The sequence below is a fragment of the Pristis pectinata genome, chromosome 16, assembly GCF_009764475.1.
Source record: "Pristis pectinata isolate sPriPec2 chromosome 16, sPriPec2.1.pri, whole genome shotgun sequence".
Classification (NCBI taxonomy): domain Eukaryota; kingdom Metazoa; phylum Chordata; class Chondrichthyes; order Rhinopristiformes; family Pristidae; genus Pristis; species Pristis pectinata.
This window is the reverse complement of record NC_067420.1, coordinates 8,900,002-10,053,434: the sequence shown is the minus strand read 5'-3', so window position 1 is coordinate 10,053,434 and position 1,153,433 is coordinate 8,900,002. Positions and strand designations below refer to the sequence as shown.

The window sequence follows — 1,153,433 nt, the reverse complement described above, 5'->3', positions numbered from 1 at the left end:
TAAATGTCTCTATTGTATTTGCCTCCACCACCAGCCCTGGCAGAGCATTCCAGGCACCCACCACTCTCTGTGTGAAAAACGGTCCTGCACATCTCCTTTGAACTTACCCCCTCTCACCTTAAATGGATGCCCTCGAGTATAAGACATTTCAACCCTAATATTTCTAAAATCTCTGCAATAGTCTTTTCATTTGGAAAGGACATTTAAAATCCCTTAACATTTATGTTAATGGCTATTTGGCTTCTTGCTATTAAAGGGAATACTTTGCCATTTGTTGTAATGGCTGTCTGTACAATGAAACAGTAACTTCACTTTTGAAATGACTTTGTACATTTCTCTCTAACTGGTGTTGAGCTTTTCCCGCAACTTTGTGATGAGATTTTCCCTTTTTTTTGCCAGTGCTGGGATTGTTGAAAGAAGCCTGTGAGAGGGGTAAGAGTGCTACAGGAGTCTGGTTCAAAATTATTGAACTATGAAGAAGTGTCATGCCCTGGAGACATAGAATTCAAGAGGGGTAATCCTATCCTTGTCTATGTTGGCCATGAGATGTAATTAGTCATAGAATCGCAGAGCAGAGAAAGAGGCTGTTTGGCCCACTGTACCCATGCTGCCCATTGTACCTGTCTATACTAATCCCATTTACTTGCACTCTCTGTGTTAAAAATGCACCCTCACATCTCCGTAAACCTTTTCCCTCCCACCTTAAACCTGTACCCTCCTGCTTTATCATCCCCACCATGGGAAAAATAATTTTTACTATCCACCCTATCCATCTCCCTCATAATTTTATATACCTCTCTCAGGTCACCACTCAGCCTTCTCTGTTCCAAGGGAAGCAAACCCAGCCTATGCAGTCTCTCTTTAAAAGGTCTGTGAGTCGTGGTGTTCCGCAGGGATCTGTGCTGGGACCTCTGCTATTTGTGATGTACATAAATGACCTGGATGATTATGTTGATAGGTGGGTTAGTAAGTTTGCAGACAATACCAAGATTGGTAGAGCTGTGAATAGTGTAGAAGATTGGCGACAGATACAGCGTGATACAGATCAGTTGCAGATGTGGGCAGAGAAATGGCGGATGGAGCTTAACCCGGATAAATGTGAGGTGTTGCACGTTGGTGGGACTAATGTCCAGAGGCAGTACACTCTAAAGGGCAAGACCCTTAACAGCGTTAAAGAGTAGAGAGACCTTGGGGTGCAAGTCCATGGCTCATTGAAAAAGTTTAAGAAGGCTTATGGAATGCTTGCTTTCATTAATCGAGTTATTGAGTGTAGGAGTCAAGAAGTTATGATGCATCTCTATAAAACTCTGGTTAGGTCGCATTTGGAGTATCGTGTGCAATTCTGGTCACCTCACTATAGGAGGGATGTCGAGGCTTTAGAGAGGGTGCAGAGGAGGTTTCCAAGGATGCTGCCTGGATTAGAGGGCATATTCTATCAGGAGGGGCTGGACAAACTTGGGCTCTTTTCTCTGGAGCTGTGGAGGCTGAGGGCTGATCTGTTGGAAGTGTATAAAATTATGAGGGGCATAGATAGGGTGGACAAGCAATATCTTTTTCCCATTATTAAGCTATCCAATACCAGAGGGCATGTATTTAAGGTGAGAGGGTGTAGGTTCAGAACAGACGTGAGGGGTAAGTTTTTTACTGAGAGAGTGGGAGATGTCTGGAATGTGTTTCCTGATAGGGTGGTGGAGACAAATTCATTGGGGGCTTTTAAGAGGGGCTTGGATGGGCACATGAATGAGAGGAAAATGGAGGGATATGAGCATTGAAAAAGGTTAAGAAGGCTTATGGAATGCTTGCTTTCATTAATCGAGGTATTGAGTATAGGAGTCAAGAAGTTATGATGCATCTCTATAAAACTCTGGTTAGGTCACATATGGAGTATTGCGTGCAATTCTGGTCACCTCACTATAGGAGGGATTAGCTATGTCTGTGCAACATTGTGGGTCGAAAAGCCTGTTCTGTGCTGTACTGTTTTATGCTCTATGTTCAAAAATTGGAGGGGCTTCACATCAAAATACAATGTCTCAGCAAAAATGCAGTTAGCTGACTGTAGTATAGTAAAGGAGGTCCGCCAGGTCCTCTCTGCGGTCCACAATGCCTTGTCTGTAGGCAATAGAATGACTGTGGCATTCAGATCTTAGGCTTGTTTGACATTTCAGTCAGGGATTGGTGTTGTCTTGACCATCATTGCCCAAGGTATTGGCTGCATTCACCAGGTGACCAAGACTCTGCTGCAAACGGCATTGGACTTTATGTGTCTCCAGTTTCACAACAGGGAAGATCCATTGTATTGCACAGGATGCTGCCTTCCACAAAGTGCCCGGGGTTTTTGCTGGAGTCCTGCATTTCTTCATCCAAAAAAAACACTTTCTCATTCCCTCCAACTTATTCAGTAGTATGTTTGGACTTTCTGACTCCATCTCACTATCCATGTTTAGCTGTTCCTTCTTTTACCTTCTGAAAGCACGATATGATAGTGAAAAGAGAATTATTGAACATTCCAGAGGTTTTGCTTCAGATTAGCTACAACTCCAAAGTTCCAAGCCTCTCCCTACAGACAACATTCAGATTGCTTCCTCTGCCTAGCTGGTAGTCATAGCTGGCAGGCACGGTAGTGTAGCGGTTAGCGTAATGCTTTACAGCGCCAGCAACCCTGGTTCAATTGCGCCCACTGTCTGTAAGGAGTTTGTATGTTATCTCCGTGTCTGCGTGGGCTTCCTCCCACTTTCCAAAAGGTGTACAGGTTAGGAAGTTGGGGGCATGCTATGTTGGTGCCGGAAACGTGGCAACACTTGCAGGCTGCCCCCAGAATGCACTACGCAAAAGCATACCTTTCACTGTGTCTTTCGATGTACATGTGACTAATAAAGATATCTTATCTTATCCTATCTTATCTTATAACAGTACAGCACAGGAACAGGTCCTTCGGCCTACAATTTTGTGTCAAATCAATGTCAACAAAACAAAAGAGCTGGTCATTGACTTCAGGAAAGGGGGCGGTGTACATGTACTTGTCTACATCAATGATGCTGAGGTCGAGAGGGTTGAGAGCTTCAAGTTCCTGAGAATGAACATTACCAACAGCCTGTCCTGGTCAAATCACGTAGATGCCATGGCCAAGAAAGCTCACCAGTGCCTCTACTTCCTCAGGAGGCTAAAGAAATTTGGTTTGTCCCCTTTGACTCTCACCAACTTTTACCAATGCACCATAGAAAGCATCCTATCTGGATGGTTCACGACTTGGTATGGCAACTGCTCTGCCCAGGACTTCAAGCTTCAGAGAGTTGTGGACACAGCCCAGCGCGTCACAGACACCAGCCTCCACTCCTTGGACTCTGTCTTTACCTCTCATTGTCTTGGTGTAGCAGCCAGCATAATCAAAGATCCCACCCACCCAGGACATTCTTTCTTCTCACCTCTTCCATCAGGTAGAAGATACAGGAGCCTGAGGGCACGTACCACAAGGACAGCTTCTACTCCACTGTGATAAGACTATTGAACAGTTCCCTTATACAATGAGATGGTCTATGACCTCACGATCTACCTTGTTGTGACCTTGCACCTTATTGCACTGCACTTTCTCTGTAGCTGTGACACTTTACTCTGTACTGTTATTGTTTTTACCTGTACTACATCAATGCACTTTGTACTAACTCAATGTAACTGCACTGTGTAATGAATTGACCTGTACAATCGGTTTGTAAGACAAGCTTTTCACTGTACCTCGGTACAAGTGACAATGATAAACCTATTCCAATACCAATAACTAAACTAATTCCTTCTGCTTATACAAGTCCATATCCTTCTATTCTCTGCACATTCATGTGCCTATCTAAGAGCCTTTTAAATGCCTCTACCATATTTGCCCCCAACACCACCCCTGCCAGCACATTCCAGACACCCACCACTCTCTGTGTAAAAAACCTGCCCTGCATATCTCCTTTGAACCTACTCCCTCTCACGTTATATGCAAGCCCTCTGGTACTAGACATTTTGATCTTGGATAAAAGATACCAGCTGTCTACTCTCTCTATGCCTTTCATAATCTTACAAACTTATATCAGGTCTCCCCTCAACCTCCACCACTCCAGAGAAAACAACCCAAGTTTGTCCAACCTCTCCACATAGCACGTGCCCTCTAATCCAGGCAACATCATGGTAAATGTCTTCTGCACCACTGCATCACATCTTCTGCTGTTTTGTTTTATTTTACACCATTTTCCCTTCTTTGCAGCAGAGGTTTATTGACAGCTTGATTTGTGTTTTAATTTTATTTACTCGTCTTTGGTCCAGAAATTAAATTGTGTCATTTTGGCATTACTCTGGAAATTTAGCCAGGCAGTTCCCATACTGAGGACATCCCAGTCAGACTTTGGAGAGTTGGCTGGGAAATTAGCCCATGAGCTGTTCATTGATTCCCTTGGGACAGTCACGTTTCAGTGCTCTGTGCCGGACTGGGACCCACGAAGGTACGACCCAGTCATCCTTTAATCCTTCAGACCCTTCACACCTTGAAACCAATTCCTCCATGCACTGCTCTGCCAGCTGAGCCCTGGTCAGGCTTCTATGTTCCAATGCCTTGACAGGCCAAGGAACCAACCCTGTTTCCAACCCTCCAACACCATGATCTTGAACCTCTGACCCTTGAAATCCCTGATGGAGACTGTAAACCAGTGACTGACCAGAAGCTTTCAGCTGTTATACAGTCGGCTAGTAAGGAGGTAAACAGCGGTGGAACTCAGCAGTGTTAGCAGGCTGCACAAGGGGGAAGAGAGTGTGGCTATATCAAGGCAGTATAGATCAGGACAGTTAGGAGGGGAGTCACAGAGTCTCAGAGTAATACAGCACAGGAACAGACCCTTCGGCCCAACTCGTCCATACTGACCAAGATGCCCATCTTAGCCAGTCCCATTAGACTACATTTGCCCCATATTCTGCTAACCTTTCCTATATATGTATTTATTGAAATTAGGGGCAGGTACAATAACAACATTTAGGAGACATTTCAAAGTCTTTTAAATGTTGTTATTGTACCTGCCTGCACTTTCCACCTCCCCTTCCCCCTCCACCTCCAGTCTCCACCCTGCCCGCCCCCAGTCCGAATCTGCTGGCCCAGTCCAAATCCCTTTCAATCCCATCCCACTCCCTCCTGGCCCTTTACCTGACTGCTACATTGACCCACCAAACAAGCCTCCGCCAACTCCTCACAACAGTCCCTTATCTGACCTCATTCCTGACCTACCCACCTACCACCCAACCCTGGTCAGCTCTCCCACCAGTGGCCCTGCTCTCCCCTATGAAGTCTGCAGGGTCAGGCCCACAACTGAGATGGTTGTTGGTAACCACGCAGTGCACCTACACATGCACATGATACCTTCATGTCTTTTTAATGCCACAGGTAAAGTTCCAGAATACGGAAAGGTGGCTAATGTTGTACCGTTATTTAAGAAGGGCAGCAAAGACAAGCCAGGGAACTACAGGCCAGTGAGCCTGACATAAGTGGTGGGTAGGTCACGGGAGGGGATTCTGAGGGACATGACCTGCCAGCATTTGGATAGAGAAGGACTGATTAGCGATCATCAGCACGGCATTGTGTATAGGAAATAGTGTCTGACAAATCTGTTAGAATTTTTCAAAGAGGTAACCAAGAGGACTGATGAGGGTAGGGTAGTGGATGTTGTCTACATGGACTTTAACGAGGCCTTTGACAAGGTCCCATGTGGCAGGCTGGTCTACAAAGGTTCAATCATATGGGATCCCAATAGCGCTCGCTAACTGGATTCATAATTGGCTCAGTGGTAGGAAGCAGAGGGTTATGGTGGGAGATGGTTTCTCAGATTGGAAGCCTGTGACAAGTGGTGTGCCACAGCGGTAGGTGCTGGGACCTTTGTTGTTTGTTATTTATATAAACAATTTGGTTGAAAATGTACAAGGCATGGTTAGTAAGTTTGCAGGTGATACTAAAATAGGTGATATCGTAGAAATTATCAAAAATTACAAGGGGATCTTAATCAGCTCAGTAGTGGGCCAAAGGCCTTCAGTTCAGGTAAGTCTGAAGTATTCCATTCTGGGAAGTCAAACTAGGACCAGACTTGCACCTTATTGTACTGCTCTTTCTCTGTAGCTGTGACACTTTACTCTGTATTAGAACATAGAACATAGAAAAACTACAGCACAATTCAGGCCCTTCGGCCCACAAAGCTGTGCTGAACATGTCCCTACCCTAGAAGTTACTAGGCTTACCCTCAGCCCTCTATTTTACTCAGCTCCATGTACCTATCTAACAGTCTCTTGAAAGACCCTATCATATCTGCCTCCACCACCATTTCCGGCAGCCCATTCCACGCACTCACCACTCTCTGAGTAAAAAACTTACCCCTGACATCTCCTCTATATCTACTCCCCAGCACCTTAAACCTATGTCCTCTTGTGGCCACCAATTCAACCCTGGAGAAAAGCCTCTGACTATCTACCCTATCAACACCTCTCATCATCTTATACACCTCTATCAGGTCCCCCCTCATCCTCCGTCTCTCCAAGGAGAAGAGGCCGAGTTCCCTCAACCTACTTTCATAAGGCATGCTCCGCATCCCAGGCAGCATCCTTGTAAATCTCCTCTGCACCCTCTCTATGGCTTCCACATCTTTCCTGTACTGAGGCAACCAGAACTGAGCACAATACTCCAAGTGGGGTCTGACCAGGGACCTATATAGCTGCAACAACACCTCACGGCTCCTAAATTCAATTCCATGATTGATGAAGGACAATACACCATATGCCTTCTTAACCACAGAGTCAACCTGCACAGCCGCTTTGAGCGTCCTATGGACTCAGACCCCAAGATCCCTCTGATCCTCCACACTGCCAAGAGTCCTACCATTAATACTATATTCCGCCAACATATTTGACCTACCAAAGTGAACCACTTCATACTTATCTGTGTTGAACTGCACCTGCCACTTTTCAGCCCAACTCTGCATCCTATCTATGTCCCTCTGTAACATCTGACAGCCCTCCAAACTATCCACAACACCCCCAACCTTCGTGTCATCAGCAAACTTACTAACCCACCCCTCCTCTTCCTCATCCAGGTTGTTTATAAAAATCACAAAGAGTAAGGGTCCCAGTACAGATCCCTGAGGTACACCGCTGGTCACCGACCTCCACTCAGAATACGACCCATCAACAATTGTTATTGTTTTTACCTGCACTACCTCAATGCATTCTGTACTAACTTAATGTAACTGCACTGTGTAATGAATTGACCTGTATGATCGGTTTGCAAGAAAGGTTTTTCACTGTACCTCTATACAAGTGACAATAATAAACCAATACCAATACTTACACAGTAAATGGTGGAGTCCCAGGGAGTGTTGTTTAACAGAGGGGCCAAGGGTTACAAGTGCATAGTTCACTGAAAGTGGCGTCACAGGTAGAGACGGTGGTGAAGAAGGCATTTGGCACGCTGGCCTTCATCAGTCAGGGCAGTGAGTACAGGAGTTGGGACATTATGTTGCATTTATACAAGACATTGGTAAGACCGCACTTGGAGTATTGTGCACAGTTTTGGCCACTCTGTGATAGGAAACAAGTCATTAAGCTAGAAAGAGTGCAAAGGAGAGTCATGAGAATGTTGCCTGGACTTGAGAGCTTTAGTTACAGGGAGAAGTTGGGAAGGCTAGGACTGTATTCCTGGGAATGTAGAAGAATGAGGGGTGACCTTATAGAGGCGTATAACGGGGCATAGATAGGGTGCATGTGCTCAGTCTTTTCCCCAAGGAAAGGGAACCAAAATCTCAAGGGCTTAGATTTGTGAGAGGGGAAATATTTAACAGGGACTTGTGGGGCAACTTTTTCATGCAGACGGAGGTGGTGGGTATATGGAACGACCTGCTGGGGAAAGTGGAGGCAGGTACAATAACAACATTTAAAAGACATTTCAATTTGTATAACAGCTGAAAGCTTCTGGTCAGTCACCGGTTTATAGTTTCCATTAACTTGTTGGTCTCTTTTAAACTGTCTTCAGATGGCACAACTTAACTTTCATTGAACTGGAAGTAAAGATTAATCTTTAGGACCCAATCCACAGTTACCACAGGATCAAAGATTAGATTGTCAAGGCTATACTTCAATCATCCCCCAAAAATAATAAAGATCATGTCTGCCTTAATAAATCCCAAAATGTTGCTTTGTCAAGGATTGTACCTTTATATATCCATTGAAGATCTTACAGTTTGTTTTGATATTACGTGCAAGTTTTTGCTCCGAATCAATTTTCTCCCTTTTTAAGAACTTTTTAGTCTTTATATGCTCCAAATTGTTTAAAAGGTAGAATTGCTCAACCAGCTGAGAAAAAAAAAATTGATATACCAACCACTCCATGGTAAAGCAGCACATCCTCACATGTTGGAAAGGGTCAGAAATTCTCCGGTTATTGATTTCTGCCAATGGAAACAGCAAGCAGCTCAGCCTAATTTTCTAATAAGCACTTGCTACAGTTGATCCCAGCCAGTGGAAAGGAGTCTAGTTAAACTAATTCCACAGTATGTGGATGGTGGATATCTGTTCACCTGCTCTCTTTCTGTTTAACGCCTGCACTGACTGATTTAAATCTGGTGAGGGGACCGTGATAACAGTTATACAATGTGCATATGCGTTGTTTCACACACTATAATTCCAAAAGGTTAATATTTCAGGTTGATCACCTTTGATCAGAAGATCTGATGAAAGATCATTGACCCAGAACCAGAGGAGATGAAACACTTGCCCTTTTACTGTATATCTTCCCTTTTTACTTTTCAGGGAACCAAACACTTCTCCAAGGTGAAGCAGTGATTCATTTGCACTTTCAGTGCTCACAAGATGGTTCACACTACACTGAGGGAACTAAACACAGAAGTTGAGGGATTGCTTTGTAGTTCACCTCTGTGCAGTCTTTAACAATGACCCTGAGCTTCCAGTTACCTGTCACTTTAATTCTCCATCCCACTGCACCCTGATCTCTCTTTGGCCTCCTACACTGTTCCAACAACACCCTATGAAATCCAGTGGAACAGCATCTCATCTTTTGACAGACCTTCTGTACTGAGCATTGAATTCAATAATGTCAGGTGAGCAGTAATTCCAGACTTTGTATCTCAGTTTTCCAACATTTATAGTTATTTCTGTGCTCTTCACTTTTTCTGATGTATACTTCCTCCAGACCTATCTCTTCTTATCTACTAATGGCTATCATACACTCTTTTACACAGCTTTGTCATTCAATCATTCCTGACCTCACCCTTTCACAGTTGTGTCCCCTTTCCCTGTCCCCTTTCTTTGCTCTTCAATTCTGTTTTACCTCTAACTTCTCTCAGTTCTGATGAAAGGTCATTGACTTGAAACCTGAACTGGGTTTCTCTCTCCACTGATGCTGCCTGACCTGCTGAGTATCTCCAGCATTTTCCGTTTTTATTAGAGAGATTGTGGAACTTGCTGTCAGATAAAATGCATAGCCTATACATCTAGTGGGAAGTTTAACACATATGAGTTAGGAAAGGAATGGGAGGGTATTTGGGAGGATATGAGGAGGTAATTAGACTGAGAAAAGGCACGTATGAAGTATAACCTTTGACAAGGATCATTTAAGAGAACAGAGACACAAGAAATTCTGCAGATGCTGAAATCTGGAGCAATACACAAAAAGTGCTGGAGGAACTCAGCAGGTCAGGCAGCATTCATTGAGAGAAGTAAACAGTTGACTTTTCGGGCTGAGACCCTTCATCAGGACAGGAAAGGAAGAGGGTAGAAGCCAGAATAAGAAGGTGGAGAGAGGAAGAGGAGCACACGCAGGCAGGGGACAGGTGAGTTCAGGTGATAGGCGAGTCCAGGTGAGAGGGGGAAGGTAGGTGGGTGGGGGAGGGGGAGAAGATGTAATAAGCTGAGAGGTGACAGGTAGAAGAGGCCAAGGGCTGAAGAAGAAGGAATCCAATAGGAGAGGGCAGTGGACCACGGAATAAAGGATGGAGGAGGGAAGGAGAGGAGATGGGCAGGTGATCAAGGTGGGGGAAGGGAGCCACAGGAATAAGGGAAGACAAAGGAGTAGTGGGGGGGGGTGGTGGTTACCAGAAGTTGGAGAAGTTAGAGATATTTAAGAGAACGCTGTTTCTGTTCTGTAGATTTGGTATAACTCTGTATTCACAAAACAGAATTATTATACAGAATATGTATATTTCTATCTATCTTACAGTCCTAAATTCTGATATGGAGGTATTTATTGAGATTTCTTTCTCCTATAAGTCAATCAGACCAGTATTTCCCTCCACAGATGCTGCCTGGCCCATTGAGTTCCAACAGCAGTTTTTTATTAAACCAATATTAACTTCTTTGACGTAGAGTCCTGCATTTTTCTTCTCTTTGGGAGGAGTCTGTTTTTATCAAGAGGTATCCTCATTCAGTAGAGGTAATTAAGTTTATGCTTGTCCATCTAGTGTAGGAATTGCAGCTGCAGCCAAATAACCTCATTATCATCAGGCTTGAGCTTGTGACTCATCTCAAAGAAGAAAAAACAATTCACATGCATTATACTTTTCCAGTGAAGACATGGTTAATTCTATGTATAACCATTTATAAGTTTAGTGACGAAGGTCTGAGAGCTACCTCGACTGGTCATTTTTTGAACTACCTCAAATACAATTGAGTGTTAATAGAGTCGTAGAGTTATACAGCACGGAAACAGGCCCTTCGACCCAACTGGTCCATGATGTCCATCCAGGCTAGTCCCATTTGACAGCATTTGGCCCATAACCTTCCAAACCTTTCCATTCCATGTACCTGTCCAACTGTCTTTTAAAAGATGTTATTGTACCTGCCTCACCTATTTCCTCTAGCAGCTCATTCCACACAGATACCACCCTTTGTGTAAAAATGTTGCCCCTCAAGTTCCTATTGAATGTATTCTGTACGTGTCCTTATGAATGAATATTATAGGATAAAAATAATTTGCTTCAGCTTCTAATCAAGTGCTCTTGGGATCTTTCCTGGTACTGGATTAACCTTGCTGAGAACAGGTTTACGTTGATTGATTACATTCAGTACATGGTCAATAGTCACACTTCTCACCTCTACTAGTAGGGGTCCATCATTCAACATGCTGAACACATACAACCAATGCTGATTAGATACCACTTTCCACCATGGGTAACTTGGGAGATCAGCGGACACCATATTCACACAGACCATTGACTTTTCCTGGAATATGATGAGGAAGAACCTATTATTATCTCAGCGGAGGTATGCATTATTGCTCTGCTGCTGGAAAGACTTCTCAAGTATACACAAGAGTTCATGAATGACTCTCAGTGGAAGAAGGTTTCAATGAAGGTGCGAAATTAGGAAATTACACCTTTCATGAATTCAAAATAGAGTGCAAGTTTAGAGGACAACAATGGCACAGTCTCGGGCAGAGAAATGAGGAGACATGAAATACCTGTCGTGTGAATTGAAATTGAAAATCAAATTGAATTCAAAGCTTCAAGTTATTTACACAAAATCATTTTGAGACCACTGCAAGGGATTGATATTGTGCAGTTTGCACCACATTGGACTGGGCTCAATTTGGGGCTAACATGAATAGTAGCCCTGATATTTTCATGGGATAGTGCTGGGGCGTGTGTGTGTGTGTGTGTGTGTGTGTGTGTGTGTGTGTGTGTGTGTGTGTGTGTGTGTGTGTGTGTGTGTGTGAGTGTGTGTGTGTGTGTGTGTGTGTGTGTGTGTGTGTGTGTGTGTGTGTGTGTGTGTGTGTGGGAGAAGGATGTCTAACATTCCCCAGATAACTTAGAAACGGCACCTTTGTGAGTTGATTTTTTGTTTCAGCCAGTGCATTAGCATTCCACTTCCAGACTCCCCCCACTCCAACCTCCACCCCACCCCCCCCTCCCAAAGCAGGCGTGAAGTAATCACGCCTCCAGAGATTGAAGGACTATTTCAGAGGGGTGGGATCATAATGGGCTCAAAACAGCCAAAGATTAGACTGAGGTTCATTGACTTACTGGTGCACTGGTGGACTCTGTGAGGAATCGTAGAGAGATACGTATCCCAGGGAATGCACAATATTTTAAATTTGCTGTCTTTTGGAGGGCTATGTCTCTGTGTCCTTAATGCTATGGGGTGAAATTTTGCATGCATGACCATAGGTACACATTATCAAAAAATTATAATTGAAAATCTGTGGGTGCTGGAAAGCTGAAGGGAAAACAGAACATTCTGGAAGCACCCAGCAGGTATGCAATTCACTTGCACTGCGGGTCATGGAGTCATCACTTCCGTCTTGGACAAACTGGAGAACTTCATTTTCCCTCTTGGAACTTTGCAGCCTTCCGCAAGAACATTGAATTCTCCCACTTTAAGTAATCCCCACCCCCACTTCCCCACAAAACACCCCCCCACCATGCTTCCTTTCCTTTCCTAGCCTCTTTTTGTCTACCTTTTTTCCTCTCTCTCCTTACCTTTGACCCATCCCCCAGTGGATCTGCTCTCCCCTCCTCCCCCGCACCTGCCTATCACCATCTCTTACCTGCATCTACCTATCACCACGCCTCCCCTCTTTTGTCCACCTATCACTGCTCTGCTTTTCCCTCCTTCATATTGGGCTTTCCCTTTTCCTACCTTCAGTCCTGAAGAAGGGCCCTGACCCGAAACATTGACCACCTGCTTTTCTCCACGGACGCTGCCTGGCCTGCTGAGTTTCTCCAGCATCATCATGTTTTTCACATATACCATGGGAATTAGGTCATTCAGCCCACCACAGTCTCGTCTACTGCACTCGGTGCTCCCAACGTGGCCTCCTCTGCACAGGAGGAACCAATTGCAGGTCGACTGATTGCTTTGTGGATTAGCTACATTCAGTCCACAGAGGCAACTCAGAGCTCCCTGCTGTCTGCAGTATAAATCTCATCTCACTCCCACCGTGATCTCTCAGTCTGCGTACAGTGACAACGATCTGAGAATAAGCTTGAGGAACAGCACCTCTTGTTCTATCTGGGAAAATTGTCATTTTTTAGACTAAATATAGGTTACTACAACCTGAGGAAACCCACTTTTTTGGTCTTTGACAGAATGGGCCTTCTCTGCTGTCACAAGAGGACTGCAGATGCTGGAACTCTGGAGCAAACACAGGCAAAATGCCAGAGGAACTCAACAGGTCAGACAGCATCTGTGGAGGGAAATGAACAGTCGGCTTTTTGGGCCAAGACCCTTCATCGGGACTGAGTCGACTGTTTCATCTCTACTGCCAGTCATCTAGAATCAGATTTATCATCACTGACTTACATGACAAGAAATTTGTTGCTTTGTGGCAGCAGTACAATGCAAGACATAAAAGTTACTATAAGCTGCAAAACTAAATAAATAGTGCAAAAAACGAATAACAAGGTAGTGTTCATGGATCGTTCAGAAATCTGATGATGGAGGGATAGAAGCTGTTCCTAAATCGTTGAGTGTGGGTCTTCAGGCTCCTGTACCTTCTGGCCGTTTGTTTCCCTCTATCAGCACACCTTGTTGTGCTGAGATGTCCCACTACCCAACACTTTTCCCCTTTTCCCATTTCTTGGTCTGCACTCTCCAGCTGCCCCCACTAACCATTGATCTGATGACCCTGACAATTTATCCTTATGGCAGCCCTGCCCTCACCCTAACAGAGATATTTTCTCTGTCCTATCCATCTACCCCCACCCACCTTCTCTGAGTTATTTTCTCTCTTTCCCAGTTCTTTAGGTACTGCATCACCTGCTGAATGTTTCCAGCATTTTCCTTTTTTAACCCATGTTACCTATATCTTTATGATGAACATTAGCAGTGGTTTCTCCTGCTCTCTGCTCTCTCCCCTCTCCCTCGTACATGCTTTTGACTTTCTCAACCATGAGATCAGGAAACGCCCTGCAGAAACTGAAGAAGCATGTCCAGGGTTGTCCCAGGAGCCAGTGGATGAGTGCGGTGCTATACTCCTTGATTTAGTGTATCAGCGAAGAGGTGAGTGCACTTGTAAGTTTCTCTCCTTTCCCCTTCTGCTTTATTGAGGCTACTCCATCCTGTTAGTCACTCAGTCTGCACAACACTACATGCACAATCTTCTTTGTATCTATCCATCCACAGCTGGGGTGTTGTGTGCAGTTCTGGTCACCACACTACAGGAAGGATGTGATTGCACTAGAACCATAGAACCATAGAACCATAGAACAATACAGCACAATAAAGGCCCTTCGGCCCACTATGTTGTGCCACCCTTCAAACCACACCTATGATTATCTAACCCCTTCCTCCCACATATCCTTCTATCTTAAATTCCTCCATATGCTTATCTAACAATCTCTTGAACTTGTCCAATGTATCAGCCTCCACCACCATCCCAGGCAGCGCATTCCATGCACCAACCACTCTCTGGGTGAAAAACCTCCCTCTGACATCACCTTTGAACTTCCCACCCAATACCTTAAAGACATGTCCTCTTGTTTTGAGCATTGGTGCCCTGGGAAAGGGGCGCTGGCTGTCCACTCTATCTATTCCTCTCAATATCTTGTATACCTCTATCATGTCTCCTCTCGTCCTCCTTCTCTCCAATGAGAACAGCCCTAGCTCCTTTAATCTCTCCCCATAATCCACACCCTCCAATCCAGGCAGCATCCTGGTAAATCTCCTCTGCACCCTTTCTAACGCCTCCACATCCTTCCTATAATGAGGCGACCAGAACTGGGCACAGTACTCCAAGTGTAGCCTAACCAGAGTTTTGTAAAACTGCATCATCACTTTGCGGCTCTTAAACTCGATCCCCCGACTTATGACAGTTAACATCCCATAAACTTTCTTAACTATCCTATCCACCTGCGAGGCAACTTTCAGTGATCTGTGGATATGAACCCCCAGATCCCTCTGCTCCTCTACACTGCCCAGAATTCTGCCATTTACCTTGTACTCCTCCTTGGAGTTTGTCCTTCCAAAGTGTACCACCTCAAACTTCTCTGGATTGAACTCCATCTGTCACTTCTCAGCCCAGCTCTGCATCCTATCAATATCCCTCTGCAAGCTTCTACAGCCCTCCACACTGTCCACAACACGACTGATCTTTGTGTCATCTGCAAACCCTTCCACCCCCTCATCTAAATCGTTAATAAATATCACAAAAAGCAGAGGTCCCAGAGCCGATCCCTGCGGGACACCACGAGTCACAGCCCTCCAATCTGAATGCACTCCCTCCACCACAACCCTCTGCTTTCTACAGGCTAGTCAATTTTGAATCCACACGGCCAAGCTTCCCCGGATCCCTTGGCCTCTGACCTTCTGAAGAAGCCTACCACGCGGAACCTTGTCAAACGCCTTACTAAAATCCATGTAGACCACATCCACTGCACTACCCTCATCAATTTCCCTGGTCACATCCTCAAAGAACCCTATCAGGCTTGTGAGGCAAGATCTTCCCTTCACAAAACCATGCTGGCTGTCCCTAATCAGTCCATGTTTCTCCAAGTGCTTATAGATCCTATCTCTTAGAATTCTTTCCAACAGCCTACCCATCACAGACGTAAGGCTCACCAGTCTATAATTCCCTGGACTATCCCTACTACCTTTTTTGAATAAGGGGACAACATTCGCCACACTCCAATCCTCCGGTACCATCCCCATTGACAACGAGGACTCAAAGATCCTAGCCAACTGTTCAGCAATCTCCTCCCTCACATCACGAAGCAGCCTGGGGAATATTCCGTCAGGCCCCTGGGACTTATCTGTCCTAATATTTTCTAATAACTCCATCACATCCTCTCTCTTAATATCTACATACTCCAGAACATTACCCTCACCTACAAGGTTCTCAGCATCATCAAGACCCCTCTCCTTGGTGAATACTGAAGAGAAGTATTCATTGAGAATCTCACCCACTTCCACAGCTTCCAGGCACATCTTCCCACCTTTGTCTTTAATTGGACCTACCTTTACCCGAGCCATCCTTCTGCTCTTTACGTACAAGAAAAAAGCATTGGGATCCTCCTTCACCCTGCTTGCCAAAGACTTTTCATGTTCCCTTCTCGCTCTCCTCAGCCCTTTCTTAAGCTCCTTCCTTACTACTCTATATTCCTCATGAGCCCTGTCAGATCCTTGCTGCTTACACCTTATGTATGCTGCCCTCTTCTCCCTAACTAGTTGTTCCACCTCTCTCATCACCCACGGTTCCTTCACCCTACCATTCCTTCTCTGCCTCACCAGGACAAATTTATCCCTAACATCCTGCAAGAGATCCCTAAACATCGACCACATCTCCAGAGTACATTTCCTTTCAAAAATGTCATCCCAATTTACCCTCCCAAGTTCTCGCCTTATAGCCTCATAATTTGCCTTCCCCCAATTAAATATCCTCTCTGCTCCTATCCCTGTCCATGACAATTCTAAATGTTATGGAGCAATAGTCACTGCCTCCCAAATGCTCACTCACCAATAGATCTGTCACCTGACCTGGTTCATTACCTAAAACTAGATCTAATATGGCATTCCCCCTAGTTGGCCTGTCAACATACTGCATCAGGAATCCATCCTGGACACACTTAAACTACGCCCTGTCTAAACCCTTGGCACTAAGTAGGTGCCAATCAATATTTGGATAGTTGAAGTCTCCCATTATAATAACCCTGTTATTTTTGCATCTCTCCAAAAACTGCCTCCCAATCTGCTCCTCAGTATCCCTACTGCTACCGGGGGGCCTATAGAATACTCCCAGAAGGGTAAACTGCCCCTTTCTTATTCCTAACTTCCACCCATATTGACTCTAGAGAGGATCCTTCTACATTTTCTACCCTTTCTGCAGCTGCAACTGTGTCCCGGACCAGTATCGCCACCGCTCCTCCTCTTCCCCTCCCTCCCTATCCCTTTTAAAACACTGAAAACCAGGAATATTCAATATTCATTCCTGCCCCGATGTCAGCCATGTCTCTGTGATAGCCACAATATCATAGTCCCATGTACTTATCCAAGCTCTCAGTTCATCTCCCTTATTCCTGATGCTTCTCACATTCATGTACATGCACTTCAGCCCATCCAACTTATTACTTTTATAGCCTGTACCCCGCCACTCCATCCTCAAAGCCTCTCTACCTGTCAGATCTGACTTTTCCCATCCCCTTCTTCCTCTGACCTACTCCTTTGGTTCTTTTCCCCCTCACAATCTAGTTTAAACCCTCCTGAACCACCCTAGCAAACCTGGCCGCAAGGATATTGGCCCCCCTCAAGTTCGGGTGTAACCTGTCCTCTCTGTAGAGTGAGAGGAGAATAGAAAGAGTGCAGAGGAACATGGATGGATACACGATAGCTAGCACTGACATGATGGGCTGAAGGGCTTGTATCTGTCCTGCATGATACAACCTTATCCTGATGTGATTACGTGGTTCTGTCTTAATCATCAGATGATGATTAATGGGATGCAGGCGTTCTCAACAATGGGACGCTTACATTCTCCCATCGATCGGCTATTAACAAAAGAGAAATGTGAAACCGAAACTGAGCTGGCTGCATAGAGAGGAAGTACAAGAGATGGGAGAAAGGAAAGTCTCAGTCTCTTCTGTCCTTGATTGATAAATGTCCTGTTGTGTTCATATTGTCTGATGATGAATGAGAAGATGTGAATTGATGGAGGCCAATGGAAAGTGTGAACAAGGTGGGTGATCATTTGCAAACTACTTGAAGTTACATTGAGGTGCAGAGAGGGAGGTGTGGCTGTTGATTTTGCTTCTGATATCAAGCCATAGTGCAACAAGCAGGGCACAAGCAACACCTTCAGAATTTCCAAGTCTAGTGAACGATGGGGAAGATGGTACAGGACCCCAAGAATCCTACCGGGCCTGATGGAATGGTTGGATGACTGATAACTGGGGAGCAGTGCCAAAAAAGGGGATCCATTTTGGCTGGAAGCTAAATTGTACAATTTTGAAAGGAATAAAGTGCCCAGGAGGATGTTGTGCACAAACCTTTGATGGAGGCACGACAGGTTCACAAAGCAGATGGAACAAGACATGTCTCCACATGTGCCAGAGCCATGGGTCAGCACCAGAGCCAGCCTTGTGCAGAATGGAGTGATTTTGCAGTGCACATATTGTGCAATGTGTCACATGCATCTGAATGCAGAGTCCAGTGCTCAGAATCTGGACATCAGATACAAGAAATAGATGGTGCTCTTGGGGCTGCTTTGGGGAAATTGCCTTCCAATGAGGCACTGTGAGTCTCCAGCTCTTGATGGGACATTAGAGATGGGTGCCCCATTGTACTTGTTCCACCCAACCACAAAGTAGGAAGGAGGGCTGACTGGTGGTATGAAAGTTTCAAAGTCATCCATGGTGACACAAGGCCTTGCTTCAAGCAGTGGTGGACTCACTGCAGAGGCTCAGATGGGGAAAGGCCCTTTAACTGATGTTGGAACAGGTTCTAACCCTTCATGAAAGTTCAAGGCCCACATCATTTAAGGATGCATTTGCTGATTACCTTCTCTGCCTAGAGACTTCTGTACAGCAGCACATACCACCCATCAAGGACTGCCATATAACATATGTGTGTACTTTGCCATTAACATTTTCATGGAATGCATAAAAATAATAGAATTTTGATTACATGGGATTTATAATTGCATGACATATATAGTCAGAAAGTTATTTTGCACTTATATAAAACATGTTCAGTCCCAATGTAATATTGTACCCATTCCTAAGCACCACATTTTAGGAAGGACATGATATTTTTGCAGGAGACAGTTAGTGAAATGATTCTCGGTAAGACAATCACAATGCAATAGAGAGACTTGGGAAGGCTGATAAGATATGATCATGTCGTCATTACATTTGCAATGAAAATTTTGAACTTAAAGAGTAACTGAAAGAGCAATGTGCCCTGTGAGACGATCTGAGAGGGAGAATTAGGTGTTTGTGTCATATGGATCTTCAGCACTGCTTTGAGAAGCTGGTTACCGCGAGTGCTTTAATAATTGACCTCTTTCAATATGGAAATTAGATCTTAGAAATATTCATCATGAAAATAATGGACTAGGATATCGACACTCTAGACAAAACTGCATTTGTCACTCCCTCAGGGCCAGGCAGTGATGGACACTGAACCAGCTGGCAATGGGAACTGAGGCAATTCAGTTAAGAATTTAATGTTCTGAAGTGTCTTAGCAGACGTGTTCATCTATAAAAAGAAAGGGGAAAAAGAAACAGTGTGTACTTACAAATTAGAAGTGCCACTCTTTGCCAGCAGAACATCAGCTTGCATCTCTTGTCCAGGATTCCCACTGGTAAACATGTGGAAGAAATCCTTTGGTCTCATTGCCTGAAGAGAGATGGTAGTGGTGTAAAGACCCCCTGACATTTTATTATCCAGAGCAAGGGAGTGTGTCATGGTGTCCTGGCTGATAATTATCCCCAATCAACATCACTCAAACAAAGGCAACTGCTCGAAATCTGAAAACAGAGAATGCTGGAAATATTCAGGCAATCAAGCAGTGGAATGGTCCATGTTCAAAGACTCAGCTGCCAGCCTCTGTATGCCACCACCATCACAGACTTTATCAGCAAGTGTGTGGAGGACTGTGTACCAAAGAAGACAATACGGGTGTTCCCAAACAGGAAACCATGGATGAACCGGGAGATCCACTCCCTACTGAAAGCGAGGACTGCTGCACACAAATCTGGGGATCCTGATCTGTATAAGAAATCGAGGTATGACCTTCGGAATGCTATCAGGGATGCCAAGAGGCAATACCGACTCAAAATAGAGTCCCAGACCAGTCGTCAGTAATGGCAGGGCTTACATGCCATAACAGGCTACAAGACGAAGATGGGCTGCATAGTTAACAACAGCGCATCCCTTCCCGATGAACTTAACGCATTCTATGAGTGTTTTGAACAGAAGGGAAGTGGATTGTCACCATCCACCCTGACAGCCTCCAATGCAGCTGAACCTGTGATCACCGTTGAGGACGTAAGATCAGCCTTCTGGAGAGTGAATATGAGGAAGGCACCTGGCCCAGATGGTATCCCTGGCTGTGTGCTCAGATCTTGTGCTGATCAGCTGGCAGAAGTGTTTGCGGACATATTTAACCTCTTCCTGCTTCAATATCAGGGTCCCACCTGTTTTAAGAAGACCACTGTCAGCTGGTCATGCCACACATGAACTCCAGCCTCTGTAGACAATCTTGACCCACTGCAGTTCGCCTATCGCCGAAACAGGTCTACAGTGGATGCCATATCTCTGGACCTACACTCAGCTCTGGAATATCTGGACAGTAAAGACACCTAAGTTAGACTATTGTTTATTGACTACAGCTCTGCCTTCTATACCATAACCCCAAGCAAGCTTGTCACCAAACTCCGAGACCTAAGACTCAACACCTCCTTCTGTAACTGGATCCTTGACTTTCTAACAAACAGACTGCGATCAGTGAGGATAGGCAGCAATACCTCCGGCACGATTATTCTCAACACTGGTGCCCCACAAGGCTGCATCCTCAGCCCTCTATTCCCTATACGTTCATGACTGTGTGGCCAGATTCTGCTCTAACTCCATCTACAAGTTTGCAGATGATACCACTGTTATAGGCCGTATCTCAAACAGCAGAGTCGGAGTACAAGAAGGAGATAAGAGAGCTTAGTGGAATGGTGTCATGACAACAACCTTTCCATCAATGTCAACAAAACAAAAGAGCTGGTCATTGACTTCAGGAAAGGGTGTGGTGTACATGCACCTGTCTACATCAATGGTGCTGAGGTCGAGAGGGTTGAGAGCTTCAAGTTCTTTGGAGTGAACATCACCAACAGCCTGGCCTGGTCAAATCACGTAGATGCCACAGCCAAGAAAGCTCACCAGTGCCTCTACTTCCTCAGGAAGCTAAAGAAATTTGGTTTGTCCCCTTTGACTCTCACCAACTTTTACTGAAGCACCCTAGAAAGCATTCTATCTGGATATATAATGGCTTGGTACGGAAACTGCTCTGCCCAGGACCTCAAGAAGCTGCAGCGAGTTGTGGACACAGCCCAGCGCATTATGGACACCAGCCTCCCCTCCTTGGACTCTGTCTTTACCTCTCGCTGTCCTGGTGTAGCAGCCAGCATAATCAAAGACCCCATCCACCCCTGACATTCTCTCTTCTCTCCTCCTCCTCTCCTCTGCGCTGTGTAATGAATTGACCTGTACGATCGGTATGCAAGACAAGTTTTTCACTGTACCTTGGTACAAATGACAATAATAAACCAATACCAATACCAATACCAGCATCAATGGGGAGGGAATTGGCTGAAGTTAAACTGTTAAATTTCTAGCCCAACGTGCAGCTGGGGAGAGAGAGAAGAATGTGTGTGATGGAAAACAAAGAAATGAAGGTGCAGTGTGGTAATCTAACAAGTAAGGTTTCCAAAAAAGGATTTGGAGGAGGGGAAATTGGAATAACCATATAATTAGTTCGTTAGTTAAGTTCATTGTCAGATACACCAGGGTGCAATGAAATTCCTTGCTCGTGGGAAGCTCACAGGGTAAACAGTATACACGGTAATAATAAATACAACAATAAATACCATGACAAAACAAAACAACAGAATGGTGCAAAGTATTGTCATGCAAACTAAAGTAGTGTAAAAAGAAATGCTGAAGTGACGAGAACAGAGGAGGTAGAATTAAGTGTTCAAGAACAGGGCAGAACCACCGGGAAGGGGATGTGAAATAGGTGATTGGTTTGGAAGTCTGACAGCAATGGGGAAGAAGCTGATTACCTGAAACTTAAGTGTTTAGTGGAGAAGACACAGCATGTTGTTCCTCAAGCTTCATTCAAACAGATGTGTGGACATGCAGGTCCAAGTGTGAGGGGGCTGGAGGGTTGAGGATCAGTGGTTGGAAGCTGAAGGCTAGTCTTGCCACCTGATCGAATTCAGCTATTCAACTAACTTGCATTTGATTTCTCAGTTGTCATGGGAACTGCATGCTGAGCAGTCAATGCAATATAGTCAACTGTAAAATGTATTGGTATTAGTATTGGTTTATTACTGTCCCTCGTACCAAGGTACAGTGAAAAACTTGTCTTGCATACACAGTGCAGTTACATTGAGTTAGTACAGAGTGCATTGAGATAGTACAGGTAAAAACAATAACAGTACAGAGTAAGTTTTTCACAGCTACAGAGAAATTGCAGTGCAATAGGTGCAAGGTCACAACAAGGTAGACTGTGAGGTCAGAGTCCATCTCATCGTATGCTGCTTTTCTCAGCTGGATAGCGTATATGTGGCCCTGAAGGGTGGAAGGAGAGAAGTTACAAAAAGCTTGTGTTGCATCTCCTGCATTGGCGTGGGAAGATGCCCAAGGAAGGAAAAGGTTTCGGTTATGGACCAGGGGATGGGAATGGGATAATTCCTGCAAAAGTCTGAAAGGGAAGGGGAGGGAAAGACGAGTTTGCTGATGGTGGTAATATCTGGAAATAGCAGGGAAGAAATTGATTGAATGTGAAGGTGAGGACAAGAGAACTCCTAGTCTAGGCACAGGTTAAGGTACACCAGGTGGCTGAAGGCCCTAGCAGCCATGTGGAGATGGATCTTTGGTGAATGAAAAGGGAGTCGGAGTACACAAAGGTCCTTAGTGACATAGTGTCATGACAACAACCTTTCCCTCAATGTCAGCAAAACAAAAGAGCTGGTCACTGACTTCAGGAAAGGAGGCGGTGCACATGCACCTGTCTACATCAATGGTGCTGAGGTCGAGAGGGTTGAGAGCTTCAAGTTCCTGGGAATGAACATCACCAAGAGCCTGTCCTGGTCCAATCTCGTAGATGCCATGGCCAAGAAAACTCTCCAGCGCCTCTACTTCCTCAGGAGGCTAAAGAGCTTCCATATGTCCCCCTTGACACTCACCAACTTTGATCGATGCACCATAGTAAGCATGCTATCTGGATGCATCATAGCTTGGTACAGCAACTGCTCTGACCAGGACCACAAGAAATTGCAGAGAGTTGTAGACACAGCCCAGTGCATCACAGAAACCAGCCTCCCCTCCTTGGACTCTGTCTTTACTTCTCACTGCCTTGGCGAAGCAGCCAGCATAATCAAAGACCCCACCCACCCAGGTCATTCTCTCTTCTCTCCTCTACCTTCAGGCAGAAGATACAGGAACCTGAGGGCACGTACCACCAGGCTTAAGGACAGCTTCTATCCCACTGTGATAGGACTATTTGAACAGTTCTCTTATATGATGAGACGGACTCTGACCTCACGATCTACCTTGTTGTGACCTTGCACCTTATTGCACTGCACTTTCTCCTATAGCTGTGACACTTTACTCTGTACTGTTATTGTTTTTACCTGTACTACCTCAATGCACTCTGTACTAACTCAATGTAACTATACTGTGTAATGAATTGACCTGTACGATCGGTATGCAAGACAAATTTTTCACTGTACCTCGGTACCAGTGACAATAATAAACCAATACCAATACCAATATTTATCTCACTGATTCTATGGACTTCTCCTGTTCTTAATATTTTAAAAAGAAATAAATGATTATTTATGAATCTTATTTCAGTGAGGGTGATCTAAAAGGTAGAAAACCACCTTTTCTACCTGTGGTTTTGAGGTGAGGGAAAGGCTGTGATCAATTTCAGCTTCAGCAGAGAATCTGGGCGAATATTGCACATGTGAATTCCAGAGTATTTGCAGAAATCTGTGCCTAATCTTTGGCTAAATAGTTCTCCTTCCCTGGGAACTGCACCTTGCTGCAAAACAAAATAATTCCTGCAGGAACCACAGTTATTTTGATATTAGAGACACAAGAGACTGCAGATGTTACAGAGAAGGTGCAGGCAGACAATAAGGTGCAAGGCCATGATGAGGTAGATTGTGAGGTCAAAAGTCCAACTTATCATACAAAAGGTCTGTTCAATAGTCTTATAACAGTGGGATAAAAGCTGTCCTTGAGCCTGGTGATACATGCTTTCAGACTTTTGTATCTTCTGCCCGATGGGTGGGGGGAGAAGAGAGAATGTCCTGGGCAAGTGGGGTCTTTGATTATGTTGGTTGCTTTACTGAGGCAGTATGAAGTGTAGACAGAGTCCATGGAGGGGAGGCTGGTTTTCATGATAGACTGAGCTGTGTCCACAACTCTCTGCAGTTTCTCGTGGTCTCGGACAGAGCAGTGGCCATATCAAACTGTGGTGGATCAGCATAGGATAAGATGTCATATGTACATCGAAACACACCATGAAATGCATGCTTTCGATGGTGCATTTATAAAAACTGGTGAGGTTCAACGGAGACATGCCGAATTTCTTTAGTGAGTACATCATAGGATGTCTGCATTTACTGATGTGGTCACACCACAGGTCCAGGCAGCAGATAGTTGGGTGACCACCAGGAAAGGTAGATGGGGTAGACAGGGAGTACAGGGCTCCCCCGTGGTCAGGCCCCTCAGTAACAAGTATATTTTTGGCAGGGTGGCCTTTCAGGGGAGATCAGCAGCAGCATCTAGGTCTATATTACAACAACTGGCAGGACAGGGTGGAGGTAAGGAGAGCTGTAGTGATAGGAAACATGACATTTAGGGAGGCAGACAGGAGATTCTGCGGCTGAAAGAGAAGCCAGGATGGTGTGTTACCTCCCGGGTGCCAGTGTCGAGGATGTCTTAGAGCAGTTGCAGAAGATCCTCAAGGGGGAGGGTGAGCAACCAAAGGTAATTTTACACACTAGCACAAATGACATAGCTAGAAAAAGGGATGTAGAGTAAATATAGGGGGTTAGGCAAAGGTTAAAAAGCAGGACTTCAATGGTGGTAACGTTTGGATTACTCCCTATGCCATGTGCTACTGAGGGTTGATATATGAGGACAGGACAGATGAATACTTGGCTGAGGAGCTGGTACTGAGGGTAGGGATTTAGGTTCTTCAACCATTGGGATTTCTTCTGGGGCAGAAGTAACCTGCACAAGAGGGATGGGTTGCACCTGAACTGGAGGAGGACCAATATCGCATGAACTTGTTTGAGTTTTTTGAACAGGTGAACAAGAGGATTAAGGAAGGCAGAGTGGGAGACGTTGTCTATGTAGCTTTTGACAAGGCCCTGCATGGTAGGCTGGTCCAGACGGTTAGAACACATGGGATTGAGGGTGACATCACCAATTGGATACAAAATTGGCTTGGTGGTAGGAGGCAGAGGGAGTTAGTGGAAAGTTGTTATTCACATTGGAGGCTTGTGACCAGTGGTGAGCTGCAGGGATTGGTGCTGGGTCCACTGTTGCTCGTCATCCATATTAATGATTTGATAAGATAAGATATCTTTATTAGTCACATGTACTGTACATCGAAACACAGTGAAATGTATCTTTTGCGTAGAGTGTTCTAGGGGCAGCCTGCAAGTGTCGCCGCACTTCCGGCGCCAACATAGCATGCCCGCAACTTCTTAACCCGTATGTCTTTGGAATGTGGGAGAAAACCGGAGCACCCGGAGGAAACCCATGCAGACACGAGGAGAACGTACAAACTCCTTACAGACAGCGGCTGGAATTGAACCGAGGTGGCTGGCGCTGTAATAGCATTACGCTAACCGCTACATTACCGTGCCTGCCCTGGATTTGGATCTGGACCTACATTTGGATGAGAATGTTGGTGGGATTATTAGTAAGTTTACAAATGATACCAAAACTGGTGGTGTGGTGGACAGTGGGTTGTCTAAGGTTATACCTGATCTAGATCAACTGGGAAAGTGGGCAAAGGAATGGCAAATGGAATTTAACTCAAACAAGTGTGGTGAAGAATTTTGCACGGTAGTGTAGCAGTTAGCGTAACGCTTTTACAGCGCCAGGGTTCAATTCCGGCCACTGCCTGTAAGGAGTTTGTACGTTCTCCCCATGACTGCATGGGTTTCATCCAGGTGCTCCGGTTTCCTCCCACATTCCAAAACCATACGGGTTAGGAAGTTGTGGACATGTTATGTTGGCACCGGAAGTGTAGCGACACTTGCAGGCTCCCTGCAGAACACTCTACACAAAAATGAGTTTCACTGTGTGTTTCAATATGACTAATAAAGAAATCTTATCTTATAAATGAGGCAGAACACACACAGTGAATGACAGAGCCCTAGGGATTATTATGGGACAGAGAGACCTCAGGGTGCAGGTACATAGTTTCCTGAAAATGGTGACACAGGCAGACAAGGTGGTGAAGAAGATATATGGCATGCTTGCCTTCATCAGATGGGACATTGAGAACAAGAGCTAGGATGTCATCTTACAGCTGTACCAGGCATTGATGAGCCTCCATCACGACCATTGTGTGCATTCCTGGTTGCCTCACTATCAGAAGGATGTGATTAAGCTAAAGAGAGTGCAGAAAAGATTCATGAGGATGTTACTGGGACTGGAGGCCTTGAGTTATAAGGAGAGGCTGGATTGCTGGGACTGTTTTCCCTGGAGTAAAGAAAGCTGAAGGGCGACTATAAGGTTTATAAATTCATGAGGGGCATAGATAAGGTGAATGGTCACAGACTTTACCCCAGGGTCACAACAGTTAAGAAGCATCTGGATAAGAATTGGACTGGAATTACCAAGGCCTAGAAGGATACGGACCAAGTGCTGGTACATAGAATGAGTATAGATGTGCAGTTAATGGTCAGCATGGAAATGGTGGGCCGAAGGGCCTGTTTCTGTGCTGTATGATTATAGTTCTATTATTATTCATGTGACTACTGAGTGGCAAAATTCTTCACTTTGGTTTGAGTTATCAGGAGAGACAGGATAGGCTGGGTCTGTTTTCCATGAAGCGAAAGATGCTGAGAGGTGACATGATAGAGGTATATAAAATTATCAGAGGCACAAGATAGGGTGGATAGCCAGTGTCTGTTTCCCATGGGAAGGGTGTCAAAAACTAGGGGACATAGGTTAGAGATGAGAGGGGAAAGATTTGAAGGGGATCTGAGGGGCAAGTTTTTCACACAGAGGGTGGTGGGTATGTGGAACAAGCTGCCAGGGGAAGTGGTAGAGGTGGGTACAAATGTTTAAAAGATATTTGGACAGGTACATGGATAGGAAAGGTTTGGAGGGATATGGGCCAAATGCAAGCAAATGGGACTAGCTCAGGAAGGCACCTTGGTCAGCATAGACGAGTTGGGCTGAAGGGCCTGCTTAGCTGATGGATGACACAAAATAGTTTCTAAAGAGGCTCTGCGCAAGACTCCAACAACTAAGAACTGGCTCACAAGTAGAAAGGACGTAAGGACTCCTTAGCCTTTCGGTTCCAGTCTCTCACAGTAATATGGCACAAGCAGCATTTGTCCACTGTCACGTTTCCACCGAAAATATTTAGAAGAGTTGATCTTAAATGCTAGATGTTAAGATATTGACATTTCTACAAAAGGCTTCTGGAAGACAAAGTACCCAGGCAAATAGTAATTATGAAATTGTTTTCAGGGTGGCACGGTAGCGTAGAGGTTAGTGCAACGCTATTACAGCACCAGCGACTGGTGTTTGATTCCCGTCGCTGTCTGTAAGGAGTTTGTATGTTCTCCTGTGTCTGTGTGGGTTTCCTCCGGGTGCTCCAGTTTCCTCCCACATTCTAAAGAGGTATGGGTAGGTTAATTTGGGTTGAAAATGGGCGGCGCGGACTCATTGGGCCGGAAGGGCCCGTCACCACGCTGTAAATAAAATTTTAACAAAAAAGAAAAAGTGATTCATTAACCCACTTGCTAATCAATAAACACCTCACATATATTGTCCCATGAAGTCTCAAAATCCTTTACCTGAGAACAGGAATATGCCATTAATGTTCATGTAAATAACAAGCTGCAAACAAAGACAAGATCACTGAAAGGTTTATGAAGTTCATATAGGATATATAAGCAGCTTAGAATGCAGGAGAGTACATATAAATCAAGGACGATGAGCTAATGGTGCAGAGAAGCATAAACACTGGGCAATATTTTGATTTATTTTGTGGTAGAGAGGTTCCACTGATTGAACAAGTGGATCTGATCACAACTGCTGCTCTGTATGTTCACTTACAATCAGTGTGTATTTGGTCCCACATATCATTATGGCCCATATTAAAAGAGAAAGTGAACAGTGCAGATATTAAATTCAAATACGCACACTGGGCTTCTTCATTTGTAATTAGATAATGGCTTTCTCCTAAATGCATGGCTCTCAAACTGCCCACAAGAGTGTCCAATACTTGAGATAATAGCTAAGCAAGAACCAAAACTTTTAACCTCTCTCATCTCTCTCTTCAGTCACCTGTGTCTGATGGGATGTCAGTGATCCACAGTAGATGTGATCAGTCCTGTGTATGCACAAATTGAGCACAGTTTGTCACTTGATGTTGGAAGCCAGTGTCAGTGCATCCATATCAACTGTGGTGAGCCTGGAGTTAGTTTCAGTCCCACAACAGACCTTTGATGACGGTGTGCAGTGTTGTGGTGTTACTGGACAGGGTGCTCACTGAGGCAGAGTGTCCAAAGAAGGTACTTTAGGGTTGGACCTGCTGATGAACTTCACTGTGCTCATGGACAGAATGCACAAAGACACTGTGGTATGAGGTATAATTCTGCTGCTGTGTTCCTGGTATCTGAAATGTGTCCATCAAGGTGTGCACACACGTGCTCAGATGTACTCTGTATAAATCCAAGTGTTATTCCTGCTTTGGAGTCACAAGTGAAAAGTTTGTGTTTTTAAATTGGTAAATTGGTATTTTTTAATTATTATTGTCAGATATACTGAGGTACAGTGAAACATTCTGTTTTGCATGCCCCAACATAGAGATCATTGCAATTTCATTGAGGCAGTACAAGGGAAAAGCAATAACAGATTGCAGAATATAGTGTTACAGTTATAGAAGAAATGCAGTGCAGGCAGACAATAAGGCGTAAGGTCATGACGAGGTAGATTGTGAGGTCAAGAGTCCTTCTGGGCACAAGATTTAGATGCAACTCATTGTCCCTGTTGGGTACGCCTTGAGGGTGAATCAGTGCAAGGATTTTCATTAGTTTCTATTTTAGGAGCTTCATTCCTTTCTGCACTTACTAAATTGAGTAAACAAGTGACTAATCCAATAGTTAAACATACAATACGGATATGGTTTCAATTTTGTAAATTCTGTGGATTGAATGAATTTAATTTATCAAGTCCTATTCAATCTAATTTTTTCTTTCAACCATCTAGAATTGACTCAGCTTTTCCTTATGGAAAATGAAGGGTATAACATGTTTATGAGATTTATTCATTGATAACTGTTTTCTAACTTTTGAACAGCTATCTAATAAACACAATTTGCTTAGATCACATTTTTTTCGATATTTACAGATTAGAAATTTTTTAAAAGTTACTTTACCTTCTTTTCCGACACCATATAAAATTGAAATTATGGGAAAAATTTTAGGATTTAATCCTTATCAGAAGGGCCTGATAGCAATAATTTATGATTGGATTATGAAAATATATTCAGAGGAACTTGATAAAATTAAGAATGAATGGGAAAGAGAACTCCAGATACTTTTACCTACAGAGACATGGAAGAAGATTCTTCAATTAGTTAATACATCTTCTATGTGTGCCAGACACTCTTTGATACAGTTTAAGGTGGTTCACAGGACCCATATGTCCAAGGACAAGTTAGCCTGTTTTTATCATCATATAGATCCTATATGTGATGGATGTAATTCAAAGGTGGCTTCCCTGACACATATGTTTTGGTCCTGTTCCCTTATGGAAAAATATTTTTAACATGATTTCATCTGTATTGAATATTGATTTACAACCTCATCCTATTACTGCAATTTTTGGGTTGCCAATGATGGAATCTCGCCATTTGTCTGCTTCTGCTTGTCGTATGATCGCCTTTGTCACATCAATGGCCAAGCGATCCATTTTGTTCAAATGGAAGGATCCAATACCTCCCATCACTTTTCAGTGGTTCTTTCAAACTATAACATGTTTAAACTTAGAAAAAATTAGGAGTGGTACTATTGATGCTTCGCTTAAATTTGAGGAAGTTTAGAGTCCATTTATTCAATATTTCCATATGATATAAGTTGACCTTTTTCAGATCCCTTTCAATAACCCTTGAATGCAGAGGAGCGGAGTTGACAACATAGTAATGTTTCTTTTTCTTTTTAATAGAAGAAATATCAGTCCAGATTTTTTTTGAAGTTCTTAGTTTTTTTTGGTTTATTATCAATTTTTTTTTATTTGGGGTTTCTTCTTTCATATAATTAAATTTCATTTCTTTTCAATCTTTCCTTTTGTGGCGACTCACCGTTTAGTCAGGCGAACTGGCTCAGCAGTCTGGTCGCGCAGTGTCGGAGCGACGAGGCCCAAGATGGCAGCGGGCCTTGTCTTTCCCGAGAGACGGGGAGAACCCGCGGGCGGGAAAGTCTTGATGACGTAGTACTTACGTCATTGCCAGTTGCTTTGGGCGGGAACAGTCTCCCTTAAAGGGCCCGCGCAAGGCGGGAAAATAAACCACTTCTTGTTCAACAATCCTCCGACTAGTGTCTTGTTTTATTTCGCGGTAGCAACCGCTACACTTTTACATTTATTCACTTAATAAGAGAGCTGGAGGTCTAGATCACTTTTTTTTTACTCCTTGTGATTATATATATTAACTGTTATGACTGCTATCCTGATCTCTTAGCACCATATGTATAATTACTAATGTTATATATATTATTTTGTACTAATTTGAAAATTAATAAAAAGATTGAAAAAGAAGAGTCCTTCTTATCGTACAAGAGGCCCATTCAATAGTCAGGATAGAAGCTGTCCTTGAGCCTGGTGGTACGTGTTTTCAGGTCAATGGGAGGGGTGAGAAGAGAGAATCTCCAGGGTGGGAGAGCTTTTTGATTATGTTGGCTGCTTTACTGAGGCAACGAGAAGTGTAGACAGAGTCCAAGGAGGGGAGGTTGGTTTCCATGATGTGCCGAGCTGTGTCCACAACTCTCTGCAGTTTCTTGTGGTGCAATTCTTCACGATGCAGTGAAGACCAAAGATTGTTCATAATTTCATCTTTTCTCAGAAAAGTTCACTCATGATTACCAGAGAACATAAGCCCATCTAACTCATTAACAGCAACCCTCCATACCAGTAAACATTGACACTTGGACCACTAAATCACCAGAGACACAACACATTGTGAATCAGCTTAATCCCAGCTTTTCAAGTTTGTCCATATAACTGGAAACATTCTGGTAAATATCTTCTGTACTCTTTCTGAATCCCAAAACTGGACATAATACTGGGCAGGCACGGTAATGTAGTGGTTAGAGTAATGCTATTACAGTGCCAGCAACCCGTGTTCAATTGCGGCCGCTGTCTGTAAGGACTTTGTACGTTCTCCACGTGTCTGTGTAGATTTCCTCTGGGTGCTCCAGTTCCCTCCCACATTCCAAAGACATAAGGGTTAGGAAGTTGTGGGCATGTTACGTTGACGCCAGAAGCATGATGACACTTGCGGGCTGCCCCCAGAACACTCTGTGCAAAAAGATGCATTTCACTGTGTGTTTCGATGTACAAGTGACTGATAAAGATATCTTATCTGATCTTATAGTAGTCCAGCTGGAGCCAAACCAACATTTCACATAAGGTTAGGATAGCTACTTACTTTTGCATTCAGTGCCTGTATTTATAAAACGTAGCATTTCAAACTTACTTTTAAACCTTTTGTCAACTTGTTTTTCAATCTTCTATATAGAAACAGACCTTCTACCAATTAGCATGTCTAGAGGCTCTTCATTCTTCCATCATTCTGACACTGAATTTGTGCATTGACCTTTCTAATCTTCCTGAACGCTACTGTATCTGAGTAGACTGTATCCAACATTTCTGCACTTTTTATATCAACCTCTTTCAGCAAAACCTGACATGCATCCCACCCAACTGAGTGACCTCCACATTAATCCCAGACTTTGAAGTGCCCCACAGATGCATCACAATGCATGAAACCTTGATATGTCAACTGCTCTGCCCATGACTGCAAGAAACTGCAGAGAGTTGTGGACACAGCTCAGCACATCACGGAAACCAGTCTCCCCTCCATGGACTCTGTCTGCACTTCTCGCTGCCTCAGAAAAGCAGCCAACATAATCAAAAGCCCCTTCCATGTCAGGCATCTCTTCTCCCCCCTCCCATTGGGCAGAAGATACAAAAGCCTGTACCACCAGACTCATGGACAGCTTCTATCTCGCTGTTATGAGACTGCTGAACAGTCTTTCTGAACAATAAAATGAACTCTTGACCTCACAATCCACCTTGACATGGCCTTGCACCTTATTCTCTGCCTGTACTGCACTTTCTCTGTAACCATAACACTATATTCTGCATTCTGTTATTGCTTTTCCCTTGTACTACCTCAATGCACTGATGTGGTGAAATGATCTGTATGGATGGCATGCAAAACAAAGTTTTTCACTGTACCTCAGTACATGTGACAATGATAAACCAATCATCATTTCTCTGCAAAAACCTGGAAGACCATCCCTTTTCCCCGACCTTGGTTTATTATTGTTCTACAATATTAACACTGAGACACAGACTGGAATTAAATAATGTACTTTTAACAGTGAAGTTGAGATTTTAGCCAGGCAAACACTGGGTGTAGGTTGAGCCTAAAAATGTTAATGAGTTTGGAGAAACATGCTAAAATAGTGCTGCATAGAAAACCCGAGCCAATTTCAGAAGTCAGAAGCCAGTGATTTTCTCACATGTGCAAAGCCAAGAGTTACATGTGGAACTTTCATGCTCTCCAGGACTCTGCTGCACTTTCAACCTGGTAACAGCGCCCGGTTACAAGTGTAACCGCAAGCTGTGGCAAGAAGTGCCAAAGAAACAGGTGTAAATGAGGCGACACACAAGGCACTGGAGGAACCCAACGTGTCAGGCAGCATCTATGGAGGGAAATGGACAGACAACGTTTTGGATTGATAACCTTTATCTGAACTGAAAGATAGAGGGGAGATAGCAAGTATAAAGAAGGGGTGGGGAAGGAGCTGGCAGGTGATAGGTGGATCCAGGTGAGGTGGGAAATAGCAGATGAGGGAGGGGGGAGAGCGGGAATGAAGTCAGAAACTGGGAGGTGACAGGTGGAAGTGACAAAGGGCTGAAGGTGATGGAAACTGATAGGAGAGGAAGGTGGAGCATGGAATGAAGGGACGGAGGTGGGGGGGAGGGAACCAGCGGGAAGACTGTGTGAGTGACGGGCAGATGGAGATGCTGGAGCAGGTGAAAGCGGCAGAGTGATGGGGGCCAAGTAGATCAGAAGGGGAGAGGAAAGGGAATGAGGGGGAGCCGTGTACCGGAAGTTGGAGAATTCGATGTTCACACTGTTGGGTCAGAGACTGCCCAAGCAGAATATGAGGTGCATTTAGCCTCAACTTGGCAGTAGAGGAGGCCGAGCACAGACATGTCAGTGTGGGAATGGGATGGAGAATTAAAATGGCTGGCAACCGGGAGATCCAGATGGCTACAGTGGACAGAGTGAAGGTGCTCGATGAAGCAGTCACCTAGTTTGTGCCTGGTCTCATCGACGTAGAGGAGGCCGCACTGGGAGCATTGGATGCAATAAATAACTCCGATGGATTCACAGGTGAAAGACTGCCTTACTGGGAAGGACTGTTTAGGGCCCTAAATGCTGTAAATGGGAATGGGACATGGTGGATCAGACCCAGGAATGACTACTCCCCAACCTGCTGGTGGTGGACAACTGGGGAAAATCATTGGAATTTAGACTCAATTGGCAACATTCTTTCTTTTTCAATCTTTTTATTAGTTTCCAAATTAATACAGATTAATATATAACATGTGTTTGTACATGTAATACAAAGAGATCAGGAGAACAATCATAACACAGATAATCATAAAGAACAATAAAATATTTTTAAAAATCTGTAGATCCCTCGATCTCTTAGTAAATGAATATAATATAAAAAAAGGAAAGAAAAAAGATTTCTTATATATATAAAAGAAAAGAAAGAGAAAAAAAAATACCCAAATCAATAAGAAAAATTATAAACAATATATCAAACCAAACTAAACAGAAAAATTTCAAAAAGAACAAAAAAAAAGAAGAAAAAAGACTGGACTAAAATTTATCAGTAGAAACAGAGCAATATTATGTTGTCAACTCTGTTCCTCTAAATTAGCAACATTGAAGTCACCTGAAGCAAAAGCAGACAGAGATGGGGATACCTAGCAGTCAGGCAGTGTCTGTGGAGAAAGAAACCAAATCAATGTTTTGGGCCAATGACCTTTCAGCAGATCTTAACTCACTCCTCAGATGCTGCAGGACCTGTTGAGTGTTTCCAGTATTTTCTGATTTTATTTCAGATTTCCAGCATCTGCTGTTTATTTGTTTTCAATTGGAGACTCCTGGTTCCTGGGGAAAAAAAAATTCCATGGTTGTTCTGATCATAGACTCCCAACAATGGATCTTGTAACAACTGGTCATCATAAAATTATAATGGAAATCCCAAACTTCATAGTTGGCCACAAGGGACCAAAATGTCAATGTGTGGGGAACCAGAGGGTGTAGGTGAGGTCTTCAATGAATATTTCTCATCTGTAGTCAGTAAGGAGAAGGGCATTGTAGTTGGAGAATTCAAGTGAGGGGGGAGAAGTAGTGAAATTTGAGAATATGTTCTTAAAATGGAAGAAGTATAAGATGTTTATTAAGGATGAAAGGTAGATGAATCCCCAGGGCCTGATGTGATGTAAGGCAGGATGCTTTGGGAGATTATTGGGGCCCTGACAGGTGAGGTGCCAGGTGACTGGAGGACAACAAATGTAGTACATTTGTTCAAGGGTAGCAGAAATAAGTCAGGTAATTACAGGCCAGGGAGCTTAATGTCAGTCTTGGGGGCGGGGGGGGGGCCATGTGGGGTGGTGGGTGGGTTATTGAAATAAACTCTGAAACGCAGGATTAATCTACAGTTGGAAAGGCAGAGTTGATCAGGGAGAGTTAATATGGCTTTGTTGGTGGGAGATCCTGTCTGACTGATTTGACTGGAATTTTCAAACAAAATGTCAAAGTCAAAGTCGAGTTTATTGCCATATGCACAAGTACATGTATGCACAGGTGCAATGAAAAACTTGCAGCAGCATCACAGGCACATAGCATTAGAGACACAATATTCCCAAGAAAGACATAAATTAAACATAAATTATACAAAATAATACAAGAAGGAACACAATCAAAAGAATAAAAAACAAAGTCCATTGTAATGAAAAGTGGTCAAAGTGGTCATAGTGTTGCCCTACTGAGGTAGTGATTAGGGTTGTGCAAATTGGTTCAAGAACCAAATGGTTGAAGGGAAGTAGCTGTTCTTGAACCTGGTGGTGTGGGATTTCAGGCTTCTGTACCTCCTGCCCGATGATAGCTGCGAGAAGATGGTATGGCCCGGAATGTGGGGATCTTTGATGATGGATGTTGCCTTCTTGAGGCAGCTCCTCATGTAAGTACTTTCAATGGTGGGGAGAGATGTGCCATTGATGTACTGGCCTGAGTCCATTATTCTCTGCAGCCTTTTTTCTCCAAACATACCTTTGCTCATTGCAGCTCATCAGTCCACAGGACTTGTTTCCAAAATGCATCAGGCTTGTTTAGATGTTCCTTTGCAAACTTCTGACACTGAATTTTGTGGTGAGGATGCAGGAAAGTTTGGAGAAAAAAGGGTGCAGAATGTCATGAAAAGAACTCCTCTCCCACTGTTAAGCACGGGAGTGGATCGATTATGCTTTGTGCTTGTGTTGCAGCCAGTGGCACGGGGACATTTCACTGGTAGAGGGAAGAATGAATTCAATTAAATACCAGCAAATTCTGGAAGCAAACATCACACTGTCTGTAAAAAAGCTGAAGATGAAAAGAGGATGGCTTCTACAATAGGATAACGATCCTAAACACACCTCAAAATCCACAATGGACTACCTCAAAAGGCACAAGCTGAAGGTTTTGCCATAACCCTCACAGTCCCCCGACATAAACATCATCGAAAATCTGTGGATAGACCTCAAGAGAGCAGTGCATACAAGACGATCCAACAATCTCACAGAACTAGAAGCCTTTTTCAAGGAAGAATGGGCAAAAATCCCCCAAACAAGAACTGAAATACTCTTAGCTGGCTACAGAAAGTGTTTACAAGCTGTGATACTTGCCAAAGGGGGTGTTACTAAGTACTGACCATGCAGGGTGCCCAAACTTTTGCTTCGGGCCCTTTTCCTTTTTTGTTATTTTGAAATTGTAAAAGATGGAAATAAAAAAGTAATCTTGCTTAAAATATTAAAGAAATGTGTCATCTTTAACTTTGTGCCTTTTGGAAATCAGGTCATCTTTTACTCGCTTCGCTCTTCACAGTAACAGAAATTTTGACTAGGGGTGCCCAAACTTTTGCATGCCACTGTATATTTTAACAATTTCATTAAGAAAATAGAAGATATGATTAGTAAGTTTGCAGATGATGCCAAAATCAGTGGTATTGTGGACAGTGAGGAGGATAGTTTGATTCTACAGAATGAGATCGATCAGTTGATAAGATGGACAGAGCATAGGCAGGTGGAATTTAATCCTGATATGTGTGAGGTGATGCATTTTGAGAGGACTAATTGGGGTTGGACATACACAATGAATGGTAAGGGTCTATTGATTGAGCACTGAGGAACAAGTTCAAGAATCCCTAAAGCACTAAGGTAGATGGCAATTTAGGTAGATAAGGTGGAAGAGAAGGCATATGGGATGCTGGCCTTCATTAGCTGTGGTACTGAATTCAAGGGCAAGTTGGTGATTGTATAACATTAAAAAAAATAATTTAGACTATTGCTAGTGGACTGTGTACAGTTCTGGTCACCACACCCTAGGAAGGATGTGATTGCACTGGAGAGGGTGCAGAGAAGATTCACCAGGATGTTGCCTGGGATGGAATGGTTCCGTTATGAGGAGAGATTGGATCGACTGTGTTTGCTTTACTTAGAGTGGAGGAGGCTGAGGGGGGACCTGATGGAGATGTACAAAATTCTGAGGATGATTAGCAGGAAATTTTTCCCCATAGCAGAGGAATCTAAATCTACAGGGCATAAGTTTAGGGTAAGAGGTAAGAGGTTTGGAGGTGATAGAATATGGTACATATAACATAGAACATTGTGTTCTTAGATATACCAGGTCAGGCCCCTGAAATTCATCGACCTTCATACCTTCGAAGACATCCAACACCTCCTCTGCTGTAATGCAGATTACTCCCAAGACCTCCTCATTAACTATTTCAAGTTTCAAAGTCTTCGTATCTTTCTCCACCTTGCCCATCACCTGTTGCTCTAATGTAGATACCCACTTTGGTCTTGAGGGGCCCTATTCACTCCCTAGTTATTCTTCTTCCCTTGAGATACTTATAAAACCTCTTTGGATTCTCCTCAATCTTCTCTGCCAAAGGTATCTCATGCCCCCTTTTTGCTTTTCTGATTTCCTTCTTAAGTATACTCCTGCAGACCCTGTACTCTTCATAAATTAAAGACCATCTTGAGGATTATTTACCAGTTTTGAACATGATATCAAAACATGATTGGATGATGTGACCAGTCTTGGGTGGTATGTATTGGCCAAACGCAGGCAAATGGGATTAGCTCAGGAAGGCATTTTGGTCGACATAGATGAGTTGGGCCAAAGGGCTTGTTTCCGTGCTGTAAGATGCTGGGCTATTTCTCACACTAGTCCACAATACAGTCATTGCTCACGTACTGCTGTTTTTATTTCAAATAGAAACTGTATTCATTAAAAATATATACAAGAAATACAAAACAGTGCATGACTTTCTTTGCATTCATGGTGTCATCCAGTCTATACACTTGTGGTGTCACTAAGTTAACACATTTTCTGTATGCAAAGCACCAACACCACCCACCTGGCCTCTTTGGACAATACACCCTTTAAGTGTTTGAGGGTCTGTTACACTGGAGCCAGCTCCTCAGTGCCCAGTGGTAGAAGGATCTTGAATTGTGGTCCATCCCCATAAAGCCTTTGCCTCTGAACTGGAATGAGCATCTGGGGAAAAGTATGTTTGCAAGGATATTTTTGTAGTCTTGATGTTGATATGAAGCCATGTCACTTCACACCGCAGTTGGACCTGTTGTGTGACTATCACCTGAACCCACAGTCACAAACTTCAAACTGGGAGAAACATTGCAACACAGCCTAGAGGACAGGGCTTCACTCTGCTCTGCTTTGCAATGTGCCAGCTTTGATATGTATTTACACTCCAGAGAATTGACTCCAGAGCTATGCCATCTTTTCGCAGCTACCATCAGGCAAGAGGTCCAGAAGCCTGAAGTCCCACATCACCAGGTTCAGGAACAGCTACTTCCCTTCAATCATTTGTTCTTGAACCAACCCGCACAACCCTAATCACTGCCCCAATATAGCAACACCACAACTGCTTTGATCACTTTGCATTATAATGGACTTTGTATTCTTTTGTTATAATTGTGTTCATTCATGGAAAAATTGTGCCTAATTTATGTTTAATGTGTTTGATTTTGTTTAATTTATGTTTTTCTTGTGAATGCCTGTGTGTATATGTACTTGTGCACATGACAATAAACTCAACTTTGACTTTGACTTTGATACAGTGAAAAGCTTTTATTTTGCGTGCCATCCATACAGATCATACCATACATTAGTACACTGAGGTATTAAAAAGAAAACAGAATGCAGAATATAGTGTTGCAGTTACAGAGAAAGTGCAATGCAGGCAGACAAAGAAAGTTGCAAGGGGGATGGTGAGGTAGATTGGAAGATCAGGAATTCAAGATTTCACCTTTTTACGTATGAGAGGTCCATTCAAGAGTCTGATAACAATGGGATAGAAGCTGTCCTTGAGCCTGGTGGTATGTACACTCAAGCTTTTGTATCTTCTGCCTGATGGGAGGGTGGAGAATAGAGAATAATACAGTGGGAGGGTCCTTGATTATGCTGGCTGCTTTACCGAGGCAGTGGGAAGTGTAGACAGAGTCAATGGAGGGGAGGTTGGTTTGTGTAATGGACTGGGCTGCGTTCACAGTTCTCTGCAATATTTGACTATTGAATAAATTGATTAAAAATATTAATAACTCTGTATAAAATAAATTCACTGAAGTATCCACATAAGTTCAGGATGGAGAGAAAATCAGAAATCATTGACTTCAAGAGCCTTCAAGTTCCTGGTTCCAAGTTCAACATCTTGGAGGATCTATCCTGGGCCCAGTACAGAGATGCAACCATGAAGAAGTGTGCCAGTGTCTCTACTTTCTTAGAAGCAGAAGGAGATTCGGCATGTCATCGAAGACTCTGACAAACTTCTACAGGTGTAGAGCGGAAGGTAATCTGACTGGTTGCATTATGGCCTGGTATGGGAACTCCAATGCACAATGCACAAGAGGCTACAGAGAGTGGTGGAGTCAGCCAGTTCCATCACGAATACAGCTCTCCCGACCATCGAGGACATGTACAAGAGGCGATGTCTCAGGCAGGCGACATCTATCATTAAGGACCTGCACCATCTGGGCCATGCCCTCTTCTTGATGCTGCCATCAAGCAGGAGGTGCAGGAGCCTGAAGACCCACACCTCAAGGTTCAACGCCAGCTTCTTCCCCATTGCTGACGGGTTCTTGAACCAACCTGAAAAACTTGGTCTGTATTTCCCTCAACTTGCACTAATGTCATTATTTTATTTTTGTTTATTTTGTCATGTAAGTTATATATAATTTACATTAATTTAAGTTTATGTAACTTATGCTTGTCACGTTTGTAATGTACAGTGCTGCTGCTGCAGGAAGGTAATTTTCATGGCATTTAAACCCTGGGTGTGTGTGCTCGTGGCATAAACTTGAACTTGAACTTTTCCTTTTGTGCTGTCAGTGGCAGCCCAGAAACAACTAAGCGGGGAGTCCAGGATGGGCAACAGGTAGAGGGAGGGCCATGGCTGAAGGCAGTGCCAATCACTTCAAAGGGGGAGGTGGGGTCTGCTAGAGAGGAGAGAATCATCTGATGCTGACCTTCGTCTTACAGGGCAGTACCAGTCACAGTTCAACAGGAGTGTAGATTCAAACAGTACACCAGAGTAGAAACCATCCTCTTCAGGGATGGACTTAAAAGGAACAAATCCTAAAAGTAGATCTAAATGTATTTCCCCAACTAACTAAAATATAAGTAGATAAGCAAAGAAAAAGATCTGACGTCAGAGAACAGGAAGTTATCTGGAACAAAACACAATGAATACCGTAGACCATTGAATCACTCAATAAGGTTATGAATATAATCTGCATCTTAACTCCCACTTACCTTGGTTTCACCTTCGTAAGAACTTTAAATAAGTGAGTCTATGACCCACATTGAGAGTGGAGCCTTCAACTTCAGGAAATAAAACAAGCCAGAAATTTGCCTTCCTCAAAGGATGATAGGAACAAATCTTTGGATATTTTTAAGGCAAAGGTTATGGAAGAGAGGGTGGGGGAGGAGGGCGCGGGGGGTTCGTGCAGGGAGACGAAATGTTCAGCATGGGTATAACTGGAGCCGACATGCTGATGTAGGATGTTGCAGCAGGGCTCGAGGGCCGAGGAACCTCCTCATGTCGAGGTTCCTACCGAGGAGTTTGCTGTGTGAGAGTTATGCCACCTGTTGGTGAGAGTCCATCACCACACAATGATAGATTTACATTGGCAAAACCCGTCCTAATGGGGACACAAGAGATTCTGCAGATGCTGGAATCTGGAGCAACATGCACAAAATACTGGAGGAACTCAGCAGGTCAGGCAGCAGCTATGAAGGGAAGAAGTATTAATCCAGTGCTAATGGGAAAGTGTTGGCACAATGGTGCATGGCAAAAGGATGACAACATGAAGAGCAGGCAGAAGATGCTGCTGGTGGAGGGTTTTTAATCAAATGGTGACAGAGAGGCCTCTACTTGCTCAAGAGGCTAAGGAAATCTGCCGTGTCCCTGTTGATTCTCACCAAGTTTTATAGATACACCAACTTTTCTACTTCCTCAGAAGGCCAAGGAAATTTGGCATGTCCCCACTGACCCTCACCAATTGTTATAGATGCACCATTGAAAGCACCCTACCCAGATGCACCATGGCTTGGTACGGCAACTGCTCTGCCCGAGACTACAAGAAACTGCAGAGAGTTGTGGACACAGCTCAGCACATCAAGGAAACCAGCCTCCCCTCCATGGACTCTGTCTACATTTCTTGTTGCCTCAGTAAAGCAGCCAACATAAGCAAAGACCCCACCCACCCAGGACATTCTCTCTTCTCCTGCCTCCCATTGGGCAAAAGATACAAAAGCCTGAAAGCACGTACCACTGGATTAGCTTCTATCCCACTGTTATAAGACAATTGAATGGACCTCTTATATGATAAGATGGACTCTTGGCCTTACAACCTACCTCGCCATGGCCTTGTCCGCCTGCACTGCACTTTCTCTGTAACTGTAACACTATATTCTTCATTCTATTACTGCTTTTCCCTTGAACTACCTCAATGCACTGATGTGATGAAATGATCTCTATGGATGGCAAACAAAACAAAGTTTTTCACTGTGTCTCAGTGCATGTGACAATCATAAAGCAATTGCAAATTACCAATTACCAATTATCACAGTTACCATCTTTGCAGTTCTTAAACTTCTTACCTCGTGTGACTCAGATAGTCTTGCTGCCTCTGACTCAGTAGCTTCTCATTCCATTGAACTGCTGCTTCAATCGTCCACTGTTTTTTCTTGTGTGTGTTGTGGTCCCCATTTCTACAGTCTCTCCTCCCCGTGACAACTCCTCCTCCTGATCCCTACCCTGCAAAATGTGCCTGGGTGTCTTCTGGTCGACTGCCCTCCGATTATCGACCTAATCTGACCCATTGTTGTTTCCCCAGTTCCCTTTCACCTTCCTTGATCCACTACTTCCCTCCATTTAGGCCCTTACTCTCCCCAGCAGCATCAGAGAAGGATCTTGTATTACATATTTATTTAAGCATAATTTATATTCTGTGTGTTGTCTGTACCTATGTGCCTGTGGTGCTGCTGCAAGCAAGTTTTTCAGTATAGCTGTACCTCACCATACATACTTATGCATGTGACAATAAATTCGACTTGACTTGAAGTTTCTATTCCACTGTATTTTGCCTCTCACTTTGAGAAACACACATGGTTAAGTGTTATAAAGATGGACTTGCAACAACAACTTGTATCTACATAGCACCTTTAGCACAGTAGACATCTCAAGGTTCTGCCTAGGAGAGGTACCAAACGACAAAAGAAGTCAACAGGGCAGGTGACTAAAAGAAGTTGGCTTTGATTAGGAAAGGTTGTGAAGGAAGATGAGACATCATTGTTAAGATATAAGATAAGATATTTATTTATTAGTCACATGTAAATCGAAACACACAGTGAAATGCATCTTTTGCGTAGAGTGTTCTGGGGGCAGCCTGCAAATGTCGCCATGTTTCCGGCGCCAGCATAGCATGCCCACAACTTCCTAACCTGTACATCTTTGGAATGTGGGAGGAAACTGTAGCACCTGGAAGAAACCCACGCAGGCACAGGGAGAATGTACAAACTCCTTACAGACAGTGGCCGGAATTGAACCTAGGTCGCTGGTGCTGTAATAGCGTTACACTAACCGCTACACTACCGTGCCCCCCCCCCCCGCCAATTTGTTGGATGAATCACTGATAGTGATGAGTCAGTGTGCAGGAATGAGAAAAGACCCCTATTTGAGTGGTGCCGTGACAACAACCTCTTGCTCCACATCAGTAAAAACTAAAGAGATGATTGTTGACTTCAAGAAGGGGAAGGAGGGTGAACATGCGCCAGTCTACGTTGGGAGATCGGTGGTGGAGAGAGTCAGCAGCTTTAAGTTAACATATCGGAAGACCGGTCCTGGGCCGAGCACATAGATGCAATCACAAGGAAGGCATGTCAGCATATTTAGTTGCTTAGAAGGTTAAGGAGGTTTGGCTTGTCACCAAACAGTCTAACTAACTCCCACAGATGTACTGTTGAAAGTATCCTGACTGGTTGCATCATGGTCTGGTATGGCAATTCAAATGTGCAGGAATGTAAGAAGCTTCAGAGAGTAGTGGACTCAGCCCAATACATCGTGGGCACATCCCTCCTCACCATCAGTAGTATCTACAGGAGGTGCTGCCTCAAGAAGGCAACATCCATCATCAAAGATCCCCACCATCTGCGTCATACTATCTTCTCTCAGCGACCATCAGGCAGGAGGTACAGAAGCCTGAAGTCCCACACCACCAGGTTCAAGAACAGCTACTTCCCTTCAAACTTTGGTTCTTGAACCAGCCAGTACAACCCTGATCACTGGAGTTTAGCAACACTTTGATCACTTTGATCGTTTCGCACAACAATGGACTTTGTTTTTTTTGTTCTAATTGTGTTCTTTCTTGTAAAAATTGTTTAATTTATGTTTTTCTTGTGAATGATGAATTTATGTGCCTATGATGCTGCTGCAAGTAAGTTTTTCATTGCACCTGTGCATACATGTACTTGTGCATGTGACAATAAACTCAACTTTGACTTTGAGAGGCTTAGTGAGAGGATTCCAGAGTTTAGAGTCTTTGCAGCTCAAGGCTGGTGGAGGGATGAGATATGGTAGGAACAGACGGCAGAGTGAGACAAGTGCAGTGGTCTTGTTCAATTACAGAGGAGTGGTAGATTGCAAGGGTTGGGAGGGGCATGAGGTTGGAGCCAGTTGGTCAGCAAGTTCGGCTTTGCAGTGATGCCAAACACATCACTTAATTTTCATAAATCACATCACACTATTGGCAGCGTCCTTGCCACCCCAGAAACATCAGCAATTTGGCTACTGAAGGGGACCTTATATATGTATTGTGCAGCCACTGAGTATCAGACCAAAGAAGTCTGCAAAGGGTAAGTGTCAAATTGTTTCTGTGGGCACCAGTGGAACTATTGGCCATTGCAGCCTGATCCCAAGGTCTCAGTCTGTGCGGATGTGTTGAGAAACTCCTTGGGACACCTGCCAAATTTAAGTAAGGCTGAGACCAAGAAGCAAAGTCAACATCAAAGCTTGGTTTATTGTCATATGCACAGGTACCTGTGTGCACAGGTGCAATGAAAACCTTACTTGCAGCAGCATCACAGGTACATAGCATCATATAAGCAGCATTCACAAGAAAAACATAAATTAAACATAACTTAAATGTAATTTTCACAAGAAAGAACACAATTAGAATTTTAAAAAGTCCATTTAATTACAAAGTGATCAAAGTGGTTACAGTGTCATTAAACTCCAGTGATTGTGCCGGTTGGTTCAAGAACCAAATGGTTGAAGGGAAGTAGCTGTACTTGAACCTGGTGGTGTGGGACTTCAGGTAGCTGCGAGAAGATGGCATGGACCGGACGGTGGGGACCTTGGATGACGGATGTTGCCTTCTTGGGGCAGCGCCTCCTGGAGGTACTACTGATGGGGAGGAGGGATTTGCCTGTGAGGTATTGGGCAGAGTCCAATACATCAGCAATAATAACCAATACCAATATTGAAGGTTGCCAAATTTTAATTCAGGACTAGTAAAGTCCCATTAAATATCTACCCCAGCACTCCATTCACGTTGCTCCTCCCATTTTGTGCATTCCCAGCATCCTCTGCATCCTCTTCCCCCCAGTCTCTAACCCAACTCCAGCTCATTCTCCCTCCCCTTCCCCTTCCTGACAATGTTTTCATTGTCTCAAACTCCACCTTGTCTGCTCCCCATTCTCCCTTCCCCTTTCCCATCCATTCCACTCTGTTTGCCTTTGCTTTCCCTCACCTTCTAACCAGGACCCCTTCACCTCAACACTTGGTTTGTGGGAAAATCAATATTTACATAAATTCTTACGTTTGTGATTGATTAATCAATCGACTCTAAATACTGCAACTAATTCTCATTAATTCCTGTGGGTGGGAAGAAAAATAAATCATTGTTAAAAAGGAGTTGATGAGAATTGCAGGAAAGATAGATGTTATAAAAGGGAAATAGCTGTTTAGTGGACTTTGGGTTCACAGTTTTAAATAATGCAGTATTTCAGGAAATATAGTAATTTTCAAAGTGCATCCAAAGTTGCTGCTGATGATAGAATCATCAATTGATGAATTAACTTCAAACCAAAAGCAGACATGGGAACATTTAAGATGGAAAATCTATTGCAGTCCAATCAACTGAGCTGGTCTTAAAGGTCAAATACAGTATACACAGCTGCCCACCCATAAATCTTTCAACTCTCTTGTCTCCTGCCTGTGCATCTCCCTCTCAAAATTGCTGAAGGTTTCAGCCCTCTCTGGACAACACACTGGAAATACTTACCACTGTATGTAAGGTTCCATTAGCTTGTCCATTTATCCTCACACCAACCCCAGCTCCCCTTGCTGCCATTCTCAAGACCATGTGGATTAATTTTACAATATGCTTGGGGAGCCCAAATACCTTCATAAGATTGTTTCTGACTCTTCCCCTTTTCACTATAATCAAGCTGTTTCTGTAACTCCCTTGTGGTCTTTTTTATACAATATGTTGTGTTGACTCTACATAAAGAAGATCAGAAATGTGCACAGACTTTCAAACAGTGATCTGTAAGTGTAAGGAGTTAAAGGGTGTCCTAAAGGCTTTTTGAAGTCATCTGATTTTTTTTGTCTGTCTGGAGCTTGTGCTGTCTGTGCAGAGTCTTGAGAATTCATTTGATGATTTACAGCTGACTTTGCTTGCTGTTCACCAGGATAAAAAATGCTCGCTAAAGTGAGAGTATTGCTCCAGGAAGCAGAGATTGTTTATCCATTGTTAGGATGTGAGTTGCTGTGTGTACATCAATATTATTAGTAAGCTTGAATCTTTAAAGATTAGGGTTATAGAGTCATACAGCACAGAAAAAGTCCTACAGCACACCATGTCCATGCAGTGGTCAATGCTAAACTCATTTACTTGGTCCATTGCTTTCCGATGGTAAATGGAATTGTATGGATAGCTTCATGATGTCCTTTCTTGCATTGCCTTCTTATTGTAGAGAAGCTCTGCTTTGCACACATATGTAGTATGAAGGCCAGGGGTCAGGTGACAGTGACAACACTACTGACCCCCCATGGTCGGATGATAGCATTGTCAATCAAGGTTTGGCTCCACCCCATTAGGTAAACACCTTTGTCTTGCTGGACCACTCGGATTGGTCTGTGCGAGCACCTTTGTCCTGGGCACACTGACCATTGGCTTGTTTAAAACACCTTTGTCCTTGCTGACCACCCAGCCCCCCAGCAGCATAAAGTGCTGCATGTTTGGTTTTCTATCTCTTTCTGTCTCTGAAGATTGTTGAGGTAAGCTGTGTACTACTTCAGGGCAGTTAGTTAAGGACTCCCGAGACCAAAGAGCCAATGTTTGTCCAGAATCAGGGTGTCCAAACACATTGTACTGTTTATTCCTTGATCATTTGTACCCAGTTATTGTGTGTGTGTGTGTGTGTGTGTGTGTGTGGTGTGTGTGTGTGTGTGTGTGTGTGTGTGGTGTGTGTGTGTGTGTGTGTGTGGTGTGTGTGTGTGTGTTGCACCTCACTCTCTGTCGTGATTTCCCTCCACCATTCGTGATCTCCTGCTTGAGAGTGTGTGAGTGTGCATCTGTTCCCATTCATTCTGTCCCCACATTTGTCTTTGTTAATAAACCATTTTTAAATTGCAAAGACTGACTGTGTGTCCAGACCTATATCTTTAAGATACCAAAAGAACCTTTCTCACAACAACATATTGCTCTAGCATGTGTTGGGAACAATCCAAATTAGTGTCAGTGGAAGCTCCCTCTGCCCTAAGGAAAGTTACACAATTGGTTAGGAACCGATTAAACTTCTTCAACAGTATCTTGTCAAACATTCTTGCAGAGAACTACAGCACACAGCAAATACACAGTCAGGCTCCACCAACTGTGTGTCATCAAGCACACTCAGAGCAGAAATGCTTCTCTCTAATTTAATTTCAGATCTCTGTCACCTGAAATATGTTTCTTTTAGGTATTGCATAGGTTAGATACCAAATAATGCTTTCCCTTCCAAGTCCCATCAAAAACTCCCATTTTTGCTGTGTGTGTGTACAAAATAAAGCTCCCTCCACACTGCCCCTTCAAATACATCAAAGATTGATGCAAAATTGGTTAGATTGGTGGAACTCCTCAGTATTGTCCTATGTATTGGTATTGATATTGGTTTATTATTGTCGCTAGTACCTATGTACAGTGAAAAACTTGTTTTGCATACCAATTGTACAAGTCAATTCATTATGTCCAGGCCAAGGACAACCTGAACAAGGTAAAGAGTAAGGCTGACATCCCACAGTCTTAGGTGAGATGGAGCATATAGATGCAAATAAAACACCCTCTCTGTTCCATGAGAGCTTTTTCCATCAAGATCTCGTGGAACAGGTGATCCATTAATCACTTCCAGGCCAAGTCCTTTGTGGTAATACCAAGCTGCCTGTGAGAGGTATGTGCAACAATGAACCTTTTCTAAAGATCACAGCAGTTCACCCCAGAAGAAAGACCAGTATAAAGATTGCTTGGTACCACACTGCCTTTTGGCAGTACAGGATTAGGTTAAGGGAAAAGTGAACACTTTGATAAGCCTTTGACTTATTGCTTCTATTAACTCAAAATTCTGGTCCTGAAACATGGAACTGCTCTGCACCAATGAACCATGTAATAAAATGCAATGACATATTTTGAAAATATGGTGATGCTGTAAAGTGTTATTGCCAGACCTTGGATATCCCTGTAGGATGGCAGTGCTGGGCATTACTGAATGGTAACAGCAGTCCTCGCATATAATGTTGGGTCAGGGAGTTTAGGATTTAATACAGTAACAACTAAGCTTATGTCTGGTATCAACTGTACATGGATGGATACTAGTGTCAGGTTCAGCAGATTGCTGAACCGTTGGTTAGGATCATTGAGTCCTCGTTGTCCACGGGGATGGTACCGGAGGATTGGAGGGTGGCAAATGTTGTCCCCTTATTCGAAAAAGGTAGTAGGGATAGTCCAGGGAATTACAGACCAGTGAGCCTTATGTCTGTGGTGGGGAAGCTGTTAGAAAGGATTCTAAGAGATAGGATCTATGAGCATTTAGAGAATCATGGACTGATTAGGGACAGCCAGCATGGCTTTGTGAAGGGAAGATCTTGCCTCACAAGCCTGATAGGGTTCTTTGAGGAGGTGATCAGGAAGATTGATGAGGGTAATATAGTGGATGTGGTCTACATGGATTTTAGTAAGGCATTTGATAAGGCATGGTAGGCTTCTTCAAAAGGTAAGAGGCGAAGGGATCCAGGGAGGCTTGGCAGTGTGGATTCAGAATTGGCTTGCCTGTATAAAGCAGAGGGTTGTGGTGGAGGGAGTGCATTCAGATTGGAGGGCTGTCCCACAGGAATCGGTTCAGGGACCTCTACTTTTTGTGATATGTATTAATGACTTAGATGAGGGGTGGAAGGGTGGGTTAGCTAGTTTGCAGATGACACAAAGATCGGTGGTGTTGTGGATAGTGTGGAGGGCTGCCGAAGCTTACAGAGGGATATTGATAGGATGCAGAGCTGGGCTGAGAAGTGGCAGATGGAGTTCAATCCAGAGAAGTGTGAGGTAGTACACTTTGGAAGGACAAACTCCAAGGCGGAGTACAAGGTAAATGGCAGGATTCTGGGCAGTGTAGAGGAGCAGAGGGATCTAGGGGTTCATATCCACAGATCACTGAAAGTCGTCTCACAGGTAGATAGGGTAGATAAGAAAGCTTACGGGATGTTACGGGATCGAGTTTAAGAGCCATGAAGTGATGATGCAGCTTTACAAAACTCTGGTTAGGCCACACTTCGAGTACTATGTCCAGTTCTGGTCGCCTCATTATAGGAAGGATGTGGAGGTATTGGAAAGGGTACAGAGGAAACTTACCAGGATGCTGCCTGGATGAGAGAGTATGGATTATGAGGAGAGACTAAAGGAGCTGGGGCTTTACTCATTGGATAGAAGGAAGATGAGAGGAGACATGATAGAGGTATACAAGATATTAAGAGGAATAGATAGAGTGGACAGCCAGCACCTTTTTCCCGGGGCGCCAATGCTCAAAACAAGAGGACATGGCTTTAAGGTAATGAGTGGGAAGTACAAGGGATATGCCAGAGGGAGGTTTTTCACCCAGAGAGTGGTTGGTGCATAGAATGCGCTGCCTGGGGTGGTGGTGGAGGGTGATACGCTGGTCAAGTTCGAAAGATTGTTAGATAAGCATATGGAGGAATTTAAGATAGAGGGATATGTGGGAGGAAGGGATTAGATAGTCTTAGGTGTGGATTGAAGGGTGGCACAACATGGTGGGCCGAAGGGCCTTTATTGTGCTGTATTGTTCTATGGTTCTATGGTTCTAACAGAACCGAGAATCAAGTGTCCTGTTTTATTCTAGTTATCATCAAGCTGATTTTCACTTCTTGAGAGTTAGGGTCACCTTACTAATGTGGGAGTGATAAATATTCCATCCAACTCCTCACCTGAGCATCGATTTGACCTACTTCATGTGACTTGATTAATCTTATGTTACCTCCACTCATGGCATTCAAACATGTGATACCAGTACGTAATGGCACTTCACAACTATTGGCAGATCTGATTGTGCTTACCTTAGTTTAAATGTTTTTGATATCTCAAAATATTGAATAATATATAGCCTTTTATTTTATACTGAAATGAATTAAAAATGTATATGAAAGGCACAAAGCAATTGAGAGATTTAACAGAGGTAATGTTTAAATAGAAACTAATTTTGTGTTTCTACAACATTAACCACACTGAGGAGACACAAACACAACAGGTTCAATATCAATATGTGACTTCCAACTGTAGTTTTCTTTTTCCATGACTTTTTACACATACATGTTGTACAGTAACAAATGTCACTTTAACTCAGCTTTGTCCAGTTCATTCATTCCCACCCATCAATGTCTCCAGGGCTCCACTTCCTGGAAGTGAAGATCAGAGGGAAGAACCAAAGACTCATGAAACAAAGCATATCGTCCGACAGAGCATCTGCCAGGGCAACATTAAGTCTTTCCTCTTCCAGTAAATACTTCCCTGCATCAACCATTTATGTTTCCATCATCTTATCTCTCCTTTTCCTTTCCCTGTTTGTGTTTTTCTCTCCCTAATTTGTGACTGTCCTCTCTCTCCCTCTGCTGCTCTATATCCCTCTCTCACTACCCAGTTGGTTTTTCCTCTTTATCTTTATCCTTTAATATCTCTATTAGTCACATGTACATCGAAAACACACAGTGAAATACATCTTTTTGCGTAGAGTGTTTCTGGGGGCAGCCCGCAACTGTCACCACACTTCTGGCACCAACATAGCATGCCTACAACTTTCTAACCTGTATGTCTTTGGAATGTGGGAGGAAACCGGAGCACCCAGAGGAAACCCACGCAGACACAGGGAGAACGTACAAACCCCTTACAGACAGTGGCCGGATTTGAACCTGGGTCACTGGCACTGTAAAGCTTTATGCTAACTGCTACACTACTGTGCCTGTCCTCTCACTGTCTCTTTGCCCAGTCAGTTTCACTCCCTGTCTTGTTTTTACTTATCTCCCTCACTCTCTCTGGGCTCACTTTGTGTAACTCTCTTTGTCCCTGTTCAGTTGGTTTCTCTCTCTTTCATTTTCTCTAATCCAATCTATGATTGCCTCTCATTTCCCCCCGCCAGTTTGTTTCTCATTTGTCCACCACACTTTGTGTTTATTTCCCTCATTATTAGAAATTACTAATTCTACCTGAATAGTCATGTTTGTCATAACAGAATCAATTTTCCCTGTTTGTTTAATCTATTGATAACTTTGTAAGTTAGTGCATTCATCCATGTATGTGCCTACTTTGACATTATCAGTAAACCTGGATATGTGTCTTTCAGTCTCATTACCTGAGTCATATAAATGCAGGAAATAGTCATCACCCCAAAACAGATTATTTGTAATCTCTCCAATTGCAAATCCTGTCCATTATCCCTCCTCACTCCTTCCCTCTTTCCAATCAGCCAGTTTTCCAATCAGATCACTTAACTGTCCTCAATTCTGTGAACTTCAGTTAACAAGTCTCTGATGAAACATTTTATCAGGTGCTTCTGGAAGTTGATACAACATAGATCCACACTATCACAGTCACCTTCTCAAAAATATTAATTAGACTTGGCAAACATGACCTACCCTTTGCAATACCTACACTGCATTCATCGAAAAACTAAAGCATTCACTTATTCTATACTTAATTTTAGACTTTAGAAATTTCCTGATTATAGATGTTCAGTTAATTTCCTAGTTGTTGTTTGAATGAATGGTCTGAAAGAATACTGGAAGTTGTTTCATAGTCACTTTTATAGGAACTTGATTGGAAACTTTTGCAGGGATTTGTAAAAGAGTGAGAGGGTAAGTCGAGTTGGATCACTCCTTTAAAATATTGGCACAGGCACAATAAGTGAATGGCTTCTGTCTGTGTTGTGAGATTCTATGGGGCGGAAACTTTCTTTGCTTGTGTACAATAGGTGCACAATGTAGCAGCATCTGTGGATTGAACACAGTATGCAAACCCTCTACTTCATTGAAGTCATTAAATGCTGTTATATCTTATGTTTAGCAAGTGACCGGTTTCTACCCCTGTGACACAGGAATGAGAAAGGATAGTGTGATATGGTAATGAAATATGCAACCAGAACTGAAATCAGTTGAGAATGATACTCATTCCTTCCTAATAATTCTTGCAGTCGAGAAGTTGATGCTCTTTGGCAGTGTATAAATGATTATCCTTTACATTATGTAATGTGTTCGATTTGAAGGCAGGTGACAAGTTGAAATAATACTGCATTTCTGGAATCAAAAATGTAACTGGTGGTAAATCAACATCATACAGGAGAGTAATTTCCATTGACACACTGTTGCTCTCCTGGTAGAACTGCTGGAAGTATATAAGATAAGATGTCTTTATTAGTCACATGTATATCAAAACACACAGTGAAATGCATTTTTTGCGTTGGGTGTTCTGGGGACAGCCCACAAATGTCGCCACACTTCCGGCGCCAACATGGCATGCTCACAACGTCCTAACCCATACGTCTTTGGAATGTGGGAGGAAACCCACGCTGACACAGGGAGAACGTACAAACATCTTACAGACAGCAGCAGGAATTGCACCTCCATTCACATTACACCTCCGTTCACATTACACCTCCCATTCACATTACACCTCCATTCACATTACACCTCCCATTTATATTACACCTCCAGCAACATTGCAGCAGCAAAGCAGAGATAGTTACAAGGGGGCCATAAAGATTTTACATTTCTCCCGCAACTTAATATGGAAGGTTTTATTAAGATCTCATGTCTCTTTTGTTAAATTGTGAATGTTCAGGAATCTAGCCAATCTAATTGTATTTCAGGCCAGTGAGAAATGGTTGCAATGCAAAAAATAGAGTTAATTAAATTTTATTTTCCAGGAAAGAAAATTAATGGGAATTCAACCTGCCACGTGGTAATACCTCACAGCTGGAGCTGATGAACGGGACATCAGTTTTTCTGTGAGCAATTAACCAAAGTGACTGTTTTAGGAGCAGAAAGAGAAATTCCAAAGGTGATTAATATGCATGTTTAAGATAGAAGAGGACTATTGATGGTTTAAATTATTCTTAACCTGTGAAAATTGGTGATGAAGAATAGTGCTAGGTAACGCCACCTTCTTATAGTTTCTGTTGTTATTCATGATTTAAAAACCTTTTGACAAAATTATTTGTTTCGCATTTTTTTTTAAAGTTTTTCCATTGAGTTGTCACTTTAAAAAGGTATTCAAAATCACCAGACTGCCACCAAACCAAAAATCTTCTTCAAGAAGGCGGCATCGATCATTAAGGACCCTCACCATCCAGGACATCTCCTCTTCCCATTACTACCATCAAGGAGGAGGTACAGGAGCCTGAAGACCCACACTCAATGATTCAGGAACAGCTTCTTCCCCTCTGCCATCAGATTTCTGAACGGTCCATGAACCCATGAACACTGCCTCGTTATTCTTTTTTTGCACATTTTATTTATTATGTTAATTTATAGATTTTATGTCTTTGCACAATACTGCTGTCGCAAAACAACAAATTTCACATCATATTGTCAGTGATAATAAATCTGATTCTGATTCACCTGAGATGAAACAGCATTTGTTCCATTGTGCATTGTCCAATTAGAGTCTAAAAGAACAAGAAACACAAAAAATACTGGAGGGACTCAGCAGGTCAGGCAACATCTATAGAAGGAAATGAACAGTCAACATTTCAGGCCGAGACCCTTCATCAGGACTGATGAAGTGATGAATGATTTTATGTTTGTTACTCCAGATTTCCAACATCTGCAGTTTCTCTTTCGTCTTCAGAATCTAGAAGAATGCTAGCTCAGACCATTTTAAACACATGTGCGAGTTAAATTCTATTAACTAAGTGGACTAATAACTTTAAGAGATAGAACCATAGAACAATACAGGCCCTTCCGCCCACCATGTTGTGCTGACCTTTAAACCATGCCTAAGACTATCTAACCCCTTCCTCCCACATATCCCTCTATTTTAAGTTCCTCCATATGCTTATCTAACAACCTCTTGAACTTGACCAATGCGTCTGCCTCCACCACTACCCCAGGCAGCGCATTCCAAGCACCAACCACTCTCTGGGTGAAAAACCTTCCTCTGATATCTCCCTTGAACTTCCCACCCAATACTTTAAAGCCATGCCTTCTTGTATTGAGGATTGGTGCCCTGGGAAAGAGGTGCTGGCTGTCTACTCTATCTATTCCTCTTAATATTTTGTATATCTCTATCAAGTCTCCTCTCATCCTCCTTCTCTCCAAAGAGTAAAGCTCTAGCTCCCTTAGTCTCTCCTCATCATCCATACGCTCCAATCCAGGCAGCATCCTGGTAAATCTCCTCTGCACCCTTTCCAATGCTTCCACATCCTTCCTATAATGAGGTGACCAGAATTTGACACAGTAGTCCAAGTGTGGTCTAACCAGAGATTAAGAGTTAACCAGAGTTAAACCTCGCGGCTCTTAAACTTGATCCCACAACTTATGAAAGCCAACATCCCATAGGCTTTCTTAACTACCCTATCCACCTGTGAGGCAACTTTCAGTGATCTGTGGATATGAACTCCCAGACCCCTCTGCTCCTCCACACTCCCCAGAATCCTGCCATTTACTTTGTACTCCGCCTTGGAGTTTGTCCTTCCAAAGTGTATCATCTCACATTTCTCTGGATTGAACTCCATCTGCCACTTCTCAGCCCAGCTCTGCATCCTATCAATATCCCTCTGCAATCTTCAACAGTCCTCCATACTATCCACAACACCACTGACCTTTGTGTCGTCTGCAAACTTGCCAACCCACCCTTCTACCCCCTCATCCAAATCATTAATAAAAATCACGAAAAGTAGAGGTCCCAGAATCGATCCAGAACCACTAGTCACAGCCCTCCAATCTGAATGCACTCCCTCCACCATAACCCTCTGCTTTCTACAGGCAAGCCAATTCTGAATCCACATGGCCAAGCCTCCCTGGATCCCATGCCTTCTGACCTTCTGAAGAAGCCTTCCATGTGGAACCTTGTCAAATGCCTTACTAAAATCCATGTAGACCACATCTACTGCACTACCCTCATCAATCTTCCTGGTCACCTCCTCAAAGAACCCTATCAAGCTTGTGAGACATGATCTTCCCTTCACAAAGCCATGCTAGCTGTCCCTAATCAGTCCATGATTCTCTAAATGCTCATAGATCCTATCTCTTAGAATCCTTTCCAACAGCTTGCCCACCACAGACGTAAGGCTCACTGGTCTGTAATTCCCTGGACTATCCCTACTACCTTTTTTTGAATAAGGGGACAACATTCGCCACCTTCCAATCCTCTGGTACCATTCCCGTGGACAACGAGGACGCAAAAATCCTAGCCAACTGTTCAGCAATCTCCTCCCTCACCTCATGGATCAGCCTGGAGAATGTTCCACCCGGCCTCGGGGACTTATCTGTCCTAATATTTTCTAACAGCTCCAACACATCCTCTCTCTTGATATCTACATGCTCCAGAACATTAACCTTATGGAGATTTGAAAACTACCTGCAATTTCAATGGCTTACAATTGGATCAAACTTCTACTGTTGCAGATTAATGCTTAAACTGCCAGGAAGCCTATTTTCCATTTCCAGTTCTCATTGTCAGATTTTCTGACAGGCTCCATTGCTATAATACCAAACCTCACACTGCAAAAATAGGAACCTCAGACATTTGAAAATACTTTCCTTCTGTTTAGCTTTGTCTTCTCCCGTGTTCTTCGTCCTATTCTTTTTTATGTATTTAGAGTCATAGAGTCATACAGCCCTTCGGCCCAACTGGTCCATGCTGACCAAGATTCCTATCTAAGCTAGTCCCATCTGCCCATGTTTGGTCTGCATCCCTCTGAATCTTTCCTATCCATGTACCTGTCTGAGTGCCTCAACCACTTCCTCTGGCAGCTCATTCTGTCTACTGACCACCCTCTGGGTGTTAAGTTTCCCTTCAAGTTCCTATTACATCTCTCCCCTCTCACCTTAAACCTATGCCCTCTAGTTCTTGTATTTGTTTTATTCTCATTTCACTCATGCACAATGTGGTAATGATCTTGCCTCTGAGATGGAAAATTGCAGGTGGCATTCCAGAGGCTGACATCTTGTGGAAGCGCTACACATTTACAGCAGACATCTTTCAGGTGAGATGTTAAACTGAGGCCCTGTCTTCTTCACTTGGGTGGGAGTAAATCACCTGGGTGATATTTTCTTGACTTTGGGTTCTGGTCCTGGTGGCATAACCAATAGTTATCAGCAATATTAAAACAGCATAACTCCTCATTATCACTTGCTGCATGTAAGAGCTCTCTGCATGCAATTTGGCCGAGTGTTTCCAACGTAACAACAGCAAATATATGTCAAAGTAACAGGGTCAACAGGGCTGAATGCTGGAGACAAGTACAATGAGCAGTTGGTAATTTCAGACTGGTTTATGAATTTCTCCCCCTTAGTCTTTTTGGTGAGTGTGAAAAATTCACTTTCATTATCAGAACAAAAAAATATTGTGCTAGTCAATATTCCTCCCTCAGCCAACACCACAGAGAAAGGCTAACCACTATGCAACTTGTTCGCAATGACTGTTGAGTGCAAACTCACAATCTCTACCACCAAGGGGGACAATGGTAGCAGAAAGCCTCCTTCCACAGGTTCCCTTTCACATCAAACATGGAAATGCAATGTGACTGAGAATAATATTGGGAACCAAATCCAATTTGCTGCAGTTCCCAGGCATTTTTCTATCCAAGTGCCTGTTGTGACTGACTGACTGACTGAGTCACTGGGGAAACACTAAGGCTGGTGATGTAAAAGTATTTATTCAAAACAGCAGATCTTCTGGAGAGAACCTTGTTCTCCTCTCCCAACACAATGTTTTATATTTTTTGAACACAAAGACAACAATAAATGAGTAACTGCAATTAGTTTCAATGGCTATAATCACCTACTTTTGCATTCTTTCCTAACTCAATACCATTGGCTTTAGTAAACCAGAAAAAATCTGCAGTCTCCGAGATTGGACAATAGAAAAACAAACCTTAGCTTCACATAAACCTGAACTGAGAAATAGGATGTTATAAAAAAAAAGGGCATGTCAAAACAGGGAAATTGCAATTATCTAAGAAATAATTTGTCCTGTAGACCATAGCTGGAAGTGATATTAATTTCTTGTAATGTTATTTCAAATGATCTGAGGAACTTTAGAATGATAACACTTTGAAGGATATTTATCAGGACTGCAGCAACCTATTGTCTAGAATTTTAAATGTTACATAAGGTAATATTTGCAGGTGATCATATCTTGATTCTGTGTGCAACTTTAACCCTGTCATGTTGAACGAGTGAAACTAAACAGAGTTGTAATGAGGATTATAATGGGATCATCAAAGATCCCCACCATCCAGTCCATGCCATCTTCTTACAGCTACCATTAGGTAGAGGTACAGAAGCCTGAAGTCCCACATCAACAGGTTCAAACTACTTCCCTTGAGTCCAGATGAAGGGTCTTGTCCCGAAATGTCGACTGTCCATTTCCCTCCATAGATGCTGCCTGACCCGCTGAGTTTCTCCAGCATTTTGTGTGTTACTTCCCTTCAACCATGCAGTTCGTGAACTGGTCCCTGTATCAACCATAATCATTACCTCAGTATAGCAACACTATGGCCACTTTGATCACTTTGCACGACAATGGACTTGGTCTTTTTTTGTTCTAATCGTGTTCTTTCTTGTATAATTTCATATAATTCATGTTTAATTTATGTTTTTCTTGTGAATGTTGTGTCCTCTAATGCTATGTACCTGTGATGCTGCAGCAAGGAAGTTTTTCATTGCACTTGTGCATACATGTACTTGTGTATCTGACAATAAACTCAACTTTGACTTGAGTGCGGAATTGTAGCGGTTAGCGTAATGCTTTACAGCGCCAGCGACACGGGTTCAATTCCTGCCGCTGTCTGTAAGGAGTTTGTACATTCTCCCCGTGTCTGCTTGGGTTTCCTCCAGGTGCTCCGGTTTCCTCCCACGTTCCAAAGACATACGGGTTAGGAAGTTGTGGGCATGCTATGTTGGCATCGGAAGCACGGCGACACTTGTGGGCTGCCCCCCAGAACATGCAAAAAATGCATTTCACTGTGTGTTTCGATGTACATGTGACTAATAAAGATCTTATCTTATCATCAATTAGACAGAGCTAAGATTTATGTAGCCTCTTGGATGGCTTTCACCTGTCCCAGAGTGCTCCATTCTCAATGAAGTCCCAAACAATCTGCTGGAGGAACTCAGAGGGTCAAGGAGCATCCGTGGGAGGAACACAATCCTCGATGTTTTGGGTTGAAACCCTGCATCAGGACCTAATGCAGAGTTTTGATATGAAAAATCAACAGTTCCTTTCCTCCCATAGATGCTGCTTGACCCACTGAGTTCCTCCAGCCCTTTGTGTGCAGCTCCAGATTCCAGCTTCTGCATTCTCTTGTGTCTCCATTGAAAAAGTACTGCTTGATAACCATTGCTGCTATGTAGGATGTGTAACCGGCAGGTTGGGGACTCCAAGACCCCACACACAATGAACTGAAGACCAGAGAGTGATGATCGTTGAAAGGTTAGGCAGCCACGTTAAACTCACCTTCTACTTTGAAGCGTGCCCTGGGGGTTCTTATACATCCACTTGAGTGAGAAATTGGGACTTTAACATTTCAGAAGAAAGGCCAAGGTCTTGGGGAGTGATGTGAAAGCACAGGCCTCTAATTTGAGTGATACAACTGAGCCAAGGTCGACCTCAAAAGTAGAATAAATTCAAAGGGAGACACAAGAGATTGCAGATGCTGGAATCTGGAGTAACAAACAATCTGCTGGAGGAACTCAATGGGTCAGGCAGCATCGGTGGGAGGCAATGGACAAAAGGTCTTGATGCAGGGTCTCGACCTGAAATTTCAGCTGTCCACTCCCCTCTTCAGATGCTGCTGGGAAGGCCCAGTGTTTCTGCCTGCCCCTGCCCTGCCCGACTGAACCCATCTCCTCATATCTTGACTATCGTCCCCCCCTTGGTCCAGTCCCTTCCCACCTCAAGTCATGGAGTACTACAGCAGAGAAACAGGCCCTTCATCCCTTCTAGTCTATCCCGGCCTGGTTGTCTGCCTAGTCCCATCTCCCTTCACCCAGACCATAGTCCTCCATACCACTCTCATTCGTGAACCTATCCAAACTTCTCCTACATCCATGACACTTCGTATGCTCTCCACCACCTCAACAACTTTCAGTTCCTTGACCTTGACTGCCTCGTTTTCACTATGGATGTCCAGTACCTGTACACTGCTATCCCACATCATGAAGGCCTCAAGGCTCTCTGCTTCTTTCTGGAAAACAGACCCAACCAGTTCCCCTCCAGCATCACCCTCCTCCACCTGGCAGAACCGGTACTCACCCTCAACAACTTCTCTTTCAGATCTTCTCTTTTTCTCCAAACTAAATGGGCACTTGCATGGGCCCTAGTTATGCCTATCTTTTAGTTGGCTACGTGGAACAGTCCATGTTCCAAGCCTACACCAGTGACATTCCCCAACTCTTTCTCCGCTACATTAATGACTGCCTTGGGGCTGCTTCCTGCACCCACGCTGAGCTCATCAACTTCATCAACTTTGCTTCCACCTCACCCTCAGATTCACTTGGTCCATCTCCAATGCTTCTCTCCCCTTTCTTGATCTCTGTCTTTATGTCAGGAGACAGATTATCCACTGACGTCTACTACAAACCCACTGACTCCCACAGTTACCTTGACTACACCTGCTCCGACCCTGTTGTTTGAAAGGACCCTATTCCATCTTCTCAGTTCCTCCATCTCTACCACATTTGTTCTTGAGATGAGACTTTCCACTCCAGGACTTCTGAGATGTCTTCCTTTTTCAGAAAATGGGTTTATCCCCCCCACTGCTATTGATGGTGCCCTCACCCCATCCACGCCAACACCCCAGGCAGAACAGTGATAGAGTTCCCTTTGTCCTCACCTACCACCCCACCGGCCTATGCATCCAACAGCAACACACAAAGGAGATGGAGGAACTCAGCAGGTCAGGCAGCTTCTATGGAGGGAAATGAACAGTCAATGTTTTGGGTTGAAACCCTTCATCTGGACTGGAAAGAGAGGAGATAGCTGGTATAAAAAAGTGGGGGGAAGGGGTGGAGCAAGAGCTGGCCGGTGATAGGTGGATCCAGGGGAGGGGTGTGATAGGCAGAGGAGGGAAGGGGGAGAGTGGAAATGATATCAGAAGCTGGGAGGTGATAGGTGGAAGTGACAAAGGGCTGAAGAAGATGGAATCTGACAGGTGAGTGGAGCGTGGAATGAAGGGAGGGAGGTGGGGAGGGGAACCAGTGGGAGGAGCGTGTGGGTGACGGGCAGATGGAGAGGGTGGGGAGGGGAAACAGATAGGCTGATGGGGGGACAGGTAGATCAGAAAAAAAAGGAAGGGACAGAGGGGAGTGCTCACTGGAAGTTAGAGAATTCGATGTTCATGCCGTCAGGTTGGAGACTACCAAAGCAAAATATGAGGTGCTGTTCCTCTAATCTGCATCTTTCCTCGACTCAGCAGTAGAGGAGGCTGAGGGCAGACAGTTGGGTGTGGGATTGGGGAGTGGAATTAAAATGGCTGGCCACCAGGAGATCCCACCTGGTACAGCGGACAGAGCGAAGGTGCTCGCTGAAGCGATCCTCCAGCCTGTATCGGGTCTCACACCCGGGATCGCCACCAGTCGGGATCTCCTGGTGGCCAGCCGTTTCAATTCCACTTCACATTCCCACACCAACAATGTCTGTCCACGGCCTCCTCCACTGCCAAGTCATGGCCAAACACAAATTAGAGGAACAGCTCCTCATATTCCCCCTGGGTAGTCTCCAACCTGCCGGCATGAACATCGAGTTCTCAAACTTCTCAAACGATGCCCTCATTTCCCTATTTTTCCTCCTTTTCCTTTTCCAATCACTCTTTCTCCTCCCCCACCTTTTCCATCTTCCCGTCCCCCACCAACTCCTCTGACTGGCTCCTCTCCCTCCCTTTATTCCACGCTTCACCTTCCTCTCCTATCAGATTCCATCTTCTTCAGCCCTTTGTCACTTCTGCCTATCACCTCCCATCATTCTGGCATCATTCCCACCCTCATCTGCCTACCACCCCCCCCCCCAACCTGGGTCCACATCACCTGCTCTTACTTCACCCCTTCCCCCCACTTTCTACCTCCCATTTTCTCTCCAGTCCAGATGAAGGGTTTTGACTGTCCATTTCCTTCCATGGATGCTGATTGACCTGCTGAGCACTTCTTTTGTGTTACTCCTGATTCCAGCTTCTGTTCTGTAGTCTTTGTGTCTCCACCAGCAGTTTTTGCCCTAAATTAAAAGGGTGGCATTGGTTGTCAATTTAGATTTATGTTTGTGTTTCATTTTTCTAATATTCTTCTGCCATTACTATGACCATTCACTGGCTAAACCAACAGGAAACGACAATCAGATTTGATCATCAAGTTGAAAATGGATATCTCCATTATCACCACCTTGCTTCAGCATAAAGCAAGGTCAGAGACAGTGCATGTTCCAATCAATGCACCAACACTGTCATTTGGACTTCATCTCTGAAGGACATTTATCGCACCCTTTTACACACAATATATGACCTCAAGATTACTGAAGTAGAACCGGTTGAGAAGTGGTGAACAGATGCTTCAAACAATCTGCAGGAGGGACTCAGTGGGTCGAGCAGCAATTGATGGCAGTGAACTGGAAACTGGGTTCAAATCAAGACTTATTCATTACAAGGATACTTTCCACAGTTCTGTACTAGTTGGCTGGAAATGTCATTGCCAGTACAGTATCCATTGTAATTCTGTACACACAACTCGAGCTGTCTGAGATGCACAAGTCCATGGCAGTGGGAGTGTCCACCAACCAGGCTCTGTGTGCTATAACAACCCACTTTTACACTGAGGACAAGTTCTGTTCAGAACACATCTAGCCATTTATAAACGAGTTAGTGAGCAGCTCCACCAGCTCGCAATTTTAATCCATTACAGTCTGCAATGTCAGAATCCAACATAATCCTCAATCAACATCAAGCCCTTGCAGCGATGCTAACTTTAAGATCAGAGGTGAGAGATTCAAAAGGGACATCAGGGGCAGCTTCTTCACACAAAGGGTGGTGTGTATTTGGAATGAGCTGCCAGCAATAGTGGTTGAGGAGGGCACATTAGCAACATTTAAAAGCCATCTAGATGAGTACATGGATAGGAGGGGTTTAGAGGGTTGTGGGCCAAACATGGGCAGATGGGACCAGCTCACTGGGCAACACAGTCAGCATGGATGAGTTGGGCCGAAGGGCCTGTTTCCGTGTTGTATGACTCTACGACAAATATGGAAGGCACTTGCCAGGAACAGCTCTAGTCATACCGAAAAATGTGGTGCCAATTGGGAGATTATGCAATGCAGGACTAAATGAATTTTAAACAGGAGGCGGCATGCAGAAGTAGGCAATCCAACAAACTAACAAAACAAATCATCTCACAGCTTTGTTGGCCTGCTAGATCCAGTCACCAGACAATCAAACAGACTAATGGTTTAGGAAGCTTGATGAACATCCACAACCTCAACAATGGAGCTCAACATGGAGATGCAGCCACTTACATGAACATTTGTTAACCACTTTGAATGAGGTGGTCCATTGTGAGATACACCTGAGGTCCCAGTGTCACTGAAGCTGGAGGAACTCAGCGGGTCAGGCAGAATCTATGGAGGGAAATGGGCAGTCAATATTTCTGGACGAGACCCTTCATCTGGACTGAAAGACAGAGAGGAGATAGCCAGTATAAAAAGGTGAAAGGGATGGAGCAAGAGCTGGCAGGAGAAAGGTGGATCCAGGTGAGGGGCGATAGGCAGATGGAGGAGGGAAGAGTGGGAATAATGACAGAGGCCGGGAGGTGATAGGTGGAGGCAACAAGGGGCTGCAGGTGATGGAGTCTGACAGGAGAGAAAGGTGGACCCTGGAACCAAATAAGGGAGGTGGGGAGGGCAGATCGGAACAGTGGGGGGGGAGGGGAACCAGAGGGACAAGTGTGTAAAACACTTGCCCACGCGTCTCTTTTGACCTTACCTCTCTCACCTTAAGTGCATACCCTCTAGTATTAGACATTTTGACTGTGGGAAAAAGATACCGGCTGTCTACTCTATCTATGCCTCTCATAATTTTATAAACTTCTATCAAGTCTCCCCTCCGCCTCTGACACTCCAGAGAAAACAACTCAAGTTTGTCCAACCTCTCCTTATAGCACATGCTCTCTAATCCAGGCAGCATCCTGGTGAACCTTTTCTGTCTTAATCTCCCTTCCATTAACTCTGTCTACACTTCCCACCACCTCGGGAAAGCAGCCAACAAAATCAAGGAGCCCTCCTATCCCAGTCATTCTCTCTTCTCCCCCATCCCATCAGACAGAAGATACAAAAGCTTGAAAGCATGAACCACCAGACTCAAGAACAGCTTGTATCCCACTGTTATCAGACTCTTAAATGGACCTCGCAAATGCTGAAAGATGAACTCAAATTCTTAAACTACCAATCTACCTAATCGTGGCCCCTGAACTTAGTCTATCTGCACTGTACTCTCTGTAACTGCAAAACCATGTGTACATTCTGTTTTCTTTTTACTACCTCAAAGATATGATATAAGGTATGGTATCATATAAGGTATGATATGGATGGCACGCAAAGCAAAAGCTTTTCACTGTATCTCAGTACATGTGATAATAATAAACCAATTACCACTATCGAAAGTTGCCAAATTTTAATTCAGGATTAGTGAAGTCTGATTAAATACTGTATCTACCCCAGCACTCCTTTCACATTGCTCCTCCATTTCCTGCGTTCTCAGCATCCTCTGCATCCTCTCCCCCAGTCTCAAACCCAACTCCAGCTCATGCTCCCTCCCCTTCCCCTTCCTGACTATGTTTTAGAACACAGAACATAGAACATAGAACAGTACAGCACAGGAACAGGCCCTTCAGCCCACGATGTTGTGCCAAACTAATTAAACTAGTAATTAAATGCCTGTCCAAACTAATCCCTCCTGCCTACACAATGACCATATCCCTCCATTCTCTGCACATTCATGTGCCTATCTAAGAACATCTTAAACACCACTGTTGTACCTGTCTCCATTACCACCCCTGGCAGTGCACAGCAAGCACCCACCACTCTATGTGTAAAAAACCTGCCCCGCACATCTCCTTTGAACTTATTTCCTTTCAACTTAAATACATGCCCTCTAGTATTAGACTTTTCAACCCTGGGAAATAGATACCGGCTGTGTACTCTATCTATACCTCTCATAATCTTCTAAACTTCTATCAGGTCTCCCCTCTGCTGCTCCAGAGAAAACATCCCTAGGATGCCCAATCTCTCATGCCACGTACCCTCTAATCCAGGCAGCATCCTGGTAAATCTCTTCTGCACCCTTTCCAAAGCCTCCATATTCTTCCTGTAATGGCGCAACCAGAATTGAATGCAATACTCCAGTTGTGGCCTAACCAGAGTTTTGTATGTGAGAAAAATATTTAGCTTTGAATATATCATGATCTGGTATCCTTCGGAAAAACAATGAAACTAAAAGTAGATGGAAGATAGAAGTAAGGAAAGGATACAATTTGATCCTATGATGACCTAACACAAACCCTGGGAAGGGTCCTAACTCCAAATAGGGAACCAAACAAAACTTTTGAACATCATTCCACGTTCAAGCAGTTACTTTACCCCAAATTCATCTTTCTTTCCATTGCTCTGGAACATTGACTTGCTTTAATTCTTTTAATCCTTTCCTAAGTGGTTTCTCCTGCAAATTTCCTTCTAAAGCTGAATGACACAGCTTTATCTACTTTAGCTGTTGAGTTTATTTTGCTTATCTACAGAGCACTAGTTCTACTGGAAGGTGATGAATTCTTCACCCAGGCTTTAGTTGTATATTAATATATATGGAAATAAAAATGCCACATTATATTACTGTCATCTCCAGGAGTTCAGGTTGTCTCTGGAGGAATAACAAATTAACTGTTCAGAATACATTTTCCTGATTCTTTCTTGTTATCAATGCCATAGCCTGATGCCTGCCACTCCCAAAACCTTCACCATGATTGTTTACTCAGTAAAGTGGGCAGTGTGGTGCAGGGTTTGGTCATTTAGTCCAACCTGGTGCCAGGTTTGAAGATGCTCAGTACTAACTCTACTGCTCTCTCCTGACCTGCTGCTCAGCTCCAGATTTTGCTGTTTTCAATTCAAATTTCCAGCATCTGTGGTTCATCTGCTTTTGGAGCTGAGTATATCGTGTGTATGTTGTGTAGGGAGTTGAAACAGGGGTGTGTACTGGGATCTAGAAGACAGGCATGTACTGGGATCTGGAACAGGACCATGGACTGGGAACTGGAACATGGGTGTGTACTGTGATCTGGAACAGGGGTGTGGACTGGGTACAGGAACAGGAGTTTGTACTGAGATCTGGAATATAGCTATGTACCAGGATCTGGACAACAGGTGTGGACTAAGATCTGGAACAGGGTGTGTGCACTGGGATCTAGAACATGGTCATGTACTGGGATCTAGAACATAGATATATAATAGGATCTGGAACAGGGTGTGTGCACTGCGATCTAGAACATGGGTGTGTGCTGGTATCTTGAACACAGGCATGTACTGGGATCTGGAACAGGGGCATGTTCTGGGATGTAAAACGCAGATGTGTACTGAGATCTGGAGCAGGGGGTGTGTACAGGGATATGGAACAGGGGTGTATATTGGGATATGAACAGGGGTGTGTACTGGGATGTGGATCACAGACATGTGTACTGGGATCTGGGACACAGATGTGTTCTGAGAAGACTTGCCCTGCTAAGGTTCAACAGCATAGGAGTAGGAGGACAAACAGCATACTTTTCTTTCTCTCCTGAATTCCAAATGTGAAGGAAGGTCATCGCATCTGTGCCAGGAGCTGGCTGGAGCCGCAGTGTGCTCTGAAGGCATAAGTCTAAGAACATGTATCATGCAGCTCAGGTGGACAGCAGACATAGTTCATTGTATTGGCTCTACCTGCCTGTCCATTAGAACATAGAACAATTACAGCACAATTCAGGCCCCTCGACCCACAAAGCTGTGCCGAACATGTCTCTACCCTAGAAATTACTAGGCTTACCCATAGCCCGCTATTTTTCTCAGCTCCATGTACCTATCCAACAGTCTCTCAAAAGACCCTATCGTATCAGCCTCCACCACCGTTGCCGGCAGCCCATTCCACGCATTCACCACTCTCTGAGTAAAAAACTTACCCCGACATCTCCTCTACACCTACTCCCCAGCACCTTAAACCTATGTCCTCTTGTGGCCACCATTTCAGCCCCGGGGAAAAGTCTCTGACTACCTACCCGATCAATACCTCTCATCATCTTATATACCTCTATCAGGTCCCCCCTCATCCTCCGTCGTTCCAAGGAGAAAAGGCCGAGTTCCCTCAACCTACTTTCATAAGGCATGCTCTGCATTCCAGGCAGCATCCTAGTAAATCCCCTCTGCACCCTTTCTATGGCTTCCACATCCTTCCTGTAGTGAGGTGACCAGACTGAGCACAATACTCCAAGTGGGGTCTGACCAGGGACATATATAGCTACAACAATACCTCTCGGCTCCTAAATTCAATTCCACGATTGATGAAGGACAATACACCATATGCCTTCTTAACCACAGAGTCAACCTGCACAGCCGCTTTGAGCGTCCTATGGACTTGGACCCCAAGATCCCTCTGATCCTCCACACTGTCAAGAGTCCTACCATTAAGACTATGTTCTGCCATCATATTTGACCTACCAAAGTGAACCACTTCACACTTATCTGTGTTGAACTGCATCTGCCACTTCTCAGCCCAACTTTGCATCCTATCTATGTCCCTCTGTAACCTCTGACAGCCCTCCAAACTATCCACAACACCCCCAACCTTTGTGTCATCCACAAACTTACTAACCCGCCCCTCCACTTCCTCATCTAGGACGTTTATAAAAATCACAAAGAGTAAGGATCCCAGTACAGATCCCTGAGGTACACCACTGGTCACCAACCTCCACGCAAAATGCGACCCTTCAACAACCAGTCTTTGCCTTTTGTGGGCCAACGAGTTCTGGATCCACACTGCAATGCCCCCTTGGATCCTATGCCACCTTACTTTCTCAATAAGCCTTGCATGGGGTACCTTATCAAACGCTTTGCTGAAATCCATATACACTACATGCTCTCCCTTCATCAAAGTGTTTAGTCACATCCTCAAAAAATTCAATCAGGCTCGAAAGGCAGGACCTGCCCTTGACAAAGCCATGCTGACTATTCCTAATCATATTATACCTCTCCAAATGTTCATAAATCCTGCCTCTCAGGATCTTCTCCATTAGCTTACCAACCACTGAGGTGAGACTCACTGGTCTATAATTTCCTGGGCTATCCCTACTCCCTTTCTTGAATAAGGGAAAAACATTTCAACCCTCCAATCTTCTGGAACCTCTCCTGTCTCCATCGATGATGCAAAGTTAATCGTCAGAGGCTCCACAATCTCTTCCCTCGCCTCCCACAGCAGCCTGGGCTACATCTCATCCACAAGTGGTATTCATTATTCACAAGTGGTATTACCAATGTCTCGATGACTCAGACACCAAATGTATCTGAAAGACTAGCTTATGTAAATTATACAAATCATTTAATATAATGTACCATTAGGATATATTTATGGTTTAGGATTATTACTGCTGATATTGTTGTTAATAATGATCCAAAACAGTCCCATTCCCCACATCCTTAAATTCACAGGATAATTATTCATGAAAGAGTCTGTTCTGCCCCATTTATCTCATCTATATGGAACAAAATCTACATTCACACCATTGCACGCTCTTGAATTATTCCAGAACTTTTGTCTTCTCTCTTCATCCTCATGTCATTTGCTTGAATTTAATAAAGTGTGTTAACAGCAACCTGACACTCATTCTAAATTGTCTTTGCCAGTTTAAACTCTGCGACTTCTTGTCCTGATTGTTAACAATTCAGCATTTTGAATTTAACACTTAACACATATCATTTAACACTTCAAGTACACTCTCTGCTTAACTCTTTGGAAGATCGAGGAGTGGTCTATTGAGGGTTTTGGAGAAAGGAATTTTCAAGGATTGAATAAGAAATGGAGGCACATACAGCTGTGCAGCCCTTTGAACCTGCCCCACTATTCAATGTGATTGTCATTGATCTTTACTTGATCCACATTCTCACTCAATCTCATTATTTCTCAGTTCCTTAATGTCTAAGAAATTAGGAACATGGGTGTAATTGAACGGTGCAGGCTCATTGGGCTGGAAGGGCCTGCTACCGTGCTGTATAAATAAAGTTTAAAATACAGTTTAAATAAAACATCACTAAGCATTCATATCCCACTGGGTTTTCTGAAGATTTACAACCCTCGGTCAGGAACTTTATCTCGTTATCTCAGTGTTAAGAAGCCAACTCCTTATTCTGAGACTATGCCCCACAGTTCCAGACATGGTAGCTTGAAAAAACAGCTCCTTGTTTGCAGAAAATGCTGAACATACTCAACATTTCAGGTATCTTCTGCAGAACCCTCTTTTGAAGCATCATTACCTCTGTTTCACTTTCTACCAATGCTGCCTGACTCATTATGAATCTCCAGTGTTTTCTGCCTTTATTTCAGATTTACAGCATTTGCAGTTTCTTTTGTTGTACAACCCTCTATCTATCCAGTCGATTCCTCTCAGAATTTTATTCTTCCATGAGATTACCTCAAGCATTTGTAGACTCCAGGGAGCTTCAGAACAACTTTCTCAATCCCTCCTCATGGATCAGCCTCCTTATTCAGGAATCAATTGAGTGCAGAGTCTTCACAGCGTAGAGTCTTCACGCCTTGAAAGCATCCCCTTGCATCGGCACTAACCAAATCTGGACATTGTACACTCAAACCTATCTGAGCAGAACACTAACAAAACATCCATTGCTTTGTACTTTATTGATTTAGCTGTACAACTTATGCATGTGTCGACTCCAATTAACTGGGATAGACACTGCTACAAAGCATTAGCCTATCAAAATCAAAGTACCCTCGAAGGATTTCCCTTCTTCTGACAGCTTGCCTTGCAGGGTCAGAACCACTTTCAGTTCATTGTCTACTCCATTTAAACAGATACTGCTGAGGTATGAAACATTTGAAAGGCTACATGTCAAGTTCCACATTCTAAAGCATTGAAGTTCTTCATCTCAATGGCCACAGAATTTAAAAAAAACATTTAAATAAAATATACATCATATAAGACCAATGATTCAAATCAAATGGACTTTGTCCTAGGATTGCAATTAGAAGCTATAATATGATGTAGGCATGAACTGTTAACATTCCTGCATATGGGATGATGGTCCATTTTATCTGTGTACTTGCATCTGTATAATTTAGTGCAGAACAAGAGGTGACAGTAGCTTTAGAAGCAGCATCACGTTTACAGATTTAGGAGCTCCTCACACTCAGCCAGTCTGAAGCTTTGAACACTGAACCCACCCCTTTCCTCTAATGCTGTAATTCCTGATTCGACCTTCTCTCTTCCAGTTAGGGTAAAACTGATCAAGTCTCACAAGTTGTACAACCTGATGGATCTCTAGGATTCGTTGTTCTACAAATACCAGAGAAATATTAGTGCGGTATCCCTTTTACCCACTAACTTTTCACATCATTCACATCCACAGTTCTCTTTCATAGTCTTGAATTGCAAACACCTCTCAGCTCACTCAAAGTGTTCTGCTTCGATATGAATGGGTAATCAAATCTGTCCAAAGTTTCCTTGTAACATGTCCCAGCAGCAGCCTTGTTATCACCCAGGGATCATGCCCATGACAACAGATTTGTGCAACACCCTTTGTTATTGCATCATCTCAATCCTGTCTGTCTGTTGACAATGGATAGATTTGTGTTCATTTCATGAGTTACTCCATTGTCATCTCAAGGGAGAAAAGTTCCAGGTTTGTTGGCATTTTGAAAGGTTGGTGACTGGGTTCTGCTCCAGTGATGACTCTGGTGTTACATTTCCAAAGGCTGTAAGGCTGACACCAGATTCAGTGGCACCATAGTTGTTGGTTCCAAGCTCCACCTTCCTTTCCTATCAGATTCCATCCTCTGCAGCCCTTTGTTGACACTACCGTACCTACCACCTCCCAGCCTCTGTTGCTACCTCTACCCTTCCCTCCCCACCTGACTCCATCTGCCAATCAACCCTTCCTCACCAGGATCCACCTATCACCAGTCAGCTCCTGCCTCACCGCTCCCCCTCACCTCTTTATACTGGCTATCCACCGCATTCCCCGTCAGATATCCAGATGAAGGGTCTCAACCTAAAACGTCGACTATCCATTACCCACCACAGATGCTGCCTCATTCACTGAGTTCCTCCAGCAGCTTGTTTTTTGAACCATGGTCATTACCGGTCATGTTACTATGGAAATATTGTCAACAGTTTGACAGCAAGACTTTGATGAGTGAGAATGTGAATGAGTCACAGGATTATCTATCTGCTCGGATTTGAACAAATTCACATTTTTTTGTGGCCAATTACTTTAGCCCCTTCCTTGGTTACTGTATTTATAAGATCAGTCAATTGTGTCTGTGTCTCTGCATGAAAACTTCTCCTGACTTTCATCTCACAGCTTGTTTTAAAAGTTCATTAGAACCCTCACAGCCGGCTGAAATGTGAAGCTTGATCAATTGTTATGTGTGATTTCACAAAACTGCCTTTATAGTACAACCACCTGAGCCCTTTAATGTCCGTTCACTTGAGTTAAACCCTTCCTTGCTGCTAACCTGGCCACAGTACCTTGTGTCTGATCAATACAATTATTACAGAAGGCTACAGAAAGCCACTTAGTTCATCAAGCCTATTTCCAAGAACTGTCAAATTAGTTTCAGTCTGTTGTACATTTCCTATGGACTTAAGCAACTTCATCCTTCCAAATTTTAGCTAGGTCCCTAAGGTACGAAAAGGATTCCCACCACAAACTTAGAGCCATAGTCATAGAGCCATACAGCACAGAAACGGCCCCTTCCACCCATCACATTCATGCTGATCTTTATGTCCAACTACCCCCATTTGCCTGCATTAGGTCTGTAACGTTTTCAGATAACATAATCCAGAACTTAGCAGCTTGTTGTGTCAGTAAAATGTTCTCATTTCGTCTTGGGATATTTTGTCAATTATCTTAAATCTGTTTCCTTTTTTTCCTGATTCTTTTGCCAATGAAATCAGTTCTCCAGTTACCCTAACTAAGCCTTTCATCTCCTCCTAACCTTCTCTAGTCTAAGGAAAACAACTGTGCCTTCTCGAATCTCACCATACAAATGAAGCCCTTCAGATCTGGAACCATTTCAGTGATACTCCTGTGTGCTTTTCTCAGAATCTCACATGATATTGAAACATAGGCCTGTCTGGGGATTGATGAACATTCAGTGTGATTCCCACTCTGTGCAGAGAGGGTAATGTTGTACTGAGTGTACATTGTAGTCTTTTGCTGGTTTCATTTCATTGAAGTCAGTGTGATCAAATTTTGGAATCAAAAGTACATTGAAAAGATGGTGCTCAATCTCACCTGAAAATGTAATCAGTTTTTCTGAAACGGCACTTATTTACAATAGAGTCATAGAGTCATTGAGTTATACAGCATGGAAATAAGCCCTTCAGCCCAGCTTGTTCATGCTAATCTAATTGCCTAACTGACTTTGTCCCATATGACCACGTTTGTCCCATATCCCTCGAAATCTTTCCTATCCATCTACCTCTCCAAATGTCTTTTAAATGTTGTAATTGTACCCGCTTCTACCACTTCATATGGCAAATCATTCCAAATACCCACTGTGTGAAAAAGTTATCCCTCAGGTACCCTTTAAATCTTCCCCCCCCCCCCCACTTAAACCTACGTAAGCCCTCTAGTTTTACACTCCCCTTCCCTGGGAAAAGAACTGGGACCATTCACCTTATCTATGCCCCTCATGATTTTATAAACCTCTATAAGGTCACCCCTCAGCCTTCGACCCTCCAGGGAAAACTGTCCCAGCTTATCTAACCTCTCCTTCTAACTCAAGCCTTCCATTCCCAGTAATGTCCTTGTGAATCTTTTCTGCACCCTTTTCAGCTTAATAGCATCCTTCCTATAGCTGGGCAACAGATTTCAATACAAAATTTAGTTGAAGTTAGTGACAGAGGTGCAATGTTTTGTAGGAGGCTAATAAAAAGGGATTGATGTTTGCTGCACTGTAACCTTTCATCTTTTGATCACAAGGAAATTTAGCAAAGCTAAAGAGCAAGATAAAGAACAAGGGACAAGATTGGTCCTCTTGAAGATCTGCGTGGTCATCAATGCATGGCACCAAAAGAAATGGGGGTGATCGTAAATGAATTTTTTGTATTTGTATTTACTGTGGAGACAGCCACAGTGACTATAGAACTGAGACAAAAGAGTAGTGAGGTCATGGACTGTATCCAGGTTACAGAAGAGGAGGTGCTGGTTGTCTTGAGGCGAATGAAGGTGGATGAATCCCCAGGGTTGGACAAGGTGTCCCCTCAGACCTTGTGGGAGGCTAGTGCAGAAATTGCAGGGGTCTTGGCAGAGATATTTAAAACATCGTTAGCCACGGGTGAGGTGCCGGAGGACTGAAGGATGGCTAATGTTGTTCTGTTGTTCAAGAAAGGCTAAGAATACGTCGAGAAATTATAGGCTGGTGAGCCTGACATCAGTCGTGGGTAAATTACTGGAAGGTATTCTAAAGGACAGGATATGTAAGTATTTGGATAGACAAGGTCTGATTATGGATAGTCAACATGGCTTTGTGCATGGTAGGTCACATCTAACCAATCTTATAGAGTTCTTTGAGGAGGTTACCAAGAAGGTTGATGAGGGAAAGGCCGTGAATGTTGTCTACATGGACCTTAGCAAGGCCTTTGACAAAGTCCTGGATGGGAGGCTGCTCCAGAAGGTTAAGTCGCTTGGCATTCAGGATGAGGCAGCCAATTGGATTCAACATTGGCTCAGCAAGAGAAGCCAGAGAGTGGTAGTAGATGGTTGTCTTTCTGACTGGAGGCCTGTGACTAGTGGTGTGCCGTAGGGATCGGTGCTGGGTTCGTTGTTGTTTATCATTCATAATTAATGATTTAGATGATAAATTGGTAAACTGGAACAGCAAATTTGTGCATGATACCAAGATTGGGGGCATAGTGGACAGTGAGGAAGGTTATCAAAGCTTGCAGCATGATTTTGACCAGGTAGGAAAATGGGCTGAAAAATGGCAGATGGAATTTAATGCAGACAAGTGTGAGGTGTTGCACTTTGGACGACAAACCAAGGTAAGATTTATACAGTGAATGGTAGGGCTTTGAGGTGTGCAGTAGAACAAAGGGACCTGGGAATACAGATCCACAGTTCCTTGAAAGTGGCTTCACAGGCAGACAGGGTTGCAAGGAGAGTTTTTGACATTTTGGCCTTCATAAATCAGGGCACTGAGTATAGGAGTTGGGATGTTATGTCGAAGTTGTATAAGACGTTGGTGAGGTCGAATTTAGAGTATAGTGTGCAGTTCTGGTCACCTACCTACAGGAAAGATATCAATAAGCTTGAGACGTACAAGACAAAAATTTACAAGGATACTGCCAGGACTTGAAGGCCAGAGTTATACGGAAAAGTTGAATAGACAATAGACAATAGGAGCAGAAGTAGACCATTTGGCCCTTCGAGTCTGCACCGCCATTTTGAGATCATGGCTGATCCTCAACAATCAATATCCTGTTCCTGCCTTGTCCTCATATCCCTTGATTCCCCTATCTATAAGAAACCTATCTAGCTCCTTCTTGAAAGTGCCCAGAGAATTGGCCTCCACTGCCCTCTGAGGCAGTGCATTCCACAAATTCACAACCCTCTGGGAGAAGAAGTTTTTCCTCACCTCTGTCCTAAATGGCCTAGCCCTTATTCTTAAATCATGCCCCCTGGTCCTGGACTTCTCCAACATCTGTAACATATTTCCTGTCTCTATCTTGTCCAATCCCTTAATAATCCTGTATGTTTCAATCAGATCCCCTCTCAATCTTCTCAATTCCAGCGTGTACAATCCCAGTCTCTCCAACCTCTCAGCATAAGACAGTCCCGACATCCCCGGAATTAACCTCGTAAACCTACGCTGCACGCCCTCTATAGCCAGGATATCCTTCCTTAACCCTGGAGACCAAAACTGTACACAATACTCCGGGAGTGGTCTCACCAGGGCCCTGTACAAATGCAAAAGAATCTCTTTGCTTTTGTACTCAATTCCCCTTGTAATACAGGCCAACATTCCATTAGCCTTCATCACTGCCTGCTGCACTTGCTCATTCACTTTCAGTGACTGATGAACAAGGACTCCTAGATCCCTTTGTATTTCCCCCTTACCCAACTCCACACCATTCAGATAATAATCCGCCTTCCTGTTCCTGCTCCCAAAGTGGATAACCTCACACTTATCCACATTAAACTTCATCTGCCAAGTATCTGCCCACTTACCCAACCTATCCAAATCACCTTGAATTCTCCTAACTTCCTCTACACATGTCACACTGCCACCCAACTTTGTATCATCAGCAAACTTGCTAATGTTATTCACAATGCCTTCATCTAAATCATCAACATAGATCGTAAACAGCTGCAGTCCCAGCACCGAGCCCTGTGGCACCCCACTAGTCACGGCCTGCCATTCTGAGAAACATCCACTCACCCCTACCCTTTGTTTCCTAACAACCAACCAGTTTTCTATCCATGTTAATACCCGCCCCCCAATTCCATGAGCCCTAATTTTACCCACCAATCTCCTGTGCGGCACTTTATCAAATGCCTTCTGAAAGTCGAGGTATACAACATCCACTGAATCTCCCTCATCTGTTTTCCTGGTTACATCCTCAAAAAACTCCTGTAGATTAGTCAAGCATGATTTGCCCTTGGTAAATCCATGTTGACTCGACCCAATCCTATCATTGCTATCCAAATATGCCGCTATTTCATCCTTAATAATGGACTCCAGCATCTTCCCCACCACAGATGTTAGGCTAACTGGACGATAGTTCCCCGTTTTCTCCCTCCCTCCTTTCTTAAAAAGTGGGATAACATTAGCCATTCTCCAATCCTCAGGAACTGACCCCGAATCTAAGGAACATCGGAAAATGATCACCAATGCATCCACAATTTCTAGAGCCACCTCCTTTAGTATCCTGGGATACAGACCATCTGGACCTGGGGATTTGTCAGTCTTCAGCCCCATAAGTCTACCCATCACCATTTCTTTCCTAATGTCAATCCACTTCAGTTCCTCTGTCACCCTCTGCCTTTTGTCCATCCTTACCTCTGGGAGATTTCTTATGTCTTCCCCCGTGAAGACAGATCCAAAGTACTTAATAAATTCGACTGCCATCTCCCTGTTTCCCGTAATAATTTCACCCGATTCGTTCTTCAAGGGCCCAACATTGTTCCTAACTAACTTCTTTCCCTTCACATACCTAAAAAAGCTTTTGCTATCCTCCTTAATATTCCTGGCTAGTTTGCCTTCGTACCTCATTTTTTCTTCCCGGATTACCTTTTTAGTTAAATTCTGCTGCACCTTAAAAATTTCCCAATCTTCTATCTTCCCACTCAGCTTAGCTCTGCCATACTTCTTCCTTTTTAACACGATGCTATCTCTGACTTCCTTTGTCAGCCACGGTGGCCCCTTTCCCCTCTTTGAGTCTTTCCTTCTCTGGGGAATAAACTGATCCTGCACCTTGTGCATTATTCCCAAGAATACCTGCCATTTCTGTTCCACTGACAATTCTGCTAGGATGCCCGCCCAGTCAACTTTAGCCAGCTCCTCCCTCATGGCTCCATAGTCTCCATTGTTCAACTGCAAAATTGACCCTTCTGATTTGCCCTTTTCCCTCTCCAATTGCAGATAAAAACTTATCATGTTATGGTCACTACCTCCCAATGGCTCCTTTACTTCGAGTTCTCTTATCAAATTCTGCTCATTACACAGCACTAAATCCAGAATAGCCCTCTCCCTGGTCGGCTCTCATACCAGCTGCTCCAAGAATGCATACCGGAGGCACTTTATAAACTCCCTTTCCTGGGGTCCAGTACCAGCCTGATTTTCCCAGTCCACTTGCATATTGAAATCCCCCATAACTACCGTGACATTACCCTTGCCACATGCCAACATTAACTCACTATTCAGCTTGCACCTAATATCCATGCCACCGTTCGGAGGCCTGTAGATAACACCCATTAGGGTCTTTTTGTCCTTACAGTTCCTCAGTTCTATCCACACTGACTCTACTTCTCCTGATTCAATGTCCCCCCTTGCAAGGGACTGAATCTCATTCCTCACCAACAGGGCCACCCCACCCCCTCTGCCCACCTTCCTGTCCTTACAATAGCATAGGTTAGAACTTTATTCCCTGGAGCACAGGAGAATGAAGGGAGATCTTATGGAGATATACAAAATTATGAGGGGATAGATAGGGTGAATGCCAATCCCCGGAGGATGTGTGAGACTAGAACTCAAGGACATAGGTTTAGGGTGAAAGGTGGGAGAACTTCTGAGGGGGAGCTTCTTCACTCAGAGGGTGGTGCTAGTGTGGAACGAGCTGCCAGCGGAAGTGGTAGATGTGGATTCAATTGTAACATTTAAGAGAGATTTGGATAGGAACATGGATGGGAGGAGTTCGGAGGGATATATTCCAGGTGCAAGTAGATGGGACTAGGCAGAAGCTCAGGTTGGCATGGACTAGATGGGCTGAAGGGCCTGTTTCTGTGCTGTAGTACACTATGACTATGACCCTGTCATGGGAAGAGATTACTAGGCGGACAGATTCAGGGATGTGCTCAAAGTCTCCTGGAAGAAGTGGAAGATCTCGTGGGAATCACTGGCCCATGATCACTCAGAGTGGAGAAGGAGCATCTGCTTTGGTACTGAGAACCTCGAGTCCATGCATAGGGAGCACACAGAATCCCCACGTAAGCAGCAGAAGGAGCACACCACCTCACAAAACCATCCACATCCCATCAGGAACCTCCTGCCCCATCTGTGGCAGAGTCTGCACACCTCGCACTGGTCTCATCAGTCACCTCAGAACCCGAGTCATCCTCAATCCCAAGGGATTGCCTCAGGAGAAGAAGACATGGAGAGGAAACAAATGTCTACTGGAGTTGAACAGAATGTGTTTTCAGCAACTGACAAATATCACTAGCACGCAAACACTTCTATAACTTGTTCCTCAGGACGAATTACTTCCTCTCCAATTCTGTATATTTTGAGACACAAGAGATAAGATAAGATAAGATAAGATAAGATATCTTTATTAGTCACATGTACATTGAAACACACAGTGAAATACATCTTTTGCGTTGTGTGTTCTGGGGTCAGCCCACAAGTGTGGCCACGTTTCCGGTGCCAACATAGCATGCCCACAACTTCCTAACCCGTACATCTTAGGAATGTGAGAGGAAACCGGAGGACCCAGAGGAAACCCATGCAGACATGGAGAGAACGTACAAACTCCTTACAGACAGCAGCCGGAATTGAAGCTGGGTTGCTAGCACTGTAATAGCGTTACGCTAACTGCCACGCTATCGTACCTGCCGTTTCTCTCCATAGATGCTGCCTGACCTGCTGAGTTCCTCCAGCACTTATTGTGTGTGTTTCTGAAGATTTTGAGATGGTTCATGAGACCAATAATTGAGGGCATTGAAGGTGTGAACCCAATCAAAATGGCAGGTTCTAGTGTGGGTGACAATCTCGGATAATAATAATAATAATGAACACAAGAGGGACAACTGCCCTTCTATCCACAAACCTAGCAATTAACAGTTACACACACCTGCAACCTTCATTCAAGAATTTGCAAAGACCAAGAGTAAATGATGATTTGTCACAAATCGCCATAATAACTCTACTCTGGAGAAACGAAACACAGGTTAGTTGCAGTTTGCAAGACACCTCCACAAGTCTACAAGGATGACTCTAAGTTTAATTTTCCATCCCACTCCTATTCTGCCCTCTCTGCCTTTTGCCCCCTGCATTGTTCCAATGTAGGCTATTGCAAGCTCAAGAGATAGCCTGAAGATACCTTACAGCCCTCAGGACTCCACAATGGCATCTGAAATTGTTGAAATCAGCCTCTAGTTGTATCAGACCAATCCAGTTCTGATGGAAGATTATTAACCTGCAACATTAACTCAGTTGAGACACAAGAGACTGCCGATGCTGGAATCTGGAGCAACAAACAATCTGCTGGAGGAACTCAGCGGGTCGAGCAGCATCTGTGGGAGGAAAGGAATTGATGTTTTTGGTTGAAACCCTACATCAAGACTCATTGCTGCTTGACCTGCTGAGTTCTTCCAGCTGATTGTTTGTTATATTAACTCAGTTTCTCTCTTTGCAATGCTGCTTGACCAGCAGGGTATTTTGGCATTTGCCTTTATTGGAGATGTCCCACAGTCAGAGTGTTGTGTATCACACCGTTCCAGCATTGCTTGGTTTCTCCTTCCTCTGTCCCCATTCTTCTCCATCTACTTACACTCTTCCACACGAGGATCAACAAGCCTTCACCACCTCTGTCAGCAGACACCAAACACTGCTAGTGTCAGCAATTGGTCTCCACCCAATCACACACATTCCCTCCATTAATTCCACTTCTTAACTGAAAGCACCTTTGACTTTTACCTTTCCTCATTCTAATGGAAGGTTACCACACTGAAACATTGGGTCTGGTTCTTTCCCCTCAGATACTGTCAGAGGCACTGAATATATCCAGCACTTTCTGCTTCTGGATTACTCTACAATTGATCCTTTTGAGCTTTCTGCAATCCATGAGCTAAATGATCCACAAGATAAATCATAAGAGGTTTCAGACCAAGAGGCTGTTAAGTTCAAGAAAAAGAAGGGGAGGAGTCAGTACAATGGACTTTGGATTTTTGTATCTATTTATTTCAGTTTTATTTCCACTCTCTGGCTACTTTGCTGTCCATGGTCATTTTTCTGCAACATTATCTCTTGCCCTTAAGGGTATAAGCGGGTTCTGGATCACAGTACATTTTTACTTTGAACATCTTTGTGGTTTTATTCCTCTGGCTGTTTTGCATTTCTTCCTTCCAAACGTTACATTGACTCTGGACATCCCTATTAGACAAATGCTCATAAACTGTCGGGCTGTTTCCTAACATGGTAAATAGAGTCATAGGGCACAGTAAAGAGGTCTTCCTCCCACCGAGTTCACCCCAAACACCAAGTGCCCATTGTAACACTAATCTTCCCCAAAACTATTTTATTTTCCCCACATCCCTGTCAACTCTGTCCTTGATTCCACCACCACTCATCCACACACTAGAGGCAATTTACAGTGGCCAATTAAACTACCAACCTGCACATCTTTGGGATGTGTGGGTCATGCCCCCATGGTCACAGGGAGAACCATAGAACCATACAGCACAAAACAGGCCCTTCGGCCCACCGTATCGTGCCATCCATCAAACCACCCTCACACTATCTAACCCTTTCCTCCCGCATATCCCTCTATCTCATTCCTCCATATGCCTATCCAACAAACTCTTGAACCTGTCCAATGTGTCAACCTCCACCACCACCTCAGGCAGTGCATTCCATGCACCAACCATTCTCTGGGTGAAAAACCTCCCCCTGACATCTCCCCTGAACCTCCCACCCATAACTTTAAAGCCATGCCCTCTTGTCTTGAGCATTGGTGCCCTGGGAAGGAGGCGCTGACTGTCTATTCTATCTATTCCTCTCAATATTTTATATACCTCTATCATGTCTCCTCTCATCCTCCTCCTTTCCAGTGAATAAAGCCCTAGCACCTTAAGCCTCTCCTCATATTCAATATGCTCTAATCCAGGCAGCATCCTGGTAAATCTCCTCTGCACCCTCTCCAACGCCACCACATCCTTCCTATAATGTGGTGACCAGAACTGAACACAGTACTCTAAGTGTGGTCTAACCAGAGTTTTGTAAAGCTGCATCATCACTTCACGGCTCTTAATCTCAATCCCACAATTTATGAAAGCTAACATCCCATAGGCCTTCTCAACTGCTCTATCCACCTGTGAGGCAACTTTCAGTTAACTGTGAATATGAACCCCCAGATCCCTCTGCTCCTCTACACTGCCAAGTACCTTGCCATTTACCTTGTACTCTGCCCTGGAGTTTGTCCTTACAAAGTGTACCACCTCACACTTCTCCGGATTGAACTCCATCTGCCACTTGTCAGCCCCGCTCTGCATCCTATCAATATCCCTCTGTAAGCTCTGACAGCCCTCCACATTACCCACAACACCGCCGATCTTTGTGTCATCCGCAAACTTACTAACCCAGCCTTCCACCTCCTCATCTAAGTCATCTATAAATATCACAAAAGGTAGAGGTCCCAGAACCGATCCCTGTGGGACACCACTAGTCACTGCCCTCCAATCCGAGGGCACTCCCTCCACCACAACCCTCTGTTTTCTACATGCAAGCCAATTCCTAATCCACACAGCCAAGCTTCCCTGGATCCTTTGGCCTCTGACCTTCTGAAGAAGCCTACCATGAGGAACCTTATCAAACGCCTTACTAAAATCCATATAGACCACATCCACTGCACTACCCTCATCAATCTTCCTCGTCACCTCCTCAAAGAACTCTATCAGGCTTGTGAAGCAAGATCTTCCCTTCACAAAGCCATGCTGTCTATCCCTAATCAGTCCATGATTCTCTAGGTGTTCATAGATCCTATCCCTTAGAATCCTTTCTAACAGCTTACCCACCACAGGCATGAGACTCACTGGTCTGTAATTCCCTGGACTATCCCTACCACCTTTTTTGAACAAGGGCACAACATTTGCCACCCTCCAATCCTCCAGCACCATCCCCGTGGACAACAAGGACTCAAAGATCCTTACCAGCGGTTCAACAATCTCCTCCCTCACCTCTCGAAGCAGCCTGGGGAAAATCCCGTCAGGGCTCGGATGTGCAAACTCCACACAGACAGCACCAGAGGTCAGGATGAACCTCTGGAGATGTGATGCAACATCTTTATTGTCTGTGCTATTTTGTTAGCCTTATGAGGCTTTCATTTTTTCAATATAGGATTATTCGTTTAGAAATTCATCTGTGGAATACATCTTTTATTAGTGCTGTGTGTTTCCCAGAGTGCACAGTTGGGGCTGTTCCTGTCACAAATCACATATAATGGATCAGTCTTTCTCTGTGATGAAGCGCGTGTAACAATATCATTGTCCACACAGGTCTCACCTCGAGCTTTGCTGGGAGACATTGGGTCCTGTTGTTCTGAAGTGAGCCCATCATTGGACATTCACAACCTGACCAGGTTTTTATAGAACTGCTCCCTCGGAAGTTCCCACCTGGCCCCTCAAACCTGCCCTGCCTTTTAATGGGACAACAGCTGATCTGATCTGGTCGTAATCTTGTCTGCATTCCCACCTTCCCCAAATACCTTTCATTTTCCTGATTATCTCTGCCTCACAATTATTCAAAGATTTTACTTCCACCACCCTCTTCAGGAAGAGAGTTCCAAAATAGCCTAACATAAAATAAATCCTCATCTCTGTCTTAAGTGAGTGACACCTCAGCTCAAACAGTGACCTCTGGTTTTTAATTCTCCCACAAGATCCTGTCCACATCCACTCTGTCAAAACTCCTCAGGATCTTGTGCTTCAACCTAATCTCCTCTCGTTCGAATAAACTCCAGTAGATACAAGTCCAGCCTGACCAATCTTTCCTCATAAGACAACATGCCCATTCCAGGCATTAGTTCAGTAAACCTCTTCTGAATTGTTTCCACCACTTTAACATTATTTCTTAAGAAAGAAACACCATACATTGTCGACACAAGAGTCTGCAGATGCTGGAATCTGGAGCAACACTCAAAGTGCTGGAGGAACCCATGGGATCAGGCAGCATCTATGGAGGGGAATGGACAGCTGATGTTTCATGTCGAGTCCCTTTATCTTGACCTGAAATGTCCACTGTCCATTTCCCTCCATAGATGCCGCCTGACCTGCTGAGTTCCTCCAGCACTTTGTGTGTTCATCAGTTGACAGATTGAAAGAAGTGCAATGAATCATTGCTTCATCTGGAATGAGTGTTTAGGTCCCTGGATGGTGGGAAGGGAAGGGGTGAAGGAGAGGTGTTGTACTGGAAAATGTCCTCGGGGGGGGGGAGTGGTAGATGGAGCAGACCAGAGAATTACAAAGAGAATGGTCCCTTTGGAATGCTGAAAGAGGAGGGGGAAGTGTGAGAAGATGTGTCTGGCACTGAAACTTGCTGAATATGGTAGACATTATGAAGGATGATTCTTTGAGTGCAAAGGCTGGTGCGGTAGTAGGTGAAGATCTTTATCCAGGAGGGGCAGTCCTGAGAACAGAAATGAAGGAAATAGCTGAGATGTGGATAAGGAGCCATGTCAACTATACAGTCACTGTTCAGGAAGAATACTTGGAGTATTGTGTTCATTTCTGGTTGCCTTATTATGGGAAGGATGTGGAAGCTTTAGAGAGGGTGCAGAGGAGATTTACCAGGATGCTTCATGGATTGGAGAGGATAGAGTCCTATGAGGATAGGTTGTGTGACCTAGGGCTTTTCTCTTTGGAGAGAAGGAGGATGAGAGGTGACTTGATAGAGGTGCACAAGATGATAAGAGGCATAGATCGAGTGGACAGTCAAACACTTTTTCCCAGGGCGACAATGGCTAACACGAGGGGGCATAATTTTAAGATGATTGGAGGAAGATATAAGGGGGATGTCAGGGGTAAGGTTTTTATATAGAGTGGTGGAATGCACTGCCGGCAGAGGTTTGTGGGGGAAGATACATCAGGGACGTTTAAGAAACTCTTAGATAGCCACATGAATGACAGAGAAATAGAGGCTATGTGGGAGGGAAGTGTTAGATCAATCTTAGAGCAGGATAAAATGTCAGCACAACATTGTGGGCTGAAGGGTCTGTACTGTGCTGTAATGTTCTATTTTCTATAAGAAGGAAATCATCTCAAAGGCACCTGTGTGAAAAAACTTGTCTTTGGGGAAGATGTGACAGAGATGGAGAGGTGGGTGAATGGAATGGAGCCTTAAAGAAGGCAGGGTGGGATGAAGTGTTGTTAGGGTATTGAGGGAGTCCACAGGCTTGTAATGGATGTTTGTTATTAGCCTATTCCCTGAGGTGAGGACAGAAAGATCCAGAAAGGAAAGCAAAGAGTCAGAGATGGACCATGTAAAATAAGATCGTATTCTATTAGTTTTCCTAATAAGTTGCATTCAAGCACTTTTATGAATCAAGCACTTGGATACCAAGAACTCTGAATCTCAGAGCTCTTTGAACTCTCACCATTTAACCCTAGAACCATAGAACCATAGAACCATAGAACAATACAGCACAATACAGGCCCTTCGGCCCACTATGTTGTGCTGACCTTCAAACCACTCCTAAGACTATCTAACCCCTTCCTCCTACATATCCCTCTATCTTAAATTCCTTCATATGCTTATTTCACAATCTCTTGAACTTGATATGCTTCTCTTTTATTTTTTCTACCAAAATGAACAATTTCCCCCATTTGTTGCCAGATCTTTGCCTACTCACTTAACCTATTTATGTCCACTTGTAGCCTCACGGCCTCTTCACAACGACTTTCCTACCTTTCACTGTGTCATCAACAAATTTAACCACCGCTCCTCCAGTGCCTTCATTCAAGTCATTTATATAAATTCTAAAGAGTTGAGATCCTTGCATTGATCCCTGCAGTACACCACTTGTGACATCTTACCAACCAGGAAAACATCTCTTTGTGTCCACCCTGCCTGCTGTGAGTTGGCCAGTCTTTGTCCTATAATGGTATGTTTCCCCACTGGACCAAGAGCTTTTACTTTTGACAATTACCTTTTGGATGCCACCTTGTCGAATTCTTCTGGAGGTCGAATACTACATCCACCTGCTCTACTTTGTCCATTATACATGCTTCTTCTTCAAAACTCCAATAAATTGGGCAAACAAGATTTCCCTTTCACAAAACCATGTTAACTTTGCCAAAGTACTTTGATTTTTTCCAAAATATCCTTACTATAATGCCTTTAATTTGAGCTTGAAACATTTTCCCTATGACAGACGTTAAGCTAACTGACCTGTTGTTTCCTGTTTTCTGCCTCCTTTCCATTTTTGGATGAAGGAGTTATATTTGCTGTTTTGCAGTCCAATAGAACCTTCCCTGAATCTAGGGAATTTTGGCAAACTAAAACCGCTGCATCAATGACATCACTGGGCACTTTTGGTGTGTGAGAAAAAGTGGGCCTTAGCTGAGCAGGGCCAAAGTCAGAGTTGGGACAGCCACAGACATGAGCAGATGGACAGTTTGATCACGTGTCCTTTCTGTAAATGCTTGGCTTATAAGGAAGAAACTTAATGAATTGCAGATAGAAGTTCAGCACAGAGGGTACAGCACTGATGTCATTTTTGGAATATGACAATCAGGTTGAGAAATAAATAGAACATAGAACAGTACAGCACAGGAACAGGCCCTTCGGCCCACAATGTTGTGCCGAACTAATTAAACCAGTAATTAAATGCCGAAGTAACCTAATCCCTTCTGTCCATATCCCCCCATTCTCTGCACGTTTATGCACATATCTAAGAGCCCCTTGAACACCTCCATTGTATCTGCCTCCACCACCACCCCTGGCAGCGCATTCCAGGCACCCACCACTCCCTGTGTAAAAAACTTGCCCCACACACTTCCTTTGAATGTACCCTCTCTCACCTTAAATACATGCCCTCTAATATTAGGCAATTCGACCCTGACTGGCTCTCTATCTATGCCTCTCATATTTTTATAAACTTCTATCAGTTCTCCTCTCAGCCTCCACCACTCCAGAGAAAACAACCCAAGTTTGTCCAAGCTCTCCTTATAGCACATGCCCTCTAATCCAGGCAGCATTCCAGTAAACCTCTTCCGCATCTTCTCCACATGGAAAGGAAGGTATTAGTCACAGATGGTCAGTATGGTTTTGTAAGGGGCAGATCCCCTCTAACCAATTTTTTTGAAGAGATGACAAACTATAGTGATGAGGCCAGTGCAGTGGACATAGTTTACATGAAATTTAGTAAGGGCTTTGACAAGGACCCACATCCCCCCTCCCTTTAGAATACATAGAACATAGAACACTACAGCACAGTACAGGCCCTTCGGCCCACAATGTTGTGCCGACATTTTGTCCTGCTCTGAGTTCTATCTAACCCTTCCCTCCCACATAGCCCCCTATTTTTCTACCATTCATGTATCTCTCTAAGAGTCTCTTAAATGTCCGTGACATCCTTGACACTGGCAGCAGGGAGGCAACACATCACCCTGGATTCATCATGGCTAAGGAAGTGCCTGTCTGTTTTCCTCACTGTCGAGTATTGTCCCTGGGATTCATGCTCCTCCCTCCCGGTACAGCTGTGCCACCCACATTGTGTGAACTTGGATCTGCCTGAACTCCCCAGAGGAACTTTCACCCCTTCCACTGCCCCATTTGCCAACATGGAAAAACAGTTCTGGAGTGTGATGCCCTTTGAGGTTTTCATGACTACCTGCCTGCCTCCCTTCTTCTGCTTTGTGGTCACCCATCCTTTCTCTGACCACTTTTACTTCAGCTGCAGGATGACCACATACTATCCACATCAGTCCCAGCCTCACAGATGGACTGTAGCACCTCAGCTGGCCCTCAGACTCCAGAACTTGGTACTCAAGCTGACCAAACTGAAGGCACCTCCCAATGATGTGGTCACTCACACCTCAAGGACAGTCTCAGAGTTCCAAGTCTGGAGGTGCACAATACATGGGGACTGACATCCCCTGCCAGGTATTTAATTTAGAAGCGGCTCCTTAAAATGTGATCCAATCTCTCTTCCCCACATAGTTCTCGAACAGTGGAGGTGAAAATCCTCACCAAGCACTGACCTGATTTCAACTGGCAAGGTTTCACTTACAATTAGTAAGGAGGTGTTCCCTCTCAAGCTATCCTGTTTACCTCCTCACCTGAAACTACACATCTCAGCCTCAAAACGTGAAGCCTACAAGGATTCTTGCTTTGATGATGAAGCTTAAGATAAGCTTAAAAAGAAATAATTTGCACATTCCTCTCACCCACCGCAGTTCTGCTTCTGAGGATTACTGTTAAGAAAGCACTTTCTTTTGCTGCCACCTCGATTAATGTTTCCTTATAATGTTTTCAACAGAACTATTACTTCAAAGGTAAATTACAGTTGCCTTCAGAGAATTAATTATGATCATACTTCAAAGAAATAGATTATAAATTACAATCATTGTATGCGACTCCACCTCATTTATCTTTTCCAAATTGACTGATCATGTGATGCTGCTAATTTCTGCAGCATTCATTATGCACAACTGGGACATCCTTCACTACAGTGCTCCCCAACCTACTGACATTTACCATGCCCCGATATTGAAAAAAAACTTCTCTCCATTTGTCCCATTTGTTTCGTTTTTCTGGGATTACATTGACCAGCTTTCTCCTGCAGGTTAACCATTTATACTGGTAATTGGTTTAATTATTGTCACATGTACCAAGGTACAGTGAAAAACTTTGTTTTGTATGTCATCCATACAGATCATTTCATCTTATCTGCATTAAGGTAGTACAAGGGAAAAACAATAACAGAATACAGAATAAAGTGTTACAGTTACAGAGAAAGTGCAGTGCAGGCAGACAATAAGGTGCAAGGCCATGATGAGGTAGATTTTAAGGCCAAGAGTCTATCTTATCAAGAGTTCAATAGTCTTATAACAGGGGGATAGAAGCTGTCCTTGAGTCTGGTGGTACGTGCTTTCAAACTTTTGTATCTTCTGCCCAATGGGAAAGTTATTGGAATCTATCCTCAAGGATGGGGTTACGGAACACCTAGAGGCGCAAGGCAAGATAAGTCCTAGCCAACATGGTTTTGTGAAGGGAAGATCCTGCCTGACCAACCTATTGGAGTTTTTTGAAGAAATCACAGGTAGGGTGGATAAGGGAGAGGCAGTAGATGTTGTGTATTTAGACTTTCAAAAGGCCTTTGATAAGGTGCCTCACAAGAGACTGATTAGTAAGATGAGAGGTCATGGAATTATGAGTAGGATAACAAAATGGGTGGAGCATTGGCTGGTTGACAGGAAGCAAAGAGTGGAAATAAAAGGATCTGGTTCTTGTTGGTTACCGGTTACTAGTGGTGTGCCGCAGGGGTCGGTGTTGGGACTGCTCCTTTTTACCTTGTACATTAACGATTTGGATGATGGAATAAATGGTTTCGAGGCTAAGTTTGCGGATGACACCAAGATAGGGGGAGGAGTAGGGAGTATTGAAGAGATAGGAGGTTGCAGAGGGACCTAGACAGTTTAGGAGAATGGGCAAGGAAATGGCAGATGAGATTCAATGTTGAGAAATGTGCAGTTGTACACTTTGGAAGCAGAAATAAGCGGGCAGATTATTATCTAGGAGGAGAGAAAATCCAAAGCACGTAAGTACAAAGGGACTTGGGGGTACTCGTGCAGGATACCTTAAAGGTTAACCACCAGGTCGGATTGGTGGTAAAGAAAGCGAATGCTATGTTGGCATTCATTTCGAGAGGTATAGTGTATAAAAGTAAGCAAGTGTTGATGAGGCTCTACGGGGCACTAGTGAGGCCTCATTTGGAATATTGTGTGCAGTTTTGGGCCCCACATCTTAGGAAGGATGTGTTGACGTTGGAGAGGGTTCAGAGGAGATTTACGAGGATGATTCCAGGAATGAAAGGGCTTACGTATGAGGAGCATTTGTCGGCCCTTGGACTGTACTCACTGGAGTACAGAAGAATGAGAGGGGACCTCATAGAGACATTTAAAATATTGATAGGAAAGGACAGAGTAAATGTGGCTAGGCTGTTTTCCTTGGTGGGTGAGTCCAGGACCAGAGGGCATAATCTTAGAATTAGAGGGTACAGTTTCAAAACAGAGATGAGGAAAAATTTCTTTAGCCAGAGGGTGGTGAATTTGTGGAACTCCTTGCCACGTACAGCAGTGGAAGCCAGATCAGTGGGGGCGTTCAAGGAGGAAATAGATAGATATCTAAGTAGTCAGAATATCAAGGGATATGGGGATAAGGCTGGAAATTGGGATTAGAATAGTTTTTTTTTCTTCTTCTTCCCCCATTCCCCATTTCTCATTTCTATTTCCCTTTCCTTGGAGCAGACTCGATGGGCCGAATGGCCTGCTTCTGCTCCCTTGTCTTGTGATCTTGTGATCTTGAGAATATCCAGGGTGGGACGGATCCTTGGTTATGTTGGCTCCTTTCCTAGGGCAGCAAGAAGTGTAGACAAGAGTCCATGGAGGAGAGGCTGGTTTTCGTGATTTGTTGAGCTGTGTCCATTAGGTTTCAAACAGGTAGACATTGGATAAAGTTGATACACTTTTAAATGAAAGGACAGCCCCCTTGATCCTTCATCACTATCTCTGATAGTTGGAACTGTGTTTCACTAATTCTATTTGAAGGAAGATCCATTCCAATGGGAGCACAGATACAGGCGATTGTGTATGCAACAGTCTCGGTTAGTGTTTATGCACCACCTCAGCCTCTTCCCACTCAATTAACATATCTGACAGTTCCTTTCTACCCTGTCCATCTCCCCCGCTCCCCTTCAACAGCACCCATTTCACAAGCTGTACTGGTTGGTTTTATCGGCATGGCTTTCCCCCAGGCCGATCTCGGCTGTTCTGCATCCATTGTCCATGTGCTGCATCTTCCTCGGGTATGTGCCGGCAGCAATTTAGACCCCTACTTGTCACAGTCTATCTGTGTTAATGTTCACCTGGATCTGTCCGTAACTGTCTTTATTAATGTTGTTTACCTTCACTCGTTTCTTTTGTGTTTTTACCCATCTGATACTTTGCATGCTTTTGCTGAACAGGTGATTTGTATTGACAAATATAGACTGGAACCTGCTTAGTGCCAAAGATTTAGATGGGACGGAATTTGTTAAATGTGTCCAGGAGGGATTCCTGATGCAGTATGTTGACAGGCCGACTAGAGGGAATGCCATGTTAGATCTAGTTTTAGGAAATGAACCGAGACAGGTGAAGGATCTATTGGTGGGTGAGCATTTGGGGGACAGTGACCATTGCTCCATAACCTTTAAAATTGTCATGGACAGGGACAGGTGCAAAGAGGACAAGAGGATTTTCTCTTGGCGAAGGGCGAACTACGAGGCTAAAAGGAGAGAACTTGGGAATGTAAATTGGGATGTCCTTTTCGAAGGAAAATGTACCATGGGGATGTGGTCGATGTTCAGGGATCTTATGTAGGATGTTAGGGATAAATATGTCCCGGTGAGGCAGAGAAGGAATGGCAGGGTGAAGGAACCGTGGGTGACGAGAGAGGTGGAACGACTTGTTAGGGAGAAGAAGGTAGCATACGTGAGGTATAAGCAGCAAGGTTCAGACAGGGCCCGTGATGAATATAGGGAAGCGAGGAAGGAACTTAAGAAAGGGCTGAGGAGAGCTAGAAGGGGACATGAAAAGGCGTTGGCTAGTAGGGTTAAGGAAAATCCCGAGGCCTTTTTCAAGTACGTGAAGCGTAGGAGGATGGCTGAGGTAAAGGTAGGTCCGATTAAGGACAAAGGTGGGAGAATTTGCCTGGAGGCGGCAGAAGTGGGAGAAGTTCTGAATGAGTACTTCTCTTCGGTATTCACCAGGGAGAGGGGTCTTGATGATGCAGAAGAGAGTGCTGGTAAGGGTAATGTTCTCGAGGTTGTAGATATCAAGAGAGAGGATGTGTTGAAGTTGTTAAATAATATTAAGACAGATAAATCTCCGGGGCCTGATGGGATTTTCCCCAGACTGCTTCGAGAGGCTAGGGAGGAGATTGTTGAACCGCTGGTAAGGATCTTTGAGTCCTCGTTGTCCACAGGGATGGTGCCGGTGGATTGGAGGGTTGCGAATGTTGTCTCCTTGTTCAAAAAAGGTAATAGGGATAGGCCAGGGAATTATAGACCGGTGAGTCTCACATCTGTGGTGGGTAAGCTGTTAGAAAGGATTCTAAGGGATAGGATTTATGAACACCTTGAGAATCATGGACTGATTAGGGACAGCCAGCATGGCTTTGTGAAGGGAAGATCTTGCCTCACAAGCCTGATAGAGTTCTTTGAGGAGGTGACCAGGAAGATTGATGAGGGCAGTGTGGTGGATGTGGTTTACATGGATTTTAGTAAGGCGTTTGATAAGGTTCCTCATAGTAGGCTTCTTCAGAAGGTCAGAGGCCAAGGGATCCAAGGAAGCTTGGCTGTGTGGATTAGGAATTGGCTTGCATATAGAAAGCAGAGGGTTGTGGTGGAAGGAGTGCCCTCGGATTGGAAGGCAGTGACGAGTGGTGTCCCGCAGGGATCGGTTCTGGGACCTCTACTTTTTGTGATATTTATAGATGACTTAGATGAGGGGGTGGAGGGCTGGGTTAGTAAGTTTGCAGACAACACTAAGATAGGTGGTGTTGTGGATAGTGTGGAGGGCTGTCGGAGCTTACAGAGGGATATTGATAGGATGCAGAGCTGGGCTGACAATTGGCAGATGGAGTTCAATCCGGAGAAGTGTGAGGTGGTACACTTTGGAAGGACAAACTCCAGGGCAGAGTACTGGGTGAATGGCAAGGTACTTGGCAGTGTGGAGGAGCAGAGGGATCTGGGGGTTCATATTCACAGTTCATTGAAAGTTGCCTCACAGGTGGAAAGAGCAGTTAAGAAGGCCAATGGGATGTTAGCTTTCATAAGTCGCGGGATTGAGTTTAAGAGCTGCGAGGTGATGATGCAGCTTTACAAAACTCTGGTTAGACCACACTTATAGTACTGTGTTCAGTTCTGGTCACCTCATTATAGGAAGGATGTGGAGGCGTTGGAGAGGGTGCAGAGGAGATTTACCAGGATGCTGCCTGGATTGGAGAGTATTGAATATGAGGAGAGGCTTAAGATGCTAGGGCTTTATTCACTGGAAAGGAGGAGGATGAGAGGAGACATGATAGAGGTATATAAAATATTGAGAGGAATAGATAGAGTAGACAGTCAGCGCCTCCTTCCCAGGGCACCATTGCTCAAGACGAGAGGTCATGGCTTTAAGGTTATGGGTGGGAGGTTCACGGGAGATGTCAGAGGGAGGTTTTTCACCCAAAGAGTGGTTGGTGCATGGAATGCACTGCCTGGGGTGGTGGTGGAGGCAGATACATTGGACAGGTTCAAGAGCTTGTTGGATAGGCATATGGAGGAGTGTGGGATGGGGGGATATGCAGGAGGAAGGAGTTAGGTAGTGTGAGGGTGGTTTGATGGACAGCACAACATGGTGGGCCGAAGGGCCTGTTTTGTGCTGTATGGTTCCATGGTTCTATGGTTTTTATTTTTCAGAGGTTATTTACCAGTCACAAGCAAAGGTAGAGATAACACTTGTGCTATCCGTGCACTCGAGAAGGCAAAAAGAATGGAGCCAGGCAGTGAGAACATCAACATGTCGATGAAAAAAGCAGAAGGTTTGGAAACAGCACTGTTAAAAATGAGGGGGAGAAGCTGGTGAAAATGTATTTAGCATAGCAGGGAAATAAAATCAAGGTAAATCCCACAGCTTCCCTGACAAAGTGGAATTCTAATCCAGGGAAAATTACTGGAGGTTTTCAGGGATGCAACATCTACACTTTTATATTTTTGTTATTTTTAGGACAATGGTCCAGATTTTCTGGTCAGCAGTAAGGGCCTTAACCTCAAAGAGATCTGTCCACAGCGGGCACTGTGCCATGGATTTCTGCTTTTGCTACATGATCTAAGATCGGGATCCTTGGTGAGGGATCAGTGACGTTTACCAATCAGATTGGTAGACGTCACTGATCACTCACCAAGAATTTCCAAAACTGACAAACCAAGAAGTTGAAAGCAAAAGACCAGTGTAACCAACTCCATAAAAAGTTTAAAAACAGATCAAGTGGGATTAAGGTAAAAACTGAAATAGCACAAACTTTGGAAGTTTTTTTATATGTTGCAAAAATGTGAATTTTAAAATATTGACCTGAGGGAAACAATAATGGATATAGACAGAAATATTCTCCAGGGAAGTTGTCAGCAGTAATTATTTCTTACACTTCATTCAACAAGCTATTATATTCTCAGTGCTTTCTCGGGCAGAAGAATACGTTGCAAAAATGTTGTTCATCTCAAATCACTCATTCTGTGTTAACTGCTGCTGTTAAGAGGAGACCCTGTGGAGGAGTTTGGAATCACTGACAACAAGGTTTAGAATTTTTCACACTCACCGGGTGTCACTGCCAGTTTAACAAAGCACTGGTGATGAATCGCAACAGGGTTTCAGAAATGTATTCAGATTTTAATTCATCTTATTTATCTGATTTCTAAGATAGTGAAGTGATTGTCATCTTTCATTCTACTGAATATGGGATCTGAGTGAATGTAACCAACCTGTGTGGCCAACATCTATGCACATTTTTGTTTTATTTCAAAAATAAATTTTCTGCAAAAACTTATGTATAAGTACAAAAAAACACAGTGAAATGCTCTGTTTACGTTAATAGTGTGGTTCAGTCTATACGTTTGCAGTGTTATTGGTTCTATACATTAGTACATAGAACATCGAACATAGAACACTACAGCAAAGTACAGGCACTTCGGCCCACAATGTTGTGCCAACATTTTATCCTGCTCTAAGATCTATCTAACCCTTCCCTCTCACATAGCTCCCCATTTCTCATTCATTCATGTGCCTATCTAAGAGTCTCTTAAATGTACCTAACGTATCTGCCCCCACAACCTCTGCCGGCAGTGCGTTCCACACACCCACCACTCTCTGTGTAAAAAACTTACCCCTGACATCCCCCTTATACCTTCCTCCAATCACCTTAAAATTGTGTTAGCCATTGTTGCCCTGGGAGAAAGTCTCTGACTGTTCACTCGATCTATGCCTCTTATCATCTTGTACACCTCTATCAAGTCATTTCTCATCCTCCTTCGCTCCAAAGAGAAAAACCCCAGCTCACTCAACCTATCCTCATATCCTCATAAGACATGCTCTCCAATCCAGGCAGTATCCTGGTAAATCTCCTCTGCATCCTCTCTAAAGCTTCCACATCCTTCCTATAATGAGGCGACCAGAACTGAACACAGTAGTGTTCACATATTCTGTGCACAGAGCACCATTGACACTCATGTGGCTTCCTGGGATGATACAAACTTCAAGTGTTTGCGGGGTTTCTACACAGGGTTAAGCCCCTCAGTATCCAGCAGTGGAAGGAACTGAGACTGCAGTCCTCCCCCACAGAGCCTTTGCAATGGCTGCATTGAGCTTGAGTGCATCCCTCAGCACATACTCCTGCAGCCTGGAACGTGCCAGTCAGTAGCATTCCATTACGGACATCTCCTTACACTTGAAGACCAACAAGTTTCGGGCAGACCAAAGAGCATCTTTCACCAGGTTAATAACCTTCAAGTAGCACTTGATGTCTGTCTCAGTGTGAAACGCTGGGAACAGCCCGTGGATCACAGAGTCCTCTGTTACACAGCTGATTAGATTTTAAATTTCTTTTAGATTTCTTTATAAATCACATGTACATCGGAACACACAGTGAAATACATCTTTGCATAGAATGCTCTGAGGGCAGCCGCCAAGTGTCGTCACACTTCCTAACCCGTAGCATAGCATGTTCACAACTTCCGAACCCGTATGTCTTTGGAACGTGAGAAGAAAGTAGTAAGGTGGAAGGGCTAAAGTGCATTTACTTAAATGCAGGAAGCATCAGGAATATGGGAGATGAACTGAGAGCTTGGATAAGTACATGGGACTATGATATTGTGGCTATTACAGAGACATGGCTGACACCAAGGCAGGAATGGATATTGAATATTCCTGGTTTTCAGTGTTTCAAAAGGGGTAGGGAGGGGGGAGAAGAGGAGGAGGGTTGGCGATACTGGTCAGGGACACTATTACAGCTGCAGAAAGGGTGGATTATGTAGAAGGATCCTCTCTAGAGTCAATATGGGTGGAAGTTAGGAACAAGAAAGGAGCAGTTACTCTACTGGGAGTATTCTATAGGGCCCCCAGTAGCAGTCAGGATACTGGGGAGAAGACTGGGAGGCAGATTTTGGAAAGATGCAAAAATAATGGGGTTATTATCGTGGGAGATTTCAACTTCCCAAATATTGATTGGCACCTGCTTAGTGCCAAGGGTTTAGACGGGGAAGAGTTTGTTAAGTTTGCCCAGGATGGATTCCTGTCACAGTATGTTGACAGGCCGACTAGAGGGAATGCCATATTAGATCTAGTTTTAGGTAATGAACCAGGTCAGGTGACAGATCTATCGGTGGGTGAGCATTTGGGGGACAGTGACCACTGCTCCATAACCTTTAGCATTGTCATGGACAGGGATAGGAGCAAAGAGGACGGGAAGATTTTTAATTGCGGAAAGGTGAATTATGAGGCGATAAGGCGAGAACTTGAGAGTGTAAATTGGGATGACATTTTTGAAGGGAAATGTACTATGGAGATGTGGTCGATGTTCAGGGATCTTTTGCAGGATGTTAGGGCTAAATTTGTCCCGGTGAGGCAGAGAAAGAATGGCAGCGTGAAGGATCCATGGGTGACAAGAGAGGTTGAACAACTAGTTAGGAAGAAGAAGGCAGCATACATAAGATGTAAGCAGCAAGGATCAGATAAGTCTCGTGAGGAATATAGAGTAACAAGGAAGGAACTTAAGAAGGGGCTGAGGAGAGCGAGGAGTGGTCATGAAAAAGCTTTGGCGAGTAGGGTTAAGGAGAATCCCAAGGCTTTTTTCTTGTATGTGAAGAGCAGAAGGACGGCTAGAGTAAAGGTAGGTCCCATTAAAGACAAAGGTGGGAGGATGTGCCTGGAGGCTGTGGAAGTGGGTGAGGTTCTCAATGAATACTTCTCTTCAGTATTCACCAAGGAGAGGGGTCTTGATGAAGCTGAGGACAGTGTTGGTAAGGGTAATTTTCTAGAGTATGTAGATATCAAGAGAGAGGATGTGTTGGAGCTGTTAGAAAATATTAGGACAGATAAGACCCCGGGGCCTGAAGGAATATTCCCCAGGCTGCTTTATGAGGCGAGGGAGGAGATTGTTGAAACGCTGGCGAGGATCTTTGAGTCCTTGGGGATGGTGCCAGAGGATTGGAGGGTGGCAAATGTTGTCCCCTTATTCAAAAAAGGTAGTCAGGGACAATCCAGGGAATTGCAGACCAGTGAGCCTTATGTCTGCGGTGGGCAAGCTGTTGGAAAGGATTCTTAGAGATAGGATCTATGAGCATTTAGAGAATCATGGACTGATTAGGGGACAGCCAACATGGCTTTGTGAAGGGAAGATCTTGCCTCACAAGCCTGATGGGGTTCTTTGAGGAGGTGACCAGGAAGATTGATGAGTGTAGTGCAGTGGATGTGGTCTACATGGATTTTAGTAAGGCGTTTGACAAGGTTCCACATGGTAGGTTTCTTCAGAAGGTCAGAGGCCAAGGGATCCAAGGAGGCTTGGCCGTATGGATTCAGAATTGGCTTGCCTGTAGAAAGCAGAGGGTTGTGGTGGAGGGAGTGCATTCGGATTGGAGGGCTGTGACTACTGGTGTCCCACAGGGATCAGTTCTGGGACCTCTACTGTTTGTGATATTTATTAATGACTTAGATGAAGGGGTGGAAGGCTGGGTTAGCAAATTTGCAGATGACGCAAAGATTGGTGGTGTTTTTTTTAAAATTTTATTTACAGCATGGTAACAGGCCCTTCCGGCCCAACAAGTCCACGCTGCCCATTTTTAAAACCCAAATTAACCTACCCATAAGCCTTTGCAATGTGGGAGGAAACCACAGCACCCAGAGGAAACCCACGCAGACACGGGAGAAACAGCAACGGGAATCGAACTCAGATTGCTGGCGCTGTAATAGCATTGCGCTAACTGCTACGCTACCGTGCCACCCCCTTGTTGTGTTGTGGATAGTGTGGAGGGCTGTCGAAGCTTGCAGAGGGATATTGATAGGATGCAGAGCTGGGCTGAGAAGTGGCAGATGGAGTTCAATCCGGAGAAGTGTGAGGTGGTACACTTTGGAAGGACAAACTCCAAGACGGAGTACAGGTAAATGGCAGGATTCTGGACAGTGCGGAGGAGCAGAGGGATCTGGGGCTTCATATCCACAGATCACTGAAAGTTGCCACACAGGTGGATAGGGTAGTTAAGAAAGCTTATGGGATGTTAGCTTTCATAAATCATGGGATTGAGTTTAAGAGCCACAAGGTAATGATGCAGCTTTACAAAACTCTGGTTAGACCACACTTAGAATACTGTGTCCAGTTCTGGTCACCTCATTATAGGAAGGATGTGGAGGCATTGGAAAGGGTACAGAGGAGTTTTACCTGGATGCTGCCTGGATTAGAGAGTATGGATTATGAGGAGAGACTGAAGGAGCTAGGGCTTTACTCTTTGGAGAGAAGGAGGATGAGGGGAGACATGATAGAGGTATACAAGATATTAAGAGGAATAGATAGAGAGGACAGCCAGCACCTCTTTCCCAGGGCACCAATGCTCAATGCAAGAGGGCATGGCTTTTAGGTAATGGGTGGGAAGTTCAAGGGAGATGTCAGGGGGAGGTTTTTCACCCAGAGAGTGGTTGGTGCATGGAATGCGCTGCCTGGGGTGGTGGTGGAGGCTGATACATTGGTCAAGTTCAAGAGATTGTTAGATAAGCATATGGAGCAATTTAAGATAGAGGGATATGTGGGAGGAAGGGGTTAGATAGTCTTAGGAGTGGTTTGGAGGTCAGCAAAACAACGAAGGCCCTGTATTGTACTGTATTGTTCTATGGTTCTATGGTTCTAAACCGGAGCACCTGGAGGAAACCCTCGCAGTTACGGGGAGAACATACAAACTCCTTACAGACAGCGGACGGAATTAAACCCAGGTCGCTGGTGCTGTAATAGTGTTACGTTAACTGCTGCACTACGGTACCTGCCCTCTACACTACTATGCCTGCCCAACATTTGTTTGGGATGAATCAAGACAAAAAAATTTACTGGAGCAAAATAAGAGAAACATTCCTTGAAATTTAAACCCCTAATCACAATTGACTGATTACTGATAAACTGGATAGAATACCTTTCAACACAAGGGAGACTTCAATGGTTGGACTGGTGGTTGCCATTTAACTGCACAAGCAAAAAATAAATATGGGGTTTATGAAGTCTTTTTAGTGAGAAAAAGCCTGTTAATTTCAATTCTACTATTCTCCAATTTTCTTCCATAAGAGTCTACCCAAGCTGCACAAACTGATTCCAAGCAACAGAAGCCCAACAGGTAGAATGGTGACAGATGCACAGAGCAAGTCAAGCTCATCTTTATCAATCAATGGCACTTTCAGAGATAAATCCAAGGGGAGCATTGTAATGCTGACCAGGAGATTAAAATGAAATCCTATCTGCTCTTTCATCGACATTAGACAGAGTCATACAGCGCAGAAACAGACCATTCAGCCCACCATGCCCATGCCAACCATCAAGCCCTATCAATACAAATCCCATTCACCAGCACTTGGTCCACAGCCATTTATGCTTTGATCATTCGAGCACTTATCTAGATGCTTCTTAAATGTGAGAGTCCCTGACTCTCCAGCACCCTCTCAGCCAGTTTCAGACTGCAGACACCCTCTGGGTAAAAATATTCCTTCACAGGCTCACTCTGAGGACAGTGAGGAACAGATTTGCAGGTATATTAAGGAAAGGTACAAAAACAACAGGGTTGTTGTCTTGGGTGACTTCAACCTTCCCTAATATATGGTGGGACCTCCTCAGTGCAAGAGGGGTAGATGGGGTAGAATTTGTTTGGTGCATCCAGGAGGGTTTCTTAAATCAGTGTGTAGATGGTCCAATGAGAGGAGGGGCCATTCTGGAGCTGGTGTTGGGTAATGAGCCTGGTCAGGTGACTACCCTTTCAGTGGGAGAACACTTAGGGAACACTGACACAACTCTAAATTTTAAGATGGCTTTCGATAAGGATAAGCATGGACCTTGTGGGAGTGTATTAAATTGGAGCAGGGCAAGCTATGAGAGTATTAGGGAGAAACTAGAGAAAGTTAATTGGGAACAGCTGTTTTTGGGCAAGTCCACATCTGACTTGTGGAGGATGTTGAAAGACAAACTGCACAGAGAACATGACAGGTATGTTCCAGTAAGAAGGAAGGATGAAAATGTCAGGAGACCTTGGATGTTAAGAGAGGTGATGAATTTAGTCAAGTGGGAAAATGAAGTGTATGTAAGGTTTAGGATTATAAAAAAGCTAGAAAGGAACTCAAGAAGAGAAATAGGAGAGTCAGGAGGGGTCATGAAAAGTCCTTGGCAAGTAGAATTAAAGAGAATTACAAGGCATTTTACACATACATCAAGAGCAAGAGGATAACAAGGTAGAGGGTAGGACTACTCAAGGATAAAGGAGGGAACATGTGCTTGGAGGCGGAAGATGTGGGCGAGGTCCTAAATGAGTACTTACCGAGGAGAAGGATGCGGTGGATAGTGAGGTCAGCATGGAGTGTATTAATATGCTGGGGTATTTTGAGTTAAAGAAAGGCAAAGAAAGACGTAGTGTTGGATCTCTTAAAGAACAGTGAGATGGAAAAGTCCCCAGAGCCTGATGGGATACACGCCCAGGTTATTGAGAGAGGCAAGAGATGAGATTGCTGGGGCCTTGACCAAGATCTTTGAGTCCTCTCTCGCCACACATGAGGTCCCAGAGGACTGGCAAGTTGCTAATGTTGTTCTGTTGTTCAGAAGGGAAATAATCCTGGAAACTATAGATTGGTGAGTCCCATGTCAGCTTTTGGAGAGAATTCTTAGGGACAGTCAGCATGGCTTTGTGTGGAGCAAATCGTGGTTGACTAAGTTGACTGAGTTTTTCCAGGAGGTGACGAAAGTGATCGATAATATGGATGGGTGTGTTATTAAGTTTTCAGCCGATACAAAGATTGATGGCATTGTGCATCGTGCAGAAGATTGCCGAAGAATACAGCGGGATATAGCTCAGTTGCAGATATGGGTGGAGAAATGACAGATGGAGTTTAACTTGGGCAAGTGTGAGGTGTTGCACTTTGGGAGATCAAATGTAAAGGGACAGCACAGTTAATGGCAAGACCATAAACAGTGTCAACGTGCAGAGAGACCTTGGAGTCCAAGTCCACGGCTACCTGAAAGTATCTGCCCAGTTTGATAGGGTGGGAAAGAAGGCGTATGGCATGCTTGCTTTTATTCATCGAGGCATTGAGTTCAAGAGTCAGGAAGTTATGTTGCAGCTTTATAAAACTCTAGTTAGGCTGCATCTGGAGTATTGTATTCAATTCTGGTTGCCCCATGATAGGAAGGTTGTGGAGGCTTTGGAGACGGTGCAGAAGAGGTTTACCAGGATGCTGCCTGGATTCGAGGACAGCAACCTGGAAAACCAGGATACCAGTGCATAATTGAGTCTCAGACCAGCCATTAGTTGTGGCAGGGCTTACATTCTACAATGAGGTACGAAACAAAGTTGGGCAGTATTGCCAAAAACAGCGCATCCCCTCCCAATGAGCTTAATGCATTCTATGCATGTTTTGGACAGAAGGGGATTGGTATGTCACCACCCACCCCAACAACCTCTAATGCACCTGAACCCACAGTCACTGTTGAGTATGTAAGATTCTGGAGAGTGAACTTGCGGAAAGTATGTGGCTCGGATGGTGTCCCTCACCATGTCCTTGGATCCTGTGTTGTTCAGCTGGCAGGGGTATTTGCAGGCATTTTTGATGTCTCCCTGCTTCAATTTCAAGTTCCCACTTGCTTTAAGAAGACCACTATCATCCCGGTACCTAAAAAAAACAAGGTAACATGTCTTAATGACTACTTCCCAGTGCTCTGACATCAACCATCATGAAGTGCTTCAAGAGGCTGGTCATAGCCTCCCAGCCTCCCAGCCTCCCAGAAAACCTTGACCCACTGCAATTAGCCTACCACCAAAACAGGTCTCCAGCGGATGCCATCTCCCTGGCCCTACACTCATCTCTGGAGCATCTGGACAGTTAAAGACACCTACGTTAGACAATCTCCCAGTTTGTAGTTGACACCACCGTAGTAAGCCAAATCTCAAATAATGATGAGTCAGAGTACAGGAAGGAGATAGAGAGCTTAGTGACATGGTGTCATGACAACAACCTTTCCCTCAATGTCAGCAAAACAAAAGAACTGGTCATTGACTTCAGGAAGGGGGGTTGTGTAACCAACATCCACAGTGTGAGGTTGAAAGGGTTGAGAGCTTCAAGTTCCGAGGAGTGAACATCACCAATAACCTGTCCTGGTCTAAACATGGAGATGCAACAGCCAAGAAAGCTCACCAGTGCCTTTACTTCCTCAGGAGGTTAAAGAAATTTGGCATGTTCCCTTTGACACTTACCAATTTTTATTGGTGCACCATAGAACGCATCCTATCTGGATGCACCATGGCTTGGTATCGTAACTGCTCTGCCTGGGACTGCAAGAAACTGCAGAGAGTTGTGGACACAGCTGAGCATATCACAGAAACCTGTCTCCCCTCCACAGACTCTGTCTATACTTTTTGCTGCCTCGATAAAGCAGCCAGCATAATCAAAGACCCCACCCACCTGGGTCATTCTCTCTTCTCCCCTCTCCTATCAGGCAGAAGATACAAAATCCCGAAAGTATGTACCACCAGGCTGAAGGACAGCTTCTATCCCACTGTGATAAGACTAGAGAATGGTTGCCTAGTACGATAAATTGGATTCTTGACCACACAATCTACCTCGTTATGACCTTGCACCTTATTGTCTGCCTGCACTTCGCTTTCTTTGTAGCTGTGACTCTTTACTCTGCATTCTGTATTGTTTTACCTTGTACTACCTCAATGCACTGTGTAATGAATTGATTTGTATGAACGGTATGCAAGACACGTTTTTCACTGTAACTCAGTACAAATATCAATAATAAACCAATTTCAATTCCAATGTGTTGTGAGGAGAGGTTAGACAAACTTAGGTTGTTTTCTCTGAAGCAGCAGAGGCTGATAGAAGTTTATAAGATTATGAGAGGCATAGATATATAGATAGCATGTTTCTTTCTCCCGGGGTCGAAATGTCAAATGTTAGGTGAGAGGGGGTAAGTTCAAAGGAGATGTGCAGGGCAGGTTTTTAATACGGAGAGTCGTAGGTGCTTGGAATGTGCTGTCAGGGGTGGTAGTGGAGATAAATACTATAGAGGTGTTTAAGAGACTCTCAGATAGGCACATGAATGTGCAGAGAATGGAGGGGTATGGATATTGTGTAGGCAGAAGGGATTAGTTTTGTTAGGCATTTAATTGCTGGTTTAATTAGCTCAGCACAACATCGTGGGCTGAAGGGCCTGTTCCTGTGATGTACTGTTCTGTGTTCTATGTTCACTCTAAATCTCTTACCCCCTTACCATAAACCTGTGCTCTCTGGTTTTAGACACCTCTGTTATAGGGCTAGGTTTCCTTCTATCTATCCCATCTATACCCCTCATAATATTATGCACTTCCGTCAGGTCCCTTCTCAGCCTCCTCCACTCCAAGAAAAACAAATCCAGCCTCTCTGCGTTCCTGAAAGCTTTCATCTCTCGGCAACATCCTGGTGAATGTCCTCTGCACCCTCTCCAGTGCAATCACATCCTTCCTATCATGTGGTGACCAGAACCATACTCAGTACTTCAGCTGTAGACCAACCAATCTGTTATCAGGTTCCCATGGTGACAGACCAAGTGCTGGTCAATGATGGACAGCTTGGATGGAGAGCGAAGACATATTAAAATCTCAGAATCCAACCCAGTCTCATTCCTGGCTATTTAAACATTTTTCCAAGTGGGAGATAGTTGGAAGTTACGCAGAGTTGTGGAGGCTGTTATTCAATGACATAGCTGAGAGAAGGGCAGGACTGGCAGCTCAGCGTTCCTGGATACAGATGCTACAGGCATGACAGAATTACAGGTAAGAGAGGAGGAGGAGCGGACATAACAACAATGCTTAGAGGGGATATCACTGGGGGAATCATCCAGTAAGCCATATGGGTAGAATAGGAAGGCGAGGTCACATTGATGGGACTGTATTTTAGGTCCCCCAATAGTCAATGGGAATTAGAAAAGCAGATGTGCAGAGAGATTGCAGATAGTTGTAAGAATAATAGGGTTGTATTAGTGGGAGATTTTAACTTCCCAAATATTGACTGGGTCACCCATAGTGCAGAGGGCTTAGATGGGGTGGAATTTGTTAAATGCGTCCAAGAAAGATTCTTTAGTCAATACATGGAGGTCTCTTCCAGAAAGGGCACGACGCTGGACCTCCTCTTTGGGAATGAGGTAGGGCAAGTGACTGAAGTGTCATTTGGGGAGCACTTTAGGTCCAGTGACCATAATTCTATTATTTTTAAAATAGTTATGGAGAAAGATAGAACACGTCCATCGGTTAAGGTCCTGAAGTGGGGCAGGGCCAATTTTGGAGGCATTAGGCAGGATCTTGCAGAGGTCAATTGGGTGAGACTGTTTGCTGGTGGAGGGATGACTGGCAATTGGGAGACTTTTAAAAGTGTGATATCAAAAGTCCAGGGGCAGCATGTTCCTGTTAGGGTAAAGGGCAATCCTGGCAAGTTCAGGGAACCCTGGCTGATGGGAGCTATTGTGACTCTGGTCAGGAAAAAGAAGGAGACATTAGGAAAAAGAAGGAGACATTGGGAAAAAGCAAATCCCTGGATGACTATAAGAAGTGTAGTTCACTTAAGAGGGAAATCAGGAAGGCAAAAAGAGAGTATGAGTTGGATCTGGCAGGCAGGGTGAAGTTCAAGAGGTATATTAAGAGTAAAAGTGTGCTAGGTTCCCTTGAAGATTAGCATAGCTGTCTATGTGGGGAGCCACAGGAGATGGACAAAAATTTTAATGAATATTTCTCATCAGTTTGTGGAGAAAATGATGGAAGCTAAAAGAAATAGGGGAAATGTCTTGGACCACATACAAACAAGCAGGGAGGAGGTAGTGGCAGCCTTAAAGTGCATTAAGGTGGATAAATCCCCAGGGCCTGATCGAGTGCATCCTTGAACCTTGTGGGAAGCTGGAGAAGAAATTGTGGAGGCCCTTGCAGAGATATTTGCTTCATCTTTAGTCACAGGTGAAGTTCTACAAGACTGGAGGGTGACTAATGTTGTACTGTTATTTAAGAAGGACAGCAAAGACGAGCCAGGGAACTACAGACTGGTGAGTCTGACATCAGTGGTGGGTAAGTTACTAGAGGGATTCTGATGGACAGAATCTATCAACATTTAGATAGACAAAGTCTAATTAGGGATAGTCAGCATGGCTGATAGTGTAAGAAATCTTGTCTGACAAAGTTTTTCGAAGTGGTAACCAAGAGGATAGATGGGGGCAGGGCAGTGGATTTTGTCTATATGGACTTTAGCAAGGCTTTGACTAAGTCCCACATGGCAGGTTAGTCTGGAAGGATAGATCTCATATGATCCAGGCAGAGAAAACTAAATGGATTTATAATTGGCTCACTTAGAGAGTGATAGTCAATTAGACAGTCTGCCGATTAGAGAGGAAGCAGAGAGTGACAGTCGATGGTTGTTTCTCAAACTGGAGGCCTATGACTAGTGATGTGATACAGGGGCCTTTGTTGCTCATTATTTATATAAATGATTTGGATGAGAATGTACAAGGTATGATGATTAAGTTTGTGGATGATATTAACATAGGTGGAAGAAAGTTATTAAAAACTACAGGGGGATCTTGATCAGCCAGGTAAGTGGGCCGAGGACTGGCAGATGGCTTTTGATTCAAATAAGTTCGAGGTGTTGCGTTTGGGAAGTTGAACCAGGGTAGGACTTATGCAGTGAATGGTTGGGCCCTGGAGATGCTGTGAAACAGAGGGACCTTGGAATGTGAATGCATAGTTCGCTGAAAGCGGCATAACAGGTAGTCTGTGTGATGAAGAAGACATTTGGCACACTGGGCTTCATCAGGCAGAGCACTGAGTGAGAAAGTTGGGACATTAAGTTGCAGTTGTACAGGATGTTGATGACACTGCATGGAGTACTGTGTACAATTTTGATCACCCTGTTATAGGAAAGACATCATTAAACTAGAAAGAGTGCAGAGAAGCTTTACAAGGATGTTGCCAGGACTTGAGGGCCTGAGTTGTAGGGAAAGGTTGGGCAGGCTAGGATTTTATTCCTTGGAATGCAGGAGATTGGGGGGTGATATTGTAGATGTGCATAATATCATGGGGAGTATAAATAGGGTGACTGCACATGGTCTTTTTTTCCCAGGGAAGGGGAATTAAAAACCAGAGGGCATAGATTTAAGGTGAAAGGTGAAAAATTTAAAAGGGACCCGGGGCGCAGCTTCTTCATGCAGAGGGTGAATGATCTGCCAGAGAAAGTGATTGAGGCAGGTACAATAACAACATTTAAAAGAAACTGAGTTAAGTACATGGATAGGAAAGGTTTAGAAGGATCTGGGCCAAACACTGGCAAATGGGACTAGCTTAGATGGGCATCATGGTCAGCATGGATGAGTTGGGCCAAAAGTCCTGTTTCCGTGCTGTGTTACTCTATGCCATCGAGGGTTATTGGCAACAGGCTGGATAGTGGATCTGAAGCGAAGATCAGATCAGCCATCTACCTACTAAAGAGCAGAACTGGCTCAAGGGGCAAGGTGGTCTGCCCTACTTATGTTGCTCATGTCCTTACGAGGTCTAAGTTACGTTGAAAAATCTGACAGCAACATTTGTGTTTTGGGAGTTAAATGTATCTGTAAGTCCTGGGGAGGCCCATGGGGTGGGGTTCCTCCAGCATACCCACAGTGGGAGATGGTGCTCAATTCCTTCTCAAGGGAACAAGAGTGCTTGGATCAAACCTCATCAGAAAGTTTCAAGAGTCATAGAATCAGACAGTTATAGAGTCCCACAGCACAGAAACAGGCCCTTCAGCCCACCGCATCCATCCTGACCATCAAGTACTGCTCTATACAGATCTGATTTACCAAGTTGGTCCATAGTCTTCTCTGCCTTGGCAATTCAAGTGCTTATCTAGATACTTCTGAAATGTTGTGAGGGTCTCTGCCACCACCACCCAGTTAGGCAGTGTGTTCCAGATTCCAGCCACCCTCAGGGTGAAATGAAACCTTCCTTAGATCCCTTGTGTGTGTTGCTCTAGATCCTTTCTAAACCTCTTACCCCTCACAATCAACCTATGTTGTCTAGTTTTAGATACTTCTGAGGAAATATTTCCTCCTATCTGCCTGATGTGTGTCTCCATAATGTTGCACTCCTCTGTCAGGTGCAACCTGAGTCTCCACTACTCCAAGGAAAACAAACCCAGCCTATCCAATCTCTCCTCATAACGGAAATATCCATCCTCAGGAAGCACCCTAGTGAATCTCCCCTGCACCCTCTTCAGTGCAGTCATGTCCTTTTCCTTCCCTCCATTCACCACTTGAAGCTTTTGCCTTTTCCTTGTTCCCCTTGTCAGATCCAGTTATTTCCGAATCTGCAGGTTCTTTCAGGAATCCAGAAACGAGTTGAAAACAACTTGGTGCTTCACAAATTTTTATTGGAAAATGTAAAAAACAAAGAAACAGTTGCAGAGCACATGGCACTAGCTTTACTACTAGGAGCTGAGCTGAGACAAAAGGAACTAAAAATGAGTTCGGGTCAGGGGGAGGGGAGAAGAGAGCAAAAGAGTGATTGACAAAAAAAAACACCTTTTATACCTGAGGTAAGAGGTACTCCTTAGCTAACAATAGTCCAATCAGGATACCTATTAGATACATGTGGCAAAACCAACCAATGAGAAAACATATATTCACCTGATGGATGAACCAATAAGCTCAGAAGCGGCCATTCCTTGTTCAGCCTGTTGAGGTGTATTAAACACTATACATGCTAAAAAACTAATTAAAACAGTCGAATCCAACACCCTGTTATGACCTTCCCCCCATTTACTGATTGCCAAGAATGCACCCACAATTCCTCAGTTGTGAGACTTCTTGCTGCAACTGGCCAAGAAAATGATCCAATGGGCTGTTGGTCAAGAGTCAGCCTGAGGTTACTGATATGAGACACACCCTAGAAGATCAGCAGATCACCATGTTTCCAGCTGTGCCAGGCCTTCACACTCACCCATCTTCTTAATAATATTGGGGCCCATGACATCCGTGCAACAAGAATGGGAAACTGTCCCACCTGCCTGGGCTAGCCTATCCTTCAACCAACACACCAGTATCAGATTCAGTCACCATTTATCTCACTCTGTTTGCGGGTCTTTAATGCGTCCAAATTAACTGCTCGGTTTGCTTACAGAAACAGCCACAATTCATCAGTTTTTGCTGTCAATAAGACACAGCGGGATGCCCCAGTAATGAAGAAGGTGATATGTAAGTACAGGTTTGCTGTGTACTGACATGGAGAACTCACCCATAATCAATAAATATTCTGGCTGCTAGACTGTGTTCAGAAAATAACACGCTGGGTTTTGATTTACAATCAGCGCCAGTGACCCGGGTTCAATTCTGGCCACCGTCTGCAAGGAGCCTCTACGTTCTCCCTGTGACTGCGTGAGTTTCCTCCGGGTGCTCCGGTTTCCTCCCACATTCCAAAGACGTATGGGTTAGGAAGTTGTGGGCACGTTATGTTGGCACCGGAAGCGTGGCGACACTTGCGGGCTGCCTCCAGAACACTGTACACAAAAGATGTATTTCACTGTGTGTTTCGATGTACATGTGACTAATAAAGATATCTTATCTTATCTAAATCTTCAGATCACAAACTGTAGTATTTGCTGGGGGTCTTTGAATACATGATAACACTGATAGGACAAATCCACTGTGTACACTCTTGAACTCTTCAGTTGTATTGTCATTGAGTTAAAGAGTCATACAGCATGGAATCAGGCCATTCCACACACCATGTCCTCTCCAACCAGTTAGGCACCCATTCCCATTAATCCCATCTTCCAGCACCTGGTCCACAGCTTTCTATGTCTAGTGCTCATCTCGACGTTTCTTAAATGCTGAGCCACTTCTTAAATTCTCGGCATTAATTGTTCCCTTCAATCTTTTATCTCCTCTCCCTCAGATGACCCACGTTGTTGGTGAGGTGAGAAGAAGGCAGGAAATGTTGAGAAGCTACAAAGACATTTGTCAGAGAAAGAGTGAATATTTAAGATGGGACTCTGTCACACTTTCACATAGTAACCCGCCCTACGAATTACAACTTGCATGAGAAGATGATGCAGAAGTGCAAAAGAAAACCAAACTGCATCTATTATCACAGTCGAAATTACATTGCTTTGTGTTCAAGGTCATGTTTCTTGTTTGTTCTCTATTGAGAAGCAAATTGCCAATTTCATCTCATGATCCGCCTGATGTCTCACACCTATTCCATTGGCCAGTGTTACTTCCACTTCCCCTCACCCTTCCAGCTATTCCTTTTCTTGTCGCTTTTGAACCTGGGGGGAAGGTCACAACAGGGGAACAAGGAATATGACTAAAAAAAAATTAAGGATACACTTAAGAGGGAAGTCGGGAGGACAAAGATAGGGTATGAGATGGACCTGGCATGCAAATCCCAAGAGGTTCTATGGATATATTAAGAGTAAGAGGGTGGCTAAGGAGAGAGTAGGTCCCCGAAGAGATCAACAAGGCTGCCTATGTCTTGAGCCACAGGAGATGGGTGGGATTTTTAACAAATATATCTCCTCAGTGTTTACTGAGGAGAAATATTGGAGATGTTTTGGAGAACATTCACATTACCAGGGAGGATGTATTTGCAGCCTTACAGCGTGGTCAGGTGGATAAATCCCCAGGGTCTGACCAAGTGCATCCTCAGACTTTGTGGGAAGCTAGAGAAGAAATTGTGGAGGCCCTTGAGGAGATATTTGCTTCATCGTTAGTGAAGTTCCCGAAGACAGGAAGGCAGCTAATGTCATTCCATTGTTTAAGAAGGATAGCAAGGACAAGCCAGGGAACTACAGGCCGGTCAGCCATCAGTAATGGGGAAGTTACTGGAAGGGATTCTGAGGGACAGGATCTACCAGCACTTGGATAGACAGAGTAGATATGCTAATTAGGAGGAGACAGCATGGGTTTGTGCATGGAAAGTCGTGTTTGATGAATCTTTTGAAGAGGTAACCAAAAGGGTAGATGAATGTAGGGCAGTGGAGGTTGTCTATCTGGATGTTAGCAAGGCCTTCGACAGGGTCCCACATGGTAGGCTGGCCTGGAAGGTTAGGTCCCATGAAATCCAGGGAAAAGTAGTTAAGTGGATTCAAAATTGGCTCAGAGGTAGGAAGCAGAGTGTGGTGGTTGAAGGTTGTTTCTTGGAATGGAGGCAGGTGACTAGTGGTGTGCCGCAGGGGTTGGTGTTGGGATCCTTGTTATTCGTTATTTATATAAATGATTTGAATGCAAATGCACAAGGCTTGATCAGGATGACACAAAATTAGGAAGTGTTGTTGATAGTGAAGAAGGTTATTATAGATTACAGGGGGATCTTGATCAGTTAGGGAAGTGGGCTGAGGAGTGGCAAATGGATTTCAATACAGATGAGTGTAAGGTGATGCATTTTGAAAAGCTAAACCAGCGTAGGACTTGTACTATGAATGGTAGGGTACTGGGTAGTGTAATGGAACAGAAGGACCTTAGAGTACAAGTTATTGAAAGCGTTCGTTGAAATGACATCACAGGTAGGCTGGGTGGTAAGAAAAGTGTTTAGCATGTTGGGCTACATCAGTCAGGGCATTGAGTACAAGAGTTAGGACATTATGTTCCCGTTGTATAAGTCGTTGGTGAGGCCACACTTGGAGAACTGTGTATAGTTTTGGTCACCCTGTTATAGGAAAGACATGATTAGAGGGAAAGAGTGCAGAAAAGATTTGTGAGGATGTTGCCAGGACAAGAGGGCCTGAGTTATAGGGAGAGGTTGGCCAGGCTGGGTCTTTATTCCTTGGAATGTAGGAGAATGAGGGGCGACCTTATAGAAATGTTTAAAGTTATGAAAGGCATTGGTAAGGTGGCAGCAGTGTTAGGGGAATCCAAAACTAGGGGACATAGATTTAGGTTGACTATTAACCTAATTAACTATTAATTAGGTTTAAATTTAAACGGGACTTGAGTGTCAAATTTTTTTCATGCAGAGGGTGGTGAGTATATGGAACGAGTTGCCAGAGGAAGTTTTTGAGGCAGGTACAATAGTATCATTTAAGAAGCACTTGGATAGGTACATGGAGGAGCAGGGCTTAGAGGGATATGAGCCGAACGCAGGAAATTGGGACTAGGTGGGTTGGCACTGTGGTCAGCATGGACTGGTTGGGCCGAAGGGCCGAAGTCTATGCTGTATTGCTTTATGACTCTATAACTGTGCTGGCCGGCATGGACCTGGTGGGCTGAAGGACCTGTTTCTGTGCTGTATGACTCTATGACTGAATGACTCTGTGACTCTGAGAGTCAGGCTGTGGGTCTCGGTGGAGGATTGAGCAGAGCACTCTTGTCTACTCCTTGTCAAGCCTTTCGGGGGAAGTTACTGAACACATACACGGTGCAGAAATTTCAGTTCCTCTTCTACAAAAGGGAATAGATGCTGCATCAATTGTTCACTTTAAATCTGAAGTTGATAGATTTTTGTTAAGCAAACATTTCAAAAGAAAAGGAGTAAGGTCACTGATCAGCCATGGTCTCTGAATGAATGGTAGAAAAGACATAAGGGCATAATGACCTCCTCCTGGCCCCTGTCAGTACAACTCACTGTTTAAAATCTTCCCTTTGTTTTTTTTAGCCAGTCGTCTTCAGCCTGTTGACAAAATGCTGCTACCTACAATGGTGGGGTGCATTCAAAACAGCAAAAGATTATTTCCAACACAACTACTTCCCAATCCACTTTAATTATGCTTGCAACCAAAGGACCAAAAAAGTTTTGGTGAACTTCTGGTGGACAATCAGATTACTGAACAAATCATTCAAGGTATAGGAAATAAAGTTAAGTTAAATCCTGAAAAGTGAACAATTATTGCATCTGTAGGTCTTTTATTAACTGTGGGTTAAAATAACTAGTTCACAAATCAATAATCCATTGATTGTTGCTCATTTGGCAATTTATTTAAGAGCAGCAGAAACCCAAGCAGAGGCACGTTTTACCTGTAGGAGGGCAGACACCTGAATCATGCTCTGACTGGGAGATGTAAATGACAACATTCAGTCTGCTAAGCATTTTAGCTTGGAGACCATGGGACTAAATGGCATGCTTGCCTTTATGAGTCGAGTTCATGAGTCAGGAAGCTATGATGCAACTTTATAAAACTCTGGTCAGGAGTATTGCATTCATTTCTGGTTGCCCCATTATAAGAAGGATATGGAGGCTTTGGAGAAGGTGCAGAAGGGGTTTACCAGGATGCTGCCTGGGTTAGAGGATATGTGCTATGAGGAGAGGTTGGACAAACTTGGGTTGTTTTATCTGGAGCACTGGAGGCTGTGGGGAGACCTGAAAGAATCTTAAAAGATTATGAGAGGTATAGATAGAGTAGACAGCTGGTACCTTTCTCCCAGGATCAAAATGTCTAATACTAAAGGGGTTAAGTTCAAAGGAAATGTGCAAGGCAAGCTCTTTTCACAGGGAGTGGTGGGTGCCTGGGATGTGCTGCCAGGGATGATGGTGGAGGCAGATACAATAGAGGTATTCTAGAGGTTCTTAGGTAGGAACAAGAATGCACAGAGAATGGAGGCATATGGACCTTGTGCAGGCAGAAGGAATTAGATTCATTAGGTGTCGTTAGCTTAACTAGTTCGGCACAACATCGTGGGCTGAAGGGCCTGTTCCTGTGCTGCACTGTTCTTTGTTCCATAAATCAGGAATAATATACAATAGGTATAAATTATAGGGTAGAAATCTGGCAAAAGAGATTGGGCCCACAAGTGCATCAATGCTAACGTGGGTGGAAAATTGTCAAGGGTAGTAACATTAAAATCACAGAATGATATCTAGACAATATGTCACATACCCTGAGATGGAATTGGGTATTTGCACTTGGAACACATGTTTTAAACTGTTAATCAGAGCAAGATAAATTCCTGCATTTTACAAAACACACAGAGAAATGGACTTTGACTGAGTGATGTGTTAGACCTGTGCAGAATGAGGACGAGTGAAGATGTGTACTGCCAGCTGGAGCAACAGATCAGCTGTGATTTCAATAATCTTTTTCACCTGACAGATTTGCAGGGGACAGTGGTGAAATTATCTGAGGTACTATCTCACAGGATGTGCCACTAGAAATTCCTTGGTGATGAAGAGAAAGCACCATTTGATAGAAGTTAGCAATCTCACAAAATAAAACCTCAGGTATGTTGCATGGATGCAATGGGATAATTCTAATACAGCAGGATATACTCAGCAGTGAGATTTAGAAGCATTTTTATTCTATATTCCTTTAAGAGTCAACAGCACAGAAATGTACCCTTTGGCCCAACTGATCCGTGCTGACCAAGATAATCCCATTTGCCCATGTTTGGCCCATATCCCTCTAAACCTTTCCTAATCATGTATCTGTCAAAGTGTTTTTTAAGTGTTGTTAGTGTACCTGCCTCAACAATTTCCTCTGGCAGTTCATTCCATACACTGAATACTCTCTGGGTGAAAAGTACAGTAGTGTCGTGGTTAGTGTAACATTATTACAGCACCAGCAACCCGGGTTCAATTCCCGCCGCTGTCTGTAAGGAGTTTGGACGTTCTCCCCATGTCTGTGTGTGTTTCCGCCGGGTGCTCTGGTTTCCTCCCACATTCCAAAGACGTACAGGTTAAGAAGTTTTGGGCATGCTGTGTTGGCACTGGAAGCATGGTGACACTTGCGGGCTGCCCCCAGAACACTCTATGCAAAAGATGCATTCACTGTGTGTTTTCGATGTACATGTGACTATCTTATCTAAAATTTGCCCCTCATGTTCCTGTTAAATCTCTCTCACCTCACCTTAGACCTATGCCATCTAGTTCTTGATTCCCCAACCCTGGGAAAAAGACTGTGTTCATTCACCCTATCTATGTCCCTCATAATGTTGTACGTCTCTGTGACATCAGCCCACATTCTCCTACGCTCCAATGAAAACAGTCCCAACTTGCTCAACCTCTCTCCATCAGTCCCTTGACCCCGGCAACATCCTTGTAAATCTCCTCTGCACTCTTTGCAGCGTAAGGCATCTTTCCAATGACATGTGGCCAAAATTGAACACAATATTCCAAATATTCCAATATTCTTATTCTACATTTGTGGTTTACATGGATTTTAGCAAGGCTTTTGACAAAGTCCCACATGGGAAGCTGATCCAGAAGAATCGTACACAAGGGATCTAAGGTGTGTTGGCAAGCTGGATCCAAAATTGTCTGGGTGTTAGGAAGCAGAGGGTAGTGGTCAAAGGGTGTTTTTCTGACTGGGAAAGTCTACAACCAGTGGTGAACATTGAAAAATCAGTGCTGGAACTGTTGTTGTTTGAATTTAATCCAGACAAGTATGAATTAATAAAATTTTGATATCAAATACTAACAGGACATATACAGTAAATGGCAGAGACTTAGGAGCATTGAGATGCAACTTCATAACTCCTTGAAAACGGTGGCACAGGTGGAGAGGGAAGTGAAGATTGCTTAAGCATGAAAAAACACTCTGACGCTGGAGGAACTCAGCAGGCCAGGCAGCACCGGTGGAGAAAAACAGGCGGTCAACGTTTCGTGTCAGGACCTTTCTTCAGGACTGAAGATAGGAAAAGGGGAAGCCCAATATATAGGAGGGGAAAGCAGAGCAGTGATAGGTGGACAAAAGAGGGGAAGCGGGATGGGCACAGGGTGGTGATAGGTAGATGCGGGTAAGAGATAGTGATGGGCAGGTGCAGGGGAGGAGGGGAGGGCAGATCCACCAGGGGATGGGTCAAAGGTATGGAGAGAGAGGAAGTAAAGAGGCTAGGAAAGGGAAGAAGAGAAGAAACATGGTGGGGGGGGGGGTGGTTTGTGGGGAAGGGGGATGGGAATTACCTATTATGCCATTAGGCAGCAAGGTTCCAAGATGGAATATGAGGTGCTGTTCCTCCAGTTTGCGCTTGGAATTCTAATGCCATTAGGCTGAAAGGTTCCAAGACGTAATGAACCCCCGACCTCACTTCTTCTCTTCTTCCCTTTCCTGTTGTTTTTTTCTCTCTCTCCTTACCTTTGACCCATCCCCCGGTGGATCTGCTCTCCCCTCCTCCCCCACACCTGCCTATTACCATCTCTTACCTGCGTCTACCTATCACCACCTTGTGCCCACCCCGCCTCCCCTCTTTTGTCCACCTATCACTGCTCTGCTTTTCCCTCCTATATATTGGGCTTCCCCTTTTCCTATCTTCAGTCCTGAAGAAAGGTCCTGACCCGAAACATCAACTGCCTGCTTTTCTCCACGGATGCTGCCTGACCTGCTGAGTTCCTCCAGCATCATCATGTTTTTCATCTAGATTCCAGCATCTGCAGTCCTTTGTTTCTCCTGACAATAAACTCAACTTTGACTTTGTCTTAATCCTGAAGCAGCATTTTGGATTGATGTTGTGCTTTTTATGTAGTTAAAGGACCTAAAGGATATTATCTAAGTTATCTAAAGCCATATACAGTATGGTGAGAACAGAACATGTGTTAAACAATGTCTGAGGATTGAACTGCACCTGCAGTTCCTTGTTTCTCAATGCATTAAGCATGCATGGCTTTGTAGGCAAAGGCATTGAGTGTAATAGTTGGAACGTCACGTTACAACTGTACAAAGCATTGGTTAGGCTGCACTGGGAGTATTGTGTTCAGTTCTGTTCACCACACTACAGGAAGGATGTGGTAGCAATAGAGAGAGTGCAGAAGAGATTCACCAGGATGTCACCTCGAATGGAGAGTTGTAGTCATAAGGAGGGGTTGGACAGGCTGGGTTTGTTCTCACTGGAATTTAGGAGGCTGAGGGGTGACCTTATGGAGGTTTATAAAATTATGAGGGTAGATAGTCCTTGGGGAGTCTAAAACTGGAGTACACAGGTTTAAGGTGAGAGGGGAAAAATTTAAAAGGGGATCTGAGGAACAAGTTGTCCACACAGAGGGTGGTGGTCATATGGAATGCGCTACCAGAAGAGGTGGTGGAGTCAGGTACAATTGCAGCGTTTTAAAGACATTTGGACAGGTACTTGGGCAGGTATTTGCGGAAAAATTTGAAGGAGATTTGTGAGGCAAGTTTCTTATCCAGAGAGTGGTAGGTTCCTGGAGCATGCTGCCAAGGGGAGTGGCGGAAGCAGACATGATAACAAAATTGAAGAGGCAGACACAAGAGACCGCAGATTCCAGAATCTGGAGCAACAAGCAATCTGCTGGAGGACCTCAGCAGGTCGAGCAGCATCTGTGGGAGGAAAGGAATGGTCGATGTTTTGGGTTGAAACCCTGCATCAGGACTGAGAGCAGTAGAAACCACAGAGAGGGAGCAATGAGAGGGGGTCTCATAGCACTCCTGTCAAAGAGAAGAAAACTTCTTCAAAGGTGGCATGCCTTGAAGAGACTTGGTAGTGGAGTCAATACCTGGCATCAGGAAGTTTCAAAGACATTTAGACAGACACATGAACAAGCAGGGAATGGAGGGATACAGACCATACGCGGGCAGATGGGACTAGTTTAAATCGGCATCACGGTTGGTGTAAGCAACATGGGCCAAATGGCCTGTTCCTGTGCCGTACTGTTCGATGTTCGATGTTCGATGTTCTAATACACAGGCCTGAAAATTCATGTGCATTGCACGTTTTTAATGCTCTTTGTGATTGAATTGAAACATATATTGAACGCAAACCGTGACCTTAGTGATCAGAACACATAATGTGACTTCAGACCCACACTTTTGTTTGTTTAACTATGCACAAAGAACATGGGTGATCAATCCAAATGCAACAGTTAACTGACTTATTCCCTGCAAGATTGATTCACAGTGTGTAACCATCACTCTGAAGACTGTACATGGCAATGTGGGGCTGAATAATGGGGAAGGGATACCTCTGTGTTGTTCAAACAAATCATCCATTACTTTAGATTTATTGGAGAGTCAGCTGGAGCAGATGTCAGTGTATTGGAAAGTAGCAATCGTGTTTGAACCCTAGGACTGTGTTTCGAGAGATGGGTGGTCAAAGCTACTGTAGGTGTGGGAACCTGAGTCACATTAGCACCAGGCCTAGGGCATGACAAGGAGCAGCAGCGGGATATATACCAAATTTTACCAAAGAAGATTCTGGTTTGGAGAATTTTCCACCAAGAGGTTTTCCATGTTCAAACATCCGACTGTGCAAAGAGTAATATATCCAGTGGCTGAGGCTTTTGGAGTGAGTGATGACTGGGATCATCTCCTTGTGAGGGCAGAGCTCCAACCATGTTACAGTACCTAGACCTCTCCACCTGCATTGGTGAAGGTTGTCTCTCTGTCTCTGGGCATCAGTGGATGCTCCATGGCCATGTTCCAGCTTTCACTGCTGCATTTGGAATGTCACAGGTGCCCTGTGGTCAAGGAAAGGTGAGCTTAGTCCTTCCTCCTTGAAGCAACACACATTGTGGACACATGGATTTGCTCATACTCCCAGGTACCCAAGGGCTTCTCGGTACAGTTATTGACTGAGCAACCTTATGCTTTCCCTTAGTACCAGTCTTCCATGAGCCTTTGCCTCTACCCTACACAATGCACCCCAATTGCAGTAGCTAAACAATTGGCATTGCAGATGGCACTATGATCGGCATGGTAGACACCATGGTCGGCATGGACGAGTTGGGCTGAAAGGCCTGTTTCCATGCTGTTTTACTTTATGACTCTGTAACTCTATGGCCATGAAGGGTAATTTCAAAACATTTCCAGTCTTGGGCTGCCCCAGTTGGAACTCTGCTGTCTTACCACGAACAGCAACAGACCAGGACTGCTGACTTATATCAACAACAGCAGTAGGAGCATGAATATTGTCATCCTGAGAAAGAAAAGCAGTTTGTGCTCCATGGACCCACAAACCTCCCTCAGCACTATGTAGTGAAGAAACCTGCTGGAGGACAGTTGACTGGGGTGCTGAGACTTTTGGAAGCCCCTGCCATTGATTGAATGTCAAGCCATGGTGGCGTTGGTCAGAACTCCTGTGGACCACTCATTCACTGAGTGCGTTCTGTCTCTTCACCAATGATCTCTGGTATTGCGGGCTGCACTGTTGTTAGCTCCGTGAGTTTTAACCTCCACCTGGCCACCACCCTCATGGTGGAAGATCGCTTCCAGCCTCCCTGCAGACAAACAGTAGAACGAGAGATCGTCTCTCATACCTGCAGAAACATTAAGGAGAATTTTGCCATGTGAAGATCCTGTTTTTAATTGTTTCTCTTCTGTCCACAGACTGCCAGGACCTGAACTGGTGGATGCAAGGGGCTGATGCAGTGGTACACTGTCTGTGGATGCAATGGACCAATGCAGTGGCGCATTGTCCGTGGATGCTAGGAACTGACATAGTGGTGCTTTATTCATTGATGCAAGGGACTGATGCAGTGGTGCATTATTCACGGATGCAAGGGACTGATGCAGTGGTGCATTGTCCATGGATGCAAGGGACTGATACAGTGATGCATTATTGCTGGATGCAAGGGACTGAAGCAGTGGTGCATTATCCACAGATGCAAGGGACCGATGCAGCAGCGCATTGTCTGTGGATGCAATGGACTGATGCAGTGGTGCATTCTCCGTGGATGCAAGGGACCAATGCAGTGATGCACTGTCTTCTTCCTCCTCTGAGGCTTTGTTGCTGGGGCAAAGTGATGTGGGTATCTGAGAAAAATCACAGCACAGGGATAGGGAGCTGGCAGAATGGCAGGTAGGAAAAGGATGTTAGAAGGCAGAAAATATAAAGGAATGAGAGTGAAGTCCTCCACAGAGTGTATCAACATATACATGAGACAGAAGTGCTCAAGTTAAGTGTGCAATGTTTATGTAAGGGCTCCTCATGGAGTATTTCTCTGGAATAATCTGTCAACATTATTGCTGCCAAGACAGCAGTGGGTCACGTGACACAATCCTAAATAGATGTGCCTTAAAGTTACAGTCATGTGAGCACTGTCACCCTCAATCATCTCAAAACCACTGCTGCCGATGGATGCTGTGGTGACAGAAGCTGCTACTGTCAGCGTTCCTTCTGAAAATTCCCAAGTCCATGGGCATTGTCATGTCTTATTCTACTCCTGTACAGTCTGTGATTCCAGGCAACCTTCTCCTTCAGCAGTGTGTGCATTGTCTGCTTGTGCATAATGTTTAGGTTGTGTGACGCATGTGTACTGAATTGGTTGTAAGTGTGTCAGTTATAACGGGGCAAATGTTGGCAGGTAAGATTTCATTGGCCTTGACCATATGTAGGAGGACCACATCTGCAGTAAGTGCATGAGGCTGGAGGAACTTTGGCTCAGAGTTGACAAGCTGAAGTAGCAGCTTCAAACGCTGCAAAGCAACAGGGAGGGATGCTGTGCATCGGGAGGCAGTCACCCCCCTTTAGAGCAGGTACTTCTAGGGTCCAGGAGGCAGATAGAAGGGTGACTGTCAGGGGAGAGAAAAAGAAATGGAACAGGCAGACAGTGCAGAGGACCCTGCAGGCTGTTCCCCTCAATAACAGGTTTTCCGCTTTGAATGCTGTTGAGGGGGATCATCTATGGGGATCAAGCAGCAGTAGCTAGGTCTCTGGCACTGGTACTGGTCCTGCTGCTCGAGAAGGGAAGGGAAGAGAAGAGGAGGGCAATAGTGATAGGGGACTCGATAGTCAGGGAAACAGACAGGAGGTTCTGTGGACGTGAACGAGAATCTCGGATGGTATGTTGCCTCCCAGGTGCCAGGGTTCAGGATGTCTCTGATCGGGTCCACAGCATTCTTCAGCAGGAAGGAACACAGCCAGAAGTCATGGTACATGTTGGTACCAACGACATAGGTAGGAAGGGGGATGAGGTCCTGAAATGGGAGTTTAGGGAGCTAGGCAGAAGGCTGAAGAACAGGACCTCAAGGGTAGCAATCTCAGGATTGCTGCCAGTGCCACCTGATAGTGAAGGTAAGAATAGGAGGAGATGACAGTTGAATGCGTGGCTGAGGAGTTGGTGCAGGGGGGAAAGATTTAGATTTTTGGACCATTAGGATCTCATCTGGGGAAGGTGGGACCTGTATGGAGTGAATGGGTTACACCTGAACTTGACGGGGACCAATATCCGTGCAGGCAGGTTTGCTAGGGTGGTTCGGGAGGGTTTAAACTGGTTTGCGAAGGGGATGGGAACTAGCGGGATAGGTCAGTGGAAGAAGTGCAAAAGCAGAGTATAGGGTATAAAAGTCGAAAGGTGGATGGACTAAGGTGCATTTACTTAAATGCAAGAAGCATCAGGAATAAGGGTGATGAACTGAGAGCTTGGATAAATAGGTGGAACTATGATATTGTGGCTCTTGCAGAGACCTGCTGTCACCAGGGCAGGAATGGATACTGAATATTCCAGGATTTCAGTGTTTTAAAAGGGATGGGGGGGGTGGGAGGCAGAAGAGGAAGAGGGGTGGCATTACTGGTCAGGGATACTATTACAGCTGCAGAAAGGGTGGATAATGTGGAAGGATCCTCTCTAGAGTCAGTATGGGTGGAAGTTAGGAACAAGAAAGGAGCAGTTACTCTACTGGGAGTTTTCTATAGGCCCCCAGGTAGCAGCAAGGATACTGAGGAGCAGATTGGGAGGTAGATTTTGGAAAGGTTCAAGAATAACAGGGTTGTTATCACGGGAGACTTCAACCTCCCAAATATTGATTGGCACCAGCTTAGTACCAAAGGTTTAGAAGGGGCAGAGTTTGTTAAGTGTGTCCAGGACAGATTCCTGTCACAGTATGTTGACAGGCCGACTAGAGGGAATGCCATATTAGATCTAGTATTAGGTTATGAACCGGGTCAGGTGACAGATCTATCGGTGGGTGAGCATTTGGGGGACAGTGACCACTGCTCCATAACCTTTAGCATTGTCATGGACAAAGATAGGAGCAAAGAGGACAGGAAGATATTTAATTAGGAAAGGGCAAATTATGAGGCTATAAGACTAAACTTGCAAGTGTAAATTGGGATGACATTTTGGAAGGCAAATGTACTATGGAGATCTGGCTGTTGTCCAGGGATCTCTTGAAGGACATTAGGGATAAATTTGTCCTGGTGAGGCAGAGAAGGAATGGTAGGGTGAAGGAACCATGGGTGACAAGAGAGGTGGAACATCTAGTTAGGAAGAAGAAGGCAGCATACATAAGGTGTAGGAAGCAAGGATCAGATAGGGCTCATGAGGAATATAGGGTAGCAAGGCAGGAACTTAAGAAGGGGACATGAAAAGGTCTTGGCGAGTAGGGTTAAGGAAAATCCCAAGGCATTTTTCACTTATGTGAAGAGCAGAAGGATGACGAGTGTAAAGATAGGACCGATTAGAGACAAAGGTGGGAAGATGTGCCTGGAAGCTGTGGAAGTGGGTGAGGTCCTTAATGAATACTTCTCTTCAGTATTCACCAAGGAGAGGGGCCTTGATGATGCTGAGGACAGTGTTGGTAAGGTTAATGTTAGCCATCTATCCACTTCAGCTTATCGTATGATTGCATTTGTTACATTAATGGCCAAGAGATTCATTCTATTTAAATGGAAGGACCCCTATACCTCCTACCACATTTCAATGGTTTTCTCAAACTGTAACATGTTTAAACTTAGAAAAAATTAGGAGTGGTCCTTTTGATCCTTCACTTAAATTTGGGGAAGTTTGGAATCCATTTATTCAGTATTTCCATATGATGTAAGCAGACCTTTTTCGAATCCCTTTCAATAACCTTTAATTTGAATATAGAGGAGCGGAGCCAATGACAATAATATTTTCAACCTAAGAAATAACAGTCCAGCTTTTTTTTTGAAGTTTTTGGTTTGCTTTTGTTTATTTTTTTTAATTTTGGGGTTCTCTTTTCATATAATCAAATTTCTTTTCAAATTCTTTTGTATCATGTTCACTTAGTAAGAGATTGGGAGGTTCAGGTTATATATTTTACTACCTGTGTTTCTACATGTCAACTGTTATTATTGTTATCCCGATCTCTTCGCACCATATGTATAATCACCATTGTTATATGTATTAATTTGAAATTTAATAAAAATTTTGAAAAAAAAAGAAAGGTTAATGTTCTAGAGCATGTTGATATCAAGAGAGGGGATATTTTGGAGCTGTTAGAAAATATTAGGACAGATAAGTCCCCAGGGCCTGACGGAATATTCCCCAGGCTGCTCTGTGAGGTGAGGGAGGAGATTGCTGAACCGTTGGCTAGGATCTTTGATTCCTCGTTGTCCATGGGAATGGTATCGGAGGATTGGAAGGTGGCAAATGTTGTCCCCTTATTCAAAAAAGGTAGTAGGGATCGTCCAGGGAATTATAGACCAGTGAGCCTTACGTCTGTGGTGGGCAAGCTGTTGGAAAGGATTCTTAGAGATATGATCTATGGGCATCTAGAGAATCATGGTCTGATCAGGGACAGTCAGCATGGCTTTGTGACGGGCAGATCATGTCTCACAAGCCTGATAAGGTTATTTGAAGAGGTGACCAGACAGATTGATGAGGGTAGTGCAGTAGATGTGGTCTGTATGGATTTCAGTAAGGCATTTGACAAGGTTCCACATGGCAGGCTTCTTCAGAAGATCAGAGGACATGGGATCTAGGGAAGCTTGGCGTGTGGATTCAGAATTGGCTTGCCTGTAGGAAACAGAGGGTTGTTGTGGAGGGAGTGCATTCAGATAGGAGGGTTGTGACTAGCGGTGTCCCACAAGGATCGTTTCTGGGATCTCTGCTTTTTGTGATGTTTATTAATGACTTGGATGAGGGGGTAGAAGGGTGGGTTGGCAAGTTTGTAGATGACACAAAGGTTGGTGGTGTTGTGGATAGTGTGGAGGACTGTTGAAGATTGCAGAGGGATATTGATAGGATGCAGAACTGGGCTGAGAAGTGGCAGATGGAGTTCAATCAGGAGAAGTGTGAGGTGGTACACTTTGGAAGGACAAACTCCAAGACAGAGTACAAAGTCAATGGCAGGATTCTGGGGAGTGTGTAGGAGCTGTGGGATCTGGGGGTTCATATCCACAGACACTGAAAGTTGCCTCACAGGTGGATAGGGTAGTTAAGAAAGCTTATGAGATGTTTGCATTCATAAGTCGTGGGATTGAGTTTAGGAGCCGCGAGGTAATGATGCAGCTCTACAAAACTCTGGTTAGACCACACTTAGAGTACTGCATTCAGTTCTGGTCACCTCTTTATCAAAAGGATGTGGTAACTTTGAAAAGGGTGCAGAGGAGATTTACCAGGATGCTGCCTGGTTTGGAGAGTATACATTATGAGGAGAAACTAAGGGAGCTAGGGCTTTACTCTTTGGAGAGAAGGAGGATGAGGGGAGACATGATAGAGGTGTACAAAATGTTAAGCGGAATAGATAGAATAGACAGCCAGTGCCTCTTTCCCAGGGCACCAATGCTCAATACAAGAGGGCATGGCTTTAAAGTAATGGGTGGGAAGTTCAAGGGAGATAGCAGAGGAAGGTTTTTTACCCAGAGAGTGGCTGGGGCATGGAATGCGCTGCCTGGGGTGGTGGTGGAGGCTGATACATTGATCAAATTCAAGAGATTGTTAGATAAGCATATGGAGGAATTTAAAATAGAGGGATATGGGGGAGGTAGAAGTTAGATAGTCTTAGGTGAGGTTTAAAGGTTAACACAACATTGTGGGCTGAAGGGCCTGTATTGTGTTTTACTGTTCTATGATTCTATGATTCTATGACGGGGTCCTCGGACTAACGCTGTGAGCTCTGTACTAAGAACATAGACCATACAACAGTACAGCACAGGAACAGGCTCTTCAGCCCACCATATTGTGCCAAACTAATTAAACCAATAATTAAACACCTAACTAAACTAATCCCTTCTGCCTGCACAATGTCCATAGCCCTCCATTCTCTGCACATTCATGTTCCTATCAAAGAACCACTTTAAGGTCTCTATCAGATTTACTTCCACCACCACCCCTGGCAGCACATTCCAGGCACCCACCACTCACTGTGTAAAAAACTTGCCCCACACATCTCCTTTGAATTTAGCCCCTCTCACCTTAAATACATGCAATCTTGGATTAGACTTTTCAACAATGGGAAAAACATACTGGCTGTCTCTTCTATCTTTGCCTCTCCTAATCATATAGACCTCTAACAGGTCTCCCTTCAGCCTCCACTGCTCCAGAGAAACAACCCAAGTTTGCCCAACCTCTCCATGTAACACGTGCCCTCTAATCCAGGCAGTGTCCTGGTAAACCTCTCCTGCACCCTCTCCAAAACCTCAACATCTTTCCTCTAATGGGGTGACCAGAACTGAATGCAATACTTCAGATGTGGCCGAACCAGAGTTTTGTTAAGCTGCAACATAACCTCTTGACTTTTGAACTCAGTGCCTCTATTAATAAAGGCAAGCATGCCATACGCCTTCTTTACCACCCTATCAACCTATGCAGCCACTTTCAGGGAGCTATGGACTTGGACCCCAAGATCCCTCTGTAATCAATCCCTCTGTACTCCACCTGGTGCTCCCTTTCAGCTCTTTGTAGCTTTCCGCACTCACTGGCAGGACTTCTCTCCCTCTCTCCACCTCTTTCACCAGAAGATTAAGGACAATGTAAATGAATCCTTTAGGTTGTCCTCATATCTCTGCTGTTGTCCTCCTGCCAGTATTCTACAATGGCCTCTTGCAGGGGTTGGATTGTGAATTCCTCTCCACTTCAGCTAGTTTTAAAAGATGTATAGAACTCTTGAAGTAACTTGCCCTTAACAAGCACCACCACAGTGTATAACATAATGATTATGACTCCCAAGTGAATAAATCATTGCATGAGGTGTGCATGCAAAAAATTAGGCACTCTTGTCACTTTAGTCTGTCCTTTTATATGCTACTGAATTTCCAACCCACACTTGTCCACATTGATGTTCATCTGCGTTGATTCAAAATCTCTCAAGTTCCCTTCAGTAGATTCCTTTGTCTTCAGGTAATTTACTGCCTTTTCCACTATGCAATCCAACCCCATATACCTGAAGCAAAAACCGAGTGGTCAGCAGTTGCCTTGGGCACCCCATCTCGATATGTCCAGCAGTTCCAACCTCTTTCCAATGTTGATTACATCGAAGCAACAAAAGAAAGCTGCATCAAGTTTGCAAGTGAGGACTGGTTCTTTACTGAGGAGAATATAAATTAATTTGATGGTTCCTCTTAATTCTCAGTAACATTATAGTTTTACCATTCTGGTGCCAACCACTGATGGGATTAAGATTTATATTTTGACAGGAAACTGTTCCTCGAGGCCAGCATTTTTACAAATTGTTCCCAGGTAATTTTTCTCTCACAGAAGTGTCCATTACCCTTTGCTTGTTCCCTCAGGCAGGACGTGGCTGGTAAGCTGCTAAATCTTACCAATATGGAGACACATATCCTTTCCCGAATATTAAACCACACTTCCTCTTCGCCACTTGACTGATGCCAGATTCCACAGAATCTACACAGATGTAGAAATAGGAAAATCATCAGTTGGATTAACTCTACAATAATTTTGAAGGTATCTTTAAATAATCATGAACAGGAACATAACCCAGAAGTACTTCCTTTTATATAGTGATTTCACAACCCTAGACATTTCCAGTCCTTTATTCAATTGCATAATTTGGAATTATAGTTATGGTTTAATGAAACACGCCAGCTAATTACTACACAGAAAGATCCCTTTCCACTGTTAATTCAGATATCCGTTTGATGCAGGTGACTGAGGGATAAGTAATACCAGGAGAATGTCCCTGATTGTCTTGAAATCAAAGCAAGAGGAACTTCTACATCCCCCTGAGAGGAAAGGCTTGGTTTAAAATTAGATATGAAGAATAATACCGTAAGGCCAAGCTTATAAGGCAAAGTCTCCGGAATGGGGGTTGAATATTTATCTAATCATGATCTTAATTGGCACCTCTTGGGTAAAATGTTGCTCAGTTTTAAAATTCTAGTACATAGATTATATAATCCATTGCATTTCTTAACCAATGACCCTTAACCTCCTGATAATTAGCTATTGAAATGATGGAGACTTTTTTTACTTAATGGTCATAGAGTCTTGGAGAGATTTACATGGGAACCCATGTCAACCACCTATTCACACTGATCCCTCATTTGATCAGTTCCACAGCCCCAGATTCCACGGGTCTCGATCCGAAACATCGACTATGCATTTCCCTCCATATACTCCCTGACCTCTTAATTCCTCCAGCTTTTTGTGTGTTGCTGACAGTTTCATTGTTAGATTGAAGAAGTTCTGCACTTCAGTTAAAGTCACATCCCAAAGACAGTGCAGTATTCCCTGACAACTGCACTCCCTTAGTACGGACTTGAACTGCTGGTCATGTCCCACACCCCTGCTACTGGCAACATGTAACATTGATGCAGAATGTGCCTCTAACTGCAGATTTACCCACTTGGTCTCAGCCTATCAGAGATATTCCACTTGTTCCACCCACCACTCTCCCTTCTTCTCTACAACTCAAAACTAACTTGTTTGCTTCCTTTCCCAGTTCTGACGAAGGGTTTCCGAGATGATTCACTGCTTCTCTTTCTACAGCTGCTCACAGACCTGATGAATGTTTACAGCATTTTCCCTCTACACTGCACCAAGAATGCAGACCTAGAATTTTGGCTCCATCCTCCAGAGTGGGAATTGAACCTGAAACCTTCTGGCTTGGAGAGAAGATTGCTTCTCACTCAGACGTGGCTCAAAATTATGCAAAGTCATCGTGCCAACTACAGAGCTGAGATGTTGGTATGAGGTTATTGTTGGAAGGAGAAGAGGCAAAAGACAAATCTTGAATCACTACAACACCTTTCACATCCCTCTAAGGATGTCCCAAAGCACCTTGTGTCTATTAAAGTATAAGTGAATTGTCCACGGATTACCACTGCCCCAGATTACACCATTCACCTACACACCAGAGGCAATGTATGCTGGACAATTATTGGTATTGGTATTGGTTTATTATTATTGTCACCTGTACTGAGGTACAATGAAAAACTGTCTTGCATACCATTTGTACAGATCACAGTGCATTGAGGTAGTACAGGGTAAAAACAATAACAGAATACAGAGTAAAAAGTCACAGCTACAGGGGAGTGCATTGCAGGTAGACAATAAGATGCAAGGTCATAACAAGTTAGATTGTGAGGTCAAGAGTCCATCTCATCGCATAAGGGAATTGTTCAATAGTCTTATCACCATGGAATAGAAGCTGTCCTTGAGCCTGGTGGTATGTGCCCTCAGGCTCCTGTATCTTCTGCCTGATGGGAGAGGAGAGAAGAGAGAATGACCTGGGTGGGTGAGTCTTTGCTATGCTGGCTGCTTCACCAAGGCAGCGAGAGGTACAGACAGAGTCCATGGAGGGGAGGCTGGTTTCCGTGATGTCCTGAGCTGTGTCCACAACTTTCTGCAGTTTCTTGCAGTCTTGGGCAGAGCAGTTGCCATATCAAGCCATGATACATCCCGATAGGATGCTTTCATTGGTGCATCTATAAAAGTTGGTGAGTGTCAAAAGGAACATGCCAAATTTCTTTGGCCTCCTGAGGAAGTAGGGGCAGTGGTGAGCTTTCTTGGCTGTAGCATCTATGGGGTTAGACCACAGCAGGCTATTGGTGATTTTCACTCCTTGGAACTTTAAGCTCTCAATCCTCTCGACCTCAACACGATTAGTGTAGACAGGGACAATTTGCCGACCACCCCATACATCTTTGGAATGTGGGAGGAAACCAGAGTCACAGGGAGAGCATGCAAACTCAACACAGATAGTGCCAGAGGTCAGGATTGAGCGTGGGTCTCTGGTGTTGTGAGGCAGCAGCTCTAGTAGCTGAACTACAGTGCCCCAGTAGAGCTGCTGGAGTCTGTCGTCTGGAATCAAGTGTCTAATCACAGTGGTGGAAGCAGATTCAACAGTAACCCTGAAAACAAAGTTGGATAAATACTTGAAAAGGGGAATAAAACTGCAGGATTGTGAGATAAAGGCAGGGACTTGGGACTAATTGGATAGCTCGCTCAAAGAGAGAGCACAGGCAGATTGGGCTAGATAATCTCAACTATACTGCATGATTCAAAAATAGACTTATGTTGTCTTTGTTGGAAAACAAGATTGCACAGAACATAGCAAACAACAGTGATGCTTGAATGCCTGGGCTGTGCTGAAATAAAAAGTCCTGTAGGACTACCCAGTGAGTAGGGATCATTGCTTCCAGTGACAGTGTGTGTGTTTGTCATGCAAGAGTCAAAAGCCAAGCTCTCAGGCAGTAGCAGCTGTCTCCTACACACCAACCATTCTCAACAAAGCACACAATAAAAAGTCACCGTCCTTTCAGTGAAGGAGCTGTGACCACCTAGCAGATTGCCTGTAGATGGATCTAATAATATGCACATATGTTGTATGTTACACACACACACACACACACACACACACACACACACACACACACACACACACACACACACACACACACACACACACACACACTTGTCAGTCACAGTTCAGTTGTCACCCTAGTCTGTCTCATCCACCTCCTTCTTCATCAGATCCCAACCTAATAACAGAAACATGGTCATATATGGCACTGAGGCAAATAACTTTGGAGGAAACTCAGAAAACATTGGAGATAAAAGAGTTCAGTGTTTCATGAAATTGACAGCAGCAGATTCAGTAAATGTGTAAATGTTACCACACACTGCACAGACCAGAAGTTTCTTCCCTGGAGAAGCCAGCTGACTTCTGTCTGTGCTATTGAATCAGGAATGGCAATGCTTGGCTGTGGTCTCGGCTGAAAGGGAAGGTGTGACATAATCTTTAGATAAAGTGGGGGCAGAGGGCAGTTGATAATTAGAGCCAGGGCAAACAGATCTTAAAGCATCCCAAAACCATTCCACAAACTTCATACTGCAGTAAAACTCTGATAGTCGGGTATCCGACCATTTGGAAATCTCAATGATTTGGCACCTGGCTCACCAGGTAGTGTTACCACACTCCTGACTCACTAGGGCCCTGGCTCCCGCACTCTCTTTAAACTTACCGGGTTCACAGGAAAATTTATTACATTTATTCTGTAACATCCAAAAAAACTGACAGAACCAAAGTCTTAAGCATGTGGGATTATCAGCTGCAACACACAAAATGCTGGAGGAACTCAGCAGGTCAGGCAGCATCTACGGAAGGAAATGGACAGTTGATGTTTCGGGTTGAGATACTTCATCTAGACTGATATGTGGGATTTCATGTGGGATTGTCAGCTACTCTGTAATTCTATAACTTCCTATGTCCACATCTATACTGTGATGGAAAAATGATCAGTGTGTATAGATCATTTAAAATATTGTCCATAATCCTGTATGCCATCAGAAATTCCTTGATTATTGAGGAAGCTTATTTCTTTACATCAAGAGCAAAGAAATAGGCTTGAGTTTAGGAATGACCAAGTGTGTGAGCACTGCACTCCAACTCACCACCAATGCTTTCTGAATACATCACTTATTAGGTTATCTGCTTCTTTTTTTCCCTTTATGGTCAAGTCTGTATCAAGAAGAAATCCCCTGCACATTGTTGAAATAGTGCTTGTATTTTCAGGTGAGAGGACAGGTTGGGTTTCAAAGTTAAAGTCGAGTTTACTGTCATATGCACAGGCACATGTATGCACAGGTGCAATGAAAAACTTACTTGCAGTAGCATCACAGGCACATAGAATCAGAATTCACAAGAGAAACATAAATTAAACATCAATTATACAAAATCTTTACAAGAATGAACACAACTAGAACATTTATCTAGATTGAAAGCCATTTGCCAATCCTCAGCCCACAAATCCAGCTGATCAACATCCCTCCGTAATTTTTCATAAGCAGCCACGGTATCTACAAGCCCACCTATTTTAGCATCATCCACAAACTTACTAGCCATGCCTTGTACATTCACATTCAAAACATTTATATAAATTACAAACAACAAAGGTCCCAGCAGTGACCCCTGTGGCACACCACTAGACACAGGCCTCCAGTCTGAGAAACAATCCTTGACCATCACCCTCTGCTTCCTACCACTGAGCCAATTATGTGTCCAATCCGTGATGTCCCCCTGGATGCCATGTGATTTAACCTTCCAGACTAGCCTGCCATGTGGGACCTCGTCAAAGGCCTTGCTAAAGTCCATATAGACAACATCCACTACCCTACCCTCATCTACCCTTGAAGAACTCCAAGAGATTTGTCAGACGTGACTTCCCACGTACAAAGCAGTGCTGACTGTCCCGAATCAGATTCTATCTCTCCAAGTGTTGCTTGATTTTGTCCCTCAGAACCCCCTCCAGCAATTTACCCACCACTGATGTCAGACTCACTGACCTGTAGTTTCTTGACTTCTTTTTGCTACCCATTTTAAACAATGGTACTACATTAGCCACTCTCCAGTCCTCCGGAGCCTCACCTGTGGACACAGATGAAGCAAACATCTCTGCGAGGGCCTCCATAAGTTCTTCTCCAGTTTCCCACATAGTCCAAGAATGCACTAGGTCAGGCCCTGGGGATTTATCCACCTTAATGCTCTTTAAGGCCTCCAATACCTCATCCCTGCTCATTTGTTTGTGGTCCAGGACAACATCACTCATTTCCCCCATTTCCTTAGCTCCCATCATTTTCTCCACAGTAAAAACTGAAGAGAAATATTCATTAAAAATCTCACCCGTTTCCTTTAGCTCCACACACAGACGGTCATGTTGATCTTTAAGGGGACCTATTCTTTCCCTAGCCACTGTTTTACTCTTGATATACCCATTGAACCTCTTTAGATTTTGCCTCACCTTGCCTGTCAAATCCTCCTCATATCCCCTTTTTGTCCTCCTAATTTCTCTCTTAAATGCACTCCAACACTTCTGTAGTCATCAATAGATTCACTTGTTCTCAATTGCTTATGCGCAGTGTATGCTTCCCTCTTTGTCTTAACAAGAGCCTCAATACCTCTCGTCAATCAGGGTTCCCAAAACCTACCAGCCCTGCCCTTCACCCTAACAGGAACATGCAGGCCCTGAACTCTTGACATCGCACTTTATAAGCCTCCCACTTGGCAGACGCTCCTTTCCCTGCTAACAATCTCACCCAGTTAACCTTTGCAAGGTCCCGACTGATGGCTCCAAAATTTGCTCTGATCCAGTTCAGAACCGTGCGAACTGATCATCTCCTTCTCCATAACTATTTTGAAACTAATAGAATTATGGTCACTGGACCCAAAGTGCTTGCTCACCGACACTTCCTTCACTTGCCCTACCTCATTCCCCAGGAGAACTGCCAGTGTCACACACTCATGAGTAGGTCCCTCTACATATCGATAAAGGAAGCTTTCTTGGACACAGTTCATAAATTCCACTCTATCCAAGCCTTTTATGCTATGGTTGGCCCAGTCAATATTAGGGAAATTAAAATCCCCCACTAATACTACCCTATTATGTTTACAACTAGCTACAATCTCTCTGCATATCTGCTCCTCCAATTCCCGCTGAATATTGGGGGGGCTATAATACAATCCCCTCAGAGTGACCATGCCCTTTTTGTTTCTAGGTTCTACCCATATGGCCTCACTGAATGATCCCCCAAGAATATCCTCTCCAATGACCATTGTTATGTCCTCTTCCATCAAGAAGGCAACTCCCCCTCCTCTCTTACCTGTCAGACCTGTAGTATCTGTATCCTGGAACACTGAGCTGCCAGTCCTGCCCTTCCCTTAGACATGTTTCTGTCAAGGTGATGATATCCCAGTTCCCAGAGCTAATCCACGTGCTGAGTCCATCCACCTTATTTGTCAAGCCTCTTGCATTGAAATAAATGCAGTTTAAACCAATGGTCCTTCCTCTCCCTTTACTGTGCTCCTGTCTATCATGCTTAATATCCCAGCTCCAACAGTGTGGGGCTCCCTCCGCACTGTACTGAGGATTTGAACCCACAACCTTTTGATTAGAGGTGAGAGTGCCAGCCACTTATTCTCTGCAATGAAAAATGCACCAACCTGTCAGCCAGTCCCAAAGTCACCAGCCTGCACTGATTTGCTTTCTTGCATCCAAGTCTCCTCCACAATTTAAAATCTACCATGTGCAAAAGAGAAAGCTGGTGTACAAATATTTGAATGCAAATGCAACAATCAACTGAATATTATGCACCAGTCAGTTTTATATTAAAAATTATATCTGAAAGAAGAATCAAAGATTCATCAGGCACGGTGTAATATATAAAACAGCAGATGGCTGTCAGTGAATTGTAGGCACTAATCCAACTATGGGATTTGGCTCAACCACTTGATTGGATTACATGCTCTGAGACGCAGTCTCCTCTGTGCATGCACTTGGAGTCATTATTTCTCTAAAGCAGTTACTTAAACAGTAGAACTGTTAGAATACCTCCAAGTGCGTTTTTCATCCTTGCACTGATCCATCACTCATGGTCACACTGGCCACATTAGTGGGAGTTTAGTGCTTACATCCCTCCCCACCATCAGTAATATCTACAGGAGGCGCTGCCACAAGGAGGCAACATCCATTGTCAAAGATCCCCACCATCCGGGCCATGCCATCTTCTTGCAGCTACCACTGGGCAGGAAGTACAGAAGCCTGAAGTCCCACACCACCAGGTTCAAGAACAGCTATTTCCCTTCAGTCATTCGGTTGTTCAACCAACCAGCAGAACCCCAATCACTACCTCAGTACAGCAAAACAATGGCCACTTTGATCACTTTGCACTACAATGGACTTTGTATTTTTTGTTCTAGTTGTGTTCTTTCTAGTAGAAATTTTGCATAATTTATGTTTAACTTATGTTTTTCTTGTGAATGTTTCTTATCTGTTGTTATGTGTCTGTGATGCTGCTGCAAGTCAATTTTTCATTGCACCTGTGCACACTTATGCTTGTGCACATGACAGTAAACTCGACTTTGACTTTGTTCACAATTAGGCAGAGTTAAAGATTTTACAGCAGCTACCTAGAGGACGATATGACTATTGGGCTCATGACAAAGTGTCCACTCTGGGCTGGGTCCAATCAGTCTTGTTAACAAATTGTTAAACTGCTTTGGTTTATAACATTTTTTGTCTTCACTTAGACTCATGGTACATGTTCATCAACATGTGTTGCTCCATGATCGGAAGTACCTACATGAGGTGCTGCCTCAAGAAGGCAACATCTATCATCAAAGTTCTCCATCATCTTCTCACAGTTACCATCAGGCAGAAGGCCTGAAGTCCCACACCATATAGTTCAAGAACAGTTACTTCCCATCAACCATTCGGTTCTTGAACCAACCTGCACAACCCCAGTCACTATCTTAGAATAGCAACACCATGACCACTTCGCACTACAATGGACTTTGTATTTTTTGTTCTAATTCTTTTTTGAATAATTTTGTATAATTTATGTTTAATTTATGTTTTTCTTCTGAATGTTGTGTCTCTGATGCAATGTGCTTGTGATACTGCAGCAAGTAAGTTTTTCATTGCACCTGTGTGTACATGTACTTGTACATGGGACAATAAATTTGATTTTGACATTGACACAGTGGAGTTATCTACAGCCACAGAAGGTGCTCCTTGCAACTATGATACATTACTGGTCCTCTGCAGCTTTTGACACAGCAATGGGCAAGAGTGTTACCCACTGACCAATGTCCTCCAAGATTTCACATCCATTGTCCTGCCCTCAATTGGTTCCACTCTCACCTATTCAATCAGTGCTGACACCAATGCGGACCTCCCAACTCCCACACCAATGCTTCCAGAGTTCTTAACGAATCAATCCTTGACGTCCCACCTCCTGCCTCACAGTAACTCCATCCTGACTTTTCCCATTAATGCAACAGCATCCAGTGCTATTTCTCTGCCACCTCTACCGACCCTTTCCCTGTGTTATCAGACTGTCCATCTTCTCTAAACATGTTAAGACAAATAGCTGTTGTCTTTGACCCTTTTTACCCAGGCCATCAGTAGCATCCTTTCCTGGCCAATCATCAGACACGCGGTAGTGGTAGAGAGAGTGCAGAAGAGATTCACCATGATGTTCTGGAAGGAGGGCTATAGTCATAAGGAGAGGTAGGATGGGCTGAGTTTATTCTCACTAGAATGTAGGAGGCTGAGAGGTGACCTTATTAGAGGTTTTACAAAATTATGAGGTGCATAGATAGGATAGATAGTCAGAATCTTTTTTCCATGGTAGGGAAGTCTAGAACTAGAAGGCACAGGTTTTAGGTGGGAGCAGAGTAAATTAAAGGAGATCTAAGAAGTAAGTTTTTCACCAGAGGGTGGTGGTTATCTGGAATAAGCTGCTAGAGGAGGTGGCAGAAGCTGATAAGAATGAGCATTTAGAAACATTTGAACAGATATTTGGATAGGAAAGGTGTAGAGGGATATGATATGGCCCTAAAGCAGACAGATAGGATTATTGTAGACAGGCATTACAGTCAGCATGGATGAGGTGGAAGGAAAGGGCTAGTTTCTGTGCCATACAACTCTGTGATTCTCTGGTTAACTCAATTGTTCAGAACCTTGCTGTATAATTCGATGCCAAGCAGAATTCTTATTACATCTCCTCCCAGTCACAAAGAATTCCTATTTCTACCATTGTAATATCAACTACCTCTTCCTAACATCAGCTCAGGTTATTTTGTACTCAAGCCCAGAACAATGCCTAGCCACCCTCCCACCTTCTAACCTCCATAAGAACAAGCTCCTTCAAACCTGTGTGACTACCTGGGGACAATTAACACTGGTAATCAAAGAATGTACAGAGAAAGAAAGGTCAGACACTGAAAGACAAACCAAATATTGAGCCAAATATCATCAGTCTTGCAACATCAATAAACACCTGGTGGCACCAAGAAGAACCTTCAACTGGAAATCTTCCTGCCAACACTTCATTACCTGTCTCAGGCCCAGGACTTAACATCACAGCACCAAAAAGACAAGTGACCACAAGTAATATGTCCAAAGGGTCTACTGAGTGCGATAAGAAGAGGCCACATAACAGCAACAAGCCAAAGTGATCCAAGTTCCAGAGATTCAAGTTCCTAGGAGTAAACATCACCAATAGCCTGCCCTGGTCCAACCACGCTGACACCACGGCCAGTAAAGCTCACTAGCACCTCTAGTTCTTCAGGAGGCTAAAGAAATTTGGCATGTCTCCTTTGACACTCACCAATTTTTATTAATGCACCATAGAAAGCATCCTATCTGGATGCATCATGGCTTGATATGGCAACTGCTCTGCCCAAGACTGCAAGAAAATGCAGAGTTGTGGACACAGCCCAGCGCATCACGGAAACCAGTCTCCCATCCATGGAACCTGTCTTTACCTCTCGTTGCATTGGTGAAGCAGCCAACATAATCAAAGACCACACCCACCTGGATCATTCTCTCTTCTCCCCTCTCCCATCAGTTAGAAGACACAGGAGCCTGAGGGCACATACCACTAGGCTCAAGGACAGCTTCTATCCCACTGTGATAAGACTATTGAACGGTTCCCTTATACGATGAAATGAATTCTTCTTTTACAATATTTTGATTAAATCCACGAGAAAGAAATACAGAATACATGCATCAAAAAAGAGGGTAAAAATACTACTGAATACATTGTGTTAAATCATACTCAGGATCACAATACTCTAAATTAATGATCACATGTGATAGTTAGTTAACAAAGAAAAAATTGAATATTTTATTATTAAAAAAATCTACTCCCACTACGATAAACCAAAGCTGTTTAATAAAAAAAAGGAAAAACCCTTGAAATGTAACAGTGTCAGCCAAATCAAAGGTTTTGAAAATAATTCAAAAAAGGTCCACACAGGGTTTGAAAGTCTAAGTTAGATTCAAGAATTGAACAACGGATCTTCTCTAGATTTGGGTATGACATAACATCCCGTAACCATTGAGCATGAGTAGGCGGAGTAACTTCCTTCCATTTAAGCAACACAGCCCTCCTGGCTATACGAGAAATAAAAGCCAGAACGTGGAGATCAGAAACCTTCAAAGTTATATCTTTTTCTCCAACGATCCCAAATAATGCAGTCAAAGGATTAAGTTTAAAATTTATTTTAAAAAGTACAGAAAAAGTTTGAAACACCTCTGTCCAATATTTTTTAAGACTCTGACAAAGAAGCCTCTCTGTTATTGCATTTGTCACAGTAAGGAGATATTTTTTAAAGATTTTTTAAAATTTTATTTACAGACTGGTAACAGGCCCTTCTGGCCCAATGAGTCCATGTCGCCCATTTTAAACCCCCGAATTAACCTACCGTACATCTTTAGAACATGGGAGGAAACCGGTGCACCTGGAGGAAACCCACTCAGACATGGGAGAACGCACAAACTCCTTACAGACAGTGATGAGAATCGAACCCAGATTGCTAGAGCTGTAATAGCGTTGCGTTATAAAAACAGAATAGTTTATCTTTAGACATGTGAGCTCTATGGACCACTTTAAATTGAAGGAGAGAATGACGGGCGCATAATGATGAAGTATTAACTAATCTAAAAATTTTATTCTAAGTTTCCTCAGAAATTGACATCCGCAAATCTTGTTCCCAAGTGTTTTTAATTTTACCTAGTGGAACCTTACTCCTTTCTAATAACCTGTCATAAATATTAGATATTGAGCCATCATGAAAAGGCTTCAAATTCAAGATTACATCTAATAAATTTTTATCCGGACTCAGAGGAAAAGAATGTAATTGAGATCGAAGAAAGTCTCTAATTGGTAAATATCGGAAAAAATGAGTTTTTGGTAAATTATACTTGGTAGGCAATTGTTCAAACGAAGAAAGGTTTCCTCCAAACGAAGAAAGTCTCTAATTGGTAAATATCGGAAAAAATGAGTTTTTGGTAAATTATACTTGGTAGGCAATTGTTCAAACGAAGAAAGGTTTCCTCCAATAAACAGATCCAGAAAACAAGTAATACCTAATTTGTCCCACTCTTTAAAAACTACATCAGTCATAGAATGTTTAAAAAATAATTAAACTGGACAAAGAAAAACTCAATAAACTAAAATATTTTCTGAATTGTAACCAAATCCTCAAAGCATGTTTGACTACTAAATTGTCTGTGAGTTTATTTAATGATAAAGGAAGTGAAGAACCAAGCAGAGAAATAATAGAAATTTTTTTAACAGAGTTAGCTTCCAAAGAAACCCATACTGGACAAGCCTCTTAATTAATGTAATGTAACCAAAACGTAAGATTTCATATATTGACTGCCCAGTAATAAAACCTAAAATTAGGTAAAGCTAAGCCTCTATTCTTTTTAACCTTCTGGAGGTGAACTTTATTTCATCTAGGATGTTTATTATTCCATATGGAGGACGATATAATTGAATCAAGAGAGTCAAAGAAAGACTTAGGAATAAAAACAGGTAAAGCTTGAAATAGATATATGAACTTAGGTAAAATATACAGTTTAATAACATTAATTCAGCCAATCAATGATATAGAGAGGGGAGACCAACTTGATAAAGCCCTTTTCACATAATACAGTAAGGTGAAAAAATTTTCTTTAAATAAATGTTCATAGTTTTTAGTAATTGACACCTCCAGATAGGTAAAATGATTTCTTATAATTTTTAAAGGAATGTTAATATCAAATGGTACCAGGTTATTCAAAGGAAAAAGTTCACTCTTGTATAAGTTCAATTTGTATCCTGAAAAATGACTAAAACAAGAAAGTAAAGAAAGCATAGGAGGTAACAAGGCTTCAACATTAGATATAAAAAGTAATAAATCATCAGCATGTAACGAAACTTTATGGTTAATACCTCTTCTGGAAATACCAACGATATCACTAGATTCTCAGAGAGAAATAGCCAAAGGTTCTAAGGCCAAATCAAAGAGCAAAGGGCTCAAAGGACATCCCTGTCTGGTTCCACGTTAAAGTTTAAAAGATTTAGAATTTTGAAAATTAGTAAGAACTCGAGCAGAAGGAGATATATAAAGTAATTTAATCCATTGGATAAAATCGGGCACAAAGTTAAATTTCTCTAAAGTTTTAAATAAGTAATTCCATTCAATCCGATCAAAGGTCTTCTCAGCATCTAGAGATATCACACATTCCTATATTTCCTTAGAGGGAGAATAGATAATATTCAGTAAACGACGAGTACTAAAATGAGAATATCGATTTTTAATGAAACCAATCTGATCATCGGATATAATTGAAGGTAAAATGTTTTCCAATCTATGAGCCAGAACTTTAGATAACATTTTAACATCCACATTAAGTAATGAAATTGGTCTGTACGAAGCACATTCTGTTGGATTCTTATTTTTCTTAAGAATGAATGAAATAGAGGCTTCATAAAAAGATTGTGGTAATCTACCCAATCTAAAACAATCCGAAAAAACAGAACATAAATGAGGTATAAGCAAAGAGGAAAAAGCCTTATAAAATTCTCCAGGAAATCCATCAGGACCCAGAGTCTTTCCAGAGTGTAAAGATAGTACAACCTTGGCGATTTCCTCATATGTAATAGATTGATCCAACCGTTTTCAGTTATCAGTAGAAAGTATAGGAATGTTTAATTGGTCAAAGAAATTATTCATTACAGTATCATCTTTAGGAAAATTAGAACTATACAGTTTAAAATAGAATTCTCTGAAAGTATCATTCATTTCCAAAAGATCAGTTGTCCTTTCACCATTGGCTTTACAAATTTCTCTAATTTGCCATCTAGTTCTGGAGATTTTTAATTGGTTAGCCAGTAATTTACTTGTTTTATATCCATGAATATAAAATTGACTTTTATCTTTTAAAACTTGACTTTCAGTTGGATATGTTAAAAGAAGATCATATTTAGTTTTAATTTCAACTCGCCTTCCACATAAAGCCGGATCTGGATCCAAAGTGTATTTTTGATCTAATAATTTCAGTTGATTAACTAGATCGACTCTCTCTCTGTTAGCTTTTTCCCTAATGCTTGCCATATAAGAAATAACTTGACCTCTAATAAAGGCTTTAAAAGCGTCCCATATGATAAGACTAGAAATCTCTTCCGACATATTCTCTTTAAAGAAAAGAGTAATTTGTTTCTCCATAAATTTTAAAAAAATTTTATCAGATAGCAAAGTTAGGTTAAAACACCAAAATCTGTTTGAGGGAGCCCAAGGAGGTTTAAAGATAGAAACACGGGAGTGTGATCTGAAAGAGCAATCTCTTTATAGTCACAGGATTGAACTGATGGAATCATTTTTATTATCAATAAAAAAGTATTCAATCCTGGAATATGTATGGTGAACATGAAAGAAAAAGTAATATTCTTTATTTTCTGGATGTAAAAAGCGCCAGGCGTCAATGACACCAGTTTTCATTAAAAACTATTGAAGAAATAAAGCTGATTTATTAGGAGCAGCTAATTGAGTAGATGACCTATCTAGTTTTGGATCTAACCAGCAATTAAAATCTCCTCCTAATACCAAAGCGTAAAAATTCAAATCTGGTAGAAGTGAAAAAAATCGTTCAAAAAGTCCTGGGTCATCTGTATTTTGAGCATAAATATTAGCCTACACCATTGGTCTATTATTTATTTTCCCTGATACAATAACAAAACAACCATTAGTATCAGTTATTACCTTATGTTGATCAAATGAAACTGTCTTATCTATAAAATTGAAACCTCTCTGGATTTAGTTTGAAAAGAAGAATGAAATTGGAGCCCATTTCATCGATTAAAAAAATGTGAAATATCACAGTTACGAATATGAGTTTCTTGTAAAAAGATAATAGAGGCTTTGAGTTTTTTAATATAGGCAAAAATCTTATTTCACTTCACAGGATGATTTAAGCCTTTCACATTGAAACTAAATAAATTAATAGCTCGATCCATTATTATGTTGTTTAAATGTAGGTAAAAAGAGAGTGATGAACAAACCATACTGGAATGTACCATCAAAAAGTACTGCAGTGGAGTTCTAGATAAGGCAACTAAGCAACAGCTTTGGCTGACAGCCAAAAACAGCTTCCCAGGAAAAAAGACACCCCCTCCCGCCACCCAAAGACAACAAGCCATCTAAGAGGCAGCTGGCACCTACCTAAAGACAGATTAACCCAAAATATCTCTGCTCAATAACTTCAAGGTTAGTAAAATTCCAAACCAGTCATAACAATGAGATAAATAAAGACCACGGTTACAAATGGAAAAAACAAGTGTCCTTGGTTCACTACAGCTTTTACAAGTTCTTTTTTTCTTATTTCAAAATGTATTTGAAAAAACGATTTAAAAAAATCGAAAAAAATCAAAAAACATAAGCATCCAAAGTATTAGTAAGTGGTTACTAACAAAAAATAGAAAACAGAAAACGTTCCCAGGGAGGAGTATAAGATCATTCAGTGGGAGTTTCCAGAAAAATCTGGGCTTCTTCTGGTGATCGAAACCATTTCTGCGAACCATTTTTCAGTATAATTCTGAGTCTTGCAGGGTAACGAAGAGACGGTTTGTACCCTTTCTGGTACAGATCCGATATGACCTTTTTAAATTTAACCTGTTCCTTCATAACCTCAGGTGAGTAATCTTCAACGATTCTGATCTGACAATCTTAATAGTCAATCATTCCTCTTCGACGTGCTTCACGAATTAGAAGCTCCTTAGTTTGAAAGTCATGGAGAGAGATGATGATTGATCTGGGTTTGACCTGCATTGGGAGTTTAAGAAGAGGTGATCTGTGTGCTCGATCAACCTTAGGCAAAGATTCTAGAATACTAGGGAATAACTGAATCAAAAGCTTTGCAAAGAATTCCGTAGGTTGATTACATTCAACCTTTTGTGTTAATCCTAGAATTCGTAGATTGCATCTTCTGCTCCTGTTTTCTAAGTTAGTAATCTTCTGCTTTAATCTTTCATTATCTTTGGCTTGCTTTTTACAAAGGTTCTGTAAGTCATCAATTTTCCCATCCAAAACCGAAAGAGAGGCTTCATTCACTTTAATCCGTCCTTCACGATCTTCCAGGATTCTTTGAATTGAGTCAAACTTGGAATTAAGCTGTTGAAGCTGCTCAAAAATAGCTTCCAGAGTTGCAGGAGGAACATCTTCCTTAGTGGTTTTCATAGCCTTAGCATCCCTTGTATTCATAATAAGATAAAATTGCGTTTAAATTTGCTACTGAGGATGAAAGAGAAGGATTTCAAATTGGGTTGAAGAAGTTAAATATAGTGAGAGCAGCAGTAAATAGCTGTTAGTCCATGAACAGCCAGCAGAGACTCCATGAAATGGACTCTTGACCTCACATTCTACCTTGTTAGACCTTGCACCTTATTGTCTACCTGCACTGCACTTCCCTGTAGCTGTGACACTTTACTCTGTATTCTGTTATTGTTTTTACCCTGTACTACTTCAATGTACTCTGTACTACCTCAATGCACTGTGTAGTGAAATGATCTGTACGATCGGTATGCAAGACAAGTTTTTCACTGTACCTCAGTACAAGTGACAATAATAAATCAATACCAACCAATCTTACCTTAAAGTGGTTCGGGCTCCTGTTGAGGATGAGAGCAGAATGTGAGGGAAGTGCAAGTGGCCACTCACACAGAAGATGACAAGGGATGCACAAAAAGCCAACGATTGTATAGTCCTCCCCTTACAACACCAAACTTCCTCCAGCTACAGCTTCATTTGCATGTCTCACTTTGCTCCAAAATTGGTAGCCATACAGTAGAATTCCTTAGCAACACACAAAAAGCTAGAGGAACTCAACGGGTCAGGCAGCGTTTACGGAGGGAAATGGACAGTCGACATTTTGGGTCGAGACCCTTCATCTGGACTGCCACATCTGGAGAGATCCTTGTATCTCTGTGTGTCTCCAGTGGAATTCTTCCCTGACACTTTCTACCTCTCTACTCTCTCTCCTCCTTTAATTCACTCCCTAAAATCTGCCTCTTCTGCCAAGCTTTAGGAATCATTTCCAATAGTCCCCTTGATATCTAAGGCTGCTTGGATTGTTTTGACTATGATGTAAATGCAAAAGGTTCGTGTGAACTGGATTCACAGCTCCACTAGACAAATTTAATGTCATTCAAATGCTACAGAAAATGTTGAGAGAAAGAACGCTCACATGCAGAAACTAATTAATGCATCAGTTGCTGCCAAGCAGTGGCATGACCTTAACTCACCCTGAATTAGCTCACAACCTAGATCTGGAATCACAAGGAATGTAATAATTAGTTGGTTAATTAACAGCTCAGCTGGTTGATCATCTGGAAACTAATTACACCGTAATCTTTCCTTGAAAATTTCAGAATATCAAAGACAAGTCTTATTCCTACTTTGTTTTGACCTGCTCTTTCATTTCTAAACATAAAACTACCTTATTTACTACTTGTACTATTTAATTATTTGTTGTAGTTGTAACTCACTTGTGCATATTTGTTCCTAAAACATTATTATCCTTGAGTTATCCAGGCAGATATTTTAACCTCCAACACAATGGAGTTACTTGCTAACAGAATTAAACATCTCATAATTTGTTCAAATTTCTGTACAATTTGATTAGTCTGAATTTACCTTAGAACACACAATGTAAAAATGATGCACACAATCTGAATGCCAGAGAAATTTGTGTTTGTATGTACAGGTGTAATTAAAAAAAAATCAAACCATGAGGTGAATGTTAATTGCTGATGAAAGCACTGTATAGTTAGATAATTACTAAAAATTATTATTATTCTTTTATAACGTACAGTGCATTGTCCTTCTATTTTAAGCACTTGTATGACTAAACAATAGATAAAGAGCTTGGTCAGAATTTAGAAAAAGCACAGAGAACACGAAGAATGCTCAATAGATAAAGCAGCATCTGTAGAGATGGTTCATGTTGGTGGTACATATTTCTCTACATCAGCTGGAAATACAGGCAGAGAAATGGAAGATGAAGTTTAATCCGGTGTTACGGATTAGGTTACCTTTAAAACATTGCACAGTAGTGTGAGTGTGTGTGTGTGTGTGTGTGTGTGTGTGTGTGTGTGTGTGTGGCATGTTTGCGACAACAGGAGATAAGGGCGTGATGATGTTTTTGGAGCAGTTAGTCAGAGGAAAAGAGAGGAGAGAGAGAGAGAGAGAGAGACACCAGCCTGCTAGTCTCTATCGATGGATGAAAAACAATAACTGTGTCTGTCACTACAATCCACGTATGGATTTTTGGAATAATCCGGCGGAGTTCACTTTGTTGTTAATCTGTAGAAGGAAACAGGTATTTGTGTGGACGGCCACATCTTGAATGACTTTCGGGATGGCAGATACTTCGGAACAAAGGAATGGAGATCATCAGGGATTGAGGTGTCATATGGGTTCCATCATGGAACATTTGGATTTTGCAATTACTCTCTATTTTCTTTCTACATTTCCTCTTCAGTCAACGGTGGTTTTGCAGAAGCCTTTACTCACGTTTCACCTTACGGCTTGCTGAACTGAACTTTGAGAACTATTCCTGGACTTGGAGTTTGGGAATTTGCCACACACACATTTCAAGTTTAGTTTTGGGGTTAATGTTTAATATCTAACATTTTTACTTCTAACATTCTAACATTTTTACTTTTATTTTTTCTTATTATCGTAAGTAGTTATTAATAAAATAGTTTTTAACATTTATACATGACTCGGTGTGTTTCTTTTGTTGCTGGTACATGACACTGGACAAGTGTGAAGTGTTGCACTTTGGGAGGTCAACTACAAGAAGAAAATACACAGTAAATGGCAGGGTGCTTCAGAGTATTGATGTACAAAGGGATCTTGGGGTCCAAGTCCCTGAAAGTGGTCACATAAGTGGATAGGATGGTAAAGAAAGCACATAGGATCCTTGCCATCATCAGTCAGGGCACTGAGTATAAAAGTTGGCAAGTCATGTTGCAGCTGTATAAAACTTTGGTTAAGCCACATTTGGAGTACTGTGTGCAGTTTTGTTTGTCACATCACAGGAAGGATGTGGAGGATATTGGAGAGGGTGCAGAAGAGGTTCACCAGGGTGTTGCCTGGATTCGAGAGTATTAACTATAAGGAAAGGTTGGACAAACTTAGGATGTTTTTCCTGGAGCGTCGGAGGCTGAGGGGTGACGTGATAGACTATATAAAATTCTGAGAGGGAGAGACAGGATAGATGGTTAGAGTCTCTTTCCCAGGGTGGAAATGTCAGATACTAGAGGGCATAGCTTTAAAATGAGAGGGGGAAAGCTTAAAGGAGAGTTGCGAGACAAGATTTTTACACAGGAAGTGGTGGGTGCCTGGAATGCACTGCCAGGGGTGGCAGTAGAAACAGATACAAATGCATGGTTTAAGAGACATTCGGACACATGAATAGGCAGGGAACAGAGGATATTTACCGTGTGCAAGCAGATAGGATCGGTTTAAAGTGATATCATGTTCAGCACAGATGTCACGGGCTGAAGGGCCTGTTCCTTTGCTGTACTATGTTCTATGCTCTACGTTTCAGGTTGATAACTCTTCTCTTCAACTATTCTCAGCTGATAGAGAGAGGTTATAAGTTGCTGGAAAGGTCTGGTTAGGGGTGAGGATGTGGTTTGTGGAGAGGGCAGGGTGACAATAACCTTTCTCCACTCTATCCTAAACTTCCCATTTTCCCTTCCTACCCCACCCACCTGTAACCCCTTTCTCTGCATCATAAAATCTTCTGTCATCTCCAACTTTTCCCAGATCGGTTGAAATGTTTTTGAACTGAAAGGTTAACTCTGGAGGAGGGGGCACCCCCAGCCTTACCCTACCCATTACTCATTCAGCACATTAAGTGCCAGTGCACATGAACATCATTGTACAACGTGCATCTGTTTACAGTTTCCCTCCAAAAGCAGTCACCTTTAAAGTTCTGTGATTCCCTACTTCCCCATCTTCAGTTCCACTTCAGTAACAGTAAATGCACTGGGGTGAGAACAAGCAGTAGCTAATACTGTTACCTGTGCTGGCTGTCAGTAAATAGCCCCAAACAGTTAACTCTGTTCCTCCCTCTATAGAGGCTGCCTCAGAAAAGCAGCCAACATAGTCAAAGACCCCACCCACGCCGGACATTCTCACTTCTCCGCCTTCCCATCAGGCAGAAGATACAAAAGCCTGAAAGCACATACCACCACGCTCAAGAACAGCTTCCATCCCACTGTTTTAAGACTATTGAACGGACCTCTTGTACAACCAGATGGCCTTTTGACCTCACAATCTACCTCATCATGGCCTTGCACCTTATTGTCTGCCTGCACTGCACTTCCTCTGTAACTGTAACATGATATTCTGCATTCTGTTATTGCTTTTCCCCTTGTACTACCTCAACATCTGATGTTGTGGAATGATCTGTATACATGACATGCAAAACAAAGCTTTTCATTGTACCTTGGTGTGTGTGACAACAATAAACCAATTACCAATTGCCCGACCTGCTGAGCGTTTCCAGCATTGCTTTTATTTCAGATTTCCGGCATCAGTAGTATTTTGACTGTCAATTTCCCTCTTCATCTCTCCTTGATTAGAAGATGTTACTGGTAGCTTTCAGCTCAAACAGATCCCTTTCAATAAAGTTGTGAATAACTATGAGGCAGAAAAGTAGACATACATGATAGACAGAATAGTATTAAGTACTTTGAATATATTGGAGAGACAGGGAGTTAAGATAGCTAGATATTAGGTCTGACAGTTAGATGGCGGTGTGAGAGAAGGATGAGCAGTTCTTGTCATAATGTGACCACATCAATGTGTTAATTTTTTGGTTCTTCAAGATATTGGATTGACAAAATGTATTTCATTGTAACAAATGACAGTGAATCTACCATTTGTAAAAGGAACCTATCCAAGTCAGTCATGTCAGACTGGTGCCTTCCCCACCTACATAGCTTTACACCAGGCTGATTAATTGAATTACTGCTGAATATGGATAAGGAATTTACTAAATGACAACAGAACTGACGTCCTTACACTGATATATCTTTCCTTGAACTTTTTTTAGACTTTATTCATCAAATAAAATACATACAAAAGAAATAGTGCAAAACATTCATAGTCATTACATTCAGTAGTGTTAACTTATTTTTTTAAAACTATAGCACTATTAACACTTGTGAAATATACCTTTCCTTGAACTTGAGGGATTACAGTAATCTTAATGTAATAGCTGACAATACAATACCTTTTCTCCCTACCTTTCTATGCTATTAAAGGAAACCTGCAAACTCATGATGACCTCAGGAGTCAATCAGCTGATGATCCAATGAAGCACAACTTCTGGTAATTAACCAGATCACCCTTCCATGACTGCAGTGCCTTTATTGCAGAGGTCTAACTTTTAAGGAAACCCCATGGGCCATTAGCAACTGTAATTTTAGCTTCATTTCTGAACTAAGATTTTAAGTTTTCTTGGCATGAGCAAATGGGACTTTTGTGCAGACCACCTTTCTTTTGCTTTTTGGTATCAGTGTCAGCTCTTTAATACACTTTTAATGTGTTACAAATTCACGGTTCTGAACTGCACTCCAAGTGGTCAAATGTAATTTAAGTATTTTAATGGAGCTTCTCTACAAGTGAGAAACAAAAATCAATGCAATTATAGCCCAGTACGGAGGCTCCAATGCACAGGATTGCAAGAGGCTGCAGAGGGTTGTCGACTCAGCCAGCTCCATCACGGGCACAACCCTTCCCACCATCGAGGACATCTTCAAGAGGTGGTGCCTCAGGAAGGCAGCATCCATCACTAAGGACCCTCACCATCTGGGACATGTCCTCTTTACGTTACTACCATCAGGAAGGAGGTACAGGAGCCTGAAGACCCAAATGCAACAATTTTGGAAGAGCTTCTTCTCCTCCCCCATCAGATTTCTGAACGGTCCATGAACCCATGAACACGACCTCTTTATTCCTTTTTTTGCACTATTTACTTATTTTTGTAATTTTTTTGTAATTTCATGTCATCTAAGTCAGTGATAATCAATCTGATTCTGATTATGACCTTGATAATGGAGTTCCATTTCTGGTGTGGAAATACAAACCGTCAGATTTCCCAGCTTGTTTCCTTTGCCAAAATAAACTCATCACATGGGAACATGAAATAGATCAGACCTTCAGACATGACAGGGTTTCAATTGTGGTAGCATCTTGTATATTTAGATGTTATTTTAATGGTTTTTAACTCAACAGCCCCTCACTGTTTGCACTTCTAACATGTTGCTTTCAGAATGCAGACATTTGGAGCCATTTGGATTATTTATTGTAAATTTCACAGAATTCTGGATAGACAAAACCACAGAAGGTCAGAGAAGAAAAGGTGTGGCTACAATCAGCAAGTACATCTCTCCCTGCCTCTTCTGACAATTCTGTACATTTATAAAGCCTTTGGTTCCCTCCTGCCATGTGTAATCAATTTCCGGATATGTGGGCCACAGACTGCCTTCACTGTACAGCCAACTGGTCCCATTAATCTACATGCAGCTTAAAGGGTGACCGAGTTATACAATGGAGAAACAGGCCCTTCAGCCTGACTTGTCCATGCTGACCAAGGTCCCTACCTTAGCTAGTCCCACTTGTCTTCTGATGAGAAACATGATGATGCTGGAGGAACTCAGGCAGCATCTGAGGAGAAGAGCAGGCGGTCAACGTTTTGGGTCAGGACCCTTCTTCAGGACTGGAGATAGGAAAAGGGGAAGCCCAATATATCAGAGGGAAAAGCAGAGCAGTGATAGGTGGACAAAAGAGGGGAGGTGGGGTGGGCACAAGGTGGTGATGGGTAGATGCAGGTAAGAGATAGTGATAGGCAGGTGCGGGGGAGGAGGGGAGAGCAGATGCACTGAGGGATGGGTCAAAGGAGGAAAAAAAAGGGGCAGAGAAAAGAGACTAGGAAAGAGAAGAAAAAATGAAGCATGGTTGTGGGGGGGGGGGTGGGGATGAGGGGAGGGGCGGTGTGCAGATTACCTAAAGTGGGAGAATTCAATGTTCATGCCGTTAAGCTGCAAGGTTCCAAGACAAAAAATGAGGTGCTGTTCCATCAGTTTGCGCTTGGAAAAAGTTCAGATGGAGGACATGGTGGTGTGCTGCAGCTGCTTGATGTGGGAGCTCGTGGACCTTGCTGTGGTGCACGATGACCACGTCTGCAGTAAGTGCTTGAGGCTGGAGGAATTTCGGCTCAAAATTGATGAGCTGGAGTTGCAGCTTCAAACACTGAGGAGCATCAGGGAGGGAGAGAGTTATGTAGATACTGTACATCAGGAGACAGTCACCCCCCTTAAAGCAGGTACTTCTGGGGTCCAGGAAGTAGATAGAAGGGTGACTGTCAGGAGAGAGAAAAGGAAAAAGAAAATGAACAGGCAGAAAGTGCAGAGGACCCCGGAGGCTGCTCCCCTCAATAACAGGTTTTCCACTTTGGAGGCTGTTGAGGGGGATAACCTGCAGACTCAAGCAGCAGTAGCCAGGTCTGTGGCACTGGGACTGGTCCTGCTGCTCAGAAGGGAAGGGAGGAGAAGAGGAAGGCAGTAGTGATAGGGGACTCAATAGTCAGGGAAACAGATAGGAGGTTCTGTGGCAGTGAGCATGAATCCCGGATGGTATGTTGCCTCCCAGCTGCCAGGGTCCGGGATGCCTCCGATCGGGTCCACAGCATTCTTGAGCGATAAGGAGAACAGCCAGAAGTCGTGGTTCATGTTGGTACCAACGACATAGGTGGGAAGAGGGATGAGCTCCTGAAAAGTGAGTTTAGGGAGCTAGGCAGAAGGCTGAAGAACAGGACCACAAGGGTAACAATCTCGGGATTGCTGCCAGTGCCACGCGATAGTGAAGGTAGGAATAGGAGGAGATGGCAGATAAATGCGTGACTGAGAAGTTGGTGCAGGAGGGAAGATATTAGATTTTTGGATCATTGGGATCTCTACTGGGGAAGGTTGGACCTGTACAGAGAGGACGGGTTACACCCAAACATGAGGGGGGACAATATCCTTGTTTTCGGTGTTTTAAAAGGCATAGGGAGGGGAGAAGAAGAGGAGGAGGGGTGGCAATACTGGTCAGGGATACTATTACAGCTGCAGAAAGGGTGGATAATGTAGAAGGATCCTCTCTAGAGTCAATATGGGTGGAAGTTAGTAACAAGAAAGGAGCAGTTACTCTACTGGGAGTATTCTATAGGCCCCCTGGTAGCGGCAGGGATACCGAGGAGCAGATTGGGAGGCAGGTTTTGGAAAGATGCAAAAATAACAGGGTTATTACCGTGGGAGACTTCAACTTCCCAAAGATTGATTGGCACCTGCTTAGTGCCAAAGGTTTAGATGGGGCAAAGTTTGTTAAGGTGGAACAGCTGGTTAGGAAGAAGAAGGCAGCATACATAGGGTGTAAACAGCAAGGATCAGATAGGGCTCGTGAGGAATATAGAGTAGCAAGGAAGGAACTTAAGAAGGGGCCGAGGAGAGCAAGAAGGGGACATGAAAAGGCCTTAGCAAGTAGGGTTAAGGAGAATCCCAAGGCTTTTTTCTCATACGTGAAGAACAGAAGGATGGCTAGAGCAAAGGTAGGTCCGATTAGAGACAAAGGTGGGAAGAAGTGCCTGGAAGCTGTGTAAGTGGGTGAGGTTCTCAATGAATACTTCTCTTCAGTATTCACCAAGGAGAGGGGTTTTGATGATGCTGAGGACAGTGTTGGTAAGGGTGATTTTTTAGAGTATGTAGATATCAAGAGAGAAGATGTGTTGAAGCTGTTAGAAAATATTAGGACAGATAAGTCCCCGGGGCCTGACGGAATATTCCCCAGGCTGCTTCGTGAGGTGAGGGAAGAGATTGCTGAACCGTTGGTGAGGATCTTTGAGTCCTCGTTGTCCACGGGATTTGGTACCGGAGGATTGGAGGGTGGTGAATGTCGTCCCCTTATTCAAAAAGGTAGTAGGGATAGTCCAGTGAGCCTTATGTCTGTGGTGGGTAAGCTGTTAGAAAGGATTCTAAGAGATAAGATCTATGAGCATTTAAAGAATCATGGACTGATTAGGGACAGCCAGCATGGTTTGTGAAGGGAAGATCTTGCCTCACAAGCCTGATGGGGTTCTTTGAGGAGGTGACCAGGAAGATTGATGAAGGTAGTGCAGTGGATGTGGTCTACATGGATTTTAGTAAGGCGTTTGACAAGGTTCCACATGGTAGGCTTCTTCAGAAGGTCAGAGGGCAAGGGATGCAGGGAGGCTTGGCTGTGTGGATTCAGAATTGGTTGGCCTGTAGAAAGCAGAGGGTTGTGGTGGAGGGAGTGCATTCAGATTGGACTGCTGTGACTAGTGGTGTCCCACAGGGATCAGTTCGGGGACCTCTACTTTTTGTGATATTAATTTATGTCTTAGATGAGAGGGTGGAAGGGTGGGTTAGCAAGTTTGCAGATGACACAAAGATCGGTGGTGTTGTGGATAGTGTGGAGGGCTGTCAAAGCTTACAGAGGGATATTGATAGGATGCAGAGCTAGGCTGAGAAGTGGCAGATGGAGTTCAATCCAGAGAAGTGTGAGGTGGTACACTTTGGAAGGACAAACTCCAAGGTGGAGTACCAGGTTAATGGCAGGATTCTGGGCAGTGTGGAGGAGCAGAGGGATCTGGGGGTTCATATCCACTGAAAGTTGCCACACAGGTGGATAGGGTAGTTAAGAAAGCTTATGGGATGTTAGCTTTCATAAGTTGTGGGATCTAGTTTAAGAGCCGCAAAGTTATGATGCAGTTTTACAAAACTCTGGTTAGACCACACTTAGAGTACTGTGTCTAGTTCTGGTCACCGCATTGTAGGAAGGATATGGAGGTGTTGGAGAGGGTGCAGAGGAGATTTACCAGGATGCTGCCTGGATTGGAGAGTATGGATTATGAGGAGAGACTGAAGGAGCTAGGGCTTTACTCATTGGAGAGAAGGAGGATGAGGGGAGACATGATAGAGGTATACAAAATATTAAGAGGACTAGATAGAGTGGACAGCCAGTGCCTCTTCCCCAGGGCACCAATGTTCAATACAAGGGGGCATTGCTTTAAGGTAATGGGTGGGAAGTTCAAGGGAGATGTCAGAGGGAGGTTTTTCACCCAGAGAATGGTTGGTGCATGGAATGCGCTGCCTGGGGGTGGTGGTGGAGGCTGATACATTGTTCAAGTTCAAGAGATTGTTAGATAAACATATGGATGAATTTAAAATAGGGGGATATGTGGGAGGAAGGGGTTAGATAGTCTTTGGTATGGTTTGAAGGTCGGCACAACATGGTGGGCCGAAGGGCCTTTATTGTGCTGTATTGTTCTATGGTTCTATGGAATTCTCCTGGCAGTGGAGGAGGCCGAGGACATATCAGTGATAATGTGGGAGGGGGAGGTGAAGTGACTGGCAATGGGGAGATGCAGATCGCGGTTACAGACAGAGCACAAGTGTTCTGTGAAACGCTCACCTCGTCTGTGTTTGGTCTCACCAATGCAGAGGACGTCATTTCTCTTAACCTTTCCTATCCATGTACCTGTCTAAATGCTTTTTTTACCATTGTAACTCTACTCACTTCTCGCACTTCCTTCAACAGCTCAATCCATATACCCGCCACACTCAGTGTGAAAAACATGTCCCTCAGATCCCCTTTAAATCTTTTCCTTCTCACCTTAAACCTGTGCCCTCTAGTTTTAAACTCTCCTACACTGGGAAAAAGACTGAGACCAATTGCCTTATCTATGTCTCTCATGATTTTATAAACCTCCATCAGGTCACCCCTCAGCCTCCTACGGTTCAGGGAAAGCAGTCCCAGCCTATCCAGCCTCCCCTGATAACTCCCCTCCAGTCCCAACAATATACTTGTGAATCTTTTCTGCACCCTCTCTCATTGAATAACATCCTTCCTGTAGTATGGTGACCAGAACTGTGCACAATATTCCAGGCGCAGTCCTACCAATGTCCTATACAGCTGTAAGATGACATCCCAACCTTGTACTCAATAGAGTCATAAAGCAATACAGCAGGGATACAGGCCCTTCGGCCCAACCAGTCCTTGCCAGCCAAGTTATCCACCCAGCTAGTCCCAATTTTCTGCATTCAACCCATATCCCTCCAAGCCCCACCCCTCCATGTATCTGTCCAAGTACATTTTAAATGTTCTTAATGTAACTGCCTCAGTCACTTCCTCAGGCAGCTCATTCCATATACTCAGCATCCTCTGCATGAAAAAGTTACTCTTCATGTCCCTTTTAAATCTTGTCCCTCTCTCTCTCTAAACCTATGCCCCCTAGTTTTGGACTCCCTTACCCTGGGGAAAAGACTTTTTCAGTTCTCCATCTGATGAAGGCAAGCATGCCATATGCCTTCTTCACTACTTTGTCTTTCTGTGACACTACTTTCAGGGAACTATCTACTTATACCTCTCGGTCTCTCTGTTCTGCAACACTCCCCAGGGCCCTGGTTTAACTTCCCAAAATGCATCAGTTCACATTTGCCTGAGTTAAATTCCATCTGCTGCTCCCTTGCCCACTTTCCCAGTTGATCTAAGATCCTGTTGCAACCCTAGACAACCTTCTTCATTGTTCACCACATCACCAGTTTTGATGTAATCTGCAAACTTACTAAGCATACCACCTCCATTCTAATCCAAATCATTAATATGTATGAAAAAACAACAGTGGACCCAGCACCAATCCCTACAGCACACCACTGGTCAATGGCTTCCAATCACAAAAACAACCCTCCACTACCACACTCCTTCCACCAAATCAGTGTTGTATCCAATTGACTGGCTCACCTTGGATTCCATGTGATCTCACCCTCTGGACCAGTCTACCATGTGGGACTTTGTCAAAGGTGTTGCTAAAGTCCATGTAGATGACATCAACCACCCTGCCTTCATCAACCTTCTTCCTCAAAAAGTTTAATTAAATTACCTCTGGGAAGGAAATGGAAGGACTGAGGAAACAGCAGATACCCCAAGTGAGGGAAAGGAATGGGTTTAGTGCCTGTTGACCCCTTGATGTGAGGTGTCATATGGTCAGGGTACTGGTCAAGCAGCGGACACTGCTGAAGGGGGACCTCAGGGCATTCACATGCGTGGGCAAGTCTTCAAGGCAGAGGTGAGAATGAAGAAGGGACCCAGTAGGTCCCAGAAACTAGATTTATTCCTGAGGGAGGTGGGAAGGGGTTTAGGAAGGGCAGCTCAGTCCCTGGCAGAACAAGTTCTGGCAGAACACTGTGTCCCCATCACCATTCCCTATCACTGTGTTCCCCCATCACTGTGTCCCCATTACCATTCCCTATCAGTGTTCCCCCATCACTGTGTCCCCATCACCATTCCCTATCAGTGTTCCCCCATCACTGTGTCTCCATCACCATTCCCTATCAGTGTTCCCCCATCACTCTGTTCCCCATTGCCATGTTCCTCATCACTGTATTCCCCATCATTGTGTTCCCCATCACTGTGTCCCTGTCACTGTGTTCCCCATCGCCATGCTCCCTGTCACTCTGTTCCCTGTCACTGTGTTCCCCATCACCGTTCCCCCATCACTGCCTTTGTCATGTTCTCCCATCACCGCTCAGCTTCTGTCGCCATTTCATCCTCCCTCCTCCATCTGCCTATCACCCCTCCTCACCTGGATCCACCTATCACCTGCCAGCTCTGGCTCCACCCTTTCCTTCCACCTCTTTATACCAGCTATCTCCCCTCTATCGTTCAGTCCAGATGAAGGGTCTCAACCTGAAATGTTGACTGTCTATTTCTCTCCACAGATGCTGCCTGACCCATTGAGTTCCTCGAGCATCTTGTTTGTTGCTGCAGACTCCAGCTTCTGCCGTCTCTAATGTCTCAAGATTCAAACCTGTGTTTGGGGAAATCTCAGAATCAGAATCAGAAGCAGGTTTATTATCTCTGGCATATATCATGAGATTTGCTGTTTTGTGGCAGCAGTACAGTGCAAGACGTAAAGACATAAATATTACTAAAAGTTACAAAAATAAATAAATAGCGCAAAAGAGGAATAACAAGGTAGCGTTCATGGGTTGGAATTATTCAGAACAACAGGAGCCCACAGTCTCAGAGTAAAGTTCGACCCCAACTTGAGACAGGACAGGGACCGGTGATAATTCACGAACAACAAGAAAGGAGTGGGACAGGGCCAACATTTCTGTATGTGATTGATTGTAAACCCAACTACTCCCATCCATTTAACAATGTAATTCCCAAGGTATAAAGCACATGTAATCAGAATCAGAATCAGGTTTATTATCATTGACTCACACGACATGAAATTTGTTATTTTGCGGCAGTAATACAGTGCGAAGACATAAAATTACTATAAATTTTAAAATAAATAAATAGTGCAAAAAAATGCAACAACAAGGTAGTGTTTATGGGTTCATGGACCATTCAGAAATCTGATGGCCAAGAGGAAGAAGCTGTTCCTAAATCATTGAGTGTGGGTCTTCAGGCTCCTGTACCTCCTCCCCGATGGTAGTAATGAGAAAAGGACGTGTCCTGGATGGTGAGGGTCCTTGGTAATGGATGCTGCCTTCTTGAGGCACCATCTCTTGAAGATGTCCTCGGTAGTGGGGAGGGTGGTGCCTGTGATGGAGCTGGCTGAGTCTACAACCCTCTGCAGCCTCTTGTGAATCAAAGTAAAGCTGGAGGATCTATATGCAAAGGCGCTGGAGGAACTCAGCGGGTCAGGCAGCACCTATGGAGGGAAATGGACAGTCAGCATCATGGGTCCAGATGAAGGATCTCAACCTGAAACGTTGACTGTTCATTTTTGTCCGTAGGTGCTGCCTGACCCACTGAGTTCCTCCAGCAGATTGTGTGTTGCTCCAGATTCCAGCATCTGCAGTCTCTTGTGTCTCCACAAAGCTGGAAGATCTGTTGCAATGTCTGAGAGGAAACAGAGTAGATGATGTCGACCAGCACCAGAACATAACTGGGTCATTCATGGGAGACAAGGCAGTAAAGGCGTGGGCTTATTAATAATGTGGCATCAATATTTAACACCAGGTAACCCTGGTGAACAATTTCAGATTTGCCAGTATGGACAGTTTGGTAAAGACAGTCAGAACGTGCTGGCAGAAACACTGGGGGAAAAAAAGCTGGAGGTGTTGGAAGACTCCATCCTGACTGTTTACCCATGAGATGAAAGAGGAGTTGGGACATGTAGGAACAATTGGCTGGAGTGAGTAACGAAAGGAGACAGAAGTTGGAAATGTGGGAGCACTGCTCCCTCTCAGTAGCAGGCCAAACCTGGTCATGGTGTGCTAGGTGGTCTCAGAGTTGCAGTACAGGGTGTGAGTGCAACAGTCACCCAAACCACCTTCTGTTTCACCTGGAGATCCAAAATGGATCATGTCCATGGCGACGTGACATCCTACTCTCTGTAGAAAGGGGAGGGGGGGAAATGTACTCAACATTACCTTCATTCTGATGGCCGCCTTTGTGTGTGACTGCACCAAGGTGTGCACAAACCCAGGGTACACAAACACCAAGTGTCACTCTGTGCTGAGGTTCCACCTGTCCCTGGTGTTGCAAAGGATGGGCCTGGCCTTAAAACATTCTAATCATTGGACAGTGCTGCACGATCTGTCTCTTCCAGACAAGTTTCAGCAGGAAAACATTTCTGACCACAAATCAATAGGGCAGATAGTCAGCATGGAGGCCCTACATGAGGAGCCTGTGGATCCTGTGGATGGTTTCCCAAGCAGACTGCCTGGTGGTGAGACTGTAGATCCCGCCTCACCAGATGTACATCCCTCCTCAACAGATGTACAGCCGGAGTCTCTATCCCATGACACACTATCCTTGTGGTAGCTGGGGTGCAGATAACATAGAGTGACACAGCACAGAAACAGGCCCTTTGGCGCAGCTGGTCCATGCCAATCAAGATCCCCATCTAAACTAGTCCCATTTGCCCATGTTTGGCCCATATCCCTCTCAACCTTTTCTATCCATGTGCCTTTTAAATGATGTTGATGTACCTGCCTCAACCACTTCCTCTGGCAGCTCATTCCATATATTGACCATCATCTGGGTGAAAAAAATGTCCACTTAGCATCCTATTAAATACCTCCCCCTCACTCTAAACTTACACTGTAGTGTAGCGGTTAGCGTAACGCTATTACAGCGCCAGCAACCCAGGTTCAATTCCGGCCGCTGTCTGTAAGGAGTTTGTACATTCTCCCCGTGTCTGTGTGGGTTTCCTCCGGGTGCTCCAGTTTCCTCCCACATTCCAAAGATGTACGGGTTAGGAAGTTGTGGGCATGCTATGTTGGCACTGGAAGCGTGGCAACATTTGTGGGCTGCCCCCGGAACATTCTACGCAAAACATATACTTCACTGTGTGTTTCGATGTACATGTGACTAATAAAGATATCCTATCCAATCCTATTCCCTCTAGTTCTTGATTCCCCAACCCTGGGAAAAATACTGTGCGCATTCACCCTATCTATGCCTCTCATGATTTTATACACATCTATCAGATCACCCCCATTCTCCTATACGCCAATGAAAAAACCCCTAGCCTGTTTGCTCCATAACACAGTCCCATGGGTCCTGGCAACATCCTTGTAAATCTCCTCTGCATTCTTTTCAGCTTAATGGCATTTTTCCTATAACAGGGTGACCAAAACCAACAGGTCTGAAGTGGTCTTTGTCGAGGTTCCTCCCACATAGTGGTCACACAGGACGCTGTGCGGCTGTTCCTAAGTCTGCACTCCCTCCTCTGCCTGATGTCAGCTCATCGCACCATTCCACTGTCTGATAGCTATGTTGGCCATTTAATATAATCTTAATGTGTAACAAAGTCACAATTTTGGATTACATTCCTGGTGTTCAAACATAGTTTCAATAATTATAAGATAAGCTATCTTTATTAGTCACATGTACATTGAAACACACAGTGAAATGTATCTTTTGCATTGACTGTCCTGGGGGCAGCCCGCAAGTGTGGCCACGCTTCCGGCGCCAACATAGCATGCCCACAACTTCCTAACCCGTACGTCTTTGGAATGTGGAAGGAAACCAAAGCACCCGGAGGAAACCCACACAGACACAGGAAGAACGTATAAACTCCTTACAGATAGCAGCCGGAATTGAACCCAGGTCACTGGCGCTGTAATAACACTACGTTAACTGTTACACTCCACCATGCCTGCCCTAATTACAATGGGGTTTCACCTCAAGTGGGAAGATAGTTTCAGTGGAATTAAATATTTTCAAGGTGTAACATTTCAGGTGGGAAAATGTAAATTTCAATGGTTACCAGCATCCGTATTGCATTGTTGAAACAAGCTCACTGCATCTTGACATGAAATGTCACAGAACCATGGGAAATAGGCCTTCTGTCCCTACAGGTTTGCCCCAACATTCAGTACAATCAAGTCATAAATATTGTGGTCTATAAGATGAGACTGTAATCACTCGTTGCTAACCCTCCTCACATGATCGATTTATTGCTTGCCAGCACTTGCCCCAACCTTCCCCCTCACATACTGACTATCTCCCGGCTACCTCTCAGTCCAGATGGAAGGACTCTTTTGTCTCCATTTTACTGTTCCACTGCAAAGCCTCTTCAAGGAATGTCGACTTTGGAGTAATGCTCCTCTTTGATGTGTGTGGGAGATGGAGCATGTGTGGCAGGGATGGGGTGTGCGGGGGTTTGTGTGTTGGGGGGAGGGGGTGCGTGTATTGGATGGGGTGTGTGGGGGATGGGGTGTGTGGGGGTGGGGGGTGTGCATTGGATGGGGTGTGTGGGGGGTGGGGGGTGTGCATTGGATGGGGTGTGGGGGATGGATGTATGCATTCGATGGGGTGTGTGGGGGGTGGGGGGTGTGCATTGGATGGAGTGTGTGGGGGTGGGGGGTGTTCATTGGATAGGGTGTGGGGATGGGGTGTGTGCATTGGATGGGGTGTGTGGGGGGTGGGGGATGTGTGTTGGAGGGTGTGTGTATTGGATGGGGTGTGTAGGGGATTGGGTGTGTGGGGGTGGGGTGTGTGGGGGTGGGGTGTGTGGGGGATGGGGTGTGTGGGGGATGGGGTGTGTGGGGGTGGGGTGTGTGGGGGATGGGGTGTGTAGGGGACGTGGTGTGTGTGGGGATGGAGTGTGTATTGGATGGGTATCATGGGGGATGGGATGTGGGTGTGTATTGAATGGGATGTGTGGGGATGAGGTGTGTGGATTGGATGGGTGATGTTGAGGATAGGGTGTGGGTGTGGAGGGTGGGTGTGCATTGGATAGGATAGTGTGTGTATTAAATGGGTATGTATATGGGATGGTGTATCTGACGGGGATGGGGTGTGGGGGGATGGGATGTGTGGGAGTTATGGGGTGTGTGGGGGATGGGGTGTGTGGGGGATGGGGTGTGTGTGGGGATGGGTTATGTCGGGGGATGGGGTGTGTGGGGATGGGGTGTGTGGGGGATGGGTTACGTCAGGGGATGGGATGTGTGGGGGATTGGGTGTGTGGGGGATTGGGTGTGTGGGGGAATGGGTTATGTCAGGGGATGGGGTGTGAGGGGGATGCAGTGTGTGAGGGGGTGGGGTTTGTGGGGGATGGGGTGTGTTGGGGATGGGGTGTGTGGGGATGGGGTGTGTGTGGGGATGGGTTATGTCGGGGGATGGGGTGTGTGGGGATGGGGTGTGTGGGGATGGGGTGTGCATTGGGGTTTGTTGTGTGAGGATTGAGTGATGTGTGGGAAGTTGATGGTGTTGGGAGCAGCCGTTGTGTTTGCACAATGGTGTGTGTGTGTGGGGATGAGGGGTGTTGGAGGTGCAAATGCTGATCCCGGTGCCAACATTGTACAGCTAAACTGAAGCACCTACGAGAGGCCAGGGTCCGGAGAACACGTCTCCCTGGATCACAGAGCGGGGGGAGGCTGCAACAGTGGACATTCAGGGTGTGAGAGGGGTTTTGGAAGACGAGTGATAATTTTCAAATCATCTCATTCTTGGACTGCAGCTAGTGTTATCAGTGAGTAGTGGGATGATAGATGGTGAAGGCAAGGGGTGAATTCCTACTTGGACTTCAGGCTTTCAGATGAGCTCGGACTGGAAGCCGGTCAGGAATAGTTAATTCAGGGTTATGGGATGGCAAGGAAAGGCTGAGACAAGGGTGAGGTCAGCAGATGTCTCGAAGGTGGGATGAGGCACCCTTGTGGTCACAAACTCAGCTCAGTGACAAATATGCCAGCACACTGTACGTGGTCCCAGGACGGAAGGCATGTCAAGGAAGCAGCCTGTCACCAGAAAGCTCACTGTTGTTTCTGGGAACTTGTTTGCCCAAAATAGCTCCTGCACCTCCCTCTATAAACAAACTTTTATTCTGAAAAGTTGTGTAATTGTCTGTGAATTGATGACATGAAAGGCACCATCTAAATGCAGTACCTCTCCTCTTCTGCTCTGAAAGGACATATCCTGCTCTTGATGTTTATTTAAATTTAGTTTTTCTACTGTGAAACCAATGAAAAGCTAACGTGAAATATCAGTGACTTTTATGAATTTGGAATGGTGTAAGCTGATTTCTTATTTCAGCTTGTAAACAAGCAACATGTTATTTATTATAAACAACTATTTATTTTGTGATATGATGCAGATTGTGAAATACAAAAAGCTGAGAAGTGCATGAGTAGGCTTCACATCACACAACGGAGAGGAATTCGGAATTTTTCAAAATGATACTTGGGAGGTTTTGTTTATCTTGAGCAGGGTCAGATGGTTCTGTTTCTTTGTGAGATGGCAAAGGGGTTATTTCATCAGCAGTACCTTAATTCACAGATTCATTTGGCATTCTAACCAACTGAGTAGAGTTGGGGGGGGGGGGATATCTTACATTTGGCAAAGTTGTGAATATAAGTATGACTTATATACAAGGCTTGATTTTTGTTTCCATTAATTGGAACATTAGTATACTGGAGATGGAACTATAATAGACAGGTAGTCTTTGAATTCAATGGTCAACAGTAAAATTACCTCACAAAACACAGGAGAAACTCAACGTGTCAGGCAGCATCCCACAACATCTCCACAGATTGGTATTGGTATTGGTTTATTATTGTCACTTTTACTGAGGTACAGTGAAAAACTTGTCTTGCATACTGATCGTACAGGTCAATTCATTACACAGTGCAGTTACATTGAGTTAGTACAGCATGCATTGAGGTAGTACAGGTAAAAATAATAACAGTACAGAGTAAAGTGTCACAGCTACAGAGAAAATGCAGTGCAATAAGGTGAAAGGTCACAACAAGGTAGATCTTGAGGTTAGAGTCCATCTCATCTTATAAGGGAACCGTTCAATAGTCTTATTACAGTGGGATAGAAGCTGTCCTTGAGCCTGGTGGTATGTATCCTCAGGCTCCTGTATCTTCTACCTGATGGAAGAGGAGAGAAGAGAGAATGACCTGAGTGGGTGGGGCCTTTGATTATGCTGGCTGCTTCGCCAAAGTAGCGAGAGGTAAAGACAGAGTCCATGGAGGGGAGGCTGGTTTCTGTGACGCGCTGGGCTGTGTCCACAGCTCTCTGCAGTTTCTTGCAGTCCTGGGCAGAGCAGTTACCATACCAAGCCGTAATGCACCCAGGAAGAATGGTGCATTGATAAAAGTTGGTGAGTGTCAAAGGGGACATACTGAATTTCTTTAGCCTCCTGAGGAAGTAAAGGTGCTGGTGAGCTTTCTTGGCAGATGCTGCCTGACCCATTGAATTCCTCCAGAATTTTATGTGTTGCTCCAGATTTCTGCATTTGCAGTCTCCTGTGTCTTCAATATATTCCTCAAATAACTGCGAGGAGAAATGAGTGGTATGGGATGTTTCAGTCAGAAATACGGAAGAATAGATTGCCCAAATATTCTGTAGGCCCTCATTATTTTTATTTCCTGTCCATTCATATCTAGATAGAGCTCTGGTGGGCAGAGATGCTGTTCTACAAGGTCAAGTGGGAGCAGAGGTGACAGATCTTGTACATGGGGAGGATGGTCTACATTTTCAGGGGGATGGATTCCTGACCACAAAGGGGTGGTTTGTTCCCAGTTATATGTAAGGTCTTATTGTGGATGGAGGGAGCAGATGGTGGTCAGAAAGAAGGTCAGTGGTGTTCAGGAGTAAGTCTGATGCTCCTCAGTAGAAGGGCAACAGTTGGATAGAGAGAGGGTGAGGTGTTCAATTGATCCAAACAACACAATGTCCCAATTCATTGCGAGGTGGTCCAATGTGTGCAGGCTATGTTGGGAGCCATCTTTTTTTATTATTGTTATTCAGTGAGGTGGCACCATTTCAAATGCAAGAGAACATTAATTGTCGGTACAACAGTAAACCCAGGGTCCTAGTGCCCTAAAGTTAGTACAGGGGTGTCAGGTGTCTAAAGGTAATGAAGGAGAATTTAGTGGTGGGGTTTGAGCTGACGGAGTGCAGGAGGTGGTGTTTACTGGGTAGCTTGTTGGTCCAGGAGGAAGCACACATCCTCCTCCATACCCACGAAAGATATTTATACCACCAGGGAGTTCTCATCTCTCTGTACCTTGGGGATAGGTGTTCTCTAAACTGCAGTTTCTCATCCCACCTTTGTCACTGGTAGATGCAGATTAATGTCCTGCTTCAGATGTTTTGCATTCTATGTCTGACACGATCCATACCAATTTTGAGGAGCTAAGGTTCAGCCCAATAATGCAATGTGAAATACTTGCTGGCCACATATTGAAGAGCTCATCTCCCATTCCACTTCCTATTCCCACACTGACATGTCTGTCCTCAGCCTCTCCACTGCCAGGTCAAGGCTGAACACAAATTACAGGAACAGCACCTCCCGTTCCAGCTGGGCAGTCTCCAACCTGACGGCATGAACATCGAGTTCTCAAACTTCTGGTAACCACTCCCCCTCTGGCCCTTTTCTCTTTTCTCTCTCTTCCTGATCCACCAGCTCCCATCACCCTCTCTCTTTCTCCTCCCCCTCCCTCCCCATCTGCCCATCACCCACTGGTTCCCCTCCTCACCGCCATCCCTTCATTCCACGCTCCACTGACCTGTCAGATTTCATCATCTTCGGCCCTTTGTCACTTCCACCTATCACCTCCCAGCTTCTGACATCATTCCCACTCTTCCCCCTCCCTCATCCACCCATTATCCCCCTCACCTGTATCCACCTATCACCTTCCAGATCCTGCCTCACCCCTTCCCTTTACCTTTTTATACTGGCTATCTCCCCTCTTCATTTCCAGAAACGTCGACTGTCCGTGTCCCTCCATAGATGCTGCCTGACACGTCGAGTTCCCCCAGCATTTTGTGGGTTGCTATTAAAGAGCTCTGGTGTGTCTGTTAAGGACAATTGCTCAGCAGAAACAGAGACCCCACCTGGCTGTACCTCTGGGCAAAAGCATAAATCCAGATGGAATGGGAAGAACAGCCAGCTGAAGTGAAAATGATTCCCATCACCTTGTTCCTCTCCCCATAGAAATTGTTCAGTATTTCTGCTTCTATTGAAAGTGAAAACCTACTTTGCTTGAACCAGAACTCCTCTTACTTCCACAGACAGATCTGGCTAACCACACACTTGGACAGACCACATCTGTGAGAAGAGAAACTGTTCAGGTATCAGATCGAAGACCTTTCATTAGAACTGCTGGATGTTCTGACGAAGGGTCTCCAACCTGAAACGAATGACTCTGTTTCTCTTCCCACAGACACTGTCTGACCTACTGAGTGTTTTCATACAGCACCAGAGACCAGGGTTCAATTCCCGCCACTGTCTGTAAGGAGTTTGTACGTTCTCCCCGTGTCTGCGTGGGTTTCCTCTGGGTGCTCCAGTTTCCTCCCACATTCCAAAGACATACGGGTTAGGAAGTTGTGGGCATGCTATGTTGGTGCCGTGGCGACACTTGCGGGCTGCCCCCAGAACACTTCATGCAAAAGGTGTATTTCACTGTGTGTTTCAATGTACATGTGACTAATAAAGATATCTTATCTTAGAATCAGATTTATTGTCATTGACTTATATGGCATGAAATTTGTTGTTTTGCTACAGAAATATAATACAAATACAAAAAATTACTATAAATTACAAAAATAAATAAATAGTGCAAAATTAAAGGAATAACGAAGTAGTGTTCATGGGTTCATGGATAATTCAGAAATCTGATGGTGGAGGGGAAGAAGCTGTTCCTGAATCATTGAGTGTAGGTCTTCAGGCTCCTGTACCTCCTCCCTGATGGTAGAAATGAGAAGAGAGCATGTCCCCGACAGTGTGGGTCCCTTGTGATGGATGCTGCCTTCTTGAGGCACCCCCTCTTGAAGATGTCCTCAATGGTGGAGAAGGTTGCACATCCAGTATCTCCAAGTTTTTTTCTGACTTTCACCATGCACTAGGGCTTGGTGCTTTGCAGCAATAAGTCACATTTTAAAACCATTTATTAAATCCTAACAGAATAGTAAGAAATGGTGACTAATTTACGGATTGTTACGGACTCGGTGAATGTCCCTTTAAGATAGAGTAGTTGTGTGTGTGTGTGTGTGTGTGTGTGTGTGTGTGTGTGTGTGTGTGTGTGTGTGTGTGGCGTGCTTACGTCAACAGAAGATAAAGGACGTAATGACGTTGTTGAAGTGGTCAGTCGAAGTCAGTCAGAGAGAGAGAGAGAGAAAAGGGAGAGAGAAACCAGCCGGCTAGTTTCTCTGTCGATGGATGAGAAACAATAACTGTGTCTGTCACTGCAATCCATGTATGGAAATTGGAAGTAATCCGGTGGAGTTCACTTTGTCATTAACCTGTAGAGGGAAACAGGTATTTGTGTGGATGGCCACGAGTCGGATGCTTTTCGGGGTGAGGAAGTCACTACCGAGTAAACACTGAGGTGTCGTTTGGGTTCCATCATGGAACATTTGGATTTCATAATTACCCTCTCTATGTTCTCTACATCTACGTCTTATCTTCAGACAACGGTGCTTGTTGAAGAAGCCTTTGCTCATGTTTCACCTTATGGCTTGCTGAACTGAACTTCAAGAACCATGCCTGAACTTGGAGTTTGGGACTTTGCCACACACACATGAAGAGTTTAGTTTTGGGGTTAATGTTCAAGGTTTAACATTTTTACTTCTAACATACTAACATTTTTACTTTTATTTTTCTTATTATCATAAGTAGTGATTAATAAAATAGTTTTTAACACTGAATCATGACTCAGTGTGTTTCTTTTGTTGCTGGTTCGTAACAAGATAATGACATGCCTATAAATCTCCCAGCAGGTAACAAAAATTATTTCCTGCAATTTTATTTAAAATTTTATTTAAAATAGAGTAAGCTGAATTGCTGATTAACCACTTGGATCCATTAATTAGTCTGTTGCCAGGTCACCAAGGTGTCAGTATTGCCACTGTTTTATAGGCCTAGTGATTCAGGAAACCCACCACTACCAATGGTTTTAATGAGACAGAAACTATGATAATTTCTCACTGTCTCAGCACTGGAGTGAGCGAGAAGAAGGCCCAGAAGATTATGATATTGTCAATTACTGCATCGTGATTTATATTTCACATGGTAAGTTGTAGAGCCCAGAAGATTATCATATTGTCAATTACTGCATCGTGATTTATATTTCACATGGTAAGTTGTAGAAATGCCATGAAATGGCACAAGTTTTGGGGAAAAACTGGCCCAATATTAACACCACTGACAGGGGCATGTGGACAAGGGTCGCAGTATTGGGGCAGCAGGTTCCTTTGTGTGCCCACATTAGATTCTGCTTTAAGCTGATCCAACATGATTGAACATGCCAACCAGGCTGCAGGCATTTAGAAAAATGTGTATTTACATTGTGTTACTCATGACTTAAGGACTTCCCTGGAGTTCTGCAGCCAATGGTTTATTCTTGAAGGATAGTTACTGTTCAAATATGAAAGTGATGACCGTCAATTTGCACCTGGCAATCTCCCACAAAGAGCCACTCTTGATTACTGTGATTAAAGACTTAAGTGTCGTGGTTTGAGGAATGAACATTGACCAGAACACAAGGATATCTTCTCTGATGAAGTATCAATGGGATATTTTACATCCACTGGAGTTTTCAAAGAGGGTTTAGCATTTCATCTGAATGCTGGCATCTCAGAGAGACACTCCCTCAGTACACCACAAGGGCATCAGCCACAGTTGTGTACCTGTCTTTTTTACAGACTTAGTGTCATAGACATAGAGTCATATAACATGGAAACAGGCCCTTCAGCCCAGCTAGTCCATGCCAGCACTTGCACTAATCCTACACTACTCCCATTTCATTCTTCCCACATCCCAGCAATTCCCCCTGACCTACGACCACTTGACACTTACATTCACCTACACACCTGGGGAAATTTACAGTGGCCAATTCATCTGCCAACCTGCACGTCTTTGGGATGTGGGAGGAAACCAGAGCACCTGGAAGATTCCACACGGTCACAGGAAGAGCACGCAAACTCCACACAGGCAGCACCCGATTATGTTGCAGCTTTATAAAACTCCAGTCAAGCTGCATCTGGAGTATTGCATTCATTTCTGGTCAGCCTATTATAGGAAGGATGTGGAGGCTTTGGAGAGGGTGCAGAAGAGGTTTACCAGGATGCTGCCTCGATTAGAGGGCATGCGCTATAAGGAGAGATTGGACAAACTAGGGTTGTTTTCTCTGGAGCGGCGAAGTTGATAAAATCAGGAGAGGCATAGACAGAGTAGACAGCCGGTATCTTTTTCCCATGGTTGAAATGTCTAATACTAGAAGGCATGCATTTAAGGTGAGAGGGGTTAAGTTCAAAGGAGATGTGCGGGGCAAGTTTTTTTACACAGAGAGCGGTGGGTGCCTGAAATGTTTTGCCAGGGGTGGTGATGGAGGCAAATATGATAGAGACGTTTAAGAGACTCCTAGATAGGCACATGAATGTGTAGAGAATGAAGGGATATGGACATTTTGCAGGCAGAAAGAATTGTTTTACTTTAATTCGACACAACATTATGGGCTGTTCCTGTGTTGTATTTGTTCGATATTCTATGTCAGGGTCAAACCCAAGTGGCTGGAGCTGTGGGGCTGTGTCACTGGTCGCTGAAGTGATGTGACCACGTGATAGACACTGCAATTAACTTCTGTAGCTTTCACATCCTTAGGTAGCTGGGTGTACAGAAGCCATTCCTGACTGTGGTGCCAGAGGAGTTTCCTGGCTGATGAAGCTGCACTCTGGGTTTCAGCTTGATTCACCTTAATGCAGGGAGGTCACATCAGCCAAAGTGCATCAGCAATGTCACCAGCCACCATTCAATTGTCTGGGCATTTCATGCACTTGCTCATATATGCAAATCCTCGAACCTTAACAGAAACTGGAGTTCAAGCGATTCTTTTGAAATTTGCATACTGTAGCTCGCCTTTAGTAAAGGAGATTAACTGCAACCAATATATTCACTTTAGAATTTGTTACAGACTTAGATCTGGGGAAAACATCGGACAGAACCATATCTTTTGATCCTCCACTCCAACAAATTATTAGGAGGGAGGGAGACTCTTTACCCCTCAACTTGGGTCTCTTGATCCCTCATTTCATGCATCAACACTCTCTGAAAGTCAGCAATGCACTCACACTGAGCACATGTGTCTCCACACATAATACTCACACAATGAAAAGCAAGGACACTGGCACCTTCTCCACCTCCCCACGCCCACCACCACCAATCACTGCCAATCTTCAGGCTCCTCAGTGCAGACAATAACATTTTTTTACATTCTATTTCAGAGAATAACAAGTGACATAATTTTGAAGGGTATGAATGTAATACAGACCTGCCAAGAATTTTTCAGTAGCTGTGTCATTGGCACCTCGGTGAACTTTCTGCTAGTAATTCTGGTTGGTCCACACTTAACAAAGCAGCCAGGACAGGGGAAGATATCTTCTGACCAAATGTGGCACCTGTTGTTCCTCTTGCATTGAGAGGTGTAGAGAACGTTTATCAGTTCCCCGGGGAGGAACGTTTGGCAGTATCTTGTCTTTGATCAATGGTTTCTTCAAGTGTGGTGCCTCACTGTGCGGATGCCATCAGTGGATCTAATTGCTAATCAAACTTCCTCTGTAACCCCCTCATATGAAAGGAGTAGAATTAAATCCTTGACACACAATTCCATTTCCTGAGCTCCACATATCTCAGCAATCTGCAGCAGACTCACATGTACCTCTAATTTACTTTAGAACATAGAACATAGAACAGTACAGCACAATACAGGCCCTTCGGTCCACAATGTTGTGCCGATCTTTAAACCTCGCCTAAGACTATCTAACCCCTTCCTCCCACATATCCCTTTATTTTAAATTCTTCCATATGCTTATGTAGTAATCTCTTGAATTTGACCAATGTACCTGCCTCCACCACCACCCCAGGCAGCATGTTCCATGCCCCAACCACTCTCTAGGTAAAAAACCTTCTTCTGATATCTCCCTTCCCTCTTGTATTGAGCATTGGTGCCCTGGTAAAGAGGCATTGGCTGTCCTCTCTACCTATTCCTCTCAATATTTTGTACACCTCTATCATGTCTCCTCTCATCCTCCTTCTCTCCAAAGAGTAAATCCCTTAGTCTCTCCTCATAATGCATACTCTCTAAACCAGGCAGCATCCTGGTAAATCTCCTCTGCACCTTTTCCAACGCTTCCACATACTTCCTATAATGAGGCGACCAGAACTGGACGCAGTACTCTAAGTGCAGTCGTAGAGTCATAGAGCAATACAGCACGGATACAGGCCCTTTAGCCCAGCCAGTCCATACCGACCACGGTGCCCACCCAGCTAGTACCAATTTCCTGTGTTCGGCCCATATCCCTCTAAGCCCCGCACCTCCATGTACCTATCCAAGTGCTTCTTAAATGATACTGTTGAACCTGCTTCAACCATTTCCTCTAGCAGCTCGTTCCATATACTCACCACTGTCTGTGTGAAAAAGTTGACCCTCATGTCCCTTTTGTATGGTAAGATGTAACGGTATTACAGTTGAGTAAAGGTAACTACAGAAGCATGAGGGAGGAACTGGCCAGAGTGGATCGGAAGGGGACCCTTGCAGGGAAGATGGCGAAACAGCTATGATAAAATAAGATATGTTAACCGCTGCACTACGGTGCCTGCCAATCACTTTCTGAGAGTAATTTGGGAGGCAGAGCAGAATTTTATTGCAAGGAAGAAGAAACATACTAAGGGGAGAATGAGGCAACCATGGCAGACAGGAAAGTCAGGGACAACATAAAAGCAAAAGAGAAAGCAGACAATATGGTGAAGATTAATGGGAAGCCAGAGAATTAGAAAGCCTTTAAAAGCCAACAAAGGAGAACTAAAAAAGCTATAAGAGAGGAGAAGATGAAATATGAGGGTAAGCTAGCCAATAGTAGAGACGAGGTCCTGCAAATGATTTTAGGGAGCTCAGTAGAAAGTTAAAAAGCAGAACTTCCAGGGTCTAACCAGACTTTATGGAGCTGCATCATTACCTCGCGGCTCTTAAACTCAATCACTTGGCTTATGAAAGCTAACATCCCATAAGCTTTCTTAACTACCCTATCCACCTGTGAGGCAACTTCAGGGATCTGTGGATATGGACCCCCAGATCCCTCTGTTCCTCTACACGACCCAGAATCCTGCCATTAACTTTGTACTCTGCCTTGGAGTTTGTCCTTCCAAAGTGTACCACCTCACACTTCTCCGGATTGAACTCCATCTGTCACTTCTCAGCCCAGCTCTGCATCCTATCACTGTCCCTCTACAACCTTCAACAATCCTCTACACTATCCACAACACCACCAATCTTTGTGTCGTCTACAAACTTACCAACCCAACCTTCTACCCCCTCATCCAAGTCATTAATAAAAATTACGAAAAGCAGAGGTTCCATAACTGATCCCTGTGGGACACTGCTAGTCACAGTTCTCCAATCTGAATGCACTCCCTCCGCAACAACCCTCTGCTTTCTACAGGCAAGCCAATTCTAAATCCACACAGCAAAGCATCCCTGGATCTCATGCCCTCTGACCTTCTGAAGAAGCCTTCCATGTGGAACCTGATCAAATGCCTTACTAAAATCTATGAAGACCACATCTACTGCACTACCCTCATCAATCTGTCTGGTCACCTCTTCAAAGAACACTATCAGGCTTGTGAGACATGATTTACCCTTCACAAAGCCATGCTGGCTGTCCCTGATCAGACCATGATCCTCCAAATGCCCATATATCCTATCGCTAAGAATCCTTTCCAACAGCTTTCCCACCACAGACGTAAGGCTCACTGGTCTGTAATTCCCTGGACTATCTCTATTACCTTTATTGAATAAGGGGACAATATTTGCCACCCTCCAATCCTCCGCTACCATTCCCATGGACAACGAAGATTCAAAGATCCTAGCCAACGGTTCAGCAATCTCCTTCCTCACCTCGCGGAGCAGCCTGGGGAATACTCCATCAGGACTTATCTGTCCTAATATTTTCTAACAGCTCCAATATATCGTCTCCCTTGATATCAACGTGCTCTAGAACATTACCCTTACCAACACTGTCCTCAGAGTCATCAAGGCCCCTCTCCTTGTTGAATACTGAAGAGAAATATTCTTTGAGGACCTCACCCACTTCCACAGCTTCCAGGCACATCTTCTCACCTTTATCCCTAATCAGTCCTACCTTCTGCTCTTCATATGAGTGAAAAATGCCTTGGGGTTTTCCTTAAACCTACTCGCCAAGGCCTTTTCATGTCCCCTTCTTGCTCTCCTCAGCCCCTTCTTAAGTTCCTTCCATGCTACCCTATATTCCTCAAGAGACCTATCTGATCCTTCCTGCCTAAACCTTATGTATGCTGCCTTCTTCCTCCTAACTAGGTGTTCCACCTCTCTTGTCACCCATGGTTCCTTCACCCTGCCATTCTTTCTCTGCCTCACCAGGACAAATTTATCCCTAATATCCTGCAAGAGATCACTGAACAATGACCACATCTTCATAGTACATTTCCCTTCAGAAATGTCATCCCAATTCACACTCACAAGTTCCAGCCTTATAGCTTCATAATTTGCCCTTCCCCAATTAAATATCTTCCCGTCCTCTCTGCTCTCATTCTTGTCCATGACAATGCTAAAGGTTAGAGAGCAGTGTTCACTGTCCCCCAAATGCTCACCCACCGAGAGATCTGTCACCTGACCTGGTTCATTACCTAAAACTAGATCTAATATGGCATTCCCTCTAGTTGGCCTGTCAACATACTATGACAGGAATCCATCCTGGACGCACTTAACAAACTCTGCCCCGTCTAAACCTTTGGTACTATGTAGGTGTCAATCAATATTTGGGAAGTTGAGGTCTCCCGTGATAACAACCCTGCTATTTTTGCACCTTTCCAATATCTGCCTCCTGATCTGTTCCTCAGTATCCTTGCTGCTACCAAGGGGCCTATAGAATACTCCCAGTAGAGTAACTGCTCCTTTCTTTTTCCTAACTTCCACCCATACTGGCTCTAGCGATGACCCTGCTACTTTATCCACCCTTTCTGCAGCTGTAACAGTATCCCTGACCAGTAACGTCAACCCTCCTCCTCTTCTCCCACCCCCCCCCCCCGCATCCCTTTTAAAACACTGAAATCCAGGAATATTCAATATCCATTCCTGCCCTGGTGTAGTATGAAAGGCCATGGCTGTCAGATGACAGTGACAACACTACTGACCCCCATGGTCAGATGATAGCATTGCCCATTGGGTCGGAAGTGACACCACTGTCAATCAAAGGTATGGCTCCTCCCCACCCATCAAGAGCACACCTAAGGATTGGCTTTGTAACACACCTTTGTTCTTGACCCTGAATCATTGGCCTGTTTGAATTACCTGAGTGGGCTCCACTCAGCTCTCCAGCCCTATAAAAGAATGTACACGTGGGTAGCTCTTCCCCTTTGCTGATTGCTGCCAGGGTTGACACCACACCGAGAGACCACTGGTAAGAGGGAAGAGGGTGCATTTCCACAGGGGTCTAGGAGCGTCTTAAGTAGATTCCCAATAGTGTAAAGCCATTGCTTGTCCAGATTCAGGGGGTTCAGGCAATGTATTGTTCATTCCTTGATCATCTGTACCAATTTGTTGTGTGTGTGTGTGTGTGTGTGTGTGTGTGTGTGTGTGTGTGTGTGTGTGTGTGCGCGCGAGCACTTCACCCCCATTGCGACTCCCCTCACGTTGCGCGATTAACTGAATGTGCGAGTGTGCATCCATTCCTTTTCATTCTGTTCCCGCATCTGTCTTTGTAAATAAATTCTCCTTTTTAAAAAACAAGACTGTGTCCAGATACCTCTACTTTTGAGACCTGAAAGAACCTTTCTCATAACACCTGGTGACAGCCAAGTCTCTACAAGAGCCACAATATCATAGTTCCATGTATTTATCCAAGCTCTCAGTTCATCACCCTTATTCCTGATGCTTCTTGCATTTAAGTAAATGCACTTTAGCCCATCCACCTTTCGACTTTTATACCCTATACTCTGCTTCTCCTTCCTCAAAGCCTCTCTATATGTTAGATCTGACTTTACTCCATGCACTGCTTCCACTGACCTATCCCTCTGGTTCCCATCCCCCTTGAAAACTAGTTTAAACCCTCCTGAACCACACTAGCAAGCCTGCCTGCAAGGATATTGGTCCCACTGGAGTTCAGGTGTAACCCATCCAATCTGTACAGGTCCCACCTTCCCCAGAAGAGATTCCAATAATCCAAAAATCTAAAACCTTGCCCCCTACACCAACTCCTCAGCCACACATTCATCTGCCATCTCCTCCTATTCTTAACTTCACTATCACGTGGCACTGGCAGCAATCCTGAGATTGCTACCCTTGAGGTCCTGTTCTTCAGCCTTCTGCTTAGCTCCCTAAACTCACTTTTCAGGACCTTATCCCTCTTTCTACTTATGTCGTTGGTACCAACATGTACCATCACTTCTGGCTGCTTTCTGTCCCGCTCAAGAATACTGTGGACCTGATCAGAGACATCCTGGACCCTGGCACCTGGGAGGCAACATACCATCCGGGATTCTCGCTCATGTCCACAGAACCTCCTGTCTGTTCCCCTGACTATCGAGTCCCTGATCACTATTGCCCTCTTCTTCTCCTCCCTTCCCTTCTGACCAGCAGGACCAGTCCCAGTGTCAGAGACCTGGCTACTGCTGCTTGATCCCTGTAGGTCATCTCCCTCAATAGCATCCAAAGCAGAAAACCTGTTACTGAGGGGAACAGCCCCCAGGCTTCTCTGCAGTGTCTGCCTGTTCGCTTTCTCTTTCTCTCCTCTGACAGTCACGCATCTATGTGCCTCCTGGACCCTAGAATTACCTTCTCTAAGGGGGCGGCGGCGTTGACTGCCTCCTGATGCACAGCATCTACATAACTCTCTCCCTCCCTGATGCCCCGCAGTGTTTGAAGCTGCAACTCCAGCTCATCAATTCTGAGCCGAAATTACTTCAGCCTCAAGCACTTACTGCAGACGTGGTCACCGTGCACCACAGCAGGGTCCACTAGCTCCCACATCATGCAGCTGTAGCACTTTGCCTTGCCCTCCATCTGAACTATTTTTTTCTTACCTAGCTGTATTCTACTTACAAGTTATAACAATAACAGTAAACCTTACCTTTACTTACCAGCTACTCACCAGTGTCGTTGCAGATGGCCTCCGCCTCTTGATGCCGAAGCCTGTTGTGCCAAAACCACTCACTCTGACTCTCTCCACTCTGATAATGGCCGCTCCAAAATGGCCACTCTGCTGGACACAACGTCCTTTTTATTGGCCCTTTCTAATTCTGCAAGAACAAAAACACCCGTGAAAACACACGAAACACACAAGCTTTTTAAATAGTTTTCCCGTACCTGTGAGGGATCCGCTGCTCCAACATCTCTCCGGGTTGATTCTGTAAGAGAAAGCCCTTCCATGACAAATCGGCCCAGAGAGACGTTGGAGTAGCAGGTCCCTCACAGGTATGAGAAAACTATTTAAAAAGCTCGTGTGTTTCGTGTGTTTTCGCGGGTTGCTCTTGATCATAGTCCTCATCTCACTCTCAGAATCATCCAGCACAGAAATGGACCCTTTCAACCCACTTCATCCATGCTGACCATGGTGCCTGTCTGCACTAATCCCATTAGCCTGCATTGGGCCTGTATCCCTCTGTGCCTTTCCTAGCCATATACCTTTTAAACATGGTAATTGTACCTGCCTTCACTATCTCAGTCCGCCCAACCTCAGCTCTCAATATTTGTTACAAGGTCACCTATCCCCACCCCTCTTGCTCTGCTCTCTCCACTGCGAGCACCCTGTTGTCAGAACATAGAACAGTATAGCACAAGAACAGGCCTTTCAGCCCACCATGTCTGTGCTGAACACGATACTGAATTAAAGTGAATTTCTTCTGCCTGCACATGATCCATCTCCCTCCATTCCCTACATATTCATACGTCTAACAGCCTCTTAAATAACACTATCATATCTGCCTCCACCACCACCCCTAGCAGCCTGTTCCAGGCACCCACCACTCTCTGTGTAAAAAAAACAAAAACTTGCCCCGCACATCTCCGTTAAACATTCCCCCTCACACCTTAAATGCATGCCCTCTAGTACTTGACATTTCTACCCTGGGGAAAAGATTCTGTCTACAGTATCTATGCCTCTTATAATTTATCAGGTCTCCTCTCAGCCTTCGATGCTCCAGAGAAAAGAACCCAAGTTTGTCCAAAATCTCCTTATAGCACATGCTCTCTAATCCAGGCAGCATCCTGGTGAACCTCTTCTGCACCTTCTCCAGAGTCTTCACAGCTTTCCTGCAATGGGGCAACCAGAACTGCACACAATTCTCCAAGTGTGGCCTAACCAAGGTTTTATACAGCATCAACATGACTTCCTTACTCTTATACTCAACGACCCGACCAATAAAGGCAAGCATGCCATACGCCTTCTTTATCACCCTATCCTTTTGCATGACCACTTTTCAGGGAGCTATGGACTTGGATCCCAAGATCCCTCTGTACCTCAATGCTGTTAAGGTTCCTGCCATTAACTGTGTACATTCCCATTCCTACTCCTCTTTTGATCAAACCTTGATGCAAATGTTGGCAGTAGTCACAGAGTCATACAGCACAGAAACAGGCCATTCGGCCCACCACATCCACACTGACCTATGGGAACCCATCTGTATTAATCCCAACTTCCATAACTCGGCCCATCCCTTCTGTGCCTTGGTGATTCAAATGCTCATCCAGACACTTAAGTGCTGTCAGTAACTGCTTCCACCACTCTCTCAAACAGTGGTTTGAGAACTCACCACTCTCTGGGTAAAAAAGATCTTCTTCACCTCCCCCTTAAATCTCTTACCATTTTCCCTAAATCTATATCCTCTCACTTCATCCACCTCAGTCCTTCTGGACTGACCTGGAGACAAATAATTCAAGGTCGTGCAAATCCTGAGTACAACATCCTGGGGCCCAGTCCTCTATCTTTTCCATTTCTCTTGGACAGGACATTGTCGTTCTGAGGGAATCATCAATCATTGGGAAAACATTGAGATACTGCTGCCCGACCAATGTAGCGAAAGTCACTCGTGACACCCTGGCATTAAATGACCACAAGGCAAAAGAAGCAACAGTACAAGTCACCAGGAGGGTGATAGAAGGACACTGCTTCCCCTGGAATGTGTATAAAACCCTCCTGTGATGCACCACAAAGTTTCTAGGTCGTGTCTTGTGAAGTGTTGAACTCAAAGAGAGCTGAGAAATTGCAGTACAGGTAACAGTGGGGAAACAGAAGATCTATCTGTGGAATTCCCATTGCAAACTTCTATTGCGCACAGGCACAGGAGAATTGCTGTGCATACTTTGTATGCCTAGAGGAGGTGACCTTATAGAGGTGTATAAAATCATGAGGGGCATAGATAGGGTGAATGCACGCTGTCTTTTTCCCAGGACTGGAGAATCAAGACCAAGACAGCACAGGTTTAAAGTGAGAGGGGAAGGATTTAATTGGAACCCTAGGGACAGCATTTTCACTCAGAGGGTGGTCAGTTAATGGAATGAGCTGCCAGAGGAAGTGATTGGTACTATAACAACATATAAGTTAGATCACATAACAACATTTATTATAGATTGTACATAAGTCAGGTACTGTAACAACATTTAAAAGACATGGACAGGTACATGGATAGGAAAGGTTTAGAGGGATCTAGGCCAAACACAGGCAAATGAGTCTAGCTTAGGTGTGGGTATCTTGGTTGGCATAGACGAGTTAGGCCAAAGGGCCTGTTTCCATGCTGTATGTGTCTATGACTCTATGACACTAAAGGACTTTTCTCTGCTGACAGGTCACAGGACACCACTGTTTTTGGCAGAATCTGAAATGAAGACGAGGAGGCATACAGGAGTGAGATAGATCGGCTGGTTGAGTTGTGTCACAATAACAACATCGCACTGAAATGTCAGCAAGACCAAGAAATTGATTGTGGACTTCAGAAAGGGGAAGTTGGGAGAACACACACCAATCTTCATTGAGGGGTCAGCAGTGGAAAGGATGAGCAGTTTCAAGTTCCTGGGTGTCAACATTTTAGAGGATCTATCTTGGGCCCAATACATTGATGCAATCACGAAGAAGGCATGCCAGTGGCTCTAATTCATTAGGAGTTTGAGGAGATTTAGTATGTCACCAAAGACTCTTGCAAATTTCTACAGATGTACGGTGGAGAGCATTCTGACTGGTTGCATCGCTGCCTGGTACGGAAGGCTCCAATGCACAGAATCAAGAGACTGCAGACGGTTGTAGACTTAGCCAGCTCCAGAATGGGCACAACCCTCCCTGCCATCGAGGACATCTTCAAGAAGGTGACATCCATCCTTACCACCTGGGAGATGCCTTCTTTGCGTTACTACCATCAGGGAGGAGGTACAGGAACCTGATGACCCACACTCAACACTTCAGGAACAGCTTCTTCCTCTCTGCCATCAGATTTCTGAATGGTCCATGAACCCTTGACACTACCTCGTTATTCCTCTTTTACGTTATTTATTTATTTTTGTAACTTATAGCACTTTTTATGTCTTTATATCTTGCACCGTACTGCTACCACAAAACAACAAATTTCAAGACATATCAGTGATAATAAATCTGATTCTGATTCTGATTTTGATTCTGATCATGGGACAGGGATGATGGTGAATTGTAGTCTATTAAAGAGGGAGAGACATACAGAGATGACAGGTCAGAGTGCCGTCTGAACATGTGTTGTAAATTGCCAGACTAGATAGTAATTGTGTAAGGTTTCAAAAACTCTTTCAAGGTGGATGTACATTTCTTCTAAGTAAAGCTGTACTTACAGGAGTGCTGCTCATCTTCACCTAGGAGACATGACAGATGTTTTTAAGAGTATGAGTTTTCGGAGGAGGAGGGAGAATCTGTTTCTATTCCATTGGCAACTAGAGGATTCTGATTTCAGATGAATGGTGCAAAAGAACCAAAGAGGCACTGAGCAGAAATTACTTTGCACAGTGAGTTATTATCATCCGGAGCGCTTTGCTCCAGAGGACAGTGGAAGCAAATTCAATATTAACTTTCAATGGAAATTGGAAACATACATAAAAGTAGAAAACATGCTTCCTATAAAGAAAGAAAAGCAGATTAGGATTAATTGATTTGCTTCTCAAATGCCAATACCCCGCGATAGCAGAAATGGTCTCCACCTGCTATTATCCATCTGATAATATGATTCAGTGCTTTGGGGACTGTGTGGGTCTTGAGGTGAATGGTGGAGTGAGCTCAAGGAGTCACATGGCTTACTCCTGCTCCTCTTATCATCTCGGCATCAGAATGCTTGTGTTTGCTTCAAACTTGAACACCCAATCACTCGGATATGTGGAGATGGCAACAGAGGTCATATTATTGAGATTTCATGTTAATGATGAGCTATCTTTCAGTCACATTATGGCACCAGCCAATGGATCGGCCTGGCCAACTACAGTGTGTGTAACGGTGCATTTTAGCTTCCATTCACTGGGCCTTGTTGTGCACAAGTACAGAATTAGACTGTAGGCCAGATGTGGTGGGCCCATTCCATAACTTACTGTACTGAGAGTCCACAGACACTTTGTATCTAGCCCGTCGTGTGGTTCTGGTGGCTGATGTCTATTACAAAGGTTAGTGAAGATAAATGTTCCAGTGCTGGTTTGTTTAATATTTTCAGTTTTTAACTAAATTTTAATCTTTTTTATGTTAAAAGTTTTACATTTTTAATTGTTCAAACTATGTTTTTTTTTCATCTGCTTCTGAGTGAGTCTTTTGACCTTGAAATTTGGAAACACTGCAGAGGCCTCCTGGCAGGACAAGTGTCAGGAAACTATCAGGACTGTCCAGGGGCTTGGTCTTGGTTCCACTGCCTGTGGTCCTGTCACTGCTCAAGGACAGGTCCCCTTCACAGGAAGCCCACTGTGAGACCAGCAGTTGCTAAGTTGCACATGGCCACAAGACATGAGTGTGGACTAATATATTCTGTGGTTTAACACTCCTGTCTCAAGGAGGAGCTGTCCAAGTTAGCTTCAAATATTCTGTTTCTCCGCAAGAAACACTTTAGGTAGTCTCTCATCATCTGGGACCTGTGCCTTGTACTGGATATTAAAACATAGAACATAGATCAGTGAAACACAGGAAAAGGCCTTTCGGCCCACAATGTTGTGCTGAACTAATTAAATGCCTAACTGGAATAATCCTTTCTGCTGGCACAATATCCACATCCCTCCATTCTCTGCATATTCATGTGCCTACCTAAGAGCGTTTATCGTATTTGCCTCCTCTACCAACACCAACAGCATATTCAAGGCCAACACCACTCTGTATAAAAAAAACTTATCCTGCACATCTTCTTTGAACTTACCCCCTCACCTTAAATGCATGCCTTCAAGTATTAGACATTTCAACCATGGAAAAAGATACAGGCTGTCTACTCTATCTATACCTCTCATTACCTTATAAACTTCTATCAAGGCCAAAGGGCCTGTATTGTGCTGTATTGTTCTGTGGTTCTGTGGTTCAGGTCTCCCCTCAGTCTCTGCTGCTCCAGAGAAAACAACTCAAGTTTGTCCAACCTCTCCTTGTAGCACATACCCTGTAATCCAGGCAGCATCCTGGTAAACCTCTTCTGCACCCTCTCCAAAGCCTCCATGTCCTTACTATTGTGATGATATTGAATGTACCCGTTCTCGAGTCCTTAACTTAAGCCAAGACCTGAAATCTTATTGGTGTCTATCAGTACCCTCCCTTTTGGGAGATTATACTGCATAAATTTATAATGCAAAGGTTAATTAATTTAACTATTCTCTTTTTCGTGAAGGTTTAGCTGTCAATAATCACTATTTCGAGCAGTGGTCCCCCCTCCCAATCAAGGAGGAGGTACTTGCAGCTCACAAAGCAGATTAAACACAGCTATTTTATTTTAAATGGAGCACACTTATTTTGAGGAGCAAATCTAACAGAGATTATAATTCTACAAAGGATTTCCAAACACAAGTACAATTCTCACAAACTAGAAAACCATACCACTGAGTTGCAGACGAACATGTCATCCATCACAAAAAGAAGGCTCTGGGAAGAGATCCTTCTCAGATTGAGGCTGAGGAGTGGACTTTATGTCTTCATCTCTGTAACTCTCCCCCACCTGACTGCCTTCTAATATTTAGATCTTTTTTTGCCAGTCATCTGGTGACGACCTCATCTGCATGTGATGTTTGCACAACTGCATTGATCAGGTCAGATGGCTGGAAACTTTGGTTAACATAGACGATGTTGTTTCTTCTGATTAGGTTGCAGTCTCATTTAAGTCAACAATAGCCTTTCTGAGCCTGGACAGTGTTGTTTCTCAAGAGGATGGGCGAAGAATACTAGTTAAAAATTAACAATAAACATCTTGAACCTTGAACAGTTTCTTCTGCTGTGCTAAAAAGCTGAGTTCAGCAAGAGGCCTCCTGACCTCAAATACTGAATATCCGTCACATTCTAATGGGGCAAACAGAATTGAATGCAATACCCTAGATGTAGCCTGTCTAGAGTTTTCGAGAGCTGTAACATAACTTCCCAACTCTTGAACACAATGCCTCGACTAATAAAGACAAGCATGCCATATGCCTTTTTAACTACACTTTCAACCTGTGCAGCTACTTTCAGGGAGCTATGGACTTGGATCCCAAGATCCCTCTGTACATCAACACTGTTAAGGGTCCTTCCACCTTCAGCTTGATCTTTCAAAGTGCAACACCTCACACTTGTCTGGATTAAATGCCATCTGCTGTTCCTCCGCCCATATCTGCATATCTATACCCCGCAGTATCCTTTAGCAATCTTCCACACTGTCCACAATGCCAACAATCTTTGTACCTCTGTGAACTTACTAAGCCACCCATCCATGTTACTATGAGATCTGAGGAACCTCCAATGAGGACTCATAGTTGAAAGTTCAGATGGAGGATTTGCTTAACAACTTCCATAAATAGATTCAGAACTTGCTGATAAGCTTCTTGTTGCAAGAAGTGGTTCTCATCCATCACAGTGCTAGTCCCTGCTCATGGACCCTCATTGATCGATGCTTTCTAACTTGAATCAGAGGAATTTAATCAAGAATCAGGGTTAGGGATAAATACAGAAAATTCTGGAATATGGGCAAAGAAACACAGTCAACATTTCATGCCTCTCTCCACATATGCCGCCTGACCCACTGACTGTTTCCAGCAGTTTCTTAGTTTATTTCAGATAACTAGCATTGGTAGTGTTATGGACTCGGTGAAAGTCCCTTTAAGTTAGTTGTTTGTGTGTGTGTGTGTGTGTGTGTGTGTGTGTGTGTGTGTGTGTGTGTGTGTGTGTGTGTGTGTGTGTGTGTGTGTGTGTGTGTGTGTGTGTGTGTGTGTGGCATGCTTATGTCAACAGAAGATAAAGGACATAATGACGTTGTTGAAGAAGGCAGTCGAAGTCGAAGAGAGAGAGAGAAGAGAGAGAGAGAGAGAAAAAGGAGAGAGACACCAGCCTGCTAAGTTTTCTCTATCGATGGATGAGAAACAATAACTGTGTCTGCCACTGAAATCCATGTATGGAAATTGGAAGTAATCCGGTGGAGTTCACTTTATTGCTGACCTGTAGAAGGAAACAGGTATTTGTGTGGACGACCATGATTCGGATGCTTTTCGGGATGAGGAAGTCACTACCGAGTAAACACTGAAGTGTCGTTTGGGTTCCATCGTGGAACATTTGGATTTCGTAATTACTGTCTCTATGTTCTCTACTTCCACGTCTTATCTTCAGACAACGGTGGTTGTTGAAGAAGCCTTTGCTCATGTTTCACCTTATGGCTTGCTGAACTGAACTTTAAGAACCATTCCTGAACTTGGAGTTTGGGACTTTGCCACACACACACTATGAGTTTAGTTTTTGGGGTTAATGTTCAAGGTTTAACATTTTTAATTCTAACATACTAACATTTCTACTTTTATTTTTCTTATTATCATAAGTAGTGATTAATAAAATAGTTTTTAACACTGAATCATGACTCAGTGTGTTTCTTTTGTTGCTGGTTCATGACAGTAGTTTATTGGTAAAAAGATTAAATGCACTGAAGAATCTGAGGAGTTGTAGTTCAGACAATGGTGGACATGAAGCTAGTGCTTCCAGAGCAGTAATAATGGAAGAAAGATTGCTGGTGTAATATGTCCCTTGGCTCAACGAGTTTGCTTTGTTCTATAAAGAAGAATGATAATGGTGGAATTTCTCATTCAACAGCTTTGTAATCGGTTGATTTTCTACACATAATCTGGATCTGGTTATGGATGAGGAGATTATGTGTGACAGTAGCATTTACAATTAAAACACTTTAAGTAGCCTGGAATAGTTTGATAGTTCTGTCTGTTTTAAAGAATGCAATAGAACTCATTCACGTAGCTAAGGTAAGTGGGTTAAGGTCAATGCCTATGCTTGAGTTCCAGGAATGCACTTTCTCTATGGACGTTGTGGATCTGCAAAGTTGTATGTGGCATTTGTGCTACTGCAACATAGCCATTGAGGCAATTCTAGAAGCATAAACATCTTCTCCTTCATCATCTCACCTGAGGCAGTCCCTCTGGATCTAGGGTGACTTGCCTCTATTCCGGGATTGTGGGTTCTGAGGTGGCTGATGAACCCAATGTGGGAAACACAGACCCTGACACAAATGCCTGGCTGTCGGGTTGGGTTGTTTGTGTGGTGGTGTGCTCCTCCTGTTACCTATGCAGAGCCTCTCTGTGCTTCTGATGCATGGATTGTGATTCTCAATACCATCCCGATCTCCTTCTCCACTTGGAGTGGTCATGGGCCAGAGATTCCCAGGATCAGTGGGGATGTTGTGTTTCCACAAGGAAGCTTTGAGCACATCCTTGAACCTTCTCTTCTGTTCACCTGGTAACCTCTTCTCATGACAAAACTTGGAACAGGACGTCTGTTTGAGAGTCTAGTGTTGGCTATGTGAACATGAGTGTAATGACGACCTCACTGAGAGAGTTCTTATCTCGGAACAGGACGCTGACCTTAGTTTGCTTATTCTTCCAGTGAATTTGGAGCATCTTGGTGACAAGCTTCAGCAGTATAAACTACCATAAGGGTAGGATTGATGAAGTAAAGATCTGATACCAGACGAGAAGGCTTTTGTGGAGCTGGGAGGGACATTCAAAGCTTCAAATTCCTAGGTGTAAACATCACCAATAGCTTATCCTTGTCCAACCACATGGACACCCTGGCCAAGAAAGTGCACCAACACCTCTTCTTCCTCAGAAGGCTAAGGAAATTCAGCGTGCTCCCATTGCCCCTCACCAATTCTTATAGATGCACCATAGAAGGCATCACATCTTGGTATGGCAACTGCTCTCCCTGAGACCACAAGAAACTGTAGAGAGTTGTGGACACAGCTCAGCATATCAGGAAACCAGCCTCCTCTCCATGGACTGTGTTTACACTTCTCACTGCCTCGGTAAAGCAGCCAACATAATCGATGACCCCACCCACCCTGTACATTCTCTCTTCTTCCCTATTCCCATCAGGCAGAAGATACAAAAGCCTGAAAGCATGTACCACCAGACTTAAGGACAGCTTCTAAACTTCTGTTATAAGACTCTTGAATGGACCTCTTGTATGTTAAAGATGAACTCTTGACCTCACAATCTACCTCATTATGACCTTGCACCTTATTGTCAGCCTCACTACATTTTCTCTGCAACTGTAACACTATATTCTGCAACTATTATTGCTTTTTCCTTGTACTACCTTGATGTACTTATGCTTTGAAATGATCTGTATGGATGGCATGCAACATTTTCATTGCTTTTTGCTGAATCTCAGTACATGTGGCAATAATAAACCAATTTCCATTTCAAATTGCAGTGGTCCCTTTATGATGGAGTGTCAGTGGCAAAAGACCCACCCACAAGTGCTTGAAAGTTGAGTTGAAGGATATCCTGATTCACACGGCTGAATGAGGTAAACGTTCTGGGTACCCTTCTCAAGAAGCTTGACTGAATAGTAGGATTAATATTGCAGAGTGTGGACAGAGCAGTGTGCTCAGAGCTGTTAGGTTCTGAGAGGCACACACAAAATTAAATCCAACTTCTCCAAAGTTTTACACTGAGGAAGTCTCAGCAGTGGGGATGGAGGCAAGTCCCTTAATGTTTATTTTACATTCACACTACAAAGGAGTCCCATGGTGTTCTTCACGGTAACAGAGCCAAGACTGAGGTGCCCAGTGGCAACACATGTTAGTGATGTCGGTTGATGCTATGCACAATTTTCCTGTCATTAATTTAAGTGACTGGAAAATAAGAGGGACATGTACTCCAAATCTCAGACTGTGCTCCCTGCTGGCAAGACTTACTCACTGAATACATTTGTAAAACAGCCCTTTATATTTCTGACTGAACAGTGGCAAAGTTCAATCGACCTTGTTCAAGACTCCAGTACAAATCAGTCTGTTCCTGATTGTACAATACCATTAAGCTGGAAAGAGCATAGAGGAGAAACAAAGGACTGCAGATGCTAGAATCTAGATGGAAAACACTATGATGCTGGGGGAACCCAGCAGGCCAGACATCATCCGTGGAGAAAAGCAGGCAGCCAGAGGAGATGGGCCCCAGATATGCCTGCCTTTTCGTTGGCTACATGGAACAATCCATGCTCCAAACCTACACCAGTAATGCTCTTCAACTCTATCTCTGCTACATTGACAACTGCATTGGGGCCACTTCCCGCACCCATGCAGAGCTCGTCAATTTTGTCAACTTTGTCACCAGCTTCCACCTCACCCTCAAACTCACTTGGTCCATCTCTGACACCTCTCTCCCCTTCCTTGATCTCTCTGTCTCCATCTCTAGAGACAGATTATCCATCGACATCTTTTACAAACCCATTGACTCCCACCCTGTCACTTGCAAGGATGCCATCCCCTTCTCCCAGTTCCCCCGCCTCCGCCGCATCTGTTCCCATGATGAGGCTTTCCATTCTGAGATGTCCTCTTTTTTCAGCAAATGAAGTTTCCCCTCCACTGCTATCAATGCAGCCCTCATCTGCATCTCCCCTATTTCCAGCATGTCTGCCCTCACCCCATCCCCCTCAACATAACAGGGACAGGGTTCCCCTTGTCCTCACCTACCACCCCATGAGCCTCCGCATCCAACATATCATTCTCCACAACTTCCGCCATCTCCAACGGGATCCCACTGCCAGGCACATCTTCCCCTCCTCTCCTCTCTCCGCTTTCCGCAGGGATCGCTCTCTCTATGACTCCCTTGTCCACTCGTCCTTCCCCACCAATCCCCCTCCAGGCACTTATCCCTGCAACTGTGCCCTGCCCCTACAGCTCCTCCCTCACCACCATTCAGGGCCCTAAACAGTCCTTCCAGGAGAGCCAGCATTTCCCACGTGAATCCATCGATGTCACTTATTGCATCCGGTGCTCCCGGCGCGGCCTCCTCTACATCGGTGAGACCCGACACAGATTGGGGGATCACTTTGTTGAGCACCTTCGCTCCATCCGCCAGAAAAGCCAGGATCTCCCGGTGGCCAGCCATTTTAGTTCCATTTCCCATTGCCACACTGACATGTCTGTCCACGGCCTCCTCCATTGCCAAGTTGAGGCTAAACACAGGTTAGAGGAACAACACCTCATATTCTGTCTTGGTGGTCTCCAACCTGACAGCATCAACATCGATTTCTCTGACTTCCAGTAGCCACCCCCCCCTGTCTCCCCCACCCTTTGGATTTCCTTATCCCACTGGCCCCTTTACCCCTTCTCTTTCCCCACCCTCACTACCTGTCCATCACCCACACCGTCCTCCCTCTGGTTCCCCACTTCCTTCCCTTTATTCCATGGTCCACTGACCTCTCCTATCAAATTCCACCTTCTTCAGCCCTTTGCCTCTTCCACCCATCACCCCCCAGCTTCTCACATCATTCCCACTTCCCTTCCCTCCCCCACCGACTTATCTTCTCTCCTCACCTGGATTCACCTATCACACACCAGCTCGTGCCCTTCCCCCTCCCCTCACCTTTTTATTCTGATTTCTGCCCTCTTTCTTTCCAGTCCTGATGAAGGGTCTCGGACAGAAACGTCGACCATCCATTTTTCTCCATTGATGCTGTCTGACCTGCCGTGTTCCTCCAGTGGTTTGTGTCTGTTGCTCCAGAAGAGATTACGAAGATTTTGCCTGGACTCGAGGGACTGAGTTATGGAGAGAGGTTGAGCAGGTTGGGACTTCTTTCAGTGGAACGTAAGAGAATAAGGGGTGATCTTATAGAGGTGTATAAAATCATGAGGGGCTTAGGTAGGGTGAATGTGCACAGTCTTTTTTTCCCAGGGTTGGGGAAATCAAGATCTAGTGGGCACAGGCTTAAGGTGAGAGGGGAGAGATTTAATGGGAGCCTGAGGGGCAACTTTTTCACCCAGAGAGTGGTCAGTAAATGGAATGAGCTGCCAGAGGAATGGTTGAGGCAGGTACATTGACATCATTTAATGTACAGTATATGGGTAGGAAAGGTTTAGAGGGTAATGGATCAAATGTGAGCAAATGGAACTAGCTTAGCTGGGAATCTTGGTCGGCATGGATCAGTTAGGCTGAAAAGCCTGTTTCCATGCTGTATGACTCTATGACTCTATAAATCTATTGGGCATCGCCTGCGATAACGTAAAGTGCCTTCAATGTTCAGGCCCTCTGGGTAGGGCTGTGGACTGGGAAATTGTTCATTTAAGGTGTGGCCGATACTGGGTCTTTGGCAATAAGTTATCATCATTTTAAGTGTCATAATTTTCTCAAAATAGTTCCCATTAGTTATTCTTTTTTCTGCCGGTGTTTATTTCACTGTGCTCTGTACCTCTGTGCGTGGAGCATCTGCGGAAAAAGCTGGCCTTCATCAGTTCCTGGAGCCCCAGGCAGGGGCCACAGTAGGAGGGTGGTGAGGGTTCAGGCAGTGAGCTGAGCAGGAAGTCAGACCCAGATGTACACTACAGGACAGGAGGTTGTCAGCTGATGCCTGAAACAGAGGGAATTGAAACAGAGGGAGAATAACCTCACAACAAAAGGTTGCCCATAAATCAAACCTGGCAAGAATGACCATCTGGCACCCAGCTGCACCTGAGGAATCAGTGGTCCTGCAGAGTGAACATGGAGCAGAAACACTGAAGCTGGCAGGGACACAGAGTGTAACCAGGTTGGGGGACTCCAATGTCCATCACCGAAAGTGGCTCAGCAGGACCACCACTGACTGAGTCCTGAAGGACAGAGCTGTCAAACTGGGTCTGCAGCAGGTAATAAGTGAACCAATAGACTGACATCATCTCACCCTCATAGGTCCACTTGCTACAGGTGCATCCATCTGTGCCACCATTTCATCCCTTACTCCCTGTGCACTCAGGAAATGCATGGCCAGATTCTGCTCTAACTCCATCTACAAGTTTGCAGAAAACACCACCATGGTGGGCCGTATCTCAAGTAATAATGAGTCGGAGTACAGGAAGGAGATAGAGAGCTTAGTGACATGGCATCATGGCAACAACCTTTCCCTCAATGTCAGTGAAACAAGAGAGCTGGTCATTGACTTCAGGAAGGTGGGGCAGTGCACATGTTCCTCTTTACTTCAATGGTGCTGAGGTCAAGAGGGTTGAGAGCTTCAAGTTTCTCTGAGTGAACGTCGCCAATAGCCTGTCCTGGTCCAACCACGTAGGCACCACGGCCAAGAAGGCTCACCAGCGCCTCTAATTCCTCAGGAGGCTAAAGAAATTTGGCATGTCTACATTGACACTCACCAACTTTTATTAATGCACCAGAGAAAGCATCTTATCCAGATGCATCATGGCCTGCCTGCACTGCACTTTCTCTGTAATTAGAACACTATGTTCTGCATTCTGTTATTGCTTTTCCATTGCACTACCTCAGTGCACTGGTGTGATGAAATGATCTGCATGGATGGCGTGCAAAACAAGGTTTTTCACTGTACCTCGGTACATGTGACAACAATAAACCAATTACCAATTCACACTGCTTAATCCTTGTGGAGACAAAGACCCATCATCACATCAAGGAACCCCCCCCCCCCAATCATTCTGTGACTTCACAAACATGCTCAATGGGATGGACTGACAACGGATCAGGCAGCTCCAATGTGACAACCATGAGGCACTGTGAGCCATCAGCAGCATCTAAAATGTTCACCCTTTTTACCCTTATGTCCCAGTCTGTGCCCCTCACTCCACATTACTGTCAAGCCAGAGGGTCTTCCTTTTAGAATATTTTTATTAAATCCACGAGAAAGAAATACAGAATACATGCATCAAAAAAGGGGGTAAAAATACTACTGAATACATTGTGTCAAATCATACTTAGGATCATAATACTCTAATAATTGCATGAGATAGTTAATAAAGAAAAAATTGGAATATTTTATTATAAAAAAATATCTACTCCCACTACCAAAAACTGAAGCTGTTTAATAAAAAAAACAAGAAAAAACCCTTGAAACGTAACAATGTCAGCCAATGTCTGTATTTTAGTCACCAAATCAAAGGTTTTGAAAATAATTCAAAAAAGGTCCACACAGGGTTTGAAAGTCTAAGTTAGATTCAAGAATTGAACAACGGATCTTCTCTAGATTCAGGTATGACATAACATCCCGTAACCATTGAGCATGAGTAGGCTGAGTAACTTCCTTCCATTTAAGCAACACAGCCCTCCTGGCTATAAGAGAAATAAAAGCCAGAATGTGGAGATCAGAAGCCTTCAAAGTTATATCTTTTTCTCCAACGATCCCAAATAATGCAGTCAAAGGATTAAGTTTAAAATTTATTTTAAAATGTATAGAAACAGTTTGAAACACCTCTGTCCAATATTTTTAAAGACTCTGACACGTCCAGAACTTGTGAATTAAAGAATATCTCCATTATTACATTTGTCACAGTAAGGAGATATATCGGAATAAAAATGGGATATTTTATCTTTAGACAAGTGAGCTCTATGGACCACTTTAAATTGAAGGAGAGGATGAGGGGCGCATAATGACAAAGAATTAACCAATTTAAAAATTTCATTCCAAGTTTCCTCAGAAATTGACGTCCACAAATCTTGTCCCCAAGTGTTTTTAATTTTATCTAGTGGAACCTTACTCATTCCTAATACCTGTCATAAATATTAGATATTGAGCCATCATGAAAAGGCTTCAAATTAAAGATTACATCTAATACATTTTTATCAGGACTCATAGGAAAAGAATGTAATTGAGATTGAAGAAAGTCTCTAATTTGTAAATATCGGAAAAAATGAGTTTTTGGTATATTATACTTGGTATGCAATTGTTCAAACAAAGAAAGATTTCCTCCAACAAACAGATCCTGAAAACAAGTAATACCTAATTTGTCCCACTCTTTAAAAACTACATCAGTCATAGAAGGTTTAAAAAAATAATTAGAGAAATTGGGACTGGACAAAGAAAAACTCATGTTATGGATTAGGTTACTATTGGTAAATGTCCCTTTAAGACGTGTGTGTGTGTGTGTGTGTGTGTGTGTGTTTGTGTGTGTGTGTGTGGTAAGGATGTGATGACATTTTGGTGCAGACAGTCGGTGTCAGTCAGAGAAGAGAGAGAGAGAGAGAGAGAGAGAGAGAGAGAGAGAGAGAGAGAGAGAGAGAGAGAGCAGCCTGCTGCTCTCTGTATCGATGGATGAAAAACAATAACTGTGTCTGTCACTACAATCCACGTATGGATTTTTGGAGTAATCCAGCGGAGTCCACTTTGTCGTTAACCTGTAGAAGGAAACAGGTATTTGTGTGGACGACCACGTCTTGAATGCCTTTCGGGGTGGCAGATTCTTTGGAACAAAGGAATGGAGATCATCAGTGTTTGAGGTGTTGTATGAGTTCCATTGTGGAAAATTTGGATTTCGTAATTACTCTCTATTTTATCTCTACATTTCCTCTTCAGTCAATGGTGGTTTTGCAGAAGCCTTTGCTCACATTTCACCTTACAGCTTGCTGAACTGAACTTTGAGAACTATTCCTGGACGTGGAGTTTGGGAATTTACCACACACACACTTCGAGTTTAGTTTTTGGGTTTAATTTTAAGATCTAACATTTTTACTTTTATTTTCCTTATTAATAAAAGTAGTTATTAATAAAACAGTTTTTAACACTTATACATGACTCGGTGTGTTTCTTTTGTTGCCAGTACGTGACACTCAATAAACCAAAATATTTTCTAAATTGTAACCAAATCCTCAAAGCGTGTTTAACCACTAAATTATCTGTTAGTTTATTTAATGATAAAGGAAGTGAAGAACCAAGCAGAGAAATAATAGAAGTTTTTTTAACAGAGTTAGTTTCCGAAGAAACTCATACTGGACAAGCCTCTTGATTAATGTAATGTAACCAAAACGTAAGATTTCATATATTGACTGCCCAGTAATAAAACCTAAAGTTAGGTAAGGCTAAACCTCTGTTTTTTTTAACCTTCTGAAGGTGAACTTTATTTCATCTAGGATGTTTATTATTCCATATGTAGGAAGATATAATTGAATCAAGAGAGTCAGAGAAAGACTTAGGAATAAAAACAGGTAAAGCCTGAAATAGATATATGAATTTAGGTAAAATATTCATTTTAATATTATTAATTTGGCCAATCAATGATATAGAGAGCGGTGACCAACTTGATAAAGCCCTTTTCACATAATACAGTAAGGTGAAAAAATTTTCTTTAAATAAATGTTCATAGTTTCTAGTAATTGACACCCCCAGATAGGTAAAATGGTTTCTTACAATATTAAAAGGAATGTTAATATCAAATGGTACCAGATTATTCAAAGGAAAAATTTCAGTCTTGTGTAAGTTCAATTTGTATCCTGAAGAATGACTAAAACAAGAAAGTAAAGAAAGCATAGGAAGGAACGAGGCAGCAATATTAGAAATAAAAAGTAATAAATCATCAGCATATAACGAAACTTTATGGTTAATACCTCTTCTGGAGATACCAAGGATATCTCTAGATTCTCGGAGAGAAATAGCCAAAGGTTCTAAGGCCAAATCAAAGAGCAAAGGGCTCAAAGGTCATCCCTGTCTGGTTCCACATTGAAGTTTAAAAGATTCAGAATTTTGAAAATTAGTAAGAACTCGAGCAGAAGGGGATAAATAAAGTAATTTAATCCATGGGATAAAATCGGACCCAAAGATAAATTTCTCTAAAGTTTTAAATAAGTAATTCTACTCAATCCAATCAAAGGCCTTCTCAGCATCTAGAGATATCACACATTCCTATATTTCCTTAGAGGGAGAATAGATAATATTCAGTAAATGACGAATATTAAAATGAGAATATCGATTTATAATAAAACCAATCTGATCATCGGATATAATTGAAGGTAAAATATTTTGCAATCTACGAGCCAGAACTTTAGATAACATTTTAACATCCACATTAAGTAACAAAATTGGTCTGTACGAAGCACATTCTGTTGGATTCTTATTTTTCTTAAGAATGAATGAAATAGAGGCTTCATAAAAAGATTGTGGTAATCTACCCAATCTAAAACAATCCGAAAAAACAGAACATAAGTGAGGTATAAGCAAAGAGGAAAAAGCCTTATAAAATTCTCCAGGAAATCCATCAGGACCCAGAGTCTTTCCAGAGTGTAAAGATAGTACAACCTCAGCGATTTCCTCATATGTAATAGATTGATCCAACCGTTTCCAGTTATCAGTAGAAAGTATAGGACTGTTTAATTGGTCAAAGAAATTATTCATTACAGTATCATCTTTAGGAAAATTAGAACTATACAGTTTAAAATAGAATTGTCTGAAAGTATCATTCATTTCTAAAAGATCAGTTGTCCTTTCACCATTGGCTTTACAAATTTCTTTAATTTTCCATCTAGCTCTGGAGATTTTTAATTGGTTAGCCAGTAATTTACCTGTTTTATCTCCATGAATATAAAATGGACTTTTATCTTTTAAAATTTGACTTTCAGTTGGATATGTTAAAAGAAGATCATATTTAGTTTTAATTTCAACTCGCCTTTTATATAAAACTGGATCTGGATCCAAAGCATATTTTTGATCTAGTAGTTTCAGTTGATTAACTAGATCAGCTCTCTCTCTGTTAGCTTTTTCCTAATGCTTGCTGTATAAGAAATAATTTGACTTCTAATAAAGGCTTTAAAAGCGTCCCATACGATAAGACTAGAAATCTCTTCTGACGTATTCTCTTTAAAGAAAAGAGTAATTTGTTTCTCCATAAATTTTAAAAAGTTTTTATCAGATAACAAAGTTAGGTTAAAACACCAAAATCTGTTTGTCTGAGGGAGCCCAGGGAGATTTAAAGATAGAAGCATGGGAGCATGATCTTAAAGAGCAATCTCTTTATAGCCACAGGATCGAACTGGTAGAATCATTTGATTATCAATAAAAAAGTAGTCAATCCTGGAATATGTATGGTGAACACAAAGACAGAGGGTCAACCCCAATTTACTGAGGCAGGTCGAAGGGCAAGGTAGGAACAAAAGCAGCCAATCCTAACTCTGAGGTGCCAGCTTGGTGAAGCTACAATTCGTGAGTGCTCAACAGCCAAAGCAGCAGACACAAGACTTGTCGAAGTTATGTTGTAACCAGTGGATCAGATTGAAGCTCTGCGGCCTGCCTCTATAGGTCAATGGCAGCAGATAAGTGAACAGTATACAGGAGAAGGGGACTCCCACCACATTGCCAACTTCAATGATGTGAGTGCTAAAATCAAGGCCGAAGCTTTCACAGCCATGTTCAGTCAGAAGTGTTGAGAGGATGAGTCATCTTGGTGTTCCCCTGAAATCGTTGTCATCACAGCAGCTGGTATTCAGCCAGCTCATTTCCCCCAGCATCATATCCCAAACTGGCTGAGACCATCCCTATAATGCTGTCGACCTGTACTCTAGAACTGGCTGAGACCATCCCTGTAATACTGTCAACCTGTACTCTAGAAATGGCTGAGACCATCCCTGTAATACTGTCGACCTGTACTCCAGAACTAGCTGTGTCGTTACCCAAGCTGTTCCAGAATAATTGCCATCTTTTCTTCTCAGGCAATCCTTGGGGATCAAGGATGACTTGATTCCACTCCAGTTCTGTTGGTCCCAAGGTGGCTGATGAGACCATTCTTGAATATGCAGACTCTCCCACAGATAGATGGAGTGGCCCAAAGGGTGTGTGAGTTGTTTGTTAGGTAGTCTAGTCCTCCACACCGGACTTCTGTGTGCTCCTGCAACATGGCCTCAAGGTTCTCAATACCGCCCCAAGTTGAGGCAAGTACATTAACAACAGTTAAAATGTACTTGACAGGAACATGGATTGGAAAGGTTTTGAGGGATATGGGCCAAGAACAGTCAAACAGGACTAGCTTAGCTGGGAATCTTGAGTGGCATGGACAAGTTGGGCCAAGGCCTTGTTTCCAAGCTGTGTGATGCTATGACCTACCTGACCTGGAAAGATATCACTTGCCCTTCATTGACTTGTCCTTTTCTCTTTGGAGAGAAGGAGGATGAGATGTGACTTGATAGAGGCGGACAAGATGATAAGAGGCATAGATCGAGTGGACAATCAGAGACTTTTTCCCAGGGGGACAATGGCTAACATGAGGAGGCATAATTTTAAGGTGATTGGAGGAAGATATAAGGAGGATGTCACAGGTAAGTTTTTTTACAGAGAGTGGTGGGTGCGTGGAATGCACTACCAGCAGAGGTTGTGGGGGCAGATACATTGGGGACATTTAAAAGACTCTTAGATAGCCACATAAATGATAGAGAAATGGAGGTCTATGTGCAGGGAAGGGTTAGATAGATCTTAGAGCAGGATAAAATGCCGGCACAGCATTGTGGGCTGAAGGGCCTGTACTGTGCTGTAAATGTTCTATGACATTGGATTCAAATCCTGGAACTCCCCACTGGCAGCACCATGGCAACACCTTCACCAGGAAGGTGGCTGATCATCACCTTCTCAAAGGCAGTACAGGATGGGGAATAAATACTGGCCTTTCCAGGAACATCCGATCCTAAAAAATGAATTAAAAAAAACAGAAAAGAATTAAACAGAGACTGCAGATGCTGGGATCTGAGGCAACAAAAAGAGTCCAGATGAAGGATCTCGACCTGAAACGTCGACTGTCCATTTCCCTCCACAGATGCTGCCTGACCCACTGAGTTCCTCCAGCATCTTGTTTTCGCAAAAGAATTAAACAAACTATCAGGGTTCAGATGGTGCGGAGAGCACTTGAAGACATTTGGCCTCTGTGTGTCTAAGGATGTGTTCCTGCAAGTTAACTAAAACCTACCTTTTGTGATTTTTGCACTTCTTCTCGATGGAATGAATATAAATACAATGATTCAAGAAGATAACGATTCCTCCAAGGAAAGTGAAGAGACTTGCTGACAAACTGAATCAGGACCTCCCCATCAATAATCATCACTTAGCTGTATAATTGAAGGAAGACAGGAGGGAGTCAAGCAAAGAGAATTGTCTGAGAGTTTTGAAGAATATTGCATTTGAAATCAAGACTATTCTGATGCTTAACTTGACACTTAATCCGTTGATAGTTTACAGCTGAAAATCTAGCTGTCAGCTATCCTCTTTTTTGAACAGATCATCATATGTTAATGTTTCAAAGCAAAGTGCCATATCTCCAGCCGTTAGCTAAATTTGTGCATACATGGCTGAACAGGAATTCAAGCCTGCAGATTACATGGTGGGTTTATGTGTTGTTCTGTGGGAAAGAACAATGGCTGTGTGGCTTTAGAAAAAATGCTTACTAAACAATGCACCTCCCTGCTCAGGATGCACTGTAGCACAACTGGTAGGGCTGCTACCTCACAGCTCCAGAGACCTGGGTTCAATCCTGACTTTCCAGTGCTGTCTGTGTGGAGTTTGCACAACTCCCACCCATGAACATGTGAGTTTCCTCTGGGTGGTCTGGTGTTCTCCCACACCCCAAAGGCGTGTGGGATGATAAGTTAGTTACCCACTGTATATTGTGCCCCTCCCCTCCCCACTGTTGTGCTGGGAACTGGTGTCGACCCCTGCCCTTCCCACTGTTGTGCTGGGAGCCTGGTGTTGACCACCGCCCTCCCCACTGGTGTGCTGGGAACTGGTGTTGACCCCTGCTCTTCCCACAGCTGTGCGGAGAACCTGGTGTCGCCTCTTGCCCTCCCCACTGGTGTGCTGGGAACCGGTGTTGACCCCTGCCCTCCCCACAGCTGTGCTGAGAATCTGACTGAGGGCTCAGCTCTCCACTTACATTCCCCACAGCACTGAAACAGTTAAAGTGACCTTCTGGCTGCACAGCTTAACGTGGGCTGATTCGTGAAGGCAAAGTGCAGAGAGACCGTGGGGGGCTGGTGTTGGGTGGAGTGTGACGCTGCTTGGTGCTGAGCTGTGGGCTCGGGGCTTCCCTCTGGCCCAGACGGTGACTGTGGGCATCGCTGGGGACCGACAACTCCTGTTCCGTGTGTTGAAGGATCGCGTGGCCCCACAACCCTCCAGTTTAATGTGCTGGAACCTCTGTCTACCCCTCTCCTGGTTCCACACTCAGTGGTGGTCACCACCTTGTGAGCTTGTAACCAGAGTTCAGCAACGGCTGCACTCTGCGAGTGGTGTCCCCTCCCGAGCCCCACACCTCAGCAGAGTGGCCACACTCCTTGCCCAGCCCCAGAGGCAGACTCTCACATAAGTGGTTTTCCCCACACAGGCCCCTGCAGCGCTGAGATCACCATTAGATTGCTGAGGGAGTGCGAGGGGAGGGCAGAGGTTCACACCCACTGCCACACACTGCAGTGCGCGGCCCCAGTGGACGTCTTTTCTAAAGCACAGGGGATATGTACCTGAGAGTGTTTCAATGCCAGAGCCAAGAGCACCAGAACAAAGCAGTGCTCTGTGAAGTCCCACTAACAAGCTATGTGCCAAGGTACTGATAAATGTGCTGCTGATTGACTGATGAAGTACAACTGGTCTTTCTGAAACTTCCACCTGTCAATCTCTATCTGTGGATGGATGCCACCAAAGCCTCTTCTGTCTGTATCTTGCTCCACCATGGCCTGCCTGCAGCAAAGTTGGGAACTTCACCAGAAGATGTCCACAATGCTTGAGGTATTTAAAATCTGTTAGAGTTGAGGTAACTTTAGACAGATTGGATTGGTGAATACAATTACAAAAGCTCAGGTACGAACTCTGGGGAAAGATAATCTTGATTTAAACACAGGTAAACAAAAGAGCTGGTCATTACCTTCAGGAAGCAAGGCGGAGCACACGCTTCTGTTCACATCAATGATGCTGAGGTTGAAATAGTTGAGAGCTTCAAGTTCCTGGGTGTAAACATCACCAATAGCCTGTCCTGGTCTAACCACATAGGCACCACGACCAAGAAAGTGCACCAACTCCTCTACTTCCTCAGAAGGCTAAGGAAACTTGGCATATCCCCATTGACCCTCACCAATTTTTATATATGCACCAATGAAAGCATCTTATCTGGATGGGTCACGGCTTGGTACGGCAACTGCTCTGCCCAAGACTGCAAGAAATTACAGAGTTGTGGACACAGCTCAGGCCATCACGGAAACCAGCCTCTCCTCCATGAACTCTGTTTACACTTCTCACTGACTTGGAAAAGCACCCAACATAATCAAAGACCCCACGCGCCCTGGACATTTGTCATGGTTCCAAGTGCTGGTTCTCTATTCTGCCCCTTATCCCCATTGATGGTGCCTTGTCGTGCAGCACATGGTTTCCATGCACTACTATTTGCCTAATGACACACACCTGAGTTCCATCAGGAGACGAGTATAAGAACCCTGGTTTCACAAACACTAGTTGCCAGATTATTGGTCTATCTCTGGGTATACTTTGTCTCCTGGCTGCTTTGAGCCATTAACTCTAGAGCAGTCCCAGTTCACAGTTTCTCCTAGAAAACCCTGTTTCCGTGTCAGAGTCCCGAGGCAAAATTCCTTCTGTTCGTCGTTTTGCATTTGGTACCGAGGAAGCATCCCGACTCCAGTCCCATTCTGGTGTCCCGCAATAGGGTTCTCTGCGACCTCGCTCTTCCTGTCACATTGTGACAACATTCTCTCTTCTCCCCCCTCCCCTCGGGCAGAAGATACAAAAGCCTGAAAGCACATACCACCAGGCTCAAGGAAAGCTTCTATCCCACTGTTATGAGATTATTGAAAGGACCTCTTGTACAATAAGATGGACTCTTGACCTCACAATCTATCTCAACGTGGCCTTGCACCTTATTGTCTGCCTGCACTGCACTTTCTCTGTAACTGTAACATTGTTATTGCTTTTCCCTTGTATTAACTCAATGTGCTGATATAGTGAAATAGTCTGTATGGACGGTATGCAAAACAAAGCCTTTTACTGTACCTCAGTAGATGTGACAATAATAAACTGACTTACCACTTTACCAATTTAACTGTAGGCAAAAAATGAAGAGAAAGTATGCATCAGAATTATCTGCAGGGCAACTAGAATTAGAACTGGATGCCTTACATAGAGCATTCTGGATTCTGATTCACAGATGACGAGGTAATGTGTAATTTGGAGATGATGGTATTCTCTGTGTCTGTTCTCTTTTGCCCACTTTGGTGGTTGTGTTGACAGGTTTAGGATGCATTGGCATTGAATCCAGGATGGTTTCCTGCTTCCAGGGTTGCACCAATGTCATCAGTGTTATTGTTTAAGGAAGCAACAGGTGTGTAAAGATGCAGATACACCATTCAGGTCAGTGGAGATTTCCATCATATTCCTTGCACATGTCCTGTTGATGGTGAAAAGAATTTGGGGGGGGCGGTGGGCGAGCATGGGGTACACACCATACAATATCCGGTCAGTAAAGGAGCTAATGAGCCAAGATTTTCTAGATGGATGGAAGTAGGTTCCTTGGCAATTACACCAATTGTCTTCTACAATCTACAGGAGATGCTGCCTCAAGAAGGCAAACATCCATCATCAAAGATCCCGACCATCTGGGCCATGCCATCTTCTTGCAGCTATCCTCGAGCAGGAGGTACAGAAGCCTGAAGTCCCACACCACCAGGTCCCTTCGACCATTCAGTTCTTAAACCAACCGGCACAACCCTAATCACTACTTCAGTGTAGTGACACTATGACCACTTTGATCACTCTGCACTACAATGGATTTTTTTTTGTTCTAATTGTTTTCTTTCTTGTAAAAATTGTGTATAAATTATGGTTAGTTTATGTTTTTTCTTATATGATGCTCTGTGCCTGTGATGCTGCTGCAAGTAAGTTTTTCATTGCTCCTGTGCGTACATGTACTTTGTGCATCTGACAATTAACCCGACTTTGACTTTGATTTTCTTACTTCCACTGCAAATTACAGCTCATCCAGCTTAACTGCCTCTAGTCAACTATCACCCTTGGTCCCCACTAACCTACATTTAGCTTCAATTCCCCAACAACCCAAATTGAAAACTGTTTCCACATTGCATGCACACTTGTAATACTTTTCCCCGACAACTTTCTGCACTCTCTTCTACTGCCCCATGAGCTGCTTTCTGTTTGCCCCACCTTTGTGCTCCAACCACTTGGTCTCAATGTTTGATATCCCCTCAAATGTGTGAGCCTTCTTCTTTCCTCTACTCTCCCCCCTAACACACACTCTGAACTTTAAGCCATGCTTCCTAATATCTCCTCCTGTACATTGGTGAGACCCGACGTAGACTGGGTGACCGCTTCGTCGAGCACCCTTCACTCCATCTGCCACAACCGCCAGGACCTCCCGGTGGCCACCCACTTCAATTCCACATCCCACTCCCATACTGACATGTCTATCCATGGCCTCCTCTACTACCACATTGAGACTAGATGCAGGTTGGAGGAACAACACCTCTTATTCTACCTTGGGAGTCTCCACCTGATGGTCCTCAACATTAATTTCTCTAACTTCTGGTAACCCCACCCCTTCTTTTTCTTTCTCTTCCCCCCCCACCACCCCCCAACTCCTTTGTCTTCCCTTATTCCTGTGGCTCCCTTCTCCGCCTTGATGACCTGCCCATCTCCTCTCCTCCCCTCCTCCAACCTTTATTCCATGGTCCACTGCCCTCTCCTACCAGATTCCTTCTTCAGCCCTTGGCCTCTTCAACCTATCACCTCTCAGCTTATACATCTTCTCCCCCTTCCCCACCTTCCCCACCTTCCCCCATCACCTGAACTTGCCTATCACCTGAACTCACCTATCCCCTACGTGCGTGTACTCCTCCCTCTCCATCCATCATCTTATTCTGGCCTCTGCCCTCTTCCTTACCAGTCCTGATGAAGGGTCTCAGCCCAAAACGTCAACTTTTTATTTCCCTCCATGGATTGCTGCCTGACCCGCTGAGTTCCTCCAGCACTTTTGTGTATTGTTCCAGATTCCAGCAATCTGCAGAATTTCTTGTCTTCCTTATAACTTGTTTTTGGCTCTACTTTGATTTTTCTTCGATGTCTTTATTTGGTATTGGTTTGTTATTGGTATTGGATTATTATTGTCACATGTACAGATATCTGGCAGGCACAGTAGTGTAGCGGTTAGCGTAACACTATTACAGTGCCAGCAACCCGGGTTCAATTCCGGCCACTGTCTGTAAGGAGTTTGTACGCTTTCCCTGTGACTGCGTGGGTTTCCTCTGGATGCTCCGGTTTCCTCCCACATTCCAACAATATACAGGTTAGGAGGTTGTTGGTATGCTATGTTGGTACCGGAAGCATTGTGCCACTTGTGGGCTGCCCCCAGTACACTCTACGCAAAAGATGCATTTCACTCTGTGTTTCAATGTACATGTGACTAATAAAGAAATCTTATACAGTGAGAAACTTTTATTTTGCATGCCATCCACACAGATCATGCCATACATACTTCCATTGAGGTAGTAAAAAGAAAACAACTCAGAATATCGTGTTGCAGCTGCAGAGAAGGAGCACTGCAAGTAGACAAATGGAGTGGAAGGGACCAGGACCAGGTAGTTCGGAAGCTCAAGGATTCAAGAGCTCGTCTTTTCGTGTATGAGGCGACCATTCAAGAGCCTGATAACAGTGGGATGGAGCTGTCTTTGAGCCTGGTGGTAACAGGCTCTCAAGCATTTGTATCTTAGGTTGTAACAGGGGCATTTAGTAAATCATAATGAGACTAAGCAGAGCAAAAAATGAATTTAGGAAAGGGAAATCATGTTTGACCAACCTGTTGGGAGTTTCTGAGGTTGTTATTGAATTGTGTTGTTTACCTGTCTTATTCCAGCTGTGTGAGCTTCCAGAGTACAGAAGTTGGTATGTTATGTTTGTTGTACAAGATATTGGTGAGGCTGCATTTGGAATATTGTGTTCAGTTTGGTCACCCTATGATAGGGAAGATGCCATTAAGCTGCAAAGAGCACAGAGGAGATTTGAGGATGTTGCTGGGACTCAAGGGACCAAGAGGGGTTAAGCAGGTTGGGACTTTTACATTGGAGTGTAGGAGAATGAGAGGTGATATATATTATAGAGGTGTATAAAATCATGAGGGGCATAGATAGGGTCGATGCACACAGTCTTTTTCCCAGGGTTGGGGAATCAAGAACTAGAGGTTTAGGGGTGAGAGGGGAGAGACTTAACCTGAGAGGCAACTTGTTTTACCAGTGTAGTGGAACTGAGCTGCCAGAGAAGTGGAGGAGGCAGGTACAATAACAACATTTAAAAAGTACTTGGACAGGTACATGGATAGGAAAGGTTTCGAGTGATATGGGCCAAACGCAGACAAATGAGACCTGCTTAGATGGGAATCTTAGTCAGCATGGACCAGTTGGGTCGAAGGGCCTGTTTCCGTGCTGTATGACTCTGTGTGTGACATGTAATATGACCCTAGTCTTATAACAGTGGGATACAAGAACATGAACATAGAACAATACAGCACAATACAGCCCTTCGGCCCACCATGTTGTGCTGACCTTCAAACCACACCTAAGACTATCAAACCCCTTCCTCTCACATATCCCTCTATCTTAAATTCATCCATATGCTTATCTAACAATCTCTTGAACTTGTCCAATGTATCAGCCTCCACCACCACCCCAGGCAACGCATTCCATGCACCAACCACTCTCTGGGTGAAAAACCTCCCTCTGACATCTCCCTTGAACTTCCCCCCCATTACCTTAAAGCCAAGCCTTCTTGTATTGAGCATTGGTGCCCTGGGAAAGAGGCGCTGGCTGTCCACTCTATCTATTCCTCTTAATATTTTGTACACCTCTGTCATGTCTCCCCTCATCCTCCTTCTCTCCAATGAGTAAAAGCCCCAGCTCCCTTAGTCTCTCCTCATAATCCATACTCTCTAATCAGGCAGCATCCTCGTAAATCTCCTCCGCACCCTCAAGAACAAGCTGTCCTTGAGTCTGGTGGTTTGTGTTCTCAAGCTGTTGTATCATCTGCCCAATGGGAGGGGAAGAAGAGAGAATGACCAGAATGGGAAGGGGTCCTTGATTATGTTGACTGCTTTCCCGAGGCAGCGGAAGTGTAGAGTTTGCAGAGGTAGCTGTTATTCTTTGTTAACAGAGCTATATAAACACGTCTTAATTGTGATCACTTTCACTTCCATCCTATCCCAACGCCCTAAAGCTTCACATCAAAGCAATTTATTCCAGTCCTTTTTTTTAAATTATAGAATCAGTAATCATAAAGAGGGCAAACTGATTTGGCCCTGCTTCCTTCCTATGAACACCCGTTCCATGTCAAAACAACCAACTCTGATCACATTCCATTCCACTGGCATTTCCACAACGATGGAGCCTATTTTGGATCAGAAGTGTTACCAGGCAAAATGGATGCTTTAATTTACTTTAATATATTACGATTATATTAATGAAACCTTGTTCAGATTAACCGATAGATACTATCAATAGCAGTGATCCACAAAACTTTGTCATTTTTCTGCAATTTGTCCCTGTAGACAGAGAGAGTTGAATCAATTTATTTCAACTAAAGGCCTGAAGCCAGTCACAAAAGCTCCACATTGTATCTGGCACTTCAGTTGTGGATCTGAGGTGCAATGGCTTTCAGTAAATTTACAATTTGCTACTCTGAGAGTGGTTTGGCCTTCTCTTGTAGTTATTTCCTGGTGATGATCAGATTCTCAATTATCTTTTCAGCAAATTCATATCCAGTAAGTATTAAGGTCAGAGGTAAATGGCAACAATGTGCAGCAGTTTTAATCTCTTTGTTTGTACTTCTTTTTCAGAACATTCTCAAAATAATCAATTAAGTGCTGTGTTTGCTCTAGTATTTCTGTCTGACAATCGATTAACTTTAACCATCAACACTTGCGGTTCTTATCAAGAGATATATGGCAACAGACTTCAGAAATCAGTTGAATCTTTCCTCACTTTATAGAATAGTGGTCATAATGAGCTCTTCCCTCTCTATGGTACATGAGGGCAAAGAGGCTACATATCTATTATTTATCTATCTGCTGTGCCCGAGAAGAAAAGTTTTACCTATTTTATCCAATTTGAAATTCTACATATAAAATAATCAATGAACACTTTCTAGATTGAGCTGACTTGCAGTTTTTTCTTCCTTTTCTTTACAGTGGCAATACATACTGTATCCTTCCAGGACTACTCACATTCCATATGTCTTCATTTCCAAATGAGCTCTCTGATCCTTGGTTTGAATCTTGCCAGTATGGGGCACTTCACAGTGTATGCATTTAGTTTGATTTTTTTTGTGGCTTGAAGATACTTTGCTTTGTAAATTGGAGAAAGTATCAGCTGAATACCACAAGGTGAGGGAATTCCAGACTTGGCAACTAATGAGATTAAGGAGACACAAGAGACTGCAGATGCTGCAGTCTGGAGCAACAAACCATCTGCTGGATGGATCTCAGCAGGTCAGGTAGCATCTAATGAGGGAAATAGACAGTCGATGTTTCAGGTCGAGAGTTCAGATGAAGGGTCTTGAACCGAAACGTGGACTGTCCATTTCCCTCCATAGTTGCTGCCTGACCGCTGAGTTCCTCCAGTGTTTTGTGTGTTGAATGAGATTTAAGAACTGATTTGGGGACTGATGGTACTGTGATTAATTCGAAACAGTTCAGGTACATACAGGGGAATGTCGAGTGAACATTAAGTACCTTCCAGAACTCACCTCTTGGAGACCCTCTGAGGCCACCTGCACTTCCAGCCAAGTTCAGCAAGATGAAAATGTCAGTCAGAACTTGGAAATAAACTTAAGCGGATTCAGGGAAAAGAAGAACAAAGGAAACAAAATATGTCAAAAAATAAATTCTTTAATTCTCGAAGAAGAGTTTGTGACATGCAGAAACAGACTTAGTAATTTGACTTTTGTTTCTGAACCATAGACCAACTTTACATTAGGAATTAAGGATAAAAATGCTGTTAAGTGCAAACCCCAAATTTGTGCAGTACTTTACTTGAGTTTAATATACAAATGAAGCATATCTTCAAATGTATCAAGGATACCGATGAAATACAGAGGTAAGTGTAAAGCAGTTCATGACATTATGTGGTTTTTTGCCTTTTGTTGCTTCACTGCTGGCTGTGTATTTCACTGCATGGTCCATATCTGAGCTTACATCCCAAAGCACCTCCAGCCTCTGTCTCCACCTTTGATAATCTCCTTAAAGCCTACATTTCTGATCAAGCTTTTGTCTTCAGTGTCAAGTCAAAGTCGAGTTTATTTTCACATGCACAAGTATATGTGTGCACAGGTGCAATGGAAATCTTACTTGCTGCAGCATCACTGGCACATAGCATCAGATAAGCAACATTCACAAGAAAAACAAAATTAAACACAATTTTCACAAGAAAGAACACAATTAGAACAAAGAAAAACAAAATCCATTGTAGGTAAAGTGATCAAAGTGGTCGTAGTGTTGCTAAACTGCAGTAATTAGGGTTGTGCTGGTTGGTTCAAGAGCAGAATGGTTTGAAGGGAAGTAGCTCTTCTTGAACTTGGTGGTGTGAGACTTCAGGCTTCTGTACCTCCTTCCTGATGGTAGCTGTGAGAAGATGGCATGGCCCAGATGGTGGGGATCTTTGATGATGGATGTTGCCTTCTTGAAGCAGGGCCTCATGTAGATACTGCCGATGATGAGAAGGGGACGCACCCGTGATGTATTAGGCAGAGTCCACTACTCTCTGCATCTTCTAACATTCCTATGCATTTGCATTGCTGTACCAGACCATGAACCAGCCAGGACACTTTCAACTGTACATCTGTGGAAGTTTGTTAGAGTGTTTGGTGACAAGCCAACCTCGTTAACCTCCTAAGAAAGTAAAGATGCTGGCGCGCCTTCCTTGTGATTGAATCTATGTGCTGGGACAGGTCATCCAATATGTTATCGCCCAGGAAATTAAAGCTGCTGACTCCCTCGATCGCCAGTCTCCCAAGGTACACTGGCCTGACCTATCTATCTCATGGGTGAAGCGCAGAGTTACATCTTCCTTGCTTAATTCCCCTCTGAAGTCCTTTGGGAAGCCTGCTGAATGGATATGCCAAGGGTTATACCACTCAGGCTGGTATGGAAAGGTAATTAGGTATAGACCAATCTTGATCAGGATGGCAGATATCCCTCAGTGAAACTGTTGTCTATTTACACTAATCCAATAATTTACAGCCAGTTTTATTTCAGTATAAAATCATCACCAGATGATTTTTAACACTGAATTCAGATTCTCAGTCTGTGTGATACATGCTCAAAATCTCCAGATTACTGGTCCAACCTATCTACAGCTTCGCTTGATTCCTTTCTTTTGACTGCCTTTTGGAAAAGTTAAATGTTAGTCGAGCATTTAATCATTTTCCTTCACATCCACTCAAACAAACAATCATCCTGAAAAAAGTGATTTTGCAGTTGTAATGCAATCTGGAGGATCAAATTATATTATTAAGGTGTTCAACTGTTTTATGTTCTCATGTTCCTGACTCTCTGAATGAGGCCACTGACCTGTAATCCATGCAGAGACATCCATTAGCCTTTGCAAGATTGCAACCATGCAAACATTTCAACATCAAGCTACTATTTTCTCAAAAATGATTTTACGATGCAGTGTCTGTACTCATTTTGCAACCAGAAGCACAGAGGCAGATTACACTTGTGAGCCCTCTGTGATTTCCAGTCTATTCGGAAAAAGCAAGCAATTATCTTAATTTAGTAGATTTAAGCGGTTGAGGCACTGACCAAAATCACAGCATGTGATTGATTTACTTACAATGATCATTGGGGATGGTGGATTGAGGAGCAGTATGAATCAGAAAGTGATAGTATACTGGGGTAGCTTTCTGTGTAAGCTCTAATGCAGGAAATTCAGCCACCCCAGTGTAAATGGGTAAATCACAGAGGCCACTTCCTGCCATCAATGTAGGCTGAGAGAATTCCCTGCCCACATCCACTCCCTGGCAACTAACGTGTCCACCAATGTAGTGATAGAATTTGGAAGGAGTTGATGGGACTGTGGAGAGAATAAATAGGATTAGTGTAGGATTGTTATAGATGGGGTGCTTGTTGGTTGGTGAGCTCAAGGGCCTGTTTCTGTGCTGTATGACTCATGATTTGATGACTCAGTCTCACATCTGAGCTTAAAGGTTATGGGTTTAAGTCCCACTGAAAAGTAATTGTAGAATGTAGGTGCATAGTCTCTGGAGATGAGGTCAGTGCAGAGGGCAGCGGTAACTGTGGCATGTGTCTCAACTTCACCACTGCACTATGTGTACAGCACACAGACCACATCTTACCAGGGTGTTGAAGGGCTCCTCCGAAATGGCAAGGCACCTAAAATTCATTTTCAGCATTTCTCAGGCTTGTTTGATGACATTTTCAGTGGACAGGGGCTCTGATTGCAGCACCTCTGTGCCTCATCCATTGGCACATCTGGGGTCATCAGTCAGGTCTTCAACATCTTGGCCTTTGTTCCCAAATGCTTAGTCCTAATTCTGGTTGGATGATTGACTCCATCTGGGGTGCTACAGAGATAGACTTAAGGCAGCCACCCAGGGACCTTGTTCACCTCTTCCAGACAGAAAGTGTTCTGGGACCCTATTGTTCCAACATCGGGAAGACTGGCCCCTCCGTCTGTATAACCTGTGTGTCACTGTGTGGCCCTTTGAAAATCTCTCTGTTGGATGATGGCAGGTAGATTAGAAGCATCCTGTGCTGATCATCAGGCATCTTTCACTGCCAATCTGTCCTCTTTTCTGTCTCCCTCGGTGTTTGCCACATGATCACACTTATTAGAGACCGACTAACTACAATAAGCAAGGAGGTATGTCCAAATGTGCAGAAACTTAACAGCAACTCAATCTAATTCCTTATCTACCAACATCTATTACAAACCCAGACTCCAACAGCTACCTCAGCTACATCCCCTTCCCATCCCGTCACCTGCAAGGATGCCATTCCCTTTCCTCAGTTCCTCCGTCTCCGCCACATCTGATCTCATGATGAGGGCTTCCACTCCAGGACATCTGAGGTGTCCTCCTTTTTCAAAGCTCTCCACTTCTTTCAAAACATTCTTTGAAGTTTTCTAAGACAATGACCAATATAACTGCCATGAAGCAAACCTGTCAGAAAGTCTCTGCAGGGACACAACCCTATAGTATTTACGGTGAGATTACATGGAGACATCACAGGGCTCGCCAGTGAGAATTTACGAGTCCAGAGAAACAGGGTTAAAATTTCCAAGCAGCATCTTAACAAGAAATTAGCGTACTTAAATGACCAACTCATCTCTCCTGTGGGAGTTTGCCAACTGTTGCAAACTCTAGATGCCATTTGGTTCATTTCAGAGTCCTGAATTTTTGGTGGCTTTACTGATCTCTTCTTGTTCTTCTTCCTAGGTCACACCAGGGATGGAGGATGAGTTGCATCCGCTCCTGTGGGTTCTAATGAGGTCAACGTGGGAACGTTGGGGTAGGGGGTGCCTCTTGGGATGGGTGTTGGGGAACTGGGTGAGGTGGTGTATTGCTTCTGTGGTTTCTTATGCACGGACTGGAGGTTCTTAAAACCATCCTGAATGCTCCTTCTCTACTTTGAGCAGTAATGGGCCAGGATTCAATGGCTGATGATTTTGTCAAGAAAACTTTGAGCACACCCTCAAATCTTTTCCTCTGTCCATCCAGTGATCTCCTCCCACTGCAAAGTCTGGTGTCAGACATCACCTGCCCAATGTAACTGACTGAGAGTCATAGGATCATACAGCATGGAAACAGACCCTTCGGCCCAACTGGTCCATGCCAACCAAGATTCCATCTAAGTTAGTCCCATCCTTGTCACATCTCCTACACTGCCTCAGCCCCCAACAGAGAGCTGGGAAGTATATCACTTGCAGAAATCTGGCAAGAGATATACAGAGCATCGCACTGTGGTGACGTTGTAGTGTCAAAGTTTCTGTCAGGTTCGATGTCAGATTGAGCACCAATGATTCAATTGGTTCCATTCTGCTAACTAGACTCCATTCTCTGAGAAGTTCTGCAATTTCTCCCAAGTCTTCTCCAGTTCCTGAATTGGGATTTACTGTGTGCCGGTGATATAAAGATCCTGACTCCAGGGATAAAATGAAATCAGTGGAACTAAATTTCAGAAACAGATTGTAACATCCAACATTCAGTGCCAGCGACTGAGAACAAATTTCAACCTCCACCACATGTAAATATTTGTTTAATTGTGTGAGTTATGAGTTTTATGTGCTACCATTCAATACTTTAGGCACTGCAAGTTATTTCTAGATTTAGTTACAATTCCAAACAGCCTTTTCCTGTCTTTTGTACTCTATGAACTGCATAGATATTCCAGTACTGTGGACTGAAATGTTCAATGTGCAATCACCTTTTATGGGGTGTTGTGACTTTGAATGAGCCACACAGAGACTGGAGCTGCAGATGTGGAAGGTCTTTATGCAGCACAAGCAGACATTCATGAAAGACACTCTCCTGGAAGAATCTCTCAGCACAATCTCCCGGAACTTGAGTACATTCAGGTTTTGTTATTTTTAAGCACAAAGATAACAGTAGGAGATTAAATAGAGTTTCAACTTTTTTTGATGTAGGCAAGTGGATCTGTAGAATTACACATTTACAATGGAGCACAGTTCAACTGACAATAGCTCCTCTGCATATTCAACCACCTTTGTTGGGAATCCAGACATTCAAAACAACCTTCTTTTACACTACATTGAGAGTTCTATCTCTTCAGATAATGGTGTTTATTTGTGCAGATCTCCTTTTCCAAAATGGGACTGCATTTTTTCCCTCTCTCTCAATTTTGCACTAGTGTTGAACGTTTATTCCACTGTTTACTTTGCACACATGTTATTTATATATATGTAATTTATGTTAAATTTATATGAACTAATGTTGTCCTTGTCTTGTGAGAAAAAGTTCTTTGAGGTCTTAAAGGTGGAGGACTCTGGACACAGTCTTTGGAATTTTAAAATATGATTTAATCACAAAGACAAACATGGGAACAGAATGAACGAGAATGGATGCACACTCACACACACGGGTGATCGCTAGATGTGGGGGAAATCGCAACAGGGTGATGTGCACACACACACACGGCCAACTGGTTACAAATGATCAGGAAAAAAAAAACAATACGATGCCTGAACACCCCAACTCTGTGCAAGCATCGGCTCTTTGATCCCAGGGGTCCTTAACTAATTACCCTTAAGTAGTGCACAGCTTACCTCCACATCCCCCGGAGAAACAAAGGGAGAGAATCAAGCATGCAGCACTTTTTATACTGCTGGAGGGCTGGGGGTGGTGATTCACAAGCCAATCGCTCAGGGCCAGGTGCAAAGGTGTTTTACAAAAGCCAGTGGTTAGGTGTACCCAGAGGGGCAGGGGTGGAGCCAAACCTTGATTGACAGTGATGTCGCTTTTGACCCAATGAGCAATGCTGTCATTCGACCAGAAGGGTCAGTGTTGTCACTGTCACATGACAGCCATGACCGGTCACACTACATTTTGTAATGTGCTGTTCTGCTGTTGTAATGAAGTGAATTGTCATGGCATTTATACCCTGTGAATGTATGTCTATGACAACAATAAACTTGAACTTGAACTTATATTAGCTAGCTGCTACCCCCATAACTCCTGAAAGGCATCATCCATCTGATCCCTCTTTAGCTCTGCCTGGTCATTCAGAAAATATCAGCATGAGTATATAGTGTTTCCCAGTTCTGTCTTCGCGCAAATGAAACTGAATAACACCAACGACTATTTTGCCCAATAAAGCTGGCATATCCCAGGTATTCCTGCCATAGATGCAAAATGGTCCTTTCCATATGCTCCAGGTGGAGAACCTTGATGTAAAGGGCAAGTAGCAATTGTCCAAAGTCTGAAAATGACAAGTTTCAGATTCAGGATGGTCCTTGGCTATGCTGAGCTGACTTTAAGCACTCTAATATCCTCATCAAGTCATGAGTTCAAGCCTCACTTGAAAAGGTGGAACACAAAGTTTATACTAACCCTGTAGGCTTGTTGGTACAAACAATGTAGGTAGAGAGAGGGATGAGGTTCTGTGCAATAAATATCGGGACTTAGGAAAGAAACTAAGGATCAGAACCTCAAGGGTAGAGATCTCTGGATTACTCTCAGTGCCAGGTGTTAGTAAGGGTAGGAACAGGAAGTTAAGGTAGATGAATGTGTGGCTGAGGAGCTGGTGCAGGGGGCGCAGGGTTTCAGGTTTTTGGATCATTGGGACCTCTTCTGGGGCAGCGATGACCTGTACATGAGGGACGGATTACACCTTAACTGGACGGGAACCAATATCCTGGTAGGGAGGTTCACTGCTGCTAGATTGGCAGGGGGATGGGAACCAGAGCACCGGGTCACAGAGTGGAGGGATTGAAGCAAAGTTAGATGTCGTGAACAGCTGTACTGTAAGGAAGGATGGGCAGGAGCCAGGGGATATAAATAGCATGACAGGGCGGATTGGAGATGGGTTTATTTTAATGCAAGAAGTATTCAGAGGAAGGGTGATGAAACTTCGAGCATGGATCAGTACATGGACTGTGATGTTGTGGCAAATTAACAGAGACCTGGTTGAGAGAGGGACAGGACCGGCTGCTTTCTGTTCCAGGGTTTTGATGTTTTAGAATAGATAGGGAGGGAGGTAAAAGAGGTGGAGGGGTTGCATTACTGGTCAGGGCCAATAATCACAGCTGCACTCAGAGGGGAAGAAATGGGTAGAACTCAAATGTAAGGAAGGTGCCATCGCTCTGATGGGTTTTACTATAGACCCTCAAATAGCCATAGGGACACTGAAGAGCAGATGTCCAGGCAGATTACGGAAATGAGCAAAAACAACAGGGTTATCATTGTGGGTGATTTCAACTTCCCCAACACTGACTGGGAACTCCTTCGTGCAAGTGGTTTGATGGGGCAGAATTTGATAGGTGTGTCCAAGAGGGTTTCTTGAAGTCGTATGAGGATAATCCAACTAGATGGGAGGCTATACCAGATCTTGTACTGGGGAATAATCCCAGCCAAGTGACTGACCTTTCAGTGAGTGAACACATGGGAAACAGTGATCTCAACTCCTTAAGCTTTAGGATAGCTATGGATAAGGATAAGAGTGGACCCTGCAGGAAACTATTAAATAGGAGGAGGGCTCATTAGACATGAACTAGGAAGAGTTAATTAGGAAGAGCTGTTCTGGGCAAATCCACACCGGACATGTGGAAGTTGTTAAAAGACCAGCTGCACAGCGTTCAGGACCAGTATGTTCCAGTAAGAGGGAAGGACAGGGATGGCAAGGTACAGGAACATTGGATGACAAAAGAGGTAGTTAATTTAGTCAAGAAGAAGGGAACATATGTAAGGCTTAGGAAGCTGCAATCAAACAGGGCGCTTGAGGACAATAAATGAGCCAGAAGGGGACTTAAGAGAGCAGGAAGGGGTCATGAAAAGTCCTTGGCAAGTAGGATGAAAGAGAATCCCAAGCCATTCTACACATACATCAAGTTCAAGTTCAAGTTGAGTTTAATGCCATGTGCACAAGTCCATGTGTGCACAGGTGCAATGGAAAATTTACTTGCAGCATCACTGGCACATCATATCATATTAGCAGCATTCACAAGAAAAAACATAAATTAAATATAAATTATACACAATTTTTACAAGAACCAACATAATTGGAACAAAAAAAGTCAATTTCAGTGCAAAGTGATCAAAGTGGTCATAGTGTTGCTAAACTGCAGTGATTAAGGTTGCAGGTTGGTTCAAGACCAAATGGTTGAAGGGAAGTAGCTGTGCTTCAACCTGGTGGTGTGGGAATTCAGGCTTCTGTACCTCCCGCCTGATGGTCGCTGTGAGAAGATGGCATGGCCCGGATGGTGGGGATCTTTGATAATAGATGGTGCCTTCTTGGGGCAGCTCCTCCTGTTGATTCTACCAATGGTGGAGAGCAATGTTCCCATGATGTATTGAGCAGAGTCCACTACACTCTGCAGCTTCTTACTTTCCCCGTGCACTTTCTTTATTATTGTATCTATGTGCTGGGCACAGGACAGGGCATTGATATGTCAATGCCCAGGAAAGCTGCTGACTCTCTCCATTGCTGATCCCTCAATACAGACTGGTGCATGTTCACCCTCCTCCCCCTTCCTGAAGTCAACAATCAGTTCTTTAGTTTTGCTGACATTGAGTGAGAGGTTGTTGGTGCAGCACCACTCAACCAGGTGATCACTAGTGATTCGTCCAACAACAGCAGTGTCGTCGGCAAATTTGAAGACGACATTGGAGCTGTGCTTAGCCACACTGTCGTGTGTGTATAGAAAGCAAGAGGTTAACTAGGAAGAGGGTAGAACCACTCAACGATAAAGGACGGAACTCGTGCTTAGAGGCTGAGGATGTGGGTGAGGTCCTAAATGAGTACTTTGTGTCAGTATTTACTGAGGAGATGGATGTAGAGGATAGTGAGGTCAGAGTGGAACATCCTAAGATGCTGGGGCATATCAAGGTTAAGAGGTAGTGTTCTGTCTCTTGAAAAACATTAAGGTGGATAAGTCCCTAGTCCCTGATGCAATATACCCAGGTTATTGAGAGAGGTGAGAGGTGAGCTTGCTGGGACCTTGACCAAGATCTTTGTATCGTTGCTAGCCACAGATACAGCGTCAGAGGACTGGTGGGTAGCTAATGTTGTTCCTTTGTTCAAGAAAGGAAATAGGGATAATCCTGGAAATTATAGACCTGTGGGTCTCACATCAGTGGTAGGGAAACTAATGGAGAAGATCCTTAGGGATAAGATTTATGAACATTTGCAGAAGCATGGTCTAATTAGGGATAGTCAGCATGGCTTTGTGCAGGGCAGGTCATGTCTGACTTATCTGATTGAGTTTCTAGGAGGTGATGACGGTGATTGATGAAGGTGGAGCAGTGGATATTGTGTACAATGATTTTAGTAAGGCATTTGACAAGGACCCTTAGGTAGGCTCAAGGCAATAAGGTAGGCTCATCCAGAAAATTAGGATGCATGGGATTCATGGTGACTTGGCTTTTTGGATCCAAATTTGGCTTGCTCATAGATGACGGAGGGTAAGTGGTGGATGGGTCTTATTCTGGATGGAGGTCTGTGACTAGTGGTGTTCTGCAGGGATTTGTACTGGGACCTCTGTTGTTTGTCATATTTATAAATGATTATGATGAAAGTATGGTAGCGTGGGCGGGTAAGTTTGCAAAGATTGGATTGTATAGAAGATAGCTAAATGATACAGCGGGATATAGATCAGTTGCAGATATGGACAGAGAAGTGGCAGATGGAGCTTAATCCATGCAAGTGTGAGGTGCTGCACTTTGGGGGATCCAACATAAAGGGAGACTACACAGTTAATGGCAGGATCCTTAACTGCATGGATGAACAAACGGATACTGGGGTCCAGGTACATGGTTCCCTAAAAGTGGCTGCACAGGTTGATAGGGTGGTAAAGAAAGCATGTGGCATGATTGCTTTCGTTAGTCGAGGCATTGAGCTCAAGAGTCAGGAAGTTATGATGCAGCTTAATAAAATCCAAGTTAGGCTGCATTTAAAATATTGCGTTCAATTTTGGCCGCGTCAATATAGGAAGAATGTGGGTGCAGAGGAGGTTTACCAGAATGCTGCCTGGTTTGGAGGACGCGTTCTATGAGGAGACTTTGGACAAGCTGGGGCTGTTTTCTCGAGAGTGGCGGAGGCTGAGGGAGATTTGATAGAAGTTTGTAAAATTATGTGAGGCATAGATACAGTAGACAGCCAGTAACTTTTACCCAGGGTTGAAATGTCTAGTACTAGAGGACATGTATTTAAGGTGAGAGGGGGAAAGTACAAAGGAGATGTGTGGGGCAAGTTTTTTACATGGAGAGAGAGGTGTGGGCTTGGAACGCACTGCCAGGGGTGGTGGTGGAGGCAGATTGCATAGAAGCATTTAGAGACTATTAGATAGAACCATAGAACCATACAGCACAAAACAGGCCCTTCGGCCCGCCATGTTGTGCAGTCCATCAAACCACCCTCACACTACCTAACCCCTTCCTCCCGCATATCCCTCCATCTCACATTCCTCCATATGCCTATCCAACAAGCTCTTGAACCTGTCCGATGTATCTGCCTCCACCACCACCCCAGGCAGTGCATTCCATGCACCAACCACTCTCTGGGTGAAAAACGTCCCCCTGACATCTCCCCTGAACCTCCCATCCATAACCTTAAAGCCATGCCCTCTCGTCTTGAGCATTGGTGCCCTGAGAAGGAGGCGCTGACTGTCTACTCTATCTATTCCTCTCAATATTTTATATACTTCTATCGTGTCTCCTCTCATCCTCCTCCTTTCCAGTGAGTAAAGCCCTAGCACCTTAAGCCTCTCCTCATATTCAATACTCTCTACTCCAGGCAGCATCCTGGTAAATCTCCTCTGTACCCTCTCCAACATCTCCACATCCTTCCTATAATGAGGCGACCAGAACTGAACACAGTACTCTAAGTGTAGCCTAACTAGAGTTTTGTAAAGCTGCATCATCACCTCGTGGCTCTTAAACTCAATCCTATGACTTATGAAAGCCAACATCCCATAGGCCTTCTTAACTGCTCTATCCACCTGTGAGGCTACTTACAGTGAACTGTGAATATGAACCCCCAGATCCCTCTGCTCCTCCACTCTGCCATTTACCCAGTACTCTGCCCTGGAGTTTGTCCTTCCAAAGTGTACCACCTCACACTTCTCCGGATTGAACTCGACAGGCACGTGAATATGCAGAGAAGGCAGGGATATGGTCAATGTGCGGGAAAGAGGGATCAGACTAATTAGGAGTCATTAGTTTAATTAGTTTGGCACACCATCGTGGGCCAAAGGGCCTGTCCTGTGCTGTACTGTTCTGTGTTCTATGTTCTAATGAGGGTGTCCTACACTGTCAATTATGCTGAATACAAATGAGACTGCAGGTGCTGGAATGTGAGACAACAAACAGAACACTGGAAGAACTCAATGGGTCAAGCAGCATCTGTGGGGGTAAAAGGTAAGTCAATCTTTTGGTTTGAGACCCCACATCAGACCGAAAGGGAGGTGGAAAGTGCAAGTTAAAGCAATAAGAAAGAGTGGTGGGACGGAAGTAGGTGATCGGTGGAACCAGGTAGGGGAAGGGAATGGGGGGAAGGGATGGGAATGGTGAAGTAAGGGAGAAGAAAACTCGGTGGACAGGTGAGTGTGTGTGAGAGGAGAACATGGGGAGACGGTTCCCTGAAATTGGAAAATTCAGTGTTCATACCCAAGAGGAATATGAGATGTTGTTCTTCCAATATGCATTTTGCCTTAGCGTAGCAGTGGAAGCAGTGTTGTGCTTCCAGTTGCATGTTATTTTAGCTCTCCTTCCAGATCTCTCACTGACTTCTTTATCCTCCATTGCTACAGAGCGGCCAAACACAACTTGGAAGGACAACATCTCACATTCCACTTGGATAACTAACAACCCAACGGATGTTGAGTTGATGCAGGGTCTCAACCCCAAAACTCAGCTTGTGCCTTTTGCCTCCACAGATGCTGCTCGATCTGCTGAGTTCTTCCAGTGTTCAATTTGTTGTTCTGTCAAATCTGCTGTGTTTCATGGTACATGAAGTTGCACCTGTCCTCTCAGTTGGTCGAGGAAAATTCTGTCGAGTCATAGAGCAATACAGCACGGATAAAGTCCCTTCAGCCCAAGCAGTCCATACCGATCATGGTGCCCACCCATCTAGTCCCAATTTCCTATGTTTGGCCCATATCCATTTCACCTCCGCCCCTCCACGTATATATCCAAGTGCTTCTTAAGTGATACTATTGTACCTGCCTCAATCACTTCTTCTGGCAACTTGTTCCAAATTCTCACCACCCTCTGTGTAAAAAAGTTGCCCCTCAGGTCCCTTTTAAATCTTTCCCCTCTCGCCCTAAACCTATGCCCTTAGTTTTAGCCTCCACTACCCTGGGGAAAAGCTCGTTACCATCCACCTCATCTGTGCCTCTCATAACTTTAAACATTTCTATAAGGTCGCCCCTCATTCTCCTACGTTCCAAGGAATAAGGACCTAGCCTGGCCAACCTCTCCCTATAACTCAGGCCCTCTAGTCCTGGCAACATCCTCGTAAATTTTCTCTGCACTCTTTCCAGTTTAACCATGTCTTTCCTATAACAGGGTGACCAAAACTGTACACAGTACTCCAAGTGCAGCCTCACCAATGACCTATACAACTTCAACATAATGTCCTAACTCCTATACTCAATGCCCTGACTGATAGCATTCATTTGAAGGAGAACAGGGAAGTTCTCCCTGGTCTCTGACCAACGTACATCCATCAGCCAATATCAACTAAAGAGATCTGGTTAGTGCAGAGTGTGTGAGCTTGCTGCCTTCAGGTTGGCTGATGACTTTTCTGTCTTACAACTGTGACAATACTTCAAATTTGCTTCAGTGACTGTAAAATGCTGCAGGATGCCCTGGGGTGTAAAAAGGATGATTGAAACACAAATTCTATCTTTTTATGATTATATGAGATCCAACTCATAAGACAGCAAGTCAAGTGTCCTGAGTACGATTGGTGCTGACACCCATTTTCTTATCCCAAGTGAGCAACAGCTTGTTGACCCCACGCATTTTGCACTTATGAGAAGTATAAAATGGATGGGGATTTAATAACCCTGTTCATTTTGAAACCTTCAATTCCTGTTCATCAGGTCACAATTCAGAATTATTTGCCAACAATTTAATAGAAGCGGCTGGAAGAAGTGATAACAAACAGATCTAAACAGTTCATGGGGTGGGAAGAATAGGGAATAGTTATTCTTATTGTAGAAATAGAATCAGTTAATTTATTAATACCTCAAAGCAAGATCAGTGTCTTATTAAATGAAGTCTTTCAAATTTGAGGGACCACTTTAACTCAGCATTTTAACCCATACAAGCAGCGCAGTGGTGCAGCTAGTAGAGCCGCTGGCCGCTGTCTCACATCGCCAGAGACCCGGGTTCAATCCTGACCTCAGGTGCTGCCTGTGTGGAGCTTGCACATTCTCCCTGTGATCGTGTGCTTTTCCTCTGGGGACATCTCAAAGACCTTTGAGCTGGTGGGTTAACTGTCTACAGACAATTGCCCCTAGTGTGCAGGTGAGTGGTAGAATCTGGGGGCAGTTAAAGGGAATATGGGGAGATTGAAAAAATGGGATTCGTGCAGAATTAGTGATTGATGGTTGGGGCAGACTCAATGAGCCGAAGGGGCCTGCTTCCATGCTGTATCTCTCTGTGAATCTATGACACGCTCAGAAATTTGGTGGCTGCCGTCAACTGCCTGAAGAACATTGTTGAGTTAAAGAATTTGTCACTGCATTGTACTTACTAAATGCTCCCTCTCCCTGGGGATCAAATTGCCTGTGGGGTTTACTGATAAATGCTTTAAGACTAGGCTTTTTCATACATAGGAGCTCACATTTCATAAACATGTGTGATTTTTATTCTATGGAAATGGCATTGAGGAACATGAAGGAGTTCTATTCAGTTCAGGATGCAGATTGTACGTATAGTCTGTGTGAATACCACTAGGTGTGGTATTGGTGGTGTGTTCTTTATGAGACCTGAGTTCTGTGTATATGAAGGGCAGGAATCACTGATATCATTGTTACGGAACAGTTCAGCTCATCTGCACGTCTTCAGTTGTAACATTTGTGAACCAGTGCGACTTGTAAAGGCTGGCAAAAGGAAATGAGTGCAGCTAGTGGTAGTTCACCAATATCCCAACGGCAATCACAATGGGGGTATTCTGCACAATGCAGAAGTGAATGAAGACTAAAAGAAATGTGATTTAACAGTACTTATGCTATATGTAGTAACAGACAAATAATAATAATAATTTCAAGATCACTGTCAGGTTAGCGCAACGTTATTACAGCGCCAGCGATCGGGGTTCGATTCCCGTTGCTGTCTGTGAGGAGTTTGCGCGTTCTCCCGTGTCTGCGTGGGTTTCCTCTGGGTGCTTCCATTTCCTCCCACATTTCAAAGACGTACGGGTAGATCAATTTGGGGGTTTAAAATGGGCGGCGTGGACTCGTTGGGCCGGAATTTTACCATGCTGTAAGGAAAATTTTAAAAATAAATTTAAATAACCAAAATCTGGAAATTGAGTGTGGTTAAATTATCAGGATTATTTCTAAAGGACTGTATGAACTTTCATTTAGAAAAGTGCAGGCCACATCTGGAGTATTGCATTCAGTTCTGGCTGCCCCACTATAGGAAGGATGTGGAGGCTTTGGAGAGAATGCAGAGGAGGTTTACCAGGATTAGAGGGCATGAGCTATGAGGGGAGGATGGACAAATTTGGGTTGTTTCTCTGGAGCGGTGGAGGCTGAGGGGAGACCTGATAGAAGTTCAAAAGATTATGAGAGGCATAGACAGCTTGTATCTTTTTCCCAGGATCAAAATGTCTAATACTAAAGGGAGTAAGTTCAAAGGAGATGTGCAGGGCAAGTTCCTTACACAGGGAGTGGTGGGTGCCCAGAATGCTTTGGAGTAGCAGAGGCTGTGGGGAAGCCTGATAGAAATTTATTAGCTGATGAGAGGCATAGATAGACAGCCAGTATCTTTTCCCTATGGTCAAAATGTCTAATACTAGAGGGCATGCTTTTAAAATGAGAGGGGGGAAGTTCAAAGGAGATGTGCAGGGCAAGTTTTTTTACACAGAGAGTGGTAGGTGCCTGGAATGTGCTGCCAGGACTGAATCTGCTCCAAAGTGGTCACCACTCTTCTCATCACCATCCTAGCCAATCTCTCCTCATTGGCCTTATCCCAGAGTCAAGCATTGCTATGGAGCCAGGAAGCACAGAAACAGCCCTTTGGCCCACAAAGTTTGCACTGACCACCTTAACCCTATGCTCATCCCAACTTCTTTCTCCCCACATTCTCAATAACCCTCCCCCTACCCCCAGATCCTACCACCCATCTGCACCAGAGGTAATTTACAGTAACCAGTTAACCAACCAACCCACATGTCATTGAGATGTGGGAGGAAACCAGAGCACTTGGGGGAAGCTCACACACAGTCACAGGGAGAACGCTTCTGTTAATCACTGGGCTTCACCATTCTCTCACACAGCAGCCTCACCCTATCACACTCCTTTCCTTCTGACCTTCCCCACCTTTAAGGCATCCATTTCTAACTTATTTCCAGTTCCGATGAAATCTCTTCAATCTGAAATTTTAACAGTTTCTCCCTCCCTGATGCTGCTTTACCTGCTGAATATTTCCAGCATTTTCTGTTTTGATTTCCGCATCTGCGGAAATTTACCTTCAGGCAAAATGGTGGATATTGTCAATCTTCTAACCTTTTAGCACTGTTTCAGAACCTAGAACACTTGTGTAAAGTCACCACAGAGGCAGAAACCTTCTCTTCTTTTGGAGACCTGGGCCACCAAGTCCTGTGAAACTTTTGGCCTTTCAAATTCCAGCACGTTCACTTAACCAATATTAATTAGATTCTCGTTAATTCCTTGGTTCCTCACTCTTCTGGCTGCATGTATTGCATGTATTGCATCTATCATCATCCCCAACCTTGTTGTCTAACATGGAATGATTCATTTTTCCAGTGGAATGTTATCTTAGTCTACCACGTTGTCCTACCACGTTACAACTGAATATTATCCAGTCCAGACGTAGGGTCTCGACCCGAAATGTCAGGTCTATTTCCCTCCACAGATGCTGCCTGACCTGCTGAGTTCCTCCAGTGCTTTGCTGCAGATTCCAGCTTCTGCCATCTCTCCTGTCTCCAGAAAATTATCTTATTCCAGTAGCTAACAGAGTACTCCTTACACGAACCTCCAGGTGGGGAAATGTCCAAAGGTACACAGGCAAGAATAAGCTTTTGATTAAAATGTAATTTATATTTATATTAAATGCAGGCTTCAGGGGAATATACAGGTCATGATTAGCACATGAACTGCTTGTGGAACATTCTACCTTGTCTGCATACCCTTCTTATTGCTCCTAGGGTCTGCAGTTTCTGTAGTTCCACTTCATCACCAATTTCAATAGCAATGTTTTGTCATATATAATATGCTCCATTCTTTCTGAGAAGCCATTCCAGATCATATTGATTGGAATAGTTAGTTTAAGAAAGCCAAATGACTGTTCTATTGATCAAACTCATGCTTCACCAATGTTCATTGTCAAAAACTCTTTCATCACGAGCCTGGGGGATTCACATTTCTATCTGCTAACCCATGTTTCCCAGAATCTAATATTAATTTATTCCCACCTGCAAGATGTGCCTGACTTTATTGACAAACATCTCCTTGTAACTACTCTGAATTACTCTGAAGCTTTTGATCTTTCGCCTTGTCCTTTGCAGGTAGCAAAAGAAGAGGAACAATATTCCGAAGAGACGGATGTGTTACCCTCAGGGATACATCAACAGTTCATGTTTGAGTGCCAGGATACATGATCTAAATCCTCAAAGTCATGTTGAGGTGGCAGACAGAGGGGTGAAGCAATGCGAGGCACAATGATTTCCAACCCCTGGAGCTTCACTGCATTTTTCTGGTCTGATTCAGCACCTCCTCACACTGACCCTCACCCTAAACAGCAAACTGCTGGGCCAGTGAGGCAGGTATCAGCACTGCAGGGGAGAGAACCGCAGAGAAAATAGGAGAGTTCGCCAGTGCGTCTGTCAATTAATTTGTGATGTGTATAATTACTTTGGCTCAAAGACAAATATTCTAGTTTAGTCATTTTTTTAATAATTAGCATTCATGATCCAACCTTCACGTTTCCTGGCAGTTCAGCTCCACATTCTTCCAGCTCTGACTGCATATACTGTATATATCTATATCAATATAGGATCTGTCCGAAAACATTTCAAAATAAATTCTTAAAATAGAGTACAACTAAACTACGGCTCCTTGGTTATCCTTCTCCCTAGTAGAACTCATAACATACTGTTTCAAAAAACCCTCTTGGATGTATTTTATGAATTCGAAGCTTCTTCCACGATGGAAATCCCTGTCAATATTGGTGAATTTAAAATCCTTCATTATTGCTTTTACTCTCTGCACAGAGACACGAGATATTGTTATCTGTGACAAAAAACAAACTGCTGGATCAGTATGGATCAGGCAGCATCTGTAGGGGCAAAGGGATCATCGATATTTTGTGTCAAAACCCTGTATCGGTCATGGGAATGTAGAGGGAAGACAGACAGTGGAAGTGAGAGGGAGGGACGAGGCAGGTGGAACCAGGAAGGGAAGAGGGGGTGGGGAGATGATGGACAGATGGAACCAGGTAGGGGAGGGGATGGGAAAGGTGAACCAAGGGAGACTGCAACCTGGGTGCACTGGTGGGATTGAGAAAAGAACACAGTTACATTGTTTACCTGAAACATGTAACATGGGTTACCTGAAATTGAAAAATTCAATGTTCATTGAGGGGTTCAATCCCAGGCAGGGAGAACAGCTTTAATGGTGGAGATGCATATCTTAAAACGTAGCCTGTTCTGCAGTATAAAAAATTTGGCAGATTGACCATAAATATTTATTTGAAACCTTTAATGTAGAAAAACACAGCAAGAGACTTCAGAGGGGAAAAAAATAACACCAGCGAACAAGGGTTTATTTGGGAAGATGGAACTGTCCAGATGAAGAGTCTCAACCTGAAACATTAACTGTCCATTTCCCTCCATTGATGCTGCCTGACCCGCTGAGCTCCTCCAGTGCTTTGTGTGTTGCTCCAAGTTCCAGCATCTGCAGTCTCTCTTGTCTCTTCATTTGGGCAGATGACAGAATTCATGATCAAAAAAGGATTAGAGAACTTTGATAAAAGAAAAGGAGTGAAGCAGAGAGGTGGAAAGGGTCACAGAGGGAAACCCATAGCTTGGGGACTTAGCTACTGAAGGCATGGCCACCAGTGGATCAGCAGTACACTTGGAGTTGTGTGGGGAACTGGAACTAGAGGCACATAAACACCACAGGGCTAATGTGTTAAGGAATTGTTAGACATAGGACATCTTTTAGGCGTAGCAGGCATTAATAAAACAAGAATCAGTCTTCAAAAACCCTGTTGAAATATAAATAAAAACAGTAATCAACTTTGAAATTAAAAGGTGTCTACAGAGCACAGGGTGCTGGCCTACAGCAGGGGGCCGGCTGCTCAAGAGATACGGTTTGTAAGCTGACATGACCATGAGATGTTCTCGTATGCATCAACCAAACATAAGACAATGGGCTATGTTAACTGGCCTACATCAAACCAGACACCAGCTAAGTTATTCCGTCACATGGCATATCAAACGTGGGCATGGGCATATTTGTTCTATCAGCAATTGGGATATTTGTGTACTCAGGGAATCAGTGCTCACAACACTAATTTTGGGTGTCTAGGTTCTCTGTGCTCAGAAGCTTTCAGACCATCCACGTGATTGCTTTGTCCCAGCAGGGGTGTTTGAACCTTCAAAGGTGTCTAGTCAGTTACAGTGTGCTCCCATTGTAGATTTGTAACAATGGAACCATTTGTCAGACACAAAATGTTGAAGTAAACGATGCCATTGCAGCTACTGAAATTGTATTGAATCACTTGCTGCTACCTTTGTTCTTAAGAGTATAAAAATTTGATGTACTTTGAGTTTGGGAGACTCTGCTGTGATGGTCTCCAAGAGATTGACTGCTTGCTGAGGTAGACATCAAATGCTGCTGGAAGGTCATCAACCTGGTGACAGATACCCTTTGGTCTGCCCAAAACCTGTTGGTCTTCCAGCACTGCGAGATGTCCGTAGGGGAATGCTACCGACTGGCACATTCCAGGCTGCAGGAGTCCGTGCCGAGGGACGCACTGAAGCTGGGTGCAGCCAACGCAAAGTCTCCTTGGGGAAGGACCACAGTCTGGATTCCTTCCGCTACCGCACACGGAGGGGCTGAGTCAGGTGGGGAGGCCCCTCAGGCATTGAAAGGGTGTATTACCCCAGGGGGCACATAAGTGGCAATGGTGTTAAGGTTTAAAAAACTAAATTAACACCACTGAATGTATTGACCACGCACATAAAAAGTTTTGCACTGTTTATTCTTTTGTATATATTTTTTTCTATGAATAAAGTTTATTATTGAAATAAAAAAGGTTGTCGTGATGAATAAAAATATTGATGCACCGTAGAAAGCATCCTATCTGGATGCATCACGGCTTGGTACGGCAACTGCTCTGCCCAGGACCGGAAAAAACTGCAGAGAGTTGTGGACACAGCCCAGCGCGACACAGAAACTAGCCTCCCCTCCTTGGACTCCATCTTTACCTCTCGCTGCCTTGGTAAAGCAGCCAGCATAATCAAAGACCCCACCCACCCGGGTCATTCTCTCTTCTCTCCTCTTCCATCAGGTAGAAGATACAGGAGCCTGAGGGCACGTACCACCAGACTTAAAGACAGCTTCTATCTCATTGTGATAAGACTATTGAACGGTTCCCTTATACAATGAGATGGACTCTGACCTCATAATCTACCTTGTTGTGACCTTGCACCTTATTGCACTGCACTTTCTCTGCAGCTGTGACACTTTACCCTGTACTGTTATTGTTTTTACCTGTACTACCTCAATGCACTCTGTACTAACTCAATGTAACTGCACTGTGTAACGAATTGACCTGTACGAACGGTATGCAAGACAAGTTTTTCACTGTACCTCAGTACAAGTGACAATAATAAACCAATACCAATATCCATCAGTTTCTCCAGTCACTTAGTCACAGTCACAACAGGCTGGATGAGGTTAGAGAGAGTGAGAGAGTGAAATCAGAGAGGACTTTATAAGCAGAAGTAATAATTCTACAATCAAGGCATTGGTATTGGTATTGGTTTATTATTGTCACTTGTACCGAGGTACAGTGAAAAACTTGTCTTGCATACCATTCATACAGATCAATTGATTACACAGTGCAGTTACATTGAGTTAGTACAGAGTGCACTGAGGTAGTACTGGTAAAAACAATAACAGAATACAGAGTAAAGTGTCACAGCTACAGGGAAGTGCAGTGCAGGTAGACAATAAGGCTTAATCAGGAGTATGTCCACGAGTACAGGAATGGTGGCTGGAACGTGGGCAGGGAAAATGGTATTCAGCCATCTTTTATGTGTAGTGGGAATTAGAGACAAAGATCACAGTAAGTGAGAGGAATCAACCACTGAAGCTTGGTGGAGGCAGTGGAGGAGAAGTGATTCAAACTCCAAGGACTGGTAGAGAGAGCTAAGGAGAGGGGAATCAATGGACACTCTGGAGCAAATAAACAAACTGCTGGAGGAATGCAGTGAGTCAGGCAGCATCTGTGAGGAGAAAGGAATTGTCGATGTTTTGGGTCGAGACCCTGCATCAGGATGGAGAGTGTTCAGGGGAGATAGCCGGTACATAAAAGTGAGAGGGAGGGGTGAGAGGTGATATGTGGAACCATGTGGGTGATAGGCAGGTGGGATGTGGTGGGGGAGGATAATGAATCGGGCAATGGGAAGGGGGGGGAAAGGAGGGATGGTAAATGTGAACAAAAGGAGGGAGATCCTTGGTGGACTGGTGGGAGTGAGAAAGGAACACAGAGAATGGGTTATCTGAAACTAGAGAATTCAATGTTCATGCCATTGGGTTGTAGGCTACTCAAGTGGAACATGAGGTGTCGTTCTTCTCATTTGCGTTTGGCCTCACCCTGGCAGTGGAGGAGGCAGAGGACAGACTAGAGGAACAAAGGACTGAAGTTGCTGGAATCTAGATAAAAAACACGATGATGCTGGAGGAACTCAGCAGGCCAGGCAGCATCAGTGGAGAAAAGCAGGCGGTCAACGTTTCGGGTCAGGACCCTTCTTCAGGACTGAAGATAGGAAAAGGGGAAGCCCAATATATCAGAGGGAAAAGCAGAGCAGTGATAGGTGGACAAAAGAGGGGAGGCGGGGTGGGCACAGGGAGGTAACAGGTAGGTGCAGGTAAGAGAGAGTGGTAGGCAAGTGCGGGGAAGGGGAGAGCAGATCCACCGGGGGATGGGTCAAAGGTAAGAAAGAGGGAAAAGAGGACTAGGAAAGGGAAGAAGAGAAGAAGCATGGTGGGGGGGGGGGGGGTGGGTTTGTGGGGAAGGGGGTGGGGATTACCTAAAGTGGGAGAATTCAATGTTCATGCCGTTAGGCTGCAAGGTTCCAAGACAGAAAATGAAGTGCTGTTCCTTCAGTTTGCGCTTGGAATTCTCCTGGCAATGGAGGAGGCCGAGGACTGTCATACCAGTGATAGTGTGGGAGGGGGAATTGAAGTGACTGGCAACGGGGAGATGCAGATCGCGGTTACAGACAGAGCGCAGGTGTTCTGCGAAACGGTCACCCAGTCTGCGTTTGGTCTCATCAATGTAGAGACCACACTTGGAGCACCAAATACAGTAGACGATATTAAGGGAGGTGCAGGTGAATCTCTGTCTCACCTGAAAGGACTGTTTGGGTCCCTGGATGGAGGTGATGGAGATGGTGTAGGGGCAGGTGTTGCACCTATGACAGGGGCAGTTTCCAGGAAACTTTTCCCTCCTATATATTGAGCTTCCCCTTTTCCTATCTTCAGTTCTGAAGAAGAGTCCTGACCCAAAATGTTGACCACCTGCTTTTCTCCATGGATGCTGCCTGGCCTGCTGAGTTCCTCCACAGTATCACAGAGGACAGACTGGTTGGTGTGGGAATGAGAAGGGAGATGAAATGGCTTGCAACTGGAAAATCCAGATGGCTGTTGCGGGCAGAGCTCAGGTGCACCCCAAACCCCTCAACTTGTCTAAACTTGGTCTCGCTGATGTAGAGGAGGCCACATTGAGAACATTGAATGCAAAAGACCAGGTTGGAGGAGGTACAGGTAAATGTGTGTCTCAGCTGGAAGGTTTATTCAGGTCCCTGGATGGAGGTGAGGGAGGAGGTTACACCTCCTGTGATCACAGGGGAGAGTGTCTGGAGAGGAGAAGGGATGGGTGGGGAGGGATGAGTAGACCAAGGAGCCACAGAGGGAGCAGTCCCTGCAGGAAGCAGAAAGAGGTGGGGAGGGGAAGATTTCACTGGTGGTGGGATCTCGTTGTAGCTGGTGGAAGTGACAAAGTTTGATATGCCGTATGCTGAGGAAAGTGGTATGAAAGGTGTGGAGCTCTATCTCTGTTCTCTCTGGAGAGAGGTAGGGTGAAAGCAGAAGTGCAGGAAATGGAGGAGATGCGTGTGAGGGGTCCATAAACCACAGCAGAGGGTTGTGTTATGTTCATGTTTCCTCAAGAAAGAAAACATTTCAGAAGTCCTGGAATAGAAAGCGTCATCCTCAAGATGCGACGGAGACAGGGAAACTGAGTGAGAGCGATGGTGTCCTTACGGGAGACAGGGTCGGAGGAGGTGTGGTCCAGGCAGCTGTGGGATTCAGTGGGTTTGTAGAAGAAGTCATTGGATAATTTGTCCCGAGATGGAGACAGACAGATCAAGAAAAGGGAGCAAGGTGTACGAAATGGTCCGAGTGAATTTGAGGGCAGGGTGGAAGTTAGAAGTAAAGGTGATAAAATTGATGAATTCCACATGGGTGCAGGAAGCAGCAGCAAAGTAGTCATCAATGTCATGGAGAAAGAGTTGGGAAGTGGTGTCAGAGTAGGTTTGGAACATGGACTATTCCATGAAGCCAATGAAAAGACAGACATAACTGGGCCCCATGTGAGTGCCCATGGCTACATCTTCAATTGAGCCAAAGTAGGAGAGATTGAAAGAGAACTTGTTCAGGGTAAGAACAAGCTCTGCTAGGCAGAGGAGGGTGTTGGTGAAGGGGAACTGGTTGGTTCTTTGCTCCAGAAAGAAACAGAGGGTCCTAAGACCTTCCTGATGGAGGATGGAGGTGTATATGGATAAACTCTGGACATCCATTGTGAAGATGAGGTGGTAGGGGCTGGGGAATTGGAAGTTGTGAAAATGGTGGAGAGCATGAGAGGTGTCCTGGATGTCGGTTGGAAGGGACTGGACAAGGATAGAACTGAGGTAGGAAGAAAAAGGTTTGGTGAGGCAAGAACAGGCAGAAACGATAGGCCTACTAGGATAGTTCTGCTTGTGGATCTGCCTTGTAGTTCTGGCTGACTATTTGTGGGTGTACAGTATGGCTCCGTGAAGGTGACTGCCCCTTTCTTATTTCTAAGTTCTAACCAAAGAGCTTCATTTGCCCATCCCTCGAAGATATGCTTCCTGAGTACTGCTGTAGTGCTTTCCTGGATCAACAGTGCAACACCTCCACCCCTTTTGTACCCCCCTCTGTCAGCTCTGAAACTTCTGTACCCCAAGGTGAGTTTGTTTTCACTGGAGTGGAGGAGGCCGAGGGGTAACCTGATGGAGGTATGTAAAATTATGAGGGGGATAGATAGAGCACACAGCAGGAATCTTTCGTCTCATGGTGGGGGTGTCTAAGACAAGAGGATATAGGTTTAAGAAGGGAGGGAGGAGGTTCAGAGGGATATGAGGAGGAATTCTTCACACAGAGAGTGGTTGGAGTCTGGGATGTGCTGCCTGAAGAGGTGGGGAAGGCAGATACTCTCACAACATTTAAGAAGCATCTAGACAAGTACCTGAATCACCAGGACATAGAAGGCGATGGGGCTAATGCAGGTAAATGGGATTAGGGTAGGTAATATAGTCAGCAGCATGGATGTGGTGGGCCAGAGGTCCTGTTTCTGTGCTGTATGTCTCCATGAAAGAGAGACAGACAGACAGACAGACAGACAGAGACACAGAGAGAGAGAGAGTAGTGGATAGCAGGGAAGAACAGTTGATCACCAATAATATGGAGCTCTGGAAAAGAACAATAGTTTGGTGACAGTGAAGGAGACATTAACCCAGCCAGGATCCTGCTCTGTACATGGTACGTCAGAGTACATCCACAAAGGAAGTCACAGTTGAACCTTTCAGCGCAAGGACAAGGCACTCTGGCTCCCGCTGTAGGTTTGCCAACTGATAGACTAATCTGCAGGCCATAGGATGAAAGAAACATTGATGCCATTATTACTGCTGAAGAACTACATAAGCTCTTCGGTCACTTGCACAATAATCACTGAACTTCAAGGGATTTGTGTTTAAGGATTTGTGTCAGCTTGAGACTTTTCAAGAGATGAAGCATTATATAAATGCACAAGTTGCATAGTATTAGCAAAAATGTAGAGTGCAAAGTGAAAAAAGACTGCTGGCTCAAAGAGACAAGTAGTGTTGGAGACAGGGTCCTGGGGTTTCAGGTCAGAGGGATGACAGGGTCCTGGGGTTTCGGGTCAGTGGGATGACAGGGTCCTGGGGGTTTCGGGTCAGTGGGATGACAGGGTCCTGGGGTTTCGGGTCAGAGGGATGACAGGGTCCTGGGGTTTCGGGTCAGAGGGATGACAGGGTCCTGGGGTTTAGCGTCAGTGGGATGACAGGGTCCTGGGGGTTTAGGGTCGGAGAGTGGTCCTGGGGTTTAGGGTCAGTGGGGGATGGGATCCTAGGGGTTTAGGGTCAGTGGGGGATGGAAATCCCTGGGGTTTAGGGTCAGTGGGGGTGAGGGGTCCTGGGAGTTTAGGGTCAGTGGGGGATGGGATCCTAGGGGTTTAGGGTCAGTGGGGGATGGAAATCCCTGGGGTTTAGGGTCAGTGGGGGTGAGGGGTCCTGGGAGTTTAGGGTCGGTGCATTTACTGAGGGAAGACAGGATCATGTGAGTGTCTCCCACTTCGGGACAGTGAATCCACCTCTCCAGGGCCCACCAGCCCTTTCCCATCCCACTGGGACACCATGAGCAGGTGCCCAAGGGCAGCAGCAGCCCGGGACCAGCTACTCCTGTGGAATTCTCCGTTCCTGGTGGGGGGTGTGGGTGAGGTCACACACCGTGGGGACTGGTGGCGGGTGAGTGGCAGCAGTCAAAGCAGAAACAAACCTGCATCAGTCGACAATTCTTTTCCCCCCACAGATGCTGCTCGACCCGTGAGGTTCCTCAAGCAGATCGTCCCTTGCCCCAGATTCTAGCATCTGCAGCCTCTTTTGTCTCCAGCAGTTGAAGGAGCCCACCCTGTGGGAGGGTGTGAGAGACCAAGGGACTGGTGAATGGAGCAGGGGGAGAGGTTGCAGAGTGGGGAGCGGAGTGAGCAGAGGGAGAAGTCCGTGACAGGGCAGGGGACTGTGAGGGACAGGCTCCGAGGTAGTGTGGAGATTCAGGAAGGCAGTGACAGCAGGGAGACAGCGGTAGGGAGACTGAAGGGGAGAGTCTGAAGTGAGGCAGGTTTCAGTGGAGTGAGGGTTAGAACATGCATGTGTGTTTGTGTCTGTGTGTTTTCGTGCCTGTGTTCCGTGTATGTGTTTGTGCATCTATGTGTGTGTGTCTGTGTGTGAGAGAGTGGGTGTGTGAGTGTGTGTGTGTAATTGTGTCTATGTGAGTGTGTGTGTGCATCTATGTGAGGGTGTAGGTGAGTGTGTGTGTAAGTGCATCTGTGTAAGTGTGTGTGTGAGTGTCTGTGTGAGCATGTGTGAATGGGCCAGAAAATGGCAGATGGAATTTAATGCAGACAAGTGTGAGGTGTTCCATTTTGGAAGGACAAATCAAGGTAGGACATACACAGTAAATGGTAGGGCACTGAGGAGTGCGGAGGAACAAAGGGATCTAGGAGTTCAGATACATAATTCCCTGAAAGTGGCGTTGCAGGTAGACAGGGTCGTAAAGAAGGCTTTTGGCATCCTGGCATTCATAAATCAAATATTGAGTATAGAAGTTGGGATGTTATGGTGAGGTTGTTTAAGACATTGGTGAGGCCAAATTTGGAGTATTGTGAGCAGTTCTGGTCACCTAACTATAGGAAGGATATCAGTAAGATTGAAAGAGTGCAGAGGAGATTTACTAGAATGTTGCCGGGTCTTCAGGAGTTGAGTTACAGGGAAAGACTGAACAGGTTAGGACTTTATTCCTTGGAGCGCAGAAGAATGAGGGGAGATTTGATAGAGGTTTACAAAATTACGAGGGGTATAGACAGAGTTAATGTGAATAGGCTCTTTCCACCTAGATTAGGAGAGGTAAGTACAAGAGGACATGGCTTTAGGGTGAAAGAGGAAAGGTTTAGGGGGAACATTAGAGGAAACTTCTTCACTCAAAGAGTGGTGGGAGTGTGGAACGGGTTGCCATCTGATGTAGTAAATGCAGGCTCACTCTTGAGTTTTAAGAATAAATTGGATAGATACATGGATGGGAGAGGTCTGGAGGGTTAGGGACTGGGTGCAGGTAAATGGGACTAGCCGAATAACGTTTCGGCACAGACTAGAAGGGCCGAATGGCCTGTTTTCTGTACTGTAGTGTTCTATGTTTCTATGGTATGTGAGGGTGTGGGTGTGAGTGTGTGTGAATGCATCTACATGAGTTTGTGTGAGTGTTTGTGTGTGTTTGTGTGTATGTGTCACTGTGTGTGTTAGTGTGTGTGTGACTGTGTTTGTGTGTGAGTATGTGTGACTGTGTGTGTGTGCATGAGTGAGTGTGTGTGTGTGTGTGTGTGTGGGTGTGTGTGTGTGAGAATGTGTGTGTGCCAGTATAAATAAATAAACCGCAGATGATGGAAATCTGAAATAAAAACAGAAAATTCTGGGAACGTTGGGCAGGTCAGGCAGCATCCATGGAAAGAGAAGCAGTTCAGGTTTTGGGTCAAAGATGTTTAATCAGAACGTAGAACAATGTTCTGATGAAAGGATTTCGATCTGAAGCATTACCAATTTCTGTTTTCACAGATGCTGCCTGACTTACCGAGTGTTTCTAGTTTTAAGTTCCCAGGTAGCTTCTCTCGGTAACCACATAGACATCACGGCCAAGAAAGCTCACCGGTACCTCTACTTCTTCAGAAGGCTAGGGAAATTCAGCATGTCCCCGTTGACCCTCACCAATTTTTATGGATGTACCATAGAAAACATCCTATCTAGAAGCATCATAGCTTGGTATGGCAACTGCTCTGACAGGATTGCAAGATCATAAAAACCAGCCTCCCCTCCATGGATTTTGTCGACACTTCCTGGTGCCTCGGTAAAACAACCAATATAATCGGCCCCCTCCCACCTCTGTCATTCTCTCTTCCCCCCCTATTCCAGGGCAGAAGATACAATAGCTTGAAAACATACACCACCAGAGTCAAGGACAGCGTCTGTCCTACTGTTATAAGACCTCTTGTACGATAAAGATGAACTCTTGATCTCTCATTCTACCTTGTCATGGCCCTTGAACCTTTTTGTCTGCCTTCACTGCACTTTCTCTGTAACTGTAACACTATATTCTGCATTTTTTTTTCCTTTTGTATGACCTTAACGAACTTATGTAGGGAATAATCTGGATGGCACGCAAACAAAGCTTTTCACTGTATCCCAGTATACAGTATGTGACAATAATAAACTCTTTACGAATTACTATTGAAATTTCTCTGTTTTTATTGCGTGTGTGTGTGTGTGTTTGTGCGTGTGGTGTGGGAAACCGTGTACCACAGCCACCCCACTCTAAAAGAAAGTGCACATTGCCAGCTTCCACTGAGGAGAAAACAAGTGATCTTCTGCTCAAGAGACAGACCCAGGTTTGGAATTGGAATGAAGTTGCTTGAAGCTGGTTGGAATCATACCCAGCACAAAGGAACATGGTTGTGGTGGTCAGAGGGCTATTATCTCAGCCACAGGACACCTCTGCAGGAGTTCCTTAGAGTAGTGTCCCAGGCCAAACCATCTCCCGGTGTTTCTTCAGGAACCTTCACTGATGTCACCAACTTCATCAAGACCTGTGTGGATAAGTGTCTGTCCTTGAGAACATACTGCGTTTTCCCAAACCAGAAGCCCTGGATGAACCAGGAGATTTGCAGTCTGCTGAGGGCTCAATCTGTGGCATTCAGGACCAGCAGTCCAGAACCCTACAAGAAGTCCAGGTGCAACCTAAGGAAGGCCATCAAGAGAGTGAAAAGGCAATTCCATGTGAAGTTAAGAGACACAACTGGATGCACGAGAGCTGTGGCAGGGTTTGCATGCTATTACTTCCTATGAGGCAAAACCGAACAACATAACTGGCAGCAATATTTCACTCTCTGAAACCTCTCACCACCTTCTGTACATGCTTTGAAAGGGAGAATAACACTACACCTGTGCGAATCCCCACAGCATCTGGCAACTCTGTGATCTCTGTCACAGAGGCCGACATCAGAACATCCTTCAAGAGGGTGATCCCTTGCAAGGCATCAGGCCCCAATGGTGTACCTGGCAGGGTACTGAATATCTGTGCCAACCAACTGGCTGGAGTGTTCAAGGACACCTTCAACCTCTCATTGTTGCAGCTGGAGGTTCCCACCTGCTTCAAAAGGGCAGCAATTATAAGCAGGGTGAGCTGCCTCAACGACTATCGCCCGGTAGCACTCACATCTACTGTGATGAAGTGCTTTGAGAGGTTGGTCATGGCTAGAATTAACTCCTGCCTGAGCAGGGACCTGGACCTGTTGCAATTTGCCTATGGTCATAATAGGTCTACAGCGATGCAATCTCACTGGCTCTCCACTCGGCTTTGGAGCACCTAGACGACAGCAAAACATACATCAGGGTGTTAATTATCGATTACAGCTCGGTGTTCAACACTGTTATCCCCTCAACACTAATCAACAAGCTTCAAAACCTGGGCCTCTGTACTTCCTCTGCAACTGGATCCTTGACTTCCTTCAAGGGGGAACACAGTCAGTGCGGATTGGTAGTAACATATTCTCCTTGCTAACAATCAACACAGGCGCACCTTAAGGATGTGTGCTTAGCCCACTGCTCCACTCTCCCTACACTCATGACTGTGTGGCTAGGCACAGCTCAAACGCCATCTATAAATTGGCCGATGACTCCACTGTTGTTGGCAGAATCTCAGATGGTGACGAGGAGGCGTACAAGAGTAAGATAGATTTGCTGATTGAGTGGAGTCACAAAAACAACCTCGCACTCAACGTCAGCAAGACCAAGGAATTGATTGTGGACTTCAGGAAGGGGAAATTGGGAGAACACACACCAGTCTTCTTTCAGGGGTCAGCAGTGGAAAGGGTGAGCAGCTTCAAGTTCCTGGGCATCAACATCTTGAAGGATCTATCCTGGGCCCAACACATTGATGCAATCATGAAGAAAGCATGCCAGTGGCTCTATTTCATTAGGAGTTTGAGGAGATTTCATATGTCACCAAAGACTCTTACAAATTTCTACAGATGTACAGTGGAGAACATTCTGACTGGTTGCATCACTGCCTGGTATGGAAGCTCCAATGCACAAGATCGCAAGAGGCTGCAGAGGGTTGTCGACTCAACCACCTCCATGACGGGCACAACCCTCCCCATCATTGAGGACATCTACAAGAGGTGGTGCCTCAAGAAGGCAGCACCCATCATTGAGGACCCTCACCACCTGGGACATGCCCTCTTCTTGTTACTACTATCAGGGAGGAGGTACAGGAGCCTGAAGACCCAGACTCAACTTTTTAGGAACAGCTTCTTCCCCTCCACCATCAGATTTCTGAATGGTCCATGAACCCATGAACACGACCTCGTTATTCCTCTTTTGCATTATTCTTTTATTTTTTGTAACTTAAAGTAATGTTTATGTCTTTATGTCTTGCACTGTACTGCTGCCACAAAACATCAAATTTCACAACATATGTCAGTGATAATAAACCTGATTCTGATTCTGATTCCTTGAATCGTAAGGTCAAAAGTAGGGATGTTTGCTGATGATTGCACAATGTTCAACTCCATTCACAGCTCCTCAGATAATGAAGCAGTCCACATCCAAATGAAGAAAGACCCTGACAATATCCAGCCCTGCACTGATGGGTAGCAAGTAATGTTCATGCAACACAAATGCCAGGCAATGACAATATCCAACAAAAGAAAATCCAGCCATCCCTCCCTGATATTCAGTTGCATCACCATCAGTGAATCCCCCACTACCAATATCCTGGGGGTTACCATTGAGCAGAAACTGAACTGGAGCAGCCACATACACAATGTGGCTACAAGAGCAGGTCAGAGGCTGGGAATCCTGCAGTGGGTATCTCACCTCCTAACTCCCCAAAGTCTGTTCACCATCTACGAGGGTCAAGTCAGGAGTGTGATGGAACACTCTCCACCTGCCTGGATGAGTGCAGCTTCAACAACACTCAAGCAGCTCGACACCTTACAGGACAGAGCAGCCCACTTGATAGACACCCCATCCACACCCATTGACTCACTTCACCGCCGACGCACAGTTTTTACCATCTACAGGATGCACTGCAGCAACTCATTAAGGCTTCATAGACAGCACCTTCCAAACCCATCACATCTACCAGCTAGAAAGACAAGGGTAGCAAAAACATGGGGAAGACCACCCACTGGAAGTTGCCCTTCAAACCACTCACCGTCCTGAGGTGGAAATACATGACTGTTCCTTCACTGGCGCTGGGTCAAAATCCTGGAACTCTCCCCAACAGCATTGTGGGTACACCCACACCTTAAGGACTGCAGCAGTTCAAGAAGGCAGCTCACCACCATCTTCTCACAGGCAACTAGGGACGGGCAATTGAATGCTGTCTCAGCCTGTGAACCCCATATTTCTTGAGTGAATAAAAAGTTATTTGGTGACATTTTGACATAAAAATTGTAATAAAGTGCATTTCATTTATTTTAATGTTTCAATCAGAAATATTCTTTGCTCCTGGAGAGTCTGATGTAAGGATAGCTTTACTGCTCAGCCTCCATTTTTCACATCGCCTTTCCCTTGGATAGCTTGTGCACTGATGGCTCCTCAGTTGTTGCTGTTATTGAACAGTTGAAATACAATTAACAGAAACATGGGAAAAAAGTCACACCTTGTTAATAGATTCTTTCTGCTTGTGAAAGCCTTGTTAAAATCAACTGGAGAGAAAACATATTAATTCTGCAGGTGCAGAAGTCACATTCAAATATACCCTGTAAAGAGATTGTGTGTTAACTCAGGAAGGACTTGCTTCCAAGCCTGTTCTGTGTGCTCTGAGGGGCCGAAGGTGCTGGTGTGGACTGAGAAAGTGTCGCTGGGATAGAATGGGGGACGCTCTGCTCCTTGTGCTGTCCTTACTGGGTTTCCGAGTGCCTTCTGAGATGTTCCTTCCCGATTTTGATTGGTCACGGGACAGGGTTTCCACCAGTAGGTAGGGATGCATTATTCTTTTCAGGAAGACTTACAGAACATCCTTGTAGTTCCCATTAAACCTCTCCCCTCTCAACTTAAACATATGCCCTCTAATTCTTGATTCCCAACCCTGAGAAAAAGACTGTGTGAATTGCCCCTACCTATGCCCCTCATGATTTTATACACCTCTGTAGGATCATTCCTTATTCTCCTACGTTCCAATGAAAAAAGTCCCAACCTGTTCAACCTCTCTCCATAACTCAGTCCCTCGAGTCCCGGCAACATCTTCGTAAATCTCCTCTGCACTCTTTCCAGCTTAAGGGCATCTTTCCTACAGCAGGGTGACCAAAACTGAACACAATATTCCAAATGCGGCCTCGCCAATGTGTTGTACATCTGCAACATAACATCCCGACTTCTGTACTCAGTGCCCTGACTGATGAAGGCCAGCGTGCCAAACACCTTCTTCCCCATCCTGTCTACCTGCAATGCCACTTTCAAAGGGTTAGTGCTGGACTCTGATAAGGAGGTGAGAATGTGAACCACTAGAGGAGGGAGAGTACAGGAACCAGAACCAGATGTGGGTATGGGGAAACCTCTGAGCGAACTGTGTTTGTAGAGGGTGGATGGAGACAGGATAGAGATGAGGTAGGAAGAAAAAGGTTTGGTGAGGCAAGAACAGGCAGAAACAATGGGCTTACCAGGATAGTCCTGCATGTGGATCCACCTTGTGGTTCTGTCTGACTATTTGGGGGTGTATAGTATGACTCTGTCAAGGTGACAGTTCTTTTCTTATTTCTAAGTTCTGACCATAGAGCCTCTTCAGCCAATCCCTCCAAGATATGCTTCCTGAGGAAGGCACCATTGAACAATCTTCTTAAAACTCAGATGTTTAAGTCATCACAATCAAAAAGAAACAATTATTGAATTATTATGTAGTGAATTGATGGCAAGTCCATGACCTTGCAACCATACCTGCAGGAGAGTACAGGACTTTAGGAAGGGAGGCATCAATATGGTGTGGGTCTATCGTTAGCCAGGAAAGTGTGACCCTGTACAGGATGCTATCCCCAGTGTTACATGCTCTGAAACATACTTGAGACACAGAGCACGGGTTTGCTGCAAACTTAGTACGTCCCACAGGATTGTGTTTCTAAACAGAAATCTTGGTCTCTTGTGAAATGAAGCAAAAGATACAACAGAAGAAGGGCACTTGTAAAAGTTAGACACTTCCTGACATGCCAAATAAATTGTATCATAAAATCTACACAGCTTGCAGACAATGAATTCTGTCTCCACCTCAGCTCATCGACTGCTGAAATCTTCATCTGTACCTTTGTTACCCCCAGACTCTGGTAGGTTACGTTACCAATATAGCAACAGAGCTCTGCACCATCAGTGCAGAGACATGAGCTTGAATCTCACCAAGATTGCTGGGAGAATGTAAATTATTCACTAAGTAGAAGCTGGAATGAAGAACAAAAATGCTCTTCTCAATAATGGTGACCATAAAATAACTTGATCACTGTAGGAGTCCTCCAGGGAAGGAAATCTGCCATCCTTCCATGGTGTGACATACTGTACATGTGACTCCAGACCCACCAAAGCCATTGATTCTTCACTGCCTCCTCAGTCTATGGGTAATTTAATGGATCCTTAATAAATGCTGGCAGTTCCAGCAACGCCCCCCTCCCAAGGTTCATGGGCAGCAGAATTTTGAATAGGCTTGAATGTTGGAAGAGCAGAAAACACGGCAGCAAAGAATGGGCCATTTGTCTATCCTTCCTCACTCACAGGAGGTGGGAGGTGGATGTGGTTGGAACTGCTTGTCCTGCAAGTGAAAGCAACAATCTATCAAATTAATTGGTTTACCATGTGAAGAACATTATAAATTTAAATTGGTAAATCGGTTTATTATTGTCACATGTACTGAGATACAGTGAAAAACTTTGTTTCTCATGCCGTCCATACAGGTCATTTCATCACATCAGTAGATCGAGGAAGTACAAGAGAAAAGCAATGCAAAATGTAGTGTTTACAGCTACAGAGAAAGTGAAGTGCAGGCAGACAATAAGGTGCAAAGTCATGATGAGGTAGGTGGTGAGGTCAAGATTCTATCTCATCGTTCAAGAGGTCCATTCAATAATCTTATAAGAGCAGGATAGAAGCTTCCTTGAGCCTGGTGGTATGTGCTTTCAGACTTTTGTATTGTCAGTCCAATGGTAAGTAAAGGTAAGGTTTACCTGTTATCTGTTAGGAATATTTAAGTAGGAAAAAACTAGGTAGGGGAAAAAAAAGAGATGGAGGACATGGTGGTGTGCTGCAGCTGCTTGATGTGGGAGCTCGTGGACCTTGCTGTGGTCCACGATGGCCACAACTGCAGTAAGTGCTTGAGGCTGGAGGAACTTTGGCTCAAAATTGATGAGCTAGAGTTGCAGCTTCAAACACTGCGGAGCATCAGAGAGGGAGAGAGTTATGTGGATACTGTACATCAGGAGACAGTCACCCCCCCCCCCCCCTTAGAGCAGGTACGTCTGGGGTTCAGGAAGTAGGTAGAAGGGTGACTGTCAGGGGAGAGAAAAGAAAAAAGAAAATGAAGAGGCAGACAATGCAGAAGACCCCGGAGGCTGTTCCCCTCAATAAAAGGTATTCCGCTTTGGAAGCTTTTGAGGGGAATGACCTGCAGGGATCAAACAGCAGTAGCCAGGTCTCTGGCACTGGGACCGGTCCTGCTGCTCAGAAGGGAAGGGAGGAGAAGAGGAAGGCAGTAGTGATAGGGGACTCGATAGTTAGGGAAACAGATAGGAGGTTCTGTGGCAGTGAGCATGAATCCCGGATGGTATGTTGCCTCCCAGGTGCTAGGGTCTGAGATGTCACTGATCGGGTCCACAGGATACTTGAGCGGGAGGGAGAACATCCAGAAGTCGTGGTTCATGTTGGTACAAACGACATAGGTAGGAAGAGGGATGAGGTCCTGAAAAGTGAGTTTAGGGAGCTAGGCAGAAGGCTGAAGAACAGGACCTCAAGGGTAGCAACCTCGGGATTGCTGCCAGTGCCACGCGATAGTGAAGGTAGGAATAGGAGGAAATGACAGATAAATGCATGGCTGAGAAGTTGGTGCAAGAGGGAAGGTTTTAGATTTTTGGATCATTGGGATCTCTTCTGGGGAAAGTGGGACCTGTACAGAGAGGACGGGTTACACCCGAACCTGAGGGGGCCCAATATCCTTGCAGCCAGGTTTGCTAGGGTGGTTCGGGAGGGTTTAAACTAGTTCGCAAGGGGGATGGGAACTAGTTTAAACCCTCCCGAACCACCCTAGCAGAGGAAGAAGGGGATGGGGAAAAGTCAGATCTAACAGGTAGAGAAACTTTGAGGAAGGAGAAGCAGAGTACAGGCAATAAAAGTAGTAAGGCGGCTGGGTTAAAGTGCAATTACTTAAACGCAAGAAGCATCAGGAATAAGGGAGATGAGCTGAGAGCTTGGATAAGTACATGGGACTACGATATTGTGGCTATCACAGAGACATGGCTGACATCAGGGCAGGAATGGACATTGAATATTCATGGTTTGCAGTGTTTTAAAAGGGATGAGGGGGAGAAAAGGAGGAGAGGTAGCGATACTGGTCAGGGACACTATTACAGCTACAGAAAGGGTGGATGATGTAGAAGGATCCTCCCTAGAGGCAATATGGGTGGAAGTTAGGAACACGAAAGGAGCAGTTACTCTATTAGGCCCCCCGATAGCAGTAGGAATACTGAGGAGCAGATTGGGAGGGAGATTTTGGAAAGATGCAAAAATAACAGGGTTATGATAGTGGGAGACTTCAACTTCCCAAATATTGATTGGCACCTGCTTAGTGCCAAAGGTTTAGATGGGACGGAGTTTGTTAAGTGTGTCCAGGATGGATTCCTGTCACAGTATGTTGAGAGGCCGACTAGAGGAAATGTCATATTAGATCTAGTTTTAGGTAATGAACCGGGTCAGGTGACAGATCTATCGGTGGGTGAGCATCTGCGGGACAGTGACCACTGCTCCATAACCTTTAGCATTGTCATGGACAGGGATAGGAGCAAAGAGGACGGGAAAATATTTAATTGGGGAAAGGCGAATTATGAGGCGATAAGGCGAGAATTGAGAGTGTAAATTGGGATGACATTTTTGAAAGGGAATGTACTATGGTGATGTGGTCGATGTTCAGGGATCTCTTGCAGGATGTTAGGGATAAATTTGTCCCAGTGAGGCAGAGAAGGAATGGCAGGGTGAAGGAACCGTGGGTGACAAGGGAGGTGGAACAGCTTGTTAAGAAGAAGAAGGCAGCATACATAAGGTGTAAGCAGCAAGGATCAGACAGGGCTCGGGAGGAATATTGAGTAGCAAGGAGGGAACTTAAGAAGGGGCTGAGGAGAGCAAGAAGGGGACATGAAAAGGCTTTGGCGAGTAGGGTTAAGGAGAATCCCAAGGCTTTTTACTCGTACATGAAGATCAGAAGGATGGCTAGAGTAAAGGTAGGTCCGATTAAAGACAAAGATGGGAAGATGTGCCTGGAAGCGGTGGAAGTGGGTGAGGTTCTCAATGAATACTTCTCTTCAGTATTCACCAAGGAGAGGGGTCTTGATGATGCTGAGGACAGTGTTGGTAAGGTTAATGTTCTAGAGTATGTAGATATCAAGAGAGAGGATGTGTTGGAGCTGTTAGAAAATATTAGGACAGAAAAGTCCCCGGGGCCTGACGGAATATTTCCCAGGCTGCTTCGTGAGGCGAGGGAGGAGTTTGCCGAATGGTTGGCTAGGATCTTTGAGTCCTCATTGTCCACAGGGATGGTACCAGAGGACTGGAGGGTGGCAAATGTTGTCCCCTGATTCACAAAAGGTAGTAGGGATAGTCTAGGGAATTACAGACCAGTGATCCTTACGTCTGTGGTGAGTGGTGACTGATCAGGGACAGCCTGCATGGCTTTGTGGAGGGACGATCTTGCCTCACTAGCCTGATAGGGTTCTTTGAGGAGGTGGCCAGGAAGATTGATGAGGGTAGTGCAGTGGATGTTGTCTACATGGATTTTAGTAAGGCGTTTGACAAGGTTCTGCATGGTAGGTTTCTTCAGAAGGTCAGAGGGCAAGGGATCCAAGGAGGCTTGGCCGTGTGGATTCAGAATTTGCTCGCCTGTAGAAAGCAGAGGGTTGTGGTGGAGGGAGTGCATTCGGATTGGAGGGCTGTGACTAGTGGTGTCCCACAAGGATCAGTTCTGGGACCTCCACTTTTTGTGATATTTATTAATGTCTTAGATGGGAGGGTGGAAGCGTGGGTTTGCAAGTTTGCAGATGACACAAAGATCGGTGGTGTTGTGGATAGTGTGGAGGGCTGTCGGAGCTTACAGAGGGATGTTGATAGGATGCAGAGCTAGGCTGAGAAGTGGCAGATGGAGTTCAATCCAGAGAAGTGTGAGGTGGTACACTTTGGAAGGACAAACTTCAAGGCAGAGTACAAGGTAAATGGCAAGGTACTTGGCAGCGTAGAGGAGCAGAGGGATCTGGGGGTTCATAGTCACAGTTCACTGAAAGTTGCCTCACAGGTGGATAGAGCAGTTAAGAAAGCTTATGGGATGTTGGCTTTCATAAGTCGTGGGATCGAATTTCAGAGCCGCGAGTAATGATGCAGCTTTACAAAATTCTGGTTGGACCACACTTAGAGTACTGTGTCCAGTTCTGGTCATCTCATTATAGGAAGGATGTGGAGGCATTGGAGAGGGTGCAGAGGAGATTTACCAGGATGCTGCCTGGATTAGAGAGTACGGATTATGAGGAGAGACTGAAGGAGCTAGGGCTTTACTCATTGGAGAGAAGAAGGATGAGGGGAGACATGATAGAGGTATACAAAATATTAAGAGGAATAGATAGAGTGGACAGCCAGTGCCTCTTTCCCAGGGCACCAATGCTCAATACAAGAGGCCATGGCTTTAAGGTAATGGGGGGGAAGTTCAAGGGAGATGTCAGAAGGAGGTTGTTCACCCAGAGAGTGGTTGGTGCGTGGAATGCGCTGCATGGGGTGGTGGTGGAGGCTGATACATTGGTCAAGTTCAAGAGATTGTTAGATAAGCATATGGATGAATTTAAGATAGAGGGATATGTGGGAGGAAGGGGTTAGATAGTCTTAGGTGTGGTTTGAAGGTCAGCACAACATGGTGGGCCGAAGGGACTGTATTTTGCTGTATTGTTCTATGGTTCTATGGTTCTATGGAGGGGGTAGAAAAGAGAATGTCTGGGGTGGGAGGGGCCTTTGAGTACATTGGTGCTTTATCAAGGCTGTGAGAAGTGTAGATGAGAGTCCATGGAGGGGAGGCTAGTTTTCGTGATGTGCTGAACTGTGTCCACAACTCACTGCAGTTTCTTGTGACCCTCTGCAGTTTCAATAAGTTGTCCATTGCATTATATCACAGCAGGAGTCACTAGACTGCAGCCAAGAGCTAAGCACAAGCTCCTTTTATCCATCCTGTACCTAAGGATGCTAAGCCCAACAACTGCTACTAAAATAAAAAAATGAATCAGAATCAGAATCAAAATCAGGTTTATTATCATTGACATATGTTGTGAAATTTGTTGTTTTGCAGCAGCAGTACAGTGCAAGACATAAAGATACAAAAATTAGTATAAGTTACAAAAATAAATAAATAGTACAAAGAGGAATAACGTGGTAATGTTCATGGGTTCATGGACCGTTCAGAAATCTGATGGCGGAGGGGAAGAAGCTGTTCCTGAAATGTTAAGTGTGGGTCTTCAGGCTCCTGTACTTCCTCCCTGATGGTAGTAATGTGAAGAGGGCATGTTCTGGCTGGTGAGGATCCTTTAGGATGGATGCCATCTTCTTGAGGCACCGCCTCTTGAAGATGTCCTTGATAGCAGGGACGGTTGTGCCTATGATGGAGCTGGCTGAGTCTACAAACCTCTGCAGCCTCTGTCGATCTTGCACATTGGAGGCTCCACACCAGGCAGTGATGCAACCAGTCAGAATGCTCTCCACTATACATCTGTAGGAATTTGCAAGAGTCCCTGGTGACATACCAAATCTCCCCAGACTCCTCACTGCAGATACTGTGAACCTCAGATGAAAGTAGATTGCTGGAAATACTCAACAGATCAGATCTCATCTCTGGAGAGAGGCACAGGGTTAATGTTTCAAGTTGACGAACTTGGAAAATTTGCAGCACAGATACGTTTTACATTGGAGAGAAGGGGAATGTGTAGGGAGAATAAAGGGAATGTCTGTGATAGGATGAATTCCCTGAGAAAATGAATGGCAGAGATTGACATCAGCAGAGGGTAAAGCAGGCTTGTCAATGGCAACTAATCTGCCTGGGGGAGGATAAGTGACACAAAAAAAGCCGGCTGGAGCTGAATGATACCAAACACTGCAGCTGCTGCAATTCTGAGGTGAAGAAGGATGCTGAGAAAGCTGCAGGTCAGGCAGCATCTATGCAGAGAGAAGACTGAGTTATATCGGCAAGGGTTTGACCAAAATAAAATGGAATATTGGTGTTGACTGAGAGAGGGTGATGAAGGGTTTTTAATGGCAGCTAGTCTGTCTGGTGGAGGTGAAAACATAAGGGAATGGAGCAGAGAGAAACCTGAACTGCTACCCCATCAGTACATCGAGGAACTTCATGGACGGCAGACCTCTGTGCCACATTGGAATGCTCCATTCTCTACAAGTCCACTGAACTGGATCACTTGGACTCTATGAAGCATACCAACATTGCAAAGGAGGCAGTGTTGGTGGTCTTGAAATGCATAAATGTGGATAAATCCCTGGGTCCTGACCAGGTGTATCCGAGCATACTGTGGGAAGAAAGGGAGGAGATTGCTGAAACCCTGGCAGAGAATTTTGTCTGTTCACTAGCCATGGGTGAGGTAGCAGAAGACTGGAGGGTGGCTAATTTTGTGCCTTTATATTAAAAGGGCTGCAAGGGCAAGCCCAGGGAACTACAGGCCAGTGAGCCATGCATCAGCAGTAGGTAAGTTATTGGAGGAGATTCTGAGAGACTGGATTTATCTGCATTTAGAAAGTCAAGGAATGATTAAGGATAGTCATCTTGGCTTTGTTTGTGGGAGATCATGCTTCACAAATTTGATCGAGTCTTATGAGGATTGAGGAGGGCACGGTGGGGGACATTATCAACATGAATGTGAGCAAGGCCTTTGTTGAGGTCATGCAGGTAAGCTGGTCTGGAAGGTTAGAACACATGGAATCCAGGGTGAGAAAGCAAATTGGATACAAACTTGGCTTGATAGTAGGAGGCAGACGTTGGTAGTTGAGGGCTCTTGTTTCAGATTGGAGGCCTGTGAGCGGTGGTGTGCCACAGGAATTGATGTTGGGTCCCCTTCTCTTTGTCATATATCGTAATGATTTGGATGAGAATGTAGATGGTATGATTAGTAAGTTTGCAGATGACAATAAAACTGGTGCTGTGGTGGCCAGGGAAGAAGGTTGTCTAGGGTTCCAACAGGACCTAGATCAACTTGGAAAGTGGGCAAGTGAATGACAGATGGAATTCAACTCAGACTAGTGCAAAGTGATACATTTTGGGAAGTTAAACCAGGCCAGGACATTCTACATAGTGAATGACAGGGCCCCAAAGAGTGCTATTGTACTGCAAGAGCTAGGGGTACAAGTACATAGTTCCCTGGAAGTTGCAACACAGGTAGACAGAGTGGCGAAGGCGGCTTGAAAAAGACAAGATGCTGGAGGAACTCAGCAGGTCAGGCAGCATCTGTGGAGAAAAGCAGACAGTCAACGTTTCGGGTCAGGACCCTTCTTCAGGACTGAAGATAGGAAAAGGGGAAGCTCAATATATCGGGAGGATGCAGTTCCTACTGAGTTCCTCCAGCATCTTCTTGTTTTTTTTCACCTAGATTCCAGCATCTGAAGTCCTTTGTTTCTCTCTTATGGGATGCTTGCCTTCATCAGCCAAGGCATTAAGCACATGGGTTGGGATGTTATATTACACTTGCACAAATTGTTTGTTTGACCACACTTGGAGTGCTGTGTGCAGATCTGGTTGCCACACTATAAGACCAATGTTATTAAGCTAGAAAGGGTGCAGAAAAGATTCACAAGGATGTTGCCAGGACAGGAGGGCTTGAGTTATAAGTGGAAACTGGATAGACAGGGACAGTTTTCCCTGGAGTGAAGGAGCTGATGGTTGACCACATAGAAGTTTCTATAATTATTAGGGGCAGAGATAGGGTAGATTGGTAGAATCTTTTGCCCAGGATTGGGAAGTCTAAAACTAGAGGACATATGTTTAAGGTGAGAGGGGAAAGGTTTAAGGGGGACCTAAGAGGTAATTTTTTCACGCAGAGGGTGGTGGGTATGAGGAACAAGCTGCCAGAGGAGGTGGTAACGGTGAGTAAAATTACAATGTTTAAAAGACATTTGGACAGTGACATGGAATGGAAAAGTTTATAGGGATCTGGGCCAAACACGGGCAAATGGGATTAACATAGAAAGGCATCTTGGTCAGCATGCATGAGTTGGGCAAAAGGGCCTGCTTCTGTGCCATATAACTCTCTGAATCTATGAATGATATACAGTTTCTCTGCTTTTATGTTTGCACTGATGTCATGAATCATTGGCCAAAGTTAATACCACATCAAATGAAACACAGATGCAATTTGAAACTTAGGGCCCATGAAGCTCAATCACAAGTGTGTTCATTATTTGCTGCTCTATCTCTGAATGCACAACCTTTGCACTTTACAACACACAAACACAGCAGGTACAAAGGTTCCAACCAGCTCCAGGTGACAGTGAATTGTAACCTTGGACATTCACACTTTCAGCTCACTTCTTCTGAAATATCAATGTCAAAGACAGACATCCAGGCCAGAATTTTCAGTGTAAAAATATGGAGATCCTGTTGACCATCTACACATTTACTACCATCTACACCTATACACTCATGACCACCATTACATTCCTTACTCATGGAATGTCCCTTACTCCCTATACACTCATGACTGCATGGTCAGATCCTGCTCTACCTCCATCATCAAGTTTGTAGATGGCACCACCGCAGTGGGTTGAATCTCAAATAGTGATGAGTCAGAGTACATGGTGTCATGACAACAACCTTTTCCTCAATGTCAGCAAAACAAAAGAGCTGGTCATTGACTTCAGGAAAGGGGGCTGATGCACACACTCCTGTTTACATCAATGGTGCTGAGATGGAGATAGTTGAGAGTTTCAAGTTCCTAGGTGTAAATATCACCAATAGCTTGTCCTGGTCCAACCACATAGATGCCATGGGCAAGAATTGCACCAATGCCTCTACTCAGTTCTTCAGGAGGCTAAGGAAATTTGGCAAGTCCCTGTTGACTCTCACCAATTTTTATAGATGCACCATATAAAGCATCCTATCCGGATGCATCACGGCTTGGTATGGCAACTGCTCTGCCCAAGACCACAAGAAAATGCAGAGAGTTGTGGACACAGCCCAGCACAACATGAAAACTGACCTCCTCTCCATGGACTCTGTCTACACTTCTCTTTGAAAAGCAGCCAACATAATCAAAGGCTCCTCCCACCCCAGACATTCCCTCTTCTCCCCCCTCCCACTGGGCAGGAGATACAAAAGCCTGAAAGCATGTATGATCGGGCTCTATTCATAACACTATTAAATGGCCATTTTTTACAATTAGATAGACCCTTGGCCTCACAAATTATCTCGTCATGGCCTTACATCTCATTGTCTACCTGCACTGCACTGTCTCTGTAACTGTAACACTTTATTCTGCATTTTGTTATTGCTATTCCCTTGTACTCTGTCAACGTATTGATGTGAGATGATCTGTATGGATGGCACGCAAAACAAAGTTCATCACTGCACCTCGGTACATGTGACAATAATAAACCAATTACCAATTACCAAACCAGGGTCCACTGGACATGCTTCAGTTGCAGCATGGAGATGCTCTGAACCTCTAGTATCCATCCTGAGCAGTTTGGAAATGGTTGATGATGGTCCACTACTTACCTGAAAGGATTGAACCTTCAGCTTGCATTGTGGGTTCTGGTGAAAGGAATGCATTTAGTTTTATTGGAGTGTGATGCTTCTTCAACACATTCTGACACTTCTTATCAAAGCTGAGGGGAGATTTTTGAAGGACTTTGGCGACAATCCAAAACATCTTTCTAGATTTCAGACAGCTCAGTGTAAGTTTTTTGCAGTGGTTGCCTTACCTAGATAGGCATATCCATGATGTAGCTGTGATGAGGCAATGCTTGCCAACACAGTCAACAAAGCAGAGGCCTCAGATGAAACCAGTCACAATTCCTCCATGACAGTTCAGCTGGGCATTATTGGATTTGACGTGTGGACAATGATCATCAAGGTCAAAGTTGAATTTATTGTCATATATACAAGTACATGTATGGACAGGTGCAATGAAAAACTTACTTGCAGCAGCATCACAGGCACACAGCATCAGATAAGCAGCATTCACAAGGAAAACATAAATTAAACATAAATTAAACAGTTTTTACAAGAAAACACAACTGGAACAAAAAAACATGGTCCATTTTAATGCAAAGTAATCAAACTGGTGGTAGTATTGCTAAACTGCAGTGATTCAGGTTTTGCTAGTTGGTTCGAGAATTGAATGGTTAGAAGGAAGTAATTGTTCCTGAACCTGATAGTGTGTGGGACTTCAAGCTTCCCACTTGTTTCGTCAGCATTCGCTATACCCAGACACATATCTATCCTACCTGCTCAAGCATGTGCCTCTCAAGGTGTTTTATTTTTGCTCAACTGAATGAAATACTCTGCAAATATATTTTAGGTCTTCCCATGCACCCTTGAAAGTCCCCTTCATAAAAACATTTGTTGGCCATTAGTCTTTGGTGAAGTTCAAATCACATCAAGCTTTTCCATTTTAAGATGGTTGTTCAGATTCCATTTCCTGTTTTCTGTTCAGGGTCACTGAGTTGGAGGGGAGGTGCATCTCATAGCTTCCCTGCCGGTGGAAGGATTGGAGCTGGAAATCTGTGCTTCCGCTGAGTGGATCCTGGAGAAAATGTCACACAGCTTAGGCCAAGATCCAGGAACATGGTTTACAAACAACCGCGGTAAGAGGCAGGACAACGGCAGTGTGGGATTCAGGTGTGCACCGGTCCAAGCTACACAGGATACTGAAGCTTTGTGTGCCATAGCTGCCTCTACCCCAGAACCCAGAGCTGATACGCTGTGCTCCAGACAGGGTTTGCTGGTTCTACACAAACCATGTGCCCACTTCTACCAGATACTTCCAAACTTAATCAAATATAGACTACAAGATATGGGAGCAGAATTAGACCATTCAGCCCATCGAGTTGGTTCTGCCATTCGATCATGGTTGATTTTGTTTTCAACCCCATTCTCCTGCCTTCTCCCCATAACCCTTACCAATAAAGAACTGATCAATTTCTGCCTTAAGTACATCCAATGACGCGGCCTCCACAGCCCTCAGTGGGTAACGAATTCCACAGATTCACCACTCTTTGGTTGAAGAAATTCCTCCTCATCTCAGTTTTAAAGGGACATCCCTTCATTCTGAGGCTGTGCCCTCGGATCCGAGACTCTCCTGCAAATGGAAACATTCTCTCCGTGTCCACTCTATCCAGGCCTTTCAATATCTGGTAGATTTCAATGAGATCCCCCCTCATCCTTCTGAACACCATCGTCCAGGCCCAGAGACATTAAATGGTCCTCATATGCTCCTCAAATATTATTTCTCCAAGTAGTTCCTCAAACTATGGATTATACCTATGCTAAAATTTGTACCTATCTTATTTCCACATTCCTTTATCTGAAGAAGGGTAAAAACAAAAGATGCAAATATAATATCGGTGTCCTGATGCAGGGTATTGACCTGAAACAGCAACAATTCCTTTCCTCCCACAGATGCTGCTCGACCTGCTGAGTTCCCCCAGTAGATTGTTTGTTGGCGCAAATACAATGCCTAGCTCCTAAAGAGATTATGTTGTTGTAGTCCTGAGTTTCATCATCATACAGGATGCTGTCCAGCAGCACTGATAAGGCATCTGTAGATGAACCAAGTTTGTAATGCATGTATCACACGTACCTCTCACCCCATCTCTCCTTGCCTTTGGTTGTTTTCTCATTTCTTCTTGTGTGTATTATTGTTCACATTTTGTGTCCAACAATGTCATTGTCAGCTTCTTTCTCTCACACAGTTCAAAGCAGCATTCTTTGCCTCGAGCACCATTTCCAATCCAGATAAAGCCTTTTGATTTCTCTCCCATTGCAGAGACAAGTGACACACTCCAGACTTAAGCTTGAATTAGTATCAGTTTTCCACTTGGGAGCCATAGAAATTACCACATGGAAACAAGCTGCTTATTCCAGTTACACAGAACATGCAGCAGAGAACAGTACAGCACAGAAACTGGCCCTTCAGCCCACAATGTCCGTTCCGCTCGTGATGCCAATTTCAACTGCACATCTGCCTGCACATGGTCTACATCCCATAATTCCCTGCCTGTTCATGTGTCTGTCTAAATGCCTCTTAATGCCTCTTAAATGGTTCTCAGTTGGTCTGTTTAAATGGGTAATTCCCCACAAACAATTAAATCTAACAACATTTGTTCCATATTAAATATTCAACCATGCTTTACTCTATCCTGCCGGTGAATCTGGAATGGTGCCAAGTTTCTGACTCAACCACTAGACTCTAGAACTGAATTTCACAGCTTCAGACTCTGCACGTGAAGAAGCTACCTCTGTCATCTGTCATAAAACTATTGCATTTGCTTTAGTATCTACTACCTGGTGCGACAAATTAATTCACAACACTCCCCAACAGCTACTGGATGGACCTGATTCCAAAAATGAAACTTCCCATGGAAAAGGAAGGTAGGTAGGATAAGGGCTTCAATACTAGCACACATTTGGATTCCGGAGTAAACACGCTTGCTATTGATGTTTCCAGTTTGCAAGTTTCAATCTTCTCCACAAATTCTACCGGCATGTGTGAGCTAGTTCACCTTTACTGAAATCCGGCACTGACTGCAACCTGAGGAATTGGCCTATATTTTCAGAGGCTGTTCTGTGTCATTCATTGTTCAGAACCTTGCTTGCGCATGTTAAAAAAAGATGTTAAATTTGAAAAAGAAAATGAGGACGGGTGTGAGCCCAGTTTTTCTCCAACTGCTGCTTATAATCCATTGACCTTTACCTTTGCCATTGGCCATGCATTTGCTTGTGATATTGCAAAAACATTGCCTGCTTTCATTCAGACTACATGGGATATATTCAGTCCCATTCGAAGCAATCTACTCCTCTGTACCTTGGATAACTCATCTTTTCAGAGACTCCCCATTGCTACACCCGTACTCTTCCTGATCTAGTTACAAATTTATTGCTTATCACAATGAAATTTTATTAAAAATCCATCCGTGATCAAAACTAAAGTTCACAGCATATTGACAGAGGAAGATAATGTTTTTTTCATTCTGAATCCTGCATGAATAGAATTCTCCATTGTACTTCTTGTGTTTTTTTTAAAATGTAAAACATCGACTGAGCAATTTATTGCAGTGTGAAGAGTTAATGTAATGAATGTGGAGAGGATGTTTCTCCTTGTGGGGGGTTCTAAAACTTGGGATCACTGTTTAAGAACAAGGCATCACCATTTAAGACAAGTGAGGTGAGATTTTTCTTTCTCTTGGAGTGTTTTTTAGTCTCTTCCTCAAAGGGCAATAAGGAGAATTGTTGAATATTTTTAAGGCAGTTACTTGATCAGAAAGGAATTGGGGATAGGCAGGGATGCACAGGTGAGATTCCAATCAGATCAGGCATGATCTTAACAAATGACAGAACAGGATTGAGGTGTCGTGTTGCTGATGTCTGTTCCTAATCTGTATTTTGCGTGATATATGGATGTTAAGATTTCTTTATTAGTCACATGTACATCGAAACACACAGTAAAATACATCTTTTGCGTAGAGTGTTCTGGGGGCAGCTCGCAAGTGTCATCACGCTTCCGGTGCCAACATAGCATGCCCACAACTTCCTAACCCATACGTCTTTGGAATGTGGGAGGAAACTGGAGCACCTGGAGGAAACCCACGCAGGCACAGGGAGAATGTACAAACTCCTTACAGACAGCGGCCGTAATTGAACCCGGGTCGCTGGCGCTGTAAGGCGTTACACTAACCACTACACTACTGTGCCTGAAATCCCATTTCAAATTCCGCTCCCTGTGCCAAAGCAATATCTGTCTATCTGCCTCTTTTGAGTAATTAATTGATTGAACCAATGTGTCAAGGATATGTCAACTTCCTGCTGTACTGGCATCCAATGGAATCCAATGAAGACTTCTCTCCTAAGAGCTTAAAATAACTGCACTGCATGTTATGAACTGACGGAAAAGGCTGCATCAGAACAAAGCTGCGCAGTAGACCATTCTGCCCTTCCTCCATCTCAGCTCCCATTTGTCCAACTTCTGTTTTTATACCACTGTATAAAAATATGTTCAGCTCCATCAAGAAAATGTCACTTGTATTCACATCTTCAGGGAGAAGACATTCCAGATTTCTGCTCACCTTTGCTTACTTCTCATAACACAGGAGGTCATTTGGCCAGTCACGCCCATACCAGCTTCCATTGCCCGATTCCCCCTCTCATCCTCCACAGGGAAATTATACCTTCTCCTTAGACCTCAGCCATTCAAACAATGGGGTTGCACAGTGGTACAGCAGGTAGTGTCACTGCCTCAGAGCTCCAGTGACCCGGTTTGATCCTGCCCTTGGTGCTGTCTATGTGGAGTCTGCATGTTCTCCCTGTGACCATGTGGGTTTCCCTGGTTTCCTCCCACATCCCAAACATGTGCAGGTTGCTTAAATGGTTCCTGTAAATTACTGGAGCCCAGGTAAACGGCAAAAGAATCAAATGGGAGTTGATGGGCATGTGAGAGGGTGACAGAGACATAAAAAAGGGAGGATTGGGACTGATGGGATTGGTTTGTTAGGAAGCTGGTGTGGACCTGATGGGCTGAACGGCCTCCTTCTGTGTCTTTGGTTGCTGTTCATCTTTCTGCTGATGACACTGAGGTACCACAGGGATCAGTGACAGGACAGCAACTGTTTGCAGTATGCTCGACTGACTCGGAGGAAAGAAGTGAGTAGACAGTAGCCAAATTTGCAGATGACACAAAAATAGGCAGGAAGATTCTGATTCAGATTAAGATTAGTTTATTGCCATCTACATCAGGGTGTAATGAAATTCCTTGCTGGCGTGAAGCTCACGGAGTAAACAGTGTACATGTTAATAGTAAAAAAACAATAAATAACGTGATGAGTGCAAAAGAACAGAATGGTGCGAAGTGTAGTAGTGCGATCTGAAGTAGTGCAAACTGAAATATGAAAGTGCCAATAACGGAAGAGGTTGAGAATATGGCAGCATTACTGGGAAGTGGATGTGAAAGAGGTGATTAGTTCAGAAGTCTGATAGCAGTGGGGAAGAGGCTGTTCTTGAGTCTGGTTGTCTGGGTTTTTCAAGCTCCTGTATCTTCTCCCAGAAGGTAGAAGAGAGAAAAGGGAATGGCCAGGGTGACGGGCATCCTTGTTGATACTGTCAGCCTTCCTGAAGCAACGCACCGTAAAGATGGACTGGATGGAAGGAAGTGACGAGCCTGTGACGGACTGAGCAGTGTTTACCACTCTCTGCTGGTTCTCCAGAGCAGAGCAGTTGCCGTACCAGACTGAGATGTAACCTGTCAGAGTACTTTCTATAGCACATCTGTAGAAGTTCGAGAGAATCCAAGTTGCAAGGAGAATACAAAGGGCTTATGGATAGAAACATAGAAAACCTAAAGCAGAATTCAGGCCCTTCGGCCCACAAAGCTGTGCCGAGCATGTCCCTACCTCAGAAATTACTCGGCTTACCTATAGCCCTCTATTTTTCTCAGCTCCATGTTCCTATCCAAAAGTTTCTTAAAAGACCCTCTGGTATCCACCTCCACCACCGTTGCTGGCAGCTCATTCCACGCACTCACCACTCTCTGAGTAAAAAACTTACCCCTGACATCTCCTCCATACCTATTCCCCTGCACTTTAAACCTATGTCATCTTGTGGCAACCATTTCAGCCCTGGGGAAAAGCCTCTGACTATCTACTCGATCAATGCCTCTCATCATCTTATAAACCTCTCTCAGGTCCCCCTTCATCCTCCGTCGCTCCAAGGAGAAAAGGCCGAGTTCCCTCAACCTGCTTTCATAAAGCATGCCCTGCAATCCAGGCAGCATCTTTGTAAATCTCCTCTGCACCCTCTCTATGGCCTCCACATCCTTCCCGTAGTGAGGCGACCAGAACTGAGCACAGTACTCCAAGTGGGGTATGACCAGGGTCCCATATAGCTGCAACATTACCTCTTGGCTCCTAAATTCAATTCCCTGATTGATGAAGGACAATACACCATATGCCTTCTTAACCACAGAGTCAACCTGCGCAGCCACCTTGAGCGTCCTATGGACTTGGACCCCAAGATCCCTCTGATCCTCCACACTGCCAAGAGTCCTACCATTAAGACTATATTCTGCCATCATATTTGACCTATCAAAATGAACCACTTCACACTTATCTGGGTTGAACTGCATCTGCCACCTCTCAGCCCAACTTTTCATCCTATCTATGTCCCGTTGTAACCTTTGACAGCCCTCTATACTATCCACTACACATCCAACCTTTGTGTCATCCGCAAACTTACTAACCCATCCCTCCACTTCTTCATCCAGGTCGTTTATAAAAATCACAAAGAGCAAGAGTCCCAGTACAGATCCCTGAGGTACACCACTGGTCACCGACCTCCACTCAGAATATGACATTTTGCCTTCTGTGGGCCAGTCAGTTCTGGATCCACATTGCAATGTCCCCTTGGATCCCATGGCTCCTTACCTTCTCAATAAGTCTTGCATGGGGTATCTTATCAAATGTCTTGCTGAAATCCATATACACTACATCTACTGCTCTCCCTTCATCAATGTGTTTAGTCACATTCTCAAAAAATTCAATCAGGCTCGTAAGGCAGGACCTGCCCTTGACAAGGCATCTCCAGTTCCCTAACACAGTCCCTCAGGAGCTGCAGTTCGACACACCTGGTGCAGATGTAGCCTTCCCAGAGGCAGGGAGACTCTGGGAACTCCCACATCTGACACCGAGTACAGGAAACCACACTCATACTCCTTCCTTAGCTGAAGTCACCTACCTTTCCATAGAACCATAGAACCATACAGCACAAAACAGGCCCTTCAACCCACCATGTTGTGCCATCCATCAAACCCCCTCACACTACCTAACCCTTTCCTCCCACATATCCTTCTATCTCACATTCCTCCATATGCCTATCCAACAAACTCTTGAACCTCTCCAACGTATCTGCCTCCACCACAACCCCAGGCAGTGCATTCCATGCACCAACCACTTTCTGGGTGAAAAACGTCCCCCTGACATCTCCCCTGAACCTCCCACCCATAACCTTAAAGCCATGCCCTCTTGTCTTGAGCATTGGTGCTCTGGCAACGAGGCGCTGACTGTCTACTCTATCTATTCCTCTCAATATTTTATATACCTCTATAGTCTCCCCTCATCCTCCTCCTTTCCAGTGAATAAAGCCCTAGCACCTTAAACCTCTCCTCATATTCCATACGCTCTAATCCAGGCAGCATCCTGGTAAATTTCCTCTGCACCCTCTCCAATGCCTCCACATCCTTCCTATAATGCGGTGACCAGAACTGAACACAGTACTCTCAGTGTGGTCTAACTAGAGTTTTGTAAAGTTGCATCATTACCTTGCGGCTCTTAAACTCAATCCCACAATTTATGAAAACTAACATCCCATAGGCCTTCTTAACTGCTCTTTCCACCTGTGAGGCAACTTTCAGTGAACTGTGACTATGAACCCCCAGATCCCTCTGCTCCTCTACGCTGCCAAGTACCTTGCCATTTACCTTGTACTCTGCCCTGGAGTTTGTCCTTCCAAAGTGTACCACCTCACACTTCTCTGGATTGAACTCCACCTGCCACTTGTCAGCCCAGCTCTGCATCCTATCAATATCCCTCTGTAAGCTCCGACAGCCCTCCACACTATCCACAACACCACCGATCTTAGTGTCATCCGCAAACTTACTAACCCAGCCTTCCACCCCCTCATCTAAGTCATCTATAAATATCACAAAAAGTAGAGGACCCAGAACCGATCCCTGCGGGACACCACTAGTCACTGCCCTCCAATCCGAGGGCACTCCCTCCACCACAACCCTCAGCTTTCTACAGGCAAGCCTATTCTTAATCCACACAGCCAAGCTTCCCTGGATCCCTTGGCCTCTGACCTTCTGAAGAAGCCTACCATGAGGAACCTTATCAAATGCCTTACTAAAATCCATATAGACCACACCCACTGCACTACCCTCATCAATCTTCCTCGTCACCTCCTCAAAGAACTCTATCAGGCTTGTGAGGCAAGATCCTCCCTTCACAAAGCCATGCTGGCTGTCCCTAATCAGTCCATGATTCTCAAGGTGTTCATAGATCTTATCCCTTAGAAACCTTTCTAACAGTTTACCCACCACAGACGTGAGACTCTCCGGTCTGTAATTCCCTGGACTATCCCTACTACCTTTATTGAACAAGGGGACAACATTCGCCACCCTCCAATCCTCCGGCACCATCCCCGTGGACAACGAGGACTCAAAGATCCTTACCAGTGGTTCAACAATCTCCTCCCTCGCCTCTCAAAGCAGCCTGGGGAATATCCCATCAGGCCCCGGAGATTTATCTGTCTTGATATTATTTAACAACTTCAACACATCCTCTCTCTTGATATCTACAACCTCGAGAACATTACCCCTACCAGCACTCCCTTTGGCGTCATCAACACCCCTCTTCTTGGTGAATACCGAAGAGAAGTATTCATTGAGAACTTCTCCCACGTCCGCCGCCTCCAGGCACAACCTCCCACCTTTGTCTTTAATTGGACCTACCTTTACCCTAGCCATCCTCCTACCCTTCACGTATGTGAAAAAGGCCTTGGGATTTTCCTTAACCCTACTAGCCAACACCTTTTCATGTCCCTTTCTAGCTCTCCTCAGCCCTTTCTTAAGTTCCTTCCTCGCTACTCTATAATCCTCATGGGCCCTGTCTGAACCTTGCTGCTTATACCTTACGTATGCTACCTTCTTCTCCCTAACTAGTCGTTCCACCTCTCTCGTCACCCACGGTTCCTTCACCCTGCCATTTCTTCTCTGCCTCACCGGGACATATTTATCCCTAACATCCTGCATAAGATCCCTGAACATCGACCACATCTCCATAGTACATTTCCCTTCAAAAAGGACATCCCAATTTACACTCCCAAGTTCTCTCCTTCTGGCCTCATAGTTTGCCCTTCCCCAGTCAAATATCTTCTTGTCCTCTCTGCACCTGTCCCTGTCCATGACAATTTTAAAGGTTATGGAGCAATGGTCACTGTCCCCCAAATGCTCACCCACCAATAGATCCTTCACCTGTCCCAGTTCGTTTCCTAAAACTAGATCTAGCATGGCATTCCCTCTAGTCGGCCTGTCGACATACTGTGTCAGGAATCCCTCCTGTAACATTTAACAAATTCCGTCCCATCTAAACCTTTGGCACCAAGCAGGTTCCAGTCTATATTTGGGAGTTGAAGTCTCCCATTATAACAACCCTGTTATTTTTGCTTCTCTCCAAACTCTGCCTGCCAGTCTATATCTCTACTACTACTGGCGGGCCTATAGAATACTCCTAGTAGAGTAACTGCTCCTTTCTTGTTCCTTACTTCCACTCATACAGACTCTAGAGATGATCCTTCTACAACATCCATCCTTTCCGCAGCCATAACAGTGTCCCTGACCAGTATCGCCACTCCTCCTCCTCTTCTCCCCCCTTCCCTATCCCTCTTGAAACACTGAAAACCAGGAATATTCAATATCCACTCCTGCCCTGACGCCAGCCACGTCTCAGTAATAGCCACAATACCATAGTCCCATGTACTTATCCAAGCCCTCAGTTCATCTCCCTTATTCCTGATGCTTTTTGCATTTAAGTAAACACACTTCAGTCCATCTACTTTACTACTTTTATAGGCTGTATTCTGCTTCTCCTTCCCCAAAGCCTCTCTACCTGTTTAATCTAACTTTTCCCCATTCCCTTCTTCCTCTGACCTACTCCTCCGGTTCCCTTCCCCCTCACAAACTAGTTTAAACCCTCCCGAACCACCCTAGCAAACCTAGCCGCAAGGATATTGGCCCCCTTCTGGTTCGGGTGTAACCCGTCATCTCTGTACAGGTCCCACCTTCCCGAGAAGAGATCCCAATGATCCAGAAACCTAAAACCCTCACTCCTGCACCAACTTCTCAGCCACGATTTACCTGCCACCTCCTCCTATTCCTGCCTTCACTATCGCGTGGAACCGGCAGCAATCCCGAGGTTGCTACCCTCGAGGTCCTGTTCCTCAGTCTTCTGCCTAGCTCCCTCAACTCGCCCTTCAGGACCTCATCCCCCTTCCTACCTATGTCGTTGGTGCCAACCTGGACAACAACTTCTGGCTGCTCTCCCTCCTGCTCAAGAATCCTGTGGACCCGATCAGTGACATCTCAGACCCTGGCATCTGGGAGGCAACATACCATCCAGGATTCATGCTCACTGCCACAGAACCTCCTATCTGTTTCCCTGACTATCGAGTCCCCTATCACTACCGCATGTTTCTTTCCCACCCTTCCCTTCTGAGCAGCAGTACCAGTCCCAGTGCCAGAGACCTGGTTACTGCAGCTAGGCCCCTGTAGGTCATCCCCCTCAACAGCCTCCAAGGCGGAAAATCTGTTTCTGAGGGGAACAGCCTCCAGGGTTCCCTGATCTGTCTGCCTGCCTGACTTCTTCTTCCTCTTCCCTCCCCTGACAGTCACCATTCTATCTGCATCTTGAACCTCAGATGTACCTGCTGTAAGGGGGCTGACTGTCTCCTGATGAACCGTGTCTACATAACTTTCTCCCTCCCTTATGCTGCACAATGTTTGTAGCTGCTACTCCAGCTCATCAACTCTGAGCCGAAGTTCGTCCAGCCTCAAGCACTTACTGCAGATGTGGCCATCTTGGACCGCAGCAAGGTCCACGAGTTCCCACATCAAACAGCTGCAGCACACCACCGTGTCCTCCATCTGACTACCTTTTTTTTCTTCCGCCCTAGTTAATCCCACCTACAAATCCATAAGAGACAACAGGTAAACCTTACCTTTACTTACTTACCAGCTACTTACCCTCCTTGCCCCTTCACACCGAAGCCCCTTGAACCAAAGCCCGACCACTCTGCTGCCTCTCACTCAGCTGCCCGCTCCGACGCTGCCCGTCCTACAGGCTGTTTGCTTTTTTAAGCTGCCCGCGCCGTGCCTGCGCAGTCCAGCCCCCACTCGACCAGTTAGAAAAAACTGTTAAAACACTTACAAAAGCAAGTTATAAAAATCCAACCCTTACACTTAAACCCTAATAAAAGTGATAAAAAGAAAAAACTTAGCTGCTCCGAAGTCCTCCGAACCAAAACCCTCGAGTACTCCGAAGTTCTTTTTCCCTCTCTCCTCTTTCCTCTTTCCTCGCCCCTTTACACTGATGCTCCTTGAGCCAAAGCCCAAATCACTCTGCTCCCTCTCACTCCACTGCCCGCTCCGACGCTGCCTGCTGGATATGGTGGTTTGCTTTTTAAACTGCCCGCGCCTTACCTGCTGACGTCACAAGCCTGCGCAGTCCAGTCCCCACTATTCCCAACGAAGACTTATATAAAAAACTTATAAAAAAGAACCTTATAAAACAAAACCTTATAATAAAAAACCTTATATAAAAAAAAGGAAAAACGTATCTGTTCTGAAGTCCCAACGCCTGCTGAAGCGAAACCCACGAAACCTCGTGATAGGTTAAGTGAATGGGCAAAAAGTTAACAAACATGGAAAAATGTGAAGGTTCCATTTTGGAAGAAGGGACAAGAGTACTTAAATGGCGACAAAATACAGAAAGCAGCAGAACAAAGGGAGTCCTAATGCATGAAGCACAGAAAGAAGGCACATGAGTGCAGAATGTAATAGGGAAGGTTCACAGAATTTTGGGCTTTGTTTCAAATGGGTTGGAATAATAAAGCAGGGAAGCCTTACTGCAACTGTACAAGGCAGTAATGAGACCACACCTGGAGTACCATAAAGAAATGTTGTCCTCATCTTTAAGGAAAGATATAATTTCATTGGGGGTAGTTCGGAGAAGGTTCATTTGGAAGATACCGAGTATGGGAGAGAAAGGTTAAACAAGTTGGGCCTCTGCTTACTTGAGTTTAGAAGAATGAGAGGTGATCTTATTGAAATATATCAGATTCTTTTGGGGCAAGACAGGGTAAATACTTACAGGATGTTTTGTAGGGTCACAGCGTCGTCCCAAAATCAATTTTCCCTTTCTGTCCGCTGTAAATAACACAGTGCCACAAGGTCGATTCGAACAAATACCTTTATTAGCAGTGCACCGCTAGGAGAATTCTCTTCAGCACTCACTAAGAGTCGCTTCCCGAGTCCTCCCCGCACAAAGGGCAGACAGACATTTATACAGGAATTGTCACGCACATCCCATGCAAACGGCGCCGCGAGTTTCGGTCAAGCTATAGAGATCCCGAGACAGCTATCACACCTTTTGTCTTAGTATAATTGAGTTATAATCAAGGCTTTCAAAGGCAGGTATCACCCTTCATTGTTCAGACCAAGTCTTCACCTCGATGTTAATTACACTCAGTATCACCACCGTCTGACATATCGGAATGGTTCGTTACCCAAAACAAAGGCAGTTAACATACTTAGCATTCCAACCTAACTAGTGGGTCAGCAGTTTGCTAGTCCTTGCTAAAGAAATATAAATGCATATATATATTTTGTTTGCCAGTTATAGGTATGGTTGCAATTCTTAACTCTTCACTTCCTCAACAGCATCATATAGAACATAGAACATAGAACAGTACACCACAGGAACAGGCCCTTCAACCCACGATGCTCTTCCAAACCAATCAAACTAGTAATTAAATGCCTAGCTGAACTAATCCCTGCTGGCTACACAATGTCCATATCCCTCCATTCTCTGATTATTCATGTACCTATCTAAGAGCTTCTGAAATGCATCTATAGTATTTGCCTACACTACCACCTCTGGCAGCGCATTCCAGGCACCCACCACTCTCTGTGTAAAAAACGTGCCCCACACACCTCCTTTGAACTTACCCCCTCTCATCTTAAATGCATTCCTTCTGGCATTGAACATTTTGACCCTGGGAAGAAAATACTGGCCATCTATTCTATCAATGCCTCTTTTCTCAGGTCTCCCTTCAACCTCCACTGCTCCATACAAAACAACTTCTTCTGAGAGGACGTGCTCTCTAATCCAGGCAGCACCCTGGTAAACCTCTTCTGCACCCTCTCCAAAGCCTCCACATCCTTCCTATAATGGGGTGACCAGAAATGAATGCAATACTCCAGATGTGGCCTAACTAGAGTTTTATAAAGCTGCAACATAACTTCATGACTCTTGAACTTAGTGCCTTGACTAATAAAGAGAAGCATGCCATACACTTTCTTTATTACCCGATCAACCTGTGCAGCCACTTTCAGGGAGCTATGGACTTGGACCCCAAGATCCCTCAATAAATCAACATTGTTATGGATCCTGCCATTAACAGTGTACTGCCCCTTTACATTTGATCTCCCAAAGTGCAACACCTCACATTTTTCCAGATTAAACTCCATCTGCCACTTCTCTGTCCATATCTGCAACATCTATATCCTGCCGTATCCTTCAACAATCTTCTACACCACCTACAATATCTCCAATCTTTGTATCATCTGTGAATTTACAAACCTACCCATCTACATTTTCACCCAGGACATACAGTATATACAGGTCCCAATACGGATCCCTGCAGAACATCACTAGTCATGGACCTCCAGCCAGAATAAGTTCCATCAACCACTACCCTCTGTCTTCTCGGACTAACCAATTCTGAATCCAAACGCAAAGTCACAATGAATCCCATGCATCTTGATCTTCTGGATGAGCCTACCACGAGGGACCTTGTCAAACACCTTATTAAAATCCATATAGACATCATCCACTGCTCTACCTTCATCAATCACCTTCGTCTCCTCCTCGAAAAACTCAATCAAGTTAGTAAGACACAACTTGCCCTGCACAAAGCCATGCTAACTGTCCCTAATTAGGCCGTGGTTTTCCAAATGTGATAAACCTTATCCTTAAGAATCTTCTCCAATAACTTACCTACCACTGACTTGAGACTCCAGGATTATCCCTATTTCCTTTCTTGAAAAAAGGAACAAGATTAGCTATGCATCAGTCCTCCGGGATCTCGTCTGTAGCTAGGGAGGACACAAAGATCTTGGTCAAGGCCCAAACAATCTCATCTCTTCTCTGTCTCAATATCCTGGGGTCCTGGGGTATATCCCATTCAGCCCTGAAGGCTTAACCACCTTCATGTTCATTAAGAGACCCAACATGACCTCTTTCTCTATCTCAAAATGCCTTAGCATATTAGTATGCTCCACAATGACCTCACTGCCTCCATGTCCTTCTCCTTGGTAAATCCTGATGCAAAATTCTCAATTTGGACCTCACCCACATCCTCCACCTCCAAGCACATGTTCCCTTCTTTTTGTTTGAGTGGTCCTATCCTCTCCCTCGGTGTCCTCTTGCTCTTGATGTATGTGTAGAATGCCTTAAGATTCTCTTTGATCCTATTTGCCAAGGACATTTCATGGCCCCTCCTGGCTGTCCTAATTCCCTTCTTGAGTTCTTTTCTAGCTTCCTTATAATCCTCAAGGGCTCCATTTGATTTTAGCTTCCTAAACATTATGCACACTTCCTTTTACTTCTTGACTAAATTCACCACCACTCTCGATATCCAGGGTTCCCTTCCTTTGCCATCCTTGTCTTTGTTTCTTACTGGAACATACCTGTCCTGTACTCTGTGTAGTTGGTCTTTATACACCCCCCACATGTCAGATATGGACTTGCCCAAAAACAGTGGTTCCCAATTAACTTTCTTTAGTTCTTGCCTAAGACTCTCATAATTTGCCCTGTTCCAATTTAACAATTCCCCACAAGGTCCATACTTATCCTTATCTATAGCTATCTTAAAACTTAAAGAGTTGTGGTCAGTGTTCCCTAACTGTTCTCCCACTGAAAAGTCAATCACCTGACCAGGCTCATTTCCCAACACCAGGTCCAGTACGGCCCCCTCCTCGTTGGACTATCAACAAATTGATTAACAAATGCTACCTAACAAATGCTGCCCCATCTAAACCTCTTGCACTAAGGAGGTCCCAGTCTATAATGGGGAAGTTGAAGTCACCCATGACAACAACCCTGTTGATTTTTCAACTTTCTCTAATCTGCCTGCTTATTTGTTCCTCAATGTCCTGGTGGCCTTTGGGTGGTCTGTAGTATAATCCCATCGGAGTGTTTGTACATTTCTTATTTTTGAGTTCTACCCATGTAGGCTCAGGGGATGAGAGTGGTGGCTGCCTAGAATGTGCTGCCAGGGGTGGTAGTGGAGGCAAATATGATAGAGGTGTTTAAGAGGCTTTTAGATAGGTCCATGAATGTGCAGAGAATGGAGGGATATAGACATTGTGGAGGCAGAAGGGATTAGTTTAGATGGACATTTAATTACTAGTTTAATTAGTACAGCACAGCATCGTGGGCCGAAGGGCCTGTTCTCGTGCTGTGCTGTTCTATGTTCTATGTTAATAAAATGTTTTAGGGTAGGGTTAGAGTAAATGGATGCTTGATGGGATGTCACAGACTCTGTGGGCTGAAGGGCCTGTTTTTATGGTGTATTGCTCTGTGGATATAATTGATTGTGTTAACAGGGTCCCAAAACAACCCTTCGGGAGGCTCCCCTGGTTTCATCTATTGATTGCAAAGAATTTTGGATTGAGTTATAGAAAAGGCAATTCTTTGTAAAATGACAACAGAGGGGGAAAATGCCTTGGTTCTGTTGCCAAGTTGCAGGCTGTAAGAGCTGATCGGTGGTGTGGAAGCTGACAGTAGGTAGTCACTGCTCTTCAGCTGATGTCAAAGGGACCAGTCCGTGAGAGTGAATCATCGCATTCAATTCACACCTTGAGTTTTGGAACCATCTCTGATCCAGGCCAGGATTGAATCTGAGCACGGATAGATGATCTTATACTACCTGGGATTTGGGCTCAAGCAAGATGCATGAAAGGGCTTTCCAAACTGAGGGATAAGATATACATTCATCTGGAAAGAAACGGGTTGATTAGGGGTCATCAGCATGGCTTTGTGCGTGGGAGATCATGTCTTATGAACTTGACTGAGATTTTTGATGATGTGACCAAGAAAATTGATGAGGGAAGAGTGGTAGACGTGGTTTATAAGGTCTTTGATAAGGTTCCACACGGTAGGCTGCTCTGGAAGGTTGGATCACATGGAATCCAGGGAGAACTGGCTAATTAGACACACAATTGGCTTGATGGTAGAAAGCAGAGGATGATGGTGGAACATTGTTTCTCTGACTGGAGGCCCGTGATTAGTGGTGTGGCTCAGAGGTCAGTGCTGGGCCCATTGTTGTTTGTCATCTATATCAATGATTTGGATAAGAATATAAAAGGTATGGATAGTAAGTTTGCAGATGACACAAAAGTATGTGGTATAGTGGACAATGAAGAAGGTTATCAAAAATTACAGGGGGATCCTGATCAGCTGAGTAAGGTGGCCAAGGAATGGCAAATGGAGTTTAATTCAGATAAGTGCGAAGCATTGTATTTTGGAAAGTCAAATCCAGGTAGGACTTTCACAGCGAACGGCAGCGCCCTGGGGTGTGTTGTAGAACAGAATGACTTTGGATGTCGAGTACATGGTTCACTGAAAGTGGAGTCACAGGTAGACGAAGTGGTTAAGAAGGCTTTTGGCACTCTGGCCTTCATAAGTCAGGGCACTGAGTATAAAAGTTGGTAGGTCATGGTGTGGTTGTACAGGTCGCTGGTGAGGCTGCACTTGGAGTATTGTGTTCAATTTTGGTCACCCTGTTGTGAGAAGGTTGTTACTGAAGTGAAAAGAATGCAGAAAAGATTTACAAGTTCTTGAGCCTGGTGGTACATGCTTTCAGGCTTTTGTATCTTCTGCTGATGGGAGGGGGGTGAGGAGAGAACAGTTGCCACACCAAGCTGTGATGCATCTGGATCAGATGTTTTCTATGGTGCATCTGTAAAAATTGGGGACATGCCGAATTTCTTTTGCCTCCTGAGGAATGCTTAATGAAAGCCTTCAAAGATAAAATTAAGCATGGAAAATGATACTGTGAAATAAGTGACAGGGAAAGTAATAAAGTGGTGTTGTGCATTTGATGTACTGAAACATGGGCAAAGTGTGGCAGTGGGCAAGGGTTGGAGTCAAGTGAGGGACTTTGAGAATTGTATCGTTAGCTTGGTCAGGGCTTAAATTAAAAGTTTGAGGGTAAAATTTATTAAAAGATAAATAAGGATAGATGCAATGAAATTGCTGTCTCCACGAAGGAGTATTAGCTGAAAACTGTCGACTTTAAAATTAGCGTTGGCCATTCACAAAGAGGCTGGAAGAAAGAGGTCTGAAGGAGATGGAGGGATGCTTTCTTGTGGAATAGTGTTGGGTGATGTCACCAAGTAAGCGTGACACAAAATCCTGAATGAGGCAGCAACTGAAAAGAGGACAGCTGCAGGAGAATGAAGATGAAGATAAAATCACTTCATTTCGAACCTTTCGCATTTATACTAAGTCCTTACTATCCAGGTTGTAATAAGGGCATGACTTCGCACAGATAACATAGAATGTGAATGCCTTTGTACCCAATACAGCCCCAAATAAACATAAACCTGTCCTATAATGTTCCAAAAGCTTCAGCACATATTAATAACCTTAAGATGTTTAATTAACTAAAAGGAAATGATATCAGCAAACAAACTTCAAATGAATGCTTTGAAGCTAACAAGCTCAGTTTCGAAATCACAAGGTACAGTGGGGTAACAAAGACCACTGTTAAGCAGTGCACAGCAGAGAGTCACTTGACACAAGTAGTTTAGAAACTGATCACCCTATTTACACAGACAATGGTTGCTTCCTCACTATATACATATACATAGGTGTACTTGCTGAAAAAACATTGAGATGGGACCAAGGGCTGCCTGAAGATCTACAGATACCGAATCAGTGGATGCTGAGGACTGAGTGTATTGTTTAGTTAGAGTTCAGACAACAGGACACCATAAATTGATGGCAATTTTGCACAGAGCCATACAGTTTACATCAAGCCTAAACTGAATTAAGTCTCTCTAATGTTCAAGTGCAGACTAACAAGAATAAAACCTATTTACTGTCCACACAGAGCATCAAATGGATGGTTATGCAATGTCTTACAAAGATATATGTTGATATCTATCATTCTAGCAGCACTTAGCATCCAGTCCAAGCCCACTCCAAATACAAAATTGCTTCATGTACATGGTTTAATCAATCTTATACATCCACTTACATTCTCCTCACAAAACACACACTCAGACCCTTCACTGACACACATAGCTATTATATCCTCACAGAGGCATCCACTTACATCTTCCTCGCATAGACAGGCAGCTTTCCTTAAGCATACAATCAGAATCTGCAGACAGACATATGTAGTTATAGTCCCATTATCTTGACAAATAGAGCCATACAAACCCAGTCTCATAAACATGTTGCTCACATATACCTACTGCACATGATTTTTGATAGAAGGTACATGTTAAAATCACAATCAAAAATAATTGAAGGACCTTGAAAGAGCATTCCTCAAGAACTTCAACAGATCAAGCACAAATGCACAGCTTTACACAATAAGGTTAATTTTGATTTGTGGCATTGTTGGAAACTGATTTAACAAGAGAGGTCACAGTTGATAATACAGATTGCAGTGTGCCTCTTCTCCAAGAGATTTCTCAGCCTCTTCATTTGTATGTGGATAGCCCTGATTATGAGCAGTGTCATCTAGGCTAGCCAGAGTACGTTACTCTGCCAAGATATCAATCCAGCAATGGGTATGAGGGAAACCAGGGAAATGGGGAGCGGGATGAGGGATGCTGGGTTTGAGATAGATAGATAGAGAGAGACAGACAGACAGACAGACAGAGAGAGACAGAGAGAGACAGAGACAGAGAGAGACGGAGATGAGAGAGAGAGGTGAAGAGGGGGGGAGGTAGGGAGAGGCAGAGAGAGAGAGAATGAGTTGTACCATTAATCCCCATCTGTCAGGTCATCAGTAACAATGAATCAACTCCACTTGTCACTTCTGAGCCAGGTTGTCCACATTAGGATTCCTCTCAGTGATATGAGAGAGAGAGAGAGAGAGAGAGAGAGAGAGGGGGGGGGTGGTTTGGGATTCAAACAAATAAGTAAGAGTGGCCATGGAGACCAACATCTCCTGTAGGTCTGCAACAGTGTTGACAACTGGTGAGTGGGAACATTAACCAAAGAAGTGACTAGATGAGTGAAAATTTGGAATTTTCTGTGATTAACTTGGGAAAGAATTCAGAGGTAGAGAGCAAGAGATTTCACAGAAAGAACCAAAGGAGAAGGAAAATGAATGATTCTAGAAGTGACTGTTCCTGGACCTAGGGATTGTTCACCACATGTAGATATTGAAGACCACGTTGAAAAGCAATAGCATGATTCCATAAGCAGAAAAGGCAAGCTGCAGTGACAATATTTGGAGAAATTATGTGACTAAATGTTGTGTGATCAGATATCAAGTTATCAGCCATGGCATGAGGTTAGAATGTCATATGTAACCTCCATGATAGCTGTGAGTGGTGAGGGTTCGTCAGTTGTCTCAACCAGGTCTGCTCATGTCAACCATTTCCACCAATGCTTAAAATCAGCACCACGTAAATGATTTGTCCTGTTGGGAAAATCTATCGTTGTTGCAGCAAACTGCGATCTCTGGACACCTCATTCATCAAATTGCTTCCAATCAATATGCACCAGTGTGCTTGACTGCAAAATGCAGGACACACCAGTCAAGGTAATACCTTTTATTAAACCAACAGCAGATTTTAATGAGGAAACATCCCAGGCAGGACAAAGACATGATGAATGTCTCCACATGCACAGCTGACTGGGCTGTCATGGGTGACAAAATCATCAGTGAGAGTGTGATCACTCTTGCAAATGGAGGTATTTGTCATACCACACCGTTGCTCTGGCACTTTTTAATGCGTGTGACATATTTTGTTCTTTGCACATCTCTGCCAATCCTGTTTCCTCCTGGTCCTTCCTGAATGGCATCGACATCTGACAGCTACAGTGGCCAAGGAAGGGTCTTTAGGGGCGAGCCTGGATCTGCATTGTTTGCAAGTATTTCATCATGGAGGATATTACATGCCAATCAGACTCTTTCCTCCCTGACATCAGCATCTATTGCATTCCAGCAATGATTGCTCAGACACTCTTTATTTCCACTGCTGTATCAGCTCAGCTGTTGCTGTAATCCTTGTCAACACTCCACCTGAACTCAGTCATTCCAGTGCTTCTGACTGCAACCTCTTAATCTGGGGTCATCAAAACTGCTGCCCGTAGTGTAACTCTCACTAAGTCATGGAACCATGGAGCCGGAATGGCTTCTGCCATCTTCCTTTCCAGTCCTGATAAAGGGTCTGGACCTGAAATGTCGACTGCTCATTTTTCTCCATAGATGCTGCCTGACCTACTGAGTTCCTCCAACACTTTATGTGTGTTGCTCAAGGCCTGTTGAGCTCCTCCAGCAGTTTGTTTTTAACCTCTTGTTGGATCTGCTCTGCAGCCTCTCCCACAGAATCACATCCTTTCTATAGTGTGGTGACCATAACCACACATAGTATTCCAGCTATGGCCTATCCAATGTTTTGTAAAGCTGGAACTTCCAAGCTCTTTTAGTCTATGCCCCCACCTAATGAAGTCAAATATCCCTTCAGGGATCCTTGGACTTGTACACCAAGGTTCCTCTATTAATCAACACTCCCCAAGGTGCTACCATGCCGTATTATTCCTCCCTTGTTCCTCTGTATACCCATGTGCTTTGACTCACATTTACTTTTGGCCTGACAATGCTTTAACATTATAATTCATAATATTTTCAAATCACTCCATGTCTTCAACTCTCTCCATGTCAGTAAATTCCTCCATCTGTGCAACTCTGGTAAATTTTAATGCCTGTCCAACTCTGACCACCTGCACCTGAATCATTCCCCACTGATTCAACCTCTCTATTTCACTTTTCCCTCCTCCCTTAAGTTGAACCTACTCTGCTGAACAATTTTTTCTGTCTTCTGTGCCAAGTTTTGATTGAGCATGTTTGATTTCAGAATGACCTCCCAAAGCTTTTAGATAAAATGAGAACATATTGGTTTCCATCTTTCTGCCTCCTTAACCTCTCCTCATATTGCTTCCCCTTCCCAGTTCCCATGTGGATTAAATCGGCTGACAGAGAGAGGAATATGTCCAAGTTCCAAATAACTTCCTAATGTCTCTGAAAAAAGACATGCCAACTTTGTAAAACTGTATTACAGGACTATATGTGATCAAAACCAACAAAACCAGCATGCAGTAGACAGTGCTGAATGATCTCACATCCAATGGAACAGATCTAAGCTCTGTGGTTCCTCCACACTTTTCCCTGAATGGTGTTGGACAATTAAACAATTAACTGGAGGAGAAAGCGCCAGCTCAACAATGGTTGGCCTCAGCAGGTAAATGTTAAAGATAAGGCTGGAGCATTTGCAACCAAGTTCAGCTAATAGGTCCTGAGTGGATGATCTATCTCATGTCCCTCCTGGGCTCTGTCACCCTCACAGAACTTCAGCCACTTTGATTCTCTCCGTGTGATATCAAGAAAAAGCTGAGAGTACTGGACACAGAAAAGGTTACGGGGCCAGGTAACATCCCATGTCTAGACCCAGCTGCATCTCAAGCCAAGCAGTTTCAGTAAAGTTACAACAGTAGCATCCATCCAACAATGTATAAAATTCCCAGCTTCTTCATGTTTGGAAAAAAAGCAGAACAAATCCAAATGATATTATGACTACCCAATCCGTCTCCAGGTTTCCAGTTTCAGCAGTGGGGAGGAGCCAGCATCTTCTCAAAAGTTGTTTTTTGTAGGTATAAAAGGGAAGCAGGCTCCAGCAGAGCGGCTGTGTTCAAGGTGTAAATGCCATGATTGAGTAAAAGTGTTTAGGCTTTGGTTCAGGGGGCTTCAGTGAGAGGAGGTGGAGCAGGTAAGAGCAGGTAAGTGCAGGTAAGGTTTCCCTTAGAATCTCTCTTCCTATTAGATTACTTGGGATGGCAGCTTCGATAGTGGCATGCTCCTCCTGCAGGATGTGAGCGATCAGGGAGATTGGCAGTGTCTCTGATGACTTCACCTGCCAGAAGTGCGCCCAACTGCAGCTCCTGACTAGCAGTGTGAAGGAACTGGAGCTGGAGTTGGACGTACTTCAGATCATCTGGGATGCTGAGAGCATTATTGACAAGAGTTTTAGTGAGGTGGACACACCTAAGGTGCAAGAAGGAGATAGTTGGGTGACCACCAGGAAAGACGAAGTGAGCAGACAGATAGTGTGGGATTCCCCTGTGGCCATTCCCCTCAACAACAAACAATATTCTGGCTGGGACATTTACTAGTGCTACTCAGGAGAGTTTTTAACTAGTTTAGCAAGGGGATGGGAACCAGAGCAGCAGGTCAGAAAGTGGAGGGATTGAGAGGAAGGTGGATGTCATGACCAGTAAGTCTATAAGGGCTCACAGGCAGGAGCAAGGTAATAGACATGATAATAGACACTTATTTTAATACTAGGACTATTGGGGTAAGGGTGATGAACTTAGAGCATGGATCAGTACATGGAACTATGATGCTATGGCAATTACAGAGACGGTGGAGAGAGGGATAGGTCTGGATGCTTAACGTTCCTGGGTTTCAATGTTTTAGATAAGACAGAGAGGGACGTAAAAGAGTTGGGGGAATTGCACTATTAGTCAGGGGCAATATCACAGCTGCACTAAGAGAGGACATAATGCAGGTCTCATCCACTGAGTCTGCATGAGTAGAACTCAAAAATAAGCAAGGTGCAATCACTCTGCTGGGATTATACCAGAGACCACCCCACCCCCCCCCCCCCCAATAGCCACCGGAATATTGAGGAGCAGACATGCAGGCAGATTAGAGTGATGAGAGTGACTGCCCTTTGATCAAATGTGGCATTAAGAAACCCTGTTGAAACTGGTCAGTGGGCATCAAGGGGAGCGCACTCCAATGGTTAGAGGTGTACCTTGCACAAAGTTAAATGGTCATGGTTGGTGGAGATCAATCATCCCTTCCCTATGACACCACTGCGGGCGTTCCTGAGGACAGTGTTCTAGGTCCTACCACCTTCAGCTGCTTCATTAGTAACCTTCCTTCGTCAGATGGCTGCACAATGTTCAATTCCATTCACAACTCCTCAGCAAATGAAACAGCCCATGCCTGCACACAGCAAGTCTGAGACCACATTCACCATGGGTTGATAAGTGGCAAGTAACATTTGTTCCACAAAAATGCTAAACAATAACCATCTCCAAGAAGATACGATCTAACCGCCTCCCCTTGACTCTCAATGACATTGCCATCACAAAGTCCAGCACCATCAACATCCTGAGGGTCACCACTGACCAGAAATTCAACTGGACCAGCCACATAAATACTGTGATGACAAGACCAAGTCACCTGTGGCAAGTGACTACCTCCTGACACCTCAAAGAATTTCCACCATCTACAAAGGCACATCAGGATGACAAAGGAATAGTTTGCACTTGCCAGGATCAGTGTAGCTTCAGAAGTTTAACACCATCTTGGACAAAACAAGCTGCTTGATCAGCATCCCATCAACCACCAAAATGTTCACTCCCTCCACCACCGGTACACAGTGACTGTAATGTGTACCATATACAAATTGCACTTCAGCTACTTGCCCTGACTACTCTGACAGCATTTCCCAAACCCATGACCTTGACGAGGGAAGCAGGCACAGACCATCCTAAGTTGGAAATATATCGATGGTCCTTCTTTGCTGTAGGGTCAAAGTCTTAGAGTTCAGTCCCCAACTGAACTGTGGCAGTGCCTTCAGTGGGAGGGTAGCAGAGGTCAAGAAGTTGGCTTAGAACTACCTTCTCAAGGGCGATTAGGTACAAGCAATAGAAGGTCTTGATGAAAAACACAATGATGCTGGAGGAACTCAGCAGGGCAGGCAGCATCTGTGGAGAGAAGTAGGCGGTCGATGTTTCAGGTCAGGACCCTTCATCAGGACTGGAAAGGAAGAGAGCAGAAGCCAGAATAAGAAGATCAGGGAGGGAGAGGAGCACATGAAGGCAGGTGATAGGCGAGTTCAGGTGATAGGTGAGTCCAGCTGAGAGGGGGGATGTAGGAGGGTGGGGGAGGGGGGAGATGTAAGAAGCTGAGAGGTGATAGGTAGAAGAGGCAAAGGACTGAAGGAGGAGGAATCCAGTAGGAGAGGGCAATGGACCATGGAATAAAGGGAAGGAGATGAGGAATAGATGGGCATATCATGAGGGTAGGGGAAGTGATGGGCAGGTTATGAGGGCAGGGGAAGGGGAAAGAGAAGGGGGAGGGGGCCACAGGAATGAGGGAAGACAAGGGGGGGAAGGGGGGAGAAGAGGGGAAGGGTAACCAGAAGTTGGAGAAATCAGTGTTGAGGTCTCAGGTTGGAGACTGCGGAATCTGAGGTGTTGTTCCTCCAACCTACTTCTGGCCTCAACGTGGCAGTAGAGGAGGCCGTGGATAGACATGTGGGTTTGGGAGTGGGATGTGGAATTGGAGATCCTTGCTTTTGCAACGGATGAAGCGAAGATGCTCATAAAAGGTCGTGCCTGTGTTGCCCAGAAGGGAATAGGAAGAACCTGCATGAAAGGATTGTACTGACCGCTGAAGAGAAAAAGGTTCCTCCAGAAGATGAACGAGAAACTGCTGCAGGATCAGCAAGCCGATTTGCCAGCATGAAAGATTTGCATTTCAGTCAGCCAGTCACAGCAATGAAAGCATAATGTTGTGATGCTGTTGTAATCTGTGGAAATGTAACAGAAAATTTAATTTACATGCTTCTACGTGCAATCTATATCCACTTCATTTTTTGAATTATTTACCTAATATATCCATTTTCAATCTTATATTGTGAATAATGTTGCATATCCATGGGAAGCCCAATGATTTAAAGCTTTGCCCAAGGGGTGTGTTTGAGGAAAGGAAGGAGAAAGATATAGGAACTTTGACAAGCTTAGGAAGAGAATTCTATGAAGCAGAGATATTGAAAGCACTCTAATCAAAGTGGAAGGAGGGAGAGTGTGCAGGGGAAGTGTGGGGGAATGAGAAGTGTCCTGCAGCATGAGAACTTTAATGGAATGAATTAGCAGATGGAGAACTAATTACGATTCGTGAAGAAGGGGGATGGTGGACAAGTGAAACTTTGTGTGTGACAGAGTTAAGGAGAAGTTGCAGCTTATGAAAAGTGAAGCTCAAGAGGGCCAAGCTTGTGACTCAAGAAAGGCACAAGGGCTTCACTGTCACAGAGTGAAGCCCATACTAATCTGCCACTGAAACCCTCACTCATGCCTTTGGTCTTCACTATTATCAGACTGCCCTCGTCTCGCTCCGTAAACTAAAGTTTATTAAAGAATCTGTATCCTAACAAACATCATGTCATTCTATGTCCTCACTGTCCCATATTGGTTCCTGCTCCAGTGACATTTCTATTAGACTTTTCATTACTTTATTGAAATACTTCAATGTCCTCTCCTTTTCTTATTTCTATAACTTAACGTGGCTTTACAAACCACCCAAGATCTCTCCGCACTACCAATTATGCTGCATTACTTTTGAACCATCACCAGCTTCATCACTGTATTGGCTGGTGTGCCTTCAATTGCCTTGTCCCTTGAATCCCTCTTTGTCTCTCTACTCCTCGGTTTTTCACTGAAACCTCTGCCATCATCCATGTTTCCTGTCACCTGTCCCATTGCCACTTTATTAGGTAAATGTCAAATTGATATGATAACCTTCCTAAAGTATACCTTGGAAGAAATTATATATTAAAATCACTACATAAAAGAAAGACATTGTTATTCTTGCTTAGCACTCAACACCATTATGGTGAAGGAACTGTGCCCAATTTCTCACTCAATTCCTATGCGTAATTTTTCCTTTATGTTTTCATTTACAGTAGTGGTGCACAGCTATGAGTCAGTGTACAGGAGCAAGATAGGTCATCTGGTTGGGTGGTGCCGCACCAACAACCTCTCGCTCAGCGTCAGCAAAACTAAAGAGCTGATTGTTGACTTCAGGAAGGGGAAGGAGGGTGAACAAGCCCCAGTCTACATTGGTGGATCAGCGATGCAAAGAGTCAGCAGCTTTAAATTCCTGGGCATTAAATATCAGATGACCTGTCCTGGGCGCAGCACAGTGATGCAATCACAAGGAAAGTGCTCCAGTGTTTTTAATCTCTTAAAATATTAAGGAGGTTCGGCTTGTCACCGAACACTCTAACAAACTTCTGCAGATATACTGTTGAAGGTATCCTGACTGGTTGTATCATGGTCTTCTACAGCAGTTCAAATGTGCAGGAACGTAAGAAGCTGCAGAGAGTAGTGGACTCAGCCCAATACATCACAGGCACATCCCTTCCCACCATCAGTAGTATCTACAGGAGGTGCTGCCTCAAGAATGCAACGTCTATCATCAAAGATCCCCACCATCTGGGCCATGCCATCTTCTCACAGCTACCATCAGGCAGGAGTTACAGAAGCCTGAATTCTCACACCACCAGGTCGTCTTCAACTATTCTCACACCACCGGGTTGCCTTGAAACAACCTGCACAACCCTAAATCACTACCTCAGTAAGTAGAGCAAGGGAGTTCTCCATGATCTTTTCTCTTACAGGATCGGCCTGTGAGACGTTGGAGGAGCGTGTGTTTTGTGTGTTTTCACGGGCTTTTTTTGTTCTTGCAGAATTTAGAGGGGCCAATAAAAAGGAGGTCGAGTCTAGCGGAGCAGCCATTTTGGAGCAGCCATTGTCGGAGTGGACAGTGTCAGAGTGAGTGGCTTTGGCACAACAGACTTCGGCATCAAGAGGTGGAGGCCATCTGCAACAACACTGTTGAGTAGCTGGTAAGTAAAGATAAGGTTTACAGTTATTGTTATAATCTTGAAGTGGACTACAAGTAGGTAAGAAAAAAGAAGTTCAGATGGAAGGTAAGCGATGTGCTGCAGCTGCACAATGTGGGAGCTAGTGGACCCTGCTGTGGTGCACGGTGACCATGTCTGCAGTAAGTGCATGAGGCTGGAGGAACTTAAGCTCAGAATTGATGAGCTGGAGTCACAGCTTCAAACACTGGGAAGCATCAGGGAAGGAGAGAGATATGTAGATGCTGTGCATCAGGAGGTAGTCATCCCCCCTTAGAGCAGGTACTTCTAGGGTCCAGGAGGCAGATAGATGGGTGACTGTCAGGGGAGGGAAAGAGAAAGGGAACAGGCAGACAGTGCAGAGGACCCCAGAGGCTGTTCCCCTCAGTAACAGGTTTTCCGCTTTGGATGTTGTTGAGGGGGATGACCTACAGGGATCAAGTGGCAGTAGCCAGGTCTCTGGCACTGGGACTGGTCCTGCTGCTCAGAAGGGAAGGGAGGAGAAGAGGAGGGCAATAGTGATAGTCAGGGGAACAGACAGAAGGTTCACTGGACATGAGCGAGAATCCCGGACCGTATGTTGCACCTATATAGGACCCTGGTCAGACCCCACTTGGAGTACTGTGCTTAGTTCTGGTTACCTCACTACAGGAAGGATGTGGAAGCCATAGAAAGGGTGTAGAAGAGATTTACAAGGATGTTGCCTGGATTGGGGAGCATGCCTTATGAAAACAGGTTGAGTGAACTTGGCCTTTTCTCTTTGGAGCGATGGAGGATGAGGGGGGACCTGATAGAGGTGTATAAGATGATGAGAGGCATTGATCGTGTGGATAGTCAGAGGCTTTTTCTCAGGGCTGAAATGGTTGCCACAAGAGGACACAGGTTTAAGGTGCTGGGGAGTAGGTACAAGATGACAGGGGTAAGCTTTTTACTCAGAGAGTGGTAAGTGTGTGGAATGGGCTGCCGACAACGGTGGTGGAGGCAGATATGATAGGGTCATTTAAGAGACTTTTGGATAGGTGCATGGAGCTTAAAAAGATAGAGGGCTACGGGTAAGCCTAGTAATTTCTAAGGGTAGGGATATGTTCGACACAACTTTGTGAGCTGAAGGGCCTGTATTGTGCTGTTTTCTATGTTTCTGTTTCCATCTCCTGTTCAGTATGTACCTTCACTAAAACATATCATCTGTGCCGTTTATTGAGAGTTTCTGTTATACTGTTGACTGCCATGTTTGTAAGCCATAACATGTAAGCTGGAAAAAATGCAGAAAAGTTTTATGAGGATATTGGCAGGACTTGAATAAGTGGATTGCAGGAAGAGGTTGGGCAGGCTAGAACTTTATTCTTTGGAGCGTGGGATACTGAGGGGTGAACTTATAGAGGTGTATAAAACCTGAGATGCACTGATAAAGTGAATGCACACAGTCTTTTTCACAGGGTTGGGAAAGATTTAATAGGAAACTCAGAGGCAAATTTTTCACACAGAGGGTGGTACAAAAATGGAATGAGCTGCCAGAGGAAGTGATTGAGGCAGCTACAATAACAACATTTAAAAGATATTTGGACAGGTACATGGATGGGAAAAATTTTGAGGGATATGGGTCAAATGCAGGAAAATGGGCCTAGCTTAGATTGGCATCTTGGTCGGCATGGATCAGTTGGGCTGAAGGACCTGTTTCTATGCTGTATGACTCTCTGACACTATGACTCTATAGCAACACTATGACCACTAAATGTACTTTTTTTTTGTTCTAATTGTGTTCCTTCTTGTATAATTTTGCATAATTTATCTTTAATTTATGTTTTCCTTGTGAATGTTGTGTCTCTAATGCTAGGTGCCTGTGATGCTGCTGCAAGTAAGTGTTTCATTGCACCTGTGCATTCAGGTACTTGTGCATGTGACAATAAACTCGACTTTGACTTTGACTTGGACTTTGTTCCATCCTGGGTCAATGTGCTGGACCTCTGCTTGAGAGCAAATGAAGTTAATTACTCTGACTCTGCTGCAGAAGTCAAGCAATTACTTGGGGATGAGGAAGAAGCTACAGGTGTTACATTCCTATTGGACCCATTCAGAGTACAATGTTCTTGAATGATCTTGTATTTCCAACACCACTGACAAAATAGAGGTTGCAAGCCATTAGTTGGTGAATTTGGGTTATTTTAAGATATGCAGTACATCGATGGTCAAAACTCGTAAAAGTACCCATGTTTTAGGCAGCCAGCTCAGAGTATTATGTTTGGTCTCTACAAGGTAGAGAGCTAAGCCACAGATAGGATCACCGACCATACCATTGGGTCCATGTGGAAGATTCTGAGGAAGCCCATACAAAAAAATCTGATGAAATATTTCTCTCCACAGATGCTGACTGACCTTAAGAGCTCCCAGCATTCTCTGTTTTTTTATTTGTAAGCCTTTGTTACTTCCATGTCATTATACAACTAAGTATTGCTATTTTAGACTTTAAATATACTTTACACATCCATCTGGAGCATAGACTTGATTTGCTCATTACCATCCAAGTTGAAAATCACCAATTAAGCAATGAAGAAGTGGATCAGCCAAAAATAAGACCGGCAGTGATTTTGCATCACGTCCTCAGATGGGTTTAATACCTCCTTTCAATACCTGATTACTTAAGTACCACATGCATATGCAAGGTGGATAATACTGACATTACACCATTTATAACTATTCACCAGAATTTACCATTACTCACCCACACATTTGGGATTTTGGATTTGCATGTAACATGCATTTTCTTTCTCAGAGTAATGACAATGATTGAACTACAGTACATCATATAATTAGAAGGATAGTCAAATGAGATTATTTGCCCAGAGATCTTGCATCCACAGAATACATTTGAAATTCTCAGATTATCCTGAAACACTTCACACTTGATGAATTATTTTTGGAAGTAAAGTGCGGTTACTGTTATATCTGCACAGCAGCTCCCATGAGATACATGAGCAGTTACTCCACTACAAAGTGTTACATGTTGCTTCTTCTGCCCTGGTGTCCTTTATAGGCATTAGACCAGCCAAACAGAAAACATTTCCTTCTCAAGTGAAAACACAGGCAAGTCTTGACTTGGTTTCAATTCCTGGGATTAAATGGTCTTGACCTGAAGCATCCACTGTCCATTTCCCTCCACAGATGCCGCCTCACCTGCGGAATTCCTCCAGTGCTTTGTGTGTTGCTCCAAATTTCAGTGTCTGCAGTCTCTTGTGTCTCCACCTTGATTTTGCTGGACCTAGCCCATCACCTGAAATCACTGCCTATACCCTCCACATACCCAAGTGTGGAGAACAAATCCTATTTGTGCATCTCCCTCGAGTTGAGAAGAGAAATCTGGACCACCAATGGGTGAGGTGAGGCATAGACCCCACCGTGGACACCCTGACAAACTTTGACAGAAAGCACAATGGACAGGTGTGGTCTGACTTCTCACAAAGCTGCCCTGTACTTTAGAAACGTTTAAATGCCTTTAATGTTCAAGAATATTTACAACCAATTAAAATTGGAGTAAATAACAAATAATTAAGTTAATTAAAATCTCATAAAGATAATCTGGGACATTAAGCAAAAGCAAAATAATTAGATAAAATACTTGCCTTCCTCTTGGCTGTCTAACCCACAGCCCTACCATCCCACAGTAACCAGCAGGGTTTTTGATACGACACAGGGTCTAATCTAGTTCAGGGTCCAAGTGTTGACTGCCAACTCTACAAGCTGTCTGACTGGAGTCAGCAGAGGTCACCATGATAAGTCCTACACCTGTGGTGGGGAGTCCCTATGTGTGGCGTTAGTGGAGTGTGCTGCAGAGGATCACGTTGACAGATTGCTGACAGAATGTGTCAGCAAGTCGCAAGATGTGCAAGCCCAGGATTAACTGCAGTGTGAATGACTAATGGTCCCAAAGCCCATTAGTTATAAAATTCTCATCCCACCCTCTGTAGTCTGCCTGAGCCATTCCATCCACAGAGAGCATTTCCCCAACACTTGTGCATCGTCTTTTTCCTTTGGCCCATGATTGACAGCCATACCTCAATGGTCACAGAGTCAAACAGCATAGAAATGGGCCCCTCGGCGCAGCTGGTCCATGCCAACCAAGATTCCCATCTAAGCTTGTCCCATGTGACTGCGTTTGGCCCATATCCCTCTAAGCCTTTCATATCCATATACCTGTCCAAATATCCTTTAAATGTTGTTAATGTACCTGCCTCAGTTACTTCCTCTGGCAGCTCATTCCACATACGAACCACCCTCTGGGTGAAAAAGTTACCCCCTTAGGTTCCTATTAAATGTCTCCCTTCTCACCCTAAACCTATGCCCTCTAGTGTTTGATTCCCCAACTCTGGGAAAAGAAGTCTGTGCGCTATCTATGCTCCCTCATGAGTTAATGCACCTCTGTTGTGTCATCATTAAGTCTCCATGGTCTAGTACTAAACTGTTAAAGTCCCAAACCAAAGCCTTTTAGCACCACTACCATGCCCTCCTTTCAGAGTAAGTGTAACTTAATACCACTGCTAATAACTCCTATCGCATAACTGGTATGTCCAAATGACTGACAAGGCAGGAACTGGCCTGGCTGGATTTGATTTGTTTTAATAGTCTGGGCATACCTTGAAAATTGTTCACACAGCCAGATAGAAGCTATTGTTCTAGCAAGTTTGTTTCTGGATCACAGGGCTTGTAATATTGTCAGGAATGATTGTGTTTGCTGCATTTCGCCCTTTCTTGGTCGCCATAGAGCACAGAGAGTCCACAAGAGAAGATTGGCATTTCTGTCTGAAGATGATTGAAAAATTGGTTTATTATTGTCACAAGTACTGAGGTACAGTGAAAAACTTTGTTTTGCATGCCCTCCATTCAGATCATTTCATCACACCAGCACACTGAGGTAGTACAAGGGAAAAACAATAACAGAATGCAGAACATAGTGTTACAGTTACAACACACAAAATGCTGGAGAAACTTAGCAAGTCAAGCAGCATCTATGGAGGGAAATAACCAGTCGCCGTTTTGGGTTGAGACCCTTCATCAGGACTCAAGTCCAGTGTGTTGCTCCAGATTCCAGCAAATGCAAAATCTCTTATGTCTCCAGTCATGTTACAGTTACAGAGAAAGTGCAGTGCAGACAGACAATAAGTATTCACCAAGGAGAGGGGTCTTGATGATGCTGAGGACAGTGTTGGTAAGGTTAATGTTCTAGAGCATGTTGATATCAAGAGAGAGGTTGTGTTGGAGCTGTTAGAAAATATTAGGACAGATAAGTCCCCGGGGCCTGACGGAATATTCCCCAGGCTGCTTCGCGAGGCGAGGGAGGAGATTGTTGAACCGTTGGCGAGGATATTTGAGTCCCCGTTGTCCACGGGGATGGTACCGGAGGATTAGAGGGTGGCGAATGTTGTCCCCTTATTCAAAAAAGGTAGTAGAGATAGTCCAGGGAATTACAGACCAGTGAACCTTATGTCTGTGATGGCCAAGCTGTTAGAAAGGATTCTAAGAGATAGGATCTAAGAGCATTTAGAGAATCATGGACTGATTAGGGACAGCCAGCATGGCTTTGTGAAGGGAAGTTCTTGCCTCACAAGCCTGATAGGGTTCTTTGAGGAGGTGACCAGGAAGATTGATGAGGGTAGTGCAGTAGCTGTGGTCAACATCGATTTTAGTAAGGCGTTTGACAAGGTTCCACGTGGTAGGTTTCTTCAGAAGGTCAGAGGGCAAGGGATCCAGGGAGGCTTGGCCGTGTAGATTCAGAATTGGCTTGCATGTAGAAAACAGAGGGTTGTGGTGGAGGGAGTGCATTCAGATTAGAGGGCTGTGACTAGTGGTGTCCCACAGGGATCAGTTCTGGGACCTTTACTTTTCGTGATATTTATTAATGACTTAGATGAGGGGGTGGAAGGGTGGGTTAGCCAGTTTACAGATGACACAAAGGTTGCTGGTGTTGTGGATAGTGTGGAGGTCTGTCGAAGCTTACAGAGGGATATTGATAGGATGCAGAGCTGGGATGAGAAGTGGCAGATGGAGTTCAATCCAGAGAAGTGTGAGGTGGTACACTTTGGAAGGACAAACTCCAAGGTGGAGTACAAGGTAAATGGCAGGATTCTGGTGAGTGTGGAGGAGCAGAGGGATCTGGGGGTTCATATCCACAGATCACTGAAAGTTGCCTCACAGGTGGATAGGGTTGTTAAGAAAGCTTATGAGATGTTAACTTTCATAAGTCATGGGATCGAGTTTAAGAGCCGCGAGGTAATGATGCAGCTTTACAAAACTCTGGTTAGACCACACTTGGAGTACTGTGTCCAGTTCTGGTCACCTCATTATAGGAAGGATGTGGAGGCGTTGGAAAGGGTGCAGAGGAGGTTTACCAGGATGCTTCCTGGATTAGAGAATATGGATTATGAGGAGAGACTAAAGGAGCTAGGGCTTTACTCATTGGAGAGAAGGAGGATGAGGGGAGACATGATAGAGGTATACAAGATATTAAGAGGAATAGATAGAGTGGACAGCCAGCACCTCTTTTCCAGGGCACCAATGCTCAATACAAGAGGGCTTGGCTTTAAGGTAATGGGTGGGAAGTTCAAGGGAGATGTCAGAGGGAGGTTTTTCACCCAGAGAGTGGTTGGTGCATGGAATGCGCTGCCTGGGGTGGTGGTGGAGGCTGATACATTGTTCAAGTTCAAGAGATTGTCAGATAAGCATATGGAGGAATTTAAAATAGAGGGATATGTGGGAGAAAAAGGTTAGATAGTCTTAGGTGTGGTTTGAAGGTCGGCACAACATGGTGGGCCGAAGGGCCTACATTGCGCTGTATTGTTCTATGGTTCTATAAGGTGCAAGGCTATGACAAGATAGATTGTGAGGTCAAGAGTCCAGATTATGTTAAGAGGCCTGTTCAATAGCAGGATAGAACCTGTCCTTGAAGCTGGTGGTGCATGCTTTCAGGCTTTTGTATCTTCTGCCCGATGGGAAGAAGGGAGAAAAGAGAATGTCCAGGGTGGGTGGGGTCTTTGATTATGTTGGCTGCTTTACTGAGGCAGCAAGAAGTGTAGACAGAGTCGATGGAGGGGAGGCTGGTTTCCATAAGCATGAACACTAGAACCTTGCCTTCTACAAGGTGGTAGCAGGCAGTTGCCTTGACCTGCTGTAGTTTAGCAGACAGTACAATGAGTGTGGTTTGAAGCTGTGCAGGGTCATGGGACTGAAGGACTTCAGGAACCTTAGTTATTAGTGGTTCTGATTTCCTAGGCCCTTGTTTGTCTGAATCTGGAATCATGCTGCACTTTTGAAGCAATCAGTGAGGATTTCTTCTCTTCAAAGTCATAGCATTTTGGTAACAACCTGCAAAAAACTTTGAGTCAGATTTCTGTCTATCACTGCTGGACTGTATCTTGGCCAAGTAGGTACTTTTTGGGAAGGGTACTTTGGTCTTTTGAAATAATAGTAATCCTTTTTCTTGTAAGCCACTTTTTGCAGTGTTCAGCTTTCTCTCTCTCCTCTTGAGGCAATTCAAATCTCATTCTTCTCCTTCAGTCAGTAATACCATTATCAGGATTAGCAATCAGTCTTGTGTACATTGCACATTTTTTAGGTGCCATGTTCAGAATAAACAAACCTACCAATTTTGTTTTGAATTCACTGAGGGTCTAACACTTGATGACCCAATTTACATCCTCATTAAGGATGTGTTCATATCTTCTGATGTCCTCTGCTGTTGCATCAAAGTGCATAAATAATCAAGCATGGTGCCTTCCAGTCTATGCAATGACCTGCCTTATAAAAAGAATAGTATCCACCATTTCATTTAATGACTTTGCACTTCATACCTGACACGTCTTGTTTCATATTTATGATTGACAGATGCAACCTTTGCAACAGTACTTCATCATGTCAGTAAGGTGTAGCTGGCAAGAATACAAAAGCTGTTCTCCCCTGATATAAGGCAGGCTGCTTCACAGATGTCTAAATAACAGAAGCCTTGCAGGCTAAGATCCATTTGTCTCTGGGGAGGAACTGCAATTCCCTCCTTTTACAGAGATAACATGGGTTATGTCGCACTTATAACATAGTGAAGGCATAACTATTCCACTGAATTCAGTGACATGAGAGGAAGATGTTGGGAAAGATGAGCAAAAGCCTGATTAAAGAATTAATCTTTAAGAGTGCCCTAAAGGTGGAGAGGATTTGGAGGGAACTCTGGAGTCAGGGGACAGTATGGTCATCTATGAGATAGGGATGGATATCAGGAATATGTGAGAGGGCAGAAGTGAAAGTGTAAGGGATCTCAAAGATTTGTGGAACTGGAAGAGGGAACAGAGGTAGGGAGGATCAAGGCTACAGAAGGATCTGAGCAAAAAGGAGAATTTTAAAACACAGTTAACTTACTACACCATATACAGTTAGGTGAGAAAAATAATATATTATCAGGAAACTAAAAAGGTACAAAGGTCCACACTGTAGATACATCCCTGCCCTGTTGGCATTGAGCAACACACACAAAATGCTGGAGGAACTCAGCAGGTCAGGCAGCATTTATGGAGGGAAATAGACAGTCGACATTTTGGGTAGAGACCCTTCATCAGGACTCACTAATGCCTTATAAAACTGTAACATAACTTCCCAACTCCTGTACTCAATGCCCCGACTGCTGAATGTCAGCACCATATCTACCTGTGACATCGCTTTCAGAGAACTATGCAGTTACACTCCTAGGTCCCTCTGTTCCATAACACTCCACAGGGCCCTACCAGTCACTGTGTAAGTCCTATCCTGGTTTGATCTCCTAAAATACAAGATCTCACATTTATCTGAATTGAAAGCCATTTGCCAATCCTCAGCCCACATACCCAGCTGATCAAGATCCCTCTGTAATTTTTCATAACCTTCTACCCTATCTACAACACCACCTATTTTAGCATCATCTGCAAAATGACTAACCATGCCTTGCACATTCTCATCCAAATCATTTATTTAAATTATAAACAATGTTTGTTGCATCCAGCTGAGTGCAATTGACAGCATGTTTCCTGGATCAGACTAATGATCGCAGTTCAAAAGTACTACAGCGGCACTTCATATATATTACTATGAATGCTATATAAGGGAAGTGTTTTCTTTCTTCAAACCTGTGTCCCTCTGGACTTTAATTTTTGGTGCATTTCTCTCCGTACATCCACAATTGGTGGCCATGCCTTCAAGCATCCAAAAGCCCACTCACATTCCAATCTCTCCATCTTCACTATTGTCTTTAAGGTCCTTTTAAAGACAACAAACAAATAGATGTTTCTCAATCTTGAGACTGTTTTTTTAATTTTTCTTTACAGTTTTTACCATGTTATATCTCCATAAAACATTTTTTACAGGTGCCAATTGCTGTACAGGTATACCTCTCAATTACTGAAGGTGCTACATTTTGAATAAACACTTTGGTAAGGGGAAGTTTGTAAGTAGGGAAAGCTTGTCCCATTAGTTTCAATGTAAGATAGATTGGCTGAACTCTTAACCTCAAGAATCTTGGTCAAATAAATCTTACACTTGAACACCAGCTTTCATTGTTTCTCCCTCCCTCACCACCCTCCTCTACCCCCAACTCTCTCCTACCCAGCTGAGTGCTGAGTCTAAATCTCCCTGAGTCCAGAGATATGAATTTGTCTGTTCTTTCACTGAGGATCCGAAGACATCTGAACTCTGTTGGAGGAATGCATGTGATTGAATTGATTAGAGATTGTGAGGTATCCACAGTTGAAGAACCTTGAAACACTCACTGCCACAGTTTACTTAATTAGTGGGTATTCTGATGCCTGTAACTCCAACTGTTTCTATCCCACTGTGATAAGATTATTGAATGGCATCGACCTTATACGATGAGATGGACTCTTGACCTCACAATCTACCTTGTTGTGACCTTGAACCTTATTGTCTACCTGCACTGCTCTTCCCTGTAGCTGTGACACTTTACTCTGTACTCTGTTATTACTTTTACCCTGTACTCCCTCAATGCACTGTGTAATGAATTGATCTGTATAAATGGTATGCAAGACAAGTTTTTCACTGTACCTCAGAACAAGTGACAATAATAAACCAATACCAATACGAATATAAGACATTGCAATATTGGGCATTGGTGAGACTACATCTGCAATACAATACACAGATGGAAATGTATTGGAAACAGTTCATAGCAGGTTGAGGGGAGGACCTAGCAGCTTTTTAAAAGTTGTTTTTCAGTTGAGAGCTTTTGTTTCCAGTTGCAGCAGCCAGAGCAGCAGAAAGGAGGATCCTACTGCTTTCGAAAAGTTGTTTTTCAGTATAAAAGGGAAGCAGGCTTTAGCGGAGTGGCCATATTGGATGGCCATATCTGGAACTGGCCATGGTTGGGCTGTGAGTGTCCTGGTTGAGTATAAGTGCTGAGGCTTTGGTTCAGGAGGCTTCAGTGAGAGGAGGCAGAGCAGGTAAGTGCAGGTAATGTTTTCCTAAGAATTACTCTCCCCGTCAGAGTAGCTGTGATGTCAGTTCAGGCAGTGACATGCCCCTCCTGCAGGATGTGGGAGATCAGGGAGAATGGCAGTGCCTCTGATGACTTCACTTGCTGGAAGTGCACCCAGCTGCAGCTCCTGACTGACAGCATGAAGGAACTGGAGCTGGAGATGGACGTACTTCAGATCATCTGGGATGCCGAGAGCATTATTGACAAGAGTTTTAGTGAGGTGGTCACACCTAAGGTGCAACAAAGAGATACTTGGGTGACAACTAGGATAGATAAAGCAAGCAGGCAGACAGAGCAAGGACCCTTGTGGCCATTCTTCTCAACAACGTATACCCCTTTGGATACTGGTGGGGAGATGACCTATTAGGGCACAGCAGCAGCAGTCAGGTCAGTGTCACTGTGACTGGCTCTGAGGGTCAACGGGGAAGGGTAAAGTCAGGCAGAGCAATAGTGATAGGAGACTTAGTGGTTAGGGGGACAGACAGTTGATTTGGTGGCTGCAAAAGAGACGTCAGGATGGTATGTTGCCTCCTGAGTGCCAGGGTTGAGGATGTCTCAGGGCGGCTGCAGAGCATTCTCAAGGGGGAGGGTGAGCAGCCAGAGGTCGTGGTGCACATTGGCACCAATGACATAGGTAGAAAGGGGGAAGAGGTCTTGCACAGTGAGTATAGGGAGTTAGGAAAGAGGCTAAAAAGAAGGACCTTGAAGATAGTAATCTCTGGATTACTTCTGGTGCAACGTGCTGGTCAGGGCAGTAATAGAAAGATAGAACAGATGAATGCGTGGCTGAGGAACTGGTGCAGGGGGCAGGGTTTCAGGTTCTTGGATCGTTGGAACCTCTTCTGGGGCAGGGATAACCTGCACAAGAGGGATGGATTACACCTTATCTAGAGGGGAACCAATATCCTGCCCGGGAGGTTTGCCTGTGCTACTTGGGAGGGTTTAAACTGGTTTGGCAGGGAGTTGGGAACCAGAGCACCAGGTCAGAAAGTGGAGGCATTGAGGGGAAGGCGGATGTCATGACCAGTAAGTCAGTAAGGAAGGACAGGCAGAAGCAAGGTAATAGACATGATGGGACTGAAGGGTTGAAGTATGGTTATTTTAATACTAGGAGTATTAAGGGTAAGGGTGATGAACTTAGAGCATGGATCAGTACATGGAACTATGACGTTGTGGCCATTACAGAGACTTGGTTGAGAGAGGGACAGGATTGGATGCTTAATGTTCCAGGGTTTCAATGTTTTAGAAAAGACATAGAGGGAGGTAAAAGGGTGGGGGGCATTGCACTATTAATCAGGGGCAATATCACAGCTGCACTCAGAGGGGACATAAGCAGGGGCTCATCCACTGAGTCTATATGAGTAGATCTCAAAAGTAAGAAAAGTGTGATCACTCTGATGGGAGGATTATGCTACAGAAACGCACCCCCCCCCACCCCACCCCACCCCACCCCCAAATAGCCATCGGGAAACTGAGGAACAGATATGCAGACAGATTAGGGAAAGATGTAAAAACAAGATTGTTGTCATGGGTGACTTCAACTTCCTGGATATAGACTGGGACCTCCTTAGTGCAAGAGGTTTAGATGGGGCAAAGTTTATTAGATGCATCCAGGAGGGTTTCTTAAATCAGTATGTAGATAGTTCAGTGAGAGGAGGGGCCATACTGGACCTGGTGTTGGGTAATGAGCCTGGCCAGGTGATTGACCTTTCTGTAGGAGAACAGTTAGGGAACACTGACCACAACTCTTTAAGTTTTAAAACAGCTGTAGATAACGATAAGTATTTACTTTGCGGGAGAGTATTAAATTGGAGCAGGGAAAATTATCAAAGTATTCGGCAGGAGCTAGGGAGAGTTAATTGGGAACAGTTGCTTTTGAACAAGTCCACATTTAACACGAGGAGGGTGTTTTTCAAGACCAACGGCACAGAATACAAGATAGGCACGTTGCAGTAAGAAGGAAGGACAACGATGGCAAGGTAAGGGAACTTTGGATGTCGACAGAGGTGGTGAATTTGGTCAAGGATAAAAAGGAAGTGGACGTAAGGTTTAGGAAACTAAAATCAAATAGAGCCCTTGAGGATCAAAAGAAAGTTAGAAAAGATCTCATGAAGGGAATTATGAGAGCCAGTAGGGGCCATGAAATGTCCTTGGCAAGTAGGATGAAACAGAATTCCAAGGCATTCTATACATACATTAAGAGCAAGAGGATAACGAGAGAGAGGGTAGGACCACTCAAGGATAAAGGAAGGAACATGTGCTTGGAGGTAGAGGATATGGGCAAGGTTCTTCTTATATTTTTAAAAAATTTTTATTTACAACATGGTAACAGGCCCTTCCAGCCCAACGAGTCCACGCCGCCCATTTTAAACCCATATTAACCTACCCGTACGTCTTTAGAATGTGGAAGGAACCCGGAGCACCCGGAGGAAACCCACGCAGACACAGGAGAATGTACAAACTCCTTACAGACAGCGATGGGAATTGAACCCCAATCGCTGGCGCCGTAATAGCGTCGCACTAACCGCTACACTATCATGCCGTTCTAAATGAGTACTTTGCATTGGTATTTACCAAGGAGAAGGATGTGGAAAGTAATGAGATCAGTGCTAATATGCAAGGGCATTTTGAGATAAAGAAGGAGGTAATGTTGGGTCTTTGAAAGAACATTAAGGTGGATAAGTCCCTGGGGCCTGACGGGATATACCCCCAGGTTATTGAGAGAGGCAAGGGATGAGATTGCTGGTGCCTTGACCATGATCTTCATGTTCTCTCCAGCCACAAGCGAGGTCCCAGAGGACTGGTGAGTAGCTAATATTTTTCCATTATTCAAGAAGGGAAATAAGGATAATCCTGGAAATTATAGACCTGTGTGTCTCACATCAGTAGTTGGGAAGCTACTGGAGAGGATTCTTAGGGATAGGATTTATGAGCATTTGGAAAACCACGGCCTAATTAGGGACAGTCAGCATGGCCTTGTGCGGGGCAAGTTGTGTCTACCTTCATCAATCACCTTCATCACCTCCTTGAAAAACGCAATCGAGCTGTGGATGTTGTCTACATGGATTTTAGTAAGGTGTTTGACAAGGTCCCTCATGGTAGGGTCATCCAAAAGATTAAGATGCATGGGATCCACTGTGACTTAGCCGTTTGGATTCAGAATTGCCTTGCCCATAGAAGACAGAGGGTAGTGGTCAATAGGACATATTCTGGCTGGAGGTCTGTGACTATTGGTGTTCTCCAGGGATCCGTGCTGGGACTTCTACTGTTTGTGATATATAGAAATGACCTGGATGAAAATGTAGATGGGTGGGTTAATAAATTTGCAGATGATACAAAGATTGTTGGTGTTGTGAATAGTATAGAAGATTGCCAAAGGATACAGCAGGATATAGATAAGTTGCAGCTATGGGCAGAGAAATGGCAGATAGAGTTTACTTTGGCCAAATGTGAGGTGTTGCACTTTGGGAGATCAAATGTAAAGAGAAAGTGCATGATTGATGGTAAAACCTTTAACGGTGTTGATGTACAGAGGGATCTTGGGGTCCAAGTCCATCACTTTCTGAAAATGTCTGCACAGGTTGATAGGGTAGTAAAGAAGGTGTATAGCATGCTTGCCTTTATTAGTTGAGGCATTGAGTTTAAAAATCAGGAGGTTATGTTGCAGCTTTATAAAACTTGGGTTAGGCCGTTTCTGGAGTATTGCATTCAATTCTGGTCGCCCCATTATAGGAAGGATGTGGAGGCTTGGAGAGGGTGCAGAAGAGGTTTACCAGGATGCTGCCTGGATTAGAGGGAATGTGCTATGAGGAGAGGTTGGACAAACTTGGGCTGTTTTCTATTGAGCAGTGGAAGCTGAGGGGAGACCTGATCGAGGTTTATAAGATTATGAGAGGCATAGATAGAGCAGGCGGCCAGTATCTTTTTTCCCAGCGTCGAAATGTCTAATACTACAGAGCATATGTTTCAGATGAGAGGGGGTAAGGAGATGCGCAGGGCAAATTTTTACACAGAGAGTGGTGGGTATCTGGAATGTGCTGGAATGCAGGTGGAGGCAGATATAATAGAGGTGTTTAAGAAACTCTTAGATAGGTACATAAATATGCAGAGAATGGAGGGATATGGTCATTGTGTAGGCAGAAGGGATTAGTTTGGTTAGGCATTTACTTATTAGTTTAATTAGTCCGGCACTACATCATGGGCCAAAGGGCCTGTTCCTGTGTTGTACTGTTCTGTGTTCTATGTTCTATGTAATGTGTGCTAGATGCCTGGAATAGACAGGTTGTCTTATGGGGAAAGTTGGGCAGGCTGGTCTTGCATCTGCAGGAACTTGGAAGAGTGAGAGAGGATCTGAAGCATATAAGATCCTGAGGGGCTTGGACAACGTGGATGTGGACAGTGTATTTCTTAAATATGAAGAGGATTAGGCTTATGTTTGTTAGAGTTCAGAAGAATGAGAGGGGATCTCATTAAAGCTTATAAAATCCTGACAGACTAGGTGCAGGCAAAATGTGTAACTTCACAGTCACCCTTGGTACTGCTCCAGGGACAAGAGTAAGGCCATCTTGAGCTGCTTCAAAGCCTGGAGCAGTTTCCTCATCCCTCGAGCTGAGCGTGTTTTCTGACAGCATCCTCTTTGGCAAGAGTCCGATCTCTTCCACAGTAAACTCGTGTGAAGGAGAGCAGTCACTTTCCCCCATCATCCCTTTCAGCTCCTCGAGAAAATTTTCTGTTGTCGTGGTACCTGTGCCTGGTGCCCCCCCCAACATGATGAATATTATCAGTGTGCACAATTCTCAAAACTTTCAGACCAGACACGACTGGTCTTGAATGTTTTGATGTTTTCAGCAGATCCATTACACCTTCAGGGTATTTCAAGTCTTGCCATAGCAATCTTGCTTTCTCCTGGATCATCATCAAGTATAGGGTCACGTAACATTGACCCTGACCTTCTAAGCACATATTTAACCCTTCCTCCATCTCCACCCTTCATAAGATATGTATTTCGAGTGTAACATTCTGTTACAATCAATAGAAATCCATTTCCAATAGCCATTTGTGTCAATAATCAAAAAGGTTGTGGTTTACTTAAATCAATGGTCTGTGTAAACAGCAGTGTACTTCCAAACAGCTGTCAGTCAACTGGATGGCAACCTTTGTCGACACAACAATGCCTGAGATTTCAATTACTGCTTGTTTCCAACATTAAGAATTGTTTGTGGCAGCAATCAAAACTTCATAAATCAAGATATGTATCCTGAAGATTCAATTGTTTTCTCGCAAATTCAAAGTCGAGTTTATTGGCACATGCACAAGTACATGTATGCACAAGTGCAATGAAAAACTTACTTGCAGCAGCATCATAGGCACATAGCATCAGATAAGCAGCATTCACAAGAAAGAAACATAAATTAAACATAAATTATTCACAATTTTTACAAGAAAGAACCCAATTAGAACAAAAAAAAGTCCATTGTAGTGCAAAGTGATCAAAGTGATCACGGTGATGCTAAACTGCAGTGATTAGGGTTGCACAGGTTGGTTCAAGAGGTGAATGGTTGAAGGGAAATAGATGTTCTTGAACCTGGTGGCGTGGGACTTCAGGCTTCTGTACCTCCTGCCCGATGGTAGCTGTGAGAAGATGGCATGTCCCGGATGGTGGGAATCTTTGATGATGGATGTTGTCTTCTTGAGGCAGTGCCTCATATAGACACTTTCAATGGTGGGGAGGGATGTGCCCATGATGTATTGGGCTGAGCCCTCTACTCTCTTCAGCTTTTTATGTTCCTGCACATTCAAATTCCCATACTAAATCATGACGAAGCCAATCAGGATACTTCCAACAGTACATCTGTAGAAGTTGGAGTGTTCGGTGACAAGCCAAACCTCCTTAACCTTCTGAGAAAGTAAAGACACCGTGAGTAAAACTCGTAACTTGAACCTTTGTAAATCAAGAGATACCTGCAATCCTTTTACATTTCAATACAATATTTTTTTGTAGATTTAGGGACAATTTTCATGCAGAGAAGAAGCTCTATTGTGCTTCCAAAGTTTGCATGGGAGAGCTATGTGAATAACGATGGATTTATTGCAGGAAAATGTTCTGAAGCAAAGTAGATTTGCTGGATTATCTGTGGTGTTACTTTTAATTGTAAGGGCAGGTTGCCATCACGTATTCATATACATGAGTAAGCTTGAAGAGCCTTAGGTCTTATTGGCTTTGTTTAGGCGTGTTAAAGGATCTTTTTCATTAGGAAATGTTTATTAAACTTTCTTTTGCTAATAAACACAAATTCAGTGACATAAATTAGAAAATGTATGCCTCTTGTAGATACCATTATGATAAAAATGAATCATTGTTTCCCTCCCTTCCCCAAACAAAAAATTTACTGGCTATGTATTCATGAAGGTTTTTTTTATATTCTCTAAGGGTAAGGGTGCCACTAGCAAGTTCACTATCTCATATTCACTGTTGTCCGAAGAAGCCATTTTGAACCAAAGAAGCAGCTTGATGTAACAGGTAGCTTTAGAGGGCAGTTAAATTAATCACAGCAGTGTGTGATGGAGTCCACATAATCCAGGCTAGATAAGGACTGATGAGTTCCTTCCCCGTAAGACAAAAATCAACGGCTTTTAATTTCCAGATATTCATTTAAAAACAAAATCAAGTTCTTTACAACTTGCCATGTCCCTCTGTCCTTCATTCCTTGTTTAAGCATCATATCATTCTCTCTACTCCTGAAGGGAAACACTGTTTTTACTATATATCCACCGTAGGTTTCCTACATTCCCTTCGTCAAACCCTCAATGTCCCCTGACATCCATGGTTCCCTGGACTGGCTACTCTTGCCTTTCACCCTGATGGGACCTGAGTCTCATCATTTCACTTTTAAATAACTCCCACTTGTCAGATGTGGACCTACCACCAAGTAGCTGCTCCAGGTCTGGTCAAATGATATTGAAATCGACCTTCCCTCGATTCAAGACCTGAACTTCTAGGCCGTCCTTATCCTTTTCCATAATTGTCTGGAAATTTACAGAGTTATTGTCACTATCTCCACCGTTCTGTCCCACTGATATCCAAATACTTGCCTGATTTATCCCAAGGATTAGGTCAAGTACTGCCCCATCCCTTGTAGGACTATTAATGCACTGGTAGAAGAAACTCTCTTGAGTGTTTGTTAACTGCTCCCCCAACATCAAGGTACAGATAAGGGTGGGGTGAGGCAAGGAGGAGGAGGCAGGGGGAAAGGATGTTTGTGCCTGAGCTCAGCTCTGTGTGTGTGTGTGTGTGGGGGGGGGGGGGGGGGGGGGGGAATGGGTGTAGCTGTGTGAGTATATGTGGGTGTGTGTGGGGGAATGTGTGTGTATGTTTGTGTGCATGTGTGGATGGGTGTGTGCATGTGTGTGTATGCATGGATATGTGAGTGTGTGTGCGGCTGTGTGCGCATGAGTGTGTGTCTGTACATACGTGTGTGTAGGTGTGTATATGGCTGCAGGTACATGCATGTATGTGCATGTGTGCGGGTGTGAATATGTGCATGTGTGTGTGGGTGGAGTGTGTGGATGTGTGAGTGTGTATATATGTGGGTGCAGGTGCATATGTGTATGGGTGGGTATGTGTGTGGGGATGTGCCTCCATGTGTGGGTTAGCGCGTGTGTGCATGTGTGTGAATGTGCTTGCAGGTTTGTCCGTAGATGTGGCTCTGGGGACTGGGATATTATAACATACCTTTATTAGTCACACGTACATCACCACAACAGAAACATGACTGAGAGAAGGGTAGGCTTGGCAGCTCAATGTCCCAGGACACAGATGCTACAGGTGCGACAGAGTTGCAGATAAGATAGGAGGAGGAGTTGCCTTTTTGATAACAATAGTGCTTAGAGAGTTTATTCTTTGTGGATCATCCAGTGAGGCCATGTGGGAAGAACTTAGAAGCAAGAAGGGGATGGTCACTTTGAAGGGACTGTATTATAGGCCCCCCAGTAGTCAGTGGGAATTAGAGGGGGAGATATGTGGGGAGATTGAAGATAGTTGTAAGAATAATAGGGTAGTATTAGTGAGAGAATTTAATTTCCCTAATATTGACTGGGCCACACATAGTGTAAAAGGCTTGCATAAGGGAGAATTTGTTAAATGTTTCCAAGAAAGTTTCCTTAATCAATACATAGAGGGCCCTATTAGAGAGGCATAACACTGGTCATTTTCTTAGGGAATGAGATAGGGCAAGAGACTGAAGTGCCAGTCAGGGAGCACTTTGAGTCCAGTGACCATAATTCTATTAATATTAAAGTGGTTATGGATAAAGGTAGGACAGGTCCATTGGTTAAGGTCTTGAAATGAGGCAGGGCCAATTCTGGAGGCATTAGGCAGGATCTTGCAGCAGTCAATTGGGTGAGACTGTTTGCGGGTGAAGGGATGACTGGCAAGTGGGAGGCTTTTAAAAGTGAGATATCAAGGGTCCAGGAGCAGCATGTTCTTGCTAGGGTGAAGGGCAAGGCTGACAAGTTCAGGGAACCTTGTTTGATGAGGGATATTGAGGCTCTGGTCAGGAAAAAGGAGGCATACATTGGGGTTAGGCAACTGGGAACAAATAAATCCCTCGATGACTCTAAAAAGTATAGGAGTACACAAGAGGGAAATCAGGAGGGCAAAAAGTGGGTATGAAATGAATCTGGTAGGTCGTGTGAAAGAAAATCCTAAGAGTAAAAAGGTGGTGAGGGAGAGAACATGTCCTCTTAAAGATCACTATGTGTGGAGCTATAGGAGATGGGTGAGATTTTTAATGAGTATTTTTCATCAGTTTTCACTGTGGAGAAAATGATGGGTGCTAAAGAAATGAAGGAAATGAATGATACCAGGGAGGAGGTATTGGTGGTCTTAAGGTGTATAAATCCCCAGGCCCTGACCTGGTACGTTCTTGGACCTCACAAGAAGCCAGGGAAGAAATTGTGGAGGCCCTTTCAGAGATACTTGCTTCATCTTTAGCCACAGGTGAAGTTCTGGAAGATGGGAGGGTGACTAATGTTGTACCATTATTTAAGAAGGGCAGCAAGGACAAGCCAGGGAACTACAAGCCAGTGAGTCTGACGTCAGTGGCAGGTAACTTACTGGAGGGGATTCTGAGGGACAGGCTCTATCAATATTTGGACAGACAAGGTCAAATTAGGGATAGTCAGTACAGCTTTGTGCTTGGGAAATTGTGTCTAAAAAATCTTGAAGAGGTAGCCAAGAGGATGGATGATGGTAGGGTGGTGGATGTTGTCTATATGGACTTTCGCAAAGCTTTTTGACAAGGTCCCACATGGAAGGCTGGTCTGGAAGGTTAGATTGCATGGTGCTGGATTCGACTGTTTTAATTAGTTTTTTAACATGCATAGTGTTTAATACACCTCAAGTGGCTGCACAAGGAATGGCCTCTTCCTAGCTTATTGGTTTGTCCATCAGGTGAATATGTGTTTTCATTGGTTGGTTTGGCCACAGGTATCTAATAGGTTTCCTGATTGGACTATTGTTAGCTAAGGAGTACCTCTTACCTCAGGTATAAAAGGTGTTGTTTTTTGTTAATCATTCTCTTGCTCTCTTTCCCCCACCTCCCTGGCCCTAGCTCATCTTTAGTTCCTTTGTCTCAGCTCATCTCCTAGTAATAAAGCTAGTGCCATGTGCTCTGTGACTGTTTCTTTGTTTTAAACATTTCCAGTAAAACTTTGTGAAGCACCAAGTTGTTTTCAACTCATTCTTGGACTCTAGAAAGAACCTGCGGATTTGAAAATAACCGGCTCCAACAATGGGATCCAAGGAGAGGTAGTTAGGTGGATTCAAAATTGGCTCGGAGGTAGGAAGCAGAGAGTGATGATAGAGGGTTGTTTCTCAGACTGGAGGCCTGTGCCTAGTGTTGTGCCACAGGGGTCAGTGCTGGGACCTTTGTTGTTTGTTATTTATATAAACAATTTGGATGTAAATGGACAAGTTGTGGCTCATAGGTTTGCAGTTGATACTAATATAGGTGGTATTGTAGAGAGTGAAAAAGGTTATGAAAAATTACAGGGGGATCTTGATCAGCTAGGTAAGTGGGCCGAAGACTGGTAAATGGCTTTCAATTCAGATAAGTGTGGTGTTGCATTTTGGGAAGTCAAACCAGGGCAGGACTTCTTCAGCGAATGGTAGGGCTCTGAGGAGTTTTATGGAACAGAGGGACCTAGGAGTACAGGTACATAGTTAGCTGAAAGTGGTGTCTCAGGTAGATAGGGTGATGAAGAAAGCATTTGACGCGCTGGCCTTCATCAGTCAGGGCACTGTGTATAGAAGTTGGGAAGTTGTGTTGCAATTATATAAGATGTTGATGAGACACTTGGGTATTGTGTACAGTTTGGGTCACCCTGTGGCTCACTCCAATCTGGAGCAAGTCATGAGCCTTCTGACGAATGAGCTTCAACTTGAAACATTAACTCTGGTTCTCTTTTCACAGTTGCTGACTGATCTTCTGAGCATTTCTCACATTTTCTGTCTTTATTATGAAACAGGCATCAGAGCAATAACTCACTGCGGGAGCTTGGGATGGCATTGTAGAGGTGTTCAACTCTGACCTTGAAAGTACGTTGGCCCACAAAGAGCTAACCTTCTGCAAAAACCTACAACCCACTAGAAATGTAAGAGAAGAAATATCTTCAGCACCGAAACCCTAATTCTCAGTTGGCTCCAAGAACATACACTCAAATGATGGTCTCTATTCTGAGCTGTAGCAGTGGAAGAATTTACCAGGTGAATAGAGGAAAAGATTCAAAGTCTCTATGAAGAAAGCAACATTCCTGCCGGCTCCTGAGTGGAGGAGGAGCATTCAGGATGGCATCGGCAGCTCTTCCATTTGACAGCTCATCCATTCGATGGGAGCACGGTGAAGACCTGTGTAAATGGCAGAAGGAGTGCACCACTTCCCAAACTACCACCTACCTGACCTTGCAAGTCCTGCTCCCACGTCTGCAGTCCCAGGTAAGCATCACAGAACAGCAACAGGTGTGTTAATGTTAATTCCAAAGGACTTCCCTAGAAGAAAGGGAATATCAAGATCCGCAAGAGATTCATGAAAGGATTCTCCATCCAATAATTGTGGGAAGCTAGGGAAGAAATTACAAATCATTTTAAAACATCAATATATTGAGGTTGTCTAAGGGAAAAGCAATAATAGAATGCAGAATATAGTGTTGCAGTTAGAGAGAAAGTGCAGTGCAGGGAGACAATAAGGTGCAAGGCCATGATGAGGTAGATTTTGAGGTCAAGAGTCCATCTTATTATACAACAGGTCTGTTCAATAGTCTTATAACAGTGGGATATAAGCTGTTTTCAGGCTTTTGTATCCTCTGCCTGGTGGGGAGGAGAGAAGAGGGAATGTCTGTGGTGGGACACGTCTTTAATTATGTTGGCTGCTTTACTGAGACAGCAAGAAATGTAGACAGATTCCATGGAGGGGAGGTTGGTTTTCATGGTGTGCTGAGCTGTGTCCACAACTGTCTGCAGTTCCTTGTGGTTTTGGGCAGAGCAGTTGGCATACCAAGCCATGATGCATCCAGATAGAATGTTTTCTATGGTACATCTATTAAAATTGGTGAGGGTCAACAGGGACATGCCGAATTTCTCTGGGCCCCTGAGAAAGTATATGTTTCTTGGTCATGGCATCTACATGGTTGGACCAGGACAAGCTACTGGTGATGTTTACACTTAGGAACTTGAAGATCTCTACCATCTCCACCTCAGCACCATTGATGTTGCATGTTCACCACCCCTTTCCTTTTGTTTTGTTGACATTGAGGAAAATATTGTTATCATGACACCATGTCACTGAGTTCTCTATCTGCTTCCTTTACTCTGACTAGTCTGTATCTGAGATTTGGCCCACTACAGTGGTGATGTCATCTACAAACTTATAGATGGAGTTAGAGCAGAATCTGGCCACACAGTCGTGAGTGTATAGGGAGTAAAGTAAGGGGCAGAGGATGCAGCCTTGTCAGGCATCAATTCAAAGATCCAGTTGCAAAGGGATTTGTTGAGTCTCAGGTTTAGGAGCTTGGAGATGAGTTTGTTTGGAGTTATACGGTTGAAGGCAGAGAAGCAGTCACTAAATAGTAATCACCACATTCCTCACTCCATACCTAGTCCCAAAGTTCAGCAACTTTTGGATAAAATGTGAACAAAGATTGAAGTGGGAGCTGCAACTTGTCACACACAACATGAGCAAGGAAATCACGTTTCCCAGAGGGTCACAGAAACTGACGTGCATGGTTGGTGTGAAAGCTAAAACATGGTTAACTTTGAAGCAACCCTAAATCACCCCAGTTCATAAACTGTTGAGACAGAACCAAGTTCACCTTGTTGGTGTGCTAAAAATTTGAAATTCCCTCACAACAAAGGCTGGCGTTAATTGGACTTGACTCTCGTGTGTCTGATGAAAGTGAAAATACCAAAATGTCAAGATATAGTTGGAAACCCATTAACATTCACACATTTTTCATCTCAGCTCATTTTTAATCCCATCCAAAACAAAAATTACCTTTACAATAAATAGCTTCCAGGTTCGTGCAAGCTGTCCTCAATGGAACTCAAACACGGTGCAATTAAATGGCAATGACATGCCAGCAACAACTCTGGCATTTAAACGATAATGCTGATTGACACACTGTAGCATTCATTTGTTGAGAAAGCAGGAAGTTTATCATTTACTGAGGATATCATTTATAAAGGATGCTGTCATTCTGTTGAGCATCAGCATTCCATTGGTCCCAATGACAAACTTCTTGAGGGAAGGCCAAATTGTAATGTTCAGAACACAATGGAGTGATTAGCTTGAATAAAAACAGAGAATGTTGGAAACACTCAGCAGGTCAGGCAGCATCTGTGGATAGAGAAACAGAGTTGACTTTTCAGTTCAGAGACCCTTTGCTCTGACAAAGTATCTTGGACCTGAAATATTAAATGCTTCTTTCTCCACAGAGGCTGCCTGACCCACATTTTCCTTTTTATTTCAGATCTCCCTCATCTGCAGGGTATCGATTTCCATTTATTGAGAGATTCACTTTCCTCCTCAGCATTTTACATTCTTAACAGGTTCTAGATTTTCATAGTTTTACACAACTTCCTGGAAAGTTGCTCCAGGTAAGAGATGGTGCTCAAAATAAAATGTCTGCGTTACTGGAGCAGTGAGTCGGTGGAGTGGTGTGAGGTTCTGAGGCTGCAACAACACAAGAGGCCCAAAGCCTTATGCTCTACAGAACAGGCCTTACCTTCTGGAGGCCTTTCTTTGTTCTTTCCTTTTACAAAGGAGGTTTATTCAGTGATTACAGCATCACATTATCAGATTACTACAATATTCCACTATTCACACAATTTACAGTCAACAGCTTCAAGTTACAACATCTTTATCCAGATTGCGCTCGACCCCCCTGTGGTGCCCACTGGTGCAGGAGGGCCCCCTATGTACTTGTGGATACCACATGCTCCTTTTTCAGGGACACACAAGCACAGAGGTAGCCCTGAAAGAGGGGCACGCATGGAGGCCTTTCTTTGCGGCCTCTGCCATTGCAGCATTCAAACAATAGTGATAAGTTCCAAGCCTGCTCTTGCGAGCTTTGGAGTGGGGGTGGGTATAGAGAAGAGGGGCGCAAGGGATGTAGGGAGAGGGTCAGGCCGGGCGGTCAGTAGGCAGTTTGACAGCTAGGGGCTAGCAAGGGGTGGGAATTGTAGGAGGAATTGGAGAGGTAGGGTGGGCAGACTTGGGATAGATAAGGAGATTGGGGTAAGGATTAGAGGGGAGGATTGGTTGCCAAAGGTCGATAAACATTTAGCTGCCAGGAATTGGTAGGGGTTTCAAACCAGGGATAAGTTGGGGTGTCAGGTGAGGGCAGTTGGTGATCACTTGGTGCCTGGGCTCAGAGGTTGGTGGGCCTGTATTGCTCTGGAGGATCTGGATAGGGTTTCCATGGTATTTGAGGGAGGGGTCAGATGGATATTGGGGTTCATGGGTAGAGATTGTGGTTGCCTGGGCTATGGCAAACTTAGTCCTTGTCAGAGGCAGGTTTGCAGTGAGAGACTCCACAGCCTGTGATCCCAAGAACACTTCTCCAAGTAACACTGAACCAGCTTCATGACTGTGTGAATGGCCTGTGCTATTCACAGGCCATGCATAATCCGGAATCCTGAAAGTGATAACAAGCCATGTGTTGGGAATCCAGGCTCTCCCTTGTGTTAGCACATTGGATGCACTCGTGACCTCAGTGAAACACACAGTAAATTCATGTCTTTTCTTTGCAATTGATTTTTCACTGAAATTGAATTGGGTCGTGCACAAAGACCAGTGTTACACAATCTATTCTCATGGCTTTGCTGGTATAAAAATATCACAATGCTAAGGAACAGAGCTGCAAATTGGACTAGGGGCTGGTGAGGAACTAGGGAGTGGCCTGAGGTGGTGGATGAGGTGACTGCAAATCCTGACCCTGGTTGAATTAGACCTCAGCTCCTCGACCTCCAAGTTCAAAAGATTGGCAAGAGTCAAAGCAATTGGGCAAACCTAGATAATCACAGCTGCAAAGCCTCGATCGGGATGGGGAGGGGGTGGGGAAGGGTCTTTCTTTCCTGCAACCTCAACTTCCTTCTCCAGCACCAACACAAGTGATATCCTCATTGGTTGTCACCTGATAAATTACACTTCTTCAGCCACCTCAAGCTATTTTGACATTGCTTATCAGAACACTCTTCCAGCTCAGTAGGTTATAGAAACATAGAAACATAGAAAACGTACAGCACAATTCAGGCCCTTCAGCCCACAAAGCTGTGCCGAACATGTCCCTACCCTAGAAATTACTAGGCTTACCCAGAGCCCTCTATTTTTCTCAGCTCCACGTACCTATCCAAAAGTCTCTTAAAAGACCCTATCGTATCCGCCTCCACCACCGTTGCCGGCAGCCCATTCCACACACTCACCACTCTCTGAGTAAAAAATTTACCCCTGACATCTCCTCTATACCTACTCCCCAGCACCTTAAACCTATGTCCTCTCGTGGCCACCATTTCAGCCCTGGGGAAAAGCCTCTGACTATCTACCTGATCAATGCCTCTCTTTCTTTCATCTTTCCCAGTCTGTATGTCTCCAGTAATAGTTTATCTTCCAAGTCCTTTTTACCCTGGAGTCCTCCATGGATTAATTGATGGACTCCTCCTCTTCCTCATTTACGCGTCACAACTTACAGCATCATCTTCAGCCGTGGGGTATCAGCCTCCATTTGAACACTGATGACGTTGAGCTCCGCCTCACTCAACACCTCCACCACGTGTGCAAGATCACTCGTGGAAAAGTTGCGGCAGTGCTCAGTTCAGCAGTGGGAGACATCATCTTTAGACCACATTGCAAACTGATTCGATGTGCCCCTCTATCTATTTGCCTCAGACTGAACCGTATTATTTTCATACTCAGTTGGGGACATGAGTGGTGTAGCTGGTAGAGCCGCTACCTCACAGCTTCAGTGACCTGAGTCCAATCCTTACCTCAAGTGCTGTCTGTGTGGAGTTCGCACATTCCCCCTGTGACCATGTGGGTTTCCTCCAAGTGTTCTGATCTCTTCCTATGTCCCAAAGATATTGGCCGCTGTAGGTTGCCCCTAGTATGAAGATGAGTGGTAGAATCTTGGGGAAGATAGTCACACAGCAAGGAAATGAGCCCTCCGGACCAACTGGTCCATGCCATTCGAGATCCCCATCTAAACTCATCCCATTTGCCCGTGTTTGGTCCATATCCCTCCATATCCTACCCACATACCTTATAAATGTTGTTAAGGTACCTGCCTCAACCACTTCCTCTGGCAGCTCAGTCCATAGACTGACCACTCGCCGGGTAAAAAAGTTGCCCCTCAGATTCCGATTAAATTTCTCCCCTTTTGTCTTAAACCTCTGCACTCTAGTTCTTGATTCCTCAGTCCTGGGAAAAAAAGACTGTGTGCATTCACCCTATCTATGCCCATCATAATTTTATACACCTCTATAAGATGTCCCCTCACTCTACGTTTCAATGAAACAAGTCCTAACCTGCTCAACCTGCTTCTTCCCTCTTCCTTTCCAGTCCTGGTGAAGGGTCTCAACCCGAAACATCGACTGTTTATTTCCCTCCATGGATGCTGCCTGACCTGCTGAGTTCCTGCAGCATTTTTTGTGTATTGCTCCAGATTCCAGCATCTGCAGAATTTTTTGTGTTTCTCCATATGACGATGGGAATATAGGGAGAATAAAATGGGTTAGGGTGGAATTTAGTGTAAGAGGGTAGTTGATGGTCGGTACACATTCACAGGGTCAAAGGACGTGTTTCCATGTTGTACTATGAGCTGTTCAGTAGTTGTGGCTGTGGCAAACTTAATGGTGGAGCATTTTCAAATTCAGTCAGTACCTTTGAATGAATGGGTTCAGAGTGATGGAGAAACTCAAATGAGGCATTTGATGATATGCAAGGAAGTGTGATATGCAAGGAATGGACATGTTTCTGAAGTGATTTATACCATTGACTCACCTCTTGTGACATTTGTCACTGAATAAGAAGCTAAGATTTTACAGTAATGGATTATTGTACATTTTAATATGTATGTTTATAACACTTAAATGGCATCTAATTAAAAATATTACCTGAAATAAAGCTGTGAATAGTCAAACATCAAGTTCTTTGGAAATATTCTGGAAAGAAAGAATAAAGGAAGGAAGTTAATGAATGTGTGGAAACTTGCTGTCATGTTGCCTATGCTACAACAGTGACAGAGATTTCAAGGAACTTTTCTGTCTGTAAAGTGCATCAGGATATCCTAGAGAGATATGAAAGGTTCTGTCTGAAGACAAACCTAACATGCTTTAAAACTGGAACCTTAGATCAACATTATAACAGAGTACATCCCTCTGTGACATTATCTGTAGATTGTCAAAATGTCATTACAGCCACTGTCAATTTCATAACATTTACAGTATATCTCAAGAACATTCCAAGGGATTTTCATCCAGGGAGACCATCCCTGAGAAAAATTGAGTAGGAATTTAAATTGGTAATTGGTTATTGGTTTATTATTGTCACATGTACTGAGGTACAGTGAAAAACTTTGTTTTGCATGCCATCCATTCAGACCATTTTATCATAACAGTGCACTGAGGTAGCACAAGGGAAGAGCACTAGCAGAGTGCAGAATATAGTGTTACAGTTACAGGGAAAGTGCAGTGCAGGCAGACAACAGGGTGCAAGGTAGATTGTGAGGTCAAGAGTCCATTTTATCATACAAGAGGTCCATTCAAGTCTTATAACAGCAGAATGGAAGCTGTTCTTGAGACTAGTGATATGTGCTTTCAGGTTTTTGCATCTTCTGCTCGATGGGAGGGGAGAGGAGAGGATATGTCAGGGATGTGAGCAGTTTTTGATTATGTTGGCTGCTTTTCCGACGTGGTGAGAAGTATTAGACAGAGTCCATGGAGGAGAGGTTGGTTTTCATGATGTGCTGAGCTGTGTCCACAATTCTCTGCAGTTTATTGCAGTCTTGGGCAGAGCAGTTGGCATGCCAAGCTGTGATGCATCCAGCTAGGATGCTTTGAGATAAGTAACAGGGATCATGCCACCACTTTATGGTGTAAAGGGACATTAACAGTGGTTTAATCAGCAAGGTTGGCATGTAGGGCTGCAGGTGTCTGCAGAGACAGAGATATAAGTTAATATGATTTACACTCAATTATTAGGTACAAACAAACCTTCACCCTGCTAAAATGTCACAGAGAGCTTCACAGGAATGGTATGGAACAAAATTTGAAACTGAATTGCAAGCTTAGACTGCCATTAGGCAGTGTCCTGATATATTTTACTGTCTTTAAAGTACTAACTAGACCAAGTCATTGTTTGTTCCCTTAGCTCTCAGTTCAGGCAGAAGCTGGTCATGCATGATTGAATCTGGCCCTAAAATCAATGTTTTCATGTTTCTTGGTTACATGTGAGCCCATAGGAAAGTCTGCAAAAGAATTAAGGGAACTTGGTCATTGTGGGATGGGTGACCAACACCAGATGGTGAATTAAGAGTTGTTAAATGAGCAAGTGTCAGGCATGGGAGGTAATGAACAAGGTAGAGTTAATGTAGACTGAAGCTTGTGTATCTGACAATAAAAATCATTGTGGAAACTGAACTCAGCGGTCTTCAGCTCAGAGTGCTTGAGGGAGGAACACTGAAAAGGTGATCTTGGCTGTGAGATCAGATCTAGGTTTGGATAAGAAACAAAACTTGTACATAATTGATAAGTGAGTTGACTTGGAGAAGGTGTGGAAAGGGGATGCTTGGAAAGGCATCAATTCCTCCTATTTCCCTACAAGCTATTCTTTCTGATATGCCCATCAACTCAACCCCGATTCTTCTGTGCCCTCTGGGGCAGTTTACAATGGCCAATTAACCTATCAACCTGTGCATCTTGAGGATGTTGTGAGGAGGCCAGAGCACCTGATGGAAACCTACGTGGGCACAGGAAGAACATGTAAACTCCACACAGACAGCACCCGAGGTCAGGATTAAACTCAGGTCTCTGGAGCTGTGAGGCGGCAGCACCAACTGTTCTGCCACTGTGCCAGTTTCAATAAGTCAACTGAAAAATGTGTGTGATAAATAATATTTTGAGTTAAAAATATTGCAGAAAAGTTGATCGTCAAACCACGCAGAGCAGCAATGTCAACAGATTATCCTTGCTCAAACTCCAACTGGGAAGAGATGAAAACAGATAAACATGTTTTTAAAACATAATTAGTTACAGAGTCATTGTGTCATATAGCATGGAAACAGGCCCAACTGTTCCATGCTGACCAGGATTCCCATCTAAGCTAGTCCCATTTGCAGAGTATCAGCAGAATATTTGCACTTCTTTGCGGTTAAGTAAGTATCAGCTTAAAAAGTAATTTTACCTCTTTGGATGTAAAGTCATCTCTTTTTGGAATGCCATACTGAAGAGATTCAGAGTTGGGTTTCAAACTCCTAGAGCAGAATTCAGTCAAAGTTTCTGGGTACCTTTGCTGGACACAATACATTCATCCAGTATCCCACTCACTACACTGAATCTCCTCTCATCTCTTGCCAGTCAGAATGTGAGCAAGGTTTTATAGTCTTCTCCCTTCCGCAGCTATGATGAAGGATAATTGAACAGAAACTTTAACTCTTCAGTTTGAGGATCCTTCATCATCAGGAAATTTATAAAGATTTAAAGAGGTCTTGATTTCGTTGGCATTTTGTTTTGTTGGGACTTTGTATTTTTAGGATGTTAAGATATTAACATGGACTCTGCTCCACAGTTGGGCATGGCACAGTGATACAACGAGTAGAGTGGCTGCCTCATGGAGCTAGAGACCCAGGTTCGATCCTGAAATCAGGTGCTGTTTGTGTGGAGTTTGCACGTTCTCCCTGTGACTGCATGGGTTTCCTCCAAGTACTTTAGTTTCCTCCCACTTCCCAGGTTGGTAGGTTGATTGGCCGCTGTAAATTGCCCCCCAGTGTGTAGGTGAGTGGTGGAATCTGGGAGGAGCTGATGGGAACGTGAAGAGAACAAACAATGGAATTAATGTAGGATTAGTGTAAATGTGTGGTTGATGGTCAGTACAAAAGCACTGTTTCTATGCTGGATCTCTCAATGACTCTATGACATTGCCCAGGTAGAATGATTGAGAATGTTTGAGGATGTTACTACGTTAAAGATGCTACACAAATCCAATTAATGTTATTCAATTAGAAGTCTCAATATTCAGTTGGCCTGCTCTACTGCCAGAGTGAGATTAGATGCCAATTACAGGAATAGCACCCCCTGGGTAGTCTACAACTCGATGGCATGAACATTGAATTCTCCAACTTCTGGTAAACTACACCCCTCTGTCCCTTTTCCCTCTCCTCCTGATCTACCCAGTTCCTCCTACACTCACTTAGCCCCCATCACCCTGTTTCTTTCCCCTCCTCCACCCTCCCCATTTGCCCATCAGCCACACACTCCTCCCACTAGGTCCTCTCCCTGTCCCCCACTGTTCCCATCTGCCTTCCCAACTCCATCCTTTGATTCCAGGCCCTACCCTCTGTCAGATTCCATCATCTTCAGCCCTTTGTTGCCTCCGTCTGTCACCTCCCAGCTTCTGTTGCTATTTCCACTCTTCCCTTCCCCACCTCCCTATCATCCTCTCCTCACCGAGATCCACCTATCACCTGCCATCCCTTGCACCCCCCCTTCCCTCCACCTTTATACTTGAATGAAGGGTCTCAATCCGAAATGTCAACTGTCCATTTCCCTCCACAGATGCTGCCTGAGCCGTTGAGTTCCTCCAGTTTTGTGTGCTGCTCTCGATCTTATCACTTGCTTCATCCAAAATTAAGTCTCCCTCAATGTCCCAATCAATTCTTATGTCCCAGAAGATGCATTTTTGAAAGAACAGGGAATTTGAGAGCCATGGAAAACTGGGACAGATCAGCCATGATCATAGTGAATAGTGGGGCAGGCTTGAAGGTCCAGGTGACTTCTACTCTTATTTTCTCATGTTCTTAAATGTTGTACCATTAATGAATTGCCTGATTTCATCCTAAATCATCTCCGCTTCAGGATGTGACTTTTCCAGCTGCATATTCCTAATAAAATGCTCCCTGAAGCAGCCTTCCTATATTCTGGATTCAGTAACATTCTGGCATTAGTCTGAGCAAAGATTTATTTTCTGGCTCATTATCATATTTATAAGCAAATCATTCCTGAAATATTAATAATTGATTTACTGAGCCTATTATGTAATGCAGTCATTTGGAGTTATTTGGTGGATTTTCACATTTGAACCCATCTTGGGACCTGTTTTTTACTAATCAGATGAAATTCTCACATCCATAGATCATGTCTGGCTGTAGTTTATTATATAATGGCTCAGTTGCACACATGGTTCACTGATTGCCACTAATAAATCCGACAGAAAATTGAGAAGAAACATCTTTACAGAAAGACTGTTTGGAATGTGAAGCATGAAATAACTGAGGTAAATAATGTAAATATATTCAGTGGAAAATAGATAAACATGAGGGAGAAAGAAACAGCAGGACATGTCAATAGGTTCAGATAAAGTAGTGTGGAAGGCTTTGACAAGTGGTGGGGCAGATGGTTTGTTTTTGCACCATGCATACTACTTGGAGACAATAATAATTCACTAAGTGCTGAGCAGCATTGTTAAGTGCCTGTCTAAAGATAAGATAAGATTTCTTTATTAGTCACATGTACATCAAAACACACATCTTTTGCGTAGAGTGTTCTGGGGGCAGCCCACAAGTGTCGCCACGCTTCTGGCGCCAACATAGCATGCCCACAACTTCCGAACCCGTAAGTCTTTGGAATATGGGAGGAAACCGGAGCACCTGGAGGAAACCCATGCAGTCACAGGGAGAACATACAAACTCCTCACAGATAGCGGCCGGAATTGAACGTGGGTCGCTGGTGCTGTAATTGCGTTACGCTAACCGCTACACCACCATGCCTGCCATTATCGAATTGACAAGATCACAAGACAAAGGAGCAAGAGTAAACTATTTGGCCCATCGAATCTGCACCACTACCTCACCATGACCTAAACTAGACCCAATTTCCTGCCTTTTCCCTATATCCCTTGATACCTTGACTAATTTGATACCTATCAATCTCCTCCTTAAACACCCCCAATGATCGGGCCTCCACAGCTGTATGTGGCAACGAATTCCATAAATTCACTACCCTCTGGCTAAAGAAATTTCTCCTCATTTCTGTTCTGAACAGGTATCCTCTAATTCTAAGACTGTGCCCTCTAGTCCTGGACTCACCCGCCAAGGAAAACAGCTTAACCACATCTACTCTGTCTAGTCCTTTCCGCATTCGAAATGTTTCTATGAGATCCCCTCTCATTCTTCTGTACTCCAGTGAGTACAGTCCAAGAGCCGAAAAACGCTTATCGTATGTAAGCCCTTTCATTCCGGGAATTATCCTCGTAAATCTCCTCTGAACCCTATCCAACATCAGCACGTCCTTCCTAAGATATGGGGCCCAAAACTGCACACAGTATTCTAAATGAGGTCTCACCAGTGCCCCATAGATCCTCATCCTCACCTCCTTACTTTTATACGTTATACCTCTTGAAATGAATGCCAACACAGAATTCACCTTTTTTTACCACCGATCCGACCTGGTGGTTCAACTTTAGGCTATCCAGCACGAGTACCCCCAAGTCCCTTTGCACTTCTATACTTTGAACTTTCTCCCCCTCTAGATAATAATCTGTCCGTTTATTTATTCTTCCAAAGTGTACAACCGCACATTTCTCAACATTGAATCTCTTCTGCCATTTCTTTGCCCACACTCCTAAACTATCTAAGTATCTCTGCAACCTTCCTGTTTCTTCAATACTCCCTACTCCTCCACCTATCTTGGTGTCGTCTGCAAACTTAGCCACAAAACCACTTACTCCATAATCTAAATCATTGATGTACAAGGTAAAAAGAAGCGGCCCCAACACCGACCCCTGTGGAACACCACTGGTAACCGGCAGCCAACCAGAAGAGGATCCCTTTATTCCCACCTTTTGCTTTCTGCCTAGCAGCCAATGCTCCACCCATTCTAATATCCTACCTGTAATTCCATGACCTCTCATCTTATTAATCAGCCTCTTGTGCAGCATCCTGTCGAAGGCCTTTTGAAAGACTAAATACACAACATCCACGGCCTCTCCCTTATCCACCCTACCTGAGATTTCCTCAAAAAACTCCAATAGTTTGGTCAGGCAGGATCTTCCCTTCATGAAACCATGCTGGCTTGGACCTATCTTGCCTTGTACCTCTAGGTATTCCATAACCTCATCCTTGAGGATCGATTCCAATAACTTTCCAACCACCGATGTCAGACTAATAGACCTGTAATTTCCTTTATGCTGCCTCCCACCTTTCTTAAACAGCAGAACTATATTTGTGACACTCCAGTCCTCTGGAACCATGCCAGAGTCTATTGATACCTAGAAAATTATCACCAATGCCTCCACAGTCTCTAAAGCCACCTCCTTCAGAACCCGAGGGTGCACTTCATCTGGTCCAGGAGACTAATCTGTCTTTAGTCCATTTAGCTTCCCGAGCACTTTCTCTCTAGTAATCTTGACTGAACTCATTTCTATTCCCCTGAGACATATTGCTGATGTCCTCCACAGTGAAGACCGATGCAAAATACTCATTTAGTTCTTCTATCATCTCTCTGTTATCCATTATAATCTCTCCTGCACCGTTTTCAATTGGTCCTATATCAACCTGTGTCTCTCTTTTGCTCTACATATATTTAAAAAAACTCTTAGCATCCTTTTGAATGTTATCTGCTGACTTCCTTTCATAATTCATATTTTCTTTCCTAATGACCTTCTTAGTTTCTTTCTGTAAGTTTTTAGAAGTTTCCCAGTCTTCTGTTTTCCCACTAATTTTTGCTTCCTTGTATGCCCTCCCTTTTGCTTTTATTTTAGCCAACCTCTCTCGTTCTCCACATTTGTGCCATTTTTCCATTTATAACTTTCTTTTTTCTTTAAATGTGTCTATCCTGCACTTTCCTTATTTCTTGTAGAAATTCCATCCATTTCTGCACTGCCATCCCTCCAACTAGCTTACTTTTCCAATCAATTTGGCCCTGTTCCTCTCTCATGCCACTGTAATTTGCTTTGTTCCACTGAAATATTGACACATGTGATATCAGCTTCTCCTTTTCACATTTGAAGCAGAACTCAACCATATTGTGATCGCTACTTCCTAATGGTTCCCTTACCTTTAGTTCCCTAATCACCTCCGGTTCATTCCACAGCACCCAATCCAAAACAGACCTGCATTTATAGGTGTGGGAAGATATCACCTTTATTATTTGAGTTTGCAACTTTTAACTCCATTTAAATCTTCTGTTAACAAGTTGCTCCAAAAAGCCATCCTGTAGTCATTCCACAAACTCTCTCCTGAGATCCACTACCTTCCTGGCTTTCCCAATCCACCTTCATGTTAAAATCCCCCATAATTATCTTGACATTGTCTCTTTGACACACTTTTTCTATTTCCAACTGTAACTCATAGTCCACATCCTGGCTGCTGTTAGGGGCCTATATATAACTGCTATTATTGTCCTTTTACCCTTGCCATTTCTTAACTCCACCCATAAGGATTCCACTTCTTCTGACTCTATGTCCCTTCTTTCTATTGATTTTATATCATTGCTAACCATCAGGGCCACACCACCCCTTCTGCCTACCCACCTATCTTTCCTATGCACTGTGTACCCTTGGACATTCAGTTCCCAATCACATCCATCCCCTGCACCAGTTACTCAGCCACGCATTCATCTGCCTAATCCTGCTATTCTTACCTTCATTAGCACGTGGCACGGGTAGTAATCCTGAGATTACTACCCTGGAGGTCCTGCTTCCCAACCTTCTTCCTAGCTCCTTGTAATCTTCCTTCAGGACCTCCTCTTTTTCTACCTATGTCATTGGTACCTACATGTACCAAGACTCGGTGATTGCCACAATGTCATATTTTTTAATCTGTAGCTGTACCACTAGGTCATCCACATTATTTCTAATGCTACGTGCATTTAAATACAGTACATTTAGACCAGTATCTGCTACCAATTTTGCTGTATTTCTATTGTTCAGCAAATTATCCTGTCTTTTCACCTGCCTGTCCCTCTTACTATCTTTGCTGCACACTGTCTTGGACTTGTTTCTATATACCTCTTCCTCTATCCTAACATCCCGGTTTCCATCCCGCTGCCAAATTAGTTTAAACCCTCCCTAACATTCTTTAGGATGTGATTGGGAACTGAATGTCCAAGGGTACACAGTGCATAGGAAAGATAGGTGGGTAGGCAGAGGGGATGGTCTGGCCCTGATGGTTAGCAATGATATCAAATCAATAGAAAGAAGGGTCAGAAGAAGTGGAATCCTTATGGATGGAGTTAAGAAATGGCAAGGGTAAAAGGACAATAATATTAAACATTCCTGCCAGGATATTGGTCCCCTTGGAGTTCAGGTGTAACTTATCCTTTTTGAATAGGTCATACCTCCCCCAAAAACGGTCTCAATGATCCAAGGATTTGAAGCCCTGCCCCCTGCACCAGTTACTCAGTCATGCATTCATCTGCCTGATCCTGCTATTCTTACCTTCATTAGTACGTGACACAGGTAGTAATCCCGAGATTACTACCCTGGAGGTCCTGCTTCTTAACCTTCTTCCTAGCTCCTTCAGGACCTCCTCTCTTTTTCTACCTATGTCATTGGTACCTACATGTACCAAGACTTCTGGCTGATCACCCTCTCCTCTCAGAATATTCTGGACCCGGTCCGAGATATCCCGTACCCTGACACCAGGGAGGCAACACACCATCCGGGTATCCTTGTCGGGTTTGCAGAATCTCCTGTCTGTTCCTCTCACTATAGAATCCCCAATAACCACTGCATTTCTCCTTGCCCGCTGGACCACTGCACCAGGCACGGTGCCAAAGTCCCATTCGCTGTTGTCTTCCTCTGTCAGGTCATCCACTCTAACAGTATCTAAAATGATATACTGATTTTTGAGGGGGACCGCCACAGAGGAACTCTCTGCAAATTCTTTATAGTTTCTGTCTATCTCCTCCTCACTCTCTCTAATCAACCGAAGGTCATCGAGCTGCAGCTCCAGATCCCTAACATGATCCCTGAGGAGCTGCGTCTCAATGCACTTTGCACAGATGTAGTCCTCCGGGAGGCTGGTAGTCTCCCAGAGTTCCCACGTCTGGCACTCCAAACATAAAACTAATCCCAGATGCATACTGCTTATGGTACTGTCTAACGTTACCAAAATAAACAAACTAGTAACTTACCCCCTCTCTATAAATCTCGCCTCTTACCTGTTTTCACCGAAGACTGTTGAGCCAAAGCCTTACCACTTTGATTCAGACCACTCCGACAATGACTGCTCCCCAACTACCGCTCTGCTAGACTCTGCCTCTCTTATGTAGGGCAGGTAGGTCTTTCCTCCAATCAGATCGCTCACTCACTCGTTGATGCTCCGTACACTGGGTACACTAAGTGTAACAGGCTTGAGGGACTGAATGACTTCTTCCTATTCACGCATTTATGCCTTCTTAACTGTTTGCCATACCTGCCAATTTGGTGATAAATTAGGAACAAATTCTTTGTAGGTAAGACACCTTTATTTGTCACATGTACACTGAAACACACAGTGAAATGCATCTTTTGTGTAGAGTGTTATAGGGGCAGCCCGCAAGTGTCGCCACGCTTCCGGTGCCAACATAGCATGCCCACAACTTCCTAACCCGTACGCCTTTGGAATGTGGGAGGAAACCAGAGCACCCAGAGGAAACCCATGTAGACACAGGGAGAACGTACAAACTCCTTACAGACAGTGGTTGGAATTGAACTCAGGTTGCTGATGCTGTAATAACATTACGCTAACCGCTACACTACTGTACCTGTTCATGAAAAGATTTCTCGTGTGATGAAACTCAACATCAGCACTCCTTGGGCACCCAAACCCTGTCGGTTCGCCAGGCAGTTTCTTCAATAGATGCTGGGTACAGACAGCGGTCTTCCAACTAAAGCCCCACTTTCCCCACTGGAAAATCTCAGTGACAAACACAACCAAGGTTGAAAACAGCAGCGGAAAATCACTAGGAGCAAGTGCTGGATAAGACAGACTGGGCTAATTGGAAGAACAGAGGCCGTGAAAGAATCTGGCACACATCTGAGACGTCGTAACTGCACATTTCATTTTGAAAATAGTGGTAATCCTTTTATTGTACATGATCCAGAATACAGTAACAATCTTAAGTACCATGCATTTGACAAACAGAATTTCCATTGTGTGAGTATTGAAATTCATTTCTTTAATAGTGTTGGAACCTTAGTTTGCACATTGTTACATTTATGCCAAACAAATATATTCAACTTTTAAACATACAGAGAGACAAATGTCCCAGTGGACTCCCTTGCAGCTCTTGATCAGCGTAACGCTGTTTGATCAGTTACAATTTTTTAATAGTTTTGGCTCTTGCAATACTCCCCAAGGCAAGTGATACATTCTGGCATGCTAGTGTCTTTTCAAAAGGCAGGAAACATTCCCTATAGGAGGCCGGCAGAGAGTGCAGGCAAGCACTGAGGACCAGAGCGAGCATATCCCTCCTGCAGCAAGACCAGCGATCTGTCGCTGATACTCGGACAGAACTCCAGTTGTGTTTCCACCCCTGCTGTGCCTCCTTTGCCCAGGTCTGATGGATGAGGATGCCAATTGCCCTCTGGAGGTTGACCACATTTCTCAGACCACAGCTTTGATGCCTGAGCTGGAGAAATGTTACACTCTGGTGATGTCCTAACTTCTGACATCAAAATTAAGATTCTATCTGGAGCAACACACAGAGGTGGTGGAGGAACTCAGCAGGTCAGGCAGCATCTATGGAGGGAAATGGACAGAAGACCCTTCATCTGGGCTCTCTGAGCACTGACATTCATCTCTGATGAAGTGCTCTCTGTGTGGAGTTTGCACATTTCCCCCTGTGACCGCATGGGTTTCCTCTGAGGATTTCAGTATCCTCCCACTTCCCAAAGATATGCGGGTTGGCAGCTCAATTGGCCACTGTACATTGCCCCTATTGTGCAGGTAAGTGGTAGAATCTGGGCAGAGTTCATGGGAATGTGGAGAGAATAAAAAATGGGATTAATGTAAATAGTTCAGATGAAGGGTCTTGACCCATAATGTCGACCATCCATTTCCCTCCATAAATTCTGCCTGACCCGCTGAGTTCCTCCAGCACTTTGTATGTTGCTCCAGATTTCCAGATCCTGCAGTCTTTTGTGTCTCTGAAGATTCTCTCTGTCCTGAAAGCAAAAAAAAGAACTGCAGATACTACAAATCTGAGATAAAAAACGAAAATGCTGGAAACACTCAGCAGGTCAGGCAGCGTCTGTGGAGAGAGAAACAGTTAATGTTTCAGGTCCAGGACTCTTCTCAAAACTAGGAAAGAGAGAAACAAATTAGTCGAGGTAGCAAAGAAGCTAGGGAAAGACAATGGGTGAACAAAGGCAATTTCTCTGACAGAAAACATGTTTCTCTTTCCACAGACCTGACCTGCTGCATTTTCCCAGCGTTTACAATTGCCATTATTCTATTTTCCTTCTTAGGTGACACCTGTTTGAAGAACAGGACGTTTCTTCCCCGAATGGTCAGGTCAATACTTCTCTGTCAACACCAGCATTAATGTCATCCAATCATTATCACACCACTCCTTGTGGGATGTTTCTGGGGACTGCAACGGAAACCAATTTTTTGGAAGCAGTGTACACAACAGAGAACCTGAGTTTGAGTTTCTAGTCCACTGTGTTTGTAGTTGCATGCAACAGTGTACAAGAGATCTTTTAATCTCTGCAGAAACTCAGGGACAACCCTTGGAAGGTCGGCGACATGGAGGTGCCAGGACCTCTGAACAAAGGCTTTCTCACCCTGGAACAGAAAGTATCTACACACAATTGACTCACAAGGACTTCAGTATGGCCCTTGATAAGGTTCATGTGATAGGCTGCTCTGGAAGGTTAAATCGCATTAGGAATCCAGGGAGAGCTGACTAACTGGATACACCATGGTTTGATGGTGGAAGATTGTTTCTCAGACTGGAGGCCCGTGAATAGTGGTGTGCCTCAGGAGTTGGTGCTGGGCCCATTGCTGTTTGTCATCTATATCAATGATTTGGATAGGAATGTACAGGGCATGGTTCGTAAGTTTTCAGATGACACTAAAATAGGTGGTATAGTGGACAATGAAGAAGGTTATCAAAAACTTACAGGGGGACGTTGATCAGCTGAGTAAATGGGCCAAGGAATGCCAAATGGAGTTTAATTCAGATATGTGCTAAGTGTTGCATTTGGAAAGTTAAATCCAGGTCAGACTTTCACAGTGAACGGCAGGGCCCTGGGAGAGTTGTAGAAGAGAGGGACCTTGGAATTCAAGGACATGGTCCACTGAAAGTGGAGTCACAGGTAGACAAGGTGCTGAAGAAGTTTTTGGCACGCTGGCCTTCATCAGTCAGGGCATTGAGTATAAAAGCTGGGAGGTCATTGTGCAGTTGTACAAGATACTGGTGAGGCCACACTTGGAGTATTGTGTTTGGTATTGGTCACCCTGCTATAAGAAAGATGTTATTAACTGAAAAGAGAAAGCACAAAAGATTTACAAGGATGTTACCAGGACTTGAGGGACTGAGTTACAAGGAGAGGTTTGACAGGCTAGGACTTTATTCTTTGGAGTGTAGGAGACTGAGACATCACCTGAGAGCTGTATAAAATCATGAGGGGCATAGATAGGGTGAATGTACTCTGGCTTGGGGAACCGAGAACTAGAGTGCATAGGTTCAAGGTGAGAGGGAAGAGTTTTAATAGGAACTTGAGGGGAAACTTCTTTTACACAAAGGATGGCATGTATGTGGAATGAGCTGCCAGAGAAAGTGGTTGAGGCAGGTATAATGACAACATTTAAAAGGTACTTAGACAGGTACATGGATAGGAAAGATTTAGAGGGGTATGGGCCAAACACTGACAAATAGGACTAGCTTGGATGGGGCATCTTGCACGCCATGAGCCAGTAGGGCCGAAGTTTCTATACTGTTTGACTCTAAGACTTTATGACTCTGTGAAGGGCTAGAATGTTGTCTTCTGCATGTATATGGAGTATATTTAGTGAGTTATTGCAGAGGTAAAATATATCAGTATTTTCATTTGCTCTATGAATGTAAACATTTGAAATTTGACCTTCCCAACGAGTGGTACTCTTGTGATTAAGGCTCACTTTCCCCAACTGTGTGGTGTGTGTATTTTTATTGTTGGTATTCCTGAGTAAGGAATTTGATGTAATTCATCTCATTATATTTTTCATCACAATGTTAGGATACCACCCTAAAGGAAAGATAAAATGATTTATAATCAAAATGTATTTAATGGTTATCCCTGTGCTTTTATACACAGATCTGAGTCTTGAAACACAAGCAAAACTGTTGAGGAAGTTACAAAGGGCAGAGATGAATGGTCTGAGATGAATATCAGGAATATCCAGAATAGATAGAATCAGGAGACACAAGAGAGACTGTAAATGCTGGAAACCTGGAATAACACACACAAAATGCTGAAGGAACTCAGCAGGTCAGGCAGCGTCTATGGAGGGAAATAAACAGTCAATGTTTCGGGCTGAGACCCTTCATCAGGACTGGAAAGAAAAAGGGCAGAAGCCAGAATAAAAGGGTGGGGACGAGGGGGAGATGCACAGGTTGGTGGGTGACAGGTGAATCCAGGTGAAGGGGGGAGGTAGGTGGGTGCGGGAGGGGGAAGTGGGAATGATGTGAGAAGCTCGGAGGTGATAGGTAGAAGAGGAAAAGGGCTGAACAAGATGGAATCTGATAGGAGAGGACAATAGACCATGGAATAAAGGGTAGGAGGTAGGGAACCAGAAGGATGAAGGTGTGGGTGATGGAGGGGAAGGGGAGGGGGTAAAGGGGCCAGAGGGATAAGGGAAACCAAAGGAGGGGGGAGGGAATCAAACGGGGAGTGGTTACTGGAAGTTAGAGAAATCGATGCTGATGCCTTCAGGTCGGAATATGAGGTGCTGTTCCTCTCGTCTGTGTTTAGCCTCAACTTGGCAGTTAGAGGAGGCTGTGGACAGACATTTCAGTGTGGGAATGGGAAATGGAATTAAAATGGCTGGCCACTGGGAGATTCTGGCTTTTCTGGCAGACGGAGTGAAGGTGCTCAATGAAACGATCCTCCAATCTGCGTTGGGTCTCACTGATGTAGAGGAGGCTGCACTGGTTGTAATAAATGACACCAATAGTTTCACAGGTGAAACACTGCTTCAGCTGGAACGACTGTTTAGGGCCCTAAATGACGGTGAGGGAGGAGGTGTAGGGGCAGTTGTAACACTTAACACGGTTGCAGGGATAAGTGCCTGCAGGGGGATCAGTGGGGAGAGATGAGCGGACAAAGGAGTCGCGGAGAGAGCGATCTCTGTGGAAAGGGAGGGGAAAATGTTTCTAGTGGTGGTATCCCGTTGGAGATGGCGGAAGTTGCGGAGAATGATGTGTTGGATACAGAGGCTGGTGGGGTGGTAGGTGAAGACAAGGGGAACTCCATCCCTGTTATGTTGGGGGAGATGTGCGGGAATTGGAGGAGATACTGTAGAATCAGGAATGCTTTTGGAACATGATCTCAGTGAACATACAATATCCATGGAGAAGATGCAGGAAATGTGCTGGTTCAAACATTTAAACAACAGGAGCACTTTGCATAACCCTACACACAGGGTACATTGCACAGGTAGTTGAAGAAGACCAAGAAGAGCAATGTGAACAACGTAAAGATCTGCTTGTCTACAAAAGTGATAGAAGAGACTGAGGCGTCAGCTGATTCAAAACTGCCAACAGTGCAGTGAGTGCATTGTTGCTGTAAAATTGATCGATACAAATTAAATACTAGTTGAATCTTATAATGAATAAAATATCTTTATGCTTCCCTCAAAACCACACCAAAGCTTTTCACATGCTTCTAAGTGCAATGACATCACATGGAGATCAAAGTTGTGCTTATTAAGCATGGAAATAACTTCAAAAATGCCAGTAAGAATTGCTCACTGAATGTGTGTTTCTTGTGATGTTGTATGAGGGAGGAATGTTGCCCTGGGCACTGTGACAATGCCCTGGTCCTCTTGGAATGGTGTGTACCAATGCAAGTGAGAAATCACAAAGGGTTTCTGAACCTCGGTCTGATTATTGTTCAAAAGGTCTGAACTGATCATACTCCCATCTCTGAAATAGTGCTAGATACTTCAATCTTCCTGCTTAGAGATGAGATCAATATGACTAACAATAATACTTCAATCTGTTCCAGCATGAGTAAATAAATCCCATTTAACAAACTCAGTCTTCTGATCAGTATTACTGGTATCCCAGATCAATGCTCAGTATCAGTATAAACTTTTCATTCTTGTGACAGAGAAGGATTCTTTGACTCTTTGTTCCACTTCTGATCTGGTGGAGTCATAAGCATGCATGAAGTTCAACAATGTCTTATAGTGCATCATGCATTGGAACATAGAACATAGAACAGTAACAGGCCCTTCGGCCCACAATGTTGTGCCAAACTAATTAAACTGGTAATTATAAGCCTACTAAACTAGTCCCTTCTACCTACACAAAGTCGCTATCCCTCCATCTCTGCATGTTCATGAGCCTATCTTCAGAGCCTCTTGAACGCCTCCATGGTATTTGCCTTCACTTCCACCACTGGCAATGCATTCCAGGCAACCACCACACTCTGTGTAAAAAAAAAATTACCCGAACCTATGTCAGATGGTATATAACTAGACTGCAGAAGAATCAAACTACCAACCACTGAATAAAGCTGGTAAACCTTGAGGTACTATCCATTGCTCTCCAGAACCACACACATCAATTCCAAATTAGACTGTGTTTTCACAGTAGAGGTGATATTTTGGAACCCATCGATCAGAAAGTATTGTTTCTACCCAGAAATAATTAAATAATAATCCAGCTAAAGCACAACATTCACTGTTAAAATAATCTTATCTATGCCAAAGGCCACAAGAGTAAAGTGTCCCTGGTCTCCTTCTGTAACAAGATTGGGCGTTTATTTGTAAAGTGCATACTTCCCAAATCATCACATACAGAGCCCCTTCTCTGCACTGTGATGACAGCATTTTGCACATTGCAACCAAAGTTCACTAGCCATCAACCAGAGCAATACAAGGATTAAAAACAAAAGTTTCCAAGATCATTTGATGTGTCTGGTTTAAAAATTGCCATCCTGCATTTATAGGACACAATCCACAATCTGCCAAGATGACAGGCAAAACTGGGAGTGGAAGTATCTTACTGACAGAATACATCAGCCAGTAATTACCAGGAAAGATATATTTAGATTGACATTCAGCAGATTTCTTGCAAAGCCAATAATACATGTCACAATGTAGATTCAATTTGGGTGGAGCAGATGTCAAGGAAAGGGCAGAAAACAATGGTGGGAGTCGTTGATGGATCCCCAAAGAGTGGTGACAAGGTCGGGTGTAATTTAATATCTGGAAATTAGAGGAAGATGTAACAAATGCAATGCAATAATCATAGTAAATGATAAAACACAAATAAAATGGGCAAGACATCTCCAGAGCCTGATGACTTCCATCCCAAAGCTTTGAAGGAGTGCCGACAGAGATAGAAGATCACTATTGGTATTGCTATTGGTTTCTTACCATAGAACCATAGAACCATACAGCACAAAACAGGCCCTTCGGCCCACCACGTTGTGCCATCCATCAAACCACCCTCACACTACCTAACCCCTTCCTCCCGCATATCCCTCCATCTCACATTCCTCCATATGCCTATCCAACAAGCTCTCGAACCTGTCCAATGTATCTGCCTCCACCACCACCCCAGGCAGTGCATTCCATGCACCAGCCACTCTCTGGGTTAAAAACCTCCCCCTGACATCTCCCCTGAACCTCCCACCCATAACCTTAAAGCCATGCCCTCTCGTCTTGAGCATTGGTGCCCTGAGAAGGAGGCGCTGACTGTCTACTCTATCTATTCCTCTCAATATTTTATATACCTCTATCATGTCTCCTCTCATCCTCCTCCTTTCCAGTGAATAAAGCCCTAGCACCTTAAGCCTCTCCTCATATTCAATACTCTCTAATCCAGGCAGCATCCTGGTAAATCTCCTCTGCACCCTCTCCAACGCCTCCACATCCTTCCTATAATGAGGCGACCAGAACTAAACACAGTACTCTAAGTGTGGCCAAACTAGAGTTTTGTAAAGCTGCATCATCACCTCGCGGCTCTTAAACTCAATCCCGCGATTTATGAAAGCCAACATCCCATTGGCCTTCTTAACTGCTCTTTCCACCTGTGAGGCAACTTTCAATGAACTGTGAATATGAACCCCCAGATCCCTCTGTTCCTCCACACTGCCAAGTACCTTGCCATTTACCCAGTACTCTGCCCTGGAGTTTGTCCTTCCAAAGTCTACCACCTCACACTTCTCCAGATGAACTCTATCTGCCACTTGTCAGCCCAGCTCTGCATCCTATCAATATCCCTCTGTAAGCTCTGACAGCCCTCCACACTATCCACAACACCGCTGATCTTAGTGTCATCTGCAAACTTACTAACCCAGCCCTCCACCCCCTCATCTAAGTCATCTATAAATATCACAAAAAGTAGAGATCCCAGAACCGATCCCTGCGGGACACCACTAGTCACTGCCCTCCAATCCGAGGGCACTCCTTCCACCACAACCCTCTGCTTTCTACATGCAAGCCAATTCCTAATCCACACAGCCAAGCTTCCCTGGATCCCTTGGCCTCTGACCTTCTGAAGAAGCCTACCATGAGGAACCTTATCAAATGCCTTACTAAAATCCATGTAAACCACATCCACCACACTGCCCTCATCAATCTTCCTGGTCACCTCCTCAAAGAACTCTATCAGGCTTGTGAGGCAAGATCTTCCCTTCACAAAGCCATGTTGGCTGTCCCTAATCAGTCCATGATTCTCTAGGTGTTCATAAATCCTATCCCTTAGAATCCTTTCTAACAGCTTACCCACCACAGACGTGAGACTCACCGGTCTATAATTCCCTGGACTATCCCTATTACCTTTTTTGAACAAGGGGACAACATTCGCCACCCTCCAATCCTCCGGCACCATCCCCGTGGACAACGAGGACTCAAAGATCCTTACCAGCGGTTCAACAATCTCCTCCCTAGCCTCTTGAAGCAGCCTGGGGAAAATCCCGTCAGGCCCCGGAGATTTATCTGTCTTAATATTATTTAACAACTTCAACACATCCTCTCTCTTGATATCTACAACCTCGAGAACATTACCCTTACCCACACTCCCTTCCGCATCATCAAGACCCCTCTCCTCGGTGAATACCGGAGAAGTACTCATTGAGAACTCCTCCCACTTCTGCCGCCTCCAGGCAAATTCTCCCACCTTTGTCCTTAATCGGACCTACCTTTACCCTAGCCATCCTCCTACCCTTCATGTACTTGAAAAAGGCCTTGGGATTTTCCTTAATCCTACTAGCCAATGCCTTTTCATGTCCCCTTCTAGCTCTCCTCAGCCTTTTCTTAAGTTCCTTCCTCGCTACCCTATATTCCTCATGGGCCCTGTCTGAACCTTGCTGCCTATACCTCACGTATGTTACCTTCTTCTCCCTAACAAGTCGTTCCACCTCTCTCATCACCCACGGTTCCTTCACCCTGCCATTCCTTCTCTGCCTCACCGGGACATATTTATCCCTAACATCCTGCATAAGATCCCTGAACATCGACCACATCTCCATAGTACATTTTCCTTCAAAAAGGACATCCCAATTTACACTCCCAAGTTCTCTCCTTATAGCCTCATAGTTCGCCCTTCCCCAATTAAAAATCCTCTTGTCCTCTCTGCATCTGTCCCTGTCCATGACAATTTTAAAGGTTATGGAGCAATGATCACTGTCCCCCAAATGCTCACCCACCAATAGATCCTTCACCTGTCCCAGTTCATTTCCTAAAACTAGATCTAACATGGCATTCCCTCTAGTCGGCCTGTCAACATACTGCGTCAGGAATCCCTCCTGGACACATTTAACAAATTCCGTCCCATCTAAACCTTTGGCACTAAGCTGGTTCCAGTCTATATTTGGGAAGTTGAAGTCTCCCATTATAACAACCCTGTTATTTTTGCTTCTCTCCAAACACTGCCTGCCAATCTGCTCCTCTATATCTCTACTGCTACCGGGGGGCCTATAGAATACTCCTAGTAGAGTAACTGCTCCTTTCTTGTTCCTTAATTCCACCCACCCGAGGTACAGTGAAAAGCTTGTCTTGCATACAGATCGTACAGGTCAATTCATTACACAGTGCAGTTACATTGAGTTAGTACAAAGTGCATTGAGATAGCACAGGTAAAAACAATAACACTACAGAGTAAAGTGTCACAGCTACAGAGAAAGTGCAGTGCAATAAGGTGCAAGGTCACAACAAGGTAGATCGTGAGGTCAGAGTCCATCTCATCATATAAGTTTTCAATGGTCTTATCACTGTGGGACAGAAGCTGTCCTTAAGCCTGGTGGTATGTGCTCCTGTATCTTCTGCCTGATGGAAGAGGAGAGAAGAGAAAATGACCCGGGTGGGTGGGGTTTTTCATTATACTGGCTGCTTCGTCAAGGCAGCGAGAGGTAAAGACAGAGTCCAAGGAGGGGAGGCTGACGTCCGTGACCTGCTGGGCTGTGTCCACAACTCTCTACAGTTTCTTGCGTCTTGGGCAGAACAGTTGCCATACCAAGCCGTGATGCATCCAGATAGGATGCTTTCTGTATCATTGATAAAAGTTGGTGAGTGTAAAAGGGGAAATAGTAGCTCTACAGAGAGCAGTTTGCAATGAGACGCCATACTCCTGCGCCACACTAGCTGTCATCCTCCAAACTTCCAAGATTCTAGAACAGTTCCCACATTTTGGAAGAGAGCAAATGTAATTCCACTACATAAGAAAGAAAGGAGAGAGAGAGAAAACAGAACCACAGACCTGTTAGCCTGACGTCAGTTGTAGAAGCTATCATTCAGAAAATAGTTACAGGGCATTTGGAATATAATAATAAGCAGAGTTAACATGGAATTATCAAAGGAAAATCATGTTTGACAAATCTGCTAGAGATTTTTGAGGTTATAATTAGCAAACCAGGGATGGGGAACCAGAGGTTGTGACATATTTAGACTCTCAGAAGTCCTCCAATAAGGTGCAAAAGTGTATGAAACAGAACGAGAGCACAATGAATTGGGAGCAATTTCCTAGTGTGGATTAAGGAATGGTTAACAGTATGAAAACAGAGGGTAGGAACGTGTGGGTCTTTTCAGTGTGGGGAGGCTGGCTTGTGGGTTGCCAATGGGGTGGGAAGTGTCAGCATTAGCATTCACTATCTCTGTGATTTGGATGAGATGACCAAGTGTAGTAGGTCTAAGTTTTCGCTAATGATACAAAGCTGGGTAGCAACACAGGTTATGGAGGGGATGCAAAGAGACCAGAGGGATGCAAAACAAAAACAGAAAATGCTGGAAGAACTCATCCAGTCAGGCTGCATCTGTGGAAAGTGAAACTAGTCAACGTTTTGGATCAAAAACCCTTCATCAGAACTGAGGATATATTAGCAGGGGGGAGGGGGTATAGAGAGGTGAAGTGGATCACAAGATCACAAGACAAGGGAGCAGAAGCAGGCCATTCGGCCCATCGAGTCTGCTCCAAGGAAGGGGAAATAGAAATGAGAAATGGGGAATGGGGGAAGAAGAAGAAAAAAAAACTATTCTAATCCCAATTACCAGCCTTATCCCCATATCCCTTGATATCCTGACTATTTAGATATCTATCTATCTCCTCCTTGAACGCCCCCACTGATCTGGCTTCCACTGCTGTACGTGGCAAGGAGTTCCACAAATTCACCACCCTCTGGCTAAAGAAATTTTTCCTCATCTCTGTTTTGAAACTGTACCCTCTAATTCTAAGATTGTGCCCTCTGGTCCTGGACTCACCTACCAAGGGAAACAGCCTAGCCACATTTACTCTGTCCTTTCCTATCAATATTTTAAATGTCGCTATGAGGTCCCCTCTCATTCTTCTGTACTCCAACGAGTACAGTCCAAGAGCCAACAAACGCTCCTCATACGTAAGCCCTTTCATTCCTGGAATCATCCTCGTAAATCTCCTCTGAACCCTCTCCAACATCAACACATCCTTCCTAAGATGTGGGGCCCAAAACGGTGCACAATATTCCAAATGAGGCCTCACTAGTGCCCCGTAGAGCCTCATCAACGCTTCCTTACTTTTATACACTATACCTCTCGAAATGAATGCCAACATAGCATTCGCTTTCTTTACCACCGATCCGACCTGGTGGTTAACCTTTAAGGTATCCTGCACGAGTACCCCCAAGTCCCTTTGTACTTACGTGCTTTGGATTTTCTCTCCTCCTAGATAATAATCTGCCCGCTTATTTCTGCTTCCAAAGTGTACAACTGCACATTTCCCTACATTGAATCTCATCTGCCATTTCCTTGCCCATTCTCCTAAACTGTCTAGGTCCCTCTGCAACCTTCCTATCTCTTCAATACTCCCTACTCCTCCCCCTATCTTGGTGTCATCCGCAAATTTAGCCACAAAACCATTTATTCCATCATCCAAATCGTTAATGTACAAGGTAAAAAGGAGCAGTCCCAACACCGACCCCTGCGGCACACCACTAGTAACCGGTAACCAACCAGAACGAGATCCTTTTATTTCCACTCTTTGCTTCCTGTCAACCAGCCAATGCTCCACCCATTCTGTTATCCTACCTGTAATTCCATGACCTTTCATCTTATTAATCAGTCTTTTGTGAGGCACCTTATCAAAGGCCTTTTGAAAATCTAAATACACAACATCTACCGCCTCTCCCTTATCCACCTTACCTGGGCAAGAAGATGACAGCTGGAATATAAGGTGGGAAAATGTGAGGTCATACATAGACAGGAAAGCAGAAACATAGAGTATTGCTGAAATAGTGAGAGGTTGGAAGGCGCTGGTGTTCAGAGGAACCTGGGTGTTCTTGGACATGAATCAATGCAGGCAAAACAAGCAATTAGAAAGGCAAATGGTACATTGGCTTTATTGCAAGAGGGTTTGAGTACAAAAGTACTGATATCTTACCACAATTATATCAGCCCCTGGTGAGACCACACCCAGAATACTGATCTGATCTCCTGCCCAAGGAAGGTTATACTGGTGAAAAAAGGAGTCTAAGCAAACTGGACCTACAGATCTAAAGTTTAGTAAAATGAAAGGTGCTCTCATTGAAACGCAAAAAAAAAGAGTAAATCATGGTTAAGGTTTCCCCTGACTGCGGTATCTAAGACATAAGAGATTGTCCATTCACAACAGAGATAAGAAGAAATTTCTTAATCCTGAGCACGGTGAATCTTTGCAATGTTCACAAGACAGAGATCAGTATATTCTTGGATGTTAAAGGAATCAAGAGATGCAGGGTTAATGTGGGAAAAGTTGCACTGAGATAGTGGATTATAAAATCAACCATGATATTGAATGGCAAGCAGAGAAGAAGGGCCAAATGGTCTTCTCCTGCTCTACTCCTCAAATTCCGATGCAATCATCTGTGTACTAGAATTAGAAATCTACAGAAGTTCCCCAGAAATTTGGTAATTAATCTCCAGGCATTGCTGAGACCAAACCAGATAAAAACTCAAAAATATCTGTTATAAATAAAAAAAACTTTATTTATTAACCAGATAGGAAAGATAGGAAAGAAAGCTGTTTAATTTGATGAGGGGATTGGAGGTAACAGATCCTATGAAGAAACTCCTGGGAATACTGCCATTACTGGAAGTGTTTAGTCTGAAAGAGGAAAAGGCCAGATGTAAAAAATCCTCAGATTGCTGCAATTACAACTGGAGTGTTGGTTCAGAACAGTTACTTTGAATATGGTTGGGCTGTGGGAGGGGAGCCACAAGCTGTCTGCAGGTGCTGGAAGTTAAAACCCACACTGAGCCTCAACTTATTCCTGCAATAGGGTTGCCAGACCATAGAACCATAGAACGCATAGAAGGCCATTTGGTCCTTCTAGTCTGTGCCAAAATTTTATTCTGCTAGTCCCATTGACCTGCAACCAGTCCATAGCCCTCCAGACCTCTCCCATCCATGTATCTATCCAATTTATTCTTAAAAATCAAGAGTGAGCCCACATTTACCACAGCAGACAGCAGCTCCTTCCACACTCCCACCACTCTCTGAGTGAAGAAGTTCCCCCTAATGTTCCCCCTAAACCTTTCCCCTTTCACCTTAACACCATGTCTTGTCGTACTCATCTCTCCTAATCTAGGTAGAAAGAGTCTACTGGCATTTACTCTGTCTATACCCCTCATAATTTTGAGGACCTCTATCAAATCTCCCCTCATTCTAGCCTCCAAGGAATAAAGTCCTAACCTGTTCACTCTTTCCCCGTAACTCAACTCCTGGAGACCCGGCAACATTCTAGTAAATCTCCTCTGCACTCTTTCAATCTTACTGATATCCTTCCTATAGTTAGGTGACCAGAACTGCACACAATATTCCAAATTTGGCCTCACCAATGTCTTCTACAACCTCACCATAACATCCCAACTCCTAGACTCAGTACTTTGATTTATAAATGCCAGGATGCCAAAAGCTTTCTTTACAACCCTGTCTACCTGTGACACCACTTTCAGGGAATTATGTATCTGAACTCCCAGATCCCTTTGTTCCTCCGCACTCCTCAGTCTCCTACCATTTTCTGTGTATGTCCTACCTTGATTTGTCCTTCCAAAATGCAACACCTCACACTTGTCTGCATCAAATTCCATCTGCCATTTTCTGGCCCATTTTTTCCAGATGGTCCAGATCCCTCTGCAAGCTTTGAAAGCCTTCCTCGCTGTCCACAACGCCTCCAATCTCAGTGTCATCAACAAACTTGCTGATCCAATTTACCACATTATCATCTAGATCATTGATATAGACAACAAACAACAATGGCCCCAGCACAGATCCCTGAGGCACACCACTAGTCACAGGCCTCCAGTCTGAGAAACAATCATCCACTACCACTCTCTGCCTTCTCCCACACAGCCAATTTCGAATCCAGTTTACAACCTTTCCATGGATACCTAGTGTCTGAACCTTCTGAACTAACCTCCAATGTGGGACCTTCTCAAAGGCTTTACTGAAGTCCATGTAGACAACATCCACAGCCTTTCCTTCATCTACTTTCTTGGTAACCTCCTTGAAAAACTCTACAAGATTCGTTAAACACGATCTACCACGCACAAAGCCATGCTGACTATCCTTAGTCAGCCCGTGGCTGTCCAAAATACTTGTATATCCGATCCCTCAGAATACCTTCCAATAGCTTACCTGCTACTGATGTCAGGCTCACTGGCCTGTAATTACCTGGTTTACTTCTAGAGCCCTTTTTAAACAATGAAACAACATGAGCTACCCTCCAGTCCTCCGGCACCACACTCGTGGCTAAGGACATTTTAAGTATCTGCCAGAGCCCCTGCAATTTCTACACTGGTCTCTCTCAAGGTCAGAGGAAATATCCTGTCAGGCCCGGGGGATTTATCTCCCTTTATTCACTGTAAGGCAGCAAGTACCTCCTCCTCTTTAATCTCTATATGTTCCATGACACTACTGCTTGTTTCCCTTCCTTCCATATCCACTATGCCAGTTTCCTGAGTAAATACTGATGCAAATAAACTGTTTAAGATCTCCCCATCTCCTGAGGCTCCACACATAGCCCACCACTCTGACCTTCTAGGGGACCGATTTTGTCCCTTACTATCCTTTTATTCTTCATATACTTGTAGAAACCCTTTGGGTTTACCTTCACATTATCTGCCGAAGCAACCTCATGTCTTCTTTTTGCCTTCCTAATTTCCTTCTCTAGTATTTTCTTACATTTTCTTTACTCTTCAAGTACCTTATTTGTTCCCAGTTGCCTATACCTGCTATACACCTCTCTCTTTTTCTTGACCAGATCGCCAATATCCCTTGTTAACTTTGTCTTTAATCCTGGCAGGAACATGCAAACTCTGCACTCTCAAAATTTTGCCTTTGAAGGCCTTCCACTTACGGAACACATCCTTGCCAGAAAACAACTTCTCAATCCACTCTTCCTAGATCCTTTCTCATTGCCACAAAGTTGGCCTTTCTCCAACTTAGAACCTCAACTCAAGGACCAGACCTGTCCTTATCCAGAATTAACTTGAAACTAATGACATTATGGTCGCTAGATCCAAAATGTTCACCTACACATACTTCTGCCACCTGACCTGTCTGGTTCCCTTATAGGAGATCAAGTATTGCATTCTCTCTCGTCAATACCTCTATATATTGATTTAGAAAACTTACCTGAACACATTTGACAAACTCCAAGCCATCCAGCCCTTTCACAATGTGGGAGTCCCAGTCAAAATGTGGAAAGTTAAAATCCCCTACAATTACAACTTTCTGTTTCTTACATCGGCTTGCTATCTCACTACAGATTTGCTCCTTCAATTCTCTCTGACTATTGTGTGTTCTATAATACAACCCTATTAGTGTGGTCACACTTTTCCCGTTCCTCAGCTCCACCCATCTGGCCTCTGTAGATGAGCCCTTTGGGCTATTCTGTCTACACACAGCTGTGATATTTTCCCTGACTAGTAATGCCACTCCTCCCCCTTTCATCTCTCCCCCTCTGAAACAACGGAACCCCGGAACATTAAGCTGCCAGTCCTGCCCCTCCCTGGAACAAAGCCCAATTGTCCAGAAACATGAAGTCCTCCCTCCTGCACCAATTCCTTAGCCACATATTTAGCTGCATGATCCTCCTATTTCTAGCCTCACTAGCATGTGGCACATGTAGCAATCCTGAGATTGCAACCTTGGAGGTCTTGTCCTTCAACTTTGCACCTAGTTCTCTAAACTCGCCTTGCAAGACCTCCTCCTCTCTTCTATCCATGTCAATGGACCCTACATGGACCACGACATCTGGCTGCTCACTCTCCCTCCTGAGAATATCAAGAACTCGATCCGAGATATCGCGGACCCTGGCACCAGGGAGGCAACAGACCATCCGGGATTCTTGATCTCTCCCACAGAACCTCCTGTCTGTCCCCCTAACTATTGAATCCCTTATCACTACTGCTCTCCTCTTTTCCCTCTTTCCTTTCTGAGCTGAGGGTCCTGTCTCGGTGCCAGAGACGCGACCACTACAACATGTCCCTGGTAGGTCCTCCCCATCAGCAGTATCCAAAACGGTATACTTATTGTTGATGGGTTGTTGAGGGGTGCTCTGCTCCTTCTGTCTATACCCCTTCCCTCTCCTTGAGGAAGTAAAGGGTTAAAAACTGTCACCATACCTATAGCTGATAGAAAAAATACCTTTGTAGTTCATCCCCCATGATATTATCTCCGGTACTACCACATTGCCTTAGACCGGTTCTTAAGAGGGGAAATCCCCCACGGAAAGGTCAGGAACCTGAAGTGGGTGAAGGAAAGAGACCGATCTTATAGATAATCACAGCGATTTGTACCGTACGATCGGGAAGAAAACAAAATAGGACAAACTGTCGATAAGTCTGGGTCCAATACCAAACTATCTAAGTTATGTAAAGACGATCCGAAGAATGAGAGTAACTTCCGTAAATTATTGGCATGCATCAATAAAAAATTGGGAAATGAAATATGGCCATTGGGGGGAACTTGGGATGTGGATAAGTGCCTAAAAGCAGAAAGGGCGATTTGGGAGCGCAATACAAGGGAAAAATGGAAAATATTAATGTCTACTTGGAGAAAAATGGCCAAAGACCTAACAAATAAATCTAAACAGAATAGTTGGGAACATAATGCGCGCAGAAGGGGAATTAGTGTGTGTGACTTAAAGGGAAATCCTAAGAGTTGGGAAGTCCTGAAGTCTCAGTGTGGAGACCATGACGTTGAGAGGAACAGAAGGGAGAGAGGAGGGGTAGATCAGGAGAGTAAGGAAAAACGTAGGAATAAAAATAAAAGAAATGAGGATAAAGTGGAGGTACCTCCCGACATGTCTGGCGTGCCCCTGTTGTTCCAAAGTAATGATACGGATGAAAATGAGGAGGATTGGATGGTCCGACCCACAGCCTCTATCTACCACCCCGTTTCACTGCCGCCCCCATATAATGCCACTAGTCCGCAAAGTGTTCCACTCTCACCACCAATGACTGCTAGCCAAGTCCCGCCCCAAGGACAATTCCATGGCCCTATTGTGTCCTGAACCAGGAATCAGCTTAGATGGAGAGAAAGCCCGCATATGAACGGCTCTAAGGCCACAGACAAACGACGGAACTTTTTGGTAGGGGAAAGACCTTTAGTAGATTCTCAGACAGACACCGATTATGACTCCGATACTACCCCTGATTATGATGACCCTAAAGATCCCAGCCCACCACCTATGTTGAATAAGGTAAAGAGAGCCAAGGTTAAAAAACAATTCCCCAACAGGAGTATTCCCAATCCCGATCCAACCCAAGCGAGCGCTAATCTTACGATCCAAATCTACACCTCTTGGAAGCCTCAGGAGATGTACCTAATCATGAGTCAGGTGTCCAACTGTAAAACCAACCCGGAAGGTTTCATAGATTATGTGAGTGGAACAATTCAGATGTACCAGGCCACCCCCCCCCCCCCTCCCCCAAGACCTTTTCAGTCTTTGTTGCACGGTCCTTACAACTAATGAGGCAGAAAGGTGGAAAGAACACCTGGGAAACTATGCGGACCGGACAGCCTTTCAGGTGGCTGTCCGGCCTCAGGACCAGGTAACCAGCATTAGAACTGCCCTTTGCAAAACCCTCCAACAGCCTATTGACATAACTAAGGTTTTAGAATGCCGACTGAAACAGGGTGAGGACGACCCAGACTTTTGGGACCGTTTCTGTTCACTTTATGATACCTATGCGGGGGACGATGCCTACAACAGAGGCAATGCCTCCTCGCAGCTTAACGCCCTCCTATTACAATGTATTCCTGAGGGAGTGGCATCAGCTATCCGCACTAATAACATGAACTGGCCTGACCATACACGACAAGCCATGAGGAGGGCCCTGGTCCACTTCTGGAGTAACGGGCGCGATTCAAAAGCCACAAGCGTAAAACAGGAACTGGTCCAGAGACCCCCTCGGCCCCGACCTCCCTACTCCGATAGTACGGGAAATCAAATGGAATGGCAGTTTTGCGTTCCAGGAGGGGTTGACCGACCTGGTAAAGGATATCCATTGTATGCCAACGATGCAAGAACCCCAGCATACAGGCCCCCTTGTGAGCCACCACCACCCCCTCGTAATTATCCAGGACCCAGGGGACCCCAACAACCTGCACCGGTGAGCGTCAGGTTGACAGGATGCTACCTATGTGGGGCACCTGACCATTGGCGGCGGGACTGCCCCCACTACCACCATCGATAGACTAGACCCCCCGGTAGACAACAACCTTTTTCAACTAACAACCTGTTTTCTGCCTGACTAGCTGTGGGGAGTAGCCATTCCATGTACCCTACCCTCACCGATAACCCGGTGAATGAACCCATCGTCAGTTTCTTAGTTGATAGACACGGGGGCAAATACCTTGACCCTCGAAGCTCCTTGTATCGCCCAGCGTGATTTTAAACTGTCCACTGCCTCAGTTCCATTGAGCGGGCTGGAGGGACAGGAAAGATCCCACCCCTTAACTGAACCTTTACAAGTGAAATTTGGAGATCGGGAATGTCTGATCCAATTCACAGTAACCCCAGACCTAGGGGTTAACTTGGCCGGGAGGGACCTGCTCTGCTCCCTCCAACTCAAAATACAATGCCTGGATGAAGGAATTTCCATTACTGGCCCTAAACCCCATAGGACCCCCTGGATTCACCAGCCTCCCCAGTGGTGGACGGTGGACTTTACAAACGGAGATTTTGACCCACCCTTGAAAACCCCTGACCCGCATGTGTCGCTAGCTTATGACCCCCACAGGGGTCTCAAGAGAGCTAAAAGGGTTGTATGCTCCCTTCCTGGGTAGCATGGTGACTGTCACTATTTTAGGGGAAGTAGTGGGTAAGTAGGGGGCAGCACTTTTAGTTCAAGTGCCTAATGAATTGTGGAATCAGTCAGGCTTGATGTCCCCTCACATTACCCTGTCAGTTAATGAGGGTCATAAACCAAAGGAGCTGGGATTCCTAGCCCACCGGCTTGAGGCACAGGCAGACACAGGCCTTTACGGGATTCCCCAGATACTGCCAGAAGGGACCCTGACTTATTACCTCACCCCTTTCTCGATGACAGGCTGTTTACGCCACCATCAGCCTCACCGACTCCCTTCGGACGAGCCAACCCCCAATTTATGGGCCGCGTCGAAAGCTGAGGTAGGATTCACTGCAGTGAGCCCAGTCCAAATCCGTGTAAGACCGGGAACACAACTGCCTTCCGTCCCACAGTACCCCCTTTGGAGAGAGGCAGTTGATGGAATAACCCATTTAATAGATTCATTCTGAAAACAAAACATTCTGATTCCTTGCCAGTCACCTTGCAACACCCCCATTTTACCCGTCCCCAAACCCGGACGGACGGAATGACACCTTGTACAAGACCTGCGCAAGGTCAATGAGATAGTGGAGCCACTACATTCCGTGGTCCCGAACCCAGCCACCATTCTCAGCAGCATCCCTGCCAACTCTTGTATTTTTACTATTGTGGACCTCCAGCATGCATTTTTTGCGATTCCTCTATCTCCCGACTTGCAGAACCTGTTTGCTTTCACCTTCCAAGGTCAGCAATACACCTGGACACGTCTCTCGCAAGGTTTTATACAGTCTCCAACTATTTTCTCCCAAGTTTTGCATAAACAACTCCGAGGGTTGCAACTTTCTGACAAATCCACCGTTGTCCAGTATGTCGATGACCTTTTATTGGCAAACCCCTCGGAGACCACCAACATCGCAGACACCAATAGACTACTTAACACACTCCACTCTTGGGGATATGTAATACCTCCACAGAAAGTAAAACAAACCCAGTGTCAGGTGAAATTTCTGGGCACCCTCTTAAGTGCTACTGAACGTATTGCACCCATCATTGCTACCCCACTGCCCGCTACCCCAAAGGGTATGCGCGCCTTCTTAGGTTTAGTAAATTTCTGTAGGCAATGGCTACCTAACGTGGGCCTCCTTACTAAGCACCTCACACCCCTGGCTTCAATCCAGTCTGTGGGACCTTTTGAACTTACAGAGGAACAAAAAGAGGCCTTTGATAAGCTCAAACAGGCTCTTGCCAGCGCCCCGGCCCTGGGACACCCTCTATGTGACCGCCCATTTCAGCTTTTTGTGAACGTTCTGGAGGACTGCGTTACAGTCGTCCTTACTCAAACCCATGGGGATAGGAAAAGACCGGTGGCATATTACTCTACTCGGTTGGACCCAGTTGCCAGGGGGCTCCAGCGATGCTCACAGATGCTTCCAGCCATCTATTCCCTAGTAACAGCAGCCTCCAATATAACCCTGCAACAGTCAGTAGTTGTTTATTCCTCCCATACTGGAATAGCAGTCCTAACCTCTCATCAGATGCAACACCTTACCCAGGCCCGCTTAAACAGATATGAGGTAGCGCTCCTGAATAACCCACTCCTCACTTTTGCCTACTGCACCACCAGTAACCCTGCCACCTTTCTAGAGGCTCCATCAGAGGATCTTGCAGATCCACCACATGACTGTTTAATGCATAACCACTTTTTGACTACACCCCATCCGTACCTTTCGGATAGACAGACTTAAACCTGTATGTCAGCAGACTTAAACCTGTACGTCGACGGGAGTTCCTCCGTTTCCGAACAGGGAAACCGCCTTCGCGGCTATGCCATAGTAAACGACTCCCATGTTGTGGAGTCTGCATCTTTGCAGCCCCCAGTCTCTGCCCAAAAAGCAGAACTCTTTTCCCTGACCAGAGCTTGTATTTTAGCCAAGGACAAAGTAGCTAACATCTTCACTGATTCCCGCTATGCTTCTGGAGTCACCAATGATCTTGGCCAACTCTGGGCGCACAGGGGATTTTTGACCTCTACAGGTAGCGTCATACAGAATGCGGCTTATGTAAAGAACCTCCTCCAGGCCATCCTCCTCCCTAACAAATTGGCCATCATTAAATGCTCGACTCACCTTTCAGATGCCTCCCTAGTAACACAGGGCAATAACAGGGCAGACGCAGAGGCTAAATTGGCAGCACACCAGGGGTCTAAAATCTTTTCGACTGCGGAAAAACAGGCAGTTGCTTGTAAGCCAAAGGTAACAACGCAGGGCACCCCAGGCGTGGTCACTGTGCAGCACTTACAGGGGGACGCCCCTGACTCAGAAAAACAAATGTGGAAGGTGCACGGGTGTATGCACTCTGTGCCACACGGCCTCTGGATTACTCCAGTCGGTCAAGTATGAATACCTGATTCTTTGTTACCAATGCTTATTGACTGCCTACATTCTGACACCCACCTTGGCAAGGAAGGAATGAGTAACATTTTACTACGTACCTGATGGCACTCCAGATTGGAGGAAGCAGCACAAGGCAAAATACGATCGTGTTTAATATGCCAACAAACCAATGCTGGGAAAGGGGTGAGTTGCACCCTAGGCAAAACCCCCTTGCCGGGTGGTCCTTTTGAATGTATACAACTTGACTTTATTGAATTACCACGTGTACATTGTTATAAGTACTGTCTCGTTATCGTTGATGTATTTAGTAGATGGATTGAAGCTTTTCCAACCACCAATATTAAATCCTCAACGGTGGAGAAGTTATTGCTTACAGAGGTTATACCGAGGTTTGGGGTACCCTGACAGATAAGTTCAGACAATGGTCCCCACTTCATAGGGAAAATAAATAAGGAGTTGTGTGAGGCACTGCATATCGAACAGCAGTTCCACTGCACCTACTACCCTCAGACAGCGGGTATAGTAGAATGAGTTAACGGCACCCTGAAGAATAAACTAACTAAATTAGTATCAGAGACAGGTCTAAATTGGCTGAAGATTCTCCCCTTAGCATTATACCACATGAGAATTACCCCCCACTTGGGCACCGGGGTGTCGGCTGCTAAAATAGTCTATGGACGTCCGGGAAGAACCCCATGGGATGCTGACACCCAGCCCCCCACCCAGGTTGACCTTAATATCATGGAGGATGAACTACAAAGGTATTTCAGACAACTTATGTCCTCTCTAAAGTTTCTTCATTCGCAGGTGGAGAGTGCCTTTAAACCACTGGAAGGACAGAATGCAGAACTGCCTGACCTGGTAATTGGAGATTCGGTACTGATACGAGATTGGGAGCGCCCTAAGCTTGGACCTCAGTGGAAGAGCCCCTTTCAGATACTACCCCAAACTCCTACAGCCATGAAAGTACAGGGCCAGGAACGCTGGATTCATCTGAGTGACTGTAAACGATGGCCGCCGGAAGAAAGATGATATTTCTTAGATTCGGACTCCTTACCATTACTAGTACTCTTGCATGGGCATTAGAGGATAATTTGTTTTACAAAGTACACATGCAGCTACATGGGAATCGCACCGTTTGCTACCCCTTGGCAGAATCAGTGGAAGGCCTTTTTGTAGCCACACCATGCTGGAGCCCCAGGGCCCTCTTAAAGTACGAACACCCAAAAACAAAGTGTATTGGGCAGACGAGAATTTACGGGAGGCTGCTGCCGGGTAAATGCTTGCTAAGAACAGTAACAGGTCCTAGTAGAACAACCAACCAGCAGTCCTTCTCCCGCTGCTTCACTGGTAAAGGAGGGGGTTGTGGGATAGCGATTGTACAGCATACGTTATCATGTTCCACCACTACTTGTACAGAGAGAAAATGTGGAATTAAGGGGGATGGTTTAGGTGTGAGTGGGCTGCCACTAGATGTGTTATGTTACTTACAGGGGAGCAATGGGTTTATGGGGAAGGGAACGGGACCCACGTGAAATTGTTCAATGTCTCTTTAGAATATCTAACCAGGGATAATTACCTAAGACAGCATGGGAGGAATGTTGTTGGAATCTCTTGGTATTCTCAGATGCCCAGTCCACAGCAATCGGGTAATGTAACCTGTTATCGGGCTAAGGAAGGGTATGTGTTCCTCTTTAATGGTACTTACACTACCACCACCCCCCACTCTGCCAGCCTGGTTTGCAATGGGAACGACCGGGCCGGTCACGGTCCCCTGCCCCCAGAAGGCTCATATCCGACGAAGACTTGTGGTGCGGTCAGTTAATGAGGAGTTCTGTGAGGACTGGAGGGATCCTATTACGTTGGGATCTCCCTTATCGTCGTTAGGCTATGGGTTTCTGAGTACCCTCTCTCTGGGGGGTTCGGCAGGAACTATAGCCACAAAAATATGGAACTACCTTACTTGTGGACTGGCCGTGCTGGGAACTGGCGGAGCTTCGACTTTATGCCCAGCAGACCCAGTATGCTGTGGACTACTAGTTGGCTCAGCAAGGAGGAGTATGTGCCATAGTAGGGGACAACTGTGTCACCAATGTGAGAAATGAGTCCTACAACATTTCCCATGCTATTCAAGACATTCAGAAGCAAGTAGATAGCTTTAGGCAGGGACTTACAGGAGGGATGGGTTGGTTGGGGTGGCTACTAAGAGGATCGTGGGCATCATACCTGCTGCATGGAGCAGTGGGGCTAATCGTTATTATAATATTATGCTGTGTGGTGCTGGCCTGTCTAAATACTTGTTGCAAGGTCCTTATTAATAAACTCTCGGCCCCGTTCTCAGTGCCACTCTAGGTTATCATGTAATGATAAAAAGGAGGGAATGAGGAAGTAAAGGGTTAAAAACTGTCACCATACCTACAGCTGATAGAAAAAACACCTCGCAAGCAAGAGCACGCAAGCTGCTGACTCAATGCATAAGGTGTTAATTACTTTGTCCGGAACCTTGGTTTCAGTCCCGTTGTGCTAGACAAAGGAGCACTGGGTGCAATAAACAACAAGTGGAAAGCTTGTCCTAAACAATGACGGGTGATACCTGTCTTTGAATTTTTTGATTATAACTCAGTAATGCTGGACAATAGGTGCGATGTCTGTCTCGGAATCTCTGTGGCTTGACCAAAACTCACGGCGTCGCGTTCATTAAGTGTGCGTGACAATATCTGTATAAATTTCTGTCTGCTCCTTTGTACGGAGAGACCTTGGGAAGTGACTCTTAACGAGTGCTGAAGAGACCTCTCCTTAGCGGTGCACTGCTAATAAATGCGTTTTATCAAATCGACCTTGCGGCACTATGTTACTTTACAGCAGACAGAAGTGAGAACTTAATTCTGAGATGACATCCTGACATTCACCCAGCTACCTGCCTCATGACTTTTGGTGTGACGATCTCCCTGAAACTCCCGTCTATTTCTGCCTCTGCCTCACGAATGCTCCGAAGTTCATCCAGCTCCAGCTCCAGTTCCCTAACTCAGTTTGTCAGGAGCTGCAGCTGGATGCACCTTTTACAGGTGTAGTCATCAGGGACAAGTGTACCGTCCCTGACTTCCCACATCCTGCATACGGAGCACTCGACTGCCCTAACTGTTGCCTTCATTTCCTACTCCTACATTAATTAAATAAATTAAAGGAACTTACCCAGCCTTATCTCTCTGGGAGCAAGCTCATCTTCAGCCTCTGCTCACCAAAGCCTCTCGAGTCAAATCCTCAAAGCTCCACTCCTACCCTGAGCCACTCCTCACTGGCCACTCCTCTTCAGTTACCCCTCCTTATATTTGTCCCTGCCAATTATCTCAAGTACTCACTCCCTCTAGTCGACCACTCAACACTCTGTTTAACCCTTCAGTTGCCCTCCACATTAAGCTTTTTAAATCCTCTCACAGTTCCTGAGAGGGACCTGCTGCTCCAATGGCTCCCAGGCAAATCCAGATATGCAGGATTGTCCTGAATCTCCTGCATGCTGTTGTGCACAACCCAGGGGAAATATCAATTAAGAAAAATATCGATGAGGGATTAAAAACAAAGGTTTATTGATCACCAAGGATGATCTAATTAGCTAACAAAGAGTCAGTTAACATTTCAGTTGGTGGTGTGTGACGAGGATGGATGTGTCAATAAATCAGTGGTGGAAGCCTGAAGCAGGTGTCCAGGTGACAAGACCAACTGAAGTACATCCACCTGGAACTTGGCAAAGCGATCCAGCAAACAGGTGTCATCCACAGGTAAACTGTAAGCTCACTCTAAACTACTGCCACAAAACCAGCAAAGGAACAGCAATTAATGACTGGCAGGCACTGGGTCAACTTATTATTATTAAGCAGTGCACTGAATGGAGAACTCTTGCTGGGTTGTTGTGGGAGGGGAGGGGGCTAGAATTTTACCAGCTCCTCATATTGTCATGAAACTGCCAGAATACAACCACAGGAAGAATAGAAACATCTAAATCAGCGTTGAGTAGTGTGCGGTACTGTCAAGGCCAAGGGTTGACAGTCTGCACACTGGTTGCTATCAACAGCCTGTCTAAGCAACAGCTTCAGTACAGACAGAGAACTATATCTTCAGATATAGCCAGCCTGAACAACAGCAAAAATTCAGCACATATGAATAGATACAAAGAATTGATTTCTGAACTTCCGAAGTAGGGTAGAGCCATTACACACACACACACACACGCACGCACGCACGCACACACGCACGCATGCACGCACACACACACATGTAAACCCATGCATGCACGCACACACACAGACTCGAACGCATGCACACACACACACGCATGCACACACACGCATGCACACACACACAAACACATGCACACACACACACACACATGCACACATGCATGCACGCACACACACACACACATTTATGTGCACACTGCCACAAAATACAATACACTTGTAGGCTTATTGTGCATATTATACATCGACGCATATAAAACTTTGGGAAAATATTCCTCAGTTCAGTACGATTGACATTTTCTCTTCACTTGACTTTATCCTCATAAAGATGAGCAAATTTCTACTTGTTAGTGCCAAGACTGAGTCATTTGGGATTGCAGTTTGCAGCCACATGAGAACTGAATAGAAGTGGCCTTACTTCACAGTTAAACCTGAGCAACACTCAGAAAACTGCACCACTATCTCAACTGGCTTGACACAAAGATCCACGAAGATTGGTGGCATTGTGGATAGTGTAGAAGATTGCCAAAGGATGCAGTAAGATAAAGGTTAGTTGCAGATATGGGTAGAGAAATGGTAGATGGAGTTTGATTTAGCCAAGTTTGAGGTGTTGCCCTTTTGGAGATCAAATGTAAAGGGACAGTATATGATTAATAGGAGGACCCTTAATAGCATTGACATATAGAGGGATCTTGGGTTCCAAGTTCTTGGGTTGTTAAGAAGGCATATGGAGTGTTGGCCTTCATTAGTCGGGGTATTGAGTTCAAGAGCCACAAGGTGATGTTGCAGCTCTATAGAACTCTGGTTAGACCACACTTGGAGTATTGTGCTCAGTTCTGGCCGCCTCGTTATAGGAAGGATGTGGAAGCTTCAGAGAGGGTGCAGAGGAGATTTACCAGGATGCTGCCTGGATTGGAGAGCATGTCTTATGAGGATAGGCTGAGTGAGCTAGGGCTTTTCTCTTTGGAGAGAAGGAGGATGAGAGGTGACTTGATAGAGGTGTACAAGATGATAAGAGGCATAGATCGAGTGGACAGTCAGAGACTTTTTCCCAGTGCAACAATGGCTAACATGAGGGGACATAATTTTAAGCTGATTGGTGGAAGATATAAGGGGGATGTCAGGGGTAGGTTTTTTACACAGAGAGTGGTGGGTGCATGGAACGCACTGCCTGCAGAGGCTGTGGGGGCAGGTACATTGGGGACATCTAAGAAACTCTTGGATAGGCACATGAATGATAGAAAAATAGGGGGCTATGTTGGAGGGAAGGGTTAGATAGATCTTAGAGCAGGATAAAGTGTCAGCTCAACATTATGGGCCGATGGGCCTGTACTGTTCTATGTTCATAGCTCCCTGAAAGTGGCTGCACAAGTTGATTAGGTAGTAAAAAAGGCGTATGGCATACTTGTCTAGGCATTGATTTCAAGAGACAAAAAGTTATGTTGCAGCTTTATAAAACTCCGGTTAGGCCACATCTGGAGTATTGCAGTCAATTCTGGTTGCCCCATTGTAGGAAGAATGTGGAGGCTTTGCAGAGGGTGCAGAAGAAGTTTACCAGGATGCTGCCTGGATTAGTGGGCATGTGCTATAACAAGAGGATGGACAAACTTGGGCTGTTTACTCCGGAGTTTCAGAGGCTGAAGGGAGGGAGACCTGATCGAAGTTGATAAAATTATGAGACATAGATAGAGTAGATATCTGGTGTTTTTTTCCCAGTGTCAAAATGTCTAATACTAGAGGTCATGCATTTAAGGTGAGAGGGGGTAAGTTCAAAGGAGATGTGCGGGGTAAGTTTTTTTACACAGAGAGTGGTGGGTGCCTGGGATGTGCTGCCAGGGATGGTCGTGGAGGCAAATACGATAGAGATGTTTAAGAGGCTCTTAATGTGCAGGAAACGGAGGGATATGGACATTGTATAAACACAAGGGATTAGTTTGGTTTGGGGTTTAATTACTAGTTTAACAAGTTTGGCACAACATTGTGGGCCGAAAGGCCTGTTCTTGCGCTGTACTATGAAAGGTCACAGCTTTGTTACAGATAGTGGCTTGGTGTTCATGGAATCACAACAGAGTATTGCAAGGTGTGGTGTGAACCCAACAGTGGATCTTGATGTCATGAGTTAGAGAAGCAAAACAGTCTCTGCAAATGTCATAGCAAAGTTGTGTGGGTGAAAAGACATACTGTTGAATTCTCGAAGGCTGAATACCAATCTAAATGTGTTGCATTGTCCAAACCCTTTGGTGAGTTAAATAATTGTGTTTTTCTGATCAAGACACTTTAAATATCTCATCTGTGAATAATTTATTAATGCACTACCAATAAATGAACATAATTTAGATTGTTTTAAGAAAATGTTCCATCAACCACAACATTCCCTTGTCAGAAGTTCATTCAGTTTTAGATTGCCTTCTGTTTTCAGAATAGCTTCCATTTGTAGGTAAAGTACATCAAATATAAATTATGTCACATGCTTCACTTCATCTTGCATGTATAATAAAAGTGAATAAAACAGACTATTATTTCTTTCAGAAAAATTGCCTCTTCTTAATTGCCACTTCTATCTCATTTTCTCGACTTTCTTTCCTCTTCACCCCACTTCCCATGAATTGGTGCCACAGATTTAATGAACATTCTGCATGCTCTCATATCCAGCACTAATTGTGAGCCTCAAAAAGGTGTCAGGAAACATCCCATAAGGTGCTCACACATGTCCACCTCCATAAGGGTCTACAGGATGTCAAGGGTGAGCTGGAAATGGTGTCATCCCCATTCCAGGTTACCTTATTGCCCTCTGGCTTCCATCAGCTACCATCCCAGGACAGGGACTGAAAAGGAAATCTTTCTGTTGCCTGCACAGCTCACCAGTTGAATGTTCCTAACAGGCAAGCCAGCTGACAGGAGGGTTCCAAGCAGTTTACCTCATCTTCTTGCTTTGCTTTGAGCTGTTCAGTTCATTAATCCTTTTACAATGCTAAAGTGTTTGTTCAGGGACATAAGAAACTGAAGCACCCCTCTCCCCATCCTGCCTGTTCTGCCATTCATTAAGATCACACTTTTATTTTAGCTCCACTTTCCTACACAAACCCTGAATTCCCCTGATTCCCTTGGTGTCCAAAAACATATTAATCTGTGTCTTGAATATACTCAGTGACTCAGCCTCCACAGCTGGTGGAGAGCTCCAAACATTCACCACCCTCTACAGCAAAGCGTTTCCCCTTTTATCAATCCTAAATGGCTGACTCCTCATTTTGAGACTGTGAGCCCTGGTTCTAGACACCTCATCCAGGAGAAACTTCATCCCTACATCTACCCTGTCAATGCCTAGAAGAATTAGGATTGGGGAATAAAGACAAAAAGGCATAATTTTAAGGTGAAAGGGGAAAGATTTAATAAGAACCTGAGGGTCAACTTTTCTCCCAGAGGGTGGTCAGTACATGGAGTAAGCTGCCAGAGGAAGTTTTTGAGGCAGGTATATAAACAACAGTTAAAAGGTACTTGAGCAGGTACATGGATAGGAAAGGTTTAGAGGCATGTGGGCCAAATGCAGACAAATGGGGCCAGCTTGGATGGACAGTTTGGTTGGCATGGACCAGTTGGGCCGAAGGACCTGTTTCCATGCTGTATGACTCTATGATGATAATTTTGTGCACTTAAGTGAGATCACTTCTCACTCTTTGACACAGTATCCCTCCTTGTGGAATTAAATGGCAGTTTGAAACAGTTCTATCTTCGCTCCAATCAGAGTCACCCAGAGGGCATATCAGGCCCTGTTTTCTCAACCCCTGCTGTTTTATGAATATGATAACTCAAAACCTCATATGAACACTGAAGTTTAATAGATACCAATTCCTCAGCACCAAGGCCTTGATGCACACAACTTGACCTTGTTTAATCTGGTAACCCCACTCCTTCTTTTTCTTCCTCCCTCCCCCCCCCCCCACCACTCCTTTGTCTTCCTTTATTCCTGTGGCTCCCTTCCCCTGCCTTGATGACCTGCCCATCTCCTCTCCTCCCCTCTTCCATCCTTTATTCCGTGGTCCATGGCCCTCTCCAACCAGATTCCTTCTTCTTCAGCCCTTTGCTTCTTCTACTTATCACCTCCCAGCTTATTACATCTTCTCCTCCTCCCCCACCCACCTACCTCCCCCTTCTCACCTGGACTTGCCTCTCACCTGAACTCACCTGTCCCCTGCTTGCATGTGCTCCTCCCCCTCCCCCCACCTTCTTATTCTGGCTTCTGCCCTCTTCCTTTCCAGTCCTGATGAAGGGTCTCGGCCCGAAACATCGACTGCTTATTTCCCTCCATGGGTACAGCCTGACCTGCTGCGTTCCTCCAGCACTTTTTGTGTACTGCTCCAGATTCCAGCATCTGCAGAATTATTTTTTGTGTCTCCTGTTGAATCCTGATGACCCAACACTAGTAAATTTCCATCAAGGGAACCTGCATGACTAGAAATGTAAAAACATGGCTCCATTGGCGTAACACAAAACAATTAAAACAAAAAAATTATGAAAATCAGGATCATGACTCCCTTTTCCATTCAACTAGTAGATTCACCAATTATTTTTCATGCCTCAAAATCTAATTTTCTGGACACCATTTCACCCTACAACAGGGTGTGTGCCAACTACCAATTGGAATAGATGAACTAACAGTTTTGTTCAGACTTGTGAGCTTGCATCCTTGTGACATTATACCCCACTGGCATGAAACCAAAGTCAAAGTGTTCAGCTTGACTCAATTAAGACCTCATTTGTTCTGCCCACCCTCTCATGCCACCCCAACCCGCCTCTTTTATGTGCTTTTACTTACCCTCACACTCACCATCTGGGACATGCCGTCTTCTCATTACTACTGTCAGGGAGGAGGTACACGAGCCTGGAGACCCAAACTCAATGATCCAGGAACAGCTTCTTCCCCTCCGCCATCAGATTTCTCAAACAATCCAGGTATCTGTGAACACTATTCCTTTTTTTTTACACTATTTATTTATTTTTGTAATTTATAGATTTTCATGGCTTTGTACTGTCCTGCTGCCACAAAACAACAAGTTCCATGTCATACATCAGTAATAATAAACCTGATTCTGATTCTTTTAATTGTTTCCATTTGGACTGATAAGAGCAACCTGTATTAGAACATAGAACGGAGAAAAACTACAGCATAATTCAGCTGTGCCAAACATGTCCCTACCCATTACCCATTGCTTCCACCGCAAATATTAATGTTCCTGAAATAAAGTAAAAAAAATGTCAATTGTGTTAAAACAGTCCACAGCATTCCATGTTTGATGGGATGTCCTGTGCTCCAGTTCTCAGTAAAACAAAGGAAGCCAGAATTCTGCAGTAAAGCAACTCTTTCACCCCTATAATTAAATACATCTCCAGTGAAGAATGGTGCAGCAAAGCAGTTCACCATAACTTCTGCTGTCTCAGACAACAAGAGCCTGACAAAGTTTAATTCATGAAAACTCCTCCTCTTCTAATTAGAGGAACAGCACCTCATATTCTACCTGGGCATGAACATTGAATTCTCAAACTTCCAGTAACTGCTCCCCCTATCTCCCCTTTCTCCCCTTGCTTCTCTTCTCTCTCCTCCTGATCTACCTACCCCTCCCATCAGCCTATCCCTTTCCCCTCCACCACCTTCCCCATCTGCCCATCACTCACACACTCCTCCCACTGGTTCCTCTTCCCACCCTCCCTCCCTTCATTCCACGCTCCACCTTCCTCTCCTATCAGATTCCATCATCTTCAGCCCTTTGCCACTTCCACCGATCACCTCCCAGCTTCTGACATCATTCCCGCTCTCCGCCCCCTCCCTCATCTGCCTATCACTGCCCCTCCTCTCATCTGGATCCACCTATTACCTGCCAGCTCTTGCTCTACCCAATCTCCTCAATGCTTAATACTGGCTATCTCACCTCTTTCTTTCAGTGCAGGTGAAGGCTTTTGATCTGAAACGTCGACCATCCATTTCCCTCCACAGATGCTGCATGACTCTGAGTTCCTCCAGCGCTTTGTGTATTGCTCCAGATTCCAACATCTGCAGTCTCTCCTGTTTCTCCTCCTCCTCTAACTCGACCTGACTGCTCTGGGGGAATTCCAAATCCGAACATTTTAGCGTGGGCAAGCCGATGTGAGCAGTTGCCCTGGATCCATCCCTGGTGTCAAGATAAGGTGGGCACTTGTTGTTGGTTGTAAGCTCACCGATGTAACAGGGAGTGAGTGGGGAGAGAAATGTACCTGGGAAGAAGAAACCAAGACTGTATTAGAAAAACATATTTTTTAAAAAAAGAACATGCATGTAACTTGAACTGTAGGTATGCAAGTGATATTTCATTTGCCTGTATAAGTTCGGATGTGCTCCTGCTACATATGGAAGATTAAGCAGTTATGGAAGATAAGATGGTGAGCGGCACGGTAACGTAGCGGCTAGCGCGACGCTATTACAGCGCCAGCGATCGGGGTTCGATTCCCGTCGCTGTCTGTAAGGAGTTTGTATGTTCTCCCATGTCTGCGTGGGTTTCCTCCGGGTGCTCCGGTTTCCTCCCACATTGCAAAGACATACGGGTAGGTTAATTTGGGTTTAAAATGGGTGGCCAGAAGGGCCTGTTACCATGCTGTAAATAAAATTTAAAAAAATTTAAAATAAACATAACAATGCATGTTGTCATTGTCATCCAAAGAGTACTGCATAGATCTGAGTGCTGGAACATGAGGACTGTCGTTGGGCAAATTTCAGAGAAGAGTTAGCTGACAGGGTTGATGCAAGTATCAGGAGGGAAAGAAGGAAAAATTATCTGATAATCTAATGTCCAACAGGAGCCACAGAGTGTCCACAGCTTCTGCATTGCCCTGATGTCCACCACAACTAGCATCTGAGAAGAGACTCTTGGCTCCTCGACCAGAAAGAACCAGGACTTGTTGGATGAGAATGACCAAGAGATCCAGGAGATAGATAATTAATTGCCAATAAAAGTTCCTGGATTGGAAACTGCACCAACAAAACAGCTCCAGGGACACCTGAAGACTGAGATCCAGCAGAAAACCCATGATCTAAGGAAATGATTTGGGGGGAGGGAGGGAGGAGGTGGCGGGGAGCGGGTGGGGGGGTGTTGGGAAGAGCACAGGAGGTCCAACAGCTCACTGACAGTCATAACACGGTGGCATTGTTGATAACGAGGAGTGTAGTCTTACCTACACAATAAATTAAAAGACATTGGATAAGTACATGGGTAGGAAAAGTTCAGAGGGATAAGGCCGAACACAGCAAATGGGTCTTTAGATGGGCATCTTTGGATCAGTTGGGCTGAAGGGCCTGTTTCCATTACTCTATGACTATATGAAATTGATCCTGAAATTTAATCCTGATAAGTATGAGGTGAGGCAGTTTGGGAGGACTTATAAAGCTGGGACATACACAATAAATAGTAGAGCCTTATGCAGTATTAAGGAGCAGAGGGACCTTGCTGAATGAGTCCAAGGATGACTGAGGTTGACAGTACTGACCGGTAAGGTGGTGAAGAAGGCATATGAGGTACTTGATTTCATTAGCCAATGCACAGAATATAAGAGCACGGAAGTTATGGTACAACTTTATAAAACATTGATTTGGCCACAGCTGGGATGCTGTGTACAATTCTGGTCTCCTCACTATAGGAAGGACATGATCGCATTGCAGAGGAGATACCCCAGGACATTGCCTGGGATGGAGCATTTTGGTTGTGAGGAGAGACTGGATAGGCTGGGTTTGTTTTCCCTGGAGCAGAGGAGGTTGAGGGGAGACCTGATAGAGGAATACAAAATTACAATGGATGGATAATAGGAAAATTTTGGAAATAGAATTGGTTTATTATAGTCACTTATACCAAGGTATCTAAAACTGGAGGTCATAGGTTTAAGGTAATGGGTAAGAGGTTTAGGGAGGACTTGAGGAGGAATTTTTTCACACATAGGGTCATTGGAATCTGGTATGCACTGCTTAAGTATAGGAGATAGAGATTCTCGCTACATTTTAGAATTACCTGGATGAGCACTTGAATCGACAAAACATAGAAGACTAATTGCTGGCAAATGGCATTAGCATAGATGGGTCCTTTATGGTCGGCATGGACATGGTGGGCCAAAGGGCCTGTTTCTGTGCTGTATGGCTCGATGACAAGTGTGGGTTCTTCAGCACTCTCAGAGCCTTCAATGGCCCCAACACCCAAGACCCCACCCCAGTGAGAGCCAAGTACAGAGACAAGTGTACCAAGGACAGAGAGGCAGTCAGTGCTGACTGAAAGATCCTGATCATTACTCTGTCCTTAATGTGAGAGCCCATGACAGCTCACAGCAAACATTCTGATCCAGTCCCACTGTCACATTGACCAACAAGGTGTTAGAAAGGCCAACTAAAAACAGTGAGGCCGAGGGAGCAGACAGTATCCGCTGAAAGTCTAAGACTCAGTGGGAGAATTTGCAGATAGGCAGAGTTGCTATGAAAATATTGAAAAACTTGTCACTGAAAAGAATCTTTATGTGGACAACTTGGTTAGGAACTGACAAGTGGAGTTGATTCATCATTGCTTATGACCTGACCGATGGGAATTTAGTCGTACAACTAATTTTCTCTCCCTCTTCCTCTCTCCCCTCTCTCCATCTTTCTCTCCCTCTGTCTCCACCCCTTTCTCTCCCTCCCCCTTTTCTTTCTCTTTCTCTGCCTCTCCCTCCATCTCCCATCTCTCTTTCCTTCTTTCTCCACCCCTCTCTCTCTGCCCCTCCCCTTCCTTTTCTCTCTCCCTCTCCCTATGCTCCATCTCTCTCCCTCTTCCTCAGCCATCTCCATCTCTCCCTCTCCTCTCGTCTCCTCTCTCCCCCTCCCCCATTTTTCTCTCCCTGCCCCCTCTCTCTTCCTGTCTCCCCGTCTCTCTCTCTCTCTCTCTCTCTCTCTCTAACCTACCTCTCATCAATTCCCCTAAAGCACAAGCTCCCCTTGCTGGTGGTGTTTGCATTTAACCGAGTTTATTAAAAACTTTATTGAATCCTGCACCAGAGCATATATTATCTAAAGATACTCTGCGAACAGTTGGCTTTATTCCCACATCAGACAATGGGCTAAAATAAATCTAACTGAGATTTATTCTGAATATGGAACATGATATTAAAATTATAAACGAAGATGTTTATTAATTTTAGAAAATCAAAGCCAGTTCTGATGATGGGTCTCAGAGCTGAAACATTAACTGTTTCTCTTTTCACAGATGCTGCCAAGTTTTTGCAGTAGTTTCTGTTCTGTTTTTGTTCATGTTTATTATTTCTCCCAGCTGCTCAAGCTCAATATCGGATAAGGAAGGAAGAAGACCCTGCGATTTCTCTGAGATTATAACTATTTGTAGGTTTAGAATAAGTAACACGTTATTCAATAACTTGATCACCAAAACTTTTTGCATTGTAATTTGTTGTATTCCCTTTGGAGGTTTGACATTATCTCCTAGTTTCTTCTGACATACATTTACTTACTGGCATTACGGTCTTGCTGCTCCCAGCATGGAAGCCAGGGAGAGCTCTAACTTTCCCTCATTATTTTGCTAACACCCGCCTCACCTTTAACTCTCATCTTTGGCTCAGAGCTCACTCCTGAGCTACAGGGTTGTCAGTTCAAGCCTTGCTCCGGAGAGGTGAGGCTAACAACAATCTGCAGACCCAAGAGCCCTGAGATAGGAGATCCTGTTGTCTGGTCATTCAGATGGAAGAACTTCTGACAAAACCAAACAAAGAAAAGGATTGGAAAAAGTAAAAAAAAAGTTTATTGTCACATACACAAGTACATGTACGCACGGGTGCAATGAAAAACTTACTTGCAGCAGCATCACAGGCACGTAGCATTAGGTACATTCACAAGAAAAACAAACTAAACATAAATTATATGCAATTTTTACAAGAAAAACCACAATTACAACAAACAAAAACAAAGTCCATTGTCGTGCAAGGTGATCAAACTGGTCATAGTGTTGCTATACTGAGGTAGTGATTAGGGTTGTGCTGGTTGGTTCAAGAACCAAATGGTTGAAGGGAAGTAGCTGTTCTTGAACCTGGTGGTGTGGGACTTCAGGCTTCTGCACCTCCTGCCCGATGGTAGCTGTGAGAAGATGGCATGGCCCGAATGGTAGGGATCTTTGACCACAGATGTTGCCTTCTTGAGGCAGCGCCTCATGTAGATACTTCCAATAGTGGGAAGGGGTGTGCCCATGACATATTAGGCTGAGTCCACTACTCTCTGCAGCTTCTTACGTTCTTGCACATTTGAATTGCCATACCAGACCATGATGCAACCAGTCAGGGTACTTTTAACAGTACATCTGTAGAAGTTTGTAGAAGATTGTTATCAAAATCAGAATCAGGTTTATGATTACTGACTTACATGTCATGAAATTTGTTGTTTATTGGAGCCTATTTTTCAACAAACAAAAACAGATTACTTAAGTATTTTTCACAGCACAGCTTACTGTTCAAGAAAAAACACCAATAACCCTCCAAAAATAATTGATTGACTGTCAAAAGCCTTGGTACTTCAGAGTTTCAATCTCACCTGCGTAGAATGAAATGATCTTGAATAGGTAATCCAAGCAGATTCAGAGCCCTGGGCTAGGACAGGGAGATTAGTCAGTGTTCCTGTTCCAATGTGCTATGTACTGACACCCACAGTGAAGTGGCCATGTCCTGACATAGGGTGATTTTAGTTTTGTGATTGTCTGTGTGTACCCACGGCTGAGTATCCTGCCATCAATCTTGAGGTTCACAGGGAGAACTGCTTTTCATTCTGCGAAAAAAAAGATGACCCTCAGGAAAGCAGCAATAAACGGAGGCTTGGACGTGATAGTTCAGGAGAGAGGAGTGGTCAAGGAGGTCAAGACCCACAGCATCTATGGAGGGAAATGGACAGTTGACATTTCGGGTCAAGCCCCTACATCTGGGATGAAGGGTCTCAACCCGAAACATCGACTGTCCATTTCCCTCCATAGATGCTGCCTGACCCGCTGAGCTCCTGCAGCGTTTTATGTGTTGCTCCAGATTTCAGCATCGGCAGTTTATTGTGTCTCCACCTCTCACTCTGCTCCTCTTCTCACTCTCGTTTCTCCTTCCTCTCTTGCCGCTCCTTTACTTTGTTTACTTTTTTCCTACCACTCCCACTGTTTTAATTCTTCCTCCTCCTTCACTTCCTCTGTCGTTCCTTCACCTTTGGCTCTCCATCTTCACCTCTCAACCTGCACGTCTCAGCCACTCTTTGGTTCTTGCTTAGTCCTTCTTCCATCCTCGTTCCTACTCTCCATCTCCTGCTGGCTTTCCTGTTTCACCTCACTTTCTTCCTTCTCCTTTCCTTTCTTTCCTTCTTGTGCTCCTGCTCTGCTCTTCTCCCTCCCACCCTTCAACAACACCGAACCAACACTCCCACTCATCACCACCAGTCCTGTGCACTCTCCCACTCTTCATTCTTGCTCTAGCATCCAATTCTCCCCTTCTTGGTCATTCTGCTCTATCATTCTTTAAAATACAGAAAATTTATGTCATTCAGGCCACGGTATCTGTACCCATTGTAAAACAGTTCCCCAGCCTAATCCCACCTTCCAGCACAGGGTCTATAGCCCTGCCACTCCCGGCTCAGGCCCTGTTTAAAAGCAAGGGCAGTTTCCGGCTCTTTCAGCCATTCCGTCAATCAGTTCCACACTCCCACCATGATCCCCTCCTCATTCCCATTCCCATTCCGCCCTGTAGTTACTTTGCATCTCTGCTTCCTGGTTTTGATCCCATTGGTAAGGAAATGGTCCTCTGTATTGGCTCCATCTGGGCCCTTCTAATTTTATGTACCTCAGCCCTAAACTTCCCTCAACCTCCTCTGTTGCAAAGAAATCAGCCCCAGCCAATCTAGTCTCCCTTTATAGCTGCGCTGCTCCAGTCCAGGCAGTTCCCCAGCTTCTGTCATCTCCTTCATTTTCGACTTCATCTCTCCTTTGTCCACTTGCTGCTTAATTTTCTTCCTGCGTTTTTACCCCACCTTCCACTCACTTGAGTTCTCATCCTGATTCACCATTCACTGCCCAATCCCCTCCTTCACCTTCCTCCCTGTTCTCGTTCACTCTCCCTTTCCCTTCTCCCTCCCTTCCCTCAGTTCTCACCACTCCTTCACCATTCACTTTCCCTCTTCACCTTGCACTGCTCTGGTACACCTACAGGCAGGACAAGGACACAGGGCCCCTCAAGCATGCTCTGCTATTGAATAAGATCACGGCTGACCCTGTAACTTGTTAACTTTCCTGCCTAATCTCCACTTACTTTTAATGTCTGAACATCAATCTATTTCAGCCTTCTCCCCCTTGAAAGTTCTTGGCAACCAAGCATCCAGAGCTCCAGGGTGTGGAGAATTCCAAAAATTCAAGCCTCTGCATTGGGATCCTCACCTCCTTGTTAACTGACTGATCACTTATCCTGAAAGCATTCTTCCCATTTCTAGAGTCTCCAACTGAAGGAAGCTCTACCAATGCCTACCTGAGATCTTAATGTTCATAGAACATAGCACATAGAACACTACAGCACAGTACAGGCCCTTCGGCCCACAATGTTGTGCCTACATTTTATCCTGCTCTAAGATCAATCTAACCCTTCCCTCCCACATCGCCCCCCATTTCTCTATCATTCATATGTCTACCTTAGAGTGTCTTAAATATCCCTAATGTATCTGCCCCCACAACCTCTGCAGGCAGTGCATTCCATGCACCCACCACTCTGTGTAAAAAAACTCACCCCTGACATCCCCCTTATACCTTCCTCCAATCACCTTGAAATTATGTCCCCTCGTGTTAGCCATTGTTGCCCTGGGAAAAAGTCTCTGACTGTCCACTCAATCTATGCCTCTTATCATCTTGTACATCTCTATCAAATCCCCTCTCATCCTCCTTCTCTCCAAAGAGAAAAGCCCTAGCTCACTCAACCTATCCTCATAAGACATGGTCTCCAATCCAGGCAACATCCTGGTAAATCCCCTCTGCACTCATTACACTCATTCCTTTTAAAACACAGTGAGTTACATTAATGCTACAGAAGTGCCAGGCGATGATGTTCTCCAACAAAATGTTGTCTTAACTCACTACCCATGGCCTTCAATGGCATGCCTGAATACACTACCATCGACAACTTGAAGGAAGGGAGATGACCATTGACTAGAACCTCAGTTAAACCAGCCACATAAATAATCAGGCTTCCCCATCAGGACAGAGGTTGGGTAAACTGTGGTAAATGACAACATCCTACCATCTACAATGTACAAGTCAGGAGGGTGACAAAATACTTACCACTTGTCTGGATGAGTGCAGTTCCAACAACCCTCAAGATGCTTAACAACATTCAGGACAAAGTATCCAGTCATGCACAGTGGCCGCAGTGTGCACCATCTACAGTTACTGTCCTACCTCCCTACGACAGAACCTCTCAAATCCCCATCATCCACCACCAAGGAGGGCAAGAGTAGCAGGAAATGGGAACACCACTACCTGCAGGTTCCTACCATAGTCACCCACCATCCTGATCTGGAAATGTATCACCTTTGTCGCTAGGTCTAAATTCTGAACACCCTCTCCAACAGCAGTGTAGGAGCACATCCACACGGAGAATGGCAGCAGTTCAAATAGATGATTCACCACCTATTTTTCAAGGGTAATTAGGGATGAGCAATAAATGCTGCCTTGCCAGTGAAGCCCAGATCACAATAAAAAACCTCCGGCATACGACTTGGGCGTAACAAGGTCCAACAAACGGCAATTCAGTAATGAACAATTAATTTGTAATTTTAGTAACGTTGATTGAGAGATAGCTATTACTCAGAGTACAGGAATAACTCTTCTATAAGGAATTACCAGTGGCTGTTTTACACTCATCCGGAGAGCAGACTGTGTCTTGATTTAATAAGGCATCTAAAAGGAAGCAGAACCCTCTGTATGAGCCTGAAGACTCACCCATTGATGGACTACACGGTCAACCTACATGATCCAGGAAGAGCTATCCCACAGCAATACTCACAGAATCAAACCTTACAGGCAAGTAGCAGCCTCCTACATCTCAACCCTGCAGATGTCCTGGTCCATCAGAAGACAGACCCACAAGGCAGGGTGGTACAGAGTTACCCAGGTGGGTTGGAGCAGTTCTGAGAGTGCTCAACATTGATTCCAGATCCAATGCTCCCTCCTGATCCCACCTACTGTCCTCCCTCAGCTGGTGAATCAGTGCTCCTCCATCTTGAGCAACACTTGGGAGAAGCAGCAAGGATACAGGATGTGCTCTAGGTTGGGACTTCAATGACAGTCAATGGCATGTCCCCCATCATCAATATCCTCAGGGTCGACCTTGACCAGAAACTCAACTGGACCAGCCACACAGATAACACGATTACAAAAGTAGGTCAGAAGCTAGAAATCTACTCTGGTGAATGATCATCCTCCTGATACTCCAAGGGCTTTCCACCACCTATAAAGCACAAGAGTGTGATCTCCACTTGCCTGCATGTGTGCTTCTCCAACATCTCATAGTCAGATGGACTCTGACCTCACAATCTACCTTGTGACCTTGCACTTTATTGTCTACCTGCACTGTACTTTCTCTGTAGCTGTGACACTTTACTCTGTACTGTTATCATTTTTACCTGTACTACCTCAATGCACTCTGTACTAACTCAACATAACTGCACTCTCTAATGAATTGATCTGTACGATCGGTATGCAAGACAAGTTTTTCACTGTACCTCAGTACAAGTGACAATAATAAACCAATACCAGCACTAGTACCAATATTCCCAACAACTGTGACATCATCCAGTATCTCAGTTGGACAACAGGCCACATTTTCTATCCATCCCACTGGCACAGTCAGATCCAGACACAGCAACCTGGGGCATTGCAGGTGCCACTTGTAGAGACAAGGAGGGAAGGCATGCTGGAGGGTGAATCAACCAGTATCACAGCTGGCACCTCCACGACCTTCCACACTGCAGCCACTGTGTACCATCTACAAAATGCACTGCACTTACTTACCCAGGCTACTCCAACACCACCTCCCAAACCCATGACTTCTACCAGCAAGAAGGACCAGAGCAGCAGGTGTGTGGCAACACCACCGCCCTGCAGGTTCCCCTCCAAGTCACACACCATCCTGACTTCAAAATAAATCACTGCTCCTTTATTGTGGTTGGGTCCAAATCCTGGAACTTCACCACCAACAGCACTGGGGGAGCACCTTCATCAGAAGGACGGCAGAGGTTCATAATGTGGTTCACCACCCCCCCCCCCCCAACTTTCTCAAGAGCAGTGAGGGACCGGGAGTGAGTGTTGACCTACACACCTGACAAAAAAAACAAGAATTTAAAAGGACACCAACTTGTGGTGGGAATGAGACACAGAATGGTCCCCACAGTGAGATCACAACAGGACACATTTGCTACCCAGCCCAATAGCACGGTGGGAACCAGGCACAGCAACCCGGGGCATTGCAGGGGCCACTTGTAGAGGCGGGGAGGGAGGGCACGCTGGAGGGAGAATATGTTCCCATTAGGGGGAGCCCATGGCGCCGTGCATCTGTTACATTCTCAGTGCAAGAACAGTTCCTTCTCACGGTGGCGTACTGTCGGCAAATCGGAACTGCTCTTGACCTGTTTAAGGTGGAGAGGCAAGTCCAGTCCACTGGAGGGAGGGAGGAGGAGAGGTGTTTGAACTGCCCGGTCAGAGTCCTGGAACCCTCCCTGGTCGCAGCAGCCACGTGAATAACCCAAACTCGTTCAATAAGCGGTCGGGGTTAGTGTCCACAACTGGGTCAGAATCCAATGACTGGCTTTTACTAAAGAGTAGGCTGCCATCTATAACGTTCGTAACTGAGCTTCTCTGTTCCAACCTCTGCTCCGAGTGCACACCAACACGCCAGCTCTCATTGTGGAACCAAACCTCCGATTTTATCTGCACTTTGCCTCAAAATCGCTGAGGGTGTTTTCTGCGAAGCCTTGTTGTCTTTCAACGGCGGTGATCCAGATCCGTGCCACAGAGGAGGAAACGCTCTCCCTTGCGGGTGTAAAGTTTCATTGCTCCCCGACTCCAATGAACTGCCCAATGTGACAACATGCTGCCGGAATCAGACCCCTGCTTGAAGCCACGGGTAAAATAAGCTTCAGTCCGCTTCCAAGTTAAGTCGTCGGCAGTGTCCTGATCTCCAAGGGGGAAGCGAAGCCGGGCGAGGAAGGGTTAACCGCAGACTGATGCTAACTGGCGCCCCGCCTGAACAGCGACTGGTTCATTCCCTGTATTCCTTAAACATTTCATTAAAAGGAGATTCCTACTTCTTTCATTCCTTGAATGGCCACCAGGGGATGGAATGAAAGGAGTGGAAGATCTCGGTAGAAAAGCAGCTGGTGCCAGACTTCGGGTGGACCCAGTTCTGACCAGCTGCACACAGGAATGCCGGGCTGCGGTCTGCGCGTTGTCCACAACCCCATCATCTGCTGCCTTGATTTACAGGGGGTCCTTTTAGCGGGATTATATCAGCAAGACCACCTGCCATTGGGGAAACAATAAGCGTGGACTGTCTCTCTCTCTCTCGGCTGGAACAGAGGGGTAAGTTACAAAGCTGCAAAACGGGTGTTATCCGGGAAAGGTTGAACAAGGGTTCTGCAGCTCTCGCTGCGCCTGACGTTAAACAACAAAGATTAAGTGTAAACCTTATACCTCCAGAAACAGTTTTAAACCAGTCCCCACCCTTCCCCCCGCAAAATCTGAATAACGTGGAGAAGGTCTGAGTGTTGTTGTGACGGAAACCTCGTAACTCACTGGTTCTGTAACTGAGGCTAATCATCTGATGTCTGACCGTGACACTAACATTAGGAACCATGTATCTGAGAACTCCAAATAGGCTGGTGTTCAGTAGAGACTGGGTTCTCGTTATTGACTTGTAGTTAAAGGGATGTTATTGCAGCAACAGACTTGACAAACTGTTGTTTTGCTGCCAGTGAAATATTTCTTGTACTTTGCGCCATTCGTTCTAGTTCCTTCAACAATCCCAACACTTTAACCGTGGTCATCCGACTCTGAACATAGGCAGGCAGGCAAGTCAATTTTGAATCTATTTTCTGAGGCTCAGCTGAAGGAAAGTTAGCGCGTAACTCCAGTCTTGACAGGACTTCAGGTTGGAAGGGTCCGATCAGAAGAGTGTCGCATGTAATTCCACTGGTTAGCTGTCCTGACAAATTCCGTTTAGTATGCATGCAAGTGTCAGGCAGAAAGATGTATAGCTTTTAAATTGAGGCTGTATGTGGCTGGGAAACGAGCTGTTAGTTATGTGATTGCAGTGTGCTATCCTGGACTGCAGCAAGAATTAGAATTGCCAATTCCTCGCCTATAATCAACAAATTGATGAGAAATGTTTAATTCCCCACATCGCATCTTGCAAATAAAATAAGAAAATGGCTTGAATACCGATGTAAGTTTCCAACTGATAACTGTCACAAAACTAACTGGAATTTTAATCCTCTACGTTTTAATTAGTTTTTGAGCTTTGAATTCTGTTTTGTTTTTACGTTAAATGCAGCGAGATTTTGCTGTGCATTCGCTGCGCGCTGTTTCCTACTGCCCGTTCGATGTACCCAAGCCACGCACACAAAACTTGGGTTACCTGATTTTTGTTTAATAACTGCGAGAGACACAGGAACTGCAGGAATGGTGTGTAGTCGAGTTAGACAAGGAGTATCCTTCCGAAACCGACCGGCGTGCATCGACAGAAAATCTGGCTCAAATGCTTTCTCATCAAGCACCATGAGACATGATTCCCTGTCGTAATGTCTTTTTCATAAGGAATTATAGCTGAGTAGTGCCGTTGTTTGTAAATTGGTTCCTTGGCATAACGTATGTCAAAATAAACTGTTTTAATAATAGTTGTTTTGAGAAAATATTGTTAACGGGGGTCTTTGTGCTTTTGTTTTAAACTCTGCTTCTGCCGTGTCATAGTATTCCACATTTAATTCGGTAATTGGGTGGTCTTTGGTGCTGTGCTAGCAGTGGAAGTCCTATCTCCTTACCGGAGAAGGCGCCTTCTAAGAATGAAAAGTTGCCGACTGCACAGAGAGGGTCCCTGGACTCCTGAGGGAATGGGATAGCTCAGCTCAATGGCCCGTGGGGAACTCGGCTCAGCGATCAGAGATATCTCAGCACTCCGAGGAAGAGGAGATACTTCGCCTCCCACGCGAAGAAAGGGTACCACGTTTGTCTGTGTCGTTTGCGCCGTTAGATTTAGCTCCCAACTGAGCGTCAAGGTTAAATCTTCACTGCGATCTCAGGGGAAGTGGGGCAGCTTTAGAAGGGGGTAGGCAGGAGTCTCAAGAGACTACAGATGCTGGAATCTGGGGCAACGAACAGAAGGAGTAACTCCAACTGCCTTGCATTTGTTTTGTGATGGGGGTTAAAACGGGGCTTGTGATGCTCTGTGCATCGCCGGATATGTCAGAGGAGTTGGAATTGTTGAGACACCCTTTGGATGTGTGGAAAAAGCGGGGGCTGATGCAGGGTCACGGACACTGGAGGAATATAGGATGAATGGGAAGGAAGATGCTGCCATTTCCCCTGTCGAAGACAATCGGACCTACTTCCCTGGAACAACTAAATGCCCTTGAGGCCAGAAATTGACTTTAAGAACGGTGCCAGCAATGTGTTAGCATGCAAGGGAAAATTAGGCTGAGCGCAAGCTAAAAAGCGGGAAATGTTTGCACTGTTATTGATTCTCACAAAAAGAAGCGGAGTGACATTTCCCTCCCGGGGTTACGCGTTTAACTTGGAAGTGAGTGCTCAGTTTTGCAAAAATAATGGCAATGGCAGTGCGTTGCCTGTTTCCAATAACCGGAATGCGAGATTTTACTTGTTGGTCTGCACACGTCAGGAAAAGTGATGGTCTCGTTAGGCCTATTGGCGTTTTAGTATGCACATGGTGACACTGAGGCAGCCTATAATACATATAATAATACTTCCACAAATGCCAGACGCAGCTTTAAGCCATCATATCCATCTATCACAGTGAACTAAAGGCACATATTTTTGTCTGAAAATAATACATTATGTCTACTTCAGTTCTACTTTCCCTGCATAAGGACCCCCCTCCTCATTCTCTCCCCTTCCCCACTCACTTTGTATTTCATTATTTTTACATCTCATTTTTAACAATCTAATTGACCATCAAAACTCCAACCCTGTAAGGCTGCCTTCGAAAAACGTGTTTGTTTCTCTGCTTTCCAAGTGCCCACAGGCGAATTTGGAGTTATACTTAGCTTTGTCCAAACTCACCAGCGTTGAACTCACCATTAACCACAGCAGTGGGTAGATGCTCCTTAACTTGAGACACAGCATTTCTTTAATTTATGAGATTAATTCCCTTTAAAAAAAAGCGTTCGAATTTTTACTATGAATGAGCATTGATCTCCTTGTTGCAGAAGTGCTGTTCACTTTATGCTTTGAGTTCATTTGGCTTCCAAGCACAAACTGGACTCAATCACACACGGTTTTAGAAGTGTTTATTCAGGTTAATTCTCAAATCATTTGTATGTCACTGCATGTAAAATCTGCAGCAAGCCAATACAATTAGTCAGTAATTTACAATGTCCAATGTGATATGTAAGAGTGGTAAGTTATCTCAGTTTGATTAACACAGCTGAAATTGGAATCCCAAAAAAAAGGACTAATTTTTTTCTTGGATTGCAAATTACCTGATTTCAAATAATTAAAAAATGACTTTTAATAATTGTGGAGACCATTTGTTTGTGACATCAATGGATAAGAACGATTTCTACGTAAACTAGAGTTGTTCAAAAGCCTTTAAAATGTGTTTACTGCCATCAGAACTCCAAAAGAAGTTATTGTAAAATTCATTTCTAGGAACTGGGTTTTGTTGGTATTTATTGCCCATCCCCAATTGCCCTCGAATAGCTGGTGCTGACCAATCTTCCTGAACCGCTGCAGTCCTTCGGGTGAAGGTGCTTCCGCTGTGCTCTCAGCAGGGAGTTCCAGGATTTAGACCCAGCAATGACAAACGATTGATATGTTTTTAAGACTTAGTGTATGCAGCTTGGAGGGGAACCTGCAAGTGGTGTGTTTCCATGTACACACTGCCCATGTCTTCATTGTGGTGGAAGTTGGGGGTGTTGTCAGAGTAGCCTGAGTGAGTAATTACAATGTATTTTGTAGATGATACACACTGCAGCCACTGTACCCTGGTGATGGAAGGAATGAATGTGTAGGGTGATGGATGGTTTACAAATCAAGTGAGCAGCCTTTCCTGGATGGCAGCAAGCCTCATGGGAGTTATTGGGGGTGGACGCATCCAGGCAAGTGAAGAGTATCCCGTCGCACTCCTGAGTTGTGCCTTGTAGATGGTGGAAAGGCTCTGAGATGGCAGGAGGTGAGTCATGTGCTGCAGGTTACCCAGCCTCTGACCTGCTTTTGTTGCCAGTATCCTTATGTTGGCTGGACCAGCTGAGTTCCTGGTCAGTGCTGTTGTGGTGATGGACTTCATGATGGTAATGGCTTTGAATGTCAAGGAAAGGTGTTCGGGCCTAAGGGACAACCCTGACGAACTCCTGCAGTGATGTCGTAGGGCTGGGCTGATTGACCTCCAATGAACAGACCCACCTTTTGTATGCAGTAAGACTCCAACCAATGGATTGTGTTCCTCTGCCTATGTATTTTACTGGGGCTTCTTGACATCGTGCTCAGTCAAGTGCTACCTTGAGGTCAAGATCAGTGGCTCTCACCTCACCTCTGGAATGTATGGTCCCTTTTGGGATTAAAGCTGTGAATGTGGAGGGGAGTGATGCTGGTGATGCGCAAACAGGCATTGGTGACCAGGTAAGACAGTTTGATCCACAAGGAGACACAGTTCACCGAAGCTCACCATCAGGGTTGTAGTGTTTAGTGGACTGGCTGGTGTCTAGAGCATAGTTTTTGTTGAAACCATTTCTAAAGATCACAGAAACATTTTACAAATCTATGTTGTTCACTTTCCTTCATATTTTTTGCTTCGATATATTGAACTGTATCAACACTCACAGTAAGTTGGTGCTTCACGGTGACTATTGAAGTGGCCCTTGTTTTAGAGATTCATTCTGTTACAGATCGTCACACTCCACTTCCAATTGTTTCTGTAAGTACTAAAGGTACAGTTTACCAGAGGTTTGAAATAAAAGACAGATTTCTCACAATAGTAAAGGTAATTTTGTCTTTTTGGTTAATAAAATGGCACATGATGTTGGCTTTGACATATGTCAGCTTATTGAGGGTTAATACAGGAGACTTTGCTAATCCTCATATTATGTGAAATTAGTCGTACATTGAAGTTAAAACCTGGGTTGTTTTTAAAGCTACAGATTGTCTTGATCTCTGTTGGTTTCCCGATTAAGTGTAAAGCTGGGTTCGTTAGTTCCCCACCTCCAGGCAAATATTCTTTCTGTATAGTGAGTTGATGTTTTCTACATCACCAGCATATAGTAAATTGGTAATTGGTTTATAATTGTCACATGTACAGTGAAAAACTTTGTTTTGCATGCATGAGATGCTGGAGGAACTCAGCAGGCCAGGCAGCATCTGTGGAGAAAAACAGGTGGTCAACGTTTCGGGTCAGGACCCTTCATCAGGACTGAAGATAGGAAAAGGGGAAGCCCAATGTATAGGAGGGAAAAGCAGAGCAGTGATAGGTGGACAAAAGAGGGGAGGCAGGGTGGGCACAGGGTGGTGATAGGTAGATGCAGTTAAGAGATAACGATAGGCAGGAGCAGTGGAGGAGGGGAGAGCAGATCCACTGGGGGATGAGTCAAAGGTAAGAAGAGTGAGGCAAGAAATGGCTAGGAAAGGGAAGAAGAGAAGAAGCATGGGGGGGGGGGGGGATTGTGGGGAAGGGGGGTGGGGATTACCTAAAGAGGGAGAATTCTATATTCATGCCGTTAGGCTGCAAGGTTCCAAGGTGGAAAATGAGGTGCTGTTCCTCCAGTTTGCGCTTGGAATTCTCCTGGTGTGGAGGAGGCCAAGAACTGTCATATCAGCTGAGTTCCTCCAACATTATAGTGTTTTTCATCTAGATTCCAGCATCTGCAGTCCTTTGTTTTTCTTTTGTTTTGCATGCCATCCACACGGATCATTTCACCACATCAGTACATTGAGATAGTGTTAGGGAAAAGCAATAACAGAATGCGGAATAAAGTATTGCAGTTACAGAGAAAGTGCAGTGCAGGCAGACAATAAGGTGCAAGGGCATGACGAGGTAGATTGTGAGGTCAAGAGTTCATTTTATCAAACAAGAGGTTTGTTCAATAGTCATAACAATGGGATAGAAGCTGTCCTTGAGCCTGGTGGTACGTGCTTTCAGGCTTTTGTATCTTCTGCCCGATGGGAGGGGGAGAAGAGGGAATATCTGGGGTGGCAGGGGTCTTTGATTATGTTGGCTGCTTTACCGAGGCAGCGAGAAGTATAGACAGAGTCAACGGAGGGGAGGTTGGTTTTTGTGATGTGCTGAGCTGTGTTCACAACTCTCTGCTCTTTGTTGTGGTCTCAGACGATGCAGTTGCCTCACCAAACCATGATGCATCCAGGTAGGATGCTTTCTATGGTGCATCTTTAAAAATAATTTCCAGTGCCAATTATTCTGGGTACCTGGACAACCTGACATTGGGATTGAGAGAAAGGCAAAGGCCTGATAGTCCATCAATATCCTCCTACATGCTTTTGGCCAGAACATGATGGTTAAATCCTCTAGGGATAGGAAGACAATGGGATGTATTTCAATAACTCCAGCATTAATGGATGTTCATCAGGAACAAGTTCCCAACTCTGTTTATATTTGTCTCTACTGAAAGGAGTATATAGAGTCATGTGGGACAGAAACAGGCCCTTTGGCCCAATTCATCCATGTCAACCAAGACGCTCATCCAAGCCTGTCCCATTTGCCTCTGTTTGGCCCATATGCGTCTAACCATTTCCTACCCATGTGCCTGTCCAAATGTGTTTAAAATGTTGTTATTGTACCCACCTCAACCACTTTCTTTGATAGCTCATTCCATATACATACCACCCCCTGTGTGAATACGTACCATCCTCTTTAAAATTAATACTGATATTTCTGGGCAACGAATGAATGTAGATGATGACTTTTAACCCAGGAGTTCTACATGAAGCAAACTGAGATGTTGTGGGTGTGAGAGGATATGTTAAAAGGAGAAGGGGTTGTATGTGATTACTGTCAGTGACACATTGTGTCTGACTCACAATGTATTAGAAAGTCATCAGTCTGCCCAAGGTATTGGTGACCAGAGTGAAATAAGATTGAGGCAGTTGTTTTAGATTTCCCCATGCCCCCTGAAGATTTCCTCCCTTCCTCATGACCTTTGTTCTGACCTTCACCAAGCGTACAGCTCATATGCAAGGCATTGAGCCAGGGTTTCTGCCAGGTGTGATCTTACAGTGAGGGGAAGCTGTTCAGTTGTGGAGAATGTACAGACAAGTCTGATCCCATCCTTGAGGATTACTCTTGGATGTAGAAAGCCAGCCAGTAACTAACACCAGGAACAAAAACCAAAACACCAACTTTACAAAGGGTCTCGGACCTAAAGGATTAACTGTTTCCCTTTCCACAGAGGCTGGCTGACCTGCTGAGTGTTTCCAGCATTTTCTGTTTTTTTTATGGCAGATTTCCAGCATCTGCAGTTTATTTTTCATCAGGTTAACACTAGGACGCTTGGATGCTTTGAATCTCTCACTTAAAACGTGTAATGATAGCATGATGGTTATGTGACTGGACCAGCAGCCTGGGTTTAGGACTATTGATCTTGCCACAGCTGGGATATTACATCCAGATAATTAAATAAGTAAAGTCTCTATATCGGTAACCATGAAACCAATGGATTGCTGGAAAAGTGTGTCTGGGTCATTAACGTTCTTCAGGAAGGAAAATCTGCCAGTCATATTATGTCTGGCCTTTCTGTGGTTCTGGACCCGTTGTGGTTCTCTGATGACTGCCACGGTTCAGGGACAATTTGGGATGGACAATAAGTGCTGGAAATGCTTGTGATGTCCACATCCCATCAAGGGATAATGTGGATCTTCAGCCCGCTAGTCTTTCTGGAACCAGTTAACTGGTTGCACACCTTCACCTTAAAACAATGTTAGAATTTGTTGGCAATCCAAATCTGGGGTCACAAATATGAGTAAAGCAATGAAGGATTCAGGAGAAACAGCTTTCCTTGCAATGGCACGTTGAGATGAATAGCATTGATGCATTGAAGAAGAAGTTAGAGTCATAGAAGCAAACAAACCATTTGACCCAACATGTCCTTGCCAACTGTGTTGCCCAACGAGCTAGTCCCATCTGCCCATGTTTGACCCAGAGCTCTCTAAACCCCTCCTATCCAGATGGCTTTTAAATGTTGCTAATGTGCCCTCCTCAACCACTATTTCTGGCAGCTCATTCCAAATACGCACCACCCTTTGCGTGAAGAAGCTGCCCCCGATGTCCCTTTTAAATCTCTCGTCTCTGATCTTCAACCTATGCCCTCTTGTTTTTTGCACCCCCTCCCTGGGAAAAAGACTATGTGCCTTCACACTGTCTATGCCCCTCATGATCTTATAGACCTTTATCAGGTCACCCCTCAATCTCCTACGTTCTAGGGAATAAAGTCTCAGTCTATGCAACATGTCCTTGTAACTCAGACTCTCAAGTCCAGACAACATTCTGGTAAATCTTTTCTGCACTCATTCCATTTTAATAACACCTTTCCCATAACAGGGGGACCAAAACGGTACACAATACACCAAGTGCGATCTCACTAGCACCTTATATAAAGACATCAGGGGAAAGGGATAGAGGATATTGCTCATGATGATGACCTGAAGGTGCAAGGAAGCTCATGTGGAGAATAAATATGGGTTTTTAGCATTTAGCTTGAAGGGACTATCTCCGTGCTGTCAAATTCAGTGCTGTTCTATGTAGTTTGTTAATGCTCTGGATACCATTTCCAAAATGCCCTGCTGACACAAACATAGCTCCTTGCACTAGTAGCATAAGAATTTGAGTTTTTGTTAAGTGGAGCCAGGCAAACAATCAACTGTGAAAATGAAAAAACCCAGAGCTCTTTGAACATCCAGTTTCTGATATGGCAATACACTGTGTTCCATTTATTTCTTGTTATTATATTCATCAGTAAAGTGCTGAATGTGGGAGGGTGCGAATAGGAAAATAGAATTTCCCATTTTTGCAGAGCGCGGTGTGCTCAGAGTGTTGATGCTGCTCTCTCACATTCATTTCTAAGGATAAAGCTGGCAGTACTGGGTGAGCAATGATTTCAAGGCTGTAACTGGGATGTGGGATTCACCAGTCATTGTAAATGTGACAGTGCAGCTCAGCACTCTTCACTCAAGTCAGCAGAAATCTTAATGCTTACATTTTAGACATTAAATCACTTCCCTTTATCTTATCACTTACAATGCACACTTATATTCCTGCTACTTCTAACAGTGACAGAGTTCAGCTTATCCTTTTCCTTTTTCAAAAGACTCTGGACTCTGGTTGCATTACCAAGATTGGGTCTACTTTAAGCCTGGACAAACGGCAAGTTCTTCAACTCGAGGGGTATCAGCCTCTTTTGTGTTGAAATAAAACAAAACTTTTCATCCCAAATTCTGACATTAGCTTTGTGTATTGTCTGAAACATTTTGGATTTATATCGTGTTTCTATTGTTACCAAGTAAATGTGAATGAGAAACAGGAGAGGTCCAAGAATCGATCCCTGGGGAGCATCATGATACAGGAGCAGGAAAGGAAGTCAAACCTGGACCTTCTCTGCCATGAAGGAGTAGATAAGAATGACCTTAGTCCTTGGGTGAAAGAAAGCTGCATTTCTTACTGATACAGTCATAGGGTGGTGAAGAAGGCATTTGGCATGCTGCCCTTGAGTGTAGGAATTAGGAAGTTACATTGCAGTTGTACAAGACATTGGTGAGGCCGCACCTCACCAATATCTTGTATTATGTACAGTTTAGGTCACCCTGATATAGGAAAGATGTTATTAAATCATAAAAAGTGCAGAAGAGATTTACCAGGATGTTGCCTGGACTTGGGGGCCTGAGTTACAAGGAGAGGTTGCGTAGCCTAGGATTTTATCCCCTGGAATGTGGGAGATTGAGCAGTGACCTGATAGAGGTATATAAGATCATGAGGGACATTGACAGGGTGAAAGTACAGTCTTTTTCCCTGGGTGAGAGTGTGAAAAACAAGAGAGCATAGGTCTAAGATCAGAGGTGAGAGAATTAAAAGGGACATTAGGGGCAGCTGCTTCACACAAAGGGTGGTGAGTATTTGGAATGAGCTGCCAGAAATAGTGGTTGAGGCGGGCACATTAGCAACATTTAAAAACCAACTTGATTAGTACATTGGATAAGAGAAGGTTATGGGCCAATCATGGTCAGGTGGGACCAGCTCGCTGGGGCAACACATTTGGCATGGAATAGTTGGGCCAAAGGGCCTCTATTGACTTTACATCACTAATATTGCTGATTTAATCCATTTGCACTGATTTTGTTGGCCACTTTCTCACCGGAACACAGTACTGGCCCTTACTGGCTTACACCTCTGGTTCTCCTGCCCAACTGGGCAATGGAAGAGGAGGATGGTCTGGTTGAACCTTTCTAAGGTTGAAAGCCAAGGTGGGGTAGTTAACCAAGGACAAAGGCAAATGATGTCAGTTATTTTAGGGACTTCTTCTGTGGTGTGCTAAGTATTCCTTTTGCAGTATGGTAGCGTAGCAACTTGTTCAAGAAATGGAGCCCAGTTACGGCAATAAGTTTCACTGTTTGACTTGTGCTGCTATAGTTGCAATATGACTTTGCTTGAGTTTCCATTGGTGTAAGAGCTGATCACATGATTTTCCTTATATCCAGTAAAGACTGTCCTGGATGAGGACAAGGTTAACAGAAGGCTGGTAGAGGAGCTTCAAAGAAGGATTGGCAGTTGAGATGGGCTTGAACTTGGGAGGTAACATTCGGTTCATGAAGGTTGGAGTATAAAGCAGATTAGAATATGGGGCAATGTCTTGTAAGACTGAAGGACTTGAGCGTATGTGGTTGGAGAATGGAGTGGGAGTGGGGAGGTGGAGGGTGATGGTGAACGATGATGGATTTGACAGGAAGGACATTCCCAGAGAAGAGGGAAATAGGCCAGAAAAGGAAGTTGAAAGATCAGCAGTTTAGAGCCAATAGAGTAGAGAATGGATATGGTTGATATGAGCAGATCTACATACCACACATACCTGAACTTTGTACCAGTGGTTTGCCGTGGAGTCATATGGCATGGAAACATGCCCTTCAGCCCATTGCTTCTGTGCTGGCCATTATTGTCATATTATAACAGTACAAAACATGGTTAGGCTACACCTGGAGCATTGTGTGCGGTTCTGGTCACCATGCTGCAGAAAGGATGTGCATTGGAAATTCATCAGGATGTTGCCTGGATTGAAGCATTTGAGTTACAAGGAGAGATTGGATGGGCAGGTTTGTTCTCACTGTAGTGGAGGAAGCTGAAGTGTGAGCTAATAGAGATGTACAAAATTATGAGAGGCATAGACATCCTTTTGTCCCAGGATGGGGGTGTCTAAAACAAGAAGGCATAGGTATAAGGCGACGGCAGGAGGTGTATAGAGGATCTGAGGGGGAAATTCTTTCACAGAGAGAGTAGAATCTGGAATGCACTGCATAAGAAGGTGGTGAAGGTAGATACCCTCACAACATTTAAGAAACATCTAGACAAGCACTTGAATTGCCAATGCATAGGGAGCTACAGATCAAATGCAGGTAAATGGCATTGTCATAGATGAAGGGCAATGGATGGTATGGACACGATGGGTCAAAGGGCATGTTTTTGTGTTGTTTGACTCTATGACATTAATTGCCTATGATTTTCTGGCATTTGGCCTGTAGCCTTCCAAGCCATGGTATTTCAAGTGCTCACCTAAATACTTCCTCAGTTTGACATTGTGATCAGGAGTAAGAGCTCCTGTGCAACAAAAGATTGTTAAGCCCAAACCAATCTCTCCCAATGGTCCAGCTAATTTGCCACAGACTAGGGATCAAATCAAGAACTTCAGTGTTATGTCCAGGAGTGCATCCACTAATCGAGTCACTGATTTTGTTCTGGCGTCTCCTGCTGATCTCCATTACTGAAGCAGTGGGGGTTGCCATTAGCTATCTGAGATCCAACTTTCACAACACACTGAGATAACGGTCACACTGCGCATCATCTGAAGAGAGAATGTGAAGATCTGCAGCATCATTACAGGAGGGCTGCACTACGATAATAACAGGGAAGTGGGCAGCTCTTCCAGTGTCTATCTGAACGTTGTGACAAGTCACACTGAGGGAGATGTATTGCATTACTCTTCAAGATTGATACACTCCTTCATACCTAAATTGGATAAATGGAAAAAAAAGCACCAAGCAATAGTCTCCACTGTACAGCATCATTTAAATTGAATAAGAGTCATCACAAGCTGAATAACCCCAAATAAAGCAGCGCCTAATTCCATGGGAGTTCTATGACAATGTATCTGTCATTCTTCCTTGAAATGGCTGCATTGTCATAGATATTAGTTAGTTCTTTTCTACCAAAATATAGATCTTTTGCTTCATTCCCCCACCACCCATCTCCCACAGGACCTTATCAATGTTCTTCGCCATTTCATTACATCAGTCAGCTGGATAAGAGCACAAAACGGAAGATAAAGAGCAGTCAAAGCAAAAATATAAAGACACAGTACATGGATGAAACAAAGTAGTAACAAATAGAAGACTTTGATCACCATTTAATTTTAGAGTGAACCCTGATAGGTTCATGTTTGTAAAAGATAGTTCATTCTGGGTACTAAATTTCAATTTATTCAGATGCATAATTGAACACTTTAAGAAATGAACAGTTCTAAAACCGTAAATCAGATCTGTTTGATCTCATCAACTAATCCTGACGTCTTCAAGAAAAGCTCCAGTTACTGCTGAAGGAGCACTAGATGGCGTAGCTGGTTAAAGCACCAGTCTTGGAGGCAGTGCTCTCAACCTCCAGGGGCTCTGGGCCAGGGCTCCAGTATCAGGTCACTGCATCATCCTCTTTAAGAGGCTCATAGACAGTCTTTCGTGGCTCTGTTCAGTCAAATGCTATTGAATTGTACAACAAATTCACCTGCAGAGGCTTAACTAGCATTTTTTTTAAAGTTCAAACTCATGACTACAAAGGAATTTCTAAACTGCCCAATGTGGATGTTCTAATTTTATTACCTTCAGGTATCATTAATCATCAAATATTATTTCTAATTTCTACCTTTTGTGTGTTACTCCTTGTTCTCAGATTTCTGAAGAGGAACACTGATTACTGAGGATTTATTTTCTAGCCTGCCTTCCCACTGATACTGATCTCTTTAACAGCCTAACAATATGCACATCTGAATTCTCACTATGTTACCATTATCTTCTGTGAGAAGGCACATAATAAAAACAAATTTGTTCTTCTTTCTACTGCTGTCTCTTCAGCAGTCTCTCACACTAATTACTGACTTCTTGCCTTTGTTTCATTCATTAGTTTTTGTTTTATTCTTGTTTCCATTTTCTCTACCTCAACTTGACTCCAATATGCTTAATTTCAACTCTGAATCTCGATCTGATGTTCTTTTCTGTTTCCACCTCCTTCTCCATTCTCTTTGGAGATCAGGCTCCAGATTGGAGCCTCCAGCATCCTGACAGCCATAAAATAGAGCACAGGGTGCCTGCTGACTCTTCAAACATAGGAGTGTTGAGGTGGGGAGAGATTGATTACTGCAGGGTGGAAGGGAGCAGAGGTGGTGGTGGGATGAGGAGGCTGGGAGCAGAATACCAAGGCTTGAGTGGGAACATCATATTCATAAAGTAACCTGAGCTCTCACATATCCAATGCTATGTAACGTCACCAATAAGAAAAGGATGCAGGGCTCTAACACTAGAGACACTGATGTAGAACATAAATGGAAGGTGGGACATTTCATTTTCCTTGCACATAAACTCTCAATTAGTGATGTGCCTAAAGTCAAATAAACAACATTACTCAGGCCCCAGAGAAAGACTATTTTGGGAGGCAGAGAGGGAAGCTGGCCATTTGGACAGAATTTTATTCCAACAGGTCAACGTAAAACATTTGCTGATGATACTATTGATATGACTCCCCATATTCTTCGTGGCATCCACTCTGCACAGTGTGGAGCTGGCTAGGAAGAGATGAGAGCAGGTTCAATGTTCCAAGGAGAGATGGTGAGTTAATGTAAAGGCTACCTGAGGTCTTTGGACCAGGAATGGGCAAATGATGGATTCGTGCTTAAACCAGCAGCAGCTCAGAGCCTTAAGGATCTGCTGGGAAGGATGCAAACTTTTGGTTTCGGCCAAGGTTGAAACCAGTGGCAGCTGGAAATCAATCTGAAAATTTAGTTGGGTCCAGAGCCTTATTGGGATGACCCAGGACTCAGGATGGGTGTTAGCTGAAGTCGAAAGTCAAGTTTATTTTCATGTGCACAAGTACATGTATGTACAAGTGCAATAAAAAACTTACTTGCAGCAGCATCACAGGCACATAACATTAGAGACACAGCATTCACAAGAAAAAAATAAATTAAACATAAATTATACACAGATTTTACAAGAAAGTACACAATTAGAACGATAAAAAAACAAAGTCCATTGTAGTGCAAAGTGGTCACCTTGCTGCTACTACTGAGGTAGTGATTAGGGTTGTTCAGGTTGGTTCAAGAACCGAATGGTTGAAGGGAAGTAGCTGTTCTTGAACCCAGTAGTGTGGGACTTCAGGCTTCTGTACCTCCTGCTCAATGCTAGTTGCGAGAAGATGACATGGCCCAGATGGTGGGGATCTTTGGTGGATGTTGCATTCTTGAGGTAACGTCTCTTGTAGATACTGTCAATGGTGGGATGGGATGTGCCTATCATGTATTGGACTAGGTCCACTGCTCTCTGCAGCTTCTTATGTTCCTGTGCATTCAAACTACTGTACCAGACTGTGATGCAACCAGTCAGGATACTTTCAACAGTACATCTGTAGAAGTTTGTTAGAATGTTCGGTGATAAGCCGAATCGCCTTAACCTTATAAGAGAATAAAGACGCTGGGGTGCCTTCCTTGGGATTTCATCTATGTGCTGGGCCCAGGACAGGTCATCTGATATGTTAACGTCCAGGAATTTAAAGCTGCTGACCCTTTCCACTGCCAATCCACTAATGAAGACTGACATATGTTTGTGCTCTTTCACCTTCCTGAAGTCAACAATCAGTTCTTTAGTTTTACTAATGTAAGTGAAAAGTTATTTCTCAACTTATTCTTATTGCTTGAGTGTTGTTGAACACTCAACCAGGTGTTCCATGCAGCACGGTAGTGTAGTGGTTAGCGTAACACTATGACAGTGCCAGCAACCCCAGTTCAATTCTGGCCACTGTCTGTAAGGGGTTTGTACGTTCTCCCTGTGTCTGCATGGGTTTCCTCCAGGTGCTCCAGTTTCCAAAGACGTACGGGTTAGGAAGTTGTGGGCACGCTATGCTGGCTCCAGAAGCGTGGTGACACTTGCGGGCTGTCCCCGGAACACTATTGCAAAAGATGCATTTCACTGTGTGTTTCGATGTACATGTGACTAATAAAGAAATCTTATATAATAATAGTCTCTTACTTGTTACATCATATATGGTATCTATCATACTTGTACTTTCGGTAAAGTCGAAATTGGCATTTAAAAAGTTATTTCAAGTCATTCGATCAGTTTGTTTATTGCTTGTTTCATCTTGACATTTCATTGCTAACTTTCATGCAGATTTTTTATTTAGGCATTTGGAAATTCTATCTGGTCGCTCTGCATTCACCTGTCTAGTATTTTAATTAGGCCTTCGGTATGACCATTGCGATGGAAATCATTACCAAATTTTGTTGATCAGTAACTAAAAATTTGTCATGAAATCTTACACCAGAAATCTTCTGCAGGAAATGAGAAGCAAACTCATTTTAATGTATGATACAAATAAAGAGCAAGAGTTTTCAAATAGGCTGTAATATTCCCGCAATACAATTTGATCAAAATCGGCCAAAATGTAAAAGATTGAAGAATTTTAAGTGCAAATTGAATTTCCATTATCTTTAATGCTAATTTAAAAACAATTATGCCAGGAGGTAGTCTTGCCCACAAAACTGGCCATGCCCTGAGATTAAATTAATCACCATCGGGAGTTCAGCTTCTGCGATTAGTGAGCCTTTAAGGAGGCTTTGAAAAATTAAGCTGATTTTTTTTCGGTATATGCTTAAAAGCTTTTATATATTATTTAAGAAACTGACTGCATTATACCAATGTAATTAACAAGTGTACTTTTAAAGTAGTTCTCAATTATTTAAAATTGGATTAGTCACTTGTGTTTTTGCATTTTGCAACAAAACCCATTTTAGCTGCCTTTTATAATCCTTAAATCGGCAGGAAATTTTAATGCAATTGTTTAAAAACATTACCTTCTATAATGCCATCTGATTGTTCTAGCTCATAGTATATGAGTAGGTTTAAGCAGAATTGGGAAAAATTAATTTGTTAGAAGTAGCTGTTATTGTTACAGTTGGACAGGACATTAGTGAGGCTGCATTTGGAATATTGTTTTCAGATTTGGTCACCCTGCTAAGGGAAAGATGCCATTAAGCTGGAAAGAGTGCAGAAAAGATTTATGAGGATGTTGCCAAGACTTGAGACACTGAGTTATGGAGAGAGGTTGAGCAAGCTAGGACTTTATTCATGTGAGCATAGGACAATAAGGAGTGACCTGATACAGGTGTATCATGAGGGGCATAGATAGGGTGAATGTGTACAGTCTTTTTCCCAGAGCTAGGGAATCAAGCATTAGAGGGCATAAGTTTAAGGTGAGAGGGGAGAGATTTAATACGAACCTGAAGGGCAGCTTTTTCATCCAGAGGGTGGTCCATATATGGAATGGGCTGCAGAGGAAGTGGTTGAGGCAGATACATTAACAACATTTAATTGACTCTTGGACAGGTACATGGTTAGGAAAGGTTTGGAGGGATATGGGCCAAATGCAGGCAAATGGGATGAGCTTAGATGGAGACAAAGAGATTTTGCAGATACTGGAACCTGGAGCAACACACAAAAAATGCTGGAGGAACTCAGCAGGTCAGGCAGCATCCATGGAGGGAAATAAACAGTCGACATTTGAGGTCGAGACCCTTCATCAGATGAAGGGTCTTGACTCGAAAAGAGCTTAGATGCTTCTGTGCTGTATGACTCTATAACTATTCTGGGTGCATTTGTTCTAGATTACCAATTACACTTGATCAAGTACTTTGTTAAAATATAGAACATAATCACGTTTACACTTTGATATGAATCATTGAATGATTCATAATCATTTTGGGAAGCTTTACATTGGGGGGAGGAAAGAGGTGCTAAGGTAGCAAAAGAAAGTAAAGAGTTAAATTCTCCTGCAGTTGCTAAGACAGTGGAAATGAAGCCAGGTTGCTCCAGTCTGGATTGCCCCTATTTTCAAATGTACAACAAAGCGTTTTGAGGAATATTCCGTCCATGTTTAAAGATCGGAGGCTAAAATAGTGTAGGGTTCCATTCGAAGGAATTCTACAGATTTCCTATCAGCATCACTTGACTGTTCACAAATGGATGGGATGTAAAAGCAGCTTTGTGGCTTTAATGGCACATCTCCCACGGCATTGCTAAAGATGAATCAGAGGGGTTGCTGTTGTTAGGGAGGTTGAGTGGTGCTGACATCAGGGAAGGTTCGCAACACGGGCAGAGATTTGTAAGCCATCTCCCAAAACTATGGTGCAATCAGCTAATATGTTTTGTTTCGATGTTCTTTGAGATAGATCAGTTAACAAATATGCAAGTTCCAAATGACGTTCAGTAACAGTATGCACGGCTTCATTTCAGAGATGTGGGTCCATGTACTAAACATTTGCTTTGGGTGAATTTTTTATATATATGAAAATATTACAGTGTATCTTTGTAATATTTACTCTGAAATTTGTCCTCTGTCAAGAAGTTGAGTTCTGATTGTCTCAGGACTTCACCGTTGCTGAGGCCCAGCTGCTAGCTGGTTTCTAACTCACGCCCAGTCCTCCTGACCCACACATTGACAATCCAGCTCTGCCACTGTGAAAGGGAAGGAGAAACATCAGCTCAGGCTAAAAGCGGGAGGTGAAGACTGATGGCAGCTGGAGAAGCTGCTTTGGATTGGTCACCCACTGGTGTACCACTGGTGTGAGAGGGTATCTTCACCACTGCAATCAGCAGGAGCACAGGAGACAGGCTGACTCTCACACCAGCTCTGCACCTTTATCCACTGGTTCCAGTCTCAGGTCTGTTAGGGGAAGGAGAAGGCTTTGTCGTGCACATGGAGCTGGAAGTGAGAATTGGCCCACTTGTACTGAAGCTGTAAGTTAATGTGGGCATTCCAGGAAGGGAGAAGTAAATGAGACGAGTCAACCTGGATACTTGGTACACTTGACACCTAATTTAATGCAGCCTTTAATAAAGGTAAACTGCAACATCTCATGGGAAAATTATTTTAGAATAGTCACACTTGTCAGACAAAAAACATTGCAATTGATGTAATTATTCAATCTAATTTTATTCAATTTAAACCTCCATATAACAATTATAATGAGGAGGCTGCAGTTTGTAAAACGTAAAGGGATAATTAGTGTTGTCAACACTTTAAGATCCATATCAGGTACACAGAAAATAAAACAGTGCACATCCAGGTGACAGGCCATTAATGCTTAAGGTCTGAAAGTATATTTTTGTTTTGATTGTTTCAGAAGTTCCAATGCCAAGTGGTTCTGAGGAAAACAATAAAAGTAAGAGAAATCGGCTGCTCAGGTAAAACAGAGCCAAAGTGCCATAGCATCATGTAGTAATCTGCCTCCGGTATTCATTCCATTGACTTCTGAAGCAAAATACAATGTGCTGATGCAACTGTAGAGTGCATTTGGCACTAATGAGAGGGTTGACTTACTAGACAACAGTTATTAGTTTCTCAGGGTCTCCAATATTTGTCTCTGAAACAACAATAGCAAAAATACAGGTTTTGAATCATTCATTCAGTTATGGAATTTTAACATTGTATGGAATATTTTGTACAATCTACAATGGGTACAATAGGGATAACTCTGTAGTGGACTTCCATCAATACATTCAGCACAATACGATGAAATATTTAGTATATTGCTATTTGTTTTGTAGCCCATGACATTGTGCATAGGCAGTGCTGCCAACATATATAATGCACAGTATTATGGTGGGCAAACAGATCCTCATACAGTTTATGTAGGTGCTTGGCTAACACTGAATGCCAGATGAAAAAGATGGAAGTGAAAGTAGTACTGAAACATATGGCTAAAGAAAGAATTAAAACTGACAGCTTAAAACACCCAAACATAATAGTGGGTCAAATCTACAACTGAACATTTTCATGTGTAAACAAGGCTGCTCAATGTTTGGCCATGAGTTTTAGGCAACAACTTCTCGTGAGCAGTTCCAGCCACACCATTGGATGATCTGGGATTCCCAAAAACTGCTCTCCTCCACAACCAGGGAGCTCACATGACCAGCACTGATGTAGGAGCGAGAGGCACACACCTCCCTCTCCCACAACAAAACCCCTTCTACCAGTCGAGGAGTGATCAGAAGATCTGATCATCTTCTTCAAGCTCATTATCTTCACTATAATATTCTTGAAGAGCAAGAGAAACATTTGCAACTCTTCATTTTACAGGTAATTTTCACAACTGATCAGAAAATAATGAAAGGTTAATTATTAAAAACAATGTGGTCACCACATCTCAGAGGCGGAGATGTTGGGTCCTGTTTGTGTTGAGTGGTCAGAGCATGTTAACACAGTGCCACGAGTCAGCAATGTTCCTGGAGAACCCCTGCATCAGCCAGACCATCACCGGGGGAGTTTAAAAAGAAAAATAACTTGCAGCACATGAACCAATTCATATCTAAATATCAAGCTGCATTGGTTATATTTTTTTTAAATTTTGTTTATATGAAGCTGTGCACAGGGACACTGGGAATGCTTGATTGACAGGTACAGCTTGGAGGGGCAGAGTGTGCTTTCCAGAGAACCTGTGATGGACTTGAACCCGTGATCCAGCAGGCTTCCCATTTAACAGGGATAAACTGGCAGTGGGCAGATGTTAATGCGAACTGGTAGCGAATGGAGAGGTGTCGTCGGTGTGGGCACTGTGCTTTGGGTGGGGAGGTGTCGGTGGTGTGGGCACTGTATGTTGGGTGGGGAGGTGTCGGTGGTGTGGGCACCTTGGTTTGAGTGGGGAGGTGTCGGTGGTGTGGGCACTGTGTGTTGGGTGGTGAGGTATCGGTGGTGTGGGCACTGTGTGTTGGGTGGGGAGGTGTAGGTGGTGTAGGCACTGTGTGTTGGGTGGGGAGGTGTAGGTGGTGTGGAGGAGGGAGCACACTTTTCAGGTTGCCAGGACTGTAGTGAGATGGTGGGGACATGATGGTGGAAGGTGGGAGGAAAACACGGAGACAAGGAACTGGCGAACATGACATTATCATGTCTCAGAGGCAAGAAATTAAAGATATTTACGGAACATGTGAATTGTGTGTGAGATAAGAATGCGGGAACCCGAGAGAGAAATGGGCTTACAGCAGTGTGTCCAAAGGCAACAGTAATCCAGTCCGGATCCCAAGTATCTCCATCACTCCAAATAAGCTGAGCAAATCATCCTGGAGGTCATTCCTTCAGCCAAGCTGGTGACTTCCCTGAACACAACCCACTGCTCAAACCACACACCAAACATGATGCCAAAGTAAACTCATCCCATCTGCCTGCACGTGAATCATATCCCTCCATTCCCTGCATATTCGTGTGTCTAAAAGGCTCTTCAATTGCACTATCTTATCTGCTTCCACCACTTACTCTGGCAGCACATTCCAGGCACCTACCACCCTCGCTGTACACCTGCTTTAAACTTTCCCCCTCTTACCTTAAAGTTCTTATGTCCTCAGCAACCTTGGGAAATGCCATGGGCCAGCTAACTACCTTCAGTCTTGGGGGGATGAGGGGGGGAAATAAAAGATAACTAGGAAAGCAAATGTTCCGCATCTAAAAACTCTAATCTGTCTTGTATCCACACACACCAGATGTCAGGAGATGACAAGAGCAACTGGGGAAAATAACTGGTGATCCTTAAACTATTCCCTGAAGCCCACAGTGGGTTTAAATGCCATCAGTGAGGACCAGCAATGTTTGATTTTCAAACAGTCATAGAGTCGTACAGCATGGAAACAGGCCCTTCAGCCCAACTGGTCCATGCTGACCAAGATTCCCATCTCAGCTAGTCACATTTGCCCGTGTTTGGCCTATATCCCTCTAAACCCTTCCTGTCCAAGTACCTTTTAAATGTTGTTAATATACCTGCCCCAACCACTTCCCCTGACAGCTCATTCCAGTTACTGACCACTCTCTGGGTGAAAAAGTTGCCCCTCAGGTTCCTCTTAAATATACAAGAACCCTTCAGTTTCCTAATATATTAGAATCAAAACATTATCTTCTTCAGGGCACTATGATTGGTTTTCAAAATGTGCCAACATGAGAAAGGATTTTTTAATCTCCAATGAAAAGTATATATGAACAGATAAAATTCCTCTCCATGTTCTTCCTGCTCTGGTTATCTGAGGCTTTAATGATTGAACCACCTTCTGTGGTTAACACTGAGTGTGGGCAGGAACCTGACTCAATGGGTTTCATTCTGGTCTTGGGCCAGAGAGATGAGGAAGCATTTTCCAGTCCTCCTATGGTTGAAAGGCTAGCAATAGTAATGTTTGTTGGTGTATACCAGAACAACTGCTTTTCACCAGCAGGGGTAACTGCTGGGGCCAAGAGCACCTTTGTTTTCAGTTGTGGAGATGGTAGTTAGAGCGCCCTTGTCTTTCTTTCCAGCAGAGAAGGTTTAAGGGGATTTGACAGACTTGTTCAAAATATTGAACTTCTTTAACAGAGTGGATTACAGAAAACTACTTCCACTGACAGGAGGGCCAGTAACCAAAGGATTTAAGATAACTGACACAACAAAAACAGTTTGGAGTGAATTGCACACTGGGAGAGGATGGTGGGGGTAGACTTAGTGAGAACTGGATGTATAGTTGATGACAAAGATTTTCATGACTCTGTGAAGGTGGAAGCAAGGGGGAACTAACAGCCCTTTCAAAGGAGTGCCAAGGTTTGATGGACTAGGAGGGCACATCCTGTGCTTGACCCTTTAATCAGCTCAGATCCCTGTTAGTGATGATCATGTATCTGCTGAAACTGAGAAATTATCAGGGAAATGCAGAATTTGAATAAAGAAGCCCTTGTATTGTGATCATGAAAATGGTATCTAGATCTCACAGCAGCTATACCCCAAACCAGCAGTGTCCATTGGATATCAAATCAGAAGCTGTCATCTACAAGGCTATCTGTTCTGTTATAGGGAACAATCTTACATTAACAATAACTGAAGAGATTTCTGATCAATCCTGGACTGACTAATAACAGACATGAAGTAATAAAATTAATGCAAGGGAAGGATGGGCAGGCACGGTAGTGTAGTGGTTAGCGTAATGCTAACCACTACACTACCGTGCCTGCCCATCCTTCCCTTGCATTAAGCACCAGCGACCCGGGTTCAATTCCCACCACTGTCTGTGAGGAGTTTGTACGTTCTTCCCGTGTCTGTGTGGGTTTCCTCCGGGTGCTCCTGTTTCCTCCCTCATTCCAAAGACGTACAGGTCAGGAAGTTGTGGACATGCTATGTTGGCGCCAGAAGTGTGGCGACGTTTGCAGGCTGCCCCCAGAACACTCTACGCAAAAGATGTATTTCACTGTGTGTTTTGATGTACATGTGATCTTATCTTATTCACATATCACAAAACTCGGGTGATTCAGTTTTTTAACACAGCAAACAGACATTTTCAAGCAATTGAAGGAAAATCAAAATTTAAGCTAACATTTTTGAAGTAATTGTCAAGATCTTTAATGCAGTGTACCAATTTCTTCCAGCCTTCCTCGTTAAAGCTGTCACCTTTCTCTTTGAATTACCAACTTGTCAATTTCTGGTCCATGTCCCATAATAATACTCAGATTGTAGAGCTGACAGTGCTCTGATTGAAATCAGCAGGATAATGAAATAAAAGTATTTTTACCTGTGGAATGAGATAAGTCTGAAGAGTTGAGTAATTTTACCCTCATTCAGCTTTTCACACTATTCCACACCCCTCCCTCCCAATTCCATCTCTACAGTCTAATACTTCTGAAAGTACTGCTTTATATTGTACATCTTGACCTGAAGATCTCCATTATATTGTCTATAAGGGCATTCTTCCTTATCATATTATGCTAGACGGGAGCCTTTAGAATTTATCTTTATCCCTCATGGAAAATCCACACACAAATATTTCCATTGGATAGCAGTCACATTGAACTCTGGCCAATTTACTGTGGGCTGTTTGGAGTGAACTCACAGTTAAGCTGCTTGACATCAACTTGTATAAGTAAAGAATCACTGAAACCTTCTGGGGATTTGTAGCTGAGGGAGTGCATGTGAGATTTAAATAAACATAGAGAGCAGCACAATCATGTTGTTGAATTATCTTATTATAAGACATCCTTAGATGCAGGGTGATGTTGTTTATGGAACAATGCACTATTTCGTGATGAGAACATTGCAGCATGTTCCTGAAAGACAGCGTTGTAACGTGGTGTGCATTGTGGTGTAACAACAGCAATTTATCACTGCGTGCACTTTTCTGCAATAACATTGCCATTGCACTTTTTGATTTGTTCTGAACCGATAATTGCTACATCCCCTGCTTTGTTCTCTGATGACAGTAATATTACACTCTTTACATTGTCCTGTAATAACAGCTGTTATACGGTTCTATAAAACTGGCAGTATTATATACTTCATGCATTGTTTTGTAATGACTACTCTCACATTTGTGCTTTCTCTGTAATGATAGTACTGCATAATATAGAATGTGTTGCTTGTTGTTGAATTATTTAAGACAGCCTGCCTCTTCAGGAACATGAAGTTTGATTATGGTAAGTAAATATAAGGAGAGATTAATTGGTGCTCAATAATAGCTTCAATTTAAATTTTTCTCTTAAGCTCTGGAATAACTTGAAATGGCTGCCTTTGCTCCCTTTGTTAAACAACTTTTTGAATTTTGGTGTGAAATTTCTCAAGTTGGGTGGTTAAACAGAAGGAGATTAATGGCTGTCAGAATGACAAACCCTTTGAGAAATATTCACAGCACATGCACAGCTGTGCTGTGTTCTCTACGTGAGAGAGTGCCTGTCCCTTACAAGTACTGGTGGCTTCCATACCCAATCTCACAGCATAAGAGGTCTATCAGCAGAGATGGTACACAGTCAGTAGCCGGGGAGGCTGCCATGAAGGAAACAAACATCTAATCAGTGTAGGGTACACATATCAGAATTCATGAGGCTCTGGTGAAAGGGTCGGAGTATAGAGAAATGTTAAAAGGCCAAATTTTAAGGCGCTATATGTAAATGGGGGCTATGTCTGTAAGAAGGTGGATGAATTAATGACACAAAATAGAGGTAAATGGGTCAGATCTAATCACCGTTTCAGAAGTATGGCTGCAGAGTGTCCACGGCTGGGCATTTGATGTGAGGGAAGGATGGGCAGAAAGGGAAAGAGGCTGTCAGTAAGGAATGGTATCAGTGAAGAAGTTAGCTTGGATCTTAGCTTCACTCAGATGGATTCTAACCTTATACCACAACCTGCAGAGTTAAGAAGTAGTAGTGGGCAAAAACCATTAGCGATTCTGTTTACAGGGCTCTGAAGACAGTGTGTCCTCACGTTACAGAGGCACTTCATTCCTAAAACCATCCATATCACAAGTTTCTGTAACATAAGCCCATTTCCCCCATTGAATCCCATATTACAAGTGGAGACACATTCCTACTGGAAGCTTTTCTGTCAACAGTAATGCACCCATGGGTATGCAGTCTATAGGCAAGGGAATTTGGATCATATTGTAGGCAGAGGAGTACCGGTTGTTGTTTTAATTAACTAGAAATGGGTGTTGAATTGTTTGATTATATACCATTGTACAAGTATCAATGGAAGAGATTGCCTCGTCAGTTTCCAAAGCAAATCTCTTAAGCGGCCTCCTGCTGTGAACTGGCTGCCTGCGATCATTGACCTTGGCAAACTAGTTCTGTTCTCTTTATACATTTTGTATTTGTTCATTTATATTCTTCACATAAATCCTTAAGAATGAGTTCTTAGTCCATATCTGAAAATTTTTGGTTATGGTTTGTGAATTCTGTAAGGGCGAATTTGTGTTACCTGAATGGCTGTAATGCGGGGGTACACTGCAGTAGTAATGATACAGGGCATGGTGTAACTCAGGAAATTAGAGTTGCATGTAACTGAGGCGATGCAGTAATCATGGAGGACTTGAACCACAATTGAGCTGGGGAAATCAAATTAATATCCAGGGGACATAGACAAGATAGATTTCTGGATCAGTTGTGTGGAGGAACTGACGGGTGAACAGTGTGGTCAGGGGCCAGGGATTCCCAGGAGTTTGTAGGGATATTGCCTTTCTGACCTGCGGCTTTGAGAACATCCTTGAATCACTTTCTCAGTTCACCTGCTAACCTCTTGCCATAATGAAACTCAACACAGAGTATCTGCTTCAGGAGTATGGTGTCGGGAATATGAAGAAGGTGTCCCATGTATTGTGGGCTTCAATGCTGGGGTGATGATCTGGGATGCTGAGTTGATTATCCTGCCCGTGGATTTGGAGGATTTTGTGGAGATGACATTGGCGGTTACACTTCAGCACCTGCTTCAGGTAGTCTAGGTTTTACAGGTGTGCAGGAGTGCAGGGATCACTGCTGCTTAGGTCATCCATGACAGTTGTGTCAGGTTTGGGGTCTTGATCCTCAAACTTTCTTTGTCCCAGATGGTCAAAGGCTGTGCTGGGGCACTGAAGGAAATGGTGTCTGCCTTTGTTGTGATGTGGCTCGTGGTGACACCTACAAGCCATGCAGTAAGATGAATTAATCACTAATGTAATTCTTTCCTTGTGAAAATGACATGCCTTGGGCAATAGATTAATATGCAACACTCATCTGGTGCCATTTCACTATAGGCTCCTTCAGTCCTGAATGTTTGCAGCACTAAGTGGTCAGGGGCAATTTCTCAGATTTCCACCTCCACACAAACTTTAATACGTGTCTTGCTTTTGTATCTTTCCTACAAATGGATCATCCACTCATGCAATGAAAAGTGTCTGAGTCATTTCGACACAGTTTGTATAGAGTGAGCTGGAGCACATTTCAGAAATATTGGAGGAAATGTACAACTGCAAATAGGGTGGTTTTAGGTCAGGGTAATGTTAAAATATATCAGATTTCAATCATGAATGCAACACACCTCAATCCAGAAAGGGGGAGAGGGAGAGACACATACAGAGGCACACAGCATGGAAACAGGCCCTTCAGCCCAACTCATCCATGCCTACTGAGATGCCTGTCTAATCTAGTCCCACTCTCCTAGTTTGGCCCATATCTCCCTAAATCCAAGTACCTGTCAAAATGTTGTTTAAACATTGTAGTTGTACCCACCACAACCACTTTGTATGGCAGCTTGTTTCCACACTCTGTGTGGAAGTACTTGCCCCTCAGGTCCCCTTTAAATCTTTTCCTTCCCACCTTAAACTTATGCTCCCTAGTTTTAGACACCCCTACCCTGGGATAAAGCTGGTGACTACCTCTGCTACTTGTGCCACCCATGATTTTATATAACTCCTGTAAAGTCATCCGCAGCCTCCTTCACTCCAGGGGAAAACAGTCTCAGCCTATCCCGTCTCTCCTTATCAGTTCCCTGCAGTCCCAGCAACATCCTTGTGAATCTTTTCTGCACCTTCCCTAGCTTAATCACATCATTCAGATAATATGGTGATCAGGACTGCACACAATATTCCAGGTGCATTCTGACCAGCATCACAGAAAGCAGCCTCCCCTCCTTGGACTCTGTCTTTACCTTTCGCTGCCTTGGTGAAGCAGCCAGCATAATCAAAGACCCCACCCACCCGGGTCATTCTCTCTTCTCTCCTCTCCTATCAGGTAGAAGATACAGGAGCCTGAGGGCATGTACCACCAGGCTCAAGGACAGCTTCTATCCCACTGTGATAAGACTATTGAATGGTTCCCTTATATGATGAGATGGACTCTTGGTCTCACAATCTACCTTGTCATGACATTGCACCTTATTGTCTACCTGAAATACACTTCCCTGTAGCTGTGACACTTTATTCTGTATTTTGATATTGTTTTTACTTGTACTACCTCAATGCACTCTGTACTAACTCAATGTAACTGCACTGTGTAATGAATTGACCTGTATGATCGGTATGCAAGACAAGTTTTTCACTGTACCTCAGTACAAGTGACAATAATAAACCAATACCAATACCAATGTTTGTAGCGTGACATCCCAATACCTATATCAATGCCATGACCAATGAAGGCAAGCATGCTGAATGCCGCCTATCCACTTGTGTCATCATTTTCAGGGAGCTATGAACTTGCACCCCAAGGTCCCTTTGTACATCAACAGTCCTGAGGTCATATGCCTTCTTCACCACCTCATTGCTGAGAGTGTTGCCACTCTCAGGGAACTATGTACTTGTACCCCAAGGTTTCTCTGCTTAATAACACTCCCCAGAGCCCTGCCTTTCACGGTGTGTGTCTGGGCCTGGTTTAACTTCCCAAAATGCATCACTTCACACTTGTCTGATTTAAATTCCACTGCCATTCCTTGGCCCACATTCCCAGCTGATTAGTACTGTGTTGTGCCCTTAGACAACCTTTTTCACTCTTCACTGTAACACCAACTCTGGTGTCATCCACAACCTTACTACTCAATGCCACCTGCATTCTCATTCAAATGATTAATATAGATGTCAAACAACAGTGGACCCAGCACCGATCCCTACTGCACACAACTGGTCACAGGCCTCCAATCTGAAAAGCAACCCTCCTCTACCACCCTCTGACTCCTATCACCAAGCCAATTTTGTCTCCAATTGGCCAGTGCACCCTGGATTCCATGTGGTGTAACCTTCCGGGCCAGCCTACCATGGGGGAGCATCCACCCACTACCGGGTCTAAAAGGATGGTCAAGCAGCCAACAGACTCGTAGGCACAGGACAATTAAGGTGCCTGAGATTTTCTCTCTCCAGTTTCACCATTAGCCAGCCGAGGTTCTGGAGTTGTGGGAAACTTGGCAGTTAAAGGGCTGTTAGGACTGCTCTGTGGAAGAGCTAAATGTTTTTCAGTACCTCTTGTTTCCTCTACCCATGATCAGTCCTCTCAACTGGATCACAACATTCCTCATCCCTACTCCCTCTTTCTCCAATACTATGCCCCAAATCTACATTGTCCCTGGGAAAACCCTTTGTATGTTTCCTCCCAAAAGGGACCAAAGCCTGTCAAGGAAAAAAATGCATTGAATCTAAAACGTTCCACAGCATTGATCAGAACCATTTTATATATAATTCTTCGTAATATCATTGCTGGCACAAGGAAGAAACTGAGATTGGGAAGTATAGTAAATCTCAGTAAAATACTTCTATGAAATGAATGTTCCTTTTATTTTCTCTACCACACAATGCTGCCCAAGATTATAGATAAAATAGCAACTTACTTCTACTGTAAGACTTAATTGTGAGCTACCTCTGGCATTTAGTACAATGATTCACCTGCAGGTCTGTTCAATTAGAGAAACATTCAAACACCACAATGTCTCTTTTATTTTGACCTGGAAGATTAAGACCAGGGATATTGTTCCTGTAACCATTGGAAAATAAGATCTTCAGCAAATTTTTATTCTTATCCCATGAAGACTCTGGGTCTCATTGTCTATCTGTGTGGAGCTTGCGGATTTTAGGGGACGCTGGTGACAGGAAAAACTGCAGATGTTATTAATGTGATGGCTTTGGGTAAGTTGAACTTCATCCATCCAGTGACCTCTCCAGAGAAGCATAGGGGCAAAAATCTGGCAACTGTCAATATTGGCTGACTGCTAAACAGCCCTGTCCAATTTTCCTTTTCTAACTTTGCAGGTGCCTGCTTGTGTTTCCATGGAGTAAATACAAGCACACTAATGATGGAATGATTAAACACAAGGATGTGTTTTACCATGTTACTGCAGGAACAGAAATATTTCAGAGGTCTGGCGGATATTATAGAGATGGAAGGAATAAGATAACAAAGGGCTTTAAAAATATTGGCACTGGTGAACTGCAGTTTCTTTTCTATCAATTTCAGGATCTAGGATTTTCTTGCTCGGATTTGAAAGCTAAGGAAGATGTACAAGAACAGTTACTAATACAGCATGTGCAAGTATTAAGCATACATTCCTTGACGGAATTGATGGAAGCACCAAATCTTTCTGACCTGTTTTAGAAACCAAGGGGGACTCCGTGAGTGAGAACAGGAGCTTTGATACAATTCCCCTCATCCATTTAAACCTATAAATAGTGGGCTATAAAGATCACTTGTCCTATCAATTCAATGCTCCCAACATTTTTACACTGAATGCTAAATGGCAGAAATCTGGTCCAATATAACACCATGGAGGAACAGCTGTGGAATCCAGAAGTGGGAAAATCCCATCAAGTGCCTAAGTAAACACCCTGGGAATTGTCTTGAGTGAAAACCCCACCTAATGCCTTCAGTGAAAATTCCAGCCAATCATTTATGCCTAAAACCCAGTCAATTACTTCACCAAGCACCCAACCAAATGTCTTCACGGAAAGTCCCACCCAATTACTCAATAAATACCCCAGCTATGTTCTGTGCTTTCAAAAAAAAAACAACCAATCCCATCAAGAGACTATGGGAAGAAACTCAGGAAAACATTTTATTTTAAGAATATGAAGAACCTATTTAAAAACATAAGTTTTCTGCTCACTTACATCCAAATATGCAGTCATAAGATAACTCAAATGTGCCAGAAAGTATTGAATTGAACAATTAAACAATAAAAACTATTGTTGTCACTTTGGTATTCAGATGGTTAATGAATGATGACCATAAAGCAAAAATAAGTTGAATAGGTTTTATAGAAAAAGAAACAAGCTCTTCATTTCAAAAAAATTCTCATTAATTCTGGGGCTGTGTGCAGTGAAGAAGTGACATTCTGTCTATCAGCACCAATTATATTTGTACATTCAGCCCTTGTGTACTTTGTCCCTTTCGTTCTGTCACGCTGATAGACAAGCAACAATGGAGAGAAGTGATCGGCTTGCCGATTAAACAGAGCAGCAGCCCAATTAATCAAGTTCAAGCCCACTAAGCCGTGATTAAATGACTGGAGGTGCCAATAATGGTGGCACATCCCCTGGGAATTTATTAACACTGAATGAGGTGCACCGGATTTTATTCATTAATGCTGGCTTACTTAGATTCTGTCTCTGACTTCCTTATGAGGTTTTGTTGAGGAAGGTGGTATCAAATTGAATGAAACAAATAAATGAATAATGACTTTTTAAAATTTTCTTTCATTTCATGAGGTAAGATGTTTTTGGAGTCAGGATATGAGCTGGGATTATGACTGGAAGAGGTCGGTTATAAAGTATCAGGTACAGCAGTTATTTAATATTACTTAAATATTTCTTTCTGAAGCCAAATGAGAAGTTCTTGGTACCTGAACAATCTGTTGGGTTAATTTTTAATTTCATTACCTGGTAAATAAAATGGGGGAGAAGATTGCACACCTGTGTAGCCTCCTGATGGACCTTACAAAACCGAGTGTAGTTTATAACAAGAGGAAGGTCCATGGTTTGCTCTGCTAGTTTGCTGCCCAGTTCCGGCGGAGTGGTAAGCTAAGTATGGTGGGGGTGGTGAGTAGCAAGTAAGACCCAATGGATCAGAAAGCAAAGGCATTTGATTTTGAGTCACTGCATTTTTCCCTGCAAATACTCAACTTCCAGAGGCAACTCCCAGCGGGAACTGAACTGAAACAAATGTGACACCTCACGTTCTGAACTCATTACACTGCAGAGGGAGAGAAAGGAGATTTTCAGGCCCAAGAATCTGGTTTGGTTTGCAAAAATGTTCTGGACATTTCTTCAGTCAAATTTCAATTGGCGTTTATAAAGGGGGAGTTGGTTTTATCATTTGTGGAAAGGTACATTCCCTTCACGTTGAAAAGAATACATTGGCCACGCTTCAGAGGCTGAATCTTATTTCCCTCACTATCACGGAAACCTAATGTTCATGGCTTCTACTGATTGCACAGTGTGGTATGAGTCAGAAGATGACTGTAATCTGGTTGGACGAGAGTCAGATGTTCTGTTCCATTTGTTTATTTTGAACTATACATTTCCTTCTGATGACATACTATATCCCTTTTATATGCCAAACCCTGGCATTTCACAGCTAAGGAAGATTGCCTTAAGCACTGGTGTGTGGAAATGAAGGTGAAGTAATAGCCAAACTGTTTTATTCACCCCAGCCAGTGTGAAAAAAGGCAATGTTCCTTATCCACAATATGCTTGGACTCAGCACTTAGATCAGAAACCGTGTCTGTGGAGAAAGAAGCTGCAGAAAAAAAAAATTGCATATTTACAGGAGAAGAAAAAGCCCATCTGCAAGTATCTTCACAGTCAGGGATTTGGAGCAGTCAAAATGTCCTTGCAAGAGAAAAAGCAAAGCAATTTAATTTGCATTTTTTTCTTTGTTATTTAAAAGCCTAAAGTGGCATCAGTAATTGGTCAGTGAAATCATTTACAATAAAACTCTGAAATAATTACTAATTGCTGAAGGATCATCTAAAATGCAGAAAATCATTGAACAAAAGGAACATGCAGCTGAGAAAAAGAGGCAATTCAGGAGTACGCTGAAGGAGGGGAGTCCTCTGCTGCCAAGGGGTGGGAGGAGGGGAGCCTCCAGCCCCCTCCCCTCCCCACCCCCACCACCATGGGAGAGAGACCCTTCCCCGGGGGTGGGGGAAGAGGGAAACTGATCACCTACACCTACCGAGGGAGGGGAAGAGTGGAAGCTCCCAGCTGAGGGAGAGGAGATCCTGCTAAACTGGAGAGTGGCATTAAGTGTCCTGACTTGAATGGCCTGCTTTGCACTGACTGCAGGAGAAGGACTCGATGGATATTGTGGGGTGGTTCCCTGAGCAGACTGTCCAGACCATCTGGCAGAATACCTCATCACCAGAACTCACCAACAAGCACCAAGACCTCGCTTGGCTGGCAGTGAGAGAGGCCCTCCCAGTCAGATCCTTCCTGCATGGTCGATACTTCAGTACCAGCGTGCGCTGCCTCCGGGACTACTGCGCTGGGGATGAGATGGTCGCCCACCTCTTTGCGGGCTGTGGGTTTGCAAGGAGGGTGTAGAGAAAGACGCAAGGGTCCTTGACATGGTTCATCCCCAGCAGCTGTGTAACAGAGGATTCTCTGATCTACAGGCTGTTCCCGGGGACACACACTGAGACAGACATAACTGCTGCTGGAAGGTCATCAATTCGGTGAAAGACGTCCTTTGATCTGCCCGAAACTTATTGGTCTCCCGGCCCTGCGAGATGTCCGTAGGGGAAAGCTGCCGACTGGCACATTCCAGGCTGCAGGAGAACGTACTGAGGGACGCACGAAGCTGGGTGCAGCCAACACAAGGACTCAGTGGGGAAGGACTACAGTTTAAGGTTCTTCTGCCACTGGAGAGGGAGGGACGGGGTCTGGCGAGGAAGCCCCTTAAGTATTGTAAATATGGGATTGGGTAGCGCCCCAGGGAGCCACACGTGTGGCATCGATGCTGTGTTTTTTTTATAAAAAGGTAACACTAATGATTGATCCGTACATGAATGTAAAGGTTTGCACTGTTTTATTGTTGTATATAGTTTGTTTTTTATGATGAATAAAGTTTATTTTGGAATATAAAAAAAGAATGGCCTACTTTGCACTGACATTCAGTATATCCTTTGATACCTTTTTTTGACACGAATCTTCCAGTCTTGGTCTTGAATTCTCCAGTTGTCCCAGCGTTGGCTTCCTTTTGAGAGAAAGTTAACTGACTTTTGACTGCTCCTTGTGAAACTAAGTCTTTAGCAGCAAGCCATATCTGCTTGGTCTATCACTGGAGAGTGACCTCGGTGCTCACTGCAATGTAAGTGAACTGAAACCAATGTACTGCTGATTCCTGACACTGCTTTTTGCAAATAAGCTCAGATGAATATGCAAAAGATCCTGGAGATATGGAGATGAATTGTTAAAAGCACCTGGTGGTTATGGAAACTTATTGGTCTCCCAGCACTGGCACATTCCAGGCTGCGGGAGTACATGCTGAGGGACGCACTGAAGCTGGGTACAGCCAACAGCTAACTTATCAGTTGGCTCTCCATACAAGCATTGGTAATGATCATATTTACCAGCTATATGTTCTTTATTCTTCATCCATTGATCAAAAGTTAATCTTAAGAGTTGATGCAATCCCTCCCACAACCACTTACACAAGAACACAGATCACACCTTCAGCAAAAGCCAGCAGTAACTCCATTTGCTAATCACATTGTCTCCATAATAATCGCAATGGTTATGGTCAGCCCTGAAGTCGAACATAGTTGACACCATAGTGAGGAAACTCTGGGCTTCTCTACCAAGAAGTAACAGCTCTAGTTTGATGAGAATGATCAAGAGACCAAGGAGCTAATCAACCACAGACATATGGTGTCCCCTGATCGAAAGCTCCACCCTTATTGGTTCAGCAGAAAACTCAGGGACTTAAAATTGGTAAATGGTAAATTGGTTTATTATTGTCACATGTACGGAGGTACAGTGAAAAACTTTGTTTTGCCTGCCATCCATAGAGATTATTTCAGCACATCAGTTCATCAATGTAGTACAAGGGAAAAGCAATATCAGAATGCAAAATGTGGTGTTACAGTTACAGAGGAAGTGCAGTGCAGGCAGACAATAAGGTGCAAGGCCATGATGAGGTAGATTGTGAGGTAAAGAGTCCATCCTATTGTACAAGAGGTCTGTTCAATAGTCTTATAGCAGCGGGATAGAAACTGTCCTTGAGGTTTGTGGTATGTGCTTTCAGGCTTTTTGTGTCTTCTGCCCGATGGGAGGGGGGGAGAAGAGAGATTGTCCAGGTGGGAGATGTCTTTGATTATGTCGGCTGCTTTACAGAGGCAGTGAGAAGTGTAGACAGAGTCCATGGAGGGGAGGCTGTTTTCCATGATGTGCTGGGCTGTGTCCACAACTCTCTGCTGTTTCTTGCGGTCTTGAGCAGAGCAGTTGCCATACCAAGCCATGATGCAGCTAGATAGGATTGGTATTGGTATTGGTTTATTATTGTCACTTGTACCGAGGTACAGTGAAAAACTTGTCTTGCATACCGTTCGTACAGATCAATTCATTACACAGTGCAGTTACATTGAGTTAGTACAGAGTGCATTGAGGTAGTACAGGTAAAAACAATAGAATGATTATAGTAAGGGTAATGAGTAGATCTGTGGAGAGCAGCTTGCAACAAGTCGCCACTCTCCAGCGCCATCTTGGTGCATCAGTAGACATAGTGTAGGAGACTCAGCAACTCACTGACAGCCATGACGTGCACAGGTTCTCCCGCACTTAAAAGACACGTATGGCCAAACACCTAAAGCCCCATCCCACTGATTGCCAAGAATGACAGTGAATTCATCAGGGATAGTGAGCCAGACAATGCTCATTGGAAGGAAGACTTTGAAGACCTCCTCAACTGCAACCCAGTCCTTGATGTCAGTGCCCTTAGCTCCATCCCATAGCAGCTTCTTCAGTCCAACCTCCCTCCTGACTGACAAGAAGTTGAAGAGCCATATCCCAGCTCATAAAATAACCTGGCCTCTGGAGCAGATGGCATCCCCAATGTAGTTTTAAAACTCAGCAGTGAAGTGTTTCAGCCCCAAGTCCATAATCTCACTGCCCATATCTGGGAAGAAGAGAATACAGAAGATCCCTGCATTCCAGCCGTTTGGGTAATGGAAGTTCACCCTTGTGCAATTCACAAATCACTGCACAAAAATCTGAGATATGGAAAAAAGTTCACACTTATGGAATCTGTGTCAATATTTATTTTATTTACAACCAGCATTTCTTGAGCATGTGCAGACACTGTGGCTTTGTGTTGTGGAAAATCATAATACGGATGGTTTTCTGGGAATGTGACCCCATAACATGGGTGTCGTCTGTATTCCAGAGGCCTAATTGATGCCATAATTATGACTATTGTCAGGAAAAGAGCCAAATTCACCTGTGGTCACTACAGAGGGTTCTCCTTGCTGTCTGCCTCAGGGCAAGTTATCATTAGAGTCCTGCTCAGCTGCCTGGTCCCAGTGGCTGAAGAGTTGGTACCGAAATCCATCCATCTCTGTAAACTGCTGGATGTTCTTCCCACAGGTACTACATAACCTGCTGGCTACGTCCAATATTTTCTTTGATTGTTATAAACAGGCCAGTTGATGAAACCAATATAGAATTTCACCACCAGGTGATTAATCAAATCATAGGCTGGGGTACAGCGCGGAAGGAGACAATTCACCCCATTGAATCTTTGTTTCTTCATTGCAGGAAAAATCCACCTGGTCCTGGTCCCATTCCCCGAGTTTTATTTTCCTTTCAGCTATTTATTTATTTCCCTTCTTAACTATTATTTTGATTGGTCAGTATTCAAATAAATTCAATGCAAAGCCATAAATTGAAGCATTTCCCTGCTCCCCGTGACTACGTGGGTTTCCTCCGGGTGCTCCGGTTTCGTCTCACTTTCCAAAAGACGTACGGGTTAGGAAGTTGTGGGCATGCTATGTTGGTGCCAGAAGCGTGGCGACACTTGCAGGCTGCCCCCAGAACACTCTACGCAAAAGATGCATTTCACTGTGTGTTTCGATGTACATGTGACTAATAAAGAGATCTTATTTAATTAAGAAACACAGTGGACGAGGCCTTCACTGTGTGACAACCCCAAGAAAATGCCATACATGGTCTTCTTGAACCTCACCAGAGCCTTTGCCTCCATCATTTGGGAGGGACTGTAGATTACCCTCCTCAACTTTGGCTGCCCATAAAAATTTGCTCACAATCTACATTTGCTTCATGATAGTATGCAAGCTGTGGTATTAACCAATGGGTCTCCAACAGTATCATTCTTACTGAAGACAGGTATCAACAGGGCTGCGTCATTGCCCCAAACACTTTGCTAAATCTTTCTAACCTTAATGTTTCAATTCACCTCCAACAAACTTCCCTGGAGGCGGTTAATCACTGGAACTAACTTGACCTACTGCAACTGCACTCATTACCAAGCATTGGTAGTTGAGCTTCATTAAGCAGAGGATACTCAGAGGACAAGCTCCAAGTCACCATTCACCAAAGCATTAGGGAGGAAAATCTGCACGGCCAAAGTCCTCTACCAACTAGCGCGTCCCACACCACTGTGGCCTCTGACAATAAGGGTTCACAGCGAGATCCTATTGGTATTGGTTTATTATTGTCACTGAGGTAGTGAAAAATTTGTCTTGCATACCAATCGTACAGGTCAATTTATTACACAGTGCAGTTACGTTGGCTTAGTATAGAGTGCATTGATGTAGTACAGGTAAAAACAATAACAATACAGAATAAATGTCACAGCTACGGAGTAAGTGCAGTGCAATAAGGTGCAAGGTCACAACAAGGTAGATCGTGAGGTCGTAGTCCTTCTCATTGTATAAGGGAACTGTTCAATTGCCTTATCACAGTGAGGTAGAAGCTGTCCTTAAGTCTGGTGGTACATGCCCTCATGCTTCTGTATCTTCTACCTGATGGAAGAGGAGAGAAGACAGAATGACTAGGAGACATGGACCACTTCCATATCTGGGGCAGCACCTGTCGGTAAAGACAGATATCAATTGTAACATTCGCTACAGCCTTTATCATTTTGGTGGATTGAGGAAAGGGGTATTTGAAGATCAAGAACTCAGACCTGGTGCAAAGCTCATGATCTGCCAGGCGATAGTGTTCCTTCCCCTCCTGTATGTTTCTGAGACCTGGACTACCTATAGCAGGCACTGGAAAGATGTCCTCAGTGCTGTCTCTGAAAAATCCTCCAAGTTCACTGGAAGGACAAGCAAATTAACATCAGTGTCTTCTCCCAGACCAATATTCCCAGCACTGAGGCCCCAGTTGTTTTCATTTGGTTCCGTTGGTCAGATCATGTCATTCACAGGCCTGACACCAGACTCCCGAAACAGTTGCTTCACTCTGAGCTCTGCCGTGGGACAGATAAAAAGGTTCAAGGAGGTGCTCAAAGCCTCCTTGAAGAAGAGCAACACCTGCACTGACTCCTGGGGACCTCTGGACCAAAACCACTCAAAGCAGAGAAGGATCATTCAGGATGGCAACGAGAACCCAGAGGCCCAACACCAGTAGCACACAGAAACCCTGCATAAGCAGCAAAAGGAGTGTACCACCCCACAACTACCCACTCATACTGTCAGGGACCTCCTGCCCCATCTGTGAAAGAGTCTGTGCTTCCACATTGGCCTCATCAGAACCTACAAGCCCAGAGCAGAAGCAAGTTACCCTCCATACCAACAGTGTGTCTAAGGAGATGATAATAACCTCTAAACATCATGCTATCAGTCCTGTGGTCTCAACCAGATTAAGTGACCCACAAATTACTAACAGAGTCATCTTCTTCATTACCTCAACCTACTAAAAGGTGGCATTAACAGTGATGTATTCCTCATTGAGAGATCAGTGGCGGAAAAGGTGAGCAGCTTCAAGTTCCTGGGCGTCAACATCTCGGAGGATCTATCCAGGGCCCAACACATTGATGCAATCGTGAGGAAGGCACGCCAGCGGCTCTACTTCATTTGGAGTTTGAGGAGATTCGATATGTTACCAAAGGCTCTTACATATTTCTATAGATGTACGGTGGCGAGCATTCTGACTGGTTGCATCACCGCCTGGTATGGAGGCTCCAATGCACAGGATCACAAGAGGCTGCAGAGGGTTGTAGACTCAGCCAGTTCCATCATGGGCACAACCCTCCCCACCATCAAGGACATCTTCAAGAGGCGGTGCCTCAAGAAGGCAGCATCCATCACTAAGGGCCCTCACCATCCAGAACAAGCCCTCTTCTTGTTACTACCATCAGGGAGGAGGTACAGGAGCCTGAAGACCCACACTCAATGATTCAGGAACATCTTCCCATCCACCATCACATTTCTGAACAGTCCATGAACCCATGAACATTACTTCATTATTCCTTTTTTTTGCACTATTTTTGTAATTTAGTGTAATTTTATGTCTTTGCTCTGTACTGTTGCCTCAAAACAACAAACTTCATGTAATCTAAGTCAGTGGTAATAGATCTGATTCTGATTCTGATAGATTGGAACATAAGGAACAAGATGCATAACACCATCAAATATCAAAATACTGTGCTTGCAGAAAGTATCTGCAGAGGTGTAGCTACTGCAGTAAGAAAACAAATACAGTGCAAAGTTTTGCATCAAAGGGAAGGAAGATAAATGACCTGTTAATAGACTTGTTAACTTGAGGGCTAATACCAGAACATAAACTTGATTATTTTAAACAGACCAAATACTTTTCAGAGAAGGTAACCTTAGACTGGACTACACATCTCCATTCCTGCACTATGTGGCTTATTCCGAATGCCTCCAGAGCAGCAAGGAATAGGTAACAGAAATGTCACCCAGATTCCGAGGGAAATGTTTCCTTCAGGGTGTTGATAGGATGAGTGTAGTCCAGGACACTGTGACAACTACCTTGTTCTTTACAAAACTACCGTGAGAACTTTTGCATTGCATCAGTGCATTTTCTCATGATTAATCTTTTCCTCATGATTAAAAAATGAAGAGAACATTCACAATTCAAATCAGTGGTGGATGAACAGGATAATTTCTTTCTGTGGATGTAAGCAAGGATTTGCCAAAGTTATCTGCATTTCTCAGAGTAACAAACCTGGACGGAATGCTCAAGATGAATCTGCAAATGTGGGACAACACACAAAGTGCTGGAGTAACTCAGCCTGTCAGGCAGCATCTACGGAGGGAAATGGACAGTCAACATTTCGGGTTGAGACCCTTCATCTGGACAGAAAGGAAGAGGGGAGATAGCCCATATAAAAAGGTGGAGGGAAGGGGTGGAGCAAGAGCTGGCAGGTGGTAGGTGGGTCCAGGTGAAGGGGGTGTTAGGCAGATGAGGGAGGGGGGAGAGTGGGAATGATGTCAGAAGCTGGGAGGTGATAGGTGGAAGTGACGAAGCTGTGCTGCAAATGTGGAAGTTAAAACCAGATTAATTTCACTGAGGTTGCTGGCCAAGAATGCTTGTACTTTTAAGAGGAGAGGACAATGAATGCGGGATCTGGCCTCACCAGCTATCACATCATTGACCATGGTCTGCAAAGTGTTTTGTTAGTTGTAAAGTGCTTTAGAAGAACCAGAGGATGTTATGCAAGTGCAAAACTTTCCACCTCTGTTCCAATAATTAAATACCCAGATTGGATTCTGGCTGCAATTCCAAGGAGTTGTCCACAGGCATGCAGAGGGGAAGAGTCTGGGCTGGAAGTCCACCGAGGGTAGAAAATGGACTGAGCACAGCAGAGCTGGCTTTCCTCCTTAGTATCGCACTGCAAATGTTTCCTGTCGGGTCAATTACCACAGGAATTGATCCCTGGGGTGCTTTTCGTTGCCATAAACATATGGAAGTGCACAGTAGGATTGTCCCTCTCCCGATCTCACAGTAACCTCAGTGCTGACCAAACTGGGGTGTATCAGGTGGAATCGTAGCCCAGAGGGTGTAGGAGGAGATTAACTAGAAAGGTATCAGGAAAGTGAGATGACTGTTATGTGGAGGGAGTGGAGAGCTGGGATAGTTCCCTCTGGGGCAGATGTAAAAGTTGTTTTAATCTACCTACATACCTGGCATGCAGATAGCTAGATGTGCCCATTGTGATTTACACGACTGTCTCAACTTCCACCTGACTCCATATAAGGATGTAGGATTAGGTGTAGGAGTCGGTCATTCGAACCTTCCAGTCTGCCCCATCATTCGTCAAGATCATGACTGATTTACCTCAATACCTTTCTCCCTCCCTATCTCCACATCCCTTCATTCTCTGAACATCCAACTTCTAGTTTCCTTAATATCCAGATATCCATCCATCTGCTTTGAATGAATTCAATGACTGATTCTCCAGACTGGAGAAGGAACTCCAAGGACTCACCAACCCGGGTGAAGAAATTCCTCCTTATTTAAATGACCAGCCTTTTATTCCGAGACAGTGACTCCTGTTCAAGACTCTTTGACTGGAGAAATATATAATACAGAACAATACATCGCAGGAAAGGGCCCTTTGACCCACAATGTCTACACTGATCATGTTGCCAGTCTAAGCTAATCCCATCTGCCTACACATGGTCTATATCCCTCAATTCCCAGCCTATTCATGTGCCGGTCTAAATGCCTCTTAAACGTTGCTATCATATCTGCTTCCACACTACCCTTGGCAGTGCATTCCAGGCACCCACCACTCTCTGTGTAAAAAATCTTGCCCCACATATCTCCTTTAAACCTTCCCCCTCTTACCTTAAAGCTATGCTCTCTTGTATTTGACATTTCAACTTTGGGAAAAATACTCCATCAAAACCATCATAATTTTATAAACCTCTATTAGGCCAGTCCTCAGCCTCTGATGTTCCAGAGAGAACAATCCAAGTTTGTCCAACCTCTCCTTATAGCTCATGCTCTCTAATCCAGGCAGGTAAACCTCCTCTGCACTCTCTCTAACGAAGCATTCTCCCAGCATCCACCCTGTGGAGCCCAGTAAGAATTCTGTTGGAATCTGACTCTCTCCCAATTTAGGGCTTAAGTCTCTGGTGTTTCCTGGAATTCAGAATAATTCTCCAGGCTACTGCTGCAAGTAAACTTGGAATAACTTACAGAGACAGTAAAAAAAAAGTAGCTAAAAAAAAACTAGTTATATAAAAAGAACTGAACCAGGATGGTGGTGGGACTTGTGAAAGGGCAGCTTGACTGATGGCCAACATTGAAGAACCTCCTCCTCGGTTCCCAACAGGAAGATGCCCACTGCTGAGATGGATGGACTGGGCAAGCAATGGTCAGAGTATTGGGGCAGGGTGGCTGGAGGGCAAAGAGCACGTGGTGTCACCTGTAGGAACACATCCAACATGCAGGGCATGATGACAGAAATTTCAATCAATATTTTCGCACCAGCAAAGATGAAATATAGAGTATGATATCCAAAACATTGCAGCTTGGTTCATTTGCTCAACACATTGTAAGGATTGGGTTTCTCTTCATGATCACTGTGTTTCTGACCTTTTTTTCTTTAAAAAAAAAGCCCTGCTCACATATCTGCATCACAAGTTGTACAATCCTGGCAAGGAGCTTGTTTCTGTTCAATTCAATCCAATTATTCAATCTACATCAGTAAATGATGCTCTGGGTCTATGAATCTCATCTCTGCATCTCTCTAGATTTTACCTCTCCAATGCATTTGTGATGCATTTCTCTCTGTGAAGGGTGCGATCTTCCTCATGCTTGTTGTGAAGCTGCAATTGTTACATATGCAGAGAACAGCATTATTATTCACTCCTGTGTCTATATCTGTCATATTTGACTTCTTCCAACCAGAATATCTATTTCTCATTCTAGTTCTGCCACTTTATTCTTAACCTTGAAGAGAAAGTCTTTCTTGAAAATAAAAAAAAACTACAGACACTGGGAGCCTGAAACAAAAACAGAAAAGTCTGAGAAAGCTCAGAAGTCAGGCAGCATCTGTGGAGAGAAAAACAGTCAACTTTTCAGATCAGCGACACTTCATCCGAAGTTTCTCGGCCTGTCCTGCTAAGTTTTTCAAACATTTTCTATTTTCAAGTTTCTCTTCTTATTCTTTGACAAAATTCAGTCCACACTCTGGTATCAGGTTACCTGTATTAGTTCGATGGCATTATTGATTGTCCACCTTGAACACAAGCCCGATGGAATTCTAATCGATCAGTGCACGCAAAAGAAAGGGTTGTATAAAAAGTTATATCGAGAAAACTTTTCTTTCCCAAGGTGATGCTAGGAGGGGTATCAGGAAGCTTTGGAATGGCCAATCTAATTTAAATAAAAGTTCCTGGAGTCCCACTCTGATCCACTACCTATTGACAACCAAATGTTATCGCTGGGGACGGCTGATATGCAGTCAGTGAAAGGAGTTTCTTCAGAACAAGTGAAAGGAGTTTCTTCAGAACAACTGAAAGTTGTTGACAGTCCTGTTGGGAATTTGGGGTATGAGTGGCCTCTCTATCCATTTCTGGTTGCCCCACTATAGGAAGGATGTGAAGGCTTTGGAGAGGGTGCAGAAGGGGTTTACCAGGATGCTGCCTGGATTAGAGGGCATGTGCTATATGGAGAGGTTGGGCATAGAACACAGAATTTTACAGCACAGTACAGGCCCCTCGGCCCAAAAATTGTGCTGACATTTTATCCTGCTCTAAGATCTATCTAACCCTTCCCTCCCACATGGCCCTCCATTTACTTATCATTCATGTGTCTATCTAAGAGACTCTTAAATGTCCCTAATGTATCTGCCCCCACAACCTCTGCCGGCAGTGCGTTCCACGCACCCACCACTCTCTGTGTGAAAAACTTACCTCTGACATCCCCCTTATATCTTCCTTCAATCACCTTAAAATTATGCCCCCTCATGTTAGCCATTTTTGCCCTGGGAAAAAAAATCTGACTGTTCACTCGATCAGACTGGGGTTGTTTTCTCTGGAGCAGTGGAGGCTGAAAGGAAAAATTATGAAGGGAAAAAAATAGAGTGGATGGCTGGTATCTTTTTCCCAGGTTTAAAATGTCTAATACAAGAGGGCATGCATTTAAGGTGAGGGGGGTAAGTTCAAAGGAGATGTGCGGGGCAAGTTTTTTTACACAGAGTGGTGGGTGCCTAGAATGCACTGCCAGGGGTGGTGGTGGAGGCAGATATGATGGAGGTGTTTAAGAGGCTTTTAGATAGGCATGTGAATATGCAGAGGATAGAGGGGTATCGGCCATGTACAAGCAGAAAGGGTTAGGTGTCATTAGCTTAATTAGTTTGGCACAACATTGTGGGCTGAAGGGCCTGTTCCTGGTTGCACTGTTCCTGGGTGTTTGTTCTACATTCAAAGAGTTTTGGAGTTCATTATCCGAGAAAGTTGTGGAAGCTGAATCCTTGAACATAGCTGAAGATTTTATTCAAGGGAATGAAGGATTAGGGGGAAATAGTTGGAAAGTGGACTTGAGAGAATCGGATTGCCCATGATCTTATTGAATGGAAGAGCAGGCTTTTGGGAGGGGGATGGAAATGGAAACTCCTGTTCCTGTTCCTTCTGGTCTTCAGTTAGGGGGAGAGGCTGAGAAGGCCAAAAAGAATCCTTGTAGGGCCTGGGAAGAGCCAACTGATAGCCCTATCCCACGAGAAGCTCCAAGAGAAGGAAGCTTTGACTTGCCCGATGGCATCTCCTTCAGTGGTCCTGCTGATGGACTGCTGACAGATCAGGATTCCATCCCAGTCACTGAGCTGTGGCTTCCAAGTGCTAAGCAAACATCTGTCTGCCTTCAGTGAAGTGTGAGCCTCATCAAAGGCATGATTCACGTCAAAAACCCATCTGGTTCATCGTCTGTGCTCGCGCCTCCAACGGCTGGTTGGAGACAAGGGCCCAGACGGTGAACCAGATGGGTTTTTATGGCTGTACAGCAGTTTATGGTCATCATGGTTACTAATTTTCTTTTAAGTACCAAATTATTCACTGAACTTAAATCTGCAGTGGGATTTGAATTTGGATCTCTGGATTGTTCACTCAGGCCAATGGCTTAGCTGGGATTTTCTCTGCTCTGCTGGGTAATGGCATTGCTGAGGAAATATGTTGATGGAGGGGATAGGTTTTTGCCTCTGCCCAATCTCCCCCCCACCCCTCCCCCCCCAACAAGCTCCACCAACCCTGAACCAGTGCCAGCCTGAATCCCAGGGACAGCTTGCTGTCAGGGAGCAGGCAGCTGTGTCTGGGTACATTTGCCAACTTCTGCAGGCTTTCTGGAGCATTTGCAGTCTGGAAATCACTGGTGGGTGCACATTGTTGTCTGCCTGGTACCCTAACACTTCAACAACAATGGAGAATGCAGCAGATACGCAGCAAGACAGGCAGCATCTGTGGAGAGAGAAACAGAGCTAATGTGTAGGTGGATAACCTGTCGTCAGAATTGGAAGAGTGAGAAAACCATTATGTTTTAAACTACTGAGAGAGAGAAAGAGAGAGAGAGAGAGAGAGAGAGAGAGAGAGAGAGAATGATGGGGAAAACAAGGTGAGTGCCCTGATAAGATGGACCCAAAGTTGTCCAGGTGAATGTAAATGGTGTTGGTTCAATCTAAGAGAGGGTGAAGAATGCTTGCTAATCACAGCTGATCTGTCTGCAGGAGGTGAGAATGGAGAGAGACAAATGAGGACAGTGGAGAGGGGGTCTGGTGCAGGGGGAGAGAGAGAGAATGAGAATAATGATGTAAGTGCAGAGCACAGCAGAAACTGTAAATCTGAAGTATTGGTATTGGTTTATTATTGTCACTTGTACCGAGGTACAGTGAAAAACTTGTCTTGCATACCGTTTGTCCAGATCATTTCATTACACAGTGCAGATACATTGAGTTAGTACAGAGTGCATTGAGATAGTACAGGTAAAAACAATAACAAAATACAGAATAAGGTAGACGATGAGGTGCAAGGTCATAACAAGGTAGATTGTGAGACCAAGAGTCCATCTCATCATATAAGGGAACCATTCAATAGTCTTATCACAGTGGGATAGAAGCTGTCTTTGAGCCTGGTGGTATGTGCCCTCAGGCTCCTGTATCTTCTGCCTGATGGGAGAGGAGAGAAGAGAGAATGACCTGGGTGGGTGGGGTCTTTGATTATGCTGGCTGCTTCACCAAGGCAGCGAGAGATAAAGACAGAGTCCAAGGAGGGGAGGCTGGTTTCCATGACGGGCTTGGTGTGTCCACAACTCTCTTCAGTTTCTTGCGGTCCTGGGCAGAGCAGTTGCCATACCAAGCCATGATACATCCGGATAGGATGCTTTCTATGGTGCATCGATAAAAGTTGGTGAGTGTCAAAGGGGACATGCCAAATTTCTTTAGCTTCGCTGGTGAGCTTTCTTGGCTATGGCGTCGACATGGTTTGATCAGGACAGGCTATTGGTGATGTTCACTCCAAGGAACTTGAAGCTCTCAACCCTTTTGACGTCAGCACCATTGATGTAGACAGGTGCATGTACACCGCCCCCTTTCCTGATGTCAATGACCAGCTCTTTTCAATTCAATTCCAGCCGCCGTCTGTAAGGAGTTTGTACTTTCTCCCCGTGTCTGCGTGTGTTTCCTCCGGGTGCTCTGGTTTCCTCCCACATTCCAAAGACATACGGGTTAGGAAGTTGTGGGCATGCGATGTTGGCACCAGAAGCGTGGCGACACTTGCGGGATGTCCCATAACACTCTATGCAAAAGATGCATTTCACTGTGTGTTTCGATGTACATGTGACTAATAAAGAAATCTTATCTTATCACAGGCACATAGCATCAGGTGAGCAACATTCACAAAAACATCAATTAAACATAAATCATACACAATTTTTACAAGAAAGAACACAATTGGAACAAAAGAAAAAGTCCATTTCAGTGCAACGTGATCAAAGTGTTGCTAAACTGTAGTGATTAGGGTTGTGCAGGTTGGTTCAAGAACAGAATAGTTGAAGGGAAGTAGCTGTTCTTGAACCTGGTGGTGTGGGACTTCAGGCTTCTGTACCTCCTGCCCGATGGTAGCTGTGAGAAGATGGCATGGCCCGGATGGTGGGGATCTTTGATGATAGATGTTGCCTTCTTGATGCAACTAGTCAGGGTACTTTCAACAGTACATCTGTAGAAGTTTGTTAGAGTGTTCAGTGACATCCCGAACCTCCATAACTTCCTAATGAAGTAGAAATGCTGGCAGGCCTTCCTTATGATTGTGCTGGGCCCAGGATAGGACATCTGATATATTAATGTCCAGGAATTTAAAGCTGCTGACTCTCTCCACCACCAGTCACCCAATGGAGACTGTTAACTTCCCTTTTAAGCCCAGTGTACATTGAGGAACAGCACCTCCCCTTCTGTTGGGACATGTTGCAGCCCTTGAGTTCAATTCAACCATTTCAGATAACCAGACTTTCCTCTCTTCAGGTCTAATATTCAGTCAGGAACTCAGCAGGCCAGGCAGCATCCGTGGAGGAAAGCAGACAGTCAACGGATTTTCTCCTCAGATGCTTGACTGCCTGCTTTTCTCCATGGATGCTGTCTGGCCTGCTGAGTTCCTCCAGCATCATCATGTTTTCCATCTAGATTCCAGCATACACAGTCTTTTGTTTCTCTAATGTTGAGTCATCTACCTGTATCATTACTTCACTCTTTCTCTGTTCACCCCTCCCCTTCTCTGAAATATAATATACTTTTTTTCTCTCACATTTCATGTTATGATAAAAGGCCGTGAACCTGAGACATTAACTCTGTTTCTCCTCCCACAGATGCTGCCTGACCTGCTGAGTATCTCCAGCATTTTTTATTTCAGATTTCCAGATAAGCTCTTCGTACATGAGCATGCAGTTGGCACTGCCAGGGTCAATTTTACAGTTGTTGGTATTCAGGCACTGTTCTCACCAGTTTACCCAAGGATTCTTCACTGATACACCAGTTCAAGTGGTATGGTGACAGCTCATCAAGCTCAACACTGGCCTCCTGACCAGACAAGTTTCTCAGAATCATCAAGAGAGCCGGCCTTCCATTGGCCATGCAGTGGACACAGGGGGAGACACTGCGGTGTTGGTTTGGAAACTCCACTCCTACGCAGACAAGCACAAAAGCTAGGAGACATTGGTAGTGAGCAAATTTTTATCCAGCGCTTCACTAACTTTCCTTTGCAACCAATATTTTGTTCCATGTACATTGTTCCTTTGTGCAGCTCACACTGAGTGAAGCAGATTCTGCTCATACTTTTCATCCCTCATTTCCTTAACACAGCAAGTCAACTGAAGGTATTGGAGACACAAGAGACTGCAGATGCTGGAATTTGGAGCAGCAAACAATCTGCTGGAGGAGCTCAGCGGGTTGAGCAGCATCTGTGGGGGGCAAGGAATTGTCGACATATAGCAGGTCAAAACCCTGCATCAGGACTGGGAGTGGAGAGGGGAGGTGGCTTGTTTAAAGAGGGGAAGGGCAGTGGTGAGACAAGTGTCCAAGTCGACTGAGGAGGGGTGTAAGATGACAGGCAGGTGGTGCCAAGTAGGGGTGGGGAGCAGGGATGGAGTTGGGATGAAGTGGCAGGTGGGTGATAGGTGGAGCCAGACAAAGAGAGACAGTGAAAACAATACATATGGAGAGATAGATGGAGCAAGGTAGGAGGAGGGGAGTGTGAACATTGACAACAGCTGCTGGAGGGAGATAAGCAGGAACTTCTTGTGAATGCTGCCTATCTGATGCTATGTGCCTGTGATGCTGCTGCAAGTAAGTTTATTATAGCACCTGTACGTACATGGACTTGTGCAGATGACAATAAACTCAAGTTTGTCTTTGCCTTTGACACAAAGGGCTATCAGTGCTGTACTCTGATAAGTAAAAGAGATGGGAATGGAAGCCATTCACATCTCTTTTACTTGGGTGTGAGAAACAAAGGACTGCAGATGCTGGAACCTAGATGAAAAACACAGTGATGCTGGAGGAGCTCAGCAGGCCAGGCAGCATCCGTGGAGAAAAGCAGGCAGTCAACCTTTCCGATCAGGACTCTTCCTCAGAACATGGGCGTTGGAGTGTTTATGTAGCTGTTGCTACGAAGTACAAGGTGATCTCTTTTGCCATGTGCAGTGAGACTTTAAGGGCCCTCAACATGATCATTCCAAAGAAGGGTGCCATGTCATGAGACCACATGAAGTTACCATGCCAATCTATGGAGTCTGACCTCAGAGACCAGTCAATGTCCATCTGCTCTTGTCACATTCCCCTATACCATGATACTTGAATGTTGGGAGTAGTGGTGGACTGAGGCAGATTGTTCAAAGGCTTAACGGTGACTTTCCACAGAGGCAGGCTCCCCCACAAACTGCATGGAAGTAAAGGGTGATGCTGTGTTCAGTGTGTTGCTATGGGTAGATGCAGTGACCAGTGAGTTGAGATGCATTTGGAAGTTTGAGGATTGTCTCAACTTAGAGGTTACACTGATGGATGCCAACATCAGCTCAAGCTGTTTCCTGTGTCTCTCTGTTTGAGAAATGTCTATCATTGATAAGAAAAGATCTCTTTATTAGTCACATGCACATCAAAACACATAGTGAAATACATCTTTTGCGTAGAGTGTTCTGGGGGCAGCTTGCAAGTGTTGCCACGCTTCCGGCGCCAACATAGCATGCCCACAACTTCCTAACCCGTGCATCTTTGGAATGTGGGAGGAAACCGGAGCACCCGGAGGAAGCCCACGCAGACACAGGGAGAACGTACAAACTCCTTACAGACAACAGCCGGAATTGAACCCGGATCACTGGTGCTGTAATAGTATTACGCTACCGTGCCTGCCACATCATTGTTGTAAGTAGAATCACAGAGGGGTGGTGTTTGAAGTACATTGTTACAGAGTCTTGTGTTTCTTTAGCCATCGTCATCGTCATGGCTATCCCTCGAGGTCAAGGGTGATGGTCTTTGGTCCGTTGATCTATTTATGGGCTACAGAGCGAAGATGCCTGTGCATGTATTTGTTTAATGTGTACTTGATGTTGCACTACAAAAAGCACACGGTACTTCACAAATCAACCAACTGATTCCAATGGCATGGAAACTACAACGATTGGAGCTGATGGATTTGTTGCAGCCTTCATCTGCCTTCACAACTGTTGAGTTCAAGTAACTTCATCCACCTGTTCTACCATTGAGGTCTTGGTTGGATTGTTCTTTGTCAGGGACCTCACCATCGACCTTACCGCCATAGGTGACCCTACCAGAAGCATAGCTCCAGACGGCATTGCTCTCGGGATCTCAGGGCCACACAAGCTTCTCCACCACGACAAGGTGACAATCCACCGAGAAGGTTTCTCTAGCAGAGTGGCTGTCAAACCATGAAAGCTTAGCTCTGTAATTGAAATGTTGATGTGGCCAAAAAGGCTGCAGTTTTGGAGATTTGGCTGTGAATTCAAATGAAACCAAGAGGCGCCTTGAGTGCATGTCTTGTTCAGGTGAAGTGGTGACCATTGCAGCTGCTGCCTGTGGACTGCACTGAAACAAGGGGACATTATTAGGTGTCTTTATTACCTCATTATCAGCCCAGTTGGAATTCGATGAGGGAACTCGTGGATGTCTTGTTTTTGGACTTGAGACAGGCAAGATTGAAAATTCTGCCATCTGTTCTGTAGACAATTTCGATTCCTGGGGGTAGATCGTCCTTGATGATGTGGATGACTGTCGCAGTGAAGATGGTGAACAAAGTTGGGACAATCATGCATCCCTGTTTTACTCCTGAGTTGACTTGAAAAGGCTCACAGTTACTGTTGCTGACCATGACTGTGGAACAAGACATCCACGAGTTCCCTCATAGAATTCCAATACGCAGACTACAACTGTGTTGCAGCTCTTTCAGGAAACCACCTACAACAGATTCTGACTGCTTTCAACCTTGCGTACACGAAACTTGGACTTATCATCAATTCCAAGAAGACTCAGATCATCTACCGACCATCACCAGCTGAGACAAATCGGACAGAACCATCAATTCAACTTGGCGAAACAACCCTGGAAAATGTGGACCGCTTTCCATATCTTGGAAATCACCTCTCCTCCAATGTCGACCTTAATGACAGGATCCAACATTGTCTTAAATGCGCTGGAACAGCTTTTGGACGTCTCCGAACAAGAGTCTTTCATGATCATGACATCTGAACAGACACTAAAATGTTAGTGTACAAAGCAGTGGTGATCCCAACACTCCTGTATGCATCAGAAACTTGGACAACATACAGATGACATCTGAAGGCACTTGAAAAGTTCCATCAATGCTGTCTTCAAAATATCTTAACTACCAGCTGGCAAGATAGAAGAACCAACGTCAGCGTGCTAAATGAAGCAAAAACAACAAGCATTGAAGCCTACGTTATCAAGAACCAACTAAGATGGAGCGGTCATGTTGTTCGGATGAAAGATAAACGTCTGCTGAAATAAATCTTCTACTCCCAGCTTAAAGTAGGCAAACGTAAAAGAGGTGGACAACAGAAGAGGTTCAAAGACGTCTTAAAAGCCAACATGAAGAAATGTAACATCGACATCAACAATTGGGAAACCAATGCCAAGGACAGGAACCTCTGGCAAACCGTCATCCATGAAGGAACAGCAACCTTCGAAGCCGACAGATGTGCAGAATTAGAGGAAAGGAGAAGAAAATGGAAAGAGAGGCAGCAACAACCAAAGCCCGATCTGCCATCTGGAACCACCTGTCCTGAATGCGGAAGAACCTTCTGAGCCAAGATTGGACTCATAAGCCACTTGAGAGCCCATAAGTAGATCAACGGAACAAAGACCATCATCCTCAACCTCGAGGGATAGCCACGACGAAGATCAGCCCAAATACTTTGCATTATTCTGATCCAGACAATTTTCCCCCTCCCCCCAAACTCCTTTGTCTTCTCTTATTCCTATGGCTCCCCTCCCCTGCCTTGATGACCTGCCCATCTCCTCTCCTCCCCTCCTTTATCCTTTATTCCATGGTCCACTGCCCTCTCCTACCGAATTCCTTCTTCTTCAGCCCTTGGCCTCTCAGCTTATTACCGCTTCTCCCCCTCTCCTACCCACCTACCATCCCCCACCCACCGAGCATCCCCCCTCACCTACCATCCCCCTCTCACCTGGACTCACCTCTCACCTGAACTCACCTATCCCCTGCCTGCGTATACTCCTCCCCCTCCCATACCCCCACCTTCATATTCTGGCTTCTGCCCTCTTCCTTTCCAGTCCTGATGAAGGGTCTCGGCCCGAAATGTCAACTGTTTATTTCCCTCCATGGATGCTTCCTGACTTGCTGAGTTCCTCCAGCACTTTTTGTGTATTACTCCAGATTCCAGCATCTGCAGAATTTCTTGTGTCTCCAATGCCAAATGTTCTTTAGTCCATCATTCGATGAACTCTTGTAGAGTGCATAAATGGAAGAACTTCTTGTCATTACACCTTGGATTTATTCAGGAAGGAGGAGCTGGATAGAAAATTTATGGCAGTGAGGAATCACATGTGCACTATTGCAAGGCGGGACAGTGAGGATACACAGACCGATTCAATGGCGTCTGTGGTTCTGTGTAAGTTTGTAATGTTTGGCTAAGACTGAGAAGCGAACTGCCAGCTTCAGTCCGCTGTGTATGGGAAGAGGAATTCACAGTCCACCCTAAAATGAGTTATTTAATGGGAATCATCTGCCCTTGCAGTGTGGCTGCAGGAAAAGGAGCCAGTGATTGATTGCATTACAATGAGTGAAGATGCTGTTGTGACTGAAATGTTCCTCCAACCGTGGATGTGATTTGGGAATGAGTGCAGGGTGGGGTGATGTACGGGGCTCTCCTGCATCAAACATTATTCCACAGCATGTTTTACGAGGATAGGTTGAGTGAGCTAGGGCTTTTCTCTTTGGAGAGAAGGAAGATGAGAGGTGACTTGATAGAGGTGTACAAGATAAGAGGCATAGATCGAGTGGACAGTCAGAGACCTTTTCCCAGGGTGGAAATGGCTGACATGAGGGGGCATAATTTTAAGGTGATTAGAGGAAAGCACAAGGGGGATATCAGAGATAAGTTCTTTACACAGTGGAACACACTGCCAGGGGTGCTAGTAAAGACAGATACATTAGGGACATTTAAGAGACTCTTAGCTAGGCATAGTGTGCCACTGCCCTGCTGAGGGTGTGCTGTATGGCAGTCTACCTATGAAAGCCTATCATTTGTGATTGACATTGTTTTTGATCACTGAGTGTTGGTGAAAGTTGGATCTTCTGAGTGAACAGTGACTTATTTTTCAGACTAAAGAGTTTCAAAATGACATATTTTGGAGCTGCATCACTGCTGACATCGTTTGGTAAGTCTGTCAGTGAGAAACAACAGTAGTGAGCATGCAAATTGTACCTAAAGTGAGCATATATTGCAGTGCCTGTCACCTAAGGCACCTAGCAATCAGCACAAGCTTGCTTCAATCTACATTAAAGTGATTTTCAGCCATACAGCACTGTTTTCTTTCAGTGTTGTGAGAAGAAACTTCTCGACTTATGTCAGTATCAGATATTAGAAGGGTAAAAATGGAGGCATTAAATATCACCCTGAACTGAACATGCAGGAGAGTGAATGGCAGTGATCGCCAAGCAGATCTGAAGGTAAGCAGAGATGCTGTGTAACAATGGAAGATGTATTTATCAGATAATGCCCGGAAAGATGTTTATGAATCATAATAACTACTGAAGGTGATTTATCTCTCTCGCTGTAATTAACATAGAACATAGAACAATTACAGCACAATTCAGGCCCTTCGGCCCACAAAGCTGTGCCGAACATGTCCCTACCCTAGAAATTACTAGGCTTACCTATAGCCCTCTATTTCACTCAGCTCCATGTACCTATCTAACAGTCTCTTGAAAGACCCTATGGTATCAGCCTCCACCACCGTTTCTGGCAGCCCATTCCATGCACAAATTAAGAACATCTAATACAAATAATGAAAGATTTCTTCTCATCTCAAGACAATGGAAAATAAATACACACACATACAAGAAGGCTCCTGTCGATTAACTTATTAGGACTTTCCCTGCCTCCCCGATTTGGACAGAGTTACAACAATGCCAACACCTCACTGGTAATTCTTCATTCATGAGAAAATTTAAAAAAAAGTGAACAGAACTTTTCCACATCTAGAGTCATAGTCAAAGAGTCATACAGCATGGAAACAGACCTTTCGGCCTAACTGGTCCATACCAAAACCAAGATTCCCATCTAAGCTAGTCCCATTTGCCTGTGTTTGATCCATATCCCTCTAAACCTTTCCAATCCATGTACCTGTCCAACTGTCTTTTAAAAGTTGTTATTGTACCTGCCTCAACCACTTCCTCTGGTAGCTCGTTCCATATACTGACCACCCTCTGTGTAGTTGCCCCTCAAGTTCCTCCCCTCTCACCTTAAACCTATGCCCTCTAGTTCTTGATTCCCCAACACTGGAAAAAAGACTGTGTGCATTCACCCTATCTCTGCCCCTCTTGATTTTATACACCTCTATAAGATCATCTCTCAGTCCCCTATGCTCCTGATGAACCTAATTCTGTTCTCACCAGATGTTCATGTGCAGGAGTTTGCAGCTTCCATGTGAATCCTTTGCCATTGAGCCCTGATCTATTTTTAGCTTTGTTGCCCATACAGATATGGATGGTGAGATGTAACCTTCAGCAGAGCACATTGGTGGACCACGCTGCTGTTCAGAGGCCCAGTGTGAGTTTATCCCCCAGTAGGTCACTGCTTCTGTTGGACTCGATGGAGCCCTCTTCAATGTTTGTGGCTTGTAGAGCAGTCGCTGGGTATCCATTTGCAGAAGTGTGAAATGTTGGTAGATTTGTGAGTCAGTAGAAAAGAATGAAGAAACACAGAAAGCAAGAAATTAGAACAGTAGAGAAATGGATATATCACAACTGAAAATCACCCATTGACAGAGCTAGTAGAACCGCTGCCTCACAGCTCCAGTGATCGGGGCTCATTCCTGACCTTGGGTGCTGTCCATGTGGAGTTTGCACATTCTCCTTCTGACCACGTGGTTTTCTCATGGGTGCAGTGGTTTCTTCCCACATCCCAAAGATATGCAGGTTGGTGGGTTAATTGGCGACTGTAAGTTGCCCCCAGTGTGTGGGTGAGTGGTAGAATCTGTGGGGAGCTGATGGGAATAAAGTGGGATTGGTTAACATGGGCTTGATGACCTACATGGACAGTGGGCTGAAGGGCCTGTTTCCATGCTGGATGGCTCGATGATTCTGTAGAATTAACATTGTGCGATGCCCAGCAGGAATCACTGGGCAGACTGCTGTAACAAGCTAGTTACTGCCTGGGATAAGTTTACCAGCTGAACAGAGACCAGGTTTCTGAACATGGGCTCTTGATGTTAACTGTAGCTCATCTTGTTTGGCTTTCTGCACTTCAACAATTGATTTCTTCTATAAGTGTGGACGATCAGAGCCATAAGTGTGAACCTACTGTGTGAAATGTCCACCATATCTGAAGGATTAGAACATAGAAGCAAGGATGTATTGGTGAGGCTTTATAAAGCATTGGTCGGATCGCATTTAGAATATTGTGAGCAACTTGGGCCTCGTATCTGAGGAAGGATGTGCTGGCCCTGGAGAGGATCCAGAGGAGGTTCACAACTATGATCCCAGGAATGAAATGCTTAATGCATGAGGGGAGTTTGATGTCTCTGGGCCTGTACTCGATGGAGTTCAGAAGGATGAGGGGGGATCTCATTGAAACCTACCAGATACTGAAAGGCCTGGATAGAGTGGACGTGGAGAGGATGTTTCCATTAGTAGAGGAGTCTAGGATCCGAGGGGACAGCCTCAGAATAAAGGGATGTCCCTTTAAAATTGAAATGAGGAGGAATTTCTTCAGCCAGGGGGTAGTGAATCTTTGGAATTCGTTGCCACAGAGGGCTGTGGAGGCCAACTCATTGGGAGTATTTAAGGCAGAGATTGATAGGTTCTTGATTGGTAATAGGGTTAAATGTTATGGGAAGAAGGTGGAAAAATAGGATTGAAAAATGAAATCAGCCATGATTGAATGGTGAAGCAGACTCGATGGGCCAAATGGCCTAATTCCGCTCCTATATCTAACCAGGACATTTATCGGTTAGACATTCCCACGTTTTGTCCTGTGAACCACATGTTACTGAACAAAAATACCCAATGTGATGTGTGGACAGGAACTGACTCCAAATTAATGGAAGTCTGCACTGTAGGTCTTTATAGTTCTGGTCTGATGGGTTTATACTGAATCTAAGGTTGGGAGTTAAGTACCACCTGCCCACAGAAATCAGAGTTTAAAAGGAAAATTTTGAAGAGAAATTGAGTTTCTTGAGGATAAATTGAACTGAATTGCCAACATGTTATAAATGGAGAAACGTATATATTTGCTGGCGTTTCTCAATTCTCACCCCTTTCTGAATTTTATAGAGATCCTTTGTTGTTAATATGACACCACAATAGATGATGTGGCTGCAAGAGCTTTGTTCACACATCTGTATCCAAACGCTCAGAAGGATGTGAAATTCAGAAGATTTCAAAGCACTGTAACTCTTGCACTGCTGGGAGAATATCCCAATTCTGTCTGAAGTTCATTTTGAGCCATTTCAATAGCAATGCTTCAGTGTGGCGAAGGTAGGAGTTCTGATTAGCTATGGGTCATTGTCAGTACGTAATAGATGGTAATTTCACGCTGTCTCTACGTCCTTCACCATTCTGGTGGGAAGCTAATGCCATGAACGTGGAGGGAAATTGGAGCAATACAAACCAATGTAAAAGCAGTAATGTAGAACACACTTGCATCTTGGTAAATACCTGATTATTTTGCCAAGGGGTTTTAAACTTGGAATAGGACTATCTCCACATCTCAATTCCAAAAGTAGGAGGGGGAATAAAGCCTGGTTTTAAAACAACATTATTTCAGCATTTAAATTGGCTCAGGTCCACAGAAATGATCCCATATTAAAAGGTGGTGAAGTTCCTGGAGGATCTTTCGGAACGGTGAAGGGTATAGATTATATTTATTGCCCAGAGCATATCACAAAAATGAATAAAAATAAAATATTCCACTCAGGTGCTGTGAATAATAACTAACTCTGAACTTTTAATTCAGTCTCGGGGTGTTGGCATTGCTGAAAAGGTTGACTTTAATTGCCTGTCCCGGCTGTCATGGTGATGCTGTGTTGGAGGTGGTGGCTTCTTGAAGCCACGTGGTGCAGTTAGTCACACAACCCTGGATCTCTGGATTGTGACCCCGCAATGTGGGAAGTGTGGTGATATAATCCCAAGTGAGGATGGTGTGTGACTGGGAGATATGTCAATCCAGTGCCCCTGTTGCCCTGTTCCTTTAGCTGGTAGAGGGCATGGGCTTGCGGGGCAAGTGTATTGAAAATAAACAACTGTCACCAGTCCAACCAGATTCCCATCGTTGCTTACTCACCTTGTATCTTGACAGCAGATCCAAGACATGGAATGAATTAACCTGGGTTTGTGTTACTTCTGGAAACAAAATGATGCTCTTTTTCTGATTTCAAAACTAAACTTTATTCAGAAAAAGTACATACAAGAAATACAAAAACAGTGCATGGCTTTATTTACATTCATAGTGTCGTCTGGTCTACACATTTGTAGTGCCATCAAGTTCATACATTTTATGTTCAAAGCAGCAACACCACTCATGTGGTCTCTTTGAACAATGAACTTCAAGTGTTTGTGGGGCTGTTACAACAGGACCCAAACTCTCAGCAATCCAAGGTCCTGGCAGAGCCTTTTATTATTCCCCACAGAGCCTTGGAGTAGCAGCTTTTTTTTTATTATTCCATAATAAACTTTATTCGTCATAAAAAAACAAACTATATATAACAATAAAACAATGCAAACCTTTACATTCGTGTATGGATCAATCATTAGTGTTACCTTTTTATATATATGTATATATATAGAGAGAGAGAGAGAGAGAGAGAGAGAGAGAGAGAGAGAGAGAGAGAGAGAGAGAGAGAGAGAGAGAGAGAGAGAGAGAGAGAGAGAGAGAAAAAAAACACAGCACCGATGCCACTCATGTGGCTCCCTGGGATGCAACCCCAATCTAATATTTACAATATTTAAGGGGCTTCCTTGCCTGACCCCGCCCCTCCCTCTCCAGTGACAGAAGAACCCTAAACTGTAGTCCTTCCCCACCAAGCCCTTTCATCGGCTGCACTCAGTAGCTGCTGCTTTGTCTTTTGAAACATGTTACATGAATGAAAACGAAAGGTTGTGGACTGCCGTGTCCTTGAGAGTGAGTGTAAACACCTTAAAGTAAGTATTTTGGCAAAGCTCCTCCGATCACTGCTTGGTTGTGCATTGAAGAGTGAGTCTGGATCAGTATCAGATTTATTATCACTGACGTATATGTCGTGAAATTTGTTGTTTTGTGGTAGCAGTGCAGTGCAAAGACATAAAATGATGATAAATTACAAAATAAATAAATAGTGCAAAAAAAAAGGAATAATGAAGTAGTGTTCATGGGTTCAGGTCCTTAGTGATGGATGCCGCCTGTTGAAGATGTCCTCGATGGTGGGGAGGGTTGTACCTGTGATGGAGCTGGTTGAGTCTACAACCCTCTGCAGCCTCTTGCGATCCTGTGCATTGGAGTCTCCCTACCAGGCGGTGATGCAACCAGTCAGAATGCTCTCCACCGTACATCTATAGAAACTTGCAACAGTCTTTGGTGACATACCAAATCTCCTCAAATCTCCTCAAACGAAGTAGAGCCGCTGGCATGCCTCCTTCATGATTCAAAGACCGAATTTCCATTACTCAGCTTTCCTGAAGGTTGTGCCATCTCATTCTCACAAAAAAAAGATAATGCTTATCCCATGAGAATCACATGGGATGAGGCATAACTCCCAAGGGAAGTTTACAGCGTTACTTCTTTGCACAATCAAAATAAATATCTTGGACATGCACCCACTCCACAGAAGAATATGTGGTAGATGTGCCAATGTAAAGTTCAAATTCTACCAGTCAAACACAATTCAGGAGAATGCAGCCTGCTTGATTGACACCTCACCCATCATGCTAAGCATTCACTCCTTGTGCCATCAGTGGACCACAGCTGCAGAATGCATCATCTACAGAGTGCGCTGCATCAACTTGCCAAGTCTCACTAATAACACCTCCCAGACTGAACCCTATATCTGGGACAAGCACACCACCATCTGTAGGTGCATCTCCAAATCATTGACCTGATAGAAGTTTATAAGATTATGAGAGGCACAGAGAGGGTAGAGAGCCGGTATATTTTTCCCAGAGTCAAAATGTCTAATTCATGCATTTAAGGCGAGAAGGGGTAAGTTCAAAAGGGATGTGTGGGACAAGTTTTTTTACACAGAGTGGTGGGTGCCTGTCAGGGGTGTCTAAAGAGCTCTTAGATAGGCATATGAATGTGCAGAAAATGGAGGGATATGGACATTGTGCAGGCAGAAGGGATTAGCTTAGTTAGGCGTTTAATTAGTTCAGCTCAACATCGTGGGCTGTAGGGCTTGTTCCTGTGCTGTACTGTTCTATGTTTTATACAGCATTCAGACTTGGAATCAAATAACTGTTTCTTCACCCACTTCCCAATAGGCTGTGAGTAGTGCAGCGGTTAGCGTAACGTTATTAAAGCACCAGCGACCCGGGTTCAATTCCGGCCGCTGTCTGTAAGGAATTTGTACGTTCTCCCCGTGTCTGCGTGGGTTTCCTCCGGGTGCTCCAGTTTCCTCCCACGTTCCAAAGACGTACGGGTTAGGAAGTTGTGGACATGCCGTGTTGGCGCCAGAAGTGTGGTGACACTTGCGGGCTGCCCCCAGAACACTCTATGCAAAAGGTGCATTTCACTGTGTGTTCCAATGTACATGTGACTAATAAAGAAATCTTATCTTGCATTCATCACATTATCTGTAGTGATTCAAGAAGATAATTTACAAGATCAGTTAAGGATGGGCAATAAATGCTGGCCTTCTCAGTCACACCCACACCAGTTTATAAGGCACATAAAACAATGGTAATATATTGTTCAGCTTCTTTCTAGTTGGGAAAGAATGAAGTGCATAAAGGAAACAAGTCTGGTGTTAATTTGTTGAGTGTGCCACAATCATTGATTGAGTCACAGGAGCTGGGGATTTAAGGGAGGAACTCCCCAGTTTAAGCAACCTTGCACGTGCAGTGGACTCAGTGCATTTTATGACAACTTTAGTAATATCCTGAGACAGAAGGTTAAATATCAAGACCTACTCCAGAGTGAATTGACACTTCAGTGAAATGCTGAGGGAGGGTGGATTATCCTAAGGCTCTCTCTCATATTTTGGATGAGATGCTGGATTGTGGCTGAGAACGCATGTTCAAGTGGGTATGAAATACAGCCTGGCCCCATTGCAAGAAGAACATAGCCCTTTGTTCCGGTTGATCAAAATTAGATTATATTCCCATTCATTACCATACAGAGGTGCATTCTTTCTGTGGAGGAATTAGTTTGCCGATGCTACAGATGTTCCACAAATCAGAATTAATTTGTTGACTGCACTGAATTCTGGAAAATCATGTCAAGTAAATGCAAGGTCTTTCTTTCCTCTCTAATGATTAGGTACCTGCATTTTCCTCTTCCTCCTGCATCTGATTATACTAAAATAGACAAATCACCAATCTATTAAACAGGGTTTGAATTCCTTTGCGGTGAGACAACAAAATTAATGAGCAAAGGAAAAGATGAGAAAGGGTACTTGCCACATAGATCAACAACACAAAGATCTTTGCATCCAATGAATATGGCAAACTGCCTAATCAGAAACATACAGAATGGAAGTTGCCTGGTAGCATTTCACTCTTAAGGCCACTGCATCGAAGTGCCTCACTGACTACTGCTCACTACCTACTGACATTTGACAGCATGATAATAAAAAACTCTGCAATACAGTGCAACAAAAATACAGTGGGATATGGCTGGGAAAAGATTTGCTGCAGAATTCAGGTAAAGCTCCAAACTAAAAAGTTTATGACCAGTTTTGTCAGCAGTTTTCCAGTATTCCCTGTGGGAGTCATTTGTTGATTCACAAGGCCATGGGTGGATGGGGAAAAATCTATTTTCTAGCAAGTACATAAATTCATTTTTTAAATGTGCATTTACATTCCTTTCATTAAATAGGAGGGGAAATCTTTAGACTTTATTGCAATTTAAGTTAATAAAACACTGAGTGAAATATTTAAGTGTCAAGTACTGTATATCCCAAGTATCAAAATAGCCCTTTAAGTTGCAATATATTTCAATTATCAAAGCTGCAAAATTTAGTCTCTTGTGATAATTTTCTTGTATTCATGAAAATAGGAACCATTTTGATTGTGAATGATATGTCCCAGACAACTGGAGACACAAGAGTCTGCAGATGCTGGAATGTGGAGCAAAAATCTGAAGCTTAACTTGTATCTGCCTTAAGAACATCCATTCAAATACTTTTTACACTCTCCACTAAATCACACCTTCCATAGGTCTCCCAGAAGATAGCGCACCGTCACCTTCTCAAGAGCAACAAGGAATAGATAAACAGTTAATCATGGTCCTGGAACTCAAGACTTAAAATCCAGTTCTGATGAAGGGTCCCAGATCTAAAAGATTAACTGTTTCACTTTTCACAGATGCTGCCTGATCTGCTGAGTGTTTCTTTTTTAAATTAGACTCCAATGTATCCTCATTGGTTTTGAAAACTGAATTTAACATGGGAAAGGTGGGATTTGTTGCCAAAACTAGTGGTCAGAGCTTCGGGCATGGAGCTAAATATTAGGTGATCAGTGTGTTCAAACAAGGGACAGAATGCGTCCATCAATATTCCACCTTCTCCTGCAGCTTTAGAAAACCACGTAAAATGGTCTGGGAGCCTGTTTCTGCACTGACACTCTGCTCCTTGGCAAGTGAGAGTCATGCAGAGGAATTGAAGTTTACCAGCTTTTGGAGAGGCATTGATTTGTTTCCTTGACATTATGGAGTGAATGTGTGCACATGTGTCCATCACCCCACATCAAACATATTGGCTCCAGGGTCCTGTACATTGTTGGATCCACTTTGCAAATAACTCCGTGGCTTCAACTCCTATAAATAGGTCAAAACCTTGATATTAATTAAAATAAAATATGAGGAAAGTAATCCAGCCACCTTCACTGCTGTTTCAGTAAGTGAAGCTCGATGATCCTATTCAAGTGAATGGTCTGCACAGGATGCACTAGTTCTCAGGATAAACTTCACCTGCCGTTCCTCACCCCATTTCACGAACACTCCAAGCCTAAGGTTAGCCTTCACACTATCCATGACTCCACCAATCTTCACTACCTGCCAACTTACTGATCAATCCTCCTACATCCACGTTCACATATATTACAAACGGCAAAGGTCTCAGCACTGATCCCTGACATCACTGGTCACAGGCATCCAATCTCAAAAACAACCATCTACCATCACTCCCTGCCTCCTGTTGCCAAGCCAGTTTTGGATCCATTTTGCCAATTTGGCCTGGATCCCACTGTCCCTAATTTTTTGGACTAGTCTCCCTGGTCGAAGGCTTTACTGGGGTCTCTCTAACACATCTACTGCACTGCCCTCATCAATGCCTTTTGTTGTTACCTCTTCAAAAAATTCAATCAGATTGGTCAGACAGGATCTGCCCTTGACACAGCCATGCCTAGCCACCTCTGATCAGTGCCTGCCTTTTCAAGTGATCATTAATTCTGTTGCTCAGAATTTTCTCCAATAACTGCGATTCAGGTTAGGCTCACAGGTCTGTAATGGCCAAGCTTTTCCCTGCTGCCCTTATTGAAAACAGGGACCACATTTGCTGTCCTCCAGTCAATAGGAACCTCACTTCTGGTCGGTGAGGAGTTTAAAATATCAGATAAGCCCCAGCAATCTCTTCCCTTGCCTTCCACAGCAGCCTGAAATAGATCCCCACTGGCCCTGGGGATTTATCCACCTTTAAGCCTGCTAAGGCATCTTCTTTATTTATGGAGATTTACGCTGGAGTTTAACCTTCCCCTTCACTGAATCCTCCATCTACAAAGTCTGATTCCCTCGTGAATACCGATGAAAATTTGACCTTAGCCAGACCCTATTTTATTCTTGGACACTTGGAAAGGTATGAGGATAGGAAAGATTTAGAGGGAAACAAAGGACTACAGATGCTGGAATCTAGATGAAAATCACGATGATGCTGGAGGAACTCAGCAGGCCAGGCAGCATCCGTGGAGAAAAGCAGGCAGTCAACGTTTCGGGTCAGGACCCTTCTTCAGGACTGAAGATAGGAAAAGTGGAAGCCCAATATATAGGAGGGAAAAGCAGAGCAGTGATAGGTGGACACAAGAGGGGAGGCGGGGTGGGCACAAGGCGGTGATAGGTAGGTGCAGGTAAGAGATAGCGATAGGCAGGTGCGAGGGAGGAGGGGAGAGCAGATCCACTGGGGGATGGGTCAAAGGTAAGGAGAGAAAAAAAGGGGATAGGAAAAAGAGAGACAGGTGAGGAAAGGGAAGGAGAGAAGAAGCATGGAGGGGGGAGGGGGGCGTTTGTGGGGAAGGGGGGTGGGGATTACTTAAAGTGGGAGAATTCAATGTTCATGCCATTAGGCTGCAAGGTTCCAAGACGGAAAATGAGGTGCTGTTCCTCCAGTTTGCACTTGGAATTCTCCTGGTAGTGGAGGAGGCCGAGGACTGACATATCAGTGATAGTGTGGGAGGGGGAGTTGAAGTGACTGGCAAAGGGGAGATGCAGATCGCTGATGAAAAACACTCTGATGCTGGACGAACTCAGCAGACCAGGCAGCAGAGATGAAATAAAAGGTTTAGAGGGATATAAGACAAACGCGGGCACATGGGACTAGCTTAGATGGGCACTTTGGTTGGCATGGAGCAGTTAAGCCAAAGAGCATGTTTCTGAGCTGTATGACTCTATGGCTCTATGACGCTATGGTAATGAAATTGGTTTTCCCCAATTTAAGACCTTTATGCCTGGTCCATCCCAATCTTTTTCCATAACTGCTTTGGAGAATACAGAGTTATGGTAACCATCTCCAAATTGGTCCGCCACTGACACTCACTCCATTTGACCACTTACATTCCCCAAGCTAAGGTCCAGTCGTGCTCCTTCCCTTGTTGCTCTATCAACACACTGCATCAGAAAGCTCTCTTGAACACATCTCAAAAATTCTGCTCCCAAGCCTTTTACATTTAGGCAATCCCAGTAAATATTCAGGAAATTAAAATCCGCCAGTATGATAATCCCATTTTTATTACATCTCTGCATTTGCCTACATATCCGTTCCTCTGCTCTTGTTGACTGTTGGAAGATCTGTAATACACTTTCAGCAAAGTGACAACATCCCCTTTGTTTCTAATCTCTGCACACATGCCCTCGTTTGAAGAGCGTTCTGGACTATCCTCCCTCAATAATGCAGACACTGACTAACCTAACAGTGCAATACCTCCTCCTTTACATCTCCCTCCGTCTCAAATGAATATTTTATACCCCGGGATATTGAGTACAAAGTCCCATCCATCCTTCAACCAAGTCTCAGTGACAGCAACAATCTCATACTTCCCTGTGTAAATTGCAGCTTTAGGTTCATCTACTTTAGTTAAACTCCTTGCATTAAAATAGATACAACATAGCTTTGAATTCCCCCAATGTTTACTTACCAACTTGTTCTGCTTACTGGACGTTCTAATTATTTCTACTCAAGGTGACTCTACCTCCCATCCACACATCTACTCTGAGACCCATTCCTCTGCCAACTCAGTTTAAACCTTCCCTAACAGCACCACTAAACTGCCCGTAAGGATGTTGGTCCTGTTTTGGTTCATGTGCAACCCGTCCCTCTTGTATAGGTCCCACTTTCCTCAGAAATGGTTCCAGTGATCCAGCAACCTAAAGCCCATCCCCCTGCACCATCCCTCCAGCCACATGTTCATCTGACCTATCCTTCTTTTCCTGTGCTCACTAGCTGATGGCATCAGAAGCAACCTACAGCCTTTGAAGTCCTGCTCTTTAAATCACTGCCTAGCTCCCTAAACCCTTGTTTCAGGACCTCATCCCTTACCTATGTTGTTTGTACCAATGTGCACCATAACTGTTGGCTGTTCACCCTCCCTCTTCAGAATGTCCTGCAGCCAATCCAAGACATTCCCAAGTACCAGGGAGGCAACATGTCAACCTGGAATCTCTTTTGCTGCCATAGAAACACCAGTCTGACCCCCTTTTGATGGAATCTCTTAACACTATCGCTCTCGCAGTTCTGCTCCCCCAACTTCTGTACAACAATGTCCACCAAGGTGCCACGAACTGGGCTTTTGCTGCTGTTTTCCCCTGGAAGCCCATTCCCTCAACCGTATCCAACACTGTGTACCTGTTTGCAAGGGGAATGACCGCAGAGGACCCTTGCACTACTTGGCTACACTTACTGCCCTGCCTGGGAGTCACCCATCTCCACTCCTTCTGTACCACTGGAGTGACCAATACACTAAACGTACCTTCGACCACATTTTCTACATCCTGGATACTCCACAGGGAGTCCAACTGCAGCTCCAACTGCTCGGTGTGCTCTGAGAAGAGCTGGGCACACTTTCTGCAGGTGTAGTCACCAGGGACATTGGAAATATCCCCGATCTCCCACTTCCTGCAGAAGGAGCATCCCACTGCCCTAACCTCATGTCTTTAATCCCAGTCCCTCCTACTAAGAACAAAAAGACAGAAATAGAAAATCCTCACCTGGTTACTAACCCGAATCACTAATGCCCGATGCTCACCAAGGCCTGCACTTTGACCTCACAGCCCTTCACCAAATGGGCGCTCCCATGTTGGCTGCTCCTGTTCTTGCTCGTGCTCCTTTTATATCTTGCTGCTCATGACCTCACAGGAGCTGCTGGTCCCACAAACAACTCCAGGCCTTACTTCTCAATGGTCCCGACACTCCAGCAAGTGCCTGTGGTGATTCTCAGGCCTTTCATTTGTGCAGCTTTATTCAGGGCTGAAGACCCAGTGCTGTGAGAACAGCACTCAATCCAGTGTAAACATAGAAGGAGGCTGTTCAGCCCATTGCACCTGTACCAGCCCTTTGTAAAAGCTATGTATCTAATTCCATTGCAGACCGAACAGCCCAGTAACCCCTCACTCGGGGCTGAATCGCTTCTTGGAATTATGTAATCTCATCAGGATATTTGAATGAAAGATTAATTGAATTTCTACAATGTACTGGCAGCAGTCCAGGAGTTACGATGTGAAAATGCTGTTCTGCAAACCCAAGGGAGAAAAGTAAACAAAGGATTCTGGGCAAGACAAAAAGGAGCCAGTTTACTAACCTGTTTCTTTTTTACATGTCTCAGGGAACAAACAGGACAAAGCATTTCAGGGCTATTAAATCTTGATCAAATATAGTCATTTAAAAATAGATTTCATTAGGTCATTATCACATCAATGTTTATGGGATCTTGCTGTGTACACACAGGCTGCTCTGTTTTCCAACATACAGAATTATCCCATGCTTCAGAAGTAATTCATTGGATATAAAATGTTTTCTGATGACCTGAAAGGGGAAAGTATAAATCCAAGTCTGATTCTCTTGTATTGCTTTTCATTCAGATGTGCAATTGTTTCCTGCTCTATTAATCTTTTGGAACCATAAAGATCCTTGCTTACCCTGAAGTACCATTTCTCACAAGAATGATATGACCTGCATGATTCAGAAAGCTGAAGGAAAAACATCTAAGTTTTTTCAGTTCCATTACTTTTCTTTCTCTGTAACTGTCTCCACCGTAATGACTTCCTGAATGCTAATGCAAAATAATGGCAAGATGAGCTTGCTGACTAATGCTAAATTATCTCTAATCAAAAGCACATAATGCAGAAAAAGCCCTAGCTGCTTCCTGATATGGATAATTTATTACCTAGTCCAACCAAAGTTAGTGATACTGTAGTCAGTCCTGTTAAATCAAAGCCTGATTGGGTCTGTTCCAACCCACAACATAACTCCAAGGTAGTTACAATTTGTATTCATGCCTCTGGTCATGAATCACAAAGAGACAGTTACACATTGCAGGCTGTGGAGAAAGAGCATTTTGTAAAATATAGCAAAGAGATCAGTGCACGTGATGCACCGTTACTTCACAGAGCTAATCCAAGTGACATCCATTAACTCTTTGTCAAGTGCCACTCATCTGAAAATAAAATGCGATTTACAGACATATGCTGGCCATCGGCATTGAATAATTCTAAAATACGGATCGGTTTACTTGTCAGGCGGTTGGATCGTTCCCCTGGCATTGTCACGCTGTTCTTAACCATAACTTCTCAACACATCCAACCTCCAGCATCAGGTAGGGTAGCAGGTCCTTTGGACCACTGCCTCCTTCGGCTTCCTCCATCCCAAGATGATCTACCTTATTGTGGGAGCACACAAGCCATTGGATTTTGTCAGTACCTAACCTTCTTCCTGATTCCTCAATCTAACAAGGTGAAGGTGGTAGCCACTATTTAGCTGCTGCTGACAGCAGAATTCCCATCTCTTCCCCCTAGTATTCCCACTTCCCCATCCTTATTCTTAGTTAACCGTACCTCTATATATTTGGTAGTCTTGGAGAGCCAAGGATCTGAGGGCACAGCCTCAGAATAAAGGGATGTCCCTTTGAAACTGAGCTGAGGAGGAATTTCTTCAGCCAGAGGGTGGGGAATCTGTGGAATTCATTGCCACAGAGGGCTGTGGAGGTCAAGTCATTGGATGTATTTAAGGCAGAGATTGGTAGGTTCTTGATTGGTAAGGGGGGGGGGGTAAGGGTTACGGGGAGAAGGTGGGAGAATGAAGTTGAAAACAAAATCAGCCATGATTGAATGGCGGAGCAGATCCAATGGGCTGAATGGCCTAACTCTGCTCCTGTATTTTATGGTAACATTGCTGAGCTTTATGTCCTTTCCTTTCTTGGTCATCAAGTTGCTATTTATCTATTCTTCTGTCCTGTGCAATGGAGAATGCAATAATAAACCTGTTCTTTAGAAATCCTTTTATGGGTTCATTATTTATAACAAAATAAGGGAAACCTTGCCCACACTGTTTGCTTCTCAGTTTATGCACCTCTGATACATTTTATTACAATGTTCATTTTTAACTTGTATTTAATTTCAGCAGTGATTGTGCCTCCCCCTGGTTCTTATTGCTTTCTCTCACCAGGCTGTGCTGTGGGCGCTTTGATGGATTGCCCCATTTGTACAAAAAGTAATGGAAATTTGTACTTCCCATCTCTTGCTGTGGCTGGGCCTCCATTTCATAATTTCCAGGTTGCTACGGTAATTCTTTCTGAAGTTTTCACCAGACTGACAACACAGGAATACCTCATAAATACCCAAGGTCTTCTAAATTTTAATCCTCAATTCTCAGTTCAGGCACAATGTTAGTTAATAAAATATTGGTTTTACTTTTAAACCAGTCTGACCCTCGTACACCAAACACAAACATTGTATGAGGCCATACAGTTCACATCTTGGCTTCAGTTGTGGGTTGAACCTCCACACCAGTCTTGAACAGTATCTCCAGTGAATTTCTGAGTGCAAGTTCCATTCTTCAGAGTGCTCTCTTTAAGATAAATCATAAAATGAAGACATCATGCCATTTTCTATGGAATTCAAATGAATGTTAAAGATTCCCCAGCACTATTCTTACAAAAACAGTGAGTTCTTCTGGCCATTGCTGGAAGCTTCACATCGAACCATCAGGATTATCACTTGTGAGTCCCAGCACATGATTCCTGAATATGTGCATTGAAATCTGGAAGTCACAAGCTCTTTTTTTTATATTCGATCAAGGGATGTGTACTTTGCAGACTGAGCCAGTGTTTAACTGCCCATCCCTAGTTGCCCTTAGAAGGTGGTGGTGAGCTGCCTTCTTGAACCACTGCAGTCTTTGTGGTGTAGGTATAACCACAATGCTATTTGGGAGGGAGTTCCGGGATTTTGACCCAGTGACGGTGAAGGAACGGCAATATATTTCCGAGTCAGGATGGGGTGTAGCTTGGAGGGCAAAACATAGGAGATGACATTCTCCATACTTTTGCTGCCTTTGTCCTTCTAGCTGGTAGATGTTGTGGGTTTTGGAAGGTGCTGTCTAAGGAATCCTGGTGAGTACATCCTGTAGATGGTACCAGCTGCTGCTACTGTGTGTCGGTGTTGGAATGAGTGAATGGTTGTGGATGGGATGCCTATCAAGCGGGCTGCTATGTCCCGTAAGGTGTTGAGCTTTTCCAGGCAAGTGGAGAGTGTTCCAGCACATTCCTGACAAGCCTTGTAGATGGTGGACAGGCTTTGGGGAATTAGGAGGTAAGTTACTCACCACAGGATCCCTAGCCCCTGACCACTCTCGTAGCCACATTATGTATGTGGCTACTCCAGTTCAGTTTCTGGTCAATGATAACCCCCAGGATATCGGTAGTGGGGAATTCATGGTGCGAATGCCACTAAATATCAGGGGGTGGTAGCTGGAGTTTCTCTTGTTGGATATCGTCAATGCCTGGCACTCGTGTGGCGTGAATGTTACCTGCCACAATCAGCCCAGGCCTGGATACTGTCCAGGTCTTGTTGCATTTGGATGTGGACTGGTTCGTTATCTGAGGAGTCATGAATGATGCTGAACATTGTGCAATCATCAGCAAACATCACTACTTATTGAAGGAAGGTTATTGATGAAGCAGCTGAAGATGGTTGGGCCTAGGACACTACCCTAAAGAACTCCTGCAGAGATGTCCTGTGGCTGAGATAATTGACCTCCAACCACCAACAACCATCTTCCCTTGTGCTAGGTATGATTCCGTCCTGCAGAAGGTTTTCCCCCTGATTAGCCAGGGCTCCTTGATGCCACACTCGATCAAATGCTGCCTTGATGTCAAGGGCAGTAACTGTCACTTCACCTCCAGAGTTAAGCTCTTCTGTCCATGTTTGGACTGAGGCTTAAATGAGGTCAGGAGCTGAGTGATTTTGGTGGAACCCAAACTGAGCTTCTGTGAGCAGGTTGTTGCTGAGCAAGTGCCGTTTGATAGCGCTATCAATTGCTCCCCCCCCCCATCACTCTGCTGATGATCGAGAGCGGATTAATGGGGCGGCAATTGGCTGGGTTGGATTTGTCCTGCCTCTTGTGGACAGGACAAACCTGGGCAATTTTCCACATTGTCTGGTAGATGCCAGTGTCGTAGCTGTACTAGAAGAGCTTGGCCAATGTCGTGGCAAGTTCTAGAGCACAAGCCCTCAGTACTATTGCCAGAATGTTGTCAAGGCCCCTAGCTTTCAACCATTTCTTGATATCGCATGCAGTTAGTTGAATTGGCTGAAGTTTGGCATTTGGGGACCACTGGAGGAGGCCAAGATGGATCATCCATTCCAACTTCCTTCTGAAGATTCTTGCCAATGTTTCCGTTTTCTCTTTTGCACTGATGTGCTGGGCTCCCCCATTGTTGAGAATGGGGATACTCATGAAACCTCCTTCTCCAGTGACTTGTCATCCCTTTCTCTGCTGAGTTTGATGTTGAATTCCCTGAGGAGTCAGTGGCAGGTCAGGAAATTAAGTCAATTCCTGAGCATTAATGCTGGGGAGATTACCCACTGTATCTGACACAGGGAGGATGATCTTTAACATAAAGAAAAAGTCGTTCAACCTGTTTGTTGTTTGTGTGGCCAGATTTTCCTACATAACAAAGGTGATGACATTTCGGAGATAATTCATGATATAAATAATTTTTGGACCTGTTGAAAATGTGAAGACGTGTTACAAATGAGGAAGTTGTTGGGGAGACAATTAATTGTTTCTGAAGTATTCTAGTGGAAAATGAGATCAAAAGCTGACCGAACCCACAGAGAAATGTTGCATTCCAGTAATTATTCTCTCCTACAATTCCTGCCACTGTCTGTAAGGAGTTTGTATGTTCTTCCCCGTGACTGTGTGGGCTTCCTCCGGGTGCTCCAGTTTCCTCCCACATTACAAAGATGTACAGGTTAGTAGGTTAACATGGGTGTAATTGGGCGGTGTGGGCTCGTTGAGCCGGAAGGGTCTGTTATTGTGCTGTAGAAATAAAGTTCTAAAGAAGTTTTTAAAAGTACACAATTTCCTTGGGCAACAGACTCATACCTGTTAGCTTATGCAACTTGCCAGGGGATTACAGACTCAGCTACCATTTCAACACCATCACAACACCATGAGTAACTGCCTTGGCCCAGTTCTATTTGCCCTGCCACATCAAGTGAGTGAAATTTGAGTAGCAGGGTCCTTGCTTGCTGGTGTGATATCTGCCCTCCTCTGCTGGAACACCCTCAGCTGTGGAAAGTCTTCCAGTACTATTCAAAGCTACAAGGTACCTCCCTTCAATAAACACTGGCTGGTTGGTGTTGGTATTGGTATCGGTTATTATTGTCACTTGTGCTGAGGTACAGTGAAAAACTTGTCTTGCATACAGTTTGTACGGGTCAATTCATTACACAGGGCAGATACATTGAGTTAGTACAGAGTGCATTGAGGTAGTACAGGTAAAAACAGTAACAGTACAGAGTAAAGTTTCACAGCTCCAGAGAAAGTGCAATGCAATAAGGTGAAACGTCACAACAAAGTAGATTCTGAGGTCAGAGTCCATCTCATTGTATCAGGGAACCGTTCAATAGTCTTATCACAGTGGGATAGAAGCTGACCTTAAGTCAGGTGGTATGTGCCCTCAGGCTCCTGTATCTTCTACCTGATGGAAGAGGAGAGAAGAGAGAATATGGGCCAAACACAAGCAAATGGGAATAGCTCAGTTAGGCAACTTGATCGATATGGATGATTTGGGCTGAAGGGCCTGTTTCCATGAAGTATAACTCTATGACTCTATGCACTCTATGGTAAGGAAGATACTGGAGTCCCTAGTGAAGGATGAAATAGTGGAATAATAGGATTGAGCAGAGCTAACAAGGATTTATGAAAAGAAAATCATATTTCATTAAACTCGTGGAGTTTTTTGAGGATGTAATGAATAGAATAGGTAAGGAGGAACCTGTGGGTGTGATCCATTGGATTTCCAGAAGTTTTTCAATCAGGTCCTACACAGGTGGTTGGTAAACAAGGTTAGAGCACATAGAAGAGGGAGTAATATACTGATAAGGATCGAGAATTGTTTAACAGACAGATGGTGATGAATAAACAGGTCTTTCTCTGGTTGCCAGGCTGTGACTAGTATTGTACCACAGGGATCAACACTTGGGCCTGAGCCATTCACGATCTACATCAATGGGTTGGCTGAGGGGAGCAAATGTCATATTTCTGTGCTTGCTGATGACACGAGAGGAGGTAGGATTGTGAGCAGGGAGAAGGATGTGGAGGTTGCAAAGGGGGATATGGAAAAGCGGAGTGAGTGGGCAACAACACGGCAGACGGAATCAAAAGCAGTGAAACGTGAGGTCATCCACATTGATGCATGAAGCAGAAAGGCTGAGCATTTGTTACCCGGTGAGACATTGGGTATTGTTGATGTTCAAGGGGGACTTAGGTCTTTGCTGAAGTTGCAGCAAGATATTCAAAGAGCAAACAGTAGGTTGGCTTTTATTACAAGAGGAGTAACAAAGTCATGTTACAATTGCACAGGTCTTTGGTGAGACAGTGCTGGGACTACTGTGTACAGTTTTAGCTTCCTTACTTACAAAAGAACATACTTGCCACAGAAAAAGATTTGCTGGGTTTATTCTGGGGATGGCAGGTTTCAAAAGAGATTTGTAGACCGGGAAAGTATTCTTCAGAATTTAGTGGAATGAGAGCAGATCTCATTGAAGTACAAGATTCTTAAAGGGCGTGACAGGCTAGATGCAAGGAGGCTAGAACCAGGGCCATCGATTGAGAATAAGGGGCAAGCTTCAAAGTCAAAGTCAAAGTTGAGTTTATTGTCAAATGAAAAGCTTACTTGCAGCAGCATCACAGGCAGATAGCATCATATAAGCAGCATTCTCAAGAAAAACAAATTAAACATAAATTTACACAATCTTTTCAAGAAAGAACACAACTGGAACAAAAAAAATCAAAGTTCATTTTAGTGCAAAGTGATCAAAGTGGTCATAGTGTTGCTAAACTGCAGTGATTAGGACTGTGCAGGTTGGTTCATGAAACAAACGGTTGAAGGGAAGCAACTGTTCTTGAACCTGGTGGTGTGGGACTTCAGGCTTCTGTACCTCCTGCCCAGTGGTAGCTGTGAGAAGATGGCATGGCCCGGATGGTGGGGATCTCTGATGATAGATGATGCCTTCTTGAGGCAATGCTTCATGTAGATACTATCAGTAGTGGGGAGGGATGTGATGTATCGGGCTGAGTCTACTACTCTCTGAAGCTTCTTAAGTTCCTGCACATTTGAATTGCTGTACCAGACCATGATGCAACCAGTCAGGATACTTTCAACAATACATCTGTAGAAGTTTGTTAGAGTGTTCAGTGACAAGTCGAACCTCCTTAACCTCCTAAGAAAGTAAAGACACAGGTGAACCTTCCTTGTGACTGCTTAGTTCTGAGATGTGGAGAAACATTTTTTTGGGTTTGAGATTAGTCATGTCACCAAAGACTCTTGCAAATTTCTATAGATGTACGGTGGAGAGCATTCTGACTGGTTACGTCACAGCCTGGTATGGAGGCTCCAGTGCACAGGATCACAAGAGGCTGCAGAGGGTTGTAGACTCAGCCAGCTCCATCAAGGGCACAACCCTCTCCGCCATCAAAGACAACTTCAAGAGGTGGTGCCTCAAGAAGGTGGCATCCATCACTACTGACCTTCACCATCTGGGACACGCCCTCTTCTCGTTACTACCATCAGGGAGGAGGTACAGGAGCCTGTAGACCCACACTCAATGATTTAGGAACAACTTCTTCCCCTCCGCCATCAGATTTCTGAATGGTTCATGAACCCATGAACTCTACATTATTCCTTTTGTTTTGCACTATTTACTTATTTTGTAATTTATTGTAATTTTATGTCTTTGCACTGTACTGCTACCACAAAACAACAAAATTCACAACATATAGGTCAGTGATAAGAAACCTGATTCTGATTCTGAATTTGTGCTAAAATTATATGTTGCTCCTGCATACAGCTGTTGGCAGTGCCCATATGAAAATCTCTATCATATACTGTGCCAACATTTAGATCGCTTGTGCATGTTATAACAAGCTGTTGTTGCACTGCCTTCTCTTGTCCTATCAAGACTATAAGATGTTGGAGGAACTCAGCAGGACAGGCAGCATCTATGGAGGGAAATGGATAATCGACATTTCGGGTCGAGACCCTTCATAAGGACATTTCCCTCCATAGATGCTGCCTGACCCATTGAGTTCCTCCCATGTTTTGTGTGTTGCTCCAAATTTACAGCTTCTGCAGTCTTTCTTGGGTCTCTATTATTTACAATAGTTGATTTGAATGTTCATCGCACAATAAACTACAATCAATCACTGAAGTTCCACGCAGATACGTCATTCTGTTTCAGTAACTAAAGCAATCATTGTCATGGATTGCTGGGAGGACTTGCTTGTGCTTGCAATCTTTGTGGATTTATCAGTGGAGAAATACCCATGACAATGAGGGCCCTTCCACAGTCCATGGGAATGTTCTGCAGCAAACACTTTAGCAGCTGGAATACCTTGGCAACTGGAATTACAAACTCTCCCTGCCATGGAGCCAAATGCTTCCAATGGAGATGTGAAGTAACCAATAAAAGATTCAGGAAGTCATGGTCTGGAACCATGGTAGCAACAGGTCTTTTATTCAGGAAGTCATGGTCTTCCTGAATCTTTTATTCAGGTAGAATCATGGTTGAACTACTCACCAGCACATTACACCTGACATCATGGTGACTGATCCATTGGCTACAGGAGAATGAGCATTAGCTACAGCAATGTCAAAGGTGAGAGGAAGATGAAAGGACAGTCCAAGGAAGGCTGACACTAAAGCCAAATGGAAAAGAAGATCAGTCCAGTCAATGTTATGTGAAATAGGTACGAGGATTGGGGTTAACCTGAAGAAATATCATGTCATTGCAAGGAAGAGTAGGGTTTAACACCAAAAGAGATTAACTGAGCTGTGACAGCTGATGGAAATGTGTGGAGAAATCAGGAACTGACTGTACGAGATGTGTCACTACGGCATGTATACAAGTAGATGGAAGCCTAGTTTGTGGAACTGCTCAGAAACGGACAAACGGTCGGAATTGAGAAGTGTCCCATCGCATTTGAACCATCCTTCTACACTCTCAGTCCTGATACAGGGTCTCAACTCAAAATGTTGAACATCCCTTTGCCTCCACAGATGCTGCCTGACGCACTGAGTTCTTCCAGCAGTTTATTTTTCGCTCCATGCTCGTGTGCTGCAGATGGCTTTCGTACATGGAACACTCGCGGCCTGGGAGGCATGTCAAGTCAGAATAGCCAAAGCTGGTATAACATCCCTCTGAAAGTTTAGAGTCAGAAAGAACTTCCTACAAATATTACAAGCATTTATATACATTGTGTTATAAGAGGGAAATTATATTGCTCAATAAAGAATTTAACTTTGATAACTTCAATTATAGAACATAGAACAGCATGGGAACAGCTCCTTCAGCCCACCATTTCTGTGCTGACCATGTTGCCAATCTAAACTAATCCAATCTTCCTGCACATAGTCTGTATCCCTCTATTCCCTGTCCATTCATAAATGTTTCCCTTTGGCTGCAGTGGGTCGGGCTGCTTGTTGGTTACAATCTTTTTACTCCCATGTTTTAGTCCACCACCTCAGGACATGCTGATCAGCAGTCAGTCACACCCAGAAGCTGTGAGCCATTTTGGTTAATATTGCAGACTGGCCACGGTAAATTAGCAATGGTCCGTGCATTATATGCTGAATTATATGCTTACACACTACCTGTGTTATTCATCAGTATATCGTTGCTTTATCCTCTTCCTCTTGACACAGGTGTTAGCGTGTTAACCCCCAATCTATTCGTTTAAAGTTCCTCCTAAAATTCAGGTTCAGAGTATTATCAGTGGATATTCAGATTTAAATATAAATCCCTGGGAATCTTCACAGCAAACCAATGGATTCAGATGCTTCTCTTTACACAGCACTTATCCCAGTGTTAGGTTGTTGTCTGTTTTTTATCACATCCCCTGTCAATGATCTGTCATGTTTTGGATGTAGTCTGTCAATGACTTTCCACTTGCTAGTCCGTCAGTCACCTCTGGGATGGAAGCTATCAGAGGCCTTCCGTTAGACCTGTGCATACGCTCATCTTCTCAGCCTTTTATCAAATGTCACCTTTGCATCAAGCGACAAATCAGATAATGAGAGAGCCCCTATTTCATGTTGGCAACCCAGAATTATGAAGAGTAGGATGTTGGTAACGTCAGATCTTGTAGAAGGCTCACTTGATGTCAATTACTTTTAGGTTTGGTTGCTTCCATCCTGCTAGTGTGTTAGGTCAAACGTGCTTGGAAAGCCAGAGGATTCACATCATGAAGCTTCTGTCACCCTGCACCATTTTCAGGAATACACAGTCACAGAGTCAGTAACATACCGGAAGAAACGGTTACAAGATGGGGATCGATTAGGATTTCAGCTGCTTGTCAAGAGGGGTAAATGTCAGGTGTAGTTAATAATAATAGTGCAGGAGGCCCCTTGGATACACACTGGGGGACAGATGTGGGGGGATTGATGACATGTACAGAAGGGTACTCGCAATGTGGCTAACTGCTGTAAGAGACAGGAGGAGAGAATATGTCGGGTGCTTCTTCGCGCTCATTACATTGCTGTTTGCTGCCTGCTCTGGCCCGAATGGGGGTCTGCAATGGGGTGGGTTGGGTGGAGTGGTGGGGGACGTCTTGGAGTCATCGAGTCACAGAGTTATACAGCAAGGCCCAACTTGTCTATGCTGATCAATTTGTCCACCTGAGCTCCTCCCATTTGGCCCATATCACTAAACCTTTCCTATCCATGTACCTGTCCGAATGGCTTTTAAACATGATAATTGTACTCGCCTCTATCACTTCCTCTGGAGGCTCATTCCATATACCCACTACCCTCTGTGTGGAAAAAGTTGCCCCTCAGGCCCCCTCTAAATCTTTCCCCTCTCATCTTAAGCCTATGCCTTCTAATTTTAGACTCCCCTGCTCTGGGAAAAGACTCTGATCATTCGCCCTATCTGTGCCCCTCATAAGTTTATATGCCTCTATAAGGCCATCCTTCAGTCTCCTTCACTCCAGAGAAAACAGTCCCAGCCTATCCAATCTCTCCTCATAATTAAAATTCAATCCAGGCAACATCCTGGTGAATCTCCTCTGTACTCTCTCCAGCACAGCCACATCCTTTCTATAGCTGGGTGACCAGAACTGCACTCAGTACTCCAAGTTCAGTCTCACCAACGAACTGTATAGTGAAAGAACGATAGAGTGATAAAGTGATATAGCATGGAAACAGGCCCTTCGGCCCAACATGTCCCTGCCGAATTTAACATGGTGTCCCAACTCCAGTACTCAATACCCTGACCAATGTAGGCAAATGCCTTCTTTACCACTCTGTCTACCTGTGTCTTCACTTTCAGGGAATTACGTACCTCCACCTCTAGGCCTCTCTGTTCTACAACACTCTCCAGGGCCCTACCATTTACTTTGCAAGTTATAGAAAAAAGTGTGGGGAGGTGAGTGAAAGGTGCAGGAGCTCATCATCTTGTAATTCAGGAGATACTGTATGTGTTTGAGGGGCAGTTAAGTGTGAGAAGAAAATTTAGAGCAAGGCACAATGTTCTGTGGCCTTAGTATGGCAGGTGACTGTGGATTCTGCAAAATCTCCTCCAGGGAATTGAGGCACTGCAGATGTTCCCAACCGCTGCCTTTCTGGCATTGTCCCCTTGTGCAAGAGAAGGATGTTTCTCTGATGTAGTTTCTGTGAATTTGTGTCAGTTCTGAGAAGTGGAGAGGGGCTAGGGGTAAAGGAAGCTTTGTTTTGTGGCGTGTGTGGAAACTTCACCAGATCAAATACGAATAAACTGACCGAGCCATAGGATTCTTGTACCCTCCAGAATGATCCATTCACCTCCCCACACTTTTTTCTGTAACTTGCACAGTAAATGGTAAGGCCCTGGAGAGTGTCGTAGAACAGAGAGGCCTAAGGGGAGGACGTAGTTCCCTGAAAGTGAAGACACAGGTAGACAGAGTGTCTCCATCACCTGATATTGGAAACAGTCTCCTCTGTGTTGCCTCTGAAGGTTGAATGTCTCTGCTATGTGTTGGTGGTCAAAACTGAACCCAATACACATGGTGGAGTTGAATGGCTGGGGTTGGGGAAGAAAGGGGATCATATTTTTCTGTCATTGTTAACTCATTAAAGGTTGGAAAGGAGAGAATTGCGGTGAGCACTTGTGTTGTGATTGGAGGGAAGTGCTTAGTATGTGTATCATTGCCCTTTCTTCAGTATTTTAATGAATTACTGCTGTGGGTGCAATTTCAGAATTATTGATGGTCCAAAGCTTGAAAGTAGTCAATGATGACAGTAATGCAGCTCAGAAAAAGTGGGCACACATTTAGTAGAAGAACTTTGATGCAGTAAAGTCTGAAGCTCGGTAAGACGAGTGTAGAGAAGCAATATTAACCACATAGTACAATGTTAATGATGGCGCAGGAGCCATAGGGTTTGTACAGGAGGCTTTGATTGTGGCAGGACAAGTTCAGAATGCTGTAAAACCATACGTATGATCTGTGGGTTTGTACAGAGATTGATTACAAAGGTAGTCATACAAAACTGGAAAAATCACACTGGTTAGGCTCCAGTTGCTGTTTTTTTGTCTAAGCTCAGCATCTAACTTTGGAGAGGTTGTTCTGGCCTTGGAGAAGAAGCAAAGGAAATTGACTGGAATAGTACAAGGAATAAAAGACCTTTGCCAGTACAAAGATGAGAGGAATTAGGGTTCTTTACTAGAACAGTGAACAATGGGGGTTTAATAAAGGTATTCCAGATTGTGAACAGTTCTGAAGATGTACTTGAGGATTTGCCGCATCATTCTACAGTTCTGTAACATTGTGCAAAGTGAACACAAATAAAGTCAAAGTCACAGTTGAGTTTATTGTCAGATGCACAAGTACATGTATGCACAGGTGCAACGTAAAACTTACTTGCAGCAGCATCACAGGCACATAGCATCAGATAAGCAGCATTCACAAGAAAAACATAAATTAAGCATAAATTATGCAAAGTTTTTACAAGAAAGAGCACAATTAGATGCAAAGTGGTCAAAGTTGTTGCTATACTGAGATGGTGATCAGGGTTGTGCCAGTTGTTTCAAGAACCGCATGGTTGAAGGGAAGTGGCTGTTCTTAAACCTGATGGTGTGGGTAGATGTTCTTGAACCTTTTGTATCTCCTGCCCGGTGGTAGCTGCAAGAAGATGGCACAGCCCAGACGGTGGGGATCTTTGCTGATAGATGTTGCCTTTGATGGTGGAGAGGGATGTGCCCGTGATGTATCGGCCTGAGTCCAGTACTCCCTGCAGCTTCTTACATTCCTGCACATTCGAATTGCCGTACCAGACCATGATGCAACCAGTCAGGATACTTTCAACCGTACATCGGTAGAAGTTTGTAAGTGTTCGGTGTCATGCCAAATCACTTTAACCTTCTAAGGCAATAAAATGCTGGTGCGCCTTCCCTGTGATTGCATCTATGTGAAAATAAAATAAAAGTGTGATTACTGATAATCTGAAATAAAACCAGAATATGCTCAAAATACACAGCAAACTAGCCAGCATCTGTCTCATTGTTGATGACCCTTTGCTAGGTCTTCGACCTGAAATGTTCGCCCTTACTCTTTCCACAGTAGCTCACTGACCTGTTGAGTGTTTCCAGCATTTTACTTTTTAAAAAAATTTTAGAATGGTTTTCACAATGATCCTTATGCAGGTTCACTGTTGTTGTCAGAAATTAGAAGCTAGTTGAGAATCACTGAACTGTGCAGTGTTTCAGTTATTAAATTGGAATCCAGAGACATGAATTCAAGTCCAACCAAGGTAGCTGTGGAATTTTATTTCAAGTACTTAAATAAGTCTGGAATTGAATACTTGTCTCAGTAGTGGCGACAATGAACTAAAAGCCGTATGGGTTACTATTACCATAGTGTCATAGAGTCATACAGCACAGATACAGACCCTTCAGCCCAACTTGTCCATGCCAACCAGGATGCCCATCTAAACTAGTACCATTTGTCCGCATTTGGCCCATATCCCTCCAAACCTTTCCTATCCATGTACCTGTCCAAATGTCTTTTAAATGTTATTGTACCCATCTCAACCACTTCCTCTGGCAGTTCATTCCACATACTGCGACCCTTTGAGTGAAGAAGTTGTCCCTCAGGTCCCTTTTAAATCTTTCTCCTCTCACCTTAATTAACCTACAGGTAGGAAATCTGCTGACCTTACCTGGCTAGGCCTACTTATGGCTCCAGACCCATCCTTAGGTTTGACTCTTAACTGATCTCTGAAATGACCATTCAGGTGAGGGGCCAGTTTGAAGCATTGCTAGTTTTACTGTTATATGCAAGTCTTGAACAGATTAAAACAATAGCTATTTGTTAACCATTCAATAAATGTTCCACAAACATGATGTTCCATGTAGTAATTGAATTCAGAAATGAAGCCTCATGGATAAACATATTTTCTTGATTAATATAATTGAAACAAGCAAAGTTGCATTTATGTCAAATATTTCATAATGTCAGGGTCTCTCAAAAGGCTTCACAGCCAGTGAGGTAATTCTGCAGTGCAGGAATGTAGAAAGCATCTTCATGATGTAAACGTAACAACTGTTTTGCATGCAGCAAGTTCGCACAAGCAGCAATGGGATAATGAGAGACAGAGTGCTTTTGGGGATAAGTTGAGAGACAGATGTTGACCAGAGAGAAGTGTCACATTGAAGCATTACCTTGGGATCTTTGAGGTCCACCAGAAATGGCAGAGGTGGTCTGTTGGTATCTGTGAAGGAGCAATACCACCTCAGCTGAGTGTCAGCCTGGAATTTGAGTGTACTGCCATTGAATCACCTTGATTGTACCTCTGGCTGCGTGACATTCCTCATTATTTAGTAAGCATCAAATCCTGATCTCACCCTCAGGTCTACTTTGTACTCTAGGCTAACCTACTAGGTTAAAAATGTGGTTTCTGCAATAAGGTATGCAATGCCACGAACTGTGTAGACTTTCACATGCCAAGAAGAATGGTTTTAACATTGCAATAGAGCCCTTGATGTTTGAATGGCCAGAATGCTTTCATTAACAGTGTGAACAACTACTCTGAATACATGACTGCGTGTGCTTAGAAATTGCTGTGGCAACGCTGTTATATCACCATTCTACCATCAATAATACCAGTAAGATGATTTATTTTTTTAATAAACAAAATGTCTCATGAAAGAAATAAGCAGATTTAAAATAAGCCTCTGCACACTGTCATACCATTATAGCAACCAGCCTTCCACTTGTACATCTTACAGGATGCCCTTTATCTAAGAATTCCACTGTACTAGCTGATATCCCTTGAGAAGGTGTCACAGCTCACCAGTGAGCCCTTAGTGGTCAGTTAACTCCCTCAGTGATGACTCAGTTTTCAAACCTTTTTCCTGAATATTGTGTTTTATGCATACACACACTGAGAAATTCCTTAGAGCCAGCCTTCAGATTGGCAATGAAGTTGTCTTTTGATTGAACAGTTAATTTTCAATGTTAATACAACATTGTCCTCTGGATATCATCTACAGCTGGGTAGCATTCTCACCCAGACGTGGTCATTCCAGTGAATGAAGGTATTGAACTGCACCGGAGGCAGATACAGGTTGAATTGGTAAACTTAAATTGGGGGAAAATGGTTTATTGTTATCACATTGTACCGAGGTACAGTGAAAAGCTTTGTTTTTGCATGCCATCCATTACAAGTAGTACAAGGGAAAAGCAATAACAGAATGCAGAATATAGCGTTACAGATACAGAGAAAGTTGCAGTGCAGCAGACAATAAGGTGCAAGGCCATGATGAGGTAGATGTGGGGTTCAAGAGTCCATCTTATCGTACAAGAGGTCCTTTCAATAGTCTTATAACAGCGGGATAGAAGCTGTCCCTTGAGCCTGGGTTGGTATGTGCTTCCAAGCTTTTGTATCTTCTGCCTGATGGGAGGGGGGGAAGAAGAGAGAATGTTCTGGGGTGGGAGGGGTCTTTGATTATGTTGGCTGCTATACCGAGGCAGCGAGAAGTGTAGATGGAGTCCATGGAGGGAAAGCTGGTTTTCATGATGTGCTGAGCTGTGCCCACAACTCTCTGCAGTTTCTTGTAGGCCGCGGGCCGAGCATCTGGTAGGAGGCTTTCTATTGTGCGTCTATAAAAATTGGTGAAGGTCAACAGGGACATGCCAAATTTCTTTCGCCTCCTGAGGAAGTAGAGGCACCGGTGCGCTTTCTTGACCAAGACATCTACGTGGTTGGAACAAGGACAGGTGACTGGTGATGTTTACTGAGACAAGTAACACAACGATCTCTAGAAGACTGAAGACAACATCTGTGGCAAACCAGATGGTAACAGTAGGAGTGGGACAAAGGCATTCAGCCCCTTGAATTGCATGGTAATACAATTCAGTAGTAGGGCCATGGTCCGGTTCTCTCCTTCACACCAGCATGTTAGCCACTACTACTCGATATCATCCCCTATCAATTCTACAGTCACTCACTTCAAATACTTCTGTTAAATCTGAATGGAAAATATTGGATGCATTTAAATGGATGTACAGTTCTGGAGTCCAGCAGTGGATTATAAAATTGCCACATAAATTTCTGCAGAAGATCCCCGTGTGCCTCAGTCTTTGCTTCCCCACAAAGAAATAGGCAAAAGGCAATATAAGCTTATGTCATAGTAAGTCCAGATTCTCTAGACACGATAAACCTAAATAGAGTGCAATAAAACATCAAATGGGTAAACATTACATAAATCTTCTGGGGAATCGTTCGTGGGAGTGATTGTTTATTGGTTACCTTATCCTTTGTCCGAGAGCTGAACATGAACTGTCGAGTTCCTGACGATGCCAAACAAAAACTTGTCTGGAGCAGCTGAGGCTAAGGGGAGATCTGCTGGAAGTTTATAAGAGGCATAGATAGAGTAGGCAGCCGATATCTTTTCCCCAGGGTCGAAATATCTTATACTAAAGGCATGCATTTAAATGTGAAAGGGGGAAAGTTCAGAGGGGATGTGTGGGGCAAGTTTTTAACACAGAGAGGGGTGGGTGCCTGGAATGTGCTGCAAGGGGAGGTGATGGAGGCAGATACGATACAGGTGTTTAAGAGGTTCTTAGATCAGCACATGAATGTACAGAGAATGGTGGGATATGGACATTATGTAGGTGGAAGGGATTAGTTTGGTTAGGCATTTAATTACTAGTTTGGTTAGTTATGGGCCGAAGGGCCTGTTCTGTTCTGTTCTATGTTCTAAAACAGGAAATTTTGGAAAACTAAGCTGGTCTAGCAACTTCTAATTCTTTTTTGAGACCTTGTTCTATTGTTTGTCCCTGCCAACCACATTCTTTTTAACAGCTCTTCAATAGGCAATCGTGAGATATGCAACTCCTGCCATTTTACCTCCTCCTTTCCCACCAGCCAGGGACTCAAACACTCCTTCCAAGGGGAGCAGTGACTCACTTACACTTCTTCCAATTTAATATATTGCATTCATTGCTCTCAGTGTGGTCCTCACTTCATCATGGAAACCAAGTCCAGGTTGGGTAACCACTATGCAAACACTTCCCTTTCAGTATGCAAATAGTGGCAATGATAAGATAAGATTAGTCACATGTACATCGAAACACACAGTGAAATGCACCTTTTGTGTTGAGGGTTTCTGGGGGCAGCCCGCAAGTGTCGCCACGCTTCCGGCGCCCAACATAGCATGCCCACAACTTCCTAACCCGTACGTTCTTTGGAATGTGGGAGGAAAACCGGAGCACCCGGAGGGAAACCCACGCAGACACTGGGAGGAGAACGTACAAACTCCTTACGGACAGCGGCCTGAAATTGAACCCGGGTCCACTGGCGTTGTAAAAGCGTTACACTAACTGCTACACTACCGTGTCTGCCCAATGAACTTCCAATCACTTGCACTTATTCTCCATCTCACTCCCAGAGCTCTGCCTTTGATCTTCTACACAGTTCCAATGATGCCCACTGTAAACTCAAGGAACAGCATCTGATTCATCTCATTCAGATAAGATAAGATAAGATAATTTTTATAGTCACATGTACATTGAAACACACAGTGAAATGCATCTTTGCGTAGTGTCCCGGGGGCAGCCCGCAAGTGTCGCCATGCTTCCAGTGCCAACAGAGCATGCCCACAACTTCCTAGCCTGTACGCCTTTTGGAATGTAGAGGAGGAACCGGAAGCACCTGAGGAAAACCCATGCAGACACGGAGAGAATGTACAGACTCCTTTAAAGACAGTAGCTGGAATTTGAACCCAGGTCACTGGCACTGTAATAGTGTTATGCTGACTGCTACACTACCATGCCTGTCCTACAGGTATAGCAATTCGAATGCACAGGAACATAAGAAGCTGCAGAAAACTAGTAGACTCAGCCCAATACATCACAGGCACATTCCTCCCCACTATCAGTAGTATCGACACGAGGTGCTGCCGTCAAGAAAGCAGCATCTATCATCAAAGATCCCCACCATCTGGGCTATGCCATCTTCTTGCAATTGGGCAATAGGTACAGAAGCCTGAAGTCCCACACCACTTGGTTCAAGAACAGCTACTTCATTTCAACATTCGGTTCTTGAACCAACCATGCACAACCCTAATCACTACCTCAGTATGGCAACATTATGACCACTTTGATCATTTTGCATGACAATGACTTTGTTTTTTTCATAATTGTGTTTCTTTCTTGTTAAAATTTTGCACAATTATGTTTAATTCATGTTTGTTCTTGGAATGCTGCTTATCTGTTGCTATGTGCCTGTGAAGCTTGCTGCAAGTAAGCTTGTGCATATGACAATAAGCTCAACTTTGACTTTGATGTTTGACACCTGGGTACTCTGCAGCCCTGAGACTCTACACTGAATTTAACAATTTCAAATAACCAGTCATTTTTTTCTCTCTCGTGTCGTGTCAGATCCAGCTCTATTTTTTTCTGTTTCAATGTGTTTCTTTTTCTGTCTGCAACTGCCAATTTTTAAAATAACGGTTACCTTGACAACTTTGGTCTGCACTCCAGCACAGACATTTCCTCTGTTCTCTTCACTCCTCCTTCACCTACCTTTTAAAACACACCTGTCTTCTCACTTTCCAGTTCTGACAAAGGGCCCTAGTCCTGAGACACTGACTTTATTTCTGTCCCCACAGATGCTGGCTGACCTGCTGAGTGGTTTCCAGCACTTGCAGTCTTTTTGATTTTTTGTTTCCAGCATATACTGTCTTTGCTTCCAATTTCTGCTTCATGTAACTGTGTTGTTCGCTCCTTCCATGGAGCAACGGACGATCTGTTCTGTAGCGATTCCATCCAATTAATTTCAACTCTGAGGAAAGTTGCTGCAAAGCTTCTTGCTTTCCCTGGAGCAAAATCTAGATTGCTTATATAAGCTGCTTATTCTACACTTTTGATCAGTTCCTTTCCTGGGTACAGACACTCACAAGCCAGTGCCAACAGGTTGACTAGCATCCTGTTCCGTGCAACGTTTGATGCACTGTGCATGTCCTTTATTGTCCCTGCACTCTGTGTCTCTCCTGAAGCTGGTGTTGATTTGCAACGCTGCATCCTGCCTTGATGATAGAGATCAAAACTGGAAGAAAATCAGTCCTTTACATTTGCCTTCAGGAGATGAGGGGTTTTGGAGACAGGACAGTTCATACGAGCCACTAACTAGATGCAGTGTGAATAATGCATGGCCAAGTTTCTTGTGTTATCTGTCTAATGTATTTCACCTCAGGGTATCTTTGTAGCTGCTACAAATGTGTTAATTCACTATTAAACCCATTTGTGGTTCAAATTGTAAGGTTGTCATTTAGTGGCCCGTAAATTGCCAGAGTTCTTGAGGTATGCACACCATCATCAATGGTGGTACTTATTGCGTTCTTGCCATGAACACACTTCCAAACAACCACCTGGTGCAGGAGTGGAGCTACAAGCAGGCTTATTCAGATCAGACTGCTGCCTGGGACCAGCAAGTTTCCAAGAATCTTCTGGCCATATTTCCATTGCCATTGTCGGTAGTTGTCTCGTACATGTCTCCACTGGAGTCAGCCTGACCCTGTCTGGGTGGGGAACTCCTAGTCAAGGGTCACAGAGCAGTACAACACAGAAGTCTTTAAAGAGTTTATTAAAACAGAGAAAATGACACAAATAATAGAAGTACAAACACTAGTTTATTATTGTCGGTGAAAAACTCGCCTCCAAATCACCCGTCTCCACTCTCAGTCCTGATGCAGGGTTTCAACTGGAAATATCAACAATTCCTTCCTTCTCACAGATGCTACCCGACCCGCTCGGTTCCTCCAGCAGATTGTTTACTGCTATCCATACAGGTCACTTCATCACATCAGTACATCAAGGTAGTAAAAGGGAAAAGCAATAACAGAATGTAGAATATAGTGTTACAGTTACAGAGAAAGTACAGTGCAGGCAGACAATAGGTGCAAGGCCATAATGAGGTAGATTGTGAGGTCAAGAGTCCATCTTGTCGTACAAGAGGTCCATTCAGTAGTCTTATATAAGGGGATTGAAAGCAGTTCTTGAGCTGGTGGTATGTACTTTCAGGCTCCTGTATCTTCTTCCTGATGGGAGAGAAGAGAAGAGAGAATGACCCGGGTGGGTTGGGTTTTTGATTATGCTTCACCAAGGCAGCGTGAAGTGTAGACAGAGTCCATGGAGGGGAGGCTGGTTTTAGTTATGTGCTGAGCTGTGTCCACAACTCTCCGCAGTTTCTTGTGGTCTTGGGCAGAGCAGTCGTCATACCAAGCCATGACACATCCGAACAGGATACTTTCTATGGTGCATCGATAAAAATTGGTGAGGGTTAATGGTGCATGCCAAATTTCCTTAGCCTCCTGGGGAAATAGAGGCACTGGTGAGCTTTCTTGGCCATGATGTTACATGGTTGGATCAGGACAACCTGTGGGTGATGTTTACATCTTGGAATGACAGAGATATTAAATGAAATTACCAATGACATCGTATAAATATTATGAAGTATTGTATATCTGTACCTTACAATAACTTTAACTCTGATGTGGAGCTTATGACATCTGCACATGCATACTTCCCTTTGCCTGTTTGAAAATCCAATGCTGTCTCCTTGGGTTACGTCTGCCATGCTGGGATGGAGTTTTAAACATAAAACATAGAATGTAGAACAGTACAGCACATGAACAGGCCCTTCAGCCCACAATGTTGTGCCGAAACTAATTAAACTAGTGACTAATTAAACACCTAACTAAACTAATCCCTTCTGCCACACAATGTCCATATTCCCTCCATTCTCTGCATCTTTTGGACAGTTCTTGGTCATCATGAGTTTAACTTCTCTTGCTGGAAGTTCCACCATCCACAAATGATGCAATTCAAGACCTTCCATTTCACACCCTGCCTCAAAGGAGCTCAGGGGTACAGGTCCAGTACTGAAGCCATTAGATTACAGTACCATCTGCTCGTGCAAGCAACAAAGTTCATGGAATTAAACTCATAATGAGCACTGGAGAACTAGCTTATCTTGCACTAGTTGAAACAGACTGTACAACCCTCCTGATAAAGAATCCTGGAGAGATTGCCAGGGACCACAGTGCAGGCTGATATTATATTTGCAAGAGAATACAAGATAAAATGCTAGGCTTTCAAAAGCCTGCAGATGGAGAAGCAATAGAAGCCTGAATGGAACAACAGTGTTCCACAATTTTGATGACTGAACAAAGCTTAAGAGGAATTCAGCTAATGTTGTTAACATGATGCTAATTCAGACTCTGACGCAGGTCAGAGTGTGAAGAATAAAGGAGAAAATATTCTATGAACTTTTTTTAAAGATGTGCTTTGTCAGATTACTGCCCATGAAGTGATGTTGAACTTGATTCCCATGCTGTTTGGGGTTATTTCTGGACAGGACCCTCCAATGTTTGAAGGATATGTGTGGACAATAATCCTGGGAGTTGAATTCAACACCATCTTCCATTACAAAGAAAACTTAGGTTTAATGCCCATTTCAAACACTTTTGTACCTCAGTTCATTTTTGAGTTAGATATAATCGAACTTTCCTTTCTTCACCAAACCTGAGGGCAACACATCAGCACAGCTGTAGAACACCTGCGCTCTGTCCGTAACTGCGATCTGCATCTCCCCGTTGCCAGTCACTTCATCTCCCCCTCCCCACACTATCACTGATATGTCAGTCCTCGGCCCTCCTCCACTGCCAGGAGAATTCCAAGCGCAAACTGGAGGAACAGCACCTCATTTTCTGTCTTGGAACCTTGCAGCCAAACGGCACAAATATTGAATTCTCCCACTTTAGGTAATCTCTACCCCTCTTCCCCACAAACCCACCCCCCTCCCACCATGCTTCTTCTCTTCCTCCTCTTCTAGCCCTTTTTTTCCTTCTTTTTTTCTCTCTCATCTTACCTTTGACCCATCCCCCGGTGGATCTGCTCTCCCCTCGTCCCCCTCACTTGCCTGTCACTATCTCTTACCTGCATCTACCTATCACCTCCCTGTGCCCACCCCACCTCCCCTATTTTGTCCACCTATCACTGCTCTGCTTTCCCTCCTACATTATATATTGGGCTTCCCCCCTTTTCCCATCTTCAGTCCTGAGGAAGGGTCCTGATCTGGAACGTTGACTGCCTGCTTTTCTCCATGGATGCTGCCTGGCCTGCTGAGTTCATCCAGCATCATGGTGTTTTTCATCTGGATTCCAGCATCTGCAGTCCTTTGTTTCTGCAATTTCTCTGGTAAAACCACTGCCTCACAGTTCCAGTGATCTGGGTTCAATCCTGACCTCTGCTGCTGTCTGTGTGAAGTTTGCATGTTCTCCCTGTGACTTCGTGTGCTCCACTGAGTGCTTGATAATGGTTTGGATTGATGGGCTGAAGGGCCTTGTTTCCATGCTGTATGAGACTCTGAAACATATCTTGGAACGTGAACAATATAGAACATAGAACACTACAGTACAGTACAGGCCCTTCGGCCCACAATGTTGTGCCGACATTTTATCCTGCTCTAAATTCTATCTAACCCTTCCATTCCACATAGACCCCTATTATTGAGTCTCGAGATTGGCTCAATTTCAGTTTTAGATTTAGAAAGTATGTCATCTTATTCATCATTTATCTCAGCAAAGGTTAAAACAAGACTCCCTCTCTTTTCTGACTGAATACTTCATTCTGAGAATGGTAGCGGTTTCATCTGCAATCGTAATCAAGTGAAGAAGCAACTTGGCAACAGCAACAACCTCTGGCATGAACTGCCCTGTTCTCTTCATTACTGGCCTTCTCTCGGTCTTGCAAAGAAGCAATTTGGGTTAATGAGATAACAGGGCTATCACCAGTTAGAAAAAGATGAAAGCAATGAAACATGTGAAATTCGTACACATGTTGCAGTTTCTCTACTTGCTGCTGACATACACTGGGATTCTATTCTCTCATAGTGTCACTGAGTCTTTCAGAACAGAAACAGACCCTTTGGTCCATGCCAACCAAGACTCCCATTGAAATTAGTCCCATTTGTCCTTGTTCGGCTCATATCCCTCTAAATCTCTCCTATCCATGTACATGTCCAAGTACCTTCTAAACATTGTTTATTGTACCTGCATCAAGCTCTTCTTCTGGCGGTCTCATTCCATATACTGTGCACTCTCTGGATGAAAAAGTTGCCCCTCAGGTTCCTATTAAATCTTTGCCCTCTCACCTTAAATCTATGCCCTTTAGTTCTTGATTCCCCAACAGACTAAATGCACCTCACCTTATCTATACCCCTCATGATTCAATACACCTCTGTAGGATCACTCTCATTCTCCCATGCTCCAATGGAAAAGTCCCAACCTGCTCAACCTTTCTCCATAACTCAGTCCCTCAAGTTCTGGCAACATCCTCGTAAACCTCCTCTGTACTCTTTCCAGCTCTGCAGAGTTCATGTTGTTTGGCAGTCATGGTCATTTGTATTGGCTAGCAGCTTCACTGCACTCTGCTGTGATGGGAAATCCACTTTCAGCCAAAAGGTCCCAAGTCCTGGGCAGGTGCATTCCTTTACCTGCATGCCTCAAGAACCCATCCGAAGCTCCGTCTGTCACTCTGCCATGCAGCTGGCAAATGACCGTCACTCCGGTGAACAGGAAGCTCTCGGTCAAAACATAGAAACATAGAAAACCTACAGCACAATTCAGGCCCTTCGGCCCACAAAACTGTGCCCAACATGTCCCTACCTTAGAAATTACCAGGCTTACCCATAGCCCTCTATTTTACTCAGCTCCATGTACCTATCCAAAAGTCTCTTAAAAGACCCTATCGTATCTGCCTCTACCACCATTTCCGGCAGCCCATTCCACACACTCACCACTCTCTGAGTGAAAAACTTACCCCTGACATCCCCTCTATACCTACTCCCCAGCACCTTAAACCTATGTCCCTCTTGTGGCCCCATTTCAGCCCTGGGGAAAAGCCTCTGACCTATCTACCGATCAATGCCTCTCATCATCTTATATACCTCTATCAGGTTCCCCCCTCATCCTCTGTCACTCCAAGGAGAAAAGGCCGAATTCCCTCAACCTGCTTTCATAATGCATGCTCCGCATTCCAGGCAGCATCCTCGTAAATCTCCTCTGCACCCCTGTCTATGGCTTCCACATCCTTCTGTAGTGAGGTGACCAGAACTGAGCACAGTACTTCCAAGTGGGGTCTGACCAGGGTCCTATATAGGTCAGGTCAGATTTTGAGGCAATTTGACACAATTGTTGCAGTTCACTCCCATGAGTTGGTCTACGTAGAATTACATAGAAAACCCAGTTCATGAACAGAACACGGCTCACCCAATCATACCTTCTATTTACACACCTTCCGTCCTCTCCACCTTTCACCCTCAAATTATTTCAGGCCACCATCTATTTCCTTATGTTTATACCTTTCTGATACTTATTTCTTAAATAAACAACTAGATACAGTTTGGTCATTGTCACATTTATTCAATGTCAGCAAAACAAAATAGCTGGTCATTGACTTCAGGAAGTGAGGCAGAGCACACACTTCTGTTTACATCAATGGTACTGAGGTGGAGGTGGTTGAGAGATTCAAGTTCCTAGGTGTAAACATTACCAATGGCCTGTCCTGGTCCAACCACATGGACGTTATGGCCAAAGGAAAACTCACCAGTACCTCTACTTCCTCAGGAGGCTAAGAAAATTTGACATCGACCCTCACCAATTTTATTGATGCACCACAGAAAGCATCCTATCCAGATGCAATCACCACTTGGTATTGGCAACTGCTCTACCTGAGACAGCAAGAAACTACTAGAGAGTTGTGGACACAAACTCAGCACTTCACCAACATGACTCTCCCCTCCATGAACTCTGTCTACACTTCTCGCTGCCTCGGTAAAGTAGCCAGCATCATCAAAGACCCCACCCACCCCAGACATTCTCTCTTCTTCCCCCTCCCATCGGGCAGAAGGTACAAAAGCCTGAAAGCACCACCGGGCTCGAGGACAGCTTCTCATCCTGCTGTTATTAGACAATTGAACAGATAGATGCCTTGTACAATAAATGGACTCCTTGACCTCAAAATCCACCTCATCATAGCCTTGCACCTTATTGTCTGCCTGCACTGCACTTTCTCTGCAACTGTAACACTATATTCTGCGCCCTGTTATTGCTTTTCCCCTGTACTACCTCGATGTACTGATGTGACGAAAAGATCCGTATGGGTGGCGGTGCAAAACAAAGTTTTTCCACTGTGCCTTGGTACATGTGACAATAATAGACCAATTACCAATTACGTGGTTACTCGCCGTGCTTTGTTGTGAAGCTTTCTCTGCACATTTTCTGTCCTGGCAATCGTCACAGTTCAGGAAGAAATTTGGGAGATTGTGAAAGGGACAATGGATGTCAGCGAGGGAACTGGATTAATACCAGCCAAAAATAGAGGCAGCAACACAGAGCGCAATGCTTGGAAGTATTAGATAATGTAAAGTAGCGAATTATCATGAGCGGGAGATGAAGTCATTACCAGTTACATCAGCTGCTGCTGTTCATGTCGGCTTTATATCAGCCTGGTTACAACTGGAATTCTCAGCCCTCAGGGCTACAGATCCTAAATATTGGTGCCCTGGGGAAGAGGAGCGGCGGAGGGCATTGCTCTGATTGCTGCAGTTTCAAAGGAATCTGTTTACAATGTCAATCTATACTAAAGTTTCCCTCATGTGTTTGTCATTTGTCACTGAAACATAACATTCAATTAATCAAGGGAGCTACTCTGCCACAATATACTGGGAGCATTTATAGATGTCCCATCAGATCAGAATAGTTATCGATGAAAATAAATCAGCCTAATGTCAACATAATAAGCCAGCAAAGTCCTTTCTAAACCCCCACCTTCTGCCAAACATCCTCGCACTTAAACTAAACCTACTCAGATAATGTATGGTGACTTATATGACAGATATCAGTTGAGATCAAAGGAATCAATCAGTCTGCTGTGGTACATAAGGGGCTGTGATTTACTTGCCACCAAAAAAACTCCCATCAACGGCCATGATAATTAGTAATTGTTTAATTGCTAATTGGTTTATTACTGTCACATGTACCTATGGTTACAGTGAAAATTTTGTTTTGCATGCCATCCATACAGGTCATTTCACCACATCAGTACATCAAGGTAGTACAAGGTAAAAGCAATAACAGAATACCATATATAGTGTTACAGTTACAGAGAAAGTGCAGTGCAGGCAGACAATAAAGTGCACAAGGTAGATTGTGACATGAAGAGTCCATCTTGTGATAAAAGATGTCCGTTCAATCGTCTTATAACAGCTTCAGTCCTTGAACTTGTTGGTACTTACCAAAAGATTGACCAGTCGATAGCATATTTTTTTCTGTCAGTGGTTAATTTAGAGAAGATCCCTTATCTGTGGGAATTTATTACATGTGCAATGTTGATGTCAAGCGGCCAGAGATCAAACTGGAGGCATGAAGCCATCCGCACCCAACGATGAAAGTCAAATACTGCCATGGCATTCCCTGCTCTGAGCTCCTGATGAAGACCAGCAACATTCAACATGATCCTGCCCAAGCAGCTGTCCCAGTTTGTGGAGAACAATATGGCTTGGGTGAGAGTGAACAGACCAGAATGTTGGCTGATGTCCCAGCAAGGAGAGATCCAGAGGCAAAGGACAATCTTCATGAGAAAGCAAACATCATCTGGGAGATGTTGCTACTCCCCTTCTTTGATGCCTCCAGTGGAAATGGAAATAGTGATTGAACCACTTTCTACCCAGATTATAGGCCTCTTTCCAAATTAGGATTGAATATCAGCTTTGAGTGAGCCTTGTACAAGTTGGGTTTAGTTTTGTCACTACTGTCTCATTTGTACTAACATTCATATGCCAGCAGAACACAGATGTTCAGGGTGGTAGTGCAGGTACTTTGAATTTGGGTGCTAGCTTTTGAAACAAGTAGGACCTCCTGTATTCCTTAAAATAAGAGTCTAAACAACAATCATAGCAGGCATGGCAGTGTAGCGGTTAGCATAATGCTATTACAGTGCCAGCGACCTGGGTTCAATTCCGGCCACTGTCTATAAGGATTTTGTACGTTCTCCCCATGTTTGCGTGGGTTTCCTCCGGGTGCTCCAGTTCCCTCCCACATTCCAAAGATGTACGGGTTAGGAAGTTGTGGGCATGCTATGCTGGCGCCGGAAGTGTGGTGATACTTGCGGGCTGCCCCCAGAACACTCTATACAAAAGATGTATTTCACTGTATGTTTTGGTGTACATGTGACCAATAAAGATACCTTATCTTATCTTATTTAGACCCCAATGTTCCAGCATCCAAGTTGATAGCTGGTTCTCTGCCAACTGCCAATTAGACAATGAGGGACTATTCCAAAGAGCATTCTGGTCCCACACAGTTCCTCCAAAACAGATAGGTTACGGTGTGCGGGTGCGAAGTACCTTGAAAGTGTAAGAAGTTATCATTTGTCTCACAATGTAGATCAGTGTGCCTAACTCTACAACCAACTGCAGGATTTGCTTCCCCAACCTTCATTCCATGAGTAGTTCCTCAATATCTTGATCAAAGTACAAGGTTTTGCCCACGAGAGGCTGAAAATGAAGTTTGTGGAGGAAAAGCTGAATTGAATAGAAGTTACTTCTTTTCATTCATTCTTGAAAAGGTTTGAAATAAGAACATTACACTGTGTGGGAACCTTTGTGATGATTCAATTCGAGAAAGAGTTGGCAAAGCTGTCATTAAGTACAACACACAACAGGATACCGAGTCATCTCTGTTCCCATAATCACTGCGATTATCACCAAACAGATCTGTGATGCTGAGAGCATTTTACAGGGTGCAGGAAACTTACAGTCCTTAAACCTGGAATAATACTGACAAGGAGATAGTGCTTTACAAAAAATTGCCACTACTTTGAAACTGATGTCTCTTTGTTAATATATTGTACCTCGATAACTGAAGAAATCATTCATTCCTCACATTTCTTTTATTTGAACCTTTGGAAATATTCACATTTTCTGTGAGATGACTTCTTAATTTAGTTCTAACATTGAAGCAGCTGCGTTAGGTCAAGTGTCAGCTTGGCTGAGTGTTAGAACCCTGGCCTCTGAGTCAGAGGGTTATGGGCACAAGCCCATACACTGAGATCTTTGTGGTAGCTGTGTGCTCGTTGGTTGTTGGAGGTGTCATCTTTTGCATATCAAACAGAAGACATCTCTTCCAGCTCAGGTAATTGATAATTGGTTTATTATTGATGCAACTTTTATCAATACACCATAGAGAGCATCCTATCTGGATGCATCACGGCTTGGTATGGCAACTGCTCTGCCAAAGACTGCAAGAAACTGCAGAGAGTTGTGGACACAGCCCAGTGCGTCACAGAAACCAGCCTCCCCTCCATGGACTCTGTCTTTACCTCTCGCTACCTTAGTGCAGTAGCCAGCATAATCAAAGACCCCACCCACCTGGGTCATTCTCACTTCTCTCCTCTCCTGTCAGGCAGAAGATGCAGGAGCCTGAGGGCACATACCACCAGGCTCAAGGACACCTCTATCCCACTGTGAAAAGACCATTGAATGGCTCCCTTATATGATGAGATGGATTCTTCACCTCACAATCTAACTTGTTGTGACCTTGCACCTTATTGCACTGCACTTCCTCTATAGCTGTGACACTTTACTCTGTACTGTTATTATTTTTACCTGTACTACCTCAATGCACTCTGTACTAACTCAATGTAACTGCACTCTGTAATGAATTGACCTGTACGATCGGTATGCAAGACAAGTTTTTCACTGTACCTCAGTACAAGTGACAATAATAAACCAATACCAATACCAATATCAATATTGTCACATGTACCAAGGTACAATGAAAAACTTTATTTTGTATGGCATGCATACAGATCATTTCACCAAATCATTTCATCGAGGTAGTACATTGGAAAAACAGTAACAGAATGCAGAATATAATGCTACAGTTTCAGAGAAAGTGCAGTTCAGGCAGACACTAAGTCACAAGGGCCATGACGAGGTAGATTGTGAGGTCAATAGTCCATCTTATAGTACAAGAGGTCCATTCAATAGTCTTATAACAGAGGGATAGAAGCTGTCCTTGAGCCTGGTGGTACGTGCTTTCAGGCTTTTATATTTTCTGTCTGATGAAAAAGGGGAGAAGAGAGAATGTCCGGGGTTGGAGGGGTCTTTTATTATGTTGGCTGCTTTACTGAGGCAGCGAGAAGTGTAGGCAGGGTGCATGGTGGGAAGGCTGGTTTTTGTGATGTGCTGAGCTTTGTTCACGTCTCTTTGCAGTTTCTTGCGGTCTTGGGCAGAGCAGTTGCCATACCAAGCCATGGTGCACCTGGATAGAATGCTTTCTATGGTGCACCTATAAAAATTAGTGAGGGTCAACAGGGACATGGAAATTTCGTTAGCCTCCTGAGGAAGTAGAAGTGCTAGTGCACTTTCTTGGCCATGGGTTCTATGTGGATGGACCAGGACAGGCTATTGGTGACGTTTACACCTAGGAACTAGAAGCTCTGAACCATCTCCACCTCAGCAGCATTGATGTAAACAGAAGTGTGTGCACCACCCCGCTTCCTGAAGTCAACGACTAGCTCTTTTGTTTTGCTGACATTGAGGGAAAGGTTATTGTCATGACAACATGCCTTTAGCCTCTCTACTTCCCTCCTGTACTCTGACTTGTCATCATCTCAGATCTGGCTCACTATGGTGGTATCATCTGCAAACATATAGGTGGAGTTAGAGCAGAACCTGGCCACACAGTCATGGGTCTATAAGGAGTAGACTAGTATTCAACCTTGTGGGGTACCAGTGATGAGAATGATCATGGCAGAGGTGTTGCTGCCTATCCTTACTGATCACAGTCTGTTGGCCAGGAAGTCAAGGATCCAGTTGCAAAGGAAGGTGCTGAGTTCCAGGTCTAGGGATTTGCTTGGACTTATGGTATTGAAGGTGGAGCTGTGGTCAATACAGTAAATATTGGTCAATTTAACAGATACTGCAACAGTGCATGAAGAGCTGATAGCTTCCTTCCGTTTGAGTCAAAATTTTTCCTAGAGCCAACATTTACCAGAATTGGTGGTAGTTTATTTGTACGCTCATTTTATTTGCTGCGTTTGGTATCATGTGTCCCTTCAGCCCATCGAGTCCATGCCAACTGTCAAACACAAGTCCTACTCTGATCCCATTTTATTCTCCCCATAATCCCATTAACACTCCTCAGATTCTACCTCTTACCCAGAACTATGTGCAATTTACAGCAGCCAATTAACTGATGAATCCGCAAATATTTGGGATTTGGGTACAAACCACATCACCCGAAGGAAACCCAAAGATTCACAGGAAGATCATGGAAACTTATATGGAGAATTCCTTGGTTCTTCTTCTCAAATGGTGCAGGCAAATGGGATTGGTGTAGATAGGGAAGAAGGTCAGCATGGATGTGGTGAGCCGAAGGGCCTGTTTCTGTGTTGGCTAGTCAATGACTCTACGAATCTACATCAGGCTGAAGAACGCTCACTGAGCCATGCAGTGTTTAAAGCAAGAAGATTTAATATGATATACAATTGATTAAATAAACTTGGGAAAAAGATGGGACTAGAAGAGAAAGAGATTAAGAAAAATTTTTGGTATTGGTATTGTTTTACTATTGTCACTTGTAATGAGCTACAGTGAAAAACTTGTCTTGCATACCGATCGTACAGGTCAATTCATTATACAGTGCAGTTAAATTGAGTTAGTACAGAGTGCATTGATGTAGTACAGGTAAAAACACTAACAGTACAGAGTAAAGTGTCACAGCTACAGAGAAAGTGCAGTGCAGGTAGACAATAAGGTGCAAGGTCACAACAAAGTAGATCGTGAGGTCAAGAGTCCATCTTATCATATAACGGAACCATTCAATAGTCTTATCACAGTGGGATAGAAGCTGTCCTTATGTCTGATGGTCTGTGCCCTCAGGCTCGTGTATCTTCTACCTGATGGAAGAGGAGAGAAGAGAGAATGACCTGGGTGGGAGGGGTCTTTGATTATGCTGGTTCCTTCACCAAGACGGCAAGAGGTAAAGACAGAGACCAAGGAAATATTTCAATTTTTATTTTAAATCTTCAATTGTAATTAATTTCTAAAGGAATCAACCTCACTTTTCAGCAATAGAGAGACCATTTACCAGTAATGATCATTCCATTAAGGTTGATTTAATTCAGGACATTCTCCTCTTTCTCCTGATGTGCTCAGCAGCAGTTGATGCATAAATGACACAACTTCGTGTTATCAATCGGCCCAGCATTTCCTGGCAGTGGTTAGCTGGCTGCATTCACTGGTAAATCCGTACTTAGCTTCAGTGGATTCCCCAGTGGGGGCGGTCTTGCAGAAGTCAGCGCTGTCCTCATTGATGAAGTCATGTGTAGCCCAGGAGCTTCTGTGTCAATCACATTGCACAGTGGGGCCAGAACAAGCTCCACCCACACCAACAGACAGCAGCTAACAAGGCCACACCAACAGACAGTTTGACAGTCAAGAAAAAAATAAAACTGAACGATTAAAAATAATTAGTTTTTTAAATTATGTTAAAAACATGTAAAAACAACTAAAACAATTAAAAACAATTAAAGCAATTAAAGCAAACACAATTAACTTGGAAGAAATTGTGAATTAGCTAAAACTTGGGTCACTTCCTCTCCAATGCATTGAGTGGAATTGTCATTCCTGAGCCAGCTAACCTGGTGCGGATACAGTGGTGTCAGTGTGGGGGTGTTACAGGACCTTGCACCTTGTTGTTGGACACCATGAGGACTTCAGTAATGGAACAGACAGCAAACTCTCAGTGATCACCACAAGAAAGTTGGGGACTTCCCTAATTGTGTGGGAATAATGAACTCAGTGGCACTAAACCAGGAGAAACTCCAACAGATCCACAGGGAAACACTGGCAGTTCTCGGGAGCAGGGGCCATTGTTGCAATGCTGGGGCAGCTGGTGAAGACTGTTGCTTTTTGGCCTTGTGAGCAGGGATCCCATAGGAACTTCTGAATATCTGCATTAAGTCGAATTCAAACAGTGGCTAAAAGTGTTATCAACCTTACCATAATGCTTAACATTAAAAAGGACCATTATTTCTTCACCTGCTTTATAGAGTCAATTGTCTTTTTTTGTTCTTGTTGTATTATTTGATCCAGATTTTTAAAGCAGCCCTGAAAGTGTTCAGCCAAAACAGAATAAGGAAACAGTTCCCTACTGCCTGGACTCCACAGAATTACTTAGCTTTAGAACACAGAACATAGAACATTACAGCACAGTACAGGCCCATCGGCCCACAATGTTGTGCCAACATTTTATCCTGCTCTAAGAGCTATCTAACCCTTCCTTACCACATAGCCCCCTATTTCTCTTTCATGGATTTTTCGGATTAAAGCACCGGTGTTCCCAAAGGATTGAACCTTCCAGATAAGGGCACACTTCAGTGTCCTAATGGTGTTCATAGAGTGCAGTTAGAGCTTTGCCAGGGTTTCACAAAATTTGCCTTACTGTGTGAGGGACAGAATTGGATTTTCTACTTTGATTTGCATCTCAAAAATGCCACCAGTTGGAAAGGCAAATGCATGGATAGCATCCCAGCAGATGATTACTAAGTCTGCTAAGAACTAATGATTAATGTGAATATGCTCCATATGTTTCTGTTGCTGTGTGAAAAGAACAAAATGTATTGGAGGGACAAGAGAGTGAAAATGCTTCATCACATGGTCCTGACCCGAAACATCAACAATTCCTTTCCCCCCCAACAGTCGGTGCTCAACCCACTGAGCTCTGCCAGCAGTTTGTGTTTTGCTCCTGAAAAAAAATGTATCACTATTGTCAGATTGAGATTGTATATAAAATGGATGTACACTCAGCTAGAGAACATTGGAGACTAGATTTCCATCATTAGATGACTAAATGATGGTCAATTTATCATCTGAAGGAACTGCCATTTGGATCATTGTTAGTAACTCAGTTCCTCAAATGGGTTTTTATTGCCATTACAAATTGCAAAGCTGGGCCATGTTTGCTAAAGCTCTTCATGTCATATCTTACTCCCTCCTCACGGACTGGCTTGTTAACTCCAATCAAGATTAATTAGTTGCACATATCAATGGTAGCCTCAAAACCAATAATGTGTCTGCTGTATCAGGCACAGCGATCAAACAGAAAGCAGAAAATGCAGCTAGGTCCTGAGACAATTAATCAATGCCGCAGCCATTGTCACACACAAATACAAACAGAAAATAGAACAGAGGTGGGGAATCAGCCTTCATCGCTTTTGCTGTTCATGGAAACCTGTTTAAAGCTGCCTGTCCCAAGAAGGGAAAAAAAAGATTATGTGATGAGGAACAGTGTGATTAGACCTATGGTGTGTGATCACTGACTAGCCAAACGATCTGTCTCTGTATTGTAAGCTCTGTTTGCTGAGCTTTAGTATTTTGAATATAATACAAGATACTCCCCATCCCAGCACTGCTGGGAATCTCTCCATTATATTACCATTTGATGGTAAGATTTATTTTCTTCAGTCATATTGGATTCTCTCAGGTATTCAAGATCAAGTTTTAAGCCGTTATTTCGCACGTTGGACCATAACTAAGTATTAGGAGCCCATCATGAGTATAATGCATCTTCCGACAAGCCTTTTCTAACCTGCCAGTGAGAGGGGATTTCTCTCCAGTCTCTGATTTATAGCAAGTGGATTTAAGTACAGCATCCTAGACTCTTTCCATTTGTTGCTCTGTGATCAGCTGTCGTGGATGTTGGATTTGATATCAGAGCCATTGGTGATGACCAGATACCTTGTAATAACAGCACATCATGCTCTGAGAAGGCCACCAAAATAAAGCAATGGCTGCTTTAACCAGTTGCTTCTATTTGCTGCCATCATGTATTGATTCCTCTTTCAAATCTTGAGTATTTTTACAAATGGAACAGAGGGACCTTGGAGTACAAATGGCTAGTTCGTTGAAAGCAGTGTCACAGGTAGACAGGGTGGTGAAAAAGGCCTTCATCGGTCAGGGCACTGAGTATAGGAGTTGGGACATTATGTTGCAGTTGTATAAGTCATTGGTGAGGCCACACTTAGAGTACTGTGTACAGTTTTGGTCACCCTGTTATAGGAAAGATGTTATTGAACTAGAAAGAGTGCAGAAAAGATTTACGAGGATGTTGCCAGGACTACAGGGCCTGTTATAGGGAGAGGTTGGCCAGGCTAGGTCTTTACTCCAAGTAGGAGAATGAGGGGTGACTTCATAGAAATGTTTAAAATTATGAGAGGCATAGATAAGGTCGACGGTAACAGTCTTTTTCCCAGGGTAGGAAAGTCCAAAACTAGGGGGCATAGATTTAGGGTGAGAGGGGAAAGATTTAAAAGAGACCTGAGGGACAACCTTTTCATGCAGAGGTGGTGAGTATATGGAACGAGCTGCCAGAGGAAGTGTTTGAGGCAGGTATAATAGTATCACTTAAGAAGCACTTGGATAGGTACATGGAGGGGCAGGTCTTAGAGGGATATGGGCTGGACGTAGGAAATTGAGACTTACTGGGTAGGCACTGTGGTCGGCATGGACTGGTTGGGCCAAAGGGCCTGTATCCGTGCTGTATTGCTCTATGACTTGAAAGGGACACTAACTTTAATTTAATATAAAATTAGCATCAAGAGTCAAGTATGTTCAGACTTATTTTCAACCTCACTACGCAAACCGCACCTTAGAGCGCTCTGGAATTCAGCAAAACATCTGATGTCACTGACCTGTCCAACGGTGGTCATGTCTCATTACTTCCGTCCCTTCCTGGTTCAGTCCTTGCTTTCCTTAAGCTAACCTAGGATGCCTTTCACGGTAAAGGTGCCATATAAACATTCCAGGTGATGTTCCAGACAATGCGGATCCCAATATTCCTCCCCAAGCACCTCTATCCATCTCTATCAGAACCATCAGAGGGTTCTTCTTCAGCCCTTGGCCTCTTCTACCTATCACCTCTCAGCTTCTTACAACTCCCCCCTCCCCCGCCCACCTACCTTCCCACCTGGACTTGCCTATCACCTGAACTCACCTATCCCTGCCTGCGTGTGCTCCTCCCTGTCCCCCCACCTTCTCGTTCTGGCTTCTGCCTTCCTTTCCAGTCCTGATGAAGGATCTCGGCCCAAAACGTCGAATGTTTATTTCCCTCCATAGTTGCTGCCTGACCTGCTTAGTTCCTCCAGCACTTTGTGTGTGTTTGTAGCCTCATCTTTACCCTTGGTACGCAATGAAAGTGTGTGTGCTGCATTGATGGTCAGTTTACATTTGGAAAGTATCAAAGCCTTGATTTGGACTAATAGGCTTACTTGACTAATACTTTAATGCATTTTATGAAAAATAATTGAACAGGCCAGGCTTTTATCTACTGCTTCTATCAGTCCTGATGCATCCCTCTGCCTCCACAGATGCTGCCTGACCCATCGAGTTCCTCTCGCAGTTTGTTTCTTGCTCCTTATTCCAGCATCTCTTGTGTCTCTAGGCTTGTATCTTTTGACACCAGAAGGGTAAAAGGTTTCAGCAACAGATGATGGAATTCGAAAGGAGAGGAAGGTGGACCATGGAACCAAATAAGGGAGGTGGGAAGGGCAGGTGGGAGCAGTGGGGGGAGGGGACCCAGTGGGAGGAGTGTGTGGGTGATGGACAGATAGCGTAGGTGAAGTAACTGGTGATCAGGGGCTGGTAGGGGAGATGGGTGAGTGTAGGAGAACTGAGTAAATCAGGAGGAGAGAGAAAAGGGACAGAAAGGGAACAGGTTACCTAAAATTGGTGAATTCCGTGTTCATGTTGTTGGGTTGTAGACGAACTAGGCGGAATAAGAGGTGCTGTTCCCCTAGTTTGCATTTGGCAGTGGAGGAGGCAGAGGGCAGACAGGTCAATGTGGGAATGGGGAGGGGCTTGCAACTGGGAGCTGTGGATGGCCATGACGACTGAAACGCAGAAGATCCTGAGGGATAGTGACAGAATGGATGTGGGGAGAATGTTTCCTCCTGAGGGAGAATTTAGAACTATGGATCACTGTTTAAAAAAAAGGGGCCACTCGTTTGAGACAGAGATGAGTTGAAATCTTCTGTCTCGATGATTGCAACTCTTTGTTATCCCTGCTCCTGGTTCATGTGTTGACTCCCACCAAAATTAATTGCAAAACATTTTTTTTGCTCCATTACTGGAAAGTTTTGATGGCCACAAACAAGGGCCGAGCAATTATCTAGATATAAAATACTCCAGATGGTGAGGTTCTAAAATGAAACAAGGAAATGCTATAAACACTCATCTGTCCCGACAGCATCTGGAGATACAAGCAGTCAACGTTTCTGGTCATTGACCTTCCATCAGAACTTTATCTCAGACCACTGACCTGAAACATAAACACTGCTTCTCTCAACATATCTCCTCTACCTTCTACTTCTACCTATCACCTCTCAGCTTTTTACATCTCCCCCATCCCCCACCCACATACCTTCCCCCTCTCACCTGGACTCACCTATCGCCTGTCAGCCTGTGCTCCTCCCCCTCCCCCAACCTTCTTATTCTGGCTTCTGCCCTCTTCCTTTCCGATCCCGATGAAAGGGTTAGGAATGTTTATTTCCCTCCATAGATGCTGCCTGACCTGTTAAGTTCCTCCAGCACTTTGTGTGTGTGTGTTTCTCCCAACAGATGCTACCTTCAGGACAAAATATTATTCTGCACCATCAAACAAGGAGTAAACACTCCATTGTTCAAATGGGATTGGACATGCGGCCTGCTGCCTCTTCCCCGTGGCCTCTCATGAGAACTGGGATCTGAGTACTTCAGTAAAGCTCAGCTCCATTTGTGAAGGATTGTCCACAAACCTGGGATATGACCTTTAGTCAAGAGTGCGGCCATTCTAGATGACTCTTCCTGAAAGTCCAGAAGAATGGCACAGATTTTTTTGGGGGGGGTTGTGGTCAATTTTTCTTGACATAGTGATGTGCCCATAACTGACCACCAGATTGTTTCTGTGGTCAGTGTTGTCCACTCAGAACCAATGTTGTCATCACTTTGTTGGGATATTGTGGGCACCACCTGCAACTTACAGGGTTGTGTGTACAATCTAGACACATGTTGAATGATGTGGGTCAGGCGACACAATTGTGAAGAAGAGTTGGCCAGCACTTAACTGACCAATACTGAGATTACTTTTAGGTTGCAGAACAACTAGTAAGCTGATCAGTTGGTAAATTGAGCAGAGTAATGCTAGATAGAACTCAATCCTGATAAGTGTGAGGTCATACATTTTGGGAGGTCTAACAAGGGTGGGACATACACCATAAATGGTTGGGGAGTGTTAAGAAACAAAAGAATCTTGGTGGACAAGTCCATAAATCCCTAAAGGTGGTGGAGAAGGCATACAGAATGCTGCAGTTCATTAGCTGGGGTGCAGAGTATACTGTAAGTGTATGGAGGTGATGGTACAAATTTATAAAAGTTTGGTTAGCTCTCTAAGCAGTTCTGGTTGCCACACCACAAGAAGGACACAATGCACTGACAAATATTTCCCCATAATGGAGATATCTAAAACCAGAGGACATGGGTTTAAGATGAGGAGTAAGAGGGTGACAGGAGATCTGAGGAAGAATTCTTTCATCCAGAGGGTGGTTGCAATCTGGAACATCCATCCTGAGAAGGTGGTGGGGGCAGGGAACCTCACAACATTTAAACAGTATTTGGATGAGCACTTGAAGCACCAAGGCAAAGAAGGCTATGGACCAGGTGCTAGTAAATGGGATTAAAATAGATTGTTACTTGATGGTTGGCATGGACACGGTGGGCTGAAGGGCCTGTGTATGACTCTATTAACCCAACCAACATCACTTACACCACCCTGTTTCCAAATGAGAAATCTCACTGGATGCAAATTGGTTTGGAGGTTCTTGCATAAAGAGAATAATTGAACTTTGGAATTACTTAATTGGATGTAAAACACTTTGAGATATCCCAAGGTCATGAAAGTCATTGTGCAAATGTAAGTTATTGTTGAATAGTAATCAGTTCCTGATTCCTTCTTCCTCCAAAGAACTCTCTCATCACAAATCTGATGTCCAGCACAATATCTACCCCCTTTGGAAACTCAATACCATTCACCGTGCTGTCCTTCTTTAATTATGATACCCCACACTCGGTGGCATCACTGAAAGAAATGAAAGCAACCACAGGACTAGGGGAGTGAGCTGCTTTGCTTGTCACACAGATTGCTCCATTTCCACTGCTGGTACTGTAGCCCTTCAACACATTACAGATTCATCAGCACATTACCCTCACTCACATCTCTTCTATGTAATTATTGAAAATGTTAAATTGTTCAACATGAATTGCCTTTCAGAGATACATGTTGGTCCTGAATTCTTCCCTGATGGATTTCAGACAAAGAAGCCTTTATAATTCCCAGAAAGTTACTTCTGACCTTTTTAAAAATTGTGAATATTATCTAATTTTCAATCCTCCAGTGCTTCACTTGTACATAATATGGTGAGAAAATATATCCCTCATCTTCTACCCTCATTACTTTAAGCATTATTGGACTTTTTGTGCTAGTTCAGCTGTCCCTTTGCTCTAAGATCTATTACTTTGACACAATGTAAAGTCAGTAAGGCAAATGAGAAACTCACATGTACTTAATGAATATAATTAGAAGTCTTACTTTGGACTCAAGGGTTGCAGCAGAATGAAGTGATAAACTCTGCATGGGTTTTCCTGAACATGGCAGGAATGTAAAACTTCCTGCAGGTTCCTGGATAATCAAGAGTTCGGAGGAGGCATCGTTAAGCTCGTCATGGTTTAGTTGTGTCTCTTGTGACTGGAAGTTCCCAGTAAGAATCTGATGGCAGACAGATTAAATGGAAGGGGAAAAAAATCAAAAAACAAAACTGACAGAAAGTTACTTATTTTAAAGGGACATCAATTCAAATTAACTACCAGTATGTAAAGAGATTGTCCTGCAGAATGCCAGGAACTCAGCCATGTTTTCCATTTGTCTGCCACTTCTGTTCTCCATTTTACTCCTACACTGGTCCCTCTGTTCTCGATCTCCTTCAATGAAGCTGAAGAAAATCTCAAAGAACATCTCATTCTTTGACTCGAAACATTACATCCTTGGATTCATCCACACTCTCCTCTTACCTCTGTACTTGCTGGCACGTGGCACAGGGGACAATCCTGAGATTGTTTCCTTTGAGCTCTTGCTGTTTAATTTCTTCCCCAGCTCATTAAAGCCTCTCTGCAGGAGGTCATCCTTCTTTTCTACAAGTTGTTGGTACCGATGTGGATCACAGGTTCCAGTTCATCACCTTTATGATGCTCTGCAACTGTGCAGTGACATTCTTGACCATGGCAATAGGGAGGCAACATACCCTAGTGGACTCACAACTATGGCCACAGGAATGGCCGTCTGTTGCTCTAAATACCGAATCCCTGTTCCTTTCTTCTCTCTTTCACTCCTTTCTCTCCTCCTGTGCAGCAGAGCCACTTGTGGTGCCACACTCCCGGACCGGAGGACTTATTGTCCCAGTTGGGAACTGTCATCCCAATGAGTGAGAGGGATCCAGGGGACTCCTGCCCTTGCTGTTTGCTCCTCCTCTCAACTTGCACACTCTTAACCAATATGAACATCTCCTTAACAACCAAGTCACCTTTGACTGGAAAATGCAAGAAGTGTGTTTCGTTTCCCAGTTAAAAATAAATTCCCTGCAAAAGGAAAATCTGAAATAAGAAAAGAAAAATTCCTGAATCTGTGCTTGACCTTCCTCAGGATTCTGGGTTAATTGGTTCCTGACAGCTGGTGAATGCAACACTTGTATTCAAAGCACACAAATGTAACTGGAACACAGTTAGTTAAGAACAACAATCTCCTCATTTCCCTCTTGGACCTAATGAGATGATAACAAGTTTATAATCACTTCACCCCTGCTGGAGATTAATGGGATCTTTAACGCCCATTGCACCATATCAAGTGAGTGTTATTTGAACGCTTTCACCAAATGCATGTGCTTAGCTTCAGATTTTCATCACCTGTTTTCATATTTTGATACATCGTCTCATGTTTGTGTGTTTGATTTGTGGAGGATAGAAAATCCTTGACCAATCACCAGAAAAACTGGCCACAAATTAACCATAACCAATTACTTGGCAATTTCTTTACCAGACAGCATCATTGCAAACTTGATTTGCTTGATCAATACAGGCATTACATGTTTTTTTCATCCCAAGCAATTATAATTTGGGTCGATTTCCAATATTTGTTTTCCTGTTTGAAGCTGATTGGATCGTCAGATTAAAATGGCTGATGCCTGAAATCAGTGATCCAGAATCTGCTCATTATTGGGAGTTGTAAGGGCAACATATCCGAGGCAGAGAACCAGCACTGACACCCTGCCTGATTGTGTTGGACAGATCGTGGGGAGAGAGTGTCATGAAGATTTTTACAAGAGCAGGAAAAACGTTAGCTTTACGAATTGTGATTTGTTTCAATTAAATTCAATCCATAAACTCCTGCTTTGATGTGGAAAAAATTCTAAAATAACAGCTTTACAGTCAGACTTATTTCACAATGAAAATAGAATCAGGAATTACAAGTGCATTCAATCTAGTGAGGAAGAAATAAATGAAAATATTGCAAAAGTTTCATTTGCATATCCCAATGTCCCAAACTACATTGCTTTCAATACAAGCACCCACCTATGCCGATCCCAGTTTAGGGTACACAGCTGTCGATTTCTGCACAGCAAACTCCTACACATTGGTAATGAGCAGATGATCTGGGTCAGAGGACACTGCAGCCCCCCAAAGGCTAGTTGTTGACAGGTTGTCTTTGAGAACCTAGCTGAGAAGCGATGGCAATAGAGTCAGAGAGTGAGACAGCACAGAAACAGACTCTTCAGCCCATCGTGTCTATGCTGACCTTTTTACACATCTACATTCCATTTGTCCACAGTAGGATCCATCCAGGCCTTGCCTATTCATGTGTTTGTCTAAGTACCTCTTAAACATAATGATTGTATCTGATTCCACCAGTAACTCCGGCAGCGCATTCCAGATACCAACCACTCTATCTGTAAAAATCTTATCCCTCAGAGATTCCCGTTAAAACTCCTTTCCCTCACCTTAAACCTATCCCTCTTGTTTCTGATATCCCTACCATGGGAAAAAGATTCTGACTATCTCCCCTGTCTGCACCTCTTATAATTTTATTTACTTCTATCAGGTCACCCCTCAGCCTCCTTCACTCCAGGGAAAACAAGCCCAACCTATCCGATCTCTCCCAGTACGTAAAGAACTCCAATGAAGGCAACATCCTGGTCATACAGTCGTAGAGTCATACAGCATGGAAACAGGCCCTTCGACCCAACTGGTCCATGCCGACCAAGATTCCCATCTAAGCTAGTCCCATTTGCCTGGGTTTGGCCCAGATCCCGCTAAATCTTTCCTATCCATGTACCTGTAATGTATCTGCCTGAACCACTTCCTCTGGCAGCTCATTCCATATACTGACCACTGTCTGGGTGAAAAAGTTGCCCCTCAGGTTACACTCTCCCCTCTTACTCTAAACCTATGCCCTCTAGTTCTTGATTCCCCAACCCCAGGAAAAATGACTGAGTGCATTCGCCCTATCTATGCCCATCATGATCTTACACTCCTCGATAACATTGCCCCTCATTCTCCTGTATGCCAATGGGAATCTCTGCACTCTCTCCAGCGCAACTACTTTCTATTGTATGGCAACCAGAACTGCACACCAAGTGTGGCTGAACCAGTGTTTTGTAAGGTTGCAAAACAACGTCCCAACTCTTAAGCCTTGACCTATGAGAGCTTTGATGTTTAGCTTCTTGCTGCTACATTTCCTGCAGTGCTCATACTTTGGGGCAAGGCTAATAGAGCCAACACAGTGAATTAGGCAGTGATCAGACTAATAGTCACCGGTACCTGTCATGGCGTGGTTGGTGAGGAAATGATGTGTCAGGAGAAGGAGCCAGGTGAGTTCACCTTCTTTACTTCTTCCCTGCTGATCACACTCAGTGGACCAGGATTTTTTAAGGATTTTTAAGGAAGTCCTTCTTGGCCTCTTATAAAACTCCAAGGGTTGGGGGATATGCACTGGTGACTGTAGCTTGTTGTATCATAGACTCGTACAGCATGGGATCAGAATCAGAATTAAGTTCATTATCACTGACATATATCGTGAAATTTGTTGTTTTGTGGCAGCAGTACAGTGCAAGACATAAAAATTAGTATAAGTTACAAAAAGAAATAGGAGGTGCAAAAGAGGAATAATGAGGTAGTGTTCATGGGTTCATGGACCATCCAGAAATCTGATGGTGGAGGGGAAGAAGCTGTTCCTGAAACATTGAGTGTGGGTCTTCAGGCTCCTGTACCTTCTCCCCGATGGCAGTAGCGCGAAGAGGGGATGTCCCGGATGGTGAGGGTCCTTAAGGATGGATGCCGCCTTCTTGAGGCATCGCCTCTTGAAGATGTCAATGTCCAGAAGGGTTGTGCCTGTGACGGAGCTGGCTGAGTCTACAACCCTCTGCAGCCTCTTTCAATCCTGCATATTGGAGCATTCATACCAAGCGGTGATGCAACCAGTCAGAATGCTCTCCACCGTACATCTGTAGAAATTTGCAAGAGTCTTTGGTGACATACCAAATCTCCTCAAACTCCTAATGAAGTAGAGCCATTGGCATGCTTTCTTCGTGATTGCATCAGTGTGTTGGGCCCAGGATAGATCCTCTGAGATGTTGACTCCCAGGAGCTTGAAGCTGCTCACCCTTTCCACTGCTGACCCCACAGTGAAGACTGGTGTGTGTCCTCGCAACTTTCCCTTCCTGAAATCCACAATTAATTCCTTGGTCTTGCTGATGTTGAGTGTGAGGTTATTGATGCGACACCACTCAACCAGCCGATCTATCTCACTCCTGTACGCCTCCTCGTCACATCCGAGATTCTGCCAACAACAGTGGTGTCATCGGCGAATTTATAGATGGCGTTTGAGCTGTGCCGAGTCACACAGTCATGAGTGTAGAGAGAGTAGAGCAGTGGGCTAAACGCACATCCTTGAGGTGCGCCTGTGTTGATTGTTAGCGAGGAGGAGATGTTACCACCGATCCCCACTGACTGTAGTCTTTTGATGAGGAAGTTGAGGGTTAGCATAATGTTTTACAGCACCAGTGACCCAGGTTCAATTCTGGCCGCTGTCTGTAAGGAGTTTGTACATTCTCCCCGTGTCTGCGTGGGTTTCCTCTGGGTGCTCCAGTTTCCTCCCACTTTCCAAAGATGTACAGGTTAGTTTGTGGGTGTGCTATGTTGGTGCCGGAAGCGTGGCGACACTTGCGGGCTGCCCCCAGAACACTCTATGCAAAAGATGCATTGCACTGTGTGTTTCGATGTACATGTGACTAATAAAGAATCCAGTTTCGGGGGAGATACAGAGACCCAGGTTTTGAAGCTTGTTGATTAGTACTGGGAGGATGATGTTGTTGAATGCCGAGCTGTAATTGATAAACAGCAGCCTGACATATGTCTTAACAGATAACAGGCCCTTCAGCCCACTGTGTCTGTGCTGACCATGAAACACCCACCTACAACAATCCCATTTTTCCTTTCCTACCCTCAGGAACTAATCCCTGCCTCCAATTCTCCACCCAGGGCTCCACCAGGGGCAATTCACAGGATCTAATTAACCAAGCAACCCACACGTCTTTGGGATGTGGGAGGAGGACCTGGGAGAAACCCAGACAAACTCCACACAGGCAGCACCTGAGGTCAGGATCGAACCCAGGTCTCTGGAGCTGTTGGGCAGCAGTGCTAACCACTGGTTCGGTGTCAGGGTGTGTCTCTAGGGTTCTTTAACAAGAAATACTCAGGCTGATTTGATGAGACTGACAGGAAGCTATTTACTGCAAACACCATGGGAAAAGAAACAGCTCCGCAGGCCCCTGAAGGCTGAGGTCCAACAACTCACCCAGGACCAAAAGAACGGCTGTTGATGGAGAGAGTACAGGAGGCTCAGCAACTCACTGACAGCTATGACATGCGTACGCTCTCTAGCACTGTCAAAGCCTCAAAGCCCAAGGGCTGGTCCCCCTGAGGGACAAGAACAGTGGGAATGTATCAATGATACAGAAGGCATCAATGGAAGGGACACTTTGAAGACCCCCTTCCATCGTGACACTGTCCTTGACGTGAATGCCTTTCACTTCATCCCTCAGAAGCCTATCCGGGCCAGACTTGATACCAATCCTGACTGACAAGGAGGTCATATCCCAACTCAAAAAGTAACAAGGCCTTGGGAGCAGGTGGTAAATCATAAAACTTGGCAAGGAAGAGCTTCAGTCACGTCCGCAGCCTCATGGCCCACATAAGACCATAAGACAAAGGAGTAGAAGTCGACCATTCGGCCCATCGAGTCTGCTCCGCCATCCTATCATGAGCTGATCCATTCTCCCATTTAGCCCCACTCCTCACCATAACCTTTGATGCCCTGGCTACTCAGATACATATCAATCTCTGCCTTAAATACACCCAATGACTTTACCTCCAGAGCCACCTGTGGCAACAAATTCCACAGATTCACCACTCTCTGGCTAAAGAAATTTCTCCGCATCTCTGTTCTGAATGGGTGACCTTCAATCCTGAAGTCATGCCCTCTTGTGCTAGACTCCCCTCCCATGGGAAACAACTTTGCCACATCTACTCTGTCCATGCCTTTTAACATTCGAAATGTTTCTGAGGTACCCCCTCATTCTTCTGAACTCCAAGGGGTACAGCCCAAGTCAAACGTTCCTCATATGTTAACCCTCTCATTCCTGGAATCATTCTAGTGAATCTTCTCTGAACCCTCTCCAATGTCAGCACACCCTTTCTTAAATAAGGAGCCCAAAACTGCACACAGTACTCCAAGTGAGGTCTTACCAATGCCTTATAGAGCCTCAACATCACATCCCTGCTCTTATATTCTATTCCTCTAGAAATGAATGCCAACGTTGCATTCACCTTCTTCACCACCAACTCAACCTCGAAGTTAACTTTTAGGGTATCCTGCACAAGGACTCCCAAGTCCCTTTGCATCTCTGAATTTTGAATTTTCTCCCCATTTAAATAATAGTCTGCCTGTTTATTTCTTCTACCAAAGTGCATGACCATACACTTTCCTACATTGTATTTCATTTGCCACTTCTTTGCCCATTCTCCTAGTCTATCCAAGTCTCCTCTGCAGACTCTCTGTTTCCTCAACACTACCCGCCCCTCCACCTATCTTTGTATCATCAGCAAACTTAGCCACAAAGCCATATATTCCATAATCCAAATCATTAATATACAACATAAAAAGAAGCGGCCCCAACACGGACCCCTGCAGAACACCACTGGTAACCGGCAGCCAACCAGAATGGGATCCCTTTATTCCCACTCTCTGTTTCCTGCCAATCAGCCAATGCTCTATCCATGCTCGTAAGTTTCCTGTAATTCTCTGGGCTCCTATCTTGTTTAGCAGCCTTATGTGAGGCACCTTGTCAAAGGCCTTCTGAAAATCCAAATACACAACATCCACTGCATCTCCCTGCTTGTAATTCCCTCAAAAAATTGCAATAGGTTTGTCAGGCAGGATTTTCATTGAAGGAAACCATGCTGAGTTCAGCCTATCTTGTCATGTGCCTCCAGGTACTCCGTAACCTCATCCTTGACAGTCGACTCCAACAACTTCCCAACCACCAATGTCAGGCTGACAGGTCTGCTGCTTTGCACCCTTCTTAAATAGTGGAGTGACATTTGCAATTTTCCAGTCCTCCGGAACCATGCCATAATCTATTGATTCTTGAAAGATCATTATTAAAGCCTTTGGAATCTCTACAGCTACTTCAGAACACAAGGGTGCGTTCCATCTGGTCCGGGAGATTTATCTACCCTTAGACCATTCAGCTTCCTGAGTACCTTCTCTGTGTAATTGTGACTGCACACACTTCTCTCCCCTGACACCCTTGAGTGTCCGGTATACTGCTGATGTCTTCCTCAGTGAAGACTGATGCAAAATACTCATTCAGTTCCTCTGCCATCTCCTTGCCTCCCATTACAATTTCTCCAGTGTCGTTTTCTATCGGCCCTATATCTACTCTCGCCTGTCTTTTACTCTTTATATACTTGAAAAAGTTTTTAGTGTCCTCTTTGATATTATTTGCTAGCTTCCTTTCATAATTCATCTTTTCCTTCCTATTGACCTTAGTTGCCTTTTGTAAGTTTTTAAAAGCTTCCCAATCTTCTATCTTCCTACCAATTTTTGCTTCCTTGTATGCCCTCTCCTTTGCTTTTACTTTGGTTTTGACTTCCCTTGTCAGCCACAGTTGTGTCCTTTTCCATTTGAAATTTTCTTCTTTTTTGGAATATATCTGTCTTGCATGTTCCTCACTTCTCGCAGAAACTCTAGCCATTTCTGCTTTGCCGTCCTTCCTGCTAGTGTCCCTTTCCAGTCAACTTTGGCCAGTTCTTCTCTCATGCCACTAATTTCCTTTACTCCACTGAAATACTGACACATCGGATTTTGGCTTCTCCTTCTCAAATTTCAAAGTGAACTCAATCATGTTGTGATCATTGCCTCCTATGGGTTCCTTAACCTTAAGCTCTCTCATCACCTCTGGTTCATTACACAATACCCAATCCAGTACAGCTGATCCCCTAGTGGGCTCAACAACAAGCTGTTCTAAAAAGCCATCTCGTAGACATTCTACAAATTCTCTCCTGAGATCCAGTACCAACCTAATTTTCCCAATCCACTCGCACGTTAAAATCCCCCACGATTATCATAACATTGCCCTTCTGACCAGCCTTTTCTATTTCTTGTTGTAATTTGTAGTCCACATCACGGCAGCTGTTTGGAGGCCTGTATATAACTGCCATCAGGGTCCTTTTACCCTTGTGATTTCTTAACTCAACCCATAAAGATTCCACACCTTCCGATCCTTTGTCACCTCTTTCTAATGATTTAATATTATTTCTTATCAGCAAAGCCACGCCACCCCCTCTGTCTACCTGCCTATCCTTCCGATACACCGTGTATCCTTGGCCGTTCAGTTCCCAAAGACATCCATCCTTTAGCCATGTCTCAGTGACGGCCACAACATCACACCTGCCAATCTGTAGCTGTATTTCAAGATCATCCACCTGACTTCTTATGCTGGTTGCATTTAAGTATAATACTTTAAGTCCAGTGTTTGGTACTTTTTGCTTTGATTGCACTGTAACTCATCCCACTGGTTGCAAATTTGCCCCATCACCTGTCTGTCCTTCCTATCCTCTTTACTGTGCGCTATCTTTGATTTATTACTGTTTTCCCCTTCCTCAGCCCTATCACTCGGTTCCCATCCCCCTGCCACATAGTTTAAACCATCCCTAACAGCTCTATTAAACATGCCCACTAAGATATTGGTCCCCTTTGGGTTCAGGTGTAACCCGTCCTTTTCGTACGGGTCATACTTCTCCCAGCAGAGATCCCAATGATCCAAGAATCTGAAGCCATGCCCCCTGCACCAGTCTCTCAGCCACGCATTCATCTGCCTGATACTGCTATTCTTGCCTTCGGTAGCATGTGGCACAGGCAGCATTCCTGAGATTACTACCCTGGAGGTCCTGCTTCTCAGTTTCCTTCCTAACTCCCTGTATTCTCTCTTCAGGACCTCCTCCCTATATTCATTGGTACCAACATGACAAGCCTTTTCTATTTCTTGTTGTAATTTGTAGTCCACATCACGGCAGCTGTTTGGACAGCTGTTTGGACAGGCTGCTCGCCCTCTCCCTTCAGAATACTCCGGACCCGATCCAAAACATCCCGTACCCTGGAACCTGGGAAGCAACACACCATGCGGGTGTCTCTATCAGGCCCACAGAATTTACTGTCCGTTCCCCTCACTATGGAATCCCCTATGACTACTGCATTCCTCTTCTCCCTCCTTCCCTTCTGCGCAACAGAGCCAGGCTCAGGGCCAGAGGCCCGGTCACTGTGGCCGTCCTCTGTCAGGTCATCCCCCTCAACAGCATTCAAAACGATATACTGGTTGCTGAGGGGGACGGCCACAGGTGTGCTCTCCACTATCTGGGCATTTACCTTCCCTCTCCTGACCGTTACCCAGTTATCTGACATCTGGAAGAGGAGGGTGCAACAGGGGACCTCAGTGATGCCACCATCATAGCCATGGTCAAGAAAGGAGCCAAGTCCAACTGTGTTAACTATGGAGGGAAACTGATTACTAGGGTCCTCCTCAACCACCCCCTCCTTCCAGTGGCAAGGAGCTGCTCCCCAAGTCACAGTGTGAATTTTATTCAGTCAGAGGCACAATCATCATGATCTTCACTGTGCAAAAACTCCCACAGGGAGCAGCAATGCATGGCCTCTTGCATCCACACCAAGCCTTTCACCCTAACAATCAACCCTCACATTCAGCTGCCCATCAGTTAATCCATCTTATGATTGCTCCATCATGACAAACAAGACCTTATCATTGCTCCAACAATTTTCTCAGTCTTTCTTACTGTAATAATGCATCTTATCTCCAACAAACATCCTGAAGGAGTGGAGCTAATCTTTGGAACGAATGTCTGATCCCTGATATTTACTTAATTAATTAATTGGTTTATTATTGTCACATGTACCGAGGTTCAAGTTTCGCAGAGGAGCAGCACCTATGACAACACTTGGTACTCCATACGGATGTCAGCCTAACTCTTGTGCTTGGTTACTCACCAGAGAAACCCCATTGTGTTCCTTCTCAGAACAAATGTCCATTGCCATGGATGGAAACATTAATAATTCAATCATTTTGCTCAAATTTGTCAAAAAAGCATCATTTATTCAAATATTCTGCACCAGTAGAACCATCAGGTGACAGGCAGAATGGAACACCATCTCAGAGGAATTAATTCTACCAAGAACTGCCACTGCTGACAGAATTTGTACTGTCTCTTTACCAAAGCACTCAAAGCTCTGTGGCCTCAGCGCAAGGAGAGAATAAATAGTTCTGTTGCATTTACACAAACTACACAAGTTTCAGAGAATTTTACCAGCCATTTTAGATGAGAAAGAATAGGAATTAAATTACGTCGGCATTTCGTAGACATCAATTTTTCAATCAGCTGTGCTTTTTGAATGTATTTGTCCATTTAAATATGGGTTACCTTATTTATGAGAGCATCTCCTATGATATGGTTTCTGCTGAGGCAGAATTCAGTGTGTACTGAAACAATTCTGTGCATTGTAAAGCAGCCCTCCCATGGCAGTGTTTGGGGATTTGGTCAGAACTGAGTCTACATCTGTGGTGATGTGGAGGTGAAACTAATGGTTGGCATCTGTAAATTATAATCACAAATTGTAAAACATGGAATGCATTTATATTTTATTTGTACAGTTAGCCTGGGAGTATGATAAATTAGGTTAGCTGGAAAGAGTGGAATAAATAAGGCTGCAAGGCAATAAAGAAGAAATATATGGGCAAAGGGAAAATGTGGGAATACTGGGAGAACTGATCTGGAATAAGTAGGAGAGAAATGAAATTAATAAATCCACTGGGTCATTATTGTGAGGGGAGGATAATATAAAAAAAGCATGGGGATGAACAGAGTCTGAGGAACTTAAGCATTGATGCAAACAAACAGACAACAAAATGCATGGTGTGAATTGAGCTGTCAGTAAAGAAGTTTCACTCTCCTGTCGAAGAAGAGCTTCATTTACTGCTGGAGCTATTGAGGGCACCTCTCAATGCCCAGCACTTTGCCAACAGCATTTAAATAATGTTGTAAATAATTAGCAATAAATAATTAGCAATTGCTCTGTTTGTATGAAATCCTTATCTCCCCAGTTTAAAGAACAAGTGATCTCTTGTTACTTAGACTGCATGATGCAACCTTAAAAGAATGGAGCTGTTTCTTAATGATGATGCTCCTGAGGGGAAGCAACAAATAGGTAACAACAAAAAAAGGATTTGTACCACAAATAGTTCTATATTTGTAGTTAGTGAACTGAATGTTAGTAATGCAAAAGTTATTCCTTTAGTACACAAACTCAAATCGTGATTTCTCACAGAGACAGATAACATTGTACAATTGCAATTGGTTTATTATTGTCTCGTACTGAGGTACAGTGAAAAACTTTGTTTTGCATGCCAACCGCACAAATCATTTCATTATATCAGTACATAGAGGTAGTATAAGGGAAAAGCAATAACAAAATGTAGAATATAGTGTTGCAGTTACAGAGAAAGTGCAGTGCAGGCAGACAATAAAGTGCAAGGCCATGATGAAGATAATTGTGAGGTCAAGAGTCCATCTTATTGTACAAAAGGTCCATTCAATAGTCTTATAACAGCGGGATAGAACCTGTCTTTGAGCCTGGTGGTACGTGCTTTCAGGCTTTTGTATCTTCTGCCCGACAGGGAGGGGGAGAAGAGAGAATGTCCAGGCTGGGTGGGTCCTCTGATTATGTTGGCTGCTTTTCCGAGGCAGCGAGAAGTGCAGACAACTCACATAGCACTTACACCCTATCTTCACACCTTCATCACTTTTGTACAAGAAACTTGGTACTCAGTTTACACACAGCAAGATCCCATAAAGAAATCCCATATTCCTCAAGACAATAAGGAGATTTTTTTTTGAGACAGCACATGGCCTTGGTTTATAGTCTTGACTGAAGTCAGTTCCTTGAACAATACAACACTTCCTCAGTCAGGTCAGTCTCAATTCTGTGTTCAAATCCCTGGACTGAAGCTTGCCTTGTTTCAAAAATAAGTGTGTCCGGATGTGGAACACTGAGTAGACTCCTTCTGTGGTATAGGTTTCTGTGGGAAGGTGATTCAATCCAACACCATCTCCTGACAATAACAGGCAATAGGAAGATAGAAACTGCACTTGGAAAACTACATGAAGAGATCGAATCAGCTACCACTGAGAAATGTTTCACTTGTGTGCAGAAATGGGCCTCGTAATGTAAACTGAAGGGCCTGTTGCTTTGCTCTACTGTTCCAAATGCTTCTGTAGCTAAAAATATATATTTGTTAAAAGTATTTTTATGATCTACTTTTCCTTGACAATGTAAAGTTCATGGCCACTTTGATTATAGTAGACTCATCTAATTAAATATTCTCCCTTTTTGCCACTTAATTTGATCCAATCATTTTTTTTATTTTCTGTAACCAAACTAACACTTCAGGATTTATAAAAGGGCCCTCAAGAAGCTTTTGGACCTATATATTTTGGGGTAATGCTAATAAATTCAATTCAATTCAATACACAAGAAATTAATTTAATGAAACAGAGCTTCTGGGAAGAAAGATTAGATTTGAAAAATAATACCAGTCCAGCATGATACTTCCTGGCAGCCAAATTAAGACTTGTTCAGATATGCCAGACAGGAAATTGATTCTAATGTGCTGGTGTGGGATTCATTGTTGTGACTTTAGCCAATTGGGAGAAGAACTTACCATAAGGAAAGCCCTTACTTAAAGGAGGATGGAGATAATTTGAATGGCAGCTCAGATAGCCAATCACCAGGCACAGACCATGGGAAGTTCTAGGCATCCTACACAACCAAGGAAAGATCAACACCAGAGAAAGATTAAGAACAGAACCCAGACACAAGGGTTAGAAAATTATACTTGGTCTGCAGCACAATATGGAAACAATGTTATCAACCATCGTTCCTCTGGTTACATTGAAGTCAACAGAACCAAGATTTGGGTGGGACATACATTGTATGTATGTTTTGTACCTGGGTGCCCTGCTGCACTGTTCAAGGTCTTGCACACAAAGGGTTTTCAGGAAACTCAGAAAAGTGTTGGTTTCTAGACTTTGAGCTACAAAGTGGAAGGGAGTCAGAATGGAGAGGGGTTGGTCACGAAAGGAGAATCTGGAGAATGTTTATGATTGTGATTGGTTGGGATCCCGTGGGTAGGGGTGAACTATGGTAGTAGGGTAGTGGCGTTGGGAGAAGGGGATAAGTGAATCTGATGCACATTGGCTAAATTTTTAAAATTGCAATGAATAAAAATGGCATAATGAAGATGAAGGAGAATTATATTGCCTAAACATTGCTAATGTGATTACTTTGAAATCCTGCTTTAATGGCAAAGATTTGGCAAATCTTGTTGTCCTTTCAAGGGTTGGTATAATTTTAGAGACAGAAGAGACTGCAGATGTTGGAATCTGGAGCAAAAAAACTAAACTGCTGGAGGAACTCAGCAGGTCAAGCAGCATCTGTGGAGGGAAAGAAATTTTCGCTGGGTAAGATGATCCATGCACTGGACTCCACAGTCTTGGACCTGGACAGCAATGAGCCTCTGAGTTTCACTGAAGCAAGACTCATGTGCTTTCATGTGAATGACTCCATTTGTTCACAGGTATCACAAGCATGAAGCAATTGTAAGCCAATGCTGTACATATGTGCTTTGAATAGCATTGGACATCAGAACACGCCTCTAATGCTATATCAAATCATACACATGGAGGACCCAGAGGCAATTTGCCAATTTTTGAGACCAACGTTAATTGGTTGGGTTTGTGATAGAACTCTATCATATAGTACACAAAAAACATTGTGTCATGTGACACAATTTTGAGGACATCACCTTAGACTGAGCCATAAAATATGTCATCTCAGGTCGTTGTATCCAACAGCACTATGTTCAAAAGAATAGAGGAGTTATCTCCAATGTTCCGGCAAGGGCAAATCTCTTAACCAACATTATTGGAAACAAAGATTACCTGGTCATTGCTTTGATGTTTAGAACATAGAACATAGAACATACAACAATTACAGCACAATTCAGGCCGAAAGCTGTGCCGAACATGTCCCTACCCTGTAGGGGCTTGCTGTGTATTTTTGACTTTTGATAACACTGGCTGTAAAACTTGTTTTCCTGTGTATATGAGAAGCATCATAAGGCAAGGATGGTAATCTCATTTACCATCCCTGACCACCCTCACTCTCATTCCCAACTGCTAACACAGAAGGATCTATTTATCCCCAAACCATACCTTAAACTGATGAGTAAGATTACAACCTTATTCTGGGAACTGTGTGTAGCGGTAGAGCAAAGCAATGAAAATAGAACAAAGAAATGAAATGGGCCCTGATGAGTAAAGAATATTATCCTACAATAACATTACATTGCTACCCGATTATATAAAATGGGTTAAAACTGCAGTGTGCAATTTATACAAGTAATTATGGATTTGCAAGGTCAGTTGCTTTGATAATTGAATTTCATAGGTGCAATCACAAGGAGTAACCAGAACAGTGCTAAATTATCCAAACTGAAAGGAATTAAGTATTCCCATTTACTTTTGAACATTCATGTATCAATGACAGTCTATACATCATTGCTGTTGCAGAAGAGATGGCTAATGCATCAATTCTTGGTGTCGTGGAAAAGTGGTCTAGAAATTTGATCACAGTGGGAAAAATTCACTAAAATAGCAATACACAAGTTTGGTGGTTTGATTCCTGTCTGTTAAATCCGAAATTAAGATGTATTTTAAACAGCATCATTCAGTCTTGTACATTAGCACATTTCAGGAGTACGATGCACCATCTGAATCTAATGGCACTAACAGAAGCCATGTCTCTATCACCTAAGCCACAGTGATTGATAGAAGCCTAAGTTCTCTGGTACAGTGAGAAGTCAGAGACAAGCATGGGCACTCAGATTCACAGATGCTGGAGACTTTAGTCAGGGGTGGAGACCAGGTCCTGCATATACAGGTTTCCAACATGTTCCATTGAAGCAGTTAAGTACATTGGAAGGAAGTTTCCAGGGAGGGCGGTGCCCTCAGGATGTGGTCCCAGTGATAAAATGTAAAATGAGCTTCTCTGGTCAAAGTTAGTGAAGACAACAAATTAATCCTCCAACACCTTCACAATTATTGCTTTACACATCAAAAATTTCTGTCCATTCCAACTTCATATTGAGCAGCCTCGCCAAACATAAATATATCTACCATTTCTCTAAGAATTACTCATCTCATGGCTTGCACATGGCTCACCATGGCTGGTGCCTACACAGACCATATATTCATTCACTGATAGTCCTCACTCTCTTGCAGGGGAAGGTGGCTCACAATTGACATTTTGACACTTGCATTAATTGTGTTCAGATATCCAGCAAAAGGAGTGAAGGTAACCTGGGAAATGTATCGCCACGAGGACTTGTATATTTCCTTTAACTTGCAAACGTTCAGTGAGCATTGCTGAAGGTAGATTGTATTGATTATCTCTAATTGAAGGCCTGCCTTCCTGGCTTGCTTACAGAGCTTGTAGTGAAGGCACTGCGAGGAAGATTGCTCCAGCATAATGAAGGATGAGCACAGAGGATTGTATTGTTAAGTCAGGATGTAGAGTGGCTTGGAAGTACCAGCACAAATGATACCACAGTGATCGATTCCCTCATCCAAGGAGGCACATGGTGAGCTGTTCCTGTGTGTGTTGTGGGAGTCTCAACAAGTTGTTACTATCTGTTTTGTAGCTGGTGCAATTTCCAGCCTTATCCCCATATCCCTTGATACCTTGACTAATTAGATACTTATCAATCTCCTCCTTAAACGCCCCCAGTGATCGGGCCTCCACAGCTGTACGTGGCAAAGAATTCCATAATTTCACTACCTTCTGGCTAAAGAAATTTCTCCTCATTTCTGTTTTAAACCAGTACCTTCTAATTCTAAGATTATGCCCTCTAGTCCTGGACTCACCCACCAAGGGAAACAGCTTAACCACATCTACTCTGTCCAGTCCTTTCAACATTCTAAATGTTTCTATGAGGTCCGCTCTCATTCTTCTGTACTCCAATGAATACAGTCCAAGAGCCAATGAATGCTCATCATAAGATCATAAGTAAGCCCTTTCATTCCGGGAGTCGTCCTCGTAAATCTTTTCTGAACCCTCTGCAACATCAGTACATCCTTACTAAGATAAGGGGCCCAAAACTGCGCACAGTATTCCAAATGAGGCCTCATCAGTGCCCCATAAAGTCTCACCAGCACTTCCTTACTTTTATACGTTATACCTCTCGAAATGAATGCCAACATAGCATTTGCTTTCTTTACCGCCGATCCGACCTGGTGGTTAACCTTTAGGGTATCCTGCACGAGTACCTCCGAGTCCCTTTGTACTTCTGTACTTTGAATTTTCTCCCCCTCTAGATAATAATCTGCTCGTTTATTTCTTATTCCAAAGTGTACAACCGCACATTTCTCAACATTAAATCTCATCTGGCATTTCTTTGCCCATTCTCCTAAACTATCTAAGTCTCTCTGCAACCTTCCTGTTTCTTCAATACTCCCTATTCCTCCACCTATCTTGGTGTCGTCTGCAAACTTAGACACAAAACCATTTAGTCCATAATCCAAATCATTAATGTACAAAGTAAAAAGAAGCAGCCCCAACACCGACCCCTGCGGAACACCACTGGTAACCGGTAGCCAAACAGAACAGGATCTCTTTATTCCCACCCTTTGCTTTCTGCTTACCAGCCAATGCTCCACCCATTCTAATATCCTACCTGTAATTCCATGAGGTCTCATCTTATTAATCAGCCTCTTATGTGGCACCTTGTCGAAGGCCTTTTGAAAGTCCAAATACACAACATCCACAGCCTCTCCCTTATCCACCCGACCTGAGATTTCCTCAAGCAACTCCAATAGGTTGGTCAGGCAGGATCTTCCCTTCATGAAACCATGCTGACTTGGGCCTATCTTGCCTTGCACCTCTAGGTATTCCATAACCTCATCCTTGAGGATCAATTCCAATAAATTTTCCCACCACTGATGTCAGACTAATAGGTCTTTAATTTCCTTTATGCTGCCTCCCACCCTTTCCATACAGCAGAACTACATTTGCGACCTTCCAGTCCTCTGGAACCATGCCGGAGTCCATCAATTCCTGGAAAATTATCAACAATGCCTCCGCAATCTCTGAAGCCACCTCCTTCAGAACCCAGGGGTGCTCCTCATCCGGTCCAGGAGACTTATCTGTCTTTAGTCCATTTAGCTTCCCATAGAACCATAGAACCATAGAAAAACTACAGCACAGAAAACAGGCCATTCGGCCCTTCTAGTCTGTGTCGAAACATTATTCGGCTAGTCCCATTTACCTGCCCATAGCCCATACCCCTCCAGACCTCTCTCGTCCATGTATCTATCCAATTTACTCTTAAAAGTTAAGAGCGAGCCCGCATTTACCACATCAGATGGTAACCCATTCCACACTCCCACCACTCTTTGAATGAAGAAGTTCCCTCTAATATCCCCCCCTAAACCTTTCCCCTTTCACCCTAAAGCCATGTCCTCTCGTACTTACCTCTCCTAATCTAGGTGGAAAGAGCCTCCTTGCATTAACCCTGTCTATGCCCCTCATCATTTTATAAACCTCTATCATATCTCCCCTCATTCTTCTCCTCTCCAAGGAATAAAGTCCTAACATGTTCAATCTTTCCTTATAACTCAAATCCTGAAGACCCAGCAACATTCTAGTAAATCTCCTCTGCACTCTTTCAATCTTACTGACATCCTTCCTGTAGTTCAGCGACCAGGACTGCACACAATATTCTAAATTTGGTCTCACCAATGTCTTCTACAACCTCACCATAACATCCCAACTCCTATACTCAATACTTTGATTTATAAATGCCAGGATTCCAAAAGCCTTTTTTATAACCCTGTCTACATGACGCCACTTTCAGGGAATTATGTATCTGAACTCCCAGATCCCTTTGTTCCTCTGCGCTCCTCAGTGCCCTACCATTTACTGTGTATGTCCTCCCTTGATTTGTCCTTCCAAAATGCAACACCTCACACTTGTCTGCATTAAATTCCATCTGCCATTGTCTGGACCATTTTTCCATTTGGTCCAGATCCCTCTGCAAGCTTTGAAAGCCTTCCTCACTGTCCACTACACCTCCCGAGCAACTTCTCTCTAGTAGTCCTAACTGAATTCATTTCTGTCCCCTGAGACCCCTGACTATCCGGTATATTGCTGATGTCCTCCACAGTTAAGACCGATGCAAAATACTCATTTAGTTCCTCTGCCATCTCTTTATCATCCATTATAATCTCTCCCGCACCGTTTTCAATTGGTCCTATATTAACCCGTGTCTCTCTTTTACTCTTCATATATTTAGAAAAACTCTTAGCATCCTTTTGAATGTTATCTGCCAACTTCCTTTCCTAATTCATCTTTTCTTTCCTAATGACCTTCTTAGTTTCTTTCTGTAAGTTTTTAGAAGTTTCCCAGTCTTCTGTTTTCCCACTAATTTTTGCTTCCTTGTATGCCCTCCCTTTTGCTTTTATTTTAGCCTTCACCTCTCTCATTATCCACATTTGTGCCATTTTTCCATTCATAACCTTTTTTCTTGGAATATATCTATCCTGCATTTTCCTTATTTTTTGTAGAAATTTCATCCATTTCTGCTCTGCCATCTCTCCAACTAGCTTACTCTTCCAATCAATTTGGGCCAGTTCCTCTCTCATGCCGCTGTAATTTCCTTTGTTCTACTGAAATATTGACACATGTGATATCAGCTTCTCCTTTTCAAATTTGAAACTAAACTCAGTCATATTGTGATCGCTGGTTCCTAATGGTTCCTTTACTTTTAGTTCCCTAATCACCTCCGGTTCGTTCCACAGCACCCAATCCAAAACAGCGGATCCCCTGGTGGGCTCATCAACAAGTTGCTCCAAAAAGCCATCCCGTAGACATTCCACAAACTCGGTCTCCTGAGATCGACAGCCTTACTGGCTTTCCCAATCCACCTTCATGTTAAAATCCCCCATAATTATCTTGACGTTGTCTCTTTGACACGCTTTTTCTATTCCTAGCTGTAACTCATAGTCCACATCCCGGCTGCTGTTAGGGGCCTATATATCACTGCTATTATTGTCCTTTTACCCTTGTCATTTCTTAGCTCCACCCTTAAGGATTCCACTTCTTCTGACCCCATGTCCCTTCTCTCTATTGATTTTATATCATTGCTAACCATCAGGGCCACACCACCCCCTCTGCCTACCCGCCTATCTTTCCTATACACTGTGTACCCCGGACATTTAGTTCCCACTCACAGCCTTCCTTAAGCCATGACTCGGTGATTGCCACATGTCACATTATCTTTATAGAAGTGTCTACGAAGATATTGTCTTGTCAGTTTCCAAGGGGACCTGATAGAGGTGTATAAGATGATGAGAGGTATTGATAGGGTAGATAGTCAGAGGCTTTTCCCCAGGGCTGAATTTGTGGCCACAAGAGGACATAGGTTTAAGGTGCTGGGGAGTAGATATAGAGGAGAAGTCAGGGGTAAGTTTTTTACTCAGAGAGTGGTGAGTGCGTGGAATGGGCTGCCGGCGACAGTGGTGGAGGCGGATATGATAGGGTCTTTCAAGAGACTGTTAGATAGGTACATGGAGCTGAGTAAAATAGAGGGCTGTGGGTAAGCCTAGTAATTTCTAGGGTAGGGACATGTTTGGCACAACTTTGTGAGCCGAAGGGCCTGAATTGTGCTGTAGCTTTTCTATGTTTCTATGTTTCTATGAGTGGTCTCCCGCTGTGTCACAGACAGTATTTGTTCATGGAGCTGTCTGTAATTTCAAGCCCAATTACTGCTTGTAACATTTGAGGATAGTTTAGTTCTCATTTCTATTAATGACCACTACCATATAACTCCTGATTAGAGCTGTTTCTCCCTGACATCATCCACCATCCTAACAATTCATTCCCTCCAACACTGATGCACATTGGCTGCAGTATGTACCATCACACGATGCACTGCAGTTAATTGCTGACAGTGATACAACAGCACTTGCCAAATCTGTGACCTCCGCCAGCTTCAGGTTTCCTTCCAAGTGAGACCGTCCTGCTTTGGGGATGTGTCACTTGGAACTCCCCACCCCACAGCGCCATGGGAGATCTTTCACCAGGACGACTGCAACAGTTCAAGAAGACTGATTGCAACCGTCTTCTCAAGAGCAAATAATTACTTCTGATCTGTATTCACTAGGGAGACAATATAATTCAGGGGACAATAACATTTGTCAATCAATTGGAGGAGGTAATATTGTCAGCAATTTTCGGCCCCGTATCTAAGGAAGGATGTGCTGGCCCTGGAGAGGGTCCAGAGGAAGTTCACAAGAATGATCTCAGGAATGAAAGGTTTAACCTTTAAAGAGTGCTTGATGTCTCTGGACCTGTACTCGATGGAGTTTGGAAGGATGAGGGGGGATCTCATTGAAACCTACTGAATACTGAAAGACCTGGATAAAGTGGATGCAGAGAGGGTGTTTCCATTAATAGGAGGATCTAGGATCCAAGGCACAGCCTCAGAATAAAGGGACGTCCCTTTAAAACTGAGATGAGGAGGAATTTCTTCAGCCAGAGGGTGGTGAATCTCTGGAATTTGTTGCCACAGAGGGCTGTGGAGGCCAAGTCATTGGGTGTACTTAAAGGCAGAAATTGATAGGTTCTTGATTGGTAAGGGGGTTAAGGGCGACAGGGAGAAGGCAGGAGAATGTAGTTGAAAAAAAATTAGCTATGATTGAATGGCAGGGCAGACTCGATGGGCTGAATGGCTTAATTCTGATCCTATATCTTATGGCTTTATGTTAATAGATGTCTTAGCAGGATTAATGATAGATAAATCCCCAGAGCTTGATGAGATGTATTGAAGGTTGCCGTGGTAAGCAAGGGTGGATATTATGGGTTCCTGACAGAGATTTTTAAGTCTTTGCTGGCCAGGGGTGACGTGCCAGATAACTGGAGGACATCAACTGTGGTAACCATAGAACCATACAGCACAAAACAGGCCCTTTGGCCCACCATGTTGTGCCGTCCATCAAACCACCCTCACACTACCTAACCCTTTCCTCCCACATATCCCTCTATCCCACACTCCTCCATATGCCTATCCAACAAGCTCGTGAACCTGTCTAATGTATCTGCCTCCACCACCACCCCAGGCAGTGCATTCCATGCACCAACCACTCTCTGGGTGAAAAATCTCCCCCTGACATCTCCCCTGAACCTCCCACCCATAACCTTAAAGCCATGCCCTCTCATCTTGAGCATTGGTGCCCTGGGAAGGAGGCGCTGACTGTCTACTCTATCTATTCCTCTCAATATTTTGTATTCCTCTATCATGTCTCCTATCATCCTCCTCCTTTCCAGTGAATAAAGCCCTAGCACCTTAAGCCTCTCCTCATATTCAATACGCTCTAATCCAGGCAGCATCCTGGTAAATCTCCTCTGCACCCTCTCCAATGCCTCCACATCCTTCCTATAATGAGGCGACCAGAACTGAACACAGTAGTCCAAGTGTGGCCTAACAAGAGTTTTGTAAAGCTGCATCATCACTTTGCAGCTCTTAAACTCAATCCCGCGATTTATGAAAGCCAACATCCCATTGGCCTTCTTAACTGCTCTTTCCACCTGTGAGGCAACTTTCAATGAACTGTGAATGTGAACCCCCAGATCCCTCTGCTCCTCTACACTGCCAAATACCTTGCCATTTACCCAGTACTCTGCCCTGGAGTTTGTCCTTCCAAAGTGTACCACCTCACACTTTTCCGGATTGAACTCCATCTGCCACTTGTCAGCCCAGCTCTGCATCCTATCAATATCCCTCTGTAAGCTCCGCCAGCCCTCCACGCTATCCACAACACCACCGGTCATAGTGTCGTCCGCAAACTTACTAACCCAGCCTTCCACCCCCTCATCTAAGTCATCTATAAATATCACAAAAAGTAGAGGTCCCAGAACCGATCCCTGCGGGACACCACTAGTCACTGCCCTCCAATCCGAGGGCACTCCTTCCACCACAACCCTCTGCTTTCGACATGCAAGCCAATTCCTAATCCACACAGCCAAGCTTTCCTGGATCCCTTGGCGTCAGACCTTCTGAAGAAGCCTACCATGAGGAACCTTATCAAACGCTTTACTAAAATCCATGTAGACCACATCCACCGCACTACCCTCGTCAATCTTCCTAGTCACCTCCTCAAAGAACTCTATCAGGCTTGTGAGGCAAGATCTTCCCTTCACAAAGCCATGCTGGCTGTCCCTAATCAGTCCATGATTCTCTAGGTGTTCATAAATCCTATCCCTTAGAATCCTTTCTGACAGCTTACCCACCACAGACGTGAGACTCACCGGTCTATAATTCCCTGGACTATCCCTATTACCTTTTTTGAATAAGGGGACAACATTCGCAACCCTCCGATCCTCCGGCACCATCCCCGTGGACAACGAGGACTCAAAGATCCTCACCAGCGGTTCAACAATCTCCTCCCTAGCTTCTCGAAGCAGCCTGGGGAAAATCCCATCAGGCCCCGGAGATTTATCTGTCTTAATATTATTTAACGACTTCAACACATCCTCTCTCTTGATATCTACAACCTCGAGAACATTACCCCTACCAGCACTCCCTTCCGTGTCATCAAGACCCCTCTCCTCAGTGAATACCGAAGAGAAGTACTCATTGAGAACTTCTCCCACTTCCGCCGCCTCCAGGCAAATTCTCCCACCTTTCTCTTTAATTGGACCTACCTTTACCCTAGCCATCCTCCTACCCTTCACGTACTTGAAAAAGGCCTTGGGATTTTTCTTAACCCTACTAGCCAACACCTTTTCATGTCCCCTTCTAGCTCTCCTCAGCCCTTTCTTAAGTTCCTTCCTCACTACCCTATATTCCTCATGGGCCCTGTCTGAACCTTGCTGCTTATACCTCATGTATGCTACCTTCTTCTCCCTAACAAGTCGTTCCACGTCTCTCATCACCCATGGTTCCTTCACCCTGCCATTCCTTCTCTGCCTCACCGGGACATATTTATCCCTAACATCATGCATAAGATCCCTGAACATCGACCACATCTCCATAGTACATTTTCCTTCAAAAAGGACATCCCAATTTACACTCCCAAGTTCTCTCCTTATAGCTTCATAGTTCGCCCTTCCCCAATTAAAAATCCTCTTGTCCTCTCTGCACCTGTCCCTGTCCATGACAATTTTAAAGGTTATGGAGCAATGGTCACTGTCCCCCAAATGCTCACCCACCAATAGATCCTTCACCTGTCCCGGTTCATTTCCTAAAACTAGATCTAACATGGCATTCCCTCTCGTCGGCCTGTCAACATACTGCGTCAGGAATCCCTCCTGGACACATTTAACAAATTCCGTCCCATCTAAACCTTTGGCACTAAGCCGGTTCCAGTCTATATTTGGGAAGTTGAAGTCTCCCATTATAACTTCTCTGTTATTTTTTCTTCTCTCCGAACACTGCCTGCCAATCTGCTCCTCTATATCTCTACTGCTACTGGGGGTCCTATAGAATACTCCTAGTAGAGTAACATTATTCAAGAGGGGCAGCAGAGATAAACCAACTAACTATAAGCCAGTGAGCCTAAAATCAGTGTTTGGGAAGCTATTGAAAAACATTATGAAGGGCAGGATTATTTACAATTTTGAAAGGCAAGGATTAGTCAAAGATAGCATGGTTTTGTAAGGGGGAAATCGTAACAAGCCAACTGGGTTGAATTTTTCAAAAACAGCAAAATGTATTGACGAGGGCAGTGTCGCTGATGTAGTCAGACTTCAGTAAGGTCTTTGACAGGGCCCCACATGGGAGACTCATCCAAAAGATAAGAACATGTGCGAGTTATGAAAAGTTGGAAAACTGGATCCAAAATTGGATAGGTGACCGAGGGTGATGGTGGGGGGGTTATTTCTGCATTCAGAAGCCTGTATACCTCAGGGATCAGTGCTGGGACCCTTGCTGTTTTTGATATACATAATCGACTTAGATATGAGCATAGGAGATACGGTTTGTATGTTTGAAGATGACACAAACATTGTGGCTGTTGTTGATAGGAAAGAGAATAGTTGTCGACCAGATGACAATATTGATCTGGACAGAAGACACAAAAGACTGCAGACACTGGAAACTGGAACTGGAAGAACTCAGTGGGTCAAGTAGTATCTGCGGAGGTAAAAGGTGTAAGTTGACTTTCTGGGTTGAGACCCTGCATCAAGACTGAGGGGGACAGGAAACATTGCCAGTATATAGCAGTACAATGGGGTGTGGGGGAGACAAAGACTGGCAGGTGATAGGTACAGCCAGGTTTGGAGGGGGTGATGGGTAGTTGGAACCAGGTGGAGGGAGGAGATGGGAAAGGTGAACAAGGAAGAAAGCAAGGTAGACAAATGAGTGAAGGAGAAAAGCACTGAGGGTTACTTGAAATTGGAAAATTCAATGTTCCTTCCCTTGGGTTGAAAGCCACCAAAGCGGAATATGGCACATTGTTCGTCCAATTTATGTTTGGCCTCTCTACAGCAATGCAGAAAGCTGAGGACAGACAGGTTGGTGTGGGAGTGGGAAGGAGAGTTAAAATGACATATAACTGGAAGCTCTAGATGACTACTGTGGACAGAGTACACGTATTCCACAAAATGGTCACCTCATCCTCGCTTGGCCTCACGATGTAGAGGAGGTCATATCACGAACACCGAATGCTGGTTGGAGGAGGTGCAGGTGAACCTCTGCCTCACCTGTTTAAGTCCCTGGATGGTGGTGAGGGAGGAGGTGTAGGGACAGGTGTTACACCTCCTATGGTTGCAGGAGAATGTGCCAGGGGATGGGAGGGGTGAATGGGGAGGGATGAACGGAGTAGGGAATCACAGAGAGAGTAGTCCCTGTGGAAAGCATAGAGACGGAGGAGATGTGACTGGTGGTGGGAGGATGATATGTTGGGTGCGGGGCTGGTGGAGTGAAAGATGAAGGCCAAGGGAACTCTGCCATGATTCCGTCTGGGATCAACTGGAGTTAAATCCACACTTCTGTAAGGAGGGTGTTTCAAAGGCCCCAAAGCAGAAGGCTTCATCTTGAGAGCAGGTGCAGTGGAGATGGAAAAATTGAGACAAAGGGTCAGCATCCTTACGAGAGACAGGGCGGGAGGAGGTATAGTCGAGGTGGCTGTGGGAGTCAGTAGGTTTCCTGAAGATGTCAGCAGCAGGTCTATCTCCTGAGATGGAGACAGAGAGATCCAGAACAGGAAGAGGAGTGTCAGAGGTGGTCTAGGTGAATCTGAGGACAGGGTGGACATCGGTGGCAAAGGTAGTGAAACTGATGTGTTCTGCGTGAGTGCAGGAATCAGCACCGATGCAGTTGTCAATGTAGCAGAGAAAGAGTAGGGGAGGTGTGGAGGAATAGGCTTGGAACAAGGACTATTCCACGTAGCAGGCATAGCTGGGGTCCATGCAAGTGTCTATGGCTACACCTTAAATGTGCAGAAAGTAAGAGGAGTCAAAAGAGAATATTGATCTTTTAAAAAGATGTCCAGGGCAACGGCAGATGGAATTTAATCCTGATATTTGAGGTAATGAACATTGGGAGGACTAGTTGGACCACCACATTGAATAACTGAGTATTCAGGAACAGAGAGATTTTGGTGTACAAGCCCAAGGATCCCTGAATGTAGCAATATGGGTAGATAAGGAGGTGAAAAAGGCATATGGGATATTTGCCTTTATTAGCTGGGATAATTGCCTTCATTAGAAGATAAGAGAAGGAAGGTTATGCTCCAACTTTACAAAACTTTGGTCAGACCTCAGCTAAAATACGGCGTGCAGTGGAACATATGTGATAGCACCAGAGAGAGTGGGTACATGTGTCTTGCAGTAAACAGCCACAGATGCATAGGCATAATAAAGTTTTAAATATTTAATATTCTAGGGGTACCGCAGGGGGTTTTACTGGGTTTAAAGAGCTAAGGTTTTTAGATCAAGATGGACACATGTGGATCCCGGATGACAACTCCGGGTCCCTGGTCGCCGCTTTTATTGAGAAATCGAACAAGTATCATCATTTGGAATTGACTGTGAAGGACAATTTAGACGTTCCATTTTACTTCAGTAATGAAAAATACAATCTCTGAAATTCTTGCAGCGCTGACATTCAATTCAAAAATGTCTCTGCAAATCCCTGCAACAGTCCCAACAACTACACTAGTAAATGATGATCACTTTAATAGAGTAGGTGTGGACCTTCCTCTTGCTGTTTGGACTTGATTTACTTTCACACCACTCACTGAGTGTTGAACTTGCACAGCAGCTATATTAATCTCCTTAAATGAGATATCTGTCTTGTCACATTGAGCTGCCTACAAACAACTAAAGAACATGACTGAATTCCTCCCCACGTTTCCAGTTGTTATTCTGCCTACTTGCTAAGTTGGCACCAGACAGAACTCAGTCACATCTAAAAATCTGTCTGCCCATGGGTAATGTTGGGGAGCGTACTGTCACTCAAAAGGCACCGTGAATCTGTAATTTTCTCCCTCATGAGGCTCTGAATGCAACAGTGCTATCAAGCAGCAATCACACATCAATGCATGTTTCACCAACACATTCTTTGTGTTCTCCCAGGACCGCATGGCTCCAGGCCTCATTAACTGGACAACAGCTGTTCAAGATGTTAGTAAGGCCACATTTGGAGTTCTGCGTACAGTTCTGGCCACCCAACTATAGGAAAGATGTCATTAAACGAGCAAGGGTGCAAAAAAAAGATTTACGAAGATGTTACTGGGAGATTGAGTTATAAGGGCAGGCTGGATCGGCTAAGACTTTTCCCTGGAGCTGAGGGTTGAGGTTTATGAAATCATAAGGAGCATAGATAAGGTGAATAGCCAAAGTCTTTTCCCTCGGGTAGGGAAGTCCAAAACTAGAGGGCATAGGTTTAAAGTGAGAGGGGAATGATTTAAAAGAGGGCAGTGGATATATGGAACAAGCTGTTGGAGAAAGTGGGAGAGGAGGGTGCAGTTATGACATTGAAAAGACATTTGGACAGGTTAATGGATTGGAAAGGTTTAGAGGGATATGGGCCAAAAGCAGGCAATTGCAATTGGTCAGCATGGACTAGTTGGGCCAAAAGGCTCGTTTCCATGCTGTATAACTCTTTGAGTCGAAATAAACAGGATCTCAGAGGTAAAATGGGGACATAAGAGAATGCAGATGCTGGAATCTGGATTCCTGAGGTGAGAAGATGGAATCCAGTAGGAATCAGGAGTGTCTTTTCACTGGCTGAAGTTATAGCTCACAGGAAGTTAAAGTTCTTGGAGTTCAATCATCTTGGCATCAAAGGATGGCTGCAAGATTTCTTCCAGTCATGTTCCAGGCTCAACCACCTTCAGCTGTGTCGTCATCAATCTGTCCTCTATCATAATGTCAGAAATGGTGATAATCACTAATCCTTGGACTGTGTGCAGTTCTCTTTGCACCTCCTCAAAATAATGAAGCAGTCCTTGAATCCTGGGAATCCCTGTTGAGCAGCTAGTTAGCCGGGTCAGACGCATAAACATTCTGGCAACCAAAGAATTTTGGAGACTGGGGTGGTCCACAGGGATTGATTTACCTCCTCACGGTTTCAAAACAAGTGACCAGAGCAGGATGAAATACTCTCCAGTTACTTGAATGTGAAAACTGGCATCCAAACATCACCGTAAATATCCACTTACTCCACCAAAAGCCATGGCTGGCTGACTGTGCAGTACCTATATGAAACCCTGCACAAATTTGCCAGGGGCTCTTTTGACGACACCTCCCAAAATGTGACTCCCATAAGCTGGAAGGCTGTTGCAAATCATCAGGTTCCCTTCCAAGTCACACACACCATCCCTGTCTCACCAGGACAAACTCCCTCCATAACATTACTGTGGGAGTAGCTTAACCAAACAACATCAACAGGTCAAGGAGATGACTACCCAGCACTACTTAAGGGCATTTGAGGAATGTGCAATAAACCCTGGTCTTCTCATAAAAAAAACTGAGAAGGTCCCCAAATGTAGACCCGCAGCAGCTTCAAACTGATCAAGATGCACGACTCATTAACACACAAAGTCATTAAAAATAGATGATATACAAAATGAAATGACATGCTTGTAAAGCAGAGGGAGATGATGTTGTGTTCAGGAAGGAATTCTGCTTCAGTTTTGTAAATATTCCAGTAAGCAAACTTCACACAGGAAACAAAACACAATTGAGAATAAAAATTGAGAGCTGCAAAATTGACAATTCAAAAATATAACACAGACTAACAACACAAAATAATTCCCTTCTTCATGGGAGGGCCAGGATATTGAGGAAAACAGAGGTGGGAAGAGCAGAATTAGAGGAGGTTCCACCATAGTAACACTCAAAAATCCCTCCTCCTGACCAATAGTAATACACAAGTCTGTATGTAACTTGCTATAATGGGTGTATCAACTCAAATACCTAGCTTGTAACTAATAATCATTTTATAAATCACAGACATTCATCCAGAAGCTGTGTCAATATCTCTTTCCATTCAACAAGATTGCAATGCATTCCCCAGTTGATGCCACTTTTAATGGGCCCCATTTCTTCCCCCTGGCTACTTGGATTCTAGTTTAGATTCAGGTCCTATGTGGGGACAACTCTGACTTCAGATTTCACCTGTCAAACACCACCTGCAGAGACCAACTTAAACTAGATCAAGGGATTTCCCAAAGTGCTGTGGAGTCTCCTGGAAAGGCAAAACCCCAGCTTAGCACAAGCATTTCTAAGCCACTTGGGCTGAGATCTAATTTAGTAAGGCTGAGTTGTCAAATATAATACAAATTACAGCATTGGAGGAGAGTGTTTTGCTGCCAGTGCCTATCTTCTTGCAAACACTCACAGCTACAGCCATATTCCCCTTGGATCTTATTATATTCTTTCATTTCAAATATTTATCACATTCTCTTTGAAATTATTTTTTACTTTTTACATGTACAGGCAAGCTTGCTGAAAAATCCCATGGTCAAATAACCCCCAGGCCTAAAGTGAGTATCCACTGAAAACCTTCAGCTCACCACCATTCCCCTTCCCTAAGCTTAAGCCAAGTGTCAGAACTGTAACCCCCTACTTCTGTTGACCACCCTCTTCTAAAGTCCTAGGGGCAGGCACAGTAGTGTAGCGGTTAGCATAACTCTATTACATCGCTAGTGACCCAGGTTCAATTCCGGCCACTGTCTGTAAGGAGTTTGTATGTTCTCCCCGTGTCTGCGTAGGTTTCCTCCGGGTGCTCCGGTTTCCTCCCACATTCCAAAGACGGACGGGTTAGAAAGTTGTGGGCATGCAATGCTGGCGCTGGAAGCTTGGCGACAGTTGCGGGCTGCCCCTATTGTTAACGCAAAAAGAGCACTTCACTGTGTGTTTCGATATACATGTGACCAATAAATATATATATAAAAAATAAAGTCACTATACATCAGCTGATCCTGAATCTGTGTGGCAGAGGAAGAGGGTGATGGCAAAAAGTCAGAAGGTTGTCCACTCTGGCAGTCAGTGAGGTGACCATGTTGGAATGTCTTGTGGTGGTGGTTGATTCAAATTACACACATTCCCTCAGCATTGCCAGCAGCAGCACCTCATATTCCGCCTGGGTAGTCTACAAACTAATGGCATGAGCACTGAATTCTCCAACCTCCAGTAAAACTGCTCCCCCTCGCTCCCTTTCCTCAGTCCTTCCTGCACTCACCCCAGCCCCCATCTTTCAGTTTCTTTCCCCTCCCCCACCCTCTCCATCTGCCCATCACCCACACGCTCCTCCCACTGGGTCCCCTACCCCACTATTCCCGTTTGCCCTCCGCACCTCCCATACTTGACTTCATGCTGCACCTTCCTCTCTTATCAGATTCCATCATCTTCAGCCCTTTGTCACCTCCACCTATCACCCCACAGATGCAGTCGCTACTTCCACTCTCCTCTCCTCATCTTGCTCCACCCCTTCCCTCCACCTCATTATACTGGCTATCTCTCCCCTATCCTTCGGTCCGGATGAAGGGTCTTGACCTGAAATATCAACTGTCCACTTCCCTCCACAGATGCTCCCCGACCCACTGAGTTCCTCCAGCATCTTGTGTGTTGCAGCATCTGTAGATCCACAACAAATTCCATAGTTCCTGCACAATCCAAGAGGACTGACTATGGCAAGGTTGCTTTTATTTTTGCCTATAAGAACCACACTGGGTAAACCAACACGGAGTCCATCTCTCATGTCCTTGACTAGTGTTGATTGTAGGCTCTAGCTCAATTCTGTTCTTTGTACCCAGATTGTTTTGATAGACCAGTCAGTAGTGACCAATGGTTCGTCATCAATCAGCTCAGAAATCTTAACAGAACTGAACAATGATGAAAGCCAACAACATAGAACATTCTAGGTCATAAATTGAAGTTTGTGAACTTGACTGAAATTTCACTGAGATTCACATCACTCACCACAACTAGCTCTCACTAACTAAGCACAATAAAACATTGAGTATGATGCAAATTTCCAATTAAATTGCATAAAACATAAATCAAAATTAGGGTAATACAGAACTGTCTTGTGATATTGGATCAATTGGTGAGGTCAGATGGTCTATACAAGACCATATGAAGTGGAGGTTTAACATTAGCTGGAGAATATCTTTGCTCCAACAACATTATACAATTTAAATAATCAGAAATGTGAAATATTTAAAATCACAGCACATTGCATAATTATTCTCTAAGTAGAAATTCAACAATTTGGATGTTGAAGGGCAGAATTGATAAGGGTTAATTCAGACAAAACTGGTTGCTATGGAAACATGATCAAAGAGCAAGGGGCACAATTTAGTAATTAGGAAGGTGTAAAGGAAATCAGACAGATTTGTTTTCACCCAGGGAACGAAAAAAAGTGGACTACTGAATGCAATCATTGAATTAAAGAGTGTGGTTCTGAAAGAAAATTTAGCAGGTTTGAATGACATGGTCAGAAACGAAATCCAAAAGGCACAATTTTGTTGGGTTTCACTGATTTTTTCTATTTCTGAAATGTCTTGAAGAAATCATTGAATGTGCCTGAAACCATGCATTAAAGCAGGGGTAGCTTTCACACACAGAATACAGTGCATTGTGCATGGTTAAATTAGCTTAGACTATTAATCAGATAAAGGTCTTCCCTCTGCAACCTCCTGGCATTGTGCATGGTGGACATTATAGAGTCATAGTGTTATACAACACAGAAGGAGGCTCTTCGGCCCAACTTGTCCATGCTGACCAAGATTCTCATCTAAACTAATCCCATTTACCCCCTGGTCCATATCCCTCTAAATCTTTCCTATCCATGTACCTGTCCAAGTACCTTTTAAATGTTGTTAATGTACCTGCCTCAACCACATCCTCTGGCAACTCATTCCATATACTGACCACTCTCTGGGTGAAAAAATTGTCCTCAAGATTCCGAATAAATCTTTCCCCTCTCACCTTAAACCTATGCCCTTGAGTTCTTGATTCCCCAACCCTGGGAAAAAGTCTGAATGCATTCACCTTATCTATGCCCCTCATGATTCTATACACCTCCATAAGATCACCCTTCATTCTCCTACGCTCTAATGAATAATGTCCCAACCTGCTCAAACTCTCTCCATAACTCAGCCCCTTGAGTCCTGGCAACATCCTGGAAAATTTCCTCTGCACTCTTTCCAGCATCTTTCCTATAACAGGGTGATCAAAACTGAACACAATATTACAAATATGGCCTCACCAACGTCTTGTACAACTGCAACATAACATCCCAACTTCTATACTCAGTGCCGTGACTGATGAAGGCCAGCGTGCCAAAATCCTTCTCCACCATCCTGTCTACCTGTGACACCACTTTCAGGGAACCATGTGTTGTACTCCTGGGTCCCTCTGTTCCACAACACTCCCTAGGGCCCTACCGTTCACTGTGAAAGTCCTACCCTCATTTGTCCTCCCAAAATGCAACACCTCGCACTTATCCAAATTAAACTTTGTTTGCCATTCTTCGGCCCACTTACCCAGTTGATCAAGATCCCTCTGTAAACCCTGCTAACCATCTTCACTGTCAACGACACCACCTATTTTAGTGTCATCTGCAAACTTACTAACCATACCTTGTACATTCTCATCCAAGTCATTGATGGAGATGACAAATAGCAATGGGTCGAGCACCGACCCCTGGAGAATACAACGAGTCACTGAGGTGACATTGTGGAGGAAGAACTATGGGCATGAGATTGATCATGGGCTGGAGACGGAAAATGACCAGGATAGGAGGACAGGGATGGAAGGAGAGGTCGTGACAGTCCGGGATATGGAAGTGTTCGGATTGGTTGGTGTTCAGTTGTGGAAACGATTGGAGTTGGGGGGAGGGTGCAACATTTAACTTTAGTAGATTGGAAGATGAAGGGTATCAGCCTGGATGTGCTGAAATAAGAAGCAGGGGTAGGGGGGTGGTGATTGTGAGCAGAAACCGTGAAAATTTAGGACCTGGAGAAAGATGACGACATTGGCTTCTGCAGCATTGGTTCAGATAAGATTGAGCCCTTTAAGAAATGAATGTGTGGCTGAAAAATTAGTGTAGGGGGCATGGATTCAGATTTTTGGACCATTGGGATTTCTTCTGGGGCCGAGGTGACTTGTACAAAAGGTACGGGCAGCAAGTTAAATAGACATGACAGGCAGGAGAATGGCAGGCAGCGAGGAAAGCCGATTGGATTAAATTGCATTTATTTCAGTGCAAGAGACCTGTCAGGTAAGGTGGATGAACTTAAGGCTTGGATAGCTACATAGGACTGGGACATTATAGCCATGACAGAAACATGGCTAAGGGGGGATGGGGACAGGACTGGCAGCTTAACGTTCCGGGGTACAGGTGCTTTAGGCGGGATAGAGGCGGAGGAAAGAGAGGAGGGGGAGTTGCATTTTTGATTAAGGAGAATGTCACGGCAGTGGTCAGAGATGAAATTACTGAAGGATCGTCCAGTGAGGCTTTATGGGTGGAGCTGAGAAATAAGGAGGGGATGATCACATTGTTGGGATTGTACTATAGGCCCCCAAATAGTAACCAGGAATCAGGAGAACAAATATACAGGGAGATTGTGCAGAGTTGCAAGAATAATAGAGTTGTTATAGTAGAGGATTTTAACATAGACTGGGATTGCTGTACTGTTAAGGGTTTAGATGGGGTGGAATTTAAGTTCATTCAGGAAACTTTCCTTGAACAATATATAGAGGGCACTGCTAGGGAGAGGGCAAAGCTCAACCTACTTTTGGGCAATTGGGTGGGACAGGTGACTGAGGTGACAGTGGGGGAGCACTTTGGGATCAGTGACCATAGTTCTATTAGTTTAAAATATTGAATGGCACAGAACTGGTCCAGATTTCAAGTTCTAAATAGGGGCAAGGGGAATTTTGACGGTATGAGACAGGAGCTTGCAAAGGTTGGTTGGAGTAGGTTGTTTGTGGGCAAAGGGACCACAGGCAAGTGGGAGGCTTTTAAAGGTGAAATCGTGAGAGCTCAGGGTCAGCATGTTCCTATCAGAGTGAAGGGCAAGGCTTGTCTGAGTTGGGAACCATGGATGACAAGGGATATTGAGGCTCTGGCCAGGAAATGAAGGAGGCATGGGTCAGGCACAGGCAGCTGGGATCAAGTGAATCCCTGGAGGTGTATATGGGATGCAGGAGTGTACTGAAGAAGGAAATCAGGCGGGCAAAAAGGGGGCATGAAATAACTTTGGTAGACAAGATTAAGGAAAATCTAAAGAGATTTTATATTAAGGGGAAAAGAGTAACTAGAGAGGGAATAGGGCCCCTCAAAGACCAAAGGGGACACCTTTATGTGGAGCTGCAGGAGATGGGCAAGGTCTTTAATGAACATTTATCCTCTGTTTTTACCATGGTGAAAGACATGAAGACTTTGGAACTAGGAAAAGTAAATGTGGAGGTCTTGGGGATAGTCCGCATTGCAGTAGAGGAGATGCTGGATGTCATAAAAGGTATGAAAGTAGACAAGTTTCCAGGGCCTGACTAGGTATGTATATCCTAGAACACTGTGGGAGGTTAGAGAAGAAATTGCGGGAGCCCTGGCTGAGATATTTGTATCATCGTTAGCCATGGGTGAGGTGCCAGTAGAATGGAGGGTAGCGAATGTTGTGCCTTTATTTAAGAATGACAGCAAAGAAAAACCTGGGAACTATAGGCCAGTATAACTTCTGTGGTAAGTAAGTTGTTGGAGAGGATTCTGAGGGATAAGATATATGTACCTCTGGAAAGAGAGCGGTTGATTAGGGGTAGTCAACATGGCTTTGTGAATGGGAGATCATGTGTTATGAACCTGATTGAGTTTTTTTGATCATGTGACCAAGAAGGTTGATGAAGGCAGGAAGGTAGACTTGGTTTACATGGACTTCAGTAAGGCCTTTGCTAAGGTTTCACATGGTAGGCTGCTCTGGAAGGTCAGATCACATGGAATCCAGGGAGAGCTGGCTAATTTGATACACAATTGGCTTGATAGTAGAAAGCAGAGGGTGATGGTGGAAGGTTGTTCCTTGGACTGGAGGCCCGTGACTCGTGGTGTGCCTCACGGGTCGGTGCTGGGCCCATTGTTGTTTGTCACTTGTTTCAATGATTTCAATAGGAATGTACAGGGCATGGTTAATGAGTTTGCAGATGACACTAAAATAGGTGGTATAATGGACAATGAAGGTTATCAAAAATGACAGGAAGATCTTGATCAGCTGAGTAAGTGGGCCAAGAAATGGCAAATGGAGTTTAATTCAGACAAGTGCAAGGTGCTGCATTGTGGGAAGACAGATCCAGGTAGGACTTTCACAGTGAATGGCAGGGCCATGAGGAGTGTTGTAGAACAGAGGGACCTTGGAGTTCAAGTGCATAGTTCACTGAAAGTAGAGTCACAGGTAGACAGGTTGGTCAAGAAGGCTTTTGCATGCTGGCCTTTATCAGCCAGAGCACTGAGTATAAAAGTTGGGAGGTACAGTTGTGGTTGTACAGGACGCTGGTGAGGCCGCACTTGGAGTATTGTGTTCAGTTTTGGTCACCCTGCTATAGGAAAGATGTTATTAAACTGGAAAGAGTGCAGAAAAGATTTACAAGGATGCTGCCAGGACTTGAGGGACTGAGTTACAGGGAGAGATTGGACAGGCTGGAGACTGAGAGGTGATCTTATGGAAGTGCATAAAATCATGATGGGCATAGATAGGGTGAATGTATTCAGTCGTTTTCCCAGAGTTGGGGAATCAAGAACTAAAAGGTAAAGGTTTAAGGTGAGAGGGGAAAGACTTAATAGGAACTTGAGGGGCAACTTTTTTACACAAAGGGTGATACCTATGTGGAATCAGTTGCCAGAGGAAGTGGTTGAGGCAGGTACAATAACAACTTTTAAAAGACATTTGGACAGGTACATCGATAGGAAAGGTTTAGAAGGTTATGGACCAAACGCTGGCAAATGGGGCTAGCTTGCATGGGGCATATTGGTCAGCATGGACCAGTTGGGCTGAAGGGCCTGTTTCCGTGCTGTATAAATCTATGAGTTTATGACTCTAAATGCCTTTGTATTCCTATCACCTCTGGTTAGAGCCTGCTTCAGTGGTTGTGTGTTTTGAGAGCATGCATAACTCTACACATGTTGTGTCGAAAGGAGGATTGTGCGTTGTTTGGTGTCACCACGCTCTCTGTATATCTGCACAAAGAACCGAGACCTAATTTCAGAAGGTGCAATGCCACTGCACAAGGTTAGTCATTTACAGACATTCCATCATCAAGTGCATTCAAGCATTGCAGCACACAGTGCCATTATGTTCTGCTTTAGAAGAAAAAGGTGGTACTTTTGATAGCACCTACCACAACCTACGCCTCAGAATGAGTGACAACCAATTTGCACTCTAGAAATGATGTCCCTGTTACGGGCCAAGTTATACTATCTCATTATGTTTCTTGTTTCCACAGGTACTTGGGTTTAATCTGTGGAGTCATAGCATCAGAAGTGAGAACCATCACTCAGATTCAGCATCTGACTTTCAATTAACGCCAAGGATTAATGAGACTGTTAGGGATCCATGCTTTGAAGGGCACAGTGCACAGGCACCTGCTTACCTGAACTTAACCTGTGTGAAGATGTGGCCAGGTAAAATGGTCAATCATACCACCCTGTGGCTCACGTCGGTGGCTTTGTGTATGCTGAGTCACTGTGGGACAAATTCCACCCAGGACAGTTCGCAACATCCAAAATGGAAAACAGACCAATCAGAAGCAAGCTTGGTGGCTCATCGCCGTGCCAAACGTGGCTGGGTCTGGAATCAGTTCTTCATCGTGGAGGAGTATACTGGGACAGAGCCACTCTATGTTGGCAAGGTGAGCTAAACTTATCGGGAGATTTTTGTCTGGGAAAGGAATCATTTTACTGTAAAGGAATCAGTAACAGGCTGTTTATTGTTGCCTCTGCTAGATTCTCTGCAATCTTCCAGCTTTATGTGAATTTATATAACTGCATGTGTCCAAACAATCAAGGCATAATCTGGCACTAGTGTGCTACAAACTGAACAACATTACCTGTTAGTTTGATAATGATTACCGAGGAATCATTTCTGCAATCAACCACTGCCTGTCCTCATGTAGAACAGTTATTTTTTTCCCTCTGAAGCTGCTGAGATAATCCCAGGTCCAGGATTGGTCAGTATGTGGGGAGATGGTATCTTTTATCTTCACCTCTCCAGCACAAACCTGGCAGGATGGGAGATATTGTTGGTTTTAGATCCTTTTTTCACTCTCTGGTATAATATTGTGAAATATAATATTGGCTGGGCAAAAACATTTGCCTTTCAGCTCATCCGGCTGGGATTACACGCCCCAGACCCCACTCCTTCCAGGATCCACACATGTCGTTGGGCCCCAAATTGCTCAGCAATTCTTCATGCATTAGGCTCAACAAGTGGCACCAGGTTAAAGTCGGGTCTGTGAGGCAGCTGACTGGGGAAGTGTCCTCTTCACCTGATGTACACTGGAGCAGCCACTGGTCCATTGTTGGAAGGATTCAACTGGAAACTCATTTTTCATGTATAATTTTGTTGATCCTCCTCCCTCCTTCCCTCCCTCCTATTTCATTCCCGCTCCTTTACCTCATTCTGTTTCTCCTACCGCTTTCCCTCCCTACTATCTGTTTCCCATCTCCTCCCTCTCTCCCTCCTTCCTATCTCATTCCCTCCCTCTTACCTCTTTCTATCCTTCCTGTCCCTTTCCCCTGCTACCTGTTTCCCATCCTCCTGCCCTTTTTCTATCCTCCTTCTTTGCTTCAACCTTCTGCCTCCTTCCATCTTCCCTCCATCCCTCCTCCTCTTTGATCCATCCCCCCTTCTCTCTCTTTTTTCTCCCTCCCTTCTTCAAATAGTCACTGTACCCAGTCTGTAATGTTCATCTCTCAGGCCAACCCTGGGCCCAGGATTTTGCAGTGGGCAGTTTGCACCCAGCTGAATCTCCAAATCAACTTAAGCTTATTTTGCAGTAATCTTCCCGATGTGACGTCCTGGGAACTATTGGGAGGAATCCTCCAGAGTGAAGGGGGAAAAAACACATCAAACATGATCAGCAGATGACTAAGCTGTGTTCCCAAACTAGCCAGCAGTTAACACTTGTCAAGCACTACCATGTACCTGCAGATGCTGAGGGAGAGGAAGGAGCAGGAGAGAGAGAGAGAGAGAGAGAGAGAGAGAGGGAACAGAAGAAAGAAGGAAGGGGAGGAAAGAGAGAAAGAGAGAAGGATGGATGGATTGAAGGTAGGAGGAGGAGGGATGGGAGGAAGGTGGAAGGAGGCAGAAGGGAGGGAGGGAAAGAGGGAAGAGAAGGAAAGAGGTAGGAGGGAGGGAAGGAGATTAGGAGGAGGGAAAGAGGGAGGACTATCAACAACAAGCCACATCTTTTGATATTTAGTGTTGGGAGCACCAGTGTACACACAGATACTGCACCAAAAGTCATAGGCTAGTCATTAGCAAACATCCCTTCCCTTAGCGTCATAGCTACTGGGGAAATGAGAAATTCCTTTCCTGCTAACACCCTGGAGTGTTTAGGTTCCACGGAGACCAGGGATTAAATAACCACACTGTTCTACATCAGATATTTACTGAACATGGCAACAGACATTCTTTACTGAAAAACTTCATGTAGAAAATGAGTTCTTCTCAACATCTTTGACCTTTTAACAAATGGTCAGAAGTGCTTCTTCAATGACAAAAAGAACAGACTTTAAAACCTTGCAGAAATTCACAGTGATTAAAAATGAGAATGGAGAATTTCACAAAGAAGGCTTTCAAGAGGAAACAATTTCAATTAACAGGATGACTGGAAGTCAATAAATCAAATACATTGAGGAGTAACAAGCCCTGAAAACTCACCCATTCACATTCTGATGCACATATCAAACAGGAGGATGGAAGGCAGGCAATGGAGGAGATCATTTGCAGGGCTGTAGATTCTAAGCCTGACCTTTCTCTAATAGATCTCAGCAGCTGCAGAGACTAGAACTGCAAGGAAATGATGTGATTAGACCTTGTGGCTACATCAGAGTTCAATATTCTATGCTGAGAATTTCAATAATTTCCAAAACACGTTGTTATTCGGATAACTTTAACATGTTGCTGTTGGTAGACTAAATTTGCTCTAAATGCTCACAAATAAGTCTCAGTACAATGGATTGTATGGGGTTGCAGGAACAATCTTAAGACGTTTAATCAATTACGTTCATTGACTACTGAAGTCCAAATTGGAGCCCATCCATAGATGACTGTGATCAAAATGTTCTCACTGCGATGGATATTGAGTTGTAACACTTGAGTTTGGCACCTCCTGATCTTAATGGGTTACTCACAGAGCATGGAATTGGAGATAAGATGATTTGGAAATTGCATATCATTCCAGCAGTCAAAAGGATGCTTTTCTTACCTTTCAATACAATTAAAGCCCCTGTATTGAATTTCTGCTTTATTTGGTTCAAACCACTTGAAGGCTGAAATCTGAGACCAAACCTGAACAGTGTAGACCATCGTGGAACCCAGGTGAGGGGAAGGGAAGAGGTGTGAGGGAGGAAAATCATTCTTCTTTATGTCGGTCTCAGAGATGTTAATTACTGTTCAGCAATACACATCACACCACTGCAGATCTGTCCCTGATTATCACACTCTTCTTTGCATGTTAAGTACAATTTGACAGAGAAAAGAATAATTTCCAACATGCACAAAATTTAACCAATTTATTTTTAATTTGTCAGAGATATTGGGACCTCTCGATATTACAACAAAATTAAGTGCTTTAAAATATAACTAACTCCCCTATTATTGTAACCCTACATTCTTTTTAAACAATACCTGCTTTCTAAGCAGTGTATCCTGTCTCTCCTGATGCACAATTCCTTCACACAGCTCATTGATTGCTGGCAGTGCACCAGGTATCATTTCTCCTCAGCACCTATAAAAACTGTGACCTTATCAGCAAAACATGTCATTCATTGACTGAAGCCTGACTTGTCGGCGATTTGATCTCTGTGTGTGTGCTGGAATTTGAGAGATTTATGTGGGAATATCTAATAATGTAACCACTCATCTGCATTTTTAATCTGCTGTGCTGATTGTAAGCATTTACTCTCCTGCCAACCGTACCTAGCTATCACCTCCAGTGGCCTTTCATGCGATAGATTTACTAATTAACAAGCTCTTGTGTTTCCTCACTCGGTAAAGATCTACCATGCTCAAGAGAATAGGCACTTTCTGCTGTGACCTGAGCTAAATCAGGTTCATTAATTCCTAAATTGTATTCCATATTGATTCTCACATATATTTGTATCTAATAATATATAAAATTGTTAGACATCATATATTATGATGCAATCTTTAATTCATGATTCGAGCTGTCATAATAATTGCATGAAAATAAGTGGGCTTTTACATGACATGAACTCTTGTTGCTTCTTTATCCCTTTCACTCTTCCTCTCTTGTTTTAATTCTGCTTTGTTCCCTGTAGTTCTCATCCTTCCTTCTTGTTAACAGTGATTCACATGTTGAATGAAGTACATTGAATTGATGGATTGGACTACATTATCCAGCCAAACTGATACAGTATTTCCGAGTTTTGTACTTTCCCGCTTTGTAGCCCAACCATGAAAAGTAATAACCTTATTGTGCTTGACTTCATGAATAGAAGCAGGGGAGCCCACCAAGTCCACAGCATCATTTAGTTTTTTAAAATTTAACTTACAGCGTGGTAACAGGCCTTTCCGACCCGACGAGTCTGTGCCGCCCATTTTAAACCCATATTAACCTACCCGTACGTCTTTGGAATGTGGGAGGAAACCGGAGCACCCGGAGGAAACCCACGCAGACACGGGAGAACGTACAAACTCCTTACAGACAGCGACGGGAATTGAACCCCCATTGCTGGCGCTGTAATAGCGTCGTGCTAACCTCTACACTACCGTGCTGCCCTGATTGGGCTGATTGGTGTTGCCCACTTTTCTGATTGGTGTTGACCGCCTGCTTTTCTCCACGGATGCTGCCTGGCCTGCTGAGTTCCTCCAGCATCATCGTGTTTTTCATCTAGATTCCAGCATCTGCTGTCCTTTGTTTCTCTTGCCCACTTTTCTGTCTGATTCTATACTCCTTGATTTCCTTGGTGTTTAAAAGCTTATCCATCTAAGTCATGGATAACCCCAACATGATAGTCCCACAACCTAGGACTGCCCGATTCTATCTTCTCCCACCAGCTGACAAGGGTGGTGCCGTGGTAGTCTGGCGTACTGACCTCTGATGCCAAATCTTGGACACTTCCTCCTACCTACCCCTGAACCATGACCCCACCAAGGACCACCAGGACATTGTCTCCCGCACCATCACTGACCTCATCACCTCGGGAGATCTCCCCCCTACAGCTACCAACACGATAGTCCCACAACCTAGGACTGCCCACTTCTGTCTTCTGCTATTAATCATGGCTTCTCTCCTACAGTGGTCGAGAGAGCTCGCACCCATATCTCTGTCATTTCGCGTACCTCTGCTCTCACTCCTACCCCTCCCAGACCCAACAGGGATAGGGTCCCCTTGTGCTCACATTTCATCCCACCAGTCTACGTATCCAACACATCATTCTCCACCACTTCTGCCATCTCCAACGGGACCCCACCACCGAGCATATCCTCCCCTCCCCACCCCTTTCTGCCTTTCGCGGGGACCGCTCTCTCCGCGACTCCCTAGCTCGATCCACCCCCCACCCATATCACTCCCACCCAAGGAACTTTCCACTGCCCCCGCCATAGGTGCAACACCTGCCCCGACACCACCTCCATCACCTCCATCCAGGGACCCAAACAATCCTTTCAGGTGAGACAGAGATTCACCTGCACCTCCCTTAATATCATCTACTGCATTTGGTACTTCAAGTGTGGCCTCCTCTACATTGGCGAAAGCAAACACAGACTAGGTGACCATTTCTCAGAACACGGTAACTGAGATCTGCATCTCTCCTTTCCCAGTCATTTCACCTCCCCCTCCCACACTATCACAGATATGTCAGTCCTCGGCCTCCTCCACTGCCAGGAGAATTCCAAGCACAAACTGGAGGAACAGCACCTCATTTTCCGTCTTGGAACAGAGGAGTAAATAAGGGTCTTAGATAGGCACATGAATGTGCAGAGAATGGAGGGATATGGACCATGTACAGGTAGAAGGGATTAGTTTAATTAGATATCATTAACTTAATTAGTTTGGTACCACATCATGGGCCAAAGGGCCTGTTCCTGTGCTGTACTGTTCTATGTTCTCTGTTCTACAGTCAGAATGACCGTTCCTGGATAATCAAACATGTTCACAGGGCTATGAGTGGATCTACTGCCATTGGGTTTGGTAATAGAAGCCCTTGTGGCTCAGCAGATAGTACTAGACAAGGGTCAAAAGCCAAGCTGTCCAATGCCAGAGGTCTGGTAGCCATTGCTCCCTGTTGTTAAACAAATGAATAGGTAGGTGGCATGTGTATATTCAGTCAGTAATGTCAGTGCATCTGATTTGTTTGCAGCATGTGGCACTGGCCCAACTCAACTGATTAGAAATGAGGAATGTGATGATGAAGCAGCAGGACATTTTACTTTCAGTCATGCTTTCATTCCAATGTCCACTGTTTCATTTGATAACCTGTTCAATAGTGAAACACACCGATAGGAAGCTCCACACCCTATTATCCATCAAGACACAAACAGCTTTCAGTAATGCAATGTCCATTAGAAATTGCTGCATTTCATTAGGTGGTTAATGTACGGCAAAAATGCAGCATATTGTTTGGCGGACAGAATATGATAGCAGTATATTTTCTTCAGGAAAAGAATGAATGACACAGAATGCTGTGAATGCCTGTTCATGTCTGTGCTGTAAAGCTCCATTTGGACTTGTGGAGGCCATAGGACTTTGGTGCCTCAATCAATCACTTTTTAAATTATGCCTCCGAGAAAGGCTGTTGGGCATTTTTTTTCTGTATTATGGATGTCCCTTGTCATTTAACATGTTTTTCCTTTCCTTGGATTTACTGGTTACCCTGTGATAATGTAGGAACACTTCCAGGGCAAAAGCTACAGAGATGTCACACAGTATTTCAAGGAAATGCTTTTGCATCTTCAAGTGATGAGATCATACTTTTAACAAATGTGTTTTTATTTTCAAAAGAAACAATTGGCACCCATCAAATCTTTGAAATAATTCATCGATACATTGGAAAATTTTCATTAGGGTTTAAATGATACCTTGGCTTTATGTGCAAATTAGAATAACCTTGATAAAGCAACACCATCTTCTAAATTTCTAGAACACATAATCTTTAGAAATCAAATCTTTATCTTGGAATAACCCCACAATGAAAGATGCTTGACTCAAGCGCGTGAGAGAGATTAGCAGCAAACAGTCATGAAGGTACCAATTGAGGAGGTTGGACGTCTGTCTCATTTCATTCTGGAATAAGAAATTGAACTTTAAAAGCCTTTTCAACCAAGAGACACACTTTGCAACAAATATCACCCACCACTGTTTCCCTTGTTTCTTCTCTCTAACATGTGCAAGCCTTAAACGATCCAGAGCCATCCCGATTCATTATTTTTTCCAATGCTTATTGATCCTCCACTATGTGGTGTGTCCATTAGGTAACCAAGTTAAGTTGGCAAATGTTCAAAGGATCTTTTGATGGTGCTGTCCTTCAGATATATGAGAGCCAATTTAGTGCCAAGCTTTCATCACTACATTATGTCAGGAATGGAACCAACAAAACCTCTTAGGGTTAAATTTGTTTGAACCGCACCCTTTGATTCATGCCTGCACTGAAAAGTGTTTGAAAATTAATCCATTTCCTTGGGCGCACTCCTATGCTCTAATTAAGATAAGATATTTATTTATTAGTCACATGTACATTGAAACACACAGTGAAATATGTCTTCTTGTGTTGCTAAGGATGTGCTGGGGGCAGCCCGTAAGTGTCGCCACTCTTCTGGCGCCAACATAACATGCCCACAACTTCCTAACCCGTACGTCTTTGGAATGTGGGAGGAAACCGGAGCACCCGGAGGGAACCCACGCAGACAAGGCGAGAACGTATAAGCTCCTTACAGGCAGCAGCGAGAATTGAACCCAGGTCACTGGTGCTGTCATAGTGTTATGCTAACCGCTATGCTACGATGTCGCCCCTGATGACAAGGAAAATAAGTGTCCTTCAAAATATGACTGCAAGTTGTTCCTTGGATGTTTTAGATGCACTTTTGCTTCCAATTTGGTGTCCAATGTCAAATCTTGCAATCTTCCCCCAATGTAGGGGAGGTGACAGAAATCTGGAAAGTAGCAGGCATTTTTTATACTTGATCAAAAAATGGTATGTGGACATGCCAGACACCTTCAGTTGTGAGGAAGCTTTTAGAAACAATAATCAAGCAATTTAATAATGAACACTAGGAAGTTTAAGTTGATAAAAGAAGACCAGGATGGAGTTGTTGACGGTGAATCATGCCCTGATTGGATTTTTGCTGAGTTTGCAGAGATGTTTTCCAAGGGAATACAGCAGATGTTGTTCACATGGATTTTCTGTAGCTGTTTGACAAAGTCCACATAAAAGCTGGTTAGTAAAGGTGAAGTCCATGGTGTTAAAGAGTCGGTAGCTGCTTGAGGGGAGAAAACAGAGAATTATGATAAATGGTTGTTTCTCAGACTAGAGGATGGTAGACTATGGTGACCCCAGGGATCACTGCTTTATGTAATACATGCTAATGACTTAGACCGAGGAGTTTGAGTAACATTTCTAAATTTGCAGGTGATGCAAAACTTGGAAATGTGTTAATCAGAGAGGTGGATAGTAATAGCTGGTTAAATGAGCAAAAAGGTGGCAGGTGAGATTCAGTTCTGAGAAGTGTGAAGTGATAAACTTTGTCAGAATGAACAAGCAGACAATGCAGAATTAACGGCACAATTTTAAATAATGTACAGGAACAAAGGTACTTGAGTGTCTGTGCACATAAGTCCTTTAATGTGGATGGATGTGTTGAGACACTGGATGGTAAAGCTCATGGGATCATGGAATCCGTACATAAGGGCATACAGTACGCCAGCGGGAAGCTTTTACTGAACTTGAACAAAACACTAGTCAGGTGACAAGTGTACTAGATCTGGTCTCTACACAGTAAGTCAAACCAAGGTCTTTCCTTCCTTTTCTTTTAGCTCAGAGGTAGAAGTGGTTTGCTCCTCCAGTGAGATGTGGGAGATCAGGGAGAGGTCAAATGTTCCTGACGACTACATTTACAGGAAGTACGTCCAGCTTCAGCTTCCTTCAGACCACATGCATCGGTTGGAGCAATGGATGGACTCACTGAGGAGCATGCGGGAGGCAGACAGTGTTATAGAGAGGAGTTTCAGTGAGGTGGTCACACCCACCAGATAGATAGGTAACCACCAGAAGGGGTAGGAGTTTGAAGAGGAGTTTCCTGTGGCTATCCACATTCTGGATACTGTTGGAGAGGAGAGCAGCAGAAGCCAGGTCACTGGCACCACGATCGGCTCTGTTGTACAGCAGGGAGGGTCAATGTGTAGGTAAGCGGGAGTAATAGGGAACTCTATAATCTGGGGTTCGGGCAGGCATTTCTGTGGCCGTAAGTGAGACTCCAGGGTGGTGTGTTGTCTTCCTGGTACCAAGGTCAAGGATGTCTCTGTGCGGGTACAGGACATAATGAAAGGGGAGGTGAGCAGCTAGAACTCATAGTCCATATTGGTACCAATGACATAGGCAGGAAGACAAAGTGAATTCAGAGAGTTTGGTAGAAAGTTGAAAAACAGAACCTATGGGGTAGTAATCTCAGGATTGCTTCCTGTGGCATGAGGTAGTGAGTTTACAAGTAGGAAGATAGGACAACTCAATAAAAAGCTGGTGCAGGGGGCAGGGCTTCAGATATTTGGATCACTGGAATCTCTTCTGCAGCAAGGAGACCTGTACAAGAAGAATGGGTTGCAATACCCTGGCAGGGGTGGGGGGTTTGCCAGTGCTACTCAGGAGAGTTTAAACTAGTGAAAGTGGGACCCAAAACGACAGAGGGGGGATAGATAAGTATAGGCAGTGAAGGGAGGAAGCAAGGCTACTGGGCAGAGCAGGCATAGATGGGTGGTAGAAGCATAAGAAGGCTGGTAGGCTTAACTATACTTGCCTCAATGCAAGGAGCCCAGCAGGTAAAACAGATGGGCTCAGGGCATGGATCAATCTGTGGGATTATGTTATTGTGGAAACCACGGAAACCTGGTTGAGGGAAGGGCAGGAATGACAACTCATTGTTCCTGGGTATGGTACTTTCAGGCGTGATGGGAGGGTTCCAGAAGGGGAGGAGGTGTTGCGCTGTTGATCAGGGAGAGCATTACAGCAGTACTCAGGGAAGATAATCCAGAAGGATCAGTGAATGAAGTAAAATGGGTAGAATTTAGGAATAAGAAAGGGGCAATCACTTTGATGGGATTATACGATAGGCCTCCAAATAGTCAGTGGGATTTGGAAGAATCAATATGTAGGCAAATAACAGTAGGATGTAAAAGCAATATGATTGGAGTATTGGGTGATTTTAACTTTCCCAATAGTGGTATTGATTTATTATTGTCACTTGTACCGAGGTACAGTGAAAAACTTGCCTTGCATACCGTTCATACAGATCAATTCATTACACAGTGCAGATACATTGAGTTAATACAGAGTGCATTGAGGTAGAATCATAGAACAGTACAGCACAATACAGGCCTTTCGGCCCACAATGTTGTGCCAACCTTTAAACCTTGCCTAAGACTATCTAACCCCTTCCCCCCACATATCCCTCTATTTTAAATTCCTCCATATGCTTATCTAGCAATCTTTTGAATTTGACCAATGTACCTGCCTCCACCACCACCCCAGGCAGTGCATTCCATGCCCCAACCACTCTCTGGGTAAAAAACCTCCTTCTGATATCTCCCTTAAACTTCCCACCCATTACTTTAAAGCCATGCCCTCTTGTACTGAGCATTGGTGCCCAGGGTAAGAGGCACTGGCTGTCTATTCTATCTATTCCTCTTAATATTTTGTAAACCTCTACCATGTCTCCTCTCATCCTCCTTCTCTCCAAAGAGTAAAGCCCTAGCTCCCTTAGTCTCTCCTCATAATGCATACTCTCTAAACCAGGCAGCATCCTGGTAAATCTCCTCCGCACCCCCTCCAACTCTGTCACCTCCTTCCTATAAGGGGACCAGAACTGGACACAGCACTCCAAGTGTGGTCCAACCAGAGTTTTGCAAAGCTGCATCATTACCTCGCGGCTCTTAAACTCGATCCCATGACTTATGAAAGCTAACATCCCATAAGCTTTCTTAACTACCCTATCCACCCGTGAGGCAACTTTCAGGGATCTGTGGATATGAACCCCCAGATCCCTCTGCTCCTCCACACTGCCCAGAATCCTGCCATTAACTTTATACTCTGCTTTGGAGTTTGTCCTTCCAAAGTGTGCCACCTCACACTTCTGCAGATTGAACTCCATCTGCCACTTCTCAGCCCAGCTCTGCATCCTATCAATGTCCCTCTGCAATCTTCGACAATCCTCCACACTATCCACAAAACCACCAACCTTTGTGTCATCTGCAAACTTGCCAACTCACCCTTCTACCCCCTCATCCAAGTCATTAATAAAAATCACGAAAAGTAGAGGTCCCAGAACCAATCCTTGCGGGACACCGCTAGTCATGGCCCTCCAATCTGAATGCACTCCTTCCACCACAACCCTCTGCTTTCTACAGGCAAGCCAATTTTGAATCCACATGGCCAAGCCTCCCTGGATCCCATGCCCTCTGACCTTGTGAAGAAGCCTACCATATGGATTCTCTCCCTGAACTCACTATCTTCCATGTCCTTCTCCTTGGTGAATACAGATGAGAAGTATTCATTTAGGATCTCATCTGCATCACCTGGCTCCATACATAGATTACCCCTTTGGTCCCTAAGGGGACCCACTATTTTCCTGGCTACCCTCTTGCTCCTGATATTATTACAGAACATCTTGGGATTCTCTGTAATCTTACTTGCCAAGCATATTTCATGGCCCCTTTTTGCCCTCCTATTTTCTTTGTTAACTCCTAGTACAGGTAAAAACAACAACAGAATCCAGAGTAAACTGTCACAGCTACAGGGAAGTAAATTGCAGCTAGACAATAAGATGCAAGGTCATAACAAGGTAGATTGTGAGGTCAAGAGTCCATCTCACTTTTATCACAGTGGGATAGAAGTTGTCCTTGAGCCTGGTGGTATGTGCCCTCAGGCTCCTGTATCTTCTGCCTGATGGGAGAGGAGAGAAGAGAGAATGACCCAGGTGGGTGGGGTCTTTGATTATGCTGGCTACTTCATCAAAGCAGCAAAGATAAAGGCAGAGTCCATGGAGTGGTTTCCGTGATGCGCTGGGCTGGGCTGTGTCCACAACTCTGCAGTTTCTTGCGGTCCTAGGCAGAGCAGTTGCTGTACCAAGTTAGGATGCTTTGTATGGTGCATCAATAAAAGTTGGTGAGTGTCAAAGGGGACATGTCAAATTTCTTTGAATGCCAAATTTTTTCCAATATTGACTGGGATTGCTTTAGTGCTTTGTTAAGTGCATCCAGGAGGGTTTTTTAAAGCAGTACATATCAAGTGGGAGTGACACTCGACCTTATTTTAGAGAATGAGGATGGGGAAGATGGGCAGGAGGTAGAAGTGCTTGTGGAGAAACCCTTTGCAAACAATGACCACAATTCAGTCAGCTTCAAAGGTAAAGGGTGAGGTTGAATGTAAAGGTCTTAAATTCGGGGAGGGCTGACTTCAATAGTATAAGACAAGACCTGGAAACAGCTGCTGGAGAGAAAGTAACATCCGATAAGTGGGAGGCATTTAAAAGCAAAGTAGTATAGAGCTTAGAATCAGCATGTCCCGGTAAGAGTAAGAAGTAAAGATGGTAAGATTAGGGAACCTTATTAACAAAGCAAATCGAGAGTTTGATCAGGAAAAAGAAGGAAGGTATGTCAAGTATAGAAAATTGTTATCAACTGAGTCCTTTGAAATTTATAAAGGATATAGGAATTTTTTTTAAGAGAGAAAAAAGAGGACATGAAATAATCTTGGCCGACAGAATTAAAGAAAATTCCAATCCCTTTTATAAATGTACTCAAAGTATGAGGGTAGCTAGGGAAAGAGGAGGTCCCTCAAGGATGAAGCAGAAGGCTTTGTGTGGACTCAGGGCATATGTGTGATGTCCTGAATGAATACTTTGCATCAGTATTCACGAGGAAAAGGATGGGGAGGATGGAGAGTTAGGGGAGGTGTACACTGATAGTCTGGAACATGTATGCATCAGGAAAGTGGAAATGTTAAGGATATTGATGCATAATAGTTGGACAAATCCCCAGGACCTGATGAAATCTATCCCAGAGTATTATGGGAGACAAGTGAGAAGATTGCAGGGGTTCTGATGGAGATTTTTGTATCATCTTTCGCCACAGGTGAGGTACCAGAAGACTGGAGGGTTGCTAATGTTGTTCCCATATTCAAGAAGGGTGGTATCCATAAGTCAGGGAACTGCAGGCCAGTGAGCCTTACGTCAGTAATAGGGAAACTGTTGGAAAACATTCTTAAGGATCACTTGAAAAGGCAGGGTCTGATTAGGGGGAATCAGTGTGGTTTTGTGCAGGGAAATTATGTCTCACAAATCTGATTGAGTTTTTTGAGGAGGTAACTAAGAAAATTGATAAACACCAGGTCATAAATATGATATAAATGGACTTTAGCAAGGCTTTTGACAAGGTCCTGCATAGTTGACTGGTGCAGCAAGTTAGGGAAGGGATAGCAAAGGTGAATCAAGTGAGAAGAAGCCCAGTTGGATAAGTATGTAGGTGATGGGCAGGTGGAACCAGGCGGGACGGGGTGACCAGTCTAGGTAATAAGGGAGGGAGGGATGGGAAAGGTGAACAAATGGGGGAAGACCCTGGTAGATTGGTGGGAGTGGGATTGGAACACAAGGATAGTGAACAAGCTGAAACTGGAAAATTCAATGTTCATACCTTTGGGTTGTAGGTGCTGTTCTGGTTTGCCTTTGGCCTTACTGTGGCAGTAGAGAAGGCCAAGGACAGACAGGCTAGTGTGAGAATGGGAAGGGGAGTTGAAATGACTTGCAACTGGAAGCTCAAGATGACCGTTGCAAACAGAGTGCACGTACTCCACACAACAGTCACCTACTCTATGCTTGGTCTTGGCGATGTTGAGGAAGCCACATTGCGAGCTCAGCCTGCAGTCAACCTGATGTTCCCATTCTATTCAATCTCTCCTCACATGCCAAACCCACCACATCCCAGGAGCTAGTGTAGTGAATCTTCGCTGCACACAAAACTCCACGTCTGCTCTACCAAGGCCCTATATAATTGCAATAACACATCCTTATTCCTGAATTCAATTCGTCTCGTAATAAAAGCTAACATACCATTTGCCTTCGTAATCTCTTGCTGCACGTTCCTGTTGGCCTTCAGCATTCCTGAATCCTTTGACCATCAGCACCACCCAATCTATCACCATGACCTCTGCTTTTCTGTTAAGTGCACCAAAGTCAATGACCTCCACTTTTCCACATGATATTGGATCTGCCGTGTTCTTGCCCATTCACCCAGCTTGTCCGTATCCCCTTGACACCTTTCTTCATCCTCCTCCTTACTCACATTTCTACTCAACTCTTGAACTCTTGTTCTCCCAGTCTACCTCGTCGTGGCCCTTGCACTTTACTTGTCTACCTACACTGCACTTTCTCTGTAACTGCAACACTACGTTCTTTTTATTCCCTCATTGTAATTATGTGTGGATGGAACGGAAACAAAAGCTTTTCACTGTACCTCAGTACATGTAGCAAACCAAACCGATCAACTGGTATCAACAGCAAATTCAGAAATATAACCCCTCAGCCAGACTGTGAATAGCTGGGATCCCTGCCACACCCCACTAGTCACAACCTGCCAACTTGAGGTGAATGTTTATTCCCTCTCTTTGTTTCCAATTCAATAGCTAATTCTGGCTCCGTGGTGCCAATGGACTTGTACACATTTCACATCTCCCCAACCCTTATGCCAGCATTGGTATTTCTTATCTCTCCTTAGAACATGTTTCTCTGATCCGTTTTCTCTCCCAAGACTTTGGTGATGTTGTATGTCTTATCATACAACTCCACGTATTCTAAATATCTGGTGAATAGTTGGATCTGCTCAAACTTCAAGCTACCTGATGTCACCAATATATCCTCTACCTGCCATCATCACTGCTCTACTTGGATAACTGTATTCTTTTTCCCTCACACTAGATCACTGTCCAGCCACTTGCTAAGGAAACACCATCTCAAACTTGTGTCCAGTGTAGTAACTTCTGCTATGTTGCTTGCACAAGTAAATAGAGAGAGGTTGACCAATGAAAAAACTGTTTATTAAAAGCAATAACCCTCAACTAAACATCACTAGTTATGTACAACATGTTTCAAAATAATACCACGTGATACATGTCAGAACATAAAGACACCATAGTTTATATATACATCACTGCCCAAATGGTTTCTGCCAAAATCTTTACCTCCATGCATTGTGACTTTTTGAGATTGTTTCTCTGATTTATTTTACTTGGCAATCAGTACTCTGACTTCATGTTGGCCATTATCTGTATGACTATAGCACAGCGGGTAGCATAATACTATTACAGCACCAGTGACCCGAGTTCAATTCCCGCCGCTGTCTGTAAGGAGTTTGCATGTTTCCCCCCGTGTCTGCGTGGGTTTCCTCCCACATTCCAAAGACGTACAGGTTAGGAGCTGTGGGCATCTATGTTGGCGCAGGAAGAGCGGTGACACTTGTGGGCTGCCCCCCAGCACATTCTCAGTAATGCAAAAGACGCATTTCACTGTGTGTTTCGATGTACATGTGACCAATAAATAAATATTTATTAATTGGAAATACATTGGGGTGCTTTTAGGTTCTACTTTCAAACATGTACTGCTCAAAATCCTGGAATACATCAAACATAACAACACAAACAATATGAGCGGGAGGAGTCCTCTCATATCTACTCTGCCATTCAGTTAGATCATAAATTATTTTATACCTCAGCACTATTTCCTGTACTAACCCCATATCCCTTAATTTCCCTAATATTCCCTAAAATATTAGGGAATATTAGGGAACTGAGGCTCCAGCAACTGAGCCTCCAGATGCCTCTTAGGGAGTGGATTCCATAGATTCACCACCCTCTGCAGAAAGAATGTTTTTCTCTTCTTAGTCCTGAAAGACGAACACCTTACTTTGAGACTGTGACCCCAGTTCAAGACACACCAGCCAAGGAAAACATCAACTCCATATCTATCCTGTCAAACCCCATTAGCAACACACAAAATGCTGGAGGAACACAGTGGGTCAGGCAGCATCTATAGAGAAAAATGGACAGTCGACATTTCAGGTTGTCGGATCCAGTTGTTTTCAACTCATTCTTGGACTCCTGAGAGAACCTACGGATTCGAAAATAACCAGATCCAAATTGTCAGATCCAGTTATTTTCGAATCTGCAGGTTCTTTCAGGAGCCCAAGAATGAGTTGAAGACAACTTGGTGCTTCAAAAAGTTTTATTGGAGAAGTTTAAAACAAAGAAACAGTCACAGAGCACATGGCACTAGCTTTACTACTGAGAGATAAGCCAAGACAAAGGAAAAAAATGAACTAGGGCCGGGGTGGGGGGGGGGGGGGGGGGGTGGAAGAGAGCAAGGGAGTGATTAACAAAAAAAACACCTTTTATACCTGAGATAAGAGGTACTCCTTAGCTAACAATAGTCCAATCAGAAGACTTATTGGATACCTGTGGCAAAACCAACTAATGAGAAAACATGTATTCACCTGATGGATAAACCAATAAGCTAAAAAGTGGTTATACCTTGTACAGCCACTTCAGGTGTATTAAGTTCTATACATGTTAAAAAAACTACTTGAAACAGTCGAATCCAACAAGGTTGAGACCCTTCATCAGTCCATTTCCCTCCATAGATGGTACCTGACTTGCCGAGTTCCTCCAGCATCTTGAGTGTTGCTCCGGATTCCAGCCTTTGCAATCTCTTGTGTGTTCCCATAAGCATTTTGTGCATTTCAATTCGATTTTATTTCATTCTTCTGAACTCAAGAGGGTGAAGAGTCAATCTGCTTAATCTCTTCTCATGCAAGAAACCTGCCGTTCCAGGCATCCATTCCGGTGAACACCCTCCATCACAAGTCTGAAGATTAGGTGTCATTATTTAATTAGTTCAGCACAACATTGTGGGTTGATGGGCCTATTCCTGTGATGTACTGTTCTCTGTTCTATGCTCTATGCTTTATGACCCCTGAAGCACCCTACTGCTCACAGCCTTCCAATGTGAAAGTGACCCATTTATTTTACACCATATGTTATCCCCAATACCATTCACTCAAATTTTGGTTTGTAGTCTTCTGTCTGAAATCCAGTCATCACCACTGCTGTCAATGTAAAATCCATCTCCTGGGGCAACATCCCAGGCATCGAGGTTGTAATGAAATCCAGTTGTCTCCATTGGCCAGGTCACATCATTCGCATACCTGACATCAGATTCCCAAAATGGGCAATTTACTCTGAGCTCTATCACAGGGAAATGGTACCAGGCAGACAGGAAAAGATTCAAGGATTCAAGGATTTCCTTTAAGAAATGCAATATTCCCTCTGACTCAGGAATCCCTGGCCCATGATCCATCAAAGTTGGGAAAGATTATTTAGGATGGTACTGAGAACCTCAAGTCTATGCATTGGGAGAGCATGGATCCCCTGTGTAAGTGGTGAATCTCAAAAATAACACCCTGACCACCTGCACTGTCAAACACCCCTTGCCTCACATGTTGAAGAGTCTGTAGTTCCCAGATAGTCCCATTCAGCCACCTTCAAACTCTCGGAACTGGAGTGGAAGCAAGCCATCCTTGGAGGAAGGAGACTTTATCCGACAATGACTATTTGATTAGCTACCAGTAAGCTCCCATCTTCAGACAGAGGATTGCTACCTGTATGGTGCAGGTAAGGACAATGGGAGGGTATATTACAGACCGTACACATGTAAGAAATCACTTTACTCATTCCTGAAAGAGGAGTTTAATCAGATCTATTGAGGGTCAGCAAAGTAGATCGACAACTTTAAATCCATATGTCATATTTCCTTTCGACATAGTAAGAGGCTATTCAGCCCATCAAGTCTATACCAGCACTCAGAATGATCCCATCAATCCCATTACCCCTTTCGTTTCCCTCTATCACATGTCCATCAACTCCCTCCTTGGTTCTCCCACTGCCCACCTACAGCAGGGATAATTTATAATGACAACTTAACCTACCAGCACACCTTTGGGAACATTAAAGAAACATCAAAGAGTTCTCATTTAATTGAAACTAACTGTTCTGTTCATCATTTCCCTGTAGCTAATATTACCATTGGTTTGGGAGAACACTGAAGGCTGTTGTGTGATGGGTCAGGAGCCCTGTTGCCACCCTTTTTCTTTGTCTGTCTAATTTGGGGGAGGCAAAGATGCAGTGGTATTATGACTGGATTAATAATCTAGATACTCAGGGCAAAGTACTGGGGATCTGGGTTCGAATCCCACCAGAGCAGATGATGATAAATCTGAATTTGAATTCTGGAATTAAGAAGTCTAATGATGAACATGAAAATCATTGCTGATTGTTATAAAGACACACCTGATTGACTAGTGTCCTGTAGGGGAGGAAATCCATCATCCTTACCTGGTCTGGCCTACACATGACTCTGGACCCACGGCAGCTCTTAACCACCCTCTGAAATGGCCGAGCAAGCCATTCAGTTGTAAAAAAAACAGCTTGAAGCTGTGACTTCTTAGCTTTGGTACTTCTTATGTCCAACCAAACTGAACCTTCATTTAGAACCCACTTCTTCCCCACAGCCATTCCTTCCTCAATTCATTTCAGTTCATTTCTTCCCCACTGCCATCAGGTTCTTGGATCGACCTGAAAAACACTAATTCTGCCTCGGACTATATTTCCCTCAACTTGCACTAATGTTGTCATGTTTATTTTTGTTTAATCTGTTATGTAAGTTATGTATAATTTATGTTAATTTGTTTATGTAATTTATGTTGATGTGTTCGTAATGCACTGCGCTGTTGCTCCATAAAACTAATTCTCACGGCACTTATACGCTGGGTACATATGCCCGTGACAATAAACTTGCAATTTGAACTTGAACTTGACTTCAAGTCCTGTATGGTAGTGTAGAGAGCAGGCACGGTAGTGTAGTGGTTAGCGTAATGCTTTACAGTGCCAGTGACCCGGGTTCAATTCCGGCCACTGTCTGTAAGGAGTTTGTACATTCTCCCATTGTCTGTGTGGGTTTCCTCCGGGTGTTCCGGTTTCCTCCCACATTCCAAAGACGTACGGGTTAGGAAGTTGTGGGCATGCTATGTTGGTGCCGGAAGCGTGGCGACACTTGTGGGCTGCCCCCAGAACACTCTACATATAAGGTACATTTCACTGTGTGTTTCAATGTACACGTAATAAAGAAATCTTATCTTTGTTGAACCGGGCTGCCCCCAGAACACTCTAAGCAAAAGATGCATTTCACTGTGTATTTCACTGATGTACATGTGACTAATAAACATATCTCATCTTAAATGAAATTAATGAAGGTGCAGGGCAACAAGGATTTTTTCTCAAATTTCATTTATGTCCATGAGACTATTACTTACTGAATCAAACGAGTCATACCTCTTGTGATATACATAGGAAAGTCTATTTTAGAAAGAGGGATGTATGTATGAAATGTGCCTCCATCAGGTGAAACACAAACTTGCCCAGGTCCTTTCAAGAAAATCAATTGACTGACAGAAAGTGCAATGGTAGGGAACTTGGATAGAGTTCGGCCAAGATGACTGATTAGTTTACATAACATAATTTATGTTGTAAGTTAGTCAGTACATGAAAAAAATCTTGATTTTGTTCATCATTTTAGCTTTGTACAAGCTTTACTACATTCAATGATCAATCTCATTTGGTAATTTTGGAATTATGACAGCACCTTGAAAATGTAACGCAGAAGGGGGCTGATTCAATAAGCTCAATGTCTACTTCCACCCCATAACTTGTTTTATTTATGAACTACAAGTTGTAAGGAATGCTCAGAATGATTTATAAACATTTGATCATTGTTTCATTTCACCGTCTACAGGCTTGTTCACTCATCCATCACTGGACAGCATTACCTGCTGTTTCCAGAATGATTCAAATTTGAAATTGTTCATGTCTTGAATGAACCATGGTGACCTCATCTCAATCAGTCTACAAAATGATTCCCACCTCCTTATTCCATAGCTCTTCCTCTTGCTCTAGCCCCTACGTCTCCTGTACGTTATCATTAGCAGCAATGCCGACACCTTATAGAGTCATAGAATGGTGCAGCACAGAAACAGGCCCTTCGGCCCACCATGTCCATGCCGACCTTTTTGCCCATCTACACTTATCCAATTTACCCTCATTAAGTCCATATCCCTCTGGGCCTTGCCTATATAAGTGTCTGTCTAAATGCCTCTTAAACATAGTAATTTTATCTGATTCCACCATCTTCTCTGGCGACGCGTTCCAGATATCAGATACTCTCTGTGTAAAAACCTTACCCCTCGGATCCCCTTTAAATCTCCTTCCTTTCACCTTAAATCTATGCCTTCTTGTTTCTGAAACTCCTACTATAGGGAAAAGATTTGACTACCTTCCCTGTCTATGCCACGCATAATCTTCCAAGCAAACTCATCACCAAACTACAAGACCTTGGACTCAACACCTCCCTCTGCAACTGTATCTTTGACTTTCTGACCAACAGACCTCAGACAGTAAGGATAGGCAGCAACATCTCCAGCATGATTATTCTCAACACTGGTGTCCCACAGGGCTGCATCCTCAGCCCTCTACTCTGCTCCCTATACACTCATGACTGTGTGGCCAGATTCTGCTCAAACTCCATCTACAAGTTTGCAGATGATACCACCGTTGTAGGCCGTATCTCAAACAGCGATGAGTCAGAGTACAGGAAGGAGATAGAGAGCTTAGTGACATGGTGTCATGACAACAACCTTTCCCTCAATGTCCGCAAAACAAAAGAGCTTGTCATTGACTTCAGGAAAGGGGGACGGTGTACATGCACCCGTCTACATCAATGGTGCTGAGGTCAAGAGGGTTGAGAGCTTCAAGTTCCTGGGAGTGAACATCACCAACAGCCTGTCCTGATCCAACCATGTAGACGCCACAGCCAAGAAAGCTCACCAGCACCTCTACTTCTTCAGGAGGCAAAAGAAATTTGGCATGTCCCCTTTGACATTCACCAACTTTTATCAATGCACCATAGAAAGCATCCTACCTGGATGCATCACAGCTTGGTATGGCAACTGCTCTACCCGGGTTCGCTAGAAACTGCAGAGAGCTGTGGACACAGCCCAGCACATGATGGAAACCAACCTCCCCTCTATGGACTCTGTCTATACCTGTCACTGCCTTGGTGAAGCAGCCAGCATAATCAAAGACCCCACTCACCCTGGTCATTCTTACTTCTCTCCTCTCCATTCAGGCGGAAGATAGAGGAGCCTGAGGGCATGTCCCACCAGGTTCAAGGCCAGTTTCTATCCCACTGTGATAAGACTACTGAACAGTTCCCTTATACGATAAGATGGACTCTTGACCTCATAATCTCCCTTGTTATGACCTTGCACCTTATTGTCTACCTGCAATGCACTTCCTCTGTAGCTGTGACTCTTTACTCTGTATTCTGTTATTGTTTTTACTCTGTACTACCTCAATACACTGTGTAATGAATTGATCTGTATGAGTGGTATGCAATACAACTTTTTCACAAGTGACAATAATAAATCAACACCAATACCAATACCAATATTTATATCAGGTCACATCTCAGCATCCTTCGCTTCAGGGAAAGCAAGCCCAGTTTATCTAATCTCTCTCCATAACAAAAGTCCTAGGTTCCAAACACTGGAATCTTCTCCCTGAACCCTTCTGCCATTCTATCTCCTACTTTAAAACAAGATTTATAATTCAACTCTGACTGACTCTTCTGACAAATTATTGGCTATAGGAAATATGCCATTAAGCTGGAGATTTATGAGGATGTTGCTGGGACTGAAGGAACTGAGTTATGGAGACAGGTTGAGCAGGTTGGGATATTTTTTACTGGAATGTAGAAAATCAGGGGTGATCCTATAGAGGTGTATAAAATCATGAGGGGCATAGATAGGGTGAATGCGCACAGTCTTATTCCCAGGGTTGGGGAATCAAGAACTAAAGGGAATAGATTTAAGGTGAGATGGGAGAGATTTAATTGGAACCTGAGGAGCAATTTTTTCACCCAGAGGATGGTCAGTATATGGAATGAGCTGCGAGAAGATGTGGTTGAGGCAGGTACATCAACAACATTTAAAAAGTACCTGGACAGGTTGTTGTGTGAAATTGTTCTTTACTGTCTTAAGGATCAAGAACTCTGAACACGAGCTTTGTAGACCAAAACTAGTTTAATCACAAAGGCAAACGCGGGACAGAATGGATGGGAACAGACACACGCTCACTCATGCACAGGATACCACGAACACGAGAGGGGATTGCAACTAGTTTAGGATACACCCACACACACACACTAATAACACACAAGCACACAGTAACAATGTACAGCTTCAGGATATAACACTTCAATGCCCGTCCCACACTAGCATTGGCCCTTAACGCTCCCTGAGTCTGAGTGAAATGCTCCCTGACCATGTGGTGATGCACTCTTACCAGTGATCTCTGCAGCGTTGTTTCACTAGTCCTGGGGTCATCAAAAGAGGAAAGCCTAGTAGATGCAGCCCTTTTTATGGTGCTAGGAGGCTGGGTGGAGCCTCACTGTTGTGATTTAAACGAGCCATTGGTGTGGGAGTCAAAGACAAGGGTTCCTGCCACAGCCAATGGTCAGGCAGGTTCAGAGACAAAGGGTACTGGTCAGGCAAGTTCAGAGGCAAAAGTTACTCTCACACCTGAGGGGTGGGTGGAGCCGCACCTTGATTGACAGTAGCATCACTTCCGATCAGAGGAGCAATGCTGTCCTCCGGTCAGCGGGGGTCAGTGTCATTACTGTCACGTGACAGCCATGTGGATTTCTCACAACACAGGTACATGGATAGGAAAAGTTTAGAGAGATATCGGTCAAACATGGGCAAATGGGGCTAGCTTAGATGGGAATCTTGGTCGGCATAGACCAGCTGGGCCAAAGGCCTCATCTCTATGTTTCTATCATCCTCTCAATTGAGTCATATAGATATACACATCACAGAAAGAGGCCCTTCAGCCCACCAGGTCCACGCTGACCATCAAATACCCATCTATACATCTAAAGGTACTTGATGGTTGGCATGGACATGGTGGTCAGAAGGGCCTGCCTCTGTGCTGTGTGACTCCATAACTCCATGCTAATCTCTTGCAATGATTTTACACACTGAAGGCTACTATGAAATTGGGACCAGTTGCTTGCAGTTCAACCATTTCCATTTGGATTTTCCTTGCATAGTTGCTGACCAGGTTTTCAGTTTTTGCTCTGCCGTGCTGCCGTCACACCCACAAAACCTCAGTTATGAGGAGTTGATTGGAATTTGGAAGTTGGCCTTAATTTAAAGTAGGTGGTTCCCTGAGCAAGTGTGTTTGGGATCCCCTCCTCTGTGGCACAACTCTGTGTGTAGGAGAAATAAAATTTTAAATCTTAAAGACACATTGTCCCTTTAACAAATAACAGGCAGGAAAAAGGCCATTAAACTTGCACAACACATGTTTCCTAAGATGAAAAAATACTCTTGAAAAGGCCTTACTGGACATTCTCTGTACTGTGAAGGAGAACAGCTTAGATATATCGAATTCTGATGCAACCATTATTGACATATGTAGAAGAAATGCACCATCTGCATCGGTGAAGAAATAGGCAGTGATGATTTTCCACAAGTGCCAGTGTAGCTGGGATATTATTGCAATCTCACTAAATGGCTGAATGACCTTTACAGATGGGTTTCATGCTTTTTTGTACCATCATTACTGTGGGCTATAATTTATATTAGATTAAAGCAAATTTCAAACACCACATATATTATGAAACAAGGTCTTTCTGTATGAGGTAAAAGTTAATGACCCAAAATCTGTAATGATTTAAAGACACTTTTCTCTTTAAATCTAGTCATTTGTAGTTGAAATCACTGATATAATTTGGGAGCAGCTGGGTTTACATTGCTGGCACTGCCAGTTCCTAAAATTTGACAGAAAAAAAAATGACCTCATTACAAAATGAAAATATCACAAATGCTGAAATTCTGAAATAAAATCAGGAAATATTAGAAATACAAGTCAGGCAACATTCAGTGGAGAGAGAAACAGAGTTAATGTTTAAGGTTGATGACCTTTCGTGTTCTGATGAATCAGTATCACTATAGTTACAGTAAAATAAAGGACTGCAGATGCTGGAATCTAGATGAGAAACACGATGATGCTGGAGGAACTCAGCAGGCCAGGCAGCATCCGTGGAGAAAAGCAGGTGGTCAGTGTTTCCAGTCAGGACCCTTCCTCAGGACTGAAGATAGGAAAAGGGGAAGCCCACTACGTAGGAGGGAAAAGCAGAGCAGTGATAGGTGGACAGAAGAGGGGAGGCAGGGTGGGCATGGGGTGGTGATAGGTAGACGCAGGTAAGAGATGCAGGGGAGGAGGGGAGAGCAGTTCCACCGGTCAGATGTAAGGAGAGGAAGGAAAAAAAAGAAAAATGGAGCTAGGAAAGGGAAGAAGAGAAGAAGCATGGTGGGGGGGTGGTTTGTGGGAAAGGGTGTGGGGATTACCTAAAGTGGGAGAATTCAATATTCATGCTGTTAGGCTGCAAGGTTCCAAGATGGAAAGTGAGGTGATGTTCCTCCAGTGTTACACTATGGTTACACTATGGTAGAACTCCATTTGGCCAGTCTAGTCCATACCGACAAACCAGCCCTTGCTCTCTCTCCACAGACCTGCACATTCTTTCCTTTTCAGATCCTTAAACATCTCCCTTTGGACTCTGCACCCAAACTCTAATCACTCACTGCATGAGATACACTTCCTTTATGGTTACCTTGGTTCTTTGGTGAATCCCAACTCCATACAATGTCCCCGTGTTCGTGACACATTTGCCAACAGAAATATTTTCTCTCCGTCTATTGTCTTAACCTAACCTGATTTTATATACCTCAGCCTTCACAACTGCCTCTGTTCCAAGGAGGACAACCTTAGAGTCTCCTGTCTATCCACAGTGGTGTAGCTGCTGCCTCACAGCTTCAGCAGCGCGGGTTCAATCCTGACCTCCGGCCCTGTCTGTGAGGTGTGTGCATGTTCTCCCTGTGACAGCTAGGGTTTCCCCTGAGTGCTCCAGTTTCCCCCCACATCCCGAAGATGTGTGGGTTGGTGGCTTAATAGACCAGTGTGAATCATCCCTGGTGTGTAGAATCTGGAGAGTGTTGATAGGAATGTGGGGAGACTAAAATGGGATGAGTGTGTGGTGGTTCACACAGACACGGTGGGGCAAAGGGCCAGTTTCTGTGCTGTATAACTCTTTGATACATCAGTTCAGTCCCTCAGCCCTGGAATCAATTTTGTAAATATCTTCTGCACTCTCCCCAATGCATTTCCATCTTTAGGACATAGGACATTGAACATAGAACATAAAACAGTACAGCACAGGAACAGACCACGATGTGGTGACAAACTAATTAAGCTAATGATGTAAAATATACCACCTGTCTATTTTGCCTCTCATAATCGTATAGACTTCTATCAGGTCTCCACTCGGCTTCTGCTGCTCCAGAGAAAACAACCCAAGTTTGCCCAACTTCTCCTTATAGCACATGCCCTCTAATCCAGACAGCATCCTGGTAAACCTCTTCTGCACCCTCTCCAAAGCCTCCACGTCCATCCTATAATGTACTCCTCTAAATAGTGGAGGCCAGGTCATTAAAGAAAGTGACAAATACTGTTCTTTATGCTAAAGGAATCAAGATATGAGGGGAGAAGATGGGAACAGGGAACTGAAGTGGATGATGAGCCATGATTGGATGGACTGCTGGAGCAGGTCTAGAGGGTTGAGTGGCCTACTCTATCTCCTGTTTTCCCTGTTTCTGTCACTGTTGTGCCCCCTTTTTATTTCAGAACCCTCATATCATCTCTTCTCGATCTTCCTTCCAAAATGTAACACGTCACATTTCTCAATGTAAAATTCCACCTGTCACCTATCTGTGCATTCCATCAACATGCCTACTGCTGTTTGAAGTCCAGGGCATGCTCCTCACACTCCAGTAAGGCCCAAAGTTTTGTGCCACCTGCAGCATCAGAACTTGTGCCTGCACACGCAAGTCCAAATCATGAATATACACCGAGAAAAGCCATGGTTCCACCACTGACCCCAGTCAACTCCACAGCATGCTTCCTTCTGGCTTATAAACTAACCTTTCATTGCTCAAAAACAGTAAAGGCAGTCAAGCAACATCTGGAAAGAAAAAAACAGCCAATGTTTTGGGTCAGGAACCTTTCCTCAGAACTGTGTGGGGGAGTGTGGAGGGGTTACAGTTGTCAAAGTAGATCTGGAGGGACAATTGAGGTGTGAGACAAAAGATTACATGGATTTAGATTAAGATGAATCAGGTGATAAGGAGAATGAATACTGAATGTTGTCGAGGCACTTTACAGAAATGGGGTGAAAAAGGCACACAAGCATGATAATGAGAAATGAGGAGAGAACAGTTTAGCTGAAGTTGGAGAATTCAGTGTTCATTCTGCAAGGTTACAAAGTACTCAGGCAAAAAATAAGAGGTTGGTCTTCCAGTTTATTTTGGGTATCACTATGGCAGTGGAGGAGGCGAGGATGTTACAAACAGACAGGTTGGAGCAGGAGTGGGATTGAGAATTAACATGACTTGCACCAGGAAGCCCAGGATCACCTCTGTGGATGACCAGAGAAGATGCAACACTTGTCCATTTCCTTTGCACCATCTAGGACCCCAAACAATCATTCCAGGTGAAGCAGTGATTCACCTGTGCTTCTTCCCATCCAGTGTACTGCATCTGGTGTTCATAATGTGGTTTCCTCTATGTTGGAGAAACCAAATGCAGATTGGGTGATCACTTTTGCTGAGTGCCTGTCTTCAGTCCGCAGATCAGTCTGAGCAACTGATCTTCCTTCACCAATCTCCATATAAGACCCTAGTAACAGAATTAGGCCATTTGGCCCATCAAGTCTGCTCCACCATTCAATCATGGCTGATTTTTTTCAACTCCATTCTCCTGCTTTCCCCCCGTGACCCTTAACCCCCCCCCCCCCACCAATCAAGAACCTATCAGTCTCTGCCTTAAATACACGCAATGACTTGGCCTCCACAGCCCTCTGTGGCAATGAATTCCACAGATTCACCACCCTCTGGCTGAAGAAATTCCTCCTCATTTCAGTTTTAAAGGAACATCCCATTATTCTGAATCTGTGCCCTCAGATCTGAGACTCTCCTACTAATGGAAACATCCTCATCACGTCCACTCTATCGAAGCCTTTCAGTATCCGTCCCCTTCATCCTTCTGAACTCCATCAAGTACAGGCCCAGAGACATCAAATGCTTCAGAGATGATATGTCTCTGTTGGAAGATAAGAAAGAGCTCTCCAGGTGTCATAAGAATACAAGAATCAGGAGCAGGAGGATCCAGGCAACTCCTTGCCCCTGTTCCACCATTCCACAACATCACAGCTGATCTACCTCAGCATCTCTTTCCTACACTAAACTCATATCCCTTGATTCCCTTATTATCCAAAAGTCTATCACTACCTATTTTTGAATAAACCCAGCAACTGATCTTCCACAGCTCTCTGAGGTGGAAAATTCCAGAGGTTCACCAAGCTGCAGGTGAAAAAAAATCTTTTTTATCTCAGTCCTGAAAAGCCCACTCCTTATTTGGGAAGTGCGAACCCTGGTTGCAGACATCTCATCTGGGAGAAATATCAAAGCTACACTTACCTTCACAATCCCTAGAACAATTTGGAATGTTTCATTGAGATCACCTCTTGAGACTCAACAGAGTGACCCAAGTAATTTCTGAAAGCTGTAACCCCTTGCCTCTTCCCCCAGTTTGAGGAAAGGTCACTGACCCGAAATGTTAACCTGTTTCTTTTTCCACAGATGCTGCTTGACTGGCTGAGTTCTTCCAGTATTTCTGCTTCAGATTCCAGCATTTGTAATTTTATTTGTTTTCCATCCCAAGTCAATTCCTGCCTGTTCAAGTATAAATGAATTTTATCCCTCAGAAATTCTTTTCCAATAACTTCCTTACCACTGACGTAAGGCTCACTGGAGTGCCATTATCTGTGGCTTATCCCTGCCATCCTTCTTAGCTGTCACATTAGCTATCCTCAAGCCTTCTGGAACATCCCCTGTGGCTACTGAAGATGCACAAATTTCTGTCAGGATTCCATCAATCCCTTTTGTTGCCTCCCATAGCAACCTGAGACAGATTTCATCAGACCCTTGGGATTTATCCTCTGTTATGTGCTCCAAGACATCTAGCACCTCCTTAATGCCAGCATGCTCTCATTGTTGGTGTCTGTTGATGTCTGTTGATGTCCCTCATCCTGAACTCTCCATTTACCATAACCGTGATCACTTGCAGTCATCAATATATAACTGCATTTGAAATTCAAGAGAGGAGGGAACTAATTAAATATGTTCCAGTACTGTGAATCTAGAAAGCAGGATGTAAAAAAGTAAGCATTATTCTAATCATTTTTTTATTTGGCAGAACCTCCACCTCTGGAATTACCTCATTCCCAATTTTATTACTTTCATGAACCTCAGAGAGAGGAAAAGACACCAGTATACATCAGACATTTGCAAACACATTGATGGAAGAATCTGCTAACTTCACTCTCCATAAAGAGGAAAGATGGTCCCTCAGTGGTTACATACTGCATGCATCCCCAGAACAAGCATCAAATTCTGCACCCCCACATAATCTTTGTTAATCTGAATGCACCTAAATAAACGTTCAGGCCAGTTGGTGCTTGTGGGAAAAGAAAGTATTTTGGAACCCAGCATTACTGAGTCAAGCCCATGTAACTCATTGACCTGGTATTCAGGAGTCACTGCTATATAGAGGTTCCCCACATCTCCCAACACAGTGCTGCACGCTAATGGAAATCAGCAACATTTTCATGGAAGCCAGTCTCTGCTCAGATCTGCTGTGTAGCTCCAGGCAAAGGAAATCTGGATGTGATATTGCAATATCAAGTTCCTTTCTATTCTTTGATAACTTTGTGTGGAATGTGAGGAACGGGAGTAAGTCTTCTACCCATATTCCACATGACCTGTTCTAACCAATCTTCATTAAATTCCGCCAACATGTCCTCTGTTCCTTTCTCCTTCATGTGCTTCACTATCATTGACTTATTGCACAGTGGTTACAGTGTGCGCCATCTTCAAACTGCACTGCAGCTACTCACCCAGGCTACTCTGACAGCACACTCTAAACCCGTCACCTCTCCCACCAAGACAGGCAACTCAGGAGCACCATCAGCTACAGGTTCCCTCTCAGCCGTGCATGATATTGAATTGGAAAAATATCATCACTTTTTCATTGTCGTTAGATCTAAATCCTGGAACTCCCTCCCTAACAGCACTGTGGGAGCACCTCTGCCAGAAGAACTGCAGTGGTTCAAGTAGGCATTCGAAAGCTTAAGTTGAGGGTCTGAGACACAGGGAGCGGTTGGGCAGGCTAGAAGTTTATTCCTAGGCACGTAGGAAACTGAGGGTGACCTTATGGAGGTGTATAAAATCATGAGGGGCAGAGACAGGGTGAATGCACACGATCTTTTTCTCAGGGTAGGGGAGTCCAAAACTAGGGAACATAGGTTTAGGGTGAGAGGGGAAAGATTTAAAAGGGACCTGAGGGGCAACTTTTTCATGCAGAGGGCAGTGTGTATATGGAATGAGCTGCCAGAGGAAGTGGTTAAGGGAGGTATAAATACCATCATTTAAGAATCACTTGGATAGGTACATGGAGAGGTGGGGTTTAGAGGGATATGGGCAGAATGCAGGAAATTGGGACTAGCTGGGTGGGCACCATGGTCGGCATGGACTGGTTGCGCCGAAGGGCTGTATTACTCTATGACTCTATGATTCTATGACTCTTAAGGCATCTCACCAACACCTTCTCAAGGGCAATTAGGGATGGGCAATAAATGCTGGCCTTGCTAGTGAAGCCAAGATGTGACTAAAGAAATCAAAGATGCAGTTGAGATCTTCATCCGAGCTCCTCCTTATGGTAATGATTCAATTAGGCCACAGCTGATCTGTACCTGAACTCAATTTCCCCTTAATGTCCTTGCCCACAAATACATTGATCTTGGATTTGAAACTCTGTTTTGTCTAAAGTTCAGACTCTGCCTTTGGATCGAGTATCAATCTGCACATCAATGCAAACACAAACAGCTCTCAAATGTCTAACCCGCCAGACCAGCTACAAGTGTTTCTTTTTCTTTTCTAGATTCACTCAGATTCAGACAAAGGAGATGGCTCCATAAAATACACTATATCAGGGGAAGGTGCTGGGACGGTTTTCATTATTGACGAGATTACCGGGGATATCCATGCCACAGAGCGACTGGATCGTGAAGAGAAAACCTACTACACTCTCCGTGCTCAAGCACGGGACAAACTGACTGACAGGCCCCTGGAACCAGAATCGGAATTTATTATCAAGGTCCAGGATATTAATGACAGTGAACCCAAGTTCCTCGATGGACCGTATATTGGCAGTGTCCCTGAATTGTCACCTGTAGGTAAGGGGACATGAGTTGTTTTGCATTTGTGGCTTCTTCACCTTTTGTATTAGACATTAATCCATGGTGACAATGATATTTACTGAGTAGCCAAGTGCTTGCTTTATGTTTATTCTGAACCTGAAACCAAGTTTTAGCCATGAGTTTGTCTTTGCAGAGTGTGACATTTGATATCAATGAACATTCACTTCCATGGAGCTTAAGTTTCTTTTATCCAGGACCAAATTAATGGCCATGTGATGTAACAGATTGTTATGAGCTGGGAGCACACCCAAAAAGGGTGATAAAAATGGATTTAGTAGCTACTCTCAGAACAGAAAGGAAAACTAGAAGTTTGCTGAACTGAGGGGAGAAAGGAAGGAAATGAGACGAATGCACAGACACCATGGACTGAATGAACTGCTGTACTGTTTCTCTGATTGTTATGATTTCTTGCAGCAGAGAGTACAGTAGACACCAAGCCACCACATAGAGTGGCCTCAGTGAGAGGTTGATTTCTGCAGAAGGGGTTTTGGTAGGAGGCAGCAACTCCTCTTGGGAGGTGTAAACATCTTTGTTGAAGTCAATGCTGAGTGTTCATTCTCCTCATCCTTCCATCTTTTATATTAAGGGATCTATTTTTAGTGAGCATGTCAGGTAAAAAAATCCTATAATCTTCCTCTTGGATTTGGAGACAGACAATAAATCTCCGGTTTACAGACATATAATCGTTCTGATACCAGTCTATTCAAAGGTAACACACAAACTTAACTCTTTCAGCTGAATTCCCTTTCTTCAGTTGTTTTTTTTAGTGGAGGAACTAACTTACTGAAAATCAATGGATATAACTAATGTAGTAGCTATGTGTTCACTAATATTGACAGAAATAACTTCTGTGCTGCACTCTATGTTCAACTGCCTACTTAGTTGACAGATATAATCTTGACACTATTGGGGCAGAACTTACTTGAAGTGGTCAGCTGCCTGTTCTCTCTATTGACCCAGAGGGTAACTTTGGCAGATCAACCATTGTCAGTATGCACTACTCAATTTTGCAGAAGCAAGACTACAGTTGAAACAGAGGTGAAGAATTTCAAGGTCTACATACTTGCATGGGGAAGGACATCATCCTGTGTGTGATTAATGCAGTGATTGTGTCATTGTATAAAGGTGATTTGCAACTGCAAGTGCATGATCAAATTTTTGGAGTGGCCTGTTTAGACTGGGTAGTCACTCCAAACATATTCTATTCTGAAATGAAGCAGTTTTCAGATACATGGAGTAACACACAAGATGCTGGAGGAACTCAATGGGTCAGGCAGCATCTATGGAGGGAAATGGACAGTCGATGTTTAGGATCGAGACCCTTCGTCTGGACCAGATGCTGCCTGACCCATTAAGTTCCTCCAGCATCTTGTGTGTTGTTCCAGATTTCAGCATCAGTAATCTCTTGTGTCTTCAGATGCATGGCACTACTTGACTGAATTTCTAGGCCATAATGTAATCCCTGCAGTAATAATGTTCCCTTATTCAGTACCTATGAATATTTATACCAGTCTAATTTGTGGAAATACCTTCACTTAGTGTCTGAAGAAATTAAGCAACCAGATCGATCCAGATTACACAAGGTTGCGAGATGAATTTGTTTTGCAAGCAGAGGTTTTCTTCCAAACATTGTTATTTAACAATCATAATTCAAGTGCTTATCTTAATTATATAAACCCTTAAACACACTCAAAGTCTTACCTTGAATTATGTAAATAAAATGGAATTGCAGCTTGGGAATCTGTCGTGAAGTTCCAGAGGATAGAGAAAGGCTGAAGTGGGAGAATCCCTGTGGTCACTCCTCGAACAAAACACATGTGCCTGCTTCTAATATCAGGGGGCTTCGTGAAGGAAGTCCCAGCCCAGATACCAGGAACACACCCGAGCTGGATCCACTTAAATTCTTCTAATTTACTTACCCTATTTGGCCTCATTGTCCCCATGCACCAACCCCCTCTCTGTAAAGTCCAAGCCACTGACGATACCCAGCCCATCCCAATTTGCAGAAGCAAGCCTTGAGCTCCGCCAACCCCGAGAGTCCAGTCTCCAGGCACCGATCCTAAGTCCTACCCCAGGCTTGGAATAGAACCCAGCCTAGGGCCTGATGTTGTGCTTTCCTTCCCACACTCTGCAGAAGGTAAAGGGAGCATTCAGTGGATGGGTTTATGTTGTTTTTCATATCTGGAAACGTCAGTGTTTATTGCCCAAACCTAATTGACCTTGAGAAGGTGGTGGTGAGTCACCTTCCTGAACCTTGGCAACCATCTGGTGAAGGTATGTCCATGGTACTGTTGGAGAGGGAGTTCCAGGATTTGGACCCAATGACAATGAAGGACCAGTGATATATTTCCAAAGAGCTGTGGATGCAGCTCAGCACATCACAATTACCAGCCTCCCCTCCGTGGACTCTGTCTAGACTGCACTGCCTCAGAAAAGCAGCAACCATAATCAAAGACCCCTCCTACCACGGACATTCTCTCTTCTCCCCCCTCCCATCGGGCAGAAGATACAAAAACCTTAAAGCACATACCACCAGGTTCAAGGACGGCTTCTATCCTGCTGTTACAAGACTATTGAACGAACCTCTTGTGCAATAAAATGGACTCTTGACCTCACAATCTACCTCGTCATGGCCTTGCATCTTATTGTCTGCCTGAACTGCACTTTCTCTGTAACTGTAATGCTGTATTCTGCATTGCATTGTTTCTTTTCCCTTGTACTACCTCATTGTACTGATGTGATGAAATGAGCTGTATGGATGTCATGCAAAGCAAAGTTTTTTGCTGTATCTTGGTACACGTGACAATACCAATGACCAATGACCAATAAATTACCAATCATGATGGTGAGCAACTTAGAGGGAAACCTGCAGGCAGTAGTGTTCCCAGGCACTTGCCATCTTTATCTTTTTTGGTTGTCGAAGTCATGGGTTTGGGAGGTGCTGTCAGAGTGGTGTGGGTCAATAAGTGCAGTCATCAGTGGTGAAGGGAGTGAATGTATAGGGTGCTGCATGGAGTTCCAATCAAGTGGGTGGCTTTGTTGCGGCTGGTGTCAAGGTTGTTGAGAACTGTTGGTGTTGCATTCATCCAGGTAAATCGGGAATATTCCCAAACTCTCCTGATATTTTTTTGTGTGTCATTGGTGGAAAGGCCTTGAGGTGTCAGGAGCTGAGCCGCTCACCAACCTCTGACCTGCTTTCTGAAGCATAGACTCAATGCAGCACAGAATAAAGGCACATCTGCCCACTGTCCATACTGACTATCAAATGCCCATTTACACCACACCTTTTGTTTCTTTGTTCATCCCACATTCCCATCAACTCTGCCCAGATTCTACCACTCACCTACACACTAGGGGCCATTTGCAGAGACTAGTTAACTGGCAATCTGCACGGCTGTGAGATATGGGAGGAAACCAGAGCACTCAGAGGAAACCCACACAATCAGAGGGAGAATACGTAAACTCCACGCAGGTAGTACCAGAGGTCAGGGTTGAACCCATGTCTCTGAAGCTGTGAGATAGCATCTCTACCAGCGGCACCATTGTGCTGTCCACAGTATTTACAAAGCTGGCTTAGTTCTGTTTTGGTAAATTAAATTGGCTTATCATTGTCAAATGTTTTGCATGCCACCCATACAGATCATTTCATCACATCAGTACAATGAGGTGGTACAAGGGAAAAGCAATAACAGAATGGAGAATATAGAGTTACAGTTACAGAGAAAGTGCAGTTCAGGCAGACAATAAGGTGCAAGGCCATTATGAGGTAGATTGTGAGGTCAAGAGTCCATCTTATCGTGCCAGAGGATTGTTCAATAGCCTTATAATAGTGGGATAGAAGCTGTCCTTGAGCCTGGTGGTACATGCTTTCTGGTCAACGGGGACTCCAAGGATATTGATGATGTTACTCAACTATAGTAATCCATTGAATATCAAGAGAAGGTGGGTGGACTCTTGTTGGAGATGGTCATGAGCAGATCCTAAGGGTTTGGACTTTGTGAGTTACCAAACTTTGCAGTGCTAAGACTTTGATTGAAATGACTGTCTTATAATGACTGAAACATAGGTGAACAATTTCCAGGTCTCTGCATTTGTATATAGGTCACATATCCTCCATCCCATAACTGTATTTCTATATTTCATGGAATCCCACTACTAAATACTAATACTGGCAAGACTGCTCTAAAATTTGTTTCCATGGGATTTTTAAACCACGCTTCACTAAAAACAGCCTTGCATGTAATGAGCAACTGTTAATGTCCAGATACAAAATAGGAAAGAATATTAGAGAGTCATTTCATCCAGGAATCTGACATGCAGGCCAAATTTACAGTAAGTTTGATTCTGTGAAGTTCTCTCTCCAAACTTCAATTAAATTCTTATTGACCTCATCTCTCACCTGGCAGGAAGTAATTAAATTGTGGCATTACAGGTGCACCCTACACCTCAGCACAGAATGAAACACTGAATAATAATGTTGCTATAAAATAACACATCAATTGATTTCAATACCACACCAGATCTGGAGTATTTGAAAAATAGTGTGCCATTTTAAAACAATATGTAGCTGCAAATTGAAAACATATGCCATAAATTCTATTTCAATTCAGATAAACGTTGCGAAAATGGGAAAGAACATTAGTTTGACCAACGTAAAGGTACCGAGCACAACGCAGTCTCTGTATTGAGCAGAGCCACTGCAGAAAATGTGGAGGACCTGATACCACAACTGACAGGGGACCAAGCAGTAGTACAGAGCAGCAGAGAGACAAGGTGCACAGAAAGATAGTGGCAGCAAACAGTAATGGATCAAATGAACAACACAGAAGGAGCCAGAAATTAGGTTGATGAAGAAACAAAAGCTGATTAGCATAGTGCTGAAATGTCTATTTTAGTGGCAGTAAAGCTGACAAGGTGTTTCTTTAAATGTATGTGTTTATGGCACATGGAGATTACTGGCAATGTTGACATTTATTCTGAATTATCCATCTCTAATTATGATTAGTGTAAATGGTTGGGTGGTGGTTGGCATGGACTCGGTGGGCTGAAGGGTCTGTTTCTGTGCTGTATATCTCGATGACTAATTGCCCCTGAGCTGAGGAGACTGTTCAGATTGATGGGCCCAGAGTCACATGCAAGTCAGAACAGCAGATTAATGTCCCCCGGAGGACATAAGTGAACCAGTTGTGATTCTAATGATGGTGGGTTTTGTACTTACTGGTTCTGAGATTAGCTTTTAAAAAGCTCCAGATCTGTGCAATTATTTGGAATTTAAGTTCCCCTGTTGCATTGGAGGGATTTGTACTCACTTGCTGGGTATGGTGTATTGGAAACTGGGTTAAAGGAGGGCAGGAAGGAGAAGTAAACCTTCAGGGCTACAATGGGTTCTGGAGGAAAAGGGAAATAAGGCATGGTAACATAGTGAAAGCGGGTAGAGGATGGCAGCAGACATGAGGAGAATTTGCTGCATCCATTCCTTATTATTGCATCAGAGGTGTACTTGTCTCCTTTGGAAACATGTAACCAAGACTGTCCTTAAAACTGCACTTACTATAAAGTTCCTGCAAGGAAACAATTGGGTTCAAGACAAAAAACATCAGGATTGGTTTGATGATAATGATAAACTACCCCAACAACTCATTAATGAAAAGAGAAAAGCATTCATCACTTTAGAAAATGACCAACAATTGGCTACTAAAAGGAAATGCTATCGTGAAAGGCTGCAGTCCAGAAGAGCACCCGAAACCTGAAAAACCAGTGGTGGAGGATGGAAGCTCAGGAAATCCAACAACTAGCAGATGCCAACGACACTCGAGGCTTTTTTAATGCAACTAAAGCTATTTTTGACCCATCTACTCACTGTCAAGCTCCTCTCAAAAGCAAAGATGGTTCAGCCATCCTGAAGAGCAATGCTGACATCAATTCCAGATGGAGGGAGCACTTTGAAGACCTTCTAAATCAAACCGTCTCATTTGACAGGAATATGATTAACAACATTCCAAAACAGCCCGTTGAGGACTCCCTAAGCAAAATACCAACAAGTCAAGGAAACTATCAAAACCTTGAAGAACAACAAGGCTGCTGGACTCGATGGACTACCAGCTGAGGTATACAAAATTGGAGGTAACCTGATTCATTACCAACTGCATCAACTTCTCATCAAGATCTGGATAAATGAAGATGTACCAGCAGACGTTAGAAACTCAGCAATCGTTACCATCTACAAAAGGAAAGGTGATCGATCCGAATGCGGAAACTATCATGGAATTTCCCTGTTAGCAACAGCAGGAAAGATCCTCACCTGCATCATGAACAACCGGCTTAAGTCTTTAGCCGAGAAGATCCTTCCGGAGACACAAGCCGGTTTTAGACCATCACGTGGAGAATCGACATGATCTTCACAATGCGACAACTGCAAGAAAAATGTCGTGAACAACTTCAACCTTTGTACATGGCATTCATCGACCTCACCAAAGCCTTTGACTCCGTACCAAGGGAACTCCTATGGGATGTCCTATCCACCTATGGATGCCCTGAAAAGTATATTCGAATCCTGAGACTCCTCCATGATGGCAGGCTTGCCACAGTCATGGTCAGCAACAGTAACTGTGAGCCTTTTCAAGTCAAATCAGGAGTAAAACAGGGATGCGTGATTGCCCCAACTTTGTTCACCATCTTCATTGCGACAATCATCCACATTATCAAGGACAATCTACCCCGAGGAATCAAAATTTTCTACAGAACAGATGGCAGACTTTTCAATCTTGCCTGTCTCAAGTCCAAAAACAAGACATCCACGAGTTCCCTCATCGAATTCCAATACGCAGACGACAACTGTGTTGCAGCTCTCTCAAAAAACCACCTACATCAGATTCTGACTGCCTTCAACCATGCGTACACAAAACTTGGACTTACCATCAATTCCAAGAAGACTCAGATCATCTACCAACCATCACCAACTGAGACAAATCAGATAGAACCATCAATCCAACTTAGTGAAACAACTCTGGAGAATGTGGACCACTTCCCATATCTTGGAAGTTACCTCTCCTCCAATGTCGACCTTAATGATGAGATCCAACATCATCTTAAATGCGCTGGAACAGCTTTTGGACGTCTCCGAACCAGAGTCTTTCATGATCATGACATCTGAACAGACACTAAAATGTTAGTGTACAAAGCAGTGGTGATCCCAACACTCCTGTATGCATCAGAAACTTGGACAACATACAGATGACATCTGAAGGCACTTGAAAAGTTCCATCAACGCTGTCTTCAAAATATCTTAAATATCAGCTGGGAAGATAGAAGAACCAACGTCAGCGTGCTAAATGAAGCAAAACCAACAAGCATTGAAGCCTACGTTATCAAGAACCAACTAAGATGGAGCGGTCATGTTGTTTGGATGGAAGACAAACGTCTGCCGAAACAAATCTTTTACTCCCAGCTTAAAGTTGGCAAACGTAAAAGAGGCAGACAAAAGAAGAAGTTCAAAGACATCTTAAAAGCCAACATGAAGAAATGTAACATCGACATCAACAATTGGGAAACCAATGCCAAGGACAGGAAACTCTGGCAAACCGTCATCCAAGAAGGAACAGCAACCTTCGAAGCCGACAGATGTGCAGAATTAGAGGAAAAGAGAAGAAAATGGAAAGAGAGGCAGCAACAACCAAAGCCCGATCTGCCATCTGGAACCACCTGTCCTGAATGCGGAAGAACCTTCTGAGCCAAGATTGGACTCATAAGCCACTTGAGAGCCCATAAGTAGATCAACGGAATGAAGACCATCATCCTCGACCTCGAGGGATAGCCACGACGACTATGAAAGCTCAAAGAGTAAATTTTACAAATTAGTGTTGCTGGACTGTACGGAATGTTTGGGTGCAAATTGGACAACAATTATGCCATTGTAAATCTCTTCAATTTCCACTTTACTCCAAACTTTTTTTTGCTGTTTTAATTAATCTGTATGATTCACAGTTGGTAACAAAACAATGCTACAGCAGAGTAATTATTTTACACTAATTATTTCATTTGTTTGGGTTTATAAATGGGCAAACTTCAAATTATCAGGGTGTTTGTGGATGGGAAATAGAAACAGCTAGTCTGGAGGTTAATAATTTTCTCATCATCCCATTGAGACTCAATCAAACAAAAACAATTGGATGTGTGCACTTTATTTTCCTAGTTTGATGATCAACACACAAGTGCAGACTCAGTTGTACTTTGCTTTTTCTGAAATGGTCGCCGCTTTTCTCAAGGAGCCTTTGCAATGGCAATGCTCAGAAAGATAAACCTGCATTTATATGATGCTTAAAGTCACGCTGTAAAGTCAAAAGTACATCTCATGAAACAAATCACAGTTCACACCATGTAGAGTGGGAGGGTTGTTGTAACACGATTCACTCATCATATTCATAGAACAGTAAAAGCCTTTGTGATCCCATGGGTCTGCAAGACAATTCATAACTTGTTGTTCAAATTACAAAATGTAACTCCATGTGACAGATGCTGGAGGTGGAATCCAAAACTACACCAGCAGTAATGATGTTTCAGTTGATATCTTTGCATTCACCTTATTAAATAGGATTTGAAGCTCTATTTTGCAAAGACATTAGCAGTTTGAGGAAATTTGAGAGTACCCAGCAGAAGCAAGCAATGGACTGCTGTGATGGGTTTACTCAGAGGCTCTGCTGTCTACCACATCGAGTTATGAATGGTGGAAGATAATTGACATGTATCCAGATCTTCGAGGACTAGAATATAAAAGCAAGGATGTACTGCTGAGGCTTCATAATGCACTGATCAGACCACATTTGGAATATTGTGAGAAATTTTGGGCCCCGTATCTAAGGAAAAATGTGCCAGCCCTGGAGAGGGTCCAGAGGAGGTTCACAAGAATGATCCCTGGAACGAAAGGCTTAACGTATGAGGAGCGTTTGATGTCTCTGGGCCTGTACTTGATGGAGTTCAGAAGAGGGGAGATCTCATTGAAACCTACCAGATATTGAAAGGCCCAGACAGAGTGGACATGGAGAGGATGTTTCCATCAGTAGGAGAGTTGAGGATGCAAGGGCATAGACTCAGAGTAAAGGGAATTTCTTCAGCCAAAGGGTGGTGGGTCTGTGGAATTTGTTGCCACAGAGGGTGGTGGAGGCCAAGGCACTGGGTGTACTTAAGGCAGAAATTGATAGATTCATGATTGGTAAGGGGGTTAAGGGTTACAGGGAAAAGGCAGGAGAATGGGGTTGAAAAAGAAATGACCATGACTGAATGGTGGAGCAGACTCGATGGGCCAAATAACCTAATTCTGCTCTTATATCATATGGTCTTATGGATAGTGGACTCAAGCTTAGTACAGAGCAGGGCAACCGACAGCACTTAGTGGGTTTATTTACCTTGGGATCCAGCTGAGGGCATCGCCATTACAGATGCCTGACGTCAATTAACATGACTAATATTCATTCGCAGGATGTGTTTGTCGTTGGCAAGAGCAGCATTTATTGCCCTTGCCTCCTGCAGCTTGTTGGACCACCGCACAATGCAGTTAAGTTATCCATATTGCTGGATCTGGTGTCATGCATGGTTGGGATCGCCGCGATGGACTGCAACAAAGTGATACTTTTTTCACTCAGAGGGTGGTGAGTCTTTGGAGGATTGAGGAGGCTGAGTCGTTGAGTTCATTCCGATTAGAGACTGATTAGAACATAGAACATAGAAAAACTACAGCACAATTCAGGCCCTTCAGCCCACAAAGCTGTGCTGAACATGTCCCTACTCTAGAACTTACTAGGCTTACCCATAGCCCTTTATTTTACTCAGCTCCATGTACCTATCTAACAGTCTTGTATCGTATCAGCCTCCACCACTGTTGCCGGCAGCCCATTCCACACACTCACCACTCTCTGAGTAAAAAACTTACCCCTGACATCTCCTTTATACCTACTCCCCAGCACCTTAAACCTATGTCCTCTTGTGGCCACCAATTTAACCCTGGGGAAAAGCCTCTGACTATCTACCCTATCAATACCTCTCATCATCTTATACACCTCAATCGGGTCCCCCCTCATCCTTTGTCTCTCCAAGGAGAAAATGCTGAGTTCCCTCAACCTGCTTTCATAAGGCATGCTCTGCATTCCAGGCAGCATCCTTGTAAATCTCCTCTGCACCCTCTCTATGGCTTCCACATCTTTCCTCTAGTGGGGTGATTGATTTTTGAACATGGGGACGAAGCAGGAAACTAGTGTTGAGGTAGAAGATCAGGGCAGACAAGGGGTGGATGGGGACTGAGGTTTCTATTTCGTATGTTGCATATGTCTTTAGGCTGTTGGCAGAATTGAAATGTCATTGATGACAACTTCAACATTGTGATTTTCAAATCAGATGTGTAAAGAGAAACAGCAACAATGTTAGGTCAAACCCTGTGAGCATAATTGATATTCACAAATTAATCAGATGTTTCCAGTCCCCGAGAGCATTGCTTTCTACTCAAGGTGAACTCTTGTTGGCAAGCCAATGCTGATTGAGTTGATTTCACTGGGCTCTTTTCCTCTGTGGAGTAATTAAAAGAACGTAACCCAAATTAAAACAGCTGTAATGAAGTCTTCCGTAAAACAAATACATCTGGCACATAGAAGACAATTGCGAGATCTCAGCTCCAAGCTCATTCTACAGTGTGCAGTTACTGGAGCTGAAAATTAGAAATGAATTAAAAGGATAGTCTTGTTTAAAATTTAATTGTATATCCCGTAATTTCTTTGAAAAAAAGATAGAGGCGCTGAAATTCTGTTTGCAACATTTATGTGTCCTGTGCAGTAGAATTTAATCAGAAAAGCAATTGCTGGATGTGATTGGATACATGATTCAAGGTCCTCTGTAGGTATGACACACTTGTTGAGGTAGGCTTCAGATCACAGAATGGACTGATAGACTCATAGAGTCATACAGCATGGAAACAGGCCCTTCGGCCCAACTCGTCCATGCTGAGTGTGTTGCCCAGGGAGCTGGTCCCATCTGCCTGCATTTGGCCCATAGCCCTCTAAAGCTCTCCTATCCATGTACTTATCTAGATGGCTTTTAAATGTTGCTAATGTGCCTGCCTCAACCACTATTTCTGGCAGCTCATTCCAAATACGCACCACCCTTTGTGTGAAGAAGCTGCCCCTGATGTCCCTTTTAAATCTCTTGCCTCTGTTCTTAAACCGATGCCCTCTTGTTTTTAGTGCCCCTTCCTTGGGAAAAAGACAATGTGATTTTACCCTGTCTATGCCCATCATGATCTTATATACCTCTATCAGGGCACCCCTCAATCTCCTACGTTCCGGAGATAAAGTCCTGGTCTACGCAAACTCTCTTTGTAACTCAGGCCCCCAAGTCCAGGCAACGTCCTGGTAAATCTTTTCTGCACTCTTTTGAGTTTAAGAACATCTTTCCTATAACAGGGTGACTGAAACTGTCGAACAATACTCCAAGTGCGGCCTCACCAATGTCTTATATAACTGCAACGTAACTACCCAACTCCTATACTCTGTGCCCTGACTGATGAAGGCCAACGTGCTAAATCCCTTCTTCATCACCCTATCCACCCGTCACACCACCTTCAGTGAACTATGCACTGGCACTCCTAGGTCCCTCTGTTCCATAAAACTCCCCAGGGCCTGACTATTCACTGGTTTGATTGCCCAAAATGTAATACCTCACATTTATCTGGATTGAAAGCCATTTGCCAATCCTCAGCCCACAAACCCAGCTGATCATAATGTTCTACACTATCTACAACACCACCTATTTTATTATCATCCACAAATTTACTAACCATGCCTTGTACATTTACATCGAAATTATTTGTATAAATTAGAAACAACAAAGGTCCCAGCAGTGACCCCTGTAGCACACCACTAGACACAGGCCTCCAGTCTGACAAACAACCCTTGACCATCACCCTCTGCTTCCTACCACTGAGCCAATTATGTGTCCAATCCATGATGTCCCCCTGGATCCCATGCGATCTAGCCTGCCATGTGGGGATCTTGTCAAAGGCCTTGCTGAAGTCCATATAGATAACATTCATCTACTCTCTTGGTTACCTCCTTGAAGAACTCCAAGAGATTTGTTAGACACAACTTCTCATGCACAAAGCTATGCTTACTATCCCAAATCAGACTCAGTCTCTCCAAATGTTGCTCGATTCTGTCCCTCAGAATCCCCTCCAGCAATTTACCCACCACCGATGTCAGACTCGCTGACCTGTAGTTTCCTGGCTTATTTTTACAACCCATTTAAACAATGGTACCACATTAGCCACTCTCCAGTCCTCCAGAACCTCACCTGTGGCCAGAGATGAAGCAAAAGTCTCTGCAAGGGCCTCTGCAATTTCTTCTCCAGCTTCCCATAGGGTCCAAGAATGCATTAGTTCGGGCCCTGGGGATTCATCCACCTTAATGCTCTTTAAGACCTCTAATACCTCTTCCTGCTAATTTGTATGTGGTCTAAGACAACACCCCTCATTTCCCCCATTTCCTTAGCTTCAATCATTTTATCCACAATAAAAACTGATGAAAAATATTCATTAAAAATGTTTCCCATTTCCTTTGGTTCCACAGACAGACAGCCATGCTGATATTTAAAGGGGCGTATTCTCTCCCTAGCCACCTTTTAACTCTTTTGGGATTTTACCTCGCCTTGCCTGCCAGATCCTTCTCATATCCTCTTTTTACCCTCCTAACTTCTCTCTTAAGTGCAGTCCTACACTCCTTGCAGTCATCAAGAGATTCACTGGTGCCCAAGTGCTTACATGTAGTGCATGCCTCCCTCTTTGTCTTAACCAGAGCTTCAATATCTCTTGTCAACCAGGGTTCCCACAATCTACCAGCCTTGCCCTTCATCCTAGCAGGAACATGCAGGCTCTGAACTCTTGACATCACACTTTCAAAGGCCTCCCACTTGGCAGATGCCCCTTTCCAGTGGTGAGGTGTTTGGGCACTGTGAGGTTGGGAGAGTGTTGGCTAAGTTGGCAAACAGGTAAATGAGGATTGAATTAGGACATTAGAGGAGGAAGCTATAATTGGCTTGGGGTGGGAGGTGGAGGCTGGACACAGGGGCCGGCTGTGACATGGTGGTGAGACTTGCAGCGAAGGGAAGCACATCCCTTCAGTAGCATCTCCCTGCGGGTGTTTATGGCCCATTCTTGGACCTGCTGCATGGCCATGCACCATTGGATGCCACTTCTAACTTCACTCACACATGCAGGAGAAGAAAAAGTTCACAATGAATATAAATTTGCAGACTGCCTAGCCAGGTCTCACAGTTGGAACTACCCGCAGTAGATCAAAGTCAAAGTCAAAGTCGGGTTTATTGTCACGTGCACAAGTCCATGTACGCACAGGTGCAATGAGAAACTCACTTGCAGCAGCAGCACAGGCACGGAGCATCAGATAAGCAGCATTCACAAGAAAAACATAAATTAAACATAAATTATAGATTTTTAGAAGAAAGAATGCAATTAGGACAAAAAAAAGTCCATTTTAGCACAAAGTGATCAAAGTGATCATAGTGTTGCTAAACTGTAGTGATTAGGATTGTCCAGGTTGGTTCAAGAACCGAATGATTGACAGGAAGCAGCTGTTCTTGAACCTGGTGGTGTGGGACTTCAGGCTTCTGTACCTCCTGCCCAATCCCCTTTAAGTTATTACCCCTTGCTTCATGTCTTCTTTGGACCTGCCATGGTCTGACTATAATTAGTGCCTTGGCCTGGTGGATTACCCTCTTCCGTCTGCTTGGCTACAGTGGAGATTGTGTGCACACTGTAAGGAGTGGGAAGACAGCCATGAATTCCACAAAACAGCAAGTTCTTCGAGAAGATTCTACGGTCTCAGAGCTATCTTATCTTGTAATGACACAGAAGGAGGCCATTCGGCCTATTTGGTACATGCTGGCTTCTGGATGAGCAGCCTCATTCGTCCTATTCCCCCATCCCCTGATATACCTGAACCCCTGAAACCTATTCTCTTTCACACATGCCCATCAGTTCCCCTCTGGTTTTTCTCATTAATCTACACAGAAGGGTAACTTACAGCAGCCAATTAACATGCTAACACACCTTTTGGATGTGGGAAGAAACCGGAGCACCCAGAGAAATCCACACGGTCACAGGGAGAACATGCAAACTCCACACAAACAGTGCCTGAAATCAGGATCGAACCTCGCTCACTGTAACAGCTGCATCACTGTGTTGCCCTTTGAAAACAACAATCCTTGAACGATCCAAGTACTAAGCACCTCTTAATTATGTAAAAGAATGCAAGACCACAAAATAATCCAAATCAAAATACTGCAGCTGTTGGAAACCTGAGATACAACAGAATGAGCAGCATCTGTGAAGGTAGGAATAAAGCTAATGTTCAGGTCAATGACCTTCCATTAGAACAGGGAAAAGTCATAGATAAAATAACCCTTAAACTTCTCCTCCTCTCACTGAGAATGAAGAGTTTCATCACCTTTTCTGCCATTTCTCACTTGCACCTGATCCATCCCTGCGTCTTCCTTTCTTTATTTCCATTTCAGGAGATACATTAGCTATCTGTCTCTACCACTGGCCCATGGACTCCTCCAGTTACCTTGACCAGTTACCTCAATAAGCTCCGTTAAAGAGCCTATGCAGACACAAAACCTTCCATGGTCCTGCGAATCACCATCCCTGCCCTGATCTCCCACCCAGATGTCACCCTTGTTCGTGGCAGGTACCTGCAAGTGAACTTGAAACACAGAGGCTCTTGGGGGGTGGCCAGGAGGGGATAGTGTCTGGCTTCCAGACTTGGGGGAGTGTGAAGTGTTTGCCCTCAGAGGGTGCAACTGCCAGTTTTATTTGAAATGCCCGGACAAAACATTAGGGGGTCCCGTAAGAGGTTTGGATCACCAATCCTCCCTGTAATGAAGCTCACACCAGTTCCAGAGTCAGTTCAGAGAACGATTGGAATAAACAGACAAGGTTGTTGGATTTTCTGAGTGCTGGTGAGTTTGCTCAAACCTTCACTGTACATTGGACTGTGATTCCTGAAGCCATGGTCTTAATCCCACTGGGTACAAGATCCCAGTGACTTCACACTAACAACTGCACTGCTCTCTGCATCAATTGCCATTTGTAGACCTATCCCCACCATCCTCTGCATGTAGATGTTCTACTGAACGTCTTTCCTGAAATTAGGTCCCAACTGGCACAGTAGCACAGCAGGTAGAGCCGCTGCCTCTTGGTGCCAGCAACCCAGGTTCAATCCCGACCTCCAGTGCTGTCCGTGTGGAGTTTGCACGTTCTCCCTGTGACCGCATGTGTTTCCCCCGAGTGCTCCAGTTTTCTCCCACATCCCAAAGACATGCAAGTTGGTAGGTTAATTGTCCACTGTAAATTGTCCCTAGTGTTTAGGTGAGGGGTAAAATCTGAGAGGAGTTGATGGGAATGAATGGAGAATAAAATGGGTTAGGATAGGATTGGTGAATGGGTGCTTGATAGTTGGCACAAACTCAGTGGGCCGAAGGACCTGTTTCCATGCCGTATTTCTCTACAACTCCATGACTCTTTATAACTCTGCACCCAGCTGAAATAGTTTCCCTCCATCTGCCCAGTAATAAGTTGATGGTATTGTTCATCAGCCCTTAGCCTCCTAAATTCCAGGGAAACAACTCTCCTTGTGCCAGCTTGCTGCTGCTCCTGGGAGCCCAATATAGCCAAGTTCAGCAGTATTTCCTCCAGGCGAGATCCTGGGGAAAAAGGTTTGACAGACATGGGGTTGCCAAGGATATTTGTGAGTGGTGAAGTTACACTCCTACACCCTGCCCCTCAGGGAGACAATCACAGCGGTCAGTCAGAGAGGACCGCCTGAATGCCGAGGGCTTTCCTCACTCCCTTTCCTGTTCGCTGAGTCCCAGCACAGAAACACTGTCTATGTTACTGCCATTGATTTATATTTTTGTAATCTTGCTTTTGGACAAAATTAAAAACGCATTTTAGTTGCGCGAGAAGTAGGAGCCACTGGGCCTCGAGGTGAGGGGTTGAGTTGGGGGCGGGAGCTCAGGTTGGAGTGTAGGAGGATGAGGGGTGACCTGATAGAGGTTTATAAAGTCGTGAAGGGCACAGATCAAGTGAATGGTCACAGGTTTCTCTCCATGGTAGTGGAGTCCAAAACGAGAGGGTAAAGGTTTAAGGTGAGAGGGGAAAGATTTAAAAGGGATCTGAGGGCAACTTTTCCACAAAGAGGTTGGTGGGTATGTGGAATGAGCTGCCAGAGGAAGTGGGAGGGGTGGGTACAATTACAGTGTTCACGAGACATTCAGACAAGTACATGGATAGGAAAGTTTGGTATGGGCCAAATGCAGGCCAATGGGACTAGCTCAGGTAGGAACCTTGGTCGGTATGGACGAGTTGGGCTGAAGGGCCTCTATGACTCCATGATTACACAGGTGCCCCCACTCATTACGATTTGTCTTCCATAAGTTCTAACTCTTCCTACTTAATACATCACCAGACACATCATCCTCTCCTTGCCCCTTGTGTCTTTCTGAAAAGATTGTTCCCTCCAGGACACCTTCCATCAGCACTCCCCTTCCCCCAGCACGTTCTTGCAGAACTGCAGGAGATGCAGCCTCTCCCCCTTTAACCTCCCGCCCTCCTTTTGTCCAGGAAATCAAAAGTGCTCCCAGGCAGGGTAATGATTAACTCCTAAGTTACTGTGGTGCATTTGGATCTCACAATGTGGTTGATGCCACATTGGAGAAACCAAAGGCAGATTGGGTGACTGCCTTGCAGAGCACCAGTGCTTAGTCCACAAGTGTCACCCCAGCCCACAGATAACTGCTACTTTAATTCTCCAGCCCACTTCCATTCTGACCCATCAGTCTTCAGCTTCCCAATTCATCATGAAGCCACACAGCACAGATACAGATCCTTTGATTCACCATCTCATTGCCACCCATTAAGTACCTACCTATACTAATCCCATGTTCCAGTTCCCAATCTTCTATGTCATTATATTTCAGGAGCTTAGTTAAATACTTCTTAAATAGTGCCTCTGACACACCCTTAGGCAGACTCCAAACAACTTCTGGCTGAAAAAATTCTTAGAACATAGAACATAGAACAATTACAGCACTATTCAGGCCCTTCAGCCCACAAAGTTGTGCCAAACATGTCCCTACCTTAGAAATTACTAGGCTTACCCATAGCCCTCTATTTTACTCAGCTCCATGTACCTATCTAACAGTCTCTTGAAAGACCCTATCGTATCCGCCTCCACCACCGTTTCTGGCAGCCCATTCCACGCACTCACCACTCTCTGAGTAAAGAACTTACCCCTGACATCTCCTCTATATCTACTCCCCAGCACCTTAAACCTATGTCCTCTTGTGGCCACCAATTCAGCCCTGGGGAAAAGCCTCTGACTATCTACCCTATCAATACCTCTCGTCATCTTATACACCTCAATCAGGTCCCCTCCATCCTCCGTCTCTCCAAGGAGAAAAGGCCGAGTTCCCTCAACCTGCTTTCATAAGGCATGCTCCGCATTCCAGGCAGCATCCTTGTAAATCTCCTCTGCACCCTCTCTATGGCTTCCACATCCTTCCTGTAGTGAGGCGACCAGAACTGAGCACAATACTCCAAGTGGGGTCTGACCAGGGACCTATATAGCTGCAACAATACCTCACGGCTCCTAAATTCAATTCCCCAATTGATGAAGGACAATACACCATATGCCTTCTTAACCACAGAGTCAACCTGCGCAGCCGCTTTGAGCGTCCTATGGACTCGGACCCCAAGATCCCTCTGATCCTCCACACTGCCAAGAGTGTGGATTTCTTCAAGAGAAAGGATTTCTTCCTCAAATCCCCTCAAAATTGCCTATTCCTTCCCTTAAACCTGTGTCCTCTGGTTATAGGTAACTCTGTCCTGGGGGAAAGTTTCCTACTATCTACCCTATCCCTGTCCCTCATAATGATGCATCTCTGTAGAACTCTGGTTAGGCCACACTTAGACTATGGCGTACAATTCTGGTCACCTCACTGCAGAAAAGATGTCAAGGCTTTAAAGAGGGTGCAGAGGAGGTTTATGAGGATGTTGCCTGGATTAGAGGGCATGTGCTATCAGGAGAGGCTGGACAAACTTGGGCTCTTTTCTCTGGTGTGGTGGAGTCTGAGAGCTGACCTGTTGGAAGTGTATAAAATTATGAGGAGCATAGATAAGGTGGACAAACAATATCTTTTTCCCATTATTGAGTGATCCAATACTAGAGGGCATGCATATAAGGTGAGAGTAGGTAGGTTCAGAACAGATGTGAGGGGTATGTTTTTTACTCAGAGAGTAGTGGATGCCTGGAATGCGTTGCCTGATAGGGTGGTGGAGGCAAACTCATTGGGGGCTTTTAAGAGGGGCTTGAATAGACACATGAATGAGAGGAAAATGGAGGGATATGGGCATTCTGTAGGTAGGAGGGATTAGCTATGTCAGCACAACATTGTGGGCCGAAGGGCCTGTTCTGTGCTCTACTGTTCTATGCTCCATGTTCTATAATATTGTATACTTCTACAAGGTCCCCCCTCAGCCTCCTCTGCTCCAAGGAAAATGGACCCAGCCTGTCCAGTCTCTCCTCATAACTGAAACATTTCATCCCAGGCAACATCCTGGTGAATCTCCTCTGCACCCTCTCCAGTGCAATCACATCCTTCCTATAGTGTGATGATCAGAACTGTATACACTACTCCAGCTGTGGCCTAATCAATGTCTTATACAGATGTACCGTAGCCTCCTTTAAATATAACTACATATACTTATATTCTATTTTATATTCTGTCAATGTAAGCTTGAGGAACAGCACCCTACCTTCTGATGGGGCACAATACAACCTTCAGGACTCATTGGTGGATTCAACAATTATGAATAATCAAGATATTTTTGTTTTACATCTACACCATTTACAGTTTGATCTTACTGTTGGTAATTTCTATTTATTATTCTGTTTCTCCACCTTCACCTCCTCCAGATCTACCTTTAGTTACTCACCAAATCCATCTCTACCGTCTTTCATCCTTTGGACTTTCCTCATTCTTTCCCTCCTTACCCTTACACTCCACCTTAAAACTTATATCATAAGTACAGAAACAGAACAGTACAGGGTCGAAATGTCAAATACGAGAGGGCATGCACTTAAGGTCAGAGGGGGAAAGTTTAAAGGAGATGTGTGGGGCAAGTTTTTTTACACAGAGAGCAGTGGGTGCCTGGAATGCCCTGCCAGGGCTGGTGGTGGAGGCAGATACAATAGTGATGTTTAAAAGGCTGTTAGACACATGAATATGCAGTGGAGCGATATGGATCATGCACAGGCAGAGGCGAGTTAGTTTAATTCAGTATTGTGTTTGGCACAGACATTGTGAGCTGAAGGGCCTGTTGCTGTGCTGTACTGTCCTAGCTAATGTTGTATTTCCAAGAGTGTGTTGCCAGAACTGAACACAAGACTCAGACTCTGGCCCAACCAATGCTTTATAGGGGTCCAAATGCTCTCTAATACTGTGGTTCAGCCACTGCTGGTCATGTCCAAGGACAGGTCACAATGCTTCGCTGGGACTGATCTGGATTTTGTACACATTCAATGTTATCTCATGAAATGGTAAATACATGTGAGACCCAAACATTGCTCAATGGGACCGGACTTGCCTCTAAGTTCAAATCCCACTGCAGAGTCAATGCATACACTCTGGATTAGTGTAGTGGGAATACTGCACTCTCAGAGGATGACTATTCTTCAGTGAAGACTCTAAATCACAGGTGGGCTTAAACAATCTCATGGAATTATTTCAAAAAAATGAAATAAAGGCTTTATGCAATGCCTTTTACATTCAAGGCATCGGGCATCGACAGTGTACCTGGAGGGTACTGAAAATCTGTGCCGACCAACTGGCTGTTGTGTTCAAAGACATCTTCAACCTCTCACTGCTGCACTCAGAGGTTCCTGCCTGCTTCAAAAGGACAGCAATTATACCGGTGCTCAAGAAGGGCAGAGTGAGTGAACTGCCTCAACGACTATAGCCCTGTAGCACTCATATCTACTGTGATGAAGTGCTTCGAGAAGTTGGCTATGGCTAGAATTAACTCCTGCCTGAGCAAGGATATGGACCCGCTGCAATTTGCCTACTGCCACAACAGGTCTACAGCGGACACAATCTCACTGGCTCTCCACTCGGCTTTGGAGCACCTAAACAACAGCAAAACCTATGTCAGGCTGCTGTTTATCAATTACAGCTTGGCGTTCAACATCATCATTGTATCAGTACTAATCAACAAGCTTCAAAACCTAGGCCTCTGCACCTCCCTCTGCAACTGAATCCTTGACTTCCTCATCGGGAGACCACAGTCAGTGCAGATCAGTAACATCATCTCCTCCTCGCTGACAATCAACACAGTCGCACCTCGAGGATGTGTGCTTAGCCCACTGCTCTACTCTCTCTACACTCACGACTGTGTGGCCAAGCACATCTCAAATGCCATCTATAAATCTGCCGATGGCACTACTGTTGTTGGTAGAATCTCAAATGGTGACGAGGAGGCGTACAGGAATGAGATAGATCGGCTGGATGAGTGGAGTCACAACAGTAACCTCGCACTCAATATCAGCAAGACCAAGGAATTGACTGAGGACTTCAGGAAGGGGAAGTCAGGAGAACACACACCAATCCTCATTGAGCAGTCAGCAGTGAAAAGGGTGAGCAGCTTCAAGTTCCTGGGAGTCAACATTTTGGAGGATCTATCCTGGGCCCAACACATTGATGCAATCACGAAGAAGACATGACTGTACTTCGTCAGGAGTTTGAGGAGATTTGGTATGTCACCAAATTTCTATAGATGTACGGTGGAGAGCATTCTTATTGATTGCATCACAGCCTGGTGTGGAGGCTCCAATGTACAGGATTGCAAGAGGCTACAGAGGGTTGTCAACTCAGCCAGCTCCACCGTGGGCACATCTCTCCCCACCGTTGAGGACATGTTCAAGAGGCGGTGCCTCAAGAAGGCAGCATCCACCACTAAGTACCCTCACCACCTGGGACATGCTCTCTGCTCATTACTACCATCGGGGAGGAGCCTGAAGACCCACACTCAGCGATTCAGGAACAACTTCTTCCCCTCCGCCATCAGATTTCTGAACGGTCCATGAACCCATGAACACTACCTCGTTATTCCTTCTTTTTGCACTATTAATTTATTTTGTAATTTACAGTAATTTTATGTCTTCGCACTGTACTGCTGCCGCAAAACAACTTATTTCATGACATATAAGTCAGTGATAATAAACCTGATTCTAATTCTGATTTTGATTCATTTAAAGATCTTTGAATTGTAATCAGTCTTGTAATCAAGGAAAGAATGAGAGTTGCTGTCCATGTGATAAAGAAGGGACGTGCTCAGACAGGTTTGAGATGTGTCTATTTTAAAGCCAGGAGTATTGTGAACAAGGTGGATGAGCTTAGAGCTTGGATCAATACTTGGAGATATGATGTGGTGGCCATTAAGGAGACTTGGATGGCTCAGGGACAGGAATGGTTTCTTCAAGTGCCGGGTTTTAGATGTTTCAGAAAGGACAGGGAGGGAGGTAAAAGAGGTGGGGGAGTGGCACTGTTGATCAGAGATAGTGTCACGGCTGTGGAAAAGGTGGACGTCATTGAGGAACTGTCTACGGAGTCTCTGTGGGTGGAGGTTAGGAACAGGAAGAGGTGTTCTTAATGGGTGTTTTTAATAGGCCGCCCAATAGTGACAGGGATATTGAGCAGCAGATAGGGAATCAGATCCTAGAAAGGTGTGAGAATAACAGAGTTGTTGTGATGGGAGATTTTAATTTCCCAAACATCGATTGGCATCTCCAGACAGTGAGGGGTTTAGATGGGGAGGAGTTTGTTAAGCGTGTTCAGGAAGGATTCTTAACACAATATGTAGATAGGCCTACAAGAGGAGAGGCTGTGCTTGGTTTGGTATTGTGAAATGAACCCGGTCAGGTGTCGGATCTCTCAGTGGGTGAACATTTTGGTGATAGTGATCATAATTCTATCTCCTTTACGTTATCACTGGAGAGAGATAGGATCAGACAGACTAGAAAGATGTTTACTTGGAGTAAAGGGAATTATGAGGCTCTCAGGCAGGAAATTAGAAGATTAAATTGGGAACAGATGTTCTCAGGGAAAAGTACGGAAGATATGTGGCAAATATCCAGGGGATATTTGTGTGGAGTTCTGGATAGGCATGTTCCAATGAGACAGGGGAGTAACGAGAGGATACAGGAACTGTGGTGTACAGAGGCTATAATAAATCTAGTCAAAAGGAAAAGAAAATCTTACAGGTACAGAGAGCTAGATAATGTTAGAGATCTGGAAGAGTATAAAGCTAATAGGAAGGAGTTTAAGAAGGAGATTAGGAGAGCCAGAAGGGGGCATGAGAAGGCCTTGGTGGGCAGGATTAAGGAAAACCCCAAGGCATTCTACAGGTATGTGAAGAGCAAGAGGATAAGATGCCAAAGAATAGGGCCTCTCAAGTGCAGCAATGGGAAAATGTGTATGGATCCGGAAGAAATAGCGGAGGTACTTAATGAATACTTTACGTCAGTATTCACTACGGAAAAAGATCTGGAGGATTGTAGTGGGGACTTGCAGTGGGCCGAAAAGCTTGAGCATGTAGATATTAGGAAAGATGAGGTACTGAAACTTTTGGAAAGCATCCAGTTGGATAGGTCGCCGGGACCGGATGAGATGTACCCCAGGCTGCTGTGGGAGGCGAGGGAAGAGATTGTGGAGCCTCTGACGATGATCTTTGCATCATCGATGGAGACAGGAGAGGTTCCAGAAGATTGGAGGGTTGCGGATGTTGTTCACTTATTCAAGAAAGGGAGTAGGGATAGCCCAGGAAATTATAGACCGGTGAGTCTCACCTCAGTGGTTGGTAGGCTGATGGAGAAGATCCTGAGAGGCAGGATTTATGAACATTTGGAGAGGTATAATATGATTAGGAATAGTCAGCATGGCTTTGTCAAATGCAGGTCCTGCCTTTCGAGCCTGATTGAATTTTTTGAGGATGTGACTAAACACATTGATGAAGGGAGAGTAGTAGATGTAGTGTATATGGATTTCAGCAAGGCATTTGATAAGTTACGCCATGCAAGCCTTATTGAGAAAGTAAGGAGGCATGGGATCCAAGGGGACATCGCAGTGTGGATTCAGAACTGGCTGGCCCACAGAAGGCAAAGGGTGGTTGTTGAAGGGTCGTATTCTGCTTGGAGATTGGTGACCAGTGGTGTACCTCAAGGATCTGTACTGGGACCCTTGCTTTTTGTGATTTTTATAAATGACCTGGATGAGGAAGTGGAGGGGTGGGTTAGTAAGTTTGAGGATGACACAAAGGTTGGGGGTGTTGTGGATAGTTTGGAGGGCTGTCAGAGGTTACAGAGGGACATAGATAAGATGCAAAGTTGGGCTGAGAAGTGGCAGATGCAGTTCAACCCAGATAAGTGTGAAGTGGTTCATTTTGGTAGGTCAAATTTGATGGCAGAATATATTCTGAATTGTAAGACTCTTGGCAGTATGGAGGATCAGAGGGATCTTGGGGTCTGAGTCCATAGGATGCTCAAAGAGGCTGCGCAGGTTGACTCTGTGGTTAAGAAGGCAAATGGTGTATTGTCCTTCATCAATCGGGTAATTGAATTTTGGAGCCGAGAGGTATTGTTGCAGCTATATAGGTCCCTGGTCAGACCCCACTTGGAGTACTGTGCTCATTTCTGGTCACCTCACTACAGGAAGGATGTGGAAGCCATAGAAAGGGTGCAGAGGAGATTTACAAGGATGCTGCCTGGGATGCGGAGCATGCCTTATGAAAGCAGGTTGAGGCAACTTGGACTTTTCTCCTTGGAGCAATGGAGGATGAGGGGGGACCTGATAGAGGTATATAAGATGATGAGAGGTATTGATCGGGTAGATGGTCAGAAGCTTTTCCCCAGGGCTGAATTGGTGGCCACAAGAGGACATAGGTTTAAGGTGCTGGGGAGTAGATATAGAGGAGATGTCAGGGGTAAGTTTTTTACTCAGAGAGTGGTGAGTGCGTGGAGTGGGCTGCCGGCAACAGTGGTGGAGGTGGATACGATAGGGTCTTTTAAGAGACTGTTAGATAAGTACATGGAGCTGAGAAAAATAGAGGGCTATGGGTAAGCTTAGTAATTTCTAGGGTAAGGACATGTTCGGCACAGCTTTGTGGGCCAAAGGGCCTGAATTGTGCTGTAGTTTTTCTATGTTTCTATGTGTCCTTACTGGGATATATCCCTCAATATCACTAAAATAAGATTATCCACCATTAATACATGGTTGTGTTTGCTTCCAACATTGCAGCGGTGACTACATTTGAGGGATGTAGATAGGGTGATTGTACTCAGTCTTTTTTCTGGGGTTGGGGAATCAAGGGCATATGTTTAAGGTGAGAGGGGAAAGATTTAGTAGGAACTTGAAGGCAACTTTTTTACACAAAAGGTAGGATGTATATGGAATCAGCTGCCAGAGGAAGTGGTACAATAACAACTTTAAAAATCAGTTGGAAAGGTTCAGAAGGTTATGGGCCAAATGCTGGAAAATGGGACACTTTGGATAGAATGGACCAGTTGGGCCGAAGAGCCTGTTTCCGTGTTATATGATTCTATGACTTCAAATGTGGTTCTTGAACTGTGAAGCACTCTAAAGCAGCTTGAGGTTGTGAAAGAAGTCTTCCTTTAGTTTCTTCCAGGTGCTCTGGTTTCCTCCCACATTCCAAAGACGTACAAGTTAGGAAGGTGTTGGCATAAAAGTAAGGAAGTGTTGATGAGGCTCTATGGGGCACTAGTGAGACCTCATTTGGAATACTGTGTGCAGTTTTGTGCCCCTTATCTTAGGAAGGGTGTACTGATGTTGGAGAGGGTTCAGAGAAGATTTACAAGGATGATTCCAGGAATGAAAGGGCTTACATACGATGAGCTTTTGTCAGCTCTTGGACTGTACTCACTGGAGTACAGAAGAATGAGAGGGGACCTCATAGAAACATTTCAAATGTTGAAAGGACTGGACAGAGTAGATGTGGCTAAGCTGTTTCTCTTGGTCAGTGAGTCCAGGACTAGAAGGCACAGTCTTAGAAATACAGGGTACCCGTTTAGAACAGAAATGAGGAGAAATTTCTTTAGCCAGAGGGTCATGGATTTATAGAATTCTTTGCCATGTACAGCTGTGGAGGCCTGATCACTGGGGGTGTTTAAGGAGGAGATTGACAGGTATCTAATTAGTCAAGGTATCAAGGGATATGGGGATAAGGCTGGAAATTGGGGCTAGATAGGAATAATTTAGCTTAGTTCATGGAGCAGACTCAATGGGCCGAATGGACTACTTCTGCTCCTTTGTCTTGTGATCTTGTGATGCTATGTTGGTGCTGGAAGTGTGACGACACTTGCGGGCTGCCCCCAGAGCACTCGCTGCAAAAGATGTAGTTCACTGTGTGACATGTGACTAATGAAGATATCCAAGTTGTTAACAACAGAAGAAAATTTCTCTTATATACTTATGAGCTGAAATTTATATTTTTCTTATGATGTGGAGGCCATTTGGCCCATTAAATCCATGCCAGATCTCAGAGCAATCCCATCAATCCTCACTTATGACCATTAACTCCCGTCTAATTCCTTTATCACCCACCCTCACAAGGGGCAATTTGCAACAGCCAATAACCTACCAACCAGCTTTGGGGTGTGGTTTACAAACTGGAGCAACCCGAAGGAAAACCACACAGTCATAGGCAGAACATGCAAACTCCACACAGACAGCACCAGAGGTCAGGATTGTACCTGCTTGGCCAGAGCTGTAAGGCTGCAGATCAACCGGCTGTACCACTATGCAAACACAAGAGAAGCATGAACAAGTAGAAAAGAACATGCTGTCTGTCATTCATCAACTTCTCTCTAATACTCCAATTTTTTTAAGTATTCCTATTATTACAAAATTGCTAGTTAAAGGCAATTAGAACGCTTTTTCTCTTAATGCTTAACATGAATTGAATCAAATCATTTCCTTGCCCTGTCAGTTAATTATCTCCCTCTCTCAATTCATTACACTGTCCATTATAACTTTTAATTCAGATTTCCAGCATCTGCAGTATCTTGCCTTTTGGATGGAGACTGAGAGGTGGGTAGTGTTCACCTTCAATAAACGGTAGACAATGAACAATACAAACTTGCATTAGTCAAATAACCTTTCCTAAGTTGCATTAGAAGCCTGATCAGAGCAATGTGGACTCCATGTCACTGTGTCGTTGAGGTGATCAAATGTAAAATAAAGACATTTGTTTAAAGAAAGAGCTTAAAGGGATGAAGAAATGCAAGAGTTATGAAATTGCTTCCTGGAGGACAAGACCCAGGCTGCCGGAGGCAATGAAAAGACAGGGTTGGACCTGAAACGTTAACTCAGATTTTCTCTCCACAGATGCTGCCTGACTTGCTGACAATCTCCTGCACTTTCTGTTTTAATTTCAGATTTCCAGCATCTGCAGTATTTGGACTGTGTAGATTTGAATCACATGAACCAAAAACTCAATGGTCAGCTCAAAATGTACATGTTGCTGAATCTTACCCAAGTACCAGGAACACTGAGAAAGAACCTTGGAATAGACAATGACTTGCTTCTCCTGAGGGTTGGAAGGTGCCTGTCGGTTATACTTTTAATGTGGAGTAGCCATTGCACATCACAGGGCTTGACAATCGAGTTCTTACAAATGCACACGCATGTGCACACAACCACACATGCATATAGGCACGCACACACACACTCTGAATATACACAGACATACTCTGACCAATCACTCTCCATGAACACAGACACGTAATCTCTCACACACTCTTTGCCACAGCTCCCCTTCCGCACTCACCTCCCTCCCTCGTCCCCTTCCTCTGCCTCACTACCTCTGACCCTTTTCCTATCACTACCTCCCTCAGTTTCTCCACTCCCTTGGTCCTGTCCCTGGCAGCCCCCTCCCCCTTCACTCCCCTCCTTCCCGGTTAGCCCATTCTCTCTTCCTTGCCCTCGAGTTTCCCACACACTAACTCCGTCCCTGCTGCCCCCCAACCTCCAGATACCAGCTGTTCGCTCAGAATGAAGCTGCCCACCAATCGCTGTGGCTCTTCCTCTTCAGGGGTCACTCCCTAGTTACCTTCCCCCCACCCACACTCCCACCTGGTCCCAGCAGCCGTTTCACCCACAGCCGACAGCTCGCTGGGCCTCTCCCAGGGAAACTCAGGAGAAGCTGCACCTGGTCTCCTGATGATGTCCAAAGTGGGTGGTCTGTGGTCTTCTGCTGGGTCCCAGTGGGTGGTCTCCCAGTGGATAGAGGTGGATTTATGCTGCAGGAGCTGGATCATTGCACCCAGTCATCATCTTCATCTAGTGGAAACAATGAAGGGTATTCCCCTCAACTTCTTCAGACCCATCTTTGCAGTGCCTGATATAAACTCCAGTGGAACTATATAATTGGTTTATCATTGTCACATGTACTGAGGTACAGTGAAAAACTTTGTTTTGCATGCCATCCATACAGATCATTTCACCACATCAGTGCATTGAGGTAGTACAAGGAAAAAGCAATAATAGAACGCAGAATATAGTGTTACAGTTACAGAGAAAGTGCAGTGCAGGTAGAGAGTAAGGTGCAAGGTCATGACGAGGTAGATTATGAAGTCAAGATAAAATAAGATAAGATACCTTTATTAGTCACATGTACATTGAAACACACATTGAAATGCACCTCTTGCGTAGAGTGTTCTGGGGGCAGCCCGCAAGTGTTGCCATGCTTCTGGCGCCAACATAGCATGCCCACAACTTCCTAACCTGTATGTCTTTGGAATGTGGGAGGAAACTAGAGCACCCAGAGGAAACCCACACAGGCACAGAGAGAATGTACAAACTCCTTACAGACAGCGGCCGGATTTGAACCCGGGTCACTGGTGCTGTAAAGTGTTACGCTAACTGCTACACTACCATGCCTGCCATCATCGTATAAGAGGTCTATTTAATAGTCTTATAACAGCGGGATAGACGCTGCCCTTGAGCCTGGTGGTATAAAGAGCCCTGATAGACCGCGCCGAGAGTATTGAGTACAAGTCTGCTCTCCTTACTCAATTAAGGATGTAAGATGGAGGGGAAGCAACAAACATTGATTCTTGGAGTGGTAGTCTGTGCAATGAGGAAAACCAAGCAGACCAAGAGACTCTTGAGTCTCAAGAGGTGATCTCGATGAGACATTCCAAATTGTTCTAGGGATTGACAGGGTAAATGTAGTTTTGATATTTCTCCTGGATGAGATGTCTGCAACCAGGGTTCACACTTCCCAAATAAGGAGTGGGCTTTTCAGGAATGGGATAAAAAAAGACATTTTTTCACCTGCAGGTTGGTGAACCTCTGGAATTTTCTACCTCAGAGAACTGTGCAGGATCAGTTGCTGAGTTTATTCAAAACAGGTAGTGATAGACTTTTGGCTAATAAGGGAATCAAGGGATATGAGTTTAGTGTAGGAAAGAGATGCTGAGGTAGATCAGCTGTGATGTTGTGGAATGGTGGAACAGGGGCAAGGAGTTGCCTGGATCCTCCTGCTCCTGATTCTTGTATTCTTATGACACCTGGAGAACTCTCTTTCATCTTCTAACAGAGACATATCATCTCTGGAGCATTTGATGTCTCTGGGCCTGTACTCGAAGGAGTTCATAAGGATGGGGGAGGGGAGGGGAGGGGGTGGCATCCCATTGAAACCTTCCAGATACTGAAAGGCCTGGATAGAGTGGATGTAGAGAGGGTGTTTCCGTTAGTGGGAGAGTCCAGAATCTGAGGGCACAGCCTTAGAATAAAGGGACATCCCTTTAAAACTGAGGTGAGGAGGAGCTGAACCTGAGGGTGATGAATCTGTGGAATTCATTGCCACAGAGGGTTGTGGAGGCCCAGTCATTGGGTGTATGTAGAGCTTGATAGGTTCTTGACCGGCAAGGGGGTTAAGGGTTACGGGGAGAAGGCAGGAGAATGGGGCTGAAAAAAATCAGCCATCATTGAATGGCGGAGTGAACTCCATGGGCTGAATGGCCAAAACCTGCTGCCATATTTTATGATCTAATGGTCTCTTATGTAATGGAGAGACAAGAGACTGCAAATGCTGAAATTCAGAGCAAACAACTACAGGAAGAACTCTGCAGGTCAGACAGCATCTTTGGAGGCAAAGGGATAGTCAAGGTTTCAAGTCCAAACCCTGCATCAGGACTGTAGAGGGGAGGTGGACAGTATGAGGAGGTGAGGGGGAGGGGTGAGGTAGGGGCTGGCAGGTGATAGGTGGAACCAGGTGAGGGAGGAGATGATGGGCGAGGGAGATGATGGCTGGTGGGTGACAGGTAACACGAGAGAAAGATTGCGGCAGATGGAGCCAGGTGGGAGAACAGAATGAAACTGGGTGACTGGGTGGGGAGACCAGAAGGAGAGAGGAAGGAGCACAGGGAGTGTGGCTTACCTGAAATTGAAAAATGATGTTTATACCATTGGATTGTAGAGTACCCAGGCAGAATATGAGGTGTTGTTCTTCTGAGGCGCGCTTGAGTGTGTAGTCTTGACTGGGATTAACGTCTCATCCAATTGACTGACAATGCAGTGACTATCAGTGTGGTATGGGACTGTTGTATATATTGGAAAGTAAAACATAAAGAGGTATTTGAACAATAATAATGTAGTAATCACTTTGGATTCTCCTCATGAATGATCCTGAGCCAAGAGCTCACTGAAAGAGCAGCTTCATCAAAAAGATACACAGTAGGTCTCCATGCCACGTAGTAAGAGCTGTTCATAGGGATCAGATCAAAGCTCGGCAGCCCTGCCACATCTAAGGTTAGGGTTAAAGTTAGGCATGATTGACGATAGCTAATTAAATAGTTCGCCGGAGGAGGAGGCTCCAAGAACCTTCTCATTCTCAACCTAACTGACGAAAGATAAGGGAGACAAGTGGCGAGTCACTCAGATGATTCACTTAAAAGCAGCTGTGCCGTGTTGTGGGAGACAATCTACAGCAGACAGCAGCCCACAACATCGATCCCCAGAGGACTTGCAGGGGCTTCACTGGAGTGTGTCAGACTCTGCAGAGCCATCAAAGGAATGCAGAGTACCTCACTGAGCTCTGCAGCCAAAGTATTTGACAAGCTTAAGAGCTGAGAAATTAATGGAGGTTATTTCCAAAAAAGTTAGTGGTCACCTTTATAATTTAAGCTGGCACTTTATCAGCAGCACAGTGGGGCAGCAGGTAGAGCTGCTACCTCACAGCGCCAGTGACCCGGGTTCAATCCTGACCTCGGATGCTGTCTGTCTGGAGGTTCCCTGTGACTGTGTGGGTTCCCTGGGTGCTCCAGTTTCCTCCCACATCCCAAAGGAATGCAGGTTTGTAATATTAATTGACCCCTTTTCTTGGGTTAATGGAAAATGGAATTCAAGGGAATTTGATGGGTATTGGTTTGTTATTGTCACTTGCACCGAGGTACAGTGAAAAACTTGTCTTGCAAACCAATCGTACAGGTCAATTCATTACACAGTGCAGTTACACTGGGTTAGTACAGAGTGCATCGATGTAGTAGTGGGGGAGACTGTGGGTAAGTTGCGGGGGGGGTGGAGGGGAAATATGAAATATGAAAAATCTGTTTACTTTGATGCAGAAAAGCAAAAGTTGAAGATGACCATATTCTGGGCTAAAGAATGAGGAGGAGACATTCAAGAGAGAAAACAAGCCTCAGACCTGTGCTTTGTGGGATCCGTATTCAACAAGCACCCTCTCTATCAGCCAGGGCTTGGTGGTGGAAGCATTCCTACCTGTGAAACTGATAGAGTTCTGCATTGCCAGACATACTACATTTGGAGTTGTCTGCCCAGAGGTGAATACCAAACACTCTTTCATAGAAGATCCAATGAGTTTTCAAGAAAATAAAAGAAAAAGTTGTTAGAAATTTGACATTAAAACAGAAATGTGTGAACACTCAGCAGATCAGGCATCAGCTATGGAGGGAGGAACAGAGTGAACATTTAAGGTCCAAGACCCCTTGGTCAGAACTGAGTTCTCATCTTGCACTGACAAATATCTTTTTTCCCTGAGCCAACATCAAAAATATGATCATTTCCAAATTGCTGTTTACAGGGATTTATTGCACTCTGATTGGTTGTGGTGTTTCCCTATATTACAGCACATTACACCACATACGTTATGGGTACGGTAATGTAGCGGTTAGCGTAACGCTATTACAGTGCCAGTGACCCGGGTTCAATTCCGGCCGCTCTCTGTAAGGAGTTTGTACATTCTCCCTGTGTGTCTGTGTGGGTTTCCGCCGGGTGCTCCAGTTTCCTCCCACGTTCCAATGATGTACGGGTTAGGAAGTTGTGGGCATGCTATGTTGGCGCCGGAAGCATGGCGACACTTGCGGGCTGCAAAAGATGCATTTCACTGTGTGTTTCGATGTACATGTGACTAATACAGTAATCTGATCTGATCTGATGAGGTTTGGGATACCGAGAATCTTAAAGGTGCTTCGTCAATGCACATGCTGCTGGCTCAGGGCTGCCTTTTCATCAAAGGCCTTGTGCACTTGTTAGTAAATGGAGCTGCACAACTCTGCTCAATGATGTGTAATTGTTAGTGACTTTTATGATGTAAGCACACAATGTACAGGACAATAAGTGAGAACTGAAAAGGTTAATGTTATCAAGCTGCTTGCCAAAACATCATTGAATATCTCTTTATAAAATTTGCCTCCTAGTTTTATAACTGTTATTAGTTTTGGGCATCAACATTTCAACTACAATATGACTGGGTCATAAAATCTCTTTTATTAATACAAGGAATTTAAGAAGAAAATGGATCCCGATTTTCAGATTATATTTGCTGATCGCCTAGTTTGAACCGTGAAGCAATGAATGAAGTGAAGTCACCTGCATAATGTAGTAGCATTTATAGTTTTGATGTCTGCATTCACAATACCATGAAGGTAATGTGACTTTCATACAACCTTGTGTACTTAGAATGAAACAGATCAACTTTCCTTGTACAACAGAGCCACAAAGGGACTGCAGATGCTGGAACCTGGAGCAAAGAACAAACTGCTGGAGGCACTGAGTGGGTCAAGCAGGATCGGTGAGGGGACTTAGACATTTGACATTTCTGGTTAAGACCCTTTATCTGGACTGAGAGATAGAGGGGAGATAGCCAGTCTAAAGAGGTGAGGGGGAGGGGTAGGGGCAAGAGCTGGTGGAGAGAGTGGAAATAGTGACATGGGTTGAGTGGAGATGGGTGGAGGTGACAAAGGGCTGTAGGTGATGGATTATGAATCAGAAGCAGATTATTCTCACTGACACATGATGTGAAATTTGCTGTTCTGCGGCAGCAGTACAGTGCAAGTCATGAAAATCTATAAATTACAAAAATAAATAAATAGTGCAAAAATAAAGGTTCGTGGGTCCGTTGAGGAGAGGAAGGTGGAGCATGGAACCAAATAAGGGAGGTGGGGAGGGCAGGTGGGAACAGGAAGAGGAGGGGACCCAGTGGAAGGTGTGTGTGGGTGATTGGCAGATGGGGTGGGTGAGGGGAGGGGAAAGAGACAGGGTGATAGGGGCTGGGGTGGGTGTAGGAGGAACTGGGTAGGTCAGCCGGAGAGAGGAAAGGGACAGAGGGGAAGCAAGTTACCTGAAACTGGAGAATCAATGTTCATGCTATCGAGTTGTGGACTACTCAGGTGGAATATGAGGCGTTTTTCCTCAAGTTTGTGTTTGCTCTCTGTTCATCTGCTCGTCAAGAGACTCTCAAAAGGTTTTGAGAATTCTGTGGGGAATGTGGAACACCACACAAATGGGGAATGGTTCCTGTGCCATTGTGAGTAAAGTTATGTGATTATGACCAAGGAGAGATGCATTTCGTCCTGCTCTTCCTCCTCCAGAGTTTGCCAATCAGCTTAGTGGCTTCCAGATGTATTGATTTGTATTCCCAGGTACATTGTGGATGTGGTGGCTTTGTGGTTTCTTGTCATAACTCATGCTGCCAAACCTCAGTCTCTTTCACCTGTTGCATTTTCACCTGAAGCAGGACTTCTCTCTCAGGTCTGTGAGACAAGACCAAGGGCAACTTTGCTATCATTGAAATATACTTCAAATCCCAGCTAAATCTGAAGGCCTCTCTCAATGCAGTTACTCTGGAAGACTGTTCACCTCTAATATTACATCCATATAATTTTACTCAGTTTTTACATAAGAGCAAACCAACCTGTGCAACAGTGAGTTATGCTACAGGGCTGTGACAGAAAAGAGACACAGGGGTGCGCTGAGTGAAGGGGCTACAGTAACTCTGTGTGAGCACACTCCCACCCATCACCCCCAACACTGAAGCCCTGTTGTGGACAAGGCCTTTCACCTGCTAGCCCTGCCATTGTGGGGGGAGGGGGGTGGTCAGGTGGGCCAAAGACTGTGATGGGGAGAGACAGGGTGGAGAGGATGAGGCTTTGTGAGAGGACAGTCGACGTTTCGGGCCGAGATCCTTCATCAGGACTGCCATCTTCCTTTCCAGTCCTGATGAAGGGTCTCGGCCCAAAATGTTGACTGTCTATTTCCCTCTATAGACGCTGCCTGACCTGCTGAGTTCCTCCAGCACTTTTTGTGTATTGCTCCCATGTGGGCTCTTGTTGAAGACTTTACTGAAGTCCACGTAAACCACATCTACTGTAATGCCCTCACCAACTCTTCAAAAAATTCCATCAGATTGGCAAGACAGGATCTGCCCTTGGCAAAGCCACACTAGCTATTTCTGATTAGTCCCTGCCTTTCAAAGTAAACATTAATCTTGTCCCTCAGAATGTCTTCCAATAACTTCCTTACTACTGATGTTAGGCTCACAGACCTGTAAGTGCCAGGCTTGGCATGGAGAAATGATTGCGTGTCAGGAGTAGGGATCAACAGAGAGGTGAAGGGTCAAGGTGGGTCAAATGTATTGTTTTTTTTTACTATTATTGTCACTTGTACCGATGTACAGGGAAAAACTTGTCTTGCATACCGTTCGTACAGATGAATTCATTACACAGTGCATTGAGGTAGTACAGGGTAAAAACAATAACAGAACACAGAGTGAAGTGTCACAGCTACAGGGAAGTGCAGTGCAGGTAGACAATAAGGTGCAAGATCATAACAAGGGAGATTGTGAGGTCAAGAGTCCATCTCATCATGTAAGGGAAGCGTTCAATAGTCTTATCACCGTGGGATAGAAGCTGTCCTTGAGCCTGGTGGTATGTGCCCTCAGGATCCTGTATCTTCTGCCTGATGGGAGAGGGGAGAAGAGAGAATGACCCAGGTGGGTGGGGTCTTTCATTATGTTCATCAGGGTCTCTGAGGATATGAAGCACTTTTAACTTAGTTTAGCATTTCTATCTACGTATCATAACTTAGCACTAACTCAGGAGAGTTTAAACGTATTTGTTAGGGGGGTGGAAACCAAAGAACCAGGTCAGAAAGTGGAGGGCTTGAGAGGAAGGTCGATGTCATGAACAGTAAGTATGTAAGTAAGAACAGGCCAGAACAAGGTAATAGACACCATGGGACGGACGGGTTGAAGTGTGCTTATTGTAATGCTAGGACTATTAGGGGTAAGGGTGATGAATTTAGGGCATGCATCAATACATAGAATTATGATGTTGTGGCCATTACAGGGACTTGGTTGTGAGAGGGACAGGACTTGATGCTTAATGTTCCAGGATTTGATGTTTTTGCAAAGATACAGAGATACAGAGGGAGGTGAAAGGGGTGGGGAGGGGGGGTTTGTGCTATTAATCAGGGACAATATCACAGCTGTGCTCAGGGGGGACATAATGGAGGGGTCATCCTCTGAATCTATATCAGTAGAACCCAAAAATAAGAAAGGTGCAATCACTCTGATGGGATTATACCAAAGACATTCCCCTAACAGCCACTGGGACATTGAGGAGCAGATATGCCGGCAGATTAGGGAAAGGTGTAAAAACAAGAGGGTTATTGTCATGGGAGAGTTAATTGGGAAGAGCTGTTTTTGGACAAGTCCATATCTGACACGTGGAGGGTGTGTGAAGACCAACTGCACAGAGTACAGGACAGGTATGTTCCAGTGAGAAGGAAGGACAAAGATGGCAAGGTAAGGGAACCCTGGATGTCAAGAGACATGGTGAATTTAGTCAAGAAGAAAAAAGAAGCGAATGTAAAGTTTAAGAAGCTGAAATCAAATGGAGCTCTTGAGGATTTTGAAGAAGCTAGAAAAGAACTCAAGAAGGGAATTAGGAGAGCTAGGAGGGGCCATGAAAAGTCCTTGGCAAGTAGGATTACAGAGAATCACAAGAAATTCTATACATACATCAAGAACAAGAGGATAACTGGGGAGAGGGTAGGACCACTCAAGGATAAAGGAGGGAACATGTGCTTGGAGGCAGAAGATGTGGGAGAAGTCCTAAATAAGTACTTTACATTGGTATTTACCAAGGAAAAGGACGTGGAGGATAGTGAGATCAGTGTGGAGCGTATTAGTATGCCAGGCCATTTTGAGATAAAGTGTTGGGTCTCTTGGGAGAGAGTGGACATCGGACTGCTGGAAAATGACACTGGAGAGGTAGTAATGGGGAACAAAGAAATGGTGGACAAACTGAAGAAGTATTTTGCAATGGTCTTCTCTGTGGAAGACACCAGCAACATGCCAGAAATTCAAGTCAGGGGGCAGAAGTGAGTCTAGTTGCTATTACTAAGGAGAAGGTGCTTGGGAAGCTGAAAGGTCTGAAGGTAGATAAGTCACCTGGACTGGATGGACTACACCCCAGCGTTCTGAAAGAGGTAGCTGAAGAGATTGTGGAGGCATCAGTAGTGATCTTTCAAGAATCACCAGAATCACTGGGAGGACTGGAAAATTGCAAATGTCCCTCCACTCTTCAAGAAGGGAGGGAGGCAAACGACAGGTAATTATTGGCCAGTTAGCTTGATTTCAATGGTTGGTAAGATGTTAGAGTCCATTATTAAGGATGAAGTTTCGGAGTGAAATAGGCACACGATAAAATAAGCCAAAGTCAACATAGTTTCCTAAGGGGGATATCCTGCCTGACAAATCTGTTGGAATTCTTTGAGGAAGTAACAGGCAGGAAAGACAAAGGAGAATCAGTAGATGTTGATTACTTGAATGTCCAGAAGGCCTTTGACAAGGTGCCGCACGTAAGACTGCTAAATAAGATAGGAGCCCACGGTATTACAGGAAAGGTATTAGCATGGATGGAAGATTGGCTGACTGGCAGAAGGCAAAGATTGCCAAAGGATACAGCGGGATATGGATAAATTGCTGATATGGGTGGAAATAGGCAAATAGAGTTTAATCCAGCCAAATGTGAACTGTAGCACTGTGTGAGATCAAATGTAAAGGGACAGTACACTGTTAATGACAAGACCCTTGACATTGATGTACAGAGGGATTTTGGGGTCCAAGTCCATAGCTCCCTGAAAGTTGTGACACAGGTTGATAGGGTAGTAAGAAAGGTGTATGACATGCTTGCCTTTATCAGTTGAGGAATTGAGTTCAAGAGTCAGGAAGTTATGCTGCAGCTTTATAAAACTCTAGTGAGGCTTCATCTGGAGTATTGCATTCAATTCTGGTCGCCCCCATTATAGGAAGGATGTGGAGGCTTTGGAGGGGTGCAGAAGAGGTTTACTAGGATGCTGCCTGGATTAGGGGGCATGTGGAGAGATTGGGCAAACTTGGGTTGTTTTCTCTGGAGCAGTGGAGGCTAAGGGGAGATCATATAGAAGTTTATAAGATTATGAGAGACATAGATAGAGTAGACAGCCAGTATCTTTTTCCCAGTGTTGAAATGTCTAATACTAGAGTACATGCATTTAAGGTGAGAGGGAATAAGTTTTAAGGAGATGTGTGGGGCAAGTTTTTTACACAGAGAGTGGTGGGTGCCTGAAATGTGCTGCCTATGCTGGTGGTGGAAACAAATAGGATAGAGGCATAGATAAGCAAATGGAGGAATTTAAGTTAGAGGGATATGTGGGAGGAAGGGGTTAGATAGTCATAGGTGTGGTTTGAAGGGCGGCACAACATGGTGGGCCGAAGGTCCTGTATTGTGCCGTATTATTCTATGGTTCTATGGTTCTATGTTAGAGGCTCTTAGATAGGCACATGACTATGCAGAGAATGGAAGGATATGGATTGGACCTGACTGAGTCCATCCTTGGACTTTGTGGGAGGGAAAAGAAGAAATTGCGGAGGCTCTTGTGGAGATATTTTCTTCATCGTTAGCCACTGCTGAAGTTCCTGAAAACTTGAATGTGGCTAATGTTTTTTCCATTGTAAGGACAGGCCAGGGAACTACAGGCCAGCCTAACCTCAGTAGTGGGGAAGTTACTGTATGGAATTCTGAGGGACTGAATCTACCATCATTTGAATAGACAGAGTCTGATTAGGAGGAATCAGCATGGCTTTGTGCGTGGAAAGTCGTGCTTGAAGAACATTTTAGAGTTTTTTGAAGAGGTAACCAAAAAGGTAGATGAGGGTAGGGCAGTGGATGTTGTCCATCTGGACTCTAACAAGGCCTTCAACAAGGTCCTGCATGGTAGGCTGGACTGGAAGGTTGGGTCCCGTGGAATCCATGGAGAGCGAGTTAGGTGGAGTCAAAATTGGCTTAGAGGTAGGAAGCAGAGGGTGGTGGTTGAAGGTTGTTTCTTGGAATGGAGGCCAGTGACTAGTGGTGTGCCACAGGGGTCAGTTTTGGGACTCTTGTTATTCGTTATTTGTATAAATGATTTGGATGCACAAGGCTTGATCAATAAGTTTGCAGATGACATGAAATTTGGAGGTGTTGTTGGTAGTTAAGAAGGTTATCGTAGATTATAGTGGAATTTTGATCAATTGCGGAAGTGAGCTGAAGAGTGGCAAATGGATTTAAATACAGATAAGTCTGAGGTGATGCATTTTGGAAAGTTAAACCAGCATAGCGCTTACACTATGAATGGTAGGGCACTATGGAGTGTAATAGAACAAAGGGACCGAGGAGTACAAGTGCATAGTTTGTTGAAAGTGGTGTCACAGGTAGACAGATTGGTGAAAAAGGCATTTAGCATGCTGGCCTTCATCAGTCAGGGCACTGAGTATAGGAGTTGGGACATTATGTTGCAGTTGTATAAGTGGTTGGTGAGGCTGCACTTGGAGTACTGTGTACAGTTTTGGTCACCCTGTTACAGGAAAGACGTGGTTAAACTGGAAAGAATGCAGAAAAGATTTATGAGGATGTTGTCAGAACTAGAGGGCCTGAGTTATAGGGAGAGGTTGGCCAGGCTAGATCTTTATTCCATAGATAAGGTGTATGTTGACCATTTTTTCTCCAGGGTTGGGGAGTCCAAAACTAGGGGACATAGATTTAGGGTGAGAGGGGAAAGATTTATAAAGGACCTGAGGGGCAACTTTTTCACTCAGAGGGTGGTGAATAAATGGAACGAGCTGCCAGAGGAAGTGGTTGAGGCAGATACAGTAGTATCATTTATGAAGCACTTGGATAGGTACATGGAGGGGCAGGGCTTGGAGGGATATGGGCCAGATGCAGGAAATTGGGACTAGCTGGGTGGGCACCATGGACAGCATGGACTTGTTGGACTGAAGGACCTGTATCCGTACAATATTGCTCTTTGACCCTGTGACTCTCCATTTACCTGTACCTCCCGAACACGCTCAGCTTATTGGAGACACAATCCTGGTGCAGGGTCTCAACCCGAAATATCAACCATCAGATCTTTGTGCAGACCTTTGTCTCCACAGATACTCTAACCCACTGAGTTCTTCCAGCTGTTCGTTTTTATGCTGGTCTTATTGTGCCTATATTAATCATGAAACATTGCTTCCACTGTTATTACTGAGTGTCTACAACCTCGTCAAAATGCCATTGAGAAGTTCTGCATCATTAGAAGTGATTTTAAGATGTGTAATTCTGGTCAGATGCATACTGTTCGTTGTGTCATTGTGGTTCCCTCTTATGATAAATGATATTTATCAGTCACGAACCTCAAAGACAAACACACTGGTGGTTGTTCAATATTATTTATCAGATGAGAAGCTAAGGAGGAATGAAGGAACATGGCTAACTGAAGGATTTTGTGATATTAATATAAAAATAATTGCCAGAATTGGGCACAGCAAGACAATTTTATCCACTGAAAACATTTTAAGGAACAACATACTAACTTCTATCAAGCCAGTGGACTGGGCTTCCCATCTATCTGGTTGCCTTATGAATGTGATAAGGCTGAGATTCTTCCCACATAATGCAATAAATTGAAATATGCTGCTGAGGTAGGTTTTGTTCATAGCGTGAGATATGATGAAAGAATCGGAGAGGTGATATGTGGATTAGTTTGGTGTGAACAAGGCCGAGCTGCTCAGAGCTTCTTTTCACAATGTCCCCATGCTCCTGCAGTTGTATTAGTTCATTGTGCATGCTGTATTTACAGGAAGTTACAGCCAGCCACAGTTGCCAGTCCTTGGGGATACCCAACAGCTGAAGGAAAGCTGAGAGAAGTTAAATTCCTTTATAACTCTGAGAGATTAGGAGAGGCAGAACTACTTCTGACCCTCCACAACGATTGTGCTCCCTACATCCTCCGACACGCCATCCTCACCAACCAACTCCCTTTTAAACAAAAGTGACTGGATTGGAATACTAATTCAGGATTAAAGGTCGGACCATTGTCCACCAACATCACTGCTCCACCCTCAGTGGGATCACATGTTGTTCTCTCCAGGTTATGGATGAGTATGCTCTGGAGTTGTTTCTATCCATCAGAGCGAGGGATCCCATCACTCAGATTCCCCACCCAGATGTTAGCTATCCAAAGGTGAAATGCCATGGAATAAACACAGACCACCAGGTTTCCCATGCAAGTGTCCACACCCCTTCATCGACCAAAAATAATGTGCCCTTGTTAATAGTCAGGCCATTGTTGTCCAAGTGGATCATCATCAGTATGCTCTTGAATTTCAGTCATTATTTCAGTCAAAAATTTGTGATTAATCAGGACTGTCTGGATCTTCCTTTTATAATCAGAGCAAGAACTAAGACCATATCATGTTAGATTTCACATGTCCATCAGTGAGAGTTTGGACTGATGCTGCAGAAGGGAATTCTACTTATTCACCTCTGGGACATGGAGAAGAATAAGATAATAAAATAAAATTTCTTTATTAGTCATATGTACATCGAAACACACAGTGGAATGCATCTTTTGCTTAGAGTATTCTGGGGGGCAGCCCATAAGTGTCGCCACACTTCCGGCACCAACATAGCAGCCCCGCAACTTCCTAACCTGTACGTCTTTGGAATGTGGGGGGAAACTGGAGCACCCGGAGGAAACCTACACAGACACACGGGGAGAACATACAAACTCCTTACAGGTAGCAACGAGAATCAAACCCGGGTCGCTGGCGCTGTAATAGCGTTACGCTAACTGCTACACTACCATGCCTGCCTAGACTTCTGATTGTGAATTGAAATAGGAGAAAGATTTCAGACATTGACACTCACAATTATAGCAACATGCATATCAGAAATTGATCCAGATGGCTGATGGTTATTTAGCAACATTATACATCAGCAAATTGGAGTCATAGGTCATTGCCAATCATTCTATGAATGCCAGTCTAAACATTTGTGCCCATTAATATTACAATTCTAACTGTTTGCAATTGCCCCTAGTCACTTGCTTTTAAAAGTGAATGAGGTAGACCTGAGTCAGCTCTATTCTGCTTAAAGTCAGATCAGCTATGAAATACTTCACAAGATCACAAGACAAGGGAGCAGAAGCAGGCCATTCAGCCCATCGAGTCTGCTCCAAGAAAAGGGAAAATAGAAATGAGAAATGGGGAAATGGGGGAAAGAAAAATAAAAAAAAATCTATTCTAATCCCAATTTCCGGCCTTATCCCCATATCCCTTGATATCCTGACTATTTAGATATCTATCTATCTCCTCCTTGAACGCCCCCACTGATCTGGCTTCCACTGCTGTACGTGGCAAGGAGTTCCACAAATTCACCACCCTCTGGCTAAAGAAATTTTTCCTCATCTCTGTTTTGAAACTGTACCCTCTAATTCTAAGATTGTGCCCTCTGGTCCTGGACTCACCCACCAAGGAAAACCGCCTAGCCACATTTACTCTGTCCTTTCCTATCAATATTTTAAATGTTGCTATGAGGTCCCGTCTCATTCTTCTGTACTCCAGTGAATACAGTCCAAAAGCCGACAAACGATCCTCATACGTAAGTCCTTTCATTCCTGGAATCATCCTCATAAATCTCCTCTGAACCCTCTCCAACGTCAGCACATCCTTCCTAAGATGTGGGGCCCAAAACTGCGCACAATATTCCAAATGAGGCCTCACTAGTGCCCCGTACAGCCTCATCAACACTTCCTTACTTTTATACACTATACCTCTCGAAATGAATGCCAACATAGCATTCGCTTTCTTTACCACCAATCCGACCTGGTGGTTAACCTTTAAGGTATCCTGCACGAGTACCCCCAAGTCCCTTTGTACTTACGTGCTTTGGATTTTCTCTCCTCCTAGATAATAATCTGCCCGCTTATTTCTGCTTCCAAAGTGTACAACTGCACATTTCTCAACATTGAATCTCATCTGCCATTTCCTTGCCCATTCTCCTAAACTGTCTAGGTCCCTCTGCAACCTTCCTATCTCTTCAATACTCCCTACTCCTCCCCCTATCTTGGTGTTATCTGCAAACTTAGCCACGAAACCACTTATTCCATCATCCAAATCGTTAACGTACAAGGTAAAAAGGAGCGGTCCCAACACCGACCCCTGCGGCACACCACTAGTAACCGGTAACCAACCAGAACGAGATCCTTTTATTTCCACTTTTTGCTTCCTGTCAACCAGCCAATGCTCCACCCATTCTGTTATCCTACCCGTAATTCCATGACCTCTCATCTTATTAATCAGCCTCTTGTGAGGCACCTTATCAAAGGCCTTTTGAAAGTCTAAATACACAACATCTATCGCCTCTCCCTTATCCACCCTACCTGTGATTTCTTCAAAAAACTCCAATAGGTTGGTCAGGCAGGATCTTCCTTTCACAAAACCATGTTGGCTAGGACCTATCTTGCCTTGCGCCTCTAGGTATTCCTTAACCCCATCCTTGAGGATAGATTCCAATAACTTTCCCACCACTGACATCAGACTAATAGGTCTGTAATTTCCTTTATGCTGCCTCCCACCTTTCTTATACAACGGAACTACATTTGCGACCCTCCAGTCCTCCGGAACCATGCCGGAATCTATCGATTGCTGGAAAATTATTGCCAATGCCTCCGCTATCTCTAAAGCCACCTCCTTCAGAACCTGGGAATGCACCTCATCCGGTCCGGGAGACTTATCAGTCTTTAGCCCATTTAGTTTTCCTAGCACCTTCTCCCTAGTAATCTTAACTGAACTCAGTTCCATTTCGTGAGACTCCTGACTAAGCGGCACATTGCTGATGTCCTCCACGGTGAAGACCGATGCAAAATATTCATTCAATTTCTCTGCCATCTCTCTATCGTCCATTATAATAGCTCCTGCACCGTTATCAATTGGTCCTATATCAACCCGTGTCTCTCTTTTACACCTTATGTATTTAAAAAAACTCTTAGTATCCTTTCGAATGTTATCTGCCAACTTCCTTTCATAATTCATCTTTTCTTTCCTAATGACCTTCTTAGTTTCTCTCTGCAAGTTTTTAAAAGCTTCCCAGTCTTCTGTTTTCCCACTAATTTTTGCTTCTTTGTACACCGCCCCTTTTGCTTTTATTTTAGCCTTCACCTCTCTCGTTATCCACATTTGTGCCTTTTTTCCATTCAAAACCTTCTTTTTTCTTGGAATATATCTATCCTGCAATTTCCTTATTTCCTGTAGAAATTCCTTCCATTTCTCCTCTGCCGTCCCTCCAGCCAGCTTACTCTTCCAATCAATTAGGGCCAACTCCTCTCTCATACCATTGTAATTTCCTTTGTTCCACTGAAATATCAATACACCAGTTATCAGTTTCTCCTTCTCAAACTTGAAACTGAACTCAATCATATTGTGATCACTGGTTCCCAGTGGTTCCTTTACCTTTAGTTCCCTCATCACCTCCGGTTCATTACACAGCACCCAATCCAAAACAGCCGATCCCCTGGTGGGCTCTTCAACAAGTTGCTCTAGAAAAATGTCCCTTAGACATTCCACAAACTCACTCTCCTGAGTTCTACCGCCATTCTGGATTTCCCAGTCCACCTTCATGTTAAAATCCCCCGTAATTATCTTCACATTGTCACGCTGGCATGCTTTTTCTATCTCAAACTGCAACTTATCGTCCACTTGCTGACTGCTATTAGGGAGCCTATATATGACTGCTACTATTATCCTTTTACCCCTGCTATTTCTTAGCTCCACCCATAAGGATTCCACCTCCTCTGACCCAATGTCCTTCCTTTCTATTGATTTTATATCACTACTAACCATCATGGCCACACCTCCCCCTCTGCCTACCTGCCTATCCTTCCTATACACTGTGTACCCCTGGACATTCAGTTCCCAATCACATCCGTCATAAAGCCATGACTCGGTGATTGCCACAATGTCGTATTTATTAACCTGTAGTTGTGCCACTAGGTCATCTACTTTATTCCTAATGCTACGTGCATTTAAATATAGTACGTTTAGTCCGGTATCTGCTATTCATTTTGTTGTACTTCTATTGTTCAGCAGATTATCCTGGCTTTCCACCTGTCTATCCTTCTTACCATCTTCACTACATACTACCTTAGACATGTTCCTATATACCTCATCCCCTATCCTAACATTCTGTATCCTAACATCCTGACTTGTTGTACTTCTATTATTCAGGAAATTATCCTGACTTCTCACCTGCCTGTCCTTCTTGCCATCCTCATTGGACTTGTTTCTATAAACTTCCTCCCTTACCTTAGCATCTTGTAACCTAACATCCTGGTTTCCATCCCCCTGCCAGATCAGTTTAAACCCTCCCCTACAACTAAATTAAACATTCCTGCCAGGATATTGGACCCTTTGGAGTTTAGGTGCAACCCATCCTTAGCGAATAGGTCATGCCTCCCCCAAAAAAGGTCCCAATTATCCAAAAATCTGAAGCCCTGCCCCCTGCACCAGTCACTCAGCCACGCGTTCATCTGCCAGAGCTTTCTATTCTTCCTATCATTGACACGTGGCACAGGTAGTAATCCTGAGATTACTACCCTTGAGGTCCTACTTCTCAACCTTCTCCCTAATGCCTTGTATTCCTCCTTCAGGACCTCTTCTCTTTTTCTACCTATGTTATTGGTACCTACATGTACCAAAACTTCTGGTTGCTCACCATCTCCCCTCAGAATATTCTGGACCCGGTCCGTGATATCCTGTACCCTGGCACCAGGGAGGCAACACACCATCCGAGACTCATTGTTGGTATCGCAGAATCTGCTATCTGTACCCCTTACTATAGAATCCCCAATAACCACTGCATTTCGCTTCCTCCGCTGGACAACAGTACCAGGCACGGTGCCAAGGTCCCTGTTGCTGAGGTCTTCCTCTATCAGGTCATCCTCTCCAACTGAATCTAAAATGAGATATCGGTTTTTGAGGGGGACAGCCACAGAGGTGCTGTCTACAAACTCTTTATAACTCCTGTCTATCTCCTGCTCGCTCTCCCTAACCAACCGAAGGTCATCGAGCTGCTGCTCCAGACTCTCAATCCGTTCCTTGAGGAGCCACATCTCGGTGCACTTTGCGCAGATGTAGTTATCGGGGAGTCTGGTAGTCTCCCAGGGTCCCCACATCTGACACTCCAAACATAAGACCAACCCTAGATGCATCTTGCTGAATATCACTGAGTTCAACAAATAAACTAATAACTTACCCCCTCTCTATTAGTCTCGCCTCTTTCCTGCTCTCGCCAAAGCCCGTTGAGCCAAAGCCTAACCCACTCTGCTCCCTCTCACTCAGCTGCCTGCTCCGACGCTGCCCACTGGATATGTTGGTCTGCTATTTAAATCGCCCGCGCACTTCCAAGTGACGTCAAGCGCCTGCACAGTCACTCGCCGCTATCCCGAACGCTAGAAAGAAAAAAACTTGCTCCTCGTTAATTTCCGGCACTCTCCGCTCTCTGGTCGCTGGAAACCTTATAAAAAAGCAGGCAAAAGCATAAACATGGTAAACGGGAGAAAATGGTTAAAACAAGATTCAGAACAACAGCCAAAAATGGGCATAGATTTGGTGTTGTGGAAGGAAATGGGGTTTATTGGTTGTAAAAGGCAGTAATCCAGGACAGTGCAGAGAGGAGAGAGAGAAGGGAAAACAGCAGGACAGGGTCTGCAAATGCACAACTGTCGATGAAACACATCATCATCTAAAGTTTGGGGGAACTAATCCTGAGCAGAAAGTAGGATAATAGTACAGCACTGTCAAGGATCATCAGGAATCCAATGCTCAAGATTCCCAAGTGTCTATATCACTGAAAGGTCCCCGTTTGGCTCTTTATTGTCACCTGCTGCAACCTCACCTGATGCTGTCCAGTGGGCAGGGGGAGGGGGTAGGATGCAGAGCCTGAAGAAGCCCATAAACAGCGATGAGAGGACACGCTAACAGGACACATTGATAGCCCTGGGCTTGTTGGGAAAGGCCAGGCGGGGAGAAAATGACTGGGGTGATATTGCCCCATCTCAACCCCCATCTCAGCACGTCCCATGGTAAAAGTTGGACTACACACTTCAGCTGCAGCAGACCCCACCTACAGCACTAACCTGAAAGATGCTATCAATATCTAAGGTGTGACCAACTTGAACTAAGCTGACCATGGCAGTCAAATACATCCCAGTGAAGGACTAATCCTTCCTCAAATGCCTTAGGAACAGAAATCGAAAAGCTGTGACATCATCTCTTCCTTCTCTTGCTGGAGACTTCTTTCGTTAAGCAACCAAACAATACCCGTGCTTCTGGGTTCATGAAAGGTAATAGGAGTATGTCTTCATCAGCACTAACTACACCCAAGGAATTCCCCAATGTTCCCTGATGGATCATTAAGTACAATCAACCAGTTTGAAGAAAGTTCCCAGGAGAGATTTCAATAAACAGACTGCAACAATGGCATTGGCAGCAAACATTAGTCATTAACTCAGACTCAGGGGCTGCCAAGATATGCTATTTGCCTTCTATATGAGGCAGCATTGCCCCCATATAGAAGGAGTCCCTGAGCATAAAACTGCATGCCAAAGGTGGCAAATCAATGTCATTGCATCAAATGCTTGGACACTGTGATGGTACTATCCGAAGCCAGGTGGTCAATGTCTCAAGCCTCAACATTGCAAGAAATACAGACCATGAAAACTGCAATAGCTTCCCTGAGGTGGCTTTGTTGTCCTACATCAAAGTACAGGGTTGCCTCGATGAACTGACAGCTCTGCACTATTAGGCACTGCAACACTAACAACAGAATCCTGACAATTGCATTTAATTGCTGCATCTCCTAGCAGTTGATAACCTACAGCAACTTAGTGAAATGGGCCCTCAGAACATGAATCTTCCCTACCTATGCTGCTTCAATGATCTGTGTGAGCAGTAGTTAATGATGTTGCCATCAGGAGCCTTTTATTTCAAGCGCTCCACGATATTGCTGTCTGTGTGTGACTTCCCAACAATGCTCTGCTGGCCATATGGATCTGAGGGAAAGCTTTGAAACATTAACATCCTTGGAGGGAAACAATGCCATCAGCTCCACATGCTTAACTACCATGTCGGAAAAACATGTGGTCAGGGCAATTTCAAAGTCACACCTGCCAGAAATATTACTTGACCCCTGCACCAGATCAACCTCACTGTGAAAGAATAATTCCTGGGGCCTTCCTGCAAAGCACAAAATCACCTCAGCAATGAGCCCAGTCTTACACCTATACATTAATTAAAGATCAACCGCACCATGTCCACTGCACCATGCAGTGCTCCATCTTATCAGGATGTCCCAACTCACCCCATCTATGCAACTGAAGGGTTTAGACTGGAATGAAATTGCTGAAACATTTCAATCAACATAAATCTTTGACCATTGCAATGAATTAATTTCCAAACCACACAGTGACTGGAACCATTCACCCCTGTGCTTTCCCTGAGTGGTAGCACCCAATGTGACTTGCTATCCATATGCCTGCCATTATGTAGCACCTGCCTCCTGCTGGCACCCACCTTTGCTGCAGCCAGGCTGATGGAAAACTGCTCCATTTCAGTGGCTGACCATGTTAGATGGCCACGAGCAGCGCCAGGCCTGAATGAGCTACCCAGAGACCTGTGCATCAGCAGAGTGTGTAGCTCGATGTGGGAGAAGTGCAAAAGCATTGTTAGGGAACTTGTATTGGAAAGAAGGATGCTGATATCCTGAGAAAGAAACAAAAGAAAAGATGCAGGAAATTGGGACTAGCTGGGTGGGCACCATGGTCGGCATGGACTAGTTGGGCCAAAGGGTTTGTATCCATGCCGTATTGCTCTATATCTCTATTTTCGACACTGGGATTCTCCCAGAACCAAGTATCCAAAGGGCGAATCAGACAGTGCTGCTGTCATCACTGCCTCCTGGTGATCAACTCCCAGATGGCAATAATGTTGGACCATCTAACAATCTGCTGGAAGAACTCAGTGGGTTGAGCAGCATCCTCCACCCAGGACCTGATGCAGGATTTCATCCTGATATGTCAACAATTCCTTTCCTTCCACAGATGCTGCCTGACCTGCTGAGTTCCTCCAGTAGATTGTTTATTGCTCCAGGTTCCAGCATCTGCAGTTCCTTGTGTCTCCTTGTTGGGCTATCTCTCTGCTCCTGGGGAAGGGCCATTTGCTGATGGTTGGAAGCAAGCAGAGCTCTGACTGGAGGGGACTGAGATTGCGTTGAGATATGAAGACGTTGCCTGCCTTAGCCTTGCCTCAGTGGAAGCAAAGCTCCATCAGTTGCATAACCATGGGAGTGTAAGTACCTACTGCCACCGAAGCATCTGTTTTCTCCAGCTGGGAACGTATGTGTTCCTGGAATGCTGAATGTACCTCCCCATAAAGCCCAGTGCCAGAGGCCAGACCAATTGATATTCCCCAACGTGACACTGGGGAACATCCTCTGTCATCCTGGTCCAGGCTGGACACTGCAGAAAATGAGATTCCTTTGATTATTATAGAAGTTGTTGGCTTTCAGTTTAGGAACCACTCACTTTTTAATATTCATTCAATGTTTCGATTACTTCATTATGTTTAGATGTTTTTACTAACTATAAGAATTGCAAATAACTTACTTAAATTTTACATGAATATCAAAGCAAGAAAAAGCATGACTCACAGCTTCTATTGCTGGCAAATCTGAGTCAGGCTTTGTCATCTGTCTAAGCTTCCAGAGCAGTTCATCCTCCTTATACTTGCAGATCTCACCACTGGAGTCCAAAGTATTCCAGTCCACTGAGGTTAGTCTGGCACATCTGGGCCAGCTCAGTACAGGTGTGGGAGATGGCAGGGATCACAAGATCTGGTGAAATATTCTCCCCTGTACCACACTCACATTATAGCATTTACTGGTGAGAAGTGACTACAGAGAAGGAATCCAGTCTGATTTGCTGTAGCAATTCTCCCAGTTGCCCTTGAGCCTGAAGAATCTCACAGTGGATTACTTTTGTAACAAATGATGTTCCATTTTCATTTATTGTTCATTAACTAGTGCTGCTTTAGTCCTCTTGCTCTGCTATACTTGCACCATCTGTTGGCAAAGAAACTGTGACATTGGTTGTAAAGTCAGCATATTCAAAGGCTATTAGCCAGCCCTTGCAGATAATATGATCCACAGAGGTTAATGGCTATGATTGGAAGTGCAAGGCAACTGACAGAAGGTTCAATACAATAAAATGATGCACTGAAAATGACATAAAATTCAATGCCCAAAATTCACCGACAGTGAATATACCAACCTCTTAAAACCTAATCCATAAACCCAATGTCTGTTCAGTGGAAGGTTAGACATTACAGGGAATGTCATGTTAATTTACTATCTCACCTTAATTTTATATTTCGTGAAATCAATAATCTAATTGAAACAACTTCAAAGAGGCTTTTAATTAATTCAATGTCTGTTGTCCAATCTCAATAATTTTACAAATGTGTTACATTTCATCAGGAGAGGTGCATTTAGTTGAAATCTGACTCTTTATATCGTTGTAAAATTGTCTGAATTAATCCAAGCAGCAGTCATTACAGAGGTGATTTAACAGCAGATTGATCAGATCTGCCATCAAGTTCACTAATGTTTTGCTTTTGCTGGTGAAGCTAAATTTGTCCCTTTCTCAAGAGGCCATTTGATGTCATCAGTGAAGAGTGACATTTACCATTTCATCTGAATTGGGCATCATTAAACAAACAAGAATTCTCAAAATTCTATTATGAAGGTCTAGTTGTCAGTTAAGAATCATGAATTTGAGATTTTACTTTGAGTTCCTCAGTGAGGGACATTGCTGCCAGAGAGATTGTCAGCAAGCTGTATAACTTTCCTCCATTAGTAAAATGATTGTTCTATCCCTGGTAACATAACCTTGTTTCTTTCATGCTTCCAGATTGATTAAGATGATCTCTTGTGTCACTCCTAAGTGTTAAGTTGTTTTATTTTGAAAAAAAGAAACAATAATTGACTTCCAGAAATGATTCCAACCAGCATGGAGAAAATCGTCCCTGATCAGCAGCCTATCTTCTCCCAAACTGTACATCATGTGCATTGTCCACATGACACACTTATAAACCTTCTTAACCAGCACCTATCAAACCAGCAATCTTCACTATCTGGAAGGACTACAACAACGGGAGTATGGGAACAAAACAACCCCCTCTAATTCATAACACTTTGATTGGTAGTATCCAAAGGACTATTCCTTCCACATTCTCAAACTCCCTTCCTAACAAGTCTGTGAAATCACCTTTGCCACATGGATGGCAACAGTCAAGTAGTTCGCCACTACCGCTAGCTTCTCAGGGGTTGTTCTTGATAGCATCACCTACATTCTCAACAGTGATTCTTAGTTCTAGATTCTCCCACAAGAGGAAACATCCTCTCCCTGTCCACGCTGTCAAGACACCTCAGGATCTTATGTTCTGATCAAATCACCTCTTCTAATTAGATTAGATTAGATGATGGATCCGTTGGTATAGAAGTAGATACAATGTGTACAAAGAACGTGAGGAAGGGTAGGCAGGGAACAGGGCATAAATGCAGTCAGTTAAATGGGTTGAAATGTATTTACTTTAATGCGAGAAGTGTTAAGAATAAGGGTGATGAACTTAGAGCATGGGTCAGTACACAGAATTACAATGTTGTGGCCATTACAGAGACTTGGCAGTCGCAATGGCAGGAGTGGCTGCTTGAGGATCCAGGTTTTAGGCATTTCAGAAGGGATAGAGAAGGAAGTAGAAGGGGTGGGGGGGAGGTGGCATTGCTAATCAGGGATAGTATCACAGCTGTAGGAAGGGACAACATCACAGAAGCGTTGTCTATTGAGTCAGTGTGGGTGGAAGTTCGAAACAGGAAGGGAGCAATCACTCTATTTAGAGTATTCTATTGGTCCCCAAATAGCCACTGGGACACTGAGGAGCAGATTTTGGAAAGGTGCAAAAATAACAAGGTTGTTCAACTTCAACTTCCCTAATATTGATTGGTACCTCATTAGTGCAAAAGGTTTAGATGGGGCAGAATTTGTTCGGTGTGAAGGATTCCTGACACAGTATGTAAACAGGCTGACTAGAGGAGAGGCCATGTTGGATCTGGTACTTGGCAATGAACCTGGTCGGGTGACAGACCTCTCAGTGGGCGAGCATTTCAGGTATAGTGACCACAACTCCCTGACTTTTAGTCTAGACAAGGATAGGAGCAGACATTATGAGAATGTATTCAATATGGGGAGGGCAAATTACAATGGTATTAGGCAGGAACTTGGGAGTGTAAATTGGGAACAGACGGTCTATGGTAAATGCACTGCAGAAATGTGGAGGTTGTTTAGGGATCATTTACATGGGGTTTGTCCCACTGAGATAAGGATGGTAGAGTGAAGGAACCATGGTTAACAAGAGAGGTGGAAGATTTAGTCAACAGGAAGAAGGAAGCATATTTAAGGTTTAGGAAGCAAAAATCAGACAGGGATCTTGAGAATTATAAAGTAGCCATAAGGGACTGAGGAGATTAAGAAGGGTACGTGAGGCCTTGGCAAGTAGGGCTAAGGAAAACCCTAAGGCATTCTACACGTATGGTTGTAGAAGGGGAATATTCTGCCTGGAGGTCGGTGACCAGTGGTGTTCCACGGGGATCTGTTCTGGGACCCCTGCTCTCTGTGACAAACAAAAGTATGACAAAGATGAGGGTAGGACCGCTCAGGGATAAGTTGGGAAAAATGTGCCTGAAGGAGAAGGAGGTAGGGGAGGTCCTGAATGAATATTTTGCTTCAGTATTCACCAGGGAGAGGGACGTAGATGAATGTGAGGTTAGTGTAGAACAGGCAAATATGTTGGAGCACATCAAAGTTAAGAAAGAAGCAGTGTTGGAGCTACTAAAAAGCATCAGATAGGATATACCCCAGGTTACTATGAGAAGTGAGGGAAGAGATTGCTGGGGTGTTAATGATGATCTTTGACTCCTCCCTGGCCACAGGAGTGGTACCGGAGGATTGGAGAATGGCAAACGTTGTTCTATTGTTCAAGAAAGGTAATAGGGATAATCCTGGGAATTATAGACCGGTGAGTCTTAAATCAATGGTGGGCAAACTATTGAAGAGGATTCTTAGAGACAGGATTTATAAGAATTTGGAGAAGCATCATTTTATCAGGGATAGTCAACATGGCTTTCTGAAGGGCAGGTTGTGCCTCATGAGCCTAATAGAGTTTTTCGAGGAAGTGACAAGACAAATTGATGAAGGTAGTGCAGTGGATGTAGAAGGGGAATATTCTGCCTGGAGGTCGGTGACCAGTGGTGTTCCACAGGGATCTGTTCTAGGACACCTGCTCTTTCTGATTTTTATAAATGACTTGGATGAAGAAGTGGAAGGGTGATTTGGTAAGTTTGCAGATGACACGAAGGTTGGTGGTGTAGTAGATGGTGCAGAAGGTTGTCATAGGTTGCAATGGGATATAGACAGGATGCAGAACTGGGTGGAGAAGTGGCAGATGGAGTTCAATCTGGAGAAGTGTGAAGTGATACACTTTGGAAGATTGAACTTGAAGGCAGAGTACATGGTTAATGGCAGGATTCTTAGCAGTGTGGAGGAAGAGAGAGATCTTGGGGTCCAAGTACATAGATCCCTCAAAGTTTCCATGCAAGTTGATAGGGTGGGTAAGAAGGTGTATAATGTGCTGGCCTTCATTAGCTGGGGGATTGAGTTCAAGAGCCGAGGGATAATGTTGCAGCTCTGTAACACTCTGGTTAGACCATACTTGGAATACTGTGTTCATTTCTGGTTGCCACATTATAGGAAGCATGTGGAAGCTTTGGAGAGGGTGCAGAGGAGATTTACAAGGATGTTTCCTGGATTGGAGAGCATGTCATATGAGGAGAGGTTGAGCGAGTTAGGGCTTTGCTCTTTGGAGCGACACGGAAGAGAGGTGATTTGATAGAGGTATATAGGATTATAAGAGACATAGACAGAGTGGACAGCCAGCATCTTTTCCCCAGGGCGGTAATGGCCAATACTCAAGGTCACCCATTTAATGTGCATGGAGGAAGGTCAAGGGAGATGTCAGAGATAGATCTTTTACACACAGAGTGGTGGGTGCCTGGAATGCACTGCCAGGGGTTGTAGTAGGGGCCAATACAATAGGGTCATTTAAGAAACTCTTAGGCATATGGATGAAAGGAAAATAGAGGGTTATGGGAGGTGAAGTAGAGAGAGGGATAGGTTGAACGTGGGTAAGGTTTATATAGGTCAGCACATCATGGGCCAAAGGGCTCGTACTATGCTACACTGTACTATGTTCGATGTAAACTCCAGTGGGTAAAAGTCTTTCCTCAAAAGACAATCGCCTGTTTAGATATAAGAGGAATCAGACTGGGGGAAGCAGTCTAAAATGGGCTGGAGTACATACATACCAATGGACAGCATACAGTAACTAAGACTGCTGAGCTGTGGTGAAAACCTGGCATGTAATATCTTGACCAGTGGCAATAATGGAGAATTGGTTCAAACAACAGGTGGATTGGAAACTTAATTCAGACCATGCTGTACTCTGAACAGATAGTAAAGGTAACAAAGGAAATGAAGTAACAGTAAAATCAGAAAACACTGGGAACACACAGCAGGTCAGGCAGCATCTGTAGAAAGAGAAACAGTTAATATTTTAGATCTTGGGCCCTTTGTCAGAACATATTACAAGTGTTGGGACTGCGAATGAGCCCCACAGAGAGCAGAGCTGTAGATGTAAAGGGCCTTTATTCAGCACAAGAGAAGACCTGGCAGAAGAATTTCCCCTGGGAGAACCTCTCAGTAGAATCTTCCTGAACTCAAAATACATCAAGTTTTTAAATTCTTAATAACAAAGAGTGATTGCATGTGGTTTCAATAATTACAATGACATAGTTTACCTCAATATTATTGATGTAGACAAATGATTCCATATATACAATGGAGCACATCTCAACTGATGAGACACCTCTGAATGTTCAAACACCTTTGCTGAGACAAAGTAATTCACATGAATGGTCTGAAAGCTTCTGAGGACAGAGAACCCAGATACCCAACATTAGTGTGAGGGTTGACTCTCTGGGTACACAAATAATCCAATTATTGATTGACAGAACAGTTATACCTTTGACAATGCTTGATGTACGAAGTGACAAAAATAATCAGTCTGGAACCTTCCTTGATCTTTATCACGATGGTGCAAAATAAGTCAGCTGAAGATGTCTGATGCCTGGCTTGTTGTGGGTCACTTAACATAGTCCCATTGTCTTACATTTTGCCAATGCATATGACAATGTCTTATCGTCATGTTAGTTTACAAACCACATTTCTTAAGTAGCCTCCTGTTGTGAGCCAGTAGCCAGCTCTCTTCAGACAGTGGTGTTTATTCATGCAGTTGTGTTTTTGATTTCAAACTGCTTACTTGTGTAGTTTATATTTTGAAATAGTTCATGAAGACTGGTTCTCATTTGTATGAATGGCTGCTATACCTTTAACGTTATACTTTGACTATTGGCTGCATTGCCCTCACTAGAAGTACTTTAGAGTAATGATAACCTAGACATTCCAATACAGACTGGAAAAATAACAGTGGAAAGAGTAAGGAGAAGGAACCTTGTCACATCGTTATGTAAAATATACAGAGGAGACTTTCTGATCATGATGTTTCCAGATCTATAATGAAATTGCACAGCTGAATTGGGCTCTGGGGACTGAAGTAGGGTAACTGCTAACAGTATTAATACAAGAACATCTGGGGAACAATATATAGAGCAGCACCTGGGTTTAGAGCAATTAGGAAGACACAAATGTGAGAATACTCAGCTGGAGCAGGGACGGATTCAGACTTTTGAAGCAAGATCCGGAACAGATGAATCAAAATCAAAGACTCTCATTTGAAACTGTCAATAAAGGTTCAGAAGGTGATAGTTTGAGCAGAGAACAAGTACATTCATTTGAGGGCTTCCAAAGCTTGAGCTTTCTGGGTGACTAAATGTTTGAAGGTAAAAACTAAATGGAAGGAGCCTTCTAATAAATTCAGGTTCATTGTCCAGTGAGGAACCAGGCTGAATAAAAGAGGTCTATAACATCATGAGGGATATAGGTAAGGTGAATGGCCACAGTCTTTTTCCAAAGGTAGGGTAGTCTAAAACCAGAGCTTATGAGGGGGAAAAAATTTCAAAGGGACTTGAGGGGAAACTTTTTCACACAGAGGGTGGTAGGTATATGGAATAAGTTGCCAGAGGAAGCTCAGAGGTAGGTACAATTACAATGCTTAAAAGATATTTAGACAGGTACATGGATAGATAAGGTATAGAGGGATATAGGACCAGCATGGATAGACATCTGAGTTGGCATGGTCAAGTTGGGCCGAAGGGCCTGTTTCCATGCTGTATAACTCTATGACTCCAAAGGAAATAAATGTGGTAGGGAGGAAGAGTAGTTGGGGGGGGGGGGGGGGGGGCGAGGAGGGGGACAAATTAGTGGAATGAGAAAAGGAATTCAAATGTCTTATACAAAGAAGTAAATATTAAAGGGTTAATCTAGTGGAACATGAAATAGGGATTAAAATGAATATTTTCTTGAGGAGGCAAAAGATATTGTTGAGATATTCAATTGATACTTGCTAAACAAGAGTCATTGTAACAGAAGACGGAGTAAAGATCTAGGCATACATTAAAATAAATGGGACTAATCAAAAGGTTGTATTGTTCAAGACACAGTGCCCAATGACTAGGGGAAAGAAGGTGGAAATTGTGGAGATTGTAACCTAATCTTCCTCCAGTAACAGAGAGTTACCTCCAGTAAAGGTGTGGGATAAACCCAGAAACTACAGACCTGTCATCTGAATGAGGTAGTGAGCTGAATTTTAGTTAAAAGATAGACTGGAGTGAGAATTAATAAATGAATGCCAGGGTGGAATTGTCAGAAGGAAAGGATTAACTAACTTGGCTGAGTGTTTTGAGGAAGCAGTAGGAAAGTTTGATGAGGGTAATATGTTTGATATAATCGATATGGACATTCAAAATGCTTTTGCTGAAGTAATATTTAATACATTCATTATCAAAATTGAAGTCCATGGAATGAATAGTTAAGTGATTGGAGAGATGTGAGTTTGTCTGAAAGGTGAGGAAGCATTTGGAACAAAGAAGTTTTAGGATTGATTGGAAGAATGTTTATGGTCCTGATACCAGAGACCATAACAGTCATAGATCAATACAGTATGGATACAGGCCCTTCGGCCCAACAAGTCCATGCCGACCATGTGGTCCACCTAGCTAGTCCCAATTTCCTGCGTTCGGCCCTTATCCCACAAGGCCCCATCCCTGCAAGTACCTATCCCAATTGTTCTTAAATGATACTATTGTACCTGCCTCAACCACTTCCCCTGGCATCTCGTTCCACATACTCACCATTCTCTACATGAAAAAGTTGCCCCTCAGGTCCCTTTTTAATCCTTCCCCTCTCACCCTAAATCTATGCCCCCTAGTTTTGGATACCTCTACCCTGGGGAAAAGATTGTTACCATCCATATTCTCTATGCCTCTCATAACTTTCATAGAATCTTAGAACAGTACAGCAAAATACAGGCCCTTCGGCCCACAATGTTGTGCCAACCTTTAAACCTCATCTAAGACTATCTAACCCCTTTGTCCCACATTTCCCTCTATTCTAAACTCCTCCATATAGCAATATCTTGAATTTGACCAATGTACCTGCCTCCACCACCGCCCCAGGCAGTGCATTCCATGCCCCAACCACTCTCTGGGTAAAAAACCTTCCTCTGATATCTCCTTTGAACTTCCCACCCATTACCTTAAAGCCATACCCCCTTGGTGCCCTGGGAAAGAGACACTGGCTGCCCACTCTATCTATTCCTCTTAATATTTTGTGCACTTCTATCATGTCTCCTCTCATCCTCCTCTCCAAAGAGTAAAGCCCTAGCTCCCTTCATCTCTCCTCATAATGCATATTCTCTAACCCAAGCAGCATCCTGGTAATCTCCTCTGCACCCTCTCCAACACTTCCACATCCTTCCTATAATGAGGCGACCAGAACTGGACGCAGTACTCTAAGTGTGGTCTAACCAGAGTTTTGTAAAGCTGCGTCATTACTTCGCGGCTCTTAAACTCGATCCCATGACATATGAAAGCTAACATCCCATAAGCTTTCTTAACTACCCTATCCGCCTGTGAGGCAACTTTCAGGGATCTGTGGATATGGACCCCAAGATCCCTCTGCTCCTCCACACTACCCAGGATCCTGCCATTAACTTTGTATTCTGCCTTGGAGTTTGTCCTTCCAAAGTGTACCACCTCACACTCCTCCCGATTGAACTCCATCTGCCACTTCTCAGCCCATCTCTGCATCCTATCAATGTCCCTCTGTAAGCTTCGACAATCCTCCACACTATCCACAACATCACCGATCTTTGTGTCATCTGCAAACTTGCTAACCCACCCTTCTATCCCCTCATCTAAGTCGTTAATAAAAATCATGAGAAGCAGAGGTCCCAGAACTGATCCTTGTGGGATACCGCTAGTCACAGCCCTCCAATCTGAATGCACTCCCTCCACCACAACCTTCCATTTTCTACAGGCAAGCCAATTCTGAATCTACACGGCCAAACCTCCCTGGACCCCATGCCCTCTGATCTTCTGAAGAAGCCTCCCATGTGGAACCTTGTCAAATGCTTTACTAAGACCCATGTAGACCACATCTTCTGCACTACCCTCATCAATCTTCCTGGTCACCTCCTCAAAGAACCCTATCAAGCTTGTGAGACATGATCTGCCCTTCACAGAGCCATGCTGGCTGTCCCTGATCAGACCATGATACCCTGGACTATCCTTACTACCTTTTTTGAATAAGGGGACAACATTTACCACCCTCCAATCCTCCGGTACCATTCTCGTGGACAACGAGGACTCAAAGATCCTAGCCAACAGTTCAGCAATCTCCTCCCTTGCCTCACAGAGCAGCCTGGGGAATATTCCATCAGGCCCTGGGGACTTATCTGTCCTAATATTTTCTAACAGCTCCAACACATCCTCTCTCTTGATATCAACATGCTCTAGAACATTAACCTTACCAACACTGTCCTCAGCATCATCAAGGCCCCTCTTCTTGGTGAATACTGAAGAGAAGTATTCAATGAGGACCTCACCCACTTCCTTTAAACACTTCTGTATGTTTGTCCCTCATTCTCCTATATTCCAAGGAATAAAGACCTAGCCTGGCCAACCTCTCCCTATAATGCAGGCCTTCTATTCCTGGCAACATCCTCGTAAATCTTTTCTGCACTGTTTCCAGTTTAACCACATCTTTCCTATAACAGGGTGACCAAAACTGTACACAGTACGACAAGTGCGGCCTCACCAACGATTTGTACAACTGCAACATAATGTTCCAACTCCTATACTCAGTGCCCTGACTGATGAAGGCCAGCATGCTAAAAACCTTTTCCACCACCCTGTTTACATGTGACACTGCTTTCAACGAACTATGCACTTGTACTCCTAGGTCCCTCTGCTCCATTACGCTCCCTAGTGCCCTACCGTTCATAGTCTAAGTCCTGCTCTGGTTTGACTTTCCAAAATGCATCACCTCACACTTATCTTTATTGAAATCCATTTTCCACCCCTCAGCCCAATTCCCCAACTGACCAGGGTTCCCCCTGCAATCTATGATGACCTTCTTCACTATCAACAACATCTGCTAATCTAATTTCATCTGCAAATTTGCTGGTCAAAGAGCTCTAAAAGATTTGTCAAACACGACTTTCAACGCACAAAACCATGCTGACTCCTCCTAATCAGACTCTGTCTGTCCAAATGCTGCTTTATCCTGTCCCTCAGAATTCCCTCCAGTAACTTTCACACCACTGACATCAGGCTGACCAGCCTGTAGTTCCCTGGCTTGTCCTTGCTACCTTTGTTAAACAACTGGACCTTTGAACTGTTTAAGATGTATTAGAGTCATAGAATTACAGAGTCACACCTCACAGAAACAGGTCCTTCTGCCCACTGTATCATTGCTGCCTCTATTGATCCCAGTTTCAATCTTTTATGTATTAGCATTTCATGGTAGACATTTTGCCTCAGTACTTTGCAAATGTGTCTCCACAACCCTCTTGTGCAGAGCGCTCTGGGTTTTAATCAACCCTGGGGTGAAAAATTCTTGCTCAAGTCCCTTCTAAATCTATGCTTTCTGGTCTTAGACAACTCTCCCATGGAGAAATGTTTCTTACTACCTTTCTGGTCTTTGTCTTTCATAATTTGTAGACCTCAGCTTCCTGTGCTCCAAGGAAAACAAACTCAGCTTATCCAGTCTCTCTTCATAACTAAAGCACTCCATCCCAGGCAACATTCTGGCAAATCTTCTCTGCACTCTCTCCTCTGCAATTATGTCCTTCCTATAGTGTGGCTACCCAAACTCCAGCTGTGTCGTGTACACAGGGCAAATTTCAAGATCTGTAGATAATGCAAACTGTAAAAAAAACAATGAAGCAGCTTGAAACAGAGCAAGAGGATATTGGTATTGGTATTGATTTATTATTGTCACTTGCACCGAAGTACGGTGAAAAACTTGTCTTGCATACCATTTGTACAGGTCAATTCATTACACAGTGCAGTTACATTCAGTTAGTATAGAGTGCATTGAGGTAGGGCAGGTAAAAACAATAACAGTACAGAGTAAAGTGTCACAGCTACAGGGAAAGTGCAGTGCAATAAGGTGAAAGGTCACAACAAAGTAGATCGTGAGGTCACAGTCCATCTTATCGTATAAGGGAACCGTTCAATAGTCTTATCACAGTGGGGTAGAAGCTGTCCTAAAGTCTGGTGGTACATGCCCTTAGGCTCCTGCATCTTCTACCTGATGGAAGAGGAGAGAAGAGAGAATGACCTGGGTGGGTGGGGTCTTTGATTATGCTGGCTGCTTCACCAAGGCAGCGAGAGGTGAAGACAGAGTCCAAGGAGGGGAGGCTGGTTTCCATGACACGCTGGGCTGTGTCCACAACTCTCTGCAGTTTCTTGCGGTCCTGGGCAGAGTAGTTGCCGTACCAAGCCGTGATGCATCCAGATAGGATATGTGACTGATCACAGCAGATGAAATTTAATACTGTGAGGTGTTATATGGTTAATCCTCTGTAAAAGCTTTAAAATATATGCCAAAGCCTTGAAAACATTAGCTAGTCTCAGGATATAGCATTGAGGGCAAATCTGGACATGACTGTTTATAAAGTATGTCAAGGTGTTGGGGAAAGTGTCACAGGTGTGGGACTTCAATCTTGTGGAGAAACTGGTTTTGTTCTCCTCAGAGCAGAAAAAGATTAAGGGAAAATGAGACATAGGCATTCAAAATCACGTAGGATTTTCATGGGTAAATAACAAGAACCTGTTTCTAGTGCCAGAAAGACAGCAACAAGAAGACAGAGGCTCAAGTTAATTGTCAAAACACCCAGAAGCAAGATGAGGGACCTTATTATGTAACAAGCTATAATCAGGAATGAGATATTGGAAAGGACAGTAGAAGTAGGTTCTGCAGTAACCTTCAAAAGGGAATTAAATAATTACTTGAGAGAAAATATTGTAGAGATATGAGGAGGGAGCAGGAAATAATTAAATCATTCTTTCAAAGAGCCACACAAGCACATGATGGTCTGAATGGCTACTTTCTGTGCCTTATCGTTCTCCAATTCTATGATTCATGGAACAGCAGAAGGATACACTGCATAATTATAATAGTGTTGTGCAACAGAAACTGCATCAGTTTTCTATGAAATAAAAAGCTATAAATATAGGCCACCTGCCAGTGCTCACATTGAGAACCATGAAGCAAATCAGTTGCCAAGTCTTAAAGTTGGATGTCATGATCCAACAAATAGTCTGACACCCAGTAATCAGAATAGCGTATCATTTGTAGGCTTCCAGTGAGCGGAGGAATAACGGTTCACAACAACACCAGAACCTGATTCATTTACATTAAACATAATTGCAGCTTCTGTTGATATGAACGCGCAGTTTATTGACACAGTGGCTGTGTCATGTTGGCCATTACCATCGAGAATGACAAGGTTGACTGAATAACAAGAACGGCAATAATTGTGAATGGATGGGTAGTCTCTGGAGTCAATTGTCCATTCATAACCTCGGTAGGTTTTTAATTAGAACAAAAGATATTGTTTTCAATTGACCATAAAGTAAATAGAAGTTGTTTTAAGGCACACTTCAATTAACTGTGAAAATGTTATGTTTCATTCAAAGTCCACAAGATGATTTGTGGACACCTGGGTTGAAATTAAACTGATAACTCAGCATTATAGCTTTGCAATTAATTAATGAAATGGGGATGAGCTCTGATCATAGAATTCCTGCACTAGAAATTCTGCTCAACCATTAATAAAATAATATTGGTGCTTGGACCTGTTGGCACTCTTCATCGACTTGTTAACTGACTGTCGGGTGTAATTCCAAAGGCCCAGCAGTTCTCTGTGCACTGTGCAGGTGAATGCAGATCAGTATCAGTGGGCAATTTACCTTGGAGTAGGGCGTGTGTGCAGACTGATGGACAGCCCTCAAAAATTCTACCATCAGCCAAGAATTGCTGACTGGATAATGATTAGAAACAAGTCATATTGTATAACTCAACTATGTGAAGCCCTCAACAATATCATAGAGTGACAAAGAGATACAGCATGGAAACAGGCCCTTCAGCTCACAAAATCCATGCCAACCATCAGACAGCCATTTACACTAATTCTTCACTTTTTAAAATTCTCCCATACTCCCTTCAACCCCCACAGATTCTACCAGCCACCTACACACTAGGAGCAATTTACTATGTCCAATTAACCTCCGCACCCCCATGTTTTTGGGAAATAGGAAAAAAAACAGAGCACCCTGGAGAAATCTGTGGGGTCACAGGAGGAATGTGCAACCTCCACACAGACAGCCTCAGATGTCAATGCTGGATATCATCCAAAAATGGCATCAATTTCCATGTGCATACTGAAGAGGTTCACCCTTTACTTCACCACCACTCCTCTCAAGCTCTCCACCATCTCTAATTTACCAGAATATTTGTCTGACACCCAATACTAGATGAGCAGGAGTATTCTCCAACTAAATAAAGGGAAGTGTTACGAGCCATGTTGCTACTTGGTGAATGTCCCTTTAAGGCACCTGGACAGTAGTGTAGTTGTGTGTGTGTGTGTGTGTATGTGTGTGGTGTTATCTGACGACTACAAGACTATAACTGGAGCGTACTGGCTATTGCAAATAAGGATGGTGTCGCTGAGGGAGGGGGTGGATAGGGTTCGTTATTCACAGCTGATCTGTGGGGAGAAGGGGTAAATAGAGGGCGGTGGAGAGAGAAAACAGTGTTGGAACTACGAGATGCGGAACACAGCAGCAGCTGGAAATCTCAAATAAATGAGAATGTTGGAAATACCCAGCAGGTCAGGCAGTGCCTGTGGAGAGAGAAATACTGAGGAAACAATACAAGTTGATGACAAGTTCTCACATAAAGTGCGAAGGCTGGTGGGACACATTGGACAGATCTGGAGTATGCACAGACATGGGCTGTATCTTGGGCTGGAGGGCCTGTTCCTGTACTGTTCTATGTACAGTTAATCATAAAACACTGACCCCTTTGTGAGGGATAGCTTTGAGATCAGAATCCGTGATTGATATCCAAAATTTACAGTGGTGGCATTGAGGTAGATTTCCTTCTTTGCTGCCTGTTGTGCTCCACCTGTTACAGTATTAAAGGCACAATGTGGTCCACCATATTCTGACTTTAAGATTCTCACCCTTGTGCTCAGATCTATCCATGTCCTCAGCCACCTTATCAGTGACCCTCCTCTAGTCCCGGAGAGGTGAGAGAATACAGCATTCTTGTCGACACCACAATCCTGTGCACTCCCCAGTGACTTTGCTCCGTGACTTGTGGATGTGCCTTCAGTCGTCTAAGTTCCAAGTATCGGATTTACATTCCCAAACCTCCTCTGCTGCCGCGCCACCTCTTTGACCTTCTTTAACAATTAGTTAGGTAGTTTAATGTGATGAGTAATCTCCACACCAATCTCAATTTCTCCATCTCAACTGTAAGCTCTCAATAAAAGATGAACTATTTTAAAAAAGCTCGAGTTATGGAAATTGCTGCAACATTGATAGTGGTAATAATTGCTTTGCCTGAAGCATATCCTATGATAGGCTGCTGTGCACTTAGTGGTCTAATGGGACAGTGGTGTGTTTGACAGGTTTAGAATGCATGCACTGTTCCAGGAGAAGCAGAGAGTGAAATAAGGGCATGAACTGTGTCAGTCCAACTCATCTGTTCATCTTGGTGTATTAATGTGGTACTATGAGTAACAACAATTTAAGCTAACACCTGATGGGTTTCTCAAGTCTAATCATGATGCACCAGGTACAAACAAAGAAAGGAGGCAGCATTAAAGTGGGACAATGATTTAGTTCCTTGACCCTGTTCCTTGTTCACTGAGGTACGGCTGTACTGTGACCAATTTCATAAACCCACTTTTCCCTATATCCCTAAATAATTATTGTAAACAAAATTCTATCAGTCAGAGTTACTAATTCACATTTCAGATTCTTCTGAATCAATTGTTATTCTCAATTATCAAAGGGAATTCTAACCATCGACCACTTGTGTGCAGATGGTCTCCGAGCTATTCCTGAAAGATGTGTCAGTAAATTTTTGGCTCTAAACTTCCCAGCAAGCTGCAGTTTCTCACTATCCACCTTTTCAATTCCCATGAAGCTCTTAAAAACTTTATCATGTTCCTGTTAACCTTCTGTATTCCAGGATATAACCCTAATCACTGCAACCTCTCCCTGTTGTTTACCCATTGGCATCAAAGAAGATTGTCTCCTGCATAACTGACATAAGGAAGGAGTTTTTGCCCAGAAGTGCTCACAATACTCCAGGTGTGGATTAGCTGGGCTTTAAACACCTCTGTGTTCCATCCATTGCACTTTATTTCTTGAGACTTAAAAGGCCAGCATTTTAATTATTATTTTTTGCTAGAAGTTTGTTAAGTCATAGGAATTAAAGATCCACATTGGGGTAAATTTTCCTCCCAGATTTTACAGTAACACAAGGATGTCACCAGCACTGAAGTGCTTGAGTTATAAGGAGAGACTGAATAAGCTGGGGCTTTTTTCTGTGGAGTGCAGAGGCTGAGGGGTGCCCTTATAGAGGTACTGTATATAAAATCATGAGGGGCATAGTAAGGTGGATGGTCACAGTCTTTTTTCCAGGGTAGGGGAGTCTAAAACTGGACAGTGTAGGTTTAACGTGAGAGAGGAAAGATTTATAGGGTGGTGGGTATTTGGAACAAACTGCCAGAGGAAGTGGTAGAGACGGGTACAATTACAACATTTAAAAGACATTTGGACAGGTACATTGCTAAGAAAGGTTGAGAGGGAAATGGGCCAAACACAGACAAATGGGACTAGCTTAGGTAGGCAACTTGGTCAGCATGGATGAGTTGGGCTGAAGGGCCTGCTTCTGTGCTTTTATAGCTCTATGGCTCCATGACTCTAATAAAGGCATAATGTGGTCCACCAAAACCCTGCTTTTAAAACTCTCATCTTGTGTTCAGATTGGTTCATGTCCTTGGCCCTCCTTGACAGTGCAGCCTCCTCTAACCCTATGGTATTTTTTTTGAGCAGAGGAAGGGGGGTGAAGCAGTCTTATAGAGGGGTACAAAATTATGAGAAGCATAAATAGTGTGGACAGTGAGAAATGTTTCCCCAAAACAGATAAGACTAAAACCAGAGATTGTGTGTTTAAGATTAAGATAAGGTGAGGTGAGCACATGGTGGGCCCCCCACCCATCCCACTCCCACCCCAAGAACTTTTCACTGCCCCCGCCATACGTGCAACATCTGCCCCTACACCACCTCCATCACCTCCATCCAGGGATCCAAACAGTCCTTTCAGGTGAGACAGAGATTCACCTGCACCTCCCTTAATATCATCTTCTGCATTCGGTGCTCCAAGTGAGGCCTCCTCTACATTGGTGAGACCAAACGCAGACTAGGTGACAATTTCGTAGAACACCTGCGCTCTGTCCATAACCGTGATCTGCATCTCCCCATTGCCCAGTCACTTCACCTCCCCCTCCCACACTATCACTGATATGTCAGTCCTCAGCCTCCTCCACTGCCAGGAGAATTCCAAGCGCAAACTGGAGGAACAGCACCTCATTTTCTGTCTTGGAACCTTGCAGCCTAATGGCATGAACATTGAATTCTCCCACTTCAGGTAATCCCCACCCCCCTTCCCCACAAACCCACCCACCCCACCACGCTTCTTCCCTTTCCTAGTCTCTTTTTTCCCTCCTTCTTCTCACCTTTTACCCATCCCCTGGTGGATCTGCTCTCCTCTCCTCCCCCACACCTGCCTATCGCTGTCTCTCACCTGCATTTACCTATCACCACCCTGTGTCCACCCCACCTCCCCTCTTTTGTCCACCTATCACTGCTCTGCTTTTCTCTCCTATATATGGGGCTTCCCCTTTTCCTACCTTCAGTCCTGAAGAAGGGTCCTGACCCGAAACGTTGACCGCCTGCTTTTCTCCACTGATGCTGCCTGGCCTGCTGAGTTCCTCCAGCATCATCGTGTTTTTCATCAAGCATAATTTCAGTTTTCCAAGCTATAATGCAGATGACAACAATGTGTACCAACCTCAATGTCGACATCCCTTGCTGAGGTTAGTACCAGTGAATGCAGAATACAGCATGCAGCTGTTTATATCAGTTCTTATATGAATAATGCATAAATGGTGATACAACACAGTAAAACATTGAACATAAATAGTGATAAAACACAGTAAAAATACAAGATTGAAGGAAAAGTTTCAAAGAACCTTGATGTTTCACTTCCTCAGTCTCTGAGAGCCAGCCATAAAAAGTCATTGGGAGGCAAACACACCATGGATTATGTTGTGTTTGTTCTTCATCAAGAGACAAACTTCGCGTGAGTTTAACATCTGAACATTTTTATGAACCAACAACAGAATGGCTTGCTTTCCCTCTCTTTTTACAGCCACTTCCTGTTCCCAATGTGACCCTTGCCTTGTCTACTTGGAACTGTAGTTCCTTATTAGAACTACATAATAACACATCTTCCCCTGTTAAAGAAAAACAAACACAATACATTGTCCTTATAAACCTGCCAGGAACCATTGTCCACTCTGCAGCTTTCGATCAGTCTTTGAGGTGGTTTAATGGTCCTTTTTTGGTCTGGTACTTGTTTTTGCAGGTGCGTTGCTTTCATTTGCTGCATTACTGTTGGTGTTTTCCTGGGAACTCTGGTCCACATGTTCATTTTCTCCATATGCTGGCACCTTTGGTGTACTGACAGGGGACGGGTCACAGCCATGATTTGGAGCTTGTTGTGGTAGATCCATGTGATTCCTCCTCAGAGGTGTCCCTCACACCATCTGGATCTGGTATGAATGTGGATTTACTTCCTCTTGCACAACTCCTTGCCAGAATCATGATCTGGGATTCGCACTTGATCCCCAGGCATCAGGACTGGTAGGCTTTTTGCTGTCTTGTCGTGATTCTGTTTCTGTTTTTCTTTCCCTTCCTCTTTAGCCTGTTTGACCTTGTGTACTCCTTCAGGTGTCAATGAGTTTTAATGTATTGGAAGGTTAGAGCATATGCGTCAACCCATCAGCATTTGGGCTGGTGAAAGGCTGTTCTGCAGTGGTGCACTTGTGTAAATCATTAGACTTCTGTGGAAATCCTCTCATCCTTCTTGCGCTTTCTTCATAAGGCCCTGCACCACCTTAACTGAACTCTCTGCTAGGCCATTAGATTTTGGGTGATGTGGGCTTGGGTCGGGCTTCACTCCCTCTTCAGATGTGACATCTCCTATGAAGATCAGTGTCTTTACACCAACCTCACATTTCTCTTTATTTAATTTCACATTGACATTCCTTGTCACGTCAAGCACTTGTCTCTGTCGAATATCATATTCCTCCTTGGTGGACCCCCAGACCATGATGTCATCCATCATGGTCTCAACACCAGGTATCCCCTGAAAAATCATGTAGATGGTTTTATGCTAGACTTCTGGTGTGGACAGGATCCTATATGGTAGCCGAAGATAGAGATATCTTCCCTGTGGTGTGTTAAAAGTACACAGTCTTGAACTTGCCTCATCAAACTTCATCTGCCAAAACCCAGACGAGGCATCGAGCTTGCTAAACCATTTGGCACCTGTAAACCGGGACATGATCTCCTCCCATGTTGGCAATTTAAAATGCTCTCTCTTGATGGCTTTATTGAGATCTCTTGGGTCTAGACATATCCGCAATGCTCCATTTTTCTATAGCACAAAGACCAGTGAACTCACGCAATCTGTTGGTTCTTCAATTTTCTGTATGAAATTCATCTGTTCCATGCGTGCTAGTTCTTGTTTAAGTTTATCTCTAAGTTGAAACGGAACTTTCCTGCATGCATGGACAACAGGAGCCACTGCCTCATCTATGTGAATTTTGTGTACACCAGGTAAGCATCCGAGCCCCTCAAAGACATCTGCATACTCTTCCATGAGCGTTATGTGGTTATCTTTGGTATGTGAAGCTACTATGAAAACCCTTTTCACTAGGTTGAGCTTTTCACATGCACTCAGACCTAATACTGGCTGTACTCTCTTTTCTACTATCAGTAGCTGTGATTTTATGTTCTGCCCCTTCTGCTTAGAGATCACCATACAGCCCCCTTTTACTGGATCATTCTCTCCAGTGTAGCATGCCACTTTTAACTTCACAGGGTAAAGCTTATTCTTTACTGAAAGAATCTTATAATCATCCATGGATAACAGATTCACCTGAGCTCCAGTGTCAAGCTTGAATGGAATTACTGTCTACAGTTACTGGAACAATCTATTATGTTTTACCAGCAGCCACAGTCTGTACAGAATCCACAAAGAATTCCTCCATTTCCTCATCAACTGTGTGCACCTTTCTCTTGTTAGCCCCAGCTTTGCAGCACCTTGCAAAGTGATTCTTCTTCCCACAGCTATTACAGGACTTCCCATAAGGAGGACCCATCTTTGCAATGTGTCTACCTCCACATCTGCTGCATTTGCTGTTTGAGCCTTCCTTTTTGCTTTGCTGTTACTTTCAGAAATGCCATGTGTGCTGCTTCTCTGTTTTCACAGTATGCACTGTTATGTCTGCCCTGTGCAGCTCCTTAGCTTGTGCTTGTGTGATTTCTGCTGACCTACACATATTCACCACCTTTTCCAGGGTCAAATCTTTTTCACGCAACAGTCTTTCTTTGAGTCCATTATCTGGAATTCCACAAACTATTCTGTCTTCAACTAGTGAGTTTCTCAAATCTCCAAATTCACCAAGACTTATTCAGAGTGTGAAGCTCAGCTTGGTCGAAGCTAACATCTTGTTTCTGGTCACAGGAAAAAGATTTATATCTCTCAAATGTGATGTTTTTTTCTTGGGATAAAATACTCCTCAAATTTTTTCATCGAACTTCCCAACTCAAAAGCTGTCTCATCAATTGGAAAGCTGTTATAGACGTCCAAAGCATCTTCACCAATCACATGCAGAAAAACAGACGATTTCAATTTCTCATCATTCCCTCCCGCTCCACTAGCATCTAACTATATGTTGAATCACTGCTTGATGCATTTTCAATTATCTGTTAGATTGCCAGTAAACTGCAGAGGCATGGGAGGACTTAGCTTATCCATAACAGGAACTCTCGGCCTCTCACCTGAATCTCTCTTGTCAAATCCAATGACTGCTGAACTTTAGGAACAATGTGCTCCCTCGCCACACCGGCCGGCTTTTTCTCCGTCTCACTACAGCTTTTCTTTCATACTCACTGAGTCTCTTTCTCAATTGCACACAGTATTCATTTACTTTCCCTGTTCAGACCTCACACCAACTTCTGACACCATGTTATGTTTGTTCTTCATCAAGAGATAAACTTCGTGTGGGTTTAACATCTGAACATTTTTATTAACCAACAACAGAACGGCTTGCTCTTCCTGTTCCCCATGTGACCCCTTGCATTGCCTACTGGGAACTGTAATTCTTTATTATAACTATATAATAAACACAGATTAACATCTCTCTGTGGAAGATTAAAACTGGCACTGGAAAACTAAATGATCTGTCATTGGAAAGTCTTGGGTTCCTCCTCTCCTCATGTCTCAAGTTACAGATCCTGCTTCTTTGGTTCCAGAGGGTTACCTCATTTGTACCCTGTTTTCTGCTACCCAGTGGAAATTCCAGGCAGCAAGGTGGGAGTGATGAGGTGGGGGGTGGTGGGGTGTTGAGGGAAATACTTACGGACTGGAGAGGATGGATTTGCTTAACATCTTCAACAGCTTGTTAAAATTCTATGAAAAGATTGGGTCATATTAGAGCCACAGAGAAACAACACAAACAGGCCCTTGGGTCCACCAAGCCTATGCCAACAATCAACCACACAGTTACACAGTTACATCTACCCTTACTCTGTTTATTCTCCCCACGTTCCCATCGGCTCCCCACAGATTCCACCCCTCACCTACACACTAGGGACAATTTACAGCGGCCAATTAACCTACTAACCTGCATGTCTTTGGGATGTGAGAGGAAACAGGAGCACCTGGAGAAAATCCACACGGTCACAGGGAGAACATGCAAACTCCACACACAGACAGCACCGAAGGTTGAGACTGAACCCAGTTCGCAGTGCCTTTGTGTTGTAAGACTGTACAAATGGAGGAACATTGTGGACACGAGACCAGCAATAGTGGGCCACTAAGAAAAGCTCACAGAGTAGGCAGGCAGTCGGATTGGATATATTCCTGGGAAGAGTTATCAAATGACTTCCTGCCAGCAACTCCGTGGTCCCTCCCTGGTGATATATCGAACATAATATGTCCTACTACGAGGGGCAATGTTTTTCCACACCTGTTGGAAAATGAGTGGACCATCTTCAGTCTGATGATCTGAGTGGTAGTGTGGGCATTGAGGAGGAGCCTCAGAGGGCTTTGGACAGGTGAAGTGAATCCTCTCTCAAGTGCATTCCCCTCCTCTCTCCCAACCTCTATCCCATGATCCACAGTGTACGATCTACTCGAGGTATCCCACCAGCTCCACATGACACGTTGGTGTGGTTGTGAGGCCCAATCACAGATGAGTTGTTTCTCCCCCTTCCCCCTACCCATGGCCTCACTGACAGTTGTGAACACAGCTCAGCACATCTCAAAAAGCAGCTTCACTTCCATGGACCCTGTCTACACTTCTCACTGCCTCAGTAAAGCCATCAACATAATCAAAGACCCTGCCCACCCCAGATATTCTCTCTTCTCCCCTCTCCCATGGGGCAGGAGGTACAAAAGCCTGAAAGCTTGTGCCACCAGGCTCAAGGACAGCTTCTATTCTGATGCTATAAGACTATTGAACGGACCTCCTGTACAATAAGATGGACTCTTGGCCTCACAATCTACCTCATTGTTGTCTTGCACCTTATTGTCTGCCTGCACTGCACTTTCTCTGTAACTGTAACACTACATTCTGCATTTGGTTATTGCTTTTCCCTTGTACTGCCTCAATGTACTGATGTTGTGAAATTATCTGTATGGATGACATGCAAAACAAAAGCTTTTCACTGTATCTCAGTGCATGTGACGATAATAAACCAATTTACCAATTTGAGGCCCCCACCCTGGTCGTATAAGTGTTTGAAATTTCTCTGGTTCTCTACCTTTGGATCTGATTCTAATTGCTACACTATTGGCAGATGTATCTACAGCCTCCAAGCTCTGGAATTCACTTCTAAACCTCTTGTAGGCCTTTTAACCGGTTAATGATACTAAAGCAAACACAAGTTGTTGTTCAAACAAAATGATTCATTAATGCCTTGCTACTATGGAGCTTAATTGATATTTCCAAGTGGCTCTGGGGCAATCCTGGAAGCAGGCTGAAACTAAACTGGTTTGACAACTAATTATATTAACAGAAAGTGTGGGCAGATCCATAGAGCAGTGTAGTAGAGCTGGGAAGCGACTACTTAGTGACCCATGGATCGGTACTGAGCATGCTGCATGTCAGTGCTTTGGAAATGAGGATACATAGAGATACCTTTCTGCATCTCTTGAGAACGTGGATGTGGGAGAGGAAAAGGTGTTGATAATCAGGATCATGTCTGTCAGAGGAGAGTGATTGAATTAAATGGGGCTGTTTGGCTGAAAAACAACAAATGAAATTCAGTGTCAACAAGATCAAACTGATGAGGCTGAAGAAGAATAAATACTGGAATTATAAACCGAAATAGTATTAGTGTACAGGATGCAGCATCGACAGAGGATTTATGGGCACTGGAGAAAAGATTGTTGAAATTGTCTGCAATTATCAGTGTCTGCAACAGTAAATAAGGGAAAGAGGGCCTTAGGTTGTCATGTCTCGATTAATAATGTTAGAGAAACCAGCTTGGCGCTGTTGTCTCTGTGCCAGGAATTAGGGTTCAGAGCATAGAGTCAGGCACTGAATTTTAGGAAGCAGTACACACAGACAAAACACACAACATTACGGAGGCTGTGGGAAACATCTCATCACAGTATCTTGAGTTCGGTCACACAGCAGCCAGACCTCGGTGGTCGAGTAATTTTCATTTCAATTGTAGGCCATTGCATTGTAACTCCTCTACAATCTTCACTGCAGTCTTACTCTGGTTGCAAAGGTTCAGCATGGGTTGGGGACAATAATGATTAACTATTCAGTTGGTCATCAGATCAACATCATAGAGTCATACAGCATGGAAACAGGCCCTTCGGCCCAACTGGTCCTTACCAACCAAGATTCCCATCTAAGCTAGTCCCATTTGCCCGTGTTTGGCCTCTAAACCTTTCCTATCCATGTACCTGTCCAAGTACCTTTTAAATGTTGTCTGGATGAGATGTACTCCAGGTTGCTGTGGGAGGCGAGGGAGGAGATTGTGGAGCCTCTGACGATGATCTTTGCATCATCAATGGAGACGGGAGAGGTTCCAGAGGATTGGAGGGTTGAGGATGTTGTTCCCTTATTCAAGAAAGGGAGTAGAGATAGCCCAGGAAATTATAGACCAGTGAAAATTAGGGTTCAGAGCATAGAGTCAGGACACTGAAGTTGGTAAACTGATGGAGAAGATCCTGAGAGGCAGGATTTATGAACATTTGGAGAGGTATAATATGATTAGGAATAGTCAGCATGGCTTTGTCAAGGGCAGGTCCTGCCTTACGAGCCTGATTGAATTTTTTGAGGATGTGACTAAACATGTCGATGAAGGGAGAGCAGTAGATGTAGTGTATATGGATTTCAGCAAGGCATTTGATAAGGTACCCCATGCAAGGCTTATTGAGAAAATAAGGAGGCATGGGATCCAAGGGGAGATTGCTTTGTGAATCCAGAACTGGCTGGCCCACAGAAGGCAAAGAGTGGTTGTTGAAGGGTCATATTCTGTGTGGAGGTCGGTGACCAGTGGTGTACCACAGGGATCTGTTCTGGGACCCTTATTCTTTGTGATTTTTATAAACGACCTGGATGAGGAAGTGGAGGGATGGGTTAGTCAGTTTGCTGATGACACAAAGGTTGGAGGTGTTGTAGATAGTATAGAGGGCTGTTAGAGGTTACAGCGGGACATAGATAGGATGCAAAGTTGGGCTGAGAAGTGGCAGATGCAGTTCAACCCAGATAAGTGTGAAGTTGGTAGGTCAAATATGATGGCAGAGTATAGTAATGATGGTAAGACTCTTGGCAGTGTGGAGGATCAGAGGAATCTTGGGGTCCAACTCCATAGGACGCTCAAAGCAGCTGCACAGATTGACTAAGAAGGCATATGGTGTATTGTCCTTCATCAATTGGGGAATTGAATTTAGGAGCTGGGAGGTAATGTTGCAGCTATATAGGACCTAGGTCAGACCCCACTTGGAGTACTGTGCTCAGTTCTGGTCACCTCACTACAGGAAGGATGTGGAAGCCATAGAAAGGGTGCAGAGGAGATTTACAAGGATGCTGCATGGATTGCGAAGCATGCCTTATGAAAGCAGGTTGAGGGAACTCGGCCTTTTCTCCTTGGAGTGACGGAGGATGAGGGGGGACCTGATAGAGGTGATAAGATGATGAGAGGCATTGATCAGGTAGATGGCCAGAGACTTTTCCCCAGGGCTGAAATGGTTGCCACAAGAGGACACAGGTTTAAGGTGCTGGGGAGTGGGTATTGAGGAGATGTCGGGTAAGTTTTTTACTCAGAGAGTGGTGAGTGCGTGGAATGGGCTGCCAGCAACGGTGGTGGAGGAGGATACGATAGGGTCTTTTAAGAGACTTTTGGATAGGTACATGGAGCTGAGAAAAATAGAGGGCTTTGGGTAAGCCTAATAACTTCTAAGGTAGGGACATGTTTGGCACAGCTTTGTGGGCTGAAGGGCCTGAATTGTGCTGTAGGTTTTCTATGTTCTATGTTCTAGGTACCTGCCTCAATCACTTCCTCTGGCAGCTCATTCCATACACTGACCACCCTCTGGGTGAGAAAGTTGTCCCTCAGGTGCCTATTAAATCTTTCCCTTCTCACCTGAAACCCATGCCCTTGAGTTCTTGATTCCCCAACCCTGGGAAAAAGACTGTGCCCATTAGCCCTTACCAAATTACTTCAAGGCTACATCTACATGCACTCCATCCCTGATGATGCTCCCCAATATGATACCATCTTAAGATCGAGGATAACCTCTGCTCTGAGTGGAAGCTGCTTGCGTGTTGATTCTCTTAAGGTGGGGGGGTTGCAATGTGCCAGCTACCACACAGATCAGGACAGAGCAAGGTATTGATCCAATGGCAACAAGGTTCAAGTACAGACTTACCTCTCTCCCTCCCCCCTCACTCACACACACACACACACACGCGCGCGCACACACACACACACACACACACACACACACACACATACATATATATAATCTGACCATTCACTCTCTATGAACACTCACTGCACTACCTCTGACCCTTTTCCTCCCCTTCTTCCTGGTTAGCCCATTCACTCTTCATTTGACAGAGATGGTGCAGAGGAGATTCACCAGGACTTTGCCAGGGATGGAGTGTTTCAGTTACGAGGAGAGACCGGAGAGGCTGGGTCTCTTTTCCCTGGCGAGCAGGAGGTTAAGAGGGGACGGTTAAGGTTTATAAAATTCTGAGGGATATAGATAGGATAGACTACAGGAAGTGTTTACCCTTATCATAGGTATAAAACTAGAGGAAATAGATTTATGGTAAGGGAGAAAGGACTTAGAGGAGATCTGAGGGATACCTTTATCACCCAGAGAGTGGAGAGTATCTGGAATACACTGCTTGAGAGAGTGGTGGAAGCAGAGTCACTGACAGCATTTAAGAAGTGTCTGGACAAGCACTTGAATCACCTAGGCATAGAAGGCAATGGGTCAAGTGCTGGAAAGTGGGATCAAGATGGATGGGTGTCCACAGGTCGATGTGGACATGATGGGCTGAATGGTCTATTTCCATGCTGTATGACTGTGACTTCAGGTTCCCACACACATCTACTCCGTCCCTGCTGCTCCCCAATATGCAGATACCAGCTGTCTGCTCTCTCTCAGAATGAAGCTGCCCACCGATCACTATGGCTCTTCCTCTTCAGGGGTCATTCCCCAGTTACCAGTCACTTTCCCCCATCCCACACTCCCACCTGATCCCAGCAGCCATTCCACCCAGAGCCGGCAGTCCCCTGTGCCTCTCCCGGGGAATCTCAGGAGGAGCTTCACCTGCTCTCCCGTTGCTGCCTGATGTGAGTGGTCTGTGGTCTCTTGCTGCGTCCCAGTGGGTACTCTCCCAGTGGATGGAGGTGGGTTCATCCTACAGGAGCTAGAACATTGCACCCTGTCAACTTCTTCTAGGAACCAATGACCCTGAGGTCAAGTGGGTCCATTTTCCACTTTGCCTGGCTCTTCAACTACATTCTTACTCTCTACTACAGCCACGTATCCTTCCTCAACTTTATACTGGCCATCTCGCCTCCCCACTCTCAGTCCTGAAGCAGGGTTTCGACCTGAATCGTTGACAGTTCCTTTCCTCCTACATAAGTGGCTCAACCCTTTGCGTTCCTCCAGCAGATTGTTTGTTGGTCCATTTACCACTGTCTCCCCAATTTCCCCAGGACCGTCTCTTCTGCATTGCTTTTAAGCAAATGAGAATTATTAGTATAGCCATGATATTGTGTCACCATAATTGATATGTTCACTGGAGCTTTTGAGGGGTTTGGCCTTACATACAATGTCTAGAGGACAAAGTTCATCCATCTGTCCTGACTGCAGTTCACTGCCCTCTGACAATAATGGTCCAAAGTGACAACCAAGACAATGTGAACCACTTCCCACAACCAGGGAGCCACCTCTTGGCAAAGGCAGACACCAATGATGAAGTTCACCACCACCTCCAATGCACTGTAGAGTCATAGAGTCATACAGCATGGAAACAGGCCCTTCAGCCCAACTGGTCCATCCCGACCAAGTTGCCTCATCCAAGCTAGTCCCATTTGCCAACATTTGGCTCACATCCTTCTAAACCTTTCTAATCTATGTATCTGTCCAACTGTCTTTTAAAAGTTGTTATTGTACCTGCCTCAACCACTTCCTCTGGCAGCTCATTCCACATAGATACCATGCCATGTGTAAAAAAGTTCACCCTCAAGTTCCTATTAAATCTTTCCCCTTTCTCCTTACACCTATGCCCTCTAGTTCTTGGTTCTCCATCCCTGGGAAAAAGACTGCACATTGACTCTATCTATGCCCCTCATGATTTTATATGCCTCTGTAAGATCACCCCTCATTTTCCAACACTTCAGTGAAAAAAGTCCCAACCTGCTCAACCTCTCTTCATAACTCACTTCCTTGAATCCTGGCAACATCTTTGTAAATCTCCTCTGCACATTTTCCAGCTTAATGGCATCTTTCCTATAGCAGGGTGACCTAAACTGAACACATTATTCCAAATGCAGCCTCACCAACATCTTGTCCAACTGGACTATCACATCCCAACTTCTTTTCTCACTGCCCTGATCGATGAAGGCCAGTATGCTAAAAGCCTCCTTCACCACCCTGTCGATGAATCAACAATGAAGTTCACCACCACGTCCAATGCACCAGCAGAGCCCTTGGTCAATTTAGGAAAAAGAGTTTTGAAGATCAAGATGGCAGATGCAGAACAATACTCATGGTTGCAGTGATACCTGCTCTTCCATATGCTTCTGAGGCCTGCCAACAGGAGGCATCCCACGACACTTGAAAAATACCACCAATACTGCCTCTACACAATCCTCCTGATCCACTTGCAAGCCAAGTAAACCAAGAACAGGGTCCTCACCCAATACTGAGGCCTTAGAAGCTCTCTGTCTGTTACAGGGAATGTCATTCAACTTCCCAGCACTGCACACACAAAACACACAGTCAACCCCATCTTCTGCCATGGGAAAAGATTAGCAGACGGGCAGAGGAAGGGATCCACGAGTGTGCTCATATCCTCCTTGAGAAGATGCAACCCATCCAGCGAACCTTGGGACTTCCTGGCCCACCTAAGAGGTAGTAATGGGGAAAAAAGAAATGGTGGACAAACTGAATAAGTATTTTGCGCCAATCTTCACTGTGGAAGACACCAACAGCAACATGCCAGAAATTCGAGAGTCAGGAGGCAGAAGTGAGTGGCGTCACTATTACTAAGGAGAAGGTGCTTGGGAAACTGAAAGGTCTGAAGGTAGATAAGTCACCTGGACTAGATGGACTACACCCCAGGATTCTGAAAGAGGGAGCTGAAGAGATTGTGGAGGCATCAGTAGTGATCTTTCAAGAATCACTAGAATCAGGACTGGAGTCCAGAGGACTGAAAAATCGCAAATGTCACTCCACTGGTTAAGAAGGGAGGGAAGCAAAAGACAGGAAATTATAGGCCAGTTAGTAAGATGTTAGAGTCTATTATTAAGGATGAGGTTTCAGGGTACTTGGAGGCACATGATAAAATAGGCCAAATTCAGCATGGTTTCCTTAAGAGAAGATCTTGCCTGACAAATCTGTTGGAATTCTTTGAGGAAGTAACAGGTAGGATAGACAAAGGAGAGTCAGTAGATGTTGTTTACTTGGATTTTTAGAAGGCCTTTGACAAGATGCCACACATGACTAGTGGTGTTCCTCAGGGGTCAATGTTGGGTCCTCCTCTTTTCACGTTATATGTTAATGATCAGGATGACAGAATTGATGGCTTTGTGGCCAAGTTTGCAGATGATACAAAGATAAGTGGAGGGGCAGGTAGTGTTGATGAAGCAGGGAATCTGCAGAAGGAGTTGGACAGGTTGGGAGAATGGGCAAAGAAGTGGCAGATGGAATACAGTGCAGGGAAGTGAATGGTCTTGCACTTTGGTAGAAGGAATAAAGGCGTAGACTATTTTCTAAACAGGGAGCAAATTCAGAAATCAGAGGTGCAAAGGGAGTTGGGAGTCCTCGTGCAAAATTCCCTAAAGGTTAATATGCAGGTTGGGTTGGTAGTAAGGAAGGCAAATGCAATGTTAGCATTCATTTCAAGAGAACTAGAATATAAAAGCAAAGATGTAATGCTGAGGCTTTATAAGGTGTTGGTCAGACCACATCTGGAGTATTGTGAACAGTTTTGGGCCCCATATGTAAGGAAAGATGTGCTGGCATTGGAGAGGGTCCCGAGGAGGTTTACAAGAATAATCCCAGGAATGACAGGGTTAACGTTAACACATGAGGAGTGCTTGATGGCTCTGGGCCTGAACTCGCTGAAGTTTTGAAGGATGAGGGGGGATGTTATTGAAACCTACCAAATTTTGAAAACACTGGAGTGGACGTGGAGAGAATGCTTCCAGTGGTGGAAGAATCCAGGACCAGAGGGCACAGCCTCAGAATAGAAGGATGTCTCTTTAGATCAGAGATGAGGAGGAATTTCTTTAGCCAGTGGGTGATGAATCTGTGGAATTCATTACCACAGATGGCTGTGGAGGCCAAGTCATTCGGTATACTTGAAGTGGAGGTTGATAGGTTCTTGATTAGTAAGGTCATTAAAGGTTAGGGGGAGAAGCAGGAGAATGAGGTTGAGAAGGAAAAGTAAACCAGCCATGATCGAATGGCAAAGCAGACTTGAAGGGCTGAATGGCCTAATTCTGCTCCTATGTCTTATGGTCTTATGGTTATGTTCTAAGACCACTCAAATTGGATGGTGAACATTCAGGATGGCATTGAGAACCTCAAGGCCTGCCCAGCTGCCCGCCCCATCAGCCTCCCCCTGCCCCAAATGTGTGAGGGCCTGTTATTCCCACAATGGTGTATTCACAAGCTCAGAGCCCACAAAACCAGCTTGTAAGCCAATTATCCTTGATCCTGAGGTCCTGTCCAAGAGGAAGAGGAAGAAGGGATAGCCATGGAAATTTGAACTAATTTTGTGACATTCTATAAATATGCTGTTTCAATACATTTGGCAAAAATCTTAACTACAAAGTAAAATGCAATCATAAAATGGATGCTTGAATTGGCAATTGGTAATTGGTTAATTAGTGTCATGTGTACCAAGGTACAGTGACAAATTTTGCTTTGCATGCCATCCATACAGATCATTTCACAACATCAAGGTAGTACAAGAGAAAAGCAATAACAGAATGTATAGTGTTACAGTTACAGAGAAGGTGTAGTGCAGGCAGACAATAAGGTGCAAGGTATTTAATGAGGTAGATTGTGAGGTTAAGAGTCCACCTTATCGTACAGGAAGTCTGTTCAATAGTCTTAAAACAGTGGGATAGAGCTGTCCTTGAGCCTGATTATACGTGCTTTCAGGTTTCTATATCTTCTGCCCGATGGGTGAGCGGAGAAGAGAGAATATCCGGGGTGGGAGGGGTCTTTGATATAGTAAGAACTTTATCAGCTGAAATCCAAAAATAAGACACATAGATAAAACAATAAACATCATTCTATTGAAGAAGGTGCACAGAGCTGCGTGTCTGACATCTGCATCAGACAGGCTTTGAGGATATTGGACATTCTTTAGGAGATGGGAAGGTTAAACTTCAAAGCCAACGTGAGTGGTGGGCAAGGGGTTGTAAATATAAACCATCACATACAGACTGCGTGCCCAGGCAGTGTAGTGGGGCCAATAAGAGAATTAGGCAAGAACTTAGTAAAAAAGATTGCTTGAGAAATGATTTATTCCATTTGTGATCTCTGCACATGCTGTGTCTTTTGAAATAGGTTTGTACATTCTCCTCTTCTGGGTACTACTGGGTTTTGCCTAACATTTAATTGCTGAATTTCTTGATTTGTTAACGGCTCAGGCAGACAGCAATCAGATAGCACAGTCGAAGCAGAATCAGGGATAACACCGGGCGGATAAAGTGGGCATCAACTGAATTTCTTGAACTTGACTCCATGTTAGAACATATCAAGGCAAGATAGACAAGATAAGATGTCTTTATCAGTCACATGTACATCGAACCACACAGTGAAATGCACCTTTTGCGTTGAGTGTTCTACACTACCGTGCATGCCCTCGAACAGTACAGCACAAGAACTCGCTCTTTGGCCCACCATATCTCTATCGAGTATGATTCCAGATTAAGCTAAGTCCCTTCTGCCTGTGCATGATCCATATTCCCTCCATTTCCTACATATTCATGTATCTAACAGCCTCTTCAACACTATTATACTTCCACCACTTCCCCTGGAAACCTGTTTAAGGTACCTACAACCCTGTGTAAAAAAGTTGCCCCGCACATCTCCTTTAAACTTTCCCCCCTCACCTGAAATGCATGTCCTCTGGTGTTTGACATTTCAATCCTAGGAAAACAATTCTGACTGTCTGCCCTATCTATGCCTCTCATACTTTTATAAATTTCAACTAGGTCTCCCCTCAGCCTCTGATGCTCCAGAGAAGACAACCCAAGTTTGTCCACTATCTCCTTATAGCTCATACCCTCTAATCCAGGCAACATCCTAGTACCCTCTTCTGTACCCTTTCCAAAGCCTCCACATCCTTTCTGTAATGGGGCGACTAGAATTGTAATCCTCCAAGTGTGGCCTTACCAGAGTTTAAAATAGCTGCAGCATGACTTCCTTACTCTTATACTCAATGCCCCGACCAATGAAGGCAAGCATGCGTTCACCTTCTTTACCGCCCTATCCACTTGTGTGGCCACATTCAGGGAACTGTGGACTTGGACTCCAAGATCTCTCTGTACGTGTTCATAGGGGACTGTTTTCAAGAGCAACATAAACAGAACTTTGTGATAATTCAGAGATCAGTGGGGACAGGGAGCAGAGGACAGCTTCTGCCTCACAGCTCCAACAACCCGGGTTCAATCCCAACCTCCTGTGCTGTCTGTGTGGAGTTTGCATGTTCTCCTGGTGACTGCGTGGGTTTCCTTCCAGTTTCCTCCCACATCCCAATGACATGTGGGTTGGTAGAGCTATGGAGGCTAGATTATTGAAGGTACTTAAAGAGGAAGTAGATAGTTTTTTGAAAGATCGGGGAACCGTGGGGGACTGGTGCAGAAGAGGAGTTGAGGCCTGGGGTAGATCAGCCATGATCATATTAGATGGTGGGGCAGGCTTCAGGAGCTGAGTGGCCTACTGCTGTTCCTGTTGTGCTCTTAAGATGTGTTCCTCACATTTCAGGTCAAGGACATTCATCAGAATCGGAAGAGTGAGAAAACAAGTGTTCACCACATTCAATTTTAATGTTTGAATTAACTTCCATTAACTGAATTCAACTGTTATGTAAATGGTTGTAAACTACTTCTCTTTATGTAAAGAGGAATTCTGAAGCACTTGGAGACATTTGTCATGTGGGAGAGGGGTGGAGGGAATGTCCATGATGGGAGGAGACCAAGGTTGTCAGGTGACACAGTTATTTTCAGTGCAATCTAGCTAATGTCTGAGTGAGGGCAGTTACATAGAAACAGAAATAGTAGGAGCAGGGTAGGCCATTCAAGCCTGTTCAGTTCAGTTGTATGATTCAATATAATCATGGTTATCTCATTATAATATTCCTTCTCTCTCCCTGTAGTCTTACTGCCTTTTGTACCTGGAAGTTTTTCTTGGTCCTCAAACATATTCAGTGACTCAGCCTCTGGAGCTATCTGTGGTAAAGAGGAGCTATCTGTGGTAGAGAGGAGCTACCTGTGGTAGAGAGGAGCTATCTGTGGTAAAGAGGAGCTATCTGTGGTAGAGAGGAGCTATCTGTGGTAAAGAGGAGCTATCTGTGGTAAAGAGGAGCTATCTGTGGTAGAGAGGAGCTATCTGTGGTAAAGAGGAGCTATCTGTGGTAGAGAGGAGCTATCTGTGGTAAAGAGGAGCTATCTATGGTAAAGAGGAGCTATCTGTGGTAAAGAGGAGCTATCTGTGGTAAAGAATTCTACAGATCTGAGAGAAGAAGTTTCTCCCACATCTTAATTCTAAATCTTGTGCCCTGTGATCTGAACTCACCAGCCAGGGAAAGCATCCTCCCACATCCCGTCTACCTAACCCTGTCAGAATGTTGTGAGGTTCCATTAGATTTCATTTCGTTCTTCTGAGCTCGAGTGAATCCAAATCCAGTCAACTCAGCCACACCATTTCCACGAATCAATCTGATGAAATGTTGTTGCACTCTCACTATGGCAAATATTGGCATTGGTGTTGGTTTATTATTGTCACTTGTACCAAGGTGCAGTGAAAGACTTGTCTTGCACACCCATCGTACAGATCAATTCATTACACAGTGTGTTGAGGTGGTACAGGGTAAAGACAATAACAGAATATAGAGTAAAGTGTCAGAGCTACAAGGGAAGTGCCTTGCAGGTAGACAATAAGGTGCAAGGTCAAACAAGGTAGATTGTGAGGCCAAGAGTCCATCTCATCGTATAAGGGAAGAGTTCAATGGTCATATCACCGTGGGATAGAAGCTGTCCTTGAGCCTGGTGGTACGTGCCCTCAGGCTCCTGTATCTTCTGCCTGATGGGAGAGGGGAGAAGAGAGAATGACCTGGGTCGGTGGGGTTTTTGATTATGCTGGCTGCTTCACCAAGGCAGCGAGAGGTATAGACAGAGTCCATGGATGGGAGGCTGGTTTCCGTGAAGCGCTGGGCTGTGTCCACTGCTCTCTGCAGTTTCTTGCAATATATCCTTTCTTGGGTTAGGAGCCCAAACCCACACACAGCATCCTCATTGTGATGCAATTGTAATCTGATTTTTTTGTTGCGTAGGCCCACATTCCTTCTTATCTGCCATACTGCACATTTGCTTTTAGTGATTGGAGTACAACCACATTCAAGTTTCTGTGTACATCAATATTTCCCAATCTAACAATACTTTGATAATATGCTACCTTTTATCACAACAGAAATATATACTTGATATTTATCCAAATTATATTGAGTGTGTTTTTGCCCACTTACTCAATCTATCCAAATCAGGCTGAATCCTCTTTGCGTCCTCCTCAGAATTCACAATCCCACCCAATTCAATGTCATTGGCAAACTTTAAAATATTACGTTTGGCTCACTCATCTAAATCATCAATATATATCATGAATAGCTAAGACTCGACTCTTGATCTCTGTGACCCCCACTAGTTACAATCTGCAACCCTGAGAATGACCCATTTATTCCAACTCCTTGTTTCCTTTCCATCAATCAAATATCAGTCTGTGCCAATACATTACTACAAAACCTTGTGTTTAATTTTACACACTAGTCTTTTATTTGAGAATTTGTCAAAGGTTTCTTTCTTGAAAATCCACCACATCCATTTATTTTCCGTTATCTCTTCTCCCAGTTGCAGCCTCAAAGAAGTCCAGTAGTTTCACCGAACATGACTTCCCTTCCAGAAATCCATGTTCACTTTGCTTATCCCTTGGTTATTGTCCTGTTTTTTCATCCTTGATAACAGCCTCGAACACTTTCCCCTCTATTGATGTATTGGTATTGGTTTATTATTGTCACTTGTACTGAGGTACAGTGAAAAGCTTGTCTTACAAACCAATCGTACAGGTCAATTCATTACACAGTGCAGTTACATTGGGTTAGTACAGAGTGCATTGATGTAGTACAGGTAAAAACAATAACAGTACAGAGTAAAGTGTCACAGCTACAGAGAAAGTGCAGTGCAATAAGGTGCAAGGTCACAACAAGATAGATTGTGAGGTCAGAGTCCATCTCATTGTATAAAGGAACTGTTCAATAGTCTTATCACAGTGGGGTAGAAGCTGTCCTTAAGTCTGGTGGTACGTGCCCTCAAGCTCCTGTATCTTCTACCCGATAGAAGAAGAGAGAAGAGAGAATGTCCCGGGTGGGTAGGGTCTTTGATTATACTGGCTGTTACACCAAGACAACGAGAGGTAAAGACAGAGTCCAAGGAGGGGAGGCTGGTGTCCGTGATGTGCTGGGCTGTGTCCACAACTCTCTGCAGTTTCTTGCGGTCCTGGGCGAAGCAGTTGCCGTACCAAGCCATGATACATCCAGATAGTATGCTTTTTATGGTACATCGGTAAAAGTTGGTGAGAGTCAAAGGGGAAAAACCAAATTTCTTCAGCTTCCTGAGGAAGTAGAGGCACTGGTCAGCTTTCTTGGCCGTGGAATCTACGTGATTTGACCAGGACAGGCTGTTGGTGATTTTCATTCCCAGGAACTTGAAGCTCTCAACCCTCTTGACCTCAGCACCATTGATGTAGACAGGTGCATGTACACCACCCCCTTCCTGAAGTCAATGACCAGCTCTTTTATTTTGTTGACATTGTGGGAAAGGTTGTTGTCATGACACCATTCCACTAAGCTCTCTATCTCCTTCCTGTACTCCGACTCATCGCTGTTTGAGATACAGCCTACAACGGTGGTATCATCTGAAAACTTGTAGATGGAGTTAGAGCAGAATCTGGCCACACAGGCATGAGTGTATAGGGAGTAGAGTAGACGGCTGAGGACGCAGCCTTGTGAGGCACCAGTGTTGAGAATAATTGTGTCGGAGATGTTACATCTCTTGTTTCCTGCTTTCTCCCTCCGTCCTGTTTTAAATAGTGGGAGTACATTTGCCACACTCGAATTTATGACATTTCCACAATCCATGGAATTCTGGAGAATTAATTCTACAACCTTCTGCAGTAAATGAAAATGCAAAGTACTGCAGATGCTGGAAATCTGAAATAAAAACAGAAAATGCTAGAAATGCTCAACAGGTCAGGCAATGCCTGTGGGAAGAGTTAGGTCTGGGACTCTTCATCAGAAACTTCATCCTTTGGTACTCTGGGATGCAGATTATGAGGCCTGGGGGGGGGGGGGGTCTTCTGTATTACTGACTATTTTCTTATTATCTCTAATTTACATTAGTTTCTCACCTTTATTAGATTCTTGGATTCCTAATATATCTGCAGAGTTACTTATATATCCTCTTCATGGAAAAACAAGTAACTTTGCACTCTATATATCAGAATGAACATATTTGTTTAATTGGACTGCCATTTGTTTCCCATTGTGAATTATTCTGTTTCTAGCTGCAGGGAACTTACACATGATTCCACTAATCATTTTCTTTTTACATATTTGTGGAAGCTTATACATATCTGTACAGATTTTATGCAGGGAACATAGCAGTTGTACAGTCCACTTCTATGTTCCCTGCCAGTTTACTCCCATTCTCTATTTTTGCTTTCTTAATCCATTTCTCTGCCCTACTTTTCTCAGATCTAAACTGAACCCTATCCTCAGGGTTGCTGCTTTGTTTGACAATCCTATGTGATTCCTCTTCGTATCCAAAACTATCCTTAACTTCTTTCGTTAGCCGTGGTTAGATCACTTTTGCTTTTCTATTTTTACACCAAACTTTTAATGAATGATTGCTGTTCCTGCATCCATTCCTTAAAAGTTAGCTGTTTCTTATGTATCGCCATGTCTCTTAATGAAGCTTCCAAATCCATTATAACCAGCTCGCTCCTCACATCTCCGTGGTTTCCTTTGTTGAGATTCAGGATCTGAACGACTTCATTTTCTACCTTGCTGAAGAGTTCCAGAGAGAAAGAACACATTGGAACAATAAGATATAGAACACAGTGGCTGCTGGAAATTTGAAACAGAAGGGAATACCTAGCAGATCAAGCAGCATCTGTGGAGATATATAACTTGAGTCAATCATTTTGCATCAGACCCTGCCAGTTTTAAAACAAGCAGGAAAGGCTGGTTATCTGAATGTGTTACCATAGAACCATACAGCACAAAACAGGCCCTTCGGCCCATCATCTTGTTGAGTTCAAGATGGAATCCCAAGGGTTGTAAGATAAGATAAGGTATCTTTATTAGTCACATGTACATCGAAACACACAGTGAAATACATTTTTTTGCGTAGAGTGTTCTAGGGGCAGCCCACAAGTGTCGCCATGCTTCCTGCGCCAACATAGCATGCCCACAACTTCTTAACCTGTACGTCTTTGGAATGTGGGAGGAAACCAGAGCACCCAGAGGAAACCCACGGAGACAAGGGGAGAACGTACAAACTCCTTACAGACAGTGGCCAGATTTGAACCCAGGTCACTGGCGCTGTAAAGCATTACACTAACCGCTACACTTTCTAGGAACTGTGATGTTGTTCCTTAAGCTTACATTGAGATTTGTTGGAAAAACATTGAAGTTCAAAGACAGAGAGGTCAGAGTGAGAGTAGGATAGACAATCAAAGTGACAGGTGACTGGAAGCTCAGGGCAACCTTTTGCAGACTGAATGCAGATGCTCTGCAAAGCAGTCGCACAATCTGCATTTGGTTTCTCTAATGTAGAGAGGATCACACTGTGAGCACACCATGCAAAATATGAGATTGACAGAAAAGCAACTGCACCCAGAGGATAGTTTTACATCCCTGGATGGTGGGAAGGGAAGGGAACAGGGCAAGTGTTGCACACATTGTGGTTGCATGGGAAAGTACAGTAAGAAGGGAAGTAGTCGGTGGGGTGCAAAAGTGATCAAGGGAGTTGAGGAGTGAACAGATTCTGTGGAATGTTGAAAGGGGAGAGAAGAGGGAGATGTGTCTGTAATTGTGGAGGATAATCTGTTGAACATTAAGGTTGGTGGGGTGGGAGGTGAGGACAAGGAGAACCCTATCCCGGCTAGCAGAGAGAGGGGCTAAGAGCAAAAGTTCAGGAAGTAGGAGAGAAGTGGCTGAGAGTTCTGTCAACTATGGCAGAGGGAAAACCATGCTTAAGGAAAGAAGAAGGCATGGAGGCTTTGATATGGAAAACCTCATCATCAGAACAGAAACATTGGAGCTGGAGAAATTGGAAGAATGGAATGGTGTCCTTACAGGAAGCAGGTTGAGAAGGAGATAGCAGTGGGAACCTGCGGGCTGGCAATCGACTCTGGTCATTAACCAAGCCCTTGAATTGGAGAGAGCATGGTCATTAAAGGGAAGAGTAGAAAAGGGATGGCAGGCACGGTAGTGTGGCGGTCAGCGAAATGCTTTACAGCGCCAGCGACCCGGGTTCAAATCCGGCCACTGTCTGAAAGGAGTTTGTACGTTCTCCCCGTGTCTGTGTGGATTTGCTCCGGTTTCCTCCCACATTCCAAAGACTAACGGGTTAGGAGTTGTGGGCATGCTATGTTGACGCCGGAGGTGTGGAGACACTTGTGGGCTGCCCCCAGAACACGACACAAAAAGATGCATTTCACTGTGTGTTTCAATATACATGTGACTAATAAAGATATCTTATCTTATCTATATGAACTCTGCAAAGGTAAGAGTACGGTGGAAATCAACAGCAAAGGTAATGAAAGTTTTAAGCTCTGTTTGAGTGCAAGAAACACCACCAACACAGCCATCAGTGCACTGGAATAAGAGATAAGAGAAGGGATCTGAACAGAATATAGAACACAGAACATAGGACATAGAACAGTACAGCACAGGAACAGACCCTTCGGCCCGTTATGTTGTGCCGAACTAATTAACTAGTAATTAAATGCTTAACTAACTAATTCCTTCTGCCTATACAATGTCCATATCCCCCCATTCCCTGCATATTCATGTGTCTATCTAAGAACCTCTTAAATGCCTCTATTGTATCTGCCTCCACTACCACCCCTGGCAGCGCATTCCAGGCACCCACCACTCTGCGTAAAAAAACTTGCCCCACACGTCTCCTTTGAACTTACTCCCTTTCACCTTATATGTATGTCTTCTAATATTAGACGTTTTGACCTTGGGGAAAACATACTGGCTGTCTATCTATGCCTCTCATAATCTTATAAACCTCTATCAGTTTAGATCAGTCACCTGTCCAGGATCATTTCTCAACACTAGGTCCAGTATGGCCCCTCCTCTCGTTCGACTTAAGAAACCCCCCTGGATGCACCTAACACATTCTGCCCCGTCTAAACCTCTTGCATTTTGGAGGTCGCAGTCTACATCTCAGTCTGAACTCACCCACAACACTCCTGTCGTTTTTACACCTTTCCCTAATCTCCCTGCAAATCTGTTCCTTATTGTCCTGGTGGCTACTGGAAGGTCTGTAGTATAATCCCATTGGATGGATTGCACCTTTCTTACTTTTGAATTCTACCCATATAGACACAGTATATGAGCCCTCTCTTATGTCCCCTCTGAGTGCAGCTGTGATATTGCCCCGATTAATAGTGCAACTCCTCTCCCTCTTTTACCTCCCTCTCTATCTTTTCTAAAACATCAAAACCCTCGATCATTAAGTATCCAGTCCTGTCCCTCTCACAACCAAGTCTCTGTAATGTCCACAACATCATAGTTCCATGTACTGATCCATGCTCTAAGTTCATCACCCTTACCCTTCATCCTCCCAGCATTAAAATAAACACACTTCAACCCATCTGTCTCATTGTGTCTATTACCTTGCTTCTGCATGTCCTTCCTTACAGACTTACTGGTCACGACATCCGCCTTCCCCTCAATCCCTCCACTTTCTGACGTGGTGCTCTGGTTCCCAACCCTCTGCCAAACTAGTTTAAATCCTCCTGAGTAGCACAAGTGAATGTCCTGGCCAGGATATTTGTTCCCATCCAGTTAAGGAGCAATACATCCCTCTTGTACAGGTCGCCCCTGCCTCTGAAGAGTTCCAGTGATCCGAGAACCTGAAACTCTGCCCCCTGCACCAGTTCCTTAGCCAAACATTCACCTGTTTTATCTTTCTATTCCTGCCCTGACTAGCACGTGGCACCAGGAGTAATCCAGACATTACTACCTTCAAGGTCCTGCTTTTTAGCCTCTTTAGCCTACTTACTGCACAGTACCTCTTCCCACTTTCTACCTATGTCATTGGTGCACCACGACCTCTGGCTGCTCACCCTCCCCCTTGACAATGTTCTACAGCTGCCCCGAGACATCCGCAACCCTGGCACCCAGGAGATAACACAGCATCCTAATGTTTATTTGTGGCCACAGAGTCTCCTGTCTGTCTTCCCAACTATCGAATCTCCTATTGCTCTGCCTGACTTTACCCTTCCCTGCTGAACCTCAGAGTTGGCGACATTGCCACTGACCTGGCCGCTGCTGCTGTGCCCTGATAGGTCATTCCCCTCCAGCGGTATTCAAAGGGGTATACCTGTTGCTGAGGGGAATGGCCACAGGGGAACCCTGCTGTGTCTGCCTGCTTGCTCAACCTTTCCTGTTGGGCATGCAACTATCTGCTGCCTGCACCTTAGGTGCGATCACCTCACTAAAACTCTTGTCTATGTTGCTCTCAGCATCCCAGATGATCCGGACTATGTCCAACTCCAGCTCCAATTTGTTAATGCGTTCAGTCAGGAGCTGCAGCTGGGCGCACTTTCTACAGGTGAAGTCGCCAGGGACACTGGCAGTGTCCCTGCTCTCCCACATCCTGCAGGAGAAGCATGCCACAGCCCTAACTGTGATCCCAGCTACTCTAATTACTCTGAGGAAAACCTTACCTGCACCTGATGAAAAACACGATGATGCTGGAGGAACTCAGCAGGCCAGGCAGCATCCGTGGAGAAAAGCAGGCGGTCAACATTTCAGGTTAGGACCCTTCTTCAGGACTGAAGAAAAGGGGAAGCCCAATATAAAGAAGGGAAAAGCAGAGCAATGATAGGGGAGGTGGGGTGGGCACGGGGTAGTGATAGGTAGATGCAGGTAAGGGATGGTAATAAAGTAATAACAGAATGCAGAATGTAATGTTACAGAAAGTGTAGTACAAGCAGACAATAAGGTGCAAGGTCATGATGAGGTAGATTGTGAGGTCAAGAGTCCATCTTATCGTACAAGAGGTCTGTTCAATAGTATTATAACAGTGGGATAGAAGCTGTCCTTGAGGCTGGTGGTATGTACTTTCAGGTTATGTAGCGGTTAGTGTAACGTTATTACAGCGCCAGCGACCCGGGTTCAATTCCGGCCGCTGTCTGTAAGGAGTTCTCCCTGTGTGTCTGAGTGGGTTTCCTCCGGGTGCTCCAGTTTCCTCCCACATTCCAAAGACATACGGGTGAGGAGTTGTGGGCATGCTATGTTGGCGCTGGAAGCGTGGCGACACTTGCGGGCTGCCCCAAGAACACTCTGTGCAAAAGATGCATTTCACTGTGTGTTTCAGTGTACATGAGACGAATAAAGATATCTTATCTTTTGTATCTTCTGCCTGATGGGAGAGGGGAAAAGAGAGAATGTCCGGGGTAGAAGAGGTCTTTGATTATGCTGTCTGCTTTCCCAAGGCAGTGAGAAGTGTGGACAGTGTCCATGGAAGGGAGGCTGGTTATCATGATGTGCTCCCAAGTTACCAACAACTACATCTTTGATTTAGAGAAAGTGAATGGAGTGAAAGGAGTAATTGTTCAAATGAAAGAACAAGTTCAGCCAGGCAAAGGAGGGCAACTGTTTGGGACTCTGCTTAAGGAAGAAGTAAAGGGCCCCTCAGACCATCCTGGAGTGGGTTGGAGGTGTAGAGGGACTGAATGCCTATGGTGGAGATCAGCCGGTTGGGACCAGGAAATTGGAAACTGTCAAAGTGACAGCAGGCACGGGAGGTGTGTCAGTGATAAGCTTCATGCTGTACAGGCTGGAGGCTGAACCAGGGTACCTTCTGATTTACATTCTATTCATGGCGAAGTGCACTGATCAATTCAGTCACCAGGGAATACAGTTTATAAAAGGATTGATAAAATCTATCTGATTAAATGTTTGGCAACAGACAATAAAGACGTCGCTGGATAACCAGAAATATCTGAGCACTCCAAGCAGACAAGTTCCTGGGAAGGAAGGAAAAGAGGGAGTAAAAAAAGCGAAAAAAAATTAAAGAGACAGAGATGAGCGTTACATTTTATGACTTCAGGATATTCAAAGTGTTTTACATGCAATGTGCTAGTGCCAGTGTGCAGTCACTGCGTCAGTGTTAGTGCAAGTAAAACATGCCGTGGAACACTGCATTGGTTTGGTTTATTTTTGGTTTATGAAAGAACTCTGGTTCTATAATATCACCTATAGTGAGGTGGCTGCATTTAGAGTATTGCTTACAATTTTGGTCACCTCACTATAGGAAGGATGTTGAGGCTTTGGAGAGGGCTCAGAGGAGGTTTATGAGAATGCTGCCTGGATTAGAGGGCATGTGCTATCAGGAGAGGCTGGACAAACTTGGGCTCTTTTCTCTGGAGCGACAGAGGCTGAGGGGTGATCTGTTGGAGGTGTATAAAATTATGAGGAGCATAGATAAAGTGGACAAGCAATATCTTTTTCCCATTATTGATCGATCCAATGCCAGAGGGCATGCATTTAAGGTGAGAGAGGGTAGGTCCAGAACAGATGCGAGGGATACGTTTTTTGTTTCTCTCAACAATGGGATGGGAACTGTCCTTGAGTCTGGTGGTTCGTGCTCTCAGGCTTTTGTATCTTCTGCCTGACGGGAGGGGGGAGAAGAGGGAATGTCTGGTGGTGGGGTCTTTGATTACGTTGGCTGCTTTTCCAAATCAGCAGCAAGTGAAGACACTGCAGTTAATGGAGGGGAGGCTGCATTGCGCGATGGACTGAGCTGTGTTCACAACTCTCTGCAAGTTCTTGGAGCGACCAAAGATTGAAGCAAATCAGAAGAAACATTTGGAACAAAAACAAAATGCCTAGCATTGGATCAGCAATTCAGGAAGGGTCCTGGGGTATGTGGTCGGGAATTGTTGGCACGAGGGATCGACACCTGCAACAGGGCATGAAGAGGAGGTTACTGATCAGGGGTTCGACCTGCAATGGTAGATTGGCGATGTCAGGATAGGGTCCTGGAGGGGAGCGATATCAGCAGACGAGAGCCAGGAAAGGTTGGTGAGGGGTGGAGATCGGGGCTTCCATTGGGGATCTTGTTTATTTGAAAGGTCAGGGAACTCAGCGGATGGAGGGTGGGGATAGAAGATTGGAGGGTTGGGGAGGGAGGCTGATGCTGCTGGCTGGAGGTGTGGACCTGAAGAATAAAGGGTAATTATTGGATCTTGGTAAGGTCCCACTCCCACTCTTGTCCTGGGAGTAACCAATGTCAATTATTTCTGGGACAGCTTGACCTACAATGCTCCAAAAGAGTGCTGCACGTGACTGACATCATTCTGTGCACAACTGATGTGAAGATATGTCAGGACCACAAGGTGAATGTCAGCAGTGTGCTTGCATTTCTGGGATAGCGCCTTCTGACTTGGAGATGTTTGCAATCACATTCCACACTGGAAGAATAGACACATTTGAGAAGCACAGCACTGAGGAATCTCTGCCATGCATCAAACTTCTATGTCAACATCTTATAATTGAGTTGGACGGATAGTTATTAATATGCCAACAAGTCATGAAGACTAAGAGATGCCAGAAGTTTATTGGCATGGCACAACCTTTCTGTTGCACCATTCAGGGTTTTTCAATGCACATCTATTGTGCAGTACATTTGAACAATACACTAAACCTACAAAATTAACCCTGGTACCTCTGGCTAGGGTTTTCATGGAGAAAACTCAATCATCATGCAATGGTCACTCAGAGCACCCTTGCTGAAACTGGATCACATTAGTCTGACCAGCCATGATGTTACAGGGAACATCACACAGGGAAACTGGTTTACATAGCACCTCCTTCACAACCACTGTGGTATTTACTAGGTAACTAAATCACATTCAAGTTACTCAGGCATGGTAGTGTAGCGGTTAGTTTACCGCTATTACAGCGTCAGCAACCTGGATTCAATTCCGGCCACTGTCTGTAAGAAGTTTGTATTTTCTCCCCGTGTGTCTGCGTGGGTTTCCTCCACGTGCTCCGGTTTCCTCCCACATTCCAAAGATGTATGGGTTAGGAAGTTGTGGGCGTGCTATGTTGGCGCCAGAAGCATGGCGACACTTATGGGCTGCCCCCAGAACACTCTATGCAAAAGGTGCATTTCACTGTGTGTTTCGATGGACATGTGACTAATAAAGAAATCCTATCCGATATCCTGTCATTCCTGGGTTGTGGGCATTTCTGGCTAGGTCAGCATTTACTGCTCATCCTTAATTGCTCTTGAGAAGATGGTGATGATCTCCTGTCCTTTTTCAAGTGAAGGTGCTTCCATAGTGCAGTGGGAGAGAGGGTGCACATGAGTTTGGTACTGTCAGATGGTCCTCAAGAGATGAGTCCAAGCTGCAAAAGCTCCTCTCAGTGAGTTGCACAGTTATTTTGCCAGCTATTACCTCTTGTCATGGGTGTCCGACAGGGAGTGTTGTATGAGCAGGATTTAGAGTCAGTGTCTGGGATCAGTTACCCACCCTCACTGACCTCTGCCTTCAACTAAATCTCTGAACTAAACACAATCTGTCACAGCAGGGATTTCACTCAGCTGCCATAATCTGTTTCTTCACACATTTTACATTGCTATTTTTATGTGTTAAAACCCTAGTGCAAACGTCCACACTTCCCAAAAGCTGAAGCATGAAGGTAAACATCTCTTCAGCTGTGGTAAGTGCAGGCTTTGGTATGTTGGGGAATATCAGTCCTATCAATTTACACACCAACTCGGTAATATTGTGAGAGTAACCTCTGGGCCGCACAATCTTTCAAGTTGTGTTTTCTTTTTTTAAAAAATTGACACACACTGTACTAATATAACATTTTTTATTTCCAGTTTGTACACTTAGAACTGCACAGCTGACTACATTACAGGACAACCCCTATCCACCTGAAAAGAGTGAAATTTTTAGCTTTGTTCTGATAAAAATGTTGGCCACTTTAAGGAAAATTACTGAAAATGCATTCTTGGAGACAGCGAGAGGAAAAATGTTGTGCAACTATAATTAATAGATCTAATAATTCACATAATACAAACTGTTAAAGTAAAATTAATGGCTCTTGCTCTGCTGTTAATTTAAAAAGTGATAGATACATATCAGATGTGGCTGTGCTGCCAAGAAGCTGTTTGCACAAGGAACCCATTGAAAATTTATAGCATTTCTTCTAAGTGTCTGCTTTCGCAGAATTCCTTCTCTCATTTCATTTTAGATTCATATTATATGCAACATGGCAAATGATCATAATGCACTTTACTTCCACGATCATAATTGTTAACAATAGATCTACTGAAATTATAAATGATGCAAATTGAAACACTATAATTGTGTGTCAACACAAATGCAGTCACAGATCCTGGAGAGCCATTAAGGGAAGAGGTTGGAGTGGATATGCAGCTGTCAGGTGGTTGATATGGACTTGCATCTTTTAACATTTATAGAAAACTTGCATTTGAATTCCTTACGGGATATAAGTCTCTATTATTCCAGAAGAGGCTGCCTACCTCCTGTCGGATCCGGTTATATTCGAATCCGCAGGTTCTTTCAGGAGCCCAGGAATGAGTTGAAAACAACTTGGTGCTTCACAAGCTTTTATTGGAAAAGTTTAAATCAAAGAAACAGTCACAGAGCACATGGCACTAGCTTTACCACTGGGAGATGAGCCGAGACAAAAGGAACTAAAGACTAAAGATGAGCTAAGGCCGGTGGGGGGCCGGTGGGGGGAGGTGGGATGTGGGGGTGGCGGTGACACCTTTTACACCTGAGATAAGAGGTACTCCTTAGCTAACAATAGTCCACTCAGGAAACCTATTAGATACCTGTGGCCAAACCAACCAATGAGAAAACACGTATTCATCTGATGGACGAACTAATAAGCTAGGAAGAGGCCATTCCTTGTGCAGCCAGTTGAGCTGTATTAAACACTATACATGTTAAAAAAACTAATTAAAACAGTTGAATCCAACACTCCTATCTGAAGGTTGTGGACTATTCTCCATGTTGGCCATTCTCTGCCATGTCGTGCCATCATATAAAATGTACATAATGCTATAATAATTTTTCCTGGGTTCAGTTGCAGAGATATCTGGCAAATTTCATCCTCCAATTGCCATTGCAAACACAAGTCAATGGCAAGGTCTTTGAAGAATGTGGATATCACAGCCAAGCTCAACTTAGTCCACATTCAGTGGTCCAAAGTGTGCTTTTGACTGACCCAATGAATGAGCAGGGTTTCAATGGACAACAGTCAAGAATTCACCTTCCTCAGTAGCAGGGCATGACTGTCAAGTACTCCCTTGACTGAGCTGAACTGACGGAAATTGAATCAGTGACCTTTCACATCTGAGTGCACAGTTTACAGCAGCAGAAATTCATTCTGATCTTGTCTCAGCAGTTCATTAAAAAATTTTGTTTTTATTTACCCCTCCCACAAAATTTCAAAGTAGCTTCTGCTCACTTGGCAGAATAGAGTATATCATATTACCAGAACCAAATATCTTGTTCCTTGAATGCTATGAATATTAATTTTTTAATGGTTCTCATTTATTACATTAAATGTTTGTAATATTCAGTAAATCTACGAAATTATTATACACATATCATTAAAGCTTGAAGGAACTAAATTGTCCCAGTATTAAATTACCAAAACACGTTTTTTGCTCTGTGGCATCTTTAAAAAAAGATATTTAATATTGTAAAATTGGAACTGAAGAACTGTATAGAATTAAGGTATTACTTAGCCAATTGTGCCTTTGGAATATTAGAATATAGCAACAGCGGGCATTGAAATAATCCTTGATCAGCTTTGCATTGTCATCTATAGCTCAGTGAAATACTCTCATCTTTGTAACAGAAGGTTGAGGATGCAAGTCTCACTCCAGAGACTTGAGCACAAATACCTAGCTGAGGGAGTGCTGCTCTGTTGGAGGTGCTGCCTTTCAGCTGAGATATTAAATCAAGCCCCATCTGCTCTCCCAGATGGACATAGACAGACCCTATAGTATTATTTCAAGGAACTAAGACCATGTTATCCTTGGAGCCTGTGGACAACATTTATTCCTCAGTAAATATCACAATATCTGGGCATCAGTGGAAGCTTGCTATTTCAAGCTGACTTCTCTGTTTTCCACGTTGTTAAGCTTTAAATGTTTCACAGGTTGTGAAGTGATTTGAAACATTGTGAAAGTCATTATTTAAATATTTGTCTTTTCTTGTTTCTATCGTGTCTCTAAGCCCAGCAGCACAGGGAAAAGAAAAGCACTTATGTTTATATCTACTATTCTTAACCTAAGTACATTTCATAATGGCAGATAAATATTGAAATACTTTTGAATGGTATTGTAGGACAGTTTGCACTCTGTAAGATCCCACAAGCAGTAAAGAGTAGGCACCACACAAAAGTATCTGTCTGGATTGCGTCGGTTGTTAGACTAGGACTTTGAAGCACTGATCTTCTAATTCAGGACGAGGACAAGGTTGTGCAAAGCTGTGAAGTCCTCCTCCTTTTATAATGGAGGCACTTGATGCCAGCATTTAATTAACACAACTTGCAGAATAGTAACAGGCGTCTTCCAGCAGCTGGTGAGCTGTGTCTCAGCAGGAGTTGGCACTAGCAGGAGGGCCAGAAAATATGACTTGGAACTCATTTTTATGTCTGCCTTTTACAGTTGCAAGTCTGTGATTGTATTTTCTGATCTTCATGATTCTTGAAAGGAATCACTGCAATGTAATCAGAAGCAAGAATCTCAGTTGACTTTTTAATCTGTTACTCAGACTGAAGTCAGGTGAATCAGCATACCCTTGGGCTAATCCCCAGGCCTTTTTTGATTTAACTGGCTCATGTTCAGACAATGGAGTCAGCACTTGGAGAGCATGCCAACGTTTGTTGACAGAAGTCAGTACCAGAGGTTTCTTGCTCCAGATTCCAGCATCTGCAGTCTCTTGTGTCTCCATCGGGAACATGGGGAGCTCCCTAGTCCCATTCTTCTCAGATCCATTGGCTAAAACACTCATAAGACACTCTCCACCTCTCAGTGGGGATTAAAGCACCACTCCCCAGATTGACGTCACCCTATAATGGTGATGGGATATCTGAGAAATAATGGGGGGTGGGGGGGGTTCAACCTGCACAATATGAAAGTAGCACTCCAACCTGGAAGCAGACATTTGAGGAATCAAGGGCAGTGAGCAGAAAGGACTGCCAGTGTTAACTGCAAGGGCAATGAGTGCAGGTAACAATATCCTCATATTGTTGGGGAGGGTACTACAAAGGAGGGAAGGAAAGACTGCAAGATGAATGTAGACTAAGCTTTTCCGCAAGGGAATGGTAACGTGATGAAGAGAATGGTCTGGCTAAACTGAAGCTGGTGGCCAATTCTGCTCATTTTCAATATGGCAACAGAGCCAATAGAAAATAACTTTCTATTTTCTGGCTACACATTGCCACTGGCCTTACTACCCAACCTTGGAGAGTCCGAGAAGACCGATTATTGGGTCCTCAAGACCAAATAAAGACCATAAGATATAGGAGCAAAATTAGCCATTCGGCCCGTTGCATCTGCTCTGCCATTCAATCATGGGCGATATTTTTTCAACCCCATTCTCCTGCCTTCTCTTCATAACCCTTAACCCCCTTACCGATACACCCAATAACTTGGTCACCACAACCCTGTGTGGCAATAAATTCCACAGATTCGCCACCCTCTGGCTGAAGAAATTCCTCCTCATCTCAGTTTTAATGGGTTGTTTATTCTGAGGCTGTGTCCTCCGATCCCAGAATCTCCTACTAATGGAAACATCCTCTCCACGTCCACTCTATCCAGCCCTTTCAATAGTTGGTAGGTTTCAATGAGATCCCCCCTCATCCTTCTGAATGCCATTGAGTACAGGCCCAGAACCATCAAATACTCCTCATCCAGGATCATTCTTGTGAACTTGCCTTCTTTATTACACTGACTCAACCTGCAAGTTAACCTTTAGGGAATCCCAAGTCCCTTTATATCTCTGATTTCTGAATTCTCTCCCCATTCAGAAAATAGTCAACACGTTTATTCAGATCAGATCAGATCAAATATCTTTATTAGTCACATGTACATCAAAACACACAGTGAAATATGTCTTTTGCATTAGAGTGTTCTGGAGGGCAGCCCGCAAGTGTCGCCACGCTTCCGGCGCCAACATAGCATGCCCACAACTTTGTAACCCGTACGTCTTTGGAATATGGGAGGAAACCGAAGCACCTGGAGGAAACCCACGCAGACACAGGGAGAACATACAAACTCCTTACAGACAGCGGCCGGAACTAAACCTGGGTTGCTGGTGCTGTAAAGCATTACCCTAACAGCTACGCTACTGTGCCTGCCCTTCCAAAGTCCAAAACCCCACACTTTCCAACATTGTATTCTATCTGCCACTTCTTTGCCCACTTACCAAATCTGTCCAAGTCCTTCTGCAGACTCCCTGCCTCTGCGACACTACCTGTCCCTCCACCTATCTTGATGTCATCTGCAAATGTGGCCACAATGACATCAGTTCCTTCATCCAGGTCATTAATGTATAAAGTGAAAAGTTTCGTTCCCAACACTGACCCCTGTGGAACTCCACTAGTCACTCGCAGCCATCCTGAAAAGGACCCCTTTATCCCCATTCTTTGCCTTCTACCAGTCAGCAATCTTCTATCTATGCTGGTACCTTGCCTCTAACACATGGGCTCTTATCTTGTTTAGCAGCTTCGTGTGCGGCACCTTGTCAAAGGCTTTCTGAAAATCCAAGTGAAAAACATCCACTACCTCTCCTTTGTCTAACCTGTTTGTTACCTCATCAAAAAATTCTAACAGATTTGTCAGGCTAGATCTCTCCTTAATGAAAGCGTGCTGACTTTGCCCCCTTGCCATCAGATTTCTAAACAATCCATGAACCCATGAACACTACCTCATTATTCCTTTTGTTTTGCACTATTTATTTATTTTGGTAATTCATAGATTTTTATGTCTTTGCACTGTACTGCTGCCGCAAATCAACAAATTTCACATCATGTGTCAGTGATAATAAATCTGATTCTGACTTTGATTCTGATTCTTTTATCATGTACTGTATGCTCATTTGGCTCATCAAAGCTCATACACTTACTATCTCATCTGACAACTCACTTCCCAGCATGATGTATTTTTTAAAATCTTTCATTTGTAATGTTGAATAATTGGATGTGTAAAATTTATCTGCATCAAAATCTCTTAACAAGTCTCAATCACAAGCCATAATATATGATTTTTAAAATAAGATGACAATCAAAGGAAAACAATGAGAAAACACAGGTCTGCTGTAAATTAAACATACATGAAAATGCTTCAGGTTTTACCTTGTTACATTATCACATTAATATCAATACTAAATGAAATGTTTTCATTGCCATTAGTGGATTAGTGTGTACCAATGTACCTGAGTCAGAGAGTTGGAGGTGGAGATGTCTCTCCAGAGAACTAATTACAAAAATCGAAGCTGATGTTCTGGTTCCGGACTGGTGAAGGGCTGCACTGTCGGAGGTGCCTTTCTTTAGATGAGAAGCTGAACAGAGGTCCCAACCAGTCTGTCGGGTGGAAATAAAAAGACCCATGGGATTTTTTAAAGAGCTGTGAGACTACCCTTTGCTTTGACCAATACTTACGCTTTCAGCGTCACGAACAATACAGATTATTTAGGCATTACCACGTTTCTGTTTGTGTGAACTTGTTATGTGCAAATTGGCTGCTGCATTTTGTGCATTACAACATAATTACACTTTAAAATTAGCCGTAAAGTACTTTGGGAAGTCATGCAAAGGCACTACACTTTCTTTCTGGATTCCCAGTTTATTTTTCTCTGTTCACCGTTGTGATCATTTGTTGTTACCAACCGGAGAACAACTATCTGATTTGCCAGAGCCTGATCAAAGCCTTTTATAAAAATGTACAAATGTGTTGCAAATGGTGCTTTTACCATGCTCTTTGTTTTTTTTACTAAATTAGCCATATACTCTTTTATGGCCATTTAGAACAGAGAACAAAGAACAGTACAGCACAGGAACAGACCCTTCGGCCCACGATGTTGTGCTGAATTAATTAACCTAATAATTAAATGCCTAACTAAACTAATCCCTTCTGCCTACACAATGTTCATATCCCTCCATTCTCTGTACATTCATGTGCCCATCTAAGAGCCTCTTAAAGACTTCTCTTAAAGACTCCATTACCATCCTGGCAGTTAACTGAAGGCAAGGTGCCTTTGACATACAAAATGGTGAGGGAGTTGGAAGAGAGACATCAGAAACTCTCTACAGAGCCCCTGATTCTGAGAACTAAGCCTTGACTTTGAACGGTTGACATCAGATGGCATAGGATGACATGACAATTTATAAATGTGGATGGAGAAAGTGTGACTAATGAACTGTGACAAAAGCAGCAATGTTTGCAGATGGAACATATTTTGCAGCCTGCAAGAAATATCCAATTGTTCACATATGCATTCTTGTTCTGGTATTGTAATTGTCCTTACAGATAACACCCAGAAGATGGAATGGGCTAAATTTACCAACTCATTCAGTCCATGTGAATGGAAACAATAACTTAGTGCACTCATTTATGGGTTGTAAGGGAAAGTAGGTTGTGCCTTGTGTTCTTAGCTTATCAGTTTCACAGAAACCATAAAAATCACTCGAGAACTGTAATAGTTGATGAGTTTTTCCTGTTACAACAGTAAAAACTGTTCCATATTTGTGACTCATTCATGCGAAGTCTGATGGAAAAGAATACTTTTCTTCTTTTATCCACCATTACCAGCATCAAAAATCCCAAGGTATATCATTACTAGAGGTGCACTGAAGCCCGTTACTCAGTACCAGCAGAGTACATACCTGTGGCATTTCCATTTGTTGCACTATTAATTTTCTAGCTAATTATTGTCAACTTGGATGTTTCCTACTGGAAAATGGGACAAATCAAAATACTGTGAGGAATGTCAATCTTTGATCAGGGTTGACATTGAAATCAAGTCCAGAGGTGAAACTAGTTATGATGCACTGGAAAGACCTGCCATTTTGTTAACTATCATTGAAAAGGGTACTCTTCCATATTCTATATTTCTTGTGGCTTCAGAGTTATTTACAAAGACCTGATTAATAGAGGCATTCCTGTAACCTCAACCTGAAAGCCCTCCATTTCTGCTCCTTCCCCAAGGAAAAGGTCAGGGTATAACAGTGAAATCTAATTTGAGACGCCTTCATTTGTCACGATGCACAATGCCTTAACAATGGAAGCTTTGTCATATGAAGATCTTCAATCAGAGAAGTTAGTCATTCAAAGCAAACAATGAAAGAATACATCTTTTCTTCAAAGAAAGCTCATTTGGAAAAGCACAGTGCAGAACAAGAGGATCCCAAGATTAACCTTGGCATTGATAGCTGATCACAGCCATGGTAAAGATGATCAATTTACAGGAAATACTTACTATTGCAAGATGAGTCTTGTGATGAAAGCAACCAATACTATTTTTAATAATGTGCGTTCACTTAACTGAAGTGGCAAGGACTAGTCTAACCTGCAGCACTCCAGACACCTGAGACATAATCTTTCTGAGACTTCAGTGCACAACAGAGAGGGTTGGACTTGGAATCAGTGAATGGTTACAGCACAGATAACTCATCATATCAGTGCTGGTTCTACCAGAGTATTTCTCTTGTTCAATCACAACCCCTTTCCCTGTATGCTTGCAAATTTTTCTGTGACCATTCATTTACCCATTTCCTTCTTGAAACCTGCCTCCAAAGTATCAGCAGGAAGTGCATTCCAGATTCTAACCACTTGCTGTGTTATGAAGATTTCCCTCATATCATTCTTAATTCGTTTCGCCTTTGTTTTATACTCTTGACATCTAAACTTTGACCCATGTACTAATTGGAACAGACTCCCATTATCAACTCTGTTCAAACCCCTCATCATCTTGTACACTTCTATCAAATTTTCCCTAAACCTTCTCTAAAGAAAACAGTTCCGACCCCTCTAATCTATCATAACTGTAGACCCTAATCCCAGGAACCATCCTCGTAAATCTTATCTGGTTCCTCTCTAATGCCTTAACATCCTTCCCTATATTGGACATAGAGAGGATGTTTCCATTTGTAGGAAAGTCTAGGAACCATGGGTGACAAGCGAGGTGGCACGGTAGCGTAGTGGTTAGCGCAACACTATTACAGCGCCAGCGATCGGGGTTCGATTCCCGTCGCTGTCTGTAAGGAGTTTGTACGTTCTCCTGTGTCTGCATGAGTTTCCTCTGGGTGCTCCAGTTTCCTCCCACATTCTAAAAAGATGTACAGGTAGGTTAATTTGGGGTTTAAAATGGGCAGCGTAGACTCGTTGGGCCAGAAGGGCCTGTTACCACGCTGTAAATAAAATGTAAAATGTAAAACTAGTAAGAAAGAAGAAGGCATCATACATAAGGTGTAAGCAGCAAGGATCAGTTAGGGCTCATGAGGAATATAGAGAAGCAAGGAAGGAACTTAAGAAGGGGCTGAGGAGAGCAAGAAGGCGACATGAAAAGGCTTTGGTGAGTAGGGTTAAGGAGAATCCTAAGGCCTTTTTCACATACGTGAAGAGCAGAAGGATGATGAGAGTAAAGGTAGGACCAATTAGAGACAAAGGTGGGAAGATGCTTCTGGAAGCTGTGGAAGTGGGTGAGGTTCTTAATGAATACTTCTCTTCAGTATTCACCAGAAAGAGGGGCCTTGATGACGCTGAGGATAGTGTTGTAAGGTTAATGTCCTAGAGCATGTTGATATCAAGAGAGAGGATGTGTTGGAGCTGTTCGAAAATACTGGGACAGATAAGTCCCCAGGGCCTGATGGAATATTCCCCAGGCTGCTCCACGAGGTGAGGGAGGAGATTGCTGAACGGTTGGCTAGGATCTTTGAGTCCTTGTTGTCCACGGGAATGGTACCGGAGGATTTGAGGGTGGCAAATGTTGTCCCCTTATTCAAAAAATGGTAGTAAGGATAGTCTAGGGAATTACAGACCAGTCAGCCTTACATCTGTGGTGGGCAAGATGTTAAAAGGGATTCTAAGAGATAGGATCTATGAGCATTTAGAGAATCATGGACTGATTAGGGACAGCCAGCATGGCTTTGTGAAGGGAAGATCATGTCTCACAAGCCTGATAGGGTTCTTTGAGGAGGCGACCAGGAAGATTGATGAGGGTAGTGCAGTAGATGTGGTCTACATGGATTTTAGTAAGGCGTTTGACAAGGTTCCACATGGTAGGCTTCTTCAGCAAGGGATCCAGGGCAGTTTGGCCGTGTGGATTCAGAATTGGCTTGCCTGTAGAAAGCAGAGGGTTGTGGTGGAGGGAGTGCATTCAAATTGGAAGGCTGTGACTAGTGGTGTCCCACAAGGATCGGTCCTAGGACCTCTACTTTTTGTGATATTTATTAATGACTTGGATGAGGGGGTAGAAGGGTGGGTTAGCAAGTTTGCAGATGACAAAGGTCGGTGGTGTTGTGGGTAGTGTGGAGGGCTGTCGAAGCTTACAGAGGGATATTGATAGGATGCAGAGCTGGGCTGAGAAGTGGCAATCCAGAGAAGTGTGAGGTGGTACACTTTGGAAGGACAAACTCCAATGCGGAGTACAAGGTTAATAGCAGGATTCTGGGTAGTGTGGAGGAGCAGAGGGATCTGGGGTCCATATCCACAGATCACTGAAAGTTGCCTCACAGGTGGATAGGGTCATTAAGAAAGCTTATGGGATGTTAACATTCATAAGTCGTGGGATCGAGTTTAAGAGGTACAAAACTCTGGTTAGACCACATTTAGAGTACTGTGTCCAGTTCTGGTTGCCTCATTATAGGAAGGATGTGGAAGCATTGGAAAGAGTGCAGAGGAGATTTAACAGGATGCTGCCTGGATTGGAGAGTATGGATTACGAGGAGAGACTGAGGGAGCTAGGGGTTTACTCTTTGGAGAGAAGGAGGAAGAGGGGAGACATGATAGAGGTATACAAAATATTCAGAGGAATAGATAAAGTAGACAGCCAGCGCCTCTTTCTCAGGGCACCAATGCTCAATACAAAAGGGCATGGCTTTAAAGTAGTGGCTGGGAAGTTCAAGGGAGATATCAGAGGGAGGTTTTTTACCCAGAGAGTGGTTGGTGCATGAAATGCGCTGCCTGGGGCGGTGGTGGAGGCTGATATGTTGGTCAAGTTCAAGAGATTGTTAGATAAGCATATGGAGGAATTTAAAATAGGGGGATATGTGAGAGGAAGGGGTTAGATAGTCTTAGGCATGGTTTAAAGGTCGGCACAACATGGTGGGCCGAAGGCCCTGTATTGTGCTGTATTGTTCTATGGTTCTATGGTTCTATCCAAGGGCACAGCCTCAGAATAAAGGGCCATCCCTTTAAAACTAAGATGAGAAGGAGTTTCTTCAGCCAGAGGGTAGTGAATCTGTGAATTTCGTTGTCAAAGAGGGTGGTAGAGGCCAAGTCATTGGTTAAATTTAAGGCAGAAATTGATAGACTCTTGATTGGTAAGGGAGTTTCAGGTTATGGAGAGAAGGTGGGAGAATGGGGTTCAAAAAAGTCAGCCAGATTGAATGGTGGAGCAGACTCGGTGGTCTAATTCTGCTCCTTTATCTTACGGTCTTATGGTCTTATTGAGGTAACCAGAATTATACACAATACTCCAGCTGAGGCCAGACCAGTGTTTATAAAGGTTCAGCATAACTTCCCTGCTTTTATACTCAATGCCACTACTGATAAAACCCAGCCTTGTGTATACTTTTATAAATGCCCTCTCATCCTGCCCTGCCACTTTCAATGACTTGTGCCCCCATACCACAGGTCCCTCTGCTCCTACACTCCTTTTAGAACAGTCACATTATTCTATGTCACCTCTCTTATTCTTCCTACTGAAATGCATCACTTTACATTTCTCCTCATTAAATTTCACCTGCCATATATCTGCCCATTCTACCGTCTTGCTGCCAAGCTTTGTGTCAATGGAAAATTTAGAAATTGTGGCTTGTGCCCACAGGTCTATATCATTGATATGGGTCAAATAAAGAAAAGACTCCAACACCATTCCCTGAGGAACGTCACTAGTCACCCTCCTCCAATCTGAGAAACAACCATTCACCATTTACTCTCGGTTGTCTGTTACCCAGTCAATTTTTCATCCATGCAGTGTCCCTTTTATACCATGCATTTCAACTTTGCTGAAAAGCCTATTATGTGGCACCTTATCAAAAGCTTTCCCAATACACCACATCGATTGCATGGCTCTCATCAACTCTATCCATTACCGCATCAAAAAACTCTATTATTAACAGATGTTTGCTGCCTTGCTTTATTTTCCTCCAGGTGAACATAAACCCCATTCTGGAACAAGGTTGCTAAAAACTCTGAACCGATTGACCTGTAGATGCTGGATTTACCCCTCTCCCTTTTTTGAACATGGGAGTAACATATGCCACTCTCCAGTCCTCTGGTGCCACCCCAAAATCCAAAGAACACTGGATGGGTACAGTCTGTGCCCCTGCAATATTTGACCCTACTTCCTTCAAAATTCTAAGTTGCATCCAATCTGGTTCTGGTGGCTTAACTCCCTTAAGATCAACCAACTTTTGTAAGACATCTGTGCTTTTTAACGTACTGAGATTCTCAACTATCTTCTCCTTCACTATTACTTTGGAAGACAGGTACAATGTTCTTATTTAATACTATAACATCATTCTAACCATCCATGTGCAATTCCTGTGTTTATCCTCAATGGCTCTACTCCTCCAATGTCTACCCTTTTATTATTTATATGCTAGGAGGACACTTTTGGATTCCCATTGACACTGGCAGCTAATCTACCCTCATTCAATCTTTTTTCCTCTCAGATTTTAATTTTCATTTCCCCTCTGATCCTTTAGTATAATCAGCCTAATTCTCACTGGTATTTACAACCTGACACTTGTTATAAATAACAAAAACAGAAAATGCTGCAAGCACTCAGCAGGTGGAGAGTTTATATTTGATGTCAAAGATTCGTTGTCAGAAAGAGCTTTTTATTTTGCTTTCTCTTCCTCTGTATCACCCAGGGAGCTCTCCCTGGTATCCTGGCTGATATTGACCCTTCACTTGGCATCACTACAACAGATCACATTGCTCACTATGGGAGCTTGCAGTGCACTAATTGGTTGCTACGATTCCTACATAACAGCAGTGATTACACCTGGAGTCTTCATCCCAGTCTCAAACACAGCTGCCAAACTCCACTTTGCTTCCTGAAACAATTTTTGATCCAATATGCCGCTTTCCCTTGGATTCCACAGGCTTTTATTCTTTTGACTAGCCTGTCTTGTGCACAGTACGTAGCGGTTAACGTGACGCTATTGCAGTGCCGGCAATCGGGGTTTGATTCCCATCGCTGTCTGTAAGGAGTTTGTACGTTCTCCCGTGTCTGCGTGGGTTTCCTCTGGGTGCTCCGGTTTCCTCCCACATTCCAAAAGATGTACGGGTAGGTTAATTTGGGTTTAAAATGGGTGGCGCAGACTCGTTGGGCTGGAAGGACCTGTTACCACGCTGTAAATAGAATTTTAAAAAAATCCTAGAACTATAGAACCATAGAACACTACAGCACAAAAAAACAGGCCATTTGGCCCTTCTAGCCTGTGCCAAAACATTATTCGGCTAGTCCCATTGACATGCACCCAGTCCATAACCCTCCAGACCTCTCCCATCCATGTATCTATCCAATTTATTCTTAAAACTAATTTATTCTTATATCCCTATTATATTATTAAGAATAAAGAATTTATTCTTAAATCCTGTCAAACACCTCGCTGAAATTTATCAAACACACTGCCCTCATTGACAGTCTTCAACACCTACTCCAATAATTCCTTCATTAGTCAGATGTGACCTTCTCTCGCTGACTGTCTGTGAATAATTTGTGTGTTTTTACTTGAAGGTTAACATTGCCTCTTGGAATGGATTCCAATAATTTGCTCACTACTGAAGTTAAACTAGAGAAACAAAGGACTGCAGATGCTGGAATCTAGATGAAAAATCAGGATGCTGCCTGGCCTGCTGAGTTCTTCCAGCATCATAGTGTTTTTCAGCTGAAGTTAAACTAACTGGCCTTCATCTTCTAATCTTCTGATTCCATTCCTGTCATCAGAGAGGATTCAAATGTTGCAGTCAGAGCCCCAACATTTCCTCCCTTGTTTCCTTTAACAGCTTGGGATATCTTTCATCCAGACCCAATGATTTAGTCACTTTCAAAGACAATAAATCCTTAATACATTCGCTTTCACTTAACTCTCTCAAATTCAAAGTACCCACAGGACCATCTGTCCTGAAGTGTAAAAGCGTAAAAAGGCTCCTGTTGGTGATGTCATTATGTTTCCTTCAGTTCTCCCACTCTAACAGCTGATGTTGGGAGATAAAGCTTCAATAATCCAAGTATTTAAATAAATCCTGCAGCTATTGCTGTAAACCTACTGTTTTCAAACTTTCGTTTAATGTGGAATAATGTTAAAAAGCTTATATCACAACCTGAATCTAATGTTGCCTTACAATGCTCAAATATCACAACCTCTGAAATCATAGCTGGAAAAATTTATGATACAACCAATCCTGACTAACGCCTGGAATATTTCAACCTCATGACTCCAAGAAAGGGTATTTCCTAGTTTTTCTGTACCTCTGTTGTCTCCACACCACCAGGTTCAAGAACAGTTACTTCCCTTCAACCATTCACCATTCAGTCCTTGAAACAACAGTCACAACCCGAATCACTGGAGTTTAGCAACACCATGACCACTTTGATCACTTTGCACTAAAATGGACTTTTTTTGTTGTAATTGTGTTCTTTCTTGTAAAATTTGTGTAGAATTTATGTTTTTCTTGTGACTTATGCTTATCTGATGCATGATAGTGCAGCGGTTAGCGTAACTCTTTACAGTGCCGGCGACCTGGATTTAATTCCGGCCCCTGTCTGTAAGGAGTTTGTACGTTCTCCCCGTTTCCTCCAGGTGCTCTCGTTTCCTCCCACATTCCAAAGACATGCGGGTTAGGAAGTTGTGGGCGTGCTATGTTGGCGCCGGAAGCGTGGTGACACTTGTGGGCTGCCCCCAGAACACTCTACGCAAGGATGTATTTCACTGTGTGTTTCAATGTACATGTGACTAATAAACATATCTTATCTTATCTTTGTGCCTGTAATGCTGCTGCAATTAAGTTTTTCATTGCACCTGTGCACACATGTACTTGTGCATATGACAATAAACTCGACTTTAACTTTGATTTTGATTTTATATCGTGCCAGCAGTGATCACTATGAACAGTTTCCTCATCTCAACCCTGGCTTATTGCAGGCCTACAAGCAGATCCTTCTCAAAATCCACGCAGCACCTCTAATGGTCAGTACCAATGCACTATCTGAGCTAGTCACAATAGCAGCTCCTAATACTTCATTTACAACATTGCCTTTCTTCACAGTTTAAAGTGCAATTACCAGGCTTCACATCTCCTTCAGATGCTGATGTTAAATTACTGACTCTCAACCTGCAGTCTCCTCCTTCTGATCCTTCAACACGAATCAGAAGATGATAATTAGACAGTGTGGTGAGTTGTGACTTGTAGGTTGGAGAAAGGTAAAATTTATGCCTAAGATGAATTCTGTTCAGAATTGATTAAGACGATCATGGCACTGTCAGTTTTTCATCTGCTCACGTCTGATCCATCCAAAGTCAGCTGATGACAGAGAGCAGCGAGAGGCAGCTAAGAGACTCAGCAAAATCCAAGTGACAGATGAATTAATTTCCAGCAGGGCAATTAAAGTGCTCATGAGACATTTATATGGGCTTGTAAAGCAAAGGAGGGGAAAGGTTTGCTGTTTTTGCAGTTTACCTTGATCCTTTGATTTAAGATCCATTTAATTGGGAAGGGTGGCATGTCAGCAGTAGAAAAGTTTAGCAAACACACAAAGGTTGAGCAAGCAGTACTCAAACTGAAAATAATCATTTTCTCACACTTTGTCTTAATAACCTCGATATGTTCAGTGATCTTAAAGGTGGTGGAAACAAGCGCAGAATGGACAATGAATATTAAAACATATCTTCTCCAGCACAATCCTACCTCACCCACACACTCCTACTCATGGTTTCCAACATGCCAGTGGGTAAATCGAAGGAACTCTGAAAAGTTACTTACTGCTGAATCAATTAGTGTCCTCGCAAAGTCATATGTAACAATATGCAGATATAGAGCACAATTTTTGTAAAATATGAATTGAAAACGACTAGTCATGGCAGTATAATGCAAGGTGTAATGATGAATTAATATCCTGGATTTTCTTTGGATTGCCTCGGGGAATGAGAGAGAACTCTTGTGGAAGTTTATCTTCTCAGATCTAATCAGTGGTTAATTCAATTCCTTTAGCAGAATAAATATATTATGGAGAGTTCGCAGACTGTCCCCACACTATTAAAGACCAGCTGAAATCACTAATGAGTTTTTCAAAATACAGTTGACGGTTACTATCTCCTGTGCTGCTGTTCGGTCAGTGAGCTACATTAATTGCATGAGGGAAACTGCTTCTGGCTTGAGCAACAGAAGATACATATTTATCGCATTCTGTTTAAAAGTACTCTTAAAACTGACACCCAAATTTTGCATCAATACAAGACCTCCCTCCACTCCTCGTAAGTACCGTATCTTTGGAAAGTTGCAGTATTCTCGGAATATTAGATTTTCTGGAGCATCCAATCTCTGAGTATAATTCACGCCATTTCATTTTGAATGGAGCATTACTTGACTCTAACCCTGATAATATCTCTTGAGCAGAAAGGTTCATTCATCCTTAAACCAGGAAGCTCCAGATCCATATGTCTTCACTTCCACCATAAAACAGGATATCATTTGCCTGTTTCAACCATTAATCACTCTCTTTGTGCAGATAACCCTCTTAACAACAAATTTAACCTGTTCCCTTATCCTACATTTTACACTCCTTTACAGTTATAGGTCAGCCATGATCATATTGAATGGTGAGGCAGCCTCCACGGTCAATGACTGTTTGTTTTAGACAGATACTTCTTGGTTGCTTGGAAGTACTGAGTGGTTCCAGCATTTTCTGTTTTTATTCCTTAGTTGCTTCATTTCTAGGTTGGAAAGACCTTGAAATAGCATTATTTTGTTCCCACTTCCAGGAATATCACTGCAGTGCATTACATGGTATTCCCTGGTCACTGTACTCCACACTTAACGACCTCTTATCCTTCATTTCCTCTTGATGCACTTCTGATACTTTCCCCTACCTCATGAGTCAGTCTGCTAAGAGGCATATTGTGGCTTTGACGAAAAAGGAAATGCATAAATGCAGCTTTGTTTACCGATCCTTATTCCTGGTTTGAAGACCTGAGCTGTGAAGAAGCAATAGATTCTTTTAGATTTTAGATATCTTTATTAGTCACATGTACATTGAAACACACAGTGAAATGCATCTTTTGCGTAGAGTGTTCTGGGGGCAGCCCGCAAGTGTCACCGCGCTTCCGGTGCCAGCATAGCATGCCCACAACTTCCTAACCCGTACGTCTTTGGAATGTGGGAGAAAACCGGAGCACCCAGAGGAAACGGACGCAGACACGGGAAGAACATACAAACTCCTTACAGACAGCAACCAGAATTGAACCCAGGTCACTGGCGTTGTAATAGCATTACACTAACCACTACACTACCATGCCTGCCCCTATAGATTTAGAGTTGCAATTGTTCTGACATAAAACCACACCAACTCTTATTATTTTACATTTTTTGGAGGCTTCATTCTTCACTGCCTGTTATTTAAACTTTTCTACATGAATAAAACTCAATAATAGAACATCACCAGCAGATTATGGCACTCAATGTTTGGATACACTTCCATTGATCCAAAACTCTGGCTAGTTGCTGTCATTGTATATTAAAAACTCTTGAATAAATCGTTTAGAAATTGTTTTGCTGTCTCTTAATAGCATTAAACTAGAGTTGTGTATCACCCCAAAGCTGCTTTTAAACTGTCACAATCACTGTGATCTTCAACCGCAAAGTTCATTGAACAACATTGCCAGTTATCCCCATGCAAAACCCACCCTGTCTGTTAGAACACATGCTATTCCATAGATCTATTGCAAGTTTCATAGTTCACATCACAGCACAGTAGTTACGACTTTGGGAGTAACTTTTAAAGGGAAAGAAATGACACAAACATTACCGGAGGGCAGGTACCACCAGCTTCTATCCCACTGTGATAAGACTATTGAAAGGTTCCCTTATGCGATGAGATGGACTCTGACCTCACGATCTACCTTGTTGTGACCTTGCACCTTATTGCACTGCACTTTCTCTGTAGCTGTGACACTTTACTCGGTACTGTTATTGCGTTTACCTGTACTACCTCAATGCACTCTGTACTAACTCAACGTAACTGCACTGTGTAATGAATTGACCTATACGATTGGTATGTAAGATGAGTTTTTCGCTGTACCTCAGTACAAGTGACAATAATAAACCAATACCAATACCTTCAGCTACTCGGGAGTGTGGTTTTGTAAAGAATGGATGCTGAATGTTGAGAGTGATGGGATAGTGCTAGCAGGTGGTAAGAGGGATCTGGACAGACTGGTGAAGAACTGTGCCCACATTAGGAAAATTCTTTCCATTAAGGGAGACACAGAGAAACTCTGGGAAGTCTCAGTAACAAATAACACAGCAGCACAATATCTGAATGCCTGCGCTTTGGAGAAAGTGGCAATGTAATCCTCATGGCCATTCTGCGTGGTCTTGCGGGCTAAAGGGATGAGCAGGCAATGTGTCCTGAACATGACCATGATCTTGACCTCCAAGGTAAAGCAGTCCAGGTACATGTGAGGCTATGACTGAGGCTGCAAGAAGTCAGTGAGAATGTCGGACAAATGTCAGTGCTTTGAAGAACATGGTTGCAACTCAGGCAGGAGGTGAATATTGAGTGTTGTGTTATTGAGGAGGGTCCCTGTATGCCAAAAAATTGCCCAGTGTTAATGAAAATTCTGCCAAAGTCAAAGATTAAATTACCTGCTTGGAGCTAGGAGAGCTGGAAATGGGTGCAAGATTGCTTCATTTGGGTTAATTGATAAATTAGTAAATTGGCTTATTAGTATTACACGTACTGAGTTACAGTGAAAAGCTTTGTTTTGCATGCCATCCATACAGATCATTCATTATAACTGTGCGTTGAGGTAGTACAAAGGAAATTAAGGGAGAATAAAGAATAAAATGTTACATTTACGGAGAAAGTGCAGTGCAGGCAGACAGTAAGGTGCAAGACTGTAATGAGGTAGATTGTGAGGTCAAGAGTCCATCTTATTGTTCTGGGGGACCATTCAGCAGTTTTATAACAGTGGGATAGAAGCTGTCCTTGTGCCAGGTGGTACGTGCTTTCAGGCTTTTGTATCTTCTGCCCGATGGGAGAGGGGAGAAAAGACAATGTCTGGGGTGGGTGGGGTCCTTAATTACATTGGTTGCTTTACCGAGGCAGTGAGAAATGTAGACGGAGTCCATGGAGGGGAAGCTGGTTTCCGTGTTGTGCTGAGCTGTGTCCACAACACTCTGCAGTCTTTTGTGGTCTTGAGCAGAGCAGTTGCCATACCAAGCCGTGATCCACCTGGATAGGATGCCCTCTACGGTGCATTGATAAAAATTGGTGAGGGTCAAAGGGGACAGGTCAAATATCTTCAGCTGGGAGAAGCAAGTTTCTTTAGGAAATTTCTCTTGGGTTAGGCTATTGTAACCATTTATTTCTGGGAATTTCTAGGCCAAGTTCTGTCAGCAATGCTGTGTGAAAGTGAGCCAGTGAGCCACACTGCTCAATCCCTTCAACCTATTGAATAACATGACTTCCCAGCTCACTTTGGGTGACAGCTTTGCTGAAGATAAATTTACTGCGTAAGTCTGGAGACAGGTGCAGTCTAGCAGTGGTGCGTGAAGCAGTAATCCCCGGAGCATATCTTGCCTGTTGGTTGATGTTCCAAAACTCCATCTGCATGAACTAATCACTTGTGCAGTCAGAGCTCTCCCATACATGGGAGATCTGGACCTTCAGTTCTGTGGTATAACTGAGTTCATGTGATATATGGAGCCCAACCTACAGCTTGCAGTCTTGGATGGACAGTTCAGTCACTCAGAGTCTGTAATTATTTGCAGCAACCATTGGTCAGAAGCAGGTTGCCTTTAGGCTGTCCAGTCAATGTGAGCGGACACTTAAAGGTTGGAAGCAGCATTATTTAAATTCGGCTAAGTTCTAAGGCAGCGTATAAATCTTTGTGTGCCTTGCTGACAAGGTTAGATTGCAAGTAATTACATTTTCCTACAGTCATTATCATCTTCTACTCATGATGTGGTGTATTAGTTTTCATGAACTGTATGACCAGACTCTATCCTCACCCCTACGGGGTCTGACAGGGATTGTTTAGTCTGACCAGAAATCCTCATTCTGTGGTGAAATGCCTTTACTGAAGTTGAGAGTTTAAAATGGGATTCTTGTTCTGATTCTCTGCCCCTTATCATTTGGAACTGAACTTTCTATTAGACTCATGGCCATTCTAGTGACCGCAGACCATCTCCTGACCCCAGACCGCAGACCTGTCCTGACCCCTGATCCCAGACAGCAGACCACAAGTCTAAGACCACAGACGCTGTCATGATGCTAGACCCTATCAAAATCTCAGACCCCAGACTCTGCTCTGACCCTAGTCCCTGTCCTGATGGACACCATCTGGTCCCTGTCCTGAAGATGCCCACTGCTGACTTCCTTGGGGGAGCGATTGGGTCCTTCTCCTGACCAGAGTAACTGTGCTGGAAGGTCCCACTTTTACAGTAAAATCCCACTGTCACAAACAACAGAAAGTGTAGGTTCCCTTCTGATCTGACGTTATATCAGCACCCCCCTTCCTTGTGGTTGAATAATACTTCAGCTTCCTGACCCCTTTTCTGTCTCAGCTGTTGTTACCATTTTGATGTTGTAATGTTTTACTGTTTTAAATTGTGTGTCTGGTGATCAAATACAATCTCAGTGGTTACAGCGGGCCCCTGCACTATTCTGGGTGTGAAACCATAGTTCCATGGAATTAGACCTTTACCTCAAACTATATCATGTTTAAACTTGGAAAAAAATTAGGAGTGGCACTGTTGATCTTTCACTTAAATTTGAAGACATACTTTCATATGATTTAGATCTCTTTTCAACAACTTTTCAATTTAGAGGAACGGAGTTGATGACATAATATTGCTCTGTTTCTATTGAGAAATTTCAGTTCAGTTTTTTTTCTTTTTTTTCTTTTTGTTTGAAATTTTTCTTTTTAGTTTGGTTTGATTATCTACAATTTTCTTTTATTGATTTGGGGATTTTTTCTTTCTTTTCTTTTATATACACAATAAATCTTTTTTTTCCTTTCTTTTATATTGTATTCATCTACCAAGAGATCGTGAGGTCTAAAGATTTTTTTATATTTTATTATTCTTTATGATTATCTATGCCATGATTGTTCTCTTGATCTCTTTGTATTACATGTACAATCATCGATGTTATATATTAATCTGTATTAATTTGGAAACTAATAAAAAGATTGAAAAAGAAATGAAAGACCTTTATGATGGGAGCACAGTTGAACTGATAAAACAACTTTGAAATCCTAAGCTGAAACAAGCCGATTCAGGTCATTATTTTAGAGCTGCTGAGGACCAAACCCAGACATGCAGGGAGTCTCTGGTTTACAACAGTGTGGTCAGGGTGAGCTCTTTGGAGACACAAATACCCCAGGTGGGCAGATCTGCTGACCTCCCTCTCTCTGTCTCTCTCTGTCTCTCTCTTTCACATTAACACAAACAGACACACACATGCATGCACACACACTCACACACATGCCCACACACACATGCCCACACAAACACACACGCACACTCACACACACACAAACACACACCCACATGCCCACACACATGCTCACACAGACAAGCACACACACACAAACATACACACACTCACACACAAACATGCACGTACGCACACACATGCACGCGCATACACACACACACACACACACACACACACACACACACACACACACACACACACACACACACACACACACACACACACACACTCCACAACCAGCATTCAAAGCCTTCAATAGCTCGTTACCCAAACCTGTGTTGGGAAAGGAACTTTTCAGTCAATTTCTGGATTGTGCACACAAATCCTCTGTCATTTGAAGATATGTACATCTGTCCATCCCAGTTAACATAAGTGCATTCAGTCAATCTTCCTTCAGGTACTGCTACAAAACAGAACTTTAGAGCATACCCCCCTGTAATTTGGTACTTCTGTGGTTCGGCTGGCTTAATCCGAGGAGTCTTATTCGCAGCAACATCGCACAAACATACTGTTATCCAAATACCTAATTAATGTTGGTTCTTGTATAAACATTCCGGCGAACATTAGGAGAATTTCTGGTCTTCGTCAAACCCTCCAAGGGGACTTCTTTCAGGCACCTGTACAGTTCAGGAGTCTGTTAAATAGCTCATCAGAAGATGATCCATTCAACAATGCAGTGCTCTCTTGGTGTTGCATTAAGTATCAACCCTTGGAGTAGAACCACAAACCTATCACTTCTGATTTATCAGTGTTTTTCCCAGGGTTGGGGAATCAAGAACTAGCAGACCTAGGTTTAAGGTGACGGGAGCAATTTAACCTGAGGGGCAACTTTTTCACCCAGAAGGTGGTCAGTATATGGAAAGAGCTGCCAGAGGAAGTGGTTGAGGCAGGTACATTAACAACATTAAAAAGGTACTTGAACAGGTACATGGTTAGGAAAGGTTTAGAGGGATATGGGCCAAATGCGGGTGAATGGGACTAGCTTAGATGGGAATCTTGGTCGGCATGGACCAGTTGGGCTGAAGGGCCTGTTTCCATGCTGTATGACTCTATGAATCTGTGAAAGTATTCCCAGTAAATCAAACAGACAAATGCAAAATTAAGTATGTACAGTCAGTTATAACTTAAAATGTGATGCTTCCAAACCAGTAGGATTTCAAAATTTGAATGTTGAAGTCCTTGTCATTTGCTCTTCTGAATGATTGAGCTCAAGTCTGTTATATTTTTAGTGTTATGCTTAATAATTTTCCTTCTAGACTTCATGCGAACTTGAAGAATGAACAGGAGTCAGAAGGATTGTCCTATTGTGAGCAGTGGGGTGGGATATGGGGAGGACAGGGCTGTTGGGAGAATCAGGGAATAACCTGAATTTATATAGCACCTTTCACAACCACAGGGTGGCTATTCAAGGTCAATGAATCAATTTTGAAGTATAATTACTATTACGGTATAGAAAACCGGGAAGTTAATTCATGCTCATCAAGTTCACACAAAATCAATTTGGTAATAACCAGGTAATCTGTTATACTGGTGTTGGTTGGGAGATAAACATTGAATAGGAAGCAAGCAAAAACTCTGTGGCTTTTTTCCTCAAAATAATGCCATTGACATCCACTTGACAACATAGATGGGCTTCATCTGAATGATGAGATCGTTGACATTCCTCATACCTTCCACACTGCACTAAGGGAATACTAAACACAGATAATAAATATCTATCCCAATGAAGCAAAAAGTACAAAGATGTTTATGTAGCAACAGTGATCCAGAGAAAATATGAAATTAATGTAATGAAAAATAATGGAAACACAGCAGTGATTTTGTACATTTGATACAGCTCCTTATTCTCGTGATCAATTGATTATGTTAGCAGCTCATGCAGAGAAAAATATGAACAAAACCTTAATTGCTTTATGGCTCAGGATTGTAGAAACTGCCTTTATTATGTTTAAATTACCTTGTAGATTGGAGGCAAGCACCCACCGCAGTTTGATAGGAACTGCCTTCCTTTTGCAACCAGCTGAAAATCAAAAGCAACCTTGATGTCCTTTTGGGAAAGAATATGAAGAACAGTATTAATAAGATATCTGGTAGTACAAGTACTAAATTACACATTCAATGTGTTCAGAACTGCAGGTGGATGTATCAGGCTGATCGATGATAAGAGAAGAAGCTGTGATAAAATGCTAACTTATTTAGTTGTCTAACAACAGTACTCAGTTTGCTCTTTATCATTTTGCTGTAACAAGTCTCATGTTACAGCATGAGGTAACACACATTGGGTAAACAATGGAATAAAAATTCTGAAGTATGTGAAATGATGCTTTCAGAATGCATGATAAATTTAGCATTCTGCTTAGAATACTAAGAATACTGTGATTGTAGCAGGTTATTTGGTTTTCAGCAATGTAAATTATTTGATAGTATCTCATAAAAAGCAATTTTGCAAATTTCTCTCTAGGTAAGAAACTCTTCAGAAGCAGATTCCCAGGGTGGGGATGGTGGTAATTCAAAGGAACAAATGCTCTATCCTCTTCATGGGGAGCAGGGAAAAATATATTTACCTCCAACACCAACATTGATATCCCATCTTAATTCCAAAAGACAGAGTTTGATTTGAAGTGGTCAAATACAGAACAGGATGGAACGAATCCCCCAGAAAAGGGCAGAAACAGCACAGTCACTGCAGGAAGCAGTTAAAACCACCAGAAGTTCAGAATTCTGCAGGTTCTCTGCATGCACAGTCTGGCCAGAAGTTTAGCGAACCAGGACTTTCTTGGATTCTGTCCAATTCCTTAAAGTTACTTGACCCCAGTTTGAAAGCTCATGAATTGGAAGTCTAGCCCAGAGATGTTGAACCTTCCTTACTTTGGTTTAATTTTGCAAACTGGCCCTCCTGTGAGTAGCAATGGTCTGTTGCAATAAACTGTACTAATTAGTAAAGCACCAATTCAGCAATTTTGAGAAAGTTGGATGACTAGTGATTGCCTCACAATAACAGAAGATAATTTGTTATCTTTGGTTAACTTTCATTATCATCAGAGGCAATGGCACGGAGGTTAAGATAAGGTAAGATACCTTTACTAATCGCATGTACATTGAAACACACAGTGAAATGTATCTTTTGCATAGAGTGTTCTGGGGGCAGCCTGCAAGTGTCGCCACGCTTCCAGCGCCAACATAGCATGCCCACAACTTCCTAACCCATATGTCTTTGGAATGTGGGAGGAAACTGGAGCACCCGGAGGAAACCCACGCAGACACACGGGGAGAATATACAAACTCCTTACAGACAGTGGCCGGAATTGAACTTGGGTCACTGGCGCTGTAATGGCATTACACTAACCACTGCACTACTGTAACTAGTAATTCAGATTAAATAACGGAACCCAAGTTCAAACCCCACTATGGAATTTAAATTCAGTTGATAATTTGGAAAAACAACAACTAGAGTCACAGGGCACAAAAAAAAGGGCCCATCTAGTCCATGCCGGCCTGATTTTCTGCCTAGTCCCAGCTACCTGCACCCAGACCATAGCCCTTCATACTGCTCTCATCCATGCACCTATCCAAACTTCTCTTAAATATTACAACTGAACCCACATCCACCACTTCTGCTGGTAGGTTATCCCACACTCACACCACCCTCTGAGTGAAGTAGTTTCGCTTTAAATATTTCACCTTTCACCCTAGATCTCTACTTCTAATATCACCAACTGGTCTCAATAATGATTACTGCAAAGACTACCAGTTCATTAATGTCCATGTGGTTAAGCCTTAAGACCATAATACAACAAGAATAGCAGGAGTATTTGACCCCTCGAGCCTGTTCCGCAGTTCAATAGGATCACGGCTGATCAATTCCACTGTCCTGCCCTTGATTCCCTTACTGATTAGAAATCTAAGCACATGGGCACAACACTCTATGTCAAGGAACATTGAAGAAGGAACAAGAAACACAAGAAACCCTTGCTAAGGGCACAAAATGTACTCTGGGTGGGGACTTCAAGAGTGGTGTGGCAGCACCACCGCACACCAAGCTGGCTGAGTGTGGAAGCTGCCACGGGTAGTTACTGAGCCAACACCAGGGATAAACCTCCCCGACCTCACCCTCACCCTCACCAATGTACCAATCGATAGTGCATGAGTCTCTGCCAGTATTAGTGGAAGTGACCTCCGTACAGTCCTATTGGAGACAAATTAAATTTAAAAAAAAATTTTAAATTAAATTAAATTTTATTTACAGCATGGTAACAGGCCCTTCCGGCCAGAGTCCGCACCGCCCATTTTAAACCCCATATTAACCTATCCGTACGTCTTTAGAATGTGGGAGGAAACCGGAGTACTCGGAGGAAACCCACGCAGACACGGGAGAACGTACAAACTCCTTACAGACAGCGACGGGAATTGAACCCTGATCGCTGGCGCTGTAATAACATCGCGCTAACCGCTATGCTACCGTGCCGCCTAGGTCTCGTCTTCACATTGAGGACACCTTCCATTGTGTAGTGGGGCACTACAAAGGTGCTGAATGGGATAGACTCAGAGCTAATCTGGCATCTTAAAACTGGGCTCCATGATTCACTGTGGACCGTCAGCAGCAGAAATGTACACTCCGATAATCTATAACCTCAGAGCATGGTGTACCCCTTGCTGTCAAACCAGAGGATCAATCTTAGTTGAATGAGAAATACATGCTGGGAACAGGACCAGGCAAACCTAAAACAAGGTGCCAACCTGGTGAATCTGCACCAGAGGACAACATGCATGTAAAACAGCAAAGGCAGGTGCAGTAGAGAGAGATCAGTGACCTTATTACCAATGGCTCTGCAGTCCGACCACATTGTCGTGAATGGTGGTGGAAGCTCAAAGAGCCAATGGGAGGAAGAAGCTCCAAGGACATCCCATCCTCAATGACCAACAGTGAGTGTCGAAGACAAGGCTGAAACATTCGTGACAATATTCAGCCAGAAGTGCCAAGTGGGTGATCCACCTCAGCTTTGGCCTGTGGTACTCAGTCTCCAGACAGTCTGGTCACTTCGCATGATATTACGAGACAGTTGAGATATGGCAAAGGCTCCAGGGCCAGACATCATCCCAGTTGTAGTACTGAGAGGAACTAGCTGTGACTCGAACCAAGCTGATCCAGTGTAGATACAACATTGGCATCTCCCCGACGCTGTGGGAAATTGTCCAGATATGGCCCATTGACAAAGAGCAGGGTAAATCCAATACAGATAACTGCTGCCCATGGTCTACTTTTGGTAATCAGTGAAGTGATGAACCTATCAAGTATGGTATAGTGGACAGTGTTCAAATCACAACCTCGTCTATAGACATTGATTTGAATCCCATTCCTGACATTTAACTGGGCTGGCACAGCTAGTAGAGCTACTGCTTCCCGGCTTCAGAGACCTGGGTTTGACCCTGACCCCTGGTGCTGTCCGTGTAGTTTGTACATTCTCCCTGTAACTGCGTGGGCTTCCCCCGTATGCTCCAGTTTCCTCCCATATCCCAAAGATGTGTTGTCTGGGAGCTTGGTTGGCTGCTGTAATTTGCCCCTTGGGTGCAGGTGGATGATAGAATTTGGAAGGAGTTGATGGGATTAGAGTGAGACTGGGTTACATTGGCAGAGAATGAGTTGCTCTGCGAGCCCGCACAGATGTGATGCACTGAAATGGCCTCTTTCTGCGTCATAAGAAAATATGGATGTATGGTGTCATAGACAATGCTATCGAGTCTCACTTACCTACCTATGCCCAGTCTGGGTTTTGCCAGGATAACTCAGCTCCAGATCTCATTACTGCCCTGGTCCAAACATGGAACAAAGAGCTGAATTCTAAAGGTGAGGTTAAAGTGACTGCCTTTGACAACAAAGAGAGAGACACAAAAATTCTGCAGATGCTGGAATCTGGAGCAATACACAAAAAGTGCTGGAGAAACTCAGCAGGTCAGGCAGCATCCATGGAGGGAAATAAACAGTCGACGTTTCCGGCCGAGACCCTTCATCAGGCCCTTCAAGCGAGACCTGATGAAAGGTCTGGACCTGAAAGGTCGACTGTTTATTTCCCTCCACGGATGCTGCCTGATCTGCTGAGTTCCTCCAGCACTTTATGCGTATTGCCCTTGACAACAAGGCAGAATTTGACCGAATGTGGCATGGAGGAGCCCAGGTAAAACTGGTCAATGGACATCAAGGGGAAAACACTCCAATAGCTGGAGTCATACCTCGCACAAAGGAAGATGGTTGTGGTTGCTGGAGGTCAATCATCGCAGCCAGGACATCACTGCAGGAAGTCCTCAAGGCAATGTCCGAGGTCCAGCCATCTTCAGCTGCTTCATCAATGACCTTCCTTTCATCATGAGGTCAGAAGTAGGGATGTTTATTGATGATTGCACATTGTTCAATTCCATTCACAAATCCTCAGTAAATGAAACAACCTGTGCCTTCATGCAACAAACCTGGGCAAGTAATATTCACACCATAGGAATAACCATCTCCAACAAAGAGTCAGAGTTAGAGTAATACAGCATGGAAATGGGCCCTATGGCCCAGCTTGTCCATGCTGACCAAGATTTCTACCTGAGGCAGTCCCGTTTGCCTACGTTTGACCCATATTCCTTTTAACCTTTCCTATCCATACACCTGTCCAAATGTCTACATCCAGAGGCTGGTGAATCTTTAGAACTCTCTACCCGGAGGGCTGTGGAGACTCAGTTATTCTGTATATTCAAGGAAGAGATTAACAGATTTTTTTGGATAAAGGGAACCAAGGGGATAATTGCAAGAAAGTGGCAATGGGGCAAAAGGTTAGCTTACTGAAAGGTGGAAGAGGCATGAAGGGGCTACTCCTGCTTCTGCTTCTCATGTTCTTTTCAAGGCTTCTTCGAATAATATACGTTGCAACACAAATCTTGATCGTGGGAACGGAACTGTCTCAATATATGGACGTTTCCTGGACTTGGCCCCAACCTGTGCCCTTCACCCCTGGGCTGTGCTCCAGAGTGCACCAAGCCTCTCACCCCCATGGAAATCAGACAAGGTGGATATTCCCAGGTTTTCTTTTCAGCCTGCTGAGGGGATCTGGGGTTGATGCAGGTGAAGATATTGGGAGCGAAAATGCATCTGCTATTGTGTAGGCAGTGTAAGAAACAGACTGCCCAGATTTGGAGGGGGGGGGGGGAGCATCAAGGAACTCTACGCAAGCTACCTACCCTTGATATTTAATGATATTACCAAGTCTCCCACCATTGACATCCTGGGGGTCACTATTGATCAGGAACTCAAATGGACCAGCCATGGTTACAAGTGCAGGTCAGACACTTGGTATTCTACAGTGAGTGATTCACCTCCTGATATTCCAAAGCTTTTCCACCATCTACAAAACACAAGTCAGGAGGATGTTTTCAGTGCAGCCTCTCAATACACTTGGCAAAATCCAGGATAAAGCAACCACTTGACTGGCACCCCGTCAAACACTCTAAATGTTCATTCTCTCCTCCTCCAGTGCATGGTCACTGCAGTGTGTCCCATCTACACCACGCAGCTTCTCACACAAGGTACTCTGACACTTCACAAACCCACAACATCTTCCACCAAGAAGGCCAGGGGCAACAGGGGCAGGCAAACACCCCTCTAACCTGCACACAATCCTGACTTATAAATTTATCACCAGTGCTTCATGATCTCTGGATCCAAACCCTGGAACTCCCTTCCCAACAGCATGGTGGGTCAACTTTCATCAGAAGGACTGCAGTGGTTCAAGGAACCGGCTCACCACCACATTCTTAAAGACAAATAGGGACAGGCAATAAATGCTGGCCTTGCCAGTGATGCTCAGATCCCAGAAAACTAATAAAAATTAATAACTGATATGTATAGAGGAAAGTGCTGATTACAGGATGACCATTCAACCTTCCTAATCTACACTTCTGTCATAAATACAGAAACTTCTGGGTACTCAGCTGGTCAGGCTTCATATGTCAAGAGAGAAACAGAGTTCACCTTCAAGGCCGATGACCTAATTCCGGCAGAGCTTCAGGATGCTGATGAACTTTCACATATTCACCTGTGGCCACTGTCTTCCAAAGACAATGCATAGCAGTCCCATCCCTATCTGCTCAAGAACCTGAGTGATAGTGATCAACATTGTAGCGGTTAGTGTAACACTATTACAGCACCGGTGACCCAGGTTCAATTCTGGCTGCTGTCCATAAGGAGTTTGTACATTCTGCCCATGTCTGCATGGGTTTCCTCCGGGTGCTCCGGTTTCCTCCCACATTCCAAAGACGTACGGGTTAGGAAGTTGTGGGCGTGCTATGTTGGCGCCGGAAGCATGGCGACACTTGTGGGCTGCCCCCAGAACATCCTACGCAAAAAAAAATACATTTCACTGTGTGTTTCGATGTACATGTGACTGATAAAAAAATCTTATCTTATTATCTCCAATGCCCTTCTCAATCAAATGATTACTCATTTCTTTTTGAATTAAATATTACATTCTAATTTGTGTAGACAATGCATATGTACATCAATATCCACAATCCCTTCTGCTTATAGGGGGCATGTTGCTGTTAAGGATATGGCCCAAGATCTTCCTCACTAACCTAGAAGCACTAGAGGTTCCCCAACACTTGGTTCCTCAGCCTGACATCACCACCTGCACCACTGTTGAAACATCTTTCCTTCACACTGCCTTGTGTTCCACCTCATCCTTCCAAAACTGATTGATACTCACACCTCTTGCAGAATTGCGCTCTGCCCAATGAGTGAATTTTTATTCTTATTGATCACTGCCAAACATAACTGAATAAAACCCACTAGATCCGATGGGAAAGCAGGCACAGATCGATCCATGGAGGAATATAAATTCAAGTATTTTTGTGATAACAAGGTGATAAGAGATTATTCAATTGCCCCAAAGAAGTTGTCATAACTATTACGCCTGTAATGTGCTTCTTTGGTGCTGGTTAATAGTTTAGTGGGGTGTCAGTCGTGGTAAGCATTGACTATTTACATGGTGGAGATTGGTGTTGCACCAACATCCCAACCTGAACTGGTTATTCTCCTGTGTCATAGTGAAATAAATTATTTATACAGAATAAGGTACATTTAGTAATGAAATTGGAATAGAGTTGGAAGGAGCTCAGTAAAACTTCAGGCATTGACATTCAGGGTTTAATGAGAAAGGATATAGACATTCATTGCCATGTAAAATGATCCTTAGATAAAAATATGCAAATCCCAAAGCTTCTCATTCATTAAAGGACAGTGATATCATTGTATCAGAGACGGCTCTAACAATCAATTTAACCATCCGCCTTCATTGGGTCTGATGTGCAAGGTGGGTCAGATGCTGGAAGCCAGAGCAAACAACAAATTGCTGGAGGAACTCAGCAGGTCAGACAGCATCCGTGGAGGGAAATGGACGGTTGATGTTTCAGATAGAGACCCCTTATCTGGACTGATATGCACGGTGTTGATTATACCATCTGGAATACTTTCTCTGAAAGAACTGGCTCCTCCCTTCCTTTCCCCAAGGGAACTAGACATTATATGAATTAAATTATGATATTCATTTGCACCCAACAGCTACAATGTGAAATATTTTACAGTACTATAACACACCAGTATTCCCCAGGTAACCTTTCCAAAAATTAATCTCACATCTGTAGTCACTAAATTCCAGGATAGTGTATCTTGCAGCTCTATCCACATATAGCTCATTCCTGAAATGTAAAGTCAAGCACATTTTATGTTGACTAGCTAAGTACAAATTCTTGTGAAGGTACTTCAAAGCATCTTCCTTCAATCAAGTGAGATTTTTACATCGGTGCCTTGTCTGATAGTTAGTTGGGGTATAATCCATTAGTGCCTTAGTTTCACTTCAAGAACATAATTGTATAGAGCTCCATTATTACTGGAAGAGGTGACAGCATGTCAAATTATTTATATTCTCAGCAATCTTGCCGAAGTTGAGTAATGGATACAAACCTCAGTGTACAAATAGAGAATGACCCATTTGTAACAAGTGCCAGTATTCCAGAGTGAGATCCTCATATAACAAGCCAGCTATGTAAATTTTAATCAACATGGTTCACTATGCCCACTTACTATTTGCTTTGGTACCAAGGGGGAAGAACGCAGTGGAGGTGAGGCCTTTCCTCTAGATAACTATTGTGACTGATGGGGTGTAAAGAAAGTCATAGAGTCACACAGCACAGAAACAGGCCCTTCAACCCAACTGGTCCATGCCAACCAAGATACCCATTCAAGCTAGTCCCATTTGCCAGCATTTGGCCCATAACCTTCTCAACCTTTCCTATCCATGTACCTGTCCAACTGTCTTTTAAAAGTTGTTATTGTACCTCCCTCAGCGACTTCCTCTGGCAGCTCATTCCACATACATACCACCGTTTGTCTAAAAAAGTTGCCCCTCAGGTTCTTATTAAATCTTTTCCCTTTCACCTTAAAGCTATGCCCTCTAGTTGTTGATTCCCCAGCCCTGGGAAAACGATTGAGTGCATTCACCCTATCTATGCCTCTCATGATTTTATACAGCTCTATCAGATCACCTCTCAGTCTCCTACACTCCAAGTCCCAGCCTATCTTACCTCTCCCTATAACTCAGTCCCTCAAGTCCTGACAACATCATGAACCCATGGACATGACCTCGTTATTCCCTTTTGTTCTGCACTATTTATTTATATCTTTGCACTGTACTGCTGCTGCAAAACAACAAATTTCATATCATGTCAGTCAGTGGTGATAAATCTGATTTTGATTCTGAACATCCGTGTAAATCTTTTCTGCACTCTTTCCAGTTTAATAACTTTCCTTTGGCAGGGTGACCAAATCTGAACACAATAGTCCAAGTGCGGCCTCACTGGCATCTTGTACAGTGTATAGAAAGGGAAACACATAAACCTGGTAGTACAGATTGAGACATCCATTTCCAGTTCACTCTGGTTGGATGGTCAGTTTGGCGGCTTAAAGCACCGTGTGAAGTGGTCATTTATATATTCAGCTGGGAAAGCCTTGCCAATCTGGAGTTTTAGTTGAAGGCCAATTCCAAAGAATTAAATAATCACATATTAAATATGCCAAATCTATTAGATTTGATAAATCACAGCTCAGATTATTAGTAATTTAATTAAGTCACTTGATCCCGAGAGTTCAAATTCTTTCTTAAATCAGGAGAAGGTAGAGTTTCCCCAATTACCAAGTAAGACAGAAAGTTCTGAAAAGTACTTTGTACCTTGAAAAGGCAAATAGCTACATCAAAAGCTGTTGAGGTAAGTAGAATGTTTAAGACTAGATATAGATCCATGTGGTATGAATTGAGAGATATTACACTGATCCTGTACAAATATTCGAGTTCACTTTCCCTCACTGGACTTTGAGAAAGACTTAGGAATGGATTTGTTCAAAAGAAAGTGTTACCATGAAATCAGTCAATTAACCGTAAATCTCTCAGGCAGTCCCTCGGGATTGAGGATGACTTGCTTCACCTCCAGTTCTCTAGGTTCTGAGGTGACTGATGAGGTCACTGTGGAACCACCAGAGATAAGGCAGAACCTGGTAAACAGGTAAATTAATTTGGTAAATTGGTTTATTGTCTGTCACATGTACCAAGGTACAGTGAAAAGCTTGTCTTGCATACCGTTTATACAGATCAAATCATTACAACAGTGCATTGAGGTAGTAGAAGGGAAAACAATAACAGAATGCAGAATGAAGTGTTTCAGTTACAGAGAAAGTGTAGTGCAGGTAGACAATAAGGTGCAAGGTCATAACGAGGTAGATTGTGAGGTCAAATCTCATCATACTAGGGAACCATTCAATAGTCTTTTAACAGCGACATAGAAACTGTCTTTGAGCCTGGTGGTATATGTTTTCAGACTTTTGTAGCTTCTGCCTGATGGGAAAAGGGAGAAGAGAGAATGTCCAAGATGGGAGGGGCCTTTGATTATGTTGGCTGTTCTACCGAGGCAATGAGAAGTGTAGACAGAGTCCATGGAGGGGAGGCTGGTTTCCCTGATTTCCTCTCAACCCTCTCAAACTCACCACCATTGATCTTAACAAGAGCATGTGCACTGCCCCCCGTCCTGAAGTCAATGACCAACTCCTTTGTCTTGCTGACATTGAGGGAAAGGCTGTTGTCATGACACCATGTTATTAGGCGACGAATATTGAGATGAATGTTGGGGCAATGACACAGCCTTGTTTGACAGTAGTCTTCACTGAGAATGATTCTGTTGTACAGGATTTGTTAGCATCTTGGCTTCATGGAGCAAATGTAAGATGGATACAAGTTTCTGTGGGATACTGGATTTGAGGCGGGAGGTCCACGGTTTTTCCCCACTGATGGCGTCAAAGGTTCACAGTGTGGTTGGAGGAGGACAGCATAGTGCTGAAACGGTTAATGTTGTTGTCTTATTGCTCCAGCAACCTGGATTAACGACCCTGGCTGCTGTCTTTGTGGAGTTTGCACCTTCTCTCTGGTTTCTCCACAGTGCTCTGGTTTTCTCCCACATTCCAAAGATGTGATGGTTGAAAGGTTAATTGGTCACTTTAAGTTGCCACAAGTGCAGGAGAATTGTGGTGGTGGGGAGGAAGCTGATGGAGATATAAGAGGAATAGATGGGTGCTTGATGGTCAGCATAGGCACAGTGGGCCAAAAGGCCTTTTTCCCTGATGTATAACTCAATGACCTAAGGTTATATATAGTGGCTGATGATCTTAAGATAAGATAAGATCTTTATGAGTCATGCACATTGAAACACACAGTGAAATGCATCTTCTGCGTAGTGTTCTGGGGGGCAGCCTGCAAGTGTCACCACGCTTCTGGCACCAACATAGCATGCCCACAACTTCCTAACCTGTATGTCTTTTGGAATGTGGGAGGAACCCCATGCAGACACGGGGAGAACGTACAAACTCCTTACAGTCAGCGGCCAGAATTGAACCCAGGTTTCTGACGCTGTAAAGCATTACACTAACTGCTACACTACTGTGCCTGCCCTACACTACCATGCCTGCTATGATCTTCCCTCTGTTTGGCAATTAACTGCAGTGATTATCTGTTAAAATAGATAGCTATAAGCAGCTTTAAAACATAAAAATGTTGTGTTGTAATCCATTGAAATCAAATAATTATAATAAGTTTAAAATCAACATGAAAGTGGTTTGTTTAGCCATTTAAAAACACCCAATTAATTTTTGGTAACAAAATATTGACCTATGCCTCGGTTAGATGGTGGTCTGGTTTGTTGTGTGTCTAGATGGTGTGAATTTACACAGTGAATTTTCATGGTGCATGGGGGAAGCATTTAAAAATGGTAAATAAGTTCCACCTTCGACCATGTTTCCAGGAACAATAAACAAGAATTTGGATGGATTTCAGATCTGATGCTCAGTTTGGCTTGGGTTATCCTGTATGAACATGAATAATGAAATCCAACTTCAGATGTTAAAGAACTCCAGAACAGTGCCAAATAAATCCTGTTAACTCTTACTTCACTCTGTGATCGAACAGGACAATGCTCAATGCTTCATTAACTGTTAACCTGCACAAATTCTAAACCAAGTGCCAGTTGTTGCTGGTAAAGTAATTGGGATTTTTGAATCAGGACCAAACTTCCAATTTGGTATTGTTTACTTCAGTTTAAGATTGCAGTGTACAGCCTAAGGAAGGTTCCATATAACAATAAAAACTCAGGGTGGGGGATGGTGGCATGTGTTTGGTGAAAACGTTTCAACCAGGTCTATTAGATTTCCAGCCCACATTAGTTAAACCCAACTGCAAAATACTGCAAATACTGGAAATCTGAAATGAAACAGAAAATGCTGGACTTATTCAGCAGACCAGGCAGTATCCACATAGAGAGAAACAAAGGTAATGTTTCAGGTGATGAGTTTGGATGATAAGTGGGGAGTAGGGCTGATGGAAGTGCTCTGAGAACCAGCATCAACTCGATGGGCTGAAGAGCCTTCTTCAATCCTGGGAGGAAAATATGAGAAATAAAATATGAGAAATTGCACAGCCACTAGTTATGATGATGCATATTTTATGTAGATTTATGTAGGGAAAAGGACTGGAAAAAGGGAAGTATGTTCTGACAAAGGATCTTTAACCTGAAACATTGACTCTGTGTCTCTTCCCACAAGATGCTGCCTGACCTGCTGAGTATTTCCAGCATTTTCTGTTTTTATTAAAGGGAAATATTATTTCCTCATTGAGGGAGTTGCAGACTAGTTGGCTTTCTATCAATCATTAAAGTAAAAGATGTGGCCTCTATTAAGGGATTCTTTCCGGTGATTTAGACAAGGTTGTTAAGTGGTTATTAAATGATGATGGAATTCTGAAATAAATCCCGAGAGCACTGGAAACACTCATCCAAATCAATAACATACGTCATGAATAGCTGGGATCCCAGCACTGATGTCTGTGGTAACCTCACTGCTCACTCCCACTCTGAAACAGACTCACTCATTCCCACTTCTGGTCAGTCAACCAGTTATCTATCCATGCACTTTAATTTCGAATGCTGATCTCTTATGTGGTACCTTGTAGAAAAATTTCTGGAAATCCAAATACACAACATCCACTGATTCACCCGCATCAATTCCGCTCGTTACATCGTCAGGGCACAGATTGATGCCTGGGTTTGAGGGAATCGCCACATAATCAGCGAATAAGATTGGCCTAAACTCAGTAAAATTTGGAAGAATGAGGAACGACCTCATTGAGACACAAGTTTCTGAGAGCCTTTGGCAACATATTTTGCCACAGAATCAAGAATTAGGATGCAGAGTCTCAGGATAAGAAGGCAGCAAACCGAAATGAGAAGAGGAGAGGTTAAAATTCCTTGGAACTCCCTGTTCTGGTGTGCTGGGGGTTCTCAGTCTGTGATTATATTCAAGGCTGAGAGGGACTCAGAGGATAGAGGACCTAGGGATTGCATAGGAGAAAATGTTTGAACCCTGAGATCAGCCAACATTTTACTGAATGACATTGCCGGGACATGAAGCTTAACAGCTATTCCCACTGATATTTATTGGATTCTTATTTTCTTAATTGGATTCACTGAGTAAATTCACAAGGAGTGGGGTGTCGGGTAATATCCAGCCCACTTATCAGGTCATCCATGACTTTGAGCAGTACACAAAGGCATTGGAGGAAATGGACAGTTGAAGTTTCATGCTGAGACCCTTCATCTGGAGTTCCCTCAGTGCCTTTGTGTGTTGTTTCAGACTTCCAGCATCTTGTGCGTCCAATACCTTGGTTGCTTTTCCAGCTCACATACTGGCCCCTGTGAATTGCATGTCACCAAAGCCAAGCAGTTACAGGTCCTGCCAGAATCACTAACATTACGCAGATTCACCCAGGGAAGGGGAATCTGAAGCTTCGGGGGCAATGGGTTTAAGGTGAGAGGGGAAAGATTTAAAAGGGACCTGAGGGGTGACTTTTTCACACAGAGTGTGGTGGGTATATGGAATGAGCTGCCAGAGGAAGCTGTAGAGGCGTGAATCTCAGGACAGAGCCTTCACTGGGAACAACCAAAGATTGAAAACCCAGGGGTGGTTAGCCAAAATTTTTAAAGATGTCCTATCAGTGGGTAAACCACCACAATCTTTCTATGAAGCAACTATTTCTTTAATTCTTAAAAAGGATAAAGATCCCACTGATTGTATATCTTATAGACCTATTTCTTTATTAAATGTAGATTCCAAAATATTTTCCAAAATATTGGCCTTTAGATTAGAAAAGGTTCTTCCACAAATTTTCTCTGGAGACCAGACAGGATTTATTCAGAATCGTTATCTACATTTTAATATTAGGAGATTAATGAATATTATATATACCCCTTCATCCCAAGTTCCAGAATGCATTGTTTCACTAGATGCTGAAAAGGCGCTTGACAGAGTCGAATGGGAATATCTATTCAGTACACTTCAAAAATTTAATTTTTGCCCTAAATTTATATCTGCAATTAAAATGATTTATTATGCACCTATGGCTTCAATACTTACTAATAATCAAAGATCTCCTTTGTTTAGGCTTTTTTGAGGTACTAGACAAGGCTGCCCATTAAGCCCTTTATTATTTGTTATTGCTTTAGAACCCTTGGCTATTGCACTTCGGAATTCTTCAAATATATGTGGCATTACTTGTGGACAGAAGATTCATAAGATATCTCTTTACGCAGATGACCTGTTACTTTATATTTCTAATCTGGAGGAATCTATCCCTGAAGTACTATCACTATTAGATCAGTTTAGTGTTTTTGCTGGATATAGATTAAATCTTAATAAGAGTGAACTTCTTCCATTAAATATGCAAACCCCAATTTATAGCCAATTACCTTTTAGATTGGTAACTGACTATTTTATGTATTTAGGTGTTAAAATTACCAAGAGACATAAGGACTTATTTAAAGCTAATCTACTACCTTTAGTTGACCATGTTAAACAATTATTTACTAAATGGTCCCCACTGTCTTTATCATTGGTAGGCCGAATTAATGCGGTTAAGATGAATATTTTATCAAAATTGTTATATTTACTTCAAGTGATTCCAACTTTTGTCCCGATATCTTTTTTTGACACTATTGATTCTAAAATTCTTTCATATATTTGGCTGAATAAAAACCCAAGGTTAAGTAAGAAATAATTACAAAAACTAAAAAAGGATGGTGGTATGGTCTTGCCTAACTTTAGGTTATATTATTGGGCAATCAATATTAGATATTTAATTTTTTGGATACAAGATTCAGATGTAATTCAATGCCCCAAATGGGTACACCTTGAGTCCCAATCAGTACTTGAATTTTCATTAGTTTCTATTTTAGGAGCCCCACTCCCTTTTACACTTACCAAGTAAAGTAAACATATGATTAACCCAAATGTTAAACATACAATACGAATATGGTTTCAATTTCGTAAATTGTTTGGATTGAATAACTTTAATCTATCAAGTCCCATTCAATCTAATTTTTTCTTTCATCCATCCAGAGTTGACTCAGCTTCTTCCATATGGAAAAGGGAATAGTATGTTTTCGTGATTTATTCATTGATAACTGTTTTTCATCCTTTGAACAATTGTCTAACAAATACAATTTGCCTAGATCACACTTTTTTCGATATTTGCAGATTAGAAATTTTTTTAAAAGCTACTATACCCTCTTTTCCGACACCTTACCAAACTGAAATTACAGAAAAAATTTTCAGTTTTAATCCTTGTCAGAAGGGCTTGATGGCAATAATCTATGATCTAATTATGAAAATTCGTCCAGAACCACTGGACAAAATTAAGAAGGAATGGGAAAGCAAACTCCAAACATCTTTACCCACTGAGACTTGGAAGAAAATTCTTCATTTAGTTAATACATCTTCGATGTGTGCCAGACACTCTTTGATACAGTTTAAGGTAGTTCACAGGACCCATATGTCAAAAGATAAGCTAGCTCGTTTTTATCAACATATAAATCCTGTATGTGACAGATGTAAATCGAATGTGGCTTCTTTGACACATATGTTTTGGTCCTGTCCTCTTTTGGAAAAATATTGGAAAGATATTTTTAACATTACTTCAAATGTATTGAAGATTGATTTACAACCTCATCCTATCACTGCAATTTTTGGATTACCAAGGATAGAATCTGGCCATCTATCTGCGTCCGCCAACCGTATGATTGCCTTTGTTACATTAATGGCCAAACGATACATTTTGCTTAAATGGAAGGATCCAATACCCCCCTACTACTTTTCAATGGTTCTCTCAAACTATATCATGTTTAAACTTGGAAAAAATTAGGAGTGGTACTGTTGATCCTTCACTTAAATTTGAGGGAGTTTGGAGTCCATTTATTAAATATTTTCACATGATATAGATCCCCCTGTAATAACCTTTCAACTTAGAGGAATGGAGTTGACGACATAATACTGCTCTGTTTCTACTGAGAAATTTTAGTCCAGTTTTTTTTTCTGTTTATTTTTTTTTGTTTAGCTTAGTTTGGTTTGATATACTGTTTATAAATTTTCTTATTGTCTTGGGGATTTTTTTGCTTTCTTTTATATTTATATAATAAATCTTTTTCTTTCCTTTCTTTTATATTATATTAATTCACTAAGAGATTGTTGGATCTACAGATTTTTTTGTATACTATGTAGTTTTTTATGATTATCCATGCCATGATTGTTCTCCTGACCTCTTTGTATTACATGTACAATCATCGATGTTATATATTAGTTTGTATTAATTTAAAAACTAATAAAAAGATTGAAAAAGAAAGAAAGAAAACCCAGGGGTTTTCATGGGAACCAAAGGACATAAGAAATACATGGAGTAGGGTGGTTGGGGTGCCAGTCAAGTGTGCTGCTTTGTAGTAGACTCATAAAGCCAAACAAAATAGAGAGAGGTATTTCAACCCACCAAGAATGGGCCAACTATCGAGCACCCCTTGACCCGAACCCTACATTATCTTCACCCCACATTCCCGTCAACCCCCTCTTCTCTCCAGATTCTACCACTCACCCACACACCGGGGCCGATTTACAGCAGCCATTTAACCAAGCAACCCACACATCTTGGGGAGGAATCTGGAGCACCCGGCGGAATCCCATGCAGCCAGAGGGAGAACATGTGAACTCCACACAGGCAGTGCCCGAGGTCAGGATTGAACCTGGATCACTGGAGCTCTACCAGCTGCACCACAGTTGTTTGTTTTTGATGGTGTGAAGTTTCATCGAGTCATACAGTCATTGAGTATGGAAACAGGCCCTTCAGCCACCAAGCCCATGCTGACCATGAAAAACCCATTTACTCTTATCTTACACTGATGCCATTTTATTTACTTTTATCCTACATTGATGCCATTTTATTTACAGTATATGCAATAACAGAGAGAACATGCAAACTCCAAACAGACGGCGCCCAAGGTCAGGATTACTGGAGCTGTGAGCCAGTAGCTCCACCAGCTACCACTGTGCCACCCTTCCTGAGTGTTGTTGGAAGGACGCTGATCCAGTCAAGTGACGAGAATTCCATTCTGCTCCAGACTTATGCCTTAGGCTTTGGGTATTGGGAAGTGAGTTACTCGCCATCGGATACCCAGACTCTAACCTGCTCTGGTAGGCCTTTATATGGCTGGTTCATTTGAATCTCTGGTCAGTGATGACCCCTGTGATGTTGATGATGGGGGCTTGGCAATGGTAATATCATTGCAATCTAATATAATAATGCTTCTCTAAGTGCCTTATGCCAAAATGAATATATTGGCTCGGATTTTGCAGTTGTAATGAAGGCTAAACCACATTCTTGCTGTCATTGCTCAGTGCAACTGATGGCAACTTTGGGATTTACACATATGCATGATCTAACATTAAAGACTAGGAGCTACTGACATAAGCTCGACACAACTCTGCAGGCTGCAGTCTGCTGTTTAAATTAGCCTAGAGCTCAATGAGACAGCATGAGCCAATGCTAATTACCCTGCGATCACAGAGAGAACTTGCCCCAGGTCAAGGAGGAGCCTTCACAGACCAGAAGATTTTAATAGAACAGAATGGTTTAAGGAGAATATGATGGCAGATATCAAATAGCTTGTTAATTTGAAAGGATTTGTTTTTATCTTTGCCATGTCTTAATAATTGAAAAAGATTTTACTAAACCCTTACAAGTAAGATTTCTCTAATATGTTATAATTTAGATTCTTAAAACTAGCTAAAAGTGTCTGAAAGTGTTTGAATATCTTCAACATTTTCTGAATATCTAAATGGCTCAGGCTAAGGTTGGGAGTGTTTAATGCTTTTAGTTTTGTGGATGGGGTTAGTATTGACCAACCGCATGGAACAATATGGCAGGGAGCATGTGCGGAGGAAGGACGTGTGCATGTAGTAACAAATCTTAGTAAAGATGTTATCCAGTGCAGAAGAGCAGCAGAAACCACAGAGGTAATCGCTGAGAGAGAGAGACTCATAGAAGTCCCGTCATAGAGAGGAGGAAAACCAGAGGGGACATACGTGGAAAAGTATTCCCAATCCTGATGCAAGGTCTCAACACAAAATGTCGACTTGCACCTTTTGCCTCCAAAGTCAAAGTCAAGTTTTCTGTCATATGCTCAAGTCCATGTGTGCACAGGTGCAATGAAAAACTTACTTGCAGCAGCATCACAGGCACATAGCATTGGATAAGCAGCATTCACGAGAAAAATGTAAATTATATATAAATTAACCACAATTTTTACAAGAATGAACACAATTAGAATAAAATAAAAACAAAGTCCATCTTAATGCAAAGTGATCAAAGTGGTTGAAGTATTGCTAAACTGCAGTGATTAGGGCAGGGTGGTTCAAGAGCTGAATAGCTATTCCTGAACCTGGTGGTGTGGGACTTCAGGCTTCTGTACCTCCTGCCCGATGGTAGCTGAGAGAAGATGGTATGGCCCAGATGGTAGGGAACTTTGATGATGGCTGTTGCCTTCCTGAGGCAGCACCCCCTGTAGATACTACCAATGGTGGAGAGGAATGTGCCTGTGATGCATTGGGCTGAGTCCACTACTCTCTGCAGCTTCTTATGTTAGTGCATATTCGAATTGCCATACCAGACCACAATGCGACCAGTCAGTCCACAGATGGTGATTGACACATTAAGTTCTTCTGGTGTTCTGCTTTTTGTTCCTTCATTGGTAAAGCTTGAGGTCACCCTTCCAAATTCTACTTCCTTGGATTAATACCCATTATATTCTGATGAAGACTCCATGAATCATTGTGGGACAACAATAGTGCTGTACGAGGTGTAAGTAGTTAATGCTGTTGAATAATTGAGCAATTTTAATGGAAGGATAACCATTAGTGGCTCTAGACCTTGGTTACTAATTAGTCTGAATGTAGCACTGATACAGCCTTTGGTTATAATAGATGGTGAACAAAATAAAAACCCCTCCAAGGACAAAAGGATGAGAATATGTCGGGGTATCTGGAGCAAGTATCATCCAATCACCCATCAAATGAAGCAACCACTGCAGGGTCATTGTGTCAATCAAGTTAATCTAACTCCTGCTTTATCCCAGGGGCAGCCTGTTGGTACCTAATAAATCATTTTGGAACGGGATTTTCACAATATGCTTGCCACATCTCTCATTATTAATTAATTGCTATTAAACTAGGAAACAAGACAGACACAAACAATATTTTAGCCTCATTTTTAACTATGTTAGTTGACATACTGAAAGACACTCAGGCCTATGAATTTAGCAGCACTAAAAATGCAGGTTAAAGTGGAGGTGTGTAGTAAATCAAGGAACATTTTGTTCGAGGGCCTGCAGCTGTAACATTCTGTAGCATTCTCAGCTCAAGGTGCTGTTTGCTGTGGACTGCACACACTAAAAGGCCTTTTCTTTCCACCACAACAGAAGAACACGAAGGAAATCGAGGAAAGTCTCAGCTTGGGTCATGATCCAGGAGGGTCAGAGTGTCAAGTGGCAGAGAGGAGATTGAAAGATGGACCATGGTGGCGAAAATATCAGACAAGTGATCGTGTGAGGGATGTGGCAGATGAGTCAACAGCTGGAGGGATTGGATGGTGGCTCAGTCAGGGTTGGGGGGATGGGGATGGGGAGGGAGGGACTGAGGTTGTGATGGATTGGTGGGGAGAAGGCAGGCAAGGCAGGAGGGGAGTGAGATGAGGGATTGTAGTGGACAGCTTAAGCAAGGAGATCCGTGGGATTATTGGGCTGAGGCAGGCAGCAGACTGGGTGGGGGGATCAGGTGAGGGATTGTGAGGTGTGTCAGCTGAGGTACTGGTTGGAGGAATCAGTAGGTATGTTGGTGGGGAAGATTCCGGGTGAGGTTAGGGAGTGGAGGACATGGTTCAGACAGACTGGTGGGCCATGGTCATGGTAAGAGTCATACAGCATGGAAACAGGCCCTTCGGCCCAACTGGTCCATGTCAACCAAGATGACCTCTAAGCTAGTCCCAGTTGCTCACATTTGGCCCGTAACCTTCTAAACCTTTTCTATCCACGTACCTGTCCAACTGTCTTTTAAAAGTTGTTATTGCACCTGCTTCAACCACTTCCTCTGGCAGCTTATTCCACATATACGTAAGATAAGATAAGACAAGGTCTCTTTATTAGTCACGTGTACATCGAAACACACAGTGAAATGCATCTTTGCATAGAGTGTTCTGGGGCAGCCCGCAAGTGTCGCCACGCTTCCAGCGCCAACATAGCATGCCCACAACTTCCTAACCCGAACGTCTTTTGGAACGTGGGAGGAAACTGGAGCACCCGGAGGAAACCCATGCAGACACGGGGAGAACGTACAAACTCCTTACAGACAGCAGCTGGAATTGAACCTGAGTCGCTGGTGCTGTAATAAAGTTACACTAACCGTTTTGTTGCCTTCAAGTTCCTACTAAATCTTACCCCTCTCACCTTAAACCTATGCCCTCTTGTTCTTGATTCCCCGACTCTGAGAAAAAGACAGAATGCATTCACCCTATCTGTGACACCCATAATTTTATACATTATAAGATCACCTGTCAGTGTCCTGCACTCCAAAGAAAACATCCTAGCCTGTCCAACCTTTCCATATCTCACAATACTCCATGTGTGGCCTCATTAGCGTCCTGTACAACCACACTAAAACCTCCCAACTTCTGTACTCAGTGCCCTGACTGATGAAGGTCAGCGTGCCAAAAGTCTTCTTTGCCACTTAGTCTATCTGTGACTCCACTTTCAGGGAACCACGTACCTGAATTCCAAGGTCCCTCTGTTCTACAACATTCCCCAGGGCCCTGCTGTTTACTGTGAAAGTCCTACCCTGATTTGACTTTCCGAAATGCAACTCCTTGCATTTATCTGAATTAAACTCCATTTGCTCGTCCTACATACTGTGATACTCTCGGAATCTCGGATGTTCCTGAGTGCCTCCATCTGCAACTCCAGCTGCTTCATGCGGTTAGTCAGGAGCTGCAGCTGGACACACTTCCCACAGGTGTAGTCCTCAGGCATCTCCCTGATCTCCCACCTCCTGCAGGAGGAGCGTACTGCTGCCCTAACTGACTGCTCTAAGACTAAATGTAAAGAACCTTACCTGCACCTCTGCTCAGCCTCCTCTTGCTGAAGCCTCATTATCCAAACCCTCTTTATTTATGATGCAAACAATGGCCACTCTCACGCTGGCTCATCCAAAGTGACCGCTCTGCTAAAGCCCGCCTTCCAATAAGGCTGACGTGTCTCACAATTAGCCAATCAGAAATGCACGATTTGGCTCTCTGCTTAAAACTTCCCATTGCCCCTGTCACTAAAGGGGGAAGGTGAATGATCCATTTCCATTGCTCCTGACTGGTAGTGTGGAGGTGAGGAAGAGGTTATGTGAGGGTAATCCCTCGCACTGCACTGGAAGTGGACCTTTATAAAACTCTGGTTAGGCGGCATCTGGATTATTGCATTCAGTTCTGGTTGCCCTATTATAGGAAGGATATGGAGGCTTTGGAGAGGGTGCAGAAGAGGTTTACCAGGATGCTGCCTGGATTAGAGAGCATATGCTGTGAGAAGAGGTTGTTTTCTCTGGAGCTGTGGGGACACCTGATAGAGTTTATAAAGTCATGAGAGGTGTAGGTAGAGTAGACAGCCAGTAATTTTTCCCCACGGTCTAAATGTCTAATACTAGAGGACATGCATTTAAGATGAGGGGGGAAACATTTGAGGGAGATGTGCGGGGTAAGTTTTTTACATGGAGAGTGGTGGGTATCTGGAATGTGCTGCCACGGTTGATAGTGGAGGTAAAAATGATAGAGGCATTTAAGAGGCTCTTAGAAAGGCACATGAATATGCAGAGAATGGAGGGATATGGACATTGTGTAGACAGAAGAGATTAGTTTAGTTAGGCATTTAATTCCTAGTTGAATTTGTTTGGCACAATATTGTGGGCCAAAGGGCCTGTTCCTGTGCTGTTCTATGTTCTACGCATGTTTCACCTGAAGAGGACTGAGGTGAGGTGGGTTCCCAACACTCGGCTCCATGTCCTGCACCAGCTCTTGCGGACCCACTTGAACACAGAACAAAACAGGTCCCACGTGTCTCTGAAGTCCTGCTTCTGCCAGAATGAAACAGGTTGCCCAACATCACAGAAATGGCACAGGAATTGGAGCTGGGACCTTTGTAATTTGTAATACACATATAAATGACTTGGATGAGAATGTAAGGGGTATGATCAGTAAGCGTGCAGACAACACGAAAATCGGTGGGGTCAGATAGTGCGAAAGTTTCTTTTCTTTTACAATATTTTTTATTAATTCCACATAGAAAATACAAAGTACTGAAGTTTGTCTAAAGATGCAGTGCGGCGTAGATCAGCTGGAGTCGTGGTAGGTGGAATTCAGTCCACCCAAGGCATGGTAGGGTAACAGTTAGCGTAACGTTATTACAGAGCCAGTGACCCGGGTTCAATTCCGGCCATTGTCTGTAAGGAGTTTGTACGTTCTCCCCGTGACTGTGTGGGTTTCCTCCGGGTGCTCGGGTTTCCTCCCACATTCCAAAGACGTACGGGTTAGTAGCTGTGGGCATGCATGCTATGTTGGCGCCAGAAACGTGGAACCCAGACCATTCTACACAAAAGATGTGTGTTTCGATGTGCATGTGACTAATAAAGAAATCTTGTCTTAATGCACTTTGGGAAGTCAAATTCTGGTATGGAGTAAATGGCAGGGACTTCAGGAGTGCTGAGATGAGGAGAAACTGCTTTTCCCAGAGAATAGTGAATCTGTGGAACTCTCTGCCCAGGGAAGCAGTAGAGGCTATCTCATTAAATATATTTAAGACACAGTTAGATAGATTTTTGCACAGTAATGCAATTAAGGGTTATGGGGAAAAGGCAGGTAGGTGGATTTGGGTCCACGGCCAGATCAGCCATGATCTTATTGGATGGCGGAGCAGGCTCGACGGGCCGGATAGCCTACTCCTGCTCCTATTTCTTATGTTCTTATGATGTTCAGAGGGACGTTGGGTACAAGTCTGTGGCTTGCTGAAAATGGCAACACAGGTGGATAGTGAAGAAGGCATTCGGAATGCTTTCCTTCATAGGTCAAGGTACTGAGTGTAAGAGTTGGGACGTCACGTTGCAGCTGTACAAAGCATTGGTTGGATTGCACTTGGAGTATTGTGTTCAGTTCTGGTCTCTACACTATGGGAAGGATTTGGTAGCAATACAGAGAGCACAGAAGAGATTCACCAGGATGTTGCCTGGAATGGAGGGCTGTAGTTACAGGGAGAGTAGGTGGGTAGGTGGGTACAGTGGGTAGGCTGGGTTTATTCTCAGCCTACTATTCTTTATTCTCACTGGGACGTTGGAAGCTGAGGGGTGATCTTAGAGAGATTTATAAATTTATGAGAGGGATAGATAGGATACACAGCCAAAGTCTTTTTCCTGGGGCAGGAGAGTCTGAAGCTAGAAGGAACAGTTTTGAGTTGAGAGGGGATACATTTAAAGGAGATCTGAGTGGTAACTTTTTCACAGAGACGGTGGTGGTTATCTGGAATGAGCTGCCAGAGAAAGTGGTAGGGGCAGATATAATTACAATGTTTAAAAGGAATTTGGATAGGAAAGCATTGGAAGAATATGGGTCCAATGCAGTCAAATGGGATTCGTGTAGATAGGCATCACAGTCAAGATGGACGAGGTGGGCCAAAAGGGCCCATTTCTGCGCTGTACAATTTCATGAGTCTATATGATATCTACAAAGTAAATGGTTAATATGAATTTCTTTCATGCTGACACAGACAATATATATATGGGAGAACAAGGAAATGGCAGAGAAAGCAGACAAATATTTTGTGTCCACCTTCAGCATAGAAACCACTGAAAATCTCCCAGCAATGATGGAAAACATCAGCACCAGAGTGAATAAGGAGCTTGAAGAAAGTAGTGAACATTAATGTTTGAGAAATTAATGTGAATGGAAGCTCAAAAATCCCCTGCATCCTTGGGTTTGAAGGAGATGACTGTGGGGATATTGGATACAATGGTTCTCTTCTTCCAAAATTCCACAGATACTAGAATATTTCCCAAGGATTAGGAGGTAGCAAAGTCCATTATTTAAGCAAGGAGGGAGAGAGGAAGCAGGGAACAATAGATTGGTTAGGCTGACAACATTAGTAGAGAATCTATGATTAAAGTGGTAACAGGCACTTAGAAAATAATAAAAAGTTTGGGCAGAGTCAATGTGGATTTATGGAAAGGTCATTATGTTTGACAAATATTTTGTTATTATTTTTGAGATTTTAACAAGTGACTGGAAGCCCTAACTCTGATCCCTGCAGTGCACCACTAGCTATAGCCTGCTATTCTGAACATGACCTGTTTATTCTTACTCTCTGTTTCCTGTCCCTTCACAAATTCTCTGTCATGTTCATTTTATGTTGCAACCATTGTTGTAGCACATATCGGATAGCTTTTGAAGATCTATATCTACTACTTCCATGAGTCCCTCTATCCTGCACCATTTACTGCATCTTCAGAAATATCTAACACACTTATCAGTCCAAATTTTCCTTTTATAAATCCAAATTTACTCCGTATTCTAATTTCCTATATGCGATGTTACCATGTCTATATAATGAATCACAGCATTATCCCTGCTATTGATGTCTGGCCCTTTCTCTTTTCCTCTTTTCATGAATAACAGTGTTATCTTTGATTACTTCAGAGCTGCCAGGGATATTCTAAAATCTAGAAGAAGACATTATTAAACTGGAAAGAATGCAATGAAGATTCACAAGGATGTTGCCAGGACTCGAGGGCCTGAGTTACAGGGAGAGGTTGGGCAGGCTACACCTTATTCCTTGGAATGGAGGAGAATGAGGAGTGAACTTATAGAGGTGTATAAAATCGTGAGGGGTATAGATAGGGTGAACGTACACAGTCTGTCTCCCAGGGAAGGGGAACTAAAAGCAAGAGGACATAGGTTTAAGGTGAGAGGTGAAAGATTTGAAAGGGACCTGAAGGGCAACTTCTTCACACAGAGGGTGGTGTGTATCTGGAATGAACTGCCAGAAAAAGTGGTTGAGGCAGGTACAATAACAACATCTAAAAGATATTTGGATAAGTGCATGGATAGGAAAGGTTTAGAGGGATACAGGTCAAACACGGGCAAATGGGACTAGCTTGGTGGGCAGCATGGTTGGCATGGATGAGTTGGGCCGAAGGGCCTGCTTCCAAGCTGTATTACTCTATGACTCCATGACTCTAATTCTGAAAGCTGTCAATTTACTGCATCTACCTTGGAAAACCCAAGAATGCAGCTGCGTAAGATTTGTCATTTTTTTCACTCTGTTACTTTTCCTGGTGCTGTTTAACTCAGGTTAATTTCTCAAGTTCCTCATTCTAACCGGAACCTCAATTATTTGTCTGTTCTGCCGTGAAAACAAATATAAAGCACTTATTTACTATATTTGCCAATTCCTTATTCCCATTATAATTTACCTTGTCTCTGCCACTAAGGAAGCTGTATTTATTTTTGCTGAAGTCTTTGTTTTTACGATCTGTTTTTATATATCCTGCTGGTTTACATATTCTACATTGCTTATCAATTTCATGGTGGTGCTTTTCTAAATTTTATAATCCTTAGGTATATTGTTCACTTTATAATATTATGTGTCCTCTTTATTTAATCTGACATTTTTTTTAACTTCTCATAATTATTGTTGGGCACATTTTCCATAAGGATTTATTTCTTTCAGGAAATTAATATATCTTGAAAATGTTGAGTTATTTATTTAAATTATGGCTTCATATTTTTATCCCAGTTCCCTAATCTATCTCAGTCATCTTGTTATTCACACTAGTGTAGTTTATTTTTCTCAGAATTAAGATTCCTGTTTCATATTTAACCAGATCAAACTCAATTTAAAATCCTATCATATTGTGATTAGCCTCTCACACAGAGCCTCTTTCACCATGTAGTTGTTAACCATGCCTCATTGCAGAATGCAGACTTACACTTAGTTTCCCAACACACTGATCGAGTAAACTATCTTGAAGGAATTTCACAAACTGGTGTTCCGTATCAGTCTTCCCAGTCTGTATGAAGATTAATGTCCCCATGTTTACTGTATTTTTATACTAATTTCTTGATTTATACTGTGATTACAACAGGAACTGTAATGAATACTCCCTCCAGTGACTGCTGTTTCTAGTACTTCTCCCATCTCTAGATTTTTTGAGCTAAGGACCTTCCTTTCCACTATATTTACCTTTCCTTTTATTATCAGGTTACCCATCCCCTTTCTGTCTTCCCAAAGTCAAGTGGTGCTCTGAAATATTTGCTTCAAGTATTTGGCCAACACCTAGCATATTCTGTGATTGTTTATTAGATCAAAATCCCTTACTCCATACCTTTTATCCACCTGTGACTGCCCTGCAAATTCAGTTACAGTACTGGAGCTTTTCTTTACTTTAAAAGTGCCCTGTCTGTTCATGTGTTATCTTTGTTAAGTTTCCTGTCCCCATTCTGCTCTCCCCTACACAAATCACTGTTTTGTACTTGTCACTGACTCACACAGCACAGAAACAGGCCCTCCAACTGTACCGCGTCCAGCATACCCTCAGGTAGTGAGTTCCAACCACCCTCAGGGTTTAAAAAAAATTCTTTATGTCCTCTGTGAACTTCCCATCTGAAACTTATACCCTCGTGATACAGACACCAAGGTGGAAAGGTTCTCACAATTTATCTTATCTTTGTCCCTCTCTGATTTGTATATCTCAATTAGGCTCTCTCTTAATGTTTCTGAATTTATCCTTACATAATTTATCCTTACGGGAGGCACGGTAGTGTAGCGGCTAGCACAACACTATTACGGCACCAGTGATTGGGGTTCGATTCCTATCGTTGTCTGTAAGGAGTTTGTACCTTCTCCCCATGACTACAAGGGTTTCCTCCAGGTGCTCCAGTTTCCTCCCACATTCCAAAGACCTAGAGGCAGGTTAACGTGGGTTTAACATGGGTGGCGTGGACTCATTGAGCCGGATAGGCCTGTCACTGCACTGTATAAATAAAGTTTAAAGTTTATAATCTTCCCCATCTCCATTACTTGCAAAGTGAAAAAAGACTACAGATGCTGGAAATCTGAAGTAAGAACAGAAGACAATGGAAATAGTCAAACATCAGAAGAGAGAAATAGAATGAAAGATTTAGATCAATGACCTATCAGCAGAAGCTTCTGATGAAGGATCATCGACCTGCCATGTTAACTCTTCTTTTCTTTCTACTGATGCTGCCTCAGTAATTTTTGTTTTATTTCATCAGTTTAAAACCTACCACTCCAGCTGGCCGATTCTATTGCTATAAGATTTTAAACTCCAGAATCACACACCACTCACAATAGGGTAGCGGTTAGCACGACGTTATTACAACGCCAGCGATCGGGGTTCGATTCCCGTCGCTGTCTGTAAGGAGTTTGTACGTTCTCCCGTGTCTGCGTGGGTTTCCTCCGGGTGCTCCGGTTTCCTCCCACATTGCAAAGACGTACGGGTAGGTTAATATGGGTTTAAAATGGGCGGCACAGACTTGTTGGGCCAGAAGGACCTGCTACCACGCTGTAAATAAAATTTTTTTAAAAAGTACTCTAATTACGCCTATAGTGATTTGTACATTTTAATAACCCTGAGATTATTATCTGTCAGATTCTGCATTTCTTTGACCCAGGCTCCTCAAAATTCCTCAGTTGTACTTTGTTCCTGTTTCTATCTCTGCCATTGGGCCTCACAAAGACCACACCAGTTGAATCTGCTCTTATCTCACTGTGCATCCTTCGCCAGCACAACTCTACAAGCATAAGCAGATAACAGATTAGAGCATTGAATGCATAGTGTAAAGAGTGGTGTGTGAAGCTGGAGCACCAGACAGGAAGGTAACCTTCAGAATTTCTGGTAGTGTTTGCAGACAATTATCTCCTTGCCCTACCTCCGTCATATTCCTCTCACTCCTCCCACTTGAAATGCCTCCTACACCAGCTTGTTCCACACAGTAAACCTTGGCCTCATCCACATTGGATATGGCAAAGGCTGGGGCTCCTTCAGCATGTCTCCTTTCTTGCATAACTTGGAAACACTATTAGCATCCAAATGCAAACTGGAGGAACAGCACCTCATTTTCTGTCTTGGGACCTTACAGCCCGACTGCAAAAATATTTTCCCACTTTAAGTAAACCAAACCACCAACCACCACCACCCCAAACCCCCACCATGCCTCTTCTTTTCTTCCCTTTCCTAGCCTCTCTCTCTTTTTTCTCCTCACCTACTTCTGGTTTTTCCGTCCTCTACTCCCTTCCCCCCCATGGGCCGCCTGCCTCCATACCTTTGACCCATCCCCCGGTGGATCTGCTCTCCCCTCCTCCCCTGCACCTGTCTATCGCTATCTCTTAGCTGCATCTACCCATCACCACCTTGTGCCCACCCTGCCTCCCCTCTTTTGTCCACCTATCACTGCTGTTCCCCCCCACCCCCGCTGTATATTCAGCTTCCCTTTTTCCTAACTTCAGCCTGACCCGAAATGTTGACCGTCTGTTTTTCTCCACGGAGGCTGCCTGGCCTGCTGAGTTCCTCCAGCATCTTGTTGTTTTTTCATCTGGATTCCAGCATCTGCAGTCCTCTGTTTCTCAAACACAAATAGGCCATTAACTAAACCAGTATCCCCACCAACCCTAATGTATGTGACAGACTCCTAAATCACAGGTAACTTTCAGCCTCCCTGATGCCCTGAAGTGTCTGCCTCTCAGACTCCAGCTCTACAACTCTGAGCAGAAGTTTGTTGAGATACAGATGATGATAGAGATGTTCCTCTACTTGCTGCAGCCTAATACAGTAATCCCTTTCCAATCTTGCTTTATTCATTTAATTAAAGTTTCTGTGTTCATTCAGCTTTATTTTAGATTTTTAATTAATTCTTTTCTGATCAGGTGATGGAGAAATTAAATTTCTTGTTTATCTGTAATTTATGTTCAGCACAGGCTCAGATGAAGCTATGTGATTTTTCCTTCCCCAGTCTTGTTTCGATTTATTAACAGTCACCTCCTTTACTCACGTTTGGACTGTCTCATATGTTCAGCAACCAGATAGAAGTCAGGACTGATCTGGCCCTGCTTTTTTCATGTGCGCCACACCCGCAGGCATGATCAGCATGGTGACAGGTTGGCCAGAAGAGACCGAAGGGAAATATACCTGCACCATCAGTAGTATCTACAGGAGGTGCTGCCTCAAGAAGGCAACGTCCACCATCAAAGATCCCCACCATCCAGGCTGTGCCATCTTTTCACAGCTACCGTCAGGCAGGAGGTACAGAAGCCTGAAGTCCCACGCCACCAGGTTCTTGAAGGTTCAGGACAGGCACGGTAGTGTAGCGGTTAGCGTAACACTATTGCAACACCATTGACCCAGGTTCAATTCCTGTCACTGTCTGTAAGGAGTTTGTATGTTCTTCTTGTGTCTGCTTAGGTTTCCTCCGGGTGCTCTGTTTTCCTCCCACATTCCAAAGACATACGGGTTAGGAAGTTGTGGGCATGCTATGTTGGCGCCGGAAGTGTGGCGACACTTGCGGGCTGCCCCCAGAACACTCTACGCAAAAGGTGCATTTTACTGTGTGTTTCGATGTACATGTGACTAATAAAAATACCTTATTTTGTCTTATCTTGAACCAACTGGCACAACCCTAATCACTATCCCAGAATAACAACACTATGACCACTTTGGTCACTTTGTACTGCAATGGACCTTGTCACTTTTTGTCCTAATTGTGTTCTTTCTTGTAAAAGCTGTGTATGATTTATGTTTAATTATTTTTTTCCTGTGAATGCTGCTTACCTGATACTATGTGCATGTGATGCTGCTTTTATTGTACCTGCACATATGACAATAAACTCAACTTTTTTTGATATATTTTTGAAAATAAGTCACAACTAGTCTCAGGCAACCACGTTACACAATGATTGACTCCCTCTTGCACTGTACTTTGGTTACACATGCACCGCAGAAGAAGGAAGCGGCTTTCTGACCTCCAAATAAACCAAACTGACATAGAGATTTTTTCTGGTTGATGGCATTTCAGCACCTTTGTCACAACTGCACTTGGCAATTGTTCAGCTAGTTGCTCTCTGCTATTTCCAACTTCAGACCAGGGGATAGGATTTGCTTCTTATGATCTATCAATGGGAGGATCCAATCTGTTTTTCGTGTTGTTAGGAAATCCCAGCAGAACAAGACCATGTAGCATGAAGTACAACAGGATGAAATATAGTCTTTGGGTGAACTGGAGTTTAAGGACAAAAGGACAGAGTGGAAATCAGCAAAGTTGCAGATGCTGGAAATCAGAAACAGGTTCAGAAAAATCTCTAACAGATGACCCAAAATGTTGGCTCTGTTTCTCTTTCCCCAGATGCTGACTGACCTGCTGAGTGTTTCCAATATATTCTGTTTTTCATTTCCTCTCTTAAAGTGTACATTCTGCTCTTTTACCCAAAACTTGGGTTTGAGTTTTATTTTAATTAAGTGGGATACAGTTGCTTGTAACAGAAGCAATTCAGCACAGCCTAACTTGTTTCCATAGATATTGGTAATAAAGATCTTCCTGAATTCTCCAGTTAATCTTAAGTACTCATTTTAAACTATAATTATTGTATTGCCTTTTAATTAAAATGGAAAGTGCATGAAAACTTCAATGCGACCAAATGTACAGAATTGAGTACAATGGACTGTGATTAACCTACTTGCTTTTCGTTGATGACCAGAGGGGAAATTTGCCCCATTATCTCCCGGCTGTAACACTCCCAACATACAGTGCAGAGATGAGCAGTTTGTCCAGCCTGGGATGAATTAACAGCTGCAGGTTGAGGAAAGCAGCATTTCCATTGTTTGTCAGGATCTGCCTGTGGGGCTTTGCTCACACTGGATATAACTGGGAACACTCTGGACTTGACACGGAAACATAGAACATCGAACAGTACAGCACAAGAACAGGCCTTTCAGCCCAACGTGTGTGCTGACCATGATGCCAATTTAAACTACTCCTATCTGCCTGTACATGGCCTATATCCCACCATCACCTGCATGTTCATGAGCCTCTCTAAATGTCTCTTAAATGTTGCTCTGGTATCTACTTCCATCACTTCCCCTGGCAGCCCATTCTAGACCCCTACCACTCTGTGTAAAAAAAACATGCTTCACTCATCTCCTCTTGCATTAAAGCTACACCTTCCAGTATTTGATATTTCTACGCTGGGAAAATGACACTGATTGTCTATCCTCTCTATGCCTCTCAGAATGTTATGTACTTCTGTCAGGTCTACCCCCCAGTGTTCCAAAGAAAACAATCCAAGTTTGTCCAACCTATCCTTATCGCCAATACTCTCCAATCCAGGCAACATCCTGGTAAACGTCTTCTGCACCGTCTCCATAGTATCCACATCTGTCCTGTAATGCAACAACTAGAACTGCGCACAATACTCCAAATGTGGCCCAACCAAAGTTTTATAAAGCTGTAACATGACTTGCCAACCTTTATACTCAATGTCCCAACAAATGAAGACAGGGAACTATGAACTTGCACCCCAAAATCCCTCTTACCATCAATGCTTCTGAGGGTCCTGCCATCTTCTGTATATTCCAAAATGCAACACCTCACACTTGTCCAGATTAAACTCCATCTGCCATTTCTCTACCTACATTTGAAATTGATCTACATCCCGCTGTATCCTTTGGCAATCTCCCTCACTATCCACAATTCCACCAATTTCTGTATTGTCTGTTAACTTATGAGTCAGCCCACCTACATTTTTATCCAAATCAGTTATGGTCCCAGCAGTGATCCCTGTGGAACACAGACCTCCAGTCAGCATAATATTCCTCCACCTCAATGGCTTTTATGGGTAGGCCAATTTTGAATCCAATATACCAAGTCTCCATGGATCACATGTGACCTAATCTTCTGGATAGGCCTACCATGAGGGAATTCTTTTACTAAAGTCCATGTAGACAACATCCAGTCCCTACCCTCATCAATCATCTTCGTCACATCCTCAAAAAACTGAATCATATTTGTAAGTCATGACTTCCCCTGTACAAAGCCATGTGCATGAAATAGAACATAGAAACATAGAAAACCTACAGCACAATTCAGGCCCTTCAACCCACAAAGTTGTACTGGACATGTCCCTACCTTAGAAATTACTAGGCTTACCTATAGCCCTCTATTTTTCTCAGCTCCATGTACCTATTCAAAAGTCTCTTAGAAGACCCTATCGTATCCGCCTCCACCACCATTGCCCGTAGCCCATTCCACGCACTCACCACTCTCTGAGTAAAAAAAATTACCCTTGACATCTCCTCTATACCTACTCCCCAGCACCTTAAACCTATGTCCTCTTGTGGCAACCATTTCAGCCCTGGGGAAAAGCCTCTGACTATCTACCTGATAAATACCTCTCATCATCTATGTACCTCTATCAGGTCCCCCCTCATCCTCTGTCACTCCAAGGAGAAAATGCCGAGTTCCCTCAACCTGCTTTCATAAGGCATGCTCCGCATTCCAGGCAGCATCCTTGTAAATCTCCTCTGCACCCTCTCTATGGCTTCCACATCCTTCCTGTAGTGAGGCGACCAGAACTGAGCACAGTATTCCAAGTGGGGTATGACCAGGGACCTATATCGCTGCAACAATACCTCTCGTCTCCTAAATTCAATTCCACGATTGATGAAGGACAATACACCATATGCCTTCTTAACCATAGAGTCAACCTGTGCAGCTGCTTTGAACGTCCAATGGACTTGGACCCTAAGATCCCTCTGATCCTCCACACTGCCAAGAGTCCAACCATTAATACTATACTCTGCCATCATATTTGATCTACCAAAATGAACCACTTCACACTTATCTGGGTTGAACTACATCTGCCACTTCTCAGCCCAACTTTGCATCCTATCTATGTCCTGTTGTAACCTCTGACAGTCCTCTGTACTATCCACAACACATTCAACCTTTGTGTCATCAGCAAACTTACTAACCCATCCCTCCACTTCCTCATCCAGGTCGTTTATAAAAATCACAAAGAGTAAGTGTCTCAGAACTGATCCCTGAGGTACACCGCTGGTCACTGACCTCCATGCAGAATACGACCCTTCAACAACCACTCTTTGCCTTCTGTGGGCCAGCCAGTTCTGGATCCACATTGCAATGTCCCCTTGGATCCCATGCCTCCTTATTTTCTCAATAAGTCTTGCATGGGGTACCTTATCAAATGCCTTGCTGAAATCCATATACACTACATCTACTGCTCTCCCTTCATCAATGTGTTTAGTCACATCCTCAAAAAATTCAATCAGGCTCGTAAGGCAGGACCTACCCTTGACAAAGCCATGCTGACTATTCCTAATCATATTATACCTCTCCAAATATTCATAAATCCTGCCTCTCAGGATCTTCCCAATAAGCTTACCAACCACTGAGGTAAGACTTACTGATCGATAATATCCAGGGGGCTATCTCTACTCCCTTTCTTGAATAAGTGAACAACATCCGCAACCCTCCAATCTTCTGGAACCTCTCCCGTCTCCATTGATGATGTAAAGATCATTGTCAGAGGCTCTGCAATCTCCTCCCTTGCCTCCCACAGCAGCCTGGGGTACATCTCATCCAAGTCCCGGCGACTTATCCAACTTGATGCTTTCCAAAAGTTTCAGCACCTCCTCTTTCCTAATATCTCCATGCTCAAGCTTTTCAACCTGCTGCAAGTCCTCACTACAATCACCCAGATCTTTTTCCATAGTGAATACTGATGTAAAGTTTTCATTAAGTACCTCTGCTATTTCTTCTGGATCCATACACACTTTCCCACTGCTGCACTTGATAGGCCCTATTCTTTCGCATCTTATCATCTTGCTCTTCACATACTTATAGAATGCCTTGGGGTTTTCCTTAATCCTGCCCACCAAGGCCTTCTCAATGTCCCCTTCTGGCTTTCCTAACTTCCTTTTTAAGCTCTTTCCTGTTAGCTTATACTCTTCCAGATCTCTAACATTACCTAGCTCTCTGTACCTTTTGAAAGCTTTTCTTTTCCTTTTGACTAGATTCATTATAGCCTTTGTACACCACAGTTCCTGTATCCTCTCGTTACTCCCCTGTCTCATTGGAACATGCCTATGCAGAACTCCACACAAATATCCCCTGAATATTTGCCACATTTCTTCCGTACTTTTCCCTGAGAACATTTGTTCCCAATTTAAGCTTCCAATTTCCTGCCTGAGAGCCTCATAATTCCCTTTACTCCAACTAAACGCCTTTCTAGTCTGTCTGTTCCCATCTCCCTCCAATGCTATTGTAAAGGAGATAGGATTATGATCACTATCTCCAAAATGCTCTCCCACTGAGAGATCTGACACCTGACTAGTTTCATTTCCCAATACCAAATCAAGCACAGCCTCTCCTCTTGTAGGCTTATCTACATATTGTGTCAAGAATCCTTCCTGAACACACTTAATAAACTTAACCCCATCTAACCCCTCACTGTATGGAGATGCCAATCAATATTTGGGAAATTAAAATCTCCCATCACAACAACTCTGTTATTCTCACACCTTTCTAGGATCTGCTTCCCTATCTGCTCCTCAATATCCCTGTTACTATTGGGCGGCCTATAAAAAAACACCCAGTAAAGTTATTGACCCCTTCCTGTTCCTAACCTCCACAGAGACTCAGTAGACAGTCCCTCCATGACGTCCACCATTTCTGCAGCTGTTACACTATGTCTGATCTACAATGCCACTCCCCCACCTCTTTTGCCTCCTTCCCTGTCCTTTCTAAAACATCTGAAGCCTGGCCCTTGAAGTAACCATTCCAGTCCCTGAACCATCCAAGTCTCTGTAATGGCCACCACATCATAGCTCCAAGTGCTTATCCAAGCTCTAAGCTCATCCGCCTTGTTCACAATACTCCTTGCATTAAAATAGATACACCTCAAACCGGTCTGAGCACGTCCCTTCTCTATCACCTGCCTATCCTCCCTCTCGTACCTACTATTAGCTTTCTCTATTTGAGACAAACACCTCTTCCCCAGTCTCTCCAGTTTGGATCCCACCCCCCAAACAATTCTAGTTTAAACTCCCTCAGTAGCCTTAGCAAACCTCCCCGCCAGGATATTGGTCTCCCTGGGATTCAAGTGCAATCATACCTGCCCCAAAAGAGGTCCCAATGATCCAGAAATCTGAATCCCTGCTCCTTACTCCAATCCTTCAGCCACGCATTTAACCTCCACCTCATTCTGTTCCTCTACTCACTGTCGCGTGGCACAGGCAGTAATCCTGAAATTAATATCTTTGAGGTCCTGCTTCTCTACTTCCTTCCTAACTCCTTATAGTCTTTTTTCAAGACCTCATCCCTTTTCCTACCTATGTCGATGGTGCCAATATGTACCACGACCTCTGGCTGTTCTCCCTCCTTCTGCAGGATATCTTGGACGCGATCTGAAACATCCCGGACCCTGGCACCTGGGAGGCAAACTACCTTCTGAGTTTCTTTCCTGTGTCCACAGAATCGCTTGTCTGCCCACCTCACTATAGAGTCCCCTATCACTAGTGCCCTCCTCACTCCTTCCCTACCCATCTGAGCCACAGGGCAGGACTCTGTGCCAGAGACACTGCCACTGTTGCTTCCCCCAGGTAGGCTGTCTCCCCCAACAGCATTCAAGCAGGAGTACTTATTGTCTCGGGGTACAGCCACAGGGGTACTCTCTAATACCTGACTATTCCCCTTCCCCCTCCTGACTGTGAATCACTTGCCCGACTCCCATCACCCTGGTGTAACTACACTTCCTCATTCTCCCTGACCATACGAAGGTCATTGAGCTGCATCTCCAGTTCCCTAACTCGGTCCCTCATTCCAATAATAATAATAATAATAATGTTATTATTGGGGCTGTAGAGTGGCATAGTGTCACAGATAGGACAGTGGTCTTGCAGTTCCAGTGACCCAGGTTTGACCCTGACCTTGGATGCGGTCTGCATGGAGCTTACACATCCTCCCTGGGACTGTGTGGGTTTCCCTCAGGTACTCTGGGTTTCCTCCTATATTTCAAAGATGTGCCAGTTCATAAGCTAATTAACTACTGTAAATTGTTTCTCATGTATCTGGGTAGTGTGAGGATCAGGAGAAATTAATGGTCACTTGGGAGAGAATAGGTTACAGGGAAATAAATGGGGGAATAGAGCTGATTGGAATGCTTTGACAGATGGCATCGATTTGATGGGCCAAATTGCCTTCTTTGTCCTAAGGACATGGGAAAAGTATAAATAGTTGTTGCAGTGCTGACATGGTGCCTTCTGGCCAGAAAGGTCTCAGAATGTGTTCCAAGGTGAGGAGCCTCTTTCCACACAGTAAGCCTAAATGCTTCCCCACTTGCAGAGTGAAGCCTCTTTGTGTGGTTTATTATGAGTTCTTGCACCCATGGATGTGAGCACCCGCAGTTTCTGAACATTCAAACGTTGGCCACTGTTGGATGACGAAGGTGAGCATCTGAAGCAGAACAAGGTGAGCTAGATGATAATAATGCTCTTGTCCAAGCTGTTGAACAGTTATGCCTGTGTACTGAGCTGCCAAAATGAGTGGGAGGTGGTTGAAAGGCAGTCAGTCAATGTCACTTGACTTAGCTGTTTGCTTTTCATCAGTTGTGAGCTCATGTTGCAAAGTCAAGCACCTCATTATTTCCTCACTAGTTGGTTGTCTCGTGCTATTCAATCTGTGCTTCCTGTATGGCCAGGAATATACACACATATATTCAGCATACATCACCATTGTGCTAGATAGCAATTATGGAGAATCATGCAATGAGGATCAGTGTTCAACACTTCAGCCCCTGTCGGTAATTCGCAAATAAAAGATGACTAATAGACAGTTGTTGGATATGTCATCATAAAGCTCATTTAAGCGATACATGTATATGAACAATCTTTAATCTTTTTGTGCATTTGTTGGTAAAAGGACAAGATGTGTGCAAATGATTTTTGTCACAGTGAGTACTTTCTCTTTGTTGGTTATTGAATGGTGGCAGATGCTGTTAAATAAGTTTCCACAATAGGAACAGTGCTATGGCTAATATAATGTTAAGTGTAGCCACGAGAGACTGCAGATGCTGGCATCTGCAACAACAAACAAAACACTGGAGGAACTCAGCAGGTCAGGTAACATCTGTGCAGGGAATTGGACAGTCGTACTAACATCTGCACACTTGGTATGCAAGCTCGAAGTCCAGAATGTGCCGACATCTGCACTGCAACTGGATTGTTCTCTCATTGGTTGGTCATTAGTACCCAATGGATTTCAAGTTATTCCCCCACCCATACCCGCTTAGTCCTGTACATTCTGTGGAGGATGCTGATAAGTTTATTCATTCATTCTCTGGCTAGTTTAATGAAGAAAAGCATTAGGAATTGAACTGGTCAACCTCAAGACTCTGCATGGTGGAAAACTGACTTTTAACGGTGGTTCACAATCAATAAAATCCAATTTATTGTGAAGTTGCTTTCAATTCCAAAATAGATAGTGGGAACGAGAACAAATGAGCGAAGGTGAAACATTCATTTATTATTTATTAAAGGAGAAAGGTTAGAACTGAGACCATTTATCTGAAAATAAAAAAAATAATATAAGGAATAAAGGAAAACAGAAAGACATTGAACTTACAGCTTGTGAAATTGACATTAAAACATTTAATATGCTCCTATTACATTAGAACATTTCTTTACCAAAGAAACTAATCCACTTGGATTGTGCATTACAAGTCGTATTTTCCCAGTAATTGTATTTTAGATGGATTTTACTACATGAGTATTATCACGTGAATAACATCACTGCTGATATCCAAACAATCATTATGGATTTTTGTCCGACTGTTTAGCAATCCAGGAGTTAAGGATTCTGTACTTTTAACTCAAAAATGAAAATTGATTTTCTGTGGATAATTAGTCTGTTGTAGGACCAGAGTCTTTCCAACACTTGCAACCAGTCTACTTTGTTAGCTATAACACCAAATCACTAACATTGGCTAGTTTTCATAAGGTTTATGCATTCAGGAGTTCCAGTATGCTTTTATGTGCAATGCAATATAATTGCAATCAAAATTTGAACTCCTGTATCTTCCCATTACACTTTTCCCAGCTGCCAATTTTAACACCAGCCCTAAATCATTTTTACACCTTCCTGTCTTTCCACCATTTATTTTGGGTCCAATCACCTCCCAACCACAGAGATCTTGTCACATCCACCTTCTTTCTTCATTATCTGATGATCTGGTTGAGAACCTTAGTTGGGCACCGCAGTCACCACTTACATTGACCCTTACTCGAACAGTTCATTTCCACATTTTCACCTGATAAAGAATGGTGTGGTATTTACTCTTTCAGTTTCAACTGATGTACATAAAAATACCTCGTCCCCTAAGGTCCTGTTTATCGAAGTGAATTCTTATTGTTCTGATTAATAAATCTCCATAAGAATGCATTGAAGCATTGTTCATCATTAAACTGGCTATCCCTAACGTTGCTCTGTTAACATCCCTCTTGTCTATGCATTAACTATTGACTTCTTTGTTTCCTTCTCAGGCAGTCCCTTGGGATTGAGGGCGAATTGCTTCCTCTCCAGTTCCATGGGTTCTGTGGTGACTGATAGACTTCCTCAGGTGGGACAGGAGATGGCTGATGGGGTGGGTAGATTGTGAGGAAGGTGCTCCATAATCCCTCTTGATTGATGGATTCAAAGGCATTAGGAAGATAGAAAAAAAGTTCATCTAGTTGCCTGGGGTTTCCCATTCCAGCAGGCATTCAAACCTGACATCTTTCTGAGCCTTGGATTCCATATCCGCGGGTGTCAGCTTGTGAAGGACTAATCACTACAGTTTAGCAACACGATGACCACTTTGATCACTTGCACTAAAATAGACTTTGTTTTCTTTTTGTTCTAATTATGCTCTTTCTTGTAAAAATTATGCATAATTTACCTTTATGTTTTTCTTGTGAATGCTGCTTATACGATGCTATGTGCCTGGGATGCTGCTGCAAGTAAGGTTTTCAATGCACCTGTGAATACATGTACTTGTGCATATGACAATAAACTCAACTTTGACTTTGACTTTGACCGCTGCCTCGATATGCATCCACAACTCCTGGGAGACACTGAGAAATCAGGTCCTAAACCAATGCTTCAACCAATCCATTCTCTGCTGCTCCTCCCTCAACTGTTTATAGTCAACTACCCTGTCTGTGCCCATCTCTTGGTTCTCTCCTGGTTTCTAGTGAGTTTAATCCAGCACTCAGCCCTACTGCTTTAAGTATAAGATATCTTTATTAGTCACATGTACATCGGAAGACACAGTGAAATACATCTTCTGCAAGGAGTGTTCTGAGGCAACCCACAAGTGTCGCCACGCTTCCGGTGCCAACATAACATGCCCACAACTTTCTAACCCATATGTCTTTGGAATGTGGGAAGAAACCGGAGCACCCGGAGGAAACCCACACAAACAAGGGGAGAATGTACAAACTCCTTACAGAGAGCGGCTGGAATTGACCCAGGTTGCTGACGCTGTAATAGCATTACGCTAACCGCTACACTTCCGTGCCTGCCTGGTCCTTGGGACACTGAAGATTATTCCCTCATCTTCCAGCCAATCCCCGAACACCACTGATGCTGACGCACGTAGAATGAATGTCCTTTGCTTCTCCAGAGCATGTGGCAGCAGCAGTTACAGCGCTTCACATTGAATCCTCGAGATTATTGCAATGTTGCACAGGGCAATGATGGCACGCAGCACGCCCATATTCTGTTCCAACAGCATGGGTGACACAGTGACTCAGCTGATGGAGCTGTTGCCTGACAGCTCTGGCAACCCAGGTTCAATCTTGTCCTGCCTGTGTGGAGTTCGCACGTTCTACCTGTTTCCTCCCACGTCCCAAGTAACGTGCGGGTTAGTAGGTCCAATGGCCACTGTCAGTTGCTGCTAATGTGTAAGCAGTCGAATCTGGGGGTGGCAGGAGCTGATGGGAGTGCGGGGAGAATAAAGTGGTGTAGGATCAGTAAGTGGGTCGAGGGGGTCAGTGTCCACAGGATGTGACTCAGTGATTCTATCTGCATGATGGTCTGCCCCACCTCACAGATCACCAACTGTGGGTTCATCGCTCACTGCCCCATCTCAGGGGGTTCTAGTGGGAGACATTAAGCATCATGTTTCCTTACCTTGGTGGCTGCTTCTTCCAGTTGTGCATATTGCCTGTTGTGTCACCCTCCTGTTCATACTTCTGACTCTGCCGAGGTACAAGGACCGTCCTTTCTTCCGCTACACCTTCTGCTCTGATTTACTGGCACCTTCCAGTAAATTTCATCACCTCACATTATAAGTTCCAAAAAGCAATTTAAAACCATTTTTGTGTCTGAGCTGTCCCAAGACCATCTTAATTCATTCAGAGGTTGATTAACTAATGTCTTCTTTCTCACTATTCTTTCTCGTAGCTCTGCAATTCACTTCTTCTCAAACATTGCATGCTGAAACAAACCCAACAACTGCACAGCCCTTTCCTTCCCCCCCCATCTCACAGAACCTTCCAGCCATTCTCAATCTCCTGGCTGGACTCTCCAACTTACAAACATCCTGTGCCCACTGCCCTTCTAAATAATTTTTCCAGGCATGGTGCTCTGTGAGAAACAAAGGTCTGCAGATGCTAGAATCCAGATGAAAAACACCATGAGGCTGGAGGAACTCAGCAGGTCAGGCAGCATCTGCGTAGAAAAGCAGGCAGTCAACATTTTTCAGGTCAGTCCTGAAGAAGAGCCCTGACCCGAAATGTTGACCGCCTGCTTTTCTCCACGGATGCTGCCTGGCCTGCTGAGTTCCTCCAGCATCGTCAGGTATTTTTATCACAGTACTCCATGATCCACTCAGAAATTGGTTCACCCAATCTAAGAGGACTTCTGATTGTCATTTGTGTTGAAGTACAAAGTCCCACCTCGGTAGAGATTTTCCAACACATACTAGATGTTCGGCTTTCTGAAAGATAAAGTGTCAGTAACCCCAGAGTCTGTGAACTGTTAAATCAGGATTAAATTGTTACACCACGTATTGAAGCCTTTCAATCTGTCAAATTAAGTTCAGCTCTACAGATTCAAGGATTCGCAGAAACTCACAAAGTTATACAGCAGGCCCTTCAGCCCGACTTGTCCATGCCAACCAAGATGCCTGTCTACGCAAATCCCATTTGCCTCCTTCCTTCGCTCCAGGGAAGACAGTCCCAATCTAGCCAATCTCTCCTTGCAACAAGTCCTCCAGTCCAGGCAACAATGGATGCACAAGAGACTGCAGATGCTGGAATCTGGAGCAAAAAAAGAATGAGTTGCTGGAAGAATTCAGTGGGCCAGGCAGCATCTATGGAAGGAAATGAACTGTTGAAGTTGGTCGTTGGATTCAGATGAAAGGTCTCGACCCAAAACATCATTTCCCCCTACTGAGGCTGTGGGGTCTTCCAGCAGATTGTCTTTTGCTCATCATTCCTGTGAATGTTTTCCACACCCTTGCTAACTTAATCACATTAATGTAGGAGCAGTCCAGCCGGACCCACACCCCTTCCCTCTTCCCACAGCTCTGCAAATTCTTTCCTTTCAAATTCTCTGCCAGTCCCTTCTGAATCTATCTCCACGACTACCCCTGACGGTGCATTCCCCACCCTAACCTCTCGCTGTATCAACAGTTCTTCCCTTGTGTCACCTTCGTTTCTTTCGCCAACCACCTTCATTCCAAGTCCTGTCATTCCGAGCCCTCCCATCAATGGGAAAAGTTTCTTTCTCTTTGCCTGCATTCTGCATGATTTTAAACACCACCTTCAAATCTCCTTGCAGCATCGCCCGTTCTAAGGAGAACCATCCCAGCTTCCCCAGCCTATGCGTACGACTGCAGTCTCTCAGTAACTCTCTTCTGCAACCTCTCCAAAACCTTTACATCCTTCCTAACGTTGGAGGCCAGATCTGGAGACAATTTTCCTGCTGTATTTTAGAAATGTTCCTTGTGACCTCCTTGTTCTCGTACTCCACCTCCACTGATAAAGCACAGGATCCCAAATGCCTTTTTTAACCATTTTCCCAACCTGCCCTGCTACTTACTGTGTACTTCTGTCTCCTGACCTTGCTGAATTGCGCCTCTTGTTTACATTGCCTTGTCTTGGTCCTCCTACCAAAATGTATCACTTCACATATCTCAGTATTTTGTCTGCCACCTCTCCACCCATTTTAGCAGCCTGTCTATATCTCCTTGAAGTCTCTTACTCTCCTCCTCACAGTTCACTACACCTCCAGGTACGTTATCATCTGCAACTTGGGAATTGACTGGGTTTGGGGATATAAATCACTGAGAAGACCATTGGTCCAAGGAGAGAATTCCACCATACATTGCTCTCCAGTCTGAGGAACAACCCTTCAGTACTGCTGGTTCCTGTTATCAATTCTCTATTAATCCATGATCTTCGATCTTGCTGATAAGCTCAATACAGGGCAAATTATCAACACCTTATGGAACAGAGGGACCTAGGAGTACAGGTACATAATTCACTGACAGTGCTGTCACAGGTCTACAGGGTGGTGAAGAAGGCATCTGGCATGCTGGCCTTCATCAGTCAGGGCATTGAGTGTAGGAGTTGGGACATTGTGTTGCAGTTGTACAAGACATTGGTGAGGCTGCACTTGGAGTATTGTGTTCAGTTTTGGTCACCCTGTTAGAGGAGAGACATCATTAAACTGGAAAGATTGCAGAAAAGATTTGTGAGGATGCTGCCAGGATTCAAGGGCCTGAGTTATAGGGAGAGGTTGGGCAGGCTAGGTCTTTATTCCTTGGAATGTAGGAGATTGAGAGGTGACGTTATAAAGGTGTATAAAATGATGTATAAAATTATGACGGGCATAGATAAGGTGAACGTACATAGTTTTTTTTTCCCAGGGAAGGAGAATTAAAACGTGGAGGGCATTTTAGGTGAGAGGTGAAAGATTTAAAAGGAACCTAAGGGGTAACTTCTTTACGCAGAGGATGGTAGGCATATGGAATGAGATGCCAGAGAAAGGGGTTGAGGCAGGTATAGTAACAACATTCAAAAGACATTTGGATAAGTACGTGGATAGGAGGGGTTTAGAAGGATATGGGCCAAACATAAGCAAGTGGGACTAGCTTGGTGGGCACCATGGTTGGCAAGACGAGTTGGGCCGAAGGGCCTGTTTCCGTGCTGTGTTACTCCATGACTCTGTGAGTAAGTTCATATATACCACATCAACTGGATTTTCCTGCTAATCCATCAAAATACTCTGTCAAGTCAGAAAAAATGTGTCTTTTACAAGCCCATGTTGATTTTCTCTAATCAATCTAACCTTTTCCAAATGACTGCTAATTCTGCCCCTGATTACTATTCCTGGAGTATTTTCCATCACCAAGGTTAAAGCAGCTGGTCTATAGACATGAATTATATCCCTTCTTTAAAAAAAGCAGTAACATTTGGAATGTTCCAGTCCTCAGGCACTACTCCTGAATCTAAAGATGTCTGGGAGATTATGGCCAATATCTCTGAGCTTTCCTCCTCTCACCAACCTAGGAAGCATTCCATCTGGACCAGGTGATTTATCTACTGTAAGTGCAGTTGGTCTCTCTAGTATGTGCTCTTTATCAATTTTTAGTCCATTCAGAATCTCAGCTCCATCTTACTTTCCTGGGACTGCTTCCTTAAGGGATTAGTTTAGTAAGGCATTTAATCACTAATTTAATTAGTTTGGCACAACATTGTGGGCCTGTGCTGTGCTGTACTGTTCTATGTTTATGAAAACAGATTTTAAGTACTCATTTAATACCCTAGCCATATCTTCTGCCTCCACAAATGAAGTAATTTAATATAAGTAATTTAAAATGCACAGATTTAATGGATAAATTGTGTTGGTATCAGTTATTGTTGCCTTTATAATCCCAACGGGAAGGTAAAAATTATATTTTTCCTCAGCCCAGATTGCAAAGGAATTTCTGTTTTCCCCTTTAAAAACTTGTGTACAATCTATCTCCTGGGTACTTTTGGAAATGGAGGATGACTTATGTAGCAGTGAGACTTTTCCACCAGCGTGTTCATTTGATACCATTGGTGGAATTTGACATTTATTTTTCAAAGCAAAGCTTCCTGATTTTTGGCACTTTCTTGTTTGTTTATATTTTATTAAACTTCACTTCAAACAATGAAGTTGTGAACCATAACACAGCAAATTACTGAAGGTATAAATAGGATTTCAAAACCTGAATTTTTTTTTCTCTATTATTGACCTAAGGTTTGCAGGAATAAGTGAAACATATTTTATGCCCAAGAAAGATGTTTTCTGAAAATAGAAGCTCACAAAAGGGACATTGGTTTGTTGAATGTGGCGACAGGAAGACTTATACACCAATGTGACTCATGCACCAATTTTTACAGGTAATTTCAGTGTAATAGAAATAATCTAAGAGACATCATATAACTAGTCATGGTGAATAGATCAGTTGGGAAGAGGTGTCAAAACTGAACCAAGGCTTTGCTCATCTTGGTCAAATAATACAACCAATTTCAGCAATCAACACTAAACTCCACTGAATGTTTATTCTTGATCTCTTGCCTGGTCAGCTTCCTCCAATTGAAATAAAGTGGGAACTCTCCAATGACAACTGGTTGAACCTGATTCTCTTCATCCTTATCTGGTTTGGTTTAACTCTGACCTGCTCCAATGCACATTAATTGAAATAATCATTCAGTTAATTGTGCCATGGAGGAAAGCAATGACCTTAATTGAAGAACTATTGACTAAAATCAATACCTTATTTACGGTAGCTTTCTAGAGCTTGTTTGTTCAATTTAAAATCTGTTCCCAATTACTGATTTGTAACTTTCATATGTCTGGTAAACAACAGAAAGTAGGATCATTTAACAATAAATGAATGTGCTTGCTTGCACATGAGAAAAACATTTTACTGTTTTTCTCACTTTGTGCTGAGAGAGCTTTCTGCATTGACTGATTCCTCATTGCTAATTTACCAATTTCCCAGTTTTAACTATAGCAAAGGTTAAAGGGAACTAATAGATGTGTTCAAAATCCTGAATGGCTTTGAAAGAATAGATAAAGGTATCAATTTCAATTGGTTGAGAGGTCAATACACAGCAGGTGAAACTTCTCATCTGTATTCACCAAAGAGAACGAAGTTGCAGTTGGAGAATTTAGGGAAGAGGGGGGTCAATGAAATTCTAGGACATGTTATCATGAAAAAAAGAGCTATTAGAAGACTTAAAGGTGTATAAATTCCTAGGACCTTATGGAATATATCCCAGGCTGCTATGGAAGGAAATTGGTGAGGCCTTTATGGAAAGTTTTAAATTTTCAGTTACCACAAGTGCCACACAACAAATGTGGCCCCTTTAGTCAAGAAGGTTGACAGATGTAAACCAGGTAATTACAAGCCTATAAGTCTAACATCAGTGGTAGGAAAATAACTGGGGAAAAAACTCTGAGGGGCAGGATACTAAGTAGGGATTAATCAGGTTGCTCAGTGCTGTTTTGTTAGTGGAGGATGCTGTCTGAGCATTTGGATTGGACTTTTTGAAGAGATAGCAAAATGTCTTGATGAGGGTAGTACAGTTGGATATTTAACAAGATCTGACATGGAAGAATGCTCCAAAAGGTTAGAGCTCAGAGGATTTGGGGCAAGTTGTTGAAGGGTCGTATTCTGCATGGAGGTCGGTGACCAGTGGTGTACCTCAGGGATCTGTACTGGGACCCTTGCTCTTAGTGATTTTTATAAATGACCTAGATGAGGAAGTGGATGGGTGGGTTAGTAAGTTTGCTGATGACACAAAGGTTGGGGGTGTTGTGGGTGGTTTGGAGGGCTGTCAGAGGTTACAGAGGGACATAGATAGGATTCAAAGTTGAGCTGAGAAGTGGTGGATGCAGTTCAACCCAGATAAGTGTGAAGTGGTTCATTTTGGTAGGTCAAATATGATAGCAGAATATAGTATTAATGGTTGGACTCTTGGCAGTGTAGAGGATCAGAGGGATCTTGGGGTCCGAGTCCATAGGACGCTCAAAGCGGCTGCACAGGTTGACTCTGTGGTTAAGAAGGCATATGGTGTATTATCCTTCATCAATTGGGGAATTGAATTCAGGACCCGAGAGGCATTGTTGCAGCTATATAGATCCTTGGTCAGACCCCACTTGGAGTACTGTGCTCAGTTCTGGTCGGCTCAGTACAGGAAGGATGTGGAAGCCATAGAAAGGGTGCAGGGGAGATTTACAAGGATTCTGCCTGGAATGCGGAGCATGCCTTATGAAAGCAGGTTGAGGGAACTCGGCATTTTCTCCTTGGAGCGACGGAGGATGAGGGGGAAGACCTGATAGAGGTGTATAAGATGATGAGAGGTATTGATCAGGCAGATAGTCAGAGGCTTTTCCCCAGAGCTGAAATGGTGGCCACAGGAGGACATAGGTTTAAGGTTCTGGGAAGTAGGTATAGAGATGTCGGGGTAAGTTTTTTTACTCAGAGTGGTGAGTGTGTGGAATGGGCTGCTGGAAATGGTGGTGGAGGTGGATATGATAGGGTCTTTTAAGAGACTGTTGGACAGGTACATGGAGCTGAGAAAAATACAGGGCTATGAGTAAGCCGAGTAATTTCTAGGGTAGGGACATGTTTGGCACAGCGTTGTGGGCTGAAGGGTCTGAATTGTGCTGTAGGTTTTCTATGTTTTTATGTTGGCAAACTGGATCCAGAATTGGCTTGGTGATAGGACACTGTGATGGTGGAGGGTGGCGTTTGTGAGTGGAGAGCTGTGATCAGTGGGTGTGCCGTAGGGATTGGTACTGGAACCACTGCTATTCGTAAACTAGTTGGATCTCAAAGTCGATTTTTTTTTTGTCATATCCATAAGCACATGTATGCACAGGTACAATGAAAAACTTACAGCAACATCACAGGAACATAGCATCAAAGACACAACATTTACAAGAAAAACACAAATTATACAAGAAATAATACAATTAGAACAAAAGAAAACAAAGTCCATTGTAGTGCAAAGTGGTCATGGTGTTGCCATACTGAGGTAGTGATTAGGGCTGTGAAGGTTGGTTCAAGAACCAAATAGTTGATGGGAGGTAGCTGTTCTTGAACCTGGTGGTGTGCGACTTCAGGCTTCTGTATCTCTTGCCCAATGGTAGCTGCAAGAAGATGGCATAGCCTGGATGGTGGGGGTCTTTAATGATAAATGTTGCCTTCTTGAGGCAGTGCCTCATGTAGGTACTACCTATGGTGGGGAGGGATGTGCCTGTGATGTACTGGGCTGAGTCCACTACCCTCTGCAGCTTCTTGCATTCCTGTGCATTTGAATTGCTGGACCAGACCATGATGTAATTAGTCAGGATATGAATGTTGGAGATATGATTAATAAATTTTCAAAATGGTCAGTAAAGACATGTTGAGCAGAAGGACCTAATTCTGTGCTGTATGACTATATATATGGCTTTAAGGTAAAATAACTTGAATGAAAGGTGAGGAAACTTGTTTTCACAGCAGAGTATCATGATCCAGAATACAAAACAATGATGGAAGTTGATTCAATACCAGTTATCCAAAGGGATGAATACTTGAAGAGAGCATATTTGTGGAGTCATGAGAAGGAGAGAATGTGAGACTAATTGGATGAGTCTTGTAAAGAACAAGCAGGGTACCTTTCTGTACTTTTTGTGTTGCTTGGAATCCTTAGCTTCTCTGAACCATGTTTGACTGTGATAATGGCAGACTATCAAGAAACAGATGGTGATTTAACGATGGACCTGTGCATAAATCTTGCTCAATCAACAGGATTGCTTTGGCACTGAATGGACACAGTGAATCCTCCACCTGGTCTGGACAGTCTGCCACGTTTGGAAGTCAATTTCCATTGCACTGCAGCCAAGAGCAGATGAAGCTCAGCCCACCTAAGGCGAGCAAGATGTGGATGGAAAGCGCCTCGTTCTTTGAGCATGTTCCCTTCAGTTAATGCCATACTGCAAACCTAGGTTTATGCCTGGAGTTCACAGATCCTCCTACGCACATTTTAAACCCACTAGATTCACCTCCTGCAGACTCTCTATGTTTACGGGTAGACATTTGTCCTTGACAGCTAGTGGAAAGTATTGACTCATACCACAGCCAAGTTATTTTGTCTGCTCCTGAACTTCTAAAGCAGAGGATGAGACATCCATTTTGCTAGATAAAAAGAGAAAATGCTTGGAATAGTGGGACAAGCAGAGAGGAAATTCAGTTCATAATTCAGGCCAATGACCTTTCAGCAGCTGTGATGGAAGGCCATTGATCCAAAATATTGTTTCTCCCTCCACAGATGCTTCATGATGGGCTGAGTATTTCCAGCATTTTCTTTTTCTTTCACATTTCAAGCATCTGCAATTGTTTGCTTTTTGATAGATGGTTTTAATGTTGCTTAATATCATTGAGAAGTGTTTCAATATTAAATGTGAAACCCTTGGGAGAAATGTATGTTCCAAGGAGGAGCACTTATGTTGGAGCCAGGCAATATAAAGACAGTTCTGTCCAGACAATGGAATTACTGGGCTTAGCTGCAGTTTAGATAGCACCCTTAAATGAAAGTAACATTGATCTTGGTTATCAGAATTACCACCCAGATGCAATAAAAAAAAAAGCTGCCCTTCCATTATTGAATAAATCCCTTCCAAATTTTCTTTGTGCTAAATATTTGCATATTGTTATCAGTCAAATGCAGCAATTGGATTTGTAGAACAGAAATAAGCACCTTTCCTGATTGAAGTCAAGTTTATTGTCATGTGCACAAGTACATGTGTGCACAGGTGAAAAATTTACTTGCAGCAGCATCACAGGCACAGCATCAAATAAACAATATCCACTACTCCATTAGAACAAAAAGAAGTCCATTTTAGTGCAAAGTGGTCAAAGTATTGCTGCACTGAGGTAGTGATTAGGGTTGTGTAGGTCAGCCTTGCTATCTGTCTTGGCACAGACTGCACCTTTTTTTAAAGTTATACTCACTCAAGTTTATTGACAGCCAGAAGTTAATGTGAAGATGGGCAATTCTGCATGCCGCACTCTATTTCAGGCCAGAGTGATAACTTGGCAGGTTCAGGTGGGCACTTTCCATACACAGAGCAATCCTCCAGTCAGAGATGAGAGTGCAAAGAAGTCAAACTGGGCAGACTGCCATGGCAACTCAGCCTGAACCTGTTGCTGTCTCCAACTTTTCTCAATTTGTCATTCAATATTGCTCAATAAGCTGGTTTCTCACCAGGGGATCACGAGTTGCCGGAGAGCATTTATCATGAAAGGATTCTGCTGCAGTGCAATCCATCAACATGAAACAAAACGGAAGTGCTGCAGTGGTCAATGATGACAAGAGCTGGGTGTGCACTGCTAATACCTTCTGGTTGCTTCAGGAGTTTGCCAGTTGTAAAACTATCCAATGGTGAGACATACCCACCTTCTCTGGTTATCAATGAATATCTTTGTCACGTAATTTTTCTCTCACTGATTTTTTTTCTCTCCCCATTCATTGTCAATGTCAGAAAGTAACGCTCAAATCAAGATATCAAATTTGAACATCAGCATTGACTCACTCCCACCTTTGGGTCATAAGACCATAAGATATAGGAGCAGAATTAGGCCATTTGGCCCATCAAGTCTGCTCCATTATTCAATCATGACTGATTATTTTTTTAATCCCATTCTGCCTTCTCCCTGTAACCCTTAACCCTCTTACCAAATGAGAACCTATCAATCTCTGGTTTAAATGCACCCAATGACTTGGCCTCCACAGCCCTCTGTGGCAATGAATTCCACAGATTCACCACCCTCTGGCTGAAGAAATTCATCTATGCTAGCCTTCTGATGTTTTTCACCTGCTGTGATAATATTGACTGTACCTGTTCCACAGTCCTAAACTTAATTTGAGACCTTAAGTATTACATAAGTGTCTACTTGTACCTTCACTTTTGGGTATCAACCTATATTTCAAAGACTAGTTTATTTAACCACTGCTGTCTCTTTTCTGAAGGGGTTCAGCTGTCAATAATCACTACTTCGGTGGTGGGTCCCCCCTTCTGGACCAAAGATGAGATACTTTCAGCTAACGAAGCACAGTTATCCTATTTTAAGTCGAACACATTTTTTTGCGTAGATTCTAACAGAGCATAATTTTTAAAGAAATTTCCAAAACTCAAGTACAATTCTTACAAACTATTCTAAAACATACCACTGAGTAGTAGACAAACAAGTTGTCCATCACATGGATGAATGAGAGGAAAATAGAGGGATATGGGCATTCTGTAGGTAGAAGGGATTAGCTATGTCAGCACCACACTGGGCTGAAGGGCCTGTTCTGTGCTGTACTGTTCCATGTTCTATGTTCTATCATGGAAAGGCAGCTCTGGGAAAAGATCCTTCCTGGAATGAGGCTGAGAGGAGTAAATTCTGTGGCTTCTCTGTAACTCCTACCGACTCGTACTGTCTTCTAATATTTATATTTTTGTCTTTACTAGTTATCGCTATGTGATGTTTTGCAACAGCTGCTGTGCCTTCATGGTATTGCAGGACAACATGGACAGTATTGTTTCCTTAATCAAGTGGAAGGACAAAGTTACTGATTAGAAATTCAAACAGTTTTTCTGCTGTGTTTGAAAGTATTGAGTTTAACAGTAAGCATTTTGGGCCTTGGATTTTTTTTTCACTGTGCTTAAAAGCTGAGGACAGCAATAAGCATCTTGGCCTTGGACAGTGACTATCCATCATATCCCTACTTGTCCTTATTCATTTCCTTCTGCTTAATCTCCCCAGATACGTCTGCTGTGATTACAAGTTCTCACCCCTCTCCCTCAGCCACTACCTCTGTTACTCCATCTCCCTCGTTCACCAGCTTATTCCTTTAACTTCATTCTCTGCAACTTGAAACACCTTTTGATTTCTGATGAAAGGTGATCGTTGACCCGAAATGTTAACCATGTTTCCCTGTCTACCATGCTCAGCTGCCTGAGTTGTCATGCATTCCAGCATTGACTATTTTTATTTTGGCAAGTAATAAAGTAATCCAGCCACATCCTGTTCACCTCAAATTGCTCTACTACCTGCAGCTACCTTGACCATGATTATATGTTATGTTGCAGCATAACATTTTTGTCTATATTCACAATATTCCTGGCTGTGGGCACTCCATGGTCCTTTTGGCAACTTTCTCTAATGTTTTACTGAAGTTCTGCTGTTAAATCATTTTCTATGGGCTTCTGAGTATTTAACTGGAAAAGGAAAACCAGGAAAATATAATGTCACCACTGCTTGCCTTGTGATTTGCAAGCACCGGGAGTAGGAATGGAACTGAAGGAATTTCTCTGCAGCCAATTTCACTCTGATAAGGAGTAGTGTACAAAGCTTAGGCAGCATAAACTCAACTCCTGATGATGCCAAACAAAAACTTTGTTTGTTTTCTCTGGAGCAGCGGAGGCTGAGTGGAGACCCGATAGAAGTTTATTAGATTATGAGAGGCATAGATAATGTAGACAGCCAGTATCTTTTTCCCAGGGCTGAAATGTGTAATACTAGAGGGCATGCATTTAAGGTGAGCAGGGTGCAGGGCAGGTTTTTTTTACACACAGTGGTGGCTGCCTGGAATGCACTGCCAGGGGTGGTAGTGGAGGCAGATACAACAGAGGCATTTAAGAGGCTCTTAGATAGGCACATGAATGTGTAGAGAATGGAGAGATATGGACCATGTGCGGGCAGAAGGGTGGTGCCTCAAGAAGGCAGCATCCGTCATTAAGGACCCTCACCATCTGAGACATGCCCTCTTCTCATTACCTCCATCAGGGAGGAGGTACAGGAGCCTGAAGACCCACACTTGATGTTTCAGGAGCAGCTTCTTCCCCTCCACCATCATATTTCTGAACGGGCAATATCTCATTATTCCTCTTTTACGCTATTTTGTTTATTTTTATGCCTTGTACTGTACTGCTGCTGCAAAACAAATTTCATGACATATGCCAGTGATAATAAACCTGGTTCTGATTTGGATTCTGATTAGTTAAGTTCGGCATTTCATTACTACTTTAGTTAGTTTGGCCAACTTTGTGGGCCAAAGGGCCTGTTCCTGTGCTGTACAGTTCTATGTTCCAACCCATAAAAATACTCAGCAGGTCAAGCAGCATCTGTGGAATGAGGACTTCTGTTTTGACCAAGGTCCCTAGAATTAACATTTTAGTTCAATTTCTCCTTCCACAGACACTGCCTATCTTGGTGAGTGTCTCCAGCATTTTCTGTTTTTATTTCAGATTTCCAGCATTAATTTTTTTGTTTATTTTCATGCTTGAGTAATAGTTAGCTTCACTGGGTTTGATACAAGCTGCAATTTCACCAACACAGAAATAAAAATAAAACTTACAGATGTAACAAAATAAGAAAGGCAGCAAAGGTCTGCGAGCAAAAAGCCAAGGAAGGAAGGAAGATAAATCATAACTGGAGACTGAGAAAGAAAAGACCATGAAGGTCCCTTTGCTCCCAATGTATTTTCTGTTGCTGGACTGAAAATCTCTCTGAATTGTGGTGTTGCCAGTAGGATTTTGATTAGATGACTCCTTACAATAGCTCAGCTTGAAATAGACTTTGATCAGATTTGGGACGTCCTTCCTGTTCCTTGTTCCCCTCCTTCGACGTCCAGCCCATGACAGAGTTGCAAGGTTGAGGAAGAGAGGAGGTTGAGTGAAATATCCTTCTTCACCTTCGGCAGTCCCTTGGGTTGAGGGTGACTTCCTTCCACGCCGGTCCTGTGGGTTCTGAGGTGACCGATGAGGTTGATGTAGGAAGCACAGACCTTTCCACTGATGGTGTGGCTGGGTGGGTAGTGGGTGAGATGGTGCACTTCTCCTGCTGTGGAATATAACAAGTAAACAGAAGCAGAGGAAACTGAAACTGAGAAAAAAGCAGAGAATAACAGTCGGAGTGAAAAAAAAATAGAAGCAATTAGAGAGGTAATCAAATGTTCCAACATTTAGTGGCTACTAATAGATACATTTATTTCCTGGTAATTAACTGTTCATTAAACTTGCATTGATTACATCACAGTCATTAATCCTTCAGTGAAGTTATTATCATTCAATGACCATGTGAGTGGTTTGGCCATTGATGTCTGTCTGCTTTTCTTTAAAATTAATTATCCACAAATTTAAAAAAAGTGGAATTATATGGTGTTGAAATGTGAGATAAGTCTTCACTCTTCTTGTAGTCAGTTATAAGTGAACCAAATATTTAAAAATGTCTTCACCAAACTGATTGTTATAGAGTCATACAAGACAGAAACAGGCCCCTTGGCCCAACTCGTCCATGCCGATTAAGATGTCTATTTGAGCTTGTCCCATTTGCCTGCATTTGGCCCATGTCCCTCTCAACCTTTGCTAAGCATGAACCTGTCTAAATGTCTTTTAAACATTGTAATTTGTACCCGCCTCTACCACTTGCTTTGGCAGCTCATTTCATACACGTACCACCCTCTGTGTGGAAAAAGTTGCCCCCAGGTCCCCTTTACATCTTTTACCCGTCACCTTAAACCTATGCCCTCAAGTTTCAGACTTTTTTAGGTGCACTAATTCATTTGTGTATGAACAGATACTAAAGGCTGCGAAGGGTAATGGAGAGACAATGGTGGTTTTCCTTGACAATGGTGGATATTCAAACAGTGATATTCTCATGGTTTCAGCGATACTTCAGCAGGGGCCAGGGGGGTCAAGTCATTTCTGTTACATGGCTATTATCTGACCTACTGGTGAAGCCCTTGTGGGAGCTGGTGTACAACGACTACCTCACATTAAAAGAGACCAGGCACAATGTGAAGTTCAGGACCTGAAATGTCAGAATCCTCACGAACAATCCCAACAGCAACAGAACTAACATCACTCTGCCATCATAGCTTGGGAACTCAGACACATTGACATGGACATCAGTGGGTGAGACACACTGGGCAGGAGATAGAATTGGAATTAGAATTGGTTTATTATTGGCCAGACCAAGGAACATGACAGTGGGTATATCTTAGAGTCTTGCAGCAGGGAAACAGGCCTCTCGGCCCAACTCGCCATGCCGACCAAGTTGCCTACCTGACCTCATCTCATTTGCCTGCATTTGGCCTATATCCCTCTAAACGTTTCCTATCTGTGCACCTGTACAAATATCTTTTAAACGTCATAACCGTAGCCACCTCTACCACTTCCTCTGGTATGAAAAAGTTGCACCTCAGATCCCCTTTAAATCTTTCCCCTCTCACTTTAAGCCTATGGCCTCTAGTTTGAGACTCCCCTACCCTGGGAAAAAGACTGACAATCCATGCTATCTATACCCCACATGTTTTTATAAACCTCCATAAGGTCACCCCTCAGCCTCCTTCGCCCCAGGGGAATCAAGCTGAGTCTGTTCAGTCTCGCCCTATAGGTCAAATCCAGGCAATATCCTGGTGAATCTCTTCTGCACTCCCTCCAGCACAGCCACCTCCTTCCTATAAGCTGGGCGACCAGAACTGCATACAGTACTCCACATGTGGTCTTACCAATGTACAGCTCTAACATCACATCACCACCCCTGTACTCAGTGGCCCATCCAATGAAGGCAACCGTGTCAAACGCCTTCTTCACCACCCTGTCTACCTGTGTCGTCACTTTAGGGAAACAATGTCCATGTACCCCTAGGTCTCTCTGTACTACAACACTCCAGGGCCCTACCATTTACTGTGTAAGTCCTGCCCTGTATTACAGGTCAGTGTGAATCTGTGCAAAGCACAAGTTACACCCCAAAGCTTATCTTCGTCACTGCAATCAGCCCCAGTATGGACTGATACATCACTTCTCTTGTTCCCTTCACATTTCACTGTACAAGACAAAGGAAAACAACTTAATGATTCCCATAACTTGGGTCTTCAAAACCACAATAAAAGCAGAAAATGCTGGAAACACTCAGCAGGTCAGGCAGGATCCATGGAAAGGGAAACAGAGTTAACGTTTCAGGTCCAAGATTCTTCGTCAGAACTGAGAAGAGAGAAAATAAGTTGGTTTGAAATTACAGAGACAGTAGGGGAGGGAGGGATAGGGCAAAGGGGATATTGCTGAGCCCAGGGTTGCCCTAGGGATAAGCTGTAAATGAGGTATCTGGTCTATGAGTTAGTGGGGGCAGTAATAGAATGGAAAGTTGTAAAATGTGGAGTGTAAGAACATGCAGGTCAGGCAGTGCTCATGGAGAAAGAAAAACTGATCTGGTGTCACGGCTGGACTGGCTAGTTCTGTACAGAAAGCAGGTTAGCTAGAGTTGTAAAATTCAATATTGAGTCAGAAAATTGCAACATACCCTGACGGAAGATGAGGTGCTGTTCCTCAAGCTTACTTTGGGCGTCGTTATAACAATGTTGGGAGTCACAGGTCACGGTGAGAGTGAGAATTAAAGTAACAGGCAACAGGAAGCTTAGAGTTACTCTTGCACACTGAATGGACAATGCAGGTGCCCTGCAAAATGATCACCCAATCTGTGTTTGGTTTCTCCAGAGTCAGCGAGACCACGGACTCAACACTGAATGCACTACACTAGATTGGAACTAGTGCAAGTGAACCACTAGTTCACCCGGGAAGACTGGGTGCCTGGATGGTGGGCAGGAAAAGGTGCTGTAAGAAGGGAAGTGATTGGTGAAGATGGGAGAGCAGGCCAGGGAGTAGCAAAAGGAACAACATGATGAAAGGGAAGGGGAGGAGAAGATGTGTCTGCTGGTGGATTCTTGTTGAAGGTGGCAGATTATCTCATACCGGAGGTCATGCATCTAAGGCGAGAGGGGATAAGTTCAAAAAAGATGTGCGGGGCAATTTTTTTACACAGAGAGTGGTGGGTGCCTGGAATGTGATGTCAGGGGTAGTGTTGGAGGCAAATATGATAGAGGCATTTAAGAGGCTCTTAGGTAGGCACATAAATGTGCAGAGAATAGAAGGATATGGACGGGGAATTGAATTTAGGAGCCAAGAGGTACAGTTGCAGCTATATCGGTCCCTGGTCAGACCCCACTTGGAGCATTGTGCTCAGTTCTGGTCGCCTCACTACAGGAAAGATGTGGAAGCCATAGAGAGGGTGCAGAGGAGATTTACAAGGATGCTGCCTGGAATGCGGAGCATGCGTTATGAAAGCAGGTTGAGGGAACGCGGCCTTTTCTCCTTGGAGAGACGGAGGATGAGGGGGGACCTGATTGAGGTGTATAAGATGATGAGGGGTATTGATAGGGTAGATAGTCAGAGGCTTTTCCCCAGGGCTGAATTGGTGGCCACAAGAGGACATAGGTTTAAGGTGCTGGGGAGTAGATATAGAGGAGATGTCAGGGGTAAGTTTTTTACTCAGAGAGTGGTGAGTGCGTGGAATGGGCTGCCAGAAACGGTGGTGGAGGCAGAAATGATCGGGTCTTTCAAGAGACTGTTGGATAGGTACGTGGAGCTGAGTAAAATAGAGGGCTATGAGTAAGCCTAGTAATTTCTAGGGTAGGGACATGTTCGGTACAGCTTTGTGGGCCGAAGGGCCTGAATTGTGCTGTAGTTTTTCTATGTTCTATGTATAGATAGGAGGGATTAGCTTAGTTTGGTGTTTAATTTGTTCAGTAAAACATCATGGGCCAAAGGTCCTGTTCCTGTAATGTACTGTTCTATTTACCTATGTGACTATATTGCGAAGGGTGGTTCATTGAATGTGAAGGCAATTAGGATGGAAAGTGAGGATAGGGGAACCTTCTCCTTGTTCGATGGAAGAAGAGAAGGGGTGAGAGCAGAAGTGCAGGATATAGATGAGACTTAAGCAATGGTCAGCTATGGTAGAATGGAAGCTATTGTTCTGGAGGAAGGAAGAAATTTCAGAAGCACCTGTACGGAAAGTCTGATTGTCGGAGCAAATACAAGAGAGAAGGCGGAACTAGATGAATGAAATGGAGGCAAGGTTGGAAGAAGCATAGTGAAGTCTGTGGAATTACTCTGGATGGAAGGAAGAAAAAATTAGATTGAATGGGACTTGACAAATTAAATTTATTCAATCCAAAAAATTTACGAAATTGAAACCATATTCGTATTGTATGTTTAACAATTGGGTTAGTCGTATGTTTACTTAACTTGGTAAGTGCAAAAGGGAGAGAAGCACCTAAAATAGAAACTAATGAAAAGTCAGGAACTGATTGTTGCTCAAGGTGTACCCATTTGGGGCATTGAATTACATCAGAATCTTGTATCCAAAAAATTAAATATCTAATATTAATTGCCCAATAGTATAATCTAAAGTTAGGCAAGGACAAACCACCATCCTTTTTTAATTTTTGTAAATATTTCTTACTTAACCTTGGGTTTTTATTCTGCCAAATATATGAACGAATTTTAGAATCAATTGTGTCAAAAAAAGATTTCGGGACAAAAATTGGAATCGCTTGAAATAAATATAAAAATTTTGGTAAAATATTCATCTTAATCGCATTAATTCGGCCTACCAATGATAAAGACAGTGGAGACCACACAGTAAATAATTGTTTAACATGGTCAATTAAAGGCAATAGATTAGCTTTAAATAAATCCTTATGTTTCTTGGTAATTTTAACACCTAAATACATAAAATAGTCAGTTACCAATCTAAAAGGTAATTGGCTATAAATTGGGGTTTGCATATTCAATGGAAAAAGTTCGCTCTTATTAAGATTTGATCTATAGCCAGAAAAAACACTAAACTGATCTAGTAGTGAAGGTACTGCGGGGATAGATTCATCCGGATTAGAGATATAAAGTAACAGGTCATCGGCATAGAGAGATATCTTATGAATCATCCGTCCACAAGTAATGCCACATACATTTGAAGAGTCCCGAAGTGCAATAGCCAAGGGTTCTAAAGCAATATCAGATAATAAAGAGCTTAACGGGCAACCTTGTCTAGTACCTCGAAAAAGCCTAAACAAAGGAGATCTTTGATTATTAGTAAGTATTGAAGCCATAGGTGTATAATTAATCATTTTAATCGCAGATATAAATTTAGGGCTAAAATTAAATTTTTGAAGTGTAGTGAATAGATATTCCCATTCGACTCTGTCAAACGCCTTTTCAGCATCTAGTGAAACAACACATTCTGGAGTTTGGGATGAAGGAATATATATAATATTCATTAATCTCCTGATATTAAAATGTAAATAACGATTCTAAATAAATCCTGTCTGGTCTTCAGAGATAATTTTCCTTTCCAGTCCTTTTCCAGTCTAAAGGCCAATATTTTGGAAAATATTTTTGAATCTACATTTAATAAAGAAATAGGTCTATAAGATGCACAATCAGTGGGATCTTTATCCTTTTTAAGAATTAAAGAAATAGTTGCTTCATAGAAAGATTGTGGTAGTTTACCCACTGATAGGGCATCTTTAAAAATTTTGGCTAATCAGGGAACAAGAATATCAGAAAAAGATTTTAAAAATTCAGCTGTATATCCGTCAGGGCCAGGTGCTTTACCCGAGTTCATTGAAAATATTACTTTCTTTATTTCTTCCTCCCAAATGGGAGCATCTAATGTAGAACGTTCATTTAAAGATAGTTGGGGAATCTTCAGATCTCTTAAAAATTCATACATTGATGGAGGATCCTCAGGGGATTCTGACTGGTATAAAGAAGAATAAAATTCTTGAAAGGATTTGTTGATTTGAACAGGATCTATCGTGTATGTATCATCTGGTTTACAAATTTTATTAATCTGACGTTTAGATAAAGTAGCTTTCAATTGGTTGGCCAATAATTTACCGGATTTGTCACCATGTATATAAAATTGAGTTTTGTTTTTAAGTAGTAGATTTTCAATTGAAGATGTTAATAATAAACTATGTTGTAATTGGAGTTCCGTTCTCTTTTTAAAAAGCTCCAGATTCGGAGTATCGGAATATTTTTTTATCGAGTTCTTTTTTAGTTATTAGTTCGTTTTTTCAAGGCAGCCGAGTATGAAATAATTTGACCACGGATCTATGCTTTAAAAGTATCCAAACATTGAATTCTCCAGCTTCTGGAAACTGCTCCCTCCTCTGTCCTTTTTCTCTCCCCTGCTGATCTACCTGGCCCCCGTCACCCTGTCTCTTTCCCCTCTTCCAACCACTCCATCTACCCATCACCTGCACGCTCCCCCCATTGGTTCCCTTCCCCCACAACCCCCCTCTGCCCTCCCCACCTCCCTCCCTTTGATGTCATGCTTCACCTTCCTCCCCCATCAGATTCCGTCATCTTCAGCCCTGTGTCGCTTCTACCCACCACTTCCCAGCTTCTGGTGCTATGGCCACTCTTCGCTCCCCCATCTGGTATTAGTATTGTCACTTGTACAGAGATACAGTGAAAAACTTGTCTTGCATACCAATCGTACAGGTCAATTCATTACACAGTGCAGTTACATTGAGTTAGTACAGAGTGCATTGAGGTAGTACAGGTAAAAACAATAACAGTACAGAGTAAAGTGTCACAGTTACAAGAGGAAGTGCAGTACAGGTAGACAAGGTAGATCGTGAGGTCAGAGTCCATCTCATTGTATTAGGGAAACGTTCAATAGTTTTATCACAGTGGGATAGAAGCTATCAGTGAGCCTGGTGGTACATGCCCTCAGGTTCCTGTATCTTCTGCCTGATGGGAGAGGAGAGAAGAGAGAATGACCCAGGTGGGTGGGGTCTTTGATTATGCCGGCTGCTTCACCAAGGCAGCGAGAGGTAAAGACAGGGTCCAAGGAGGGGAGGTTGGTTTCTGTGATGCGCTGGGCTGTGTCCACAACTCTCTGCAGTTTCTTATAGTCCTGGGCAGAGCAGTTGCCATACCAAGCTGTGATGTATCCAGATAGGATGCTTTCTATGGTGCATCGATAAAAGTTGGGGAGTGTTAATGGGGACATACCGAATTTCTTTAGCATCCTAAGGAAGTAGAGGTGCTGGTGAGCTTTCTTGGACATCACCTCCTTCCCACCCCTCTCCTGGATCCACTTATCACCTGCCAGCTCTTGCTCCCCCTCCCTCCTTCCCTCCCCTCTCTCTCTCAGTCCAGATGAAGAGTCTTGACCTGAAACGTTGACTGTGCATTTCCCTTCATAGATGCTGCCTGACTCGCTGAGTTCCTCCAGCATTTTGTGTGTTGCTAATTAATTGTAGTACCCTGAGTCATCACTCTGAGTACCAGAAATAATCCGAGAAATTCCCATCACCCTCACCATTAGGATGGTCCAGGATGCCACTATGGGCCTGGAGCTGAGGTGTTGAACTGAGCTTTTTGGAATCCAGCTTTTGGTGATGAGTGTGGTGGGAAGTGTGATTGGGAGCCAGGATTGGACTTTGCTGTACCTGGTGGTGTAGGTGGTGGGAGTTGGGAGTGATCAGAAGCTTGCTGTCTATGGAGGTTTGGGGGATCAACTTGGAGGGAGTGGGGACTCACAAGGCCAGGAGATCAACTTGGGAGGGGCTCATTTTGTGTTGAGGGAGCTACCATTCTAGGGGAGTGAGGGTCTTCCAAGAACTTGGATTGGTGTGGGAGGGAGATTAATTTTATTGTGTTTGCTGGGGATGCCCTAGGAAGTAGGTTGATGCATGCCTGCCTTGAAGGGCCCCCATTTTGCTTTGTCCAGGGGTGTCAAACAATGGCTCCTGCTGGACAATGTGGTCCCAGTTCCCCTGCTAAGCTCATTCAAAGTCAAAGTCAAGTTTATCATCATATGCACAAGTACATGTATGCACATGCAATGAAAAACTTACTTGCAGCAACATCACAGGCACATAGCATCAGATAAGCAGCATTCACAAGAAAAACAAATTAGACATAAGCTATACTCAATATTTATGTGAAAGAACAAAATTAGGACAAAAAAAACACAAGTCCATTGCAGTGCAAAATGATCAAAGTGTTGCTATACTGAGGTAGTGATTAAGGTTCTTCCAGTTGGTTCAAGAACTGAATGGTTGAAGGGAAGTAGCTGTTCTTGAACCTGGTGGTGTAGGACTTCAGGCTTCTGTACTTCCTGCCCGCTGGTAGCTGCGAGATGGCATGGCCCGGATGGTGGAGATCTTTAGATGTTGCCTTCTTGAGACAGCACCTCATGTAGATACTGCCGATGGTGCAGTCTATGCAGCCCTTGAATGTAAAGTGTCTCAGAGTTGTAAGGGTCACCAGTAAAGACGTACAGGTTAGAAAGTTATGGGCATGCTATGTTGGCACCGGAAACGTGGCGACACTTGTGGGCTGTCCCCCAAAATCACTACACAAAAGATGTATTTCACTGTGTGTTTTGATGTACATGTGACTAATAAAGATCTTATCTTATCAGTTGAACTTTCCAAGTTGCACAAAGCAACCCCGAAATGGCCATTTCACTCCAGAAAAAGTAATCAATTATCATTGTATAGAGCTGAAAAGAGGTGATACAAATCGATTTGCTGGCTGAAATCTTTCAGCCCATTGTGTCCTCAATAACTTTGCCAAAGCAAACCAAACATTGAGAGTACTGATCACATTCCTTAATCCCACTGCTTCCTCGGTTTCAATTGTTAATATTTCTCCCTTTTAAAAGCACAATGATTTTGGTTTTGTTTTGGCTCCAATGTTTGAATTAAAAAAAAACATGCTCCTAACCTCCTCTAACTCCCAGTTTAAGCACGCAAATGGATGACTACTTATCACTGAATTGTAAGCCAGAAAAATGAGTTTTTTCCATTTGTTCGACCAAAGCACTGCAAAAATTTTTTTAATTCACCTTCGCTCTGTAAATAGCCTTAATATCTCAAAAGCTGTGAATAATTTAACCATTTTTCACTTGGGAATCATTTTGTTTAAAATCCTTCCTCTCCAACATTGGCAATTCTTCCTGAGGTACAGTGTCTAGGACCGAACATTTTATTCCTGACTGGGGACTGACTGTTGGTTTGTGTAATTATGGAATAACTTGGCATTGCAGTCCCCTTTGAGATAGAGGCCAACATTCCATTAACCTTTTTAATTGGATTTTTGCTCCTTGTTCTGTATTTGGTGCGTTTTGTGAAGGATATTTACAGATGAAAATATAAAAATGGAACAGGTACTCTCTCTTGAAGTAGTCTGCCTAATCAGTGTTTTTTTTCATTATCCCTTGCAAGTCGAGCCAGTAATAAATGTAGAAATCAAACCCTCTATTCTTGTACTTTAAGTTGAATTTTGCCTTTGAGTGATTGAATAAGTAAAATATTTCCCTGTCTGGGTGAGATAAAGATGGCCTTTTTCACAATCCCTGAACAATTGGACAATGCTCGACTCTGACCTCATGATCTACCTTGTGACCTTGCGCCTTATTGCACTATACTTTCTCTGTAGCTATGACATTTTACTCTGTACTGCTATTGTTTTTACCTGTACTACAGCAATGCACTCTGTACTAACTCAGTGTAACTGCACTGTGTAATGAATTGACCTGTACGATCGGTATGCAAGACAAGTTTTTCACTGTACCCCGGTATAAGTGACAATAATAAACCAATACCAAGTAAGACCTTAGGAACTGAGGGCAAGAAGGCATGATTTTGCCTGATTATCTACATAGGAAAAGTTAGAGTGGGAAAGAAATTGAAACTGGAAAAATGAGAAAAATAGTGGTGAATTATCCATTGATAAATGTCTGTAGCAGGCAGGAGTTGGCACCATCTGACCAGCAATCTGCAGCACATTACAAAGTGCCACTTTAATCACCCGGGGTAAAATTGAATGTTCTGACTACATACAAAGCTTTCTGCAGAATGAAAGTAGCAGAACGGTGCGTTGGATTACACTGCAGAGACTTGACAAGAATGAAAAGCAGATAGAGTATCCTAAAGGTCATTGCTTTCATGGCTTTGTAAGATATTCCTCACAGAAGTGATGGGATGTAGACTCTATCAGTTTTGACATGTACAATGTCTGTGGTGTTGTGAAACAAATGTTTCAAGGCAGCTCAGCTGCTGTACTCTAATTGTCTGAGTCAACCAATCTTCCTTCTCAAATGTTTCTCCTTGTTCTTTTCTAAGCTCCAAATGTACCACTCCACCTGCTGCTCCAGCTCTCTGCATTCTCACTGTGTCCTCACTTCACTCTCCAAGACTCTGGCTCAGTGCTTTACCAATACGATCATTACTCATCACTGCTTAATGCATCTCATCATCAGCTTTAGCCTCTGTGTATCTGATGGTGTTCCACACTAATGGCCTCACCTCTTTGCCAAATGTCTCTAATTTAATTTTGTGTCTTGAGGCAGGCTTTGATTGATACAGTAATCACGATAGGGTTGATAAAGTTTAGTAACTTCTGCAAACTTATGTATTTTAAGATGAATCTAATTTTCTGAACATGTAACAAAAAGATGTCACAGAGACAGTAGTATAGACTTTGCTGCTTATGAAGGCAAACGGCACATGTAGGACTATCAACAAATCCATATTGAGTAGTATACTCCATTCCTAAAGATTCACTAACTCTTATTTATATTGCTTTCCCTTTTTAAAAAATGTAAAGTAATACAGCGAAAAGCTTTTGTATACATGCCATCCAGACAGATCATGTACAAAACTATTAACTATAAAATTACCATTAGTAAACTACTTGCGGGTGTGAAATTATACCATTAACCGTTAACTATTTACAAACACACAATTATACCATCTGTGAATGACTTATGGATATAAAATCATGCAACTAACTAATTAATTACAGATATATATTATCAAATATATGTTTAAGTGTTTTCAACTGGTCCTATGGTGGAGAGAACTGTGCCCTCATCCTGGTCAAACCTCCTCTCACTGTCAAAGATAGAGAAAGGTGATTTCTAGTTTCTAAGACAAGTTAGTTGGAGCTACAGCCCTTGGCTCTGGTCTGACTGTATCTGTGATCTACGGATTTGGTGCCCCTCAAGCACACCTGACCAGCAAATGAAAATGTAAAAAAAAATTGCAGATACTGGAAATCCAAAACTTAAATAGAAAATGCTGAAAACACTCAGTAGGTCAGGCAGAATCTGTGGAATGAGAAACAGAATTAATGTTTCAGGTCCAAGATCCTTCATCAGATCTGGGGCAGAGAGGAAACAGGTTAGTTTTCAGTAGCGGAAATGGTGGGGGAGGAAAGGACAAAGGGAATATCTCTGATAGGTGAGACCAAATGGGTTTATGGCAATTACAATCAGTGTTCTTTGTCTGTATTATGTGTTGCTAATAACAGGGTAGTGGGACATGCCCAGCAGGACGGTCTATACTAATGGAGAGAGAAAAACTGAGCCAACATAACAGATGAATGACTGATGATTAATGGCCAATTCTGATACAGACAAAAAGAAAGTGTGAGTCACCTAAAGTTGGAGAATTTAATTTTGAGTTCAGAAGTCAGAAATGTACCCAGATGAAAGGTGAGGTGTTGTTCCTCAAGCTTGCATTGGGTGCCATGGTAACAGTGCAGGAGGCAACAGTTATAGAGATCAGAGTGGGAGTGAGATGGAGAATTAAAGTGTCAGGCAGTGAGTAGCTCAGGGTTACTCCTGCTTTTGGTTTCTCCATTGTAGAGGATGCAGTACATTGGATTGGAAGAAGTGCAAGTGAATCGCTGCTTCACCTGGAAGAACTGGGCTCCTGGATGGTGAAAAGGGAAGAGGTGAAAGGACAGATGACATATCTCTTGTGTTTGCATGGAAAAGTGCCACAAGACCAGGAGTGGTATTGGTATTGGTTTATTGTCATCACTTGGACTGAGGTACAGTGAAAAACTTGTCTTGCATACCGATCGTACAGGTCAATTCATTACACAGTGCAGTTATATTGAGTTAGTACAGAGTGCATTGAGGTAGTACAGGTAAAAACAATAACAGTAAAAAGTGTCACAGCTACAGAGGAAGTGCAGTGCAGGTAGACAATAAGGTGCAATATCACACAAGGTAGATTGTGAGGTCAGAGTCCATCTCATCGTATAAGGGAACCATTCAATAGTTTTATCACAGTGGAGTAGAAGCTATCATTGAGCCTGGTGGTATGTGCCCTCAGGCTCCTGTATCTTCTACCTGATGGAAGAAGAGAGAATGTCCTGGGTGGGTAGGGTCTCTGATTATGCTGGCTGTTTCACCAAGACAACAAGAGGTAAAGACAGAGTCCAAGGAGGGGAGTCTGGTGTCCGTGATGCGCTGGGCTGTGTCCACAACTCTCTACAGTTTCTTGCGATCCTGGGGAGATCAGTTGCTGTACCTATGGTGCATTGGTAAAAGTTGGTGAGAGTCAAAGGGGACAAACCAAATTTCTTTAGCCTCCTGAGGAAGTAGAGGTGCTGGTGAGCTTTCTTGGCTGTGGCATCTACGTGATTTGACCAGGACAGGCTGTTGGTGATGTTCACGCCTAGGAACTTGAAGCTCTCAACCCTCTTGACCTCAGCACCATTGATGTAGACAGGTGCATGTCCACTGCCCCCTTTCCTGAAGTCAATGACCAGCTCCTTTGTTTTGTTGACATTGAGGGAAAGGTTGTTGTCATGACACCATTCCATTAAGCTCTCTATCTCCATCCTGTACTCCGACTCATTGCTGTTTGAGATACGGCCTCCAACGGTGGTATCATCTGCAAACTTGTAGATGGAGTTAGAGCAGAATCTGGCCACACAGTCATGAGTGTATAGGGAGTAGAGTAGTGGGCTGAGGACACAGCCTTGTGGGGCACCAGCGTTGAGAATAATCGTGCCAGAGGTATTGCTGCCTATCCTCACTGATTGCATCTGTTTGTTAGAAAGTCAAGGATCCAGTTACAGAGGGAGGTGTTGAGTCCTAGGTGTCAGAGTTTGGTGACAAGCTTGCTTGGGATTATTGTATTGAAGGCACAGCTGTAGTCAATAAACAATAGTTTAACGTAAGTGCCTTTACTATCCAGATGCTCCGGAGATGAGTGTGGTGCCAGGGAGATGGCATCCGCTGTAGACCTGTTTCTGCGATAGGCGAATTGCAGTGGGTCCAGGTTGTCTGGGAGGCTGGAGTTGATGCGTGCCATAAGCAACCTCTCAAAGCACCTCATGATAGTGGATGTCAGAGCCACTGGTCAGTAGTTATTGAGGCATGTTACCTTGCTTTTCTTCGGTACCAGGATGTAGATACCGGGTAGGTGGTGTAGAAGAATGGACCATGGTGTTGTGAAGGGAGTAATCTCTTGGAAATGTTGAAAGGGGAGGGGAGAGGAGTATGTGTCTGGAGGTGAATCTTGTTGGATTTGGCAGAAGTTCTAAAGGGTGATTAAGTGGTCTGTTTTGGCGGGGCCAATGCACTTCAAAGCCTGAGCGACTCCTAGATCTCTTCAGTGCCCAAAGCTGTGATTCCCCAAAACAGTGCCAATCTATACCCATGACTGCTCATGTAAGCTCCCAGCCCATTGCCAAAACAGGCATCCAACTCCACAGGCAACCAATAGATTACCTCACTCATGACTGGGAGAGTCTCCTGCATGGGTGCCCAACATCATTCTGCTCATCCACAAAGGAAAATGATTGAGGCATTTCCAATAAACTTCCAGGTCTACTACAGGCCAATGATGTAGCAGTGATACGCATGATTTCCGTTACTTTCCTAACCAACAACCAAGCCTTAATTGTACCATCAATTATCACTTTTGGATTTGGAAAAGATTCAATATCTTTTGTTTCCACCTTCTCATTATACGATTCTACTTTGCGCATAATACCCCAACAGGAGTGCTGCTTTGCACCTGTTGCAAATGGGGAGTGTTATCTTAACCAACAGTTAATTTCTACAGGCACTTGCACCCCATGCAGTTTGCCAACTGTTTGGCACTTCCATCAACTGGCTGGTCTGAGCCAATGCAAAATGATTAGTGAATGAGAGAAACAAAATGGAAACCTAGGTATTCCCACATCTGGTACCATCTGCCCAGGTACATCAGAGTCACTTTACGCAAAGATAAGAAGTAACTGGTTATGCTGCAAGTTAATCTATAAATGATGAATTCTCATGACAGTAAAACAAACTGTGGGTGAAGAAGAGTCATTACTCATTTGTCCAATGTGTGAAATAGGTGCAGGTGGTGAGGCAGTGATGCACAATGTGCTAACAGAAGACATATGTTTCCACAAACAGTTCATGCGATATGGTTTCTGGTTAATGTGAGCTGTGGTCTCCCTGCATATGGACAGCTCTTTGTTCCTACTCACTTTCTATATCTCTTGGGATCTGTACCTCCTTCAGCCTGGTAACTTGGGTTTTGCTCAGTTTTCTGCCTGCAGGAAGTGAACTTAAGATGGACAAGGTCAGATGAATTTATAGAACATAGAACATTACAGCACAGTACAGGCCCTTCAGTCCATAATGTTGTGCCAACATTTTAGCCTGATTTAATATTTATCTAATCCTTCCCTCCCACATAGCCTTCCATTTATTTATCATTCATGTGGCTAACTGAGAGTCTCTTAAATATCCCTAATGTATATCTGCCCCCACAACCTCTGCCGGCAGTGTGTTCCATGCACCCACCACTCTCTGTGGGGGAAAAAAAAACTTACCTCTGACAACCCCCCTATACCTTCCTCCAATCACCTTAAAATTATGCCCCCCTGTGTTATACATTTCCTCCCCATCAGCATCACAACTGATTGGCAGAAGTTGGTGTATTGATGAATTTTACAATTTACCTTTGACAAAATAAAACACTCAAGTTATTCAGAGGAAAACAGAATGTGATGAGTGCCACTAAGTTGACGAGAGAAGTAGCTTCAATATGGCTAAAGAGTCTCAAAAGGGAGACAGGACAGCAAAGCGGACAGATCTAACAAAAGACAAAGCATTTATGGCTCTGAGTTACTGATATGCAAATCTGCACCTTCTGGCGAGTCTCCAAGGTTATTTTCTTCATGAATCACACAAAGCCAAAATCTCCATAAAGTTTTCAGTGATTTCTCTCTCAATTATTGCTTTTCTCTCTCTCAATGACGTTACTCTTGGACTGATGTGGTTCCTTTGTCAACAATTGTTCAAATGTGACAAACTTTATTGTCTTACTCCCATTCCTTAGGGCACTAACAAAGTACAGATGAGTGATCACCATGGTTTTCTCCTTATCCTACACAGTTGATCTTCATTGTTGACAACCATAGAACATCGAAGAGCACAACACAGGACCAAGCCCACAATGTTGTGCCACACTAATTAAACTAGTAATTAAACGCCTAACTAAACTAGTCCCTTCTACCTGTACATCCACATCTCTCCATTCTTTGCAATATTCATGTACCCATCAAAGAGCCTCTTAAACCCCTCTATCGTATTTGCCTCCACAACCACCCCTAGCAACACATTCTAAACACCCACCATTCTCTGTGTAAAAAAAAAACTTGCCCCGCACATCTCCTTTGAACTTACCCCCCTCACCTTAAATGCATGCCTCTAGTATTAGATATTTTGACCTCAGGAAAAAGCTGTCTACCCTATCTATGCCTCTCGTAATCTTATAAACCTCTATCAGGTCTCCCCTCAGCCTCCACTGCTTCAGAGAAAATAATCCAAGTTTGTCCAAACTCTCCTTATGGCACATGCCCTCTGATCCAGGCAGCATCCTGGTGAACTTCTTCTGCACCCTATCCAAAGCCTCCACATTCTTCCTATAATGGAGTGACCAGAATTGACTGCAGTACTCCAGATGCGGCCTAACCAGAGATTTATAAAGATGGAACATAATTTCCTCTTGAACTCAGTGCCTCAACTAATAATCTGTTATCAAAGTTAGAGGAAGGGTGGTGCAAATTTTACCTGGTGGGAATCACTGCTTTAGGTTTGCCTCGGATAAATCTAAAGGAGAGCAGGAATCACTCAGATTGGTTCATTGAAAAACAGATAGTTCGAAGTTTTGAAAGAGAGCTTTGTAACACAGGCAAGTCTATAAATTATAAAATAAGTGCATGGATAATGAGATATGATCAGAAAAGACATAAATATTTCACAGCTCATCATCTTCAGTCCTTTGTCACTTCCACCTATCACCTCCCAGCTTCTGACATCATTTCCATTCTCTCCCTCCCCCACCTGCATATCATCCCCTTCCCTCTCATCTGGATCCACCTATTACCCTCCAGCTCTTGCCCACCCTTCACCTTTTATACTGGCTATCTCCCCTCTATCTTTCAGACCAGATGAAGGGTCTTGGCCCAAAACGTCAACTGTCCATTTCCCTCCACAGATGCTGCCTGACCTGCTGAGTTCCTCCAGTGTTTTGTGTATTGCTGAGGAAATATATGTGTCTAGATGTGTGGAGAGGGCAGTTCATGCAGCTTCTATTGATACCTCTTTTGTACCCTCTCTAAAGCCTCCACATCCATCCTATGGTGTGGTAACCGCACATAATACTTCAAATGTGGCCGAACTAAAATTTCATACTGCCTGAACATGATTTCACTCAACACCCCAACTGGTGAAGGCAAGCACACTGTATTCCACTTGTGTAGCCATGGGCTTAGCATTTTGCACACTGTGTCTCAAAGAGAGAAGGTGATTTTCCATGTCAAAACATAAGACAATTTGACAACTGCAGAGGCTAAATTTCAGGGGGAGAAAAAGATGCCATTGGACATTCAGCATGACGAAACCCTGTGCATGCCCTTGCATTGTAGAACCTCGAGCCTTCTGTCAGTCATGCAAGGGACCACTGGAGCTGGCATGTGCTTGCAGCGCTCACTACAGTCGAGACTATCTCTATTGATTTGCTCGGTGCAAGTTTATTCATTAGTTGCATCTCAATTACCTTCAAGGACTGGCTGAGAAGCAGTTGTTTCACTTCTGGGAAATGCTTGCTGAAGGCAGGTTAAAATCTGCCATTTTTAGTGCTGTCCTTGCTGGTTACAAATCCACCCTTAAGCTATCCGCTGATCAAATCAGCACTTGGTGACCATCCAAACTCATGAGAGAGGGAGGGAGATAGAGAGCAAGATCAGAGACTAAAGACATTCTGCAGAGGTGAAGTAAATGTATAAGGCTGGATTCGTGGCACATGACTGTTGCAGAGGAGAGGCAACATGAACATAGAACAGGAACAGGCCCTTTGGCCCACAATGTTGTGCTGAACTGTCAAACTAACAACACCTAATCCCTTCTGCCTGCACATGATCCATATCCCCACATTCTTGCACGTTCATGTGCCTCTTAAATACCTCTATCATTTCTGTCTCCACCACCAACCTTGGCAGCTCATTCCAGGCACCCATCACTCTCTGTATAAAAAAACTTGCCCTACACATCTCCTTTGAATTTACCTCCTCTCAGCTTAAATGCAAGCCTTCTAGTATTAGACATTTCGCCCCTGGGAAAAAGATGCTAGCCATCTACTCTGTCTATGCCTCTCATGATCTTATAAACTTCTATCGGGTCTGCCCTCAGCCTCTGCTACCACCCACATGGGACCTTCTCCACTCACTGGGTCAAGATTTTACATAGTCATTCATTATAAATACTTTAAAATCCATATACATAAATAAAAGTAGGATCCAAAGGCTGATAGCAATTTATAGATATGTATTTTGGGTTGGCTGACCCTGGTCACTAGCCCAGCTGTTGGCCAATAGGAGGCTGAGGTGAAGAGGACAGAAGCATCTCAGTGGAAGCAAGACAAACAAATGAGGGAGAAAGGAAGAGACGTTTATGTCAATGCATAGACTTGCTTAATTGTCATCCTTTATTTGAAAACTCAGTTGCTGCAAATTGTTTTATGTTTCAATAGGGACAGTCACTGTCTCTCTTTGACCAGGGGCATGCAAAATATCAAATGGATCAATATACCTGGATCAATATGCACATGTCAATGAATATTGTCATAAACCATGTCTGTTGGTCTATTTGGTGGGCAGGATGGGGAAAGATTTAATGCACACCCTTGGGCAGGCAAGAGTGGGGTTTAACATTTCAAAAATGATAACTCAACCCCTTGTCTTTCCAAACTGACTCCAGACCCCTTTCCTTCCTGATGACTTCTCCCCACCCAACCTCCAGCCCCAACTTCTCGCTTGCTCCTTTTCTGTCGGGTCCTGCTGAAACTGCATTTGGAAGATTGCCTAAGTTCTGATCTCCCTCGCTTGTGATCAAAGTATTGCGGTGAAGATTCACCAGGTTGGTTCCTAGGATGCTTGGTTTATTATACGAGGAAAGGTTAAGCAGAGTGGGCTTGTACTTTCTTGAGTTTAGAAGAAGGAAAGTTGATCTCATTGAGTTAGCAAAATTCACATGGGGCCTGACTGTGGTTACAGAGTTGATGCTTCCTCTGGCTGGGGCATCTTAGAACCAAGGACCACAAGGACGATCGGCATAAGGTAACAGGCGTTCAAATCGTGAACTCAGAAGAATATTACCCAGAGGCTTGGAGGAATGTGGAAATCACTACTGCGTGGAATGGTTAAGGAGGCAAACAATCTAGAATCACTTGAAGGGAGGCTAGATATGCACAAGACAAGGAAAGGAATAGACTGATGGAGTCAGATAAGGAACTGCTGGTTAAAAGTATGATCTGTCTTCATTTCCAGAAAGCTTTGGAACATTCTGTCTGAAAACAAGTGAGTCATGACAAATGCCCAAAATCATACTTTGCATTAGAAAAAAACAAAAGGCCCATGCATTTGCTGTTATTAACTCACTGCATTCAGAGGGTCATCTCAGTTTCAATCTATAAAATGCTGGAACCATTCATGTTAAATGTCAATTTAAGCAAAGTGAACACTTTACTCTGGTTTTTAACAGTCTTTAGTTGCTTAATAATGAGGTCTACTTCTCATGCTCATTGACCTGTCAATGGTGTGTTTTTCCACTTTTTCAACCAAATGGTCCCAAACTAGGTATCACACATCCTCTACACATAGAGAATAAATCTCCCTTTACTCTATTCTTTAATGGCAGTATGAGAATCACTCGGCATACACCTCTGTAAAATATTTTTTTATTGTGAACCCATATTGCCTGTGGCGTCTCTGTGCAATGGTTAGTGTTGAGTTATGAGCAATTTCATGCTGATAGTTTGCAGCCTCTGGGAGCCGAAGACCTTGCAAACTGGTAGAAATATTAGATATTAAGACATTGAAGGAGCCCACTGTGTCAGCAAGCAGGCACTTTTAAGTTATGATGTTTGACTACCTGTATAATTAAATCGTTTCCATTCAAAAAAAAACCCCAGTGTGTGGGAAATTTATCCACGAGGATAAAATATGGAAAGAACCCATCAAAACAGCACCTCATTGACTTGCGCAACAGGTAAGCATTCTCTTAACTATGCTAATTCCTTCAATTATAGCCAGGAAGGGAAGTTATTGATAGCATAACAAGGAAAGCCAATCAAAAGACATTAATCTCTATGAATCCACCTAACAAATTATAGAGAAGCTTAGAAAGCAGATAAATCTGAAATCCTTCCGACCAGTACTAAAAGTCCTCAGCTTATTAGGCATATTTTTCCCCAGTAGCTCTTGGATATTCTAGCTATTGCACAGTGACACGTTTTTGAACAGTATGGGTGTTACACACAGTTAAATAGCAAAGCCACACCATGGCAATCCTTTTATTCAAAGTGCTAATTACCGGGAAGTCAAGTAAGTTCCTGATTTCAATGCTGCGTCAATGAGGTCTGCGGCAAACTTGACAATGCACTCCTGCAGATAAAGGTGAAGGAAACAAAAACTTGTATAATCCTGTCAACAACCAAGATAGATCAGGAAGGCCTTGGGGAGGGAGAAGAAAGAATTGAGGAAATTTCATCCATGAACCCAAAAACAATTAGATAAAGATAACTGGTAGTAAAGATGATTGAAAAGCATACTCCAAGCCTCAGGATACCTGTGTCAAGTGTTCTGGTGGTATTGAAAAATCGTTTGCATTGTCTACTCTCTTTCAAACCTTGTCATAGATAAATAATTCAGAAAGAACAATGCAACAACACTGTGTTTAATTTTAAAAGGAAACATTGTGTACGTTTTTGTTGAAATCTTGTACGACAGGCAGATTTTGAGCATTGACATATTTGAGCATGTTTTCTAGGGAAGGGACATTTGGCAGGAATCCAGGATTTGATTGGTTGGAAGGATTTAAGGATTCTGCCTGTGAAAAAGTGGACCCACACGTGGGATTTTCAGCAAAGGCGGGCTTTTAGCTTCTGGCCTTGTTTTAAATTGACCGATTGTTAAACTCTTGCTAACTAAAATATCCCTTTATTTATCCTTTCTCAATTACTGCTGATTTTTAAAGTAATTTCTGATTAACCAGTGGGGAGCCAATTATATGTGGGAACTAGCTTCGAAGAGCAATGACTCTGCCAGGTAAGGGATTTAAATTAGATTAATTGAATTGAAATTATAAACCACAAAAAGCACCCAGGTGAATCTGCCGATTTTAATTTGTACCTTTGAAACCCCAGGAGCTGTTCTGCATGTCACTGACAAAGTTTAACAATTCACTACCCCTGCTTCAAAAAACCTTTACTGTTATTATCTGAGCTTTACGCCTGATACACAGAATTGTCACCTTGTAATGTCAGGCCGGTGCACTCAGGGAAGGGAAGACTCCAGAATCGCTTGTTGGTTTCAAATTAAATTTCTTAGCGATTGCATCATTTTCCTTGACATCTGCAGCTGACTGCACCCTACAGTTACAAGCACAACATTCTTAAGGAAACAGAATGCCAATGGTTTGAATCACGGAAAAGAATCTCACAATCACACACTATCTCATACTGAACATTCATAGTCAAGTAGAAAAAGAGAGTGCTAAAATCACTTTGAGTTTTGAAAGGAGCATGTGATAGGTCTTTGTCTTTACATTAATTATCACACAAGAAATAACTCCTTCATTGGAGAATGATATATTGGAAATAGCATGTCAGCTGCCGCATTTTGGACTAGGAATGCCACACATTGTACCTGTGGGATTGAGGGCAACGCAACATTTAGGTTATATTAATTCAGGGCAGTGGCTCTGAACCATTATTTGTCGGCACTCTCCACTGCATTTCCCTTGTTTATTTTGTCTTATCCTTTAGCTGTTCCTCAAGAACCTTCTTTTCAAAGGAACAGAGGACGATGTCACTCTAAGTAATAACGATGAGTTGCTTTTCAATGACGTGTTTATTGTATCTTTTTCCACTTCATTGTACACCTGTAATCGATGAACATTTGCTGAATATTATTTCACTAGAGCAATGTGGCTTCTAAATAATTTGTGGCATTTCCACTACTGTTACATCCAAAGAAGAAGGACATTTTAACATAGCCAGCATGTCTCTTCTCTATCACAAGCTCCTCTCACCTCTCTATGTTTGGGGATGAGACAGGATGGGACTTCTTCCTCCCCCAGAAATCCTGCTGTTTCTATATTTCCTAAGAATCTTTGGTAGCCTATTCACAGCTAACTGTCAGTGCAACATCAGCCATCTTGACTCTTCTGCTCCCCTCACCCACTCCAACTTCACCCCTTCTGAACACTCTGCCCTCCACTCCCCCTGCATAAACCCTGACGTCGTCATCAAACCTGTCGACAAAGGTGATGCCGTGGTAGTCTGGTGTAATGACCTCTACCTTGCAGAGGCCAGATGGCAACTTTTGGACACCTCCTTCTACCTACCCCTGAACCATGACCCCACCAAGGACCACCAGGACATTGTCTCCCACACCATCACAGACCTCATCACCTCAGGAGATCTCCCCCCCACAGCTACCAACATGACAGTCCCACAACCTAGGACTGCCCGCTTCTATCTTCTACCCATAATCCACAAGTAGCACTGTCCTGGCAGACCTATCGTCTCCGCATGCTCTTGCCCCACTGAGCTCGTATCCTCGTACCTGGACACCATTTTGTCCGCCTGGTCCAATTCCTTCCCACCTACATCCGTGAAAACCTCACATGATAGCCAACTCTTCCATAACTTTTCTGCACGCACAACCTCGTCTTCACCATGGGCGTCCAGGCCTTGTATACCTCCATTCCCCATCATGATGGCCTCACCACCCTCCGCTTCTTTCTTGACCAGAGACAGAACCAGTCCCCTTCCACTAATACTCTGCTCCACCTGCCTGAACTTGTCCTCACTCTAAACAACTTCTCTATTGATTCGTCTCACTCTCTGCAGACCGAGGGCGTAGCCATGGGCACTTACGTAGGCCCCAGCTATGCTGGTCTCTTCATTGGCTACGTTGAACAGTCTCTGCTCCAAGCCTACTCTGGCCCCACTCCTAAACTCTTTCTCCGCTATATCGACGACTGCATTGGTGCCACCTCTTGCATCCATGTGGAACTTGACAGTTTCATAAATTTCGCCACAAATTTTCACCTGGCTCTCCAATTCACTTGGACTATCTCTGATACCTCTCTCTCTTTTCTCAATCTCTCCATCTCCATCTCAGGAGATTCTTTATCCACCAACATCTTCTACAAACCCACTGACGCCCACAGCTACCTTGATTGCAGCACCTCCCACCCTGTCTCTTGCAAGGATGTCATCCCTTTCTCTCAATTTCTCCACCTCCGCCGCATCTGCTCCCATGATGAGGCTTTCCACTCCAGGACATCTGAGATGTCAGCTTCTTTACTTACTGTAGCTTCCCCCCTACTGTGGTCCAGAGAGCTTGTACCCACATCTCTGCCGTTTCCCGCACCTCCACTCTCACCCCCACCCCTCCCAGACCCAACAGGGATAGGGTCCCCCTTGTTCTCGTGTTTCATCCTACCAGCCTACATATGCAACACATTATTCTCCGCCCCTTCTGCCATCTCGAACGAGAACCCACCACCAAACATATCTTCCCTTCCCCACCCCTTTCTGCCTTTCGCAGGGACCGCTCTCTCCGTGACTCCCTCGTTCACTCCTTCCCCCCCCCCCCCATCCATCCCGCTTCTACCCTGGGGACTTGCCACTGCCCCCACCAGAAGTGTAAAACCTGCCCCTATACTACCTTCATCACCTCCATCCAGGGACCAAAACAGTCCTTTCAGGTGAGGCAGAGATTCACCTGCACCTCCCTTAATATCATCTATTGCATTTGGTGCTCCAAGTGTGGCCTCCTCTACATTAGTGAGACCAAACGCAGACTAGGTGACCATTTCGTAGAACACCTGCGCTCCGTCCATAACCGCGATATACTCTGTTGCCAGTCACTTCAACTTTCCCTCCCACTCCATCATTGGTATGTCAGTCCTTGGCCTTCTCCACTGCCAGGAGAAGTACAAACACAAACTAGAGGAACAGCATCTCATTTTCTGTCTTGTGACCTTACAGCCTAACGGCATGAACATTAAATTCTCCCATTTTAAGTTAAGCAAACTCCACCCCCCCAACACCAAGCCTCTTCTCTTCTTCCCTCTCCTAGCCCATCTCGCTTTTTTCTCCTTGCCTATTATTTTTTTCTTCTCCCCTCTCCCTATGAGGCACCTGCTTCCATACCTTTGGCGCATCCCCTGGTGGATCTGCTCTCCCCTCCTTCCCCGTGACTGTCTATCGCTATCTCTTACCTGCATCTACCCATCACCACCTTGTGCCCACCCTACCTCCCCTCTTTTGTCCACCTATCACTGCTCTGTTTCCCCCCCCCACCATATATTGGGCTTCCCCTTTTCCTATCTTCAGTTCTGACCAGAAACGTTGACTGTCCGCTTTTCTCCACGGATGCTGCCTGGCCTGCTGAGTTCCTCCAGTATCTTGTTGTTTTTTCAACCTTTGGTAACACTACCTGCACATTTGCGACATGGAACTTAAAGTGGGCCCCACAATATAATAGGTTCACTAATCTTTTGGACCAGTGAAAGAGCAGAGGGGAGACATAATGAGCCCTGAAGTCTTCCACAATGGAATGACAAAGTTCCATGGGTCAGTTTCCTGCAGGAATTGTGTAATGTCTGGGAACAATTACTAAATAATCCCATTCTTTGGATTTGGTATGGGGCAAGAATGAAGCAGCAGATGAGCCTACTGACCACCTGTTTAATGGCAGAACTGGACTTTAAGTACATGGACTTCAATGTAGCAGTAAGAACCTGGAGGTGATCTCTCTTGAAGCTAACAAATTGATCTCACAAATTCCTTCTTTAAATATAACAATTCATTCACTGTGTAATTTAATGTCATGTGTAATTAGTTTTAAAAAAAAATGACTAACGTTGTTCCTGTTTCCTGCAGGGACCTCTGTGATGCAGGTGACTGCTTCAGATGCAGATGATCCAACATATGGAAGCAGTGCAAGGTTGTTGTACAGTCTAGTGGAGGAACAGGACCAATTCACAGTGGACCTCAAGACTGGTAGGTAGGAGCTGCACCTTGTCCTGAATACAGTTCTTGCTATAGGAAAGAAATACCAGGCTCTGTTGGTTTTTCTGCACAATCAGGGCCTTTTAGAAAGGAATATTTAGCATCTCCAGGCCTCAAATTTGTCAGAGTATTGTCATAATGACTGAATGTCCTTGCATAATGATTTAAATGTATCTTCCTCCCCTACATCTATACTTATCATCTCCTGCACTTCATTTACTCTCAAGTACATGCTCCTTAAATGTCCTCATTCTTCACCCTCTCCCAACTGCTGTTGTTTCTTTTGCCTTGTTCTCCAATGTTTTTTTCTTTCTGTGACTCTCCCTCTCTCTTCCTTCTCTCAATCTATTTTTCTTTTCTGTGTCTCACACATCCTTTCTTTTCTATGCATTCCCCTTTTGCTTTTTTTTTAACTCCCTCATTCTCCCTCTTTTTTGTTTTGTCTTGGTTCTCCGTTCCTCTTTTTCCATCACATTCCTTTCTTCCTTCACTTCTCTTGTTGTCCCCTTGTTGCTTCTTTCCCAATGCTTTTCCTTCTTGTCACATTGTCTATTAATAGGCCCCGGAATATTGGAATAATACAGACAGCAGGATCATCCCTTTCTATAAAAGTATTGATTAACCCATTTCTTTTCATCAATGGAGAACATGACCTTATTAGTCCATAATCATTCAAACTGATTGATTTTTGGCACTGAGTTTTAAATGCTGTTCCTAACTGATGTTCAACATGCCATTTGCTGTTTTGATTGGGCGGTCATCCTATTTACCAAGATTCAGGGAAAGTGTACTTTGCACTAACGTGTGATGACATTTTTTTAAAGACTGGAAGGCATGCTTATTAGCAACACACAAAGCACCAGAGGAACTCAACAGGTTTGAGTCCAGATGAAAGGTCTCGACCCAAAATGTCGACTGTCCATTTCCCTCCACAGATGTTGCCTGATCCGCTGAGTTCCTCCAACGTTTTGTGTGTTGCTTCAGCATCTGCAGTATCCAGGCAGGATTATTACCCTGGAATAACAGCTGGTCATCACATTTTGATACATTGACCACACCTTGTAACACAAGTTGATCAGTAGTTCTCATTGCACTGCTGTTATTCATTCGATGCATGCCAGGCTTGGATAGTGCTTCAAATAAAAACATCAAATGTTGGAAATTCTTAGCAAGTCAGGCAGCATCGGTGGGAAGAGAAGTAGAGCAAATGGTTCAGGTCAAAAACAGGGAAAGGAAGATTAAAAAAATATACTTTTTATGTTGCAGAGAAGGTGGGGATTGGACAAAGGGAAGACCCGTAATAGGTTGAGACCAGGTCAAATGAGTTAATGCGGCAATTAGAGCTGATTCTGCTTCTGTGTCTGGCTGTCCTAATGGAGAGAGAAAAACTGAGTCAATGTATTGTTTCTCTTTATCTGTTGGTTGTGTGAGCCAGAGATGTTCCTGTATTGGATGCTTAAGATATTGTTGGGACCTTCTGTGGCAGCCTCATTGGAAAGTCATTTGGTGAAGCAGTATCGTTGAGCAGCTCGTCCAAGTTCTGGTGTAAGTCAGTGGGTTGATTTCTTACCTTGGCCTCAGGCCATACTTGATCTCAGATTTCTGTCAGCTGCCGACTTTGCTGGCTCCAGTCATGGTCGCTTAGTGAGGGAGAGAAAGTTGGGAGAAGTTCTGTCACAGCAGGCACATAAACAGTCAAATATTGGCTCTTAGGTCTGTGCTATTGGCAGCAGAGCCACAAAGAGGTCCAAAAATCAAATATCAAGGATCTGAAGCTATTGAATTTAATGGTTTATTCATAAAAACACATATTAATGTAGTGCCGTATTTATCCAGATGTCAACATTTTGTAGAGGGATGCCCAGGAAATATTTTTAGCCAAGTTGGTCTATAATTCTTTCTCTAAACTTTCTTAGTCAACAGCCACTTGCTTTTATACAGCACATCTAATGCAGCGCAAGACCAAGCCTCTTTGTTCAAACTTCAGAGCACCCTTCCGAATTTATTCTACTTTGGTTCAATGTTCACAGGTGCTCAAAAGAATGTTTTTGACATTAAAAGTACTGAATTGTGGACTGTTCATGATGTGGGTGCTTGCAGATTTAGGCTGGCAATTAAGTTAGAATGCCTATGAACATCTATTGAAGAAGGGATGCTCTGAGCTATTTAGACCATATTCAACATTGTGTTCCATCAAACTGAAATGATCTGCAACAGTGTTTGAAGAGTGAAAGGTTTTGTGCCTATTGCCTTCTAGATAATATACAGGCACAAATGCAATAATATATGACAAGCAAAAACATATTAAAAATATGTTACAGGTGGAGAAAACATATATGGAGAGTACTTGAATGAATAAATGATAAACTGAATTATCTAAATTGTTACCTAGTGTATTGACAGTGTTCTTCTTTCAGGTGTGAAATTTATGGTTATGTCACAGTAGTACGCCAAACTGCATGAACTAGTGTTTATTCCAAATAATTACAAATTGTATCGCACAACAAAAAAACAAATCATCCAATTATTTAGACTAGGAAAAGAAAATAACACAATAAAGACTTGCACTTATTTAGCGCTCTTCACGCTGAGATACCTCAAAGTACTCTACACACAGTGAGGTGCTTAATGAAGTGCAATCTCTCATGCAGAAGAGGAAATGAAACGGTCAATCCGTGCTCAGCATAGACCCCAGCCAGCAACGTGATACCGATGATAACCGGATCAGTGATGTTGGTCGAGGAATAAATATCTACAAGCACAAAACCTGAATACAGAAAGGTGTTTCAAAACAAGATTTACCAAGATTAAGAAGGGGGAATGTTTCTCCTCTCTAATTTTTATTCTTAATGGGGTCCAGGCTCAAAGGTCCATGTATTTCTCTGGTGCCTCACTCCAGTAAGTCTCCATTCTTTATGTATGAGTCTTTTCAGGGCGCGATGGTCAGGATCTGGGGGAATAAGGGAACAGACTTGACACCAGAGTTGATCTCGTCCAGTGTGTACACATGCATGTTTTATAAGGATTGATAAGATACCAATCAGGAGCAGGAACCATGGAAATTTCTCTCTTACCCCAGGGATTCTGAGATTCTAACATTTAGAAACGTACAGAAATATTGTCAAAATGTTAAAAAATTGAAAATTATCAAAATACTAAAAAAAGCATTTAAAACACTCAAACAAGCAAACAATTAAAGCCAATCCCTTAATCCCTTACAGCCGTTCTCTTCTATTGAGGTCAATGCAGTAGAACTTCCCAGTCGATTGGCACAGGGTGTTTAATCAAATTCTCCATTGTAAATGGTGGGAAATTGCTGAACTTCTTGCAATTGGGTTAGATTCACAAGGATAGCAATGCTGGAATGCAGTTAAGAAGTTTGGCACCTTGGTGTCCACACCAGGACTGGCAGATCCCAAAGACACCAGACCTCCCTGGGGAGATACTGTTAGTTCTAATCAGAACATGGCATATCCCTGTAAAATCTGTGGGTAAACATAGTTGCAGTCGCTGGCAAAAGCTGTTGAACATCAAATCCTGGTGAATGAGTTATCGTTCAAATAAGTTTTGCAGAATGAAAGTTCACTGGTGGGTAATTGAATTCCCAAAGTCATCTTCCCATCTTGTCACTCAATTCTTTATCCTTTAGCGCGCGCGCACGCGCGCACACACACACACACACACACACACACACACACACACAATAACGCACACATACACAACCACCAACACACACTCTCTCACACACACACACAATAACACACACACACACACACTAATACACTCACACACAAATGCAAATACACACACACTCACACACATGTACACTCACATAGACACACACACTCTCTCTCTCTCTCTCTCACACACACACACACACAATAACGCACACATACACAACCACCAACACACACTCTCTCACACACACACACACACTAATACACTCACACACAAATGCAAATACACACACACTCACACACATGTACACTCACATAGACACACACACTCTCTTTCTCTCTCTCTCTCTCACTCACACACACACACACACACACACACACACACACACACACACACACACACACGCACTTCTTTAAGCCCCGATATGGTTTATTTTTGAAGTTGATTGATAAGACTTGTATCCCTCAGAGAACCTGTCCCAGTTTCCTCTAATTTTTTCATATTTATTTTGATCCCTGGTATGTTCATTCCTCACAAAATGCTCCACTCAGTATATCGCTAATGTGCTGGTTTTCCTCTCCATAGTTCAATATTGCTTAGCCTCTGCACAAACCAGACACCAACAGTGCTGCTGTGCATTCTAGGTGTTGAATTTTTATTCACAATGTGCGAAGGAGCAACAGAAAGTACTATTTCCTCCTTTTACTCCTTCCTTTGGTCACCTCCTGGATTATACAGGAGAAGTTTAACTGCTGGTGAGAAACTTTACTGTGGAGTGCCATTATATGCTTATTATTATTGCATCTGCAGAGGCAAAGCAATAGCAGCGAACGGGAATCATCAATGAACCACATCGACTGAAACGAGCTTGGGAAATGTTGAGAGAGAGAGAGAGAGAGAGAGAGAGAGAGAGAGAGAGAGAGAGAGAGAGAGAGAGAGAGAGAGAGATGAATTGTCCAAAGCAGCCGACATGCTCAATTTGTTTGAAATGATGCCTTGTAATTGACAAGTGATTAACCCCATTTTTCCAATAATAGACTGCTGTTTAGGACGAAAATGACAATATTAGTGATGGGTACTGACCCCAAACATTTCTCTACAGCCAATGATTGCTGACTTCCAGCTTATCAATTACTGTACAATCTTAAAAATTCCATTTTTGGGAGCATTTCTTCAGTAACCTCTGTTCTTCATTTTGGGTTCACTTTTTTGCATCTTCAAATGGTAGATTCTAATGAGTAACAGACTATTTTGATTTGGCATAACTGCCCACAGCAGTTCATTACTGCCGGGTTCTGTGCAGCTGACTGATAGTTTAACTCCTGGTTTTAAAATTATGAATGCCAGAGATTAAAGCTGCAATGCCTCATTATGATCCCAATCAGTTCTTTTGATGTGCGGTTGTAAGCTGAGGGTTCCTACCTGTTAGTCGTGTTCTCACTCCCACCAGCTGTTATAAAGTCCACATTGGTGATCAGGTTAAGAAAAAGTGATGCTTGTGCTGACAATGTCGACCTCTTTACATCTCTCACTTTTCCTGTCAATCAGCAAAAGAGAGAGAGAGGAATCCATCTGCGTAACGTGTGAGCCAGGTCTACCTTGTGTTGACCCCTCACATAAGCTGAGTGCCTCCTACCTCAAGTGGATTCAAACACTCCTGTTTGTAAGTTGCCAATAAATTATACTGCAGTTTCTATGGGAGCTGTAGGTTTAATTAAGCACTAAATCAGGGCCATGCAGTGAAAGCTCAGCTCAATATCACTGTTGATAGTCCTGGCCATTTAGGGACCACTGTGTCGGTGGAAACACAAGCGATTCCCATATACACCAAATGGACTTGAGGCAGCAATAGTGAGGCATGGCTTATTGTTTTCAGTGCAGGTCTCCCAATTATCCATCACCGTGCATGATGGGACAAGGATAGCAATAAAAAGCTGTATTTCCTCTCCTTTGAAACGTGTGCTACTTTAGAGGCTGCTGAAAGCAGAGCCTAGAGAAAATTTCATATATCAAAAGACACATTGGTCTAAAGCTTCAAGGCGGACACAACAAATGACTGGCTTGTGCATTCACCACTAATGGATTCAATCGTCAAAGTCAAGTTTATTGTCATATGCACATGTACATGTATGTTCAGGTGCAATGAAAAACTTCCTTGCAGCAGCATCACAGGCACATAGCATCAGATACACAAATTTCACAAGAGGAACATAAATTAACAACATCAATTATGCAATGACTCAAGTGTAGAGAAAATTGGTTAAGCCAACTTTTAAGTAATTTTGAGGGAGTATGGGGCTAATCATTGTTGGAGCTGATAGGAATTAGTGAGGTTAGATTCAGTGCTTGGTAGGTAGTCAGAACGTGACTTGGTAATCAGGGGATTGTTATCCAGGGGTTGGATTTACAAGTATTGCGGGTATGATAGACAAAAGAGACCACTGATGTTGGATTCTGGAACAACAAACAAAATGCTGGAAGAACTCAGCGGGTCAAGCAACATCTGTGATGATAAAAGGAGTAAGTTGACATTTCAGAATGGGGTGGATGGGAGGGGTGTAGGCTTGGAGATGTGTGGGAAGGGTAGGTTTAATAGGTGGGAAGATGGGATAGGTAGTAAGGGTACTGTATGAATGGTGGTTAAGGGTTGCAACCAATGGTTGTGAGGCAGGACACATAGTGAAGCAATGAGTCGGTGTTACAAACTATCTGCTGGAGGAACTCAGTAGGTTGAGCAGCATCTGTAGGATGAAAGGAATGATCGACATTTTGGGTTGAAACTCTGCATCAGGACTCAGTCCTTTGCCAGAATCTCCCACAGGTACTGCTCGACCCACTAAGTTCCTCCAACAGATTGTTTGTTGCTCCAGATTCCAGCATCTGCAGTCTCTTGTGTCTCCAGTGAAGAATTGGGTTGAGGCAAGGTCAGGCAATTGGCACATACGTTGGTAAGGGATGGTTTGTTTTTGTATGGACCAAAAGGGAGCCAGGTTTTACCTTAAAGTGGACTGCACTGAACTGGGCAGTCAGCACCATTATGAGGCTTGCTGAGGCAGAGGTCACCTTTAGGACCTGCAGTAACAAGTCTCATGGGCACGGAAAAGTGGCTTCTGTGTGCGTGGCCGTAAACGCTGATGTGAAAATGACAGAACTGCCAGCCAACATGTTTAAAAACTCTGTCACAAGAAATTCTGCAGATGCTGGAATCTGGAGCAATACACAAAAAGTGCTGGAGGAACTCAACAGGTCAGGCAGCATCCATGGAGGGAAATAAACAGTTGACGTTTCGGGCCAAGACCCTTCATCAGGACTGGCAGGGCAGTGAGGAGGGAGCACAGCGCTGTATAGCACTACATCAGCTCATTAGGACTACATGAACTCATTGATTAATTTGGCTACCCCAAGCCCAGTCTCTACCTTTCAAACCCTTAACACTTCAATCCCATTCATAAGAAAGATGTTGAAAGTTTGAAAACTGGGAAATTCATCATCCACTTTGGAAATTGGACCCCTGAAGGGACAAATGGTTTTCTGTGCATGGTTCACCTGCATGATGTTGAGAGACACAGGTGAGTTTGGACAATCTTCCATTAGTTCATGTTATTTTAACACAGAATCTGTTCGTCAATTTGAAATTAGATGTTTCTAATCTTATTATACCTCAAGATTTGTTTACATTTCCCATGTTTAATCTAAGTAAATAATTAATGTGTGGAATTCAGAAATAACAAATGCCTTATTTGCATAATCCAACCAGCTGCTGTTAGTTCTAGGGGAAGATTATCAGAATTTATTTTCAGATTTCCTACAACTTTTTTTTTCCTTGTTCTGATAGCACTTTGCATTGCGTTTGGTTTATGTGGCACACTTAACCAGTTCTTGCACAGTAATTTCCCTTGTTAGTGAATCGTTCCAGGGATGCCATCAGTTTAGGGGCAAATCACTGTCCATGTCATGAAAATGGAAGAGCTCCTTATCAGAGAGATTCAAGCAGCACCATTGCCTAGAGGTTGATACAGGAGAACACCTCATATCATGCCTCGTTCGTTGAACTGTTCCTCTACCTTTCACCTCAAAAATGTTTGAGCAACCAAACCACTGAAAGTGGGAGCTGGTAATGATGCAGCAAGGACAAGGAATCTGGGAATCTGAACCATCACACCAACAATGAGAACCTCAACCGATAAGGCTTAAGGACTGTGAAAACAATGAAAAGGAAATTTCATCTTGTTTATCTGATTGACTGGATAACTTAATTAACAATATCACACACTAAAGGGATACTCTAAATTAATCTGTGCTCTTTGTGGGAAAAGACTGTGCAAAGGTAACAGACACAACAACCATGGAGTGTAAAACTGTGAAGCAATGACAGGGTGTCACACAGTCATAGAGTTATACAGCAGGGAAACAGGCCCTTCAGCCTAAATTGTCCATGCCGGCCAAGGTGCTATTCCCTCTATTTGCCCCATATCCCTCTAAACTTTTCCTATCCATGTACCTATCCAAATGTCTTTTAAACATTGTAATTGTACCTGTCCCTAACATTTCCTCTAGCAACTCATTCCATGTACCCACCACCTTCTGTGTGAAGAACTTTGCCCCTCAGATCATCTTTAAATTTCTCCACTCCCACCTCAGACCTATGCCCTCTAGTTGTAGACTCCCCTGCCCTCGGGAAAAGACTCGGATTTTCTATCCTTTCTGTGACCCTCATAATTTTATAAACCTCTGAAACATCACCCGTCAGCCTCCTACATTCCAGTAAGGATAAAACCAGCCTGTGGCATGACTTGCTCAACAATTTAAAGTGATTTTCAATTCACAGGAAAACAGAAAATATCAGAGGTGCTCAGCAGGTCAGGCAGCATCTGTGGAGGGAGAAATCCAGTCAACACTTCAGGTCAATGACCATTTGTTAGAACTCTTGACAAAAGGTTGTCAGCCTGAAAGGTTAACTGTTTATATCTCTCCACAGATGCTGCCTGACTTGCTGAGTGATCATAGAACTTTCCTCTAGAATTTCAGTTTTCCAACAACTACACCTTTTGATTTCTCTCTTTGCCACAATCTTCTGTCTGATTTGTACTTTAATATTTTTAATGAACACTGGGAAGCAGATATTTGGTTGCTGCTGAATTTGATTTGGTTCCTTAACCTGATTGTGTGGGTTCAATGTGAATGTTCGCATCAAATCGAAGCTGGCATTCAGAGCAGAGTACTCGGGCATTGTTGGTGGTGGGAGAGGCCAACTCCCCATGGGAGGGGCAGCACTCTGCTACATTGCCTGTCTGCTTTGGTAGACATGAAAGATGCTGCACCACCATTCCTTGAGGGTAGAGACTTCTAAGGTCGCCCAAACAGACTTCCTGATCTTTCCACACTAGTTGTCCATTGAATTTGTCTGCAAAACCATGATTAAAGTGATCCCTTATAAATATCTTTACAATGTCCAAAGGTATGGTGTGCTGCATAAATTTGAACACTTCACCAGTTCCCTTATCTTTCTTCACTATATATAGTTCCTGAGCCCTGATATTATCTTTGTTGAACAACACATGCTCTCTCAAGGTAATTATGGCTTTCCTGTCGTTATGGTAACCAGCATCACATAAAATAGTACAGATGGATCAAACAGAACCTTTGTATAACAATAGTTCCTCTACTGGTTTGCATGCTGTCCTGCTACTAATATATCTTGTTGCCTTTTGCGCAGGGATGAATGAGTTGGAAGTATCAATGATTGGTTCATATTCAGTCTTGTCAGAATAATTCTATTTATTACATATTTTCTATTCTGTTACGACACTAATACTTTACATTACCCACATCGCAAAGACATACAAATTGGAAAGTTAATTGGCCATGATAAATTGCCTGCTAGTGTGTATGTGAGTGGTGGAGTCTGGGGGAGCTGATTTGAATAAAGTGGGATTAGTGTAGGATTAGATTAACCATGTGCGTGATGGTAAATGCACACTTGCTGGGCTGAAGGGTCTGATTCCATGCTGTATGATTCCATGATGTTCCACGACCCAAGAGTTCATGAGTCTGACTCAAATGCTGGCTTCACTTCATGTTTCGTGTAACTGCAAATATTTACTATCCACATCAAGGGAATGAGAACAAGGACCCACCTTGTAGTGCCCTTTGTATAATTCATCTTTGGATGAGAATATTGTCACATTACTAATGCAGATAAAAAGACTTAACTACTTTACAGTTGAATATTGCCTTCATAGATATCAGCTGAGTGCTTTGTGACCATGGTTTTATTACTGGTTCAGTAAATTGTTGTGGAGCTCTTCTCTCAAACTGCCAAATGATATGGGGTAGGCAAGAAAGAAATCTTAACAGGACTCTTGACAGGATCCACCATGGCTGTAGAAGTCCACAGGACTAAAGGGAAAGGGGCAAAGAGGATATAAAATTGGCTCATTTGTGTGAGGCAAAGGGTAATGTTTGAGGGAAAATAAAAGTGCATTTGCTGGAAATCTGAAACACAAACAGAAAATGCTGGGAAAACTCAACAGGCCAGTTAACATCTAGAATATAGAACATAGAACATGGAACAGTACAGCACAGGAACAGGCCCTTTGGCCCACAGTGTTATGCCAAGTTAATTAAACTAATGACATCTAATCCCTTCTGCCTGCACATGGTCCATATTCCTCCATTCTCTGCATATTCATGTCCTATCTAAGAGCCTCTTAAACACCTCTATCATATCTGCCTCCACCACCACCCCTGGCAGAACGTTCCAGGCACCCACCACTCTCTGTGTAAAAAAAATTTCTCTGCAGATCTCCTTTGAACTTTCCCCTTCTTACCTTAAATGCATGCTGTCTAGTATCAGACATTTCAAACCAAGGAAAAAGATACTGGCTGTCTATTCTACCGCTGCCTGTCATGATTTTATAAACTTCTATCAGGTCTCCCCCCCCAGCCTCCAGAGAAAACAACCCAAGTTTGTCCAACTTCTCCTTATAGCACATGCCCTCTAATCTGAGCAGCGTCCTGGTAAACCTCTTCTGCACCCTCTCCGAAGCCTCCACATTCTTCCTATAATGGGATGACCGGAATTGAATACAATACTCCAGATGCAGCTTAACCAGAGGTTTATAAAACTGCAACATAACTTCTTGATCCTTGAACTCAATGCCTCAACAAATAAAGGCAAGCATGCCATATGCCTTCTTTATTGTCCTATCGATTTTGTGGCCACTTTCAGAGAACTATGGACTTGAACCCCAAGATCTCTCTGTACATCAACACTGTTAAAGGTCCTGCCATTAACTGTATACTGTCCCTTTACATTTGATCTCCCAAAGTGCAACACCTCATGTTTGATCAGATCAAACTCCATCTGCGATTTCTCCTCCCATATCGGTTATTGATCTATATCCTGCTGTATCCTTCGGTAGCCTTCTACACTATCCACAATGCCACAAATTTTCATGTTGTCTGTGAACTTACTAACCCACCCATCCACATTTTCATCCAAATCATTTATATATATCACAGACAGCAGAGGTCCCAGTACAGATCCCTGTGGAACACAGCAAGTCACGGGCCTTCAGCCAGAATAAGTCTCATCGACCACTACCCTCTGTCATCTATGGGCAAGCCAATTCCGAATCCAAACGGCCAAATCACCATGGATCCCATTCATCTCAATCTTCTGGATGAGCCTCCCATGATGGACCTTGTCAAACACCTTACTAAAATCCATGTAGACAACATCCACATCTCTACCTTCATCAATCACCTTCATCACCTCCTCGAAAAACTCAATCAAGTTAGTAAGACACAACTTGCCCTGCACAAAGCCATCCCTAATTAGGACATGATTTTCCAAATGCTCATAAATCCTATCCCTAAGAATCTTCTTCAACAGCTTCCCTACCACTGACATGAGGCTCACCGGCCTATAATTACCAGGATTATCCCCACTTCCCTTCTTAAACAAAGGAGCAACACTAGCTACTCACCAGTCCTCTGGGACCTTGCCTGTGGCTAGAGAGGACATGAGGATCTTGGTCAAGTCCCCAAGAATCTCATCTCTTGTCTTTCTCAATAACCTGGGTTATATTCCATCAGGACCTGAGGACTTCCACCTTAATGTTCTTAAAGAGATCCAACACTACTTCTTCCTTTATCTCAAAATGCCCTTGTACATTAGCATGCTCCACACTGATCTCACTATCCTCCATATCCTTCTCCTTGGTGAACACCAACACAAAGTACTCATTTAGGACCTTGCCCACATCCTCTCCCTCCAAGCACGTTCCCTCCTTGAGTGGTCCTGCCCTCTCCCTGGTTATCCTCTTGTTCTTGATAGATGTGTAGAATACCTTAGGATTCTCTTTAATCCTACTTGCTGAGGACTCTCCAGGGCTGCTCCTGGCTCTCCTAGTTCCCTTCTTTTCTGTCTTCTTTATATTTTCCAAGGGCTCTGTTCAGTTTTAGCTTCCCAAACCTGAGTATTCAACTCTGAATGCCAGCCTTTCTCCTCTTGACTAAGTTCACCACCTCTCTCGACATTCAGGGTTCCCTTACTTTGCCATCCTTTTCCTTCCTTCTTACTGGAACATACCTGTCCTGTACTCTGTGCAGTTGGTCTTTAAATGATAGATTTACCCTGTCAAACTCTAATAGTCCACATGATAGATGTGGATTTGCCCAAAAACAATTTTTCCCAATTAACTCTCCCTAGCTACACTGGCCTAATATTCTCATACTATGCCCTGCCTCAATTTAATACTTCCCCTTAAAGTCTATTCTTATCCTTATTCATAGCATTCTGGAGAAACACACACAAAAAGCTGGTGGAACTCAGTAGGTAAGGCAGCATCTATGGAGGGAAATGGACAGTCGATGTTTGGGGTCCAGACCCTTCATCGGGATTCTACGTGTGTTTCTCCAGATTTCCAGCATCTGTAGAGTCTTTTGTGTCTTAAAACTTAGGGAGCTGTGACCTATGGAAAGAAAAACGGTTGTACAAAGAGTTGCAGAGAAAGTGTTGACTGTTTCTCTTTCCACTGATGCTGCCTGACCTACTGAGTGTTTCCAGCATTTTCTGTTTGAGTTTGACAGGGTAAAGTTTGTTGAATATTGCCATGCTTGGAAGGCTGTTACCAGTGGTACTTGGATGCTGACTTTCTACAATATATGTTATGGTTCAGACCTAAATGTAGAGGGCACTATACAGAAGTGTACTGATGTGTTATTTGATGGACAGAGCCCACACTGCAATTTGGGGAGAATCTACTCAGCCACTGGGAGGAGATGGTTGAGAAGGACCTTTGTGAGTCTCTCCCTGTGACACACAGCAGGGAGACCCCTTTGTTGCTGCCTCAGAAATGGTAGAGTTACCAATGCAGGAACACCTTGTACTTACTGTTAATTTGCTCCTCTATGGTCCTCGTTCTTCACTGAAGAGAAGCTGAGTCTTTTTATAGGTGCCAATTACAGTAGACTTCAGTACAGTCCATTAGGTGTGGACAGACAACAGCTCCTGAAGGCTGGAAATGGACAGGTTGTCTATGAGGTCTTGTTGAGGGGAACTGGCTATGTGGGGTCCTTGAATGGTTTGACAATGATCTTGCAACAAAAAATTCTGTGAGCACCAATGTTTTGGGGCCAGGATGGTGGAGATAACAGGCCGATTAGGCAGTGGTCAGTCCAGCAGTCATCGGTATGTGGGATGACATGGGTGATGTGAACATCTTTGTAGTTCCTCTGCTATCACCTCACAGGGACCAGAGCCTGGACCAGGTATGCTGCCATGAAGTTTTGTGCTTGTCCATCTGACGAAAGAGGGTGTTGGTTGTGGCATGACTGTGCTTTTTCCAGAGGAGGACCCTTTTGGAGTTAACCCTCTTCCCCCCTTCCTTGCCCATCACAGAGGGTTGCGCCTTTCCACCCTTGCCTTGAGGATCATAGAACACTACAGCACGGTACAGGCCCTTCAGCCCACAATGTGCCGACATTTTATCCTGCTCTAAGATCTATCTAACGCTTCCCTCCCACATCGCCTCCCATTTCTCTGTCATTCACGTGTCTATCTAAGATTCTCTTAAATGTCCCTAATGTATCTGCCCCCACAACCTCTACAGGCAATGCGTTCCACGCACCCACCACTCTCTGTGTAAAAAAACTTACCCCTGACATCCCCCCTATACCTTCCTCCAATCACCTTAAAATTATGCCCCCTAGTGTTAGCTATTTTTGCCCTGGGAAAATGTCTCTGACTGTCCACTCGATCTATGCCTCTTACCATCTTGTACACCTCTATCAAGTCACCTCTTATCCTCCTTCTCTCCAAAGGGAAAAGCCCTAACTCACTCAACCTATCCTTGGAAGACATGTCTCAGTTTATCTCCCTTTCGGATGTGGACCAGGGTGGATTTTTTCAAGGTCAGAATAAGTGCCTCCTTGGGCTTGTCGGAAGCTTCTAGAATTGGGCACATGCACTGATGAATGTAATGTGTTGGGGCTGATGGGTCATAAGAAAATCACTAATTCCACGGGGGGAGTCGCTGAGACACCTGACTAGTTTGTTTTGGGTGGCAAAGTGCACTCTGTGAAGACGATGTTCCTCTTTCAGTCTGCCTCTCCAGAAGGAGTCAAGGACGTAGTTCCCTGAAAATGGAGACACATGTAGACAGGCTGCTGAGGTAGGTGTTCGGCATGCTTGCCTTTGTCGGTCAGGGCACTGAGTACAGGAGCTGGGACGACCTGTGACAGCTTCACAAGACTCTGTTGAGACTGCAGTTGGAGTATTGTGTGCAGTTCTGGTCATCACGCTACAGAAGGGATGTGACTAAGCTAGGGAGGGTGCAGAAAAGATTCACAAGGATGCGCTGGGTCTGGAGGGCTTGAGTTATAAGGAGTGACTGCATAGGCTGGGACTGTTTTCTCTGGAGCAAAGGAGGCTGAAGGTTGACTTTATGGAGGTTTATAAAGTCATGAGGGGTGTAAATAGTGTAGATTGTTACAGTCTTTTTCCCAGGGTAGGGGAGCCTAAAACTAGAGGACATAGGTTTAAGGGGAGAGGGGATCTGTGGGGCAAGTTTTTCATACACCTGTTGGTGAGTATGTGGAACAAGCTGCCAGGGGAAATGGTAGAGGTGGGTACAATTATGACATTGAAAAGACATTTGGACGGATACATGGATAGGAAAGGTTCAGAGGGATATGGGCCAAATGCAGGCAAATGGGAAGAGCTCAGGTAGGCAACTTGGTCAGCATGGACAAGTTGGGCTGAAAGGCCTGTTTCCATGCTCTATGACTCTATGACCCCAAGGTGTACCCACTGTCTTATTCCTTGGCCTGGCCACCTCCTGCCCGGTGTGTCTCACCCACATGTCAATGTGTCTGAGTTCCCAAGCTATGATGGCAGAGTGATGTTAGTTCTGTTGCTGTTGGGATTGTTCATGAGGATCCTGACATTCCAGGTCCTGAACTTCACATTGTGCCTGGTCTCTTTTAACGTGAGGTAGCCGTTGTACACCAGCTCCCACAAGGGTTTCACCAGGAGGTCAGATAATAGCCATGTAGCAGAGATGACTTGGCCCCCTTGCCCCTGCCGAAGTATCGCTGAAACCATGAGAATATCACTGGTTGAATATCCACCACTGTCAAAGATGTCTCTCTCGGCCTTTAATATCTGTTCATACACAAATGAATTAGTGCACCTGAAAAGTTAGTTCTTTCATGAAATGTGACTCTGATAAAGGTTGTGTGGATGTGACATGTCCTCATCATTTTCTTTAGTTTAAAATGACTTTTGATGTTACTTATCATTTGAACAGGAAAATGCCACATTTAAATAATCTGACCTTCATCCCTGGCACATACTTCCATCGGTTCACTTAGATGAGGATAAAAAAAAAGGATCATGTAAACTTATTTCAGTTTCTATTGCATCAATTCCTTAATGTGTCACTAACCTATAATTGTTAAACCTTACGTATGCACCAAAAGTTCCACAGTAACTAATTGCCAGTGCAATGGACACAAACCCCCTGTTACTGTGTGATAAATGGATAATAGTGAAAGTCTGTGAGAAATAGCTACCTAATGACCTATGTATAACTGAGAAGTGCGAAGGTCTCTGTATAGAACTAAACATAAATTTCTGCCTGATTCAAGCATCCAATTGCTCCCTTGGATTCCCATGGCTCCGATTATGTACAAATCCATGCCCTCGGATAAATCTTTGCAAGTGGCAAATTGAATAATATTTGCACCAGTTGAATTCATTTGTGGCTAAAGAATAAATTTGATTGATTCCATAGCACTGAGCACACTAAAAAGAAAATCATTATCCCTCTACCCACAGCACCGAGTGATCACAGACACTGACTTTAAACTGGGAACCTGATCAATGGAGACACTTGTGAAGTGTGAAGGAGTGAAGAAAATTCAAACTATTGAATTTTTTTTCAGTGAGTGACTGAGTTGAAGATCCTAAGCACTCCTTGTAAGTTATTACCCAAGTAACAGAGAGGATTGGATAAAACAGGAGGCAATTAACCACCAGAGAAACAGAAAAGTGCAGATGCTGGAAATCTAAAATAGAAGCAGAAAGTGCTGGAAACAGTCAGCAGGTCAGGAAGCATCTGTCGAAGGAGAAATGAAGTTAACAGTCAGGTCAGACTCTTAATCAGAATTGGAGAAGTATCAGTTCTGATGAAGGATTGTTGACCTGAAACATTAATTAAACAGTAAATCTGTTGTCATATGTCCTGATGCAGGATCTCGACCCAAAACATTGACCATCTCTTTGCGTCCGCTGATGCTGCTCGACTTACTGAGTACTTCCAGTGGTTTATCTTTTTCACCAGGATGTTGCCCAGGATGGAGGGCTGCAGTCAAAAGGAGAGATTGGAAAGGCTGGTTTTATTCTCATTGGAACATAGGAAGCTGAGGGGTGACCGTATGGAGGTTTATAAAATTATGAGGGGCATAAATTGGATAGATACTCAGAGTCTTTTTCCCAGGGCAGGGGAGTCCAGAACTAGAAGGCACGAGTTTAAAGTGAGAGGGGAGAAATTTAAAGGAGATCTGGGGGTATGTTTTTCCACACAGAGGGTGGTGATTATCAGGAATAAGATGCCAGACTAGGAGCTAGAGGCAGATCAAATTACAATGTTTAAAAGGCATTTGGACAGACACCTAGACAGGAAAGGCAGAGAGGGATATGGGCCTAATGGAGGCAAATGTGATTAGAGTAGATAGACATCACGGATGGCATGGATGAAGTGGGTTGAAAGGGTCTGCTCCTGTGCTGTATAATTCCAAGTGTCCACACTGACCATCAAGTATCCATTTGCACTGAGTAAAACTGAGTTCCTCCACATTGACATGTCTATCCATGGCCTCCTCTACTGCCATGTTGAGGCCAGACGGAGGTTGGAAGAACAACACCTCATATTCTGCCTTGGTAGTCTCCAACCTGATGGCCTTAACATCGATTTCCCTGACTTCCGGTAACTTCTCCCCCCTTTTCTACCTCCTTCCCTCCCCTTTATCTGTTATCATTCCTATGGTCCCCTTTCCCCTTCCCCCGGCCTCATGACCTGCCCATCTATTCCCCACCTCCTTCCCTTTATTCCATGGTCCACTGCCCTCTCCTACCCGATTCCTCCTTCTTCAGCCCTTTGCCTCTTCTACCTATCACCTCTCAGCTTCTCCCCTCCCCCACCCACCTACCTTCCCCCCTCACCTGTACTCACGTACTACCTGCCAGCCTGTGTTTCTTCCCCCCCCCCCCCCCCCCAGACCTTCTTATTCTGGCTTCTGCCCTCCTCCTTTCCAGTCCTGATGAAGGGTCTTGAGCCGAAAGGTTGACTGTTTATTTCCCTCCATAGATGCTACCTGACCTGCGGAGTTCCTCCAGCCGTTCTCTGCATGTTCCTCCAACGGCTTGTTTTTGCTCAAGATTCCGGCATCTGCAGCCTCTTTTGTGTCTATTATGAGTCCCGTCTTACTCTCCCCACATTCTTACCAACTCCCTCACATATTCCACCACTCACCTGTACACAAGGGGCAACTTAGTGGTCAATTATCCTACCAACCTGCACATCTTGGGATGTGGGAGGAAACCCACACAGACACAGGGACAACATGCAAACTCCACACAGACAGCACCCAAGGTCAGGATTGGTGCTGTGAACCAGCGACCCTACCAGCTGCACCACCCTTTGTTCAGTCCTCAGCAGAATCTGGAATTAAGATTGAGGAAAGTCAGCAGTGCTTGGTGGTTGAACTTGTAGCCAAATCAGAAACTATGGACTCAAAAATGTACGGGTAGGTCAATCTGCAGGTTTAAAATGGGCAGCACGGACTCATTGGGCCGGAAGGACCTGTTACCACGCTGTAAATAAAATTTAATTTAAAAAAATTTAATTTAAGAACTTTCTTCAGAGTACGAGACTCCTGGTGCAGATTTCAGGGAACACTAAAGGCATAGTCTTTTGGACAAAGTATGAAACTAAAGCAAAATACAATCTGCTGGAGGAAGTCAGTGAGTCGGGCAGCATCTGTGGATCAAAAGGAATTGGTCAAGACCGAGAGTGGAGAGGGAGGGGAGAGACGGGCCGGTAGGTGATACGTATACTGAGGAGGAGCAGAGGATCCAGGTAGGAGTGGGGAGGGGTGGAGTGAGGAGACAAGAGGCAGATTCCAACATCTGCAGTCTCTAGTCTTCCATTAAGCTAAAGCCTTCTCGAGACACACTTGTGGACTGTCCCTTTACACCTCAAACAGAATAGCCACATGTCTGTGTTAACAAAGATGCTGCCAGATAAATGAAGAGTATGGAACTATTGGAAGAACAGGAAAATTACAGAAGAAAAGTAGGAGCAGGATGGGAGGAAGGTGGAGCTGAGGCCATGTTCTGATCTGATTTTGGTCTCAGCTCCCCTCTTCTGAATCTTTGGCTCCCCTACAAACAAAAAAATATAGCTTAATCTGGAATATTGGTATCTGACCAGTATTTATCCCTCAACTAATCAAAAAGTATTGGTATTGGTTTATCATTGTCACATGTACCGAAATACAGTGACAAGCTTTTGTTTGCATGCCATCCAGGCAGATCATTCCATATATACTGTAAGCATATCGAGGTATTAAAAAAAACAGGATGCAGAATATAATGTTGCAGTTACAGAGAAAGTGTAGTGCAGGTAGACAAATAAAGTGCATGGGACATGATGAGGTAGATTGAGATATTATGAGTTCAAGAGTTTATCTTTTAGTGTATGAAAGGTCCATTTGAGAGTCTGATAACAGAGGGATAGAATCTGACTTTGAATCTGGTGGTTTGTGCTATCCAGCTTTTATATCTTCTGCCCGATGGGAGAGGTGAGAAGAGAGGATGGCCGAGGTGGGAGGGGTCCTTAATTATGTTGACTGCTTTCCTGAGGCAGCGGGAAGTGTAGACAGTCAATGTAGGGGACGCTGATTTACGTGATGAGCTGGGCAGTGCAGTTGCTATACCAAGCTGTGATGCATCCGGATAGGATGCTTTCTGTGATGCATTTGTATAAATTGGTGTGAGTCATCGGGGACATGCTGAATTTCCTTAGCCTTCTGAGGAAGTAGAGGTGCTGGTGTGCTTTCTTGACCATGGTGTTCAAGTGGCTGGACCAGTACAAGCTATTGGAGATGTTTACACCCAGGAACTCCATCTCAGCACCATTGAAACAGGTAGACAGTTTGTTGAGAAACAGACAAAAAACATTTTTTGTGTTTATTTGAGATTTCTAGCTCCTGGAGACACTTCTGTCAACACACACAAAATGCTGGAGGAACTCAGCAGGTCAGGCAGCATCTATGGGGGGAAATAAACAGTCGACGTTCCAGGTCAAGACCTTTCATCTGGACTGGAAAGGAAGAGGGCAGAAGCCAGAATAAGAAGGTGGGGGCAGGAGGGAGGAGCACATGTAGGCAGGTGATAGGTGAGTCCAGATGAGAGGGGGAAGGTTCTTTACCTGAAGATAAAAAAAAAGATCCTGTAAACTCATTTCACCAACTAACACATCAATTCCTCAGTGTGTCATTAATCTATAATTGTTAAACCTAAGTATGCACTGAGTTTCACAGTAGATAATTACCAGTGCAAGAAAGAGAAAAGGAACAAGAAAAACATGAGAAAGAGAAAACTATTTCAAGTCAAAGACCCTTCTTCCACAGATTTTGCCTGGTCTGCTGAGTGTTTCCAGCAGCTTCTGTTTTAACCACTTAACTAACTTCTTCAGGTGAGATTTGTTATGTGTCATTTAAGTTCTAAACTTTCTTATGAGTGGTTGCTTTTCAAAGTACCTTAATGCCTGTGAAATGTTGGAATTTGCGAAAAACATGATAGCAGAGCAAGTTCTTCACTTCTTGATGTGAGCTTGTTCAGTAATAGATACAGGAGTTCCATATCAGGGAAGCTGTCAGAGGAAGACTCAGTGCAGGTAGAACAAAAGATAACCTGGAGTGGCTTTCATTAATTTGCTGAGAGACATGAAGATATTGGTGTTGAAGTATTAAAGGGACACTTATTCACTTATTGAAAGGGATGAAGGACACAGCAGGTGTAGCACTTTATTTACTGATGCACCAGAGGAGTGGAGCTAATCAGGGCTGATGGCATTTTATGTGAGTGAAATTCGTGAACGTAAAATGAAATCAGAAACAGAAATTGTGCAGATGATGGGTGGAAGAACTCACTGAAGTGGTGAACATATGAAGAGAGAGGGGAAGGGAGAGGGGGATAGAGAGAGAACGGAGAAGACGAAAGCATTAAATTCATGGAAAAGAGGACAAGAGAACAATTGACAGACAAACTGATTCAGAGGAAGCAAAGACAACGAGTGTGTCTTCAGCAAGAGGTTGTGTGATTGCAGTTTGTTTAACAATGCAGTGGTGTCAGACATTGTCAAAACAGCAAGGAAAAAGACCTTTTGGCCCACCAAGCCCATGCCAGCCATTCATACATCTCTATACTAATTTGTATTTGACTAAATCAACATTAATCACTTCCACTGACTCTCTGGGAATCCTGCCCAAGGGATTTACCACACACTCACTTAAATATTCTTAACACAGACTCATTTTACCAGTGCAAGAAAGAGAAAAGGAACAAGAAAAACATGAGAAAAAGAAAACTATTTCAAGTCAAAGACTCTTCTTCCACAGATTTTGCCTGGTCTGCTGAGTGTTTCCAGCAGCTTCTGTTTTAACCACTTAACTAACTTCTTCAGGTGGGATGTGATATGTGTCATTTAAGTTCTAAGCTTACTTATGAGAGGCAGCACGGTAGTGTAGCGGTTAGTGCGATGCTATTACAGCGCCAGCGATCGGGGTTTGATTCCCGTCGCTGTCTGTAAGGAGTTTGTACGTTCTCCCGTGTCTGCGTGTGTTTCCTCCAGGTGCTCCGGTTTCCTCCTACATTCCAAAGACATATGGGTAAGTTAATTTGGGTTTAAAATGGGCGGCGCGGACTCGTTGGGCCGGAAGGGCCTGTTACCACGTTGTAAATAAAACTTAAAACTTAAATTTAAAAATTTTGAATGTATCCCCTTAAAGCACCAGCTCTATTGGTCAATTATTAACCAGTTCAATTATTAAGTTGTTATGAGTTCACTTTCATCTCAGTTGGATTCAAAATTGGCTCAGCCATAGGAGACAGACGGTGGTGGTGAAGGGGCATTATTCTGACTGGAGGTCCATGACCAGTGGTGTTCCTCAGGGATTGGTCCTGGGACCTCTATTGTTTGTGACGTACACATAGAAATGATCTGGATGAAAATGTCAGTGGACTGAAAAGCAAGTTTGCAGACGACACAAAAATTGGCAAAGTTGTGGATAGTGAGGAAGGTTGTCAAAGGATTCAGCAGGATGCAGTTAGAAACCTGGGCAGAGAAATGGCAGATGGAATTTAATCTGGACAAGAGTGAGGTGTTTCACTTTAGGAAGTCAGTTGTAAGACCAAAGTATACAGTAAATGGCAGGACCCTTTGGAGTACTGAGGTACAGAGGGATCTTGGGGTGCAAGTCCATAGCTCCCTGAAAGTGGCAACACAAGTAGATAGGGTGATAAAGAAGGCATAAGGTATACTTGCCTTCATCAGTTGGGTGTTGAGTATAAAATTTGGGAAATCAACAAAACTTTGGTGAGGCCACATTTGATGTACTGTGTGCAGTTCTGGTCACTGCATCACAGGAAGGGTGTGGAGGATATGGAGAGAGTGCAGAAGAGGTTCACCAGGATGTTGTCTGGATTAGACAGTATTAGTTATAAGGAGAGTTTGGACAAACTTGGATTGTTTTCTTCTGAGTGTCTGGAGGGGTGACCTGACAGAAGTTTATAGAATTATGAGAGGCATAGATAGAGTCGACATTCAGAGTATTTTTCCCAGGAAGGAGGTGTTAAATACTAGAGGGCATGGGCTTAAGGTGAGAGGGGGAAAGTTTAAAGGAATTTCACGAGGCAAGTATTTTACACAGTGTGTCAGATGCCTGGAACACACTGCCAGGGGAAGTGGTGGAAGCAGATATGATAGCAACATTTAAGAAGCATTTCGGCAGGCAGGGGATGGAGAGATACAGACCATGTGCAGGCAGATGGGATCAGGTTGGATTGGCATCATGGTCAGCACAGACATTTTGGGCCAGAGGACCTCCTCCTGTGCCGTACTGTTATTTGTTAATAGCTTTAGCTCCTTGCTTTAAACAGAATTCCCTGTGGCATAATCTGCACCAGGGAGAGCCAACGACAACAATAACGGGCTATAGCTCCACAACACACTGAGAGCTTTATCCCTGTATAATTACAGTGCCTCCAAACCTGCCCACCCTCTGTTAATTACAGGTATAAGTTCATGATCTTCTTTTTAAATTCCAGGTTCCAATTAAATGGTATCTGGTTGGCTTGCATTTTATTCACAAAATGTCATCCTGAAGCAAAAGGGCATTGCTTATCTCTGGGTTTAGTTGTTGATATCAAACTGAAATATTTGTAGCAGAGTTGATTTGAGCAGAAATATAAGAATATACTGCTGAAAGAGTTGGGGCTGATTGCATTAGAATCTGTTTCCTCACCCGATAAGTAAATACATCAATTGGTAGTGCTGAATTTAGTTATAGTAAATTTTAATGAAGTATTCCCATTGCAGCCCTCCCTGGCCGTGGCTGCTTCCGACCCATTCCTCAGCAAGTTACTGGAGAGTGCAGGAGTAGGGTGGTGAGCCAGATGTTCCAGCCTTGCCTGGATTTCTCATTCTCCATTGTAAGTGGAACGTGGAGGACACTTTTTCCTGAATGGATTGGCTCTAATTCTGAAACTGGCTCCTCGTCCCAGATATCACAACCAGCAGAAAAATGCTTCTTTCATTCTATCAAAATGAAAGGTAGCTATGAAACAACTAACTATAAATTAAGTAACTTCTGGACCAATTTTGTTTTTATAGAATGCCAGCATTTTCTTTTTACATGGAGTTTTTCTGCAGTTATCTTTACATTTCCTGCTTCTGTTCAAAATCCATTAAAATCAATCTTCTACAACCCCACTGATTCCCACAGTTACCTTGACTACACCTCTTCCAACCCTGTCACTTGCAAGGACGCCATCCCCTTTTCCCAGTTCCCCCGCCTCCGCCGCATCTGTTCCCATGATGAGGCTTTCCATTCCAGGACATCCAAGATGTCCTCCTTTCTCAGTAACTGGGGTTTCCCTTCCATCACCATCAATGCTGCCCTTACCCGCATCTCCTCCACTTCCCGCATGTCTGCCCTCACCCCCTTCCCACATAACAGGGACAGGGTTTCCCTTGTCCTCACCTACCACCCCATGAGCCTTCGCGTCCCATAACTTCCGCCACTTCCAACGGGATCCTACCACCAGGCACATCTTCACCTCATCCCCTCTCTCTGCTTTCCACAAGGACGGTGCTCTCTACAACTCCCTTCCCTCCCCGGCACTTATGCCTGCAACCGCACCAAGTGCTACACCTCCTCCCTCACCACCATTCAGGGTCCCAGACAATCCTTCCAGGTGAGGCAGTACTTCACCTATGAGTCTGAGGGTGTTATTTATTGCATTCGGTGCTCCCGATACGGCCTCCCGTACATCAGTGACACCCGACGCAGATCGGGTGACCGTTTCGTTAAGCACCTTCGCTCCATCCGCTGCAACAGCCGGTGGCCACCCACTTCAATTCCACATCTCACTCCCATACTGATGTCTATCCATGGCCTCCTCTACTGCCATGTTGAGACCAGATGCAGGCTGGAGGAACAAAACCTTATATTCTGCCTTGGGAGTCTCCAACCTGATGGCCTCAACATTGATTTCTCTAACATCCAGTAACCCCTCCCCTTCTTTTTCTTCACCCCTCCCCCCACTCCTTTGTCTTCCCTTATTTCTGTGGCTCCCTTCTCCCACCTTGATGACCTGCCCATCTCCTCTCCTCCCCTCCTCTATCCCGTATTCCATGGTCCACAGCCCTCTCCCACCAGATTCCTTCTTCTTCAGCCCTTTGCTTCTTCTACCTATCACCTCTCAGTTTATTACATCTTCTCCCCCTCCCCCATCCACCTACTATCCCCCTCTCACCTGAACTCACCTCTCCCCTGCCTGCGTGTGCTCCTCCCCCTCCCCCCACCTTCTTATTCTAGCTTCTGCCTTCTTCCTTTCCAGTCTTGATGAAGGGTCTCAACCCGAAATGTCGGCTGTTTATTTCCCTCCATGGATGCTGCCTGACCTGCTGAGTTCCTCCAGCACTTTTTGTGTATTGCTCCAAATTCCAGAACTTCTTGTGTCTCCATGAACAAAGTCCCTAAAGTAGGCTTGCAATTTCTGGAAGATGAAAGATTGATTTTACTGGAGACACAAGAAATTCTACAGATGCTGGAATCTGGAGCAATACACAAAAAGTGCTGGAGGAACTCAGCAGGTTGAATGAAGAATGGGATTGACAACTTAACGTTTCAGGGTGTTGAAGTTTCAGATGTGAAGGAAGGGAGAATGTGACAGAGGAGGGGCCATTGCATGATTCATCCAGGAGATCATCACTGCAGAAATGATGGAAAACATCATGGCAGGCTCTTCAAATGAGGCCATATGGGGAGAGCTTAGAAATAAAAATGGGGCAATCACTTTGCTGAGGGTTACTACAGGACTCCTTACAGTCAGTGGGAGATAGAGGGGCAGATATGTGGGCAATCACAGAGTGGTGTGAGAGGAATAGGGTTGCCGGAGTAGGGGACTTCAACTTTTTTCTTAAATTTTATTTACAGCATGGTAACAGGCCCTTCCGGCCCAATGAGTCCGCGCCACCCATTTTAAACCCATATTAACCTACCCGTACGTCTTTGGAATGTGGGAGGAAACCGGAGCACCCGGAGGAAACCCACGCAGACACGGGGAAAACGTACAAACTCCTTACAGACAGTGATGGGAATCGAACCCCGATCGCTGGCGCTGTAATGGCGTCGCACTAACCGCTACGCTACCGTGCCGCCCTTCCCCAATATTAACGGGGTTCACTTCAATGCGAGAGGATTAGATGTGGTGGAATTTTTAAAGTACCTCCAGAAGAGCTTTTGGTGCCACTGCATTGATAGTCCAAGGAGGAATGTGGCAGTGCTGGGTCTAATCCCAGGGAATGAATCCAAGCAAGTGGATGAAGTGTCAGTGGGAGGTTAGATACATGGGATCCAAGGCAAGTTGGAAAACTGATCCAAAATTGGCTTACTAATAACAGAGATTGTGTGATAGTGAGGGATGTTTTTGTGACCTGAAGACTGAGACTAGCTGTACATCCCAGGGAATGGTGTTAGCACCCTGTTTGTTATATATTTTAACAGATTAAATGTGAATGCTGCAAGTATGATTAATAAGTATGTAAATGACATGAAATTAGGTACTCATTAGAATGACTTCTAGTACTCATCCTAAATGAGTACTTTGCGTCAGTAGTTACCAAGGAGAAAAACATGGAGAATATTGAGGTCACTGTGGAGCTTGCTAATACATTAGAGCATTTGAGATAAAGAAGGAGGTTCTGTTGGGTCCCTTAAAGAATATTAAAATGGATTAGTCCCCAGGGCCTGATGGGATATACCCCAGGTTATTGAGAGAGGTAAGAAATGAGATTGTTGGGGCCTTGACCAAGATCTTCGTGTACTCTGCAGGTACAGGCGAAGTCCCAGAGGACTGGCAAATAGCTAATGTTCTGTTATTCAAGGAGGGAAGTAGGGATAATCCTGGAAACTACAGACCGGTGAGTTTCATGTCTGTGGTAGCGAAGCTGTTGGAGAGGGTTCTTTGAGATAGGACTTCTGAGCATTTGGAAAAGCATGGTCTAATTAGGGACAGTCAGCATGGTTTTGTGTGGGGCAAGTCGTGTCTTACTAACTTGAATGAGTCTTTTGACGAGGTGATGAAGGTGATCAATGAAGGTAGAGCTGTGAATGTTGTCTACACAGATTTTAGTAAGGCATTTGACAAGGTCCCTTATGGGAGGCTCATCCAGAAGATTAATATGCATGGGATTCATGGTAACTTTGCCACTTGGATTCAGAATTGCCTTGCCCATAGAAAACAGAGGTCGATAGGACTTATTCTGGCTGGAGGTCTGTGACTATTGGTGTTCTGCAGGGATCCGTACTGGGACCTCTGATTGTGATACAGAAAAATGACCTGGATGAAAGTGTCGATGGGAGGGTTAGTAAGTTCGCAGATGATACAAAAATTGGTGGTGTTGTGGATAATGTAAAAGATTGCCAAAGGATCCAGCAGGATATAGATCTGTTGCAGTTACGGGCGGAGAAATGGCAGATGGAGTTTAATCTGGCCAAATGTGAGGTGTTGCACTTTGGGAGATCAAATGTTAAGGGACAGTACACTGTCAGTGGCAAGGGATCTTGAGGTCCAAGTCCATAGCTCCCTGAAAGTGCTGCACAGGTTGATAGGGTGGCAAAAATGGTGTATGGTATGCTTGCCTTTATTAGTTGAGGCACTGAGTTCAAGAGTTGGGAAGTTATATCACAGCTTTATAAAACTCTAGTTAGGCTGCATCCGGGGTATTGCATTTAATTCTAGTCACTCCATTATAGGAAGGATGTGGAGGCTTTGGAGAGTGTGCAGAAGAGGTTCACCAAGATGCTGCCTGGATTAGAGGGTGTGCACTACAAGGAGATGTTGGACAAACTTGTATTGTTTTCTCTGGAGCGGCGGAGGCTGAGGGAAGACATTTATAACTAAAAGAAGTTTATAAGATCATGAGAGGCATAGACAGCTGGTATCTTTTTCCCAGGGTCAAAATGTCTAATACTAGAGGGCATGCATTTAAGGTGAGAGGGGGTAAGTTCAAAGGAGATGTATGAGGCAAATTTTTTTACACAGTAGGTGATGGGTGCCTGGAATGTGCTCCCAGGTGTGGTGGGGGAGGCAAATACGATAGAGGCACTTAAGAGGCTCTTAGATAGGCACATGAATGTGCAGAGAATGGAACAATATGAATATTGTTTAGGCAGAAAGGATCAGTTTAGTTAGGCATTTAATTATTGGTTTAATTAGCTTGGCACAACATCGTGGGCTGAAGGGCCTGTTTCTGTGCTGTTCTATGTTCCAGGTAGTGTTGTTGATAATAAGGGTAGTTTACGGTTACATAATAATATTTATCAGTGGGTAAAATGACAAGGCAATTGCAGATGGAATTTAATCCTGTTAAGTGTGAGGTGATGCATTTTTCTGGGGGAGAGATCTAGGGCATACACAATGAAATCTAGTGCCTCGGGAGTATTGAGGGACAATGGGACCTTGATGTACAAGTCTGTAGACCCCTGAGGGTGGCAGCACAGTAGATAGGGTCGTAAAGAAGGCACACAGGATGCTTGGCCTCATTAGCCAGGGCATAGAATATAAGAGCAAGGAGTTCTTAGTTAGACCACAGCTGAAATATTGTGCACAGTTCTGGTTTCCACATGATAGGAAGGACATGATTACACTGGAGATTCACCAGGATGTTCCCTGATTTGGAGTGTTTCAGTTATGAAGACAAAATGGGGAGGCCTGCGTTTATCTTCCTTGGAGCAGAGGAGACTTAAGGGGGAAACCGGATAAAGGTATAAAAAATTATGAGAAGCACAGATAGAGTAGATAGCAAGAAGCTTTTCCCCATGGCAAAGGAGTCTAAGACCAGAGGGGATATGTTTTAAGTGAGGAGTAAGAAGTATAGAAGGGACCTGAGGAAGAATTTTTGCATTCTGGAACACACTGAGTATTCTCACAACATTTAAAAAATATCTGGATGAGGACTTGAATAGCCAAGGCACAGTAGACTACAGACAAATGCTGCTGAATGGGATGAATATAGATAGGTGATTGATGGTCGGTATAGCCATAGTGGGCCGAAGGGCCTGTTTCTGTGCTGAATGACTCAGAGGACTCTCTTTCATTCGCCTTTTTGACTTATTTTGACCCTGACCACTGCACTCTTGTGATCTCTAAATCACTTTGGACTTCCATCATTCCTGGCTTTTCATCACTGAAATAATAAATCTATACTTTCTGGTCCGCAGTGGATGACCTCACTCTTACTTACATTGAAATGTCTCATAATGTTGTCCACTCATTTAATCTATCTGTGCCACTTTGTACTTTTTTACTGTTGCACCAATCTTTGTGCTCTTGGCAAACGTAAACATATAGTTGTCCATTATATTAGAACATAGAACAGTACAGCACAGGAACAGGCCCTTTGGCCCACAGTGTTGTGCTGAACTAATTAAGCTAATGACATCTAATTCCTTCTGCCTGCACATAGTCCACATCCCTCCATTCTCTGCATAGGCATGTGCCTCTCTGAGAGCCTCTTAAATCCCTCTTTTGTATCTGCCTCCATTACCACCCCTGGCAGCTCATTCCAGGCACCAGACATTCTATGTATTATATGTCATCAATAATAATAGTTGACCCCTCAACAAGATCCTTGTGGAATACCACTTGTTATCTGCACCCATTACTCTTCTGCTTTGCATCTTACCATCTAACCAGTCTGGTAATCAGGTTAATAATGTATTCTTAATTTCATGAACTTTTTAATTTTAGCTAAAAATTTATCATGCAGAAGCTTAAGACGCCTGTCCTTATAAAGTACATCCATTGGAATTGTCTATAACATTGTAGGCATGACCTATCCTTTACAAACCTTTGATAGCTCCCTCCAATGAACTCAACTTTCTCAGTCACTGTGTCCTCCATTGGAGATTTCAACAACTTCTCTACCAATGATGTTGGAGTAACAGGTGTACACTTTTCTGGTACACTTTCACCTAACAAAAATCCAAGGGGAAATTCCTGAATCAGGAGACTTTTGGAAGATTATGGCTAAATTATCATTGTATAATTGAATGCACCCTGAGCAATTATAAGGTATAGCTATTAATATTTATGAAAGAGATGAAGATCAGCAGGAAAACAAGAGGTACATATTGTCATTGACACATTTTATAGCTGTTCTTTCCCTTCCCATTAAATATAAGGTAATTCCTTCCCGAAAATCCTGTCATATCCATGAGCTGGCTTAAGCCCTTGTTCAAACCTTTCAACTTCTCTGTGTTTAATAAGAGAAGCTATTATAGTGAATGAGTTCAGTCCATTCCAGCTGAGTTAGGTTAGAAGTTTCTTTGTAAGTCGATGTTCTACTGAAGTGCATTCCTGTCTGTATTCAATCGGCTATTTTCTTTGCGAAAGTCTTCATTTTCTACTGCAGTTTGGCTGTGGGATTTCTTCAATAGGCAAAGAAAACTCAATGAGTGAAGTAGAAAAGGCAATAATATAGCAATTGAGTTCTTGACCTTCTTCATAAACGTTTACCTTGTCAACCAATACATTGAACAGCTTGGTATCATGACAATCCACAATAGAGCATATCTCTACAGATACCAATTGTTCCTTCTGACAGACTGAGCAAGAGAACTCTCATTATTCTTTAATTCCTTGCCATCTTCTGCCTGTTTAATGTCCTTCTCCTTTTGAGCTTATTTCATTTTCATTGTCTTTTTCAGTTTTTCTCTTTTTTTTGTCCTTCAGCAATCTGCCTTCATTTTCCTTCTCACTCAGTCCTGCCTGTGCAGCTGATAACCTTGTTTATAATACTATCACATTACTGTGATATGATCACCTTTTCCCTGGCCACAGGCTTGCTATATGAGGATAAATTCAAGGCATTTAGTATAGTAATGTGCAGACTGGAGAATTGGATTCAGAGGTCAGCACCCCTGTGATCTTCCAGGAATTAGTATCCATTGCCAGAACATCAGGAATACTTTGATGTCCAATCGTGCATTCTGCTTTCCCATCTCATAGCCTTGCTGAATTTGCCTTTTGATTAGAATTATGTTCCTGAGGGACCAGCAAAATCAATACTTGGATCTTATTTTGCAATGTATTTGCTGAAGTACTTCAGCCAGTTCTATAACTTACTGCAGCAGTGACTGGAAACCATTGCAAACAGAATGACAAGTGCAAGGGACCCTGAGAGCTGGGCAAACCAAGATCACTTTGGAACTGTTATCCAAATGGATCCCTCGGAAAAAAAAAAGACCTAATTTAATTGGCACAGTAAAACTAAAGATGCTGCAAATCTGAAGTAAAAACAGAAGTTGCTGGAAACACTTGGTGGGTCAGGCAGTATCTGTGGAGAGAGAAATAGAGAGAACTTTTCAGGTCAATGATCTTTCTTCGGGCCTGAATATCTCCAGTGTCTTCTGATTTTGTTACAATGTGAATGGTCTTGTTCCTTTAACTGATCCATGTGAACACAGTAAATGTTTCATTATCCCTATTCCTCAATGCATGGATACATTCTGGTAAAACAATTATCTGTATTCCCAGATATATGTGTTAAATCCATGCTCTAATCCCAAATAGTCAAATTCTCCTAACTATAGTTTGGTTCCTTAGCAATAAACCCAAACATTGTGCGTTCTCCTTTAATTGTTCTACCAATCTTAAGTTTGTCAAAGAGGTCTATGCTTGGGTTATATTCATTAGAAATCATTACACAACCCCTACTAATCAAGAGTGACCTTTACCAGTGTGAGAATAGATTAGTAAATGCCTATCAGAAGCCTTTATTCTGAAAATTCAGAAGATGCTTTCAAAAGACCTGAAGAATTGTGTCACTCCATTTATTTGTGTGGGGTAGAGCAGTAAATGAGTGAAAGATTGTCTTTATATTGAGATATCTCAACAGACAACATGGTCTACAATGAAAGTTTATACAAGGAACTAAATGTTTTGTGAAGTGTTATTTGTTTCAGTTTTCACGATATAACAGCAAAGCAAGATGCACTTATAACAACACTATAAACCCTCTCAATACACTTCACAAGAGTTTTTATCAAAGTGTGACACCAGGACAAATAAGAATAGGTGAACAATGGTTTGATTTGTCTCCTGCTGTGCAATCATCATGAACATCCCCACTTCTGGCTTTATTATGGAGTAGGGTCATTGGTGAAGCAGCTGAAGGTGGTTGGTTAGGACACTGCTTATAAATAGGTAGAATGGCACTGCAGTAAGTCAGCCCATTGTGGGTCAGGATGTGGACCTCAGATATCTCAATCACCAACCACAGAGGTGAAGTGAGACAGCATTGGGCACAGTTGCAGGAGAGACTTCCTCAGCGATGGGGAGATGTGTGGTCTTTCCCCAGAGAGACAGATCGGCCCAGTTGCTTATTACAATAGTGGGATATGAGTGGACACCAGTGATCGTATGAGTAGACTAGATCATCGCTTGGATTAAGAGACTGCATTTTTGAAACAATCATAGAACATAGAACAGTACAGCTGAGGAATAGCCCTGATGCAGGGGGTTTCGAACCAAAACATCGACGTTTCCTTCCCCCCACAGATGCATCTCGACCCACTGTTTGCTTAACCAAAGCAAATGCTGCTTGCTAACGAAACCATTGCGTGAAACTGCTCACCAGTGAGTGGAAAAGTGATATCCCCCAGGAGTGGTTTTGAACTGTGAGTGGCAAATATTAACGAAGAATATATCTTCAGCGACATAGAGGATACTGAGGGCATTATTTGAGAGTTGTGGATTTGCAGTACTGACTGTTAGGATACATGCCAGTAAGAGTTGGGTATGTCTGTTTCCCCATGGGTCAACAAGTGAAGTGAAATACCGAGGCAGAGGCATTGATTACAGAGGAATGCAGAGGGCTGGCCAGAAAACAATCAAAGTAATGGCCAGAAAACTAGACCAGGGTGTGGGTGGGAGGGCATTCTCAAGTTGGGGTAAGTGAACAGGAGAAAATGCTGCGGCACTCAACAGGTCAGGCAGCACCTGTGGAGAGAGAAGAAATTAACAGTTCAGGTTGACGACTCTTCATCAGAACTTTTCCAGTTCTGATGAAAGGTAATCAACTTGAAATGTTAACTCTGTTTCTCCCTCCCCATGTGCTGCCTAACTTGCTGAGGGTTTCCAGAATTTCCTGTTTTATTTCAGATTTGCAGCGTCTGCAGGTTTTTGCTTTTCGTTCACTTCATTGTGAGTAGTCCAACTGAGAGACTTTGTTTGGACAATGAATTGGTCATCTCTATGACTGTTCACCACCCCTAATGGTTTGCAGTTTGGAGGAAGAGGTTGTAATCTATTTCAACAGCAAAAGGGAATTAGTTCACAAGAGTTTCAGGCGAACAGTCGACGCCTCTACAAGAGTCCACAAACAACGGGAGAAGTAAAAGGCTTAGTAAGGGCTGTGGCGGTGAAGGGATATTGCAGAACCCTACTGATGGAGATGATGAGACTACAGATGTTCTGGAGAAGAGCTCAGTGTCTACAAAACTCTTGTTGTTTACAGCGTTGATGAATGACCTGAATCAAGCACAGATTGAGCTGATGCTTTCAGAGGACTGCTTTGCAATGTGGAGGTGGTTCAAAAGCTCTGATGGTCCTGTGGGATGTAACAGCAAATGTGAAATTACTAATGTCAGCCCAAATAAGGTGCAGCAAGACCTTATGGTCTTGTGCAGTCATGGCAGAGTTGGAAGTCTTGAGCCATGTTGGTGATTCTGAGGGGAATGGTCAGAGGAGATGGCTTTGTGGCTTCAGATGGGACACTGCGCCTCCGGCAAGGAGTCGGGCCAGGGTCATAGGGCTGGTCTCTTCACCCCGAGCGGGATACTTCTGGTTGCACATCTCTCAAACTCCTTTCACCCCTGAGCAGGGTATCTTAGACATCTCCCCATCAGTTCCTGCAAGCCCTTGGGCACGGCGGTGGTTTAAAGAGTGTAAGGTGCAAGGGTGGGAGTTGGGATACAAGATAGTTTGAAAGCAGAAGCATGGAGAAGCAATGATTGCTGCAATCGGGTTCAAAGAAGACAATCTTGTTGAAGCAAAAATTGCAGAGTACGATGTGAAACTCTGTGTATGAAACCGATCTGGAGAAAGATCCCACTGGAGTTATCTCAGAAAGATCCCACTGGAGTTATCTCAGAAAGATCCCACTGGAGTTATCTCAGAAAGATCCCACTGGAGTTATCTCAGAAAGATCCCACTGGAGTTATCTCAGAAAGATCCCACTGGAGTTATCTCAGAAAGATCCCACTGGAGTTATCTCAGAAAGATCTCACTGAGCAGTGACTTTATAGATGCCAAGTGCACCTTGCAGTGAAGAGTTCAATGAATAAAGAGATCGTGTGAAATTATAGTTGGTTCAATTATATTTGTACATTGTAAATAGTTAACTATATATTGAACTAGTTATTGGTTTCTATGAGTTTATTACTATGTTTTAAATGGACAGTTTGGTGTACATTTGAAACCACATTTAAGTACACTCGTTGTGGTGTGACTTCTGGTGACTGTTGTTGTATCAGACACTGCAGTTAGCAGACAGTTGCTGATTTTAAGAAAGGAAGTTCTGAAGATAAATCTTTCTATGTCCTTTGCTAATGGAAGTAGCAATATAAGAGAACGCAACAGACACTACACATACAACTACCTGGGGCAAGGAGAGAAAGTTCAAGCCATAATGAAAATAGGTAGCTTTGGCCCATTGCACTATAATGAGCCAGGGTGACTAATGAAGTCATCACTTTTATCTTTTCACAATGCCCAGTACTGAGTGTTCACTGCACTACATTTTTTGACATAATCTCACACATCCTCTGCACACTGCAGAGCTAGGTGCTGATAGATCAGGACTAACATCTTGGGGAACGATGAAGAGGTACAATGGCATGGATTAACACTGAGCTTTGGTGCAAAAAATGCAAGGCTCACTGAAGAATCAGCAGTAAGTTCCTGAATCTCTGATTCCATAGAACCATAGAATCATAGAACACTACAGCACAGGCCATTCAGCCCTTCTAGTCTGTGCCGAAACTTTATTCCACTAGTCCCATTGACCTGCACCCAGTCTATAACCATCCAGACCTCTCCCATCCATGTATCTATCTATCTAATTTATTCTTAAAACTTAAGAGTGAGCCTGCATTTACCACGTCAGATGGCAGCTCATTCCACACTCCCACCACTCTCTGAGTGAAGAAGTTCCCCCTAAATTTTTCCCCTTTCACCCTAAAGCCATGTCCTCTCGTACTTATCTCTCCTAATTTCTTGAATCTATCATTTTGTGGTTTCAGGATGAACTAGATTTAAAAACTGACATACTTCCATGAATACATCTTCCTAAAGAATAACAAAAGCCTGATGACCTTAAACTGCACATAAAAGCACAGGTTTGATGCTCTCCTTGGGCTCCAGTTATGCAAGCTGAGTTTATTGTCATGTGCACAAGTACGGTGAGGTACAGGTACAATGAATCAGAATCAGGTTTATTATCACTGACATATCTCGTGAAATTTATCCTTTTGTGGCAGCGGTACATTAAAATTACTATAAGTTACAAAAATAAATAAATAGTGCAAAAGAGGAATAACGAGGTAGATTTCATGGGTTCAGGGACTGTTCAGAGAACTGATGGAGGGGAAGAAGCTGTTACTGAAACATTGAGTGTGGGTCTTCTGGCTCCTGTACCTCCTCCCTGATGGTAGTAATGTGAAGAGGGCATGTCCTGGGTGGTTAGGGACTTGCTTGTAGCAGCATCACAGCCATGTAAGTTGAAACATTCATATGTTGATCCAGATATATTTATGTTGATTTCCATTTGCCATGATCTTTGTACTTGAGAGTTCTAATGTGATTATTTGGATGTTTTAGTCCATTAGACTACTTCAGGAAGCTACAGTCCACCTGGATGGCTGTGAATTTTATCAGCCAGGGTAATGAAATGGGGTGACAATTGAAGTCATTGCTATCTTTTCACAATACTCAGTACTAAGTGTGCACTGCACTACTTTTTGTTTTGACATAATCTCACAGATCCTCTACACATTGCAGAGCTGGATGTTGACAGATCAGAACTAGCAAAGGCTCAGACGGTTGACTGGAAAACTACTGCTGTTGCTGGAGATCATTGGGTAGAGGATGACCCCAGTGAAATGTCAGCTCCATGTTCCCTTCATCTCACCTGAAGTGCATATAACCAAAGGACCATTGGGAAAGAGCTAATCTTGCTTGTGCAAAGTGCATAGTATGAGTTTCCCGTTACACTCCCACCCATTATTCAGTTCCAAAGGTGGAACATCAGGTGGCCATTTACAGACCAGGGTGCTAATACCTCTTTTGTGCCACTACCCCCATTGTGCAGAAGGTCACACACCCAGGCAACACTCCAAACCTTCAGGATAATCTGAGAATTTTGCTGTCTTGATTGATTAATAGTCTTGGCATTCCACTGCCTTACTTCTAGTAACCAATAGGGATTACATTTCACTCTCCCTATGGTGAACACTCAGATTTTTAATTATGGATTGTGTCCTTGACAGAGTGCTTTTGTTGAGAATAAGGCAAAGCTTCTCATATTGTAACTTGAGAAGCCCTTTTACTGCAAATCAATCACAACAAATAAGACATTGAGTAATTTTGCTACTGCACGGACATCTCACCTACATTACAGAAATTATTTTGCATTTACCTTTTAATCTTGCATTTGATAGACAGTTAAATTAGCTTTTTTTTATTCTGAAGTGCTTGTTTTATCTGCCTCTTGGCTGCCATGTCATTTTGAAGTAAAGCATTAATTTTCCTGAGTGCAGTGGGAGTGTCAGGATGCATCATGGGTAATTCAGAGCACCGTGCTACTTAAACAAGCTATTTAGTTCACAAATCAAACCATCTTCAAAGTTAAAACATGACGATTATCAGGTGAATGACATTCTGCTGAGATAGCCCCACTATATGACAGAGTATTAGTAACTCAAGGCAGGAACAAAGGAATATCAAGCAGGCTTTCCAACAGTTTGCTTTGAAAACACATTATTTACAAGGGTAGATAAATACTTGGTTCCTATCTACAGTCAGATTTCCAATCCTGCCACAGCACTAAAGCGCAAATCAAAGTTATAAATGGCATCCTCCAGACTGATTTCCTTTTCCCTCCAATGGTTCCTTTCACATGACAACCTATTTTCTTTCTCAAGGCCTTCCTTAATCAAAGACCCCTCCCACCCTGGACATTCTCTCTTCTCCCCCCTCCCATTGAGCAGAAGATACAAAAGCCTGAAAGCACGTACCACCAGGCTCAAGGACAGCTTCTATGCTGCTGTTATAAGACTATTGAATGGTCCCCTGGTATGTTAAGATGGACTCTTGACATCACAATCTACCTTGACATGGCCTTGCACCTTACTGTCTGCCTGCACTTTCTCTGCAACTGTAACACTATATTCTGCATTCCCTTGTACTACCTTGATGTACTGATATGGTAAAACATATGGATGGCATGAAAAACAGATTTTCACTGTATCTCAGTGCGTGTGACAATAATAAACCAATGACCAATTACCAATTCCTCATCGTCTAACTCAGTGGTACCATAACAAATGGTACCACAACAAGCTGGTAAACGGGTATTTGAAGATTGGCATGGACATGATGAGCCTGTTTCTGTGCTATATGTCTCTATAACTCTGATTTTGTTGCATTCTTATTTCATCAAGTATAGCCAGGGAATCTTCAGCAATAGCTCCTTGTTTCCTCACCACAACTTTTCCATTTCCCCTACTCTCTGGTACTCCCTGGTTTTACCTTATCAACATTGGGGGCACTATTCAAAGGCATGGCCCACCAACTGTTTGCCACAATGCCTGTTTCTTGGTTGTAAAATGGAAGCCAGAGCTGGAAGAACATTGTCTGGGCTCTTACCTAAACCTGGCAGTAGTCCTGCTTTGAGGTAACTCCCCCCACTCCCTTCCCTCACCCCCCCCAAACCACTTTGAAAATTAGCCTCCAATTTGAACGACTTTACTGTAAGATAACTAACTGGTATTCAGGAAGGACGTGGTAGCATTAGAGAAAGCACAGAAGAGATGCACTAGAATGTTGCTGGAGTGGAGGGTGGCAGTTATAAGACAGATTGGACAGGCTGGGTTTGTTCTCACTGGAATGTAGGAGGCAGAGGGGTGATCTTACAGAGGTTTATAAAATTATAATTAGGGTAGATAGAATCTTTCTCCTGGGGTAGGGGAGTTTAAAACTGGAGGGCACAGGTTCACTGTGAAAGTGGAGAAATTTAAGGAGGATTTGAGAGGCAAGTTCTTCACACAAAGCATGGTGAATAGTTGGAATGAGCTGACAGAGGTGGTGGTGGAGGAAGATTACAACATTTAAAAGGCATTTGGACAGGTACTTGGATGGGAAAGGCATTGAGGGATACAGACCTTATGGAGGCAAATGGGATTAGCGTAGATAGGCATCTCAGTTGCTGTGGACGAGGTGGGCTGAAGGACCCATTTATGTGCCATTCTGTTAAAGCAGGCCTGAGGCTAGGAATCCTGGGGTGATGCTTCATTTCCTGACTACCCAAAGCCATCTATCTGTAAGGCAGAGTTCAGAGGTGTGATACCACCCTATGGGTGAATTTAATTTTACTCATCTCCCCTCCCCTCCAATTCTTTGACCAATCACTTGAAGACCATGTCCTCTGACATTTGACTCCTCTGTAAAGGAAAATAGGCCCTTCATATTCACTCTAAGTCCCACATAATTTTATTCATCTTAGTTCTGTCTCCTCTCGGCCTCTTCTGTTCCAAGGAAAACAGTCCAAGCCTCTTCATCCTTCCATCATCACACAATTTTCCAGAACTGCCAATATCTCCATCGATCTCCTCTGAATCCTCGCTGGTGCAGTGGTCAGAACAATGTACAGGACTCAACCTGTGGCCAAATTAGTGGGCAATATCACCCTTACATCTGTAATCTCCTCTCGCCAGACTTCCTATCCTCACAGTTTGCTTCCCCTCTTTCATCAATACCCTTCAGTTCCACTGTCAACATTCTGCTTTGTTGACCCAACTGTCACAGTGTGGAACTCTCAACACATTCCACCTCAGCCTTCTCAAAGAATCTTCTTTGACGAAGCTTGCGGTCCATTTCCTTCTATCTCTTTCCTTGGATAATGTCCATGCTTGTCTGATACTGCCTCTGTAAACATTTCTTTGGATTTACCTTCCTTTATTAGGATGCTCTTAAAAGCATGCTGTTGTAGTTGTTTGTCATTTCTCTGCTGTCTCTCGGGATATTTTCTGCCGTGATTTTGGCAGAAATATGTCAGTGGATGGGATTCAGAGAGAAGCCCGCTGCAAAGATATCCTGCCACCTCTTCCGAAGATGCTTCAGGTGATCTTGAGCCACATATCTTCACAACACTTCCAAATAACCACTTCAGGTGGTGGTTTCTCATTCCAGCCTTCTGGTTCATCTTGGACCTCTTGCTTTATCTTACTTTTGATTATGAACATCTTTCTGTTTATCTGTTTTTTCACTGGTAATGTGCTAAATTTCCTTTCAGCAATGGGAACCTTGTTTGTGGCTGCCTTTTGACAAACAGCTCAGCTGGTGTTCTGCAGTAGTGGTGTGAGAAATATTTTGATAGGTTATTAGAAAACTTGTCAGTGGTAACTGATATTTCCCTGAGCTTGGTTCCAGTATTTGCTTCATGAAGATATATTTAGTAATTTGCTCTGTACATTCAGCTACTCCATTAGGAGCAGGGTTAGACAGCGGAAACCTTGTACGTTTGACACCATTTCTGACCATGCATTGTGCAAACTCGTCTCCAAAAAACAGGTCCATTATCTGATATAGTCTTCTGCAATCCATGTCAAGGAAACTCCTCAAAATATCAAAGTTTTACTGGTGATTCTTCAGTTCATTTCTTCTGCCCATCATAATGAATTGTAAATACCATTCCAACTCTGCAGATTCGATGGGTAATTGTTGCCATAGTCAAGTAGGTTATCTCCTTAAGTGCAATTGAACTGCTGTCTCATTGGCCTTATCTAACTTGCAATCTTGGCAGACTTTGACATGCACATTTGAAGATGTCGACCATGTAAATTCCTTAATAACTCAAAATCCTAATTCCTTGGAAATCATAACTCTGTCTGTCCCCAGGCAACACATTCTTTATCAATGAAAAATGCACTCTTGCAAACAAAATATGCATGAATATCTTCATCTGAATCTGTTGTGAAATCTGGCCAACCATTGGAAGTGTCATCATGTACTTTCATAGAATCATAGAAAGTACAGCACAATAGAGGTCCTTCAGCCCACAATGTTGTGCCGACCTTTAAACCTCGCCTAAGACTATCTAACCCCTTCCCCCCCATATATCCCTCTATTTTAAATTCCTCCATATGCTTAACTGGTAATCTCTTGAATTTGACCAATGTACCTGCCTCCACCACCACCCCAGGCAGCACATTCCATGCCCCAACCACTCTGGGTAAAAATATCTCCCTTGAACTTCCCACCCATTACTTTAAAGCCATACCCTCTTGTATTGAGCACTGGTGCCCTGGGAAAGAGGCACTGGCTCTCTATGCTATCTATTCCTCTTAATATTTTGTATACCTCTATCATGTCTCCCCTCATCCTCCTTCTCTCCAAAGAGTAAAGCCCTAGCTTCCTTAGTCTCTCCTCATAATCCATACTCTCCACATCAGGCAGCAGCCTGGTAAATCTCCTCTGCACCCTTTCCAACACTTCCACATCCTTCCTATAATGAAGCAACCAGAACTGGACACAGTACTCTAAGTATGGTCTAACCAGAGTTTTGTAGAACTGCATCATTACCTTGTGGCTCTTAAACTCGATCCCACGACTTATGAATGCTAACATCCCATAAGCTTTCTTAACTACCCTATCTGCCTGTGAGGCAACTTTCAGGGATCTGTGGATATGAACCCCCAGATCCCTCTGTTCCTCCACACTACCCAGAATCCTGCCACTAACTTTGCACTCCGCCTTGGAGTTTGTCCTTCCAAAGTGTATCACCTCACACTTCTCCGGATTGAACTCCATCTGCCACTTCTCAGCCCAGCTCTGCATCCTATCAATGTCCCTCTGCAATCTTTGACAGTCCTCCACACTATCCACAACACCACCAACCTTTGTGTCATCTTCAAACTTGTCAACCCACCTTTATACCCTCTCATCCAAGCCATTAATTAAAATCACAAAAAGTAGAGGTCCCAGAACCAATCCTTGTAGGACACCGCTGGTCACTGCCCTCCAATCTGAATGCACTCCCTCCACCACAACCCTCTGCTTTCTACAGGCTTGATGTTTGATTAAAACAAACTTGATTAGTTGTCCTCTCATCTGCAGTGACAAGTGATTCATCCAATCTTTTGTTCATCTATTTGTTCAGATGATGTGGATGTCTCCAGCAATGCCTGCATTTATTGTCCATCCCTAAGTTTTCCTCAGCTGACAAGGTAGGGGGCAGTTAAAGATCAACCATATTGAAGAGTTGCATACAAACCAGACTGGGCATGGACTGTAGGTTTCCTTCCTTGAAGGTATGAGTGACCCAAAGAGTTGTAACAATCCAGAAATTTTAGTCACTGTTATTGAAAGTGGCTTTTTTTTGATCTCTAGATTTATTGCATTACTTAAGTTTAACTTCCCCAACTGTGGAATTCAAATTCCTGTTACTCCTGCCCGGAACTTAGCCTGAGCTACCGTATCACTTCAAAAAGCAAGGTGCAGATTTCCTTTCTGATTGTAACCTGTAATAATGTGGGTAATCTTGACACAGCTTGCTTTAACATGTGCTTCATGCTTTTCTAAATCTTGGAGCACTTCTTCCAGCCTGCTGAGATGTGAAATCATCCAAAGAACACTCAGGCCCTTTGATCCCTTCCAAATTTTGGTTTATTATACTCTGAAAAGTTCTCGGGCTGTGTGTGGGGATGAAATTCCAAAAGGTAGCCTACTTGAACTGAAAATTATCCAAATGTGTATCAATAGTCAAAGGTAACTCAAATTCCTTCTCAAATCCTAGAAGGTAGGCTTTGACAGATGTGTCTCTCAAGTTGTGATTAAGTGTTGTGCATTTGGTTAAGTATCAGTTAGATGGCATTCATGAACTTGATTAACAACTACATTACAAACACCACCCTTGCAGACCATCTGAATTTGGCATCACATTGATGAAGTCATGGTTAAGTTACTGGACCATGGGTAAAGGACCATTGATCCAGAGGCAGAAGTTTGAATCCCACCATAACAGCTTGGGATTAATTCAATAAACCTAGCATTAAAGCTTGTCTCAATAATAGTAACATGATACTACTGGATTGCTGCACCTGTTTAACTGATGATCTTCCGGGGAGTAAATCTTCCATACTTCTCCCAGTTTTGCCTGTGTGTGACTTCATTCCCAGCTGTGTGGTGAACCCTTCATTGTTCCCTCAGGTCAGGGGTAATTAGGGATGGACAATGACTGTTGGCATTGCCAGTGACATCTGCATCCCATGAGCAAATGAGTTTGCTCAGCTTTGGAAATGATGGTCCGAGGTCTGATGGTCAGACCTTGCTCTGTTTCTCCCCTTGGAGCAGGGCATCCTGGTCATTGACAGGTCTTGCATTCCTCAACTCTCACATAAGCTTTGAACCTTGAATTTCAATGTCTGCTTTGCTCAAAACCCTTGGGTACTTCATAATCACGTCCTGCGATGTGAATTTCGCTTCAACACATTCCAGTCCAATTTCAACGTCCAACCAATTTTTCCTCGGGCTGGTTGGATTCCCTTCACAACAATGATGAGCAAGCTGGCACACAGTTCCTTGTAGGTGACCAACACAAAGAGCCAAGCATATCCCTCTGGGCCATAACATTCTGTAATTCTATGCTTGCACTAAAAATGCTGAATTAATTCAAACCTCTAATATATTTCATGAGTGATGGAATTTTAAAGTGAGTGTCAGAATATCCCTCCCCTCAAGTATCTGGAGAGTTCGTCCTTCTGACTTGGATGACCCTGAGGTACCACTCCCACTCTGAACTGACAATAGAGTCTCACTCTTCCCCTCCAACCACTCCCAGTTATTTCTGGACTCTCTTCTCTGCCATTTGCTGAAATCAACCTGAGCACAGGATGCTTCCTCACCCTACCCAAGCTACAGTTCTCCTCCATCCATCCCTCTACACCTCTACCCAGCTACCTTCCACTCCTCTGCTCCTCCAATACACAGACACTCATGCAGCCACACACACACACACCCATGCAAACACGTGTATGTGCACACACTTTGAATTTTTATCCTACCTTCCTTCAGGTTGGTACTTGGATTCTTCAGTTGCCTCCTGACACGACCTGCCTCACTCAGTTCCTTCCTCTCCTTTATTAACCCACCCACTGCCCAAGTACCATACCCCTGCCAGCTCTGCACCAAGCACTCCCAGTTTTCTATTCCAAACCCCCATCCTGGTGTTACTGCCACAGTCAGATGCCCCACTCAGAGGAGAAATGAAAATCAAGGAACTGCAGATGTAGAAATCTGACGTAAACACAGAAAATGCTGGAGGTCAGACTGCAACCATGGAAAGTGAAATAGAGTTGATGTTTCTGGTCAAAGACTCTTCCTTGGAGCTAGAAAGGAGGTTTTACCCAGAGGGGACACTGACATTCACCCTGTTACAGCAAGAAGAGATGGGAAGGGCTCCAGAGCAGATTATCAGCAGACGAACCCAGAAGGTATCAGTTTCCATCTGACACATGTCAAACATGGATTCACATTGGCACACAATTGGATGGCATTGGTCTGTGTGAGGAGTTGGGTGAGGGCTCTATTTGCTAAGGCTGAACAGTACTGCCAGTGGCAGCTTATTGCAGTGGTTGGATCTGCTGGAGGGCACTTGGAGTTGAGATGCCTTAATGCCACCCTTCAATAAGGTATGGCTTTTCCCAAAGGATGCCGTGCAGATGTAAAAGTCTGCCTGCAATATAGAATGGCTTATGGGAGGAGAGTTACTGTGGTTTGAAACCTAATCCATGAAGGACACTGCTTAAATTTACAGTCTTCCTTCAGTTGTCAAAGATGTTTGATTAGAAGTGCAGATTCTCTGCGCCGGAGGGCCTATTTCTATGTGCATGACGGAATGACTCTGCGATGAGCAGGCAGTGTGTCTGGCCATCTACTACTTTGAGAAAAAACAACATCAGAATCCCTTCAGTTGGTTTTTACCCAGTAAGTTACTCTTGTGGGCTACATAAGAACCACCTGAACTTCTGCATCTACTTGCTTTGAATAAAAACTACTGTATACTCTCAACAAATTATATGCTTATAAATGTCACGCTCAAAGTGACTTATGTTGGAAGATAGAGCACATTCTATTTCAACAACCTAGTATGATTTATCCTGATGAATTAGAAATTCACTTCTGCATACAGAATTGTTCAATGACTGATGTCAAATTTTGACTCAAATTTTTTTATTATAAATTACCATGCTCAGATTTATAATAGAAATCAGCAAGTGTACCCTTGTAATCAGAGCTTCCTATCAATGGTGGTGCTGGACTATATGCATTCTGAGTCTCCCACATCCTTAGGCAGATTGACAAAGTAATTACTCTGTTCCAATCAACTATATTCCCCAAGCTGCTGTAAGCCGTTCTGTTTAAACAAGAAATAGTATTATTATTAAATAAAATTAAGGGCAGGTTCTACAACTTAAAATGAAAGAAAATTACACCTAAACTCGGTACTCAAAATCCTCCACCTCACTTCACATCTGGAGTTGCCTCAATGTGTGCAATGTAATAATGGCTGAATAGTGTTCAGAAAATGTCAGCATCGTTAGCAAAACTGATCTAAATTTTTGTTCATGCTTCTAATATTCTCCTGACAACAAATCTGGGTTAATTTGGACACTATTAATGTCTTTTTCTCGCTTGTTAATCACCAGTTAAAGGTAAAGGTGTTGTTTGCTCATGCCAGTTAGACAGTCCACTCTGCACTCATGGATCCACAATTAATTAATAATATTAATACAATAGAGATAAGTCAGTGGAAAGAAATGACCTCGCATGGGAATCAGCAGTGATTTCAGGAGCAACCACACTGTTTTCAACCAATGGGTGATTCAGGAAATTTTGCAGATACTTTAGCAGAAGAACTAGTGGAGACTACGAGGAGCAATAGAATAGGGAGGCTTGAACACATAGAAGACTCTTGATGCAAAATAGCAGGACACAGAGGGATCCAACCCATTGAGGAGTAGATTGTGTGGAGATTACATCTTGCCAAAAAGGCCCAGGACACTTTGAGGTACAACTCCCCAAGACTGGATCTGCCCATTGGTCAAGTTCAGCCACGACAGTAAACTGGCAAAAGGAAATAGCTGAAGAGAGTGAAGGGCATTAGATGGATGTTATGAGAAAGGTTCTTTAGGGTCTCAAAAGTAGAGGTATCTGGACACACAGTCTTGTATTTTAGAAAGGAGAATTTATTTACAAAGACAGACACAGGAACAGAATGAAAAGGAACGGATACACACTTGCACACTGGTAATCGCGAAACATGAGGGGAGTCGCAATGGGAGCGAAGTGCCCGCGTGCAGACACACACACACACGAAACAAACTGGTACAAATGATCAGGGAATAAACAATACGTTGCCTGAACCTCCTGAATCTGGAGGAGCAATGGCTCTATGCTACTGGGAATCTACTTAAGACGCTCCTAGACCCCTGTGGAAGTGCACCTTCTTACCAGTGGTCCCTCGGTGTGGTCTCGACCCCGGCAGCGATCAGCAAGAGAGCAAATTACCCACGTGTACCATCTGGAGAACTGGGTGTAGCCTGCTTAGGTAATTCAGACAAGCCAATGATTCAGGGTCAAAAACAAAGGTGTGTTACAAAGCCAATCCTGAGGTGTGCTCTTGATGGGTGGGGCAGAGCCAAACCTTTGATTGACAGTGGTGTCTCTTCCGACCCGATGAGCAATGCTATCATCCGACCATGGGGGTCAGTGTTGTCACTGTCACCTGACAACCATGACCTTTCATACTACAATGGATGAATAAGGTAAAGCTTTTGCCAATGGAAGAAGGTATGTCCCCAGGGGGAGTAGATTTAATATAATTGAAAATGAACCAAGGGTACGGTATGGAAACATTTTTAAACACAGTAAATAATTTTGCACTCCCCGAAAGGATGTTGGCAGCAAATTCAGTAGTACTCATTAAAAAGAACAGAACATTTTGCAGGGTCAACAGGGAGAGGTTAAGCAGTGGAACTGATTGGAAAGCTCAGCCACAGATCCAGCGTAGGTAACACATGTCCCTTTCCCAGACACCGAGATCAAGGTTCAATCAGTTTTTATTTCAAAACAGCAGAACCAAGTGCCACAGACTCCTTGCTTCCAGATGTATTGCACAGGTGTTTGAGCAGCTTCAAGTTGCGAGAATAATAATGGCCTCCTTTCCATTATGCTCAGTGGCATATTTCTTGGCTTCTAAATACTCATCCTTTTTTTCCACCATTTCCTAGGATTACAATGGCAGCAGGCTAGTTAAATATCCTCAGCCTATCATTGCAACTGCAGGAGCCTATTATTTTCTTGGCAGGATTCATGTGATTTTATCTTTTGCCTTAATCCCAAAGATCCCTCCTGCTTCTCCAGATCTTTGGCTAGTGTGACAGCCTCCATGCCAGCTTGACATTTTGATTACTTTTGGGTTGCTGCTCTCCATCATGCAGAGCACTTCACTGACACTGTCTGAGCAGAACCCGACTTCTCTCTTTCATCCTTAAATCCAGAAATTACGCATGGAAGAGGGATACTGGACAATAGTTGAGACATTTTTATGTTGTTAACAGCAGGTGCTTTCATCTGCTCAGCTGCACATTAATTTGAACAAAACTGAGCTTCCAGACAGCTTGCAAGGAGTGGCTGCTTCACATCTGTTTACTGAGTGTAATTTTGACTCTGTATTAAGCTTGCCAATACAGTGATAAATTAGAAGCAAACTCTTTGTGGGTCTATGTCACAAGAAATGGACAATCAGCAACTGGAAGGGGGTGCATATGATCAGAGATGTGATATATGTCCCAAAGATAAAAGGCTAATAACATCTGACCAAATCTTCTGTCCTTTTCTCTCTGAGAGCCTCACTTTTAGATCTGAACACATCTGATTGCTCAGTTATTACAAATGATTATTGGATATTAAAATATTACAAATAATGTTTGGATATCCAAAATAACATGACACTATCATTTGAACATCATCCATGCTGTCATATTAACTTATTTTATTTTCAAGGCAGATTCCAATAGCTTTCCAATGAAAGAATCTGGAGAAATAAAGCCATGGTAGTGTAACAGTTAGCGTAACGCTATTACCGCGCCAGTGACCCGGGTTCAATTCTGGCCGCTGTATGTAAGGAGTTTGTACATTCACCCCGTGTCTGCGTGGGTTTCCTCTGGGTGCTCCAGTTTGCTGCCACATTCCAAAGACGTACGAGTTAGGAAGTTGTGGGCATGCTATGCTGGCGCTGGAAGCGTGGCGACACTTGCAGGCTGCCCTCTGCACAAAAATATGTATTTCACTGTGTGTTTCGATGAACATGTGACCAATCAAAAGATATCTGTCTTATTTTAAATTTAATGTTACTTCAAAAGCAAAAAAATAAATTTTGGAATTTTTGGTTTTGATTTCACACATCCAAATTTGCACATAACTTTGTACATTGTAATATCTTAGCCTGGCTAATGGTACTGAGCAACCTGAACCATGTATTTCCATGTAAAAAGACTTTTCATAAGAAAAAGATTCATGGAGTTGGGAAAATATATTAGCATGGACAGAGGATTGCTTAACCAATAGAAGGCAGAGAGTTGGGATAAATGGGTGTTTCTCTGGTTGGCAATTAGCTGCGAGTGAGGTGCCGCAGGGGTCGGTATTGGGCCCACAACTGTTCACGATATATATTAACGATTTGGAAAAGGGGACCAAGTGTAACATATCTAAGTTTGCTGATGACAATAATTGAGTGGAAAAGCAAATTGTGCAGAGGAAGTGGAGCATCTGCAGAGAGATATCGATAGGTTAAGTGAGTGGGCAAGGGTCTGGCAGATGGAGTAGAAATTTGGTAAATGCGAGGTCATCCAATTTGGAAGGAAAAATAGAAGATTAGATTATTATTTAAATGATGAAAAATTGCAGCATGCTGCTGCACAGAGGGACTTGGGAGTGCTTGTGCATAAATCAAAAAGGATGGTTTGCAGGTGCAACAGGTTATCAAGAAGGCAAATGGAATGTTGGCCTTCATTGCCAGAGGGATTGAATTTAAGAGCAGGGAGGTTATGCTGCAGCTGTACAGGGTACTGGTGAGGCAGCACTTGGAGTACTGTGTGCAGTTCTGGTCTCCTTACTTGAGTAAAGATATACTGGCTTTGGAGGTGGTGCAGAGGAGGTTCACCAGGTTGATTCCGGAGATGAAGTTTTAACCTGTTAGGAGAGATTGAGTCACCTGGAACTATACTCACTGGAATTCAGAAGAATGAGAGGGGATCTTATAGAAACATATAAAATTACAAAAGGGATAGATAAGATAGAGGCAGGACAGTTGTTTCCATTGATAGGTGAGTCTAGAACTAGGGGACATAGACTCAAGATTCAGGTGAGTAGATTTAGGACAGAGATGAAGAGGAACTGCTTTTCCTAGAGACCAGTGCATCTGTCGAATTCTCTTCCCAGGAAAACAGTGGAGGCTACATCATTAAATATATTTAAGACACAGTTAGATACATTTTTGCATAGTAGGGGAATTAAGGGTTATGGGGAAAAGGCAGGTAGGTGAATGTGAGTCCACGGCCAGATCAGTCATGATCTCATTGAATGGCGGAGCAGGTTCAATGGGCCAGATGGCCTCCTCCTGCTCCTATTTCTTATGTTCTTAAAAGACAAATATAAAAGAGCAGGATCTGAATGCATGAAACGTTTGTAATAACGTAGAGGAATTAACAGCACAAAGGAATGTAAACAGACAAGAGGCTGGGAGTTGAATATCCAAGGATGTTCCATGGGCAGGTAAAAGGACAAGGAATAGGAGTGTCTGTCAGTAAACGATGGAATCACAATGGCAGCGAGAATAACATTGGCTCAGAAAATCAAGTGAGTCTCGGTGGAGCTAAGAAGCACCTAGGAGCGAGAATTGGTGGGAGCTGTCTTTAGCCTCCAGGCAACAGTGGTCATGAAGGTGTGATGTCAAATGGGAAAAAAAAGATATATATAACAAGGGTACCATGGGAAAATGGGTCACTTTAATTGACATACAGATAGGTCAAATCACATTGGCAATAATGCATTGAAGGATGAATTCCTGGAATTCGCCTGTGGAATGTGGTTTTTAGACTGGAATATTGAACTTCCATCCAGGGAACAAGCTAGACTGGGTGTTGTACAATGAGAAAGGTTCATTTACTAATCTTGTTCTGCAAGGTCCTCTGGGGAAGAATGACCAAAACATGATGGGGTTCTAAATCTACACAAAGCTAACTAGATAAGATAAAACATCTTTATTAGTCACATGTACATCTAAACACACAATGGAATACATCTTTTTGAGTAGAGTATTCTGGGGACAGCCCACAAGTGTCGCCATGCTTCTGGTGCCAACATGGCATGCCCACAATTTCCTAACCCGTACATCTTTGAAATGTGGAAGGAAACCGGAGCACACGGAGGAAACCCACGCAGACACAGGGAGAACATACAAACTCCTTACAGACTGCGGCCAGATATCAGGAGTGAGTTGGCTCTGATAGATTAGGGAATTTCATTGTAAGGCATGATGGTGGATTTCTGATGCAAAACCATAAAGAAAACCTGACCCAACCATGGCTAACAAGAGAAGTTAAGGATAGCAGTAGATCCAAGGAGGTGTCATATAAAGTTGCTTGAAAAAGCAGCAAGTCTTAAAAAAGGGCAGGCATGGTAGTGTAGCAGTTAGCATAATGCTTCACAGCGCCAGCAACCCTGTTTAAATCTGGCCAGTGCCTGTAAGGAGTTTGTATGTTCTTCCCTTGTCTGCGTGGGTTTCCTCCGGGTGCTCCGGTTTTCTCCCACATTCCAAAGACGTTCAGGTTAGGAAGGGTATAGACAGAGAAAATGCGAGTAAGCTCTTTCCACCTAGATTAGGAGAGATAAGTACGAGAGGACATGGCTTTAGGGTGAAAGGGGAAAGGTTTAGGGGGAACATTAAGGGGAACTTCTTCACTCAGAGCGGTGGGAGTGTGGAACGAGCTGCCGTCTGATGTGGTAAATGCGAGCTCACTCTTAAGTTTTAAGAATAAATTGGATAGATACATGGATGGGAGAGGTCCGGAGAGTTATGGACTGGGTGCAGGTCAATGGGACTAGCGGAATAAAGTTTCGGTACAGACTAGAAGGGCCGAATAGCCTGCTTTCTGTGCTGTAGTGTTCTGTGGCTCTATGGAAGTTGTGGGCATGCTATGTTGATGCCGGAAGCGTGGCGATACTTGCGGGCTGCCCCCAGAACGCTACACAAAAAGATGTATTTCACTGTGTGTTTCGAGGTACATGTGACTAATAAAGGTATCTTATCTTATCTCCTCTTAGTCTGAGGACTGAGAGCAATTTAGAAATCAGTGAAAAAGAATCAAGACATTCATTAAGAGAACAAATATGGAGAGCATACTTGCAAGAAAAGTAAAAGTGGACTTGCATAAGTATGTAAAAAGAGATTAGTGAAGGTGCCTTACAGACAGAAATTGGAGGGGAACAAAGAAACAGTAGCACAATAAAACTGATTCTGTCTTCATGGAAGAGAACATAAATATCTTCCCAGAAATGCTGGAGGATCAAGAGTCAAATGAAAAGGAGGAATTAAATTAAATTTGTATCAGTAAAAAAAAGTGATCAAGAAAGCCATTAAATCCTCAGGGCTTCATAACCTGCACCCAGATTACTAAAAGAAGTAGCCATGGAAGTAGTGGATGCCTTGGTTGTCATTTTACACAATTCTAAAAGATTGTGGAATTTCTCCTACAGATTGGAGGTGGTCAGTGCAACTCTGCAATTAAAAAAAAGCAGGGAGAGAAAAAACAGGGAACTGCAACCCAGTTATTAGTAGTAGGGAAAATACTAAAGTGGATTATAAAGGAAATGATAACCTGACACTTTGATTAATCCCATTGATAGTTTTTAAGTCAGTGTAGATTTATGAAGGGGAAATTGTGCTTACACAAGTTGGGATAACGAATTGGGCATGAATTGAAAATTGTTTGACAAGGCAGAAAATAGGGTACTGCAGGGACCAGTACTGGGCTTACAGCTATTCATGATATTCATCAATGATTTGAATGAAGGAAACAAATGTAATATTTCAAAGGTTGCTGCCAACACCAAACAGAGTGCGAATATGAGTTGTGAGGAGGTTGTAAAAAGGCTTCATGACAATTTTGACATGTTGAGTGAGTGAGCAAAGACAAGGTCAATGAAGTATAACATAATGTGAAGTTATCCATTTTGATAGGGAAAACAGAAAGGAAGGAAATATTTAATGGTGATAGATTGGGAAATGCCAATATGCAAAACAACTTGTATGCCAGTTGTCTGGACTCAATCCATTCCTTGTGGACAGGAACCCACAAAGGCAGGGCAGACACGGTAGCGTAGCAGTTAGTGTAATGCTATTACAGCACCAGCGACCTGGGTTCAATTCCGGCCACTGTCTGTAAGGAGTTTGTACGTTCTCCCCGTGCCTGTGTGGGTTTCCTCCGGGTGCTCCGGTTTCCTCCCACATTCCAAAGACGTACGGGTTAGGAAGTTGTGGGCATGCTATGTTGGCACCGGAAGTGTGGCGACATTTATGGGCTGCCCCCAGGACACTCTACGCAGAAGATGCATTTCACTGTGTGTTTCAATGTACGTGTGACTAATAAAGATACCCAACCTACAAAGGGTTTGTTCCTAATTTATCACCAAATTGGCAGGTATGGCAAGCAGTTAAGAAGGCAAATAGTATGTTGACATTTATTGCAAGAGGATTTGAATACAGGAGCAAGGATGTCTTACAACAAATATACAGGAGCTTGGTGAGACCACACCTGAAATATTGTGTACAGTTATGGTCTCCTTATCTATAAAAGAATATACATGCCATTGGAGGAGTGTAGCAAAGATTCATCAGCTGATTCTTGGGGATGGCAGGATTGTAATGTGAAGAGAGATTGGGTTAATTAGTTCTAAATTCATGATAGTTTAAAAGAATGAGAGGAGATCTAGTTGAAATGTGTAAGAGATTGACAGGACTGGACAGTCTGGATGCAGGGAAGATGTTTTGTCTGGTTTGGAGGTTGGAGGGAAGGTTCTAGAATGAAGGGTCACAGCCGAGAAACAGGGGAAAACATTTAGGAATTGGATGAGGAGAAATTTCTTCATTTAGATAATGGTGAAACTTTAGAATTCACTATCATAGAAAGGAGATCAAGTCATTGAAAGTTTAAGGCAGGTAGGCTTCTGGACACAAAATAGCATCAAGGGGTACAGGGCAAGAGCAGAAATACAGGAGCTCCCCAGCTTATGGATGACTGACTGTTGGAAATCTGTCTTTATGCAAATACTCCCATACAATTTTTAAAGCACTCTTCAGGGTAATAATAATAACAATAATAATAACAATAGCAATAATGTGTTCTGTGGTATTCAGCAAATATTCCATTAGTTTAGTTATGGGTGGTGTTAGGTTGAATATTCAGTGAAATGAATGAATAATGGCAAGTGCATGTGGAGTGATACGACATGGGACTTGCAGAGAAATCGCCTAAGAGACAGTTCTCAGGAGCGGAACCCTCACCTAACCCAGGGGGCTGCCTGTATCTTATTGCACTGGAGGATCAACCGTGATGACTTTGACACCAGTCCCCGGATTCATGTTCAACTGAGCTGGGGCTGACTTCGCAGGAGTCAATCACACTGCTTCATATAAAGGCAAAGCTGGTAACACCGGCTGATCTTCTGCCCTGCTGGGCATTGGAGAATCAGATGGGTTTCACCACAATCTGCTAGTTTTGTGGTCACCATTACTGAGAAAAACCTTTTATTTTAATTTCCAGATTATTTTTAATAGAATTTTGAATCCCACATCTGCCTTTGTGGAATTCATGCTGCAGTCACTGCGTTTTGGGCCAGTAATTTAACACATGTTATTGGATTATGTTGGGAAGTGATTACGCTGTGGAGACAATGTTACTCCCTAGAGGTGAACCACGTGGGAGAATATTATAGCCAGAGCCTCACATGGTCAGGTTTCCAAATGGAAAGTCACAAGAATTCACAAGTAACATGGAGGAGAGTGCCTGGTGTGTGCTTTTTTTTTTGTTTGACCCCCATTTTCAAAATTACACACAGAAAAGGTGCATAAGTGAATCTGAATTTAACAACTCTCTGGTCATATAGGAAGAGAACAAATTGGATCAATCTAACCCTTTGTCACAGCCCCAACACATAATGTGTTTTACAGACTGGTAAGTATTTCTGAGGCATAGACACCTTTGCAGAGAAATGAAACAGCAAATTTGTGCAGAGAGTGACAAACAACAATGAGATAACCGAGCACTTCATCTGTCTCATTGACACTCGGACGCCAGCCCTGCCCTTCTCTTAACATTGCTGACCCTGATGGATCACTCAGAGCAAGTACACTCTCTGAGCTTAGATTATGAGCTTGGTTTTCTGGACTGGGACTTGAATCCACAAGCTTCTAAACTGAGGTTTCTACAGCTAAAGCCACACATTGAACAATAAAGCAGCACCCAGTTAGTATCTGTGGTATCCAGTGGTAACTCAGGGACTGAACAAACTAATGTGCAAGTTGCATGACCTCGTTCACTTTACAAGTAGATTCTCTTGTTAATTTCCTGGTCCACACCATTTTGGAGTTAGGTATTGGTTTGCATAGACATGCTATAACTGCCTAAGTACAGATATGGTCGCACAACAGTTGGACCTGCTACCTCACAGCTCCAACATTGCAGATTTGATCTTCCAGCGCTGCCTGTATGGAGTTTGCAGGTTCTCCCTGTGACTGTGTGGGTCTCCTCTGGGTTTCCTCCGACATCCCAGAGACACACCAGTGGGTTAATTGCTGCAAATTAATCCTTTGTGTTGGTACATAGTAAAAGAATTAATTTGATGGCATGTTGGAGAGAGCAGGTTGCAAGAGGACAGGGAAATGAGGAGACAGGGATTGGGACTGATGGGATTGTGCTGCTGGCAGAAGACAAGAATCCAGTGGGCTGAATGGTCTTTATCTGTGTAAGAATAAGTAACTAACACAGTAATGACCAGCACTTTTGTATCTCGAAGGACGCTTAAGGCAAGAAGAGCTGGTGGTATTGTGGCCTTGTGTATGGCATTGTAACTGACAATGATGGCACGTGTTCATGATTGCCACACTATTCTAAGACCAGTCAATAGCAGCACACAGTATTAGAGTCATAGAGTCATAGAACAGTACAGTACAGATACAGGCCCTTCGGCCCAACTAGTCCATGCTGACCACAGTGTCCACCCAGGCAGTCCCAATTTCCTGCATTCTGCTCCTATCCATCCAAGCCCTGCCCCTCCATGTACCTATCCAAGTGCTTCTTAAATTATACTATTGTACCTGCCTCAATCACTTCCTCTGGCAGCTCATTCCATATACTCACCACCCTCTGTGGGAAAAAGTTGCCCTTCAGGTCCCTTTTAAACCTTTCCCCCTCACCCTAAACCTGTGGCCCCTAGTTTTGGACTTCCCTACCCTGGGGAAAAGACTGTTACTGTCCATCTTACCTATGTTTCTCAGAATTTCAAACACTCCTATAAGGTCGCCCCTCATTCTCCTACGTTCCAAGGAATAAAGACCAAGCCTGGCAACCTCTCCCTATAATTCAGGCCTTCTAGTCCTGGCAACATCCTTGTAAATCTTCTCTGCTCTCTTTCTAGTTCAACCATGTCTTTCCTATAATGGGGTGAAGTGTCCATACATCAGCACCTCCTAACGTGCTCTAAGCCTTGAGATGACGTGAATTAAAATTAGTTTGAATTAGTGGAAATGCACTATAAATGAATTAACAAAACTATTGACTTAGTACAGAAGGGATGGGGAAAGGTGACAGTTTGGTGAGAGATAAGTCATAACTGTTTTTAAACTAGTTGTGGCATTCCCCCACGTTTGTCGTTGCTGCTACAGATGGGATGATGAGTACATTTTGCTGCATTATTTTAGAATCCATCAAGACAAAAATATGATCTAGCGGACATTTAACCCAAATAAAATGTGATTTGGCACAATGAGCTCGTCCGTGTCTCCAGTTGGGCAGGTAGGACTTACTGCAACCAGACTGTCAAATTAAAAAGATGTAGGAGTTGCACAGTAGGTTGTGCAAGTCCTATCAGCAATAACAAGATTCAACTTTTTTAGGAAACAGACCAACCATCGGGGGACTGGAATATTTCCACTTCAAAGCAAGGAGCGAGCATGGACTCAGCTGTCACACACCCGTCTAGAGCAACAGCACAGAAACAACCTCGGGCAAAAACAACACTGAAATGTTGAAAAGGAGGCACATATGTACCTATAGCCAGAACATATTGGGGTTCAGCAAAGCAGGGTAGTGGACAGATTCAAGTTAAATGGTGATCAACCGCGCCAGTATGCTAGCACCTGTACTTCTGTCCCGATGAGAAGATTGAGTTGTTTATGGAACCAGCTGTCAACAAGGCAGCTTTTCAATAGCAGTGTGGTATTTTCCGTGTACGTGTGTGGCTAGATACTTATACTTTAGTTTTTGATGTTTTGTTGCATCAATTGATGAATGCACAGCATCGTAGTGAGGTACCAGAGAAGAGTCAGCTTCATTTGTACTGTGTAAATGGTCTTACTTGGTTGACTTCTTCAATTTAATGAACAGTTCCCTGTCTATTCACAGAGAAGGCAGGGGAGTAGTTGGAAAGAGCGCTGAGCCTCAACATCCTTACCTGGTAACCTCCCTGCAAAGGAGCCATGAAAGTGATGGAACAGTGGGGCCAGGGGTCTGCCAGGGTTCAAAGACGAATGGAGAAGTGCGTGCTGGAAGCAGCACCAGGCAAACAGGATCACATACGCTGAGCAGTAAAAGCAGTGTACAATAGATCGAGCTAAGCAGTCTCACAGCAAAATGATCAGATCAAAGCTTTGCAGCACCGAATAGCTGCTTCGAGGATGGGGACTTCAAGAAAGTCTCCAGCTCTAAAGTCTGAATGCATTGTAAAGGGCTTGCTGTTGCTCATTTGGGAATAACCAGGTCCAGAGTTTGATAGCCAGCACAGTGGGAGTGAAGCAAGATTTGTACTTTTCTCTTTGCATTGGAGAAGAATGTACCTAACAGCATGATGTGGACTGCTTGAAGTTTTATTGATACCTGCAAGTAGTAACACTGCAGAGGGAGAGAAGGAGGGAGAAAGAACGAAGCTCATAGTAAGGGTCAGTACTGCCCAGTTATACAATATATTATTCCCTGCAAAAGCACATCCCCCAGAGATGAGTGAAGAATCTAGAAATGATTCTTTGATGATGTTTAGAAAACACACTTAATATACAGAGAGGAATTAAAAAGAGAGCAATTTTAACAGAGTTTGAAAGTCAGGAATTTAGTTGCTGTGGATGGTGAGTGTAATGAATTAGGACTTGTTGCTTTCTGTGTCCAATTCGTTTGAAGCTTCACATAAATTTCAAGTATTAGATATTTAAATTTAATCCAAAGCTTTGTGAGTTAAACAAATAAAGTACCAAGAAGGTAAAATAGAAATCTCAATTAACAGAATATATAACATAGTATTGAAATGGGTGGCTGGGCATGTGACATGTTGTTGATGCAGCAAGTTTGTGGTAAACCAGATGGATCCAAGCAAACCTGCAGAAATCATGTCCACATCTTGAGGAACTTAGACTCAGAGCTGTTTGAACTAGAGTCTGAGCTGCAGGCATTGATTGATTGGGGAAGGCAAGTATAACTTGGATGGTTTGATTGAGGAGAACCCTTAAGTTAAGTAAGGAGCTGGACTGTGGTCTGCGGCAGGTGGATGTGTCTGAAAGTAAGGTTTGCAGATCTATTGTGAGATGATGTAAGAGCTACGGCCTTCAGTCTTGTCTAATAGGGAAAAGGTACTCACTGCCTGCAGGTATGTAAACAAAGACCATAGGGATGATGTTTCACCACCAATACAAGAGACCATTCATTTGGGGATAATGAAACGAATACGCTAGTGGTAGGGGGTGGTATAGCCAGGGGGATTGATACTGTTTTCACACCTATGGTCAGGAAACAAATGGATGCATTGCTTGCTGGGTGCTAGGGTTGATATCTCCTCTGGTCTGCAAGTGAACTTGAAGTGGGACATAATTAGTATGTGAACCATAGTTACCATGACAGGAATCAATAATATAGATAGAACTAGGTCTGCTGAGAGTGCTTGAGGAGCAGGGAATAGAATTAAAATGCAGGGCATCAGCAGTAATAATCTCACAATCTTTACCTGAACCATGTGCAGGTTAGAACAGATCAGAATTAAAAGCATGACTCAAAGAATGGCATGGGAGAAAGAGGTGTAAATGCATTGAACATTGGCACCATTACTGGGTGGGAGAAGGGAGAGTTAGCTATTCTATTGTGATGGGCTCTGTATCAACCAGTCTGGGACCAGTGTCCTGACAAAATGAATCACCAGAGTTCTGCAACACTATAGACAAGGGGAAGGTTTTAGATTTAAAGAGAAATATTAAGGTCAGAGAGCAGAGTAGCAACTTGAGCAATGATATGCAGAACAAGACAAGAAGTGAAGGAAATTATATGGTAGCAGTGCATCACGAAGCAAAATCTATTCAAGATAAGATGTGAAGAACATAACTAGATGGATGAATCATTCTTAACAAAACAAACTGATGATTAGAATAGAGTTAAGTGATTTTAATCAAAACGTTATTTCAAAGATGTGGTTGTATGGTGAACAAGATTGGAAATTAACTATTTTAGAGCACTTAATATTTAGAAATTAGTGATAAGGTGGAAAAAGGAGATGGCAGCTTGATTAACAAAGATGACCCAAGGCTTGGAGTAAGGAATGACCTTGGCCTGGAAGAGTAGGAAGGAGAAGCAGTATGGGTGGAGATAGACACGAAGTAGAGAAGCACAGGTTGGATTGATTTACAGGCCCACTAACAGCAGCACATTTTCGAGGGAAGTAAGAAAAGCTTGTAGCAAAGACACTCCAATATTCAGTAAGGATTTTAATCTTCGTATTGGCTGGACAAATCAAATTGGAAAAAAATAATTTGGAGGATGAGCTCTTTGAATGCATTTAGAATAATTTTCTGGAACAAATTTAGGGAAAATATCATGAGAGGGTCGATCAGTAATCCCACAATAAGAAATCATTTATGAAAGAATACGATGCATTTGGGAGATACACAGACCAGATAGAAACTGGAGCCAAAAATAAATAAGGCCAATTATATGGTTACGGGGGTGTATGGGGTAAGGTGGACTGGGAAATCAGATTCAATGGTTTCTCAGTAAGTAAGCAATGACAAGCAATTAGAAAAATATTGCAAACACATTGATAAATAGAAACTGCAGAAGAAAATGACCTCTGGCTAACTAAGGATGTTGAGAACTGTATTAAATTATAAGAAGCTTAAAATGTTGCTAACAGAATGTTAAAATAGAAAAGTGGTAAATGAATGAATTGGGAGAGATTTGGGAGTAATAACTAATGCCCAAAAGATTCCAAGTCAAGAGACCACATTTACAGAGCATTAAACATGCACCTTGTACCTGTCTTCACGTTAGAAGACTCAACAAATGCAGCAGAATTGGAAGGGAATCAAGGGTCTGACAACAGTGAGAAACCCAAAGTAATTCATTTCACTACAGAGAGCTGGAGAAATTAAGGGAACTAAACCCAGAGTGATAGCCTGAGTCTGCAACAAAAGATTCTGAAAGAGGTGATTGGAAATGTAATTGATAGTCTTCAAGAATTCCATTGACCTTGGAACAGTCCAAGCAGATCGGCAGGTAGCAAGTGTAACAATACTATTTAATAAAAGGAGAATGAGAAAAGAAATAGGGAAATATTGACTAGCTAGCCCAACATCTGCCATTGGCAAAACACTGGAATTCATCATTAAGCATGTGACACAGAGTATTCATGAACTCATAAGGCCGAGTCAACATGATTTCATTAACGGAAAAAAACATGTTTGACAAATGTGAGCATTTTAAGGACATAATGGCAAGGCAGATAAGAGTTTTAACATATCTGGATTTTTAAAAGGCATTTGAAAATGTAACACACAAAAGCTTTTCATGTAAAATAAGGGCTCCTGGGATAACATATTGGCGTGAATAGAAAATGGTTAAAGGGCAGTAAACAGAGAGTAGGATTAAGTAAATCATTTTCAGTTTGGCAGACTGTTACTAGTGGGGTGCCTCAAGGGCCAGTTCTGGTCCCTCAGTTCACAATATACGATATCCTAATTGTTAGGATAAAAGGCAAATTGTAACACAGCCAGCTTTGCTAATGATACAAAACTAGGTGGGAGTGTGTGTTGTGAAGAGTCTGCAGAGGGCTACAGACATATCTACTGAACTGGGAAGAAGGTGGCAGATGGAATGTAAGAGAATGTGAGGTTTTATATTTTGATAGGAAGGGTAGAAAGGAACAAATTGTGGAACAGTGACCAACTAGAAACTGTTGAAGTATTGGTATACCAATTCATAACATACAAAAAGGAAGCATACAGCAAGAAGTTTGGAAAACAAATGAAAAGTCGACCTTTGCTGCAAAGAATTTGGAGTAGTGAACGAAGGGACTTTGGTGAGATTGCACAGGGCTTTGGTGAGATTTAAGGTGAGAGAGGGTATGTTCAAAGGAGATGTCTGGGGCAAGTCTTCTACACAGAGAGTGGTGGGTGCCTTGAATGTGCTACCAGGGGTGGTGGTGGAGGCAGATACGATAGAGGCATTTAAGAGGCTCTTAGTTAGGCACATGAATGTGCAGAGAATGGAGGGATATGGACATTGTGTAGGTAGAAGGGATAAGGTTAGTTAGGCATTTAATTATGAGTTTAATTAGTTCAGCACAACATCATACCTGTTCCTGTGCTATACTGTTCGATATTCTATGTTCCATATCTCATCTGAATTGCTCTGCTCAAGTTTAGTCCTCCTACCTATGGAAGGATAAACTTTGGAATGAGTGCAGCATTTAATCACAAGATTGATTCCTGGGGTGTTAGGTTTGTCCTGTGAGGAGAATTGAGTGAGTTTGACAATCAATTACTGAAGGTTAGAAGAAAGAGACAGAAAATCCTAAGTGGGGTTGACTGGCCGATGCCAGGGAGCTGCTTACTCTACCTGAAGAATTTAGAATGAGGAGGCCATCAGACCATTTAGTAGGGAGATGATGATCAACTGAACATCATAAAAGAATGAGCATTACATTTTGGAGGCTCAAGAGACTGCAGATGCTGGAATCTGGAGCAACGCACAAAGCACTGGAGGAACTCAGCAAGTCAGGCAGAATCTGCAGAGGGAAATGGACAGTCGGCATTTCAGGTCCAGACCCTTCATCTGGACTGAAAGAAAGAAAGGAGATGGCCGGTGTAAAGAGGTGGAGGGAAGGGATAGATCAAGGACTGGCAGGTGATAGGTGGATCCAGGTGAGTTGAGGGGGGGGGGGAAGCTGATAGGCAGATGTGGGGGGGGGAAGAGTGGGACTGAAACTGGGAGGTGATAGGTGGATCCAGGTGAGTTGGGGGGGGGGGGGGGGAAGCTGATAGGCAGATGAGGTGGGGGGGGAGAGTGGGAATGAAACTGGGAGGTGATAGGTGGAAGTGACAAGGGGCTGAAGAAGATGGAATCTGATAGGAGAGGTCAGTGGAGCGTGGTATCAAGGGAGGGATGTGGGGAGGGGAACCAGTAGGAGGAGTGTTTGGGTGATGAGCAGGAGGGGAGGGAGGGGGAGGGGAAAGAGAGAGGGTGATGGGAGCTGGTGGATCAGGAGGAGAGAGGAGAGAGAAAAGGGAAAATTGGAGAGTAGGGGAGCGGTTACTGGCTGATGTTCATGCCATCGGGTTGGAGACTGCCCAGGCGGAATATGAGGTGCTGTTCCTCTATTTTGCACTGATCTTCGACCTGATAGGCCACAAACAGACGTGTCGGTGCAGGCATTAAATTGAATTAACTTTTGGCCTCTCCACCAACACCCACTTCCCAAGAATGATTTTTTTTAAGGAAAGTTTAAACAGATTCCAGTATGTGCCCAACCCTCTTTGTATCCATAGGACACATATATATGGCATGGAGTTTGTGGCTCCATGTGTGATATATTTATTAATACAATTTATGTTTTTCAGAAATGTTTGAACAAGATTAACAGCTGAGTTTGTGGAACTCCGAGCCTAATTATTTTGCTTCACTTCCATGAGTACTTGAACATTATATTTTCATTGTGTTTGAAAATAATCTGAACACTGACATTCCTTCACCTAATTAAAGAAAGAAACTCTATTTGTCTGATACCTTTCAAAGACACAAGACATCCCAAAACATGTGACAGTTAATGAAGTATATTTAGAAAGAATTCACAACTGTAGTGAAACATTGCACCACTGTGGGCACAACAAGCTCACCACACAAGCAGCAATGAAATAGAACATAGAATAGTACAGCACAGGAACAGGCCCTTGAGCCCACTGTATTGTTCCGAACTAATTAAACTAGTAATAAACACCTAACTAAACGTCCCTTCTGCCTGCACAATGTCCATGTTCCTCCATTCCCTGCACATGTCAGCAGAGTGCAAGCTAAATATGATGTTTTGTTCTGCTGCCAGCTCTGGGCATTGGTCTGGTGTCTGCCTGAACATGGGTGGATGTGCACCAGTGTTACAGAGGGTGGGCTCACAAGCCAAATATTCCTGCTTTCTCTGTATTCACCACAGGGTTCTAATCTTTTCTAATTCCATACAAATCCTGCAGTAGCTCTATAATTGTGTTAAAAATCATGTCGAAGAGCTTTCCAGCTGCTCACATCTGCGGTCACGTACCTGGCAGATGCACATACATAAAATGTGTGTGCTCAACGAACATTTAATACCGCACTTGCAACGCATCCAACAACATAAGCTAAGCCCCTTTGTAAAATCTACATTTGCACATTCAATTAGTGCATTGGCAAGCTATCACAGAATGTTAGAACTGGGAACCATGACCACAGACTTTTGATGTGAGCAACTTAACTGCTTTGCTACGGATTACGATTTGATTACTTTCAAATAAAAAAAGGACTCTTTCATGCAGCAAGTTGGCTTCTATGTCACTCAGTGCACCCTGAAACTCTCTACAACCTGTGCAGTGCATTGATAGCTAAGTGTCAGCAACATAACAGCAGTTTCTGCAAAGTTCCCATAATCAATGATATTATAATGGCTAGGTAATCTGTTTCTGGTATTAAATGAAAGCATATAGTTGTTGAGAAGGCTATGGACCAGGTTCTGGTCAATGAGTGTGTAGTGTGTATGGGTCGTTGATGGTCAGCATTGACAGGGTGGGCTGAAGGGCCTGTTTCTATGCTGTATGACGAAAATTGTGAGAAAGCATAGGCCTCGGTCTTCCACAGCCTACTGTGGAGGAGAATTCCACAGGTTCACCACTCTCAGTGAAGAAATGGCTCCTCATCTCAGTTTTCAGTTTCTTACACCTTGTATCTCGAGACTGTGACCCCTGGCTCTAGCGCCCCACCCCAACCCCACCCCAACCCCAGCTAGAAGAGCCATCCTCCCTGCATCTACCCTGTTGAACCCTATCAGAATTTTATTCATTTCAATGAGATCCCCTCTCATTCTTCTAAACTCTGGAGGATGCAGGTGTAGACAACCTAATCCTTCTTCATGTGACAGTCCCACCATATGAGCAGCTTAATCCAGACATTCATTATTCTTCCAATAGGACCATGGAATTTCTGAACTAGTTAACATTATTTGCAATTCAAAAATGAGAAAGGATACCTGGGAAATGGAAGGCATATCTGCAGTGTGTGTGATGTGCAATGAGTGTGGTTCGTGACGTTTTATGTGTGGCATGTGTGTGTGAATGGAAACAAATGGATTTTACTGAAGTAATGCACCGTGAAGTTGTCAGTCTAGTTATGTATCCTCTGAACCTGCATCATCATTGACCCAAATAAAACATAACCATCCATTATATCAAGCAAAACAGATATATACAGACACAGAGCACTGTCACACTCTCCTTGCAAGAACCAATGAAGGTTATTGGAATATTTCACTGAGAAATCCAATCACTGATACTCTACAGAGAAAATTGAAACTAGCCTTCAATTACAAAACCACAGAGATCAGCTGACATTTGAGTTGCCTTTCAAAACTGAAATGTCAACAAGCTTTACGAACCTCTGAAATTGATTGGTACATTTGCACAAATTCCGAAACAGCTCTCGCCAATTAGGATGACATCAGTGAATTGTAAGCTACAGATGTAGGGAGTAGAACATCAAATGGACAGCTGGAAATGTGGTGTGAGAGGGACAAGTTTCCTTTGATGTTACACTGGGGAAACAAGAACCTCTTCTTATGAATGGACTTCATGCAAATCAAGCAGGGACAAATGTCCTGAAACAAATAACTACAGCAGTAAATAGAGCCTTAAACTACCAAAAACAAATCATGTAACCATTGAAGCTATCAATCTGATTTATATATATTATGTCTGCCCTGATCAAAACATAGTCATCCACAATAATGAATTTGATGCACACACACTTCCAAAAAAACATAGCCCCCTTCACAATGTCAAGAATCACATCACAGTCAAACAAGTACTGTTAGGAATGTGGTCGTTGTTGCAATGTTGGAATTGTGGAAGCTAATGTTTTGCATATAATAAGGTCCCACAAACCACAATGTGACAATCGTTGCATAATCGGCTTAATGATGGTGTCTGGGGGAGAAATATTGAGCAGGACACTGGAGTTATCTTCCCTACTGTTTTTCAGTGTAGTTTCTCTTACACCTACCTGAAGGAAGAGGTGTGCCTTTCTTAAATGCCTCACTGAAAACGCTTCCAATAATGCTGCACTGTAGCATCACATTAAATGTCTAATGTAAGACTTGAACTCACAACCTTTGACTCACAGGTGACAGGTATACCGAATGATAACACTAACAGGCTTCGCAGTGTGCTAATAAAGTGGAAGGTGGGTGGGCTGGGGGAATGCTGGAGGGTTTAGCTGGGGTACATTTATAAATCTGAAAAGGAAATTCCATGCCGTAGAAGAGATTAGCTAAAATCCAAAAGATTGTGTCAGAAAAGGCAGAGAATTTAATTATAATAATTATAGTAAAGGTCACCAGGGAAACAGAGTGTAAAGTGAAAATTATTGGTACTATGTCTGGATGCGCAAAGTGTTTGCAAAGGAGAGATGAGTTAATGACACACCTGGAGCTTGGGATAAATGGGTTAGATCCGTAGCTATAACTGAGATATGATTGCAGGGTGACCTGTATTTGTAACTAAATATTCCATGGTGAATCAAAAATCGATAGGACAGTGGGAAAGGAGGTAGGTTAGCAAATCCTAGTCTCGATTCTACACCCTGATAGAATCAGCGGGAATGGAGCAAAGAAGTAAGAACGAGGAGACAAAGAGTTGATAGAAGATTTGGTTTATTGGCTCCAGACCAGTAATCATAATGTTGGCCAGAGTCCAACTCAGTGAATGAGTCAGCAGAGTAATACAATTGTCCTGGTGATCTTTAATCTTTAAAGGCTGAACCAATTTTACCAAAAGTGCCTTGGAGAGAAAAAAAATACTCATGAAATGAACACGTGGCAAGTTTTAAGAATAACCTACCAAAGAACCAACTAAGGAATGAGATTATTTTGATAGGCTGCAAAATGAGGCAAAGATAATTGGTAAAGAATTCTTTGGGGAAGAGTGATAATATGATAGAATTTCATATTAAGTTCGAGAGTGATCTGATTAAGTCTAGAACTAAGTTAAAGAAACCCAATTATTCAAATCTGTGCAGCAAGTTGTCTGAGGTGCATGAGAAATTATATTAAAAGATAAAATGGTAGTTAAGCAATGGGAAATATTTTGAAAAGAAATAATCATTTTCAACAAATGTACCTTCCCTTGACGAATAAAAAACTTCACTGCACAAAGAGTACATTGCTCGATTAGTGGACAAGTTAAAAATAGTATAAAATTAAAAGTAAGTTTGAGTTATTATATAAGGTGAGGTTTAGGTGGATAATCTCATTGAAAAACACTAAAACGTGGTCAAAAATTGATCGATAGATAATAAAGTATGAGAGTAATCTGGAAAGAAACATAATAAAAGTTATATGAACCTTTACAAGCATGTGGTAAGGAAGAGATTAACAAAATAAAACGGATCCCCAAGGAACAGGCAAAAGAAATTATAACAGGAAAGAAGGAAATGGCTGACTTGTAAAGAAACATCTTGTATCCAGTTTCACAGGCAAAAGCTCAAAGAATATATTAGAAAATGTGGTCCAATGAGAATTAGGAACTTGCAAAGAAAAAGTCCTGAAGAAATAGTGGACCAAAAGTTGACAAATCTGGTTCCAAGGGCCTGCACTTCAGGTCTTTAAAGCAGGTGGATACAGAGGCAGATGGAGTTGGAGTCAGGTGAGGAATTGCGTACTTACCCACAGTGATAGAATGAACAGAAAATCAGGATTTATTTTTAAAGATGAGGGGCCAGTAAGTGTTGGAATGGAAGGAGAATTAAATGTCCATCTACATGAATCACAAGAAGTTAACTTGCTGGTACATCACATAAATAGTAGTCACTTTCTGGGGAAATAGAATGTAGAAGTAAGGAGCCTGGATCATATTTGACAGCTGGAAAATCAACCTAAATAGCTGAGGTGTGATGGATCTACACTTTATTTTAAGGAATCAGCATTGCAACATTCTATTGCGCACAGGGACCAAAGCATAATGCACAAGAGGTGGGAGATTTGGTAGGTTGGGAAGTGGGGAGATTCATTATGGAGAGACACTGAAGGAAGGGAGAATCAAGGCATCAGTGGGAGAAATGATGCCATAAAGGAGATCAAAATTTTGGGGTGGGGGAACCATGCTTAGGTGCTAAGCACGGTCGCTTGGGTGCAATCCAGTTGGATGAGTCAGGGTTGTGATGAGCTTAGGGTTGTGGGGATGGGTTCAGCCTTGTGGGGCCAAGGAAGAGTCATCATGAGAGATAAAGTTAAGGCAGACATATGTCAGCTGGTTTCCTGTGCCAGACTCCATAGTATTGGTATTGGTTCATTATTGTCACTTGTACTGAGGTACAATGAAAAACTTGTCTTGCATACCCATCGTACAGATCAATTCATTACACAGCGCAGTTACGTTGGGTTAGTACAGAGTGCATTGATGTAGTACAGGTAAAAACAATAACAGTACAGAGTGAAGTGTCACAGCTACAGAGAAAGTGCAGTGCAATAAGAGTCCATCTCATCAATAGTCTTATCACAGTGGGGTAGAATCTGTCCTTAAGCCTGGTGGTACGTGCCCTCAGGCTCTTGTATCTTCTACCTGATGGAAGAGGAGAGAAGAGAGAATGTCCCAAGTGGACTGGGTCTTGTCAACAGGATAAATTTAACTTATGATGAAGGAGATCTATCATGTGTTAGAACATAGAACATTGTCCAGTACAGCACAGGAACAGGCTCTTCAACCCACGATGTTGTGCCGAACTAATTGAGCTAATGACACCTAATCCCTTCTGACTGCACATGGTCCATATCCCTCCATCATCTGCATAGACATGTGCCTGTCTAAGAGCTCCTTAAAGGCCTCTATTGTACCTGCTTCCACCACCACCCCTGGCAGTGCATTACAGGCACCCTCCACTCTCTGTATATTCAACATTTCTACCCTGAGAAAAGGATACCAGTTGCTTATCCTATTTATACCTCTTATAATCTTATAAATTTCCATCAGCTCTTCCCTCAGCCTCTGCTGCTCCCGAGGAAACAACCCTAGCTTGTCCAGCCTCTCCTTATAGCACATGCCCCCTGATCCAGGCAGCATCCTGGTAAACCTCTTCCGCATCCTCTCCAAAGCCTCCACATCCTTCCTGTAACGGGGGTGACCAGAACTGAATGCAATACTCCAGATGCGGCCTAACCAGAGTTTTATAAAGCTGTAACATAGCTTTTTGACTCTTGAACTCAGTTCCTCTATTAATAAAGGCAAGCATGTTGTACGCTTTCTTTACCAAGTTTGTTGTGAAGGCTCCTGTCTGCACGAGTGTCCTGTGTCATCTGCCATGGCCGTGAAATATCACAGAATTGGTGTCCAAACATACGCGGCGTGGCACTGGATTCCACTGAGCATGCCTAGGTGGGTCCATTCATTATCACATTTGATACATAGAGGACTAAGAAGGAAATTCATAGACTTTGCTTGATATGTGAGAAGTCCCCAGTTTTATTTACAAGAAGTTTCGTCATAGAATTTCAACCTGACCAAGGGTCTTCAAAATGAAAGGTTAATTATTTCTCTTTCCACAGATGCTGCCTGGCTGAGTGTTTCCAATATCACAGGGAGAATTATCCAACATTCCCTGTAACTTAAGTAGTCATTGAAACAGATGACGTTCTTAGTTGGCTTATTATGAATTTTATGTTCTGTCATGTATGAAAGAAAGTTGTACCATGAGCTTTATTATGTTCTGTTTAATGAGTTTTGCCCTTGAAGTTTGCAAAGTCCGAGAGTTTAGAAATCCTGCGTGGCCATTTCTGTAGCGTGTAAATAAACTCTTTGACAAATCTGTGCAGATAGCATGATGTTGGAGGCTCACATTCTTCATTGCCACAGTCTGCCTGAGGGCAAACTCAATGGAGCAGGCTGGGACCATTACACTCACTCCACAGACACTTGCTGAATATCACCAAGCCATGTTAAGATTAACAGTGTTTGCGAAAGAATTCTGTTCAAGTTTGGCAAATGAACAAAGCAGATTTCTCCTGATTTGAATGTCCTCGACGTGAAGCTTCCTCCTCACAAATCTCATGTCACTTTGATTTTCCTCCCATGGTTTCTGAAGGATATTCAGTTGAACGTGTTGGACAGATTTCCTGCCTGGTCCTGCTGCTCTGTACCGCACACCAGAAGTACTTATGTGACTCAACCCAGAATGATATCACAACTAAATGATAATGAAGATGTAATGATATTGCTCAGAACAACAAATTTGGCTGCTGCTGTATTGTGCAAAAGATTCTTATTAATGAAAGAATAAAGATGTTGCCAAGCAGATGACTTATCCTTTTGCCCTGTCTTTATGCTTTATTCAGGAATAATCCGAACTGCGGTCGCAAACCTGGACCGTGAGAAGAAGGATCATTACATCCTGGTAATCCAAGCCAAGGATATGGCAGGGCAGCTGGGTGGATTGTCCGGATCAACTACTGTAACCATCACCATCACAGACATCAATGACAACCCTCCGCGATTCAACCAGAGTAAGACATTGCTTTTCTTAGCAGAAGTGAAAGGATACAAACCCCAGAGCACAGAGAATTTCCTAGCAATATACTAATAAATGTTCTGGGTTCTTTCCTTCTCTCACTTGCAAATTTCTCTCTGCTTGTGTTATTGGAATTGGTTTATTATTGTCACATGTACCACGATCCAGTGAACAGCTTTTGTTTGTGTGCCATCCAGACAGATCTTGCCATGCATAAGCACATTGAGGTCATAAAAAGAAAAACAGAATGATGCAAGATGATCAGAGACATAGATCAAGTGGACAGTCAGAGACTTTTTCCCAGATCGACAATGGCTAACACGAAGAGACATAATTTTAAGGTGATTGGAGGAAGATATAAGGGGGATGTCAGGGGTAAGTCTTTCACACAGAGAGTGGTGGGTGCGTGGAACGCACTGCCTGCAGAGGTTGTGGGGGAAGATACATTAGGGGCATTTAAGAGACTCTTAGATAGGCACATGAATGACAGAGAAATGAGGGGGCGAAGTGGGAGGGAAGGTTTAGATAGATCTTAGAGCAGGATAAAATGTCGGCACAACATTGTGGGCTGAAGGGCCTGTACTATGCTGTAATTTTCTATGTTCTAGAATGCAGAATATAGTGCAGCAGCTACAGAGAAAGTTCAGTGCAGATAAACAAATAAGGTGCAAGGACCATGAAGAGATGGATTGGGAAATCAAGCGTTCATCATTAGCATATGAGAGATCCATACAAGAGTCTGATAACAGTAGGATAGAAGCTGTCCTTGAGTCTGGTGGTATGTTCTCTCAAGCTTTTGTATCTTCTGCCTGATGGGAGAGGGGAGGAGAGAAAATGACCATGGTAGGTGGGGTCTTTGATTATGTTTGCTGCTTTCCTGAGGCAACGAGAAGTGCAGACAGGGTCAATGAAGGGGAGGCTGGTTTGTGTGATGACTAGACAACCCTCTGTAGTTCCTCGCAGACTTGGATAGAACAGTTGCCATACCAAGTTGTGATGCATCCAGATAGGATGCTTTTTGTGGTGCATCTGTAAAAATTGGTAAGAATCGAATTTCCTTAGACTTCTGAGCAAACAGAGGCACTGGTGTGCTTTCTTGGCCTTTGTCTTCATGTGGCTGGATGAGGACAATTTGTTGGTGATATTTACACCGAGGAACTTGAAGCTCCCAGCCATCTCCATGTCAGCACCACTGATACAGACAGGGGCGTCTACTCCGTCACACTTCCTGAAGTCAATGACCAACTCCTTCATTTTGCTGACATTGAAGGAAAGGTTGTTGTCTTGACACCATTCTTCCAGACTCTCTATCTGCTTCCTGTATTCCATCTCATTGTTGTTTGAGATCCAGCCCAGGAGATGGAATGAAAGCTTTTGTCAAAGAGCTTTTGGTATGGAATGAATGCAGTCATTGTGTCTGTGTGAGTCCTTTGGGAGAGCTTTCTAATTGGTCCATTTCTGCCACAGCATTGTATGAATCTATATTGCTTAGGGCACTGGAATACTCTCTGCACACACTGTACTGCATCACTGAACAGTACATCATATATTCCATGCAGAAATCGCATTGAACCTTTTGCAGCATGTGGCCTGTCTCTGAAAATAAAGACGATGTATGCCTTGGGTTTAAATCTGAAAACGTAATTTTGATATAGAGCTCTGGGAACAAGAAGACACAACAGCTCATTTGCACTTTCACAGTGGCCCTGCCATTTTTTCTTGACAAGTGCATAAAACAGAGAAAGCTGGAAACATTCAACAGGTCAGGCAGCATCTGTGGAGACAGAAACAAAGTTTATGCTTTAAATTAATGGCCTTTGGGATGCAAATCTTGTTATTTAGAACTTTGCCTCTCTTTCCCTGCCTGACTACCTGAATGTTTACAGGATTTTCTTCTTTCTATTCTAGATCCAGTTTATATTTAAAACTTACCAATGATTGTGCTTCCACATTCACATCATTTTGAGATAAAATAAGATATCTTTATTAGTCACATGTACATCGAAACACACAGTGAAATGCATCTTTTGCATAGAGTGTTCTGGGGGCAGCCTGCAAGTGTTGCCACACTTCTGGCACCAACATAGCACACCCACAACTTCCTAACCCGTACGTCTTTGGAATGTGGGAGGAAACCGGAGCACCCAGAGGAAACCCACACAGACACAGGGAGAACGTACAAACTCCTAACAGACAGCGGCCGGAATTGAACCCGGGTCACTGGCACTGTAATAACATTATGCTAACCGCTATGCTACCGTTCCTGCCTTAAAATGTATTCAGACAGGCACTTAAATAAGAAAGCCCTTATGCAAGCAAATCAGATCAGTGTAGTTGGGCAAAAAGGTCAGCATGGACATGACGAGCCGAAGGACCTATTCCTGTGCTGTTCCTTGGCACCACCCACTTCCACAGTGCAGCCTAGACCACGTCTACCCTCGGTGCAAATATTTCACCTTGTCTTCCCACTGACACTGAGCAATTGATTTAAATTTGTGTCCTCTTGTTACTGATCCTCTTCCAATCATTACAAATGTATGTTGCCTTTGTGCTCGGTAAAAGAAAACCCTCAGCTCTGATGAATGTCCCATAATTTCAGGTCTGAAAAGGACAACCCCAGCTGCATGATTTTCTCCATGTAACATCGCACTATAGAGTCATACAGCACAGACACAGGCCCTAAGACCAATAGGTGTAGGAGCAGAACAAGGAAATTTGGCCTATCGAGTCTGCTCCGCCGTTCAACTATGGCACTTATGTACAGTGGTGTTCTTCTGAGCCTGGTTCAGAGGCACCTCATTGCAACAGACAAGATAGATGGCAGCTGTGGGAGGAGGTAGTAAGAGTGGATGGGGAAGTTGCTTGGCTTTACAACTAATTATGCTGAACTGGATTGCTAGATTTTACGTATAACTGCTTAATAAGTGCAAACTTCAAACATGCATCTAAAAAGATCACGTTTGTTTTGTGTAATTGGGTTCATTTCGAATTGTGCGATTCACACAAAGTAATAGAACATAGAACATAGAAAAACTACAGCACAATTCAGGCCCTTCGGCCCACAAATCTGTGCCGAACATGTCCCTACCCTAGAAATTACTTGGCTTACTCATAGCCCTCTATTTTACACAGCTCCATGTACCTATCTAACAGTCTCTTGAAAGACCCTATTGTATCCACCTCCACAACCATTTGCGGCAGCCCCTTCCACGCACTCACCACTCTCTGAGTAAAAGAGTGACAACCTTTTACTCAGAGAGTAAAACTTACCCCTGACAACTCCTCTATACCTACTCCCCAGCACCTTAAATCTATGTCCTCTTGTGGCCGCTATTTCAACCCTGGAGAAAAGCCTCTGACTGTCTACCCTATCATTACCTCTCATCATCTTATACACCTCTATCAAGTCCCCCCTCATCCTCTGTCTCTCCAAGGAGAAAATGCCAAGTTCCCTCAACCTGCTTTCATAAGGCACACTCCGCATTCCAGGCAACATCCTTGTAAATCTCCTCTGCACCCTCTCTATGGCTTCCACATCTTTCCTGTAGTGAGGTGACCAGAACTGAGCACAATACTCCAAGTGGGGTCTGACCAGGGACCTATATAGCTGCAACAAAAAGCTCTCAGCTCCTAAATTCAATTCCCCGATTGATGAAGGACAATACACCATATGCCTTCTTAACCATAGAGTCAACCTGACCAGCCGCTTTGAGCGTCCTATGGACTCAGACCCCAAGCTCCCTCTGATCCTCCACACTGCCAAGAGTCCTACCATTAATACTATATTCCGCCAACATATTTGACCTACCAAAATGAACCACTTCACACTTATCTGGGTTGAACTGCATCTGCCACTTCTCAGCCCAACTCTGCATTCTATCTATGTCCCTCTGTAACCTCTGACAGCCCTCCAAACTATCCACAACACCCCCAACCTTCGTGTCATCCGCAAACTTACTAACCCACCCCTCCACTTCCTCATTTAGGTCGTTTATAAAATATTCAACAATGCAGTTCCACTGCAGAGGTGTTTAAAATACAGAGGCAGCAGTTCAAGATCGGAAGGTTTGGGCTTATCCGAATACCGTCAGATTTTCAGCTTGGGGTAGCATCAACATTGTGCTTAATAAGCTTCTACTGTGCTCAAAATGTCTGCTGTTAACTCCACTTCTCCATAAAAGTCAACCCATTTCAACACAATCTTCAATGTCCGTGCCTGTACATGCTATGAATCTCACTTTACAGACTTTGTCATCAATACTCACAATAAACACCAGCTCTAAATGCACCATGAACTCTTCATCCACACATAATGAAGCGTATTAGTTGGTGCACTTTCAACTGCACTTATTACACCGTGCACACTGTTATTACCTGCTTTGACCCCATTCCCTCAAGTCCCATAACAAAATGAACCCTAAATACACTACTTTTTGTAATTCTACACACACCTTGATTCCCAATTCTACAGATTCCATGTACTCTACACGCTGCAGACTTTATCACTTTGCATGCGCTTTCAAATTCATAGCTGAACAAACCAAAAAAAACCATTACTGTTAACACCATAAACTCTATTTCCATCCACACAGTGAACCCTGACTCTCCACATTTGATTAACTCCTCATTGCATGGATGTCTTCTATATGTGGACATGAATTATATTTCTGCACTTCTAATAATCCCACTTCTACACACACATTCAGCTTCACTTCACACACCATTCAAACTCAAAAGTTCAAAAGACCACTGTGATAATCCTGATGACATGGAATTAGCTACAATGCACACCACAGAATTAGACTGTTCAGTAAGTTTGTACTAGTATCTACACATTAAGTGAATTTGATTTAATAGTGACTATCTTGTACTTAAGTCCCTTAATTTCTGGTCCATATCCTTAATACAATTTCCCACTCCACTTAAATTGTTGTATCAGCAAATTTTAATATTTTCTGTCAGATCCTCACCTCAGAATTTTTATTTGCGCAATGAGTCAGAATAACCCCAGCACAGTCCCACTCCATCCTTCCAGTCTGAGGTACCTTTATTTACCTCTCCCCTTCTCTTTCCACCTTCCCATCACCCTGTTGCTGCCACCCCAATCCTGCTAGTCTTTGCATTATATTAGTTCTCAAATGCTTTTTGAAAACCCTCTATCAGCACCTGCTACATTTCCTCAAGAGTTCTGTGAAGTTGGTCATGCCTAGGTTCACAAGAATGATCCCAGGAGTGAAAGGCTCAGCCGATAAGAAGTGTTTGATGTTTCTGGGTCTGTACTCGATGGAGTTCAGAAAGATGAGAATTTAGTCGAAATTACCAAATACTGAAAAACCTAGATAGGGTGGATGTGGAGAGGATGTTTCCATTAGTAGAAGAGTCTAGGATCCGAGGGCACAGCCTCAGAATAAAGGGACGTCTCTTTAAAACTGAGCTGAGGAGGAATTTCTTCAGCCAGAGGGTGATGAATCTGTTACATTCGTTGCCACAGAGGTCTGTGGAAGCCAAGTCATTGTGTGTATTTAAAGCAGACGTTGATTGGTTTTTGATTGGTAAGGGGGTTAAAGGTTACAGGGAGAAGGCAGGAGAATGGGATTGTAAAAATAACAGCTATGATTGGATAGTGGGGCAGACTCGATGAGCCGAATGACCTAACTCTGCTCCTATATCTTATGGTCTTAATCTCCTTTGGAAAGCCAAGGCTGCTTGTTTGTGAATGACTCTTCCTTCTCCAATTCGAAGATATTAAACCTTTCTGAACTTCACCACATTTTCTCCTCCATCTGTAAATTATTAATTCTGTCGCCCTGTGAGAAAACAAATTTTGACTTGCCAAAAGGAATATATCCAATAGATGTTTCATCAGCTGAAGCTCAGCATGAAGTTCAGTTCTTTAGTTTGGTGATTGGATCTTGGAGATAAACATGGTCCCTTAGAGATGAGACTTGGGAATTAACCATGGGGAATAAGGAAAGACTTTGAACAATTATTTCGTATCTGTTTGCATGGCTGGCCAAGATAAATTTGAGGATTATAGGCTAATAAAGGATTTGAGGGCAACTGCATCTGAGGCTGGGACCTCATCAGCCATGACCTTATTAATTAGTGCAGTAGGCTTGATTGGCTCCTGCTCCTACCCCTGCTCCTCCTTATCAATCCACTGGGGATGCCTACCTTGCAACACTTCATCCAATTGACCATTATTCCCAAGTTACTGAAGATATCGCACATGGGTTGGCTGTTCCAACTCGAGCTACAACAGCTGAACTACAACTCTATTCTCTATATTTTCATTTGTTTCCAACGTATATGATCAGTGGCAGCAAAAATAGTTATTTTGTATTACTTTGGAACAGCAACCTGCATCTCCCCGTTGCCAGTCACTTCAACTCCCCCTCCCACACTATCACTGATATGTCAGTCCTCAGCCTCCTCCACTGCCAGGAGAATTCCAAGTGCAAACTGGAGGAACAGCACCTCATTTTCCGTCTTGGAACCTTGAAGCCTTGAAGCCTAATGGCATGAATATTGAATTCTCCCTCTTTAGGTAATCCCCACCCCCCTTCCCTACAAACCACCCCCCCCCCCACTATGCTTCTTCTCTCTTTCCCTTTCATAGCCCCTTTTTTTTCTCTCTCTTCTTACCTTTGACCCATCCCTCGGTGGATCCGCTCTCCCCTCCTCCCCTCCTCCGCCTCACCTGCCTATCACTATCTCTTACCTGCATCTACCTATCACCACCCTGTGCCCACCCTGCCTCCCCTCTTTTGTCCACCTGTCACTGCTCTGCTTTTCCCTCCTATATATTGGGCTTCCCCTTTTTCTATCTTCAGTCCTGAAGGAGGGTCCTGACCCAAAACGTTGACTGCTTGCTTTTCTCCATGATGCTGCCAAGCCTGCTGAGTTCCTCTAGCATCATTATGTTTTTCATCTAGATTCCAGCATCTGCAGTCCTTTGTTTCTCACTGTAGTAACATTGTGCCCATCCTGGTTGAAATCGATAATCTCATAAACTAAGAATTGGACCTGTGAGAACCCTGGTTTATATAATTCAGTGCCAGGCAATGAAATTACTCCCCATGGAGCAGTGAATTTCTGATTGTACGGGTTAGTAGGTTAACATGGGTGTAACTGGGTGGCGCGGGCTCGTTGGGCCGGAAGGGCCTGTTACCATGCTGTCCAAATAAAGATTTTTTTAAATGTTTAAAAAAAATATTATTGTCATCAGTAAGGAGCTATCAATGTGACTAGATTCCTCCTTGTATGATTTTAATCTAACAAAATCTGTATTCAGTTTCCTTGAATTCTCTGCTGATGCTGAATACTGCCACCAAGTAAAAGATTGGTTCGGTGTTTAGCTGAGATGTTGAATGAAGGTGCTGAGTAAATGCAGATATAATGGGAAACAACATAAATTTGAATTCCGGTGTATAATAGGTACTTGTCAAGGTTCTTGATCTTTCCAGTATGAGAAGTCATATTGAATTCATTAGGGCATTGTTGCTAACTGCAGTTCTAAGTTGTGGAACCCAGGAATTAGACCGATGGTTCATTGGATTAGGCACTACCCTTTGAACTCTGGGTCAGCATTTGAATTTTGCACAAAATGCCATGGTACCTTGCATTAGCTAATGGGGTAATTGGAAATGACTGGCATGGACCAACTGACCGATCAAGCCTGTCAAAGATCAGGTGTTCTACCAGATTTTAATAATTAGTGTGCAACTGATCACAATTACACTTCAGCAATGATAAGTGCTGCAGTTGAGAATTTGTTGATGCGAATTGTGGTCATAGAGTGTTGTGCCAAAGTTAAGCAGGATTGTTTGCAGATCCGATAGAAATAAGCCTTGCACACGCAATGCTGCACACAGCACACTTTATTGTTAAGTTACAACAAGTGGTACTTATCTCAAATGCACGCGCCTGAGCCCGTTTAACTGCAGCATCCTGTTCCAATCGGTCCACAGTGTCAGCCCAAATCCAAGAGACCTCACCACCGGTGTGCTCACTCTTTTATACCCTGGTCACTTCTCTCCGCCCCTACCTGGGTCGATCCTTTGTCCAGGTTGACCCATCACATGACCATTGCCTTGGGCACTGCAGGCTCATGTCTGCAGAGACAATACCTTGCCCAGCACCCAGGTCACCTTTCCCCTGTGCACGCAGACGTTTGATCCCAACAATAGTTCCTTGCGCTCTCTGGCCGACATTTCAGGATTCTTACTACACAGAGTAAAACAGCACGGAAACAGCACCCTGGTCCATGCTGACCATGATGCCCCACCCACGCCAGTCCCATTTGCCAGCATTTGGTCCATAACCTTCTAAACCTGTCCAACTGTCTTTTAAAAGTTGTTATTGTACCTGCTTCAACCACTTCCTCTGGCTGCTCATTCTACATTGATACCACCCTTTGTGTAAAAAAAATGTTGCCCCTGTGGTGTTGTTACATTGTCATTATCTTAAGACATTTCCTCTTTAAGACACCATGTGTATTTCCTCTTTAAAACTGTTCATGATTCTGAACATGCCCAGGAACTTGTTTGGTAATTTTAAAAAAAAATCAGCATTGGTTTACTTTGTGGTTGGCAGTGGGTTTGTATAATTAACCACACACACAAGGGTTAAGAGTCTACATTGGAAGTGAGGATCAAGGTCTTGGGAAGGCATTTGCTGTCAGTTTGAACAATTTGTGTGTAGAAATACCACACAGAATGAATATGTGTTGTCAATTTTTGATCATATGGAACTAAGTCTGTTTCTCAGTTAACCCAACAATTCTTGAAGAGGCAATATATTTTCACACCTACTCCAACTAAACCAAATCATGCAAATAGATTAAAGTAAAAAATAATAAATAAGCAACAACGTCCACTACATTCAGTCGGACAACACTGCATCCTCAATGGTCGTGGTCCTGTTTAAAAGGGCATTCAACATTCATTTCAAGCCACTTTTCGTCCTATCTCATGGGAAAAATGGTTTAACAGGTTTAAATGTGCAATGACAGCATTTGGAGTCATGGATTATAGAAGAGAATGAAACATTCTTATTACATTTTGGTGGTGAAGATATTGGGGAAATTTGTGAAACATTATCACTTACAACTGATGTCCATATAGGGGCAAAAACTGGACTGGCTGCACATTATACTCCACAACAGGACATGGTTAGTGGGACTATTGTGTTCTGTCGCACAAAGCAAGAAGCAAAAGAGACCATTGATTAATTTTATACATGTTTGAGACAACATGACAAAATGTGTATGTCCTTATCTTCAGCTGTAAATGTAAGTCATTGAAAGGTACACATTAAAGCAACTCTGGAGAATCCTTGACTTGTCAAATCATTGACAATTGCAGATTAAGTAGGAAGCCCTCAAGATGTGGTTGTAAATAACATCAGAGGTGAAAATAAATGTCAGGACAGAAGGAGTCAGCAGAGAAAAATAGCCAATAGCAGTGAGCCAAGCAGAAGTCAAATCAGTACTTTTATCATGCAAGCAGAATGTCATGCCAAGGGGAAACGTTGCAGAGCTGTGTGGATAAAGTTTGTCATTCAACAAATTTAGCAAATCAAACCACATCAAAATGTGTAGCAAGTGTTAAAGCCATTGCAGAGATCAGCAACAATTATGATGATTCCTGGTATACATGTGTTATACCTCATACTCACCAGAGCACTCAGCCACAGGTAGAATTCATCACTTAAAACATGTGAATCAATGTACTGGCTGATGCATGTATGGCTGTAAATGTTATGAGTGAACAAACTTTCATGCTCCACTAACTCAGCAAGGAAATATTGAGATAGTTCTTACAACAGCTCTACACCACCGACAGTTCTGGGAATTCTTTTACAATTTTCAAATTACATTCAAATGTTAATTAGTGTTAATTAGATATTTTCTGTAATAATTGATGACTGTGAGCTTTTCTGACTTTAGTAAAACATCAGTTCTAAATATCGTAGAGATCACAAATATTAATGTATCCAACCAACTGCATTAGCCATAAGGAAGTCAAAGCTGAAATGAAGCCAGGAGTTTCACTGTTACTACGTATGACAGTGATTCAATTACAACGTTGGAAACATATGGAAAATACATTGTCTTGTGATAACACATATACGCTGCAAGATTTGCACAAAGTTTGTGATGAACTTGTGGTTGGACTTGCTTCAGACCTAATTACATCATCATCTTGAAGCTACCAATAGAACATGCCATAGATATTGCTAATGAAGACCATCAAGCAATTGTAAAAGGAAAGGATATTGGATGCAGCAATAGATCAGTTAGTTGAACACAAGATCAGCAGATGTCTAGGTTTCCCAGCAAATCCAGTGTCAGATCTACAAGAACTGATGCAAATGATTGAAATGACAACAATAAATGCCAGGAATATTCCGCAGGTCGGGCGGCTTCTAAGAGAAACAAGAGTTCACGTTTCAGCTGAAGATCCTCTGTCAGAATTAGCAGAGCTAGAAAGCAAGCACATTTTAAGACTTCATATTTTCTTATGCTGTTCAGCCCATTGAGTCCATGCCAACTCTTAGAACAATCCCATCAGTCCTATTCCTCCACTTATTTCCCTGTAATCTATTCCCTCTCACATGCCAGGAAATCTAGTCCAGATGAAGGGTCTTGATCGACTGTCCATTCCCCTCCGTAGATGCTACCTGATCTACTGAGTTCCTCCAGTGCTGTGTGTGTTGCTTCAGATTCCAGCATCTAGATTCTGTTGTGCCCCCAGAAATTCTCCCTGATTCTCCTGCCATTGGCTTACACTAGGTGCAACTTAAGGTGGCCTATTAACCTACCAGCCAACATAACTTTGGGATGTGGGAGAAAACTGTAGCGCCCAAGGGAAGCACGCACAGTCACAGGAAGAACATGCAAACTCCACATGCAGGCAACACTGGAGGTCGGCATTGAACTCGGGACACTGGAGCTAGAACAGTGTGGCAGCAGCAGTGATGGAGAGATGTCTCCATGTGTCTGAATTACTCGACACACCATGGGTTAACGTTGCTGTTGTTTTTGCAGATCTACACAGGAAATCATTAGCCTGCAATTATCAGTGACTTCAGTAGATTTCCTGTTATAGAAATCATCAGTTCTCCATCCATGAAAGCTACACAGTGCAACTGCACTGTGTAATGAATTGACCTGTACGATCGGTATGCAAGACAAGTTTTTCACTGTACCTCGGTACAAGTGACAATAATAAACCAATGCCAATACCACCTGAAGGTTGATTACAGCTCTCCTCTGTTTTGATGCTCCCCAAACACTGGTTGGCCATGAACCAGTGGTGAAGTGCAGAGATTTACGTAAGTCATCATCACTGCAAGGGAAAATCATGGAAGAAAGAATGTTATTGTTTTTACATGAAACTACAGAGCATTGCGACATTCGCCAAGAGGAATACCAGCAGCTACACATACCTTTTCACAACCCATGTATTCACATCTTCCAGAGACACCTGTTGAAGTACATGACAAACATCTACACGGAAGAGATAAATCCAAGAAGAGGGCCATGAAAGTTTAAGCAGAGATTGAAATTCAGATCTACACCATTACATCTTTGGGATACACTTCTTGAGAAACTCAATAACCATGGAGGCAAACAAACAACTCAGTGCAAAAGGCAACCATTTGAAATGACTTGTTATGAAAGTCATAATGACCACAGCAGTGCATGGATTGCAAGTTTCAGACAAAATGCCACATTCTTCGTAGTGCCCAAAAGAGTATTCTCTATCAGAGAATCCAGAACCCAAGGCTGGAACTGAAGATGAAACAGAACGATCTCAGTTGCTGCAACAGCCACCTCTGGACATCATGAAAGCACTGGAACATAGAACAGTACAGCACCGGAACAGGCCCTTCGGCCCATGATGTTGTGCTGAACTAATTAAATTAGTAATTAAATACCTGAGCTTATCCCTTCTGTCTACACAATGCCCATATCCCTCCTTTTCTTGCACATTCATGTTCCTGTCTAAGAGCCTCTTGAACGCCTCTATTGTATCTGCCTCCACCACTACCCCTGGCAGTGCATTCCAGACACCCACCACTCTCTGTTTAAAAATTTGCCCCAGACATCTCCTTTGAACTTACCCCCTCTCACCTTAAATGTATTCCCTCTAATATTAGACATTTCTACCCTGGGAAAAGGATAATGGCTGTCTATCTATGCCTCTCGTAATCTTATAAACCTCGATCAGATCTCCCCTTAGCCTCTGCCGCTGCAGAGAAAACACTACCCATCGGACAGACACAAACCTCTCTCACATCTCAAGGACTGAGTGACAACATGACGTAAAGAGTAAGAAAATTACTCTTCGGGAAGAGGCAAAGAAGCCTCTTATAAGACTATTGAACACACCTCTTATACAATAAGATGGATTCTTGACCTTACATGGCCTTGCACCTTATCGTCTGCCTGCACTATACTTTCTCAGTAACTGTAACACTATATTCTGCATTATGTTATTGCTTTTCCCTTGTACTACCTCGATGAACTGATGTGATGAAATGATCTGCATGGATGGGACGCAAAACAAAGTTTTTCACTGTACCTTGGTACACGTCACCATAATAAACCAATTTACCAGTTTACCAAAATCAGCTTGTTTCTTTTACTTAACGTGGGAGGAATACAGTCTTTGACCCACCAACAATGAATGGTATGTTCAGCACTTTGAAGAATGACACACTTTGTGGGAACCTGTTTTATTATTTATTGTTATGCTGTCCTTTTTAACAGTAATGTGTGAATCTCCTCTTTAAGTTAATGTGGGGTGTTTCTGAGAATGCCCAGTATCTTAGGTGGGGCAATAAGGATGCAGCCATTTCTTACATTGTGTTCAGCAGTGAGCCTGTACAATTAATCACAGAATCAAAGACTAACAGTGGCACTTTACTCTGAATAGATCATAATGAAATGACAAATGATACAGAATATTATGCTCAGATGATGTGAACATTTTTGCCCCCTCCCCTCAAAATATCTACTACCTATAACATCTGACTGTTTTCTCCAGTGAATTGTCCTGGCTTTGACTCATACTTCTGGCTGTTGGTCACCCCTTGTATAAAGATGATAACCTCTGGATCTTCTGTTGATAAAGTTGCAATGAGGGGCATAGACAGGGTGAATGTGCACAATCTTTTTCCCAGGGTTGGGGAATCAAGAACTAGAGGGCAGAGGTTTAAGGTGAGAGGGGAAAGATTTACTAGGAATCTGAGGGGCAAATTTTTCACGCAAAAAGTGGTCCGAAAATGGAATGAGCTGCCAAAGGACTTGGTTGAGGCAGGTACATTAACATTTAAAAGGTACTTGGACAGGTACATGGATAGGAAAGGTTTAGAGAGGTATGTGCCAAACACGGGCAAATCGTACGTGAAGAGCAGAAGGATGGCTAGAGTGAAGGTAGGTCCGATTAAAGACAAAGGTGGGAGGATGTGCCTGGAAGCTGTGGAAGTGGGTGAGGTTCTCAATGAATACTTCTCTTCAGTATTCACCAAGGAGAGGGGTCTTGATGATGCTGAGGACAGTGTTGGTAAGGGTAATGTTCTAGAGTATATAGATATCAAGAGGGAGGATGTGTTGGAGTTGTTAGAAAATATTAGGACAGATAAATCCCTGGGACCTGACGGAATATTCCCCAGGCTGCTTCGTGAGGTGAGGGAGGAGATTGCTGAACTGTTGGTTAGGATCTTTGAGTCCTCGTTGTCCATGGGGATGGTACCGGAGGATTGGAGGGTGGCGAATGTTGTCCCCTTATTCAAAAACAGTAGTAGGGATAGTCCAGGGAATTACAGGCCAGTGAGTCTTACATCTGTGGTGGGTAAGCTGTTAGAAAGGATTCTAGGAGATAGGATCTATGATCATTTAGAGAATTATGGACTGATTAGGGACAGCCAGCATGGCTTTGTGAAGGGAAGATCTTGCCTCACAAGCCTGATAGGGTTCTTTGAGGAGGTGACCAGGAAGATTGATGAGGGTAGTGCAGTAGATGTGGTCTACATGGATTTTAGTAAGGCGTTTGACAAGGTTCCGCATGGTAGGTTTCTTCAGAAGGTCAGAGGCCAAGGGATCCAGGGAGGTTTGGCAGTGTGGATTCAGAATTGGCTTGCCTGTAGAAAGCAGAGGGTTGTGGTGGAGGGAGTGCATTCGGTTTGGAGGGCTGTGACTAGTGTTGTCCCACAGGGATCAGTTCTGGGACCTCTACTTTTTGTGATATTTATTAATGACTTAGATGAGGGGGTGGAAGGGTGGGTTAGCAAGTTTGCAGATGACACAAAGATCGGTGGTTTTGTGGGTAGTGTGGAGGGCTGTCGAAGCTTACAGAGGGATATTGATAGGATGCAGAGCTGGGCTGACAAGTGGCAGATGGACTTCAATCTGGAGAAGTGTGAGGTAGTACACTTTGGAAGGACAAACTCCAAGGTGGAGTACAAGGTAAATGGCAGGATTCTGGGCAGTGTAGAGGAGCAGAGGGATCTGGGGGTTCATATCCACAGATCACTGAAAGTCACTTTACAGGTAGATTGGGTAGTTAAGAAAGCTTATGGGATGTTAGCTTTCATAAATCGTGGGACTGAGTTTAAGAGCCGCGAGGTAATGATGCAGCTTTACAAAACTCTGGTTAGGCCACACTTAGAGTACTGTGTCCAGTTCTGGTCGCCTCATTATAGGAAGGATGTGGAGGCATTGGAGAGGGTGCAGAGGAGATTTACCAGGATGCTGCCTGGATTAGAGAGTATGGACTATGAGGAGGGACTAAAGGAGCTAGGGCTTTACTCATTGGAGAGAAGGAGGATGAGGGGAGACATGATAGAGGTGTACAAGATATTAAGAGGAATAGATAGAGTGGACAGCCAGCGCCTCTTTCCCAGTGCACCAATGCTCAAAACAAGAGGGCATGGCTTTAAGGTAATGGGTGGGAACTTCAAGGGAGATGTCAGAGGGAGGTTTTTCACCCAGAGAGTGGTTGGTGCATGGAATGCGCTGCCTGGGGTGGTGGTGGAGGCTATATGTTGGTCAAGTTCAAGAGATTGTTAGATAAGCATATGGAGGAATTTAAGATAGAGGGATATGTGGGAGGAAGGGGTTAGAGTCTTAGGTGTGGTTTGAAGGGTGGGACAACATGGTGGGCCGAAGGGCCTGTATTGTGCTGTATTGTTCTATGGTTCTATGGTTCTATGGAACTAGCTTAGATGGGAATCTTGGTCGGCATGGACCAGTTGGGCTGAAGGCCCTGTTTCTGTGCTGTATAGCTTTATGACTCTATGACTAATTTCTTTCACAGTGCTGATCAAGAATCTCACCCACCTCATGCCCCCCTATCACTCACCTCTTCAAGCTCTACAAACCCCCAAAATGTCTGTGTACCTTAATTTTTGTGGAACGTCCCTCCTTCCCTCCACACTCCACCCAACCCCACTCCCTATCCCATCATTGGTGACTGGTACCTGTGAAAGAAAATAGTCATAGATTCATAGTCATACAGCACAGAAACAGGCCCTTCGGCCGAACTGGTCCATGCCCACCAAGATTCCCATCCAAGCTAGTTCCATTTGTGGAAATGCTGCTCCAAACCACTTTGCCTCCTTTGGTGTGCACCCTTTACAACTCTCATTACGTTACAGAGAGGTACAGCACAAAAACAGGCCCTTTGGCCCACCGAATCCATGGCAACCATCAACCACCCATTGATACCAGTCCTGCATTAATCCCAGTTTTATTCTCCCCACATTCCCATCAACTTGCCCCAGATTCACTTACACACCAGCGGCAATTTACAGCAGCCTACCAACCCACACGTCTTTACAGCAGCCTACCAACCCGCATGTCTTTACAGCAGCCTACCAACCCGCAAGTCTTTACAGCAGCCTACCAACCCGCGCGGTATCCAGAGGAAACCCATGTATTACAGGAAAAATGTGTGACTTCCTCAGAAGCAACAGCTAAGGTCAGCCTTGAACCTGGGTCACTGGTGCTATGTCCAATGCACCCAAGTTCTTGATCACAAAATGTCCAATGTACCCAAGTTTTTGATCACCTGCCCAAATAGCTCCATGGGTGACCCAGTGACAATTTTAGTCTGATGATGCTCTTGTGGTGCACCCAGGTTAGTATGGCAACTGCTCTCCCCTTGGCCACAAGAAACTGCAGAGGGTTGTGGATACAGCTCAGCACAACATGAAAACCAGCCTTCTCTTCATGGACTCTTGTCTACACTTCTCGCTGCCTCGGTAAAGCAGCCAGCATAATCAAAGACCCCACCCACCCCAGATATTTTCTCTTCTCCCCCCTAATCAGGCAGAAGATACAAAAGTCTGAAAACACGTACCACTAGGCTCAAGGACAGCTTCTATGCTGCTGCTGCTATAAGTCTATTGAATGGACCACTTGTGCTATAAGATGGACTCTTGACCTCACAATCTACCTCATCATGACCTCACACCTTATTGTCTACCTGCATTGCACTTTCTCTGTAACTGTAACACAATATTCTGCATTCTGTTATTGTTTTCCCTTGTACTACCTCAATGTACTGTTGTTGTGACTGTGTGAGAGTTAAGACTGTGTGAGGGAAAGGTGCAGAGCTACGAATGAATTGTGAGCCACACTCTGCTGTCTTTTACAGAGTTGTACCAGCTAAGCATGCTTGAGTCGGCAGCCATCGGAACGACCGTGGGCAGGGTGAAGGCTGAGGATGTTGACCTGGGACAAAACTCTGAGATGACCTACACTCTCAAAGAGGAGGACAGCTCTGATAGGTTCAGTGTCGTCACAGACCCAGAAGCACAGGAGGGGATTATCATTCTCAAAAAGGTCAGTGCTGGCAAACTGGGACCTCTAACACAGGGGCTGATCCCAATCTACTCAAGCTTGCTTTATCTGGAACATGAAAAGCAGGATGTCATGTCAGACTTTCCTTTGACTTTGCAGGCCGCAATCAATGGAGAATTCCATCCACAAAGTTACCATAGTTACCAGAGTGGTTAAGTTATTAGAACTTGTATCCAAAGGCTGAGATTATTGATTTGGTAATGTGCATCCAAAGCCAACCATGATAACTGGGGAATTTAATGTCAAGTGATCAAATAAAACTAGAATAAAAGCTGATGGTATTATTAATGGTAACTAAGAACCTATTGGACAATCATTAAAGCACAGGGCATTTGCCATCCTTATGCAGTCTGGCTTAAGTGACTCCACACCCATCAATGTGATTAATTTCAAACTGCCCTTCGAATTGGGTGAACAAGCAAGGCTGTCAGGCAGTTATGGGGGGCAGTTAGGACAAGAATAATGTCTTCTGCAGTTTGCAGGAAGATGAACGGGCAAACTGCAGGCAGTTTGATATTTCCAAGTATCAGCTGAAAATGTTAGTTATTTATCAAGAAGAAACTAGGTTTGACTTACTGTATTTAATGTTAATCACTCACTGCTTTCCCTTTGAAACCATTTTGTAAGTTTTATAATTCTTCCCCAACTTTACAGTTACCCAACAGGTCAGGGAAACCAAAAGTAGAAATCAAACCTGCAGATATTGGAAAGTTTAGCTGTTAACAGCAAGGACCTTTGATTTTGTCAGCCCACTGCATCAATACCCAGGAGAGGCCAGACCAAAACAGTGTGAGGAATGGGACGTGCAAGACCAATGTAGTGGGAGGTGACTGGACTTCGGCTCAATCACTCAGAAAGTAATGGAAAGTCTTACTCTACATCTTGTTTTACTTCTCCTGTCTGGGGAGAGTGTGATGGACACACTGAAAACAAGTTGTGAGTGAAAATCAATCCCCCAACATTAGCACCAAACTCCACCATTTTCAGCATGAAAGCACTTTTAACAATGTTCAGTTACTATTGACCTGAATGTATTGAGCAGTAATCAAACTGTACCAATTATGCTGCTGGGACATGCACTCAGAAATGTGCTGCCTGGTGCACCAAGTTGTCATTGTACCATCTTTTAGCACACGTTGATGAAGAGGGACTGGGCTATGGAGAGAGGCTGAGCGGGTTGGGACTTTTTTCACTGGAGCATAGGAGAATGAGGGGTGATCTTATAGAGGTGTATAAAATCATGAGGGGCATAGATAAGGTCAATGCACACAGTCTTTTACCCAGGGCTGGAGAATCAAGAACTAGAGGACATAGGTTAAGGATGAGAAGGGAGAGATTTAATAGGAAACTGAGGGACAACTTTTTCACCCAGAGAGTGTTAGTTATTGGAATGAGCTGCCAGAGGAAGTGGTTGAGGCAGGTACATTCACAACATTTAAAAGTACTCGGACAGGTACACGGATAGGAATGGTTTAGAGGGATATGGGCCAAATGTGGGTGAATGGGACTAGCTTAGATGGGAATCTTGGTCAGCATGGACCATTTGGGCCGAAGGGCCTGTTTCCATGCTGTGTGATTCTATGACTACGAAAGAAGATGTCTACACATGTGCAGCCACGTCTGTAGGAAAGAATTTCAGGTCCCATCCCACATCATATTTCAAAGTGTCATAGAATTATGGAGACTTCCCCATTTTCAGTGCTTCATACCTACCATATACTTTATCAAACCCTTGAAATCCCTTGACATCCAGGGTTACTGAAGTTGTCCTTACCCTACATCTTTACAGGAACACATTGGACCCGAACTCTCACTATTTCACCATTAAGAGGCTCCCACTTTCCAAATGTAGATTTATCTCCAAGATTTACGTGTGGTCTTTGGTATTTTTATCAATTTTTATACCTTAACACTGCAGTTCAAAGACTTTCCATTGTTTAAAATGTCGCACAATGTATATTCATGAAACATCTTGAATGGGGCAGTGAGCTTGGACAGGCTTTATAGAATTTAGGAAACTGACAATTGTGCAGAACACACTTGCCAAGAAATTGTGTGTACACCAAACATGGATGGTTTCCCTTCAGAGTTTAGCATTCAATACTGATGCTCTACTTTAGATTGAATACTTTAATAATTTCCAAAGATGCCAACCTTTTTAAATACGTCATACAAACAACATTGAATACCTTTTGAGCAACTAAGAAAATGATGAAGGCAGCACAGTATATATGGTCTGCATAGACTTCGGTAAGGCTTTTGACAAGGTCCTGCATGGTAGGCTGGTTCAGAAGGTTAAGGTACAAGGCTTTCGAGGTGTGTTAGCAAACTGGATCCAAAATTGGCTTGGTGACACCAGACAGAGAGTAGCAGTGGATTGGGTGTTTTTCTGACTGAAAGTCTGTAACAAATGATGTGCCATAGGGATCGATGCTGGGACCTTTGTTGACTGTAATATATTAATGACTTGGATGAGATTATAGGTGGTCTAATAAGTAAGTCTGCACATGACATGAAAATTGGTGGAATCATAGATAGCAAAGAAGGTTGTCTAAGGATACAATGGGACATAGATCAGCTGGAAAGTTGGGTAGAGCAGTAGCAAATAAAATTTAATGCAGACAAATGTGAGGTAATACACCTTGGAAGGTCAAATCCTGGTAGGACACATAAAATAAATGGCAGGGGCCTTAGGAGTCTTGATGCACTTTGAGGTGAAAGTCTGTAACTTGCTGAAAGTGATGACACAGATGGAGACAGTAGTGAAGAAGACATTTGGTATGCTTGCCTTCATAGCCCAAGGCATTCAGTATAAAAGCTGGGATGCCATGTCGCAGCTGTACTAAGCATTCATTGGGCCACACTTGGAGGATTGTGGTACAGTTCTGTTTGCCACACACCAGCAGGGATGTGGCAGAAATAAAGAAAATGCAGAAGAGGTTCACCAAGATGTTGCCTGGAATGGAGAGCAGCAGTTAGAAGGAAAGATTGGGTAGGCTGGATTTGTTCTCCCTGGAACACAGGGGATTGAAGGGTGACCTCATAGAAGTTTATCAGATTATGAGGGGCATTGACAGGATAGAAAGTCAGAATCTTCTTCCCAAGGCAGCGGTCTCTAGAACTAAAGGTTTAAGGTGAGAGGGGTGAAATTTAAAGGAGATCTGAGGAGTAAGTTTTTCATACGGTGGACAGTGGTTATCTGGAATGAGCTGCCAGAGAAAATGGTAGAGGCAGATTCAATTATAATGAAAAGCGTCTGGACAGGAGCTGGGATGGGAAAAGCATAGAGGGACATGGGCCTAACGCAGGCAAATAGGATTTGCATAGATAGGCATCATGGTCAGCATGGATGAGTCTCAGAGTCACAGAGTTGTACAGCAAGGAAAAAGGCCCTTCGGCCCATCCTTTTCCATGCTAACCAAGATGTATATTCAAGCAAATCCCATTTCCCAGCACTTGGCCCATATCCCTCTAAACTCTTCCATCCATGTACCTGTCCACATACTTCTTAAATGTGTCTAATGTACCTGCCTCACCCACTTCCTCTGGCAGCTGGGTCCATACATCTACCACCCGCTGTGTAAAAAAGTTGCCCCTCAGGTTCTTATTAAACCTTTCACCTCTGACCTTAAAAACTATGTCCTCCAGTTTTCGATTCCCCAACCCTGGAAAAAAGACCACTCACCCTATCTATGCCCCTCATGAGTTTACATACCTCTATGAGATCACCCCTCAGTCTCCTATGCTCCAAGGAGTAAAGGCCTAGTCTGTCTAACGTCTCCCTTTCACTCAGTCCTGGCAACATCCTTGTAAATCTTTTCTGCACTCTTTCCAGTTTAGTCACATCCTGCCTATAACAGGGTGACCAAAACTGAACACAATACTCCAAGTGTGGCCTTACCGGTGTCTTGTACAATTGCAACATAACCTCCCAACTTCTATATTCAGTGATGAAGGCCAGCATGCCGAAAGCCTTCTTCACCACCCTGTCTACCTGTGACTCCACTTTAAGGGAACTATGCACCTGTACTCCAAAGTCCCTCTGTTCTACAACGGTACCCAGGGCTCTTTCCTTCAATGTAAAAATCCGACCTTGACTTGTCCTTCCAAAATGTAATACTTCACACTTATCTGAATTAAATTGCATTTACCATTCCTCAGCCCACCTATCCAGCCGATCAAGATCTTGCTGCATTTCTTGATACTCCTGTTCACTGTCTACGACATCACCTATTTTAGTATCATCTGCAGATTTACAGACTATTTTGTATATTGTATATTTTCATCCAAATCGTTAATATAGATGACAAATAACTAAGGGTCCAGCACCGACCCCTGGGGCACAGCCCTAGTCACAGACCTCCAGTCTAAGAAACATCCTTCCAGCATCACCCTCTGTTTCCTACCAACCAGCCAATGTTGTTACTAGTTTGCTAGCTCTCCTTGGGTGCCATGCAATCGAACCTTCCAGAGCAGCCTGCCATGCGGAACCTTATCAAAAGCCTTACTGAAATCCATATATACTACATCTACCTCCCTCCCCTCGTCAACCTTCTCTGTTACTTCATCAAAAACTCAATCAAATTCATAAGACAAGATCTCCCACGACTATCCCAAATCAACCCCACTTTTCCAAATGTAAGTATATCTTATCCCTCAGAATGATTTCCAGCATCTTACCTACCACAGATGTTCAGCTCGCAGGTCTAAAATTACCAGGTCTATCCTTACAGCCCTTCTCAATTGAAGGCACAACATTTGCTATCCTCAAGTCTTCCAAAACCTTGCCAGAGGATAGCAATGTTGCAAATATCTCAGCAAGGGCTCGTGCAATTTCTTCTCTAGCATCCCATAGTGTTCTTGGATATACCTCATTTGAATCTGGAGATTTGTCTACCTTCATACATCTTAACACATGCTACACCTCTTCAACTGTAATATGGACTGCTTCCAATACATCTCCATTAACTTTGCCAGGTTGCCAAGTCTTCACATCTTTCTCCATGGTGAAAGCAGAGGAGAAATAATCATTGAGAACTCCGCCCATCTCCAGCAGCTCCACACATAGATTTCCGTTTTGGTCTTTGAGGGACCTATTCTCTCCCAAATCACTCTCTTTCACTTAATATACTTAAAACATCTCCTAGGATTCTCCTTAATTTTCTCTTCTAAAGCCACCTCATGCCACCTCTTGGCCCTCCTAATTTCCTTCTTGAGTATACTCCGCATCCTCTGTATACCTCCAGTGATTCACTTGATCCCACCTTCCTTTATCTGACTCAAACCTCTTTTTTCTTGACCAAAGTTACAATGTCCTTTGACATCCAGGGTTCCCAACACCCAGCAGCTTTGCCTTTTACTTTAACTGGAACACGTAGTCCTTGAAATCTTGCCATCTCACTTTTAAATACCTCCCACTTACCAGAAGTCCTTTTGCCTGCAAACAACCCAACCCAATCAACTTTGGAAGCTCCTGCCTAATACCGTCAGAATTCGCTTTGCCCCAATTCAGAACTTGAACCTGTGGATCAATTTTGTCCCTTTCCATAACTATTTTAAAACTAATGGAACTATGGTCACTAGTCCCAAAGTGCTCCCCTACCATGACCTCAGTCACTTGCCCTTCCTTATTTCCCAGATCAAGCTTTGCTCCCTCTCTGGTAGAGCCCTCTCTCTACTGCCTGAGGAAACTTTCCTGAACACACTGAATAAATTCCACGCCATCAAGACCTTTAAGACAATGCAATCCCAGTCAATGTTAAGAAAGTTAAAATCTCCTACAATGACAACCTTATTATCCTTGCAACTCTCCCCAATCTCTCTGCACATTTGTTCCCCTTATTCCCGGGGACTACTTGGGGGCTTATAGTACAATACTAACAATGTGATCATCCCCTTCTTAGTCCTCAGTTCCGTCCATAAAGCCTCACCAGATGATCCTTCAAGAATATCATCTCTAACTGCTGCCGTGATGTTCCCCTCAATCAAAAAAGCAACTCCCAATCCTCTCTTCCCTCCACCTCAATCTCACCTAAATCACCTGTATCCCGGAAAATTAAGCTGCCACTCCTCCCCTTGTCTTAGCCATGTTTCCCTAATGGCTACAAAATCCCAATCCCCCATACCTATCCATGCCCTAAGTTCATCTATCTTACCTGTCAGACCCCTTGCATGGAAGTAAATACAACTTAATCCAACTGACTTTCCACTCTTTGCCATACTCCTTCATGTCCTGCCTGTTCAATTCACTTTCACTGACCTCTCTATCATTATCCTGCCTCTCAATTGCCTACTTAGTATCCCACCCCCCTGGCAATCTAGTTTAAACCCTCACTAGTAGCACTGGCAAATCTGCCCACAACGCTATTGGTCCCTCTCCAGTTTAGGTGTAACCCATCCTTCTTGTACAGGCCACCCCTGCCTCAGAAGAAATCCCAGTGGTCCAAAAATCTGAATCTCTGTCCCCTGCACTAGTTCTTCCGCCATGCATTCACCTGCTATATCCTTTTTTTTCTCACTTGCACGTGGCACAGGTAGCAATCCAGAGATTACTATCCTGGAGGCCCTGCTTCTTATCTTCTTCCCTAACTCCCTATATTCATTCCTGAGGACCTCATCCCTATTTTTACCTGTATCACTTGTGCCAACATGCACAATGACTTCTGGCTGCTCACCCTCCCCTTTGAGAATGTTCTGCAGCTGCTCTGAGACATCCCCGACGCAAGCACGAGGGAGGCAACACACCACCCTGGATTCCCGTTTGCAGCCACAGGACCTCCTGTCTGTCCCCTCACTATCCTTCAAGGTTGCCACACAAGTTGATAGGGTTGTTAAGAAGGCATATGGAGTGTTGGCCTTCATTAGTCGGGGTATTGAGTTCAAAAGCCACGAGGTGATGTTGCATCTCTCGAACTCTGGTCAGACCACACTTGGAGTATCATGTTCAATTCTGACCGCCTCATTATAGAAAGGATGTGGAAGCTTTAGAGAGGGTTCAGAGGAGATTTACCAGGATGTTACCTGGATTGAAGAGCATGTCTTATGAGGATAGGTTGTGTGAGCTAGAGCTTTTCTCTCTGGAGAGAAGGAGGATGAGAGGTGACTTGATAGAGGTGTACAAGATGATAAGAGGCATAGATCGAGTGGACAGTCAGAGACATTTTCCCAGGGTGACAATGGCTAACAAGGGGGGACATAATTTTAAGGTGATTGGAGGAAGGTATAAGGGGGATGTCAGGGGTAAGTTTTTTACACAGAGAGTGGTGGGTGTGTGGAACGCACTGCCTGCAGAGGTGGTGGGGTCAGATACATTAGGGACATTTAAGAGACTCTTAGATAGACACATGAATGATAGAAAAATAGGGGGCTATGTGGGAGGGAAGGGTTAGATAGATCTTAGAGCAGAATAAAATGTCGGTACAACATTGTGAGCCGAAGGGCCTGTAATGTGCTGTAGTGTTCTATGTTCTATGTTCTATGTATCGAGTCCCCTGTCACTGCCTTCACCCTTCCCCACTGTGCCTCAGAGCTGGTCCTGGTGCTCCAGTCCTGGCTACTGATTCTTTCTCCTGAAAAGGCATTTCCCCCCCCCCCCCCCCACTACAGTGGTAGACTTGTTTTTGAGGGGAATGGCCACAGAAAATTCACGCACTCTCTGCCTACTTCCCTTGATCTTCCTGGTGGTCACCCAACTCTCTGCAGCCGGAACCTTGGGAGTGACCACCTCACTGCCGAGGTGGGCTGAAAGGGCCTGGTTCTGTGCTGTATGATTCTATGATTCTATTTTCACCTTATGTGGACTATTACATGGAAACGTCCTAATGAGAAGGGTACTTGAGTCCTGGGCTCTGAATACATCCAGTAGTAAGCCATCTACTCGGATACCAGCAGTCCACATGGAAAAGGTCTTAAGGCATTGATCAACAGCACAAACAATCAGAAACAAGTCATGTGCTGCCTCATGTTGGGGAAGAGAAGAGCTATTGCTCAGTTTGTTGAAAAAACCCCAGCAGGAAATTCCATTGTGGAATACCATGTTTTCACGCACTCTGGCACATCCGGCTCCCCACTGGGCACAGGGAGGAAAGTCGCAACAATAGCTGCCAGTCACTTTTACATTTGTGCAGAAATCCAATTTGCTGTCAATTACACGGGGAAGTACCAGTTGTTATTGGGGTGATTGACGAGATTTCCTTCCAAAATCCAGACTTTTGCCCTTTATTAGCCCAGAAATACAGTACCTTTATAACGTGGGAAATACATCGACCAATTTACAAGAGCCCACAAACAGTGCTGTGATTATACAGTACGTTGATTGAAAGCTAAACATGAATCCCACGCTTCCCAAGGCAGGAGCAGCTAACATTCATCTAACATTGAACAACATCGCCTCCATCAGTGCAGCAATCCCTCCTTTTGCACAGAATGTTGGCCGAGAGTTTGTGTCCAAAGTTTTGCAAATGAACCATGATGTGTAATGTGACCTGGGTGTGTGGTGGCAGAGCAGCAGCAAGTGGGCCATTTCCAACATCAATCTCACTTGAGTTGGATGACTGACATAGGGCTTTATAACCAGGGATGACCGTGCTTTGCTTTGGACATTAAGATGCTACTTCAGTCCACAACCACCTCCATTCGTGGCCCCCTTCAGCGCTGACACGAATCTGATCTGCAGTCATGCATTGAAGGAATTGATGTAAGTAGAGTGGATGTAAATGGCCTGGAGAGCACGCACCAGTCCCAGAATGCAACAGGCAAGAAGACCATGACCCCTACAAACCATTCTGATGTTGCTCATCCCTTTGAGCAGTATGTCCTTTTGTCTTTATGATGGAAGATTTTGGGAGCCTTGCCGAATAACATCTTATGTATTCATCTGAAGCTCCTGTCTGTCTCTCTCTTTCTGTGCATCACCGTGACTTCAATAGTTTTTGATAACTTCCTTATTTCATAAACATCCTGTTTGAAAAATTGCCCTGCTGCAGATAATGCATAACCAGATTCCAATATTGATTTTGGTAGGTTTTAGCCATTTGACATGTTCAGCTCCACCAAGACTGTAGCTATGGTAACAGTGGCTGTTGCTACAGTCTTTCAGCAGATGCAGCAAAATGCAGAAACAAGCACAGATCTGAAGAAATTTCTAACTTCACAATAAGAGATGGTACACAAAGCAGAATTTCAATGAAATAGGACAAAAATAATTGATACAAGAAATTCTGCAGATGCTAGACTCTTTGGACTAATTGATACCCTTTTATACAGTTGAAATATGTCTCCATGCCTCAGATGGGTATCCTCCTCCAGTCTATTAATGACTCCTTCCCCCACATTCAGTCAAATCCACCTCCTGTTCTCCATCAGGCTGCTGGCATTGCTCACTTTAAGCACCATGCTAATATGTTTTGGGATTCCTGAGCAAAAGCTGAAGTCCCGAGCTTTCTGGTCAAGTACTGCTGATGATTTGCCCCCTGTGTGATGCTGTACCTTTGGTTAGATTGGGCACAGAATCCACAAACCATTGGATTCAACTGCAGGATCACAAGAATGAAAGGAAAAGAAGTGAGTTCCATCTTATGTAATTATTTGTGGCCTGAATAATGGTATTAATCATTTAAAAGTATTGTAAAATACCTTAATGATTTTATTTAAATATAAAGGTGTTTAAATTCTTAAATTTTAGCAGTTTTTAAATGTTTCTGAATGTCAGCAACATCCAGAAATAAAAAATGCTGGTTGCTTTGACAGTCAGCAAAGCTGAGTCATAAAGTCATAGGATCATACACAGAAGCAGACCCATCAGCCCAAGAAGTCCACGCCAACCTTTTTGCCCATGTACACTAATCCCACATTAAAACTGTATCCTTCTATGCCTTGCCTATCCAAGTGCCTGTATAAGTGCTTCTTAAACACAGTGATTGAATCTGACTCCACCAATTCCTCTGGCAACATGGTCCAGATATCAACCACTTTCCGTGTCAAAAAAACTTTCCCCTTAGGTCCCATTAAAAACTCCTTCCTCTCAGCTTAAACCTATGCCATCATGTTTTTAATACCCCTACAATAGGAAAAGATAAGATATAAGATATTTATTTATTCATCATATATACATTGAAACACACAGTGAAATGTGTCTTTTTGTGTTACTGAGAATGTTCTGGGAGCAGCCCGTAAGGGACGCCACTCTTCCGGCACCAACATAGCAAGCCCACAACTTCCTAACCCGTACGTCTTCGGAATGTGGGAGAAAACCAGAGCACACGGAGGAAACCCACGCAGACACACGAGGAGAACATACAAACTCCTTACAGACAGTGGCGGGAATTGAACCCCGATCGCTGGCGCTGTAATGGCATTATGCTGTGAGTGAGGATTGAAGAATCCCACCCCCACCTCACTGCATCGCTCCATTATGTCCCTCTTCTAGCCTGGTCACTGGGCTCTGGGATGCTGCAGCCCTGAAGATAGACCTTCTGCATCTGGATCAAATAGGCTTAAAGTAACTGGTTAAGGAACCAGAGAGGAGGCACGATTTTGGTATAAAAGTAACAGGTTTCTACAAATTGAATAAAAACTTCCAAAAAGGGTAAGTATCTGTAAAGAAAACAAATATTCCTGACCAATGGGGAAAGAACAGGAATTGGATGACTCTCAAATAGATGGATGGGGTTCAAGGTTTTCTCCAGGAACAAGTGCACAATCTAGGGTGGTGCTTTCAGTCAAGTACGAAGACAGTGCTCCACAGAGGTGATGTCTTGTGAGATGTCAAAATGAGGCTCCATTTGCTTTGTGAGTCCTTTAGCACCGTTCAAAGGTCATCACTGGTGCCTCAAAAATTAGCCCTCAGTTAACAACTATAACATTTATTCTGCCAATTTCCTTTTTTCAATGTTGGCAGAAGCTCCCTGTGTACTTTTTGGCTGTTGTGTTACCTGCTCAGTTAGAGTGCACTGTATTAGGTTGGTTATCAATCACTGCAGGATGTGTTGATATTATGAAAGGTACTATCAAGAGAGCCTTGCTTCTTTTTGCTTTTGCTTTGTGCCTGACTTACATAAGCCTCACTGTTATTGCCTATAAATAACCGTTGGACAATTAGCTCAGAACTATCTACCAGCATCTCTATCAGACACAAGTCACTTCTCATTCAAAAAATGCACAAAGGTCTGTATGTTTATTGCTAATTTGGTATCTGTACAATCTTGCAATTTAATTTGAAATAAACACTTTGGGTATGAGACTGAATGGCTTATCAGATACTCCATATGTAGGATCCCACTGTGAAAAATCAGATGGTTCAACTCCATCTGAAACTGCATTTCCTAAATCATTCTCTAGCTGTGAAATACTTTGCTGATGAGATTAAAATATTAAAAGGGGAACAGAGGAGATTTATGGGGATGTTGCCAGGAACAGGGATGTTCAGTTATGAGGAAACATTGACGAATTTTTCCTTACGTCCTCAGAGAACTCCAGCAAGTTTGTCAAACAGGACTCCCCTTTAATAAAACCATGTTGACTGATTGCCTTATGGGCAATGGACCTAATGCAGTCAAGTGACTCTAGGTCAGGAAGGCACCTTGATCAGCATGGATAGGTTGGGCCGAAGGGCCTGTTTCTGTACTGTATAACTCTCTGACTCTAGGATTTTCTAAATGTGCTATTATTACCCCTTTAATAATGGATTCCAGCAATTTCCCAATGATAGAAATGAAGGTAACTGCCCGATATTTTCCCACAGAGACATAAGAGATTCTGCAGATGCTGGAATCTGGAAGTCATTTACCTTAGAACAGATGAGGCTGGGGAGAAATGTAATCAAGGTGTGAAAAATTCTGAAGCCCAGTTACTGTCATTAAGAAAGGACCATTTCCAGTGATAGAGAGGTTCGTAACTTGGTGCATGGATTTAAGGTAATGGAAGGATTAGAGGGGATTTTAGGATTCCTTTCCACCCCATGAATGTGTAAGAACATAAGAAAGAGGAGAAGGATTTCCCCAGAAGCTTCTTGAACCTGCTTCACCATTCAAAAAGTGGATGGTTAACCTAATCCTGGCCTCAACAACACTTTCCCATGTTCTCTGCCCTCCATTAACTCCTATATATTCAACACTTCCTCCTCCACACCTCTCTACATGGAGAATTCCAAAGATTCACAACTCTCTGGGAATAGGAGTTCCTTCTCATCTCCATTTTAAAAGGGAAACAATTTATTCTGAAATGATGCCCCCTAGTTCTAGATACCCCACTAGGAGAAACATCCCTTAGCATCCCTCCTCTTTCAATCCCCCTTAGAATCTTATTTTAATAAGATTATCTCTCGTTCTTCCAACTCCAATGAGTGCAGGCCCAACCTGATCAATCTTTCCTCATATATTAAAACCTCCATACCAGGAATCAACCTCGTGAACCTTTCTTGTACTGCTTCACATGCAAGCACATCCTTCCTTAAGTATAGAGAACAAAACTGTATGCAGTACTCAATGCGTGGCCTCAGCGACACCCTGTAGAGTTGCATCAAAAATTCCCCACTCTTGTGCTCCATACCCCTTGCAATAAAGGCCAACATTCTAACTGCTTGCTCTTGCCTGCCTGCCAACGTTTTGTGTTTCAGGTCCTGGGTCTCCCAGATCCCTTTGTACCACAGCATTCTGTAGTCTCACTCAGTTTAAGTAATTTGGTTTTTCATTCATCTTTCCAAAGCTGATAACATCACATTATATTCCATATACCAACTTCGTGTTCACTCAGATATCCTATCTGTATCCCCTCTGCAGGCTCTTTGGGTCCTCCTCAGAACTTGCTAACCTATCTGCCCTTTGTATCATCAAGAAAGTTAGCCACCTGGAAAGTTAGCTCCCTTCACGCAAATATTGATATTGAGGCTCCAGCACTGATGCCTGTAGCAAATCACGACATAAGATTGTTCCAAAAATGACCCATTAATCCTTACTCTTCATTTTCTCTTGGTCAGCCCCTCCTCTATCCACGATAAGAGCTCATGGGGTTCATTCGCCAAACCCCGTGAGCTCTTATCGCGTGCACGGATTTTTTTATTAATTATGTGGCACCTTATCAAATGCCTTCTGGAAAATCCAAATATACTACATCAGCTGGTCCCCCCTGATCCACCCTGTTCATTACATCCTCAAAGAACTCCAGCAAGTTTGTCAAACAGGGCTTCCCTTCAATGAAACCATGTTGACTGATTGCCTTATGGGCAATGGACCAAATGCAGTCAAATGACTCTAGCTCAGGAAGGCACCTTCATCAGCATGGATAGGTTGGGCTGAAGGGCCTGTTTCTGTACTGTATAACTCTCTGACTCTAGGACTTCCTAAATGTACTATTATTACCCCCTTAATAATGAATTCCAGCAATTTTCCAATGACAGAAATGAAGGTAACTGCCCAATATTTTTCCCCAGAGACACGAGAGATTCTGCAGATGCTGGAATCTGGAGCAACACACACAAAATGCTGGAGGAACTCAGCAGGTCAGGCAGCATCTATGGAGGGAACTAAACAGTTGAGACCCTTCATCAATATTTTCCCACATTCTGTTTCCAATATTAACTTTAAAGCAACATTTAAGAGGCATTTGGACTGGCATGTGAATCACAGGGAATGGAGGAATACAGACCATGTGCAGGCAGATACAACTATTTAATTTGGCATCATGGTCAGCACAAACATCGTGCGCTGAAGGGCCTGGACCTGTGTCCTACTGTTCCATGTTCTATTCTCTGACTCCACAAATGTCCCTTCCATTTTACACAGCTGTGCAACATGAACATCTCACACACTGTGCCCACAGAGGATATTACTTAGTTTCTTCTCAGCTAATGCCATTTGGTTGTTCTGGTTGAGGCCAGCAACCCAAGCACAAACCATGGAACCTGAGGACCCATGCATAGAGTCATAGAATTATACAGAATGGAAACAGGCCTTCAGCCCAACATGTCCATGCAAACCAATACATCTATCTAAACTAATCCCATTTGCATGAATTTAGCCCATGTATTAAAACAGAACTCAAGTTCTTGTGGGTTCCTTTCGAACAAGTGAGTCAGTAATGAAAGGCACTACAGTTTCACAGAAAGTTCAAGTAACTTTGTTTGACACAACTAAAGACAAAGGAAGCTACAGCTCTAATTCAACATCTAAAACACATATAAATCTAATCTAATCCAAACTAAAAGAACAAGACCAAAAACCCAAACTCTTTCACTTTACACCTCCTTGGTAAAATCAAGCTCAAATTGCATATAATTCACGGTAATACTTAGTTTTTTTTTCTAATGGTTCGGGGATAGTGGGGAGTAACTGCGCAGGCGTGTGACGTCAGTCGGTAGCGCATGAACAGTTTAAAAAGAAGACTGCCATATCCAGTGGGCAGCATCGGATCGGGCAGCTGAGTGAGTGGGGGCAGAGTGTTTTGGGCTTTGGCTCAAGGGGCTTCGGCGTAAAGGGGCAAGGCAGGTGTGTAGCTGGTAGATAAAGGTAAGGTTAACCTGTTATCTGTTATAAATTTTTAAGTAGGGTAAAACTAGGTAGGGAAAGAATTAGCTCAGATGGAGAACATGGTGGTGTGCTGCAGCTGCTTGATGTGGGAGCTAGTGGACCTTGCTGTGGTGTTTTCGATGACCACGTCTGCAGTAAGTGCTTGAGGCTGGAAGAACTTCGACTCAGAACTGATGAGCTGGAGTTGCAGCTTCAAACACTGCGGAGCATCAGGGAGGGACCGAGTTACGTAGATACTGTACATCGGGAGACAGTCACTCCCCTTAGAGCAGGTACTTCTTGGGTCCAGGAAGTAGATAGAAGGGTGACTGTCAGGAGAGAGAAAAGGAAAAAGAAAACAAACAGGCAGATAGTGCAGAGGACCCCGGAGGCTGTTCCCCTCAATAACAGGTTTTCTGCTTTGGAGGCTGTTGAGGGGGATGACCTCCAGGGATCAAGCAGCAGTAGCCAGGTCTCTGGCACTGGGACTGGTCCTGCTGCTCAGAAGGGAAGGGAGGAGAAGAGGAAGGCAGCAATGATAGGGGACTCAATAGTCAGGGAAACAGATAGGAGATTCTGTGGCAGTGAGCATGAATCCCGGATGGTATGTTGCTTCCCAGGTTCCAGGGTCTGGGATGCCTCTGATCGGGTCCACAGGATTCTTGAGCGGGAGGGAGAACAGCCAGAAGTCATGGTTCATGTTGGTACCAACGACGTAGGTGGGAAGAGGGATGAGGTCCTGAAAAGTGAGTTTAGGGAGCTAGGCAGAAGGCTGAAGAACAGGACCTCAAGGGTAGCAACCTCGGGATTGCTGCCAGTGCCATGCGATAGTGAAGGAGGGAATAGGAGGAGATGGCAAATAAATGCGTGGCTGAGAAGTTGGTGCAAGAGGGAAGGTTTTAGATTTTTGCATCATTGGGATCTCTTCTGGGGAAGGTGGGACCTGTACAGAGAGGACAGTTTACACCTGAACCCGAGAGAGGCCAATATCCTTGCAGGCAGGTTTGCTAGGGTGGTTCGGGAGGGTTTAAACTAGTTTGCAATGGGGATGGGAACCAGAGGTGTTGGTCAGAGGAAGAAGGGGATGGGGAAAAGTCAGACCTAACAGGCAGAGAGGCTTTGAGGAAGGAGAAGCAGGGTACAGGGTATAAAAGTAGAAAGGTGGATGGGCTAAAGTGCATTTACTTAAATGCAAGAAGCATCAGGAATAAGGGTGACGAACTGAGAGTCTGGATAAGTACATGGGACTATGATACTGTGGCTATCACAGTGACTTGGCTGACACCAGGGCAGGAATGGATATTGAATATTCCTGGTTTTCAGTGTTTTAAAAGGGATAGGGAGGGGGGAGAAGAGGAGGAGGGGTGGCGATACTGGTCAGGGACACTGTTACAGCTGCAGAAATGGTGGATAATGTAGAAGGATCCTTTCTAGGGTCAATATGGGTGGAAGTTAGGAACAAGAAAGGAGCAGTTACTCTACTGGGAGTATTCTATAGGCCCCCCGGTAGCAGCAAGGATACTGAGGAGCAGATTGGGAGGCAGATTTTGGAAAGATGCAAAAATAACAGGGTTGTTATCATGGGAGACTTCAACTTCCCAAATATTGATTGGCACCTGCTTAGTGCCAAAGGTTTAGATGGGGCAGAGCTTGTTAAGTGTGTCCAGGACAGATTCCTGTCACAGTATGTTGACAGGCCGACTGGACGGAATGCCATATTAGATCTAGTTTTAGGTAATGAACTGGGTCAGGTGACAGATCTCTCGGTGGGTGAGCATTTGGGGGACAGTGACCACTGCTCCATAACCTTCAGCATTGTCATGGACAGGGATAGGAGCAAGGAGGACGGGAAGATATTTAATTGAGGAACGGTGAATTATGAGGCTATAAGGTGAGAACTTGACAGTGTAAATTGGGATGACATTTTTGAAGGGAAAAGTACCATGGAGATGTGGTCGATGTTCAGGGATCTCTTGCAGGATGTTAGGGATAAATTTGTCCCAGTGAGGCAGAGAAGGAATGGCAGGGTGAAGGAACCATAGGTGACAAGAGAGATGGAACAACTAGTTAGGAAGAAGAAGGTAGCATACATAAGGTGTAAGCAGCAAGGATCAGACAGGGCTCATGAGGAATATAGAGTAGCAAGGAAAGAACTTAAGAAGGGGCTGAGGAGAGCAAGAAGGAGACATGAAAAGGCTTTGGCAAGTAGGGTTAAGGAGAATCCCAAGGCTTTTTTCTTGTATGTGAAGAGCAGAAGGATGGCCAGAGTAAAGGTAGGTCTGATTGAAGACAAAGGTGGGAAGATGTGCCTGGAAGCTGTGGAAGTGGGTGAGGTTCTCAATGAATACTTCTCTTAAGTATTCACCAAGGAGAGGGGTCTTGATGACGCTGAGGACAGTGTAGGTGAGGGTAATGTTCTAGAGTATGTAGATATCAAGAGAGAGGATGTGTTGGAGCTGTTAGAAAATATTAGGACAGGTAAGTCCCCGGGGCCTGACGGAATATTCCCCAGGCTGCTTTGCAAGGCGAGGGACGAGATTGTTGAACCATTGGTTAGGATCTTTGAGTCCTCGTTGTCCATGGGAATGGTACCGGAGGATTGGAGGGTGGCGAATGTTGTTCCCTTATTCAAAAAAGGTTGTAGGGATAGTCCAGGGAATTACAGACCAGTGAACCTTACGTCTGCGGTGGGTAAGCTGTTCGTAAGGATTCTCAGAGTTAGGATCTATGAGTATTTAGAGAATTATGGACTGATTAGGGACAGCCAGCATGGATTTGTGAAGGGAAGATCTTGCCTCACAAGCCTGATAGGGTTCTTTGAGGAGGTGACCAAGAGGTTTGATGAGGGTAGTGCAGTAGATGTGGTCTACATGGATTTTAGTAAGGCATTTGACAAGGTTCCACATGGTAGGTTCTTCAGAAGGTCAGAGGCCAAGGGATCCAGGGAGGCTTGGTTGTGTGGATTCAGAATTGGCTTGCCTGTAGAAAGCAGAGGGTTGTAGTGGAGGGAGTGCATTCGGTTTGGAGGGCTGTGACTAGTGGTGTCCCACAGGGATCAGTTCTGGGACCTCTACTTTTCGTGATATTGTGGATAGTGTGGAGGGCTGTCGAAGCTTACAGAGGGATATTGATAGGATGCAGAGCTGGGCTGAGAAGTGGCAGATGGAGTTCAATCCAGATAAGTGTGAGCTAATACACTTTGGAAGGACAAACTCCAAGGCGGAGTACAAGGTTAATGGCAGGATTCTGGGGAGTGTAGAGGAGCAGAGGGGTCTGGGGTTTCACATCCACAGATCACTGAAAGTTGCCTCACAGGTGGATAGGGTAGTTAAGAAAGCTTATCGGATGTTAGCTTTCAGAAGTCGTGGGATCGAGTCTAAGAGTCGCGAAGTAATGATGCAGCTTTACAAAACTCTGGTTTGACCACGCTTGTGTACTGTGCTCAATTCTGGTCGCCTCATCATAGGAAGGATGTGAAGGCATTGGAAAGGGTGCAGAGGAGGTTTACCAGGATGCTGCCTGGATTACAGAGTATGGATTATGAGGAGAGACTAAAGGAGCTAGGGCTTTACTCATTGGAGAGAAGGAGGATGAGAGGAGACATGATAGAGGTATACAAGATATTAAGAGGAATAGATAGAGTGGACAGCCAGTGCCTCTTTCCCAGGGCACCAATGCTCAATACAAGAGGGCATGGCTTTAAAGTAATGGGTGGGAAGTTCTAGGGAAATGTCAGAGGGAAGTGTTTCACCCAGAGGGTGGTTGGTGCATGGATTGTGCTACCTGCGGTGGTGGTTGAGACTGATACGTTGGTCAAGTTTAAGAGATTGTTAGATAAGCATATGGAGGAATTTAAAATAGAGGGATATGTGGGAGGAAGGGGTTAGATAGTCTTAGGCGTGGTTTGAAGGTCCTGTATTGTTCTATGGTTTAATGTTGCGTTGTTTGCCACTCAGTCTATCGCTGAAGGGGAGCCCAGGGTACTTCAGGAAGACATGAAAGGTCTTGAAAGTCGCCAGGCCCTGGAGAAGTTCTGGAGGACTCTCCTGCGGGGCGCAGCTTTCTTTTTCAATCTTTTTATTAATTTTCAAATTAGTACAAATTAATATATATAACATTAATAATTCTACATATGGTGCAAAGAGATCAGGATAACAATCATAACAGTTAATATATATAATCACAAGGAGTTAAAAAAAAGTAATCTAGACCTCCCGCTCTCTTATTAAGTGAACATAAAACAAAAGGAAAATTGAAAGAGATTTAATTATATGAGAAAAGAACCCCCAAATCAAAAAAAAGAAATAGTAATAATAAACCAAAGGAAACCAAAAACTTCAAAAAAACTGGACTGATACTTCTTCAATTAAAAAAAACATTATTATGTCGTTAACTCCGCTCCTCTGCATTCAAGGGTTATTGAAAGGGATCTGAGAAAGGTCAGCTAATATCGTATGGAAATATTGAATAAATGGACTCCAAACTTCCTCAAATTTAAGCGAAGGATCAACAGTACCACTCCTAATTTTTTCTAAGTTTAAACATGTTATAGTTTGAGAGAACCACTGAAAAGTGATGGGAGGCATTGGATCCTCCCATTTGAACAAAATGGATCGCTTGGCCATTAATGTGACAACAGCGATCATATGATGAGCAGAAGCAGACAAATGACGAGATTTCATCACTGTTAACCCAAAAATTGCAGTAATAGGATGAGGTTGTAAATCAATATTCAATACAGATGAAATCATGTTAAAAGTGTCTTTCCAATATTTTTCCAAAAGGGGACAGGACCAAAACGTATGTGTCAGGGAAGCCACCTCCGAATTACATCTGTCACACGTAGGATTTATATGGTGATATAAACGGGCTAACTTGTCCTTGGACATATGGGTCCTGTGAACCACCTTAAACTGTATCAAAGAGTGTCTAGCACACATTGAAGATGTATTAACTAATTGAAGAATTTTCTTCCATGTCTCTGTAGGTAAAAGTATCTGGAGTTCTCTTTCCCATTCATTCTTAATTTTATCAAGTTCCTCTGGACGTAGTTCCATAATCTGATCATAAGTTATTGCTATCAGGCCCTTCTGATAAGGATTAAAACCTAATTTTTTTTCCCATAATTTCAATTTTATGTGGTGTCGGAAAAGAAGGTAAACTTACTTTTCAAAAATTTCTAATCTGTAGATATCGAAAAAAATGTGATCAAGGCTGATTGTATTTATTAGACAGCTGTTCAAAAGATAAAAAAGTTATCAATGAATAAATCACGAAAACATGTTATTCCCTTCATTTTCCATAAGGAAAAAGCTGAGTCAATTCTAGATGATTGAAACAAAAAATTAGATGGAATAGGAGGGGCGCATCTTTATAGTGGAGGAGGGCTTTGCACCTCGCTTGGTCCTGGCATAACAAAGGATTTCACACCTTTTGCTGAACCATCCCATTGTTTTCGAGAGTCTCATCAATCATCGGCACAGAAAAATCCATTGTTAATGCAGACTGAAACAGAGTAAAATTCCGATCTTCTGGAGAGTGAATGGCTCCATGGATGTACAACCGAGACGGTTTCGTGACAAACTCAAACAAGGCCCCAGGACCTCGTCTGATGGGGCAAATTAACCCTCCCTATGGTCTCACTTGGCTGAAGTACACCATGATTGTTTTACAAAGCTGCCCGTTTAACTGCTCCTGATTAACGCTTGGGAGCTGCATTCCACATTAAGGTCTGCTGTTTCCCATGGTTCCAGTAACTCCTGGGAAAAGCAAATATTCCTAACAAAGAAAGATGTTTCTTCTGAATCTTTAGTTACACCCAGCTATTTCATAGCTGTTGCAACAAGGAAATCATTAATTATGTTTCATCTTTCCACAGTCCATATCCTGCTAAATTTTTCCCATCCATGTACCTGTCTAAATATCTTCTAAACATTGTAATTGTATCTGACTCTACCAGCTCCTCTGGCAGCTCGTTCTATATACCCACCACCCTCTGTGTGAAAAACTTACCCCTCAGATCCCATATGAACCTTTCCCCTTTCACCTTACCTTTGCCCCCTAGTTTTATACTCCCCTACCCTCGGGAAAAGTTTGTGACTCTCTACCTGTCTATGCCCCTCTTAATTTTATAAACTTCTATAAGGTCCCCTCTCAGCGTCATTGGCTTCAGGGAAAACTTTCCCCTTCTCGCCTTAAAGCTATCCAATCTCTCCTTTTAACTCAAGCTCTCCACTGCAGGCAATATTCTTGTGAACCCTTTTCTTCCCTTTCTCCAGCTCCCCAGAGTCCTACCATTCACTGTGTATGTCCTGATCTGGTTTAACTTCCCAAATTGCATCACTTTGCACTTATCTGGATTAATTTCCATCTACCATTCCATTGCCCACTTCCCCAGTTCATCTAGATCCTGCTGTACCCTTAGACAACCTTCTTTACTGCCCACTACACCACTTTCCAAATCTCAAAGGACAAGGGCAGCAAAAGCATGGGAATGCCACCAGTTGGAGGTTGCCTTCCAAGCCAAACACCATCCTGACATCCAAATATCTTGCCATTCCTTCGCCGTCATTGGATCAGAATCCTGGAACACCTTCCCTGACAGTATTATGGGCATACCTGCACCTCAAGGACTGCAGCAGTTCAAGAAGCCAGCTCACCACCACCTTCTCAAGGGCAACGAGGGACGGGCAATTAAATGCTGGCTCAGCTTGCGAAGCACACATCCCTTGAATGAACACAAAAATAATTTGTGTCATCTGCAAACTTATATGTCACCTACATTCTCTTCCAAATCATTAATACATATGAGGTACAATAAAAGACCCGACACCAATCCCTGTGGCACTCCCACTGGTTTCAGGTCTCCAATCTGAAAATCAACTCTCCACTACCACCCTCTGTCTCCTACCACCAAACCAATTTACATCCAGTTTCTACCTCACCCTGGATTGGATGTGTTCTAATCTTCCCAACCACCCTACCAGGTGACACCTTGTCAAAGTTCCTGTAGATAACGTCCACCACCCCGTCCTTGTCAATCCTTTGGGTCACCTCCTCAAAAGACTCAATCAAATTTATGAGAAACGATCTCCCACCCACAAAGCCATGCTATTTCTAATCAGCCCTTGTCTTTCCAAATGCAAATGAAGCATGTCCCACAGAATCTTCTCCAGTAATGTTCCCACCACTAATGTAAGGTTTACCAGCCTGTAGATCCCTGGCTTGTTGTTACAGCCCTTCTTAAAGAAAGGCACAACATTAACCATCTTCCAGTCTTTTGGTATCTCACGAAGATACAAAAATCTCTACCAGTGCCTCAGAAATCTTCTCCCTCGCTTCCAGTGTCTTCGGATACAGCTAGTCAGGCCCCAGGGATTTATCCACCTTTATGCAATTCCTCCTGCTTGTAATGTCGATATACTTCAGTGTGTTACTTTTCTCTTTCCCGAACTAGGTTCCATGTCCTTCTCCAGGTAAATACAGATGAGCATCTAAGCACAGAATTCAGCAGTGCCTTGAATATTTGTCCTAAATAGCCAGTGTTTCTCCTCTTCCTGGTGGACACTCATTTAATAATATTGAGCAAAGTGCTCACAGTCAATCAGAGTTAGCGAATCTGTTGTTATGAATGAATTATGGGTCACGCATTGGATTAAATATTAACCAACTTCAGCAATAATTTATCACAGACAAATCTCTGTGACCTATTCTGGAGTAGATATTAAAATAAACAGATTAGCAGCTCAACTATAATAACGGAAATAGGAGTAGCTAATGAAGACAATCCAAGTTGACCATGGCAGGGTTTATAACCACATTATATTTGACAGCTTGATTTTCAAAGAATCAAGTGACATGAAACAAGTTTTAAATTAAATTCAATAAAATATATTTCCTTTATTGAGAAACAAGATTGAGTCAAGGTGCAGAATATGAAATGTTAAAGAAAAAAGTTTAAAGGATGAGAAGAGGAAAGAAAGGGCAGTTGTGGTGATGAGCAGAAGGGGAAGGTGAGGATACACAACTCCAAGGTTCTGGGAAGGAAAGGGTTACTGTCACTGAAAAGAGAAATGTAACCAAGCAGAGGAAGGGAATTTAAGGCAAAGCTTGAGAGAGAGATCATAGCTAAGAAATCCAATGTTCCCAGTGTTAGTGAATAAATGTTAGTGAAGGGGCAGCACGGTAGTGTAGCGGTTAGCTCAGCGCTATTACAGCGCCAGCGATTGGGGTTCGATTCCCGTTGCTGTCTGTAAGGAGTTTGTACGTTCTCCCGTGTCTGCGTGGGCTTCCTCCGGGTGCTCCAGTTTCCTCCCACATTCTAAAGACGTACGGGTAGGTTAATATGGGCTTAAAATGGGCGGCGCGGACTCGTTGAACTGGAAGGGCCTGTTACCACTCTGTTAACTTGCTGCAGTCCAAGATGGCCACATCTGCAGTAAATGCTTGAGGCTGGACGAACTTCGGCTCAGAGTTGATGAGCTGGAGTCGCAGCTACAAACACTGCGCAGCATAAGGGAGGGAGAGAGTTATGTAGACACGGTGCATCAGGTGACAGTCACCCCCCCTTAGGGTAGGTACATCTGAGGTTCAGGAAGCAGATAGAATGGTGACTGTCAGGGGAGGGAAGAGGAAGAAGAAGTCAGGCAGGCAGACAGAGCAGAGAACCCCGGAGGCTGTTCCCCTCAGTAACAAGTTTTCTGCCTTGGAAGCTGTTGAGGGGGATGACCTGCAGGGGCTTAGCTGCAGTTACCAGGTCTCTGGCACTGGGACTGGTACTGCTGCTCAGAAGGGAAGGGTGGGAAAGAGACATGCGGTAGTGATAGGGGACTCGATAGTCGGGGAAACAAACAGGAGGTTCTGTGGCAGTGAGCATGAATCCCAGATGGTATGTTGCCTCCCAGGTGCCAGGGTCCGGGATGTCACTGATCGGTCCACAGAATTCTTGAGTGGGAGGGAGACCAGCCAGAAGTTGTGGTCCATATTGGCACCAACGACATAGGTAGGAAGGGGGATGAGGTCCTGAAGAGTGAGTTCAGGGAGCTAGGCAGAAAATTGAGGAACAGGACCTCAAGGGTAGCAATCTCGGGATTGCTGCTGGTGCCACGTGATAGTGAAGGTAGGAATAGGAGGAGGTGGCAGATAAATGTGTGGCTGAGAAGCTGGTGCAGGAGGGAGGGTTTTAGATTTCTGGATCATTGGGATCTCTTCTCGGGAAGGTGGGACCTGTACAGAGAGGACGGGTTACACCAGAACCAGAAGGGGGCCAATATCCTTGCAGCGAGATTTGCTAGGGTGGTTCGGGAGGGTTTAAACTAGTTTGTGAAGGGGAAGGGAACCAGAGGAGTAGAAGAAGGGAATGGGGAAAAGTTAGATCAAACAAGTAGAGAGGCTTTGGGGAAGGAGAAGCAGAATACAGGCTATAAAAGTAGTAAGGTAGATGGACTGAAGTGTGTTTACTTAAATGCAAGAAGTGCCAGGAATAAGGGGGATGAACTGAGGGCTTGGATAAGTATGGGCGACTATGATATCATGGCTATTACTGAGACGTGGCTGACGTCAGGAGAGGAGTGGATATTGAATATTCCTGGTTTCCGCTGTTTTAAGAGGGATAGGGAAGGGGGGATAAGAGGAGGAGGGGTGGCGATACTGGTCAGGGACACTGTTACGGCTGTGGAAAAGATGGATGTTGTAGAAGGATCATCCCTAGAGTCTGTGTGGGTGGAATTAAGGAACAAGAAAGGAGCAGTTACTCTACTAGGAGTATTCTATAGGCCCCCCGGTAGCAGTAGAGATATAGAGGAGCAGATTGGCAGGCAGTGTTTGGAGAGAAGCAAAAATAACAGGGTTGTTATAATGGGAGACTTCAACTTCCCAATTATAGACTGGAACCTGCTTAGTGCCAAAGGTTTAGATGGGACAGAATTTGTTAAATGTGTCCAGGAGGGATTCCTGATGCAGTATGTTGACAGGCCGACTAGAGGGAATGCCACGTTAGATCTAGTTTTAGGAAATGAACCGGGACAGGTGAAGGATCTATTGGTGGGTGAGCATTTGGGGGACAGTGACCATTGCTCCATAACCTTTAAAATTGTCATGGACAGGGACAGGTGCAGAGAGGACAAGAGGTTTTTCAATTGGGGAAGGGCTAACTACGAGGCTATAAGGAAAGAACTTGGGAGTGTAAATTGGGATGTCCTTTTTGAAGGAAAATGTACCATGGAGATGTGGTCGATGTTCAGGGATCTTATGCAGGATGTTAGGGATAAATATGTCCCGGTGAGGCAGAGAAGGAATGACAGGGTGAAGGAACCGTGGGTGACGAGAGAGGTGGAACGACTTGTTAGGAAGAAGAAGGTAGCATACGTGAGGTATAATCAGCAAGGTTCAGACAGGGCCCGTGAGGAATATAGGGTAGCGAGGAAGGAACTTAAGAAAGGGCTGAGGAGAGCTAGAAGGGGACATGAAAAGGCTTTGGCTAGTAGGGTTAAGGAAAATCCCAAGGCCTTTTTCAAGTACGTGAAGGGTAGGAGGATGACTAGGGTAAAGGTAGGTCCGATTAAGGACAAAGGTGGGAGAATTTGCCTGGAGGCGGTGGAAGTGGGAGAAATTCTCAAAGAGTACTTCTCTTTGGTATTCACCAGGGAGAGGGGTCTTGATGATGCGGAAGGGAGTGCTGGTAGGTGTAATATTCTCAAGGTTGTAGATATCAAGAGAGAGGATGTGCTGAAGTTGTTAAATAATATTAAGACAGATAAATCTCCGGGGCCTGACGGGATTTTCCCCAGGCTGCTTCAAGAGGCTAGGGAGGAGATTGTTGAGCCACTGGTGAGGATCTTTGAGTCCTCGTTGTCCACGGGGATGATGCCGGAGGATTGGAGGGTTGCGAATGTTGTCCCCTTGTTCAAAAAAGGTAATAGGGGTAGGCCAGGGAATTATAGACCGGTGAGTCTCACGTCTGTGGTGGGTAAGCTGTTAGAAAGGATTCTAAGGGATAGGATTTATGAACACCTTGAAAATCATGGACTGATTAGGGACAGCCAGCATGGCTTTGTGAAGGGAAGATCTTGCCTCACAAGCCTGGTAGAGTTCTTTGAGGAGGTGACCAGGAAGATTGATGAGGGCAGTGTGGTGGATGTGGTTTACATGGATTTTAGTAAGGCATTTGATAAGGTTCCTCATGGTAGGCTTCTTCAGAAGGTCAGAGGCCAAGGGATCCAAGGAATCTTGGCTGTGTGGATCAGGAACTGGCTTGCATGTAGGAAGCAGAGGGTTGTGGTGGAAGGAGTGCCCTCAGATTGGAAGGCAGTGACTAGTGGTGTCCCGCAGGGATCGGTTCTGGGACCTCTACTTTTTGTGATATTTATAGACGACTTAGATGAGGGGGTGGAGGGCTGGGTTAGTAAGTTTGCAGACGACACTAAGATCGGCAGTGTTGTGGATAGTGTGGAGGGCTGTCGGAGCTTACAGAGGGATATTGATAGGATGCAGTGCTGGGCTGACAAGTGGCAGATGGAGTTCAATCCGGAGAAGTGTGAGGTGGTACACTTTGGAAGGACAAACTCCAGGACAAAGTACTGGGTGAATGGCAAGGTACTTGGCAGTGTAGAGGAGCAGAGGGATCTGGGGGTTCATATTCACAGTTCATTGAAAGTTGCCTCACAGGTGGAAAGAGCAGTTAAGAAGGCCAATGGGATGTTGGCTTTCATAAGTCGCGGAATTGAGTTTAAAAGCCGCGAGGTGATGATGCAGCTTTACAAAACTTCACCTCATTATAGGAAGGATGTGGAGGCATTGGAGAGGGTGCAGAGGAGATTTACCAGGATGCTGCCTGGATTAGAGAGTATTGAATATGAGGAGAGGCTTAAGGTGCTAGGGCTTTATTCACTGGAAAGGAGGAGGATGAGAGGAGACATGATAGAGGTATATAAAATACTGAGAGGAATACATAGAGTAGACAGTCGGCGCCTCCTTCCCAGGGCACCAATGCTCAAGACGAGAGGTCATGGCTTTAAGGTTATGGGTGGGAGGTTCAGGGGAGATGTCAGGGGGAGGTTTTTCACCCAGAGAGTGGTTGGGGCATGGAATGCCCTGCCTGGGGTGGTGGTGGTGGCAGATACATTGGACAGGTTCAAGAGCTTGTTGGATAGGCATATGGAGGAGTGTGGGATGGGGGGATATGCGGGAGGAAGGGGTTAGGTAGTGTGAGGGTGGTTTGATGGACGGCACAACATGGTGGGCCGAAGGGCCTGTTTTGTGCTGTATGGTTCTATGGTTCTATGGTAAATAAAATTTAAAAATTTAATTTAAATAAACGTTTATATGATGTTTTTCTGCTGTTATTTTAAGGGAAGAATTAATCTCTTTATACTAAGTAGATTAGCTCAAAATTGAAACAGTGGGCAGGGGAACATTTTTTTAGGACATTAAGTATTTGTCAATCAATGTCAAGATAGTGACTTCTTAGGGGAATAAGTATGGTTCCTGTGTAAAACAGATCATTTAATCAATCAATCCACTGCCGTACATTTGATACATTTCTTTAGAACCTGTTGCTCGGCAACCTAAAACTCTCTGCCTTTCCCACTTCCCACTCTGATGAGCTGCCTCCTGCCCCATTTACACCCCACCTGTACAAAGCAGCTGGGATGAATGGAGACAGAGACACTTCAGGAACAAGTGAACAGAACAAAAGCATAGGAAAACCAGAAGCAAGGCGAGTGTTGCCTTATTGTGAAAGTGTAGTTGCACACTTTGTAAAGGCCAGAGTCATTATCTTTTGTCAGCATTTGCTATAGAGAAAAGCATTTTCTTAATTATAACTCTCCCCTGTGATGCGGAACACATACCACTGCATTTTCCCGCACTCCCGCTGTCTTCCTTTTTGCTCAGGAGCAAAGAATCTGGAATAACAGTAGGACACTTCTGCTTGTTCTGCCATTCATTTAGGGCATGAGTGATCTGTCCTTAACTCCATTCACCCTCTATGGGGCTGCTGTTCTTAAAGTAAAAGAACATATGAAATAGAGGGAACAGTAGCCCTTTTGCCACCTTACATCCGCTCCTCCATTCTATTGGATTACGCCCATTGCCAAATGAAAATATGTCATTTTCAGATTGGAAATTTTCAACTAATCTATCAACTGCAGCTTACCGGGAAAGAGAGAATCAGAAAAGTATGCATTTCTTTTTAACGTTTTGCTCTGGTTTCATGGTTATGCCCACGTGTTCTGCTTTTCTCCACTAGCGATTCCAAAGAAACCAATTCTACTGATACCAGTGATACAGATTGGGTTCAATCTGGGGTAATTCTCTACCACCTTCCACTTTCAGACCAAGATTAAACTTGACTCTGGAAGGGAAAGTTTAAAGTCTCATGAGAACACTGTTGCAGAAAGCTAAGTGGGATCAATTGAAATTTTAATAAATAATAGAGACAAATTTCAGAAACTAGAACATTGAGGCAAAAGGAAAACAGAAAATGCTGGAAGCACTCGGCTGGTCAGACAACATCTGTAGAGAGAGAAAAACAAAGAACTACAGATGCTGGAATCTAGATGAAAAACACGATGATGCTGGAGGAACTCAGCAGGCCAGGCAGCATCCGTGGAGAAAAGCAGACGGTCAACATTTCGGGTCAGGAACCTTCTTCAGGACTGAAGATTGGAAAAGAGGAAGTCCAAGCGCAAACTGGAGGAAGAACACCTCACTTTCCGTCTTGCAACCTTGCCGTCTAACGGTGTGAACATTAAATTCTCCCACTTTAAGTAATCCCCACCTCTCTTCCCCACAACAACCCAACCAGGCTTCTTCTCTTCTTCCCTTTCCTAGCCTATCTCTTTTTTCTACCTTTTTTTCCTCTCCCTTCTTACCTTTGACCCATCCCCTGGTGGATCTGCTCTCCCCTCCTCCCCCGCACCTGCCTATCACCATCTCTTACCTGCACCTACCTATCACCACCTTGTGCCCACCCCGCCTCCCCTCTTCTGTCCACGTATCACTGCTCTGCTTTTCCCTCATGTATATTGGGCTTCCCCTTCTCCTATCTTCAGTCCTGAAGAAGGGTCCTGACCTGAAATGTTGACCACCTACTTTTCTCCACGGATGCTGCCTGGCCTGCTGTGTTCCTCCAGCATCATCGTGTTTTTTATCTGTGTTTAGAGCATAGAGTCGACATTTACTTTTAATCAGAATTGGGAAACGCTAAAAATCAAACATGCTTCAGTTTGCAGACCAGGGGCAATGTGGAGAGAACAGTGGGAATGTCTGTGATAGGGCATCGACTTAGAGAGACTGAATGAAAAAGTGCTGGTGGTGCCTGCTGAGAGAAGGTTGGGGGCGGTGGTGAGGGGAGGTGGTTGATAATCACAGCTGATCCATTGGGAGGAGATGAATGAGAGTGGAGGGGAGAGAGGAAAGAATTGTTGGAACTGTCGAATACAAGACACTACAGCTTCTGGAAATCTTAAATAAACAAACACTAGAAATATCCAAAAAGTTAGGCAGCATCTGAGGGGAGGGAAAAATCTGAATTACAGACCAATGTCCTTTCATCAGAACTGGCTGGTTCTGATACCAACTTGAACTGGTTGAAATTGTTCAATTTATGTCAAGTTTTATAAGTTGTGACCTGCCTAGTTGGAAGGTGAGAAGCTGTTCCTTCAGCTTAGCTTGAGTTTTAAGAATGTGGAACAGTACAGTACAGGAACAGAACCTTCGACCCACCACGTCTGCACCTACCATGATGCCAATCTAGTGTTGTTGGAATAGTGGAAGAGTCCAAAGGCAGAGGTCTGAGTGGGATGGAGAATTAGAGGGACGGGTGACTGTTCAGGGTTGCAGTTGTGGACTTCTGCATCTAGTTTCAGTTTTTAGACCATTTGGCGTTGAAGTGAAAGGCTCACCCTGCTTACAATATTTCTCAAAAGCAGCATTATTAAAGACTCCATGGAGAAGCCTTTCAAATACCTTTTTGTCCCAGTACCTCAGTCCACTCCAGAAAGATAGAATGAGAATGTTGTCTCCATAATGGCATTAAAGAACTAACCTTGCAATGAGAGCAACCAAATTTTTAGTGGCTATGATATAAGACCTCCCTTAATACAGTAAATTCAGCTGAGAAACACTCTGGACCTTATAACTTGCATCTGAGACATCTGAGGAAAGAGATCGTAAATGTAATGGTATCGATCTTCCAAAATTTACTGTACTCTGGATCAGGACTAGTTAATAGGAGATGATTAAGTTGTAACGTTGCTATCCTAACAATCTTAACATTTCTAATATTGACATCCTAACCTTCTTTGTCCTCTTTTTCCAACAAGAACAATGATGCAAGATTTCAACAGGTGTCAATATCTAAAAATCCAGGAACATTTACCAGGCAGAATCTGTTGAAAGACAAGTGGTTCAGGCCACTAACCAAACCAGAAAGAAGCTGAAGCTGAAAAGGAGATGGGGAAGAGAGAAGTAATGGTAATAAGGTGAAGGGAAAGTGTAATAAATGACAAAAGGAGTGTCGTGATACAGGCAAAAGAGAGCATTAGTGGGACAATGAAGAAAGGAGGTATAAGTGGGGGAAAGCCACAACAGCCAAGTCTCTGGCACTGAGTTTGGCTCTGTGGTTCAGAAGAGAAGGAGGGAGAAGAGGAGAGCAATAGTGACAGGGGATTCATTGGTTAGGGGAACAGACATGAGGTTCTGTGGATGAGAACGAGACTCCTGGATGGGATGTTGCTTTCCGGGTGCCAGGGTCAGGGATATCTCGGATCGAGTCCACAGCATTATTAATGGAGGAGGGTGAGCAGCTAAAAGTCATGGTACAGATTGATACCAATGACATAGATAGGAAAAGGGACGACGTCCTGAAGAGGGAATATGGCGAGAAAGGAAGGAAGCTAAAAAAGCATCAAGGGTAGTAATCTCTAGATTGCTGCCTGTGCCACGTGCCAGTGAGGGTAAGAATAGGAAGATATGGCAGACGAATGTGTGGCTGAAGAGTTGGTGCAGAGGGCAGGCTTTCAGACTTGTGGATCATTGGGATCTCTTCTGGGGTAGGTATGACCTGTACAAAAGGGACGGGTTACACCTGAACTGGATGGGGACCAATATTCTTGCAGACAGGTTTGCTAGAGCTGTTGGGGAGGGTTTAAACTAGTTTGGCAGAGGGATGGGAACCAGAGTGTTAGGTCAGATGATGGAACAATTGGTGTAAAGGTAGATGCAATGTGCAGAAATACCGTGAGGAAGGATAGACAGTGGATAGGGCATAAACGCAGTCAGTTGGATAGGTTGAAATGTGTTTACTTTAATGCAAGAAGTATTAAGAATAAGGGTGATGAATTTAGGGCATGGATCAGTACATGGGATTATGATGTTGTGGCCATTACAGAGACTTGGTTGTCACAAGGGCAAGATTGGCTGCTTATATTCTGGAGTTTAGATGTTTCGAAAAGGATAGGGAGGGAGGTAAAAGGCTGGGGAGGAGTGGCACTGCTAATCAAGGATAGCATCACAGCTGCAGAGAGGGAGGACGCCATGGAGGAATCGTCTACTGAGTCAGTGTGGGTGGAAGTCAGAAAGAGGAAGGGAGCGATCACCCTATTGGGGATATTCCATAGGCCCCCCCAATGGAAAGCAGAACACTGAGGAACAGATAAGTAGGTTTTGGAAAGGTGCAAAAATAACAGGGTTGTTGTCATGAGTGACTTCAACTTCCCTAATATTGATTGGCACCTCCTCCGTGCAAAAGGTTTAGATGGGGTAGAATTTGTCAGGTGTGTCCAGGAAGGATTCCTGACACAGTATTTGGACAGGCCGACTAGAGGAGAGGCCATGCTGGATCTGGTACTAGGCAATGAACCTGCTCTGGTGACAGACCTCTTGATGGGCGAGCATTTTGGAGATAGTGAACACAACTCCCTGACCTTCAGCATAGCCATGGACAAGGATAGGAGCAGATGCTATGGGAAAGTATTTAATTGGTGGAGGGCTAATTACAATGGTATCAGGCAGGAACTTGGGAGCATAAATTGGGAACAGATGTTCTCAGGGAAATGCACAGCAGAAATGTGGAGGTTGTTTGGGGACCACTTGCATGGGGGTTACATAGAAACATAGAAAACCTACAGCACAGTTCAGGCCCTTCAGCCCACAAGGTTGTGCCGAACATGTTCCTACTTTAGAAATTACGAGGCTTACCCATAGCCCTCTATTTTTCTAAGCTCCATGTACCTATCCAAAATTCTCTTAAAAGACCCTGTCGTATCCGCCTCCACCACCGATGCCGGCAGCCCATTCCATGCACTCACCACTCTCTGAGTAAAACACTCACCCCTGACATCACCTCTGTACCTATTCCCCAGCACTTTAAACCTGTGTCCTCCTGTGGCAGCCATTTCAGCCCTGGGAAAAAGCCTCTGACTATCCACACGATCAATGCCTCTCATCATCAATCCCCCCTCATCCTCCGTCACTCCAAGGAGAAAAGCCCGAGTTCGCTCAACCTGTTTTCATAAGGCATGCTCCCCAATCCAGGCAACATCCTTGTAAATCTCCTCTGCACCCTTTCTATGGCTTCCACATCCTTCCTGTAGTGAGGCGACCAGAACTGAGCACTGTATTCCAAGTGGGGTCTGACCAGGCTCTTATATAGCTGCAACGTTACCTCTCATCTCCTAAATTCAATTCCACGATTGAATTCTGAATAGGTTTGTCCCACTGACACAGGAAAAGTATGGTCGGGTGAAGGAACCATGGGTGACAAGAGAGGTGGAACATTTAGTCAAGAGGAAGAAGGAAGCATACTTAAGGTTTAGGAAGCAAAATCAAATAGGGCTTTTGAGAGTTATAAGGTAGCCAGGACGGAAGGATGACTAGAGTGAGGGTAGAGCCGCTCAGGGATAAAGGGGGAGATATGTGCCTGGGGGGCGAAGGAGGTAGGATAGATTATTAATGAATACTTTGCTTTAAGTGTTCACCATGGAGAGGGACTTTGATGAGTATGAGGTCAGCATAGAACAGGCTAGTGTGCTGGAGCATGTCGAGGTTAAGAAAGAGTCAGTGTTGGAGCTTCTGAAAAACATTAGGATAGTCCCCAGGGCCAGACAGGATATACCCCAGGTTACTATGCGAATGAGGGAAGAGATTTCTTGGGCATTCACAATGATCTTTGCATCCTCCCTGGCCACAGGAATGGTACCAGAGGGTTGGAGGATGGCTACTGTTGTTCTGTTGTTCAAAAAAGGTAATAGGGATAATCCTGGGAATTATAGACCGTGAGTCTTACGTTAGTGGTGGGCAAACTATTGGAGAGGATTCTTAGGGACGGAATTTACAAGCACTTGGAGAAGCATAGTCTTATTAAGGATAGTCAGCATGGCTTTGTGAGGGGCAGGTCATGCCTCACGAACCTAATTGAGTTTTTAAAGGAGGTGACAAAACAAATTGATGAAGGTAGAACGGTGGATGTGGTGTATATGGATTTAACTAAGGCATTTGACAAGGGTCCCCATGGTAGGCTCATCTAGAAAGTCATGAGGCATGGGATCCATGGAGACTTGGCTGCATGGATTCAGAATTGGCTTGCCTACAGAAGGCAGAAGGTGGTAGTAGATGGAGCATATTCTGCCTGGAGGTCAGTGACTAGTGGTGTTCCACAGGGATCTGTTCTGGGACCTCTACTCATTGTGATTTTTATAAATGATTTGGATGTGGATGTGGAAGGGTGGGTTAGTAAGTTTGCAGATGACATGAAGGTTGGTGATGTTGTGGATAGTGTAGATGGTTGTCATAGGTTACAACGGGATATAGAAAGGATAGAGTTGGGCAGAGAAGTGGCAGATGGAGTTCAATATGAAAAAGTGTGAAGTGACACATTTTGGAAGATCAAACTTGAAGACAGAATACAAGGTTAATGGCAGGATTCTTAGCAGTGTGGAGGAACAGAGGGATCTTGGGGTCCAAGTCCATAGATCCCTTAAAGTTGCCACACAAGTTCAGAGAGTGGTTAAGAAGGCGTATGGTGTGTTGGTCTTCATTAGTCAGGGTATTGAGTTCAAGAGCCGCAAGGTAATGTTGCAGTTCTATAAAACTCTGGTTAGACCACACTTGGAGTATTGTGTTCAGTTCTAGTCACCTCATTATAGGAAGGATGTGGAAGCTTTAGAGAGGGTGCAGAGGAGATTTACCAGGATGCTGCCTGGATTAGAGAACATATCTTATGAGGAAAGGTTGAGTGAGCTAAGGCTTTTCTCTTTGGAGCGAAGGAGGATGAGGGACAATTTGATAGAGGTGTATAAGTTTATGACAGGCATAGATAGAGTGGACAGCCAGCACCTTTACCCCAGGGCATCAATGGCCAATACTAGAGGACATCCGTTTATGGTGAGTGGAGGAAAGTTTAGGGGAGATGTGAGATATGGGTTTTTTACACAGAGAGTGGTGGGTGCCTGGATTGCACTGATGGGGGTGGTGGTGGAGGCAGGTACAATAGGGACATTTAAGAGACTCTTAGATAGGCACATGGATGGAAGTAAAACGGAGGGTTACGGGCTGTGTAGGAGGGAAGGGTTAGATTGATTGAGGAGTAGGTTTATACAGGTCAGCACAGCATCGTGGGCCAAAGGGCCCATACTGTGCTGCACTGTTCTGTGTTCTAAATGGCAATAGGAACTTCATGACCTGCATCTGCAAAATTGAGGTTGCCTCTGGTAGAGAGCTGGCAGAGACTCTGTGGGCTGAATGGCCCTCTTCTGTACTCTATCTGTGATTATGTGATTTCAGTGGGTAAGATGTGAATTTATTGAGCTCGATTCTGCTCCGGTGTACCAATCAAAGGAGCTGGAATTTCTTCATCAAAATAAAACATCTGATTAATGCAGGAGTAGTGTAAATGGGTGGTTGATGGTTGACAGGGACTAAGTGTGCTAAAGGACCTGGCTCCCTGCTGTATTGATCTACGGCTCCACAACTGCTCTGCATTGCTCGGCACCAACCTCAAAGTGCAGGATGTTTGTGCTATCAATACACACTGTATTTACCGTCAATGTGATAGGCCAAATAATTAATGGATTTGACTCCTGTAGATTGCTAAGTTCCTACATAAACATGAATGATTACTATATTAATATGTGGAAGAACAATCACAGGTGTTTGCGCACTGCCCTCTTTGTCTCTTAACAATTTCTGGGTTGCAACAGAAAAGAAAATGGATATTTTAAAGGTGCTTTATTCTGGCAGTAGTGTGTTAATCAGGTGACTATGGCTGCTGTAAAAAAAATTGTATTTTTTTCAAGGTGAGGTAAAACAGCCCTACTATTCAAAGCCAAAAAGCAATACATTGTTCAACCCTCAATAACATTATCCATTACTGCTGAGATTAAATCTTGGAACTCCCTACATGGCAACACAGGAACAACATCACCTCCAACTTCTCAAGGGGAGTTACGGCTGGGCTGTAAATGCTGGTCTTGTCAGTACAATCCTTGTTCGAGAAATGAGTAAAAAATCTTGTGCTCACAAAACATATTTTACATAATAAAACATATCAAGATTCTTCCCTAAGGTGGGCAATCAGACTAAAGTTGCTTGGTTCATCTTGTAATAGACCATGTGTGGCCCTGATCCTAGTCCTTGAAGTACACAATATGTGGAATTGTCTTTGTAGTGTTTGCTTAACTTCAAGTTCAGGATTGAAATCAAAATCTCCAGTTTTCCTGAGGCCACATTGGACGATTTGGGGTGCCACTTTTGTGGAATGTATTATCCATGATAAAAAACATACTCGCTGTAAATTTATAAAAGCTGGTCAAATTCAAAACCAGCTTCAAGTGAAAGTTCTTCCCTCCCCACATTGCTCTAATTTCTTCTCCTTCCTCAGTGGTGTCACATTGAACCTAGTCTGCAGGAGTGGATTGAGTTTGGCAGGGTCGTACTGTTTCAACAATAGCAGGGATCATTGGATTTTATGATGTGACAGAATCAATGATCCAGTGTTTATATAAATCCATTTTATTTAACATGAGTAAACATTGAAGCTCTCCTTCTGAACCATCACCTCAACTGATGGCTCAATGACTCAACTGATGGGAAGCTGAGAGAGACAAGTAAGCTTCAATTTGATTAATGTGAGCCCGATATTTGAAACATTCATGTCCGAAATAAACTTACAAGCTAGTTTCCTGGGTTGAACTGGGTTTGCTCAAAATAATTATTGAAGGTGTTTGTAAAATGTAGACTGTACTATATCTGTCATCCATAGAGGGGAAGAGAGGATTTTAAGGGGACCTTGCTCCTTAAAGTCCTCGTTTCCCCTCTATTGCTTCCTTTATTTTCAATGCCTCCTTCAATCTTTCCCTTTACCTGTAGTTTTGTTTCTCCAAGCTCTCTCTTGCTCTATGTTTACTTCTCCTTTCACATCCCCTGGGAAACAATGTCCTCTGTTTGACGATGACACCCAAAAATGCAAGAACGTTGTTCCAAGTAAACCTAAGGCTGAATTCTTTTCTGCCATTTTGTCGCAACGGTTTTCTGCGTCAGTAGTGCACTGGTGATCTCCACAGAGTTTATATTGCTAAAGTTAAATGGAACAAAGTTCACCAGAATCCCCTTCAGAGGGAAAGAGAGAAAGATCCTTCCATTTTAGATCTATTCTGTAATAATTTTTCTTGTCCTTCACTGCAATAGATTGCAACATTCAGTGTGTGGGATTGTTGGTAAATTAAAAAGCAGCCCTTTGGGAGCCTTGCTGCCATTTCTATTGAGAAATGACTTTCATTGTGTTTCATTCCCTCACTGGTTTTTCTGCTGACATCATGAACTCCAACAGCAAAATAATCTGGAGGCATGCACCACTCTCTGAGATACCGCTCTGAGTCATTGTACTTGTGTGGTTATTAGCAGAATAATTAACTGCAAGAAGTTGTAAAGTTAGGCTCAGTGTTGTCTTCTTATCTGTAAGAGGACCTTCACTTGGGCATTTTGGGCAGTTTTTGTGAGTGGAGAGTGGATCATTTCATCTCCCTACCGTCAACCCCATCTGAACCGAAATAACTTGGGAGAAGCTAGAACTGTTATCATGTGCTAGGGATTGATCTCTGGAGCTCAGATAGCCCCCAGAACAGTGTACTTACCTGCAAAATTATTGGATTAACTCCTTGGAAATATGTCAGGTGTCTTCGAATATTTTTTGTCCCATTCTGAAGATTAATTTGCAGTGATCCACTGCCAGGTTTATAGAATAACCAGAAGAAAGGAGGTGAAATGCTAGAAACACCCAGCTGGTCAGAGAGCATCTGTGAAAAGAGAAACAGTCAGAGACTGGTAAACAGGATCTTAGCTTACATATCAAAATAGATCAAAACAGCAAGAAACTGGATAGCGAAATATTAGATGAGATGAATTCTATGCTGGAATATTATACAGTGAAGATCACACGCCAAGAGTATATTGGGATTAGCCTATTGAAATTCTGGGCCCAGTAGAAATGGATATTGGAATGGAGACGGATTGGAATAGATGTCGGAACATTTTGTGTGTTGGAGAGCCTGCCACATAATGCTGTTGTCTGGTTTTCATTCCGATTATTTCAAGGTGAAAGTCAATAATGTTGTACCTATCTTAGTCAGTACTGCACAACATGTTAGCTCCCTGTACGCAATCCTTGGGCATGGGATAAGAACTGCTCTTTATCATCGTACGGTCACATTCAGTTGGGAGGAAAGTGGAAGCAGTCTCTTTTCCCTTTCCACAGATGCTTCCTGGCCTGCAGAGTTCTTCCAGCATTCTCTGTTTTATTTAACATTCTTGTGCTCTTCTGCTCACTCGTCACTTCCTCTTGTTTCAATCATCCTAACGAACAACTCAGTTAAAGTGTCACCTTGATTTACATGGCACATAATTACTTCTTCAGAATGCCCCAAGGCCAATGAGTTAGATTTCTGCTGTAATCTATTGTTATGAAAGCAAAAATACCAGCCTATATACTCACTCCATTATCCCACAGAAAAGCATAAATAACCAGCTGATCCCTTTTGTGGTGAAGGCAGATGAAGAAGTAGTAATCAGTGCACTGGCAGAACTCTTTACTCTTTTACTTCAAATGTGATATTTTACATCAACCCAAACAAACATCTTGATTTAACATCTCATTAGCTTCTGACAGTACAACACTTGCTCTCAGCACTGTAGTAACTTGTCTACCAAGATTATGTGCTTTGGTTCTATAAAGGGGACTGAGCTCCCGGTCTCCTAATCTGGAAATAAGACTAATGCCACAAAGCCATGGCGGCTGCAGTTGCCCACAGCCACAACTGCACACCTTGTCGTGGGTGTCCAGACCATCATGTCTTTAGAAATGAACTGCAGCAACATTAAACTGCAAGACAGTTCAAACATTCTTTATCATGATGAGGATTATTTGAAAAAGAGAATACAAATGCTACATTGGAAGAATGTGTTGTTTTTCAACATACAAGGGACTACAGTCATAAAGACTTATGAAGGAAGAAAGATGCCAAACCTGGGTATCATATTAGAAATATACACACCCTCAAGGCAGGAAAGTCTTGCACTGTACTTTTTACAGCTGCTACATTGCAGACCAAAATAAAGATGTGCTGAAAGAGATTGTCATAAACTCACCAATGGAAAGAATTTAGCAGTTGGATGAATCTGGGGCCTTTCAAAGTTGTTTCTAAGAAATATGAAAAATTACTTCACTACTTGAAAACATCACGAACAAACATTATCATGCTTGCACATGATTTAGTTATTTAAGGTCGAGGATTATGCAGTGTGAAAGGATTAATTAATAATTTGGTGGATGGGAGGTTTTTAGGGAAGAGTGATCATAACATGATAAAATATTATATAAAGATTGAAAGTGGTTTAATTCAATATGACTTTTGTTCAACACCATGGTCTTAAATCTAAACAAAGCAAAGCTTGAAGATATAAGGCATAATGGGTTTGGTAAATTGGGAACTGTATTAAAAAGTTGAACAGTAAACAAGCAATGGCTAACACAAAGAATTAATAGAAAGTATATAACAAATGAAAGGCACAAAAGCCCAACAGGAAAACTTTAGCTATCAAATGAATTTGTAGATAACATTAGATCAATTGAAACTGCTTCTAATGTTGACAAATAGAGCAGAAATCCAGAGGAATGGGAACATTTCAGAATTAAGCAAAGGAAGTTCAAGAAATTGATAAAGAAAAAGAAAATAGAACATGAGATTGAACTCATGAGAGACATAAGAAGTATAAACTTGCATAAATCTGAAAAAGATGGAAAGATCAGCAAAAATTACTGCTGATTCTTTACAGGCTAAGGCAAGAGAAATTACGTGGTGGTATAAGGAAATGGCAGAGAAAGCAGACAAATATTTTGTGTGCAACTTCAGGGAAGTAGACACTGAAAACCTCCCAGAAATACTGGAGAACAATTCCAGAATAAGTGAGAAGCTGAAAGAAATTAGCTTTAGTTAAAATAATAGACAAATTAATGGAACTGAAAGCCAATAAATCACCAGGACCTGTTGACCTGAATGGTTTTGAAAGAAGTGACTGCGTATTGCTTGTTTTCTTCCAAAATTCCATCGATGTTGGAAGGTTGCAAGCTTAAGAAAGGCAGGAGAGGAAAAAAGGGAATTGTAAACCAGTTAATCTGACATCATTATTCAGAGGAGGGGGGAAGCTCAAATACATTGGTTTTGTTGGTATCGGTTTCCTATTGTCACATGTACCGAGATACAATGCAAAGCTTCTGTTTGTGTGACTTCCAGACAGATCATTCCATACATAAGTAACTCAAGGTAGAATAAAAGAAAACAGAATGCAGAATGTAGTGTTGCAGTGACAGGGAAATGCAGGCAAACAAATAAAGTGCAAGGGACGAGGGATAATGGGAGATCAAGAGTTCTTCTTTTAGTGTATGAAGGGTCAAGTCAAGAGTCTGATAACAGAAGCTATCCTTGAGTACATCATCTCAAACCTTTGTATCTTAAGAGGTAACAAGGCATTGAGTAACTAATAATGGGACTCGGTGGAGCAAAAATGGATTCATGCAACAGAAATCATGGCTGATCAATCTGTTAGAGTTTTCTGAGATTTGTAACTAGCAGCAAAACTAAAGGGGGATACCAGTGGGTCTTGTGTATTTGCACTCTCAATAGACATAATACAGTGCCGCATTAAAATTTGGTGCACATAGAATTGAGGGTAATGCATTGAGGATTAGTTAATTGACAGAAAACTGAAAGTAGGAAAAATTGGACAATTTTCCATTTGGGAGACTGAGACCAGTGGGGTGCTGCAGGGATCGGTGCTGGAGATCTGGCTGTCTGGATGAGGGGATTAAATTTGTTGATGGTACAAAGCTAGCAGTGAGGAGGATGCAAAGATGCTTTGGGGAGGCAGGCTAACTAAATGGGTGAGGATATGACAGATACGATAAGGTTTGGAACAATGTGAGATCATCCACCAAGCAGAAAAGAATGGAAAAGCGAAATATTTTTTAAATTAATGACACATAATGCTACCTTAAATCCAAAGAGATAATTATGTGCTTTTAGACTTGGAAGGAAGTTAGAAGCCAAAGGACACAAATCTCTCTCGAAATCAGTCTGAAGAAAATAGAAAATATTTTCTTAAACATTTTATCGATATATCTGTCGAGTCAACTGTTCCCTCTGTGAAATAAGCTTGAAAGTGATGTAACAAACAATCTGCTGGGGGAGCTCAGCAGGTCGAGCAGCATCTGTGGGGGAAGGAATTGCTAGTGTTTCAGGTCGAAACCCTGCATCAGGACTGAGAGTGGCGAGGGAAGGTAGCCGGTATAAAGAGGAGAGACAAGTGATGACACAGGGGACAAAGGTGACTGGTGGACTGAGGAGGGGTGAAGCGTGATGGGCAGTTCCAGCCAGGTAGGGGAGGGGTGGCGTGGAGTTGGGAGACAGAGGCAGGTGGGTGATAGATGGAGGCAGACAAAAGAAAAAGAGAGAGGCAGACAAGCAGGAACACAAAGAGCTGGACTCTGATAAGTAAGGAAGATGATAATGGGAACCATTAGGGGAGAAGTGAAGGGCAGATAGAATCAGGGCGATGAAGGGAGCCAGGGGGTGAATTATGTTTGTAGTAGGTGGATGGAACCGGGAAGGGGGTGTAAAGGGATGATCAGGGGCTACGAGGGAGGGGGTATGAGAAAGGGGACAAAAATGGGAAGAGCAGAGGAGGATCAGAAGGCGACGCAGGGGGGTGGGGGAAGAAAAACACATCAGAGGTGAGGGTTACTTGAAATTAAAAGTGATGCATTGTCTTTGGAGGGGTAATCACCCTAAAGCTTCCTTCAGGACTTCAATCTGCAATATCCTGAGCAATGACTGAGCGGAGAGATTTTCTGATGGGTTGCAACCAATTGCCACTGCAATGGTTTTGGGCAGCACATTTGAAGGGGACAAGATGGTTAAAACTCTGAACTGCAAAATATTCCAACATAAAGCTGCAGCTGAAATCTAACTTGGGTTTGACCAGATCCTGTTACCCAGGCACAAAAGGACTATCTAATGCTCATGTCGTTATTCAACACTATCCAAGAGGATTCTGTTGGCACTTGGCCAGTGCAGTTACTGTTGCACAAGTTGCTATAGTTGGGCTAAAAATTCAAATAAGATAAAGTTAATAAGCTTTTTTCTTAAGTTGTTTACTTTATCAAGAGTTAAATGCGATGATGTGTAACAGAACCTCCTTCTGTTGGGATGCAGGCAAAACGTGTTGGCTAACAGATTTTTAACATGTAATATTAGAATTTCATCACCTTCATGACTTCCATCTGGTTACAATTATTAGTGGAAAAATGACAGAGGAACCAATCTAGCCATTGATTGCTAATGGAATACATGCAAAGTAATTGGCATGATTGATTCACAGCCAAGGATTAACTTCCCTGGTGGGCTCTGCCCTCTGACAGGATTTCAGTCTTCTATGTTGGGAGGGGAAAGATGTCCAATAATCAATATCTGATGTCAAGAGATTTCCTAGCCCTGAAAACAACAAGCGAATACATGCTAAGAATCTGTTTGTGTGTTCTGAGAGTGTGTTGTCCATTTCTCTTTGGATCAGACCTAGAGAAAGAATTACAAGAGAAAGATTTTTAAAAAAACAATGCATATTTTCATGATTAATTTAAAGACATCTGGTGAGGATATGCTAATCTAAAGTTGTTTCTCTGGAGCAAAACAATTTATTGGTCTATCTTGTGAATCAGAAGCCATCTTTTATCCATTACGTTGAAATGCTTTTCAATCTCTGTCAGAAAGAGATAAGAGAGACATCTGACTTGACACAAAGGAACCAAGGAAGCCACAATACTAGACGATGAATCAGTTCTGTGAGAACATTGTACACTCCTTGCTGAGTTGAGAAGATTAAGAATGCTGGAGGTAATTAGGAAAACTTGTTTAGAAAGATGAAAGAAAGCATTTGGATAGTTAAGTCATCAAACAACTATCAGAACAAAGTTGATCCAACTGGATGCATAGAGCAGTACATTAATTCACATTCTGTTGAGCTGAGATTTTAGAACACGGAGCATGTAACACTGTGAAACATTTGCATGTTCTCCCTGTCACCATGTGGGTTTCCTTTGGGTGGTCCGATTTCCTCCCACATTCCACAGACTTGCGGGTTGGTAGGCTAATTGGCCACTTTAAATTACTTCATGTATTTAGGCGAGTGGCAGAATCTGGTGTGGGGGGGTGAATTGATGGGAATGTGAGGAGAATAAAATGTGATTAGTGTAGGATTAGTATAAATGGGTGTTTGATGGTCGACAAGGGACTGTTTCCATACTGTATATGACTCTTATGTCTCTATGACTATAAAAATGTAAAAAGTGGAAGCAGGTCTTGGTTCCCCAGCCTTTCCTGCCTGATGCATCATTCTCATACTGAAATCAAAATTTCCATAACGTCTACAAATTGTCTTGAATTCTTTCTTCAATCTCCTCAGTAACTAAGCCTCCACAGAGGCAAGAATTCCAATGATTCACTACCTTCTGGGTAATGAAATGGCTAAACCCTCCTATTGAGACTTGGAGCCCTGGTTCTACACATCCCAACCAGGGGAACATCATCCTTGGATCTGCCTTGTCAACCTCTGTATAAACCCAATCTACTTAATCTCTCCTCATGGGACAAAGCTGCCCATCCCAAGGATCAGTTTGGTGAACAGTCATTGCCATACATGCCTCGATCATTTATATCCTTCTTTCAGTGGGGAGATCAGGCTGTGCACAATATTCCAATGGGATCTCAGTAGGCTCTGACATAATTGGAACAAGACCTCTCTCCTCTTCTGCTCAGATTCCTTTACAATTAAGGCCAACATACTATTTGCTTTCCTCATTGCTTGCCGAAACTATATATTAGCTTGATTTGTGTACAAGGATACCCCAGTCCCTCTGAATGCAACAACTTTGAAACTCTCACCATCAAAACAAAATTCCACCTTTCTATTTTTCCACCAGAGGAGATGTCCTGACTTTTTCCTCACAAATTCCAGCTGCCACATCCTAATGCATTCACTTAACTGATCCATGTGATCCAACATGAGTTTCATCTGATTCTGTCTACATTACACTTCCACTGATATACAGAAAGATTATTAACCACATTTTAAGTACCATTCATGTCACTGGCTATAGATAAGATTTGTAAGATAAGATCACAAGACATTTAAAAGACAAATATTACCTCCTGATTCACATCACTGTGAAACTGAAATCCACTCTGTACGATACAATCAGTTTAACGCACAAATATTCAATCACATCCACTTCTAGATTCTGAGATGCATAAATCTAAGCAGAGAAGTAATTTCCTGCTTTAAAAATGAATTTAAATTGCTTTTGTCATTGTATGGATAATTCCAATTAATGATGTGGAACTGAAAAGTGTCATTGGTCCTCATCCTTCCTATCCCCAGTTGTTCAGTAACACAGAGACAAGTATCTCCCCATTGTTTAGCTGCTGACATTGCAAACATTTACCCAGGGATTAACACTCAAAGCAGTGCTCTTTTATTTTTGTAACTCATTCTCAATGTGAAAATAACACTTTAGAAGCTTGTTACTCTTCATTATTGTGTCCAATATGACAGGTTTGTCAGATGTATTTGGTATCATTAATTACAACCTTCTTGTCTTTAAAATATGAAAAGTATGTTGGAAACTACTGGGTGTTTTCACCTTCGAGGAAACTACACAGATTACTGATAGATTCATAGATTCATACAGCACAGAAATAAGCCCTTCGGCCCAAATCGTCCATGCTGACCAAGATGCCCATCTAAGCGAATCCCATTTGCCTGTGTTTGACCCATATCTTTCTGAATCTTTCCTATTCATGTACCTACCTAAGTATCTTTTAATATTGTTATTGTAATAGATTGTTGATACGTGATGGGGCTACAAAATTCAGTCAATTCATAAATGTCAAGATGATGGTGTTTGAAGTCCAGTTGACAGGTTTGCTGATGGCACAATGGTAGACAGCATTGTACGCAGTGTTGATTGATGCCATACATCACACAGATATTATTAAACTAAGTAAATGGTCAGAATGTGGAAAATCAGTTTCAATGTAGGTAAAGGTGAAACCATCCACCTTGGAGTGAACATGCCGTGATTTTCACCTTGTCTGAGGGGTGTGATACTCAGTGACAGGGGGCTGCACTGATGACACTTTAGTTTGTGGCCCAGCTATTTCCAGCTTCAGTAACCACTGAGGCCCAGGGTTGGGCATCACCAGGATGCAGCCCAACGCAAACTGGAGGGACAATGCCTCATATTCCGCCTGAGTAGTCTACAACCCAATGGTATGAATGTGGAGTTTCCCAATTTTAGGTAATCCTCCCCTCCAGTGGGTTGATCCCCCACCCCCCTTCCGATCCTCCCTCCCGGTCTTCCCATTTTTGACCCCGTTCCCTCATCCATCTTTTCACCGTCAACAGTGAACTCACTGTTCACCCACTCCCCTTCCCCTCCACCCCCATCTAGTTCTGGTTCCAACTGCCGTTCACACCTCCCCTAATGGTTCCCATTCTCACCTCCTTTACTCATCAGAGCCCAGCACTGGTAGCCCTTGGTGTTCCTGCTTCTCCCCCTCCAGTAGCTGTCTCCAATCTTCACCCTCGCCTCTGCCCACCATCTGTTTATTTTCTCCTCTCTCCCTCTCTCTCTGTGTCTGCCTCCATCTATCATCCACCTGCCACTGTCTCCCAACTCCACCCCCTCTCCCCTCCCCTACCTGGCACCACCTGCCTGTCATCTTACACACCTCCTCCGTCCACCAATCACCTTGGACTCCTTTCTCACCACTCCCCTTCTCCTCTTTACACTGGCCATCTCCCCTCTTCACTCCCAGTCCTGATGCAGGGTTTTGACCCGAAATGTCCACAATTCCTTTCTACCCACGGATGCTGCTCAACCCACTGAGCTCCTCCAGCAGATTGTCTGTTGCTTGGGCATCGCCCACTTGGCAAGCACGGATGGGCAGGCACAGTAGTGTAGCGGTTAGTGTAATGCTTTACAGCACCAGAGACCCAGGTTTAATTCTGGCCGCTGTCTGTAAGGAGTTTGTACGTTCTCCCCGTGTCTGCGTGGGTTTCCTCCGGGTGCTCTGGTTTCCTCCCACATTCCAAAGATGTACTGGTTAGGAAGTTGTGGGCGTGCTATGTTGGCTCTGGAAGCGTGGCGACGCTTGCGGGCTGCCCCCCACAACACTCTACACAAAAGATGCATTTCACTGTGTGTTTCGATGTACATGTGACTAATAAAGATATCTTATCTTACCTTATCTTATCAAAGGGAATGGATCAGCTGAAGGTGCAGTAGTTCGTCTGGAGGGAAATGCGAGGGAGGTTAGAGGAAAGAGGTGCTTGGAATGAGGGAGAGCAAGATCATAGATCCTCTCTCTACACTTGATCCTCTTCCTGCCGCGATCCCCTCCATCTCTGGCCCTTTCCCCAGACCTTCTCTCTCCCCAATCCTCTCTGCATGCCATCACCATCCCCTGCAAATCTTCTCTCCCTCAATCTTCTCTCCACCTCCAATCCTCTCAGCAATCTTATGTCAACCCCTGGTCCTCTGCCCCAAATCTTCTCTCCCTCAGTCCTCCCCCTCTGATCTCTCATTCTGATTATCCCTCCCCCAATCCTTCCCTCCTGATCTGACCTCCCTGATTTTCTCTCTCCTCTCCCCTAATCCTCTGGGCAACCCCCCCCCCCCCCCACCATCTCACTGCCATTCTGCCATTGCAGCAAAGTCCTGCATGTGAACTTAAACATACAATATGTCCTTATTCACCTTCTGCCCGGTGACTATTGTGCAGTCGAACAGCATTGATGGGACCTGATATGGACATGTTCTCTGATTTGTCCTACTTTCTATTGGGGTCTAGTGTCAGGTGTAAATTCTGGGTGGGGGCCTTGCCTCAAGTCCCTGCACCCTCATTACCATGTCCTTTCAGACCCAGTGACATTTGTAGTCCCACCCTCACATCCTCTTATCCCTTGGGACTTGAGGGACTGAATTATGGAGAGAGGTTGAGCAGGTTGGGACCTCTTTCATTTTAGCATAGGAGAATGAGGGCTAATCTTATAGAGGTGCATAAAATCATGAGGGGCATAGACAGGGTGAATGCACACAGTCTTTTTCCCATGGTTGGGGAATCAGGAACTAGAGGGCATAAGCTTAAGGTGAGAAGGGAGAGATTTAATAAGAACTTGAAGGGCAACTTTTTCATCCATAAGGTGGTCAGTATATGGAACGAGCTGCCAGTGGAAGTGGCTGAGGCAGGTACATTAACAACATTGAAAAGGCACTTGGACAGGTACGTGGATAGGAAAGGCTTAGAGGGACATCAGCCAAATGCAGGCAAGTGGGACGAGCTTAGATGAGAATCTTGCTCAGCATGGATCAGTTGGGCCAAAGACTCGGACTTTCCCAGCAGTAGTGGGCAGCAGCACTTCATATTCTGCCTGGGCAGTCTCGCATGAGCATCGAATTCTCAAGCATCAGGTAACTGTTCCCCCTCTGTCTTTTTTCCCTTTTTTTAAATCTCTCCTCCTGATCCACCAGCCCTGATCACCCTCTCTCTTTCCCCTCCCCCACCCTCTCTTCCACCCATCACCCACACACTCCTCTCTCCAGTTCGCCTCCCCACCTCCTTCCCTTTATTCCACGCTCCACTGTCCTCTCCTATCAGATTCTATCATCTTCAGCCCTTCGTCATTTCCAACTATAACCTCCCAGCTTCCAACAGCATTCCCGCTCTCCCCCCTCCCTCATCTGCCTGTCACACCCTCACCTGGATCGACCTATCACCCGCCAGATCTTGCTTCCCACCCCCTTCCCTCCATCTCTTTATACCGGCTACTCCCGCCTTTCTTTCAGTCCTGACGAAGGGTCTCAACCAGAAGCGTCAACTGTCCGTTTCCCTCCACAGATGCTGCCTGAGCTGTTGAGTTCCTCTAGCGCTTTGTGTGTTGCTCCAGATTCCAGCATCTGGAGTCTCTCCTGACAGCATTCACTGTCCAGGGCTCTCTTTGGAAGACAATCTCACAGAAGTGTAGCAAGTTGTGCAATTTTGTTCAATGTGAGAATAACAGAGTTGTTGTGATGGGAGATTTTAATTTCTCAAACATTGATTGGCATCTCCATACAGTGAGGGGTTTATATGGGGTGGGGTTTGTTAAGTGTGTTCAGGAAGGATTCTTGACACACTATGTAGATAAGCCTACAAGAGGAGAGGCTGTGCTTGATTTGGTATTGGGAAATGAACCCGGTCAGGTGTCAGAGCTCTCAGTAGGAGAGCATTTTGGTGATAGTGATCATAATTCTATCTCCTTTACAATAGCATTGGAGAGAGATGGGAACAGACAGACTAGGAAGGCGTTTAGTTGGAGTAAAGGGAATTATGAGGCTCTCAGGCAGGAAATTGGAAGATTAAATTGGGAACAAATGTTCTCAGGGAAAAGTACGGAAGAAATGTGACAAATATTCAGAGGATATTTGTGTGGAGTTCTGCATAGGCATGTTCCAATGAGACAGGGGTGTCACAAGAGGATACAGGAACCGTGGTGTACAAAGGCTATAATAAATCTAGTCAAAAGGAAAAGGAAAGTTTACAAAAGGTACAGAGAGCTAAGTAATGTTATAGATCTGGAAGAGTATAAGGCTAATAGGAAGGAGCTTAAGAAAGAGATTAGGAGAGCCAGAAGGGGGCATGAGAAGGCCTTGGCGGGCAGGATTAAGGAAAACCCCAAGGCATTCTACAAGTATGTGAAGAGCAAGAGGATAAGATGCGAAAGAATAGGGCCTATCAAGTGCAGCAATGGGAAAGTGTGTATGGATCTGAAAGAATTAGCAGAGGTACTTAATGAATACTTTACATCAGTATTCACTATGGAAAAAGATCTGCGTGATTGTAGTGAGGACTTGCAGCAGGCTGAAAAGATTGAGCATGTAGATATTAGGAAAGAGGAGGTGCTGAAACTTTTGGAAAGCATCAAGTTGGATAAGTCGCCGGGACTGGATGAGATGTACTCCAAGCTGCTGTGGGAGGCAAAGGAGTAGATTGCGGAGCCTCTGACGATGATCTTTGCATCATCAATGGAGACGGGAGAGGTTCCAGAAGATTGGAGGGTTGCGGATGTTGTTCCCTTATTCAAGAAAGGGAGTAGAGATAGCCCAGGAAATTATAGACCAGTGAGTCTTATCTCAGTGGTTGGTAAGCTGATGGAGAAGATCCTGAGAGGCAGGATTTATGAGCATTTAGAGAGGTATAATATGATTAGGGATAGTCAGCATGGCTTTGTCAAGGGTAGGTCCTGCCATACAAGCCTGATTGAATTTTTTGAGGATGTGACTAAACACATTGATGAAGGGAGAGCAGTAGATGTAGTGTATATGGATTTCAGCAAGGCATTTGATAAGTTACCCCATGCAAGGCTTATTGAGAAAGTAAGGAGGCATGGGATCCAAGGGGACATTGCTTTGTGGATCCAGAACTGGCTGGCCCACAGAAGGCAAAGAGTGGTTGTTGAAGGGTTGTATTCTGCATGGAGGTCAGTGACCAGTGGTGTACCTCACGGATCTGTTCTGGTACCCTTACTCTTTGTGATTTTTATAAACGACCTGGATGAGGAAGTGGAGGGATGGGTTAGTAAGTTTGCTGATGACACAAAGGTTGGATGTGTTGTGAATAGTATAGAGGGCTGTCAGGGGTTACAGCAGGACATAGATAGGATGCAAAGTTGGGCTGAGAAGTGGCAGATGCAGTTCAACCCAGATAGGTGTGAAGTGGTTCATTTAGGTCAGTCAAATATGATGGCAGAGTATAGTATTAATGGTAGGACTCTTGGCAGTGTGGAGGATCAGAGGGATCTTGGGGTCCGAGTCCAGAAGATGCTCAAAGTAGCTGCACAGGTTGACTCTGTGGTTAAGAAGGCATATGATGTATTGTCCTTCATCAATCGTGGAATTGAATTTAGGAGCCAAGATGTATTATTGCAGCTATATAGGACCCTGGTCAGACCCCACTTGGAGTACTGTGCTCAGTTCTGGTCACCTCACTACAGGAAGGATGTGGAAGCCATAGAGAGGGTGCAGAGGAGACTTACAATGATGCTGCCTGGAATGCGGAGCATGCCTTCTGAAAACAGGTTGAGGGAACTCGGCCTTTTCTCCTTGGAGCGACGGAGGATGAGGGGGGACCTGATAGAGGTATATAAAATGATGAGAGGTATTGATCGGGTAGATAGTCAGAGGCTTTTCCCCAGGGCTGAAATGGTTGCCACGAGAGGACATAGATTTAAGGTGCTGGGGAATAGGTATAGAGGAGGTGTCAGGGTAAGTTCTTTACTCAAAGAGTGGTGATTGCGTGGAATGTGCTACTGGCAACGGTGGTGGAGACGGATATGATAGGATCTTTTAAGAGACTTTTGGATAAGTACATGGAGCTGAGAAAAATAAAGGGCTATGGGTAAGCCTAGTAATTTATAAGGTAGGGACATGTTTGGCACAGCTTTGTGGGCCGAAGTGCCTAAATTGGGCTGTAGGTTTTCTCTGTTTCAATGTTAAACTCTCGGTCCTGGAAATTAAACTTTAGACATTATTAGTGTGTTTAATGGGTGCTGGCTATTGCAGGGTGCTAAAAATTATGAAATCAGCCATCATTATTGTGGTTTGATCCCCTTTTGAGAGTGTTGAATCCCAAACTGTCAGACAGCCGCCGTTTGTTGAGCAGACAGCACCTTCGAAAGAGGCTGCCATGTGGTGGGAGGAAGGGTAAAACAGTTGCAGAAGCGTTAATGGTGCCCAGAGTGTATGCAATGGCACTCAGTGATCACAGGGACTGATTGGGTTGCTTCCTCGAGAGGTGGAATTGACTGGCCTCCTGTGACATTATGGGTGTAAGACAAATGCTTTGAGCTCTTTGTAGGTCATGACTTTCTTTTATCCAGTGTCAGTCAGTTAATGCATCTGTAACTTCAGGCTTCATTATCGCAGATATAATATGCATAGAAATACAGAGCAAACAATTAACAAGCACAGGTCAGTGCAAGCTCAGAAAAAGAGACTGAACTAAATGCTTCCACTGGTGTTAATAACAGACTGAAAAGCAAATGATTAGGCTGGTGTTCGATCTGTAAAACGTTGCAACATAAAACAATGGAAAATAAAAGCACAACAGACAGTGCAGTTAGAGGACATGCAACACAGCAGAAAGTCTGCTGCCTGCAAATTCAATCACATAACACTGTATCCTCAGCATTATGCAAATGACATTTGATTTTTTTCTGGGAGTGAATTATGAGAAAATGAAGGTTTGGGCATTTAACAGGGAGACAGGAGAAGGGTTTTCTCTCGGAGGGTTAAATGTTTTTGGAATTCATTTGTTCAAAGGCAGATCAGCCGTAACCTCAGTAACTGGCTCCTGCTCCTCATTCACAGCAGGTTCTTCTGCTCCCACTCCTGGTACAAATCCCACCCCACCCCGCCCTTCCGTCCCACACTGCTCAACCCCACACCCACCCCACATCCACACCCCTCCTCCTCACATCCACAGCCATCCCCCACGCCACCCCCACCCCATCCCAAACCACTCAACCCCACACCCCTCCCCCATACATCCCCTCCCCCACACACCCCATTCCCCCACACCCCTCCCCCTCACACCCACATCCATTCCCCACATACACCCCTCCCCCATACACCCCTCCCCCACACAGCCCATCCCCCCACACCCACATCCATCCCCCACACACACCCCTCCCCCATATACCCCTCCCCCACACAGCCCATCCTCCCATACCCCCTCACACCCACATCCATCCCCCCCACACACCCCTCCCCCACACACCCCTCCCCCACACACTTCATCCCCCCACACCCCTCCCCTCACACCCACATCCATCCCCCACACACCCCCTCCCCATACACCCATCCCCCACACCCCTCCTCCAACAGCCCTCCCCCCACACCCCATCCCCCCATATGCACCTTCCCACACCCCTTGCCTCATAACCACCCCCCCACACCCTTCCCCCACACATCCCTCCACCACGTCCCCCCACCCCGACCAGTAGGATCTGTGCTGTTGATCTCCTGATCAGCCACAGGAGATAACACCAGCGACGTTTTTTATTTTCCATTCTGCAAGTGTGCATCACTCAGTGTCTTGTGTCCCTCCTGCAGAAACTTTAATCCTCCTGAGCAGGTTATTGGTGCAGTAAACCTGATGTGCAAACTTTGACTTTCCTACCAGCAGGAACTGCACCAGCAGAACCAGCAAGTGTCTTCCCTCCCTCCGAACGCTCTCATCACCATTTTCACTGACCTGCACACCAGAGCGAGGCACACATCCCAACTCATGTCTTGAAACTTCAGATATCAGCAGCCTTCTTATTTATGCCCATCCCTATGTGCTCACTAATAATCTTCTTTGTCATTACTATGGACAACACCCCACCATCCATGTCAGCATGTCAGCAGGCTTCTTTTAAAGAGTCTTAGTCATCCAAGTAACTTAGTGTCACAGAATGAGGAGCATAGTTATCTAGCTTCTGCCATGATCTCCAGGGAATTCCACATAGTGTTTAAGCTGTGCAAAGGGATATTATTTTTGGCCTTTAACACAAGTACAGTTGCAAAAAGACACTCGGCTCTCATGAAGTCATAGAATTACACAGCATGGACACAGGGTGTTCAGCCCAACTTATCCATGTGGACCAAGGTGTCTTTCGGAGCTAGTCCCATTTGCCTCCCTTGAAGGTATCCACAGAAGGCGCTGCCTCAAGAAGGCAACATCCATCATCAAATATCCCTACCATCCGGGCCATGCCATCTTCTCGCAGCTACCATCGGGCAAGAGGTACAGAAGCCTGAAGTCCCACACCACCAGGTTCAAGAATAGCTACTTCCCTTCAGTCATTCGGTTCTTGAACCAACCGGCGCAACCCTAATCACTACCTCAGTACAGCAACATTATGACCAATTTGACCAGTTTTCACTGCAATGGACTTTTTTTGGTTTAATTGTGTTCTTTCTTGTATAATTTTGTATAATTTATGTTTAACCTATGGTTTTCTTGTGAATGTTGTGTCTCTGATGCTATGTGCCTGTGATGCTGCTGCAAGTAAGTTTTTCATTGCACCTGTGCGTACATGGACTTGTGCATCTGACAATAAACTTGACTTTGACTTTGCATTTGGCCCATATCCCTCTAAACTCTTCCTATTCATGAACGTGTCCAACTGCCTGTTAAATGTTATAATTATATCTGCTTCAGCCACTTCCTTTGGCAGCATATACCCACGACCACCTGTGTGAAAAACTTGCCTCTCAGGTCCCCTTTAAATCTTTCCCCTACCCTGAGAAAAGGACTGTGACAATCTAACTTCTCCATGCCCCTCATGATTTTATAAACTTAGAAAGAGTTTAAATGTTTTAAAGAATTAATCCATGTAGTATTAGAAATGCAAGAACCTAGCAGAATGTTCACATTGTTGGACTTCTGAAGCTGATTAAGGACCTCTCAGATCGAAAGAAATTTCACCCCAAATCCTTGATTTGCCTCCTCATTGAGCTGCTCGGTGTGTATTGGCTGAGCAAGCTGATTTCCAGCCAGGTGTGTTGTGAGTTCTAGGAACACAACCTCACCCAACATATCAAAGGTGGCTTCAACAGAACCAAGTCAAGGTTATTGATTTTTCCCATCCCTCAGCAGTTCTTGATATTGTCAGTTCTAGAGGGGTGTTTTGGAGAATCTACAAAATGATCAGGGACTCTGGTTAATCTATACATCAAAACCCACCACTACTGCATCAAACCACAAGGAAGATGTGGTCATTGGTTGGCAGCCTAACACAGGGAGGTGTTGGCACCCCTCTGTTTAATCATCGATGCAAAGGATTCCCTGATCTACCTAAATAAAACGGCCTTCATTTACATAAAAAGCCCATTGTATCCGAGCAGTGGACTAGCATCTGTGCATGCATAAGATAAGATATCTTTATTAGTCACATGTACATCGAAACACACAGTGAAATACATCTTTTCACATAGAGTGATCTGGGGGCAGCCTGCAAGTGTCGCCATGCTTCTGGCGCCAACACAGCATGCCCGCAACTTCTTAACCCGTATGTCTTTGGAATGTGGGAGGAAACCGGAGCACCCGGAGGAAACCCACGCAGACATGGGGAGAACATACAAACTCCTTACAGATGGTGGCCGGAATGGAACCCAGGTCGCTGGCACTGTAAAAGCATTACGCTAACTGCTACACTACTGTGCCTGCCCACATGTACTTGTGCATCTGATAATAAACACACCTTTGACTTTGGACCCACTCAGACTGAGCTCACTAAGCTTAATGGTCAACCAAAATTGACCAAATGCAACCAAGATACAGGCTAGTCTCTTCAGTATTGTGAACAAAGGTCTAAATATCATCTGGAATATAATTCATCTGACTACCTGTGTGAATTCAGTTTCTTTTGGAGTGAGCCCAGACTGTGCACTCTTTCAAGAGGACATAGGGAATCCAGCATACAGAAAAATATCATCAACAACCTTTCACCTTCAACATGTGGTGTGCACCCAACTACTTTCAGGACTTCTGCAGCTGCCCAATGCTACTTCAGTGCCAGATGCACCTGCCCAAGGAAGGCATGAAGAATATTGATCCTATGTGAATAATGGCTGCCAATACAGCCCATCCTCAGCACCCCACGATTAATATGCATGGCTGGTATATCATCACTGGAGTAGCACCATTTGATACCTGGAGAGCTGCAATGAGACAAGCAGAGAGAAAATGGCAAGGAGGGGACACCAGGCACAGCCACATTGCAGTGGCCAAATGCCTAATGACACACAGGTTTCTTGCATTAACAGAGATATTGAATGTCAAGGCCACAGCGACTTGGCAGGCTTGCCTTGGAGACCACAGTACTGGGTCATCACAGGCATCAGGATAACTGCTCAGCTTCCCGTGGTGGGTGGAATGCCCTACGCCAGCCACCCCCCAACCCAGGGGAATAGATAAAATTAAGATACGATGAAGTGGGAATGGACTACTGACCAGACAACTGTGATTCTGGTAAGAGGCAGACCCTACACTTTGCCAACAACCAAGACCTCAACAGATTGATTTGGGTGGTTGAACACAAAGGAACACTGTATTTGGCTTTAAAGAGTGTTTTAAGTTGATCAAAAGCATTATGCGGTGGCCTCAGTTGAGATCCTCTAAACCTGGATCGGGGAAAGGCAATCCCAAATGGTATGTTGATTTTTCACTCAAGCTATTGGTGAAGGATCACTGAAGCATTCCATTCCCCTGGAACTGAGATATTCAATTCATTTTCCAGGTAGAATTCCCGTCCAATGAGGCTTCCAACAAGAGACTTCAAACTGATGTGCCCCATTCTTTCTTCACATTGATAGATACTTGTGTTTAAAGTCTGGTATTGAATACTGATCTTTGATATAAAAAAGAAATTTGAAATATTCCCCAGTATTTCTATAATACATCAAGGCTGTATTCATTTTCTCTCTTCCCATAAATGAATATAAAATACACCGTTATTGTTCCCTTATTGAATAAACATTGCCACAGTGCCAGCACCTGTCTGTTTTGCCTTCCTATTACATTTGTTAAAATTTACTTTCCATTTCATTCTTGCTTCTTTGATCTTTCATTTTAATCTTAAACTATCCAGGAGTTTTAAACCTTCCTCTTTCACCCCTGACCCCATGCCTGAAGCCTATTTAAGTTGAGCTTGTCAGAGTGTCTCAGCAGAGATCTTCAGCCTTACTGCACACTGCTGGCCTGTCGCTAGATCTCCCCGACTTCATATCAACTGTAACAAACAAATTCCCGTCAGCAAATGGAAGTCAGGATGAGTAGTTAAGAAAAGTGGGAATTGGATAAAGATGTACTCCTGCAAGGAAATGGTTGTTCTGCTGGGTTTCCTGATGCTTGAAATCCTGATCCATTTGGGGAAAGTGCCTATCATAGAGGACAAAACAAAAAGTGAGAAAATGCTCTGATTTGTACATATCACTTGAATTTTAACCTCATCACAACAAAGCCCTTACACTCTGCACTACTAGCAGTATTTATTAGAAGTCCACTTCTTCAACATCATGCTGAGGTCACTTTGTTCTGTTGTGACATGTTCATTTCGAGATAAGCTGCCAGATAAGTGCCATTTTGTCATGATGTTGAGGTGCAAAGAACCAGCTGAAAGCAAGGGTGAGGGTATGTGGAGAACTACCTGTGCAAGAAGTCAAGGTTGAGTTTATTGTCATATGCACAAGTACATGTGTGCACAGATGCAATGAAAAACTTGCTTGCAGAAACATCACAGGCACATAGCATGAGATTAGCAGCAATCACAAGAAAAACATAAATTAAACATAAATTATACACAATTTTTACAAGAAAGAACACAATTTGGACAAAAAAAGTCCATTTTAGTGTAAAGTGATCAAAGTGGTCATAGTGTTGCTAAGCTGCACATATTAGGGTTGTGCCGTTTGCTTCAAGAACCGATTGGTTGAAGGGAAGCAGCTGTTCTTGAACCCGGTGGTGTGGAACTTCAGGCTTCTGTACCTCCTGCCCGATGGTGGCTGGGGGAAGATGGTATGGCCCAGATGGTGGGGAACTTTGATGATGGCTGTTGCCTTCTTGAGGCAGCGCCTCCTGTAGGTACTACTGATGGTGGGGAGGGATGTGCCTGTGATGTATTGGGCAGAGTCCCCTACTCTCTGCAGCTTCTTACATTCCTGTGCGCCTGGGTGCTCATTCGAATGTTAATCACATTTTCTTCAGTGTTGAACCAAAGCAGATGACAGTAGGGAACATGACTTCCTAAAACGTTGACCACAAAGATCCAGATGTACAATCTTTCCATATTTCAATGGCGTTCAACAGGATTGCTGGCTTCTAAGCCCTGTACCTAGCGCTGAGCATCAATCACATTAATACAACCCAGACAGAAACCCAGGATGGAAACCACCCAGTATTTACAACAGTACAGCACAGGAACAGGCCCTTCAGCCCACTATGTCTGTACCAACAATGACGCTAATCGAAACTAATCCCATCTGCCTGCATATGGTCCATATCCCTCTATTCCCGGCATGCTCATGCATCTGTCTGAATGCTTCTCAACCATTGCTATCATATTTGCTTTAGCCACCTCCCCTGTAAGTGCATTCCAGGCACCTGCCACTCTCTGTGTAAAAAACCTTGCCTCACAAATCTCCTTTATTTTAAACCTTTGGAGAGCTCAAAGTAAAGATATGAGCATGCACACATGATTAAAGTAGGTAAACTTGATTAATTACTTTATTATTTCAACATTCTTTACATTTTAAAATATTCATATTGGTATTGGTACTGGTGTTGGTGTTAGTATATTATTGTCACTTGTCTTGCATACCGATCGTACAGGTCAATTCATTACACAGTGCAGTTACATTGAGTTAGTACAGAGTGCATTGAGGTAGTACAGGTAAAAACAATAACAGTGCAGAGTAAAGTGTCACAGCTACAGAGAAAGTGCAGTGCAGGTAGGCAATAAGGTGTAAGGTCACAACAAAGTAGATTGTGAGGTCAGAGTCCATCTGATCAGAGTTCATCTTAATTACAGTCCACTTACATGCCACTGAAGTCTCCTCTGCATCTCCTGCAACGAGGCATAACATTGGCAGGGTACTTTGCAAGGAGACTATAGTGTGTATACCTGAAATTTCTGTCACTTCACTTGGTTCCCTTGACTTTGGTACATGAGACTGGAAGATAACACAGTCTGTCAAGGTTGGTAAATCACTGACAGTAACATCAGCCCTTCAAACCTGTCCTACTATTCGCTATAGTTTGGCTGGCCACAGCTCCTCTTCTGTGCCATTTCTCCACACGCCTCTGTTCCTCCATCTATCAAGTATTTATCCACCTCCACTTTAAACATTTCTAATAATCCAGCTTCCACCATCCAAATGGTCAGAGAATTCCAGAGATTCACCACCATCTGCCAAAAGAAATTTCTACGTACTTCAGTTTTAAATGACTGACCCCTTACCTTGTAGCTATGTCCCCATGTTCGAGACTCTCCCAATATGAAAACCTCCCAACAACTGCACTATCGAGCCCCCTTATTGTCTTATAGGTTTGAATAAGGTCACCTCTCATACTTAAATTCCAAGGAATACAGGTCCAGAATATCTAGTGTCTCTTGGTAGGAGACCATCTCATCCCAGAAACTAATCTGGTAAATCTCCTTTGGACTGCCTCCACTGTCTCTTAATCTTTTTTTAGGTAAGGGAACCAAAACTCTTCACTGTATTCCAGGTACGAACTCACCAAAACTCTGTACAATTGCAACAAAATCTCCCTATTTTTTAACTCCAACCCCTTTGCACTGAAGGCCATAATGCTATTTCTTAACTACTTGTTGGACCTACCTGCTAACTTATTATCTAACAGTTAGATCCTCCTGAACTTCACTCACTTGCAGTCATTCTCCATTTAGATAATAATCTGGCTTTTGATTTCACTTACTGAAGTGAGTGACCTCACACTTCCCACCTTAAAACTCGTTTAGCAGTCCTTTGCCCATTCAGTCAATCTATCTACATCCCATTACAGAATTACAGTATTCTTATCACAATATGCCCTTCCACCAATTTTTGGATCAGCGGCAAATTTGGAAACCTTGCATAGAAACAGAAACGTAGAAAACCTACAACACCATACAGGCCCTTAGGCCCACAAAGTTGTGCCGAACATGTCCCTACCTTAGAAATTACTAGGCTTACTCATAGCCCTCTATCTTTCTAAGCTCCATGTACCTATCCAAAAGTCTCTTAAAAGACCCTATCGTATCCGCCTCCACCACCGATGCCGGCAGCCCATTCCACGCATTCACCACTCTTTGAGTAAAAAACTTACCCCTGACATTTCCTCTGTACCTATTCCCCAGCACCTTAAACCTGTGTCCTCTTGTGGCAACCATTTCAGTCCTCAGAAAAAGCCTCTGTTTATCCATGCGATCAATGCCTCTTATCATCTTATACACCTCTATCAGGTCACCTCTCATCTTCCATCGCTCCAGGGAGAAAAGGCCGAGTTCACTCAACCTGTTTTCATAAGGCATGCTCCCCAATCCAGGCGACAACCTTGTAAATCTCTTCTGCACCCTCTCTATGGCTTCCACATCTTTCCTGTAGTGAGGTGACCAGAACTGAGCACAGTACTCCAAGTAGGGTCTGACCAGAGTCCTATATAGCTGCAACATTACCTCTTGGCTCCTAAATTCTATTCCACAATTGATGAAGGACAATACACTATATGCCTTCTTCTCCACAGAGTCAACCTGTGCAGCTGCTTTGAGCGTCCTATGGACTTGGACCCCAAGATCCCTGTTCCATACTGTTCCTTCCTCCAGTAAATAGTGAACAATTGAGGGCCAAGAACTGAAGCCCATCGAAATCCATTTGTTACCTTCTTCCAGTCTGAAAAGGACCCATTTATTCCAACTCTATGTTTTCTATGAGATAGCCAGATATCAATCCATTGTTTTGTGCTTCCTCTGACACTATGGGCTTTTATAAGATAAGATAAGATATCTTTATTAGTCACATGTATATTGAAACACAGAGTGAAATGCATCTTTTTGCATCGAGTATTTTGGGGGCAGCCCGCAAGTGTCGCCACGCTTCCGGTGCCAACATAGCATGCCCACAACTTTCTAACCCGTATGTCTTTGGAATGTGGGAGGAAACCGGAGCATGTGGAGGAAACCCACGCAGACACAGGGAGAACGTACAAACTCCTTACTGACAGTGGCGGGAATTGACCCTGGGTCACTGGTGCTGTAATAACATTACGCTAACTGCTGCACTTAGTTTATGCACTAGCCTATGTGGCACCTTATAATATTCCTTTTGGAAATCTAAATACACTAAATCTACAGATTCCCCTCTACCAACTCTCCCTGTTACATCCTCAAAGGATTCAAGTGAATTTGTGAAACGTTATTTACTATTCATAGAAACATGTTGACTAAGTTTAATCATATTCAGTTTTCCAAAATGATAAATGATTCCTCTTTAATCATTGACTCTTGCATCTTGCAAATAATAATTGTTAAACTAACTCGTCTTTACTTCCCTGCCTTCTGCTCTTCTTTTTTAAGTAAGGGAGTCACAATAGCTGTTTTCCAATCTACTGATACCCTCCTGGAATCCAGTGAGTTATGAAAAATTTCATCCAATGAGTTCACCATTTCTGCAGCTACTTCCTTTAAGACCTCAGTGTGCAGTCTAGCAGGTCCTGGCAATGTATTCGCCTTCAGCCCTTTGAATTTCTTTTGTACTTTATCCCTTGTAATTCGGATTTTTGTAAGTTTTACAAAGTCATTTGAAACGGGTCCATCTGATATCTTCAGAATATTAGCAGCATCCTTCACTGTGATGACTGATGCAAAAAATTTATTCAACATATCCACCATTTCTTTATGTTATTAATTCACCAGCTTTGTTCTCCAGAGGTCCCACATTCACCTTACCTCCCCTCTTCCTATTAATATATCCACAGAAACTTTTACTGTTTGTTTTTATACCACATGCAAGTTTTCTCTCAAAATTCATTTTCTCCCTTCTTATGAGCTTTTTAGCCTTTTGCTGCTGGATCCTAAAAGCGTCCCTGTCCGCTGTCCTACCACAAGCCCTTGCCACTTTGTATACCTTAGTTTTCAATTTAACATTATTCTTTACCTCCTTTGTTAACCACAGATTGTACCTCTTTCTCATGAAATCCCTCTTTGTGATTGGGATAAACTTTTGCTGAACATTACGGACCAGCTGTTTGAATATCTGCCACTGTTCATCTACTGAGCTGTCTGCCTTAGACAACTCCTCCCTCATACCATTATAATTGCCCTAATTTAAATTGAAGACACTGGTTATGGACCTTTGGTGTTCATTCTGAAACAGCATTTGGAATGCTATCATATTGTGGTCACTGCCCCTATAAAGGATCTTTAAGCACAAGATCCCATATTAATGTTTCCTCATTACATAAGACCAAATCTAAAATAGCCCATTCCCAGGTAGGCTCTGCAATGTACTGCTCTAAAAAGCAATCTCTGATGCATTCTGCAAATTCTTCTTCAACAAAAGCCTTGTCGGTTTTGTTTGCCCAATAGTGTGCAGATTAAAGCCCCCCCCCCCAATGATAATTGCAGTTCCCTTTAGACATGACCTTGATATTTCCCCATTTATGACTCAGGACTGCTCTAATACCTTCCTTGATTAACAACACCACTCCAGCTCGTTTTATTTTGGCATGATCATTTGGAACACTGTTTAACCTAGAATATTGAGCACCCAGTCCTGGTCAGCCTGCAACCCATAGCAATTAGTTCATACTCATAATGTTGTTATCTGTGCTGTCAACTCATCTATCTTGTTTCAAATGCTAAGTTCATTCAAATAAAGCACATTAAGCTTTGATTTTTTTTTACAGTTACTTCCAGGTCTGTTTTGCATATTTTCATTTACATCTCCCCTGCCTATCACACTATGACTGCCAGTTTCCCCCTCACTATCCCCTCCCTTTCATTAAACTGTCTGTTCTTGGAGCTCTCCCTCCTCCCAGTTTAAAGCCCTGTCTATTTCCCTCTTAGTGTGATTCACCAGAACACTGGTCCCAGCACGGTTTAGGCGGAAGCCATCCCAAGGGAATAGCTCTCTCCTTCCCCAGGTGCTAGTGTCCCATGAATCAGATTCCATTTTCCCCAAGCCAAGGTTTGAATAACTTCAGGAATTTAATGGTAAATTATATGTGAGCCAAACAATCTTAAAGTTGGTCTTTGATGGCAAATGCTGATTATTTACCCATTACAACTGTAACATTAGGTGGAGTATTTCTGGGAGAGTATTAATAAGGCATGGAAACGAGTGCATAATGTTTAGACAGTGATGGGTGGAGTGATCCTTATATTTAATGCATAATTCCCTGCAGCCATAGAAAGGCCAGTACATTCTGTGTTTCATAATTAGAACTAGAGTAGTGGTAATGATAAATTTGGATAGAACTAGTTAGGGCCCAATCAGTGTTCTCCGTGCTGTTCAGAAACCCCCATTCAAAGGGAAGTAAAAGCCGTAGGCAGCAAACAGAATAAATGCATTAGATGATGCCTCAGATGGGAAGATATAGTTATGAAAAACTGTTCAATATGTTGGGGTTATTTTCATTGGAGCAGAAAGCCTAGACAAGATTGAAGATGATTATAAAATTATAATAGACCATGAGGGAGTTTATAGTGAATCATTGATGGGAAGCCATTCATTAAAAATGATTACCCAAGTAAAAGAAGTTTGCACAGACCTTGTCCAAAGGATACTTGGCTACAGAGAATTGCTCTCACATTGAGATCAGAACTTTAGCAAATACAGCCATGGTGCAGGCAGTTAGTCTTGGAACATCGATCCCCTGACAGAATGAACCTCACACGTATACCAAGTATTAATTCATGACTCCAGTTAACGGTGCTGTGGTTTGGTTCCTTTGTAGAGATCTCCTCAGAGTCTACTCTTGAATTGCCTGTATTTTGATACAGTACTGTGGTGTTTGGTGGATGCTTAATGAGGAAGGTATGTTGCCCCAATTCTGATGAAGAATCATCAACCTGAAAGATTAAACTCTGTTACTCTCTCAACAGATGCCAGCTGACTTGATGAATGTTTGCAGCATTTTCTGTTTTTATTTCAGATTTCTGGCATCTGCAGCATTTTGGTCTCAGATACATCACCCAGTTTATTGCGATCAACTTGCTTACATAATCACAGCTGTAATTCCCAGCCAAATCCATGATGATTTACAGAAGGATCATAGAATAGTTGTGGCAGAGAAGGCCATTATATATCCGTCCAGATCTTGTCGGCTACTTTGGAATGAAGGGAATTTAGCTGTTAAAATGACTTGGAAGGCCAAATTAGTTTGTTCACTTTGCCGCTGAACTCCTTGGGTGCCCACTTTGGCTGGGATTCCCCAGCAATGACATCCTAGTAGGACAAAAAGATTAGGGGCAAAGGAGAAGGGAAGTTGCTTTGAACCTATTATTCCACTTCAAATTATTTCTCTTTATTTTGTTTTCAATTATTTGTGTTTCTGGTGTTTTATTAAATCAAAATCCTTTTTAAATGTTTGAATACTTCTATTTTTTTCTCTAATTGTCTATAAATTTAAAAGGCTTTTAACTGTCTCAGATTATCAGAGATATTTTATATGTATTCCAAATCTTTTCAAAGTGTTTGAGCCAGTGAACCCTTGCCCTAGCCCTGGGAGATGTCAGGGACATTACAGGGGAGCTCTACTGCTGGAAGTCCTGTTAGCCTTCAGGCCACATTGCTGCTCTCCAGGATGTGGAGGGTCATTGAGACTTAGCCTTCACATGCAGACAAGGTAGGAGGGAGGACGGTAGTGTTGGGCGGGCATAACAGACCAGCAAGATTTGGTCCAATCTTTAACTTCACCTCACTGGCCATTTCATGGAACCACAAACCCTCACCTATAAGACTCAATGATTGGTGATGCATTACAAGATCTAAAAAGTTTTTTTTTGAACTGTAATTAATATCCAATAAAGTGAATGAAGACAAGGGAAATGATAAAACGACATGAAAAATAACATTTGTTCAAAAAAATTAAACCACTTTCTTTAATTATTTCAGCCATTGGACTTTGAAACCAAGAGAACCCACAGTCTGCTGCTGGAAGCAGTGAATAAATATGTTGACCCCCAGTTTGAGAACCTCAGATCCTTCAAAGACTGGACCAGCGTCAGGGTGACAGTTAAAGATATCGATGAACCACCAGTGTTCACCTCACAAACAAACGTGATAGAAGTTCAAGAAGATACCCGGGTTGGAAGTGTCATTGGCTCTATTACTGCGCGGGATCCTGACTTAACCAACAGCCCCATCAGGTACCAGCTTTTTAATTCTTTTAACCATTGTACCACTCAGGGCCATCTGTACCTGTGTAAATCCTCAGTAACTGCCAAACTTAAAGGATGAGCAATCTGTCTTTCAAGTTATCAGGGTGCCAAAAGCATCTCCGAGCTAGTGAGTTACTTTTAAAAGGTAGTCTATTGTTGTAACACATTGTCTCCTGTGTTACAACAATGACACTACATTACGTGCACAAGGTCCCACAAGCAAGATTGTGATAATCACCTGGTGATCTGTTTAAGAGATGTTGATTGAGGAGTAAGCTTAGACCATGCTGCCGGGTATAATACCCCAGCTCTCTGTTACCTGCAAGAGCAAACAATTTAATTTCAATTTAATGTCCCATCTCAAAGACAATACCTTGAATTGTGCTGCAATCCTTCAGCACCACACTGTAGTATCATGCTAGAATTTTATAGGCAAATTTCAACACTAGAATTTAAGCCCACAATCTTCAAAATCAGACTTAGATTGTCATCAGCTCAGTGAATGGCAATTTCCCCTTCTGTCACACCATGAGACAGGAGATAAGGGGTTCAAATCTCATTCTTGAAATTGAGCACCAAATCCAGGATGGCACCTTATTCAGAGGTGGCCTCATAGCTCCAGATACCTAGATTCAATCCTGATTTTGGGTGCTGTCTGTGTGGAGTTTGAATGTACTCCACACGAGCATGTGATGCTCCCCTTTCAGAAGTACCTTTATTCAGGCAAGGCATTAAACTGCAGAAATCCTGTATTGTGATCTGGGGCTTTTGCTATATTAAAGATGAATACAAGTTATTTTGGGGGAACTAGGATATTTAACCACAGGAGACATCAAAACCACACACAATATTCTTCACATCCAACATCCATATCCGCTCATGATCCTGCAGGAATAATTCACTAATGACCAAGGTTGGAATTTTGGGTGCTTTTGCATCTCCATTGGAAGTTAAGTAATCATAAGCATAAGAGGAAAATATGTAAAATTCATCACAAGAAAAAACATTGCAACAATGTAATTTCCCAGTATAGAACCGATTGAAATAGTGCTCCAGTGGACTGTTCTACAGCTATTTATCTTCTCATAGCTGCCAGAAACAGATTTATATCAGCATTAATAACTGAGGTAATCTAACAGTCATGGTTAATTAGCAATTAATTATCATTACTGTTTAATAGTAGTTTAAGAAATAATCTTTTGTGCTGTCAAGAGTTGAATTACAAAAAGTGTCTCAGACTTAATCATTCCACCACCAAGTTATTTAATAGTGAAGGGACTGAGGCACACTTAGCAACGTAATCAGGTGGAAATTCCTGTCAAGCTTTTGTCCTTGACAGACAGGCTTACTGTGGATAAATTTAGCATGTTAGCACTATTGGGAGGTAATGCATCAATGAGCACATGGTGAGAGTTGTGGGCTAGTTCATTGCATTTATACGGCCTTGAGAATGGAGTTTGGTCAGTGAGTGTCAAATGCCATACGGCTTCTATGTCTTTGCTGCCTCTCACCTCCACCTGCTTCTCAGTGCAGTACTCCCTTGGCCATTAGCAAAGTACCACTGGTGGGTTGGAGCAACACACACAGACACGCGCGCGCGCACACACACACACACACACACACACACACACACACACACACACACACACACACACACACACACACAGATCTCTGGAGGAACTCAGCAGGCTAGGCAGCAGCTATGGAGGGAAATAAACAGTCAACATTTCGGGCCGAGACCCTTCATCAGGACTGGAAAGGAAGAGGGCAGAAGCCAGAATAAGAAGGTTGGGGGGGTGAGGTGTGGGTGGCGGAGAAGCATAGGTTGGCAGGTGATAGGTGAGTCCAGGTGAGAGGGGGAAGGTAGGTGGGTAGGGGAGGGGGAGATGTAAAAAGCTATGAGGTGATAGGTAGAAGAGGCAAAGGGCTGAAAAAGAAGGGATCCAGTAGGAGAGGGCAGCAGACCATGGAATAACGGGAAGGAGGTGGGGAATAGATGGACAGGTCATGAAGGTGAAAGAAGGGAAAGAGAAGGGGGGAGGGGGCCTCAGGAATGAAGAGCTGGTCCATGGACAACTATTGCAGGGCTGGTGAACACTACATCACATCATCTCCAGGACACACTGGAAGCCTCAGTGTGAAGGCTGACAACAACCAAGTGTGCTTATGTCATGGGTATGACATCATAATGATGTCACATGCAGACCAAACTCATTTACATATTTACCTACAGCTAAAGCTCAGTGCTTTCTCTCTTTGAACAAGGAAAAGAATTTTACATATCTTAAAATCCACAGAAGGAGCCATTCAACGCCACCTTCCAGAATAACAATCCCGTCAGTCCCATTCCCACTGTCCTTACTCCCCTGTATCCCTGCAACTTATTCTCTCTCACACATGCCCAACGACTCCCTTTTGAATCTTTTTGCCATGAATCTGTACCAAGGGTGAATTACACCGGCCAATTAACCTACCAGGATGCCTTTGGAATGCTGGAAGAAACTAGAGTACCCAGGGGAAACCCATATGGTCACAGGGAGAATGTGCAAACTCCACATAGATAGCAGATGAAGAGTTGATCATTCTGTACTTTTAGAGTCATAGAGACATACAACACAGAACCAGACCCTTTGGCTCACCATGTCTCTGCTGAATATCAAGTACCTATCTGTACTAATCCCATTTACTTGCATTTGGTGCTAGCACGTGCTCACCTGGATGTTTCTTCAATGTTGTGACAGTACCTCACAACAGCATGTCCCTGTTGACCCTCACCAATTTTAAGAGGTGCACCACAGAAAGCATCCTATCCGGATGCATCACCACTTGGTATGGCAGCTGCTCTGTCCTAGATGATAAGAAACTGCATGGATTCTTGGACACAGTTTAGCACATAATGGAAACCAACCTCCCCTCCATGGACTCTCTCTACACTTCTCGCTGCCTTGATAAAGCAGCCAACATAACCAAAGACCCCATCCCACCCTGGATATTCTCTCTTCTCCTCCTTTCCATCAGGCAGAAGATACAAAAGCCTGAAAGCACATACCATCAGGCTCAAGGACAACTTCTATCCCAGTTATATAAGTCTATTGAAAGAACCTGTTGTACGATAAGATGGACTCTTGACCTCTTTATCTACCTCGTCATGGCCCTTGCACCCTATTGTCTACCTGCACTGCACTTTCTCTGTAACTGTAACATGATATTCTGCATTCTGTTATTGCTTTTTCCTTGTACTACCTCAATGTAGTGATGTGATGAATTGATCTGTATGGATGGCATGCAAAACAATGTTTTTCACTGTACCTCAGTACATGTGATAATAATGAACCAATTTACCTCCACCATCTTCTCAGGCACTGCATTTCAGACTTTAACCACTCTCTGGGTGAAAAAAGAATTTTATATCCCCTCTGGACCTCTTACTCCTCATTTTAAATTCATCCCCTCTAGTCTGAAACATCTTTGCCGTGGGGAACATCTTTGATGGGGGACACCAGAGGACAGTTAACTTCAGCAATCTGGGAAAGGCCCTGGATGTGAAATATTAACAGTTTCTCTTCCCACAGATGTTGCCTGACCTGCTAAGTGTTTCCAGCATTTTCTCTTTCCGTTTCAGATTTCCAGCATCTGTGGCTTTTTTTTTGATTTTCATTCAGTTCTGTAGACTTGCACTGTCTCACAACTTGGGGATGTTGAACACGTCTCTCAGTCCTGATAGCCTCCCTTTCTCATGTTGCCTGAACTGCTTCTCTTTGCCTCTTCCCAGTGGGTTGTTAGGATGTGAATCAGAACTTTGCCTTTGCTTCATCTGATGTCTCCTCATTCTCTCCACTCAATTGTAAACCATAAACTAAGTATCTCTTCCTCTGACATGTGCAGCACTCTGACACCTTCACAAGATCACAAGACAAAGGAGCAGAAGTAGGCCATTCAGCCCATCGAGTCTGCTCCATGAGCTAAACTAAAAACTATTCCTATCTAGCCCCAAATTCCAGCCTTATCCCCATATCCCTTGATACCATGAACCTATCTATCTCCTCCTTAAACACCCCCAATGATCGGGCCTCCACAGCTGTATGTGGCAAAGAATTCCATAAATTCACTACCCTCTGCCTAAAGAAATTTCTCCTCATTTCTGTTTTAAACCGGTACCATCTAATTCTAAGATTGTGTCCTCTAGTCCTGGACTCACCCACCAAGGGAAATAGCTTAACCACATCTACTCTGTTCAGTCCTTTCAACATTCTAAATATTTCTGTGAGGTCCCCTCTCATTCTTCTGTACTCCAGTGAGTACAGTTCAAGTGCCGACAATCGCTCATCATAAGTAAGCACTTTCATTCCGGGAATCATCCTTGTAAATCTCTTCTGAACCCTCTCCAACATCAGCACATCCTTCCTAAGATATGGGGCCCAAAATTGCACACAGTATTCCAAATGAGGCCTCACCAGTGCCCCATAGAGCCTCATCAACACCTCCCTACTCTTATAGACTATACCTCTCGAAATGAATGCCAACATAGCATTCGCTTTCTTTACCGCCAATCTGACCTGGTGGTTAACCTTTAGGGTATCCTGCACAAGTATCCCCAAGTCCTTTTGTACTTCTGTACTTTGAATTGTCTCCCCATCTAGATAATAATCTGCCCATTTATTTCTGTTTCCAAAGTGTACAACGGCACATTTCTCAACATTGAATCTCATCTGCCATTTCTTTGTCCATTCTCCTAAACTATCTAAGTCTCTCTGCAACCTTCCTGTTTCTTCAATACTCTCTACTCCCCCACCTATCTTGGTGTCATCCGCAAACTTAGACACAAAATCATTTAGTCCATCATCCAAATCATTAATGTACAAAGTGAAAAGAAGCGGCCCCAACACCGGCCCCTGTGGAACACCACTAGTAACCGGTAGCCAACTAGAACAGGATCCCTTTATTCCCACTCTTTGCTTTCTGCCAACCAGCCAATGCTCCACCCATTCTGTTATCCTACCTGTAATTCCATGACCTCTCATCTTATTAATCAGCCTCTTGTGCGGCACCTTGTTGAAGGCCTTTTGAAAGACCAAATACACAACATCCACAGCCTCTCCCTTATCCACCCTACCTGAGATTTCCTCAAAAAAATCCAATATTTTGGTCAGGCAGGGTCTTCCCTTCATGAAACCATGCTGGCTTGGGCCTATCTTGCCTTGCACCTCTAGGTATTCCATAACCTCATCCTTGAGGATCGATTCCAATAACTTTCCCACCACCGATGTCAGACTAATAGGTCTGTAATTTCCTTTATGCTGCCTCCCACCTTTCTTATACAGCTGAACTACATTTGCTATCCTCCAGTCCTCCGGAGCCGTGCCAGAGTCTATTGATTCCCGGAAAATTATCACCAATGCCTCCGCAATCTCTAAAGTCACCTCCTTCACAACCCAGGGGTGCATCTCATCTGCTCCGGAAGACTTATCTATTTTTAGTCCATTTAGCTTCCCTAGCACCTTCTCTCTATTGATCTTGACTGAACTCAGTTCTATCCTCTGAGACCCCTGACTATCAGGTATATTGCTGATGTCCTCCACAGTGAAGACCGATGCAAAATACTCATTTAGTTCCTCTGCCATCTCTCTGTTATCCATTATAATCTCTCCCACACCGTTTTCAATTGGTCCTATACCAACCTGTGTCTTTCTTTTACTCTTCATATATTTTAAAAAAAACTCTTAGTATCATTTTGAATGTTATCTGCCAACCTCCTTTATTAATTCATCTTTTCTTTCCTAATGACCTTCTTAGTTTCTTTCTGTAAGTTTTTAAAAGTTTCCCAGTCTTCTGTTTTCCCACTAATTTTTGCTTCCTTGTATGCCTTCCCTTTTGCTTTTATTTTAGCCTTCACCTCTCTTATTATCCACAATTGTGCCATTTTTCCATTCGTATTCTTCTCTTTTCTTGGAATATATCTATCCTGCATTTTCCTTATTTCTTGTAAAAATTTCATCCATTTCTCCTCTGCCATCCCTCCAACTAGCTTACTTTTCCAATCAATTTGGGCCAGTTCCTCTCTCATGCCACTGTAATTTCCTTTGTTCCACTGAAATATTGACACATCTGGTATCAGCTTCTCTTTTTCAAATTTGAAACTGAACTCAACCATATTGTGATCGCTGGTTCCTAATGGTTCCTTTACCTTTAATTCCCTAATCACCTCAGATTCATTACACAGCACCCAATCCAAAACAGTGGATCCCCTGGTGGGCTCATCAATAAGTTGCTCCAAAAAGCCATCCAGTAGATACTCCACAAACTCATTCTCCTGAGATCCACTGCCTTCCTGGCTTTCCCAATCCACCTTCATGTTAAAATCCCCCATAATTATCTTGACATTAAAAGGACAGCAGGTATTGGCTACTACAGCATCTGCAGCAAGAACTTTCACCACTCTGCCCCATATGATGCCAATTTGTTTTGGGAATCGACTTCTTGCTGCTTGCTTCCAGCTATAAGCGGCAGCCATGTTTGTGCCTGGGGATGGACAACATTTCATAGCAGTTTTGATGCTGCTTCAATTGAATTTGCAATTTTGCAAGCCAGGCCAAATGCAAGGTTGGTTTTGCTTAACAATTTGGACTGGATCTGCTCAGCTTTTGAGCCACACACAAAGATACTCCCCAGTACGTGGTTTAAGATTATTCCACAGTTGCAATAAATCCTTTCATACAGTAATATATTCATTGACTTTTGCTTCTGTTCTTTGAATTTTTGTGCCAGACTTGTAACTATCTGCTTCTTTAAATGAATGTGCATTGAAATAATCCTCAGGTTTCTGTACTACCTCAGAGAATGAGACATCTTTGACTTTCTACAGGGATACAAGATTGGGAAGTGTTCCATAACCAATGACTGTGATTAGAATAGCCTCCAAACACTTCAGTAGCAATATCCTATGCTTGCATATTTACAATTTTTTGATATTATTTGTAATGAAAAATTTCCATTCTTTCCACATTTGTTGCAAGACTCACACACTTGTCTATAAACTTTGATGTTGTCTATCAGCAAGAGGCCACCGCTTTGTTCCATTTCCTACCAAACCACTCATCTTGCTGAATGCAAGGCTTCTCTGCACAATGCCCAGTTCTCTTCTGCTTTCTCCACTTATCAGAATCTTGCTGCATTTCAGCTGAACTCTGTGATGTCCCAAGCTGTTCTCTTCTCTGACTGCAAACATTTGAGAGTCATAGCATTTTCAATCTTTGAGTGATGAGGTCCTGGCAGTTTTGTTTCATATCCTAACAAGTATTTTTTTCTCTCTGACCACCAGATGCATGGGTTATTTTATTCTTTGTCTGGATTTTCCTGACTGACAGTTTACATAGAACATAGAACAGTACAGCACAGGAACAGGTCCTTCAGCCCACCATGTTGGGGCCGATTAATTAAGCTAATGACACCCAGTTAAACTAAATCTCTTCTCCCTGCATGTGATCCATATCCTTCCATTCTCCACATATGAGCAGGCATGGTAGTGTGGCAGTTAACATAACGCTATTACAGCGCCAGTGACCCAGGTTCAATTCCGGCTGGTGTCTGTAAGGAGTTTGTACATTCTCCCCCTGTCTGTGTGGGTTTCCTCTGGGTGCTCAGGTTTCCTCCCACATTCCAAAGTTGTACGGGCTAAGAAGTTGTGGGCGTGCTATGTTGGCGCCGGAAGCGTGGCGACACTTGTGGGCTGCCCCCAGAACACTCTATGCAAAAGATGAATTTCACTGTGTGTTTCGATGTACATGTGACTAATAAAGATATCTATCTATGTGTTTGTCTACGAGCCTCTTAAACACCTCTATCGTATCTGCCTCCACCACCACCCCTGGCAGCGCATTCCAGGCATCCACCACTCTCTGTGTGAAAAACTTGCCCCACAGATTTCCTTTTAACTATCCCCCCTCTCACCTGAAATGCATGCCCTCTAGTATTAGATAGTTCGATTCGGGGAGAAAGATACCAACTGTCAGGTCTCCTTGATAGAAGATGTATTGGTAGATGTTCCATGTATTAACTTAACTCTAGGAGATGGGTAGATCTTCAGAATACTGACTAACTCCTAACAAGCAACCAGAAGTGTTTACATCACACATGAAACTGCATTATTATGTTGCACATGCACATTTATATTTTTACATATAAGTATATGACACACACTATTGTACCCAAATGGCTTGCTTTTCACACGTGACCATCAATGATGAACCCTGAAGAGGTGGAAGATTGTTTAATGAGTGACATCATTACCATATCTGAACTTCTCTTAACAAACCTGTTGCCCATAAGAATCAAAGTTTGACCAATGGACAGGAAGGTAAACACTACTGGATGTCTCACTCATCCCTGCTCTGGGATAAAAGCATGCGGAGGTTCATTGTAGTAGGCTCAACTATCTGTATCTGATGCAGAAATCACAGAATCATCTCGATGTATTCTTAAACTTTGGAGGTGTAGGCTATATGGTCCCCTGTGTCTGTTCCACCATTCAATAAGACCTTTTACTTCAATGTCACAAACAATAGAAACTCTTCACCAAACACTTCATTATGGACAAGCAGATGTAATTTGTTGAATACATTTGTCACTGTTCCACATATTTATCAAGAGGGATTCAGATGTTAACTGCAGGAAATAAGTCGAGTCTCATCTTTGGGCACATGTTGGAAACTCAGGCAAAAATCACATTTGAAAATGTACTGATCTTTTTGTTTAGAAAACTTATGTGCGGTCAAAAACTTAAAGTCTTGCAAACACAATGTAGTTGGACACAATCATTAATTTGCTTCAATGAAATGTTCTTTGATGTATTTAGGTGTATCAATGCACCAAATTCATCAGTCCATGTTGCTCAGTCTGGGGAATGGACATTTCTATGTATAGATCAGACTTTTTAAGCCAACGTTAAATAATGAGGAAACCCAATTTACATTTACAACGTTTGTTTGTGTTTTCACAATCCTGTATGCTACCTCACCAGATTACCACACTGGAGACTTGATTAAACATCACTTTCATCAGTTGCTTGCTACATGTCACGTACTTAGCTCTTCCAAGAATAAGTTCCCATTTCTTTGTGAGCTTCAAGTTGATACCATTTCCTAGTTTTGACGTTGTATTCCAATCTCCTGGCTACTACTTGCTTTCAATATCCATTTTCTCTTACAGTTTAAAATGGCCTGTGTGACATATTGCAGATGATACAAAGATTGGTGGTGTTGTGGATAGTGTAGAGGATTGCCAAAGGATACAGCGGGATATAGATTGGTTGCAGATATGGGCGGAGAAATGACAGATGCAGTTTAATCTGGCCAAATTTAAGACCCTTAACAGTGTTGATGTACAGTGGGTCCAAGTCCATAGCTCCCTGAAAGTGACTGCAGTTTGATTGGGTGGTAAAGAAGGCATTTGTCATGCTTGTCTTTATTAGTCAAGGCACTGAGTTCAAGAGTCAGGAAGTTATGTTGCAGCTTTATAAAACTCTAGTTAGGCTGCATCTGGAGTATTGCATTCAATTCTGGTCACCCCATTATAGGAAGGATGTAGAGGCTTTGGAGAGGGTGCAGAAGAGGTTTACCAGGATACTGCCTGGATTAAAGGACAAATGCTATAAGGAGAGGTTGGACAAACTTGGGTTGTTTTCTCTGGAGCGGCAGAGGCTGAAGGGAGACCTGACAGAAGATTATAAGATTATGAGAGGCATAGATAGACAGCTGGTTACTTTGTCCCAGAGTTGAAATATCTAATATTAGAGGGCACGTTTTAAGGTGAGAGGAGCTAAGTTCAAAGGAGATGTGCGGGGCAAGTTTTTTACACAGAGAATTGAGGGTGCCTGGAATACGCTGCCAGGGGTGGTAGTGGAGGCAAATGTGATAGAGGTGTTTAAGAGGCCCTTAGATAGTGTAGAAAATGGAGGGATAGGCAGAAGGGATTAGTTTATTAAGGCTTTTAGTTACCAGTTTAATTAATTCAGCACAACATCGTGGGCCGAAAGACCTGTTCCTGTTCATGTTCTGTGCTCTGTGTTCTATGTTTTATCACCAAGCAAATGAATAAATTAGGCAATGATTTCAAATGTTTGTTTCAACATGTTAAGTGTACAGCTCTGACGGAGGCTGCAGTTCCTCCAGATTAAAGATGAATTAATCTGTTCCCTTAGAATTGTGCAGTGCAGAAGGAGACCAGACTACCCATCACGTCTAGACTTCTCTCTGAAAGGGCTATCCCACCCCAACCTATCTCTTACCCAGTGAACATTTCACTTCTGATATTATCCAATTCCCTTTTGAAAGTTCTCCTTGACTATGTTTCCAGCACCTTCCAGTCATTGCAGACAATAATAAAGCAGCAAATAAAAAAAAAGATTCCTCACCCTCCGACCAGCATGTTCCCATCTCACCCCAGTGTCTGTGGTAATTATTTTACAGTGGCTTCTGCCACTGAAACATTTCCTCCCCATATGTTCAATTGAAACCCTCTGGATAACTAAACTGCAAGATCGCTGGCCTCTCATAACTTGTGCTCACACTATGTGGCATTTTATGACTTGCTCTTGATTATCTTTTACTCTTTGACATCCCACAACCACTTACACTTATTGCCTAAACAAGTTATTGATTCCAGGAAACCACACAAAATAAAGTGACCACTAGGGATGTGGATTGGTCACAGTACAGCTCAGAGTCTTCAATGAAATGAGTGAAGAGGCAGGCAAGGCTATGGGTGTCACTCCATCAGCTTTATAAATGCAGTGGCGCACATATGAATGTGCAATCCAGTGCTAATGTTTTTTTAGTTACAAAGAGTAACCCAAAAACAGGGAATTATTTGTCAGGAAGTCAGAGATTAGTGAGGGAAAAGTGATTATCTGTGCTTTATCTGCAATGAGTTAAGAATTATTGTCCTACAGAAACAGTTAATTTCTTGTAAATTCCTTTCCAAATTCCTTTCAGGGTAAACATGCATTCTGTCTAAACCAAAGGAGAAAACTGATTATGGGACCCCAAAAGAACAAGATTGGGGAATTAATAACAGGAAACAAGTAAATGGCAAATAAGTTAAATTAATACTTTGTGTCAGTCTTCACACTGCAAGTGTCCCAAAGATATCTGACCGGCTAGTTTTAAACAACACGGAAGAATTTGTAACAATCACTAGCAACAGGCATAAGGTATTAGAAAAATTAAATGGGACAGATGCCAGACAAGTCATTAGATCCTAATGTTTGACATTCAAGGTTTTAAAGGAAGAAGCTATAGACACAGTAGAACCCTTCCAGGAAGACACCAGTGGACTGGAAAACCACAAGATCACAAGACAAAGGAGCAGAAGTAGGCCATTCGGCCCATTGAGTCTGCTCCATGAGCTAAACTAAAACTATTCCTATCTAGCCCCAATTTCCGGCCTTGTCCCCATATCCCTTCATACTTTGACTAATTAGATACCAATCAATCTCCTCCTGAAACACCCCCAGTGATTGGGCCTCCACGGCTGTATGTGGCAAAGAATTCCATAAATTCACTACCATCTGGCTACAGAAATTTCTCCTCATTTCTGTTTTAAACCGGTACCCTCTAATTCTAAGATTGTGCCCTCTAGTCCTGGACTCACCCACTAAGGGAAATAGCTTAACCACATCTACTCTGTTCAGTCCTTTCAACATTCTAAATATTTCTGTGAGGTCCCCTCTCATTCTTCTGTACTCCAGTGAGTACAGTCCAAGTGCCGACAAACGCTCATCGTATGTAAGCCCTTTCATTCCAGGAATCATCCTCGTAAATTTTTTCTGAACCCTCTCCAACATCAGCACATCCTTCCTAAGATAAGGGACCCAAAACTGCACACAGTATTCCAGATGAGGCCTCACCAGTGCCCCATAGAGCCTCATCAACACTTCCTTACTTTTATATGTTATAGCTTTCAAAATGAATGCCTACATAGCATTCGCTTTTTTTTACCGCCGATCCGACCTGGTGGTTAACCACAGATGTGATTCATTTATTCAAGAAAGGGAGAGGCATAAAGTGGGTAATTATAGGCCTGTTGGCTTAATGTCTGTCATTGCAAAATGCTGGGGTCTATAATCAATAAAGAAATAGCTAGGAATTTAAAGCAGCTTGATCAAACCAAGTCAACATAATTTTATGAAAGGTAAAATTTGGAAAATTTGCTCGAGCTCTTTGAGGATTTAACAAGAAGAGCTGACAGAGGGACCATCAGTAGATATATATGTTTGGATTTTCAGAAGGCATTTGACAATATGTCACACAATAGACAGTTTCGCAAGACAAAAGCTCAGAGTGTTCAGGGAAGGGGGTTAACAAGGATTTAAAACTGGTAGAATGAAGAGGTCTTTTTCAGGCTGGAAGAACGTAACTCAAGGATTAGTTCTTGGCCCGCAGTTATTTACCATTTATCTTAATGACCTGGAGGAGAGGGCAGAGTGTAAAGTATCCTAGTTTGCCAATGAAATGAAAACAGGTGGGAGGGCATGTTGTGATGAGGATGTTTGGTCTTTGCAATAGGTTGGGTAAATGGGCAAAAACTTGGCAAAATGGAGTTTAATGTGGGCAAGTGTGAGGTCATGCAATTCAATAAGAAGAATCAAAACACAGGCTATTGTCTAAATGAAGAAAGATTGTAGATGAGTGAAGTACAGAGGGATTGAAGTTTACTTGTGCACAAATCGCAAAATATTAGCAGGCAGTTGCATCGTGGTTAGAAAGGGGAATGTCATATTGGCCTTTATTGCAAGAGGGCTGGATTTTAGAAATAGGGAAGTATTGTTGCAATTGTATGGGGTACTGGTGAGGCCACACCTGGTGTACTGTGCACAGTTTTGGTCCCTTTATTTAAAAAAGGATTTTACTGGCATTGGAGGTGATGCAAATAAAATTTACTGAAGTCATTCCTGGGATGAGGGGTTAACTGTCACGTGGAAAAGGTGAAGAGAATGGGGTTGAAAGAAAATCATCCATGACTAAATGGAGGAGCTGGCTCGATGGGCTGAACAACATGATTCTGCTCCTATATCTCATGGTCTTATGAGATAGTTGTCCTATCATGAGCAGCTAAAGAAATTAGATCTACATTCTATGGAGTTTAGAAGAATGAAGAATAATCTTATTGAAATATATAAGATACTGATGGGGCATGACAGGGTAGATGTTGAGATGTTTCCACTAGTGGGAGAGTCTCCAATGAAATTCAACAAGTTTCAAGATTAGGGGCTGGTTATTTAAAACTGTGGTGCATAGAAATGCCTTCTTGCAGAACGTGGTGAACCTCTGGGATTGTCTACCCTAAAGAGTCGTGGCAGCAAAGTCACTGGGAGGAAGTAGATACATGTTTGAAAGATCAGGGAATTGAGGTTTATAGGAAACTGGCACAGAAGAGGGGATAGGACCTGGGGCAGATCAGCCATGATCATATTAAATGACGAGGTAAGCTTGAGAAGCTGAATATCCTACTCCTGTTCCGACTTTCTTATGTTCTTATCCCTACTGAGGCCGATCACTGATGAACCTCCTGCCCTGCAGTAGGTCTTATTCTCATGAGTGGAATGTAGATGTTTCATTATACTGCATGTAAGAGTCATTGCCCATGCATGCTAATCCATCAGTTGGAAGCACCAAGCATTTCTGACGTGGAGCTGCTGCCAGAATAGAGAAACTACATTGCAAGCTTGTAAATAGCTCAAAAAGAAGCCTAAAACCCTTGCCCAGATCTGTATAAAAGAGGAGGAGCATTTAGTTAGCATAGATAACATGACTGGACCTGATGGTGCAGCGAGGGGTGGGGGCAGCGGGGTGGGGTGGGGGGGGGGTGAGTCAAGGACATGTGATTCAAAGATGGATTCCCAACCGAGGAATCTTCACAGTGTTCCTTCCAGTGGATGCTGCCGTCTTCTTTGTCCATAGTAAGCTTTGCTCCATTGTTGGCCCTCACTGGGGTAGGCTCTTAACTGTTTGGGCTGTAGATGATTTCAAAGACATGAAGCATGCTGAGAATCCATGCCTGTCATGGTTATCACCTCAATTCTGGATCCTCAGTGGACTGTCCACCTATGGGTTGTGTTATGTTTGTTCCTCATCAAGAGACAAACTTCACATGGTTATAACACCTGAACATTTTATTAACCAACACACCAGACTGGCTTGCTTTCCCTCTCTTTTTATAGCCACTTCCTGTTCCTCCATGTGATCCCTTGCATTGCCTACTGGGAACTGTAGTTCTTTATTATAACTACATAATAACACATAATAACAGAGGTTAGGCCCTTTTTTTTGTGAACCTCAGCCTTCAGCTACCCTGTAGATGTACCTTGAGGTTTGGTGGAGATGCCAATCCAAACCTGCCTTACTTTACGTTTAGTTAGTTCCTGCACCTCCTGGGCATTGACCTGGTGTCTCCACCTCAAATCTGTGGTATTCTCCAGCAGAGAAGCCAGGAGTCTCTTTGTGAGTGTGGCTGCAAGACAATGTGGACACACTGTGGCTCCTATAGGTTGGGAGTCAACAGGTTGTCTGTGACATGCTGACTGACAAAAGCATTGTTTTTGGGTCCTTGGGATTCTCAATGTTGACCAAGGTACAATCAGAGCAAAGCTGATACAGCTTCAGAAGTAATGAGAGGAGCCTACTTTAAAGATTACAATGCACGTTCAGTTTAAGTGGTTGTTCCACAAGATGTAATTGAGGGGGTGGGGGGAGAGGGAGGTGGGGGAAGGTAATGGAAGACTGGGATTCTTAAAGGATTGTGAAGTGTGAGGAATCTCAAACCCAGACTCAGACTCAGCCCAGTCTTAATGACGCTCAATGAAACAAGTGACCAATCTGGCCCCAGGAAGTGTGTTGGTCATTTGAATATTTTAATGAGGATGCTTGCCTCAGATATTAGCTTATTTATGCAAATGGGTTTGTCAGGTTTCAGGAAATCCGACGGCTGAAAGGAGGTGGGTTCAGGAGGTAAATATCTGTGCTACACAGCTGCAGGGGTTGGAGAAGCAAGGCTACTCGTCATTGGCTTGGTTCACCAAGCTAAACTCTCCCCACTCCCACCCCAATTTTCCAAGTTCCTTTCCCATCCTTGTCCTTCACCAGCCCTCCCTATTCTCCACTTCAGAATTCCTTCCAACACCACTTGCTCTCCAATCTCACCAAGTATTCCTACTCCTTTAATTTGTACTTCCAGTCTTGATTTTGCCCCTTCTCCCCAACTTTCTCATCTTCCCTTCCATACTCTCTGCCAGAGGCCACCAGCCCTACAGTACCTCCTTCAACACCACCTCCCAACAAATATTTGGAAAAGATATGATAGGATACCTTCATTAGTCACATGTACATCGAAACACACACTGAAATACGTCTTTTGCGTAGAGTGTTCTGAGGGCAGCCCACAAGTGTCGCCATGCATCCGGTGCCAACATAGCATGCCCACAACTTCCTAAACCGTACGCCTTTGGAACGTGAGAGGAAACCGGAACACCTGGAGGAAACCCTCGCAGGCACGGGGACAACATACAAACTCCTTACAGACAGTAGCGGGAATTGAACCTGGGTCGCTAACGCTCTAAACCACTACACTACCATGCCTGCCCTACATGGTACATGGTACATAAGTACATGGATAGGAGCGGTTTAGAGAGAAATGGGCCAAATGTGAGCAAATGGGACCAGCTTAGTGGGCACCATGGTAGGCATGGACAAGTTGGGCTGAAGGGCCTGTTTCCATGCTGTATCACTCAATGACTCTATGACATATCAGGCCTTCAGGTACAATAGTGTTTAGTTCACTGAGCTAGTGGAAGCACTAATTGAAAAACAGTTCTGCTAACTTCTTTTTTATTAAACCAGCTCTGCTTTCTAAGGTATAATCTAGATTTTCAGGAATGGTCTTAATTCACTGTTGTCTGATGGGGATTTGACAGGTACTCTATCGACCGTAACACTGACTTGGAGAGAATATTTAACGTGGATGCAAACACTGGACAGATCACTATTGCCAAAAGATTGGATCGGGAGACAGCAGGATGGCACAATATCACCGTGATAGCAATGGAGGCAGGTAGGTGACTGTCAGACATGTTGGTTCAAATCCAAACCCTTCAGACCAATGCAAAAGATGAGGGGGAAAACTAGCTGCTTCCAGTTAACAAGGTGAAGATGCTGCTGGATAAGTTGAAACAGAAACACAAGGTAATTGGTGGAGATCTGAAGCACAGACTATTTAAAGAGAAGATAATGGGGCCAAATAAGGATGTAGTGGTGGGTAAAAATGCATTGCCTACACTGAGGGCAACTGACGAAGGAGAAACTGATACAGGCAAAAAGCAGGGAGTTTATTTGACCTTACTAGATAACAAACTCAGAGATATGTGGTGAGCATGGATAATGAAACAATTTGAAAAAGAATAATTCAGAAAGAAATTGGTGAATGCCATTTAACTCCAATTGTTTCGTATGATTAAGTGATTGCTTGGAATTGCTGCACATCTCCAAGCTACAGACTATTTTGTGATTGAAAATGCAGATTTATTTTACCATTTTGTTTTCAATTTGCTTATTTAAAATGTTGATCAAGTTCCACAAGTGCATTAGAAATTACCATTGGGAGATAATGATGACTAACCACTGGGCATTTAACTTTAAGAGAATTTCATACTTATTTCTGATGCACCTGGAACAATCAGCTCTATACCAAAAGCTTTCAGCCTTATAATCAGAATAAACTTGTGTTTTCTTATTTGTTCGTGTTGTTGCTCCTCTATGGAATCATTTTCTTCCCATTCCTTTAAATGCCCAGTCACCGATATCCCTTGATTACTCATGGTATGGTGCCTGGGTTAAGGCTTTCAAGGTGGTTGTTAGCATTTTGCAAGATTTCAATGAGATTGGTATAGAGAAAATTAAGGGGAAAACTAAACTAAGGGCCAGAGAAATAATGTCCAAATGGGAATTCAGAAAAAAATAACTTGGGGAATGTGAAATATGGAACTCGCAACTTTAGCATTGAGTGAACAACATAAATGTGCTTAAGGAGAAACTAGTGGGAAAGAAATATGTTGAAAGGAATGTGAGGTTGTCTCCTGTTGTACAAACACCCACGTGGACTAATTCAGTGAATCGTTTGTCTCTGGACTGTAAATTCTTTTTAATTTTGTGTAATGGTCTCACACTGTCGATGTTTTCTCTCCTTCATTTCCATGCTGGAGATTTATGTTTGCCTTGTGGTTGGTAAATGTCAGTTGAATAATTGTATTTGATGGCCAGCATTCTTGAAAGTGAATTCCAATGCAAGGAATACCCACTGAAAGCAACAGATTGGGATGGGCATCCCACAACTCCCCTCAGTTTAACTGAATCACGATTGTTACAGCTAGGGTGTACTGACTGATGTAGGATGAAGGTGAAAGAGAGGAGTTTCCTTTCACAAGATACTCAGAGATTTGTCCTCAGTCCCATTTGCAATATCAAAGTGCATTTGCATTGAACCTCACAGGAAGGAAGTTTTGGAAGGAGCACATACAGCATGCACTTTTACCAAGGACAAAACTCTTCCTTCAGTTTTAAAATTGTTGCATTGGTTTTGCTGTATATCTGTGTCTATTTGAACACTCTGCAGTCCGTTGTTTATAACCATGGATTCCTGCACAGAGCTCATTATAGTTTTATAATCTAGCAATGGTATTTACACTCACAACAGAGTTAACATCTGACTCTGTTGTGAGTGTAAATACCATTGGAATGTGTTACATTCCTCCATTAATAATGAAAACCAAATATAAGAAAACAAACATTCAAAATAACTGTCCAGTCTCAACTTGCTTTATTTAGGCACAGTGTAAAGCTGTCTTCTACACTCTTGTGCACTTATGGTTTCCAGTCTCCAGTCTCCATGAAAGACATCTCCATATTCATCTGTGAGTTACTCAGCTGAAGTGCTTGCTTGCATTGAACTGACCTTCATGATCCTATCACAGCAAACCTTTATCAGTCCTACCTGTGTGCTGAATTATTCCCAAGTTTTCTGGTCTAATTTAGTAAAACATATATCAAGGGCCCCTTGATTCTTTGTGTTCACTGTTCTCAGACAGTATTTCCCAACTGGCTTCAGTGTAATCTTGTTGTATGTCAACAGCACATAACTCATTGATTTGAACTGCACAGTAGACAGCTGACAGACCTGCTGCCTCATAGCTCCAGCGATACAGGTTCAATCCCAACCTCCAGTGCTCTGTGTGTGGAGTTTACATGTTCTCCCTGTGACCGCATGGATTTCCTCCGGATGCTCCTGTTTCCTCCCACATCCCAAAGACATGTGGGTAGGTAGGTTAATCGACGATTGTGGGTAGGTAGGTTAATCGACGATTGTAAGTTGCCCTGTCGCATAGGTAAGTGGTAGAATCTGAGGGCAATTGATGGGAATGTGGGAATAATGAAATGGATTTGGGTCTGATGTCTAAAGGGTGGTTGATGTTTGGTGTGGACTCGATGGGCTGAAGGCTTCGTTTCTCTGCTGCTTCCTTCTATGGCTCATTGACTCTAAAACTGATGACTCGCTTCATGAGGACATTACACTGTTTTTGAGTCACATTGTAATGCCACTGACTGCCCTTACCCTTGGTGGGGATACATTCATCAGATGTCCCTTCCACTGCACTGACCTTTTTTGGCACCCAAGTAATGCCTCCTTCTTACCTTTCAGACACCTATAAAACCTCCACTGGAATGAATAGGCTCAGGGATTCTGCAGCAGATTCATCCCAGCACAGAATACATGGGCTAATTCCCCACATCTCATCAAGGTAGTGTCCTGCCAGCTTGCAGAGTTTAGCTGCGGCCATTCTGACAGCTTCTATCAGTTGGATACACGTGGATAGGTTGAGCGAGCCTTAGAGTGAAGGAGGATGAGAGGTGACTTGATAGAGGTGTACAAGATGATAAGAGGCAGAGATCGAGTGGACAGTCAGAGATTTTTTCCCAGGGCTACAAAGGCTAACACGAGGGGACATAATTTTAAGGTGTTTGGAGGAAGATATAAGGGGGATGTCAGGGGTAAGTCTTTTACACAGAGTAGTGGAATGCACTGCCGGCAGAGGTTGTGGGAGCAGATACATTAGGGACATTTAAGAGACTCTTAGATAGACACATGAATGATAGAAAAATGGGGGGCTATGTGGGAGGGAAGGGTTAGATAGATCTTAGAACAGGATAAAATGTCGGCACAACATTGTGAGCTTGTACTGTGCTGTAGTGTTCTATGTTCTATCTATCCAAATCTTGAACTGTCCGGTGTTTCTTGGGTACCCACCTAATGCCTCATCCCACTGTGTCTAGCCAGTGGCTGAGGCATTAATGATCTGACCAGTATTTCCATGGGTGTAATTAGGGGACATTCACTAGGCAGAGAGGCTTGTGTGAAGCAGACTTACCAGCACAGGCCAAGCATGCCCAGTGCCTGTATCTGTGCTGCGATTTCTGTGTAGTGAACACAGTCTGTAAGACTGGATCTATTACATAGAGAACATCAGATCCCACTGTGACTGCTTGAGAATTTGAATTCAGATTAAAATCTCTGGAAATGAAAAGCAAACAGCAGCGAGTAGGTCCTGAAGCTTTCACATCATCATAACAACATTGTGAGTTGATTCATGTAACTTAGAGAAGGAAGCAACATTGTGTGCCGAATGGCCTGTCCAGTGCTGTTCTATGAAATCTGTTCCTTTGGCCATTTTTTTCGCCTCAATCCCACAGAAATATATTTGGCCCTTAACTCACTTCTGAAGTAGCCTCAACAACCTACCCATTAAATTTGAGCGCCAAGGACAACTGCAATGGACAATCTGCCACCTGATGGTAGCAGATGGAATACAATGCAGGGAAGTGTGGGGTCATGCACTTTGGGAGGAAGAGTAAAGGCGTAGACTATTCCCTAAATTGCGAGGAAATTCAGAAATCAGAGGTGCAAATGGACTTGAGAGTCCTAGTTCAGGATTCCCACAAGGTTAACTTGTAGGTTGAGTAGGTAGTAAGGAAGGCAAATGCAATGTTAACATTCATGTCGAGAGGACTAGAATATAAAAGCAAGGATATACTGCTGAGGCGTTGTAAGACATTGGTCAGACCACATTTGGAATCTAAGGAAGAATGTGCTCACATTGGAGAGGGTCCAGAGGAGGTTCACAGGTATGATCCCAGGAATGAAAGGCTTAACATATGAGTAGTGTTTGATGTCTCCGGGCCTGTACTGGACGAAGTTCAGAAGGACAAGGGAGATCTCATTGAAACCTACTGGATGCTGAAAGACCTGGATGGGGCGGATGTGGGGAAGATGTTTCCATTAGTAGACAGTCTAGGATCATCCCTTTAAAACTGAGGTGATGAGATATTTCTTCAGACAGATGGTGGTGAATCTGTGGAATTTGTTGCCAAACAGGGCTGTGGAGGCCAAGTCAATGGATGTATTTGAACAGAAGTTGATAGGTTCATGATTGGTAAGGGTGTTCAGGGTTATGGGTAGTAGGTGGGAGAATGGGTTAAAAAAATCAGCCATGATTGAATGGCAGAGCAGACTTGCTGGGCTGAATGGCCTAATTCTGCTCCTATACCTTATGGTCTTATGCTGGCCTTGGCAGTGACGTACAGATGCAAAGAATGGCTTAAAATGCACTGAGAGGTATGAGTTTCTACAAGAGAGAACAGACCCCAACAGCTGTCCTGAACATTTGCAAGGGCTATCTCTGCTCGACTTCAGGTAGAATTACAGGAAGAAGACTGATATGCAGTACTCAAAGAGTGTGCATTGATGCAAGGAGATGCCAAAATCTGTGAAGTACAAGGTCCAAAATCGCAACTTCAAATTCTGTTTATTTATGGATGATAAGACAAATCATCTTCACAGTCAGACAAACAACAATAAATCAAGACTTACCCCATCCAACACCTCCCTCTGTTTCACATCTCAACCTATTTATTTTCCAATTAATGTTTGCTGCTTCATTAACACCTGTTTTCTACCACTGGTAAATCAGTTTTCACTGCTCTGCACCCAATTGCGTTGAACATAATGAATAGAATGATTTCTTTTCAATAATATTTTTAACTGTACAATTCCCATTACAATACAATGTTTTCATAGATTCTTATGTGAAAATTCTGACACAAAAATAAATTAGAGCAGCTTTACACCTGTTTACATATGTTCAGTTTTGGGCACCACACACCCAGTCTTGGAGACCATGCAGTAAAAATTTGTTACACTGATACATAGACCAAAAGGATTGCATTTTAAGGCTTGTAAACCCTTCCATACAAAAGCATAAGAGATCATCTGACTGAGTCATAGAGTCATTCAGCAGTTCCTTCAGACCACCATCAAGCACCAATTTAGACTAATCCTACTGTCACATACCAGCAACAAAAGAAACACACCGAGTCATGTATGTGTTAAAAATTATTTTATTAATAACTACTTATGATAATAAGAAAAATAAAACTAAAAATGTTAGAATGTTAGAAGTAAAAATGTTAGATCTTAAACATTAACCCCAAAAACTAAATTCGAAGTGTGTGTGTGGCAAATTCCCAAACTCCAAGTCCAGGAATATTTCTCAAAGTTCAGTTTAGCAAGCTGTAAGGTGAAATGTGAACAAAGTCTTCTGTAAAACCACCGTTGACTGAAGAGGAAGTGTAGAGAGAAAATAGAAGTTACGAAATCCGAATGTTCCACGATGGAAACCATACAACACCTCAATCACTGATGATCTCCATTCCTTTGTTCCGAAGTATCTGCCGCCCCGAAAAGCATTCGAGACGTGGCTGTCCACACAAATACCTGTTTCTTTCTACAGGTTAACGACAAAGTGGACTCCACTGGATTCTTCCAAAAATCCAGTCTCTCTCCTCTCTCTCTCCTTCTTTGACTGACTGCTACAAAAACGTCATCACATCCTTATCTCCTGTTGTTGTCATAATCACGCCACACACACAGACACACAGACACACAGACACACACACACACACACACACACACACACACACACACACACACACACACACACACACACACACACACACACACACACACACACACTACCGTGCTATGTTTTAAAGGGACATTCACCAATAGTAACCTAATCCATAACACTACACTAATCCCATTTTATTCTTCCCACATTCCCATCAACTCTCCAAAAGCTCTACTACTCATCCACACAGGAGGGACAATCTAAGTGGCCAATTCACACATCACGTTACACATAGGCAGTAGAAGAGGTCAGGTTTGAGCCCTTGTGGCTGGAGCTGTGACCTACTCTCTGTGCCATTATACCATCCCAGAATGTGCTGTGAGATCTTCAAGATGACAGCACAGAACGCAACAGGTACATCCACTCCAGCGACCCAGAGGAACAGAGGGATCTTGGGGTCCACCCGTCCATAGATCCCTCAAGGTTGACACGCAGATTGATAGGGTTGTTAAGAAGGCATATGGTGTGTTGGCCTTCATTAGTCGGGGTATTGAGCCAAGAGCCACGAGGTGATATTGCAGCTCTATCGGGTTAGACCACACTTGGAGTATCGTGCTCAGTTCTGGTCGCCTCATTATAGTAAGAATGTGGAAGCTTTAGAGATGGTGCAGAGGAGATTTACAAGGATGTTTCCTGGATTGGAGAGCATGTCTTATGAGGATAGGTTGAGTGAGCTAGGACTTTTCTCTTCGGAGAGAAGGAGGATGAGAGGGGATTTGATAGAGGTGTACAATATGATAAGAGGCATAGATCGAGTGGACAGTCAGAGACTTTTTCCTAGGCGACAATGGCTAACATTAGGGGACATAATTTTAAGGTGATTAGAGGAAGATATAAGGGGGATGTCAGGGGTAAATTTTTTTACACAGAGAGTGGTGGGTGCATGGAACGCACTGCTGGCAGAGGTTGTGGAGGCAGATACATTAGGGACGTTTGAGATACTCTTAGATAGACATATGAATGATAGAGAAATAGGGGGCTGTGTGGGAGGGAAAGGTTAGATGGATCTTAGAACAGGATAAAATGTTGGTTGTGAGCCAAAGGGCCTGTACTGTGCTGTAATGTTCTATGTAATCCTGATGTCGAGTGCTGTCTGTGTGGAGTTTGCATATTCTCCCTGTGACTGCGTAGCATCCCCCCAAGTGCTCCAGTAGTTTCTTCCTGTATCCTAAAGACGTGCAGCTTGGTAAGTTAATTGGCCACTGTAAATTGTCCCTAGAGTGTAGGCAAGTAGTAGAATCAGGAGGAGTTGATGGAAATGTGGGAAGAATAAAATGGGTTCGGGTAGGGTTCGTGTCAATGGTCAGTGTGGACTCGATGGGCCAAAGGGCCTGTTTCCCTGCTGTATGATTCTAGGATTAAAAAAAGTTGATCGATGAGGAGCTGCTCCCCTGTGGTGGGATGAGGAATCCTCAGTAGAAGTAAGTAACAAAGTTCGAACGAGGCAGATCGGGGTGATGTCAGGAAATTCTGCATCACACAACACAAAATGGAAATCTGAAGCCAGATCTCCCCAAAAAAAATGTGCGTTAAGTTGAGAGGTCAATTGAACATCTCAAAACTGAGGTTGATGGATTTTTGTAAAGCAAGGATATTTGGGTTTATTGAATCAAGGCGGTTAGATGGAAGGATGTAATCTAATTGAATAGCAAAACAAGCTCAAGGACTGAATGGTTTACTCCTGTTCCTACTTTGTGTCAGCTGGTAAATGCACAAGCCAATGTGTTAAAGGGGATTATGAGTGTTGGATCTGTCAAGGTACAGGGGTACCTTCAATTAAATTCACAAAGGTTTATAACCAGTTCATTGCATTTTTGAAGCAGCACAAAAAAGTATTAATTTTCAATGCTGCCGTAGCGGCTAGCTACACATTACAAAATGATGACACAGAGTCGCTGGTTCGAAATCAGAAGTCGAATGAACGACAGGGGCGCAGTGCACCTTTAATATCCCAAAACTTCCCGCGCTACAGTTCCCACGCTGACGTCACGCGCGGGTCACCTGACTTTCCCGTGCGCAGGCTTTCCTAGCCCGATGATGAGGAAGAAGGAGGGCCCAGCACCATCTTGGATCGGGGCCTCCGACGACATTTGCGATGTCGGGAGCCAGTTCGATGCCGGTGCGGTGAGTCGCTACACTGCAATAATTCCTAAATCCATTGTACATTAACATCAAAACAAGGTTCTCTCCTGACGTTGTTTTTCAATGAAATTATATCTAAACATTGTGAAGCAGGCATAGAAAAACTTCATTTTCATAGATAGTGGCATAGAGTACAAAACTGAGGTTATGGTAAACCTTTAAGACATATTTGCGTCAGACTATGCCATACCTCAGAAATGACAGCACTGCTTAGGAATGCATGAAAGGACAGGTACCAGAGTAGTGTCAGGAATGGACTGGAGAGAACAGAGATGCTGGGATTATTCTTATGGGAACAGAAAGGTTGAGGGGAGATTTGTAGAAGTGTTTGTTATTATGAGGTTCTCTCATAGGGGAGATAAGGTGTAACTGCTTCTATTGGCAGGATACATGATAACCAGAGGACTCACATTTAACCAAATGGGCAAAAATGTCAGAAGGGACTGGAGGAGAATTTTTTCCACAGCATCATCTTGTTCTAATGCAGCACCGGAAAAGATCTTGGAGACAGATTCAACAGTAACTTCTAAAGGAAATTTCCTAAATCCATAAAAAGAAACTTGCAGTGTTCAGGAGGTAGAGAACAGAAGTGGGGCCAGTGGGATAGATCCTCTGAACAGCTTGGGAAGACAAAATATATAACCTTCTCCTGTGTGTGTGCTTCCATAACTGATGGTAGCTTAAATATATTACAAGCACTTGGAAAGAATTGAAGTAGTCCATCTTTTCCAGGGTTTCTTTGCAGATCTTTATTGTCAGAAGTTGATGTTATACAGTGAGGGCAGGTTGGTAGAGGACCTTTGTTTTGAGGATGTCAAATGGAGGGCCAATCTTATCATATAGTTCAGTGAATGAGTTAGCGACGTCTTGGAACTTGACCTCTGAATGTTCCCATTGACTTATTACGTTCACTGACTGAGGTTGGAGTGCCCTTGGTTTGGCGTGGTGGTGATGCAGTTTGAACAGTTTCCCCATCATCCTGCGAGTGAACTCTAGAATGAAAGGAAGCTTGTCGGAGGTGAGGAAGACTGACTTGAGAAAGGCACAGCCTTGCTTGATTGCAGTCTACACTGGGATTTGGTCTATGGTGAACCCATTGGCTGAGAATCGTGGCTAACATGCCATAACATAGCAAGTGCCGATTGCAGATAAATTTCCGAGGGCAGACAAATCTGAGAAGGATTTGCCACAGTCGCACTGAGGGTAAGTTTACCTTTTTCACTGCAGCTCTGCTGTGCAATCAAGCAGTAATAGTGTGTTAAAAATGACTTAGTTCAGATATTGGGGTCTGCCTGATAATCACATAGATGCACCTTAGAAAGGATCTGGATGCATCACGGCTTGGTACAGCAAATGCTCTGCCCAGGACTGCACGAAACTGCAGAGAGTTATGGACACAGCTCAGCACATCACAAAAACCAGCCTCCCCTCCATCGACTCTGTCTACACTTCTTGCTGTCTCAATACAGCAGCCAACATAATTAAAGACCCCGCCCACCCCAGACATTCTCTCTTCTCCCCCCTCCCATCGGGCAAAAGATACAAAAGCCTGTAAGCATGTACCATCAGGCTCAAGGACAGCTTCTATCTCGCTGTTATAAGGCTATTGATCGATCCCCAGTATGATAAGATGGACGCTTGACCTCACATTCTCCCTCATTATGACCTTGCACCTTATTATCTGCCTGCACTGCACTTTCTCTGTAACTGTAACACTATATTCTGCACCCTGTTATTACTTTCCCTTGTACTACCTCAATATACTGATATGATGAAATGATCTGTAGGATGTCATAAGACTTTTGAATGGTTCCCTAGCATGGTAAAGTGGACTCTTGACCTCACAATCTACCTTGCTATGACCTTGCACCTTATTGTCTACCTGCACTGCACTTTCTCTGTATTCTGTATTATTTTACCTTGTACTACCTCAATGCACTGTGTAATGAATTGATCAGTTGTCTGCAAAGGACCGCGCACATTGGGAGTGAGCTGAGATAGTCCAGGGTTTATTTTACCAGGTACAGCTGCAACTGATAGAGAAGATATTCACCCTTCAACCTTCATCCTTTTCAATTCAATCCAGTGTGCTCCCTGACGGCTTAGAAGTTCAGCGTCAAGCAGATTTAACAGAGTGACAAGCACGATAAGTGAGGAATCCAGATTACCTTCATAAAATTCAAACTGAAGAGAGAAGAATAGCCGTCTGGGCAGATTTAGAATAATAATTAATGTAATCCGTTCATTACAATTGATGTTGGCGGTTCAATTCCTCGAGCTGCCAAATGCTTATTTCTGAAATGTCCTGCCATGTTAATTCTTACAAAATTACTCAATAATGAAGAATCAAGGACACTTTGCCAGGTTTATTGCAGGAGATAAGGCAAATTAGTAGTTTAATTCTTTCCCAATGATGTTCATATTCCCCTCCCTTGTGCAGTTTATTTAGCCAGGAGTGCTTTGAGCCAATTTAATTCTTCTTTTGATTGGAGAAAGGAGAGTTGGAAAGGGCTTTGCAGAGCACCAGCAGATGATGAAAACTAGTAAGATCTCAGCACATCTCCACTGAAATTAAAAGCTCTTACCATGGAAGTTAGTACAAGGGTAGGTCTGTTCCTTCTATCACTAATGAGTGGCACTACTAATAGGCCCACTGTCAACAAGAAACATTTGTTCCATTGGTTGATGAACTATCATTCAGTGAGAATAAATTAAACTTCATTAAAAAAAATTTCAGTTTGTGAGATCCATTTCCATTCAGCCGGTAAAGTTGTTGCTTCATAGCTCCAGGGAGCCTGGTTTGTTCTTGATCTCTGTGTGTGTGGAGCTTGCATGTTCTTCGAGTGAGTGTGTGGGTTTCCCTGAGTGCTGAGGTTTCCTCCCACATTCGTAATAGTAGGTTATTTAGCCCTTAGTCTAGGTAAGTGGGAAAATGATCAAGGGGGGATTTCATGGGCATGTGTGAGAGAGAATAATTTGCTGGGGTATACGGAGAGATGGAAAGGGCTGTTGGGACTGTTCTGCTGGGGCTGGCATGGGCCTGGTAGACTGAATGGCATCCTTCTGTGGCATAATAAGTAAGTAAGTCAAGAAGGAGTAACGGAGTCGGAATCCATGGAATTACCTAGACTGTGGTAACAGAGATCAGGGGAATAGAACAAGCAGCTTCCTCTGCCTTTTACTTGTGATCCTAAGGAGCTAGCACATGCTATCTGTTCAGGGTACTGTGTGGTGGTGGAAGGTTATGCCTCATGGTATCAGGATACCTGTCTACAATTGTGAGTTAAAGTACAATTTACATGCAAAATATATTAAAGCAATGTCCACAAACACTTCAAAAAACACACTATGAAAATTATACCCATCAATACAAATATAGCTATAACTATCTCTCACATTCCAAAGGCGTACGGGTTAGGAAGTTGTGGGTATGCTATGTTGGCGTCGGAAGTGTTGGCGACACTTGCGGGCTGCCCCCAGAACACTACTCAAAAGATGCATTTCACTGTGTGTTTCGATGTACATTTGACTAATAAAGAAATCTTATCTTATATATCTGTGATATTGCTGAAGTGTTGTTGACTCGCTCAGCAGGTACAATGAATTTGCTGCATTGTTGTTAGTACTGTCTCTCTCATCAGCCACTCCGCATTAAGCAAACCCAGAACACCCAATGTTAAAAGGACTGGAAATTGCTCTGTTTTGGTAATCTCTGATGACACTGAATGAAATTTTCCCTTCAAGGATGTCACTATGTCCTCTGCAGTTGGTGGCTCTGGCCTCATCTCTCATTGTGTCTCTTTTTGTGAAATGTTTCTTGACATGGTCTCTGCAACTCTTTCTTGTTCTTCTTCAGCTTCTAGTTCCGGGCATGATCAGGGTGTAAAAACCATGTGTTGTATGTATTATGGTTTTGATGCAGAATTAGACCAGACTTTCTGCCTTCAAAGAAAGATGCTTTGTTTATATCTCTACATTATGTGAAGGAACATTGCAGACACTGGGATTGGATATGGGGTGTTGCTGCTTGAAGGTATCATGGGGTTGACCACGTGAACGGGGCTCTCCATGAAGAGCAGTGATGATGGCAGGCAGTGGGTGTGTCAGATACTCTGGGGATCTCAAGAGGTCTGGGCGGACTTGGCTGTTCTGTAAATGGAGCAAGTCGAACTGTTCTTGAGTCACAGTCCTGGAGGAGGACACAGAGCAGAGAAATGTAGTGAATCACAAGAAGATGAAGACAATATTGTGGCTGGTGATTGGAGCTAAGAACACAGAATGGTACAGCACAGGAACAGGCCCTTCAGCCCACAATGTTTGCACTGATCATGATGTCAAATTAAACTCAGTCTCTCCTGCCTGCAATTGATCCAGATCCCTCCATTCCCTGCATAGTCATGTGCCTGTCTAAAAGCCTCTTAAATGCCATTATGGTATTTGCTTCCACCACCACACTTTTCAGCTCATTTCAGCCACCTATCTCCCTATGTGTAAAAAAAAATTGCCCTGCACATCTCCTTTCCTCCTCTCACCTGAATTTCATGCCCTCTAGTACTTGATATTTCTACCCTGGGAGAAAGACTGACTGTCTACCCTATCTACGCCTCTCATAATTTTATAAAGATCTATCAGGTCTCCCCTCAGCCTCCAATGCTCCAGAGAAAACAACCCAAGTTTGTCCAACATCTCATAAGAAACCTTGACTGGACTATTAGGGTCACCACCTGCAGAGGACATAGTAACATCCTTGAAGGGAAAATTTAATCCAGCATCATCAGAGATTTCCAAAACAGAGCAATTTCCAGTCCTTTTAGGAATGGGTGTTCTGGGATTACTTAATGTGGAGTGACCGATGAGAAAGATCAAGAGAAGCTATTTTTCTTTACAATATTTTTATTAAATCCATGAAAAAAATACAGAGTACATGCATCAAAAAAGAAAGTAAAAATACTACTGAATATATTGTACTAAATCGTACTTAGGATTACAATACTCTATATCAATAATCACATATAGTAGTTAGTGAATAAGGAAAGAAAAAATTGAAATATTTTATTACAAACAAAAATCTACCCCCACTACCAAAACCCGAAGCTGTTAGATAGAAGAAACAGCAAGGAAAAACCTTAAAAAATGTAACAGTGTCAGCCAATATCTGCATTTTAGTCCCCAAATCAGAGATTTTTAAAATAATTCAAAAAGGGTCCCCACAGGGTTTGAAAGTCTAGGTTAGATTCAGAAACTGAACAGCGAATCTTCTCTAGATTCAAGTATGACATAACATCCTGTAACCATTGAACATGCGTAGGTGGAGTAGCTTCCTTCTATTTAAGCAATACTGCTCTCCTGGCTATAAGAGAAATAAAAGCCAGAATATGTAAATCAGAAGCCTTCAAAGTTATATCTTTTTCTCCAACAATCCCAGATAGTGCAGTCAAAGGATTAAGTTTAAAATTTATTTTAAAACGTACAGAAAAAGTATGAAAGACCTCTGTCCAATATTTTTAAGACTCTGACAAGTCCAAAACGTGTGAATTAAGGAAGCCATTCTGTTTAAGAGAAACTATTTCATACAATGAACTTGACATTCAGGAGAATTTGTAGAATATTCACTGGTTTAGAGGTGACACTGATGAGGCTGTTTTAATCAGGGCACAGTTCTGAGGAGCAGGCAGGATGCAAAGCCCACAGAGAAGGTAATGGGATGGTAGTTGATGCTGGGGGCAGAGAAATGTGGATGTTACAGATGGTTCAATGGGAAACCATGTGAATTCAGTGGTTGTGAAGGAGCAGGTTACTCTATAGAGGGTAACCAGGAGCCTCCGCATGGCTCAGACACAAGATTTCAAGGGTATGGAACACCATAAGACTATAAGATATAGGAGCAGAATTGGGCCATTAGCCCATTGAGTCTGCTCTGTACATAAAATAAGATAAGGTTTCTTTATTAGTCACATGTACATTGAAACACATAGTGAAATGCATCCTTGCGTAGAATGTTCTGGGGGCAGCCCACAAGTGTCACCATGCTTCTGGTGGCAACGTATCATGCCCACAACTCCTAACCCGTATGCCTTTGGAATGTGGGAGGAAACCCGAGCACCAGAGGAAACCCACGCAGACACAGGGAGAACGAACAAACTCCTTACAGACAGCGGCTGGGATTGAAACCGGGTCGCTGGCACTGTAATAGCATTATGCTAACCGTTACACTACCATGCCTGCCCGGTAGTGGCAGGTAGATTCATGAAGAATCAGGTGCAAACAGAAATATTTCATGCTATCTATTGCACATGGGAGAAGAATGTTTGGAGCAGTACACTTAAGACATTCTGTTGATTGAGGAAGCAGTGATACCACATTGAGATGAACTTCTGAAATACCACGACAGTTTTCCATTGGGAGAGTAAAAGCACTGTTGGGCACATATGCAGGAAGGACTCGTCAAGTTATAAGGGAGGTCAGAAGAAGAGACAACATGATAGTTATGGGCTATGAGCATGAAGGAACAACCATAGGTATAGATAAGGTGGAATCACTCAGACTGAAGGACCTTGCTTTTGAAAGGATCTTGGTGTTGGGTAATGCTGGATCCAGGAGCCACTTACTTTTCCCTGATCAGGGGTAAGCTGGGTTTGGAAGTCACCAATAATCCCAGCCCCCATTCATTGGCAGGTCAGGGTTACAGGCTGCAGCATGTTATTGAATGAGATTGTGATATCGTCTGAAGTGGTGTTGGAACGACAGGCTAAGAGGATGTCCCTAGGATAAGGGGGTTGTCATTTCCAAAACAGTTAAAGAATTTGAATCTCTATTATTTGAGGTTTAAGAGAATGAGGGATGATTTATTGAAACATATAAAATCCTAAGGAGGCATGACAGGGAAGATGTTAAGATGTTTCCACCAGTGGGAGTCTTAAATGAGGGGATAGGGTTACAAGGTAGGGGGGGGGCGATCATCTAAAACTGAGGAGTACAGGAATTTCTTCTTGCAGAGAGTGGTGATTTTTTGGAATATTCTACCCCAGGAGGTTATGGAGGCTAGATCTATGGAGGTACTTAAAGAGGAGGTAGATCATTTGATTTTAGAATCAGGTCAAGGAATTGAGGGCCATGGGGAACCAGGGGTACTTCCCCCTCTCACCTGGACTCGCCTATCACCTGATCTCACCTATCCCATCTGCATGTCCTCCTCCCCCTCCCCCCACCTTCTTATTCTGGCTTCTGCCCTCTTCCTTTACAGTCCTGATGAAGGGTCTTGGCCCGAAACGTCGACCATTTATTTCCCTCCATGGATGCTGCCTGACCTGCTGAGTTCCTCCAGCACTTTTTGTGTATTGCTTGTATCTGTGGGTTTTTTTACACAAAAATCTGATTTTGCACATCTTTTTCTTCATTGGCTTGTATAATTTATGTTCTGTGTGTTGTCTGAACCTACCTGCCCGTGATCCTGTGACAAGTAAGTTTATCATTGTACATGTCCCTCACCATACTTGTGCACATGACAATAAACTCAACTTGACATGACTGACTCTACTGTCTTTCTGATGAAGGTGTTCCCACAGCACTGTTGGGGAGGGAGTTCCAGGATTTGAACCAAACAATGATGAAAGACCATCTATATATTTCCAAGTCAGATGGTGTGTGACTTAAGATAGATGTAAATCTACTTGAGAGGAATCTGAAAGTAGTGGTGTACCCAATTCTCCTGTTACCCTTGTTTTTCTTGATGACAGAGGATGAGAGTTTGGGAGATGAAATAGGAGTAGGTAGGGTGAGTGACTGCAGTTTATTTTGTAGGTAAAATGCATTGCCCCTTGTGTGTGCCACTGTTGGAAGGAATGAAGTTTTCAGATGGTGGAAGGAATGCCAGTCAAGCAGGCTGCTGTATCCCGGATGGTGTTGAGCATTTTGCGAATTGTTGGTGCCGTGGCAAGTGGAGAATATTCCATCAAGCTCCTAGTTTGTGCCTTGTAGATGGTCAAAAGGCCTTGGGGTAGAAAGATGAGTCACTCGCTGCAGGACACTCAGCTCTCCAGTTCTCGTAGCCATGGTATTTATGACGATAAGTCAGTTGAGTTTCTGATTATTTTTAACTCGAGGGTATAATCTTCCGTGAACGTCTCCACTTCCGCCCATATGATGGAAGGAGGATCACTGACAAAGCTACTGAAGATGATTTGGCCTCAGGCATTGTCCTGAGGATGCCCTAGGGCTTGGATGATTGACCTCCAGCAACCACAGCCATCTTCCTTTGTGCAAGTTATGACTCCAACCACTGGACTATTTTCTCCTTGATGCCTATTTTACTTTAGGGTCCTTGATGCCTCGCTTGTTCAAAAGCTGCCTTAGTGTCAATGGCAGTCACTCTTCCCCTATCTCTAGAACTGAGCTCTTTAGTCCATGCTCAGACCAAGGCTGTAATGAGATCTGGAGTTGAGCAGTCCGAGTAAAACACAACCTGTGCATTGGTGAGTAAAGGAGACTTGACAGCACTACTGATGACACCTTCCATCACTTTGCTAATGATTGAGAGTAGATTGATCAGATGGTTATTAGCCAAGTTGGATTTGTCCTACTTCTTGTGGACAGGACCCACCTGAGGAATGTTGTCAGATGGATGAAACCATACTGGAAGAGTTTGTTCTGTCACTCGCCTCAGTACAATAGCTAGAATGTTGTCTTGTCTCATTGCCTTTGCTGTATCCAGCATTCTCAGCTATTTCTTGATATCAAATGAAGTGACCCAACTTGGCCAGAAGGGAGGCTTCTGTGATTGAGGAGAGTTCAGGGTGGAGCTGAGAAGGATCACGTTTTCTGTGTTTCTGGCTGAATAAGGTTAGAACGTGGAACATGGAATGGTATAGCACAGCAACAGGCCCTTCGGCCCATGATGTTGTGCCGGACTAACTTAAACTAGTAATTAAACACGTAAACTAATCCCTTCTGCCTGCATAATGTCCAAATCCCTCCATTCTCTGCACATTCATATGCCTATCGAAGAGCTCTTAAATTTGCCTCCACTACCACCCCTGTGGGCTGCAAATCTTCAGCAGAAAGCAAAATATTGGAGGAACTCAGTGAGTCTGGCAGGGTGGGTGGAGGGAGAGGAATTGTCAGTGTTTCAGGTCGAGAACCTGCCTCAGAAAACATTACATTTTCCATTTTCAGGTGGAGAAGGAAGATAGCCAGTATAAAGAGGTGAGGAGGGAGGGGGTTACCTGAAAATGGAAAATTCAGTGTTCATACCATTGGGTTGCAGACTACCCAGGCGGAATATGAGGTGTTGTTCTTCCACTTTGCATTTGGCCTTATCCTGTCCTTGCTCCTCTCGGTTTCCTTCCAATCCCCTCTGGCTTTATTGTCGCTTTCCTTTGGATTAAAAATGTTCTTGCCACAGGTCTGGCTACACCTTTGATTGCATCTCAGCACGGGTTTGATTGCACCTGTGGCACGGTAGTGTTGCCTGTGGCACGGTAGCATAGCAGTTAGCGTAACGCTTTACAGCGCCAGCGACCTGGGTTCAATTCAGGCCGCTGTCTGTAAGGAGTTTGTACTTTCTCCCCGAGTCTGTGTGGGTTTCCTCCGGGTGCTCCAGTTTCCTCCCATTTTCCAAAGACTTACAGGTTAGGTAGTTATGGGCATGCTATGTTGATGCCAGAAGCCTGGTGACACTTGTGGGCTGCCCCCAGAACATTCTACACAAAAAAGATGCATTTCACTGTGTGTTTTGATGTACAAATTGCTAATAAAGATATCTGATCTTGTCTCTTATTTTACCTCAATGGTAATATTCTGAGATTCTGCAGCAGCACTCAGTCATTGAGTTGCTTTTGTTCAGATTGCAAATGGAAGCTGTGACATCAGCCATTATACACTGCATTATGATTGGCCTGCATGTACTGGAGAAGAACAGGCCAATAATCCCCACCAGAAAAGATAGTAATTAGTTTATTATTGTCACATGTACCAGTGAAAAACCTTGCTGTGTCATTTCACCAAATCAGTACATCAAAGTAATACAAAGGAAGAGCAATAACCAAATGCAGAATATAGTGTTACAGTTACAGAGAAAGTGCAGTGCAGGTAGACAATAAGGTGAAAGGTCATGTCGAGGTAGATTGAGGTCAAGAGTCCATCTTATAGTACAAGAGGTCCATTCAATAGTCTTATAACAGCAGGATAGAAACTTCTTTGAGTCTGGTGGTACGAGCTTTCAGACTTTGGTATCTTCTGCCTGATTGGAGGGGGTAGAAGAGAGAATGTCCAGAGTGGGAGGGGTCTTTGATTCTGTCGGCTGCTTTCCTGAGGCAGAGAGAAGTGTAGACAGTCCATGGAGGGGAGGCCGGTTGCCATGATATGCTGAACTGTGTCCACAACTCTCTGCAGTTTCTTGTGGTCTCAGGCAGAGCAGTTGCCGTACCACAATGTGATGTATCTGGACAGGGTGCTTCCTATGGTGCAGATAGGTACAATAAGTGGAAAGCAGTCATTCTTAAATGGTGAGAGACTGAAAGGTATTGGTGTTCAGAGGGCCTGCATGTCATTGTATGTGAAGCTCCAAAAGTTAATATGCAGGTATAGCAAGTAATAAGGAGAGAAACAATATATATTTTTAATTCATTCAAGAGATGTTGTCTTCACAGGCTAAGCTAGCATTTAGTATTTAATTGCCCATCCCTAGTTCCCTTGAGAAGGTGGTGGTGCCTTTTTGAACTGCTGCAGTCCTTGAGGTGTGGGTATACCCATAATGTTACATTCCAGGATTTTGACCCAGTGACGGTGAAGGAACGGCAATGTAGTTCCAAGTCAGGATAGTGAGTGACTTGGAGGACAACTTCCAAGGAGTGGTGTTCCCCATGCTTTTGCTGCCCATGTCCTTCTAACTGGTAGAGGTGGTGGGCTTGGAAGGTGATGTCTAAGGAGTCTTGGTGAGTTGATGCAATGCATCCTGTAGATGGTACAACCTGCTGCTACTGTGTGTTGGTGATGGAGTGAGTGAATGTGGATGGGGTGCCTATCAAGGTGGCTGCTCTGTCCTGTAAGGTGTTGAGCTGCTTGAGTGTTGTTGAAGCTGCACTCATCCAAGCAAGTGCAGAGTGTTCCCTCACACTCCTGACTTGAGCCTTGTAGATGGTGGACAGACTTTGGGGAGTTAGGAGGTGAGTTACTTACCACAGGATTCCCAGCCTCTGACTTGCTCCACTAAAGGAAAATTATCAAAGCAGCAAACAACTGACAGTTCTAAAACTGTTACCATGCCGATGACATCCACATTCTGTGTGCATGAGTTAACTCCCTTCAGTCCATTTCCATGATTATTAATTATAGCTTTTCCCTGTCCTTAATTATAGGTTTCCCTCTGGTTGGCATCCTTAAGTAAACAAAATAAAGCAAACTCTGAAAGTCTCCATACAAACATGAGCCATGACAGAAAATGAGAAACTGTTCCTTAAGTTCAGGTTGGGCCTGTTATAACAGCACTAATTGTCGATGCAACATTGACCACAGTAATTTATTCACTTCCCTCTTTATTCCAACTCCCCTTCTTCAGAACTTCCAGCAGTCCCTTCCCTAAAAGCCAATCCTGATATTGTCATGGAACATGCTGACAAGGGCATTGCTGTGGTCTGACAAAATGACCTCAGACTAACAGAGGCCAAATGTTAGCTGTTAGACACCTACCCACATCTCCCTCTGGACTATGACCATACAATTCAGCATCAATGCTCCACAGCTTTCAGCCTCGTCATTTCCAACCCTGCACTGCCCTCTTTTATCCCATACCCAGACATTGTTTCAACCTATTCTTGCCCCATTGAACATATTCCTTCCAAACTTCCAACCTTTCTCCCCAGTCCAGTCCTTTCCCACTTACATCCATGACACCTCAAATGCATTGTGCTGCTTTGACAGTTTCCAATTCCCTGGTGTTAATGGGTTCTTCTTTCACGTGGATATACAATTACTCTGCACCCCCATCCCACATCAGGATGGTCAGAAGACCCTCCACATCTTCCTTGAACAGAGGCCCAACCAGTTCCCTTCTACCAGCATACTCATTGGCCTGACAGAACACGTCCTCATATTGAACAACTTCTCCTTCAACTCCGCGCACTTTCTCGGTATCAGAGGTGTGACTATGGGTACTCGCATGGATCCAAGCTTTGCCAGTAGTTTGGTGAGATACGTGGAACAGTAATTGATTCAGTAATACTCAGGCTCCTCCTTCAACTCTTTTTCCGGTACATTTACAACTGGACTGGCACTGCTTCCTGCACTCTTACACAACCCAAATGTTCCATTAGTTTTGCTGCCAATTTCCACTCTGCTCTCACCTCCACCCAGCCCATCCCTGACTCTTCCCTCCCTTTCCTGATCTCTCTGTCTCCCTTTCAGTGCACAGGCTGGCCACCGACATCCATTATAATCCTACAGACTCCCATGGTGATCTGAGCGAAATACCCTCCCACCCTGTGTCCCACCTCTTCTGATGATGAGATATTCTGCACTGGTGCCAATGAGATGACTTCCTTTATCCAGAACTGTGACTTCCCTCTGCATCATTTGACGGGACCTCAGGCTGCATATCATCCGTTTCCTACACCTCTGCTCTCACCCCTTCTCCTCCCAGAAAGACCAAGAACGGAGTTTCCCTGGTCTTCACTCTTGGCCCCGTCAACCTCCACGTTCAATGCTCATCCTTCACAATTTCTTCCACCGTCAATGAGATTCCACCACCAAGCACATTTCCCTCAGTGTTCTGAAAGGGCCATTCTCAAAACACCCTGGTTCACTTTTCTGTCCCCTTCTAGAACATAGAACAGTACAGCACAGGAACAGGACCTTTGGTGACTGTGTTGCACTGAGCCAATTAAATTAATGACACCTAATACATTCTGTCTGCACATGGTCCATATCTCTCTGTTCTCTGCACATTCATGTGCCTCTCTAAGAGCCTCTTAAACACCTCTATTGTATCTGCCTCCACCACCACCCCGGGCAGCACATTCCAGGCACCCACCACTCCCTGTGTAAAAAAACTTGTCCTGCACATCTCCTTAGAACTTACCCCCTTCACCTTAAATGTATGCTCTCTAGTATTAGACGTTTCGCTGCTGGGAGAAAGATGCCGGCTGCCTACTCTGTCTATGCCTTTCATAATCTAACAACTTCTATCAGGTCTCCCCTCAGTCTCTGCCGCTCCAGAGAAAACAACCTCTCCTTCTCAGCAATTTCTCACAGCATTTCCCCATGCAATCGCAGGAGATGCAACACCCGTCCATTCACCTCTTCTCTTCCAGACATCCAGGGTCCCAAGCAGTCTTTCCAGGTGAAGCAGTGATTCCCTTGCACTTCTTCCAGTCCAGTGTACTGCATTTGGTGTTCACAATGTGATCTCCTCTACATTGGAGAAATTAAATGCAATTGGGGACCACTGTGTTGAGCACCCACACTCAGTCTGCAGGGGTGACACTGAGTTTCCTATGGCCTGCCACTTTAATTCTCCATGCCTTTCTCACTCTAACCTACCTGTCTGCAGCCTCCTGCACTGTTGTAACAAAGCACACTCGTGTTACAGGTTTCCAAACTCTTTATCAAATTCCATAACTTCAGATAACTCATTTTCTGTTTTTATATCAGAATAAATCAATCTGCTTTAGATTATCCATGGCTCAGATCTTATCTCTGCACTTTCTACAACTCTACATTTCATAGCTTTTATGTTACTCTGCTTACATTCTCTTTCTGACAGCATTGAGCAACCTATCAATCAGATAACTTCATCAACAACTTATCTTCTTGGCAACCCTGGTCTCACCCTGTCAGAAGACTTACCCTTTCTCCTATCTATCCCTCTGCCACCTTCCGTGAAGCTTAAAAGAAGCTTCTTTTCTGTCCTTCCCAATTCTGATTCTCTCTCAGTGGATGCTGCCTGTGCTGTTGAGTGTTTCCAACATTTTAAAAATTATTTTTAGTTCAGATGTGCTCCAACCACAGTTTTTTTTTAAATTTTGATACATAAAATGAAGATACTTGGGACTTCGTAAATGTGGCACATCAGTGCCTTAATGCAGAATCGATGTTATTGAAATCTGCTTTGGTAAGGCCCGATCAAAGGAGATAGATTTCCACTTTGAACCTTCAAGGAACCTGCTTCTGCCCAAGCCAACAATTTTCCTACACACAGCACTGTGAGATTCAGTCTACCGTGTTCAGCTGAATGGAGGTACGAATGTGCTGGCATTTAATCTTTTACCCAAGTTCCTGAATACAGCTGTGTATGAAATAACATAGGCCACAGCATCATGCAATTAAGATCATCAAATAATTGAGGAATCTCACACTCTCTTGTAAAGTGGTTGAACAGCTTGGGTGTGAGAAGAGAATGAGAAGCGAATACAGGTTTCAAGAAGTAGTGTCGTTATTCTGCTGTGGTCATTATTCATCCCTCAGTCATGAGAAAACAGATAACTTGGTCATTCATGTTGTTTACTGAAGTTTGTTGTGCAAAAATTGACTGCTGCATGTCTTACCTTACAGGAACGACTATATTCTAAATGTAATTAATTGGCTGTAAAATTCTATGGAAAATCCAGTGAAAGGTGCTGTTAAAATGCATAAGAAATGTAATAAATGCAGTTGGCAGGAGGCTAAGTAGGCTGCCTCCTTGTCAGGTTTCAGAGAGAGCAGTCTATTTAATCACAGTCCTCTGTGTTTTGTCTAAAAAAGGTACAGGAACTTAACCCCAGACATGCAGAATAATAATATGCTTAACCGAGTGAGCAAATTAATTCTGCTGCTTGAAAATGTACTGCTCTGTTCCCTGCTCAAAATTAACTCAGAGCAACCAGACCAGATTGAAGAAACCCAATAGCAGGGATCACTGCTAAATGCACGGTCGGATTAACTAAAGAGTCATTGAATCACTGTTTCACCACTTCAGTAGCAATAAACCGCCCTTCTCTCATTTGATCCAGATGATGGGGTCTCCTCACCATTGGACAGGGTAATAATAATTAAAACTACATAGAATAGGAAGAGGTGAGGCTCAGATCATATTTTTACATTCCAAGAGTGGAATTGGCTTGTCGTGTCTCCATTTTGCAGGGTATTGTGTTGTATTATAGGAATGTTAGCTTAATATGGATTTAATGCATTTGTATTTTGAGAACCTATACTTTGTGATACATGGTTTTGGTTGGCTCATTAGGATTGATTGAATTGCCTATTAATTAGACCCAATAGAGTTATACAGCACTGAAACAGGCCCTTTGGCTCAAATTGTCCATGCCAACCAAGTTGTATACCTGACCTAGTCCCATTTCCTTGTGTTAGACCCATATCCTTCTGAACCTTTCCTATCCATATACTGGTCTAAATGTCTTTTAAGTGTTGTAATTGTACCCACCTCTACCACTTCCTCTGACAGCTCATTTCAGATACACACCACGCTCTGTGTAAAAAGTTGCCCCTCAGGTCCCTTTTAAATCTTTCCCCTCTCACCTTAAACCTATGCCTTCTAGTTTTAGACTCCCCTACACTGGGAATACGACTGTGAGCATTCAGCTTATCCATGCCCCTCATGATTTTATAAACCTCCATAAGTTCATCCCTCAGCCTCCAAGGCTCTAGGGGAAAAAAGTCCCAGTCTATCCAGCCTCACCTTATAACTCAGGCCCTCTATTCCCAGTAACATTTCTTGCATCCTTTTCAGCTTAATGACATCCTTCCTATAGCTGGGCGACCAGAACTGCTCACTATATTCTGTGTGGTCTCACCAACAACTTGTACAGCTATAAAATGACATCCCAACTCCTGTACTTAATATCCTGATTAATTAAGCAAGTATGCCAAACATCTTCTTCACCACCCTGTCCACCTGTGTGTCCACTTTCAGGGAACTATGAACCTGTGGACCCTTTTCTACAAAACTCTCCAGGGCCCTGCAATTTTACTGTGCAAGTCCCGTCCTGGTTTAACTTACCAAAGTGCATCACTTTGCACTTGTCCAAGTTAAATTCTATCCGTCATTCTCTGGCCACTTCCCCAGTTGATCTAGATCCCATTGTGATTTTAGATAACCCTCTTCGCTGCCCACTATACCACTAGGTTTGGTGTCATCTGCAAAGTTACTAATTATATCAACTACATTCTCATCCAAATCATTAATATAGATGACAAACAACAATGGACCCAGCACTGACCCCTTCGGCATACCACTAATCACGGGACTCCAATCTAATAAAAACCCTCCCTACCACACTCTGTCTACACTTCTCGCTGCCTCAGTAAAGCAGCCAACATAATCAAAGACCCCTCCCACCACAGACATTCTCTCATCTCTCTGCTCCCATCGGGCGGATGATACAAAAACCTGAAAGCACATCCACCAGGCTCAAGGACAACTTCTATCCCACTGTTATAAAACTACTAAATGGTCCCCTAGTACGACAAGGATAGACTCTTGACCTCACAATCTACCTCATTATGGCCTTGCACCTTATTGTCTGCCTGCAGTGCACTTCCTCTGTAACTGTAACACTTTATTCTGCATTCTGTTATTGTTTTCCCTTGTACTACCTCAATGCACTGATGTTGAGAAATGATCTGTATGGATGACATGCAAAACAAAGCTTTACACTGCACCTTGGTACATGTGACAATAATAAATCGATTTACAAATTTACCAATTAATTTACCAATTTAGTCCTTCCACCAAGCCAATTTTGCATCCAATTAGCTAATTCACGCTGGATCTGATGTAATCTAACCTTCCAGTCTAGCTTCCCACGTGGGACCTTGTCAAAGACCTTGCTGCAGTCCATGTAGATAACATTCACCTCTTCAAAAAACTCGATCAAATTTGTGAGACATGATCACCAACACACAAATCCATGCTGACTATCCCGAATCAGTCCTTGCCTTTCCAAATGCTGCTCGGTCCTATGCCTCAGAATCCCCTCCAGGAACTTTCCCACCACTTATGTTAAGCTCAGTAGTTCCTCGGCTTGTCCTTGCAGCCCTTTTTTAAATTAAGGCACGCCATAAGTTACCCTCCAGTCTTCCAATACCTCACTGCTAGAAATGTCTTTCCTAGCTTCCCACAATGTCCTAGGATACACCTGCTTCAGTGTTGCGCATATTTATTTTTGTTTATGTCCCTGTGAAGCAGTTTGAGTATTATTCTGTGTTAAAAATGCAATTTGTGCTACTTTTGTTATTAAACAAATAAATTTGTTTTCTGTTGTAATTTGCAGAAGGTTTCTTAAAGGTCATTTTATTTTTGTAAAGAGCTGGTAAAACAATCACTGCCTTGTATTTATTTTAGATCGCTCCCATGGAGACCAGATGAGGTGCCATTGTAATCGTGATTAACACACTGCAAAGTATAGGACTACTGAATCTTTATTGTTGCTCATGGGCCATCAAGTGTTGCCATTTGGCAAAGGTGAATCATGTATAACAACAGCAAAGAGGGACCAGTGGTGGGTTAGAGAGAAAGAAAACAAATGCATTGTTAATCTGGAAGTAGGGGAGAATTCAGTATTGGGAGCAAATAATATCTCATATAAAACACCCTCTCCTTATACTGAGTGCGATTCACCCTAGTGACTTCAACAGAAGGCTTCATCGACTGAGCACATACACGTTTCCAAAGCTCTGTGGTTCTTGTCTGTGAGAACTGGATAGTACAATTCAGAGGCATAATAAACCAAAGGACAAAAACGCCTTCTTCCCATTGCTGGAATCATTTTGCACCCTCACCAAAGCCTTCACATCTTTCCCAAAATGTGGCTCCCAGAATTGGACCCCATACTCCTGTTGGCATGAGCCAGTGATTTATAAAGACCCATCATGACTTCCTTGCTTTTGTACTCTGTACAGTTATTTATAGAGTTTAGGATCTGAAGACTTTTTTTAACATTTGAAAGCTCTCAGCAGTGTGCGCTAAGGACAGTGCTATTGAGTGTTTTCCAGCTTTGACCTTTTATTGGTATTAGTATCGGTTTATTATTGTCACTTGTACTGAGGTACAGTGAAAAACTTGTCTTGCATACCATTCATACAGATCAATTCATTACACAGTGCATTGAGGTAGTACAGAGTGCATTGAGGTAGTACAGGGTAAAAACAATAACAGAATACAGAGTAAAGTGTCACAGCTGCAGGGAAGTGCAGTGCAGGTAGACATTGGTTTGTCTCTATTTGATTTCTGACGATTTCAACAAGAATGCATAATTATTTTACAGACAGAAACTTACATTGTTCACTAACTCTGGTGAAGAACATAACTGCTTCTTCCTCAGAGCGACTTATGCAATGATATTAATGGCTTAAAAGTCCAAAACGTTATGTTTCCGGGTCTTACAAACAAATTCTTTCATCTTCCATTTTGAGTGTTTTTCAACCTCAATTCTTTTAGCTAAAATTTACTGCAATATTTCCCAAGCCACATTCAATCACTTTGCTATGAGATGGTAAAGGATATTGATCAAACTATTACTTCAAACTTAAAATTAACCTTTAATTACCCACACGATGAGAACAAGTCAAAAATGTTCAATTCTAGCTGTTGTCTCTACCTGTCTTATTCCCAGTTGGGTGAGCCCATTTACTTCTTCAAGAGCACTGTGTTGGTATTTGTCTTTTGCTTCATTTTTATAAATTCTCTTCTCCAACTGATCACTTTCAGTCCAAGTTATCCAGCCCTCTCAGTTGGTCCAACTCAGACTTACCCAGTTCTTCTGGTGGCCTTTAGACAATGTATTGGTATTGGTTTATTATTGTCACTTGTACCGAGGTAGAGTGAAAAACTTGTCTTGTGTACCATTCCTACAGATCAATTCATTACACAGTGCATTGAGGTAGTACAGGGTAAAAACAATAACAAAATACAGAGTAAAGTGTCACAACTATAGGGAAGTGCATTGCAGGTCAAACAAGGTAGATTGTAAGGTCAAGAGTCCATCTCATCATATAAGGGAACTATTCAATAGTCTTATCACCATGGGATAGAAGCTGTCCTTGAACCTGGTGGTATGTGCCCTCAGGCTCCTGTATCTTCTGCCTGATGGGAGAGGAGAGAAGGGAGAATGACCCGAGTGGGTGGGGGTCTTTGATTATGCCGGCTGCTTCACCAAGCCAGTGAGAGGTATAGACAGAGTCCATGGAGGGGAGGCTAGTTTCTGTGATATGCTGGGCTGTATTCACAACCCTCTGCAGTTTCTTGCAGTCCTGGACAGAGCAGTTCCATACCAAGCCGTGATGCATCCAGATAGGATGCTTTCTATGGTGCATTAATAGAAATTGGTGAGTGTCAAAGGCGACATGCCAAATTCCTTTAGCCTCCTGAAGCAGTAGAGGCACTGGTGATGTTGTAGAAAGATCATCTCTAGAGTCCGTATGGGTGGAAGTAAGGAACAAGAAAGGAGCAGTTACTCTACTAGGAGTATTCTATAGGCCCCCCGGTAGCAGTAGAGATATAGAGGAGCAGATTGGCAGGCAGTGTTTGGAGAGAAGCAAAAATAACAGAGATGTTATAATGGGAGACTTCAACTTCCCAAATATAGACTGGAACCTGCTTAGTGCCAAAGGTTTAGATGGGATGGAATTTGTTAAATGTGTCCAGGAGGTATTCCTGACACAGTATGTTGACAGGCCGACTAGAGGGAATGCCATGCCAGATCTAGTTTTAGGAAATGAACCGGGACAGGTGAAGGATCTATTGGTGGGTGAGCATTTGGGGGACAGTGATCATTGCTCCATAACCTTTAAAATTGTCATGAACAGGGACAGGTGCAGAGAGGACAAGAAGATATTTAATTGGGGAAGGGCGAACTATGAGGCTATAAGGAGAGAACTTGGGAGTGTAAATTGAGATGTCCTTTTTGAAGGGAAATGTACCATGGAGATGTGATCGATGTTTAGGGATCTTATGCAGGATGTTAGGGATAAATATGTCCCGGTGAGGCAGAGAAGAAATGGCAGGGTGAAGGAACCGTGGGTGACGAGAGAGGTGGAACGACTAGTTAGGGAGAAGAAGGTAGCATACATAAGGTATAAGCAGCAAGGTTCAGACAGGGCCCATGAGGAATACAGAGTAGCAAGGAAGGAACTTAAGAAAGGGCTGAGGAGAGCTAGAAGGGGACATGAAAAGGCGTTGACTAGTAGGGTTAAGGAAAATCCCAAGGCCTTTTTCACGTACATGAAGGGTAGGAGGATGGCTAGGGTAAAGGTAGGTCCAATTAAAGACAGAGGTGGGACAATGTGCCTGGAGGCTGCGGAAGCGGGAGAAGTTCTCAATGAATACTTCTCTTCGGTATTCACCGAGGAGAGGGGTCTTGATGACGCGGAAGGGAGTGCTGGTAGGGGTAATGTTCTCGAGGTTGCAGATATCAATAGAGAGGATGTGCTGAAGTTGTTAAATAATATCAAGATGGATAAATGTCCGGGCCCTGACGGGATTTTCCCCAGGCTGCTTCGAAAGGCGAGGGAGGAGATTGTTGAACCGCTGGTAAGGATCTTTGAGTCCTCGTTGTCCATGGGGATGGTGCCGGAGGATTGGAGGGTGGCGAATGTTGTCCCCTTGTTCAAAAAAGGTAGTAGGGATAGTCCAGGGAATTACAGACCGGTGAGCCTTACGTCTGTGGTGGGTAAGCTGTTGGAAAGGATTCTAAGGGATAGGATCTATGAACACCTTGAGAATCATGGACTGATTAGGGACAGCCAGCATGGCTTTGTGAGGGGAAGATCTTGCCTCACAAGCCTGATAGAGTTCTTTGAGGAGGTGACGAGGAAGATTGATGAGGGTAGTGCAGTGGATGTGGTGTATATGGATTTTAGTAAGGCGTTTGATAAGGTTCCTCATGGTAGGCTTCTTCAGAAGGTCAGATGCCAAGGGATCCAGGGAAGCTTGGCTGTATGGATTAGGAATTGGCTTGCCTGTAGAAAGCAGACGGTTGTGGTGGAAGGAGTGCCCTCGGATTGGAGGGCAGTGACTAGTGGTGTCCCGCAGGGATCGGTTCTGGGACCTCTACTTTTTGTAATATTTATAGATAACATAGATGAGGGGGTGGAAGGCTGGGTTAGTAAGTTTGCGGACGACACTAAGATCGGTGGTGTTGTGGATAGTGTGGAGGGCTGTCAGAACTTACAGAGGGATATTGATAGGATGCAGAGCTGGGCTGACAAGTGTCAGATGGAGTTCATCTGGAGAAGTGTGAGGTGGTACACTTTGGAAGGACAAACTCCAGGGCAGAGTGCAGGGTAAATGGCAAGGTACTTGGCAGTGTAGAGGAGCAGAGGGATCTGGGGGTTCATATTCACAGTTCACTGAAAGTTGCCTCACAGGTGGAAAGAGCAGTTAAGAAGGCCTATGGGATGTTAGCTTTCATAAATCGTGGGATTGAGTTTAAGAGCCGCGAAGTGATGATGCAGCTTTACAAAACTCTAGTTAGACCACACTTAGAGTACTGTGTTCAGTTTTGGTCGCCGCATTATAGGAAGGATGTGGAGGCGTTGGAGAGGGTGCAGAGGAGATTTACCAGGATGCTGCCTGGATTAGAGCATATGGAATATGAGCACAGGCTTAAGGTGCTAGGGCTTTATTCACTGGAAAGGAGGAGGATGAAAGGAGACATGATAGAGGTATATAAAATATTGAAAGGAATAGATAGACAGCCAGCGCCTCCTTCCCAGGGCACCAATGCTCAAGACGAGGGGGCATGGCTTTAAGGTTATGGGTGGAAGGTTCAGGGGAGATGTCAGGGGGAGGTTTTTCACCCAGAGAGTGGTTTGTGCATGGAATGCACTGCCTGGGGTGGTGGTGGAGGCAGATACATTGGACAGGTTCAAGAGTTTGTTGGATAGGCACATGGAGGAATGTGCGATAGAGGGATATGCGGGAGGAAAGAGTTAGATAGTGTGAGGGGGTTTGATGGATGACACAGCATGGTGGGCCGAAGGGCCTGTTTTGTGCTGTATGGTTCTATGGTTCTTGGCCGTGGCGTCTATGTGGGTGGACTAGTACAGGCTATTGGTGATGTTTGCCTCAAGCAACTTGAAGCTCTCAACCCCCTTGACCTCAGCACCATTGATGTAGACAGGTGCATGCACACTGACCCCTTTCCTGAAGTCAATGACCAGCTCTTTCAATTTGATGACATTGAGGAAAAGGGTTGTTTTGCTGACATTGTTTTGCTGAGATTGAGGGAAATGTGTATGGATGTGAAAAAAACATTAGGAATATGGTTAGAGATACAGGCTCATTCCCTTAATTTTGTCATTGGAATTGGTTTATTATCGTCACATGTACTGAGATATGGTGAACAGCTTTTGACTGCATACCACCCAGGCAGAACATTCCACACATAAGTACATTGAGGGAGTACAAAAGGAAGAAAACAGGATGCAAAATATAAGACAAGATAAGATAACCTTACATTTACAGAGAAAGTGCAGTGTAGGTAGACAATTAAAGTACAAGGGTCATGACGAGGTAGATTGGGAGCTCACAGGTTCATCTTTTAGACCCATTCAAGAGTCTGGCAACAGTGGGATAGAAGCTGTCCTTGTCCTGTGGCTCATGTTCTCAATATCTTCTGCCCAATGGGAGAGGGGAGAAGAGAGAGTGACTGGGATGGGGTGGGAGGGATGCTTGATTATGTTGGCTGCTTTCTTGAGGCAGCAGGATGTGTTCCTGCTCTCTATTAATGCATAATTTGCAAAAGGCATAAACGGAAAACCATATTACTTACTGAGTCATCCTGTTGTAACCCTTAATTAGTTTCCCTCCTGCATTGTTTTGGTTGGGGAATACAGTGCGGGGACTTTGTTTCTCTGAATAATATAATTCTCCTGTTATGTTTTTCACATCAGCTTTAAAATTGTTTTTCTTCAGTTTCTTGCTAATGGTAATGGACTTCTTTAAAATAGGAAGACAGTATTGCAATGCATTTATCATCAGAAGTGGTTCAAGACTGCTTCCTTGGAATATAGGAATAGTGGTCGGGGCCAATTATCCACTCCAACCTATTCCTGAGCTTACCGGTGCTTTCCCAGTACCATGAATGTAGTCAAGTAAGTGTAATGGCCATGCAGTGAATGGAGGGATGTGAATCATGTGGAGGGATGTGTATCATGTGCAGGTAGAAGGGATTAGTTTAATTTGGCATCATGGTCAGCACAGACATTGTGGGCCGATCGACCTGTTCCTGTGCTGTACTGTTCTGTGTTCCATGTAACCTTTCTCCAAATATGATACAGACAGAGAAGCTTTGAGTCTGTCAGGTTTGATATATCTGACAGAGTGTCATGATTCATTAAAGAGAAGCTGTGGGTGGAATTGTCAGCTGGTTCAGTCATTGGAATAGAAGCACACTCCAGCATTCGGTTCACTCAGAGTCAATGTGTACTTCAGGAAACAAAGTGAAGTACAAAGGAAAAGAAGAAAACAAAGGCAATTGTTAGAGATTGATTTCTTATTGGAATCTTGTCCTCCCAGCTGAAGTCCTGTGTGATGATGTTCTTTTCTGCTGGCTAACCTGGTAATGTCTCAGTCAGGGAGATGCCTTTTACCATAATAACGGCAGTTGAAGCAACAACCTGGATTCAGAAAGCACTTGTAAGATAGTTAAGAATCCGAAGGCACTTCATTAGAGCATAATACTGTACTGCAGGCATGGTAGTGTAGCAGTTAGTGTAATACTATTACGGCGCCAGCGACCTGGGTTCAATTCCAGCAGCTGTCTGTAAGGAGTTTGTATGTTCTCCCTGTGTCTGCGTGAGTTTCCTCCGGGTGCTCCGGTTTCTTCCCACATTCCAAAGATGTACGGGTTGGGAAGTTGTGGGCATGCTATGCTGGCGCCGGAAGCGTGGCGACACTTGTGGGCTGCCCCCAGAACTCTATGCAAAAGATGCATCTCACTGTGTGTTTTGATGGACATGTGACTAATAAAGAAATCTTAAAAAAAAAGAAATCTTAAAACTTTACAAATGCAACCAAAAGACCAGGAGAAGAGTTTTAAGAAATGTTTCAAAGCAGGGAAATGTGGTAGAATAGCATAAGGTCGAGGGGCGAGAGAGTGGGGTTTGGGGTCAATGCAGCTCTAGACAAATCTGGCAGTAGTGGAGTAAAGAAAAGTCAGGACTTCACACAAGGCCAAACAAGAGGACTGCAGAGAAGTGAGGGGGCTGTGGGGCTGGGTAAGGTTGCAGAGAAAGGGAATGGCAAGGTTGTGGAGGAATGAGGATGAGAAAATCGAGGAACCAATGAAGATTAGCGTCGATGGGGGTTAGGAGAGCGAATCAATATGCGAGTTAGGCTGTGAGCAGCAGAGCTTTGGATGAACTCATTTATGTCTCCGAGCATTTGAATTCTCTCCACGTTAGGACAAGCTGCAACCTTGGACTCAGTTGTGGAGAGTTTCATAACTAATCCTTGCGCAGCCATTTAGTCCTACCGATATTTGAAGGTTGAGAATTTTTCCATTAGATCACAGACCTAGATGTGACCACTGCTCAATTGTTGTGTTAAGGCAGCTCTGAATGCTCTCCACTGCAGCACAGAATCACCAAAAGGTTATAGCAAGACCAATCCAGCTAATTCCATTCCCCACCCTCTCCACATACCTCTGTGAATGCTTCCCTCTTAAGTGATATTCCCTATTGAATGCCACAATTGAATCTGCCTTGACCATCCACCTTATCACAACCGACCCTCCAACACCTCACCTCCCCGGCATGGGCAACGTAGTGAGGCTCCGTGAGGCTGATATTCTGTGAAAAATCAGTAACTGGCTGAACAGTGTCTACTTCTAACCCTATCTGTTTTTGTTAAGGAAGAGAGAGATTCTGCATTTGTATTGCACCTTTCACAAGCAAACTTCTAAATGCTTTACAACCAATGAGAAACAACACTTGAAGTGCTAGTGAAGTGTGGTCAGCATTGTAACGTAGGAAACGATTTGAGGAGTAGACTTAAATGAATCTGGAGGGCCTGCTGTGTCAGCCAATAAACCGAAGTGTGGGAGATGTTTGCCTTGTGGTTGGTAAATGTTAGTTGATTAAATGCATTTGATGGCCAATATTCCTGAAAGTGAATTCCAATGGAAGAAATACCCACTGAAGGTAACGGATTGGGATGGGCATCCTACAAGCTCCCCTCAGATTTTCTGAATCACAACTGTTACAGCTGGTGTAGGATGTAGGATGGGGATGAAAGGCAGGAGTTTCCATTCACAAGATGCTCAGAGATTTGTCCTCAGTCCCATGTGCTACAATGTGTTACATATGGATAGGAAAGGATTGGGGGATATGGGCCAAACACTGGCAAATGGGACTAGTTTGGATGGGCCACACTATGATGCTGGAGGAACTCAGCAGGCCAGGCAGCATCCGTGGAGAAGCAGGCGGTCAATGTTTCAGGTCAGGACCCTTCTTCAGGACTGAAGATAGGAAAAGGGGAAGCCCAATATATAGGAGGGAAAAGTAGAGCAGTGATAGGTGGACAAAAGAGGGGAGGTGGGGAGGGCACAAGGTGGTGATAGGTAGATGTAGATAAGAGATTGTGATAGGCAGGTGTGGGGGAGGACAGGAGAGCAGATCCACCGAGGGATGGGTCAAAGGTAAAGAAAAAAAAGGGGTTTATAAAAAAGAGAGATAAGCTAGGAAAAGGAAGGAAAGAATAGGCATGGTGGGGGAGGGAGGGGTGTGGGGATCACTTAATGTGGGAGAAATCAATGTTCATGCTATCAGGCTGCAAGGTTCCAAGACAGAAAATGAGGTGCTGTTCCTCTAGATTGTGCTTGGAATTCTCCTGGCAGTGGAGGAGGCCGAGGACTGTCATATCACTTGGACAACCTCTGACACCTCTCTCTCCTTCCTCTATATTTCCATCTCCATCCCTGGAGATTCCTTATCCACCGATATCTTCTGCAACCCCCTTGACATCCACAGCTACCTCGATTTCAGTTCCTCCCACCCTGTCTCTTGCAAGGACGCAATCCCCTTTTCTCAATTTCTCCGCCTCCGCCGCATCTACTCCCTTGATGAGGCTTTCCACTCCAGGACATCCGAGATGTCTAACTTCTTTTCTAACCGAGACTTCCCACGACTGTGGTCAAGAGAGCTCGCACCCGTATCTCTGCCATTTCCCGCACGTCTGCTCTCACCCCCACCACTCCTAGACCCAACAGGGATAGGGTCATCCTTGTCCTTACATTTCATCCCACCAGCCTACGTATCCAACACATCATTCTCCTCTTTGTTTCTCTAGTTTGGATCTTGTTCGGTATGGACCAATTGGGCCGAAGAGCCTGCTTCTGTGCTCTGAGACTCAATGACTCCATGATCCTATGAGGGTTGAATAAGGAAGGATGCAGCACATTGGAGAGGATTTTCAGCATCTCAAGTCTGAAAACCCACAAGGGACGAGCAGAAAACTTGGAGCCACCTACTCTCAACCTCCCCAGCTTGCTGCTAAGGGCCCCTTTATTGGATTCTGAAAAAACCTGCCAACTGCTCATCAGTTGAGAAGGAATGAGTCCAACAGGCTCCATCAAGCCCCCTACTCCCACTCATCCTCTGCCCTTTCCCATTGATGAACCTGGATTCCACAGCTACCTCACAAAGCACAACTGTCCCCAACCATCCCCAAACACCAATTACACCAATGGAGACACAAGAGACTCCAGATGCTGGAATCTGGTGCAACAAACAATCTGCTGAAGGAACTCAACAGGTCGAGCAGCATCTGTGGAGGGAAAGGAATTGTCAATGTTTTGGGTTGAAACCCTGCATCAGAACACCCTTCCTCCCACAGATGCCACTCTATGTGCTGAGTTCCTCCAGCAGGTTGTTTGTTGCACTAATTAAACCTAGCTGACAGAGCTGGAGTGGTCAGATGACTTTATGACATGTTACTACTTTTAACTTGTTTTTAAAATTCTCTAAAATTAAAAACATTTAAATAATTATTATAATACAAATTATTAAAAACTAAATTTATTTATTACAATCTTAAACTGCTAGAAACTCATTGAAAGCATTAAACTCGAGCAGAAACAAAGCACTTACACATTCTTGCATTTTGAATGGAGGTTGCAGAATCTATCCCAGTAAATGGGATTGCAGTACCCATGCTCACTATGACTGGGGTAAAGCCAAGGACCTAGATCCAAAGTGCATCCAGCTCCTCAACTCATTGCCTCGGGGAGCTGGTAGCAAGATGGGAGAAGAGTTGAAAATGACATTGGGCGTTATAGCTGCAATGATGAACCTCAATGGAGTCACAAAGTTTCCACCAGTTTTCTGGCTGCTTGGTCTATTCAAAATTCAAAGCAGGCAGACTGTCAACTTTGCTGTTTCTTCTATTGTTTCCATGTCACTGCTGCCTCATTTATAAGCATAAACGGGGAAGCAAGGACACAAACGTTAACCCTAGTGGCTTATCTTTGAAACCCTTCATCTCTTGCCAATTGAGAAATACAGTGACCCACATTTCTTAACAAGGTCAAATTACCCCATTACAGAATCCATTACTTAATATGAGGTGTTAAATAAAATAGCATTGAATATTTCATATAAATGCTAAACTATTATGGCATCTGAATACATTTAACAGTGACCTTTCTCCAACTCTTAAAATTAAATATTACATCATCTCACTTGAATCCAAATGTGCTTGTAAATAATGGATTGAAAACAACCAAGAAAGTTTGTATCAAATGTATTCATTTATTAATAGCTGCATTACATTGAACCAGACACTCAACAATTCAGATGATTTCTTGCTCTTCTTTTAAATTCTAATCACAGCATTTTAATTTTTAATTGATGATACTGATTTGTGGATGGCAAATCATAATGAAGAGAGAACTTGTGCATGTTCTGTCAATTTTCACTGGTGGAGAGAAAGATTTTCAACAATTTGCAACCAAAAGAAACTGATAGTCTGGATTTTGCAGGAAATATTGGCCATTCTATACTTACTTCCTTTTTTTCCTTTTCAAAAGGTGGTTTATTCAGTGATTACAGAATCAAATTAATACAATATTACAGTACTTCATGATACACACTATTTACAGTTTCAAATATGGTCATCACTATCCAGAATGCACTCAAACCCCTGAGCCGCTCACCGGTCCCAGAAATCCCCCATTGTACTTGTAGATACCACATGCTCCTTCTCCAGGGACACGTGGGCACGGATCTAACCCCGGAAGAGGGGCAAGCAATCAGCTCGGCAGAACCCTCTACTGCCTACCGCCTTGAACATTTCCCTGCTTAACAGTCGGTGACTTTGAGATGTCAACAGGAATGGAGCCACGAAATTTGTGGTTAGCTCTCCGTGCTACTCTTGTCAACAGCAATCTAACAACGTACTCCAGGAGCCCAGGAGGAGAGCAGTTTGAGTGGGAATTCATCCAGAACAACGCAGGACAACTTCTTCATTCATTGCAACCCACTTAACTTCATTTAAAAACATAATATGAAGGAGAGGAGAAGGGCTTCTTCTATGATGTAAACAACTATTAAAAGTCCCATATATACTTAATTATCCCAAGTTTAATGCAGAAGAAGAAATGTTAAAGATTATTTTGTGTTGGCTTTTTGACCCCTTGATATTGTACAACAAAATCTCTCGGCTGGCTAATACCACAATATGCATTCAGCAGCTGTCCGCAGTCACAGGGCTTCAATGCTCCATTTATCCAGATGTTTGTCCCATGCTGCTGCCCTCCACTGCAATGCTCAGTTTTTCCAAACTCTGGTCTTGGTGATATTGACAGCTTTACAGGCTTGTTCATTTTGCAGCATTTTAACTTACTCTAATAGCCTGTTTTCTATGTTATGTGGATTAGTTTAATTAGATTCAGACACACAAAGTAACTGTTGTGATGTTTTAATTAACACTGCACATGAAGTTTCATGCCTGCCTGCTCCTAAGTCCCTTCTGTCTGGAAGTACTGGTCTCTACTCACTTATTAGTCCAGGAAAGCTTCACATTAGACCCATATTACATAGGACATCTTCAAGAGGCGGTGCCTCAAGAAGGCTGCATCCATCATTAAGGAACCTCAACATCCAGGACATGCCCTTTTCTTGTTCCTACCCTCAGGGAGAAGGTACAGGAGCCTGAAGACTCAACTCAATGATTCAGGAACAGCTTCTTCCCCATCATCAGACTTCTGAATGATCCATAAACCCATGAACACTACCTCATTATTCCTCTTTTGCACCATGTATTTTTGTAATTTATAGATTTTATGTCTGTACTGCTGCCGCAAAACAACAAATTTCACATCATATGTCAGTGATAATAAACCTGATTCTGATTATATCATCCTCTTTTAAACACATAATTCATACTCCTCGCATGTAATCACTGGCTAACAACCTAAAAATGTCTTATTTCTTTTAAAAGGTACTGAACAGTTGTAACTCAGTTCCTGAATGTACATCATGCTTGATTCTCCTTCTGTAGAAGATAATATTTGTCTATAAACAAAAATATCTTGCACTTGTTTATTGAACTCTCTGAGTATGTACAAGTTAGGAAGTTGCGGGGATGCTATGTTGGCGCCGGAAGCGTGGCAACTCTTGCGGGCTGCCCCCAGAACACTACACAAAAGATACATTTCTCTGTGTGTTTCAATGTACATGTGATGAATAAAGAAATCTTATCTTCACGATCCTTTATGGCAATTATTTTCATCAATGAATAAATCAGCCTGTTAGTCACAGGGTCCTACAGCATGGAAACAGTCCCTTCAGCCCAATATATCCATACCAGCCATCAATTGTCCATCTGTACTGATCTCATTTTATTCAGGCACTCAAGCCACAGATTTCCACGCCACCTAAATACTATACAAATGTTGTGAGAGTACCTGCCTTCACCACCCCCTCAGGCAATGCATTCCAACCACCCTCTGGATGAAACACTTCCTCCTCAAACCTACCCCTTAACCAAGCCCTCTGGTTATTGACACCTCTGCTAAGGAGACAAGTGTCTCACGACCTATGTCCTTAATAATTGTGCATTTCATATTTCAATTCAAAAAGGAGCCTATTAGTCCCATCGAGTCTCTGCTAGTTCACAGAGTAGTCCCATTCCACCAATAATTTTTCCTGTTACCTGTTCACCCCACAGCCCAGATTATATTACCCACCTACCTCTGTTTGGGATTTGGGAGGGAACTGGAGCACCGGAGGAAACCCACTTCGTCACAGGGAGAAGGTGCAAATTCCACACAGACAGAACCAGAGGTCAGGATTGAACCCGGGTCACTGAAGTTGTAAGGCAGTGGTTCCACATGCTGTATCACTGCCACCTTTTTTTTGTTCTGGATTCCCAACTAATCAGTAGAAATAATTTTGCCAACATGCTCATTAAATCTGCAAAAATGTTCATACTCTTATTCGCTTTCCTTGTACCTTTCTAAATTCTATTCAAAATACCCTGGGTTTCTCCAGCTTCTCTTCATGATAAAACTTCTTGGCTATCATATGAGAGAAGTTCTTCTATGCTTTTCCTAAACCTCTTGAAGGAAGGACTTTGAAATTATACATTGTGCTTTAATTGCCCTTGACTAGACTAACATGTTTACATTGATCTTATTTTCCTAGTATTTTATGTCTCTGCTTATAAAACCTACAGTCCTTTACTTATGGTTCCATCCTCCCACTAGTGAAGGTGGACTCAAATGTCTGAAATTAGAAGAGATGCTGGAATATTCAGCAGATCAGGCAGCATCTGTGGAGGCAGAAACAGGGTTCACTTTTCAGTTTACACTTCGTAACTTCTCCACGTCCGGTGAAGGATACTAAATCTGAAATGTTAACTGTGCTTCTCTCCCCACAGATGCTGCCTGACCTGCAGAATTTCCGGCAGCTTTTGTTTTTACTTCAGATTGCCCGTATCTGCATCGTTTTGATTTTAAATCAGCATTTTGATCTCTCAACTCCTGTATCTTCTTTATTCATCCAAGATATGACACCCTACTTTTTCTTACCTCTAACTTTCCTATCTTCCACTCCAGCATGTCCCCCTCGAGTTAATCATGGTTCCACTTATGGTTAACCTACTCTTTTTTTTGTGTATTTTGTATATCAGTTAAATAGCTTCTCTAGCATTAAAACCCAAGAGCACCCCACTGTTTCTATTTCTTCAATATAAAATCCCTGTTTCTGGGTTGTTCAGCTTTCTCTCTGTGCCACATAACTCCCCTAAAACTCTATGACAATGTTATCAGAAAAGCATGAACTGTTGAACTCTCGATCTCCCAGTTTACCTCATTACGGCCCTTGCACTTTATTTGTCTACCTGCACTGCACTTTCTCTGTAACTGTAATGGCATATTCTACATTCCATTTTCTTTTTACTACCTTGATGTAATTATGTATGGCCTGACCCAAAAAACTAAAGCTTTTCACTGCATCTTGGTACATTAGTAGGAGAGTCCAGGATCCGAGGGCACAGCCTCAGAATAAAGAGATGTCCCTTTAGAACTGAGATGAGGAGAAATCTCTTCGGGTAGTGAATCTGTGGAATTTGTTGCCACAGAGGTCTGTGGAGGTCAAATCATTGGGTGTATTTAAGGCAGAGGTTCTTGATCGGTAAGAGGGTTAATGGAGAAGGCGAGAGAATAGAGTTGAGAAAAGAAAAAAAAATCAGCTATGATTGAATGGCAGAGCAGACTCGATGGGCCAAATGGCCTAATTCTCCTTTTGTCTCTTTTGGTCTACATGTGACAATAATAAACCAATCCAATCCAACCACCTGCTGAACATCTTTTGAAATTCCAGAAAATTCCCTATATCCCAATCCAATTATTTTGTTTCAAGCTCCTTACTTCAAACACAGATGTTAACCAAGCTCTGATATCACCACCTTCCCCTCAGGCAGTCCCTCGAGATCTAGGTTGACTTGCTTCCACTGCAGTCGGATGGGTTTTGAGGTGGTTGAAAATGTGGGATCCACAGATTCTGCCACAGGTGGGGCAGTTGGGTGGGTTGTTTGTGATATTCCATTCCCCTTTTGCTGTCTGTGCTTGGCTTCCGCACGCTCATGTTAAAAAGAAGAAAGGTACTCACTGCCTTTCTGAATGAGCACTCGTGGGCCAAGGATTTTTATGATTCAGGAGGATGTTATCCTTTATCAAGAAGGCTTTCAGAGTGCCCATGAAACATTTTCTTTATCCTTGTGGAGATTTCTTGCCATAACAGAGCTCAGATTTAGAGTGCACAGATAATGCTTGCGTGCATGCGAGTTCAGAGGCCGAGCTTCAAGTCATTACTGATTCCTTCACTGAAGCTTAAGAGAGGATGGCCCTTACACTAAACTTCTAGAAGACTGGTGCTAACTGGCTTCGCACCATATAACACTCAACACTGCCCTCCTGAGAATCAAGATCCATGACAAGACCCCGGAAACATGAATCACTTTCCATATCTTGGGAACCACCTCCAAGTGAAGACAAAAATCAGTAAGGAAATTCACCACTACTTCCAAAGTGCTTTGGACCAACTAAGGAAAATAGTATTCTACACTTAATGAGCTCTTCAACTCTCAGCATCTATGAACACCTGAATTCTGGTCTCTCTGCCTTCCTTTACCTCCCTCCTTGCTATAGTTGAGCCTTTGAAATAACAGGTTGTCTCCTTGAATGAAGACTCCACTTATAGTGAGGGCAAATCACTCTTCCAACAAAATCATGCTCTGGAACTCACTTGGAATCATTCTTATCCTTTCAACTGTTCAAAAGAAAAGTAATATTAATCATGAATCGACAGCACGCATTCACAATATTGTAAGTATTTAAAGATTAGGTAAAATGAAGTGGAATGTTTGAATCACAGTAAGGTGACATTGAGTCCACGCTGGGTCTTTGTAGAGCAATTGCATCAGTCCTGTTCCCACACACTTTGCTCAAAGCCCTGCAGCTTATTTTTCCTTGTGTCGGTCCAATAGACATTTACAAGAGCTGATTGACTCTTCTTCAATTATCTCTGCAGAGAGTGAGTTCCAAATCATAACTCCTTTTGACATATGCACTTCTTCTTGACCTCACTCTGATTTTGCCTGTCGATTTCAATCCATTTCCCCTGCTAACGGGGGCGGTTTCTTTACGTTTACCCTGGCTAGCCCATCATGATCTTGTCCACCACCATCCAATGTCCTCTCGACCTCCCTTGCTTCACAGAGAAGAACTCCAGGTTTTCCAGACAGACCTTCCAGCTGAAGTCCCTTCAGTTCAGTAAATCTTTTCTGCGCACTCTGGGACCTTCATACCCTTTCCTGATGTAGTATGAAAGGCCAGGGGTCAGATGACAGTGACAACACTACTGACCCCCATGGTCGGATGATAGCATTGCCTATCAGGTCGGAAGTTATACCACTGTCAATCAAGGGTCTGGCTCCACCCCATTAGGTAAACACCTTTGTTTTGTTGGACCACTCGGATCGGTCTGTGCGAGCACCTTTGTTCCTGGGCACATCTACCACTGGCCTGTTTAAAACACCTTTGTCCTTGCTGGACCACCCAGCCCCCCAGCAGCATAAAAGTGCTGCATGTTTGGTTTTTCTTTCTCTTTTTCTGTCTCCGAGGATGTTGAGGTGAGCTGTGTACTACTTCAGGGCAGTTAGTTAAGGACTCCCGAGACCAAAGAGCCAATGTTTGTCCAGAATCAGGGTGTCCAAACATTGTACTGTTTATTCCTTGATCATTTGTACCCAGTTATTGTGTGTGTGTCTGTGTCTGTGTGTGCGTGCGTGCGTGCGTGTGTGTGTGTGTGTGTGCGTGCGCGTGTGTGTGTGTGTGTGTGTGTGCACCTCACCCTCTGTCGCGATTTTCCCTCCACATTCGTGCTCCTGCTTGAGAGTGTGTGAGTGTGCATCTGTTCCCATTCATTCTGTCCCCGCGTTTGTCTTTGTTAATAAACCATTTTTTAATTACAAAGACTGTGTGTCCAGACCTTTATCTTTAAGATACCAAAAGAACCTTTCTCACAACACCTGACTATTGTGGTTAAAACTGGACACAATCCTCCAGTTGTGGCCCAGCCAGTGTTTTCGAAAGATTCAACATAACCTCTCTACTTTTGTATTAAATCTGCTTGCGTGCATTCAGCTCAGGAGAAGATGTATCCACCTGGACACCCTCTGTTCCTGCATGCCCTTCCAAAAGTGTACTCTCTGTCAAAAGGAAAGCATTTCACATATCCGTATTGTTTCACCTGTCCCCGATTATCTACCCTCTCTCATTCTCCATAGCTGCCTGACCCCAGCCTCATTTTCCTTTTTGTACACGCAGGAGACCACAAAGAAAAACATGTAATGATGATTCAGGATCAGCCAACACTTGGGGTCTGGGGAGCTATGGCTGACCTCCAACAGAGATTGTCAGCTGCACATCGTAGACCTTTTTATGGCGCACGTCAGTTTCTATAATGGGGGAAACTCACTTTTACCAACCTGATGGAGACACAAGAGACTGCAGATGCTGGAAACTGGAGCAACAAACAATCTGCTTAACCTGTTGAGTTCTTCCAGCATATTGTCTGCTTTACCAATCTGATGGTTGACAAGGACCAGTTGGGCCAAAAGGTCTGTTTCTGCATTGTAACCTTCTACAAGATCTATAAGAGGTGATTTATTGAAGATGGGGTGGAAGCCACGACTGGAAGATAAATCAGTATCAGAGCAGTGTTGAGAGACAGTGATGCCTTGGAGGGTTCTGCACAATGGAGAAGGTGGGGAGGCTCCCACGTCTGAAACCTTCACCAAAGTTGAACAAAATGTAGTGAAAGTTGTTGCGAGGAAAGGTGCTAATATCAGCTATCCAAAGTTCGGTATTGCAGAAAGTCTGGAGGGGAAGAGGAGGTACAAGCGGGATTGAAATTGAAAAGGAAATTAGGAAAGCAAAGAAGGGATGTGGTAAAATATAAAACCATGTATATGATTCATTCATACATAGAGAGTAAGTGGGTAACTAAGGGAAGAATACTTTCCAAGACCAAAAACGTAAAATGTGTGGAGCCAGATGTAAGTGTGGTTTTCTTGTGCTTGTCTTTGAAACACGGTGGCAATAGTTTAAGGGAAGAGTGTGCCTGTTGTTCAGTCTTCCTCACCACAATGCTACACCCCCACCTCCAACAAGCCTCCAGGTGGAGGGGAACTAAGCTTTGGGACATTCAACATACGTCACCTCCACTCCAGAACTAGGATCATGTCAACCTCTGCAGTTCAGCTGCTAAGTACAGAACACTCTTGACTCTGCAGACCCTCAGAGACCTCCCTGTGCAACCTCCAACAATGAGGTGACCCTGGAAAATGTGGACCAAATCAGGAGCCACCTCTCAGCGAAGGGAGATTTTTAAATTTTTAAGTTTTATTTACAACATAATAACTGGCCCTTCTGGCCCAACAAGTCCGTGCAGTCCATTTTAAACCCAAATTAACCTACCCGTACATCTTTACAATGTGGGAGGAAACCGGAGTACCCGGAGGAAACCCACGCAGACACGGGAGAACGTACAAACTCCTTACAGACAGCGATGGGAATTGAACCCCGGTCGCTGGCACTGTAATAGTGTCGCACTAACCGCTACGCTACTGTGCCGCCCAATAATTATCAGCAATGAAATCCACCTTCACTTTCAATGCACCAATGTAGTCTTTGGCTGTCTGAGGGAAAGGGTGTTTGAAGATCAAAACCTCAAACTGGGCAAAAAAATTCATGGTCTGTTGGGCAGCAGTGATCTCTGCCCTCCTGTGTGCTTTTGAGACTTGGACTACCTACAGCAAGGTCACACTCCTTCCCCTAAACTATAATGTCTGCAACACCACCCATGTTCTGAAAGGTTCTACCAACATTGTCTCTGCACAAATTTTCCAAATTCACCGACAAGTGAAGCAATATCAGTGCTCTCATCCAGGCCAACACTGAGATCCCCAGCTTTCAGCTGGCTACTTTGAGTAAGACATTTCATTTACATGCCTGCCACCAGTTCCCACAACTGAGCTCAGTCACAGGAAGAGATAACCAGGAGGACAGAGGAAAACATTCAGGGATGTTCTCCAAACCATGAAGAAGTACAACATCCCCACTGATTCCCAGAAGTCTGTGGCCCATGGCGGGAGACGAGCATTCAGGAGGACACTGAGAATCCCTTGAGTCCATGCAGCAGGAGTGCAGTACAAAAGTTGGAAAGAGTGGACACCTTACAAACTACCCACCTTGCTCCCCATCTGTGGTAGTCTGCCATTCTCACATTGGTCCCATCAGTCACCTCAGAACCCACAGAAACAAACCATCCTCAACCCCTAGGGACACGTGAGAAGACTGCAATGATAGGCTGAGAGAGAGAAGAAATATTAAGGGATTTAATTCCTCATGAACGTTATAAGTTACCAGACTAAGATGAAATGTATGTCAGGCTGTTAAAAGAAATAAGAGAAGAAATAGAAGGTGCTCTAACCATAATAAAAACAAAGTTCTGAAAATACTCAGCAAGTCAGGCAGCATCTGAGAGAAGAGAAATATTTAGGGTTGATAATCTTTCATTGGAACGTGTTATCAAGACTCTAACCATAACTTTCCAACCTTTTCTGACCAGAGGACTGATAGACTTTTGTTGAGAAAAGTGAACAAGCAATAGACTATTTCTAGACAGGTCAGCATACTCTCAAAAGAGAGCAAATCATTGGAAACATTCTGTGTTGTTATACAAAGCATTATTCAGACTAGCTTGGATTAATCAGGGATAATCTACATGGATTTGTTAAAAGAAAAACTTGTATGACTAAATATTGAATTTTCTGAGGAGGCAATATGGTGCTTAAATGAAATGATTGTGTCTGATATAGATGATGAGGGTTTTAGCAAGAATTTTGGCAAACTGATCAAAAAAGTTAAAGCCCATGCAAAATGACAAGCTGGATATAAATCAGCTCAATGACAGAGAGGGAAAGGGATTTTGAGAGGCTGCTAGGCTGTTTGTAATAAGCTTTGCAGGGCTTAATGTTAGGTTCTTTGTTTCTCACGGTATTTAAACTTAAATGTTGGAAGCAGGATTTTAAAAGTTTATAAATGTATAAAATCATGAGGAGCATGAGGATGTACAGTCTTTCTCCCAGGATTGGGGAATCAAGAACTAGAGGACATATCTTTAGGGTGAGAGGGATTTAATAGGAACCTGAAGGGCAACCTTTTCACCCAGAGGGTGGTCAGTCTATGGAATGAGCTGCCGGAGGAAGTGGTCGAGGCAGGTACATTAACAACACTTAAAAGGTGCTTGCACAGGTACATGGATAGGAATGGTTTAGAGGGATATGGACCATACACAGGAAAATGGGGCTAGCTTAGATGGGAATCTTGGTCCACATGGACCAGTTGGGCCGAAGGGCCTGTTTCCATGCTGTATGACCCTATGACTCTTTATCAGAAGTGCCTATGTGATTAACAGTGAGGAAGAAAACTGCCAACCACAAAAAGATAGCAATGGTGAGCTGAGAAGTGACAAAGGAATTCATTCCAGAGAGTCATTTGGGGGAGACAATTGATGCAAGGGAATTGACAATAAAGGGCACAGACTGAGGAACAGAGGAATCAAGGAGTTTATGTCCACAGATTCCAGTTTAACCTACATCCCAGAGTACTAGAGGAAGTGAACCTGGGAAGTAATGGGTGCATTGGAAATTCATTCGCCTCTGGATCAGTTCCCACAGATTCGAGGGTAGCAAGTGCCACCCCACTATTTATAAAAAGGAGGAAGGGGAAAAAAGGCCAGGGGATTATTGATGATTAAGCCTTGCATCAGTGGTGGAGCAAATGTTTTTTTGTATTGTACATGCAAGGACAGAACCCTTGGAAAGCATGAGGGGGATTGGACAAAGTCAGCATGGGTTTGTGGAAGGGAAATTAGGCTTAAGAAAACTATTGGAGATTTTTGAGGATGTAACCAACAGAATAGATGAAGGATATGGTGTATGTGGACTTTCAGAAGGTGCTGATAAGGTCCTACTTTATTGGTTGGTATGCATAGGTAAAGCAAGTGGGATTGGGAGGTAATGCTGTATACCGGGGATTGAGAATCAGTTGACAAGCAGGAGACAGAGAGTAGCAATAAATAGGTCTTTTGCCAGGTGGCAGCAGTGAAAAGTGGGGTGCCACAGGAATCAGTGCTTGAGCCCCAGCCATACCTCAGTGATCTGAATGAGGGAATTAAACATTGCATATCCAAGTTTGCAGGTAACACAAAACTTGAGGGTGGTGTGGGTACAGGGAGCGACCAGGGGAAGGAGTGGAGGAGTTGAGCAAAGAGGCTGCAAGGAGAGGATTTAGACAAATTAAGTGAGTGGGCAAATACATGGGGCAATTGCAGTTCAATGTGGATAACAGTGAGTTATCCTCTTTGGATCTTAAAGCAGAAAGATCTGAATGGTGATGGAAGGTACAATGAGACCCGGGTGTCCTTGAACACCAGTTGCTGAAGGCAAGCATTCAGATGCAGCAAGCAATAGGTAGATAGATGGTGTGCTGGCCTTGATTGCAAGAGGATCTGAGTACAGGAATGAGGATGTCTTACTGCATATGGACAGGGCTTTGGTGAGACCCCATCTGGAGTGTTGTGTGCAGTTTTGGTCTCCTTATCTGAAGAAGAATGTTTTTGCAATGGAAGGAGGCAGCAAAGGTTTACTAGATTCATTCCTGGGCAAATCCCAGGCTATGAGCAGAGATAGACCTTTTTTTTCACGGGAGTTTGGAAGAATGATGAAGGATCTCTTAGAAACCCATCAAATCTTAACATGACTGGACAGAGCAGATGCAAGAAGGATGTGCCCGATGGTCGGATAGTCGAAAACCAAGAGTGACAGCTCCAGGATACAGGATAAATTTCTTCAACCAGATGGTGATGAACCTGTAAAATTAGATCTAGTCATTAAATGTACTCAAGAAGAAGGTATCTACATTTCTCATTGCTGAGGGCATCAAGGGATATGGAGAGAAGACAAGAATAGTTTATTGAAATGGATGGTCATCCACGATCATGTTGAATGGTGGACAGACCAGGAGGGCCAAATGGACTCCTCCTGCTCCTATTCTCCATCTTGGGAAGTTGAGTGGGGAGATTGGATGATCCTTGGTGGGTGGGATTTATGGTCGTAGATCAGGCTAATGATTGTGGGAAGGTTGAGAAGATAGTTGTTGGATTTGAGCAGAGTATTGTGGAGCAGATAATCACATGGGAGAGGTGTTATTGGAGAGGTGATTTGCTGGTGGACAGTGAATGATCACTGGGGAGAGAGGAGCAGAGGCCCCATTAAAAGGCACCTGTCTGGATTAAGTTGGGTGCCTCAAACTCTCTGCCAGTGGCAAACCTGGAAAGTCTTCTAACTTATGCCAAAGTGTGCTACAGTGCTCCGGTTAAGATTTGCTTTTGCATTCTTTTGCATGTCAAGTAACTTCAAAAGCATTGTATACCATTTGATCACCCCCCCCCCCCCCACCTCCGTATATGAGAGGGTGGGTGTGTCAGATCCAATTTTGGAATTCAGTCTTCTGCTTTGATCTCAAAACTACTTTGGTTTGGATATGTCTAGTATTGTCATGATTCAAGGAATGATGGATAAGGCTGTGGGAGGTTAGAAACAGAGTGTTGGATTGATTGGGAAAGATTGGCGAAGGGACAGTTCAAGCATAAATTCTATCGTAGTTTGGTCCAATAACTTGCTTCTCAGCTGTGTTTTTGATGTAATTCTAAAACAACACAATGTTTAAAGTTCAATTCTCAGAGCATAGGCAGCAAAACTTGCTTTTATATAAGTTCAAGTGCATAGGCTCTGTTCAAGTTTCAAGTTTGTTGTCATGGGCATATCTATGGAGGGTATAAATGCCGTGAAAATTAGCTTTTTGCAGCAACAGCAGTGCAGTGCATTACAAACGTGATAAACAAAAATTACATAAACAAATTAACATAAATTTTACATATCTTACATGACAAAATAAACAAAAATAAACACAGTAACATTAGTGCAAGTTGAGGGAAATATAGTCTGAAGTAGAATTCAGGTTTTTCAGTTTGGTTCAAGAAGCTGATGGCACTGAGGAAGAAGTTGTTGTTGATCCTTGAGCTGTGGGTCTTCAGGCTTCTCTATCTCCTGCCTGATGATAGCGATGAGAAGAGGGCATGGCCCAGATGTTGTGGGTCCTTTATGATGGATGTCACCTTCCTGAGACATTGCCTCTTGTAGATGTCCTTGATGGTGGAGAGAGCTGTATCCACAATGGATCTGGCTGAGTCTACCACTCTCTGTATCCTCCTGCATTCCTATGCATTGGATGTCCTGGCTGTAATGCAACCAGTCAGAAGGCTTTCTGCACAAAAGCTTTAGAATAGTGACTCATTGTAAGATTACTCTAAATGTTCTATATAAATGTAATGAAGGGTTCAATTTACCTTTTGTATTGGTGCAGTGAATACAAAACTGTATGACTCCAGCTCTGTGGCCCTAGTTAATCTCAGGCAGAGACATCGGGCAAGCAATATCATTCATTTACCCAACATTAGACTTCCTAACCAGGCACTCTGTTCCAAGATCTGCCATGGAAGGCATGCTCAGAGGAAACAATTCAAGGTTCAAAGCCTATTTACAGAAATGCAACACCCCCACTGCTTCCTAGGAATCCCTGGCCCATGGCCACTTAATGTGAAGAAGGGACATTCAGGATTGAGAATCTCAAGTCTGTGCATGGGGAGCATGCAGAGACCCAGCATAAAAAGCAGAAGGAGGGACCACCTCACAAACTGCTTCCCGCCCATCCCATTAAGCACCTCCTGCCCAGTCAATGGAAGAGTATGAGGTTCCTGCATTGGCCTCATCAGTCATCTCAGTATCACAGAGGAGGAATGGAAACAAGTCATTCCCGATCCTGAGGGACTGCCTAAGAAGAAGAATGTAAAGCTATGAATACTGTGGACAGTGAACTATATTGGACCTGGCCCAATACACGGATGGTGCCCATCTGCCGGATCTACTTTCCAAATTTTTCCAGATGTGGAAGGTGGAATTGCTCAAGCTGACAGACATCTGGCGAGTCTTAATGGGCTCTAAGCCTCCCAACACCTTTGCGAGTTTGGCACAGCCTTTGAACTATGTTTAACTGTCTTCAGGCATGTTTGAAAGCTATCTCATAGATATAAACAACCACTAAAATGCAGTAAAATATCTCAAACATTTACCCCCTACCTTTCTTTACTCTTTGGATTGGCAGCCTCACTAAGGTGAAGTTCCAGGCCCCTGGTGTTGGACACAAAGTGCTTCTGACCCTTCTCCTCAATATTTTGGTTCTCTGTCACTGTGATCTCCCTGTCAGTGTGACAAGTCTGATGTGCTGGCACCTGACCTCCTGTCATCCTGGAGTTAAGTGTTTGGCTACGCGTGCACAGGTCTGCAGGTGGCTGAGATGTGAACAGAAAACTGTTGTTGGTTCCCTTTGGAGCTGACAACTCTTGGCCAGCTCACTTCAGCTTACAGACACAGAGAGAGAGTCAAATAAACCTGCAGCCATGCACTTCATGTTCTTGAACTCGCAGAGTGCTCTCTGATCACTTGAGTTGAAAGTGAATTCAATACCCACAGCAGACAACTGAGTTTTGAAGTTCGGCTTCCCTTTTACATTATTTTCAGGTGTGCTTTTGTAGCTAATGTTATCAGTATAAATGTGACAGAAGTATTTATTTCCACAAAGACTCTGGTTTGATATATAAAAGCTGGGCCACCCCAGCTAGATCTTGACCCTCACACCTAAAGGATAGGAGCTGAAGTCTACTTGACACTCATACAACCTGTTCCCAAATTCAGGAACTGGCCACAAAACACATATATTAACGTTTCAAGAAGTGAGCCCGATAAAAAGCCCACTCCTTAAGACAAACTAGCCAGTGCAAGTGATTAACCAGGTGGCTTGTTTTTAAAGCAGGGATGCAATGAGTCTATCATTACTTCTGGCTGTTTATCAAGTTAACAATGTAGAACTACTATAAGCCAGAGACACTTCAATCCAAACCACTTTTGAATTCTCTAATATACGACATTAATTTTGAATTATGGTTATTGTCAATGATATAGAACTCAAGCAAGAATTGGGATTGGAATTGGAACTGATTTATTATTGCCACATTTACTGAGGTACAGTGAAAAGCTTGTCTTGCATCCTGTTCATACAGATCAATTCATTACACAGTGTATTGAGGTGGTACAAGGTAAAACAATAACAGAACGCAGAATAAAGTGTAATAGCTACAGAGAAAGTGCAATGCAGGCAAACAATAAGGTGCAAGGTCGTAACAAGGTCGATTGTGAGATCAAGAGTCCATCTTATCATGCTGGGGATCATTCCATAGTCTTATAACAGGGGGATAGGAGTTGTCCTTGAGCCTGGTGGTGCGTGTTTTCAGGCAGGCACAGTAGTGTAGTGCTTAGCGTAACGTCATTACAGCACCAGCGACCCCGTTTCAATTCCGACCACTGTCTGTAAGGAGTTTGTACGTTTTCCCCATGTCTGCATGGGTTTCCTCTGGGTGCTCCGGTTTCCTTGCACATTCCAAAGACATACGGGTTGGGAAGTTGTGGGCATGGTGTGTAGGCGACACTTGTGGGCTGCCCCCAGAACACTCTACGCAAAAGCTGCATTTCACTGTGTGTTTCGATGTACATGTGACTAATAAAGAAATCTTGTCCTTTGTATCTTCTGCCCAATGGGAGAGGGGTGAAGAGAGAATGTCTGGGATGGGAGGGGTCTTTGATTATGTTGGCTGCTTTTCCAAGGCACCGGGAACTGTGAACAGAGTCCATGGAGGGGAGGCTGGTTTCCATGATACGCTGGGTTGTGCCCACAACTCTCTGCAGCTTCTTGCGTCACAGGCAGAGCAGTTGCCGTACCAAGCCATGATGTATCCAAATAGGGTGCTCTCTGTGGTGCATCAATAAAAATTGGTGAGGATCAAAAGGATGTCGGGTTGAGAATTAAGACAAAAAGCAGTGGGGGGTGTGGCACTTAGCAAAGATCCAGTGATCCCAGGTTCAATGCTGACCTCCAGTGCAGTCTGGGTGGAGTTTGCATGTTCTGTCTGTAACTGCATGGGTTTCTTTCAGGTGCTCTAGTTTCCTCCCACATCCTGAAGATGTATGAATTGGCAGATTATTTGGCCATTGTAAAATACCCCTAGTGCAGGTTAAGGCAAGGAAGGATCAAAGGGGAATTCATCCGCATGTGGGAGAGAGAGAGACAATTGCAGGAGAGCAAGCATGGAACCGATGGGATGAGAATGCTGGGAACTGGCATGGACTCTATGGTCCGAATGGCCTCCTTCTGTGTGCAATTATAAGAATGTGTCTCAGTTAGTCATCATATGCCCTTCCTTTTGTCACATCGGCATTCAGCACAGGGCCAGGCCCTTCGGCCCACCGTTTTCATGCTGACCATTGAGTCCCTATCCGTACAGTTCCCATTTACCAACATTGGCCCATACTCGCCAACGCTTTGGTGATTCAAGTGCTCATCCAGACACTTTTAAATGTTGTGAGAGCGTCATCTCCCATCTCCCACTCAATCATGGTGTTCCAGGTGAAAAAAACCTTCTTCAGGTCCCTTCTGAAGCTCCTGCCCCTTACATTAAATTTATGCCCTCTGTTGTTAGACTATGGGGAAAATTTTCTTCCTATCTATTCTACTTATTCCCCGCATAATTTTGAATACCTCTTTCATGTTCTTAAATTGGTAAAGTGGTTTATTATTGTCACACGCACAGTGAAAAACGTTGTTTTGCATGCCATCCATACAGATCATTTCATCACATCAGTACACTGAGGAAGTACAAGGGAAAAGCAATAACAGAATGCAGAATAAGGTGTAACAGTTACAGAGGAAGTGGAGTGCAGGCAGACAATAAGGTTCTCCTCATCCTCTTCCACTCCAAATGGAAAACAAACCCAGCCTATCCAGTCCCTCCTCAGGACTACAATGTTCCATCCTAATCAACATCCTGGTGAATCCCCTCTGCGCCCTCTCCTCTTTGCAAGCTGATCTTGGCAGATCTATTCATTACCAATTTCCAATTACCAGCACAATCTGACCAACTCATCAATAATGTTCTGCAACCTAAGGCTGCCTTCCTCACTACCGGCACACCACCAATTTTCGTGTACTAATTTTTTGTAGGACAGATCTCAATTCTTTACTTCTTCAACATTTCCCTTGCATGAGGCTCCCATTTGGGAGTATATTAAATCTAACCTGTGACATTTGTAGTCCTGTGGTCATATTGAGCTTTCGGCTATGATATCAATGTTGCTAAAAAATATCATCTCTGAATAAATGCAAGCTCCAAAACCAGCTTACAGTCAATCAAAGCACAAGGCACAAAGATTTGTCTGGATTGCAGTGGTCAGGTCACTTTTTGCTGTACATTTTTCTGTTATATTAGACACTCTATTCAATTCAGCGACCTCGTGAAGCAGTCTCTCCCAGAACCAGCTGGTCCCCTCTTACACTTGCACCATGTGCATGGGCATAGAGGGCAACACCCATCATCAAAGGCCCCCACCATCCAGGCCATGCCATCTTCTCGCAGCTACCATCGGGCAGGAGGTACAGAAGCCTGAAGTCCCACACCACCAGTTTCAAGAGCAGTTCCCTTCAACCACCCGGTTCTTGAACCAACCTACACAACCCTAATCACTACCTCAGTATCACAACATTATGACCACTTTGCACTTCAGTGAACTGTATTTATTTTTTGTTCTAACTTTGTTCTTTTTTGTATAATTTTGTATAATTTATGTTTAATTTATGCTTTTCTTGTGAATGTTGTGTGTCTAATGCTATGTGCCAGTGATGTTGCAGCAAGTTTCTCATTGCACCTGTGCATATGACAATAAACTCGACTTTGACTTTGACTTTGGACAAAGTGCTGAATTCAATTGCTTTCTCAGTCAGTGTGGTGCCGCATGTCACCTCTACTTGCCATGTTTAGTTTCAGGATAGAATGTGGTTTCCTCAAGAATTCCTATTTAATGGAAGTTGGCTTTATCTGCTCTCTGTTCTGGCATCTTTGGCATCATAGAAGCAGGAGAAGAGAGTTCTGCTCCTCAAGCTTGTTCTGCCATTCAATTAGATAACAGCTGATCCCACCTTAAACTCGGTTGTCTTTGCTTCTTGTGGTGTCCTTGGCTAACAAAGATCCATTTCCATGCAGACTAATTCAACTGGGAACTATCTCAGACACTGATGGTTACTTTTAATAATGGATCTCAAGGTGGTTCAAACCTTAATTACAAGCCCTGCTGGATGTCATCAATGAGTTAATGCTGGTAAGCATGAGTTCATTAAAGTCTGCCTTTCTGCAAAATGAGTCTTGCATCAAAATTGGAGGAACATTAGGATTGTGTAGATCATCAATAAAAAGGTAGTCTCTTGATTCCAGTGTAACTGCAATCAAGGGTAATCTGTCACCTCTGTTTGTTACAGCTTGGGTATTAAGATCAGCCTTTTTCAATCTGCACCGTTTCATTCTGGTAATGAAAATCTATTAGTGGCTGAATTTTTAAATCGATAAGCAGAGAAAACTGCAAATGTTGTAAATTGTAATGAAATCAGAATCTCTAGAAATCGAATACCACATGAGACAAAGAAAAAGCAGTTGATGTAGTCAGCTGGAATCCCTCGCTCAATGGGCACCCACTTGAAATACAAATTCACATCTTTTTCAGGTGTTGTGTTTGTCTGAAGGATTTCTGTCTTATTTTTGACATTAATCTTTAACATCCGATCATTAGTTGGCTGCTGGTAAAATATATTGTTGGTCTCTTTACACAATTTACACATCATGTACAAAATTTTGACAAGTTGGACAGACTGGATGCAGGGAAGATATTTCCCCTGGCCAGGGAGATCTTGAACAAGGGGTCATAGTCTCAGGATGCAAACTGAGACATTTAGGGCTGAGATGAGAAGAAATTTCTTCACCCAGAGAGTGGTGAATCAGTGAAATTTTCTACCACAGAGGATGTGGAGACCAAGTGAATGTATCTATTTAAGGAGATCAATAGATTTCTGGACACAAGTGGCATCAAGGAGTACAGGGAGAAAACAAGAATGTGGTATTAAGATAGAGGACCAATCTTGATTATTTGGAAGAGCCAATTGGTCCCCCTCTGCTTCTATTTCCTGCATTCCTAATTCTCTTCTTTTGTGAACGTTGATTTTTAGCTCAGGCACCTGTTGCTGCACATTCTGGTCTATACATGACTCAGTCTGAAAGTTGCTGAAGCCACTTTGCCAACTAGCCCTTGCTGTAGAGGCTGTGCTTTCGCCGCGATCCTGGTTTCAGTCTGATACCAGAACTTGTTGGATGGAAGTATTTGAGACCCAGTTCACAAGGCTCTGAGTGCGGGACTTCCATTACATAATCTGGTCTGATCTGGGTGGGAGAGAACATACTGTGTACCTGAAAGAGTTGGAAACAAACTTTGACAGGTGGCAAAGCTATGCCTCTTGTTTTAACACCTGTAAAAATATTTTAACATTCCTGAATTGCCTTTTCATTCAAAACTTATTATAAATTGAATAATTTAACAATATGATTTAAAATAATCACCCAAAACACTTGAAAACTGATTCAGGCAAGTATAATTAATAACAAATAAGATACCATTTTGAGTTTTTCCCAAGTGAGAGAGCCACACGGAGACTGGAGCTGCAGACGTAAAAAGTCATTATTCAACACAAAAAGCAGACATTCTGGAAATAGATCTCTTTTGGAGAATCTCAGATGTATAGTGAGATTTTATACTCTTTAAACACAAGGATAACAATCAGTGAAAATACATTTTCAATGTTAACTTCAACCTTTCAGGTGTAGAACTATGTAGAATTACATAGAAGTAACCATGTAGAGTTATATATATACAGTGGGAGCACATCTCAATTGACTACTTAAATGCCTGCAGGTAACCCAAAGTATTCTGAGCACACAATCCCAGACACTCAAAATATACCTCTGTTATTATGGCTTCCTGGATATACAAACACCCAGATATTAATTGACAGAACAAATACTTCTTTATCTATATATTAAATGGCAGGAATATGTCTTTAACTATGCATTAAGACAAGATAAGATTTCTTTATAAGTCACATGTACATTGAAACACACAGTGAAATGCATCTTTTGTGTAGAGCGTTCTGGGGGCCACACTTCCGGCGCCAACACAGCATGCCCACAAATTCCTAACCCATATGTCTTTGGAATGTGGGAGGAAACCAGAGCACCCGGAGGAAACCCACGCAGACACGGGGAGAATGTACAAACTCCTTAAAGACAGCGGCCAGAATTGAACCTGGGTCGCTGGGGCTATAATAGTGTTACGCTAACCGCTACACTACTGTGCCTGCCCATTAAGTGACAGGATAGCTATTTAATCCCTTCCCTGATCTCATCCTGGGAGTTTCAATGTAGGCCAATTAACACAGATGTTCATCAATTGTTTTGCCCTGTGTAATTTACAATAATGCTAAACCAGAATATCCCACACACAATGGCTGGTTTCAATATCTCTGAAGCATTGGTGGATGATATATATGAACAGGTTTTTATTTGTACTAATGGCTGCAATCAACATAACGCCCAATAAATGTCCCATGCCTAACGATCCCTAACAATGACCTCCGGTGCTGTCTGTGTGGAGTTTGAACATTCTCCCTGTGATGTATGGGTTTCCTCTGGGTCCTCCGGTTTCCTCCCAAATCTCAAACACATGTAGTTTGATATGATAATTGGCCACTGTAAGTTGCCTCCAGTGTAGTGAGTGATAGAATCGGTGGGGGGAGAAGGTAATTGATGATGTTGTGGTGAGACTAAAATATGGGATTAGTGTAAAATTAGTCTGGATGGTTGGTTGATGGTTGGTGTGGGTTTGAGGACCTGTTGCTGAGCTGCATCTTTCCATTACTCCAGGTCTCAGAAACATATAGGAGGGCAGGGGTCACAGGGGTCACTGTTGCTCAGACCAGGAGTTCTCTGCTGGGTCTGAGGTCCTGAACTTCAAACATTCTTTTCCTCAGTCGACTAAAGAATGTGCTAACACGTTGAGGGTGGTGGTGAATTTCACCGTCGGTGTCTGCCTTTGCTGAGAGGTGGCTGTCAAGATCAGAAGGGTGGTCTACATTTTACAGGGTCTCACTATGAACTTTTATTGTCAGTGGACAGTGTGATGCAGCAAAGGCAGGGTAGTAGAGGACTTCAGTCTTGCAGGCATTGAGCGTGATGTCTATCCTCTTTGTATGATTCAGTGAAAGGATCGACAATGGCTTGGAGCTCAACCTCCAAGCATGCATTAATGCAAGCATTGTCTGCATACTGTAGCTTGACTGCTGTGGGTCAGGTGACCTTGATCTGGAGTGTCATCACTACATGTTGAACAGCTTCCCATTGGCTCTGAAGATAAGCTTCACCCTTATGGAGAGGTGAGGTGTATCACAGTAGCGAGAAAGATTGAGAGAAGTGTTCGGCAATGTCATAGCCTTATTTGACTCTGATCTTCACAGAGATTGGCTCTGTTATGGACCTGTTGGTTAGGATCAAGGTTTGTATGCCATCATGAAGCAAATATGAGCAGTCGAATTTGAAGAGAGTGCTCCACTGTTCCTTCCAGTTTGTGGAGTCAAAGGCTATAGTGAGATTGAGAAAGGCCATGTACAGTTGCACCTTGCACTTCTCTTGTTGTGGTCATTTGGTGATGATAAGATCCACCGTTATAGAAGGATGGAATCCACACTGCGATTCAGGGAGTGCTCTGTCCACAGCGAGGAGGTGGTTGAGGAAGGCCTTGCTGATGACATTCCCTGTGGCAAACAGCAAGGAAAACCCTCAGTAGTCAGCACGATCATACATGTCTCCTTTCTTGAAGATGGTCACCCTATGGCATTTGCTGGCATTTATGCAGCTATGTTCACAACCTCAGGATGTCCGTGGAGAGGCGGAGGATGAGGGGGGACCTGATAGAGGTGTATAAGATGATGAGAGGTATCGATTGGGTAGATAGTTAGGGGCTTTTCCCCAGGGCTGAAATGGTGGCCACAAGAGGACATAGGTTTAAGGTGCTGGGGAGTAGATATAGAGGAGGTGTCAGGGGTAAGTTTTTTACTCAGGGAGTGGTGAGTGCGTGGAATGGGCTGCCAGAAACGGTGGTAGAGGCGGATACGATAGGGTCTTTCAAGAGACTATTAGATAGGTACATGGAGCTGAATAAAATAGAGGGTTATGGGTAAGCCTAGTAATTTCTAGAGTAGGGACATGTTCGGCACAGCTTTGTGGGCCGAAGGGCCTGAATTGTGCTGTAATTGTTCTATGTTTCTATGTTTCTATGTCCAAAAGTACTTCCAGGTGATGGAAAGTAGTTTGTAAATGTAGTGATGTGGGAAATCTCAACAATCACAATAATATTGATCTTAGTTGAGAAATGTTGTGTGAGCTGTAGTTGCTCTGGAACTAAAGATATTATCATGGTAACGTACATATATATATATATATACCATTGTAATGATTGGGTATCATTATTATAGAGGTATCAATTGTTATTTAAATAGGATCTTGCTTAGGATCTAAACTGTAATTCATTCTTGATATCCCTCACTTTGCTCTTTAATCATGTAAATATACATATTAGAATCTATTATTTAACGTATCACTTTGACTCAGTCACCTTAAGTCACCTTGGGTGTTGAAATATCTTTAACAGCTTTCCAGTTTCCTAATTCTAAAGCAGTGCAGTTATTTTGAGTTCTGCAATCAATGGATAAAACAAAACAAAATTGGTGTGTTTTTGTGGATGAACATTCCAAATAATCTTGTTATCTGCTATTGGGTGCAGTAGATATAACAGTGCTGATCAGTAGTTTGTTAAAGCTTTCTCGTTGGACCTAAGTGAATCTATCCCTTAGCATTGCTTTGCAAATAATTCTTGTCTGGGAAATCTTCTGTTTACATTCCTTAGTATAGCATTCGTTATTCTGCATCAATTCTAGAGTGATGGAGATTCTGATCTTGCTGTGCTTGGGATAATCAATATTATAAATCGTCCTGCCTACCTCAGCGAGCAAGTACTTACAAAATGAGGGGCATCTGATTAGGCACAGATTGATGAGGCTAGTTCATTCCTGGAGCTATTTAAAGAAGCTCCTCCTCAGGGAGCCTTGATACCCAGCATCCTGCTGAGTACTGATTATATATCAACTGTTACAATGCACTTTGGAGGTCTCTCCTTGAAATCTTTCCGAACTGGATGGGGGTTGGTTGAATTGTGAAGCCTGAAGGGACTGAACGTGCTGGGGTTCCTTCCTTTTCTGTAAGACAAGACTAAGGAGTGGGGAGGACCTAATCAAAGTCTGAAGGTGCAGATGTAGAAAGAAAGTTCCTATGTGTGGATGGGTCCAAAGCTGGTTGCCATCAACCTAAGGTAGTCACAATCAATTCAGAAAAATACAAAAATTACCCCTTAGTGAAATACCCTAGCACCTTTTAAACCTGATATCATGACCTTTAATAGGAATCCTTAGACGAGCCAGTACAGTATCACACTATCCTCAACAATGAACTCACAGGTCACAAATTGGTCATAACAAGGAAGGAGGCCCTTCAGCCTATTGAGTCCATACCTGCACTGTACAAGAAAATCCATCTGGTCCCACTCCCCTGCCCTTGCCCTGTAGCTCTGCACATTTGTTCCTCTTAGGTCCTTATCCAGCTCTTATTTGAACATTGCAATTGAATCACCTGCACTCCTCCCCTGCCAGTGCATTCCAGACTCGAACCACTCGCTGCGTTAAAACAAAGGTTGTCATGTCAGGTTTGGTTCTTTTGCAAGTCACCTTCATTTTCATGTCCATTGGTCTTGGCTCTCCCACCAATGGGAACAACTTATTTCTATCTACTCTGATTTGAAAAATGCTTCTCAGATCTTTTAATAAGGAGGAAAATCCCAGCTGCTTTAGTCTGTCCACATCACTTAAGCTCCCTCATTCCTGGAATCGTTTTGGTAAATCTCTTTTGCACTTGGACAGGTACATGGATTGGAAAAGTTCAGAGGGATTGGAATTAGTATTGGTTTATTATTGTCACTTGTACCAAGGTACAGTGAAAAACTTGTCTTGCATACTGATCGTACAGATCAATTTCATTACACAGTTCAGTTACATTGGGTTAGTACAGAGTGCATTAATGTAGAACAGGTAAAAACAATAACAGTACAGAGTAAAGTGTCACAGCTACAGAGAAAGTGCAGTGCAATAAGGTGCAAGGTCACAACAAGGTAGATCGTGAGGTCGTAGTTCACCTCATCGTATAAAGGAACCGTTCAATAGTCTTATCACAGTGGGATAGAAGCTGTCCTTAAGCCTGGTGGTACGTGCCCTCAGGCTCCTGTATCATCTACCTGATGGAAGAGGAGAGAAGAGAGAATGACCCGGGTAGGTGGGGTCTTTCATTATGCTGGCTGCTTCACCAAGGCAGTGAGAGGTGAAGACAGAGTCCAAGGAGGGGAGGCTGGTGTCCGTGATGCGCTGGGCTGTGTCCACAACTCTCTGCAGTTTCTTGCAGTCCGGGGCAGAGCAGTTGCCATACCAAGCCGTGATGCATCCAGATAAGATGCTTTCTATGGTGCATCGATAAAAGTTGGTGAGTGTCAAAGGGGACATGCCAAATTTCTTTAGCCTCCTGAGGAAGTAGAGGTGCTGGTGATCTTTTATGGCCGTGGCGTCTACGTGGTTGGACCAGGACAGGCTATTGGTGATGTTCACCCCAAGGAACTTGAAGCTCTCAACCCTCTTGACCTCAGCACCATTGATGTAGACAGGTGCATGTACACCGTCCCCTTTCCTGAAGTCAATGACCAGCTCTTTTGTTTTGCTGACATTGAGGGAAAGCTTGTTGTCATGACACCATGTCACTAATCTCTCTATCTCCTTCCTGTACTCTGACTTAATGTTATTTGAGACACAGCTCACTACGGTGGTATCATCTGCAAACTTGTAGATGGGGTTAGAGCAGAATCTAGCCACACAGTCATGAAGCAGTCTGCAATTTCCCTCTGCATTTCCCACTATCTTGATCTAGAAATATGTTGCTCTTCCATCATTGTCTCTGGGTTCAAAGTATAGGAGTTCCCTATCCAGCCACTCTGTGGAAGAACCTTCACCACACAGGCAATAGGTTTAAGATGGTGGCCTATCACACCTCTTCAAAGGCAATTTCAAGTTGATAATAATGCTGGCCTGTCAAATGATGTCCACTTTCCACAAAATGAAATACAGAAAGACAACTCATATGCTTCATTACCATTTGTGGGATCTTGCTGTACACAGCATGTCTTCAAGTCCCCAGAAGGACTGCATTGTTTGCGTCCATGGCAAAGATAAATTTACTTTGAAATAATGCTCCCACAGTTCTGGAGACAAATCACCAAGCGTGACCAACATTTCTAGAGCAAACCTGCAAGATTCATCTCACTGAATACATTGTTCAAATTCAGTGAGACGAGCGATTCCCTGATTTAAATGTGCAAATACATTTTGTGTGTGCAGAACCAAGATATATTTAAGAATATGCCAGTTGATGTAGTAACCCTGCCACTGTTACAGTCAGCATTTGCTCTGTTAATCAGTCTTGAATTACAGTCGAAACTCTGACACTGAATAGGATTGCTTTTAAACTGCTGGTGAGGGAACAAGGATTGCCGAGAGCACCAGCTGGAAGCCCACCTGCTCACTGTAACCAAAAAATAAGATGCGTAAATTAATGACATGGACGGGCAGAAGGAGACAGGGCCTGTCACGTAATCTACTGCTGCTCTTTATAATTATAGCAAAAGCTTCCTACAAAAGCAATTCACTGCACAATATTTCCAATTCAGTTCATTATAAATCTCAGTGACTCTGACAGTGGGCATACTTCATCGCATCTGATCAACCACCAAAGCCACAAAGTAATCCTGCAGACCAATGAGTCTTTGACACCACCGGGTGAAGTACAGCCTTCAAAAATGGTGGTTGTGGCCTGATCCCACTGACAGGCAGCTGCCATTTCTGGAGAGGACTACTGGTCAGCTGCAAAGTGCACAGCCAGTCTCTGGCTCTGCTCTAGACTCACCACTGAGTCCAGGCGCATTCTGCACCCTCAACTTTATCCCAGCAATTCTTCAGGGATCGTGAGTGATCTCGTTATTTTGAAGGGGGTAATTGAGCTGCATTAAAAATGTAAGTTCAGCTAACTTTATTGTTTCTTTTTTCTTTTTTTCTCCCTCTCCATGCATAATTAATAATATGTTTTAAATACATTTATTGTACTGTTTAAATCAATTTCAATCAATTATTACGACATTAGCTAGGCTATATCGAAGCCTCGGGATGAATCTTCCAGAGATTCAAGGGACAGAAAAAGAATCATTAGATTTATTTTCACTGATTTCTATGATGTGAAATTTGTTGTTTTGTGGCAGCAGTACAGTGGAAAGATGTAAACTTACCATAAATTTCAAAAATAAATAAATAATACAAAAATAAATGGAATGACGAGGTAGTGTTCAAGGGTTCATGGACCGTTCAGGAATCTGATGGCGGAGGGGATCCTCTGCGTTTCCCACTATCTTGATCTAGAAATATATTGCTCTTCCATCATTGTCACTGGGTTCAAAGTATAGGAATTCCCTACCCAGCCACTCTGTGGAAGAACCTTCACCACACAGACAATAGGTTTAAGAAGATAGGCTATTACACCTCTTCAAAGGCAATTGAAAGTTGATAGTAATGCTGGCCTGTCCAGTGATGTCCACTTCCCATAAAATGAATTCAATGTTCATGGCATTGGGTTGTAGACTACCCAGGCAGAGTATAAGGTGCTGTTCCTCTAGTTTGCATTTAGCAATGGAGGAGGCCGAGGACAGACAGCTTCATGTGGGAATGGGGAGGGGAATCAAAAAGGCTGCAACCAGGAGCTCGAGAGGGTCATTGCGATATAATGTAATGGATTGGACATAAGCGTGATCATGGGAAATGATGAGAGAGCAGTTTATCTGAAGCTGGAAAGTTCAAAGTTATAGCTTCTCTGCCTCTCTGCCCCTCACTCAGCCTTTGAGATGCTTCCTGAAGCCCACTCCCTTGGCAAAACATTTGCTGCCTCATCCTGAGGTTTCTTATTTGTTTGACAACCTGAAGCACCTCAGGGTAAAAACCTATGTAAGTGACAATTATTATTGATATGTGCACACGCATTTGGAACATGCTCCAGTGTCGGGTTTGTTTCAGGATACAGGAGAAGGCCATTTGGCTCACTGAGTCCTTAGATCAGCCCTTTCAATCCCATTCCCCACTAATTTCCCTGTAACCCGTTCCCTTAATCCCCCCCCATTTCCCCCAAACCACCACCTACAATAAGAATAATTCACAGTAACCAAATGAATTACCAACCTGCATGCCTTTGGTCACTGGGAAGATGTGCAAACTCCAAACAGATGGCACCAGATTTGGTGATTTTGTTTTTTTTTATATATGTCAGTGATCGTTTGGCATACCTTGAGATGGGGGCCACAAAAGTAACTCCCATAACTGTCATCACTTGAAACTTCTTTTTATATGGGAAGACTGGCAACCTATCTTAGGCAGACAGTTAGAGTAATACAGCATGGAAATAGGCCAACTCATCCATGCCAACCAATATGCCCACCTAAGCTAGTCCCATTTGCTTATGTTTGGCCCATATCTCTCCAAAACTTTCCTATCCATGCACCTATCCAGATGACTTTTAAGTGTTGTTGTTGTACTTTCTCCAGCAGTTCGTTCTATGTACGCACCACCCTCTGCGTGAAGAAGTTGCCCCTCAGAACCCTTTTAAATCTTTCCCCACTTATGCCCTCTAGTTTTTGGTTCCCTTTTCCCTGGGAAAAAGACTGTGCGCATTTACTCTATCTATACCCCTCATGATTTTATACATCCTAAGGTTGTCTATCTTGCAATCCGTCGCCCATCAATCAAGCACAGGACTCCACCCCCAGGCTGAGTCTTCCTCAGGGATCAGAGGCAATCTCCTGATTCCTCAGTGGGATCTCCTGATCTTTGCATGGCTAAATGGCTCCCGGTGCCAGCAACTCAAGTAGTGCCGATCCGTGTTGGTGCACTGGAATTGTCTAGTAGCTTATAAATCCTTGTTATCATCCTCCTGCTGTGGTAGTGTGAAGCAGTGAGGATGAGTGGGTTCCGGGTCTTCAAAAGGACTAACTAATAAGCACAACACTACTCTTAAATTGATGTGTTAATCAGGGGCTGTATAGCGAAGAGGTGTAGTGTAGGGTGAGTCTCACATTTCAGAATAGAGAGATGATACAGAGGTTAAGTTACACCAGAGCGAAGCTTCACTACATTGTTTCTCTGATTCAACATTATCCCCAGCAGTACCTGATGGTGTCACCGGGGGCCTAAGAGGGGAACTTGTGTCATATCCCAACTCCAGTCTCCTTCATAGAAATGTACACCCTTCGGAATATATGCGTGAAAATCTGCTCTCAAATGAGAACAAATGACCTGGATTTATTGATAAGTAAGAGTGGGGTCTCATGCAGCACAAAGTCCTTATTTGATGAGAATTCTTTCCTGCTCCACAATTGATTGAAGAGGAGTGATTTTATTAAGATTGAAGAGCGTGTACATCTTTGCTGATGATCAGTGCTTCTCCTTAGTTTTATGTTTGCAATATAAATAGACAGAGTTTATAACTGACTTTTCCCTCCATTCCTTTCTGTGGGAAAGGTTCTCAATAATGCCGTGTCCATCCAGTAAAGTGCATCACAGGACAATGCCAACTCTTCTATTCTATTTGCACCTCCTGCTAATTATGTCAATCCTTCTTTGAAAGTATCATGGGCAACAAACTCCAGACCAAAACATCTCTGCACCATGATGCACTGAGCAAATCAACAGGGGTAGACTTTGGCCTTGTCAACAGCTTAATGCATTTGTGTTCCATTTATTCGGGAGGTAGGTCAGTAATGTCATTATAGAGAGAAAAATCCAGACAATTTGCATTGCTTATTGGCATTTTACTCATCGGTACTTGAGAACTGAGGCCCTGGTGTCCTCTCGTAGGCTGGTGGGACGTGCTGACCTGTTACACCCATGTGCTGCTGAGAATGCACAGCACAGCTCCGAAGGACCTGTGCCTTGCTTTCCCTCAAGAGGAGGAACTGAAGCATTCAGAAATATAGCGACACATTACAATTCATGAGGCAGTGGTTTGGCAACCAAGAGGAAACGCAACAGCAAGTCTTCCTATGGTAACTGGTATAGAGAGTGTGTCTGCAAGTGTTTCCTACCTTACCAATACTTACCACTGGCTTGAGCAGTGCAATCAAATCACAATAAACTTTATGGAGACACTTGGACCTGGAGCAGAACAATAGGACTGCAGAGGTTTAAGGTGAAAGGGGAAAATATTTAAAGGGGACCTGAGGTGCACGTTTTTCACACAGACGTTGGTGGGTATATGGAATGAGCTAGCAGACGAGGTGATAGAAGCGGGTCCAATTACATTGTTTAAAAGATACTTAACCTGGTTCATGGATAGGAAAGGATTGGAGGGTTATGGGGCAAATGCAGACAAATGGGACTAGCTCAGGTGGGCATCCTGGTCAACATGGATGAGTTGGGCCAAAGGGCCTGTTTCTGAGCTGTATAACTCTATGACTCAATGAAATGTAACACTGACTCCACTGTCATGATATTTTGCTCCTTGTGAAGTGTTTTAGAAGATCAAGGAAGGCAATACACAAATGCAGTCCTTTTCTCTTGTATTTCCTTGCTGCTTTGTAAATCCTTGCAAGGCCTTAGAAAAACAAATAGTTTACAAACTTAGTCGCACATTATTAATTTTCAAGAATGCAATATATCAAGAACTCAAGATAACTTCCTGCCCTGGAAGGTGAATAAATTTAAATGACACACTCAAGCCAGGAGAATTACATGTGTTGTGTTATTAGAAGATTCACTGTCATTTTTTATTGGCAAAACCCTTCAGGATTTATGATGGAAAAGAGCAGAAAAACCATTTCTTTCTCCATTGTTTATGGAGGGGAAACAACTCGGGAAGCTATGACTTGGAGAGAACAAACTGAGCTGGGCTGTCTTTGTTTATTTACTGTGATTCACAGTGAATGAAATTCATGTTGTCTGTACTGCAAGCCTCATTAACTATACTTATATTCAAGGCTCCTGTATTAACGTAATGTTCTGAAGCCAATTTATGTTCTCCATGTATCTCTGATGGTGTGTGGCCCAGGGCATGCTTGGGAATGTTCACTGGAGTCCATGGGACACTGAGCTGTCAGAAAATTTGGTAAAAACTTAAAGCACAAAAGTGGATGGTAACAAAGACAAATAATACTCAAAAATGAAGTTGAAAGAGGAAGAAGAAAGAATCAGATGCAGTCCAGTTACCTAAGGTATCCTCAATTTCTCAAAGGATATTGCAGCCACTGTAACACCTCTGAAGCACAGCTACTGTTGTACTGTAGGTTATGACAGAGCAAATATGTGCATGGCAATGTCTCACAAAGAGTAATAAATAAATGATCAGACAGGTTGTTTTTAATTCAGTTGCCCAAGACTTTCTTTTTTTTTCAAATGTTGCCATCAGATTTCCTGCATCCATTGTAGAATTCATTTTAATTTCCCGTCTGAAGTAGAATCAGCTAAGATTACATGCTCCAATTCTGGATGGTATGTGGGCCCACAATCTTCTGTCTCAGAGTACAAGTAAGGCATTTCTCTTTTGGGGTTTGGGCCAATATTTATTTTTTCACTAAGCTTCTCTAAATCAGCTTATGGGACCTGATGTGTGCAAACAATCTGAGACAATCCCACATGACTGGCACCCAGCTTCCAGCTTGAACACTTCTCTTTTCCTGACCAGAGCCAATGCCTGTACTTATACCATCTCTAAGACACACTGCTAAATTTCAGTGCAAGCTCCAGAACCCCCAAACTCTCCCACCGACAAGAACAGAAGCAGCAAATATTTGAAAATTCTACCAGCTTCACATTGCCCTCACACCATCCTGACCAGTAAATACATTGCCATTCTTTCATTGTTGATAGACGAGAATCCTCGGCTCCTTACCCCACAGAGCTGCAGCCGTTCAAGAAGGTGCATTACCACCACATTCCCAAGGACGATAAAAAATGGACAGTAAATGTAAGCCTTGCCTGTGAATGAATAAAAAAAAATTACTGCTTAACTTTCCACATTACAACTTCATTGATAATAGTCTTGGATTCACACAGCTTGGAAACAGGCCCTTTGGTCCAACTGGTTCATGCTGACCAAGATGCCCATCTCAGCTAGTCCCATTTAGCCCATATCCTTCTAAACCTTTCCATGTACCTACCTAACTGTCTTTTAAAAGTTGTTATTGTACCTGCCTCAACCACTTCCTCTGGCAGCTCATTCCATGTATGGAGCACCTTCTGTGTAAAAAAAGTTGCTCCTCAATTTCCTATTAAATCCTTCCCCACTCACCTTAAACCTATGCCCTCTAGTTTTTGATTCCCAGCACCGGGAAAAAGACTGAGTGCATTCATTCCATGGCCTTATGCTCCTCTATAAGATCAGTCCTCAGTTTCCTATTCTCTAAGGAAAAAAGTCCTACCCTGTCCAACCTACCCTACAACTCAGTCCTTGTGTCCTGGCAACATCCTTGTAAATCTTTTTTCTGATAATTTTTCTTGATGTTTCAGGATATCCTAAAAGGGTGACTGGCAATACAAAAATAGTCACAGTCTTTCTGCTTCTCAAATCTCTTTACTGTGTCTAGCGATAGAGACTGCACATCTGAAATACATCCAATGCTCTTATTGATTAAAACAAATGTTCAGTGAGAATCTAAAGCCTTGGGTTGGATAAACTCTAGCTTGCTCTATCTCCCACACCCCACGATGTTATTGCACATTCTATTTTTCAGTCACTGTATTAAAATTAATAAGTGATTCATTTTGTTGCAGATGAGCTGTTTCAGTGCAATCTTTTCGTGAGGTAAATCAATTACAATTACCACAGTTGCTTTCTCTGTTTGCATTTATGCATTTTTAAGAACATTGGTGAAGTGTTATAACAGCAAGGATTGATTTACCATTGCTATCAAAGAATTGATCAATTAATTTCAATAACACACCTTGCCAGGCATAACTAAATGCACAATCTTGCACTTTAAAGGTCACAGTCTGAAAAAAAAATTGAGAAACAAATTAAATAAGCAGCACAATGTTGGAAACCAAGCAAATCGAAGTTAGCGATGAGAAATTTTTGCATTCAAAGATGTTTAAATTCCCAAAATTTGTTCCTTATGGATCAAAGACAACAGGAGCCGGAAAATGCAGGTACTGTGTACTGCCGAGTCATGGAGTCATAGAAGCAAGACCAATACAGCACAGAAACAGGCCCTTCAGCCCATCTTCTGAGAGCAAACAGAAGGGTGAGAGACCAAGTGGAAGAGTCACTTTGCCGGTATCTTTCCTATAGACAAGGACAAGGGTGATGGGTATTCCAAAGCACTTCAATAAATCAGTGCACAGAACTCATAGTGCGGTTGGTGAATAGACATCACAGGTCCATGTGGTCATGCTGGAGAAAGAAACCAGATTTATTTAGGGGCACTACATTTCTCAGTAGATCCTTCTGTCACCCGGAGACACAATGAGGCACAACAGCACACCCAGGATTCCTTCCATTCCAAGTGTCAATTAGCCCAGGTAGAGACAAAAAACAACATTGTAGACTCACAGCAAAAGGCAACAGAGACCCCCTCATTGTTTCAGCCTCATCAACGCAGATTCCCAGCTGTACCGGGGATAACAAACTGCTGGAGGGTTGAGCAGCATCTGTGGGGGGGGAAGGAACTGTCAATGTTTCGGGTCGAGACCCTGCATCAGGACTCAAATTGCTCTGTGTTGTGCAATAATTCTGAAAAACAATAATTAAACACAGTCTTCACTCCGCGAGGAGCCCAACTCCATGTGTTCAGTCTGTGTGAAACACACCTTCCTATGTTCAGTTGGGATGGCCTAGACACATAACAGACATGGCCTTTGGTGCTGTTGAACACTGAGTGAACACTGGGCATCTTCAGCAACTCCAAAGGACGTCCGCAGGCACTTTGTTGGCACAAGCACAGCTGGCACAGTTTTGTGCCTATCACACCCACAGGGAGCGTGGGGCCTTGACATGGAAGCAGACTTCAGCTGGAGAGTCGGTAAAGGGGACCAGCATTACTCAGACCCCAGCTATGGAATCTGTTACTTTGCACGATTTATACTTACCATTTACTGTTCTGAATTCCTGAGTGATGCCATCTCCCAGACGCCTCCTTTTGGTGAGAAAATGTGATTTCAAAAGCCTCTTTTATGTCTACTGTGTCTCCCAAATGCTGCTTGAGTGAGATGGAGGAAGTCAGTATGAGGTGGCGAGTGACAGAGTGATGGGAGTGAGGTCGAGCAAGTTAACGTGTCAAAGAGGGTGGGAGCGAGATGAACTAGCAGCAAGATGGAAAGACTATCTGAGTCTCGGACTGAGATAAGGAAAGTGTTAGAAAGTGGGCAAGTGTGAAAGCTGGTGGAAAAGTGCCGTACTGCCGTTGTTCTGCTCAACAATGAATGTGGAAAATGATTAAATTCTCAAACAGTGACATCCTTCACTTTGACAGGAACACAGGAACCACAAAAGAAAAATCAAAACCCAATGAACTGTTGGTCATAGGGCACCTTGTAATTGAGAATGACAGTTTGATTGAAGAACCTGTAATCTTTGCCTTCACTCAAGCTATCTGTCCTCATCCCCAGCTTACTGTACAGTCCTATCAATCATCACCGTATTAAATACTGTGGATTAAGAGAATCAAGGGTTTTAGTCAAGGGCTTAACTCTTGAGAAGGTGCCAGTGTTTTCATTCCACATACCTGAGCCCCAATATCCCATTTTACCTTTTCACCTTGCCTTTCCTCTGTCCTTCTAATCGTAAAATTCCTAGTGTTTGTGGAGACTGTTTTTGTTCATCGCGTCTGCTTCTGCTCTTTAGAAGGATCAGCAGTACATATCATGCACTGTTGCTTCAAACAGATTAGCATCAGTAACAGATGTTTGGGGATTGAAACCAGTTAACCTGGATTCTGACCCTACAGAAATCATGCTACGTTGCAAAAATCGGTCACTGTTACTTCACAGGATTTGCCTGCTGATGTCCAGCGATATGGATGGATCATCCTTCAGCTTGGTGAAATCCAACAGCTCTGCGTTTTCTTACTTTTGAACTCCTGCTCTTCCTTTAGTGTCATCCCATTACCAGTGGCAACTTTGCTTGACCCTCAGGAATTTTCTCCATGCCTCTCCTCAGGCATGGTAGTGTAGCGGTTAGTGTAACACTATTACAGCACCAGTGACCCGGGTTCAATTCTGGCCACTGTCTGTAAGGAGTTTGTACGTTCTCCCCGTGTCTGCGTGGGTTTCCTCCGGGTGCTCCGGTTTCCTCCCACATTCCAAACAGACATGCAGGTTAAGAGCTGTGGTCATGCTATGTTGGCGCCGGAAGCGTGGTGACACTTGCGGGCTGCCCCCAGAACACTCTACGCAAAAAGATGCATTTCACTGTGTGTTTTGATGTACATGTGACTAATAAAGATATTTTATTTTATGTTCTTAAGTTGCTCAGTGTTATTACCACGAATTGGAATTGGTTTATTGTCACATGTACCAAGATACAGTGAAAAGCTTTCATTTGTTTGTCATCCAGGCAGATCACGCCATACATAAATACATCAAGGTAACAGAATGCAGAATATAATGTTACAGCTACAGAGAAAGTGCAGTGCAGGTAAACAAATAAAGTCCAAGGGCAGTGATGAGGTAGAATGGGAGATCAAGAATTCATCTTCAGCATGTGAGGGGTCCATTCAAGAGTATGAGAGAGGCGTAATCACATTGAATGTCCTTCCTGAGTGGGAATAGACATGTATTGGAGCATTCCCCTGCTGTGATCTGTGCTCACCCATTGTGCAGGCTCACTGATTCGTTGGGAGTGGTTGAGGAGTGAATGGATGCAGAAGAACTGATCGAGTGTCCAATGAGCAGAGGAGTAGAAGAGTGATGCACAGCGTCAGCCTGCTGGCTACACCTGGCCCACAAGTTTGCTTTCCCAGCCCACCACAGAGCATCTGAAGCTCAGTGCAGGTGAGCCCTGCTGCTCAGCTTGGCTTCCTGCTGTGTTGACTCCCAAGTAAACTAACTGCCCACAGAGCAACCATTCTTCAGTGAAATGTGGGAGCCTTCAACTAAACAGCACATCTTGTAACTGATTCAAATGAAAAGAGATATAAGCAGCAGGCCAGAAGCATCCATGGAGAGGGAATATGAGTAGCATAGAATTCCCTGTTTTTATTTCGGATATCCAGCACCTCATGGAGTTATAGCATTGTACAGCACAGAGAAAGGCCCTTCAGCCCATACTTCTCCATGCTGATCAAGATGTATATGCAATCTGATGCCATTTCCCAGCACTTGGCCCATATCCCTCTAAACTTTTCCATCCATGTACCTGTCCACATACTTCTTAAATGTGTCTAATGTACCTGCCTCACCCACTTCCTCTGGCAGCTGGGTCCATACATCTACCACCCGCTGTGTAAAAATGTTGCCCCTTGGGTTCTTACTAAACCTTTCACCTCTAACCTTAAAACTATGTCCTCTAATTTTCAATTCCCCAACCCTGGGAAAAAGACCGCTCACCCTGATCACCAGATCACCCCTTAAAAGTCTCCAACACTCCAAGGAGTAAAGGCCTAGCCCGTCCAACCTCTGCCCTATAACTCAATCCCTTGAGTTCTGGCAACATCCTTGTAAATCTTTTTGGCACTCTTTCCAGTTTAATCACATCCTTCCTACAACAGGGTGACCAAAACTGAACACAATATTCCAAGTGTGGCCTCACTAGTATCTTGTACAATTGCAACATAACCTCCCAGCTTTTATATTCAATGCCCTTGGTGCAATCTGCAGTGGTTTGTTTTGTTTTGTAATCAACTAAACCTGCAAACTACTGGCTTGTAATTGTCGAACTATCAGTGCTAGTAAGAAGCACAAAGGCTATTCCAGGGCATTCGGTTTGTCCTCTTTAAGAGATTTCATGACGGTGGGATGTTTGTTGCTTGTTCCTCAACTCCAAGTGGCATCATTAAATAGTAAAAAGTTTAATTCACCATCAAGCAGAGGTCCAACATGTTGTCCCAGCAAGGAAGGAAATGTTGGTGGCTTAACGCTACACAGTTAGTCACAGCCATCTCCAGAGGACAGTGGCTGGAAGTCGGGAGATCTTCAGCCATTCACTAAGGTATGGAAGGTATATGAATGCTGCTTTTGGTTTGAGCTTCGGCATACAGACAAGCCACTGGAAAATCACAAGTGGGAGAGTTAAGAAGAAGAAATAAGACTGATAAGGTTTTGGTCACTGTCTATCGTGATTTCTGGAGCCTGGTACTAAGGTTGTTGGGATTTTCCATTGGATTGAAAAAGCATCTTATGATGGGTGAAGGGTCTTTTCCGAGGAAAAAACATTCCCAGCATATTCTGTGGAGAGTTAAGCAGAACTTCCTGGTCCATTACTTCCCAAAGTCAGAGACCTTTCCCGTTCTCTGGGATGCCTGTTTACAAATGTTGTGCTGGGCTATGGGTCTGACTTCAGTCGATCAGAGCCCAGTGCATCTCCTAATCCTTCTCTCAACCTCTGGATTAAGTTCAGAAAGTAGAACTTGTCAGGTCCAAGGTCAGGTGTGGCAATGAAGTTCTGATCTTTCACTGGTTGATTTAGAAACTTGAATATAAAGGCATTTCCTTTTGTTACTGGAGATTCAAGAAGCTGTGCGCTCACAACCCTACAACATGTCATTCCTTGTTGGGACAACATGTTGGACCTCTGCAGGACACGGAATAATACTTCTTAGACAAAACTGATAAACATCAAAGTCGAGATGGGTGGAGTGAGTGAAACCTCACATAATCTCATGAAATGCACATAATCTCATTGAAACCTACTGGACACTGAAAGACTAGATGTAGAGTGGATGTTTCCATTAGTAGGAGAGTCTAGGATCTTCAGGCACTGTCTCAGAATAAAAGGATGTCCCTTTAAAACTGAGATGAGGTGGAATTTCTTCAGCCAGGGGGTAGTGAATCTGTGGAATTCATTGCCACAGAGGGCTGTGGAGGTCAAGTCACTGGGTGTGTTTAAGGCAGAGATTGATAGGTTGAGGTTGAGGATTACAGGGAGAAGACGGGAGGATGGGGTTGAAAAAAATATCAGCCATGATTGAATGGCAGAGCAAATTCAATGGGCCGAATGGCCTAACTCTTCTCCTATATATTATGGTTATAGTCTTATGGGTGGTATTGGCATATTTACATGATCTTAATAATTAAAATTCACTTTAATTTGTAAAACATTGAATATTTTAAAATAATGATGAGACGTTATGATGTAGACCCAGGCTGCTATTTAGACTCTGGAACTGATAAAGTTAAAAATAATTTCAAGTGAAACATGTTGACAACACACACAATGCCACAAGTCGTAAATCTCTGCATTTTAATTTAAAAAATCAATATTGGCTTGTTGTTCTTTAGTAACAATCTCAACAGAAACCAGGTTGTCAATAAATTCTGGCATTTATCTTCACATGTGTGACAGAAAACATCAATGTCTGGTTATGTACGGTTAAAGAAATAGTCACGTAAGTAGACCACTCAGCTGACCCTCTGTCCTCAGGATACCCCTGCACTACTGGGGTAGATTGGAGGAAAGACCATGAAGAGTGTGTTTACCACATAAAACGTCAGAATATCCACTGCAAAAAGCAATCTGGCTCAGAAATTCTTCGGCACCCAGGTGGGAGAGTTAACACGTTGATGTGCACTCCACCAAAGACAGGTTTGGTTGTGGGCCCACCAAGTCCCCAGGGAATAGGCACAATAGAAATGGGCTCATCTCAGCTGAGGAAGCAGGCCTGAAGGTGGTAAGTGAAGGAGCCAAGCTGCCTGGTCCTCAGACTTGGGCTGGGATCAGCTCGGAGAGCAGCACTGTTAAAACATAGCTGGGCTAGGACCAACAGGATACTTCAAATTCACTTTAAAAGGAACATTCCGTGGAGAATAGTATCATTGTTTCCATGTCTGATGCAAAAAATGCATTTTCCATGTCAGCACATTCATGGCCAGAAATGCACATAATCTTTTTCTGAGGGAAAGGGAACCAAAAATTAGAAGGCATAGGTTTAAGGTGAGAGGGGGAAGATTTCCAAGGTACCTGAGGGCAACTTAGGGTGGTGGGTATGTGGAACAAACTGCCAGAAGAAGTAGTAGAGGCAGGCGTAATAACAACATTTAAAAGACATTTGGATAAGTACATGGATAGGAAAGGTTCAGAGGAATATTGGCCAAATGCAGGCAAATGGGACCAGTTGGGCCGAAGGGCCTGTTTCCATACTGTAATACTCGATGACTCGAAGTGCTGATAGAAACAACATTGAACAATGGGATTGTGCGCCCAGTTATCTCAAGGCCTGGAGGGAGAATGGCAGAGAGTATCCAAGAAAGATGAGGTCACATGATGCACTAAAATAAAGGCACAACCCAGAAATGAGGAGGCTGATGGTAGAACGTAGAGGGCAGGTTAGCAGGCTCCTGAGGAAAGAGTCACCAATACTCCAGAGGGGCAGAAAGACCTGAGAGATGCCATAAAGAAAAGCAGTGAGGCTGGAGGGGAGGGGAATAGGGACCTGAGGGATCCCAAGAGTCGTGACCAGATTAAGTCCTGAGGGGAGGTTATGAGGGAGGAAATAGAGATGAGAGGCTTTGAGAGATTTAAGGCTACCTTCTTTCTTCAATGAGGACTGAAAAAAGTCACGGCACATTCGCCATCCACATTCACCACCTCATCCTCAACAAAATGTGGAAGTCTGAGGGCAAGCACTGCCAACCTCTGTTCCACCACTGGACTCGGAAACAAAGCCTAGATGTGGAGCACTGGAGGAAGGGTTCAAGTGCAGTCCTGCAAAAAACAAACTGCTGAAGGAACTCAGCGGGTCAGGCAGCATCTGTGGAGTGAAATGGACAGTTAATGTCTTGGGTCGAGACCCTTCATTTTTGCTCCAGATTCCAACATCTACGGTCTCTTTTGTCTCCAAGTAACCCCTGACCTGGTCCCCTCAGCTGTATAGCAGGGAGAGCTGGTGTAAGATTGGCAGCCTGTTCACTTAGAAGGGCTCAGCCCCATGGAAAAATGTAAGTGCAGAAAGTTTGAATTAATTTACTCAATTTTAGTGTTTCTTTTTAATAACTTGCTTATATATTAAGGTGTTCCCAGCTAAATTTAATTTTTTAATAACAATTTATCTACACATCCTTGAATAGTTTTTAAATTTCAGGCATTTAAAAATAGCCTAAGACCTTTGACAGCCGTGAGCTGAGGCCTGTTTACTGCACAGAGCCTGGGTGCCTACTGGGACAGAGTCAACTCATCAGGCTCTCTCATTCAGGATATTCAGGTCTGGACAGCTGGACACATCTGGCACCTCCTGGCCCAGCCAATAGGTAGCGGAAAGTCACACAGCTGATGGTAAATGATAACACAAGCATCCGCTCTGAAACCTGCAATCTGCTTCTGCTGCATGGCATTATACTGTTGGACAAGGTGCACCCAATTGAGACCCACCTCACAAACCTCTAAGTTGTACTACCTCCCACTCTTGTTCCGTCGCTTAAAAGAAATATGAATCCCTCTTTGCCGTGCAGCTAAACTATTAAAAATCAAACAAATAATGAATACTTTCCCACTCCAGTAGAGACGCATTTGTGACTCTTAAGAGCAAAAAAGACTCATAACCTGAGCACGCAGAGGTGAAGGTGAATTATGAAGCTCTTTTGTACGAGTGACTGAGCATCGGCAATATTCAAGAGTGGGACCATACTCTATTTAGTCCTCTGATGATTTATTTGTGCATTCTGTAATGTGTTCTGCAACTGGATCATTAGGTGATAATTCACTGCCACAGAGCTTCAGCTTTAAAGCAGCTACAGTGAATTATCTTGTCAGTAGGCAAGGATGTTATTTGCTCTGTGTGTAATGCAGACGGTGGAATTTCAAAGTTAACACAAAAAGGTTGCATTAGTCACTTGTGTAAATGTAGAACATCTGTTGGGTGATGCGAAAGGTAATTTTGGCCTGCACTGTTTCAAAAGGAAGAGCAACTCTTTTTCCAGGTTCCCCCTCAGCACCCCAGTGGTGCTGTTCTCACCTTTGAGTCCGGTCTGATGGACAACATTTGTCCAATTCTCACTTTTAACCTGGATAAATCAAACAATGTTTTTTCTCTTCCTCTTCTCAACTTTCAACTCTGTTCTTGCACCCACCCCTTCAACCCCCTCCAAAAAAGGCCACCCCCAGCTCCTTTCCTCCGCCTGACACACTAGTGGGAACTGGAACTCATATTCCCCGTTTCAGTTGGCATCACACAGCTTCAAGGTTCTGCCCATTGTTTCCCACCTCCTCTGCCCAGTGGGATGTTATCCTGCAGATCAGACAATGCTTAGAAGTCTGCCTTGCTCTCACCTGAATATAAAAACAAACTTGAAGGAAAGGTAAGTGGTTAAAAAGAAAACAACTTGCATTTTTGGCCTCAGGATGTCCCAGACAAAAATACTTGGATTAGATTCACAATTGGCTCAGTGGTAGGAAGCAGAAGGTGGTGGTCAAGGATTGTTTCTCAGACTGGAGGCCTGTGTCTAGTGGTGTGCCACAGGGGTTGGTGCTGGGACCTTTGTTGTTTGTAATTTATATAAACAATTTGGATGTGAATGTACAAGGCATGGCTAGGAAGTTTGCAGATGGTGTTGTAGTTAGTGTAGAAGGTTATGAAAAATTACAGGGGGATCTGGATCAACTAGGTAAATGCGCTGAGGACTGGCAAATGGCTTTCAACGTAGATAGAGTATTGCATTTTGGGAGCTGAAACCAGGGAAGGGCTTATACAGTGAATGGTAGGGCCCTGGGGAGTGTTATGGAACAGAAGGACCAAGGAGCGAAAGTGCATTGTTCGCTGAAAGCGACATCACAAGTAGACAGGGTGGTGAAAAAAGTATTTGGCACACTGGCTTTCATCAGTCAGGGCACTGAGTACAGGAGTTGGGTAGTTATGTTGCAGTTATATGAGACATTGGTGATGCTGTACTTGGAGTATTGTGCACAGTTTTGGTCACCCTGTAATAGGAAAGGTGTTATTAAACTAGAAAGAGTGCGGAAAAGATTTACCAGGATGTTGCCTGGACTTGGGGGCCTGAGTTACAAGGACAGGTTGCATAGACCGGGACTTTATTTCCTGGAACGTAGGAGATTGAGGGGCGAGCTGACAGAGGTATGTAAGATCATGAGGGGCATAGACAGTGTGAAAGCACTTAGTCTTTTTCCCAGGGAGGGGGTGTTAAAAACAAGATGGTTTAAGATCAGAGGTGGGAGATTTAAAAGGGACATCAGGGCAGCTTCTTCACGCAAAGGGTCGTGCGTATTCGGAATGAGCTGCCACAAATAGAAACATTTAAAAGCCACCTCGATAAGTACATGGATAGGAGAAGTTTAGAGGGCTATGGGCCAAGCACAGGCAGATGGGACAAGCTTGCTGAGCAACACAGTCGGCATGGACGAGTTGGGCCAAAGGGTCTGTTTCCGAGTTGTATGACTCTGTGACTTCTGGACTACAGGCTCAGTTCCCATCGGAAGTACCACCAGCTTTGATGCTGCCCAAAGTACAAGCAGCTGAGCCCTTTCATCCCAGTGACTTTGATCTTCTGATTGGAGGAATTTTCACTAAATAATTAACAAGCACTGGTGATGTAAAATAGAGAAACATGGCAGTCAACCTGCATCCAGCAAAGTTCCACAAACATCATTGTGATAATCCAGCTTTGACCAGGAGATACTGGGAAAGTCTGATCCTCCTCAAAGTACCTCACCAGGGAGACAGGACCTTGGTTTAATTTGTCGTCTGAAAGACTCCACTCAGTTCTGCCACTTCATGGAAATGTACCCACATCAAAATAGCCCAGATTGCTGCAATGCTGTCAAAGTGCTCCTTTTATGATTGATTAACTCTTTTCTTTAGTGCCATCTTGGCTCAGCAATAGATCTGAACTAAAAGGCTTTGAGATCAAAAGGTATTGAGATCAACTCAATAAAACTGTGTCAGTACTTCAGAGCAGGGCTGGGGAAATGCTGCATCATCTAAGTTCACTTCTGTTAGGTAACACTTCAAAACAAGGCCCTGAAAACCCACTCAGCAGGATGCAGATGCATTCTTGGTAGTTTTCCCACAGATGGTCAGGGAGTTCACCTCTGATCTTTTATGGCCAAGAATGATTCTTAAGCCTATAATATCAAAGAAAATTAATCAATCAAATGGCCTTTCTGTGGTATACTGTTGTATGCAAATTGGTTACTGCTTTACCAGTGAATCATTTCAAAAGTAATCAACTGGCAGTGAAGAACTTCGGGTGGTCTAAGTGTGAGAAAGGTGTTGTATGAATATAGAAATTGCAGCACAGTAGGACGGCTGGTAGATCCGTTGCTTCACAGGTCCAGAGACCGGGGTTCAATCCTGACTTCCAGTGCTGTCTGTGTGGAATTTGCACATTCTCCCTGTGACCGCGTGGGTTTCCCCCTGGTGCTCTGGTTTCCTCCCACATCCCAAAGACATGCAGGTCACTGGGCTAATTGACCACTGTAAAGTTTTGGGCAGGCACGGTAGTGTAGCGTTTAGTGTAACACTATTACAGCATCAGCAACCCGGGTTCAATTCCGGCCACTCTCTGTAAGGAGTTTGTATGTTCTCCCCGTGTCTGCGTGGGTTTCCTCTGGGTGCTCCGGTTTCCTCCTACATTCCAAAAAAAAGACGCACGGGTTAGGAATGTTGGCGTCGGAAACTTGGCGACACTTGCGGGCTGCACCCTGAACACTCTATGCGAAAGATGCATTTCACTGTGTGTTTCGATGTACATGTGACTAATAAAGAAATCTTATCTTATTTTCAACAAACACGAGGAAGAAAGGAGTAGATTATGGTCATAGAATCATGGAATCACACAGTGGAGAAACAGGCCATTTGGCCTCACTCATCCATGGGCATCCTTCCATACTAACCCCATCACACAGCACTTCGTCCATCGTCCTCCATGCCCAAGCGATTCAAGTTATTTCCTAAATGCTATCAGCAACTCTGCATCCAACACTCTCTCAGTTGGTGTATTCCAGATGGAGACACAAGAGACTGCAGATGCTGGAATCTGGAGCAGAAAAACAAGATGCTGGAGGAACTCAACACAGGCAGCATCTGTGGAGGGAAATGGACAGTCGACGATTCAGGTCCAGACCCTTCATCTGGTCTGAAAGATAGAGGGGGGATTGCCAGTATAAAGAGGTGAGGGGAAGGGGTGGAGCAAGAGCTGGCAGGTGATCCAGGTGAGGTGGGGTGATAAGACTCACCACTCTCTGGGTGAAAAAGGTTGCCCTCAGATCCCCCTTGAATCTCTTCCCCCTTACTCTAAGCCGATATCCTCTAGTTTTAGCTACCTCTGAAATGGGAAACCTTTCCTGCAGTCTACCTGATTTATACCTCTCATAATTTTATATACCTCAATTATGTCACCTCTTAACCTCCTCTGCTCCAGGGAGAACAGACCTAGACTCTCCAGTCTCTCCTTATATCTGAAAGATTGCTATCTAGGCAACATCCTGGTGAATCTCCTTTTAGAGTCAAAGTTGAGTTTATTGTCAGATGCACAAGTACATGTACGCACAGGTGCAAATGAAAAACTTACCTGCAGCAGCATCATGTAAGCAGCATTCACAAGAAATAAATTAAACATAAATTATACACAATTTTTACGAAAAAGAACACAAATAGAACAAAAAAAGCAAAGTCCATTGTAGTGCAAAGTGATCAAAGTGGTCATAGTTTGCTAAACTGCAGTGATTAGGGCTGTGCAGGTTGGTTCAAGGACCAAATGGTTGAAGGAAAGTAGCTGTTCTTGAACCTGGCAGTGTGGGACTTCAGGCTTCTGTACCTCATACCCGATGGTAGCTGTGAGGAGGTGGCATGGCATAGATGGTGGGGATCTTTGATGATAGACGTTGCCTTCTTGAGGCAGCACCTGATGTAGACACTACCAATGGTGGGGAGGGATGTGCCTATGATGTATTGGGCTGAGTCCACTACTACACCATCTGCACCCTCTCCAGTGCTATTACATTCTTCCTGCACCTTGGTGACCAGTACTTCATGCAGTACTCCAGCTGAGGTCTGACTGAGTTATGTTAATGGGGTTGGAGGAAGAGGGATGAAAGGAGGCTCACATGGAACATAAGCACCAGCATGGGCTATCTGGACTGAATGGCCCAGTTATAAACTTTACATCCTATGTGCTTCCTCTGAAGCTCTGATGGATGATATAAGCAGCCTGTTATTGGGAGAGGCAATTAATAAACAAACCCAACCCGGTGGCCTTTTGTGTAGCTTGCACATAAATTTTCCAGTGGAGAAGAGCCACAGATTTAGTGGCCTCAGGAAACAGAATTAGAGGAGGAATGGTGAAATGAGAGTCTGCACATTGAAGCATCAGAGTTGATGGCTGGAGTAACAGGACGGATTCAACAAAGTGAGCATCAGAGTCAGCAGTACTCTTCAGAATTGATCTTTCAGCCTCGGTTAATTCGTCTGAGTATTCTACCTGCTGCCAGTACTACACCAGAGCAGCTCACAAAATGCTTAAACAAATGAACTCTAGTTAAAAGATCGAACCCAATTCATTATCTCAATTGTCCTTTGCTCAGTCCTGTGTTGTAATAAAAGCATTTCAGTGCATCACCACACATTTACATAAAATGATAATATCCTAACAAGGATGTAGACAATTTGAAAAGAAGAAAGAAGGTTTATAAATGTTCCAACAATAGAATGGATGAGGTACAAACACCTCATAACATTTCCCCTCCACTGTTCCCTATGCCTGATAACATGTCCATCAAGAGAATTCTAACTGCAGATTTGAATTATAAATTGATAAATAGAAACTTGAATTTCAACCTGCCTTGGAGTCAGGTCTGTTGTATGGCCCAATGAATACTTTATACAAAAGGACATTTGATTAACTTTTTTGTAAGTATAACTACATTGGAAGAAGGATGTTCATTTATTCAGCAACTCTCAGAACTCAGCACTGCATATGTGGTCAATTTAGAAATGCAGTCATTACTGCAGAAAATACAGCAGTTAACAAGGCCACGGCAACATTAATGTGATTTTGATCAGATTTTCAGCTCCCTTTTTTGTGATATTGGTTGAAAAGATCACTGATAACTTCCTTACTCTTTTTCAAATAATTGCTTGCTTGCTTGCACTTGACATCTACCAGCTACGATGTGGTGGCCATTACAGAGATTTGGATGGCCCAGAGACTGGAATGGTTGCTTCAAGTGCCAAGTTTTAGATATTTCAAGAAGGACAGGGAGGGAGGCAAAAGAGGTGGGGGAGTGGTACTGTTGATCAGAGATAGTGTCACGGCTGCAGAAAAGGTGAACATCATGGAGGGACTGTCTACTGAGTCTCTGTGGGTGGAGGTTAGGAACAGGAAGGGGTCAATAACCTTACTGGGTGTTTTTTATAGGCTGCCCAATAGTAACAGGGGTATTGAGGAGCAGATAGGGAAGCAGATCCTAGAAAGGTGTGAGAATAACAGAGTTGTTGTGATGGGAGATTTTAATTTCCCAAACATCGATTGGCATCTCCAGACAGTGAGGGGTTTGGATGAGGTGGAGTTTGTTAAGTGTGTTTAGGAAGGATTCTTCACACAATATGTGGATAGGCCTACAAGAGAAGAGGCTGTGCTTGATTTGCTATTGGGAAATGAACCTGGTCAGGTGTGAGAGCTCTTAGTGGGTGAGCATTTTGGTGATAGTGATCATAATTCTATCTCCTTTATGATAGCACTGGAGAGAGACAGGAAGACACAGACTAGAAAAGCGTTTACTTGGAGTAAAGGGAATTATGAGGCTCTCAGACAGGAAATTGGAAGATTAAATTGGGAACAGATGTTCTCAGGGAAAATTACAGAAGAAATGTGGTAAATATTCAGGGGATATTTGTGTGGAATTCTGCATAGGCATGTTCCAATGAGACAGGGGAGTCACGAGAGGATACAGGAACCATGGTGTACAAAGGCTATAATAAATCAAGTCAAAAGGAAAAGCCAAGCTTGTAAAAGGTACAGAGAGCTGGGTAATGTTAGAGATCTGGAAGAGTATAAGGCTAACAGGAAGGAGCTTAAGAAGGAAATTAGGAGAGACAGGAGGGGACATGAGAAGGCCTTGGTGGGCAGGATTAAGGAAAACCCCAAGGCATTCTATAAGTATGTGAAGAGCAAGAGGATAAGATGCGAAAGAATAGGGCCTATCAAGTGCAGCAGTGGGAAAGTGTGTATGGATCCGGAGGTAATAGCAGAGGTATTTAATGAATATTTTACATCAATATTCACTACAGAAAAAGATCTGGGTGATTGTAGTGAGGACTTGCAGTAGGCTGAAAAGCTTGCACATTGAGATATTCGGAAAGAGGAGGTGCTAGAACTTTTGGAAAGCATCAAGTTGGATAAGTCACCGGGGCCGGATGAGATGTACTCCAGGCTGCTGTGGGAGGTGAGGGAGGAGATTGCGGAGCCTCTGACGATGATCTTTGCATCATCAATGTAGATGGGAGAGGTTCCAGAAGATTGGAGGGTTGCTAATGTTGTTCCCTTATTCAAGAAAGGGAGTTAGAGAGAGCCCAGGAAATTATAGACCAGTGAGTCTTATCTCAGTGATTGGTAAGCTGATGGAGAAGATCCTGAGAGACAGGATTTATGAACATTTGGAGAGGTATAATATGATTAGGAATAGTCAACAAGGCTTTGTCAAGGGTAGGTCCTGCCTTATGAGCCTGATTGAATTTTTTGAGGATGTGACGAAACATATTGATGAAGGGAGGGCAGTAGATGTAGTGTTTATGGATTTCAGCAAGGCATTTGATAAGGTACCACATGCAAGGCTTATTGAGAAAGTAAGGAGGCATGGGATCCAAGGGGACATTGCAGTGTGGATCCAGAAATGGCTAGCCAACAGAAGGCAAAGAGTGATTGTTGAAGGGTCATATTCTGCATGGAGGTCGGTGACCAGTGGTGTACCTAAGGGATCTGTTCTGGTACCCTTATTCTTTGTGATTTTTAGAAATGACCTGGATGAGGAAGTGGAGGGTTGGGTTAGTAAGTTTGCGGATGACACAAAGGTTGGAGATGTTGTGGATAGTATAGAGGGCTGTCAGAGGTTACAGAGGGACATAGATAGGATGCAAAGTTGGACTGAGAAGTGGCAGATGCAGTTCAACCCAGATAAGTGTGAAGTGGTTCATTTTGGTAGGTCAAATATGATGGCAGAATATAGTCTTAATGGTCGGACTCTTGACGGTGTGGAGGATCAGAGGGATCTTGGGGTCTGAGTCTATAGGATGCTCAAAGCGGCTGCACAGGTTGACTCTGTGGTTAAGAAGGCATATGGTGTATTGTCCATCATCAATCGGGGAATTGAATTTAGGAGCTGGGAGGTATTGTTGCAGCTATATAGGACCTTGGTCAGACCCCACTTGGAGTACTGTGCTCATTTCTGGTCACCTCACTACAGGAAGGATGTGGAAGCCATAGAAAGGGTGCAGAGGAGATTTACAAGGATGCTGCCTGGAATGCGGAGCATGCCTTATGAAAACAGGTTGAGGGAACTTGGCCTTTTCTCCTTGGAGCGACAGAGGATGAGGGAGGACCTGATAGAGGTGTTTAAGATGATGAGAGGCATTGATCGAGTGGATAGTCAGAGGCTTTTCCCCAGGGCTGAAATGGTGGCCACAAGAGGACATAGGTTTAAGGTGCTGGGGAGTATGTATAGAGGAGATGTCAGTGGTGAGTTTTTTACTCAGAGAGTGGTGAGTGTGTGGAATGGGCTGCCGGCAATGGTGGTGGAGGAGGATTTGATAGGGTCTTTTAAGAGACTGTTGGATAGGTACATGGAGCTGAGAATAGAGGGCTATGCGTAAGCCTAGTAATTTCTAGGGTAGGGGCATGTTCAGCACAGCTTTGTGGGCCGAAGGGCCTGAATTGTGCTGTAGATTTTTCTATGTTTCTATCAGTTCTATGCTTTACTCAAAAGACAGCATTTCCTGTACTGTAATGATAGACAGCACTCAGACTCTGCTGCATTGGAGTGTCAGGCTAGGCCGCATTGTCTGGAGTAGGATAATCCTATCAACTTCTCACTCTGAGGTGAGACTAAGACGAGGTGGAAACACCCCCTGGATATATTAGAGATGCCTGTTCTTAATGGGCTAACTTGACTAAACTGCAGTTAGATGAGTAAAAGGTGAAGCACAATAATCAACAGAGTTTGTTTTCCCTGAATATTTTTAAGATTGGGGCTGAGAATCTTCAGAAAATGTGAATAGAATCATGGTGGTCAATTTTTAATCAGCATTAAACTGTACAAGATGAGTAAAGAGTGTGGGCAAAGATTTGGATTAAGTAGAAAACTAACATGTACTCCAGTACCTTCGTCTCTCACAACAAGTGTTGATCCCTTGATCCACCCGCAAGCTATCAGCTCTCTGTCTGAGCTGATCACTGACACTGCAGTTGTAGCTGTATATCAGGGACTTGGCAAAGGATCTGCATCATACCGTTGGACAGGTGAGTCTGTTTGGATGCAGGCCACCACCAAATATTCATAGGGAAATGGAAGATTAACTAACAGAAACTGAAGAGAGGCAATGGAATATGTCATTGCCAACTATTGTTGGAACTAGCTGCACAGTGGTTATATTACTGGGCAAGTAGCCTAGACACCCAAACCAGAGCTCCAAAGGCAGGAGTTCAAACTCCACCATGCCAACCAGGGATATGACATTCAGTTAACTAAATAAATCCCAGTTATGTCTTGTTGGCATCAGTGACATTGGCTGTGACTCTGCTGGATTGCCCAAAACCAAAATGCTTAGTTCTCTTTATCTTTTGGATGGTGCAAAAAATAATGCAGAGCATTAAAATAAGATGATGCATTTGTTTATTCTTCAAGAAAATATGTAGGAGAGATAAACATAACAAGACATGAAAGTAAAGAAGGTTCCTGGTACGCTTGCCTTTATTAGCCGAGGCATCGAGTTCAAGAGTCAGAAAGTTATAAAACTTATGCAGCTTTATAAACCTCTGGTTAGGCTGCATCTGGAGGATTGCATTCAATTCTGGTCGCTCTAACTTTGGAGGTTTACCAGGAGGCTGCTTGGATTAGAGGGCATGTGCTATAAGGAGAGGTTGGACAAACTTGGGTTGTTTATTCTAGGGCAGCAGAGGTTGAGGGAAGACCTGATAGAAGTTTATAAAATTATGAGAGGCATAGATAGACAGTCAGTATCTTTTCCCCAGGGTCGAACTATCTAATACCAGAGGACATGCATTTAAGGCGAGAGGGTGTGTTCAAAGCAGATGTGAGGGGCAAGTTTTTTACACAGAGAGTGGTGGGTGCCTGGAATGCATTGCCAGGGGTGGTTGTGGAGGCAAATATGATAGAGGTGTTTAAGAGGCTCTAAGATAGGCAAATAAATGTGCAGGGAAGGGATATGGACCTTGTGTAAGCAGAAGGGATTAATTTAGTTAGGCGTTAATTACTAGTTGAATTAGTTCAGCACTACATTGTGGGCTGAAGGGCCTGTTCCTGTGCTGTACTTATTCTCTGTTCTATGTTCTAAGACACCTTCACAAAAATCTGACCAGATTTGCACACATTACTCCAAGTGCAAGCCACTGTGTCTAAATTGAAATATAATGATCTTGATGGCAGGAATGAAGAGTCAACCCAATGTTTATGATGACCCCAGGACACCCAAAGTGTTTTGCAGACAATGATATAATTTCTCAGTGTGAGATCCCTTGATGCATACTCAAATCACCACTGAGAAGTGAGTCTCTGCTCTGAAGTCAAAGAACAACCCATAAAGCACAAAGCTCCAGCTTTTGTAATTGCATCACAATGCAGTGAGACAACTGTGCTGGTGAAATAGAGATGGACTTCAAGAGAAGATGGTTGTCAAAGGATACAGTAGTACATAGATCAGTTACAGATAAGGGCAGAGAAATAGCAGATGGAGTTTAATCCAAGCGAGTGGGAGGTGTTGCACTTTGGGAGGTCAAGTGTAAATGGAAAACACAGAGTTAATGGCAAGACCCCTAACAACATTGATGTACAGAGGGATCTTGGGGTCCAAAGCCACTGTTCTCTTGAAGGGGCCACACAAGTAAATAAGGTGGTAAAGAAAATGTTTCGCATGCTTGCCTTCATTGGTTGGGCATTGAGTATGAGAGTAAGGAAGTCACGTTGCAGCTGTATAAAACTTTGGTTAGGCTGCACTTGTGTGCAGTTCTGGTTGCCCCATTACAGGAAGGATGTGGAGGATTTGGAAAGCATGCAGAAGAGGTTTACCATGATCCTCTGGAGAGGAGACCTGATAAGTTTATAAAATGATAAGACCATAAGATATAGGAGCAGAATTAGGCTATATGGACGAATTAGGCCGAAGGGCCTATTTCTGTGTTTGTGACCCTAACCCGTTCATTCCAGGATTTAACCTGGTGAAGATTCCTTCACTGCCTTCAGTGCATTCTTCCTTAAACATGGAGACACAGTCCTCCAAGTGAGTGTGGTAGGGCAGGTGAGTAAGTTTGCAGATAACACAAAGATTGGTGGCATTGTGGATTGCATCGAAGATTGCCAAAGGATACAACGGGATGTAGATCAGTTGCAGAAATGGGTGGAGAAATGGTAGATGGAGTTTAATCTGGGCAAGTGTGAGGTGCTGCACTTTGGGAGATCCAGCATAAAGGGAGAGTACACAGTTAATGGCAGAATCCTTAACAACGTTGATGAGCAGAGGGATCTTGGGGTCCAGGTACATGGTTCCCTAAAAGTGGCCGCACAGGTTGATAGGGTGGTAAAGAAGGCATTTTGTATGCTGGCCTTCAATAGTCAAGGCATTGGGTTCAAGAGCCAGGAAGTTATGTTACAGCTTTATAAAACTCTGGTTAGGCCACATTTAGAGTTGCATCCAATTCAGGTCGCCCCATTATAGGATGCTTTGAAGAGGGTGCAGAGGAGGTTTACCAAGATGCTGCCTGGTTTGGAGGACATGTGCTATGAGGAGAGGTTGGACAAGCTGGGGGTGTTTTCTCTGGAGCAACGGAGGCTGAGGGGAGATTTGATAGAAGTTTAGAATCAGAGTCAGAATCAAGTTTACCATTACTGACATGTGTCATGAAATTTGTTGTTTTATGGTAGCAGTACAGTGCAAGACATAAAATTACTACAAGTTACCAAAAAATAAATGAATAAAATAGTGCAAAAGACGAATAACGAGGTCGAGTTCATGGGTTCGTGGACTGTTCAGAAATCTGATGGTGGAGGGGAAGAAGCTGTTCCTGAAATGTTGAGTTGGGTCTTCAGGCTCCTGTACCTCCTCATTGATGGTTGTAACGAGAAGAGGGCATGTCCCAGATGGTGAGGGTTCTTAATGACAGATGCCGCCTTCTTGCGGCATGGCCTCTTGAAGATGTCCTCGATGGTGGGGAGGGTTGTGCCTGTGATGGAGCTGGCTGAGTCTATAACCCTCTGCAGCCTCTTTCAATCCTGCACATTGGAGCCTCCATACCAGGCAGTGATGCAACCAGTGAGAATGCTCTCCATCGTGCATCTATAGAGATTTTTTTTATTCCAATATAAACTTTATTCATCATAAGAAACAAACTATATACAACAATAAAACAGTGCAAACCTTTACAGTTGTGTACAGATCCATTATTATTGTTACCTTTTTATGATGCCACTCGTGTGGCTCCCTGGGGGGCTACCCCAATCCCGTATTTACAATATTTAAGGGGCTTTCTCGCCTGACCCCGCCCCTCCCTCTCCAGTGGCAGAAGAACCCTAATCTGTAGTCCTTCCCCACCGAGCCCTTGCATTGGCTGCACCCAGCTTCAGTGCGTCCTTCAGCACGTACTCCTGCAGCCTGGAATGTGCAAGTCGGCAGCATTCCCCTACGGACATCTTGCAGTGCTGGGAGACCAACAAGTTTCGGCAGACCAAAGGGCGTCTTTCACCGAGTTGACCTTCCAGCAGCAGTTGATGTCCACTTGTGTGTGTGTGTCCCCGGGAACAACCCATAGATCAGAGAATCCTCTGTTACGCAGCTGCTGGAGATGAACCATGACAAGGATCCTTACATCTTTCGCCACACCCTCCTCGCAAACCCACAGCCCGCAAAGAGGTAGGCGACTGTCTTGTAAAATTATGCAAGGCATAGATAGACAGCCAGTATATTTTTCTCAGGACTGTAATGTCTAATACTGGAGGGCCTGTATTTAAGGTGAGAGGGGAAAAGTACAAAGGAGATTTGTGGGGCAAGTTTTTTACACAGAGAGTGGTGGAGGCCTGGAGTACCCTGTCAAGGGTGGTGGTGGAGGCAGATAGCATAGGAGCATTTAAGATAGGTGCATGAATCTGCAGAGAAGGCTGGGATATGGTCAGTGTGTGGAGAAGAGGAGTTATATTAATTAGGAGTTATTGGTTTAATTATGTCCGGCACAACATCGTGGGCCAAAGGGCCTGCCCTGTACTGTACTGTCCTATATTCTCTGTAAGTGTGGTTTCAGCATTGCCCTGTAAACTTGCCATCAAAACCTCCCTTCTTTTATGATCTTGCACTAAAGGCTAATGTGCCATTAGCCTTTCTAATTACTTGCTGCTGACTACTTTTGTATTTAATGTACAGAGACTCTCAGATCCCTTTCTAATGGAGGACATGTGCTATAAGGAGAGGTCGGACAAGTTGACCCTATTTTCTCTGGAGCGGCGGAGGTTGAGGGGAGAGGGGGTGGGATGGCTCTGTTGGTGAAAAATGAAATCAAATCCTTAGCAAGAAGTGACATAGGATCAGAAGATGTAGAGTCCTTGTGGGCAAGGTGAAGAAATTGCAAAGGTAAAAAGACCCTGATGGGAGTTATATACAGGCCTCCAAATAGTAGCCAAGATGTGGGGTACAAATTACAACAGGAGATAGAAAAAGCTGTAAGAGAGGAAATGTTATGTTGGTCATGGGGGACTTCAATATGCAGGTAGACTGGGAAAATCAGGTTGGCACTGGATCCCAAGAGAAGGAATTTGCAGAATGCATATGAGATACCTTTTTAGAGCAGCTTGTGGTCGAGCCCACCAGGGAAAAGGCAATTCTGGATTTGGTGTTGTGCAATGAAGCAGATTTGATTCGGGAGCTTAAGGTAAAGGAACCCTTAGGAGGCAGTGATTATAATATGATAGAATTCACCCTGCAATCTGAGAGGGAGGAGCTAAAATCAGACGTATCGGTACGACAGTTGAGTGAAGGTAACTGCAGAGGCATGAGGGAGGAGCTGGCCAAAGTTGATTGGAAGGGGACCTTAGCAGGAATGGTGGTAGGGAGTGATGGTAGGGAATGATGTTAGGATGACGAAGCAGGGAGTCTGCAGAAGGACTTGGACAAGTTGGGAGAATGGGCACTGAAGTGGCAGATGGAATATAGCGTAGGGAACTGTATGCACTTTGGTAGAAGGAATAAAGGCATAGACTATTTTCTAAATGAGGAGAAAATTCAGAAATCTGAGGTGCAAAGGGACTTGAGAGTCCTAGTGTAGGATTCCCTGAAGGTTAACTTGCAAGTTGAGTCAGTAGTAAGGAAGGCAAATGCAATGTTAGCATTCATTTTGAGAGGACTAGAATATAAAAACAAGGATGTAATGCTGAGGCTTTATAAGGTGTTGGTGAAAGCACATTTGGAGTATTGTGAGCAGTTTTGGGCTCCATATCTAAGGAAGGATGTGCTGGCATTGGAAAAGGTCCAGAGGAGGTTTACAAGAATGATCCCGGGGATGAACGGGTTAACATATGAGGAGTTTTCTAATAGTGGGAGAGTCTAGGACCAGAGAGCACTGGCTCGGAATAAAAGGACATCCCTTTAGAACTGAGATGAGGAGGAATTTCTAGAGCCAGGGCGTGGTGAATCTGTGGAATTCATTGCCACATATGGCTGTAGAGGCCAAGTCATTAGGTATATTTAAAGTAGAGGTTGATAGGTTCTTGATTAGTAATAGTGCCAAAGGTTACTGGGAGAAGGCAGGAGAATAGAGTTGAGAGGGAAAAATAAATCAGCCATGACCGAATGGCGGAGCAGACTCAATGGGACAAATGGCCTAATTACGCTCCTATGTCTTATGGTCTTTTGGTGTTATTGCAAGAGAAAGTCTCATTCGCCTGTGTCCAATAAATGCCATATCAAATTGAATATAACATCTATTATTTATCAAAATATTTAATTATGTACTGATAAGCAAAGATTTAGAAATTGTAACTTTGCCCATCCATTTAATTACTGAATAAATAACTTGGGTAAATCCTGGGTGTCTGAAACAAAAGCCCAGCTTGCACAGTGAAGTTCAAGTGTGTAAGAGCTGGATGCTCTCTCGCCATTGGTTGGCTTTGTTAGTTTCTTTCGTAAGACCCAGGCCGGGGAATTTCAATCAGATGCTTAAATGTATGCACGTTGGTATCAGCTCCACAATTTCAGCACCGAGGCTTCCCAATGGTATTACAATTTTACTTAATTGAGAAAGTTATGCTTGACGAAATCACTTTGGTCCACATATGTACTTACATAGTTCAATTTACTATATGAACATTACAATGGGCTCTGTCCAGCCATGACTAATTGTCTCAGGAAAATTTTATGTCAAAAGCATGGAGAACATAGGGGGAAGATAATAATCCTCCTTTAAGGCCAACAGATGCTGACTGCAGATTCTGCCGGTATTCTGCACTTCAAGATTCTCCTCCTTCTCAAGATTTCTTAGCCCATTTCTACATGGAGGAGAAAACTGCAATCTTGGGAGGGATTGGGGAACAGGAAGCCCTGAAGTCCCATTCACAATGGGAGTCCAAAGAAATAGAAGTCAATAACTAGGAATGCTGACTGTTTGTTTCAGAAGAATGTTGTATCATCAGTGACTGCTCCTGGGATATAGGAGGTCTCTTAAATTGGGCAAAACAGATTTGACAATTGGACCGTTACACAGGACTGCCCTGGAGTCTTTTGGAATGGAAGATTAATCTCCTTAATGGCATTAACTTTTCCCTTGTTTCCTTTGAATTCATCGCTGCTTTAGTTATTAAAATATTGATAAAGAGAAGTTGTTTGACAGGGCAAAAGATTTGGAAACATGAATCCAAGTCTCCACCACAGCAGTGATGGATGTAAAATTCATTTAAATAAATCTGGAACTTAAAACTTGAAGTTAGTTTAAGTGATGCTGCCCCATAAAGCTACTAGATAGTTTGAAAAGCAATCCAGTTCACTAATGTCATTTAAGGAAGGACTTCTGCAGTTCTCACCTGGTCTAGCCTATATATAATTCCAGATCCACATTGGATAGTGTTGGATTCAACTGTATTAAGTAGTTTTTTAACATGTATAGTGTTTAATACACCTTAAGTGGCTGTACAAAGTATAACTGCTTTTTAGTTTATTGGTTCGTCCATCAGGTGAATACGTGTTTTCTCATTGGTTGGTTTTGCCACAGGTGTCTAATAGGTTTTCTGATTGGACTATTGTTAGCTAAGGAGTACCTCTTATCTCAGGTATAAAATGTGTCGTTTTTTGTTAATCATTCTCTTGCTCTCTTGCTTATCTTGCTCCTTCTTGCTCTCTCTCTTGGCTCTATCTCTCTCACCTCTATCTCACTCTTGCTTATCTTGCTCTCTTGCTCTCTTCCCCCCCAGCCCGAGCTCATTTTAGTTCCTTTGTCTCGGCTCATCTCCTAGTAGTAAAGCCAGTGCCATGTGCTCTGTGACTGTTTCTTTGTTTTAAACTTTTCCAATAAAACATTGTGAAGCACCAAGTTGTTTTCAACTCAGTCTTGTACTCCTGAAAGAAGATGCAGATTTGAAAATAACCAGATCTGACAATAGTTAATGGTCTCTGAAATGATCCAGTCAGATCCTCAGTTGGATAATGTTACGTAGGACATGAAGAATTCAAAGGGGTGGACTACCAAAAACTGAACCAGGCTCAGACTTGCCAAGGAAAAAGGCATACCCAGCACAGTTGACACTACCAAGTCTTTCTCACTGATATCTTAGGTTGTGCCAAATGTAGGATACCTGTCCTACAAACAACAGCATTATTTTCTTCATCAGCATCCTTGGGTGTATCACTAAATCTGTCCTGACCCATCAATAGAGCAGAATTCACCAGCTGAAAGGAAGTGGTGCTGAGACTCTTCATCATTAAGTTCGGAACCTGTGGTCTCATAGAAAGCCACAGCATGGAAATAGGGCTTCAGCAGATCGAGTCCACACCAACTATCAATCACACGAATCCTACACTAATCCCAATTTTTATTCTCCCCACATTCTCATGAAATTGCCCCAGATTCAACCACTCAGTTACATGCTTGGGGCTATTTACAGTGGCTAATGTACCAATCTGTACGTCTCTGGATGCGAGAGGAAACTGGAGCACCGAGGGCAAATCCACGTGGTCACAGGGACAATGTGCAAACTCCACACAGACAGCATCCAAGGTCAAGATTGAACTCAGGTTACTGGTGCTGCAAAGCTGCGTCACTGTACTCATGGCATCAGGTCAAACAGGGGCAAGGAAACTTCTTACCAATTGCCATTTACAAGGCACCCAAGTCCCTCAGGAGATAAAGCCACTCCCCGCTATCTTGAACACCACTGGAAGAAATACTGAGGCTTTCATGGACACAGAATGTACCTTCATTGGGAAATTTTGTGCCTTTCACAACGAGTGGCTCAGTATTACCATTGGTGAGGTTGCTATCTGAGGCCTGGAGTTGACAGGTTGGCAAGGAGTGAGAGAGACAACATAAAATCATAGAACCATAGAACCATAGAACAATACAGCACAATACAGGCCCTTCGGCCCACCATGTTGTGCCGACCTTTAAACCATGCCTAAGACTATCTAACCCCTTCCTCCCACATATCCCTCTATCTTAAATTCCTCCATATACTTATCTAACAATCTCTTGAACTTGACCAATGTATCAGCCTCCACCACCACCCCATGCAGCGCATTCCATGCACCAACCACTCCTTGGGTGAAAAACCTCCCTCTGACATCTCCTTTGAACTTCCCACTCATTACCTTAGAGCCATGCCCTCTTGTATTGAGCATTGGTGCCCTGGGAAAGAGGCGCTGGCTGTCCACTCTATCTATTCCTCTTAATATCTTGTATACCTCTATCATGTCTCCCCTCATCCTCCTTCTCTCCAATGAGTAAAGCCCTAGCTCCTTTAGTCTCTCCTCATAATCCATACTCTCCAATCCAGGTAGCATCCTGGTAAGTCATCTCTGCACCCTTTACAACATCTCCACATCCTTCCTATAATGAGCCGACCAGAACTGGACACAGTACTCTAAGTGTGGTCTAACCAGAGTTTTGTAGAGCTGCATCATTACCTCGCAGCTCTTAAACTCGTTCCCATGACTTATGAAAGCTAACATCCCATAAGCTTTCTGAACTACCCTATCCACCTGTGAGGCAACTTTCAGTGATCTGTGGATATGAACCCCCAGATCCCTCTGCTCCTCCACACTCCCCAGAATCCTGCCATTAACCTTGTACTCTGCCTTGGAGCTAGTCCTTCCAAAGTGTACCACCTCACGCTTCTCCAGATTGAACTCCATCTGCCACTTCTCAGCCCAGCTCTGCATCCTATCAATATCCATCTGTAAGCTTCGACGGCCCTCCACACTGTCCACAACATCACCGACCTTTGTGTCGTCTGCAAACTTGCTAACCCACCCTTCTACCCCCTCATCCAAGTCATTAATAAATATCACGAAAAGTAGAGGTCCCAGAACCGATCCCTGTGGGACACCACTAGTCACAGCCCTCCAATCTGAATGCAGTCCCTCCACCACAACCCTCTGCTTTCTACAGGCAAGCCAATTCTGAATTCACACGGCTAAACCTCCCTGGATCCCTTGGCCTCTGACCTTCTGAAGAAGCCTACCATGCAGAACCTTGTCAAACGCCTTACTAAAATCCATGTAGGCCACATCCACTGCACTACCCTCATCAAATTTCTTGGTCACCTTCTCAAAGAACCCTATCAGGCTTGTGAGGCAAGATCTTCCCTTCACAAAGCCATGCTGGCGGTCCCTAATTAGTCCATGATTCTCTAAATGCTCATAGATCCTATCTCTTAGAATCCTTTCTAACAGCTTACCCAACACAGACATAAGGCTCACTGGTCTGTAATTCCCCGGACTATCCCTACTACCTTTTTTGAATAAGGGGACAACATTTGCCACCCTCCAATCCTCCGGTACCATTCCCATGGACAATGAAGACTCAAAGATCCTAGCCAACGGTTCAGCAATCTCCTCCCTCACCTCATGAAGCAGCCTGGGGAATATTTCGTCAGGCCCTGGGGACTTACCTGTCCTAATATTTTCTAACAGCTCCAACACATCCTCTCTCTTGATATCAACATGCTCTAGAACATTAACCTTACCAACACAGTCCTCAGCGTCATCAAGACCCCTCTCCTTGGTGAATACTGAAGAGAAGTATTCATTGAGGACCTCACCCACTTCCACAGCTTCCAGGCACATCTTCCCACCTTTGTCTCTAATCAGACCTACCTTTACTCTAGCCATCCTTCTGCTCTTCACGTACGAGAAAAAGCCCTGGGATTCTCCTTAACCCTGCTCGCCAAAGCCTTTTCATGATCCCTTCTTGCTCTCCTCAGCCCCTTCTTAAGTTCCTTCCTTGTTACTCTATATTCCTCATGAGGTCTACCTGATCTTTGCTGTTTACACCTTATGTATGCTGCCTTCTTCTTCCTAACTAGTTGTTCCACCCCTCTTGTCACCCATGGCTCCTTCACCCTGCCCTTCCTTCTCTGCCGCACCGTGACAAATTTATTCCTAACATCCTGCAAGAGATCCCTGAACATCAACCACATCTGCAAAGTACATTTCCTTTCAAAAATGTCATCCCATTTTACACTCTCAAGTTCTAGCCTTATAGCCTCATAACTTGCCTTTCACCAATTAAGTATCTTCTCATCCTCCTTGCTCCTATCCTAGTCCAAAGACATAATCAATTTGACCTCACCCACACTGATCACGTCTCTGACAGTATTAGTAGGAGAGATCACCGCACGACAGCTGTGATGATGAAATCCCATCTTCATCCAAATTGTGTTCCTCCGTTGTGCTTTGTTGCAATCATATCAAACTAAACAGGGTAGATTCAGCATGAGGTAACATTGTAAAATGCTGGAAACACTCAGCAGGTCAGGCAGCATCTGAGGAGACAGTGAAACAGAGCTAATGTTTCAGACTGGTGACCTTACACCTGCTGAGTATTTCCTGGATTCTCTGTTCTTATTTCAGATTTCCAGCAAATGCACTTTTTTTCTCCTTTTACATTCATACCAGGTCTGGATCTCAGAACTGGGCATCCGTGAGGTGTTGTGGTCTGTCAGCAGGAGAAGTGTACACCATTGCAAGCTGTGAACCCACATGCCATTAGATCACTGGACTAACCTTGGATCAATGAAAAATATATTAATGCTTGATAAATGCTAGTGCTGCCATTTTAGGTACAGGACCAGCTGTACCTAAAATGGCAGCACCAACCTGAGTAGTCAACAAGAAAAGCAGCCTCCTCTGGATAGAGCCACACAATCCCGCAGCCAACCAATCAGTTCAAAGATTTGTAGCACTGCTTCACCTCGTCAGAACTGGTAATGGACAATTAAACAGCTAATGGAAGGTCCAGCACATGATTGAAAAGACAAGACTGAAATCCCTGCAACATGAAAATTATATCATTAATTTGCAGAATATGAATAATTGGTCAGTGTATCTACTGTAAATGAATAACTTTATGACCATTGCCTGCATTTTTAGTTTTTATGGAATTTTTGATTTGCTTCACTGCTTTTATAGACTGAAGTGAAATTTAATATGATATGGTGTCCATTAACTAACAGCGACACAATAGAATTTGTTACACAAACAGAAATTGTTGGGTATACTCAGCAGGACAGGCAGCATTTGTTTCCAGATAGCGATTCACTTTCACTTCTGCCAATCCAGTGGACTGCACTTCATGTTTACAATGTGTTCTACTCTACGTTGGAGAAACCAAACACTGATTGAGTGATCACTTTTGTGGAGTACCTGCATTCAGACCACAGGACTGACCTGAGCTTTCAGTTACCTGTCACTTTGATCCCTCCATGCACTCCCACTCTGACCTTCCTGTCTGCGGTCTCCTGCACTATTACAATGAGGCCCATGAGACCCAACAAAAGTTTGAGGAACAGCACCATATCTTCTGTCTGGACACACTGAAGCTTTTTGGACTCAACACTGAATTCTCTAACTTACGATAACTCATATTCTCTTTCTATAACAGAACTTCACACCTTGCTGTCAGTCATCTGTCTGTGATATTAGCTCAGCTTTTTACCCTCTCCCTTAGAATGCCCTGATCATCTATTTGAAACATATTACATTTTGTCACCCTCTAAATGTCCCATTAAATGGATGACTTATCCTCACTACAAACCTGTCCTATCGATCTCTACCCCCGCCCCCTCTGCCACTTAAAACTAACTCTTTTTTTCTGTTTTCCAATTCTGAAGGAAGGTCTTCCATCTGGAACATTGACTCTCTTTCTACAGATGCCGTCTAATCTGATGAGTATTTCCAATATATTTTGCTTGTATAACCTCTCATCATAGCACATGCTATTCTCAGCACACTACTTTTCGAAGACTTCTGTATGAGGAGTACATAGGATGATATCATTCTCTGTGCAAAACTCCTTCTGGAACTTTGTGAGAGAACATGGGCCATATTGTCCGAGGAACAACCTCCGGTGATATTCCCAAGAAAACTAGAGCAACAAGCATTCTGCTGGAGGAACTCAGTGGGTCGAACAGCATCTGTGGGTCGATGTTTCAGACTGAAACCCTGCACCAGGACTGAGAGTGGAGAGGGGAGACAGCCAGTATGAAGAGCAGAGTTGGAACGGTGAGACAGGGGCCAGAGGTGATTGGCGGATCCGGGTGTAGGGTGACGGGAAGGTCAAGCCAGGTAGTGGAGGGGGAGGGATGGAGTTGAGAGACAAGAGGCAGATGGATGATAGATGGAGGCAGACAGAAAAAAAAGTGGTAGATGGAACAAGGTGGAGGGAGGAAGGGTGAAGGTGGAGGCAGCTGGCAACAGGATGGAAACCTATAGTTGGTGGTGTTTCCATGCACCTGCTACCCTTGTTCTCCTAGTAGTAGAAGTCACAGATTTGCAACTATGTCCTTGTGCCCCAATGCACAACTGCAGTACATTTTATAGATGGTGCACATTGCTGTAACTGTGTACTGGTAGTGGAGGGGATGAATGTTTCGGCTGGTTGATGGGGTGCCAATCATCTAGCCTACTTTGCCCTTATGTTGATCTTCTTGAGAGTTGGAGCACTCATCGAGGCACGTGAAAAGTATTCCATCACACTCCTGAATTTTGTGTGGGTCGTGAAAAGACCTTGGGGTATCAGGAAGTCGATGAGTCTCTCACCACAGGATATCCAGCCTCTGATCTGCTCTTGTAGCCACAGTAATTATGTGGCTGATCCAGTTGAGGTTCAGATCAATGGCGACTCTCAAAATGTTGACCCAGAATTGTAACGCAATTGAATATCAAGGGTAGTTGGTTTGACTCTCTCTTGTTGGTGGTAATCATTACCTGATACTTTTGTGGTTCAAATATTACCTGCCACATATCAGCCCATGCCTTACTGTTGTCTAGGTTTAGCTGCATGTAGGCGTGGGCTGCTTCACATTCTAAGGGGTCACAAATGGAATTAAACATCAGCAAATATTGCTACCTTTGATATCATGGAAGGATGGTCATTGATGCAAAAGCTGAAGGTGGCTGGACAATGCTCAAAGGAACACCTATAGTGATGTCCTGGGGCTGGGATGATTGATTTCCAACAATCACAACGATTCTCCTTTGTTCAAGCTGTGTGTCTAGCCATTGGAGTATTTCCCACTTGATGCCCATTGACTGAAGTTTTACCAGGGTTCCTTGACACCACATTCAGTCAAATGCTGCCTTGATGTCAAAGGGCAGTCACTTTCACCTGCCTTCTGGAATGCTTAAGAATAAGTGACTTGGTCATTGATGAGTAAGAGCCACTTGATCGCACTATCGGCAACAGTTTCCATTACTTTACTGATGATTGGGATTCAGGCAATAGTTTACTGGATTGGATTTCTCTTGTTTCATGCAAACAGGATATACCTGGGCGTGTTGTTAGGTAGATACTGGCATTGTATCTGAACTGGAACAGCTTGCCTGCAGGTGTGGCCAGTTGTGGAGTGTAAATCTTTAGTACTAAAGCAGGGATGTTGTCTGGTGTCACGGCTCTTGCTGCATCTAATATTGCTTGATATCATGTAGAGTGTATCGAATTGGTTGAAGATTGGCTACTGTGACGATGCACTAATATAGCCAATAGTAACTTGCATTTTTAGATACTGCCTCCCTTCTGAGATTGAAATCGCTCTTCTTTTCAAAGCAAAAGAGAAATCTATAACCATAGAAGTAACTCCTGAGTTGGTAAATTCACAAGAGCAAATGGAATGCCAAATTTGCATCTAGTCTTACTGATACAGTCTTTACACTAGTTTTGCCCCCCTGTATGCCCCTTCCCCACATATTGGCAGCTGATTAATGCAAAACATTGGCTGTAAAATGACCTAAAAAATGGAAAGTCTGAGCACCCTGCAGATTTCATGATGCATTAAGTGCATTAACTAGGGTTTCACAGAAGGTCGAGAACACTTTGCATTTTGTAAGCTGTTTCTTTGTTCATACTTCCAACAGGTGTCAGTCTGTTTAAAATAAATGGGTTAAGTACTCTGCTAAAATGGCAAACAATATGACTACATCCAAATATACTCATCTAGTAGTCTCAAGGCCTCAGAGAACATTAAAGATAATGTTTCTTTTTGTGAATCTGCAGTTGTGTTGCTGTTTCTTTGTCACAGAATCAGACATTACAACAAGAGATCATTTGGGCCATTGTGTCGTCTATTTGAAAGGATCCAATTAGTCTCATTCCCCTGCCCTCCCTCACATTGCCGTGTGTTGTACATCTGGAGCTACAGCATACTGAGAAATGACTCAGCTCTTTCACAGGCTGATCCTTGATGCTGATTAATGTGTGTTACCAAATCACATTCTATATTCAGCTGTCTGCTGGCTTGAATCTAACTGAATGGGGTTTCTTATCCACAAACTGGGTCATGTAGTTTCAGTAAATCCATTCCGAATTACATTATTCACACAGCAAGTGAGTCATGATTAACCATTATTTCTGGCGGTACTTTGTACATTTACAGCAGCTTGTGTCTGTGTAAAGTTCAGAGTCTGTGTTTTTGTTGTGCTCCTTTTGATAAGGGATTGATAACGATGACATGTTAATCATTGTAGTAAGTTAACACTGAGTTAGGGCTGGCAATGCACACACTCCAGGGAGTTGTATCTGTAAGAAAAAGAAAGTTGTGGATGGGCGTGAGGCAAAACAGAGGGTAAATAGGGACAATGCCAAAATGGAGAGACCAGCCTGCTGTAACAGGGGCCCTGATCTGACGTGCGATGGTGCAACCCTCTCTCAGTACTACACTAAGGTTATCAGCCAGGAACATACTCCCAAATCCTGGAGTGTGAATGTTTCCAATGTCAAGGCAAGATTGCTAGTTTCAGGCAAGGTGCTGAGAAGATTTTCAGAGGAATAACAAGGGTTTGTGCTCACTATCCAAGCTCAAAGTCAACAATATCCCACACATTTCAAATCCAGTTGGAACTTGTGACCCAAAATGTCAATTCACCTTTGCCTCCAGAGATGTTGCTTGGCCTGCTGACTCCTTCCTGAGTTCTGTTTTTTGGAATTAATTAACTCAGTTTATGTCTTAAGTGAAAGAATTACAGTGCAAGTACTTTGCCCTGCTGGTTTTCATGTTGCATACAAACACTTTGTTATAAGATTTCTTTGTCTGGGGAAGAAACTTTCTTCAGGAGACCTAACCTTTCAAATCTCAGAGACTTGGTTCACATGCATTATTCTGGAAAATTGTCACCTGATATTCTCAGGGCAATTGTCAGTACTCAGTAACGTTCTGACAGTGTCAAATAAGCTCATGACGGGAGTCGGTTCAGTTTCCTGTCCCTTGATAAAAAAATATCATGACTTTTGCTTTTCCTGAGGCAGTTAGTGTGAAAATCTGGGGTAGCCTTTGGATGACTGTTACTTAACATCAGAAGGTTTGAAGTGAAAAGATCTACTGAACTCAATAAAAAGAACCTTTTGCTTGAAATCAGTTTCTTTTCATTCTACCATATCCACTGAACCCTTCTCCCCATGAAAAAGCTCAGTCTCATTCTGACCAACATTACAATCCACATCATAGACTTTCCCTATTTCACCAGTCTGTTACTCTGTAGAACACTGCTCCTTTTACATCAATAGTAAGCATTCCCCAAAATAACTGCAACATGTAATAATTTCAAGTTAATTTCGAGTGGATGTATTTTCAAATATGCTTCAATGTAAGAGCAAGTGGAATAAGAGCAGCAATCGGGCAAGACTCACTGCTCTGAGAAGGCTTGGCTGCCTCAATTCCCTCCAGCTTGTCTTGTGGCCCAGCCTTCTGCTGTGAACTTGACTTCCAGTCCATCATCTTGACGGTGCTGTCTCAGTGCAAGCACACTTTAAGGCACTCACACTTTAAGGCAATGATAACCAATGACAGTCAAACCTTTAAAAACATTTAACCTAAGTCACTTAAAATCAAAGAAAGTGGTCCGTTTACTTTTTTTCCCATTCATTTTAATGTTATTGCTGTACTTGCACTGTGTTAACCAAAGATTTGGGAAGACTGTGGAGTTGGCATTGATAAGATAAGTTTTCTTTATTAGTCACATGCACATTGAAACACACAGTGAAATACATCTTTTGCATAGAGCATTCTGGGGACAGCCCGCAAGTGTCACCATGCTTCCGGCGCCAACGTAGCATGCCCACAGCTCCAAACCCCTACGTCTTTGTAATGTGGGAGGAAACTGGAGCACTCAGAGGAAACCCACGCAGACACAGGGAGAACGTACAAACTCCTTACAGACAGCGGCCGGAATTGAACCTGGGTCATTGGTGCTGTAATAGCGTTATGCTAACCGCTGCACTACCGTGCCTGCAGTGTCCCAGGAATCTACCAGAGAGCTCAGGGACAAGTGGAAGATGGTGTTTATGCCTGTATCAGTACTGAAGTGGGATTTTCATTGAGAAACTCAGGCACGTCCTGGCATTAATATTGGGTTCAGGGCCAATTAATCCTTATTTCACCGACCAGAGTCAATTTCCTTCAGATATGTTTACTCTATGACAGTGGAAGCACAGACACATACTGATGAAGCTTGAAAGGTTCCACAAATTATCTGTCCAATGTTCAAACTGGCTGTTTCAAAACCAGCACAAATCTTTCTGAAAAGGCTGGGGCAATTTTTAGAAGTTTATTAAACAATCATTCATCCTAGACACCAAGTTACATGTTAAAAATAACAACCAAAAATGACAAAGCCTTGTTCTGCAGAAAATAAGCTGTAATACATATTCAATTAGGGCTTTATTATTAACTTCAGAACAGTTTGTTTACATCAGCTTCAATTCAACTTTTAAATTAAACCCTTTAAAGTATATGTATTGATATTGGTATTGGTATTAGTTTATTATTGTTACTTGTACTGAGGTACAGTAAAAAACTTGTCTTGCATACCAATCGTACAGGTCAATTCATTACACAGTGCAGTTACATTGAGTTAGTACAGAGTGCATTGAGGTAGTACAGGTAAAAACAATAACAGTACAGAGTAAAGTGTCACAGCTACAGAGGAAGTGCAGTGCAATAAGGTGCAAGGTCACAACAAAGTAGATTGTGAGATCAGAGTCCATCTTATCATATAAGGGAACCGTTCAATAGTCTTATCACAGTGGGGTAGAAGCTGTCCTTAAGCCTGGTGGCATGTGCCCTCAGGCTCCTGCATCTTCTGCCTGATGGGAGAGGAGAGAAGAAAGGATAACCTGGATGGGTGGGGTCTTTGATTATGCTGGCTGCTTCACCAAGGCAGCGAGAGGTAAAGACAAGAGTCCAAGGAGGGGAGGCTGGTTTCCATGATGCGCTGGGCTGTGTCCACAACTCTCTGCAGTTTCTTGCAGTCCTGGGCAGAGCAGTTGCCGTACCAAGCCATGATGCATCCAAATAGAATGCTATCTATGTCTGATCCAGGCAGGGGTGGTGCTGGGTTTGGGCTGGATGGGAGGGCCAGTTATAAAACAAACTGGTCCTGGCCACCGTTTACTGACTGGGAGCATCTGATGTGAAAAGCTTCAGGCTTTTTTTAAATGAGGCTTAGTGTTGCTTGCAAAGCCAGCATTCATTTCCCAGTCCTAACTGAAGGAGGTGGTGAGCTGACCTCTTGAACCACAACAGTGTTTCTGTCATAGATTTGTAGAGTCAAACAGCACAGAAGCACCAGATACCTCTGAGATGTTGTGAGAGTCTCTGCCTTCACCTACTGCTCAGGCAGTGTGTTCTAGATTCCAAAATTCCCTCTGGGTGAAAAAGTTCTTCCTCAGATGCCCTCTCGGCCTCTTACCCTCAACATATATCCTCTATTTCAGACACCTCAGTTATGTGGAAAACTTTTTTATAATCTACCCTGTCAGTGGCCCCAATAATCAGGTCCACCACAGCCTCCTCTGCTCCAAGGAAAACAAGCCTTTCCAGTCTCTCACAGAGTCACAGAGCAATACAACACGGATACAGGCCCTTCAGCCCAACGAGTCCATGCTGACCATGGTGCCCACCCAGCTAGTCCCAGTTTCCTGCATTCAGCCCATATTCCTCCAAGCCCTATCCCTCCATGTACCGATCCAAGTGCTTCTTAAATGATAGTATTAAACCTGCCTCAACCACTACCTCTGGCAGCTCGTTCCATATATTCACCACCCTCAACATGAAAAAGTTGCCCCTCAGGTCCATTTTAAATCTTTCCCCTCTCACCCTAAATCTATGCCCCCTAGTTTTGGACTCCCCTACTCTGGAGAAAAGACTGTTACCATCCACCTTATCTGTGCCTCTCATAATCTTAAGCATTTCTATAAGGTTGCCCCAAGGAATAATATAGGGCCAACCTCTCCCTATAACTCAGGCCCTCTTGTCCTGGCAACATCCTCGTAAATCTTCTCTGCACTCTTTCCAGTTTAACCACGTCTTTCCTATAACAGGGTAACCAAAACTGTACACTGTACTCCAAGTGCAGCCTCACCAACAACTTGTACAACTGAACCATAATGTCCCAACTCCTGTACTCAGTGCACTGACTGATGAAGGCCAGCATGTGACGTCACTTTCAATGAACTATGCACTTGTACTCGTAGGTCCCTCTGTTCCATTACACTCCCTAGTACCCTACCATTCACAGTGTAGGTCCTACACTGGTTTGACTTTTCAAAATGCATCACCTCACACTTATCATAATTGAAGTCCATTTGCCACTTCTTGGCCCACTCTTCTCATAACTGAAATGCTCCATCCCAGATAACGTCCTTGTGAATCTCCTCTACACCCTTTCCAAATCATGTCCTTCCAATGTGGTGACCAGGACTCCAGATGTGACCACACCAAAGTTCAGAATCAGAATCACCTTTATTATTATCACTGACGTATGTCATGAAATTTGTTTTTTTGTGGCAGCAGAACAATGCAAGACATAAAAATTGCGATAAGTTACAAAAATAAATAGTGCAAAAGAGGAAGAACGAGGTTGTGTTCATGGGTCCACGAAGGAGGGGAAGAAGCTATTCCTAAATCGCTGAGTGTGGGTCTTCAGGCTCCTGTACCTCCTCCCCGATGGTAGTAATGTGAAGAGGGCACGTCCCGGGTGATAAGCGTCCTTAATGACGGATGCTGCCTTCTTGAGGCACCGCCTCTTGAAGATGTCCTCGATGGGGGGGAGGGTTGTTCCCGTGATGGAGCTGGCTGAGTCTACAACTCTCTGTAGCCTCTTGCCATCCTGTGCATTGGAGCCTCCATACCAGGCAGTGATGTAACCAGTCAGAATGCTCTCCACCGTACATCCGTAGAAATTTGCAAGTCTTTGGTGACATACCAAATCTCCTCAAACTCCTAATGAAGTAGAGCCACTGGCGTGCCTTCTTTGTGATTGCATCTATGTGTTGGGTGCAAGATAGATCCTCTGAGATGTTGACACCCAGGAACTTGAAGCTGCTCACCATTTCCACTGCTGACCCCTCAATGAATACTGGTGTGTGTTCTCCCGAATTCCCCTTCCTGAAGTCCACAATCAATTCCTTGGTCTTGCTGACACTGAGCGCAAAGTTGTTGTTGCAGCACCACTCAACCGGCCAATCTATCTCACTCCCGTACGCCTCCTCATCGTCATCTGAGATTCTGCCAACAACAGGGGTGTCATCGGCGAATTTATAGATGGCGTTTGAGCTGTGCCTAGCCACACAGTCATGAGTGTAGAAAAAGTAGAGGAGTGGGCTAAGCATGCATCCTTGATGTGCAACTGTGTTGATTGTCAGCAAGGAGGAGATATTACTACTGATCCACACTGACTGCGGTCTCCCGTTAAGGAAGTTGAGATCCAGTTGCAGAGGGAGGTACAGAGGCCCAACATTTCAAAACCCAATACCATAATCTTTCTGCTCTTATATTGTGTGTCCCAGCTAATGAAGGCAAGAACACAAGAAGCTAGGAGCAAGAGTAGGCCACTCAGTCCCACAAGTCTGCCCCACCATTCAATATGATCATGGCAGAATAGCTGGCATTGAAGAAGTCAGCATAGATCAGCCATGGATAAATATTTGAAAGATTGATGAGTTGATCATTCTTTCAAATATTCATCCATCTCTTACTTAAATATATTTAAGGATCTGGCCTCCACCACCCTCAGAGCAATAGGATTCCATAGATTCATCCTCTGAAAGAAGAAATGTCAATGTACCTCAGTTTTAAGTGACCAGCCCTTATCTTGTAGCTATGTCCCCTTGTTCTTGACTCTTCCACTTGTGAAAACATCTCAACATCTACCTCGTCAAGCCCCCTTAGGACCTTGTATGTTTGAATAAGTTCACCCCTCATTCTCCTCGACCACAAGGAATACACAACCAAACTGTATTTTTTTTCCAAAGCTCTACTCACATGGCCTCATTTGAAGAGGGTTCTAGGATATCCTTCCTCATTACTGCAGTAATGGACACCTTAATCAATATTGCAATGCTGTATCCTCTGTGATAGCAGCAATATCATGTACCCATGTGCTGATCAATGATGTAATTTCATCTGATTTGCTGGTCAGACTCCTTGCATTTAAATAGAAGCAACTTAGATTCTTATTTACTTAGAAACATGTGCCTTATTATGTTTTGTCTGCTCTGCCTAATGGATTGACTTAGTTTTCTTTGTATTTTCAACTGCACCTCCCACCAGCTGCACATCTACACTGTGTCCCATTCACCTGCCAGTCCCCTTCTGGTGAAGGGACTTCTACAGAACTGTATGGAAGGGAGTTCCAGAATACATATCCAGTGGCGATGAAGGACTGGTGACATAATTCCAAGTTAGGATAAAGTTGGACTTGGAGGAGAACCTATAGATGGTGGACCTACTACACTCGGCCCTTGAGGTGGGAATGATTTCAGGTTTAGAAGGTGAAATCAAAGAGCTGTTTGACAAGTTGCTGCAGCTTCCCCTGGCGGAGGACATGAATGTCTCAGCTACTGGATAGGGTGGCTTCTTCAGGCAGCCTGCTTTGTCCCACCTGGTGTTGATCTCCTTGAGAGTTGCTGGATCTGACTCATCCAGGCAAGAATTGCAACAGACTCCTGATTTGTGCTTTGTAGATGGTGGAAAGGGACTGGAGTCACTTGACACAGAACACCCCACCTCTGAACTGCTGCCAGAACTTCTTTTGTTACTGAGCAGTGCTGCCGCTACCCCATTCCCCCTGCATGTTGATAATGCATTTAAATAACTGAGAAGCCCTCTTGACAGGGACTATCATGAGGAAGTCCATATCTTTTGTCTGTATTTGGTCTGGTGCCAAATAATCCGGGCAAAATCCAAGAAGAGTTTTGGTCAACAGATTATTAGTGGGTGAGGGCTGAGTGTCCACTTTCCATTTCCCTGATGATTGAGAGAATTTCAGCAGGAATTAACCAGATTAGATTGGTCCCAGGACATATAAGGGTAGTTTCCCACCTTGTTGGTTAGATACTTGTGTTGTAACTGTATTTGGAACAGTTTGACTCAAGCCGCAGCTTGATCTGAAGCGCAAGTCTCCGCCACCACAGCCAGGATGTTATTGGGTCCCGTGCTTTCGGCATTTCCTGCTACCATGGGAGGTGACTCACATTGGCGGAGGACTGGTTTCATGTGACATTGGGCACCAAGGAGGAGATGAGATAATCATTCACTTGGCTTTCTTTAGTCTTTAGCACCAGCATGTTTTGTTCTACCATCACTGGGGTATACATGAAGCTTCCACTTCTCTTTAACCACTTAACCACCATAAATTACTGGACGTGGCAGGACTAGAGGTCATTGATTATCTGTTGGCTGTCTATTGCTTTCTGCTTAATGTGTGTTGATGTTTTCTTTGGGTTGGTACATCTGTACCCTTCAACACTCGTCATTGAACCGGAGTTGGTCACCTGGTTTCTGTGTCATTGTTGAGGGAGGGAGATGCCAGCACAGAACCAAGGTAGGAGACTGTTGTGGCTTCAACACTTCTGCTGTTGATGATGGTCCACAGGTTCTCATGGATGCCCTCTCTGAGCTGCCACATCTATTCTGAGGCTGCCTTATTCAGCACAATGATAGAGCTACACAACACAATGGAAGAGGTCCTCGCAGTGAAGGGAGGTAATTGTTTCTACGTAAAATGTGTGGTGATCACCTACAGGACATTGAAAGGCCTGGATAGAGTGAACGCGGAGAGGATGTTTCCATTAGTAGGAGAGTCTAAGATCTGAAGGCAAAGCCTCACAATAAAGGGACATCCCTTTAAAACTTCCATGAGGAGGAATGTCTTCAGCCAGAGGGTGGTGAATCTGTGAAATTCATTGCCACACAGGGCCAAGTCTAAGACAGAGATTGATAGGTTCTTGGGTTAAAGGTTATGGCGAGAAGGCAGGAGAATGGGGTTGAAAAAATAAGTCAGCTCTGATTGAATGGTGGAGCGGACTCGATAGACTGAATGGCCTAATTCTGCTCCTATATCTTATGGTCTTATGGTCAATGCTATCACACACACTAGCGTATATAGCTAATAGATTGGTAAGCACGAGGACAGGTAGAGTTATTTCTCCAACCACTTGCTACTGTCCAAACTACCTCCTCCAGGACCTGGCCCACTCAGTCAAGGATGGTGCTACCCAACTATTCTGCATCCTTGATGCTCTCAGTGCTGCTTGCAAGTGTTGCTTTGTGTGGAAAAGTGCTGATCCATCATCTGTGATCAGTAGGGAATTCCATTACCCTCGTTGGACCTGATCGCATCAGAACTCATGGGGTCCTTGCTGAAGACCCCTGAGAGGTCATTCCCCACTAACCCCTACTGTGCATGATAGGTTGCATCCAGGGATCCAGGACACATGGTTCAGTGTTCCATTCTATGTTTATAACTGGGCCAGATCCATTTTGTTGTGGATCTGGAATTAAATACAGGCCACACCATACTTGGTAGATTTCCTTCCCAGAAGAACATTAGATTTTTAATGACAATCTAGGATATTAATTAATTAATCAATCAGACTTATTATTTAATTAACAGAATTTATATTCCAACATTGCCATGGCGTGAAACAACTTTACGTTGCCAGATCATTAGATCTTAGATTATTAGTTCAATAATGCAACCAATCACAAGAGACCCTACACACTGTGATTTCTTCCATAACAGAGCACATTTTGCTGCAGTCTTCAGATTGTACAATTGGCATGGAAATTTTCCACCAATGTCAGATACCAACTGGTCTCATACTCTCCAAATGCAATAACATTTTGGATTTGTTTGGTTTTGAAGTGTGAAGGAATTCATCCTGTGCTATTCCCATTGCAGCTCCAATGGTTTGAGGCATAACTTAGCTAACATTTCTTCTGCCTGTCAACGTTATTAAGACAGATGATCTGATCATTTTTCATAATGCAATGATAACTTGCTCTGTGCAAATTGATTCCTGTACTTATTACATTGTAGAGTGCCTACACTTCAAAAGTGCTTCATTGACTGTGGAAGGACTCTGGAACATCTTGTGCTTCTTAAAGGCATCTTAGTAATGCAAGTCTTTCTTTCTTGTATGTGAATATTATATTAATAGTTCCCGATCTTAAATTATTTGAAAAGGAACCCTTTAAAAAAAACCCTGTTGCCTGCAGAATACATTAAGGAAATTCTGCTCCTCTTTCAAATTAATAATTTTTCTTGGCACCACAACCATCCAGGTATCTAAATACAGTATGTAAATCCTCATAAAGGTGGAAGTTGCTTTAATATTAATCTTCAGTTTGCATGTCCTGTAGTATAAGACTTTCTTTTAAACTGCAAATGAGGTTTTATTGGCTACCAGCATTTTTCCTGGCATATAGCATATGCAATACGACCAACATTTTACCGAGTGAGCCCCAGTGGTGGACAGGAGGACTTTGCAGCAGGAGTATTTGTATTAGTTTCTGAAGAACTGGTCTGCAGTGCATTAACAGCTGAAGTGCATCACATGTACAATCATCATTACAAGAAGAAACCTGTTAGAAGGCTGTATAGTCAGTGAAGTGAAGGTGTTTTTTGTCGTGTTGAGTGTGGGTTGGAAATGTTTCAGTGCTATCAGAACAATTGCATCTTTATATTGTGTTGTCATTGTAAAATACAACCCAAGACTTTTTATAGGAACATAATCAGACAGAATTGACAGTGACATGAAGGAGGATACATTGGAGAAAGTCTAAAATAAAACCAGAAATGCTGGAAATACTCTGCTCCATTAGCTCTGTTTCTCTTCCCACAGATGCAGCCTGACCTGCTGAGTATTTCCGGCATTTTCTAGTTTTATTTTAGATTTCTGTCATCTTCAGTTTATTTTCAGAACACAGACCATAGAGAAAGTAGAACAGCACAGCACAGGAACAGGCTCTTTGGCCCATGATGTTGTGCTGAACTAATTAAGCTAATGAAGCTTAATTACACTAACCACTTCTGCCTGCATATGGTCCGTATCCACCCATTCGCTACACGTTCATGTGCATATCTAAGATCCTCTTAAACACCTCTATCATATTTGCCTCCACCACCACATCTGGCAGCACATTCCAAGCACCCACCACTCTCTGTTTAAAATAAACTTGTCCCACACATCTCCTTTGAACTTTCCCCCTCTCACCTTAAATGCATGCCCTCTAACATTAGACATTTCAACCCTGGGAAAAAGATACTGACTGTCTATCTATGCCTCTCATAATCTTATAAACTTCTATCAGGTTCCCCCTCAGCCTCCACCCCTCTGGAGAAAACAACCGTAGTTTGTCCAACCTCTCCTTATAGCCCTGTAATCCGGGCAGCATCCTGGTAAATCTCTTCTGCATCCTCTCCAAAGCTTCCATGTCCTTCCTATAATGGGGCGACCAGAATTGAATGCAATACTCCAGATGCAGCCTAACTAGAGTTTTACAAAGCTCTTGATTTTCACAGTGGATGAGGTGACTGACAGGAGGAAAGGGGGATAGGTTTGGGGAGGAAGTTTCACATCTCGGACCCCAGGGTGCTGATACCACAGCCATCAATGGTGGGCTGAAAGAGTGGGAGTATTCGAGAGGCCAGAGCTGGAATAACACAAGAGGTCTCAGAGATTATCGAGGACACCAAGAGAAAGGCCATGGATAAGTATGCAAATCAGGACAGGTATTTTTAACTTAAGACATTTGTAGACCAGGCAACGACTCAACTCTGGGTTGATGATTGGTCCTGTGATACACATATCACAGCACAGACATGATGAACACTAAGTTCTGGATTCTTTGTCTGAGCAAGTGGTTAGCTGCTTCAGTGTAGCACTTCACCTTGCCCCATCCTCGGTCTTCTGAAATGAACTATTGTCCGCACGTGTTCAGACCACATTGATTCCCTTTGCCACAGCCATGGTGAAGATTTTTATCCCAGTGTATTGCTATAGGCTTAGGCACAGTACTTATTGTTGGCTCCTTCTCTCATTATTTCTATGTAAGTTTTGTGACATTTAACAGTTAAAAATAACTTCTGAGCAATTGTTTTCAAACCTCACACCCACAGAATGCATGATTTTTAAACGTTTGCTTGTTACATGTTTCAGTCTTAATGACTCACATTTTTAAACCTTTTATTTACGGATACTTTGGAACAGGATTAAATCATTCAATCTGCTTTGCCATTAATCACATTTCATCTGTAGCCAGGTTCGTTAACCCAACTTTGCTTCATATCCATTGATATATTTTGAATAAGTTCATCCACAACTTTTGTTGATATTGTCCAGCAAAATAGCACATAATGTCCTTCAACTGAAAATCAAACTCAGAAGTTGGAAATGAGCTCTGGAATTGATAAGCAAAAAAACTGCAGAAGCTGAAAATCTGGAAAGTCTCAGCAGATCAGACAGCATCTGTGGAGAGGGAAATCTAGTTTAACGTTTCACAATGAAGACCTATCACTAAAAGTTCTGGAGGCTGCCCAATATGGGTTTCATGGGAGCATTGAAGATGACAAAGGAGTGATGTGAATGACCCAATGAGACCACTGTACATGATTAATCAGCTGCTGAGGATCAGTGATCCCCCCCACCCATACTTGCTAAGTATTAGTTGCATCATGGATTATCCAGACTGAAACTACATTTACTTGTCTTTGCTGTATATCCTTCATAAAAACATAAAGTCTCTGAATTTGTGCTGCGTCTCTTCACCTCCAACTCTAATATATTTACCCTTCATGTCATCAAGAAGGAGTTGCAAGTTATATTTATGATCAAGAACATTTTGTTTGCAAGGAGCTTTGAATGAACACAGATCTCTAATGCACAGCCTGGAGCTGGTACCACTAAAATAATGTATAGGTAAGCTCCCTGCTTCAATACAAGTTAGATACTAAACAAAATCTCTTTACAACATAGAGACAAGTCGTTCTCTATTTGTCTACGATAATCCTGAATGACTTTCACCGTCACGTAATTGCTTGCTGAAGGTTCTGCTTTTTTTTAAAGGGCCTTTTTCTATTCATAAAAGGCAATGTTTTGTGTGCATGTAACATAAAATGAAGATGGAAACACACTCAGCCCTTAATGATCTATAAATTTATATCATTGTTACCAAGTAGATTATGTGAGAAGATGGTCAAAGTCAATTTGGTGGTTAACCACAATTTCTGCATTTGCTGTTCAGTCTTTGATCTACGTTATGTATTCCCACAAATACTTTCCAAGTCAAGAGGAGCTCAGGCAGAGTGGTCATGGTTGAATTGGTCTCAGCCAGGCATCTTCACAAGTGGGTTCTTCCTTAATGTAAATGTATCAAGTATCTCCAAATGAAGGAAAGATGCATGTTGAAGCAACTGCTACATGGAGGTCCTGTGCCCAATTTGATGGAGACCACAGAGGAACAGTGGTCCAATGTATTGCACACATTGAGCAGGATGGCATGACTCCCAATGTACTACCAGCATCACCAGCGCAGTCCCTACCACCAGGAATAGCCAAGGCCTGTATATGGACAGCCCCATGGTCCTTGGAAGCTCCAACTCACCAGTAGCCCTTTTACTGTTTCCGAATGTTCCTAATGATCAGAGACATCGATAAAACAAAAAAAAATGTAAGAAGAGAATAAAATATCAACTAGCAAATCTATTTAAAACGCACATGAAACTGCCATTAATTAGTTAAAAACATAAATATACCACGAACTAAGAAAAATAAATGAATTACTTCACCTGAATGGGGCCACACTGGATGTGCCAGCTGTAGCTGGTGTTAAGCTGAGGAACCAGATGTGAATTGCATCCAGTAAGTTATGGAAAACCTCTGGGCTTTATAATGAGGTTAGATGTGCGCAGGACTGACTTCTGGCCCATTCCTCATGTCCGTGCCGTGGAGCGCTGGTGCTGACATTCAGGAAGTTTACTGCATGCACTGCAGCTAGACAGTGGTTCACTACTGACTGGTCATCAACATGCTTCAGTCCACCAGGAAGAACACCAGGCATGAGACACTTTGGGCAGGTTAGCCCTGGAGTGACAAGTGGTTCATGGGAATGGGTGCCAAGCATCTCCTGCTGCTGGATGTCATGCTGCTGGAGGTGAGTGCCCTTAGTGGGTTCCCTCAGGAAACTGAGGGCTTACTTTCCAGAGGGATGACCTCAGGATTAATCTTGAGGAAAGAAAGCATGTCTAGTGGACACTAAAGTTGTGGCTCAGGTCAGGAGCTGATCTCCAACCATCAGGGGGAGTCCATATCCTCCATAAACCACATATTTACAGCAGAGAATCAAATATTGCTGGGCACACCAGGTAGGCTCTCCATCTATATGCTCACACAGAGCTCAGTGCTACAAGCTTCTCACAGGTGCTATACATGTGAACATTGCCAATTAAATTCAGCAAACACATTTAAGATGAAATGTTGTTGTGCAGCACATACAAACGTTGCATGGCAACAAGGGATATCTGGGCCAATGTATTTTTTATCACAGAGTTAAGCTGGAGAGAATGTTAAATGGCCTTTTGACCAATGGGAAGAAGGGTGTCTGGCTGTGGTAGTTAACCTGTCTCTGACACTGTCTCAGGCTGTAGTCTGGTGGTCACACCTTGAGGACACAAGGCGCAGCCACATGATTGGGAGCAGTTCACTCCACACCGAAACGAGTCTACACCCAACATCAGTGATGATACACAAGATGCGCTCATAACTCAGAAAGTACTTTCTCGATATAGTTGAGGCAGACACATGAGTGCCATAAATGTTGTTTATAATAAGGCCTTAAGTTGCCAAAAGAAGCCCTCTTTTCTTGAGATGCTTATCATTAACATTTAAAATACTCATAACAAGACAGCTGGAATGCTTCTTTTTCTGTCATGGTTTCAACAATGTAGAAATAAGAGGCTTAAAAATCAGCACTTTCAGGAAAAGATCTTTGCAGAATTGTATCTGTGTCAGCAGAAGACTGGATTGAAATGGCAAGGTTTGGTGTTCATTAAACTGCCACATTCAAATAAATATATACAGTCGATAAAAAGGTTTATGCATTTCCAACTCCAGTTTCACACTCCCTTGGTAGCTATTCTCAACTCATGATGCTTCTTGAAAAATCCTTCCAGATTTCTGAATCAGCAATGGGTACATTTCAGCATCAATATCCAGGCTTGAGTACTCTGGTCTCCCACAGGCATAGCTGCATTCATCCTTGCTTAGAAGGAATTGCCATGAACTGATTTGATATATTTTAGCTTGGGAAGTGAACAACTCTTCATGAACTTTGATGCTGATAGTGATGATACCCAGCTCTCTGGCATAAAACTGATGGGAGGAAACCCAGGTATGTGTGTAGGTTTGATGGGTTGGTTCCAGACATGGCTGCAGTCTATCAATCATTTGCAAATGAGATGAGCCTTAACATAATGAATTCCGGCTCAAAAGTAACACCCAGAGGAAGGAGGAGGCTTTGAGTGTCATCTGGACCACAGGAAGCAAGACAGAAATGTTAATGGCACAAGCCTTTCCAAACTCTAACACTAATGCAGTTTACAAAAACAAGCTTTCAAGAGAACTTTTGTTTCATGAGAACTTCTATTGGTTTATGCGGAACTTTAACCAATGTCTCCAGGGATTCAGGTGGCTGGTAAAAAATTCATCCAATAATCTAAGAACTTTCAAAACTTATTTGAGTGGGATAGAACATAGAACAGTACAGCACAGAACAGGCCCTTCGGCCCACAATGTTGTCCGACACAGCTAATCCCTCCTACCTACACAGTGCCCATATCCCTCCAAGTCCCCAATGAATTTGCCTCCACCACCCTATCAGGCAACGCATTTCAGGCATCCACCACTCTCTGTGTAAAAAACTTACCCCTCTAGTCCCTTCTGAACCTACCCCCCTCACCTTAAGTGCATGCCCTCCAGTATTGGATCGCTCAATAATGGGATAGCACAGAGAACAGTATAGCACAGAACAGTATGGTGTACAGCACGGTAATATTTATACGTCACGGTAACAGGGCCTTCCGGCCCAACAAGCCCGTGCCACCTAATTACACCCATGTTACCCTACTAACCCATACGCCTTTGGAATGTGGGAGGAAACCAGAGCACCCGGAGGAAACCCACACAGTCATGGCAAAGATGTACAAAACTCCTTACAGTCAGCGGCGGGAAATGAACCCCAATTTGTTCCTCAAGTATATAGGAACAAATTAACTGATCATTTACCTCCCAGAGGAACTATCTGTTCACAGAATAATGGTAATTGTGATGACCTGCTGCTGGATGTTCCTGTGAAAAACTTTGGGACATTTTATTATGTGAAACTACTGTCATTGGGCTCATAATCCAGGGGTCTGAGAATGAAAGCAGAAGTCTGTCATGCAGACTGAGAATTTGAACTCACTCTGCCAGTTTTAACCTAAACTCCACTTCTGCACCAATGTGGAAAATTGTAACTTCTCTTCAAAGTGGCAGAGCAAACTGCCAAGTTACATCATACTTAGGGATTCAGTACATTCTACCACGACTGAAGAAAATAAGCTTTCATGAACCAGCCAGGAGGAGCTGAACCCTGGATTACCAGGGTCAGATTTTCAGTTGCCTCTAGTCTGGAAGTGGCTGTTACATTTTTCTGATATAATTTCTGATAAATCCTCATGGATGTTGATCAGCGCAGGTGACATAGAACCTCGTCTCCAGTTACTTAATGGTAGAGAGGGGATCTCAACCATCGATGTATAAATCAACTGCCAACAGCTAAATTAGGGAAAACAACCAGAAGATGCAGCTCAGAAGCAAACAACAATCCATCAGAACAGCACCTTGTGGAACAATCTTACAATCCTAAGCTGGAAAGAGTACGGAGGAGTCTTACGAGGATGTTGTCGGGACTTGAAGGACTATGTTATGGAGAGGGGTTGATCAGATTCAGACTTTTTCATTGGAGGGTAGGAGAATGAGTGGTGGTCTTGTAGAGGTGTATAAAATTATGAGCAGCATAGATAGGGTGAATGAACACCCTATCTTTTACGCAGGGTTGGGGAATCAAGAACTAGAGGGCAAAGGTTTAAGGTGAGAGGGGAGAGATAGAAACCTGAGGGGCAACTTTTTTCATCCAGAGAGCGGACAGTATATGGAACGAGCTGTCAGAGAAAGTGGCTGAGGCAGGTACATTAATAACATTGAAAACGTGCTTGGACAGGTACATGGATAGGAAAGGTTCAGAGGGAAATGGGCCAAATTCGGGCAAATGGGATGAGCTTAGATGGGAATGTTGGTCAGCATGGACCAGGTGGGCCAAAGGGCCCGTTTCCATGATGTGTGACCATGTGGTCATCTCCGTGTAAACTGTTTCAATAAATATCGTCACCAGTTCTATCCCAATCTATTTCAAGCTCCACCACTGCTATGCCCAAGTGCTAAATAGTGGAGAGTTGACACATTCATAGCATTGTCCTTAATTCTCCAGAATTTACCAGACATGCCGCTGACATACAATCATTTGAGAATGACTGACAGGCAACCTTTGAAACTGGCCTAAATAGGTCAGTAGATCAGTCACTGCAGTCTCCAGCCACCAGACATAGAATTGTACAGGCTAATTCAAATTCTGGAAAACTCCTCACTAACATCATCAGGTGACAAAGCTCGTCAACAAGATTTGGATCTTAATTTACATAATGGGATAATTACAAAGATCAAAGTTTATATTAAGGGATAATTCCCTCCTTCCACCCACACAAACATTCAAATTATTGATGAAAATAATTCATACTAAAGTACCTAACCTGTGAGACACTGGTGGTAAGGTCCGGAGTTTGGAAATAAAGTAAAAAGTAAGACTACAAAAAAAATAGTACCTTTATGCTGTGTCCTGTTATACAGTAATTCTTCCATTACAGCATTGGCTATATTTCTAAGGCTGTTCTCACTCTTCTGCTACTGAAACCTATGTAGCTCCACATGACTGAATCTAATTGAGAATCCTACTGCAGTAAAAGATCCTCAGCAACACATGGGTGAAGAGTATAAGGAGGTGAATCTTAGGAAAACAGAGAAGAAAGTTGCATTGAGAGGCACATTTGGACAGGTACATGGATAGGAAAAGTTTAGAAGGATAAAATAAGATCAGATAAGATAAGATATTTTTATTAGTCACATGTACATCAAAACACTCAGTGAACTGCATCTTTTTGCGTGGAGTGTTCTGGGGGCAGCCCGCAAGTGTCGCCATGCTTCCAGCGCCAACATAGCATGCCCACAACTTCCTAACCTGTACGTCTTTGGAATGTGGGAGGAAACCAGAGCACCCGGAGGAAACCCACGCAGATATGGGGAGCATATACACACTCCTTACAGACAGCGGCCGGAACTGAACCCGGCTCGCTGGCGCTGTAATAGCGTTATGCTAACCGCTACACTACCGTGCCTGCCTTCAAAAATATGGGCCAAACGTGGGCAAATGGGACTAACTTAGATGGGACTCTTGGTTGGCATTGATGAGTTGGGCTAAAGGGCCTGTTTCCATGCTGTGTTTGTACATTCTCCCTGTGTCTGCTCCGGTTTCCTCCCACATTCCAAATAAGTATGGGTTAGGAAGTTGTGGGCATGCTATGTTGGCGCTGGAAGTGAGGCGACACTTGTGGGCTGCCCCCAGAACACTCTGCGCAAAAGATGCATTTCACTATGTGTTTTGATAGACATGTGACTAATAAAGAGATCTTATCTTATTATTCTATGTCAATCCAATCTGTACAGAAGTAACCTCAGGATTACCTCTGGTGCCATGTGCTGGTGAGTATAGGAACAGGAGAATAGACCAGATCAATATGTGGCTGAAGAGATGGTGCAGAAATGAAGGATTTAAGATTTCTGGGGCATTGAGATGACTCTGGGAGGGTGGGACCTGTACAAGTGAGGCAGCTTATACCTAGGCAGAATTGGGACTAATGTCCAAGCACAGTGTTTGCCAGTACTGTTGGGAAGGGCAGGGAATGGGAACCTAAGCCAGGTGACTAGGGAGAGAGAAACAAGGAGAGAATTGAAAGAGAGAATGGGAGAATGCAAAATCAGAAGGTAGGGAAATCAAGGGCCGGGGCAAATAGGGGCACAGTACAAAACAAAAAGTTATATGATTAAAAATAACACAAAGTTGAGCCTAAAGACTTTGTATGTTGATACATGAAGCGTTCATGATAAAGCAGATGAACTACAGCACAGCTGGAGGTGAAAGGGGATGATCTGATGGCTGTTACAGAAACATGGTTGCAAAGGGATCAAAGCTGGGAACTTGATATTCAGGGATATTTGTCCTTTTGGAAGAACAGGCAGGAAGTAAAATGTGGTGGAGCAGCACTGCTAATAAGAGCTGAAACAAGCAGAGTTGTGTGAGATGATTTAGAGTTAGAAGATGTTGAGTCCATTGGGGTGGACCATCAGACAGTCGCTAAGCTATGGGAAAGGGTATAAATCAACATATATTGGGGACAGTAAAAAGTGCAGTGCAATACTTATGGGAGACTTTAGTCTTCATGAAGATTGGGTTAAAGTAGTTGGGAAGTGCAGCTATAAGAACAAATTCACAGAGTGCATTTGGGATAGTTTCATGTAGCATACACCGTGGATCCAACCAGCAAACAGGCTATCTTGGTTCTGGGGTAATGGGTAATGAGCAGGTTTATTAACTGACCTTAGAATAAAATTCCCCAAGGAAGTAGTGATCATGGTATCATTGAATTTTGTGTTCAATTTGAGAACGCAAGAACATAAGAAAATAGGAGTAGGAGTGGGCCATCGGGTCCTCCAAGTCTGCTCCTCCATGTAACATGATCATGGCTGATCTGTTTTGGCCTCAACTCCTTTTCTGTGCCATTTCTCCATACCTCTCTATTTCTTGATCAATCAAATATTTATCCACCTCCGTTTGAAATACTTCTAACGATCCAGCTTTCACCACATGCCATGGCAGTGAATTCCAGAGATTCACCACCCTCTGTCACAAGAAATTTCTATGTACCTCAATTTTAAATGACCAGGACCTTAGTTTGTAGTTATACCCCCTTGTTTGAGACTCTCCCACTGGTGAGAATATCCTAACATCTATCCTGTCAAACTTAGGACCATGAATATTTGAATAAGACCCTCACTCTTCTAAACTCCAAGGAATACAGGTCTAAATTATTTAATCTTCCTCTGTAGGACAGCCCTCTCACCCCAGGAATTAGCCTGGTGAATCTCTTTTGGACTGCCTCCAATGTTATTGTATCTTTTTTTAGGTAAGGGAACCAAAACTGTGCACAGTATTCCAGGTGAGGCCTCACTAATACACCAGTACAACTGCAACAAAACCTCCTTATTTCTAAACACCAACCCCTTTGCAATGTAGGCCAAAATCCCATTTGCCTTCTTAACTACTTGTTGGATCTGCCTGCTAACTTTTTGTGATTCATGCACTAGAACAAAGACCCCTCTGAACGTCACTCACTTTCAGTCTCTCAGCGTTTAGATGACAATCAGCCCTTTGATTTCTCTCACTGAAGTGCATGAGTCAAAGTCAAATTTATTGTCATACGGGCAAATATATGTATGCACGGTTTCAATGAAATACTTGCAGCAGCATTACAAATACATAGCATCTAATAAGAGCATTCATAAGAAAAACATAAATTAAACATAAATTATTCACAATTTTTACAAGAAAGAACACAATAAACAAAAAAAAAAGTCCATTTTAGTGCAAAGTGGTCATTGTGTTGCTAAACTGTAGTGATTAGTGCTTTCCTGGTTGGTTCAAGAACTGAATGGTTAAGTAGCTGTTCTTGAACCTGGTGGTGTGGGACTTCAGGCTTCTGTACCTCCTGCCCAATGGTAGCTGCGAAAAGATGGCATGGCCCGGATGGTGGGGATCTTTAATGATGGATGTTGCCTCACACTTCCCCGCATTAAACTCTTTTTGCCAGGTTTTCGCCCACTCACTTTCTCTATCTATATCCCATTGCAGAATTGCAGTATTCTTACAACTGTGCTGTCAACTCATCTACCTTGTTGCAAATGCTACATGCATTCAAATAAAGAACATTAAGCTTTGACTTTTTAAAGTTATTTACAACCCTGGATTTGCTCTCTTTTGCATATTTTCATTTACATCTTCTACCCTCACCCTTCACACAATGACTGTCAGTTTCCCCCTCGCTATCCTGTGTCACCGCTCTTTCACTTCCTCCTGTTGCCGGTTCCCGTCCTCGACAACAATGATTGGTTAGGCACGGAGAGAATCTGCTTTAGCTATTGATTATCTTTATTGGTTCAGTTAAGAACAGAAATGCAGTTCATAACAGTTTGGATAAAAGTAAGCACGCAATTCACGCAAGACTAACTGTCCCTACACATACCCACTAGGTTTCCTTTACACTCCCTGAACAGTCAATCAGAATAGAAAGGCTATTACACAAGAACCAGGAGTTAACACTGACCAGGTGTCTCTCTTGATCCCTAAGTAATCTCCATATCTTCGACGTTGGGTCATTCACTTCTGCGATGGTTCGTCTCTGGAGTTTTCACTGCTTCTCCACCCAAAATACTCCATTCTTATTCTCTTTCTTATTGGTTCTGCACCGTTGTGTTTCGATTTTGTTGGTTCTGACTTACCTGGCTAGCCTGTGTCCCCTCTCCAATGGATCTAGCCCAAGGTTACAGGCAGCATTGCTCTTCTCCCAAATAAGGACTTATGCCTCCTCTCTCTTCCATTATTTATTTCTCAATGTCAGATTAATTCAAACCAATTCCAGAAAGCTCATATCAGTTGGTGAGCTTAGGTTACCTCTGTTCATAGACTGCTCTTCTCATAAGTCTGTAGCTTTTGTTTTGCAGCCAACACTCCTGATTTATTAGATCTTCCGTTCTTGGAGTTCTCACCGCCCCCCCCCCCCCCCCCCCCACCTTCCCCCCAATCCCTAGTTATACAGTTCATCAGGACACTGTTCCCAGCACAGTTCAGGTGGAGCCCATCCCAAGGGAACACCTCTCTCCATCCCCTGTACTGGTGACAGTGTCCCATGAATCAGAACCCTTTTCTCCCACAACCAAGTTCTGAGACACACAGTTACCTCTCTAATCCTATTTACCAGAAAGCTGGCTCAGAAGCAACTGTGTTTCATTTAATTAAAGGGATTTACAATAGAATGAGGATACATTTAGCTAAAGTGGATATAAACTGACAGACTGGCAGGAAGGTATTGACCTATAGAAAACTGACAGGTTAGGTAAATCACTTCACAGATCTTAATTAATTCAAAACTCGCACTTCATTGTCTCTACGCAAATATCCACGTACATTATGTTGACCCCTGGTCAATAACTTAAGTGATGAATGCCATTGTTCCCTTTGCACCAATACTCACTCAAACCACCACCAAATTTATAACACCAAAATAAAGGATCTCCCAATCGATCCTTCTTCTCCCTCCCCCTGATGTGGGAGTCTTCCTTGCAATAGTTAGTCTCCAGATTCTCGCTGCTTTGCATCCAAAGCCCCTCATTCTTATTCTCTTTCCTTATCAGTTCAAACTGCTGTGTTTTGATTTCATTGGATCTGGCCTATCAGGCTAACATGTGTCGGCTTTTCATTGGCTCTGGTCCAAGGCAGCATCACTTTATTGCTCTTCTTCCAAGTAAGGACTTGTGCCTTGTGTCCCTTTCATTGTTGTCCCTGAGTCAGACCGGTTCAAACCAGTTTAGCCAGATCAACCACTTGCTGGGCTCAGATTCCTTCCAGTCACAGCCACAGATTGCACTTTTCATAAACGTGCTTCTATCATACCAAAGAACATCTCACAAATAAGTCTTTAATTAGAAATGATCTCCAGTTTAGTAGATTATCGGTAGGGCCCTCACTGTGTCCACTTTCAGTTGCTTTGGTCCAGCCATCCCTGAGCAAAGCTAGTTCACAGAACGGTGGTCACAGGAACAGTCTCATAAAAAAGCAGCCTCCATTCCTCCCATCACACGGCAAGAAAAAAGACATTTGGTTTGTCCACTTGCACTGTCTTTGACTCATTCCAGTTAGATGTTGTAATTCCTTCATGGCCAACAAAGAACAGGAAACATGCAGTGGCAGACGCTTAAGGAGGTAATTCATGGCAATCAGCAAAAATAGATGCCAGTGAAGAGGAAAGATCCTAAGGGAGAGATGAACCAACTGTGACTGACCAAGGAAGGTAAGAAGAGGATGGGTTGTAGAGAAATATATAAGGAGGCAAAAGTTAATGGCAGATGCGTAGACGGATAAATTCAGAATCCAGCAAGGGATCAAAGGAAATAATAAAGAGAGAAAATAAACCAAGAGGGAAAAGATATGATAAGATTAGATTAGATGAGATGAGATAAGTTAAGATACGATATCTTTATTAGTCACATGTACACTCAAAACACACAGTGAAATGCATCTTTTGCATAGAGTGTTCTGGGGGCAGCCCGCAAGTGTCGCCACGCTTTCGGCGCCAACATAGCATGCCCACAACTTCCTAACCCGTACATCTTTGGAATATGAGAGGAAACCAGAGCACCCGGAGGAAACCCACGCAGACATGGGGAGAACGTACAAACTCCACACTGGCAGTGGTCGAATTGAACCCGGGTCACTGGCGATGTAATAACGTTACACTAACCGCAACACTACCGTGGGGAAGAATATAAAAATATAAACTAGTGAGGAATATAAAAATAGACAATAAAAGTTTCTTTAAGCATGTGAAAAGGGGGAGGAAGGTCCAAGATAATGTGGCTTGGGGAATAGTTATGGGAAATTAGGAAATGGCAAAGGAAGTGGATACTTTGCACCAGCAAAATATTACTTTTGGTGGAACATTTTCCTGATATCCCATCAATACTGAATAATGCTGGAGAGGAAATAACTGCTTTCACTGTCACTGGAGAATTAGTACAAGACAAACTAAAGCAGCTAAAGGCTGATAACTCTCCTGGCCCAGATGGCTTGCATCCTGGGATCTTAAAAGAAATGGCTACCATTATAATGGATTCGTTGGTTGTAATCTTCCAAAAATACCATTCTGGAGAAGTGCCAGAGCATTGGAAAGCTGACAATGTGACAGCTCTATTCAAAAAGGGAGGTTGGCAAAAAATGGTTAACTATCTGTTGATTGGGCCAACATCTAATGCTGGAAAAATATTAGATGACTTATTAAGGATCTAATAGCAGTACATTTGGAAAATCATAATGTAATCAAGCAGAGTCAACATGGCATCAAGAAGGGAAAGTCGCCTCTGACAATTTGATTTGAGTTTATCAGGAGGTCTCAACGAGTAGATGGAGGGGGACCAGTTAGATGTGTTTGGATTTGCCAAAGGGCCTCACAAAAGATTATGTCACAAGCCAAGAGGCCATGGTGTTGGAGATAGCATATTGATATGGAGAGAGGATTGGCTAACAGGGCAGGAAGCAGTGAGGAGGCATAAGGGGTGTACTTTCATAACGGGAGTACCACAGGGATCAGTGCTGGACTATAAGTGCTTGGAATATGTATTAGTGATTTAGGAGGAAGGAAGTGAATGTATGGTAGCCAAGTAACACAAAGCAGACTTGAGAAATGTTGGATTGGATGTGATCCTGTTGAATGACAGAGCAGATTTGATGGGCTGAATGACCTCCTCCTGTTCCTATTTCTTGTGGTCTTAGGGTCTTCTTGCAGATTCCCAACAGATACATTTCAAATCTATTCACTTCACTTTTTTACCCATGGACATGCACAGAATTCTGCTTCTACCACACCTCCAGGATTCTTGTCTTGGTCGAGAAACCTTTCTTGATGTCTATGGAATAACTCACAACAGCTTCAGAAAAGTTCAGTTAGATTCATAGCAAACTGCCTTGCAGCTGTTTTGAGTGCAGCCAGTAAGGCCTTGTCGATCTTATAACTACATAGTGCCTCCCTCCTGACCACTGATCGAGTTATAGGGCCTACGGTTCCCCATTTCCAGTTTATAACCCTTTATAGCATTGTAAATATGCTGTTTCCTTCCAGTTTGAGGGAATTGTCTCTGATTATAGCCAGCTATTAAAAATACAGGCAAGGGGCTTGTAACTATTCTTGGGAGAGTATTATCCAGGCTGCAAGCTAATCTATTGTAAGGATCCTGGTTGTTTTTGTAAAGAAAAAAACGTTTTAAAATATTGTTTTTATTCTTATATGATATCAATGCTCAGACAAATAACACAAGTAACTACAGTTCTCTGAAACCAGGGAATGAACTCATCCTCAGTATAAAAGTGTTTTGAAGTACTGTTGTGGGGGTAATTGTATCATAAACTTCTGTGCAGACATCGATTTATGACATTTCTGCAGGATTTCATTGATTCATTTTGCACAAAAAATGGCTTTCTGTTCCAGGGTACCTGTGCCATCTCTGTAAAAGGGTACTCCAATTAGTCAGTTCTCACTACTCTGGCCCCATGGCCCTGCAAAATGCTTTCATCTTAAGTACATATCCTATTTTCAGCTGAACTCTGGCTACCGAGCCTCTGTCAGTGGTAAGGATTCTTCCATCTATTCTCTCAAAACTCCTGATCAATTTGGGCAGCTCAGTTAACTATCCCTTTAACCTTCTGTGTTCTGGGCAATCCTTGCTTGTCTCTCCACTATCAATCCATCTTAAAATTTCCTCACACAGACCATAATAGGAGAGAAAAAGAATTCTGAAACTTTCCGTTTCCCCTCACATCTATTGTGTCTGGTTTTGACAGCCTCCAGGTGTGTGTTCCAACAGATCTGATTGTTTTATATTGACAACCTGCAATCCCAGTGGTGGGATTTAGTTCCATGACAAGATGACACTCGGATTGAAACGTGGATGTCTTCTTAAAAAGCAGGCAGTTGGGCTCTCATGATTAGAGTTTTGTTATAGCTGCTTTATTTAAGTGATATCAGAGGCTTTCTCCTTTCCTATGTTTTAGATTTTGAAAGCCAGCAAAACAACAAATACAAACCACAGTTGGAGGGCTGGTGGCTAACTACATATTGCCTTTGCTTTCTTTCTGTAATCTATTAATTAGGTCATTTAGGCTCAATTAGCAGCCTCTTCCTTGCACCAACCTTTTTACAATGGAGAAAAAAAAATAATTTCTTCAACTGCAGCATTTTGATATGTTACATTATGTGTATTTTTAGCATTTACTCACTATCTATTCCACTAAATAATTCAAACCCTTGAAACTTGAGTTGTATGTGATGGGAAGGGACAAGGCTAGGCAGATGAAGGAGGAGGGATAACAGGATGGAAGGAAATACTGGATAAAGAAAATGGTTGTCTGACCTGATTATAAATGTCATATTTGTATTTATGATGCACACTGTGTATGATATTGAATGTGACAGTGTGCAAAAATTCCAGTAATTCCAACACTTCTGGAGAAACATATGCCTTCTGCACTTTCTACAGACTATAACATGCTGTTCAGAAAAAAAGCACAGCACAGAATATATCAGTAGCAATTATATGTTAAGTATATATAAAACAGCACCATCTAAAGTCATTAAAATCCATTAGGCTGAAAATGAACACTTGTAATATTTGCAGTTAAATGTAAGGATTGTGAGCATTTTGAAAACATTAAAGAGTTAATCCTCATTAAATTATGGATTTTATTTTGAGATGTATTAATACACTGAATTTTCTTTGCAACATTACTGTGAAGTGTTACACTGCTCTGGTGTCCTTCAGAATCCTTCAAAAGATGAAAGCATTTGAATGGTTAGAACCTGATATACATCTGTAAGCTGTGGTGCTACCGCTGAATTTCCTAAAACAGAGGTAATTCTGACTTTCTTATACGGCTCAGCCTTATGGCATCTACATTTAACAATTCTATGGTCATAAATTCAGAGTATTTTTCTGTCTCCACATTTCCAAAGTACAAATCAAATGCATAAGACGTTTGTTAAATGAGAGCGACCTTTGAGCAGAATAATCCTGCCCTAATGCAAGAAATACCATTTTTCTTTAATAAAGATAATTAGAGTACATAACCTGTTTGGGAGTACTTGGAAAGGATTCTAAACTTAGTTTACACTTATTTTACTGAAGCTGAACCTGATTCAAAAGCAGAAAATGCTAAAAATACATCACAATGTCCATAATTTAGGAGGGCCCCTTTTTTTAGAACAGGAACAATGTTAGGGGAAACGGATTGGGCAGGAACCTGGTCCTTTTACATTACAAGTGCTGATGGACTTGCCGTACTTTCAGAAAGTGTGCTGTTCCTAGTTTTCGAAACAAAAACAACTGTCATTTCTGATCACAGTATTGGTATATGAGCTTTGTTATAACCCTATTGTTGTATTTGATGATTATAATAGTAACATTTTATAGGAGGCTCACATTGGACATCAAACTCTTAAACTCTGGAAATTTCTCCAGTTTAAGAGATGGAAGGACCCAGAATGCTTTGTTTCACGGCACAGTGATGCAACCTTCAAACTCTGAACGATCATGTAAAACTAAATCACAATTCAAATGTAAAGGGACAGTACACAATTAATGGCAGGACTCCTAACAGTGTTGATGCACAGAGGGATCTTGAGGTCCAAGTCCATAGCTCCCTGAAGGTGGCTGCACAGGTTGAAAGGCATTTGGCATGCCCACCTTTATTAGTCGAGGCACTGAGTTCAAAAGTCAGGAAGTTATGTTGCAGCTTTATAAAACTCTGGTTGGGCTTCAACTGGAGTATTGTATTCAATCCTGGTCGCCACATAGTAGGAAGGATATGGAGGCTTTGGAGAGGGTGCAGAAGAGGTTTACCAGGACACTGCCCAGATTAGAGGGCATGTGCTATAAGGAGAGCTTGGTTGTTTTCTCTGGAGTGATGGAGGCTGAGGGGAGACCTGACAGAAGTTTAAAAGATTATGAGACGCATAGATAGAGTAGACAGACAATATCTTTTTCCCAGGGTTGAAATATCTAATGCTAGAGGGCATGTATTTAAGGTGAGAGGGGGTAAATTCAAAGGAGATGTTTGGGGCAGGTTTTTTACACAGAGAGTGGTGAGTCCTCGGAATGCGCTGCCAGGGGTGGTAATGGAGGTAAGTACGATACAGATGTTTAAAAAGTTCTTAGATAAGCACATGAATATGCAGAGAATGGAGGGATATGGACATTGTGTAGGCAGAAGGGATTAGTTTAGCTTAGCATTAAATTACTAGTTTATTTATTTTGGCGCAACAACGTGGGCCAGAGGTCCTGTTTGTTTGCTGTAGTCTTCCATGTCCTACGTTCTAAAAGCAACACATGGCTCAGAGATATTTCCCATTTCTGATCGTCTCAGGAGCCATCAACAAATACCAAACACTCTCAGGAACCGGCTGAAAATAAGGACACCATCCCAGGGCCCTTCTGCAAATTTTGACTCTCTCCCATTGGATTTTCCCAAGAACATCTAGAGGTACTGACAAGCATCCAATCGAGACACCTACTGAAAATAGTGATACCCTACCTGGAGCACATAGTTGACACAGTCACCCAAGGATCGCCTCAACACTAACCCACTCCAGCTGTATTGACGGGGGCAAGGTAAAATCTCATATACTTGCAGGGACTCTATGAACCTACACATCCAGGGACAAGCAAATAGTGAAGTGGTCTCAAGGGACCCTCACCTCTATCTTCTGAAGGCCTGTATCTGCCAGCTGCAGCTAAACAGAGCTCCAGCTGCAGAAAATATTCTTTGCAACAACGGACAAAACTTGCTGGTTGTTCAATAATTACAGGACAACATTTAGTGTGGCTTCATCAGCACAATCTACCCATGTGTTCTCCATCAGATTGGAAGCAGATGGTCTCCCGTCCTCCCATTTCCATCCCTAGTGTCCGAAGGTTCTGCAGATCCTGTTCCTTGGCAGATTGCCTCAGTTACTGAACTGTGAACACCTCTGCATTTTCACAACAGTTATTAAGCTGCAATTATTCTTTTAAATAATTATTGTATAGGAGTTGTCCCTTGCTTTAACTGAAACCTTCTAATTGGAACATCTCTTAGGCAAGAAACTCAACAACCAATAGAATCGATTCTGATAAATCTTGCCATTAGACCTGAGTAAATACAATTTGAACAACAAAAAAAATTAATTGAACCACTCCCTTATTCGATATGGTGTCTGTGAGTCAGTCGTTCTCCCCGTCTTACCTTTGGAGTATTAAAACAGTGATTCATGTCACTTAGTTGTAGTGTAACGAGATGTGCCTTGACTCTGATCCACAGGAGGAGACCAAAAGCTTGGTTAAAGGGGTGGGTTTTAAGGAAAGAGAGGAAGAGGTGAAGATGGGAAATTAATATTGCAGGCTTAAACAGCTGAGGATATGGCCGCTAAGGTCAAAAAAGTGAACAAGGAGGAACATAGAAATCTTAAACAGGTAGCAGAGGTTACAGAAGGCAAGGTCATGAAGGGCTCCAAACTCACAGTGAAAACTTTCAAATCAAGGCACTGTAGATTGTAAGTCAGTGCAGGTCAATGAACAGGGCTGTGGATGAAAAGGCTAGGGAAAGCTCAGATACGAACAGCAGGAGTTCAGATTCTACCAGTTTAAGTCTGACGTCCCTTTGAAGGCCCTGGTCTCCGCAGGATTCATATTCCGATCCCGAAAGTTTAAGAACTTGCAGGCTTGTTGGGATGTGAATGCTACAGAACATTTCTCCCAACTTCAAATAGCATTCTCAAAACTGGTCAACCTAAACTGAGTATTAATCTTAACAATTTAAAAATTATTAGATTAAGATAATCTCAAGAAATGAGGGAATTTTTTTTTCCGTGTTTTTGGTGCTCTGGTCCTTAAAGAATGGTCGAATCAAATTCTGAATGTTTTTAAGACGGAAGGGATAGATGCTTGGTATACAAAGGATTGACAGGTTCCCATAGGGAATGTGGAGGAGGAGTCACTATCAGATTTACCATGATCTGTTTAAATGATCGAGTAGGCCTGAGCAGCTGAGTAGCCGACTCCTACTCCTAAATGATAGTTTGTATGTCTTAAACACTGGTCCTTTGACCCCAAAACAACAGGACTATCATTGAAAGTGATCAAGGCCGAAAGTGAAGAATATTTCTTATCCTAATTCTAAACTACTGACCAGCCTAGTCAGCAATTTAACTTGCATCGTACAGAGATGCAATTCCATCTGCTCTTCAGAACAAACCTTTGAAAATTTTAACCAACTGCATCGATCAATATTCAATTTCAGTATTTATCCAACTCCGTTTTACAGCTGCGGTGGCCTATTCTCAGTCCATTTATTAAAAACTATGTGCTTTATGCCAACTAAGATGAGCTGCTTCAGAAATGGATGTAAAAGCAGATTTCAACCTCAAATTTCTCAGGGAACCAGGGGAAGACCTTCCTGTGATAATTTAGGTCTTCAGTTTTCTATGCAACAACATAAATTATTAGAAGCAAACTACTGCTGATGTTTTAAACCCAAAATATAAAATAAATCTCCCTTAAGCAGTCAACTTCTCTGGGAAGTTTCACTGAGTTAAAATATTCAGGTGATAAAATGTCATCAGTTTGAAACATTGACAGTTTCTTCCACTGAAGATGCTGTCTGAACTGTTGATTATTTCTAGCATTTTTTTTGTTTATGTTTTGAGTTTGTCTGAGTTCAGCTTTACCATTAATTTGTAGACTAGAAGGAGGATGTTAAATTCCAAGGTCAATCTTCAGTGACGACATTGAGGATAATTTCTTTCTAGTCTGTCCCTTAGGATCAAGTCATAGAGTCATAGAAAGGTAAAGCCCACTGAGTCCATGTCAGCTATCGACCACTCATTTACATTAATCCCACAATTTTTATTCTCCCCATATTCTCAACAACTCTTCCAGATTCTATCAGTCACTGACACACTCGGGCCAATTTGTCAATTAACCTGCCAACCTGCACATCTTTGGGATGTGGAAGTCTCTCCCAGTTGATGAAGTCAAATCCTTTATATTGAAGTTTCTATTTAGATAGTCTTATGATTCTATTTAGATAGTCTTAGGTGAGGTTTGTAGATCGGCACAACATTGTGGGCTGAAGGGCCTGTATTGTGCTGTACTGTTCTATGATTCTATGATTTTATGATTCTATGAAGTCAAAAATGGCCATATGTAGTGGCTAGAGCTACTCCCTGTAGCTGTCGCCGTGTGACAGTTAACCTGAAATCTATCACAGGTGATATCTCTGATGAGATTCTTGGCTTCTCTGCCAAGGACTGATTTGATGGGAACAACAAGGAAATTGAGGAGCAAATTAGCTGTAAGGCGTTCCTGGATTGGTAGATCCACCATATCTCAAGGGTATGGAAACACATCGACAGGCATCTGAAGGCTGAGGAGAGGCAGAAGGCCCAGGACCTAAAGAGCAAATGGTAACTGGATAAAGTTTGGGCAGCTTGCTGCTAACCATGACATGGATGTGTTCTTACCAAGACCATCTATGGCCCAAATATCCATAGCCCAACTTTATTAAGAGCAGAAAGTGGGTCCACAACAGAGCCAATCACAAGGGGCAGAGTTGCACTCAGCACCCTTTGGAAGGAATGCTTCAAATGCCATCTCAACAAAGACTCTGTCCATGATATGAGTACCCCTGACACACCCCATAGTGATGTATTCGGTCCACACTTACTATCATTCCTGACAGTTGAAAAGGCCATATCCCAACCAGCAGGAGGAATCTCCACTGAAGCTCTAAAGCTCAGTCAGTCACAAATCCACAACCTCTTCATTCAGTCTGAAAGGAAGATGACATGCCCAAGACTTCAGAGAAGCTGTAATCACCATCTTCAAAAAAGGGGACAAAACCATCTGTGGTGAGCATAGAGACGTCTCCCTAGCATCTGCGACAGAGAAAGTCATCACCAGGGCCTCCTCAGCTGTACCCTCCCAGTGGCTGAGGTCTTGTCTCCCAAATGCCAGCGTGGATTCCATCCATCTAGGATAACAGACGTAATGTGTTGTCTGTAATCATTCCAGTCTTAACAAAGAATTCAACTGATAATCCCACCATGCATGGCTTTCCATCAACACCCACTTTTATATCTCCCACATGCCTGGGACACCACTGACCAAAACCAACATCAGAACCACATCAGATTCAGGTCAGGGCAATCAATGGAAATTCTTCATCAATTGGAACTCAAATGAAAACTGCCAGAGGTAACAATTTTATTTGGAACTTTCAGCAGCTTCGGTGAGGCAACAGACCCCGTTTCTGGTAAAACTGGTCAGCGCTTCTTTGTCAATATTCAGAAAATGTTATGATTTTATTACTGGGACTGGGTAAAGAGATGAAATGTTCAGAACAATCTTGGAGGTAATCTGGAGTTATCTAATTAGCTAAGGCTGAAAAAATTACGATACCTCTTGTGAAGATACCCATGTCATGGTTAGCGGTAACCTGTGCTTGGAGAACTCAACAAGATGGTGTCTTGGACGTAAACCCCATTGATATTATGTTTCTAAACTTGCTGAATTACACAGATTTAGAGAGATGTAACAGCGTAGCGGTTAGCGTAACGCTATTACAGCACCAGTGACCCGGCTTCAATTCCGGCTGCTGTCTGTAAGGAGTTTGTACATTCTCCTCGTGTCTGTGTGGGTTTCCTCTGGGTCCTCTGTTTTCCTCCCACATTCCAAAGACGTATGGGTTAGGAAGTTGTGGGCATGCTATGTTGATGGCAGAAGCATGGTGACACTTTCTCCACTTCCCTGTTTTCTGCTTTGGGATAAGAATCATGTTGTTCTGGAAGTGCCCACTGACAGGCATCCCCAGGACAGCCGATCCAAGCTGTCCTGGGGACGCCTGCATCACCTTGTGAACTCTGATGCAGGAATCATATTGCAATTGAAAAATAATTCATGATATAAAATGTCCAGTTGGATTCTCCATTGGAGAGATTTGACCTGGAATTGCTCACAAGCCTGATTTGTTTCAGTTGATTTTAAATTACATAATGCCAACAAAAATTAGTGCTCTGGACAAACATCTTCTGATAGTACAGCACCACCTCTGAACTGCTCATCAGGGCACCTTCAAAGCTCTAAAGGGAGACTATCACCCACACCATTCTGACTCATGTCAACAACATGGTGCATTTTAGAATCCCTAACAGATCCGCAATGGCCTCCAAACCAACAATGATTAATTTCCTTCCCCTTCATGCATACAGTAAACCTAATAAACAAGGAACCTGGGCATGAATTTCCTATTAGGAAAATGAAACAAATCTGCATTATCCGCATTACAATTCATTATCCGCATTAGAAAGAAAATGGTTGCAAGCTAGAGATTATTTCTTACAGTACTAAATATTAATGAAATATTTAATCAAAAGTGAACTTTTATTTCACTTCATGCTTCCATTCCAATTGCTGTAGAGTATAATTAATTGATTCATTTTAACTTTGCAAGAACTTTTCTGTTAATCCATTGTCTTAGCAGTTATGAGAATGTCTTCAGTCCTTGGTGAATGCTACAAGGAGAGGGCAGTTCAGGATGAAATGTAAAGATTAGAGTACTGGAATTGGGAGGTAGTTTTGCAGTCACCAATATCAGCTGTAATTGGAATCTGCCAGATGTGGTTAAGTCCATATCGAAGGTGGTGGTGTTCAGCAATATCCATTGATCAAGGTGATTTATTAAGAGCTACTGGGAGCAATTAGGCAGGAGGACAGCTCAACTTTAAAGTTAAGAGCAGGTACCCAGGGCCATCATGGTTCAGTAATAGTCTTATCTGTGGTGTGGCACAGAGCCATGTAGTTTAACAGTGCCTCAGGTTCAATCACTCCCGTGTTGTCAGTTACTCTCACTCTGCATTGTTACGAGCACAATTTTAAAATTCTGCCAAGAGTCCAAGAAACAAATTGCAAGAAGTAAGATCTCCAGTTCACCCCAATGCCCAATGACATATCTGCACCCCCCTCCCCCAGCTATAGAACCACTCCCCTAACATTTCCATCTCTCCTAATCACTCCCCCTTTCATGTGCTCCTTGAATGACCACTTTGTCCCAGCCTTTGGTCACTTACCCGAACATCTATCTACATTTTCTGTTGTTAAATAATTATTAAGTCTCTGGTAATAGCTTCCACTGGAATAATTTACTCTGAAGCTATATCAATGCAAATGCTTTTGAATGACCACCCTGAGTAGATTTAATTGCATATGAGGATTTACTCACGACACATCAGCTGATGGTCCAGCATTGGGAGGACATTGGGCAAATTGTATTGCATAGAAGTTCTGAAAGGAATGATGCAGGGGCTGGGTGCACCCTACAAGCTCAGGGACAGGGTGCTCCACCTTCACACAAAAACTCTCCTGCATGAAGCCAATAGGTTAGACAGAAACAAACATGAGGTAAATACTTTAAACAGGGTAGAGTTAATACCAAAGCTGTTGTATGACAAGGTTGCTTCTCATAATACTCACTAGTCTGGATGGCGACAGAGCTAATTTTAGGGTTTTGAGTTAAGGGTTCAGATTTCTAGCACATGAGCACCAATTTCTGAATGGGAGTGACCTGCACAAGTGATATTGACAGAATAATTTACTAAGGAGAAGGGGTAGGAGTGGGCGGTGAAGGAAACTGGGTAAGGGGCAAAGAAAGTGGTGAGGGCTGTAGTGAGGGTGCCAGAGAGACCTCACAGTGTAGATAGAAAGAGTGCAACTGATGCAAGTTTGCTGATGATCCAAAACTGGTGAAAGGAAGAGGTTAAGTATCTGTAAAGGGATTCGGACAAGGTCAGCAAGTCAATATATTGCTGGCAGATGGAGTAAAGCATGGAAAAAAGCAGAATACTTATGAAGTGATGTGAGAGTAGTGGTGCATTGAAGATCTTGATGTATGCAACAAGTAATTAGCAAAGGAAATGGTTTGTGGGCCCCTGTTGTAAAGGAATTGGAACGAAGAGGTAAGCAAGGTTGGCTGAGGGTGTATGTGGCTTTGGTGAGGCCTCAGATACTTGGATACCAGCTGCAGTTTTAGTCTCTAATGGACAAACAGCAGTTCATTGAGTTACAAACATTCAATTTGTGAATGTTTGCTACAATGCCATTAACACTTTGGAGGACAAGCTTTCAAATTATAAAGGTATTTTTTGTGATAACAAGTGTCACACCACTCTCCACACATTGGAACACACTGTAATAAAGTAGTCACTGTGCATACAGTATATTCAGTATCTTCAATTTACAGAATTTAAGATAAGATTTACTGTATTTATTAGCCACATGTACATCGAAACACAGTGAAATGCACCTTTTGCATCGAGTGTTCTAGTGGAAGCCTGCAAGTGTCGCCACGCTTCCGGCGCCAACATAGCACACCCACAACTTCCTAACCCGTATGTCTTTGGAATGTGGGAGGAAAGTGGAGCACCTGGAGGAAACCCACACAGACACGGGGAGAACGTACAAACTCCTTGCAGAGAGCGGCCGGAATTGAACCTGGGTCGCTGGCACTGTAACAGCGTTACACGAACCGCTACTCTCCCCTGCCTGCCCATAATTTCTTCTAAATGCATCCCTTTCATAAATTGAGAAAAGGCTGTCTGTGCAGTGCAAGTGTCAGAGATCAGCTCCAGGATGAAGGAGTTATCCCATGGAGAGAAACAAACTGAGATTGCCCCATTTCAATCAGAGAAATGGGAGGTGATCACAGGTTTCTGAGGGATGGAAGGTGGGTGACTGGACGATAGATTCCTCCATGTGGAAAAGCTCAAAGTAGGGGCCATCCTCTTGAGGATACGGTTGACCATTTAGGATTAAGGTGAGGAAAGTTTTATTTTACTCAAGTCAGCACAGTGGTGCTGCAGTTAGTGCAGCTGTCCTGCAACCCAGGTTCAATCCCAACCTCCACTGCTGTCTGTGTGGAGTTTGCATGTTCCCCCTGTGACCATGTGGGGTTCCTCTGGCTGCTCCAGTTTCCTCCCACGTCTGAATGACATGCAGATTGGTCGGTTAATTATCTGCTGGTGGGTGAATCAGGATGAGTAACAGTCCTGAAAGGCAATACATAACAGGGAAATAAGTGAGGCACAAGAGACTGCAGATGCTGGACTCTGGAGCAACAAACAATCTCGGTACTCGGCGGGTCGAGCGGCATCTGTGGGAGGAAAGGAATTGTTGACATTTCAGGTCGAAACCCTGCATCAGGACTGAGTGGGGAGAGGGGAGATGGCCGGTATAAAGAAGAGAAGGGGAGTGGTGAGAAAGGGGTCCGAGGCGATTGGTGGACTGAGGAGGGGTGTAAGATGGCAGGCAGGTGGTGCCAGGTAGGGGAGGGGAGTGGTGGTGGAGTTGGGAGACAGTGGCAGGTTAATGATAGATGGAGGTAGACAAAGAGAGGGAGGAAAAAAGGGGAAAAAGGGGGAAAACACAGGTGGAGCAAGGTGGGGGGGGTAGTATGAAGATTGGAGACAGCTGCTGGAGGGGGAGAAGCAGGAACACCAAGGGCTACCAGTGCTGGGCTCTGATGAGTAAATGAGGTGAGAATGGGAACCATTAGGGGAGGATGAACGACGGAACCAGATTTTGGGGTGGGGTGGGGTGTGGGGAGAAACCTGTGGGTGAACTGTGTGTGTGTAGGAGGTGGATGGAACAGGAGCAGGGAGGGGGACGAAGGTGGATGAAGGGCGGGCTGGGGGGTGTATGAGAGGAAAGGGACAAAAATGGGAGGACGGGAGGAAGAGTTGGGGGGGGGGGGAGGAAGAATACAAAAACACGCCACTGGAGGAGTAAGTGGGGGAATGGGATTGACACATGGTTCTGAGGAGAATGGGGAAACATGAGGATTGTAAATGTTGGAACTCTCCAGCCCAAAGTGCCGCAGATGCTCAATTACTGCGAATATTGAAAGCTGAGACTGTTCTAAGTGTGTACACAGGGATCAAGTAACGTGGGGGGTTGGGCAAGAAAGGGGGACATGATTCGGCAGCAGTTGGGATGCTATTGAATGGGAGAGGATGCTCAAATAACACTGAGGCATGGTCCTTCTTATGTTCTCAGGAAAACTGGAAAATAATGGATTACAGATCAGGAGGAGGAATTAGGAAGAATAACAATGTAGTTTGTGTGCTATATGAGCAAACGTTCAACTTAAATTAAATACAGTTGGGAAATAGAAGGCACCCATTACTGTGTGTGGCGATTATCATACCAGCCAAGATGTGCCTGAGACTAGTTAGGATAGGGAGCTGAATACACAAGTAACATAATATTCCAGCGGGGGAAGAGTCAGAGAGTGAAAAGGTGGCCATATTAATCATAGCACAGCACCCACATGTAGGGATGCTACAGAGGATGCCTAGACCTGGGGAATATGGAGGGAACTGGTATTGTGCAGTGTGTTCATTATAAACTGCTGAACTGTGGAAATGAAATATGCTGACAACTTAAATAAGTTACTAAAATAACAAGGCAGGTAAAGCATAGCTTAAATTTTCAAAAGTACCACTGAATGGGTTAAAGGTAATTTATATGTAGGAAGAGAAATAGGATTAGGCCACGGAGTTAGATCATGAGATTATGGCTGATCTCTGCCTCAGCCATATCTACCTTCATTCACTCCATATCCCTCGATACCATAACCTAATAAAAGTCGATCGATCTCAGACCTGAATGCTGCAATTGAATCAGCATTCAGAACCTTTTGGGAATGAATTCCAGATTTCCACTTGGTCTAAAAAGTGTTTCTGACCATTCGCTCTGATTTTGAGATGATGTCTCTTGCTCTTTGACAGCCGACTAGAGGAAATAATTTCTCCTCGTCCTACTCACATATTTGTATGCAATCCAAACCATTTAAGCATGGAAGAACACTGAAGTTTCTGCAGTACATCTGGGATGTTTATGAGATCAATGCTTTTAATCCAACAAGACAGAAGATAATATTGCAACTAATTCTGCTCTCAGATTTGAAGCGGGGGATGTTGGTGATATAAGGCTGGGGCTCCATCTGTGTAATGCTGCGAGATTTGATAAAAACGTTTCAAGAGCAAGGGAAAAGCCAAAGTTAAAAAAAATATGGTTAAATAGTTGAAATAAAGCAGCCAGCCAATGTTATTTAACTAAAATGATCTTAGGTTAAATTTAGCACCATAAATAGGAAACTTGTTCCAAAACAATTTGAAAGAAAAATTGGCAGAAAATCAGTCAGAGCATTAAAGCAGAGAAATTGCAGGTAAAAAGTCAATATTTTCCCAGAAGAAAGACAAACATAAGGCTAACTTCAGAATCTGGATTAAAAAAACTGTTTAGAAAACTTAAAAGAAGGTATAAAGAAATATGGCAATGCAGAAGAAATAAAGCAAATAAACTAAAAGTACAAAGGCCATTGAAGTGACTTCTAGTGACTTATTTTCCAGAAAAGCACTTTAGGAAGAAGCACTTGAGGAAGGGAATGTGTAAATTCAGAATATGAAGGAAAGGTGCAAACTGAAAACAAACTCTTCAAGATATTGGCAGAGGAATGGGTCTAAAATTCACTTTCTTCACATGATTGAACTTGGCCACAGTTTACTTTGGCCAAGTCCTCCTCCACTCCAGGAAAGGCCCTGGTTCTGTCTCCTTCTCACAAGATCTCAAATACAGTTGAGTTTTTTCATGCGTCTTCAATGGCTGTCTGTGTCCCATTGTCCCTCACTCACCCCCTCCTTGGCTTTGTTACTTGTCTCATCCCACTCTCTTCATGCTGTATTTCTGCCATTTAATCTCCCTTGCCCCCACACTTCATCATCCGGTTTAAAGGTAGCCAAGTCCCCTGGTCTTGATGGGATGCATCCCAGGGTACTGAAAGAAATGGCAGATGTTATAGTAGAGGTTTTTGTGATAACTTACCAAAATTCTCTGGATTCTAGGAGGTCTGGGAGGATTGGAAGATAGTGAATATCACACCACTGTTTAAAAAAAGATGTTGGAAAAATACATTTAACTGCAGGCCAGTTAGCTTAATGTCTGTAGTCGGGAAAATGCTTGAAGCTATCATTAAGGAAGAAATTGCGAGACATCTGGATAGAAATGATTCCATCAGGCAGACACAGCAAGAATTCAGCAAGGGCAGGTCCTATTTGACAAACTTACTGGAGTTCTTTGAGGATATAATGAGTGCAGTGGATAGAGGGGAACACGTGGATGTCGTGTACTTAGATTTCCAGAAGGTATTCAATAAGGTACTGTATAAAAGTCATATCCATAAGATAAGGATGCGTGGAGTTGGGGAATAATGTATTAACATGGATAGAGGATCTGTTAACCAATAGAAGGCAGACAGTTGGGATAAATGGGTGTTTCTCTGGTTGGCAATCAGTGGTGAGCGGGGTGCTGCAGGGGTCGGTGCTGGGCCCACAACTGTTCACAATATACATTAACGATTTGGAAGAGGGGACTGAGTGTAGTGTATCTAAGTTTGCCGATGACACTAAATTGAGCAGAAAAACAAATTGTGCAGAGGACACGGAGAGTCTGCAGAGAGATATAGATAGGTGAAGTGAGTGGGCAAGTGTCTGACAGATGGAGTACAATGTTGGTAAATGCAAGGTCATCCACTTCAGAAGGTAAAATAGTTTATTATATAAATGGTGAAAGATTGCAGCATGCTGTTGTGCAGAGGGACTTGGGTGTGCTTGCACATGAATCGCAAAATGTTGGTTTGCAGGTGCAACCAGCTATCAAGAAGACAAATGGAATGTTTGCTCTCATTGCTAGAGGGATTGATTTGAAGAGCAGGGAGGTTATGCCGCAACTGTACAGTATACTGGTGAGGCCGCACCTGGAGTACTGTGTGCAGTTCTGGTTTCCTTACTTGAGAAAAGATGTACTGGATTTGGAGGCGGTGCAGAGGAGGTTCACCAGGTTGATTCTGGAGATAAGGGGGTTAACCTATGAGGAGAGATTGAGTCGTCTAGGACTATACTCGCTAGAATTCAGAAGAATGAGAGGGGATCATATAGAAACATGTAAAATTATGAAAGGGCAGGATAGAAGCAGGAAGATTGTTTCCACTGGTAGGTGAGACTAGAACTCAGAGACATAGCCTCAATATTTGTGGGAGTAAATTTAGGATGGAAATGAGGAGGAACTGCTTTTCTCAGAGAGTAACGAATCTGTGGAATTCTCTGCCCAAGGAAGCAGCAGAGCCTCCCTCATTACATATACTAAGACACAGTTAGATAGATGTTTGCATGGTAGGGGAATTAAGGGTTATGGAAAAAAGACAGGTAGGTGGAGCTGAGTCCACGGCCAGATCAGCCATGATCTTATTGAATGGTGGAGCAGGCTCGATGGGCCAGAAGGCCGCCTCCTGTTCCTATTTCTTGTGTTATTAGGTTCTTATGCCACACACCTTTAATGTTCTTCCCCTGCTTCTGTGCTTGCCTAACACCTGTAACATTCCTAATGTTTCAGGTTATAGAGTCATGGAGTCATACAGCACGGAAACAGGCCCTTTGGCCCAACTCGTCCATGCTGACTGTGTTGCCCAGAGAGCTGGTCCCATCTACCTGCATTTGGCCCATAGCCCTCTAAATCCCTCCTATCCATGTAATTATCTAGATGGCTTTTAAATGCTGCTAATGTGCCTGCCTCAACCACTATTTCTGGCAGCTCGTTCCAGATATGCACCACCCTTTGTCTGATGTCCCTGATGTCCCTTTTAAATCTCTCACCTCTCATCTTAAACCTCTGCTCTCTTGTTTTTAGCATCTTCTCCTTGGGAAAACGATTATGTGCTTTCACCTTGTCTATGCCCCTCAGGATCTCATGCCCCTCCATCAGGTCACCCCTCAATCTCCTAAATTCCAGGGAACAAGATAATAGTCTACACAACCTCTCCTTTTATCTCAAGTCCCGAAATCCAGGCAACTTCCTGGTAAGCATTTCCTGCATTCTTTTTGGTTTAATAACATCTTTCCTATAATAGCATGACCAAAACAGTACACAATACTCCAAGTGTAGCCTCACCAATGTCTTATATAACTGCAACATAACTTCCCGACTCCTATACTCAGTGCCCTGACTGATGAAGGCCAGTGTGCCAAGTGCCTTCTTCACCATTCTATCTACCTGTGATGTTGCTTTCAGTGAACTATGCATTTCCACTCCTATGTCCCTCTGTTCCACAACATTCCCCAGGGTCCTGTATAAGTCCTTCCCTGGTTTGATCTCCCAAAATGCAAGACTCACATTTATCTGGATTGAAAGCCATTTGCCAGTCCTCAGCCCACACACCTCGTTGATCAAGATCCCTCTGTAATTTTTCATAACCTTCTACGCTATCTACAGCACCACCTATTTCATTATCATCCACAAACTTCCTAACCATGCCTTGTATGCTCACATCCAAATTGTTTATATAAATTACAAACAACAAAGGTCCCAGCACCGAACCCTGTGGCACACCTCGAGACACAGGCCTCCAGTCTAAGAAACAGCCCTCGTCCATCCCCCTTTGCTTCCTACCACTGAGTCAATTATGAATCCAATCCACTATTTCCCACTGGACCTAACCTTCCAGACTAGTCTTCCATGAGGGACCTCGTCAAAGGCCTTGCTAAAGTCCATATAGACAACATCCACTACCCTACCCTCATCTACCCTCTTGGTTACCTCCTCGAAGAACTCCAAGCGATTTGTCAGACACGACTTCCCACGCACAAAGCAGTGCTGACTGTCCCAAATCAAACCCTGTCTCTCCAAATGTTGGGAGATCCTGTACCTCAGAATCCCCTCCAGCAATTTACCCGCTACCGATGTCAGACTCACCGGCCTGTAGTTTCCTGTCTTGTTTTTGCTACCCTTTTCAGTTCTGACATGAAATGGTAGCTTTGTGGTTCTGTTTTCATAGATGTTGCCTGACCTACTGAGTTTCCAGAATTTTCTTTCTTTATTTTGGACTTCCAGCATCTGCAGTATTTTGAATTTGTAATGCTCAGATTCCAGGGTTGGTATGGTTTTACAATATTTAGTTAGAAGTTTTTCACCTTCTCAGAACAGAACCTGAGGACACAGTTTATGCTCAAAGGAAGGTAAATACAAAACTTACAAAGAAAATCAAAGAAAACTGAAATAAAAACAGAAAGCGCTGGAAACACTCAGCAAGTCAGGCAGCACTTGTGGGAAGAGAAACAGTTAATATCTCAGGTCAAGGACCTTTCATCTTCTACCTGAAATCTTAATTGTTTCTCGTTCCATAGATGCTGCCTGATCTGATGAGTATTGCTGGCATTTTCTGATTCTATATTAAATACAACCATAATGCAGAAACAGTATTTCTGTTAGCAAGAGTTAAATCTAAAGAACAGGCTCCCTTTTCCCAGGGAGAGGCTACTGGAAGCAGTTGGTATTGATTCATTCAGTTGTAAATTAGATTTCTGACAGGATAAGAATCATTTTGATGTACAATATATGAGCAATTTGTGAAGTGGCATGTGGTAGGCATAAAATACTTGGGAGGAGAAAGCTAATTTTCGAGTTATTGTCCACAACATTCTCCAATACTGGGGGTTTTCTTTGAATCACATCTGGGTCTATTCTGGACTAATTGATGGAGACTGAGTGAAAAGACTTCATTTTCATTGTATCGTACCAGAATGGGAGATGACAAGCGAGGGAGACCCTGGTTTTTTATGCTCCAGTAATTCCGACGTCGCTGGTATCAGCTGTAGTATTTCTTGTATTATAACTGAGTTTTTATTGACTCCAAACAACACAGGGTTTGAAGGAATTACTTTGGATTACATATATTTGGCATTGTAAAATAAATAAAAAACAGAAAGTGCTGGAAATACTCAGCAGATCCATGGAGAGAGAGAGAGAGAGAGAGACAGACAGACAGACAGACAGACAGACAGACAGACAGACAGACAGACAGACAAAGCTAACATTTTGCAGAGAATCACAGAATAGCTACAGCATGAATGGAGGTCTTTTGGACCATCAAGTCTGAAATAGCTCTCTGTATGAACAATCCAGTGAGTCCCTCTCCCAAAGTCCTGCAAATTCTTTCCTTTGAGCTATGTCCCCAACTTCCTTTGAACACTAAAATTGAATCTGCCTCCATTACAACCACTGGCAATACATTTTAGACCTTAATCACTCACTGTGTAAAAAATTATTCTTCATGTCACATTTGGTCCTTTTGCCAACCACCTTCATTGAGTGCCCCTGATTCTTGATCGCTCCAGCAATGGGAGCAGTTTCTCTCTGTCCACTCTGGCTATAACTTTCATGACTTTAAATTTCACCATCAGATCTCTTCAAAACCTTCTTCTCCACCTTCTCTAACCCACCAACAGAACCAAAGTCACTTAAATGTGGAATTATTTTGATATATCTCTTCTGCACTTTCTTCCAAGCCTTCCCATCTTTCCCAATGTGTGGTGCCCAGACCTGGACAGTGTATTCCAGTTGAGACTGGACCAATATTTGTAAAGGTTTTGCAAGACTTCCCTGCTTTTATACTTTAAGCCTCTGTTGATAAAACCAAAAATAGTAACTTTGTTTTTTCTATCTCCATAGATGCTGCCTGACATGCCAAAACCAAAAATTGTGTCTGTCTTTTTTAAATGCAGTTTCAAACTGCCCTACTGCTCTCAATGAACTGTGTGTATATACCCACAACCTTCCTCTTCATGTACCTTTTTTAGAATTGTGTCCTCTAGTTTCTTCCAATCAAAATGTAACACTTTTCATTTCCAAGCATTTAATTCCACTGGCCACCAAACCACCTATTTCACCAGCCTGTCTTTATAGAGCCACAGAGCTATACAGCACGGAAACAGGCCCTTTGGCCCAACGAGTCCATGCCAACCAGGGTGCCCACCCAGCTAGTCCCAATTTCCTGCATTCGGCCCTTATCCCTCCAAGCCCCAGCCTTGCATGTACCTATCCAAGTGCTTCTTAAATGATACTTTTGTACCTACCTCAACCACTTCCTTTGGCAGCTCGTTCCATATACTCACCTCCCTCAGGTCCCTTTTAAATCTTTCCCCTCTCACTTTAAATGTATGCCCCTGGGTTTTGGACACCTCTAGCCTGAGGAAAAGACTGTTACCATCCACCTTATCTATGCCTCACATAATTTTAAACATTTCTGTAAGGTTGCCCCTCATTCTCCTACACTCCAAGGAATAAAGATGTCGCCTGGCCAACCTCTCCCTATAACTCAGGCCCTCTAATCCTGGCAACACCCTCATAAACCTTTATCTCCTTGAAAAAGGAAAAGAACATTGGAAGAACTCAGTAGGTCAAGCAGCACCTGTGGAGACATACACCTTTGTTCACTGAGTTCTTCCAGCATTTTGTTTTTCATTCCAGATCCTAGCAGCTGCAGTTTCTTTTGTCTTTATCTTTTTGAGTTCTATTATCGATATTAGTATTGGTATTGATTTATTATTGTCACTTGTACCGAGGTACAGTGAAAAGCTTGTCTTACAAACCAATTGTACAGGTCAATTCATTACACAGTGCAGTTACATTGAGTTGGTACAAAGTGCGTTGATGTAGTACAGATGAAAACAGTAACAATACAGAGTAAAGTGTCACAGCTACGGAGAAAGTGCAGTGCAATAAGGTGCAAGTTCACAACAAGGTAGATCGTGAGGTCAGAGTCCAATCATGAGGTCAGAATCCATTTCATCGTATAAGGGAACCATTCAATAGTCTTATCACAGTGGGGTAGAAGCTGTCCTTAAGCCTGATAGTACGTGCCCTCAGGCTCCTGTGTCTTCTAACTGATGGAAGAGGGGAGAAAAGAGAAGATTCTCATGGGGAAGAGCCCACCACAAGGGCCTGTTCGCATTTGAACAACAGGGGTGACAGGAGGAACAGGAAGCCACGACAACAATACCACCACCATCAAAACAGCTCACCACGTAGAGGCATTCTACCAACTGAGAAAGTGGTAGCCATCTTCAGATGTGGAGCACAGCATTAAATGATGGGGAATTCTGTGCTTTGCAGCAAGGATCTTCATCAGATAATGAGAAGCTGTCCAAATGTCCACTGCTACCTTCTCTAAACCTCGTTCACCAGTCACTCAGGAACAGTCGGAGGAAGAACCTTTACCATGAACTCCCCAAGCTCCGTCAAGCTCAGCTTCCCCAGCATCATTAAGACATCAGAGACAACCCTACTTCTCACCTCCCCTGCCACCAGCTCAACATGAAATGCTGCATGACTTTGGAACAGGGCATGACTGCATGGTCCTTGCAGACTGCTTTGCTATTCAATAAACTCATGGCTGATTTGACTGTGCCCTTCACATTCCCTTAAAATAACCTTTCATCCCCATGGTTATCAATAATCTGCCTCAGAGAACATTCTGTTTCCACAAGCTTTTCAGCAAGAAAACTCCAAAACTTCATGCTCAGAGACAGTGATTCCTAGTTCTAGATTCTCTCACAAGTGGGTGCGTGCGATCCCTTGGGATCATGTCTGTTGAAAGCACCAGGGTGGTGATAAGTAACTAGCTCCTTTCACATTTGCTGATCCAATTTTCCCTTCTTGCTTGGGTTAAAAAGCCAAGAATTATTAACATTTACATGTTTGAAGAGATAAATTCATCTTGCCTTACCCTAACAACCTTCTGGATTGGTGAAACTTCCTTATTTTCTCCCACAGTCCCCAGACATTGGGGCCATGTTTACCCACCCAGGGCTTGGTAAGCTCCTGATAACAAGAATTGCCCCTGCCATCTCTGTACCCCTGCAGCTGCCAAAGCACCACATTCTGAAAGGCAAGGAGGTGCTCGTGGCTCCTTCTAGCAGTGCCTGTTGCTTGTTAATGCAGCTGCCCAGCCTGTGATAAACCTCACTGCTTCAGGGGCCACTTCCACCATTATCCAGATCCCTGCTCCTGGGTCGATCTGTGGAGGTAGAGAGATACAGCACAGAAACAGGCCATTGAGTCTGTGCCAACCATTATTCACCCATTTACACTGATCCTACGTTAACCCTTTTTTTTAACTCTCCCCGCTTTCTCATCTCCTCCCAGATTCTGACCCTCACCTACACACTAGGGACAGTTTACAGCCCAAATAACCTGCCAACCTGCACATTTTTGGGTCATACACAAAAAGTGCTGGAGGAACTCAGCAGGTCAGGCAGCATCTATGGAGGGAAATAAACAGAAGACATTTTGGGCCGAGATCCTTGATCAAGACTGGAAAGGAAGAGGGCAGAAGCCAGAATAAGAAGGTGGGGGGACGGGGAGGAGCACACGCAGGCAGGGGACAGGTGAGTTCAGGTGAGAGGGGGAAGGTAGTGGGTGGGGGAAGGGGAAGAAGATGTAATACACTGAGAGGTGACAGGTAGAAGAGGCAAAGGGCTGAAGAAGAAGGAATCCGGTCGGAGAGGGCAGTGGACCATGGAATAAAGGATGGGAGAGGGAAGGAGAGGAGATGGGCAGGTCATTAAGGCGGGGGAAGGGAGCCACAGGAATACGGGAAGATGAAGGAGTTGGGGGGGGGGGGGCGAAGAACAAAAAGGAGTGGGTTTACTGGAAGTTAGAGAAATCGATGTTGAGGGCATTAGGTTGGAGACACCCGAGGTGGAATATGAAGTGTTGTTCCTCCAGCCTGTGTCTGGCCTCAACGTGGCAGTGGAGGAGGCCATGGATAGACATGTCGGTATGGGAGTTGGATGTGGAATTGAAGTGGGTGGCCACCGGGTGGTCCTGGCTATTGCAGAGGACAGAACGAAGGTGCTCGATGTACCCAATCTGCGTCGGGTCTCACCGATGTACAGGAGGCTGCACCAGATGCAATAAATGACACCCTCGGACTCACAGGAGAAGCACTGCCTCAACTGGAAGGATTGTCTGGGACCCTGAATGGTGGTGAAAGAAGAGGTGTAGGGACAGGTGCAGCACTTGGTGCAGTTCTAGGCATAAGTGCCGGGGGGGGAGGTTATCAGTGGGGAGGGAACAAGTGGACAACAGAGTCACGGAGAGAGCAGTCCCTGCGGAAAGCAGAGAGAGGCGGTGAGGGGAAGATGTGTCGGGTGGTAGGATCCCATTGGAGGAAACCGGAGCACCTGGAGGAAACTCATATGGTCACAGGGAGAACGTGCAAACCCCACACAGACCGAACCCGCGGTCAGGATTGAACCCGGGTCTCTAGCACCATGAGGCAGTGGCTCTACGAACTGTGCTACTGTGCTACAGTGTCACCCCTGTGATAATACAGTGACGAAGTTATAGCCAGGACTGTCTAAAGTCTAGCCTAGAACCAGAGATTCCTGTCCTTTTGTTTTTATGTAGCTTTACAATATGATGTAATTTTGTTAAGAGCTGGTAATTATGGGATGATTTATTAGAATCATAAAGAATGGATTCAATTTAATGGACAAGGAATGAAGGAGGTGTAAATATGAATTGTAATGTGTGTTTGCCATGTAAAATAACCACTGTCTCCACAGCAAGAGAACCCCTCCAGTAGGCTTGTGCACAGGTGATTAACTTAGCACACAACCAAAGCTGATGCCGTTGGCACAAAAAATAATCTCTCATACATGTCTAAACTTATTTTCTTACATAAGATGCTTGGAGCTGTGAATGTGGGCCTGGTGTGCTGTCTCCTTGCTGAATTGTTTCTTCTGCTTGTTAACATCTAATTAGTTGTTCACTGCTTCCAAAATGATGTGTTTTATGCAGACAACCATGCCCAGATGAGCAAGGCCTCCCTCAGTGTCAGGATTCTGGATGTCAATGACAATGCTCCGGAACTTTCTATGCCATTCGAAGCTGCTATCTGTGAAGATGCCAAACCGGGTCAGGTAACAGATGCAATATTCATTGAATTTCTGAGTTAATGCGATTTGCTAAATCTGTTCCAAGAGCATGTAAATTCAATTTATTGATGCAAGTCAGATCTTGTTCTCATTAGGCAAAGCTGCCCACATTGATTTCAATAAATAGCAAATCAATAGGTGCCTAAGATAATGTCCCTTTGACTGTGTCATGATATTGCAATTTGCTTAGGGTCCCAAGGTTGCTTTGTTGATTGAAGACTTGGAAAACCTGATAGACTGTCTCATGGGGACCATGAGATACAAAAATAAGTAAAACAAAAGGAATGGTTGGCCCTGGTGTCTACAGAGAAGATCCATGGTGTCCTGGCCTGATTGTCTTCCTGATGATGGAAGTTCAAAGGCTGGGGCTTTCCTAGTGTGCACCTGAAGCACTAAAAAAAATGGACCATCTCAACCACAGCAGGAACACTTGCTGTGGTTTCCTCTGGTTTCATCCAAACAATGAGGTAACTGAAAATGACCACTCTCTCCAAGTTTCTGCCGTCACCTCTGTGAGGTGATCAGCAGGAGATGGAAGTGAAACCACAGAAACACCCTTTACTTATGAACAGACCAAGTATCAAACAGAAATAAGTGACATTTCAATTAAGGGATAATAATTGTGGGATAATCTCTTATAATTATAAAGAGCTGAATAAATTTAGATCCATCTGTGGGGGTATATGTTGGTGTTATAACCAGCTGTGAAACAGTCTGCCAAGGACTGTTTGACTCTTTCATTTCTGAACAGTGAATGTATTTTGTTGACCAGTGTTACTGTCTTCACAGGTGCAGACAGATTTAAATGCTTTGAGTATTTCCATTTCTGGAATATTACTCATATGGAATAGGTTAGACATCCACTACTCACAGAAGAGTGTTGCTGTTGATGCAATTATCCACAATAGTTGCTGGGCTGAGGATCATTAGTTACAGTAATTAAGATCTTGCTAATGGAGACTGAGAACCATGAGTGGGCAGCAATCCTAACTCTCTCAGCCAGGCTTTGCTTCATGCCCAGCTGTTAGAGCCTCTTTCCCTGACAGAAGGCGAAGCTTTCTCCACTATCCTTTGTGTTTGACCAGTTCCCCAGAACTGATCTGTGACTCACCTCCAATGCTGGGAAAACTGCCTGCTCCTGCAACTGCTGATTGATGAGGGACCCCAGTGACCTTCCAACCCCAGTGACGACTTGATCTAACTGAAGGAAACTCACTGAGAGATGAGGAATAATTAGGCATGGAGCTATCTCTTCCATTCACCATAAATGCTGAAAGCTCTTCCAAATGATTGTCTTGCCTAAATCTTGGTTCAGACCAAGCCCCTATCACCTCTGTGTTCATGTCCTTCATGGGGATCCAGTTTCAGCTTTCAAATTAGAACATAGAACATTACAGCACAGGAACAGGCCCTTAAGCCCACAATGCTGTGCCGAACTAATTAAGCTAGTAACACCGAATCTCTTCTGTCCACACATGGCTCATATCCCTGCATTCTCTGCATATTCATGTGCCTATCTAAGAGCCATGAGGCAGCAGCCTCAAGATATAGGAGCAGAATTAGGCTATTCAGCCCATCAAGTCCACTCCACTGTGTCACCCTTCTCTTGCCCCGTGAACCTGAGATTGTGGCCCTTCTTTCTACACCCAACCCACCCCCAGCCAAGGGAAACATCCTCTCCACATCCAGTCTGTCAATCCCTGTCAGACTATTCAAAGGGATCTCCTCTAATCTCATGAGAATACAGGCCTGGTTGACCCTATCTCTCCACGTACAACCTTCCTGGCTTCCCAGGAACCAGTCTGGTAAACCTACGCTGCATTCTCTCTGAGGCAAGTTTATCGTTTAGGCCATAAGATATAGGAGCAGAATTAGGCCATTCAGCCCATCGAGTCCACTCCACCATTCAGTCATGGATGATTAAGTTCTCAACCCCACTTTCTCACCTTCTCCCTGTAACCCTTAACCCCCTTTGCCAATCAAGAACCTATCGATTTCTGCCCTAAATACACCAACTGACTTGGCCTCCACAGTCCTCTGTGGCAACGAATTCCACAGATTCACCACCCTCTGGGTTTTCTCCAGGTGCTCAGTTTCCTTCCACATCTCACAGGCGTTTGTTGGCAGGTGAACTGGGCACCGTAAATTGTCCCTACTGGGTAGGTGAGTGGTAGAATCTAGAGGGAGTTCACGAGAATGTAGAGAGAATAAAAGAATGGGATTACCGTAGGATTATAATGTAAATGGGTGGTTGATGGTCAGCATGGACTCGGAGGGCCGAAGGACATGTTTCCACACTGCACCTTTCCATGACTCTTTGGGACTGAGGCTCGGAGAAGTTTCTTCACTCAGAGGGTGGCTGGACTTCTCTAAATGAAAGTTAATGATATCAAATCACTGAAGAAGGAGATAAACTTCTGGACACAAAAAGCATCAAAGGAGAATGGTAGTGAAATTGTAGGTTCAACCATGCTCACACTGAATGGAGGAGCAGATCTGAAGGGCCAGATGTCCTTCTGCTGCTCCCGTTTTCAATGCTTCAATGTATAACTCTGTCACACCTGCATAAAGTTGCCCGATGAAGCACTGAGGGACGTCTTATCACCTCAAAGATTCTAAATTCAAACTCAAGCTGTAATTGATAATGAAAAGCTTTTAGAATGGCCCACAGTTGCCAGCCCCATTGAGATATAAGTAGTGTCTTGACAATTGTTTCCTACGATAATGATAGATGATTAGTGTCATTTGCCCAATATAGAACAAACAATTAGGGCTGTTGTAAACACTGGAGAGTGTATCGATGAAAACCAACACTTCTCTGTGCAGACAGCACTCTGGTTAAGCATTTGGTTTATAGTCCATGGACTATGCAAAATTACTCCAGAAGGATTGCAGCTCTCCTGTTGACGGTGTGTTCTCCCTTACAGCTGGTGCACACGGTCAGTGTGGTGGATAAAGACGAGCCGCAGGGCGGGCACCACTTTTACTTCACGCTGGCTCCAGAGGCAGCTGACAGCCGCCACTTCACCCTCTGGGATATCAAAGGTACACCTCGGTCCCAAGCTCCCGTCACAGGTGATAACGAGCTGAAACATTAACTCGCGTGTCAGTAGTGGAACAAGCAACTTGTCGGAAACAGCAAAGCATAATATTAACCCTAAATTCTTACAGCAATTACAGATTAATTCAACATCCTCTCCATAGGAAGGTTATCCCAACATCTGAATACATATAAACCCGATGTATTAAACCTGTATTTTGAGAATAATCTCATTTGTCCTGATCCAGGGTTCAATCAATGTTCATAACTGAGTGTAAATACTGGTTAGTCCACCCTCATCACAAGGGCATCAGTTATTGCCAATAAAAACCCATGTTTCCTTCTACCTTTGGATTACATTGACCGTCTGCTCTCCCTCTCCACTAGAGGATGTACTGACACTGGAAGGTTCACTTGACTGGGTTTTGGATTTGTCTTATGAGGAAAAATTCATCAGACTGGACCTAAACTCCCTTCAGTTTAGAACAATGAGAAGTGACCTAATTGAAATGTACAACATTCCTACAGGGCTTGAGTGGGTGGATGCAAAGCTAATATTTCTCTTGGCTAGAGTCTCCAGAGCTAGGGACTGTGGTTTAAAAATAAGGGCCAGCCATTTCCAATAGAGGTGCAGTGATATTTGTTTTTACCCAGAGGGAGGTGAGTCTTTGGAATTCTCTACCCAAGAAGGCTGTGGAGGCTCAGTCACTGAGTTTGTTCGAGATCGGTAGATTTGTTGATCTGTAGGAAATCAATGGATTAATGCAGGGAAACAAAGGACTGCAGATGCTGAAATCTAGATGAAAAACACGATGATGCTGGAGGAACTCAGCAGGCCGTGGAGAAAAGCAGGCAGTCAATGTTTTGGGTCAGGACCCTTCTTCAGGACTCAGACAATTAATGCAGGGTTATGGGACTGGGGTAAAAGATCAGCCATGATCTAAATGAACACCAGAGAAGGCACAAGGAACTGAACAGCTCATTTCTCTACTCACTTCTTATGTTCTTATGTGTGCTAAGCATCATGTGCACAAATCTTTAACATGTTTGTTTAAAGTTTCTGCTGCAGTATTTGACTGAAGGTATTAACACACTTAGAATGTGAGTCAATTATAACATTGTGCAAGAGAATTATCAAGGCCTTTGCATGCTACTGTCTTTGGAGTAAACTAGTCACATCACAGTCATGAGTCATACAGAACGGAAACAGGCCCTTCAGCCCATCGAGTCTGTGCCAACTTCAACCACCCATTTCCACATTTCCTACGCAAAATCCCACTTTATTCTCTTCACATTCTCATCAACTCCTCCCAGAGTCCACCACTCACCTGCACACTTGGGGCAATTTGCAGTGGAAAATTAACCTACCAATGAGTACCCCTTTGGGACATGGGAAGAAACCAGAGCACCCAGAGGAAACCCATAAGGAGAATGTGCAAACTCCACACCGACGGTACCTGAGATGGGGATTGAACCCAGGTCACTGAAGCTGTCAGACAAAATAAGTTAAAAAATAGCAAATCAAAAACATGTAGATGCTGGAAATCTGAAACAAAAACAAAACATGTTGGAAATATCAGTCAAAAGCAGCATCTGTGGAATGAGAAAGATAGTCAATGTTTCAGGTGGAACACTCTTTGTCAGAACAAAATAAGTTTTTATACAAATAGCATGAATAATTTGGAGGCATAAGAGACTGCAGATGCTGGAAATCTGGAGCAACACACAAAGTGCTGGGGGAACACAGCGGGTCAGGCAGCATGGGGGGAGTCCAGATGAAGGGTCTTGACCCGAAAAGTCGACTATCCATTTCCCTCCATAAATGCTGCCTGACCTGCTGAGTGCCTTTGTGTGTTGCCCACGAATAATTTAGCTTTTTTAAAGAACAACGTTGAATATGTTTGGAAGGTTGCGGCAGTTTTCCTTCCCAGGTTTTGTTGCTTACTGCAGTGAATCGATCCTGCAGCCAACACGCCCCTGGTTTCTCTCTTCCCCACAGTTCCAGCTCTGGCCTCTGCTGTGCTGTTGTCTGAAAAGGAACAAATAAGAGTTAGCACTGATCAAAGACAAAGATTAAAGGAGTGGTTAGTGTAAATATCATGGCTTCATTTAAGGGAAAGTAGAAGGGAGATGGGAATGTGTTAATGGGATGAAATATTTGTAATTGGTTTATTATTGTCACATGTACAGTGAAAAACTTTGATTTGCATGCCATCCATACAGATCATTTCATCACATTGAGGTAGCACGAGGGAAAAGGAATAACAGAATGCAGAATAAAGTGTTGCAGTTACAAAGTGCAGTGCAGGCAGACAATAAAGTGCAAGGCCATGACGAGGTAGATTGTGAGGTCAAGAGTCCATCTTATCGTACAAGGGGACCATTCAATAGTCTTCTAACAGTGGGATAGAAGCTGTCCTTGAGCCTGGTGGTACGTGCTTTCAGGCTTTTGTATCTTCTGCCTGATGGGAGAGGGGAGAAGAGAGAATGTCCGGGGTGAGTGGGGTCTTTGATGATGTTGGCTGCTTTGCCAAGGCATTGAGAAGTGTAGACAGAGTCCATGGAGGGGAGATCTGTATCCACAACTTTCTGCAGTTTTTTGTGGTCTCGGGCAGAGCAGTTGCCATACTAAGCTGTGATGCATCCGGATAGGATGCTTTCTGTGGTGCATCTATAAAAATTGGTGAGGGTCAAAGGGGAATTTCTTTAGCCTCCTGAGGAAATAGAGGTGCTGGTGAGCTTTCTTGGCCGTGGCATCTACATGATTGGACCAGGACAGGCTATTGGTGATTTTCACTCCTAGGAACTTGAAGCTCTCAACCCTCTTGTTTTCAGCACCATTGATGTAGACAGGTTGACACTGCCCCCCTTCCTGAAATCAAAGACCTCCTCTTTTGTTTTGCTGACATTAAGGGAAAGGTTTTTGTCATGACACCGTGTTGCTAAGCTCTCTATCTCCTTCTTGTACTCCGACTCATTGTTATTTGAGATTCAGCCCACTACGGAGGTGTCATCTGCAAACTTGCAGATGGAGCTAGAGCAGAATCTGGCCATGCTGTCATGAGTGTATAAAGTCGTGAACAGGGAGTGTTGGGAGGAGACTTGCACGGAACAGTAACAGAAACAGAAGCTAATTGGGCCCAACAGCCTGGTTCTGTGCTTGTAAATTCTATTCAGTACTCAATCGAAGAATATTCCTCTGGATAATTCCTTTCTCGTCAGTGCTCACTACCCATGTTGCTTTGCTGGAACTGCACCCCTCGTATAACTGGAGGACTGCAGGTGTGTGTGGGGGGCGGGGGGGAGCTTTTCCTTCCACAAATGTCAATCTTGCTTACAATTCTGCACATGCATTTTCCACAGCTTTGTCAGTGCCATCCATTCCGAAAAAGGAATTAACAATTAATTATCCAGAAGTCAATTTGATACAAAATTGAACCTGACACCATGCCCCTATTAAAATTCTGTCAAAATATATAGAATGTTGAGGAAAAGCAATGCAGCGGACATTTCACCTTGTCCGCACATCAAAAATTCTGAAGATAATTTTCAGACTGTCCAATACCTTCTTTCCTCATTTAAAGATTATCTGCAACTCCTGGTAGAGAGGTGTGTATACTCTACCACCAGTAGTGTGCTTGCTATTTGTTTACGTTCTTGCAATGGTGAGTGTGGATTAGTACTATCGATCCTGCTAAAAATTGAGCAGGCGGTCAGCGATATCCTGCTGTTTACACAATACTTAATGGCTAAGCAACTTCAACCCCATGATGTGAGAGCTGAGCTGCTGTTGGCACAGTCAAGCCTCTGTAGTAGTCGGCTGAGTGTGCACCATGCTGTATGGAAGGAAAACAGATTTGTAAGCTCAGCACTGTTGTTTGCTTTCCTCTTCGAACTCTGCAGGTATTTTAGTCATTGCAAAAGGTATGAAGCACTTGGATGAAGGCCAGAGGTGGTCAGTATTATGCAGGGTTAGAAGCAAGGGCATTTGTATTCCGTGGCTAACACTGAATATTAAAGAATGACCTAACTGATGATTGTTGATAAATGGTGTGATTTAAAACAGAAGACAGTGTGGGAAGAGGGAAATTATTTCTATTACTGGAGGTGTGGGAAAAAAGGTATGGTTTAAAAATTAGCTTGACTATTTAGAGAACAGTCTTGATTCAAAAAGGAAATCTGGACTTTTCCCTTTACAGTCATCGAGATCAAGGCTCAATTTTCACAATGAGGTTGGGAGATTTTTGTTTGACAGGGATTTTGAGGAAAGTGGGGTAAATGCAGTGAAGGATCGAACTAAAAGATGAGATAAACAAGGGCCTGAATCACTTCCTGTTCCTGGTCATACATGATGCAAGAACCTAACAGCTTTAGTTCCAGAAAGACAGTTGGAATGGAGAGAAGGAAGGAACAAAATATTGGTGGTGTCCTAATGGGCAGAAAGGAGGGGACATCCAAAGAGATCAGGGCTGGTCAGACGCTAACTCTATCGACCTGCCTTGGCAAGTTAGCTGTAAACCATTGATCATAGAATTTTTTTTCTTGTGTGTGGAAGGAAGTTCCATCCTTTTATCTCCCTTTGTGCAACAGAAGTGTTTCCATACCTTCTCCTGCTACCACTGTTTCAAAAAAGGAGTTGCCCCTTCAGGGCAGAGATGAGGAGACATTTCTTCATCAAGAGGGTGGTCAATCTTTTGAATTTTCTAGCCAAGAGCTTTGGGGCTCAGTTGTTGAGTACATTGAAGACAGAGATTGATATATTTTTAGTTGTTAAGAAGATCTGGAATGTGGAGTTTGTAAGCAGAAGTGGTATTGAGCTAAAGATCAGTCATGATCTTATGGAATAACAGAGCAGTATGGAAGGTTCATCAAGATCTCCTGCTTCTGGTTCTCATGTTCTTATGTTCTCATGCACAGCCTCCCCTGAGTTGTGTCTGTACTCTTTGCTTCAACCATTTCTCACTACTCTCTGGGAAAAGGAATTTCTTCTGGAGGTAATGTATTAGCATGGATAGAGGGTTGGTTAACCAATAGCAGGGAGAAAGTTGGGATAAATGAGTGTTTCTCCAGTTGGCAATCAGTGGTGAGTGGAGTGCCATAGAGGTCAATGCTGGGCCTGCAACTGTTCACGATATACATTAACAATTTGGAAGAGGGGACCGAGCGTAGCGTATCTAAGTTTGCTGATGACACTCAATTGAGTGGAAAAGCAGATTGTGCAGAGGATGCGGAGAGTCTGCAGAGCGATATAGATAGGTTAAGTGAGTGGGAAAGGGTCTGGCAAGATGGAGTAGAGTTTTGGTAAATGCAAGGTCATCCACCTTGGAAGGAAAGATAGAAGATCAGATTATTATTTAAATGGTGAAGGATCGCAGCACGCTGTTGCGCAGAGGGACTTGGGAGTGCTTGTGCATGAATCACAAAAGGTTGGTTTGCAGATGCAACAGGTTAACAAGAAGGCAAATGGAATGTTGGCCTTCAATGCTGGAGGGATTGAATTTAAGAGCAGGGAGGTTATGCTGCAACTGTATGGGATACTGGTGAGGCAGCACCTGGAATACTATGTTCAGTTCTGACCTCCTTACTTGAGAAAAGATATACTAGCTTTGGAGGTGGTGCAGAGGAGGTTCACCAAGTTTATTCCAGAGATGAGGGGGTTAGCCTATGAGGAGAGATTGAGTCACCTGGGACTATACTCACTGGAATTCAAAGGAATGAGAGGCGATCTTACAGAAACATATAAAATTATGAAAGGGATAGATAAGATGGAGGCAGCAAAGTCGTTTCCACTGGTAGGTGAGACCAGAACTAGGGGACATAGCCTCAAGATTTGGGGGAGTAGATTTAGGACGGAGATGAAGAGGAACTGATTGTCCCAGAAAATAGTGAATCCGTGGAATCCTCTGTCCAAGGAAGCAGCAGAGGTTACCTCATTAAATAGATCTAAGACACAGTTAGAAAGATATTTGCACAGTAGGGGAATTAAGGGTTATGGAGAAAAGGCAGGTAGGTGGATCTGAGTCCATGGCCAGATCAGCCATGATCTTATTGAATGGCGGAGCAGGCTCGATGGGCCAGATGGCCTCCTCTTGCTCCTATTTCTTATGTTCTGAGTTCCCCATTGGATTTCCTATTGGCTATCTTGTGATGATGTCATCTAGCACTTCCCCTCAAGAGGAAACATTCGCACTGTGTTCACTTCATCAAAATGTTTTACATTTTAAAGAACACTAATATGTTTACTGCTCAGCCTCAAGGTAAAATAAAGTATTTGTTCACCCTGTAGTTATACAAGACGTTGATGAGGCCACATCTGGAATATTTTGTTCAGTTTTGGTCACCCTGCTGTAGGAAAGATGCCGTTAAGCTAGAAAGAGTGCAGAGGAGATTTACGAGGATGTTGCTGGGACTCGAGGAACTGAGCTATGGAGAGGGGTTGAGCAGATTGGAACATTTTTCATTGGAGTGTAGGAGAATGAGGGTTGATCTTATAGAGATGTATAAAATTATGAGGGGCATAGATAGGGTGAATGAACACAGTTTTTTTCCCAGGGTTGGGGAATGAAGAACTAGAGGGAATAGGTTTAAGGTGAGAGGGGGGAGATTTAATAGGAACCTGAGGGGCAACTTTTTCACCCAGAGAGTAGCTAGTATATGGAATGAGCTGCCAGAGGAAGTGATTGAGGCAGGTACACTAACAACATTTGAAAGGTACACGGACAGGTACATGGATAGGAAAGGTTTAGAGGGATATGGACCAAAGCAGGCAAATGATACTAGTTTAGTTGGGAATCTTGGTCGGCATGGACCAGTTGGGCTGAAGGGCCTTTTTCCGTGTTGTTTGACTCTATGACCCTTTTGTGATGAACATATCTTCATGTTTCTGGTATCATCCTTGTAAATGTTCTCAGCACACTCTCCACTCTCTCAGCATCTCTCAATACTGTACTTCGTGTTATAACAAAGGTCTGATTCAATGCAACTCCACTGCTCATTTCCTTCTAGTTTGAGAGAAGCCAAGTATCTTTACACTACTACCTAAACTGTTGAACATGTCAATAAATTGCCTTAATTTTGCTGAGTTTTACCTTTAGTTATGTGTCTTAAGCAAAACCATATTGATTGTCTTCTTGATGTCCATGTAATCCATATCCACAGACATTCCCTGTCTACTAGTTAGGATTCTTAGACATAACTCACTCTTTACAAATTCATGTTGGCTCTCTAATCTCTCACATTTCCCCAGGTGGTCAGTCAGTCTGTGCTTAATTGTCAATTCCAAAAGCTTCCCATTGTTTGGATAACACATTGCTTCACAGCCTTTTTGTGGAGAGTGCCAGATTGAAAGTCTAAAGCACTTCTGAGGGTCTAGTCAAGTAAATTGAGCTTTATTGTAACCATACAGAACTAAATACGGATATTTACAGGCAGGTATTTGAAGAAGAAAAAATAGAATTTATTGATACATTAGTTTCTGTTCAGATAGCCACTAATCAACAATAGAGTGATAATGGCTTCCTTATATAAAATGCAGATTACTGTGGCTTGTGTTCGAGAACATAGAATGGTGCAACACAGGAACAGGCCTTTCAGTCCATGATGTTGTGTCTAACTAATTAGACTAGTGACTTAATGCCTAACTAAACTAATCCCTTCTGCCAACACATCCATATCCCTCCATTCTCTGCACATTCATGTGCCTATCTGAGAGCCTCTTAAATGCCTCTATCGTATCTGCCTCCATTACCACCCCTGGCAGCGCATTCCAGGCACCCGCCACTCTTTGTATAAAAACCTTGCACCGTACATTTCCTTTGAACTTACCCATTCTCACATTAAATTCATGCCCTCTAGTATTCCAACCCTGGGAAAAAAGATACTAGCTGTCTATGCCTCTCATAATCTTATAAACTTCTATCAAGGCTCCTCTCAGCCTCCACCGCTCCAGAGAAAACAACCTAAGTTTGTTCAACCGCTCATCATAGCACATTTCCTCTAATACAGGCAGCATTCTGGTAAACCTCCTCTGCATCTTCTCCAAAGCCTTCATATCCTTACTACAATGGAGTGACTAGAAATGAATGCAACACTCCAGATGTGGCCTAACCAGAGTTTTATAAAGCTGCAATATGACTTTCTGACTCTTGAACTCAATGGCTCAACTAATAAAGGCATCAATTTTTTTTGCCCAGGAGACTCTGTAAATGACTGGGTCCATTCCCAAATAACATCCTAATGACTTGGAAAGTATTTGTTAATTTATTTCCCTGCAACCAGTGTACTCTAACCACAAATAAACCACATCACCGTAAAGAGTTTCCCAGGCAAGCTATGAGATAAACAACACATTCTGTTTATCTGCTGTACTGAGCACATCCCCTATACAACATGCCCTGGCTTTCTCGATTGACAGCTTTGGTTTATGCATCCAGTGCAATGTGTTTACAAATAAGTTGGTAGAAGTGTTTGAAAGCAGTAAATAAGCACAGGGCTATGACTGGAGTTCATACAATCAAGAATAGCCAGAGCACGGAGAAAGGCCATCTGAGCCAGGGAATTGGTGCAAGCTCCCATAAACAACAAACCCATCAGTCCCATTTCCCCACAGTGTCCAGACTCCTGCAAATCATTCTTGCTCCAATGTCCATCCAGTTCCATTTTGAAAGCCCTGATTGATTGCATTTCAACCTCGTCAATGAGAGTCCTGATGCAAGATTTCGACCTGAATTCCGTTGCCCCCACAGATTCTGCTCAACCTGCTGAGCTCCTCCAGCAGATTGTTTATTGCACCTTAATGCCCTGCCCTCTAGTATTTGACATTTCCACCCTGGGAAAAAGAATCTGACTACTTACCCTATCCATGCCTCTCAGAATTTTATATTCTTCTATCAGGTCACTCCTCAGCCACCAACATTCCAGAGAAAACCATCCAAGTTCCATTCCAATATTCTCAATTCCAGGCAACATCCTGGTGAACCTCTACTGCACCATCTCCAAAACCTCCACATCCTTCCTGTAATGCAGTGACCAGAACTGCATACAGTGCTGCAAATGTGGCCTAACCAACACATCACGACTTGACAACTTTTATACTCTATGCTCCAACTCATAAAGGCAAGTACACCTTCTTTACCTTGCTGTCTATCTGTGATGATAATTTATATTTATTGTTTTTAGCTTCTTAAATCAGTTTTGAGAGCTTTTTTAACTCCATCAGAGGTGTTTAAAGGCTATTAATAGTCTTAGTTGAAGGGGAGCAGGGCAGGGCCCAATGATATATTGCCAACTCTGCCATTCTGGATGTGTGGGCAGCTCTCTGTGTCCTGAAAACATGCCTATGTGTGGGCAATGGGAGACCACGGACAGTGGGACTGGATGAGATGGCCCATTAATACTATTTTCTCGTTCAGGAGGAAATTAACTGTTTGCTAAGGCTGGTTCAATACAATACCATTCTCACAGTATAGTGCCACCTGCTCTCTGCCCACAGCTGGGGAAACATTTCCTCATTCTTGAGAAACAAAGGACTGCAGATGCTGGAATCTAGATGAAAAACACGATAATGCTGGAGGAACTCAGCAGGCCAGGCAGCATCCATGGAGAAAGGCAGGCGGTCAACGTTTCGGGTCAGGACCCTTCCTCAGGATTGAAGATAGGAAAAGGAGAAGCCCAATATAAAAGTTTCTCAGCCCAATATAGAAGTTATCTCAGTATATACAAGTTTCCTCATTCTTTCTTATAAGCAATAGTTCGAACCCCTGTTCCTGGGAACAGAAATATATTTGCTTTGTAAATCCAAAGGGATTTGGAAGATCTCAGCTTGTGCATATAAAATGTGAATTTGCAAACAAGTTATGCAAGGCTCCTGGAGTGGATAAATACAGCATCATAAACATTTTCATGAAGTTCACAGCATATCACAGGGACTGGCAGGAAGCAAAAAAGTATTCTTTGGTGTCTTTGAAAAACAAAACCTGTTAAAATCTAAAGATAATTGTAAAGTAGATTGCCTAGAAATTGGAGTTCACTTGTTGTTGGTGCACTAAGCTGTCAATGTGTACAGCACTGATATAAATCTGGAAACGACGCACAAAAAAGAAATTGGTCAAAAAATGTTTGAAGTGGTGTGTCTCGCAGCAGCACCTCCGTAATTCCCAATAGCTCCGAAATAGTTGGACATAGCCTCTGACATCTTACTCTGCATCAAGCAGAGATGGGCATCATCTCTTGAAGGAAAACTCCCCTGATGGCCAGGCAGCAGAAACCACCTTGGGAGGGGTCACAGAAGAGTGGAGAACTGCAAGTGAAACACCCCTGTTCAAGGGGGAAAGAGAAGGCAGGAAACTGCAGGTCTGTTAGCCCAACATTTGCCATTGTGAAAATGTGAATCCAAGACCAAGGATGTAATAAAAGGACATTTAGAAAATCGTGATTGTCAAGCTGAGTTACTGTAGTCTGATGAATGGGGGATTTACCAGATGTCTTTGAGGATGTAACAAGCAGGAAGGATGAAAGGAACCAGAAGATGAAGTGTATTTGGTTTCCAGAAGGCATTTGATAAGGTGTCACATGAAAAGTTACTGCACAGGATAAGAGTCTGGTTGCCCCATAATAGGAAGGATGTGGAGGCTTTGCAGAGGGTGCAGAAGAGGTTTACCAGGATGCTGTCTGGATTAGAGGGCATGTGCCAAAAGGATAGGTTGGATAAACTTGGACAAATGGCGGAGGCTGAGGGAAGACTTGATGGAAGTTTATAAGATTATGAGGGGCATAGGTAGAGTAGACAGCCGGTATCTTTTTCCCAGGGTTGAAATATTTAATACTAGAGGGCATGCATTTATAGTGAGGGGGCAAAGTTCAAAGGAGGTGTGTGGGGCAAGTGTTTTTACACAGAGAGTGGTGGGTGCCTGGAATGTGCTGCCAGGGGTGGTAGTGGAGGCAGATATGATCAGTGTTTAAGAGTCTCTTAGACAGACACATGGACATGTAGAGAATGGAGGGATATGGAAATTGTGTAGGCAGAAGGGATTAGTTTAGTTACGCACTTAATTACTAGTTTAATTAGTTCGGCACAGCATTGTGGGCTGAATGGCCCGTTCCTGTGCTATACTGTTCTATGTTCTAAGAGTGCACGGGGTACAGATAAAATACTGGCATAGATAGAAGGTGGCTAACTAACAGACAACAGTGAGTCTGCAGAAATGGGTCGTTTCCAGATTGGCAATTAGTCACCAGTGGGATCAATTAGTGAGGCTCCAATTGTTTACCATCTATGTCGATGTCTTGGATGAAGGGATCGAGTGTACTGTAGCCAGAATGTTGAAGATACAAAAATTGGTGGGTTAGCAAGTTGTGAGTAGGGCACAAAGAGATATAGATAGGTCAAAGGAGGGGACAGGAAGTTAGCAGGTGGAAGGTAATGTGGGAAAAAGTGACATTGCCTACGTTGGAATAAAGAATGGAAGAGCATATTATTATATAAACAGGGTAAGATGACAACTCAGGGTAGGACTTTCATAGTGAACAGTAGGGCCCTAGGGAGTGTTGTAAAACAGAGGGACCTTGGAACACTAGTACATGGTTCCCTGAAAGTGGTATCACAGGTAGACAGGGTGGTGAAGAAGGCTTTTGGTACGTTAGCCTTCATCAGTCAGGGCACTGAGTACAGTAGTTGGAATGCTATGTTACAGTTGTACAAGGCATTAGTGAAGCTGCATTTGGAGTATTGTTTTCAGTTTTGGTCACCCTGCTGTAGGAAAGATGCCATTAAGCTGGAAAGAGTTCAGAAAATATTAATGAGGATGTTGCCAGGACTTGAGGGACTGAGTTATGGAAAGAAGTTGAGCAAGTTGGGACTTTAATCATTGGGGCATAGGAGAATGAGGGGTGATCTTATAGAGGTGTATAAAATCATGAGGGACGTAGATAGGGTGAATGCACACTCTTTTTCCCAGTGTTGGGGAATCCAGAGGGCATAAGTTTAAGGTGAGAGGGGAGAGATTTAATAGGAACCTGAGGGGCAACATTTTCACCCAGAGGGTGGTCAGTATATGGAATGAGTTGCCAGAGGAAGTGGTTGAGGCAGGTACATTAACATCACTTAAAAGTTACTGGGACAGGTACATGAACAGGAAAGGTCTAGAGGGATATGGGCCAAATGTAGGCAGAAGAGACTGGAGGATCTTGGTGGGCATGGACCAGTTGGACGGAAGGTTCTTTTTCCGTGCTCTATGACTCTATGTCTTGGTACATAGGGACCTGGGGCTTCCAGGACATGAAACTCAAAAAGTTAATATGCCAGTACAGTGAGTAATTAGGAGAGCTAATGGAATTGATGCAAGGTGTCTGGTGTATGAAAGGAGGGAAGTTTCAATGTAAGTTTACAGAGTGCTGGTGAGACTTCACCTGCCCTGCCCTGCCCTGCTGAAAATGTTTCGCAGTGTGGTCTTCCTGAGAATCAGGGATCAGAGGTGCTTCTCAGAAACTTCATCCCTCGGGAAAATCTTCTCATGAGCTGTAAGTACCCGAACACTGAAGGAGTGGAAACCTTTCCTGTTGAGGTAAAGGTCCAAGTTATTAATGGAGGCCTCATGGCACCTGAGTGCAATCAGTGGCTGCGTGCACAGGGAGGAAGTCAGCAGTGCTGGGAAGTCCCAGCGCTTGAGGAGCCACCTGCTTGTCAATCAAAGTAGATGAACATCATGCTCACTTCAGCTCTTGATGCAGTGACAAACTCTGAGACCTACCAGAGGTCCGCTACAGCTAGTTGGAAAGGTCCTGTGATGAGGAAAGGTGAACTTGATCTCCACAGGGATAGCTGTCCGGACACGAAGTCGCATCCAGAAACTTTCCTGTAGGATTTGATATATTGCAATGGTGACAACCTTGGGGAAACACAAGACTGCAAGTACATTGCTCATCAGCAAGTTCACCAATAAACACGCCTGCCTCATGTCCCACTATCTCTGATACACCCTGCAGGAGTCAGTCACACCTAAGCAACACCTCCATTAATATTGAGCCAGCCATGGAATGCACATCCTGATAGCTGAACAAAAAATCCCTGTGGCAGTTTTAGCACCTTCTGTGGACTTTCACAGATATCTGAAGTTGTCAAATCAGTATTCCTGATGTCAGAAGAGCATCTTTTTAGTTCGGGTGAAAACCAAAAAGCCAGAACAACTAATTTGTGGTTGTACTGAGGCAGTTGCCCAATGTTTGCACCATGAAGCTCCATTTTGAGTCAGGAAGGCTGGAAATGGGCGATGCAGGAACGGTGAGGGCAGAGCCAGTGGAACCTCAGAGATGCTGGGTTGGAATGCACAGATTCAATCCTGGTTCAATTTCACGAGAAGTGTGATTTCACAATCATTAATGTGACTACTCTGGGTAAAACTGATTCCTGCAAGACTAGTGGTTCAGCTTCGTGTACCGGTCAGAGTCGTAGAGTTATAGAGTTGTCCACATTGTATTTGTGCCTACCTCTACCACCTCCTCTGGCAGTTCGTTCCACATACCCATCACCCTGTGTGTGAAAAACTCACCCCTCAGATCCCCTTTAAATCTTTCCCCTCTCACCTTAAACCTGTGCCATCTAGTTTTTGACTCCCCTACCCTGGGAGAAAGACTGTGAGCATCCACCTTATCTATTCCCCTCACGATTTTATGAACCTCTATAAGGTTACCCCTCGGCCTCCTTCACTCCTGGGAAAACAGTCTCAGTTTCTCCTTCTAGCTCAAGCCCTCCAGTGCTGGCAATGACCAATCCAGGTTCATGTATTCGATGGAGGAAGCTTCCCACTTTGTTTGACTGTGTTTTGAAAATCCTTGGAATTCTCTGTCTCAGAGCACTGTGGAGGCTCAGTCACTGAATTTATTCAGAGTGAAGATTGATAGATTTTAAAGGAATAAAAGGATCTGGGGATGTTACAAGAAAATGGCACTGAGGCAAAAGATCAGCCATGATCCAGATGAATAAAAGAGCAGGCAAGGAAGGGTCAAGTGGCCAACCCCTGCTCCTATTTCTTATGTCTTGAGTGAGAATCTTGTCTATTCTCTGCTTCAACTTCATTCTTATTACGGATCCTCCCACCAAAGGAAACATCTGTCCAACCATTTCAACATCATACACATGCGCGCATGCATGCACGCACGCAGGCACGCACACACACACACACACACACACTTTAATTAGGATATTCCATCACCTTCTGTACACAGGATGTTGAAGTCGGCAGAATTCTGTTTTGCTCCCCACATTGTGAAAATGGGATGGGACACAGAGGAAAATGAGGGTTGCACCTTGTTCTCCATCCTGCATTCCAGCTGAGTGAAGCTCAACACCAGGTGTGGAGAGTCACCACATCTTCCTCTACGTATCACTCAGCGTAATTCCTTACGTCTGCACAGCGTATGGCTGTAAACTCTGGTCAAGTGTATTCCAGGTCATTGCTACCTCCAATCGTCCTGCTTTGTTATTCTACCATTGGTTTCCCAATGTGTCCATCCTCCCTGTGCTCAATTTTCTGATAAGAAAATTGGTAGCTTGTTTCTTATGCAATGGCTTGATTCCTTACTAGTGTAAAGATTGTTTTTCCTGCCTCCATTTACGTTTCTTTCCCCACTTTGTCCCATTGTCATCAGCTGGAGTTTAGAAGAGTAAGAGGGGATGATTGAAACAAGTAAGATCCTGAAGGTCTTGTCAGGGTGATGTGATCTTTTCTTATGGTAGAGAGTCTAGAACTAGTTTAAAAAGAGGGGATCTCCATATTAGACAGAGATGTGGTGATATTTTTTCTCTCTTAGAGGGTCACGTGCCTTCGGAATTCTCTTCCTCAAAGAGTGGGTAAGCAGAACCTTTGAATATTTTCAAGGCAGTGGTGGATGGATTCTTCACAAACAAGGGGGTGAAAGGTAGAGCAAGATAGGAACGTGAAATTGTGGTCACAATCGAGTGAGCCGTGCTCCAGGTGGAGAAGGCTGGAGGGGGCCACGTGACCTACTACTGTTCCTAATTCTGACATAGGTATTATAAAGACATTTTCGATGGGATTATTTTTTTGATATCAGGGGATGCTGTGTAGTTGGAAAACTTGCTACATTGTGGTAATCATCTTAATGAGAGGTGGAGATACAAGAGACTGCAGATGCTGGAATCTTAAGCAAAAAACAAACAGCTGGAGGCACTCAACTGGTCAGGCAGCATCTGTAGATGGAAATGGGCAGTCGATGTTTCAGGTCAAGACCCTTCATCTGGACTAGTGAAGGGTCTCATCCCAAAGTATTTACTGTCCACTTCCCTCTATGGATGCTGCCTGGTCTGCTGAGTCCCTCCAGCTGTTCGTTTTTTTTTGCTTATTGAGAGATGGCCAGCATGTTTACAGAAATAATCTGATGAAGTTCTCCAAAGTTGGCTGCAGGTTTTCTGTTTCAAAGAACTTTGCAGCATAATGACTAGACTGGCTGTTCGGAGTCAGAAAGAACTTTGTTGCCCACCTGATGAAAGTCATTGTTGATGAAAGACACTTGAGGTTTTGAAGCTTCATTCAAGTGCAAAGTTATACAGTCATTACATCAATTCAAAAGTCATATAAGAATTTCCTTGAAGTATTGTCAGTTCCCTATAGTGAGGAGATCTTTGCATTAAGGTCAATTACCACAAGGATTCAAAAGCTAGAAGCCTCCAGGAAGCAGTGAATTTTCTGCTCATGTTAGTCAAGCAATGAAGTAGTTACATTTGTTTAATTAACAAGATGTCACCTGAATTTTTTTGCTGAAATCATTTAATGACCTTTAATTAATTTTTCCTTTAACATTGCCTTGAATCAGCAGTGAAAAGGAGTATAAAAAGAACATGTAATTAGTTCAAATCCAATATAATTTGGCTCAAATTATCTATTGTTACAAATAGCTGGACATATCATATTTTACCAGGCTAATTATCAAATCCTACAGTTTAGTCTGAAAATGGTTGGTGTTTAGCAGTGCCAGGTTTCTCACTGTGATTTTGCATTAATTTGTCATGCAAATGATCCCTTTATATAATGTTTCGATCTCTTTTGAAGTTCTCTGTTTTGTTACAAGATTATTGTTCTCTTTTCATAAAACTACACGGTGATTTTTCGAGGTCGCACAATTTTCACCAGCTGTGACACAATGGCTTCCAAAGTACCTCACAACTGCTCCCAGTTAGTTAGTTAATACACACTTCCAAAGGACATCTCCCTGAGCTTTGAACATAATGATTTCTTGCCTCTGGTATTTACAGCACAGGAAAAGGCCATCTAAGGCAGTACTGGTAATTGTCCTTCACATTAGCTGGTAAGTTTGTGGATGACACAAAATTAGGAGGTGTTGATAGTGAAGAAGGTTATTGTAGATTACAGGGGGATCTTGATCAGTTAGGGAAGTAAGCTGAAGAGTGGCAAATGGATTTCAATACAGGTAAGTGTGAGGTGATGCATTTTGGAAATTCAAACCAGCGTAGGACTTATACTATGAACGATAGGGCACTAGGGAGTGTAATGGAACAGAGGGACCTAGGAGTACAAGTGCACTGTTCATTAAAAGCAGCATCACAGTTCGACAGGGTGATGAAAAAGGTGTTTAGCACGCTGGACTTCATCAGTCATGCATTGAGTACAGGAGTTGTGACATCATGTTGCAATTGCATAAGTTATTGGTGAGGCTGCACTTGGAGCACTGTGTACAGTTTTGTTCTCCCTGTTATAGGAAAGACGTGGTTAAACTGAAAGAGCGCAGAGAAGATTTACAAGGAATGTTGCCAGGACTAGAGGGCCTGAGTTATAGGGAGAGGTTGGTCAGGCTAGGTCTTTATTCCTTGGAACGTAGGAGAATGAGGGGCAAATGTATAGAAATGTTTAAAATTATGAGAGGCGTAGAAGGCATAGATAAGGTGAATGGTCACAGTCTTTTCCCCAGGGTAGGGGAGTCCAAAACTAGGGGGAATAGGTTTAGAGTGAGAGGGGAAAGATTTAAAAGGGACCTGAGTGGCAACTTTTTCATGCAGAGGGTGGTGAGTATATGGAACGAGCTGCCAGAGGAAGTGGTTGAGGCAAGTATAATAGTATCACTTAAGAAGCACTTGGATCGGTACATGGAGGGGTGGGGCTTAGCTGGGTGGGTGCCGTGGATGGCATAGACTTTTTGGGCCAAAGGCCCTCTATCTGTGTTAAATTGCCCAGATAGAATGATGGTTAACCACCTAAAAGATGGTTAAGTGGCCATGTTAAATGGCAAGATAGTTCAAAATAGCATGAAAAAGGACTAAAGGACCATCTTAATTCCACTGAACTTCAGAGGATTGCTGGTCAAATACTGTTCTCCCTAAATCAACGCATTTCCACATTTTCAGTATTCTCTACCCTGTATATCCCATGGTCTTCACAGTCAGGATTTATAAATTGACTTGTTCTGAGCAAATTGCTGGAACAGCACTTACCGACCGAAACTACTGACCATCCAAAGATGTTCCAATTTGACACTGCTTTAGCCAAATGCACCAGTTCTGTAGAAAACTATCTTGCACACAAAATCATGTCACATTCACAGAATTGTACCTCATTGACAATGTGTAAAATTCCTCCATCACAGTCCCTGCATGCATCCTGTCCCAGCCACAGAATAGGTCCAACAAAGGAGACGGCATAGCAGTAGACAGAAAATAATCCTGGGAATCCTCAGCATGGTTTCCAGGATCCATGAAGCCTCATGGCATCAGGTGAAACGTGCAAAATACTTCCCCTTGACCACAACCTACTGCCTACCCTCTGAAGATAGTTCACTGCTCCCAATGTTGAACAACTCTTGGAAGAATTACTGAGAGTAGCAAGGACACAGAATGTACTCTTTTGGGGACTTGAACGTCCATTACCAACATTGGCTTGACAGGATCACCACGACTGAGCTGCCCAAGTCCTGAGGGGCAAACCTGCCAGATTCAAACTGCAGCAGGTAGTGAACGAACAAACGCGAGGCATAAACCGACTTGTTGTTATCCGTGAATAGTGGTGTTCTGCAGCGATCCGCACTGGGACCCCTGCTGTTTGTAATATATAAATTACCTGGATGAAAGTGTAGACGGGTGGGTTAGTAAGTTCGCAGATGATACAAAGATTGGTGGTGTTGTGGATAGTGTAGAAGATTTCCAAAGGATACAGTGGGATATAGATCAGTTGCAGATATGGGTGGAGAAATGGCAGATGGAGTTTAATCTAGTCAAATGTGAGGTGATGTACTTCGGGAGATCAAATATAAGGGACAGTACACAATTGAGCAATTCACAGTGTTGAAGTACAGAGGGATCTTGGGGTCCAAATCTATAGGTCCCTGAAATTGGTTGCATAGGTTGATAGGATGGTAAACAAGGCATATGGCATGCTTGCCTTTATTAGTCAAGGCATTGAGTTCAAGAGTCAGAAAGTTAGTTGCAGCTTTATAAAACTCAATTCTGGTCGTACCATTAAAGGAAGGATGTGAAGGCTTTGGGGAAGGTGCAGAAGAGGTTTACCAGGACATTGCCTTTATTAGAGGGCATGTGTTATAAGGAGAGGTTGGACAAACTTGGGTTGTCTTCTCTGGGATAAGCAATATGTAAAGGCCTCACCAATGATCCCAGACCCCAAACATTGAACAAAAGAAGACAAATAAATGGACATGTACTTCACATACACTGGAATTCTACTCCTTGCTCATCATCTCACCAGCAACAATGGTTATCATTCACTTGGGTGAATGGTGTGACTGATTTTGTTGATCAGTTATCAATAGGAGTATCTGTTAATCAGTTTTGATCTACTAATCAGATATGCAACTAGGCACAACTGGATTTGCAATTAGCCACCTGTGGCTGGTGGCCAAAATAATTACTGCACAACATTCTGCTGAAAGATAGAACTTCTGAAAGGGACATTTATTTATTTGAATCATCATATGACCCTAGATGTCAGTGATGGAAAGGGTCATCGTTGCTATGCTACAATACTGACCTGGTGCACACAGTTTTCTCTGTGATATGGGTTAGGGATTGGTCGACACATTGGAGGTAACTCCCCCTGTTCTTCAAAATAGTTGATCCATGCCTAGCCAACAGTACTTGGTTTTAGCATTGTCTCTGAAAAACACTCTTCCAAATGCACAGAAATCCTGCAGAATTGCAACAGAATGCCAATCTGGTTTCAAGTCCCAATTTGAATTTGAACCTACGACCTCCTGACTCATGAGTAGATTTCTACTGCGGGAGACCCAGCTGACACAGATTGACATTCTTTATTCAGAGGCAGCTTGAGGGCACATTGCTAAACATGGATTCCCCCTGCAGGGAGGTTCCATCGTTCCACTCCAGTGACTTTGTGAGTGAGATCAGGGAGTTGTTAACAATGCTCCCTGCTCCTTTTGCCAAGTGACAAAAACCATCCTTTTCCAGAAGATTCCTTGAAACCAGCTGCTTCAGAGCTTCCTGATCAATCAGTTTTAAAGCACACAGTGACACAAGGGATAATTATAACATTTCAATATAAATAACCAACCTTTCCCTTTAAAAAAGTTAGGATTACACAGCCACTTAGACAAACATAGTTAATCTACAATGTGATATTCTCCTTGTGCATCCAGGAAGGGGCAAGTTTCAAGCTTTGTCCCTTCATCTGAGCCAAGTTTAATGGATGAGAAAGTGTTCTGTCCTGTGAGAGTCAGTGGTTGGTCTTCAGATGAATGTAATGAGGATTTGGAGTTGATTTCAGCAGAAATAGGGAATTGAAAGTAAATTAATCCACAAGGCACAACCCAGTGCTCCAATCAGCTCAGCATTCCCTGTGCGAAAATAAAACATGGTACAGTGTTAATTGTTGTCATTACTGGATAATGACCAATTTAGGATACAAGCTTTATGGTGCATTAATACCGGCTGTCTCGACCAATCAAATCTCAAATTTAACCTCCTCACTAATGACAGCTGGGGACTCCTGCCAAGCCAATTACAGACTTTAATTGCCTTCCACCATCTATTGCTACATTTTTCATTTACTAGTTAGCAATCTTAAGAAAAATAATCTAGTATGGACCCCAAATCAATACTGTTTCATTTAAAAATGTACATTTTTTGCAGAACAAGGCTTAACCAAATAAATAACCCTTGATCCATTTAAGCAATAAATATGTTAGTAGTCCTACTGGTCTTTTTTTAAAATGTATTTCCATTAAATGTGCAATTTTCATTAAGCAATTAAAACTCATCTTGTGGCCAGATGTGCATTTTTTGTCTGCTTCCTAAAATTAAACTTACTGACAGGGCAGGGCATTTTTGCGTCCAGTTAAATCAGAGACTTTGGTCTCATGCGCAACATCCACACCTGAAGTGGACCCAAAGAAGGTTAGTTCCATCTTTCATGATGAAATCTTCTTTATCCTCCACTCAGCGAAGCTGAGATTTCTCTTGAAGTTTCCTTATCTACTTGCGGGAAGCCCACATTAACAACCCTCTTACATGTCTTGTTGGGCAAATAAGCCTGCATTTGAAGTCAGCGCCAGCTGGGTCAGTGGAACTTTGATTGAATTAGAGTCATTGTTGAAGCCTCATTCCAATGATTTGAAGATACATTCTAAGGTGAAGGTGCTGAGGGAATGTTGCACTCACGGGGGTGTCGTCAGATGAATTGAAAGATCTCATGGCCTTATTTCAATCTGGGGCATTTCAATGATCCCAGGAATGAAAGGCTTAACCGATGAGGAGCCCTTGATATCTCTGGCCTGTACTCGCTGGGGTTCCAAAGGTTGAGAGGGGGATATCATTGAAACCTAATAGATACTGAAAGGCCTGGATAGAGTGGACGTGGAGAGGATGTTTCCTTTAATGGGAGAGTCTAGTATCCAAGTGCTCAGTGTCAGAATTAAAGGGACCTCCTTTTAAAACTGAGGTGAGGAGGAATTTCTTCAGTCAAAGGCTGGTGAATCTGTAGAATTCATTGCCACAGAGGGCTGTGGAGGCCAAGTCATTGGGTGTATTTAAGGCAGAGATTGGTAGCTTCTTGATTGGTAATGGGCTTAAGGGTTATTGTCTTAATTGGTGAAATTCACACAGACATGAGCAAATCTCACTCAAGTGTCACCTAAAAACAGAACATATGGTTACTACTAAGCTGTTGATTAATGGAACATTTTTGTGGAAATTGGTTTCAATTCTAACATCATGACAATGACTAGGCTTTGAGCAGCTCATTAGTTGTCAATGTTTTTGAGACTTCTCTTCGAATGCAGTGTATAAACTAGATCCTTTCTTTCTGTTAGATGATGCCAGTTTGCTTGTGTTGGTTGCAGTCTTCTCTGAGTCAGTTAAGCTGGGCTGTGGAAGTGCATCTCTGTCTGAGGTGCTGAACTTCAGATGAAACTTTAAATCAATAGTCTGCTTGAAGTTTAAGTGAAAGATAAAGGGAGTCCAGGGGAGTGATTTGTTCCTGTCTTCTCAGACTCATTCTCCCAACAGGAGATGCAAAAGAATTGCTAAAATAGACTCCTATGGACACTAAATGTGAATCTCCAGCCAACAGTGACCACACCCCATGGTTTTGAATGAAAACATTGATTCCATGGTATACTTAGAAAGGTCCAACATGCAACTATGATATCCTGGCCCCTGTAGCTCATCTGCCTTTCTCTTCTTTGTGCAGTTTGAGTTCTTGAGAAGAATCCAATGACTTATAACTTACTGTGGATTCTGAATAACCTGAATCTGCTGCATTCTCTTCTTGTAACAAGAACATATCTTGTATCACCTTTGGCAGCTTGTTGGTGGGTGTTGCATCTCACTCTGGTGAACACTGGATTCTAAGGTGTGTCCATCTGAATGTTAACTTTTCCAATTTTGCAATAAAATTTTTGAATTAAACCTCTGATCTGAAACACATTGCTAAATTTCATCATTTTTGCAGTAAACCATGAGCTTTTACAACCCTGTTTGGGCAGCAGTGAATCATTATTGGTCTCATTTTTCTCTTTATTCATTTCACTGCTGTCAGCTCCCTCCAAAATTGGCTTACCAATTAATAAATTCATTTGAGATATTTTCTCTACTTCTTGGCAGTCTTTGGAATTGGAGTGGAAGAAAGTCTTTTCCTTTCTTAGATAGAATATGTTGGTGGTTAGTTTAAGGATTGGTATGTCCCATTAACACCAGACTTTCACATCCTATCAATGAAGCAACACAAGGTTATGGGTGCCTTTCCCGATGATCCTTCTGCATTTTGGTCAAATGCCATCCAGAGATTCACAAGAGTTGGTGAGGATGTTATATTTTCTCAAGTAGACCTTGAGAACATCCTTGAAGTGTTTTCTCTGTCTCCAGGAAACCTCTTGCTATGATGGAGCTCAGAGAAGAGTGCCTGCTTTTGGGAGTTTGGGTTTGGACAAGGGTACAATGTGGCCCACCTATTGCACTACATTGAATATAATTGGAGCCTCAGTGCTGAGTTGACCTTGATTCACATAACCTGCCAGGATTTGGGGACACAATGTTGGCGGTATCTTTCCACTGATCTGAAGTGCTTGCTGCATGTCTTCAGAGTGAACAAGAGGTAAGAATCACTGCAGTCCCTTAGTTCTGGGTTTGAGGTCTTGACCTTGGATGTCTTGTTTCTTCCAATGAGTAAAGGCTGTGATGGCACAGTGAGGCCAATGGTGAACTTCAACATCAATGTCTGCCTTTGTTGAGAGGCAGCTCCCAAAATATGGGAAGTGGTGCACATTGTCAAAGGTCTGGTCATGGATCCTTATTGTCAGGGCTGGTGTTGCAGGTTGGTAGAGAGCCTTTGTTTTATGATTGTTTCATGTAAGAACCATTTTATCATATGCTTCAGCAAAGACTTGGAGCTTGGCCTCTGAGTATGCTGATTTGCAAATGTCATCTACATATGGCAGCTTGATGACTGAAGTCTGAATAACTTTGAACTGGAGTGGGGGTAGTAGAAAGTGAACAGTTCCCTATTCATGTTGCTGATAACTTCTACTGCTTATTGGAGGTGAGATGTAATCTTACGGTAAGGTAATTGAGAAGAGGGTTAAAACAATGACCTTGTTCAACCTTGTTCAACCCTAGTCTTTAGTGATTAGAATCTCAGTTTACAGATGTAACAGACCTAGACTGGAGGTGAACTCCTGAGGGCTACTGTTCAACGTCATCTCCATTTGTTGTTTTAAAATATCCTCGAATTCTAACCATTTCTCTTTATTATTGATATCAAGGTTTGGTACTGGGTCATACTTGAATTAAATTCAATTGAATTGGTTTATTATTGTCACTTGTACTGACGTACAGTGAAAAACTCGTCCTGCGTACCGTTCATACGGATCAATTCATCGCACAGTGCATTGAGGTTGTACAAGGTAAAAAAATACAGAATGCAGAATAAAGTGTCACAGCTAAAGAGAAAGTGCAGTGCAGGTAGACAATAAGGTACACGGTCACAATGAGGTAGATTGTGAGGTCAAGAGTCCATACTTCTGTTTCAGTTCACAGTTTTTGAAATTGATCAGATCACCCTCTGTAATTTCTGACACCTGCAACAAGATACCACCATCAAACACATCTTCCCCTCCCTTCAGCACTCCAAAGGGACCTTCCCTCTGTGGTTCCCTGATCCCCTCTTCTATCCCCCACCAACCACTCCTCTTCTCTTGGCACTTTCCCATGCAGTCACAGGAGACGCAACATCTCTTTCCCTCCAACCATCCAGGGACAATGCATCTCTTCCCTGAGAAGCAGTCACTCACTTGCACGTCTTCCAATCGAAGAGTACTCACAATGTGGTCACCTCTGCAGCGAGAAACCAAACGTTGATTGGGTGACCACTTTGCAGAGCACCTCCATTCAGTGCACAAGGGCAACCCCAGGCTTCCAAACTCCTGGGTTTAATTCTTCATCCCATTCCTAGAATCGACACCCACACTGTCCCAACAAAGCCCAAAAATAAGCTTGAAGAACATCACCTTACATACTTCATGGGCATGATACAATCCACCAAACTCAATATTGAATTCAACCAGTGAACTGATTTGTCCTGTCTGTGCCAGAACTGGCCATTTTAAATGTAAAATCATCAATTTATGTTGTTAACGTAGTTCTCATTCCCATTTATTTCAGTTTTCCAGTAGCTACAGCTCACAGTTCCAAAATGTTTTTTTCCACCTCCACTGCCCTTATTAATCTCCTGCTGATTACACCTCTCCAGACAGATAAACAAGCATTCATCTCACTCTCACAGATCAACCTTGTTCTCTGCAGGCATCCCCTCTTTCTGTCACCACAGATGCTGGCTGCGTCTCTTCGACATTTTCTTGTTTATTGCAACTTTGAAGCATCTGCCATTTTTTCTTTGCCTTTCAAATAAGGAGTGGAATTCTCCATGATGTTTATTTGGATTTCCATAGGATTTCCTTTCCAAAAGTAAACCCATGGGAATCCATAGGACTGGACAAGAAATTCCACAGCATTGGGGAAAAGAGCCAAGCCAGGAAGGTGTGAGAAATCAACCATCTTTGGGCTACCGTTGAGGAAGAGAAAATCCCATTGCTGTTTCTTCAGTGCTATATGATTGAAGGTTGACTTTATCTGGACTGAAGCACCATAACAACCACTTCCAAGTCATTTCATGATTTCTGCATCCGTTGGATTGTTGTCACAGGTATGGCCGTCATTGGTCTCCCTGGAGACAAAAACATTTTGCTAACAGGGTACTGGGTTGGGATCCATGAAGAGTAAGTCCCTTAATTATCCTTGATCCTTCAGGGCAACCCCATCAAACACCAAAGCAAACCACAAAGCTGATCTTGGCCCCACAAAGACTGGGCCTGAATCAAGCCCCACATTAGAACCATAGAACCATAGAACAATACAGCACGATACAGGCCCTTCGGCCCACCATGTTGTGCGGCCCTTCAAACCACACCTAAGACTATCTAACCCCTTCCTCCCACATATCCCTCTATTTTAAATTCCTCCATATGCTTATCTAACAATCTCTTGAACTTGTCCAATGTATCAGCCTCCACCACCACCCCAGGCAGCGCATTCCATGCACCAACCACTCCCTGGGTGAAAAAACTCCCTTTGACATCTCCCTTGAACTTCCCACTCATTACCTTAAAACCATGTCCTCTTGTTTTGAGCATTGGTGCCCTGGGAAAGAGGCGCTGGCTGTCCACTCTATCTATTCCTCTTAATATCTTGTATACCTCTATCATGTCTCCCCTCATCCTCCTTCTCTCCAATGAGTAAAGCCCTAGCTCCTTTAGTCTCTCCTCATAATCCATACTCTCTAATCCAGGCAGCATCCTGGTAAATCTCCTCTGCACCCTCTCCAATGCCTCCACATCCTTCCTATAATGAGGCGACCAGAACTGGACACAGTACTCTAAGTGTGGCCTAACCAGAGTTTTGTAAAGCTGCATCATCACTTTGCGGCTCTTAAACTTGATCCCCCGACTTATGAAAGCTAACATCCCATAAACTTTCTTAACTACCCTATCTACCTGTGAGACGACTTTCAGTGATCTGTGGATATGAACCCCCAGATCCCTCTACTCCTCCACACTGCCCAGAATCCTGCCATTTACCTTGTACTCTGCCTTGGAGTTTGTCCTTCCAAAGTGTCCTACCTCCCCCTTCTCTGGATTGAACTCCATCTGCAACTTGTCAGCCCAGCTCTGCATCCTATCACTACCCCTCTGCAAGCTTCGACAGCCCTCCACACCATCCACAACACCACCAATCTTTGTGTCATCTGCAAACTTGCTAACCCAGCCTTCCACCCCCTCATCTAAGTTGTTAATAAATATCACAAAAAGTAGAGGTCCCAGAACTGAGCCCTGCGGGACACCACTAGTCACAGCCCTCCAATCCGAATACACTCCCTCCACCACAACCCTCTGCTTTCTACAGGCAAGCCAATTCTGAATCCACACGGCCAAGCCTCCCTGCATCCCTTGGCCTCTGACCTTCTGAAGAAGCCTACCATGTGGAACCTTGTCAAACACCTTACTAAAATCCATGTAGACCACATCTACTACACTACCCTCATCAATCTTCCTGATCACCTCCTCAAAGAACCCTATCAGGCTTGTGAGGCAAGATCTTCCCTTCACAAAGCCATGCTGGCTGTCCTTAATCAGTCCATGATTCTCTAAATGATCATAGATCCTATCCCTTAGAATCCTTTCTAACAGCTTACCCACCACAGATGTAAGGCTCAACGGCCTGTAATTCCCTGGACTATCCCTACTACCTGTTTTGAATAAGAGGACAACATTCGCGACCCTCCAATCCTCCGATACCATCCCCATGGTCAACGAGGGCTCAAAGATCCTAACCAACGGTTCAGCAATCTCCTCCCTCAACTCACAAAGTAGCCTGGGGAATATTCCATCAGGCCCCAGAGACTTATCTGTCCTAATATTTTCTAACAACTCCAACACATCCTCTCTCTTAATATCTACATACTCTAGAACATTACCCTCACCAACACTGTCCTCAGCATCATCAAGACCCCTCTCATTGGTGAATACTGAAGAGAAGTATTCATTGAGAACCTCACCCACTTCCACAACATCCAGGAACATCCTCCCACCTTTGTCTTTAATCAGACCTACCTTTACCCAAGCCATCCTTCTGCTCTTTACATATGAGAAAAAAAGCCTTGGGATTGTCCTTAACCCTACTCGCCGAAACCTTTTCATGTCCTCTTCTCACTTTCCTCAGCCCTTTCTTAAGTTCCTTCCTTGCTACTCTATATTCCTCATGAGCTCTGTCCGATCCTTGCTGCCTTCTTCTTCCTAACTAGTTGTTCCACCTCTCTCATCACCCACGGTTCCTTCACTCTACCATTCCTTCTCTGCCTCACCGGGACAAGCTTATCCCTAACATCCTGCAAAAGATCCCTGAACATCGACCACATCTCCACAGTACATTTCCCTTCAAAAATATCACCCCAATTTACACTCTCAAGTTCTCGCCTTATAGCCTCATAATTCGCCTTTCCCCAATTAAATATCTTCCCGTCCTCTTTGCTCCTATCCTTGTCCATGACAATTCTAAAGGTTATGGAGCAATGGTCACTGTCCCCCAAATGCTCACCCACCGATAGATCTGTCAACTGTCCTGGTTCATTACCTAAAACTAGATCTAAGATGGCATTCCCTCAGTCGGCTTGTCAACATACTGTGTCAGGAATCCGTCCTGGACACACTTAACAAACTGTGCGCCATCTAACCCCTTGGCACTAAGTAGGTGCCAGTCAATAATTGGAAAGTTGAAGTCTCCCATTATAATAACTCTGTTATTTTCATATCTTTCCGAAAACTGCCTCCCAATCTGCTCCTCAGTATCCCTACTGCTACCGGGGGGCCTATAGAATACTCCCAGGAGGGTAACTGCCCCTTTCTTGTTCCTAACTTCCACCCATATTGACTCTGGAGAGGATCCTTCTACATTATCTACCCTTTCTGCAGCTATAACAGTGTCTCTGACCAGTACCGCCACCCCTCCTCCTCTTCTCCCCCCCTCCCTATCCATTTTAAAACACTGTAAACCAGGAATATTCAATATCCATTCCTGCCCTGATGTCAGCCATGTCTCTGTAATAGCCACAATATCATAGTCCCATGTACTTATCCAAGCTCTCAGTTCATCTTCCTTATTCCTGATGCTTCTCGCATTCAAGTAAATGCACTTTAGCCCATCCACCTTACTACTCTTGTAGCCTGTACTCTGCTTCTCCTTCCTCAAAGCCTCTCTACTTGTCAGATCTGACTTTTCCCCATCCCCTTCTTCCTCTGACCTACTCCTCCGGTTCCCTTCCCCCTCTCAATCTAGTTTAAACCCTCCTGAACCACCCTAGCAAACCTGGCCGCAAGGATATTGGCCCCCCTCAAGTTCAGGTGTAACCCATCCTCTCTGTACAGGTCCCACTTTCCCCAGAAGAGATCCCAAAGATCCAAAAATCTAAAACCCTCCCTTCTGCACCAACTTCTCAGCCATTTCCTCCTATTCCTACCTTCACTATCGCGTGGCACTGGCAGCAATCCTGAGATCGCTACACTCGAAGTCCTGTTCTTCAGCCTTCTGCCTAGCTTGCTAAACTCACTTTTCAGCACCTCATCCCTCTTCTTACCTATGTCATTTGTACCAACATGAACCACGACTTCTGGCTGTTCTCCCTCCCGTTCTAGAATCCTGTGGACCCGATCAGTGACATCCCAGACCCTGGCACCTGGGAGGCAACATACCATCCGGGATTCATGCTCACTGCCACAGATCCTCCTATCTGTTTCCCTGACTATCGAGTCCCCTATCACTACTGCCTTCCTCTTCTCCTCCCTTCCCTTCTGAGCAGCAGGACCAGTCCCAGTGCCACAGACCTGGCTATTGCTTCTCGGCCCCGGCAGGTCATCTCCCTCAACAGCCTCCAAAGAGGAAAACCTGTTATTGAGGGGAACAGCCTCCGGGGTCCTCTGCAATGTCTGCCAGTTTGTTTTCTTTTTCCTTTTTCTCTCCCCTGACAGTCACCCTTCTATCTACTTCCTGGACTCCAGTATTACCTGCTGTAAGGGGGGTGACCGTCTCCTTATGTACAGTATCTACAAAACTCTCCCCCTCCCTGATGCTGCGCAGTGTTTGAAGCTGCAACCTCAGCTCATCAGTTGTGAGCTGAAGTTCCTCCAGCCTCAAGCACTTACTGCAGATGTGGCCATCGTGGACTGCAGCAAGGTCCATAAGCCCCCACATCAAGCAGCTGCAGCACACCACCATGTCCCCCATCTGAACTAATTCTTTTTTCCCCCTAGTTTTTCTAGTTAAAAATTTATAACAGATAACAGGTAAACCTTACTTCTACCTACCTACCAGCTACTCACCTGCCTCGCCCCTTTCTGCCTTAGCCCCTTAAGCCAAAGCCCGACCACTCTGCTCCCTCTCACTCAGCTGCCCGCTCCGACGCTGCCCGCTGGATATGGCGGTTTGCTTTTTAAACTGCCCGTGCCTTACCTGCCGACATCACGCACCTGCGCAGTCCAGCCCCCACTATTCCCGATTAAAAACTTATAAAACAACTTGAAAAAGAACCTTATAAAATCTAACCCTTATAATAAAAACACTACTAAAATAAAATAAATAACTTATCTGCTCCAAAGTCCTGACGTCCTCCGAAGTGAAACCCACAAAGCCACATTGACCAGGCCTCTGACCAGATTCCACAGACCAGGCCCCGACTCTCTTCCCTTCAATCCCTTGAACACCTTTTCATTCAATTCCCTGATTTCCAAACCTCTTGAACCTCCAAGACCTCCTGATGTTCTGACCCAGTTATCACCCAAGGTCACACACCCGTCAACTATATGATTGTCTAAGACTGCTGATGGAAGCCCCCGACCTCCACCAAACTACCCAGAATCTTGTCCACTTTACTGAATACTGCCCCATGTCCCAGGGCCCCGATCCTCTCTACCCAGCATCAGGGACCTACACCACTCCTCCCATCCACCTCTCTTACCCAAACCCCAGCCAGTTACTGTCTTTGGTGATCTGCCGTAAGATACCCCCCCCTCATCTTCCGAACACAAGCCCTCCCTGCAACTCAATCCCCAGAGTCCAACTCAGTCCTGGACCAACAAACATTTCGATACAAAAACCGTGGGCTCAACCAAAAACTGGATGTACTTGAACTTACAGGCAAATAGAGTTTTTAAATTAATTTTTAATTTTATTTACAGCGTGGTAACGGGCCCTTCCGGCCCAACGAGTCCGCGTCGCCCATTTTTTAAACCCAAATTAACCTACCCTTACATCTTTACAATGTGGGAGGAAACCGGAGCACCCGGAGGAAACCCATGCAGACACGGGAGAACGTACAAACTCCTTACAGACAGCGACGGGAATTAAACCCCGATCGCTGGTGCTGTAATACAGCAGACCCTTTGGTCCATCTGATCCATGCTAACCAAGATTCCCATCTCCCATTGTCCCATTTGCCTGCTTTTGGCCCAGATCCATCTCAACCTTTCCTAACCATGTACCTGTCCAAATATCCTTTAAATGTTGTTAATGTACCTGCCTCAACCACTTGCTGTGGCAGCTCGTTCCATATACTGACTACCCTCTGGGTGAAAAAGTTTCCCCTCAGGTTCCTATTAAATCTCTTCCCTTCAACCTAAACCTATGCCCTCAAGTTCAGGATTCCCCAACGCTGGGAAAAAGACTGTGTGCATTCACCCTATCTATGCCCTTCATGATTTTATAAACCTCCATAAGATCACCCCTCATTCTCCTACTCTCCAATGAATAAAGCCCTAGCTTGCTCAATCTCTCTCCATAACACGGTCCCTCAAGTCTTGGCAACATGCAGGGCCTGAAACGTCACTGTTTATTGCTCTCCACAGATGTTGCCTGACCTGCTGAGTTCCTCCAGCATTTTAAGATTAATATTCAGATATCTTTATTAGTCACATGTACATCAAAACACACAGTGAAATGCATCTTTGCATAGAGTGTTGTGGGGGCAGCCTGCAAGTGTTGCCATGCTTCCAGCGCCAACATAACATGCCCACAACTTCCTAACCCGTACATCTTTGGAATGTGGGAGGAAACCGGAGCACCCAGAGTAAACCCACGCAGACACGGGGAGAACATGCAAAGTCCTTACAGACAGCAGCCGGAATTGAACCCGGGTCGCTGGCGCTGTAATAGCATTACGCTAACCGCTACACTACCATGCCTGCCCATTTTGTGTGTGTTGATCTCCATAAATCTCCTCTGAACTCTTTCCAGCATAACGGCATCTTTCCTATAGCAGGGCAATGAAAGCTGAACATAATATTCCAAATGCTGCCTCACCAACATCTTGTACAATTATTTGTTATCTATATAAATAGCCTGGATACAAAAAATGAATTGACAGCTAGTTAAATTTCATGGAATATAAAAACAGAACGCAGAAGAGACAGAGGAAGCAGTTAAATGCTTTTACAATAGGACTTGCACAAACTGAAAATGTAATTTAAAACCAACAAATGCACAGTGAGAAAAAATGAGTATTAACAATGAAGGGAATGGAGCTATCACAGCAAGACTTTGAAAGGAACCTTGAACTAACACTAAACTAATTCAGTCCCCTGGGAAAACCTGGTGATGCAATTAGAAAAGCAGAATTTTTTTTTAAACATAATCAGAATTAATTTGGGACATTTTCTACATCTAAATCACCATAACAAAAAGAAGGGACAAGTGGTGTAAACTGAGGGACAAGAATAGCAAGTGTGAAGGGATTAAGTATACAAAAGATTTGGGAAATGAATTGATAAACTAGATGAAATATCAAGTATTAATATTAAACATTTTAAATGGGATTGATCTGTTAAACCCAAAATAGTCAAGGTATGTTTGGTCCGTTGGACAGGTGATAATTGGCATCAATTAGTGAGAATTCTATTATGTATAAATTATTCTTCAGTGATGAATGACTATTTGGAGCAGTGTATAATGACAGTGGAATTAAGAAGGTGAGTTCAAACCACAGTCTGATGTTAAGGCTGGATCATAAACACCAGAAGGAAGAGCTGGAAGTGCTAAGTGGATTTTCTTTTGGTAATAGCTCATTCAGGTTAACCCCAAGCAACTACTGATATAAATCTTGCCTTAAAAGTTACCTTTTATTTGGTTCTCTGAGGAAACCTCTTGACAAATGTACTTTCATTTCATCTGGTGCGCTTTATGCCGCATTTCCACATTACGGAAAGTTATTCTGAGCAAAGGCTTTTCCCCCTGAATCATTGCCCTTGATTTGTGTTTGCCTGCTTATCATGATGCACTCAAGGTACAAATGGGGAGGAGCAGAGAAAACTACATCAAGATTACGGCTATTAAATGGTCTGTGCCATGGCACATTACCATGTGCAAAGTGCCGTTCACTATTTATTACAACTCAACTACTTCTGAGCAGTATTCCTTCACCTTCTCTTACACAGTGCAGATGGTTTTCATGCAACTTTGTCAACTGTTCAAATGTGCTCAGCATTGGAAATAATCATCTGTCTGCACGCCGAATGGATTTTTCATTGTTTCAGTTGTTTTTGTTTCCTCTCTAAAAAAATTCCTTCTGAAGTGAGACTATTTGGGGTGAAGGGATTTTGAGCACATTATCTCCAGTGCCTGAAGTATGAGGGGAAAAATCAATACAGAGCAGAGGGTTGTGCTTCCACCTTATTGCATAATTTATGCCATAAGGACAAATGACATTTCCGTTACGATTTTCTTTTGAAGAATGATCACGATTATCATAGAAGAAGGAGAAAAGACTTTGACAATTTCATTCAAGTGCAAATAGCAGCTGCAGAAATGAACAGAAATGAAAGAACTGTTTGGCTTAGGGAAAGGAGGATGGTAATCTGTCCGCCTTCACTCTCTCTACCGTTATCCATCTGTCACGTAGGATGAGCTGTTGGCAGGAGTCCTGCTATTTGTCCAGACAAACACAAAATGTATTTTCTCAAAACATAATGAATGGTTCTCAATTTGTCTGCCAGGAAACCAAGACACTGATATATGCCAGCACAGATGGAATCTATTTTTATTAATAAAGACTAGTTTCTCGCAAAGCAAAACCCAAATGCCACGTTCAAGGAAGGATAGCATTTGTCATTCCTTATGCAAGGCTTGTAAATGCTGTTCGAAATGCTAACTGCAATCTTCTCCCCTGAAGACATAAACGTGGCCGTGGATGTTTACTAACCTCCAGCACGTACCTGCCACATAAGTCATAACCCTCAACCAGGGAGTGCTGGAGACATCGCGGACATTAATCCTTCACCCCCAGTTCCACTGGGCCTTAGCATCGTATCTCTCTGGTCCCGCTTGACAAGCCATTCAGCAACATGCATGCAGAAACGGCTGGCTCAAAGTGCTGACAAGGATCATTCTATTCAACACATTCACTAACATCTACACTTCCTTATACAGAAGCCCACTGAGAACGCGAGTCAGCACAAAACAAAAGCATAAAATCACCTCATAAAGTATACAGTACATGTTATTAAAGAGAGCAAGATGCCCTGGAGTGATCACAACAGCAATCTAATGAAGGTGTTTGAATGATAGTTATAAAACTATTCCTGCATTACAGTTTATGATGCCCCTTAAATTAATTATCATAAGCTACGGTAATAAAGACTAGACTATAAGATTTTAGATCCATCGCAAGAACCCACAAAGGTGTTGAGTCACACCAGTGATTCTGCCTGGTTGCCCTCCATTCTATGTCATTACCCAACTATGGTGACTGTGGACGGATTTTGGTTTCAAGGACACCTTTAGACCCTCTCCCCATGCTATTCGTGGATACCATTCCTTGTGTGTAAACAGACAAATCAACTGTAATCAAATCTGATCCGGTCTATCTGACATATGCAGCCATTATGGCACAGAGACAGGCCATTCAGTCCATCAATGTCAACTCTGTAGAGCAATCCAGGAGCCCCATTCCATCCCTCCCTGTTCCCACAGCCCTGAGTGTTTATTTCCCTTGAGCCTTTCCATTTCTCTTTGAAGACATTGATTGTTCCTCCCTCCACCACCCTCACAGGCAATGAGTTCCAAGACATTAATACTCACTGTGTTTCAAGAAGGTTCTTCCTCAGATAGTCTTGGACAGAACTTTAAGCCTATGTCCTCTGGTCCTTATCTCTTCAGCTAATGGGAACAGCATTTCTCTTTCCACTTTATCTGAAATCTCATAAACCATATGCACCTCCATCTAATCTCTCCTCAACTACTTAAAGTCAGTGCATCAACGTTCCAGTTGGAAGTGGAAAAACCAACCAGTTTTTGTTTGTTGCCCAACCAAAAGGCACTAGGCTCAAGGATAAAAAGTACTTCAGAAGGATCAGCACGTGTGTGTAGTACCTCAGTGTCCACATGTTTTGGAATCCTGTGACATAGGTTATCAGGTTTAGGGGAACTGTTGGCCTTTGATCTGTTTTTCCACTATTTACTCTGTATCACTATTAGTTATTTTGTTCCCCAACTTCAAGAGACTCTTGATTAACCATAATTTCAAGTGTATTCACCATGACTTCCATCATAAATACATGTATGAAATATTTGTTTGATGCCTCAGCCAGTTTCTTATCCCTTCTTACAATTTGTCTTGTCTGTTCTTCTAGAATTTTCACATTTACTTTGCAGCTGTGATTTACATTGGTGACAAAACTCTAACGATCATTTCCTATTGTTTATCTTGGTAGTTTGCTCTCATCTTCTAACTTTGCCCTCTTTCAAACTTTAGCCACCCATCCCTGGTTCCAAACTCTCCCAATCAGCAGGCTTACCTCTCACCTTCAGAACATCTCTTGCTTCTTCTTTTACTGTAGTGATACCTTTCACCTATAATTGCCTGCAGATGCATAATTGCCTGCAGATGCCTGTGGAGTCATTATTTCTCAGTGGAATTATATATATTTTTGAAAGATTTGTCATTACTTGTCTACTGAAAAGCTATGCAAGATGAGTTTTTCACCGAACCTGGTACATGTGACAATAATAAACCAATTTACTAATTTACCAAGCTTTTAATCTAATTTCCCAAACTACATTAACCAACTATCCCTATTTAAAAAGACATTAGTTTCTGGCTGGATTATATCACAATGGAACTAATATAAAATTCTATCAAACTGTGATTTCTTTCCCTAAGATGATTGCTCACTGTGAGCCTGATTCACCCTTGTTCCACAAGTGTGTCATGATATGTACTCCAGGAAACTCCCCAAATGTATTTTGTGAATTTTTCCTCCAAACTGCTTTCAACATCTTGAGTTACTTATTCGTTGGATTCACTTGCTGCAAGCACTTTGTATTTCTAGATTGTCACTTTCTGCAGCAGCATGACTGAATATTAGATGAATAAGGTGGTCCCACCAAACTTTCTTTTATTTTTACCATATTGATTCTAATTCCTGTTCTGGTGGGTCTGGATCACATCTCTCTCCTGTGCTTACATTGTCTTTTATAACCATGGCCTTTCCCACTCCCATCCTTCTCTTTTTCACCTTCATTACATTCCCAGGAATATTTAATTGTCCATGCTGGTCACCTTGCAAGCAAGTGTGTTGTACATGGCTCATGAATCAAACCCAAATGTTGTTTCTTTGTACCATTAATTTGCCTGTTTTACAGAAGTGTCTCCCAGTCAGATTAACACTTCAAATTCTACCTGTGAATTTCCTCTTGATTAGTCCCTATTACCTTTTGAACTCTCTGTCCCATCCTGTTGCTCGCTTGACCAGTTCCTGCTTCACACCATGACTTTGACTTTCCTTTTGTGCCTGTAATTTTATCCCCTCCTTCCAACTCACTTCCCACACATTTTAATTTCAAATCCATTTTACTCCACAGGGCCCAGTTATCCATTTAGGCAGGACACTGGATCTCACTGACTTTTAATGGAGCTTTGTCCCAGAGGAATAGACCTCCTAAATACTGAAGCCAGTTTCCCGTGAATCAAAAAGAGTAATTATTTATTCAATTTAACAAGAACAAGAGAAGAACCTGTAGCCTCGAGGGTAATTTATGTAAATCTGATGTAAAACACTATGTTATAGCTGAATTCAATTAAATTCGCATTAATTCATGGTGCAATTTGTTACAAGCAAGTCAGTTTTCCTGCTTCTCATTTGATTCCATAAGAAATGAATATAGCAAGAGATAATCTACTATCTCTAATGAAACTCGGCAAAGAACATTTGAAGTAAATTGTAGAACGATCGTATCAAATGATGGCATGTTTGTAGATCAGTTGCCTTGGGTATTGCAAGGACCAGAGGGCAGGTGGGTTTTTTACAAAGAAATGTTTTGGAGGTTTGAAGCTGGTTTGGTCTGACATTTAGTGTTGTGAACTCAGAGGCTGAGAGACAGAAGGATTAACTATAAGGGTAATGAGTAGATCTGTAGAGAGCAGCTTGTAACGTGTCGCCACGGTCCGGCGCCATCCTGCAGCCCATATCTCAAACTATACCACTACAAAATTCTGCTTTGTTCATGCCCTTTATGACTTCAGAGGCATCCATACTCATTGTAAAATGAGTCATTCCAACAGACACAAAGAACCAATTATACAGCACAGAAATGGGCCCACCTCAATCATACCGACCATGATGCCTATCTAGGCTAATCCTCTTTTGCCTGCATCAGGCTCGTATCACTCCACACCTTTCCTATTCAAGTACCTGTCCAAATGCCTTTTAAATGTTGTAATTGAATCTGCCTCCACCACTTCTTCTGACAGCTCATTCCAGATATTCACCACTCACTGCGTGAAAAACTTATCCCTCAGATCTCATTTGAGTTTCTCCCCTCTCACCTTAAACCTGTGCCCTCTAGTTCTCGACTCCCCTGTCCTGGAAAAATGACTTGGCTCTGCTCTTCATAATTTTATACTGTCTATGAGGTCACCACTTGGCCTCCGAAATTCCAGTGAGCACATATCCAGGGGCACAATACATGGGATGTTCTCATCTACAGATGAAGCAGGTCGTAGCATAAACCAGTGTGTAGTGCTCAGTTAACCCCAGCACTGCTCAAGTTGGCCTTCTCACTGCAGTGTGCTCTCTCGAACACGTGCACAGGCGATCCAAGAGTTTCACAGCAAGAACGACATCCTGCACTTTATCATTTAAAGGGATATCATTCACTTGCCAGTCAGTTGCTGATTGGTTTCCATGTTCATTTGAGTTAATTAGTGTTTACGGCTTTCAGACTTTATAATTTGCAACTCCTGCTTCCAAGTTTATGTTGATTTAAAAGCTTTGAGATTAAATCAGCAACCTTTTTTACTGTGGTAATTGAGCATTAAGGCTATTTAACTTCATTTATCTAACAGTAATGTTGACTTCCAGGTGAAGCTGTGTCCACGGGGAAATTAGACCAGGCGTGTATGTGCACCCTTCATGTTAGGGGATCTGAGACTTTCCCTGTGACAGCTGGACACCTAATGACATTCAGGCACTTCAGTAGGCAAGACACAGCAGGATGTGGTCTGAATGCAGGCAAACGGCATCATGTAGATGGGCAAGAAGGTCAACAGGAACATGGTGGACCAAAGAGCTAGTTGCTGTGTGGCTCGATAACTCTATGGCATCACCAGTTGTACCAGGGAGGGGAGGGGGAGGAAGGAATAGGGGAGGGAGGGGGGGATCTCACCTCCCCCCCCAGATCTCTCTTAGTGGCATAAATCGGAGCTTTTAGTGCAACCTATGACCATTGTTCCTCAGTCACAACTGAGACACATCCCTCTAGACTCAGACAGTCATCGAGTCATACAGCACAGAAACAGACACTTCGGCCCAACTGGTCCATGCCGACCAAGATTCCCATCTAAGCTAGTCCCATTTGGCTCATATCCCTCGAAGCCTTTCCTGTCCATGTACCTGTACAAGTGCCTCTACCAAACACCTCTGCTTTGTTGAGTGCATGTCTATTTAACGGAACACACTGCTGACACCAGGAGACTTGACTGGGCAGCTTCAGAGTCAACTGCAGGCTGCTCAAACACCTTCCAAAGTTCACAGTGTAGTCAAGCTAATGGGACTGAGTTGCCCAGGTACTCATTCAATGGGCTCTTTGGCATGGATACAGCAACGGCAAGCACACTCAGGGTGTGCTGGAGACTTCGGACAGGAGGAAAGACATGGTCATCAGCAGAGACGCCGCTTCTGCAGAGTCTTCAGAGACACGACATCCTGTTGGGTCCTCTGAAATGAACAATGGATTCAAAGGCTCTAGCTGTCACTGAGCTGTGGGAAGTACTGTGAGAATTCCTTCGGCCATGCTCTGATCCCTGGACTGCTCTCTCCATTGAGGACCAGGTCACCTTGAACCTCAATTCCCTCACTGTGGGATCCTTCTAAGCAGTCACAGAAGACTTATGCAATGCTTCGCAGTCTGTCAATCACCACAGCATCAGAGAAGTCCCCAGGATGCTGTATTCGAGGAGAGGTGAGTTAACCTACCTGTCTTCCATTCATAACGGCAGAGGTGGGGATGTTCACAGATGAACACACAATATCCAATACCATCCACAGCTCCTCAGCAGGAAGAAGGTCTGTGGAGAGGGAAATAGAAACAGGTCGATGACCCTTCATCATAACTAGGAAAATAACACATGTTTGAAAGTTGCAAAGAAGGTGAAGGGGTAGAGAGAACGAAGGGAATGTCTACTGTAGGTGGAGACTGGATGACACTGTTGTTGTTGGTTCCAGCTTGTTACTCACAGCTGATGGAGGTGAACATAGAACCTAGAACCTAGAACAGTACAGCACAGGAACGGGCCCTTCAGCCCACCCTGTCTGTGTTGAACAGAATGACAAATTAAACCATTTCTTTTCTGCCTGTAGATGATCCACATCCCTCCATTCCCTGCATATTCATCAGTCTGTCTAACAGCCTCTTAAATGCCGCCATAGTATCTAGGTCCACCTTTCTGCCCGACAGCCTGTTCCAGGCACCCACCATTCTCTGTGTAAAAAAACTTGCCCCACATATCTCCTTTAAGATCTCCCCCCTCACCTTAAATGCATATCTTCTAGTACTTAACATTTCCATCTGACTCTGACTGAATCTGTCTGAAAGGGCTTAAGGCTGATAAGTCTCCCGGACCGGATGAGGTGCATCCCCGGGTTCTGAAGGAGGTGGCTGTGGAGATAGCGGAGGCGTTGGCGATTATTTTTCAGGAATCGATAGATTCTGGCATGGTTCCGGAGGACTGGAGGGTAGCAAATGTAGTTCCGTTATATAAGAAAGGTGGGAGGCAGCACAAAGGCAATTACAGACCTATTAGTCTGACGTCAGTGGTGGGAAAATTATTGGAGTCTATCCTCAAGGAGGAGGTTACCGAATACCTAGAGGCGCAAGGCAAGATAGGACCTAGTCAACATGGTTTTGTGAAGGGGAGGTCCTGTCTGACCAACCTATTGGAGTTTTTTGAAGAAATCACAGGTAGGGTGGATAAGGGAGAGGCGGTAGATGTTGTGTATTTAGACTTTCAAAAGGCCTTTGATAAGGTGCCTCACAAGAGACTGATTAATAAGATGAGAGGTCATGGAATTATGGGCAGGGTAGCAAAATGGGTGGAGAATTGGCTGGTTGGCAGGAAGCAAAGGGTGGAAATAAAAGGATCTCGTTCTGGTTGGTTACCGGTTACTAGTGGTGTGCCGCAAGGGTCGGTGTTGGGGCCTCTCCTTTTTACCTTGTACATCAATGATTTGGATGATGGAATAAATGGTTGTGTGGCTAAGTTTGCGGATGACACCAAGATAAGTGGAGGAGTAGGGAGCATAGAGGAAATAGAAAGAATGCAGAGGGACCTAGACAGTTTAGGAGAATGGGCAAGAAAATGGCAGATGAGATTCAATGTTGAGAAATGTGCAGTTGTACACTTTGGAAGTAGAAATAAGCGGGTAGATTATTATCTAGAAGGAGAGAAGATTGATAGTGCGGTAGTACAAAGGGACTTGGGGGTACTCGTACAAGATACCTTAAAAGTTAACCACCAGGTTGGATCGGTGGTTAAGAAAGCGAATGCTATGTTGGCATTCATCTCGAGAGGTATAGTGTATAAAAGTAAGGAAGTGTTGATGAGGCTCTACGGGGCGCTAGTGAGGCCTCATTTGGAATACTGTGCGCAGTTTTGGGCCCCGCATCTTAGGAAGGATGTGCTGACGTTGGAGAGGGTTCAGAGGAGATTTACGAGAATGATTCCAGGAATGAAAGGGCTTAAGTATGATGAGCGTTTGTCGGCTCTTGGACTGTACTCGCTGGAGTACAGAAGGATGAGAGGGGACCTCGTAGCGACATTTAAAATGTTGACAGGTAAGGATAGAGTAGATGTGGCTAGGCTGTTTCCCTTGGTGGGCGTGTCCAGGACCAGAGGGCACAATCTTAGAATTAGAGGGTACGGTTTCAAGACAGAGATGAGGAGAAGTTTCTTTACCCAGAGGGTGGTGAAATTGTGGAACTCCTTGCCACGCACAGCAGTGGAGGCCAGATCAGTGGGGGTGTTCAAGGAGGAGATAGACAGATATCTAAATAGTCAGGGTATCAAGGGATATGGGGATAAGTCTGGCAAATGGGATTAGAATAGTTTTTTTTTCTCTCTCTTTTTTTCCCACCCCATTTCTTTTTCCCTTTTCCTTGGAGCAGACTCGATGGGCCGAATGGCCTGCTTCTGCTCCCTTATCTTGTGATCTTGTGATCTTGTGAAAAGATTCTTACTGTCTACCCTATCTCTGTCTCTCATAATTTTATAAGGTCGGCACGGTAGCGTAGCGGTTAGTGTGACGCTATTAGAGCGCCAGCGATCGGGGTTCGATTCCTGCCACTGTCTGTAAGGAGTTCGTACGTTCTCCCGTGTCTGCGTGGGTTTCTTCCGGGTGCTCCAGTTTCCTCCCACATTGCAAAGACGTACGGGTAGGTTAATTTGGGTTTAAAATGGGCGGCGCAGACTTGTTGGGGTGGAAGGGCCTGTTACCACGCTGCAAATAAAATTTTTAAAAAATTTAAAATTTAAAAAAACTTCTATCAGGTCTCCCCTCAGCCTCCACCACTCCAGAGAAAACAACCCAAATTTGTCCAACCTCTCCTTGTAGCTCATGCCCTCTAATCCAGCCAAAATCCTGTTGAACCTCTTCCGTATCCTTTGCAAAGCCTCCACATCCTTCCTGTAATGGGGTGACCAGAACTGCACACAATACTCCAAGTGTGGCCTAACCAAAGTTTCATATAGCTGCAACTGACTCCCTGGCTCTTATAGTCAATGACCCGATCAATGAAGGCAAGTATGCCGTACACTTTCTTTCCCACTCTCTCTACATGTGTGGCCACTTTCAGGGAGCTATGGGCTTGGGGAGCTAATATCCTCTGTACATCAATGCTGTTAAAGGTCATGTCATTAACTGTATACTTGCCCCTTACATTTGTTCTCCCAAAGTGCAACACCTCACACTTGGCCAAATCACACTCCATCTGCCATTTCTCCACTCATATCTGCAACTGATCTACATCCCACTGCATCCTTTGACAGCCTTCTTCACTGTCGACAACTCCACCAACCTTCGTGTCGTCTGCAAACTTACTAACCCACCTATCTACATTTTCACCTATGTCACTTATATATTCCACAAACTACAAAGGTCCCAGCACTGATCCCTGCGGAACACCACTGGTCACAGAACTTCATCCAGAATAACACCCCTCCACCACTACCCTCTGTCTTCTATGGGCAAGCCAATTCTGAATCCAAACTATCAAGTCATCATGGACCCCAAGCATCTTAATCTTCTGGACCAGCCTATCAGGAGGGACTTTGTCAAATGCTTTACTAAAGTCCATGTAGACAACATCCACCATCCTACCCTCATCAGTCATCTGCATCACCTCCTCAAAAAACTCAATCAAGTTTGTAAGACATGACCTGCCCAGCACAAAGCCATGCTGACTGTCCCTAATCAGGCCATGCCTTTCCAAATAGGAGAGCATAGAGGACAGAGGGAAACCACCCGATGTGAGAACCTTGAGATTCAGAACAGCACAATTGCTGGAAATCTGAAATAAAGGAGAGTGCTCGTTAAACCCAAGCTCAGGCAGCATCTCTGGAGAGAGAAAAAGTCATCAGTACTGATACAAATTAGAAGACAGTTATCTGAAAATGTTCAATTTCTGTGCTGAGATGGGTCTTGTCACGAACCAGCAACAAAAGAAACACACTGAGCATGATTTAGTGTTAAAAACTATTTTATTAATCACTACTTATGATAATACGTAAAATAAAAGTAAAAACGTTAGTATGTTAGAATTCAAAAATGTTAAACCTTGAACGTTAACCCCAAAACTAAACTCTTTGTGTGTGTGTGTGTGACAAAGTCCAAAACTCCCAGTTCCTGAATGGTTCTTAAAGTTCAGTTCCGCAAGCCATAAGGTGAAACATGAGCAAGGGCTTCTTCAACAACCACCGTTGTCTGAAGATAAGATGTAGATGTAGAAAAACATAGAGAGAGTACATACGAAATCCAAATGTTCCATGATGGAACCCAAACGACACTTCAGTGTTTACTCGGTAGTGACTTCCTCACCCCGAAAAGCATCCGAACCGTGGTCGTCCACATACAAATACCTGTTTCCTTCTACAGGTCAGCAACAAAGTGAACTCCACCAGATTACTTCCAACTTCCATACATGGATTTCAGTGGCAAACACAGTTATTGTTTCTCATCCATCGATAGAGAAAACAAGCAGGCTGGTGTCTCTCTCCCTTCTCTCTCTCTCCTTCTTCTTCTTCTTACTTCTTCAGCAACGTCATTACGTCCTTTATCTTCTATTGACGTAAGCACGCCCCACACACACACACACACACACACACACACACACACACACACACACACACACACACACACACACACACTCTATCTTAAAGGGACATTCACTGAGTCCGTAACAGTCTTACAAGTAGTTATAGTACCGGTCACCCAGACTCATCCAGCAAGGATGTGAAATTTATTTCTGCATCACCGGATTGAATAAGGATCCTCCTGTGATGACCCTCACAGGTCTCCTGGCCTCTCTGTCTGATGAGTATGCCCAAGTCTTGACCAGTCTCTCCCCTGCAGCCTCTCTTTCTCTTCCATGGCTGTATCAATGTACAACAAAAATGCATTGTTTTGCAAAGCTTACTGGTGTAAGGCTGTGGTGGAAGTGTGCCATTTAGAGTTGATGTGCTTCTCATGCACAGTAAATTTTTAGAAGCTCCACTCAACTGAGCCTGGAATAGAGCACTTTGACATTAATGCTACCAAGAGTATTTATTTTAATCATGTCCCCATGGTTAATAGGGCTCTCAACCAATCTGTTCTATTTCCTCATTTCTGTTCTCACCCCCTCTCCTCCCAGCGAGACCAAGGATAAGGAGCCCCTTGTCCTCACTCTCCACCCCAACAGCCTCCATAATTTATGACAATTTCCATGAGATTCCACCACCAGACACATCTTCCTCTCCCCTTACCTTTCAGTAGTCTGAAGGGACCATTCCCTCCAATGACTCGGTTGTCTATTATTCCATCTCCACCAACTTCACACAACACTTTCCCATGCAACGACAGGGGATGCAACACTTTCCCACCTACCAGGGATGAGCAAGTGATTTAGTTGTTCCTTCTCCAACTTCAGTGTTCACAATGAGGTCTCCTCTACATTTTAGAGATAAGGAGCAGATTGAGTGATTGCTTTGTAAAACAACTGTATGCTTTGCAAAACAATGTAATTTTTACATTATTTTGTAAAATATAACATCATGATTTTATGCTAATTTCTCAATCCATCTTGGGCACCAATTTCCTCATATCCATGTAATGTGCTTTCATTTAAGACTACGTTTGTTTTTTGAAAGTCATTGTTAAATTACAATGTTAAATTTGTTTATATTATGAACTTTCTTCCCCAGAGAATCCTTCACTATAAGACCATCTTATTACTCAAGTCCATATCTAAAATTCTCTCTTTGGTTTCACTATGTATTGTACAAGGAAAGTGTTGTGGATATGTTACATAAACTTGTCCTCTTGCCCACCCTTGTCAAATTCAATTTTCATATAGATTGGATACATTGGGTGCCTCATGATTATTGTTTTCATCGCAAGCTCTAGTTATTTCCTGAATATCACTTTGTCTAATGTTGTAGCTGCTGTTACAAGGTCCACGGATTGTTCCCACGTACAGTATTTTGTCCTCTGGGTGAAAAAATTCTTCTTCAGATCCCCTCTCAATCTCTTACTCCTGACCTTAAACCTATGTTCTCTGGTCCTAGACACCTCTGCCAGTGGTAAAAGTTCCTTATTGTCTCTCCTTCAGCTTTATTGCTGGGCAGGAACAAGGCACTTAATGGACCGAAAGTTGGGCCAACATGTTTACCATCGTTATTGATGCCGACAGCCAGGTTCCTTCCATTCTATAGCTTCAATGCACCCTTATGCAATTTGGGATAGTTACTGTATTCCTTCCAATAAATGCAAATTTTGTTCAATTTCCCATATGCAACTTAGTTTAGGTATAAATTTTAAAAAGTAATTTAAAACTGGATAACAGAATTTTGAGGAATTGCTCATGCATTACTTTCAAGCAATACAGCATTCTTCAGGAGAATTCAATGAAGTGTGAAGGAAATCAACTGAGGAAAGTTTGGACCAAAGAAATATCCTTGCACACGCCTCTTTCTTACCCAGGATAATTAAGGAGACAACAATCATCCATCCTACTGTATCATCGCTTTGCACCTGAACTTAGGGTTCAAATACTTCAGTCATCTGCCCCTGGTAGTTTCTGATCATCACTTTTAATTTCTTCTTCCTAACCCTTATCTCAATTCTAATCCTGTCAACATTGATCGGTCTTGTTTTGCTCAGCATCTGTTCCACATATTCAAAGATATTATTTCATATTCCTTCTCAATATGGGTTCCAACATTCAGACAAATGTTGATAAATGGTTACGTATCAACTTTGCCCCATGTGACGCAGAAACATTTTCTCGAGAAGATTTTGGGCTGTCTATATTGATTATTGTAACATTTATTGTTTGCCACGAATCGATTACCATACTTTGGAGTTCCTAAAAGGAATCCATTCATTTTATAGCATTTCAATACCTTTCAAGGCTCCAAGCCTTAAAAATTCTCTGTTTGGATTTGTAAGCATGAAACGACCTAGTGTGGGAGGCTAACAATGATCTTCTCATGCACCCGTCACTTAAAAATGTTGATGAGTTCAACGGACAATGCAGTTTACAACTTGAGTACACACTAAATCTCCAGCACTGTTGTGCAGCTACCAACACTTAGCCACAGAGCAACAATCTCTGGAGTACACCACACAATCTCCGCTGTGCAATGTAGAGAAGAATTGCTGGCAGACGAGTAGAAGAGGGGAGGGATTGGGCAACTTGGTTCATAACATGGACCTGGACTTTTATAAGAGAGGATCACATGCAGAGGAGGTCTTGTGTGCTGGAGAACATAGAGGCTGTCCAAAGGGTTAGATGTTCCTGACAGAAGGTGGCTCGGGAGATTTCTGCTGGAGTCACACTGCTACATCTGCGTCATCGCTGCAGATGTTTGTAATGCTGGAGAATCCTCGTTCTCCATCCACCCGTTCCTCTGAGCTGAAGACTATCGGGAGTGGTTGACGTGGCAGTGAGCAGCAAATTGAGAAGTGAGATCAGTGGCAAAGAGGCAGGAATCATCCTGAGGTTAGGAAACTGAGTATGATTGTGACCTGGGCCAGCTGTGAGAAGAGACTGGGAAAGTGCATGGCATTTAAGGTGCCAGGAGATCTTAGATCTCGGTGACTTCCATTTTCGCCTGCATAAGCATCCTTAGCTTGGATCTCAGGAATAATCCCTGAGCTCATCATGTCTTGGTGATAAACCCTTCTCCCAAATGGCCTCTGTGGCAACATGTGGTGCTGCTGAAGCCCATATTCCTCTCTGCATCATTTAGCAACAGAGATGTTAGATATGGACAGGGTGCCCACTAGAAGTCAGTTTTGAGTCCTGAAGAATAGATGAAAGCATAAGAGTTGTGTGTATAATGAGCAGTGAGGGTGTAGAGTGCTATGCAAAGAATAACAATAGAGATTGAAGAATAACAATAGACTCGAGTGAAGCATTGAAGAAGGGGCTGGTGCTTTAATGAGATAGTGAACTAAAAATCAAGAGAAATAAAGGACTGCAGATGCTGGAATCTAGATAAAAACACAATGATGCTGGAGGAACTCAGCAGGCCAGGCAGCATCCGTGGGGAAAAGCAGGTGGTCAATGTTTCGGGTCAGGACCCTTCTTCAGGACTTCCACACAACCACAGATCTCCTCCCCCCCACCCCCCCAACCCACCCATCCCGCTCCTACCCCGGGAACTTTCCACTGCCTCCGCCATAGGTGCAACACCTGCCACTACACCGCCTCCATCACCTCCATCCAGGGACCCAAACAGTCCTTTCAGGTGAGACAGAGATTCACCTGCACCTCCCCTAATATCATCTACTGTATTTGGTGCTCCAAGTGTGACCTCCTCTACATTGGTGAGGCCAAACGCAGACTAGGTGACCAGTCACAGAACGCCTGCTGTCTGTAACTGCGATCTGCATCTCCCCGTTGCCAGTCACTTCACCTCCCCCTCCCACACTATCACAGATATGTCAGTCCTCGACCTCCTCCACTGCCAGGAGAATTCCAAGCGCAAACTGAAGCAACATCTTGGAACTTTGCAGCCTAATGTGGCATGAACATTGAATTCTCCCACTTTAAGTAATCCCCACCCCCCTTCCCCACATCCCCACCCCCAGTCATGCCTCTTCTTTTCTTCCCTTTTCTAGCATATCTCTTTTTTTTCTACCACCCCCTCCCCTTTTTCTCTCCTTACCTTTGACCCATCCCCCGGTGGATCAGCTCTCCCCTCCTCCCCCACACCTACCTATCACTATCTCTTACCTGCATCCACCTTATGCCCACCCCGTCTCCCCTCTTTTGTCTACCTATCACTGCTCTGCTTTTCCCTTCCATCACAAAAGGGGGTCTTCCCCCTTTTCCTATCTTCAGTCCTGAGGAAGGGTCCTGACCCAAAATATTGACCGCCTGCTTTTCTCAGTGGATGCTGCCTGGCCTGCTGAGTTCCTCCAGCATCATAGTATTTTTCATTTGGTCAACTAAATCTTATCTGCTCCTTCAGGTGGATGTTGAAGATCCTATTGTAACAATATAAAGATAATCAGAATTCAGGCTAATATTTAGTCCTAAAACAACAACACTAAACAAATAGGGCTAGAACTTTGAGAAGGCCCAAATGGCAGCACCAGATCTTTGGAGCAGGGACATACCAGTGACCATCTTGGTCATGGGTCTCCTTGTAAAAGCCATATAAAGGGCAGCACCCATTTTTGCTATCTGAAACTAAGGCCAGTGGTGGAGTGGATATCAGAACCTTCATCAGGAGCCTTGGCTGGGGATCACTGGAGAGTCAAGGTGGAAATCAGGAGGTCTGGGGTTTGGTGGTAAATTTGGAACATTAGTGGGATCCGAATCCAGGACGGTGCTGTGAAGACCTGGTTATCCTGGAATACCCAACAACATTCACTTATGAGGTAACTAGATAAACTTGCTCCACAATGCACAGGGAGTACAGTGCCCTATTGAATTCCTGGAATGATGCAAGACCACCTGGAAACACAATTTCACTCTATGGTAACTTTTCATTTTCAGCTGTGCAGTGCTGAAATTAAGAGTTCCACCAGGTCTAAACTTCAAGCCAATATTTAGTCCAATTTCAGAACATTTTTTGAAGACTTGGCAAATTGTCTGCTGCATTTCCACACTGTATCAGTGACTGCACTTCCAAAACTACTTATTTGGCTGTGAAGTGCATTGGGCATCCCAAGATCATGAAGATGCGAAATAATTGTTTTGTCTTGACAGATCCAGGATTTTTAGCACCACTTCTGCACCTAAACAACTGAAGCCCTGGTTTGAATGCCTATTACTCATGTTTAACAGGGAACTTCAAGTCCCTCATTACTAATTGTTGTTTGCAGCCTATATTCTTTCAAGTAATTGTGCTTGGCCTTTGGTTTAACCTCAGCTATTCATCAGAGATTAGTAGTTTTAGAGAAGCAGTGTGGTTTACTTGTATGTATGTTTTCACAATCCCTAAAACCTAGCATAGTTACAAAAGAATGATTGAAGAGTCTAATGGAAATTTGGCTTCAAGAAGAAGTCAGAATGGGAATGGTCTGAATGTCTCTGTGAACCTGCTCATAGTTGAAGTCCTACATCAACACTTCCTGCCCTACCCCATTCCTCAATTCTCTTAGAGTCCTTAGATCCACCAACCTCTGTCTTGAAGATGATCACTGATTAAGCATCCACAATTGTTAGTGAAGAAATATTTCCTCAATTTCAGCCAGCTCCCTCTGATGAGACTGCCAACCCTTTGGATGCTGCCATGTTCTACTTTTCAATGACATCATCTTTCACTCTTCTAAACTCTGTGTTGGATAGCCTTTCAATCCCAGGAATCAATATAATGAAACTTTGCTGCACCTCCTCAAAGTCAAAGTCGAGTTTATTGTCATATGCACGAGTACATGTATGCACAGGTGCGATGAAAAACATGCAGCAGCGTCACAGGCACAGAGCATCAGATACACAGCATTCACAAAAAAAAATAAATTAAACTAAATTATACAAGAACACAATTAGAAAAAAAAAGTCCATTGTAGTACAAAGTGGTCAAAGTGGTCATAGTGTTGCTATACTGAGATAGTGATTAGGGTTGTGCAGGTTGGTTCAAGAACCGAGCAGTTGAAAGGAAGTAGCTGTTCCTGAACCTGGTGGTGTGGGACTTCAAGCTTTTGTACCTCCTGCCTGATGGTAACTGCGACAAGATGACATGGCCCAGATGGTGGGGTCTTTGATGATAGATGTTGCCTTCTTGAGGCAGCACCTCCTGTAGATACTACTGATGGTGAGGAGGGACGTGCCCATGATGTATTGGGCTGAGTTGACTAATCTCTGCAGCTTCCTACATTCCTGTGCATTCGAATTGCCCTACCAGACCATGATGCAACCAGTCAGGATACTTTTAACAGTACATCTGTAGAAGTTTTTTTGAGTCTTCGGTGATATGCCAAACCTCCTTAAACTTCTCCTCTAAGGCAAGTAAAGTTTTCCTGAGTAAGGAGGCCAGATATGTACATGTTAGTTCAAAGCCTCACAGAATTGTAATCAAACGTCCCTATTCCAACACTCTCAAGGCCAAACCTCATGTAATAAAAGCTGGCATAGCTTCATAAATGTTGACTTCACATTAACTTAATGATTGCATTCAGGAACCATTCCACTCCTTAATCCCAACAAAACTGTTTTGCATACCAACATTTGCTAGTCTCTTATCTGTTCCTTCTTTGATTTATCCATTAACCAATCCTCAGTCCATGTTAATACGGTACCCTATATTCCAGGAGCTCTCACCTTATGTATCACCCTCTTGCATGGCACCATGTAGAACCTTATGACGCTTATAGGGTACTGTTATGGAACACTGGTTGTCACTGGACTAGTAATCCTAAACCCTGTTCCCTCAACCCTGGGCTAACAATCAGAGACCTGAGTCAAATCTCACCTCAGCAGCTGTGGAATTTAAATTCAGAGTAAACATTTGAAAAATACCAGCAAATGTTAGTAATGATGACCATATAAACTACCAGGTTGTTGTTAGATCCCAACCGGTTTACGAACATCGCCCAGAAGAGGAAATGTGCAGTCTGACCTCATCCAAATATGACTCCAGAACAAACCCCACATGGTTGGCACTTAAGTACCCCTTGAAATGGCCGACCAGGTCATTCAGTTCAAGGGAAATTCTGGATGGATAATAAATGAGACCCAGATGCTGAAAAATAATTTTTCAGAAGTCAGAGATTCCTTTTTAAATGCTGATCTACCCTGTTTAGTTCCCCCTTTAAAACTCATATTTATCAAAAATAATTTGCCCGCTGTGAAATTGATTGAATCTGTCTAATCAGACTCTGATTATCCAGGGACCTGTTGCAATATATTCAATAAAAGATTTAAGCATTTTCCTTTTGATTGATTTCAGGCTAATTGTCCTCTGTTACCTAATTGCCTCTCTCCTGATCTTCTTCAGTAGTATAATGACATTTGCCACCTTCAATCCATAAGGTTCATTCCAGAATCTTGGTAATTCAGGAAGATAAAATCAATGCTTTTTCTGTCTCTACTGAAATTTCTTTTAAAACTCAGTTATAGCAATCAGGTCCAGGGATTAGTTAGATATTCGTCTCCATAGAACTTTTCTCTCTACTGATATAATTATTTGTAAGTTCCAAGCTCTCATTGCTGATCAATTTCTTGAAGTTTCCTGAATGATAACCGCCCCTGCTGTTGTGAATACTGCTCTGAAATACCTGCACCATTATCATTATTCCCATTATAATTTCTCATACATTCACTGCTCACTTCCTGCTTAGGTGAAAGTTCTTACAATCTGCTTTCTTTTACATCTTTTGTGAGTCTCCTCCCATTTCCTATTTTCTTCCCAACTTTTGTCATTGATTTTTATTTATTTTCTCAGTCTTATAGCTCTGAATGAGCTTTAATTCCTCTTGGTCATTGTATCATATTTCTTGTGTTATTTATAGTTTCTCAAGGAGGTGGAGTTCAAACATAAAGAAGGTATAATCAAAACAATGCTAATGTTGGAAATCTGAACTAAAATCAAAAATCGCAAGCAGTCTTTGACCTAAACTTTAACCACATTCCTCTTTCCACAAATGCTGGCCTGCTGAGCCTTTCCAGCATTTTCTGTTTATATTATAGAAAAAGGAGCTGTAGTTATATAGAACTGATTAATTGGTAATTGGTTTATTACCGTCACATGTACCGAGTTATAGTGAAAAACTTTGTTTTGCACGCCATCCATACAGATCATTTCATCACATCAGTACATTGAGGTAGTAGAAGAGGAAAGCAATAACAGAATGCAGAATATACAGCAGTGTTGCAGTTACAGAGAAAGTGCAGCACAGGCAGACAATAAGGTGCAAGGCCATGACGAGTTAGATTGTGAAGTCAAGAGTCCATCTTCTCGTACAAGAGTTCAATAGCCTCACAACAGCTGGATAGAAGCTGTCTTTGAGCTTGGTGGTAGATTAGATCAGGATTCCATTTCAGGCATTGGACAGGGAGGGTGGGGAAGGAGAGTTTTGGAGTGAGCAAAGTGTAAATTCACTTGAATAGTACTAGGGATTAACAGATGAAACGTGAAGAATAGGTTGCATAAATGTTTTTTATTCCCTTGAATTTCAAATGTTAATGCATGAGCTCAATGAGACACCTAAAGTAATGGTTTTGAATTTATGTAGAGTAGATTCAATGGACCTGGAGCAAGGGAGCAAAGTCTTAAAATTTAAGAATGCCTAGAGGTGTGAGAGGTTGTGAGACAGTATGAAAGGGCTGCTTAAAACAGAAGATGTTCCTTAAACTTCCATCCCTTTCACAGATTAAGCATTACATTTTTTGATGGCATTCCTGTGAACCACCTCGGGACACTTTATTGCATCTGAAGTGCTGAGCAGGTGCAAGTTGTTGTTAATTGTGATTAATTTGGGTATTCTTTCGAAGAGCTAGGGCAGGCATAGTGATAGCCTGTTCCGTGTTGCACATTCCTTCGACTACTGATAATAAGAGTCCAAGAGCCAAACCCCACCATTGTAAGTAGACAAATAAAGAGAAAAGGAACAAGAGGGTGAGCCAAAAATAATACCAGTTGGAACCCAATGAAGTTCAGTCTGTTGTCAGTGATTTGCCAGCACAGGAACCAGCTGTGTGAATGCATGAAGCAATGTGACTCAAAAAGCAATGTTATGTAAAGTTACAGGATAGATTGGATCTTGGCCACTTCTGTGAAAAGACTGGAAGCAAAATTTGCATTTGATAGAATAAATTTTGACAGCAGAATTAACATGAAATTAGCAGCACAAAGCCTGGTGTGAGGAATTTGAAAAAAAGACTTGGAGGAGCAGGTTTCCAGCTATTTCTAATCTGTTTATAGCTGGGAACCATTCAACATCCACATTTTTAGAAAACATATATATATGATTAGCAGCTCTTTCATACTGCTTCACAGTCTCTCGTACATTAGCAAGCCTTGCCAACCAAATCTTCTTTTCTTCTTAAACGGTTCCTTGGGGTTGAGGATGATTCCAGATCCGCAGGTTCAATGTTTAGGGTGAGGACCTGTCTTTAGGACCACCTTGTGCCCATCCCACCTCCCCTCTTTTGTCCACCTATCACTGCTCTGCTTTTCCTCCTACATATTGGGCTTCCCCTTTTCCTATCTTCAGTCCTGAAGAAGGGTCCTAACCCCAAATGTTGATCACCTGCTTTTCTCCACGGATGCTGCCTGGCCTGCTGAGTTCCTCCAGCATCATCGTGTTTTTCAACAGTGATCTACACTCTTCTGTTCAATACCTCAAAATACTGCCCACTTAATATCCTTCAAACCCATTGGTACATGAGGGCCATGTGAGACCTGCAGTCTCAGCCACACATGAGGCAGGAAGTGCTTGATGGGACAGAGTTGTGAGAAAAGGTTCTTTTGATCTTAAGGATAGAGGACTCTGGATACATTGTATTTTAAAAAGGAATTTATTTACAAAGACAAACGCGGGAACAGAATGAACGGGAACGGATGCACACTCACACACATGCACACAGGTAATCACGGAACGTGAGGGGAGTCGCAACAGGGTGAAGTGCACGCACACACACACAGACATACACACACAGTGAACTGGTCACCAACGATCAGGGAAGACGCAATACGGTGCCTGAACCCCCTGATTCTGGATAAGCAACAGCTCTATGCTACTGGGAATCTACTCAAGATGCTCCCAGCCCCCTGTGGAAATGCACATTCTTATCAGTGGTCCTTCGGTGTGGTTTCGACCCTGGCGGCAGTCAGCAAAAGAGAGAGCTACGCAGGTGTAACATCCTTTATAGTGCTGGAGAGCTGGGTGGAGCTAGCTCAGGTAATTCAAACAAGCCAGTGATTTGGGCGTCAAGGACAAAGGTGTGTTACAAAGCCAATCCTTAGGTGTGCACTTGATGGGTGGGGTGGAGCTAAACCTTTGACTGACAGTGGTGTCACTTCCGACCCGATGAGCAATGCTATCATCCGACCAGAGGGGTCAGTGTTGTCACTGTCACATGACAGCCATGACCTTTCATACTACAGACGAGTAGGCTGGGTGGTTTAGGAGGTGCGATCCTTTCACCATTAACACCAGGCTTCTGTGTTCTCCCAAAGCACGGACTCAGGGCGCTCAGTTCTATCCGCAGTCGCAGGCCAGGGATTCCCCGGAGTTTGTGAGCAGGATGCATTTTTTCAATGAGGTTTTGAGAACATCCTCAGAGCATTTTCTCTGCTTTGTAATAATCACATGACGTGACGGAGCTTGGAATAAAGCACCCATTTCAAGAGCCTGGTATTGGGTGTATGAATGACATGACTTGCCCATCAGAGCTGGCTGAGGGTAACTAGAACTTTGATGCTGGTGATGTTGTCCTCCAAGTTGACACTGGCTTTCTTTCCTCCTAATGGGTTTGAAGGATTTTGAGTGGGCAATATTGGAAATATATGTCCAGTATTTTGAAGTACTGATCAGAGGAGAGTGGATCACCGCTGAAAAACATGATGATGCTGGAGGAACTCAGCAAGCCAGACAATATCCGTGGAGAAAAGCAAGCAGTCAACGTTTGGGGTCAGGACCCTTCTTCAGGACTGAAGATAAGAAAAGGGGAAGCCCAATATTTAGGAGGGAAAAGCAAAGCAGCAATAGGTAGACAAAAGATGGGAGGTGGGGTGGGCACAAGGTGGTGATAGTCCTAACCCAAAACGTTGACCACCTGCTTTTCTCCACAGGTGCTGCCCGGCCTGCTGAGTTCCTCCAGCATCATCGTGTTTGTTGTCTAGATTCCAGCATCTGCTATCCTTTGTTTCTCTGTGGATCACTGCTGCCCAGTAGAATATGTGTTTAGTGATGGCTCTGAGGTGTTGACCTTCAACCATTCTTTTCTTCAGATAGCCAAAAGCCACGCTGAGCACAGAAAGCATTGGTGAATTTCATCATCATTGCCTGCCTTCAGCAAGAGTTGGCTCCCGATATGTGCAAAGTGATCTGTTATTCTCTATGTCTTTCCATGAACTATTATTGGAGAACAATATAGTGTAGTGGGGACAGATTGGTAGAGAAGCTTCATTAAGTGTAAGAGGCCCACTCCCAGTGAATGAGTCAATAATGACTTGGAAATGGCTCCAAACCATGAAAAAGGCTCACCAGCATCTCTATTTCCTTCGAAGTTTAAGGAGATTCAGCATGTTATTGAAGATTCTGACAAACAGATGTACAGTGGAAGGCAATCTGTATGGTTGTATTATGGCCTGGTATGGGAACTCCAGTGCACAGGAACACAAGAGGCTACAGAGAATGGTGGAGTCAGCCAGTTCCTTCATGGGTGCAGCTCTCCCCACCAGCAAGGACGTCCACAAGAGATGATGTCTCAGGAAGGTAGCATCCAGCATCTGCAGAATTTCTCATGTTGCGGCTTTTATTTGTTTCCAGAATTTAAACATTGAAGAAAGATTGCAATTATGTGTAAAGTGTAAAGCAAATGAATCAAATTGGCTGAGGTGTTGTTATAGCAAGGAGAAGATAATAGTTATATGATTGGTTATTGGTCACTTGAAGGGATTAAGTAGGTGAGAGTAAACTGTTTCTACAACCAATGGAAGATGAACACAGCTTTGTTCTGGGTAGTGTCAGGTCTCTTGTGTTATAATACAGCTGCAGTCATCTGGGTGGGCAGAGAGCATTCTATGAGCCTTTCGAGATAGATGTCTCTTGGGGACATCTGAATAAACAAACAGAATGGGTACACATAGTAACCAGAAAAAAATATATTCCTATGAACCACAGCACAAGGAAATTAAAAACAGAAATAAAAACAGAAAATGCTGGAAGTACTTAGCAGGTCAGGCAGCATCTGTGGAGTCAGGAACAAAGAAAGCTCATCAGTTCTACTCCCTGAGCTTGACCCCCACACTATTGCCATGGTGGCACTTTCTTTCAATGAATCTGAGGCTCTGCTTGACTTCCAGGCTTGGCTGATCCACCAAGACCACCTCGCCAGTATTCTCCACGCAGCTGTTGGCAGAAGATAAGTACATTTCAGATCATTTCTGTCACCACAGCCTGACCGAGGAGTCCATTCAGCATTTTGTTTGTCATTTCCTGTGCATTCATTTTAAGTTGTGACCAGAATTCTTTCTTGAAAGGAGTATCATATGACCAAGATGCTGGAAGACTTTTCAAAACTGCCTTCTGGGAATGACGTCCAGTGCTTGGTGAGCTTTTCCCTGACTTTATTCCCAAGTGATCTGTGCTCTGTACTCCCAGATACAGTGTTCCTCTACCTATTTCCCATCACAGACTTCCTTACTCCTCCGACTAAGTGTAGCGATTCACGTAACGCTATTGCAGCACCAGCGACCCGGGTTTAATTCCGGCCACGAACCAGCCATTGTGTGTGGGACATTCTGGTTTAATATTATTGTAAATTACACAGGGCAAAACAATCGATGAACGTCTGTGTTAATTGGCCTAAACTCCCAGGCTGAGATCTGGAAAGGGATTAAATAGCTATCCTGTCACTTAATGGGCAGCCACGGTAGTGTAGCGGTTAGCATAACACTATTACAGCGCCAGCGACCCGGGTTCAATTCCAGCTGCTGTCTGTAAGGAGCTTGTACGTTCTCCCCATGTCTGCGTGGGTTTCCTCCGGGTGCTCTGGTTTCCTCCCACATTCCAAAGACAAAAAACTCTACCATGCATTTCCAAAGTAATTCATCTTTGTGCACTGGATGCATTTTCTGCATCAGTCACAGATGGAATTTCCAGTGCATTCCTCTAGAGCAGTGCCAGGTAAATTAGATCAAGTTGTCTTAAAAACTGGTGTTTATTGCTGGCACCCTTGAGAGAATAACATTTTATTAAACCCAGCTCTGCTTTGGAACCTCAATGAGAAAAATAGCCCCTAGAGAAAAATACCAGAAATTCTGGACATAAAGATCTGGAAACTCTCAACAAGTCAGGCAGCATCTTTGGAGATGGAACCCTGGTTAACATTTCAGGTTGATGACCTTTCAAAGTCAAAGCCGAGTTTATTGTCATCCGCACAAGTACATGTATGTGCAGATGTAAAGAAAAACTTACTTGCAGCAGCATCACAGGCACATAGCATCATGTAAACAGCATTCACAAGAAAAACGTAGATTTAACACAATTTTTACAAGAAGGAATACAGTTAAGAACAAAAAAAGTTCATTTCAGGGCAAAGCGATTAAGTGGTCATAGTGTTGCTGAACTCTGGTAATTAGGGTTGTGCCGGTTGGTTCAAGGACTGAATGGTTGAAAGGAAGTAGCTGTTCTTAAGCCTGGTGGTGTGGGACCTTCAGCACCTCCTGCCCAATTGTAGCTGTGAGAAGATGGCATGGCCCGGATGGTGGGGATCTTTGATGATGGATGTTGTCCTCTTGGGGCAGCACCTCCTTTAAATACTACCGATGGTGGAGAGGGATGTGCCCGTGATGTATTGGGCAGAGTCCTCTACTCTCTGCAGCTTCTTACATTTCTATACATTCAAATTGCCGTACCAGACCATTGTGCAATTGGTCTGGATACTTTCAACAGCACATCTGTAGAAGTTTGTTAGACTGTTTGGTGATAAGCCGAACCTCCCTAACCTCCTAAGAAACTAAAAACGCTGGTGCGCCTTCCTTGTGATTACATCTATGTGCTGGGCCCAGGACAGATCATCCGATATGTTAACGCCCAGGAATTTAAAGCTGCTGACCCTCTCCACGGCCGATCCACCAATGTAGACTGGCACATGTTCTCCCTCCTTCCCCTTCCTGAAGAAAACAATCAGCTCTTTAGTTTTACTGATACTGAGTGAGGTAAATCCATACTGACATTTGAGTCTGTGGCCTTGACCCCACTCCCCACCCCTAAAACTCCTGAGGCAGTCATCCAACGATTGCCAGAGGAGATCCTGATCACCTCACCCTTCCTGATTGCCACTCACAAGCCCAGGCCCCGATACAGCCCTTGACAACTGCAACCCCTCAGCCACTCACCTGACCCGCATGCTCCCCCGTGCTCTCACACACGCCATCAATTACCTTAATTGCCAACCAATACTCAAGCCTCAGCACTCCAGCAATCCAAAGCCAACTTTAGCCTTAGGAGGCACATTTTCAACTGTGAAAATGTGCAATGGCTGCTGCTAGCAGTCCCTGGGTGCCATGAAGTTTAATGTAGTGGGTCCAGCACTCCAAATGTCATCAGCAGCCCTCTCCGTCAACCAGCCAGCGCTCCCATCTGGGTGTACCAGAATTTCAAGCCACAATATATTGAACCAATTCAGTGTCACACACTCATATAATTCAATGATGAGTAGTGTTGGTACTTTCCTGCTATGACTTAATCAGCCTCACTTGGAAATAACCAGCGATACTTTACCTGATAGAATACCCAAGAAAGATCCAAAAGTTGTCCATTTTATTGGGTTGGTTTGGTTTGGTTTATTATTATTGTCACATGTACTGAGACACGGTGAAAATCCTTGTTTTGCATGCCATCCATACAGATCATTTCAAAACATAAGTACATTGGGGAAGTCCAAGGAAAAAGCAATAACAGAATGCAGAATATCGTGTCACAGTTACAGTTACAGAGAAAGCGCAGTGCAGGTAGACAAGGTAGATTGTGAGGTCAAGGGTTCACCTTTATCGTCCATTCAATAATCTTATAACAGTGGGATCCTTCAGCCTGGTGGTACATGTTTTTAAGTTTTTGTATCTTCTGCCCGATGGAGAGGGGTGGGGATGAGGGAATGTCCGGGGTGGGTAGGGTCTCTGATTACTTTGGCTGCTTTTCCTCAGTGGCAGAAAGTGTAGACAGAGTCCATGGAGGGGAGACTGGTTTTCATGATGAACTGAGCTGTGTCCACAACTCTCTGCCATTTCTTGCGGTCTTGGGCAGAGCACGTGCTACACCAACCCGTGATGCATCCGCATCATATGCTTTCTTGGTGCATCTATAGAAATTGGTGAGGAACAATAGGGACATGATGAATTTCCTTAATTTTGATAAACATACTGCAAGTAAGTTCAATGGCAATAGCCACAGGTTTAGCTTAAAGAAGAGTTAAAGAATTAAGGGAACATACAAAGCTGAGATTTTCTTGTGATTAAACCAAATTCTTTATAGTGTAATGTTTTAGTGCTGCATCCAGTCTGTTGTCTATTGAAGGTCTGATGAATGTGCAGTGCTACTTTGGCCACAGCTCGAGCTCTTTCTCACCTGACTTCAAATGAGTTAAAGGATTTGAAATCTTGGAAGTCATCCTGCAAGAAATCCATGTCTGACGGCAGACCAAGGATTTTTGTAGGTCTTGAACAGAAATGTTCTTTTCTGAGAACGCTAACAAATTCACTTTATAAGAAAAGCACATCACGCAGTGGAATATTATTTGATAAATAAGCAATTGCTCCTGTAGCCTATAAAAGGTATCTATTTAAGAGTCAGTGCCCTTTTTTCACTTTAATAGGTACTGCTACTTTGAAAATCCAATGTACCATTCTGTGGTGACTACTTTGGAAGCTCCAGCTGAGCTGAATCATATCTTTTATCTGGCACTTAAAAGAAGATATCTCTTTATAAAACTACTTGACATTTTCTTCAGGAGGCTCCTCAACTATTCATGAAGAAAACAAATATAGAGCTCATCTCTTTTGAAGTGCCACACTTGAATTGCTAAACAAGGGTAACAGAGCCTGGGAAAGTGTCAGATAAACCTTGGTAAGGGAACTTGTGTTAGAGAACCTGCAATCCTTTGAAGAGACCTAAAAACTCTTAAGTTATGTAAAAAATATTGGATGTTAAGTCTTCAAAGATTTTCACTATTCTTTAACTGCTAAGTTCTCAACTCAGTTGACACCAAGATGTTTGTAATTTATTGTCCCATAAGTTACAATTATTCAGATATGATGCTCCATTGTGATCATTGGATCTTTCACATTATAATGGCTCAGGATACACTTGACAATGACCCTTCCTCCATCATTGTACACAGTATGAATTGAACATTCTAACAGCATGAACCTCGACCAAGATTCACAGCACTGCTGCAGCCTTGATAGTTTGTTAAGACCTGCGCAGATTCTTCGATCAAAATATCTCTGTGCTGGCTTTTGTCCAGCAGGCAATCTGGCAATCATTACATTCATCTTTTCTAAATCTTACTTGTTTCTGTCCTCCATCTGAATGTTTTACTTGCTTGCATCAGATTTTTATGAATGCAAACTTTCATTAATTTTGCTTTTAAGTTTCTGACCTGGAACACTGATAGACTTCCAGAGTATCAGGAAGTACTGTGTAGAATAAAGATTGTTCTTACCCTGCTCCCTCTATTACACTTCCTATCACACACCTCCTGTCCCAACCTCTCTCTCTCTCACTCACACACACACACGCATGCACGCACGCATGCACGCACGCACACACACGCACATACACAAACACATTATTCAGTCATGAATTCAACCAAGGAGACACTAGAGACTGTAGGTGCTGGAATCTAGAGCAACAAACAATCTGTTGGAGGAACTCAGCGGATCGATGTACAGATTTGTTGCTCCATGAATGCAATTCCCACCAGCCAAATGTCTTGAGTACTGTTCATTCTAGCCTGGGTGTGGCTGTGTGTTTACCTCGTGTGGAATTCTCATGAGTGCTGAAGGATACAACACTGTCCGTCTGTTCACATAAATAACTATTTCCAGTCTTCACTGGAAGACGCATACACATTAAAAAAAAGACTGTGAAAACAACTGACAACCCAAGAAAGCTGACAGTTCCTAACCAGTTGTGACATGTATGCCAAGAAAATGTGGAAAAAATGCATTTAGATGAAGCACAAAGGCACGTTGCATCATCATAACAGAAAAATCAATTCAATATTCCTGGACTTAGTGCAGGACAACAAAGGAAATGTAACAGAAAGTGTCATTTGGAAATTATAAGATAGAAGATGGGTGGCGTTATGTCTGGTATGCCTGAACAGAAAATAAAAATGAGAATTATTTTGTGTGGGATCATACTTCCACATCTCTCTGATGATTCACTGATATGGTTTTTAAATGGAAAGCATCGCATCTTTCACTTCACTTCTGTCATGCCACAGAAGTTCGATAAGTACAGGGACAAGAGTTATCCAATGATCTGAGTGGAGATCAGGTGGTGTCCAGCTGGGACCAGCCCGTTCTATTGCCAACAGTTACAATTCTCCGGTATTAAAATACACCTCCACATACCCAGGCGGCAAGGTCAACACAACTAATATGAAGGAATAAAAACAAATTAAAAGTTTCATTTCAGTTATTTATCTGTGCAATATACAAAATATTATTTTTCACTTGAAAGTAAATGCTCCAGTTTTTCAAATTAAGTAAATAATAAAATGATTTATTTGCACAATTTTAATATCGATTTAACTTCATTTGAATTAAGCTTAAAGCAATGGTAAACTGTAAATAACTTGTTCGGGGACAAAGATAATAAACTTTCACAGGCCATCAGCTAATTTTTTTAATGTTTTGCATAAACAAGAAAATTGGATTGAATTCAGTTCCACCTCCACACTATTTGGCTTTAAAAGGCTGTGGGAAGTTCTGTGTTAATTGAGGAGGATCCTCACGGCTTGGGTAGGCTGGCTCAGTGAGATTGGAAAAATACAGGAGAGTCAGGATTGAGGGAATGGAAAGAAGGAAAGGGGAGCTCAGAAAATGCAAATCAATGAAAGGGAGACAGGGACACAAGAAAACAAGAGCAGGAGAAGGCCACTTGGCCCCTCAAGCCTGCCGGAACATTCAATATGGTTAGGGCTGATCTCTGCCGACTCAGCTCCTCCCCTGTGCCTCTTGCCCATAACCCTCAACTCCTCAGTCTTTCAAATATTCATCTATCTCTATCTTAAACATATTTAAAGATCTGGCCTCCAACGGCCTCAGGGACAGAGAGTTCTAGACATCACTAGCCTGTGAGAGAATTTATCTCCACACCTCAGTTTAAAATGACCGTCCCCTTATTTTGTAGCCATGTCCCCTTGCTCGAGATTCTCCCACTGGTGAAAACATCTCAACACCACCTGCAGCCCCACACCCAACACACAGTGTCCACACCACCTACACCTCCTCACCCAACACACAATGTCCACACCACCTACACCTCCCCACCCAACACACAGTGCCCACACCACCTACACCTCCCCACCCAACACACAGTGTCCACACCACCTACACCTTCCCACCCAACACACAGTGCCCACACCACCAACACCTCCCCAGCCAACACACAGTGTCCACACCACCTACACCTCCCCACCCAACACAGTGCCCACACCACGTACACCTCCCCACCCAACACACAGTGCCCACACCACGTACACCTCCCCACCTAACACACAGTGCCCACACCACTAACACCTCCCCACCCAACACACAGTGCCCACACCACCGACACCTCCCCACCCAACACACAGTGTCCACACCACCTACACCTCCCCACCCAACACACAGTGCCCACACTGACGACACCTCTCCATTCACTGCCAGTTCACATAAAAATCTGCCCACTGCCGGTTTATCCGTGTTAAATGGGAAGCCTGCTGGATGACGGGTTCAAGTCCATCACAGGTTCTCTGGAAAGCACACTCTGCACCTCCAAACTGTACCTATCAATCAAGCATTCCCAGTGTCCCTGCGCACAGCTTCATATAAACAAAATTTCAAAAAATAAGCACTGCACCCTGATATTTGGTTATGAATTGGTTCATGTGCTGCAAGTTATTTTTCTCTTTAAACTCCCCCGGTGATGGTCTGGCTGATGCAGGGGTTCTCTGGGAACATTGCTGACTCGTGGCACTGTGTTAACATGCTCTGACCACTCAACACAAACAGGACCCAACAGCTCTGCCTCTGAGTTGTGCTGACCACAGTGTTTTTAATAATTAATCTTTCATTATTTTCTGATCAATCATGACAAATGCCTGTAAAATGAAGTGTCACAAATGTTTCTTTTGATCTTCAGGGATGTTACAGTGAAGATAATGAGCTTGAGGAAGATGATCAGATCTTCCAATCACTCCTCGACTGCTCGAAGGGGTTTTGTTGTGGGAGAGGGAGGTGTGTGCCTCTCGCTCCGACATCATCCGTGCTGGTCATGTGAGCTCCCTGGTTGCTGAGGAGAGCAGTTTGGTGGGAATCCCACTATGGTGTAAATATCATCAATAGCATGTCATAGTCACAGAGTCATAGACTCATACAGCATGTAAACAGGCCCATCAGCGACCAAGATGCCCCATCCAAGCTAGTCCGATTTGCCAGCATTTGGCCCATAACCACCTAATCCTTTCCTATCCATGTACCTGTCTAACTGTCTTGTAGAAGTTGTTATTGTACCAGCCTCAGCCACTTCCTCTGACAGGTCCTGGTCCAACCATGTAGACACCATGACCAAGAAAGCACACTAGTGCCTCTACTTCCTCAGAAGGCTAAGGAAATTTCGCATGTCCCTGTTGACCCTCACCAATTTTTATAGATGCACCATAGGAAGCATCCTATTTGGATGCTTCACGGCTTGGTATGGCAACTGCTCTGCCCATGTCCACAACAATTTGCAGAGAGTTGTGGACACAGCTCAATCCATCATGAAAACCAATCTCACCTCCATAGACTCTGTCTACACTTCTCGCTGCCACAGTAAAACAGCCAGCATAATCAATGACTCCATCCACCCCGGACATTTGCTCTTCTCCCTCCTTGCATCGGGCAGAAGATACAAAAGCTTGGAAACACATACCACCTGGCTCAAGAGCAGCTTCTATCCCACTGTTATAAGATTATTGAATGGACCTCTTGTATGATAAGATGGACTCTTGACCTCACAATCTTTCTCATCATGGCCTTGCACCTTATTGTCTACCTGTACTGCACTCCCTCTGTAACTATAGCACTATATTCTACATTCTGTTATTATTTTTCCTTTTGTACTACCTTGATGTTGGTAATGATCTGTCTGGATGGCATGCAAAACAAATTTTTCACTGTATCTCAGCACAGATGACTATAGTAAACCAATTACATCCATTGGTGTGGCTGGAATTGTGGGATGAGTTGCTCACGAACAGATCTGACAATCGGGCCCATTTAGAATAACAACTGAAACAAAGGTGCTGGAGAAATTTGCTCTTGAAGTTGGAGGAATGTCGTGGATGATCTGAGAAGGTTGAAGCCCTTGGAATATTTTATGCAGATGTAAATCTTGCTTGTATGGAAAAGAGTAATTTTTTAAAACCAGGAAGCAAAATCAGCCATGGGAAATGTTACAGTTCAATACACAGAGAAAGTAATTTAGTGTCATGTAGATTGGCCTACCTTGAAAGATAAATTGCATATTTATGATACATTAAAATGTTTTGTTATTTTCCACTCTAATTAAAAAATAATAGAGTGCAAAAGCACAAATTGCAATCTTGCTGTGTTTTTTTCTTAGTAAGATTATGTTTACTCAGTTAGAACCATTCTAGATGGGATGTGAAGGAGAGTAGGAGAAGTTTATAAACTGAAATGTAGATCATGATTCTCAATGGTCTTTTTATAAACTTGGGATTTGACATAACATGGCAGTTGGCACTTGAAATGTGCATTAACTATCTAAACATTTGTGAGGATTGATATGGGAATCCATGTAAATGTGTTGCTGTGCCGAAAGACTACAAGAAGCCAGTGGAATAATGTGATGTTGTAGCTGGGACTGCAGAGCTCATTATAGTTGCAACAGCTGCCTGTTATGACCTGCTAGGAGAGGACCTCAAGGACTCAAGAGTGTGCAGAGGAGAAAGACCAAAGATTGTGGTGACATGGGGAGGAGAAACTGGAGAAGCTGGAGCCACCTTAGATTCAGGGAAGTGTTTGAAAACTGAGAGGGATTCTCACAGAGGAAATGTGGAGAAATTGCTTCTGCTGCAGGCAGACCAGTAACCAGAGGACACGGATTTAAGATGCAGCACTGTGGAACAGTGGATAGAGCTGCTACTGCATGGCTCCAACGACCCAGTTTCAATTCTGACCTCAGGTACCGTCCATGTAGAATTTGCACACTTTCCCTGTCACCACGTGAGTTGCCTCCAGGTGCTCTGGTTTCCTCCCACATCCCAAAGACATGGATTTGTAGGTCAATTGGCTGCTGAAAATTGTGTATAGGTGAATAATAGAATCTGGGGAAAGTTGATGTGAATATTGGGAGAATGAAATGGATTGGTATAGGGTTGGTGTAAGCATGTGGTTGTTGGGCTGAGGGTCTGTTTCTGTGCTGTATGACTCTATTATTCGACAAGGGGAAAGATGGTGGGAGGAGAGATGCTTGCAATTGAGGAGGGTTTTTTGAGCAGCGAGTCTGAGTTGGATGCACTCCCTGAAAGCTTGGTTGTCTCAGGCTTTGCTGAGTGAACCCACTATCAGTATCTGCTGCTGAGAGGTGTCTTCAAAGAGAGCAGGCTATCTGGATGCATCGTAGCTTGGTATGGCAACTGGTCTGCCCAGGACTGCAAGAAACTGCAGAGTCATGGACACAGCTCAGCGCATCACAGAAACCAGCTCCCCTCCATGGACTCTGTTTATACTTCTCGCTATCTTGGTGAAGCAGCCAGCATAATCAAAGACCCCATCCACCCGGGTCATTCTCTCTTCTCCCCTCTCCCATCAAGCAGAAGATACAGAAGCCTGAGGACAAATACCACCAGGCTCAAGGACAGCTTCTATCCCACGGTGATAAGACTATTGAACGGTTCCCTTATATGATGAGATAGATTCTTGACCTCACAATCTACCTTGTTTGACCTTGCACCTTATTGTCAGACTGCACTGCAATTCCCTGTAGCTGTGACACTTTGCTCTGTATTCCGTTATTGTTTTTACCCTGTACTACCTCAATGCACTGTGCAATGAATTGACCTGAACGATCGGTATGCAAGACATGTTTTTCACTGTACCTCGGTACAAGTGACAATAATAAACCAATATCAATACCAATATCAGAGCAACCAGGAAAATAAGAGCAGGAGGAGGCCAATCGGCTCTTCGGGTTTGGTCCAACATTCAACACCATCAAGGCTCGTCATCCCTTTGGTACCCTGTTCCCACCTTATCCCCAAGTCCTTTAGCATTGAGTAATATACCTACAGGCCATCCCCGGTTACAAATACCTGACTTACAGACACACAAATGAGCTCCATAATATTGTTAAATTCAAGAGTCCAACATGCGTACATAATACATTCGTACCTATGAACAGCAGAACTAGTTACCTCTCTCTCCACTTTTAGTAATTGTTCTTTCTTATCAGCCTTATGTGCTTTTGATGCCATTCATCATAATAGTGAGGAGGTGTGGTTACCATATTGAGCAATTCTTGTGTATTTGCTGATTTATGGACAAAATTGACTTATGGACGTCTGTAATAATGGAACCTGTCAACCAGGGACAACCTGTGCCTCATTCTTTGATATATTTCATGACTGCGTGTCCATTCCCTCTGTGGTCAAGAATTCTTCAGGTTCCACTCACTGAGTTTCTGAGACTGTGACTCCTGGTTCGGGCCTCTCTGGCCATGGGGAACATCCTCCATTTGCCTAATCTGTCTAGTCCTGTTAGAGTTTCAAAGGTTTCTATGAGACCCCTCGCATTCTTCTAAACTCCACTCAATTTTGGCCTAACCGACCCATCCCTCATTCATCAGTTCTACCATCACAGAGATAAGTGTGGCAAATTTTCGCTGCCTCTTCCCATGGCTAGAATATTCTTCCTCAGATAAGGAGACCAAAGCTGTACAGGGTCTTACCAGGGCCCTGTACGTGTGCAATAAGACATCCTTGCTCCAGTACCAAATCCTCCTGCAAAGAAGGTCAGCACACCATAACTGCTTGCTGCGCTGAAGTGTTTAGCTTTGTGACTGGTGTACAGGGACACTCAGACCTCACTGCATTGCCTCCTTTCCCCGCCTATCACCATTCCAATAATAATCTGCCTTCCTGTTTTTAGATCTGAAGTGAATAACCTCGCATTCATCCACTTTAAACTGCATCTGCCTTGCTTTTGCCCACCCACCCAACTTGTCTAAATTGCATTGCAGCCTCTTTGTATCCTCCTCATAGCTCACACTCCTCCATCCCTCCCCGTGGACGTACCATTTCCAGACTTTGAAATGTTATATTTACTTCTTCATCCATATCACTGATCATATTGTGCGCATAGAGTCATAGAGTCACACAGCAAGGAAACAGGCCCTTCAGCCCAACTGGTCCATGCTGGCCAAGATTCCCATCTAAGCTAGTCCCATCTACCCGCGTTTGGCCCATACCCCCCTAAACCTTTCCCCTCCATGTACCTGTCCAAGTACCTTTTAAATGTTGTCAATGTACCTGCCTCAACCACTTCCTCTGGCAGCTCATTCCATATACTGACCACCCTCTGGGTGAAAAAATTGCCCCTCAGGTTCCTATTAAAGCTTTCCCCTCTCACCTTAAACCTCTGCCTTCTTCTTCTTGATTCCCCAAACCTGGGATAAAGACAGGGTGCATTCACCCTACCTATGCCCCTCATGATTTTTATTTAGTATGAAGTATTTATTTAACTCAATTTGAAAGCTGGTGACCAGAACTTTGCTGGGTATTGCTGGCATTTCTGCACCTAAATGCCAACCACTCTGGGACTCTGTGTATGCACGGACCTCTGAAGGCCTGCTGGTGATTTCCCAGCTGGAGTCCAGCTGCTGGTCTCCCATGCGGATCCCAACAGCGGAGTGGGAGCTTACTGTAATTCCTGGGTACCTGGCAGTGTGGAATTGCTCTCCTGAGTGAGGTTGTGGGATTTGTGCACCGATTCCTTTGAATGGGAATTCTATGGTTGAATGGTGAAAGAAGGAAAATGAAATGTTTTTAATTATTTGTCCTGGTTGTAATTTTTAAGGAATTTCAAGACTTTAAAAAATCAATTTTATTTATTTATTTATTACTTTTAATAAATTTTATGTTTACAAGTATCAGGTGCATTCTGAACCATTAAAAAACTTGACAGCTGGGGCCATGGCAACATTTTTACACGAAGGATGGTATCTGTGTGGAACGAGCTGTCAGAGGAAGTGGTTGAGGCAGGTACAATAACACCTTTTAAAAGATAGTTGGACAGGTACATAGGGAGGAAAGGTCTAGAAGGGCCAGATGTGACTCGTGTGGAAGGAGCATGGACTAGTTAGGCCGGAGGTCCTGTTTCCACCCTGTGTGACTCTAAGACTCTCAGACTTGAAAATATTGCAGGGTTATGGGGAAGGAGCAGGAAGTTAGACGAACATTTTACACCCCTCCTCAGTCTACCAATCACCTCGGACTTCTTTCTCACCATTCTCCTTCTCCTCTTCATACCGGCCATCTCCCCTCTCCATTCCTGAGGCATTCAGAGTGAATTTGATCTCACAAGGAACAAGGACGAACTGTTAAATCCAGAGCCCCTTGGATGATGTGATGTATAGAAGGTAAGACAAAACAAAAAGGAAAGATTATTTGAGACACTGAGAGTTTAATGCAGTGCAAAGCCTGCAAGAGTACAGGAAGGCAAGGAGTGAAATGAAAGGGAAACTAGAAAAGCAAAGCAAGGAGGAGAGAGAGTCCTGGGAAGGAGAATCAAAGGAGAATCAAAGGTGCTTTATAAGGAGATAAAGACCAGGAGGTTAACTGGGGAAAGAGTGGAGCCTATTTGAGACTAAAAGAGGTAACCAGTGTGAGGCGGTGGAGGATGTGAATAAAGTCCTTTAATGAAGTCTACATTCACAAAGGAGGGGGGTGATGTTGATGCTCTAGTTCACAAGATCACAAGATAAGGGAGCAGAAGCAGGCCATTCGGCCCATCGAGTCTGCTCCAAGGAAAAGGGAAAAAGAAATGGGGTGGGAAAAAAGAGAGAGAAAAAAAAACTATTCTAATCCCATTTGCCAGCCTTATCCCCATATCCCTTGATACCCTGACTATTTAGATATCTGTCTATCTCCTCCTTGAATACCCCCACTGATCTGGCCTCCACTGCTGTGCGTGGCAAGGAGTTCCACAATTTCACCACCCTCTGGGTAAAGAAACTTCTCCTCATCTCTGTCTTGAAACTGTACCCTCTAATTCTAAGATTGTGCCCTCTGGTCCTGGACACGCCCACCAAGGGAAACAGCCTAGCCACATCTACTCTATCCTTACCTGTCAACATTTTAAATGTCGCTACGAGGTCCCCTCTCATCCTTCTGTACTCCAGCGAGTACAGTCCAAGAGCCGACAAACGCTCATCATACTTAAGCCCTTTCATTCCTGGAATCATTCTCGTAAATCTCCTCTGAACCCTCTCCAACGTCAGCACATCCTTCCTAAGATGCGGGGCCCAAAACTGCGCACAGTATTCCAAATGAGGCCTCACTAGCGCCCCGTAGAGCCTCATCAACACTTCCTTACTTTTATACACTATACCTCTCGAGATGAATGCCAACATAGCATTCGCTTTCTTAACCACCGATCCAACCTGGTGGTTAACTTTTAAGGTTTCTTGTACGAGTACCCCCAAGTCCCTTTGTACTACCGCACTATCAATCTTCTCTCCTTCTAGATAATAATCTACCCGCTTATTTCTACTTCCAAAGTGTACAACTGCACATTTCTCATAATGTCAAGTGTGAAATATTGAAAGGGTCCCGAAACATTGACCGCCTGCATTTCTCCACTGATGCTGCCTGGCCTGCTGAGTTCCTCCAGCATCATAGTGTTTTTTTTTATCTAGATTCCAGCATCTGCAGTCTTTTATTTCTCTTAAGGTGATTAAATGGCAAAGGGGATGCTTTCCTTTATTTGTTGAGGCACATAAGGTAAGAGCAGGTAGGTTATGATAAATCTGTATATTATGTTAGTTGGACCACAGCTTGAAAACTGAATATAGTTCTGGTAACCACATTACACGAAGAAGCTGATTGGTATGGGTATTGGTTTATTATTGTCATTTGTACTGAGGTACAGTGAAAAACTTGTCTTGCATACTGATTGTACAGGTCAATTCATTACACAGTGCAGTTACACTGAGTTAGTACAGAGTGCATTGAGGTAGTACAGGTAAAAACAATAACAGTACAGAGTAAAGTGTCACAGCTACAGAAAAAGTGCAGTGCAATAAGGTGCAAGGTCACAACAAGGTTGATTGTGAGGTCAGAGTCCATCTCATCGTATAAAGGAACCGTTCAATAGTCTTATTACAGTGGGGTAGAAGCTGTCTTTAAGCCTGCTGGTATGTGCCCTCAGGCTCCTGTATCTTTTACCTGATGGAAGAGGAGAGAAAAGAGAATGACCTGGGTGGGTGGGGTCTTTGATTATGCTGGCTGCTTCACCAAGGCAGCAAGAGGGTTCAATGATTTATGAGGATGTTCCTGGAATGGAACTATGAGGGAAGGTTGGATAGGCTAGGATTGTTTTCTATGGAACTGATGAGGGCTGGGGAAGACTGTATCCTATCGTAACTTCCCTGTCTCATGTTCCAATGAGACAGGGAAGTTGGGATAGGATACAGGAACCGTGGTGGACAAAGGCTGTAATAAACCTAGTCAAAAGGAAAAGAAAAGCTTACAAAAGGGTCAGAGAGCTAGGTAACGTTAGAGATCTGGAAGAGTATAAGACTAACAGGAAGGAGCTTAAGAAGCAAATTAAGAGAGCCAGAAGGGGACATGAGAAGGCCTTGGTGGGCAGGATTAAGGAAAACACCAAGGCATTCTACAAGTATGTGAAGAGCAAGAGGATAAGACATGAAAGAATAGGGCCTATCAAGTGCAGCAGTAGGAAAGTGTGTATGGATCCGGAAGAAATAGCAGAGGTACTTCATGAATACTTTACGTCAGTATTCACTACGGAAAAAGATCTTGGTGATTGTAGTGAGGACTTGCAGCAGACTGAAAAGCTTGAGCATGGAGATATTAGGAAAGAGGAGGTGCTGGAACTTTTGCAAAGCATCAAGTTGGATAAGTCGCCGGGACCAGATGAGATGTACCCCAGGCTGCTGTGGGAGGCGAGGGAGGAGATTGTGGAGCCTTTGACCATGATCTTTGCATCATCAATGGAGACAGGAGAGGTTCCAGAAGATTGGAGGGTTGCGGATGTTGTTCCCTTATTCAAGAAAGGGAGTAGAGATAGCCCAGGAAATTATAGACCACTGAGTCTTACTTCAGTGGTTGTTAAATTGATAGAGAAGATCCTGAGAGACAGGATTTATGGACATTTGGAGAGGTATAATATGATTAGGAATAGTCAGCATGGCTTTGTCAAGGGTAGGTCCTGCCTTACGAGCCTGATTGAATTTTTTGAGGATGTGACTAAACACATCGATGAAGGGAGAGCAGTAGATGTAGTGTATATGGATTTCAGCAAGGCATTTGATAAGGTACCACATGCAAGGCTTATAGAGAAAGTAAGGAGGCATGGGATCCAAGGGGACATTGCTTTGTGGATCCAGAACTGGCTGGCCCACAGAAGGCAAAGAGTGGTTGTCGGTGGGTTGTATTCTGCATGGAGATTGGTGACCAGTGGTGTCTGTTCTGTTCTGGGACCCTTACTCTTTGTGATCTTTTTAAATGACCTGGATGAGGAAGTGGAGGGATGGGTTAGTAAGTTTGAGGATGACTCAAAGGTTGGAGGTGTTGTGGATAGTATAGAGGGCTGTCAGAGGTTACAGCGGGACATAGGATGCAAAACTGAGCTGAGAAGTAGCAGGTGGAGTTCAACCCAGATAAGTGTGAAGTGGTTCATTTTGGTAGGTCAATTATGATGGCAGAGTATAATATTAATGGTAGGACTCTTGGCAGTGTGGAGGATCAGAGGGATCTTGGGGTCCGAGTCCATAGGACGCTCAAAGCGGCTGCACAGGTTGACTCTGTGGTTAAGAAGGCATATGGTGTATTGTCCTTCATCAATCGTGGAATTGAATTTAGGAGCCGGGACGTATTGTTGCAGCTGTATAGGACCCTAGTCAGACCCCACTTGGAGTACTGTGCTCAGTTCTGGTTGCCTCACTACAGGAAGGATGTGGAAGCCATAGAAAGGGTGCAGAGGAGATTTACAAGGATGCTGCCAGGATTGGGGAGCATGCCTTATGAAAACAGGTTGAGTGAATATGGCCTTTTCTCCTTGGAGCGACGGAGGATGAGGGGGGACCTGATAGAGGTGTATAAGATGATGAGGGGCATTGATCGTGTGGATAGTCAGAGGCTTTTTCCCAGGGCTGAAATGGTTGCCACAAGAAGACATAGGTTTAAGGTGCTGGGGAGTAGGTATAGAGGAGATTTCAGGGGTAAGTTTTTTACTCAGAGAGTGGTGAGTGCGTGGAATGAGCTGCCAGCAACGGTGGTGGAGGAGGATACGATAGGGTCTTTTAAGAGACTTTTGGATAGGAACATGGAGCTGAGAAAAATAGAGGCTATGGGTAAGCCTAGTAATTTCTAAGGTAGGGACATGTTCGGCATAGCTTTATGGGCCGAAGGGCCTGAAATGTGCTGTAGATTTTCTATGTTTGTATGTTCTATATTTCTAACTCCACACAGATATCCCCTGAATATTTGCCACATTTCTTCCATACTTTTCCCTGAGAACATCTGTTCCCAATTTAAGCTTCAAATTTCCTGCCTGAGAGCATTATAATTCCCTTTACTCCAACTAAACACCTTTCTAATCTGTCTGTTCCCATCTCTCTCCAATGCTATTGTAAAGGAGATAGAATTATGATCACTATCTCCAAAATGCTCTCCCACTGAGAGGTCTGACACCTGACCAGGTTCATTTCCCAATACCAAATCAAGCACAGCCTCTCCTCTTGTAGGCTTATCTACATATTGTGTGAAGAAACCTTCCTGAACACACTTGACAGACTCCAACCCATCTAAACCCCTTGCTGTATGGAGATACCAATTGATATTTGGGAAATTAAAATCTCCCATCACAACAACTGTTATTCTCACACCTTTCTAGGAACTGTTTCCCTATCTGCTCCTCAATATCCCTGTTACTGTTGGGCGGCCTATAAAAAACACCCAGTAAAGTTATTGACCCCTTCCTGTTCCTAACCTCCACCCACAGAGTCTCTGTAGACAGTCCCTCCATGACGTCCACCATTTCTGCAGCCGTGACACTATCTCTGATCAACAGTGCCACTCCCCCACCTCTTTTGCCTCCCTCCCTGTCCTTCTTGAAAACATGTAAAACCCAGCACGTGAAGTAACCATTCCTGTTCCTGAGCTATCCAAGTCTCTGTAATGGCCACCACATAGTAGCTCCAAGTATTTATCTAAGCTCTAAGCTCATCCACCTTGTTCACAATACTCCTTGCGTTAAAGTAGACACATCTCAAACAGTCGGTCTGAACCCGTCCCTTCTCTATCACCTGCCTACCTTCCCTCACGTACTGTCTGCAAGCTTTCTCTATTTTAGAGCCAAGCGCCTCTTCCCCAGTCTCTCCAGTTCGGATCCCACCCCCCAACAATTCTAGTTTGAACTCTCCCCAGCAGCCTTAGCAAACCTCCCTGCTAGGATATTGGTCCCCCTGGGATGTCCAGGAAAATTATGGAAAGGAGAAAAAACAACAGGGTTATCATTATGGGTGACTTCAACTTGCCCAACACTGACTGTGAACTCCTTCGTGCAAAAGGTTTAGATGGGGCAGTCTCCTTCAAGAGGGTTTCTTGAAGCAGTATTTGGATAGACCAACTGGAGGGAAGGCAAGACTGGGGACTGAGCCTGACCAGGTGACTGACCTTTCAGTGGGTGAACACTTAAGCTTTAAGATAGCTATGGATAAGGATAAGAGAAGACCTTGCAGGAAAACATGAAATTGAGAGAGGGCAAATTATGAGGGCATCAGACAGGAGCTAGGGAGAGTTAATAGGGAAGAGTTGTTTTTGAGCAAATCCACTTCTGACAAATGGAGGTTATTTAAAGACCAAGTGCATAGAGTTCAGAACCAGTTTGTTCCAGTAAGAGGGAAAGACAAGGATGGCAAGGTGCAGGAACCTTGGATGATGAGAGAGGTAGTTAATTTAGTCTAGAAGAAGAAGGAAGCATATATAAGGCTCAGAAAGCTAAATTCAAATGGAGAGCTTAAGGATTATAAAGAAGCTAGAGAAGAACTCGATGGGAATTAGGAGAGCCAGGAGGGGCCATGAAAAATCCTTGACAGGTAGAATTAAAGAGGATTCCAAGGCATTCTACACATACATCAAGAGCAGGAGGACAACTAGGGAGAGGGTAGGACCGCTCAAGGAAAAGAGGGAACATGTGCTTAGAGGCTGCAGATGTGGGCGAAATCTCAAATGAATACTTTGTTTTGGGATTTACTGAGGAGATGGACGTAGAGGATAGTGAGATCAGGATGGAGCGTACTAAGATGCTAGGGCATGTCAAGATTAAGAAAGAGGAAGTGTTAGGTCTCTTGAAAAATATTAAGGTGGATAAATTCACAGGGCCTGATGAGATATACCCCAGGTTATTGAGAGAAGTGAGAGGTGAATTGCTGGGACCTTGACCAAGATCTTTGTATCTTCACTAGTGACAGGTGTGGTGCCGGAGGGCTAGTGGGTAGCTGATGTTGTTCCTTTGTTCAAGAAGGGAAATAGGGATAACTCTAGAAATTACAGACCCGTGAGTCTCACATCAGTGGTCAGGAAACTAATGGAGAAGATCCTTAGGGATAGGATTTATGGGCATTTGGAGAAGCATGGTCTAATTAGGGAAAGTCAGCATGGCTTTGTGTGGGGCAGATCATGCTGTATACATGAATTTTAGTAAGGCATTCCACAAGGACCTTTAGGTAGGTTCAAGAAGATAAGGTAGGCTCATCCAGAAAATTAGGATGCATGGGATTCATGGTGACTTGGCTGATTAGATCCAAATTTGGCCTAGCCCATAGAAAACAAAGGACAGTGGTGGATAGGTCTTATTCTGGATGGAGATCCATGACTAGTGGTGTTCCACAAGGACCCCTGCTGTATTGGGACCTCTGTCTTGGATGAAAATGTGGTAGGGCAGGTGAGTAAGTTTGCAGGTGAGTAAGTTTGCAGACGACACAAAGATTGGTGGCATTGTGGATTGCATCGAAGGTTGCCAAAGGATACAGTGGGTTATGGATCAGTTGCAGATATGAATGGAGAAGTGGCAGATCGTGTTTAATCCGGGCAAGTGTGAGGTGCTGCACTTTGGGAGATTCAGCATAAAGGGAGAGTACACAGTTAATGGCAGGATCCTCAACAGCGCTGATGAACAGAGGGATCTTGAGGTCCAGGTACATGGCTCCCAAAAAGTGGCTGCCCAGGTTGGTAGGATGGTAAAGAAGGTGTATGGCATGCTTGCCTTCATTGGTCGTGGCATTGAGTTCAAGAACCGGGAAGTTATGTTACAGCTTTATAAAACTCTGGTCAGGTCACATTTAGAGCATTGCGTTCATTTCTGGTCAGCTCATTATCGGAAGGATGTGAAGGCTTTGGAGCGGATGCAGAGGAGGTTTACCAGGATGCTGCCTGCTTTGGAGGACGTGTGCTATGGGAAGAGTTTGGACAAGCTGGGGCTGTTTTCTCTGGAGCGGCAGAGGCTGAGGGGAGATTTGATTGAAGTTCATAAAATTATGCAACACATAGATAGACAGCCAGTACCTTTTACCCAGGATTGAAATGTCTAGTTCTAGAAGACATGTAGTTAAGATGAGAGGGGGAAAGTACAAAGGAGATGTGTGGGGCAAGTTTTTTTACACAGAGGGTTGTGGGGGCCTGGAAGAAACTGCAAAGGGTGGTGGTGGAGGCAGATCACATAAGAGCATTTAAGAGACTCTTAGACAGGCACATGAATATGCAGAGAAGGGAGGGATATGGTCAATGTGCAGGGAAGAGGGATCAAATTAATTAATGTGGCATTACATTGTGTTCTATGATGGGCTGACTAGTCTCCCGCATGTTCCCTGATTCTGTGATTCAGGTGCTCATGAGAAACTGCACAAAGTAATGATTGAAACTGTGGAAATCCAGAGAAAGTTTGCAGCATTTGGAATCCTTACCCAACCCATACTCCATATTTCAATTCACCTGACAATCCCTTCTAATCCTTTAACAATCTCTAACCATAGACTGTACATCCAGTGGGGTAAGATCATGAGTGCTGTTCAGTGAGAAGTCCTTTGGTTAACAACCTACATCTAACTTACACACTGAATTTTCATTGCTATGTCTGACACTAAAGGTTAAATCTGGGATGGTGCTCCGGTTTCCTCCCACATCCTAAAGATGTACAGGTAGGTTAATTTGGGGCTTAAAATGGGTGGCGCGGACTCGTTGGGCCGGAAGGGCCTGTTACCATGCTGTAAATAAAGTTTAAAGAAAAACGAATTCATACAAACATCAAAACTTCTTTGAGCTCACAGTCATTTTGTCTGTTAGTTAAGTGCAGGAATTTCAGTGTGTAAATTTCTCTTGTGATTAATGATGACCATTTCTGGCCAGGATCAATAGATTACTGAGGGTTTATGGCTTTACTTTCAATAGAACACATCAATAGCTAACCAAAGGTCACAGGGCCACGGCATTAATCAACTTTTATAAAAGCTGAATGTTTATGTGAATATGCTAATGAATTTAATTTCTGTACAAATGGATTGAACAGATTCTCATTATAACACAAGCAGGGACCATATTCTCATTCTGCTTGATACACTGGATATATGTTTACCTCATTTGTGGAGCTGCTGTAAGAGGCAGTAAAGTGTTGCCAAAAAGGGTGCAAGGTATTATTGAAGAGAAGGCTAAATATATATTTATCAATGTTTTGCACCATTTTACTTGAAGTGAAGAGATAATGATACTAATTTCAAATAATACTTGAAAGCGCAGTGTGAGAAGCCAAGTTAATTCGATTTATCATTGCCAATGAGCTGAAAGATACATTTCATTTGTGATGTTACAATCATCTGCAAACACATATAGATGAGTCTATTTTTCATGGCTAAGATGCAGCTGCACTGACAGCTTCTCGAGATATGTTTATGGGATTGAACATTAGTTTTATTTGTTGCTGGCCATTGCCAAATTCAGACTGAGGATCGACATAAATCGTGATTGGGCTGGATGGACATTTATCAGGTCTGCTTTGCTGATATTGACAGCCATATCAGAGTCCAGCTGGAATGGGTACAATAGCCCAGCGAAATAGCAAGTAGATTTTCCACATTGTTGAACAATCGCAGCTTAAGAAGTATTGCTTCTAACAGAAGAAATTACCTTTCAACTTTTGTTTCTTTAGAAAATACAGCCGGAATCTTAACCCACAGAAATGGGTTTAACCGTCAAGAACAGGACATCTATTTTCTCCCAATTCTTGTGGTTGACAGTGGGCCACCAGCCTTGAGCAGCACCGGGACCCTCACCGTTCGGGTGTGTGGATGTGACAGCGACGGGACCATCCAGTCTTGCAGTGCCACTGCTTACGTTGTATCCACTGTCCTGAGTCCAGGGGCACTTATAGCTCTGTTAGTTTGTATTCTTATACTCATAGGTAAGCAGATAAGATCATTCATTGATCTCAAGGAGCTTGTGCTTTTGGCTGTCATCCTAGCCTCAGGCTTGAATTAAGTGGAATATGCAGATTTAGAATATAACCAGCTTAAGTTTCGCTTTTAAAGTCATGTCTTCAATATTGACCTGTCAACAGGGGTTGAGGGTACGTTGTCCTTTCTTAACTCCAGCCCAGGTTGAAGGACTTCCCACTCAGTTCTCCTCCTTTAAGGAATGAACTTCAAACAGTCGCAGTTTAAAGTCTTTGCAACTGCCCACAGATGAGTGTCAGTCTGCAGTCTGACAGTAGAAAAGACGTGGAGTTAGTTGGTTCAGAAATGGGATTGGAACAGAAGCCATGACTAAATAATATTGCTGGGACACAATAGAAGAAACCTTCTCTACACACAGATCATGGTATTTTTATATTATGCAAGGATTTGGCAATCCATAAATTGTTCAACTTAATAAAAACACTTAAAAACTTCAAAACCAAAGTACAAATGGAATGAGCTTACTAGAAACTTATGTTAAAGTGCCTTCCAGAAATCAAACACAATAATGTGAAAAGATAGACTGCAATGTCCTCTGAAAACATTCAGATGAGAAATTTATCTAAATATTTATAACTATAGTTCATGCATATCAAACTCTCCTCTAAACATCCAAGCATACTCTTCAAATGTCCCTTTCTAATAAGACAATAGTCCCCTCTAACTCAAATTTAATGTGACAATGCCAAATTTTAAGATTGCCTCTGGAATTAAAGAGTTTGTCCTGAAATGTTCTCCTGGAATTCAGCAAAAATCCTGTCTGAAATCTTGGTATGACAATCCTTGATCAATTCAGTCTCAGTGTAAAGCAGTTCCTTCGATGGAACTACGCTAAAGGGGTTAATAATTTGCCTGGCTTCCTGACATACTTATCAGGATTCCAAAACCTGACGTTTGGCAACTAAATTACTGCCAACTAATGCTAAATTTCTGCAAAGGAGTTAGCCAAAAGTGAAAGGGGCAAGCGATGGCAATAGAATAAGATTTAAACTGTATTTCAAGGTCTGATTACCTTATTCTGTTCTGCTTTTTATTGTTGTGTGGCTATATCTGGGCTGGGATTACTCGAGTATGTGAGAAGAGGTGAGAGAGGAGCAGGATGGATTGTCTACCGGGAATAGACTACCTCATTCATATCTTGGGCTATGCACCAGAAATCTGTATTCAAGTTGAAGCTGTGCCTTCATACTGAAAGAAAATTTCCACTTAACACATTATAAATTAATCAAGCAAGTTTAGAGTCACAGACTCACACAGCACAGAGACAGGCACTTCAGCCCAACACGTCCATATTGACCAAGGTCTAAGCTAGGCCTATTTGCCTGCATTTGATCCATATCCCTCTAAACCTTTCCTATCCATGTACCTGTCCAAGTGTCTTTGAAATGTTGTTATTGTACTTGCCTCAACCACTTCCTCTGGGAGCTCGTTCCATATACGCACCACCCTCTGCATGAAGGAGTTGCTGTCAAGTTCCTTTTAACTCTTTGCCCTCTCACTTTAAACCTCTACCCTATAGTTTTTGACTCCCTTACCCTGGGAAAAAGACTGAGTGCATTAACCCTATATATGCCCCTTGTGATTTTATTCACCTCTAAAAGGTGACCCTTCAGTCTACTACCCTCCGAAGAATAAAGTCCTAGCCTGTCCAACCTCTCCCTCGAGTCCTGGCAACATTCTTCAGAATCGTTGCCATCTTTTCAGCTTAATGATGTCTTTCCTACAACAGGGTAACCAAAACCGTAACCAAGTGTGGCTTCACTAACGTTTTGTACAACTGCAATGTAATGTACCAACTCCTATACTCAATGCCCTGAAAGTCCAGCATGCCAAACACACCCTTCACTACCCTGTCTACCTGCGACACGCTTTCAGGGAACTATGTATCTGTACTCCTTGGTTGACTGGATTCAACTTTATTCTTTCAAAAAGGAGCTACTAATGTTATGTCTCTTCTCTTTCAGTACTTGTCCTCCTTATCTTGACCCTGAAGAGACACAGAAAGGGTCACATGATTTCCGAGGACGAGGAAGATATGCGAGATAACGTAATTAAGTACAACGATGAAGGTGGAGGGGAGGAGGACACTGAGGCTTACGACATGACAACACTGCGAAGTTTGTACGATTTCACAGAAGTCAAAGCAGAAGGAGAAAGTGTGACCCCTGAACTTCATTTGCTCCCCCAGTGGTTTCAGAATCCAGATGCAGATTTCTCCATTTTTAGGAGTTTTGTCTGTAAAAAGCTTGAAGAAGCTGATGCTGATCTCTCTGTCCCTCCATATGACTCTTTTCAAACATATGCATATGAAGGCACATGTTCAGCAGCACAGTCTCTCAGCTCCATCAATTCTCTGTCTACTGACTCAGATCAGGAATATAACTACCTCAGTGACTGGGGACCTCGGTTTAGACAGCTCGCTGGACTTTACTCAGGAAATCAGGCAGACGATGGATCCTAGCATCTGACAGCCTAACTCCGAGTTCTTTTTGCTCTCCGACAAAAACAAAATAGCGCAGCTTAAATCTTTAAAGCTGGCGCTTGATCAATTAGGAAAGTCAAATAAAAAGCTTTCCTGTTTAAAAACATCACCTTCTCCAACTAACGTTCCAAATCTGGAAATTAGCCAGCCCTTTCAGTTACTGCTGTAAAGCGTTGCCAATAAAGTAGTGATTGCTCCCACAATGTGCTGGCAATGTTTCCAGTGAAGTATCATGACAAATCTCCCTCTTTTGAAACATTAGCAAGGTTAGCAGCCACAGTGAAGGTATCAATTTAGTACTGTGTGATTTACAAATTTTTGTAACAGACCAACATACATCTGGGCAAGAAGTGACACTGGTGTTTATGATTTGACATGAAAATCAAGAGCAGGGGGTCCCCAGTTTTGGAAATTTTATTTCTTTTATTAGATGATTGAAAATAATTTCAGGAAAAATCCTTACAAAATGACAGGGCTTGTGTCAGTGATTTGTTCCTCTTCGAAAAATGTCAATGGATACTTGCATAGCTACAAAACATTGCATAATAAAGTGGCAGTGTCAATTCTAATTCATGACAATCGCCCAGCGAGATCACAACTTGTGATCAAAAAGTGGCAGAGTCTTGGACTTCTTGGAATTGCTTGCACCTAAGTACACAGAATGGAAGCAATTCCAGCCAAACAGCAATCTATTGGAGAAGTATTCACCTAAACCAGTATTGAAAGAAAAGATAATGTGTTTTATTGCCTTTGAAATGGGAGAAGTTAACCACTGAGGATATATCTATGAGGGAAACACCTCCACTGTATAACCTCTCCTGATTATCAAGATAACAGACCTGTCCTGATATGTACAAATTGAAATGCAAAATTCTGCTAGTCTGAGTGTTGGAAGAATCTCTTAATTTCTTCTTAATTTGCATTGTGCACACAATGTCTCACTGTAAACAATTCTCTATACTGGATGAAGGGCGTTGTACGCAGAAATGTGATTCACAGGCTTCCAGGAATGCTAGCTTGAAATGAACCACATTTTCTCTATAAGTTAGGGTCCTGGGATTTTGTTTTAAATCAGGATTGTTCCATTGTTCAGTCTGTTTTTCCACAAATATGGCAATACCTGTGGCTTTATCTAAAAGATGGGAAGAGGTCATTCTTTTTTATGGCAAATGAATGAATGTTTTTATTGCCTGGGATTTGGGGATTGTTACTAGAGATCTGAACATCCTGTTCTGTGATTCTACCAGTTTATCCTGGTGACAACAGCAATCCTGTGGCCTTGGTAATAACCCAAAAAATAGTGGACAACTTTTGGATTTGTACAGGTTATTTTGATTTCTATTCTAGTGAGCTTCAGATTTTATGTGCATCTCTGGAACTTCTTCTCCTGAGTAACTGTTGCGGCATTTGGATAGATGGAATTCCTGATCTCCGTGGCACACCCTCATCACTTTGGATTCTCAGACATATCTGCTGTTGTTTTGTTCCATTGCTGGAACTCACAGGTGTGAGGAATACTTCATCAATACATTTGACGCAATCATCTCCACTTCCAAGACACCAACAGAGGAACAGAAGGAAGAGGTGACAACGGGCTTGATCTGAGTTCCATGCTTCCCTTCCTACATTTCTGGAATTCCTAATTTTCAAGCATAATGTGACTTGAAGGTTTCCGTTCCAATCAGATCTTCAGCATTACCAACCCCAAGGCAGTCATCCAAAACCAATGCTTTCCTTCGAGGACCTCTGCATATCCAAAGCTTACTATCACAAGCTCATGATGTTGCATACTGTAGGATTCTTCAACTAAATAAAATTTCCACACAATCCTTTGTGTCAAAAGAAATCATAATGGTGTTCAACAGAGCCAGACTTTCCCCAGTTAGGATGCCCCGCAGACACAACTACCATCCTTCGAAATAAATGTCAGATGTTAAGAGGAAGAAATAAACCGAACATTTCTGACAGCTTTGGCCCCAGACCACGTTAGAGTTCATGAAGCATGACTTTTTATACTGAAAGATGCTGTCATAAGGTCTAGTATCTGAAACGCAAGTATCAGTGTCAGCTTTTCTTTTGCTGTAAACTATGACAGAATTGGTACTTTTTTTACACTCCCTCAGTAAAGTGGTGAAAAAGGATGTAGTGAAAGGTAAATATTTCTGGTGCTATGCTCAATATTTTAAAATGGGGTAATAGAAAATAAAGAAAAAGCTTTCAATATTCATCTTGATGTGACTTGCAATGTTTCTTACCTTGAAGCTAATCATTTCGAACAATAAGGACATTCTGGGATGTCTTTGTAGCTTTGTCGCATATTCCCAACACTTCTTGCTTGTGTTTCAGATCTTGTTTGTCATATCACTGTAGTTTAAGAGAAAATATAATGCAACATCAGGACTGAGCTAAACTTTGCATTTTATTCTTGTGGACAAGTCAAAGGCTTGGGAATCGAGTAAGTTACGTGATTAGACTTCTCTTTAAGCAGTTAACTTCCTTGCTAGATAATGTTCTCTTTAGTGGCAAAGATTAGATTTTAGAAGTATATATAATCAGTTTACAAATCGGCCATGTGTGAAGCAGTGGTTACAGGTCCAATATGCTTGAGAATCGTGACTTGAATTATCCGCTGCTTGTATTCAGTGAAGCCTCATGTTGTGAGGAAGCAGCAGCCCTCTGTGTCTTGTCTATGCATTTACAAAATATAATTCCTGGAGAAATAGAAAGTCATCTTAACATACTACCGCGCAGATGTAGAACCAAAAATTCCATTCATGGAATAGCAAACTACAGAGGGAAATTTTTAAAAAATCAATAAATTGTCATATTTTATTCATTTAGCCACAAAACAGTCTCTAAAGGTATGAGAGAATTGCATCTCATACAGAGAACATCCTTGTATCTGAACTGATTAATATAATGGTGGTACAAGTCCATTCACATCAGCTCCAGGCCTTTGAAGTGTGGCGACCATTTCCCTGTTCTCAGCTTCAAACCCACGTGATTTCTGCAGCTTACCATCAATGGAATTAACGCTGGTAAATGATGAATATCTTCAGACTGACGGAAAAGGAACCCAGTGCAGAATATCGGCAATTTTAACTTCCAGCAGATTAAAACAGAAATTGAATTGAGTGAATTGGCTGCAATGTCTATCATGAGTAAAAAGTATTCCATGCCCTTCCACTGAATGAAGGATTTAATGTGCTCATTACAGCTGGGTATCCATTCTGTTAACTAAAAGAAGCCATCAATCAAACATAGGTAATAAGCCCTGCATCAGTGATATAGGCATTGGAAATTAAGGAAATGTCAGGCATTCAATAAAGAGTATCACAGTCAATAAATACAATGCACGTAGTCTCATCATGCCTTTGAGTTCCAGCCCGTAATACAGTTCTTCGTGGAGGGAGGGAGGCAAGAAAGAGGTGATGGTGGGGGAATTGTACACAAATGAAGCATTTTGGGTGGTTCAAGTTGTTCGAGATGATCACCTCATGGGAGGTCGATACAGAGTCAATCTCATTAACAGAATGCATATTTTAATGCCTAATTCAGGTACATCCATGGTACTCTAGGGTGCTGTCGATGATTAACCTACCAGCTTAACTAATTAAAGACAGCTGGAGGGGTGAAATAGTAACCAGACTGGATACTCATCCCAGATGGCTGCATGTAATCCTACCAGCAAATGACCTAGCCAATAGGATGGGCTGGTTAGGCAAGGAATTGGAAACTTATCTTTGCAGCTCGTCTTAGTTAGGCAGAATTAGTCATATATGAAAACCCTCAAGTCCTTGCAAATTTACACCGTTTCACTGACGGTGTTCCTGCAGAGTGTGCTGATGTATAGACGACCTTAGGGTCATCATATTCTGCTGGATTCTACTAATATGATGACCCTAAGAAGTTGCACTGATGTAGCACCTCTTTCAACCTCAAGATGTTGTCGAGCACCTTCAAGTCACAAGAACTCTTTTGAGTATACTCACCTTTGTGATGCAGGGAATGTGGCTGCTAATGAGCACAGAACAAGTTCCCAAGAGCATCAGGGATCAAATGATGGGTCAGGTCTTGCTGGCTTGTTGTCTCTCTGCGCAGAATCGCTGTCCAGATGCGGAGACCCAATCTCCCCAACCTCCATATCCCCTAGTCCAGTGGTGTGGTGTGGATAGCACCAGACCTGGTGGGGATGCACTTGACACTGGCAAAGCTGCAAGGCAATAATAGGTCATAAAGATCTCTCACATCCAGAGCCATTTAAAAAAAACATGAAAATTGAAATAAACGATTAGAATTAACAGAAAACACCTGAAAATACAAATAATTAACATGTAAGAAAAGTGGAAGAACTTAAAGGAAGGAGCTTGCTTTCTCATTCTTCCCCTCAATCCTCATTGAAGTCAGTAGGGTCTTGGATGCTTGGACAGATTGTCCTGGGACAGAATCAGAGAGATAATTTCCCAACTTTATCTGGAACCCGGCATCACGTGGTCCCACCACTGGTCTCCGTATGGAGTCCAGCAGTGGAATGAACAGACAGACTCTGGATCCCACCTCTGTAAGTCCCACACCTCTGCGTAGGACAGCACTGGGAAAGAAGTCCAGGACTTGCTGTGGTTCATGCAAGTAAACACTCACCACTGAGCAACTGCTCTTGGCTAAAGCACAGAAATATTGTCATATTTCATTGCAACATCAAAGAAGTCTATTTTGTCCCATCGAGCCTCTGCCAGCTCACAAACCAATCCCATTCCACTAATAAACAAGTTTATTGTCATGGGCATGCGTACCCAGGGTATAAATGCCATGAAAATTTGTTTTTTGCAGCAACAGCACAGCATATTGCAAACATGGCAAACTTAAATTACATAAACTTAAATTAACATAAATTATGCATAACTTACACAACAAATTAAATAAATATAAACATAACAACATTGGTGGGAAATAGAGTCCAATGTAGAATTAGGGTTTTTCAGGTCAGTTCGAGAACCTGAAGACAGTGGGGAAGTAGCTGTTTTGGAACCTTGATGTGTGGCTCTTAAGGCTTCTGTACCTCCTACCTGATGGCAGCAATGAGAAGAGGGTATGTCCCAGATGGTGGGGATCCTTAATGATGAATGTTGCCTTCCTCAGACATCACCTATAATTTCCCCTATAATCTATTCTCCCTACATCCATATCTACTTCCCCCAGATTCCACCACTTGTCTGCACACTAAGGTTAATTTACTGTGGACAATTAACTTACCAAACCTTACTTGGGGATGTGGGATGAAACCAAAGTGGTCACAGGAAGAACATGCAAGCTCCACACAGGAAGTGCCCCAGGTCCGGATTGAACCCGGGTTGCTGTACCTCTGTGGTAGCGGCTCTATGTGCGGTCCCACTGTGCCATCCAATGACGTTTCCATTCACTTTCCTCTTCTACATACTTGAGTTCACCAACAATCCCAGGACTAACTAACAGGCCATGGAATTATGAATCTTTAACTTTTATCAATGTCAACATTGAAAACTGAAGATGTGGAAAACTGAAATTAAAGCAGAAAATACTCAGTAGGTCAGTCAGCACCCATGAAGAGAGAAACAGGGTTAACATTTCAGCTTGAGGGACATTTGTCAGAACTCATGTTTCATGTTTCATTTCCTTCCCTGTTTTGTGATATGTGTATAAGTGGATTGGTGAAAAATGTAAGTGGGCAGATTAGTAAGTTTACAGGTGACACAAAAATTGGCAGAGTTGTGGATAGTGAGGAAGTTCATCAAAGGATACAGCAGGATATAGATCAATTGGAAATATGGGCAGAGAAATGGCAGATGAAGTTTAATCGGGATAACTGTGAAGTGTTGATCTTTGGGAAGTCAAATGCAAGAGGAAAGTATACAGTAAATGGTAGAAGCCTTGAGGGTATTGATATACTGAGGGATCTTGGGGTGCAAGTCCATAGCTCACTGAAGGTGACAACACAAGTGGATAGGGTGGTAAGGCAGATATCTGGCATGCTTGCCTTCATCAGTCGGGGTGTTGAGTATAAAAGTTTCAAAGTCATGTTGCAGCTGTATAAAACTTTGGTTCGACCACATTTGGTGTGCAGTTCTGGTCACCGTATTGCAGGAAGGATGTGGAGGCATTGGAGAGGGTGCAGAAGACGTTCACCAGGATGTTGCCTGGGTTGGAGTGTATTAGCTACAATGAGAGGTTGGACAAACTTAGATTGTTTTATCTGGAGCATCTGAGGCTGAGGGGTGACCAAATAGAAGTATATAAAATTATGAGAGACATAGATAGAGTAAATAGTCAAAAGTCTTTTTCGCAGAGTGGAAATGTCAAATACTAGAGGGCATAAATTTAAGGTGGGAGAGGGAAAGTTGATAGGAACACACTGCCAGGGGAGGTGGTGGAAGCAGATACAATAGCAAAGTTTAAGAGGCATTTAGACAGACACATGAACAGGCAGGGGAAAGAGGCATATAGGCCACGTGCAGGCAGATGGAATTAGTTCAATTTGGCATCAGAGTCGGCACAGATATTGTGGGCTGAAAGACGTGTTCCTGTGCTGCATACTTCTATGTTCTATGCACACAGCCCCACTGCTGTATAAAGCCTTACGTTATGCTGCATGGTTTGTTTTGAATGGGCTCTATTTGGATGGCAGAAGAAAAAGGCCCCTTCGTATTTTAAGATAAGATAAGCTATTTATTTATTTGTCACATGTACGTCAAAACACACAGTGAAATTCAACCTTCACACCTGAGAGTTAACACCAGACAGTAAGAGGTTAAAATTGCTGTGAATGTGCAGAGGTGTAGCAAGGCATAGATTAGACCTGAAGAATTCATTTTCTCTGTTGTCAGGGACCTACAGTACCTACTTCATTGCCTGGTACCTGGTAGGTTACTACCCACCAACTTTGACAAGTTGAGTTAAGAGCACTTTGAAGCATTAAATGGTTGCACATGGGGTTAGAACATCGGTTTGTTTCCGAGGTTCAATCATTAAGTTATCTTAGTTCAATGGAGCTCTTAGAAGTCAAAGATCAGAAATTTACTGCACAATTTAACTGACAGGACCAGCCCATTATGTTTGGTAGAGGGAGTAATATTTACTCTCTCTCTCTGGTAAGTTTTATGTGAAAAATTCTTTGCAAAACTATTTGAAGGAAAGCAAATTGATGCCTTCCTTGGTGCCCTGGCCCATATTTCTCCCTCTGTTAGTGGGACCAAAACAGATTAATGATTAATTCATTTAATTTTCTATTCCTGAATGTGAATTCCCTGCCAACATTGCCTGCCTTGTGCTAGCAACTGCACCTTACTGGCCATCCGGTACTTGAAGATGTGCTGAAGATTGAAAATCTGCTGCAGGAATGGTCATCTTTCTTTTGATAAAATCACTCTCTGTCTGTGAGGCATTCAGCAGAAGGCAAAGAAAAGTCAAGTCAAAGTCACTCAGAGCAGCATTCAGTCCAACCTCTGACCAGCAATTACACTGCTTGCTTCTGCTGAGGCAAAATTTGGGAGACATTCACCTACCTGTCTCATGTACACACTGCAGGATTTGACCTAGTTATCCGCAGAAGGCAGATATTCTTGCTTATTAGGAATAATTACTTTTGTTTAAAGCACAATCAACTGATTTTTACTGGTGACCAGATTCTTTAACCCTCATCCGCCATTCAGAAGTCATTTGGTCAGAATGGATAATGGGTCACCCAGGAGGGAATGAGACCTCTCTGCTGAACTTTGCAACTGTCACTGTTGTTTCACGTTCATCCCAGTTATTGATGTAGCAGATAGGCAGCTGACTCCCACCTGCTCGTTCCATAATTCGGATGAATATAGAACAACATTGATAGTTGCAAAGTTCCATTTTCCCCAACCAGAGCTGACTAACATCGTCCATCACTGCATGTGTGATAGGGTACGGAGCATCGCTGAGGAGCCAACCAATTGTTCCCTGCAGCTGGAAGGTGAATGGAAACTCTTGACATATGGGGCCAGGGAGAAAACAATTAAATTCAAAGTCAAAGTTGAGTTTCTTGTCAGATGCACAAGTCCATGTGTGCACAGGTGCAATGAAAACCTTACTTGCAGCAGCATCACAGGCACATAGCATCAGATAAGCATTATTCACAAGAAAAATATGTTAAACATAAGCAATTCACAATTTTTACAAGAAAAAACACAATTAGAACAAAATAAGTCCATTGTAGTACAAAGTGATCAAAGTGGTCATAGTGTTGCTGTACTGAGGTAGTGATTAGGGTTGTGCAGGTTGGTTCAAGAACCAAATGGTTGAAGGGAAGTAACTGTTCTTGAACATGGTGGTGTGGGACTTCAGGCTTCTGTATCTCTTGCCCGATGGTAGGTGCGAGAAGATGGCATGGCCCGGATGCTGGAGATCTTTGATGATAGGTGTTGCCTTCTTGAGGTAAGGAGGGATGTGCCTGTGATGTATTGGGCTGAGTCCACTACTCTCTACAGCTTGTTACATTCCAGCACATTCGAATTGCCATACAAGATCATGATATAACCAGTCAGGATACTTTCAACAGTACATCTATAGAATTACAACAGGGCAGAGTCTTCAGATGAATGCAATGAGACACAAAGTCAGAATAATGGTGAAACTGAACAAAATTGACATATGAATAAAATAAAGGCAAATATTTATGTTACTTTCCAGTAATTACTCTGGAACAGAAAATAGCTGTAAGATTGGTGCCCAAGCTAGATCTAGTTATCGATATCCTGGGTCTGAGCAAGAGGATGCTTTCTCATTCCACACTTTGGGAGGCCATTTGTTGCACTCCATTTATTCTGAGGATTTCACCAAACATACTTTCCCCCAATACAATCAAAGAGAGCAAGCTATATCTAAAAGAAGATTTTCCGCAGGATTATGAAAGCCAAACAATCATGGACATGTTAAAACAGTCTTAGTTTTAATAAAGGATGAAAGAAATAGCAGTGTGCCAGAATTCACCCAAGCGATTTTGTTTTCCTGAAGTATCTGCCTCTGCACAGTCACCTTGGCTCAGCATGAGGCAGAAATAATTCCCTCCTGGGATTGTAATATTCTCTTTCTAAGTTCTTTGCCTTACATGCAAGGTGCTTCCAGTAGAGTCAACCAGTAAATTACAAACTGTCAAATCGGCAAAATGACTCAGCAAACTTCAAAAGCCGCAGGAAAAGAAGATCTCATTTGGCATAAACTCACTCATCAAAACTATTACACAGGGGACGAGCAGGTCCTGGCATGTGTTATTGTAGGTCAGTCAGGCTCCTTAGCTGCAGTGCCCATTTGGAAGTGAGCTTCTTAGGTTAGGCCTACAATGGAACAAGGGGTCAGTACAATGAGAGCAGTGAATTTTTGAGCAGATGTGAGGGCATAAACTCACCAAACTGTCCCAGTACAGCAAAATTAAATTAAATTAAATCAACTTAAGCACAATTAAACTTAGAAGAAAGATAATCCATATGAACAATGATTATTCAAGGTACAGAAGGAATATGAATAACCAGTCAAGGAGACCAATGATGGGGAAGACACTGACAACTGAGGCAACAGACAGCAACAAAAAAACTACTGGAGGAACTCAGTGGGTCGAGCAGCATCTGTAGAGGGAGTAAATGGAAACTCAATGGGCAAAATAAAATGGATTAGGATAGGATTAGAGTAAATATTTGGTTGATGGTCAGCAAGGACTAGGTAGGCAAAGGGCCTATTTTCATGCTGTATCTACCTCTGACTCTATAAGTGTATAAATCTGAGGAATCATCAATGTTTTTGGTTGAGGCCCTGCATCAGGACTGAGAGTGGAGAGGAACGATAGACAGCATAAAAAGGCAAAGCAGAGGTTTGGGGCAAGGGGCCGGTAGGTGATTGGTGAACCCAGGAGGGGTGAGGGATGATGGGCAACAGAGAGATTGTTCTTCAAAGGAGATTACAGACAGTGTGATGGATGTATATAAAAACAGGTAATGAAGTTTCATATTATTTTCATATATTTCATATTTTCAGACAACATAGAAGGAGACCAGGAAAGCCATGATAGGAAATGAGATGAGGCTAACAGGGAATGTTTAAACAAATGTAGCAATTCTATAAATAAATCTGCAGAGAGTAAGAAAAAGGGGTCAAAGAAACAACCCAAAATTGACATATTGAAGAAGTAATGAAGGGGCAGTTATGTTCAGTGCTGGAAGGGCATCACTGTGAAGCCATCTGCCCAGCAAGATGTTGAGGTGGTGCAGGGAGAAATAATGAAACAAATAAGGTCAAAATATTCACCAAGTGGAGCGGAGGAGGGAGGAGGGGTATGTGAAGGCAGGAGAGTAGGGGAGAGTTATGGAGCATGAAGGTGTACATGAGGAGAGAGACGAAGAGAAGCTGACCTCAGCATTATCAAAAATCTAACTGCTGGAGGAACTCAGCAGGTCGAGCAGTCCTGACACAGAGTCTCAACCCGAAATGTCAACCGTGCCTTTCCCTCCCATGGATGCTGCTCGACCTGCTGAGTTCTTCCAGCAATTTGTTTTTTTGCTCCAGATTCCAGCATCTCCAGTCTCTTGCATCTTGGCATTATCAAAGTTCACCCTGGGGCTCTTGGGTTGAAATTGAGGCAATTGTTCCACTCTGGACCTGAGAGCTCTCAATATTGACACTGGACTTTTACATCGATCATTATCTCAACCTCAAAGAACGTAATTTATGTGTCCTTCTAATATTCACAAGGCAATAGAACAAACAAAACACATTTAAAACAATCACCAGATCCCGATTTTTCTGAAAAATAATTAGGTGAGCAATGCAAGCTGCTTTTAATGCAAAATCAGTCGTCAATACAAGGTGAAGAGGAATCATATTGAACTGCCAATTGCCAAAAGCTGTTCATTGATTTGCACACTTGTTGACTTCAGGAAAGCCAATCTCATGCTCAACTTCGCAGTGTCTTGTTGCATTTGTTTATTAATTGTCTTTTATGCTTGCCACAGAAATCAAGTCTAAAAATTAGGGAGTGTGATTACTCTTTAAACAATATTAGAACAGTCAATGACTGAGATTCGACCTCTCGAGCCCAGCGAGGCAAACAGTTGAACAGTGTGGAGGGTCACCCACAGGAACATGTGACTTAGAAGCAGGGTGAGGTTGTTCAACAAAGCTGTGGCTGAACTTCTACCCCAAGTCTATGTTCCCCATAATACCTGAACCTCATTTCAGCATCAGTAGTACCAAATGACTGAGTATACACAGCACCTTGGGACGCAATTCCAACTATTCACTGAGTGAAGAAAGTTCTCACCAGCTCAGTTGTAACTACTTGATCCGTTGCTGTGAGACTGTACCTCTTAGTTTTGAACCCTGCATCCAGAACAAACAAAATCATCATTTCCACCTTCTCAATCAGTCTCAGTATTTTAACTGTCTAGAGATGACTGTTCATTCTTCCAATCTCCAGTGATTTAAGGCCAATCTAACTCAATCAGTTTTCAGATCCCAGCAATCAATCCAGTAATTCCACTTCAGACTTCCTATTGGCAAATATGTCCTTTAGGTTACAAATTGTAACAGGGAATTTAAGTGAACATTTTTAAATCTTTTTTTTCTTATATTTCTGCAGTCTAAACAAATATAGGTATACCTTGATGAACTGAGGATCCCATGAGGAATGACTTTTCTTACATTGTTGTACCAGACACTGCCGTTAACTGAGAGTTCTCCCTCCACAATAAAGAATATTTATTAGTAGCTTGACTTTTGTAATTAGCAACAGCAGAGGTATATTGGTGAGGAGGAAGGTACAATGCTACTTATGGGAGTACCAGGACAGTGATCAAGTTCACAGCTAACTGAGAACAGGGTTTGCTCGGTAGACCAGCAACAATGACTGGCAGTGAATGTAATGGTGAGCTTGAGATTTATCCAGTTATAGAGTCAGAGGTAGATACAGCATGAAAATAGACCCTTTGCCTACCTAGTCCTTGCTGACCATCAACCAAATATTTACTCTAATCCTATCCTAATACGTTTTATTTTGCCCACTGAGTTTCCATTCACTCCTCCCTCCCCCTCCTTCTCCCAGATTCTACCACTCAGTCGGTAGGTTAGTTAACTGGCTGCTGTAAATTGGTTGGTTAACTGGCTGCCGTTACAGCAGCCAGTTAACCAACCAACCCACATGTCTCTGTGATGTAGGAGGAAACCAGAGCACCCAGAGGAAACTCATGTGATCGAAGGGAGAACGTGCCAACTCCACGCACGCAGCACTGGAGGTCACTGGAGCTGTGAGGCAACAGCTCTACCGGCTGTGCCACTGTGCCACCCTCTGAGCTATTTGTTCCATGTGGAACAACTGAGGGCAATATATATTGTTGAGATCCGAGGAGAGAACGCAGAACAGAACAAAATGGCCATAAAGGGATTTTTGTCATTGGTGGCAGAAATAGGTCTATCTGAGTCTACTAGTATCCTGAACTTCAAATAAAGTGTCAGATGAAGACCTGGTAAAAACCTTGAAGTGACATTTTGTTTCAGCAGCTCTTGAGATTTTTGAGAGTGACAGGACGGGCAGTCATATTGAGTCCCCTTCACTTTATTACCGAGAGGAAATCCCTGGCCTTGAGGTGAAACATTTCAGAAAAATTATAAGCGACATAGCACAAAGCTTAGTAGTCAAGTCTTTCCTTGGTCTTGTATGAAACCATTTCGACTCCTACAGGATGCCGCCTGCTGAGCGTTTCTGTAATTATCACCCGTGGACTGGAATCAGTCCATGTGTATTGACCGCGGACATCTTCTACACCCTCACCACTTGAGAGAAAAACTACGCACAGATCGGGAGACAGGCTCTGGCCATCATTTCTTGGCTGTGCCAGTTCAGAAGTTTCTGACCAGGTCTCAGCACACAAAGTACTTTTGGACCAAAGTCATCCATTCTGATAATAGCATCTGCATGACTGCAGTAGTGGACCTCCCTGATGTCACAGCTGAAAGTACTTTTGGACCAAAGTCATCCATTCTGATAATAGCATCTGCATGACTGCAGTAGTGGACCTCCCTGATGTCACAGCTGGACCATCACATGGAGAACTGTACGTTGGAGCAGGCCGCTGCAGTTGATGCACTGTCACAGCTGCCTGATGAGGCAATGACTAAACTGGAACAAGTCATTATTCAGTGGCAACACACAAAACGCTGGAGGAACTCAGTGTGTCAGGAAGCATCAATGGAGGAAACGGACAGTTGACATTTCAGGTCGAGACCTTTCATTTGGCAGTCCAGACCCGATACGTCGACTGTCCATCTCCCTCCATAGATGCTGCCCGACCTGCTGAGTTTCTCCAGCACTTTGTGTGTTGCTTCACATTCCAGCATCTGCAGAATCTCTTGTGTCTCCATTATTCAATGGCCAATTGTTGATGCTGATTTTCCAGACACTCTGAAGGTATTGTGAGGGACACTCCTGTAGATATACCTTTGAGGCAAGTGCAGGGATATCATAGAATCATAGAATTGTTAAGGAGACCATTTGGCCGAACACATCCGTGCTAGAGCATCTCTCTAGTTCCAACCATCATCCACAAGAAGGCGATGGCCAGAGACGGTGAGTACTGGCCTGGGATTGATCAGGCCTTGCTCAGTGTGCCAGGACTGCAGTCCATGGAATCCCACAGCCCTGGTACAGACATGGAGGTGGTCAGTCCATCCTTCTTGGGGGGGGGTCCCTTGCTCAGCTGGGAGTGAACCATTCCATTCCGCTGGTCGATAGCCACTTGTCGTGGTCGGAAGTGCTGCAATGTGGGTTGTGCACTTCTCCAGAGTAGATTCTGAGGTCCTGACGTCAGTGTTTGCAGCCCATGGCCTTCCTGAGGAATTGTCCTCTGATAAATTCTGCATTTGGCACAGTTCGTCACGTTCTTCCATTCTCAAAGGAATCCGGCACAAGTTACTGTTTCCATGCCAACTGAGGTTGAATATGGAGACTGACCAGTTGGACGGAAGAGTGAAGGAAACAATGAAACAGCAATAACGGGACAAGGGGTCCAACCAATCCATGAGTCATTGACTGGCATTGTCTCTTCCCATGCTCAGGAGGACCCTTCTGCCCTCTGTTGATGGCTCATCAGGTGTAGTCATGGCTAAGTTTGGTGCAGCCTAACCTGAAGGGACAGGCTGAGGCGATGAGAAGAAGCCAGAAGGGGTGGCACCAGTCTCAAGGTTGGGAGAGACAGTTCCAAGTAGAAGACACTGTGAATGTGTACTGACCACCCAGTTAGAGTTATAGTGTCATAGAGACCACCAGGTTAGAGTCATAGAGTTATACAGCATGGAAACAGGCCATTCAGCCCAACTGATCCATGCCGACCAAGATGCCCCATCCAAGCTTATCCAGGCATCCAAGTCTGTGGGGGATTGGTAAGGTGGAACCATGGGGAGATTGTAAAAAAATCCGGAAGTCAGGAATTACGTCATGAAGATGGAAGACAGAAATTGAAAGGAGTTAGGAGACCTGAACTCGTGGGTTACACACAGGAGGGGATCTCACAGTAGTGTGGGCACCTGGCGTGTGGACTCCAGGGGAGGGAAATCCACCTTTGCAGTCGAGGAGGTCTGAGAAGACCAGCAGATGGGTTGAAGTTTACTTGATTGAGATAATGACTGTGTGTTCATATGTAAATATTTAACCCATTGTATAATTCCAAATATGCAAAAAGTCAACTGATAGTTTTATGTGTTTATTATTTTTGTTAAAGGGGTACCTGTATAGTACATGTGCGTGAGTTACCTTTAAAAACTGTAGTCATGCAACTTTTGATATTACGTTATTTTAGGCACTGTTGTTAAGTGTTGACCGTTTTCAATAAAGGATGATCGTTGGTACCTCAGCCTCTGTCCGTAGTGAGCAGTAAGATAACAGAGCGAACAACACTGCATTTTCCTTTATAGTTTGTCTTTCCTCTCTCCTTTATTCCAATTATATTCTTCATCTGATTAGTCATTGGGCCACCACTTGACATGAGCCTAACACTGCTCAGAAGTTTGTCTGTGTAATGTGTTGTTAACAGCAAGGCTGTGTCTCGGTTTTTCTTTTTCTATTAGCATAGTCTGGTCTGCTGGGCATGTCCCACAGCCTTACTATTAACAAGGCATTGCACCAATAAAGAAGCATAATGTGCATCTAACTGCAATTTGCCTACTGCCAAAACAGTCCACAGCTGACGCCATACACTCATCTCTGGAGCATCTGGATAGCAAAGAACATAGAGCATAGAACATCACAGCACAGTACAGGCCCTCTGGCCCACCCTTGTTGTGCCGACATTTTATCCTGCTCTAATATCTATCTAACCCTTCCCTCCCACATCACCCTCCACTTCTCTGTCATTTCTGTGGTTATCTAAGAGTCTCTTAAATGTCCTTAATGTATCTGCCCCCACAACCTCTGCAGGCAGTGCGTTCCATGCACCCACCACTCTCTGTGTAAAAAACTTACCCCTGACATCCCCCTTATACCTTCCTCCAATCACCTTAAAATTATGCCCCCTCGTGTTAGCCATTTTTGCCCTGGGAAAAGTCTATGACTGTCCATTTGATCTATGCATCTTATCATCTTGTACACCTCGATCAAGTCCTCTATAAAGACATCTACTTCAGACTATTGTTTATTGACTACAGCTCCGCCTTGAATATTGTAATTTCGAGCAAACTCATCTCCAAACTCCTAGACCTGGGACTCAACACCTCCCTTTCTAACTGGATCCTTGACTTCCTGACCAACAGACGGCAATCATAAGGATAGGCAGCAACACCTCCTCCACGATGATCCTCAACACTGGTGCCCCACAAGGCTGCATCCTCAGCCCCAAACTTTACTCCCTATACACTCACGACTATGTGGCCAGATTCTGCTCTAACTTCATCCACAAGTTTTCAGATGACACCACTGTAGTGGGCTGAATCTCAATCAACAGTGAGTTGGAGTACAGGAAGGAAATGGAGAGACTAGTGGCATGGTGTCATGACAACAACCTTAAGGGGGGGCGGTGCATATGTTCCTGAGAGGGTTGAGAGCTTCAAGTTCCAAGGAGTGAACATCACCAATATCCTGTCCAACCATGTAGATGCCATGGCCAAGAAAGCTCACCAGCACCTCGACTTCCTCAGGAGGCTAAATAAATTTGGCATGTCCCCTTTGACCCTCACCAATTTTTATCAATGCACCATAGAAAGCATCCCATAACGATGCATCATGATACGGCAACTGCTCTGCCTGAGACCACAAGAAACTGCAGAGTTGTGGACACAGCTCAGGACATCACGGAAACTAACCTCCCCTCCATGGATTCTGTATACACTTCTCACTGCCCCGGTAAAGTAGCCAGCATAATCAAAGACCCCTTCCACCCTGGACATTCTTGCTCCTCCCCCCTCCCATTTGGCAAAAAATATAAAAACCTGAAAGCATGTACAACCAGGCTGAAGGACAGCTTCTATCCCACTGTTAGAAGACTATTGAATGGTCCCCTAGAACGATAAGATGGACTTTTGACCTCACAATCTACCACATTATGGCCTTGCACCTTATTGTCTGCCTCCACTGCACTTTCTCTGAAACCGTGACACTATATATGGCATTCCGTTATTGCTTTTCCCTTGTACTACCTCAATGCACTGATGTGATGAAAAGACCTATATGATTGGAGTGCAAAGATTAAGTCTTTCACTGCACCTCAGTACATGTGACAATAATAAACCAATTTACCAGTTTAACTGCTACTCCACCTACTCCCACTAACCCATCTGATCTCACCCTTTCAGAGATATTCCCCTTGTTCTACCCATCCCTCTCCCACCTTCTCCTCTACTCAAAACTTGATTTTCTCTCCTTATTCTGACATTGGCCTGAACCTGAAACATTAACTGTTGCTCTCTCCTCAGACGCTGCCTGACCTCCTGAGTGTTTCTAGCATGTTCTTTTTTTGTTTTTATTACCAACATCCAGCATCGTTCGTTCATTGCTGAATACAAATTCTGGCCCATTAAGTTTATTCATTCTAATCCACCATATTTCTTAGTCCTTAAACATTTTTTGATCATTGCCTGCGGAGAAGTGCAGAACCATTCTTCACCAAGTTACCTGTCACCCTCAGTGTGTCCCAATTAACTCCCGATTCCAGGAAGATTGAGGGCAATTCTTTCCGAACTTAAACATGTATCACGCTCACTGGCTTAATGATAAACCCAGCTACGTGGAACAAGTATCCCAATATCCTTTTCACTGAAGCATTTAATTAAACATAATTAAACATTTTCACCCTTTTAAATATGCATCAGTGAGCCTAGGTCACTGGACTCACCATCCCAAACCTCACTTAGTAAAATCTTTCTCATTAGAGAGAAGCAGAGAATTTGACAAAAGCTACTTTATGAATTTGCTAATCAAACGAGCAAGAATAATATGTAAGGGTTGAAGCTGCTTGAAATACTCGGCAGGTCAGGGAGAAAAAGAGTTAATGGTCCAGGCGGATGACCTTTCTTCAGGTGGAGATCATCCACTGACACATGCAGATGATGTCCAGCTCTGTCTCTGTGCTCTTGTCAGTCCCTCTGCCTCCACTGTACGACTGGACACAGAACATAGGGCAGCACAGGGACAGGCCCCTCCACCCACGATGTCTTCGCCAACCATGATGCCAGTTTAAATTGCACGTCTGTCTGTATGTGGTCGATATCTTTTCATTCACCTGTACATGCACCTGTCAACATCAATGGTGCTGAGGTTGAGAGGGTTGAGACCTCCAAGTTCCTGGGAGTGAACATCACCAATAGCCTGTCCTGGTCCAACCACATAGACGCCATGGTCAGGAAAGCTCACCAACGCCTCTGCTTTCTCAGGAGGCAATGGCAATGCCACTGTGCTTTCTCTTTTCAAAGTTTATTGTTTTAATGTCTATTGCACGCAATGAAAGATAGGAAAATGGTCATGGGTAAATATAGGTATGGGCTTACCAACATACCAAATAAATGCAGGTAAATGGGACTAGTATGGATCAACACAATGGTGGGCATGGGCTTGGTGGGCCGAAGGGCCTGTTTCTGCGCTATATGACTCTGTGCTCTAAAGTCACCCCTTAGTAAATTGAACTTTAAAATTTTCCTGATCTCTACGCTTCAATTAACCACTCATTTTATCACAGATTAAATGCTGGAAATGAATCTCACATAACTAATTACAGGCGTACACCTGAACACAGTTGATGTGTTTAATTGCATGGTTGAACTTATGTGCTTCAAGTTTATTTGCAAAATAGATCTAATGAAATTGCCTCTAGCTTCACCTCTGCATCCCAACTCTAGGCTTGTGAATTACAGTGACTGACAGCAATAATGTGGTCTTATTGGAAGGGACTGCAAGGATTATATGCCTTTCAAGGTATTTTCACGGTGACAATATTGGAAATATTACTCAGCAACACCGTTCAGCATTTAGCATTGGGAATGGGAATGAGATTGAGAGCTCTGGTTGGACAAACTCCTGGAGATCTGATCAAATTGTCTTTGGCTCCAGCTGCCTCATGTGGCTTCATCAAAACTGAATGGTCACCAAATTCACAAATGACCCATTTCTCTCTTCACAAGTGTTGCAATGACTTGCTGAGCATTTCCAGAATTTTCCTTTTCTCTATGGCAAGATGCTGAAAATGTCCTGAAGAATTTTCTCCTGAGTTACTTGCAGCAGTGTCTAGTTCCTTCATATTGAGAGATCACTCAATGTTCCTTCCAAATGAGTATCATTACCTACATATAACTGGACCTTAATGTACCAGCATCACCAGTTTCCAAAATCAGGTCAGGAAGATCTCTACAAGCATGACGTGGACTGCTTTTCTATCACTTAGATTTGTGCAAGGTCCCGTGTGCCTGAGCCAGGTCATGAAGGAGCTATCCAACTCATTCTAATTAGTTGTTCAGTCCTTACAGGACTGCATGTTTCCTTTTTGTTTGCTTGTATGCATGCAATTATCTGTTCAAAGTTACCATTGAACCTTGCTCACCTTTTCAGACAGTACTGTCCAATTCTATCAACTTTTTACATGAGAAAATTCCCCAAATTTCTGGCCTGACTTCTTTTTCTCCATGTCCTGCTTTCAGACCTTCTCTCATTTGGAAAGTTTTCCTCATTTTCCTCAATCTAATCTCATCATAGTTTTGACTACCTCTGTTATGATCGAATCTCATCCTTCCGACTCCCAAGGAGAACAATTCTATATTCCCTAGTCTTTTAACCTTTTGCAGTAAAACTCCTCTGCTTGTTTTCCATCTGTTTTCAACTAAGCTTGTGGCAGATCATAGATCGCTTGTGAAAATGAGGCTGAGGTGAATGCCTCCTCTTTCCTGGAGACAGTTTAGATGGAAAGCAGTGTTTGGATGTGTAATGATGTATCTCTGGGGTAGAAGTTGTGAGCTTTGGTTAGCCCACCTGAATGACATTTCTGTGGGGCAAGCAGCAAACTCTCCTTCGGGCAGCTGAACTGAGCCTGAGCGCTTTCCCCAGGAAGAGAACACTGTTTCTTTAAATAAGAACCCTATCAGCACAACAGTAGGATTAATGAAAATGTCTATTGTTGAAATGAACTTCGGAACAAACCATAATATAGTTTCCAGCTAGACTAGCCTGGTAGTCCCCATTCTTTTTCCACTCAATTAAATCTACAGATTACTTCGACACAACACAAAACCTTGCATGGATTTTTTTATATATGTTTCCACCAGACTTTGACAAATTTTTCTGTCTGCTTCAAACTGATGTCTAAATCAAGGAATGCCGTTACATTTTTGAAGCAGCAAGCAAGCCATTTGGGCTTTATATCCCAGCATATCAAAATGAGGGATAACAGGGTGGATAATAGAACATTTTTCTAAAATCAGCTGCAGACTTTTCAGGGGATAGCAATTCTGTTTTATAATTGCATTATTCATCAACTGTTTAATTATTTAACAATGGAATCCACAGTGTTAGTTATGTCTAAATTTCTAATTTGATTTGAAAGTATTCACTGTGTGGGTTGTGAAGTTGAAATATATGATTTGACAGGACTTAATTATCCGTCTTTCTACACTGGCTCCGTATGGTGTTACTGCCACATCCAACTCAAAGCCAGGAAAGGTACGTCTTGTTGCCACATCTCAATACATTATGTTCAAGCCAAGATCACACAAGAGTGCTGGTAGTTCTGCCCGGGTCAGCAATTTGGGCAGAGATGTTAGCACAAAAATGTCCGGTGATAATCCCATGCAGCCAAAGCTGCACTGCTGAGGGAACGTCTCATCCTGAGAGGTGGCACAAACCCAGAGCCACATCTACCTTCTCAGCAAAGTGTAAAATAATCCCCAGACACTAATTCCAAGAAGGGCTTGGAATTTTCCCTGGTTCCTGCCCATCGTTACCCCTCAAGTACTGTCATTAAAACAGACATGCCGACAATCGCAATCTGCCACAACAGGTGAGCCACACGGCTAGTGTATAGCTCAAGCCAGTGCTGGGTTCAGTCATGAGCCATCCATTGCGGAGCTCCATCAGAATTAAAGTGTAGGGTGATCAGGATGGGGGTTCTGGGCCATCATAGGGTTGGGTAGTTGCTGCTGTCAAAGGGTTGGAGGGTTGGGTAACAGGAAGGGCATGGGAAAGGTTGAAAGTGAAAATGGACTTACCTTAGAGACGATGTCTCTGCACTATCTCTCAGTATGTCATCTGTGTAATGTGAGGGAAGTCACTGGAACTTACTTCTCAAAGAGAGCTGACAACACTCCATTTCCTTTTGCCTGTGGGCAGAATAAGAACTTCATTTTGCAAATTGAGTCATACAGCAAGGAAACAGACCCTTCGGCCCAACAGGACCATGCTGACCAAGATTCCCATCTATGCTAGTCCCATTTGTCTGTGTTTGGCCCATATTCCTCTAAACCTTTCCTATCCAGGTACTTCTCTAAGTACCTTTTAAATGTTGTTAATGTAGCTTCCTCTGGCAGCTCATTCCCTATACTCACCACCCTCTGGGTGAAAAGTCAAAAGAGATTTCCATTTCCTTAATTTCAGTCAATGGTATCCTCGTTCTGCAGCAGGCCATTGTTCCATTTACAAGATACAAGATACCTTTATTAGTCAAATGTACATCAAAATACGCAGTGAAATACATCTTTTGCATGGAGTGCTCTGGCAGCAGCCCACAAGTGTCGCCACGCTTCCGGCACCAACATAGCATGCCCACAACTTCCTAATCTATACGTCTTTGGAATGTGGGAGGAAACCGGAGCACCTGAAGGAAACCCACACAGACACGGGGAGAATGTAGAGACTCCTTACAGACAGTGGCCGGAATTGAACCCGGGTCGCTGGCACTGTAATAGTGTTACACTAACCGCTACACTACAGTGCCAGCTGTTATTGGAGAACCAGATTTTAATTATCCTCATTTATTTCAATGTTTCATTTTACAAAATTCTAAATAAAAAAGTAATAAATAAGTAATCATTTGACATTATACTTGAAAGATAATGGAGATGCATTGAAAGATAAATCACTGCGTGTCATTTTACTAACTAACTCACAAATGGAAAACATATCTTATGAGGATAGGTTGAGCGAGCTAGAGCTTTTCTCTTTGGAGAAAAGAAGGATGAGAGGTGACTTGATAGAGGTGTACAAGATGATAAGAGGCATAGATCGAGTAGACAGTCAGAGACCTTTTCCCAAGGGTGACAATGCTAACACCAGGGGACGTAATTTTAAGGTGATTGGAGGAAGATACAGTATAAGGGGGATGTCAGGAGAGTGGTGGGTCTGTGGAACACACTGCCAGCATAGGTTGTGGGGGCAGATACATGAGGGACATTTAAGAGACTCTTAGGCACATGAATGATAGAAAAATAGGGGGCTATGTGGGAGGGAAGGTTTAGATAGACCCTAGAGCAGGATAAAATGTCTGCACAACATTGTGGGCCAAAGGGCCTGTACTATGCTGTAGTGTTCTATGTTCTATGTTCTAATGCCCTGAATTATGGCTCAGAATTACAAAGGCTTTATGCTTTCTGAAAATTTACACTTGAATCATTACAACAAACCAACGTTGGGTTCCTGTGTGACAAGCTGAAGGCAGGCAGTGAAAACAATGGTGCTGCAAGAAATGTATCACAGCAGATCACTGGCATGCTACAGAGGGAGCAACATTTGCCATCATAAATCTATGCACAACAGGAGAGCATCACTGTGTGCAATCCCTTGGTGCTGGTGCCTGTCCCATTGTCCTTACACAATGATCCCAGAGGAAGCCTGCTGGCTTTCAGTGGGAGAAGTAGTGGATTCTCTTGAAGAATCCCTTTCTAGGCCCAGAAAGCCTGTTTTCAAACCATCTCCATGCAAGCAGAAGTGGATGGGCCTAGCAACAAAGGATATGTGCAGAACTCAGAAATGAAACAACAGAAAGTACTGGAAGCATCTGTGGAAAGTGAGACAGAGTTAGTGTTTCAGGTCAAAGACCCTTTGTCAGAATTGGGAAAAACAATTTTAGTTTTAAGTTGCAGAGAGAGTGGGAAGGAGATGGAAAGGACGGAATATCTTGGATAAGGCAAGGCTGCGGTTAACATGGAGAATGAGCCATGTAGGTAAAGGCATCTGATTGAAGGGTTCATGAGAGCAGTTAGAGAGAGAAAACATGAATGAACATAAAGGAAACTATAGAAATTCAGCATGTCCCCAACAACATTTTGTCTTATTGAGTTAGCTGGGGCTTTTCTCTTTGGAGAGAAGGAGAGGTGACTTGATAGAGGTGTACAAGATGATAAGAGGCATAGATCGAGTGGGCAGTCAGAGACTTTTTCCCAGGGCAAAAATGGCTAACAAGAGGGGGCATAATTTTAAGGTGATTAGAGGAAGGCATGGGGGGATGTCGGAGGTAAGTTTTTTTTACACAGAGTGGTGGGTGTGTAGAACGCACTGCCGGCAGAGGTGGTGGAGGCAGATACACTGGGGACATTTAAAAGACTCTTAGATAGGCGCATGAATGATAGAGAAATGGAGGGCTATGTGGGAGGGAAGGGTTAGATAGATGTTAGAGCTGGATAAAATGTCGGCACAACATTGTGGGCTGAAGGACCTGTACTCTGCTGTAATGTTCTATTTTCTGACCCTCACCAAACTTTATGGATTCACCACAGAAAGCATCCTATCCTGATGCATCACAGTTTGGTATGGCAAATGCTCTGCCTGAGGCTGCAAGAAACTACAGAGAGTTGTGGACACTGCTCAGCACATCACAGAAACCAGCTTCCCCTCCATGGACTCTGTCTACAGTTCTCAATGCCTCGGTAAAGCAGCCACCATAATCAAAGACCCCACCCACCCTGGACATTCCCTCTTCTCCCCCCTCCCATCGGGCAGAAGATACAAAAGCCTGAAAGCATGTATCGCCAACCTCAAGGACAGCTTCTATCCCACTGTTATAAGACCATTGAATGGACCTCTTGTCGATAAGATGGACTATTGACCTCACAATCTGCCTTTTCATGGCCTTACACCTTATTGTCTGCCTGTTCTGCACTTTGTCTGTAAGTGTTACTGTTACAGCTTTTCCCTTATACCACCTCTTTGTACTGATGTGGTGAAATGATCTGTATGGATGGCATGCAAAACAAAGTTTATCGCTGTACCTCGATGTAAACTAATTTACCAATTTGAAGAGAAGCTGTAAGAAATGACAAGCATGTCAGGTAGTACTGATGGAGAGAAAAACTGAGCCAATTCTATGAAATGACCTACAGCTGAACCAGCCAGTTGTGCTGCTGACAGAGATAGTGAGAATTACCTACAGTTGTATAATTTGGTTTTGAGTTCAGTGGCTGCAACATGCCCAAACGGAAGATGAAGAGCTGTCCCTCAAGTTTATTTTGGCCTTGTTGCAAAATTGCCGGAAGCCACAGACAGAGATCTCAGAAAACGAATTAAAGAGGGAGTTATCAGGGCCAGGCCTGCAGACTGAACACCAGTGCTTTGCAAAGTCTGCACAGCCTGTGTTTGGTTTCCCTGGTGTAAAGCAGATCATATTGTGAGTACAGATTGCAATACACTAGATTGGAAGAAGTGCATGTTGCTTCACCTGGCAGGACTGTTAAGGTTCCTGGATGTTGGGAAGTGAGGAGGTAAAAGGACAGTTGTTACATCTCCAGCAAGTGGCATGGGGAAATGCCTTGAGAAGGGGAGTAGTTGGTAGAGGTAGAAGAGTGGACAAAGGAGTTGTGAAAGGAACAGTCCCCTTGGAATGCAGAAAGGGGAGGGAAGATGTATCCCATGGTGAAGGGTATGGGCTAAGTGATAGAGGAGGGAAGCCAGATGTGGGTATCCTGAGAGAGGATAACAAATTGATGGGTTAGGTGGCTCTTCCAGGTAATCTGGAGGACAAGCTGGTGGACTGTGGTATCCACAACCAAGTAATGGAAGAACAAAGAGCTGCATTTTCACAGCACCTTTCACTTCCCCTTCAGAACATTGACAGTCGAAGTAATATTTTGGAAATGTCATCATTGATCAACCACCCTGCAGAGAGCAAGATCCCACAAACAGCAAGGTGATGATGAAAGGTAATCTGACAACGTGATAGAACCATAGAACCATAGAACACTACAGCACAGAAAGCAGGCCATTCGGCCCTTCTAGTCTGTGCCGAAACTTTATTCTGCTGGTCCCATTGACCTGAACCCAGTCCATAACCCTCCAGACCTCTCCCATCCATGTATCTATCCAATTTATTCTTAAAATTTAAGAGTGAGCCACATTTACCATGTCAGATGGCAACCCATTCCAGACTCCCACCACTCTCTGAGTGAAGAAGTTCCCTCTAATGTTTCCCCTAAACCTTTCCCTTTTCACCCTAAAGCCATGTCCTCTCGTACTTACTTATCTCTCCTAATCTAGGTGGAAAGAGCCTACTTGCATTTACTCTGTCTATGCCTCTCATAATTTTGTAAACCTCTATCAAATCTCCCCTCATTCTTCTATGCTCCAAGGAATAAAGTCCTAACCTGTTCAATCTTCCCCTGTGACTCAACTCCTGAAGACCTGGCAACATTCTAGTAAATCTCCTCTGCACTCTTTCAATCTTACTGATATCCTTCCATAGTTAGGTGACCAGAACTGCACAATACTCCAGATTTGGCCTCACCAATGTCTTATACAACCTCACCCTAACATCCCAACTCCTATACTCAATACTTTGATTTATGATTGCCAGGATGTCAAAAGCCTTCTTTACAACCCTGTCTACCTGTGACGCCACTTTCAGGGAATTATGTATCTGAACTCCCAGATCCCTTTGTTCCTCCACACTCCTCAGTGCCCTACCATTTACTGTGTATGTCCTACCTTGATTTGTCCTTCCAAAATGCAACACCTCACACTTGTCTGCATTAAATTCCATCTGCCATTTTCTGGACCATTTTTCCAGATGGTCCTGATCCCTCTGCAAGCTTTGAAAGCCTTCCTCGCTGTCCACTACGCCTCCAATCTTAGTGTCATCAGCAAACTTGCTGATCCAATTTACCACATTATCATCTAGATCATTGATATAGACAACAAACAACAATGGCCCCAGCATAGATCCCTCAGGCACACCACCAGTCACAGGCCTCCAGACTGAGAAACAACCATCCACTACCACTCTGTCTTCTCCCACACAGCCAGTTTCGAATCCAGTTTACAACCTCTCCATGGATACCTAGTGTCTGAACCTTCTGAACTAACCTCCCATGTGGGACCTTGTTAAAGGCCTTACTAAAGTCCATGTAGATAACATCCACAGCCTTTCCTTCATCTACTTTCTTGGTAACCTCCTCGAAAAACTCTACAGGATTCGTTAAACACGATTTACCACACACAAAGCCATGCTGACTATTCTTATCAGCCCTTGGCTGTCCAAATACTTTTGATGCTGATTAAACTCTCAGAGTTGGCCAGGGTACCTGGAGGAGTCCTCGGCTCTTGTGTGATTTTCAATGTCCACCAGAGGTGTGCAGACAGGTTTTGGTTAAAGTCTTCATCTGAAGGTCAGCACATCGCTGAACATTCCACTCAGATGTCATCCTGGAGAGGAACTTGAGCACTTTTTGCCTTGGCATTGAGATTACTATCAATGGAGCTCCTGACCCCTGACCACAGTATTCTGACCTTGCAGGGTGGCTCTGTGGTTGCTTCTCATACTTGAGTGGAAATGGAGACATCATCCAGCAGAGGTGTGTTTGGATCTACACCATCTCATGTTGCAATGCATCAGCTTCAACAACTCAGGGAGACAAAGTTATAGAATCATCAAGTCAAAGAGTCATATAGCATAGACACAGGCCCTTCAGCCCGCATGTCTATGTTGACCATCAAGTACCCATCAATACTCATCCCATTTACTAGCACTTCATCCATTACCTTCTATGCACTGGCAATTCAGGTGTACATCCAGACACTTCTAAAATGTTGTGATGTACCTCCTTCTCAGAGAATACATTCCACATTCCAACCACCATGTGGGTGAAAGATTTATTCCACAGATCCCCTGCAAACCTCTTACTCCTCAACTTAAACCTATGTGGTCTGGTGTTAGACATGTCTGTCATGGGGATAAGTTTCTGTGTAGCAGCCCGAGCAAAGTTGGTGCTACATACCTCCATTGCTCCAGGGGTTAAGGGAGAAGGCAGGGGAATGGGGTTGAACAAAAAAAATCAGCCATGATTGAATGGCGGAGTGAACTCGATGGGCTGAATGGCCTAATTCTGCTCCTACATCTTATGGTCTTATGCTTACTCAGGCTTTCTGACAAGCATGCTCTTTCTCTGAGCACACCTGTACATAACTGGTAGGCCACCTCTGTAGGTGCCACAATAAAATGCTCACCTGTGTCCTCTGCAGAAGAACTCGAGCACACTTCCCTGGATGCTAGATGCTAAATATCCTCTCCACTGCCCAAGCCTGGTGTTCGACCCCGTGTGGATCTCACCTCTAAACTACCCTCTAATTCTCACAGTGTCAGTACATGAACAGCGTGACATTGAGTGTAGTAGTTTCTTCATCACCGCTGATCTTCCATTTGTTACTTCATCACAGTTGTCTGTCTCAATCACGGTTCCTAGGTATCTGAAGAGAAGGACACAGTTGTTAGGGCTACACTGAGGACAGATCTGGAAAGCAAATGCCTGACAACTTTTTCTATTTGTTTATTTTTCAGGGTATGGGCACTGACCGGAAAGCCAACATTTATTGTCCATTCCCAACTGCCCTTGAGAAGATGGTGGCAAATACTTACTTCGTCATAGAGCAATACAGCACAGATACAGGCCCTTCGGCCCAACCAGTCCATGCTGACCATGGTGCCTAATCTAGTCCCAATTTCCTGCGTTCGGCCCATATCCCTCCAAGCCCCACCCCTCCACGTAGCTATCCAAGTGCTTCTTAAATAATACAATTGTACCTGCCTCAACCACTTCCTCTGGCAGCTCGTTTCATATACTCACCACCCTCCGTGTGAAAAAGTTGACCCTCAGGTCGTTTTTAAATCTTTCCCCTCTCACCCTAAATCTATGCCCCCTAGTTTTGGACTCCCCTACCCTGGGGGAGAGACTGTTACCGTCCACCTTATCTATGCCCCTCGTGATTTTATAAACCTCTTTCAGATCACCACTCATTTTCCTACGCTCCAAGGAATAAAGACCTAGCCTGGCCAACCTCTCCCTATAACTCATGCCCTCTGGTCCTGGCAACATCCTCGTAAATCTTTTCTGCACTCTTTCCAGTTTAATGACATCCTTCCTATTACAGGGTGATCAGAACTGTACACAGTACTCCAAGTGTGGCCTCACCAACGACTTATAGAACTGCAACATAATGTCACAAATCTTGTACTCAGTGCCCTGACTGATGAAGGCCACCATGCTAAATGCCCTTTTCACCACCCTGTCTACCTGTGACATTGCTTTCAACTAACTATACACTTGTACTCCTAGGTCATTCTGTTCCATTACACTCCCTAGTGCCCTACCATTCATGGTAAAAGTCCTACGTTGATCTGACTTTCCAAAATTCATTTGCCACTCCTCGGCCCACTTCCCAAACTGATCAAGATCCCCCTGTAATCAACGATAAACTTCTTCACCATCAACAACACTTCCTAATTTTGTGTCATCCGCAAACTTACTGATCAAGCCCTGTGCATTCACATCCAAATCATTAATATAAATAACAAATAACAAGGGCCCCAGCACCAGCCTCAGCAGCACTTGAACCACTGCAGTCCCTCTGGTGAAAACTGTTGGGGAGGGAGTTCCAGGATTCAGACCCAGCGACAATGGAGAATATACTTCCAAGTCAGGATGGTGTGGGACTTGGAGAGAAATTTGCAGGTGGCGGCATCACCATGCGTCAGCTCCCCTTGTCCTTGTTGGGGATAGAGGTCACAGGTTTGGGTGTTGTTGTTGGAGTAGCCTGGGTGAGTAGGTGCTGCCACTGTGTGCCAGAGAAGGAGGGAATCCAGTGGGAATCTACTTAGCCCTGAATACCGTCAAGCTTCCTAAGAGTTGTTGGCATTGCATTCATCCAGGCAAGTGAAGAATATTTAATTACACTCTTGGCATGTGTCTTTTAAATGGTGGAGCAAGCTTGGGGTGAGTCATTTGCTGCAGGATACCCCGCCTCTGATCTGTTTTTGTAAACATGGTATTTATGTGGCTGGTCCAGATGAGTTTCTGGTCAGTGATGTTGACAGCAGGCGTCTTCAGGACATTAATGCCGCTAACAGTCAAGGGTAGGTGACTGGACTCTCACTTGTTGGAGATAGACATTGCCTGGCATTTTTCCAACAACAATGTTAATTTTTCACTTATATGTGTATCTGAATCTTGTCCAGGTTTTGATGCATAGAAGCAAGGACTTCATTTGTTGAGGAGTTGAGAGTGGAATTGAACATTGTGCAATTAATCAAGCAAACTTCTCACTTTTGATGGAAGGAACATCATTGTTGAATCTGCTGAAGATAAGACTGAAGGAAGGTGGATTGTCAGAAGATGGGATAATGTCAGATTGGTGTCAGCCTGCCCCAGACTGTGGGTTAGTGATGGTTTTGTGAAAGTCAAAGTTGAGTTTATTGTCATATGCACGAGTACATGTATGCACAGGTGCAATGAAAAACTTACTTGCAGCAAGGTCATAGGCACATAGCATCAGATAAGCAGCATTCACAAGAAAAACATAAATTATGCAAACATTTTACAAGAGAGGACACAATTAGAACAAAAAGAACAAACAAAGTCCATTTTAGTGCAAAGTGATCAAAGTGGTCATAGTGCTGCTAAACTGTAGTGATTACTGTTTTGCCAGTTGGTTCAAGAACTGAATGGTTGAAGGGAGGTAGCTGTTCTTGAACCTGGTGGTGTGGGACTTCAGACTTCTGTAGCTCTTGACCAAGGGTAGCTGTGAGAAGATGGCATGGGCTGGATGTTGGGGATATGGATGAGAACATATATCCTCCTCCTGTCAAGAAATACATTTCGGTGATCTGGCTGCCATGGTTGAATAGCCAGGAGTGTGCACGAGCAGCAATATCTACGTGTGATGGAAGTTAAATCCCACAGGGATGAGTCCTGATTACGGGACAGTTAGTGATGGGGAAGTGATGTACTGAGCTCTTTGTGAGCCTAGAGGAGCAGTTCATGAGCTCAGAGGTTTGGAAGTCCATTCACTGACCATGGATTCCTGTGCAAGCTCTTTGAACTATTTTCCCCCACACTGCATCCAGATCTTCTGTCTCGCCTTTGGCATTGATTGCCGTAGCTATCTGGTCCCATTGCCTTCTGAGAACTTGTCTAGGTTGGGGGCTTCCACGGATGGGGCACATCTCTCTTGCTCCGCAGCACCTAGCTGGTCTCCAGTGCCTTGCGAGGGAACTCTGTGAGTTGTTGGTCTTCCAAAGTTTTTATTGCTACATTTCCACATCAGGATGAGTGCCACAATGTCTAACATAACAAGATCCAATCAAAGTCCTCCTCTCCCTTTTGAAGGATTGTGCAGATCAACTTTAAAGGTGGTAGCACTCACAATATTGACTTTGTTTTTAATGATATTGTCCTCCCTTGCCCAATTTTTCCACTGAGGTCTTTCCTCCCTTCCCAACTGCTAACAGATTGGCACGTTAACCAGTTGCCTTTGAGATAACTGGAAAGTGTTTCCAGGTGGACTCGGTAATTTTCTCAACCTTTATGTGTGAATGTAATTGCAAGATGTGCCCCAAGACAGAAGCAGTGGCAGATTTGAAAGGAGCCGTTCATAATTGCATTTACAAATAGGAAAATGCACCATTGCGCGAAACTGGTTGCTAGGTTACCATAAATGGATAACCACCAGTTATTACATTTTGTCAATACCGAAAGCCCTAAAGGTTTGTGATAAATTGCATGTAAGGTATTCTTAGACTTGAAATTGAAAAATACAGGGTGCACAAGGTACTGTGCACTTTTGAAGTTTTACACTGCATAACATTAGCATTTTTTGTCCTTTGCAGAACTATTACTTCACAGAGGGTCATTATAAATGAAACCTTTGTAATGCAGTCAATGACTGTAAGAAGCAAAAGTTTCTCATTGATAGTTAATATACAACAACAATACAGAGGCCAAATGAGTTCAGGGTACAATCCAGACCTGCCCAGTGTCTTAATATAGTCAACAAAAGACAGATTCAATTGACTCCAGTGCAGTTGCATTATCAACGTTCCTTAAAACCCATGTGGGACTATTGAATTGGAATCTTATTATCAACAGCCTCCAGCGGATGGTTGGCACAGATGAAAATGCTTCTTACCCAAAGCTCCATAGAATCATACAACACAAAAGCAGGCCTTTCAGTCCATTGTGGAGGCCAGCCATCAAGCACCAATTTATACTGATCCCATTTTCCAGCACTTGATCAAGTACTTATCTAAACACCTACTGAATGTTATGGGAGAACATGCATTCACCGCTCCCTCAGGCAGTGCATTCAGAGTTCAACTTGCTCTGGGTGGGAAAGTTATTCCTCAAATCCCTTCTAAATCCTTTATCCTAATCGGATCACCTCTCAGCTTTCTCTGCTCCAAGGACCCTACCCAGTCTCTCAGCGTAGTTGAATCGCTCCATCCCAGGCAACCTCCTGATAAATCCCCTCTGTACCACAGAATCACGCAGTCCTGGAACTGAGAAAGAGGTCCTTCAGTCCAGCAAGTCCACTGCTAACTACCTTCAGTATAATTACATCCTTCCTGTAATGTAATGACCAAAACTGCACACAGTATTCCAATGGTGGCCTAACCAAAGCTTTACAAAGCTCTACCACAGCCTCTCTGCTCTGATATGCTGTCCCTCAGCTAATGAAGGTAAATATACCTATATACCAAATTAAGCACCTTTGCTGCCTTCAGGGATCTGTGGACTTGTACGTCAAGCTCCCTTTATTGTTCACTACTTCCTATGGTCCTGGCCTTATTAGTCCTCTCATACTTTTCAGAATTAAATTCCATCTGTCATTGCTCTTACCAATTCATCAATACCACTACGTAGCCAAACACTACCTCCACACCATCACCAACACCATCAATTTTCGAGTCATCTGTAAACTTACTAATCATACTCTTAGGTTCACATCCGAAATATTACAGTGAGAGTCCCAGTATGAATCCCTGTGGTGCACCACTGGTCACAGGCTTCCAATCACAAAACAACTCTCGCCCACCATCCTCTGCCTCCTATCACCATACCAGTTTTGGATCCACTTTGCCAAATTAGCCTGGATCCCAGGGCCTCTTACATTGATTCCTGTCCCACATCTCTCATTACATCTTGCCAACCAGAAAAAGACTTAATGCTTAATCTCTGTATCCTGTTCGACGGCAAATTTTCCATCCACACCAACATAGTTAGGAATTAATTGTCAACTTTGCATTACCTGCATCATGGTCTGGTACAGCAATTCGAAAGCACAGGAATGTAAGAAGCTGCATAAAATAGTGGACTCAGCCCCATACATCATAGGCACATCCTCCCCGAGTATCTAGAGGAGGCGCTGCCTCAAGAAGGTGGCATCCATCATCAAAGATCTCACCGTCCGGGCCATGCCAACTTCTCACAGCTACCACAGGCAGGAGGTACAGAAGCCTGAAGTCCCACAACACCAGGTTCAAGAGCAGCTACTTCCCTATCCACAGTTACCATTGCAGACATCAGATCTGTCTTCTGGAGAGTGAACCTGCAGAAAGCATCTGACCCGGATGGAGTCCCCGGCCATGTCCTCAGATCCTGAACAGATCAGCTGGCGGGGGTATATGCAGACATTTTTAACCTCTCCCTGCTTCAATCTGAGGCTCCCACCTGCTTTAAGAAGACCACGATCATCCTGGTACCAAAGAAAATTAAGGTAACTTGTCTTAATGACTACCGACCAGTGGCTTTGACAGCCACCATCATGAAGTGGTTTGAGAGGCTGGTCACGGCATGCATCAACTCCAGCCTCCCAGACAACCTCGACCCACTGCAATTCGCCTACTGCTGAAACAGGTCTAGGGCCAATGCCATCTCTCTGGACTTACACTCATCTCTGGAGCATCTGGATAGTAAAGACACCTATGTCGGACTACTAGTTATTGACTAGAGCTCAGCTTTCAATAGCATAGTTCCAAGCAAATTCATCTACAAACTCTTAGACTGGGATTCAACACCTCTCTTTGCAATCTGGCCAACAGACCACAATGAGTAAGTATAGGCAGCAACACCTCTGCCATGATTATCCTCAACACTGATGCGCCACAAGGTTGCGTCCTCAGCCCCCTACTCTATTCCCTATACACTCACAACTGTGTGGCCAGATTCTGCTCTAACAGCATCTGCAAGTTTGCAGATGATACCACTCAAATAATGATGAGTCGGAGTACAGGAAGGAGATAAAGAGCTTAATAACATGGTGTCATGACAACAACCTTTCCCTCAATGTCAACAAAACAAAAGAGCTGGTCATTGACTTCAGGAAAGGGGGTGGTGCTTGTGCTCCTGTTTACATCAACGGTGCTGAGGTAGAGAGGGTTGAGAGTTTCAAGTTCCTAAGAGTGAACATCACCAATAGCCTGTCCTGGTCCAACCACATAGATGCCACGGCCAAGAAAGTGCACCAGTGACTCCACTTCCTCAGGACGCAAAAGAAATTCACATGTCTCCGTTGACCCTCACCAATTTTTATTGATGCACCATAGAAAGCATCCTATCCAAATGCATCACAGCTTGGTATGGCAACTCTCTGCCTGAGACTGCAAGAAACTACAACAAGTTGTGGACGCAGCTCAGTACATCACGGAAACCAACCTCCCCTCCATGGACTCTGTTCTTCTCTCCTCTTCCATCGGGTAGGAGATACAGGAGCCTGAGGGCACGTACCACCAGACTTAAGGACAGCATCTACCCCACTGTGATAAGACCTTTGAATGAGATGGGATACAATGAGATGGACTATGCCCTCACGATCTACCTTCTTGTGACCTTGCACCTTATTGCACTGCACTTTCTCTGTAGCTGTGACACTTTACTTCTTACCTGTACTACATCAATGCACACTGTACTAACTCAATGTAACTACACTGTGTAATGAATTGACCTGTACGATCAGTTTTCATAACAAATTTTTCACTGTACCTCGGTACAAGTGACAATAATAAAAAACCAATACCAATAATCAAAAATGCCTCCCACCCCAGACAATCTGTCTTCTCCCCCATCCCATCAGGCAGGAGATACAAAAGCCTGAAAGCACGTACCACCAGGCTCAAAGACAGCTTCTATCCTGCTGTTAAAAGATGATTGAATGGTCTCTTTGTACAATAAGATGGACTCTTGATCCCGCAATCTACCTTGTCATGGCCTTGCACCTTATTGTCTGCCTGCACTGCACTTTCTCTGTAACTGTAACACTATATTCTGCATTATGTTATTGCTTTTTTTCCCCTGTACTACCTCAATGTACTGATGTGATGAAATGATCTGTATGGATGGCATGCAAAACAAAGTTTTTCACTGTACCTCAGTACATTTGACAATAATAAACCAATTTACCAAGCTACCATTTGGTTCTTGAACCAAATTGCACAAACCTACTCACTACAGTTTAGCAACACTATGACCACTTGAATTACTTTACAATAAAATAGATTTTGTTCGAATTGTGTTCTTTCTTGTATAAAATGTGTATAATTTATGCTTAATTTATATTTTTCTTGTGAATGTTGCTTATATGACGCTATTTGCCTGTTATGCTGCTGCAAGTAAGTTTTTCATTGCACCTGTGCTCACATGTACTTGTGCATGTGAGAATAAACTCAATTTTGACTTTGACTTTATTCAGAACTTATGTGGATAGCAGCCACAAACGAGAACTGGTCTTTTCAATACTCACCATTGTCCGTCGAGAGAACCATCTCTCAATGTTGTGGTAAAAGAAGGTAGGATTGGGGGTCTGGATTCCCAACAAAGATGTTTGAATGTGCAGAGGAGGGGTGTCTTGTTAGTGGAGATGTGCTCTCACTGTGGATGTATACTTCAACAGAGACGCTTGTCTACATCCAAATTGTTAATGTTAGCTGTGTAATTGTAACTTTTTAAACTGTATTTAATCACCTGCTGTTATATTTTTTCTTAAAAGTATAAAACCTTGTTGTACTTTGAATATGGGAGATTCTCCCAAGTGATACTGGGAGAGGTGTGTCTCCTTGTTGTGCTGAATAAAGACCTTTTATATCTGCAGCTCTGATCTCTGTGTGGCTCATTCACAGTCACAACACCTCCCACACCATGACATTTTATTTTCTGCAACAGCCTTTGATGCAGCATCTTATCAAATACCTTCTGGAAATCCAAGTGTAAAACATCTACCAGCTCCTCTTCATGCAGAGCACATACCATGTCTTCAAAGGGCTTCAATAAATTGCTCAAACATGATTTCCTTTCCACTAAACAATGTTGACTTTGCATGGTCATCTTGAATTTTTCCAAGCGCTCCATTCTGAAGTTTTTAATTATAGATTCGAACATTTTCCCTGTGACTGATGTTAAACTAACTGGCCAATAGTTTCCTGCTTTCTGTCTCCTTCCTTGATTGAACAAACGAGTTCCATTTGCTATTTTAAAATTTCATGGAACCACATCACGGAAATTTTGGAAATTTTGAAACAAACAATCAACTTTCTCACTAGCCACTTCTCTTAAGACCCCCAGATGAAGTCCATCAGATCTCAAGGTTTTGTCAGCCCACAGCTCTCGAAATTTCCTCTGTACCATTGCCCTGGTGATTGACATTTTCCTGATTTCCTCCCTGCCTTGCAGTTATTTCTGGGGTGCGAATTGTCACTGAGGCACACAACTCTGAAACTAGCCTTTGGCCCATTGAGTCTGCACTGACTGTCAAGCACCCCATTTACATTAATACGACACTAATCCCAAATTGTTCTCTCCACATTCCTATTAACTCCTCACCATTCCTCCCTGATTCCACCCCTGACTTACACACTGGGAGCAATATTACAGCAGTCATTTAACCCACCGACTGGTACGACTACGGGATGTGGGAAGGAACCAGAGTACCCGAGGGAAACCCACACAGTCGCTGAGAGAACATGCAAACTCCACACAGACAGCAGCAAATGTCAGAACTGAGCCTGGGTTGTTGGAGCTGTGAGGCAGCAGCTCTACTTAGCTGCACCCCCTCAAATCTCCCTTGTATCCTCTTCATAAAATAGGATGCAAAATCTTTTCCATCATTAGTCACCAGACTCATTTTCTGTCGAAGACACAGGAGACTGCAGATACTGGGATCAGGAGCAAGACAAAATGGTGGAGGAACTCAGCAGGACAGGCAGCATCTGTGGAGGGAAATAGACGGTCAACGTTTTGGGTCGAGACCCTTTCTCTGGACTGAAAGATAGAGGGGAGATAACTGGTGTAAAGAGGTGGAGGGGAAAGGGTGGAGAAAGAGCTGGCAGGTGATAGGTGGATCCAGGAGAGAGGGGTGGGGTGATATGTAGATGGGGGAATAGCTCCAGGGACAGGGAGGTGGTGGGTGGAACCGACAAAGGGCTGAAGAAGATGGAACCCGACAGGAGAAGAAGTTGGAGCATGGAATCAAGTGAGAGAGGTGGGGAGGGCAGGGGGAAGTGGTAGGTGAGGGGAACCATTGAGAGGAGTGAGTGGGTGATGGGCAGATGGAGAGGGTGGGGGGGGAGGGGGATGAGACATGGTGGTGGGGGGCAGGTAGATCAGGAGGGGAGAGGAGAGGAACAGAAAGGGGAGCCGTCTCCCGTCACCGTGTCCCTTTCCCCTCCAATACCTTCTCCATCTGCTCATTGCCTCAGCCTCGTAGACTGTAAACTAGAGGAACAAGCACCTCATATCCCGCCTGGGTAGCCTACAACCCAAATACATGAACAGTGAATTCTCCAGCTTCTGATAAACTGCTGCCCATCTGTCCCTTTCCTCTGTCCTCCTCATCCACCCTCTTCCTCGGATACCCACCCCACCTCCCTTATCTGGTTCCAAGCTCCACCTTCCTTTCCTGTCAGATTCCATCATCTGCAGCCCTTTGTTGCCTCCACCCGTCACCTCCCAGCTTCTGATGCCATTCCCACTCTCCCTTCCCCTCTCTACCTGTCACCCCTCCTCACCTGGATCTACCTTTTGCCTGCTAGCTCTTGCTCCACTCCTTCCCCTCACCTCTCTATCCTTCAATCCAGATGAAGGGTCTTGACTCAAAACATCGACTGCCCATTTCCCTCCAGAGATGCTGCCTGACCCATTGAGTTCCTTCAGCGCTTTGTGTGCTGTTTCATTTCCTATAGGACCAACTCTCACTTTATTAACTCTGTTTATAAAATATCTATAGAAACTTGTACTATCTATTTTTACATTTCTGGTTAGCTTTATCTCACACTCTAATTTTTTCATTATTAATCTTTTTGTTATTCTTTGCAGTTCTTTATCTTCCATCCAGTCTTCTGACCTGGCTCCTATTGTTGTACAACTACATGCTTTGTCTTTAATTTTGATTCTACATTTAACATTTTTAGTTCACTATGAACAGTAAGTCCTTCTTTTCTTGTCCAAGTGCATCTATTCTGTAGATTTTGAAGGATCCCCTTAAATCTTTGCTGTTGCATCTTGATTTAACTTCATTTCCCAGTTCAACTTTGCTTGCTTTCATGCCTTTATATCTACCCTTGTTTAAATATGATATAATAGTATAGGACCCAATCTTGTTTCTCTCAAAAATGAGTGTAAAATTCAATCATATTATGATCACAGCTTCCTAGGGGGTGCACTTACAATGAGGTCATCTCATTGTAGTAGCGGTTAGCATAACACTTTACAGCGCCAGCGACCCAGGTTCAATTCCGGCCACTGTCTGCAAGGAGTTTGTACGTTCTCCCCGTGTCTGTGTGGGCTTCCTCCGGGTGCTCCGGTTTCCTCCCACATTCCAAAGATGTACGGGTTAGGAAGTTGTGGGCATGCTATGTTGACACCGGAAGTGTGGCAACACTTGCGGGCTGCCCCCCAGAACACTCTACACAAAAGATGCATTTCGCTGTGTGTTTCTATGTACATGTGACTAATAAAGATACCTTACAGTTCCAGGTCTAGTACAGCTCACTCTGCAGTGGGCTCCAGAATGTACTGCTCTAAGAAACTATCCCCAAAACACTCCACAAATTTCTCACCTAGGTTTCCTTCACCCTTTTAAATTTTCCAGTCTGAATGTGGATTTAAATTCCCTCTGATTGGCACTGTACCTTCCTGGGAAATTCCTACTACTTCTCCCTTTATGCTCTGTCCGACCATGTGGGAACTGTACATCAATCCCACAAAGTGACTTTTTAGCCTCGTTGATTTACCTCCACCCAAACTGTTTCTACGTCCCAGTTTCCTGATCTTGGGTCTATTGCACTAAGATCACCATCAATTAACAGAGCGACTTCTCACCTTCTCCCAGCTTCCTGTCCTTCGCAAATTTAGATAAGATAAGATATCTTTATTGGTCACATGTACATCGAAACACACAGTGAAATGCACCTTTGCATAGAGTGTTCTGGGAGCAGCCCGCAAGTGTCGTCACGCTTCCAGCGCCAACATAGCATGCCCACAACTTCCTAACCCGTACGGCTTTGGAATGTGGGAGGAAACTGGAGCACCCAGAGGAAACCCACACAGACTCGGGGAGAACGTACAAACTCCTTACAGACAGCGGCTGGATTTGAACCCAGGTCGCTGGCGCTGTAAAGCGTTACGCTAACTGCTGCACTACCGTGCCTGCCCTTTCAATATTCAGATCCCAATCTACATCAACCTGCAGCCATGTCTCCATAATGGCTATCAGAACATTAGATTAGATTAGTTTTTTGTCATATACACCAGGGTGCAGTGAAATTCCTTACTCACATAAACTCAGAGTAAATAGTATACATGGTAATAATAAATACAACAATAAATCCAACGGTGAGCACAAAAGCAGCAGAATGGTACAAAGATTGTACTGCAACCTGAAGCAGTGCAACAAAAAGTGCTTATCGTGCTTATTTACTTCCAATTGTGCTCTGAGTTCATCTGTTTTGTTTCAAACGCTATGTGCGTTCAGATACAGAGCCTTTAGCTTTGTCCTTCTATTATTTCTGTAGCCATTTCGTACCTATTGATTTACTCTAAGGTCTCCATTCTCTATCCCTTGCTATCACAGTCTGTTTTATCACATCTTCCCAACTTTGATCCCTAGGCCCCACCATTTAGTTTAAGCTCCTTGCTGCTTTCCTAGTTATGGAGCTCACTGGAACACCAGTCGAAGTACGGTTCAGGTGTATACCATCCCTAGAGCACAGCTCCCACTTTCCCAGTAGTGGTGTCAGTGCCCCATGGATGGGACTCCATTTCCACCACATCAGTCTGTGAGCCGCACATTCACTTCTCTAATCTTACCCATCCTATGCCAATTTGTACACGGCCCAGCTAACAATCCAGGAAAGGAGGAAAGTTTAAAGGAAAAATACAAGGCTGTTTTTTTTACACGGAGAGTGGAACGCGCTGCCAGAGGAAATGGTGGAAGCAGATACAATTGCAACATTTAAGAGGCATTTGGACAGGCACATGAACAGGCAGGGAATGGTAATCAGTCCTTGGCAATAAGTTTATTTTTGTCACATGTACCGAGATACAGTGAAAAGCTTTTGTTTGCGTGCCATCCAGACAACATTCCATATATACGTACCATACCATAGAACCATAGAACCATAGAACCATAGAGCACAAAACAGGCCCTTCGGCCCACCGTGTTGTGCCGTCCATCAGACCACCCTCACACGACCTAACCCCTTCCTCCCGCATATCCCTCTATCTCACATTCCTCCATATGCCTATCCAACAAGCTCTTGAACCTGTTCAATGTATCTGCCTCCACCACCACCCCAGGCAGTGCATTCCATGCACCAACCACTCTCTGGGTGAAAAACCTCCCTCTGACATCCCCCCTGATCCTCCCACCCATAACCTTAAAGCCATGACCTCTCATCTTGAGCATTGGTGCCCTGGGAAGGAGGCGCTGACTGTCTACTCTATCTATTCCTCTCAATATTTTATATACCTCTATCATGTCTCCTCTCATCCTCCTCCTTTCCAGTGAATAAAGCCCTAGCACCTTAAGCCTCTCCTCATATTCAATACTCTTCAATCCAGGCAGCATCCTGGTAAATCTCCTCTGCACCCTCTCCAATGCCTCCACATCCTTCCAAGAATGAGGTGACCAGAACTGAACACAGTACTCTAAGTGTGGCCTAACTAGAGTTTTGTAAAGCTGCATCGTCACCTCGCGGCTCTTAAACTCAATCCCGCGATTTATGAAAGCCAACATCCCATTGGCCTTCTTAACTGCTCTTTCCACCTGTGAGGCAACTTTCAATGAACTGTGAATATGAACCCCCAGATCCCTCTGCTCCTCCACACTGCCAAGTACCTTGGCATTCACCCAGTACTCTGCCCTGGAGTTTGTCCTTCCAAAGTGTACCATCTCACACTTCTCCGGATTGAACTCCATCTGCCACTTGTCAACCCAGCTCTGCATCCTATCAATATTCCTCTGTAAGCTCTGACTGCCCTCCACACTATCCACAACACCGCCTATCTTAGTGTCGTCTGCAAACTTACTAACCCAGCCCTCCGCCCTCTCATCTAAGTCATCTATAAATATCACAAAAAGTAGAGGTCCCAGAACCGATCCCTGCGGGACACCACTAGTCACTGCCTTCCAATCCGAGGGCACTCCTTCCACCACAACCCTCTGCTTTCTACAGGCAAGCCAATTCCTAATCCACACAGCCAAGCTTCCTTGGATCCCTTGGCCTGTGACCTTCTGAAGAAGCCTACCATGAGGAACCTTATCAAATGCCTTACTAAAATCCACGTAAACCACATCCACCACACTGCCCTCATCAATCTTCCTGGTCACCTCCTCAAAGAACTCTATAAGGCTTGTGAGGCAAGATCTTCCCTTCACAAAGCCATGCTGGCTGTCCCTAATCAGTCCATGATTCTCAAGGTGTTCATAAATCCTATCCCTTAGAATCCTTTCTAACAGCTTACCCACCACAGACGTGAGACTCACCGGTCTATAATTCCCTGGCCTATCCCTATTACCTTTTTTGAACAAGGGGACAACATTCGCCACCCTCCAATCCACCGGCACCATCCCCGTGGACAACGAGGACTCAAACATCCTTACCAGCGGTTCAGCAATCTCCTCCCTAGCCTCTCGAAGCAACCTGGGGAAAATCCCGTCAGGCCCCAGAGATTTATCTGTCTTAATATTATTTAACAACTTCAACACATCCTCTCTCTTGATATCAACAACCTCGAGAACATTACCCCTACCAGCACTCCCTTCCGCATCATCAAGACCCCTCTCCTCGGTGAATACCGAAGAGAAGTACTCATTGAGAACTTCTCCCACTTCCGCCACCTCCAGGCAAATTCTCCCACCTTTGTCCTTAATCGGACCTACCTTTACCCTAGCCATCCTCCTAACCTTCACGTACTTGAAAAAGGCCTTGGGATTTTCCTTAACCCTACTAGCCAAAGCCTTTTCATGTCCCCTTCTAGCTCTCCTCAGCCCTTTCTTAAGTTCCTTCCTTGCTACCCTATATTCCTCACGGACCCTGTCTGAACCTTGCTGCTTATACCTCACGTATGCTACCTTCTTCTCCCTAACAAGTCGTTCCACCTCTCTCGTCACCCACGGTTCCTTCACCCTGCCATTCCTTCTCTGCCTCACCGGGACATATTTATCCCTAACATCCTGCATAAGATCCCTGAACATCAACCACATCTCCATGGTACATTTCCCTTCAAAAAGGACATCCCAATTTACACTCCCAAGTAAACTGTACGTACACTGAGGTAGTACAAAAGGAAAAAAAAAGAATGCAGAATATAGTGTTTCAGTTACAGAGAAAGTGCAGTGCAGATGGACAAATAAAGTGCAAGGGCCACGACGAGGTTGATTGAGAGATCAAGAGTTCACCTTTGTCGGCGAGGTATAGAGCATGTGAAAGGAGATGGGAATAGTTTGGATTGGCATCATGGTTGGCACAGACATTGTGGGCCAAAGGGTCTGTATTGTTCTATTTTCTATAAATTATTACCTTTAAGTTTCGCTCCAGCAGGGAGCAGATATCCCAAATTCTGGCACAGAGCAGGCAACACAGCCTCTGGACTCTTGTTCCTTGCATCAGAGAACATTGTCAATCTCTCTCACTATGCTGTTCCCTGCTACTGCTACAGTTGTGTTTGTTCTCCCCACTTAAATGCTTCCTGTACCACAGCTAGCTCATTCACCTGCAGCCGCCACACTCATCCACACATTCTGAAAGAGCCTCAGATCCATTGCACAGTTGTAGGGGCTGTATTGCTATCTACTGGGCCCCCTTACTTGCAGTCACAGAGTACTGACCACTGACCAGATCAGAAGACCCTATCTAATACAGTGCAGCCACCTCCTGGTACAAAGCATCCAGGCACCTCTCCCCATACCTCACATGTTGAAGTGTGTGCAGCTCAACCTCCAGCTTAATGACACTGAGCTGAAGCTCCTGGAACTGCAAACACACTGAAGATGTGCTTGTGCTGGATCACAGAGGCATTCACAGGCTGCAGCCATGACATGTCACTTGTCCTGACATTCCTGATGTGTACCAATTAACCACTTCACTATTTTATACAATTAGTTGTTTTCCTTTTTTTATAACTTTTCATTACATTATTTCTGTACTATTTTAACCCTGAAGGCCAGAAAATAACTTAGCCATTTACCGGTCTCCTCCTCACCTTGGAGCTCTGTCTCACACCCCCACCTTCCCCCACACAACCACCTCTTTATACCAGCCATCTCCCCTCTCCGCCCTCAGCCCAGATGCAGGGTTTCAATCCAAAATGTTGACAATTCCTTTCCCCCCACAGATGCTGCTCGACCCGCTGAGTTCCTCCAGCAGAGTGGTTAACCATTTACAAGATACTCACGAAGCAGCCGTCTCCTAGCACTCTGTTGGAAACTGCACTCACCTTAAACTCACCGAGTCTTTGTTTGTATGTCCATTTGGCTGAGGATATACATAGTTTATTTTTGGGGGAAATGATCATGGTAGCTACAGATTATAAGTCGAGAAAAGCAATTCCAGTGGAGATGAGAATGATCTGTGGTGCACATGGCCTCCCAGGACTACTTGTGGCATGCAAGTGCAGAACTTTTATTAGTGCTGAATTTGCTGAATTTCTCAAAAGGATTGGAGTCAAGGGTGTCTGCATAGCCCTTCCTATCCAGCTTCAAACAATTGGCAGAAGGGACAGAGGTGGACTGAACATAATAACGAGGTGAAATTAAGTCAAAAATTCCATATTTCTTAATACTCCACTGAAATACATTGCATACACCTATCAGACAGAAATCTGTGGAGTTACTAATGGACAGATGTATCACAATGTGTTTTTATTCACATAGTGAACTGCTGAAAGGTGAGTGTTATTTTTGTTTAGCGTTTGAGTCCATTGTACAATGTCATTATGTTTCGTGGATCAGCAGGGTGGATGACATCTACATGAGGTGATGTCCTCGGGTGGCAACATCCATTATTAAATACCCCTCACCATCTGGGCCGTGCCCCCTTCTTGATGCTGCCATCAGGCAGGAGGTACAAGAGCCTGAAGACCCACACCTCAAGGTTCAACAACAGCTTCCTCCCCCACTGCCGTCAGGTTCTTGAGCTGACCTGGAAAACCTTAATTCTACCTTGGGCTATATTTCTTTTTTTCTCTTTCTCAATTTAGACGAATGTCATTATGTTTATTTTGGCTAGCATGTATAATTTATGTTAATTTAAGTTCATATTAACTTGTTTGTCATATTTGCAAAGTTGTGTGTTGCTGCTGCTGCAAACAAGCTAATTTTCATGGCATTTATACTCTGAGTATGTTTGCCCAAGACAATAAACTTGAACTTGATGCGTAATGACAGGACTATCTACCAGTCGCTATTATGCACATTGGATGAAGTCAAGATCTGGTGGTATTTGATGCCCACTTAAGAATTGCCATTATTTCAGAAGAACATAAAAAGTTATTCGAATATAATAAACATCAATAATAAGTGGCACACTTCAGAACTTAGCCCATGACAAAATTCAGACCATCGTATTCTGGACCAAGAAAGTTCTAAGGGACAGGATTTATGTTCAATTGGAAAGGCAGGAACTGATGAGGAGAGCCACCAGTTTGTGATGGCTCTCCTTATCGGTGATGTCAGTTTGTGATTTGTGCAGGGCAGATCATGTCTCACAAATTTGATTGAGTTTCTCGAGGAGGTAACCAAGGAGATTAATGAAGGTAGAGCAGGATATGTTGCCAATATGGACTTTAGTAAGGCCTTTTACAAGGTCTGGCATGGAAGGCTGGTCACAAGGGACCCGAGGCATATTGGTGAACTGGATCCAACATTGGCGTAGTGATAGACAGAGGGTAGTGGTGGATGGGTGTTTTACTAACTGGAAATCTGTAACAAGTGGTGTACTGCAGTGTTCAGTGCTGGAACCTTTGGTTTTTGTGATATACACCTAAATAACTTGGATGAGAATGTAGGTGGTCTGATTGGTAAGTTTGCAGACAACGCAAAAGTTGGTGGAGTCTTTGATGTGCAGAGGGACCCATGGTTGCAAATCCATAGCTCCCTGAAAGTGGTGAGGCAGTTGGACATTTGGAGGCACAAAAGACTTCAGATGTTGGAAGCCGGATCAAAAAAGCAAACTGTTGGGGGAACTCAACGGGTCAAGCAGTGTCTGTAAGTGAAAGGGGATGGTCATCGTTTTGGGTCAAGACCCTGGATCGGACAAAAGAACCTGAATATCTATAAAACCCATTATTTCACTAATGTTCTTCGGGCAGAGAACTCTGCTGTCTTTACCCGTCTAACCTACTTGCAGTTCCAGACCCATGCAGTTGACTCTTAACTGCCTCCTCAATTTAAGGATAGACAATAAATGGGGGATGTGGTGGCAATGTCTGTGAATGAATAAAGTGTCCAATGATGATGATTCAAGGTGAGCTTCAATGTAGCTCCACCCACCTGGGTCTGACCAGGCCTGTGTCCAATCTCCAGACCCTAGCCTCAGGAGAATGGGACCAGATGATGCATCTTCCGGCCACAGGAAGGTGCAGTTCTCTGTCTGTTGCAACAAAGGCCTCCATTTCTACCGCACATCGACATTGATGTGGCAGGTCAGAGGCCAACGCACTGCTGTTCTTCCTTGTCCAAGGCAATCAAACCTGACCTGAATCCAAAAGGATAGACTTATTCCCATGGCAGTGGTGTCCAACACCAGAGGGCATCGGTTTAAGGTGAGAGGATTAGAGGGGAGCTGAGGAAAAATATTTTTCACCCAGAGGGTGGATGGAATCTGGAATGCACTGTCTGAGCTAATTGTGGAGGTAGATACCCTCTCTACAAATATATTATATCTAGACAAGCACTTGAATCGCCAAGGCATAGTAGGCAATGGGCCAATTCTGGTGAATGGAATCTGAATAGATGGGTATCTGATGGTCAGCATTGACATGGTAGGCTGAAGGGCCTGTTTCTGTGCTTTTGGGACTCTAATTCTGTGACTCTATGACCATTCCAAACAAACCAAGCTCATTTTGGTCAGAAGGTGAACTTAAGATCAATGTATTGCAACAATTATCACCGGAAAATGGACTGGTCTATATTTTTAATACATCTGGATTTATACATGAGGACTAATCAACAAGAAGGATATGTATTAATGAATGTAGCAGGTAAATATTTTCAGTGATATCATTGTACTATTGACACAATTAGAAGTTCGATGTAATCTAAATCAGAAGTGCATTGGTAATGCAAGGGCATTGCAACATCTGACCTATAGCTCTGTTATCCTTAATAACAATACCCTTGAGCAAGAATTTAATATATTGAATGCATTGTTGCTAGGTTTGCAGAATTAGTAACATACACCGTGTTGGATGGTGTAGCCATCACCTGGTGCAGCCATACACCAGCTGACAGTTCCACAGACAACTGTTGACCAACTGTCATGCACAAGTCACTGTGTCCCTGCCTTCTGCGTCAGTCCAATGCTGACCTCAGGAGCGAACTGGGGATCCACTGCTGGTGCACAAGTTGTGCTGAGCTGGGTGGCTGGATGCACTTTGTATCTGGCTTCTCACCCTGGGAATTTGGGTTGTTCTTATGTTTTCAATTAAATTGGTAAATTGGTTTATTGCTGTCACCTGTACCGAGGTACAGTGAAAAACTTGTCTTGCATACCGGTTCATACAGTTCAATTCATTACAATTCATTGCATTGAGGAAGTACTAAGTAAAACAATAACAGAGTGCAGAATAACATGCAACAGCTACAGAAAAAGTGCAGTGCAGGCAGACAATAAGGTGCAAGGCCATAACGAGGTAGGTTGTGAGGTCAAAAGTCCATTTTATCGTACGAGGGAACTGTTCAATAGTCTTATAACAGTGGGGTAGAAGCTGTCCTTGAACCTGGTGGTACATGTTTTCAGGCTTTTGTATCTCCTGCCTGATGGGAGGGGGGAGAAGAGAGAATGTCTAGGGTGGGTGGGGTCTTTGATAATGCTGGCTGCTTTACTGAGGCAGCGAGAAGTGTAGACAGAGTCCGTGGAGGGAGGCTGGTTTCCGTGATGTGCTGAGCTGTGTCCACAACTCTCTGCAGTTTCTTGCAGTCACGGGCAGAGCAGTTGCCATACCAAGCTGCGATGCATTTGGATAGAATGCTTTCTGTGGTGCATCGATAAAAATTGGTGAGGGTCAACAGGGAATTTCTTTAGCCTCCCGAGGAAGTAGAGGTGTTGGTGAGTTTTCTTGGCCGTGGCATCTACGTGATTGGACCAGGACAGGCTATTGGTGATGTTCATTCCTAGGAACTTGAAGCTCTTAACCTTCTTGACCTCAGCACCGTTGATGTAGACAGGTGCATGTACATCGCCCCCCTTCCTGAAGTCAATGACCAGCTCTTTTGTTTTGCTGACATTGAGGGAAAGGTTGTTGTCATGACACCATGTCACTAAGCTCTCTATCTCCTTCCTGTACTCCTTCTCATCGTTATCTGAGTTGTTTGAGATTCAGCCCACCAAGGTGGTGTCATCTGCAAACTTGCAGATGGAGTTACAGCAGTATCTGACTACTCAGTCACGAGTGTATAGGGAGTAGTGTAGGGGGCTGAGGATGCAGCCTTGTGGGACACCAGTGTTGAGAATAATCGTGGTGGAGATGTTGCTGTCTATGCTTACTGAATGCAATCTGTTGGTCAGGAAGTCAAGGATCCAATTGCAAAGGGAGGAGGTCAGTCCCAGGTTGAGGAGTCTGTCTTTAACTTGAATGTGTTTTTAAGCCAATTTATTAATTTTTGAATTTTTTTTTCAATTGACTCATTTAGAATGCTTTTAAATGAAGTTTAAAAAGCCTTTCACTGCACCAGGCCAGTATGGTAGTCTGGGTGTGGGGCTTTAGAACCACGTCCGTCTCACTCTTTACCAACTGCTCCCCTTTTCGTGATGTCTGCAATGACAAAGATTGGGGCTCAAATTAACTCGCAGCCCAACAATTGGTTATTGCAACTGTGAGGAGAACACAAGGAGCAGTCTGGATCAGGCACTACCATCTTATGTTAAATTACACTTGCAATTACCAAAGTCAGAGGCAACAAGACCAATTCTTCATGTCAGAGAGAAAGATAGCTGAAGTTATTGAGAAATCGTTCAGCACTGAATTATCTCTTTAAGATCCAGAACCTTTCATCCAGTTTTATTTTCCAGATTTATGTCCGGAAACATTCTCTTCCTCCCTGAGCTGAAGGAATCATCATTTTAATTTGTAGGGTATGATTTCTATCATAACTTTACCTGAAAGTAAATTTTAGTGCAAACACTACAAGAGTGGGTGGGGCAGATTCAGAGCTGAAATGCACTGAAGAGCAAGAGTCTGTAAAATCCCTGGTTTTCTCTGGATTTTTCTTAACAAAAACTGTGCTTTCTCAGCAGCTTTAATCAGCTCTTGACATAATTTTTCTCTGCATACTCTTGGTTCACCTTTAAGCAGCAAGAATTCAATACAATCCTCAATACAAGGAGACTAGTCTGTAATGATCACCGCCGGGATTCTCTGATGATCCCTACAATCAGACTAAGCTCAGTCCAGCTCGGCCCTGTCCCTTGACCACTTACACCTCTCCTGCCTCTGTCAGAAGATTAGGGGTTTAATTTCCACACAAAATCAAGGCTGACACTTCAGCTCATCACTGAGGGCTGCTCCTCTGTAAACAGTGCTGCCTTTCAGGTCAAAAGGTAAGTTGACACCATGTCTAACCTTACAAGTGGACATGAAAGGTCCCAAGGTAAAGGGAAGGTATCAATATTTACCTTTCACTGAAACAGGTTATCTGCTCATTAACACAATGCAGGTTGGACTAGTTGTCTGTAAGTTGACTGCTGTGTTTGAGCATTAGAATAATGAGTACTCAAGTTTATTTTTAAAATAATGAGCACCCTTCACAACCTCTCAAACACTTCATGGGTGCAATGTTTAAGGGAGAAACGTGTGATGTTGAGAGAATGTGTTGAATTGATAGTACAGCGAATGTGGAGAAAGAAGTGTACCAGTTGTACTTATCAGATAAAATATGAATAAAGTATATTTTTGAAACAAAAATTAAGTACTCGTAAAATACCTTGTTGACTGTTGCAGCCCAAAATCCTGAATACACTATAGAACCCATCCAGTTTTCAGCCCACTCTTTCCGCGGAACAGCAACTAACAACACTTTGAAGTGACTTGGAAGGAGAATTATCAAACAAAACTTGGCACCCAAACACTAGAGCAGTTCTAATATTCCCTTTGTCATATGCAGTCAAAATCTTTGTCAGAGAGATACAGAAGCAGATGGCTTCCAGAGGGAATTCGAGAACTCGGGACAGGGAGCTGAAGGTACAGCTATCGGTGCAGGAGAAAGGGAAATTGGAAATGCTCAAGATGCCAGGATTGGAAGAATGCACAGTTTGTGAGGTGTTGCAGGGTTGGGGGTGATGTCAGAAATAGGGGACGAATATCACTCAATGGTGCAGATAGCATGCTGTGTGTTTCAGGACAAGGTAGCCGAGCTCAGGTGGTGAAAGGATGTGACTAGGAGTGTGTGGGACAGGTGATTGCACGGTACTGTAGCGGTTAGCATAACGCTATTACAGCGCCAGCGACCCGCGTTCAATTCCTGCCACTGTCTGTAAGGAGTTTGTATGTTCTCCCCGTGTCTGCGTGGGTTTCCTCCGGGTGCTCCGGTTTCCT

The 1,153,433-nt window shown here is 43.6% G+C and overlaps 1 protein-coding gene across 3 annotated transcripts; it reads left to right on the top strand.

The window, feature by feature from the left end:
• Positions 1–348,642: 348,642 nt before the first annotated feature.
• Positions 348,643–1,131,818, top strand: LOC127578699 (cadherin-22). 3 transcript variants are annotated; one of them, XM_052031005.1, is made up of 12 exons: positions 348,643–348,892; positions 488,957–489,361; positions 519,180–519,474; positions 712,865–712,984; positions 780,522–780,689; positions 797,362–797,549; positions 860,373–860,626; positions 876,603–876,739; positions 1,022,285–1,022,406; positions 1,025,349–1,025,466; positions 1,101,640–1,101,891; positions 1,103,908–1,106,626. In XM_052031005.1, exons 2-12 carry the CDS (start codon positions 489,125–489,127, stop codon positions 1,104,402–1,104,404), a joined length of 2,388 nt encoding a protein of 795 aa, XP_051886965.1. In that variant the 5' UTR covers positions 348,643–348,892; positions 488,957–489,124; the 3' UTR covers positions 1,104,405–1,106,626. The 3 variants fall into 3 exon arrangements, 2 of the variants coding, with proteins under 2 accessions (XP_051886965.1, XP_051886966.1); XM_052031006.1 differs by lacking the exons at positions 1,101,640–1,101,891; positions 1,103,908–1,106,626 and adding an exon at positions 1,131,698–1,131,818; XR_007957561.1 differs by lacking the exon at positions 1,103,908–1,106,626 and having other exon boundaries at positions 348,645–348,892; positions 1,022,285–1,022,401; positions 1,101,640–1,101,783.
• The last annotated feature ends 21,615 nt before the right edge of the window (positions 1,131,819–1,153,433 follow it).

Excerpts from the sequence above, each read along its gene's own strand:
- LOC127578699 (XM_052031005.1), top strand. The coding sequence starts at position 489,125 with ATGTGGCCAGGTAAAATGGTCAATCATACCACCCTGTGGCTCACGTCG. Across the intron at positions 489,362-519,179 it reads AGCCACTCTATGTTGGCAAG|ATTCACTCAGATTCAGACAA; the intron begins GTGAGCTAAACT and ends TTTCTTTTCTAG. Across the intron at positions 1,025,467-1,101,639 it reads CACCCTCTGGGATATCAAAG|AAAATACAGCCGGAATCTTA; the intron begins GTACACCTCGGT and ends TTGTTTCTTTAG.